The sequence below is a fragment of the Sciurus vulgaris genome, assembly GCF_902686455.1.
Source record: "Sciurus vulgaris genome assembly, chromosome: 9".
In the NCBI taxonomy this organism is placed as follows: domain Eukaryota; kingdom Metazoa; phylum Chordata; class Mammalia; order Rodentia; family Sciuridae; genus Sciurus; species Sciurus vulgaris.
This window is the reverse complement of record NC_136469.1, coordinates 70,135,280-71,288,712: the sequence shown is the minus strand read 5'-3', so window position 1 is coordinate 71,288,712 and position 1,153,433 is coordinate 70,135,280. Positions and strand designations below refer to the sequence as shown.

Sequence of the window (1,153,433 nt, the reverse complement as noted above, 5' to 3'; positions counted from 1 at the left end):
GTCACCAAGAAACCAGCTATCAAACATTGACTCCTTTCCCTGTGTTTCCCACATTCAGATGATTCTCAAGGTATTAGAAATGAAGTGCAATAGTGAGGGGCCATGATTGATGGATACCCAGGTACCAGGTCCACAGTGACATCTAGTATGTGCTAAGGCACTCTCAAATTTCCAGAAAGAATGATAGAGTCTCATAAAATCTGTATTTTGTCATCACTTTTGAGGTTAAACTCCACTCTGCTTTAATGACCATTAGTATGTTCCCAGTTCTTGCATTTAACAACGTTTGCTGGAAAATTATCCTATTAAATCATGTAGTAATTATTACTAGAAATGAATGACAATCTATTGAAGTTACTATTGAGCTTCTGCTAATGATTCTGGTGAGGATCAGAAGAGAATAATGAGAGGCAAGCACATGACATTTAAGAAAATGTCAATGTACAGAATGTCTTGAGAATGTCTTTCAATCCCTCCCCAGTCTTTTATGGGATGATCATCACGGAGGCAGATATTTCATTTCTCTATACTGATTTCCGATTTTCTGGAAGTGGAAGTGGTTGACAAACGCAGGGCCAGAATCAACCACAGAGATGATGACACACAGAGGCCACTTCCTTCCCTTGAGAGTTCACTGTGAGGTTGTCACCAGACTCTGTTTTCAGTGTTCCTCTCCTGAAATCTTAGTTCCCACAGCTACTCTCTAGTCTATCCAATAGGAGGGAAAGAACAGGCAATTTGACAAGGAATTCTCACTGCCATGACCCCTGCCTTGACTTGGTCACTGCTGAAACTCGCAGGGTCCTGGAAGCTCAGGTTCTGGGTGTGGCCTCTCCTCACTGCCAGAAGAGAAAGTGATGCCCAATGTCTAATGGAGGGCTTTCAAACTCTAATTATGGAGCTAGCAAGTCTATTCTAGTTTGATGGGAAGATGGCACAGTATAAGTGAATCATTTAATGTTATCAATGTGATACCTGCATAAAGTTTTATATTTCTAGAAAAATAATTTGTATCTAAGTTTTAGACTTGTTTAGTGACTAAAATCCCATATGAAAAAGCATTACAGCATTTTGAGTGGTATAAATACTGGAAGAGTAGAGGAAATGCTGAGGAGGAAGGCATTCTTTGGGATGAAGGCCTTGGGAAGTCTGGATCCTTTTACAGAGCAAGATTCCACGGTGAAGGCAGTGCCCCAAGAAGTAATGTCTTAAAAATATGCAGTTCAGAATTTCTTATGAAGTAAAAGGGGTAAGGGGTTAGAGCAGATGAACTATATTTACTTCTGTTATAAGTGCTATATATATTAAAAGTAAATAAAAATACATAATGTGGTTTTTAGCCTTATGTTTAGTGTTATGTTCCTTTGCCATACTTCTGATAAGATTTATACCTAAAGTTCTAAGAGCCAAAGATTCCTTCCAGAGAATTAAGTTGAAGTTATGTCCATCAGAGTTCTCTGTTTAAGGTACAGGACATCATAAGGCAGAGTTATATACTCAAAGTTATGGTCCCTTTTGTATGTCAAGCCTGCTGTTTTAACTGCTAGTCCTTATTCAACTTCTCCTGTATTGGAATCACTTAATTAACCATCATTTTAATCAGTTCCATCCAGAAGTCGCAATTTAAAAATTACTTTCAAAAGTATATCTTCTTTCAGCGATAACAAGATCCTTTGCTAAGCCTTGATATACATCTAAGCATGTAGCATCATGCCTCATGTCACATGGCTGAGTTCTGCTTGGTTAGCTGTGCCACTTATTATTCTATGTGCTACTTCCCCTCATGCTGCCATAGACATCTCAGCACGACGCGTTCCCTACGAGCATTCACTCTCCCATTAACTTTCCTCACGACAACTGCTCTTTCTCTTGCCTCACTCACAAAACATCATCTGGCCTTTGTAAAGGATTTAACTTGATTTATTATCGAATCATTTCTCATTAGTATTAGTTATGAACAAATGTTATTCATTTGTGAGTGGAAGGACATGGAATTTAAAAAAGGAGAAATAGGACATATGTTGCATAGAATAACTAATAATAGCAACAATAATAATAATCTTCATCATAATGGCTCATATGTTAGAAGTGACTGTGTTGGGCCCTGTTCCAAGTGTTTTTCACATATGAAAGTTTATTCAGTCTTTAACCTACTTAACTACGCTGCTCCTGCTTTTCAAGCAGGTACGTGTACCCTTCAGAAAGTGAATTCACTTAAAATGAAAAGTACTATAAATAGATACATTGTGAAAGCCATTGGACCCAGACACTGTTAGAATTGCATCCCACAGTACTGTTTGGCCTTCGACACCAAACAGTAAACTCCTTGGTCCTCACATTCCCAGTGTGTTAATAATGAGCAAAGCCCAAAAGAATTATAGTACTTAAGAAGCAGGAGAGTCAACAGTACAGAAAATAATTATTAAATATCTGAAATACTTCTGTACTAAGTAATGGCAGAGTAGAGATGCTTCATTGCCTTAAGATGACCCTAAAAACTATCAAATGAATTCAGAATAGCTAAAGCAATCCTTAGCAGGAAGAGCGAAGCAGGAGGTATCACAATACCAGAACTTCAACTATACTACAGAGCAATAGTAAGAAAAACAGTATAGTATTGGCACCAAAATAGACAGGCTGACCAGTGGTATGGAATAGAGGACACAGAGACAAACCCACATAAATACAGTTTTCTCATACTAGACAAAGGAGTCAAAGACATACGATGGAGAAAATATAGCCTCTTCAACAAATTGTGCTAGGAAAACTGGAAATCCATATGCAGCAAAATGAAATTAAACCCTGACCTCTCACCTGCACAAAACTCAACTCAAAATGGATCAAGGACCTACGAATTAGACCAGAGACCCTGCACCAAATAGAAGAAAAAGTAGGTCTAAATCTTCATCATGTTGGCTTAAGACCATACTTCCTTAACATGACTCCCATAGCACAAGAAATAAAAGCAGGAATCAATAATTGGGATAGAATCAAACTAAAAAGCTTTCTGTCAGCAAAGGAAACAATTGACAATGTGAAGAGAGTCTACAGAGTGGGAGAAAAATCTCTGCCACACATACTTCAGATAGAGCACTAATTTCCAGAATATAAAAAGAACTCAAAAAACTTTACACCAAGAATACAAATAACCCAATCATAAATAAATGGGATAAGAAAATGAGCAGATACTTCACAGAAGAAGATCTATAAGCAATCAACAGATACATGAAAAAATGTTCAACATCTCTAGTAATAAGAGAAATGGAAATTGAAACTACCCTAAGATTTCATCTCATTCCAATTAGAATGTCTATTATCAAAACTACAAGCAACGATAGGTGTTGGTGAGGATGTGGGGTAAAAGGTACACTCATACATTGCTGGTGGGATTGAAAATTGGTGCAACCACTCTGGAAAGCAGTATGGAGATTCCTTAGAAAACTTGGAATGGAAACAACATTTGACCCAGATATCCCACTCCTTGGCCCATAGCCAAAGGACTTAAAATCAGCATACTACAGTGATGCAGCCACATCAATGTTCATAGCAGCTCACTTCACGATAGCTAGATTGTGGAACCAACCCAGATGCCCTTCAATAGATGAATGGATAAAGAAACTGTGGTATATATACACAATGGAATATTATTCAGCCATAAAGAAGAATAAAATCATGGCCTTTGCAGGTAAATGGATGGAGCTGGAGAATATCATGCTAAGTGAGATAAGCCATACCCAGAAAACCAAAGGTCAAATGATTTCTCTGATAAGTGGATGATGATACATAATGGGGGGTGGGAGGGAGGCAAGAATGGAGGAAAGATGGATTGTATAGAGGAAAATGAGGGGTGAGGAGGGGATTGGGGAAAGAAAAATAATAGAATGAGACAAACATTATTACCCTATATACATGTATGATTATGCAAATGGTGCAACTCTACTTCATGTACAACCAGAAAAACAACAGTTGTACCCCATTTGTATACAATGAATAAAAAAAAAAAACTGTCAAATGGATCTTAACTTGTATCTTCTGTCAAAAGTCGAGTATGCATCAATTAAATGCTATACATGTTTCACTAAAAGGATTAGTTAGTAAATATATATATACTTTTTTAATAATTCATAACTTTTTTCCACTTCAGGTTTTGCATTATTTTAATGTCTTTTATTTTCTTCATTTCTAATTATTTAAAGACATAATATTAACAAGTTTTATTTTTAAGTTAAAATTTTACCTTGAAATTTTTTTTTAGGTTTGATGCATGCCTCGCCTATCAGTAACACATTGAACGGAAGTGGTGAGAGAGGGCATCCCTGTCTTGTTCCAGGTTTTAGAGCGAAAGCTTTCCCATTTGATAGGCTGGAGAGTAGCTGTGGGAACTAAGACTTCAGGAGAGGAACGCTGAAAGCAGAGTCTGGTGACAACCTCAGAGTGAACTCCCAAGGGAAGGAAGTGGCCTCTGTGTGTCATTGTCTCTCTCTGCTTGATTCTGGGCCTGCATTTGTCAACCACTTCCACTTCCAGAAAATCAGAAATCAGAATAGAGAAATGAAATAATTGCCTTGATGATGATCCTTGAAAAGTAATATAGAGACTCAAGGCACTTCCCATTCAAATTCCAATGACATTTTTCAGAGAAATAGAAAAAGCAGTCATGAAATTCATTTGGACAAATAAGAGGCCCAGAATAGCTAGAGCAATCCTAAGACGCATCACAATACCAGACCTTAAGTTGTACTACTGAGCTATGGTAACGAAAATGGCATGATACTGGCACCAAAGAGACCAATGGTACAGAACAGAAGACCCGGAGAAAAACCCATATAAATACAGTTATCTCATACTAGACAAAAGTGCCATAACCATATATTGGAGAAAAGATGGCCTCTTCAGCCAGTGGTGCTGGGAAATCTGGAAATCCATATACAGCAAAAGGAAATTAAACACTATTTCTCACTCTGCACAAAATTCAACTCAAAGTGGATCAAAGACCTAGACATTAGAGCAGAGACCCTGCACCTCACAGAAGAAAGAGTAGGCCCAAATCTCCATCATGTTGGCTTAGGACCAGAATGCCTCAATAAGGTTCCTAAAGCACACAAAGTAAAATCAAGACTCAACATGCTGAACCAAAAATCTTCATGGCAAAGGAAACCATGAAGAATGTGAAGAGAGAGCCTACAGAATGGAAGAAAATCTTTGCCATCTGCACCTCAGAAAGAGCATTAATCTCCAGGATATACAAAGAACTCAAAAATCTTAACACCAAAAAAGTTAAATAACCCAATCAATAAATGGGTAAAGGAACCGAACAAGCAGTTCACAAAAGAAGAAATATAATCAGTCAACAAACATAAAAATATGTTGAACATCTGTAGTAATTAAAGAAATGAAGATTAAAACTACACTGAGATTTCATCTCACTTCAGTCAAAATGGCAATTAACAAGAATATAAGTAACAATAAACATTGGCCAGGATGTAGAGAAAAATGTGCCCTCATATGTTGCTGGTGGAGTTGCAAATTGGTGCAACCACTCTGGAAAGCAGTGTGGAGATTCCTCAGAAAACTTGGAATGGAACCACCATTTGACCCAGTTATCCCGCTCCTTGGCATATACCCAAAGGACCTAAAATCAGCATGCTATAGTGATGTGTCCACTTCACTTAATTCACAATTGCTAAGCTATGGACCCAACCTAGGTGTCCTTCAATAAATGAATGGATAAAGAAAATGTGCTACATATATACAATGGAGTATTATTTAGCCTTAAAGAAGAATGAAATTATGGCATTTGCCAATAAATGGATGGAACTCTAAACTAACATGCTAAGTGAAATAATCCAGTCCCAGAAAACCAAAGGCTAAATGTTCTCTCTGACATTCACATGTTAACACACAATAAGGAGGGGGGATAGAAGTTCACTGGATTAGACAAAGGGAAATGTAGGGCAGGGGGCAGTGAGGGGGTGAGAACAGGAAATACAGTAAAATGAATCAGACATAACATTCCTATGTTCATATATGAATACATGACCTGTGTAACTCCACATCATGTACAACCAGAAGAATGGGAGTTATACTCCATGTATATATAATATTTCAAAATATATTCTACTCTCATGTACAACTAAAAAGAACAAATTCTAAAAAAATTTAAAAGGAAACAATATACAGACCAATACCCCTAATAAACACAGATGCAAAAATCCTTAATAAAATATTAACAAACTACATTCAAATATATCAAGAAAATAGTACAACATGGTCAAGTGGGTTTCATCCCAGGGATACAAATCTGGTTCAACATACACAAATTAATAAGTGTAATTCACCACTTCTATAAAATTAAGGACAAGAACCATATGATCTTCTTAATAGATGCACAAAAGGCCTCTGATAAAATTCAGCAGGTATTCATGTTAAAAACACGGGAGAACCTAGGGATAGAAAGCACCTAGTGTGGTATTCTAAAGGCTATATGGCAAACCCAAAGCTCACTTCATATTGAACAGAGAAAGACTGAAACATTTCCTCCAAAATCAGAAAGAAGACAAGGATATCCACTGTCCAAATCCTATTCACTATAGCCCTTGAAACTCTAGCCAAAGCAATCAAGAAAGAGGGAAATTAAAGGAATACAAACAGGAAAAGAAGAAGTCAAATTATTTGTTTGTTGATGACATGATTCTATATCAGGAAGACCCAAAACACTCCACCAGAAGACTTCTAAAGATGATAATGAATTCAGCAAGGTAGTAGGATGCAAGAGCAACATTCACACATCAGGATTTTTCTATACTACAACATTGATTATACTGAGAAAGAAATCGTGATATCTATACCACTCACAATAACCTGAAAAAAAAATACTTAGGAATTATTCTAACCAAGGAGGTGAAAGACCTCTACAGTTAAAATGATAGAACACTGAAGAAAAAAAAATGAAAATCACCTTAGAAAGTGGATATCCCATGTTCTTGGATAAGCAGAATTAATATTGTTAAAATAGTCATGTTACCAAAAGATTATAAAGTTTCAATGCAGTCTCCACCAAAATACCAATGATATTCTTCACAGAACTAGAAAAAAGATTCCTAAAGTTCATTTGAAAGAGTAAGAGACCCACAATAGCCAAAGCAACACTGAGCAAGGGAAGCAAAGCAGGAGGGATCACAACACCTGACCTCAAATTATACTACAGAGCTATAGTAACAAAAACTGCATGGTATTGGCACCAAATCAACATGAAGACCAATGGAATAGAATGGAAGACACTGACAAACGTACATGCTTACAGACATCTGATACTTCACAAAGGTGCCAAAAATACATATGGGGAAAAGACAGCTTTTTTAATCAAATGGGAAAACTGGATATCCATGTGTAGAAGAATAAAATAGATCCCTATCTCTTACTTTGCATGAAAGTCAAATAAAATGAATCAAAGATTTAGGAATTAGACCAGAAACTTTGCAACTGCCAGAAGAAAACACAGAGTCAACACTCCATCACGGAGGTGCAGGCACCACCTTCCTTAACAAGGCTCCTAGAGCTCAAGAAGCAGGGCTGGGCTGTGGCTCAGGGCTATAGCGCTTACCTAGCACATGGAGACACTGGGCTCAATACTCAGCACCACATAAAAATAATAGTTTTTTTTTTAAAAGAAAACTAAGAATCAATAAGTGGGGTGCCATTAAACTCAAAAGCTTCTGCAAAACAGAGGAAATGATTACAAGTGTGAAGAGACAACCTACAGAGTGGGAGAAAATATTTGTCAGCTGTTCCTCTCACAGGGGATTAATATCTAAAATATATAAAAAACTCAAAACGCTGAACACCAAAAAACCAAGTAACCCAATCAATAAATCTGCAAAAGAACTAAATAGACTTTCTCCAATGAAGAAACACAAATAGCCAACAAATATTTGAAAAAATGTTCAACATATCTAGCAATCAGGAAAATGCAAGTCAAAACCACACTAGATTTCATCTCACTCCAGTCATAATAGCAGTTATCAAAAACACAAATAATAATAAATGCTGGCAAGGATATGCAGGGGAAAGGCACATTCACATGTTGCTGATGGAATTGCAAATGAGTACAACCACTCTGGAAAGTAGTATGGAGATTCCTCAAAAAACTAGGAATGAAAACACCACAGGACCCAGCTACCCACTCATTGGTATTTATTAAAAAGAACTAAAATCAGAATACTCTAGTAATATAGTGACATTTACAGTAGCACAGTTCATAGTAGTCAAATTATGGAAACAGCCAAGATGCCCATCGATAGATGAACAGATTAAGAAAACGTGGTACATATACACAAGATTTCTCAGTCATGAAGAAGAATGAAATTATGACATTTGCTGGTAAGTGGATAGAAGTGGAGAACATCATGCTAAGTTAAATAAGACAAATTCATGCACCGTAAGATTCTGTCCATACTACATTAATTGTTTATCTTCACAGAGTGGAGATAATCACCAAGTTGACCTTAACTTACCTGCCCACAACACACTACAGTTGCACCATCAAATTGTTTTCTGAAAATATTCTGAATTGTCAGTTTGCATCTCACACTCATTTTCAAATGAAACTGCCAGAGGCTACAAATGTAATAAGAACTTCTTAGACTCTTCACTTCTGCCTGCAAGTGACCAAGAGGCAACTAAAAGCAGAATAAAAAGCTTTGCATCTCTGCCTCCATTTTGCACCTGTATTCTCTGCTCTGGACCCACCACCCTGGATTCCATTAACAACAAATCTGATCAATAAAATTCCTGTGATGAGCAGAAATTACCCCTGGGCAACAGCAACTTTCTTATCTCAGATAAGACCAGTCTGACCAATCCTGAGATAATGATTGACCTGACCACAGTTTGACCAAGCATTGATTATGATTCCCCAAGTCTATATAAGCCACAGGCTCATATCATTACCCCCAAAGACAGGGCTGGAAATGTTAGCCCCCTGTGTCTTCCAAGTATAACTCTACTAATTAAAGTTCCTTTCCTGCTTTACACCATTACTCTTTCCATTTGGTTGACGGGGCAAGACTACGCTTTGTTAGAACCCCAAGAGTATGGGCTCTGGCCCGGGACTCCAGAAATACAAAACCAAGTCACTGCGTTTGACTAGTGTGCTCTTTTCTAAGAAAATATACACACAATACACACCTACCTTTCCTGCCACACAAAATTTACTCACTGGTCTTAACTGCAGTTTAGGTGACCAAAGGCTGTGGTCTCAAGACACATATGCTCAAAGGGAGATCATTAACAATACAGTCCTTGACATATGTGTTGAGAGGAGTCACCTGAACCTTTCAAACAGCTCCAACAAGCAGCTTCCTCCTGACCATGATGTCAACCACCTGTGTTGTACAATTCCTGAACAGCTCTACCCAAACACCCCTGGCTCCTTTCCAGACTGCCTCCTTCCTCAATCTCCCTAACACCCATGAAAAACAGCACCCCTTAAGAGCATGGGAATAGAAGATCTGACAGGGACAATGAGCTATTCAGCAACCCTCCCCCCAAAAGAAGGGGAGATGTACTCCAAGAATCTTAACTGAGTCTGTCAGCTACTAAAAACATCATTTGGGTTCTTTGATACCCCCTAACCTTTTGGAACCACCTTGCAGACATCAAAAACCAGAGGCAGGGCTGGGAGTGTCATTCAGTGGTACAGCACTTGCCTAGCAAGCAGGAGATCCTTGATTCTATCCTTAGTAAGGCAACACCACCACCATCACCAAAACCAAAACAAAAAAAAAAAACAAAAACCATTAAGGCCAGGATGCCTTCATGCCTTCTCCATAATAACTCTAAGGATAAATTACATAAAAGAACGAAGAATGAAACTGTTGGGGGCTCTCTGCTGCAGGCAAACTCCCAGGGCCTTTACTTGTTCAGCATGATTTCTGCTTTCCTCCACCCCATCTGTTCTCTTAATAGCTGCAGCTGCTCATTTTAACCACAAGCAAGATTCGTTATACCGCAATTGGGTCCAATAGGAGGGCTCAAACGCTCCTCACTCAAGGCCTATTTGCACAGGACAAGAAAACATCCTTTGAAAATGTGCCTGAACCAGAAAATTCCTAGACTGCACAGAGCCCATCCCTGCAACCCCTACACATGATAAAAACTGGCCCCTTTCCTTGTTCCAAGAGTCAGTCTGCACTCTTGGTCGGAGCTGTTTCTCCTTTCTGGCTCCAGCAGACACCCCAGTACAGCCTCCCTGGGCACCAGCGCTCACTTGATTCACTTTCGGTTTTACTGACAGAACTCTCGGGTGTCATGCCTACCTCACTGGAGATTCTGAGCACCTCTCCTTCCTTCCTGCGCTCTGGGAACGCGGTGTGTGCGCACCCAGAACACCGCCCGCAGCCGCCGCAGAGCCCTGCCCGGGAGGACCCCCGACCCCGCCGCGCCGCTGCCCCCGGGCCGGGCATTCACCGCCCGGGGCACCTGGGCAGGCTCGGGGCTGCCCGCAAAGATGATATGTGGGCTGCGAGTTGGGCGCGGGGGAGGCGGCTTCACCCAGGTTTCCGGGCCAAGGCTTGGACGGAGGCCACTCCCTGGAGGACCGGCTTCCTTTGGTAGGCGGGATAGGGGAATCAGAACAGGTTGCATAGCCTGCCAGGCTGCAGTAAGCAGGCCTGAGAGCCTGGATCAGGGAGAATGTCGCAGAGCACACAGGGATAATACAAAAACCCCGTTTTTACAGAGGAAAAGTGAAAAAAAAAAAAAAATTGGATACATGATTGAAGCAGGGAAGGGCAGCACAGCGTGAGTACAACTGATCTAACAGTAACATTTCCCTTGCATTGTATAGTGTGCATGTCTTCACTTACATTTCTTTAGTTGGGCTTCATGAAACCCCTAAATCTTATTATGCTCCTTTTCTAGAAAATAGAATTCAAGCTCAATATAGCTAGTCAAGATCCCAAGACACCAAGACCCACAATTATGAACCACAGTGGCAATAATTCAGCATGGAACAAAGATGAAACTCTGATGCAAATCATCTGATTCCAAATTAGGAACGCTGAGTTGCTGCCTACATGGACTCATGGAGTTACCTGTCTACTGGAATATGTAGAACTGAGCTAGGGATTTAGGATAAAGGGAGGAAAATAGGGAATCTTAAAGGAAATGCCCACAAGCCATTGAGATGCAGAAAACACAGGCATAGATCTTGAGCAACATTGCCTTGGCCCATACCCTTGTAAAATGAGGGAAAGGCCCCAGAGCAGGGAAAAGTGGTGCAAATTGTTCAGCTCCACCCTGGACCCACCTCCAGTCTGGTGGCTGATACAGCACTTCTATAAATATTTGACTCCCAGCCCAATTCAGGGCTTCTCACTCTGGAGATAGGCAATATTCTCCTTTGAATGGGTGTCTACATTCCTACTAATCCTCTGCCTATGCCTTTGTCTGGCTCCTGTTGAAATTCTTTTCTGACATATATGTCAAGAATATGGCTGGTCCTGAGTTGAGTTCTACCTCTCCTCTGGGAACTCCTCAGATCCTTCCCTGGGGACATCTCTACTCCATACCAGAACTGTCACTAAAGACATCTGGGACAGATGCAGGGCCTGGCAAAGGAGATGAGAGAGTTCTTGTTTGCTGATTAAGTCAGTATTGTTTCTGACTGTAGCTGGTGGTGATGCACACCCAAAGAAGCTGCTGCTTCACTTTGAGCGAAGAGATGGAAGCCAATATAGATCCCGAGAATTTCAAAATCAAGTCAACATTGGGTCTTAAAAATAATAGGAAAATACTTTTTTTATAAATCAGTGGCTAAAGTACTTGTATTTATATATAATTATGCCATATTTAGAAGTCAAAAATTTTTAAATCCAAAGTGCATTCTAACTCACAATAGTTGGAAGCATTCAACTTAATCACTTAGTTGGATTCAGGTGCCTTCACTCCTTACCCTTTCATGTCAGCCATGTCCCATCAATCAACTCTGGAATCACAGGACTCTGCAGAAGGCATTGTACCTTTGTACGTTGTACCTGCATCCCACCCTCGGTTTCACCCACTCCTTGTGTTTCACAGAGGTCCCTTTCTCATATCAGAGCTCCACTTGATGTTCTGGATGTAAACCTTACTGCTGGGATAGTGAGTGTATGTGTTAACAGACTTTTTTTTTTTTTTTTTTCTTCATCTCTCTCTCCTTCTCAAACTGCTTAGAAAACAAAACTTACATTCTTCCCCTCCTAAGCTGAGTTATCTGTCCATTCTTTTTCTGCCCACCTGAACAAAGAAACTCCAGACCTGAAAATGGGAAAACTGCTCTCTGAAGGATAAAGCTGAACATTGGTTACATCTCCTGGTAATATCCTTGTATTCCCCCTTTAAAGCCCTCTGTTTCCCCTCTGCAGCTAGAATGGCAGCCTGAGAGACATGATTCCATTGTCTTTCTCCTTTGCTAGCAAAGCAATACAACTTGTTTTTCCTTTTTGTCTAACCCTTTTCTCATTATTGAATCAGGACCAATCTTTCAGTATCACTTGGGGACACTCTGAATTTCTCTCTGGAAGGGAGAGGTCACCTCTTGCTTATCTTCCTGGCCAGGACCAGTTCAATGAATATGAATGAGTTAGAGTTCAAAACTTTGAACTCAAGTACGATATACTTTGAGAGCTGGCAGGTCAATTAACTGCTGAAGAAGACTGTTCTTGTCCTAACTTCTTTGGATCACAGGACAATAGGTGAGGGAACCTAACTAGGGGAAAAGAAAAATCATTCTTACCTCTCCTGATACATTACACATGTTGTGTGAATTGTGTATGTTTACTGCTTGTTAGCCTGTGATGAAGCTGCTAAACACACATAAGTTTAGATGACTATTACCTGCTCATATGCTTTGAAAATTTTCCATATAGTTGAAGGGGGAAGAGAACTATATGAAGAGAGCTTTAAGAATTAGCATTTAATCCCCAAATAATTTTATTGGTTCTTTTCAATTGTACACGACAGTAGAATCCACTTTGATATAATTATACAACCATGGATGCATACGCTGGTAACGTTCACTGTGGTGCATTCATATATGTACATAGGAAAATTCTGTCGGATTCATTCCACTGTCTTTCCTTTCCCTATCCTCCCCTCCCTTCCCTTCATTCCTCTTTGTCTAATCTACTGAAGTCCTATTCTTCCCCTACCCCTTATTGTGAGTTATCTTTCACGTATCAGTGAACACAGTCAACCTTTGGATTTTTCGGATTGTCTTATTTCACTTAGCATGATAGTCTCCAGTTCCGTCCATTTACAGGCAAAATTATAAGGTCTTCTTAATGGCTGAGTAGTATTCCCTTGTGTGTGTGTGTGTGTGTGTGTGTGTGTGTGTGTGTATCACATTTTATTTATTGATTCTTCTGTTGAAAGGCACCTAGGTTGGCTCCATAGCTTAGCTATTGCTAATTGTGTTGCTATAAATATTGATGTGGCTGTGTCACTGTAGTATGCTGACTTTAAGTCCTTTGGGTATAAACTGAGGAGAGTGGGAGAGCTGGGTCAAATGGTGGTTCCATTCCTAGTTTATTGAGGAATCTTCATACTGTTCTCCAGAGTGGTTGCACCAAGTTGCAGCCCCACCAACAATATGTTTAAGTACCCTTTTCTCCATACCCTCACCAACATTTGTTGTTACTTGTATTCTTGATAATTACCATTCTGACTAAAATGAGATGAGATCTCAGAGTAGTTTAAATTTGTATTTCTCTAATTGCTAGAGATGTTGAACATCAAAATAATTTAATATATGGTATAGTATGCATTTTTGATGCCTGAATACTTTTATAGAATCAGGTAAATATTAATAATCTGCTGAGTTTTCAGCTTTGTGGTTAAAAGAAATATAAAGCATATTTTTTCTCCTTGCAGCTTTTTATCAGCTAATTATAGGAATCGCACCCATATTACTCCTATGATCATTAGATTCCAGCATAAGACCATACTTGATAAAGTGCTGAACTTTGTAGTAGATGTGTTAAAGCAGCCAAGTTAAGGAGGAAGAAGCACCATTAGTGGACATTCATGTTTGGGGTGCCTTGTACTATATGAATTTTAGTTCTTTTTGTTTATGCACCAAAAAATCCTGTGGTGTAGCTAATTATTCCATCTTACAGAGGAGAAAACTGAAAATCATATTGTTTAAGCCACCTACCCAGGTGATATGGGCAGTAAGGAGCATGACCAAGAGTCAAAGCCTGGTTTCTTTTTACCTACTATAATGGTTTGGATCTTAAATGTCCTCAAAAAGCTCACATGTTAAGGGTTGGTCCCTGTTATGGTTTGGATGTGAGCTGCCCCCCAAAAGCTCATATATGAGACAATGCAAAAAGGTTCAGAAGAGAAATGATTGGGTTGTGAGAGTCTTAACCTAATCAGTGAATTGGGCCCTGATGGGATTAACTGAGTGGTAACTGGAGGCAGGTGGGGTGTGGCTGGAGGGAGTGGTTCATTGGGGGCGTGGCTATGGGGTATATTTTTTGTATCTGGAGAGTGGAGACTCTCTCTGCTTCCTGATCACTATGATGTGAGCTACTTCCTCACGCCACCCTCTCCCGCCATGATGTTCAGTCTCACTTCAAGTCCTGAGGAATGGAGCCGGCCGTCTATAGACTGAGACCTTTAAAACTGTGAGCCCTCAAATAAACCTTTCCTCCTTTACAGTTGATCTGGTCAGATCTTTTAGTCACAGCAGCAAAATAGCTGACCAAAACAGTCCCCAACTAACAGAACTGGTCAACTATATATCATGTTTTCTTTATTCATGCATCAGCTGATGGACACTGGATAGTTCCATATCTTGGCTACTGTAAATAATGCTACAATAGGCATAAGAGTGCAGAGCTCTCTTTAATATTCTGATTTCATTTTCTTTGTATACATGCCTAGCAGTGAGATTACTTGCTCACCCAGCGGTTCTATTTTTAGTATTTCAGAGAACCTCCACATGAAGTGTAACTAAAGCATGAGCTGATGAGGCAGATTTCTGTCTGGTTTAAAGTTCATCCTTCTTAAATGCATGGTTATAATTTTTAGGTTTATATTTATGCATGTGCATATTTACAGATTTTTGTGAACATGGGTATCCATACCTTCAAAAACTTGTGTATTAAGAAAGAATACTTTGAGAATTATTCTAATTTCTATAAAGACACGGGCCACACTTTCAGGCTGTCTCGGAGTGGGTCAGCTGGGAGAGCTGCCTCTAGGCAAGTCACTGTGGCAGAGCTGCCTTCTAAGCTCTGCTGAGCTGATTCTGTCAGGTCATCTAGATCCTTTTACTGGAGACTGAGTCACCCAGAACACACATTTGTTAATGTGCAAGGGAAGAAACAGCTTTTCAGTGACCAAATTCTTTTCTACCTTGAGTGTACACTTCATTTAATATGAAGTTCTATAAGATACAAAATTAGTAGAACTCAGGAAACTAAGAGGAAAGAAACTGAAAATCATAAAAGGTATTTGATGCAGATTATTAGAGTCATTATCCTTTCTTGTCCCTTTTCTACTTCCTGCACAGCATAAGCATGCCCTTAATTGAGTTATCATTTCCAATATTTTACTTCATCTGATGTCATTAGTAAGAGAAGTTTACTTAGTGGCATCTCTGAGCTGGCTCCTGTTAATACATGCATTCTCTCATCTCTCCCTCACAGAACACCTCTAAGATGAGTATTAGGCTCAGTTTATATGGAAGAAAGAAGCTAAACAGTGGGACACCCAGAGGACCTGTTCATTTTTAGCTGCAATTTTCAGTGTGGCTCTCAAATCATGCAGTTCCTGAGTACAGACAGTTACCAGGAAAGGCAGCCAAGGGAACCCAGGCTGATGGCATAGGCTCTGAACCTAGGGGATTTTCCCCCACCTGGTCCATCTGTTCCCATCTGTCCATCAGTCTTGGTTTTGGGAATTCCCTCTAGGTGTGTGTGTGTGTGTGTGTGTGTGTGTGTGTGTGTGTGTTTGGTTTCATCTGTTGCTGGCCCTTCAACAGGGCTATATTGCATCAATCTTTGCCAGTAGAGCCTGGTTGAATGGGTCCTGTATAATCATCAGTATATGATTAAGAAAAAGATGCTAATTCACTGTAATACAGTCTGACCACTGGTTGACATTCTGAATCACAATCTCACAATTGGAATTGCTATGTCAGATGACAGATAAATGGAAGATTTTTTTTAAATGCAGTTACATAATAAGAAGTCTGGGAGGCGATCCAAGATTGTGGACCAGAGGGTGACTGCATCTCCAGTCATTCCAGAACCCAGGATTCAAGAAGGGGATGCATTGAGAGACTTGAACTAAAATAGAGCCCCGGGGTGAGTCTCCCCCACCCGGTGAAGCACTGCCCGGGGGCAGGCCCGGATTCAGGTGGCTTATTAGAGTAGGGCAGGGCAGCTAGAGTCTTCCCCAGGCAGCTCTGTGCACTCCAGCAGTGGGCTCCTCCCACAGGGCCAGATTCTCCAGCTTCTCAGAGCAGGCCCCCCAGTGAGAGCCTTTCTGCACAGAACCAGCTCCAAGTCCCTGAGCCACCGAGGCAAGCTCTGGCCCCCCAGGTTGCTTCAGTGACCAGGACAGGGCAGCCAGGGACTTGCCCAAGCAGCCCGGCTCCCTCCGGTGGGAAGCGCCTTTCTAGGCTAGCTTCTTGGAGCAGACCGCCCAGTGAGAGCCTTTCTGCACAGAGCCAGCCACAAGTCCCCAAGCCAGTGGAGACCTCGGACCCGCAAACAGCCTCTGGGACCAGGGCAGGGCAGCCAGAGACCTCTCCAGGTGGCCCTTCCCCCTCCGGCTGCAGGCTTTTTCCACAGGGTGATCCAAGATGGCAGACTAGAGGGTGACTGCATCTCCAGTCGCTTCAGAAGCCAGGATTCAAGAAGGGGAGGAATTGAGAGACTCGGACTGAAATAGATCCACGGGGTGAGTCTCCCCCACCCAGTGAAGTGCTGCCCGGGCGGCAGGCCCGGATTCGGGTGGCTTATTAAGAGTAGGCAGGGCAGCTAGAGTCTTCCCCAGGCAGCCCTGCACACTCCGGCGGTGGGCTCCTCCCCCACAGCCAGCTTCTCCAGCTTCTCGGAGCAGGCCCCTCAGTGAGAGCCTTTCTACACAGAGCCAGCTCCAAGCCCTGGAACCAGTAGCAAGCTAGGGGCAGCTTTCTTCGGAAGCACTGCATTATCCAAGTTCCTCCAAGACTTCAGGCTACTGAAGGCTGGGAGGTGATACACTGGAAATCTACAGGGACACTATAAGCCAATAGAGGAAATCTGCAATATCACAGAGTCCCAATGACATCTGACCAATATGAGAAAACAAGGAAAGAAAATGTCCCAAATAAAACTAGATACTATATTAATAAAACCCAATGACAGCACAGCAGAAGAAATGTCAGAAAGGGAGTTCAGAATGTACATAATTAAAACAATCAGGGAAGCAAATGAGGAGATGAAAGAGCAAATGCAGGCATTGAAGGAGGAGATGAAAGAGCAAATGCAGGCATTAAATGATCGTACCAATCAACAGTTAAAAGAGCAAATACGGGAAGCAAGAGATCATTTCAATAAAGAGTTAGAGATACTGAAAAAAAAACAAACAGAAATGCTTGAAATGAAGGAAACAATAAACCAAGTTAAAAACTCCATAGAAAGCATAACCAATAGGATAGAACACCTGGAAGACAGAACCTCAGATATTGAAGACAAAATATTTCATCTTGAAAACAAAGTTGACCAAACAGAATAGATGGTAAGAAATCATGAACAGAATCTACAAGAATTATGGGATATCATGAAAAGGCCAAATTTAAGAATTACTGGGATTGAGGAAGGTTTAGAGAAACAAACCAGAGGAATGAACAATCTAGTCAATGAAATAATATCAGAGAATTTCCCAAATCTGAAGAATGAAATGGAAAACCAAGTACAAGAGGCTTACAGGACTCCAAATATACAAAATTACAACAGACCCACACCAAGGCACATTATTATGAAAATACCTAACATACAAAATAAAGACAGAATTTTAAAGGCCGTGAGAGAAAAGAATCAAATTACATTCAGGGGGAAACCAATAAGAATATCAGCAGATTTTTCAATCCAGACCCTAAAAGCTAGAAAGGCCTGGAACAACATTTACCAAACCCTGAAAGAAAATGGATGCCAACCAAGAATCTTATACCCAGCAAAACTTACTTTCAGATTTGACGATGAAATAAGATCCTTCCATGATAAACAAAGCTAAAGGAATTCACAAAAAGAAAGCCGGCATTACAGAACATTCTCAGCAAAATATGCCATGAGGAAGAGATGAAAAACAACGATGTAAATCAGCAACGGGAGGAACTAGCCTAAAGGAGCAGCCAAATAAAGGAGAAACCAAATCATGTCAAAAAACAAAAATGAGTCAAATGACTGGGAATACAAATCATATCAAAATAATAACCCTGAATGTTAATGGCCTGAACTCATCAATCAAAAGACATAGACTGGCAGAGTGGATTAAAAAGAAAAAACCAACAATATGCTGCCTGCAAGAGACTCATCTCACAGAAAGAGATACCCATACTAAAGGTGAAAGGATGGGGAAAAATTTACCATGCACACGGACTCAGCAAAAAAGCTGGAGTATCCATCTGCATTTCAGATAATGTGGACTTCAAGCCAAAACTACTCAGAAGGGATAAAGAAGGACATTACATACTGCTTAAGGGAAGCATAAATCAGCAAGACATAACAATCATAAATTATCTATGCCCCAAACATTGGCTCATCCATGTACGTCAAACAAATCCTTCGCAATTCCAGAAATCAAATAGACCACAACACAATAATACTAGGCGATTTTAACACACCTCTCTCACCGCTGGATAGATCGTCCAAACAAAAACTGAATAAAGAAACCATAGAGATTAATAACACAATCAACAATTTACACTTAACCAACTTATATAGAATATACCATCCAACAAAGAACGAATACACTTTCTTCTCAGCAGTACATGGATCCTTCTCTAAAATAGACCATGTTTTATGCCACAAAGCTACTGTTAGCAAATACAAGAAGATAGAGATACTACCTTGTACTCTATCAGATCATAATGGATTGAAATTAGAAATAAATGACAGAATAAAAAACAGAAACTTCTCCAATACCTGGAGATTAAATAATACACTATGATATGATGAATGGATAACAGAAGACATCAGGAGGAAAATAAAAAAATTCTTAGAAGTAAACGAGAACAAAGACACATCATATCAAAATCTCTGGGACACTATGAAAGCAGTACTTAGAGGAAGATTTATTTCATGGGACGCATTCAACAATAGAAGTAGAAATCAACAAATAAACGACTTAACACTACAGCTCAAAGCCCTAGAAAAAGAAGAGCAGACCAACACCAAAAGTAGTAGAACAGGAAATAGTTAAAATCAGAGCCAAAATCAAAAAAATTGAAACAAAAGAAACAATCAGAAAAGTTAACAAAATAAATAGTTGGTTCTTGGAAAAAAGAAACAAAATTGATAAATCCTTAGCCACATTAACAAAGAGAAAGAGGGAGAAAACTCAAATTACTAAAATTCAGAATGAACAAGGAAATATCACAACAGACACGAGTGAAATACAAAACATAATTAGAAGCTATTTTGAAAATCTATACTCCAACAAAACAGAAAACCTCGAAGACATCAACAAGTTTCTAGAGACATATTAATTACCCAAACTGAACGAGGAGGACATACTCAACTTAAAAAAATCAATTTCGAGCAGTGAAATAGAAGAGGTCATCAAAAGCCTACCAACAAAGAAAAGTCCGGGACCAGATGGGTTCTCAGCCAAGTTCTACAAAACCTTTAAAGAAGAGCTCATTCCAATACTCCTCAAAGTATTCCATAAAATAGAAGAGGAGGGAACCCTCCCAAACTCATTCTATGAAGCCAATATCACCCTGATAACTAAACCAGACAGAGACACATCGAGGAAAGAAAATTTCAGACCAATATCCTTAATGAACATCGACACAAAAATTCTCACCAAAATTTTAGCAAATCGCATACAAAAATATATTAAAAAGATAGTGCACCACGATCAAGTGGGTTTTATCCCAGGGATGCAAGGTTGGTTCAACATCCAGAAATCAATAAATGTCATTCACCATATCAACAGACTAAAAGTAAAGAATCACATGATTATTTCAATAGATGCAGAAAAAGCATTCGATAAAATACAGCATCCCTTCATGCTCAAAACACTAGATAAAATTGGGGTAGTGGGAACATTCCTTAACATTGTAAAGGCCATCTACGCTAAGCCCATGACCAATATCATTCTAAATGGTGAAAAACTGAAAGCATTCCCCCTAAAAACTGGAACAAGGTAGGGATGCCCTCTTTCACCACTTCTATTCAACATTGTTCTTGAAACTCTAGCCAGAGCAATTAGACAAACCAAAGAAATTAAAGGGATACGAATTGGAAAAGAAGAACTCAAACTATCCCTGTTCACTGATGACTTGATTATATATTTAGAGGAACTGGGAAATTCCACCAGAAAACTCTTAGAACTCATAAGTGAATTCAGTAAAGTAGCAGGTTACAAGATCAATGCTCATAAATCCAATGCATTTTTATACATAAGTGATGAATCTTCAGAAACAGAAGTTAGGAAAACTATCCCATTCACAATAGCCTCAAAAAAAAAAAAAATAAAATACTTGGGAATCAATCTCACAAAAGAGGTGAAAGACCTCTACAATGAGAACTACAGTACACTAAAGAAAGAAATTAAAGAAAACCTTAGAAGATGGAAAGATCTCCCATGTTCTTGGATAGGAAGAATTAATATTGTCAAAATGGCCATACTACCTAAAGTGCTATACAGATTCAATGCAATTCCAATTAAAATCCCAATGATGTACCTTACAGAAATAGAGCAAGCAATTATGAAATTCATCTGGAAGAATAAAAAACCCAGAATAGCTAAAGCAATCCTCAGTAGAAAGAGTGAAGCAGGGGGTAACGCATACCAGATCTTCAACTCTGTTACAAAGCAATAGTAACAAAAACGGCATGGTATTGGTACCAAAATAGAAAGGTAGATCAATTGTACAGAATAGAGGACATGGACACAAACCCAAATAAATACCATTTTCTCATACTAACAAAGGTGCCAAAAATATTCAATGGAGAAAAGATAGCCCCTTCAACAAATGGTGCTTGGAAAACCATATGCAACAGAATGAAATTAAACCCCTATCTCTCACCCTGCACAAAACTCAACTCAAAATGGATCAAGGACCTCGGAATCAGACCAGAGACCCTGCATCTTATAGAAGAAAAAGTAGGTCCAAATGTTCAACTTTTGGCTTAGGATCAGACTTCCTTAACAGGACTCCCATAGCACAAGAAATAAAAGCAAGAATCAACAACTGGGATAAATTCAAACTAAAAAGCTTTCTCTCAGTAAAGGAAACTATCAGTAATGTGAAGTGAGTGCCTACAGAGTGGGAGAATATCTTTGCCACTCATACTTCAGATAGAGCGCTAATTTCTAGAATCTATAAAGAACTCAAAAAACTCTACACCAAGAATACAAATAATCCAATCAACAAATGGGCTAAGGAAATGAACAGACACTTCACAGAAGAAGATGTACAAGCAATCAACAGATATATGAAAAAATGTTCAACATCTCTAGTAATAAGAGAAATGCAAATCAAAACTACCCTAAGATTTCATCTCACCCCAATTAGAAAGGCGATTATCAAGAACACAAGCAACAATAGGTGTTGGCAAGGATGTGGGGAAAAAGGTACACTCATACATTGCTGGTAGGGTTGCAAATTAGTGCAGCCACTCTGGAAAGCAGTGTGGAGATTCCTCAGAAAGCTTGGAATGGACCCTCCATTTGACCCAGCTATCCCACTCCTTGGCCTATACCCAAAGGACTTAAAATCAGCATACTACAGAGATACAGCCACATCAATGTTCATAGCTGCTCAATTCACCATAGCCAGAGTGTGGAACCAACCTAGATGCCCTTCAGTTGATGAATGGATCAAGAAACTGTGGCATATATATACAATGGAATATTATTCCGCCATGAAGAATGATAAAATTATGGCATTTGCAGGCAAATGGATGAAATTGGAGAATATCATGCTAAGTGAGATAAGCCAATCTCAAAAAACTAAAGGACGAATGATCTCGCTGATAAGCGGATGAGGACATATAATGGGGGGTGGGAGGGGTTAGTGTTAGGGTTAGGGTTAGGTTTAGGGTTAGGGATAAGGAGGGTGGTAAGAATGGAGGAAGGATGGACTGTATAGAGGGAAAAGAGGGGTGGGAGGGGTGGGGGGAAGGGAAAAAATAACAGAATGAATCAAACAACATTGCCCTATGTAAACTTATGATTTTTAATTTAAAAAATAAAATAAAATAAAATAAAATTTGAAATTTTAGTTAAAAAAAAAAAAAAGGAAAAAGAAAGAAAGAATTCTGAACAGCCAGAAACGAAGTTAATGGTGCAAAAAAGTCACCACCTCTGGTGTGTTAGGTTAGAAGAACACCTGAAGAAAAGGTTGAGAATGTTGTAAATCCTTTTTATCTTAATTTTAATCCTGTGCTGCCTGGTCTGGTACTACTTTCAATATTTGTGCCCTCTTTGCACATAGAGGAGGGCCCTCTATACAGTTTGAAAAGGACTCAAAGGTAGTGAGTCCCCTGCTCTTGACACTACTAAATTATAACCCAGGGACAAAAATGACCTTCCTTTTAAAATCTGACAGGATATCCCATTTGGCCATGAACACCCATTACTGAGGCAAAGCAATTCTTGCAATGAGCATGCATTAGCATGACTGCACAGGGAGACCAGCAGGATGTGCATGTGCAATAACAGGAGAATAAAACGGAGGGTAGAGCTCAAGAACTGCAGTGTCTTTGGTCAGGCTTTGCAATTCCGGGTTAAGAGAAGTGACCAGGCACCCTTGGAGGTGAGCCTGGGCACTGAGAAGCCTGGTGCAAACCAGAGAGCAAAAGGCAATGGCTGTGAGATGAGCCAAAGGAGCCCCACAGGAGCCCTAAGTACAATCGACAGCAGGGACTCAACTGAAGTACACACTTCATCACGGTCATGTTAGGAGTGAGGGCTCAGGCTCACGAGCATCCACTGCTCCAACCCTCTGAATACAAGCTGGGAGAACAGAATTTGAAGCATAGCTTTTTACACATGCCAGACTGTCCAATTCCTCTCCTGGAATGAGATTTGTTGTGCTTAAAACCTCATCCAAAAACAGTACTTTATTTGAAAGTGCCACTGGCTAACACACTCCAGTTCCAGCTTTCATTTGCCAACCAGAAAAAAAAAACTGAGTAAAGCCACATAGGCTAACAGGACCCCAGGAAGGCAGATCAACACCATCTCAATATAGATGGAGGCAGTAACCTGCCACAGCAAGAAATAATACCACCATTCCCACCTAAGAGGAACCAGCCTCTTCTGAGACAAATTTTTTAAAAGGAATCAGCTTTGCCAGATCCCCTATAATACTCCAACCCTGGTTGTTAATAAACCTCACACTGATGAGTACTGAAATGTATAAGACTTAGGAGCTATAAATAATAATGCCCAGGATATTCACCCCATGGTACCAAATGCCTACACCCTGCTAACAGGGCTGCCAGGGGACTGGTTCAGTGCTGGACTTATAGGGTTGTATTCTTCTCCATTTCACTGGAAAGCAAATCCCAATTACCATTTGCTTTTAAGTGGTAGGACCCCAAAACCAAAGTAACCACACAGTATTGCTGGACTTCCTACCTCAGAGATTTAAAAACTCACACTCCATTTAATGAGAGTATAGCAAAAGATGTGTGAGGGTTATGGCTAGATCAAGGAATCCTTTACAATACGTGGGTGAATTGTTTATAGCCAACCCTGACTGTGAACGCTGCATTTCTAACACTATGACTGTACTGGACTGCCTTGCCTCGTGTGAATATAAGATGTCCACTGAAGAGTCAGATGTATAAACATTCTGGTGTTCCAGATTAGCCAAGGAACCCAAAGGTTGACGTTAGATCAGAAGCAGGCTCTCTGAAGCCTTAGAGAACCCAGGAACTAGAGAGTTACATGGGCTCCTGGGAATGGCAGAATTCTGACATAGTTGGATCCCTAATTTTAACAGCGAAATCCCTCAATGAGTCTTAAGAATCTGATAAAAGGCCTTTAATTATGATTTCAGAATGTGAAGCTAAAGCCTCATTGACAGCCTCTGCCCTGGGCCTGCCCAACTTACAAAAGGAATTTGGACTACAGAAACATGGGACAGCCCTCGAGGTTCCCTTACAGACATTAGGAGACATACTACGACCAGCAACCTGTTTGTCAAAACAGCTTGACCACACAGCAAAAAGATGGCTGCCTTCAGGGGTGACTGCCACATGTGATTTACTACAAAGGTGACAAATTCATTCTAGGAAAACCCATTACTGTGTTAGTTCCTCACCAAGTTCTGGTGTCTAGCCTATCAAGAGCTGGATGAACCCGGACCTTTTCACTGACAGGAGCAACTTCCTGGATAATGACCAGCAGATAACTGGACAAAGGGTGGTCACAAAACAATAGGTACAGGAATCTAAGACTGTCACTGGAAATATCAGCCCATAAAGCCAAACTACTCTGATAAGAGCTCTCGGATCGTCCAAAGGAATAAAGGTAAACGTTATGCTAACTGAAAATTATTTTCATGATACTATGTGCATTAAACATGCCCTTAAAATATTGACACTGGCACAGGCTATGACCAAACCAGAGGAGTTGACAGTCATACAGAAGTCTGTCATAAGAAGACAGACATTTATATGGTCAGAGAAAATCAGGCTGCTGATAGGGTAGCCAAAAAGACCATACCAAAAAAAAAAAACGTTTACCAGACCCTAATACCTCAGTTTGAATTAGACCAATACAAACCTCCTTAGACATAGATGAGAAATGCATCATAGAGTGGAGTTGACTTCTGGGATAATAGTATCAAGTGAAAAGAGAATTCCCACAGGCTCATCCTCTTGCCTGAAGCACTGGTCTTGCCTTTGGTAAAACACCTTCAAGAAAGAACTCGCTTTGGGAGGGATGCCTTGTTAAATTTCATCAAGCCACACATGCAAAGTCCTTGCTTCCAACAGACTATTCACAGACGACTCAAAACTATGTCCTTGGCACACAAAACAATCTGAAAGGCAGCCAACTGCAAAAGAAACAGAATGCTGTAGAAATACAGTCTTTTGATGATTGGTAAAAAGATTTAATCCAAATGTCCCATGCCATGAGAACTTCAAATATTTGCTGATACTGGTAGACATCTTCTCAGGGTGGGTTGAGGCTTATCCCACCAGAAAAGAAAAAGCTATGGAAATAACTAAAGCTGTCTTAAAGGAACTAACCCCAAGACATGGATTCCCCTCCTGGGTGCAGACTGATAAATGACTATCATTCATTACAAAGTAACCCAATAAGTGAGCAAAATGTAGGATATCTAATAGAAGCTGCTGGTATCCTGAAGACCCCAATCTACAGGAAAAACAGAAAAGATGAATCATACCCTAAAGAAATTACATCTAGGACTCATTTGCAATGGGATAATGTGTTACCAATTGTTCTCCTTCAAATACAGGTGGTACCCAGAAGCAGGCTTAAAATGAGCCCCTATAAAAGTGTATGGGAGAGCCTTCCTAGTACTCCAAGGGGAGAAGGGCAAGTGTGGCTATCACAGAAAAAAAGCTAGATTAGAACAGTATGTACAACAAAGCAGACAAATATTAACTGCTCGACATGAGTATGCTTCCTACTGGTCCCCACCAAGGGAGGGAACACAGCTCCATCCCTTCTGGTAACTGCCCAGAAGGAAAAATGACAATAACAGACAAAAACCCTCCATTTTCAGGACCCCCTTCATCATCCATTAGGAGAGGATGTCACCCATTTTTTCAGAGAAATGGAGGGTAGAAATTGACAGTGGAGGAATGTAACAGGAGTCCATTTTATGCCTTGAGAGCAAACTTTGCTGCCCATCCTCAGGTGGCTTGTTTTAAAAAAGACATGTCTTTCTTCTCCCTCTCTCTCTCTCTCTCTCCCTCCCTCTCTCTCTCTCTCTCTCTCTCTCTCTCTCTCTCTCCCTCCCCCTCCCTCTCTCTCTCTCCCCCTCCCTCCCTCCCTCTCTTCCTCCCTTCCTTCCTTCCTTCTCTTCTTCCCCCACCTCTCCTTCCCTAAAAGCAGAGACTAAGCAGGGACTAAGACTGCTCCAACTCCCTAAAAAGCTATCCTGTCCTCTGCCTGAAAACCATATCACTTTCCACATGAATAAACTGTAAAAATGGAGCAATGACTCTCTCGAGGACTGCATTGAACATTCATTTTATATACTGGTAATATTTGGATCCCAGGCCTTGTTCCTTTTTTAAAGACCCTGTTTTAACCCTAGCAGGGAGAATCCCAGCCTCTGGGACAGCAGTCCTGGGTTTCCCCTCTGCTAGAAGATCAATAAAACTATTTTACTTTTGTCTCAAAACCTTTTCCTCCTTATTAGATTGGCAACAGGGACAAGGACTGAGCTTGCAACATTAACACTGTTTGGACATCCTACAAGTGGCTAAAGGCAAATTTCTAGGATCTTTACCTTGGTATTCTCCATATTTATGCTTTCTTCCACCTGTCCTGTCTTAGCAGCTGCAGCAGATCACTCATACCATGGGCAAGGATCTTTATACGTGAAGTGAGTCCAGTAGGAGGACTGCAAACACGCCTGCCCCAGGGCCTAAGCGCGTGTAAATGAAAACACCTTTTTAAAATGTGCCCAAAATAAGGGAGAATTTTTAGACTCTATAAAGCCCACCCTTGCAACCCTGACACATGAATAAAAACTACCCTTCATTCTTCTCTCACCCCCAACCTAATCCCTTTGTGTTCAATGACTCAAAATGCAGTCTGTAAAAAATCTAAAAAAATTTAAAAATAAAGACTTTACCCTTTTTGTTGTTGCTGCTGTCCCAAGAGCCAGCCTAGAGTTGTCCCTCCCTTTTGGCTCTAGCAGAGGCCTCTACAGCCTCCCTGCTTATCAGCGCCGGTTACCTTCACTTTCGGGCTCTGACATCATGCCACCCAGAGGAGAGGACAGTGTTTCCCCTGCAGCGGTCCGCAGACCCAGGACTCCGCTGCAGCCGCGGTACAGCTTCCCGGGACCGGGACGACCCCATCGCACACACAGCCTTGCACACCCGCCGCGCCCCCTCGCCCGCCCCGAGCCCTCACCGCGGGCGGCGCCTGCGCAGGCGCGGGGAGGCTGCGCGCAGACTTGGGTCGGGCGTGCGCCAGGCTTCCCGCTGGGCGCGGGGCTCGTGGCTGCGGGGTCAGGTCGTAGGTGGGATCCACCCGACTGCTCTGCTCCCCAGCCTTCTGCCCATCCTGGGCGGGCTGAAGGAAGAAGACGGATGCAGCCTGGACAGCACAGTAAACACCAGGGCCTGAGGACCCAGGTCACAGGGAAGACTCGCAGAGCAGACAGGGACCAACCAGCAACACTGGTTTTTACAGATAGGAAAAGTGAACCCGAGGTGGATGGAAAACAGAATTCAATCTTAGGAGAGTTAATATCGATGCAAGATCCCAAGACACTAAGAACCACAATTATGAACCCCTGAGCAGATGTTCAGGTTGGGGTGAACTAAAACTGAATCAAATCATCGGATTCCAAATCCAAGGGTCGTTGAGGGGCAGTTGAATTGCCATCCCCATGAACTAAGGATGTAGCTGACTCCTAGAGTGTGCACAACTGTCGCTCAAAGGCATCTGGGATAGCCCAGCATGGTACAAGAGATGACTGAGCTCGTGATTGCTGATAAAAGGTCTGGTACAATAATCATTCTTTAAAGCTGGAGGAATGCTAGAGAATCTATTGCTTCCCTTTTCCTGAAGCAATGAAAGCCAGATTCTGAAAATTTCAAAACCAAAAGTCAGTATATTGGTTCTTAAGCACACTAGGAAAAAAAGAAAAAATCCATTTTTAAATCAGTGCCCAAAGCACTTGTATTTACATATTTATCTATAACTATACCACTTTTACAAGTCAAAATTTTTAAATAATTTATCAAAATCTCCCTTAGAAACTACAACAGGTGAAAACCCCAGAGTGGTATATACTAATCAATCCACCCAGAGTATATTCTAATTTCATGTTAATTGAAAGGAATGAACTGAATTGTTAATTGGAGCCTTCAGCTGGACACTTCATGGCAACTTTGTCCACTAAGTTGGCTCTGGATCCAAGGACTCTGCAGCGTATCAGTATCCACCCCTTGGTGGAGCTGGGCAGGCAGCAAGCTCCCTGGGAACACTCTGAGTTTCTCTTTTGTAGAGAGAGGTCACATTTTATTCATCTTCATGACTAGTACCTGTTCCATGAACATGAATGGATAGAATTTTAAATCTTTAACTCAAGTCAAATATAGTTTGAGAGGTGGCAGGTCATGTAACACCTGAAGAAGACTGTTCTTGTCCTGACTACTTTGGGTCAAGGAGAACTGGCAGGGGAGGCTAACTACCATATAGAAATGGAAGCCATTCCTATATCTCCTGATACAGTACATGTGCAGTGTGTATTGTGTACATTAATTGTTGGCTTAAAATGAACCGCTAAACACACACAAGTGTAGATGACTATTGCCAATTCATATATTTTAGAAATCTTAATTATCCACATATTTATTAAATTGTATTTAATACCCAAATAATTTAATATAGGGTTTAGTATGCATTATATGATTCCCAAATATTATTTTGGAATCAGATGAGATTTAAGCAGTGTGGCAAAAGAAATGTAAGATATTTATTTTTCCCCTTCAAGGCATTTTTTTCTTTTTTTTCAATTTGTCTAATTAGTTATACATGAAAGTAGAATGAACTTTGACACATCATACATAAAGGAAGTATAATTTCTCATTCTTCTGGTTGTGCATAATGTAGAGTTACACTGGTCGTGTAATCATATATTCACATAGAGTAATAATGTCTGATTCATTCTACTATCCTTCCTAGCCCCATACCCCTCCACCCCTTTCACTTTTACCTCTGCCTAATCTGTCTCTATTCATCCCAAGCCCCCACCTCGCTATTGTGAATTAGCATCCACATATCAGAGAAAATATTCATCCTTTGGTTTTTTGGGACTGACTTATTTCACTTGGCATGATATTCCCCAACTCCATCCATTTACCTGTAAATGCCATAATTTAATTCTTCTTTAAGGCTGAGTAATATTCCATTGTGTATACATACTACTTTTTCTTTATCCATTCACTGTTGAAGGGATCTAGGTTGGTTCCATAGTTTAGCTATTGTGAATTGAGCTACAATAAACATTGATGTGTCTGTGTCACTGTACTATGCTGAATTTAAGTCCTTTGGGTATAAACTGAGGAGTGGGATAGGTGGGTCAAGTGGTGGTTCCATTCCAAGTTTGCTGAGGAATCTCCATTCTGATTCCATAATGTTTGCAACAATTTGCAGTCCTACCAGCAATGTATGAATGTACCTATTTCTCCACATCCTTGCCAATATTTAGTGTTGCTTGTATTCTTGGTAATTGCCATTCTGACTGGAGTGAGACGAAATCTTAGAGTAGTTCTGATTTACATTTCTCTAATTGCTAGAGATATTAAATCTTTTTTCATATATTTGTTGGTCGATTGTATTTCTTCTTCCATGAAGTGTCTGCTCAGTTCCTTAACCCATTTATTGATTGGGTTATTCGTTTTTTGTTAAGTTTTTTGAATTCTTTATATATCCTGGAGATTAATGCTCTATTTGAGGTGTGTGTGGTAAAGATTTTCTCCCATTCTGTAGGCTCTCTCTTCATGTTCTTGATTGTTTCTTTTGCTGAGAAGAAACTTTTTAGTTTGAATTCATCATATTTATTGATTCTTGATTTTACTTCTTGTGCTTTAGAAGTCTTGTTAAGGAAGTCAGATCCTAGGCTGACATGGTGAAGATTTGGGCCTACTTTTTCTTTTATTAGGTGCAGGGTCTCTGTTCTAGTACTTAAGTCTTTGATCCATTTTCAGTTGAGTTTCTTGCAGGATCAGAGGGATTTAATTTCATTTTTCTACATATGGATTTCCAGTTTTCCCAGCATCATTTGCTGAATTCACCAAAGTAGCAGACTATAAAATAAACACTCATGAATCACATGTATTCATATACATCAGTGATGAATCCACAGAAAGAGAAATTAGGAAAACTACCCCATTCATCAAAACCTCAAAAAAAAAATAATGAACTTGGGAATCAATCTAACAGAAGAGATGAAAGACCTCTACCATGAAAACTACAGAACACCAAGGAAAAGAAATTGTAGAAGATCCTAGAAGATGGAAAGGTTTCCCATGCTCTTGGATAGGCAGAATTAATATTGTCAAAATGGCCCTACTACCAACAGTGTTACACAGATTTAATGCAATTCCAATTAAAATCCCAATAGCATGCTTCCTAGAACTAGAAAAAGCAATCATGAAATTCATTTGGAAACATAAGAGACCCCAAATAGTCAAAGCAATCCTTAGCAAGAAGAGTGAAGCAGGAGGCATCACAATACCAGGTCTTAAACTATACTACAGAGTCATAGTAACAAAAATGTCATGGTACCAAAACAGACTTGTAGACCAATGGTACAGAACAGAAGACCAGAGAAAAACCCACATAAATACAGTTATCTTATTCTAGAAAGATGCCAAAAACATTCATTAGAGAAGAGATAGCTCTTGAAGCTTTTTATCAGCTTATAATTATACAATCGTTTAATTATAGGATTTTATTATGTGGTGCCTATGACCATTGGATTCCAGGCTAAGATGATACATGTTAAAGTGCTGGTGTTTCTAACGGATGTGCTGCAGCAGCCCAGTTAGGAAAGAAGAAGCACTGTTATTAGACATTTATTAAATGTCCACTTTGTGTTACATGAATTTTGGTTATTATTATTTACACACCAAACACTGTGGTGTAGTTAAATATCCCATCTTACAGAGAAGAACACTGAAGATCATACCGTTTAAACCACCCGCTCCGGTGATGTAGGCAGTAAGGAGCGTCAGCCCATGGACACTGGTTGATTCCATATCTTAGCCGCTGTGAAAAGGGCTGCAATGACCACAGGAGGGCAGAGGTCTCTTTAATGTCCCGATTCCCTTTTTTTGGTATCTATTCCTAGTAATGAGAATGCTGGCCCATCTAGGAGTTCAATTTTTGTTGCTTTAGAGAATCTCCATATAATTATTTGAAGTTTTCTGTCTGGTTTAAAGTCCTTCTCAAATATATGTTTATGATTTTTAAGTTTATATTAATATATGAGTGTATTGGTGGGGATTTTGTGCCCTTTGGAATTCATACCTTCAATAACTTGGATATGAAGGAAGAACTTTCCAAGGCCTCCTATCCCAAAGCATTTCTTGCCCCTCATGTTTCCCTCTATTCCTCTCATATTATACCACTTAAAATTCTGTCTAATTTTAAATGGAATGTTAATCAACCAACAAGCCTAAGACTTTTATTAGATGCATATAATTTTACTAGGCAACATGAAGAGCATAAAGAAATATAAACCATGCACTGAAAATACATAATCTAGGGGCTGGGGATATAGCTCAGTTGGTGGAGTACTTGCCTCGTAAGCACAAGGCCCTGGGTTCAATCCCCAGCACCGCAAAAAAAAAAAAAAAAAAAAAAAAAAAAAAATGCAAGTGAGAAGACAGCAGATCACATTTTTCAAAGCACAGTCATTTGTTGCTTAACAAAAGGGTACCTCCTGAGAGACGCATCATTAGGTGCTTTCATGGTGGTGTGAACATCACAGAATGCACTTTTTCAAACAGAGATGCTATAGCCTATCACACACCTAGGCTATATGGCTCCATCTTTTCCCAGCATCTTTTCAACTATATGACAGAAGTAATTAAGATGTTACATTTGTGAGTCTGCATCAACAATCAAGAATTTCATAATTGTGTAGAACTGAGAACCTTACTATTTAATGAAGATGATAGAATAGCTGATGTAAGAATTGTCTGTTTTTTAACTAGAAACTATTGAGTCATTGTCACTTTTAGTAAAGGCTTAGATTTTGAAAAAGACACCTTCCCTTTCTATATCCAAACACAATGCAATTGACTCATTTCCATGATTATGAGAACCATATAAACACCTTGGGTAGTCATTTAACCTTTATACACAGGGCTGCCATGCCTGGTGTGTTATTTTTAGGTCCCTCAGAAGTACAGCCCCAGACAAGGATTCCAGGCAGGGCAGGTGGCCGATTGGGGAGGTGGAGGCCAAGGGAACAGTAGAGTGGGGAGGCCAGGAACGTTTAAGTGTCAGTAAAGGACATGCTATGGAGCTGGCTGAACTCTCGGCTGCTGAAGCAGTAAATATTTGGTGATACTGGCAAACAGTATGGAACACACAATCCAGACTTAACCCCCCTAAGGAATAGGACTTCAAGTGGAATGTTATTCTGGGCAAATGGAAGCAATTCCCTAGTCCTTCTAGTAGACAGGATAGCTCTTGTTGGCTTCTGATCAAGGAAAGAGCTGCAGGCACAGGTAGCTGGAACTTAGTAGGCACACACGAAAGTGCTATGGCAAAAAGGATCTGGACAAGGTGCCTACAGTGTCCACTAGGTGTAATCACACACAAATTTTAACTCCAAGGGATTCTATTCCCATGTAATACAAGGAAAATGATACATATGGAGATGTCCCAAATGACCTTCTTTATAGATCATACGAAAAGAAGATAACACAAAAAGAAGGGGAAAGTATAGAGAAAATAGCAGTACGCTATCTTCTGTCTTCTGGCTGAGATTCCAGTCTTCACTCTACACTTACTAGCCAAGTGACCTCGACAAGACTAATGGTGCATGAGCCCACGTTTCTGAAGACTCTCTTTTCTCGTTTGCAAGTTGAGAAAAATGAATATTTACCTTGTCTACCTCACAGGATTCTGTGGACAAAACAAGAAGATGTTTGAACAAAGACATATTAAGGCTGAAATTTCCCTTACAAATAGAAGAAGGTGGTATGGTACCTGGCACAGGGACTTGCTCAACAAATAAGTCTGTCAAATGACCACAAGGAATGCATTTCTGAACAATTTCAAATTTGAAAGGCAAATAAAAGGTACTGACATTGCCAAATGAAAATTAAATATTTACTTAAAATCTTCTAAGTCTTCAGCATACACACACATATATATGTAGGTGTATACATATATATATATATATATATATACACACTTCAAACAAGTGTACACTTTTTACTGCCTTTTTACTTCATATTATATCATAAATCTGCCATGAAATCTTAGTTTTGCCAAGTGCTACAGAGTACATTAATATATATTATATAATGTTAGAACATGTGATGTCTACATATAAATTAGTTATAAAGTTATAATTCATTAAATGACAAAAATATGTTTTCCCCAAATCATTGAAAGTGATTGTTCACATATTTAAAAAGGTCAACAAATTCCAAGTAGGGCAAAATGTTCCTACCACACATATGAAAGTACAGTTGAACTCCCAAAGCAAAGAAATTTCCAAAAAGTCAGAAAAGAGGTTTATGCTATACAAAAAGCATCTTGGGTGGCAGACACAGCAAAACAAAGTGATATGGTAGCCTAATCTCACTTAACATCAAGGTTCAGAGATAAAAAGAAAGAAAACTTTTACACAGCTGTACAGTAAGTTTGGGCTTGAAGTGTTTTTACAAGTGTGAAGAAACCAAAATTTTTGAAAGTTTATAAAGTAAAAATGCTACAGTAAACTATCAATTTATTATTGAAGAAAGAAAAATATCTTTCCTTACAGATCCTGTACAGCCTAAGTGCAGAGTGTTCACAAAGCTTGCAGTAGTGTTCACTGAGGTCCTGGGCTTCTTTTCACATCTGCTCACCCACTCACTGATTTGCCCAGAACAATTCCTGGTCCTGTGAGCTCCATTTATGGGAAGTACCCTCCATAGATATACCATTTTTATCCTTTATGCCTTTATTTTTCCTGTATTTTTTCTGTTTAAACATGCTTAGATACAAAAACATCATTGTGCTAAAAATGCCTACCATATTCTGTAGCATGCTGTAAGGCAAGTAACTTAGGTATAGCCATATAGCCTAGGTGTGTGATAGGCTATAGCATCTGTTTGAAAAAGTGCACTCTGTGATGTTCACGCCACCATGAAAGCACCTAATGATGCGTCTCTCAGGAGGTACCCTTTTGTTAAGCAACAAATAACTGTGCTTTGAAAAATGTGATCTACTGTCTTCTCACTTGGATTTTTTTTTTTTTTTTTTTTTTTTTTTTTGCGGTGCTGGGGATTGAACCCAGGGCCTTGTGCTTGCAAGGCAAGCACTCTACCAACTGAACTATCTCCCCAGCCCTTTGCTTGCATTATTTTTGACAGGAAATTTGACAGGAAGTTTGTAGTGAATAGTGGTCTCTGATGCCTCCATTTAAAACTCTTTGTACATACATGATTCTCTTGTTGACTTTTCATGACTTCCTCTGTGAGTATGTGATAGGTGTTGGAGTGCTGGAACCCCACGGTATAAATACTTTTTCCCAGAACTGTCAGGCTGCCCTCCTGAGTGACTTTCCTGTCTGCAATCCCAACACACACACAGACTCCAGGTTTAGCCATATCCTCAGCAGACTGGTGACTTCCAGCTTCCTCATCTGTTAAAGGAATAGTGCCAAAGTGAAACTTCATTTTATTCTGCATTTCTGATTCCTAAAATACTTAAACAGTCTGTTATATGGTTGTTAAGCACCGAGTTTGCCTTTTTGAAAACTGCCTACTCAAACCTTTAGAATCATATATTTTGGGCTAATGGAACACAAGCATGTTTTTGTTCACTGCCTGTTTATCAACTGGATCAAGATCATCTGTATTTATAAGTTTCTTGCATTTTGTTGGCATTAATTCCATGTAAGTTTTGGACACAATATGTCTCATCCATTTGATAAATTGTCCATGTTTCCTTCATTGCCACAAAGTAAAAATCCACTAATGTTTTTGCCTTATTGGGTTTGGGGAGTTGAGGGTGACATCCCTAAGATCCCCAAATTCTTATTCATTAAACTTGATTTTTATCATTCACATTTAATGCAGGTTGTAGGATACAATGTCTGTCAGTATTTTCCACCATACAATGAGCCAGTGTTGTCAGAATTCTCTATTAAGTCATTTTTCTTTATTAGGTCATGGTGTCACTGATATAGTTCAGATTCACACATATGTATGTCTGGTTTTGAATTCTTTTGACATATATATATACATATAATTTGGCATATATATATATATATATATATAAAATTCCTCCTGCATGACAATTTTTAATACTAGGTCTAAGCAATATATGTCCATTTATAAGAAGGCAATGCTTCTCTTCAGTTTCGTTTTTGTTTGCTAAATCAACCAAGGTATGCTTGTGAACCTTTGTTTTTCTATATACACCTCAGAAAAAGGCTCATGGGCTCCTGAAGGAAAAAAGGGAGACAAACTCCACTGAAATTCAACTTGAATTGTGTTGGCTTTATTGGTTTGGGAAAAACTGACATCTTTATGTCAAAAACAGTCTCCATTTATTCAGATCTTCATTTATGTCCTTTCACTGTTTCTTAAACTTTCCTAACAATTTCATGTACACATTCATATCAGTGTGTTTTTCACCATAATGATTTCACTATTATTTAATGGTTTGTTACTATGATGAACATAATCTTGTCTTCCATTATATTTCCAGTTGTCTATTGATATTACAAAGGAAAATCACTTATTCTTTTATAACAGAATCTTACATCCAGCACATCTGTTGAATTCCTTCGTTAGCTCTGAATGTGTGAGGATTCTTTAGATTACCTGTAGAACATCTCCTCTGTAAACAAAGACAGCATTGTATGGGTGAACAGCAGTCACAGAAGAAAACTCATTTCTGCTTTACTGGGAAAGTGCTTTGGTTTACATTCCCCAGAAGCAAGAGCCCAGCCAAGGACTTGGTTCAAATAGTTTATTTAGACGGTAATATTGGGTAAATGGAGTAGGAAACATAGTGAGACAGGAAAAGAGGAATGCCAACATAGAGGTGTGCTGCTGAAGTCTTCTCTGTAGGCAAAAGGGGCTGAATTCCTTCTCTCTGAGCAGGAAGGAGTGCCTCCCATAATTCTGTCTGAAATACATGAGGTTGAGGCGTTTCTTCCTGGCATGATCCCTGTTGGTTGAGGTGCTCCTGGGGTGTTAATGACTGCAATTTCCAGCTACACTTACACAAGAGCTGAAATTATTTCAGATTTGGAGAAGAGCGTGGTACAGGCTTGAAGAGGTATGCTGTCAGAATGAGCCCACCACATGGAACTGTCCACCACAGATGCAACCAAAAGTGCGGGAGCACAGAGGAGACGTGACAGCACCAGCAGCACCCACTGCAGTCTACCCCTCACCACGCAGATCCACTCATGATTGCCTTCAGTCCTTCTGTACTATTTGAGCAACTAGTTGTAATCTCTAGAAAACAATCCAGAGGTTTCATGAAACAAGCTGGTTTCCATTGCTGCTGCCAGTTACAGGCTTTTACCATAATTCTTTACTTCTCACCTAGACCATCCTTTCTAGAAGGTCCTCATTCTTTGCCAGTACTTCAGCTCTACTAAGCTGCCTGCCTGGCACAGTGATCCACATCTTCAAACCTAAGGGCTCAGACTCTTGGCTCTCATGCCCCTACCACCATGTGGGGCATGGAAACTCCAAATTTCCTCTATGAATTCTCTGCCCATTATGTAGCAAAAATCAGAGCCTTCCAGGTGACAGGGATGACCAACATTTTAAGGACTTTCTTTGCTGCTGATATAGTAGTGTGGAAATTCGAAAGTGACTAAATGACAGACACTGTCAGATTCCATAGAACCTTTCTTTATTTCCAGGTGCCCTGGTCCCCTGAATCTTTAGGATTCAGGACTTCTAATCCAGCAGGACCTAAAGCTGCAGAGACAGGAAGCATAAACTATAAAATTTAGTTAATGAAAATAATATTGTGAGAGGGCAATATTGCTTGATTCAAGGACCTACGTATTCCAATTATTGGGAACAAACATGATTGGTTTAATGTAGAGGTCTGCAAGCTTATACATAAATGAACAGACTAAACATTTTAGGCTTCGTATGTTATAATGGTCTTTATCAAAATGTTTTGTCATCAAGGGGCAAAAGTAGACATATATGAAACAAAAACATTTCTGGAAAGGCAATGCGTTTGCCTTTGTAAGGATCTATTGCCCAAGATAGTAGTCCACACATATGTCAGGAAAAATCATTCAGTTATTGCATGTAATCATTTTGCCACCAAGTTGCCAGATAGTCTGGTTGTCAAAAATAGCAGGCCCATACTGAGAACTCAGTGTCAGGTCCTGCGGCTGAGGGCTCAAGCCCCAGCAGAGGTCATCAGTATAGCAGCCTTGGTGAGAGCCCCAGCTGGCATGGGACCCAATGAAAGTTCCATTCCTGACACCTTGACATTCTGTCCTGAAGCCCATTGAACAAGCACTAGAGTAGGCCAAAGACATCTCATAAATGAGTGATGCTACTTTTCAAGTTTGTAGATGCTATAAATGTTAATAAAATTCTAAAGATCATGGAGGGTGGCTTCAAAGATAGGGAAAGAGGTATGTGCACTTCCTCTTTAACATCTCTCTCCAAACATCTCTTTCCAGCTATTTCTCCCCTTCCTCCCTCCTACCTGCAACATACCAAGGAAACTTCCACAGCAGCAGTCTTCTTGCAGTCTTGCTTGACAGCCTGGTAAGAGTATCTGGAGTATCAGTAGCAACTAGCATTCACTTATTCATGTGGTTTCTTTTATTTTAAACCAAATTAACTGGTCCCTCCATTATATATTAAATCTGATGTCTCATAAAATATCAACAAAATTCATAAGAATATATACATACCCTTAAGTAAATTTTAAAGAAGTAACATTTTGTTCTTCAACTTATGAAAAATAAATTCACACTTTCAAAACTATTCCTGTAATGAATTTTTATTATGTTTCTTAATATAATAAAAAATATAAAAGGCAATATTACAATAAAAGGGAGGACAAATATAAAAATATATCTACATCCTTATTAACTGAAAAAGTAGGTATCAATAATTTTGGTTGTTTTGGTAGGCATACTTTGTGAATAAATATAGATATAAATGTTTCTATGGACTGAAGAAGTGTGAACATAGGGAACTCTGAGTGAGGAGTGGTTATATATTAAAAGATTGGAATCAAAACTAATTGATGGATGTGTATTACAAATTTGAAAAAAATAAAATAAAAAGGATCAATGAAACAAAGAGTTGGATCTTTGAAAAGTTAAACAAGATTGATAAACCCTTAGCCAAACTAACCAAAAGAAAAAGAAGGAAAACCAAAATTAATAAAATTAGAGATGAAAAAGGAGAAATCACCACAGACATCTCAGATTGCAACAGATCATTACAGATTATTTTGAAAACTTATACTCTAATTGGAAGGGCTAAAGGAAATGTATACATTTCTAGACAAATACAATCTGCCAAAACTGAATCAAGAGGACACAGAAAACCTAAAAAGACCAGTAACCTGTAATAAGATACCAGCACTAATAAGTCTTCCAACAAAGAAAAGCCCAGGACCACATGGTTTCTCAGCTGAATTTCACCAAACCTTTAAAGAAGAACTAATACCAATACTCCTCAAATTATTCTATGTATTAGAAAGAGAAAGAACATTTCCAAATTCATCCTCTGTAACATCACAGTCATACCAAAGCCAGATAAGGAAATATCAAGCAAAGAAAACTACAGACCAATATCCCTGATGAACTTAGATGCAAAAATACTTAATAAAATGTCAGCAAATTGTGTTCAATCTAGTAAGATTGTATACCATGAACAAGTTGGTTTTATTCCAGAGATACAAGAATGATTTAATATATGTAAATCAATAAATAAAATTCATAAAATAAACGAAAATAAGGACCAAAATCACTTTGTAATCTCAGTAGATGCAGAGAAGACCCTTGACAGAATTTGGCACCCATTCATGATAAAAATACAAAAGAAACTAGGAATAGAAAGAACCTATGTCAACATCATGAGGCTATATATGAAAAAAACCCAGTCTGGGGTTATGGTTCAGTGGTAAAGTGCTTGCCTAGCCTGTGTGAGGCACTGGGTTCAATCCTCAACATCACATAAAAAATAAACAAATAAAATAAAGTTTAAAAAAATTCCAAATGCAACCTCATTAGTAAAAGGGGAAAAATTGAAAGCATTTCCTTTAAAATTTGGGACAAGACAAGGTTATTCACTCTCACCATTCCTATTTAATACAGCTCTAGACATTCAAGGCAGAGCAATTTGGCAAGAGAAGGAAATAAAAGGAATAAAAATAGGAAAGGAAGAAGTCAAAATATCAGTTTGTAGATGGTATGATCCTATACCTAGAAGATCTAAAATCTCCACTAAAAAATTGTTAGAGCTAAAAACAAATTTGGCAAAATAGCAGATTACAAAATTAGCATACAAAAATCAAAAATTTAAAATCAGCATTCTACAGAGATACAGCCACATCAATGTTCATAGCTGCTCAATTCACAATAGCCAGACTGTGGAACCAACCTAGATGTCCTTCAATTGATGAATGGATAAAGAAACTGTGGTATATATATACAACGGAATATTACTCAGCTATAAAGAATAATAAAATCATGACATTTGCAGGCAAATGGATGAAATTGGAGAATATCATGCTAAGTGAGATAAGCAAATTGTGAGATAAGCCAATCTCAAAAAACCAAAGGATGAATGATCTCACTGATAAGCGGATGATGACACAAAGTGGGGGGTGGGAGGGAGGTAAAAATGGAGGAAGGAGGGACTGTACAGAGCGAAAAGAGGGGTGGGAAGGTTGGGGGGGAGGAAAAAAATAACAGAATGAATCAAACATCATTTCCCTATGTAAATGTATGATTACACAAATGGTATGCTGTTACTCCATGTACAAAGAGAGAAACAACATGTATCCCATTTGTTTACAATAAAAATAAATCAAAATTTAAAAATCAATAATTTTCCTTCATAAAAACACTTTCATAGCACAGTAAATACTTCCCATTCCTAGCAAAGGCAGCCTGTGGAAATAAATGAGGTTATACAAGAGGTGGGCAGACTCTGTGTAAGCAGAGATACACAAGTTATTAAAACACAACTGCAACATTTTCAGATCTGAGAGAATCTTGGAAATGGCAAAACCCAGCTCTGGCAAGTTCTTCACGGAGATGGCTCTTAAGGAGCTGGGTGGTGGGACAGGCAGGGCCAGACGTGTAGCATAGCAAGGCTCCGCAGGAGATAAGGGTGCAACCAGAGTATATACCACTGAATCATGCCAGGAAGTGAAGTGACTTCAGAGCAGAATGTTCCAGAAATGGCACAAAAGCCATGTCTCCAGACCCCTGGCTCTCTACTGCTCCTGTAGCCATAAGCCCCAGCCAAGACTCCTGAGCTCTTACAATTCCACAAGGAAAGTATCAGTGAATTCCACAACCTCAATAAGCTTATAGAAGACACGTTTTTCAGTCATCATGACTTTTCTTATCCTAGAAATAATACTGACTTTTCTAACATATTTTAGATTTAGTACTTCCATGAAGCTTTCATGTATGTATTACTTATTCAACGATGGCAGATCAGAGATTCACAGACGATTAAAAGTGGAGGAGTATCAACTGGCTTATTCATTTTGAAGATGAGAATACTGATACTAGAGATATTAGTCAATTGACAAGCATTTCTAGAATTCCACTTTCCTTTTTTAGGTCAATAAAATATAGTTTTTCCTTCTTGGTTACTGTCTGCAGAGATGAACTAATATGTAATGCATAATCTTATTAGTGTTTAGCTTGGGTTCTTCTGTGTATAATACAGTTTGTTGTGATTTTTCTGAATGTTTCTATTGATAATAATTGTTGCTATACAACAGTGTGATGGCAGCTGAACCCAAGAACACAAAAAGCCTTCATCGGATACTTAAAATAAATCCAGGTGCTCCTTTTGAATGTGAGGGTGATTCATGGTAAATTAAAGGAGAATTTAAGAATATTTTTTGAGAAATACCAGTTTTAGATAGGTAACTGTGAGGAACACAAGAATCATACAAGTCAGACTCAGGAGATTCTTCCACAAGCCCCAAGGCGAGAGATCGATGCCCTGGATGGTCAAGAATTCTTCACCGGTACATCTGAAATTCAATTAAAAAAAACACATCTAAATTCCTAGCATCTGTCAAATTTTACTGAATATATTCACTAGTCTTTTGTTAAAGAAACCTAAAAGTTATCCAAATCATTAGGAGTTAGTCCTTCATATATAATAGCTAAAAGTCATTGAGTGCTTACAATTTTGTGGAACCCTGTGCTGAGCAACTTGTTTAGTTAGCTATATTGTAAAATAATCCAAGGGGATAGAGATATACACATTTAAAAGAGGAGAGGAAGTAGATTTAAAAACTTGGCCAAGCCTACAGAGACATACTGCAGAGCAAGTTTCTAGCCTCTTAGAGTCTTTCATTTACAAATCTATAATGCTGCTCTCTTCAAAGGAAAGATTGCGTATGGTAAACTTTCACTGAGACTTCCCCATTAGGGCTAACTCCCAATGGGTAACCCTCAGCTCTAAGGGATGACACCTATGGCCCTTGCTAAGACGATCAAAGCTCCCCATAGTTCTGCTCACCCACAACACAGCCGTCCTAAAAACACAGGCTAAGAATTCTGAAACTAGGACCAAAAGGGAGCAGGCTTCCAGCCAGAGTGCTGTCTGTCAGCTCTCGCACCAAGACTGTGAAGAGCATCACAGATACTCAGCCACAGGATGTCACCTGCAGTCCAGGAATCAGAACCAGAACTGAAGTACCAGCTGGAGCAGAATAGGATAGAGCATTCCAGCCACAGGTGGAAAAGCACCTAATACTAAAAACACCTGATGCAGCCACAATAATTGACAGCTGCCATTCTTGTGCCTATTGTTCCATCTCTTGGAATTTAGTGTCATAAAAACATCTGTTGGCCTCTCTTTGCTGTAATAAGAGCTTTGTCCTTCCTTTTCTGAGGTTAACCCCTGTGAGCATGAAGGCTGTGGTGGCTCCTCTTTATCTGGTCCCATTTTTTCCATCCACTTTATTCTGATAGCAACTTGGCACTGATTTTGTGCCACACCCAGATCAAAAAGAGAGTGGGAAAGTGAAGAAAACACCTCTTCACAAATTTTCTGATTGGTATAGAATTACTTCTATACTATTTGAAAAATGCAGGATATTCCAGCATTCTCTTTTTTCTTGTTAATATAAGCAACAAAGTCGAACCATTAACAACAATAATTGAAAAGGTAATAAGCATTATCAAAATTTTAAAGCAAGATCTTCTAATTTTATTAAAATCTGCATTTGTGTTTTAATGATGTTATATGAAAATAAGATGTCCTTTTAAATTTACTGAAATACATATTTTTTTCTCTAAAGGTCATTCTATGACAGGAATTATTCCAAGTCAGTTTACACACACACACACACACAACTGAGCAGCCTTTGACGTCACGATGTCTCCCATCCCAGGACCTTGGGGCCAGCGTTCACCTCCCTGATGCGATCACTGCCCTCTTAGTTATTACTGTCCGTGGGCTGGGCTCACAGGCACCATATGATCTGTTCAGTTCAGAGACCATAGACCCTTGCTAAACTATCGAAGCATCCATTTCAAATTCAAACGTTCTGAAAAATAAGAACTTGAACTCACAATCAAAACATCAAAATAATTTTTCCAAAGGGAGAAAACAAGCATTTCTCCACATTTAATACAATATTGACTATAGTGGAATACAAGTACAGCATGTTCACATGCATCTGCGTACAACAACTCACTTTATGAGTGAGAAAACTTATGTTCAGAAAGATTCATTGTGCTTGGGCTCTAAACCCAGGGGACTTTCTATATCTCACCATAGTGGTGAGAAATCTCATTATGACATTGAATGGAAACTTACATCACATAGCTGGTGCAGCCACTGCTTTCTGTTGTACTGAGTCCTGGACAGAAGTTTCGTCCCAAAAATTCATTATGCTGCAAAGCCTGTATCATAAGGGGAGCAAGGCAAGATAAATAGTTTTAAATTTCAAAAAGTTTCCAGATGCCAGATACAGAAGTACACACTGGTAATCCAGCTGATGGGGAGACTCAGGCAGGAGGATGGCAAGTTCAAGGCCAGCCTGGGCAACTCAAGATAAGGAGACCCCGTTTTAAAAAATAAAAAGGGCTGGGGAAGTAGTTCAAGGATACAGTGCTTGCCTAGCAAGCACAGGTCCCTAGGTTAAATTCCCATTACTGAAAATTTTATAGTTGCCAAAGAATTATCACAATTATATCTTTGTTTAATCTTCATTGTTGCTTCTAAAAATATACCAAGTCTCACATTCACAGCCTTTGTCACAGCACAGCAGCTGATATATTTTCCCTGGTAATCAAGAGGCATAGGTTTGAGATGTTGCCTCTCATTGGCAAAAAAGGGAGACCTCTGGCTAGATAACCCAAACGTCTTTCTTCTCACTCAATCTTATAACCCCATAAAAACTATAATTAAAATGATACAACAGTGCTCAGTGAACATTGTCAATGTATAATAACAATATTTTCTTGCTTGTTTTCATCAAAAAGCAGTTATAATTCTGGGAGTTAGAAATTTGGTTACACTATGCTAAGACACAGCTTTATTTGGAATTGATTCTCTTGCCAATATGTCTCTGGGTATTAGATGGTCTTCTGACGCTCTCTTAAATTCACTTTCAATGTAAACAATGCGTTCCAGTCTCCCTTCCTCCCATTGATTCCCTGATTGAACTAAAACACAAAATATGTTTTTTTATTAATCAGTCAAGCTAACTTTTCCTGTTTACTAGATTTCTCCCCAGACTTTCTCTTCCTCAAATACTGATCTGACTCAAAAACCCCAGATACCTTCCTGAAAGACAATTCCTGGAAGGAAGAAGTTCATAGTTCATGCCCATGGAAATTAGACGATTAGGATTTTATTTTGGTTGTTCCCACTTTGAGAACTCTGTCACAATGGCAAATAAGGACATCTTACCATGTAGCCATAATGAGGAATACTGAAGTACTCAAACCATGAGAGCCACGGTATTGTGTTTCCAAAATTCAGTGACATACCCAAGAAAACCTACAAAAAGCAAGACCAAGTGTCATGAGGACTCTAGATAAGACCCTCTACAAGAACTCTACAGCCTTCTAAACATTTCTACTAGCACCACTCTTCCTTAAAATTTCTTCCACTTACTTCTAAATACTAATTTTGGTCCTTTTCATGTATGTACCTCTGCATGGCTAAGGCAGTTTATGGTATTAAAAGAACAATATACCTGTAACCTACATTATATATTCCACTTATTTAGGAAGATTCTTTATTATCAAGATTCTGTCTTTAAATTGGTCTATAACTGTATCCAATGGAAGATTAAGAAGTAAGGTCATCCCTTCGTATCTGACAGGGATTAGTTAGGGAGCCTTCAGCAACTCCCACCCACAGATACCAAAATCTGACAATGCTGATATCCCTTATTTCTAAAATGGCACAATATTTGCATGCAACCCTATATATCCTGTATGCTTTAAATATACATATTCTGTATGTTTTAAGTCACTTCCATATGTCTTTTGAAACATACCACAAGTAACCACCAAGTAAAAAAATTATGTATACCAGAAGAAAAATTTGTGTATACCAGAAGATTCCTGAGCAACACATGCTCCTCTCTTCTTCTACATAATAATAATATTTGTTATTTACAAGAGTTTGCTTTTTGTACCTATGTCTAGGAATAATTTGGGATTCTGAATGCTGGCTTCAATGCCCCAAAGCTCTACAACTCAAAAAAGAATAACATGTGAAATTCAGCAGAACACACAGTCAATACCTCCATTTTAAGCTACCAGAAAGCAGTATCGCAGTAGAGATGCCAGGAAGGACTGCTAGCTACAAGGTTCACATAACACTTGTCCTAACTGGTGTGAGATGCACTAGGATATGCAGAACAACAACAGTGTTGGGGTGTGTGTACATATGTTTAGACTGGACCTAACCAAGTGCTTACTACATAACAGCAACTCTGGGTGAAATGTGCTTTCATAATTGGTTTTTAAAATTCCATTTGGAATTCTTTACATAAGAATTAGGCAAAGCATCAAATCAAACAAAACTGCATTTATTGAAAGACATTTTATTTGTTGTACGACAGCATAGGAACTATAACAAGATTTATCTCTTCACGATATACATTGTAGTTGCCAAAATCACCAACAGAAGAATTAAACTTTGGCAAGAGCTTATAATAAATCTGTATCATTGAAACACATCTCCTCCTACTGTGGCAGAATGGATGTGTGGATTAATAGGAGAAGCACTCCTGTTTAATTCATGCCCCAGGGGGAAGGCTGGTAACTAGTTATCTGCTGAGTCATCATTTTGAGTACAAAATTTAAAACATATACACTAAGTAAACATTAAAAACAATCAAAAGATGTGCAGAAATATATTGATATAAGAGAACATCAGGAATCCATAAGGGAGGAAACCTAGTACTGTGGACTTTGAATTTTCCAGTGCTTTCAATACTTCTTTTCAAAATATAAGAGGCACTTCAGTTCGACTTTCCATGCCTCAACTGCTGAACTTCCAATGGATTTGCACTTTTACCTTGAAGTTACACAATCCAACCAAACCATCTCTGCTGGTTAAAAAGCTGGCAATTCTCTAACACCAGCACAAAGGTCAGGCAGGTTTTCATGAGGCAATTAGCCAATCATAATAATTCTGGGTTTGATTATCCACTTTATCAAGGTTTCATAATGTCACCCAGAAGTGTTTTTAAAAGCTCATTAGTGAGGATATGGTTAAAAGTTATAGTGACAAAATTAGGACACTAGCAGAAAAGACTGGATAAGGGCCAGGAGGAACGTGGTACATTCTGTAATATCAACTGTATGGTCTCCTGAAAGCATTAGCGTCCCATACAGAATCCTAAAAGCAGGTTTTATAGGATAGGCGAAGGAGCAGGAAGAACAAGGGGACAGATTCCCCCTAAAACAATACAGTTCGCACTCACCATCATAAACACAAAATAGACGTTCACAAGAAATGTCTTCATGTCCATTGCCTTCTCCCCTGCTCCCAGCACCAGGGCCATGGAACTGGTGGCATAAGCCACCAGTAAGACAACAGACAACAGCATGAAGAAAGCCTCCACTTCTAGTTTCAACCCTTGGAAGGAAAAGAAAGAGTCAGTCCAGCTGCCCAGGTCACCTCGTATTTGAGATTGTTTATTTTGCAAATAACACTACAACATTCTGATCAACTAATATCAGTGTGAAAAAAAGTCACCCGCTATCCAACTGTCATTATTGTTTCCTTCCATGTAGCCACATAAAGTTATCACACGGTTTTCTTTTTTACATTTACTGCAAAAGTACTTTCCACGTAACATTTATGCTCCTTTATGTGTAAAGATGAACAACTTCTAAGTTGCTGAGATGGAGAGACAGGGGCAACACAAACAGCCAAAATTCTACTGTCACAGGAAACTTCTCAACAACACATTCACGTATCCAGACAGCTCCACGTTGTTCATGGTTTTCTGTGAATGTATTAGTGATGAAATTGGGATTCAAATTTTAAGGTCCCACGGTGGGAGGAAAAGGGGAAGTACTAGGGACTGAACTGGAGCAAATTAAATTCCATGCTTATATAATTATGTCAACAAGAACCCCATTATTATGTATAACTATAATGCATGAATAAAATATTTTTTAAAATACCTGGGGGAAGGAAAGGTATCCCCATAACCTAGGTCCCCCTGAACAAAGCACCACATGGCTGTGATTGAAAATGGGCTAAATTAAGTACTCTGTAAACCATACAAGCTAATGCTCTGAGTCATACTATTTGAGGGTTTTGGAACATTTGAAGAACACTGATCAGCAGCCTGGGGGTCTAAATTTCATAATTCTTTATGATATATCTGATTTGTAAAACAAAAGGTTTAAGCTCTATCAGTGGTTCTTATTCTCCAGTATGTTGTCAAAAACAGGTATTTCTGTGTGTGTGTTTATGAGAGGGTGGGGGAAAATGTGGAAATCCTGATGTAGTACCTGAAGTGAAGCCTGAGTCTAATGCACAAAGGAATCCATCCACAGCCATCAGATAGGTATTTTATTAAATAAATAAACACCAAACTTATCATCTTTCTTTCTCTGATTAGAGGGAAAGAATATATGTGTATATCGACTTTCTTATCCCTCATGATACATCCCTATACATAATACAGGTATTACCTATCTGTATTTTATCTCTACATAGAAACATATGTAGATATAGAGAGTAGATAGATAGATAAGCCATAAATATCAAGTAGTTTTATAATTTCTTCCATGTTTGTATATGACACACAGCATCTCTTGGTAAATGCAGTTTTATAAATTGTTTTAAAGTTTGGTTGGCCCAATGACAGGGGTGCACACTGGCAATCCCAGGTATCTGGGAAGCTGAGGCAGAAGGATCCCAAATTCAAAGCAGGTCTGGGAAACTTATCAAGACTCCATCTCAAAACAAAATAAAAATAAAATTGCCTATCATGCTCACACTTGGTTGAGTTCCTAGTACCAGTAAAAAAAAAAAAAAAAAAAAAAAAAAAAAATGTCTGGCTGGAAAAAGTCTTGACAACAACAGTGAACAGTTATTTTAGAGAGTGCACAATGGGTATATATACTTCCATAGCTTACATACAGCTTGGTTTGTAGTTTTAATAACCATAAACATGCTCACAGAAATTGGCATCACCTCATATTCAAACTAAAGACACATCTTCCTCTTGCTACTTACTTAACATGAAGTATAGTATAAAATTAAATAGGACACTTGGCAAAAACCTCCTGGGTAGTAATTCAGATAAGATTTCTCCAAAGAAATAAGGCAACACTCTGTAGTATCCACTGATGTACTCGTGTCTACAGAACAAAAACACAAATCACACATCCAGATGAGTCCAAGAAGGCACAGCCTAGATGAGATGCTGCTGCACAGACACCTGCTGCCACCAGGTCTGACACCACAGCTGCCCACAGGCTTCAGGCTGACCCTGATGTCCTTCTTTATCTCAGGGCAGCCTCCCGAGGGATCTGCCCCAAGAGGCTCACACTGTGACCCTCTCTCATGACAGCACCCCTCCTGCTGCTGCCCACTCTAGCCTACCTCATCCCTCCAGGGACACAGAGTCTGCATCTCCTCACTCTCATCAGAGACTCTGCTTCTCCTCTGAGGTTGGCTCTGCCTGAAAAGCAGCACTTCAAGGGCTAATCTCAGTGGTAACAGGATTTTCTTCTCCCCACTCCTGATTGTGAAAAAGGTAACCTTGTCATTCTCCAAGGCCCCCAAATGCAGGTGCAGTTTCATAAACTCTTTTTATTTCTGCTGCTCTCATGTTAAAAAAAAAAAAAAGACTTCTTTCTTCAATGATCATGTCTTTCAACAATACATCCTTTCAGATACCAAATCCTCATCTTTCCTCTTCCTGATGTCTCTTCCACAATTTCAGTTTCTTCCACCAGTGTCCTTACTCCTTCGCTCTCTGAGTATTCCTAACCTTGGCATGTACTTATCGGTTAATCTCTTCCAGTTTTGAAATGCAGAAGAAACAAAACCAGCTTGCTCTTTACTGTAAGGCTGCCCTCTGGCTCTTTCCAATCCTCTATCCACTGAGGGCTAAGCAACTAAATCATATCTTTGTCAATTTTATTACCTATCTCCAATTTGCTGCTGATGCCACCATTTACTTTCTACCAAGCACCTCAAACTTTTCTTGCAAGGGTCACAATGACCTGTCATTTCCTAAAATCATAAAGATACTTTCCACACCATTACTGCTGGCTTTCCTGCAGCATTGGAATTGGCTGGTCATATCTAACTGCAAAACTCTCTTTTCCCTTAGTGGTAGGTTCCACATACTCTTGATTTTTTTATCCTCCGTAACCGCATTTTCTCAGTTAATATTGGTAATCCCAAGCTATACCTCAGAAGTTCACACTGAGCATGGTGAGTATACACAGTTTATGGCACTCTTCAAGATGACATCCTTGTCCCAATTCTGGAGGCGACCTGTTTGACCAACAGCTACCGATGCCTACTTTGAAACAGAGACCTACTCACTTAAACAGTTTCTTCTGGAGCTCAAAGATCTCCCCAGCGGTCACACTGCTGAAACACTGGAAGGCAATCAGCACATACAGTGCCCAGGCTCTGCCAGGACAGAACAGGAACAAAAGTATTACAGTCAATCATTGCCATTAGCTCAGTTTTCTACCCACAAAGTCTTCTCACAAATGACATAACATGAATAGATTTTTTTTTTCTTTTAAAAGGTGCAGAACTGTTCTTGTTAAAACTGAGAGGGAAGCATGAACCCATGAGGTCTCTCCCTATCTCTGTATTTCCACAATGATACCCCTGTAATTCCATATTATAGCCCTATTTGAAATTCATGGTCTTAGCTCAGGTGAGCTGACTTCTGTTACCAAAAAATGAAATGTGAAGGCAATAATCCCCAATATGAGGGTATTTGGAAGTAGGTGACTCAGTAAATAATGTTAGATGAGATCATCAGAGTAGAGACCCCGAGATGTAATTAGTGTCCTTATAAGAAGAAGAAACGTCCAGGCTGCTCTGCCATGAGAGGTACAGAGTGAAGGTTGCTATCTGTTAGCCAGGAAGAGACCTTCGCAGGAGACTAACCCTCTGGAATGGAACCCTGAGCTCAGATTTCCACTCTCTAGAACTGAGAGAAAATGAATTTCTGTTTTTTAAAGCCACCAAGTCTACAGCATTTAGTCATGGCAGCGTGAGCTAATTCATAGGTCACAAAAATACTACCAACTTGAATTTAAAAAAAAAATTACCACTATCATTACTAATGTATATTTGGAAGATAAATAAAGTCCCAAAGTGTTAAAACATTCACTTACCCAGTTTGGTTTTCAGGTGGAGTAAAGAAAAAGTGAGACGTGGAAGGAACCTGCACTCATCTCTATACTACAGACACCCTGTACCTGACCACCAGCAAAGCCTTGACAGCTAGCCTTGGCATGGAACAACCACCCTGCCCAGGTTCCCAGAGTGCTCAGAAAATAAATCAAACTGATCCTGACTGACGGGAAAAAAAAAATTGGTACCTGTGTGAAAAGGAAGACAAGGCTTCTTTGTTTAGCAAAATAATTGAGGTTTAAAAAGGAAAATGTTCAGTTAGTCCATACTTTGATAGATAAACGGATGTTATGAAAGAAACCTTATACACTTCAAACTTGGATGGGCTTCACCACACAACCAAACAGTTTAATCAATATGGAGGATGTTAGTTGTAACTTTTTGAAAACAGAGATGATGTGACACATCATTGAAATAACAAAAGCCAGAGAGCATATTTAAAAATTGTGAAGAACCTCAGATACTTTAAGGGCAAAATACACATACAATAATTTTCCATAGTACCTACAGAATGAAGAAGTAAATGTACAGGCTATTTAAAATATAAATGTTTATACAATGGTTAAACTGAATGGAAATCAGTCAGGCCTAATAGAAAAGTAGCTGCACAACTTTTGAGCCAGGAATAAACCTAACATCAAGTCAAAAGCTAATCTGAGGAACATGGGAAATAACAAAGATTCAGTTCAATATGTTGTGTTACATCTAACAGTACAGTGGTGTTAATGACTCTGAAAAAAGAGACAATGAAATTCCTTCTAAAATAGGATAATTTATTTTATATTAAAGATTTTTTATATTTAGGGTTATTTAATGCATTCAGATTCTTTCCAATGTGGCAAGCCACATCTGTATTATCTACTTATTTATCTGATTTATTTTAATAAGTTGACAAATTATATTTACATGTTTATGAGTACAAAGTGAAGTTATGGTTTATGAACTAAATCAAGATAAGGTAATATCTACCACTTCATATATGTATGGTAAGAGCATTTGAAATGAATTCTCAGCAATTTTGAAATATATACATATATTAATATTTACTATATTCACCTTTTATAATATATCTCAAAGAAAAAAATACCCTTATTCCTCCTGAGACTTTGTACGCTTGACCATCTTCCCCTTGTTTTTCCTGCCCCTCAGCCTCCAGCAATCTCCATTTCACTCTTTGCTTCTAAGAGTTCAACCTATTTAGCATAATATTGTCCACTTCCATCCCTGTTGTCACTACTGAAAAAATTTCTTTCTTATAGCTGAGCAGGACTCTGCCATGCATACACACCTCACTTTCCTTATTCATTTATCTGAGGATGGACACTTAGATTGAATCCTCAACTTGGCTATTGTGAAGTGTACTTCAATGAAAATAAGTGTGCAGATAGCTCCTCAATGGACTAATCTTAAATATTTCACGTTAATTCCCAGACGTGGGATCACTGGATCCAATTATTTTAAAACACCTTTCTCCTAATTCATTTAGCTGTCACCACAGTCCTGTAAGGCTATAGAGTCAGAGGAGTTCACACTCCACACAAGATTGAAACCCAGTTCCTCTGTTACACAGGTTAGAGAAAATGCAAAGACAGTGCTCCATCCCACAGAAGAACTAAACCATTGGCCTCCCCAGCAATTTCAAAAGATGAAGCACTGATAGTCACCCCTGAAGAAAGCTTTAAGAACTTGCTTCCAGAAATGAAATTGAAACATTGTTTTCTGTTTTAAAATTTTTTGTGTTATAAATGAACACAATACCTTTATTTTATTTGTTTATTTTTATATGGTACAGAGGATCGAACCCAGGGCTAGGTAAGCGCTCTACCACTGAGCTACAGCCCAGCCCTGAAATATTATTTTCAAACCAAAAGAATCAACCAATGATCACCCCAGGACAGATTGTATAAGCTACACACAGAGGCCATTTTCACATAGTCCAACTTCTTATAAAAAAAAATGGTAGCAGATATAAGGCAAAAATACAAATTAAAACAAGAAAAATGTCCAATTTCTCCAAAAAAAACTGAAGAAATTACTAAAGCGCTCCTATATTCTCTATAGTTTTCTACTAAGACCTTTAATGCTTGGCTTTTTAGTTTGTCTTTAAATTTCCTATTAAAGATAGATTCTCAATATTTTTTTCAAATGCTTCCAGGCATATAATAGGAGCACAGTCTTTAGATCCTGTTGGATTAAGAAATGGAGTCTACACAGGGCACAAACCAAGTACTACCATGTTTGGAAATAACCAGAGATCTAAGCCTCTAGGGATGGTAAAAGTATGGCATAACTCAGGAAAATCTCCATATCATAGTGTAACACTATCTGATTCCACACAGAAGAAAAGTTGTTTTTATTCGAGAAATCAATATTTAGCTAGGAACTGTGATGCACATCTGTAATCACAGCTACTGGGAAGGTCAAGTTTAAGGCCAGCCTGGGCAACACAGTGAAAACTTTCTCAAAATAAAAAAAGAAAAAGTGCTGGGGATGTAGTTCAATAGTAGAGTGCATGTGGATTTAGGCCCTAGCACTAGAGCCAGGAAGAGAGAGAGAGAGAGAGAGAGAGAGAGAGAGAGAGAAGAAGAAGAGGAGGAGGAGGAGGAGGAGGAGGAGGAGGAGGAGGAGGAGGAGGAGGAGGAGGAGGAGGAGGAGGAGGAGGAGGAGGGGAAGAAGGAGGGGGAGGAGGAGGGGGGAGGAGGGGATTGAGGAGGAGGAGGAGGGTGGGGGGAGGGGGAGGGGAGAGGAAAGAGGGAAAAAAAAGAATTGTCTTTGACACTTATTCTTTAAAAAACAATCAGCCTCTAACAGACAGTTGAAGATTTGATATAACCTTCCTCAACCGTCCTCGGTAGTAAAATGGGGATAAGACCATCCACCCCTCTGGCTGTCGGGAGGCACTGAGGCCATGGATGTCAATCATGGAGTCCAGTGACTAGCAAGGAGTGGATTTCATACGTGAATTATGATGAGAACCCTGAAGTCTATGATGTCGCTAAGCACCTGTGTTATGAACAGGATAGTCATTAAAAGCTCTCATCCTGAAATGAGACTTTTAAGGGCACATTGTGATTAAACCAGGTAATGACCACAACATTAAGATAAGTGTTATCCATAAAACAGGAAAAACTGCTTGTACCAGCCAGCCCTATACCCTTAAGCCAAATGAATTAAAAACCAGAAAGGAAATTGGTTCACAAGTAACAAAAGAAAAATAAACAAACTTGAGTATATCAAATTCCAAATGTTTATGTACCAAAAGCACTATCAAGAGAGTGAAAGTAAGGGACTGGGGAGATAGCTCAGTTGGTAGAGTGTTTGCCTAGCAAGCCCAAGGCCCTGGGTTTGATCCCCAGCACCACAAAAAAAAAAAAAAAAGAGAGAGAGTGAAAGACAGCCCACACAGTGGGAGAAAATATTTGCAAATTGCATACCCAAAAAGGGAATTAATTCAATTTTAAAATGGACAAAGGACATTTTGCCAAAGATTCAGTGGATGTCTATTATTTAGAAAAGGAAAAATTAACAACTTTTGGTAAGGATATGGGGAAATTGGAACCCTTGTTTGCTACTGGCAAAAATGTAAAATGAAGTAACCGCAGTGGAAGTCAGGATGCAGATCCTCAAAAAATTAACTGAATTACCATATGGCCCAGCTGTTCTATTTCTGGGTATCTACCCCAAAGAACTGAAAGCAGAGACTCGAAGAGATATTTATAAACCCATAGCAACATTATTCAAAATAGCTAAAAGGTAGAAGCAACCCAATTTACATGGACTGCTGAATAGATGAAATGGAATACAATGGGCAGATACAATGGGCTATTATTGGGCCTTAAAAAGGAAAGAAATTCCAATACAGGCTACAACTTGGAGGAATCTTGAAGATGGTATGCTAAGAGAAATAGATCAATCACCAAAAGACAAATACTGCAGGAGTCCACGTTTATAAGGTTCCTAGTGTAATCAAATTCCCAAATGCAGAGTAGAATGGTGTTAGTGAGTTTAGGGAGTTGCTGATTCATGGAGATTCCATTTGGGAAGATGAAAACAACGGTTTGGAACTGGGTGGTGGTGGTAGTTGTGCAATGTGAATATTTTAGATGCCACCCAATTGTCCACTTAAGAATGGTAAAAAGGATAAAAGTGGAGTGGTACAGTTTACTACTACATATGTACACACATACATCTGTAAAAAAATTAATCGTTCCACTCATTCTTCAGTGCACTAACTCATCCTACCCAAAATAAAACAGTGACATTCACTGACCATAAATTCAAATACTTAAAGGGTATTCATAAGCTTGAAAAAAGTAAGAGCATTTTCTCAAGTTGATATCCAAATTTACTTACCTATTCTGGATTTCAGTACAATCATTTTTTAGCACAAGAAAGGTGGCACCTACAATCAGTCCCAGAATGACTGTGGCAAACAGCTTATCAAAAAGAAAAATGAAAATAAAAAGGAGAGAATTTTAATTAGAGGTAAAATTTTTGCATATAGTTTATTCTTACAAGATATATGGCTACATAATCAAATCTCTCCATTGAGATCAACACTTTAAATGGCGTGGCCAGAATCCCTGGGAGAATATAAAGCAATGTACATTATTAGACTGCTTTCTATATATTTTCTATATTTCAAATTGAAAATTAAGGTATCTGTGGTTTGGGGAACTGACAAGAAATCAGAGCAGATGATTAGGCAAACTAAGATTCCTGTCAGGGTCTAAAAGGCTCTCCTGGTATAGGGCCAGTTGAGGTTCTGGACCCACCATGCCTTACAGCATAATGAAGTCAAGCATGTGCTAGGGGAAGTCATTTTTAGGCAAAAACTAAAGTCCGAGTGGCCAAAGTTTTAGACTTAACTGAACTCTCAACTTTTGTGCCCATAAACATGTATCATTTCATGCTTTAAGAGGTTCAGAAGAGAGGATGTCTTAGTCTGATTAGGAATAAACAAAATTTCAGGGCTGGGAATGCAGCTCGCAAGTACGGTGCTTGCCTAGCATGTGTAAGACAATGGATTTGATCCCCAGTATCACAAAATTAATAAATAATAAAAATTTAAAACTATATATTCACAATTTCTAACAATGGAATTTTGTACAAAAACGGAAGTAGGGATGAAAAGGATCCTTCCACTTCACCTCTGGTAAGACCCCATTGCATGAGAACACACATTGTCATTGTCACCAGTACCCTCAGCTGGCTCTCTCTGGGGGTACCCAAGTGCTTCCATCACCATCTCCTCCATCACTGCTTGTCCTTCAACCTCAGCAGTGAGGCCTAGAGTCAACCTGTCCCACCTGAGTGGCCCATCCTCCATCCTCACCTACCTTCACCTACTCAGTTTGTGTGAATGGCTCCCAAGGAGACTTGACATACATCACTTTTGTTTTTAGGATAAAAAGTCTCAAAAGGATGCCTCAATTAGCAAAGGCTTAAGGGTAACTGTTACAATTTGGATATGTGGTGTTTTCTCAAAGGCTCATATATTACTCAGTGCAGGAACGGTCAGAGGTAAATGATTAAATTATGAAAGCTATAACTTGAGCGGTGGCCTGATCCATTTGATGGATTAATAACGTAAGGCAGGTGGGAGTGACTAGAGGAAGTAGGTCACTAGAGACCTGCCCTTGGGACTACATCTTGTCCCTGGCTCCACCCCTACCACCCACTTCCCAACTTCCAACAGCTGAGTAGCTTTCTTACACCGTGCCCTCCCACCATGATATGCTGCCTCATCTTGGACCCAAAGTACTGGAATAGGCTGAAAATATACTGAACCTCTGAAACTAAGCCCACAATAACCTTTCCTCCTCTAAGTTGTTCTTTGTCAGTATTTTGGTCACAGTGATGAAAAGCTGACAAATGCAGTTACATTATAATATGATTTATTCAAGTAATTCTAATTCTAATTATTCATGGGGAACTTATAAAAGCATAGGAAATGTTGTCTAAAGAAAGCAAAATCTACGAATAGGAAAAGAAGAACTCAAACTATCCCTATTTGCTGATGATATGATTATATACTTAGAGGAACCAGGAAATTCCACCAGAAAACTTTTAGAACTCATAAATGAATTCAGTAAAGTAGCGGGATATAATAATCAATGCACATAAATCTAATGCATTTTTATACATAAGTGATGAATCTTTGGAAAGAATAATAAGGAAAACTACCCCATTCACAATAGCCTCAAAAAAAATAAAATACTTGGGAATCAATCTCACAAAAGAGTTGAAAGACCTCTACAATGAGAACTACAGTACACTAAAGAAAGAAATTAAAGAAAACCTTAGAAGATGGAAAGATCTCCCATGTTCTTGGATAGGAAGAATTAATATTGTCAAAATGGCCATACTACCTAAAGTGCTATACAGATTCAATGCAATTCCAATTAAAATTTCAATGACATACCTAACAGAAATAGAGCAAGCAATTATGAAATTCATCTGGAAGAATAAGAAACCCAGAATAGCTAAAGCAATCCTTAGCAGGAAGAGTGAAACAGGGGGTATCACAATACCAGATCTTCAACTCTACTACAAAGCAATAGTAACAAAAACGGCATGGTATTGGTACCAAAATAGAAAGGTAGATCAATGGTACAGAATAGAGGACACAGACACAAACTCAAATAAATACAATTTTCTCATACTAGACAAAGGGGCCAAAAATATGCAATGGAGAAAAGATAGCCTCTTCAACAAATGGTGCTGGGAGAATTGGAAATCCATATGCAACAGAATGAAACTAAACCCATATCTCTCACCATGCACGAAACTAAACTCAAAATGGATTAAGGACCTCGGAATCAGACCAGAGACCCTGCAGATTATAGAAGAAAAAGTAGGTCCAGATCTTCAACACATCGGCTTAGGACCAGACTTCCTCAACAGGATCCCCATAGCACAAGAAATAAAAGCAAGAATCAATAACTGGGACAGATTCAAACTAAAAAGCTTTCTCTCAGCAAAGGAAACTATCAGCAATGCGAAGAGAGAGCCTACAGAGTGGGAGAAAATCTTTGCCAATCATACTTCAGATAGAGCACTAATCTCCAGAATCTATAAAGAACTCAAAAAACTCTACACCAAGAATGCAAATAATCCAGTCAACAAATGGGCTAAGGAAATGAATAGACACTTCACAGAAGAAGATCTACAAGCAATCAACAAACATATGGAAAAATGTTCAACATCTCTAGTAATAAGAGAAATGCAAATCAAAAACCACCCTAAGGTTCCATCTCACCCCAATTAGAATGGCGATTATCAAGAATACAAGCAACAACAGGTGTTGACGAGGATGTGGGGAAAAAGGTACACTCATACATTGCTGGTGGGGCTGCAAATTAGTGCAGCCACTCTGGAAAGCAATGTGCAGATTCCTTAGAAAACATGGAATGGAACTACCATTTGACCCAGCTATCCCACTCCTGGGCCTATACCCAAAGGACTTAAAATCAGCATACCACAGAGATACAGCCACATCAATGTTCATAGCTGCTCAATTCACAATAGCTAGATTGTGGAACCAACCTAGATGTCCTTCAATTGATGAATGGATAAAGAAACTGTATTTTATATATATATATATATATACACAATGGAATATTACTCAGCTATAAAGAATGATAAAATTATGGCATTTGCAGGCAAATGGATGAAATTGGAGAATATCATGCTAAGTGAGATAAGCCAATATCAAAAAACCAAAGGTCGAAACGAATGATATCGCTAATAAGTGGATGAGGACACATAAAGGGGGGAGGGAAGGGTTAGTGTTAGGGTTAGAGTTAGGGTTAGGGAGGGGGGCAAGAATGGAGGAAGGAAGGACTGTATAGAGGGAAAAGAGGGGTGGGAGGGGTGGGGGGAAGGGAAAAAATAACAATGAATCAAACAACATTACCCTATGTAAATTTATGATTACATAAATGGTATGCCTTTACGCCATGTACAAACAGAGAAACAACATGTATCCCATTTGTTTACAATAAAATAAATAAATAAATAAATAAATAAATAAATAATGTGGCAATATATTTTGGAAGTAATTCCAAAATATTCCAAGGTATACAAGAAGCACCTCATTGTTTTCACAACTGTAGAGATTTTCATGTATGTATGATGCCTAATTATTTGACAAGTAGCCTATCAGTGAACATTTACATTGCTTTAAATGTTTTGAAAATAGGAACAGTGTTGCAGTTAATAACTGCCTTGCATACATCATTTTCCACCTATGCAAGTATACATGAAGAAAATTTTCCTGGGTCAGAGGATATGTACATTTAAAATTTTGATAGATATTTATGTTAGTGTGCTTTGTCACTGCAATAAATATCTAAGATAATCAGGAAAAAAAAAAGAAAGCAAAATCTTTTACTATATATCGTGAAAACCTCAAAGCTGAAAAGAAAATCTCAATACTACAATAGTATCAAGACAAAGTAATCTGTAAAGGACATTTTAAGCAAGAAGCAAGCCAAAGTAGAAAAATGGACTCATAATCAAAAAAGACTGGTTTGTGAAGACCATAGCATGGAAAGAGTATTATTTAAGTATTATTTAAATGTTTTCTTTGAGACATGTCCTTTAACATACCTTTGCTAATAAGAGAGAAATTTAGGGGAAAATTCCATTCTGCATATCCTCACTACTCTCAGAATATACTCTATTTCATGTCATAAGATCAAGCTTCCAAAATAAATGTCAATGTCTCTGCCAACATGCAGCATGAACATGCATACAAGCCTATATTTTCTTATGGTATATGTTAGAATAGTCAATCTTTCAAAGTAGACTCTGCATTCTTTGTTTCTTGTGCACTCAAACATGACAGTTTATACTGAATATTATCATTAGAATGTTTCTTACAAGTTTCAAAGTTTTTAAACTATTTTTAGTCAGTTTTCAAACACATTGACAAAATCATGAATTCTGAAATCATGTCATACTTTCATGAGGTCTACATGTGTAATTTTTCCAGCATGAAGGAAAAAAACAACCACTAGGCAAACTAAATATTGTACAATGGGGCACATGACACTCCATGAGCTCTGTACATGTGGCCTCTGTTTTTAACAGAAGGATTAAAAAATAAATTATTGCAAAAGGTTACTCTTTGATCAAATGTGTTTAACCAACATTTCACAAAGAGTGTTCTAAGGGATGTTTGTTGCTTTCCACTAAAAAAAAAAAAAAAAATGAATCAAATACTTAATATGGTAATAGAAAAATCATTCTCAGAGATTAATGATAAAGCCCTCCAAATTGATTAGATTAGAAAATCCTTGACACATTTAATGAACTCTAAATTTTCTTATACAGATATCAGTACATTCTAAGATGTTCCAAATAAATGCAACCTCTGGTTAGAAGCCAAGTCTGAATCATATATGTAACTAGTTCAAATCAAACTAGGACTTTGAGAGAACACATACAAGATATTATTAGCAGAGAGTCGGAAAACATTTTTACAACTCCACGTTGGAAACTTAGAGAAGTAAAAAAGAAACATAGAAGGTTAAAAACACCAGGCCAACTGGGTGCAGTGGTCTATGCCTGTAATCCCAGCAGCTCAGGAGTCTCAGGCAGGAGGATCAAGAGTTCAAAGCCAGTCTCAGCATTGGCGAGGCACTAAGCAGTTCAGTGAGACTCTGTATCTAAATAAAATACAAAATAGGGCTGGGGATGTGGCTCAGTGGTCCAGTGCCCCTGAGTTCAATCCCTGGAACCCCCACCCCCCAAAAAAACCCCATGACAACGAAGGGGTCAGTAATCTGTGGTCTGGGGGCCAGGAGCCATAATTGGGTCTGCCACCTATTTTTGCTCTGCTCTAAAGTTAGAATGGTTTTTAGGTTGCTAAAGAGTTGGCAAAAAAAAAAAAAGGTAAAGAATAATATTTCTTGTGATATGAAATTTACTACATATTCAGTGTTCATGAATGAAGTTTTATCAGAACACAGCCCAGTTCATTTGCTTATGGCTGCTTTCACATTAAAATGGCAGGCTGACTATCTGAGACAAAGACCATGTTGGCCTGCAAAGACTAAAATATTTACCATCTGGTTCTTGATCAAAAAAGATTTTCCTACTCTTACACTAACACTCCAGTATTTAAAAACCTTAACAAAACTTGTCCCACTAAGCTCAGGGAGCTACCAGGTTCTGCCCTTATTCCAGAAAGTGCCATTTTCTGAACATTGCTGAAATGGCTTTTATGGAACTGAGGTCACTGATGAGGCAAATAGGCTAAACATGCTACCTGGAGGCTCTCGACCTGCTGTGTGCACCTTAAGGAAGCCTAGGACCAGGGCATCCTGGTGGTACACACCTGTGATCCCAGTGACTCCACAGGCGGAGGCAAGAGGATCACAAATTCAAAGCCAGCCTCAGCAACTTAGCAAGGCCCTATAGCTTAGTGAGACCCTGTCTCAAAATTTTAAAAATGAAAAGGGCTGAGGATGTGGCTCATTCACAAAAAAAAAAAAAAAAAAAAGGAAACCAAGAACCAAAACAAAACACAATTTACACAATTCAGGTGCACTACAAATAACTATCATGCCTGCCCACAACTGACTACCATATATGTGTATGTGTTTCAGATAAGACATTCATAAACCAATTTAGAGTCAACTAATTCAAAGTAAAGCCCAAATCACAAAGAAGAATCCACTCATTATATCACACCACTGTTTGAAAATGGGTATCTTGGCTTGATAGAACTAACATGCTCCAAATGACATCAAATCTATTCTCAAAGAAGAAAACTTTATCCTGTGATTGACAGGACACAAAAGTGTTCATGTTCCAACAGAAATGCCAAATCCCAAGGATCAAAATGTTTGAAAAAATTAATATTATAATTCAAAGGCATGTAGACCCTTAGATATATTTGAAAGGTGACAATACTTACATGTGAATATTATAGTGCACAAGTTAAGTAGCCAGCAGTATGTTGTTCGAACCAATCACATGACATCTTTCAGTACTCAGCAGAGACTCAGTGACTAATAATAGAAATAGTAACCCCAAACAACTATTGAAACTGATTTCCTTACATATGTGATGGACTAGTGTCTGGAAGAACTAGTATTTTGTGTGACATAGGGATTAAGAATAAAAACAACAACAAAACCTTAAAGAGTGATAATCAACAACCACCCAGAGCCAACCAATAGAAAAAAGTAAATTATTACCTCATCTTAGTTAAGAGAGATAATGAGACAATAAATGGCCTTGTGAGGTCTGGTGGTGCACACCTGTAATCCCAACAAACAGGGAAGCTGAGGCTGGAGGAGCCCAAGTTTGAGGCCAGACTTGGTACCTTAGTGAGATTTTGTATCAAAATAAAAATTTTTTTAAAGGACTGGAACTATAGCTCAGTGGTAAAGCACCCATGGGTCCAATCCGCAGTTCAGCAAAAACAAAACCAAACAAAACAACAAAAAACAGCTTTCCATGTGTAAAAACTGTTTTACTTGTTCTATTGACTGTTTCTATATCCAAAATGGAATGGGGATAACAAGTAAATGGAAGGGTGGGCCGAAGATCCATAATCCTGACGGAGACTACATCAGAACCAGATGGCTCCCACTTCAGTATAAAAGAGCACAAGAGTCTGTTAGGTTACCTGAAGAAGAGTGATGAAGGGGAAACCAAGAGAGTTTTTGAATGCACGCCAGAGATTCCATCTGAATTGATGGCAGAAGGAGGTGACATCAGTGACCTCCTCAAAGGCAGGGCTCCTCTTCTGACCATCTGAGAGCTCCTGTAATCTAGCTTCTGTGTCTCTGTAGTAGGAGGAGTTGGCGTAAAACTCAGGTAAGGTGCCTATGACCGACTCTTCTGTCTTGGAAAACTGTTCGGCCCTGTTGGCTTTGGAATAAAAGGGATAAAGAAGGGAAGCATTGCTAATAGATAAGAACGGATTTAACCTGTTTTTCTGTGAGTCATTTCTTGGGTAGCACCTTAATTCTAAAGCTTCAATATAGAAAATCACAAGTGTTGTCGTTGCTTTACATGTTAGTAAACACAGCTAATTGACAAGACTTCTGCCATAATCTTATGAATGTAGAAAACTGACATTTTCCTACCTATGGGGACTCTTGTTCTTAAAACAGACATCTTACCACAATTATAATTCTTAATATAAAATCTGGTCCTTGCTTTCTACTATGTACAAATGCATGAAATGCCAAGTTTCTTATTTTGAAAGTAATATAAACCATAAGCATATTTATTTTTGATGGAAACTCACTTCACAACTCACAGAACCATATAAATGTACATTAATAAATTAAATAAAAATACAGCACTCATGGTCAACAAGGTCTATCTGTTGACTGGTGTCAGAACACGACGTTAAGGTAAATTCAAAAGCAATGTTTTAATGAACCAGCATATTTCTAAATTTCAGCCAAATCAATTAGGCAAAAACCTGTGAGTCTAAGAGACTAGCATACCTTCACAGTCGTCTTCCTTTCTATTTAATACTACAGTAGAGGAGTCTCTGTTAATGATGTCCAGAAAGAAGTATGCAGGGTTGTTATAGGGCTCACACTGGTAACCTGGGAAAGAAAACCAAAGAACGCAACCCAATGGTCTCAACAAAAAAAGTGGATCACCTCCAAAGGGTGATGGAGGTGAAAATGGAAAAAGAACATAAAAATTCTCCCTCATCTTCTTGCTCTTTTCTCCCCTAATTTGTCTCTTCAGAACATTTTACATTACCGATCATAAATCATGAAACCCAAAGAACTATTAAAATGCTCTGGTGTTTATCAGGACTTCTTCATAAATCTACAGCTAGGTCCAACGAAAAAAGTATTAAATGCCTGGGTACACTGTGCTAAGTTCATCTGGAAAATTCCATGATGGCAATATTCATGTCAGCGATGATTGCTTCTCTGCCACTTAGATACAGAGGTCCAAATGATCACCTCTCAAGCTGCCATAATTCCAAATAGACAACAGTTCCCCAAAGCAGCATTATCAAGCAAAGGTGACCAGCACAGCACACCTGGGCTCTTACCTCAACTTCTTGTGGCACAATCATTGAATTTGTCCTGAGGTCTGACTCTTAAGTTCATCTACCCTGGATTCCTCAGATCCATAAATGCTTGATCATTTTTAAATAACAGACATATCATAAAATTAAGAAAGATAGCTATTTAACTGTATTTGGGATCACAGAAAAGCATCTACAATTATACCCAAATTTCTAAAATAAAGCAGATCACATGAGCCATTAAAAGAAATCATATAATTCAACCTAAAATACAAAGAATCAGGTAACTCAGAAATTTTGGCACATCTAATTCAGATTTAGAACTAGTCATTCTAATGACTAACAGGTCACTCAAATCCATTCAAGGCCTAAATCTGCAATCTAATCTTACTAGAAAATACAGTATCATCTCCATGAACCCTCAAGAAGGCAGAGCAAGATCACATGTCAGAAGGAAAGATGAAAAACCACAGTCTGCTATATGGTGAAGAAGAAGATAATGTTGGGCATTTCCATAAAAATTCAATTGGTGGAATAACTGGCTGTTGGTTCAACCAGTTAATCATATAACTTTCAGGGAAAAATCACCACAACTGTGAAGCAGAACAAAGGCCCAGTAGAAACACTCACATGCACACATGCACACTCTAAATACAAAAAGGAAGGAAGCCTACAGAACAAGCAAGTGCTGCAAAATGAAGCAAAAATTAGCATCGAACTGACCAAAGATGTTTTACAGTGGGGGACCCAAGGTGCGCCTGCACAGAGATCAAGCAGCACTTCTGTTGACCCCTCTACTCTCCCCAGGAGGCTACGAATGAAGGATCTAAGGCATGACAAGGTCAACCACACCTGCTGATTCAAAGTACCCCAAGGCCTCCTGTGCAGGACCGTGGAACATTAGTTCTCCCGAGGCCAATAAGGTGAGGCTGTCGAACAGCTTGAAGATGAAATACCGAGGCTGATGAATGGTGAAGATGATTGTTCGTCCCTGCTGAGACATCCTAAGTTAGAAGAGGGAAGAAAATGAATCATAACACATCTGGACCTTGCACTACACTGAAGTGGAATCTCTGAGGATGGGTACAGGGAGCTCATATTTTTTAAAAGTGCCCAAATTTGAGAACTAATTTTGGACTAAATATTCAAACAATGGTTGTTTCCCAATTCTCACTGACGGCTTATCTTCTATCTCTTTAGGATAGGTTTTCATTCTTCTGCTCTGATAATATAATTAATGTTCCTGAAATCTTACTGTCTATATTTGTTAAATGCTTTAGAGATAACTTGTTTCAATTTTTATACTTTTTTTTGTAAAATAAGGCTTAGAAATTAAGCAAATGGTCAAGAGGTCACAGTTACCAAGGTTGGGATTAATCTCTGGTTCAATCCCATGCTAAACTACCTTTTCATAGGAGTTATTACTAATGGGCACAGAAAATAAAAGCCAAAACCACTGTTCAAAATTGTTAGTAAAATATTTTATAAGAAGAATCACTTTATGCATTTGATAACCACCTAGCATGTGCTTAGCAGAGTGTGTTCTGCTTCAAAGAGAATCAAAACATAAGATCAATAATCTGAATACAATGTGAAATAGAATTAACTAAGGTTTCTTGTGATCAAAATAGGAGACTTAGAACCCAGCCTAAAGATGATATAAGTAGAATATCGAAAGGCCCAACAGGAATGGTGAGCTAAGAAGAGAAAAGCACTCATTGGTGGGAGAACAAGGTGAATAAAGTGTGAAATAAAAAGATCTCATTGAAAAAATATAGTAAGAAGCTCAGTGTTAAGGGCTAAGTGTTATGTTTGTGGTGTGTGTGTGTGTGTGTGTGTGTGTGTGTGTGTGTGTGTGTGTGTGTGAATGTAAGCTGGTATTAGACAAGGAAGATAACTAAAGTAAATATAAAAGAGTAGAACAGGCCCATGAAGAACCCTCACCCAGAAACTAGAACTTTGCTCCTAGGCAATCAGGAGTTGGTGAAGAACTCAGAACAGGATCTGGGATCACCTGAGAGCCCTGATACTCAATGGATGGTCTGAGGACTAGCAAATGAGGATGAGTACCTCCTCTTAGAATCTCCTGGGGAGAAACTGGATTTTTACCTCACTTCTAGAGAAACAGAACCTGCATATTTAATGAAACCCAGGGTGTGAGTACAGAGTGTGCTTAAGAAGGACTCAGTAGTGCTAGCTCTCTGTATGAGCAATGATGTCTGTGCACTACACAGTGCAAAGCAAGAAAACAGGTTGGGTGTGACTCTGTGGTGAAGTGCTTTCCCAACCCTTCATTTAAAGAAAATAGTTACAGTATTCTGTATAAATTCATCATTCTCTAATGAATACTATTAACATAGCTATTAACATAGATAATAAAAATATCATGGACATGTTCCACAAAGGGACCTGAACAGCACACTATAATTCAGCATCTCCACTTGCATGTGCAAATGAAGTCTTAAACTTAAGATGTTTAAACCTTTACACATACTTTCAGTCTTCTGTTTCTTTTCTTCTAGCATAGAAACTTGTTTATAGGGGCATGGGCAACAGACGAAGGGGAAGGTACAGATAAAGAGGGGAAGCCGTGAAGGTGGTGTGTCTGGAAGCTTAAAAATGGGACAGAGGGGATTCAAAGATGGTAGACAAAAGGAGTGGCCAGAGCCATTGGGAGACTGTTTGCATTAAACAATTAAATGACTTGTTTGAGCAAGTAAGTGAATATGTTGAGATGATGGCAGCAAACTCTCTCACTGAAGTCACTTACAAAATGGAAATGGCTTAGACTCACGATAACACAGAGGTGCTAGTTTAGAATATTATTAGGAACTCATTGGCTTTTGAATATATCTACTCTTAACAGAAACAGCAATAGTTACATATACATATTTACAAGTTTTTCTATTGGAAATATATACCTAGGGACTAAAGAGTAGCTCAGTGATAGAGTAGGTGCTTAGAGAATGTGAAATCACAGGTTGGATTTCCCAGCACCCCACACAAAAAAACTATCTACCTACCTGTGATCTACACATATGCACACTCATACACCAAAAAAACCCCATAAACTCATAAAATATATTTATAATAATTATATTTTCAAATAAAATAGAGGATATTTATATCTATATACATACATATCTATACACACACAAACACATACACACATTCATACATTCATACTGTGTATTTCCTAGGTCTGTATATTAAGGTTCTAGAGGCAATGTCACATGAGTAGTAGTGAGGTCACTAAGAAACCACATCTCAGTTTCTACATATTAACTACAGCTGAACCAGGGACCCTGGAAAAACCAGCTCACACAGGAAAAGTACATGATGAGTCTAGAACACCAAAGTGCCCATGAAGTAAAGAACTGCTAGAATGACTCAGAAGATGTCAAAAGTAAAGCAAAGCCATATTGAGTGGCTTCCACTGGCCAAATCAGGATGAATTTGATCATTAAAACAGTGAATCCCAGATTTTAACCCACTATATCCAATGGGAAATGAATAAGGAAGGAGAGAAATCTCTTCCTTCTACAGAATGTCAATTCTCACATGTTAGGCAACTGGGACAAGAGCAGGCATAATTGGTGTCTGCTAAAACTGGTGGGAAGAGATTTGATAAGGAACAGAATATCAGCGTAATAGCCAAATATCCTTCCCAACAGAACCATAATCAATTGCAAAGGGGAGGAACAATAACTTCCCAGAAGAAAAACCCAGCAGCCACCATCATGATCAAATGACAGTGATTCTTACCACCAGAGGTAGGTGAAGCCTCAAGTACATTTTATAGAGGACACTGCAGCACTTCATGGTCTGGGGAAACAGACATGACCCACGCGAGGATCACCCCATGCAATGGGTAAGAATTACAAGGGTCCAAAAGACAGGGAAAGACTGAGGAACTTCTCCAGATTACAGAAAAGGGTGGGGAAAGGCATATTTCTACAAAGGATCCAGAGGTGAAAATGGAAACAGTCTTCAGGGGGACCTGGTGACATCTGACTGAAGTCCAGGAACTGTGCAGTGGTAAAGCCATGATTGTTGACTTCCTCAGTGGAAGATGGCACTGTGGCATGTCCTTGCATCGAGTTGCCCTTGGAGGTGCTTAGGGTGATAGGACATGATGTCCGAAAAGTTATAGAAGGAGAGAGCAGAGATGGAGGAAGGGGCAGGAAATGAAGTAAAATGTAACAGCTGGGGAGTTAAGGTGATGGAGATGAGATTCCTCTGTACTATTCTTGAAACTTTTCTGTCAGTTTTCAATTAATTTTTTATTCATTTTAAAGATGTTAAAAATTAACTTTTGAATGTTTCCCATAAACATTAATGCCACGGTCCCCTTTCTGGATTAAAGAAAATGTCATTTTATTTATCTCTTTGTACTTCATTCTTCCATTTGTTCATGACAAAATTGCAGATTCATTCTCCCAATCCTCACACCTCAGGTCCACTTCCTGAGCTGATCCTGTTGGTTCCATCTTCAAAATGGATCCAGAACCCACGTTCTTCTCACCACCTCACCATTAGCATCCTGGTCCCATCCTGTCTCAGCTCCTCTCTGGTGTCCTTTACTCACCCTGGAATGACATTACAGCCTTTCCCACTGCCACTGCTCTACTCCGACACTCATGAAATGCTCCTAAGTTCTCCAGTGACAGGAAAAGCCACGTGTCTCGCAGTGGACAGTGAGGTCTATACAACCTGCCACCAGCCCACCTATACCTCTCATTATATTCCAACTGTGATGGGCTGAACTGTGGCTTCCCAAAACCCATGTGTTAAAGTTCTAACCCCCGTTACCTCAGAAGGTAGCTACATTTAGAGATAAAGTCTTCTCATAGGTCATTAAGATCAAATGAGGTCACTGAGTGCCCTCATCTTACTATGTCTAGTTAAGAAGAGATTAGGGCAGAGACACACAGAGAGAAGATGACCACCTACAAGCCAATGAGAGAGGCCTCAGAGGAATCAAGGCAATGGATAACTTGATCCCAACTTTCAACCTCCAGAGTTGAAAGAAAAATAATTTCTGTTGCTCAGTCCCTAGCCTGTAGTCTTGCTATAGCTGTATAGCAGCCAACTACACTCCCCTTTGTCACTGGTTTCTGTCCCTCTCACCTCTCTGCTGGGCCACAGCCATCAGGCATGGTCTGCCTCAGGGCCACTGGCTGCTCCTTCCAATCAGGACTCTTGTGTATACCTCAGATCGTGCTCACTCTCTCCCAACTCGCATGTCACATATTTGCAGATTACCCTGAACCTCCTACTCTTTAAAACAGCTCCCCACCCACCAGCAAGACATGCCTTCCCTAAGATTTTGTTTCTTCTTTCTTGATAACACTTCTTTGTTAACTGACTGTTTCCCTCTAACAAAGAATGAAGAAATTTTGCTGTTCACTTCAGAATCCCCTGCACCAGAAATACCTGGTACATAGCAGTGATCAAATATTAAATAAATGAAGAACATTGTTCCCATTGCATTTACCTTTTCAAGAACAAAATGACAGCACTTGCTATGCTTGAATCTAAACCAGTTGTGGGCTCATCCAGGAACAGGATGGAAGGATCCGTGATCAGCTCCATTGCTATACTGGTCCTTTTTCTTTCTCCACTAGAGCTAACCTAAAACACAGATCATTACATTATCAACAAGAATGGTCGTGGTAATTACCATTTGGTGAACCAGCCTGTGCCAGTCCTGCTAGAGACACTTCAGCTTGTTATCCTCACTTTTCTGAACAGTAAGTAAATGGAACTTTGGGAGAAAGAGGAGTTTTCTCTTTTACCAAATGAATAAATGAAGCTCAGGGCAGAGCTGCCACGTGGCTGGACTTGGTACAAAGTTACTCTTCACTCTTTGTTACACTTACCCACAACTGTGCTTCCCAGTCCTAAAATATCCTGACATACAAGAACTGAGAAATAAATATTAGTAGAAGAAAGGAAGAATGGAGAAAGGGACGGAGGGGATGTGAGAAAAAACTGCCAAAGAAAAGCTATAGAAAACTAGCTTGATTGCTACACAAATTAGAAGTAAATACTAATAAATATGCTGAATATAGTTATGGAAGCCACATTACCCCAGAGTGAAACATAGTAAGAATCACTGGGTTCCCATCATTTATCATTTCCAGAAATATATCTCAAAAAACAATGGAACAAAATTCCCCAGAGGAAGAAAGGGAGAAGAACAGTTTAAAGGGCAGAGGAAAAAATGGGAAGAACAGTTGGTGCAAAGACATCAAATTTGCCTTGACTTAATGAGGGTGGGAGGACCATGGACAAGGCCATGTGAGGGGCTCTCTCCACACTGACCACACTCCATCCCCAGGATCAGACCTGTCAGGATGGTTTAGCCAGCTTCATGTCCACCTTCATATTATATAACCAGTCATTTCCCCATCATCCTAGACTGAGCACACACAGCCTAGGAAACTTTCAATGGAGGTTGCACTGTCCACCCAGGGAGGTCCTCTTTCCTGACTGATTCTGTAGGATCTTTTCCACATTACCTTGGAATCAGCCACTGTACTCAGACCTAACTCTTGAATGACCTTGTTAATCCGTTCCTTTCTTTCATGATCTGTCACAGTTGGAAGTCGAAGAGCTGCTGAGAACTCTAAGTTTTCTCTCACCGTCAAAGTGCCCATCACAGCATCGCCCTAAAGGCAAAGGACATTTCAATGAGACATACTGAGTTTTTCTAACACCATCCCTCCAATGAATGTGACTTAACCCATGAAAATAACGGAGCCAAGGTAAATTACAGCTCATGGTAAACTTTCAGCTCCACAAATTGCAAAGCTTCCACCTACAGACAACTGCAGAGCCTAAAGGAAGCCCTTTGTTCTCCATCCTCACACTCAGAGGGAGCGTAAGTATGCTGATTAAACTAGACACTTCCAGATCATTTTGTATGAGGATGTAACAAATGCATCTTCTAGGGGAAGGAGAAAGGTGCAGCAAGGGTAAAAAGGGAGAAGAGAAGACACTTTCAGAAATAATACAACAGCCAGAATTGACACCACTACCCTACAGGGTCATATTCCAGGTCCTCTCCCTCTTTTCATTTAATTCCACCCTTGATCTTATGAGAGATTATGAAAAGCTGGTAAAAGAGAGGTGGTTCCTGGATCATGTCCTGTGTTCAGCTGGAAGCACAGTAAACTACAAGCCAAGCTTCTTGGTCATACAGAAATAGGGGCAACCTAAAAGGCAAACACACCAACACTTACTTGTGCCACGTAACCTGAATTACGTGGGAAACTGGCTGGTAGAGGTGCTCCATTTCTCAAGATTTTTCCAGATAATCCACGTGGATCCTTCCTTGCAGCTAAGACATCCAACAACCTATAAAAGGACAAATATTTTGTGGATCATTTTTCCCTGAACACAGGCCATATCTCTCAGCTACTCTGAATTGAAATTTTGTGCAAGTTGAAAAACAAGCTAGTCAGAAAGTCTAGGGTTCAACTGAAATCTTGCATATACACATGTGCACATATATATGTATACACATATGAATATATTTAAATTTTCACTTTTCTTTTCATTAGAAGTTATAAGAACACCCAAAAATATAAAAGAAAAGCCAATTTGGCTTATCCACACAGACCTCCCAAATGACATATCTTGGAGAGTCCAACCCAGGCAATATACTCCTTTCTCTAAGACTCATGTCTTCAATTATACCTTCAGCTCCATCTCCCCGCTTTTTATATCATCCCCTTCCTTTTCCTCCTCATTAGCTCACAATATGACCAACAGCAGAATGTCAATTACATTATCATGCTGTGTTCATAAAGTTTATGTAATAAGACTTCTGGGTCCTTGGAATAAAACCACAAAGTAGCCCAACCACATATTATCCCCAGCACCTAGGACCAGAGTGGACATGCTAGCAAAGACTCAATCAACACCTGCTTCAGAAACTGATTTTTAAAGCATCCTGAAACTGCACAAAAAAGGCTTCTCATACTGTCTGTCATACTCACGAGGATTTGCCTGCCCCTGAGGGTCCCATGATGGCATTGAGGCCAGGTTTCATGATCCCACTGGAAACACAAGAACATGTCAATACACTGTCACACCTGAAACAAAGCTCAACTGAGGTCAGCACTGAATACACTCAAGGAAGGTTGATGAAACTGCAGAGGGAAAACAAGAACTAAGTCACAGAAGAAAAAATAATATTGATTAATAAAAGTCTAGTATACAAAAGATGTCAGTCACTAGTCAGGACCTATAAGGAATATGACTCAAGCATCTCTCATTGCCTTTCATTTGTTTTCTTATTCCTCTTGGAAAATGGCACATCTGATAATCAAAGTTTTTCAAATTAGCCTGAGGACACAGCTCGGCAGTAGACCCACAGCTCAGCACTCAGGAGTCCTGGGCTGCATTCCCAGCAGCAGCAATAGTAAAAGTTACTTGAAATAGCAACATATTCTCTTGAAGTCTCACTGTTCCACTTACTTCTCTTTAACACTCCGTAAAGTACGTAACAGCTTCTGAGAAATGTTTCAACACCAGTATTTTCCAATGGCTTCAACTGCAACATAGTCAAATTCTACACAATTAATGACTAATTCACAGAATATCAATGGTAGTGGTCTGTTACTAAAATTTAACCAGACCAAAGAACCAGGTGTCTTAGGTGGAAATCCAAAGGCTAGAATGAAGCACTCAAGGGGATAAGAAAGCATGACAGGTGCTTAAAACTCAAGAAAAATGTTTTACTGATTAGAAAACGAAACACACACCAAGAATGACTGGAAAATGCTCAGTTTTGAATTTGGAGCCATTGCTGCATTAGGGGACATCCTTTAAAGATGCCCAGGCCCCGAATGGTATGTTTCAAACAAACCGGATGAGTGGGGTATGAATATTCAGATACAGCAAGAAAGAGGAAAAAAGTACAGCAGAGCCACCATGGGTTACACAGTATGATAAAACAGAGCCTGGCTTAGCCATTGAGAAACTGTAAGTAGGTCAACCTATATTCCACACAGAAAAACAGTATCAGTGCAAGATCCAAGCTGACAGTTACTTCGTTCTCAGGTAAGGATTCCCACAGAGGTCAATCCTCGAATTTCACAACTATCACTGATGATGAACTTCCCAGTGCAGCTCAGCTGCCCCACAGTGCCAACATTCAAGAGGACCACATCACTCACTACCTGAACTGTCACAAGTATACTGTGGCCAGTGGGGCTGAGGCGAAATGTACCTTTTGCTTTGTTCATTAACTGAGGTGCCTCTCCCTGAAACATCAAAGATAGAATTCCATAGAACTGGAGCAAACTGGAACACAAGAAATCTCTTATTGTTCTTGTGACCTTTCGCTTCCCCAGGAAAACACATACCAGTGATTGGGTAAACTGTAAGGGACATTTATCTACAGTGCTTGATGCACCTTTTCTGTTACTAGCTACCTAGTATCTGTTACTGAAATGACCAGAAACACGCTTGGTATTCACTAAGGCTTCATATCCAGAAGAGTTTTCCAGGTTTTTATAATACCTACTCAAATGATGACCAAGCAATCCTGAATTATTTGACCACAAACTAAACTTGAATATGTTAAGACGAAGAAGTCTGCTTGCTTTGACACTAAACCCTATCATTCTAAAAACAATAATGTACAATAATAACAATAATAGACAATAATGTACAATCACATATGCAAAGGTTCCAGCATAGAGCAATGACCAATTCCACCTCCATGACTTTCAACACAACATTAAGTGTCTATGATATAAACACAAGACATTCTTCTAGGACATGAGATAGAGCTGAGAACAAAATAAGCAGATAAAGAAATGAAAAAACAAGGGATAGTGGGAACATTCCTTAACATTGTAAAGGCCATTTATGCTAAGTCCATGGCTAATATCATTCTAAATGGTGAAAAACTGAAAGCATTCCCCCTAAAAACTGGAACAAGGCAGGGATGCCCTCTTTCACCACTTCTATTCAACATCGTTCTTGAGACTGGCCAGAGCAATTAGACAAACCAAAGAAATTAAAGGGATACGAATTGGAAAAGAAGAACTCAAACTATCCCTGTTCGCTGATGACATGATTATATATTTAGAGGAACCTGGAAATTCCACCAGAAAACTCTTAGAACTCATAAGTGAATTCAGTAAAGTAGCAGGTTACAAGATCAATGCCCATAAATCCAACGCATTTTTATACATAAGTGATGAATCTTCAGAAAGAGAAATTAGGAAAACTACCCCATTCAAAATAGCCTCGAAAAAAATAAAATACTTGGGAATCAATCTCACAAAAGAGGTGAAAGACCTCTACAATGAGAACTATACAACACTAAAGAAAGAAATTAAAGAACACCTTAGAAGATGGAAAGATCTTCCATGTTCTTGGATAGGAAGAATTAATATTGTCAAAATGGCCATACTACCTAAAGTGCTATACAAATTCAATGCAATTCCAATTCAAATCTCAATGACGTACCTTACAGAAATAGAGCAAGCAATTATGAAATTCATCTGGAAGAATAAGAAACCCAGAATAGCTAAAGCAATCCTTAGCAGGAAGAGTGAAACAGGGGGTATTGCAATACCAGATCTTCAACTCTACTACAAAGCAATAGTAACAAAAACGGCATGGTATTGGTATCAAAATAGAAAGGTAGATCAATGGTACAGAATAGAGGACATGGACACAAATCCAAATAAATACAATTTTCTCATACTAGACAAAGGGGCCAAAAATATGCAATGGAGAAAAGATAGCCTCTTCAACAAATGGTGCTGGGAGAATTGGAAATCCATATGCAACAGAATGAAACTAAACCCATATCTCTCACCATGCACGAAACTAAACTCAAAATGGATTAAGGACCTCGGAATCAGACCAGAGACCCTGCAGATTATAGAAGAAAAAGTAGGTCCAAATCTTCACCTTGTTGGTCTAGGATCAGATTTCCTTAACAGGACTCCCATAGCACAAGAAATAAAAGCTAGAATCAACCACTGGGATAGATTCAAAGTAAAAAGCTTTCTCTCAGCAAAGGAAACTATCAGCAATGCGAAGAAAGAGCCTACAGAGTGGGAGAATATCTTTGCCAATCATACTTCAGATAGAGCACTAATCTCCAGAATCTATAAAGAACTCAAAAAACTCTACTCCAAGAATTCAAATAATCCAGTGGACAAATGGGCTAAGGAAATGAATAGACACTTCACAGAAGAAGATCTACAAGCAATCAACAAACATATGGAAAAATGCTCAACATCTCTAGTAATAAGAGAAATGCAAATCAAAACCACCCTAAGATTCCATCTCACCCCAATTAGAATGGCGATTATCAAGAATACGAGCAACAACAGGTGTTGGCGAGGATGTGGGGAGAAAGGTACACTCATACATTGCTGGTGGGGCTGTAAATTAGTGCAGCCACTCTGGAAAGCAGTGTGGAGATTCCTTAGAAAACTTGGAATGGACCCTCCATTTGACCCAGCTATCCCACTCCTTGGCCTATACCCAAAGGACTTAAAATCAGCATACTACAGAGATACAGCCACTTCAATGTTCATAGCTGCTCAATTCACAATAGCCAGACTGTGGAACCAACCTAGATGCCCTTCAATTGATGAGTGGATAAAGAAACTGTGGTATATATATACAATGGAATATTACTCAGCCATAAAGAATGATAAAATTATGGCATTTGCAGGCAAATGGATGAAATTGGAGAATATCATGCTAAGTGAGATAAGCCAATCTCAAAAAGCCAAAGGACGAATGATATCGCTAATAAGTGGAGGATGACACATAATGGGGGGGAGGGAAGGGTTAGTGTTAGGGTTAGAGTTAGGGTTAGGGAGGGGGGCAAGTATGGAGGAAGGAAGTACTGTATAGAGGGTAAAGAGGGGTGGGAGGGGTGGGGGGAAGGGAAAAATAACAGAATGAATCAAACAACATTACTCTATGTAAATTTATGATTACACAAATGGTATGCCTTTACGCCATGTACAAACAGAGAAACAACATGTATCCCATTTGTTTACAATAAAAAAAAAAAAGAAAAGAAATGAAAAAACAACGTTTTAACCCTCCTAAAGTTCACATTCTAGTCCAGGATCGCACTGAGGTGATCGCCTCTCCTGTGACTAGGACAGAGCCATGCCCATTGCTTTACATAGTGTTTACAGCTGCTTTCATGCTTCAAAGGTAGTTTAGTTGCAACATGGAGGTATGATCCAGAAAGTTGGAAGTAAAATCGCCATGTACACCTATAATTCCAGGACTTGGGAGGCTGAGGCAGAAAGATTGCAAGTTCAAAGTCAGCCTGGGCAACTTAGTGAGAATTCAAGCAATTTAGTGAGACCTTGTCTCAAAATTTAAAATAATAACAGACTGGGAATGTAGCTCAATGGTAGCATGCCCCAGGGTTCATTCCCTGGTAACATTTTTAAAAAGAGAGAGAAAATATATTTGCAATTTGGCCCTTTGTAGGAAAGGTTTACTGATCCCTGTTCTAGTATATGCTCCACAATTTTCTGGCTTCCCCACCTTTCTATTATCCACCTAAAGCTGCTGCCAGTCAGGCAGTGCCCAAGGCCTGAATTCCAGGTCCTTCAGAGGCTGTGGGAGGAGGATCCCAAGTTTTTGGCTAACTTGGGAATCTTAGTGAAACCCTCAAAATGAAAAAAAAAGAAGAAGGAAAGGAAAGCAATTCCTCGTTGTCATTTATTTCTGTGTACATAGTTCTCCTTGCTGTATGCTGAAAAGCACTGCCAGCAAGAACTGTGTCACATGTCCCCTCTCCCCTTATTCTATCTCCCGTAACAGGCAACACACTGAATACAAATGTGTGGAACGAAACTTCCTGAAGGAGTCCTGTCTTACCTAGTCCACTGTGATGGATAATGGTCCACTCCTTCGTTTCACTTTGTTTATGGACAAGAGGCTTCGATGCCCTTCTTGGAGCATGACTCGCCTCCTTACACACAGGCTCACACAAGCGGATTCATTTTCTCAAACTCCATGAGCCTAGAACTTCCAATTTGAAGTGGGAGGCATATCCTATACCTTTTAATCCTTCTATCTCACCAGAGCAACATAGTAAAAATGTTCTTATTGCCCAAACGCATTTAAGAGCCTATGATATTTATGAGAACAGAGGCCATATCGATGTTGACTAACTGAATGACTTCATTTTTGTAAATGGAAATTACTCTGAAGGTAACAAAACACTCTTTCATGAAGAAAAAAAAACCTCAAAAAGTAGGAAACAACCCGATTAAGATGTGCAATTTTTACATTTCTATGTTTGAGTTAAAAAATAAATTCGAGCCAGCTGTGCTGTGGCACACCTGTGATCCCAGGTTTTTGGCAGCTGAAGCAGGAGGATCACAAGTTTGAGGCCAGTATGGGCAACATAAGGAAACACTGTCTCAAAAACAAATCAAAAACAGCCTGGGAATGTAGCTCAGTGATAGAGCTCTTGCCCAGAATCTGCAAGGCCCTGAATCTTCAATCCCCAGTATCACAAAAATAAATAATAATAAATAAATTCAATTAATTAAAAAAGAAATAGGAAATAGCTTACCAAAAATAAGAATATACTAACTGGAAAGAAAACTCAGTTACATTCCCACTTGAGAATTTATGTTTCTATTAGACTTGCCCTTCCCCTTCCTTTCCTAGTAGAAAGAGGATGGAGTTCTGGATGGAGGAGAGAAACCACCAGCACCCAGGAACACAGGCTGTAAAGGGGTTGAGAGGAAAAGAGAAGAGCGTCAGAGGCTGGGCAGATGCTTCTGTTAGGGAATAAGAGAAATGAGTTAGCAAAGCAGTAAGTATCACAAAAATAATGAAAGCAAGTTTTCACTTTTTTGAGAAGATTTGACAAACATGGAAATACAGAAAGAATCCAAAGTATGGAATTGTCATTGCTGCATTAATGAGAAGTCATGAGTTTTAATCAATATAGACAGCTATAAAAGTAGACAGGGACAACTCCCAGGGTCCTGCAGGAACAGCTGCCTACCACCCACTACTCCTCTTACTCTTTCTCCGAGATCCATATGCACCTGCATAGAGAGGCAGTTGTTTTTTTTCTTTTGAACAAAAATAGACATGTGTGTGCACATGTTCGTGTGTACATACATACATATATTCCCTAGGCAAGTTCATTGAGAAGGCCTAGGAACAATGATACACAATAGCAATAAGCACACAACACAATGATGTATAATAGCACTGTTGCTTTGTAAAACCATCCTCCACACAAACGGACATCAGCTGACTCCAGGAGAACTACACAGTGAGTCAGAAATTTCTTTATTTGGAGCAAATGGGGTACTGAGGATGGAACCAGGGCCTTTTGTATGCTAGACAAGCAGGCTACCACAGAACGACATCCTCAACCCTTTCAGACAGCTAAGTTGCCAGGCAGGCCTCAAACTTGTGATCCTCCTGCCTCTGCCTCCTAAATGACTGGGATTACAGGTCAGCATCAACATGCCCATGAGAATCTGGAACTTATAACTGTGCCAAGGAAGAAGTTCTCAAAGAATCAGAGAATGAGTCAAAATAATGAGGGACAAAAAGAACTCATTTTGAAAGATGTTCCACTGACCAAACAAGGGATACCAGGAGTATCAACATGTATAACAATAACTGCTGAATACTATTGAAAGAAATAGAAATCCATGAGTCAATACAGGAAATGAAAGAAGAGACCATGGCTGAATCTATTTCCTAGAATGCAAACTCTGAGAAGATACAATGGAAAACCACCCTTTGGCAACTATTCTAGTTGTTGCTGATCAAACAGGAGTCACCACTGGGGCTGACACTCGTGAGTTAGATGTAATGAGGATGAAGATACTGGGGCAATGTCAGAGTGTCTTCCCTCATAATAATCAAGCACAAAGAGGACAATGGTGGCATTATGGTGAAGTTTGGCAGACAGAAACATGACCAAGTGATCAATTTTAACATCACCTCGAATGGGTTGGGACTAGAAAGTATCAGGCTGGATGAGGCTGAAGAGACATGATGAGGTGATCAGTCACCTATGTGAGGAGCACAATGACAGGCAGCCTTCAGGACCACTTCTGCCTTCATTCTGAGACTACATGTCCCCTTGGCTGCTGCCAGACAATGACTGAGGGATTATGCAGATGAAAGGCCAGCTTTCTGGAAAGCAATACTGAAGGATCTAGGGATAAAGGAACATCATGTGGGCAGCCTGCTTTCAAACAGTTCCTCAAAACCAGTTATGACAATGGATACGAAAAAGACACAGTAATGGGAGGAAACAGCGCAGCGTGAACAGTCAGGGACTCTGGTGAAAAGGTTAGGTGCATGCAGGTTTATGTTCAAGATGATTTCAATGTTTAATTATCAATTTTTAAATCTCCCAAAGAATATAACAAATTTCCTTTATAAATACAGGATATAAACATATGCTGAATTGGATGATTTTTCCCCATAGATTTCAGCACTGGTAAGGGAAAACTCAAGTACTTATTATGGAGAAAAACTGTGCATAAGATAAAGGGTTTTCATAAGGTAAGAAAATCTTTTGAGTTCTCATGAACAGAATTCTGTTTATTTTCTTCTTAGAAAAGGAAAGAAAAAAACCCCAAAGAAAATAAAGATTCTTCACAGTTTGGGAAATAAAGTTCCCATTTTGAATTCAGATGATGCTTCAAATATTAATAAAAAATAAGAAAATGAGAGTAACTCTTCTCCTATCCCAAAGTCTCAGGAATATCTAAATCATAAATATAAATAAGCATGTATATCAATCCTTCCTGTTTTTTTAACTACAAAATTTCAGAGAATTGCAAGATTTGATTGTACTTTTATGAGCCTAGGAAAACATAAGACAGTGATCTCCTCCTTCAGTGAGACACACACTATTCAGTCAGAAATACACACATTGAGAAGCCTTGAGCAGAAGAGACATTTAGTGTAGTGAGTCATGAGTTAGCTTGAAAAGATAAGCAAAGTAAATGCACCCTCGCACAGTAGGCACTTTACATCTATTCAAATCTGCACATATTCCAATTCCACCTCTTTTAGTACAAAATCTGAAGGGACCAATATATACTTGATTATGTTTCACAAAGTATATGTCCACTTTTCATTAACAATTCTAGTGAGTCATGCAGGAGAAGATGAGGGCTTTGCATCCACCATTCTTCTCCTTCTGGTCAGAATTTCATAACCAACACAAGAAAGAGATGGGAAGGAGGCATGTCAGCAGGTGGGCAGCACAGAGAGTTCCGGTTCTGCACAGTGCACCTGGCCTCAGCCCAGTCAGTTCAGATTGTCATCATTTCTCTCACCCAAGTACAAACATTTTACCCAACTTGTCATTTCCTTGTCCTCTGAAGGACGCCCACTGCAACTAACATGAAAGACCACAGTGGTATAGTATACAAGACACCAAGAAGAGAAAGAACATCTGACTCTACAGATCCACAGCCACACTGGTCAAGGGACCCTTTTATAACTACTTTCCCCACTCTTTCCTTGGAGACTCAGAAAAGGTTGGTTGCTTGTTCTATCAGTAATTATTCCCCCAATTAAAGAAGAAAAAAAAAAAAACCTGACACAGTGGCCATACCAACTGAGCTAATGCAAATTCACTTCCTATTCCCATAGAGGAAAAGTATAAGCTCTATTCTCTAGAAAAGAAAAAAAAATTTAACAACCCTAATGGTAACATTTGCAAACTCACAGAGATACCTGATAGTGGGTTCTATACAATGCTCCTCTCTACACACTTAAAAAACTAAATGACACAAAATTGCTCAGCTCTCAAACACATGATACAACCATTTTTAAAAGTTTGTCATTTCCTTTCAGAGTTAAACATACACTTAATAAGGGACCTAATAATTTTAGTCCTAGTTTAGACAAAAGGAATGAAAGCATGCGTCAACATGTATAAAGACTTGAACACAAATGCTCACAGCATCGAAACCTGTGAAGCTCATTGTAGGTCAATAAAATGGCCTTTTAAACATACTTGATATTTGATAGTATTTTTTTCTCATTTGTTTTCCAAAACAGGAGAAAGTGACTCTTCTCTTTTACTCCGTAGCAGATGTCATGAAAACTCAACACAGGCCCTTCAGAAAATGTCTGCTGGTCACCGGATGTCATCCAAGGCAGGTCATTGAATTTACTTTGTAACACTGAAATCCAACTCTGGTCGTTACTGGAAGTCATCTGGAAAATTTCTGCTTTTCTGTAGACAAAAAAATAATAGTAAGTTGATTGTCCACATAAATGAGATTATAAATACTAGATAAAAATACAATTAAACAATTAAACTAATGATACAATTAATAATTAAAGCAAGACTGTTTTGAACTGTGGTATGGTTGAGTAGATTCCTTTTCAGAGAACAGCCCACAACTCTGTGATAAGAACGACCTTAGAACCTACAGTGTGGATAGACATACTTTGAACACCTGCACTCCATTTAAATGTTGAATAAATTCCTAATAAGTAAAGGGTTAGGAGTATGAAAATTACTCAAAACTTACAAAGCAAAGAAAAAACACAAGTAAGGTGAAAAAGCATGTCATAAAACAACCAAAGTTCGGGGACAAGATCATGCTCATATCCCCTGTATTTTTACTTTAATTTTTGGAGATTATAATACTGTTTTTACCAAAAGGAGTTTAGCCAAGCAGTCAGACAGGAGAAACTTCTCTTAATTTATAGTCCCAGGCTTTACATCTCTGGTAGCTATTCATATTAGCTAAGAAGCTATTATGATTTAGATATTAAATGTCCCCGAAGGCCATGTAGTAATGCTTTATGACCAGCCTATGGTGTTAGAGGGAGTGGAGGACACTCTGATAGGCAGGGCCTGGTTGGAGGAGATGGGCCACTGAGGGTGTGCTCTGAGGATATATCTTGTTCCTGGTCCCTTCCCTACTTTCTCTCACCCCAGGGCAACGCAGATTTCCTCCTCCATTCCCTTCTACCATGATGTTTCTACCTTACAACAGGCCTGAAAGCAGTGGAACTAGCTGGCCAGGAGCCAAAATAAACATTTCCTTCTTTAAGTTGATTTTCCAGTTTTTTGTCACTACAACAGAAAGCTAACACAGAAGGTGGACCCCAAAATTGTTTGCAATAACAATAATTTTCTTAGTGGGCAAACATTTAAACTCCAGGAAGATGTAAGTGTGGAAATAAGTAAATTAGACCAATACTTAAGCAGCAATACTAAGTTTGCAAATGAAGTTTAAAATGTCTCATTAAACAATGTACAAAAGGCCCCTGAAACAGATTTAATTAAAGTAAGACATTATGTTAAACTGAGCTTGTCGAATAGGTTTAATTTGCTAACTGCAATACACCTAGTTTTTATTTTTAAGAGCCAAAGGCATCCATGAAGAACTTTCTCTGCCTCTGGTGAGCTAACTGCTACAAACTCATCATCCTCCTGGGAAGAAACGGAAAGTGGACAAAACATGAGAAGTGGTTATGTGAAGAGCTGTCTAATGAGAGCAAAGCAACCATGAGGACTCAAGAAACCAAAGTCCCAGCAGGGAGGGAACAGGACTGGACAACCCCAGCACCCATGGCCTTTCCTCTCCAGGTATTTGTACATGCAGACTGCACACTCATGGGACCACGCTCAGGACAACCAGGCGGAAAGAAGCTGCTGGAGGCACCTCCTCGAAGCCCCTAATACATCTGAGCAAATATCTCAGCGAGGGAGACACAATTGGAGTTGTGTGTCAGCAAACATGAGGAGCCCTAGAAACCCAGCTTCTGAGATAGCAGAAACGCTATGGCCTGGGAATATGGACAAACCAAAGGAGACCAGCCTTGGCTTAATCAAGGTGCTCTGCTTAGACTTTGCTAGAAGAAAGTTAAATCCACTCTTAATACATCATCATGCAAATTTTCAATAAAAAATTAACAAGTATGCCCAAAAACAGAACCTGAAATTCCAAAACTGAGAACATAGATGTAGACCACAGGTAATCCAACCTGGATTAAAACCACTAATTAATGTGTTTAAGAATATGAATAAAAATATAGACTATCACAGAAGACCCAGACTCCTTAAAAATAAAAAATGAAAACTAAGAATTCAAGCCATGGACAAGGAGGCCCTTACCTATAGTCCTAGCTAATCAGGCACTATCACTGAGTTCCAGGCCAGCCTGGGCAGCATGGGCCACATGGCCAGACCCTGTCTCTTATCAAAAGAATAAAGGGCCTGGGATTTTAACTCAGTGGTCAAACACAAGCTCAAGGCCTGGATTCAACACCTGACACCAGAAACAAACAAACAATCTAATAGAGAGCTTAGCAGCAATTTAAACACAGATGAGAAAAAAAAGATTATGAACCAGAAGACTAGAACCTAGAAAACATCCAAGAAGAAAATTATAAATAATGAAAATTATCACCATGAAAAAGAGGGGGGGAAAGCTCCTTATTGAAAAGAAATAGAACTGCATAGCAGAGCATAAGAAACAAGGGAAAAGGTGAAAAAAGTCTAGAAACTAAGGAGAAGAGGAAAGATGGGGCAGGAGCAATATTTAAAGATACACTGGCTAAGTATTTTCCAAAACTGAGCGTATTAAGCTATAGATTTAACAGCCCATAGGGATAAGAAACACAGAGGCATGGCATAGTTAATCTGACAAAAAAAAAAAAAAAGGAAATCTCTGAACAACTGTTTTTATACCCAAAATTTAGCATTTACAATATCCTATTCATTTTGGAAACTGAAGAAAAAAAAGAAACCATTTATATATTGACACATAGGATATAAAGGTAAATAGCTGAGTTTTCATCTGTGAACACAATGAACGGTAATAATTAGCCAAAATTCTATTCTCCTGAAGAACAGAAAGAGGAGGCACAAGTAACATGTGAACTTTGCACCTATACCTTTAAAACACTGTAAGCCAACTCCCCACGCCAATTCCAACACCCGCAACCTCTTCTCCTGCTGCCACCCCATGTCATGTTCAGCCACTGAGGACCTCTCCAATCTCCCATGATATATTAAGAGAACCATGGAACACGTTGTTTGACTTTGTTAGTTTTGTTTTTGTTTTTGTTTTTTACTTATAAAGAAAAGAGGTTTATTTTGGCTCATGGTTCTGATTTCAAAATCAAGGAAAACACCTGATGATGGCTTTCCTTTTTTTATCCCCCCAATTTTTTTATTGGTGCAGTATAATTGTACATGCACCAATATATTAGTATAATTTGACCAATATCATTCTTGACCACTTCCTTCCTCCCTCCTCCCTCCCCACTTACCATGCCTGGGTCTCTTTACTAATCTCCCTTTGATTTTCTTGAGATCTATTCCACCTTTCTTTCCTTTTCCCTCTCCAGCTTCCACATATGGGAAAAAACATATAACTCTTGACCTTCTGAATTTACCTTATTTCACTTAACATAATGGGCTCTAGTTCGATCAATTTTTCTGCAAATGACAATTTCATTTTTCTTTACGGTAGAATAAAACACTGTTGTGTACATAGGCCACGTTTTCTTTCTTCATTCATGGACACCTAAACTGGTTGCACAGTTTGGCTATTATGAATTGTGCTGCTATGAACATGGATATGCATGTATCACTGTAGTATGATGACTTTAATTCTTTAGGTACCAAGAGTGGGATATTTGGGTCATACATTGGTTCCCTTCCTAGTATTTTGAAGAACCTCCACATTGAATTCCACGGTAGTCATGCTAATTTACACTCCCATCAACAGTGTAAAAGTGTTCCTTGATCTCCATATCCTCTCTGGCATTTTTTGTTTGTAGTCTTGATGACTGCCGTTCTGATTCATGTGAGATGAAATCTCAGTGTAGTTTTGATTTGCATTTCCCTAATTGCTAAAGATGTTGAACATTTTTTCATATACTTGTTAGCTTTTTGTATTTCTTCTTTTGAATAGTGTCCATTTAATTCATTTGCCCATTTATTAACTGGGTTATTGAATTTTTTGGTGTGAAGTTTTCAAGTTCATTATATATTCTAGATATAATCCTCTGTCAGAAGAGTAGCTAGCAAAGATTTTCTTTGTGGGTTCTCCCTTCACATTCTTAATTGTTTCCTTTGCTGTACAGAAGCTTTTTAAGTTGATGACATCCCATTAAGGTACTCTTCACATTCTTTCCTAGCTCTAGGGGTCCTATTGAGAAAGTCATTTCCTGTGCCTGGAGTTTAGACCCTATACTCCTCTAGGAGTAGCATAGTAGCATAGTTTGTGAAAGGTCAGAGAAAAGAATCTAGTTCCATTCGTCTACATAGGATAACCAGTTTTCCCAGCAACATTTGTTTAAAAGGTTGTCTTTTCTCCAATGTACATTTTTGATACTTTCGTGAAGGATCAGATGACTGTAGATGTGTGAGTTCGTCTGTGTCTTCTGTTCTGTTTTATGTATCTGTTTTTATACTAGTTTTTGTTACTGTAGCTCTGTAGTATAATTTGAATTATACTGCATTGCTCTTTTGCCTTAGAATTGCTCTGACTATCTCACGTCTTTTTTATTCTTCCAAATGAATTTTAGGACTCTTCTTTTCTAGTTGTATGAAAAAAAGTCATTGATATTTTGATGGGGATTCCCCTGAATTTGTACAATGTTTTTGGTAGTGTGGCCATTTTAACAATATTCATGCTGCCTATCCATGAACGTGGAAGGTCCTTTCATCTTCTAAAGTCTTCAATTTCTTTCTTCAATGTTCTAGTTTTCATTGTAAAGGCCTTTTGCCTCCTTTATCAATTTATTCCTAGGCATCAATATATGTGCATATGTATTTATTTTCAAACTATTGTGAATAGAATTGTATTTCTCAGCAGATTCATTGTTGGTATATAGGAAAACTATTGGTTTCTGTATATTGATTTTGTAACCTTCTAATTTGCCAGATTTGTTTAACTCTAGCAATCTTTTGGTGGAGATTTTGGATCTCACAGGTAAAGAATCATATCATCTGCAAGCAGTGACAATTTGATTTCTTCCTTTCCTATTTTCATCCCTTTCATTTCCTTCTCTGCCCAATTGCTCTGGCTAGATTTCTAGGACTATAATAAAGAGAGTGGTGACAGTGAACATCCTGTCTTGTCCCCAATTTTAAAGGAAATGCTTTCAGTTTTCCCAATTTACTGAGGTTGGTTTGGGGTTTTTTTCACATGTTAACTTTATAGGTTGGGGTAGGTCCCTTCTATTCCTAGTTTCTTCAGTGTTTTTATCATGAGTGGGTCTGAATTTTGTCAAAGGCCTTCTTTACATCTACTGAGATAACAAGTGATTTTTGTCCTTAATCTTATCTACGTAAAAAAATTACATTTATTGATTTGCATATTAAACTATCCTTGCATCTGTGGAATAAAAATACTTGGTCATGGTGTGCAATCTTCTTAATATGTTGTTGAACACAATTTGCTAATACTGTATTAAGAATTCTTGCATCCACATTCAACAGGAATTCTGGTCTGCAGTTTGTTTAGTTTTCCTTGATGTGTCCTTATCTAGTTTGCTATGAGTGTGATAATGGCTTCATAGAATAAATCTGGAGATGTTATTTCTTTTTCTATTTCACAGAATAATTTGAGGAGTATTGGCACTAGCTCTTCTTTAAAGGTTTGGTAGAATTCATCTGGTCCTGGGATTTTCTTTGTTGGAAGACATTTTATTACTGCTTGTACCTTATAACAAGTTATTGATTGTTTTAGGTTTTCTATGTCCTCAATTCGGTTTTGGCAGATTGTATTTGTTTAGAAATGTATCCATTTTTTCGAGGATTTCCAATTTATTAGAGTATACATTTTCAAAATAGTCCCTAAAGATCTGCTGGATCTGAGGTGTCTGTGGTGATTTCTCCTTTTTCATCTCTAATTTTATTAATTTCCATTTTCTCTCTTTTCCTTTTGGTGAGTTTGGTGAAGAGCTTATCAATCTTGTTTAATTTTTCAAGGAACAAACTCTGTTTCACTGATCCTTTGTATTGTTCCTTTCATTCTCAAGTTCATTGATTTTGGCTCTGAGATTAATTATTTCCTTCCTTCTACTGCTTTGGGAATTGCTGTGTTCTTCTTTTCAAGGGCCTTGAGATGCATCATCAGGCTATTTATTTGGGAAGTTCCTGATTTTCTCGTGTAGGCACTCGGCTGTAAACTTTCCTCCCAGAACTGCCTTCATTGTGTCCTAGAGGTTCTGGTATTTTGTATCACTAGTCTTATGTGAGTTGAAAATTTTTTCAACTCCTCCCTTGATTTCTTCTATCACCCACTCCTCATTCAAAAGAGTACTATTCAATCTCCATGTGTTTATGTAGTTTCTGTAGGATTTTGTCATGTTAATTTCCAATTTCATTCCATTATGATCTAATAAGATGCAACATATTGTTGACTTTAAACAGCTCATTGACTCAAGATGGAAATGAAACTTTTTGAGGTTTCCCACTAATAAAAGGCAACAACTGGAACTAAAGTACCCAAGAAAGATCACCCGTGCTGTTGCAAGGCAGTGGGCTAAAACTTACATAAACAGAGTAACAATCTTAGAAGTGTGTGGAGTTTCCCTCCCTGTGATTGGATTAAATTTATAACTCACATGCTGAGCACTGCTCAGTTCCTGGCCAGTGTTCTAATGATCTTCCTCAAAGACATGTGGGGCCTTTATAATTCTCCAAAAAACCAAAGGCTGAATGTTTTTCCTGATAAGTGGAGAATGAAATATAATGGGGGTGGAGGGTGTGGGGAGTGAGAGAAGAATGAAGGAACTTTAGATTATGTAGAAGGAAATGAGAGGGAGGAGGGGGCGGGGTTATGAAAAATGGTGGAATGAGACAGACATCATTACCCTATGTACATGTATGATTACACGAATGGTATGAATCTACATCGAGTACAACCATAGAAATGAAATGATGTACCCCACTTTTGTACAATGAATCAAAATGCAGTCTGTAAAAAACTTAAAAATAAATAAATGACTAAATTTAAAAAAAAGTGATGAAATTGTTCTAACAAAGGCACAACATCCAGTTGAAATGCTCTATACCAGGAAAAAAATATATAAAAGAAAAGAAAGGAACACATTGCGTTTCTCTCACTAATACAGAACAATGGGTTAATCTAAGATAAAACCAAAAATAAAGGATTAAAAAATAAAGAAAATGCAGTATCTCAGCATCATGCTAACTTTGAAGTACCCAAACTCCAATTAATCCAGTACACTGGGTTTCGGTGACTCACAAAAAGTACTAACTGCCTTCAAATGCACAGTGATCTCTCCTGAGGTAGCAGCTTTCTGGTCACAGACACAACTCTCATTGGATTAGAGTAATCTTTTTATATAAAGAAGAACATTCATCACATCAAGATCTCCCTGTGACAGATATTAGCTGCCCCCCTTTTTGTTGCCTCCTGGCTTCCAGAGTTCCTGCTCATCCTAATTGAATTTGTCTCACTTTTTGTCCTAGATAAAAGCCTCCAGAGGACTTCACAACACCTGCTGACCCCTGAAGCCTACTCAGGCTATCTGTGTTGATTACAGAGCTTAGCCAACTTGAAAACCCTTCCAAATGGATGAGAAGTCCTTCCCCTTTCCTGCTGTGCCTTTGTTGCTGATGCCCAGAATAGAGGCTTGAATCTGGGTTCTGATTGACTGGATTTGGTCACCTACCAAGTCCATCGGACATGAGAGAAAACCCTGTAAAAAGGAAAAATGAATTTAACGACAGTTTAACCAAAGCTGGAAAGACAGCTAAGCTATCTTCATTCATCTTATAGAAGCATTACAATTTATAGGCACAAAAAGCCAGGAAATAGGTACATAGAGATTCAGCTGCGCTGTGGGAGCCAAGGTATACTTTACAATTCCAGCGCTCTAACTTTGGCCGCATCCTCCTAGGGTAACAGAGAATCGAAAGCTGCTTCTGCTAAAAGCAGTGATTCTTCCCTTGGGCAAACGGATATCCAATAGGTAACTAAAAGCAAGAAAAAGGCTAAGCACCTCTGCTTTCACTTCCTCTCTGTCTCCTTCATCACCTTGAACTTTGGGTCAGGTTCCTTCTCGGCTCTGCGAGCAGTCAGTTTTAATCACTCAAGGAAAGCTCATCTAAAAGCTGATAATTCAAGATTTATTATCCCTAACTAACTCCATTTTGTCCTTCTCTGACTCTCTTTGCCTCTTAAACTTTTTTCCTGAGTCACTTCCTTCTACATTTACCTTGGATTCCAGGAAAAATAGACCTGATTTATAAGAACCTCTGTGACAAGGGACTGAGACTATCCCCCAAGCAATAGTGAGACTCCCAGAACGAGTCACCCTGTGCTGAGACTGCCCCCTAAGCAGGAACCATCACCCCATGGTAAGACTGCCCCATAAGCAGGAGTAATCACTTCATGATGAAAACGGAATCACCACTCCAAGTGATCATGACCTTTCCAGAGCTTCACAGAAGCAATTCTGGGATAATGATTGACCAGACCACAGCCTGACCAGGATGTCTGACTCTTCCAGCGATGCACACCCATCAGCTGTATAAGCCTCCAACTCTTTCCTTGTAACAATTTTCTATGAAATCTCAAAATTTCCACCAGCCCTTTAAAGACAGAGCTTTGGTCACTGTACTCATACATATATTTTTCTCAGCATGGTCACACTAATTAACGTTCCTTTCCTGCCCCATTCTACTTCTGATCACTCTGATTGGCATATTATGACAGAGGACCAAGTCTGATCTCTTAGACCTCTGGAGTCAGGGCTCTCGCCGAAGAGTCTGGTGACACTGGTACCAGGTCAGCACTCTGGCAGCACTTTGTGCTTCCATTCTCAGCACAAGATACCTGCCTGTAGGGAGCTGGGTGGAGAAAATACTTAAAGAACAAGTCAGCAAGAAATAGTTGGGGGCTGAGAAAAAAGAAATTTGGGGCTTCTTTGAAATTTTCTAATCTTAAATGGGCTGTTACACCTTTTCTGGTGGTTTATTTACACCACCATCTCCTCTCCTCTTGTCACATTCTAAACAGTGAAGTCACACTTTCTTGTTTTTAAAGTTTAAACCATTTCCTTCACTACATCTGCTATATCTATCATAATAATAATCTGCATTAAAAATGTCAATTTTTTTTCTACATTTTACTCTCTACCACATTCTAAATTAATTAATGTGGTAGAGAGTAAAATTTGCACTCTTGTCTACCCAGAGTGCAAAATTGAGGTACAATGAAAACAACACGTAGGTTAAAAAATAAAACCAGGTAGATTTTAAGTTCTTAGCTAAACACAATGACAAGAATTGAGAAGAGGAAATGTTTGATGCTCATGGGTTCAGAGGTCTCAGGCTGGCCAACTCCATTGCTCTGGGCTGGAGATGAGGCAGAACATCAAGGCAGAAGGGGATGGAGAGGAAAGCAGCTCTAGATGCAGATATTACCATCAGTAAGCAGACAGAGCTTGGCTCGCCAGGAACAAAATATACATCCCCAAACCACACCCCCGGTGACCTACCTCCTCCCATCACCTTACCTACTTATAATTACCACCCAGTTAACCCACTTCAGAGGACTGCTGTACTGATTATATTAAGGTCTTCATAACCTGAACAATTTACCTCTAAACTTTCTTGCATTGTCTAACACATGAGCCTCGGCAGGACCTCACATCTAAACCATAACACCAGTTTGACCTACTGTACAAGTTTCGATAAAGGAGGTTCACCTCAGGCCACGAGCTCAGGGCCTTCCCTTTTTCCTCCCTACAGATGATTCTAGTATAGGGAGAGTTGAATTCTGCCTCATAGCCATTGGGTTCCTGCTTAAGCACAAACCTCCTTAAAGTATTGATTGAGGTCAAAGTCAATAGATTATAATCCTGACAATGAGCTAGGGGCCTCCAGTCACTGTCAAGTGGCTCCTTCAACTTGTAAATAGGAAGGAAAAGGAATGCAAAATGTAAATTTAAATTCCAAAATTTATCCCTTGATTTAAAATGTCTTCTGTTCACCAAAGGTTTCATGTTGCCTCTCATTTGACAGATCCAACCTAAAGCATTCAGAGTTGACTATGCACTTCAGGCTGCTGGTAAAGTAGTTTTGAAGTCAGTCCACTCAGGTGCTCTAGGACCTCATATGATTCTAATTGTCATTTGGAGATAAGATTTTGAATAGATTGGAAGAGACACCATCATGGAAGATATATACACTCAGTAAGAGGTTGAGGTCTTTTAATCAGGAAAGGCTCATGATATCAATTATGTTTTTAAAAGAACACATGGGCTACTGTATATGGAGAATGCTAGGGAAGAGGAGGCAAGTGGGGACATGAGGGCCGGGTAGAGGGCTAGTGTCAAAAATCTGGGCAGGCATGCTAGGACAAGGGACATGGTCCTGGGATGGGGCAGGAAGGACATCAAATTCAAGGGCTCAAAGGAATGAACTTTAAGTAAAACAAAGAACTATGAATAAGATGCTCCTTAATGGTAAACCTCTTCACCCTCTCTGAGTTTTTGTTATGCAATAATGTGCTCTTAGATTTTCTTAAATACTGTTTTAGGAAAGCAAAAGTTCTTTCCCCTTTCCCTCTAAATTCTCCTGCTGCCGTCCTGGAAATTAAACTGAGGAGAGGGTGGTACAGCACAGGTTTGCATGTTGGAGGTTCAAAAAAGAAAAAACAAACTGATAACAGATTAACAAAAGAAAAAAGCCTACTTTATGTAAGGTCACATAGGAATTTTGTATGCACACAGGAATTAGTTTGGTCTCTGTCAGAAAGTTTTGGGAAAATCAAGGAGGAAATGCATGGTTAGGCAAGGACTGTCTTGGAAAGTCACCATTAGAAATGAAAACTTCCTTTATAAATGTAAATATCTTTTAGAAAAGTTTAAATTTATACTATATTTGTACAATAATTAGAGAAAGGTAAAGAGCTCTCGATTACCTTAAACTTCAAATGTCATCAGAGGTTCAAGGAGTTCCAAAATAAGGTGACCTCCACTCAGGACTAGTGGGGATCTTGGCTTACATGATGGCAAAGAATTTCAGCATGTGCCAGTCAGAGACACAGAAAAACTTTTATAAAAGGAAGCAGAGGCACATTGAGGAAAGGATGTGGGCTTTCTCAAGACTGAGAAACTTATGGAGTAAAGCAGGGAACACACATTCAAAGGAGAATGTAGGCCATCTCAAGAGAGAGAAGCAGCAAACTCTGGCCATAGTAGGGGTCTATTCTTAGAGGGACGATTGCTAAGGGGCTGGGCTAGACTAGAGGTGGAGCAGTTACACAATTTTGCATCAGTTTTCCCTGTCTTTACACATTGCCCTAATGTTACTTTTTGAAAGTAAGGATGTAGGTCAAGGGCACAGGCCAAGTTCATGGTCTGGGTTGCTCATGAGTTGCAAGGGTTCTTGGGCAATTTCTGCACTTCAGTGGCTCATGGGTATTTCCTGCATTCCAAAAGTTCATGGGTGCTTCTCTTTTGAGACTCAATCTAGTTTTCTTTTCTGTATCCCTAAATTCCTATCTCACATAAAACCCAAATACCAAGGAGATAAATTTTGAGGTAGAATTCTCTGGAAACTGTCACCGCAGACCCACATTTGATAGAGCACCAAAGTGCACACTGTTTTCAGAGCTGCTTGATGGATTGACACTGTCATACACAATGTTAAAGTTTTAACATTCTGGCAGTTATGGTGATTTAAAACCCATATGGAAGATCTTGGTCAGTGACTTTCCAACCCTTGACCTTCTCTCCAATAATGATCATAACCCCCCACCTCAGTCAAGCATTGTCCCAACTTTTCACTGTAAATAAAGACACCCTCCTGTCACCCCTATCTTTCCAGCTTGCTCCTTCCAGTAAGACGTTCTAATTAACAGGCACCCTCTCTTACACTCAATGGTTTTAGACATTCGGACAGTGATAGATTGTCACATGGTCCAGAGTTCATCAGATACATCTTAGAGAGGCTACAGGGCCTTTCGTCCTTAGTCCAGGAAGGGTAAGTTTGGGAGTAACTGTTATTTTGTGATTAAGGCGCTCATATTCCAAAAATCCTTGATCTGCCTACAAGCAGAGCCTCCACAAATAACCCAGTCGTCATAAACCCCTGCCCTCAGGAGTAATCAGGGAAGAGTGACTCTCTTCACAGACTTTTTCACCAATCTCCTCACATCTACTCTCCTGAGGATCCATTCATCTTAAAGTCATAGAGATGCCCATTTCCTGCTGCTCTGCCAGCGCAGTTCATCTTTAAAGTGATGTGTTTTCCCTCCTCTTTATGCTCTCCCCTCCCTAACCACTGAGGAAGCGAGATGAACCTTCTTCCTATCCAAGCTGAGTTTTCTGTCCTTCGGCTCACAGACCACCAGGATGAAGGAATTCAGTCTCAGGACTGGCACTGGAGGATCGAAGAAATGGCTACCTCTCAAGGCCACAAATGAATTTTGACTCCTGACAGGGCAAAGCTGGAGTGTAGCCTTTGTGTCCCCCTTGTAAAAGCCCTGTTTATCCTGGCACACAGCCTGTTTCTCCTAGAATCACAGCTTCTAGGACAGGAGTCCACCATGTATTCTGTGATAGCAAAACTATAGGATTTCATTTCCCCAAAACTCTTCCCTTATTATTGGATCAGCATCAGGGACAAGGACAGAGCTCTCAGTATGGAAGTGATTTGTTTTCCTGTAAGTGCCCTCCTCCCAGCACCCCTTAAGATGATAAATGGCCCCAAATTCTAAATGCTACTCTGAGTCCTACTTTGAGTCCTACTTTTCTTTGGACCTATGATTAGGTTTTCTAACTAATCATATTAGAGCAGATAGTAAGGCAGACACCAGCCAGAAGTTAAGGGGAGTGACCAGGGCTCACTCCATCTCAATTGACTTCACATTGAGAACCCTACTCATAAACCATTTCCTTCACATCAGATGCTACCTTCTTAAAACTAAAAAGGACTGGAAGTTACCATATTAAAGGACTTTCCAACTTGTCAGAATGTGCAGAGCACTGAGACTCTGTCCTTTGGATGTCCCTGATTCACAGTAATACTGGTCATATTGTGATTTTTGACCTCCCCAATGCTTTCCCTTAAGTACTGATGGGAAAACTTCTGACATGCAGAGTTGATGGAAGCTCATTGAGCCATGGAAGGAAATGACTATAACCATCCCAAAAGAATAATTCATGTGGTGGGGGGATTCATGGGTGGCAGAATATAAAAACCCACAATGCAGAGGAAAAAAGGCCAAGCCTCCCTTTCCTGGGACAGCCCACTCTACATTCTTTGATTATTATTATTATTATTATTATTATTAATTTCATTAAATAAGTCCTTTATGTAGGAGGTTTCCAGCCACATCCAGCATGAATGAGGGAAGTGTTAACTGCCAGAGGGCGGTGGTGTCAGCAATAAATTAATTACTAATAAATGTATCTAATCAATAAACACACAAGAGCCAATACTCTTTTCAGTTGGAAGGGAGTGTGGTGAATTAGGCCATACCAGATCTGACCTCCAACAAGATGGAGAACCCCACCTTCACCTCTATTTATAGTTACACAGGTAAAGGGGCCGGGACCAGGAGGGGATTTTCTGTGAGGAACAGGATGGGGTGGAGTTAGAGAAGTCATTTGCTTAGGGAACTAGCATATCCTCAGACAGGGAACCATTTCAAACAGGGCCACTTCCTCCTAGGCTATCTGAAACAGTCTCTGATGACCACCAGTTCCTGAGAGTCAGACCTCTGTATTCCATGGCTCAGCCAAGCCTGATTCTGCTAGACATGGATGGCTCCCCACACCTTTGTACTTGCTTATTCCTGCTGTATCTCCTGACTGAAATCTTTCTTTCAGGAAGACAAGAACTGAGGGATCCATACGTGGAACCAACCTGGTTTTTGTCAATTAAATTTACATGCCTACAAACTCTCAAGAGGGAAAAGCAAATGCTTTTCCTGCACTGCAGTACAGACAAAGAAGGTCAAGGACTGAGTCTGTGAGCTAAGTCTGAAACTATAGAGATTAGGCAGCCCCTGCTAGAGGTATGGAACTTGCAAAGTTAAAAATTATCAATTTCCTTCTATCTACAAAGTACACAACAAATCACTTATAATAATATGGTTCTTTATTTGTAAAAGAGTCTATAAAAAATAACTGCCAAACCAGCTCAACATAATGTTATATGTCAGGATAAAAAGTACCTGTGCATCTTTCTACTTTCTTCAGTAACACACAGGGAAAGAAAATAAGGGAAACAAGGTTCCGTTCACTACCTAGATACATTCAATAGATCCTCGGCGCTTGAGATGTAGGTAATGTGATGGAGCAATTCAAATTTTAACATTACTTGATTTCAATTCAACTTTCACATATGGCTGGGCCTACCATATTAGTGATGCAGGTGACAATTTTAAATTGTACTCATTATCAGGTAACTTATAAATAAAGCAATTTTGTAAAGACATAAAAGATACATACATTTGTCATATCTTGTAACGAATTCTTTTCTGGGTTTCAAAAGAGCACAAAACTACAGTAGTATAATCTTTCTTTCAAAAATAAGAAAGTGCTAAGAAAATAAAATAAACTACAAAAGTGAGAAAGTCAGGCCAGTCCTCAAGACAATGAAATCAACAAACATATCACAACACAAAAGACTGAGAGAAACAATCACTAAGTTAACTATTAATCAAATACAGGAAGACTTATGAAGAATTGCTTATCTTCCTCTAATGCAATTCTGAGGGCTATATTGATTACAAGTTGGAAAGCACACACAAAGCACTCACTATAATAACCTATGAGAACCTTTACTTAATTAGTGTAGTAAAAAGCACATCCTGGTACAGAGACACACGGTGATGACGACACAGACCTCTCATGAAGACCCTGAAGAAGTGAGCTCAGGTGCAACTGAGACTCCACATTTGCATGTAATGCCTCGATGAGGACCAAGTCCCTGCCTGCCCTAGAGATGCTAGAAAAGCTGGGCACTTCTTTCTCTGAGGGGCTCTGCCTGGGAATTCTGTCCCCACCTGCTGCTTCCCTGGTTTTTGAGCATAAGAATAAAAGTCTTGTTCGTGCAAGAGTGTTCCCGCTTGATCCTTGTTCTGGAGAAAACAAAAGGCTGCAGGATCAGTAACAAAAGTGTCATATGCTTCAGTTTTAAAAAAACGAATCTATAAAAAAAGGGAAGTGTGGCAAAGAATAAAAGAAAATTCTTCTGTTTTCGCAGCACTGTCCTTTATTAGCTAAACAATCCTTTTCCTTAAGCAAAACAAATGAGGTGACTCCCCAAAAATCAAACCATGTCTATGAACAGAATTCATATATTTTACCAAAAAACATATTTTCAAAAAAATTGTATTAGCATTTGAAAATTGAATGTGCTAGCAGATGTCAGCTATCACAAAGCATCCATATTGTCCACTATTTTTCAATCCTTCAGATCTCTTCATACTTTATTCTTAATGATTCATATAAAGAGAAAAATTAAATCATGATAATCCACAGTTTTTATAATCACTAGCAAGAAGTCATTAGCAATCATGTTAAGGAGTACACTTCTAAAACTCCTCTGGAGGTGTTCAACTCTGGTAGTATTACTGAACCTAGGCTTGGAAGCACATCCCCCAGAAAAACTAAAGTCCTAAAGATGAGTGTCGGGGAGAAAGAAAGGCTTTATTCAGTGGCCAAAGAAGGAGAAGAAGCAGCTTTGCTCACAAGACAGTTTTTCAGCTCCAGAGGGTTGAGGGTTTACAGACATACTGAGATGAGGCAAAAGGACAGGTAGCTGATTAGCCAAAAAGGAAATGGGTAGGTAACACTCCCCATCACCCAGTTACTACCAACCTCTGGGGGTGGGGGAGGATCGCACTTTACAACACAAGCAGTCACCCCCTGGATGGTTCTCTTCCTGAATTTTGGTCACCACATAGGCAAAACAAGAGGAGGAGGGGGCATGAGAAGAAAGAAAACCTAAAATCTATAAGGGGGCACAACACCGCCATTCCCACAGGCACATCTGAACCCCCTCTTCTTTGGAAAGGTCTCTCTCTCTCTCTCTCTTTTTCTCTCTTTCTCTCTCTCTCTCTCTCTCTCTCTCTCTCTCTCTCTCTATTAAATAAAACTTGGAGCCCACCTGAATGGAATCATTGCTATAACAGTTCCAGAAAGGACCAAGTAGGGTCCTTTTATTCACATGAATGAAATTAACTCCCTCCCTTTGTCCCGGAAGCCAGTCTGACACTCTGGTCAGTGCTGTGTCTCTCTTCTCAAAGTACAAGGCTAACTTGTTCTTATATCTATCAAAACCAAATCAAAGTTCCTGCATCACTTCCAGCTATGAACATCCTACCCATCTCAATTCCTACCACCTCACATTCATTTAAAAACAGAGATGGAGACCCGGTTCCATTCCTGGTGGAGCGCAAAACCTGGGTGGCAGGAGTGTCTACACTTTCTAGAGGAGACAAAGCAAATAGAAAGAAAGAGGAGACAGGAGAAGAGATAAGGTCGATGCAGTAAATCAGTGCAAAGCTCATAAAGTGAAAGAGATGTTGGGAAATGCCTGCATTTCATCATGCTGGAGTTTGGTTTTCAGAGGCAGTAAGAAAGTGAGGCCACCGAGGTCAGCAAAGGCTACCGAGGGTGGCATGCCTGCCCAGGAGCTGAGTCTTGACATTGGCCCTGGACCACAAGGTCCCTTCCCTACCTTCTCCTCACACAACCAGGACGACCTGATCCTTCCAGCACTGACAGTGTACTCAAGAGAGTCAGCAGAGAATCTATGGAAATTGGTGACTCAAATACATTGAGGACTTATTATCAAGGAAGATAAAAGTGTGTTTTTGTAGGGCATTCATGCCCTCTACTCACAGTTTAGCATAATCTTTGCTATTTTTGTCATGTTTATTGGAAATATAACAACAGTAAAAAGTATGGTAGATAGTAAATTCACCCTCTTCAAGTGCAGTTTTCCAACTTTGGACGATAGTCACGTGAGTTCCATCATCAAGATACAGACCATTGCCATCACCCCAAAGAAACCCCTTTGCCAGTTAAGGTGCAGTGACCACAGACAACACATGGTCACTGTGCACTTCAAAAAGTTAGAATTTTAAATGTTTTCAACAAAAAATTATAAATGTTAGGGAAATGGACATGTTTAACCTGATCTAAACATTACACAACATGTCCACGTATTGAAACCTCATCTTGCTGCCCACTAACATGTATAACATTTATGTCATGATGTTATTTATGAAAATAAACTTGAATTTTAAAAATTAAAAACATCTACTAAAAAATGAAAGAAAAACAAAAAAAAAGAAAGTGAAGAAAAAAGAAAACACTTCTTTCTACCACAGTCTGTGAAAATGACTGATTTCTTTCTTGTCCCTTTTTCAACTTAACTTATATCACCTTTTTAAATTAGATGCAACTGAACAAAAAATTCCATGATGATTCTGTTTTCCTTTTCCTTTTAGGAAAATCAAAACTTCAGAAAATACATAGTCCAATTATAATTAAAAGGCCTGAGACCAAGCACAGTTTACATGTACGATGCACCTCCAATGTTCTTAATCTCGTCTACAGCTTGGTCAGCGATTCTCCAGAGGACACTGAGATGCTTCTTTCCTGAAGCTGCTCATAAAATGCTACCTAAACCAGGTTTGGGGTTTGAGTTTCTTCTGTCCTCTAAGTTTACTAGGCGAGTGACCTTGCAAGACGCCTACCTTGTTGAGTCTCTCCAAATCTACTTCTTGCCTATAAAACCAGTTTAGAATATACTATGCCTGCACTGCACGGCAGCACTGGAGGAACAGGAATGAACAACACAAAACATCCCAGCAATCCATGTGGTTGGATCAGGGCGACACTATGAAGGGTGCAGGGAAGAGGTGAGGCTTTCCCATCCACAGCGCTCCATGAGTGCATGGGGTCAATCAGGCAGGAAAATTGGTTTTATTCAGCTTTGAAAGCAGATAGGAGAAACTTTTTGTTTCAAAATTTCCATCTTTGGAGACTCAGGTGAAGAATGATTTTAAAGGAAAAAAGGCAGCAAAATTAGACAAAAGGTGAGAAATATACTCTGCAGATCTGGTTAGCCTAGGCTAGACCAGTCTAGAAAGGGGGCAATCTCCATTCTCAGCATCGGTCGCAACCTCCAGGTGTGGGCAGGGCAGCACTTCAGCTTCCCTCTCACTATGGAGACATACAGGATGCAGAAAAACTTAGCAGGAAGTTGTCCTTAATTTCAATGTCCTAAAGTTACTTATGAAAAATGTCAGCCAAAGATAAAATGGTGGGGAAAAAATATCAAGATACAGGTGTCAGGAAAGGGTTGTCAAGTGAGGCTTTTGAGCAGTCACCTGAGGGTAGCCATGTGGAGTAGCAGTGCAACTCCAAGTGCTAGTCTAAGGACCAGCAAAGGGGCCAGAGGGCCTGAAGAGCAATGGAAGTCAAGAGGACAGGGGATAAGGTCAGAGGAAGGACAGCTAAGCACAGCCCACAACTGACCACCTTAATTACTTTGGCTTTGACTCCAAATGAGACTGGGAGGCACCAGAAAGTTCTGAGTGATGTAATTACATTTAAAAGGATCACACTGATTTAGGTTGGGATGGGGTGAAGCAAGGAAACCATATTGAAGACTACTGTAATAATCCAAGAGGTAAGATGGGGACACTGTCCTGAACCCTTCCTCCATCACACGTGAGAGCTCCCGGACTCCTCATTTATGTGGCTGTTGTCCTAACCCCATGCAGCACCAGACACAAAGCACTCAAGGACTATAAAAACAGAAGCAGCACCAGGTTTCCAGCTACACCCCTGAGGATGCAGGAAGGCCACGTGCAGTACCCTCTCCTGTCCCACGAGAAGGTGAGGGTGGAGGTGGAGACGGCACAGAACTCTAGCAGGAGGAGGATCCTCATTTCCAAAGCTAGGTCAAAACCAAATTGAAATTTGTAAGGGTTGCTTTACTGTGGAGGTGGGGCTTGATGGAGACTGGACCCAGGGCCCATGCATGCTAAGGATACGTGCACACCTAGCCTGCCAAGAATTCTTGACGGTTTTAAGTGGACTCAAACAATCCCACATCCCCAGATCTCCCAACCAAACACATTTGGGAAAAATGGGAAAAGAATAATGATTTCCTTCAGGACTGAAGAAACTGAAGATCAGCTTATTTAAGAGCAAACTGACAAGGAACTCCAATGAACTTAAAAAAGAGTAGTAGGTAAACAGGATTTGAGGGTGGTTGTAAAGTGAGGTGTGGAGGTGGACAGGGGCCCAGGAGAGTCACCACTCTTTATTTTCTCCATCACAAGGCCAACACTACCAAACTGGCACTGTGGGAAGATGAACAGCAGGGGAGAGGGGTTATCTGAGAATTTTATAACCCCAGAAGTCCAAGAAAAAACAAATGTCAAGTTGAATCTCTCAGAACTTACTAGAAACCACACAGCACTGGGTGTAATATGTTTCTAAGGAATATCTACCACATTAAGGTCAACATTCCTCTTTCCTTCTAGTTTATAGTTCAATAATCATAATCACAATCAGATACTAACAATTGTGAACAGAAAATCACAGGTGGAATAGTAACATTACTTCTCAAAAATTCTGATGAGACCTGCAGTGAGAAATAGATTTTCCATCATAGCCCAGGATATAAAAGTACAGAACATGTGTGAGTGTGAGTGTGTGTGTGTGTGTGTGTGTGTGTGTGTGTGTGTGCATATGCTCTATAGATTCATAGAGGGCTCATAATTATTGAAATGAGCACAGTCATTGTCTCAGGCCAAATGGTGTCTCATTATATACAAAGGACCATATCATTGCTAGTATGACTAATAATGAAAAAGACTGAAGTTGGGGACCCCTCTAAACTTGACAGCAACTTGCTAACTGAGAGTAAAGGCTGAAATGCTGACCCTGCCCCAGCCTAGGGGAAGCCAAAGAGGCCAAGAATGAAGCCTGATCCCCGCCTAGGCCTACCCAGCATGGGCTAATTGAGTCTGCATACGTATACTGTGAGATGACTTTGTCTCACCTTGTCATCACTTCTCTTTTGGAAGCCTTCCTCCACGACAGTTTTTGGCAAACCATTCCAGGAGGAAATATCCTGCCCTTGAGCAACATAACTCAAACTGGCAGCCATCTCTAAGGAGGAGGCAGCTCAAATACGTATACCTAGCTGAACCTGTGGCAGGGGTCTTAGGGAAAACTGCAGCAGCTGCGAGAGATATTTGAACTCTGGGAATTGGGGATTATCCTTTCCTTCCTATCTCAGCCTTGACTACCTGAAATGCTCCCCCCACCACTCCGCCCCGACCCGAATCCCCCAGTATCAGGGATTGAACCCAGGGATGCTTAACGACTAAGCCACATCCCTAAACCCTTTTATACTTTTAGAGACAGGATCTCACTGAGTTGCTTAGGGCCTCACTAAGTTGCTGAGGCTAACTTTGAATTTGTAACCCTCCTGCCTCAACCTCCTGCCACTGGTATTACAGGCCTGTGCCATCTTACCCAGCCCTAAATTGCTTTATTGGTAAGGAAAATAAGGTTATTGGCTGTGGTTCATAAGCCATATTGGGTTGTCCCACACACATACACGCTAAGGATTTTATCTCTGCCATGTGTAACTTTGAACCTAAATGGGTCATTTTTCTATTCATCATTTGGGTTTGAGAGCCGTCTGGTGCTCAGGGAGCAGTTTGGGGCTTGGACAAAGCCATTTACTTTTGGGGGACTTACTGGTTAATAAGATGAAATTCAGATGAAAAATTTTCAATAATTTTATTGGGACTCAACTTTAAACATGTAACTTTATGACTTATAAACTGTTTCCTAAATCAGATCAAAAATCTCACTTTCGCTGGGGAAATAGCTCAGTTGGTAGAGTGCTTGCCTTGCATGCACAAGGCCCTGGGTTCAATCCCCAGCACTGCAAAAAAAAACAAAACAAAAATCTCACTTTCAAAACTAGCAAATAATAAATACAAGATTTAAAATTTTCTTGTATGCACCTATGTGTTTACATGATTATACATTGTTTGCATGGTACTAAATTCACTTATGGATAGGTAAGACATAACTTATAACCTGCTAAGTTATCACAGCTCCCTTTTGATCCACATGACTTTAATAAATGTAGGACAAGTAATCTGAACTTGTTAATAATAAGGATGTCTTAAAATCTGGTGATTCTTTTTTTTTTTTTAACCAATTGGTATAATTGTCTCTAGATATTTAAGATATAATGTGCAATGCTCTATATGTCCATGGGTAATCTAAAGATAGCTGTTAAAATAAATTTATATGGTATTCTAAAATGCAAGATGCTTGACTGACTTCTTAAGATGTCTCGAAGAGCTGTTAAATGGATCTTACACTATGTTTGATGTCAAAAGTCTAGTTTGCTTCAATAAAATACTGTAGAACCTTTTACACTAAAAGCATTATTTCTTTTGATAATATATGTCTGATCTATCTTTCTAATATGTCATCATAACTGGTTTTGTTCCTTCAGGATTTATATTATTTTAAATCTTTTATTTTCTCCATTTTTAATTACTTGAAGAAATAGGACAAAAATGAGAGCTTTTAAGTCAAAATTTTACCTTGAAAGATTTTTTTTTTCTGGTTGGACATGTCTCTCCTACCAATAACAAGATTTAATGAATATGCAATTTAAATAACTGCCGTTTCAAAGTAATGTGAACTTGATGAGAACTTGTTTTATATCATTAAATTATAATTGTTGTTTGCATATCATAGAGGTCACTAAGTTGTCTTGCTAAGTTGCTAAATTCTCTAATTAATAATATCTTATATATTGTTTGTAGTTGTTTTAGATATGTGATCTATGTCTCTGGTCAATATGAAGCAGTTCTGCTTTATTCATCTCTCATCTCAAGACAAATTTGAGATTAAAGATTTTGATATAGGACATGATAATAAGACTAGATAATTTAAATTTTTTTTTCAGTTGTAAAGTTTGCATTGTGACGGTATACGAAATACCTCTAAGAATATATGTATGTTCTTAATTGGTGTCATGACATTAACTTGTGTAGGCTGTGTTCAAAGTTTTAACAATATTGTAAAATACACCTAAATTCTAAATGTGTTATGGAATGTGAGTTAAAATTTTCTACGCAGATAGTGGTTAACCTTGATTTCCATATGAAGGATTCCAGCAAACAAGCACTATCTAGTGCAGATGGGACAGGACCTTTTTTTTTTTTTTTAGATGTTAATGGACCTTTATTTTGTTCATTTGTTTATATGTGGTGCTGAGAACCGAACCCAGTGCCTCACACATGCTAGGCAAGCGCTCTACCACTGAGCCACAACCCCAGCCCAGGACTTCTTTTTACAGACAAGTTGTTTCTTTGATTGGATGAAGGTGATAGAACTAACGATACTGTGTTTATTAGTTCAAATCTATTGTACAGACTGCATTTCTTTGCTCTTACTAATGTTTGTGGTGTTTGTTTTTTGTTTTTTTTGTTTTTCTGGCCTAAAAGCTAATCTTTCCCAAAACCATTTGTTTCTTAAAATCAACTAAAAAAGGGTCTTCTGATGTCGACTCAAACTGTATCACTTACATGGGACTTCTTAGATCAAAGAACAGAACGAGGTCCCCATTTTTGGAAAAAAGATGTTTGGCAAATAAGCAGCTGTGACTTCAGAGGAAATCATTCAGAGATGGGGGAGTCCATGGAGTCATTTGCCAAACAGCACTAAAAATAAACAGCCAAAGACTTATGGAAAAGAGTTCTTAGAGTAATGCCAAGGCCCCTCCCATAAATGAACTATTAAACATTTCAGAACTGGCATCCTGCAGGAATAAGATCTGAATCCTAATGTTCAAGTTCTACACACTGACTCAAAACTAGACTGCCAGCCAGAAGACATGGAGCCCAATTCCCACAAGACAGAACTAATCAGGGGGATTTGAAAAAGTCTAAAGTCGGGGCTCCTCTAAAATTGAGAACAACTTCCTCATACTGAGACTAAAGGCTGAGGGGCCGCCCCCACCCCTGGCCTGGGGGACACCAAGGAAGCAGAGTATGGACTGTCCCCCTGCCCAGGCCTGTCCAGCACAAGATTGACCCAATCTACATATTTATATTTCCTGCCTTTTTCTCACATTGCCACCTCTTCTCTTAATCTTTCTTCATCCTGGAGACTACAAAAGATGGAAATCTGAAACAAACAAAAAAAAGCTTTTTCTGCCTTCCTTCAAAACTGGTTTTGAATGAAAGCTAATTCCCTACCAACTTGACTCTGAGTATTGGTGCAGCCTGACCCTCTTTCCCCAGGTGTTAGTAGCACTGCCGGGTAATAACATTATTGCTCATGACTAACATAAATATGGATTTGAAATTCAACTGAACCCATTTACAACTGTGAATTCAATCAGCAGAAAGTAAATTTTAACTAAAATAAAGGAAGAGTGTCCCAAATATTCTGGATATTAAAGGCTACTTTGAGTTTAAACAAAGTAAAAAAAATTTTTTTTAATTCAATTTTTAAGAAATGGGAAACACAAATATTTAGAACAGGGCTCAAAGTCTTGCCCTGAGATGACAGTAAGGGGAGAAAACCTTGTAATTCACAGGGCAATTCAAACATCTCAAAGATAGGCTCTCTAAATATCTTCCCAACACGTGTGTTCATTTATTAATCAGAATACAGTTTAATTAAACTACTAAGCTAATAAAATTGTCCTGGTGTCTCATCAGAGCCTAATAAATACATACTCATATGTGTACTATTATATGAGGAAAAAAACAAATAAACTCTAAATCCTGCCAGTGTCAACTCTTTCCCATAAAAGATGGAATCCAAATTGGCAACTACAGTCGGTTGTCTTCGCTGTATAAAATTGAAGGCAATACCCATCTTCACAGAGATGCACTGGCTATGAGTGCAGCACAGGGGTAGAGTGCTTGCCTAGCATATCTGAGGACCTGGGCGGGGGTCCCTCAAAAGTAACTTCAAGCAGCACACCTAGTATCCAGATCTTAGTTTTCAATACCGTTCGAAATTAAAATAACCAGAATATATTCATCAATACCTTCAGGACAAGATTAACAAAATTTCTCCTCCACTTGTAGTAACACCTATGCTTGGGAAGGTTTTATCCATCCCATATTCATTCTATCTTCCCAAATTTGGAGACAGGCAAGGTTTTTACCTTCACCAAGTCACTCATAACACACTTCCAGAATGGCAATCAGTTGCACCTCCACATCATTTTCTGAAAAACAACTCTGAACTGTCAGTTTGTATTTCATACTCACTTTCAGGGTTTCCAGATATAACAAGCACTTAGACTTCCTTTCCACCTGAAAGTATTCAATAGGCAACTAAAAGCAGGATAAAAATCTTGGCATTTCTTCCTCCAGTTTGTATCTGTGCCTTTTCTCTGGGTCAGTCACCGTGGATTCTGGGAACAAGAGGTTTAAACAATAAATGTCTTGCAATGAATGGAAACTTCACTCCCCCAGCACAGCAACTTTCGTATTTCAGACAAGGTAAGGATTGGTCCACCTGGCCAATCCTGAGATAATGATCAACCAGACCACAGTGTGACCAGGACTTGTCTATACAGTCTAGAAACTTATGTCAGTACCCAAAACAGGGTTAGAAATGCTGGTCTTCTGTTTTTCTAGTACAGCTATGCTAATTAAAGTTACTTTCCTATTTTTCACCATTAATCTTTCCACGTGTTATTTTCTAACAATATGTGCACACAATACCTCCCACCTTTCCAGCCACACAAATTTCCTCACTCAGCTTAATCATACACAGTTCCAGTTCCAGTTGCAGGATGTGTGCTCAGAGGCAGAGCATTAACAGTCCTTGATAAAAGCATTGAGAGGAATCTCCCAGGCCTTCCAAACAGGCCCCAAGAAGGAGCTTCCTCTCCACAAGGATGTCAAGCATCTGCACCATGCAATTCCTGAAGATCTTTCCCCAATAACCCCGGCTCCTTTCCAGGTTACCTGCTTTCTGAGTCTCCCTGACTCATCAACCCCAGGATAAACAGTGCACCTTATGAGTTAAAGGAGTAGAAGCTCTGAGGGTGGAAATGAGAAGTCACACCCCCACCACCATGACCAGCAAAAGAAAACAAACAAACAAACAAAAACGCCCCCCCACACACTCTGGGACATTAACTCATAGCCATTAAAAGAATGGTGTTCTTCCGTAACTATTCTTTCAATCAATCTTATGGATCACACAAACTAGATGCATGGCTGGGGGTGCAGCTCAGTGGTGGAACACTTGTTATGTGCAGGAGCCCCTGGGTTCCCTCCACAGCTCGGCCACCATTCCCAAATGCTTTAAAGTCAGGATCCTTCACCATCATATCTCCAAGAATAAACAACACAAAAGAATGAAACCGCTAGACACTGTTAGTTCAAAATTGAAAACTTTAGCCACAAAAGGCTAAAGGCAAAGAAATTCCCAGCGCCTTTAACTTGCTACTCAGCATAATCTGTGCTCTTCTACCCCATCTGCGCGTTCTCTTAACAGCTTCAGGGACTCACGCACACAAGGTTTGTACAGGCTGTGCACGAGATCGGAGGAATGCCCCTGGTTCCAAACCTCCAGGCCTGTGTTTGCATAGGAAAAGAGCACCCTTTGAAACTGAGCCCGAAATCAGTGACAGTTCCTAGACTCCCCAGAGCCCATCCCTGCAACCCCTACACATGATAAAAACCGGCCCCTTTCCTTTTTCTAAGAGCCAGCCTGATAACCCTTGGTCAGAGCTTCATCTCCCTTCTGGCGTCAGGAGAGGACCCAATACAGCCTCCATGTGTAAATCTCTGGATTCACTTTTGATTCTCCAGACAAAAAGTCAAAGCATCGTGCCTACCTCAGTCGTAGCGTAAGGGGCTCCCCTTCCCTCCTGCGCTCCCGGGACACGATGTGTGCCCACCCTGGGCACCGCCCGCAGCCGCGACGAAGCCCTTCCCGGGACCCGGAAGATGCCACCAGGCCCGCGGCCCTGGGGCGGGGCACTCACCGCGAGACTGGGGTTGCGGGGCCCAGAGCGCCTCGCTGCCTTTCCGAGGCTAGAAGTCACCACCACCCCAGCCCAGCCCTGACCAGAGCAGAGCGGAAAGAAGGAGGGACAGAGAGAAAGTGCGCGCAAACGCGCGCGCGTGTGAACTAGAGATGGATGCAACGTTTCCATGGCATTTTGCAGTGTGCACGGTCTTCCCATTTATTTCTTTAGTTTGGTCTTATAAAAGCCCTAGCTGTGCTCGTTTCCTAGATAAAAGAATTTAAACTCAGCTATTCAAAATCTCAAGACCCCAAGGCTTATACTCACGAACACCGTAGGCAGATTTTTAAAGGTCGGAGCAAACCTGAAATTGACACAAATCATCTGACTCCAAAACTAGAAGTCGATGTGTTAGAACGGAGTCCCGCAAGAAATCAAACGCATGCTCAGAAGAAGGCAAAACTTTTTATTTCTGCCAGAAGAGAAAGTAACAACCTGGCTAGCGGGCGCGTCCGCTTATATCCCTAAGGCGGTATTGCCCTTCACCCTGATTGGAGGCCCTTGGTTACAATCTATGTGATTGGCTGATTCAGTGGCAAAGGGAAGGGTTATAATTTAAATGGCTATAATTGGATCCAATTAAGGCTTACTACCACATTCTGAAAATGGACCACCAGATTTTCTATGGGAACTCAAGGTGCTCTGACTCCTAGCGTATGCACAACTATAACTCAAAGACATCTGAGACAGCCCAGGTCCTGGCAAAGGAGAGGACTGAGTTCACGTTTGCTGATTAAAGTTCTATAAACACAGTTCAAAACCGGGAGGGGTTGCTTCCCCGTCTGTCCAGTAGGTGGTGCTGCCACCAAGGGAATCTGTTGCTTCCCTTTTACCGAAGGGATGATAGCCCAGATCCTGAGAATCTCGAAATTGAAATTTTCAATATATGGGGTAATAAGCGTAATAGGAAAAACAAAAGCAAAAACAGAAGGGGCTATATTAATCAATCCATCCAAAGTACCTTTTAGTTTCACGTTAACTGAAAGCGATCAACTTAATTGTCTAAATGGCTCTGGGAGCATCAAACTTTCCTCTTCCACATCAGCTTTGTCCCATCAATTTCGCTCTGGAATTGGATCTATGCCCACCCCTTGGTGGACGATGAGAAGGCTTCCTGGGGACAATGTGAGTTCCTTTTCTGGAGGGAGATGTCACCTCCAGATCCTCTTCATCTCCAGTATTTTTTCCATGAATGTGAATGTATTAGAATTCTAAACCTTTAACTTGAGTCCAATATAGTTTGAGAAGTGGTTGATCAGGTAACACTTGAAGAAGACTGTTCTTGTCCTATTTTAAAAGGATCATAGGGTAACAGCTAAGGAAACCAAACTAGGAGGACTGAAAATCATTCTTACTTTTCCTGATACATTACACAACTTGTGTGTATTACATATATATTTACAATGCAATATGCACATGTTGGGATCCCTATTACCTACTCATCTCCTTTACTAATTCTAATTGTCTGCATATTAGAAGAGGGAAGAGTGCTCTATGAGCGAAATAAATACTATTTAATACTAAATTGGTTTAATATAGGATTTAATATGTATTTTATGATACCTGAATATTGTTACAGAACCAGGTAAGTATTCATAACCTGATGGAATACAGCATTGTGGCCAAAAGAAATGTCAAATATATCTCTTCCCCTTGAAGAATTTGATCATCTAAACATAGGAATTGTAGCATATTACACCTATAACCACTGAGTTCCACCATAAGATGGTTGTTAAAGAGCGCAAATTTTCAATAGCTGTTTTGTAGCAACCTAGTAGTTAGATAGGAAGTAGCAATATTATTGGACATTTGTTAAATGTCACCCCCTCTACTATATGAGTTTTAGTTATTTTATTTATGTTAATCTCATGGGATAGCTAATGAAGTTCATGAAGTTTAAGTCAACTGCTCAGATCACATAGGCAGTAATGAATATGATCAAGAGTCAAACCTTGATTTCATTTTACCTATTGTTATGATTCGGATCTTAAATACCCTCCAAAAGTTCATGTGTTAAAAGAACTGGTCCCCAACTGATAAAGCTTGCCTCTTTGTTCACAAACACGTAGGTTGGTTCTGCATCTTTGCTACTGTGAATAGTACTGCAATAAGCTTAGGAACGCAGTGTCCCTCTAATATGCTGATTTCACTACCTTCATGTATGTACCTAGTGAGATTGGTGGCTCATACTGTAGTTCTATTTTGTTTTTTTTTTTTTTTTTCAGAGAACCCTCATATAAAGTATAAGTATTGAAAGTGTGAGCTGTTCCTGGGTGTGGTGGCTCACACTGTAATTCCAGCAGCTTGGGAAGTTGAGGCAGGAGGATCAAAAATTCAAAGCCAGCCTCAGCAACTCAGTGAGTCCCTAAGCAACTTAGTGAGACTGTCTCAAAATAAAGAATAAAAAGGGCTAGGGATGCTGCTCAGTGGTTAAGCGCCATGGGTTCAATCCCTGGTATGAAATAAAAGGTGCTAGCTATTGAGGCAGCTTTCTCTCTGGCTTAAAGCCAATACTTCTCAAATGTATATTTATGATTTTTAAGTTTTTGTTAGTATATGTGCATATTTGCAGGGGTTTTGGGTATACTTTGTTACCCATACCCTCAATATCTTGGGTATTAATTAAGGACAAATTATTACTTTCAGAATTACTGTAGTTACTTTCACCTGCCACCCTGTGTACACTCTACTTAGTACTAGATTTAGAAACAAATATAGAAAATTCAGGGTATTAAGAGGAAAAGACTGAATAATAATGAAAGATGTTTGTCCAGTTTATGAAAGTGATTATACTTCCTTATGCCCCTTTTTCTTGTTTCTTCAAAGCATAAGCACACCTTTAATCTCTAGTACCATTTCCAAAATCTTACATCATCTCATAGCCACTGCTTTGTGCCACTTCTGTGTGCCAGATAAATTACCTGTTCACGCATGTATTATCTTGTTTATTCCTCTCAAAACACCTGAAAATAGTATCATGCCCATTTCATACAGAAAAATGAAGGCTGAACTGTGAAGCGCCTTTGGCTGTAATATTCACTGGGCAGTCTCCGGTCATGTAGTCCCTGAGTACAGTGACCAGGGAGGCAGCTGTGGGAACTCAGGCTGATGGCACAGGCTCTGTGTGTAGATCGTGATGCAGTGGGGTTTTGACTATACTCTCAGTAGCTTTGGAACAAAATTGACCTCCTTAAGCTCATGGTGGGCTAATGACTTATGAGAATTCAATATGAAGTGCCATGTCAAGCACATTACTCAGCTTAAAAGACTGATTTATTACAAAACTTATCTTGCCAAGAACTGGCTGGGTTTTTTTCTTTTTTCTTTTTTCTTTTTCTTTTTTTTTTTTTTTGTAACAAGGATTGAACTCAGGGGCACTTAACCACTTTGCCACATACCCAGTCCTTTTTCGTGTTTTATTTATAAACAGGGTCTCACTGAGTTGGTTAGGGCCTCACTAAGTTGCTGAGGCTGATTGAACTTACGATCTTCCTGCCTCAGCCTCCTGAGCCACTGGAATTTCAGGTGTGCTTCATGGAGCCCAGACCAGTTGTCTTTTTTATTGCCAGCATCAGCCCCACCCTGGCAGGGCATCTATCTAATTTGAGTGGACAAAACTCCAGTTATCAATACCTCCATTTTGTCCACATTTAAACTGGTGAGAAGGGAAGTTGAGAGTCAATAAAAACACCTTCAGCCCTGGGCCACTCCAACTGACAGTTATAAGCAACTCACAGAAGAAGGGCTTAACAACTTGCAATGCTTGATCTTCAAAAGGGGTACACAGCCCAAGAAGAAACAGAAAAGATAGTAAGGCATAAGCAGTGAATATCCATTCTTGTCAACAGTTTTGACCACCTCGGCAGAAATAATCCTTTCATTCTTTATGCTTTCATTGGTGCATTTTAGTTCTACATAATATTGGGGTTCATTTTGACATAACCTCACAGTAACTACATAAGTAAATATAAAAGCTAATATTATAAGAAAAAAATTCATTAAAGTGACCAATTATTAGGAGCTAATGGGACAAGAAATAGATAATGTGGTGTTGATGAATAACTAATAAAAGGAAGTCATGATTTTTAGTCTGTGTTTTAAATTCATAGGTTGTTCATTTAATTGGTACCTTGTCAGTGAAATCTCTACTAGAAAGATGAGCAGACAGGCCTTTTTAGTTTAGCTTCTACAGAAATGGAACATATCAAGTTTCTCTAACAGTCATGCCCCATCGTTTCATCTCTACTGTTTTTAGCATGTTGTGTGAAGTTCTTTTTCTTAGGTATGTAAGTTTGCATCCTAGGGGTTTTAGTATGTGTACCATGTTATTTCATGTAAACAAACTTCATTTTGAAGTGCAATCATTGTGTGGTAAGCATATGTATTGACTGTGTGCTATGTATACATAATGGTCACTGCAAACTCTTTAATGATATTTATCTTTACACTCTTTTTCATTTCTCTTGCAAAGTTTTGTAAAATTCTTTTTTACCCATAATTCCATGTATTTTTCTTCTTTAAACATGAAATAGTCAGTTCTCAACCTATCCCTTTCTGAGGAATTTCCCTTCTGGATTGGTACAAGCTGTTATGTATGCAAGACTCTCTCAACAATCAAGAATTTCATAATTGTGCAATACTGAGCACTTTACTTCGTAATAAAGATTTGATAAAATAGCAAATCTAAGAGTTTTTAGTTTCCGCAGTACAAATAGTTGAATAATTTGTCTTTTATCAGTATACACTATGAAAAAGACACCTTCTTTTTCTATGTCCAAAAACACATGACACATTTCCATGTTTATTACCACAAACACACATTTCAGGTAACCAACAAAACTTTCAAAAACTTTCAACACAGGATTTCCATGCTTGATGTCTTTTTTTTTTTTTTTTTTTAATGGTTTCCTAAGGAGTATAGTCCAAGACAAGTATTTGAGGCAAGACAAGTAGATTATTTGGGAGGTGGAGGTGATAGGAGTAGATTGAAAAGATAGGAAATGGCAGGTGTCATGGCATGATGTCAAGCTGGCTCAATCTGTCAGCTACTGAAACTCCATTCCTATGATGAAACTGGAAAACAGTGTAGAACACACCATTCAGAATTATCCCTCCTGAAGAAGTAGGATTTTTTTGTTAAGCTACTTTGAGACAAGGTAGTAATTCCCTAGGTCTTCCAGTGGATGGAGCAGTCCTTGCTGACTTCAGAGCAGGGACAGACAGATAAGATAGTTACTAAACCATAAAGTATAAAGATTTTAGAGATGAAAGACCTTGGAAATGGCAAAATGCAACCAAGGTGAGTTCTTCATGGAGGTGGCTCTGCAGACACTGCTGTAGTAGGACAGGAGGGCCAGACGTGTGTTATAGCAAAGCTCCTCAGGAGATTCTGTTGCATCCAGATTATATACAACTGAGCCATCCTGGAGAGTGAAGTGGCTTCAGAAAAGCATGTCCCAGAAATAGCTTAAGAGCCACATCCCCAGAGCCCTGGCCCTCTACTTTATCTTAAGCTTATAACTCCAAGCACCAGTAACGCCTGCCAACCTCACTTAGCATATGGTTTGGATGTGAGGTATGACCCAAAAGGTCACACGTGAGACAATGCAAGAAGGTCCAGAGGAGAAATGATTGGGAGAGTCTTAACCCAATCAGTGAATTAATCCCCCCATAGGGATTAACAGTGATTAAAGAAGTGGTAGGGTATGGCTTTGGGGTACATATTTGTATCTCGCAAGTGGAGACCCCTCTCTTTTTGCTTTCTGATTATCATGCGAGCTGCTTCCCTCTGCCACATTGTTCCACCATGATGTTCTGCATCACCCCAAGCCCTGAGGAACGGAGCCAGTCTTCTATGGACTAAGTCCTCTGAAACGGTGAGCCCTCAAATAAACTTTTCCTCCTCTACAGTTGTTCTGGTTTTATCTTTCAGTCACAGCAACGACAAAGCTGACCAAAACAGTTAGTAAGCTTATCAGACATGTTTTTCTGTCACTATGACTATTTTACTCTAGAAATAACACTGATTTTTACAACATGTTTTAGACTTTATACTTCTAATACCATAAACATTTGTTATTTATTTAACAATAGCAGATCATAAATGGTAGACTATTAAAGGTACTAAGCTATTTATTTATCTTAAAATAAGGAAACTAATATCAGAGATGTTAGTAACCAGTCAAGATTTTTAGAATTCCATTATCCTTTTTCAGGTCAATATATTAGACTGAACTTCCTCCCCATGATTACTTTCTGATTAAATGAACTAATATACAATATATAGGTAATATAGGAAACACACACACACAGAGACACAAGGATAGGTTAAAAGGAGACCAAGAGAGAAGGAAAGTGGGTCAGTAACTTTAAATCTAAGAACTCCATGAAAGCCCTAGCCTTCACCCCCAGGCCTATTTTCCTCCAGTTGTTGAATTCTTAAAAGGGCCAATAAATCTTAGAGTACCATAAGTCCAGTTAATTAGTGGTTTTTGGTTTATGGAATATATTTTTAGACTGATAAAAAGAAGCCTAGAGAGAGAGATTGTTAAAGACCCATGATATGAGCACAATCCAAGTTCTACATATTAACTAGATCACATCAGCCTAAAGAGTTTAAGAAGACCAGACCACCATGCCTATTCTGTGCTCCACAATCAAAGGAACTGAACTCATTCAGCAGACGCCACCCCCTTAAGCTTATCATGCTCACCATTTGCATGGTCCACTTCAAAAGAAGAAGCCTGAGATCCCCCAAAATATGCCTCCCTCTTCAGCACCCACACTTGTTCTCCCTTTGAGTTGGTACCCTGAGCTATTGTTTGCCTTCCTGAATAAATCTGGCTTTCCTCAACAAGTCTCTACATGTGTCTCTTTTGACATATCTTGAAATTAATTTCTGTGGTTTAAGCAAAAATCTGCCAGGTTGAGTTGAAGCCACTTCTCTCTTCTGGAGACCTCCTCAGATCTCATCTGGTGACACATAATATCATTCATTTTGGGCTTGAGTTCTTTCACAAATAATTCAGTTTATTGTGATTTTTGTAATTTTTTTTTTGCTTAAAATAATTGTTACCAGAAAACAGTGTGATGGCAACTGAATGCAAAACAACAAAGCAATCTTCATAGCGTATTCAAATATAAAAGTCAAGATTCCAAAAGCAATTCTAAGCCAAAAAAGCAATGCTGGAGGCATCACAATGCCTGACCTCAAATTATGACAGAACTATAGCAACAAAACTGCATGATACTGGCATAAAAACAGACATATAGACCAATGGAACAGAATAGAGGACACAGAGACAAACTCACACAGACACAGTCATCTGATGTTTGACAAAAGTGTCAAAAACATACATGGAAAAAAAGACAGCCTTTTAACAAATGGTATTGGGAAAATTGGTTATCTATTTGTAGAAGAATGAAACTAGACCTTTATCTCCCACCCAGAACAAAAATCAACGCAAATGGATCAAAGACCTCAGAATTAGACCAAATATCTTCCTAATGTATAAACACAGAAACAGTGAGCTAAATAAAGTTCAAAAGGGTGAAAACATTTAATCAGCTCGTTTGGTTTTCAAGTGGAGTAAAGAGGGTAAGGCATGGAAGGAAATGCCAGACAGTGCAGGGAATCCCACTCAGCTGCTTACTGCAGACACCCAGCACAAGGCCACCAGAAAGCCCTGACCAAGAACTTTCACTTAGCCACCCTCCTAAGTCAAAGTTATTGCTCAGGGTTTCCAAGGTGCTCAGAAAAGAAATCAAGGTTATGCTTATTTATGAAGTAAAAAAGTAATTTTTGTGCACCTGTGTGAAAAGGATGAACTTTTTTTTTTTTTTTTTTTTTTTTTTTTTTTTTTGTTCCAGGGATTAAACTCAGGGGCACTCAACCCCTGAGCCACATCCCCAGCCCTATTGTGTATTTATTTAGAGTCAGGGTCTCACTGAGTTGCTTAGCACCTCGCCTTTGCTGAGGCTGGCTTTGAACTCGAGATCCTCCTGCCTCAGCTTCCCAAGCCTCTGAGAATACACGTGCGCCACCATGCCCGGTAGGAAGAATTTTAACACTTATTTTTCTGTAAAATAATTGAGATGTAGAAAGGGAAGTGCTCAGTTAATCTACACTTCAAAAGACATATGAACTTCATGACAACATGCCAACAGCCTTGAAAGAGACAGGTTTCCCTTGTAACTAAACAATTTAGTCGGCATGGAGAAGGTTGGTTGAAGCTGTAGAAGAGATGACATGGTGCATCATTTGAATGGCATAAAAACAACGGAACATTTTTTTTAAAACGTAAGTCCCAGTAACCCAAACTACCTTAAAGGAAAAATATGACAATAACTTTTCTTGATATCTAAAGAATGAAGAAACAAATGTATAGGCTATTTTAAATGTATATGTTCTTATAATAATTAACATGAATGGAAAACAGGTCTCATATACAAGCAGATACAAAACTTTAGTCCAGGAATAAACCTAATATCAAGTTTAAAGCTAATTTCAGAAATATAGAATATAGCAAAGTTTACTTTGTTGTCTCATATCTAACAATACTCTAATGTTCATGAATCTATAAAAGTATTGGTATTTCTTATAAATCATAGGATTTATTTTATATTAAATAGTGTTCATTATTAAAGAATTTAAAACATCCTAAATTCTTTTCAAGGTGGTACTTTTTAATTGTAAATTGATAAATTATACTTCTATGTTTATGAGGTACAAAACAATTTTATAATTCATGAATATAATGTGAAATACTTAAATCAAGCTGATTCGTATGATATTCACCACCCTGAATAAGTATTTTTATCATAAGAACATGTGAAATTATTCTTAGCAAATGCATCCTGAGACTTTGTACCCGTCCACCATCATCTCCTCAGTATCCTCACTCCCAACCCCTGGCAAACACCATTCTGTTCTCTGCTTTGAAGAGTTCAATTACTTTAGAATCCACATATGTGAGAACATGTGGTGTTTATTTATCTGTGTCTGGATTACTTTACTTAGCATCATGTTCTCCAAATCCATCCATGTCGTCACAAATGTAGTGTTAAAATTTCTTAAGGCTGAACAGTTCTCCATTGTGTCCATACACCACGTTTTTCTTATCCATTCATCTGCTGGTGGACACTTTCACTGATTCCTAACTAGGCCATGTGGAGGGTGCTGCAAAGAACATGGAAGTGCAGATGATAACCTCTTCCACAAACCCACTTCAAATATTTTACATAAATACTCAGAAGTGGTATTACGGGACACAATTTTAAATGCCTTTTTCCTAATTTGTTTAGCTGTCACCACAACCCCAAAAGGGTATTCACAGAAGTTCACACTCTACACAGGATTTAAATCTAGTTTCTCAGTTACACATGATAGAGAAAGTACAGAGATAGTATTTGATCCCCAAAACAGAACTGAACTGTTGGCCTCCCCAGCAATCTCAAATGATACAGCACTGATATTTACCCCTGAAGAAAGGTCTAACAACCTGGTTCCAGAGATGACACAGTGATTTTTTTTTTTTTCTAATCAAAAGAATTAATCACTGATCAGTCATCCCCAGAGGGATTAGACAACACACACACACACACACACACACACACACACATACACGCCATTTTCACATAGGCCAAAAGCTTCTAAAAAATAATAGCAAATATATCAGAGAGAAATTAAAAAAAGAAATAAAAGTGCAAGTGAATGATAACAAAAATGAAGCCATTCAATTTTTTATTTGTTCTAATTAGTTATACATGATAGCAGAATGCGTTTTAACTCATAGTATACAAATGGAGTACAATTTTTCATTTCTCTAGTTGTACACGATACAGTTACACCATTCGTGCAATCATACATGTACATAGGGTAATAACGTCCCTCTCATTCCCCATCCCATATCCTCTTCCTTTCCCTCCCTCCCCTTTACTCTACCAAAAGTTCCTCCATTCTTCCCTTGCCCACCCCCCATTATGAATCAGCATCCACTTATCAAACATTTCAGCCTTTTGTTTTGGGGGATTGGCTTACTTCGCTTAGCATTATATCCTCCAACTCCCTCCGTTTACCTGCAAATGCCATAATTACATTCTTTTTAAGACTGAGTAATATTCCATTGTGTATATATATCCATTCATCTATTGAAGGGCATCTAGATTGGTTCCACAGGTTAGCTATTGTGAGTTGAGCTGCTATAAACATTGATGTGGCTACAACACTGTAGTGCGCTGATTTTAAGTCCTTTGGGTATAGGACCAACCAAGGAGTGGGATAGCTGGGTCAAATAGTGGTGAAAACATTCAATTTAAAAATGGCAAATGAACAGAGATTTGCCCAAAGATTCACTGAATCTTTATTATTTAAAAAACGAAAAAGTAACAAGTTCTGGTGAGGACATGGAGAAACTGGAACTCCTGCCTGTTGCTGGTAAGAATAAAAATGATGCAGCTACAGTAGAAGACAGCATGGTAAATCTTCAAAAGATAACAAAATTGTCATATGACCCAGACATTCCACTACCTTGAGAAACTGAAAACAGGGACCCAAAGAGATATTTCCACACTCATAACAGCATTTTTACAACAGCCAAAAGGTAGAAGCTACCCTAATTTTCATCAACAGGTGAATGGACAAACAGAATTATTATACATGCAATGAAATGTTTAAACTTGAAAAAGAAATTCCAACACATACTACAACTTGGATGAAACTTAAGGACATGCTAAGAACAAATAAAAAAGAATGATTTTATGAATTTTGCTGGTAAATGAATGGAGCTGGAGTTATCATGCTAAGTGAAATAAGTCAATCTCAAAAAACCAAAGGCTGAACATTATCTCTGATATGAGGATGCTAACACACAATTAAGTGGGGAGGGAAGAAGAGAAGTTCAGTGGAATAGACAAAGGCAAATGAAGGGAAGGGAGGGGAGATGGGAATAGGTAAGACAGTAGAATGAATCAGATATAACTTTCTTATATCCATATATGAATACATCACAGTGAATCTCCACATCATGAGCAACTGCAAGAATGGAATCCTAATTAGAATAAGTTATACTCCATGTATGTATATTGTATGTCAAAATACACTCCTCTGTCATGTATATTTTAAAAGAACAAATAAAATAGGGTATGAATATATATATATATATATATTTTTTTTTTTAAAGGACACACTAAGGAAACAGCCAGTCCATGAAAATGATTACTGCCTGAATTGGTGCATATGAGGGTCCTATAGCGATCAAATTCAAAGACAAAAGGTGGAAGGTGGTTGCCAGGGGTTGGGACAGGTGTGTATGGGGAATTGTTCTTTAATGAGGATGGAGATTCCATTTGAGAAAACAAAAAATAAAAGTTCTGGTGTTGGATGGTGTGGTAGTTGCACAACATAAATGCACTTGATGCCACTCACTGAACAGTGTGCTTAAAAAGAGGTTGAAGAGTAAGATTTGTGTTGTTTGTAATTTACTACTACATACATATGTATAAATATGGGGAGAAGAAAATAAACTCAGTTTTCGATGCACTAACTCATTCTACCCCACAAAACAATAACACTTGACCCATACTTATAAATTCAAATTATTGATTGATGTCTACAAGAATAAATAAAGTAACAACATTTTCTCAAAATTAAGATTCAAATTTACTTATGTTTTCTCTACTTTTGTACAATCATTTTTCAGTCCAAGGAAAGTGGCACCTCCAACCAATCCCAGTATGATTGTGGCAATTATCTTTTTGGAAAGCAAAAGGAAAGAGTTTAAATGAGAGGTAAAAATTTTTGCTTATCATTTATATCACTATATGATATATGGCTACATAATCAAATTTCTCCATTGAGATAAACACTTTAAATGGCTTGGCCAGAGCTCCTGAGAGAATATAAAACAGTGTATGTTATTAATGCTTTCTAAATTAAATTGAAAATTAACATATCTGTTGTTTGGGGACTGACAAGACAACAAAGCAGATAACTGTAAAAACTAAGATTCCTCCCAATAGCTACCAGGCACTGCCAGTGCAGGGTTTAATCTGGCTCAGGAACTGAGTCTACAAATGCCACACAGGGTAGCATAGCCGCACAGGCACCTGGGGAAGTTGTTTGGGAAATAAAACAAAGTCCAAGTGGTCTAGACTTGAACTGAACTCTCAACCTTTGTGACAGTGAACATGCACAAGTTTCATACTTCAAAAAGTTCAAGCAAAACAATCAGGTGACTTAAAGATGATGAATCAAAGAACTGGGAGAGCTAGTGTTTTGTGTGACATACAGGTTGTGAATAACAGAAAAAACTCAAGGAGTGATATTCAACAACCACCACAGAGCCAGACAAAAGCAGAAAAGAACTTTATCCCATCTTAGTTGAAGGAGTCAGCTTCACAGTGAATAGCCTTAAGCCTGTGTACAAATTGTAAACTCTGAGGTATCTGGAGCTTTCCAAAGCTAAGAATCTTTAAGTAGGAAGGTCAACAATAAGAAATAGCATTCTGCATGCAGGCTCTTCCTTCAGACAGTGGACAGTCCAGACCACCATCAGGAATATTCAACAACTCCAGGTTTCCCTCATTGCCTGATTTCAGCTGTAAACCAACCCTCTTCTCCCTATTTCTTCTCTCTCCCTCCCCCACCTCCATCCCTTCTCTGCTTAAACTTTCTGCATAGTCCCTTCTGTCATCTGACATGCTATTTTACTTCTTTATTCAGTTATCACTGTCTTCTGCAATCATAAGAAAATAAGTCAGCCCCATGGGAGCAGAGATTTTAATTTTTACCCATTATTCACTATTGTAGCAGAGTCCCAAAATACAGCATGTGATCCTGTGTTGACATTGTTGAGTCAATCACTGGATGATGGTGGACAGCTACTAGAATATCCCAAAACAGGGTGATACTCCCTTTACATTAAAATTTTTTCCAGTCAGATTACCCATTACAGTTTATTTTAATCGTCAACAATTCTGAGTTAGGTAGTCCAAGAAAAAACTAAAGCTTTAATTTTAAGTAAAATCTTAACTGTGTTTCACTTGTTCTATTAACTGTTTCTATAACCCAAATGAAGTAGGGATGACAGGTGGTGGATGGAAGGGTGGCCAGAAGATACACATAATCCTGAAGTGGACCACATCAGAACCAAAGAGCTCCCACGTGAGCACTTCACAGCCCAATGAAAAGAAGCTGTCAGGTTACCTGAGCTATAGAGGCCCAGGTATTTCCTAGTAAATTTTTGAACGAATGCCTGATAATCCATTTGAGCTGATGACAGGAGGTGACATAGGTGATTTCCTTGAAGGCTGAGCTCCTCTTCTTCTGATCACCTGAAAGTTCATCAAACTCAGCTTTTGTGTCTCTGCAGAAGGAGGAGTTGGCATAACATTCAACTAATGTTTCTATGACTGACTTTTCTCTCTGGGAAAGCTGTTCAGTCTCATTGGCTTTGGAATAGAAGTGGGTAAAGAAGGGAAACATTATTAACAGATTAATACTAAACTAAGCCATTCTTCTGTAACTCCTTTCTTGGATATGATTTTAATTCTAACGCTTGACTGTAAAAAAAAAAAAAAAAACTACTAGCCTTGTCATTGCTTTATTTATTAGAAAAACACAGTGAGTGAACCAGATACTGGTATACTCTATGGGTACAGCAAACTCACTGATTTTTTCCTATTTCCCTATTTCAGGAAATAGACTCCTTACCACACAGAGGGATAATTCCTAATACAGAAATCTGACCCTTCCTTTCTACTCTGTACAAATGCATGAAGGGCCCAGTTTCTGTTTCAAAAATACCATATAAAATGAGAATATTTCTTAGTGGGAACTCCTTTCCAACTGACAGGAATATATAAATGCTCATTACAAATTAAAATAAAAATTCCCACAGCTCTTATGAACAACAAAGTCTATCTGTTGACTAACTTCAGAACACAGCATTAACGTGAATTCACAAAGTCAGGTTTTAATGAGCCATCACATTACTAAACTTCAGCCAAATCAATTAGGCGAAATGAATCTAAGAGACTCACATACCTTCACAGTCTTCTTCCTCTCTGTTTAATCCCACAGCAGAAGAGTCTCCACTAATGACATCCAGGAAGAAGTCAGCAGGGTTGTTATAGGGCTCACAGGGGTAACCTGAGAAAGACGGTACCCCAAGAACTCAATATACAGTCTTGGAAAGGAAAGAGGACTCACTTCCAGAGGATGATAAAAGTGAGGCTAGGGAAGACATAATCTAATTTCTCATCTTCTTTTCCCAATATTCATCTTTTCCCTTTATATATTCAAGTCACACAAAATTTTAATGATTTTTTATTTTCCAGCCGATAGATAATAGATAGATGTAATAGATGTATCTATCATATGATGTATAATAGATGTATCTACTTATAATAGATGTATCTATTATATAGAGATATATCTATGTACTATAAACATCTATATATCTAATATAGATATAATTTTCCACAGCAATCATGGATTCTTCAGAATATCTTACATGAGTCCTTACCTATCCTAAATCATGAAACTCAAATAGTCATCAGTATGATCTGGTGAGTATCAGTACATCTCCATAAAACTAAATCTAGGTCCAAGAAAAATACGTTAAATGCCTTGGCTGGTTTTGCTCTCTGAGTTCGCATAGCAAATACTGGAATAACAGTATACATATCAGCAAAAGCAGCTTCTCCACCATCTACATTCAGAGGTCTAAATTATTACCTGCCATAATTACAAATAGGCAACTAATCCACAAAGTATCATTATCAAGAGAACATGATTAGCACAGCACACCTGAGTTCTCACCTCAGCTTCTTGTGGCACAATCATCTGAACTTGACCTGAGTCCTGACTCTTAAGTTATCTCCTCTGGATTTCCCCAGACCTATATGCTTGATCATATATGCTTGATCATTTTTAAATGACAGAGATTAAACAAAACAAATTAAGAAAGTTAGTCTATATTTACAACTACATTTTGGGTTGTGGGGTAACATCTATAATCATATCCAAATATCACTAAAATGAAGCAGATTGCATGAGACATTTAAAATAATCACAAAATTCAACCTGATATAGAAAGAAATGGACAGCCCAGATATGTCAGAAATGCTGACCCACCAAAGTCAGATTTAGGACAAGTCATTGTATTGACTAATAGCCACTTGCATCTATACAAGGACTAAATCTACAATTTAATGTTACTAGAAACTTAAGCAACATCTCCATGAACCCTCATGAGGGTAGAGAGGAAGATAATGTGGTGGGGGAAAAACCAAAATACCATCATCTCATATATAGTCAAAAAGACGATGATACTAGGTCATTCCATAAATGTTAACTGAGTAACTGTGAGTCCAATACATTTATTACTGAACTTTCAGGGGAAGATCATTATAATTGGGAAACAGAACAGACACAGGCCCAGTAGAAACAGAATACATGCATGAATACTGAAATAGGACAGGATAAGGAAAGAGACCCAAACAACAAATAAGTGCTGCAAAATGGAAAAAACTGGCATCAAACTGACTAAAGACATTTAGAGTGGTGGCACCCCAGTTAAGTCTAAGTGGAGATTCAGCAGCACTCCTCCTGGCCCCTCTGCTCTCCCCAGGATTCTAGAAATGAAGGATCTAGTGCGTGAAAAAGTCAACCACACCTATTGATTCAAAGTACCCCAGAGCCTCCCATGCAGGACTGTGGAATATTAGTTTTCCTGAGGCCAATAAAGTGAGGCGTTCGAACAGCTTGAAGATGGAAGAGCGAGGCTGATGAATGGAGAAGATGATTGTTCGTCCCTGCTCAGAAATCTTAAGTGAAAAGAGAAAAATAACAAGTCATTAAGCATCTGAACCTTGCACTTAGAAAAGTATTTCATTCTGCCAGTAAACCATTTGTTCCCAATTTAACTTGATTTTCTCTTATAAATTTCTCATATTATCTACTTATGGGGAACCTAAATTCAGTGCATTTATTAAAAACACAAGGGCTTATTAAGGATGGTGCATCCACATTGTAGAATACACAGGAGGATCTATTGACAATGCAGCTTCCTAGACAGCCTTCCCAGACCCTGAATCAATATTTCTAGGGCTGGGTACAGGGAGTCATATTTTTTTAACAAGCATCCCATAATCTGTATGTGCACATGAATTAAAGGACTAATTATGGACAGAATATTAAAATGATGGTCATATGCCCGATTCTCATTGATCACTTAGCCTTTTAGTTCTTAAGGTGGTTTTCATTCTACTGCCCTAATAGTACAATTCAGATCACTAAGCACTTACCAGGTCTTCACAAAATGAAAAAAATCTTCTTTCCCTTTTCACAATGTTGTTAGAGGCAGTTCCCTATTATTATTTCCCTCTTAAAGCAATTGTCCAAGGGAAAAAAGTTACTAAGTGCCAAGGCTAGAATTTGTTCTCTGGTGTAACTCCATGGCAAAAGCAGTGCTAAACTACATTTTCACAGGAATCATTACTTATGGGTAAAGGAACAATGGCCAAAATTCCTGTGCCAAACTGTTATTAAAATTTATAGTATGACAGCTGGGAGTGGTGGCGCACACCTATAATCACAGTGGCTCTGGAGACTGAGGCAGGAGGATCTCGAGTTCAAAGCCAGCCTCATTGACTTAGTGAAGCACTAAGCCATTCAGTGAGACCCTGTCTCTAAATAAAATACAACATAGGGCTGGGGATGTGGCTCAGTGGTCAAATGCCCCTGTGTGTGTGTGTGTGTGTGTGTGTGTGTGTGTGTGTGTGTGTGTGTATGTGTGTGTGTGTGTGTGTGTAGTATGAGAAGAATCACTTCAATTTAAGCATCTGATGTAACCACCTGGTATATGCTATAAGTATGCCCAAGGGTATTCTGCCTCAAAGAGAATCAGGCCAGAAGATCAATAATTTCAATAGAATGTGGAATAGATGCAGACAAAGGTTCCTTGTAAGCAAAATGGGAAATTTATAAAACCCAGGCTAAAAATGACGTAAGTAGAATATCAAAAGGCCCAACAGAAGTGAGCTAAGAAGAAAAATGTACTCCAGGTGAAAGAACGAGGTGAGCAAAGTGTGGAGTAAAAAGGTGTATTTGGGAAATTACAAGAAGCTCAATGTTAAAAACCAAAGAAGAGAGAGAAAGGGAGGGAGTGTGTATGTAGAAGCTCACTAAAGAAACTGCAGCAAAACAGGCCCATGATGAACCTTTCATTCAGAATCTGGAAATTAATCAGTAGGCAACAGGGAGTTGAGAAAGAACAAGAAGGAGTAAGTGATTACATGAGAGTCCTGATATTCAAAGTGTGGTCTAGAGACCAGTAGCATCCGTATCAGTATCTCCTCTTAGAATTTCCTATGGAAAATCTTGGGCTGTCCCCCAGACCAACCTCCAGAAATAGAATCTGCAGTCTAACCAGACCCTAGGTGATGAGCATGCACAGCAAGGCTTGGGAAGAACAGATTACAGCTCTGCATGAGGCAAAATGCCTGAGTGCTAAGCCCTGCAAAGCACAAAGAAAACAGTTACAGTACTCTGTGGGAAGCTGTGCTTATTTAGCAGAATCAGACCAGGCTGAGCCAAGGGACACAGAGGCCTGGCTTCTAGGAACTGCCGGGAGCATGTGGCGCTGCGTGACAGTGGTTCCCTGTCTCCTTCTGTTTTATTCCCCTTAAGAGAATGGCTCCCCCAACTCCACCCTATCCTGTTTATCACAGAAGCAGCTCCTCCCAGTCTTGCCCCCCACCCCCAACACTCTACCTGTGTATTATAAATACACAGTTGGGCAAGTTGTTATCCTAAGAGGCCAGAGCTGGTATGGTCAGATCCGTCACCGCCCCCTCTCATTTAAAAGGAGTATTTACTCTTGTGTGTTTATTGAGTCAATCAGTTTTTTGGGTAATAGATAGAAAACACGCCAATATCCTCCTCTGGCCAGAGCCAAACTCTGGCATCTTTACTCTCATGTGCAATTAACACCTCAGACTGAAGACATCAAAAAAATGATTTTCCATTTCTTTTTTCCTAGAATAGAGACTTGCTTAAAAAGCAGGGGAACCATGGTAGCCAGTTAGTGATGGACAGGGGAAGCCATGCAGGTGGTGTGTCTGGAAACCTACACAATGGGGCAAAAGAGGACCACAGCAGCCGCTTCCCGCTGGGCTTGGAAAGCAGGATTCCACATGCAGAAGGGAATAAGGAGTTGTGGATCCACCAGAGGTTTAAGAATAAACACCTGTTTCCAATTTAACAGGGTAAAAGTTGTCTTTAGTGTTCTCTAGAAACACTGTTATTCAAGGATCTATAAATGGTCACTTCTCCATTTTATTCTCTCCCATCAAATTAAAAGACCTCTTTACAAATACTTCAAATTCCTATAGTAGTTGGAACTCTGAGACAGGTGAATAAATAGTTCATTTCTCATCAGACTCCTCTCCTTTTGGTTTGATTTATCTCAGCAGACCCCTGAACTCCAGAGGGTACTGGCATTTGGATTGATGGACCTGCCAGCTGCTACTTCAGATATGACTCTAAGCTTTTATTCTAATGACAGGTTGATGATCATGACAATCTTAGGCCAGTAGATGTAACTCTTAGTGGTCATAAATAATTTGCTCCTAGGACTTTTTTTTCTTTTAGAAAACCGATTCTGTACATTTTATTTCATTTGACATGTTTCAGTAATTTTTATAAATAGCTCTTAAATTGTGAAAAGTTTCCTAGTGTGATAAAACACATAAAATTTTTCCTCTTTGATGAAAATCATGCCTATTGCTGTATGACAGTTATAATACTTAATAGTATTGGGTGTACGGCATGGCATTGATGAAAATTAGTACTTATGGTTGCTTATTAGTAATTAGACCTTGGAGAGGGGACAAAACTGGTATCAACAGCAGGACAGTGACAGTGAAGGTTGCCCCTTCTCTCAACCAATCTATCTGGTAATTGTCTCTAATCTTTAAATTAACTATAGACCATCCCTCAGGTGGAGAACCTTGGGGATGTGAAATAGGTCTGAGGGCTTTTAACCAAGGTGGAAAGGCATTGGTATTTTTCGTAGCATAACCTGAGTGAGGTTGGAGAACCAGTAACCAAAACTAAAAGGTGACTTCTTGATGAATGGAGATTCCTTTGAAGCATTGCCAACATACATCTACTTCAGGTAAGTAGGTAGAGTAACTTTTCAAGATTTCAGAACAAATGACATTAACTGTATTCCAGTCAATGTATTCCTATGTGTAATGTTTTTGTTTCCCTCTAATTCTGAAGTAAACATTTGTTGTGAAAAGAAGATGGGGCAGAAGGGTTTACACAGTGGGTGGAGGACAACGAAATCAGCCAGAGCAACTGGGAGACTGATTGCATTAGAAAATTAAATTACTTGTTTGAGTAAGAAAGTGAGTATTTTTAGAAAATGGGAGTCATATCCCTGTCTGATGTCACTTATAAACACGAAAATGGCAAAGACTCAAAATGACATGGAGATTTTAGACTGGAATTAAAATATTATTATGGGCTTTTTAATAGGTACACGCTGACAGAAACAACAATAGTTATAGCTGTATTTTTACATGGTTTTTTCTATTTAAATATATATATGTTTGTTCTATTGTTTGTTCTATTGTTTTATTATTCTTGATAACACTACTTTGTTCATCGACAGTTTCCCTCTAACTAGGAAGGAAGAAATTCTGCTGTTCACTTCTGAATACCCTGTACCAGGAATATCTGGTATACAGAAGTGATCAGTTATAAAATAAAGGAAACAACAATATTCCCACAGCATTTACCTTTTCAGGAGCAAAAGGACAGCACTTGCTGTGCTCGAGACTAAACCAGTTGTGGGCTCATCCAGGAACAAGATGGGAGGATCAGTGATCAGCTCCATTGCTATATGGGTCCTTTTTCTTTCTTCTCCAGACACACCCCACATAAACTGAGTTCCAACCTAAAACACGAGTTATCGTTATTATCTACAGAAACAACCACAGTCACTGTCATTTGGTAGATTAACCAGTGCTGGTCCTGTTAGAGACACTTTATTTTGCTGTCCTCATTATTCTGAACAGCAAATAAATAGACATCTAAGAGAAGAAGGGGGTTTCTCTTTTATCAGATGAGTGAAATGAGGCTCAGGCAGAGCTTCTAGATGACTGGACCTGAGATGAAGGCTGTGCTTTAACAGTTCTCTATGTTTCTTATCAAGTCAAATATTTAGGCTTAACACAAGTAAGCTGGAACACTAAGAGCTATATCCCTGATAGTGGAATCCCACTACAAAACAAATAAAGATAGGAGAGGAAAAAGGAAAGTCTCTCTAGTAATTTATTAGTCTTCTAACATCCTGACCACTGTTTCCACCAAAGGACTCCAAGTGGATTTACAAAGAATAGACTCACAATCAAAATAGTGTGCTTTCTACCACATCACATTAGCGACTTTTCAATCACCATAAGTCTTTCCAAACTGACACTGTCTCCACCCCAACTCAATGCACAATTTCTTATTTATTCTTTTAGACAAATCTAGAAAGTGGCATATTCCACAGGGCCACTGGCTCAGTCTTTTCAACCAGTCAATGTAATTGTGTGTGGTGAGCGGAGTAGGAAGGTTTGGGGAGACAGGATGTAGATTAGAATTCTGAAATTCAGAGTCTCCAAAGGGATAATGATCAAATGGTACCCAAGGCCCATGACTGGGTTCTGTTAAAAAATGAACTGTAAAAGATATTTGGAGACAATTTGGAGAATGTTAATGAATATGGGCTTGACATAGGTGATGATATGAATATATTATCCATTTCATTAGTCGATAACAGTACTGTAAGGAAATGTCATTTTTATAGATGCATAATACTTCTTATAGAAGAAACACTGTATGACTTGCTTTAAAATATTCAGAAAGAGGGCTAGGTTTCTGGCTCAGTGGTAGAGCAATTGCCTTGCACATGTGAGATACTGGGTTCGATCCTCAGTACCACATAAAAATTAATAAGTAAAATAAAGGTACTGTGTCAATTTACAACAAAAAAATTTTTTTAAATATTCAGAAAGAAACAATTGAAGTAATTACAGCAGATGATATTGACAATTGATAAATCAGGTGAGTAGTATTAGTAATTATACTACTATATTATCTGACAATAATGTAGTATCATAAGACTATATTCTCTACATTTCTGTTATGTTTAAAATTTCATAAAAATTTAAAATTATATCAATTAAATTACATAAATTATAAAAAGTCAATGACAACCTTCATAAATTTTCGCTGAAAACCCAAGTAAGTAACTTTGAGCAGTGCCTTTGAACATAGCAAAAGAATACCTAGTGGAAAGGCAAAGTCAAATAAATAAAGAGTCAAAAGAAAGTCTGAAAATAAACTGGCAGAGAAAGGAAAGAAGGGAGAGAAGGAGGGAGGGGATGAGAAAAAATAACTTGGTTACTATATAAATTATAAGTAAATCCTAATGTGACCAAATATAATTTTCCAAGTCAAATTATCTCAAATGAACTACACAGACCAAGAATCCTTGAATTCTCATCATTTATCAATTCCAGAAATACACCTCAAAAAAGCACTGGAACACAGTCACCCCAGAGGAAGAGGGAGAACTAGTGAAGGGGTCGTAGAAAAAAAGGAAGAAGAAAAGTTAGAGCCAAGACATAAATGCGCCCTGACTTAACAATGAGGGTGGGAGGACCATTGGAAAAGGCCATGTGAGGAGCACTCTGCAAACTAGACCACACTCCCAGGATTTGACCATGGTTAAGACTGTTTCTCCATCTTAATTCCCATCTTCATATTATATAACTTGACTTTTCTCATCATTACAGAAAGCTGCCACTTTTGACCTCATACATTCTGGGAAATTTCTGATTAAGGTCACATTGTCCACACAGGGAGTTTCTCTTCTCATGCTGACTCTATGGGTTTACTTCACATTACCTTAAAATCTGCCACTTTACTCAGACCTAAATCTTGAATGCTGCCGCTGCTGCCAGGGAGTTTGCTGGAGCCCTTTCCTCAGACCCAGCCGGGTCTGCCTGCCCGGACTCCGGCCCCACCGACCAGGGCATTCATCGCTATTAAGGGTGCACAAGCGGGAACTGCCTCGGTCTGCGTAGGGGCTGGGCAACCCCAGCCCCTCTTCCCCTCGCTGACCCCTTCTTGCCATCGCCCTAGTCTCGGGGAACGCGGCGATGTCCGAGAATCTGCCACCATGCCTGTAAAACTTAAAGGTCTTTCGGAGTTGAAGTGCTTCCAGAACACGGGTGACGTCTTCCGAGAGCTGAAGGCATGGGTGTTCAACACTACACTCCAAATGGAGGGAAGTCATGAATATGAAATTTCTGTATGGCTCTCTGGTTTTGTATATAAACACACGTAGCAGAATGGTTGTGAAATAATATGATTCATATTAGATTTTATAATTCAGAATGACTAACAGTTTTTTGCTGTTTGTTATATCACCAGGATATATCAGCACCTGAAATGAACCTGGTAATTTAGTCAATCGAGTTCATGTAAATATCTTTTAATATTTCTATGTTTGTAAAAGAAGCATTAGGCTAATTTTATAATTTGGCTTGAAGAAAATAGCTTTTTTCTGTACAAATAAAGTAGAAAGATTTAGTCATTCATTTTTGTTTTATGTGAATAATCAGATCATATTATATGGTTTGTTTCATTAAAAAGGTTTTGGAATTAATTTTCAGGAGCTCCATAAAAGTTTCATGAAGTACCATACAAACTCTCAATGAACTTACTTTACTATGCAATATGAAAAGCTTAAGTAGCCAATGTAGAAGTAGAACTCCTTATTTTCTTTAATTACACAAATGTAGTAACCAACCATATAAAAGTGTAAAGAACGTGGAAAGTATGAAGAATTGTACCTGACAAATTGTCATTTCTCTGTTAATTTTAAGTTCCATTAAAGATAAAACTATACTAATTTTGTGTCAACAAGTGTGCTTGGTAATTCAATCACATCACTGATTTTCATTAGCAAGAGTTATCCTATACAGTGTTTATATTTTTAATAATAATAATAAACTCCTTTGTGTTCTATGCATTTCTGTTATTACATGAAGCCAGTCCCCCCCCCCCCCCCCCAGAATGTTAATTTGAAACTCAGAGATAAGACATAATCTTGGACTATTTGTAGAAAGCAGAATGGAAACTTTAAATATTTACCTAAACTTATTTTAATTATTTCTATGAATAATTATTTCCAAAGTTTTAAGTGTTAACGGTAGCCACTGAATATGTTAGCCAGCTTTTCATGTAAGTTTATTTATGGAAACTGAAGGTCATTATAATAATTTCAAAAAAAATGTTGTGAAGTGACAAAAGAAGATAGCTGGTGATGTCGCCAAGAGAGAATTATTTGAAAATTTCACGTATTGATCAATGTAAATGTACCATGTAGAGCAATGTTATCAGGTGTATGGACTGTTCTTCTGTAGTGAACAAAGAACTTATATTATGTTTTAAAACTTAATGAAAGAATAACTGCTCTCATTACATATCTAACTGTTCTGTGTATTTTTAAAAAGAATTACTCTTGAATATTTTTTTCAAAAGCTGAATGTAGTTATTAAACTTCCTTCGATACATAGAATAAACTTTTAGAAATATAAGTGATCTTAGAAAAAAAAGTCAAACTCTGTTTACTGATGACATGATTCTAACCCTAGAGGATCTAAAAAACTCTACCAGCAGATTTCTAGATCTGATAAACAAAGTCAGCAAAGCCGTAGAATACAAGATCAACATAAAAAAGAGCTTTCTTATACTCCAAAAATGAATCTGATGATAAATAAATAAACTACTCCACTCAAAATAACCTAAAAACAAACAAACAAAAAACCTTAGGAAAAAATCTTCCTAAAAAGGTGAAAGGCTTCTAAGAAAGAGAATGAAGACGATATTAGAAGACGGAAAGACCTACCATATTTATAGATAGGTAGAATTAATATCATCAAAATAACCATGTTGTAGGAATGATAGTAGAATGAATCGGACATTCTTACTTTATGTGCATATATGATTACATGACCAGTATAACTCTACATCATGTACGACTAGAAGAATGAGAAGTTATACCTCATTCATGTATGACGTGTCAAAATTCATTCTACTGTCATGTAAAACTAATCAGAATAAATAAAAATGAATGCAGGTAGATTCTACATCTTTTGCCAGACACCTGTTCAGTTGTGACTACTGCACATTTTGGTAAAGGGAGGGCAGCCTCAGGCCAAGAGCCCAGGGCCTTCCCTTGCATTTTTCCCTAGGGATAATACTAGCAAATGGAGAACCACTCTGCTTTATAGTTATATATTAGGTGGCTGCTTAAGCATATACCTACTTAAACTACTGACTCAGGTTACTGCCATGAGATTAGAAACCTGACAGGAACATCCACAGACTGAAGGTAAAAGATTGGGAAAAAAACATCACTCACATGAACTGCATAAACAAGCAGGGGTTTCCATCCTCACATCAGACAAAGTGGACTTCAAACCAAAATTAGTCAGAAAGGACAAAGATGGATAATTCACACTGCTTAAGGGAATCATACATCAAGAATAACAATAGTAAATATATATGTCCCAAACAATGGAGCATCTATGTACATCAAACAAACCCTTCTCAATTTCAAGAATCAAATAGACCACAACGCAATAATACCAGGTGACATTAACACGCCTCTCTCACCACTGGATAGATCTTCCAAACAAAAACTAAAAAAAGAAACTATACAACTAAATAATTCAATCAATGATTTAGACTTAATGGACACATATAGAGTATTTCATCCATTGTTGAGCAAATATACTTTCTTCAGCAGCACATGGATCCTTCTCTAAAATAGACTACATGTTGTGCCACAAAGTAACTCAGCAAATACAAAAAAAAAAAAAAACTAACCTGCATTCTATTGAATCATTACAGAATGAAACTAGAAATCAAAGATAAAGTAAAAAATAGAAGCTACTCCAACACCTGGAGACTAAATAGCATGCTATTGAATGATGAATGGAAAAAAGAAGAAATTAGGGAGGAAATAAAAAAGAATACTTAGAAGTAAATGAGAACACCAGTACAACATACCATATCTGGGACACTATGAAGGCAGTTCTAAGAGGAAAGTTCATTGCATGGAACTCATACATTAAAAGAATAAAAAGTCAACAACTAAATGACCTAACATTACATCTCAAAGCCCTAGAAAAAGAAGAACAATTCAACATCAAAGGCAGTAGAAGACAGGAAATAATTAAAATCAGAGCTAATATCAATGAAATTGAAATAAAAGAAACAATTGAAAAATTGACCAAACAAAAGTTGGTTCTTTGAAAAAATAAATAAAATTGATAAACCCTTAGCCACATTAACAAAGAGAAAGAGAGAGAAAACTCAAATTACTAAGATTTATTATGAAACAAGAAATATCATGATGGACACTACTGAAATACAGAAGATAAGTAGAAACTATTATGAAAATTTATACTCAAAATAGAAAATCTCAAAAATGTCGACAAATTTCTAGAGACATATGATCTACCCAAACTGAAGCAGGCTAACATAACACAATTTAAACAAATAAATTTTTAGCAATGAAATGGAAGATGCCATCAAAAGCCTACCAAACGAGAAAAGCCCAGGACCAGACAGATTCTCATCAGAGTTCTATAAAACCTTCAAAGAATAATTAACACCAATACTTCTCAAATTATTCCATGAAATAGAAAAGGAGGGAACCCTTCCAAACTCATTCTATGAGGCTAGTATCACTCTGATACCAAAACCAGACAAAGACACATCAAGGAAAGAAAACTTCAGACTAATATCCTTGATGAATATAGATACAAAAATTCTCAATAGAATTCTGGCAAATTGCATACAAAAACCTATTTAAAAGATAGTGCACCACAATCGAGTAGGTTTTATTCTTGGGGTGCAAGGTTGTTTCAACATATGGAAAGCAATAAACATAATACATCACATCAATAGACTTAAAGACAAGAACCATAGGATTATCTCAATAGACAGAAAAAGCATTTGACAAAATACAGCACATCTTCATGTCTAAAACACTAGAAAAACTAGGGATAGTAGGAACATACCTCAACACTGTAAAAGTTATCTATTCTAAGCCCAAGGCAACCATCATCCTAAATGGAGAAAAACTGAAAATATTCCCTCTACAAACTGGAACAAGACAGGGATACCCTCTTTTCCCACTTCTATTCAACATCATCCTTTAAACTCTAGCCCAAAAAATCAGATGAAAGAAAATAAAGGGATACAGACACAAATAGGAGAAGAACTCAAACTATCACTATTTACCAATGACATGATTCTATATTTAGAAGATCCAAAAAATTCCACCAGAAAACTTCTACAACTCATAAATTAATTCAGCAAAGTAGCAGGATATAAAATTAATACCCATAATCAAATGCATTTGTATACATAAGCGATGAATTCACTGCAAGAGAAATTAGGGAAACTACTCCATTCACAATAGCCTCAAAAAAAAAAAAAAAAAAAAACTAGAATACTTGAGAATCAATCTAACAAAAGAGGTGAAAGACCTCTACAATGTAAACTACAGAACACTAAAGAAAGAAATTAAAGAATGCCTTAGAAGATGGAAAGATCTCTCTTGTTCTTGGATAAGGAGAATTAATATTGTCAAAAGGACCATAGTACCAAAAGTGTCATACAGAGTTGGTGAAATTCCTATTAAAATCCCAATGACATTCTTCAAGGAACTTGAAAAAGCTATCATGAAATTCATTTGGAAAAATAAAAGACCCAGAATAGCTAAGGCAATCCTTAGCAAGAAGAGTGAAGCAGCAGGCATCACAATACCAGACTTAAATTATACTACAGAGCAACAATAACAAAAACAGCATGGTATTGGCACCAAAATAGACATGTAGACCAATGGTACAAAATAGAAGATACAGAGACGAACCCACATAAATACAGTTATCTTATACTAAAAAAAGGTGCCATACATTGGAGAAAAGATAGCCTCTTCAACAAATGGTGTTGGGAAAACTAGAAATCCATATGTAACAAAATGAAAATAAACCTCTATCTCTCACTTGGCACAAAATCAACTCAAAGTGGATCAAAATATTAGAACAGAGACCCTGCACCTAATAGAAGAAAAAGTAGGCCCAAATCTTTACCAAGTTGGCCTAGGATCTGACTTCCTTAACAAGACTTCCAAAGCACAAGAAGTGAAATTAAGAATCAATAAATTGGATGAATTCAAACTAAAAAGTTTCTTCCCAGAAAAGGAAACAATCAATAACATGAAGAGAGAGCCTACAGAATGGAAGAAAATCTTTACCATGCGCACCTCAGAGAGAGCACTAAACTCCAGAATTTATAAAGAACTCAAAAACCTTAACACCAAACAAACAAATAACCCAATCAATAAATAGGCTAAGAAACTGAACAGACACTTCACAGAAGAAATACAAAAACCTTAACACCAAACAAATAACCCAATCAATAAATAGGCTAAGAAACTGAACAGACACTTCACAGAAGAAATACAATTGATCAACAAACATGAAAAAATGTTCATCATCTCTTGCAACTAGAGAAATGCAAATCAAAATTAGTCTAAGATTTCATCCCACTCTAGTCAGAATGACAATTATCAAGAATAGAAACAATAATCAGTGTTGGTGAGGATGTGGGGGAAAAGATACACTCATACATTGCTGGTGGAACCACCATTTGACCCAGCTAACCCACTCCTCAGTTTAAACCCAAAGGTCTTAAAATCAGCATACTACCATGATGCAAACACATCAATGTTTATAGTGGCTCAATTCACAATAGCTAAAGTATGGAACCAACCTAGATACCCTTCAACAGACGAATGGATAAAGAAACTGTGTATATGTGCAGTGGAATATTACTCCGTCTTAAAGAAGAATGAAATTATGGCATTTGCAGGTAAATGGATAGAACTATAGAATATCATGCTAAATGACACAAGCCAATCCCGAAAATCTGAAGGCCAAATATTTTCTCTGATAAGCGGAGATTGATCCATAGAGGGGGTTGGATTGGGAAGAATGAAGGAACTTTGGATTATGCAGAGGGGACTGAGGGGTGAGGAAGGGTGGTGGGGATGGGGAAAATAAATAAATAAAATTTAATTTATTTTGATTTAGCTTAAAAAGGTTGAACTTGACCTAGGACAAGTGGGATTCTTGGCATATGTAATGGAAAAGAATTTCAGCTCATACCAAGGACACAAACTGATTTATTTACAGAAAGCAAATACACATTCAAGGGAGAATGCAGGCTATCTCTAGAGAGAAACATCTTTGGGAGTAAAGTAAGAAATATCCATTCAAGGGAAAATGCAGGCCACCTCCAGAGGGAGGGACGTCAACTGCCTTGGTCTGGTGTATTAACACTGATAGAGAGAAAATAGCCATGGGAGGAATCAGAGGTGAAGTCAGGGTGGAGTTACACAATTTCATGCCAGTTTTTCTAGTGCTCGCACAATGCATCATTACTTTTTGAAGGCAAGGATGGCCAAGGGTATAGGCCAAGGACATGAGGTGGGTTGTGCACAAGTTGTGATTTGCATTTCAAATGTTCATGGTCATTTTCTGCATTAAAGCATGTGTTAATATTATTATAGAAAGACAGTGGCTAGGGGCTGAACTAGAGGTAGAGTCGGGAGAGAAATACAAATTTGGGTCAGATTTTCTAGCTCTTGTTCAATATCCTCATATCACATTACTTTTGAAGGCCATAACATGGGTTAAGGACTTTGGCTAGACTTGTCCAGAGCTGCTCATTTTGCTTTTCAAAGGTTCATAGATGATTCCAACAAATCAGGGGGACTTCTCTTTTAAGACTCAGGATTTTTTTTTTTTTTTTTTTTTTTTTTGTAGCCCCAAATTTCTATCTCAAAATGCCAAGAATCAGTTCTATATTCCAAGGCTCCTGAACGAAGTAATTTTGAAGTCAGTCCACTGGGGTACTCAAAGACCCCAAAATGGTTGCAGCCATGATTTGTAGGACATGACAGGATAAGAAATGGGAAGAGACCCTATTATGAAAGATAGTCCTGGTTATTTAAAAGCTTGAGCCTTTTTGATAAGGAAAGGCTCATGATACTAATTATGTTTTTAGAAGAACACATTAGCTGCTGTTCAGAGAACACTGGGAGAAGGAGAGGTTAGGGTCTAGTGCAGAAAACAGGACAGATAAGCTAGTAAAAGAGGGAGAGGCCTGGGTAATGGCAGACAAGATGTCAAGTTGAAGGGGTCAGAGGGATGTGGTAGAGCATAGGCTTAGCGTGCTCTGAATTAAAAAAAAAATCATAACAGATCAATTAACAATACAAAAAGTTTCATCATATAAGTGTTCACAGGAATTTCACACACAACAAAATGAGGCTGCAGGTTGGATCCAGGCAGTTCAGTATTATATACCATGTTAGTCTAAAGAAAAAGGGTTTAGGATTTCTGGTGGCAAGTTTGGGGAAGATGAAGGAAGGGAAGGTCCGGTTAGGTAGGGGTTGTCTTGTTACGCAGGTTTCTCCTGAGTGAAGAGTTGTCTTGGAGATGCACTTTTAGAAATAGAAAATTATTTTACAAAAGTAAATTTCCACTCAAAAGGTCAAATTTATACTCTGTTTGTAGGTAATTGGAGGGAGGGGGTCAAAGTGATTTAGAAGTGTCCTCAGACTCTCAATTGTCTTACACTCAAAATAATCTAAGTACCACAGAGGCATATTGGGATGGCATTTTCTGGAACCCTTGCTACAGATTCACATTTGAGAGAGCATCCAAGTATGAGGTGTTTTCAGGGCAACATCAATGGCCCTAAATGGTCACACACAATTTTAAAGTTTAATATCTTGTCAGCAACAGTGATTTCAGAATTGAAATGGAAGATCTTTGTCATTAGCTTACAATCTCTGATCTTCTCTTCTCTAATGATCTTGCCCCCACTATTCCAGTGAAGCATTTTCCCCACTTGTCAGTGTAAATAGAGACGCCTTCCTCTCAGTCCTGACTTTCCATCTTATTCCTTCTGAAACAAGGACTTAGAAACTGGTTTTGCTAAAAACATTGACTCTTCACTTGAGACTTCAAAGGTTCAAAAACACTTGACATCTCTGCCTCCCTATTGCATCTGTCTCCTTTGCTCTGAGTCAGTCACCTTGAATTCCAAGAACAACAGATCTGATTGATAAACATCTTGTGATAAGCTGAAGCTACCCACATCTGGGTAACAGCAACTTTCTTATCACTGCCAACCAGACCCTGCCTGACCAAACCTCAGATAATGATCAGCCATACCACAGTTTACCAAGACTGAGTGATTATACATACTTCTGGTCTGACTTATCAATATAATCTGGGAATTCATGTCTGTATCCCCAAAGACAAGGCTGGAAATGTAGATTTCCCTTGTCTTCCTAGTAGAACTACACTGATATATATTTTCTGCTTTTCACCATGATTTTTTCCATTTGGTTGATGGAGAAAATGGCCAGACTTGATTCATTTGGACCCCCAGATTCAGACCTTTGATATTCTAATTAGAAACATTCTCTCTGTTAACCTTAGCTGATGAAATGGCTTTTTAGATATTCAATCAGAGATAAAGTAGATGGTCAGAGTTCTAGGAGAGAGTCTAGGAAAACTAAAAGGGTGGTAAGTCCTGAAATCAGACAGATTGAATAGAGGGATGACTGTTATTTTGGGCATAAGGTACTTGAACTTCTCAAATCCTTTATCTGCCTAAAAGTAGAGACTTCAAAAAGAAATCAGTTGTCACAGATCTCATCCTCAGAAGTGATCAAAGAAGACCGACTCTCAACAAATACAAGACATTCTCACAAAACTATTACAGGCCCCATCTATATCCTGAGGGCCCATTCATCTTAAAGTTGTTATTTTTTTCCCATAAGTAGCCTTCAATCTGCACCTCTTCGCCTATTTAGATGGTAAAGAAGTCTCAAATTCTACACACTACTTTGAGTCATATTTTTCTTTGGGTCTGTCTTTGTTTAAATTTTTTCTTGCTAGTATGGCTTTTGTCAGATGATTCACACAAATTCAAACACTCAACCTAGAGGGGACAACAAAAGTTTTCCTCCACTGTACTGTAGACAAAGAAGTTCAGGGATTGTGCCCAAGGGCTACATGTTACATTACAGAGATCAGAAAGCACCACTAGAGGTGTGGAACTTGACAAAGTCAAAAGTCATCAATCTCCTTCCATCCACACATTGTTCAAATCACTTACAATAATCTGGTTCTTGATATGTAAAAAAAGCTATAAAAAACAAAGATCAGAAAAAGTGATTTTCTTCTGTACTGCAGCTCAACATAATGGGGTCAAAATAAAAAGTTCCTGTACTTCCTTCCAATTTCTTTAGCAACATGCAGGAGAAAGAAAATAAGTGAGAGGTAGCACTATTCACTGGAAACATTCGGCAGATACTTTTCAGCATATTACAGTGACGCAGTCACATCGATGTTTATAGCAGCTCAACTCACAACAGCTAAACTATGGAATCACCTAGGTGCCCTTCAACAGATGATTGGATAAAGAAAATGGGATACCCCCCCATTTATGATGTCCTGGTGTCAATATTATCCCCATTGGCACGGAAGTCGCTACAGAAAGCATCATGACTGATAGCAGACCTAGGGGAAACAGAAAGATTTGCAGCAGAAAATAGGAGTTCATAAAACCCTGCCCAAACTGGAAGGAACTCTGAATCTCCTATAAACAGATGTGGGTGGATTTAATAGCATCGGGAGTGATTGAAAGAAAATAAACAACCTAATGCCACCCTGGAACAGGTATGGAAACAACTGCCAAAGGACAAGAGGTTTCAGCCATTACCTCTCAATAAGGAAAAGAAAAGGGAGACAGTCAGAAAGGGAGAGCAGACTTCTATCCCCAAAAGAGACAAGACAAGCCTTCCCTATTAGGAGATTGATGGAAGCAGAGCACAAAGCTCTCTCTGAGAAGCCTTTAAGTCCTTGGGTGTGGGACAACTGGGGGAGAGGTCAAGGTTCAGGGGTCTGAACCACGTCTCCGGACTGGAAGCCATACACAGAATTAGCAACACATTGGTCTTCAAAAAATATTCAAAGAGTAACAGCATTGATGGACATGGAAGCTAAGTGTACATTGATATATAATAATCCTGACAAATTCTCAGGGAGGTTAACTGCCATTGATGGACAAAGGAAAAACAGTGAGAGTCTACACTGTAATGTAGATGCTGTGGCTTGGACACCTGCTGCCTTTACCCTGTAAGTGCTCACAGCTTCCATTCCTGAATATATAATGTGTAATCTTGTATTTGTAGGGAACATGTCTGCAGGTCCCCACAGGGGAGTTCCATTTGAGTTGCCAGAAGATTAAACACCTGTCTACTGTAAAACCTATATTAAGAGGATATGCAAGGGCGCCCTTGTTTGGGAGCGCGGCGGGCGCGTCCATTTTGAAGCTGCGCTGAGCGGCGCGGGCGTCGCCCCGGCCAGGGTCGACCCCTTGCCCACCCCGCTAAGCCCGCCAGGTCCCGGTCGCCCGCTTGCGGCCGCCGCGTCCCCGCCTCGGCCGGGATCCCTGGGCGGCCGAGCCCCGTTAGGCCAGGGCGGCCCGGGCCGGCCCGCCATGCCGCCCGGCAAGGTGCTGCAGCCGGTGCTGAAGAAGAAGGTGGACGAGCTGTTCCTGTGCTGGCTCAGCGAGGCCAGCACGCAGCGCATGCTGCAGGTCGGCCTGCACCGCATCAGGGCGTCCGGCCCAGCGGCGCTGAGCGCTGGGGATGCTGGCCCGCCCGAGGCCTGGCCGCCAGCCTACCGGCCGGCCACACCCAATCCCCCAGGGGACCAACACCGCCACGCCAGGGCCCGCGCCCAGGCTGCCCCTGGGAGCCGTCGCCAGCCCCCGGCACAGGGCGCCCGCCCGCGGCGCCCGCAGCACCCGCAGGTCCGCGGGCGCCACAGCAGTCCAGGCAAAGAAGGCGGAGCGGCTGCCCCCGGCCACCAGCCACAGCATCCCAGTCTTCTACTTCCCCCGAGGGCGCTCCAAGGACATGGTGAATGTGGACGCCATCATCACCAGCATCGAGCGCACCTTCGCTCAGTTCCCTCACGAGAGAGCCACCCTGGAGGACATGGGCAGAGTAGCCAAGACCAGTGGCTGCCCGCTGTACTTGAAGGGGCCGCTTTTCTATGTAGCCGGTGGAGAGTGCACGGGCTACGTATCCGTCCACAAATTCGTGGCCATGTGGAGAAAGATCCTCCAGAACTGCACGACAATACCGCCAAGTTCGTCCACCTACTCTTGAACCCTGGCTGCAACTACCTGGTGCAGGAGGACTTCGTCCCCTTCCTGCCGGACGTGGTGAACACGCACCCTGGCCTGTCCTTTCTGAAGGAGGCGTCTGAGTTCCACTCCCGCTACGTCACCACCGCCATCCAGAGGATATTCTACACCGTCAACAGGTCCTGCACGGGGAGGATCACCTGCACAGAGCTCTGGAGGAGCACCTGCCTGCAGAACGTGGCCCTGCTAGAGGAGGAGGTGGACATCAACCAGCTGACGTAATACTTCTCCTACGAGCACTTCGACGTCATCTACTGCAAGTTCTAGGAGCTGCACACAGACCATGACCTCCTCATCGACCCGCAGGACCTGGCCAGGCACAATGACCACGCCTTTTCCGCCAAGATGATTGACAGGATATTCTCCGGAGCCTTGACACGAGGCAGGAAAGTCCAGAAGGAAGGGAAGATCAGCTGCGCCGACTTCGTCTGGTTTCTGATCTCTGAGGAAGACAAAAAGACTCCAACCAGCCTCGAGTACTGGTTCCGCTGCATGGACGGGGCGCTGTCCATGTTTGAGCTGGAGTACTTCTACGAGGAGCAGTGCCGCCGGCTGGAGAGCATGGCCATCGACGCCTTGCCCTTCGAGGACTGCCTCTGCCAGATTCTGAACCTGGTCAAGCCCCAGAGCGAAGTTGTTGCACGATTGTGCGGTCCACTCAGGGCCTCATGGGCCCGCAGGCCGGTCGGGAAGATCACCCTGCGCGACCTCAAACAGTGCAAACTCGCCAACGTCTGTCTTGTTTGACACGTTCTTCAACATTGAGAGTACCTGGACCACGAGCAGAAAGAGCAGGCCTCCCTGCTGAGGGACAGCGAGAGCCAGGGCCCCAAGCTGTCCGACTGGGAGAAGTACGCCGCGGAGGAGTACGACATCCTGGTGGCGGAGGAGGCCGCAGGGGAGCCCTACGACCACCGTACCAGGAGGAGCTCAGCCCTGTGGACCAGAACCTGAGCGCGCTGCGGTGCGCGCTGGCCCAGAGGCCCTTCTTCGAAGTGCCCACCTGGCTGGGCGACGTCGACCTGTAGGAGTAGGTACATGGGGAAGAGGACCTGCAGCCGCTGTGAGGCGCCGCGGGGACTGTGCGCCCTGGGCCCGCGGCCCGGGTTTTGTGTAAACTGTTCAACTGTTGAGCTGTGCAGCGCAGCTTCAAATGTTTTACGTGGTCACGTTTGTAATTTTGAATAAAGAATTTAAAGATTAAAAAAAAAAAAGAGGGCATGTAAAACACACCCCAATTGTTGTTTTGCCTGCAGTCCTCTGAATGGTTATCACCAAACAATGTTGGTTCTCTGGTGACCATGAAGAGATAACAGAGACCATATGTGCATTAGCTAAAGTAAACATAATTCGCCCAACCCATTTAACTCACCTGTGTGACTGGTTAAAAAAGAAAAGAAAAGCCAGATGGAACACAACAGTGGATTACAGAAAATTAAATAAGATGATTGTGTCACTTAATGTAGCCATTTCCAACATTTCCACTATTCTAAAAGAACTAAATACTCAGTTGGAAATATATCACTGTGTGCTGGACCTTCCAAATGCCTTCTTTATCATAGATGAAGTCCTGGGGAGTCAAGCCCCATTTGGCTTCCTGTCATAAGACAGACAATATTTACAGTGTTACCTCAAAGATATCTCCATCACCCCATCTTGTGTGTGGTATAGTTACAACCCTAGTAAAAACGTTCACATCTAATACACACCTTGCTCACCAATGCTACACCCACAATTTTGATTCATTTGCAATAATGGACTGTAAACCCTGACCCAAGTACAAGGCCACGGTTTATTAGTGAAATTCTTGGGTATGATTTGGTTGGGCAAGACAAAGTTTATACCTCAGTCTGTAAGAGACGAAGTTCAGGTGTCTCTACTTCCCAACATAGTAAGGCAAATTCAAGAATTTGTGAGGACACTCAGTTATTGGAGGGCTTTTATCCTTCATTTGGCTCAATTATTGTGACCCCTATGTGATTTGTATAGGCAGGGTAGTATGGGACTGGCCTAACTGGCACACTAAAGCTTTTAATCAGGCCCAATGGACAGCGAAACAGGAACAAACCCTTGAGACACTAGACACATGGAAACCACTGAGCTTATCATTCACGTCACTCTGGATGAATTTGGATGCAGTTTATTGCAGTTGATTAAGGAATATAGAGCCCTATTGGATTCTGATCACAGTTAAGGAAGAGGGCAAAAGAATGTTATAACTTGTTGAGAAGACAATCATGTGCCACTTAATTTGTTCTTCTTGCTATGGAGCCCATTGCACAGAAATACCCACTCAAGATTATACAACAGGCAAAGATAAGATGGCTGGAGGAAGACCCATCAGGGGAAATTGACACTTGACTACGTCACATATTAAAGTGTGCTGGTCAGAAGATCATGTGAGCCTCTGTGACACTCTGGAAACTGCCCCTAAAGATGTCTGATGTTGCTGCTGCATGCCAGAACTGTCTTGCCTGCTCTTGGCATTACCACTGTTTCACACAGCTTTTTCATTGCTGTGACCTTAAGTCCTGACAAGAACACGCAGAGGAGGAAAATTTTATTTGGAGCTTACAGTTTCAGAGGTTCAATCCATAGATGGCCAACTCCATTACTCTGAGTCTGAGACAAGGCAGAACATCATGGCAGGTGGGCACAAAGCAGAGGAAAACAGCTCAGGACATGGCAATCAGGAAACAGAGGGAACTCCATTCACCAGAGGAAAAATATACACCCAAAAATCATACCCCCAGTGACTTACCCCCTTAAGCCCACATCCTTCCTGTCTAAAGTTACTGCCAAGTTAATACACATCAGTGGATGAATCCACTGATTAGGTCAGTCAAGACTAGGTCAAGACTCTCATAATCATTTCACGTCTGAAAATTCTTGCATTGTCTCATGCATGAGTTTTTGAGGGATAGCACATATCCAAATCATAGCATTTGTGATGACAAAATGCCACCAAGGTGCACACCAAGGAAAGTTACACCCCACTTCAGCAAGGGCAGGTAGACTTATATTGAATCTCTCCCCTTATCAGAAGAAACCAAATATGCATTGACTTGTGTGGTCATGGACAGGCTTGATGCAGTCCTTTCCCAGCAAATGAGCCAGTGCAAAGGAACTATTAAGGGACCGATCGACTGAATGCCATCTATAGTACACCACAGGTACTTGAGAGTGACCAAGGAACTCATTTCACAGGTCATAACACTGGCCTCAAGACTGGTACATACCAGGGACTTTCATACAATCCAGGAGAAGCTGGATTAATTGAAAGAACGAATGGCCTGCTGAAACAAGCCTCAAGAACTGTGAACAACTCCATGCAGGGTGGAGTGCTCATCTTCCTGAGGCACTGAGGACGCTAAGTGAGCCAACAGACAGCAGTGGCCTGCAGCCATTTCTACGTTATCTCACCCATGGTTACAGAAAAGGACACTTCCACTGAAGTTTAAGATACAAGTAACAATTTACTGCCACTTGATCCTCAAGACAGAATTACAAACAAGGTGCATTAGTTGTCCTTGGACTATATGAGTAAACTCCCAGTTGTTTGCTTTACTGACTGACTCCTTGAGAAGAAGAAGACTATCTAAATTTATAAGTAAAACCTAATATCTTGGGAATCTGGCCCTCAAAGTTTAGGTAATATTACCCTTGGATGTCATCACCCAAGGAACACTTTGTATTAGTGTATAGTGGTTACATATTCCAAAGGCAACTTATTTTTTCTGTGCCCCTGAAGTACAAACAATAGATTGAGTGGTTCACTTACCTAGCCAAGCCTACTATGTAGGCTAATTTACTAACACAAGATTGTGCAATATCATGAATATTGCTTCATGGAGCTGACTTAAGGCTATTTGTACCTATTAAACATTTGCATGTTCTTCATATGTTAATAACAACTAACCTATTCCTGAACTGGCAACAGAAATTTCATTTCACATCAAACACACTGACTGCTGGATCCACTGGAACTCCCTATGACTGCAGCACAAGACCTTCCCTTGACAGTCCAACCTGCAAATGAAATGGAACGGACTTTGATAGTGGCACACGCCTGTAATCCCAGTGACTTGGGAGGTTGAGGCAGGAGGAGTGCAAGTTCAAAATCCGTCTCAGAAACTTTGTAAGGCCCTAAGCAACTTAGGGAGACCCTGTCTCAAAATAAAAAATAAAACAGGCTGGAGATGCGGCTCAGTGTTTAAGTACACGCCTGAGTTCAATCCCTGGCACCAAAAAAAAAAAAAAAAAAAAAAAAAGAACTGGGTTAAAACATAATACCTCTCGTGCTTTAACCCATGTGTCTAAACAAAGTAATGCTATCTTAATAATGCTATCTTAATTAACTTAGCATGTTTGCTAACAGGTGCTTGCTCTTTGTATTGCCCTTGTAACATATGGGTGAAATGTGCTTCCAGAGCCCTGTCCTGAGGGCTTCACAGAAAGCATGGAATGATCAGAGACTCTGAGGGACTGAAGGGGATTTCAAGGCACTGAAGGGGTAGAGTGTTGGATCAAAGAGTACCCAGGAAAGCTTGCAGTAAGAGAAGCTCTCTAATATGATAATGTGCTTACTGAAATAAGCCAACCCCAAAAACCAAAGACTGAATGTCCTCTCTGAAATGCAGATGCTAATTCACAATAAGGGGTAGGGGGCAAGGGAAGAATAGAGTTACTTTAGATTAGGTAGAGGGAAGGGAAGGGAAAGGAGGGGTGGTGGGGTAGGAAGGATAGCAGAGCTAATCTGACATTATTATCCTATATACATGTAAGACTATACAACCAGTGGGATTCTACATCATGTAACAATCAGAAGAATGAAAAGTCATACTCCATTTATGTATGCATTCTACTTCCATGTATAACTAATTAGAACGAACTAAAAAATACATTTAGAAAATTTAAAAACAAACATGAGAATGAAGGAAATGGAGAGGGGAAAAGGATCATTTCCCTTATCCCCTGTCTTTAAGAGAGGATCTAAATAGAGTGACCCTGGTTGTAGAGTAATGTACTCAAAAAACCTCTGAGGAAATGCACCTGTGCAGTGCGCATGCGGCCTGTCCTATTTATGCCCCATGTCTGTAAGGTGCAGTGTGGCCCTCCATTGTACCCTGGCACCTGCCACGAAGGATTAGTAAGTATGTAATAAAATGTCCAAAATCTCTCTATTGTGCCCCCTAAGTTCTTTCTTTGGGATCAGTAAACACTATGCTTGGGGCACTTCCAACCCTGGGGTTGAACACTCAGCACCTGAAATGTAATCATGTGCCTGAGAAATTCAACTTTTAATATTGCTTAATTTCAAGTCAATTTTCACATACGGTTGGTGGCTGTCATATTGAACACTGCAAAGTCACACTTTACTAGGATGTAATTCTTATTGCTGGGTTAGTTATAAATAAGGAAATTTTATAATAACATAAATGACACAAATGCAATATCAAATGTCAAAGAAATCCATTCCTGTTCTCAAGACAACACAAAACTCACCTGCAATCCCAGCAACTTGAGAGGCAAGGCGCAGGAGGATCACTAGTCAATCCAACCTCAGCAACTTAGTGAGACCCTGTCACAAAATAAAAAACAAAAAGGGGCTGGGTATGCAGTTTAATGGTAAAGCAGCCCTTGATTAAATCCCAGTACAAAACACACACACACACACACACACACACACACACAAGGATATTTTATTTCCTTCAAAAATAGGAAAGTGCTAAAAACATATAGGAAGGTGCTACATACTTTAGGTCAAGACTAATATTTATCAAATGAGCAACTGTCACACTAGTCTAAAAGAAAGTGCTTCTGTTTTTTAGAATACTTTTCTGTTCACTAAACTATGGATCTGATCTTTAAGCAGAATTCACATTTTGTTACCAAAACACAACATTTCATTCCTGGGTTTCCTACTCTTGTATTCAATATTTCCAATAGCAATGGGAGGTCAATGAAAAAAAAATAAGACCAATTTTAATAACCATAATTCCACTGGGGTGCCCCCCAGTGTTCTGAAGTGTTCTTCTGAGTGTTCTGAAGATTCTTAAGGAAGTATGCCAGTATTTACGTTAAACAATTTAGCATTAAAATGCTCTTCAGGTAGAGGTTATAGAGCAAGAACTTTCGCATTCTCTTGTTCTTTGCCCTCAACTGGTAACTATACTATAAGTACATAAGAGAATCACATTTATAGAGGTTTCTCCTTTAAAATATCCTACAAAACTGTAAATTTTAAAAATTATATTTGCATTTGAAAATGGAAGCCAGGTGCAGAGGTTCATGCCTATAATCCCATCTACTCAGAAGGCTGAAGCAGAAGGATAACAAGTATGAGGCTAGCCTGGACAACTTAGTGAAACCTTGTCTTAACATAGAAAAATTAAAAAGTTGGTTATATATCACAATGCTAGAATGTCCTTGAGTTCGATACCCAGTAACACAAAGTAATAATAATTATTAAATTAAAGATTAAATCACAGCAAACCACAGATATTATAATTGCTACCAAGAAGTGACTGGCAATCATGTTAAGCAGACTTTTAGAACTCCTCTAGGTATGTTAGATTCCGGTAATGAATATACCAGAAGCTCATCTTATTGAAAAACCAATGTCCAATAGAGAAGTATTGGGAAGACAGAAAAGCTTTATTCAGTGGCCAATGTATGGAAAAGAGGAACATTTGCTCACAAATTAGCATCTCAACTCCAGGGGGTTGAAAGTTTACAGATATAAAATAAAAATAATGAGAGAGACAGATAGGCTAATAAAAGGAAATGTTCATGTCTTTTCTGGGAATTGACAGAGAACTTCCACAAACTCCATGACCCTCTTTTCTCTCCTTTCATGGTCTGTTGCTTCCAGTCATAGTGGCTGGTAGGAACTTTTATCCTTGAAGTGGGGAGAGAGAAAACCTAGAAAAGTTTAAGCCAAGTTATCCCTGTATTATAGTTTTGGACAAAACATTTCTCAAATGATCAGCATGTCTATATGCAGAGCTGAGTAGAATTTGACCCAAATGTTAAGGTGACAAAAGAGAAAGACATAATGTAAAGATTAAGGAATGATTAAGTAAATAATATTAAGTAAATTAAGTAATTGTTATGGTTTGGATCTGGATTGTCCCCCCAAGACTCATGTGTTGAGGGCAGTGGGTCCTTGCAAACATGTCCTTGAGAAGCGTACTTTGTCCCCAACACTCTTTTCTCCCACTACCTGAGAGGTGGGCAGCCTGCTCTGCTCTGCCACATGCTCCCATTACCACAATATTTTAGCTCAGGCACAAAACAATGGAGCTAGGTCACCTGAAATCTAAAGAATCATTAACCACTATAAATCTTTCCTCCTTTAAGTTGTTTTTCTCAGGCATATTGTCACAGCAATGAAAGTTAACATTAGAATCATATTTGTAGATTTGAGGAGAGGGTATAAGGGAGTGAGGAGGTAGGCAGATGCTGAGGGAGAATCATTACACGTTCTCATTCCCTCACAAGGCCAGTCCCACCAAATTTGCACTGTTGGAAGATGAGAAGAAGGGGGAAAGAGGTGAGGATGTTAGAATCCTGAGATCAAAGAGGAAAATAAGAGAAACAGGCAACTCTCAGCTGAACCTCTGAGTTAGAATTTACTGAACAATACAGAGCACTAAGTTTAAAACAAAGTCCTTCCACAACAATCTAATAAATGTCACTATATGAAGGTGAAGATTCCTGTACCCTTTCATTTTATAATTTAATAATTGTAATCACAGACACAATTGTGGACAGAAAGTCAGAATTGGAAAGCAGCACTACTTCTCAAAATTCTGATGAGAACTGCAGTTTAAAAAAAAAGTCTTTTCCACCATAACCTAGTACACAAAGGTGCATGTGTGCATGTGCATGTCCTCCCTAAAATAATTATGACATGGTACCCTATAAACCATGAGTAAAGACATTGACTCAGACCAAATAATGTCTCTTTATGTGTGCAGTACTACATCATTCCTAGTATGACTAACATCATTGCTACTATGACTAAATGAAATATGGGTTTGAAATTTAACTGAACCCATTTACCATAGTGAATTAAATCATCAGATAGTAAAATTATAACTAGGACAGGGTGTTCCAAATATTCTAGATATTAAGGGGTACTCTGAGCTTGCAGAAAAAAAAGCATGGGTAACAAATATATTGCATAAAACCTTTATTTTCAGAATGAGGAAGCAGGCTCAAAGACTTGCCCCAAGAGGACAAAGGGAAGGCATCATAATTCACTGGAGGACACTTCAATCATCTCAAAGATAAGAGTCTCTGCATAGCTTCCCTTCATATACATTGTTATTATCCAAGACATAGTTTAATTAAGCTAATAAAATATTTCTGATTTCTTAGAAGATTCTAATCATTTGAAAAACTGCTAAATCCTGCCAATTTCAACTTTTTCTCATAAAAGATCAAATTCAAATTGACTACATCAGTCAGGTTCTCTTTGGTGCATGAAATTGAAGGGAATACTAGTCTTTGTAGAGATGTACTTTCAAGGTCACAAACCCATTAAAATAAAAAGTTCTAGGGCTGGGCGGTGGGTAGCTCTACGGAGAATGCTTGTTTAGCATTCATGAGATCCTAGGTTCTCGCCTCAATGCCGAATCCAACTCAAAAGTAACTTTAAGCAGCATAGTGCCCATATCTTGGTTTTAAATACCACTCTAAATAAGTAACCAGAATGCCTTGAAGAAATGGATCATTCCAGAGTCAGGTTATGGGTAATACAAAATGAACTGGGAGTACTTCATGGCATCAGAAGGTAAGGAAATGCTTTTAAAGTTAAGAAACAAAGCAAGATGATATGTCAGAGTGGCACATGGCCCAGTCTGGAAGAAGAGGACCTGGTAGGAAAAGTTGGAACAATTTGAGAAGCAAATTAAGTAAAAATAATATTGGAGTATAACCCACGTAATAGAATAAACATCCATAAGTTGGTGTTGATACAAATATTTGGATAAACAAGGGGAAATGGACAGCTCTTCCTTACAGAAAAAAATTCAAAACATAGAAATAATGAAACCTTTTTCACAGCCACCATTAGGTTGACAAATTACAACATGTTCCACAAGAGGATGCCAAAATTAGTGAACAGAAGTTCAAGGGGAAATGATATTTGCATAGTCCAAGATTTTCAACCAAGATATTTCTTAATTACAATGGAGAAAAAAATAATATTTCTATCTTGAGATCCTGGCAAACATCACCTTCACAAGGTTAACATCATCAGTAATAAAACACATTGACCTCACACACCCCTGACACAATGCACTGAGCAGAGCCCCTCTGTGGCATTTTTCCTGAAAGTCAGAACCTCAATATAGACATAAGAAAACATCAAAGAAATACAAATGAGGTGCATTCTACAAATTAACCGACTGGTATCTTCACTGAAGTCAAGATATGAGATCTTGGTTAAAGAATAGAGGTTAAAGAACCATCACAGAGGGCTGGGGCTGTAGCACACCTGAGGCACAGGGTTCAATCCTCAGCACTGCATAAAAATAAATAAATAAAATAAAGGTATTGTGTCCATCTACAACTAAAAATATTTTTTAAAAGAAGAACCATCATAGATTGGAGGAAATTAAATATGTCAGAATTAATTGCATTGTGGATCCTGGATGAAAAAAAAAATAATGGAAAGACAAGAGAAATTGAAATGAAGTATATAGTTAGTAGCATTATAATTAATTTAATTAATAGGATTATAGTATTATGCCAATGTTAATTTATTAGTTTTGACAATTCTACTATAGTTATTCAAGATTTTTTGTTATGTTGTGTTTTGTTTTGAGTTTGATGTGTGTTTGTGTGTGTGTGAGAAAAACATAAAAAAACTTTAATCAGTATAGTTACACTGGGAAGACAAGGGTCGCATGTCTTTAGCTCTTTCTTCAAGGGACTGACAATGACTTTCAGGTTTTATAGAAAGGGGAATGAGGGCAAGGACTGGCGGTTTGCGTAGTTGGAGGCTTTTCACAGCTGACCAAGCAAGTGATATTAATTCAGCGGAGTCGATCATTATCTCCGTATTGGTCAGGTGTGGCCTTATCCCAATAAAAAAGTTGTCCTTGCCTTGGGTGTAGCTTCCACTGATCACATGTCCTGAATTACCTTGTCCCTGGAATCAAAGTTCACTCAGAGAAAAAGGGATAGATGTAAAACGAAGGCGAATGTGCCTGCTTTTAGTCACACATCAGACATTTGCAAGCGAAAGTGGAGAGTCTAAGTCCTTATTATAATTCTTCCATTTCTTGGCCATTCCTCAGAGTCTGGAGGTAACTGGGTGCCAGCCAATCTAACTTGGCAGGCTTCTTGTCCCAGTGAGAATTAGTCTATAAACAATGGCTGAAGCAAAAGGGGTCAGATGCTTCAGCCTAAAAGTAGAAGTATCATTATAAATTATAAAGCACAATTCAAAAGGGAGTCCAAGTCTGAAGATAGCCAACTAAATAAATTGTGTAGTGTAGGGTGTTCTTTTTCCTTTTACAAAGCTCCATGCGTATGGGACACTAGGGGGAAAAAAACCTTGGGATCAGGAAGTATGAACTTATAACTAGTACCTCTTTCTCCTCCTTGCTCTTTATCCCTTAAGTTTAAATTTTGAAACAATCCTTCCAAATTTGAATTTAGACAAATTAATTCTTGTTTTCCAATAAGATGAAATACTTTATGCTTTCTATAGTATTCTAATCAGAACACAGCTGATATTCTTCATATTTTGTATATGAACTTGCATCTGTTAATTAGAATTGTAACTGTTAGTAGCCTTGATTTTAGTGGAGACCCAGAAACAAAGCAATCTTAAAACTGTTTTTTCCATATAACAATAATTTGTTTTTAAATTTTTCATTGTAAACAAACAAGGTACAACTTGTTTCTCTGTTTATACATGAAGTAGAGGCATACCATTTGTGTAATCGTACATTTACATAGGGTAATGGTGTTTGATTCATTCTCTTATTTTTTTCTTTCCCCCACCCCTCCCACCCCTCTTTTCCCTCTATACAGTTCCTCTTTCCTCCATTCTTGCCTCCCTCCCACCCACCATTATGTATCATCATCCGCTTACCAGTGCCAACAATTTATAAACATATTTAATAGATGCAAACATATTTTTCTTATAAAATTTAAGAAGTCAAGCACACTTGTGTTTACATTAATCAATTGATTTTTCAGTATTTTAAATTATAAATGACTTAGATTTTTTTTTCTAACAAATACAGTGTGTGGAGAGAAGTCTGTGCCCTGCTCAAAGTTACTCCATAATGTATAGAACAGAAATTTTCAGACTATATCTAAACTTGAGTTATTCCACTTTGTAAAATAGTAGTTGCCCTGAGCTACTGCATTTTGAATACAAGTTCCAAGGTGTAATGACTCTATTCTGTCTGTACAAGTAAACAATCATCTGCCTACCACAACCATAAGACAGAAATTGATAAATTAATCATGCTAATAAAAGTGACTACCTGTGAATTAATCAGAAGTACATGGATGCATTGGGCATATCAAATTCATATCAAAAAACCAGGCCCATGAGCTCATAGAACACACTAGATAAGTGAAGGAAGAAACCTCCTCACTCAGCATGAGAAGCACCCCTCACCCTGAGATTGGACACAGTAACACCCTCACCCAGTTACCTGGTTATTCCTCACAAGCCTTGCCTTAGAAAGTCACCACAATGATGAACTTCCGTATATCTGTCCTCAAGTTTCAGCAGAGTGCTATTTCTCCTGCCCATGATGATCATGCACACGCCAAGCTCACATCTGAATCTGACACTCTGAAACTATTGTCTGTCTGGACCTTGGCCTAGAATAAGTTCCCACACTTTGACAGCTCTGTGCCCTGAACAAGTTCTTCAACTGGTTCATAATCTTATCTTACCACCTCCAATGATTCTTTGCTGTCTGCCTGTAACAGGTCCATGTCATGCTTTGAATGTAACCCTTGAAGTCACAGTGACTTATTTTAAAACTGATTTTTTTTTTCTTTTCTCCCTCTTCCTAATCATGGGAGAAGCAAGATTAACCTTCTTTCTGTTCTAGGCCAAGTTATTCCCACACCACAGAAATGAAGGAATCCATACTTCAGGGCTGCCACTGAAAGATCTAAGAAATGGCTATATCTCAAGGTTACAAATGAATTATTGCTCTTAACAGGGCACAGCTGGAGTGTAGCCTTTGAATCACCCCTTTAAAAACCCACTGTTTCTCCCGACAGAATCACAGTACAGGAGTCCCCTGTGTTGCTCCTTTGCTAATAAAGTAATAAAATGTCTTTTTCTTTCCCTTTAAAACCTAGTCCTCATTATCAGATTGGCATCAGGGACAAGGACCACCAGGAACCTGAGAGCCCTTCTGCTCCAGCTTTCCTGGGCAAGTCTGGCACTTGGAGCAATGCCCCCACACCTAAGCTGCCTACCACAACCAAGGAGGGGGGTGAGCCAACACTGGAGAATGAGGAAGCAGGGCGAGTTTGCCTTAGGTTGAACCAGAGAAGCTATTCCTAAGTAAAGGGAGGCTTCTTTTGCTTCAGGTATCTCCCTCCTTCTCTCTCTGAATGGTATGGTTTGATACACCAGTTAGTCTACTTTGAGAAAATGGAAACTGGATGAAGTAAAGTCATGACAACTTGGCCATCTGGTAAGTGCCCCCGGTGTGCATGCTGAGACCCATGATTCCACACATTTGGTCCCTCTTCATGGGGACATGTGTGGCACCACTGGTGTAGCAATCGCAGTTACATACAAGTAAGGAACTTGGGGATCCCCCTAATTTTGTCTATGTGTTTTAAAGGTTTCCATCTGTCGGTCCTAGTGTTGGGGTATCCCCTCTGCTCGCATACATCTGTGGGGATTTTTGTTTCTATTACTGGCCCTTTAAGACATGGTCAATGCTTCAATGAGCTCACCAAAAGTCTCTTGGGCAAGATTTTGACTTAAAGGGCCAAATATAGGCATAAGCCTGTGACTAAGAAAAAGATGATGTTTTACTGTAGCATAATCTGCCATTTAATGGTTTTCTGAATTATTACATAGTCTCGCAGGTGAAGTTGATCATCAGAGGTAAAGTAAGTGGAAGAAATTTCATATGTGCAGGCATTTTATGCAATTGCATGATAAGGAGTCTGAACAGTCAGAAACTAAGTGATGGTGCAAAAAGGCACTGCCTCTGGTGTGAAAAAAGAGCAGACATCAGAAGAAGAGGTTAAAAAAGAGCTAAATCCTTTCAACTTAGTGCTGGCAGGCCAGCCATTGCTTCTCAGCCCAACTCCAGGTAGTCGCAGATCATCCTGGGCTGGGGGAATATTCCAGCTGCCTGGGTTGTAGAGAAATTGGCTGCCAGCCTTAAAGGACATGGCAGTTGATGTTGGCACTGCTAGATTATGACTTGGGGACAGAAATGGTCTCCCTTTCAGGATCTGGTAGGACATTCCAGGAGATGCCCATCGCTGGGGCACAGCAGTTCTTGCTGTGACAGTACTCCATCAATCTAAATGCACAGGGAGACTGGCAAAAAACAAACAAGCAAAATGCTATGGACCAAATGGCTAGAACAAGGGAAAAAAACCAAACTGCAACCCTAGGTTCTGGACAAAAGTGTCAGCAATGAAATATGAACTGAGCAACTGCAGGGTCCTGCCATCCAGCTATAAAAACTAAAGACTTTGAACTATGCAGGCTGTACAAGCAGCAGGGTCCTGCCCACATAGAGACAAAGAGGAGCCACCTGTCTGTCCTCTGCACCCAAGATAAAGGCCCCCAGGTACCGATATAAATGGAGGCCAAGGTAACCGGGAAGAGGCAGTCCTCAGTATGCCCATGCATACTCCCCCACCTTGTGCACCCGAAACCTCTGAGCTTTCTCCTGCCAGCACACATTTCTGGGTGGAACCCTGCCTACTGCTCAGAGAACTGAGCAGGTACAAGGGCATCCTTGGAATCCCCATGTATACAGGCACCTGTCTCTTGGCCCTGTTAGCTTATGCAGAGTGATCCCTAAAACTTTCTGTATGGTCGTCTGCACTTTACTGGACAGGGTACACTGGACATAAGGAAAAGACTTCAGTGAGTGGAGGAGGTAAATGATAAACCCTTCACAGCTAATCGATATTGCCTTTCAAATATATAATGCCTGGAAGAACAGAAACTAATGCCAACTCGTGTTTTGTTGCAGCCCCTGCAAAAGAATTTTTAAGAAAACTTAAAGAAAAGGACAGGAGGTAAATGATATTAAGTAGATCCTAAATGGGTATTTAAAATTTGTTCATGATTGTTTAAATAAATATTCATAAAAATGGATGACTGAGGAGAATATATAAAATTAACATATTCAGGTTTTTAAAAAGGATAAAATAGAAGGGCCTCCCTCCCTTGAAATCAATATGCCTACTGTAAGAAAAAGACCCAGCAAGAGCCTCTAGTACAATGGACAGTGGGGTGCTCACTTAAAGTCAGTGGCATTGTGATAATGATAACAGTCACAAGTCAGGTTCAACCACATCCCAAACTCCCACCCCTTGAATTCAGGTTAGGGAAATAACAATTAAGGCATAAGATTTTTATACATGCTGGATTGTCCAGTCCCTCTCCAGGCAAGAGATTTGTTATGTAAATATTTAGACAACTTTCTCGTCCAAAAAGCAATGACTCTATTTGCAAGTGCCACCAGAACACATGCTCTGGTTTCAACTTCAATTTCTCATCCAGGAAAAGGAAATAGAGCCTGCTGTGCTTGAGGTTTATTAAAAAGTGAATAAGGCCTTAAAGGTCAACCCTGGGAGGGATGATCAATGTTACCCCAACCAAAATTTGCTTAAGGAGGAAGTTACCTGCCTCAGGAAGAAACAATACCCGCTTTAAGAGAGAGGCATTGATAAGGATCCAGCCTCTTCTGGATAAATTCTTAAAACATGGATTGAGGGCTGGGAATGTGGTTCAGCTGTACAGCACTTGCCTAGTATGCAAAAGGCCCTAGGTTCAACCCTCAGCACTGCTAAATAAAAAAATTTAAAAAAGACTTAGTCTTGTCAGATATCTTACAATACTTCAATCCTGCTGTTTAAATGCACACACCCATACAAATCCTGATAGGTACTAATTTGTGTAAGACCTCAGAGCTTAAAGAAATATTGTTTAGGATATTCAGTTCTTAGTACCACATCCATACTCCCTACTAACTGAAATTCCAGCACAGTTCTACATTTAAAGGATGCATTCTTTTGCATCCCACTGCAAAGAAATTTCCAATTACCGTTTGCTTTTGAGTGACAGGACCTCAGTACCAAAGTAACCACCCAGTATTGCTGGATTGTCCTACCTCAGGGATTTAAAAACTCTCCTGCTCTTTTTGGTGAGAGTCTTGCAAAAGACCTATAAGGATAACAGATGAATCGAGGAATCCTTTTGCAGTGTGTGGATGATATGCTTATAGCCAGCCTTTCAAATACTATTGTTGACTGCACCACCTAATCTCATACCGATAGGAGGGGCTCAGTAAAAAGACTCAGTGTTGTACACAAGTCACCTACATGAGATTCCAGATTAACTAACAAACATGAAGTTTGATGTCAGATCCAAGCAGGCCATTGAGATTTAGTGAAGCCAGAAACCACAGGCAGTTTTATGTGCTCCTGGGAATGGTAGGATTCTGCCATATTAGGGTCTCTAATTTTAGACAAATAGCTAAACCCCTGTATAAAATCTTAAATAGAACAGAATTAGAACTTTAACTTGGACCCCAGAATGCCAACCTGCCTTTGAGAAGTTGAAATAAAGCCTAAAGACAGTCCCTACCCTAGGCCTGCCTACTCACTAAAGGAGTTCCGACTATGTATGTGAGAAACAAGGTAAATTCCTAAAGTTCTCTTACGAACATTGGAGACAAACTGTGACCAATATTTGTCAAAACAGCTTGATGACACAGGAAAAGGATAACTACTGGCTGACTGCTGGAACAACAGAGAGACAGCAGGCGTTCTGTCAGACAATCCAAATGTCAATTATTTTTAAAAAAAAAACAGTTTCCACTTTAAATCCAGCAACCCCATTGCCAGCTAATGATAATAGGCCAATACAACATGACTTCTCAGAGATCTGAGAGACTGTTTAGCAGGTTAGATTTGCTTGATCAGCCTGTCACTGAACTGAACTGGGACCTCTTCACTGATGGGAGAAGCTTCATGGACAATAGTCACCAGATAGCTAGATATGCCATGGCTCAGGACAATAGGTACTAGAAATTGAGGGTTCGCTGCTGAAAACATCAGCCCAGAAAGCTGAACAAATTGCTCTAACAAGACCCCTCAGACTTTCCAAAACGAAAGAAAGTAAGCTTTTATACCAACTCGAAATATACTTTCATGAGAGTACATGGACATGGAGTTACCTTAAAAGAAAGAGGGCTCCTCACTGCTGAAAACAAGAACATTAAACATACCCTTGAAATTATGGTTTTAATATAGGCTGTGGCTGAACCAAAACAGATGTCAATCATTCACTGTCCTAGATATCAGAAGTTGGATGATTATGTGATCAGGAGAAATGGAGCTGCTGACAGGGCAACCGAAGGGAACAAAAAGAACAAAGACCCTAATACCTCAATTTGAAACAGACCAAATAAACAAACTGGCTCCCAGAAAATGGTGGGGGGAAAATAGTAAATCAGCTCCTCCACAGACCAGAATCAAAGCAGTGGCAGAACAACTTAACAAAGAACCAAATCAAGTTTAAAAGTAATTTTTACTTTTCTTACTAATTTCTTAACCAATTCAAAGAAATTGCTCCACTGTACCACTCAAGTGAATGCTGAAGGACATTATGAATAAGTTTTTAAAGATTTATTAGTATAAGGTATTGTTCTGAAATGGCTATAATTACTGGAGATTAGAATCTCCTCGCAATGTGGTATTAAAAACTGAACATATTAGCAAGTTCAAATTTAGTGAAAATATTTACACCAAGACTTGCCCAACTCAAGACAATACTAAAGAAAAAACAACTCACTAAAACATTCCTTATATAAAAGTAGAAGAGATAATTATACCAGAATATGGATAGAAATACTAATAATATTTTTAAAAAGCATGGGAATGAGCTGCCCCAAATAGCTCATAACAGAACTGACTCTATTGACACCACAGCACCACAGTGATAGAGATAAAGACAGAGGTAGAGATAGAGACTCTGGAGAAAATAAAAAAAAGAAAAAAAGAAAAACAGAAATCCTGGAAATTAAAGATTTAATAATCAAATTAAAAATTAAGTTAGAAGCATCACCAATATATTATACCACTTTAAAGACAGAGTTTTGGGCCTCAAAGATAAAATAAATAATCTTGAAGATAAAGTCAAAATAAAGAAAAGATGTTAAGAGACCACAACCAGAATATTCAAGAAATATGGGATAACTTTGAGACCAAATCTAAAAATCATAAGCATACACAAAGGCACTGAAATAAAAACTAAAGGAATACACAATCTTTTTAATAAAATATTATCAGAAAAAGTTCCAAACCTTGGGAATGAAATAGAAATCCAAATATAAGAGGCACTTAGAACACCAAATATTCAAGACCACAAAAAGATCCTCTCCAAGACACATTACAATTAAAATGCCCAATGTACAGTATCGCCACAACCAGTGCAACCAAACTCTAGGGTCCAGCAGGGGGGAAGGGGAATTGGAAAATAAAGATTCACAGACACAGATCTTGAAGATTAAGCTGGGATCAGGTAGAGCTCTGCTCTCTGATGGAGACGCAGATCTAAAGAGTTACGCCAAAACAATCTTTATTTATATATGTCTCATTATCAGGTTAAAGACTATGCAACCATTATTCTTTGTGTTCAGGAAAGTTATAGAAACTGGGACATCTATGTAGCTTTTCCACAGTTGCAAAGTGCAGTGTTAGGAGCTTTGTGTAGCTCTCAAGAAAATCCATTGTTTAAAGTTACTATAAAGTGGGCAGGAACTGGAGAAACAGAGCTGGCGAAGCATTGTGGTTGTCTAGCATAAGAATTCCTTCCTTCCCAGGAGCTGTGTGCCTGAGATCAAGGTCAGAGCTGATAGGACTCTTACACAGAGTCTCCTCATGCAGGGCATTGCCACAGCAGCTAAGCATCCTGTGCCCTTGAACAGGAACATTCCCAGGCACCAGGCATGTCACAGCCATGATGTCATCAGAGATTCCCAATCTCAGTCACTGCTCTCCCATCCTGTCACCACTTTCCACACAGAATTCTAAAATAGAATTCCAAAACCTGCAAAAGAAAAATGGCAGGTCACATTTAGAGGTAAGTCAATTAGAATTTCTACTGATTTCTCAACCTAGACTCTTAAAACCTAGGAGGACTTGGAATAATATGTACTAAGCCCTTAAAGATAACAGGTGCCAACCAAGATTGCTATATTCAGCAAAACTGTCCTTCTAAATTGACAATGAAATAAAAATATTCCATGATAAGCAGAAACTAAAAGAATTCATAAACACTAAGCCAGCACTACAAACCATATTCAATATCTCACACAGAAGAAATGAAAAGTAAATATCGGAACAGCAAATGGATGAAATCTGCTAGAATAATCAAAGGAGAATCAAGTCTGAAGTATTAGAAATAAATCAAAATGGCAGAAAATAAAAGTCATCTCTCTATAACAACACTGAATGTAAATAGCCTAAACTGTTCATTCAAAAGACAGGTTGGTAGAATGGATTATAAAATAAGACCCAACCATAGTTGTTTACAAGAGACTCATTTTATAGGCAAAAGTTGAAGGTAAAAGAGTGGAAGAAGACAAACCATGAAAAAGGAGACCAAAAGCAAGCTGCAGCTCCTACTCTCAAAATAGACTTCAAGTCAAAATTGATCAGAAGATACAAAGAAGGTCTCTTCAAACTGGTTAGGAGAATCATCAAATAACAAGATATAGTAATTGTAAATGTTTATACCTTTAATATTGATGCCCCTATGTACATAAAACTAACCCTATTCAATAGAAAGAATCAAATAGACTGCAATACAATAGTACTGAGAGTTTTCAACACAACTCTCTTACCAATACATAGGTCATTCAGACATAAACTAAGTAAAGACCCTTCAGAACTAAAAACTATTAATCTGGACCTAACAGACAACTGTAGGGGAAGGGAAAGAAGAAGTATCAGAGAATGAAATGGAGCAAATTACATTTCAAGCATGTATGATGATGTCAAAATGAACACCACTGTTATATATAAGCATAATGTACTAATAACACATAAAAAACCAATAGGTATTAGACACAAGTGATTAGTTATTAAAAGCAAAAAGCACTTTTAGAAATACAGTATCTTCAGGATCAAAAAGTCATCATTCAAATTAATTTTATCAGTGATCAATTTAATGCCTCTAGATTCATCCTACCCAAAATAGCAGCCACTGGCCATATATGTCTACTGAGTACTTGAATAGATAGTCTGCATTACAATATGCTGTATATATAACATGCACAACAGATTCTGAAGAATTAATATGAAAAAATAATGTAAACTACCTCAATAATGTTATATTAATCATGTCACTGAATGAGGTCTGAGGAGGTCCCAGGGAAAGAGACTTCAACTTAGGACAAACGCCATAAAAAACAATTTCAAGACTTGTTGGATAGAGGAACAAACAGTTTTACTTAGGAAGAATCTACATACTTGAAGGGAAAGAGAGAGAGTGAGGTCTGTCTTGAGAAAGAAAAAAGCAAGACTTAGAGTATTAATATCTAAAGAAGGATAGTAGCTAAGGGCTGAACTAGATATGAAGTCAAGGTAGGGTTACACTTTGAACCCCAGTTTTCCTTATACTTATACCTTTCTCATCATGCTACTTTCCTGGGCAAGGATGTGGGTGCAAGAACACAGGTTGGGTTCCTCAGGAGTTGCTTGTTTTATTCCAAAGGTTCATGTACATTTCCCTTCTGAGACTCAATACTGTCCATGTCCCTAAATTCCTACCTCAATTGGAAATTGAAATTAAAGTGTCCTTAATATGTTATTTTACACATTACATATAGATAGATAAAGTGTTTTACAGTTCCCAAATGATATTGCTGTATTATCTCCTTTGTTCCTCACAGCCATGAGGTTAGCTGGGCAGGAGAGGCTATGAGCTGGTGATTGACATGCCAGCACCAGATCCTTGGGCCTTAGACTCTTACCAGGTCATGACTCCACAGGCTGAACACTTACATAATACAATGGCTGAAATCATGAAGCATCTAGCATTCCTAGTGAAGGGTCCAATAAGACTAAATGTTCTCAGCACACTTCACACTGTACTGAGTGTACTCGGGACTTTCCACTGGCCCATAATTCACTTGTGAACTTCTTAAATAAAATACAGATCATTCCTGACAAACATGTTCCCTCATCCAAGAAAGAAGCTGTCATCTAAGACGAAGTAACTAGAGGTAGAAAATGAAGGAGTGGGACAGTTTATAGACAGCTAGGTCTGAACCTCCCTGCTCCCTACCACCTCACACACTCTACTGGATATGGAGAATAAGAAATTCCCAAAATAATGAAGCCTGAGAAAAAGAAAAGGGAGTGAAAATGAGGACTTTGCGCTGACAGCTTTCATCTCCTAAGACAAGTGTTTTCCAAATGCTGGCTGAAGGCAGAGGATGTTTTATCATCCTCAAAGGAAACAGTCACTAGAAGGAGTTATCTCCTCCAGAGTAAATCCTCTTCAGACCCTTCCCACAGACCTTGACCAAAAAGGTCACATTCCTGACTGTCCAAGCAAACTGATACATGTTCACTAGCCTATCCCTCAAAATAACCTATAGAAACCAGTCCCTTTCTTTGTTCAGAGGCTCATTTTCCACCAGGAGAGTGGGTCCACGGGCACCATTTCATTCCCCAGAATAAAGAGCTGAGATGACGCATGAGGTTTGCGTCCTGCCCGGTATTTTGTGCTAACACACTCCTCCCTGCTCCCTGTTGGCCTTCAGCCTGAGCTGCTCCATGAACAAGCAGGAGAGATATAAACACACTACCCGGTTAGGGGAGAGGAAGAAGAGAGGGAAAGAAGGAAGGAGGGCAGTGGGCAGGCAGGAAGGCAGGCTGCCAAGACAAGGAGGAAAAAAGAAAAGAAACAAGGGTGATGGACAGACATGGTGAACTTTAGTAAAGTTCATTAGTCTTTTGTCTCATTTGAACACTTACCTTCCTCATCTATGAGACTAAACCTCATACCTAGAAGGCTTTGTCCCAGATATTGTGTGTGTGTGTGTGTGTGTGTACACACTGGGGATCAAGCCCAAGGCTCACACATACTAAGCACATGTTTACCACTGAGCTACACCCCCTGGGCCCTACTTTTTGTCAACTTTGAGTGACCCTGGCAACTCTCAACTTCCTAATATACAAATGTAAGACTAAAATACCTACCTGGGAGCTTAGTATGAGCATGACGTGGTTGAAAAACACACTTTACACAGTAAGCACTCAACTGAACATCGAGGGCCATTTCCCTTTATTCTAATGATCTGAAGATCTTCTCCGAAATCATTCCAAACTAATGGGATGATCCAATAAAGTGAAATGCTTTCTTCTCCTTCTAAGGATTCTGTTGTCCCTTCTGGCCTTTCTATCCCTTCTCTTCTCCACCCTAGAACACAAGTAAGGTGGGTCAGAGTGAGGCAGGAAGCAGAAGGAACTGACTTCCTGGATGAGGCTAGGCCAAATTTGGGTGCCTCTCCTCTCCCTCTCCCCCTCCCTCCCCACCCTCTCACCCTCATTTCCTTGCTTCTTTCCGTTCTCTCTCTCTTTATTTTCAGTACTGGGGATTAAACTCAGGGCCTCATACATGCTACACAAGCACTCCAGCAATAAGCTACATCCCCAACCCTTTTTATTTTATTTTTGAAACAGTATCTCACTTAGTTACCCAGGCTGATCTCCAACTTGTGTTCCCTTGCCTCAGCCTCAGCGTAGCTGGGATAGCAGGCATGACTATGATAATCACAATTGTGTGTGCTTTAAGTTGGTGAGTCGTATGGTATGTAAATTATATTTCAATAAAGACATTAATGGAAAGAAAAAACTATGAGACCAAAATCATCTAGAGTATCAATTTTTGCTTCACATCCTGGGGTAAGCTGTCATTGCTTTTTTTTTTTTTTAAATGGAAAAAATTTAGTTTCCTATAGTCTTATATAACCTATAAATAAAGAAAGGTTGTCCATTCGGGTTCTATAATTTTCACTAAAACATTTCAATCCAAACTTCTTACCCCAGAAAGCAAAACACTATAAACTTCCCCCTTGAAATAATTAACCACTGCCAAAACTCTATCAAAAATGTCTGAGGTGACAGATATGTCCACTGCCCTAATCTGATCATTATACAGTCTAAACATGTATTGAATGTCACACATGAAACATCTGTATCTATCTATAGAGATTTAATTATTGAAGGGCAAATAAAAATAAACTTTAAAAAACTCTCAAAAGAAGTATTTTCAGAGTAAAGAACATAAAGTCTATTTGCCATCTATAAAATCTAGATTTATTCCCAGATAAGATCCCATCAAACCACAGCACATGGGGCCAGAAGGTCTTAGCATCCAAGTGGATCCTGTGATGTGCAGGGCAAGAAAAATCACACCGGCAACAATTCTCCTTAGGAAGAAGTACCCTGAGAACATGTACCATCGCAAGCTTTGTGGATCACACTGAGGGTGCTTCCATTGCCATTCCTCAGTCTCTTCTGCATCCCCAGGTGACACACGCAGACATTTGCCTCAAAAGTAAATGCCAGGGAAAGTTTCTCAGGAGAGCTGGCATATTTTCCCCTTTATCTTCACTGAACTGTGATAAAATCATTTTCTTTCATTCTCCTTTATTAAGTGCTGGGGGCCTTCCGGTCAGCACATATCCATTCTAATGTGCTCCTACAAGGCAGTTTCTACTCTAGGCTATATTTTATTTTCCATTTACTACACTTATGCTCACTTCAAATACTTCATGGATGCTTAATGACAATAAATGCAGAAATATAGGGAACATTCCTCAAGCTTATCTGACAGCAGTCACTGACACCATGGTCTAAATAAGCCAAACAGTCTGAACAGAGAAACTGAGGCAATGGTAAAGACTCGCCATGGAATGAAGGTCTTTGCAGCTGTTGAGGCTGAGTTTGAGCTGAGGGGAGGCCTCGTTCTGACATGCATCACAGAAAGCTGTGATGTGAGCTTGCCTGCGCTGCCTTGCCTCGTGCTGCATGCAGGAGCTTGCCATTCCCCCAGTTCTTTATCTCAGACCTGTTGCTGGGCAGAATTGCTTAGGCATGCTTGGTTTGTTTACACTACCTGGACCCTCAACATATAGTTCACCTATAGCCTACTCTGTTATACTTTAACAAGCATGTTAACCTGATTGGATAATGTGTCTATATATGTCCTGTGCAACCCTAAATAAAATTAGATCCGTGCCTTCAGAGCTCGATCTCCGATGCCTGGGTAAGCACGCTGGGTAAGGGTAGGCATCGTTGTCCTCACCCTCAGCAAACCCATCTCTGAACATCTACACAGAAATAGCTTTGATGAGTGTGTATTTCAGCATACCTTATGTAAAAGAACATTTCCTGAGGGAATTCCTGCGAAACACCCAGGGCCTGAAACAAAGATGCCCAATTGGGAAGCATGGTGCACATGCCTGTAATCGCAGCTACTCAAGAAGCATTAGCAAGAAGATCCAAGTTCTAGGCCAATCTGGGAAACTTATGGAAATCCCGCTTCAAACTAAAATGAAAAGGGCTGGGAGTGTAGCTGAGTACACTTGCCTATCATATGTGAGACCCTGCTTCAATCCTCAATACTTAAAAAAAAAAAAAAAAAAAAAAGTATTGGCACATCGAGCTTCTCATGTATTGTTGACAGTATTGCCCATTTCCCTCTTGTTCACTAGTACTTATTATTCACTAATATGCAGAAATTTTCTTGTAAGTTGCTGACAGTTAAATCAGTTCAAGTCAAATAATTCTTTGACTTATGTATGGTACTTGCATTTATATATGGCATTTTGGACTTATAGGGTCCCTTTAGATACACATCTGTGTGTGTGTGTGTGTGTGTGTGTATGTGTGTGTGTATGCACACTTCTGGGGATTGACCACAGGACCTCATGTGTACCAGGCAAGTGCTCTACTTCTGTGCTAAAGCCTCAGCCCTTTTTCATTATTTATTTATTTATTTAGAGGCAGGGTCTTCCTAAATTTCCCAGACTGACCTCAAACTTGTAATCCTCCTGCCTCGACCTCTTGAGTAGCTGGGGTTACAGTGATGTGCTATCATGCCTGGCTCTAGGTATCATTATTTTGTCTCCTCTACGTCCCTGTGAAAACACAGTACAGAACAGAGCTAGCAAAGAAGGTAGGTTTCCTGTGCAAACTGGCAACTTCACTTTGTGGCCTATGGCCTGGAATCTGGGACTGAGACCTCTTGGTTTTACTCTCTTTACATCTGTCACAGTTACATTTTTGTGGCAGTTTGATTTCCTCTTTGGCCCACACATAATTATGAGTAAAAATTAATTTCCAAGAGACTTAAAACATGCCACTTGGTCAGATTGTGTGTGGTTTGTTTTTTGGTGGTTGGTTGTTTTTTGTTTGGGGAGTTTTTCGGGGGGGGTGTTACTTACTTTGTAAGGTGTTAACCTTACTTTGTAATGACAGCAGACATGTATTAACTCAGAGTTCTGGAGGCCAGAAGTGTGGGGAAGGCCCTGCTCTCTCTGAAATTGAGAATCCTCCTGCCTCTTCCTTGCTTCTGGTGGTCACCCCAACCCTTGGCATCCGTGCTGTGGCTATACCATGCCGATCCTCTATCTTTACATGGTGGTCTCACTGTCTCTCTATCCACGTGTGACCAGCCTTTTACAGGGACATTGGCTCGGCTGATTTTTAATTTTAGGGATTTACTGATGTTCCCTATGTGAGCTAGCATCTTACTAATTTTTGTAAACGGTCCACAGACACTTGAAAGACTGTTGTTAGGGGACAGACAGATGTGAATGGTGGGAACATGAGGTTAAGGGAGTAATTCTATAAAATGGGTTCCCTGTGCTGACCTCCACATGCTTTCTATTCCAGGAAGCGATTTACCTGTAGCCCTGCCTGGTCTACATGGACAGGATATCTCACATTCCTTAGAAACTCCTGTTATCTGCAGGAGAAATGCAGGCCCAAAATAATGTTGATAAGAGGAACCCAAGTTACCCTGAAGGGGGAGACTGTTGTGATCAGATCCTGAAACTCTGGGAGAGAAGGATAGTTCCTCCTAACCACAAAATCTGTAAGGATGTATGATTCAGAATCCAATTAGAACTAGTCAGCATGGGCCAAAGTGACCTAGAGTTGCCATGGCAGTGGGGACTTAGAAGTCTGATGTCATCTTGCTGTCAGTCAAGAGTCAAGAGCTGGACCTGAGTGGGACTCTCTGGAAACTTCTCTGGGAAGTTTCTGGAGAGGACTTACTCTCCACCTTGAGAGTGTCCCCTTTCCTCTTCCCTATCCCTTCAATAAATTCATTCCTGTTACTCTGAGTGACATGTCTGAAATATTTCTGACTTGGTTGAAGAATCGGGTTTAAAGGGGGTCTTCACGCTGCTGCAGTTTCTTAGAAGGCCCTAGCTCTGTAACACTGTGAGTGATCTATTTTGGTAGGATAGGTTGAGTATCCTTATCCAAAATTCTTCAGATTGTTGTTTTTAGGATTGTGGAATGCTTTCAGATGTTGGCGTATTTGCATATAGATAATGAGATGTCTTGGAAATGGGATTCAAGTTCATATGTATCTTATATGCATGGCCTAAAGGTAGTTTCACATAATATTTCTAATAATTTTATAGATAAAACAAAGTTTCATGGTATAGAATATTATGCTTCTGGTGTCACTGTTCACTCAAAAACTTTCAGATTTTTGAGCAATTTCAGATTTCAGATTTTTGTGTTAGAGATACGCAACCTGTGTGAAGTTTTTTGTTGTTCTAATTAGTTATACATGACAGTATAATGTATTTTGACACATCATACATAAATGGAGCATAACTTCTCATTCATCAGGTTATACATGATGTAGAGTAACACAGGTCATATAATCATATATGTACAGAGGGTAATAATGTCCAATTCATTCTACTATCATTCCTATACCCATTTCCCCTCCCCTCTCTTCACTCCACTTTGTTTAATCCACAATACTACTATTCTACCCCCCGCACCCTTTATTGGGAATTAGCATCCACATATCAGAAAAAACATTCGGTCTTTGGTTCTTTGGGATTGACTTATTTCGCTTAGTATAATATTCTCCAGTTCCATTCATTAACCAGAAAATGCTGTAATTTCATTCTTCTTTAAGGCTAAGTAATATTCCATTGTGTATATGTACCACAGCTTCTTTATCCATTCTATTTATCTTCATTTGTTGTTGGTTCTATAGTTTGACTATTGTGAATTGAGCTGCTATAAACATTGATGTGGCTATGTCACTGTAGTATGCTGATTTAAAGTCCTTTAGGTATAAACCGAGGAGTGGGATAGCTGGGCCAAATGATGTTTCTATTCCAAGTGTTCTGAGGAATCGCCATACTGCTTTCCATAGTGGTTGTACCAATTTGCAATCCCACCTGCAATTTATGAGTGTACCCTTTTTCCCACATCCTCACCAACACTTATTATTGCTTGTCAATACATAAGAATTTATAATAATAGTTAAATCATTGTTCATGATACACTTATCAATGCTAAATAATCTGCTATCAAACTCAATTTTCACCCAGTAATTACATTTTTCCAATAAGTGTACTATTCCTTAACACCTCTTAACATTTCATACTTACTGTGTTTTCTCAAAAAGTTTATTTTTAACTTTATTTTGAGTGGGTTTTTTAAAATAAAATTTCTACAGATGACTTTTATTTCTTTCACCTGTTGTTGGAACTTTGTCATCTTTAAGAGTTGAATTCATGCACATGTCATACTTTTGTCAAATTTCTTATTCTTTTTAACATTTCCTTATTTTCCATTTTTATTTTCTGCCTGCCAAAATTTAAGATTTGTTATTTGCCTCTTTATTCTAGTGATGGAAAATTTTACAATAGCTATGATTTTATAGTGCCATGTATTTTATAATATTAGGAATAAAATATTATCCTTAACTGCTTTGTAATGAAAGACCATGTTTTAAAGACAGCTCTTTGTTTGTTTGCTTAGGTGCTGATGGTTTGGTGACCTGTGTTTTAACATATTTTTTTTTTCTTCTCATTTAGTTTATGAGAAACTGGAAACTCAGAGGTTAAAACAAGAACCAAATAGTACAAGACATATGTGCACATGGCTATGTATGTGTCCTTTACCTGAAGTTTCAATATTCCCCTTTCCTTTATGGACCTCATTTCAGGTTATCAAATTCTGTTTTTTCCCCACATTTTTATTGGCAAAAGACTAGTCAGTAGTGTTCACTGTTTTTGGTCTTACATGCCTCTCTCTGAAAACTTTGCATACCCTAATTATTGTTTGTTAAATTGTGTGTGGGGGGGAGTGTAAAGCAAATATATCTATAAAAATATACACATGCATTAAATTTATACAAATAACATCCTAACACTCTTACTAGCCACCTACAAGGTTTCAAGTTTTCTTCGCTCACTTGAGTGAACCACCTTGTACCCACTATGGACACCCCAGGAAAAATGCTGATGATCTCATAGAAGCTGAGGATCGTGTCTTTTGCAGCCACAGCATTTTTCAGCTATTTCCTTGAAATACCTGCTTCTCTTTGTTTTTCATGTTTGTCTATTTCTGAACCCTGCCAACACATCAATTTAGAGAGTGAACTTTTACGAAAAACAAAGCTACTGTAATCCCACGTCTCTGCCAAAAGTTTTTCTCACCAAGTACTAATAATGGTGCCCACCCCTAAAATGTACCCTTTGAACATCATCAAAACTATAAAAGTAGCCGAGGCTTGCTGTTTTATTCAGCCCAAATTAAAATATGAAAAAAGAAATTGCATTCTAAATATCACATCTCAAAATCACCTTGAAATTGTTTTCTCCATTTTCCTATTTTGTTTCTTCAGAAAATACTCTGAAGTCTACAGGTTTATATCAGCTAGTCATCTGGCCTAAGCAAAAGTGTTTTAAAATAGCGATATTTTTGAAAAAATAAACTATTAAAAGAACTCTAAATTCAAATAATGTTCATTTCTTTGTCTCAAAGAGTGAAAATGTTAATTCGACAAATATTTCCCATGCATCTAGTGTGTACCTAGCACTGTTCAAGGCATTGGAGATATGGGAACAAAAAGAACACAACTCAAACCTCGGCCTTCATAAAGTTTATGTTCAGGTATTAAGAGAAAGATCTCTTGTAGATAAGGACAAGAATACCAAAGAAAATTAGAGGTGGCATAACACCCACATGCTCACCTCTTTCCTTATCTCTCCTCTCATTCAGTATTTTGGAGGAAGAGTCCCAAGGAAAGCTAACGATTAATATTATACTGATGCTATGTGTATGACTATCCCATAGTTATATAAACATTTCCTGGGCGGAGTAAAAACTGGATAACACTTTGTACTTTGAGAGAGTTGGATCAAGGGTTATTGTTGAATGCACTCAACCAATCCAGCTTCTCCATGCCTCTCAATAAAGTTCATGTACAAAAACATTTTCAGTATATCTCAGAGAGCACTAAGAAAATATTCCTACCACCTTCCCCCAAATACAAGATTACCTCTGGGAACACTTCACTGATAAGAAAAACACAGCTGTCGCCGTCCAGCGGGACATAAAGACACATACACCTCAGATTGTCACGAAGCACCTTCTTCTTTATTCGGATCCCAACAACAACCACCCCCAAAAACGGTCTCACCCTCAATACATAAGCAGTCTCATGCATAAGCAATTTCGATCAGATATGTCCACCCAATCCTGTTAAAGGTCAAGCAATCAGGAGCTCAAGCATACATGTAGCCAATTGTAACAGCTTCCTGTTTTTCTCCAGGCATACCAAGCATGCCCTTTGGCTCCCTGCCAGCCCACATCTCCCCTGTTTGTTTACAAAAAGACAGTGCCTGTCTTAGGTTGTTCATGACAGAGCAACATCCTTACCCGTCATCGGAAAATGAAGCTTATATCTTCATTCCCTGTCTTAGGTTGGTACGAGCTCTTCATGAATCTTACCCGTCTCTGACTACCGGTCTAGAATAGCCAAACTTGGGGGGAGGTTCCCACATAACCTGCTAAGTCATAGGAGCCATTTGGGAAGGGTGCTAAGTCAGGAGAAAAGGGTACAGTAGGTAACCCTAATGTGGAATTAGTGGTAAGAATAGGAGGATATAGATTGGAAGTGTTAGTAAGGGGCAAAGGGCAAGGCCACGCCTTTACTATCCCCCATAGGTAACGCACAGCTCCTCCATTAACATGGTGAGGGATCATCAACAACAGCAGTTGGAGGAACTTCCACGTCTTCTTCTTGTTCTTGGTTTTCTATTGAGGAAGCTTTGACCAATCTTTCAGGCACCCAAATTGGCGATTGTGCGTCCTGCGGGAAAAACACAAACAGACCCTCGGTCCAGATTAATACCGGATCCGGGCCTTTCCATTGTCCCGACAGAATGTCCTTCCAGAGCACTTGAGGTCGATGTTTTTTATTAGGCTCTGAATGACAGTCAGCAGCCGATCGGCCCTCAGAATCGAGATTTAAAAAATTTAAAAAATTTAAAATGAACAAGGCAACAGATAATTTGACTTTTGGGGATCTCTATGATGCCCCTATTCCCCCTTTTTGTTTATAAAACATGTTTTTAAGCATTAAATGGGCACGCTCAACAATGCTTTGTCCAGTAGGATTATAGGGAATTCCTGTGACATGTTGAATACCAAAGGTGGAACAAATTATTTAAAGGCCTGGGATGTATATCCAGGGCCATTATCTGTTTTAATTTGTTTGGGGACCCCTAGGATGGAGAAAGAATGTAAACAGTGTATTATTACATCTTTGGTTTTTTCTCCAGCGTGAGCAGAGGCCATAATAAATCCTGAAAAGTTATCTATTGACACATGAATGAATTGTAGTTTTCCAAATTCTGAATAATGAGTTACATCCATTTGCCAAATATGATTGGGCTGAAGACCTTTTGGATTTACTCCTCACAAGGGGTTAGGAATAAGTGTAGCACATTTAGCACAAGACTTGACTATGTCCCAAGCTGTTGCCTTAGTGATCTGATAGCGTAAATGTAGAGTAGAAGCATTTACGTGAAATTTGGAATGAAAATTTTTTGCATTTTTCAAGTGCATCAAAGATATGTGGGTCTCTGGTGGGCATGTCTGTTAAATCATTGTGTAAACTTAGAGGACCTGGAAGGCCAGTATGAGCCTGAACATGCCCAATAAAAAAAAGGGCTTTTTCTTTCCCAAATAAGTTTTTGTAAAGATTGTAAATACTTAGTGATGGTGGAAGTGAGGGAGAGCAGACCAGTTAATTCTAAATTTTGAATAGCATTAACAATGTATTTGCTATTAGAGAATAGGTTAAAAGACTCAAGGTGGGTTCTGAATACTTCTATAGGTACTAATAGTTCTGTTTGTTGTGCAGATAGAGTATTAAACAGCAATGTTTCTGTAACATTATCTATAGTAATAGCACCCGTACCATTTTTTGATCCATCAGTAAATATAAGGGTAGCTCCTATAATAGGTTCTTTTTGGGTGACTTCAGGGAAAATTATAAGATGTTGACTCCAAAATTGGAAAGAGGATCAGATGGCAAATGATCATCAAACACAGCAGAAGTACTAGTACAGACTATAGCCCATGAATTTGAATTATTAATAAGATATTGTATCTGATCAGTAGTATAAGGAGCAGTTATTGTCAAGGAATGTGACCCAAAGGTGGAAAGGGATACTTTTAACGCCCTAAGGATTAATTCTGCCACAGATTCAGTAAATAAGGATATGACCTTGTTAGGAGCATAATTCATGTGAACCCATAGAATAGGATCCTTTTGCCAAAACACTCCTGTGGGTAACTTATTTGTGGCCAAGACAATGAATGATAAAGGCTTAGCTAGGTCAATACGATCAAGATGAACCTTTTCCATAGCTGTTTCAACAAGCTTGAGAGCTGTTCGAGCCTTAGGGGTAAGCACCTGCTTAGAAAGGGGATCAGAATCACCTTTAAAAGTGTCAAACAGGGGGCCCAAACTTGAGGTAGGTAAGTGAAGGTAAGGTCTAATCCAGTTACTGTCACCTAATAGCTTTTGAAAGTCATTCAAAGTCTTAAGTTGGTCTACTCGAATACTGATTTTTGTGGGTTTAACCATAGTTGCATTTATGATAGATCCCAGGAAGTTTTTGGTGTGTGTCATTTGTGCCTTATCAATGGCAATATGTAAGCCCCACCTTTTTAGTGACTTTATTAAGGAACTATAACAATTTTCCAAGACAGTTTTTTCTTTATGAGCTAACAAAATATCATCCATATAATGATAGATTAAAAGTTGAGGGTTTGCTAGGCATATGGGTTCAATGGCCTTGTTTACATATATTTGACACATAGTGGGGCTATTGGCCATGCCTTGTGGAAGAACTATCCATTCATATCTTTTATTAGGAGAACTGTTATTAAGTGAGGGCATAGTAAATGCAAACCTTTTTGTGTCTGAGGGATGTAATGGAATGGAAAAGAAGCAATCTTTTATGTCAATTACAATGGAGGGCCAATTAACTGGAATAGTCGATAAAGTAGGTAATCCTAGTTGAATAGGTCCCATGGGCTCCATTATAGAATTTACTGCTCTTAGGTCATGTAATAGCCTCCATTTTCCTGATTTCTTTTTTATTATGAATATTGGTGTGTTGAAAGGAGAGGTGGGTGGTTTGATGTGTCCGGCCTCTAGTTGTCCTTTAACCAATTGTTGGGCCGCTTCTAATTTGTCTTTTGAGAGGGGCCACTGAGGGACCCAGACAGGTTTATCAGATTTCCATGTTATTTTAATTGCTTCAGTGGCCCCTAATGAAAATCCATTCCCTTTCTATCTTGTTTTGGAGTAACTAAAATGGGTGAAGTAGGTCCTTGACTATTTTTCCCAAGACCTTTTTCCCATACGTGTCCTTGGGCTAACATCATTTGATTAGCTTTTAGATTACTGTATGGAATCTCGGATGAGAGATGTAAATCCATCTGTTCCATGATATCTCTCCCCCACAAGTTTACTGGGAGATGTTCAAGGACATAAGGTTGGACGGTAATACTATGACCTTCTTCATCCTTCCATTTTAATATGGCTGCGCTTTTGTTAGGATTGGAAGCCATACCCAATCCCCTTAAAGTTTGATCTGCCTGTTGAAGTGGCCAGGCTTTGGGCCATTCTGTAATTTTGATAATACTTTTGTCAGCCCCAGTATTTAATAAGCCCTCAAAACTTTTGCCTTCTATCACTAACTTTCATAGGTCTATCTTTTAAATCCAATGTTAACATGACCATATTTTGGCCAATAGAACCTAATTCTTTATTTCCCCTAATAATATTCTTTGATGGATATTGTTCATGGCAGCTGGGTAAGACCAACAATGGTGCTGTGTGATCACCCTGAGCTATTATTGCTACACCTCTTGGTGAAGAAGCAAGGATTTTTATTTCTCCTTTAAAATCAGGGTCTATAACTCCAGGGACAATATTTAATCCTTTTAAAGCAGAAGAACTCCTCCCCAGAACTAGTCCCACTGTTCCTTTAGGTAATGGGCCGACAACCGAAGTTGGTATTGGTTGCACTCCCATCTCTGGAGTTAATACTGCTCTGCTGGAGCCACAGAGGTCCAATCCTGCGCTTCCTCTTGTTTGTCTAGTTGGGGAGTCAAGGGGTAATGGGTCTGAGGTACGGACTGGATAGCCCCGTATATTTGTGGGCCCCGAGGCCGGGGGCCCTGATTCCCATTTTTTGAAGGTAAACGGTTACCATCTTTGTCTCTAGTTGATTTACAGTCACTTTCCCAGTGTTTCCCTTCTTTACATCGGGGACATAATTTTGGCACAGGACCCTGGGGGCAGTCCTTTTTTATGTGTCCATATTGTTTGCACCGATAACATTGTTGGCCTGGGCAGAAGTTGGCATTGCCTCTAAGACCCTGTGCAAGCACTGCAGCCATCACCTGACCTTGAATAAAAGCCTCATTAATATTCCTACAAGCCTTTAAATAGGTTCCAAGGTCTTTGTTTTTCCAAGGTCTTATTGCGTCTTTACACCATTTATTTGCTTGCTCATATGCAAGCTGTTTGACTAAAGGCATAGCCTGGTCTACACCTCCAAATATACGTCCTGCTGTTTGAATCAATCTGTCTATAAAATCGGCATAGGGTTCATTGTTGCCTTGAATAACCTTAGATAACCGTCCCTGAAGATCGCCAGCACCTGAAAGTGTTTTCCAAGTTTTAGTGGCAGCAGCACTAATTTGTTGATACACACCGGGGTGGAAATTAATCTGATTACCTTGCCCTTCATATGGTCCTTGGCCTGTCAGCATGTCTAGATTCCATTGAGGATTGCCTGCAACTGCATTACGTCAGGCAGTATCAGAACATAACTCCTGGTTGGCCACCTTCCACATAAGATATTGTCCCCCAGATAAACATGCTTTTGCTAAATTACCCCAATCAGTCGGGAGTAAGATTTTGACTTGCAACATTCTCTAATAAAGAAATGGTAAATGCAGCTTGTACTCCATAGGACATAAATGCCTCTTTTAACTGTTTCACTAATTTTATATCTATATATTTGATGATATCTCTGATTGTTTTGATCTTCAAATACCGGGAATATTGGGAACACTGATTGAGATTCTACATCAGCCCACTGTCTGGGGGCCGCCCCTGTGCAGCAAGTACATGTGCCCCTACAACTTGGAAAAGAGTGGTGACCTGGATTATACGCCGGAGGGTGCGATGCAGTAGGGGCTAAATGCCACTGAGAGAACTTCTTTTCTAGCTGTCTCAGATAGTTCCTGTTCTTCAGAGTCATATCCCTGTTCTCAGTCTGAATATCTACTTTCTCTTTCAGAAGCTCGACTTGATTGTTCTTCTTTTACAGTTTCTAATATCTCTTCCCCTTCTCTTAGCTGTTCTTGAAATTTTGGTTTTTTGGAAGTCAGACAGAAACAAACTAATGTCCATATAGACAAAGTACCAAGAGGGAGAGGCGTTTTTTTCATTTTGTTTATGGAGGTCCTTTCCCAAACGCTCCCACTGAGGGACAGTAAGGAGCCCTTCTTCTAAGAACCAAGGACAGGCTTCTTCTATAGTTTTAAGGAATGTCCGCACAGTTTTAGACTTTAACGGAGTTCCATTTTCTCTTAACAATGCCTTAAGAGAGCCTTCCATGCGAATCCGTGAAGTTCCGATCCCATGGCTATAATATGGCCTCTCTGATCACCACCACAACAACAGAAACCAAACAAGAAAAAGTAACAAAAATATTAACACAACTAACACCTTACACGCATTCATTTACTACAGGACATCCCTTGCTGTGTCTTGGGACAGCCTTCTGTTAAGTTCCCTCACTAGGGGAGCCTTCTGTTAGTACCTTAAGGCCACTGTTTCCTCGAATAGGGAAACCTCTAGTTGACTGCTAGTTGACTGTGCTAGTGAAAAATTTTCTCCTTTATTACTTACCTGAGCACTCACCGTTCCCCGTACAGGCCACCAAATGTCACCGTCCAGCAGGACATAAAGATACATACACCTCAGATTGTCACGAAGCACCTTCTTCTTTATTTGGATCCCAACAACAACAACCCCCAAAAACAGTCTCACCCTCAATATATAAGTAGTCTCATGCATAAGCAATTTCGATCAGATATGTCCACCCAATCCTGTTAAAGGTCAAGCAATCATGAGCTCAAGCATACCAACAGCTTCCTGTTTTTCTCCAGGCATACCAAGCATGCCCTTTTGCTCCCTGCCAGCCCACACACAGAGTTAACTTTTTAGCAGCGAGGGTGGGGTGGTCCTTGCTCTGATAGTCACCTGGGTCATGCACTGAACAGCTCTCTCTGGAAGGGCTAATGAGGTAGGCTTTGATCATCACTCATAAGGTGAGAGAGAGAATGGACAGTTAGGGTGTAGCACCTTCCGCAGCCACCGACTGCAATGAGGGTAAAGTTTACAGTGAACTTCTGCACTGACCATGAATGCATGTCATGTCAATGGATGGCAAGAAGGGGCCTGTGTTGGCATGGATCAGATTGTATAGCCTAGGCCTAAGGTGAATGGGGAAAGTTGTACTGTCATGAGTGAAGATACAGAAATGGGCTCACATATTCCACTGCAAGTTTCCTTGAGCCCTGTCTGTTCTTCATTCCCACCACCTTTAAAGGCCACGTCCATCTTTCCTCTTCCGAGCATTCCTTTTCAGTCTATCTGGCCCTGCCCTTCACTTCATGTTGTGTGACGCCAACTCTTCAGTAGTTGTTTTGTATTTAGCTTTGTGTGTTTATCTGATCTTGAACCAGAGCTTGAGTTTCTTGAGGGCAAGGATTACCCCAAGTTCACTTCCTTGTGTTCCTTCTAGCCCCAGACACACTGTGGTATACATGCACATCTGCTTTGGTGGAGAGAGGAAAGAATGAGTGGCAGGAAATGGAGAATGAAGAGACACAAGAACATAAAAATTTTTTTCAATACCATTAACAAAAACAGAAATCAAGATTAGGTCAAGAAAGCAAAAGGATAAAATGTGATAAGGGGGTGGCAGGTAGAACTGAAGGCATTCCCATTTGAGATTGTTACAGCATCATCTCTCATACACAGGTGTGTGCACACACAATGCACAAATGAACCCACTGGATTTCTATTCTTAAGGAAAGATAAGCAATATCTTGCTTATGCATTTTGTGTCACTGCTAAGCACTTACCATGTGGGCATGGGACTTTTACGACTGCCATTGTATATTAATGGTCAGTCCTAGAACCCATCAATGTTGATGAAGAAAATAGACTAGGCATTTAAGATATGTTATTTATAAAACTTTGAAAAAAAGTACAAATTTTGTGTGTTCCTGGTGTCAGCAGTAGCTATAGGAATTAACATATTTCAATCATGAAACAGGTGGGTCTACTATACTTTCTGGAAGATCAAATTACTTTCCCCAATTTTGAGCATCAAGCATAAGGCAAATACAGTTCAACAGTATAGCTGTGGTCACAGTAGGTTTTGTCTGCATTAAAGTAATTTATACACTTCATATTCTGGATTTTTAATACTTTTTCTTTATTTTCATTAACATGAGTCACAAAATATTGAAGACTCTGGATTTGACTTTGTGGCCAAAGCTGTTCTTTAGTATACATCAAGTGAAACTAGTGGGACTCATGTAGCCATTCTCATTATGGTTCTATGACTTCCCTTGATTCCAGAATTTTTGCAAGGTCAGACCCAGAGGCTTGATCTCACACATGTAATAAGAGGCCTTCTCAGTGTGTTACATTGACTGGGGGACCAAGCTATGCTAACAGAGGGGCAGATCTGAATTTCACCTGACATAGGGTGACCAAGCAGGATAAGGAACTGAAAGAAAGAGATCATGTGCAGGAGGAGAGCTATTGTACCTGGAAATGCTTGCTAGAAGAATCACCTCTGTTCCAGGAGGAGCCCAGAGGGAAGCTTTACCCAGAACTTAGGCTAGGACAGATGCTTCCTCCTAGAAGTTCCTCACTCTCTTATTTACCACTTTCTCAAGGAGTAAAGTGCATTTCCAGGTGTGTGAAAGGCTAGGATGTTTCATGTACAGTGAGCTTCAATTCTGGAGATGCAGGAGATTTTAGTTATTCTGAGGCAGTCACCAACCTGTCACCAGCTCAGGTTCTGAATGTGCCATGCAGACAGTGACTGCTGGCCCCAAGTGGCTATTTATATTTAAGTTTAAATCAAGATTATACAGTTAGAAATTTATTTTCTCAATCCACTGGACACATTTTAAGTGTTCAATGTCTATGTGTTGCTAGTGGCTACTATATTGGGAAATGGAAATAACAGAACATTTACTTCATCACAGAAGGTTCCCTTGAACAGCTGTTCTAGAAGGTGCTTACCAACAGCTGTGACTTTTCCTGAATTGATGTTTACACCTGGAAGGCTGAGGTTTATCAGAGGGCATAGACCTCACCTTGTGTTTCTCATGCTGTCTATTCAGCTACATGCCTGTTCAAGAAAACCTGTCACTAAAGCACCAAACTTTATCCAGTATCTCAACTGAATAGAAATTATACTAAGTAATATTAAATTACATCAACTCATTTCGTCAGCTTTTGCATCACTGTAACCAAAATACCCTATAAGAACAACTTAGAAGAGAAAAATTTATTTTGGCCTCAATCCATAGATGGCTGACTCCATTGCTCAAGGTGGGGCAGCACATCGTGGGGAAAGGGTCCAGTAGAGGAGAGCTGCTCAGCTCAAGGCAGGAACAGGAAGTAGGGGCTGACCAGGGACTGCAGGGGAGATGCACCTTCCAGGGAAGGCCCCAGTGGCCCATGTCCTCCAGCCATGCCCCTCCTGCCTACAATTACCACCCAGCCATTCAAACTAGGATGACAACTTTTATAATCCTATCATCTCTGCATAGACAGACTTTTGAGGGACCTCAGAGCCAAACTGTAACATCAGTCTTCTAAAAAAATTTCACTGTGGGCAATCCAAGATGGCGGACTGGAGGGTGACTGCATCTCCAGTCGCTCCAGAACCCAGGATTCAAGAAGGGGAGGCATTGAGAGACTCGGATTAAAATAGAACCACGGGGTGAGTCTCCCCCACCCAGTGAAGCTCAGCTGGGCGGCAGGCCTGGATTCGAGCGGCTTATTAGAGCAGGACAGGGCAGATAGAGTCTCCCCCAGGCAGCTCTGTGCACTCTGGTGGTGGGCTCCTCCCACAGGGACAGATTCTCCAGCCTCACAGAGCAGGCCCCGCAGTGAGAGCCTTTATGCACAGAAGCAGCGTGGCCAGCTCCAGCCCGCCCTGCTGCCAGCACCGGCCCACCCGCAGGTTACTTCAGAGACCAGCACAGGGTACCAGGGACTTCCCCAAGCAGCCCAGCCCCCTCCGGTGGGAAGCACCTTTCTAGGCTAGCTTCTCAGGGCAGACCGCCCAGTGAGAGACTGTCTACACAGAGCCAGCTACAAGTCCCCAAGCCAGTGGAGACATACGACCTGCAAGCAGCCTCTGGGACCAGGGCTGGGCAGCAAGAAACCTCTCCAGGTCTCTCTCCCTGGAACCAGTAGCGGGCTAGGGGCAGCTTTCTTCAGAAGCACTACATTATCAAGTTAACCCAAGACTTCAGGCTACTGAAGTCTGGTAGGTGATACACTGGAAATCTACAGGGACACTATAAGCCAATAGAGGAAATCTACAATATCACAGAGTCCCAATGACATCTGACCAATATGAGAAAACAAGGGAAGAAAATGTCCGAAACAAACCTAGATACTATATCAATAAAACCCAATGACAGCACAGCAGAAGAAATGTCAGAAAGGGAGTTCAGAATGTACATAATTAAAACAATCAGGGAAGCAAACAAGGAGATGAAAGAACAAATGCAGGCATTATGAACGCACCAATCAACAGTTAAAAGAGCAAATAAGGGAAGCAAAAGAGCATTTCAATAGAGTTAGAGATACTGAAAAAAAAAAAAAAAACAGAAATTCTTGAAATGAAGGAAACAATAAACCAAGTTAAAAACTCCATAGAAAGCATAACCAATAGGATAGATCACCTGGAAGACAGTGCCTCAGATATTGAAGACAAAATATTTAATCTTGAAAACAAAGTTGACCAAACAGAAAAGATGGTAAGAAATCATGAACAGAATCTACAAGAATTATGGGATATCATGAAGAGGCCAAATTTAAGAATTATTGGGATTGAGGAAGGCTTAGAGAAACAAATCAAAGGAATGAACAATCTATTCAACGAAATATTATCAGAAAATTTCCCAAATCTGAAGAATGAAATGGAAATACAAGTACAAGAGGCTTATAGGACTCCAAATATACAAAATTACTACAGATCTACACCAAGGCACATTATTATGAAAATACCTAACATAAAAAATAAAGACAGAATTTTAAAGGCCACAAGAGAAAAGAATCAGATTACATTTCGGGGGAAACCAATGAGAATATCAGCAGATTTTTCAATCCAGACCCTAAAAGCTAGAAGGGCCTGGAACAACATTTACCAAGCCCTAAAAGAAAATGGATGCCAACCAAGAATTTAATACCCAGCAAAACTTACTTTCAGATTTGACGATGAGATAAGATCCTTCCATGATAAACAAGAGCTAAAGGAATTTACAAAAAGAAAGCCAGCATTACAGAACATTCTCAGCAAAATATTCCATTAGAAGAGATGAAAAACAACGATGCAAATCAGCAACGGGAGGAACTAGCCTAAAGGAATAGTCAAATAAAGGAGAAACCAAATCATATCAAAAAACAAAAATGAGTCCAATGACTAGGAATACAAATCATATCACAATAAAAACCGTGAATGTTAATGGCCTGAACTCATCAATCAAAAGACATAGACTGGCAGAGTGGATTAAAAAGAAAAATCCAACAATATGCTGCCTGCAAGAGACTCATCTCATAGAAAGAGATACCCATAGACTAAAGGTGAAAGGATGGGAAATAACATACCATGCACACCGACTCAGCAAAAAAGTTGGAGTATCCATCCTCGTTTCAGATAATGTGGACTTCAAGCCAAAATTAGTCAGAAGGGATAAAGAAGGACATTACATACTGCTGAAGGGAAGCATAAATCAGCAAGACATAACAATCATAAATATCTATGCCCCAAACATTGGCTCATCCATGTACGTCAAAAAAATCCTTGTCAATTCCAGAAATCAAATAGACAGAATAATACTAGGTGACTTTAACACACCTCTCTCACCGCTGGATAGATCATCTAAACAAAAATTGAATAAAGAAACCATAGATCTCAATAACACAATCAACAATTTAGACTTAACGGACATATATAGAATATACCATCCAACAAAGAACGAATATACTTTCTTCTCAGCAGCACATGGATCCTTCTCTAAAATAGACCATGTTTTATGCCACAACGCTACTGTTAGCAAATACAAGAAGATAGATACTACCTTGTACTCTATCAGATCATAATGGGCTGAAATTAGAAAAAAATGACAGAATAAAAAACAGAAACTTCTCCAATACCTGGAGATTAAATAATACACTATTATATGATGAATGGATAACAGAAGACATCAGGAGGGAAATAAAAAAATTCTTAGAATTAAACGAGAACAAAGACACATCATATCAAAATCTCTGAGACACTATGAAAGCAGTACGTAGAGGAAGATTTATTTTATGGGGCGCATTCAACAAAAGAAATAGAAATCAACAAATAAATGACTTAACATTACAGCTCAAAGCCCTAGAAAAAGAAGAGCAGACCAACACCAAAAGTAGTGGAAGACAGGAAATAGTTAAAATCAGAGCTGAAATCAACAAAATTGAAACAAAAGAAACAATCGGAAAAATTAACAAAATAAATAGTTGGTTCTTTGAAAAAATAAACAAAATTGATAAACCCTTAGCCACACTAACAAAGAGAAAGAGGGAGAAAACTCAAATTACTAAAATTCGGAATGAACAAGGAAATATCACAACAGACACGAGTGAAATACAAAACATCATTAGAAGCTATTTTGAAAATCTATACTCCAACAAAACAGAAAACCTCAAAGACATCAACAAGTTTCTAGAGACATATGAATTACCTAAACTGAACGAGGAGGACATACACAACTTAAATAAATCAATTTCAAGCAATGAAATAGAAGAGGTCATCAAAAGCCTACCAACAAAGAAAAGTCCGGGACCAGATGGGTTCTCAGCCGAGTTCTACAAAACCTTTAAAGAAAAGCTCATTCCAATACTCCTCAAAGTATTCCATAAAATAGAAGACGAGGGATGTTGGGACTAATGACACATTAACTAACTCAGGCTGACTCCTTACTTCCTGGCGAGTGAGCAAGATCAAGGCCTCAAAGGCGGTTGCAATAGTTAATGACAATGAACCGGACCACCGTCAGGGATTGGTTAACAGTAGTTCCGCGAACGTGATCAGTTCGTGCTTGCCATATAGTCTTATGGGACTCTTGCCTGCGTGAACACCCCATGCCTTGCTGACCTTTAAGCTGATTGGTTCCCGCCTAGCCCCCCACCCTACATAAAAGCTGTGTGATTTCCTCAATAAACGAGTTCCTGCTGTGACGGGTCTCCCTGATGCGTCTGATTGTCCTCTGCATAGAGGGCTGGGAGTGGGCGGTCAGCGGCCTTACCTATCCCCGTCTGACCTTGTTGGGGAGTGTCCCCTTCCCTTGCCGCTGGTCGAGCAGAGCAAGGGGGCTTAAGACCCCAACAGAGGGAACCCTCCCAAACTAATTCTATGAAGCCAATATCACCCTGATAGCTAAACCAGACAGAGACACATCGAGGAAAGAAAATTTCAGACTAATATCCTTAATGAACATCGACGCAAAAATTCTCAACAAAATTTTAGCAAATCGCATACAAAAATATATTAAAAAGATAGTGCACCACGATCAAGTGGGTTTTATCCCAGGGATGCAAGGTTGGTTCAACATCTGGAAATCAATAAATGTCATTCACCATATCAACAGACTAAAAGTTAAGAATCACATGATTATTTCAATAGATGCAGAAAAAGCATTTGATAAAATACAGCATCCCTTCATGCTCAAAACACTAGAAAAAATTGGGGTAGTGGGAACTTTCCTTAACATTGTAAAGGCTATCTACGCTAAGCCCATGGCCAATATCATTCTAAATGGTGAAAAACTGAAAGCATTCCCCCTAAAAACTGGAACGAGGCAGGGATACCCTCTTTTACCACTTCTATTCAACATTGTTCTTGAGACTCTAGCCAGGGCAATTAGACAAACCAAAGAAATTAAAGGGATACGAATTAGAAAAGAGGAACTCAAACTATCCCTGTTCGCTGATGACATGATTATATATTTAGAGGAACCTGGAAATTCCACCAGAAAACTCTTAGAACTCATAAGTGAATTCAGTAAAGTAGCAGGTTACAAGATCAATGCTCATAAATCCAATGCATTTTTATACATAAGTGATGAATCTTCAGAAAGAGAAATTAGGAAAACCACCCCATTCACAATAGCATCGAAAAAAATAAAATACTTGGGAATCAATCTCACAAAAGAGGTGAAAGACCTCTACAATGAGAACTACAGAACACTAAAGAAAGAAATTAAAGAAAATCTTAGAAGATGGAAAGATCTCCCATGTTCATGGATAGGAAGAATTAATATTGTCAAAATGGCCATACTACCAAAAGTGCTATATAGATTCAATGCAATTCCAATTAAAATCCCAATAATGTACCTTACAAAAATAGAGCAAGCAATTATGAAATTCATCTGGAAGAATAAGAAACCCAGAATAGTTAAAATAATCCTCAGTAGAAAGAGCGAAGCAGGGGGTATCACAATACCAGATCTTCGACTCTATTACAAAGCAATAGTAACAAAAACGGCATGATATTGGTACCAAAATAGACAGGTAGATCAATGGTACAGAATAGAGGACATGGACACAAACCCAAATAAATACAATTTTCTCATACTAGACAAGGTGCCAAAAATATGCAATGGAGAAAAGATAGCCTCTTCAACAAATGGTGCTGGGAAAACTGGAAAACCATATGCAACAGAATGAAATTAAACCCCTATCTCTCACCCTGCACAAAACTCAACTCAAAATGGATCAAGGACCTCGGAATCAGACCAGAGACCCTGCATCTTATAGAAGAAAAAGTAGGTCCAAACCTTCAACATGTTGGCTTAGGAGCAGACTTCCTTAACAGGAGTCCCATAGCACAAGAAATAAAAGCCAGAATCAACTAGGATAGATTCAAACTAAAAAGCTTTCTCTCAGCAAAGAAACTATCAGTAATGTGAAGAGAGAGCCTACAGAGTGGGAGAATATCTTTGCCACTCATACTTCAGATAGAGCGCTAATATCCCGAATCTATAAAGTACTCAAAAAACTCTACACCAAGAATACAAATAATCCAATCAACAAATGGGCTAAGGAAATGAACAGACACTTCACAGAAGAAGATGTACAAGCAATCAACAGATATATGAAAAAATGTTCAACATCTCTAGTAATAAGAGAAATGCAAATCAAAACTACCCTAAGATTCCATCTCACCCCAATTAGAATGGCGATTATCAAGAAAACAAGCAACAATAGGTGTTGGCGAGGATGTGGGGAAAAAGGTACACTCATACATTGCTGGTGGGTTTGCAAATTAGTGCAGCCACTCTGGAAAGCAGTATGGAGATTCCTCAGAATGCTTGGAATGGAACCACCATTTGACCCAGCTATCCCACTCCTTGGCCTATACCCAAAGGACTTAAAATCAGCATACTACAGAGATACAGCCACATCAATGTTCATAGCTGCTCAATTCACCATAGCCAGAGTGTGGAACCAACCTAGATGCCCTTCAGTTGATGAATGGATAAAGAAACTGTGGCATATATATACAATGGAATATTACTCTGTCATGAAGAATGATAAAATTATTTCATTTGCAGGCAAATGGATGAAATTGGAGGATATCATGCTAAGTGAGATAAGCCAATCTCAAAAAACTAAAGGACGAATGATCTCACTGATAAGTGGATGAGGACATATAATGGGGGGTAGTAGGGGTTAGTGTTAGGGCTAGGGTTAGGTTTTAGGGTAAGGATAAGGAGGGTGGTAAGAATGGAGGAAAGAAGGACTGTACAGAGGGAAAAGAGGGGTGGGAGTGGTGGGGGGAAGGGGAAAAATAACAAAGAATCAAACAACATTGCCCTATGTAAATTTATGATTTTTAATTAAAAAATGGAAAAAAAAAAGAAAATGAAAAAAAATTTTCACTGTGGACACAATTTATAAAAGACCATTAAGTAAAATTCTAGAATTTTCTTCCAGCATGTGTCTCCTGCTGTTGTGTTTTGCTTGTTTCACCTTCCCAAACTTGACCATTAAGTTCTTGAGGCAGAAATCATGACTCCACTTCGTTTTGTACTAAAGATTGAACACACTGAGCTACGTCCCCAGTCCTATTTTGAAACAGAGTCTCACTACATTTGGCGGCTAAACTTGAACTCACAATTTTTGTGCCTCAGCTCTCCAAGTCTCAGACATGTGCCACCATGTTCACCTGAGAAGTAACTCCATTTCTGACATCCCCCAGGTGCCCTTCCATAAGGCCTCTACCAGAGGATACAGGGGTCCCGCCTACTGGGTTATGGACTGCACAACCTGGGCAGCCGTGCTCCAGGGCCTTGTTGAGAGCAGTGCTCCATGTGGCTTTGCAGTCGGGTAAAGTGAGGTCGCACATGGCTCCCAGCCCTACCTGACTTCTGGGGATAGAATACCAGCATTTCAGTCCTTGGGGTGATTCAAGGCAGTCACATAAAGCCGTCCCCATCTGGTTTGATGCACAGTAGGTGACAATTGATAATACATGAGGAGGATTTCCTAAATTTTTTCATTAGCTTGTATTTAGTAGGAATTTTCTCTTTTAATAATTTCATTGGAGAACTATCACTATTCATTGTAATTTTATTTAATCATCAAGTAAGATTGAACAACATGAGGCAGCAGCTTTGTTCTGTCAATGCTGTATTCCCAGCTCTGAGAACAGTCACTTGGGTAGACGCTCAACACACACTTTTTTGAATGAGAAGATAGAAGTTGCTGGGTTTGACAGACAAGAGAAGAAAGGCAAAGCAAGGCAATTCAACTCTCCTCTCATTTATTTCTTTACTGTGGCAAAAATAATTTATGCAAAATTTACCATTTTAACCATTTGAAGTGCACAAGTTGGTAGCGTGAAATACACTAAGAAAGTTACGCAACCATAACGCGATGTATCCATTAAACACTAACTTCCCATTTTTCCCCTCACCTGAACCCTGGAAACCCTACTCTAACATTCTGTATATTCAGCTCGTTATCATTTTGAGCAATATCAACTTTGCATAGATTGAGGATGCTAATTGAGTTTCTGGGCCATTGTATTCACTACTTTTGTGTTCTTTTTCTTCTTCTTTTCCTGTTCTTTTGTACCGGGGATTGAACTCAGAACTTTCTTGCTAGATAGAGCTCTACCACTGAGCTACACCCCCAGCCCTATGATTTTATTCTGAGACAGAATCTTGCTAAGTTGCCCATTGCCTCAAACTCAGGATCCTCCTGCCTCTTTCTCCCAAGTACTGGGATCACAGGTATGCACCACCAGCCCCAACTTATGTTCTTCATTCTTTTGGTATGTACACCTTTGTTTGTACTGGGGTGATTTTAACTTTGTCTTCATAAGTAACTATCTTTTCTATTCATCATTTCAAATAAAGACATAGGAAATAGAAAAAAATGATTTTAGAAAATTTATTTTACTTTTCATTGATTCAGTCTTAAGCCTTAATGAAGCATCTTTTCCAGTCGTTCATTTATACAGATGTGTCTATTCAGTGGGAAAAAAACACCTGAACAAGTGTGAAGTCATAGTTACCTAAAATAGTGCTTTGCCTCAAAAGTAGAATGAGCTCCTGTGCTTCCCTCATGCTCAGTCAGCACTTTCACAGTCACTTGCAAGCATGACTTTTCATTTCTCTCTTTCCTCTTTCCTTTTTTTAAAAAATAGGAACTAACAAAGCAAGTCAGATCCAGAGTGTCGAAAGCAGTATTTGAGGGAATTATTGCATGTCAAGTATTTGGTTTTAACTTATTCATATTTCATACATATGGGAAGCCTACAAGGAATATGTATATATTAAGTTTAACAAAGAATGGAAATGTCTTTAAAGATTATAGTCAAAACCAGAATTTTTAGTCTCTTCATTCGGTTCAAATTAGTACTTTTAACATTTTCCTCTATGTTAATCAAGATATTTTGTAAAGGTGCTTTGTTCTTTGTCTTAACATTTGTAACATTCTCTTGTCCACTGAGAATGTTAAATTATGTTAGCTCAACTTAGGCAGTAGGCATATTTCATCTAAACACTATCATTTCAGAATTTCCTTACATGAAGAATCACCTTAAGAAGTTAACAAAATCATTTCCATTTTCAAGAAATTGTCTAAAGATCCTTTGTAAAAGAATAATCACATTTTTAGTAACTCAGGGTCACATCTCCAAAGTCAGCCCAGGTAATCCTGCTTAGCACATGATACTCACTAGCTGACTATTAGATATCCTGGAACAGGACTGACAGGACAATGGTTCTCATTCAAGGCCATTCAGACCTGGCCGTGTGCAAGCATCATGGATAGTTTTTAAACATAAGCCTCTTAAGCTTCCTCTTCCTATTATACATTAAAGAAAATTTGAAAAAAAAAAAAAAAAAAAAAAAAAAAAAGGGGAAGCTTAAGCCTTTGTCACCCTCTCACACTGGTGTTACTTTGGATTCTGGGTCACCTGAATGTAGCCTAAGAAAACAGAAACCAGAGAGTTCTGAACAAGCAGATCCTTCAGCAAACCTCAGGTCACCCAGTCATCAATCTGCCAAATGAAGGACATAACTGTGGCTCTTTGAAATGCTCAAATGAGGACTTGTTTGAACATGGTGCTTTTTTATTAGAAGACAGAATCTTCTAAATCAGTCATTTTATCAGATTCATCAGTAGAACATTAAAAGAAACTCGCTTTTGTCTTTATGTGAAAATAATGTTTATAGTGATGCACAGAAAGGAATTGAAAGTGGTATCCTTGCACCCTCATAGATAGATAGATAGATAGATAGATAGATAGATAGATAGATAGATAGATGGTAGATAAATAGATGATGATCCATAATAGATGAATAAGGGATAGACAAGAAAGCTACTTGCAATTTAAACTTGTATTTAAAGGAAGTGACAAGGTGAATGTAGGGTTGACCTCCTTTCTGAACCGTTTGCCTGATGTTAATTGATTTCCTGTTTAAAAAGAATCCACAGTGGTGTGAAGTGGCTCAGTTGAGCCAGGAAGCACCCCCATACCACCTCAGTGACCACACACACATACACACACACACACACACACACACACACACAAACATGGAAAAAAACCTCTCCAAAGAGAGATCCACGCACAGTTAGGTGACCTTGTCAGGCAGAATGGGGACGAGGAAGCTGAGCCTCCTCTCCCCACACCCTCAAGAGCCTTTCTTAGTCACTGTCTACTTTCAAAACCTCCTCAGAGGACTCTTTTATGCATTTCAACTAAAACATATGCAGGCATCCATTAGCCATCTGGAAGCCAAAGCAGAGTGTTAGATGCCTGGAATGGAAGGGAAAGTAAAAGATGTTACTCTGACTATAATTATCAGCCCTTAGAATGCAGAGTTTAGCTAGGAATTTATATGTATCCTATGTTCTGTTCTCCTTTCTGCTAGAGAATCTTCAACAAGAAGAATGACTTTATGACATTTGCCAGTAAATGGATGGATCTGGAGACTCTCATGCTAAGTGAAATTAGCCAAACCCAAAAAACTGGGGGTCAAATGTTCTCTCTGATATGTGGATGCTGACTTACAACAAGTATGTGTTGGTAGGGAGGCAGCGGGGATAGAAATTTAGTGGAGTAGTCAAAGGGGAGTAAAGGGAAGGGAGGGAGGATAGGAATGGGAAAGACAGTAAAATGAATCTGACATAACTTTCCTGTGCATCTATATGAATACACCACAGTGCATCTCACCATAGTGTCCAACCACAAGAATGGGATCTTAATTAGCATAAGATATATTCCATGTCTGTATAAATATGTCAAAATAGATTCTACTGTTATGTATAACTGAAAAGAACAAAATTTAAATTTAGAAATTTAAAACAAGAGTCTTAAACAATATTTTTCCTCAATTGGTAGAGATTTAGTAGCTCATTAAAGGAAGAATGTCTTCATTGGTTCACTCATCAATCATTTAATATTTACTGAGTCAACAGATTTGCACTCACACGTGCACATGTATGTATGTGTGTGTGTGTCCCAGTGCTTAATGTGTAGAGTACACTAACCCCAGCCCTGCCTCTGGTTTATTAGTGAAAAATCCTCATTCGTATTTCACTGGTTTGTTTGAGCTGTTTTGTTTTTTAAACATACTTAACATATACATGGAAGTTACTGTGAGATAATATAAAAGAAAATAATCCATGACTCAAGTTTCTTGGTATTCTCAATATCTATTGCATATTCCTATATGTTCAGTGTAGAAAGTTAAGGAATATGTAGAGATTTGTATTTCTGTTAACTAAACTTGAATATGTATATGAGGAAAAGTGTCTCAGTTCTTTTTGATTTATTGAAAGACCCTGATTCTCTTCATATAGCTCTTCTACAAGAGTTTTATTGAAAACTAAGAATAGGTTCATTATCTAGTCTTTCAACACACACTTGTTGAGTTGCCAAGCTCCACTAGGACCTGGATTTATAGTAGTTACTATGATAAATGAAGCATAAATAATTTTATTCAGGTTGGTTTGTTGATCTTTAAATTATTAACATTCATAGTAAACTAGAATTAGGTTCTGCCTTCCACTTAAATAATTACAAATTAAAATTAAATAACCTCCAGGTATGGTGACACACAACTGTAGTCCCAATTACTTGGGATGCTAAGGCAAGAGGATCCCCTTGAACCTCAGTGTTCAAAGTTAGTGGGCAAGACCCTGTCTCAGATGATGATAGAGGATAGACAGATACATAGATACACAGATTAAATGTAAACAAGGTTATGCAATCAGAAAAAAATTAATTTAAAGATTCAGCATTAATTTTTAACTACAAATGGCTAAACAATAACAACAATTACAGTAATTTAGGTAAAGATAAATGTTACTCACAAAAGCCACTTTCCTCTGAGAGAATACTGGTTTCTAAACACTGCTCCACAGAAAACTGCCAATGGTTGACAGACTTCAATAGTCATAGTAGAGTGTAAACACAAAGACAATGAGTAACATTTTTACAATTCTGTATTTAGTCAAAATTCTTATAATATATCCTTCCCACTTCAAAGCTTGTAAATTTGTTATCTGTTATGAAAAGGTGGTGATAAATATATTTTCATTTTCTTTTTTCTTTGCTTTGTTACATTTTTATTGTTCTTTCTTGTTCAGACAAAAAGCTATCAACTCCTTGTTGGGTAGTTAAAATCTATTTTGAAAATTGTCAATCCATAAATTGGGAAGTATGCAAATCCTGGTCTGGTACACACGCATTTCCTACTTACCCAAGACCTTGGGAAAATTTGTGTGACCTCTCCATGTGCCTGGTCTTCACTTGATTACCCCATATTCTTCAGGAAGACCTGGACTTGGACCACAGCTCTTTACCACATCCCACAAGCAGTCCAGGTTTCCCAAGAAGTCTGGATGACTTTGAGGAGAAAGAGGAGGAAGAAACTGGACATACCTCCAGAAGGAGGAAAAACAGTGGGGTTTTAAGACTTCAGATACAATACTGACTGGCAAGAAAGTTGTGCCAATCAACACTCCCACCAGCTCTGTGTGAAAATTTGTCTCCAAGGCCTAAGAACACTTATGAGGATGTAGCTCAAGGATAGAGCACTTGCTCAGCATGCAGGAGGCCCTGTGTTCCAATCCCAGACAGCAAAAGAAAAGGAAAAGGGGAGGGAGATTCTGGTTATCATACTGTTTAAGAAAAAAAATTCAGCATTTCCATTTGAAAAGCCAACTCAACTAAAAATACAATGGCAAGGTGGCTTCAGTCCTCCTGAGAGTTGTTTCTGGCAGCCTGGTGAGATACATGGACCACACAGAGCACTTCATTGGTGGCATCTTGTCCAAAATCAATACTGTGACCTGAAGCTGAAGAACATGGAGTGAACCAAAGTGAAGAGACCAGAGGTGCAGAGGAGGGTGGTAAAGGGGGTGGAGGAGGTAAGTGGCCGTGGGCTAGAAAACACCTGACTAGGGAACGAGGTGCTTTTTGATACAGATGTACTCTGACCGTTTCCTAGTTGAAGTGTTGAAGATGAGGGGAAAAATACACTTAGACTTTCATAATGTTGTTTCCATTCACTCTCATTCTCATATTTTTCTCTATGAAAGACTCTGATTCTATGAAATATCAAGGTAGTCATATTCTGTAAACCTTAACTTGAGATGTTTATCTTCCTCTGTAACTGTAGATCAAACAAAAATCTAGAGGTCTTGTCACAAACCCAGGTTCAGAAGCTTATCCCACAGGAAAACCAATTTCCAAGAGATGAGTATTGGGGAGAAAGGCTTTTCAGTAGCCAAAGAATGGAGAAGATAGAGCTGTTTAAGTCAGCTTTTTCATCACTGTGACCAAAAGATCTAACCAGAACAATTTTAGAGGAGGAAAAGTTTATTTGGCTCTCACAGTTTCAGAGGTCTCAGTCCATAGACAGCCAGCTCCATTTCTCGGGGCCCAAGGTGAGGCAGAACATCATGGTGGAAGAGTATGGAGGAGGAAGGCAGCTGAGAACATGACCACAAAGAATCAGAGAAAGTTCCATTCAAAGAACAAAACACAAGCACCAAGGCACATGTCCATGGATCCACCTCCTCTAGCCATACCCTACCTGCCTACAGTGCCACCAGTTATCCATTCGAGTGGATTAAGGCACTGAATATTTTAAAACTCTTATAACCAGACCATTTCACCTCTGAATGTTTTTGTGTTGTCTCACACATAGGCTTTTGGGGGACACTTCAGATCTAAACCATAACAGGAGCTTTGCTCACACACCAGTTTCTCAACTGCATCAGAGATGAGAAGTTACAGATATAGGTCAGAAAAAGAGAGGAGAAAGAATGGTCTATAAAGAGGAGGAAGATTCATGTCTTTTCTGGGAAGGGACAGAGGTTTCTCCAGGTGCTTGGTTGTCACCTCTTCCACTCTTTTCATGGTCTGGTGTTAACAGTCATGGCAGCTGGTAGGTGTCTTCAGCCTTAAAAGAGGTGGGACTAGACAAGCTAGGTCAAGTTAACCTTATATTACAGTTTTGGAGAAAACATTTATCAAAATGTTTAACAGATCTATGTACAGATCTGAACAGAATCTGACTCAAAGGTTAAGGCAACAAAGAAGAGAGACACAATCTGAGGGCAGATACCAGGCATTTTCAACCCATTCCAGTCACCCATTGGACATCTGTAGACCAAGTGAAGAGCCAGTGTTTTCAGCAACACATCAGAGTTGTTATCTATAGTAAAGCTAAGGAAACTGATACTGTATTGCCCAGGTATGCAATCTCCAAAATTAGAGATTTTTAAGTCAATTAAGAAGAGTAAAATTAAGAATCAATAAATGGGATGGATTCAAACTAAAAAGTTTCTTCTCAGCAAAGGAATATTAATAACATGAAGAGAAAGCCTACAGAGTAGGAGAAAATCTTTACCATACACACTATAAATAGAGCAATAATCTCCAGAATATATAAAGAACTCAAAAAATTTAACTCCAAAAATTAAAAAAAAAATCAATAATGGGCTAAGGAACTGAATAGACACTTCACAGAAGAAGAAATACAACTGATCAACAAACATGAAAAAGTGTTCATCATCTCTTACAATTAGAGAAATTCAAGTCAAAACTGCCCTAAGATTTCATCTCACTCCAGTCAGAATGGCAATTATCAAAAATAAAAGCAACAATAAGTGTTGGAAGAATGTGGGGGAAAAAGGTACACTCATACATTGCTGGTGGGACTGCAGATTGGTGCAACCACTTTGGAAAGCAGTTTGGAGATTCAGAAAACTTGGAATGGAACCACCATTCGACCCAGCTATCCCACTCCTCGGTTTATTACCCCAAAGACTTAAGATCAGCATACCACAGTGCTGCAGTCACATCAATGTTTATAGCAGCTCAATTCACTATAGCTAAACTATGGAACCAAACAAGATGCCCTTCAACAGATGATTGGATAAAGAAAATGTGGTACATATACATAATAAAGTATTACTCAGCCTTAAAGATGAATGAAATTATGGCATTTGCAGGTAAATGGATGGAGCTGGAGCATATCATGCTAAGTGAAATAAGCCACACCCAAAAAATCAAAAGTCAAATGTTTTCTCTGATAGGCAGATACTAATCCATAATGGGGGCAGGAGCAGAGAATGAAGAAAATTTGACTTGTGCAGAGGGGTATGAGAGTAGGGGGTGGGGGGATGAAAAGGATGGGGGCATAAGATGGACATTATTACCCTATATACATGTATGATTACACAACAGGGGTGACTCTGCACCATATTCAGCCAGGGGAAGTTATGCTCCATTTGTGTGCAGTGTGTCAAAATGAATTCTACTGTCATGTATAACTAATTAGAACAAATTAAAAAAAAAAAACAGAGCAAATGAAGTTGGGGGATTCTATTTAGATTTTTCCTCAGTAACAGTGTGATTCTCTTAATACTTTGAATATTGATGGCCCTGCCTTCACTGAACGGTACAATAAATTGAAAAATTACTCCAGTGACTAAGAATTGCTAATATTTGCTGTAACTCTCCAGTCTTACCTAACTATTAACAGATTGCTTGACCCCCCAATTTCCTAAGGCAGTTTCTATGTATAAGCATTCCTCAGCAACACCCTGGTTTCTTTTTCCCTTATTAGGATGAAAGACTAGGTCATGACAGTGAAATCCACAGAGAACAGATGGAGCGGCTGGTGCGGGAAGAGCTGGAGCGCTGGGAAGACACAGCTTCCCAGATAAGTCACGGTCTAGGCACACCTGTGGGACTCAATGGCAGCCTCGCCCCAGAGGCTCCCGCCCTTCCTCCTCCCAGTCCACAGAGGGCGCCGAAGGTGGTGGTGGAAATGGGAGCGCCAGTACCCACGTGTAGTGGTGTGTTGGTGTGCAGGTCCCTGATGGGCTGGGAGGTGGCCGTCTCAGTGGCCATAACAGTACACTGTTTATATGCTCTGATCACCATATGATGCTCGTCTATGTGACTGATTGTTTATCTGCACTTAATTTTACATAAACTTTACCTGTGAATCAGTGAAGACTTTTTTCTTTTTCTCATATGACAAATCTAGATGTGAATATTGAATTCAGAAAAAAAAAAAAAACCTTCAAAAGTATACTAATACCCAGATTCTACCCTGCCTGCATCTTCTCAGTTGACAATGAAGTAGCCTTTTAAAACTACGAGAGAGCTGTCAGAGGGTTCTGAGTTTCACTTTCGACCATAAAATCCATATTGCTACTTTTGTTCGATGTGTGAAGGGAAAGGAGGGCATTCCTCTCCACTCAGGAATAATTCATGAACTTAACACACAGCTTTAAGAAAGAAGTCTTCTATTTCAACCACCTTCCTCAGGTGAACTTTCCTAAGAACTTAACTTGAAAAGAGCCCACAGAATGGATAGTAGCCGTTCTGTTACAATGTGTATGATTGGTTAAGATAAATGATATGCACTATGTTTTGATATTGTTTTCTCAAATGTAATGTCTGGCAGACTAACTGTATCACTTATTTTTTTAAAATATATTTTAGCTCTTATTTGAAATCAGTTGAGAAAACCCCCAAGATCAATTTTAAGATAACATGGTGTCACTAACCATAACATAGAAGAATTGGAAGGGGTCTCAAGTTGTAAACAGTTTAGTCTTTGTAGGTGACAATGGTCTTTATCCCAACTATTTTGCTACCAGTGGTCAAAAACAGCCACAGACAATACAAAAATATTTCTCCAAAGTTAGTGCATCCTTTAGGACCTATACCCCACAGACATCTGGGACAATCATTCTGTTATTGCATATTATCATTTTGCCACCAAGTTGCTGGCTGGTCTGGTTTCCTGGGAAGTCAGGACCATAGAGACAGCCCCAACTGCTGGAGGACAAATTGACAGCATCCATTCCTGTCACCTTGACAATTCTGCTCTAATGACATTGAGCAAGGAATGGAATGAGCAAAAGACATCTCACAAATGAGTGATGCTGCTTTTCAAACACTCACATATTCTACAGATGTTAATAAAATTCAAATCCAAGGGCTGGGGATGTAGCTCAGTGGTAGAGTACTTGCCTAGCAAGTGCAAGGTCCTGGATTCAATCCCCAGCACCACAACAAATGAATGAATAAACAAACATTCAAATCCAAGGTTCATGGAGGATGACTTCAAAGACAGAGAAAGAGGTGCACATACTTCCTCTTGAACATCTCTCTCCTCACTGCCACTTTTTCTCACCTTTCTTCTTCCCTCCCCCAACATACCAAGAAGCCTTCCACAGCAGCAGTCTTCCTTGACAGCCTGAGAAGAGCAGCTAAAATACAAAGAGCAAATGGCATTCACTTATACCTGGAGTTTCCTTTGTTATAAACAAAATTAAGTGGTCCCCTCCATTATAGATTAATTTTGATATTCCAGGAAATAAAATTGAAAATATATATTCTTAAGTAAACATGTATATATTAACATTTTCTTTCCCCTTTATAGAAAAATAAACTTACACTTAACTGTCCCTTAATTTAAAATGGACAATGATAAATTTTTTGTTATTTCTTACCAAAATAAAAATTACATAAAATGCAATTATAGTACAAGAGAGGATAAATATTATATATTTGAAATATATTAGTTTAAAAATGTTATTAGTCATTTTGAATGTTTTGTTGGTTTTGGTAGATATATTTTCTACATAAAGTAGATATATATTTCTCTCTGTATAATGAGGAAGTGTGTGTACTGGAATTGTGGTAAAGCACAAGTCTATTATGAAGATGGAATTGTACCAAAATCAAAACTGATTCACCTTCATACTATGTTAGAACTTGGGTCATAGAAAGAAAATAAAATGTTCCTTAAAGTCCAAAGATAAAAATATCAAGCTATGTTCCCAGGCCTATGTTCCAACAATATAGCAGGGCACCCACTGATGAACTAAATGACATTCCAATATAATTACAGTTATTGGTGGGGGTGGTGTTATGCTCCTGTGATCTCCCAGCTCCCTTACTTTCCACAAGTATTTGCTTTCAAAAAGGGAAGCTAGATGCAATGAGATCTCCTGAATTGGGTCCCAGAACAAAAGAATATTAGTCAAAAACTAGTGAAATCTGAATAGAATGTACACTTTGATCAATAGTAATGTACCAATACTAAGTTCTTAGCTTTGACCTATTTGGTTTGGAATATAAAATGCTAACATTAAGGGCAAAGGACATGTAAGAACTTCCCACACTATCTTTGCAACTTTTCTGTAAATCTAAAATTATTTTCAAATTAAAAGTTTATTAAAAAGTGGGAAACTTAAGCATGTACCTGTGTAGACTAGAACACAAAATCGAGATATTAATTCCACTACATAAGTATCAATAAGTTCCACAAACATTATTAAGCTTATCAAAGGCATTTTTTCTATCATCATGGTTGACGAGGTTTTCCAAAATATCTTAGATTTCATACTTTTAACATAGTGTTACTATATTTGTTATTTATTAGATAATGGCAGATCATGGATTCTTAGGTTACTATCAGAGAGCAGGATGGGATATAGCTCAGTGGTGGACTGCTTACCTCGCTTGCGCTAGGTCCTAATTGATCTCTCACACCACAAAGGCAAAGAAACACTGGATGAGGGAATCAACACCAGGAATATTAGTAACTGGTCAATAGTTTCTAGAATTCAGTTCTTCTCTCTCAGATCAATAATTGATACTGGATTTTTTCCTCAAGGTCACCCTCCAATGAGAAAACCTTACGTATTATATATCAGTTCCTTTATGTCTAATTCAGTTTTTTCGTGATTCCTGCAAATGTTTCTGTTAAAAATAATTGTTGCTAAATGACAGCATGATGGCAAGTGAACAGAAGACAAAAAAAAAAAAAAACTTGATTAGATACTTAAAGTGTTTCTTTTTAATGTGAGGGTAATTCATAGTAAATTAGACAGGAATTTAAGAATGTTTTTTAAGAAATAATAATTTTAGGTAGGCAATTGTGAGGAAGATAATTATCATACAAGCCAAAGCCACATGGTTCTTCCACAAGCCCCAAGGCAAGAGATCAATGCCCTGATTTGTCAAGTGTGCTCCGTCAGTACATCTGAAATTCAACAGAAAGCAATAAAATGTCATTCCTACAATTTGTCAAATTTTACTCAGCATATTCTGTTCCTTATTGAGGTGTAGAGGTAACCAAATTGTTAATAATAAACCCTTCATGAATAATTGCTAACAGTGACTGAATGCTTCAATTTTGGTAGATTACTATACCAAGTAACTTGTACCTAACAATTTGGTTAATATCTAATACAATCCCAAGGGGTATAGATATGATACACACTTAAAATAGGAAGGGAAGGAGGCTTCACAAACTTGACCAAATTTAGAGTCATGCTATGGACCAAGTTTCTAGCCTCCTCAGATTTACTTGTTAACAAATCTATGATGCTGCTATCTTTGAAGGAAACATTTACCAAGTAACCTTTCACTTACTCCAGATGGGGAACTTAGCTTCAACTGATGACACCTACAGTCCTTACTAAGGTGATCACCAACAAGACAGCCAAAAGAACACAGGCAAGAATTCCAAATCTAAGAACAAAGGGAGTAGGTTTCCAGTCGAGCCATATTTGGTCAATTCTCACACCAAGACACTAATAAGGAGTGTGGAAACCCAGCTACAGGAAGTGACCAGGAGATCCAGGAATCAGACTCAAACCTTAGGTAGCAATTGGAGCAAAGCAGGATGGAGTATTCCTGCCACAGGTTAGAAAAGTGGCTGGTACTAAAAACACCTGCTGCCATTCTTGTGCACCTCTAAGAAATTATCAGTTCCAAAAACATCTGTGGGTTCTCCTGATGTAAGAGGAGGTTCCTTCTTTTATGAGGATAAGTCGTCTGTGAGCATGAAGCCTGTGGGGACTCCTCCTTATCTGGTCCCACTTTTCCCATGCACTCCATCCTGACCAGTACAATGACTTTGTGCTACACAGATGCCACACCCAGATCAAACAAAAAAGAGTGGGCAGGGTAAAGAAACCCTTCTTCACAGAGATTTTCCTTATCAGTACTCAAAATAGAAATGTGTCCTATTACTAACAATTATTTGAACATTTAGAAAAGATTTAGGATATCAGTATTTTCTTTTTGCTCATTAATTCATGCATCAAACTCCACTAACAACGGCCAAAGAAAACAAAATATTATTGAATTTTAACAAGATCCTGTATTTTTATTAAAACCTGATTTCTGTTTTAATGATGGTATGCAAAAATGAACTTCCTTCTTTATACTACTACTGCATGCATTGTTAGATCTTACTAGTGTCTGGGTTCACAGGTATCACATATAGTTCAAAGCTGTAAGCTCTTGCTAAACTATCAAAGCAGCCCATTTCAAATTGTTCTGAAAAAAATTAGAACAAAACCATAATAAAAAATTATGGCATTTGCAGGCAAATGGATGAAATTGGAGAATATCATGCTAAGTGAGATAAGCCAATCTCAAAAAACCAAAGGACAAATGATATCGCTAATAAGTGGTTGATGACACATAATGGGGGGTGGGAGGGGTTAGTGTTAGGGTTAGAGTTAGGGTTAGGGAGGGGGGCAAGAATGGAGGAAGGAAGGACTGTATAGAGGGAAAAGAGGGGTTGGAGGGGTGGGGGGAAGGGAAAAAATAACAGAATGAATCAAACAACATTACCCTATGTAAATTTATGATTACACAAATGGTATGCCTTTATGCCATGTACAAACAGAGAAACAACATGTATTCCATTTGTTTACAATTAAAAAAAAACCATAATCAAAAGCTATTAAAAGGGTCTCTTAAAATGGTCAAAACTAGCACGCAACACACAGGAAACAGTATTCCATGTTAATACAATTTTGACTTGTCAGAATGTAGTTGTACAGCACGTTCACATGCATTAGTACACAATGACTCACTTCATGAGTAAGAAAATTAAGCTCGAAAATGTTTTTGACACTGAAATGACTCCTACCAATCCTAAGCCCAGGGACCTTTTTACACCACACCACAGTAGTAAGCAATCTCATGTTGCGATACTGCATGCATACTTACATTGCAAATTCGTTTTCTGTTGTATTGAATCCTGGACAGAAGTTTTGTCCCAAAAATTCATTATACTGCAAAGCCTATAACAGAAAGGGGAGTGAGGCAAGGTAAATACTTGTAAATTTCAAAAGGTTTCCAAGGAATTATCACAACTATGTCTGTTAAGATTAGACATAATTAGGTTGGGTTTCTCCCCAAACCTCCTATGTTAATGGTAGGAATATTCAGAGGTAAACGATTAGATTAGCAGACTTGTAACCTAATCAGTCCGTTCTAGTTTAGATGGGCTGACAAGGTGGTAACCGTGGGCAGATGGGGCATGGCTGGATCCATGCTTTGGAAGAGTGTATCTTTCCTGCAGCCCTTTTCTCCCTCTCCTTCCCCCTCTCTGTCTTCTGTCTCTCTCTCTCTCTGCTTCCTGACTTTGCCAAGAGCTGAGCAGCTTTTCTCTGCTGGGCCCTTCTTCCATGATTCCTGCTTTACGTCGTGCTCAGAGCAATGGAGTCAGTCATCTAGGACCTGAGATCCCAAATAAACTTTTCCTCCTCTAATCTGTTATTTGTTTGGTTTTGGTGCTGGGGATTGAACCCAGGGCCTTGTGCATTCGAGGCAAGCACTCTACCAACTGAGCTATATCCCAGCCCTCTAATCTGTTCTTGATGTGTGTTTTGCTCAAAGTGATACAAAAGCCAACTAATACAATGTTCTTCAAGTTAATTCTACTATTATTTCTAAAAACATACCAAGTTTCTGTGAAACGACTCTAGTTAGAAATCTGGTCATAGTGTATTAAGACATGGGTTATTTTGGAGCTGAATAGCTCCCTAAAATCAACATGGCTCTGAGTGTCATATAGTCTTTGTTTTCCTTCTAATTTCACTTTGGACATTTCACCTTCTCATTTATTTCCTTATCAAACTGAAACACAATATTTTTTTCACTGACTAGTCAATTTTTCCCTTTTACTAAGAGATTTCTCTCACCTTCCTCAGACAATGGTGTGACTTGGGAAAATACCCAGCTGACTCCCTCACCTTGTGCTAAACAAGGCTAAAAGGAAATACTCGTGCATTTCTCCTGAAAGACAATTCCTAGATGGCAGATATTCACAGCTTACAGCTAGAGAAATGAAAGGATCAGGCTTGATTTTGGTTGTTCCCAGATGGAAACCCACTCACAAAGATGAGGACAAATTACCGTATAGCCATATCTAGGAATGCTGAAGTACTGTAGCCAGGAAAGCCAAGGTGCAATGGTTCTAAGATTTACCAAAAGACCTGAAAAAAGCTACAAAAAGCAAACCGAAAGGTTAGAACAAGATTCTCTTTAAGAACTCTATAATCTTCTAAACATTTCTGCCAAGACCAACTCTTTCTTGAAATTCTTTCCATTTACTCTAAGCACTTACTAATCTTCCTCCTTTGTATGTGTATACCTCTGCATAACTATGGCAGCTCATGATTTTAAAGAAAGTACAATAAACCTGTAAATACAATAATCCTGTAGTCTATATTATATATTCCACTTATTTGGAAAATCCTTGTCAAGACTAGATCCTCATCTTTCTCTGTAACTGCAAGGGAAGATTAAGAAGTACAGTCATTCCTTGGCATCCACATACAGATACCAAAATCTGGGGATGCCCATGTCCCTTAATTGCATATAACTCACATATATCCTGTGTACTTTATACACACCTTGTACTTATTTAAAGTCAACTCCACATTGTTTATAATACCTAATACAACAAAATGCCATGTAAATAGTTATTATACTATATTCTTAAAGGAAAATCACAAGAAAAAAGTCTGTCCATATTTAGTACAGATGCAATTCTTTTTTTATATATTTTCTACCTGCAGTTGTCTGAATCTTCAGATGCAGAACTCATGGACATGAAGAAACAAGTATGCTTATTATTTTAATGAAGCCACCACTATGTGTTCACCCTAATAAACCTTGCAATCTAAGAACACAATCCAGAATAATCCTAAGCATCCGATGTCCCCCTCCATACTCATACAATTAGATTCGTTATATACAAGGGTTTGCAATCTATGTTGATGACTTTAGGAATAATTTGGGGTTCTGAATGCAGGCTTAACATAACCCAACACCTAGAACTAACAGAGAGCATAATGTAGTGAAGCACATCAGAAAACATGGTCAATACCTCCATTTAAAATGACCAGACAGCACTGAAGATGCCAGGAAGGACTACTTGAGACACAGCGGGGACAGTTACAAGGTCCAGGTAACACTTGTACTAACAGGTGCTGGGTGCACTGAGATGTGCAGAACAATGACAGTGATGCAGTGGGCCTTGAATATTTACTTTTGGATGTACCACATGCTTGGCATATAACAGCATCACTGAGTAAAATGTGATTTTAAGAATGTTTTTAAAGTTCCACAGAGAAACCTTTAAATAATAATCAAACCATCAAATAAATAAAACAAAACATTTCAGCTGACTGGATGACAATATAAATAAGACTTAGCTCTTTTTTGATGACCTACATTGGCAGTTTCCAAATTCAGAAAGGAAGAACCAAATTTGGGAAGAGTCTGAGCTAACTATATTGCATTTAAAGATACATACTCCTACTCTAGCAGAAAGTAATATTAACATTTACATTAATATGCTAAGTCCTATTTACTTGATGTCTGAGAGGGAAAAATCATGGTAACTGATTCCATTCATTCATTGATTCTATGTGAGTGTAAAATTTAGGGACATGTAAGATTAGGAATAATAACCATCAAGCAGAAAACCCAGAAATAGATTGATATAAGAGATTCTCAGAAAACCAGAAAGGAGGTGACCTAGAATGAATTTTCCAGTATTTTAAAACACACCTTTTCAAAATACAAGAGGGGCCAGGTAAGACTCCCCTATCCCATACATGGTTATGCCTCTCACAGAGCTTTGCTTGGATCTGAATCATAGCAGTGAATTCAACCAAACTGCTGTGGATGAAGAGCTGGCAGTTCTCTAACACCAGCATTAAAGGCTGGCAGATAACCTGTCATTTTTTATGAGGGAATCAGCCAATTGCTCTGTTTTTTTAAGTTCCTATTTATCAAGTCACAAAATATCATCAGAATTGTCTTTTAAAAGCACATTAGAATGGAGATGTACTTAATTTATAATAATTACTTTAGAACAGAAAGGCAGGAAAGGGCCAGGAGGAAAGCCAGCACATTCTCTAATACAAACTGTACTTCAGCAAATGTCTTTGAAAGTATCCAAGCCCACATACAGAATCCTCAAAACAGGTTTTTCAGGACAGGTGAAGGGGCAGGCAGGAACGAGGGGCTCAATTCCCTCTCACACTCACCATCATAAACACAAAGGAGATGGTCATGGAAAGTGTAGCCACAGATACCACGCTCTGACCTGCTGCTATGGCCAGTCCCATGGAACTGGCTGCATAAGCCACCATAATAAGGGTAAACATCATGATGAAGAAAGCGTCTGCCGTTGCTTTCAATCCTTGAAAGAAGAGAAGGGGTCAGTGCAGCTGCCTTGGCCACTGAGTAGCTGGAGTGGTTTATTATACAAATAACTCTAAAAATCAGAACGCAAAAGGTCCTGCACGATCCACCTACCTGGGTCACCAATTTTATTCTTTCCCTCCATGTAAATGCATAAAGTTATCATACAGATTGCTTTTTACATTTACTACATAATACTGTTCCATACAACGAACACCTGTGCTGCCTTGTGCCTAATTATGAGCAATTTCTGAGTTGCTGAATTAAACAAGTACAGGCAGCACAACTGGCCAAATTCTCCTGCCTTCTCCTCTCACAGGAAACTCATCAACAGCACACTCACATACCCACATGGCCACAATACTCAGTGTCCCCTGCAACTGCATTAGTGAAGAAGCCAGGATCAGGATTCACGAGCTCACAGTGGTTTTAATATCTAGGGGAGGGGAGGTGTCTCCATAGCCTGAGTTCCTCTATACAAATCACCACTTGGCTCTGTGACTGAGAACAGGACTAATTTTGGATTCTTAACCTATTTCATAAACCATAATGAGGTAAAGCTAAGAACACCTATCAGGAGCCTGGGGCTCTCCACATGACTAATTCTTTACAACATACTGACTTTGTAAAATGGAAGGGTTACACTTAAATAATGGTTTTATTGTACAGAACTTTGTCTAAAATAGATATTTCTGGTGTGTGTGTGTGTGTGTATATCAGTGAAATACATGGGAATTCTGATGCAATGAGTCTGGTGGGAAGTGTGAGCATAATGTACAAATGTATGTTTATATTTATCAAATAAATATTTTTATTAAACCATTAAACCCCCAAAGCCACCATCTCCTCTGATTAGAGAATGGATGGGGGAGAATATATGTGTGCATTTTAATATTTTTATGTCTGTCTAAATCTCTCTAGATATTTCTACAAAATGATATGGATAGTAATAAAATAAATGTAAATAAATGGGTTTCACCTACATCCAAGACTGAAAACACGTCCTCTGTCTTGTTACTTATCTATCATGAAGTACAATATACAAGTAAATATGACACTTGGAAGCAACCGCATGGGTAGTAAATCAGACAACAGTTTTCCAAAGAAGTAAGACGACACTCTGTAGTATCCACTGATGTACTCGTGTCTAGAGAACAAAGACACAAACCACACATCCAGATGAGTCCAGGAAGGCACGGCCCAGGTGAGATGCTGCTGTGCAGACTCCTGCTGCCACCAGGTCTGACACTGCGGCTCCCTGGGGCAGCCCTGAGGCTCTTGCTGTGACCCTCTCTCGTGACAGCACCCGTCCTGCTGCTGCCCACTCCAACCCACATCACCCTCCAGGGACACAGAGTCTGCATCTCCTGACTCTCCTCAGAGGTTCTGCGTCTCCGCCGAGCCTGGCTCTGCCTAAAGAGAAGCACTTCACGGGCTGATCTCAGTGGTAACAGAGGCTTTTCCTCTCCCCACTTCTGAGTGTGAAGAATGTGACATTATTATTCTCCAAGACCCCAATGTGGCAGCAGATCCCCAAACTACTTCTGCTAGTCTCATGTTCAAAATAGAAAAAGATTGCTTCTTTCGAGGATCGCATCTCCAACTTGCAGTCCTGTCAACTACTAAGTCCTCGTCTTTCCTCTCCCTGACATCTTCCTCCTCTAATTCCAAACTCCTCCACTGGTGTCTTCTCCCTTCCCTCTCTCATGATTCCTCTCCTTGGCATGTCTACATGGGCAAATTCCTTCCATCTTTGAAAAACACGAGACAAACCCAGTCTGCTCTTTACTACGAGGCTGCCCTCTGTCTCTTTCTACTCCTGCACTCACTGAGGGGCTACAGTTGGTCACATTCTTTGTCAGCTTTACCTCCTACACCCAATTTCCTGCTTGATTTACCTCTTCAGGTCTACCAAAGACTCTCAAACTTTTCTTGCGAGAGCCAACATGACCTACTATTTTGTTAAAAGGAAAGTTAGTTTTCAGTCCCTTTATTGCTTTCTTTTTCTGGACCACTGGGATTTGCTTACCATAAACTAATCCTGAAACTACCTTTTCCTTGCAAGCAGGCCCCACACACTTGATTTTCTATCCCACCTCTGACTATTTTTTCTCAGTTAATATTAGTAATCCCCATACATATGTCAAAGGTTCACATTATACACTATAAATGTGTACAATTTATATTTTGTCAATTTAAAAAATAGGTAAAATAGAAGAAAACCACGGGTAATCCCAAGGATCACATCTTTGGCCCAATTCCAGACATGACCAATTTTTGACTAACAGACAGCAATGCCCTTTCCCTGAACAGAAACCTACTCACATGAAGAGTTTCTTCTCGACCACAAAGAGCTCCACGGCCGACACGCTGCTGAAACACTGGTTGGTCGTCAGGAAGAAGAGCACCCCAGCTCTGCCAGGACAGAAGGGAACAACATTCCTCAGCTGACCCAACACGCTTAGGCTGGTTTTCTATCCACAGAAGTCCTTCCACAAATGATGTGACATTAAGCAGATTGTGGAAGGAAGGAAGGAAGGAAGGAAGGAAGGAAGGAAGGAAGGAAGGAAGGAAGGAAGGAAGGAAGGAAGGAAGGAAGGAAGGAAGGAAGGAAGGAAGGAAGGAAGGAAGGAAGGAAGGAAGGAAGGAAGGAAGGAAGGAAGGAAGGAAGGAAGGAAGGAAGGAAGGAGAAGAAAGAAAGAATGAAAGAAAGAAAGAAAGAAAGAAAGAAAGAAAGAAAGAAAGAAAGAAAGAAAGAAAGAAAAAGAAAAAGAGAAAGAAAAGAAAAAAAAGAAAAAGAGAAAGACAAGAAGAAAAGAAGAAAAAAGAAAGGGAGGGAGGGAAAGGAAGGAAGGGAGGGAGGGAGGAAGAAGGAAGGAAGAAAAGACATAAGGAAAGAAACAACGAATGAATGAATCATTCTGGCTAAAACAAAGAGGGAGGCATGACCCCATGAGGCCCCTTGAGGTCTCTCTTGATCTCTGTCTCCATATTCTAGCATATTCTGAAATTCACATTCTTAAGCTGCTGTCTACTGAATTGGATTCCCCTTAAGTTCCTGTTTAAGCCTGAAACTCCAGTGTGATGGTGCTTAGAGTCGGGACCTATGGGAAGGAACAGGGCTTAGAAGAGGTCATGAGCGTTTGGTTGTTTTCCAATCTACACACCAGTGAGCACATGTGGCTTTTGTCTTTCTCTGCCTTGATTATTTTACTTAGCACAAGGTTCTCCAATTCCATCAATGTTGTCACAAATGGCAGCATTTCTCTTTTAAGGTGGAACAGTATTCCACTGTCCCCACATTTTCCTTATCCCTTCAGCTGCTGATGGACTCTTCGATTCCTTAATTTGGGTATTGTGAATAGGCCTACAATGAACATAGGAGTTCAGATATTTCTTCAACAAACTGATTTCAAATACTTTGCATAAACATCTAGCAGTTATATTAGTGAATCTGATTAATTTTTTTGAATTTTTTTATTGTAAACAAATGGGATACATGTTGTTTCTCTGTACATGGAGTAAAGTAATACCATTTGTGTAATCATAAATTTACATAGGGTAATGATGCTTGATTCATTCTGTTATTTTTTTACCCTTCCCCCCCACCCCTCCCACCCCTCTTTTCCCTCTGTACAGTCCTTCTTTCCTCCATTCTTACCACCCTCCTTATCCTTACCCTAAAACCTAACCCTAGCCCTAACACTAACCCCTACTACCCCCCATTATATGTCCCCATCCACTTATCAGTGAGATCATTCGTCCTTTAGTTTTTTGAGATTGGCTTATCTCACTTAGCATGATATCCTCCAATTTCATCCATTTGCCTGCAAATGAAATAATTTTATCATTCTTCATGACAGAGTAATATTCCATTGTATATATATGCCACAGTTTCTTTATCCATTCATCAACTGAAGGGCATCTAGGTTGGTTCCACACTCTGGCTATGGTGAATTGAGCAGCTATGAACATTGATGTGGCTGTATCTCTGTAGTATGCTGATTTTAAGTCCTTTGGGTATAGGCCAAGGAGTGGGATAGCTGGGTCAAATGGTGGTTCCATTCCAAGCATTCTGAGGAATCTCCATACTGCTTTCCAGAGTGGCTGCACTAATTTGCAAACCCACCAGCAATGTATGAGTGTACCTTTTTCCCCACATCCTCGCCAACACCTATTGTTGCTTATTTTCTTGATAATCGCCATTCTAATTGGGGTGAGATGAAATCTTAGGGTAGTTTTGATTTGCATTTCTCTTATTACTAGAGATGTTGAACATTTTTTCATATATCTGTTGATTGCTTGTACATCTTCTTCTGTGAAGCATCTGTTCATTTCCTTAGCACATTTGTTGATTGGATTATTTGTATTCTTGGTGTAGAGTTTTTTGAGTTCTTTACAGATTCTGGAAATTAGGGCTCTATCTGAAGTATGAGTGGCAAAGATTTTCTCCCACTCTGTCGGCTCTCTCTTCACATTGCTGATAGTTTCCATGGCTGAGAGAAAGCTTTTGAGTTTGAATCTATCCCAGTTATTGATTCTTGCTTTTATTTCTTGTGCTATGGGAGTCCTGTTAAGGAAGTCTGATCCTAAGCCGACATTTTGAAGATTTGGACCTACTTTTTCTTCTATAAGATGCAGGGTCTCTGGTCTGATTTCAAGGTCCTTGATCCATTTTGAGTTGAGTTTTTTTACAGGGTGAGAGACAGGGGTTTAATTTCATTCTGTTGCAAATGGATTTCCAGTTTTCCCAGCACCATTTGTTGAAGAGGCTATCTTTTCTCCATTGCATATTTTTTGCAACTTTGTCTAGTATGAGATAATTGTATTTATTTGGGTTTGTGTCCATGTCCTCTATTCAGTACCATTGATCTACCTGTCTATTTTGGTGCCAATATCATGCCGTTTTTGTTACTATTGCTTTGTAGTATAGTTGAAGATCTTGTATTGCGATACCCCCTGCTTCGCTCTTTCTGCTAAGGATTGCTTTAGCTATTCTGGGTTTCTTATTCTTCCAGAAGAATTTCATGATTGCTTGCTCTATTTCTGTAAGGTACGACATTGGGATTTTAATTGGAATTGCATTGAATCTGTATAGCACTTTTGGTAGTATGGTCATTTTGACAATATTAATTCTTCCTATCCAAGAACATGGGAGATCTTTCCATCTTCTAAGATTTTCTTTAATTTCTTTCTTTAGTGTTCTGTAGTTCTCATTGTAGAGGTCTTTCACCTCTTTTGTGAGATTGATTCCCAAGTATTTTATTTTTTTCAAAGCTATTGTGAATGGGGTAGTTTTCCTAATTTCTCTTTCTGAAGATTCATCACATGTATAAAAATGCATTGGATTTATGAGCATTGATCTTGTAACCTGCTGCTTTACTGAATTCACTTATGAGTTCTAAAAGTTTCTGGTGGATTTTGATATGATGTGTCTTTGTTCTCGTTTACTTCTAAGAATTTTTTTATTTCCCTCCTGATGTCTACTGTTATGCATTCATCATATAATAGTATATTATTTAATCTCCAGGTATTGGAGAAGTTTCTGTTGTTTATTCTGTCATTTATTTCTAATTTCAATCCATTATGATCTGATAGAATACAAGGTAGTGTCTCTATCTTCTTGTATTTGCTAACAGTAGCTTTATGGCATAAAATATGGTCTATTTTAGAGAAGGATCCATGTGCTGCTGAGAAGAAAGTGTATTCGTTCTTTGTTGGATGGTATATTCTATATATGTCCGTTAAGTCTAAATTGTTGATTGTGTTATTGAGATCTATGGTTTCTTTATTCAATTTTTGTTTGGAAGATCTGTCCAGTGGTGAGAGAGGTGTGTTAAAATTGCCTAGTATTATTGTGTTGTGGTCTATTTGATTTCTGGAATTGAGAAGGATTTGTTTGACATACATGGATGAGCCAATGTTCGGGGCATAGATATTTATGATTCTTATGTCTTGCTGATTTATGCTTCCCTTAAGCAGTATGTAATGTCCTTCTTTATCCCTTCTGACTAGTTTTGGCTTGAAGTCCACATTATCTGAAATGAGGATGGATACTCCAGCTTTTTTGCTGTGTCCATTTGCATGGTATGTTTTCCCCCATCCTTTCACCTTTAGTCTATGGGTATCTCTTTCTATGAGATGAGTCTCTTGCAGGCAGCATAGTGTTGGATTTTTCTTTTTAATCCAATCTGCCAGTCTATGTCTTTTGATTGATGAGTTCAGGCCATTAACATTCAGGGTTATTATTGTGATATGATTTGTATTCCCAGTCATTTGACTCATTTTTGTTTTTTGACATGATTTGGTTTCTCCTTTATTTGGCTATTCCTTTAGGCTAGTTCCTCCCGTTGCTGATTTGCATCGTTGTTTTTCATCTCTTCTTCACGGAATATTTTGCTGAGAATGTTCTGTACTGCCGGCTTTCTTTTTCTAAATTCTTTTAGCTTTTGTTTATCATGGAAGGATTTTATTTCATCTTCAAATCTGAAAGTAAGTTTTGCTGGGTATAAAATTCTTGGTTGGCATCCGTTTTCCTTCAGGGCTTGGTAAATGTTGTTCCAGGCCCTTCTAGCTTTTAGGGTCTGGATTGAAAAATCTGCTGATATTCTTATTGGTTTCCCCCTGACTGTAATTTGATTCTTTTCTCTTGCAGCCTTTAAAGGTCTGTCTTTATTTTGTATTTTAGGCATTTTTATAATAATGTGCCTTGTTGCGGGTTTGTTGTAATTTTGTATATTTGGAGTCCTATAAGCCTCTTGTACTTGGTTTTCCATTTCATTCTTCAGATTTTGGAAATTTTCTGATATTATTTCTTTGAATAGATTGTTCATTCCTTTGGTTTGTTTCTCTAAGCCTTCCTCAATCCCAATAATTCTTAAATTTGGCCTTTTCATGATATCCCATAATTCTTGTAGATTCTGTTCATGATTTCTTACCATCTTCTCTGTTTGGTTAACTTTGTTTTCAAGATTAAATATTTTGTCTTCAATGTCTGAGGTTCTACCTTCCAGGTGTTCTATCCTATTGGTTATGCTTTCTATGGAGTTTTAAACTTGGTTTATTGTTTCCTTCATTTCAAAGATTTCTGTTTGTTTTTTTTATTTTTTCAGTTATCTGTAACTCTTTATTGAAATGATCTTTTGCTTCCCATATTTGCTCTTTTAACTGCTGATTTGTGTGATCATTTAATGCCTGCATTTGCTCTTTCATCTCCTCCTTCAATGCTTGCATTTACTCTTTCATCTCCTCGTTTGCTTCCCTGATTGTTTTAATTATGTACATTCTGAACTCCCTTTCTGACATTTCTTCTGCTGTGCTGTCACTGGGTTTTATTGATATAGTATCTAGGTTTTTTTGCAACATTTTCTTCCTTTGTTTTCTCATATTGGTCAGATATCAGTGGGACTCTGAGATATTACAGATTTCCTCTTTGGCTTATAGTGTCCCTGTAGATTTCCAGTATGACACCTCCCAGCCTTCAGTAGCCTGAAGTCTTGGAGGAACTGATAATGCAGTGCTTCCAAAGAAAGCTTCCCCTAGCCTGCTACTGGGTCCAGGGCTGGGGGCTGGTTCTGCATGGAAATCTTCTCACTGGGCAGTCCTGCTCCTAGAAACTGGCTATAGACAGGGCCTGCCCCCACCTGGGGGAGCCAGGTTGCTAGGAGAAAGCCTCTCCCTGTCCTGCCCTGGTCCCAGAAGCCACCTGCGGGCCGGGGCCCACTGCTGGGTCCGGGGCTTAGCGTTGGCTCTGTGCGGAAAAGTTCTCACTGGGCGGGCCTGCCCCAGAAGCTGGCTTTGGGTTGAGTCTGCGCCGGAGAAAGCAGGGCTGCTTGGGGAAGACTCTAGCTGCCCTGTCCTGCTCCAAGAAGCTGCCCTTGTCCGGGCCTGCCGCCCGGGCCGAGCTTCACCTGGTGGGAGACACTCACCCTGCGGCTCTATGTTGGTCTGAGTCTCTCAATACCTCCCCTCTTGAATCCTGGGTTCTGGAGCCACAGGAGATGCCATCACCTTCTAGTCCACCATCTTGAATCTCCTGATTAATTTTTTAAATACTTTTTTCCTAATTTATTTAGCTATCACCACAACTCTGTAAGTCTATTAAGTCAAAGGAGCTCACACTCCACAGGATTCAAACCCAGTGTCTCAGTTACACAGGTTAGAGGAAGTGTAAAGACAGTACTTGACCACAGCAAAGAGAACTAAACCCTTGGCCTCCCTGGCAATTTAAAATGATGAAACACTGGTATTTACCCCTGAAGAAAGTTCTAACAACCTGGTTCCAGAGATGGCACTGAGACATTTTTTTTCCTAATCAAAAGAATTAATCACAGATCAAGCAAACCAGGGGATATTAGACAAACCACACACTTAGGCCACTTCCACTTTGTCCAAATTCTTATAAAAAATGGTAGCAAATTTAAGTCAAAAAATACAAATTAATATAATTTCTCCAGAAGACACCTAGAAAAACAGCTAAAGCTGTTCTTTATTTCTCTGGATCATATTATCAAGACTATTAATGTCTAGCTTTCCAGTACATCTTTAAAATCCCAATTAAGTGCAAGTTTATCAACAATTTTTCCAAACACTTCTTGCTATACAACATAAAGGCCCAGAGCTCCTAGATTCTAGCACAGAGATATGCTGTGTGAGTTAAGAATACAACTTACACAAACCATCAATTATGAGCAAGTATGGAAACAATTCAGAGATCCCAGTCCTCAGGGAAGGTCAAAAGATAAGCAATGACCTAACTCTGAAAATAGCTGCAATAACAGTCTCACTGTAGACCAACACCACTTGATTCCATACAGAAGAACATTTATTTTTACCTAAGTGAAATCTACTTTTATGTTCATTCTTTCAAAACTAATTAGTCTTTTCCAGACATCAACATATGCTCAATATAAGTATCTTCAACTATCCTCAGTAATAAAATAAGAATAATGCCACATGCTGTCTCTGGTCTCTGGAAGGTCACCTGAGCCCGTGGGTGTCAAGCAGAGCCCAGTGTCTAGCAAAGCGTGGTTCTCAGTACCCATATTGTGACAAGAACTCTGAGGTCTGTGATGCAGCAGAGCACTTATGTTCAGAACATGACACAGGCATTAAAAAGTCTCACTGTAAATCCAGGTGCAGTGGTACAAGCCTGCAGTCCCAGCTACTTGGAAAGCTGAGGAAGGGGGATCATTTGAGCCCAGGAATTCAAGGTCAGCCTGGACAACAGAGCAATACTCCATTTCAAAATCAAGTGAAAAACACACAAATAAATAAATCTCATCATGGAACAAGATTCTTAAGCGTACATTATAACTGAAACTAGGTATCAATCATAACGCTAACATAACCATTATTTACAGTTAGAAAAGCTGAATCTCACTGGCTTACCTTACCCTTAAGTCAAACAAATCCAAAACAATGGAAATTGGCTATCCAGCAGCATAAAAATAGATAAACTGAATTACACCAAAGCTAAAACTACTTGTGCATCAAAGGACATCATCAATACAGTTTAAAAAATAAATCCTACAGAAGTAAAGAAAATGTGTGGAAATTATAGATCTGAGAAGGAATTAATATCTCAGAAATACAAAGAGCTCCTACAACTCAACAACAAAATAAATTTAAAGTGGGAAAAGGACTTGAATAGACATTTCTCAAAAGATCCAGATCTTCACTGTATATTTTAAAAAAGAATAACTACTATGTGTTGGGGAAGATGTGGAGAAACTGAAACCCTTGTGTATAGCTGCAGTAGAAGACAGCATGGCAGGTCCTCAAAAAATCAACACAACTACCATATGACCCAGCCATTCTGCTTCTGGCAATATACCCCAAGAACTGAAAACAGGGATTCACACAGGTATCTGCACACTCAAAACAGCATTATTTGCAACAACCATAAGGAGGAAGCAACCTAAATATTCATCAATAGATGAATAGATAAATGAAATAGTGTGTGTGTGTGTGTGTGTGTGTGTGTGTGTGTGTGTGTGTGTATGTATGTAATGGGCTATTCACCTTAAAGTGGAAAGAAAGTCTGACACATGCTACAAGATGGATGAACCCTGCAGGCATTATGTTAAGGGAGATAAATCACCAAAAGACAAGTACTTAAGATTCCATGTACATGAAGTTCCTAGAGTAGCCACATTCAGAAACACAAAGAATGGTGGTTACCAGGGGTTGGGAGAAGTAGCTATGAGGAGCTGTTGCTCAATGGGTATGTCGATTCCATTTGGGAACATAAAAAAGAATTCTGGAGTAAGATGGTGGTGACTCTTGTACAATGATGTCAATAATCTTGATGTCATTTAACTATACACTATCATGGTTAGAAAGGCAAATTTTATGTTCTGTATCAACAGAGACATGTGTTTATGCATGTGAAAAACAAAAGTGACTTCCATTCAGTTTTCAATTCACTCATTCATCCAAATCCACAATACAATAGTGCTGTTTAGCCTATATTTGTCTTAAACTCAAATTCTTAATGGATATTCATGAATTGAACAAAGTAACAGCTTTTTTATTTTAAATCAAGATCCAGATTTACTTACCTATTCTGGATTCCAGTAGAATCAATGCTTAGCCTGAAGTAAATGGCACCTATAACCAGTGCCAGTATGACTGTGATAAGAATCTTTTAAAAAAAAGAAAAACAAAGAGATTGAATTAGAGGTAACTGTTTTTACATATCAATATTATCACACAATATATGGCAACATAATCATATCTCTCCATTGAGATAAACATTTTTAATGCCTTGACTCCAGTCCCTGGAAGAATATAAAGCAGTATATTTTTAGGGTGCTTTCTTTTTTTTTTAATTTATTTTTATTGTAAACAAATGGGATACATGTTGTTTCTGTTTGTACATGGAGTAACAGCATACCATTTGCATATTCATATATTTACATAGAGTAATGATGTTTGATTCATTCCATTATTTTTTTCTGTCCCCCCCACCCCTCCCAACTCTCTTTTCCCTCTATACAGTCCCTCCTTCCTCCATTCTTGCCACCCTCCAACCCCCCATTAAGTGTCATCATCCGCATATCAGTGAGATCATTCCTCTATTGGATTTTTGAGATTGGCTTATCTCACTTAACATGATATTCTCCAATTTCATCCATTTGCCTGCAAATGCCAAAATTTTATTATTCTTTATAGCTGAGTAATATTCCATTTTATATATATATATATATATATATATATATATATATATATATATATATACCACAGTTTCTTTATCCATTCATCAATTGAAGGGCATCTAGGTTGGTTCCATAGTCTGGCTATTGTGAATTGAACCGCTATGAACATTGATGTGGCTGTATCTCTGTAGTATGCTGATTTTAAGTCCTTTGGGTATAGGCCAAGGAGTGGGATAGCTGGGTCAAATGGTAGCTCCATTCCAAGTTTCCTAAGGAATCTCCACACTACTTTCCAGAGTGGCTGCACTAATTTGCAGTCCCACCAGCAATGTACGAATGTACCTTTTTCCCCACATCCTCTCCAACACCTACTGTTGCTTGTATTCTTGATAATGGCCATTCTAATTGGGGTGAGATGGAATCTTAGGGTAGTTTTGATTTGCATTTCTCTTATTACTAGAGATGTTGAACATTTTTTCATATATCTGTTGAGTGCTAGTACATCTTCTTCTATGAAGTGTCCGTTCATTTCCTTAGCCCATTTGTTTATTGGGTTATTTGTATTCTTGGTGTAGAGTTTTTTGAGTTCTTTATATATTCTGGAAATTAGTGCTCTGTCTGAAGTATGAGTGGCAAAGATATTCTTCCACTCTGTAGGCTCTCTCTTTGCATTGCTGATAGTTTCCGTTGCTGAGAGAAAGCTATTTACTTTGAATCTATCCCAGTTATTGATTCTTGCTTTTATTTCTTGTGTTATGGGAGTCCCGTTAAGGAAGTCTGATCCTAAGCCAACAAGTTGAAGATTTGGACCTACTTTTTCTTCTATAAGATGCAGGGTCTCTGGTCTGATTTCAAGGTCCTTGATCCATTGTGGGTTGAGTTTTTTGCAATGTGAGAGATAGGGGTTTAGTTTCATTCTGTTACATATGGATTTCCAGTTTTCCCAGCACCATTTGTTGAAGAGACTATCTTTTCTCCATTGCATATTTTTTGCACCTTTGTCTAGTATGAGATAATTGTATTTATTTGGGTTTGTGTCCATGTCCTCTATTCTGTACCATTGATCTATCTGTCTATTCTGGTGCCAATACCATGCCGTTTTTGTTACTATTGCTTTGTAGTAGAGTTGAAGTTCTGGTATTGCGATACCCCCTGTTTCATTTTTCCTGCTAAGGATTGCTTTAGCTATTCTGGGTTTCTTATTCTTCCAGATGAATTTCATGATTGCTGGCTCTATTTCTGTGAGGTACGTCATTTGGATTTTAATTGGAATTGCATTGAATCTGTATAGCACTTTTGGTAGTATGGCCATTTTGACTAATATTAATTCTTCCAAGAACATGGGAGATCTTTCCATCTTCTAAGGTCTTCCTTAATTTCTTTCTTCAATGTTTTGTAGTTTTCATTGTAGAGATCTTTTACCTCTTTGGTTAGATTGATGCCCAAGTATTTTATTTTTTTTGAGGTTATTGCAAATGGAGTTGTTTTCCTCATTTCCCTTTCAGCTGTTTCATCACTTGCATATAAAAATGCTGTAGATTTATGCGTGTTGATTTTATAGCCTGCTATTTTGCTGAATTCATTGATGAGGTCTAGAAGTTTTCTGGAGGAGGTTTTTGGATCCTCTAAATATAGAATCATGTCATCCGCAAATAGTGACAGCTTAAGTGCCTCTTTTCCTATTCATATCCCTTTAATTTCTTTAGTCTGTCTAATTGCTCTGGCTAGAGTTTTGAGGACAATGTTGAATAGAAGTGGTGAAAGAGGACATCCCTGTCTTGTTCCCGTTTTTAAAGGGAATGATTTCAGTTTTTCTCCATTAAGAATGATGTTGGCCATGGGCTTAGCATAAATAGCCTTTACAATGTTCAGATATGTTCCTACTATCCCTATTTTTTCTACTGTTTTGAGCATGAAGGGGTGTTGTATTTTGTCAAATGCTTTTTCTGCATCAATTGAAATAACCATATGATTCTTATCCTTAAGTCTATTGACATGATGGATTACGTTTATTGATTTACGAATGTTGAACCATCCTTGCATTCCAGGAATGAACCCCACTTGATTGTGGTGCACAATTTTCTTAATATGTTTTTGGATACAGTTTGCCAATATTTTGTTAAGGATCTTTGCATCTATATTCATCAAGGATATTGGTCTAAAATTTTCTTTCCTTGATTGTGTCTTTTCCTGGTTTGGGTATGAGGGTGATATTAGCTTCATAGAATGAGTTCGGTAGGGTACCCTCCTTTTCTGTTTCCTGGAATACTTTGAGAAGTATTGGAATGAGTTCTTCTTTGAAGGTCTTGTAGAACTTGGCTGAGAATCTGTCTGATCCTGGCCTTTTCTTGGGTGGTAGATTTTTAATGGCTTCTTCTATTTCATTGCTTGATATTGATCTGTTTAAATTGTGTATGTCCTCCTGGTTCAGTTTGGGAGGAGCATATGTCTCTAGAAATTTGTCAATGTCTTTGGTAGTTTCTATTTTGTTGGAATACAGATTTTCAAAGTAGCTTCTCATTATGTTCTGTATCTCAGTGGTGTCTGTCGTGATATTTCCTTTTGCATCATGTAGTTTAGTAATCTGAGTCTTCTCTCTCCTTCTCTTTGTTAGTGTGGCTAAGGGTTTATCTATTTTGTTTACTTTCTTAAAGAACCAACTTTTTGTTTGGTCAATCTTTTGAATAGTTTCTTTTGTTTCAATTTCATTGATTTCAGCTCTGATTTTAATTATTTCCTGTCTTCTACTACTTTTGCTGTTATTCTGTTCTTCTTTTTCTAGGGCTTTGAGCTGTAATGTTAGGTCATTTAGTTGTTGACTTTTCATTCTTTTCTGGATTGCGCTCCATGAAATGAATTTTCCTCTTAGTACTGCTTTCATAGTATCCCAGAGATTTTGAATGTTGTATCATTGTTCTCATTGACCTCTAAGAATTTTTTTATCTCCTCCCTGATGTTTTCTGTTATCCATGTTTCATTCAATAGCATATTATTTAGTCTCCAAGTGTTGGAGTAATTTCCTTTTTTTATTTTGTCATTGATTTCTACTCTCATTCCATTATGATCTGGTAGAACACAAGGCAGTATCTGTATTTTTTTGCATTTCCTAAGGGCTGCTTTGTGGCATAACACATGGTCTATTTTCGAGAAGGTTCCATGTGCTGCTGAGAAGAAAGTGTATCCGCTCATTGATGGATGGAATATTCTATATATGTCTATTAAGTCTAGGTTATTGATTGTGTTACTGAATTCTATGGTTTCTTTGGTTGGATTTTGTTTGGAAGATCTATCTAGTTGTGACAGCAGTGTGTTAACATTGCCCAGAATTATTGTGTTGTGGTCTATGTGATTCTTGAAATTGAGAAGGATTTGTTTGATGTACAGGGATGCACCATTGTTTGGGGCATAAATATTTACTATCGTTATGTCTTCCTGATTTATGGTTCCCTTAAGCAGTATGCAATGTCCTTCTTTATCCCTTCTGATTAACTTTGGCTTGAAGTTCACTTTATCTGATATAAGGATGGAAACCCCAGCTTTTTTACTGAGTCCATGTTCATGGTAGGTTTTTTTCCCATCCTTTCACCTTTAGTCTGTGGATGTCTTTTTCTATGAGATGAGTCTCTTGCAGGCAGCATATTGTTGGGTCTTTCTTTTTAATCCATTCTGCCAGTCTATGTCTTTTGATTGAGGAGTTCAGGCCATTAACGTTAAGGATATTATTGAGAAATGATGTGTATTCCCAGCCATTTGGCTTATTTTTGGTTTTTAAGTTGGCTTGGTTTCTCCTCTGAGTGGTTTTTCTCTAAGGTAGTTCCTCCTTTTGCTGACCTACATTGTTGTTTTTCATTTCCTCCTCATGGAATATTTTGTTGAGAACATTCTGCAGTGCAGGCTTTCTATTTGTAAATTCTTTTAACTTTTGTTTATCATGGAAGGATTTTATTTCATCTTCAAATCTGAAGGTTAGTTTTGCTGGGTATAGGATTCTTGGTTGGCAACCATGTTCTTTCAGAGCTTGAAATATGTTGTTCCAGGCCCTTCTAGCTTTTAGAGTCTGGGTTGAGAAGTCGGCTGCTATCCGTATTGGTCTCCCCCTATATGTAATCTGATGCTTTTCTCTTGCGGCCTTCAAAATCCTATCTTTATTTGAATGTTAGGCATTTTCATTTTAATGTGCCTTGGTGTGGATCTGTTGTGATTCTGTGCATTTGGTGTTCTGTAAGCCTCTTGTATTTGGTTTTCCATTTCATTCTTCAGGTTTGGGAAATTTTCTGATATTATTTCATTGAATACGTTGTTCTTCCTTTGGTTTGTATCTCTGTGCCTTCCTCAATCCCAATAATTCTTAAATTTGGTCTTTTCATGACATCCCATAGTTCTTAGAGATTCTGTTCATGATTTCTTACCATCTTCTCTGTTTGGGCAACTTTATTTTCAAGATTAAATATTTTGTCTTCATTATCTGAGGTTCTGTCTTCCAAGTGGTCTAGTCTGTTGGTGATGCTTTCCATTGAGTTTTTTATTTGGTTTATTGTCTCCTTCATTTCAAGGATTTCTGTTTGGTTTTTTTTGAGAATCTCTATCTCTTTGTTGAAATGATCTTTTGCTTCCTGCAGGTGCTCTTTCAGCTTATTGGTATTATCATTCATGCCTGCATTTGCTCTCTTCCCTCATCCTCTGCTTCGCGAATCATCTTAATCATGTATAATCTGAAGTCCTTTTCTGACATTTCTTCTAACATACTGTCATTGGATTCTATTACTATAGAATCTAGATTTGTTTGGATCATTTTCTTCCCTTGTTTTTTCATGTTGTTCATGTATCTTCCCCTCTAGCAGTGCAGATCTTGGGTATTGCAGATTTCCCCCTATAGGCTAATAGTGCCCTATAGGTTTCAAAAACCCTTTCTTTAAGGGGAGATCAATATTAGCAGTGCCCGAATCAGACACTATGCAATCCTAGACCAAATAGCCCCTATGGGGACAATAACAAAATTGTCATAATAAACAAAATGAGTTCAAGTGTTATCTTCGGTAAAACAAACAGGTTTGCAATAAGGTCTGCAGTTTCTAATGGAGGACAAAGAGGATGCAGAGGGATGTAGAATGTGGCTGTTAATGGGATAAGAAAGGAATATACAGAAGTTCTAAATAATAGAAAGGGTGAGAGTGTAATCAAAAGAAATTGGATGTTAGCATGCAAAAAATGGAGAAAGAGACTCTGAGGGAACAGGTAAACAAAAGGAAAAGAAAGCAAGAAAAGTAATGAAATAAAAACTTAAATTTTTTTAAAAAGGAGAAAAAAGAAAATCTACTGTATAACAGTCATATACTAATGAAACCTCCCAGTGTTCAGTAGCCTGATGCATGAGAGGTACCTGACAATGAGCTTCAAGCCTCCAGCAGGCATCACAGGATGAGATTTACCCCACCCAAAGATCAGAGCTATGGCTTCCAGGATTATCCAAGATGGCTGCTCTGGCTTTCAAATGTGTTGGCAAATGGGGAGCTGCAGCTCAGGGGTGGACGTGGTCAGCTGGAGGTCCTGGAGATGGGATGCAGTTGGTCCGGCAGGGGTCCTGGAGGTCTGGTGTGTTTGGTGTAGTTGTGGGATCCTGGAGGCTGGGTGCAATCAGTCGGTCTGTGTTCCCAGTGATAGGGTGCAGTCAGTTGGTCTGGGGGTCCTGGCGGCAGGAAGCAGTCAGTTGATGTGAGGGCCCCAGAGGCAGGGAGTGATCGGTCTGGCTGAGGGATCCTGGAGATGGGTTCAGTCAGTCCGTCCAGGGGTCCTACGGGGCCTGGCTGTTGTCTCAAAATGGTGGCAGCCACGTGTGATCAAACCTGCAGGTACTGTAACAGTGAACTTCCAGGCAACAGCAGGCAGCTGGTTCTCCACTGGCGGTCTGCGGTCAATCTGCTGGCAGCTGTCAGACGATCAGAAGGTGAACCTTGAGCGTTGGGTGATGGATAGGGGTAAGGCAGGCAATGGACAGGCAAGAGGCAGGCAAATGGCGGATGACAGACGCCTGACAGTGAGCAATCTGCTCTCAAAAAAGGCGTCGATTTGCTGGCAGATTGCAGGTCATCACAGCAGACAAATGGGTTAACACCAGGGGATCAATAAGCAACAAAAATTGCCTCACTGAGAAACAGACACCCTCCACTTGAAACCGGCATTACAGAGTGACAAGGAACGCAGCCTCCCTCTAGTCTGCCATCTAGAGTGCTTTCTAAATAAATAGCAAGTCAAGGTGTTTGTTGTTTGGACAACCAACAGAACAACAAAGCAGATGACTACCAGTTCAAGGTCCAGCTCAGGTGCTAAATTCACAAATGCCACACAGGAGGCAGAGGGATACAGAGGCTAAATAAATCATTTTGGAAATAAAACAAAGTCTAAGTGGCCTAGAGTTTGGACCTAAATGTGTCAGTGAACACGCAGTTTCATACTTCAAGACAGTCAAATGAAAACAGGATGTCTTTATTCCTAACATTGAAAATAAGTAAAAATTTTAAAGCACACACACGGATTCAAACAATGGAATTTTGCATGATAGTATGTGTGAGCTTGACCTCACCTTTCCAACGTCTGGGGAGTCCCTGTCTGCGTGGGAAAGTGCATCGTCAATGTCACCAAAGCACTCAGCCAGCTCTCTTTGGGAGCATCCAAGTGCTTCCATTACCATCTCTTCCTTTACTGCTTCTCCTTCAACCTCGGCCAGTGAGGACTACAGTAAACACATCACACCTCAGCTGCCAAGGCTTGATCATCCTTGCTCACCTTCACCTACTCGGTCTGTGTGTAGGACTCCAAGGACACTGGACAAAGCACTTTGTGATTTAGGATAAAAATTCTTATAAGGACGCTTCAACTAGCAAAAAGATTAAAGTTCTATTATGATATAATTTATGTGAAGAATTCTATTTAGTATTATCACTCATGGGATAATAATAAAAATATAAGAAATGATAATCTAAAGACAAAATATCCTACCATGTATCTTAGAAACTTCAAAGTTAAAAAATCTCGACCACACCAAGGTCGGAGGCCAGTAGCTGAGCCTGCCCGCCTGCCCACCTGTCCCCCTACTGCTGAGATACATTGCACCTGCCTCCGAGCTGACTCAGCACACCCTTGCTGGGGCTCCCCAGCTTCTTTGGAGGCTGGTGCATGCATTCTGAATTATTCCTGAGGGCGTGGCTGTCATCATTGAAAGGGCATCTCCCTTCCTGAGACACCTACAGGAGACTGGCAGCCCTTTGACACGTACCTCTGTTTACTCACTTACATCCTACACCCTTCCTCATCCTCTTGTTCACAGCTAGAAACACTGTAAATAGTAACCAAACTCATCCTGTTCATCACAATAATGTTAAAGTCTTTATAGGGGCTATCTGGTTCAGGGCTGCATTTTCTCTGTATTGGGTACTATTGGTATTGCTCTCCCCTTCAAAGGAGAGAAAGTGGAAAACTGCAGGGTCATAATAAGCCTGCAAGGGGGGAACTTCAGTATCTCTGATCTTCACTACTAGAGGGGAATATATAGAAACAATATGAAAAAACAGAGGAAGAATGTGTCCCTAACAAACCAAGATGCTATTGTGATAGAATTCAATGATAGCATGGCAGTAGAAATGACAGAAAAAGAGTTTAGAATTTACATACTTAAAATGATCCGGGAAGCAAAAGATAACATAAGAGAACAAATGCAGGCAATGCATGACCATTCCAGTAAACAGTTAAAAGAGCAAATGTAGGAAGCAAAGGAACACTTTAATAAAGAGATAGAGATTCTGAAAAAAAAAAGAAGAAGAAGAAAAAGAAATACTTGAAAGAAATGATAAACCAAATTAAAAACTCAATAGAAAGCATCACCAACAGACTAGATCTCATGGAAGACAGAATCTCAGACAATGAAGACAAAATATTTAATCTTGAAAATAAACAAACTGAGAAGATGTTAAGAAGTCATTAATGGAACCTACAAGAATTTTGGGAAATCATGAAAAGACCAAATTTAAGAATTGTTGGGATTGAGGAAGGCACAGAGATACAAACCAAAAGCATGAACAACCTGTTCAATGAAATAATATCAGAAAATTTCCCAAACCTGAAAAAATGAAATAGAAAATCAAATACAAGAGGCTTACAGAACACCAGGTACACAAAATTACAACAGATCCACATCAAGGCACTTTATAATGAAAATACCTCACATACAAAATAAAGATAGGATTTTAAAGGCTGAAAGAGAAAAGTGTCAGATTACATGTAAGGGGAAACCAATACGGATAGCAGCAGACTTCTCAACCCAGACTCTAAAAGCTAGAAGGGCCTGGAACAACATATTTCAAGCTCTGAAAGAACATGGTTGCCAACCAAGAATCCTATACCCAGCAAAACTAACCTTCAGATTTGATGATGAAATAAAATCTTTCCATGATAAACAAAAGTTAAAAGAATTTACACAAATAGAAAGCCTGACCAACAAAACATTCTTAGCAAAATATTTCGTGAGGAGGAAGTGAAAAGCAACAATACAAGTGAGCATGGGGAGGAACTACCCTAAAGGAAAAGCCAATCAAAGGAGAAACCAAGGCAAGCTAAAAAACAAAAATAAGCCCAAATGACTGGGAATACATATCATATCACAGTAATAACCCTGAATGTCAATGGCCTAAACTCAATAATCAAAAGACATAGACTGGCAGAATGGATTAAAAAGAAAGACCCAACAATAGGCTACCTTCAAGAGACTCATCACATAGAAAAAGACATCCGCAGACTAAAGGAGAAAGGATGGGGAAAAACATACCATGCACATGGACCCTGTGAAAAAGCAGGGGTCTCCATCCTCATATCAGATACAGTAAACTTCAAACCTAAGTTAGTCAGAAGGGATAAAGAAGGACATTTCATACTGCTTAAGGGAAGCATACAACAGCAAGATATAACAATTTTAAATATTTATGCCCCAAACATTGGGGCATCTATGTATATCAAACAAACCCTTCTCAATTTTAAGAATCAAATAGACCAAAACACATTAATAGACACTGCTCTCACCACTGGATAGATCCTCCAAACAAAAACTGAACAAAGAAACTATAGAACTAAATAATACAATCAATGATATAGACTTAATGGATATTTACAGAGTATTTCATCCATCATCGAGTTAATATACTTTCTCCTCAGCAGTTCATGGATCCTTCTCCAAAACAGACCATATGCTATGCCACAAAGAAGCCATTAGTAAATACAAACAATAGAGATCCTACCCTGTATCCTATCAGACCATAATGGAATGCAATTAGAAATGAACGACAAAATAACAAACAAAAACTACTCATACACCCAGAGACTAAATATGCTATTGAATGATCCGATGATTACAGAAGACATCACGGAGGAAATAAAAAAATTCTTAGAGGACACTCTGAAAGCAGTACTAAGAGGAAAGTTCACTGCATTGAGCACAAACATTAAAAAAATTAAAAGTCAACTACTAAATGACCTAACATTACATCACAAAGCCCTAGAAAAAGAACAGAGCAACACCAAAAATAGTAGAAGACAGAAATAATTAAAATCACAGCTGAAATAAGTGAAATTGAAACAAGAGAAACAATTCAAAAAATTGACAAAACAAAAAGCTGATTCTTTAAAAAAAAGTAAACAAAATTGATAAACCCCTAGTCACACTGATGAAGAGAAGGAGAGAGAGAATGCAAATTACTAGAATTTGTGATGAAAACGGAAAAATCACAACAGACACCACTGAAATACGTAATTAGAAGCTACTTTGAAAATCCATATTCCAACAAAATAGAAAATATCCAAGACATTAACAAACTTTTAGAGACATATGATCCTCCCAAACTGAATCAGGAAGACGTACACAATCTAAACAGATCAATTTCAAGCATTGAAATAGAAGAAGCCATCAAAAGCCTACCAACCAAGAAAAGCCCAGGACCATATGGATTTTCAGCCAAATTCTACAAGACCTTTATAAGAAGAATTGATACCAATACTCCTCAAAGTATTCCAGGAAATAGAAAAGTAGGGAACTCTTCCAAATTCATTCTATGAGGCTAGTATCACTCTGATACCAAAACCAGACAAAAACACATCAAGGAAAGAAAACTTGAGACCAATATCCCTGATGAACATAGATGCAAAAATCCTTAACAAAATACTGGAAATCACATACAAAAATATATTAAAAAGATAGTGCACCATGATCAAGTGGGGTTTATCCCAGGGATACATCCAGAAAACAATAAATGTAATACATCACAATCTATAGGTTTAAAGTTAAGAACCACACGATTATTTCAATAGATGCTGAGAAAGTATTTGATGAAATACAGCATCGCTGCATGCTTAAAACACTAGAAAAAATAGGAATAGTAGGAACATACCTCAACATTGTAAAGGTTCTCTATGCTAAGCCCACGGCCAATATCATTCTTAATGGAGAAAAACTGAAAGCACTCCCTTTAAAAACTGGAATAAGACAGGGATGCCCTCTTTCATCACTTCTATTCAACATCGTCTTTGAAACACTTTTCAGAGCAATTAGACAGACCACAAAGAAATTAAAGGGATAGACAAATAGGAAAAGAAGAACTAAAACTGTCACTATTTGCTGATGACATGATCCTATATTTAGAAGATCCAAAAAACTCCACTAGAAAACTTCTAGAACTAATAAATGAATTCAGCAAAGTAGCAGGATATAAAATCAATACACATAAATCTAATGCATTTCTATTCGTAAGTGATGAATCCTCTGAAAGAGAAATTAGGAAAACCACTCCATTCACAGTAGCCTCAAAAAAAATAAATAAATAAAATATTTGGGAATTAACCTAACAAAAGATGTAAAAAGACCTCTACAATGAAAACTACAGAACACTAAAGAAAGAAATTGAAGAAAACCTTCAAAGATGGAAAAATCTTGGATAGGTAGAATTAACATTGTCAAAATGTCCATTCTACCAAAGGCGTTATACAGATTCAATGCAATTCCAATTAAAATCCCAATGACTTCCTCATAGAAATAGAGAAAGCAATCACGAACTTCATCTGGACGAACAAGAGACCTTGAATAGCAATAACAATCCTGAGTAGAAAAAGTGAAACAGGAAGTATCACAATACCAGACATTAAACTATACTACAGAGCAATAGTAACAAAACAGCATGGTATTGGCACCAAAATAGACAGGCCAACGGTACAGAATAGAAGACACAGAGACAAAACCACATAAATACAGTCACCTCATACTAGACAAAGGAGCCAAAAACATACAATGGAGAAAAGATAGCCTATTCAACAAATGGTGCTGGCAAAACTGGAAATCCATATGGAGTAAAATGAAATTAAACCTCTATCTCTCACCCTGCACAAAACTCAACTCAAGATGGATCAAGGACATAGGGATTGGACCCGAGACCCTGCACCTAATAGAAGACAAAGTAGGCCTGAATCTTCATTATGTTGGTTTAGGATCAGACTTTCTTAACAAGACTCCCAAAGCACAAGATATCAAAGCAAGAATCAATAAATGGGATGGACTCAAACTAAAAAGCTTTTTCTCAGTAAAGGATACAATCAAGAATGTGAAGAGAAAGCCTACAGAGTGAGAGAAAATCTTTTCCACACACACTTCAGATAGAGCTCTAATCTCCAAAATTTATAAAACTTTACACCAAAAATACAAAGAACCCAATCAATAAATGGACAAAGGAACTGGACAGACACTTTACAGAAGAAGACATACAGACAATTAATAAATATATGAAAAAGTGTTCATCAACATCTCTAGTAATTAGAGAAATGCAAATTAAAACAATTCTAAGATTTCATCTTACTCCAATTAGAATGGCTATTATCAAGAACACAAACAATAATAGATGTTGGTGTGGATTTGGGGAAAAAGGCACACTATTTCTCTGCTGGTGGAGTTGCAAATTGTTGCAGCCACTCTGGAAACCAGTATGGAGAAACCTCAGAAAACTTGGAATGGACCCACCTTTTGACCCAGTTATCCCACTCCTCAGTTTACACCCAAAGGACTTAAAATCAGCATACTGCAGTTACACAACCACATCAAAGTTTATAGCAGCTCAATTCACAAAAGCTAGATTGTGGAACCAACCTAGTTGCCCTTCAACAGATGAATGGATAAAGAAACTCTGGTATATATACACAATGGAATATTATTCAGTCATAAAGAATAATAATATTATGGCATTTGCAAATAAATGGATGGAGTTGGAGAATATCATGCTAAGTGAAATAAGCCAAGCCCAAAAACCCAAAGGCCGAATGTTTTCTCTGACAAGTGGAGAATGATACATAATGGAGGTTAGGAGGGTGGGGAGGGAGAGAAGAATGGGGGAATTTTAGATTATGCAGAAGGAAATGAGAGGGAGGGGGGTATAAAAAGTGGTGAAATGAGATATCGTTACCCTATGTACATGTATGATTACATGAATGGTATGAATCTACATTGTGTACAACCATAAAAATGAAATGACGTACCCGATTTTTGTACAATGAATCAAAATGCAATCTGTAAAAAATTAAAAGATAAATTTTAAAAAGTGAAACAAAAATCTCAATGCTATAACAGTATCAAGATATGAACTATTTCATGAAGGACTTTTTTTGTCATGAAGCAAGCAAAAATAGAAAGAAAGAATCATAATCTGAAAAAGCTAGTTTGTAAAAGTAGTCTGGAAAGATTATTATTTAAAGATGTCCTTTAAAATCCCCTCATTAATAAGACAGAAATTTATGGGGAAAACATTCACTTCTCTGTCACATTTTCAGTCTCCTCAGAATACACACTATTTCATTTGAATAGACCAAGCTTGCAAAATACACAGTGCTAGCTCTGTTAACATGCAGCCTGCACTTGTATGCAAGAGTCTGTACTTTCACTTAGTACAACTTTTAAGAAAAAGACAAATCTTTTTCTTTGTCAGTTTTTCTTTCTTTTGCATTCAAACTTGATATACACTAGCATTGCAGTATTATCATTAGGATGTTTTCTAAGGGCTCCAAAATTCAAAACCTCCAGTCAGTTTTCTAACACACTGACAAAACTATGAATCCCATGTTCAGAGCATGCATTTATAAGGTGTGTCTATTATTTTTTTCTTGGATGGAAAAAAAAACAAGAAAACTAAACAGTGTACAATGGTTCAAATGATCCTATTACAAACTTTCGGCATCTGACTTGTTTTGAACAGAAGGATAAAAAGAAATTCTCCAACCATGTTATTCTGTATTTGCTCAAACATATTTAACCAATATTTCTCAAGGTATGTTCTGAGGAATATTTGTCGCTGTCACTAAAAAAGTGAATCCACACTCAAATGTTTAATATGCTAATAGAAATGATGATTCCTTTTTTAAAGATTTAGGACTAGCCATTCTACCAATGAATAAGTCAATTACCCTTCCATTCAAAGCCTAAGTCTGCAATCTATTGTTACTAAAAAATTAGGTAGCGTGTCCATGCACCCTCATCAAGGCAGTGTAAGATCACATGCAAGAGGAAAAATGAGGCTGGGGAGATAGCTCAGTTGGTAGAGTGCTTGCCTTGCAAGCACAAGGCCCTGGGTTCAATCCCCAGCACTGCCAAAAAAAAAGAGGAAAAATGAATGAACCATCCTCTCTTCTATGGTCAAGAAATCAATGATATTGGGACTTAACAAAAATATTTAATGGACAGAATAAGTGACTATAAGTCTAATCAATTAGTTACTGAATTTTAAAGGAAAAGTCATCATAACTGAGAAGCAGCAAAGACCTAGGCCCAGTAGAAACACTCATTTGTGCACACACACACACACAAAGAAGACTGGAGAAGGAAAGACACCTAAGCAACAAGCAAGTCATATAAAATGAAGAAAAATTCTCGCACCAAACTGACCAAAGATGCTTTAGGGTGGTAGAACCCAAAAATCAAACAGCACACCTATTGACCTGTTTCCCCACAAGAGACTATGAATGAAGGACCCAGTGCATGAAAAGGTCAACGACACCTGCTGATTCAAAGTATCCCAAAGCCTCCTGTGCAGGACCGTGGAACATTAGTTTTCCTGAGGCCAATAAGGCGAGGCTGTCGAACAGCTTGAAGATGGAATAGTGAGGCTGATGAATGGAGAAGATGATTGTTCGTCCCGGCTTAGACATCCTATGTTTAAAAAGAGAAAATAAAGCATCGTTAAGCATCTAAACCTTGCACTTCTTGATAAAATATTTAATTTATTCCCACTGTTACCTCCGTTGTTCTCAATTCAATATCATCTTTCTTTACTGACTTTTCATCTCATCCTACATAACCAATTTGTTAGGAGGGGAACCTAAATTCAATTGCTTTCATGAAAAAGAAAAGGCAGTAGGGAGTATAGCTCAGTTGTCATGCTTAATACATATAAGACCCTAAATTCAATCCTCGGGACAAAAAAAAAGCAAAACCCAAAGGTTTTTTTTTGTTTTATTTTTTGGTACTGGGAATTGAACCCAGAGGGGCTTAACCAATGAGCCACATTCCCAGCCCTTTTTACTTTTTATTTAGAGACAGGGTCTCACTAATTGCTTATTAGGGCCTTGCTAAATTGCTGAGGTTGGCTTTGAACTTGCAATCCTCCTGCCTAGGCCGCCATACCTAATGGGATTACAGGCATGTGCCACCGTGCCTGGACCAAAGTTTTAAAGTAGGTTGCATCAACAATCTAGAAGCCACTAGAATGCTCACTGACAAAGCGGGTTCCTGGACAGTTTTTCCAGACACTGGATTAGACTGGAGGGAAAGTGGTACTAGCAATTCATATTATTAAAAAGCAACCCCCCCCCCCCAGGTATCGCTAAGCACACCCAAGTTTGAGAACTCATTATGGACTAAATATTAAAACAATGATTGTATGCCCAGTTCTCACTGGTCACTTAAGTCTTCTGGCTCTTTAACAACAGGTTCTCATTCTTCTGCCTGAGGACACAGCTCACTTACTAGGCACTTGCCATGTCTTTGATAAATGCTTTAGTGATGATCTCGATCTTCACAATGGTGTTATAAGGTAGTTCCCATATTATCATTTCCTTCTTTCTATACATCAGGTTAAAGGTCAAGCAACTGGCCTAGGCAGTCACAGTTACTAGAAGGGCAAGGTCTGCTTTGGTCTCTGGTCTCATTCCATGGCAGAAATAGAAACTACCTTTCCACAGAAGTTATTTCATACAGACAGAGGAAACAAAAGCCAAAACCACTGTGTAAAACTGTTATTTAAAAAGGTTTATGAGAAGCAACACTTCAAATTAAGCATTTGGGGAATCAGTGAAGAAGAAAAAGGTACTCAAGGAAGAAGGACAAGATGAACAAAGTATGAAATAAGAAGATTAATGCACGGAACTACACAAGAAACTCAAAGTCACAAAGCAAGGAGGGTGCCTGCTAGGTGAAGAAGCCCACTAAAGAGACGGCAGCAAAACAGGCCCATGATGAACCCTTCACTCAGAATCTGGAACTTTAGTGCGCAGACAATAGGGAACTGGAAAAGCACTCAAAGCAGGAAGTGGGATTGCATGGGGCTGATTCTCAAGTGTGGCCTGAGGACTGGTGGCACAGTATCAGTATGTTCTCTTAAAATCTTGGGCTCTACCTGTGACCTGCACAAACAAAATCTGCATTCTAACCGACCCCAGGTGATGAGTATGCACAGCAGAGCTTGGGAAGGACTGAACAGAGCTCCCTGCATGGGGCAGGGTGCCCGTGTGCTAAGCAGAGCAAATCACAAAAACAGTTACGACACTGTACCAACTCATCAGTCTCTAATGAATACGCTTTACACACAGAGACAATAACACATCACAGATATGTTTCCTCACATGGGCAAGTGAATCTCAGACTTAAGACATCTAAAATCTTATTCTTTCCATTTCTTCTCTCTTAGCATAGAGACTTGCTCAAGAGAATATAAGCAACAGGGGTAGCAAGTTAGCAATAGAGAGGGGAAGTCATGAATGTGGTGTCTGGAAACTTAAAAGCTGAGGCAAAGAGGTGTCCAGGGGTGATGGACAAAAGGAGTGGTCAGATCATTTCATAGACTGGTTGCATTAAACAATTAAATTACTTATTTGAGCAAGTAAGTGAATATATTGAGGAAATGTCAATCATATCTCTGCTGTCACTTACAAACATGGAAATGGCAAAAACAAAATAACATGGAGGTTTCAGAATTAAAATATTATCATGAACTCATGATGCATGTATTTAGTAATGAATGTATTTGATATACATACATCTATAAGAACTGCTCCTGTTACTTTTCGTCTTTCTATTAAAAAACAGACATATACATATATTTATATTTGCAAATGAAATGTAGAAACATACTTCTACATCTTACACACATACACACACACACATGTACTTATGAGTTTCCTAGGTATGCCTCCTAAAGGTCTAGAAGCAATGCCACTCCAATAGCAGTGAGCACACTGACCAACCAGATTTTGGTTTCTAATTAACTAACCGAAAGGAACCAGGATCCATCCCCAAATGGCTGACAGAAGTACATGAACATGGAACATCATAGTGAACATATAATAAGAAGGGCTCGAAGAATGATTAGGGAGAAGTCAAAAGAACACAAAAGACACACTGAAGTGGCTTTCACTGGACAAAATCAGGATCAATTTGATCATTACAACAGTGAAGAACAACAGATTCCAACATATTACACCACACAGGAAATGAATAGGGAAGGAGGAAAAACCTCTTCCTTAGATACAACGTCAACAATTACCTGTTAGGCAACTATCACAAGAGTTATTGGTGTATGCTCAAACTTGTGGGAGAGATGTTATGAGGAACACAATCTTGGGATAATAGCCAATTATCTTCCCCCAAAAAATACCAATCTATTACAATGGGAAAAATAATTTCCCAGCAGACACCAACATGATCAGGGAATGAAAGTGCACACCACTTGCGGTGGGTACAGTCCTGGGTATGTAGCACTGAGAGCTCAGCATCAGTTCACACCCAAGTCAGCTCATGGAAATCTAGGTGAAAAGAATTAAGAATTATATTATAATATTAATTATATGACAATCATGTCATTATAGTAATCAGACTACTTTCTCTATATTTTTGTTATGTTTAAAATTCCATAAAGTCAAATTTTTCAATCAATAGGATTACAGAAATTCTAAGACATCTAAACTGCCTTTATACCTGGCCTACAAATCCAAGCAAGCAAGTTAAGGCAATGAGTGCTTAAAGGCTAAGAACAGGCCTGGGGAGCAGCTCAGGGGTAGAGCACTTGCCCAGAATAAGAGTCCTGGGTGCACTGAGACAAATAAAATGATAACAGAATAAAAGAAACTACCTTACTGGAATGACAAAAATCAAGTGAACACAGATGACAAAAATCAACAGAGATAAAGCAGAGAAAACATCACTCAGAAAAAAAAAAAAAAAAGTGGTAAATGATGGCATCACAGGATCATTCTTCCAAACAAAATACAATAAAATATACTTTACATAAGATTGCCAGCAATACAGGAAGCAACAGCCAGGAAAAAAAAAATTTCCTGGGGATGTCCAAGGAGGGGAGCTCACAAGGCTCAACATGGCTATACATTCTAAACAGCCCCTAATCACCCAAAACTCCAAATATCTGCTCAGCAAACCTCCCTTATGATTAGTAAACTTTGAAGTTCACTTGTTCCTCTCATTTTCTCTTCTTGCTCCTGCACAACCCACAAAAAGGAGTTATTTTGTCCACTCTTTGTTACTTTTGACCACAACTGTACCTCTCAAACCGACCAGTTGTACAGAATAGAAGACAGAGAGGAAAACTCACATAAGTACAGTTATCTCATACTAGACAAAGATGCCAAAAACATTCAATGGAGAAAAGATAGCCTCTTCAACAAACGGTGCTCACAAAACTGGAAATCCATATGCAGTAAAATGAAATTAAACCCCTATCTCTCACCTTGTACAAAACTCAACTCAAAATGAATCAAGGACCTAGGAATTAGACCTGAGACCCGTCACCAAATAGAACAAAAAGGAGGCACAAATCTTCATCATGTTGCCTTAGGACCAGACTTCCTTAGCAAGACTCCCAGAGCACAAGAAATAAAAGCAAAAATCAATAAATGGGAAGGATTCAAACTAAAAAGCTTTTTCTCAGCAAAAGAAACATTCAAAATGTGAAAACAAAGCCTACAGAGTGGGAGAAAATCTTTTCCACATGCACTTCAGATACAGCTCTAATCTCCAAAATGTATAAAGAACTTACAAAACTTTACACCAAAAATGCAAAGAACCCAGTCAATAATGGGCTAAGGAACTGGACAGACACTTCACTGAAGAAGATCTACAGGTGGTCAACAAATATATGAAAAAGTGCTCATCATCTCTAGTAATTAGAGAAATGCAAATTAAAACCACCCTAAGATTTCATCTAACTCCAATTAGAATGGCTATTATCAAGAACACAAGCAATAATAGATGTTGGTGTGGATGTGCAACTCCATTGCTAGTGGAGTTGCAAATTGTTGCAGCCACTATGGAAACCAGTATGGAGATTTCTCAGAAAACTTGGAATGGACCCACCATTTCACCCAGCTATCCCACTCCTTGGTTTATACCGAAAGGACTTAAAATCAGCATACTACAGTGATGCAGCCACATCAATGTTCATAGCAGGTCAATTCACAATAGCTAGACTGTGGAACCAACCGAGATGCCCTTCAACTGGTGAATGGATAAAGAAGCTGTGGTATATACACAGAGTGGAATATTACTCAGCCATAAAATGAATAAAATTATGGCATTTGCTGGTAAATGGATGGAGTTGGAGAATATCATGCTAAGTGAAATAAGCCAAGCTCAAAAATACAAAAGCAAACAACATTGGCTTATCTAGCAATGAACTCCCTAGTGACCTTCTGGCTGGCTGAAGGTCCCAACCAAGAAATAGGCTCCTTTACCTAAGAGTCATGTCTTCAGTTTGACCTGCTGCTCCATATCCTTCTTTTTATTCCTTCCCCTTAGGTCATAATACGGCCCCTCTGCTGTATGCCAATCACTTTATCATGCCATGTTAATAAACCTGACCTAATAAGACTTCCTGGTCCTTGAGATAAAACCACAAGCTAGCCCAACTACATGTTATCCACAGAACCTAAGAACCAGATTGGACATACATAGCAAAGGCTTAATATCCACATAAAGGTGATTTTTTTGAAGCACACTAAAATTTCCCAGAATAGGTCTACTGATACTTTGTCATACTCACGAGGATTTGCCTCCACCTGTGGGTCCCAGAATGGCATTAAGACCAGGTTTCATGATCCCACTATAAACACAAAAACAAACAGAATTATTGTTCCACTTTAAACAAAGTTCTACTAATTTGTGGTCCACATCAAATATACTCAGTGAAGTCTGATGAAACTACAAACTGAAAACAAGCACCAATTTAAAAGAGAAAAAATGAACTGTTGGTTAATAGAAGCCTAGTACATAGAGGATGCCAATCACTACTCAGGACTAATAGTAAAGGTGGCTCAGGTCCCTAAACATTCCTTTGACTGATCTCTAAACTACTTATCCCTTTTGGAAAATGATACATCTAATGTTCAAGGATCCTTGAAATTAGCCTGGAGATATAGGCTCAGTGGAAGATCCGGTGCTTAACATGCAGGAGGCCCTGGGTTCCATCCCCAGCAACAACAACAAAAATTCCTTGAAATAAGAAATAGATTCTCATGAAGCTCCCTTAACACACTGTAAAACACATGACAGCTTCTGAGAAATACCTGATGATTAGTATCTTCAAACAGCCTCACTTGAAACCCAGTCAAGTTCTACATAAGTGATCACAGACTGATAGAATATCAGTAGTAGTCTTTCAACTACTACAATCTAATCAGACCAAAAAACATCTAAAGTAGAAATCCAAAGGTTAGAAGGAAGCACTCCTGAGGATAAGACAGCATCCCCAGTGCTTAGGACCAGAAAAACATCACCAGTTAGAAAAAGCAAAATGCACACAATAAAGTTAGATAATTCCCCTCCTTGTTAAGTGTCCAAGAGTGGACAGGAAAATGATCAGTTACAACTGGGAGACATCCCTGCCGTAGGGGATGTCCTTTAGGGATGTGCAGGCCCAGAACAGATACCAATATGTTTCTTCCTTTTCATTATGTAATGAGAAAACTCAAAAATATAAAAACAAAACAACATTGGCCTAGCAATGACCTCTCAAATGACCTTCTGGCTGACTGATGTTGGTGGTCCCAACCAAGAAAATATGCTCCTTTACCTGAGATTCATGTACATGGGCATGAGAAAGAGAAAAGAGAGGCCACACTCAGCCCATTCAGAACCCTGGTGTCTACACCCAGTCTATCTTTAGGATTTGTAAGTAGGCAGATATATTCCACAGAGTATGGAGTCCAAGAGCAAGGTCACACCTGACAGTAATTCATTCTCTGATTAATAATTCCCAGAGGTCAATCCTACGACTACACAACTCTCATGAGTGATGAACTTCCCAGTGCAACTTCCCCACAGCTCTCAGGAGGACCTCAGTGCCTGCGAGGCCTATGGCACCTGATCTGTCACAATCATACCACAGCTGCTGGGGGTGGAGGCAAAATGTTATCTTTCACTTCACTCGTTAAATCTGAGGATACTTTCACTGAAACATTAGACAAAGACAGTGAGAACCTGGCAAACCTGGAGCAAGCTATGACAGAAAAATCTCTTATTCTTTTGGTGGCCTTTCCCCCATGCAGTGCAAAACACACTCAGGAAAGGGCTGACTTTCAACGTGCATTTATCTTTAGTGCTGGATGCATCTTCTTTAATAATAGCTACCAAGTACCTGCTTGTGAAATGACCAGAAATGAGCCTGTCATTCATTCAGGTTTTACTGCCAGGAAAGCTTTCCACATTTTTAAAATACTAATCAAGGGAGGGAAAACAGGAGATCATGAACCAAAAATGAATTCCATGCATGTATGAGATTTTCAGGATGAATCCAACTACTATGTATAACTACAAAGCTCTAATAAAAATAAAATACCTACTTTACCAAGTCATCCTGAATGACTCAACCATAAACTGAATGTGAATGTATTAAAGACAAAGAATTTTACAATTTCCTGCGTTTGATTTATTTTGACAGAAAACAACAAAAAATGTATGATTACAAATGCAAGAGTTCCAATCTGGAGCAGGGACTAATTCCACCTCCGTCCACTTAGCACAATTATTCAATGTCTACTGCATATATAGGAGATACTCTTTCAGATCTGGGGATGGAGCTCAGCGGTTAAGAGTACTTGCTTAGCAAGTTGGAGCCCCTGGGTTCAATTCCTAGCATGGGAGAGAGCTGAGAACGAAACAAGTGATAAACAAGTGAAAAAACAAAGGCCCATCCCTCCTGGAGTTTACATTCCAGTCCAGGGATCAGCACATTGTAGCTGGTTGTTCTGTTTTAAAAAACAATGGGATTGGAACAGAGCCATGTTCATTTGGTTGTGCAGGTATAGCAGTTTTTGTGCTACAAACAACCCATAAAATTGAAGAATTTATGATCTGGTCATTTACAAGAAGAGTCTGCTGACCCCTGTTACAGTCTATGGTCCACAATTCCCTGGTCTCCCCACCCTCGCCTCCACCCTTCTATCACCCCTCACAAGCCATTCCCCTCTTATTTATTGTTTTACAGCATTTGTGTGCAAAAGTGTTGTGTCATTACACTCTAAAACCTTGCCAAGGAGAACTGTATCATTATGTTACCACCCAGGTCTCCTTCCCTCCCCCATTACATGCAGCACACCAAATAAAGAGTACACAGAAACTTACCTGCAGGATTTTTGTAACATCTGTTACATTATAGTGGACAACATCAACCCTTTGGTCTTGTTTGTTTTTAGACAAGAGAGGTCATTGCCATTCTTGGAGCATGGCCTACCTCCTCATACACACACAATGCACTGCTTTTTAAAACTCCATGTGCCCAGTTCTACAATTTAGGATTGGGGTGTTCACAGTATATTTTAATCTTTCTATCCCAACAGAATGACATAGTGAAAGTGCTCTAGTTTTCTGAATTCCCCATTAGACCAAATGGTTTCTGAGAATGGACACACATCTGTATCACTAGCCATTCTGCACCAACAAGCAGTTTTTTTAAATCAAAATTGTAGATATATTTATATGCACATGTGTATCTGTACATGCATACATATATTCCCTAGGTCAGTCTGTGAAGAAGTCCTGGGAGCAATGATAGCTTCAAAGCAATAGCATTCAAATCACCCAGATACTGCTTTGTAAAAACCATTCTCCACTGACTCCAAGTCAGTCAGGGCACGTATACAATGAGTCCAGAACTTCTTGCTGTGCCAAGGAAATATCAAAGAATGAAGGGATAAGTCAAAATAATGAGAGAGGAAGGGAGGAACTCACCTTGTCAGGTCTCCCACTGACTAAATCAGGAATATTAGTAGCATCAAGATAAAGAATAATAATCATGCATTACAACTGAATGCTATTGAATATAAAGTACAAAACCATAAGTCTATACAGCAAATAAGAGGAAATGAATGAAGGTTTTTCCTTTTAGTAGGAATTCAAACAATAAGATGATATAATAATGTCAAAGAATCTCCCCTCATAATACTAACCAAGTACAAAGAGGAAAATAGGAACATTATGGTGAGTTTGGCAGACAGCAACCTGACCAGTGATCAGTCTTAACAATACCTGGAGTGAGAAGGGACTAGAAAATACCAGGCTGCACAAGACTGAATAGACACGATGTGGTGGTCAGTCACCTACATAAGGACCATGGGTGGGTGATGAACGGCACTCAGAACACTTCCTGCCCTCTTTCTGAAGCTACACTTCCCCTTGGATGCTGTCAGACAATGACTGAGTGATCATACAGGAGAGGGACCTTCTTTCTGGAAAGTAATGCTGAAGGAAATAGGGATAAAGGAGCATCATGTTTCCAAAAACCGGTTATGAAAAACCAACACAACAGAGATACAGTAACAAGAGCAAATGCAGTGAAATACCTACAGAGAAATACCGCCAGTTACAGAATCTGGGTGAAAGGGTTATGTTCATATGGGTTTAAAATTGAAATTATTTCAAAGTAAATTATTAATCTGAAAAACTCTCCAAGAGGGTAAGGAATTTCTCTCATGATTATAGGATATCTGCACATCTACTAGAATGGGTGATTTTTTAAAAATATTTTATTTGTTCTAATTTGTTATACATGACAGTAGAATGCATTTATACATTTTGATGGACCATACATAAATGGAGTGTAATCTCTCATTTTTCTGATTATACATAATATAGGATCACATCAGTCATGCAGTCATATATATACATGAGGTAATAATGTCTGTTTCACTCTACTATCCTTCCTGCCCCCATACCCTTTCCCCTCCCTTCACTCCCCTCTACTTTATATCAGGTAACTAACTATTCTTCCCTAGCCACCCCACCCCTTACTGTGAATTAGCATCCGAATATCAGAGAAAATATTTATTTGGTCTTTGGTTTTTTGGGTTCAGCTTATTTCTGTTTAGCAGGATATTCTCTAACTCCATCCATTTACCAGCAAATGCCATAATTTCAGATAATTTTTTTAATAGATCTTTAGCACTGGTGAGGGAAAGTTCAAGTGCTGGGTATGGAGACAAAGTAAGCATGAGAGAATTTCCATAAGGTAGGAATATTTTTTTAATTCTCATGATCAAATTTGTTCCATCTTCTGACAAAAGGAAAGGAAGAACAAAAATTTTAAAGTCAATGTCTTTAACGTTTTGGAATACAGTTAACAATGTAAATGGTGATGGTGCTATCAAACACGAATCAAAAATAAGAAAATAAGACTAAGTCTTCACATACCCTAGAGACTATGTGAAGCCAGCAGACAGGAGAAAGATCAAAAACACTGCAGCCAGAAAAGGAGAACCTTTCTCATGGATCCTTCAATCAGAAATGGGAGTAAGCAAGAATACCAATTCTTACTATCCTTTTAACTGTAAATACTGAAAGAACTGTAAGATTTAACTGCAATTTTATGAGCCTAAGAAAGCACAAGAGGATGACCTCCTCCTTTGCTGAAATGCACACGATGGAGTCATAAAATGTCGTGAAGTTTTGAGTTCATGAGACATCTAGGGTATCAAGTCACTAATTGAAAAGATAAGCAAGAAGAGCTATAAGTGGTGGAGCACTTGCCCAGCATGTGCAAAGCTCTGGGTTCAATCCCCAACACCACACACACACACACACACACACACACACACACACACACACACACAGAATATAATCTATATCTATTCAGTGGTGAGCACTATGCTTAGTAGGCTAGAGGCCCAGGTTCCATCCCTGGCACCGAAAATAAAAAAATCAAGGTAAACATACCGTCACACCCTATGCTTTTTACTTCTGTTCAAACTGCACATCTTCAGATCACATTACCTTCCACCTCTTTCAGCACAAAATCTGAGGAAACCAACATTTTCTTGATTATCTTTCACAAAAGGTTTGTCAGCTTTTCATAAGTGAATTCTATCTAATTTTGCAGCACAAGATCAAAGCCTTCCATCCACCAATTCTCCCCTTATTCTTCTGGTCAGAATTGCTTAACCAACACAAGAAAGAGACAAGGACTAAGAGCAGGTGTTGCTGCAGGAGAGAGTTCTAACCCTGTGCAGTGCCCCTGGCCTCAGTCCAGTCAACCCTTAGATCCTCACCATTTCTCTCCTCACACCCCAAAAATTTCTACCCCAGCTTGCCATTTCCTTGCCCTCCAGAGGAAGTTGGTGTTTATTAAAAGAAAAGACCACAGTCACATAAAAACATGGAGGTAAAAGGACAAACCTCTGATTTCATATAGGTCTGCAGCCACTCAGGGGTCAAAGGACTCTTTCTGACTACATTCACTTTGGAGAGTCAGGGGAAGTTCCTTGCTTGCTTTATGAGTAATTATTGCCCCTATTAAACAAACTAAACACACAGGTCATGCTGACTAAACAAATTCCTGACACCTAAGCATAGATTTAGTTCTCTAGAAATCAGAAAAACACTGACACCCCTAATGGCCAGCCACTGTGAGCTCATGAGGTACCTGGCAGTGAGTAGATTCTACAGAAACACTTCCCTCCCACTCGAGCTCCCACTTCAACTCCATGCTCTGCCTTCCGAATTCCTTGCTGAATGAAAGAATGAAAACCCTAATCGCTGGCCCTTTTAAAATAGGATTAACTGCATTGATTTTGATCCTAAATTATCACTACTTTGCACTTCAACTACATAACTTCAATTAAAATTATAGTTGTCTTATATTTAAATATTTTCCATCTGACATTTTTATGGGAAGTATTGAGCAAATTATTACAGACTATCCACTACTATAAATAGGCCATTCACTAAACACAGGTCTATTTGTAAAGCAAAGTATTTTCATGATACACTCTCATTTCAACCTCTTTGCTACTAAAATTTAAAGTACATAAAATGCACAAGTACCTAAGAAATGTCTGGCTCAGAAAGTATAGCAGCAATACTACTTCACTGCTTGGACTATAGTGCAAAGGTTACAATCACATCCCCACGATGAAAAAGTAGTAAACCATACATACATCCAGGCCTCTTTCCACCGAAACACAAGAAAACTTTTTAAGCTAAATGACACATTAATGGTTTAGTTTCTCAAACAAAACTCCATGCACGTGGTACAACCACTTTTACAGTTTGTCAGTTCCTTTCAAAGGTAAACATATGCTTAACAAGTGATCCAATCATTTCAGTCCTAGTTTAACCAAAAGTAAGCATGTGTCACTAATGCCAGAACAAAGATTTGTACACAAAGACTCACAGCAGCTGATTGATAATAGGCAAGACCTGTGAAGTTCATTGTAGGTCAATAAAGTGGTCTTTTAAAAAGCCCAAGCACTTACTTGACATTCGATAGTATTTCTTTCTCAACTATTTTCCGACCAAGTAGAAAGCCACTCTTCACTTTTACTCAATAGTAGATGTTATGAAAACTCAACACATCTCCTCCAGTAGTAAATGTCTTCAGGTCACTAGAGGTCATTCCGGGGAGGCCATTGCTGTTTCTTTGTGACATTGGGATACAAATCCAATCATTACTGGAAGTCATCTGGAGAATTTCTGCCTTTCTGTGGAGGGAAAAGCAATAGTAAGTTTACGTCCGGATGAATGAGATTGTAAACCCTAGATAACAATACACTTAAACCAAGTCCGTTTTCAACTATGCTGTAGTGAGTAGACTCCTTCCCAATGAACAGTCCAATCACTGCGATGAGAACAACCTTGGAATCTATAATGGGAGGAAGACACAAGTTTGAATACCAACACTCCAATTAGATGTCAATTAAATTCCTCAGTAAGTAAATAGTATGGAAATTAAAACTCATAAGACAGAAAAGCACAGGTAAGACTTGGGTGGCTTGAAAAGCACATGATTTCAGTTTAGGGACAGCCTACATGATCTTTATCATGTAGATTGTTATGTTTTGTTTTGCTTTGTCTTGTTTAGTTTTTGGAGTTTATAACATTATTACCAAAAAAGTCTTAGACAAGTACTCTGGCACAGGAAATTTTCTCTGAATTTATAGCTCTAGACTTCACATCTCTGATTTTTATGCACCTTCAATCAGTAAAGAATGTGAATTCCAACACTGTTTGCAGTGATATCATTTCTTTAATGGGCAAATGTTTAAATTCTAGGAAGATTTAAGTGTGAAAATGATTTCAGAAAACCAAACCAATGGTTAAGCAGCTCAAGACTTTAAAGCAAAACTGAATATTATTTGTGAGTGAAGTTTAAAATGTTTCATTAAACAAGTTACAAAAGGTCCCTTAAAAAGATTTAATTACAGTAAATCCTTACTGGGAACTTAACTTGTGAGAGAGGTTTGAAATGCTAAGCTAACTGCAATAATCCTACTTTTCTTTTTTAAAAGTCAAAGTCATCCTTGAAGAACTTTCTCTCTGCCTATGATAAGAGTAGCTGCTCTAAATTAGTCATCCTCCTTAGAACAACCAGAAACATACACAAAAGATGAGAAGCAGCTGTGTGCAGAGTTCTGGTGAAAGCAACCAAAGGCAGCCAGGACATGAAAATCCAAAATCCAAGGAGCGGGCAGCACTGAGGACAACCAGGAAGAAAGAAGCCTCTAAGAAGCCTTCCTAAAGCCCCTACTGTATCAGAACAAATAGCTCAACAGTCTCTCAGCAAGAAAGAAAAACTTTGGATTTGTAGGCCAGCAAAGTATAAGGAGCACTGAAAACCCCAAGCTTCCGAATTCCCTGAAGCATTATGGCCTGGGAATATGGAAAACAATACACACGGCTCCATCAAAGTCTCACAGACGCTGTCCTCATCCACATTTTCAATCCAAAATTATCAGGCATGCCAGAAAATTGGATCCAAAGTTACAAAAACTGAAAACAAAGAAGTAGACCCACAGATAATGTAGTCAAGAAAATAAATGAAAAGATAGACTGTCACCAAGAAAACAGAATCTGCTTAAAATAAATAAGTAAATAAAAATTAAGAAGTCACGTAGGACATGGTGACACAGCTACTATCCCAGCTGTACCAGAGGCTGAGGCAGAATGATCATGAGTTTGAGGCCAGCCTGGGCAATATGCAGAGACCCTATGTTTTATAAGAAAACGAAGGAGCATGGGGTTAGCTCAGCGGTAGAATACATGCTCCAAGCCCTGGATTTGATTCCTAGAACTGGGAGAAAAAAAGTTAAGAATTTAAGAGATGAGGGTGGGGGATTGTAGCTCAGTGGAAGAGTGCTTGCCTAGCATGTGTGAGGCACTGGGTTCAATCCTTAGCACCACATAAAAATAAATAGATAAAAGATCACTACAACTAAAAAATATTTTTAAAAAACAATAAAAATTTTGATATTCTATAACGACTTGAAGTCCAATAGAAGTAGTTTTTGCATTATACACTGTTTTGAATTCTGTCCTGTATTTTTGTAAATGTTGATGTCATGTTAAAAACAGTTTGACACGATGTGATTTCTTCACAGTGAATGTTACGGTGAAGAAATTCAATGAAGGGCAGGTAAACAGCAGGAGTAACTATGACACTTTTAAAACTATATTTTTAGTTGTAGCTGGACACAATACCTTTTTTTTTAAATTTATATTTATGTGGTGATGAGGATCAAACCCAGTGACTCACACATGCTAGGCAAGTGCTCTACCTCTGATCTATGACCCCAGCCCACAACTATGACACTTCTAAGGTAACCAAATGCTATCATCTAATTAGTGGTGCATATGAATGGGCAGGGGGTGTGCTTAGTGGTTAAGCGCCTCTGGGTTCAATCACTGGTACAAAAAAAAAAAAAAGAGAGAGAGACACAATAAAATTGTTTTTCCACAACAGGTGTCTTATGTATCTGTAGATCTGTAGTTTACCTGGCAACTCACCCTAAATAAGGGTTTATAATGGATTTTGTATTATTTCTGTTATAGGAAAATAAAAGCTCTAGCTGGTATAAAAATAATACAAGTTCCCTGTGGACACTACCACTCCCTGGCATTATCAAAAGGTAAAAATCACATTTTAGAGCTCTGAGTGTCATTAGGAAATAGTTTTCTGATTGATAACTGTTGATGTCTAATGCATTAATGTTCATTTTAACACATTTAAAAGTTTTTAACTTTCTAGATTTCAATAGATATGTTGTTCTTGATGGTCCAGTTTCTTTGTTCTCACTATGCTCTAAATAGTGCCTCATTCATTTCTTACCATGAGCGGTAGTCCCTGCTTATATGATCTGACTGGCCAACTCCCTCAGAACTTAGTAGTGGCTTTACTTCCAGCCCTTGGCCCTTTGTGTCGAATGGCTTGTCTGCACTGGTAAACCAAGACAAAGCATTTTTTTTTTAACCTAAATCAAAGAAAGAAAAGTCAAGATGTCAAAATTATAACCTCACATTTTGCCTTCTAACCTCTCCCACACTATGTCCATCAACAATCCAAATTTTTAAAATATTTTTTAGTAGTAGATGGACACAATAACTTTATTTTATTCATTTGTTTTCATGTGGTGCTGAGGATCTAACCCAGCACCTCCTACGTGCTAGGTGGGCCACAACCCCAACCCTTCAATTCAAATTTCTGAAAGGAGAATGCTGGGGAGGAAAATCTCCTCTATCCTCTTACTTTTAGTGTCTGGGGGCTTGGAATTAAATGAACAGAAGACAGATTAACAGAGAAAATGCACTCAATATTTGTTGATCTTTTTGTACACAGGAGTTCCCAGAAAAATAATGAAACTGAAAAGAAGTGGTTAGACTCAGGGACCCATATACCACTTTAACAAAAGAAAGGGAGTTTGGGCTTCAAGGGAAAGAAGTTATGGGGAAGTGATTAGAAAATATGGGGAAACTAATGGAAGATAAAGGTTTTTTGTACAGACTCATCTCCATGCCAGCACTCCATCCCCAGGGATAAGAGTTGCTCTCCTCTCCACAGAGCAGAACTGCAGACAGCTTCACTAGGGAAATTTAGATCCTACTCTTATGCAGATCAGGGGAGGGCAGAGAACTCTTCCTGCATCTGTTGATTCTCAGATGCAGCTCAAATAATCCTTATGACAGGACTGGGGATGAAGCTCAGGGGTAGAGTGCTTGCCTAGCATGCACAGGGCCCCAGATTCAATCTCTCTCTTGGAGCTACAGCCCCAGCATGGAGGGCAGATTTTAAATACTCTCATCAAACAGAAAAAGTAACTATGTAATTATTAATATTAGATGATCATGGCGTTCATTTCACAATATGTATATAAATTAAAATAGACTGTTGAACACGTTAAATGTATGTGATTTTAATTTTTCAGTTACACCTCAATGAAGTTGGGGGGATTTGTAGAATTAAGGTAGTAGATTCAACTTGAATTTGGTATTCCAGTGTATGCAACTCAGAATTTCTTTTCTTTATTTTTACAGATGGCCAAGTGTTTTCATGGGGAAAGAACAGCCATGGGCAGCTGGGCCTGGGCAAGGAGTTCCCCTCCCAGGCCAGCCCACAGCGGGTGAGGTCCCTGGAGGGCATCCCACTGGCTCAGGTGGCAGCCGGAGGGGCTCACAGCTTTGCCCTGTCACTCTGTGGGACTTCATTTGGCTGGGGAAACAACAATGCTGGGCAGCTGGCCCTCAGTGGGAATAATGTCCCAGGTGAGGAAAGTGTTGCTGTTGCAAGCTGGACAAAGGGCAGGGGCAGTCTCAAAGGTTAAAACAGTGGTTCCCAAACTGTGTGACTCATCAGGTGAGCTGGGGAGCCATTTTAGTTTCCTATTGCCAATGACTTGGTGCCTTAAAACAATACAAATTTGTTATCTGGGTTTTTTGTTTGTTTTTGTTTTTGTTTTTTTCCTTTGCAGTGCTAGGGATAGAACTCAGGGCCTGTGTGTGCTAGGCAAGCTCTCTATAGCTGAGCTGCAACCCCAGTCCTCCTAATTACTGTCTTACAGTTGGAGATCAGAAGACTGACATTGGGTCTCGGTGAACTACAGTCAAGGCATAGGCAGGGCTGCCTTCCCTTCTGGGGACTCTGGAGTTGGATTCCATTTCTCACCTTTTCCTGCTTCTAAAGCTCCTTTGCTTTAATTGTCTCAGCCTTCTTTACTCTTCAAAGATAGTGATGGCTGATGAAGTTTTTCTTAAATCACATTACTCTGATAGTGACTCTTCTCCCTCGCTCTTCTTCCCAAGTGACCTTGGGATGCCACTGGGTCTACCTGGATCATTCAGGCTATCTCCCTATTTTAAGGTCAATGAATGAGCCATTTTACTTTTTTTTATTTATTTTTTATTTTTTTTTATTGTAAACAAATGGGATACATGTTTGTACATGTATCTCCTCTGTTTGTACATGGCGCAAAGGCATACCATTTGTGTAATCATAAATTTACATAGAGTAATGTTGTTTGATTCATTATGTTATTTTTTCCCTTCCCCCATCCCTCCCCCTCCCACCCCTCTTTTCCCTCTATACAGTCCTTCTTTCCTCTATTCTTGCCACCCTCCCTAACCCTAACTCTAACCCTAACACTAACCCCTCCTACCCCCCATTATGTGTCATCATCCACTTATCAGCAAGATCATTCCGCCTTCGGTTTTTTGAGATTGGCTTAGCTCACTTAGCATGATATTCTCCAATTTCATCCATTTGCCTGCAAATGCCATAATTTTATCATTCTTTATGGCTGAGTAATATTCCATTGTATATATATACCACAGTTTCTTTATCCATTCATCAATTCAAGGGCATCTAGGTTGGTTCCACAATCTGGCTATGGTGAATTGAGCAGCTATGAACATTGATGTGGCTGTATCTCTGTAGTATGCTGATTTTAAGTCCTTTGGGTAGAGGCCAAGGAGTGGGATAGCTGGGTCAAATGGTGGTTCCATTCCAAGCTTTCTGAGTAATCTCCACACTGCTTTCCAGAGTGGCTGCACTAATTTGCACCCACACCAGCAATGTATGAGTGTACCTTTCTACCCACATCCTTGCCAACACGTGTTGTTGCTTGTATTCTTGATAATCGCCTTTCTAATTGGGGTGAGATGAAATCTTAGGGTAGTTTTGTTTGCATTTCTCTTATTACAAGAGATGTTGAACATTTTTCCATATGTTTGTTGATTGCTTGTACATCTTCTTCTGTGAAGTGTCTGTTCATTTCCTTAGCCCATTTGTTGATTGGGTTATTTGCATTCTTGGGGTAGAGTTTTTTGAGTTCTTTATAGATTCTGGAGATTAGTGCTATATCTGAAGTATGAGTGGCAAAGATTTTCTCCCACTCTGTAGGCTCTTTCTTTGCATTGCTGATAGTTTCCTTTGCTGAGAGAAAGCTTTTTAGTTTGAATCTATCCCAGTTATTGATTCTTGCTTTTATTTCTTGTGCTATGGGAATCCTGTTAAGGAAATCTGGTCCTAAGCCTACATGTTGAAGATCTGGACCTACTTTTTCTTCTATAAGATGAAGGATCTCTGGTCTGATTGCAAGGTCCTTAATCCATTTTGAGTTTAGGTTCGTGCATGGTGAGAGAGATGGGTTTAGTTTCATTCTGCTGCTTATGGATTTCCAATTCTCCCAGCACCATTTGTTGTAGAGGCTATCTTTTCTCCATTGCATATTTTTTGCACCTTTGTCTAGTATGAGATAATTGTATTTATTTGGGTTTGTGTCCATGTCCTCTCTTCTGTACCATTGATCTACCTGTCTATTTTGGTACCAATACCATGCCGTTTTTGTTACTATTGCTTTCTAATAGAGTTGAAGATCTGGTGTTGCGATACACCCTGCTTCGTTCTTTCTGCTAAGGATTGCTTTAGCTATTCTGGGTTTCTTATTCTTCCAGATGAATTTCATAATTGCTTGCTCTATTTCTGTAAGGTACGTCATTGGGATTTTAACTGGAATTGCACTGAATCTGTATAGCACTTTTGGTAGTGCCATTTTGATAATATTAATTCTGCCTATCCAAGAACATGGGAGATCTTTCCATCTTCTAAGGTTTTCTTTAATTTCTTTCTTTAGTGTTCTGTAGTTCTCATTGTAGAGGTCTTTCACCTCTTTTGTGAGATTCATTCCCAAGTATTTTATTTTTTTTCGAGTCTATTGTGAATGGGGTAGTTTTCCTAATTTCTCTTTCTGAAGATTCATCACTTATGTATAAAAATGCATTGGATTTATGAGCATTGATCTTGTAACCTGCTACTTTACTGAATTCACTTATGAGTTCTAAGAGTTTTCTGGTGGAATTTCCAGGTTCCTCTAAATATATAATCATGTCATCAGCAAACAGGGATAGTTTGAGTTCTTCTTTTCCTATTCGTACCCCTTTAATTTCTTTGGTTTGTCTAATTACTCTGGCTAGAGTTTCAAGGACAATATTGAATAGAAGTGGTGAAAGAGGGCATCCTGCATTGTTCCAGTTTTTAGGGGGAATGCTTTCAGTTTTTCACCATTTAGAATGATATTAGCCATGGGCTAAGCATAGTTGGCCTTTACAATGTTAAGGAATGTTCCCATTATCCCTATTTTTTCTAGTGTTTTGAGCATGAAGGGGTGCTGTATTTTATCAAATGCTTTTTCTGCATCTATTGAAATAATCATGTGACTCTTGACTTTAAGTCTGTTGATATGGTGAATTACATTTATTGATTTCCTGATGTTGAACCAACCTTGCATCCCTGGGATGAAACACACTTGATCATGGTGCACTATCTTTTTAATATGTTTTTGTATGCAATTTGCTAAAATTTTGTTGAGAATTTTTGCATTGATGTGCATTGAGGATATTGGTCTGAAATTTTCTTTCCTTGATGTGTCTCTGTCCGGTTTAGGTATCAGGGTGATATTGGCTTCATAGAATGAGTTTGGGAGGGTTCCCTCCTCTTCTATTTCATGGAATACTTTGAGAAGTATTGGAATGAGCTCTTCTTTAAAGGTTTTGTAGAATTCAGCTGAGAACACATGTGGTCCTGGACTTTTCTTTGTTGGTAGGCTTTTGATGACTTCTTCTATTTCATTACTTGAAATTGGTCTATTTAAATTGTGTATGTCCTCCTTGATCAGTTTAGGCAATTCATATGTCTCTAGAAACCTGTTGATGTCTTCGAAATTTTCTATTTTGTTGGAGTATAGATTTTCAAAATAGCTTCTAATTATGTTTTGTATTTCAATCGTTTCTGTTGTGATATTCCCCTGTTCAATCTGAATTTTAGTGATTTGGGTTTTCTCTCGTCTTCTCTTTTTTAGTGCGGCTAAAGGTTTATCAATTTTGTTTATTTTTTCGAAGAACCAACTATTTATTTTGTCAATTTTTTGTATTTTTTTTTTGTTTCAATTTCGTTGATTTCAGCTCTGAGTTTAACTATTTCCTGTCTTCTACTACTTTTGGTGTTGGTCTGTTCTTCTTTTTCTAGGGCTTTGAGCTGTAGTGTTAGGTCGTTTATTTGTTGAGTTTTACTTCTTTTATTGAATGCGCTCCATGAAATAAATTTTCCTCTAAGTACTGCTTTCATAGTGTCCCAGAGATTTTGATATGATGTTTCTTTGTTCTCATTTACCTCTAAGAATTTTTTAATTTCCTTCCTAATATCTTCTGTTATCCATTCATCATATAATAGCATATTGTTTAATCTCCAGGTGTAGAGTAGTTTCTGTTTTTTACTCTTTCATTTATTTCTAACTTCAATCCATTATGATCTGATAGAATACAAGGTAGTCTCTCTATCTTCTTGTATTTCCTAACATTAGCTTTGTGGCATAATATATGGTCTATTTTAGAGAAGGAACCATGTGCTGCTGAGAAGAATGTGTATTCGCTCTTGGTTGGATGGTATATTCTATAAATGTCCGTTAAGTCTAAATTATTGATTGTGTTATTGAGATCTATGGTTTCTTTATTCAATTTTTGTTTGGAAGATCTGTTCAGTGGTGAGAGAGGCGTGTTAAAATCACCTAGTATTATTGTGTTATGGTCTATTTGGTTTCTGAAATTGAGAAGGATTTGTTTGACATACAGGGATGAGCCACTGTTTGGGGCATAGATGTTTATGATTGTTATGTCTTGCTGATTTATGCTTCCCTTAAGCAGTATGAAATGTCCTTCTTTATCCCTTCTGACTAACTTTGGCTTAAAGTCCACACTATCTGAAATGAGGATGGATACTCCAGCTTTTTTGCTGAGTCCATGTGCATGGTATGTTTTCCCCCATCCTTTCACCTTTAGTCTATGGGTATCTCTTTCTATGAGGTAAGTCTCTTGAAGGTAACATATTGTTGGATCTTTCTTTTTAATCCAATCTGCCAGTCTACATCTTTTGATTGATGAGTTCAAGCCATTAACATTCAGAATTATTACAGATATATGATTTGTATTCCCAGTCATTTGGCTCATTTTTTAAAATTTTATTTATTTATTTTTTTTTTTTTGACACGACTTGGTTCCTCCTTTATTTGACAATTCCTTTAGGATAATTCCTCCCTTTGCTGATTTTTTTCATCTCTTCCTCATGGAATATTTTGCTGAGAATGTTCTGTAATGCCAGCTTGCTTTTCATAAATTCTTTTAGCTTTTGTTTATCATGGAAGGATTTTATTTAATCGTCAAATTTGAAGGTAAGCTTTGCTGGGTATAAGATTCTTGGTTGGCATCCATTTTCTTTCAGGGCTTGAGAAATGTTGTTCCAGGCCCTTCTAGCTTTTAGAGTCTGGATTGAAAAATCTGCTGATATCCGTATTGGTTTCCCCCTGAATGTAATTTGGTTCTTTTCTGTCACAGCCTTTAAAATTCTGTCTTTATTTTGTATGTTAGGTATTTTCATTATAATGTGCCTTGGTGTGGGTCTGTTGTACTTTTGTGTATTTGGAGTCCTATAAGCCTCTTGAACCTGGTTTTCCATTTCATTCTTGGAATGAAAGATTGGGGAAATTTTCTGATATTATTTCATTCAAAAATTGTTCATTCCTTTGGTTTGTTTCTCTAAGCCTTCCTCAATCCCAATAATTCTTAAATTTGGCCTTTTAATGATATCCCATAGTTCTTGGAGATTCTGTTCATGATTTCTTACCATCTTCTCTTTGGTTAACTTTGTTTTCAAGGTTAAATATTTTGTCGTCAATATCTGAGGTTCTGTCTTCCAGGTGTTCTATCCTATTGGACATGCTTTCTATGGAGTTCTTAATCTGGTTCATTGTTTCCTTCATTTCAAGGATTTCTGTTTGGTTTTTTTTTTTTCAATATCTCTAACTCTTTATTGAAATGATCTTTTGCTTCCTGTATTTGCTCTTTTAACTGTTGATTGGTGTGATCATTCAATGCCTGCATTTGCTCTTTCATCTCATCATTCATTGCCTGCATTTGCTCTTTCATCTCATCATTCAATGCCTGCATTTGCTCTTTCATCTCATCGTTTGGTTCCCTGATCATTTTAATTATGTACATTCTGCACTCCTTTTCTCTTATTTTTTCTGCCATGCTGTCATTGGATTGTATTGATGTAACATCTAGATTTGTTTGGGGCATTTTCTTCCCTTGTTTTCTCATATTGTTCCGGTATCAGTGGACTGCTGAGATATTTCCTCCATTGACTTATGTCCCTGAAGATTTCTAGTATATCCCCTCTTAGCCTTCAGTAGCCTGAAGTCTTGGAGGAAGTTGATAATGCAGTGTTCACAAGGAAGCTGCCTCTCTAGGAGTGGTGGCCTTCAGGTGGGGTATATTCCCTTCTAGTGGGAAGAGGTGCCTCCACTTTTTGAACAATGGTCATCCAAATGGGTACTAGGCTGCGGGCTGAGGCAAGGCCTGTTTGGGCCTGTGTCTCTGGTTTTATCGTCCTGGTGGGAAAACCTCACCCGGCAGGGAAGACTTACACGGTGGGGAGGTCTTGCTGGTCAGTTCCCCTCCTAGAGGTTCCCCTCAATCCACAACTACTGCCTGGGCTGGGCTGCCTTCCTCTGCAATGTTCCCAGGGGCCCGGACCTACCTTCTGGGCCTGGGAGCCTCACCATTCGCAAATGAGTCTCCTCAGGCTGCCCCTCCTCAGAGAATCTGCCCGCAGTCCTGGAACCTTCACTCTGCCCCTAAGCGTGTCTCTGTGCGGCTCTTCCACCAAGAAGCTTCCTAGGTCCTGGGACCCTGCTCTGCCCCTAATCGCCTGGCTATTCCTGGAACGTGGGAGAAAATATCTTCGTCTTGATCAAATTGTAGGGGTGAACCAAGACTCGGATCGAGATGCTGAAGGGAGGGGCTGAGGATGTAGCTCAGTGGTAGGACAGGTGCTTGGCCTGCAGGAGGTGTGGGATTCTATCTTAAGAAAAGCCCAGAGACATAGGTTTTGCTATTCCATTTCTTTATTGTGGTAAAGAACATGTAATGTAAAAGTTATCATTTTAAATTTTGTTTTTCTTGGTATTGGGGATTGATCCCAGGGACATTTTATCACTGAACTACAGCCCCAGCACACCCCTCCCACCTTAAGTTGCTGAGGGCCTTGCTAAGTTACCAAGGCTGGCCTTGAACTTGCAGTCCTCCTGCTTTGGTCTCTGGAGTGGTTGGGATTACAGGCATGTGTCAAATTTGTGTTTAAATTTGCAATTCATTGGCATTAATTATATTCACAATGAACAGCTATTCCCACTATCCAGGTTTTTCATCACCACAAACAAAATCTCCTTATTAAATAATTTCTCATTCCCCCTCTCCTCAGCCCTAGCAATTTCCACTTTCTATCTTAATAAATTTGCCTAGACACTTCATATAAGCAGAATCATATAATACACAAATAAAGGTTCATCGACAACTAAAAAATATTAAAAAAAAAAAGAGGGGCTGGGGAGATGGAAGGATGAAGGCATGTGAAAAACTCCTGAAAGGCGTTTCACACTTTTTGGAGTATTAATGAACCTCTAAAAGGTAGGAACAACTAAGGTGTGGCCATGGTAGGACTTTTTAATCAGTCTATCAGCAAGCATTTATTGAATGTCTCTTGATGTTCGCAGACTGTATTAAAAATTGTAGGTCTGAATTAGTATACAACAATCTCCTGAAATGTTTTATATATAAGATGCAGTGATGAGACACCAGAAACATTACCAGCTGGTTCTAAATTATAGCTGGCTGAACTGAAGTGTTTTAGTTACTCAACTGCAGTGCCAAAGAGGACTTCAGTCATGGGACACTCATCTGACAGCCTGATGCTGACCAGAAATGGAGATGAAGTCCATCCTTCCTTCCTCAGTGTGATTTTTCTACAGGAATAGGAAAGCAATAATATAAAACTAAATCACAAAACCAGGTGCAGTGGCAATGCCTGTAGTTCCAGTAATCCAAAAGACTGAGGCAGGAGGTTTGCAAGTTTGAGGCCAGCCTCAGCAACTTAGCAAGATCCCAACTCAAAATAAAAACATAAAAAGGCCCAGGGGAGTGAGGGCTGGGGTTGTGGCTCAGTGGTAGAGCGCTTGCCTGGCACAAGTGAGGCACTGGGTTCCATCCCTACCACCGCATATAAATAAGTAAAATAAAGGTATTGTGCCCATGTACAACTAAAAGAAACAAAATTCTTAGAAACAAAATAATAAAACAAAATAAAAAAGGAAAAATTCAGTCATGAAACATATAACTATTTTTATATTTCAGATGTGCTGTTCGTAATAAAAAATAAATTCATTTATTTAATGTTCTGTACTGTTAATTTGTACTGAAAATTATAGAGGAATTATGTGTGTGTGGGGGGTGATGTACTGGGGATTAAACCCAGAGTTGCTTAACCACTGAGCAACATCCCCAGCCCTTTCTGGTTTTAACTTTTAGAAAGGGTTGTGTTGAGTTGCATAAGGACTCACTAAGTGGCTGAGGTTGATCTTATACTTTAGATCCTCCTGCCTCAACCTCCTAGCCACTAGGATTACAGGCATGCACTATGGCACCTGGCAAAAAATTTTAAATCACATCATAAGCTGTGAAAGAACGTCAACTTTTAATTTTCCAGAAGCTTCTTTTCAATTTCTAATTTTAAAAGGGGGAACTAGGAAATTTTCCTTACTAAGATAATTATCCCTTTGTGTAATTGATCATTTATAATAACTTGGGTTTTATTTCATTTGTTTGTTGTACCTCCTTTTCCAGTCCACATTTGAGAAGAAGAGATATTTCCTCTTTGGGATGCTGTGTGGACTCTCCCTATACAATTTAAAAGTTGCCAACCTTTCTTTCCCACTGGCTCTGTATAAGCAACTTCTGGACAAAAAGCCATCATTACAAGATTTAAAAGAACTCAATCCACTTTTGGGGAAGTAAGTGAATATACTTCCTTTTTCAAGACGATATCTTGTAAGTCTCAGTGGTTTAGGCACAAATAATAGATAATGTGGAAAGAACTTTTATTGTCACTAGGGCATACGGAGCTCTTTCCAATAGTTAGACTTTAAATTGCTCAACAGTTACTATTTAATCTCACCTAATTTGTTCACAAAAATTGAAAGAGGATAGTTTGAGGACTTTGTTTCACTCTTTAGTTCTAATAATATAAAATCTACCCATGTGAAATACTCAAAGCATAAACCATGTTACAAATACTAGAGGAACAAAAACAGTCTGGTAGAAGAAATGGCCCAACACATTAACTTTTCCCCCCTTCTTTTACTTATTCGTCTACATTTCTAGAGACTAAGCATTTCAAATCAGTTGAAAAAGCGGGATAATTAAGAAATGATACTGGGATACTTACTCAGTCCTTTGAAAAAACTAATAAATTCAGACCATTTCTCACACACCTTAAATCAAACTCAAGAGTGAGGCAACACCAACTGTCCGTCCACCGGAGAAGTTCTGCTTTATTCAGAGAATGTGCACACTTATATAGAGTGGAGAGAAGTCTCATAGGCCAGGGTATGGGACGGGCGGTAGGTGATTGGGCAACCTCTGTCGCTAGGGATTTGAGGCAGGGTGGTGGAGAGTGATTGGGTGGGGGGCCGCACTGGCGGGAAACTGACACTCCAGAAGAGAAGCAGGATATGCGCCATATTGCCGAGGTGTGGTTCCGGGGGAGGGGGGGGGGGTTTTGCAGCTGCTTGTGGGTGGTTAGGCCTTATATTACCAAGAATCAATAACTGGGACAGATTCAAACTAAATAGCTTTCTCTCAGCAAAGGAAACTATCAGTAATGCGAAGAGAGCCTACAGAGTGGGAGAAAATCTTTGCCACTCATACTTCAGATAGAGCACTAATCTCCAGAATCTATAAAGAACTCAAAAAACTCTACACCAAGAATACAAATAACCCAATAAACAAATGGGCTAAGGAAATGAACAGACACTTCACAGAAGAAGATCTGCAAGCAATCAACAGATATATGAAAAAAATGTTCACCATCTTTACTAATAAGAGAAATGCAAATCAAAACTACACTAAGATTTCATCTCACCCCAATTAGAATGGAGATTATCAAGAATACAAGCAACAATAGGTGCTGGAGAGGATGTGGGGAAAAAGGTACACTCATACATTGCTGGTGAGGCTGCAAATTAGTGCAGCCACTCTGGAAAGCAGTGTGGAGATTCCTCAGAAAACTTGGAATGGACCCACCATTTGACCCAGCTATCCCACTCCTCGGCCTCTACCCAAAGGACTTAAAATCAGCATACTACAGAGATACAGCCACAACAATGTTCATAGCTGCTCAATTCACAATTGTCAGATTGTGGAAGCAACCTAGATGTCCTTCAGTTGCTGAATGGATAAGGAAACTATGGTATATATATACAATGGAATATTACTCAGCCATAAAGAATAATAAAATTATGGCATTTGCAGGCAAATGGATGAAATTGGAGAATATCATGCTAAGTGAGGTAAGCCAATCTCAAAAAACCAAAGGACAAATGATCACGCTGATAAGCGGATGATGATACAAATAGGGGGTGGGAGGGGGGAAAGAATGGAGGAAGGAGGGACTGTATAGAGGGAAAAGAGGGGTGGGAGGAGTGGGGGGGAGGAAAAAAATAACAATGAATCAAACATCATTACCCTATAGAAATGTATGATTATGCAAATGGTATGCTGTTACTCCATGTACAGAGAAACAACATGTATCCCATTTGTTTACAATAAAAATAAATTAAAATAAAAATAAATAAGTGAATAAAAGGGACTGGGGATAGAGCTTAGGGGTAGACTGTTCTGGGTTCAGTCCCAAGTACCACCGAAAAATCCATGACAATGATAAAAGCCAGCACCACTTTTGTTTTCTACAACATGTGAAAGACTAGTGTAGCAGAAAAGCCCAACTTTAATCTACAGTAACCAACACAGTGTGTCCACATTAACATTGTGACATCACTGACCGAGTGGGTGGGGCTGGAGAGGCACAGCAGCAGTGTTCTCTACACTTGGGAAGCCTCCCTGCCAACGATGACCCATCAGGGTGCTGATCCTATATCATGGAAAATAGAACCCACACGGGAAGCACAAAGAAATGTCTATAGTACCTACCAAAGTATGTACTATACTCCAAAGTATACCCAAGTATTTGGAGTCCACTGGCTGAAGACAGAGACTCACACACGGGGTCTGATGAAGTGTGATATAATATTCTCAGGGCAAGGGGCTTACCCTTCAAGTTGTCATCACAGCAAAATGTATGTCACTAATAGGGCAAATTTGTATTTGGAATCATTTCAAAGCTATATAACAGCTTAAAATATAACATTAGGTAGAACTGGTCCACAAAATTCATTCATTAACTGTTTGCTAATAGTTCAAACTCTTTATTAATTTACTGCACAGCCATGATAATGACACATTTCAACTTCACATCTCCCCAACTATAAGTCGGAGTTCCTGATTGGGCTCAGTGTTTAACCAAAATAATTATAACTGCTTTTAGAATGGTTCTTTGAACACTGTATTGAGTATAAGTAATTGTTCAATGAATTAATGAAACCTTTAATATTTAGATATTTCAAATAAACTAGCAGTTTGATAAAATCAAAACCTCTAGAGATATTCCTTATTATATACGTCTACATGCCGTCAAACATGTAAAAATTAGATTTTTTTTTCAAACTTGATAGGCTTTTCGAACTTGGGTGTACATTATTAGACGTACAATAATACTTCAAAAAATATCAATACTCTCAATATTCAGTTTATTTTTAAATTGTTCAGGAAATAATTCAGTAAAGGGAAACATTGTAATATCAAAGTTAGGGATACAGGAGATGTTGCTTTATATAATTTTATTTCGTGTAAAATACTTTTTTATACTTTTTTTATTATTCCCCCCTTTGGTACTGGGGGTTGAACCCAGGGGCATTTAACCACTGAGCCACATCTGCATCTGCTGTTTTTATGTTTTATGTAGAGACCGATCATATTGAGTTTCTCTGACCTTTCTCCTGCATCAGCCCCTGGGGCCGCTGGGGATTTGCCACCATGCCTGGCAAAAAATACTATTATTGATAATATTGAGAAGTCTGAGCACCTGAGGCCTCCATGAGACTCTGAGGGGATCATTACAATGTGCCCAAGGGTGACAAAAGCCTCTGCTATGGTTGATAGCTACTTGAAGTGTGTCTTCCATTCTTTCTGTTTCACTACAAACATCTACCTAACGGAGAGAAAGTAGTCACATATCAACTTAGCACATTGACTCAAACTTGCCCTGGCTCCTCATGAAGACGCAAGACACACTGAACCCCGAGCTCACCCTGGCCCATTAGGTCGGTTTGATGGTGGGGTAATTCCAGCTCCACGAAACACATTGGGGATGCTTCCCTGTGCTTCTGCTTCCGGGAATTGTTTGTATACAACTGGTGCTAATTCTTCTTCAGAAGTGTGGTAGAGTTCTCCTGGGATGTCATCTACACCTGAAGATCTTTTTGGAGCTCTTCATATTAGGAACTTTATTTCCTTGATGTTCACTTGGCTTTTCGGTAAGTAGCAAGCCTGAGAGGGTTTAAGCGCTTCAGCGCCCAAAGCCCACATACTCGCTCTCCATGACCTTTAGCAGTGACCAGGAGGAGATTTTGGTTTCAGAGGCTGCGGGGCATGCAGTGAAGCCCCCAGCCCCTGCAGCAGGCAGGCCCTCCCCTGCCCACCGACCGGCCTCGTGCCTCCCTGCCCATGGGATTATGGAGGTGATGCAACAGAACACTCTGGAGTCTCCAATACCTTTCCAGATGTGTCTTCTCTAACACCAGCGGCCCCCCAGCCGCGACCCCGAACCACAAACCTCAGGGAGGACCCGCAGTCTGGGAGAGGGATTGTCTCTGGCCAAAGCAGTGGAATCAGGTCTACAGTGGCCCAAGGAGAGAATCTGTCTACACTAAGGACAAGGGGAGAGAGGCTCCATCTACCCCGGATCGAGGTGCCCGAGTCCCTATCTATGCTGTACATTGGCCAGAGGCCCAGTGGTACCGGCCCTGGGCTCCTGCCTTTGCCCTGAGGCCTCTCTCTGTGGTTGTTCTGTGTGTGAGTGTGTGTGTGTGTGTGTTTCCTTTTAAAAATTTCTATTTTGTAACCTGCCGTTTTAGAACAAAGCAAAAGAAAACTATCTTTGGAACATCAATTTTATTATACAATTGGTGAGAAGGAGAAACTTCTCAGAACCATCTCTGCCGTCCCAGAAGCCCAGAAGGAAGGCCAGGGCAGGGCAGGGCAGGGCAGGGCAGGGGGAAGTGTCCCAGAGGACAGAGTCTCTGATGTCTGTAGTGGGTGCAGAGTGGTGGAGGACACAGACTGGAGCGCGCCGAGGGGAAGCCAGGGCCAGCTGACGCACATCATGGCCGAAGATTTTGGAGTTCACTTGGGGCGGGTGCAGGCTCCACCAGGTCGGGATGCTCGGAGCTCGGGGACCTCTTGCTGTCTGTTGGTCTGCCTGTCCCATCAGGGCACGTTCCCTGGAGCCACTCTGTGCGGGGCCCTGGGGCGTCTGTGGCTTCCTTGCATGGGTGCCACTCTCCTTGGGGAGGCAGGCCAGCAAAAGCAGGGCACGCAGCAGCAGAGTTTTTGAAGGAAGGTGGCCAGCCTCCCAGTGACCCGCCTCCAGCCCCCGCAGCTGTCGGAGGATCGGCCTGAGGAGGAACCCTGGGAGGACGAGCTGGGGCCTTCTGCCACCCGCCTGCTGAAGCCGGGCCTGGGGTGCTCTGGCCTGCGGGGCGCAGGGCCTCGCCGGCAGGCTGGGCTGAGCGGGGCCGAGTGCACACGGAAGAAGCTCAGAGGGACGGCGGGCCCGCTGGCACCTGCAGCGCCCTTCTGGCCCTCCGACCTGGCCTCCGCGGGCTGCTGCTGCTCGCTGGGCACGGGAAGGGCAGGCTGGCTGGCACACTTGTTGGCGCGGGCGCCGGGGGCATCTGTGGGAGCCGGGAGAGCCGGGACCACGCGACGGCCCACAGGCCTGGCCTGGAGCTCGCGGCCCGCACCCTGCAGTCCCTGGTGCTGGAGGAGGCGGTAGGTAGCCGCAGCCTCGTCCCACTTCCGCTTGTCCAGGGACACCCAGGCTTCGTAGGGGTCGAAGCCCATGTCCAGCATGAGGGTCAGGATGGCGGGGTCAGGGCGTTTGGGGAACGGCTGGCTGCCAGGGCTGGGTGGAGGCTGCTGCCCCAGGCTCAGCCACGGGTGGCCCATTACCTGCTCGAGGGTGGGCCTCTGGGCCGGGTCCAGCGTCAGCATGAGCTGGATGAGGCTGCGGGCATCGGCGGACAGGCGCCTGGGGAGGGTGTAGCGGCCCCGCAGGATCTGCTTCCGCAGGCCCTCGTCGGTGCACGCCCGGAACGGTTGCCTCCCCGTGAGCAGTTCAAAGAGCACGACTCCCAGGCTCCAGACGTCCGCCGGGGGCCCCTCGAAGTCCTGCCCCCGCACCAGCTCGGGGGCCCAGTACGGGAGCGTGCCCCAGGAGGTGCTGAGCCTCTGCCCCGGCGTGAAGGTGAGGCTCAGGCCAAAGTCGATGAGCTTCACGCTGCGGCCCCCGGCGTCCAGCACCAGGTTTTCGGGCTTCAGGTCCAGGTGCGCGATGCCCCTGTCGTGGCAGTGGCGCACGGCGCACACAGCCTGCCGGAACAGCCTGCGGGCCTTCCCCTCCTTCAGGCCACCAGACACCAAGATGCAACGGGTCAGGTCGCCCCCCACCTGCGCGCTCCATCACCATGTACATGTTGCGCGGGGTCTCGATGACCTGGAAGAGCTGGATCACGTTGGGGTGTTCCAGGGACATCAACCTCCGCGGTTCGCACAGGACGTGCTGGAGCGCCTTGGTCTTGGCCACGACTTTCACCGCCACCTCTGCCCCGGTGAGGAGATGGCGGGCCAGGACCACCTGGCTCAAGCCCCCCCGCCCGAGCTTCCTCACCACCTGGTAGTGGTCCGTGAGGGCCGCCTCGTAGCAGGAGCTGGGCCCCTGCCGCTCTACTCTATGCTCTCTACTCTGACTGCCACGCATCCTAAAGCCGGAACGCCGACGGAGGACGCTAGCTAAGAAAAAAATAACAAACCCAAACAAAACACCAAAACCAACAACAAAAGACAAAAGACAAAACAAACAAACAAACCAAAGCCCAAATCAAAAAACCAAAAGCCCCCAAACCCCAGCCACCAACCACCAGCCACCAACCGCCAACCACCAAACGCACTAACTATCTGGGAGTCCGACAGGTCACCACCAAGAGCTTCCTGTACTTATGGACGAAGAGCCCAGCCCAGCCACCCGCTTATATGGCCGCGGTGGGACGGCGCATCACAGTGGCTGCTTGTGAGGTCAGAGCAGGGGGTGACCCAGTCACACATGGGCACAGCCCCCCACTGGCCTTCTCACTTTGGGGCCCCCAGGATCATTGCCACTGTCATCATAAGAATAAGAAAGGACCCCAAAAGCGTTTTTCCTTCCGGGGGCTGTGGCGAATGATAGTTCAACATTTGGAGATTAAAACCTGTGGCGTCCTCCAGTGGTCTTTTCACCCGGAGTCTGATGAGACTCCCTAGTCACTTGGGGCTCTCATGGGACGCCTCATGTCTACATGCAAAGTGTTCGTTCAATTCCTACTTCTTCCTGACTCAGAATGCTTGGCATCCAAGGCATGGTAGCGCTTTGCCTGCGTGGTGATGCTACCCCATAGTGCTCTGTCCCCTCAGATGCTCTAGGACTTGGTATCAACACCTGTTGAGAGGGAGGGATGTTCATCAGCCTCTCCCCACAAAGGTTCCCACCGGATTTCACTCTAGAAACCCTGGCTCGCCAAAAGCAGTGACTGAGAGGCTCAAAGTAAGAAAGGATAAAATGCCCCGGCGGAGAATCCTAGAACCAGTAACTGTGTCCTTCCCATACAGGGAGGAAGTGGAGACCTTCCCAGATACCGGGGGTCCCTTCCTGATGCTGTAACAAAGAACCTTGGGCTGTGCCATTTATTTGCAATACAAGTCACATTCCCAGGGTTCTGGAGATTGGCGAGTCCCAGGTCAAGGCACCTTGTTGCTGTGTCCTTGCAGGACGGGAGGGGCAGGAGGCTTGAACTCATTCTCTCAAGCCCGGCTTTCACTTGGTTTTGTTTTGCTTGGCATCCAAGGCATGGTAGCGCTTTGCTAGCATGGTGATGCTACCCCATAGTGCCCCTCCCCTCATATGCTCTGAAAGTCATAACACAACTGTTTTGTACAAGTAGCTTCCAGAATTAGAAGCCACATCTTAAAAGGTCTCAACACGCCTGTAAGAATCAGTAAAATCCTTATAGCTGGCATGAGTTCTGTAGCTGAGGACAGGGTTGGTCCAACAATTCACATGTGATTTAGATGTTCAGGAACAAGTGGTTCCAGGGTCAGACAGGGTTGGGAAATGCCACAGGATATATTTCCTGCGCAGAGTCACAATATCTCTAAATATAGTAAAGGCCCGGAAAAATCTTACGGTAAAGAATGCTCTCTTCATGGAGTGTACATGCTAATTGTGTTGATTAGTTTTAGGTGTCCACTTGGCTAGTCCATGCTACCTATATATTTGGTCAAACATTATTCTAGAAGTTTCTGTGAAGGTATTTTTCAAATTCAGATTAACGTTTAGATCAGCAGACTTTGAGTAAACAGATAACTCTCCATTATGTGGGTGGGCTCATCCAATCACAGTTGGAAGGTCTTAGAAGAAAAGAACAAGCCGCCCTCCAAAAAGGGAATTCTGCCTTCAGACTTGAGTTGCAACATCAATTCCTCCCTGGTGGCTGGACCACAAATTTCAGACCTGTGTCCCCACAATTACATAAGCTAATTATTTAAGATAATTTCTCTTTCAATAGGTAGGTGAAGACATATTCTATTACCTCTGTTCCCTAGACAATCCTGGCTAATACACTAGAGGACCACAGAGTCTTACTTCCCTCTGTTGTGCAGAACCAATTCGGGAACGCTACTTTAAAGAGTCAGACACATGGAGCGTACATACCCTTTTGTATTTTGCCACTGCTTAGTGCCCACATCAGTGATCCATCTCTTTACAGTACCTTCATTTAATAAAAGAATTTTCCTCCTCAGATTAACAAAGGAATTCTATAGACAGACAAATAAGTAGAATAATTTAGACATGTCAGAAAGTTACCCACCTTTTAGGCATATTCTAAGAAGAGAATACTAATTTTAAAGTATGAATAATTAGCTCTGGGACAATCATGAAAAAAGACTGTACCAAGGAATTACCAATTTGCTGTCCAAGGGGGCTTGGAGTCAAAGCAATTTCTCCGAGTGTCACAACACTCATCAACGGATACAAGAACAATCCTATTAAGGTGAACATCGGACACTCTCAAGAGGATGTTCCTAAAAGGGCTGGGTATGGAAGGAGGCGCTTGATTTCCAGGGGCAAGGAGGGTAGGGACGTTAGGAATTCAGTATTCATAAGCCTATAGACCTCAGTTGTTTTCAGCAGTGTACTGGCTAGCAAAGTCCTTCTTAGAATCTGTTAACCTATCTGCTCACGAACACCTGACCAATGCTACTGGCAAGAAGCCCACCAAAAGATAGGTTGAGTCTGAGGACATTACACTGACTTGACATTCATTAGGGACAAATCTATTGATTTTTGTAGGTGAAATGAAACGGCTTAGATGGTAAAGGATCAACAATGTCCATCTATTTCCAAAGTCACCTTAGTAACCCGATGACGTCGAAGCTGGATAAACCTGGACCTAGAACCCTTTATTTTGTTTAAAACACCAAGCTATAGAACACGTAGCAATCTATTTTTACCTCTTTTTCCATCCACAGCAAAATGCTTTGATCCCCTCCAGCAATCACAATCAGCTCCTTTCCTGAGCTTTGGCTTTCTGAAAGGGATGCACAAAGTGTGTAGAACGTCACTTAGCACAAACTTGTACACTCAGTGTAAATACTCTCACGATTCTTAAATGTTCTCATTTTATCTTTGGGACACACAAAAACTCAGTGCATTTCCCACCAATTAAGAAGTAGAGATATATATACTCTAGGGTAAAGATTAGCGATCAAACATAGGTGTCACATAAGGTTGACATGTGCCATCTGTTTCATACAGGTAATTAACATAAATGCTTCTATAGAGAGCACTGAAGTATTTCATTAACCTTTGCCTAGTTTAATTCTGCTCCCATTCCCAGAAAAACCCTGATCTTAACATTTAACCAATGATGGCTGGCTTTGAAGAATATGAGTAAGTAGTTTGAGCCATGGAATGTTATAAGGAATCAAAGATAACATATGAATTGCTCGAGGAAATCACTGTTCGTTTCCCCAGAGGAAATGAGAGAACTTTAAGCTTTCAGAAACAACGAGACACTTCTACTGTGGTGTTTCAGAGCTCAGAGTTCTGAGGTTACGTGGAGCAAGGGTCAATCCCAGTTAAACCTCTTCCTGGATTTCAGTAAGTGGCTAGCTAGCCCTTTGCTCTCCAGGTTTCTGTATCCTCCCCCCAAAACAGGGATGACAGAATACATCTTCAAGAACCAGTAAAAGGACTGGTGAGATAGTCAGGTATGTGCTGAGCACACTTCCAGCACTTTCGATTTGGAGCATACTTCCAATTATGGGTCAATTAAGCCAGGTAGGAAAACCAATCATCCAGGAATTTAATAAGTCTCTTACAAACTGAAATCACCAAACATCTCTGAATCCACAGTCTGCTTTATTATGTCATTATTCATGTTTACATTAATCCTAATCCAAAGGAGAAGCAGAAAAAGGAGGTTTATTCTGATTTGATAAATTAGATGGAATCGTTAAAATTATTTACACATAAAAAAGTGAAACCAATGTTCAGACAAACTCCTTCATATTCATACACTGCTTTCCTTGTCATTTTATGCACTTAGAAAAATCACTTTCTCTAACAAGGTATTATGTTGAATCCTATACTCCTATAGAATTTACCAAATTCGAGTTCTTCATTTGATGGCAATTTCACCGGAAGCAATATCAGCTGACTGTGTTTTGCACCATTCCCTAATTGTCCTTCTTTTCCAAAACCAAAGGAAAAGACCTTTCCCAAATCGGAAGCATAGGCAAGCGTGTGCCACCTATTAAATAAAAGCAACATACTGTCAATTCTTCATTTTCCCCAATGAGGAGAGTACTTAAGAGAGTATTTAGCAATACAGTAAACTGCCAAAATCAGTTTACCCAATCAGAGTGAAACTAACATTCAGAGGATAAAAACTCTCTGAAAATCAAGAAACCTACCGTGAGGCTGAGAAGACTCTGGAAAGCCTGCATCTACTCAAGGCCATGAGTCACACAGTGGCAAATCGTGTTCCCTTTCTTAGGAACAAACACTTTCCCTTGCCTGCTGTTCTTTTTTCTTTCCTTTTGTAGTAGGGTGCAGGCGGGGGTGGGTGGGTGGTGGTGGATACAGGGGGATTGAACTCAGCAGCACTCACCCACTGAGCCACATCCCCAGCCCTATTTTTGTATTTTATTTAGTGATGGGGTCTCACTGAGTTGCTTAGCACCTCACTTTTGCTGAGGCTGGCTTTGAACTTGCAATCCTCCTGCCTTAGCCTCCCGAGCTGCTGGGATTACAGGCGTGCATCACCGAGCCTGCTATTCCTTTTTCAAGCCTCAGCTTGAGAGTCACTGGCTCCTTGAAGCCATCTCTGAACCCCTCATCTCCCCATTCTAGAAGACTAAATTAGCTCACTTCTCTGAGCTCCCCAATCTATTTCCCAAAGACGTCTATCACCCTGGTTTTCTTACCGATGTGTTCACTGGTCTCTTCCAACATACTGGTGTGTAGTAAGCAATTTAACCTTGCTCAGAGGGGTCTGCCCTTATCCCCCAACTCATGGGAGATAACTGCCAAACCCTTAGTACTTTTCAGGTCAAAGAGGAGCATCTCTGGCACTGAGAGAGGGGCTCTAGACCATCCTGTTAGAGGCTCATGGAGAACTCCCCCGGCCTGGGACGGAAGTCAGACCCATGGGAGGAAGGAGCTGGAGACCGAGTTAAATTACTTGGCAAGGGTACAATTAACCACACCTACGCAATGAACCCCCAACAAAAACTCTGGACTTGGGTGCTTCCTTGGCTAACAATACTCCAGGGACTCCAGAGGAAATAACACCATCCAGCTGTTCCAAGTGGAAACAAGCAGAAACTCGGCATTTAGACTCTTCCTAGACCTGGCCTTCCACCTCTCTGCCTTCAACTCTTACTAATGGGACCCTTTTCCTGTAATAAATGTGACTGTGAGTATATCAACTTGCAGTAAGTTCTGTGTCTTTCAAGTGAATTCCCCCATCTTACTAGCGGGATTAACCTGGTTTGCACTAAGGGATCTCTAATGTGGTTCCTTCTCTTGAAATACATGCTTTTCAAAGCAACATGTATTAGGAAGAATCCCAAGTGGTAGCAACATTTCTTGGATTAAGAGTCAATGGAGTTGGGTGCAGTGGTGTACACCTGTAATCAAGCAGCTCAGGAGGCTCAGCAGGACGATTCCATATTCAAAGCCATCCTCAGCCACTTAAGGAGGCCCTAAGTAACTGGGTGAGACCCTGTCTCAAAATAAGAAGAATCAGGATACAGCTCAGTGGTGAAGTCCCCTGGGTTTCGATTCCTAGTAGCAAAACAGAGAGATAGTGAATGGAAGCTTGGGATGTAGCTCAGTGAGAGTGCTTGTCTAGTGTGCAGGAGGCTCTGGGTTCAGTTCCCAGTATGGGAGAGAAAAGGGGAGAGAGATTGAATGTGACAGACATTAAGAAGATATCACTTTGGCTAAGAGAATCTAACTGTGATAATTTGGTCTACCTTAATATTATCACCATTGTCATAACAGTATGTCTATAGACTGTATTTTTTAAAGTAAGGATTTCTCAAATGAGTCCGAATCTGCTTATGTTTAGTGAGGAAAAGAATTGAACAAAAGAGATGTATCTAGGTAAAAATGTTTCTTAATCCCAACAAGTCCCAGCATCTTACCAGCAAGAAGTGGACTGATTAGTGTGATGACCAAATAAAACAATTAAATCAACATAGGAGTCCGAGCAAGATTTTTTGGCTTATTAAAAAAAAAAAAAAAAAAAACAACTGTAAAAAATCAAAATCCTCACTCTGAAAGTTAATTGTTGCCTAAAATGCAGCTCTTGTAACTAAAATCTGTAATCTGAAGATTTAGGCAACCAACTAATAAAGAGCACGTTGGCCCCAACAGGTTTTGAGAGAGGCTGAATACATTAATGGATAACCCTTTGTGACTTAACATTGATTTACTTTCCCCAAATAATCAGGACTTATTTTCCTTAAAGATGAAAGTTCACCTGAAGTTAACAGAGGTATTTCAGAAAGGAGACAAGAGAAAGTTCATTTTAGTTGTGCATTTGAAAAATAAAAAACAAGTAAAAGGCCGGGATACACGTGTAGTTCAGTGGTAGAGCATTTTGCCTAGCATGAGTGAGGCCCTGGTTCAATCCCTAGTACCTACCCCTCCACACACAAAGTCAAAGAAAACAAAGATGGAGACTTAAAGATTTATGATGATTAATAATATAAATTCTTCACCCATTTGAAAATGTTTATATCTCAAAGAAACAGATGAACATTTTATTAAATTATCGAAGTTTATCAATACCATTGATATTTTCATTGACACTTTACAACTTACCTTCCACATGCTACCTGGGTCACTCTACTTCCAGCAAGCTTGGTCACCAAACAGGGTCTCAGCTCATTTGTGTTGAATTATGACCAAGTTGCCCATATTTTCCAGCACCAAAAGTAAACAGCAGTCCATCCTATGGAAAGGGAACTTCATATCAGATGCTAGAAAAAATACTATACAGAAAGCACACTCGCTGACTCCTGGTAAATAAAGCACTGTCAAAGTAAAAACCCCCAATAATCAGGAAAACAGTCCTACATGCAGGAATGCATCACCTTTTTTCTGGATAACATTAACTCCTCATACACAGTGTTCTTCTAAAAGTAGTCAAAGGAGACCACATACACCTACCTACGTGAACAGGGCAGCATGAGAGCCACCACAAGCCAGAAATTCAACTTTTCTATTGTCTGGTGTTTCAATAAGGCAAGGAGCCGCTTTATCTGCGCAGGGAAAAAACAGTTGAAGTGACCAAAAAGAAGCAGTGAGTGAATACACTGGTTACCTGGCATGCTTCCTCTCAACCTAGCAAGAGCAGCGCTCAGCCCATTCTGACAAGCTCAGCTCTATACTGGCATACTGAGGCCCAAGTTCTAGCCCTGAAGTTGAGGGTAGGGCAGCAGCCAAAAGGGTCACCCTTAGCAGCCTACATGTGTGAAAGGGTCAAGCCACTTCCCAGAACCCATTCTTCTCTTTTCAACCTCACTTTTTTTTTTTTCTTTTTTCTGTTTTTCTGGGGTTTTTTTGTTTTTTGGTTTTTGTTTTGTTTTTTTTTTTTTTTCCTTGAGGTTATAGGGAATGAGCCCAGGGGTACTCTACCATTGAGCTTTTATTCTGAGATAGGGTCTGGCTAAGTTGTCCAAGTTGGTCTCAAACTGGTGATCCTTCCGCCTCAGCCTTCTGAGTAGATGGGATTACAGATGTGCACCACCACATTCAACCTGATTAACTTTAACAGCGACACGTTGAATATTTCCAATTTCTGCCTAGAATTACATCTTTTTCTGGTGCTGGGGAGTGAATCCAGAACCCAGGGTCTTACACATGCTATGAAAGCACTCCAACGTTTATGAGCACAAAGATTCTTTTCTCCACCAGAAACAGTGTCTCACACCTCTAATTCTAGCACCTTGGGAAGCTGAGGCAGAATGATCACAAATTTGAGGCCAGCTTTGGCAACCTAGTGAAACTCTGTCTCAAAATGAAAACTAGAAATGGGGATGTGGCTCAGTAGTAGAGGGCCCCAAGTTCAATCTGAAAAGAGGGGAAAAATCTCTACTACGGCATTCTCACCTCGTGCTACCTTTTCCTTTCCTTCAAGATTATTTTCCCATCAAAGCACTCAAGATTCAGCCAAATAAAGGTTTTTTTTTTTTTTTTTTTTTTTTTTCACATTTAACTTTTTGGGTACTGGAGAATGAGCCCAAGGACTATCCCTGAGCTACATCCCCAGTATTTTGTATTTTGAGAGAGGGTCTTGCTAAGTTGCTGAGGCTGGCCTTGAGATTGTGATCCTGCTGCTTCAGTCTCTCGAGTTGCTAGGATTATACACATGTGCCACTACACCCAGCATAACCATTTCTTCACTCTTATCACTTCTGAATATTTCTCTAACACTGACTTATGAGCTGTCCTGTGTAGTTAACACTGGGTCATGTCAGGGAAACAAGCAAAGTCTGACTACTGATCCAGAATAATGTATACACACCACTTCCAGGTAAAGCAGCAGAGTTCACTACACTTGAAAACTCTAATAAGTTGTCTGGGACCATGAGAAATTTTGCCATGCTTTGTAGAGGTAGCTCAGTAATGGCAACTGCATGCTTTGCGTGTGTGTGAATGTGTGTATAGACATAAATGATGCTTTATAGAATAAAGTCAGGATACGTGAGTTTCCACACAGAATTTGCACGTTCTTTTGTGATAACATATTAATAGATTTTAAGTTCAGACACCTTAGAAGTCATTTTATCAAAACCTGTCCCTTTCCACAAAAAGGAAATAAGACTTAGAGGCAAGTAAGGGCATGGCAAGGTCCTTTACTAAGTAAACTGCACAGGAGGAGGAATCTCAGTGTTTTGATCCCTAAGCCAATGCTGTGGCCATCCCACACAGACCTTGATTATATCAAGAGCTCCACACTGTGCAAGTCTCCTGGACAGATTCTGCCTTCAAGACAGATAAATCAGAAAGACCAGTACAAATGAACACAAGGATCTGAACTATTTGTGACAGGAAGGTCTGTGTCCAATTATTTCTCACTTAACAAATGTTTGTTAAAAATATGAATCTGAAAATGTTTCATACTCTTAGTGTGGCCCAGGCCTAGTTGTCCAAAATTATTTTTTCCGGACATGGATAAGGCCACGCTGTGGGCTTCTCCTGAAGAAATCTGAACCAAGGGGACTCCAGCGAGCTGCTCCACCACCTGTGGTATGGGGGTTGAGGGAAAGATCCTTCCAATGCCAAGCTGGCCATCTAGGTTCTGTCCGCAGGCAAAAAGCTCACCACCTTGCTAAAAACAAAGAAAATGCTGTCATATCAAATATTAAATTTATGTGCACTATGTATACTACACATGCCATAAATCACTCTTATGTTCATACTCACAAATCTCTAAGAACCCATGCCTGACTCTGAAAAGCACAGAAGATCTTCTCTTTAGCAGTAAGAGTTAATTTCCTTATCCCTCATCTGAAGGGATACAATGAGGCTCTCTGAATGTAAATATTTGATCAGATTCAAGAATACGTTAAGAAAGTCACATGTCAGGCCATGAAAAAAGAGAAATATTCTACTCTGAGAAAATGAAATCCAGAACTAGGGTTTTTTGTTTTTTTTTTTTTACTTTCCTCGTTTTCATGAGCCTAAACATGCCAAATAAACAACTGAGAAATTCACTTGAAACTGGTCATCATGGTGCACACTTGCAACTACTTAGAAGGTTGAGGCAGGAGGATCACTTGAGCACAGAGTTTAAAACACAGCCTGGGCAATGAACGTAGCAGGATGCCAAATGAAAAATCAAAAAAGAAAAATCATTATAGCACAGTACTTTAAAGACCTAGGTGTTTCTTTAACTAGTTGAATACATGAAACATTCTTTCAAGCAAAATTTTTAGATGTTATCTAATGGAATTGGCAGTATTCAGTGGAGTCTGAAAAAGTACATCAGAGAATTAGTGTTCACCGAGCACCTCTTTGCAGAATACTGTGTGGTTGGGCAGACTCTATTCTCTCTCTTTTTTGTTTTATGGTGGGGGGAGTACCAGAGACTGAACTCAGGGGCACTCGACCACTGACCCCACATTTCCAGCCCTATTTTATATTTTATTTAGAGACAGGGTCTCACTGAGTTGTTTAGTTCTTTGTTTTTTTTTTTGTTTTTTTTTTTTTTTTTCCTGAGGCTGGCTTTGATCTCCAGATCCTCCTGTCTCAGCATCCAGAGCCACTGGAGTTAAAGGCATGTGCTACTACGCCTGGCTCAGACTCTCTTTTCTAAACAGAATTTGTAAGTGGCTACTAGCCACCAGGAATATAATGATGAGCGCGACCAGTTCCCTTCCCTGCTTCTCTACTTTTATTTTTTTCTTATTGTGAATTACCAGTAACTTTTTTTTTTTCCCCTTTGAGACAGAATCTCACTATGTTGTGCACCTTGTTGTGATCTTTCTGCCTTAGCCTCTGGAGTCACTATATTCTAGACTGATATGAAAACAGGTATGTAATTTTCATAATCTGAACACAAAAGATACTCAATATGAAATATTTGGTCATTAATGGATGAGATCCAATGACCAATTTTTTCTACTACACGTTCATACTCTCAAACCTCAACAGCGCCTTCAGCACAGGTCAAATATTTGTACATATATATTACGTGCAAGAGTCTATACATAGATACATATGAACACATGCACTATACGTACACACACACACACATACACGTATATATTTATCCCACCCCTGCGTTTTGGTGGTACTGGGGATTAAACCCAGGGCCTCATGCATACTAGGGAAACGCTCTACCTCTTAGTTACAGTCCTACCTTTTTATTTTTTGAGACAGAGTTCTGTTAAGTTGCCCAGGTTGGTCTTGAACTTGTGATCCTCCTGCCTCAGCCTCCTCAGTAGCTGGGATTACAGGTATATGCCACCGTGCCCAGCTGTCCTATATAGTTTTAAAATTTTCCTGGGTCCTGAATTCCTTCTACCATCCTCCTTTAACCATTCCTTTCATACTCAACTTTCTTTAAGAAGGAACCCAGATTTGCTGCTTCCATTTCATACTATCAGTGTTTGTCAGAGAATACTGAAAGGATGGAGAATCCTGAAATTCAAAAGGTGATGTTAAAATATAACACAGGCCTGCAACTTGGCCCCCAAATAGAAGGAGAAGATTCTCAACTACTACCACGGAAGATGGAAGAGTGTTAGGAAAAGGAAAGAAGGTTCTGGAAAAGGGCCCAGGCCTGGACCAGATTCCAGAAGGAATGTTTTTGATTATTCAGAAAATCTTCACTCTTTCATATTTGCAAAATAAAAGACTGGAACAAAATGTAGAAACAGTTAATTCCAGAAAACTGAAGATTTAATAGTCCCAAGAATTCTCTCTCACTTTGCATCCTTCAAGAGCAGTACTTTAGCTGGACCCGGTAGCAAACACCTGTAATCTCAGTAGCTCAGGAGGCTGAGGCAGGAGGATCAGGAATTCAAAGACAGGCTCAGCAACTGAACAAGGCCCTAAGAAACTAAGTGAGACCCTGTCTCAAAATAAAATATAAAAAGGGCCAGGGATATGGCTCAGTGTTTAGTAAGTGCCCTGGGTTCAATCCCAGGTACCAAAAAAAAAAAAAAAAAAAGAACAGTACTGCGGTCAGGTGCAGTGGCACATGCCTGTAATCCCAGTGGCTCAGGAGTCTGAGGCACCATGATCATAAGTTTCAGGTCAGCCTCAGCAACTTAGTGAGGCCCTGAGCAACTTAACAAGATCCTGGTTCAAAATTAAAAAATAAAAAGGGCTGGAGACACCCCTGGGTTCAATCCCCAGGACAAACAAGCAAACAAACCAACCAACCACAACTCTGAATCATAGCAAATTCAAAACTACATTTATATCTTGTCACAAAATGAGGTATAGCTATTTGACTGGCTCTACATACACATGTATTTACTAGTTTTAAAAAACAATATCCCAAAAATTACCTTTTGACAGTGCAAGAGAATGATAATCTCCACAGGTAATCTGAATTATATATTTTTCTTGTAAAATGCTTTGAAACCTGATGAAAAGAAAACATATTTTATGTCAGTCATCACAACGAAAGTCACAATATGAATGTTAGAACTAACAATATATTTAATTAGGAAGGAAGTTCAAGAAAAACAACTTTAAACTTACCACTTCACATTCAGTACAGTGAACTCTAAAACTAATTTGAAGAAAATATTGAGCATGACATATTTATAATATGATAAATCTAAAATACTTATGTAAACAATTTTAAGATGCAGGAATAAATGCAAGCTGAAAATAAGTTCTAATTCATGTGGAAAAGTCTCATAAATCATTCCATGATAATGCATTTTGTTCTAGGTTTAAAAACTTATTTCTGGAAATATATAGGATTCTTATGAGTATCAAATAATTTAATGAATGTGAAAGTTCAATATGGGGCTTGACAGACTAATCAAATATTTCAAATGCCAAAACAACATGATAGCTACAGCAGAATACTGCTTTGTATTGTATACATGGAATTCACTGATCAGTTCAGAATTCATCACTACTTAACCCATTTTGTCCCATTATTCCAGATGGGGAACACCTATAAAAGTTTTAGCACATAATGTATAATATATAATGTGTAGTATTAATTAATATTAACATAACAACATAAATAAGACTACAATTTCCAACTTTTTTAAATGCCCTGTGCAATTCCATTGAAATATTGGTAGAATTGAAAACTTGGGACTTACTGCCTTAAGATGTTATTATATAGAGAAGAAGATAAGACTCATACAATGTAAAATTTTACCGTAAAATTACTGTTGCCCTTTAGGTAAAAGTAAAATCATGTAGTGAGAGGAAAAAAAAAAAAAGTTACCTACTTTGGGTGTTCTATGTTTGGGTGTTCAAACAGCTTTCCATCTGAGGACAGAATCTGCATATGCTCTGCTCCGTGATCCATGGAATGTATCTTCATTTTTTCCCCTAACTTAATATACTCTGAAGAGCAAATCCAACAGCAACTATTACCATTCATTATCTACTATTATTATTGATTTCATTATAATATACTTAAAACACCTGGAAAAAAATTAAACTCGATAATCTTCAACCTAACATGATTTTCTCTTTAAGAAAACCCAAGTGTGCAAAGCAAATAAGAAATGACCATCGTCTAGCCAATGGCCTTTTTTTTTTTTTTTTTTTTTTTTTTTTAGATTTGGGAAAGTACTGATTTAGTCTTTACATGAAATGGAAACTTACCATATCCCATTAAATATTTGCTTTTTTTGGCACCGGGATTGAACCCAGGGGTGCTTAATCCCTGAGCCACACCCCCAGTTCTTTTATATTTTCACTTTGAGACAGGGTCTCACTAAGTTACTTAGGGCCTCCATAAATTGCTGAGGCTGGCTTTGAACTCCTGATCCTCCTGCCTCAACCTTCCCAGCTCCTGGGATTAAAGGCATGCATTTCCTCACCCCATTTAAATCCTTTTTTAATAAATTAGGAAAAATTAAATTTTCAATGACAAATGAAAAAGTTGGTAAGAAAACAATTCTAGAGCAACATAATTCATTTCAAGAAGAAATATACTGTGTATTCTGAGACACTCTATCCAGAAACAAAGCCAAAAACAATAATAAACACTGCCCAGAATGCTGCCCCCATGAGCTAATGCCTATATTTAAAAGCAAGAATTGTATTTGGGGGACTATTTTTAAAGGAGATGATGTGGAAAGAACTTTTATTGGCACTAGGGCATACTTAGCCCTTTCCAATAGTTAGATTTTAAATTGCTCAACAGTTACTATTTAATCCCACTTAATTTGCACAAAATTGAAAGAGGATAGTTTGAGGACTTTCTTTCACTCTTTAATTCTAATTATATAGAATCTACCCATGTGAAAATCTCAAAGCACAAACCATATTACAAATACTAGAGGAACAAAAACAGTTTGGTAGAAGAAATGGCCCAACACATTAACTTTTCCCCCCTTCTCCTCTACATTTCTAGAGACTAAGCATTTCAAATCAGTTGAAAAAGCGGGATAATTAAGAAATGATACTGGGATACTTACTCAGTCCTTTGAAAAAACTAATAAATTCAGACCGTTTCTCACACACCTTAAATCAAACTCAATTCCACACATACCCCAAATTTTAACTTTAAAAATGAAACTTGAAGCTGGGGGCTGTGGCAAACCTTGTAATCCCACCTCCCTGGGAAGCTGAGGCAGGACCACCGCAAATTCTAGGGCAGCCTGGGCAATTTACAGAGATCCTTTCTCACAATAAAAAGGGCTGGGGATGTAGCTCAGTGATAGAGCATCCGAGGTTCAATTCCCAGAACCACAACGCACAACAAAACAAAAATACTGCTTTAAAACTACAGGGATGAAAATAGTTTTCAAATCTCAAAATGCAGATAAATCTCCAATTTTAAAATCCATTCACCTCCATAAAAGAAAAACTTGATCATTTAGAAAGTTTAAATTGTGCACAGGAAGAAATGAGGTCAACAAAAGGCAAGGAAGGAAAATTCCACGACAGGCAGAGTTATGGTTTAATGTCCAAATACCTCTTACAAATAAATAAGAAAAAGATTCACAACTCAACTTTTAAAAAGTCAGGTAAGGCTATGAGCTGGCAGTTCACGGAAAAAGAAATGCAAACGGCCAACGGAGAAAGCAAAAAATGTACAATTTCACTCCAGTTAAGTGCGAAACAACACGCACAATTTCACTCCAGTTAAACGCGAAACAACACAACAGCAGGACACCATTTTCCTCACTCCAGAGATGGGAAAATTTCTAAAGATTAATAAGGGTGCAGACGCTTGTCCCACCTGTAAAATCAGAACCACCATACCTAACAGGTAGGAGGCTTAGGACCTGGGCCAAGGGCAACTCAAGGCCGGTGTAAGATCCTATCGCGGATAAAGATGACTCAAGTCTCTAAAAGGTCCACAAAATCGGGGTAGGTAGGTGGTGGTGCTTTGTGTGGGGAACAGGGGAAATCAACTTTGGACAGAAAGCAAGCTACAGAGCGACCCTAGTTCAGATGGTGAGGATGCTCCCGTCCACTCCCGCGCGGGTCAGTCTGCCAAGTACGGTCCAATCCACGTCCACACCCTGCGGACGCGGGGCCACCGGGACCGGGATAAGGACAGCTCAGGTCGCTGCCCCGCTAAACCACCTGGGCCCGGCGGGCGTCTGCAGCCAGACAGCAGCGGCCCAATGCCCTTCCGACCGCTGCAGCGGTGTAAGCGCACTCCAGCCTCTGAGGGACAGCGACCCTGCCGTCGCGGCCCCCGCCCTGCGCGCCCCAGCCCGGGACCCAGGCGACCTGCCCGCAAGCTCCACTTACTCGCGTCCAGCATCGTCGCTCCTCGGCGGCAGCTGGTGGACCTCGACGCCGGCCCGCCGCGCTCCAGCACCGCCAGGCGCCTCCGCGTGCAGCAAGCCTGGCGCGTCGTCTCGGACCTTCGGAGCAACGCGCCGCGGAGAACCGAGCGCTGGGGAAGAGCCAGAGCTGCGCGCAGTGCGGCTCCGCGGAGCTGGACGCGGCGGCCCTGCCGGGAGTCCAGCGCACGCGGCCCCGCGACCTCCTCGGCAGCCTGGGCTCCATCGCTGTCGTCTTCGGCTCCGCGGCCGCGAGGGAACGAGAGCGCCCAGGACGCCAGTTCCTCGCCGGCGTCCCACTGCGGAGCTGGAGCGAGCGCGGCGGCGTCCAGGAGCCGCGACCGCCTCTGCCCTGCCCCTGCCCAGACTTGGGCCCCACGTGCTGTTTGGGGGCGGGGCCGGCGGTCCGCGGAGAAGACCAAACGGATGGGTTTTGTGGGGGGTCGAGGCGAAAAGGAAACGAAAGTAGGAATTCAAGCGCTGCGAGAGGCCTGGCAGGCGGCCACAGAAACAGGTCCTTGGTAGGTGGTCAACCGCCGAAGGACTGAGGAGCTGGTACTCCGGCAGCAGCCACCTGAATTCCGGACGGAATGGCTTTCGAAGAAACTGAGATTCCACTAGGAGGCACCTGACCCTTGCCAACTGGGAGAATTCTAGACGATGCTGGGTTGTGAAAACAAGCCAAAGTGTGCTCAGCCTCTGTTCCAGGCTCAAGCCTGAGGACGGCAGTGAAACTGGAGAAAGCTGGGCAGTCAGTCCACCCCGTCTCACGCCGCATCTTCACCTCTTGCAAACAGGGATCCGCCCTATGTTAGTACGTTTTTGCCTTTTCTTCAATTTTATACGATGGAATCATAGGAAAGTAGTCTTTTGTGTCTGACCTTTTACATCGCAGAATGCTTTGAGATTCAGCCTGTTGTGTTGCATAAGCATCCCCCTTGTTACTGCTGTGTGGCCTTCTGTGACATGGGTATATCACAATTTATTTAACCATTCACCAACTGATGGGCAAGTTAGTCCTTTCCAGGTTTTGGGTTACAATGAATAGAGTTGCTATGAATATTTGTGCACAAGTCTTTGAGGAAACAAATGTTTTCATTTCCTCTGGGTAAATACCTACAAGTGGAATTGCTGTATCTTTTGATAAATGCTTTGGATTTGTTTAAAAGAAACAGCTAAACTTCTGAAGTACTGTACCATTTGGCATTCCCTCCAGCAGTTTATGAGAGTTCCAGTCACTCCACACTTGAGCAGTTGTAGTGTTACCTGTTGTGGTTTTAATTTTCATTTCCCTGATGACTAATGATCTTGAGTGTCTTTTGAGTGTGCTTATTTGCTATCTTTAGTTCTCTCTTTGGTAAAGTGGCTATTCAAATCTTTTGCCCACTAAGTAAATCAGTGGCTTCTCTGATCGAAGGGTTCTTTCTATACTATATTAGAGCTCTTCATATGTTTCATAACATACCCTTTATTAAATGAATATTTTATAATGTTTTCTACCAGTCTGCAGCTTACCTTCTCATTTTATTAAGATTGTCTTTTTGAAGAGCTAGGTATATTTTTTTATGCAGTTCATTTGGTTTTTTTCCTTTTTTGTATTTATGATCTTTTTTATCCCCTTTAAATCTTTGCTGAACACAAGATTGCAAGATATTCTCAAACGTATTCCAGAAGTTTCATAGATTTAGATCTTTATTATATTTCATTATTCTTTATAGTGTGGGGGAAGGGTAGACGTAATATTTATTCTTTGCATGTAGACTTGTAGTTGTTCCAACTTGCCTATCTCCATTAATTTGCCTTTGTCAAGACTCATTTGGCCATATATGATTGGATTTGTTTCTAGATTTTTTAATTGTTCATATGATCTACTGACCTATATATCTATTTTACTCTATCCACACACTCTTATTTACTATAAACCCCAAGTCTCAAAATCAGTTCACTGTCCATTTTCAATGTCATATTGGCTATTCTAGGCCCCTTGCATTTTCATATATACTTTTGGGTCAAATGATGATCATCACTTTCCATAAAATAGGCAGTGGGAATTTTGCTTGAGATTGCATTAAATTATCAATTTAGTGAGTGCATTAGCCAGTAGTCCTAGCTACTCAGAAGTCTGAGGCTAGAGAAAAGCTTCAGCTCAGGAGTTAAAGGACAGCCTAGAAACATAACAAGATCATCCCAAACACACACACACACACACACACACACACACACATATTTTTTAATATATATATATGAATTTTAGAAGAATTGATGCTGTTTTTTTCAATGAACATGATCTATTCCTCTGTATTAATTCAAAGCTTTCAACAATATTTTATAGTTTTACATTGCATAGTCATACATATTTATTAAAAATATCCTTAGGTATTTCTTACTTTTTGATATTGTAAATGGTAGTCTTTTCGAATTTCAATTTGTGATTCTGGTGACTGTATAGAAACACAATGAATTATATAGTGACCTTGATCCTGAAACCTTTTTATATATTTTTTAATCTAGTTTTTGTAGATTCTTCAAATAATACAGTTTTGTTCCTTTCTTTACAATGTGTATGCCTTTTATTTTCTTTGTCCTCTTGTACAGTTTCCTACCTCTAGTACAACATTATACAATGTGTCTCGTCCAGGGAGTACAATGAAGACTCGGCTCTCAGATGAAGTTTTAAGGTCTTTATTTTTATGGGAGAGCTTCTGAGCCGAGTGCCTGGTTCTTCTTCTTCCTCCTCCACCACCGCCATCTTCTTCTTCTCTCGTCACGCAGCTGCTGCCCTGCTTCCTCCGCCATGCAAAGTACGCAGCTTTATGGGATGTAACAGCCAATCACCTTAAGGGGTCAGGCTTTTGGCTCGTGGAGACTTAATGGTGGGCAATGAGGACATGTACTGATCACGAGCTAAGCAAGGACGTGGAGGAGATCAGTCAGCCAATAGAAAGCACTTCCTTAAAGTTGTTTTTCTTTGCAGTTGGGCTTCTCAGCACCATCTTAGGGCGAGGCCAGCTACCACTGCGGGCCCTACAGGGCAGCGGTCTCCAACACAATGTTGTATAAAAGCAATGAGAGGTGGTGTTAGCAGGAAAAGTGTGGTCTCTCACCATTTTTTTCTGTCCGTATTAATTTTATTGTTTTGTTCTGTTAATATGGTGAAATATAATTGACTTTGTAATGCATTTCCAGGCTAGACCCCACTGGCTCATAGGCATTATCCATTTTATATTTTGCTGGATATGTTTAATGTTCTAAAATTTGGCAAAGGATTTTTGTTTCTCTGGTCTTTGTCTTTTTTTTTTTTCAGCATTGGGGTTTGAACCCAGGGCTTCAGACATGCTAGACAAGCACTGACTTGCATCCCCAGCCCTTTTTATTTTGAGACAGGTGCTCACTAAGTTGCCCAGGCAACCTGATGTCGCTGGCTCTTTGCGGTACAAAATCCATGGATATTTGTCACCGCCTATAGCAACAACTTGCATGGGTCTTATGGGTGGTGGAGTGGAAACTGAGGCACCTCTATCTTTCTCTTTAGTGCACTGCTTTCTTGCTTGTTCATTTATAGAGGATAGAGGAAATGAGGTTTACTTGCTTTGATAGGAGAGAGAGAGTTTGCTTATCAGAGACAGAGACTTTGCTTAAGAGAGATTTTGAAAGAAGGACAGGCTTTTCTTAGAGCTTAGAAGTAGAGAGACCTGCCATGCCTTAAAGCCCTGCATCCTGTGAACTAAGGGTACGTCTACCTAAGGTGCCCTAGTGATGCGTCTCAGTTCTCCGTTCTGCGATCTGCCTTCCGCCGCTGCCTGCTCGCTGCTGTGCTGTTTTTCCCTATTAGCTGCCCTCGCGCGTTTCCTAGCTGCTTTCGTGTTTGAGTCTTCTTCTACTACTTTTCTGCTAATGGCTGCTGTAGCGTGTTTTTCCCTCTGGCTGCTGTCGCGGGTGTGTCCTTCTTCTCCTGCTTTTCTTCTGCTAATGGCTGCTGTGTCTGTCTCGCTCTGCCTACGCTTATATCACCTCCAGGAGGCGGAGAGCAGGGCCACGCCTCTTACGCAAAGATTAGGTGAGACAGACGCTGGGAGCAGGCAATTAGTGCTCGAGAACACATGCGCATACATTGTGTGCGTTGTCGAGAAAATCACCTGAGTGTGCTTATGTCAATTAACCTCCTCGCTGCCGATGTGATCAGGCGCCATCCCGGCGCCGCCAACATGGCACAGCCTCCAACAACCTGAGATCTTCCTGCCTGAACCTCCAGAGTAGCTGGGACTCTAGGCCTGTGCCACCACACCGGGCTTGCCTCTTTGATACTGTGGAATGGCTGAAGTAAAAAAAACAAAACAAAACTAAATGGGAAGTGTTCCCTCTTCCCTAGCTTTGAGAATGGTTGTTTATAGAATTGTTCCTATTTCCTTCTTATTTAGTACCATTCACCCATTTGCATTTAAAAAAAAAAAGTAATGGTGGTGAAAATTCAGAAGAACACAATTCAAATGTCAGGGGCCTGGGGATCCCTAAAGTTTGGGGATTACCTAAACTTTTTTTTTTCCCCTGTAGTAGGGATTGAACCCAGAGCCTCACATGTTAGGCAAGCATTCTACCACTGAGCCACATCCTCAGCCTGATCACCTTTACCTTTATAATTCAAATAGAATAAATCTGGGCTTTCATTCCACGTATTAAAGTGGAAAACAGGTCCTAAGTAACTCAGGATTCCCTTAAGGACTTATAGTTTTACTGGTCCTGTAACATACTAGTGTCCCTGGAAAATTTGCTCTGTTTTGTACATCCTTAGGTGATTTCTGTCCTTTTTTCATATCAGAACCCAGCATGGACTTGACCCCATAGCCTTCTATTTCCCAAAGTACCACTAATACCACTACCACAAGGCTTCTGGAATGGTGAGAATAGCAGGAGGTATTTGTAGAACAACTTAACACTTCTTTTTTTTTTTTTTTTTTCTAGTACTAGGGATTGAACCCAGAGGCGTTCAACTACTGAGTCACATCCCCAGCCCTTTTATTTTTTGAGACAGACTCTCACTAAGTTGCTTAGGCCCTGGTTAAGTTGCTGAGACTGCCCTGGAACTTGCAATCCTCCTGAATTGCTGGGACCACAGACTTGTGCCACCATGCCTCGACACACTTTGTTTTGTATGACTAAAATAAGGAGATGATCAAAGTGTGATTTCAAGAATCACACATTTTATTGCCATAGAAAGATTTTTCTTTTTTATGTTTGAGGAGAATAGTAATGGAAACAAATTTCACAGGGAGTACATTCAATAGGGGAGGTACATTAACCACACAGTGTGTAAGTTCCAATCTTATTGAAGTCTAATTATTAAGCCTACAGTGGTCCAATTAGGATGGAAAGGAAAAGTCTGATCATGTTTCAGGTGTCCCTGAGTGACAGTAATTCTCAGCAGAGACTGGACAGGTGGGCAGTGTTGTTCTGCCTGGCCAGGCGTTAGGGCTTGGCTCAAAGGCTATCTGGGCAACCCTGCCCTGGCATGTGTTCTTCATCTTTGAAGAAGTGGCCAACACAGTGTGGTCTGCCACAACCTCGCTCTCAAAGTATCTGCCGAACTCTTGGGTTTAATAGGTATTTTGGAGTCCACTGAACGAAGACAGAAACTCACACACGGGATCTGATGAAGTGTGATATAATATTCTCAGGGCAAGGGGCTTACCCTTCAAGTTGTCATCACAGCAAAATGTATGTCACTAATAGGGCAAATTTGTATTTGGAATCATTTCAAAGCGATATAATAGCTTAAATATAACATTAGGTAGAACTAGTCCACAAAATTCATTAACTGTTTGCTAATAGTTCAAACTCTTTATTAATTTACTGCACAGCCATGATAATGACACATTTCAACTTCACATCTCCCCAGCTATAAGTAGGAGCTCCTGATTGCACTCAAGCACTAAATTATATGCCCAACTCTAGTAAGATTTTATGTTGATTATGAGGTCTGAAAATGGCTACCCCCACACTTAGTTTGCATACTGATAACTAGAGCTACCTACAATCCACATACAGTACCATTTCTATTTATATAACTTTGCAATTGCATTGTTCTCCTTAGCAGTGGACTAATGAAATAATAGTGACTTTATAATTCCAGGAGACAATTGCCCGGGAGATGGCTCCATTGTTAATTATAGAAAACTTCCTGAAATATTCATTTACAATTAATAGAAATATCTGGAAAGACCCATTAATGATTGAAAGGAAAGCATCAACAAGTAGTTTGGCTGTAAGATTCATTGACTGCTTTACCTCAAAATTCTTGACTTGCTGTTTCCACCTGTCCAGGAACCTTGTATATTTGCCTTTAATTCTTTGCTGGAGAAGTTTGAGCCTATATGTGTCTTTGGGAGATAGAAATTAGTCCCAAACACTCCCTGGTCCTACCTCTCTGAGAGCTTTTTTTCAACAGGTGTTGAATTTCGACACGTAATTATTCTACACGAATCCATACCATCACGTGTCCTTCCTGGCTTTTCAATAAAGTGCCTTGTAGAGGGCTACCGTGTCCATATTCAGGATGGACTTTGGTCTCTCCGTTTAGGGTTTCTCTGACGGTTTTATTCTGGCAGCGTTTCTTCTGGTTTGATGGTGGGGTAATTCCAGCTCCACAAAACACACTGGGGACGCTTCCCTGTGCTTCTGCTTCCTGGAAATGTTTGTATACAACTGGTGTTAATTCTTCAGAAGTGTGGTAGAATTCTCCAGGGATGTCATCTATACCTGAAGATCTTTTTGGAGCTCTTCATATTAGGAACTTTATTTCCTTGATATTCACTTGTCTTTTCATTAAGTAGCAAGCCTGAGGGGGTTTAAGCTCTCCAGCGCCCAAAGCCCATGTACTCACTCTCCATGACCTTTAGCAGTGACCAGGAGGAGATTTTAGTTTTAGAGGCTGTGGGGCATGTGGTGAAGCCCCCAGCCCCTGCTGCAGGCAGGCCCTCCCCTGCCCACCGACCCACCTCCTGCCTCCCTGCCCATGGGATTATGGAGGTGATGCCACAGAACACTCTGGAATCTCCAATACCTTTCCAGATGTGTCTTCTCTAACACCCAGCGCCCCACCACCCTTCACCCCAAACCACAAACCTCAGGGAGGACCCACAGATTGGGAAAGGGATTCTCTCTGGCCAAAGCAGTGGAATCAGGTCTACAGTGGCTCAAGGAGAGAATCTGTCTACACTGAGGCAAGGGGAGTGACTAAGGACAAGCCATCTACCCTGGCTCAAGGTGCCCAAGTCTCCATCTACACTGAACATTGGCAAGAGGCCCAGTGGTGCCGGTCCTGGGCTCCTGCCTTTGCCCTGAGGCCTTTCTCTGTTGTTGTTTTGTGTGTGTGATATTTTTTTCCTTTTTAAAATTTCTCTCTATTTTGTAACCTGCCTTTTTTAGAACAAAGCAAAAGAAAACACTCTTTGGAACATCAATTTTATTATACAATTGGTGAGGAGGAGAAACTTCTTAGGAACCATCTCTGCCGTCCCAGAAGCCCAGGAGGAAGGCCAGGCCAGGGCAGGGCAGGGCAGGGGGAAGTGTCCCAGGGGACAGAGTCCCTGATGTCTGTAGGTGGGGTCAGAGAGTCTTGGAGGACACAGACTGGAGTCTGCAGAGGGGGAGGCAGAGGGGGGAGCCGGGGCCAGTTGACGCACATCATGGCTGAAGCACTTGGGAGTTCACTCCACCAGGTCAGGATGCTCGGAGCTCGGGGACCTCTTGCTGTCTGTTGGTCTGCCTGTCCCATCAGGGCACGTTCCCTGGAGCCACTCTGTGTGGGGCCCTGGGGCGTCCGTGGCCTCCTTGCATGGGTGCCACTCTCCTTGGGGAGGCGGGCCAGCAAAAGCAGGGCACGCAGCAGCAGAGTTTTCGAAGGAAGGTGGCCATCCTCCCAGTGACCCGCCTCCAGCCCCCGCGGCTGTCCGAGGATTGGCCGGAGGAGGAACCCTGGGAGGACGAGCTGGGGCCTTCTGCCACCTGCCTGTTGAGGCTGGGCCTGGGGTGCTCCGGCCTGCGGGGCGTAGGGCCTCTCCAGCAGGCTGGGCTGGGCGGGGCCGAGTGCACACGGAAGAAGCTCAGAGGGACAGCGGGCCCGCTGGCACCGGCAGCGCCCTTCTGGCCCTCCGACCTGGCCTCCACGGGCTGCTGCTGCTCGCTGGGCACGGGAAGGGCAGGCTGGCTGGCACACTTGTTGGCGCGCAGCTCTGGCTCTTCCCCAGCGCCTCGGGTCTCCGCAGCGCGTTGCTCCGAAGGTCCGAGACGACGCGCCAGGTTTGCTGCACGCGGAGGCGCCTGGCGGTGCTGGAGCGCGGCGGGGCCGGCGTCGAGGTCCACCAGCTGCCGCCGAGGAGCGACGATGCCAGGAAGCCGAGTAAGTGGAACTTGCGGGCAGGTCGCCTGGGTCCCGGGCTGGGGCGCGCAGGGCGGGGGCCGCGACGGCACGGTCGCTGTCCCTCAGAGGCTGGAGTGCGCTTACACCGCTGCAGCGGTCGGAAGGGCATTGGGCCGCTGCTGTCTGGCTGCAGACGCCCGCCGGGCCCAGGTGGTTTAGCGGGGCAGCGACCTGAGCTGTCCTTATCCGGGTCCCCGCTGGCCCCGCGTCCGCAGGGTGTGGACGTGGATTGGACCGTACTTGGCAGACTGACCCGCGCGGGAGTGGACGGGAGCATCCTCACCATCTGAACTAGGGTCGCTCTGTAGCTTGCTTTCTGTCCAAAGTTGATTTCCCCTGTTCCCCACACAAAGCACCACCACCTACCTACCCCGATTTTGTGGACCTTTTAGAGACTTGAGTCATCTTTATCCGCGATAGGATCTTACACCGGCCTTGAGTTGCCCTTGGCCCAGGTCCTAAGCCTCCTACCTGTTAGGTATGGTGGTTCTGATTTTACAGGTGGGGACAAGCGTCTGCACCCTTATTAATCTTTAGAAATTTTCCCATCTCTGGAGTGAGGAAAATGGTGTCCTGCTGTTGTGTTGTTTCGCGTTTAACTGGAGTGAAATTGTGCGTGTTGTTTCGCACTTAACTGGAGTGAAATTGTACATTTTTTGCTTTCTCCGTTGGCCGTTTGCATTTCTTTTTCCGTGAACTGCCAGCTCATAGCCTTACCTGACTTTTTAAAAGTTGAGTTGTGAATCTTTTTCTTATTTATTTGTAAGAGGTATTTGGACATTAAACCATAACTCTGCCTGTCGTGGAATTTTCCTTCCTTGCCTTTTGTTGACCTCATTTCTTCCTGTGCACAATTTAAACTTTCTAAATGATCAAGTTTTTCTTTTATGGAGGTGAATGGATTTTAAAATTGGAGATTTATCTGCATTTTGAGATTTGAAAACTATTTTCATCCCTGTAGTTTTAAAGCAGTATTTTTGTTTTGTTGTGCGTTGTGGTTCTGGGAATTGAACCTCGGATGCTCTATCACTGAGCTACATCCCCAGCCCTTTTTATTGTGAGAAAGGATCTCTGTAAATTGCCCAGGCTGCCCTAGAATTTGCGGTGGTCCTGCCTCAGCTTCCCAGGGAGGTGGGATTACAAGGTTTGCCACAGCCCCCAGCTTCAAGTTTCATTTTTAAAGTTAAAATTTGGGGTATGTGTGGAATTGAGTTTGATTTAAGGTGTGTGAGAAACGGTCTGAATTTATTAGTTTTTTCAAAGGACTGAGTAAGTATCCCAGTATCATTTCTTAATTATCCCGCTTTTTCAACTGATTTGAAATGCTTAGTCTCTAGAAATGTAGAGGAGAAGGGGGGAAAAGTTAATGTGTTGGGCCATTTCTTCTACCAAACTGTTTTTGTTCCTCTAGTATTTGTAATATGGTTTGTGCTTTGAGATTTTCACATGGGTAGATTCTATATAATTAGAATTAAAGAGTGAAAGAAAGTCCTCAAACTATCCTCTTTCAATTTTGTGCAAATTAAGTGGGATTAAATAGTAACTGTTGAGCAATTTAAAATCTAACTATTGGAAAGGGCTAAGTATGCCCTAGTGCCAATAAAAGTTCTTTCCACATCATCTCCTTTAAAAATAGTCCCCCAAATACAATTCTTGCTTTTAAATATAGGCATTAGCTCATGGGGGCAGCATTCTGGGCAGTGTTTATTATTGTTTTTGGCTTTGTTTCTGGATAGAGTGTCTCAGAATACACAGTATATTTCTTCTTGAAATGAATTATGTTGCTCTAGAATTGTTTTCTTACCAACTTTTTCATTTGTCATTGAAAATTTAATTTTTCCTAATTTATTAAAAAAGGATTTAAATGGGGTGAGGAAATGCATGCCTTTAATCCCAGGAGCTGGGAAGGTTGAGGCAGGAGGATCAGGAGTTCAAAGCCAGCCTCAGCAATTTATGGAGGCCCTAAGTAACTTAGTGAGACCCTGTCTCAAAGTGAAAATATAAAAAGAACTGGGGGTGTGGCTCAGGGATTAAGCACCCCTGGGTTCAATCCCGGTGCCAAAAAAAGCAAATATTTAATGGGATATGGTAAGTTTCCATTTCATGTAAAGACTAAATCAGTACTTTCCCAAATCTAAAAAAAAAAAAAAAAAAAAAAAAAAAAGGCCATTGGCTAGACGATGGTCATTTCTTATTTGCTTTGCACACTTGGGTTTTCTTAAAGAGAAAATCATGTTAGGTTGAAGATTATCGAGTTTAATTTTTTTCCAGGTGTTTTAAGTATATTATAATGAAATCAATAATAATAGTAGATAATGAATGGTAATAGTTGCTGTTGGATTTGCTCTTCAGAGTATATTAAGTTAGGGGAAAAAATGAAGATACATTCCATGGATCACGGAGCAGAGCATATGCAGATTCTGTCCTCAGATGGAAAGCTGTTTGAACACCCAAACATAGAACACCCAAAGTAGGTAACTTTTTTTTTTTTTCCTCTCACTACATGATTTTACTTTTACCTAAAGGGCAACAGTAATTTTACGGTAAAATTTTACATTGTATGAGTCTTATCTTCTTCTCTATATAATAACATCTTAAGGCAGTAAGTCCCAAGTTTTCAATTCTACCAATATTTCAATGGAATTGCACAGGGCATTTAAAAAAGTTGGAAATTGTAGTCTTATTTATGTTGTTATGTTAATATTAATTAATACTACACATTATATATTATACATTATGTGCTAAAACTTTTATAGGTGTTCCCCATCTGGAATAATGGGACAAAATGGGTTAAGTAGTGATGAATTCTGAACTGATCAGTGAATTCCATGTATACAATACAAAGCAGTATTCTGCTGTAGCTATCATGTTGTTTTGGCATTTGAAATATTTGATTAGTCTGTCAAGCCCCATATTGAACTTTCACATTCATTAAATTATTTGATACTCATAAGAATCCTATATATTTCCAGAAATAAGTTTTTAAACCTAGAACAAAATGCATTATCATGGAATGATTTATGAGACTTTTCCACATGAATTAGAACTTATTTTCAGCTTGCATTTATTCCTGCATCTTAAAATTGTTTACATAAGTATTTTAGATTTATCATATTATAAATATGTCATGCTCAATATTTTCTTCAAATTAGTTTTAGAGTTCACTGTACTGAATGTGAAGTGGTAAGTTTAAAGTTGTTTTTCTTGAACTTCCTTCCTAATTAAATATATTGTTAGTTCTAACATTCATATTGTGACTTTCGTTGTGATGACTGACATAAAATATGTTTTCTTTTCATCAGGTTTCAAAGCATTTTACAAGAAAAATATATAATTCAGATTACCTGTGGAGATTATCATTCTCTTGCACTGTCAAAAGGTAATTTTTGGGATATTGTTTTTTAAAACTAGTAAATACATGTGTATGTAGAGCCAGTCAAATAGCTATACCTCATTTTGTGACAAGATATAAATGTAGTTTTGAATTTGCTATGATTCAGAGTTGTGGTTGGTTGGTTTGTTTGCTTGTTTGTCCTGGGGATTGAACCCAGGGGTGTCTCCAGCCCTTTTTATTTTTTAATTTTGAACCAGGATCTTGTTAAGTTGCTCAGGGCCTCACTAAGTTGCTGAGGCTGACCTGAAACTTATGATCATGGTGCCTCAGACTCCTGAGCCACTGGGATTACAGGCATGTGCCACTGCACCTGACCGCAGTACTGTTCTTTTTTTTTTTTTTTTTTTTGGTACCTGGGATTGAACCCAGGGCACTTACTAAACACTGAGCCATATCCCTGGCCCTTTTTATATTTTATTTTGAGACAGGGTCTCACTTAGTTTCTTAGGGCCTTGTTCAGTTGCTGAGCCTGTCTTTGAATTCCTGATCCTCCTGCCTCAGCCTCCTGAGCTACTGAGATTACAGGTGTTTGCTACCGGGTCCAGCTAAAGTACTGCTCTTGAAGGATGCAAAGTGAGAGAGAATTCTTGGGACTATTAAATCTTCAGTTTTCTGGAATTAACTGTTTCTACATTTTGTTCCAGTCTTTTATTTTGCAAATATGAAAGAGTGAAGATTTTCTGAATAATCAAAAACATTCCTTCTGGAATCTGGTCCAGGCCTGGGCCCTTTTCCAGAACCTTCTTTCCTTTCCTAACACTCTTCCATCTTCCGTGGTAGTAGTTGAGAATCTTCTCCTTCTATTTGGGGGCCAAGTTGCAGGCCTGTGTTATATTTTAACATCACCTTTTGAATTTCAGGATTCTCCATCCTTTCAGTATTCTCTGACAAACACTGATAGTATGAAATGGAAGCAGCAAATCTGGGTTCCTTCTTAAAGAAAGTTGAGTATGAAAGGAATGGTTAAAGGAGGATGGTAGAAGGAATTCAGGACCCAGGAAAATTTTAAAACTATATAGGACAGCTGGGCACGGTGGCATATACCTGTAATCCCAGCTACTGAGGAGGCTGAGGCAGGAGGATCACAAGTTCAAGACCAACCTGGGCAACTTAACAGAACTCTGTCTCAAAAAATAAAAAGGTAGGACTGTAACTAAGAGGTAGAGCGTTTCCCTAGTATGCATGAGGCCCTGGGTTTAATCCCCAGTACCACCAAAACGCAGGGGTGGGATAAATATATACGTGTATGTGTGTGTGTGTGTACGTATAGTGCATGTGTTCATATGTATCTATGTATAGACTCTTGCACGTAAATATATATGTACAAATATTTGACCTGTGCTGAAGGCGCTGTTGAGGTTTGAGAGTATGAACGTGTAGTAGAAAAAATTGGTCATTGGATCTCATCCATTAATGACCAAATATTTCATATTGAGTATCTTTTGTGTTCAGATTATGAAAATTACATACCTGTTTTCATATCAGTCTAGAATATAGTGACTCCAGAGGCTAAGGCAGAAAGATCACAACAAGGTGCACAACATAGTGAGATTCTGTCTCAAAGGGGAAAAAAAAAAGTTACTGGTAATTCACAATAAGAAAAAAATAAAAGTAGAGAAGCAGGGAAGGGAACTGGTCGCGCTCATCATTATATTCCTGGTGGCTAGTAGCCACTTACAAATTCTGTTTAGAAAAGAGAGTCTGAGCCAGGCGTAGTAGCACATGCCTTTAACTCCAGTGGCTCTGGATGCTGAGACAGGAGGATCTGGAGATCAAAGCCAGCCTCAGGAAAAAAAAAAAAAAAAACAAAAAAAAAAACAAAGAACTAAACAACTCAGTGAGACCCTGTCTCTAAATAAAATATAAAATAGGGCTGGAAATGTGGGGTCAGTGGTCGAGTGCCCCTGAGTTCAGTCTCTGGTACTCCCCCCACCATAAAACAAAAAAGAGAGAGAATAGAGTCTGCCCAACCACACAGTATTCTGCAAAGAGGTGCTCGGTGAACACTAATTCTCTGATGTACTTTTTCAGACTCCACTGAATACTGCCAATTCCATTAGATAACATCTAAAAATTTTGCTTGAAAGAATGTTTCATGTATTCAACTAGTTAAAGAAACACCTAGGTCTTTAAAGTACTGTGCTATAATGATTTTTCTTTTTTGATTTTTCATTTGGCATCCTGCTACGTTCATTGCCCAGGCTGTGTTTTAAACTCTGTGCTCAAGTGATCCTCCTGCCTCAACCTTCTAAGTAGTTGCAAGTGTGCACCATGATGACCAGTTTCAAGTGAATTTCTCAGTTGTTTATTTGGCATGTTTAGGCTCATGAAAACGAGGAAAGTAAAAAAAAAAAACAAAAAACCCTAGTTCTGGATTTCATTTTCTCAGAGTAGAATATTTCTCTTTTTTCATGGCCTGACATGTGACTTTCTTAACGTATTCTTGAATCTGATCAAATATTTACATTCAGAGAGCCTCATTGTATCCCTTCAGATGAGGGATAAGGAAATTAACTCTTACTGCTAAAGAGAAGATCTTCTGTGCTTTTCAGAGTCAGGCATGGGTTCTTAGAGATTTGTGAGTATGAACATAAGAGTGATTTATGGCATGTGTAGTATACATAGTGCACATAAATTTAATATTTGATATGACAGCATTTTCTTTGTTTTTAGCAAGGTGGTGAGCTTTTTGCCTGCGGACAGAACCTAGATGGCCAGCTTGGCATTGGAAGGATCTTTCCCTCAACCCCCATACCACAGGTGGTGGAGCAGCTCGCTGGAGTCCCCTTGGTTCAGATTTCTTCAGGAGAAGCCCACAGCGTGGCCTTATCCATGTCCGGAAAAAATAATTTTGGACAACTAGGCCTGGGCCACACTAAGAGTATGAAACATTTTCAGATTCATATTTTTAACAAACATTTGTTAAGTGAGAAATAATTGGACACAGACCTTCCTGTCACAAATAGTTCAGATCCTTGTGTTCATTTGTACTGGTCTTTCTGATTTATCTGTCTTGAAGGCAGAATCTGTCCAGGAGACTTGCACAGTGTGGAGCTCTTGATATAATCAAGGTCTGTGTGGGATGGCCACAGCATTGGCTTAGGGATCAAAACACTGAGATTCCTCCTCCTGTGCAGTTTACTTAGTAAAGGACCTTGCCATGCCCTTACTTGCCTCTAAGTCTTATTTCCTTTTTGTGGAAAGGGACAGGTTTTGATAAAATGACTTCTAAGGTGTCTGAACTTAAAATCTATTAATATGTTATCACAAAAGAACGTGCAAATTCTGTGTGGAAACTCACGTATCCTGACTTTATTCTATAAAGCATCATTTATGTCTATACACACATTCACACACACACAAAGCATGCAGTTGCCATTACTGAGCTACCTCTACAAAGCATGGCAAAATTTCTCATGGTCCCAGACAACTTATTAGAGTTTTCAAGTGTAGTGAACTCTGCTGCTTTACCTGGAAGTGGTGTGTATACATTATTCTGGATCAGTAGTCAGACTTTGCTTGTTTCCCTGACATGACCCAGTGTTAACTACACAGGACAGCTCATAAGTCAGTGTTAGAGAAATATTCAGAAGTGATAAGAGTGAAGAAATGGTTATGCTGGGTGTAGTGGCACATGTGTATAATCCTAGCAACTCGAGAGACTGAAGCAGCAGGATCACAATCTCAAGGCCAGCCTCAGCAACTTAGCAAGACCCTCTCTCAAAATACAAAATACTGGGGATGTAGCTCAGGGATAGTCCTTGGGCTCATTCTCCAGTACCCAAAAAGTTAAATGTGAAAAAAAAAAAAAAAAAAAAAAAAAACCCTTTATTTGGCTGAATCTTGAGTGCTTTGATGGGAAAATAATCTTGAAGGAAAGGAAAAGGTAGCACGAGGTGAGAATGCCGTAGTAGAGATTTTTCCCCTCTTTTCAGATTGAACTTGGGGCCCTCTACTACTGAGCCACATCCCCATTTCTAGTTTTCATTTTGAGACAGAGTTTCACTAGGTTGCCAAAGCTGGCCTCAAATTTGTGATCATTCTGCCTCAGCTTCCCAAGGTGCTAGAATTAGAGGTGTGAGACACTGTTTCTGGTGGAGAAAAGAATCTTTGTGCTCATAAACGTTGGAGTGCTTTCATAGCATGTGTAAGACCCTGGGTTCTGGATTCACTCCCCAGCACCAGAAAAAGATGTAATTCTAGGCAGAAATTGGAATATTCAACGTGTCGCTGTTAAAGTTAATCAGGTTGAATGTGGTGGTGCACATCTGTAATCCCATCTACTCAGAAGGCTGAGGCGGAAGGATCACCAGTTTGAGACCAACTTGGACAACTTAGCCAGACCCTATCTCAGAATAAAAAGCTCAATGGTAGAGTACCCCTGGGCTCATTCCCTATAACCTCAAGGAAAAAAAAAAAAAACAAAACAAAAACCAAAAAACAAAAAAACCCCAGAAAAACAGAAAAAAGAAAAAAAAAAAAGTGAGGTTGAAAAGAGAAGAATGGGTTCTGGGAAGTGGCTTGACCCTTTCACACATGTAGGCTGCTAAGGGTGACCCTTTTGGCTGCTGCCCTACCCTCAACTTCAGGGCTAGAACTTGGGCCTCAGTATGCCAGTATAGAGCTGAGCTTGTCAGAATGGGCTGAGCGCTGCTCTTGCTAGGTTGAGAGGAAGTATGCCAGGTAACCAGTGTATTCACTCACTGCTTCTTTTTGGTCACTTCAACTGTTTTTTCCCTGCGCAGATAAAGCGGCTCCTTGCCTTATTGAAACACCAGACAATAGAAAAGTTGAATTTCTGGCTTGTGGTGGCTCTCATGCTGCCCTGTTCACGTAGGTAGGTGTATGTGGTCTCCTTTGACTACTTTTAGAAGAACACTGTGTATGAGGAGTTAATGTTATCCAGAAAAAAGGTGATGCATTCCTGCATGTAGGACTGTTTTCCTGATTATTGGGGGTTTTTACTTTGACAGTGCTTTATTTACCAGGAGTCAGCGAGTGTGCTTTCTGTATAGTATTTTTTCTAGCATCTGATATGAAGTTCCCTTTCCATAGGATGGACTGCTGTTTACTTTTGGTGCTGGAAAATATGGGCAACTTGGTCATAATTCAACACAAAATGAGCTGAGACCCTGTTTGGTGACCAAGCTTGCTGGAAGTAGAGTGACCCAGGTAGCATGTGGAAGGTAAGTTGTAAAGTGTCAATGAAAATATCAATGGTATTGATAAACTTCGATAATTTAATAAAATGTTCATCTGTTTCTTTGAGATATAAACATTTTCAAATGGGTGAAGAATTTATATTATTAATCATCATAAATCTTTAAGTCTCCATCTTTGTTTTCTTTGACTTTGTGTGTGGAGGGGTAGGTACTAGGGATTGAACCAGGGCCTCACTCATGCTAGGCAAAATGCTCTACCACTGAACTACACGTGTATCCCGGCCTTTTACTTGTTTTTTATTTTTCAAATGCACAACTAAAATGAACTTTCTCTTGTCTCCTTTCTGAAATACCTCTGTTAACTTCAGGTGAACTTTCATCTTTAAGGAAAATAAGTCCTGATTATTTGGGGAAAGTAAATCAATGTTAAGTCACAAAGGGTTATCCATTAATGTATTCAGCCTCTCTCAAAACCTGTTGGGGCCAACGTGCTCTTTATTAGTTGGTTGCCTAAATCTTCAGATTACAGATTTTAGTTACAAGAGCTGCATTTTAGGCAACAATTAACTTTCAGAGTGAGGATTTTGATTTTTTACAGTTGTTTTTTTTTTTTTTTTTTTTTATAAGCCAAAAAATCTTGCTCGGACTCCTATGTTGATTTAATTGTTTTATTTGGTCATCACACTAATCAGTCCACTTCTTGCTGGTAAGATGCTGGGACTTGTTGGGATTAAGAAACATTTTTACCTAGATACATCTCTTTTGTTCAATTCTTTTCCTCACTAAACATAAGCAGATTCGGACTCATTTGAGAAATCCTTACTTTAAAAAATACAGTCTATAGACATACTGTTATGACAATGGTGATAATATTAAGGTAGACCAAATTATCACAGTTAGATTCTCTTAGCCAAAGTGATATCTTCTTAATGTCTGTCACATTCAATCTCTCTCCCCTTTTCTCTCCCATACTGGGAACTGAACCCAGAGCCTCCTGCACACTAGACAAGCACTCTCACTGAGCTACATCCCAAGCTTCCATTCACTATCTCTCTGTTTTGCTACTAGGAATCGAACCCAGGGGACTTCACCACTGAGCTGTATCCTGATTCTTCTTATTTTGAGACAGGGTCTCACCCAGTTACTTAGGGCCTCCTTAAGTGGCTGAGGATGGCTTTGAATATGGAATCGTCCTGCTGAGCCTCCTGAGCTGCTTGATTACAGGTGTACACCACTGCACCCAACTCCATTGACTCTTAATCCAAGAAATGTTGCTACCACTTGGGATTCTTCCTAATACATGTTGCTTTGAAAAGCATGTATTTCAAGAGAAGGAACCACATTAGAGATCCCTTAGTGCAAACCAGGTTAATCCCGCTAGTAAGATGGGGGAATTCACTTGAAAGACACAGAACTTACTGCAAGTTGATATACTCACAGTCACATTTATTACAGGAAAAGGGTCCCATTAGTAAGAGTTGAAGGCAGAGAGGTGGAAGGCCAGGTCTAGGAAGAGTCTAAATGCCGAGTTTCTGCTTGTTTCCACTTGGAACAGCTGGATGGTGTTATTTCCTCTGGAGTCCCTGGAGTATTGTTAGCCAAGGAAGCACCCAAGTCCAGAGTTTTTGTTGGGGGTTCATTGCGTAGGTGTGGTTAATTGTACCCTTGCCAAGTAATTTAACTCGGTCTCCAGCTCCTTCCTCCCATGGGTCTGACTTCCGTCCCAGGCCGGGGGAGTTCTCCATGAGCCTCTAACAGGATGGTCTAGAGCCCCTCTCTCAGTGCCAGAGATGCTCCTCTTTGACCTGAAAAGTACTAAGGGTTTGGCAGTTATCTCCCATGAGTTGGGGGATAAGGGCAGACCCCTCTGAGCAAGGTTAAATTGCTTACTACACACCAGTATGTTGGAAGAGACCAGTGAACACATCGGTAAGAAAACCAGGGTGATAGACGTCTTTGGGAAATAGATTGGGGAGCTCAGAGAAGTGAGCTAATTTAGTCTTCTAGAATGGGGAGATGAGGGGTTCAGAGATGGCTTCAAGGAGCCAGTGACTCTCAAGCTGAGGCTTGAAAAAGGAATAGCAGGCTCGGTGATGCACGCCTGTAATCCCAGCAGCTCGGGAGGCTAAGGCAGGAGGATTGCAAGTTCAAAGCCAGCCTCAGCAAAAGTGAGGTGCTAAGCAACTCAGTGAGACCCCATCACTAAATAAAATACAAAAATAGGGCTGGGGATGTGGCTCAGTGGGTGAGTGCTGCTGAGTTCAATCCCCCTGTATCCACCACCACCCACCCACCCCCGCCTGCACCCTACTACAAAAGGAAAGAAAAAAGAACAGCAGGCAAGGGAAAGTGTTTGTTCCTAAGAAAGGGAACACGATTTGCCACTGTGTGACTCATGGCCTTGAGTAGATGCAGGCTTTCCAGAGTCTTCTCAGCCTCACGGTAGGTTTCTTGATTTTCAGAGAGTTTTTATCCTCTGAATGTTAGTTTCACTCTGATTGGGTAAACTGATTTTGGCAGTTTACTGTATTGCTAATACTCTCTTAAGTACTCTCCTCATTGGGGAAAATGAAGAATTGACAGTATGTTGCTTTTATTTAATAGGTGGCACACGCTTGCCTATGCTTCCGATTTGGGAAAGGTCTTTTCCTTTGGTTTTGGAAAAGAAGGACAATTAGGGAATGGTGCAAAACACAGTCAGCTGATATTGCTTCCGGTGAAATTGCCATCAAATGAAGAACTCGAATTTGGTAAATTCTATAGGAGTATAGGATTCAACATAATACCTTGTTAGAGAAAGTGATTTTTCTAAGTGCATAAAATGACAAGGAAAGCAGTGTATGAATATGAAGGAGTTTGTCTGAACATTGGTTTCACTTTTTTATGTGTAAATAATTTTAACGATTCCATCTAATTTATCAAATCAGAATAAACCTCCTTTTTCTGCTTCTCCTTTGGATTAGGATTAATGTAAACATGAATAATGACATAATAAAGCAGACTGTGGATTCAGAGATGTTTGGTGATTTCAGTTTGTAAGAGACTTATTAAATTCCTGGATGATTGGTTTTCCTACCTGGCTTAATTGACCCATAATTGGAAGTATGCTCCAAATCGAAAGTGCTGGAAGTGTGCTCAGCACATACCTGACTATCTCACCAGTCCTTTTACTGGTTCTTGAAGATGTATTCTGTCATCCCTGTTTTGGGGGGAGGATACAGAAACCTGGAGAGCAAAGGGCTAGCTAGCCACTTACTGAAATCCAGGAAGAGGTTTAACTGGGATTGACCCTTGCTCCACGTAACCTCAGAACTCTGAGCTCTGAAACACCACAGTAGAAGTGTCTCGTTGTTTCTGAAAGCTTAAAGTTCTCTCATTTCCTCTGGGGAAACGAACAGTGATTTCCTCGAGCAATTCATATGTTATCTTTGATTCCTTATAACATTCCATGGCTCAAACTACTTACTCATATTCTTCAAAGCCAGCCATCATTGGTTAAATGTTAAGATCAGGGTTTTTCTGGGAATGGGAGCAGAATTAAACTAGGCAAAGGTTAATGAAATACTTCATGCTCTCTATAGAAGCATTTATGTTAATTACCTGTATGAAACAGATGGCACATGTCAACCTTATGTGACACCTATGTTTGATCGCTAATCTTTACCCTAGAGTATATATATCTCTACTTCTTAATTGGTGGGAAATGCACTGAGTTTTTGTGTGTCCCAAAGATAAAATGAGAACATTTAAGAATCGTGAGAGTATTTACACTGAGTGTACAAGTTTGTGCTAAGTGACGTTCTACACACTTTGTGCATCCCTTTCAGAAAGCCAAAGCTCAGGAAAGGAGCTGATTGTGATTGCTGGAGGGGATCAAAGCATTTTGCTGTGGATGGAAAAAGAGGTAAAAATAGATTGCTACGTGTTCTATAGCTTGGTGTTTTAAACAAAATAAAGGGTTCTAGGTCCAGGTTTATCCAGCTTCGACGTCATCGCGTTGCTAGGGTGACTTTGGAAATAGATGGACATTGTTGATCCTTTACCATCTAAGCCGTTTCATTTCACCTACAAAAATCAATAGATTTGTCCCTAATGAATGTCAAGTCAGTGTAATGTCCTCAGACTCAACCTATCTTTTGGTGGGCTTCTTGCCAGTAGCATTGGTCAGGTGTTCGTGAGCAGATAGGTTAACAGATTCTAAGAAGGACTTTGCTAGCCAGTACACTGCTGAAAACAACTGAGGTCTATAGGCTTATGAATACTGAATTCCTAACGTCCCTACCCTCCTTGCCCCTGGAAATCAAGCGCCTCCTTCCATACCCAGCCCTTTTAGGAACATCCTCTTGAGAGTGTCCGATGTTCACCTTAATAGGATTGTTCTTGTATCCGTTGATGAGTGTTGTGACACTCGGAGAAATTGCTTTGACTCCAAGCCCCCTTGGACAGCAAATTGGTAATTCCTTGGTACAGTCTTTTTTCATGATTGTCCCAGAGCTAATTATTCATACTTTAAAATTAGTATTCTCTTCTTAGAATATGCCTAAAAGGTGGGTAACTTTCTGACATGTCTAAATTATTCTACTTATTTGTCTGTCTATAGAATTCCTTTGTTAATCTGAGGAGGAAAATTCTTTTATTAAATGAAGGTACTGTAAAGAGATGGATCACTGATGTGGGCACTAAGCAGTGGCAAAATACAAAAGGGTATGTACGCTCCATGTGTCTGACTCTTTAAAGTAGCGTTCCCGAATTGGTTCTGCACAACAGAGGGAAGTAAGACTCTGTGGTCCTCTAGTGTATTAGCCAGGATTGTCTAGGGAACAGAGGTAATAGAATATGTCTTCACCTACCTATTGAAAGAGAAATTATCTTAAATAATTAGCTTATGTAATTGTGGGGACACAGGTCTGAAATTTGTGGTCCAGCCACCAGGGAGGAATTGATGTTGCAACTCAAGTCTGAAGGCAGAATTCCCTTTTTGGAGGGCGGCTTGTTCTTTTCTTCTAAGACCTTCCAACTGTGATTGGATGAGCCCACCCACATAATGGAGAGTTATCTGTTTACTCAAAGTCTGCTGATCTAAACGTTAATCTGAATTTGAAAAATACCTTCACAGAAACTTCTAGAATAATGTTTGACCAAATATATAGGTAGCATGGACTAGCCAAGTGGACACCTAAAACTAATCAACACAATTAGCATGTACACTCCATGAAGAGAGCATTCTTTACCGTAAGATTTTTCCGGGCCTTTACTATATTTAGAGATATTGTGACTCTGCGCAGGAAATATATCCTGTGGCATTTCCCAACCCTGTCTGACCCTGGAACCACTTGTTCCTGAACATCTAAATCACATGTGAATTGTTGGACCAACCCTGTCCTCAGCTACAGAACTCATGCCAGCTATAAGGATTTTACTGATTCTTACAGGCGTGTTGAGACCTTTTAAGATGTGGCTTCTAATTCTGGAAGCTACTTGTACAAAACAGTTGTGTTATGACTTTCAGAGCATATGAGGGGAGGGGCACTATGGGGTAGCATCACCATGCTAGCAAAGCGCTACCATGCCTTGGATGCCAAGCAAAACAAAACCAAGTGAAAGCCGGGCTTGAGAGAATGAGTTCAAGCCTCCTGCCCCTCCCGTCCTGCAAGGACACAGCAACAAGGTGCCTTGACCTGGGACTCGCCAATCTCCAGAACCCTGGGAATGTGACTTGTATTGCAAATAAATGGCACAGCCCAAGGTTCTTTGTTACAGCATCAGGAAGGGACCCCCGGTATCTGGGAAGGTCTCCACTTCCTCCCTGTATGGGAAGGACACAGTTACTGGTTCTAGGATTCTCCGCCGGGGCATTTTATCCTTTCTTACTTTGAGCCTCTCAGTCACTGCTTTTGGCGAGCCAGGGTTTCTAGAGTGAAATCCGGTGGGAACCTTTGTGGGGAGAGGCTGATGAACATCCCTCCCTCTCAACAGGTGTTGATACCAAGTCCTAGAGCATCTGAGGGGACAGAGCACTATGGGGTAGCATCACCACGCAGGCAAAGCGCTACCATGCCTTGGATGCCAAGCATTCTGAGTCAGGAAGAAGTAGGAATTGAACGAACACTTTGCATGTAGACATGAGGCGTCCCATGAGAGCCCCAAGTGACTAGGGAGTCTCATCAGACTCCGGGTGAAAAGACCACTGGAGGACGCCACAGGTTTTAATCTCCAAATGTTGAACTATCATTCGCCACAGCCCCCGGAAGGAAAAACGCTTTTGGGGTCCTTTCTTATTCTTATGATGACAGTGGCAATGATCCTGGGGGCCCCAAAGTGAGAAGGCCAGTGGGGGGCTGTGCCCATGTGTGACTGGGTCACCCCCTGCTCTGACCTCACAAGCAGCCACTGTGATGCGCCGTCCCACCGCGGCCATATAAGCGGGTGGCTGGGCTGGGCTCTTCGTCCATAAGTACAGGAAGCTCTTGGTGGTGACCTGTCGGACTCCCAGATAGTTAGTGCGTTTGGTGGTTGGCGGTTGGTGGCTGGTGGTTGGTGGCTGGGGTTTTGGGGCTTTTGGTTTTTTGATTTGGGCTTTGGTTTGTTTGTTTGTTTTGTCTTTGTCTTTTGTTGTTGGTTTTGGTGTTTTGTTTGGGTTTGTTATTTTTTTCTTAGCTAGCGTCCTCCGTCGGCGTTCCGGCTTTAGGATGCGTGGCAGTCAGAGTAGAGAGCATAGAGTAGAGCGGCAGGGGCCCAGCTCCTGCTACGAGGCGGCCCTCACGGACCACTACCAGGTGGTGAGGAAGCTCGGGCGGGGGGGCTTGAGCCAGGTGGTCCTGGCCCGCCATCTCCTCACCGGGGCAGAGGTGGCGGTGAAAGTCGTGGCCAAGACCAAGGCGCTCCAGCACGTCCTGTGCGAACCGCGGAGGTTGATGTCCCTGGAACACCCCAACGTGATCCAGCTCTTCCAGGTCATCGAGACCCCGCGCAACATGTACATGGTGATGGAGCGCGCAGGTGGGGGCGACCTGACCCGTTGCATCTTGGTGTCTGGTGGCCTGAAGGAGGGGAAGGCCCGCAGGCTGTTCCGGCAGGCTGTGTGCGCCGTGCGCCACTGCCACGACAGGGGCATCGCGCACCTGGACCTGAAGCCCGAAAACCTGGTGCTGGACGCCGGGGGCCGCAGCGTGAAGCTCATCGACTTTGGCCTGAGCCTCACCTTCACGCCGGGGCAGAGGCTCAGCACCTCCTGGGGCACGCTCCCGTACTGGGCCCCCGAGCTGGTGCGGGGGCAGGACTTCGAGGGGCCCCGGCGGACGTCTGGAGCCTGGGAGTCGTGCTCTTTGAACTGCTCACGGGGAGGCAACCGTTCCGGGCGTGCACCGACGAGGGCCTGCGGAAGCAGATCCTGCGGGGCCGCTACACCCTCCCCAGGCGCCTGTCCGCCGATGCCCGCAGCCTCATCCAGCTCATGCTGACGCTGGACCCGGCCCAGAGGCCCACCCTCGAGCAGGTAATGGGCCACCCGTGGCTGAGCCTGGGGCAGCAGCCTCCACCCAGCCCTGGCAGCCAGCCGTTCCCCAAACGCCCTGACCCCGCCATCCTGACCCTCATGCTGGACATGGGCTTCGACCCCTACGAAGCCTGGGTGTCCCTGGACAAGCGGAAGTGGGACGAGGCCGCGGCTACCTACCGCCTCCTCCAGCACCAGGGACTGCAGGGTGCGGGCCGCGAGCTCCAGGCCAGGCCTGTGGGCCGTCGCGTGGTCCCGGCTCTCCCGGCTCCCACAGATGCCCCCGGCGCCCGCGCCAACAAGTGTGCCAGCCAGCCTGCCCTTCCCGTGCCCAGCGAGCAGCAGCAGCCCGCGGAGGCCAGGTCGGAGGGCCAGAAGGGCGCTGCAGGTGCCAGCGGGCCCGCCGTCCCTCTGAGCTTCTTCCGTGTGCACTCGGCCCCGCTCAGCCCAGCCTGCCGGCGAGGCCCTGCGCCCCGCAGGCCAGAGCACCCCAGGCCCGGCTTCAGCAGGCGGGTGGCAGAAGGCCCCAGCTCGTCCTCCCAGGGTTCCTCCTCAGGCCGATCCTCCGACAGCTGCGGGGGCTGGAGGCGGGTCACTGGGAGGCTGGCCACCTTCCTTCAAAACTCTGCTGCTGCGTGCCCTGCTTTTGCTGGCCTGCCTCCCCAAGGAGAGTGGCACCCATGCAAGGAAGCCACAGACGCCCCAGGGCCCCGCACAGAGTGGCTCCAGGGAACGTGCCCTGATGGGACAGGCAGACCAACAGACAGCAAGAGGTCCCCGAGCTCCGAGCATCCCGACCTGGTGGAGCCTGCACCCGCCCCAAGTGAACTCCAAAATCTTCGGCCATGATGTGCGTCAGCTGGCCCTGGCTTCCCCTCGGCGCGCTCCAGTCTGTGTCCTCCACCACTCTGCACCCACTACAGACATCAGAGACTCTGTCCTCTGGGACACTTCCCCCTGCCCTGCCCTGCCCTGCCCTGCCCTGGCCTTCCTTCTGGGCTTCTGGGACGGCAGAGATGGTTCTGAGAAGTTTCTCCTTCTCACCAATTGTATAATAAAATTGATGTTCCAAAGATAGTTTTCTTTTGCTTTGTTCTAAAACGGCAGGTTACAAAATAGAAATTTTTAAAAGGAAACACACACACACACACACTCACACACAGAACAACCACAGAGAGAGGCCTCAGGGCAAAGGCAGGAGCCCAGGGCCGGTACCACTGGGCCTCTGGCCAATGTACAGCATAGATAGGGACTCGGGCACCTCGATCCGGGGTAGATGGAGCCTCTCTCCCCTTGTCCTTAGTGTAGACAGATTCTCTCCTTGGGCCACTGTAGACCTGATTCCACTGCTTTGGCCAGAGACAATCCCTCTCCCAGACTGCGGGTCCTCCCTGAGGTTTGTGGTTCGGGGTCGCGGCTGGGGGGCCGCTGGTGTTAGAGAAGACACATCTGGAAAGGTATTGGAGACTCCAGAGTGTTCTGTTGCATCACCTCCATAATCCCATGGGCAGGGAGGCACGAGGCCGGTCGGTGGGCAGGGGAGGGCCTGCCTGCTGCAGGGGCTGGGGGCTTCACTGCATGCCCCGCAGCCTCTGAAACCAAAATCTCCTCCTGGTCACTGCTAAAGGTCATGGAGAGCGAGTATGTGGGCTTTGGGCGCTGAAGCGCTTAAACCCTCTCAGGCTTGCTACTTACCGAAAAGCCAAGTGAACATCAAGGAAATAAAGTTCCTAATATGAAGAGCTCCAAAAAGATCTTCAGGTGTAGATGACATCCCAGGAGAACTCTACCACACTTCTGAAGAAGAATTAGCACCAGTTGTATACAAACAATTCCCGGAAGCAGAAGCACAGGGAAGCATCCCCAATGTGTTTCGTGGAGCTGGAATTACCCCACCATCAAACCGACCTAATGGGCCAGGGTGAGCTCGGGGTTCAGTGTGTCTTGCGTCTTCATGAGGAGCCAGGGCAAGTTTGAGTCAATGTGCTAAGTTGATATGTGACTACTTTCTCTCCGTTAGGTAGATGTTTGTAGTGAAACAGAAAGAATGGAAGACACACTTCAAGTAGCTATCAACCATAGCAGAGGCTTTTGTCACCCTTGGGCACATTGTAATGATCCCCTCAGAGTCTCATGGAGGCCTCAGGTGCTCAGACCTCTCAATATTATCAATAATAGTATTTTTTGCCAGGCATGGTGGCAAATCCCCAGCGGCCCCAGGGGCTGATGCAGGAGAAAGGTCAGAGAAACTCAATATGATCGGTCTCTACATAAAACATAAAAACAGCAGATGCAGATGTGGCTCAGTGGTTAAATGCCCCTGGGTTCAACCCCCAGTACCAAAGGGGGGAATAATAAAAAAAGTATAAAAAAGTATTTTACACGAAATAAAATTATATAAAGCAACATCTCCTGTATCCCTAACTTTGATATTACAATGTTTCCCTTTACTGAATTATTTCCTGAACAATTTAAAAATAAACTGAATATTGAGAGTATTGATATTTTTTGAAGTATTATTGTACGTCTAATAATGTACACCCAAGTTCGAAAAGCCTATCAAGTTTGAAAAAAAAATCTAAACTAATTTTTACATGTTTGACGGCATGTAGACGTATATAATAAGGAATATCTCTAGAGGTTTTGATTTTATCAAACTGCTAGTTTATTTGAAATATCTAAATATTAAAGGTTTCATTAATTCATTGAACAATTACTTATACTCAATACAGTGTTCAAAGAACCATTCTAAAAGCAGTTATAATTATTTTGGTTAAACACTGAGCCCAATCAGGAACTCCGACTTATAGTTGGGGAGATGTGAAGTTGAAATGTGTCATTATCATGGCTGTGCAGTAAATTAATAAAGAGTTTGAACTATTAGCAAACAGTTAATGAATGAATTTTGTGGACCAGTTCTACCTAATGTTATATTTTAAGCTGTCATATAGCTTTGAAATGATTCCAAATACAAATTTGCCCTATTAGTGACATACATTTTGCTGTGATGACAACTTGAAGGGTAAGCCCCTTGCCCTGAGAATATTATATCACACTTCATCAGACCCCGTGTGTGAGTCTCTGTCTTCAGCCAGTGGACTCCAAATACTTGGGTATACTTTGGAGTATAGTACATACTTTGGTAGGTACTATAGACATTTCTTTGTGCTTCCCGTGTGGGTTCTATTTTCCATGATATAGGATCAGCACCCTGATGGGTCATCGTTGGCAGGGAGGCTTCCCAAGTGTAGAGAACACTGCTGCTGTGCCTCTCCAGCCCCACCCACTCGGTCAGTGATGTCACAATGTTAATGTGGACACACTGTGTTGGTTACTGTAGATTAAAGTTGGGCTTTTCTGCTACACTAGTCTTTCACATGTTGTAGAAAACAAAAGTGGTGCTGGCTTTTATCATTGTCATGGATTTTTCGGTGGTACTTGGGACTGAACCCAGAACAGTCTACCCCTAAGCTCTATCCCCAGTCCCTTTTATTCACTTATTTATTTTTATTTTAATTTATTTTTATTGTAAACAAATGGGATACATGTTGTTTCTCTGTACATGGAGTAACAGCATACCATTTGCATAATCATACATTTCTATAGGGTAATGATGTTTGATTCATTGTTATTTTTTTCCTCCCCCCCCACACCTCCCACCCCTCTTTTCCCTCTATACAGTCCCTCCTTCCTCCATTCTTTCCCCCCTCCCACCCCCTATTTGTATCATCATCCGCTTATCAGCGTGATCATTTGTCCTTTGGTTTTTTGAGATTGGCTTACCTCACTTAGCATGATATTCTCCAGTTTCATCCATTTGCCTGCAAATGCCATAATTTTATTATTCTTTATGGCTGAGTAATATTCCATTGTATATATATATATATACCATAGTTTCCTCATCCATTCAGCAACTGAAGGACATCTAGGTTGCTTCCACAATCTGACAATTGTGAATTGAGCAGCTATGAACATTGTTGTGGCTGTATCTCTGTAGTATGCTGATTTTAAGTCCTTTGGGTAAGGCCGAGGAGTGGGATAGCTGGGTCAAATGGTGGGTCCATTCCAAGTTTTCTGAGGAATCTCCACACTGCTTTCCAGAGTGGCTGCACTAATTTGCAGCCTCAGCAGCAATGTATGAGTGTACCTTTTTCCCCACATCCTCTCCAGCACCTATTTTTGCTTGTATTCTTGATAATCGCCATTCTAATTGGGGTGAGATGGAATCTTAGTGTAGTTTTGATTTGCATTTCTCTTATTAGTAAAGATGGTGAACATTTTTTTCATATATCTGTTGATTGCTTGTAGATCTTCTTCTGTGAAGTGTCTGTTCATTTCCTTAGCCCATTTGTTTATTGGGTTATTTGTATTCTTGGTGTAGAGTTTTTTGAGTTCTTTATAGATTCTGGAGATTAGTGCTCTATCTGAAGTATGAGTGGCAAAGATTTTCTCCCACTCTGTAGGCTCTCTTCGCATTACTGATAGTTTCCTTTGCTGAGAGAAAGCTATTTAGTTTGAATCTGTCCCAGTTATTGATTCTTGGTAATATGAGGCCTAACCACCCACAAGCAGCTGCAAAAGCCCCCCCCCCCCCCAACCACACCTCGGCAATATGGCGCATATCCTGCTTCTCTTCTGGAGTGTCAGTTTCCCGCCAGTGCGGCCCCCCACCCAATCACTCTCCACCACCCTGCCTCAAATCCCTAGCGACAGAGGTTGCCCAATCACCTACCGCCCGTCCCATACCCTGGCCTATGAGACTTCTCTCCACTCTATAAAAGTGTGCACATTCTCTGAATAAAGCAGAACTTCTCCGGTGGACGGACAGTTGGTGTTGCCTCACTCTTGAATTTGATTTAAGGTGTGTGAGAAATGGTCTGAATTTATTAGTTTTTTCAAAGGACTGAGTAAGTATCCCAGTATCACTTCTTAATTATCCCGCTTTTTCAACTGATTTGAAATGCTTAGTCTCTAGAAATGTAGACGAATAAGTAAAAGAAGGGGGGAAAAGTTAATGTGTTGGGCCATTTCTTCTACCAAACTGTTTTTGTTCCTCTAGTATTTGTAACATGGTTTATGCTTTGAGTATTTCACATGGGTAGATTTTATATTATTAGAACTAAAGAGTGAAACAAAGTCCTCAAACTATCCTCTTTCAATTTTTGTGAACAAATTAGGTGAGATTAAATAGTAACTGTTGAGCAATTTAAAGTCTAACTATTGGAAAGAGCTCCGTATGCCCTAGTGACAATAAAAGTTCTTTCCACATTATCTATTATTTGTGCCTAAACCACTGAGACTTACAAGATATCGTCTTGAAAAAGGAAGTATATTCACTTACTTCCCCAAAAGTGGATTGAGTTCTTTTAAATCTTGTAATGATGGCTTTTTGTCCAGAAGTTTCTTATACAGAGCCAGTGGGAAAGAAAGGTTGGCAACTTTTAAATTGTATAGGGAGAGTCCACACAGCATCCCAAAGAGGAAATATCTCTTCTTCTCAAATGTGGACTGGAAAAGGAGGTACAACAAACAAATGAAATAAAACCCAAGTTATTATAAATGATCAATTACACAAAGGGATAATTATCTTAGTAAGGAAAATTTCCTAGTTCCCCCTTTTAAAATTAGAAATTGAAAAGAAGCTTCTGGAAAATTAAAAGTTGACGTTCTTTCACAGCTTATGATGTGATTTAAAATTTTTTGCCAGGTGCCATAGTGCATGCCTGTAATCCTAGTGGCTAGGAGGTTGAGGCAGGAGGATCTAAAGTATAAGATCAACCTCAGCCACTTAGTGAGTCCTTATGCAACTCAACACAACCCTTTCTAAAAGTTAAAACCAAAAAGGGCTGGGGATGTTGCTCAGTGGTTAAGCAACTCTGGGTTTAATCCCCAGTACATCACCCCCCCACACACACATAATTCCTCTATAATTTTCAGTACAAATTAACAGTACAGAACATTAAATAAATGAATTTATTTTTTATTACGAACAGCACATCTGAAATATAAAAATAGTTATATGTTTCATGACTGAATTTTTCCTTTTTTATTTTGTTTTATTATTTTGTTTCTAAGAATTTTGTTTCTTTTAGTTGTACATGGGCACAATACCTTTATTTTACTTATTTATATGCGGTGGTAGGGATGGAACCCAGTGCCTCACTTGTGCCAGGCAAGCGCTCTACCACTGAGCCACAACCCCAGCCCTCACTCCCCTGGGCCTTTTTATGTTTTTATTTTGAGATGGGATCTTGCTAAGTTGCTGAGGCTGGCTCAAACTTGCAAACCTCCTGCCTCAGTCTTTTGAATTACTGGAACTACAGGCATTGCCACTGCACCTGGTTTTGTGATTTAGTTTTATATTATTGCTTTCCTATTCCTGTAGAAAAATCACACTGAGGAAGGAAGGATGGACTTCATCTCCATTTCTGGTCAGCATCAGGCTGTCAGATGAATGTCCCATGACTGAGGTCCTCTTTGGCACTGCAGTTGAGTAACTAAAACACTTCAGTTCAGCCAGCTATAATTTAGAACCAGCTGGTAATGTTTCTGGTGTCTCATCACTGCATCTTATATATAAAACATTTCAGGAGATTGTTGTATACTAATTCAGACCTACAATTTTTAATACAGTCTGCGAACATCAAGAGACATTCAATAAATGCTTGCTGATAGACTGATTAAAAAGTCCTACCATGGCCACACCTTAGTTGTTCCTACCTTTTAGAGGTTCATTAATACTCCAAAAAGTGTGAAACGCCTTTCAGGAGTTTTTCACATGCCTTCATCCTTCCATCTCCCCAGCCCCTCTTTTTTTTTTTAATATTTTTTAGTTGTCGATGAACCTTTATTTGTGTATTATATGATTCTGCTTATAGGAAGTGTCTAGGCAAATTTATTAAGATAGAAAGTGGAAATTGCTAGGGCTGAGGAGAGGGGGAATGAGAAATTATTTAATAAGGAGATTTTGTTTGTGGTGATGAAAAACCTGGATAGTGGGAATAGCTGTTCATTGTGAATATAATTAATGCCAATGAATTGCAAATTTAAACACAAATTTGACACATGCCTGTAATCCCAACCACTCCAGAGACCAAAGCAGGAGGACTGCAAGTTCAAGGCCAGCCTTGGTAACTTAGCAAGGCCCTCAGCAACTTAAGGAGACCCTGTCTCAAAAGAAAAAAACAGGTGGGAGGGGTGTGCAGGGGATGAAGTTCAGTGATAAAATGTCCCTGGGATCAATCCCCAATAGCAAGAAAAACAAAATTTAAAATGATAACTTTTACATTACATGTTCTTTACCACAATAAAGAAATGGAATAGCAAAACCTATGTCTCTGGGCTTTTCTTAAGATAGAATCCCACACCTGCTGCAGGCCAAGCACCTGTCCTACCACTGAGCTACATCCTCAGCCCCTCCCTTCAGCATCTCGATCTGAGTCTTGGTTCACCCCTACAATTTGATCAAGACGAAGATATTTTCTCCCACGTCCCAGGAATCTTAGGATAATGAGTTGCTCCCTATGGGCAATTAATGCCACTTTATTTTCTGCTTTGAAATCTCCAGCTCCTCTGAAGTATGTGGCATAGACTCCCTTCTTTTACAAAAACTTGAGCACCTTGCTAGCTGTTTCCTCACCACCACCTTCCTGTGCCCACTCTTCTTATCCTCATGCTTGGCAACATCAAAACTGATGAGCACAATCTATCTTCCACCTAAGTCATTGTTGTCTCCTCCTCCTCCTCCTCCTTGTACGGGGGATTGAAGCCAGGGGTGCTTAACCACTGAACAACATCCCCAGCCCTTTTTTCTTTTTATTTAGAGACAGGATCTTGCTGAGTTGCTCGTGTGCTCACTAAGTTGCTGAGGCTGGCTTTGAATTTATGATCCTCCTGTTCCAGGCTCCTGAGTGGCTGGAATTATAGGCATCTTAATTCTTAATCGCAGCTCCATTCTTCCTCTGCTCTGCCTCAGCCACCCATGTCCTGGATCAAGGTTTCTAAACTGACACGTGATATTCTGTTTCAGATGGTTTTGTTCTGAAGGGCTGTCCTACACACTGTAGGATATTTAGTAGCATCCATAGCCCATACTCACTAGTTGCAGCCTCAGTGATCTTCACATCAACACCCCTCTCTCTCTCAGTCATTACAACCTAAAATGTCTTCTGACATTGCCAAATAATTCCTGGGATATAAACTCACCCCAGGTTGAAAGCCCTATTTATAAGTGATAAGCTGGACTTCATAATCATCATCTTTGAAATTTCTGTTGAAAACATTCTCTTCTCTGACAATCCAATACCATCTTTCTGATTGATTTCTTTTTGAGGGAAACCTGGTCCAGGGTTCCTTGACATTCTGGGGTCTCCCCCGCTTCAACCCCGTGATTTGTTCACTGTCCTCCTTCCTCTCTTCCTTACTCCAGTCACTTCTCTTTCGTTTCATTCCTATCACACTTAGCTAGGAAAATTCCATTTGTAGTTAACCTCAATCTGGATTACTCCAAAATCAAATCCAGCCAGCCTGTGCTGAGTGATTGCACTTGAAGTCTGCAATCACCGATTTCAAAAGGGCATTTGATACTATCTAATCATTTCTGAGAATCTGTATTTTCTCACTCTCTGAAACAAGCATTGCACTCCTTCCATTTCCTCCTAAGCCTGCCACACACTTTGCTTCTCTCACATTCAGATGAGGACACTGCTTTGTTCATCACTGAGAAAAATGAAGTGACCAGGCAAGAACTATCCCCTGCTCACCATCGCCCTACCCTCAGCTGCATCCTTCCTTATTACAGAAATAACTATTTCTGCTCAAATTATTCACTTCTGCTCTGAATTCTGCTCCTAGGACATAGTTCCTTACCTCCCTTCCTATCAAAGTTTCTCAGAATTGTCACAGTCTTGTAGGGAATGGGAAGAGGAAGGAGAGGTGCTGGGGACTGAATTAGAACAAGATATATTCCATGCTTTTATAATGGTGTCAAAATGGATTCTACTGTCACATTTAACTCAAAAGAACAACAACAACAACAAAGAATTGTCAAAGTCTCTGTTTTTGTTTCCCCCCCTCTCCTATTCTGTATCCATCGCACCCCAGTCAGGTTTCCTTCTGTCTCTGGAACACAGTTTTAACTCTGTGCCACTCATTCTTGACCTCTCAGTCATGTTTACAGTATTGACCACTTTGATTTTGTGCTTTCTCGCTCTCTAACTGGGTGGTGGTTCCTTTTCCTTTGCTTCCTTTCTTCTTCTTTCTTTTCTGTTTTTTTTTTTTTTTTTTTTTTTGAGACAGGGTCTTGCTACACTCCTGGTCTCTGTCTCCCAGGTCCAGGTGATCCTTGCCTGTCAGCCTTCTGAGTAGCTGTGGTGATGCACCTACGACTATGCCCAGTCTTTCCTTTTCTTTTGAATTGTGTTCATTGGGATGATTTCCAACTCATCTTGATCCAGGGTGCTGCTTCCTCCTGAAGGAGCATCCGGTATGCCTTGCTTTTCCTCCCAGGTGTTGGCAGTGGACAGTGGAGCAGCTAACACACAAAACTGCCATTTGTGCATGGTTGAAGACTCTGGTGTGGTTTTATAACATCCTGGGCATTTCACATCCGTGAATAGGAACTGGGGCTCTGCACAGGTGCTTCTTGCAGTTTCCTCTTCTCTTCTGGACAGAGAGAGGCATATTTTCTGGCAGTTGTTACTCATGATGTAGTCCTTGTGATTTTCATCTGGGCCCCTTGCTTTATATACTTTTTATTTTTTTAATTGTAGATGGACACAACACCCTTATTTTATTTGTTTACTTTTATTTGGTGCTGAGGAGCGAACCCAGTGCCTCACATGTGCCAGCAAGTGCTCTACCACGGAGTTATAGCCGTAGCCCCACCACCTACAGTTCAATAGCTTCTGTGTCTATGTTTTGCTGCCAACATCCTCCCTGAGCTCCAGCTTTGGACATCTAAGTCTTTGGATCTCCTCTACGACATTTCAAAATGGTACTTTCTCATATAACTGGCTTCATCTTACACAACTCTTCATTCTTTCTTACTATCTGTAGCCTCACTGGTCTTCTCTGTCATACCAAAGTTATTCTTGCCTGTGGACCTTTCTATGTGTAGTTCCCTCTGCCTTCAATGCTCTTTCTTTGACTCAGTTTTTTCATCTATAAAATGGAGCAAATAATATCAACTGGAGCTAACAGGTGATATTATTTGCTGACAGTTGATATTATTTGAGCATTAAACATGTTGATCCATTTAGAGGACTTTAGTTGATGCCTGACACATAACTACTATTAATATTCATCTACTGCTATTACCATGATTAATATTTTCACTAATAAAAAGTACAAAGGGCTGGGCCTGGTGTGCATGCTTGCATCCCAGTGACTTGGGAGGCTGAGGCAGGAGGTTCACAAGTTTGAGGTCAGCCTAGGCAACATGGTGAGACCCTGTCTCAAGAAAATAAATAAAGAGTAAAAAAGGCGGGGGACGTAGCTCAATGGTAAAGCACCCCTGTGTTTGATTCCCAATACCAAAAAAAAAAAAAAGTACAAAGGCAATAAATATGAGTTTGAGGGTCAAATCTGTTAGAAAGTTTGGTAAATGAGGAAGTGAGAATGACATAATACTTTTTCAGAAGCATCCTAACAGAAGATATTGTTTTAGTAAGAAATCTGAATACATGTGAGTAATACAATGCCTCAAAGATTGCTCTGAAATCTAGAGGAAAAACAATTTTTAAAAGAAACAGAAAGCATACTAGGTACCTGATGAATTGTTACAAAGTTGGCATATGTTCCAGCAAAAATGTGTTTGACATGAATATCCATGTCAAAGTCCAAAAGAAAATAAGAAACCCATACCTGGAAGTGTTAGCAGTCAACAATAAATCTGATGTATAACCAAGCCACATTGACTCATTTATGGACAATACATACTGTCCTAAATTTTGACTACAAATAGCATAAAAGATTAATTGTGTTAAGATTAAATATCATATATACTTTAATTAAAAACATATCTTTCCAGGTGTTTGCATAGTAAATCTAGATTCATGTGATTTTAGAAAAGGTGTGATTAAATATATAAAAGTATATTGTTCTGATAAGTAATCTATTTGGGATCTTCTTTTGTATTATCTTCATTTTCAGGAACGATCACTAACTACTCCAGGAATCACTGCAGAGGAACTAATGCACAAATTTGAAATAAAGGTACTAGAGGAACCTTAGTTCTATGGGCTCCTCTGAAGGAGGCTGACCACTATTTCCTCTTGTGTTGCACTAACAGAATCATGAATCAATGGGACAATTCATACCATCTGCAGAAACCAGGGAGCTCATGTCAAAGTTCTCTGTGGTGGCTTCTCGATGGGCCAGGTGGTCCAGGACCAAAAGATACCACCTGACCAGTGGTGTGCACGTACACAAGGGTGTGATAACTGCAGAAGGGAACACAAGACAGTGAATACCAAGGTTCTCATGTTTTTTGAGAAGGATGGCATTTTTCAATACAAAACCACAGAACTACTTTTACTAAGTACCCAGCTTCTTTTTCGCAATATCAGTGTAGAGGGCACCAGATGGTATAGCTGAACAGGTGGTGAGTATTAGTTTATACTAACATTAAACATAAATTATTACTGACAGCTCTTTTCTATGGCTTCTATCATTTGTGCTTCAAATACAAATATTTTTATTTTCTTAATACATTGGGTTAGATAAATACTCAAAAATGCCCTCATAATTAGGTTATGCAAAATTCTGAATATATATGTGAATATTCATCATATTCTACAAGCATGAGACTAATTTTGTCTTATCAACTCAAGCATACCAGCAACACAGTTTTCTTATCAAGCAGTGCCCTCCCACAGTTTCTAGTAAGGTGGTCTGGAGAAGCCGACTTCTAATAATGTCTTATTAAATAAATTAAATATCTACAAAAAAATGAAAAAATTAAACTATTTGAAGAAGGTAAATTTTTAGGAAAAAATGCTCTATAAAAAAAGCAGGGCTGGGGTTGTGACTCAGTGGTAGAGTGCTTGCCTAGTATGTGTGAGGCACTGGGTTTGATTCTCAGCACCACACGAATAAATAAAGTCATTGTGTCCTTCTACAACTAAAAATATTAAAAAAAAAAAAAAAAGGAATCAAGAGGCTGGGGTTGGGACTTAGTAGTAGAGGGCTTGCCTGGCATGTGTGAGGCAGTGGGTTCAATTCTCAGCACCACATCTAAATAAATAAATTAAATAAAGGCATTTTGCCATTGACAACTGAAAAAATATTTAAAAGAAAAAAGGAGTCAAGCCAGACCCAGTGGCACATGTCTATAACCCCAGCAACTGGAGAAGTTGAGGCAGAAGGATCATAAATTCTAGCCCAGCTCAAACCAGTGTCTCAAGTTAGCAAGACACTTTCTGGAGATAAAAAGAGTTGGAGATGTAGCTAGGTGGTAGAGCACCTCTGAGATCAATCCGCAGTACAAGCGGGGAGGGTTTGGGGAAAGCAGCCCCATATTTTAATGTTTTAAAGTTGATAAAATTCTATATGAACTGGGTGTGGTGGTGCACACCTATAATCCCAGCAACTCAGGAGGCTGAGACAGGAGGATGACAAGTTCAAAGCCAGCTTTAGCAAGTTAGTGAGCCCTAAGCAACTTAGCAAGACCCTGTCTCAAAATTAAAAAAAATAAAATAAAAAGATCTGGGGATGTGGTTCAGTAGTTAAAGGCCCTACGTTTCAATCCATAGTACCCCTTCCCCTGCAAAAAAGACTCTATCAGTAGTTTTTAATAAAACATAACATTCCCCACCCACGCTTAAAATAAAACCAGCCTATTACCTTCCACAACCTATCTGTGAAACCAAGCCATCAATTCTTTCCACAAGTTGTGGGCCTCTTGCCTTGGCAGTGGTGCTGTGTCCTAGCTGTCCAGAGCTGTCGTCTCCAAATGTAAACACTCGCCCATCCTGTTTTAAAAGGAGGAACCAGCTTAATTTCATGTTTTAAAACAAGTAACTAAAAGCCTCTAGATTAATTTTCATAAGAGAATTTGTGGGGAGGGGAAAGGGAATGGGGGATAATGGCCATTGAAAAAAAATTCCTGGCATGTGTTGCTTTGTCAAAATGAACTCAAATAGTAAATATAATTATAATGCTCTAAAAAAATGAAAAAATAAGAATTTACATGAGAGCAATATGTGAAATAAAATCTCTACATAAATGGAAGAGGTCCTTTATTATTTCTTATAGTGAGAGTAGAGTTATCACATTAAACATACAAAATCATTGACATGCCCTTAAAAACAAGGCACTGTGGAGATGTATTGTACAGCATGGTGACTGTGGTTAACACTAATGAGTTACATACTTGAAAACTGTTAAGAGAGTAGATTGTAAATATTCTCACCACAAAAAGGATAATTATCTAAGGTGACATATTTGAATTATCTCGATTGTGAAAATCATGTAGCAGTGTACACATATATCAAAACATCATTTTGTACACCATACATTTATACAACCTTTGTCAATTCTATCCCAATAAATCTAGGAAAGAAAAAAGAACTCAGCATTTATTATTGTTTGGCTCTGAAATATTGCCCCAAATCTCCCATGTAGAAGTCCTGGTCCCCATTGCAGCCCTGTTCAAAGGTGAGGCCTCCGGAAGGTGATTTGGTCATGAGGGCTCTAATCTCATCAGTGGATAAATCCACTGGTGTGTTCATGATTTAATGGGCTTTTGGGAGATGGCGGAATCTTAGGAGACAGGATCTAATTGGGATGTGCTGTTGAAGGCTGTATCTTGTCTCTGACCTTTCCTCTTTTCCTTCTCCTCTTCCTCCTCTTCCTTCTTTTTTTTCCCCCAGTAGTGGGATCAAACCCAGGGCCTTAAGCATGCCAGGCAAATATTCTACCAGTGAATTATATATCCCCAGCCTTAGATCATTCTGTATTTAACGTAGATTTTCTCAGGTAGTTTGTCACAACAATGGAAAGCAATTAATAAATATCTGTTAAATGAATGGATGAATAAATTAACGGGCTCAAGAGTAACTCCACCATTTAAGTACAGGGTTGTGTATTTATCTGGGCTTTTTGTTTTTTAAAAAAAGTTCCTTTCAAAAGATGATTCTATGATTGAAAGCAACTCCAGCTTTCTCTGTCAACTAAGAATAATATAATTCACTGGGATCCTAATTAGAATAAGATATAGTTCGTGCTTGTATAAATATATCAAAATAAATTCTGTCACATATAACTAAAAAGAACAAATAAAAAAAGAATAATTCAAACAATTAAGTTTCCTAATTTAAGACATATTTTTAAAACAGAAAATAGAAATTGTTAGTGGGCTAGGAATGTAGCTCAGTATTAGAGTGCTTGCCTTGTATGTGAGAAGTTTTTGGTTTGATTCCCAGCACTGCAAGAAATAAAATAAAAAAAAATTTGGAGTATATAGTTTAGTTTGGTTTGGTTAACACAGGGGTGATTTACCACTGAGTCACATCCCTATCCCTTTTAATTTTTTTTTATTTTGAAATAGGTTCTCTCTCATTAAGTTACTTAGGGCCTCGATAAGCTGTGAGGCTGCCTTTGAACTGGTGATCCTCCTGCCTCAGCCTCCCAAGTCGCTGGGAGGAGTATACAGTTTTTAAACAAGCATTTCAAGTATATAAATGGTTTTCAAGTCTGTTCCTTATGGTTATGAGAAGAATACAGCCACTGGAATACATTATATGGTCAGACAAGAATTAGAGGAAAAAATTCATGAAACTGGGTCATAATTAAGCCAAGAACCTGAACAAAGTCTGTAAAGTGAGCTCTTCAGAATTATAAAAATTACTTGGTAGCTTCCTTAATAACTTTTTCTGTACTACTACACTGTTGCTGGGTGCAAAGGAGCAGTACTGTTAACATAGTAGCTTTGGAGGCTGAGGCAGGAGGACCTTAAGTTCAAAGCCACACTCAGTACTTAGCAAGGCCCTGCACATCTTAGCAAGACCCTGTCTCAAAATACTTTTTTTTTTTTTTTTTTTTTTTTTTTTGTACCAGGGATTCAACTCGGGGATCTTAAAACACTGAGCCATATTCCCAGGTCTTTTTAAAATTTTATTTATGAAGACAGGGTCTTCCTGAGTTGCTTAGGGCCTCTTTGAACTTTTGGTCCTCCTGCCTCAGCCTCCCAAGCTGCTAGGGGATTATAGGTGTTTGCCACCATGCCCTGCTTTTAAAAAAAAAAAAAAAATTAAAGGACTGGTTATGTGGTTAAGTCCCTCTGGGTTCAATTCCTGGAATCAAACAAACAACAACAAAAAAAGAACTGCACTATCAATGAATAATTGCTAAATAGATTAGCTCCTACATTAATCTAACTTAATAGAAATCTGAACATAGTTTCTAATGCTGGTTAGTTTTTTTATACGATCTTGAAAATGTCATGATTTTTATTTGCTTCATTTCTCCTCTTGAGATATCTATATGTTGAATAGATATATCTAGATATTGAAGTACACCTTATGCTACAATCTGAACATTTATGCCTTAAAATCCTACTCCCAACATGGCTTAGGGGGCAAGGTCTTTGGATGATGATTAAGTCTGGAGGGCAGAACTATCATGAATAAGATTAGTGCCCTTATAAAAGAGGACCCAAGAGAGGTCCCTCATCCCTTCTACTATGTGAGGACACAGCCAAAGTTTGGTCATTTATGAGCCAGAAAGTTTGCCTTCAATAGACATAAAACTATTGGCACCTTGATCTTGGACTTCCCAGCTTCCAAACCATGGGAAATAAATTTGTGTAATTTTTAAGCCACCCAGTCAATGGTATACTGTTATAGTAGCCTGGACTACATCATCTTACAGCATTACAGAGAACATGGACTTTGTTAACCTTTATCTGGGATTTTTAAAAATTGCAAATTACCTGAGTAAGCACTGCAGTATGCTCATCACCACAACTGATGTAAATCACACCTAGATTCTTTAGTGAACCAATTGAACGAGGCTTATAGCTTTGTTCTGTTGAAAGAAAGCAGAATTTCTAGAGTTCAAGAAGTAGATTCAGAATTTCATGAGTCTTTCTATTTGTATTCCTAGTAATACCTTTTATATTATCTTATAATTCATTAACATAATTTTTAAAGTGCGTAATCAGGAGTATAAAACAGAGATAAAATTCTATTTTGTTTTGATTTCATTGTTACTGGTAACTGAACCCACAGGTGCTTAACTACTGAGCCACATCCCTAGCCCTTTTTATTTATTTTGAAACAGGTCTCACTAAGTTGCAGAGGCTGGTTTTGAAATAGTGATCCTCTTGCCTCGGCCTCCCGAGTCACTGGAATTACAGGCATGTGCCACCACATCCCGTGAAAACTCGATTTAGGAAAAAATAAAACCTGTCCTTTATTCTGAAGCTACTTAATCTTATCGAATGCCTGAAGCTATTGACTTAGAAAGCTGAACTTTCAGACTCATTTCTAAATATACTGTTATATTTTGCTTATTTCTGCCATAGTATAAGTGTTCAGGAAATAGCTACGAATAATTGAGATGAGAAGAGAAACAACATGTTAAGAATAAAATGAGATGTAAGCGCTTGGCACAGTACTGGCTCATAATAGGGGCTAAGTGTTTATATACCAAATGCAAAGAATTGAACAGGGAGGACAGAGTTCCTGGAGCAGACTTCTTGGTGAGTTTTGTTTTTACCATTTACAAGAGTTTTGTATACAAGGACTGGTTATTTCCCCTAACTTTAACAGTCTACTAAGTCAGTGGTTTACAAGTTTTGCTGCACATTGTAATCCCCTGGGAGATCTTTAACAAAGATTGAAGCCTGGCGTTCACCCCAAGACATTCTGATTTCATAACCATGGAGTTTAGCCTGGGCATCAAAATTTCTAAAGGGCTCCTGTGGTAAAGAGAATAATGGCCTTGCCGAGAAAATTGGTCTCCTGTTTTCTTGTCCCAGAGCCTTGAATGTCAGGCTACTTGGCACAGGGGACTTAAGGAAGCAGATAGAATTAAAATGGCGGGGCGTTTCAAGATGGCAGAGTAGAGGGTGGCTGCATTTCATGTTGCTCCAGGACTCAGGATTCAAGAAGAGGAGATATTGAGAGACTTGGGACCAACTCAAAGCCACCCGGTAAGTCTCTTCCGTTGGGGAGGCGTCCCGGATGGGGCGGTAGTCCCAGAACACAGGGAACTTTGTGAAGTAGAGTTGCCCAATGAGACATCACCCCCCCACTGGAGCAGTGAACTCGGACAACTGGGAGCATCGTAGAGGAGGCTGCTGAGCACAATGCTTGGACTCGGAGCCGCCTTCCGGGGCTCCGGGTGGCTGCCCAGAGAAGGAGCTGTGTGGCAAGCTGTTTGGACCAGAGCAACCGCTTCTGAACACCGGGGGGCTGCCCAGAGGAGGATGAAGAGTGCGGCAGGATGCTTGGACTCAGAGCAGCTGCACCAGAGCTCAGGGCGGCTGCCCGGAGGAGTAGGCGTGCAGTGGGTCGCTTGGACTCAGAGTGACCGCTCCTGAACACCTGGGGGAATGCCCAGAGGAGGAGGAGAGGCACGGCGGGTCACTTGCCCAATCACCTACCACCCGTCCCATACCCTGGCCTATGAGACTTCTCTCCACTCTCTAAAAGTGTGCACATTCTCTGAATAAAGCGGAACTTCTTTGATGGATGGACGGTTGGTGTCGCCTCATTCTTTCAGTGGTGCCGAAACCCAGGAGAGAGGAGAGCCTCTCTGGCTCCGTCTCTCTTCTCTGTGACACTTGTGCCCCTCGCCCTCGTCCATCTTTCCCGGCGCTGGCTCTCTTCACTCACCACGGGCTCATCCTTTCGGTAAGTCCCCCGGGGCGGAGGAGCCACTCTCATTTGGGCTATCGTGGGACTCTTGACCGTGATTGTCCGGAAACGTCCCAATGCCCAATGGGAAGGGAGGTCACACCCCGCCTAGGCCTTCAGGGCCACAGCGGACTCCCGGGCTCCTCCTCAGCCATAACACTCCAAAATCGGCCTTTCACTTAGACACTGCCAATCGTAACACACGACTCAATCAGGACTCATACTCCCGTCCCCAGTTTCACTTTTAAAGACTCTCGGAAATTGACCTTCCCTTGCGCCACCCCTTCTCTCCACCATTCCTCTTTGCTGTCCTTTCCAGACCACGTGGTCTCCAGAAACCCTGGTACCAGGTTCCTTCAGGCTCAGGGCCTTTGCCCCCCGAAGAGTAAGGGCCCGGGTGACGATCCACACCCTCCTCTTCTCCTGGTTCGTTTTCAAACCCCTCCAAGATTGATTGAGACCTATCAGGGACGCCCTTTATGATCTCTTCTCTCCTTACCAGCCAAAGGATATTCCTTTATCACCTTTCTTTTTCCTTCTCTCTCTCTTTCCCCTTTCTCTCCCTTCCCTGTCTCTCCTGTCTCTCCTCCTCTCCTTTTCGGCAATGGGAACATCTTCTTCCTCCCCGCTGGGGGACGCCCCCTTCAATGTCTCCTAAAAAACCTGAGCACCCTGTCCCTCAAGCCAGATATCAAACCAAAACTTCTCGTCGAATTTTGCACCCAGGATTGGCCTCACTATCCCCTTGACAATCAGAGTGTATGGCCCCCTGAGGGTACACTACATCCCAACATTCTTCGAGACCTCTCCAATTATTGCCAGCGCCAGGAAAAATGGAAGGAGATTCCCTACACCCAAGCTTTCCGTCTTCTAGCCCAACATCCCTCACTCTGCTCCACCTGCACTCCATCTCAGGTCCTTTTAGCCTGCAAAGCTCCCTCACCCCCCAGGCCTCAGAGAAAGCTTTCGACCCTGCCGACAACCCCCCCCCCATAGGCCTCCACATTCTGCCCCTGTGCTTCCTCCTGCTGCTCCCTCCACTATCCCAGTATCTTTCCCAACTTCCTCTCCGCCCCCACTTCCTCCTACCTCCCACCCTTTTTGCCCTCCATTCACACGCTCCCGAGGGCCTCCCCCTACCCCCTCACTATTGCCCCTCTCCGTGAAGTGGCTGGTGCCGAGGGTGTGGTCCGGGTCCACGTGCCATTTTCCCTGGCAGACCTGACACAATTAGAGAGGAAACGGTTCCTTCAGCACAGACCCCACCACCTACATCAGGGAGTTTCAGTGGGTCCTCCAGGCTCATCGCCTAACACACCATGACATCTTCATGCTCCTGGCCAACACCCTCCTACCTGAAGAACGGCGCCGAGTCTGGGATGCTGCTCAAACCCATGCCAATGACACACACCACACCCCAAACACCCACCCGGCCCACATGCAGTCCCTGAACAAGACCCACATTGGGAACACCGCCCAAGGAATCCAAGCCAGGGACCATTTTGCCTTTTGTCTGGTTATGGGTCTTAAAAAGGCTGCCCGTAAGTCGTCAACTTCCGAAAAGTTCAGGAAATTATCCAGAAGAAGGACGAAACCCCATCCGAATTCCTAAACAGGCTTACCCAGGCCCTGCAACAATACACCAACCTAGACCCCACCTCGGATGACGGCCGACATGTCCTTATGACGTATTTTTTGGCCCAATCCTACCCTGACATTAAAGCCAAATTTAAAAAATCGGATCAGGGCCCAGCTACCCCTCAGACCAAGATCTTATCAGTGGCCTTCAAGGTTTTTCATAACCAGGAAGAGGAAAAGGAGCACCGGAAGCAAAGAGCTGATCAAGCCAATTTCCAAATGCTGGCTCAGATCATAAAACCTACCCCCAGGCGTTCTCCTGCCATATCCAACCCCAAGCCTCCACCTGGGGCATGCTTTAAGTGTGGCAAAGAAGGACATTGGTCAAAAGCCTGTCCCTCTCCCAGGCAACCCACTACATCTTGCCCAAAATGCCGAAAGAGGAGGCATTGGGGTTCCGATTGCCCTTTCGCCCAAAGGGGCAGATGGCCAAGTGGCCCCCAAACATCCGGAACTTGGCAACCATCTATGGTAGGGTTAGCCGATGAGGATTGACAAGGCCTTGGGTTCTCCCCAACCATGTCCATAACAAGAAGAGAACCCAGGTCATTATTATTGTGAATGGCGCCCCCACCTCTTTCCTCCTAGATACTGGGGCCACTTTCTTGGACTTGAGGGAATTCCGGGGCCTTACCACACTTAGCACCTCCCCTATAGTCGGGGTAGGAGGGAAACAAATTCTCCCCTGCAAAACCCGCCTCCTAACTTGCTCCATTCAAGACAGTAATTTTTCTTTCTCCCACTCCTTCTTAGTTATGCCTCAATGCCCTGTCCCTCTCTTGGGAAGGGATATCCTCTCCTTACTAAAGGTGTCTATCACCATACCATTTTCATCCTCCCCCACGACCCCCCTTCCTTTTAGCCCTCCTTTCTGAAATCAGGATCCCATCCCAGAAAATCCCCTCCCCACTTTGACCTACCCCATAAATACTACAGTATGGGACACTAGTAGCCCCTCCAATGCCCAATGTCCCCCTATTACTATTAAACTACAAGACCCCACCAAATATATACATCAGGCCCAATATCCCCTAAGCACCACTGCACTCCTTAGACTTCAACCCATCATTGAGGATCTCCACCGAAAACAGTACATCCATCACACGCATTCACCCTTCAACACCCCTATTCTGGCAGTTAAAAAGGCCAATGGATCATCCTAGTCCAAGACCTCCGCCTAATCAACACTGCTGTTGTTCCCATACATCCCCTAGTCCCTAACCTGTACACTTTACTATCCCAAGTCCCCGCATCATCCACACACTTCTTAGTCTTGGATTTAAGGATGCCTTCTTTTCCATTCCCCTTGACCCTTCCTCCCAGGATATCTTTGCTTTCACTTGGACGGACCCACACACGTGGCATTCTGAACAGATGACATGGACAGTCCTTCCTCAAGGGTTTTGGGATAGTCCCCACCTCTTTGGATAGGTTTTGGCCCAGGATCTCAAAACCTTCCATGCATCCCATCCACAATCTGTCCTCCTGCAGTATGTGGATGACCTACTCTGCAGTCCATCCTGGGAACAATCCCAAATCGACACTGCTTCACTCCTCAACTTTTTAGCAGAGAGGGGTTACCACCTTTCCCCTTCCAAGGCCCAAATCTCCCTCTCAACCATGACTTACCTAGGTTTCCAGCTCTCCCCACAGAGAAAGGAAATTACTCTTGACAGGAAACAGCTCCTCACCACCTTCCCATCCCCAAAACCAAAGCCGAGATCCTGTCATTCCTGGGACTGGCCGGGTACTTCAGGGCCGGGATTCCAAACTTCTCCCTGTTGGCTCGACCCCCTATGACCTAGCGAAAGGGGACCCTGAAGAACCTCTATCCTACACACCTCGCCGCCCCTTCCTCAAACTTAGACAAGCTCTAGTTGAAGCCGCAGCACTTCATCTCCTGGACCTTACCAAACCTTTTTCCCTCTATGTCCACAAGAATAGCGGTCAAGCCTTGGGGGGTCCTAGGACAGACAGATCTATGGCCCTTCCTTCACCCCTGTGGCCTACCTCTCCAAACAATTAGATCCCACTGTACGAGGATGGGCCCCCTGCCTACGAGCCCTAGCAGCCGGGCACCTATTACAAAAGGAAGCCTACAAATTAACTTTTGGGGCACCTCTTACCATCCTTTCACCCCATCACCTCAAGGATCTGCTCTCCTATAAAGCTCTCCAGTCCCTTCCGCCATCCAGACTCCTAGCCTTCTTGTCTTCCTTCCTGGAGAATCCCACCATCTCCTTTCTTCCATGCCTGCCCCTAAACCCTGCCACTCTACTCCCAATACCATACCCCCCACAACACACCTCTCCATAATTGCTTGGAGACCCTCCAGAACTTTATACCCTGTCACTCCTCCATTTCCGAGGGCCCCCTCCCATACGCTGACTTCACATGGTTTACAGATGGGTCTTCATTCAGGGAAGACCACACCCATTACGCGGGTTATGCGGTAGTCTCCCTTGATTCAGTCATAGAGGCCCAATCATTACCAGCAGGTACTACTAATCAGCAGGCAGAGCTCATTGCCGCCACCCGAGCTTGCACCCTCACTGAAGGGAAGAACCTCAACCTGTACACGGACCCTAAGTATGTCTTTCACATTCTCCTGTCCCATGCAGCTGTATGAAAAGAAAGAGGCTTACTTAACACCAAAGGGAATAAAATCACAAATTCAGCACTAATCACCAAACTCCTAGAAGCATCTCAACTGCCCCATTCATTAGGGGTCAATCATTGCAAAGCCCATCAAAAAGACAACTCCCCCATAACTCAGGGTAACTGTAAAGCAGATATCCCAGCACAGGCCACAGCTGTGTCAGGGACCACCAATACCCTCCTCCCAGCCTTACCCCAGCAATCAGAAACCCCAACTTCAACTACCCCTAAGGTCACCCTTCAGGAAGACTGTCAGTTACAACTTCCTGAGGATAAACTGTCCCTCTTCCATCTTCTCCATGATCTCTTCCACTTCAGCCCCCAATCACTGTCCCATTTTTTACAAACCTTCTCACTTACCCAGCGGATAAAACCCTACTCCACTATATTTCCCTCTCCTGTGCCGTTGGCCAGCGCACCAACCTCAACACTTCCCTCAAGCCTAAACCTTATCCCTCACACCAGGCCAGGGGCCACACCCCTGCGGCTGACTGGCAGGTCAATTTTACCAACATGGCCCCTGTCCGACGTCACATATACCTCCTAGCATTTGCGGACACCTTCTCAGGACAGGTGTGGAAGCATTCCCAACTACCAATAAAAAGGCCTCCACCATGGCTCACTCTCTCCTAACACAGATCATTCCCAGATTTGGAATGTCTACTTCCATCCAATCTGATAACAGATCAGAGTTCACAGCCCAAATAATCCAGGGAATATCTAAATTCCTTCTACTCCCTTGGCACTACCACTGTCCCTACCGACCACAAGCATCAGGGAAAGTGGAAAGAACCAACAGAAAGTTAAAAGATATTTTAACCAAACTATCTCTAGAGCTGCACATTGACTGGGTTCATCTTCTACCCCTTGCCCTGTTTCAACTTAGAGCACTCCTGAAGAAACCCACCAACCTTTCCCCATCTGAGGTCATGTTTGGAAGGCCTCTCCTACCACCTGGCATCACAGCCATTCCAGGGCCCATACCATCCGCTATAGCCCTACCCTTACTCTCCCACCTTTGGGCTGAACTATGGAAACATCAAGATTGGCTACTCCCAGACCTGTCGGCCACAAGAAATGATCTTATACTACACTCAGGCCAATTGGTCTTTCTCAAACTCCTGGACACAAAGCCCCCTAACTCCCAAATGGGAGGGACCATATCCCGTCATCCTACGTACCCCAACACCCGCTAAGCTTGCCACATCCAATAACCATGTAACACCATGGGTTCATATTTCTAGATTGAAGCCTTATACCAGGAATCCATCCTCAGCAGCTGTGGACCTTGACCAGCTGCAGGTGAACTAATACACCACTCTTTTCAGTACATGCCTCTTCCCTCCAACCCTCTTAAGCTCCGTCTCTCCTGCTCCCCAACCCTGTCCCCCATTCAGGAAGAATGACTTCCCTCTTAAGCCTCCTTCTACTTCTACTCCCTTTCTACCCAGAGGGTTCTCAAAAACCATCCTTTGTCTGGAGATTTAAAGTGCATGAAACCTACACGGACAGGCAAACCAGTATCACTCATCTTGCCTCCACATAGGACTGCCCCCTGGCAGGGAGTTCCTCAGCCATTGACATTCCCCTTTCCCTTACCTCCTCCCAATTAACCTGTTGGTGTGCAGAAAAGCTATTTCTCCCCTACTTATGTGCTGTCCATGACCAAAACTCCACCAGTAGTCTCCTAGGGGGGCACACCTGAAATTCAAATAACTTCTTTCTTCACATCCATGATTCCTGGAATCCCAAGTGGGCTTCCCCTCGTAGGTATGCTTTCTACTATGGATGGTCCCCCAAACCCTGGGGCTTCTTCTCCATTTCTCGGGGATACGTCCCCATACATGGAACTCTTTCCCTGGTTTCTGTCAACATCTAACACAAAGAGGAACAGCTCTCCTCTGCCCTAGAACCACTCTCTCACTCCTCCACCAACTCCCCTGGGTCACCCATTTACACTTGGGTGCAGATTCTACTCTTGTTCCTTCCCTTCCTTCCTTCTCCCCTGGGGACTGTTTTCTCTGTGCTTCTCTTGCACACCTGATTCTAGCCTACAGACACACACAAGTTCTAACCCTCTCTCTGCCTTTATCCAAAACTCCCTCCTCACTTGGATGTGGCCCATTCTAGGCCCCTTAGCTGCCATCTTAATGGCCTGTCTCTTCCTACCTTGTATCGTGAAATTCATCTGAAGGTTAGTTTTGCTAGGTATAGAATTCTTGGTTGGCAACCATGTTCTTTCAGACCTTGAAATATGTTGTTCCAGGCCTTTCTAGCTTTTAGAGTCTGGGTTGAGAAGTCTGCTGCTATCCATATTGGTTTCCCCCTATATGTAATCTAATGCTTCTCTCTTGCAGCCTTCAAAATCCTATCTTTATTTTGAATGTTATGCATTTTCATTATAATGTGCCTTGGTGTGGATCTGTTGTGATTTTGTGCATTTGGTGTTCTGTAAGCCTCTTGTATTTGATTTTCCATTTCATTCTTCAGGTTTGGGAAATAGTTTCTGATATTATTTCATTAAATAGGTTATTCATTCCTTTGGTTTGTGTCTCTGTGCCTTCTTCAATAAATTTGGTCTTTTCATGATGTCCCATAGTTCTTAGAGATTCTGTTCATGATTTCTTACCTCTTCTCTGTTTGGGCAACTTTGTTTTCAAGATTAAATATTTCGTCTTCATTGTCTGAGGTTCTGTCTTCCAAGTGGTCTAGTCTTTGGTGATGCTTTCCATTGAGTTTTTAATTTGGTTTATTGTTTCCCTCATTTCATGGATTTTCACTTGGTTTTTTTTTGAGAATCTCTATCTCTTTGTTGAAATGATATTTTGCTTCCTGCAGGTGCTCTTTCAGCTTATTGGTATTATCATTCATTGTCTGCATTTGCTCTCTTATCTCATCCTTTGCTTCACGAATCATCTTAATCATGTATACTCTGAAGTCCTTTTATGACATTTCTTCTAACATACTGTCATTAGATTCTATTAATGCAGAATCTAGATTTATTTGGATCATTTTCTTCCCTTGTTTTCTCATGTTGTTCATGTATCTTCCCCTCTAGCAGTACAGATCTGCAGTATTGCAGATTTCCTCCTATAGGCTTATAGTGGCCCTATAGGTTTCCAAAACCTTTTCTTTAAGGGGAGATCAATATTAGCAGTGCCCAATTCAGACACTATGCAATCCTAGACCAAATAGCCCCTATGAGGACAATAACAAAATTGTCATAATAAGCAGAATGAGTTCAAATATTATCTTCGGTAAAACAAACAGATTTGCAATAAGGTCTGCAGTTTCAAATGGAGGACAAAGAGGATGCAGAGGGATGTAGAATGTAGCTGTCAATGGGATAAGAAAAGAATACACAGAAGTTCTAGATGATCGAAAGGGTGAGAGTGTAATCAAAAGAAATTGGATGTTAGCATGCAAAAAAGGGAGAAAGAGACTCTGAGGGAACAGGTAAATAAAAGGAGAAGAGAACAAGAAAGGTAAAGAAATAAAAACAAAATTTTTCAATAAGGAGAAAAAAGAAAATCTACAGTATAACAGTCATATAGTAATGAAACCTCCCAGTCTTCAGTAGCCTGGTGCATGAGAGGTACCTGACAATGAGCTTCGAGTCTCCAGCAGGCGTCTCAGGGTGGGATTTGTTGCACCTAAAGATTGGAGCTACGGCTTCCAGGATTATCCAAGATGGCTGCTCTGGCTTCCAAATGTGTTAGCAAAAGGGGAGCTGCAGCTCAGGGTGTGGATGTGGTCAATTGGAGGTCCTGGAGGTGGGGTGAAGTTGGTCAGGCAGGGGTCCTGGAGGTAGGGTGTGTTTGGTGTGGTTTCGGGATCCTGGAGGCCAGGTGCAGTCAGTCTGGGGTTCCAGTGATAGGACACAGTCAGTTGGACTGGGTGTCCTGGCAGCAGGGAGCAGTCAGTCGATGTGAGGGCCCCAGAGGCAGGGATTGATTGGTCGGGCTGAGGGATCCTGGAGACGGGGCTCAGTCAGTCCATCCAGGGGTCCTATGGGGCCTGGCTGTTGTCTCAAAATGGCGGCAGCCATGTATAATCAAACCTGCAGGTACTGTAACAGTGAACTTCCAGGCAACAGCAGGCAGCTGGTGTTCCACTGGCGGTTGGCGATTAGTTTGCTGAAGATCGGGAGGTGAACCACGTGCGTTGGGTGATGGATAGGTGTAAGGCAGGCAATGGACGGGTGAGAGGCAGGCAAATGGTGGATGATAGGCGCCTGACCATGAGCAATCAAGAAACAGATATCCTCTGGTTGAAACCAGAGTTACGGAGCGACAAGGAACGCAGCCTCCCTCTAGTTCACCATCTTGGATCCCGCTCCCTTTTATTTTTTTATTTGGAGACAGGGTCTTACTAACTTGTTGCTGTTGACCTCTAACTTGGCAATCTTTCTATCTCACCCTCCCATGTCACTGGGATTACAGGCCGACACCACCATGCCTGACTATTTGATATTACTGTTTCCTTCCTTCCTTCCTTCCTTCCTTCCTTCCTTCCTTCCTTCCTTCCTTCCTTCCTTCCTTCCTTCCTTCCTCCCTTCCTCCCTCCCTCCCTCCCTACCTCCCTTGGTTTTATTTTGTTGAGACAGGGTCTATAATGCCCAGGCTTGTCTCAAACTCATGGGCTCAAGAGGTCCTCCCACCTCACCCTCTGAAGTTCCACCATGCCCAGTATATTTTAATTTCTTAGGCATACGTGGGAATCTCATAGAAAAGGAAGTGAAAGCCCCCAAGAGCAGTTAGGTCTGAGAGATCATGTACCATTTTAACAAAAAGTGATAAATCTGTAGAGAAATGAAAAAATGAAGGAGAAGGTGTTGAGAATCTCAGGGAGGCAGATTTCGTAAAGGAAGATCCATGAGGCGACTGAATAGGAGAGCAGGAGACTTCAGCAAAGTTCACTCTGTAGACAGTTTTGCATGATCACCTGTCTCCTCTTCCTGGTGCTGGAGAGGGGAAGGGGACACCTTCCCAAAGGGGAAATCTGTGCCCTGCTTATAGACAGTCCCAGCACTGGGGAGGCTGAGCCAAGAGGATGGCAAGTTCAAGGCTAGCCTCAGCAACTTAGTGATAGCCGTTCTCAAAATAAAGAATAAAAAGGGCCCGGGATGTGGTTCAATGGTATAGTGCCCCAGAGCCAGTCTCAGTACTATAAAAAAGAAAAAAAATTATTTTCATCTTGGTGAAGAACCTGAAGCACAGCCTAGTAACTTTACCAAGATTATTTAGAAATGGTGCAGCCTGATTTCAGAACCCAGGAAATTGTGCTCTAGGGACCACACATGTGGCGCTTGAGGCTACCAGCACACACCCCTTGGCATCTCTCAATCCCTGCTGCTGCTTCCTTTGAAACCCCTCAGGCCTTGTCTCCTCCAGGGCAAATGAGGTGACATCCATGCAGCACGGATGGTTCGTGTCTTTTTCTTCCTGCCAACAACTCTAAATAACCTAGATTGGTGTTACTCAAACTGTTCTGTGGTCCACACTTTGTAGCAGTAACATGTTGATAGAAGTCATGCTCCCAAAGGGATCCATAGCCCAGAGCGCTTGGGGCACGCTAGACTGAGCCACGCTGACTTTAAGGACTAGTGGACATTGTACTGGGAATCCTTGCGTGGGAAATAGAAAAAGCAGTATTTCTCAAACACACTGAGTCATGGGATCTTTCCCTTTTGTTTTCAAGAGCATCTACCAGGACTTGTGTTCTGTGGAATGTAGTTTGGAAAGTTTACCTGGGTACCAGCGTGGAATCAGGATGATAGAGAGGCTGGGGAGACTGAAGAAGAGCAGGGCAGTTCAAACCTGTTGTTTGGCCGTAAAAGCTAGAAGTTTGAAAGACAGTTCAGTAAGAACAGGAAACTTACCTAACTTAGAGGTCACAGGGAAGGGCAAACTGGAGCATGGATTTTGTTTGGACTTCACTGTAATAAGAAAATGAAGCTTCGGGAGAAATTTACATAAATGTTCCGTATCAGAGCGCCAGGTAACCTGGGTTCACATTGTCACATGACAGTAACTGGCTGCCCTGTTTGGAGCAGGCAACTGTGCTCAGTTTGTTGACTCCTGACTGCTCCCTATGGTAATATAATTAATTGGCCAGTTTCTGTCATTATATTGCATGGAAGTGTTTGAGTTTATGACCCTGATTATCTTTTCCACCAAGATGGTCAAGTAACTTAGACCTAATGACATCTTGTAAACTTCATATAGCTGCAATAGTGGCTTGTATTCAGTAACTACCACTCACACACTTTTAAAAATAGCTTGTTCTTTTTTCCTCCGGTTGTAAAAATTACTCATGCTGATTGTAGAAAGCTTGGAAACAACCAGGCCTGGCAGCACACAGTAATCCTGGGGACTCAGGAACCTGAGGCAGGAGGGTTGCAAATTTGAGGTCAGCCTCAGCAGTTTAGCAAGACTTTGTCTCCAAATCAAATGAAAAGGGCTGGGAATGTGGTTCAGTGGTAGAACACCCCTGGGTTCCATCACCAGTACTGCAAAAGAAAATTTTTAAAAATTCTTGGAAATACAGGAAAGTGTGACATATGAATTAATAATATGAATAATAATTAATTCAAAGATAAAAAGAATGTTCTAGTATGTTCCTTTTCATCTTTTTCTTTGCATCGAGACATCTAAATTTTTAATCATATTTTGGATACAAACCATTTTGTTTGTATCTTGCTTTATTCATGAAACATTCTCCCCCTGCCCCTCTTTGGTAAAAGAGATTGAACCCAGGGACACTGAGCCACATCCCCAGCCCTTTTTAAAAAAAAAAAAAATGATTATTTTTGTTTCATTATTTATTTTTTGTTGTTGTACCAGGGATTGAATTCAGGGTTGCTTAACCACTGAGCCACATTTCCAACCCTTTTTTATATTTTTAATTTAGAGACAGGATCTTACTGAATTGTGTAGGGCCTTACTAAATTGCTGAGGCCGGTTTTGAACTTGGAATCCTCCTGCCTCAGTCTCCCGAATTGCTGAGATTGCAGGTGTGCACCACTGTTCCCACTTTCATGGGGTATTCTATCAGTTACAGTGGTTTGCTCTGTTACATTACAGTAGTTCAGTTGCTAAGAAAAGTCATTTTATAAAAATTGTTTACAATGCAACCAGAGAGTTTAGAGTCTAGAAAAAGTTTTAGACTCTCAATAACAAAGGAATTTTTTTTTTTCCTGCTGAAATGTCTTAAGGTTGTTCTTTTCTTTGGGGGAGAAATGAGTGTGAGAATTGAGCCCAGAGGCACTTTATCACTGAGAAATATCCCCAGCCCTTTTAATTTTTAATTTTGAGACAGAATCTCCTCAGTTAAGTAGGCTGGCCTCGAACTTGCAATCCTCCTGCCTTAACCTCTGCAGCAGCTTGGAGTATAGGTACCACCATACCTGGCTAATAGAGTTGTTTTTATAGTTTTAAGAGCATAACTCTGAAAGTTAAACAAATTCAATATTATATGGTTCAAAGGTCACCAATAACAAAGAAAATAATGTTGAAGTGCATGTGAAGTGTTGAATAATATTAATTCACTAAGCATGAGAATGGAAAAGCAGCTTTTCTAAATTCCTATGTTATAAGTGGATGTTAAGATTTCTGTAACATATTCTAAATTAAATACATAACTAGACATATGTAACTATTTCATCTACAGTGGTAAAGTTAATGTGTTTGAATCATTCAAACCTTCTCTTTAGAAAAAAAATTAGAGATTCCCTTATGTTAGGAGCATACGTAGAAACTATATTTGACATTTCTCTGAGAATCCCAGCATCCTATAAGTGAGAGGGTTTTTGGCAGACATCTTCGTAACCTGCTCCTTGAAATTGGAATACCCTCTACAGGTCACAGTAAGCAAGTGTCGGTTTTCAACATGAAGGTCACTGAGACAGGAAACCTGCTACCACCAGGCACCACGGTGGTGCACACCTGTGATCCCAGAGATTTAGGAGGCTGAGGCAGGAAGATCACATATTCATGGCTATCCCGGGCACCTTAGGAGACCCCATTTCAAAATGAAAAGGTCTGGGGATGTGGATCAGTGATAAAGTGACTCTGGGTTAAATCCCCAGTTTAAAAAAAAAAAAAAATTACCAGGTGCAGCAGTGCACACCTGGAATCACAGCAACTAGGGAGGTTGAGGCAGGAGGACCACAAATTCACAGATGTAGTTCAGTTAAGTGCCCCTGGGTTCAATACCTGGTTCAAGAAAAAAGAAAAGCCGGTTCGGTGTCCAGGGCCACCAGCGTGCTGACTCTCACCTTCTAGCTTTCACTCTTCTCTGAACCCGCAGCCCGCGTCGTGGGTCAGATGCCTTATAGTTTAGAGCCATCGAGCCTTGTATTTCCTTGTGTTGTAAATTCTTACCATACCATTTGTGTGGGGTGCTTCTGAAGCAAGGAAAATTATGTTTCATTGTGGTCTATTGGAGATTTTGGGAACTTGGATTCTGATGGAGGATTCGAAGGAGACCATCAATTATTGTGTGATATCAAACACCATGGTGATGTCATGGATTTACAGTTTTTTGACCAGGAAAGAATTGTAGCTGCTTCATCAACAGGATGTGTAACAGTTTTTCTCCATCATCCAAATAACCAGACTCTGTCAATCAACCAGCAGTGGACAGCAGCCCACTACCACACAGGGCCTGGCTGTCCTTCCTATAGCAGTGCCCCATGTACAGGCATTGTGTGTGACAACCCAGAAATTGTCACGGTTGGAGAGGATGGTCGAATAAATCTCTTTAGAGTTGATCACAAGGAACCTGTAAGAACGATAGACAATGCAGATAGCAGTACACTCTATGCTGTAACCTTTTTTCGAACTCCTGAGATACTTACAGTAAATTCAATTGGACAGTTAAAAATATGGGACTTCAGACAACAAGGAAATGAACCTTCTCAGACATTATCATTGACTGGTGATCAAGTGCCACTTCACTGTGTTGACAGACATCCCAACCAGCAGCATGTTGTAGCTACTGGTGGCCAGGATGGAATGCTAAGTATTTGGGATATTAGACAAGGTACTATGCCCGTATCTCTGCTAAAGGTTCATGAAGCTGAAATGTGGGAAGTTCATTTTCACCCATCCAACCCAGATCATCTGTTTACTTGCTCTTAAGATGGATCCTTATGGCACTGGGATGCCTCCACAGATGTGCCTGAAAAGTCCTCACTCTTTCATCAAGGAGGAAGAACCAGCACTTTTCTGTCTCATACCATTAGTAACCAGGCTAACGTTCACCAATCTCTTATAAGTTCCTGGCTCAGCACTGATCCTGCAAAAGATCGTATTGAAATCACAAGCTTGCTTCCCAACAGGACTCTACTCTGTCTGTGAACAGTCTGGATGTTTTAGGTCCTTGTCTTGTTTGTGGAACTGATGCAGAAGCAATATATGTTACCAGACAACTGTTTTCATGAAAATACTGCGATTATAATATTTCAAGTTAAACATATAGTTAGCCTTTTGAATTCCAACTTCTGTGCAAAACTTTATTATTGGAAAATGTGATATTTGGAGGGGACACGTCAGTAAACTATCGCTAACATCAATACCCAGTTTGGGATTTTGTTACTTCGGTATTCCCATAATAGTTACAGAATCTGATAGATTGCTGATGGCAAAAGATTTTGAACATGTGGAAGAACATCAGAGGGATCCATGTGCAGATGAATACATTGCCTTCAAACAGACAATTATTGACAGCTTATGGAACCAACTCTTCATTTTTGGTGGTGCACAATTGAGCATTAAACCACCAATGAGTACCTATTATTTTTGTCAACAGTATATGGAGGATACCCTCCCTGGTGGCGTTAGCCAGTGTCAGTGTGTATTCTTTTTATTGCAGGTATTTTCTTTGCTCCTACATTTTATTTTCTTACTATTTTTAATAAACTTTTTCATGAAAAAATGAGTAGAGCAAAAATGACAAATTTATAGCTGTTTTCAAATATTTTTATTATTATTTTCTATGGATCCATGGGTGGTGCTGGGACTGAACCCTGGCATTGTGCATGCCAGGCACTCTACCATTGAGCTATACCCGTAGCCCCATAAGTTGTTTTTTTTTTTTTTTTATAAAAATGAAAATATACATGTTATCTTTGGATGCACATTTTCTGGCAGTAAACATGTTACTATCACTTTGAACTACTACTTAATATTCTAAAGTATAAATATGTATGTTATAGTGTATTTATTTCATGGCATATTACATTCCATGTTCCCACCTTCTCACTGTTGGATTAGGACTATATTTAACTTGTTTCTTTTATTTGCTTGTATTCTTAAACATTTTTATTTTCTGAGGCAGTTTAACATTTTCCTATTAATTTTTAACTTTTTATATATGAAGAATTTTTTGTGCATGTGGTCCTATGATACAGGTATCTTTCGATTTAGCTTTGGCTTTATTCATGGGGCTTTTCATAGAAGTTGGTATTTTATATATGGTTGATTCAATTATAAAATTCTTTACCTTATGACCTTTGTATCATGCTATCCCTATCCTAAGTTTATATAAACGTTTACCTATATTTTCCTCTATTTTGAGGTTTCGTATGTTATATGTAATTATCACATTTGAATTTAATTATTTAGTGTATGCCTGTAATCCCAGCTACTCAAGAGACTGAGGTAGGAGAATTGCAAATGTGAGGCCTGTGCAACTTACCAAGACTGTCTCAAAACAAAACAAAACCTGGGGATATAGGTTGGTGGTTCATCCCCCGTGTTGAATGCCTAGTGCTACATACACAAATTATTTTATACATCTGAAAAACAATTGGTGCAGGGGGAGAATTGAGGATTTAACCTAGGACTTCATGCACACTAAGCACTGTGAGTTCCCCATCCAGCCCCCTGATATTTTTTTGTGATACATTTTAAGCATAAAAATAAAGTCATTTAATAAGCCCATGTACTCATCACACAGTTATCAGGAAATACACCCAATCTTCATCTCTGCTGTCATTCACTCCCCACAACCCACCTCTGCCCTGGATCATTTTAAGCACATTCCAGATAACATGTTCTTCATAATTTACTGTGTATGTCCGAAGGGGAAAAAACTCTCCTTTACAAAAAACACAATATCATTGTCATCCCCTCAATATATTGTTCTTTAGTATCAAACATTCAAGCAGTGTTTTAATTTCCCAGATTGTCTCATGGACATTTTTATAGTTGATTTATCAACAGATAAAAGCTAGTAGATCACATGTCTCTTGAATTACTTTAAATTCACAGCCCTATTTTTGTTTCTTTTTGCATGTGTCTGTTTCAGCCTCCTAAGTAACTGGGATTACAGGTGCCTGCCACCATGCCCAGCAAGTTCTGCCAATTTTAATAAGAAACATAAACTTTACTTAGTATAATATGGTAACTTATCAATTTATTTATGAAATTAATCAAATAATTTCTTTTGAGGGCTACACGATATCAGGTGAAAGGTGCCTTGGAGGGCATCTCCAGCCTAAATGTGATGGTCCCTCTGCACAATACACAACAAATTTATCATCCAATTTATACTTAAAAACATATTCCAAACTGAGCACAGTAGCTTACACTTGTAATTCCCAGCAACTTGGGAAGTTGAGTCAGAAGAATACCAAGTTGGAGGCCAGCCTGAGCAACTTAAGGGACTGTCTGAAAATAAAAAATACAAAAGGCTGGGAATTAGCCTCAGTGGTAAAGCCCAGTACTTAAAAACAAAACAAAAAGTTCTAATTGATGCAGAATTGTGACAGGGTTTTAGTGTGGGGGTGAGATCCAAACCAGTCCTGTAAAAGGTAAAATTATGGGGGTTAATGATCACATGAGCCTGTTATGAGGCAAGCCAATTGCCAATTTTGTCATGTTTGAATTCTCATTATGTAGTGATGCCTCAATGTGGGTTTTTTTCTAAATAAATGAATTTTCATATACTGAAAAAAAAAAGAAAAGAAAAAGAAAGAAAAAAAGTCATTATCTCTGAAGGGTAATGTGGAAGTGGGTTACCATGAAGTCTTTCCTTACCTTGAAGCATAGTGTCTTCTGCTGATCTCCTCCCAGTTGCCCAGTTCTGCTAAGTCTAATTCTTTCCCATATGACAAACTTTTAAGTATTTCCGGAAAGCTATTATGTTACCAAGCAATCATTTCTTTTCCAAGATAAGCATCTCTAATTTTTTCATGTTTCTAATACAGCATGGCTTCCAGAGTTTCTAGAAACTCGGCATGATTTTAGGATCACATAAAATAAAAACAGAGTTAAATAAAGATAGCGTTGGACCAGACTAGAACAAGGAAGTAAAAGGGCTTGTGGCACTCTTTCATGGCATCTTGATCACTCCTCACTGCTGCCCAATGAACAGAGCATTGGTAGAGATTTACTGAGCTACAAGCCCAGCCCCATATAGTCTCAAGTCTTTACCTCTCACAGGGGTTCCCATTCCAATAGATTGCTCAGGTCAACCTTGGAGTAACACCTAATCCTTTTCATTCTTCATTCCCATTTATAATCCACCAGCAAATCTGTGCAGTCTGACTATCCAAACACATTGTGAATCTGCTAATGTCTCTCCCCTACTCTAGGATGTCCTTTGACTTGAACTTCCAACAGCAGCCTCTGATAACTGGCTTTCTGCTTTCATTTTAGTTTGTGATTTTCTACAAAGCAGCCAGAATGGTTTTTCTAAAACTAAGCTGATCTTGAGGTTTCTCTGTTCAAAATCTTCCAACTGCTTCTCTTTACATAACGCCTTTAGATATGACGATGACTCATTCTCGTTTCTCATGTCCCTTCAGCCCTGTGCTCAAATGTCCCTTCACCAGAGAGGGCGCTTCTGGTATCTTTTAAAAAATGTTAATTCCTGCAAGGCAGGTGGCACACACCTGTAATGCCAGCCACTGGGGAGTCTGAGGCAAAAGGATGGCAAGTTCCAGGACACAGCAACTTAGGGAGCCCCTGTCTCAAAAAAGAAAATAATACGGGCTGAGGGTGTAGCTCAGTGGTAAAGCACCCTAGGGTTCAACCCAGTACCAAACAAAAACAAAACAAAACACCTAATTCCTTTTGTCTCCATCCTCTATTTCCTGCCTTATATTTCTTTATCTTGCCACTTGATATTATACTATAAACTTATCTATGTTCTTTTTCCCTCCGAATGTAAACACATCATGGGAATCTTGTCTTTAATTATTGCAGTTCCAATGTAAAAACAACATCTGGAAGAGAGTAGGCACTCAAATGCTTTTATTATTCCACTAGGCATCATTCCAACACTTAATGTTATCTCTTGATTTATCCTAAAACATGGTAAATTTGCTGTATTAGTGTCATATGTCACAGACAATAAGGTAGCTGAGGCACAGAATGATTAGGTAATTTGCCCAGAGTGGTACTGCTTACAAAGGGTTTAGTTGGGGTGTAGATGCTTTTCCCGTGAGTCCTCTGGGTACTAAAGCACTTGGAGCTCTGGCAGGGAGGTGCCAGATGACGAAGGAGACAGGGCAGCGCTCCTGGGGCGAAGTGAGTTGCAGGTAGGGGGAGCCAAAGCCGGAGCGGGACTGTTCAACCTCTCGATTTCTGGAAAATCAGCTCACACTCATCACTAGCATCTGAGAGTCAGTCGGGAGTAGCGGACCGAACCCGGACCGGCGGCGGGGTGAGGACGCAGGATGTACTTCTGCTGGGGCGCTGGTTCCCAGGCGCCGGAGCGCCGGCTGGCGCGGGATGTAGGCGCCCAGCTGCTGCAGGCGGCCAGCGGGGAGCGCCACTCGCTGCTACTGCTGACCGACCACACGGTCTATTCGTGCGGGGACAACAGCCGGGGACAGCTGGGCCGGAGGGGCGTGCCAAGCGGGGAGCGGCCAGGTGAGCACCCGGGCGCAGGGCGGGCTGCCGCGGGCGGGCCTGGAGGGGATGCTGCGATCTCCAGTCGCCGGGCCACCAAGAAGCGAAAATCGCGCGCCTTCTGCCTCCAGAGCGCAGTTCGTCAGTTTCGTTTCCCCTGGCGCTTCTGGTTGGTTTCGGTTTCCAATTCCTGTTTACTGCCAAACAGCGCCCAACTGACTTGGACCAAGCTCCTCTGGACAGAGATGCGGATGGTCCCGCCGCCCCCACCCCCGACTTTCCAGACCTGGGTGGAGCTGGAGAAGTCAGGTTATTTTCGAAACGTGATGTGTGGGCTAGACACCTGTAACCAGCTCAGAAATACCAAAGGAGATCGTCTATTTTAAAATTTATATATATATATATATATAGTTATATATATAGTTGTAAATATATATAGTTGTAAATTTTAAAATAAAAGGTCTAATATATATTTTTTTAATTTTTAATTTTTTTATTTTTTGTACCAGGATTGAACCCAGGGACACAACCACTGAGCCACATCCCCAACCCATTTGTTTGTTTGTTTTTAAGACAAGGACTCACTAATAAAATAGCATTTTCACCATTACTGATTATTATGAAAGTATGGGAAAGAAATCACCTGTAACCCCAACACCCAAAGATAACATTTGTTGCCATTTTCTCCTAGTCCATTTTTGTGTGTATATATTTAATATATATATATATTTAATTTTTATAAAAATCATGTCATTATACAGTTTTGTCTATGTAGTATTTATATAGTTCTGTAAACTGTGTCTTTAACAAATAATGTCTCATAATATCCTTTTATAATGTATTTTTGGTACTGGAGATTGAACCCCGAGGCGCTTAACCACATCCTCAGCCCTTTTTATATTTTTATTTTGAGACAAGGCCTCACTAAATTGGTAAGGCTGGCTTTGAATTTGAAATCCTCATGCTTCAGTCTCCTGAGCCCCTGGGATTACAGATGTGCACCATCCTACCTGCCTTATTTTATTTTGAGACAGGGACCCTTTAAGTAACTGAGGGTCTAGCTCAGTTGCTGAGGCTGGCCTAGGACTTTTGAGCCTCCTGCCTCAACTTCCTAATTGCTGGGATTACAGATGTGCACCATCATGCCCAGTTGAAAATATGTTTTAGATAGCCACATAATAGCCCAGACTCAGAGAGTACCATAATTTAATTATTATCTTTTGTGGAAATTAGGCATTTCCCCTTAGGAACTTCTTTAAATAATATTGACTGATTTTTTTTAATTTAATTTTTTTTTTATTTTTACAGACTGCATTGTGATTCATTGTACACAAATGGTGTACACCTTTTCATTTCTATGGTTGTACACAATGTAGATTCATATCATTCATGTAATCCTACATATACATAGGGTAATACTGTCTGTCTCAGTCTACTGTCTTTCCTTCCTCCACCCACTCTGGCCCCATTTTCCTCTACACCATCCAAAGGTTCTTCATTCTTCTCTTCCCCACCACACACCCCTCATTATGTATCATCATCCACTTATCAGAGAAAACATTTGGCCTTTGGTTTTTTGGGGTTGTTTTATCTCACTTAGCATGATATTTCCAACTTCATCCATTTACCAGCAAATGCCATAATTTTATTCTTCTTTATGGCTGAGTAATATTCCATTGTGTATATGTACCACAGCTTCTTTATCCATCCGTCAATTGAAGGGCATCTAGGTTGATTCCACAATCTAGCTATTGTGAATTGAGCTGCTATGAACACTGATGTGGCTGCATCACTGTAGTATGCCCATTTTAAGTCCTTTGGGTATAAACCGAGGAGTGGGATAGCTGGGTCAAATGGTGGGTTTATTGCAAGTTTTCTGAGGAATCTCCATACTGCTTTACAGAGTGGCTGCACTAGTTTGCTACTCCACCAGCAATGTATGAGTGTGCCTTTTTTCCCACATCCAGGCCAACATTTATTATTATTTGTGTTCTTGATAATAGCCATTCTAATTGGAGTTAGATGAATCTTAGGGTAGTTTTAATTTGCATTTCTCTAATTACTAGAGATGATGAGCACTTTTTCATGTATTTTTTGATCACCTGTATATCTTCTTCTGTGAAGTGTCAGCCCAGTTCCTTAGCCTATTTGTTGATTGGGTTCTTTGTATTTTTGGTGTAAAGTTTTTATTCTTTTAAGTACATGTTTCACCATATTCCTGATCACTTGTTTAGAATAATTGCAATAGGTGTGCAGAGGATAGAACATTTTTCCACTGCCCACTCAAGTTCATTTCCTGGAGCCTGCAAATTTAACTGACCAAAGACTAATTAAAAGGAGAAAAAGAATATACTTTATTAATCTTTTACACAGAGGTAATGTATATGCATGGAAATTCACAGAAATTAAACTTGAAGACACGCCTAGATTCAAGAGCCTGTGTAACATATCGTATGTGAAATAAGTCAGGGACACAAAGAATAGTCTCACATGATCTCCCTCATATGTGGAATTTAAAAAGTTGATTCCATATAAATTGAAAATAGAATGGTGGCTATCAGAAGTTGGGAAGAGTAGCGGAGAGGGAAGATCAGTAATGGTTGATCAAACGATAGGTAGGAGTGAGAATTTTTGGTGTGCTATTGAACAGTAGGGTGCTCATTGATGATAATGTGCTCTATATTCTACTACCATCATAGAGAAGCATTTGGTTAGAGATCATAGCCCCAATAGGCCCCTGCTCTCCACAGTGCCCGCCCACCTTTTTTTTTTTTTTTTGATGCTGGGGATCGAACCCAGGGCCTTGTGCTTGCAAGGCAAGCACTCTACCGACTGAGCTATCTCCCCAGCCCAGTGCCCACACTTTTAGCTGCTACTAAATGATAAACTTAGGAACATTAAAATTTTAAAGAGTTTATTTGAGTATTTAGTAATTCATGAATTGGGCAGCACCAGACCTGAGGTGGTTAGTCTCCACCGAGGGGATTGAAGAGGGAAACTTTTATAAGGCATTTGAAGCAGCAAGGCAGAAACTTTGTTGGATTGATTAAAGTCCTTAGATGGTAGTTTCTGATTTTCCTATACTGTGATCATTCCCGAGTTGGGTTTTAGTTTGCTTACATAGGAACCCAAGGTGCTAGAGTATCTCAGCCAGATGGTGTTTCAGTTTATTATTTTCTTATGAGGTGATGTAATGCACATTAAACTTATCTCTTCCCAATTTGTAGAGTTGTCTTTAGGTTTTGATTTAAGACCAGTGGAGCCAGGCATGGTGGCATACGACCATAATCCTAGTGACTTGGGAGGCTGAGGCAGGAGATTCACAAGTTTGAGGCCGGCCTCAGCAATTTAGCAAGGCCCCATCTAAAACAAACAACAGCAAGAAAAAAACAAGACTATAGAATGAGACAGAGAACCTAAGTAATACTACTTTTTGAAGGAAACTTTTATTTCAAACTAGTTAATTAATAAACTTCTCCGGGGCTTATTTTGTATTAAAGAACGAATTAAGGCATTGGAAACTCTACATGTTGATCTCGTGAGCTGTGGTAAGGAGCACTCTCTCGCTGTCTGCCACAGAGGAAGAGTCTTTGCGTGGGGAGCTGGTTCTGAAGGGCAGCTGGGGATTGGAGAAATTAAAGAAGTAAACTTTACCCCTAAGTAAGTATTTTGATTCACTCCTTTACTTGTTCAGTAATTTTGAGTACCATGTATCAGGCACCATGCAAGAAGCCAGGACACAAGAGGATTGTGAGGAACACAGTCCCTAACCTTCGGGATTACAGTGTAGTAAGGGAAGAAGACAGGGAAAAAAAAAAAAAGTATGATGGTAAATTTAAAGTCCTGTGAAGGAAAAGGGGAGAAGAAATGGGATGTGACTCTTTGATCTTTTACCTTATCTGTTGGAATGTTACTGTGGAGACCCATGTGGACACCCAGATATAAGGATCATTTAATTTTTTTTTTTTTTTTTTGGACGGCAGAAGATGCAGAAAGAATCTTATCTGACCATCCTTTATCTGACAACAGTGGATACTCCCCAAAATAAAATTGCCATTAACTGCCTTTGTGGTTGTTTCCTGCAAATTCAGCTGCCATGGAGGTAGAATGCCATTACATTACCATCAAAGAGCCCAGAAGAATCTCCGATACTCCCACTGAAGCCCCCAAATATATAAATTTTTACTTTAGGCTATTCAGCAATGATAAGCATGCATAAATACACCTTGTCTTTTCTCCTATTAATCTATCTATTGTGTAAATTTGAAAGTAAATGGTGAGAAATATCACATTTCCTCACAAATAGCTTCCCAGAACAGGTATTATAACAAAAAGTTAGCTCTGAATGTTGTGTTTATGAATTACACACTTGGGGAATTTTTAAATGCCTGTTTTACTTTCAGGAAGTTACCTTTTGTTACCTCTGAGATCATGTGATTTGGGAGAATGAAAACTGAACTTGGATCTGCTAAAAGAAAATGTGATTCTAGAATTGGGCAGAAGTGGTTCATAATGCTTTACCTCACCACGTGGGCAGGTTATAGTTATGGCCAGAGAAAAGGAAGGATGCACAGAAACTGGAAGAGAGTAGAGACAGCTGCATCTGTTATTTAAACACGGTTTGAACAGTTAGTTCCTATGACTGAAAGTAGGAAACTTGTTACAGAAGGAGGTTATGGTGTGCTTACATATCAAGTTAGTGTACAGTTCACTATGTACGAAGAAGCCAAAACCAAAATGTGTACAGATGCAGCTTTACACCAAACTTCAAATGAAAAGGCCAAGATTTGAGGCTACTTCTATAATTTGATAATTATTTGGTCTCTCTGAGTTATATTGGGTTCAACCACATGAAATTGCTGATAGTTATTTCTTTTTGATCTACAAATGTGACAGTATTGTATGATTCAACCCAATGATTTCTTTATTTCACAGGGCTTAAATTAGGTGAGGAAGTATTGGTGATCCTTAAATTATAAAACCTATGCTCTATGTGGTTGAAGGAATTTATTTTCCTTTAGGTCAATAAGTAAAGAATAAAAATTTGTGGGCTGGGCTGTGGCTCAGTGATAGAGCGCTTGCCTAGCATGTGTGAGGCACTGGGTTGGATCCTCAGCACCACATAAAAATAAATAGATAAAAGATCACTACAACTAAAAACTATTTAAAAAATAAAAATTAAAATTTTTATATTGTGTGAAGCCTTAAAGTCCAATACAAGTAGCTTTTGCATTATATACTGTTTTGGATTCTGTCCTGTATTTTTGTAAATGTTGATGTCATGTTAAAAACAGTTTGACAGGATATGATTTCCTCACAGTGAATGTTACAGTGAAGAAATTCAATGAAGGGCAGGTAAACAGCAGGAGTTAACTATGACACTTTTAAAAAGTGGACATGATACCTTTATTTATTTATTTATTTATTTTTATGTGGTGGTGAGGATCAAACCCAGTGACTCACACATGCTAGGCAAGTGCTCTACCTCTGATCTATGACCCCAGCCCACAACTATGACACTTTAAAGGTAACCAAATGCTATCATCTAATTAGTGGTGCATATGAATGGGCTGGGGGTGTGGTTAGTGGTTAAGCGCTTCTGGGTCCAATCATTGGTACAAAAAAAAAAAAGAGAGAGACAGAATAAAATTGTTTTTCCACTACAGATGTCTAATGTATCTGTAGATCTGTAGTTTACCTGGCAACTCACCCTAAATAAGGGTTTATAATGGATTTTGTATTATTTCTGTTATAGGAAAATAAAAGCTCTAGCTGGTATAAAAATAATACAAGTTTCCTGTGGACACTACCACTCCCTAGCATTATCAAAAGGTAAAAATCACATTTTAGAACTCTGAGTGTCATTAGGAAATAGTTTTCTGATTGATAACTGTTGATGTCGAATGCATTAATGTTCATTTTAACACATTTAAAAGTTTTTAACTTTCTAGATTTCAATAGATATGTTGTTCTTGATGGTCCGGTTTCTTTGTTCTTACTATGCTCTAAATAGTGCCTCATTCATTTCTTACCATGAGCGGTAGTCCCTGCTTATATGATCTGACTGGCCAACTCCCTCAGAACTTAGTAGTGGCTTTACTTCCAGCCCTTGGCCCTTTATGTCGAATGGCTTGTCTGCACTGGTAAACCAAGACAAAGCATTTTTTTTTTTTAACCTAGATCAAAGAAGGAAAAGTCAAGATGTCAAAATTATAACCTCACATTTTGCCTACTAACCTCTCCCACACTGTCCATCCTCAATCCAAATTTTTAAAATATTTTTTAGTAGTAGATGGACACAATAACTTTATTTTATTCATTTGTTTTCATGTGGTGCTGAGGATCTAACCCAGTGCCTACTATGTGCTAGGTGGGCCACAAGCCAACCCCTCAATTCAAATTTCTGAAAGGAGAATAATGCTGGGGAGGAAAATCTTCTCCTCTACCCTCTTACGTTTAATGTCTGGGGGGTTTTGAATTAAATGAACAGAAGACAGATTAACAGAGAAAATGCACTCAATATTTGTTGATCTTTTTGTACACAGGAGTTCCCAGAAAAATAATGAAACTGAAAAGAAGTGGTTAGACTCAGGGACCCATATACCACTTTAACAAAAGAAAGGGAGTTTGGGCTTCAAGGGAAAGAAGTTATGGGGAAGTGATTAGAAAATATGGGGAAACTAATGGAAGATAAAGGTTATTTCAATAATCTTTTTTATACAGACTCATCTCCATGCCAGCACTCCATCCCCAGGGATAAGAGTTGCTCTCCTCTCCACAGAGCAGAAAGGCAGACAGCTTCACTAGGGAAATTTAGATCCTGCTCTTATGCAGATCAGGGGAGGGCAGAGAACTCTTCCTGCATCTGTTGATTCTCAGATGCAGCTCAAATAATCCTTATGACAGGACTGGGGATGAAGCTCAGGGGTAGAGTGCTTGCCTAGCATGCACAGGGCCCCAGATTCAATCTCTCTCTTGGAGCTACAGCCCCAGCATGGAGGGTAGATTTTAAATACTCTCATCAAACAGAAAAAGTAACTATGTAAAGTAATTATTAATATCAGATGATTATGGCATTCATTTCACAATATGTATATAAATTAAAATAGTTGAACACGTTAAATGTATGTGATTTTAATTTTTCAGTTACACCTCAATGAAGTTGGGGGTATTTGTAGGATTAAGGTAGTAGATTCAACTTGAATTTGGTATTCCAGTGTATGCAACTCAGAATTTCTTTTCTTTATTTTTACAGATGGCCAAGTGTTTTCATGGGGAAAGAACAGCCATGGGCAGCTGGGCCTGGGCAAGGAGTTCCCCTCCCAGGCCAGCCCACAGCGGGTGAGGTCCCTGGAGGGCATCCCACTGGCTCAGGTGGCAGCCGGAGGGGCTCACAGCTTTGCCCTGTCACTCTGTGGGACTTCATTTGGCTGGGGAAACAACAATGCTGGGCAGCTGGCCCTCAGTGGGAATAATGTCCCAGGTGAGGAAAGTGTTGCTGTTGCAAGCTGGACAAAGGGCAGGGGCAGTCTCAAAGGTTAAAACAGTGGTTCCCAAACTGTGTGACTCATCAGGTCAGCTGGGGAGCCATTTTAGTTTCCTATTGCCAATGACTTGGTGCCTTAAAACAATACAAATTTGTTATCTGGGTTTTTTGTTTGTTTGTTTGTTTGTTTTTGTTTTTGTTTTTTTCCTTTGCAGTGCTAGGGATAGAACTCAGGGCCTGTGTGTGCTAGGCAAGCTCTCTATAGCTGAGCTGCAACCCCAGCCCTCCTAATTACTGTCTTACAGTTGGAGATCAGAAGACTGACATTGGGTCTCGGTGAGCTAAAGTCAAGGCATAGGCAGGGCTGCCTTCCCTTCTGGGGACTCTGGAGTTGGATTCCATTTCTCACCTTTTCCTGCTTCTAGAGCTCCTTTGCTTTAATTGTCTCAGCCTTCTTTACTCTTCAAAGATAGTGATGGCTGATGAAGTTTTTCTTAAATCACATTACTCTGATAGTGACTCTTCTCCCTCGCTCTTCTTCCCAAGTGACCTTGGGATGCCACTGGGTCTACCTGGGTCATTCAGGCTATCTCCCTATTTTAAGGTCAATGAATGAGCCATTTTAATTCTATCTGCTTCCTTAAGTCCCCTGTGCCAAGTAGCCTGACATTCAAGGCTCTGGGACAAGAAAGCGGGAGACCAATTTTCTCGGCAAGGCCATTATTCTCTTTACCACAGGAGCCCTTTAGAAATTTTGATGCCCAGGCTAAACTCCATGGTTATGAAATCAGAATGTCTTGGGGTGAACTCCAGGCTTCAATCTTTGTTAAAGATCTCCCAGGGGATTACAATGTGCAGCAAAACTTGTAAACCACTGACTTAGTAGACTGTTAAAGTTAGGGGAAATAACCAGTCCTTGTATACAAAACTCTTGTAAATGGTAAAAACAAAACTCACCAAGAAGTCTGCTCCAGGAACTCTGTCCTCCCTGTTCAATTCTTTGCATTTGGTATATAAACACTTAGCCCCTATTATGAGCCAGTACTGTGCCAAGCGCTTACATCTCATTTTATTCTTAACATGTTGTTTCTCTTCTCATCTCAATTATTTGTAGCTACTTCCTGAACACTTGTACTATGGCAGAAATAAGTAAAATATAACAGTATATTTAGAAATGAGTCTGAAAGTTCAGCTTTCTAAGTCAATAGCTTCAGGCATTCGATAAGATTAAGTAGCTTCAGAATAAAGGACAGGTTTATTTTTTCCTAAATCGAGTTTTCACGGGATGTGGTGGCACATGCCTGTAATTCCAGTGACTCGGGAGGCCGAGGCAAGAGGATCACTATTTCAAAACCAGCCTCTGCAACTTAGTGAGACCTGTTTCAAAATAAATAAAAAGGGCTAGGGATGTGGCTCAGTAGTTAAGCACCTGTGGGTTCAGTTACCAGTAACAATGAAATCAAAACAAAATAGAATTTTATCTCTGTTTTATACTCCTGATTACGCACTTTAAAAATTATGTTAATGAATTATAAGATAATATAAAAGGTATTACTAGGAATACAAATAGAAAGACTCATGAAATTATGAGTCTATTTCTTTTTTTTTTATTTAAACAAATGGGATACATGTTGTTTCTCTGTACATGGAGTAAAGGCATACCATTTGTGTAATCATAAATTTACATAGAGTAATGTTGTTTGATTCATTCTGTTATTTTTTCCCGTCCCCCCACACGTCCCACCCCTCTTTTCCCTCTATACAGTCCTTCCTTCCTCCATTCTTACCACCCTCCTTATCCCTAACCCTAAACCTAACCCTAACCCTAATGCTAACCCCTCCCACCCCCTATTATATATCCTCATCACCTTGTCAGCGAAATCATTCGTCCTTTAGTTTTCTGAGATTGGCTTACCTCACTTAGCATGATATTCTCCAATTTCATCCATTTGCCTGCAAATGCCATAATTTTATCATTCTTCATGGCGGAGTAATATTCCATTGTATATATATGCCACAGTTTCTTTATCCATTCATCAACTGAAGGGCATCTAGGTTGGTTCCACAATCTGGCTATGGTGAATTGAGCACCTATGAACATTGATGTGGCTGTATCTCTGTAGTATGTTGATTTTAAGCCCTTTGGGTATAGGCCAAGGAGTGGGATAGCTGGGTCAAATGGTGGGTCCATTCCAAGCTTTCTGAGAAATCTCCATACTGCTTTCCAGAGTGGCTGCACAAAATTTGCAACCCCACCAGCAATGTATGAGTGTACCTTTTTCCCCACATCCTCGCCAACACCTATTGTTGCTTGTGTTCTTGATAATCACCATTCTAATTGGGGTGAGATGAAATCTTAGGGTAGTTTTGATTTGCATTTCTCTTATTATTAGATGTTGAACATTTTTTCATATATCTGTTGATTGCTTGTACATCTGCTTCTGTGAAGTGACTATTCATTTCCTTAGCCCATTTGTTGATTGGATTATTTATATTCTTCGTGTAGAGTTTTTGAGTTCTTTATAGATTCTGGAGATTAGTGTTATATCTGAAGTATGAGTGGCAAAGATATTCTCCCACTCTGTAAGCTCTCTCTTCACACTACTGATAGTTTCCTTTGCTGAGAGAAAGCTTTTTAGTTTGAATCTATCCCAGTTATTGATTCTTGCTTTTATTTCTTGTGCTATGGGAGTCCTGTTAAGGAAGTCTGATCCTAAACCAACAAGTTGAAGATTTGGACCTACCTTTTCTTCTATAAGATGCAGGGTCTCTGGTCTGATTTCGAGGTCCTTGATCCATTTTGAGTTGAGTTTTGTGCAGGGTGAGAGATAGGGGTTTAATTTCATTCTGTTGCATATGGTTTTCCAGTTTTCCCAGCACCATTTGTTGAAGAGGCTATCTTTTCTCCATTGCATATTTTTGGCCCCTTTGTCTAGTATGAGAAAATTGTATTTATTTGGGTTTGTGTCCATGTCCTCTATTTTGTACCATTGCTCTACCTGTCTATTTTGATACCAATACCATGCCGTTTTTGTTACTATTGCTTAGTAATAGAGTTGAAGATCTGGTATTGCTATACCTGCTGCTTCGCTCTTTCTACTGAGGATTGCTGTAGCTATTCTGGGTTTTTTATTCTTCCAGATGAATTTCATAATTGCTTGCTCTATTTCTGTAAGGTACATCATTGGGATTTTAATTGGAATTGCATTGAATCTGTATAGCACTTCAGGTATATGGCCATTTTGACAATATTAATTCTGCCTATCGAAGAACATGGGAGATCTTTACATCTCCTAAGGTTTTCTTTAATTTCTTTCTTTAGTGTTCTGTAGTTCTCATTGTAGAGGTCTTTCACCTCTTTTGTGAGATTGATTCCCAAGTATTTTATTTTTTTCGAGGCTATTGTGAATGGGGTAGTTTTCCTAATTTCTCTTTCTGAAGATTCATCACTTATGTATAAAAATGCATTGGGTTTATGAGCATTGATCTTGTAACCTGCTACTTTACTGAATCCACTTATGAGTTCTAAAAGTTTTCTGGTGGAATTTCCAGGTTACTCTAAATATATAATCATGTCATCAGCAAACAGGGATAGTTTGAGTTCTTCTTTTCCAATTCGTATCCCTTTAATTTCTTTGGTTTGTCTAATTGCTCTGGCTAGAGTCTCAAGGACGATGTTGAATAGAAGGGGTGAAAGAGGGCATCCCTGCCTTGTTCCAGTTTTTAGGGGGAATGCTTTCAGTTTTTCACCATTGAGAATGATATTGGCCATGGGCTTAGCGTAGATGGCCTTTACAATGTTAAGGAATGTTCCCACTACCCCAATCATTCCTAGTGTTTTGAGCATGAAGGGGTGCTGTATTTTATCGAATGCTTTTTCTGCATCTATTGAAATAATCATGTGATTCTTAACTTTAAGTCTGTTGATATGGTGAATGACATTTATTGATTTCCTGATGTTGAACCAACCTTGCATCTCTGGGATAAAACCCACTTGATCGTGGTGCACTATCTTTTTAATATATTTTTGTATGCGATTTGCTAAAATTTTGTTGAGAATTTTTGCATCGATGTTCATTAAGGATATTGGTCTGAAATTTTCTTTCCTCGATGTGTCTCTGTCTGGTTTCGGTATCAGGGTGATATTGGCTTCATAGAATGAGTCTGGGAGGGTTCCCTCCTCTTCTATTTCATGGAATACTTTGAGGAGTATTGGAATGAGCTCTTCTTTAAAGGTTTTGTAGAACTCGGCTGAGAACCCATCTGGTCCCAGACTTTTCTTTGTTGGTAGGCTTTTGATGACCTCTTCTATTTCACTGCTTGAAATTGATTTATTTAAGTTGTGTATGTCCTTTTCGTTCAGTTTAGGTAATTAATATGTCTCTAGAAACTTGTTGATGTCTTCGAGGTTTTCTGTTTTGTTGGAGTATAGATTTTCAAAATAGCTTCTAATTATGTTTTGTATTGCACTTGTGTCTGTTGTGATATTTCCTTGTTCATTCCGAATTTTAGTAATTTGAGTTTTCTCCCTCTTTCTCTTTGTTAGTATGGCTAAGGGTTTATCAATTTTGTTTATTTTTTCAAAGAACCAACTATTTATTTTGTTAATTTTTCCAATTGTTTCTTTTGTTTCAATTTCATTGATTTCTACTCTGATTTTAACTATTTCCTGTCTTCTACTACTTTTGGTGTTGGTCTGCTCTTCTTTTTCTAGGGCTTTGAGCTGTAGTGTTAGGTCGTTTATTTGTTGAGTTTTACTTCTTTTGTTGAATGTGCCCAATGAAATAAATCTTCCTCTAAGTACTGCCTTCATAGTGTCCCAGAGATTTTGATATGATGTGTCTTTGTTCTCGTTCACTTCTAAGAATTTTTTTATTTCCCTCCTGATGTCTTCTGTTATCCATTCATCATATAATAGTGTATTATTTAATCTCCATGTATTGGAGAAGTTTCTGTTTTTTATTCTGTCATTTATTTCTAATTTCAATCCATTATGATCTGATAGAGTACAAGGTAGTAGTATCTCTATCTTCTTGTATTTGCTAATAGTAGCTTTGTGGCATAAAACATGGTCTATTTTAGAGAAGGATCCATGTGCTGCTGAGAAGAAAGTGTATTCTTTCTTTGTTGGATGGTATATTCTATATATGTCGGTTAAGTCTAAATTGTTGATTGTGTTATTGAGATCTATGGTTTCTTTATTCAATTTTTGTTTGGAAGATCTATCCAGCGGTGAGAGAAGTGTGTTAAAATCACCTAGTATTATTGTGTTGTGGTCTATTTGATTTCTGGAATTGAGAAGGATTTTTTTGACGTACATGGATGAGCCAATGTTCAGGGCATAGATATTTATGATTGTTATGTCTTGCTGATTTATGCTTCCCTTAAGCAGTGTGTAATGTCCTTCGTTACCCCTTCTGACTAGTTTTGGCTTGAAGTCCACATTATCTGAAATGAGGATGGATACTCCAGCTTTTTTGCTGTGTCCGTGTGCATGGTATGTTTTTTCCCATCCTTTCACCTTTAGTCTATGGGTATCTCTTTCTATGAGATGAGTCTCTTGCAGGCAGCATATTGTTGGATTTTTCTTTTTAATCCAATCTGCCAGTCTATGTCTTTTGATTGATGAGTTCAGGCCATTAACATTCAGGGTTATTATTGTGATATGATTTGTATTCCCAGTCATTTGACTCATTTTTGTTTTTTGACATGATTTGGTTTCTCCTTTATTTGGCTATTCCTTTAGGCTAGTTCCTCCCGTTGCTGATTTGCATTGTTTTTCATCTCTTCCTCATGGAATATTTTTCTGAGAATGTTCTGTAATGCCGGCTTTCTTTTTGTAAATTCCTTTAGCTCTTGTTTATCATGGAAGGATCTTATCTCATCGTCAAATCTGAAAGTAAGTTTTGCTGGGTATAAGATTCTTGGTTGGCATCCGTTTTCTTTCAGGGCTTGAGAAATGTTGTTCCAGGCCCTTCTAGCTTTTAGGGTCTGGATTGAAAAATCTGCTGATATTCTTATTGGTTTCCCCCTGAATGTAATTTGATTCTTTTCTCTCGCGGCCTTTAAAATTCTGTCTTTATTTTGTATGTTAGGTATTTTCATAATAATGTGCCTTGGTGTGGGTCTGTTGTAGTTTTGTGTATTTGGAATCCTATAAGCCTCTTGTACTTGGTTTTCCATTTCATTCTTCAGATTTGGGAAATTTTCTGATATTATTTCATTGAATAGATTGTTCATTCCTTTGGTTTGTTTCTCTAAGCCTTCCTCAATCCCAATAATTCTTAAATTTGGCCTTTTCATGATATCCCATAATTCTTGTAGATTCTGTTCATGATTTCTTACAATCTTCTCTGGTCAACTTTGTTTTCAAGATTAAATATTTTGTCTTCAATGTCTGAGGTTCTATCTTCCAGGTGTTCTATCCTATTGGTTATGCTTTCTCTGGAGTTTTTAACTTGGTTTATTGTTTCCTTCATTTCAAGGATTTCTGTTTTTTGTTTGTTTTTTCAGTATCTCTAACTCTTTATTGAAATGCTCTTTTGCTTCCCTTATTTTCTCTTTTAACTGCTGATTGGTGTGATCATTTAATGCCTGCATTTGCTCTTTCATGTCCTCGTTTGCTTCCCTGATTGTTTTAATTATGTACATTCTGAACTCCCTTTCTGATATTTCTTCTGCTGTGCTGTCATTGGGTTTTATTGATATAGTATCTAGCTTTGTTTGGGACATTTTCTTCCCTTGTTTTCCCTTATTTGTTGATCAGATATCAGTGGGACTCTGAGATATTGCAGATTTCCTCTATTGACTTATAGTGCCCCTGTAGATTTCCAGTGTATCACCTCCCAGCCTTCAGTAGCCTGAAGTCTTGGAGTAACTTGATAATGCAGTGCTTCCGAAGAAAGCTGCCCCTAGCCCGCTACTGGTTCCAGGGCTTGGAGCTGGCTCTGTGTGGAAAGGCTCTCACTGGGGCCCTGCTCCGAGAAGCTGGCCGTGTGGGAGGAGTCCACCTCCGAAGTGCGCAGGGCTGCCTGGGGAAGACTCTAGCTGCCTTGGTCTACACTGATAAGCCGCCCCTATCCAGGCCTGCCGCCCAGGCCGAGCTTCACCCAGTAGGGGAGACTCACCCCGTGGCTCTATTTTAGTCCGAGTCTCTCAATGCCTCCCCTTCTTGAATCCTGGGTTCTGGAGCGACTGGAGATGCCGTCACCCTCTAGTCCACCATCTTGGATTCCTGAATCTATTTCTTGAACTCTAGAAATTCTGCTTTCTTTCAACAGAGCAAAGCCATAAGCCTCGTTCAATTGGTGCACTGAAGAATCTAGGTGTGATTTACATTAGTTGTGGCGATGAGCATACTGCAGTGCTTACTCAGGTAATTTGCAATTTTTAAAAATCCCAGATAAAGGTTAACAAAGTCCATGTTCTCCGTAATGCTGTAAGTAAGATGATGTAGTCCAGGCTACTATAACAGTATACCATTGACTGGGTGGCTTAAAAACTACAGAAATTTATTTCCCATGGTTTGGAAGCTGGGAAGTCCAAGATCAAGGTGCCAGTATATTTATGTCTATTGAAGGCAAACTTTCTGGCTCATAAATGACCAAACTTTGGCTGTGCCCTCACATAGTGGAAGGGATGAGGGATCTCTCTTGGGTCCTCTTTTATAAAGGCACTAATCTCATTCATGATAGTTCTGCCCTCAGAACTATAGACCTCTTACACCATGTTGAGGGTAGGATTTTAGCATATAAATTTTGAGGCATAAATGTTCAAATTGTAGCATGAGGTGTACTTCAATATCTAGATATATCTATTCAACATATAGATATCTCAAGAGGAGAAATGAAGCAAATATAAATCATGATATTTTCAAGATCCTATGAAAAATCTAACTTAAGCATTAGAAAATATGTTCAGATACCTATTAAGTTAGATTAGTGTAGGAGCTAATCTTTTTTGCAATTATTTATTGACAGTGTAGTTCATTTTTTTTTTTTTTTAATTTTAGCAGGGAACGGTGGCACACACCTGTAAATCCCCTAGCAGCTTGGGAGGCTGATGCAAGAGGACCAAAAGTTCAAAGAGGCCCTAAGCAACTCAGGAAGACCCTGTCTGTAAATAAAATATAAAAAAGAGCTGGGGATATTGCTCAATGGTTAAGGTCCCCTGAGTTCAATCCCTGGTACAAAAATACGAAGTGTGGCTTTGAACTTGAGGTCCTCCTGCCTCAGTCTCCAAAGCTACTAGGATAACAATAGTGCTTCACTGCACCCAGCAACAGTGTAGTGCTAGATTTAAAAATTATTAAGGAAGCTACCAAGTAATTTTTATAATTCTGAAGAGCTCACTTTACAGACTTTGTTCAGGTTCTTGCTTGGCACAATTATGACCCAGTTTCAGGAATTTTTTCCTTTACTTCTTGCCTGGCCATATAATGTATTACAACAAGTGTATTCTTCTCATAACCTCATAACCATAGGAATAGACTTGAAAAGCATTTATATACTTGAAATGCTTATTTTAAAACTGTATACTCCACAGGCTGAGGCAGGAGGATCACCTGTACACAGTCAACCTCATAGCTTATCAAGGCCCGAAGTAACTTAGTGAGAGAGACCCTGTTTCACAATAAAAGAGTAAAAGGGGATCAGGATGTGGCTCAGTGGTAAATCACCCCTGGGTTCAATCCCCAGTACCAAACCAAACCAAACTAAACTGTATACTCCAAATGTTTTTTCATTTTATTTCTTGCAGTGCTGGGAATCAAAACCAAAAACTTCTCACATACTAGGCAAGCACTCTACTACTGAGCTACATTCCCAGCCCCCTAAGCAATTTGTATTTTCTGTTTTAAAAGTATGTCTTAAATTAGGAATCTGTTAATTGTTTGAATTATTCTTTTTGTATTTGTTCTTTTTAGTTATATGTGACAGTAGAATTTATTTTGATATATTTAAACAAGCACGAACTATATCTTATTCTAATTAGGATCCCAGTGAATTATATTATTCTTAGTTGACAGAGAAAGCTGGAGTTGCTTTCAATCATAGAATCATCTTTTGAAAGGAACTTTTTTTAAAAAACAAAAAGCCCAGATAAATACACAACCCTATACTTAAATGGTGGAGTTACTCTTGAGCCCGTTAATTTATTCATCCATTCATTTAACAGATATTTATTAATTGCCTTCCATTGTTGTGACAAACTACCTGAGAAAATCAACTTTAAATAAAGAATGATCTAAGGCTGGGGACACATAATTCACTGGTAGAATATTTGCCTGGCATGCTTAAGGCCCTGGGTTTGATCCCACTACTGGGAAAAAAAAAAAAGAGGAGGAAGAGGAGGAGGGAGGAGGCTGAAGGGAGAGAAGGAAGAGAAGAAGGAGAAGGGGAAGGGCCAGGATATAGCCTTCAATAGCACATCCCCAGAGACTTGCTTCCTCCTCCTAGACCCTGTCTCCTAAGATGCCACCATCTCCCAAAAGCCCATTAAATCATGAACACACCAGTGGATTTATCCACTGATGAGATTAGAGCCCTCATGACCAAATCACCTTCCGGAGGCCTCACCTTTGAACAGGGCTGCAATCAGGACCAGGACTTCTACATGGGAGATTTGGGGCAATATTTCAGAGCCAAACAATAATAAATGCCGAGTTCTTTTTTCTTTCCTAGATTTATTGGGATAGAATTGACAAAGGTTGTATAAATGTATGGTGTACAAAATGATTTGATATATGTGTACACTGCTACATGATTTTCACAATTGGGATAATTCATATATGTCACCTTAGATAATTATCCTTTTTGTGGTGAGAATATTTACAATCTACTCTCTTAACAGTTTTCAAGTATGTAACTCATTAGTGTTAACCACAGTCACCATGCTGTACAATACATCTCCACAGTGCCTTGTTTTTAAGGGCATGTCAATGATTTTGTATGTTTAATGTGGTAACTTTACACTCACTATAAGAAATGATAAAGGACCTCTTCCATTTATGTAGAGATTATATTTCACACATTGTTCTCACATAAATTCTTATTTTTTCATTTTTTTATTAGAGCATTATAATTATATTTACTATTTGAGTTCATTTTGACAAAGCAACACATGCCAGGAATTTTTTTTCAATGGCCATTATCCCCCATTCCCTTTCCCCTCCCCACAAATTCTCTTATGAAAATTAATCTAGAGGCTTTTAGTTACTTGTTTTAAAACATGAAATTAAGCTGGTTCCTCCTTTTAAAACAGGATGGGCGAGTGTTTACATTTGGAGACGACAGCTCTGGACAGCTAGGACACAGCACCACTGCCAAGGCAAGAGGCCCACAACTTGTGGAAAGAATTGATGGCTTGGTTTCACAGATAGGTTGTGGAAGGTAATAGGCTGGTTTTATTTTAAGCGTGGGTGGGGAATGTTATGTTTTATTAAAAACTACTGATAGAATCTTTTTTGCAGGGGAAGGGGTACTATGGATTGAAACGTAGGGCCTTTAACTACTGAACCACATCCCCAGATCTTTTTAATTTTTTTTAATTTTGAGACAGGGTCTTGCTAAGTTGCTTAGGGCTCACTAACTTGCTAAAGCTGGCTTTGAACTTGTCATCCTCCTGTCTCAGCCTCCTGAGTTGCTGGGATTATAGGTGTGCACCACCACACCCAGTTCATATTGAATTTTATCAACTTTTAAACTCTAAAATATGGGGCTGCTTTCCTAAGACCCTCCCTGCTTCCTGGTACTGGAGATCGATCTCAGGGGTGCTCTACCACTAAGCTACATCTCCAACTCTTTTTATCTCCAGAAAGTGTCTTGCTAACTTGAGACACTGGTTTGAGCTGGGCTAGAATTTATGATCCTTCTGCCTCAACTTCTCCAGTTGCTGGGGTTGTAAGCATGTGCCACTGGGTCCGGCTTGACTGCCTTTTTCTTTTAAATATTTTTTTAGTTGTCAGTGGTCCTTTATTTTATTTATTTATATGTGATGCTGAGGATTGAACCCAGTGCCTCACACATGCTAGGCAAGTGCTCTAGCACTAATAATAAATAATAATTTTTATTATGTATAAAAATAGCCCTGCATTTTTTCCTAAAAATTTACCTTGTTCAAATAGTTTAATTTTTCCATTTTTTTCATCTTTTTTTCCTAGACATTTAATTTGTTTAATAAGACATTATTAGAAGTCTCTGCTTCCAATAGACCACCTTACTAGAAACTGGGGGGAGGTCAGGGGCACTGCTTGATAACAAAAGTGTGTTGCTGGTATGCTTGAGTTGATAAGACAAAATTAGTCTCATGCTTGTAGAATATGATGAATATTCACATATATATTCAGAATTTTGCATAACCTAATTATGAGGGCATTTTTGTGTATTTAACTATCTAACCCAATGTATTAAGAAAATAAAAATATTTGTATTTGAAGCACAAATGATAGAAGCCATAGAAAAGAGCTGTCAGTAATAATTTATCTTTAATGTTAGTATAAATTAATACTCACCACCTGTTTAGCTACACCATCTGGTACCCTCTACACTGATATTGCGAAAAAGAAGCTGGGTACTTAGTAAAAGTCATTCTGCGGTTTTGTATTGAAAAATGCCATCCTTCTGAAAAAACATGAGAACCTTGGTATTCACTGTCTTGTGTTCCCTCCTGCAGTTATCACACCCTTGTGTACGTGCACACCACTGGTCAGGTGGTATCTTTTGGTCGTGGACCAGGTTGCACAAGCAACGTGATCCATCCAGAAGCCACCACAGAGAACTTTGACATGAGCTGCCTGATTTCTGCAGATGGTATGAATTGTCCCATTGATTCATGATTCTGTTAGTGCCACACAAGAGGAAATAGTGTTCAGCCTCCTTCAGAGGAGCCCATAGAACTAAGGTTCCTCTAGTACCTTTATTTCAAATTTGTGCATTAGTTCCTCTGCAGTGATTACTGGAGTAGTTAGTGATCGTTCCTGAAAATGAAGATAATACAAAAGAAGATCCCAAATAGATTACTTATCAGAACAGTATACTTTTATATATTTAATCACACCTTTTCTAAAACACATGAACCTATATTTACTATGCAAACACCTGGAAAGATATGTTTTTAATTAAAGTATATTTGATATTTAATGTTATCAAAATTAATCTTTTATGCTGTTTGTAGTTAAAATTTAGGACATTTTATTGCCCATAAATGAGTCAATTTGGCTTGGTTATATATCAGATTTATCTTTGCTAACAACTCAAGGCATGGGTTTCTCACTTTTTTATAGACCTTGTGGATATTCATGTCAAACACATTTTTGCTGGAACATATGCCAACTTTGTAACAATTCATCAGGTACCTAGTATGCTTTCTGTTTCTTTTAAAAATTGTTTTTCCTCTAGATTTCAGAGCAATCTTTGAGGCATTGTATTATTCATATGTATTCAGATTTCTTACTAAAATAATGTCTTCTGTTAGGATGCTTCTTAAAAAGTATTATGTCATTCTCACTTCCTCATTTACCAAACTTTCTAACAGATTTGACCCACAAACTCATATTTATTGCCTTTGTACTTTTTTTTTTTTTTTTTTTTGGTATTTGAAATCAAACACAGGGGTGCTTTACCATTGAGCTATGTCCCCTGCCTTTTTTACTCTTTATTTATTTTCTTGAGACAGGGTCTCACCATGTTGCCTAGGCTGACCTCAAACTTGTGAACCTCCTGCCTCAGCCTCCCAAGTCACTGGGATGCAAGCATGCACACCAGGCCCAGCCCTTTGTACTTTTTATTAGTGAAAATATTAATCATGGTAATAACAGTAGATGAATATTAATAGTAGTTATGTATCAGGCATCAACTAAAGTCCTCTAAATGGATCAACATGTTTAATGCTCAAATAATATCAACTGTCAGCAAATAATATCACCTGTTAGCTCCAGTTGATATTATTTGCTCCATTTTATAGATGAAAAAACTGAGTCAAAGAAAGAGCATTGAAGGCAGAGGGAACTACACATAGAAAGGTCCACAGGCAAGAATAACTTTGGTATGACAGAGAAGACCAGTGAGGCTACAGATAGTAAGAAAGAATGAAGAGTTGTATAAGATGAAGCCAGTTATATGAGAAAGTACCATTTTGAAATGTCGTAGAGGAGATCCAAAGACTTAGATGTCCAAAGCTGGAGCTCAGGGAGGATGTTGGCAGCAAAACATAGACACGGAAGCTATTGAACTGTAGGTGGTGGGGCTACGGCTATAACTCTGTGGTAGAGCACTTGCTGGCACACGTGAGGCACTGGGTTCGCTCCTCAGCACCAAATAAAAGTAAACAAATAAAATAAGGGTGTTGTGTCCATCTACAATTAAAAAAATAAAAAGTATATAAAGCAAGGGGGCCAGATGAAAATCACAAGGACTACATCATGAGTAACAACTGCCAGAAAATATGCCTCTCTCTGTCCAGAAGAGAAGAGGAAACTGCAAGAAGCACCTGTGCAGAGCCCCAGTTCCTATTCACAGATGTGAAATGCCCAGGATGTTATAAAACCACACCAGAGTCTTCAACCATGCACAAATGGCAGTTTTGTGTGTTAGCTGCTCCACTGTCCACTGCCAACACCTAGGAGGAAAAGCAAGGCATACCGGATGCTCCTTCAGGAGGAAGCAGCACCCTGGATCAAGATGAGTTGGAAATCATCCCAATGAACACAATTCAAAAGAAAAGGAAAGACTGGGCATAGTGGCGGGTGCATCACCACAGCTACTCAGAAGGCTGACAGGCAAGGATCACCTGGACCTGGGAGACGGAGACCAGGAGTGTAGCAAGACCCTGTCTCAAAAAAAAAAAAAAAACAGAAAAGAAAGAAGAAGAAAGGAAGCAAAGGAAAAGGAACCACCACCCAGTTAGAGAGCGAGAAAGCACAAAATCAAAGTGGTCAATACTGTAAACATGACTGAGAGGTCAAGAATGAGTGGCACAGAGTTAAAACTGTGTTCCAGAGACAGAAGGAAACCTGACTGGGGTGCGATGGATACAGAATAGGAGAGGGGGGGAAACAAAAACAGAGACTTTGACAATTCTTTGTTGTTGTTGTTGTTCTTTTGAGTTAAATGTGACAGTAGAATCCATTTTGACACCATTATAAAGCATGGAATATATCTTGTTCTAATTCAGTCCCCAGCACTTCTCCTTCCTCTTCCCATCCCCTACAAGACTGTGACAATTCTGAGAAACTTTGATAGGAAGGGAGGTAAGGAACTATGTCCTAGGACAGAATTCAGAGCAGAAGTGAGTAATTTGAGCAGAAATAGTTATTTCTGTAATAAGGAAGGATGCAGCTGAGGGTAGGGCGATGGTGAGCAGGGGATAGTTCTTGCCTGGTCACTTCATTTTTCTCAGTGATGAACAAAGCAGTGTCCTCATCTGAATGTGAGAGAAGCAAAGTGTGTGGCAGGCTTAGGAGGAAATGGAAGGAGTGCAATGCTTGTTTCAGAGAGTGAGAAAATACAGATTCTCAGAAATGATTAGATAGTATCAAATGCCCTTTTGAAATCGGTGATTGCAGACTTCAAGTGCAATCACTCAGCACAGGCTGGCTGGATTTGATTTTGGAGTAATCCAGATTGAGGTTAACTACAAATGGAATTTTCCTAGCTAAGTGTGATAGGAATGAAACGAGAGAAGTGACTGTAGTAAGGAAGAGAGGAAGGAGGACAGTGAACAAATCACGGGGTTGAAGCGGGGGAGACCCCAGAATGTCAAGGAACCCTGGACCAGGTTTCCCTCAAAAAGAAATCAGTCAGAAAGATGGTATTGGATTGTCAGAGAAGAGAATGTTTTCAACAGAAATTTCAAAGATGATGATTATGAAGTCCAGCTTATCACTTATATATAGGGCTTTCAACCTGGGGTGAGTTTATATCCCAGGAATTATTTGGCAATGTCAGAAGACATTTTAGGTTGTAATGACTGAGAGAGAGAGGGGTGTTGATGTGAAGATCACTGAGGCTGCAACTAGTGAGTATGGGCTATGGATGCTACTAAATACCCTACAGTGTGTAGGACAGCCCTTCAGAACAAAATCATCTGAAACAGAATATCACGTGTCAGTTTAGAAACCCTGATCCAGGACATGGGTGGCTGAGGCAGAGCAGAGGAAGAATGGAGCTGCGATTAAGAATTAAGATGCCTATAATTCCAGCAACTCAGGAGCCTGGGGCAGGAGGATCATAAATTCAAAGCCAACCTCAGCAACTTAGTGAGCACACGAGCAACTCAGCAAGATCCTGTCTCTAAATAAAAAGAAAAAAGGGCTGGGGATGTTGTTCAGTGGTTAAGCACCCCTGGCTTCAATCCCCCGTACAAGGAGGAGGAGGAGGAGGAGACAACAATGACTTAGCTGGAAGATAGATTGTGCTCATCAGTTTTGATGTTGCCAAGCATGAGGATAAGAAGAGTGGGCACAGGAAGGTGGTGGTGAGGAAACAGCTAGCAAGGTGCTCAAGTTTTTGTAAAAGAAGGGAGTCTATGCCACATACTTCAGAGGAGCTGGAGATTTCAAAGCAGAAAATAAAGTGGCATTAAATGCCCATAGGGAGCAACTCATTATCCTAAGATTCCTGGGATGTGGGAGAAAATATCTTCGTCTTGATCAAATTGTAGGGGTGAACCAAGACTCGGATCGAGATGCTGAAGGGAGGGGCTGAGGATGTAGCTCAGTGGTAGGACAGGTGCTTGGCCTGCAGGAGGTGTGGGATTCTATCTTAAGAAAAGCCCAGAGATGTAGGTATTGCTATTACATTTCTTTATTGTGGTAAAGAACATGTAATGTAAACGTTGTCATTTTAAACTTTTGTTTTTCTTGGTATTGGGGATTGATCCCAGGGACACTTTAGCACTGAGCTACATCCCCAGCACCCCCCCCCCCCCCCACTTTTTTTTTTTTTTTTTTCTTTTGAGACAGGGTCTCAAAACTTAGGCTAAGTTACCAAGGCTGGCCTTGAACTTGCAATCCTCCTGCTTTGGTCTCTAGAGTGGTTGGGATTACAGGCATGTGTCAACATGGCTGGCAACCATTTTTAAATTTGCAGTTCATTGGTATTAATTATATTTACAATGAACAACTATCCCCACTATCCAGGTTTTTCATCACCACAAACAAAACCTCCATGTTAGATAATTTCTCATTCCCCGTCTCCTCAGCCCTAGCAATTTCCACTTTCTATCTTTATAAATTTGCCTAGACACTTCATATAAGCAGAATCATATATGTTCAATCTCCCTTATTTAACTCAGCATGTTTTCAGTTTTTCTATGTTGTAGAATGTCATTCCTTTTTAAGCCTGAATAATAATATTCTATTTCATATATACATCTCATTTTTTGTTGTTTTTTTAAAATGTTAATCTGTTGGTAAACACTGAATTATTTCCATTTTTTGACTATCATGAACAGTGCTGCAGTGAATATTGATTTACAAGTATCTGTTTTCATTTGTTTTCAATTCTTTTGTATATATATGTATACATAAAGTATATACATATATAAAATATACAATATGTATATGTATGTATATACAATATATACAAAATAAAGTATATACGTTGTGTGTGTGTGTGTGTGTGTGTGTGTGTGTGTATTTTTTTTTCCAATGCTGGAGGTTGAAATGTGTATATATATACACATTTTTCCAATGTGTGTATATATATATATATATATATATATTTTTTTTTTTTTTCCAATGCTGGAGGTTTCCAATGCTTGGAAGGTGAGCACTTTACCAACTGTGCTATATCCCCGGCACTTTTTTTTTTTTTTTTTTTTAATGATGATGACACTAAGGTTCAGAATAAGCAAAGTGGCCCCAGGCTAGGAAGTAGAATGCTAGGAAGTAGAACAGCCAGGCCTGTCTTGCCAAAGCTCCACCCACCCTGCCTGAGAGGGTGGGGCCTGTGGACCTCATGTGCAGATGCTCTACTGTATTGTTTATGCCTCAGCATGTGTGTGTGCGTTCCTGATCATCCTTGTTTTTTCCCTCCTGGAAGGATACTAGTTCCACAAGCATTTCCAAGAAAATTCTGCCAGAAATAAGCCGAATGAATGGGTCCCTGGCAGAGGAATGGCTAGCAGTGAAGAGAGGAAGTAATGAATATGAAGTGGCTAAAAGGTGACTGTGTCTGATTAATTATAAACCAGTTTCATCTGTTTCTAAAGTGCTCATCATTTTGTCCTAGATACAAGAAAGAGCATTTGACTTGTGAGGGAATTTAAATTTGACCATGATTCTCCTCCACCACCTCTTAGTTTGAATAGTCATTGATGTACCCTGTCACTCATCTGTTATTCAACATAAATAAGAGATGTATGGAGAACATACACTCTCGCAGGCACCTGTGCAGGTGAAGGAGATATAGGAATGAATCAAGAAAGCTCACCAAGCCTCCAGAAAGTTGAACTGTTTTTGTATCCTATGTATTCTCTGGAGAGCTGGAGTTTGGGTCTTCAAAATGGATTTTATTCAAATATAGATGACTGGAAAAAATCAGCTATAAAGAGTTTTTGTAATATTTAGCAATAATATGTACAAAGTACTATACCTAGAATTTGGAAGTCTTAAGAGAATATTTTCATTAATGATTCCATTAATTATTTTTTCATTAATTATTATTCATTTTTATTTTCATTAATGATTAATGACATTTTGTTATTTATTCAGTCTTGGGAAGAGAGGAGGCTTGCTTCTAAGAGTGTTTTGACTTAACCCCTGTTATTAATTTTCCAGTGAAATTGGAATAATATTTTCATCTCCTGCTTGTCTGACTGCAAGCTTTTTAAAGCAAAGGTAATACTTCTATGAGACTTACCTTCACTTAAAATACTGTGAAATATTTTAAATGAAATGTTTAGAGTCCGTTTAATGTGTGACTATTACTATCAATGTTCAGAGTTCAACGTAGAGAACTCCAGAGATGGTTGGTTATAGAATTCTTTCATTTTAGCAAGGAACCCTCTACTAGACTGTAAGTTGTAATTCTTAATTAATGTCGTTCACTTCCTCCACACTGCTTTCCTTTATTATCCAATCAGAGGGAATGGTGTTCTTTTAGAATTTGTGTCAACCACTGATCAGCTAAATCTAATGTTGCCTTAGTACTTAGAAACCAAGAATACACTTCACAGTTCATACTGTGTGGGATCAATAAGGAAAATGGATCATATTTATTTTGTTTTTAACTCATTGTTGTGGAGAAAAATCTGATTTCTGTCCTATTTGGTTTAGCACTTGGTCTGATTCCAGTCATTTAAGCAATTCCATTAATACTTACTATTTGAATGGAGCTCTGCTGTGTGGCACCTGCATGCGTGAGGGAGGATCTGGAGGGATAGCAGTGTGAGGGGGTCTTAGGCTGCCCTCTGCTGGCTTTGGAGGCCTATTGCCCTGCTGATCTGAAACTGGTGTAACTCATTCTGGTTTTCCTTCACCTGGTCAGGGCCTGTTCCTCCCTTAACTTTGTCTCAAGTTGGCTCACTGATTCAGAAGATGAATCCCCTCCTGGATGCTAGGCCGTACTGTCTTAACTCCTGTTCCTTTCCCCTGCATAACCCCTGGCAGTTCCATGGTTTTTAACCCAGCTGCATTCTAAGTAATCTTGGGGGACTAGGAAGTGTTGGTACCAGTGAAGTCATCCGGGAACTAGAGAAATCCAGGAAAACTATATGTTACGGCTTTGTGCTGGCAGTTCTGTTTCTACACTAAGAGTATTGAAGAAGTCAGACAGAGTTCCTAACTGTTTTTAGTATTGACGATTGAACCCACAGGCACCTTACCACTGAGCCACATCCCCAACCCTCTTTATGTTTGTTTGTTTGTTTGTTAATTTATTTTTATTGTAAACAAATGGGATACACGTTGTTTCTGTTTGTACATGGAGTAACGGCATACCATTTGCGTAATCATACATTTACATATGGTAATGATGTTTGATTCATTCTGTTATTTTTTCCTCCCCCCACCTCTCCCACCCCTCTTTTCCCTCTATACAGTCCCTCCTTCCTCCATTCTTGCCCCGCCACCCCCCATTATGTGTCATCATCCACTTAATCAGTGAGATCATTCGACTTTGTTTTTCTGAGATTGTCTTATCTCACTTAGCATGATATTCTTCAATTTCATCCATTTGCCTGCAAATGCCATAATTTTATTACTTTTTATGGCTGAGTAATATTCCATTGTGTGTGTGTGTGTGTGTGTATATGTATATATATATATATACACACCACAGTTTCTTTATCCATTCATTAATTGAAGGACATCTACATGGGTTCCACAATCTGGCAATTGTGAATTGAGCAGCTATGAACATTGATGTGGCTGAATCTCTGTAGTATGCTGATTTTAAGTCCTTTGGGTATAGGCCGAGGAGTGGGATAGCTGAGTCAAATGGTGGGTCCATTCCAAGTTTTCTAAGGAATCTCCTCACTGCTTTCCAGAGTGGCTGCACTACTTTGCAGCCCCACCAGCAATGTATGAGTGTACCTTCTTTATGTTTTGAGTCAGGGTCTCACTAAGTTGCTTAGGTCTTGCTAAATTGCCGAGGCTGGCCTCAAACTTGTAATCCTCCTTCCTCCAGCCTCCCAAGTTACTGGGGTTACAGGATTGTACCCAAGCAGTGTGCTTTAGTTTTGTTAATCAGCCTGATGTTCATTTAGTTCCTAGATCAGCCAAAAGCCCACATAAGAATTGGGGTGGAGTGAGATAGAGAAGCTCTCTTCCTCCCCTGCAGTATTATCTTTCTAAAGCAGAAAAATAACTGTGCCCACCTTCTGGGGAGGTCACATACTTTTAAAATGCCAAAGGCCACAAAGGAGAAAGTATTTCAAGAGGGGGAAAGATTCACAATTAGAACTTGCATGTCTATTTTAGCCCTAATATATATGCATACATATTTTTTTCCAGTACTAGAGATTGAAGCCAGGTTGCTGTACTATTGAGCTATATATCTCCAGCCCTTTTTAATAATTATTTTGAGACAGAATCTTACTAAGTTGCCCAGGCAGGCCTCAAACTTGTGATCCTCCTACTTCAGCTTCCCAAGTAGCTGGGTTGTAGGCATTCACCACCATGTACCTAATATTACTATTGATTAGTTAATCCAGAAAGTATGTTTCTTGAGAATGCATTATTTTTAAAAATGTTAGACTGGTTGGATTCTGGCTCCTCAAATGTTACCAAAACAACCTGTCAATAAGACACCACACCTGGACAGTCTTTCAGTGTGGGAGCAAAGGACTGTGGGCTTGACGAGAATTGGGCAGATATACAAGGGTCCTGGATGGGTGGAAATAGCAAGGCAAGGATTTTGAGATAAAGGGGTCAAAGAATCTTACAGCCAAACTACTTGTTGATGCTTTCCTTTCAATCATTAATGGGTCTTTCCGGATATTTCTATTAATTGTTAATGAATATTTCAGGAAGTTTTCTATGATGAACAATGGAGCCATTTCCCGGGGAATTGTCTCCTGGAATTGTAAAGTCACTATTATTTCATTAGTCCACTGCTAAGGAAAACAGTGCAATTGTAAAGTTATATAAATAGAACTGGTACTGTCTATGGATTGTAGGTAGCTCTAGTTACCAGTATGCAAACCAAGTGTGGGGGTGTAGACGTTTTCAGATCTCATAATCAACATAAAATCTTACTAGAGTTGGGGATATAATTTAGTGCTTGAGTGCTTGCCTGGCTTAAGTACCTGTGTTCAATCCCCAGCACTGAGGGGAAAAATTTGATAATAGTGTAGCTCAAACTTGATGATGCAACTAATGTAGAGGTAATAGCCTGTTATTGTCTTTTAACAAGAAGAATATAAAGTTTGTAAAATTTATTGTGTCAAATAAGTTGATTATTTTGCAAGGAGGCAAGATAAAAGTTTATATTTTATTTGTCATAGGTTTGTCATAGATATATTTCTTGTCAGTATAACAAATAACATACGAAGTTTAGAAATATCCTTTTCTATCTGTTTACATGTTGTTTTTTTCTTTAACATTCTATTCAAAGAGGAACTGAAGACAGGATTTCCATTGATGTGGACTTACAAATGGCAAGCAATATCTTCAAGAAGATAACTAAAAAGCAATGGATTTCTTTCATGGTAGGAGCCAATACTTACTCAAGAAATAAAATAGGATTTCTTTATAGGAATAAATATTACTGCAGTTTAGTTTTGTGGGGAGCTGAGTCAGAGACTTGGGACTGGAAGAGGGGCTACTGTTCATTATGAAGATCCTATATTCTGGACACTGTATCAGGGGCTACCATTTATTTTCTTATTCAACCCTAAAGTGTACAGTGGACACAATATTTTTTTATTTTCTGTATGAGAAAAGCAATATTTGGGAGTCTCTAGAATGATGCATGAGAAGAGCATTAGTTTGGGAAGCAGGGTAGCTTTGCCCTGAAGTGGTGTGTTGTCTACTTTTAGATGAATCTTAATATATTTGAGATAAATCTATGCTACTGATCCATCCCTGCTTCTCTTTGATTCACATTTTCCTTAGCTATAAATTCATTGCATCTTTAAAGTAAACTGCTTTATGATTCTGGGTTGAGCAGGGAGGACAACATTTTCTCTGCCAATTTGGATTCAGGAGTGTGTGGGACAAGGGACTGCAAATTAATAATAGGCAGAAAATAAGGATGTCCTAGTACTTTGGGACAACTGTAACAGAAGACCTTAGTACCATAGTCTGGGACTGGGGGTGTGTAGCTCAGGGGCAGAGTGCTTGTCTAGCATGTGTGAGATCCTGTGGTTCAAAAAAAATTAAAACTAAAAAGAATACCATAGTCTTTTAGTCTACAAGCTTATAAACAATAGAAACTTACTTCTCACATTTTTGAAGGCTGGGAAGTTCAAGATTAAGGTGCCAGCAAATTTTGTGTTTGATGGGGGCCAACTTTCTGATTCATGGAGATTGTATTTTTGCTTTATCCTCATGTGGTAAAAAGGAATTGGGACTCTGTCTTAGATCTGATCCCATTAATGAGGGCTCTGCCCTTAAGACCTAATCACCTACAATAGCTTCTACTTTTTGTTTTTTGATACTCCAGAGGCACTTTACCACTGAGCTATAATCCCAGTCCTTTTTATTTTTCATTTTGAGGCAGGGTCTCACTAATTTGCTCAGGGCCTTTCTAAATTGCTAAGGCTGCTCTCAAACCTGGGATTCTTCTGCCTTAGCTTCCCAAGTCGCTAGGATTACAGGTATGAGCTACCCCTGCTTCTTAACACCATAATATTGGGTGATGGCATTTGAACTTACGAATTTTGGGGAGACACATTCAGTCTATATAGCACAGGAGGGAGGAGGACAAATGGCATTCACGCACATTTGAGGACATTTGGAGAAGAGGCTCCCTGAAAGCTGAGGAGTAGGGTTTATGTACTAACTCAGTAATGGAAAGGAAGGAGAGAGCAAAGGCTTGTGTGGAAAGAACAAAGGGGCTTCTGTGGGCCAGATGGAAGGCATGATAGTTTGTGGTAGTGCTCATTTATGCAGTTTCTCATACAGGTGCCAGTCCTGAATGGTTTACCTCCTTCCTGGCACTATAGCTCCTGGAGAAGGGACTTGTGAAAGCTTCATTCCCAAAAAAAACTCCATTTCAGTCTTAAGGGAAACTCCACAAAAGACTTCTTTCTATATCATTTAGAAGGGAACATATGCATTTAGAAGGGAAAGGAGGAGAGTGTTCTTTACTATAAGATATTATTTTTTTTCTGAGATAAGAAGAGTAGATGTTATCAAGTATATTTAAAAGTAAATTTATTTAGGTGATATGGGAGATAACTTGGGGTGGTATTCCCAGTGTGAATTCTGATGAATATTGGTTTCCTGGGCTCCATGGAAAGGGGTTCTTAATAAAATCACTTTGGGAATGTTACATACTGTTATGGAATCATGATATGCACATTAGTAAATCCAATATTCCTCAGTGTTGTACACTGAAAGAAATCTTTTTTCACCCCATTTTTCTCAGAGTTGTTGACTTCGTGATGTTATTTTTCCATATTTACTAGTATTCCACAGAAATTGTGTTCTTATTAGACGTGCAAAAATGAGTCATAAGGATATTAGTGTGATGAAAATAATTTGTAGCATTTCATGGTTTATTTTCACACATATTATCTTATTTAGTCCTTATGACATGTATAGGCAGATACTAGAGTTAAAAGAATATTGATCTGTTAGATAGAACGAACAATAATACCTGTTGTAACAAAAAAAACTTCCACATCTTGGGGGTTTAAAACAATGAAGATTTCTTTCTCATCATTATTCAGTGAAGGGTGGGGACAGGAATCACCTCTCACAGATTCTTCCTTGACATAAGCCCCTTCAGAAGAGTCTCTAGAGCCAGGCATTGTGGCACACACCTGTAATCTCTGATTCGGGAAGCTGAGGCAGGAGGATAGCAAGTTCAAGTCCAACCTGGGCAATTTAGCAAGGTCCTTGGCAACTTGGTGAGACCCTATCTCAAAAATAAAAAATAAAAAAGGATGGGGATGTATCTCAGTGACAAAGTACCCCTGGGTCCTGGGTTCAATTCCCAGTACTAAAAGGAAGAAAAAAAAGGAGAAAAAATCAGCTGTAAAATCCTCCTCCACTGAATCTCTAGTATTTGGCCTATGTACACTCACAGGAGAAGTTTTAGGGGCCATTTGTCAGCTAGGACCAAATCACATGGTCCCACCTAAATGCAGGGGAATCTGGGAGAGTTCATCCTTTTGTGAACCCAGTAGGAAAATGAGTCAGATCAGTGAAGTGAACATATATGGTCTTCTCGCTGGGGTAGATTTTAAGTCAGAGAGGTCTGGGTATGGGACCTTAATTTGTCACTAATTGAATGACTTCCTTCCTCTCCTTTTAACTGAGTATCTACCTCATCTGTGAAAACAAGGTTAAAAAAAAAATAAAGCAAAAACTACTTTACACAGTTATTAATAAGATTAAATAAAGTGATTTATATGAGATCACCTTACACATGGTGAGACCTTAATAAATGCTTGACAAATATAAATATCATACATGGGCTGGGGGAGGCTCAGTGCTTGTTTGCCTGGCATGCATGAGACCCCGAGTTTGATCCCCAGCACCACACTGGGAATAAAAAACTTTATTCCCACTAATATACGTTATTATATATGTTCTACCTTTACTGTTGTTTGTTTGGTACTAGGAATGGATCCCAGGGTGCTACACAATTAAGCCGCATTCCCTGCCTTTTTTATATGTTGAAACAGGGTCTCCCTAAGTTGTCCAGGTGGGCCTCAAAATTGTGATCCTTCTGCCTCAACCTCTTGAGTAACGAGGATTAGATGCATGTGCCACACCACACCTGGCTATGTTCTACCTAAAAAGTTCACCTCTGGGTAAAATAAATAATATACAAAATCAGAGCTATTTTTGCTCTGAAAATTTTCTACTGTATATGGGGGGGAAGAAGGAAGACATGGAGTATGTGTGTGTATGTGTGTGTGTGTGTTATATAACAGTTTCACATTCCAGTAATGGAAATATTAGTGTGACCTATATAAACGATGTTGCTCTTTTTGTTGTTTGTTTGTTGAGAGGGTCTCACTGTATTACCTAGGTTGGTCTTGAAATGGTGGGCTCAAATGATCCTCCCACATCAGCCTCCCAGTAGCTGCAACTACAGGCATACCTCTGCACCCAGCTACAATATTGCTTTTGGGGGGCTTTGTATTGGTTTTGGAGTCACAATTCACTCAGTATGACCATGGACCTGTAATTTCACTTTATTGCCTTCATGTTCCCTGATATCACATGGGGAGATGGCTCTTACAAGTACTACCTCAGAGGCATCTGGAATGTAAGGATAATGGAGTTTCATCAACAGATTTGAAAAGAGTAAACAACTGTTCCAACTGAACTTGGTAGAATGAAACCCCTGGTCCCAGAGCTTATTTGTCACATCACTCTCTATCTAATATAACCGGGGCCTTTTCCCTGATCTATGTTGACCACAGATGACTGCAAGTCTCCAGGATAATCTACTGAGAGCTCTCCCATGCCATTCTCCACACCAAGAAGCTCTGTCAGTTTTTCTCCTTCTCCCAGAATGCCCTGTGATGCAAGATTCTCAGAACCAGAGCCTGGTGGTTTCATTTGCAAAGGCCATTTGTAAAATGAGTAACCAATCTTTACAAGTCCTGAGTAAGTTTTATGTCACTCTATGTATATACTCAATCGAGAGTCACTGTCTGAAATAGAAGTGGTAACAAATTTTGGATACAAGATTTCAAAATACACATATATATGAGTACATGGTATGGGAATTATTACAAAGACTAACCTAAAGCTATTATAACCATTACTCTTATCATTAAAAGTAAATGTAGTCCTTAGACTTGGACATGGCTTGACATCTATAGAGTGTCCAGTCAAGATAAATCCATGCTTTAAAACTTTTTATTCACATTGTTTTGAAACTTTAGACATTTTGACCAGAGGTGATGAAAAAATGAATGCTAATAAACTTTGATATCATTGTTTATGTTATTCAGTATCGTAGAATGTATTTTTACAATTTTAAGCTAATGTTGAAGGCCTAAAGCTAAAAATATACAAAGGATATGTACAGTAAAATATAAGCCACCCAGTGCCCCTCCTAGAAGGTGATTATAGTTTCTTATGTAAACTTCAAAATATATTTTATGCATATAAACATAAAGAATCCTTTGTTCATTCTTTTATTTTTTTTAAAGGAGACCCCTTTATAGTTTAGTTACCTTAACAACTTAACTACCTTAACACCTTACAAAGGTAGCTCCCACCCTGACCTCTCACTAGTCCTCATCTCTTAAAAATCCAACCACCTCTACACTTCGACAGTGAAACCCAAGCTTCCCACCACAAAGGCCATTGGGGGCAAGTCACATCCAAACAGTAAGACTGACTGAAGAGTATTCTACTGGGAGACATACTATGTATGGTTTTTCCTACTCTTTTGCAATTATAATAGTACTAACATGGACTTCTTTTTACACATATAAACTTACACATTTGGGAAAATCTTCTGGAAGTCAACTACAGATCAAATTGTATGTACATTTTTATTTTGAGAAATGTTCAAATGAACTTTAACAGAGGTCAGAGCCATGATGTCACTCACCTTTCAGTGGCTACAGTTCACACAGTTAGTTGTTTATGTAAATTGTAGACCTGGGATTGGTTAACAAGGCAGGCTTGACAAGACAATGTAACAGTGTAAACTTCATCAACAAATAACAACCACATATTTTTCAATGGTATCATCAAAGTTTGATCTTCACCTTCCTGAAAGAAAAATCTCTTAATTTATGTTTGAATTTTTATTATGAATGAGGCTGTGCTGCTTTTCTTACAGCTCAGATCCATTTGTGTCATATTCTGTGAACTAATGGTTATTCCCTCTTAGCCTTTTTTTAAAATTGTGTATTAGTGTTTTTTGTTTTACTGTAGAAGCTTTTTAACTATTAAGGCAATTAATCCTTTATTAACAAAATTAATTGAAAGTATTTTCCCCATTTAGGGTATTTTTTTGTTTTACTGTGTTGTATTTTTGCCATGTAAATTATTTTTTCTAATTTTTTATGCAGACTGCTATAATAATATTTTCTTCTATTGCTTTTGGGCTTGAGGGTTTTCTAGGTTTGTAAAAATCCTACCTTGATCTGAAATTGTTAAAAATGTTCATGCTCCTACTATAATTTTTATTATTTTTATTTTTTAGTACTGGAGATTGAACTGAGGGGCCCTGAACCACCGAGCCACATTCCCAGCCCAGTTTTTTGAGTTTTTTTGAGACAGGGTCTCCCTCCTTGACTGAGGGCCTCACTTAGTTGCTGAAGCTAACCTTGAATTTGTAATTCTCCTGCCTCAGCCTCCCAAGGCGTGTACCACCATGTCTGGCTTATTTCTTTAAATATATTTTTATCTTACACATCACAAAATAATTGTAGAAATTTATAGGATACAGTATGATACCTCTTTTTTTATTTTTTCTGGCAGTGGGGATTGAACCCAGAGGTGCTTTACCACTGAGCTACATCCGGCAGTCCTTTTTATTTTTTTAATTTGATACAGGGTCTCACTAAGTTGCTGAGGCTGGCCTCAAACTTGTGATCTTCCTGCGTCGGACTCCGGAGTTGCTGGGGTTATAGGCTTGTGCCACCGTGCCCAACACAGTCTGCCTTGTCAGTGCAGTTATACAATATGTAATGTATGACTGGATGAGAGTAACTGACATTTGATCACCTCAGACAGTTATCCTTTCTTTGAATTGGAATCATTCAATTCCTCTCTACTAGCTATTCTGAAATATTTAAAATTAATTGTTGTCAACCATTGTTGTTATCCTATTGTGCTTTACAACATTAGTAGTTGTTCCTCCTATCCAGCTGCACCCCTGCACCAGCTAACTGTCCTCTCTCCATAGCCCCTCCCCCCACACCTCCTGGGCTCTGGTAGCCACTGTTCTGTTCTTTACTTCTATGAGATCAACTTTTTAGCTTCCACATGTAAGTGGTAATGGCGTTTTTGTCTTTCTGTGCCTGATTTATTACTTCACTTCACTAATGTCCTCCAACTCTATCCATGTTGCTACAAATGGCAGGATTTCATTCTTTCCCAACTATAATTTTTATTATTTAATTTTTAGGGAGTGAGTACCAGCGATTGAACTCAAGGGCACTCAACCACTGAAGTACATCCCCAGTCCTATTTTGTATTTTATTTAGAGACAGGGTCTCTCTGAATTGCCTAGTACCTCGAGGTTGCTGGCTTTGAACTTGTGATTCTCCTGCCTCAGCCTCCCAAGACTCTTGGATTTCAGGAGTGTGAGACCGTGCCTAGCTTTTATTATTTAATTTCTTATGTTTAAATGTTTGGTCCATATAGAGTTTATTTTGGTTAATTTTTTTTTTCTAGATCAGTTTTCAGTTGTCCCTACACATTTATTAAATGATCTGTTTCATTCTCATGGATCGAAAAGTCTCCTGTGTATTTCAATCCTTTTGTGGAATTTCTACTCTGATGTGTTGATCTGCTTTACATGTATCAGTGTAATATTGTTTTAATTACATGAGTTTGATCATGTATTTTACCAAAAGTAATTTATTTTACCATTTGATGGAGTTGTTTTATGAGATTTGTCCTTTAAAAGTACCAAAATCCAGGTTTTAATCTCAGTAATATTTGGATGTAGTTATTGACTGTTTTTAAAATATCCATATATTACAGTAGCTCATAAAATCTAAAAACAGAGATAATACTGTTTCATTTTTTTACAGATTAAGAATGAGCATGAGGCTGTGGGTATGGCTTGGTGGTAGAGTGTGTGCTTATTACATGCCAAGTCCTGGGTTCAATCCCCAGCACCACCACCAAAAAAAAAAAAAAAAAATTGATATAAAAGTGACCTTCGATAAACAATGTGTTTACTCACCTATGCATTTTTTTTTAGATCTTAGAAACTTCACTTTGAAAATCATGAAGTCAATGTAAATATGAACCACCAACAAATTTCTTCAAATCCTGAGTTTGAACTTTTAATTCTTTTTTTTTTTTTTTTTTTTTTTTTTTGTGGTGCTGGGGATTGAACCCAGGCCCTTGTGCATGCAAGGCAAGCACTCTACCAACTGAGCTATATCCCCAGCCCTGAACTTTTAATACTAATGATACTTAATCAGAAGATCTTTTCCCCTCACATTTGTAGATAATATCCTTAGAAAAGATATTTTATGGGTTATGCCCTCAGAAATGGAAAATATTATCTATTTCTTACATTAAAGAGCTTCAGTAGAAACTGAGTAATTGGGGAGTTGAGAGGAGGACCATATTTAGCATGGTTGATTTTTACACCCCTCAGAAAAGTGTTGGGCATCAGCAGAAGCATCTTCTCTGAAAACGCTCATCCAGATGCTTAAAACAGCTATCGTCTCTCAACTGCTTTTACCCACTACAATGGAGCAGAGTCATTTAAATTTTAAAGCACTTCTAGAAACGATGAAAGAAATACATAAGGTAAGGTCATCTAAAGGAATGTATATACTAATTTATTAAATAACAACCCCTTAGGTATATCAGTAGCTTTTGGAAGTGGTTTGCAAGAAGAATTTGGAAAAGTTCGGCGATGTAGACTAGCAAAGCCCTAGAATATTGTAAGTGGAGCATAATGGGCGATTCTACTATTAGCCCAAAAGACCAGAATGCCGATAGGAATGTAGATATTAAAGACTGTGCTCATGAATCTCATAATGCAGAATGCATTTAGTCTATTTCCAAGAGTCTCCATCGTCTTTACAGTTCCAATATTGCTCAAAAGTCTAAATCCAAAGACTCTTCTGAGACTCAAGGCAAATTCGTAGCTATGAGATCCTGTATAAATTTAAAAAAAAAAAAAAAATTACATAATCTATGCCATTCCATGTTGGTACATATTTCAACATGGAATATGTTAGATAGCTTTGGGTAACTGTGACAGAATACCTGAGGGGGAAAAAAGACTTAAAGGAGTGTAGTTTTTTGTGGCTCACAGTTTCAGAGGTTTTGGGCCATGTTTGACTGGTTTCATTGCTCTGGGCCTGTGGTAAGGCAGAATATCAAGATGGAAGGGTAAGGGTTGTAGCTCAGTGGTAGAGCACTTGCCCAGCATGTGTGAGGCACTGGATTCAATTCTCAGCACCACGTATAAATAAATGAATAAAATAAAGGTCCATCAACATCTAAATATCATATATATATATATATATATATGATATATATAGAGTTTGTTTGTTTAAGATGGAAGGGCATGGTAGAACAAAGCTACTCATTTCATGGCTGCCAGAAAGTAGAGAGGTGGAGGAGGAAGGGCCAGGGACAAGACATACTCTTCCATGGCATGCCTACAGTGATGTACTTCTTCCAACTAGGCCCCATGTCCTCCAGTTTCTGCCACCTCCCAACAGTCCATTCAATTATGAACCCACTGGTAGGACAAATCCACTGATGAGATCACTTCCCGAAAGCCCCACCTCTAGACATTGCTGCACTGGGGATCAAGCCTTCAACACATGAGCCTTTCAGGGACATTTCATATCCAAACTATAATGGTGTACGAAATTAATATTCATTAGTTAGTCAATAAAATGTCAGATATGCCAAATTAATAGTACTTTTGTTTTAGAAAGAGTTTCTAGTAAACCTGAACCCTTGGGATTTTTATCAGTCTCTCTACCAACCCATTATGTGTACTTTTTCATTTCTATTTTTTATTGGTGCATTATACATGTACATAATGGTGGGATCATTGTACATATCTGTACATGCTCACAATATAATAGAATTTGACCAATATCATTCCCCAGTATTTCTCCTTTCCCTTCTTTCTCCCTCCCCTGGTCCCTTTCTGCTGCTTTCCCTTAAATTTTCATAAGATCTCCCACACACATTTCTTTTCCTTTTTCCTCTTTGAATTTCTACATATGAGAGAAAACATAGAACCCTTGACTTTCTGAGTTTGGCTTATTTTGCTTAATACAGTGCTCTCAAGTTCCATCCATTTTCCACAAATGACATAATTTCATTCTTCTTTATGGCTCAATAAAACTCCAATGTGCATATACACAGTATTTTCTTTATCCACTCATCCACTGATGGGCACCTAGGCTTGTTCCATACTTTGGCTACTGTGAATTGTGCTGCTATAAACGTGGGTATGCATGTATCACTGGAGTAAGATGGCTTTAATTCTTCAGTTATAGATACAGAGGAGGCGTATAGCTGGGTCCTGTGGTGGTTCCACTTCTTGTCTTTTGAGGAATCTCCATACTGATTTCCATAGTGGCGGTACTCATTTACAATCCCATCAATAGAGTAAAAGTGTTCCTTTTTCTCCACCTTCCTTTCAGCATTTATTATTTGTACTCTTGATGGCTGTTATTCTGGCTGGAGTGAGAAGAAATCTCAGTGTAGTTTTTGACTTTAGTTTCCCTAATTGCTAACAATACAACGTGTTATATTTTTGACAATACTTCTTCATGAAAATTGGAGAAACGATAGGTCAGAAAATGGAATTTTATAGAACTCTATTTCATTGTCAAGAAATGTATTCAGTATGTACACACTTATCTGTATATCATAGAATAAGTAATTTATTAATAGAAAATGAAATTCCAGGTCACGTTCTGTAAGAAAAATAAATCCAATTGTCAACTACCAGAAGATACTTTCCACATAAATGAGCTCTCTGACCTGCTGAACTTCCATGCAGAAAGACAAAGATTGTTTCTTCAGAATAACAGCCTGGTAAGCATAACATGTTCACTCATGAATATGTTCATACTTTAAAAGAGGACATCTTAGTAGCTATGTACATATTCTTTGGACGAGTCAAGATTTTAAAATTTCCTCAGTACAGTGCTGAATTTACTAAATTAGATGAGCATTAAAAACTTAAACATCTTTCAGTCATAAATGTATTTTCTTAGAAATGTGTTCTAGGGTAATTTGATTTTTTGTTGTTATTTTTGTACCAGTGATTGAATTCAGGGGCACTCGACCACTGAGCCACATCCCCAGACCTATTTTATATTTTATTTAGAGACAGCGTCTCACTGTGTTGCTAAGTACCTCACAAAGTTGTTGAGACTGGCTTTGATGCTCCTGCCTCAGCAGCACCCCCAACAGCCACTGGGATTACAGGCGTGCACCACCATGCCCAGTGGTAATTTGGACTCTTAATAGATTCCAAAAGCATAGTGGGAAATAAGGAAATGAGGTGAAGGAATGGATTTTTTTCTTTTAATTATTAAAACTGTTATCTCTTTGTTTTTAGGTACCTGCAGAAAACCCCAGTCCTGTTGTTTTCAGTGATTTTCCATTTATCTTTAATTTGCCATGCAAAATTAAATTATTGAAAGCCGATTCAGAAATTAAAATGTTGGTATGTATGTTATATTAGTCTGGTTTTTGGTGCTCTAACAAAATACCAGAGACTATTTTATAAAGAAAATAGGTTTATTTAACTCAGAGTGAAAATCAACACAGAACACCAAGCTTTTCATGAATCTTTGGGGGGACACACAAATCAGATCCAAAGCATAGCATATGGCCTACTTTTTTGTTTTGTGAAATTTCACACACATATTAAACAGAGATAATGAGATAAGGAACCCCAACACCAAGATGCAGTTATCTACATTTTGCCAGTTTTTGTTCTTCAATCACTTTTCTTGTTTTTATAGCTGTTACTATTTTTTGCTGAAATATTTTGCAGCAAATCCCAATTTCTTCTCACCTTGCCATACTTTACTCCACTATTTCCGGTTGACTCTCTTGTTTATGCTGAGATTCATCAGTGGGTCACTTGGTTACCACATGATTCTTTCATTTTAATGTTTCCCATCAATCTTTTGAACTTTTATACAGATAGAAAATGATTAACAATTTCATCCTTTATTTTTTAATATGTCATATTTCTAATATTATTAATTCTACCAAAGTCATTAACTGGAATTCTGTAAAGAATTTTTCCTCTTCAGGAAGGACTATTTGGTTACCCTAAAATTAAAAACAAACAAACAAAAAATTCACCTGGGAAAGTACTGTTTAGTCCTGTTAAGTGTTGATTCTGTAGAGTCATACCAATTGTTCCTGCAGCAGCGTACGAAATGCATCTTTCATGTATTATCATCAGTGCTATGTGATCTGTGATAAGTTAAATCACGTTTCAGTTTTAGTGTGCATTTCTCATTTAATTTCCTAGTCCTCACTTTTTTAGATAAGATCTGTTGTTTTTCTATTGTGAGAAATACTGAAAATATCTAGTAAGCTCATCTTTTCCTCTCCAGTCTCTTCTTCCTCTATCCAGTTTTAGTTAGTAATGTGTCAGTCTTTGACTTTTTATACCCCCTTTAGCTTCTTGGACTTGGATTTATAAACCTTCTCTGATATGCTTTTAAGATTCTTTTTTTTTTTTTTTTTTTTTTTTGGTGGTGCTGGGGATTGAACCCAGAGCCTTGTGCTTGCAAGGCAAGCACTCTACCAACTGAGCTATCTCCCCAGCCCTAATCTGCTTTTATTCCCACATAATGAGTTTATTCTGTTTTCCACTTATTCTTACCCTCTGCTCCTTTCTTGTAGTTATATCAGTCTCGTGTAACGTTTATTTAGTATTTTGTTTCTTTATTGCCACCAGCCTTAGTTCTGTTAGGAATACATAATGCTCACCCCTCTAGACATTATGCTAAATATTTTCCTAACACTTTTTGATTGCTAAGGTTCATTTTCTAAGTCAGAGAGGTTCGTATCCATTTATCTATGATGTTTAAACTTTAAGACTCACAGGAATCCCAAACCCTGCTTATTACTGACTTCTATTAATAATTCAAAGAAGCTGCGTGCAGTGGCACATGCCTTTAAGCACAGCATATCAGGAGGCTGAGGCTGGAAGATCACGAGATCAGTGCCAGCTTCAGCAACTTAGCAGGGCCCTAAGCAACTTAGCAAGACCCTGACTCAAAATAAAATATACAAAGGTTGGGGCATAGCTCAGTGGTTTAAGCACCTCTGGGATCAATCCCCAGGACTAAATAATAGTAATAATAATAATAACAACAACAATTCAAAGGATATTAGCCATCTGGGTGAAACAGAAGTTTGGGATGCCACATTACAAAAGGAGTCATTTTAGTTATAAATCATTTCCTATTTACAATCTATCAATTACACACTAAATTACATGACATTTCCAATATACCCACGGCATGCCCCTTAGTCACTAAATTCCAGATTTATTTACAATAAGCAACTTAGATAAATCCTGCTAATCTTTCTGTAAATAAGGACACTCCCTCTAGTTACTGTTACTAGTGTCTGTCATCAGTATGTTTATATGTAAGTTTGACCACATCATTTCTGTTTTTATTTCCCTAACATCCATGGTAAAGGGAAAAAAATAAATTAAATCTTTCCTTCCCAAACCCAACTTCTGTGCAAGTCCTTCCATCTGTAGGATTTTCTCTTCAGTGTTCCTCTCTGTCTAATTTGTCTGCTCTGTTAGTGAGTAGTTGAGGGCACATTGCATATGATGAAGGATCTGCAAAGAAAACTGCCTGTCGGAGTTCTCATGGGTGAAGTTGGAAAGCAGTCTTCCCAATCCAGTTCTCCAAAGAAGAAATGATGTACAGAGTCAAACTTGTAAGCTCCAACCTGGATTGCCAATTTAAATGTGTAAACATAGAAAGGGAAAATCAATATCTAGAGAACAGAAATAGAGAAGCTGGATAATAAGATACAAGTTTCCAATCTAGCTCTTCACTAGGTAAGGGAAGGTACCGGCACCTCTCCCTGCTATAGTCAGTGGAAGATGTCACTGGCCACTGTCACTCAGAGCTGTGGAACATGCTGCTCAGCAGTCAGTATTGCTGAAGCACTCAGAGCTGCAGATGCTTGGACACAGGAGGCGACTGACCACTAGAAAGGACCAGAGATGGGCTGGGGAGATAGCTCAGCTGGTAGAGTGCTTGCCTCGCAAACACAAGGCCCTGAGTTCGATCCCCAGTACCGCGAAAAAAAAAAAAAAAAAAAAAAAAGAAAGAAAAAGAAAAGAAAGGACCAGATATAGGACTATTTCCCATCAAACCTGGAGCTTCTTTCCATAAAACGTCTCAAGGGGAAAAAGAAAAAAAAAACAAAAGAATTTAGTGGAGTCATGTAGGTTTCTCAGTATAAAGTGGTGACAGAGATCAAGGACAGGGATTTCTGGAGTGAGATGCCAAACTGTTGATACACAAGTCCTCCAAGGGACAGGGGTTTCTCAAGTCCAGAGCCACATGTCCCCTTGACTGAGCTGCTTTAGAGAGGTGAGTGGGCAAACACACCCATCCTAGAGACCTGGAGTAGGATAGCTATTACCGAGTGGGTTTACTGGCATTACTGTAGGGCAGGCCCAGAGAGCTATATTGGTTTGAGTACTGAATATTCCTTTTTTGTCCTTGTGATATCCCAGAAGCCCTAGAAGGTTGTTGGAAGTAAAAACAAGGATAGCAAACCCATCACTAAATTTCTTTTGGGCTGGGAAAGGGGTAGTATCAGGGATTGAACCCAGAGGCACTTAACCACTGAGCTTCATCCCCAGACAGTTCTCTATTTTATTTTGAGACAGGGTCGCGCTGAGTTGCTTACGGCCTTTCTAAATTGCTGAGGCTGACTTTGGACTTTTGATCCTCCTACCTCAACTCCTCAACTGCTGGTATTGCAAGCATGTACCACCACACCAGATAGATCACTGTCATTTGCAGGAGAAGATTGAATATTCTCTTAGCAAGTCTTTTCACTCATCTTTTTCCCCACAGCTAACATTATCCCTGAGCTCCTAAACTATCCTATGTTCCTGAGATTTATGATGCTAATGCTGTTTCTTAAGACTGATGACAGATGAATGTCTTAGAATGTTGAATACCAGTATTGCCTTTAAGGGTTCTGTTTACTGCAATAAGTGATCTGAGATGCTTTTGATTACTTAGGGGTTCACCTGTGGTGACAACCTTCCTGTGAATGATTCTTAGACACCATCATTTTTTCTGATCCTATGATCACTTTATCTTCCATAATGTAGATACATTGTCCTTTTTCTGAAGTAATTACAATGTGAGGTCCTTCAGCAATGGCAGGCAAGACTAAGTGCCTACTGCACAAAGTATGTTTCATGAAAAGTATTAAACAAATGCTGGGATTCCTAGGGGTCAAAAGGAAAAGCCAACTAAAATGCTTTTCCCCACTAGGGATATTCGAGGCAAACGATTCTGCCAGAAGGGAATACGCTGTCTACATTTACACTTAGAGTAAGACGAAGATACCTGGTTGAAGATGCCCTCCGTCAGTTAAGCCAAGTTGAAGTCCCTGACCTTCGGAAATTATTAGTGGTATAATAAAAAATCTCATTGAATATTTTTACTGCTGTGGGAGGGAATATTCCTATGCTACAACAAGGGCTCTTTTAAAAGTCTGCATTTATCATTATGGTTATCAGTCTTACGGTTTCAGATTTTCCCTCTTACTCTTTGGAGAACAGCAATGGAACATTTAATTGTACACTGGGTTTGAGTTAACTCTGAGTTACTATGGTGGCTATATAATGATCCATCCCCATGCTTAATGGCTTCAAATAACAATCATTTATTTTTACCAATGGCTGATCTAGGCTGAACTCATCTGGGTGGCTTTGCAGATTTTTGTTGTTAGTGGCTTGTATGTGTGTGTTTCTATGATGGCTTCATGTATGCTAGGCAAGTATGCTACACTGAGCTACATCCACAGCCCTGCAGCTTTTATCTGAGTTTTTTTATGTGTCTAAAATTGGCCTCACATTAGCTGGTCTATGCTAGGCCATATATAAAAGCTCCCAGGCAAAGAGTAAAGCCAGAACAAAAAATCCAAAGAATAGAGCTTAAATGTGCTTACATTAAAAAGATAAGGGCTGGTGGCACACACCTGTAATCTCTGACTCAGGCAGCTGAGATAGGAGGACCACAAGTTAGAGGTCAGCCTCAGTAATTTAGTGAGACCCTAAACAATTTAGCAAGACCTTGTCTCAAAATAAAAAAATAAAAGGGGCTGGGATGTGGCTCAGTGGTAAAGCACCCCTGGGTTCAATCTCCAGTACCAAAAAAAAAAAAAAAAAAAAAAAAGAATATGAATAACAATAATTGCTGGTGAGGATATTGGGAGAAAAGTTAGTGGGGCTGAAAATTAGTACCAGCACTTTGGAAAGCAGTAAAGAAATTACTCAAAAGACTGTGAATGGAATCATCATATGACCCAGCTGTCCCACTCTTTGGTATTTATCCAGAAAATCTAAAAGCAGCATATCATAGTGATATATGCATACCAATATTTACAGTAGCATAATCCACAATAGTCAAGTTATGGTACCAGCCCAGGTATTCATCAACACACAAATGGATAAAGAAAATGTGGTATATATACTCAGTGAAGTTTTACTCAGACCTATAGAAGAATAGAATTATGTCATTTGGAGGTACATAGATGGAATTGGAGAACATCATGCTAGGAAAGTCAGGAGTCCTATGTTTTCCCTCATAAATAGAAGGTAGAGAAAAACAGAAATAACAAAAGCGGGGAGAGCTCACAAAGGAAAACCAACAGAATAAAGGAAGGGGATCAAGAGAGGGAGGAGGAAAGCTTTTAAGGAAGTACTGGGGAAGAAAAACTACCAAATTATACCATATCTATGTATGAATATACCACAATGAATCCCATCTAGATAGAGATAATTAGAACACTATAATTAAAATAGCAATAGTAATATAAGGGAGATCGGTAGAACAGAGCAGGCAGATTGAGGGCAGTAGGGAAAAGGAAGGTACTGGGGAGTGAGGTTGGTTGAACTATGTGCATGTATGATATGATATAATTAAATCTATTATACATAATTATAATGTACCAATAAAAAACATTTGGGCTGGGGGTGCAGCTCAGTGGTGGAATGCTTGCCTTGCATGTATAAGCCCTCTGTTCAATCCCCAGCCGCACACACGCACGCAGATAAAAGGAAATCAACCAGAAAAGTAGAAAAGGAGTAGTTAGAAATGTAGGGGCGGAAACCAAGTGAGTAATCAACCACAAAACCCAAATCCAAAAGCAAAAAAGTGCTTTAAAAAAGGACTATTAATATTGATTTCTCACATGGGGTTCTCATGGTCCCTGCAAAGATCTCGTGCCCAGACTGACTGGAAGGGCTGTTTAGTGGAAGCCCTAATGATGACAGAGGAGAAATGGAATAGCTGCTAACCTCAATCAAGAGATTAGATGAAGACAGATAAGAAGAAGGAATAATTGGGAGTGTGAATGGCCCAGGAGTTTGAAGCACGTCAAAATTTTGGTTCGAGATACTGGTCAACCTAGTTGGCAAACACTGTGTCTTGCTGGAGTTGCCCTTCTCCTGGTACATGTGGCAGTCTAAAGGATCCTTGCACTCACTACAGCAACCTGAGCATAAGTGGGCTCCTGGCCTCCCTGCCTAGCAGCAAACTGAGGGAAGGTAGACTGCAAGGAGGTAAGGACTTGTGTGACTCTGGTAACTCTAATGACTGCAGCAATGGCCATGAGCAGCTGAACACTTTTCCATAAAGATCACAGCATCCAATTTTACATCAGAGCTGGGGAATATGTTCTTTTTCCTTAGGTTGAGTTTATTAAAGAAATTCGTCCTGAGTGTGGAGGGGTCAGTTCAGAGTTCTTCCACTGTATATTTGAAGAGATGACCAAACCAACCTATGGAATGTTCATGTATCCTGAAAAGGATTCCTGCATGTGGTTTCCAGTCAATGTAAGTCATTTCTTTTCTCATAGTTTTCAGAACAGAAAAAGTATGCCATATACTGCAACATGAAAGCATAGACAATAATGTAAAATGAGGTCATGCAGAGGTGCAACGCCTATATTAAGTAGTAATCATATGGTGCAAGGATCAGCAGCCATAGCTCACCTGGGAGTGTGTAGAAAAGCAGCATCTCTGGCTCACTCCAGACCGACAGAATTGCAACACTGATTAAGATCTCCCAGGGGCTGGGGATATAGCTGTAGAGTGCTTGCCTTGAAAGCACTAAAGCTGAGGGTTCAATTCCCAGCATGGGGAAGAAAGGGGAAAAAAAATCATGTATACATGATTTTCTTGGGGGGGAAAGGCAGGTACCAGGGAGTTAACCCCAGGGAGGGTGAAGGGAGTGAACTTAACCAACTGAACCACATCCCTGGCCTTTTTTTTTTTTTTTTTTTTTTTTTTTTTTTTTGCGGTGCTGGGGATCAAACCCAGGGCCCTGTGCTTACAAGGGAAGCCACTCTACCAACTGAGCTATCTTCCCAGCCCTGGCCTTTATTTTTTGAGACAAGGTTTTGCTAAGTTGCTTAGGACCTCACTAAATTGCTGAGGCTGGCTTTGAATTTGGATCCTCCTGCCCAAGCCTCCCAAGCCTCTGGGAGTATAGGCATGCACCACTGCACCTGGCTAAATTTTTAAGCAGTATTGATAAAGTATAATTCAGATATAATAAACTACACATATTTAAAGTGTCAAATTTGATAAGCTTTTTTAAAAATAAATTTTTAGATGTTGATGGACCTTTGCTTTATTCATTTATTTATATGTGGTGCTGAGAATTGAACCCGGTGCCTCACACATGCTAGGCCAGAGCTCTACCACTGAACCACAACCCCAGCCCCAATTTGATAAATTTTGACATTTAAACACCCATTGCATTTTTGCCCGTCCAAATAATGAACATAGCAATCATCACCAAAAGTTTCCTCCTATCCTTTTCTATCCTCCTCTCCTACTTTTGTCCCCCAGTGTCTAGGCAACCACTGATCTGCTTTCTGTCACTACAGAGTGGTTAAATTTCCTAGAATTTTATATAAATGAGACCATAATGTAGTTTTTATTGCCTCTTTTTCATTATTATTATTTATTTATTTATTTTTGGTACAGTGGATTGAGCCCAGGGACACTTACCCACTGAGCCACATCCTCAGCTCTTCTGTTTTTTATTTTGAGGCAGGGTCTTGCTAAGTTACTTAGGACCTCACTAAATTGCTAAGGCTAGCTCTGAACGCATGATCCTCCTGCCTCAGCCTCCAGAACCTCTGGGATTACAGGTGTGCCCACCACACCCAGCTTCATTATTATGATTGCTGATATTCAGCCATATTTTGGCATGCATCCATTGTGTATTCCTTTTTTTTGTTGTTATTATGCGGTATTAAACTCAGGGGTACTCGACCACTGAGTCACATCTTCAGCCTTATTTTGTATTTTATTTAGACACAGGGTCTCACTGAGCTGCTTCTTAGCACCTCACTTTTGCTGGAGGCTGGCTTTGAACTTGCAGTCCTCCTGCCTCAGCCACCTGAGCCACTGGGATTACAGGCATGCACCACTGCACCTGCTATCATTCTTTTTCATTACAGAGTAATACTACATTCTATGGGTATGCGATGGTTTGTATAGCTAGTATCTGATGGACGGATGTTTGGTATGTATCCTGAATCTGGAGAAGTAGAAATCTTACGTTTTAAATTAGGAGAGAAGTCCCTGAAAGAATCCTGGAAATAACTCTTAATTCTGAAAAATGATTAATTCTTTTGGGGGTGAGTACTGGGGATTGAACCCAGGGGCTCCGAGTCACATCCTCATCCCTTTCTATTTTTTATTTTGAGATAGGGTCTTGCTGACTTACTTAGGTCCTCACTAAATTGCAGAAGCTGGATTTGAACTCACGATCCTCCTGCCCTAGCTCCCCAGGTCTCTGGAATTGCAGGTGTGCGCCACCATGCCTGGCTAAAAGTGATTGATTTCTGTAGTGGTTATATTTTATAAAAGATCTTTGAAGTGTAAACATTTTATTTTTAAAAAGTAATAATAAAAAAAAGAGTCTTGTGCTGGGATGTACTTCAGTGATAGAGTGCTTACCTAATATACGCAAAGGCCTGGGCTCAATTCCCAGCACCACGCAAACAAAAAACAATAATAATAATTTCTTTGTTAGTAACACAGACCAAATAGTTCTGAAAAGAATCATATATTGACTCTTTATTGGTGCGTTTTCTTATATACTTTCAAATTGTTCCTCCAAATGACATAATGGAAGTTCAGAACTTAGAAAGGACAGGGAAGGAGCTGAGATTGTAGCTCAGTGGTAGAGTGCTTGCTTAGCATGTGTGAGGCCCTGGGTTTGATTCTCACCACTGCATATAAATAAACAAATGAATGTTCATCAACAACTAAATATATATATATATATATATATATATATATTTTTTTTTTTTTTTTTTTTTTTTTTTAAAAAGGCAGGACAGGGAAGATGAGGAGAAGGATGAAGGCATGTGAAAAACTACTGAAAGGGGATTCACACTTTTTGGAGTATTAATGACCTCTAAAAGATAGAAACAGCTAAGGTGTGGCCATGGTAGGACTTTTTATCAGTCTATCAGCAAGCATTTATTGAATGTCTCTTGATGTTCCCAGACTGTATTAAAAATTTTAGGTCTGAATTAGTATACAACAATCTCCTGAAACATTTTATATATAAGATGCAGTGATGAGACACCAGAAACATTACCAGCTGGTTCTAAATTATAGCTGGCTGAATTGAAGTGTTTTAGTTACTCAACTGCAGTGCCAAAGAGGACTTCAATCATGGGACGCTCATCTGACAGCCTGATGCAGACCAGAAATGGAAATGAAGTCCATCCTTCCTTCCTCAGTGTCATTTTCCTATAGGAATAGGAAAGCAATAACTATAAAATTAAATCACAAAACTAGGTGCAGTGGCAATGCCTGTAGTCCTAGGAATTCAAAAGACTGAGGCAGGAGTTTGCAAGTTTGAGGCCAGCCTCAGCAACTCAGCAAGATCCCATCTCAAAATAAAAACATAAAAAGGCCCAGGGGAGTGAGGGCTGGGGTTGTGGCTCAGTGGTAGAGCGCTTGCCTGGCACAAGTGAGGCACTGGGTTCCATCCCCACCACCACATATAAATAAGTAAAAATAAAAGCATTGTGCCCATCTACAACTAAAAGAAAAAAATTTTAAAAGAAACAAAAATTTAAAAAGGGGAAAAATTCAATCACGAAACATCTTTTATAACTTTTATATTTCAGATGTGCTGTTGGTAATAAAAAATTCATTTATTTAATGTTCAGTACTGTTAGTTTGTACTAAAAATTACAGAGGAATTATGTGGGGGGTGGTGTACTGGGGTTAATCCCAGAGTTGCTTAACCACTGAGCCACATCCCTAGCCCTTTTTGGTTTTAACTTTGAGACAGGGTGGTGCTGAGTTGCTTTGGTCTTATACTTTCAATCCTCCTGCCTCAGCCTCCTAGCCACTAGGATTACAGGCATGCACTGTGGCGCCTGGCAAGAAATTTTAAATCACATCATAGACTGAAAGAACCTCAAGTGTTAATTTTCCTGAAGCTTGTTTTCAATTTGTAATTTAAAAAGATGGAACTAGGAAATTTTCTTTACTAATATAATTATCCCTTTGTGTAATTGATCATTTATAATAACTTGGGTTTTGTTTCGTTTGTTTGTTGTACCTCCTTTTCCAGCCCACATTTGAGAAGAAGAGATATTTCCTCTTTGGGATGCTGTGTGGACTCTCCCTGTACAATTTAAATGTTGCCAACCTTTCTTTCCCACTGGCTCTGTATAAGAAACTTCTGGACAAAAAGCCATCATTGGAAGATTTAAAAGAACTCAGTCCTCTTTTGGGGAAGTAAGTAAATATATTTGCTTTTTTAAGACAATATCTAGTAAGTCTCGGTGGTTTAGGCACAAATAATATTATATTGAGAAACACATAGACAAGGTCTTTCATTTCAATATTGTATACCCTTCAGAGGAATTCAAATTCTAGCATGACTTAAAATTGAATAAACCTAGTGTGGTGATGCATATCTGTAATCCCAGTGACTGGGGAGGCTGAGGCAGTAGCATTGCAAATTCAAAGCAAGCCTCTGCAATTAAGCAAGGCTCTATGCAACTTAGTGAAAACCTGTCTCAAAATAATAAAATAAAAAGTACTGGGGATGTGGCTCACTGGTTAAGCCCTCCTAGGTTCAGTTCTCAAGGTCATTGAATAAATAAATACATAAACATGAAAAAATAAAAATGCTGAGGATGAGGTTCAATGGTTCCAGGCTGGATTACAGGCATGCACCACCATGACCATCATGTACTGTTAGTGGGAAAATAATTTGGCTAGATTTACACTAGATTTATACAAATTTGGTAATATTGACATTTTAGGCTGTTTAACTTTTTTTTCTTTCAATACTTCAGATCAAACATCAGGGCCTCCTGCATGCTAGACAAGCAATCTACCCCTGAGCTATACCCCTTGGCCCCCTGGATGTTTAATTCTTTGTTGTGCAAGGCTGCCTAGGCACTGTGGGATGCTTAGAAGCATCTGGGGTTGGTACCCAGATGGCAGTAGCAACCCTCCCATTCACAGTGACAACCAGAGATGTCTCCAGACTTTGCCAGATGTCCTGAGAGGCAGATCATCCCTGGTTGAGAATGACTGGTCTAGAGGAAGGGGGATCCTTTGGTATTTTTCACAGTACACAGTGAATGTCTATGGGGTAGCCATGGTCCAGCGAATTGAACTAGAAGTAGAGGTTCCCCTAGAAAGAGGAGTGGGAAGGTGGAGAAAGAAATTTACACTGCATTTGATGTATTCCTAGATTTTTCACAGATTTTTCCCATTGAACATGTATTATTTTTGAAATTTCATACAATCAACAAATATAAATTTTTAAACCTCATTTTTTACTAGGAATTTGCAAAAAGTTCTAAATGATGAAGCTGATGACCTGGAAGAACTTTTCATATATTTTTCTGTGAGTATTAATGATAGCCAGATTATAGTTTAGCTTTAATCTGTTGGGATTTTGTTTTGATATTGTTCTTTTGGTGGTGGTGCTGGGGATGAAACCTAGGACCTTGTGCTTGCTAGGAAAGTTCACTATTCTGAGCTACACCACCAGCCCTAATCTGTGATTTTTAAAAATAATTTTTCTAGTGTCTTAAATAGTGTTATTTATTTATTTATTTATTTATTTATTTATTTATTTATTTATTTTTGACTAAGTTGCTTAGGGCCTCATTAAATTGCTGAGGCTGTTCTTGACCTTGGCAACTCTCCTGCCTCAGCCTCTCCCGTCACTGGGATTACAGTTGTGCACCACCATGCCTGGCAGAGCCATACCTTTTTTTTTAAAGTTATAGATAGACATAATACCTTTATTTTATTTGTTTTTTATTTTTTTATGTGGTGCTGACGATCAAACCCAGTGCCTTATGCATGCTAGGCAAGTGTTCTACCACTGATCCAAAACCACAGCTTGGATTGATACTTTAAAAAAAAATTTTTTTTATTTGTTCTAATTGGTTATACATGACAGTAGAATGCATTTTGGCACATTGTACACAAATGGAGCATAACTCCTCATTCCTCTGGTTGTACCTGCTGCTGACTCACACCAGCAGTGTAATCACACACATATGTAGGATAATAATGTCTGTCTCATTCCATCATCCTTCCCATCCCCACTGACCCACGCCTCCTTCACTCCCCTCTGGATCCATACTTTTTGAAAGATACTGCAACACTTTTGCCCACTTACTCCTCGTTTGATACCTTATATCTATAGTTCACCAAAGATTCCGCAGTTACTCAACTAATCTAAACAATGTTAACAGATAAATAATAATTCAAGCTTCAACTCTACATACAACATGTATTAGGGTAGGTTTTAAAAATTGTTTATGTGTATTTAAAAGGCTGAACTACATAAAAAAATCATTAACCCCAGTTATTTAAAATTCTATAGGGAAAAATGTCTGGCAGTAGTTGTATTATGGGTGGTTGATTATTCAGACTTTACAGTCATGTTTGTTACCGAAAACATTTTGGTTACAGATACACTGGGATCAAACTGATGTTGATTTAATTCCAAATGGAATCTCTATAGCTGTGGACCAAAGCAATAAGTAAGTTTGAAGAACTAGACTCTCCATTTTGAATACTGATAAAATGTTTTTATCCCTATACTTCAAAAATGTATTTTAGCTTCAGATGATAATTTTAGCATCTCATCTTTTAGAAAGATAAAATGGTTATAAAATAACAGAAGTGGAGAGAGGATTCAGTATTAAATATTTCTCACTTAACAATTATTTCTGAGCCCCTATTCTGTACCAGACCCTATTCTAGGTACTGAAATTATAGCAGTGAAAAAGATTATGTCTGGAACTAAAATTCTAGTGTAGCAGAAAGACAATGCATAAAGAAATTATTATGTAATGTGATGTCACATAATAATGGGTGCTCTGAAGAAAATTAAAACCAATTAAAGAACCAAGAGGCTATAGATGATGGTATGCTGGAGTTAGATGGTACCAACATGTGAGAGCTGATAAATTTTCAAAAATGTTGACAGTTTATTATGAAATCAGTAGTAGCTTGAAATCAGTTGTTATGGGTATTTTTATACCACAGAAATCAAAGTGCTAGGAAGAGAGGTTTTTCTTGTTCTTTCTCTCTGTTCATTCTGAAAGCTGGTTGCTAAATATTTACCAGCATACCACTGGTTGCATGGAGGGAAGAGAGAAGTTCATTTAGGTATGCTAGTTCCCAAAGGTACTGCTTAAATAGGGTGGGAGATAATCATGTCTCTGGTGCAAATGCCTTCTGTAGTGACTCTGCTGTATCAGTCCATTGTTCATTACTGCAATGAAACACCTGAAGCTGGGTACCTTTATAAAGAAAAGAGGTGGGCTAGGGATATAACACAGTGGTAGTGATTAGTGTAAGCTTGATGGCGAGGGTGGCCAAACAAGTCAGACAAAAGCAGGGGAAGCAAGCTTTATTGAAATTTTGGTTCTCAGGCAAAATACCCAGCCCTCCAGGGTACAGATCAGGGTGGAGAGCAGGAGAAAATTGCTTGTGACTGGGGCTTCCCAGCGTCTTTATAGGACGGAATATGTGGGGGTCCTGCTGAGTGATAGGTGGACGTAAGGGTCAGTGGGGTTTATCTGCCTGCGTTTGCGTGGTCGCCCGCTGCCTTAGTTTTGCTGCTCCCTCTCATGTAGCTGCTTACATCCCGACCTAAAGATTAGCATGCACAAAGACCTGGGTTCAATTCCCAATACCACGAAAATAAAGGAATAAAAAATAAAGAGTTTGATTTAGTTCACGGGTCTGGAGAGTCCCGGCCTTCTGAAAAGCAGAGTTCTCAGGCTGCACACTGCATCTCACGACACAAGTTGAGGAGTATGCCTGTGTTGTTCCTCTGGTCTCACTTCTAAAGAGGCCACCAGTATTCTGTCATAAGGGTGCCACTGGGATGACCTTTAATAATCCTGACTGCCTCCCAAAGGCCTTGTAAGTGGCAGCCAGATTAAGTTTCCACCCCCTTTATACCTCACAATGGGGACTGAATTTTAATATACAGAATCCTGGGGGACACTCAAACCATATCCAAACCACACTGCTTACTGTCAGAAAATTCATCACGTAGTGGAATTGCATCTGGTAGTGAAAGACATAATTCTGGAAAGGGACGGGTGGGAAGAGGGGAGAGGGAGAGGAACCCAAGAACCAACCCTGAGAACATCATGTTCATATTGAAATCTGATGACTGATAGAAGCTATTAGGTCACAAAACATGACATGTTGGAGAGGAGATTTACATTGTAGGGCTACCTACTATGAGACAGCAAGGCGGGTCAGCTGAAGGTCAGGAAACGGACGGGGACGAGGCTGCTCAGTCAGGCAAGAGTCAGGCCAGGGAGGGAATTTTGACCTTAGCTAGAGAGGTTTGTAATTTACTCCTAAGTGTAATGTGAATTGAAGCCTTTGAAAGATTTTTAGCAGAAGAATGACTTATAAAGATTTAGCTTCCTTTTTTTTGTAACTTTACAATGGTCTAAAAGTGATATGCATTCATAGAATCTGAACTTCAAATCTTGAATTTGGACCAGGTATGGTGGTATGTGCCTGTATTCCCAGTAGCTGGGGAGGCTGAAGCAGGAGGATCATGAGTTCAAAGCCAGTCTCAGAAACTTAGCGAGGCCCTAAGCAACTCAGTGAGACCCTGTCTCTAAATAAAATACCAAATGGGCTGGGGATGTGGCTCAGTGGTTAAGCAACCCTGTGTTCAATCCATAGTACCAAAAAAAAAAAAAAATTTTTTTTGAATTTGTATTTCCCTGGGCTAGCAATATGTTGTATAGTACTCCTTCATGATGCTGGGCAGAGGCAGCATATTGCAGCTGCTGATCAGACACGTGATCACAAGAGGAAACAACTAGTACTCTACAGTAAACCATGTGGCTCAGCTATGATGTTCACTACCCTAGGGAAGTTAAATGCATGTTTGATTTACATGTTTTCAATTTACATACAATGGGCTTATTGGGATGCACCCCTATTGTAAGTCAAGACCCAAAGCATCTGTATTCAGATTCCTGTTTCTAAAGAATCTTCCTGACTACAGTGCTTAAAATGAAAGCTAAATAAAGTCTTAATCGGTCTTATTTTCTCTAAGTTTCCTTTTTCTTCGAGATGCCCAGGTTTTTATATGCCTATGTTGCACAGGCTTGTGTGCTATGTAGAAAAACTATGTAGAAGAAATGTTATGTTTCTTTCTCAATAGAAATGGTTAAAAAAAAAAGAAAAAAAAAACCAGCAAGTATTCTAGTTATTAGTAAAAGGTGTCATTGGTCTTTTTCCCCCCCCTTTTCTCTCAAGGAAGAACTATGTTTCTAGGTGTGTTGATTACATTTTCAACATCTCTGTAAAGACAGTTTATGAGGAATTTCACAGAGGATTTTATAAAGTTTGTGACTGGGAGATAATTAGACGTTTCCAGCCTGAGGAACTCATGATGGCGATAATTGGAGATACTAATTATGACTGGAAACAATTTGAAAAGGTAGGTGATACCTAAAGTGTCCCCAGTTTTCTCAAACAACTTCTATATATTCTGCTCCCCAAAAAACATTTTTCTCGTCCTTTCTCTCAAGAATTCCAAGTATGAACAAGGGTACCACAGATCACATCCAACTATACAGATGTTTTGGAAGGCTTTCCACAAGTTAACTTTGGACGAAAAGAAAAAATTCCTCCGTAAATATCGGAATATCATAGGTCTACAGTTCTGTACCTTTTAAGAAGATAAATAACTTGTTTGCAGTGAAGTCATTCTTAACACGGTAGGGCACATGTGTTAATAGCAGAGTAAGGGGTAGGACCCAGGCTCCCTACCTTCTGGAATAGCATTCTTTTTCTTACAGGAGCCTATTTCCCATTTTAAAAAATAAGAGAAGCTGGGTGCAGTGGCATATGCCTGTAATCCCATCAGCTTGGGAAACTGAGGTGTAGGATCACAAGTTCAAAGCCAGCCTCAGCAATTCAGTGAGACTCTAAGCAACTTAGCAAGACCCTGTCTCAAACTAAAATATAAAAAGTACTGGAGATGTGGTTCAGGGGTTAGGTACCCCTGAGCTCAATCACTGGCACAAAAAAATAAGAAAGGGTAACAGACATAATGCTATTTTATAAACTCTTTCACACTGACTAATCCCATTTTTAGACTGTGACCTCTTGCCTTATTCCAGATGGGTTTTTCTTTTTGTTGTTTTGTTTCTTACTTTCTCTTTTTATACAGGGGCTCACTACATTGTTTAGGACCTTGCTAAATTGCTGAGGCTGGCTCTGAACTTGTGATTCTCCTGTGTCATCCTCCCAAGCTGCTAGGATTATAGGTGTGTGCCACCAGGCCTGTCTCAATTCTTGATACATACTCTTTCCTATTTTTGTTGCTACTGCTGAGTATGTTCTTGAGAACAACTATGACTTTTTCACAAACCCAATCTAATTCTCTAACAAGCCCAAACTACCTTTCTAGTCTTCCCAGTGCTTCAAGTGTTTGTATTGTCAAGTGGTTTGGAAATTAGGTCCCCTGTTATTCAAGAATTATGAATAGTGCAAGCCAAAGTTAAGTCTTTGGGGGGGGGGGTGCTGGGGATCGAACCCACAGCCTTGTGCTTACAAGGCAAGCACTCTACCAACTGAGCTATCTCCCCAGCCCCAAGTCATTTTTGAAAGAAATGGATTGGGTGTGATTTCAGTCTATGGATAGTTTGGGGGGAGGGGGTCCACTGTACTGAAAGTCAACAAAGGTTAAAATGTTTCAAAGGCCAGCTCCAAGGGTAGATGTGTCTGCAGCCCAGTTCGAAGGTTCAGCTATGGACTTGTCTGAGATCTGGTTAATCATGGCCTCTGATTTCATTTTAGGTGCCCTGAACCAATGCTACTTTATTTTGTTTTTCCCTCACACTTGAAAGCTTACCCCACTCCTGCTACAGAACTAGCCAGAGTGACCTCTCAGAGGTCTCCCTGACCAGAGCAACATGCCATCTCTCTCCCAACCCTAAGTCCCAGCCCCTCCACTTGACTCTTAACCATCTATTTCCTCGTTGATCTAAACTAAACTTCCTCTTATCTTGCTATTATCTTTTGTGTATGTAATTTCCTTGCAATTAGATCACAAACTCATGAAGGGCAAAAACCAAATGTCCATGATTTTTCTATTTCTTTCTGCATGTGAACACTCAACATTTAGTAAATGCAATCGTTAATTTCTTTTCATAACTTTTGCTCTTTCTACAAAATATCTTAACCAAATTGTCTTCCTTTCTAGTGTTTCTTACAGGACGTGATCGGATGCATGTAAGAGGCATACAGGATATTGGAATAATATTTCGCTGTCCTGAAAGTTTCAGTGAAAACGACCGTCCAAGATCAGTGACATGTTATAGTATTCTAGACTTGCCTAAATATTCTACAATGGAAAGAATGGAAGACGCACTTCAAGTAGCTATCAACAATAGCAGAGGCTTTGTGTCACCCATGGCCACATTGTAATGATCCCCTTTCAGAGTCTAATACAGGCCTCAGGTGCTCAGACCTCTCAATATCATCAATAATAGTATTTTTTGCCGGGCATGGTGGCAAATCCCCAGCAGCTCCAGAGGCTGAGGTAGGAGGATGACAAGTTCAAAGCCAGCCTCAAGCAACTGGGCAAGGCCAGAGAAACGTAGTAAGATCTGTCTCTAAACAAAACATAAAAACAGCAGACTGGAGATGTGGCTCAGTGGTTAAACGCCTCTGGGTTCAATCCCCAGTACAAAAAAAAATAAATAGTATTTTCAGTGAAACAAAATTATATAAAACAACATCTCCTGTATCCCTAACTTTGGTATTAGAATGTTTTCCTTTACTGAATTATTTCCTAAACAATTTAAAAATAAACAATATTGAGAATATTGATATTTTTAAAAGTATTGTTGTACCTATAATAAACTGCCTGCAAGTCTGAAAACCCTCTCGAGTTTGAAAAAAAACTAAACTAATTTTTATATTTTTTAAGGCATGTAGATGTATATTTTGTAATAAGGAATATCTCTAGAGGTTTTGATTTTATCAAACTGCTAGATAGTTTATTTGAAATATCTAAATATTAAAGGTTTCATTAATTCATTGAATAATTACTTATACTCAATACAGTGTTCTAAGAACCATTCTAAAAGCAGTTATAATTATTTTGGTTAAACACTGAGCCCAATCAGGAACTCCTACTTATAGCTGGGGAAATGTGAAGTTGAAATGTGTCATTATCATGGCTGTGCAGTAAATTAATAAAGAGTTTGAACTATTAGCAAACAGTTAATGAATTTTGTGGACCAGTTCTACCTAATGTTATATTGTAAGCTGTTATATAGCTTTGAAATGATTCCAAATACAAATTTGCCCTATTAGTGACATACATTTTGCTGTGATGACAACTTGAAGGGTAAGCCCCTTGCCCGGAGAATATTATATCCCACTTCGTCAGACCCCATGTGTGAGTTTCTGTCTTCAGCCAGTGGACTCCAAAATACCTATTAAACCCAAGAGTTTGGCAGACACTTTGAGAGCAAGGTTGTGGCAGACCACACTGTGTTGGCCACTTCTCCAAAGATGGAGAACACATGCCAGGGCAGGGCTGCCCAGATAGCCTTTGAGCCTAAAGCCTGGCCAGGCAGAACAACACTGCGCACCTGTCCAGTCTCTGCTGAGAATTACTGTCACTCAGGGACACTTGAAACATGATCAGACTTTTCCTTTCCGTCCTAATTGGACCACTGTAGACTTAATAATTAGACTCCAATAAAATTGGAACTTACACACTGTGTGGTTAATGTACCTCCCCTATTGAATGTACTCCCTGTGAAGTTTGTTTCCATTATTATTCTCCAACATAAAAAAGAAAAATCTTTGTATGGCAATAAAATGTGTGATTCTTGAAATCTTACTTTGATCATCTCCTTATTTTAAGCATACAAAACAAAGTGTGGCCAGGCATGGGGGCACAAGTCTGTGGTCCCAGCAAACCAGGAGGATTGCAAGTTCCAGGCCAGTCTCAGCAACTTAACCAGGGCCTAAGCAACTTAGTGAGAGCCTGTCTCAAAATAAAAAATAAAAGGGCTGGGGATGTGACTCAGTGGTTGAGCGCCTCTGGGTTCAATCCCTAGTACTAGAAAAAAAAAGAAAAGAAGAGTTAAGTTGTTCTACAAATACCTGCTGCTATTCTAAGCATTCCAGAAGCCTTGTGTTAGTGGTATTAGTGGTACTTTGGGAAATGGAAGACTATGGGGTCAAGTCCATGCTGGGTTCTGATAGAAAAAAGGACAGAAATCACCTAAGGATGTACAAAACAGAGCGAATTTGCCAGGGACACTGGAATGTTACAGAATCAGTAAAACTATACGCCCTTAAGGGAATCCTGAGTTACTTTGGATGTGTTCTCCACTTTAATAAGTGGAATGGAAGCCCAGATTTATTCTATTTGAATTATAAAGGAAAAGGTAATCAGGCTGAGGATGTGGCTCAGTGGTAGAATGCTTGCCTAATATGTGAGGCCCTGGGTTCAATCCCTAGTACAGAAAAAAAATAAAAGTTTAGGTTATCCCTAAACTTGAGGGATCCCCAGGCCCCTGACATTTGGATTGTTTTCTTCTGACCTTTCACCATTTTATTTTTTCATGCAGATGGGTGAATTGTACTAAATAGTTAAGGAAGAAATAGGAATAATTCTATAAACAGTAATCATTCTGAAAGCTAGGGAAGAGGGAACACTTCCCATTTAGGTTTTTTTTTTTACTTCGGACATACCACAGTATCAAAGAGGCAAGTCAGCTGTGGTGGCACAGGCCTAGAATCCCAGCTACTCTGGAGGTTGAGGCAGGAAGATCTCAGGTTGCTTGGGCAACTTAGTGAGACCCTGTCTCAAAATAAAATAAAAAGGCCTGGGGATGCAAGTCAGTGCTTGCTTAGCATGTCTGAGGCCCTGGATTCAATCCCCAATGCTGGAAGAAAGAAAAAGGAAAGGAAAGGGAAAGGGAAAGGGAAAGGGAAAGGAAAGGAAAGGAAAGGAAAGGAAAGGAAAGGAAAGGAAAGGAAAGGAAAGGAAAGGAAAGGAGGAAGAAAGAAAGAAAGAAGAAAGAAGAAAAAAGAAAGAAAAAGGAAGAAAGGAAGGAGGGAGGGAAGGAGGAAGGGAGGGAGGAGAAAGAGAAGAGAAGAAAAGGAAAGGAAGAAAGAAAGAAAGAAAGAGAAAGAAAGTAAAAACAAAGAATAGATACAAAAAATTATTTGCCAATTTTTAGAAATTGACCATATCCAGCAAAATATAAAATGGATAATGCCTATGAGCCAGTGGGGTCTAGCCTGGAAATGCATTACAAAGTCAATTGTATTTCACCATATTAACAGAACAAAACAATAAAATTAGTACAGACAGAAAAGAAACTTGACACAATCCAACACCTACCCATGCATAGTAAATACTCTCAGCACACAAAGACTAAAAAGGAACTTTGCCAATGTTGTAAAGCCTGTGTGAAGTTAAGCTCATGCTTAATGGTGAAAGACCAAGCTTTTCCTGCTAACACCACCTCTCATTGCTTTTATACAACATTGTATAATGTTGTACTAGAGGTAGGAGACTGTAGGACAAAGAAAATAAAAGGCATACACATTGGAAAGAACAAAATTGTCTTATTTGAAGAATCTACAAAAACTAGATTAAGTAAATATAAAGAGGTCTCAGAACTCAATGTCATTATATAATTGTGTTTCTATGGAGTCACCAAAATCATAAATTGAAATCTGAAAAGAGTACCATTTATTATATCAAAAAATAAATACCGGGGCTGGGGAGATAGCTCCGTCCGTAGAGTGCTTGCTTTGTAAGCACAAGGCCCTGGGTTCGATCCCCAGCACCAAAAAATAAATAAATAAAATACCTAAGGATATTTTTAATAAATATGTATGACTATGCATGCAAAACTATAAAATATTGTTGAAAGTTTGAATTAATATAGAGGGATAGATCATGTTCACTGAAAAAAAAGTATCAATTCTTCCCAAATTCATATATATTTTTTAAAAAGTGTGTGTGTGTATATGTGTGTATATATATATATATTTTTTTTTTTTTTTAGATGATCTTGTTATATTTCTAGGCTGTCCTTTAACTCCTGGGCTGAAGCTTTTCTCTAGCCTCAGACTTCCAGGTAGCTGGGACTACTAGCTACTGCACCCAGCTAAATTGATAATTTAATGCAATCTTAAGCAAAATTGGAGAAGCCTATTTTATGGAAATTGATGATCATCAATTGATCCAAATGTATATATGAAGATATAGATATAGCCAATATGACATTGAAAAAGGACAGTGAACTGATTTTGAGACTTGGGATTTATAGTAAATAAGAGTGTGTGGGTAGAGTAAAATAGATATATAGTTCAGATCATACGAACAAATAAAAATCCAGAAACAAATCCAATCATATATGGCCAAATGAGTTTTGACAAAGGCAAATTAATGGAGATAGGCAAGTTGGAACAACTACAAGTCTACGTGGAAAAAATAAATACTATGTCTACCCTTCCCCCACACTATAAAGAATAATAAAATATAATAAAGACCTAGATCTATAAAACTTCTTGAACACGTTTGAGAATATCTTGCAATCTTGTGTTCAGCAAAGATTTAAAGGGGATAAAAAAAGATCATGAACTATATAAAAGGAAAAAAAAAAACATGTGAACTGCATGAAAATATACCTAGCTCTTCAAAAGACAATCTTAATAAAATGAGAAGGTAAGCTGCAGACTGGTAGAAAACATTTTAAAATATAGATTTAATAAAGGGCATGGCAGGGCTGAGGAGGTAGCTCAGCTGGTAGAGCGCTTGCCTTGAAAGCACAAGGCCCTGAGTCGATCCCCAGTACCGCAAAAAAATAAAAAAAATAAGGGCATGGCATAAAACATATGAAGAGCTCTAATATAGTATAGAAAGAACCCTTCGATCAGAGAAGTCACTGATTTACTAAGTGGGCAAAAGATTTGAATAGCCACTTCACCAAAGAGAGAACTAAAGATAGCAAATAAGCACACTCAAAAGACACTCAAGATCATTAGTCATTAGGGAAATGAAAATTAAAACCACAACAGAGTAACACTACAACTGCTGAAGTGTGGAGTGACTGGAACGCTCATAAACTGCTGGAGGGAACGCCAAATGGTACAGCACTTCAGAAGTTTAGCTGTTTCTTAAAAGAAATCCAAACATTTATCAAAAGATACAGCAATTCCGCTTTGTAGGAATTTACCCAGAGGAAATGAAAACATTTGTTTCCTCAAAGACTTGTGCACAAATATTCATAGCAGCTCTATTCATTGTAACCAAAACCTGGAAAGGACTAACTTGCCCATCAGTTGGTGAATGGATAAATAAATGTGATGTAACCATATCACAGAAGGCCACACAGCAGTAACAAGGGGGATGCTTATGCAACACAACAGGCTGAATCTCAAAGCATTCTGCGATGTAAAAGGTCAGACACAAAAGACTACTTTCCTATGATTCCATCGTATAAAATTCTAGAAAAGGCAAAAACGTATTAACATAGGGCGGATCCCTGTTTGCAAGAGGTGAGATGCGGCGTGAGACGGGGTGGACTGACTGCCCAGCTTTCTCCAGTTTCACTGCGGTCCTCAGGCTTGAGTCTGGAACAGAGGCTAAGCACACTTTGGCTTGTTTTCACAACCCAGCATCGTCTAGATTCTGAGTTGGCAAGTGTCAGGTGCCTCCTAGCGGAATCGCAGTTTCCTCTAAAGCCATTCGTCTTGAATTCAGGTGGCTGCGGCCCGCCGACAGCTCCTCAGTCAGCGGCGGTTGACCACCTACCAAGGACCTGTTTCTGTGGCCGCCTGCCAGGCCTCTCGCAGCGCTTGAGTTTCCCTTTTCGTTTCCTTTTCGCCTCGACCCCCCACAAAACCCATCCGTTTCGTTTTCTCCGCCGACCGCCGGCCCCGCCCCCAAACAGCACGTGGGGCCCGATTCTGGGCGAGGGCGGGGGCGGGGCAGAGGCGGTCGCGGCTCCTGGACGCCGCCGCGCTCGCTCCAGCTCCGCAGTGAGACGCGGGCGAGGAACTGGCGTCCTGGGCGCTCTCGTTCCCTCGCGGCCGCGGAGCCGAAGACGACAGCGATGGAGCCCAGGCTGCCGAGGAGGTCGCGGGGGCGCGTGCGCTCGACTCCCCGCAGGGCCGCCGCGTCCCGCTCCGCGGAGCCGCACAGCGCGCAGCTCTGGCTCTTCCCCAGCGCCTCGGGTCTCCGCAGCGCGTTGCTCCGAAGGTCCGAGACGACGCGCCAGGTTTGCTGCACGCGGAGGCGCCTGGCGGTGCTGGAGCGCGGCGGGGCCGGCGTCGAGGTCCACCAGCTGCCGCCGAGGAGCGACGATGCCAGGAAGCCGAGTAAGTGGAACTTGCGGGCAGGTCGCCTGGGTCCCGGGCTGGGGCGCGCAGGGCGGGGGCCGCGACGGCACGGTCGCTGTCCCTCAGAGGCTGGAGTGCGCTTACACCGCTGCAGCGGTCGGAAGGGCATTGGGCCGCTGCTGTCTGGCTGCAGACGCCCGCCGGGCCCAGGTGGTTTAGCGGGGCAGCGACCTGAGCTGTCCTTATCCGGGTCCCCGCTGGCCCCGCGTCCGCAGGGTGTGGACGTGGATTGGACCGTACTTGGCAGACTGACCCGCGCGGGAGTGGACGGGAGCATCCTCACCATCTGAGCTACGGTCGCTCTGTAGCTTGCTTTCTGTCCAAAGTTGATTTCCCCTATTCCCCACACACAGCACCACCACCTACCTACCCCGATTTTGTGGACCTTTTAGAGACTTGAGTCATCTTTATCCGCGATAGGATCTTACACCGGCCTTGAGTTGCCCTTGGCCCAGGTCCTAAGCCTCCTACCTGTTAGGTATGGTGGTTCTGATTTTACAGGTGGGGACAAGCGTCCGCACTCTTTTTTAATCTTTAGAAATTTCCTTATATCTGGAGTGAGGAAAATGGTGTCTTGGTGTTGTGTCCTTTTGCATTTAACTGGAGTGAAATTGTGCATTTTTTGCTTTCTCCGTTGGCCATTTGCATTTCTTTTTCGGTGAACTGCCAGCTCATATCCTTACCTGACTTTTTGAAAGTTGAGTTGTGAATCTTTTTCTTATTTATTTGTAAGAGGTATTTGGATATTAAACCATAACTCTGCCTGTCGTGGTATTTTCCTTCTTTGCCTTTGTTGACCTCATTTCTTCCTGTGCACAATTTAAACTTTCTAAATGATCAAGTTTTTCTTCTATGGAGGTGTATGGATTTTAAAATTGGAAGTTAATCTGCACTTAGAAATTTGAATACTATTCTCATCCTTGTAGTAATTTTAAAGCGGTATTTTTATTTGGTTGGGGGTCCTGGGGATTGAACCTCGGATGCTCTATCACTGAGCTGTATCCCCTACCCTTTTTATTTTGAGAGAGGATCTCTCTGAATTGCCCAGGCTGCCCTGGACTATGCGGTCCTCCTGCCTCAGCTTCCCAGGGTTCGCCACAGCCCCCAGCTTCAAGTTTCATTTTTAAAGTTAAAATTTTGGGTATATTTGGAATTGAATTTGATTAAGGTGTGTGAGAAATGGTCTGAATTTATTTGTTTTTTCAAAGGACTAAATAAGTATCCCAGTGTCATTTCTTAAGTATCCCTCTGTTTCAACTGATTTGAAATGCTTAGTCTCAAAAAATATAGACGAGTAAATAAAAGAAGGGGGGAAAAGTTAATGTGTTGGGCCATTTCTTCTACCAAACTGTTTTTGTTCCTCTAGTATTTGTAATATGGTTTGTGCTTTGAGATTTTCACATGGTAGATTCTTTATCATTAGAACTAAAGAGTGAAACAAAGTCTTCAAACTATCCTCTTTTCAGTTTCTGTGAACAAATTAAGTGGGATTTATTAGTAACTGTTGAGCAATTTAAAATCTAACTATTGGAAAGGTCTAAGTGTGCTCTGGTGCCAATAAAAGTTCTTTCCGGGCTGGGGAGATAGCTCAGCTGGTAGAGTGCTTGCCTCACAAGCACAAGGCCCTGAGTTCGATCCCCAGTACCAGAAAAAAAAGAAAAAAAAAAAAAAAAAAAAAGTTCTTTCCACATCATCTCCTTTAAAAATAGTCCCCCAAATACAATTCTTGCTTTTAAATATAGGTGTTAGCTTTGGGGGGGCAGCATTCTGGGCAGTGTTTATTATTCTTTTTGGCTTTGTTTCTGGATAGAGTATCTCAGAATATACAGTATATTTCTTCCTGAAATGAATTATGTTTTTCTAGAATTGTTTTCTTACCAACATTTTCATTTGTCATTTAAAAAATTTAATTTTTCCTAATTTATTAAAAAAGGATTTAAACGGGGTGAGGAAGTGCATGCCTTTAAATCCCAGGAGCTGAGAGAGTTCAAAGCCAACCTCAGTAATTTGTGGAGGCCTTAAGCAATTTAGTGAGATTCCCTCTCAAAGTGAAAAGGACTAGGGGTGTGGCTCAGGGATTAAGCACCCCTGGGTCCAATCCTGGTGCCAAAAAAAGCATATATTTAATGGGATATGGTAAGGTTCCATTTCATGGAAAGACTAAATCAGTGCTTTCTAAAATCTAAAAAAAAGTTCATTGGCTAGATGATTGTCATTTCTTATTTGCTTTGCACACTTGGGATTTCTTAAAGAAGAAATCATGTTAAGTTGAACATTATCGAGTTTAACTTTTTTCCAAGTATTTTAAGTGTATTATAATGAAATCAATAATAGTAGTAGATAATGATTGATGATAGTTGCTGTTGGATTTGCTCTTCAGAGTATATTAAGTTAGGGAAAAAAATGAAGATACATTCCATGGACCAAGGAGCAGAGCATATGCAGATTCTGTCTTCAGATGGAAAGCTGTTTGAATACAATTACAGCATAGAACACCCAAAGTAGGTAACTTTTTTTTTTCCTCTCAATAAATGATTTTACTTTTATCTAAAGGGCAACAGTAAATTTATAGTAAAATTTTACATTATGTGAGTCTTGTCTTTTTCTCTATATAATAACATCTTAAAGTAGTAAGTCCCAAGTTTTCAATTCTACCAATATTTCAATGGAATTGCACTGGCATTAAAAGAAGTTGGAAATTGTAGTCTTAATTTATTTATGTTATTATGTTAATATTAATTAATAATTATACACATTATATAATTATATTACACATTGTATACTAAAATTTTTATAGGTGTTCCCCGTCTGGAATAATGGGACAAAATGGGTTAAGTAGTGATGAATTCCGAACTGACCAGTGAATTCCATGTATACAATACAAAGCAGTATTCTGCTGTAGCTATCATGTTGTTTTGGCATTTGAAATATTTGATTAGTCTGTCAAGCCCCATATTGAACTTTCACATTCATTAAATTATTTGATACTCATAAGAATCCTATATATTTCCAGAAATAAGTTTTTAAACCTAAACAAAATGCATTATCATGGAATGATTTATGAGACTTTTCCACATGAATTAGAACTTATTTTCAACTTGGATTTATTCCTGCATCTTAAAATTGTTTACATAAGTATTTTAGAGTTATCATATTATAAATATGTCATGCTCAATATTTTTTTCAAACTAATTTTAGAGTTCACTGTACTGAATGTGAAGTGGTAAGTTTAAAGTTGTTTTTCTTGAACTTCCTTCCTAATTAAATATATTGTTAGTTCTAACATTCATATTGTGACTTTCGTTGTGATGACTGACATAAAATATGTTTTCTTTTCATCAGGTTTCAAAGCATTTTACAAGAAAAATATATAATTCAGATTACCTGTGGAGATTATCATTCTCTTGCACTGTCAAAAGGTAATTTTTGGGATATAGTTTTTTAAAACTAGTAAATACATGTGTATGTAGAGCCAGTCAAATAGCTATACCTCATTTTGTGACAAGATATAAATGTAGTTTTGAATTTGCTATGATTCAGAGTTGTGGTTGGTTGGTTTGTTTGCTTGTTTGTCCTGGGGATTGAACCCAGGGGTGTCTCCAGCCCTTTTTATTTTTTAATTTTGAACCAGGATCTTGTTAAGTTGCTCAGGGCCTCACTAAGTTGCTGAGGCTGACCTGAAACTTATGATCATGGTGCCTCAGACTCCTGAGCCACTGGGATTACAGGCATGTGCCACTGCACCTGACCACAGTACTGTTCTTTTTTTTTTTTTTTTTTTTTTTTTTTAGTACCTGGGATTGAACCCAGGGCACTTACTAAACACTGAGCCATATCCCTGGCCCTTTTTATATTTTATTTTGAGACAGGGTCTCACTTAGTTTCTTAGGGCCTTGTTGAGTTGCTGAGCCTGTCTTTGAATTCCTGATCCTCCTGCCTCAGCCTCCTGAGCTACTGAGATTACAGGTGTTTGCTACCGGGTCCAGCTAAAGTACTGCTCTTGAAGGATGCAAAGTGAGAGAGAATTCTTGGGTTTATTAAATCTTCAGTTAATTCAGTAGAATTAACTGTTTCTACATTTTGTTCCAGTCTTTTATTTTGCAAATATGAAAGAGTGAAGATTTTTCTGAATAATCAAAAACATTCCTTCTGGAATCTGGTCCAGGCCTGGGCCCTTTTCCAGAACTTTCTTTCCTTTTCCTAACACTCTTCCATCTTCCATGGTAGTAGTTGGGAATCTTCTCCTTCTATTTGGGGGCCAAGTTGCAGGCCTGTGTTATATTTTAACATCACCTTTTGAATTTCAGGATTCTCCATCCTTTCAGTATTCTCTGACAAACACTGATAGTATGAAATGGAAGCAGCAAATCTGGGTTCCTTCTTAAAGAAAGTTGAGTATGAAAGGAATGGTTAGAGGAGGATGGTAGAAGGAATTCAGGACCCAGGAAAATTTTACAACTATATAGGACAGCTGGGCACGGTGGCATATACCTGTAATCCCAGCTACTGAGGAGGCTGAGGCAGGAGAATCACAAGTTCAAGACCAACCTGGGCAACTTAACAGAACTCTGTCTCAAAAAATAAAAAGGTAGGACTATAACTAAGAGGTAGAGCATTTCCCTAGTATGCATGAGGCCCTGGGTTTAATCTCCAGTACCACCAAAACGCAGGGGTGGGATAAATATATACGTGTATGTGTGTGCGTGTGTGTGTACGTATAGTGCATGTGTTCATATGTATCTATGTATAGACATTCACTCTTGCACGTAAATATATATGTACAAATATTTGACCTGTGCTGAAGGCGCTGTTGAGGTTTGAGAGTATGAACGTGTAGTAGAAAAAATTGGTCATTGGATCTCATCCATTAATGACCAAATATTTCATATCGAGTATCTTTTTTGTTCAGGTTGTGAAAATTACATACCTGTTTTCATATCAGTCTAGAATATATAGTGACTCCAGAGGCTAAGGCAGAAAGATCACAACAAGCTGCACAACATAGTGAGATTCTGTCTCAAAGGGGAAAAAAAAAAAAAAGTTACTGGTAATTCATAATAAGAAAAAAATAAAAGTAGAGAAGCAGGGAAGGGAACTGGTCACGTTCATCATTATATTCCTGGTGGCTAGTAGCCACTTACAAATTCTGTTTGGAAAACAGAGTCTGGGCCGGGCGTAGTAGCACATGCCTTTAACTCCAGTGGCTCTGGATGCTGAGACAGGAGGATCTGGAGTTCAAAGCCAGCCTCACCAAAAAAAAAAAAAAAAAAAAAAAAAAAAAAAAAAATGCTAAACAACTCAGTGAGACCCTGTCTCTAAATAAAATATAAAATAGGGCTGGAAATGTGGGGTTAGTGGTCAAGTGCCCCTGAGTTCAGTCTCTGGTACTCCCCCCACCATAAAACAAAAAAGAGGGAGAGAGAGAATAGAGTCTGCCCCACCGCACAGTATTCTGCAAAGAGGTGCTCAGTGAACACTAATTCTCTGATGTACTTTTTCAGACTCCACTGAATACTGCCAATTCCATTAGATAACATCTAAAAATTTTGCTTGAAAAAATGTTTCATGTATTCAACTAGTTAAATAGCTATCTCTTTTAATATACTGTGCTGTAGTGATTTATTTTTACAATTTTTGAGTGGCATCCTGCTACATTCATTGCCCAGGCTATGTTTTAAACTCTGTGCTCAAGTGATCCTCCTGCCTCAACCTTCTAAGTAGTTGCAAGTGTGCACCATCATGACCAGTTTCAAGTGAATTTCTCAGTTGTTTATTTGGGATGTATAGGCTCATGAAAACGAGGGAAGTGAAAAAAAAAACCCTAGTTCTGGATTTCATTTTCTCAGAGTAGAATATTTCTCTTTTTCATGGGCTGACATGTGATTTTCTTAAAGTATTCTTGAATCTGATCAAATATTTATATTCAGAGAGCCTCATTGTTCAGATGAGGGATAAGGAAGTTAACTCTTACTGCTAAACAGAAGATTCGTCTCTGCTTTTTGGAGTCAGGCATGGGTTCTTAGAGATTTGTGAGTATGAACATAAGAGTGATTTATGGCATGTGTAGTATACATAGTGCACATGACTTTAATATTTAATATGACAGCATTTTCTTTGTTTTTATCAAGGTGGTGAGCTTTTTGCCTGGGGACAGAACTTAGATGGCCAGCTTGGCATTGGAAGGATCTTTCCCTCAACCCCCATACCACAGGTGGTGGAGCAGCTCGCTGGAGTCCCCTTGGTTCAGATTTCTGCAGGAGAAGCCCACAGCATGGCCTTATCCATGTCTGGAAATGTTTACTCATGGGGAAAAAATAATTTTGGACAACTAGGCCTGGGCCACACTAAGAGTATGAAACATTTTCAGATTCATATTTTTAACAAACATTTGTTAAGTGAGAAATAATTGAACACAGACCTTCCTGTCACAAATAGTTCAGATCCTTGTGTTCATTTGTACTGGTCTTTCTGATTTATCTGTCTTGAAGGCAGAATCTGTCCAGGAGACTTGCACAGTGTGGAGCTCTTGATATAATCAAGGCCTGTGTGGGATGGCCACAGCATTGGCTTAGGGATGAAAACACTGAGATTCCTCCTCCTGTGCAGTTTACTTAGTAAAGGACCTTGCCATGCCCTTACTTGCCTCTAAGTCTTATTTCCTTTTTGTGGAAAGTGACAGGTTTTGATAAAATGACTTCTAAGGTGTCTGAACTTAAAATCTATTAATATGTTATCACAAAAGAACGTGCAAAATCTGTGTGGAAACTCACGTATCCTGACTTTATTCTATAAAGCATCATTTATGTCTATACACACATTCACACACACACAAAGCATGCAGTTGCCATTACTGAGCTACCTCTACAAAGCATGGCAAAATTTCTCATGGTCCCAGACAACTTATTAGAGTTTTCAAGTGTAGTGAACTCTGCTGCTTTACCTGGAAGTGGTGTGTATACATTATTCTGGATCAGTAGTCAGACTTTGCTTGTTTCCCTGACATGACCCAGTGTTAACTACACAGGACAGCTCATAAGTCAGTGTCAGAGAAATATTCAGAAGTGATAAGAGTGAAGAAATGGTTATGCTGGGTGTAGTGGCACATGTGTATAATCCTAGCAGCTCAAGAGACTGAAGCAGCAGGATCACAATCTCAAGGCCAGCCTCAGCAACTTAGCAAGACCCTCTCTCAAAATACAAAATACTGGGGATGTAGCTCAGGGATAGTCCTTGGGCTCATTCTCCAGTACCCAAAAAGTTAAATGTGAAAAAAAACAAAACAAAACAAAAAAAAAAAAACTTTATTTGGCTGAATCTTGAGTGCTTTGATGGGAAAATAATCTTGAAGGAAAGGAAAAGGTAGCGCGAGGTGAGAATGCCGTAGTAGAGATTTTCCCCTCCTTTCAGATTGAACTTGGGGCCCTCTACTACTGAGCCACATCCCCATTTAGTTTTCATTTTGAGACAGAGTTTCACTAAGTTGCCAAAGCTGGCCTCAAATTTCTGATCATTCTGCCTCAGCTTCCCAAGGTGCTAGAATTAGAGGTGTGAGACACTGTTTCTGGTGGAGAAAAGAATCTTTGTGCTCATAAATGGTAGAGTGCTTTTGTAGCATGTGTAAGACCCTGGGTTCTGGATTCACTCCCCAGCAACAGAAAAAGATGTAATTCCAGGCAGAAATTGGAAATATTCAACGTGTCGCTGTTAAAGTTAATCAGGTTGAATGTGGTGGTGCACATCTGTAATCCCATCTACTCAGAAGGCTGAGGCGGAAGGATCACAAGTTTGAGACCAACTTGGACAACTTAGCCAGACCCTATCTCAGAATAAAAAGCTCAATGGTAGAGTACCCCTGGGCTCATTCCCTATAACCTCAAAGAAAAAAAAAAAAAAAGAATAAAAGAAAAAGAAAAGTGAGGTTGAAAAGAGAAGAAAGAGAAGAATGGGTTCTGGGAAGTGGCTTGACCCTTTCACACATGTAGGCTGCTAAGGGTGACCCTTTTGGCTGCTGCCCTACCCTCAACTTCAGGGCTAGAACTTGGGCCTCAGTATGCCAGTATAGAGCTGAGCTTGTCAGAATGGGCTGAGCACTGCTCTTGCTAGGTTGAAAGGAAAATTAACTTTTCACCAGTGTGAATACTCACTGCTTCTTTTTGGTCACTTCAACTGTTTTTTCCCTGCGCAGATAAAGCGGCTCCTTGCCTTATTGAGACACCAGACAATAGGAAAGTTGAATTTCTCGCTTGTGGTGGCTCTCATGCTGCCCTGCTCACTCAGGTAGGTGTATGTGGTCTCTTTTGACTACTTTTAGAAGAACACTGTGTATGAGGAGTTAATGTTATCCAGAAAAAAGGTGATGCATTCCTGCATGTAGGACTGTTTTCCTGATTATTGGGGGTTTTTACTTTGACAGTGCTTTATTTACCAGGAGTCAGCGAGTGTGCTTTCTGTATAGTATTTTTTCTAGCATCTGATATGAAGTTCCCTTTCCATAGGATGGACTGCTGTTTACTTTTGGTGCTGGAAAATATGGGCAACTTGGTCATAATTCAACACAAAATGAGCTGAGACCCTGTTTGGTGACCAAGCTTGCTGGAAGTAGAGTGACCCAGGTAGCATGTGGAAGGTAAGTTGTAAAGTGTCAATGAAAATGTCAATGATATTGATAAACTTCGGTAATTTAATAAAATGTTCATCTGTTTCTTTGAGATATAAATATCAAACATTTTCAAACAGGTGAAAAATTTATATTATTAATCATCATAAATCTTTAAGTCTCCATCTTTGTTTTCTTTGACTTTGTGTGTGGAGGCGTAGGTACTAGGGATTGAACCAGGGCCTCACTCATGCTAGGCAAAATGCTCTACCACTGAACTACACGTGTATCCCAGCCTTTTACTTGTTTTTTATTTTTTAAATGAACAACTAAAATTAACTTTCTCTTGTCTCCTTTCTGAAATACCTCTGTTAACTTCAGGTGAACTTTCATCTTTAAGGAAAATAAGTCCTGATTATTTGGGGAAAGTAAATCAATGTTAAGTCACAAAGGGTTATCCATTAATGTATTCAGCCTCTCTCAAAACCTGTTGGGGCCAACGTGCTCTTTATTAGTTGGTTACCTAAATCTTCAGATTACAGATTTTAGTTACAAGAGCTGCATTTTAGAAAACAATTAACATTCAGAGTGACGATTTTGATTTCTACAGTTTTTGTTTTTTTCTTGTTTTTTTTTGTTTTTTTTTTTAAATAAGTCAAAAAATCTTGCTCGGACTCCTGTGTTGATTTAATTGTTTTATTTGGTCATCACACTAATCAGTCCACTTCTTGCTGGTAAGATGCTGGGACTTGTTGGGATTAAGAAACATTTTTACCTAGATACATCTCTTTTGTTTAATTCTTTTCCTCACTAAACATAAGCAGATTCGGACTCATTTGAGAAATCCTTACTTTAAAAAATACAGTCTATAGACATACTGTTATGACAATGGTGATAATATTAAGGTAGACCAAATTATCACAGTTAGATTCTCTTAGCCAAAGTGATATCTTCTTAATGTCTGTCACATTCAATCTCTCTCCCCTTTTCTCTCCCCTACTGGGAACTGAACCCAGAGCCTCCTGCACACTAGACAAGCACTCTCACTGAGCTACATCCCAAGCTTCCATTCACTATCTCTCTGTTTTGCTACTAGGAATCGAACCCAGGGGACTTCACCACTGAGCTGTATCCTGATTCTTCTTATTTTGAAACAGGGTCTCACCCAGTTATTTAAGGCCTCATTAAGTGGCTGAGGCTGGCTTTGAATTTGGAATCGTCCTGCTGAGCCTCCTGAGCTGCTTGATTACAGGTGTACACCACTGCACCCAACTCCATTGTCTCTTAATCCAAGAAATGTTGCTACCATTTGGGATTCTTCCTAATACATGTTGCTTTGAAAAGCATGTATTTCAGGAGAAGGAACCACCCTAGAGATCCCTTTGTGCAAACCAGGTTAATCCCGCTAGTAAGTCGGGGGAATTCACTTGAAAGACACAGAACTTACTGCAAGTTGATATACTCACAGTCACATTTATTACAGGAAAAGGGTCCCATTAGTAAGAGTTGAAGGCAGAGAGGTGGAAGGCCAGGTCTAGGAAGAGTCTAAATGCCGAGTTTCTGCTTGTTTCCACTTGGAACAGCTGGATGGTGTTATTTCCTCTGGAGTCCCTGGAGTATTGTTAGCCAAGGAAGCACCCAAGTCCAGAGTTTTTGTTGGGGGTTCATTGCGTAGGTGTGGTTAATTGTACCCTTGCCAAGTAATTTAACTCGGTCTCCAGCTCCTTCCTCCCATGGGTCTGACTTCCGTCCCAGGCCAGGGGAGTTCTCCATGAGCCTCTAACAGGATGGTCTAGAGCCCCTCTCTCAGTGCCAGAGATGCTCCTCTTTGACCTGAAAAGTACTAAGGGTTTGGCAGTTATCTCCCATGAGTTGGGGGATAAGGGCAGACCCCTCTGAGCAAGGTTAAATTGCTTACTACACACCAGTATGTTGGAAGAGACCAGTGAACACATCGGTAGGAAAACCAGTGTGGTAGACGTCTTTGGGAAACAGAGTGGGAGCTCAGAGAAGTGAGCTAATTTAGTCTTCTAGAATGGGGAGATGAGGGGTTCAGAGATGGCTTCAAGGAGCCAGTGACTCTCAAGCTGAGGCTTGAAAAAGGAATAGCAGGCTCGGTGATGCACACCTGTAATCCCAGCAGCTCAGGAGGCTAAGGCAGGAGGATTGCAAGTTCAAAGCCAGCCTCAGCAAAAGTGAGGTGCTAAGCAACTCAGAGAGACCCCATCACTAAATAAAATACAGAAATAGGGCTGGGGATGTGGCTCAGTGGTTGAGTGCTGCTGAGTTCAATCCCCCTGTATCCACCCCGCGCCCCCCCCCCCGCCCCCGCCCGCCTGCACCCTACTACAAAAGGAAAGAAAAAAGAACAGCAGGCAAGGGAAAGTGTTTGTTCCTAAGAAAGGGAACACCATTTGCCACTGTGTGACTCATGGCCTTGAGTAGATGCAGGCTTTCCAGAGTCTTCTCAGCCTCACGGTAGGTTTCTTGATTTTCAGAGAGTTTTTATCCTCTGAATGTTAGTTTCACTCTGATTGGGTAAACTGATTTTGGCAATTTACTGTATTGCTAAATACTCTCCTCATTGGGGAAAATGAAGAATTGACAGTATGTTGCTTTTATTTAATAGGTGGCACACACTTGCCTATGCTTCCGATTTGGGAAAGGTCTTTTCCTTTGGTTTTGGAAAAGAAGGACAATTAGGGAATGGTGGAAAACACAATCAACTGATACCGCTTCCCATGAAATTGCCATCAAATGAAGAACTCGAATTTGGTAAATTCTATAGGAGTATAGGATTCAACATAATACCTTGTTAGAGAAAGTGATTTTTCTAAGTGCATAAAATGACAAGGAAAGCAGTGTATGAATATGAAGGAGTTTGTCTGAGTATTGGTTTCACTTTTTCATGTGTAAATAATTTTGAGGAATCCCATCTAATTTATCAAATCAGAATAAACCTCCTTTTTCTGCTTCTCCTTTGGATTAGGATTAATGTAAACATGAATAATGACATAATAAAGCAGACTGTGGATTCAGAGATGTTTGGTGATTTCAGTTTGTAAGAGACTTATTAAATTCCAGAATGATTTATTTCCCTTCCTGTTTTAATTGACCCATAATTGGAATTATGCTCCAAATCGAGGTGCTGAATATGTGCTCACCACATACCTGACTGTCTTACGAGTCGTTTTACTGATTCTTGGAGATGTATTTTGTCATCCCTGTATTGTAGGAGGATACAGAAACTTGGAGAACAAAGGGCTAGCTAGCCACCTACTGAAAGGCAGGAAGAGGTTTAACTGGAATTAAACCTTGCTCCATGGAACCTCAGAACCCTAAGCTCTGAAACACCACAGTAGAAGCACCTCAGAGCACCTGGGTTGTTTCTGAAAGCTTAAAATTCTATCATTTCTTCTGGGGAAATAAACAGTGATTTCCTCGAGCAATTCATATGTTATCTTTGATTCCTTATAACATTCCATGGCTCAAAGTAGTTATTCATATTCTTTAATGCCAGCCATCATTGGTTAAATGTTAAGATCAGAGTATTTTGGAATGGGAACAGAATTAAACTAGGCAAAGGTTAATGAAATACTTCGTGTTCTCTATAGAAGCATTTATGTTAATTACCTGTATGAAACAGATGGCACATGTCAACCTTATGTGACACCTATGTTTGATCGCTAATCTTTACCCTAGAGTATATATATCTCTACTTCTTAATTGGTGGGAAATGCACTGAGTTTTTGTGTGTCCCAAAGATAAAATGAGAACATTTAAGAATTGTGAGAGTATTTACACTGGGTGTACAAGTTTGTGCTAAGTGACGTTCTACACACTTTGTGCATCCCTTTCAGAAAGCCAAAGCTCAGGAAAGGAGCTGATTGTGATTGCTGGAGGGGATCAAAGCATTTTGCTGTGGATGGAAAAAGAGGTAAAAATAGATTGCTACGTGTTCTATAGCTTGGTGTTTTAAACAAAATAAAGGGTTCTAGGTCCAGGTTTATCCAGCTTCGACGTCATCGGGTTACTAAGGTGACTTTGGAAATAGATGGACATTGTTGATCCTTTACCATCTAAGCCGTTTCATTTCACCTACAAAAATCAATAGATTTGTCCCTAATGAATGTCAAGTCAGTGTAATGTCCTCAGACTCAACCTATCTTTTGGTGGGCTTCTTGCCAGTAGCATTGGTCAGGTGTTCGTGAGCAGATAGGTTAACAGATTCTAAGAAGGACTTTGCTAGCCAGTACACTGCTGAAAACAACTGAGGTCTATAGGCTTATGAATACTGAATTCCTAACGTCCCTACCCTCCTTGCCCCTGGAAATCAAGCGCCTCCTTCCATACCCAGCCCTTTTAGGAACATCCTCTTGAGAGTGTCCGATGTTCACCTTAATAGGATTGTTCTTGTATCCGTTGATGAGTGTTGTGACACTCGGAGAAATTGCTTTGACTCCAAGCCCCCTTGGACAGCAAATTGGTAATTCCTTGGTACAGTCTTTTTTCATGATTGTCCCAGAGCTAATTATTCATACTTTAAAATTAGTATTCTCTTCTTAGAATATGCCTAAAAGGTGGGTAACTTTCTGACATGTCTAAATTATTCTGCTTATTTGTCTGTCTATAGAATTCCTATGTTAATCTGAGGAGGAAAATTCTTTTATTAAATGAAGGTACTATAAAGAGATGGATCACTGATGTGGGCACTAAGCAGTGGCAAAATACCAAAAGGTATGCATGCTCCATATGTCTGACTCTTTAAAGTAGCATTCCCAAATTGGTTCTGCACAACAGAAGGATGTAAGACTCTGTGGTCCTCTAGTCAGGATTTCCTGGGAACAGAGGTAATAGAATATGTCTTCACCTACCTATTGAAAGAGAGATTATCTTAAATAATTAGCTTATGTAATTGTGGGGACACAGGTCTGAAATTTGTGGTCCAGCCACCAGGGAGGAATTGATGTTGCAACTCGAGTCTGAAGGCAGAATTCCCTTTTTGGAGGGCGGCTTGTTCTTTTCTTCTAAGACCTTCCAACTGTGATTGGGTGAGCCCACCCACATAATGCAGAGTTATCTGTTTACTCAAAGTCTGCTGCTCTATATGTTAATCTGAATTTGAAAAATACCTTCACAGAAACTTCTGGAATAATGTTTGACCAAATATATAGGTAGCATGGACTAGCCAAGTGGACACCTAAAACTAATCAACACAATTAGCATGTACACTCCATGAAGAGAGCATTCTTTACCGTAAGATTTTTCCGGGCCTTTACTATATTTAGATATATTGTGACTCTGAGCAGGAAATATATTCTGTGGCATTTCCCAACCCTGTCTGACCCTGGAACCAGTTGTTCCTGAACATCTAAATCACATGTGAATTGTTGGACCAACCCTGTCCTCAGCTACAGAACTCCTTCCACCTGTAAGAATTGTACTCATTCTTACAAACGTCTAGAGACCTTTTTAGATGTGGCTTCTTATTGTGAAAGCTAGTTGTAGAAAATATTGTGTTAAGATTTGCAGAGCACAAATAATCAAGAAGCATTGTGTACTTCTAAGGTGAAGGAACCCGCCCCTCCCCAGTCTTCACCACATTTAATTTCTGGTAATTTATTTTGTTCCCACTTTGGTGGAATAGAAATAAATAGAGCTTGTGACATTGAGTGGAATGTGAGAGTTTTATTTTTTCAAGAAAGTTCGACTGCATCAGGCCGTTTTCTCTTTCCCTGAGACTTCCTTCAGAATACACCTTTCTATCCCATGTTTGCCACTGACGTTTTGAGAATTAGCACATGGGGCAGATGCTTAGATGTCATAATAGTATGTAAACAAGTGGAAGACGGGGGGGATGTTTGAAGGACAATTACAAGCTGTTTAATTTATCACATCTCCTGCTATAAGGAGGCATTCTGTTCGATTTGGTGTAACCACCGTCTCATTCCTGATGTAGGGAAATCCGAGAGATATTTTCATCTCCTGCTTGTCTGACTGGAAGTTTCTTAAAGGAAAGGTAATTTATATAATAAGTTAAAATTGTATTTAAAAATTACTTCAAAAGCATATTCAAAATGATTCCAGGACAAAAAATTATCTGTGTTTTTATCTCTTTTTCAGAATTACTTTTTCCAATAAGAGCAAATATCTGCTTGCTATATTAGATGTCAGAAATACAGAGGACCAAGGAAATGACTCAGTGGTACAGCACTTGCCTACCATGCATGAGGCCCTGCACACCACACACACACACACATACACAAAGTATTAAAATCACAGTCTGTGACTTAGGAGTAATATCTTGGGGGATGTGGCTCAGTTGTAGAGTGCTTGCTTAGCATGCACAATTTCCCACGTTTGATCCTCTGTACACACACAAAAAAAAAAAAAAAAAGTTACATATTGGGCAGGGGGAAGAGCTCAGTGGTAGAGGTAGGTTTATTTGCATACACCCATGGGTTTGATCCCTAATGTAGACAGACATGCTGAAAAAAAGGGTATTGTTTTATATATTGCTTTTTGCTTAATGTGCCTATTTTCCATTTTATTCAATTCCATATTATTCACTGGTTTTCTATAACATCATTTTAATGACTGTACAATAGTCCATGGGAAAGATATACTTTATTACCTTATTGGTAGATAATAAGGATTTAAAAATTTTATTTTTTGTAGTGCTTGGGATCAGACCAGAGCTTCACACTTGCTAATCTAACATGTTCCAGCACTGAGTTACACCCCTAGCCCCTTTTGAAATTTTAAATATTAGGGAAGAACAAACTTGTACTCCTTTTCCTAAATATTTCTTTAAAAGCGTTTTTTTCTACTTTTATACATGAAATATATGTATTAACAAAGAATACCCTTAATTTTAGACGGTGAATCTATTCTGTTCAGCATCGAACATAATTCATGGGTTAAGATACTTATACATTCCATTCATAAGTTTCTCTTGACATACTAAGAATTTACTGTTCTGAAGTCACTTCTCTGTGGGGTGGGTACGCGGTACTTGAAATTGAACCCACAGGCGCTCTACCACTGAACTACATCTCTAGCCCTTTTTATTTTCTGTATTAGACAGGGTCTGATTAAGTCACTGATGCTGGCTTTAAACTTGCGACCACCTGAGTCAGGCTTCCGAGATTACAGGCATGCTGAAGCCCGTTCTGTGGGCCCCATTTTCAGTTCATATAATTGAAAGAAGTGGTCACGTTTGTCTGGAAACAGGGGGAAAAGTATCTTTTTTCTGTAGCTTTTTTTTTTTTTTTTTTAGAAATTATTTTTTGATTATCTATTTTTACTTAAACATTCTTTTTCTTCTGTGGTGCTGGAGATGGAACACAGGGCCTTGGTCATACTAAGCAAGTGCTCTATCACTGAGCTGTATACCCCCATGCCTGATAATTCATTTTAGATGAGATGATATCTGAATTAAAGTCTTAAGGAATACATGGTTAATGCAACCTTGATATTTTTTTGGCATTTTAGAAATAACCATATTGTATACTACATTTTTATTTGTGTTGGGGTTAAGCCAAATTATAAAGTTGAGAAAAATGCAATTTTATTGAAATGGGGCAAGCTGTAGAAGAAACTTTGTGTCTAGATAGATAATTTAATAAAATACTTCTTTTCAAAGTGTCCTTTCTCATTTGCTTATCCATTTATTTATTTATCTTCTACAGAATAGCTGCTGAAACCATGTTTATTCATTGTGACTTAAATAAAGCAAGAAACACCTTTAAGGAATTAACCCAAAAGGACTGGATTGCTAACACGGTGGTATTCTTCATAGTGTTATTTTGAGAAGGAAAATGCACTGGAACTTTTCTTATAAGAACCCAAAGTTTAACAGATTCTCTGAGACCCTATAATTCAGCCAGGTTAAGTTAAACTGAAGTAGTATTCAGGTGTTTCCCCATTTAGGGTGAAATAATTGGTACTGCAATCACATGGTTTATAAAAAGTCTGAATAGGGTCCTGTACACAAATGCACACACAATACATGCATACACATTATGGAGGGAATTTTTTCAGGGCTTTAGAAGGCTGTTTTAAGGATTTGTTGAGTTTGGCACACTAGAATAAGAATACAATTTTATATGCAATTCTTTTAAGCATAAATACAGAAATGAGAATGCTTTTTTTTTATTTTAATAGAAAGTCATAAATTTACATAGGACAATATTGTTTGATTCATTCTGTTATTTTTTCCCTTCCCCCCATCCCTCCAACCCCTCTTTTCCCTCTATACAGTCCTTCCTTCCTCCATTCTTACCACCCACCTTATCCCTAACCCTAAACCTAACCCTAACGCTAATCCCTCCTGCCCCCCCTTATATGTCCTCATCAGCTTATCAGCGAGATCATTCGTCCTTTAGTTTTTTGAGATTGGCTTATCTCACTTAGCATGATATTCTCCAATTTCATCCATTTGCCTGCAAATGCCATGATTTTATCATTCTTCATGGCGGACTAATATTCCATTGTATATATATGCCACAGTTTCTTTATCCATTCATCAACTGAAGGGCATCTAGGTTGGTTCCACAATCTGGCTATAGTGAATTGAGCAGCTATGAACATTGATGTGGCTGTATCTCTGTAGTATGCTGATTTTAAGCCCTTTGGGTATAGGCCAAGGAGTGGGATAGCTAGGTCAAATGGTGGTTCCATTCCAAGCTTTCTGAGGAATCTCCATACTGCTTTCCAGAGTGGCTGCACTAATTTGCAACCCCACCAGCAATGTATGACTGTACCTTTTTCCCCACATCCTTGCCAACACCTATTGTTGCTTGTGTTCTTGATAATCGCCATTCTAATTGGGGTGAGATGAAATCTTAGGGTAGTTTTGATTTGCATTTCTCTTATTACTAGAGATGTTGAACATTTTTTCATATATCTGTTGATTGCTTGAACATCTTCTTCTGTGAAGTGTCTGTTCATTTCCTTAGCCCATTTGTTGATTGGATTGTTTGTATTCTTCGTGTAGAGTTTTTTGAGTTCTTTATAGATTCTGGAAATTAGCACTCTATCTGAAGTATGAGTGGCGAAAATACTCTCCCACTCTGTAGGCTCTCTGTTCACATTACTGATAGTTTCCTTTGCTGAGAGAAAGCTTTTTAGTTTGAATCTATCCCAGTGGTTGATTCTAGTTTTTATTTCTTATGCTATGGGAGTCCTGTTAAAGAAGTCTGATCCTAAACCAACAAGTTGAAGGTTTGAACCTACTTTTTCTTCTATAAGATACAGGGTCTCTGGTCTGATTCCGAGGTCCTTGATCCATTTTGAGTTGAGTTTTGTGCACGGTGAGAGATAGGGATTTAGTTTCATTCTGTTGCATATGGATTTCCAGTTTTCCCAGCACCATTTGTTGAAGAGGTTATCTTTTCTCCATTGCATATTTTTGGCACCTTTGTCTAGTATGAGAAAATTGTATTTATTTGGATTTGTGTCCATATCCTCTATTCTGTACCATTGATCTACCTGTCTATTTTGGTACCAATACCATGTCGTTTTTGTTACATTGCTTTGTAATAGAGTTGAAGATCTGGTATTGCGATACCCCCTGCTTCGCTCTTTCTACTGAGGATTGCTTTAGGTATTCTGGGTTTCTTATTCTTCCAGATGAATTTCATAATTGCTTGCTCTATTTCTGTAAGGTACATCATTGGGATTTTAATTGGAATTGCATTGAATCTGTATAGCACTTTTGGTAGTATGGCCATTTTGACAATATTAATTCGGCCTATCCAAGAACATGGGAGATCTTTCCATCTCCTAAGGTTTTCTTTAATTTCTTTCTTTAGTGTTCTGTAGTTCTCATTGTAGAGGTCTTTCACCTCTTTTGTGAGATTGATTCCCAAGTATTTTATTTTTTTCGATGCTATTGTGAATGGGGTGGTTTTCCTAATTTCTCTTTCTGAAGATTCATCACTTACGTATAAAAATGCGTTGGATTTATGAGCATTGATCTTGTAACCTGCTACTTTACTGAATTCACTTATGAGTTCTAAAAGTTTTCTGGTCGAATTTCCTGGTTCCTCTAAGTATATAATCATGTCATCAGCGAACAGGGATAGTTTGAGTTCCTCTTTTCCAATTCATATCCCTTTAATTTCTTTGGTTTGTCTAGTTGCTCTGGCTAGAGTCTCAAGAACGATGTTGAATAGAAGTGGTGAAAGAGGGCATTCCTGCCTTGTTCCAGTTTTTAGGGGGAATGCTTTCAGTTTTTCACCATTTAGAATGATATTGGCCATGGGCTTAGCGTAGATGGCCTTTACAATGTTAAGGAATGTTCCCACTACCCCAGTTTTCTCTAGTGTTTTGAGCATGAAGGGATGCTATATTTTATCGAATGCTTTTTCTGCGTCTATTGAAATTATCATGTGATTCTTAACTTTTAGTCTGTTGATATGGTGAATGACATTGATTGATTTCCGGATGTTGAACCAACCTTGCATCTCTGGGATAAAACCCACTTGATCGTGGTGCACTATCTTTTTAATATATTTTTGTATGCGATTTGCTAAAAATTTGTTGAGAATTTTTGCATCGATGTTCATTAAGGATATTGGTCTGAAATTTTCTTTCCTTGATGTGTCTCTGTCTGGTTTAGGTATCAGGGTGATATTACATACTGCTTAAGGGAAGCATAAATCAGCAAGACATAACAATCATAAATATCTATGCCCCGAACATTGGCTCATCCATGTACGTCAAACAAATCCTTCTCAATTCCAGAAATCAAATGACCACAACACAATAATACTAGGCGATTTTAACACACCTCTCTCAATGCTGGATAGATCGTCCAAACAAAAATTGAATAAAGAAACCATAGATCTCAATAACACAATCAACGATTTAGACTTAACCGACTTATATAGAATATACCATCCAACAAAGAACAAATACACTTTCTTCTCAGCAGCACATGGATCCTTCTCTAAAATAGACCATGTCTTATGCCACAAAGCTACTGTTACCAAATACAAGAAGATAGAGATACTACCTTGTACTCTTATCAGATCATAATGGATTGAAATTAGAAATAAATGACAGAATAAAAAAACAAACTTCTCTAATACTTGGAGATTAAATAATACACTATTATATGATGAATGGATAACAGAAGACATCAGGAGGGAAATAAAAAAATTCTTAGAAGTAAACGAGAACAAAGACACATCATATCAAAATCTCTGGGACACTATGAAAGCAGTACTTAGAGGAAGATTTATTTCATGGGACGCATTCAACAAAAGAAGTAGAAATCAACAAATAAACGACTTAACATTACAGCTCAAAGCCGTAGAAAAAGAAGAGCAGACTAACACCAAAAGTAGTAGAAGACAGGAAATAGTTAAAATCAGAGCCGAAATCAATGAAATTGAAACAAAAGAAACAGTTGGAAAAATTAGCAAAATAAATAGTTGGTTCTTTGAAAAAATAAACAAAATTGATAAACCCTTAGCCACACTAACAAAGAGAAAGAGGGAGAAAACTCAAATTACTAAAATTCGGAATGAACAAGGAAATATCACAACAGACACGAGTGAAATACAAAACATAATTAGAAGCTATTTTGAAAATCTATACTCCAACAGAACAGAAACCTCGAAGACATCAACAAGTTTCTAGAGACATATGAATTACCTAAACTGAACGAGGAGGATATACACAACTAAACAAATCAGTTTCAAGCAATGAAATAGAAGAGGTCATCAAAAGCCTACCAACAAAGAAAAGTCCGGGACCAGATGGGTTCTCCGCCGAGTTCTACAAAACCTTTAAAGAAGAGCTCATTCCAATACTCCTCAAAGTATTCCATAAAATAGAAGAGGAGGGAACCCTCCCAAACTCATTCTATGAAGCCAATATCACTCTGATACCTAAACCAGACAGAGAATGCTTTTTTAATATAAACGTCTCCCTCATCTAGGACTTCCTAGATTCTTCGTCTCTGTTTTGTTTGTACTTCTTCCTTTTCTGAAGGTTCTAGAATATTCTTGTTCTTTCTGAGACTATTGCTTCCTGCTCCAACACTCTTTACTGTCTATAGGTTTTCCACTTGCAGATGGCTGCAAACATTCTTCCTTTATTAACAGCCTTTTGTGATGCAGGCTGCATTATTTCCCTTTTCTGTTGTACTGGTTTATCCTGGGATAATACTTCCTGTAGTCTCAATCTTTTTTTTTTTTTTTTTTTTTTAAACATCTGGTTCCTTTTTTTTCCTCTCCATCTTCCTTCCTTTCCTCCTTGCCCCCACCCCCTTTTCTGTTTTTCTCTCATTTCTTTCATTCTCTGCCCCTCTCAGTCTTGCTCCCATTCACTCCTATCTCTCTGCTCCTTTGCCAGTACTGTTGCTCTGTCTGCCACAGTACATGCTGTGTCCAAGCTGCATGTTTACCTTCTGTCATCCTTTCCTCTCGAGAGGATAATGAAAGGTTTTTTAAATTTTTTTAAATTTTTTGTAGTGTTTTGTTTTGTTGTATTTTGTTGTACCAGGGAGAGACAAGGTCTCACTTAGTTGCTTTGGGTCTCACTAAGTGGCTGAGCCTGGCTTTGAACTCACGATCCTCCTACCTCAATCTCCCAAACTGCTGAGATAACAAGCATATGCCACTGCACCCAGCTAGGAAAGTTTAATTCTGTTAACTTTGGGAGAAACATGATTCAGTTAGAGGTTGGAAGTGAAATGAATCCCTGTGGCCAATTTAATCAGCATTTATTCTTGCTCATTTACTTTGATTCATTGAAATCCTGTTGAGGTCAGTTTAACTTTTCCAATAAGATTCTGAGTCATAGCTGCTGAATACATGCATGGAAAAGTCACCAAAAGCAGGCCATTTCTGCATCTGTGCTGGGGAGAGGTTGGATCAGCTCATCACTCATGTCCTCCTTTCATACTAATAATACTTTGTGCCAGGATAATACCATATTAACAGATGACATAATCATAGGACATTCTTTACCTCCACTGTTTCAGAAGGGGAAAGAGATCGGATTAGAAGACCTGTGATGTTCCTTTTATCTTGAGATTTGGGGAAATGGACTCACAAACTTTTGGCAATTTTCATTTATTCAGCAAACATTTAATTATGTGCTAGTTGTATTGCTGTGCTGATTGTATATATATATAAAATATAAGTATATTTTGTTATATTTACATATGTGTGTATACATATATATATATATCCTTATATATATATAATTTTTTTTTTGTACCAAGAATTGAACCCAAGAGTGCTAACTACTGGACCACTTTATCTGCCCTTTTTAGTTTTTATTTTGAAACAATCTTGCTAATTTGCCAATGGCCTGGCTAATGAACTTGCAATCCTCCTGCCTCAGCCTCCCAAATCACTGGGATTACAGGTGTGCACCACTGTGCCCGGCTAAATTCTTGATGAAAAATGATGAAAGTCATGCTACTATCCTTCGGAATCTTGTGGTTTTTGAGGGAGACAACACGTGCAGATATAGGTGCTAAAACTGGGTGTGTTACACTCCACTGCCTCCCCTAGTGCCTAGCTTAGAATTGGTGTATGATAAATATTTTCAGGTGAGTTCAGTTGTTACTAAGGAGGTGAATGGTCACTTCTGCTTAGGGTACTGAAATGAAGCTGCCTAAAGAAGTTCTCCAGGAGTCTGGGAAAGGTCTTCAAGGCAGTGGGGAAAGTGTACCCCAAGGAGTAGTGTGTGAAGCAGTGACACTGGCTTGATATCTGGCTGTCGTTCTGGAGGTTGGAGTGGACTGGGGGATTTGAGGCTGTGGCTAGTGAGAGGTAGGAGGAGTGTGTGCCATTGAGGTGTTAAGTAGAGTTGTTGGGTCTGTGCAACTCCAAGGACTAAACCTCATAGTGGGAACCTCAATATAATGTGTAATATAAAAATAGATAATTATAAGAATTTGCATACTTAGAGTGGTCATTTAGTATATCATAATTTAGTAGCCAAGTGTTTGGACATTGAGGGGACTAGGGATGTGGCTCAGTGCTAAAGAGTGCTTGCCTACCTTGCATGAGGCCCTGGGTTCGATCCTCAGCACCACCACCACAACAAAAGACCCAGGAGAGAATCTCACATAGCTGTGAGAGCTTGAGCAGCTTACTTAATTTCTCTGAAGCACAGATTTCTCATCTGTAAAATGAGGTTAATAATAACACCTGTGTTGTAAGAGAAGCTAAATGACATATAATATCTAACAAGTAGTACTCCCTAAATACTAGTTTAAAGAGGCTTTTTATATGAGTACTGCTGCCTTCACACACATAGCAAATAGAAATTCAGAATTCAATTTGGGTTATTCCTGAAAGGTTAAATCCTAAATTGGGGAAACTATAATGGAAAGTACTGGAAACTAGCAGTTAGGTTGGATACAAGTGGTCCTATGAGAAGATAATAGGAACCACATTGTGTTTGGGGTTTTATTTTGTTTTGATTATTTGGATTCTGACACATTCCTCTTTTAAAAAAAATGAGGTGTCACAGTGTGAACAAGAGGGCGGAGTGTAGTATTAAGTACTGGGAAGGCTGCCTCTTAGTGCTGCATCCCTTGTTCATTCAGTGTCATCCCATACCTGTGGTTTCTTCCTGATCTCCTTTGTGCACTCAGCATTGAACAGCAGGAATACTTGTCCCATTTCTGTACTTCTGTATTTGGGAAGCTTGGCAAGGTGGGTAGTCAACATGAGTTTCAGGGAAACTAAACGAGTCTTCAGATACCCTTCTGGTTTTACACATGTTGAACTGATGGTGTGGCACCCAGTTCCTGTGTTTTGAATGCTTTTTCTCTCATTCTTGCTGACCACAGATAACCACCTGCCTCAGAGAGAATCTGCTCAAAAACCTGCCATTTTGTTCCCCACACCAAGAAGCTTTAGAAATTTTCTTCATTCTCCCAGAGTGTCCTGTGATGCATGATTTTAACAACTGGGAGAGCCTGGTGATTCCATTTGCAGAGACTATTTGTAAAATGAGTAACCAGTCACTAGGGATTCTGGGTAAGAGTGATGAATTATGGTTGAATATATTTTACCCATTTTCTCAATGGAATACATGCCTAGTTACATACTAAATTGTAATAAAATTTAGATATAATTATAAATGTATTCATGTGTTTCAGTTGTATTCTTAGCATCCGCTTAAAGATGCTGTAATAATTACTGTGATCATTTTAAATGATCATTCTAGTACTTTTTTTTTTTAAATATATTCTAATTATACATGACAGTAGAATGCATTTTGACACATTGCTCATAAATGAAGCACAACCTCTCATTTCTACTACCTTTTTAGGGTTTTTGGAATATATATGCATGGCTTGGTCCTGAGGTCCTTGATGCCCAATGTTTTCATTATAAAATTTTTCACAAATACAGGGGAGATGATAGAACAGAACAGCAATTACCCATGTATCTTCTGCCTTAGAGCCATCAACAATGACTGTGTAGTCATTTGTGCTTTCTCTTTTATAAAGATTACATTTTGATTTTGCTTGACTATTTGAAAGTAAGTTGAGGACATGAGATTTCACTCCTTTCAACATTGATCTAAAAATATTGGGTGTCATCCATTAACTTCATATGATCATCAAACTTAAGAAAATTAGCCATAATTCCATGATACCACTTAATATCTAGGCTATATTCGAATTTTCCCAAGAAATATTTTAAAGCTTTTTTGTCTTTTAAGAATTCAGGTCAGCCAGACATGGTGGTGCACACCTGTAATTACACAGCTCAGGAGGCTGAGGCAGTAGGATCAGGAGTTCAAAGCCAGCCTCAGCAACTTAGCAAGGCCCTAAGCAACTCAGTGAGACCCTGTCTCTAAATAAAATACAAAATAGGGCTGGGGACGTGACTATGGTTGAGTGCTCCTGAGTTCAATTCCCAGTACCAAAAAAAAAAAAGAATTCAGGTCAATTGTCTTGTCTGTGTCACATCCTGATTGTCTAGGCAAAAATAAATTTTAACAAAGATTTTTTGACATACCTGGTATATTCAACCCACCACAGGCATGGTGTTGCAAGCCTGTAATCCCAGAGACTTGGGAGGTTGAAACAGGAGGATCACAGGTTTGAAGCCTCAGCAACTTAGTGAGACCCCAACTCAACAGTTTTAAAAGGTTTGGGAGTTTAGCTCAGTTGTAAATTGCCCCTGGGTTAAATCCTTAGTACCCAAAATAAAATAAACCATATTGTAGGTGATAAAAAGATCCTTTAGGGTGTTTTTTGTTTTTGTTTTTTAAAATGAAATATGTTTTTTAAGAATTAAAAGCTCAAGTCGGAAGCACAAAAAGGACTATGCAGTCATGAACCATTCCTAATTTAATTTTTAATAAGTGTGCTATTTCATTTAGTCAAAGAATGTGATGAATCTTGTCTATATTTTTTTTTTCACAAATTGGTTAGAATAAATTTTTGCTTCTATTAACCATGAAAGAGTTTTTTCAGGATGTAAAAATCTAGTATTTATAATACTTTTGAAATGCCTGTGAATTAATTACAATTGTATTTATTCACTGGTTTATTATAAACGCGTTTTTATAATTGTGATATATAAACATTTTTCAGTATGAATTTGAGGCCCGCTTTTTACCTTTAAGAGTTCAAGAGAAATTACCTACTAGCAATTACATTTGCCTTCTTTTAATTCTTCAGAAAAGTATTGGACAACTTTGCAAGAATCCAGTTTCAGCAACCTGGTGCAGATGTTTATGAAAGCCATCAACTCTCAGCTGCATTACTGGACTGAAAACAGTGAGAATAACTGTCACCTTAAAGCTCTTCTGGAAATTCTGAAAAAGCTACATGGGGTAAGGGTGCATGTAGAAACCTCCATGTCTGTAATTTTCAACTGCAGTTGCCTTGCTTTCAACTGGCCTGAATCTTAAGCAGACTCATGAAACATAGGAAGTATATATTGCCTGTCCCCCCGCCCCCTTTTAAAAGAAAAAGGAAAAAAGTTTTTTTGTTTTCCTAACAAAGGAGAAACACCAGACTTCTATCCCTGAGTCTGTTTATTCTGCCTGGGAGGGTGGGGGGGCGGGGTGACGGCGATGGTTAAAGAGGTAATTCAAAAGCTGCATACCAGTGTTCTCGGTCTGCAGTTGTAATTCACTTGTTAATTTGGGAGAGTAGTTTCTGGTGTGTGTTCTCAGGGGCAGGTAACTTTGCATAGGATGGTGAAGAAAGGTTATCCTGTTTCCAGGGGGATTAGGAGACATGAGGGATGGGGAGGGGGAAGGAGAGAGAAAGAGAAAGAACATGTTGATTTTAAAAATAAGTCACGGTGACAGAGCAGCAGGAGCTCTATATTCAAAGCATAAAGTGGACCGCTGTTACATTTCCCCATTGCTGCTTCCCGTTGCTGTGCAAAAATGGGCAATGACATCTCCAAGCTGCTTCCCTCTGAGAGAGGGCAATATGGAGGGGAAGTGACCTGAGGTCCTTGTTCTCCATCAGGTGAATATTGCTACTTTTTACTGTTGTGTTTTATGAATTACATCTTTGACATAAATGATTATTCCATTTGGCCCTCCATGTTCCTGAGTTCCATATCCAGGGATTCAACCAACTGAGAATTTAAAAGCATTTGAAAACAAAAATTGCATCTGTTCTGGGCATGTGCAGACTATTTTTCCCCCCTTTTCATTATTTCCTAATTAATACAGTATAACAGCTATTCACATAACCTTTATGTTACATTAGATACCATAAGTAATCTAGAAATTTAAAGTACGCAACAGGTTATATTTAATGTGCATGCAAATACTCTGCCATTTTATGTAAGGGACTGGAGCATCCATGGATTTTTGGTGTCTGCCAGGGGTCCATGAACCATGGGTTCATGGGTTCATGCCAGGGTCTCCCATGGATCCTGAGGGATGACTGGATTTAATATCTATGTACAGTTTACAGAAAAGTAATAAAACAAGCATCAGATGTCGAAAACATGAGACATTTCCAGTACTTTCGAAAAGGCAGTATATCTCTCACAGATCAGACTCTTGCCACTTGCCAGAGGGAGTCATGATCCTGGGTCTGGGGCTAATCATTTCCTTTCTCTTCATGTTTTATGACTCTGTATCTGTAGGCATTATGATGTTTACTTTTGCTCTTTTCAAGATTTAAATGAATTATACTCAACATTTTTTTATAGATTCATCCACAATTATACTGACTGTATTCATTCGTTTCCACTCTGCAGTATAGTCCATTCTACAGTACAAACCATAATACATGCATTCCAGAATTGATGAATGTATATGCTCTTTCAATTCCTTGGTTCAGTTTGGTTTGGTTTGGTTTTAGAATGGGTATTCCCGTATGAGAAAACATAGCGCTATAAATATTTTCATATCTCTTGTTTTCTTGAGCCAAGAGTTGATTTTTTTGTTTTCATATCTAATTCTGGAATTGATAGGTTGTGAAAATATACATGTTCTTTATTAATGGTGACAAACTGTCTTCTGAAGTGACTAGATAATTTAATTCTTCTTTGGGAGATTATGAGAATTTCTGTTGCTCCACATCTGGCTTTAAAGTTTAGGTTTGCTTTTTTTATATGACATGGTACCCAATTATGATTTTAATTGAATTTCCCTGGTTCTATCCAACAGAGCATATTTTGCATGTTTATAATTGCAGTATTAGTTTCCTCTTCTATGAAATGTCTGTCCTTGAATCCTGTTCATTTTACATGGATAGTTGCCCTTGTCTTATTGGCTGTAGGAGTGTTTTTTATTTTGAATACTAGTCCTTTGTCAACTATTTGTGTTATAAATACTGTGTGCCAGTTTATAGCTTGTCTTTACTCTGTAGTCTTTTTCGACAAACTTATTCTTTTTTTTGTTAATCAATTAATTAATGATACTGAAGATTGAACCCAAAGGTGCTTAAACACTAACCTGCATCCCCAATTTTTTTCTTTCTTCCTTTTCTTTTTGGTACCAGAGATTTAACCCCTAGGCACTTTACCACTGAGATACATCCCCAATCCTATCTTTCTATTTTATTATTTTGAGATAGGATCTTACTAAATTGCTGAGGCCTTCCCTGATTTGCTGAGTCTGACCTTGAATTCGCAATCCTCCTGTCTCAACCTCCCAAGTTGTTGGGATTAGAGGCATGCACCACTGCACCTAGTCCCAACACTTTTTATTATTATTTTTCAGTTTGAGACAGGACCTCACTGAGTTGCCCAGGCTGACCTCCAACTTGAGATTCTCCTGCTTAGGCCTCCTGAGTGGCTAGGGTTACAGATGAGCACCATTGCACCTGGCACTAGATAGTCTTCTAAGAGGATGAGAGCCAAGACCAGAGGAAGATGATAAATGGAGAGGGTTAGAAACCTGACAGACTGTTAAATATACTCTGTCTTCCTTCCTTGACAAATAAAACTTAATAATGACAAGGGAAGCTAGGATGGAACTTAGAAATCTCAGGTTCCTTATAGCATTATGCACTTCAAAAAGTGGCAGCTCAATCAGGGCCCTGACTGAACACTTTGTACTTCTTTTTCTACCTGAGTCGTATTCCACACGGTGAGAGGTGTCACGTGCCCATATGTGGCTACGTTAACCCACGTGCCCAGGCTTCATCCCACCTCTTCCCAAGTACTTCTTGGCCAGCCCTGAGACTTGGAGCGTGACACAGTCCACCCTCCAAAGACCAAACAAGTCGTAGAGGCTGCCTTGGAACCAAGATGTGTGGGCTGTAAGTAGACAGTTCACCTTGACCCAGTACACCTCTTTTACATGCTTTTAGTTTATCCCTTCAGAATTTAGTGTTTAATCTAATTGAAAATTGGTATCAAATTTATATTGTCTATTTTTCATATGAAAAATAATTACTGTAGCAACCACTTATTGAAAATATTGCCCTTTCCCCACTGATTGGAAATTCAAGCTTGGGCACTCTGTTCTAATTCAGGTTTCTATGTGTGGCATTCATTTCTGGGCTCTTTTCTGTATTACTGGCCATGTCTGGCTCTCTTCTAATTAATTATTTATATCTGATAAGAGAAGCACCCCTTCTTTTTTCTTGAAGTATAGCTGGTAATTTTTTGCACTTGCCTCTTCTATATATATTTTAAAGTTGGTTTCTCAAATGACACATAGACAAAAAAAATTTTATTGGGAATTTGGAGTTACATTGAATCCATATTTCACTTTAAGGAGAACTACATCTTTACTATGACTGTGAAAGTCTTGGATATATTTAACTGATTCCAAGATATGTACATTTTTTGGCTATTGTAAATCATAATTTTAAAATTATGTTATGAACAGCATGGTGGCACACATCTGTAATCCCAGCAGCATAGGAGGCTAAAGCAGGAGAATCTTAAGTTCAAAGTCAGCATCAGCAACTTAGGAGACTGTGTCTCAGAATAAAAAAATTTAAAAAGGGCTGGGGGTGTGGATTAGTGATGAAGTGCCTCTGGTTTCAACTCTGATATGTATCTAAATGAAATAAATAAATAGATCAATAAAGTTACTAACTTGTGGGGAATGCATTAATTTTTTTTTTTTTATTATTGCTGGTATCAAACTCAAAATGTGCATGCTAGGCTAATACTCTACCACTGAAATATACCTCTAGCCCCAGAATTCATTGATTCCTTTTTAATCTTTTATTTATTTTTTCCTTTTTAAAAATATTTTTTATTTAAAATTTTTTTTTTCATACTTGTATATAGGATAGTAATGTCTCTCTCAATCTACTTTTCTTCCTATCCTCATCCACCCCACCCTTCCTTCACTCCCCTATGTACAATTCAAAGTTCCTTCATTCCTCCTTACCCATTGTTCACTATGGATCAGTGTCGGCTTATGAGAGAAAACATTCAGCCTTTGGTTTTTTCATTAAAAAAAAAAAAAAAAACTAAAATGTTCCATCCATTTACCCGCAAATGCCATAATTTCATTCTTTAAGACCGAGTAATATTCCATTACGTATATATTTTTGATAATTGCCAGTCTGACTGGAGTGAGTTGAAATCTTAGAGCAGTTTTTTTTTTTTTTTTTTTTTTTTTTTTTTTTTTTTGTGGTGCTGGGGATCAAACCCAGGGCCCTGTGCTTGCAAGGCAAGCACTTTACCAACTGAGCTATCTCCCCAGCCCTTAGAGCAGTTTTCATTTGCATTTCTCCAATTTGCAAGAGATGCTGACTTTGTGTGTGTGTGTGTGTGTGTGTGTGTGTGTGTGATGCTGGGGATTGAACCCAGGGCTTGTGCTTTCAAGGTAAGCATTCTATCAACTGAGCTATCTCCCCAGCCCATGAATATTTTTTCATATGTTTGTTGATCGTTCATATTCCTCCTTCTGTGAAGTGTCTGTTCAGTTCTGTAGCCCTTTATTGATTGTTTTTATTTGTTTTTTTTATTTGTTTTTTTGGTGTTAAGTTTTATAAGTTCTTTATATATCTTGGAGATTAATGCTCTGAGGTGCATGTGGTAGACTTTTTCCCATTCTGTGGTCTCTCTCTTCAAATTATTGATTGTTTCTTTGGCTGAGAAGAAGCTTTTTAGTTTTAATCCATTCCATTTATTGATTTTTTTAAAATTTATTTTTATTGTAAACAAATGGGATACATGTTGATTCTGTTTGTACATGGAGTAACAGCATACCATTTGCATAATCATACATTTATATAGGGTAATGATGTTTGAATCATTCTGTTATTTTTTCCTTCCCTCCACCCCTCCCACCCCCCTTTTCCCACTAACAGTCCCTCCTTCCTCCATTCTTGGACCCCTCCCACCCCCCATTATGTGTCATCATCTGCTTATCAGTGAGATCATTCGTCTTTTGGATTTTTGAGATTGGCTTATCTCACTTAGCATGATGTTCTCCAATTTCATCCATTTACCTGCAAATGCCATAATTTTATTATTCTTTATAGCTGAGTAATATTCCATTTTATATATATATATATATACACACACACACCACAGTTTCTTTATCCATTCATAAATTGAAGGACCATCTAGGTTGGTTCCACAGTCTGGCTATAGTGAATTGAGCAGCCGTGAACATTGATGTGGCTGTATGTCTGAACTATGCTGATTTTAAGTCCTTTGGGTATAGGCCAAGAGGTAGGGTAGCTGGGTCAAATGGTGGGTCTATTCCAAGTTTTCTAAGGAATCTTCACACTGCTTTCCAGAGTGGCTGCACTAATTTGCAACCCCACCAGCAATGTATGAGTGTACCTTTTTCCCCACATCCTCGCCAACACCTATTGTTGCTTATGTTCTTGATAATCGCCATTCTAATTGGGGTGAGATGAAATCTTAGGGTAGTTTTAATTTGCATTTCTCTTATTACTAGAGATGTTGAACATTTTTTCATATGTTTGTTGATTGCTTGTAGATCTTCTGTGAAGTGTCTGTTCATTTCCTTAGCCCATTTGTTGACTGGGTTATTTGTATTCTTTGTGTAGAGTTTTTTAAGTTCTTTATATATTCTGGAAATTAGTGCTCTATCTGAAGTATGATTGGCAAAGATTTTCTCCCACTCTGTAGGCTCTCTCTTCGCACTGCTGATAGTTTCCTTTGCTGAGAGAAAGCTATTTAGTTTGAATCTATCCCAGTTATTGATTCTTGCTTTTATTTCTTGTGCTATGGGAGTCCTGTAAGGAAGTCTGATCCTAAGCCAACAAGTTGAAGATTTGGACCTACTTTTTCTTCTATAAGATGTAGGGTCTCTGGTCTGATTTCAAGGTCCTTGATCCATTGTGAGTTGATTTTTGTGCAGGGTGAGAGATATGGATTTAGTTTCATTCTGTTGCATATGGATTTCCAGTTTTCCCAGCACCATTTGTTGAAGAGGCTATCTTTTCTCCATGCATATTTTTGGCACCTTTGTCTAGTATGAGAAAATTGTATTTATTTGGGTTTGTGTCTGTGTCCTCTATTCTGTACCATTGATCTACCTGTCTATTTTGGTGCCAATACCATGCTGTTTTTGTTACTATTGCTTTGTAGTATAGTTGAAGTTCTGGTATTGCGATACCCCTGTTTCATTCTTTCTGCTAAGGATTGCTTTAGCTATTCTGGGTTTCTTATTCTTCCTGACGAATTTCATGATTGCTGGCTCTATTTCTGTAAGGTACATCATTGGGATTTTAATTGGAATTGCATTGAATCTGTATAGCACTTTTGGTAGTATGGCCATTTTGACAATATTAATTCTGCCTGTCCAAGAACATGGGAGACCTTTCCATCTTCTAAGGTCTTCCTCAATTTCTTTCTTCAATGTTTTGTAGTTTTCATTGTAGAGATCATTTACCTCTTTGATTAGATTGATTCCCAAGTATTTTAATTTTTTTGAGGCTATTGCAAATGGAGTTGTTTTCCTCATTTCCCTTTCAACTGTTTTGTCGCTTGTGTGTAAAAATGCTTTAGATTTATGCGTGTTGATTTTATAGCCTGCTATTTTGCAGAATTCATTGATGAGGTCTAGAAGTTTTCTGGAGGAGTTTTTTGGATCCTCTAAATATAGAATCATGTCATGAGCAAATAGTGACAGCTTAAGTTCCTCTTTTCCTATTCATATCCCTTTAATTTCTTTAGTCTACCTAATTGCTCTGGCTAGAGTTTCAAGGGCAATGTTGAATAGAAGTGGTGAACATCCCTGTCTTGTTCCTGTTTTTAAAGGGAATGGTTTCAGTTTTTCTCCATTAAGAATGATGTTGGGGAGATGAAGAGAGGAAGCAGGCAGGGAAATGTCCACCGCCGCCGGCTCTCAGGAGCAGGACTCTGCAGCCACCACAAGATGCGATTGAAGCACCTGATGGTGCCAATAGTTTGCATCTTTCTTGGGCTTATCTCAGAGTTCACTTGAAGAACCGGTCTTGAGACAGCTATTGCTTCAGTTTCCATGACATTCTGGGCTGTGGTACTGGGACGGGTGAGAGTTTAAGCGTAAGAGCACATCCTCTCCTTGCCCTTCACAAGAGGCTGCCAGAATCCAGATAATCGGTGGACAACAGGCCCAATGGCAGCACAAAGAGGTGGTTCAAACTTCAACAATTCAAGGCTGAATGAGAAAGGTCTACTTGTGGACCAGAGCTCCGGGGTTCAGGATAAACCAGAAAGCTCGCTCCCGAGATAGAATAAATCCAAGTCTGAAATCACTGACATGGTTCGCTCCTCCACTATCACAGTATCAGACAAGGCTCATATTTTATCAATGCAGAAGTTTGGACTGCGAGATACAATTGTGAAATCACAACTAATACAGAAAGAAGAGGATTATACCTATATCCAGAACTTCAGGTTTTTAGTGGGCACCTACAATGTGAATGGACAGTCCCCTAAAGAATGCCTTCGCCCCTGGCTGAGCCATGGTATCCAGGCCCCAGATGTGTACTGTGTAGGGTTCCAGAAGCTTGACTTGAGTAAGGAAGCTTTTTTCTTTCATGATACCCCAAAGGAAGAAGAATGGTTTAAAGCTGTGTCAGAGGGTCTTCATCCAGATGCCAAATATGCAAAGGTGAAGCTCATCTGACTGGTTGGGATTATGCTGCTATAGTATGTCAAACAAGAACATGCAGCATATATCTCAGAAGTGGAAGCTGAGACTGTTGGAACAGGAATCATGGAAAGGATGGGTAACAAAGGAGGCGTGGTGATCAGGTTCCTGCTGCACGACACCAGCATCTGTGTTGTGAATTCTCACTTGGCAGCCCACACAGAAGAGTACGAAAGGAGGAACCAAGACTATAAAGACATTTGTTCTCAAATGCAGTTTTGTCAGGTGGACCCAAGCCTGCCCCCTCTCACTATCAGCAAGCACAATGTGATCTTGTGGCTGGGGGACCTCAACTACAGGACAGAAGAGCTGGATGTGGAAAAAGTGAAAAAACTCATCGAAGAGAAGGCCTTTCAAACCCCATATGCATCTGATCAGCTAAAAATTCAAGTGACTGCAAAGACTGTCTTCGAAGGCTTCACAGAGGGTGAGCTCACATTCCACCCTACCTATAAAGTATGACACTGGCTCCGATGACTGGGACACCAGTGAGAAGTGTCGTGCTCCTGCCTGGTGTGACTGGGTCCTCTGGAAAGGGAAGAACATTCAGCTGAGTTACCAGAGCCACATGGCCCTGAAAACCAGTGACCACAAGCCTGTCAGCTCCATGTTTGACATTGGGGTAAGGGTCATAAATGAAGAACTGTACTGGAGGACTCTGAAGGAAATTGTTCGCTCCCTGGATAAGATGGAGAATGCCAACATTCCATCTGTATCTCTGTCCAAGCATGAGTTCTGTTTTCAGAATGTGAAGTGCATGCAATTGCAAATAGAATCCTTTACGATTCATAATGGACAAGTACCCTGTCAGTTTGAATTCATCAATAAACCTGGCGAGGAATCTTTCTGTAAGCAGTGGCTGAACGCCAACCCCAGCAGAGGATTCCTCCTGCCAGATTCTGACATTGAGATTGAGTTGGAGCTCTTTGTAAATGAGACAACAGCTACAAAACTCAACTCGGGTGAGGATAAAATTAAGGACATTCTGGTTTTGCACTTGGACAGGGGAAAAGATTACTTTTTGTCTGTGTCTGGGAACTACCTGCCCAGCTGTTTCGGGTCCCCCATTCATACACTGTGCTACATGAGGGAGCCAATCTTGGACCTACCATTTGAAACTGTTAGTGAGCTGACTCTGATGCCGTTGCAGACTGAAGATGATGGGAGCCGGTTAGACCCATGGGAATCCCCAAAGAGCTCTGGGTGGTGGTGGATTACCTGTACCGAAATGCTATCCAGCAGGAAATCTGTTTCAGCAGCCAGGACTGAGATCAGAATTCGAACATACCAGGGACTGTCTGGATACTGGAATGATTGATAACCTCTCTGCTAGCAATCATTCCGTAGCTGAAGCCTTGCTGCTTTTCCTGGAGAGTCTGCCAGAACCTGTCTGTTACAGTGCCTACCATAACTGCTTGGAGTGTTCTGGCAATTACACAGAAAGCAAACAGGTCTTTTCTACTCTTCCCACATCCCACAAAAATGTCTTCAACTACTTGATGGCATTTTTGCAAGAATTACTGAAAAATTCAGCAAAAAATCATTTGGATGAGAATATTCTAGCTAGCATATTTGGCAGTGTACTGCTTCGAAACCCGGCTCGTCACCAAAAGCCTAAAATGGCAGAGAAGAAGAAGGCTCTAGAGTTTATTCCCCAGTTCCTCTGCAACCCACTCTGAGCCTTTCTGTCTCCTTCCTTGTTTCAATCAGGGCAGCCAATTTACAGCTTCACGTGTTGCAGCTCAGGAGCTCCCTTCAAAGCATAAGAGGTCATCTGGAAGCAAGAATGGCAGCTCCTGAGCCTAGACCTCCCCTCACCTGTGTCATCATTGATCAGCACACCCAGTGTTGAGTTGTGAAGACATGAGAGAAATCCACAATAATAAAATGACGTTCAATGTTCAATTTAAGTTATTTAACACAGATCTCTATTTTTTTTTAATTTAAAAAAATTTTGTACTTGTGCTTACTCAGCCTGCCTCCAGGGCATAGTCAATGCCTTCCCTGTAGCTAGACTGAGCTCCTCATGATCAGATATTTGAACAAACTTTGAAGTCCAGAAAGGACAGTGAAATGGACATTAACTATGTAGGTGGATGCTTCTGGATAAACAAGCTTTAGCCTCCTCAGATCATTCTATTGCCCAGTCTGAGGACGTGTATATACATATGGAACTTCTATTCCCTTCCTACTCAGATCTGGCTCAGTAATTCTGAGGCTGGCCACTCAGCTTGAGGGCAATACAGGGGCTTAAAAGTACAAACACTGAAGAACTGGGTGTTCTCGTGAAACAAGTGGAATGTCCTAGGCCAGCAAGCCCTCCAAACTCTATATGATGCATCATCCCTCTCATATTTGTGATATATTTTAATGATAAACATTTTTAACAGTGAAAAAAAAAAAAAAAGAACGATGTTGGCCACGGGCTTAGCATAAATAGCCTTTACAATGTTCAGGTATGTTCCTACTATCCCTATTTTTTTCTAGTGTTTTGAGCATGAAGGGGTGTTGTATTGTGTCGAATGCTTTTTCTGCATCAATTGAAATAACCATATGTTTCTGATCCTTAAGTCTGTTGACATGATGGATTACATTTATTGATTTACAGATGTTAAACCATCCTTGCATTCCAGGGATGAACCCCACTTGATCGAGATGCACAATTTTCTTAATATGTTTTTGGATACGGTTTGCCAATATTTTGTTAAGGATCTTTGCATCTATATTCATCAAGGATATTGGTCTAAAATTTTCTTTCCTTGATTGTGTCTTTTCCTGGTTTGGATATGAGGGTGATATTAGCTTTATAGAATGAGTTTGGTAGGGTACCCTCCTTTTCTATTTCCTGGAATACTTTGAGAAGTATTGGAATGAGTTCCTCTTTGAAGGTCTTGTATAACTCGGCTGAGAATCCGTCTGGTCCTGGGCTTTTCTTGGATGGTAGATTTTTAATGGCTTCTTCTATTTCATTGCTTGATATTGATCTGTTTAAATTGTGTATGTCCTTTTGGTTCAGTTTGGGAGGAGCATATGTCTCTAGAAATTCGTTAATGTCTTCGGTAGTTTCTATTTTGTTGGAATACAGATTTTCAAAGTAGCTTCTCATTATGTTATGTATCTCGGTGGTGTCTGTTGTGATATTTCCTTTTTCATCACGAATTTCAGTAATTTGAGTTTTTTCTCTCCTCTTTGTTAGTGTGGCCAAGAGTTTGTCTGTTTTGTTTACTTTTTCAAAGAACCAACTTTTTGTTTTGTCAACTTTTTGAATAGTTTCTTTTGTTTCAATTTCATTGATTTCAGCTCTGATTTTAATTATTTCCTGTCTTCTACTACTTTTGCTGTTATTCTGTTCTTCTTTTTCTGGGGCTTTGAGCTGTAATGTTAGGTCATTTAGTTGTTGACTTTTCATTCTTTTCTGGAATGTGCTCCATGCAATGAATTTTCCTCTTAGTACTGCTTTCATAGTGTCCCAGAGATTTTGATATGTTGTATCGTCGTTCTCATTGACCTCTAAGAATTTTTTTTAATCTCCTCCCTGATGTTTTCTGTTATCCATGTTTCATTCAGTAGCATATTACTTAGTCTCCAGGTGTTGGAGTAATTTCTGTTTTTTATTTTGTCATTGATTTCTATTCTCAGTCCATTATGATCTGATAGAACACAAGGCAGTATCTCTATTTTTTTGCATTTCCTAAGGGCTGCTTTGTGGCATAACATATGGTCTATTTTCGAGAAGGTTCCATGTGCTGCTGAGAAGAGAGTGAATCTGCTCGTTAATGGATAGAATATTCTATATATATGTCTATTAAGTCTAGGTTATTGATTGTGTTATTGAGTTCTATGGTTTCCTTGGTTGGATTTTGTTTGGAAGATCTATCTAGTGGTAACAGCGGTGCGTTAAAGTCACCCAGAATTATTGTGTTGTGGTCTATGTGATTCCTGAAATTGAGAAAGATTTGTTTGATGTACAGAGATGCACCATTGTTTGGGGCATAAATATTTACTATCGTTATGTCTTCCTGATTTATGGTTCCCTTAAGCAGTATGAAATGTCCTTCTTTATCCCTTCTGACTAACTTTGGATTGAAGTCCACTTTATCTGATACAAGGATGGAAACCCCCGCTTTTTTACTGAGTCCATGTGCATGGTAGGTTTTTTCCCATCCTTTCACCTTTAGTCTGTGGATGTCTTTTTCTATGAGATGAGTCTCTTGCAGGCAGCATATTGTTGGGTCTTTCTTTTTAAACCATTCTGCCAGTCTGTGTCTTTTGATTGATGAGTTTAGGCCATTAACGTTCAGGATATTATTGAGATATGATTTGTATTCCCAGTCATTTGGCTTATTTTTGGTTTTTAATTTGGCTTGGTTTTTCCTTTGAGTGGTTTTTCTCTAGGGTATTTCCTCCCTTTGCTGACCTACATTGTTGTTTTTCATTTCCTCCTCATGGAATATTTTGTTGAGAACATTCTGTAGTGCAGGCTTTCTATTTGTAAATTCTTTTAACTTTTGTTTATCATGGAAGGATTTTATTTCATCTTCAAATCTGAAGGTTAGTTTTGCTGGGTATAGGATTCTTGGTTGGCAACCATGTTCTTTCAGAGCTTGAAATACGTTGTTCCAGGCCCTTCTAGCTTTCAGAGTCTATGTTGAGAAGTCGGCTGCTATCTGTATTCGTCTCCCCCTATATGTATCTGATGCTTTTCTCTCATGGCCTTCAAAATCCTATCTTTATTTTGAATGTTAGGCATTTCATTATCATGTGCCTTGGTGTGGATCTGTTGTGATTTTGTGCATTTGGTGTTCTGTAAGCCTCTTGTATTTGATTTTCCATTTCATTCTTCAGGTTTGAGAAATTTTCTGATATTATTTTTTTAATAGGTTGTTCATTCCTTTGGTTTGTATCTGTGTGCCTTGCTCAATCCCAATAATTCTTAAATTTGGTCTTTTTATGATGTCCCATAGTTCTTGGAGATTCTGTTCATGATTTCTTACCATCTTCTCTGCTTGGGCAACTTTATTTTCAAGATTAAATATTTTGTCTTCATTGTCTGAGGTTCTGTCTTCCAAACAGTCTAGTCTTTTGGTGATGCTCTCCATTGAGTTTTTTATTTGGTTTATTTTTTCCTTCATTTCAAGGATTTCCATTTGGTTTTTTTGTTGTTGTTGTTGTTTTTGAGAATTTCTATCTCTTTGTTGAAATGATCTTTTAGCTTATTGGTATTATCATTCATTGCCTGCATTTGCTCTCTTATCTCATCCTTTGCTTCGTGAATCATCTTAATCATATATACTCTAAAGTCCTTTTATGACATTTCTTCTAACATACTGTCATTGTATTCTATTAATATAGAATCTAGATTTATTTGGATCATTTTCTTCCCTTGTTTTTTCATGTTGTTCATGTATCTTCCCCTCTATCAGTGCAGATCTGGGGGTATTGCAGATTTCCCCCTATAGGCTTAGAGTGGCCCTATAGGTTTCCAAAACCTTTTCTTTAAGGGGAGATCAATATTAGCAGTGCCCAATTCAGACACTATGCAATCCTAGACCAAATAGCCCCTATGAGGACAATAACAAAATTGTCATAATAAGCAGAATGAGTTCAAATATTATCTTCGGTAAAACAAACAGATTTGCAATAAGGTCTGCAGTTTCAAATGGAGGACAAAGAGGATGCAGAGGGATGTAGAATGTAGCTGTCAATGGGATAAGAAAAGAATACACAGAAGTTCTAGATGATCGAAAGGGTGAGAGTGTAATCAAAAGAAATTGGATGTTAGCATGCAAAAAAGGGAGAAAGAGACTCTGAGGGAACAGGTAAACAAAAGGAAAAGAGAGCAAGAAAAGTAAAGAAATAAAAACTTAAACTTTTTCAATAAGGAGAAAAAAGAAAAACTACAGTATAACAGTCATATAATAATGAAACCTCCCAGAGTTCAGTGGCATGATGCATGAGAGGTACCTGACAATGAGCTTCAAGCCTCCAGCAGGCGTCTCAGGATGGGTTTTGCCCCACCTAAAGATTGGAGTTATGGCTTCCAGGATTGTCCCAAGATGGCCACTCTGGCTTCCAAATGTGCTGGCAAATGGGGAGCTGCAGCTCAGGGTGTGGACTTGGTCAGCAGGAGGTCCTGGAGGCGGGATGCAGTTGGCCAGGCAGGGGTCCTAGAGATTTGATGTGTTTGGTGTGGTCGTGGGATCCTGGAGGCTGGTTGCAATCTGGGGTCCCGGTGATAGGGTGCAGTCAGTTGGTCTGGGGGTCCTGGCGGCAGGGAGCAGTAGTCGATGTGAGGGCCCCAGAGGCAGGGAGTGATCAGTCAGGCTGAGGGATCCTGGAGATGGGGCTCAGTCAGTCTGTCCAGGGGTCCTATGGGGCCTGGCTGTTTTCTCAAAATGGCAGCAGCCAAGTGTAATCAAACCTGCAGGTACTTTAACAGTGAGCTTCCAGGCAACAGCAGGCAGCTGGTGCTCCACTGGTGGTCGGCGATCAGTTTGCTGACTGTTGTCGGAAGATCGGGAGGTGAACTTCATGAGTTGGGTGATGGATAGGTGTAAGGCAGGCAATGGACAGGTGAGAGGCAGGCAAATGGCAGATGACAGGCGCCTGACAGTGAGCAATCTGCACTCAAAAAAGGCCCCATTTATTGATTCTTGATTTTACTTCTTGTGCTTTAGGAGTCTTGTTAACGAATTCAGGTCTTAAGCTGACATGATGAAGATTTGGGTCTACTTTTTCTTCTAATAGGCACGGGGTCTCTGTTTTAGAGCCTAAGTCTTTGATCCACTTTGAGTTGAGTTTCGTACAGGGTGAGAGAGGTTTAATTTCATTTTGTTACATATGGATTTCCAGTTTTCCCAGATTTGTTGAATAGGGTATCTTTTCTCCAGTGTATATTTTTAGCACCTTTGTCTAGTATGAGATAACTGTATTTATGTGGGTTTGCCTCTGTTTCTTCTGTTTTGTACCATTGGTCTACATGTCTTATTTTAGTGCCAATACCACGCCATTATCATTACTATTGCTCTGCAATATGGCTTAAGGTCTGGTAGTGTGATGCCTCCTGCTTCACTCTTCTTGCTAGGGATTGCCTTGGCTATTTTCAGTCTCTTATTCTTCCAAATGAATTTCATGATTGATTTTTCTAGTTTCATGAAGAATGTCATTGGGATTTTAATAGAAATTGCATTGAATCTGTATTACACTTGTGATAGTACGGCCATTTTGACAATGTTAATTCTGCCTATCCAAGAGCATGGGAGATTTTTCCATCTTCTAAGGTCTTCTTCAATTTCTCTCTTTAGTGTTTTACAGTTTTCATAGCAGTCTTTCACCTTTTTTGGTAGATTGATTCCCAAGTATTTTATTTTTGTTGAGGTTATTGTGAATGGGGTAGTTTTCCTAATTTCTCCTGTGGTGGATTCATCACTTATGTATATGCATTTGATTTCTGTGTATTGATTTTATATCCTGCTACTTTGCTGAATTCATTTATGAGTTCTAGAAGTTTTCTGGTGCAATTTTTTCGATCTTCTAAATATAGAATGATGTCATCAGCAAATAGTGATAGTTTGAGTTCTTCTTTTCCTGTTTGTATCCCTTTAATTTCTTTCCTCTGATTGCTCTGACTAGGGTTTCAAGGATGATATTGAATAGAAGTGGTGAAAGAGGGCATCCCTGTCCTATTCCAGTTTTTAGAGGGAGTGCTTTCAACTTTTTTCCGTTTATGATAATGTTGGCCATGAACTTAGCATAGATACCTTTTACAATGTTGAGGTATGTTCCTAGTATCCCTATTTTTTCTATTGCTTTGAACCTGAAGAGGTGCTATATTTTGTCAAATGCTTTTTTTGCATCTATGCAGATAATCATATGATTCTTGTCTTTTTGTCTGATGTAATATACTACATTTATTGATTTCCAGGTGTTGAACCAACTTGCATTTCTGGGATGAACCCCCACTTAATCATGGTGCACTATCTTTTAAATATATTTTTGTATGCTATTTGCCAGAATTTTATTGAGAATTTTTGCGTCTGTGTTCTTGAAGGATATTGATTTGAAGTTTTCTTTCTGTCATGTTTCTTTGTCTGGTTTTGGTATCAGGGTGATATTAACCTCATAGAATGAGTTTGGAAGGGTTCTCTTCTTTTGTATTTCATGGAACAATTTGAGGAATGTTGGTATTAACACTTCTTTGAAAGTTTTGTAGAACTCTGCTGAGAGTCTGTCTAGTCCTAGGCTTTTCTTGGTTGGAAGGCTTTTAATGGCATCTTCTATTTAATTGCTTGAAATTGATCTGTTTAAATTGTGTATGTCCTCCTGATTCAGAGTGATTAGATCATATGTCTCTAGAAATTTGTCATTGTCTTCAAGTTTTTCTATTTTATTTGAGTATAAATTTCAAAATACTTTGATTATCTTCTGTATTTCAGTAGTATCTGTCATGATAGTTCCTTTTTCATCACGAGTTTTAGTAATTTGAGTTTTCTCTCTTTGTTAGTGTAGCTAAGGGTTTATCAATTTTACTGATTTTTTTTCAGAGAACCAACTTTTTGTTTTGTCAATTTTTTCAATTGTTTGTTTTGTTTCAATTTCATTGATTTCAGCTCCGATTTTAATTATTTCCTATCTTCTGCTACTTTTGATGTTGATTCATTCTTCATTTCTAGGGCTTTGAGATGTAATGATAGGTCATTTATTTGTTGACTTTTTGTTCTTTTAATGTATAAGCTCAATGCAATGAACTTTCCTTTTAGCACTGCCTTCATAGTGTCCCAGAGATCTTGATACGTTGTATCAGTATTCTCATTTACTTCTGTTTTTTTTTTTTTTTTTTTATTTCCTCCTTGATTTTTTCTTGTATCCATTCATCATTCAATGGGGTATTATTTAGTCTCCAGGTGTTGGAGTAGCTTCTATTTTTTATTTTATCATTGATTTCTAGTTTCATTCCATTATGATCTGATAGAATGCAGGGTAGTATTTCTATTCTTTGTATTTGCTGAGAGTTGCTTTGTGGCATAATATATGGTCTCTTTTACAGAAGGATCCATGTGCTGCTGAGAGGAAATTGTATTCGCCCATTGATGGATAAAATACTCTATTATCTGAAGATTCTTTTGAATTTGCTGTTGGTTTTTTTTTTGTTTTTTTTTTTTCCACTCCTTATTTTAGTGCTTTCTTTTGTCTTATTACACTGTATAGGCAGTAAAGTGTGAATACAAGTGGTAGTAAAGTATGTACCTTGTCTTGTGATCTTAAAGGAAATGTGCTGAATGCCACTATTAAAGATTTATTACATGGTTTTTGAAAATATACCTTTATGGTCTAAGGAGTGCCCTCCTTTTCTAAGTTGTTACACATTTTAACCTTAAGCAAATATTGATTCTATCCTACCGAGATTCCAGTTATTTATGTTAGACCATCTCACTGAATTTTGGTCTCTGAAACTTTCTTTTTTTTCTATATCTTTGTCTCTCCGTACTCCATTCTGGATCATTTTTTCAGCCTTGTCTTCCACCTCATAAATTTTCCTTTCCATTATTTTTTCTGCTATTAAAACTACCTTTTACTTTTTTAATTTCAAGTTCATTTCCAGGCATTGTGATTTATTCTTTACATTTATTTCCTTGGTCATTATTTACAATTTGTTTTCTTTTCAAGTGTTCCCTTTATTTAAATGCATATATGTTATAACTCTAATATCTGAAGTCTTCACAGATCAGTTTCTCTCATTTTTTTATGTCACTGTAAGCTCCTCCTCTTGTGTTTTGAGATTTGTGCGTTGAGGGAGCTTCATTTTCCTTGGAGATTTATCTTTTGGAATTAGTTGGTAGCTAGGTTTTTTTCAGGAAGAATTTGTTTCTGCCCTGCTTCTGCAGATAATTAAATTTTTGGCTTGAAGCTTTTTAGATCCTAGGTGGTAGGAGTTTAGTGTGCATCTTTGTAGGAGAGCCCCTTTGTAATAACAGGTCCTCTGGGGAATATTTTTTCCCCAACTCAGCACCATTTCAGCTTGCCAAAGTTTGCCTTATGGCCCTGGGTTTGAGATAGAGGCAGACTGGTAGTGGTGAAGGAAAGAATTTACATCTAGGTCACCTTCTCTCTGATGGCTTAGCCCTTTGGTCTCAGGTCTGTGGGGATAGGATCTATTGACTTCCTAACTTGAACCATGTGAGTGGGCTTTGTGTGCTTTCCCTAAAGCACACAAAAAATTGAAAAATTGAAGTTCACGTTCACTGGATTTGGCAAATACCATCCTCACCTCAGTTTTGACATGACTTTTCCTTATCTGCTTACAAAATCAGCAGTGCCTTTTAAATGTTTTTCATAATTTCTCTTGTATTTCTGGTTTTCATTGGACCATGATTGCTAAAGAAAAAAGCCTTCCATACTGTTGAAAATAGTGGCTGTTCCAGACTACATTCATTCATTTTTTTATTTATGGTACTGGGGATTGAACCCAGGGGCCCTTTGTATCACTAGCCCTTTTGTTTTTTATTTTGAGACAGGGTCTTGTTAATTTGCTGAGGGCAACCTTGAACTTGTAGTCCTCCTGCCCCAGCCTCCCAGATTGCTGGGATTACAAGTGTGTACCTGACTCTGTCCTGGATTATTTCTGAAGGTTTTGTATAAAGGGGAAAGGTAATAAAAAAAGAAATGGGGGTTTTGAAAAATTATTGGAGAGCTCAAAGAAGCATCCTTTAAAGAGTTTTTACCACTTACAAAGAGAATCATGAGAAATACTCAAGCAGTGATAGAAGAAATCCTTCAGGGATTTGTGAATAGTGTATTGTTAAGCTCCAGAAGAATAAGAAATGAAGAACTGGTTTTTGCCTTTGGATTTAAAAGACTTTAAACACTTTCTTCTGAATTTAAAGTAGTTAAGTTCATCATATCAGTTTCTCCTATTAATTTTTAGGTATCCTTTATGTCCATGAAAATATGGGGTTTGGCAATTGGGTAGAGTTTTACTGTGGTCATTAAAAGTGTTTAATTTACTATTTAATTCAATAATGTAAATAACAACCATTAAGTAAAATTGTCTTTAAATGTAAAACATTCTCATGTCATATTCTATTTAAGGTAAACCAGATTAAATTTCAACTGCCTGAAAATATTTTCAAACTAGATGTACTCTCAGATTGGCTCAATTTTTATGGAGAAGCATATAGAAGATCCTCTTGGAAAATGAACCTGGTAAGTATGGCATATTTGAGGGGAAGGGCTGAACACCAGTCAGTTAGTGTAGGTATTCTGCCACAACTTTTTCCATGAGTTTCTGAGAAACCTTGCACTCTACACAAGTGCACAATTGAAATATAACAGGGCTGATATGAAAAATAAGACTCATTAAAACCTCTGCAGTTTTGTATCAGGAGTAGTGGCAGAAAAGTGATTGAAACCTGGGATCGACCAGGTGAGCAGGCCTCAGCTAAGAGAAGGAAAATGCTGAAAAGGCAGTGGTAGAAATCTCTTCACACTCTGAGCAGGGAAGGTCTGGTGGTACTGAGACAGCACATATGAAAGCTCCAGTGCCTTGTGGGGGCCCCATGACTCACCAGGCACCAAGAGCCAGCAGTCCAGAACTGCATCCTTGGGGAGGGGGTCCTGATGTAGGTATTCATTGCAAGGCTCCTGATGCCGGTGCTGGGCCTGATGGAGGTGTTTTTCCTTTCTCTGAAGGTTATTCTTTTCCTTCTGGCATGTGAACCCTTGCTTGACAAGACACAACTGAATTAGCCATCTCTCCATACTCTGTCATTCCCCTGTTCACCAGATGCATCTGGGCTGAGTCACATTGCAGACACTCAGGTTGCCATGGGACAGGCTCTTTTGGATTGTGTCCGAAGTTTATAATTAATTGCTAAATGAAATGGCACTGAAATTATCAGGTTTATTTATCTTTCATTGATAACAAGTTAAGTACATTTTCTACAACTTGTACTGCTGGCCAGCAGTTTCGATTGCTTTGGCTCGAAGTACTGAAACTTTAAACCAAAAGGGGTTTAGGGCTGTGAGGTAAGGTGTGAGAGGTCTCTGTTCTTTTAATTGATCAAAATTCTTATCATTTTCATTTTTAGGATACTTCAAAAGATACACAGTATTGTGTCATATTCAGTCACTTTCCATTTGTTTTTGATATTCTGTCAAAAATTAAACTACTCTATGCAGACTCACTTCTGAAAATACAGGTATGAGTGCCTAGTTTTCCATCTTCATTAACAGAAACCACATGGTTTATACCGCCTTAAGTGTACCCTGTTTTGGGGAAGGGAACCCCTGCTGGCAAGAGCACAGTTGTGGCATTTAGGAATTTGTTCTCTGATGAAAGCCAAGGAAACTCAGAAATTAGGTTGTTTAGCTTTTACTCATGTTAGGGCTTCTGTCACAAAGGACAGACCTTGGGCACCTGGCCTGGTTGTACTGTTTTTACCTGAAGTTATCAAGGGAGCCTGTAGTCTTCTGAATAGTACTCAAAAGCAGTATAACCAATCTAGGTGTGATTAGGATTAGTTCTAATACTTAAAGAGGTAATGAAAGGATACAGCAGGAATAAAAGGTAACGAAGGATCTTTGAAATTAGGACTCCTATAAATGGCTGGTACTATGAGTGTTCCATAATAAAGGTTTGTAAAAAAGGTAGCCCTTTTCAATGTACCATAAGCAGTGTAAGTGGTTTTGTGTGTCAGGACGTCCAGCAAAGTGGTTGTGGGCCTAAAATTGGACAATTGAAAATGTTTAGGGGCCTGGGATGTATCTAGGTTTATATGGTACAGCACTTGGCCCTGAGATAAATCTCTACCATCACCCCCCAGAAAATTCACTAGGTAAATATACCAAATAATCCCTACCTCACTGTTGTTTTGAAAGTATTAAATTTGTTAATACAGGTAAAGTGTTTAAAACAATACCTTCCACAATATACATACCTCAAAGTATTAGCAATTGATATCACTTTTACTCTTATATACATACATATATGTGAATATATAATATTCACATATATGTCCTTAAAATACTTTCACATAATACATTTAGGAAATAGGATATTATTTATGACTTTAAGACCATTCCTGAAATAGTAACAAAGGAAAATAAATTTTAAAAAGACACAGAAACTTTGTTTTGCTTCAACTCTCATACCCTATTTTCCCCTGATTTTAAGCAAACTTCCAGTGATAATTTGATAGAACTGGCATTTGATTGCTCTTTGTTCTTCTAGAGTCATAGGCTTCAGTGACCCCCAGGTTGTCATTTAGTTTGAGAATGGACATTCTACCTGCCTTATTTCCTTCCGCCTCCTCTCTCTCTCTCCTCCCCTGATCCTTCCTGTCTCTCTTCTTTTAACTTCTACCTGGGTTTTTCCTGCAGCCTGCTTCCTTTCTAAACATCTGGCCTTCTCTTCTAAATGAGAATTTTATGCTGCAGTGCACTGTCCGAAGTGGATACTGGTAAATCTCTCAGCCTTTAATAACCTAAAAATTAATAGTTGCGTTAAGATAACATGGTCCAGTGAAACCTGCATTTGGTCACTTCCCTGTGTGTCTAGTTTGGCTTGGCCAAGTATTTTGTTCCTGAGGTCCCACATTTCTTCTGCTTGCTGCAAGCAAATACTGAATGTATTATTTACCATTAGCAGTTTATATAAGGCTCATTTCATAAATGCAGGGTGGTTTATTCCACCAGGAAAACTGGTTTATTCCATTTTATAAATTCCTGCTTAAAGAGGAAATGTGACAAAATGAAGTGAAGCATTTTTGTTTTCCTAGGAGAGAAAATTTCTAGCTTACATGAGTTTGGCAGGAATTATTGAACAAGAAGACTCTCAATTAGCTTTGCTGCCCACCTTTAATCTAAGAGTCAGAAGGAACCACTTGATTGAAGATGCTTTGAGTCAGCTTAGTCAATTTGAGAATGAAGACTTGAGAAGAGAGTTGTGGGTAAAGTATAATTATCATTTATTATTCTTGGTGTTGGGAGAAGAAAAATAAAAGAAAGGAACAAAGAGTGTTAGAGGAAGTCATCTCCCTTTGCTGCAAAGGTGGTCTGTCTGGGGATATTTCTGGTCCCAGTGGCCTCTGTTTCCGTTGGAAGCTGTGGCATCTCCTCAGTGCCATTGGGACTATGCAGCAAGTGTACTTGCTCTGGTTTTGCGGTTTTTTGAAAATCCTAATATTAATGATTTCTTTGTTTATTTTTATTATATTCAATGGACCTGATTACTAAAGTAGAGATGCCAGTCAAGGTCCATTTTATGGTAAAGGCTTAGAGCTCTGGGGCATAACAGATTTAGTATGAAATACGGACTGTGCCCCGGAGCTATTGAATAAGCTTGAGAGTTATTTAAATTTTCAAAACCTTGCTAGCCTCATAGAATTAACTGGGAGATTAGATGTGATTAAAGCGAATTAGATGCTGACCACAATGCCTCCTGGAACTTGGGTTCAGAGTTGTTAATGACTATTATTATTAAGAGAAACTTAATACAGAGCCCCAGAAGTGATGCCATACTTGCTATTTCCTCAGGTTTCATTTACTGGAGAAATTGGATATGACTTTGGAGGAGTCAAGACAGAATTTTTCTATTGTCTATTTGAAGAGATGACCCGGCCAGAATATGGGATGTTCACATATCCTGAAGAGGCCTCCTATATGTGGTTTCCTGCCAGGGTAAGTCCTCTTTTATTTGCTTGTGGTATTCCATGACAGTAAAAATGTCAGATGCCACAGAAAACTATTTTATAGTAGAAGTTATTGATGTAATTTTGAGATAATCTTACAAGGATGACTGAGTCTAATATGTTTTTGTTCCTATTATGGTTTTAATATACCAAAACTGTGGTAGGGGCTTAATAACCAAATATATTGATTTAATAGCCAAATATAAACCCTAAATATACTTATTTTTCCCCCCGGTACTGGGTATTGAAACCATTAGCTGAGCCACATCTCCAGCCCTTTTTTTTATATTTTATTTAAAGACAGGGTCTTGCTGAGTAGCTTAGGGTCTTGCTAAGTGTTTGAGGCTTTGATCTCAACCCTCCTGCCTCAGCCTCCCATACCACTGGGCTTACAGGTGTGCATCACCACGCCTGGCTAAACCCTAAATGTTCTAACCTCAGAATTTTTGGTGTGAATTTGCAGTTTGATTTTGAAAAAGTGATTTATCTGACATGAATATTCCATAGTAATGAAAAAAATTGTAATACTTTAAAATTATGTTTCTCTTTTCAGCCTAAGTTTGAGGAGAAGAGATACTTCTTCTTTGGGGTTCTCTGTGGACTTTCCCTTTTCAATTGCAATGTGGCCAACATCCCTTTCCCCCTGGCTCTGTTCAAGAAGCTTTTGAACCAGGTGCCATCATTGGAAGACTTAAAAGAACTCAGTCCTGTTCTGGGAAAGTAAGGAAACAGTCCCCTTTTAAGACCTTATCTAACTTATATTTAGACAAATATTTAAACACACTGCAATGTTATTTTCATGTTTGACATTAGCATTTTAGGTACTTTGAACCAATTTTAGCTTTGGTAAGAATTATTGGATAATAGTTTCATTTTCTAAAGTTAAGAAGAGTTGATTGTTGCTATGATTGTTGATTGTTACACTGTAGTGCTCAGCATAATCTTTGAACATTTTCTCTGTGGAAACTTTCATGGACAGACATGCTACCTTGGTGGTGCAAAATTGGCTAATGACATTTGTATTATATGTTTCATGCTCGTCACCTTTATTTACTTCCTTATTTATTTTTTATATTTTTATTTTTTGGTTCTGGGGATTAAGCCACTTTTTTTTTTTAATATTTCATTTTAGTTGTAGGCAGACACAACATCTTTATTTTATTTTTATGTGTTCCTAAGGATCGAACCCAGGGCCTCACGCATGCTAGGCAAGTGCTCTACCTCTGAACCACAACCCTAGCCCACCACTGAGCCACTTTTTATGTTTATTTGAGAAAGGGTCTTGCTAAGTTGCTTAGGACCTTGATAAGTTGCTGAGGCTGGTCTTGAACTTGCAATCCTCCTATTTTAGCCTCTGGAGTTTCTGGAATTATAGGCATGCACCATCACACCAGGCTAGTAGTCACCTTTCAAGTAGAAATTTATTTTTTAGTTGAAAGATGAAGTACTACCTGGGAAACATTGGTAACATACAGAGCAGGAAGAATTACTATCCCTGCTGTGTAAAGCTTTCCCTATACATCCTTAATAAAAGTTGACAAAGTATCCGAGAAGAAAGAAAACAACAAAAGAAACAATAGAAATGGCTCATAATTTAAAAGATGCTCAGTCTCACTAGTGCTCATGGAGTATATATTAAAATGAGAGGTTATCTTGTGGCTTCAACCAAGAGAGGTTTGAGATTTTGATATCAAATTGTGTTAGTTAACAAGGGTTTGGGAAAAGGTTCACTCTACTTTCAGGTATTTAATGGAAATGTGAATTGGTACTCCTTTTTCTGAACAGTGTGGAATGGTACTTGTCGAAATCAAAACTGTATATGCCCTTTTGATTCAACAAGCCTACTTCTAGACATTTCAGTTTTAGAAATATATTGCCAGGGACTGAGGATATAGCTCAGTGGTAGTGCTTCCCTAGCATGCATGAGGCCCTAGGTTCAGTCCCCAGCACTGCAAAAAAAAAAAAAAAAATAGCACAACCCTGCAAGAGTTTATGATACTAATGCACATTGTATTATAATTTATAAAATATAAAACTACCTAAAATGTCCTTTAATAAGCTAACTATATCTATTTATATGTATACATATATATATAATTTGGGGGGAAGGGTACTGGGAATTAAACCCAGGTTACTTTACTACAGAGCTACAACCCTCATCATTTTTATTTTGAGAATCTCGCTAAGTTGCTGAGACTGGCCTCAAACCATTGAGCCTCCTGCCTCCGCCTCCGTACTCACCAGGATTACAGGCATGTCTCACTAAGCCCATCATATTTGGTATATTTATGCAGTCAAACGCTAGAGATTTTTAAAACAATGAAAACAATAGTATGGTCCTATTATTACCTCCATTTCTAGTTAAGGAAACAGAAACAGAGAGGTTAGGTAACTTACACAGGACCCCTCAGTATCAAACCTGTGATTTGAACATAGTCTGTCTCCAGACACCAGCTATTTCTTACTATACTAAATATATTAATATGATAAGGAAAGTGTATTAGAAGCACCCAATTTGGAAAGATTAAACTTGTCATTGTTTTTACTGGAAATACTGAAGATGACCTAAGTTATGCTTATGCCTAAAAAGATTTAATAAACTTATTCACTTAGTATACATAAACAATAAATATGTATTAGCATTTCTCAGATTTTCAAGTTTGAAGATTGTCCCAAAAGCATTGAAGATCACAAAGAGTTTTTTCTTTTGTTGGTTACATCTGTTGGTATTTACAGAATTAAAAATTAAAAGTGAGAAATCAGACACAGGAATACACAGACATTCTATTAGCTATCACAGCATTCCAGTGTCACATAGACTCTGGAAAACTCCTCTCTCCACTCATGCACAATGCAAAAGGCAAATGGCATCTTAGTAATATGAAAGTAGTTTTGACCTTGTGAACTCTCTGAAATCCCCAAGAATTCCCAGCAGTTGTTGGCCTGGGCCACATTCTTCATAAAGATGGGGAACTTGGCCTACCAGATATTAAGAAGTGTTGGAAAGCTGTACTAATTAGAACAGCACGTTAATGGTGTAGGTTTTCTAGTAGAGCTAAAGAGAAAGTTTAGAAAATGACTTGGGTATACATGCAACTTTGTTAAAGGTATCATGTTAGACTAATGGAAATAGAACTATTTAATAAAGGGATCTGTAAAAAATTATTACCCCTCTAGGAAAAAAGTGACAATGGATCATTGCCTTGTGCCTTACACAAAAGTCCTCCATGTAGATAAAGGACTTAAGTGTTAAATGCAAAAATGACTAAAATATGGAACATAGATATAGATATTGAAGATCTTAGAAGAAATTGTAGATTCCTCAAGAAATAGAAGTACCAATATTAAAGAAAAGATTGATAAATTTAACTGCAGTAAGATTAAAGAGGGCTGGGTTGTGGCTCAGTGGTAGAGTGCTTGCCTAGCATGTGAGAGGCACTGGGCTCGATTCTCAGCACCACATATAAATAAATAAATGACCATTGACAGCTAAAAAAAAAAAATGTACAGAACTTCTCTGTTCACCAAGAGATAGATAACTTAATGAAAGAGAAAGACACTCTTCAAACTGGTAGATATTTGAACTCAAATTTGAGGAAGGTAGAAAATGGGCTGGGGGCCCTGGGGTTGTGGCTCAGTGGTAGAGCGCTTGCCTGGCACATGTGGGGCCCTGTGTTCGATCCTCAGCACCACACAAAAATAAAAGAAAGGTATTGTGCCCACCTACAACTTAAAAAAGATTTAAAAAAAAAAGAAAGAAAAAAAAAGAAAATGGGAGGGGGAGCTGTTGCAGTCTGTATACCCTGTGCTATAATATTTGGGGGAAAGTCTTCAGGAAGTGGTTGGGTCCCAAGGCAGAGCCCTTATGAATGGAAATAGTGCCCTCATTCCCCTCTTCTGCCTTGTGAAGGCACATTAAAGGCACCGTCTGAAGTGACCTGTTCCTCCCTAGGCATGAAATCTACTGTTGCCTTGATCGTAGACTTCCCAGCCTCTAGTGCTGTGAGCATTAATTTCTATTGTTTATAAATCATCCGTTCTAAGGTATTTAGAAGCCAAATTTTTGGAAGCCAAAATGGATGAAGGCAGAGATGAGAACCAAGAAGTGGGGTGTTGTTATAACAAATATGTGAAACTGTGGAAGCAGTTTGCAAGCAGCTAGGTAATAGGCAGGAGCTGGAGGAGTTTTGAGATGTGGTCTAGAAAAAGTCTGTAAGGCTGCAAACAGACCATGAGGGACTATTCTGATGAGGGCTCAGAAAAGGAAAGTTTTAAAGAAGCCTGTCTTCTTGAAGATTACCTAAATGGTCATGATCAGAATGTTGGCAGAATATGGACAGTACAGCCTATTCTGAGTAAGTCTCAAAACAAGTGAGGGCTAGGCGCGGTGGCACACGGCTGTAATCCCAGCGGCTCTGGAGGCCGAGGCAGGAGATCTCGTTCAAAGACAGCCTCAGCAAAAAGAAAAACGCTAAGCAACTCAGTGAGACCCTTCTTTAAATAAAATATGAAAAGCGCTGGGGATGTAGCTCAGTGGTAAAGCACCCCTGGGTTTAATCCCTGGTACCAAAAATAAAAAAAGGGACTGAGATTTATCTAAGGTAGAGCATCCCTGACATCAGTCTCCAGTACCTAAAAAAAAAAAAAAAGTGAAACTTGTAATCATAAAGGAAGTAGAACGTAAGGTATTGGGAAATTTGCAGCTTCACCTTACTGTAAAAAGATGAAAAAGCATGTTTGGGGGAGAACACCAAGGGCGTGTAGCCAGGCAGCCTTTGGTAAAGAGGTTAGTGTGGATTAGCTGAGGCCTGGCACTGTTCACCAAGACTATGGGAAAACCACTGACAGCATTGTCGAAATCATCAGGGCTGTTACCCCCAAAGCGTAGGGTGCAGAACTGTGTCAAAGGAGAGACCTTAGGCACCATCTCACCTCGCAGTCAGTGCTCAGCACTGCCTCAAATCTCTGCACCCTGCGTTCTAGCACGTGCTCTGCAGATACTGCTGAGGCTCCAGTGGCCACTCCTCTGGAGGGTACAGGTGGTAAACATAGGTGCTAATGTTCAGGTGCTGCCACATCTGCAGGCACATAGAGCACACATGCTGTGGAGTTGTGGCTTCCTCCAGCTAGATTTCAGAGGGTGCCTCACAGAACCTTGAGGCCCAGGCAGAGAAATGCCAAAAGGTGCGACTTCCCTATAGACTCCAGAACAGTAGCACCACCAGCAAGCCACTCCAGCCCAAGAGAGCCACAGGTATATGGCTGCCACCATGGAGAGCTGCTAGGGGGGCTGTGCCCAGCAAAGCTGTGGGGGCGGGTTTCCAATCCCAGCCCTAGTGAAAGTGAGCCAGCCAAAGATCATTCTCAGACCTACAGATTCCCTGTTATTCACCCTTTGGGTGTTTTTTGTCTGTTTTTTTTGTTTTTGGATTTAACTTGGGAACTGTTATCTGTTCTTTCTGTGTCTCTTTCCTAGAATAAAAATATCTCTTCTGTCATTGGAAGCACATAACTTGTTTGATTTCACAGGGTCACATTTAGAGAGTAATTTGCCTCCCTGTTATATCACAATATGGTAATAAAAATCTGGTGGGGGAGGGGAGGCTGCTCTGAAGACCTTTCCCAATGATAGGTATCAGTTTGGAAATTTCTTTGAAGCTACACCTGTGTCTTTTACATACTACTTGCACAGATCTCACCATGCTCTAGGTGGGACTTTCTCAGCATACCTCACCTGCTCCCCTCAGGATTTGTTGTTAGTGGTGGTTTGGTCTCACCTTTATATTCCATATTCCTGCCATGTTAAGGTCTGCTTGGATGCTAAATGAATAAATGAGTGTGCAAGTGAAAATCAAGTTGAGACCTGTGACTTTGAAAGTACGAATGAAGTACCACAGCCTGACAGGCTGGAAATCTGAAAAGATTGGCTCCCGTCCACTTCATGTAAACTGTTGTGAGAGGTGCCTTGAAATTAATAAGATAGTTAAATTTCAGTAGAATTTTTTTTTAAGTTTTAGGTGGACACAATTATTTCATTTTATTTATTTATTTTATTTTATGTGGTGCTGAAGTTCGAACCCAGCCTCACACATGCTAGGCAAGCACTTTACCACTGAGCTACAATCCCAGCCCAAATTTCAGATCCTTCTTAAATTTGATATTGGAAAAAGAGTTAGAGAAGGTCCTTTTATGCACTTGCTCTTCAGCTATCATAACTGATATCCCATGTTAAATAGGAGATTTAGTAATCTGTAAGTGAAATTCAGAAGCAGAAAGAGAGCTAACACCAATTTGAATGAATTAGTGTCAGTAAACCTATTTTCCTTTTCTAGATAGAAACCCGCATCATTGGGTTAAGGAAATAAGGCTTGAGGGAAAAGATTTTCAAATTAGAGGGGATCCTGCAAATAATCTTCCTGCACCTCACAATTTAGCTGAGCACAGGCCCATTTGAGACTATCAGTCCACAGAAAATGGGTACCATGAGCCTTAACATTTGCCTCTGGATTGGCTGTGCTCTTGACTTTATTTTAGATGGTGATTTAAAATATCTGGTGATCAGTGATTACTGTACTTTTAAAAACAAAATTCTTTCTTAGGGGTTTGCAAACACTTCTGGATGATGAAGGCAATGACTTTGGAGAAGTATTTTACATCCATTTTAATGTGAGTAACAGTAAAAACCTGATAACAGTTTTAGCTTTGATTAACCCTTTACACACTTAACTAAATGTCACCTTTTACTTTAAAAAAAAAATTCTGAATCATGTAAGTGAAAAGGGTTTTATTCCTTCCTTACCATTAGTTGGGTATATCAAATTTTACTTGTAACAACCAACCCTTAAGCTTTGTAGCTAAAACATGATTTTGGGTGTCGGGGCTAGGTGGTCTGCAGTGGCCTTCACCATATGCCTGGTGATTGGCATGTGGGTTGGTTTATGAAGTGTCAACTGAAACAGCTGGTCTTTGTTCCATGTGGGCTTTTACTTACTAATAGGCTAGCTGAGGCTTCTTCATAAGGGTGGTCCTGAGGTAACAAAAGAGTAGAAAGAGATGGAAAACCCTATCACACAATTTGTTTCTCGAGCTTCGGCTCTTGTCAGATCCCATTGGCCAAAGCACTTCATATAGCCACTCCAGATTCAAAGGCTGAAGATACACTTCCCTCTTCATGGGAGGTGTTGCCAAATCACATTGCGCCTTTTGGGGGAAGGGAGGAATTAGTGACCATTTTGCACATCTGCCACACTATGTCTATACTACATGTAAAGCAAATATTGAGTTGTGACAATTTTCTGATTAGTTTATTTAATCTGATCAGTGAAGATGATTCAAGTTTTGAAGAAAAATCTACTTTTTCCATTCTGCATGATGAATGGTAGTTTTTTGTTTATACTTTATTGCTAGTTTTTAATGACAAAGATGTACATACTTACACATTCTGTTGGAAGAGAGATTCACTCCAAAGTGTTTTTGTTAGTGATAAACCTGTTCAGAATTATTTTTGGAAATGTTATCTGAATTCATTTGTGTTTACAGGTGCATTGGGACAGAAATGATGTAGACTTAATTCCTAATGGAAGCTGCATCGTTGTCAACCAGACGAACAAGTACGTACAAAGAAATGAAGTGTTTGGTTTCTATATATATAATATTCATTTAACTGAGCTCTAAGAATTCTTTTAATTTTTTTATAATTTTTTTATTCCCATTAATCATTTTTCAGTAGGACAGAGAAGTTGTGTGATATATACATATATACATCATGGCATTCACATGGTAATGAATGGAAAGGGCTTTCTCAGAGAGACCACCCCTTTTTCTCCTGTCTAAAATTATACCAGCCTCTGTCCCTTTTATTTTTTTTTTTATCCCTTACTCTGCTTTACTTTTCTCTTAACTTCACACTTCACCTGCCTTTAGGATTTGTTTGCTTGTTTGCTTGTCAATGTCCGCCCATAGTAAAAGCTGCATGGTGGCAGGGACTTGATCTGTAGGCTTCACCACTGCATGCCCTGATGTCCAGTCTTAAGAGTGGTCTATAGTGGTCCCCGATACGTAGCAGGTTACATTGTATTGAGGTTACTGTGGTATCTTGACTTCCCTGCACCTGGCCTCAAACAGGGATTCTCCTGCTTGAACTTCGAGTTGCTGGCATTACAGGTATGTGCCACTATGCCCAGCTTAAATTTTCATATTTATTACATAGAATTATAGTATCCTTTTATCAGCTTCTTAAAGTCTGTGCCATCTATATCTGTGGTTCTCAACCAGGGAGGGGCAGTTTCACCCCACAGAAGGTCAGCAGTATCTGGAGACATTTTCTTTTACATAAATGTGGAATGTGTACTACTACCCTTGGCTGTTAGTACTTAGAGAAGAGAGATGCTGCACAGGTCAGCCTTGTACAACCAAGAATCATCTGCCCTAGAATGTCAGTAACACTAAGGTTGGGAAACCCTGGTTAGCTGATATCTCCTTTTGCATTCCTGGTAGGCAGTCTGTGCCTCCTTTCTTTCCTTGATCAGTAGTGTTTTTTCAGTTCTTTTTTTTTTGGCGGTGCTGGGGATTGAACCCAGGGACTTATGCTTACGAGGCAAGCACGCTACCTACTGAGCTATATTCCCAGTTCCATGTTTTTCAGTTCTTTAGCCTTTTGACTTTGTTGATTTTCCCTTTTGTTCATTGATTACTATCCTCGACAGTAATGATTTCCTTTCTTTGACTTTCTTTTGGGTTTAATGTATGTTCTTTCTCTAATTTAACTGATATGTATATAATTAGATTATTGATTTTTCCAGTCTGTCTTATTTTCTGATTTATTCATTCAGTGCTGTAAATTTCTGCTTGTGAGAATTAGCTGCCTCGGTGCTGAGAGTGTGTGTAGCTCAGTGGTAGAGTGTTTGCCTGTGTCAGATCCACAGCCCTGTTGTACCCAGGCAGACAGGTAGGTTGTGGAGAGGCCAAAGAAAGTACCTGAAGATGGCGTGTGAGACGTGACTTTCTGTAAAAGCTTACAAGAGAAAGTGAGTGCTCCAACAAGAGTTCACTGGTGACTAAGGACAGGCTGAACAGTTAGCACCTCTGTCCCTCATGACACTGCTCCAAGAAAGGAGCATTTCCTTCCCTCACAGCACTTTGTCCAGTGGTAGATGGCTAGATAAGTAACCCATATCCTCCACACAGTGTCTTCATCTCCCATTCCAGTTGCCAGATGGAAAAGCGTTTTATAGGTTAATTGGTAGACTTGATAGCATCATTAAGTTGTTTGGTTTACTTTGTTCCTTGCATGGCCAGTATTCCAGAGTACACGTAAATAAACAATTTTACAGAACAGGTGACATTAACTTGGCCTAGTTCTCAGTATTTGTAAGAAAAAAACAGTGTCCTGCAAGATAATACGTATCTAAAGCATCCTGTCCAGAGCCCACTCTCATTGTTCCCTGAACCTGGCTTGGATCCTGAGAACCAAGGGGCATCTCAGGAACACTGACATTCTTACACTGTCAGTCATGTTATTTGAGTCTTGTATAGCTTTAATTTTCTGTCTGCTTTTCCTGTTGGTATTGTGAGAGATATATCAGAATCTTCTGTTACATGTATGTGGATTTTATTATTTGTTCCTTAGTTCATTTAAATTGTTAATTCATATGTTTTAAAAGTATATTACCACGGACATAAAAATTTTAGACTTGTTATATCTTCCTAGTATATGATCCTTTTTGTCATTTGGAAATGTATTATTTTGTCCTAGTCATGTGTCTAACTTAAGTGTAGCTGTACTAGATTCATGTTGATTGATATTTGCATAGTATACATTTTCCATGCTTTGACTTTAAATCTTTCTGTGTCTTCACATTTAAGGTCCCCCCCCCCTTTTTTTTAAAGACTGTAACAAGAGAGAGGAGGGGGGTATGAAAAATGGTGGAATTAGACAGACATCATTACCCTGTGTATATGTATGATTACACGAATGGTATCAACCTATATCATGCACAACCATAGAAATGAAAAAATGTACCCATTTGTGCACAATGAATCAAAATGCAGTCTGTAAAAATTAAAAAAAAAAACATTTAAATAAATAAATGAAAATGAAAAAAGATCAACAACTCTTGTCTTTCAGTTGAAGTATCCATTTACATTTATTTTATATTTGTCTGTTCAGAATCTTTGTTCCTTTTTTCTTTCCTATTCTGCTTAATCAATAATTATTTATTATTCCTTATTTTACCTTCTGTTTTATAGGTTACTCCTTTTTTTTTTTTTTTTTTTTTTTTTTTTGCTATTCTAGAGGCTATCTTAGCAATTACAGCATGTTTCCTTGACATGTTAGAATCTCATCTAAGATAATACTTTTGCCATTTCCCAGACCATACTGGAACCTTAGAAGGTGGTGGTGGGGGTGCTGTACCACTGAGCTGAACCTCCAGCCCTTTTTATTATATATTTTGAGACAGGCCCTCACCAAGTTGCTGAGGCTGGCCTCAAACTTGGTGTCCTTCTGCCTTAGCCTCCCAAATCACTGAGATTGTAGGCTTGCACCACCAGTGCACAGCTGAGAGCCTTAGTACACTTTTGAACTCCTGTAATTTATGTTGTTCTTGTGTAATCTAACTCTGCAGCTGTTTCAATACTACAAATCATAATCATTCTCTGGTGGAGTCAGTTTTCATTTGGAAGCTCCATGGATTTCCTTTATATTGACCATCATTCCTTCAGCACTTCTCTTTCCACCTGGGATCACTTCCTTTCTGGAGGAAGAAATACTTTTAGGATTTCCTGTAGTTGGCTAGTTATTTATGAACTCCCTTAATTTTTGTTTTAAAATTCAACAGTGTCTTTATGAAGTCTTCACTTTGAAGAGGAGTTCAAACAGGTACAGAATGCTAGGAGGACTGGTCTCTCGCCATCTTAAAAAACACCATTCCATTTCTTCTGGCTTTCGTTACTCTGCTGAAAATCATGACTTTGTCTTATTGTTCCTCTTTTAAAGTCATATGTGTTTCTTCTTGGGCTACTTTGAAGGTTTTTCATTTTGTGTTTGGATCTTTTATTAGAATATGCTTTCTGTTATTTTTTCATTTTTTTTTTAAATCTATGGCTTGATGTCTTTAGGTTTGAAAAAATTCGTGACTTTTTCTAGTTTTCAAATCTAAATGAATACTGATTACCCGCTTCTCTTGCTCTGTGCTTCCATTCTAGGACTCCAGTTACATGTGTCCTCTTTATCCTTTAGTTTCATATCCTCCTGTATCCCCACCCCCCCATGCAGGGAATTGAACCCAGGGCCCCGCTCATCCTAGGCAAGCACTCTCCCACTACTGCCCTTCTGTATTTTCTCATTTTTTTGGTTATTTGTGTTTCACTGTAGAAATTTTCTGGCATATCTCCCAGTTCTCTAACATCTTCAATTATATGAAGTCTGTTAACCTATTTTTTTTAATTTTTAATTTTAGTGGTTGTATCTTTTTTTAAGGTTTCAGATTTTAAAGATGTTCATTTTCTCATGAAATTTTCCATATTGCTGTTTTTTTCCCTACACATTCATCATGCTTATCTTATAGCCCATTTGGTCAGCTTTAGGCTTGTCTCTATTGTCTGTTTTCCTTCTCAACGTAGAGTCAGTCATTTTCTCTAAAAACTCCATAAAGTGTCTGAACGAAGCTGTCTTCTTCCAGAGAGCACTCACTCCGTCCTCTGGTAGGCTCTAGAGTAACAGGAGTCAATCAGCTCAGCCTACTGATGGGCAAAGCCGAATTGAGGCAGGCTTGCAACCTTTTAAGGCTTAGTATACCTCTCATTCACCTCCACTAAAGGGCAACTCTTCAGGGGTCCCCTAAGAACGCACAGCACTTTTTCCCCTTTTACCTTGTAGTACGGAGCATTTAACATAGGTTCACATATGGTAGGCAGTCACCCTTCCACTGAGCTATATCCCCATCTCTAAATCCACAGTACTTTTTAGGACCCCTTTTCTTTTTTTAAGAGTTCTAGTGTACTTTACTGTTACATCTGCCTGTTAATTTTTCCTCTTTTTTTTTTTTTCTACCTCTTTTTATTGGTGCATTATAGTTCTATAGCATGATGAGATTTGTTGTTACATATTCATACATGCACACAATACAACAATATAATTTGATCAGTATCGTTCCCCAACACCTGCCCCACCCTCCCCCCTCCTTTTCTTTACCTTTTTCTTCTCTAGCTTCTGCATATGAGAGAAAACATAGAACCCTTGACCTTCTGAGTTGACTTATTTTACTTAACATAATGGTCTCTACTTCTATCCATTTTCCCTCAAATGACATAATTTCATTTATCTTTATGACTGATAAAACTCCATTGTAATTACACCACATTTTCTTCATCCATCCATCCATTGATGGACAGCTAGACTGGTTCCATAGTTTGTCTATTGTGAATTGTGCTACTATAAACATGAGTGTGCATATATCATGGTAGTATGCTGACTTTAATTCTTTGGGGTAAATATCAAGGAGTGGTATAACTGGTTCATATGGTGGTTCCATTAGTAGTCTTTTGAGAAACTGCCATACTGATTTCCATGGTGGTTGTACTAATTTAAGATGCTACCAACAGTGTAAGTTTTCCCTTTTATCTCCACGTACTCTCCAGCATTTGTTATTATTTGTATTTATTAATTTATTTTTGGTACCAAGGATTGAACCCAAGGGTGCTTAACCACTAAACATTCTCAGCCTCTTTTATTTTTTATTTTGAGGCTGGGTCTCATTAAGTTGCTAGGATGCTGGCTTTGAACTTGTAGTCCTCCTTCTCAGCTTCCCAAGCCACTGGGATTACAGGCATGTGCCACAGTGCCTGGCTCTTATTTGTATTCTTGATGACTCCCATTCTGACTGGTGTGAGATAAAATGTCAGGGAGGGTAGTTTTTGGTTTTGTTTGTTTTGGTACCAGGGATTGAACGCAGGGGCACGTAACCACTGAACCACATCCCCATCCCGTTTTTTTTGTATTTTATTTAGAGACAGGATCTCACTGAGTTGCTTAGGACCTCCTTAATTTGCTGAAGTGCTTTGAAGTTGTGATCCTCCTGCCTCAGCCTTGCAAGCTGCTGGGATTATAGTGTGTGCATCACCATGCCTGGCCTCAGGGTAGTTTTTTCTTTTTTTGTTTTTAAAATTTTTTTTTCGTTGTAGGTAGGCATGATATCTTCCTTTTATTCATTTTTATGTGATGCCAAGGATTGAACCCAGTGCCTCACTTGTGCTAGGCAAGTACTCTACCACTGAGCTACAACCCCAATCCCCTTAGTGTAGTTTTGATTGCCATTTCCCTAACTGCTAATGATGTTGAACATTTTTTCATATATTTGTTGGCCATTTGTATTTCTTCTTTTGAGAAGTGTCTGTTTATTTGTTTGCCCCTTTTTTAAATGGGTTATTTGATTTTTTGGTGTAAAGTTTTTCGAGTTCTTTGTGTATTCTAGATATTAATCCTCTGTCAGAAGAGTAACTGGCAAAGATTTTCTCCCATTCTGTGGGTCCTCTCTTTACCTTACTAATTGTTTCCTTTGATGTGCAGAAGCTTTTTAATTTTATGCCCTCCCATTGTATTATTAACCCTTGGCATTCTTTTCTGAGCTTTAGGGATCCTACAGAGAAAATTGTTTCGTGTGCCTGTATGCTGGAGTGTTGGTAGTATAGCCATTTCCTCTAGGAGTTGGTGTAATTCCTAGGCCTTTGGGAGATAGGAGTCTAAGTTTCATTCTTCTCCATGTGGATAACTAGTTTTCCCAGCACCACTTGTTTAAAAAGCTGTCTTTCCTCCAGCATATATTTTTGGCACCTTTGTCAAGGATCAGATGATTGTACACATGTGGGTTTGTCTCTGTATCTTCTGTTCTGTACTATTGGTCTGTGTGTCTGTTTTTATGCTAGTACCATGCAGGTCTTGTTACTGTAGTTCTATAGTATAATTTGGAGTTAGGTATCATGGTGCTTCTAGTATTGCTTTTTGGCTTAAAATTGCTTTGACCGTTCTGGGTCTTTTATGCTTCCAAATGATTTTTCTTTTTTCCTGGCTCTGTGAAGAATGTCATTGGTATTTTCGTGAGGATTGCATTGACTCTGCATATCGCTTTTGGTAGTATGGCCATTTAACAATAGAAATTCTGCCTATCCATGAACAGGGGAGGTCTTTGCATCTTCTTGTGTCTTCTTCAATTTCTTTCTTCAGTTTTCTGCAATTTTCAGTGTAGTAGTCTTTACCTTTACCTCCTTGGTTTGGTTTATTCCTAGTTTGTTTTTGTTTGTTGGTCGATTGGTTTGGTTTTTTTGTTGTGTTTTGTTTTTTGAGGCTATTGTGAATGTATTATTTTCTTGATTTCTTTCTGAGCAGATTCATTGTTGGTATATAGGAAAGTTACTGATTTTTTTATGTCGGTTTTTGAACTTGCTAATTTGCTCAATTTTTTCATTAACTCTAGCAGTCTTTTGGTGGAGTATTCTTTTTGGATCTTTTGGATATAGGATCATATCATCTGCAAACAATGCAATTTGACTACTTCTTCCTCTCCTATTTTTATTTCTTCTATTTCCTTTTCTTGCCTGGCTAGTATTTCTAGTATTCTAATAAGTAGAAGTGGTAAGAGTGGACATCCTTGTCTTGTCCCAGATTTTACTATGAGGTTGAATTTGAGTTTTTCATATACAGCCTTAATGATGTTGAGGTAAGTTCTTTCTGTCCCTAATTTCTTCAGTGTTTTTGTCATGAATGGGTGCTGAATTCTATAGGACCCGTTTTCTTTGGTGGACTTAGAACTTCAATTTTTGTTTCCTCAGCTTCATGAGATTATTAAATTTTGCTGTTTTTTGTCTGCTTTCTGCTTGGCATCTTTGCCTTTTAGGAATTTCATAGATGAAGAGTACTGTCCTCCTCCCAGAGCCCTTGGCCTCTTACATTCTTATTTTCATAGCCCAAAACAATTATTCTGTGCAGCCACATTAAATTACCAAATCTCGTACTGACTTTTCTGACTCTTCACTTTCTGCCTTCTTTACCTTCATCAAAAATTGGCAAATATCCCAAAAGGGAAAAAGGAAAATGCTGGGTCCTCCTCAGCAAGCCTTCCTTCCCTGTAGAGTTGGCTCTGGAGTCTTTTTTTTTTTTTTTTTTTTTTTGGGGGGGGGTGCTGGGGATCAAACCCAGGGCCTTGTGCTTGCAAGGCAAGCATTATACCGACTGAGCTATCTCCCCAGCCCCGGCCTCTGGAGTCTTGACCCAGACTTGGAAGCTTTGAGCCAGATGTTTTTGTATTTTAGCTGGTGGCTTTGCTGGTTCTTCCCAGTGGCAGCATTTGTCTGCTGTAAGCTACTTCATCCCTGGTAGAAGGGAAAACTACCTCTTTGTGTTAACTACCAGTTGCTCACTGATACAAATTCAGGTAATTTGTAAGGGCACATAAAAATAAAACAGGAAATTTATTCCACTTCCCAAACTCAATTGCTAGAGACTAATCACTGTAGCAGTTCAGACTGTATTAGTCTATACTTTCGTTCTAAGTATTGATTCTCTTAACTTTGTGATCTTGAACAGTCATTTAACTTCACCATGTCTGTTTCTTCCTCACTAAAGTGTTCACGGTATGAGAATTTGTCTCAGAGAGTTGTTTTAAAGATTAAATTAGGATAATAGTGCACATGGTAAGCACTTCATAACTGTTAGGTGTTCGAACTTTTAGATTTATGCTCCAATTTGTTTTTAGGTTATTGCAGTCAAAGGAAATGTTTTTTCTTTTTTTTTTATTAAAGGAGAGACTATATTTCTAAGTGTGTTGATTACATCTTTAACATCTCTGTGAAGGCGGTTTATGAAGAATTTCAGAGAGGATTTTATAAAGTATGTGACAAAGAAATTATAGAAATTTTTCATCCTGAAGAACTAAAGGATGTGATTGTTGGAAACACAGATTATGACTGGGAAACATTTGAAAAGGTACATCGTGGAGGCCAAATTGATTAATTTCTGTTTTCTTTCCTGTTTCCTTAATGGTTTTTCTTTTTTCATTTGCTCTAGAATGCAAGTTATGAACAAGGATACAATAATTCACATCCCACTATAGTGATGTTTTGGGAGGCATTACATAAATTGACTCTGGAGGAAAAGAAAAAGTTCCTTGGTAAGTATTATATCAAGGAATAGATCTGTAATCTTATATCCTTATAAAGGCATTCAAAATCTCAGTTGTGATGGGCACCATCTGCTCAAATCATGGTTAGTGTCATAGCTACTCCTAATCCAACCAAATGTTCCCTCTGTGCTAACATCAAAAAATCAAGTGCTGAAGACAGCAGAAGGAATCAGACGTATCTCTCTTATCTGTATATATGAACACATGACCAATGTAACTCCACATCATATACAACCATAGTAAGGGGATCCTAATTGGAAGAAGTTAAAATTTTTTTTTTTTTTTTTTTTTTGTGGTGCTGGGGATTGAACCCAGGGCATGGTGCTAACAAGACAAGCACTCTACCCAACTGAGCTATATCCACAGCCCAGGGATCAAGTTATACTTATTCTCTGTATATATAATATGTCAAAATACACTCTACTATCATGCATATCTAGAAAGAACAAATAAAAAATTTTTTGAATAAGTGTTAAGGGCTGAGGAGGTAGCTCAGTGGCCAACACTGCCAAGGGGGGAAGAAAGTCTAGCGTTGATATAGGTGATCTTTTCCCCTGTTATTTCATCCCTGCTTTCTGCTTTTAAATTTTTTCTTATTTTCTTCCTCCAGGCTAAATTTTGAGTATTCTTTCTGCAATCATGTAACCCTTGAATTATCTAGCCTTTGTAGGATTTACCAAAATATTTCGTTAGGGTTGCTATGTCATTATCACTCTATTTACTGTTACTGTGCACAAGCTATTTTGCCTGTGTTTCCAAGTCTATTCTAACTCACCTCCCAAGTTTTGATCTCCCTTTTATACTCACCTGGTGATTTTCCTGAGATTGGCTTACCGACTCGCTCAGTTGCTTACTGTTTCCTTACTTTCAAGAAACTGATCCTCGTGTTCTTGTTTTTGTGGATGACATGTATGTTGGACAGCACTCAGTTACCCTGATGCCAGCTGCCAACCTCCGTAGTCTTAACTCCCAGAGGAGTCGTTTCCTGAGCTCACCTTGCACTCCAGCCTCTGGGCTCTCTCTGATGCTTCTTCCCCTGCCTTGAGCCTCACCTACCTCCTTGTTTCCCCTCTAAACCTTCCCTGCCCCCTTAACGGTTGAACATTACTCTAAACTCTTCTCCAGTCTCTGATCTCAAACACAGCATGTACACAGAAGGCTTTTAATTCTTTGACTGTCTTATTTACTCTTGTTTTTTTGTGTCTTGTTTTATACATAAATCTATATAGGATCCCTCCCTTATCTGTGGTTTCAGTTCCCTATGGTCAACCACTGTGTGAGAATATTAAATGGAAAATTCCAGAAATAAACAATCCACGAGTTTAAGTTACATGCCATCTGAGAAATGTGACAAAATCTTGTGCCATCCCAGACTGTCCTACCTTTTGTCCAGCATATGCTCATTGTGTTCACTCCCTGGTCATTTGCTAGCTCTCATTTTCAGATTGACTGTCGATGTATCACAGTGCTTGTGTTCGTTCAAGTAACCCTTATTTTACTTAATGGTGGCACAGAGTACATGAATAGTTCATGCTGGCAATTCATACATGTTGAAGAGAATCTGTAAAGGGCTTCCTTAAGTGAAAAGTTTTGTTCATCATAACCATGCATCAATAGGATAAAACAGTATATACAAGTTTAAAAAGTGTCCATAGTTTGAGGCATCTACTGGGGTCTTGGAGCCTGTGGATAGCAAGTGACTACTGTATTCCCAACCAGACTTGGGAATTGTTTGAGGGCAGTGACTGTGTGTCAGATTTTGCCTAATATGGTCCCCAATGTACTGTTTAATGTAGGACTCTGCTCATGGGCCCTTAGTAAAGTTTGTTTTTAATAAATAGATTTTGGTCTTAAGATGTAATAGGTCATCCTATTTTATTCTTCTTTTCAGTGTTTCTTACAGGAACTGACAGACTACAAATGAAAAATTTAAAGAATATGAAAATAACATTTTGCTGTCCTGAAAATTTGAACGAAAAAGATCCCATGAGAGCACAGACATGTTTTAGTGTTCTCTACCTCCCCAAGTATTCTACTATGGAAAGAGTGGAAGAAGCACTTCAAGTAGCCATCAACAATAGCAGGGGATTTGGCTGACCCTACATTATAATCTCTACCTCTTTGGGGGAATATTTTCAAAAATAAACTTAATAACTCAAAAACTGACATAAAAGTCTTGTTCAATATTCAGTGTAGTTACCTGCTCTTTGAAAATTGCTATCATTTCAGCCTGTCCCAATGAATGGTGCATACCTATAATCCCAGTGACTCAGGAGGCTAAGGGAAGAGGATCACAATTTCCAGGCCAGCTCAGAAACTTAGCAAGACCCTGTCTCAAAAAAAATAATAATTTAAAAAATAGTTGCTGCCATTGCCTGTAATAAGATGTATTAGTTATGGAATAGGTTAGACTTCATCTCTGACACAAATATTTGCCTAATTTGGCCTGAGAGAGACTCTTCAGCTTAGGAGTATTTTTTCGAAAACTATTTGTCTACATCATTATCTATCCTTTTCTTTCGGTATAGATTCCCTGTAAGGTGGGAGTGGTAATATGCCCATTTAAAAGACCATTTATTTCCCAGCCTCCCTGGATGGTAGGGACTGGTGGCAGTGGTTTGTGAAAGTTGTTAGTAGAAGCTTCTGAGGGAGCTTTCTAAAGGAAACCTTTTAACTGACAGGAACCTTTTTGCTACTGCCGTATTCTTCTTGCTAGGACACAGCATGACAGCTAGAGCCGTGGCATCTGTCTTCAGACCAGGAGAAGTCCAAGAGGAGCAGAAACCTTGTCCCTAAAGTTCTTAGGTTTCATGATTAGAAACTGATTAGTTCTGAACATCTTATGAGAATAATTGATTTTTGTGTGTGTGTTTTTAAGGTATCGTGGTGGAGTCTATTATGGGCAAACAACACCCCTTACTGATAAAAAAGAAAATGAATTAAAAATGGTAGTATAATGGGTGAGAGGGATTAGAAGACTGAAGTTAAAGATGGGCTGAGGACTAGAATTGAAAGCTGTCAAACTGGCTCAAAGTCTTGTCAGTAGGCAAATGAAGTTTTGTGACCTGTAGAGTCAGGAGATAGGAGCTACTGGTGTGCCATGTGAAAAGTAACTGCATCTTAGGCATCTTTGATGTGCCCTTTTCCCAGCACATTCAGTTCAAATATGCTTCAGTGTGTTCACAAAGTTTTATCTATTTAGATCAAGATAGAATAATATTTCCAAAGAGTTGTGTTTTAGATGAAGGGGGGACAGTGAAAATTGTTCAGAATCATATTTCTGTGTGTACCAGATATTTGGGTTAGTGGTCTTGACCTCCATTTCACCCTCCTATTAAGAGGTTGGAAAGGAAAAAGGTACATTTCTCAGGATTCCTTAATAGCTAGGGCTCTATATGCCAACCTGATGCATTGCATTTGCAAAGGATTTGCAGCGTGACCAGAAAGGTGCAGACCATCGTGGTGGGGTGGGCAGTGAAGGCAGTGGGAGCATCAGCAGAGGGAAGTGGCTGCAGACAGTGATGCTACTCGTCCCACTGGACTCACCAGCGTGGTCCATGTGGTGACTGCAGTGCTGGTAGCAATAACATCAGTGGAAACAGCAGCTTCTGATCCCTGAGGTAGTACAATCCTAAAGCCAAATTCTGTGGTTGCCTACTGACTTCCATTTTAATAACCCTTCCAAAGATTATAAGCACCTATTTTTTAAAAAAATTTTTCGTAGTTGTAGATGAACAGAATGCCTTTATTTTTATGCAGTGCCAAGGATAGAACCCAATGCCTCACAGGTGCTAGGCAAGTGCTCTGCCACTGAGCTACAGCCTCAGCCCCAGCACCTGGTTCCTTGAATCCTATCTTTCTGCTGAAATGCCTGGGGTTCTGTTCTTACACTGACCTCTGATAGGTGTAGGGAATCACTCAATAGTAAACCCTAAAAAAAAAAAAAAATTCTACAGTAAACAAATATACACACACATGAACAAATACTTGACATTCTTCCAGACACTGCATGGCTTTTCCTTAGTTAATGATCAAGTAACTGATGGTTTAAGAAATGCATGTCCTATGTATGTACATTTGACATTGCACTGTATTGATACCTCCTTTTTTTTTTTTTTTTTTTTTTTTTTTTTTTTTTTTTTAGTATATAAAGATGCTTACCCAGTTTTGCCTTCTGTAGAAATTCCCTTAGCAAATTCTGGTAGATCAAACCATTCTAAAATGTTCATAAATCCTACTTCATGAAGATGATCATTAGCTTGAGATTTTCTGAAGACATCCAATTTGTCGAAAATGACTTCTTCCATCTCAGAATGAGATTCAGGTATTATTTGTGATGGTCAGTGAGTTCCCTAGTTTGAGCAGTGTTTTCTGCCAGCCTTACTGTGATGACATTTGTCCTTTGATGTCAAACATCTACAATAGGACTTAACACAGAATATTTGTTACAAATATTTGTTACAAAATCTTCCTTTTAAATAGATTTATGGGAGGGGAATTCAGATGTCTTTAGCAGAAATGCAGAAACCATGATCTTTATTGTAACACCTCAAAATGCCATCTTAAGCTGGGAGCGTTGGTACATGCCTGTAATCACAGTGGCTCAAAGCCAGCCTCAGCAACTTGGCAAGACCCAGTCTCTAAAATAAAATATAAAAACAGGCTAGGGATGAGGCTCAGTGGTTAAGCCACTGGGTTCAATCCCTGGTACCAAAAAGAGAAAGAAATACCATCTTGGAGTTGGCTGCAATTGAAGGCTTTTGTTATTTGTTTTTGTTTTGTTTGTTTTGGTTTTCCACTACTGGAGATTGAACCCAAGGATCCTTAACCCTTTTTATTTTTTACTTTTGAGACAGGATCTTACTTGAACTTGGAATCCTTTCGGCCTCCCAAATTGCTTGAATTACAGGTGGGAGCCACTGTGTCCAGCAATGAGGGGTTTTAATGTTTGAACATTAGATGTACAATATCTTAAGGAAGATTTTTCTCCCTTATTTTTACTGTTTTATTTTTTGAGAATGTGGTACTCTATCCATTTTTGGTGTTTATTTTAGTGGATAGTCATTTTCAGATAATTCTATTAGACATTTAAGGTGTTTTTGTCCTCAATCAGCAACCAATAGAAAATGGCAGTGCAAAGCTTGGCTCTCATTCCCAAAGAGGTTAAATTGCAACAAGAAGAGAACAACAACAACAAAAAAAGCTATTTGTAATGACACCTGTAATCCCAGCTACTTGGCACCTGTCATCCCAATTAATTGGGAGGCTGAGGCAAGAAGATAGAAAGTTCAAGGCCAGCCTCAGCAATTGAGTGAGACCCTGTCTCAAAAGAAAAAACGGCTGGGATATTGCTCAATGGTAGAGTGCACCAATAGAGCAAAATTTTAACACTTTGCCGTGTGTGTGTGTGTGTGTGTTTAGATGTTGGTAGACCTTTATTTTATTCATTTATTTATATGCAGTACTGAAGTTTAACCCAGTGCCTCACACATGCTAGGCAAGCACTCTACCACTGAGCCACAACCCCAGCCCATCCTGTGTGTTTTTGCTTGCTATTTTATAATCATTTTATTGAGAAGGCTCTTTCTCAGCTTGGAATCTGAAGCCAACCTAGGAAAGGACTAAAATCAGTATGGTCACATTTAAAAATACAATATATTTAGGGGTAAATCCAACAAAAGTATAAAAGACCTGTACACCAAAAAAGCTTAAGTTTTTATGCTGAGCATGGTGGCACATACACGTAATCCCAGCAACTCAGGAGGCTAAGGCAGGAGGATTGCAAGTTCAAGACCAGTCTAAGCAATTTAGTGAGACCCTACCCCAGGATTTAAAAGTACTGGGGATGTGATGTGATTTAGTGGTTAAGCACCCCTAGTTTCAATTCCCAGTACCAAAAAGTAACATTAGAAATTTTTTTAATTGTTGAACTTAATACCTAGATAGACATACTGTTTTGATTGGTCAGAAAACCAAGTATTGTTGGGGTATCTCCCCTATGTTGATCCTTTATAGACAATTTCCATTAGAATTCCAAGGAAACTTTTTTAATAAACATTGACAAAATACTGTAATTATATGGTAATGCAAAAGACCAAGAATAGCCAAAACAACTACTACTGGAATTTATAATGTTTAGCTACAGAAGTCAAGAGATCAGGTATGGCATTAGTGTCAAGTTGGCAGTTAGATGAAGCATAATAGAGTTCAGAAATAGCCTCATATTCATAGATGACTTTTTTTTTTTTTTTTTTTTTTTTTTTTACTAAGGAGCAAAAATAATTCAACAAAGAATAGTCTTTTCAACCAACAGTTCTGGAACTGTTGGATATCCATCATACAGAAAGGAAAAAATGTATATATTATTTGTACTGTATATAGAAATGAAAGATTGCAGATGTAAATGTAAAATGAAACTTCCAGAAACATAGGAGGAGAAAAAAAATCATGTGACCTTGGGTTAAGCAAAGATTACTTATATACAATAATAATATCCATTTAAGAAAAAATTGATAAATCATTATAATTAAAAAGTCTACTCTTGGAAAGCCACTGTTAAAGAGAATGAAAAGCCAAAGATGGGAGAAAATATTTGCCAATTATATATCTGATGAAGGACTTGTAGCCTATCCATGATATGTAAAGAAATTTTAAGAAAACTCACCTCAGATTATAACATGGCAAACATTTGAACAGACGTTACCAAAGAAGATACATGAATGGAAGAAAGAAGCTCACTACCATTTGTCACCAAGGAACTGCAAATGAAAACTAAAGATACAACATCACACCACTAATTAATTAAACATTGGCTAAAATTTTAAAACTGACTATACCAAGTATTGATGAGCATGTGGAAGAACTAGAACTTCCATACTGTTGAGGGGAATTTAAATGATTGAACCACTCTGGAAAACTGGCAGTTTTCTAAAAAGTTAAACATATGCCTGCCATATGATCCAGTTATTCCATTCTTGAGAATCTACCTGAAAATAAAAGCATATGTCCATACACATTTGTATGTAAATGTTCATAGCAGTTCATTAATAGCCCCAAACTGGAAAGAATGCAAATGTTCATCAACAGAAGGCGTAAAAAATACTGTGGCCTATCCAGACAAAATACTCAACAGTAAAAAACAAGATACTTATAACAGCATGGAGGAATCTCAAAATAATTATGCAGGGTAAAAGCAAATAAAGGAGACTTACATACTGTGATTTCATTTATATAAAATTTTTGAAAATGCAAGCTAAAGTGACAGCAGACCAATGGTTACCTGGTGACAGAAGTGGGGGTAGGGTGGGGTGGCAGGGAAGAATTACAAAAGGGCACTGGAAATTTTGAGGGACAATGGGTATGTGGTTTTGCAGGAATCTATATGTCCCCAAACTTGTCAAAACCTGTACTTTAGGTTTGTGCGATTTAATACGGTCTCACTTAAAAAAAAAAAAAAAAATTCCAAAGAGAGATAGAATTTGCCCATCTTATTTGCCCATCTTGAGTCTTCTACTCATCCCATGGTCAGAAAAGAAAGAGGATTGTCAATTCCGTTAAAATTGTTTCTGATGGGGACGAAGTTTCTTACAGGAAAATTGAGTCACTGTCCCAACCAAAGAAACAAGCAACGAAAACAATTTAAAATGCTTTGGAAAGTCTGTCACTATACCTTTTTAAAGTGTTTGATTACATAAATAAACATTTGATTTTTCCTGAGTAAAAATGGTGAGCAGGACTGGGGATATAGCTCAGTCGGTAGAGTGCTTGAGGTCCTGGGTTCGATCCCCAGCACCGCAAAAAAAAAAAAAAAAAAAAAAAAAAAAAGGAGAGCATTTTGCCTGGGGACAAGAGTCTACTTGGCAACTTTGAGTTGAACATTAATTTGCCTCAATAACCAAAGGCGATTTTTTTTCATGAGTTCCTTTGGCTCATGGTTTTGCAGGAGATGCTCAGGGTATTAGAAGATAAGCACATATTTTTGTTGTTTTTTGTTCGTGTTTGTTTTTTTCTGGGAGTGGTATACCAGGGATTAAACACAGGGGCATTTGACTATTGAGCCACATCCCCTGCCCTATTTTATATTTTATTTAGCAACAGGGTCTCACTGAGTTGCTTAGTGCCTCAGCATTGCTGAGACTGGCTTTGAACTTCCAATCCTGCCTCAGGCTCCCAAGCGGCTGGGATTAAGGACAAGCGCTACCAAGACCTGGCTAAACACACAAAAATTTTTGAAAGTGGTAAAAGACAATAATTTGCTAAGAGGGTACAAGATACAAAGTCACTTAACACTATTGTTTTCTTGTTTTTATAAAATGGTTCTACAAAGTGGTACTTTCTCAAGCAAAGAAAAAAATGGGTTTAAAAATAAATCTACTTTATTTCATATTTACAATGTGTTCTGAATCCTGTTTGTTAGAGAAGAAAAAACAACATACTACTTCCACCTGGCGCATGATGTTCACTCAGGAGACCTAACCTGAGAGTGGAATCACCTCAGGAATTGCCTGCCCCTTCACCTCGTACAAACCCACTTCCTTCACCCTTGGTTTCTTCCTCCCTCTCTGCCTCTGACCAAACATTTCTTGCTCTGCACTTGTGCTCTGATTTCCAACTCCTTCAAAATCTTGGCATCATTTCTCTGCTTTCCTCTATCTTCTAATCTTCAAATGCTTTACCACAGACTCTGACGTATATATTCACATTTCTGCCACTAAGGTAATGTTTTCAGCCAGGAGTGTTGGCACACGCCTATAATCCCAGCAGCTCTGGAGGCTAAGGCAAGAGGATTGCAAGTTCAAAGCCAGCCTCGGAAATTTAGCAAGGCACTAGGCAACTAGTGAGTAAGACCTTTTCTCAAAGAGCTTGGGGATGTGGCTCAGTGGTTAAGCGCCCTTGGTTCAATCTCTGGTGCCAAAAAATAAAAAATAAATAAGCTTAAATTCCCCTCTTTTGCTGTGTATTTCCTTTCTCTTCTTTGTTTTCAAAAAAATTTGTCACTGTCTCTACTTCCTACCTTGTCCTCCCTCCAGTGCCCTATTTCTTCCATTCAAATTGCCCTACTAGAAGTCTCGGGTGAGTTTCTTATTGCAAATTTCTTATTACAATCTTTCTGTTACCAAAAGCTTGGTCCTTGGACCTGATGCCAATCTAATAATGAGGACACAGTTTTGAGAGAAAGAAAAGAGAAGTTTTATTCTTTACAAGCAAAGGAGAAACACAGGGGATTCCTGTCCTAGAGACTGTGATTCTGCCCATCAGAGGGAACAGAAATGTTTTAAAGAGATGGTTCAAAAGCTATATTCCAGGCATGCCCTGATGGGGGGTCCCAGGTGTGCCCCCAGGGGACAGGGCATTAAAATTCGCTTGCTAATTTGGGAAAGGGAGAAGAGGAAATAACATGTCCTTTTAAACGGTACGCCTCAGTGCAGAGCAGCAAGGACTGTATTCAAAAGTGTGAAGTGGACCACTGTTACACTCCTGCCTCAGCCTCCTGAGTCGCTGATATTACAGGGGTGCGCCACCATGCCCAGCTTAAAGTCCAGTTTTGTTGGACTTTAAGTCCTTCCTGATGTGCCCATGTATGGCTACAGTCTCACACCCCACCATTACCCTGCATTCTAGTAATTTGTAACCATTTCAGTTTCCTGAATGGGTCACTCTCTTTCCTGTGTTTTCATATGTGCTTTCTTCTTGTGCCAGGGACCCTCTTCCCATCCCACGCCCTTTGCTTCCTGTTCCTCACTTCATTTCTTTGTCTGCCTTCCCCTCTGTCTGGGTTATTCCTGCACATTTTTCAGGATTCATATCAGCTGTTGTGGTCTTTTAGTAGATGCTAAATAAATACACACAAGGTATGGCTACCTAGCTTCGCACTGCATGAGCACAGTCCTCTTTTCTGATGCCTCTGAGTCTGGTTGATTTGTGTCCCATGAGTTAGCCAAAAGTTCCACCTAGTGGCATATGCAGAACATAACACCTACCTCTAAAGGCAGTATTTCACCAAGAGGGACAAAATGTGGAAAAGAGTGCCTTTCTCCCCACCATTACACGTGGTGGTGAGACTCTACTATGGTGTCAGGCTAGTGAATAAGAAGAGATAGCCAACGGTCAGGCAATTGGTAGTTGGCCCCCATTAGTAATGGTTTCCTTCATACATAAGGACCACGACAGGAGGCTAACCTGTGGAAACGTTAAGGGACCCCCTCAAGTCCGTCTTCAAGTGTAAAGACCATGAGGCTAATTCGTGGGAACATTCCAGGCAATTGCTTTGTCCTGGAGCTGCAGGAGGATGGAAGGTGGAGATAAACCTGAATGGGAGTTATAGGAAGGATTAAAATTCAAAGGCTAAAGAATACAGCCAACCGCCTTGATACTTATTTAACATAAATACCTGTTTAAACACAGATTTTGGCCAATCCTCATATATCCTTTATAAGCCTCTAGGCTAGCCCACCAAAACCATATCCAGCTATCAGGATATGCCCCTGAGTTCAATCCCCAATACCAAAAAAAAAATCATATCACTTTGAACATGTCTCTTAATTAGCAGATAACTTGAAACCACCAAGACTTAGATTATTGCACTTTTTAAATAATAGGTCTATTGAGATAAAATCCTCATAGTATATACAGAGTTATAAATATTAGTCTGCCTGTATCCCTCGTTTTACTTCCCATGGTTTTGGTTACCTGTGATTGACCCCAGTCCAAAAATATTGTTTCGACTCTTTCAAGAGAGACCAAATTCACACAACTTTTATTATAGTATATTGTTACAAATGTTTTATTTTATTATTGTTAATCTCTTACTAAGCTTAACTTATAAACAACTTTTTCATAGATATGTATATATAGGAAAAAACCGTTAAGTATATACTATCCCTATACTAGGGATCAGAACTCTTCATGGTTTCAGGAATCCACAGGGGTCTTGGCAAATGTACCTACAAGGGGAACTATTGTGATTCAGATATGTAGAGTGTACAACTAAATGATTTTTAGTATATCCACAGAATTATGCAACATTAGCTGGGTGTGGTGTCACATGCCTATAATCCCTGTGGATCAGGAGGCTGAGGCAGGAGAATTCAGCCTCAGCAACTTAGTGAGAACTTAAGCAACCTAGTGAGACCCTATCTCAGAATAAAAATAAATAGGGCTGGGGATGTGGCTAAGTGGTTAAATGCTCTTAGGTTCAATCCCTGGTACAAATGAAAAAAAAATATGTAACATCACCAATATCAATTTTTAAACATTTTCATCACCCCAAAAAGAAGCCCTACACCTCTGGTGTAACTCCATGTCCTCTCCTTGCCCTCGACAGCCACTAATCTACTGTTTCTATAGATTTGCCTTTTTAGTCAGCTTTTTCGCTCTTGTGACCGAAAGACCTGACAAACACAACATAGAGGAGGAAAAGTTTATTTGGGAGCTCATGATTTCATAGGTCTCAATCCATAAATGGCCAACTCCACTCCTCAGAGCCAGAAGTGAGGCAGGTTATCATGGAGGAAGGATGTGTTAGAGGAAAGCAGCCCAGGACATTACCAGAAAGCAGAGAAAGAGAGCTCCTCACGAGGGACAAAATACATAACCCAAAGTACACCCCCAAAGACCCATCTCCTCTAGCCACACCCTACCTTCTCATAGTCACCAGTTAATCCCTGTGAGGGGATTAATAATACTGATTAGGGTAAGGCTCTCAACCCAATCATTTCACCTCTAAGCTTTCTTGCATTGTCTCACACATGACCTAATATTTAAAGTATAATACCTGCTATGGACATTTCTTGTAAATGATCAAATAATATGTGATCTTTTATAACTGACTTCACTTAGCATGTTTTCAAATTTCACAAGTACTTCAGTTCTTTTTGTTGCCAACATTTTATTGTATTCATACTACATTTCATCTATCCATTCATCAGTTGATGGACATTGGGATTATTTCTATTTTGAGGCTGTTACGAATGATTGTTGTGAACATTTGCATAGAAGTTTTTGTGTGAACATAGGTTTCATTTCTCTTGAGTAAACACCTAGGAGTAGAATTGTAGACCCACTCTATATTTAACCTGCACAGACTGCTAACCATTTTTCTGATAAGTCGCAGTATTTTATATTCTAATCAGCAGCCTATGAAGGACTGTTTGAGATCTATTAAAACTGCAGATCCATTCATAAGAGTGCAAGTGGGATATAAAAACATGCTGTATCCTTTTCCCCTCATTCTGTACTATTGTATCCATACTATATTCAAACCCAACAATACTTTGTTATAATTACTCTACATAATTTGATGTCTCTTAGAGAAAAGGAAATCAAGTATATATTTATAGCATTGGTTATATTGACTTTCTTATTTGTTTTCTGGTTTTCTTCATGTATTCCTATGAATCCAAGTTACCATCTGGTATCATTTCCTTACTCCAAATATGCTTTACTCACATTTATTTCCTATAAGCTATTAATAGTGTTACATGTTACAGGCCATAAGGAAAACTGTATATGTACTGTTTTCTAGTTTCTCTGCAAATCAACTAATAAATATGACCAGATATGGTGACACTCACCTGTGATCCAAGTGACTCAGAAGGCTGAGGTAGGAAGACACCCAGCTTGAGGCTAGCCTCAGCAATTTAATGAGATCCTATCTCAAGATCAACTAAAACAAAAAGGTCTGAGTATGTAACTCAATGGTAAAACACCCTGGGTTCAATCCCTAGTATGGGGAAAAAAAAAAGTGTACCGTCCAGATAGTAGACAAAATATAGGTAGTCACAGTACAAAGAAAAGCAATAGAATAAACATGTAGTTTTTTAATTGACACATACATATTTGGGGTACAGTATAGTTGTTAGGGAGCTCAGATTCCTATCCTAGTTTTTTTTTTTTTTTTTTTTTACAAAATACAACTTATGAACTGTGGTGGTTTTCTCTGTCATGTCCCACGTGGCAAAAACGGTTAACTCCTAGAGGAGGATGTTGGCAGTTTTTCTGTTATCCAAAAATCTTATCTGCTCGGGTCTAGCCATACCAGCTCTGGCCTCTTACAACATCTCACCTAACTCTCCTCTATTTATAACAGAGGTAAAGGGGGTAAGGACTGGGAGAAGCTTCTTCTGTGATAACAGGATAGAGGAGTTAGGCAAGCCATTCTCTTAGGGGAAAATTTCAGGAGACGGAACCACTCCCACGAAGTGACATATACTTCCCAGCAGTTCCTAGAAGCCAGGCCGCTGCACTGCATGGCTCAACCTAGTCTGATTCTGCTGAATAAAGACAGCTTCCCACAATAAAGTATAGTCGCCTTTTTGTGCTGTAGAACATTAGAACTTACTTCTCCTAACTGAAGCATATGCTATTTAGATAATAAGGGTCCAGTCTTGAGTAAGAATTAGAATGTAAACATTTTGGTTCCTAATTCTATTTTTCTCAATAGAAAGTCTATTCAAAATGAAGGTGTATATTACATAGTAGTTAAGACTGAGGCCACATTCCCATATGATTGCAAGCGGTTATCTTGGTAAGTCATCTGTACTCAATTCCTCCTCAGTAAAGTGGTGCTAATATTACCTACTCTATAAAGCATACTGTGTAATATGCCTAGAACTGTACCCAGTATAGCTTGTTCAAGTGACTGTTAACTAGATTCTATTAGTGAGACAATGGATAAATACTGAACTCCCTCGGGAACATCATGTCAACTTCCTCTGTTAAAATGCTTAACTTCCCAAAGTAGAAATTAACTTCTCAGGATACAATGTTTATTAGCAAAACTGTAAAACTGTTTTACACGGACTGGAGTTCTAAGGTGGTTAAATTTGAAAAACAACTTGTTAGAAAATGACCAGGAACTTCTTGTCTTCCAGGTTAAATACTTTCAGCATGATTTTAAAATGTGACTTGTAGTATTCATATATATTGAATTGATACAATAGAAAACGTATCTTTCTTTTTTTCTTTTTTTTTTTTTGGTTCCAGGGATTGAACCTCATGTGCTCTCAACCACTAAGCCACATCCCCAGTCCTTTTTTAAAAAATTTGAGGCAAGGTCTCGCTAAATTGCTGAGGCTGGCTTTGAACTTGTGATCCTCCTGCTTCAGCCTCCTGAGTCACTTGAATTATAGGTGTGCACCACTGTACCTGACAATTTAACATGTTTTTATGTTTTCTTGATGTGGGGGAGGGAATCACTGTCAAAATATTATGTTCAATTACTTTGATGCTAATAAAGAATCAATTAATCTTTGGACTAGGAATGTAGCTTAGTGGTAAAGTGTTTGCATGCAAGAGGCCCTAGGTTCAATTCTCAGCACAGAAAAAAAAAAATCAATTAAATTATATTTCAATTAAGTTTCTTAAGGTAACTACTGGAACATTTATGCTATGCTTCTGTTTGAAGCCAGAATTAAGGACAGGTAGTTAGTGTAGAAATAGGGGATTGGGTCAATTCGAGGAAATGAAGCCATGAAGCCATCTGCCTCTGGAAGTTGGAGACTGCCCCTGGAAGAATGGAATGTCAGGGATCTCCGGAGTCCGTTGATTACCAAATTTACCTGCCTTTATCAAGGACTGCAAGCAAGGAACTGCTAATTAATGCCCCCTGGGTCCTTACCTGCCTGAATCACCTTGGCCCTCCCCCTGTCCATGGCTTCTCACTTAATGCAAAACCAGGCCTAGTGACTAGGCAGGAAGGAGAGATAAGGGGGAGAGAACTGGAGAACAAAAGAGAATTTAACCTATAAAAGATGTAGGGTGAGCTCACTTCTTGGGACTTTAGAACATCAGCCATGGCCCCCTTCTTCCTGCCGGGAGAAGTCTGTATTATTACCTTTAAATAAAACCTGCTTAATCTGCTTGCCTTGGCATGCTTCTCTAGTGTTCAATCTTCAACATTAGAAGGACCAGAACTTGTCACCGGTAAATGGCGGTATCATGTTCTCAATCAATCCTGTTCAAAGTTCTAGAAAAATCAAGGTTCAAGCCCTTAGTGCCAAATAGATTTACCAAAGCAGGAAAAAACTGAAGTAGGCCTCAAAACACAATCTTAAATTCAATAGGACACAATCAACTATATGCAAGTCTTCCCTCCCATTCCTAGCCTTATCTGCCAAAAGTACCCACTGTCCTGGAAAAATGATTCTATGTTAGATTTTAGTGCCTCTCTAAGCATAACATATATATATATATATATATATATATATATATATATATATATATGTTTATATATAATATATATATGTTAAATATATATATATATTTAAACCAGGGATTGAACCCAGGGGCGCTTTACCACTAAGCCACATTACGAGCTCTTCTTTATATTTTATTATTTAGCATACATTTAAAAATATATAATATTTTCAGTTTCCCTACTTTAGTACCATACACATTACCAAAAACAAAACAAAAAGAAACCAAACCAAAACCCCCTTTTTATGGGAAAATGTCAATTTCTTATTTTATTAATGTAAACATTTGATACCAAAGAGATTAAGGTAATTTTATGAATTGAGTTGTTTTAAGTACATGAAATTTCCATTTTACTATGTAGTTTTATAACACTAGTTCAAATACATTTCTCTACAACTATTCTTCCAAAGCTTCTTTGGATTAACTGAGTCATCCCTAACATGGATGTGGCTTTACCACTAATCCTGAAGTTAAAACAAATAAAATTCCAAATATTAAGCTAATAAACAGTCCTCAGATAAATAGGGGTGTTAATTTCCAAGACATACTGTTGAAATGTTTTTTTCTGATTCAGCAGTTCTAAGTCAGAATCTTCAAAAAACAAGGGCAAAACAAAAGCACAAAGACACTTATGCAGCTTAAACCTCCCATAGTCCTAAGCCCAAGAGAAGCAAGGCAAAGCAATATTCTCGCAAACTAAAAGAGTCTCCAGTATTTGCATCTAAATGAGCTTTCAGAGATAGATACCTGAGACCTAACAGCAATATATTTACCATCTTGGCTGTGGCTGCATTAATTATGTCTAAATAGTTTAATACCCATCCAAGTCCAAAGGTGAAAGAACACATAGACTGGTATGGTTATCGGCAAGAGCAGACTATAAAAGCAAAGGCTAGCAGTACTGGTGCAGCCATGTGGGAAGTTTTCTTCCACAGAGGCAGAGTAGAACAATCCTGCTAAAGAGATCAGTGGGATCAGAACAGTCAACGTAGGCAGAGACAGAAACATTCTTCTTCCCCACTTATTACACGCCACCTTGTTTTTAAAAGGTATATAGTAGTAAGAAAATTGAATTGCTGATTTTTTAAAATTATAAACTAGTGCTGCTCCGTTTCTTCTTGTTTCTTATTCTGATGTGTTGTTCTAGCTGCTTGTGGTATCATATTAGGAATTCCATCAATGATTGGATAGGCTATTCCCAACTCTTCATTAATCAATTCATTTGTTGAGGCTTCATATCTGAGGGGGGAAAGAAAAGAACAAAATGAATTGTGGAAACAAAATGCGTCCGGGCTTGATGTTCAGTTACAGTCACCATTTATCCAATTTTTGATATTGTTAATCCTAAATAGTCTTAATTATAAAAGCAGCAGTAGCCAACTCAAGCATTTCTCTTAAGAATCTGTAATTATTTCCATTAGAGTTGGTTATCACTCATTATCTTTTTCAGTTGATTCCCAAGTTATGCCATGATTCTTTCCCATACCAGTTAGAAAAGATCTCCCCCTTCTTTATTATAGTCAATCCCAAAATCATCCAGTAGTTAATTTACTACTGGAACAAAAACTAAAGAAAGATTTAACTTCCTCCTTTTAGAGTAAATGTTGAATAGAGAAAGTTAAAATCAAAATATGCAAAATAAAAGCTTGAGAAAATGTGAGGACAGAAATGAGGAAATGTTGGGAAGAAGGGAGTATGCAGTCAGCCAGTTATACAATTAGCTAAAAGGTAAATCAAATGGTAATTTTGAAGTTTAAGAAAATTGGATAATATGATGGAAAAAGCTAGAAAACTACAAAAATAAAAATTGCTAACAATCTACCATCCAAAGATAACCACGGGTAACATTTGGATGTTTTCATGCAGTGTTAGCCTAGAACTGTAGAGCTGTAACTGAAAGCTTGGTCCTTGTCCCCAATGCCAAATAATACCAATTTAATAATCAGGAAACGGTTTTGAGAAAAAGAAGTTTTATTGCTTTGCTAGAAAGGGAGAAACAAAGGAGACTCCTGTCCCCAAGGCTGTTGATTCTGCCCACCAGGAAAAACACAGGGCTTTTAGAGAAGCTATTCAAAGGCTACCTTCATTCCAAATGTGCCCTCAGAGGGTGTCCCAGGAAACCCTGAGGGTTAATTTGGGAGTTAGTCACTTCCTAGATCCTCCAGCAGGCAGACATCTATCTCCTTTCTGTGGAGCACAGACAACTCAAGGTAATCTTGTTTCCCCACCCCCAGATTAGGGAGGGGGAAAGGGAGAAGAGGAAAAGAAAAACATGTCCTTTAAAAAATAAGCCTCAGAGCAACTGAGAACTATGTTCCAACACAAGGTGAACCAGTTACAGAGCTACCGTCCTAACAATTAGGTTAGAGGGTACAGACGCTTTTATAAAAACCAGCTAGCCCTCAACTATGTGGGCAGAACTCTTAAAATTGTCAGGTGTCAGTCTGTACAGAGTATTTTCACAACAATCTGGAGGTTACTGCCATTATTTTTCACCAGTTTTGTTTAAAACCTTGAATGCTTTGGTCCTGTCCTGAATCTCAATGATTCATAAACTTGGCTATACATTAAAATCACTGAAAAGAAGTTTTCAGAATATACAAATGCCCGGACACTGCCCCCAAATACTACCTTCCGGTAATCACGGGGTGCCCGGGGTGGGGCCCAGCCTGGGAATCGGCATTTTTAAAAAGGTGCTCACATGATTGAAAGCTCAGCCAACCGTTAACCCCGAAATGCCAGGATCCATTTCCGCGGACCGGCGATTGGACCCTGATGTCTGGGGCTCCCCTCGGGTCTCCTCTCGCCCTTGCCGCCCCGGCGGAGATGCCAGGGAGTCCTGCGAGGCCCGCAGCGGGACATGGCAGCGGAGAATACCCGGACCGACCGGATCGCCCCCACCCCCACGGACCTCTTGCGCCAAGGAAACCCGACGCCGGCGAGTCGCACCTGAGCGGCTTCTTGGAGAGCGGACACACTAGGAACTCCAGCAGCGCCTGGTCGAAAGTGCGGGACGGCTCTTTCGCCCTCTCGCTCTGATCTGCCAAGGACAGCGACCCCGTCGTGCGGAGGCACCTACGAACGATCGCTGACGGCGGCGCGCGTATCCTCCACAGCGTCGAGGCGAGCCTGCAGCGTGCTCCGTTCAGCATGATCCGCAGCCGGCAAACGCTGGGCCTGCGCCTTCCGCTAGCGGGGTAGCGCTCCCTTCCCTCAGAACCCCTTTCCTCACACACTGTCGGCTACGCCCCGCCCCTGGTGCTGCGAGAAATGCTGCCCCGGAGCAGGCGGACACTGACACTTTGGTTCCGCGGGAGAACTTGACTTGACTCCTTTTCCCAAGTTCCTGCTGCGTGGTTATGATCGGCTGCCTAGGGCTGAGGAGTCTGGTGCTGCGTTCTCACGTGTACAAAACTAAAACAAAACCAGTGCTCAGTCCAGGTGCCCGAGGTTTCTCCAGAGCCTATGGCATGGGCGCCAGGGAGCCAGTGGCCGAACCTTACAGTCACACAGTGTTAGGCTTCGACTTACATGGTTATCTCCAAGAGGTTTCACTGTCATAGGTGTGTAAAAAGCGTCATTCTGTTTAACGTAGCTCTTGCCATACCACAGTTTCTGTAACCTTGTTTGACTTTTTTTTTTGTTAATTTTGTTTTGTTTAAGAAAAAAACCTGAAGTAAATGGCCTCTTATCCACCAGTTATGTCCACAGATTCTTACAACTTGGGACATACTAATTGTAATTCAGTTGCAGAATAAAGCACGCCTCCACCCCACTGGGAACTGAATTCAGGCCCTTGCTCCTGCTAGGCAAGTACTTCCCCCTACACCCACAGCTCCATTCAGTAAATTTGCAATCCCAAATAACCAAGTAACCGAATTTGCCTCTGAGTCTCCAAGGAATTGGGGCCTGATTGATCTTTTCTTATACAGTAATACAGTAATATAGAAGACAAGAACGTGGGCTGTGAGGCCCGGCAGCTGGGTTCGATGTCCACAGTTTATTAACTAGATGACTGAGTTTCCTTATCTGTATAAAAGATTAATAATTGTACTTACCTTGTGAATCCCCTGACATTTATGGGGTTAAATGTAATCATGCATGCAATCAGCATTTAGAAAAGTTCCTGGCATAAATTAATGCTTAATTAATACTTATCTATTGTATGTTCAAATGATATTACCTATTGTTATTTTTATATCATCTATTCTTTCCACTTCAGTATACTAGAAGATTCCTTGTTGGTTATATTTTCATTTTTTTGTGCTGAATATTAGCTTGAATCTTTTTTGGATTATTAGGTTTTATATCATTTCAGCATTGAGTTCCTGGGAGTTAAGGGTAAGAGTATAGAATTTACAGATACAAATACGAGTTTATATATTCAAACTTCTTTTGCGCTCAGCAATATAAACATAAACTGAGAAATGTTATATTATTTGTTCATCTTATGTTTAAAACCCACCACGTTATTTGATCTCTTTGTCACTAAAGCTTAAAAGCTTAAATACTAAGATATCTTATAGGATACGGAAAAGAAACTTCTCTGTGTGAATAGATATTTAAGAGAGATAATGAATCTTTGTCATTGCCAAAGACAAAGAAATCTTTCATAGTAATAACTTTCTGTTATTAGAGATGCTAACAGAGTAGAGAGTGGGGACAATTGTTAGGGAAAATATCCTCAAGAGGCACTATTGTAAAGTTCCTAGTTTACCTTCAAATTATTTCCTTTGAGGACAGTAGCAGGAATTAATTTTTCAGTTGTAGTTAGTTGATACTTTGGGCTCAGGGGAGGGAGGAAACTACAGGAAAGATATATTTCAGCAGGGTGTGGTGAAGCAAAACTTGATTTGTACCAGCACTGTGCCGGCCCAGCCTTTGGTCCTTTGTCCCTGGGACAAGTGCTCAGGCTTAAAGGCCATCTTGTTTAGCTTTCCTGGCCTGACCAATAGATCCCTATCAACTGGGTTTTCTAACCAGTTATAAATAAATTAGTTTCACTTTACCTCCACATAGGTTTGAGGCAGGTCATTTTACTTTAATTTGTTTTAGTTTGAGGGAAGAATGGAGAGTACCAACAAAGTATTGAAAACATCCTAAAATCCATAATATTAAAAAGCAACAGGGGCTGGGGTTGTGGCTCAGTGGTAAAGCGCTTGCCGAGCATGTGTGAGGCACTGGATTCAATTCTCAGCACCACATGTAAATATACAAATTAAAATAAAGGTTCAAACACAACTAAAATGAAAAAAATTTAACAAAAAAAAGCAACAACCAATATTTAAGGAGTGTCTGAGTATATGACTGTATTTGTCCAAATTGTGTGCATATTAAGTTGTAAAATATCAAAACAAAATTTCCCTAAACAACCCTTTATAATAAAGGAAGGTGACTAATTTCTGCATGTAGTAAACTAAGCTGAATGTAGGTGATAGTACAAAACCATGGGCCTGGAACAGTCTCCTTTTTACTATTTGCATGACTGTAGCCTTTCCTTCACAGAGCCCTGGGCATGTGTAATCGCTGGATGAGTCTGAGCTCAGTTACAATATGAGCTATGTAATCTTGGGGAAGTTACGTACGCTCTCTGTCTTCTCACCTATGAAATAGAATAAAAATATCTATCTTACAATTTTTTGATTGTTTGTTGTTGGTTTTGTTTTTGGTTTGGGGGGTTTTTGTTTTGGGTGGGGTGGGCTGGTACCAGGGATTGAACCCAGGGGCCCTTAACCACTAAGTTACATCCACAGCCCTTTTTATTTTTTGAGACAGGGTCTTGCTAAGTTGTTTAGGGCCTTGCTGAATTGCTGAAGCTGGCCTCAAACTTGAAATCCTTCTGCCTCAGCTTCCTGAGCTCTGGTTACAGGTGTGGACCACCCCACCCAGCTGCCTCACAATTTTTGAGTGGATTAAATAGGACAATACAAGTAAAGTAGTTAGCACAGGGACTGGCCCAGTTTAATCATGTAAAGAATATTATCAGTAACAAAATTACTTCTTATGCTGAAGTTGTGAAAATTATGATGAAAAGGGAAAGAATGATGTACCTCTGTTGTACCTTCCTTTGAACTGAAATGGAATTTTTATAGTTTCTAGTATGGATATTATCAGAAGCACAATTTCTGGAACTTGTTATACACATAAAATCAGTTAGAAACCTCCAGGCAAAGGAGGAACCAGACTTTGTATTTTAACAAAGTTCCATAGGTACCAAATTTGGGAGCACTGAAATTTGGGAAACTAATCCAGAAAGATAAGTCAGAATAAATTTTCCTCTAGATGGCATCATTCAATATTTGAACTAATATTTGTCTCCACTTGCTCTTTTCGCTCTGTGAATACAAAGATTTACTCTCATTTTCCTAGTTGTCGCCCCAATTTAGTGACATTTACTTTGGGAATAAAAATCCCCAAAATCTTATTAATAAATTGAAATTATAAAGAGTTCATTGAAATCAACATTCAGTAGATAAAGGGAAAAATGTTTGAAAAGAAAAATGTACAAAAAGAGAAATGCATTCAATCAATAAACATATAAAATATTCATCCTCAATAGCAAAGTATGCAAATTTGAAACAAAGAACCTTCTGTTTCTCACCAATGGGAATATTAAATATTTTTTAAAAGTAATTCTTAGAATTGGTCAGTCACCTATCAGTCTAATGAATGCCCACTGTGTAGCAGGTAGGCACTATTTGCATGATATTTATAATTATTATTATGAATTTTTTTTATTGGTTACAGTTATTTTAAACCAAGAAACTAGGCATGGAAAAAGAAAAATGAAAAAAAAAAAAAAACTAAAATATTGGTTGTCTTTAGCTTATTGGAATATTGCTGAATTGTTCTTTCAATGTTTCTCTATTAAATTTTTTTTTCCCCACTACTGGGGATTGAATGCAGAATTACATTACCACTGAGATACATCTCCAGCCCCCGCCTTTTTTTTTTTAATTTTGATACAATGTCTCACTAAGTTGTTGAGGCTGGCAGTATGATCCCAGGCATACTGAATCAGAACATTTTAACAAGATTTCCAGGTGATTCATATGCACATTCAAGTTTGAAAATCATTGTCAGATTATTTGGATCATATTTATCTATTAGGAGGAGGAATTGGGGAGAAAGGGAGTAAAAGATTTAAAAAACGTTAAAATTGAAGACACAGAACTTTAAAGTCAAGCATAAGTTATTATTCTTTTTTTAAACTTTTTTTTTTTTAGTTGTTAATGGACCTTATTTTATTTATTATTTATATGTGGTACTAAGAATTGAACCCAGTGCCAGGCAAGCAGTCAACCACTGAGCCACCACCCCAGGCCCAAGTTATTATTCTTTTAGTGCAATTTGTGACAAATTTGCTAATGAGAAAGATAAAGAAACTTTTATTATTGGGATTTTATTCATTTAAAAAAACTGTTTTAGGTAATAGGAATTGGACCCAAGGGCATCTACCACTGAGCTACATCCCCAGCCCTTTATATTTTTTCCTTTTTCTTTCTTCACAGTGCTAGGGATTGAACCCAGGGCCTCGTGCTTGCCAGGCAGGCACTCTACCAACTGAGCTATCTCCCCAACCCTGTTTTTTATTTTGAGACAGGGTCTCACCGAGTTGCGTAGGGCATTGCTAAATTGCTGAGGCTGGCCTTGAACTTGCGATCTTCCTGCCTCAGGCTCCCAAGTCACTTGGATTACAGGCCTACACCACTGCACTTGGCTTATTATTGGGATTTTAAAGGAGAAAAAAATAAAGATAAATTTGGACTATATTAGATTAGACATAATTTTTAACCACCAAGGCCTAGGTTAGAACAACAACTTTTTAAGATGAAGGTGGGTAAAAGAAGACTTAGGAAGCAAATTGTAAGGAATGGCAATCAGGTGGAGGGAAGAAAGGGATTATATAGACCTTCAGCATGTGTCTCTCACCTTCCAAACTAGGCTGTTATCCCAAGGAAAACTTCAGAAAATAGAAGGGAAGGACTGGGGATGAGTGATAGAGCACATGTAAGCCTAAGGCCTTGGGTTCTATTCCCAGCATCACAAAATAATAATAATAATAATAATAATAATAATAATAATAATAATAATAATAAAGGAAAATAGCAGGGCACAGAACAATGAATACCATCAAATTACTCATTAGATCTGAGGTGACATCACTTTGTCTTCTTGTGTCTGTTTACTTTTGTTGATAAAACCAGAATTTTGCATGGTATACCAACTTATGTTTCCCTTTCTTCAAGATCTACTTGGAACCCTTGCAGAAAGAAAATTTCCCAAACTGTTTTTCCTAAATATTACAATTCTAGATCAAGAGGTTGTTTTGTTGCTGTTGTTTTGTTTTTGTTTTTTTGTGGTGCTGAGGATTGAACCCAGGGCCTCACATGTTGCTAACCAAGCTCTCTACCCCTAAACTAAATCCCCAGCCCAAGAATGGTTGTTCTCATGAGTACTTCCTGGGACTAATACTCTCCGCTGCTTTTCATAGTTCTGATCAGGGGTCATTTTTTTTCTGTCAAGGGTCAACACAATGGTTAATTTTATGTGTCACCTTGAATGGACTAAGGGACACCCAGGTAACTGGTAAAACATTATATCTGGGTATGTCTGTGAGGGCACCTCTGGAAAAAGTTAGCATTTGAACCTATAGACTGAGTAAAGAAGGTCCACCCTCCCCTGTAAGGGCCTGACTAAAGCAAAAAGGCAAAGGAAGGGTGAATTTGCTTCCTGTTTGAGCTGGAACATCTGACTTTTGCCCTTAGACATCAGCCGTCCTGGTTCTTAGGCCTTTGGACCAGCTTTCTTCAGCTGATTCTCTAGCTAGCTGATGACAGAACAAGGGACCCCCCCCCCCCCCCACCTACCATAGTCATGTAAGCCAATTCCTATAATAAATCAATCCCTTTCTTTTTCTCCCACCCCTCCCCTCAAGTTATCTCCCTTGGTCCTGTTTCTCCAGATAACCCTAATAGAACTAGATTATAAATATTTCAGGGTTTATGTTCCAGACAACCTTTGGTTCAACAATGTCCTTGTAGTGTAAAGGCAGCCTGAGACAGCATGTAAACAAATGAGTGTTGCCGTGTTCCAATAAACCTTTATTTACAAAAACTTAATGGATTTGACCTATAAGCCATAGTTTTAAACCCCTGTTCTAGACTGTTTTCCCAGTTGAACCATCGCCATAATAAAAATTTAAATAGTAACATGTATTAAGTAGAAAGTGCCAGGCATTATTCTGAGTTATTTATATATATATATATATAATTTTATTTAATTCTCACAGCAGCACTCAGGTTATCACTCAGGGTTCAGTGTAGGAAGAAGAAATTATGCTAGGTATTCCTAGCATAAAGGAATTTAAGCTAGGGAAGGGGGACTTACAAATACATTTAAAGACTAGAAAAGCAGAATTGGGGAACTTCTTCTGAAGTTTGGTGTTAGGGTTATTCCCTCCTAGAGGAAACTACTGCTTCTACTAATACTGTGGATGCCATCACAAACTCTTAAGAAGATGTGACAACAGAGAGCAATGTTCACCCAGCTGACACAAACTCATATAAATCTATGAATCAGAACCAACTGGTCAGCTCCCCCTGCTGTAGAAATCTCATCTCTGCCTACCTTTCAAATTTCACATTTGCATGTAACTGGCTGAAACTACTCCATATGCAGCAAGAGAGTCTGGAAATGTGCCTTTCAGCTTTCCAACTTCTCTAAATAGAAGGAGCAGGGGATGGAGGCTGAGAGAGACACAGTAGCTGCCACAGAAGAGGATTAGCATTATCTCTATTTAAAGGTGAGTTGGAAAGATCTTCCTGTGTTTCTTTTATTCTAAACAGATAAATTATTATCATGGGGAATTGTTAATCTGGGTATTTCTTTGATATAGTTTTATTGAACACTTTTCTAATATTTGAAGTATTCCAAAACATGTATGAACAGAACATTTAAAGAACAAGATAGAGGTCATGAGTCCTTTATGAAACATTATTCTTCTTTCCATATATTCACATTAGTTCTATTTAGCTTTTAAGCTTAATTTAAGCCTAGTAATTTTTGTGATCAGTTTTGAAATCTGATAGTGTGACATTATGATCTATATATTTTGGTTTTCACCAGCAGTTCCTGGCTTGTAACTCGCTCCCCCAAGGCAAGCCAGAGAAACTGGATTATCTCTTTCCCAAGGCTGGTCATAGTAATTCTAATCTTCCCTCATTTTTCTGTTTTGAAGATGGCCATAAAGAAATTCCCAGAACTGCCCTGTGTGGATCCAACACCATGACCCTGTGTAGGACTCACTCCAGCTCCTCATCTACCAGTGTATTGGGACACCTCTGTCGCCATCTTGGATTATCCCCGCTGCCACCACCACCATCTTTAATTGGGGCAGCTCCCATTTTGGAACACCTGCCAGAGGCTAGAAGTTCATTATCAAGATACTTACAGGTTAACTGCTGCTGCTGCTGCTACCAGCTTGGGACATGACTGCTTTATATCCAGGGATAAGAGCCAGGACCTGAAAGATCATCACTAAGGGCCCTGTAGGCCTTACAGGTTACATCTGAGGTATCCCTACTACGCATGCTAATAACCACCATCTTGCTGCAGAGGCAGGAGAGAGCTTTGCAAGGGATCAGTAGGTGGGAAAGGGTGTGAGAGCATCTTAATCCTGCTCATCCAGTCAACCTGCCAGGCACCCACCCAGATCCCAGAGCATTTGCTGGAACCCAACATCAGCCTGGTCCATGACACCACCAATCACCTATCCTGCCAGTTTGGCAATCAACAGGGCCCTCTGGATTCTCAATTCCCAGTCTCTCAACAACCCCCTAGCCATCAACCTGGCCAACCTGCAGCTACATGACTGGCCCATAGTTTTCAAAGACCAGTCCTGATTGTGCAGACAGGCACACAGTTCCCAGTGCTCAGCCCTCAGGACCTCTGGGGAGAGAGCTTCCTGACTGGAAGTCAAAAGGGCAGGAGTAGGGGAGGTACAGTTTAGAGACAAGATTATAGACCAGGAATTGCGGGGTCCACAAGTGAGGGAAGGGACTAAGACCAGGCTCCTGTGTCACACAAGTGCACCCCAAGGGAGACTTCTGGGGTACAGACTTCCAGAGGGACTGGCAATTGCTATACCCTGCCTCCAGGAGTCCTGCCTCCCAAGTCTAATCCTCCCACCTTAGTAATTGTCTTCATCCTGAGGGTAGAGTTACCTGCAAACTCTAGACAGCCTCACCTATCAGAAGAGAAGGGAAGCAGAGAAGATAACAAACTCCAACAGAAACAACTGTTAAATTCTTCTTCTTCTTCTTCTTCTTTTTTTTTTTTTTGCGGTGCTGGGGATCAAACCCAGGGCCTTGTGCTTGCAAGGCAAGCAGTCTACCGACTGAGATATCTCCCCAGCCTAAATTCTTCTTCAAGATTTTTTTCTTTCTTTTTTTTGTTTCCTGCTGTCACATCCCCATCATCTTTGAAATCAAGTACCTTTCATGCATCAGGCTACTGAAGACTGGGAGGTTTGAGTAGTATATTACAGTTTTGTTGTAGATTCTTGTTCTTCTTGTTCTTGTTCTTGTTCTTGTTCTTCTTCTTTTACTTGTTCTATTTTCCTCTTTCTCTCTTTTCTCCTTCTAACAACCAACTCATTTTAATTCCTCTTTCACTCTTCCTATCATCTAGTGCCTCTATAGTTTTCACTTCTCACCTCATTAACATCACATCCTACACTCCTCCCCCATCCTCTTGTTGTCCACCAGTAGCAATTGTAGAACTTATTGCAAACCTATTGTTTATGTGTAGATAATAATCAAACTCATCATCTCTGTTTATTATGACAATATTGTTAATGTCCTAAGAGGAGCTATTAGATTTCAGGCTGCATATTGTTTGCATTGGATACTGTTAATATTGATTTTCCCCTTAAAGGTGGGTATTGGAAACCTGCAGGGACACTATAAATCTATAGGGTAGAAACTGTAAGACCTCAGATCCTCACTACTAGAGAGGAACATACAAGAACAACATGAAAAACAAGGGAAGAAAGTGCCCCAAATAAACCAGGATGTTATATTAATAGAATTCATTGACAGCACTGTAGAAGAAATGTCAGAAAAGGAGTTCAGAAAGTACATAATTAAAATAATCTGCAAAGTAAAGGATGATATAAGAGAGCAAATGCAGGCAACAAAAGATCACTTCAATAAAGAGTTGAAAGAGCAAATGCAGGAAGCCAAAGATTATTTCAATAAAGATACAGAGATTCTGAAAAAAAAAAAAAAAAAAAAAAAAAAAAAAAAACAGAAATCCTTGAAATAAAGGAAACAATAAACCAAATTAAAAACTCAATAGAATTACCAACAGACTAGATCACTTAGAAAGTAGAACTTCAGACAATGAAGACAAAATATTTAATCTTGAAAATAAAGTTGACCACACAGAGAAGATGGTAAGAAAACATGAACAGAACCTTCAAGAATTATAGGATATCATGAAAAGACCAAATTTAAGAATTATTGGGACTGAGAAAGGCATAGAGATACAAAACAAAGGAATTAACAATCTATTCAATGAAATAATATCTGAAAATTTCCCAAACCTGGGAAACTTAATAATACAATCAATAATTTAGACTTAGCAGACATATATAGAATATTCCATCCATCAATAAGAAAATACACTTTTTTCTTAGCAGCATGTGGATCCTTCTCTAAAATAGACCATATGTTTTGCCACAAAGCAACTCTTAGCAAATACAAAAAAAATGTAGATTTACTTTATACTCTACCAGATCTTAATGGAATGATATTAGAAATTAATGATAAAATAAAAACTAGAAGTTACTCCAACATCTGGAGACTAAATAATACACTATTGGATGATGCATGGATAGCAGAAGACATCAGGGAGGAGAAAAAAAATTCTTAGAGGTAAATGAGGAAACTGATACAACATATCAAAATCTCCAGGACACTATGAAACAGTACTAAGAGGAAAATTCATTGCATTGAGCTCATTCAATAAAAAAATTCAACAAAAAGATGACCTAACTTTATATCTCAAAGCCCTAGAAAAAGAAGAACAGAACAACACCAAAAGTAGAAAAACACAGGAAATAATTAAAATCAGAACTGAAACCAATAAGATTGAAACAGAAGAAACAATTGAAAAAATTGACAAACAAAATGTTTGGAAAAATAAACAAAATTGATAACCCCCTAGTCCTACTAACATAGAGGAGAGAGAAAACTCAAATTACTAAAATGTTTGATGAAAAAGGAAATATCACAACAGACACTATCAAAATAGAAAACAAAATTAGAAGCTATTTTGAAAATCTATACTCCAACAAAATAGAAAATCTTGAAGATATTGACAAATTTCTAGAGACATATGATCCACCCAAACTGAATCAGGAGGACAAACACAATTTAAACAGATCAATTTCAAGTAATGAAATAGAAGATGCCATCAAAAGCCTACCAACCAAGAGAAGCCTGGGACCAGATGAATTCTCAGCCAAGTTCAATAAGACCCTCATAGAACTAATACCAATACTCCTCAAAGTATTCCATGAAATAGAAAAGGAGGGGAAACTTCCAAACTCATTCTATGAAGCTAGTATCACCCTGATACCCAAACCAGACAAAGACACATCAAGGAAAATAAACTTCAGACTAATATCCCTGATAAAAACAGATGCAAAAATTCTTAACAATATTCTGGCAAATTGCATTAAAAAGCATATTAAAAAGATAGTGCACTATGATCAAGTGGAGTTCATCCCAGGGATGCATGGCTGGTTCAACATCTGGAAATCAATAGATATAATTTATCACATCAATAGACTTAAAGTTAAGAATCATAGGATCATTTCAAAAGATGCAAAAAAGGCATTTGATAAAATACAGCATACCTTCCTGTTTAAAACACTAGAAAAATTGGGGTAGTAGGAACATACCTCAACATTGTAAAGACAATCCATGCTAAGCCCAAGGCCAACATCATTCTAAATGGAGAAAAATTGAAAGCATTCCCTCTAAAACCTGGAACAAGACAGGGATGCCCTCTTTCACCACTTCTATTCAGCATCATCTTTGAAACTCTAGCCAGAGCAATCAGACAGATGAAAGAAACTAAAGGGATACAAATAGGAAAAGAAGAACTCAAACTATCACTACTTGCTGAAGACATGATTCTATATTTAGAGGATCCAAAAAATTCCACCAGAAAACTTCTCATAAATGAATTCAGCAAAGTAGAAGGATATAAAATCAACACTCATAAATCTAATGCATTTCTATTCTTAAGTGATGAATCCTCTGAAAGAGAAATTAAGAAAACTATCCAATTCACAACAGCCTCAATGAAAATAAAATACTTGGGAATCAATTTAATAAAAAAGGTGAAAGACCTCTACAATGAACACTAAAGAGAGAAATTGAAGAAGACCTTAGAAGATGGAAAAATTTCCCATGTTCTTGGAAAGGCAGAACTAATATTGTCAAAATGGCCGTACTACCAAAAGTGTTATAGAGATTCAGTGCAATTCCAATTAAAATCTCAATGACATACCTCATAGAAATAGAGAACGCAATCATGAAATTCATTTGGAAAAATAAAGAGACCCAGAATAGCCAAAGCAATCCTTAGCAGGAAGAATGAAGCAGGCGGTATCACAATACCAGACCTTAAACTATACTACAGAAAAATAGTAACAAAAACAGCGTGGTATTGGCACCAAAATAGACAGGTAGACCTGTGGTACAGAATAGAAGACACAGAGACAAACCCACATAAATACAGTTGTCTCATACTAGACAAAGGTGCCAAAAACATACAATGGAGAAAAGATAGCCTCTTCAACAAATGGAGCTGGGAAAACTGGAAATCCACATGCAACAAAATAAAATTAACTCCATCTCTCACCAAGCACAAAATTCAGCTCAAAATGGATCAAGGATCTAGGAATTAGACCAGAGACCCTGCACCAAATAGAAGAAAAAGTAGGCCCAAATCTTCATCATGTAGGCCTAACATCTGACTTCCTTAACCAGACTCCTAAGTGCAAGAAATAAAAACAAGAATCAATAAATGGGATGGATTCAAACTAAAATCTTCTTCTCAGAAAATGAAATAATCAATATCATGAATAGAGAGCCTCCAGAATAGGAGAAAATCGTTACCACACACATTCGGATAGAGCAGTAATCTTCAGAATTTATAAAGAACTCAATAAACTTAACACCAAAATACTATTTCAATAAATTAGTCAGGAACTGAGCAGACTTCATAGAAGAAGATATACAATTGATCAACAGATATATGAAAAAATGTTCAACATCTCTAGTAATTAAAGAAATGCAGATCTAAACTACCCTAAAATTTCATCTCACTCCAATTAGAATGGCAATTATTAAAAATACAAGTAGCAGTAGGTGTTGGTGAGAATGTGGGGGAAAAGGCATACTCATACATTGCTGGTGGGATTCCAAATTGTTGCGGCACTCTGGAAAGCAGTATGGAGATTCCTTAGAAAACTTGGAATGGATCCATCATTTGACCCAGCTATCCCACTCCGTGACCTATACCAAAGGTCTTAAAATCAGCATACTACAGTGACACAGCCACATCAATATTTATAGAAGCTCAATTCACAATGGATAGATTGTGAAACCAACCTAGATACCTTCAATAGACGAATGGATAAAGAAACTGTGGTATATATACACAACAGAATATTACTTAGCCATAAATAAGAAAATTATGGCATTTTATAAATGGGTGGAGTTGGAGAACTAACTCACTAAGTGAGATAAACCAATCCCCAAAAAATAAAGGTCAAATGTTTTCTCAGATAAGTGGATGCTGATACATAATGGAGGGGGGTGTGGAAGTGGGTAAGGGAATAATGGAGGAACTTTGGATTGTGTAGAGGGAAATGAGGGGCGGAGAGGTGGCAGGGGGTAGGAAAGAAGGTGAAATCAGACAGATATCATTACCCTACGTACATGATTACATGAATGGTGTTACTCTATATCATGTACAACCAGATAAATGAAAATTTGTACTCTATTTGTGTACAACGAATCAAAATGCATTCTACTGTCATGTGTAACTAAAGATAAGAAACAATAAAATAAAAAAAAGAAATTCCCAAACCTACCCATTTCCAGTACTTGGTCATAAAACCTTTCTCATTCTAGGGAGGTCCTGCTGCATGACCTGAAGGAAGAAATGATGTGCAGGGAGTCCATGAAGAATCTGAATAGACAAGCCTTGCTGGGTTTCCCCAACCAATCTAGGAGCAATTATGCCTAAGCAACAAAGTCTCCATAAAACCCTCAAAGCCGAGGATTCGGGAGTTGCAGTACAAGTGGAAGTCTCTGGAGGGTGTGTTCAGAGAAGACATGGAATTTCATGCCCTTCTCCCATTCCTCACCCTCTGCATCTCTTCTGTATCCTTTGAAATATCCTTTATAATAAACTGGTAAGCATGTTTCCCTGAGTTTGGTGAGCAACTAAAGCAAATTAATTGAAGAATGGACTGGGAATCCCAATGTATAGCCTGTGAATCAAAAACACAGGTAAAGCAACATAGGGTTTGAAATTGTCAACCGAAGTTGGTGTTGGGGAGGAGTCTTGAAGACTGAGCCTCCCACCTGTGGGCCCTGACCCTATCTCCAGGTAGACAGCATCAGAACCAAATTGAATCAGAAGATACCCATTTTCTGTCCACTGCTGCAGAATTGCTTCCTTGTTTGCTAATGGGAAGAAATCTCCAGACTTCTGAGGTCACAGAAGACTTCTGTATTGATTGTTGTGGAAAAGAGTTGAGGGAAGTGGGCTGGGGTTATGGCTCAGTGGTAGAGTACTTGCCTGGCATGTGTGAGGCACTGGGTTCAATTCTCTGTATCACATATAAATAAATGAATAAAGTAAAGGTCTATCAACATCTAAAATTAAAAAAAATCAGAAGGGATAAAGAAGGACATTTCATACTGCTTAAGGGAAGCATAAATCAGCAAGACATAACATTCATAAACATCTATGCCCCGCTCATCCATGTATGTCAAACAAATCCTTCTCAATTTCAGAAACCAAATAGACCATAACGCAATAATACTAGGTGATTTTAACACACCTCTCTCACCACTGGACAGATCTTCCAAACAAAAATTGAACAAAGAAACCATAGATCTCAATAACACAATCAATAATTTAGACTTAACGGACATTTATAGAATATACCATCCAACCAAGAGCGAATACACTTTCTTCTCAGCAGCACATGGATCCTTCTCTAAAATAGACCATATTTTATGCCACAAAGCTACTGTTAGCAAATACAAGAAGTCAGACACACTACCTTGTATTCTATCAGATCACAATGGATTGAAGTTAGAAATAAATGAAAGAGTAAAAAACAGAAACTACTCCAACACCTGGAGATTAAACAATATGCTATTATATGATGAATGGATAACAGAAGATATTAGGAAGGAAATTAAAAAATTCTTAGAGGTAAATGAGAACAAAGAAACATCATATCAAAATCTCTGGGACACTATGAAAGCAGTACTTAGAGGAAAATCTATTTCATGGAGTGCATTCAATAAGAGAAGTAAAACTCAACAAATAAACGACCTAACACTATAGCTCAAAGCCCTAGAAAAAGAAGAGCAGACCAACACCAAAAGTAGTAGAAGACAGGAAATAGTTAAATGCAGAGCAGAAATCAACAAAATTGAAACAAAAGAAACAATACAAAAAATTGAAAAAATAAATAGTTGGTTCTTCGAAAAAATAAACAAAATTGATAAACCTTTAGCCACACTAACAAAGAGAAAGAGGGAGAACACTCAAATTACTAAAATTTGAAATGAACAAGGAAATATCACAAGACACGATTGAAATACAAAACATAATCAGAAGCTATTTTGAAAATCTATACTCCAACAAAATAGAAAATTTTGAAGACATCAACAGGTTTCTAGAGACATATGAATTGCCTAAACTGAATGAGGAGGACATACACAATTTAAATAGACCAATTTCAAGTAATGAAATAGAAGAGGTCATCAAAAGCCTACCAACAAAGAAAAGTCCGGGACCAGATGGGTTCTCAGCCGAGTTCTACAAAACCTTTAAAGAAGAGCTCATTCCAATACTTCTCAAAGTATTCCATGAAATAGAAGAGGAGGGAACCCTCCCAAACTCATTCTATGAAGCCAATATCACCCTGATACCTAAAACAGACAGAGACACATCGAGGAAAGAAAATTTCAGACCAATATCCTGAATGAACATCGACGCAAAAATTCTCAACAAAATTTTAGCAAATCGCATACAAAAACATAGTAAAAAGTCAGTGCACCATGATCAAGTGGGTTTCATCCCAGGGATGCAAGGTTGGTTCAACATCAGGAAATCAATAAATGTAATTCACCATATCAATAGACTTAAAGTCAAGAATCCACATGATTATTTCAATAGATGCAGAAAAAGCATTTGATAAAATACAGCACCCCTTCATGCTCAAAACACTAGAAAAAATAGGGATAGTGGGAACATTTCTTAACATTGTAAAGGCCATCTATGCTAAGCCCATGGCTAATATCATTCTAAATGGTGAAAAACTGAAAGCATTCCCCCTAAAAACTGGAACAAGGCAGGGATGCCCTCTTTCACCACTTCTATTCAATATCGTCCTTAAAACTCTAGCAAGAGCAATTAGACAGACCAAAGAAATTAAAGGGATACCAACAGGAAAAGAAGAACTCAAACTATCCCTATTGATATGATAATATACTTAGAGGAACCAGGAAATTCCACCAGAAAACTTTTAGAACTCATAAGTGAATTCAGTAAGGTAGCAGGTTACAAGATCAATGCTCATAAATCCAATGCATTTTTATACATAAGTGATGAATCTTCAGAAAGAGAAATTAGGAAAACTACCCCATTCACAAAAGCCTCGAAAAAAATAAAATACTTGGGAATCAATCTCACAAAAGAGGTGAAAGACCTCGACAATGAGAACTACAGAACACTAAAGAAAGAAATTAACGAAAACCTTAGAAGACGGAAAGATCTCCCATGTTCTTCGATAGGCAGAATTAATATTGTCAAAATGGCCATACTACCAAAAGTGCTATACAGATTCAATGCAATTCCAATTAAAATCCCAATGACGTACCTTACAGAAATAGAGCAAGCAATTATGAAATTCATCTAGAAGAATAAGAAACCCAGAATAGCTAAAGCAATCCTTAGCAGAAAGAGTGAAGCAGGGGGTATCACAATACCAGGTCTTCAACTCTACTACAAAGCAATAGTAACAAAAACAGTATGGTATTGGTACCAAAATAGACAGGTAGATCAATGGTACAGAATAGAGGACATGGACACAAACTCAAATAAATACAATTATCTCATACTAGACAAAAGTGCCAAAAATATGCAATGGAGAAAAGATAGCCTCTTCAACAAATGGTGCTGGGAGAATTGGAAATCCATATGCAACAGAATGAAACTAAACCCATATCTCTCACCTTGCACGTAACTAAACTCAAAATGGATTAAGGACCTCGGAATCAGACCAGAGACCCTGCAGATTATAGAAGAAAAAGTAGGTCCGGATCTTCAACATGTCGTCTTAGGACCAGACTTCCTCAACAGGACTCCCATAGTACAAGAAATAAAAGCAAGAATCAATAACTGGGATAGATTCAAACTAAAAAGCTTTCTCTCAGCAAAGGAAACTATCAGCAATGCAAAGAAAGAGCCTACAGAGTGGGAGAAAATCTTTGCCAGTCATACTTCAGATAGAGCACTAATCTCCAGAATCTATAAAGAACTCAAAAAACTCTACACCAAGAATGCAAATAACCCAGTCGACAAATGGGCTAAGGAAATGAACAGGCACTTCACAGAAGAAGATCTACAAGCAATCAACGAACATATGGAAAAATGTTCAACATCTCTAATAATAAGAGAAATGCAAATCAAAACCACCCTAAAATTCCATCTCACCCCAATTAGAATGGTGATTATCAAGAATACAAGCAACAACAGGTGTTGGCGAGGATGTGGGGAGAAAGGTACACTCATACATTGCTGGTGGGGCTGCAAATTAGTGCGGCCACCCTGGAAAGCAGTGTGGAGATTTCTCAGAAAACTTGGAATGGAACCACCATTTGACCCAGCTATCCCACTCCTTGGCCTATACCCAAAGGACTTAAAATCAGCATACTACAGAGATACAGCCACAACAATGTTCATAGCTGCTCAATTCACAATAGGCAGATTGTGGAACCAACCTGCAATTGATGAATGGATAAAGAAACTGTGGCATATATATATACAATGGAATATTATTCAGCCATAAAGAATGATAAAATTATGGCATTTGCAGGCAAATGGATGAAATTGGAGAATATCATGGTAAGTGAGATAAGCCAATCTCAAAAAACCAAAGGACAAATGATCTTGCTGATAAGTGGATGATGACACATAATGGGGGGTGGGAGGTGTTAGGGTTAGAGTTAGGGTTAGGGAGGGGCGCAAGAATGGAGGAAGGAGGGACTGTATAGAGGGAAAAGAGGGGTGGGAGGGGTGGGGGGAAGGGAAAAAATAACAGAATGAATCAAACAACATTATCCTATGTAAATTTATGATTACGCAAATGGTATGCCTTTACTCCATGTACAAACAGAGAAACAACGTGTATCCCATTTGTTTACAATAAAAAACAATAAAAAAAGAAAAAAGAAAGAAAAAAAAGAGTTGAAGGAAAACTTTTTTTTTTTTTTTTTTTTTTTTGCGGTGCTGGGGATTGAACTCAGGACCTTGTACTTGCAAGGCAAGCACTCTACCAACAGAGCTATCTCCCCAACCCAACATACTTTTTTTTTTACATCACTGACAGTTATACAGAAGCCATTTGAAATGTACATTTAAAATGTTTATATTGTTAATATACAATAAGATGTATATTAAGGTACAGATCTACAACATCCACTCAGGTCTGTATTATTCATTTTCTGAATAATTCTGAAAGTTAATCATTCTCATCTAAATTTTGTTCTTGAAGATTAAAAAAAAATATGAAAGGGAAAAAAAAAAAATGGGTGTTTCCTGAGGTCTCAGTAAACAGTTTGATGGTGCCACATGGCCTGTGCCAACACTCCCCAAACCTCCCTTTAGTACTGCCTTTATGTTCCTCTTGTGTGCCTAAGACACAGTATGAATTCAGCAAATTTGAATGAATACATGAAATAACGCAGTATATGTAAGCCTGGATCACAAGTTCAAAGCCAATCTCAGTAATTTAGCAAGACCCTGAGCAACTTAGCGAGACCCTGTCTTGAAATAAAAAATAAGAAGGCTGGGAATGTAGCTCAGGGGTAGATAGTCCTGGGTTCAATTCCCAGTACCCATTATTTTTTTTTGTATGAATAAAATCCCATGAGTAAGTTTAATGGGTTAGGTGTGGTGTCCTCCAAAAGCTCACGTGTGAGACAATGCAAGGTCTGGAGGAGAAATGACTGGGTTATAGCTTTAACCTAATCAGTGAAATAATCCCCCATGGAATTAATTGAGTGGTAACTGGAGGCAGGTGGGGTGTGGCTGGAAGAGGTGGGAACTGGGGGCGTGGCTATGGGTACATATTTTGTATCCAGAGAGCTGAGTCCCTCTCTCTCTGCTTTCTGATGGTCAGTTGCTTCCCTCTGCCACACTCTCCCGCCATGACGTTCAACCTCATCTCAAGCCCCAAGGAATGGAACCAGCCTTCTATATTCAACCTCACCTCAAGCCCAAGGAATGGAACTAAGACCTCTGAAACTGTGAGCCCACAAATAAGTTTTTCCTCCTCTACAATTGTTTTGATTGGGTCCTTTAGTTACAGGAGTAACTAAAGCTGATTAAAACAATAAGTTTCTTCTTTATCTTTCTCAACAGCAAATTTGTCACAAATTTCACTAAAAGAATAATAACTTGTACTTTAAAGTTCTATATGATTTCAGTTTTAACATGTACCAGGAATTGAACTCAGAAGTGCTTAAACACTGTGCCACATCTACAGTCCTTTTTTATTTACTTATTTTTTTCATTTTGAGACAGAATCTCACCAAGTTGCATAGAGTTTTGCTAAGTTGCTAGAGCCGGCTTTGAACTTATGATCCTCCTGCCTCAGCTTCCTGAGTCACTGGGATTATAGGCGTGCCCCATGGAGCAGGGATCTAGAATGAAAATCATGAACACCTGTTGGGTGTCTTCCATGAGCTAAGGAAAAACTTTTTTCCCTTAAGGAAAAACTTCCCAGGAAGTTTCTACCAATTTTCTCAGTTCTTAGCCAGTACTTGTGACTGAAAATTTTCTTCTATTGTACTAACAAGATTCTTTCAAAATTCAACCATCCCTTAGTCATATCCTTTTCTAATTTATTAAATGAAAATTAGGAATGGAATTTTTGTGACATTAATATGATTTTAAAAGCCTCATATTCGTGGAAAATAAAAATTTAAGGCAGAAAGTTTACAGCATTGAAATGTGTGATCCTAAGTGACTCATATTATTCTGTACGGGCTCATGCATTATGGGGCTTAGAAAATAACTGAAGCATTTCTCAAAATTATAATCTATTTGTGTTCTACATTATGCATGTTTTCAATGAATCTTCAGGTTGTGTCAGTGTAAAAGGAAATAAGATTTCCATAGTGAAAAGAAATGAGGCTCCAAAAGAACCTTTCTGTTTTAGTTGAGGAAGATGGGGGCTTTCAAGAGTTTTCATGTTACTGTAGGAAGCTGTATTTTCCATAGGTGAAGAGATCTAGGAATTTGAGAACTCTAAATTGATTTGACTCTCCAGTGATGTAGTTCATACAAACGTTATTATAATTCCAGCAATTTGGGAGAATGAGAAAGGAGGATCTCAAGGGCAAAGATATCTTGGCAATTTAACAAGACTGTTTCAAAAGAAAAAGGACTGGGCATGTAACTCAAAAGTAAAGCGCCTCTGGATTCAATCCCCAATACCTCTCCCCTCATTATTGCATATGAAAAATAGATTTTTTTTAAGAATCAAAATCATGATTACAGAAAAGTAAGCAGTGTTCTGAGTATTTCTCTTTAAACCATGGTCACAATTTTGTATTTCTGAAAGCTTGCTTTGCCTATTTTTCTAAGCCTATCAGGCGGACTTATAGCCTAATATTGAAACTACCTGGCCGGCCAGTCTTGGGAGTCACTCTGTCCTAATTTCTTCTTCCCATTGCAAAACTACTGGAATTTTTGAATAGTTTGAGTTTCATTTGGCCACTGAGGACTTTTTTTTAAATGTAAGGATCTCATTGAAAAGTACTTATTTATTCAACAACTTACAGAATGGATAAACTGAAAAATTTTTTATAAGGTGATTATATCAGAGATAATAATTCTTTTAAAATTATCACCCACTTACTAACCCCACTCCCCACCTACCAACTCTCTTTCCTCTTTACTAAGTGAAAGATAACTGTACCTACTGAGTTGAAGGTCCCAGGTCTGAAGGTATCCTAGACTTTTCCCTTTTCTCATCTCCCACATTTGATTTGTCACCAAGTCCTCTCGTGTGCATCTCCACAGCTTCTGACTTATCTAAGATCATGTGGTTTGGATATGAAGTGTCCCCCAAAAGCTCATGTGTGAGACAGTGCAGGAAGATTCAGAGGCGAAATGATTATGAGGACCCTAATGTAATGAGTGAATTAATCCATTTGATGGATTAATAATTTGAAAGAACTACTGTACTGGGTGGTAACTACAGGCAGGTGGGGTGTGGCTGGAGGAAGTAGATCTCTTCTGGGAACATGCCCTTGAGGATTATATTTAATTCCTGTCTTTTCCAGCACTCCTGTGTGATCTCTGCTTTTCTCTGTCCTACTCTCTTTTTCTCTGCCTTTCTCTCTCTTGCCGGACTGCTGTGAGCTGACAGCGTTCCATGCCTTTCCACCATGATATACTGCTTTACCTCAGGCCCTAAGAAATAGAGTCACCTGACCATGGACTGAACCTCTAAAACCAGAAGCCAAAATAAAATTTTCCTCTTATAAATTGTTCTTGTCAGGTATTTTGATCACAGTGATGACAAGTTGACTTACAAAACCTTTATAACTTCCATCCTACCTGTTAGTAGTCTTCTAACCAGTTTTGCCTCCTGTTCTGTCCTTTTCCAATTCATTCCCTACAGCAATGCCAAAATAATATTTTGAAGGGAACATCAGTCTCAAAACTCACCAATTAAAAGCCTTTGCTTTTTTTTTTTTTTTCTCCAGCAGTGCTGGGGATTGAACCCAGGGCCTTGTGCATGCAAGGCAAGCACCTCTATCAACTGAGCAATCTCCCCAGCCCAAGCCTTTGCTTTTAAAACATAATGTCTAAACTCCTTAGTGGGGAGTTTAGGGAAATTTTTTACGTTAACCCTCTTTAGGGAAATTTTTTACTTTAACCCTCTTGGTAGCCCCCAAATTTGTACTCAAAATATTTTTTGATGTGTGGAACCAGGAATTGAATTTAGGGGCACTCAACTACTGAACCACATCCACAGCCCTATTTTGTATTTCATTGAGGGACAGGGTCTCACTGAATTGCTTAGCGCCTCCCTTTTGCTGAGGCTGGCTTTGCATGCCCAATCCTCCTATTTCAGTCTCTTGAGCCACCGCATCTACCTAAGCATACTTTTATTTTTTATTGTAAACAAATGGGATACATGTTATTTCTCTGTATATGGAGTAAAGGAGTACCATTTGTGTAATCATAAATTTACATAGGGTAATATTGTTTGATTCATTCTGTTATTTTTTTCCTTCCCCCCACCCCTCCCACCCCTCTTTTCCCTCTATACAGTGCTTCCTTCCTCCATTCTTGCCCCCCTCCCTAACCCTAACTCTAACCCTAACACTAACTCCTCCCACCCCCCATTATGTGTCATCCACTTATCAGCGAGCTCACTTGTCCTTTGGTTTTTTGAGATTGGCTTATCTCACTTAACATGATATTCTCCAATTTCATCCATTTGCCTGCAAATGCCATAATTTTATCATTCTTTATGGCTGAGTAATATTCCATTGTATATATATCCCACAGTTTCTTTATCCATTCATCAATTGAAGGGCATCTAGGTTGGTTCCACAATCTGGCTATGGTGAATTGAGCAGCTATGAACATTGATGTGGCTGTATCTCTGTAGTATGCTGATTTTAAGTCCTTTGGGTATAGGCCAAGGAGTGGGATAGCTGGGTCAAATGGTGGTTCCATTCCAAGTTTTCTGAGGAATCTCCACACTGCTTTCCAGAGTGGCTGCACTAATTTGCAGCCCCACCAGCAATGTATGAGTGTACCTTTCTCCCCACATCCTCACCAACACCTGTTGTTGCTCGTATTCTTGATAATCGCCATTCTAATTGGGGTGAGATGGAATCTTAGGGTGGTTTTGATTTGCATTTCTCTTATTACTAGAGATGTTGAACATTTTTCCATATGTTTGTTGATTGCTTGTAGATCTTCTTCTGTGAAGTGCCTGTTCATTTCCTTAGCCCATTTGTCGACTGGGTTATTTGCATTCTTGGTGTAGAGTTTTTTTGAGTTCTTTATAGATTCTGGAGATTAGTGCTCTATCTGAAGTATGACTGGCAAAGATTTTCTCCCACTCTGTAGGCTCTTTCTTTGCATTGCTGATAGTTTCCTTTGCTGAGAGAAAGCTTTTTAGTTTGAATCTATCCCAGTTATTGATGCTTGCTTTTATTTCTTGTGCTATGGGAGTCCTGTTGAGGAAGTCTGGTCCTAAGACGACATGTTGAAGATCCGGACCTACTTTTTCTTCTATAATCTGCAGGGTCTCTGGTCTGATTCTGAGGTCCTTAATCCATTTTGAGTTTAGTTTTATGCACGGTGAGAGATATGGGTTTAGTTTCATTCTGTTGCATATGGATTTCCAATTCTCCCAGCACCATTTGTTGAAGAGGCTATCTTTTCTCCATTGCATAATTTTGGCACCTTTGTCTAGTATGAGAAAATTGTATTTATTTGGGTTTGTGTCCATGTCCTCTATTCTGTACCATTGATCTACCTGTCTATTTTGGTACCAATACCATACTGTTTTTGTTACTATTGCTTTGTAGTAGAGTTGAAGATCTGGTATTGCGATACCCCCTGCTCCACTCTTTCTGCTAAGGATTGCTTTAGCTATTCTGGGTTTCTTATTCTTCTAGATGAATTTTATAATTGCTTGCTCTATTTCTGTAAGGTACATCATTGGGATTTTAATTGGAATTGCATTGAATCTGTATAGCACTTTTAGTAGTATGGCCATTTTGACAATATTAATTCTGCCTATCGAAGAACATGGGAGATCTTTCCATCTTCTAAGGTTTTCTTTCATTTCTTTCTTTAGTGTTCTGTAGTTCTCATTGTCGAGGTCTTTCACCTCTTTTGTGAGATTGATTCCCAAGTATTTTATTTTTTTCGAGGCTATTGTGAATGGGGTAGTTTTCCTAACTTCTCTTTCTGAAGATTCATCACTTATGTATAAAAATGCATTGGATTTATGAGCATTGATCTTGTAACCTGCTACCTTACTGAATTCACTTATGAGTTCTAAAAGTTTTCTGGTGGAATTTCCTGGTTCTTCTAAGTGTATTATCATATCAATAGAGATAGTTTGAGTTCTTCTTTTTCTATTGGTATCCCTTTAATTTCTTTGGTCTGTCTAATTGCTCTGGCTAGAGTTTTAAGGACGATATTGAATAGAAGTGGTGAAAGAGGGCATCCTGCATTGTTTCAGTTTTTAGGGGGAATGCTTTCAGTTTTTCACCATTTAGAATGATATTAGCCATGGGTTTAGCATAGATGGCCTTTACAGTGTTAAGGAATGTTCCCACTATCCCTATTTTTTTCTAGTGTTTTGAGCATGAAGGGGTGCTGTATTTTATCAAATGCTTTTTCTGCATCTATTGAAATAATCATGTGGATTCTTGACTTTAAGTCTATTGATATGGTGAATTACATTTATTGATTTCCTGATGTTGAACCAACCTTGCATCCCTGGGATGAAACCCACTTGATCATGGTGCACTATCTTTTTAATATGTTTTTGTATGTGATTTGCTAAAATTTTGTTGAGAATTTTTGCGTCGATGTTCATTCAGGATATTGGTCTGAAATTTTCTTTCCTCGATGTGTCTCTGTCTGTTTTAGGTATCAGGGTGATACTGGCTTCATAGAATGAGTTTGGGAGGGTTCCCTCCTCTTCTATTTCATGGAATACTTTGAGAAGTATTGGAATGAGCTCTTCTTTAAAGGTTTTGTAGAACTCGGCTGAGAACCCATCTGGTCCCGGACTTTTCTTTGTTGGTAGGCTTTTGATGACCTCTTCTATTTCATTGCTTGAAATTGATTTATTTAAGTTGTGTATGTCCTCCTCATTCAGTTTAGGTAATTCATATGTCTCTAGAAACTTGTTGATGTGTTCGAGGTTTTCTGTTTTGTTGGAGTATAGATTTTCAAAATAGCTTCTGATTATGTTTTGTATTTCACTCGTGTCTGTTGTGATATTTCCTTGTTTATTCCGAATTTTAGTAATTTGAGTTTTCTCCCTCTTTCTCTTTGTTAGTGTGGCTAAGGGTTTATCAATTTTGTTTATTTTTTTCAAAGAACCAACTATTTTTTTTGTTAATTTTTCCGAGTGTTTCTTTTGTTTCAATTTCGTTGATTTCGGCTCTGATTTTAACTATTTCCTGTCTTCTACTACTTTTGGTGTTGGTCTGCCCTTCTTTTTCTAGGGCTTTGAGCTGTAGTGTTGTCGTTTATTTGTTGATTTCTACTTCTTTTTTTGAATGTGCCCCATGAAATATATTTTCCTCTAAGTACTGCTTTCATAGTGTCCCAGAGATTTTGATATGATGTCTTTGTTCTCGTTTACTTCTAAGAATTTTTTAATTTCCCTCCTGATGTCTTCTGTTATCCATTCATCATATCATAGTGTATTATTTAATCTCCAGGTATTGGAGAAGTTTCTGTTTTTTATTTTGTCATTTATTTCTAATTTCAGTCCATTATGATCTGATAGAGTACAAGGTAGTATCTGTATCTTCTTGTATTTGCTAACAGTAGCTTTGTGGAATAAAACATGGTCTATTTTAGAGAAAGATCCATGTGCTGCTGAGAAGAAAGTGTATTCATTCTTTGTTGGATGGTATATTCTATATAAGTCGTTTAAGTCTAAATTGTTGATTGTGTTATTGAGATCTATGGTTTCTTTATTCAGTTTTTGTTTGGATGATCTATGCAGCCATGAGAGAGGTGTGTTAAAATCGCCTAGTATTATTGTGTTGTGGTGTATTTGATTTTTGGAATTGAGAAGGATTTGTTTGACGTACATGGATGAGCCAATGTTCGGGGCATAGATATTTATGATTGTTATGTCTTACTGATTTATACTTCCCTTAAGCAGTATGTAATGTCCTTCTTTATCCCTTCTGACTAGTTTTGGCTTGAAGTCCACATTATCTGAAATGAGGATGGATACTCCAGCTTTTTTGCTGTGTCCGTGTGCATGGTATGTTTTTCCCCACCCTTTCACCTTTAGTCTATGGGTATCTCTTTCTATGAGGTGAGTCTCTTGCAGGCAGCATATTGTTGGATTTTTCTTTTTAATCCAATCTGCCAGTCTATGTCTTTTGATTGATGAGTTCAGGCCATTAACATTCAGGGTTATTATTGTGATATGATATGTATTCCCAGTCATTTGACTCATTTTTGTTTTTTGACATATTTGGTTTCTCCTTTATTTGGCTATTCCTTTAGGCTAGTTCGTCCCGTTGCTGATTTGCATTGTTGTTTTTCATCTCTTCCTCACGGAATATTTTGCTGAGAATGTTCTGTAATGCAGACTTTCTTTTTGTAAATTCCTTTAGCTCTTGTTTATCATGGAAGGATCTTATTTCATCGTCAAATCTGAAAGTAAGTTTTGTTGGGTATAAGATTCTTGGTTGGCATCCGTTTTCTTTCAGGGCTTGGTAGATGTTGTTCCAGGCCCTTCTAGCTTTTAGGGTCTAGATTGAAAAATCTGCTGATATTCTTATTGGTTTCCCCCTGAATGTAATTTGATTCTTTTCTCTCGTGGCCTTTAAAATTCTGTCTTTATTTTGTATGTTAGGTGTTTTCATAATAATGTGCCTTGGTGTGGGTCTGTTGTAATTTAGTATATTTGGAGTCCTATAAGCCTCTTGTACTTGGTTTTCCATTTCATTCTTCAGATTTGGAAAATTTTCTGATATTATTTCATTGAATAGATTGTTCGTTCCTTTGGTTTGTTTCTCTAAGCCTTCCTCAATCCCAATAATTCTTAAATTTGGCCTTTTCATGATATCCCATAATTTTTGTAGATTCTGTTCATGATTTCTTACCATCTTCTCTGTTTGGTCAACTTTGTTTTCAAGATTAAGTATTTTGTCTTCAGTATCTGAGGTTCTGTCTTCCAGGTGTTCTATCCTATTGGTTATGCTTTCTATGGAGTTTTTAACTTGGTTTATTGTTTCCTTCATTTCAAGGATTTGTGTTTGTTTGTTTTTTTTTTTTTTTCAGTATCTCTAACTCTTTATTGAAATAATCTCTTGCTTCCCATATTTGCTCTTTTAACTGTTGATTGGAGTGATCATTTAATGCCTGCATTTGCTCTTTCATCTCCTCCTTCAATGCCTGCATTTGCTCTTTCATCTCCTCGTTAGCTTCCCTGATTGTTTTAATTATGTACATTCTGAACTGCCTTTCTGACATTTCGTCTGCTGTGCTGTCATTGGGTTTTATTGATATAGTATCTAGGTTTGTTTGGGACATTTTCTTCCCTTGTTTTCTCATATTGGTCAGACATCAGTGGGACTCTGAGATATTGCAGATTTCCTCTATTGGCTTATAGTGTCCCTGTAGATTTCCAGTGTATCACCTCCCAGCCTTCAGTAGCCCGAAGTCTTGGAGTAACTTGATAATGCAGTGCTTCCGAAGAAAGCTGCCCCTAGCCCGCTACTGGTCCAGGGCTTGGAGCTGGCTCTGTGTTGTAAGGCTGTCACTGGGGGGCCTGCTCCAAGAAGCTGCCCGTGTGGGAGGAGCCCACCGCCGGAGTGTGCAGGGCTGCCTGGGGAAGACTCTAGCTGCCCTGCTCTACTCTAATAAGCCGCCTGAATCCGGGCCTGCCGCCCAGGCCAAGCTTAACCGGGTGGGGGAGACTCACCCCGTGGCTCTATTTTAGTCCGAGTCTCTCAGTGCCTCCCCTTCTTGAATCCTGGGTCTGGAGCGACTGGAGATGCAGTCACCCTCTAGTCCACCATCTTGGATCGCCCTGTGGAAAAAGCCTGTGGCCGGAGGGGGCAGGGCCACCTGGAGAGGTCTCTGGCTGCCCTGCCCTGGTCCCAGAGGCTGCTTGCGGGTCCGAGGTATCTGCTGGCTTGGGGACTTGTGGCTGGCTCTGTGTAGAAAGGCTCTCACTGGGCGGTCTGCTCTGAGAAGCTAGCCTAGAAAGACGCTTCCCGCCAGAGGGAGCTGGGCTGCTTGGGGAAGTCCCTGGCTGCCCTGTCCTGGTCCCTGAAGCAACCTGCGGGCCGGAGCTCGCCTGGCTCGCTCAGGGTCTTGGAGCTGGTTCTGTGCAGAAAGGCTCTCACTGGGGGGCCTGCTCTGAGAAGCTGGAGAATCTGCCTGTATTTGCTCTTTTAACTGTCGATTGGTGCAGTCATTCAATGCCTGCATTTGCTCTTTCATATCATCATTCAATGCCTGCATTTGCTCTTTCATCTCATCGTTTGCTTCCCTGATCATTTTAATTATGTACATTCTGAATTCCTTTTCTGTCATTTCTTCTGCCATGCTGTCATTGGATTTTATTGATGTAACATCTAGATTTGTTTGGGGCATTTTCTTCCCTTGTTTTCTCATATTGTTCAGGTATCAGTGGCCGCTGAGATATTGCAGATTTCCTCTATTGACTTATAATGTCCCTGAAGATTTCTAGTATATCCCCTCTTAGCCTTCAGTAGGCTGAAGTCTTGGAGGAAGCTGATAGTGCGGTGCTCCACAAGGAAGCTGCCTCTCTAGGTGTGGTGGCCTTCAGGTGGGGTATATTCCCTGTTAGTGGGCAGAGGTGCCTCCACTTGTTGACCAATGGTCATCCAAAGGGAAACTAGGCTGTGAGCTGAGGCAAGGCCTGTTTGTGCCTGTGTCTCTGGTTTTACTGTCCCTGTGGGAAAACCTTACCTGGCAGGGAATACTCACCTGGTGGGGAGGTCTTGCTGGTCAGTTCCCCTCCTAGAGGTTCCCCTCAATCCACACCTACTTCCTGGGCTGGGCTGCCTTCCTCTGCAACGTTCCCAGGGGCCTGGACCTTCCTCCTGGGCCTGGGAACCTCACCCTTCGCAGACGAGTCTCCTTAGGCTGCCCCTCCTCAGAGAAGCAGCCTGCAGTCCTGGAACCTTCGCTCCACCCCTCAGCTTGTCTCTGTGTGGCTCTTCCACCAAGAAGGTCCTGGGATCCTGCTCTGCACCTAATTGCCTGGCTATGCAGCCCCTCTCTGAGCAGCCACCTGGAGCCCCGTACAGTCTCTCCAAGTCCCAACGACCCGCCGCACTCCTCTTCCTCTGGGCAGCCACCTGGTGTTCCGGTTCGGTCACTAGGAGTCCAAGCAACTCCCTGCACACTTCCTCCTTCCGACAACCGCCCATAGCCCTGATGCAGTCACTCCGTGTCCAAGGGACCTGCCGTGCTCCTCCTCCTCCTCCTCCTCCAGGCAGCCCCCCCCCCGTGTTCCTAAGCATACATTTTTAATTAAGAGATTTTATTTGTATTATTATTGTTATTATTTTGAGGTGCTGGGGATTGAACCCAGTGCTTTATATATGCTAAATAAGTGCTCCACCACTGATCCTCACCCCCTGTCTAGCATAAACTTTTGAGTTTCCTCTGTTTTATTTATGGGTTTGTAAGTTATTTCTTTCTACTGCTGAATAAAAATAGTCCATTCACTCGTTGAAGGGCATCTTGATTGTTCCCAAGTTTTGGCCGTTATGAATAAAGCTGATACAGACCTTCATGTGGAACTTTATGTGCAGACATTGTTTTGAATTCACTGGTAAATATCAAGGAGCATGATATATGGTAAGAGTATCTTTAGATATAAAAGAAACTCCCCAGATGTCTTTTTGAGTTTATGTTCCTGCCAGCAATTAGAGTTCCTTTTGCTCCACATCCTTATCAGCATTTGGTGTTGTCATTATTTTGGATTTTCACCATTCTAATGGTATATAGTGCCATCTCATTTTTTAATTTGCAGTTCTTAATGATGTATGATGATCATCTTTTCATATGCTTAGTTGCTATCTGTATATCATCTTTATGAAATGTCTATTCAGATATTTTGCCTATTTTTAATTTTTTTTAGTTTTAGAACTGTGGGTTGAACCCAGGGGCACTTAACCACTGAGTCACTTCCCCAGCCCTCCCCCCTTTCTTTTTAAGGCTCTTTTAAAATATTTTTTTGGTTGTTGACGGACCTTTTCTTTATTTATATGAGGTGCTGAGAATCGAACCAGTGCCTCACACATGCTAGGCTAGCGCTCTACCACTGAACCACAATCCAGCCCCCAGCCCTTTTTATTTTTAATTTTGAGACAGAGTCTCATTAAATTGTTTAGGGCCTAGCTAAGTTGCTGACACAATTTAGGAGGATTGAACTTGCAATCTTCCTTCCTCAGCCTCCCAAGAGGCTGGGATTATAGATGTGTGCTACTGCATCCCGCTGCATGTGATAGTTTAACAAGTTAGATGCAAATGAGTGGACAAGAAATTCCAAACTGCTTTCACAGGATTGTGCAAAGGTTCCTGGAACTATGGTTTATGAGGCCTTCAAGGAATGGGACCTTCTTCTCCCCAGCACTTTCTTTTATTGTGGCCACCTCCCATCGTGAATTTAGTCATTCTGAATTATTTGTTGTCCCACTAATACTCTAGGCTATTTCACAGTTCCATGTTTTTTGCTCATATCATTCTACCTTCCTGAACACCCTTTCCTCCTTTTGTTCATCTAAACTACAACTCATCTTCTAAAATCTAATTCAAACATAATCTCTCATTTAAGGATTTTTCCAACTCTCTGCTCCCTGTAAATTGGCCATTCATCCTTGAATAGTGGTGGATCTCTCTCTCTCTCTCTCTCTCTCTCTCTCTCTCACACTCTCACACACACACACACACACAAACAATAACAACTCAGTGAACTTATTGCAATTACTGATTTATATATCTGTCTCACCTATTGATCCATAAGATTCTTTAGGTCAAAATACCACGTTTTATTTCTTTATTCCTAAATCTGTCAGTTACTGGAACATAGCAGGTACTTAATAAATGTTTGTAAAATTAATGTAATATGCCCAATACCACATTTTAGTTGTTTCTCTTGCCAACAGAAGAAATTATTGCTGCTATGTTTTGGATATGGTTTGTCCCTCAAAGGCTCATATTCTGTAACTTTGATCCCTAGTATGGCATGTTAGGTGTTGGTGGATACTTGAAGAAGTGGGGCCTAATGGGAGGTAATTAGGCACTGTTTTCATGAACCAGTTAATGCTGCTTTGTGGGAATTCTAGCTTTCATGAAATTAGAGTAATACTGCAAAAACAGTTGCTCTAAAGTAAGGCCACCCTATGTATTTGAGACCTTCTGAATGCAGCTAATTTCTTTTCTACTTCTCTGTTACACAGCCATAGGGCCCTCACCTGAGCCTAGTGGATAACAGTACCATGCTCTTGACCTCCAGACCTACAATCTAAATAAGCCTGTTTGTGTGTGTGTGTGTGTGTGTGTATGTGTGTGTGTTTGTTTTTGTTTTTAAAGTACCCTACATTGTCAGCTTCTGGCTAGCTTTAAAAAAATTGTTTGAGAATAGCCAGGCATGGTGGCATACACCTGTAATCCCAGTGGCTTGGGAGACTGAGACAGAAGAATTGAAGACAGAAGACTGAGACATCAGCAATGGCGAGGTGCTAAGCAACTCAGTGAGACTCTGTCTCTGAATAAAATACAAAATAAGGCTGGGGATGTGATTCAGTGGTTGAATACCCCTGAGTCCAATCCTTGTTACCCAAACCCCCCACCAAAAAAAAAAAAAAAAAAAAAAAAAAACACTTAACCTCTTCAAAACAAAACAAGAAACATTTTTTACATCACCAAGTACAATGATAAAAACCATGAAATTAGTATCAGTATACTATTATTGTATAATTAATGAATTTAAATTTCTCTGTCCCACTAAGGCAATGATATACTGTTCTTTTCTTGTCTTTTCTCCTTCTTTCCTTTTCTTTCTTCTTCTTCTTTTTTTTTTTTTTTTTGCTGGGTTTCAAATCCAGGGCCTCACTTATACTAGGCAAGCATTCTTCCAGCTACACCTTTAGCCCTGATGTTTTTGTTTTTCATAACTAAAGAAACATTTCTGGTCCAGGATCTAACCCAGAATCAACCATTGCACATTGCATTTTATTGTCCTATCTCATTTGTCTTTTTAATCTGAAACAGTTTTTTCTTTCATGACCTTGACATTCTGAAGCATACAGGAAGTCCATTCACAGCAAGTCTATCCCTTAATTTGATGTGTCTGATATTTCTTATGATTAGATTCAGGTGATTCATTTTTGCCAGGAAACTCATAGAAGCAATGCTCTGTCTTCAGTGCACCATTCTGAGATACATGACTGTACGGAATCCCACGGAAACCATGCCAGACACGGGAAATCACATAAGGGAGTTTATTAAGCAAACAGAGTGTCTCCCTGCAGGTAAGAGAGAAAATGAGAGGAAAAGAAAGAGAATGAGAAAGGGCATGCGCGCTAGAGAGAGTGTGAAAGCCAGGAGGATAGAGAAAGTGAGGAGGAGAGACAGAAGGATGAGAAAAGATGGCCCAGTAGCTACAGTAAAGCAATTGAATTCCGCGGGGCTAACAGGGGACCAATATCGGAGAAGGACACTTGCAAGCTGACTGATGAACCAATAGCTAGCCAGGATGTTCACAGATTGACAAGTGATTGGGAGGCGGGGAAATGGCTGCACCCAAAAGGTCAGGGGGAGCAGCTTTATACATTACAATGACTGTCTATGGTAACTCTGGTTGTGTTTTTAAAGTGGTGCCTGCATGTTGTCTCCACTGTAAATTACTGTTTTCCTCCCTGTAATGGGAATGAGGTTACACTTAAGGTTAAAAGACAGAGCAAGTATCTCTAAGCAATCTAAGTGAAAATTTTTTAGCTCTGTTACTTGACCTTCCTAGAAATTTCACATAAAAATTAGAAGCCTTTAATAACATGATAATCTTCTGCATTTTTAGTGCTTCTGTTGGAAAATTATTTACAAAAACAAGATGTGGCTCTGAATTCCACAGAGCTGAATATTAAAACCTTCAGGAAATGGGAGTTCTGTATCTATCAGCTCCTCAGGGAGCTTGAATACAAGAGAACTGTCATTTCTATGATGCTCTGTGCATTTGGTTCACTGTTGGATCACTCTTCAAAACCCTCTGACAGGAAGATAACGTCCTATGTTATTAGTCACACTTCGCAGTCAAAAGAACAGGTTTATGTTGGTGTTAAAACCATGAGTCTGACTTCCAGCCCTTTTGTTCAAGTCACATATTCTTTAAGGGGAAACTATATTGAAATTGCACAGGTGGTTAGATGCATGTTTACTCTTTTCAGGAGTCTTAAATCTAGCACAATAAATAGAATGTTCTTCAATTATTCTTTCAAATGTTTCTACGTCATAGGAAAGAAATCACTCAGTTCTAAGGAAAACATGTCTTTCCTTCTTAGCTCCAGTTGATGGAAGCCTTTCATGTTAGGATGCCATTTGGGAGACCCTATACAACATGGAAAGAACTGCCTAGGCAGACTGTGAGGACTGCTATAACAAAGGTCCACAGCGTGGGTGGGTTAGGCAACAGAAATTGATTTTCCCTCAGTTCTTGAGACGAGAAGCCCAAGATCTAGGTGTCAGCATAAGGCTCACCCCCTCCCCCCTGCTCTCGACTTGTAAATAACCATCTTCTTCCAGTGTCTTGTTTCCCTATCTCCTGTTCTTACAAGGACACTGTCATATTGGATGTGAGTGTGCACCCATATAACCTTGTTTTCTTTTAGTTACCACCTTTTTTTGGATATTGGGGATATAACCCAGGGGTGCCTTACCACATCCCCAGCCCTTTTTATGTTATGTTTTGAGACAGGGTCTCATTGAGCGACTCATTGAGTTGCTGAGTCTAGCTTTGAACTCATGATCCTTCTGCCTCAGCCTCAGGAGGCACTGGCATTATAGATAGGTGCCACTGTGCCCAGCTAATTCTCTCTCTACAAATACAGTCAGGCACATTTTGTGGCATTAGTGATGGGGACCTTCAACAAATGAATTTTAGGGGAACAAAATTCACCCTATAATTCTACTTTTCTAGTCTCATTGGCTTGGTATAAAAAGTTCTTGGTTATTCTACCAACTCTACAGGACTTAAAGGGAGGTATCATATATTCTGAAGTCTCTTCATAGACTTTATAATGCATATTTAAATTTAATTCTTCAACAGATATAGTTCACTTGGAGAACTATATATAGTTCTTAATGAATAGGGAATTATGAGAAACATTTGCTTTTTTTCTCTTTCCACATTTTTTAATTGGTACATTATAGTTGTACATAATGATGGGATTTGTTGTTACATATTCCTACATGCAATATAAAAATATAATTTGGCCAATATCACTTCCCAGCCAACACTCCCCTGAAACATTCACTTTTGGAGTAATGATGGCCCAAGAAAAATATCTGTTTTCTCTTTTCATAATTGGATGTTACGTTAACTCTACAGGACTTTTACAACTTGAATTAAAAATTTTCAGGAAAAACTCTGAACTAAAACTAGATATATACACACACATACACACATATACATGTATACATGCATACATACATACATACATACATAGAGTTCTCCTAATGTAAAGATGTACATTACTCACTCAATTGCTTTTCTTATCTCATTCCTCTATAATAATGGTATAAATGTGAATCCTGACCAAATATTTTAGAAGGAACTTCCCAGGGGCACTCTAACACTGATCTACATCCCCAACTGTTTTTCTTTTTTAATTTGTGACAGGGCTCACTAAATTGTTTAGGGCCTCTCTAAATTGCTGAGGCTGGCCTTGAACTTGTGTTTCTCTTGCCTCAGTGTCCTGGATTGCTGGGATTACAGGCATATGCTACAGGGCCCAGCAGATAGCAGTTTTAAAGTAGATATACTCGAGTTCATATGGATAAGAGTAATCCATATAAATTGCAGATTAATTGCTATCTCCATTCCACATTATCCTTGAAAACTGTAATCTAACAGAGATTCTACCAGGTAGGATGCTGGTGGTTACCTTGGCAGAAGGAGAGGAACCTAAGAAAATAAGTACATGTCACTTAACACTCAAATTTATTGGTCAAAAAAGTCACAGGACTGTTTAACTTCAATGGGGTGAGAAAGTACTGTACATGTGCTTGGAAAAAGGTTATTGACTGCCAAATCTAGTAATATTTATGTCAATATTACTTAATAATGATTCTTTTATAGTTTTCTAGTCCTCTTATGCATTATGTAGTCAATTTAAAAGAAATCATGTGACTAAATCACGCAGACAATTGCTAATACTTTTATTCTGGTACTCTATTTAAATTGAAACATCCTAGGTATTGTTGATCTCAGATGGCTCTGATGTTATTTAAAGAGGCTTTGTCATACAATTTCAGATAGTTTTTGAATTTTGTTATTATTGAGATAGTAAAGGCTCCCTGAGTTATTCTTCAATAATGCATCACATTCCCCTGTAATATGTAATGCAGTTCCTATGTCAGCCTGTTTTGGGGTCTATAATTTAAATTCCACAGCAGACACTAAAGAAATCATGTTCTAATAGTTCCCTTATTTTATTTCTTCCATCTAACATTTGTAATATGATATAATGATATGTAATATTTTAAACAATATTCATGTATAATGAAATAGACATCTTGATTAAATTAATTGGTCTTATTAGTCAGACAAGAAGTTACTAGTCTGGTGAAATTCCAGTTCTGATTTTATATTCTGTCCTGGATTAATGTTATAAGAATTATCTTAGAATATATTCTATATATTTTTTGGATACTAGTCTCCTTTTATATATAAATTAGAAAATATTTTCTTTTGTTCTATGGGTGGTATTCTCTCTATTTTTTAATATGTCAATTTATTTATTTTTGTGTGTGGTACTAGGGATTCAATCTAGAGGTGCTCTACCAGTGAGTTACATCCCCAGCCCTGAATTGCTTTTTAAATTTCCTTTTTGGTTTCTTTCATTACTACTATATATAATTGATTTTAATAAATAGATCTTATATTCTGAAACTTTGCAGAACTTACTTATTAGTTCTGATCATTTTTATAAAATTGATTCCTTAGAATTTTCTCTATGTAATATCATATTATCTGGATAAAAATAATTTTACCTTTCCATTTCAATCTAGATGTCTTTTATTTAATGTTCTTGCCTCATTGCCCTTTCTAGAACCTCTAGCACAATGTTGAATAGAAATGGTAAAAACAGACATCTTTACTTTGTTCCTGATTTTAGGAGAAAAACATTCAGTCTTTCACCATTAAGTGTGTTATTAGCTATGGGTTTTTCACAGATACTATAAATAAACTATCTGAGAATTTATAATTATTATGCTCCTCTCTTACACAGCTTCATGACCAATTCATGATAGCATAACAGAACTTGATGGAATTGTTATAAACATTAAGCAAGAAATAGGGTTACATCTTGTTTCATCTGTTAATTACTGCCCAGCTTTGTCTTTGTGCTTACCCTGTCCCTAAACTCCACCAAGGAAACTGACCTACTAAAGGATTCTATTGCTTTAGGAGCCATAATTATTCTGCTGATATTTTCCCTCCTTTCCCACCTCCAACTGTCTCACCTAGGAGCAACTTAACTTTAGGGAAAGCACTCATTTTCACTCTCTAAGGCCAGATTTTAAGGGATTAATTTAATCAAATGAATTTTCTTTCCCATAAGTTGGACCTAAGGAACAACAATAACAAAAAGAATTTTTTAGTAACTAGTAGAAACTTTAACTGAAAATTTATGAGAGTGTCTGGTTGGGAAGCCATAATGGATCAAGAGTAAGCTAAAATTGTGGGGAAGCTAAAGTGATAAGTAAGCCGAAGTAGTTTATTAGAGCAGAAGAGAAAGAAGTAAATACACAGAATAGAGCTGAGTAACTCTGAAAACGTAGTACTCAAGGAAAGATTCTAAACTCTGAAACCTAAGGTTTCTGGAATGAGCTTGAAGAGAAAACCAATCTCCAGCCCCAGTTCATAAAATGCCATGAAATCCTAATCTCCTTATTCCACCACGTACACTGGCTAGGAAGAGTCTCTTTTTGCTTGTAAACAAATGAAATATCTAAGAACATTCAGCAAAAGCATCACATTTGACAATAATTTCTTTTTCTTAAATGTTCTGATCTCTGAAGAGAAGACATAGAAAAGAAGAATGAAAATTGTTTGGGGTGAAATGCATGAAAATAATGAATAAAGAAAATAGGAGGACTTTAAGGTCCTTGCCCTTAAGAAGCCTGTGGTGTTAGAAATGTGGTTAGCGTTGCTGGGCATGGTGGCACATGCCTGTAATCCCAGCAATTTAGGAGACTGAAGCAGGAGAACCACAATTGGAGGCCAGCCTCAGCAATTTAGTGAGTCCTCAAGCAACTTATCAAGATTCTATCTTTAAATAAAAAGTACTGGTAACATGGCTCAAGGTTAAAGTACCCTTGGGTTCAATCCCCAATAACCCCTCCCCCCAAATATGGTTGGTATTGACTAAGTAATTCCAATTTTGGAGAAATATTTGATAAGTGTTATAAATTTAGATCTGGAATGTCCCCCAAAGGCTCACGTGTTGAAGGCTTGATGCAGCAATATTCAGATTCTCCATGTGGGGCTCATGGGAAGTTATTGGATCATGAAGCTCTGACTCATCAATGGATTAATCCACTGATGGATTCATAATTGGATGGCATTATTGGGAAGTGGTGGAAACTGTAGGAGGTAGGGCTTAGTTGAAGAAAGTAGGTCACTGCGGTGTGCCTTGGTTTCTTCTTGCTTCTTGGCTGCCACGCTCTTCTGCAATGATGTTCTGCCTTGCACCAGGCTCAAAGCAATGGAGCCAGCCAACTATGGACTTAAACCTATGAAACTGTGATCCAAAATTAATCTTTCTTCTAAGTTGATTTTCTCAGGTATTTTGTCAACTGTAACTAAAAACCATCTAATGAAGCAGGGTGGCAATAATGAAATTATTAAAATAACAAAGTGTGTTGGATTAATTCTCAAGAATAAGGCAGTTGGAAAAAAAAACTTTGTTAATGGCAAACATACCATAAGAATGTAAAATGGCATAGTAGTAATACCAATTATAGATGATATCAATATCAAGAGGCCATATCTCGGCAGCAGGCACAGACTTTTCAGTGAAGAATAAAGTAATCATGAAAATGAGGTAAATAAAACATTTGAGATTAATTAGTTTTGTGCTTTAAACAACAATGACTGCTATTTAGTCTTTGTAAACAACTGAGATATAGATTATAATTTTTTTGTGTTGAATTTAATTAAACCTTCTCATAGCTGCCAAATTGAGTTAAGGGCTTTGCTAATGGAAGCTAGGAGATAATGATGGGAAGTGTTAGTATGTAATTGAGATGGGGAGCAATTTTTGACATGTTGGAGAAGCATATGAAGAATTAAATGGGATACCTTGGAATGTAATTGGGAAGTAGATAATGCCTAGCTCTGTGGGTACAGTAAGAATTATGGTGATTAAGGTATGGGATTTACATTCCATTTATTGGCCTGATAATCAGGTCTTGTTAATTACAGCAAATTACTAAACTGCTGCTGCTTTTGTTGATTTTGGATGATGATTTTTACCTACGTTAACTTCCAGTCTTATGCAAACTAAGCTTTATGGGGAGAATTTAAATAAAACATTTATCATGCAGAGAAACTTTAGTATAGAAATGATATGGTATTTGCCAACATTTCAGAGTGTGGATCACCAGCTTAATTAACTGACTTTACTTAAATGTAGCGGGGTATGAGAGCAACTTTTTCATTCTCTTATAGCTTTGAGTCCTAAAATGTATTCCTTCAAAATAACTCTCCTTTTTTATAGTTATGATTGCATACCCAAGTTATTATGAGACAGTTTGAGATGTTAAAAAAATTGATTTAAGGTGAACATTAATGTTTGATCATGTTAATGTTAATTCCTGACGTTTAACTTGTTGGTAAGTGGCAGTTGTGTTTGCTGCAAGCAGGGATTTGATTCAACTCATGGAATTAGGGTATAGATTTTTATATGGCTAATTATGTTAATTGTGCTGGAATTTAATATGAAGGTTCTTAATAAAGATATTTTGGAGGCTTATTGAAAATGATAGCCGGTGCTGGGGTTTTAGCTCAGTGGTAGAGTGCTTGCCTACCATGTGTGAGGCACTGGGTTCCATTCTCAGTACTCATTATAAATAAATGAGTAAAGGTTTATCAACATCTAAAAAAATACTTAAAAAATAAAAGAAAATGATAGCCATATTCTATTATTAAAACATTTCAAGTTGATAAGAAGATTTTTTTTTTTGGTAGTACTGGTTACTGAACCTAGAGGTGCTCTACCATTGAGCTACTACCCTGGTCCTTTTTAAATTTTATTTTGAGCCAGGTGTGGTGGCATGTACCTGTAATTCCAGGAATTGGGTAGGCTGAAGCAGAAGTATTGCAAATTCAACACTAGCCTCATTAATTTAGCAAGGTCCTCAGCAATTCAGTGAGACTGTCTCAAAATAAAAAAAAAAATTTAAAAAGAACTGGGGATGTGACTCAGTGCTTAAGCACCCTGAGTTCAATCCCAGTACAAAAAAAAAAAAAAAAAAAAAAATTCACTCACTTAGTTGCCAGGCTGGTTTTGAACTTGCAATCCTTTTGCCTCAGTTTTCCAAATAACTTGGATTTCAGGTGTGTACCACCATGCCTGGCAATGTGAAGCATTTTAAAAAATATAACCCTAAATGTAAATTTACTAACTGTTCTAATATGATGATGGTGATTAAGGATGCATATAATCCTATCATTATTAGAGATTGAGCAGCAATATTATGTTGTTTGGTCTAATTAGAATGGGGAGAGGAAATTAGTGAATGTTAGTCTACAGGAGTGTGTATGCGTTACTGGGAATTGAATGTAGGGATACTCTACCACTGAGCTACATTTTATTTATTTTTAAATTTTGAGACAGGTCTCTCTCAGTGCCCAGGCTAGCCTCTAACTTAGAATGTTCCTGTCTCAGCTTTCCAAGTAGCTGAGGTTATATGTGTGCGCCACCACACCTGGCTACTCCTCAGGAAACTGGTAGCTTGTCAAGCTACAATGAGAAGGCCAACTCCAATAGCCCCAAACTTCAGTCCAAGCCTAATGTGAGGGCAGTATTTATTTATTTATTTACTTATTATTTATTTATTTTTTTTTTTGCAGTGCTGGGGATTGAACTCAGGGCCTTGTGCTTGCAAGGCAAGCACTCTACCAATTGAGCTATCTCCCCAGCCTGAGGGCAGTATTTATAGCACCAGGCTCTGATGGTTTCAGGAGGCTGAAACAGGAAGATCCTGTTCAAAGCCAGCCTCAAAGTTCAAAGCCAGCCACAGCAATGGTGAGGCACTAAGCAACTCAGTAAGACTCTGGGTTCTAAATAAAATACAAAAACTAGGGCTGAGGATGTGGCTCAGTGGTTGAGTGCCCCTGAGTTCAACCCGGCACACCCCTTCCAAAAAAAAAAAAAAGATAAAACCAGCCTTAGGGAAATTAAATATTGTTGGGGCAGGACCCAAAATGGCTGTAGTTAGGCTCCTTTGCGAAGACTTCCAGGTATGTTTTTGGTGTGTGGCCAGGGCTGGGAACCAACTATGTTATGGTTAGTTAAGACCAGAAACACTGTGAAACACTCATATAGACTCGAGGTCATAAATATTAACTTGTGAGCATGTGCCCCTTATGTAATCTGTTGGTGGTGTGCCTTCTTTGTTTGACCTGCATATAAAAAGATCCTATGGAAATGGGCTAAGGGGGAGCTAAAATGGAACTGACTGGCCGAAGATGAAGCTGGGGGCTGGCTAATCCTCCAAATAAAGGATAACCAATATTCCCACCATGTCTCCAATCTTCTTCCACCTGCCAAATCCAGAATCTGTTTCCTGGTTCAGAACCACCCCCAACAAGTATCATGACTAGTAAACAAGTCACCTGTGGGGATAAATAGATGCAGACAAATTAATGAGGAGCAATGTCCCTATTGGTAAGTGGAAAGGTCCACGTATTAAAGCAATGATAGTCTTTTGTGGTCTTTGAACATACAAGCCTCTAAACTAAGTAGCAAAAGAAGAAACTGGCCTTGGATTGAGGATATTTCCAAGGATTTCTTCTGAATTCTCATTCACCCTTTTGTTTTTTCCTAGATCCGGAAAGGATGAACTTGGTGTGCAAACTGGAGGGCCTAGGTACAAAGCCTTAGGAATGCCTAATTATGGCCTTTACACTAGCACTAGCATGTGTTTAAGGTTCATTATTCTTGGGAGGTGTGTGTGTGTGTGTGTGTGTGTGTGTGTGTGTGTGTGTGTGTGTGTCTATAGTTGTACATGGACAGCATACCTTTATTTATTTTTATGTGGTGTTAAGGATTGAACCCAGTGCCTCACACATGCTAGGTAAACACTCTGCCGCTGAGCCAGAGTCCCAGCACCCACTGGGAGACCTTTGATACCCTCAGGTTTGTGAGATTTGTTGAACCAAACATGTGCCATTCTTAATAGTTACCATTTGAGATTTTCCAAACAGAATTGTATATTGAAGTCTTAACCCCCAGTGTCTCAGAATGTGACTATATTTGGACATGGGGTCTTTAAAGAGGTAATTAAATTACAATTATTAGAGTAGACCCTAAACCAGTATGACTGGTGTCTTTACATGGAGAAAAAATTAGGACCCAGATATACAGAGGGAAGAGCGTGTGAAGTCACAGGGAGAAGATGGTCACTTACACTCCAAGGAGAGAGGCCTCAGAAGAAAGCAATCCTGCCAAAACCTTGATCTCAGATTTCTGGCCTACAGAATCATGAGAAAACAAATTGTTGTTGGTTGAGCCACTCCCTTTGTGGTACTTTATTCTGGTAGCCCTAACTAATACTTCTACAATGTGTTAAAAGGTTTTGACTTTTCAATTTGATATACTCAACATAGAAAATATAATAGAAAAAATAATCAATTTTGACAATGTAATTTTACTGGTAAAATTACATTCTACTAAGAAGTAAGTATCCAGAAATTCTTATGACCTTTGTTCATTTGGTGGCAGTTGACAAAATGTGTGTGGCTTTGGGCCATCGTCTAACAAAGTCATTTTATCAATATGTAAAATGAATATAATTGCAGTCTTTCTCTTCATGAAGCCCATAATTAAAGTTACATAAATGGGGAGATTTTAATCACAAACTCAAAATTCATAGATTCATGAAAATTTGGTAAATCTGATTTTGTTATCTGAAAAACCATATTTTGGAGGACCCTCTTGTGTATCAGATGCAGAAATGATGGAACAAGATTGTATAGCTAGAAAAAAGAGGAAAAAGCATTCACTGGATTTTAATTAAAATTTTTTTGAGTGCTGCACTTTTCTAGAGGAAAACACATGTATATGTTATAAAAACTAATTAAAACTGCTTTTTGCTCACCAAGAGAAACAGCTGGGTTTCAACATCTGAGTGTATTCAAGATCAGTGTTCACTGAGAAAAAGAAAATCCATAGCCATTTGGAGAAGAAAATGAATATTTAACTTACTCATCAGCCATTAAAAAACATTCTTATGTGCACGTGGCACATAAAGCTCATCAGGTTTAAAATGTAGCCACTATTCCAGTTATTATGAAGCTTAATTTCTTGATTACATGCCATTTTAGCTGAGTAGCTTAAATCTGAAATTAGAAATTGGCACAATATAACTATTCATACTGCTGCTGGGCAGGGTCACTGAGAACCCTTGAGCCATGAAATGTTTGCCAACTCTGACTTCTGAAGTTCTGCAGTAGGATGGTAGGATAGTGAAACCAAACTCTTCAGTGCATCCCTTCATCCCCCTCATCTCTTTCGCTCTTTGAAATCTCATTCTAAATTTCTCTAACAGTTAATCTGTGAAAAGTCAAATTTTCCTACAGCTTCACTGAGAATTCCAGTGGACATTCCCCTGCCTTTATCTGTCCTTTCCAAAATGAATCAGCAGAAGGAGTAAAGAAAAATTAATGATTTTAAACAGCACCTGGCTGGCAGCCCTGACAGCTTTTCCTTTCCTAGTCATTGGTGAAAAGACCTGTGATGTTCCAGAAAAGATGAAAAAAGATGGCTAGGATCTAAAAAGTGTTTTCATCATTTGTGAAGAAACAAAACACAATTGAAAAAATGAGCACAGCTGACAAACCACCCAAATTATGTTGCCAGAAACAAAATGACCCTTTCCAATTAAAGATAGCTATCACGACCCTTCACCCTCCCTCTCTACCTTGGCTGGAATGTGCTTGCACTGCTATCTATCTGCAGCCAGATTGTAGGCTTCCTTGGCCCCACCCGCCTCCACTCCCCCTCCCCCACCCCCATCAATCAATAACCATTTGAAAATAGTAACTCTGAAAGCAACTGGGCAATGCTGAGGAAGAATCAAAGTGGCCTACTGCATTCAGAATGTATAAATCTCATCACACCCCCAACTCCAGAACACAGAAGAGGGGACAAGGGTAGGAAGACTCCTTGTGACAGTGTACACTGAGGTTACAGCTTTATGTACACACTTCATCTTTTCAGAGTATTAGGGCCCTGGAAAGTGAGGGAAGAAGAATGTGCCATCCTATTTGTTCAGAGTTGCAAAAGATGAAACCCTGCTGGTTACTAGAAATGGGTCTAGATCAGGATTTTTCAACCTCAGCACTAATGACATTTAGGGATGGATGATTCTTTGTTGCAGGGGTACTGACATGTGAATCAGATGATGTTTGGAAGCATCTTTGACCTCTCTCATTAGATGCCACTAGCACCTTCCCCACCAACTTGTGATAACCAACAATGTCTCCAAACAATGCAAAACTGGGGACAAAGTCACTTCTGGTTAGAACCACTGCTACAGGTGAAGAAAACCAAGACATAATTGAAGTACAGTTCATTGAGCAGAGAAAACTAAGTATATAAGTCAAAATGGATCACTGAATTCTAGTCAAAATCTGTAACTGCTGAACCAGGCAGGGTGGTGTGTGCCTGTAGCTCAACTTAGCTACTTGAGGGATCAAAGTGGGAAAATCACTTGGGTCCTGGAGGTCCCAGCCAGCCTAGACAATATAGCAAGATCCTATCTCGAAAAAAAAAAAAATCGTAACTGCTAATATTTATTGGGAGCTATTTATATGCTAGATATAATTCTAAGTGCTTCATATTATCTCATTAACCTCAAACTTCCCTCCAAGTGAAGTACTACCACAATATTTTATATTTGAAGAAATAGGGGGTGCAGAAAGGCAAGTCTCAATGTTAAGTGGTAAGTCTGATTCAATCCCATGCAGTCTGACTCCAGAAGCAGCTTTCTAATCAGAAAGATATTTTATGTATACTTGGACTGGGGGCATGGCTCAGGGGTACTGCACCTACTAGGCATGTGCTAGACCCTGAGTTGGATGCCCAGCACCAAAAAAAAAAAAACAAAACAAATGGGCTGGGGATATGGCTCAATTGGTAGAGTGCCTGCCTTGCATGCACAAGGCCCTGGGTTCAATCCCCAGCACCGCAAAAAACAAACAAACAACCCCCCCCACACACCTGTATTAAAAAAAAAAACCCTTTATAAGTTGTGGAGTATTTTCCTAGTTCAGGTTTGTTTCCCCCCAGATTCACTTACAAACCATGATGATTTCTTCCCACAGGTTTAACCTTGGGCATATGAAGAGCCTATTCTGACCAAGGCAGGCAGTATAACTGTAGCACCTGTCAGTTGGGGCCTGGTATTAATTTTAATGTTTTAAGTCTAGAATCTGAAAGACCTAAGTAGAAACTTCCTCTGTCTCCTACTATGTTGGTGTATATCCCTGGTCTCTGTCTCATTTTCTTTTTCTTTTTTTTTTTTGTTGGGGGAGGGTTCTGGGGGTTGGATCCAGGGGCATTCTACCTCTGAGCTATGTGCCCAACCCTTATTAGTTTTTAATTTTGAGGCAGGATCTCACTAAGTTGCTTAGGGCCTTGCTAAGTTGCTGAGGCTGGCCTTGAACTTGGAATGCTCTTGCCTTGGCCTCCAGAGTCACTGGGATTACAGTCATGCACTACTGCATCTGTGTCTCCTTCTTAGGTGTTCCTAATAACCTGAATCTATCCATTTGACTGAGACCTCAACCAATCTAGGTCCTGCCACTGCCTGTCCTAGGCAATGTCTGAGAATATATGAATACATTCTGGAGATATCACTGTCTTTGAGGAACTGAGCTTTCACAGGTAGGACTCGGACCCTCGTAGAGCCTGAAATTGTTATGGCCCTGAACACACAGTATTTGGGGTTGTTAACATTCCCTACCTGCTCAGGGGCAAGCTTTACAACAGAGCCAGTATCGGCTTCTGGTTCTTCCCGGTTCAGGCATTCACTCACCCTCCCCAGGGCTTTTTCTCTTAAAGTTCACGCATGACTTCTTGACGATCAAGATAGGGACATTGTTAAGCTTCTTGTTTTTTGTTGTTATTGTTTGTTTATATTAAAATGTTATTTTGATTCTCCAAAGAACTTATGTTGGGCTGGGGATATAGCTCAGTTCATAGAGTGCTTGCCTGTTAAGCACAAGGCCCTGGGTTCAATCCCCAGAACCGCAAAACAAAAAACAAACAAAAAAAACCTTATGTAGCAGGAAGGGTTTATATAACAATTCCATTTGAATAAAGAAGGTAAGTGACTTTACCTAATGCCACATTGTTAAGTGGGCAAAACCAAAACTTAAACCTAAGCAATGAAACCATAGATTTTTCAGAACTTAAAAGGCCTCTAAAAAGTCGTCCACTCCAACCAAGAAAACAAAACTTGACTCTGCTGCGAACATCTCCGCCAAGTAGTTAACTAGCGAGTGTTTGAATACCTTCTCCCATGGGACAGCTCAGTTGTCTTTAACTAGTGTTGGCAGGCTTTTGTTTAATCATTTTTGTACTCTTTAATTCACTCAACAAATATTCCAGAGCCCCATGTGTGCTAGTTGGATGTTGAGGTAATTCCTGGTAGTAATTTCAGTTGAAGATGAAAATGGAAAGTTCTGCAAGAGGGATACTGAGAAAATGCTACAGAAACTGTCAGAAAGTTCTACTAATCCAAATCCTGCCTGTGTAGCTTCCACCTTTTAATCTTATTTCTAGTCTTCCCTGCCAGAAGAAATGAATTAACCCTTTTCATTGCAGCTCATCTGTTGTCCTTTAGTTATTTTTTTCACAAAATCTGTCTCAGGTCCTTTTTGTCTCCTAATTGTGCCTCTAGGACCCGTTTCAACCTAGCCACAGTTTTTCTGAAAGGTGTCCCTATAGCTGAACAGAATTCCATAGGGACTGGTCAGCAAAGGAGGAGTGGCCCATTTTTTTCTCATTCTAGGTGAAATGATTCTATGGACACATAGAAACTGTATTTGCTTTCAAGCAACCACTCTTGTCTCAACCTGGCTTACCATTAGCTAAAGCCCACTATGCCAGACTTCAGAAGACAGTGTTATAACCAGCATCCAAATCTTAAATGCTGTATGCTGGCAGATTATTATAATATTGCTGACATTGGGCTGGCAATGTAGCTCAGTAGCAGAGTGTTGGCCTAGTGCCGGTGAAGGCCTGGGTTCAGGTAGGGATAGTGCAGAAAAGTACATGTTTTAACTCACTGAGAAAATGGTTTATAAAATAGCTAATATTATAGATGTCTTAAATCTACATCACTATTTCTTTATTATTTTTTAAATTGTGGTAAAATAAAAGCAACCTAAAACCTACCAGCTTAACCATTTTAAAGTGTTTTAAGGACACTCCTATTATGTGACCATCACCAGCATCCATCTCCAGGATCCTTTCATCTGGCATAATTAAAACTGTACTCATTGAATAGCAACTCCCCATGCTATTCTTCCTCTAGCTCTGGCAATCACCATTCTATTCTGTCTTCATAAGTTTATCTACTTTAGGTATTCCATAGAATGGAATCAGATAGTATTTTCCCTGTGATTGACTAATTTCTCTTAGCATAATGTCTCAAGGTTTAGCCATGTGGTAGCATGTATTGGATGCTACCTTTCAAAGATTGAATAAAATTCCAGTGTATGTATATATCTCATTCTGTTTAGTCAACTTGGGTTGCTTCCACCTTTTGGTCATTATGAGTTATGCTGCTATACATATGGATATACAAACATCTCTTTGAATTGGACACAGTGGAGATAGCTTGCAATACCAGCAGATCAGGAGGCTGAGGCAGGAGGATTGCAACTTCAAAGCCAGCCTCAGCAACTTAGTGAGGCCCTAGCATTTTAGTGAGACCCTATCTCTAAATAGAAATTTCAAAAGGTTGGAGATGTGACTCCGTGGTTAAGCACCATTGGGTTCAATCCTTGGTACCCAAAACAAAACAAAAACAAAAAATATGTCTTCGAAATACACTGCTTTCAATTCTGGGCATACCCCAGTGGAATTGCTTGGATCACAGGAAATTAATAATTATTTTTAATACTTTCAGAATTAGAAAAAATGTTTTGCTTGGTCACTCTACAATGTGTTTTTAAAAATCTCACTCAGACAAGATGTAACATTTCAGTTCTAGATATATTTAACTGAGTCTGAAGTCTCCTTGATCAAATTTCTGATTTTTCAATGATAGCCATGCCAGTTTTTGAAAAGTCTTTCAAAATAGTGAAGACACTAGATGCCAATTTCCTATTGAAAAGTATTGAATCTGATAGTTTTTATTGGAACACCAGCAAACATAAATTTCCAAATCCTTCTATATGGAGTTTTTCCTTTTTATACAAAGAATATTCCATAATGTAGTAGAGTTGGGATATGCACATAGCAGGTTAATGTCATTATGCTCAAAACTGTTTTGCCCTTAGAGGTTAGAAACTGAATACCAATTTGGTTTCAATGTTCCTTTGCTCCTCCTTAGCCTGTCAGACCTGACAAGTATCAACAGCTGACAGAGCGATGATATCATTTGCTTTCTTATTTGCTTTGCTGTCTAATAAAAGCTAGTGATAAAAGTCTATGGTGCCTTTAAAAGACAACTCGCAAAAACGTAGTCCTCATCTATAGTGAAATTCTCAGGCCTTTTCCTTCCTGAAGTACCTGTTTACAGCATTAGACATTCTTTATTTTGAACATCTGTAAAAGTATTCTTTGATTTACATAAGGCTCATATATGTAGAAGACAAGAAGAAGACATGAAGCTATCACCATTATTTCATGCATAAATTTGAAAAAAACATGCATTTTGTAACTGTAACCCATGTATATTTAATATTTAATTTAAATTTACTGAATCCTCTTTTGTAAGAGCCGAATGATGGGGATGTGACATGATTGTCATCAAACCCAATTCAATTTGTATCCATTAATCCATTAATATCCTGTCTGCTACATCAGGGTGTGTGCTAACGTGCTTGGGTGTAGACTCGTAAGCAAAGTTTAGTCACAGATGCTTCTTCAAGAACCTAACACTTTCAGAGAACACACTTGATATGTATATATACATATATATATATTTTTTTCAACCAGAGTAGCCAAAATGTCTCATTTTCCCTTATAAAGGGTCTAGTTGTCATAGTAAAGGCCCTCCTCAGTTTATGTTCAGAAACTGTGATCCTGCTTCTCAAGTCTTAGAAGTCAGACTTTTAATTGCAGTAGAATCAGGGTTCCACTGGCAGTGTTGATGGACAGAGAATATTAGGCAGGAGGGTCACATACAAAGGCTATGAAGTCATCCCCGCAGGCCAGACGAGCTTTAGGCTGAGTCCTAAGTGGAAACTCCTGTTCTCTCCTCAGTCTCACTGGCCTCTCACCCATGCCATGCCAGTTTCTGTGCAACAAGTACAACTCGATAAAGTTCTCTTTGTTCTTCAGGTGGCCTGGGTGCAGAAAATTAGGCAGATGTCCAATGTCTGTGGACTCTTCTATAGCAGCTCTTGATTTATATTCTAAACTTGTTTCTTTTCCCATCTTCACCTCAGTAAAGGATGTTAGTATCTAACCAGCTGCTCAAGCAACTTAAACGTTTCCATTTCCCCCCATATGTATGTATGTATGTGTGTGTGTGTGTGTTTGTATACATAATTTTTAAATTTAATTTTATTTTTTTGTGCCAGGGATTGAACTCAGGGGCACTTAACATTGAGCCACATCCCCAGCCATTTTTTGTATGTTATTGAGAGACAGGGTCTTACTGAGTTGCCTCACTAAGTTGCTGAGGCTGGCTTGTGATCCTCTTGCCTCAGGCTCCCAAGTCATTGGTATTACAGGCATGTGCCACGGTGCCTGGTTTCCCCATATTTCTATTGGTGCTTTAAAACTATATATAGTAATGGAATTTGTTGTTACATATTCATTCATACATGCACACAAAATAACAACCTGGTTAATAAGATCATTCCCCACAAGTTCCCTTTTCCCTCCCTCCTCCCTCCCCTGGACTCTTCCCTCTATTAATCTCTTTTCCATTTTCATGAGATTTCCCCATCCCCACCTTTCTTTCCCTTTTTCCTAACTTCCACATATGAGAGAAAACATATGATCTTTAACTTGGAGTTTGGCTTATTTCACTTAACATATGATCTCAAGTTCCATCCATTTTCCTTCAAATGGCATACTATCATTCTTTGTGGCTAAATGAAACCTCATTGTGTATATATATCTCATCTTCTTTGTTCATCTGTCAATGGACACCTAGGTTGCTTCCGTAATTTGGCTATTGCGAATCATTCTGCTGTAAACAGGAATATGTATGCATCACCACAGTATGATGTCTTTAATTTTTTAGGATAGACACTAAGGAGTGGTGTAGCTGGGTCGTATGTTGGTTCCATGCCTAGTCTTTTGTGGAACCATTGTACTAATTTCCATTGTGGTTGTACTAATTTACCATTCCACCAACAGTAAAAGTATTCCTTTTATTTTTTTAAATTATTTTTCATATTCTTGATGATTGCCGTTCTTAATGGAGATGAAATCTCAATATAGTTTTGATTTTCATTTCCCTGATTGCTAAAAATATTGAAACTTTTCTTTTGTATATTTATTGGCCATTTGTAGTTCTTCTTTTGAGACGTTTCTGTTTAGTTCATTTGCCCATTTATTGATTGGGTTATTTGGATTTTTCATGGTCAATTTTTTGAGTTCTTTATATATTTTGGATGTTTTCTGTCTGAAGAGTAGCTGGCAAAGATTTTCTCCCATTTCGTAGACTCTCTTTTCATGCTTTTGTTTCTTTTTCTGTGCAGAAGGTTTTTAAATTTGTTATCACTCCCACTTATTAACTCTTGGTATTATTTCCTGAGTTCTAGGAGTACTAGTGAGGAAGTCCTTGCCAGTACCTATATATTGGAATATTGGCCCTACGTTTTTTCTTCTAGGAGTTGCAAAATTGCTGGTTAAATCCTGGGTCTTTTATCCATTTTGAGTTGACTTTTGTGCAGGATAAAATAGGGATATAGTCTCTTTCTTCTTCATGTACCAGTTTTTCCTGCACCATTTGTTAAACAGGCTCTTTTTTCACCCAAATATTTTTGGCATCTTTGTCAAGGATCAGATGACTGTGTGGATTTATCTGTATCTTCTTCTATTCTGTTCCATTGGTCTATATATTTGTTTTTATGCCAGTCCCATGCAGTTTTATTTTTTAAACTGTAGCTCTGAAGCATAATTTGAAGTCAGGTATTATGGTGTCTCCAGCAATTTTTTTTTTGTTGTTGTTTTTGTAGAGTTGCTTTGGCTATTCTGGGTCTTTAATACTTCCAAATGACTTATGCATTTTGTTTTACAATGTAATATTGAAGTTTTAATAAAAACAATAAGCTGTTTATTGATGACATGTACTAGTTGATGGAAATAAATACTTTGTTACTACATTTTCATTTTATGGACTCTACTATTTGATTTATGAATATTGAAGCTTTTTAAAAATAAAAGTGTATCATGTCAAAATTTCCTTTTAATATAATAAGGCAATGGGCTAAGTCTGCACTTGATTAGTTTCCTATGAGTCTGATTGATTTGTCTGGGTCCTCATCACAGAAATGAAGTTTTACCTTAATGTTCAGTCTTGCTTTAATAAGAAAGTAAAATAATTGTAAATATTTTTTTCAGCTTCTACTATTATAGTTAAATCAGAAAGGCTTTCCGCTCTGCTGTAATATCAAGGAAAATATAATGACTTGTCTTTGAAATGATTACAATTTCATTAAGGTCAAGACTTATAGAAGGTTAATCTTATAAATTTATAAGCTTTTTGAGTAAAACAGGTATGAAGCTCTTATTCGACCAATACTATGACAAAATATCAGGCGGAGAGAAAGCACTTCATAAAACTGATTTGCTAACCTATATTTGCTTGTGAAGGGATGTCAGTGCTCCATGGAAAGCTTTAGCTAGGGAGTATATCCTGACTATAAATAGACTTCGTCAGTTTGGAAACAATTCTCTTTGACTAAGTCGACACCTTGTGAAGAACACAGATGGCGCTCTCAGAGAGAGGGAACTCTGGACTAGGATGCCAGAGTAGTCAGTCAAATCTGGCAATTAACCTGGTGACAGATGCCACAGCTGCTCTACATTAAAGCCTATGATAGATACTTTTTGTAACATCATCCCTTTTTTTTTTTTTTTTTAATTGTACTGGAGATTAAACCCAGGGATGCTTTACCACTGGGCTACATCCCTATCCCTTTTTATTGTTTATTTTGAAACAAGGTCTCACTAAGTTTCTTAGGCCCTCACTAAATTGTCCTCGAACTTGCAATTCTCCTGCCTCAGCCTGCTGAGTCACTGGGATTATAGGCGTGCACCACCACACCTGCTTTGTAGCATTATTCTCACTTTCTATACTAGTTTTCTAGGGCTGCTATATCAAAGGACCACAATCTAGGTGGCTAAAACAACATAAGTGTAGTATTTCACAATTCTAGTGGCTACAAGTCCATCATCAAAGTGTCAGCAATGTTGTCTTCTGCTGAAGGCTCTTGGAGAACGTTTCACATCTCTTTCCTAGCATCTAGTGGTGGCTTGGTGTTCTTTGGTTTGTAAGATGCATCACTTATCTTAACTAATTATGTCTGTAAAGACCCTATTTCCAAATAGGTTCACATTCTGAGATTATAGGAATTGAGGGAGAAACCATCCAACTGATCACACATTCTAAGTCATTTACCCTCAGAAATATCAGCAAAATTTATGAGAATACACAGTTAATAAGGCACAGGGTTCATGTTCCATTCCAGGTGTTAGGCAAATCATTTTAACTGGTTCTAGGCTGACAGTTATGTGGTTCTATGGTCTGAATGCTTTTCTTCTCCAAATCTCATGTTGAAATTCAACTGCCAAATGTAACAGTATTGAGGTGGGATCTTTAAGAGGTGATTAGACCACAAGGGCTTCACCCTTATGGGTGGCATAAATGCTATTAAAAAACGGTGGGTTGGGCCTCCTTTTGCCTCTTTGCTCTTCTGTCTTGTGAAGGTGCAGAGTTCCTTTCTTTTTGCCTTTCTGCCATGTAATAACAGCCAAGAACGTCCTGGCCAGATGCCAGCGCTCTTGATATTGGACTTCCCAGCCTCCAGGGTTGTGAACTAATAATTTTCTGTCCATCATAAATTACCCAGTCTGGGGTATTGTTTTAGCAGAAGAAAATGAACTTAAGACAAATACCCTCAACTTTTTTCCCAGTTAGTCCAAAAGGGAGCTGGCAAGAACTTGGATGGAATAGTACAATTCAGTGTGCTTAGGCTGCTGTGACAAAAAATATCGTAGACTGGGAAGTTTATAAATAGAAATTTCCTTCTCATAGTTCTGTAGGCTGTGAAGTTGAAGATCAAGGACCTGGCAGATATGGTGTCTGGTGAGGCCCTATTTCCTAGTTCACAGATGGCGACTTCTTTCTGTGCTCTTCCATATTGAGAGGGGACAACTAGCTTTCTCGAATCTCTTTTGTTTTGTTTATTTTGGTACTGGGGATTGAACCCTGGGGCGCTGAGCCACATCCCCAGGCCTTGTTTATATTTTATTAGAGACAGGGTCTCACTGAATTGCTTAGTGCCTCCATAAGTTGCTGAGGCTGACTTTGAACTCTTGATCTTCTTGCCTCAGCCTCCCTAGCTGCTGGGATTACAGGCATGTACCACTGGACCCAGCTTCTCACATCACTTTTATAATGCAAGTCTTAAGGGCTCTGCTCTAATGACCAGTTCATTTACTAAACATCTCATCTTTTTAATACCATCACCCTGGAAGACTTTCAACATAGGAATGGGGGAAGGGACACAAACATTCACAACATAGAGGGCTACAAGAGAACTCAAAGTATATGTCCATTTTACAGTTGACCAATAAGGTGTTTTACCTTGTTAGGGTATATATAGCAAGGTGATTGATAGCAAAGATGATTGGACCACAAAGTATGTTATAAGTCACAACACTACATTTGCTTTTTAAGAAATTGATAAAATGCCTTCTCTGGGGCTAGGGATATAGGTCAGTGGTAGTTTTTGTCTAGTAGAACTTGACCCTGAGGTTCAACCCCAGCACCACACACACACACACACACACACACACAAAAGGAAGAAAACTACTTTGGCAATCATTGTCATTGTTGACATAAATTATTTTTATTTTATCATTTCATAATTTATTTACAGCATTGGATAACACAAATTCTGACACTGTCTGCTTTTCATTTTGCTAGGGAACTTGGTGAACCATCAACTCATTGTTATTGGCTTGTACAAGTGTACTGAAGATCAAAATGATTAACAACAGTTTGAGTTTGTTCAGAACTTCCTTTCTGGAACCTTTATTTTTGGCAGGTATGTGGGAGGGTTAGGGAAAACACATGACATAAAACAGAATTTTGGCAAAGAACTAACAATCCCAATCAGAAATTTTTAGGCACTGAGGTAATTTTTGAAATGAATATTTAGAAACATTTTACCTTAGCTAATGTTTATATATGTGCATGTTGCTCTTTACTGGGAGATCTCATTTATTTTATTTTTGTTTATGTTCATATATTTCAGTAAAACCAGGTAATTTACAAAATTATTACAAAATATTTTTAAGATTTACTGGTTAGGAAGTAAGACAGAAGCCATTTAGATATTAGGTGTGTTTGGCTGCTACAAAACATTTTATTAGTTAAACTTGTGAACTATAAAACCTTGAGTCTGTATCCTGCCTGATCTAGCAATTATACTTTTAGGAATTTATTCTAGGAAATAATCAAGGCTGAGGGCAAATTTTTAGCTATAGTCACTGTTTAGCTATGTTGTACAATTATTTATAATAGCCCAAAATTGAAAACAATTTAACTTGTGCCAGGGGAAAATTAATTAAATAAATGATAATATGTCCATTTTGTCAGGTATCATGCAGATATTAAAAATGATGATGTAGAAACTGGAGTGATGATGCATGCTTATAATCCAAGCTTCTCAGGAGGCCGAGGCAGGAGGATCACAAGTTGGAGGCTGGCTTGAGCAATTTAGAGAGATTCTGTCTCAAAATGAAAAAGAATAAAAATAAAAGGGCCGGGGATGTAGCTCAGTGGTAGAGTGCCCCTGGGTTTAAATCCCAGTAACACACACACACACACATTGTAGAATAGTATCTAATTCTAACTCTATTGAAGATGTTCAAAGTATGTTGAAAACAGACATGATTATGTATAGAATAAGATACTATTTTTTGTAGTTACTAAACATAACTACACACATTCATATGCATTTTCCAGTATAGTTTTCTGATAGAATAAGCTACTTTAAAACTTGTGTATATCTGTGTTGGGAAATGCTAAACTATTAAGAACTAAATGTGTCTGATGAAAGGACAGATTTTTTTTTTCTTTTTTTCTTATATGGATTTATATTTTATATTTGTATAAGAGATATATTTATATTTTACATTTTCTACAGTGAATATATACTGCATCTGTAAAGAGAACAACAAATTGGTTTTTATTTACATCCCTAAGAACAGGAAAATGACATGGGAACTTTAAAATAAAACTTGAGGTTAGTTCTTCAGATGAATGCAATAGGATTCTATATAGACCACTCAATTTGCTCTAGGCTTTCAAGAGTCAATGGAAGAGGGAAACTGAATCAACAGAATCAATATCGATAGTATCTATAACATCAAAACAATCTGTTAATCAATAGCTTAAGAGTAAATATGATGACAGATTTCATTTGGCTTTAACTTACATGTAGGCTGAAACCAAAATGCTGAAGGCCAGTGGAAAATTAAATACCAAGTTTTTTAGTATCCTCTTATAGTAAAGGGTAGCCACAAAGTTTGGAAAAGCAAAAAATATTTTATTTCTTTTTATATTAAGCATATTACATACACTATGTTAAATCGTTATATATCAATTTTGCAGAGTGAAACTCCTTCATTACTTACTTCTCTTAGGGTATACATTTATTCAATAAAAATCAGAGGGAGAAATCTACCAAGGCAGCACATTGCAGCTGCTTTTGCTGGGATTGAGGAAAATGTGATAATACATCATGTCTATTGTAATATGAATTATGCATTGTTACAAGGGACAACATATTCCACATATTGTGTAATAACAACAAACCATTTATTACATTGGTCCGAGTTTCCAGATTTTATGTACAGCATATAAAGCTGTCTAATATTATGGGATATAACATTATATACCAATATATAACATTATATACCTCTTGAAGTTCCACAGTCACTTTAGCTTTTCTTAGACATAATAAAATTCCTTAAATTTCATTTGACCCAGATTTAGTAAAACTTCAAAGTTAGTTTCTTCCCACTTTTTTGATTTTACTTTCTTTGCATCTTGAAGAATAAAACAGCTGCCTACTCTCTGGCATTTATGATATATGTACAATAGTCAGGGGCAGTGGTGTACACCTGTGATCCCATAATTCCAGCGAAGGCTGAGGCAGGAGGATTCCAAGTTCTAGGTCAGCCTGGGTAAGTTAGCAAGGCTGTGTCTTAAAATAAAAATAAAGGGACTGAGGCTGTAGCTTGGTGGCAAAGTACCTCTGGGTTAAATCTCCAGCACCAAAATATAAAATAAGTATTCAAGCAGCTACACAGTGCAAACATGATCTTTGCTGCATTCTCTTGTGGAAATAAAAATAAAGATGGCTGCAATTTGGTCAAGAGCGAGCAGAATTTCTCTGTGAACCTCAGAGATCATATTTGACAGGCTGAAGTTTGCCTTGCAGGCAAAAGTCTGTCCCTCAAAATTCTGCCTCCAGATAGAGAATGCTGTTTGTAAAGAATGTGCTTGTAAGACTACAGATTGCGACATTTTCTAATCATGGGACTTCTCTCTTGCTGTTTTAAGACTTACCGCTTACTGATGATCCCTTCAAGATAGCCTCCTAGCAACCAATCATGTATAGCTTAATGTGTGAACAGACTCCAGTACTAATCTAAATCATTCAAAACAATGTGTAATTATCAGGGCCAATAGAAAAATTTCAAAATAAACTACTTGCACCTTACCCCTTTTATCCCTTTAAAAATCTAGTCCTCTTTACCCTTAATAGAACACTTATTTGGTTTCTAACTGATCCAGTGTCTTCTGACTTGCAAATCTATTTTGTACTTGAATAAACACTGTCCTTGCTTTCTATTTTAGTCTTTAGTCTCTCTTTCTTTCCATGTTTGAACCCAAGAGTACTTTATCACTGACCTACAACCCCAGTCCTTTTTGTTTTTTATTTTGAGACAGGGTCTGCTAAGTTGCTTAAGGTTCTCACTAAACTGCTGAAGCTGGCCTCTCTAACTTGCAGTCCTGCTTCAGCCTTGTGAGTTGTGGGGATAATAGGTGTGCACCACCATGCTCAGCTTTGTTTATGATTTCTTGGTTTGTACCCTCAAGAACTCACTGTTAGTTCGGCACCTGGTGGATTTCCAGGAATGCAATTTTGGGGATCTTTAGAAAAGAGAAAGCTTCATGGAAATTTTCACTTCCTAAAGCTGTATTGCATGAAATAGAATTTCAGAGACAAGCAGAAAATGTTCATCCATCCAAATTCTGTAAACATTAATAAATTTTAACTTATATAGTGATGAGTTTCTTATATTTAAGGTAAGGTTCTTGTGCTTCATCCAAATGGCTTAAGGGAAAAAAATGTGGAGGGGTAGAGGAGAGAATCACAAGAAAGAAAAAAAGGAAGAAAATAATATATACTTAAACTCTATAAAATAGAATCAAGAAAAATAAAGGAATAATCCTAATGACTGCAAGCTCTTTGTAATCAGATATGATGCTTCTTATCTAGCACTACTATACATGGAACTTATTCAACAATATTTAATGATTTTTTGATGGATGTTAATATTGATTTATTGTGATGTTTTTCTTTTTCACATTAATAAATTAAAGCTGTGTGTTATACAACAGTTTTAAAAAAGATAACAGTGTTATATGTAGAGCTCTTGGACTGTATTAATAATCAAAAACAGTGAAAAAAGTTTTACAGCGGATTTTCCCTTTAAGTATTGACTAGACTGAAAATCAGTACTTTTGGGAGGTGGCTCAGAAACACCTTGTCAAAAGGTAGCCATACGAGGTGCATCTGCTTTACCTGTCGAATAGTGCCTTCCTCTCCTAGGGGTGAAGAAAAGAATTCTTCAAAAGTGTATCCAAAGAGAATAGTTTCATATTGACAAATGGTGCATGTGACAAATGATAGCCAGGTACAGGGTTTGGGGCTCATGCTTGTAATCCTGGTGCCTCCTGAAGCCAAGGTAGGAGGATCACAAGTTCCAGGCCAACCTCAGCAATTTATCAAGGTTCTAAGCAACTTAATGAGACCCTGTCTTAAAATGAAAAATAAAAAGGGCTTGAACTGTAGCTCAATGGTAAAGCCCTTTAGGTTCAATTCCCAGTACAAAAAAAAAAAAAAGTGTAGATGAGAGTCAGAATGTCATGATTGACTATTTTTCACATCAGTTTCATCTATGATATCAGAAATCCATCTGTCACTTTCTAAGTTTACCAAGTGAATGTTTAATGTTTGTTTGCAGGACAAGTAAGATAAATACAGAGTAGGGAGAAAAACAATCATCAAATTTCCATTGGAAATTTGCTTGGATTCAAAATAGACATGGATTTTAAGTAGTGAGCTGTGAAGAATGGAACAAATCAGCATGCATTCAGGTGAAAATGAGCAGCTCTGGGCATCATTCTTTTGTCAGGGGGATTCCTCTCCTGCTGAGTGATGGAGATGGGCCCTCCACTATGTCAACAGTTAAGAGTTAGAATTCATTAAATCTTTTATTTTTTAACAGGAATGTCTTTTTTTCTTTTGGGTCCTGGGGATGGAACTTCAGGTTTCTAATATGGTAGGCAAGCACTCTACTACTGAGCTACATCCCTAGCCCTTTTTATTTAAAAATTTTTATTTTGAGATGGGGGTCTCTGATAAATTGCCCTTGCTGGTCTCCAACTTGAGGTCCTCCAGGCTCAATCTATTGAGTAGCTGGGATTACAGGTGTGTGCTACTATGCCTTATAAGTGTCTGGTTTTTTTCCATAAAATTTATCTTGGTTAGCAACTACCTATTTCTTGATGCAAGTATTAGGCTGTTAGCATTCCCCTACTCCTTAATGGCAATAGGGACTGTGCCATTTTGCTCACCAATGTATCCACAGGGAGGGATGTTATAGTAGATGCTCAACATATATAGTAGCTTGTTAGAAAACACATGGCAAGGGCTGGGGTTGTGGCTCAGTGGTAGAGTGCTGCCTACCACTGAGACATTGAGTTCAATCCTCAGCACCTCATAAAAAACAAGTAAATAAATAAAATAAAGGTATTGTGTCCATCTACAACTAAAAAATAATTAAAAACACATGGCAAGTCAGCCAAGAAATGTATGGAAGATGGACCTATTGAAATGGTAAAAATAAACCATGCCCTCTTCAAACCAGTTAAATATATGCTACTAGGACTATTGTTGATGCTGGGGCTATTTAAAACCATTTTGGTGAAGAAAGCAGGGCCAACTTACTGAGAAAATTGCCCTATTACATTGGTTCAATTAAGAAAAGAAAATGAGCCAGGTGCGATGGTGCACACCTGTAATCCCAGCTATATGAGGCAGGAATTGAATTTAGTGAGACCCTGTCCCCCCAAAAAAGGGTAGGGAGTGATTAGAGATATAGTTAGGTGGTAGAGTACCCCTGGATTCAATTCCTGGTATCAAAACCTGTGGTATTTTCACTGGTCTATGAAGTATGATCCCAGGATTCTTGCAGGCTGTTTGGTAAGGAAGCTTATAGTACCATAGTGTGTTACTTAGACATCACTTCTACCCCATACCCAGGGTTGAATCTTTGATAATCGATCTCTTTTTTCGTACTGGGGATTGAACCCAGGGGGGCCTAAACACTGAGCTACATTCCCAGGGGATTTTACTTTAATTTTATTTTTTAATTCGAGACGGGGTCTTGCTAAATTCTTGAGGCTAGCCTAGAACTTGCAATCCTCCTGCCTCAGTCTCCAACGTTGTTGGGTACTGTGCCTGGCTCAGTCTTTTTTCCAGATAAAATTCTACATGAAAAACACCTGAGCCATGGGCCAGATACACTAACCCAAATACTAATTGATTACCCTCTTTGACCATTTCCTCGGGTTTTTTTTTTTTTTTTTTTTTGTGACTCTATCTGTAGACTGGATCTATTATAATAGACTGATCTTTTGTGAAACTGCCACACATCTGGAGCACAAGTGAATTCTATTATTCTTGTCCCCAGGGTTTTTAAACATAGCCAATGTGAAATCAAATTTAAAAGGTTTGCATTGTTATCTTAGATGATCTTAACTACTTGATAACTGAGGTGCTACTTATCTTTCTTGTCTCAGGGGTATTTGACCGTTTGCCTTATTTCACTGAGGATTCACTTGAAGCCAACATTATCTCATCCTCAGGATACAACACCACTCCTCAAAACTTTTTTTCTGCTTGGTCAATTTGTTAGGTTCTCAGACCAGGTGATTGTAGACTTGAGGTGATTTAAATGTCCTTGGAAAGAACTCTTCTGGTCCAAATGCCAGGTTATAAAAATTCTCCCACTAGGGCAGTCATCCTAAAGCACTAGTTTCTCAATCTGCATTTCAGATTTAAGGAGGGCTGACACATGAAGTCACCTTCGAGAATGTTTTCTTCAAAAGATTATCTGTGGATCAGATAAGGGCCAGGGAGAGTCTAAAAGCACACGTGACCTTGCGGAGGAAGCCGAGGAAAGTGAAGAAGGACAAACTTCTTTTTAAAATCCGTTATTGGGTTTTAGGTCACAGGTTCAGATTATGATTTGAGATCTTATACTCAGTGACACTGCTTTTCATGCTCTTTCAAGCTCTCCTTTCTTCTGCAGCACAGCTCTCCTCTCAGACTCTCAACTCCCCAGAAGGGCGCTGGCAGCACCTCCGCTGCAGCGGACCTCCTTCCCGCCTCTCTCACTGCGCAGCCCCGAATCCCTCCCGTTTCAGCTCTGCGCTTCCCATGGTCCTCCGAAGGCAAGTAAAACAGAATACTGCACTCATCCTCATTTGTCACTCTCTAGCTTTTTTAACCCTGCTCTCAGGGCTTTCGGTCATTTCTGCAAAGATAAGAACCAGACCCAAACCTAAATAAACCGACCATCAGTTCCTTCGCTTCCCCATCAGTGAAAAGCAGTCTTATTCCTGCCGAAAGCTCTGTGTCTTGGAGTCCGATCTCAGCTCACACGCCAGCGCCGCTGTCCCTTGCTGGGTCGGCGGGTCCTGTCACCTCCGGCCGCCCGCGCCTCCTTCTCCGGCCTGGGCCTCTCCCCGCCTCCCGCCCGCGGCTCGCGTCGCCCCGCCTCAAGCCCGCGCTACCGCAGTCACTATTGGTGCGCGGTCAGCCCAGAATGACGTCCATTGGCCAAGTGAAAAGTCATTCACCCAGCGCATTCCGCCGCCCGCAGGCTTGCGGGGAAACTTCCTTATTATTGTGACGCCGAAAACCGAGAAACCCCGAGCCGGGCCAGAGGGGCTGTGACAGTCGGAATCCCGAGCTGCGGTTCGGCAGCTGCCGAGGTGCGCGGGGCGGGGGCCGGGGTTCCAGGGAGGAGGGCATCGTAGAGCTGCAGCCGCGCGGCCGCCGCATCTCGCCCGGCGCGGCTGTCGGCGCGCGGATCCCAAAGGGGCGGCTGCCCCTCTTCCCGCGGCTCTAGCGGCACAGGCGGCTGCAGGGCACCTAACGCGGCGATTCGCGGCCGGGGTGCGGGCGGCGGGCCTGCGCCGGGCGCCTCCCTGGCGTTCTCGGGGGCTTGCCTTCTTGCTAAAGAGCCCTGCTCCAGGAAAGGATAGGAAAGCATTCAAAATGGGAGCGCCCCCCCTCTCCCCGCCCAGATTCGGCTGCCCGCAGCCCGCGAGGAATTGCGACGCAGAAAGTCAAAAGGAGGCCCCTTTCCTTCCTCTTTCCCCTGCCCCCATTTAAATTTTGGGCTCCAGTGACCTCCTTGCCGTGAGGGGCGCGGTTGCTTCTTCGCGAAATGGGAGCCGGTGAGGCCTCGGCATTTCGGGGAACCTCGGCGGCCGCAAGGAGTTGGCGCTGGGGACGCGGGGCACTGCGTCCGCGGTGACAGCGCCGGTGGAGCCGCGGCGCCCGGCACCACCCACCTGGCGGAGGCCAAGCCGGCTCGTCTGGCTCCGGTCCGCCTCTTGGGCGGAGCCCGGCCGGAGGGTGTGTGTGGACACGTGTGCTCGCCTGTGTGTGTGCCGACCCGTAAGTGCGCGGACCGGCACCGGGGTGTTGGCAGTCGGGACCGTCCGGGCCGGTGGGACTTCGAGTCATCCGGAGTGGGCCAACCAGGACAACTAGACCGGGAAGAGCATGAGTAACCTGAAACAAATGAACCTGTTAGAGACAGGACCTCCTGCAACTGTGCACTGATGCTGAATAAGTATTTGAACTTTGCTGTTGCCCGGTCACTGTTTCTGGCTGGTTTTTTGATTACATTTTAGATTTCAAATCAGTCCCCGTTAGAAAGTATCTGAAATTCATAGCTAAGCTTTCCAGAAGTTTGCTTGAATTCCTCACACATGAAATGGCTCGTTAAAGACGATTCAAGCACCCTTCCATTTTTGTGTGCCTCCTGGCTCCACAAATAGGAAACTATTTCTAGAACCTTCATTTGATGACTTGATAACATCAAGGGAGCTGATTTTTAGACTGGGAAGAAAGAAAAATAAAATCAGAATTAACAGACCTTTTAATTGCAGTGACTAGAGAGAGGATATCGTTTTAATATGAGATAAGTGTTCTCGTTTTTTGTATTTTCCTTTTCTGTGGAGGAGGAGGGAGTGACATTATGAATCAGAAAAGCCAAATAGATCAATCACATATTTCTTGAGCGAAATAGATGAATTATATGTTCCACAGCATTGACCCCCATCCAGTTTGGGAACCTTCTGTAGAAGGTATAATGCAGAAATCAATGTTAGAAAACTTGCAAAACTCCATTGGCTAACACTTGTTTAGTGGATAGTTGGGTTTTCATTTTTGAAAAAGAAACAGGGATTCTAAAAAGACCCACACGGTGTGGTTGACGCTTTTTAGTTATAGCATTTCATTCTGAAGAACACATTAACATTTCTTAAGGTTTGGATAGCCAATTAAAAACACTTCTATACATAATGAAAGTTGCACCCCTAGTGGTGATACAAGATAGTTTTGCCCAGAATTTCAGAAATCAAAGTGATCTCCAAACTTAATGGAATTTTCTATGAGAAGATAGAAATAAAGTTATGATGCTTGTATCTGAAAATCATGCAGGACTTTTTAGAGACTTGTGCCTCTCAGTCTCGTTTTGCATGATAGAGGGCGTGCTAATGAGGAGGAATGAAAGGGGAGAGTCTTCATTTTCTCCTATTGCGCAAAATAGTTACAGAGTGTGTGTTATACAGAAAAAGAAAACAGAGAAAATTGAATTATTTTCCAGAAATTAGCCTTCATAACCTAACCTAAATGTGTTAGGCTAATTAATGCTATTTTTACTACTCCCTATCAAATGGCAGGAATTTTATAAGGTGGTATATGTGACTCAAATTCACATTTACATGATGCGAATTAATATCTTCAAGGTTGGTTTGAAGTTACCCAGGCCAAATTCCCATCTTGAGAATACAGTGTTTGGGGAATATTCAAACTTGAATCATTAAAGATATCTTATTTTCAGAAGTTTACTTCTGTCTTTGCTGAGTTCCATACAAATGTTAATTATCCTTTCTTTAACTTGCAGCTCCCAAGGTAAGGTGGAACAGTTCGGCTTCTAGTTCTAATGCCAAGTGTGTGATCTTTGGTGAGTTACTTATTTTCTCTGAATCTCAGTTTTTCTCATCTTACAAATGGAGATAGTATCAAACTCAGATAAAACTGATAAAAGGATTAAACAAGACAATGTCAAGGACTCAGGCAGATATAGCTGCCTAGAGAATAACCTTAACACATCTTAATGCCTTCCTTCTGCTGTGAGGCAGTGAAAACAAGCCCAGAAGTTGGGAGACCTGGTTTCTGGTCTCTGCTTCAACTGCTTACCTCTAGAGAACCAGTTACTTGGCCCATGAAGGCCTCAGCTGCCATTAAAATGAGGTTAGGAATGTAAGTCTCTTGCCTAGAGGTTAGATCAAATGGACTGTTAAAGGCCTCTTTAATAAGATGATCCTTTTGATGATATAACTTTGCTCCCTTTAACATTTACTACTTTTAAAATTAATACCTGTTATTGGCAAGGACACGTGCTTCTGTGTAAGTGAACTGGTTTTATTGTGTCAGTGAACCTAGAGGAAGGTCTGATTAACTCTGTTGAGATTGGGTCATCTAGGTTCTAGTTGTCTAAAAACATCCCCACTGATTTAGTTAATATGAGCTCTCTGTTGTGTACAACTTCCTCTTTAAAGTTTTATTTTCAAAAGAGCGTGTGTCTTGGCCACCTTTTATTTAAGAGTGAAGTGCCACATTTAAGAGTACAGTGCCATGTTTAAGAGCATGGACTTTGAAGTCTAGTAGAAGAGATTTGAATTCTGCCTTTGACTTAGTAAGTTTCCATTTTGGCTACTTGTTTACATGTTCTTGAGCAAGTGACTTAATCTTGCTAATCCTGGGGGTTCCAAAGTGGTTATGCCAATTCATACTACCACCAACTGTGTTAGAGTTTTTTCTATATCTTTTGATTTGACAACGGGCAGATTAAATAATCTATGTAAAGTTTTTAGCACAGATCCAGACACATAGTAGGCTTGCAGTCACAGTATAAATTATTTATTGAGTCCTTACTATGTGCTAGACACTAATCTAGCCTCTAAGGATAGAGAAATGAACAAAAGAGGCTCAGTTCTTCCTTCCTGGAGCTTTCATGCATAGCTAGAATTCCATATTCTCAATTCTAGCATGGTGGTGATTTCTTTTACTTTGTTTTCTTTTGTTTTTGAGCTGGGGAATCAAACCCAGGGCCTTCTTGGGTGGTCGGCAAGCACTTTGCTACTGAGCTGCACTCCAGCCCATGCTGGTGATATAGGTCCATACCATTTAAAGTTAACTTCAGTTGTAAAAGGAATTCTATTTTCAAATCTGCTAAAACGTGGTGAGGGGTCAGTACATTTCAGATAGAGGAAATAAATTATTATTTTTTGTTATTGTTTACAGAAAAATTGTGGGAATTCTGATTTTTCTCAGATTCGTGTTCACTTCACTAGGTACCTGTCAAGCTTCTACTGTGCTCCTGTACTCTGAGAACAGGAGATACAGAGGTGAATAAACCCTACCCTCCACAAACTTCCCATCTGTAGGGAGAAGGTGTTGATGGAGAAAATGCAAGAAGCAGTGTTACTGCTTCAGCAATACTTTTATTTATTTTTTATTATGAAGTATTTATAATCATAAAATAATGTATGTGAAATATGTACTAAGAAATATAAAAAAAAAGTCAGACATGGTGGTGCATGCCTGTAATCCCAGCTGAGTAGACTGAGGCAGGAGGATCTTGAGTTCAAAGCCAGCCTCAGCAAAAGCAAGGTGCTAAGCAATTCAATGGGATGCTGTTTCTAAGTAAAATACAAAATAGGTCTGGGGTGTGGCTCAGTGGTGGAGTGCCCCTGAGTTCAATCCCTGGTGGCCCCCCCACTCCCCCGCTCCCCCCCACCAAAAAAAGAATGTGGAAAAAAAAGACAAAAACAACATGAGCCCTACTTTTAGAGCTCCTCTGTTTGTGCTCCTTCCAGATTGTTTTCTCCATCCTTCTATTTCCATGATCATTACCTTGTATTTTGTGTTTAATTTTTTTGTTTAATAGTTTTGCCATCATTAATGTATTTATCTCCAAATAATATGTATGTTACACTTATGTTTAAACTTTGTGTAATACTTTGAATTCTTCTGTGATTTGACTATTTTTAAGACAAATTACTGATGCTTATAAATGGAGGTAATTTATTTTTCACTCATGTGCAGTCTTCTATTCTCTGTATGTACTGCAGTTTATCTGTTTGTTTTAGTTGATGGTCATTTGGATCTTTTAAAAGCTTTTCTATTTCTAATATGTTGAAATCAACATTCTTAAACATATATCTTGGTGCACATGCTCATGAGTTTTTTCACTGCTTTATATGATGAGATAGTCACTTTCCATATGTGGCCATTTACTTTAGAATTAAAAATAATTAAAATTAAGTATTATTAAAATTTTAGTTCTTTAATTGTATTAGTCTCATTTCAAGTGCTCAGTAGCCATATTTGGCTACTGGCTACCACATTGGACAATGCAGATGTCTATATATATATCTATATATTAGAGATCTATGTTTATAACTCTATCTATCTATAGTATTTTCATCATTCTAGAACTTACCGGTTTTACTCATCTTTGTATCTCCACCTCTCGAATAAGGTGCAGGAGCGCCATAGCTTCTTAATAATTTGGATGGATAGGTTGTAAGCCCATCAGTAAAATTACTGTGCTATGTGGTATTCACATCTCTGGTCTTCACTAGGTAATGCCTACTTGTTCTTAAAAGTTGTAATGCCAGTTTGCACTCTCACCTGCTGTGCATAAGAGTTCTAGCTGTTTAGTTGCTGTTGTCAGACTTTACCATTCTTGCCAGGCTAGTCCAGTGTCTTTTGAAGGCAGCCCACAGCTTACCCAGAATGCCAAGCCCAGTACTAGGTAGTGAAGAAGGCACTACCTGTAAAGGGATGAACATGGGAAAGGCAGGAGTGTTTGTGTTGGTTGAAAGGATCAAAGTCCTGCTAAGATGAAGGAGAGGGAGGAAGCAGCAGAGAGGGATTCACATTATTGACAACTTCTGTTTGTCTTTTTTGTCACTTCTGCTGCTGGGAGTAAAATTTGTGACAAAGCATGTCATTAGAATGAATCATTTTTTGTTACTGGAGTTAATTCTGCATTTGCATTTTGATTCCAGATTTATTTAAAACTTAGATTTGGGGAGTACCTGTAAAGCACTAAAGACTTGGACATTAATTTTCCTGCAGTTGGAAAGTCCCCTCCACACTTACACTGAGGTATTTGCTTCTAAGCTTATTTGAAAGGAAGCTTATCTCTATTTTAAAACAGATTAGAAGACCTGCCTGAATGTTATTTAGGTTTTAGTGCCTTTCAAACAAAGGAATAAGAACTAGCAAGGTTGTTGTGTTGCATATACTGTGATTGTAAGAAAAAGTTTAGATGTTGACGTTTGTCTTGTAAAATTCACCTTCGTAGAACTGGTAAAAAGATATAACTGCCCCCACTTCCTTGCCCTCTCCAGAATTTAAAAGAAATACACACAGAGAACTTTCTCCTAGCAACCTCAAATCCCCTTCATGAAAATTATGGCAGATGGTGGAAAAGCTGTGGTACAGATTTGGCGGAACATAGTTAATGCTAATCACCGTGAGGGAGAAAGGAGTCATATCCTCACCTTCTTTTGGGAACTATCTTGTCTGCAGAGATCTCAAAGCAGAGCACTAGGGGAGCAAGAGTAATAGTGATTACAGCAGCTGACATTTATTGGTCACTTTCTACTACATACCAAGTACCACACAAAACACTTTTTAAAAACATGCATTTTCTCATTATTCTTTACCCCATTCTCTGTCACTCTTTTCTTCATTTTAGAGAAAGGAAACAGGCTTTCCCCAGGTTTTCCAGCTAGCATGTAAATTTGGGGCTTCAACTTTAGTCCTTTTTAGCCATTAAGAGTATCCTGAATCTTTTACCAAGAATAGATGAGGCTCAGTGGCCGAGTGCTTGCCTAGCACATGTGAGGCTCTGGGTTCGATTCTTAGCACCTCATAAAAATAAATAAGTAAAATAAAGGCATTGTGTCCATCTACAACTAAATATATATATATATATATATGCACTTATACACACACACACACACACACACACACACACACACATATATATATATTTATATATTAAGAATAGGTGAGGAAAAGGATGAGGAAAGTACCAGGTGACCATCAAGGGACAGTCATCTTTTGAAAGTCATCCTTCAAAAGTCATCTTCTATTTTGTTTTGTGATGGGAAAATAAGAGACAGGAAATGGAGGGGCTGGGACTGAGGTGGTATGGAACAACTGTGAGGAGTATAGTCCTAAGAAATCTGTGACAGATTTCATAATTGTGTGTTTTGAAAGGAAATAAAAGACTCTAGGAGCAAGGGAGAGAATAGTGGGTCTGGGAAAATGAGTAGGAGAGATCAGGGGATCAAGCTCTCCAGTGATGTAGACTGTTGTTGAGCTTAGACCTTTAAATTTATGGACACCAGCAGCTACCAAATGTGTTTTAATTACAAGTGAAGGAAACTCAATTTTGTACAAACTTAAGCAAACAAAGGTGGTTTATTTGACTATATTTATAGTTGATTCTTATTATTTGCAGTTGTTATGTTCCATAAGGTTATTATGAACACCAACCACCTTAGTAATACAGAGCCGTTGCTTCTTGACAGATATAGAGATAGATTCCTGCAAGCCTCTGGTCACATTTTTGTCAACAATTAAAACAAAACCTTGCTTCATGTGTGCCTCTGTCTAGGCACCTTATTCAGTATATGTCGTTAACAAAATTATATATTTCTTTATAGAAAAAATTATTTGAGAAAGGTTTAACATTTTCCTGACCCTGTATAAGTGACAATAATTTTTAGCCTTTAGCTCATATCAGTGCTGTCTGCTATGCTTTTTGGTTTTTTATTGGTTCTGATCTCATGATATATCTCACAGATATAGCTGCTTCCCTATTTTTTCTTTAGCTTTTCTATAGCTTCTTCATGCCCTGTAGATGTTACTTTGGTACTTTCCTGAATGTCCTCATGTACATATGGGCAGATTTCCTCTTCCTTTTTTGGATGTACCCATTAGTGATTCATTAACATTGAGTTCACAGCCAACATTATAATTCATGCATGAAGAAAATTTAACACACATTTTTGTAAGACATATCACAGCTTCTTGTACCTACGAACGTTAGACAACTCTTTACTTGAACTTTATTTTAGATTTAAACATTGCCAACAAAAAACCAGAAACAATTAAAAAATGCAGCACTAGATAAGTTACAAAAACACTTGTTTTATACTTTGAGAGTTGGAACAAGACTGCCTTATTCACCTTTAGCCAGGAATGGGTGTGTAGGGTGACTCAAATTTTTAGCTTCTCTGTGCATGTCTGGGAATGACATGCACAAATGACAAGCACTCCAAATATTGGTTTTGGGGTTACAAATAAATTTTATTGAATAGGCATGTTCACAAGTATGGAAGCCATCAATAATGAAAATCAGCCAGAGCTGGGCATGGTTGCGCATGCCTGAAATCCCAGCTGAGACAGGAGGAACCCAAGTTCAAAACCAGCCTTAACAACGACGAGGCGCTAAGCAAACTCAGTGAGACTTTGCCTCTAAAGCAAATACAAAATAGGGTTGGGGATGTGGCTCAGTGGTTGAGTGCCCCTGAGTTCAACCCTGGTATCAAAAAAAAAAAAAAGAAAAAGAAAATCAGTCAGATGTAGAGTAAATAAAGATAGTGGTGCAGGTACCAGGCAAGAGGGGGAGTGAAAGTTTAGTCGTACTGGATGGAGCTCTTTCTCTCTCTTATCTGAATCTCTGTGAATTGTAGCATGATAATCTCTTATAGATATTCTCCATGTGACGAGGAAGGTAACTTCCAATAGCCTCAGTTATCCTTCAGAGGCAAAATGTAGTCTCTCGCCAGAGCTCCATAGAACATAATATGGGGAAGACTCTAGTCCAGATGGAAGTGTGAACCTTTTCCTGCACTGATCACTGTGACTTAAAGGTGGCATTCTCTTATTGACTTGACATGACACATGGGGTATGGCCTAAAAATGGCAATCTTTCGTTGGTTGGGCATGAGTTGTATGCTAGGGCATAGGAATGGCTTTTCTGATTGGCTTGGTCAGGGTCATGCCCATCCCTGTTCAATCTGGGGGTGGAGTTTGATACTAAAGAGAGACTTGAGAGATATGAGCAGAAAAAACTAGTACATAATATACATGAGAAATTTTTGAAAAACTAACCTTTGTTGTTTAGAAAGAAGTACCACATTAAGATGCAGCTTTCTTTTACCTTAAATGCATTTCAGTTTAGTCATAGGGTACAAAGTTTCAGTTAGATAGGAAGAATATGTTTTTGAGAGCTATTGTATAGCATGGTGACTAATATATTTAATATAAGTATTGTACAGTCAGCCCTTTATATATGTGGGTTCCACATTTACAGATTCAACCAACAGTGAATAGAAAAGACTTAAAAAATTATGTCTGAATTGAATATGTACAGACTTTTTTCTTCTTGTAATAATTCCCTAAACAAGTTATTTATGTAGCATTTCAATTATATTAGGCATAAATAATCTAGAGATGATTTAAAGTATATTGGAGGATTGCTTTGGTTATATACAGATATTACATCATTTTTTAGAAGAGACTTGAGAATCTGTGGATTTTGGTATCCTGGGGGTGCAGTCCTGGAACAGTCCTTCACAGATACTGAGGGATACCTTTATTTCAAAATTGCTGAGAAACTAAAATTCTGATGTTCTTACCACAAAAATGGCAAGTATGTGAGATGATGGATATGTTAAATAGCTTGATTAGTCATTCCACAACGTATTTATATATATACACAAATATCACATTGATCGTACCTGCTAAATATATACAATTATTACTTTTCAGTCAAAAGCTAAGAAAATGCATTTTGGTCATGGCGTTTTACAATCTGTTTATCTTTGCTCTTGTTTGTTGCTGCCATTTTTGCTCAGTATAAATATGCTACTGTGGACATTGTTTGCAGGTCTTTGTGTACAAATAGTCATGGCTTCTTGGTACCATAATTTTAGACACATTGTTTATACTCGGTTTAATCTTACAGCTGCCTAATCTCATCTTTTATCTATAAATTCTGATGAATTTCACTTGTGGAGGGCAAATTTATTCTCAAGTTTTAGGACATCCTGGATTATGTAGTGACTACAGCTTAGTCATTCCACTAATATTTGTATTGGGGTGTTGTAGGTGACATATAAATCTACTGGGTGACAGTGTAGCCTTGTGGATAACTGTGGACATTTATTTGCATCAGGCTCAGATTTACAGGCTCCTTCCAGCTATGTGACCTTGGGCATGCTTCTGCATCTCTCTGAGCCTTGCTTTTTCTGAAAATGATGCTAAAAATAGTACTAATAGTGCAGGGTTTTGTGAAGATGAAGTGATATAATGACATAAATTGCTTATTAGCACGGTGATTGATGTATAGTATTCTGTGATGTTGCTTATAATAAGTATGGGTAGGAGAGATAAGGCAAACTCATGAAACATTAAGAATGAAGAAAGAAATTAGTGTGGATAACAGTAGTTGAGCAAGTGGGGAAAATTAAATTGTGAGTAGATTATATGATCTTATCCTTACACTACCATCTTGCCAGTTTTATATTTTAACTTTCTTCCATTTCCCTTAAATTTTTCAATTCCACCCCCCCCAAAAAAAATGTTTAATACTTTTTTAGTCTAGGGTCTAGACAAGGAGTTAAAATCTTGGAAAGAAGCAGAACTTTCTGATTAAGAGAGCAAATTGAGATTCAGCTTTTATACTTTATTTTGAGTCTTTTCATATTTTTCCTGTGAACCTCAAAGAGTTCAAAGAGTAAGTCAGATATTGTAATGCAGTTGTGAAATTAGGTTGTTCATACAAATTAATGTCACGAAGTTAAGGACAAAGTACTATATTTGTTGTTAAGAAGGGTGGAAAGAATTAACTTAATTTATATTGTAATTAATCTGTACACATTTGGGACTGATTGTATGTTGGGAGAAGACAGTTTTCTATTTTAAAAGCTGAGTTTGTGTAAGAAAAACCAATTAAGCCTCCATCTTTGTAGTTTTAAATTTATAAAAATTAGTGAAAATTCTCTCCTGTAGATTGAATGATGAATGCAGCTTTGACATGTTCCCCCTCATCCTGTAGTTCAAAGACTTCACCATTTCTTTTAGAATCTATCCTCTTTCCTTGATGAAGGATTAACTAAGACACCCTGGAAGTCTGCAGTCTTGCCTTGCAGTATTGATGTTTTGACCTGTAGAACTAGAAACTGATTCTCAATGTGGGGTGAATAGCAGCTTGAACAAGTATAGTTAAAAAATGATATTCAGTATCATAATTAAAATTTATATTTGGAAACTGAAATATAATTGGAATCCTTAAGATCAGTCCTTGGCACTCTATTTTAATCCAAATGAAGTGATTTGAGCCCAGGACAATGCTGATTATAGGTTTAGTATATCCCCCCACATTTCTAAGAATTCCTGAGGGGAAGAAGATTGTTTTAAGTTATCCTATCATGACTCACCCAAAGTTCTTGCTTTTCATGTAGTCTCCAGTGTTTATGAGGGGACTCCAGGGGCTTTTCCTCAAGGTTCTTTTGATTTTGCCTATGCTGGTAAGTACAATTATTTCAGGAGTGTTTCTTTACAACAGAAAATTTGGGATTCTGAAAAGTAACTATAGGACAAACAACAATTTCAAACTATGTTAGACATCACTGTTCTCAAAATTCATCTGTTCTTAAAGAATCTATAGCTTACTGATCACGTTCCAAATTTATAGCTATACTACAGATTTCAATCACTCCCTCTTAATTTGGTATCTGAAACAGGAGCTTCAATTGTATTATGACATACTTATGATTTTTCCCTTTCCTTAGAACAGGAGGGGCCCAGTAGGTGTTTTCTGGAACAGAAGGATCACCTACTTGAGATTTCCAACTTTAGCAATAGAAAGAACTTTTGAAGTTTTAGTATTTAAAAAGAAAGTCTAATCAAAGCATTACACAAAGTTTTCCCTCTTAAGTCTTTGTAAGCAGAAAAAGGCAATAGAAGATTGATATTCTTCCACTTATTCATAGTAAACTCTTGGGATCCTTTGTCCTGCTCTGTTCTGCGAGAATACATTTATCAAGCATTTTGTTCCTATTATTTTTGTAATGACAATTCCAGTAATTAAATTCAATAATACATTGACTGGTATGGAGTCACAAAGGCAGGGCATGTATAGCAAGATAAAGGAGACTTTAAAAATATTAAATCTTTAATGAGATAATCCACATATTATAAAATTTGCCAATTTAAAATATAAAATTCAGTCTTTTAAAAATGTATTCACCAAGATGTATAAGCCAGCCTTACAATCTGGATGTAGAACATTCTATCACCTTTCAAAAGTAACAGGAACAGTCACTTTTTCATTCCCCTTTCCCTCACCAGCCCTAGGCAGCCACTAAACTGCTTTCTGTCTGTATATACTTGACTTTTCTGGATATTTCATGTAAATGTAATCCCACAATATGTAGTCTTTTGTGGTTTCTTTCACTTGGCATAATGTTTTTGTGGTTTACCTGTGTTCTGGCCAAATTTTCTATTGAATGGATACACTACATTTTGTTCATTCTTTCATCACTTAATGAACATTTGACTTATTTTCACCTTTTGATACTATGAATAGTGCTTTCACAATATTTGTATACAAAGTTTTTTTGTGGATATATTTTTGGAGTTCTCTGTGGCATATACTTAGAAGTGAAATTGTTGGATCATGTGGTAACTCCGTGTTTTTAGCCTTTTGAGTTCTGTTTTTGAAAGCAGCTGCCACACATTCCTATCAGCAATGTAGTAGGGCTCCCATCTCTCCACCTCCTCATCAGCACTTCTTAGCTGGCCATCCCAGTGGGTGTGGCTCTCCCCACCGTGGGGGAGAGATATGAAATTTTATTTTATTTTTTGTATGAATGAGAAGCATGCATATTAAAAGGTCATGAAACTTTAAGCTAGTGTATGAGTCATGATCAGTCAAAATTGACTACCTGCTTTAGAGAAGAAATCTGTGTTATACTGTGGTTTAAATGAAGGAGATTGAAATCTGGTGGGAAGTTCAGTTATGAAGGTATAGAAAGAGCTGCTAGTTAAGGCGGTGTTGTAGTGTCATGTCAGAAGGATGCAGGTTGATGGTCATCAGAATGGATCTGGAGTCTCTTAGGCAGGAAGTGAATCTTGATTCAGATGTGGGTGATGGGTAAGAGGAAAAAAGGAGATAACATTTTTTTCCTATTTCTCATTTTCCTTTCAAATGGTACAGTTAAACCAAGGTAAGAACAGGGTTATGTAAAGAAGTTAATTGGTTCAAATATATTTTTAAAATATTAAGCAGAAAAATCAATGAAAGGTGCATTGGAAAATGGTCTAAAAGTGATGTCATGATAGTGATTTAAAAACTGTTGCTACCTTAATGTTTTGCAGAGTGTTTCAGCCAGTTTCTGGTATTCTCAACAGTGACCTGAAAACCACATTCTGTGTTCATGCATTCATTTAAACAAGCAAATCTTGTTTAATGTTTTATTTTGAGATGCAGGATATCTGGAGACTATTACAGGGGGGAGGATTTTTTAAAAAATTGGTTGCATTTATTACCTAAATTAATTTTATCTGACCTATTTTAATTTTAATTTCTTTCTCTCTCTCTCTCTCTTTTTTTTTTAACAAAACTTCTAGGCTACATGACTCCCTGAAGGATAAGAACAATGTTATGCTGGGGATACTGGTCTCTGGGCCAACCAGGTATCGGCACCAACCTGCAAGGAATTGTGGCTGAGCCACAGGTGTGTGGATTCATATCAGACAGAAGTGTCAAGGAAGTGGCCTGTGGAGGAAACCACTCAGTGTTCCTTCTGGAGGATGGGGAGGTGTACACGTGTGGCTTGAACACTAAGGGGCAGCTGGGCCATGAGAGGGAAGGAAACAAGCCAGGTGAGTGCACCTTGTCTGCCTTGATTATTGGGAATGGAAAGGGGATCGGCAGAAGGTTGGCTGCAGATTTTGAAACCACGCATTAGTTTTTCAGGGAAACTCTTACTCTTTTGAGCAATGCCGGATTCCCTAATATTTAGAACTGTTGTGTCTAATTCAAGCCTTCTGATGGAAAAACAGACTTTTTCCTTTTTCATCTTGTTATATAACACATGAAATATCAGTTACCAAGGAAGGGGAAGTGACTAGTTGTTGATTTCCCATCATCCCCCTCCACCAGTAATTAAAAGCTAAGACATTTGATGGTTTTGTGGACAGGTAATCTTTAATCAATATCGAAAGTTTTTCTCCTGAATTTTATAAAGCATCTGGTGCTAAGTACTATGCTGGGTCTTGTGAGTAGAAAGATGAGTGAGATACAGTGATGAGGCTCTAGTGATCCCCCTGGCAAGTGCTGTCATGGAAGTCTGAGTGCAGTAAGTTGATGAATATGCTGGGGTTGCAGGGAGATTCAGTCTGCCTTCAGGGGTTGAGTGGGAAGGATGAGTAGGACTGTGTGTGTGTGTGTGTGTGTGTGTGAAAGAGAGAGAGAGAGGAAGGAAAGAATGTGCAGGAACACCCAATTTATTGCACTGAGTATGCCCAGTGGTGTGAATGTAAAAGTGCAGTACAGGGTCAGAATGTGTTTAATAGTGTGCTAATAGTGTGCTGAGACTGGTATTAGAGGGTGATTGGAGAGAAGAAGCTGGAAAGGTAGCGGGCTAATTTCCTTAAATTTTAGTGCTTTCCATGTCTTTGGGACAGGTGCTGGGCATATTTAAGTCTGTTGGTTTGCATTTTTTTCCTTTTTATTTTTAAAGAATCTAAGTTTCACTTTCAGTGTATGTAAAGCATGGACTTGTGAGGTACTTTTAGTAGTGATGAGTCTCCTTTTGGTGAGAAGTAATAGGGTAGGGTCTTAAATTTGACCACATTTTTTGCCACATTAGCAAGGCATATTACCTGCTGTCCTTTTCATGCAACATAGATCAAATCTAGACACTACAACTTCATTAAGGAACATCATTGCTGTTTTTATGGCACAGTGTTACTAATATGTGTTTATTTAGACAAGTAAACTTGGGTGAGCTAGTTTTCTTCTGTGACACTGTCTTCTATTTCTTTCATTAGCTCTCATAGTAAATGACTGGGCTCCATGGTTTCTCTATCCAAATGTCAATATAATCTTTAGTTTTTATATTGCTCATTGGAAAAACGGTTGCAGGGCTAATCTTAAGAAAAATCATGAAGTATGTGAGGTGTGTTTCATGGGCTTCCACTTCTTCATTTTCTGCTCCCAGTTTTCCTCCCTGAGATAGAACACCAGTCCTGTTCACCTAAAAGTAATATCTAGTGTCCTAGCCAGGACTTTCTTAGCCTGCGGGCCCTGAACTTGGGATTTCAAGAAAGAGGTTTGTTGAATCATCTACAGACCAATACTCTTTTTTTTTTTTTTTATAACATTTATTTATTTATTTATTTTTTTGTGGTGCTGAGGATCTAACCTAGTGCCTCACACATGCTAGGCAGGCGCCGTACCAGTGAGTTGCTACCCCAGCCCTAAACCAATACTCTTGTATGTACAATACATCTAATACTACAGGTTTTCAAATGATCCTGCTATTTACTGAAATAAAACCCAGTTGAAAGTGCCACTAATTCCTGAGTCAGAACCTTCCTGTTTATCATGTGTTTACCAGTTAGGACAATATAAATAGAGTATACAACTACCATGAATGTGGCAGGGAGATTTTTTTACTTTTACAAATAGTCTTACTGGAAAAGATTAAAAACCAAGGTCTTTTTTTCCCCTCTGCCTATTAAAACTCACTTTCCTAAATGTGCTCTGTTTCTCAGGTGAGAGCCAATGTCTGACAATGAATACCTGTAGAGGGGTTAATGGCAGGTCACAGCTCAAGAGCCTGTTCTTTCCTGGGGTGATGTCTGCATTTATACAGCACTTGGAGACACTTTAGGCCCACTTCAGTGACTCTTGAAGGACTTGTGCTCACCCTGACCAGGCTTTGAAGGGAGTATTTTGAGAACTAGGAGATCACTCTGGAACTCCTGGAGATAATAAACTTAGAGCAGACTTGAGTCAGGTAACATAGTAATGGAGGCATTACCCTCTCTGACCTAAAATGAGGGTTATAATACATTTTCTTTCATAGAGGGAGCTAATCTGTGTCAGCATCTAATGCAGTGTCTGGTGCTTTTTTTTTTTTTTTTTTTTTTTTACCTCATGCCTCCCAGATCATGCCACTGTGACGTTTTCACCATCTGGCAGAAAGCCCAGTGCTGTCTCTGGAGATACAGGGAAAGATGCCTGGGTTGGGAGTTTGAAAACTGAAATCTATTTTTTTGTCCACCAGGAAGTAATAGCATAAGTCCTGGGCAAGTTTCTGTTTCTGAGTGTGAGTTCCTGTTCCTATAAAAGGAAGAGACTTCCTATTTTAATATTATAGTTATTAATGAAGTGGATTCATATGGTAAAGAAAACTTCACAAAGTTTCCTGCAGCCTGTGAAGGCTGTCTTCCTCTCTTCTCAAACTCCTCTGTCTTTTGTTTATTTTCCATAGCTCTGCCTTCTGGCAGCAGCCTCACTGCAGAGCCACAGGTTCAGACATTCTTCACTATACACCTTTATCTTAGAACCTAGGGTGAGAGGATTCTCCTGGGGTAGCAAGAGGGCAAGGGAACAGAAATGTTGCACTACAACCACAGCAAAGTTCTATTGGAGGCACCATGGAGAATACATCTGAGTGCAATCTGACAGTTTTCTAATGGAGCCCCCTGATGTGGCTCCAAGGAGTTACTGGTAAGCAGTTGGGCTTCTAGATGTGAGAAAGTCCTGTGGAGCAGCTGCTTTGTCTGCTGCATACTGGGTCAGGCCAGTACCTTGTCATCATGTAGCCACTCACTATAGTGAGGGCTGTGTGATAGCAAGGAACCTGAGCTAGAGGGGTGCCAAGAAGGTTTTCTGATTCAATCACGGAATTCAGACTGATCTAACTTTGAAATAAGCCAGACTCTAGTGTAATTTACAAGATTCCAAAAAATTTCTGTTGGTTAAGCTTTTCTATTAATTATAAACTCTATAGCAGCTGTGGAATAGTGCCTCTTTGAATGAAAAGATTATGTAGGTGGGTGCCTCCCTTTCTTTTAACTTTTTCATTGGTAGATGTGTTCCAAATCTGGATACCACTTAGGTCTTTTTTTTGGATGCTGGGGATTGAACCCAGGGCCTTGTGCTTACAAGGCAAGCACTCTACCAACTGAGCTATCTCCCCAGCCCCACTTAGGTCTATTTTTAATGAGTAGGGGGAGAAAAGAGTATGACCTTGTTTTTTTGTGTGTGCTTATTGAAAACCCTGACCTGGAGAGCTGCTAGACATGGAAGGGAAGTCAGTGGCAGACAAGCTCTATGTTGCCATGTCCTGCAGGAATGTTACCCCAAGGATCCTCTGTGGCATTAAGGAGGGAGCTTGAGGGAAAGCCCTTTCCCAAGAGGGCACTTCTGGGGCAGTGGGCAAGTTTGCAATTTCATCATTACCCAAATCTTTGAAATCTAAATTTTTAAGAAGTGAGTGTGTGACAGATTCTTCCAAAGCTTTGAGAATGTGAAGAAGTGAGTTTTGGTAGATCCTGTTGTGTGTCTTACTTCCAAGGGACATAGACAGTTGAGTTGTAACCTCCTTCGCACATAGTACTGGAGATTGAACCCGGGAGTGCTTTACCGTTAAGCTACATCTACTCACTTTTTTATTTTGAGACAGTCTTGCTAAATTGACCAGGCTGGTCTTGTACTTGCAGTCCTTCTGCCTCAGCCTCCCAAGCAGCTGGGATTGTAAGTGTGCACCACCACATCCAGGAGGCATAGATAGTTTTGATCGAAAATGGAAAATTTAAGATTTCAACTTTGTGTTTCTGTGTGACAGAATAGGGGGCATTTAAAGGACAGATCAAATACTTCAACTCCTGGTTATGTAGGCACTAAATATTTTCCCAGTGTGTCAAGAGTCTAGGGTACTAGCTTAGGTATGTCCATGACTCATCCATTGTGCTTGGGCCAAGGACAAACAGGCCTGGGATTTTCAGAAACATTTTTTCTGTGCTGGATAGCCAAGTCCCATCTAAATGCAATGTCTAACTTTTAATAAAAGTATTGGATAATAGTTCTTTTGCATATTCCTCTACCATGACTTTTCTTGCCTATACTTTTTCTCCCTCACATGTTCTGATAAACCCCCCTCTTCCCACTCAGGAAGAGTTCTAGGGATTAGAGGTTTTATAGAATTAATACTTTTTTTTTTTTCATGTTTTTGTCCATGGAGTCATCCCGTAATTTTCTAAGATCCAGTTACAGAACTGGCATTATAGGAAGACTTGTGTGTTCCTTATCCACTTTTCAATAAAGCAGGCAAACAAAACATGAAGTTCTTTTTTTTTTTTTTTTTTTTTTTTTTAATTTATTTTGGTACCATAGATTGAACACGGGGGTGCTTAACCACTGAGCCACATCCCCAAGCCTTTTTTATTTTTTATTTTGAGATAGGGTCTTGCTAAATTGCTGAGGCTGGCTTTTAACTTGAGATCCTCCTGCCTCAGCCTCCCAAACTGCTGAAATTATAGGTGTGTGCCATTGTGTCCAGCTAAAAAAATATTTTTTAAAAGTAAAGTGATTTATAATTGAGCATTAAGTAAATCTAGAAATCTTTTATTAAGCTAAAATAGAAATGGGTTGTCCATAAAAAAAAGAATTAAAATATTTTACTGTGCCATTCTTATTCCCACCCTTCCACATTGTAAATGCAACTCTTCAGCTGATGGACATTTATTCTTTCCCCCTGCCTTCCGATTTTCAGTATTGGGATTTTAGCATAACTAATCGTTGTGTTATTAGGGATATCTGAATTTATGTGAATATCATCCAACTTTTCTTCCTATCTTGAGTTGGCAAAAACTGGTGGGTGCAATTATTTAATGTAATTTGACTCTGCTACATTTGAAAAAATTTGCACAGACGTCCCAGTAATAATTTGTAAGCAGGCTCTAACGTTTCTGTGCAACCCTGTTTGATTCATATCTGTGATTGGTTCTTTTTACTTCCTCCTGAGTTAGTTTCTCTTTCTTGCAGGTAATTTAATCCAATTCACTCACATTTTGTATTCAATCTAAGCATTTCTGTAATGTCCATCACCATATGTAGCAGCTCTCCTGCTGTTTGATAAATGAGGTTTATAAAGCAGAAGTCCAAAACCTCAATTCCCAAAATTGTGGTTGCTTCCAATGCTGGTAGAAATAATGCTTTCAACTAGCTTATCCGGTTGCTCTCGGGCATCTGAAGGACACAATAACTGTCATTTCAATCAGCTCTTGCTGAAAAGCAAGCTAGCTGAGCTGAAAGGAAATAGGAGAAATCTTATAATGACTTCCTGTTATTGAAATGCATGTTTCTATGGGCATAACTCTGATATAAAAGGCAGAAGGTGCCATAGGAAATGCTCAGATCTCAACATTGCTCTTGTTAGTGCCCCATCCCTTACTCATTCGAACTGGCAGGTGGTCCAGGAGGCTGCAAAGCCCTTTCAGATGTTGGTGATAATGGCAGTAATCAAATCCAGTGGGATGTCTTGCTTTCTTTGATGGCTGGATAAATAGCCTTATGGTTCAGAGGTCTAAGGATCCAGAACAGCATTCACTTAATTTTATTTTTCAGTGTGATTAATTGAAAGTTACTTTTTTCTGTTTATGGTACTCAGCCTACTCTCTTTAAAGACATTTAAGTGTTTTAGAAAACACATACTTGTTAATGAGCATCGTTGTTAATGTGAGGTGTCATTTGTGACTTTAAAATTTGCAGTATTACTTTTAAGTAATTAACACAGTGATTTGGATCTTGAAACAAGAGGCTCAGTTCATTTGTTAATTGTAAAAGTTGTTAGGTATCATAGCTTTCTTCGTCTCTCTGCTTAGCTTTTTATTTTTTTTTAAATCTTTTTTTTGTTTTGCAGTGTTGGGGTTTGAACCCAGGGCCTTGTGCTTGCAAGGCAAGTACTCTACCAACTGAGCTATATCCCCAGGCCGCTGCTTAGCTTTTTTAATATGATTAATCCTCATGATAGTTTTATTATCCAGAGTGTATATAGAGGAGAAGTAAGGGAGTTGAGTTTGAGTCTTGTTTGGAAACTGACAGTTTGGTTTTGGTAATTCCAAGATTTTGTCCGTGCACTTTTAACCTCAAGCTGATCAGGAAGGCCTGATAGGATTTTATTCTCAAACTTTTTCTGTTTACATTTAATTTCCACTCAGTCCTTTTGGAGAAACAAAAAGGTTATAAGATTGGCCACCAAGAAGCTATAATTTTAATTTACTTGTTAAATACTATCCAGGTACTTTGATAAAAGGTATGAGAAACAATTCCCTTTCACCTTTAGTATCATTGAACTAATGTTTGTCAGCCTACTTTATGTTCTTTTGAGTATCAGATAATATGGGGGAAAGTATAATGATAATTCATATTTCATGTCGATTTTTTTTTTTTGTCTCACCATTTGCCTCTTGTTTTAAAATTGTTTTTGGTATAGACGTACACAATAACTATTTTACTTATTTATTTATTTTTATGTGGTGCTAAGCATCAAACCCAGTGCTTCACACGTGCTAGGCAAGCATTCTACCACTGAGCCACAACCCCAACTCCTGCAGCTTCTTCATTTCCTTGAATTATCTACTTACCATTCAGTCACTGACTGAGTAGATACTGAGTGGCTAGACTAGTAGACTCCTCATTTGTTCTAGATACTGTTGGAATACAACAAATTTAGTTCATTTCTACCCTTTGGCAGTTAGACTAGGTAGGGATATAAGATACACCTGTAAAGATTGTACAATGCAGTTTACCTTGTTGTAAGCAAGTGATAAAGGTTCTAAATGTGTCAAAATATGTTGTCCTACTGTGAAGAGTTAGGTCTAAGATTGGTCACTAATAGTGCTGTAAGTTGTGGATAATAGTATCAACTTGTTAGGGTTGGGAAGATTTAATAAGTTCCATGTTAGGTGTTTGGAACAATGACTGGCCTTTGATAAGCACTTAATCAATGCTAGCTATTATTATTTGTAGTAGTAATTTGTGTTAACATCCTCTATTGTAATTTTTTTGATCCTGTTATTCCAGTGTATTAACAAATTAATAAATTAATTATTAGTTTTGCATATATATAACTGTGTTGAACATTTTTATAGGTTCCCTTAACATTATATGATCTGACAAATGGTAGGTGTTCAGGGTAAGAAGATGTTGTGCACTAGGATTGTTAAGGAAGCAGTTTTACATTTTGTTTAAGTTTTTTTGGGGGGAGGTACTGGGAATTGAACTCGGCATACTTGACCACTGAGTCACATCTCCAGTCCTATTTTGTATTTTATTTAGAGACAGGGTCTCACTGAGTTGCTTAGCGCTTTGCTTTTCAGAAGCTGACTTTGAACTTAACGTTCCTCCTGCCTCAACCTTCTGAGCCACTGGGATTACAGGTATGCACCACTCCACCTGGCTACGTTTAAGTTTTGAGGAAAGATCGTTTTCAGTTTTTTAGGTTCTGTATGTCATTGTTCCCGAGAAAAGTAACTTAAAATAATGGTGCATTCTGCTAGGCAGAGGGTTTTAAGGCTCTGTCTCCTCTATTTTCAGAGTCATACTAATGAGAGCTGGGTGATGACCCTTAACAATTAAAAAGCTTGTTTGCCACTTTAAATAGACTTGCGGTAAATCGGTGTACTTTACTTGAAAGTAATTTTTCACTATTGGCTTGAAATTGACCTTGGGTTGTATGTACTATAGTGATCATTGTGAGGCTAAGTAGATTGTGCTGACAGAGGTTGTTCTACATTCTGCCAAAAGATAGAAGCAGTTCCAACACAGTCAAAAGAGGGAGCCCGGGAAGGTGGTGACCTTTAAGTCCTTAGGCAGCAAGTATCCTGGTTTCCATCAAAGAAGTGGGGGCAGCAGGCTGGCAGTCTCTAGGCCCAGCTGAGAATAAGTTGGAGAGAAAGGAAAGATAGGAAATGGGGAGACTGTACCGCAGAGCTCACCAGGGTAGCAAGTTCTCTTTTCCCTTTATATGAAGTAAGGAAGACTGAATTAATTATGGAGTCTTTTTATTTATTTTGAGGTGGTGTGGGATAGGGATACCTCAAATCAGGTTAGCCATGAATGAGAATTTAGAAGTTTTTGCAACATCTTTATAAGGGTTAGCCCATGCTTTCATCTTTTTGTTCTTCATTCTTCCCTAAAAGGAAAACTTTTGAAGCAGAAAAGCTGTGGTGAATGTCTTTAGTATTTGCAACATGGCAAAATGAGTCGTCAACAGCATATAGTCATTCTGGCCACTACGTGGTCTCTCACTGGTTGTAGCATAATTCACATTCGTGGGTTACCTGTCTCCTCTCTTTTTGTTTTGTGGTGCTGGGGATCAAACCTAGGGCTTCATGCGTATTAGGAAAGCACTCTACCACTGAACCACACCCCGGAACCCCCAGACTCTTCTTTACTATTCTCTATTTTTTTAAATATATTTTTTAGTTGTAGGTGGACATAATACCTTTATTTTATTTTTTTATGTGGTGTTGAGAATAGAACCCAGGGTCTTATGTGTGTTAGACGAGCACGCTACCACTGAGCCACAACCCAGCCCTATTCCCTGTTTTTTGAAAAAATCTCTTATACCTACTCTGGTATAGGGGACACACTTCATTTATTTATTTATTTATTTATTTATTTATCTATCTATCTAATTTTATTTATTTATTTATTTAATTTTATTTATTTATTTATCTATTTATTTATTTATTTTTGTGATCCTGGGGATTGAACCCAGGGCCTTTCTTGTGCATGTGAGGCAAGCACTCTATCTACCAAATGAGCTAATATCTGAGCCCCAGGAGCACTTCCCTTTGGTCAAGGTTTTGTAAACAGCTGTTTTTGTATTTCTAAATTGACAACATATGATTAGGAGTAGGAAGGGGTAGGACAGTGCCCAGAGAGCAATGAGGGCTGCATTTCTCCCCTGCCCTCCTCTCTCTGGTGTGCATACCACCAGACATAGATTGAATGGAAGGAGTGTGCCAGCCAGTACATTTCACTAAGGTTGGCCAGAGCCACTGGACCTACAGAACATCTTTTTCTTAGCGTCATATGAGCTCAAGGAAAAGAAAACAAAAACAAAACTTATTCCATTTCTTTACTGCCATCCCTTTGTTCAGTCACTTTATGGATTACCATTTTACTGCTTGAATTTAGATATTTTGGGTCAGAAAACAAGTAACACTATTTCCAAGCTTGTTCACAGTTTAAATGAACCATCAGCTTTGGCAGGTAATGATCAGTTACATCCGTGCTAGCCAAACAGATGTCTGGGTACCTTCTTATGACGGAACCTTGCAGGTAGTGTGTGAATGGAACCATCCAGTAAAAGCTTTGTGACAGGAAAAACTGGAGGGAACCAGAGACTTCAAAATATATTAATCCTTTTCTGTTTTTAGTTTGTCTCCTGTGTGTTTCTTCCTCTGGGCTGGTCATCATGGCGAGGGTAGAGCTACACAAATCAAGAAGAGTTCATGCTTTGGTCTCCTTTCACTTGTACTGTTATTCTTCCCTTTATGCCTTCTTGACTGAACTTTGTATGTCACTGCTTGGTTTAATTTGCATATTATATAAAGTACTAGGGCATTTTGACTTTCCTAAGTCAGGCTTTATGTGGAATTGATTTCTGGTCAAGATTGTATGTCTGCTCAGGCCTGCTGGGCATGTAATGATGGGAATTTCAGTGGGAAAGGGTGATTTACTCAATAAATGGTGTTAATTTAATTTGTAGCTCACCTGGCTATACAGAACTAGACTCCTGGCTCACTCCATATTCTAGAGTAAATTCTAGATGTATGAAAGATACAAATTTAAAAAATAAAACTATGAAAACACATTCCCCTAATTTATTAGGAGAATGTTTTAGACCCTGGAGGATTCTAATGTGAGACATGTATTGTGTAAGCCATGAAGGAAAATGATTGACAAATTTGCATGAAAAATAAAAAAAATTTCCTATGACACAGGCATCTATCAACAAAGCCAAAAAATGAATGATAGATTAAGATAAATAATTTCAAACATTGCTGGATAAAGTTTTCATACTTTTAACATATTAGAGCATTTTTAAGTTGACAAGGAAAAGGTGAACAACCCTGTAATAAAATGGACATTTTATAGAGGAGTGCTTGCAAATGGCTAATGAATTTATGCAAATAAGTTCAGAGAAATGAAAATTAAAGGGGCTAGGCATATAGCTATAGTAGAATACTTGCCTAGTAGGCACAAGGTCCTGGGGTCATTCCCCAGCACCACCAAAAAAAAAAAAAAAGAAAAAGAAAAAAAAAAATCAAAATGAAATATCACTTTTTCATCTGGTTGGCAAAAATTTTTAAAGAGTAATACTTGTGCTCACTCATGTGGAAAAATGTGTACTATCGTGTGCTGATTGAGGAAATATGAGCTGCCCCAATTTTTTTATAAACTAAAGGTATAAATTTAAAATCTTGTGAATAAGTAGCTCCATTTTTGGGAAACATTTTTATGTGAATATATGAATAAAATGTGAATAAAAATGTTAATATGTAGCATAAGGATATATTTCTCACTATGTTTATTATAGCAGTGTTAAGGGCAAAATAATGGAAACAGCTTATTCATCCTCTGGGGAATATGTTGGATAAATATAACTGAAAGTCATAAGATAAAGCTTTAAGTACTGCTGTCTTTGTATTCTTGACTCACAAATCACTTCCAGTCACAACTTCACCAGATTTCAAAGATGATGTCCACTTAAAATCTCTAATGGATGTGTAATTGACACCTTAAACTTAATATCCAAAGCCAAACTGGTTTTTCTCCCCCAAACCTTTTTATCACCACATTTTCTCCTTATCTGTAAATGAGAGATCTGTTCTTTAGAGCAAACATTTGGAATCATCCCTAGTTTCTCTTATGTTCTCTCACATTGTACATCTAATTCATCTTAAAAAAAAAAAAAAAAAAATCTTTGCAGAATCTGTCCTGAGAAAATGTAACCAGAATCTAACATCTCTTTCTGTCTCTCTAGTCCAGGTTACCATCGTCTCTCCTCTGGATCATTCCAGTAAGTCTGGTTTTTGACTGTTTCCACCTTTGACCCCTTCTCTCACAGTAGCCATCATATTATTCCTCTCCTCTTAATCTTCCAGGGGTTTCCCAACCCATCTCTTAACTATTCTTCCCCTACACTCTCTGTTCTTCTAGTCTCAACGGTCCCTCTTCAGAGTATTTGTACTTACTTTTGTATAACTCTGGAATTCCTTTCCTTCCAATTCTGCAAGACTGATGGCTTTACTTCTGGTGTAGGCTTACATGTCACCTTATCATTAGAAATGCCTCTCTTTACCACTGCGAGTTTCCTGTCCTGTGCAGTACCCCTTCCATCCTTTTTTTTTTCCTATAGCATTTATCCCTGATAACATACACACAATTGAACTCATTCTATCTTTCCCTCCCCTTCTCTCCCCTTCCTGAATATATGCTTAAGCTCCATAAAAATCAGGAGGTTGTTTTGTATCCTCAGTACCTAGAACATTGTATGGCACATAGTAAATGCAGCTTTCAGCAAGTATTTTTAAAATAAATGACCTCAAATTCTAATTTATTTATTTTTTGGTATCTGGGGATTGAACCCAGGGTTGCTTCACCACTGAGCCACATCCCCAGCCTTTTTTATTTTTCATTTTGAGAAAGGGTCTTGCTGAGTTGTTCAGGGCCTTAAACTTGTAACCCTCCTGCCTCAGCCTTCTGAGCTGCTGGGATCATAGGCATGTGCCACCACACCCACTCCCACGACTCTCTCAAATATCATGTTCATTTGATTTTTTTTTTCATTCTTATGACTCGCTGTTAAGTGGAACTCATTTCTAGACAGGCTTACGCATTTTCTACTGTCTGATATTTGTTTAATGCCTGTAATGATCTGCATGGCTTACATAAATGTGCAACAGATGAGAAGAAAAGGTCACCCTAGAATTTCTGCCTGCATTCCTCCAATAGGTTTGCCTTATTTGAGTTTCTGGCTTGAAGTATCTGTGAAATAAGTTAGAATTGTACTTATATATAAATATATATAACCAGTTATACTTATTGGTGTTAGATACCTAGATATCTTGAGTGTTGACTTTCCACATTATATTAGTTTGTTTACCCAAATATGTGTGAAGTTTCTTTTATAATCCTAAAACTAATTGTTCCAAAATTAGAAGAAACACGATGACTTGGGGTCGATGTGTGCATTTGAATTGCTATGGCAGCCTGCTGACTTAAGTGTGGGCCCATCCTTTAATGGGAGATGCCTTTTTTTTTTTTTTTTTTTTTTTTGGTACCAGGGATTGAAGCAAGGGGCACTTCATCACTGAGACACATTCCCAGCGTGTTTTTGAGTTTATTTTGAGACAGTGTCTTGCTGTGTTGCTTAGGGCCTTGCTAAATTGCTAAGACTAGCCTTGAATTTCTGATCCTCCTGCCTCAGCCTCTTGAGCTGCTGGGATTACAGGCATGTACTATCCTGGCTCACCTTTGTTTTTTTAAAAATTCCAATTAGTTATACCTGACAATAGAATGCATTTTGACACATCATACATAAATGGAGTATAACTTCTCATTCTTCTGGTTGTACATGATGTGGAATTATTACTGGTCATATAGTTATATATGCACATAGGTTAATAATGTACGATTCATTCTACTATCTTTCCAAACCCTGTACCACCTCCCGTCTCTTAACTCTCCTCTGCCTAATCCAAAGTACTTCTATGCTTCCCTAGTCCCCACCCCCTTATTGTGAATTAGCATCCGTATATTAGAGAAAATATTCAGCCTTTGGTTTTTACGGGATTGGCTTATTTCAATTAGCATGATATTCTTCAGCTTCATCCATTTGCCTGCAAATACCATAATTTCATTCTTCTTTAAGGCTGAGTAATATTCCATGGTGTATATATACACATTTTCTTTATCCATTCATCTGTTAAAGAGCACCTAGGTTGGTTCCATAGTTTGGCTATTTTTGAATTGAGCTGTTATAAACATTGATGTGACTGTGTCACTGTAATATGCTGATTTTAATTACTTTTGGTATAAACCAAGAAATGGGATACCTGGGTCAACTGGTGGTTCCATTCCAAGTTTTCTGAGGAATCGCCATATTACTTTCCACAATGGTTGCACCAATTTGCAGTCCCAGAAGCAATGTAAGAGCATACCTTTTACCCCACATCCTTGCCAACACCTGTCGTTGCTTGCATTCTTGGTAATTGCCATTCTGCTGGAGAGAGATGAAATCTTAGAGTAGTTTTGATTTGCATTTCTCTAATTACTAGAGATGTTGAACATTTTTTCATGTATTTGTTGATTGATTATATTTCTTCTGTGAAGTGTTTGCGCAGTTCCTTAACCCATTTATTGATTGGGTTATTTATTTATTTTTTTTGGTGTTGAATTTTTTATATATCCTGAAGATTGATGCTCTCAGGTGTGTGTGGTAAAGATTTTCTCCCATTCTGAAGGCTCTATCTTCATGTTATTGGTTGTTTCCATTGCTGAGAAGAAGCTTTTAGTTTGAATCCATCCCATTTATTGATTCTTGATTTTACTTCTTGTGCTTTGGGAGTCTTATTAAGGAAGTCAGATCCTAGGCTGACATGGTGAAGATTTGGGCCTACTTTTTCTTTTATTAGGTGCAGGGTCTCTGTTCTAGTGCCTAAGTCTTTGATCCACTTTGAGTTGAATTTTGTGCAGGGTGAGAGAGAGGGGTTTAATTTCATTTTTCTACATATGGATTTCCAGTTTTCCCAGCACCATTTGTTGAACAGGCTATCTTTTCTCCAATGTATGTTTATGGCATCTTTGTCTGGTTTGAGGTAACTATTTATGTGGGTTAATTTCTGTCTTCTATTCTGTGTCATTGGTCTGTGTGTCTGTTTTGGTGCCAATACCATGCTGTTTTGTACTATGACTCTGTAGTATAGTTTAAGGTCTGGTATTGTGATGCCTTCTGCTTCACTTTTCTTGCTAAGGATTGCTTTGGCTATTCTGGATCTCTTATTTTTCCAAATGAATTTCATGCTTGCTTTTTCTCTTTCTATGAAGAATGTCATTGGAATTTTAATAGGAATTGCATTAAATGTGTATAGCACTTTTGGTAGTGTGGCCATTTTGACAATATTAATTTTCTAAGAATATGGGAGATCTTTCCATCTTCTAAAGTTTTCTTCAAAATCTTTCTTTGTGTTTTTTAGTTTTCATTGTAGAGGTCTTTCACCTCGTTTGTTAGATTGATTCCCAAGTATTTTATTTTTTAAGGTTATTGTGAATGGGGGTTGTTTTCCTAATTTCTCTTTCAGTGGATTTGTCACTGATGTATAGGAACATGTTTGTTTATGGGTGTCGATTTTATATCCTGCTACTTTGCTGAATTCATTTATTAGTTATGAAGTTTTCTGACAGAATTTTTGGATCGTCTAAATATAGAATCATGTTGTGAGCAAATAGTGATAGTTTGAGTGATAGTTTTCCTATTCGTATCCCTTTAATTTCTTTTGTCTAATTGCTCTGGCTAGAGTTTCCAGGATGATGTTGAATAGAAGTTCACCTTTTTTTTTTTTTTTTTTTTTTTTTTTTTTTTTTGCTGTGCTGGGGATTGAACCCAGGGCCTTGTGCTTGTGAGGCAAGCACTCTACCAACCGAGCTATATCCCCAGCCCTCACCTTTTTTTTTTTTTTTAGTAGCAGATTTGTTGAGACATTTCTTAACATACAATTTACCCACATCACCTCTACAATTTAATGGTTTTCATTTAGAGTTTTATGTTGGTTATTACAATCAATTTTTAGAATATTTTCAGTTCTCCCCAAATTCCATACTTATTAGCAGTTATTACCTTTTCCCCTTATCCCTGGGCAACTACCAATATACTTTGTCTCTATAGTTTTTCCTACTCTGGACATTTCATGTAAATGGAATGATATACTACGTGGTCTTCTGTGACTGACTTTTATTTAGCATAATGTTCCTAAGGTTCATCCATGTAGCATGTCAGTACTTAATTCCTTTTGATGGCCCAAGAATACTCCATTGTATGGATATATCACATTTTGTTTATACATTCATCAGTTGGTGATATTTAAGTGGCTTCTACTCAAACTATTATAAATAATGCTGCTATGAACACTTATGAACAATTTTTTGTGGATATGTTTACCTTTCTCTTAGGTATACAGGTTTATTTCAGAGATATTGTAGTTTTGGTTCGAGGCCACTGCAATAAAGCAAGTTACACACTTACTTTATGTTTTGGTTATCAGTTTGGACCATTGAAGGAATATCACATGTAAACCATCAAAAGTATAAGATGAGATAATACTAAAATAGCCAGAAAAAGTGTCAAGTCTCATATGATCCCTGTTAGAGTAACAACAATATATTTCTCAGCCAATGTTGACAAAAAATATGTACTCGAGACACAAAGCATAATGTTGCAATATATATTGTGAAATAATTAGTGGGGACATTTTAGTTATTTTTAATTTCTTTTAAAGAGAGAGATCTAGTCAAGTTATCTATCTTTTCTTAGGAGCTTTCTTTGCTTGTGTCATTTGAGGAATTTGCCAACTTCATCCAAGGCGTCAAATTTGTTGGTATAAAATTGTTTATAATACTCACTTATTCCTTTTTTAATGTCTGTAGGAACTGTTTTTCTGGGTTGGGGATGTAGCTCAGTGGTAGAATGCTTGCCTGGCATGTGCAAGGCCATGGGCTTCAATCCACAGCATTGCAGAAAAACAAAACAAGAAACTGCTTTTCTGATGTAGGTCACTCGTGTTGTCTTTATTTCCTGATTAGACTGACGAGAAGTGAATACGTCTTATTGAACAAGTTTATCTTGTTAATTTATATTTTCGGTTTTCTCATTCAGTGTTTTTTTGCCATATTTCTTTCCTTCTGTTTACTTGGTGTTTAATTTGTTATGTATTTTTCTTGTTTCTTAGTGTGGAAGGTTATTGATTTGTAACCTTTGTATTGTATTAAGAATTTCATGCTACAATATCATTTTAGCTGGATTTCATAATTTCTTTCTTTTCTTTTCTTTTTTTTCCTTTGGCACTGGGGAGTGAACCCAAGGGCACTTTACCACTGAGCCACATCCCCAACCCTTTGTTTTTTATTTTGAGACAGGGTCTAAGTTGCTTAGGGCCTCACTGAGTTACTGAGATTGGTCTCAAACTTGCAATCCTTCTGCCGCAGCCTCTTTGAGTTGCTGGGGTTCCAGGTGTATGCCACTTCACATGGCTGTGTTTCATAAACTTTAATAAAATATATTTTTGTTTCTGTTTAGTTCAAAATAAAAATTTAATGGAATTGGTTCTTTTTAGCAAGCTCCTTCAGGAGCATCTCATCTCATCTTGCATTATAATTATAGTGACATAAGATTGCATACAGTTTAAAATAATAAAAAACAATCTGCAGACTTGCAAATTGCTTCCAGTTTTAAATCACATTGAATGAAAATACTTCAAGTAGTTGAAAAAAAAATGTGACTAAGTGAGGAAAGTGGTGGGGAGTTCTTTTAAAAACTTTAAAAAAAGAATTCCATGTCATGAAAGATATATTTATTGCTCACAACTTAAATATCCATATACCAAAAAACAAAAAATTAAAAATACTCCCTAATTTTACTACTTGAACAAAAAATTTTTATATCAATGTAATTTTTAAAATGAAGTCATGTCTTAAATATCATTTTCTAACCTACTTTCCCATTTTGTATCTCATGAATATTTTTCTATGGTGATCATTTTCATACAGATCTATATCAGTATGGTTTTTTGGGTTCTAGAGATTGAAGCCAGGACTTTGTCTATTCTAAGAATAAGCTCTACTGCTGAGCCCCACTCCCAGTCCCTATATTATCCTTTCTAATGACTGCATATTTGATTTTATAGTATAAAATTTCAATATCTCTTTTCCCCCTTTTAGTAGCAATGCAGTATACACTATTTCTTTAGAATATATTTATAGAAATAAAACTTTTAGATCAAAGGTTATGCAAAATTCTAAGGCACTGTCAAAATGCTTGCCTTAAAGTGTGTGCTAATTGCTAATATATTAAGTTTCATATCTGTTTACTTTTTTGGAAGGTATGGATTGGATTTATATCATAATTTCAATTTGCCAGGTCTTCATTCTTTTTCTAAAAGCTAATAAACTTATCTCTGTATCTTTTCGTTTAATGAACATTAATTTTTAGGTTTACCACAGTTTAAATGTGAAGTAAAAAATAAAGACTTTTTAATGTGTCCTCTTTCAAAAGAATTGAAGCGGTGAGTATTTTGTTGTGATTGCACAGTTAAAACATGTCAGCCTCTCAGTGTGTTTTGCAACTTGGCATGGAGGACTTTTTATTCTCCTTGGGGTTGATCCATGGGTATTGGTTACCTTCCAAGGAGGCCAAAGTTAAAGATATTTGAGTTCTAAGGAAGCAGTTAGTACTACTGGTTGAAAATTGTGAGGGGTAGATTTTCACTCTGAGAATAAATGTTTTAGTTATGTTAATTTTCTAAATGGTCCTGACTTGGTTCTTTCACTTCTGATTAATGTATAGTTTTTGTCTTCTCCCCTTTAAACTCATTAACTTCCAAGTTTTTAATTCTGCAAATATTTCAATTAAATCAACATAAGTACATTAGAATAGGTTGAAAATAATAATCTAGAGTTTATATATCCTTTATTATATATATGAAATACATTTTCTAATGCTCTAGTTATTCACCTATTGCTTGTCTCAAAAGAATAGAACTCTAAAAACATTTATTTCACAAGCTGCTGTAAATAGTATGTTTGTTGCTCAATTTAAGTTTTTGTACATGTTCTACATCTTGGATGAGGGGGCTTACCAGGTTAATTAATTTGAATTATAATACTGTAAGTTGCCTGTGAGCTCTTTGGTAATCATTCAAGACATCTTAAATCCTGATTTTGATTATCAAAGACTTTCTACAGTCCACAGGTATTCCCTAGCATGTCTTCAGTATTTCAGTCTTACGTAAAGATGTCTGAAGCAGTCCTCCTGGGAGCTTCCACTCTAGTTTTTTGTATTGGGGGTTAACCCAGGGGCGCTTAACCACTGAGCCACATCCCCAGCCCATTTTTATATTTAGTTAGAGACAGGGTCTTACAGAGTTGCTTAGGGCTCTGCTAATTTGCTGAGGCTGGCTTTCAACTCTATCCTCCTGCCTCAGCCTCCCTAGACTCTGGATTACAGGTGTGTGCCTCTGCAACTGGCTACCCACTCTAGTTCTTGTAGATCCCCAAGTAGGCTGTGATTGTACAGAAGCAGTTGCTGTCATTGTATGGCAAAGGAAAGATCTGTGAAGGATAAAACATTCATGGTAGCATGTGAGCTGAACTTTGAGGCCTTTCGGTATTTTGTACCTGAGGCTCAAGATTTCAGTTCTCTCCAAGGGCTCCAAAATGATCAAATAGAGGATTTATGCTTTTGACTGTAAGTTTTATATACCACTGTATATGTAACTGCAAAAGTCTTTTTGCTTTTAGGATTCCCTCTTGTAGAGCCCACAGATAGTATTTAATTTTGTAGTCTTTCTCTATTAAAATCCTCTTAAAGCATTAGCATCTGCCATGGTTGGCAATTCTGAGTTCATGAAAATAACTGAGTCACTGAAGCTGATCTTATTCTATTATGACTGGTGGAGTGCTAGTGATTTAAAACTATGGTCTTCTCCCCTTCCATCTCCTATGATGGTACTCCATGTATTATAATTGACTTAGTGTATCTGGCTTGTTGCAAATGAAAGCATACATGGTAAACTTAGACTTATGACTTTAAGAAGAAAATATTCTCATTTTTCATAGTATATAAGTAGTTTGGGGTTTTGTGTATACATTAAGGCTCAAAGTTAAAGCTACTTTCTCCCGAACTGAGAAATGTTACTACTCAATTCTATTTTCATAACTGATCTTTCTCTCTAGTTCTTCAGTTGAAGGTATTTGGTTTGTTGGCTGTTTAAAATTGGACAGTCATACATGGTATGAAATAAGTGTCTGATATGCTCAAATAATTTAAATGAAGAATCAATTGCTCAGATACTGCCCACCTCCAGGAATTTTTCTGGTCACTGTATATGAAGGTTAAGCTTACTTTCAGTTTTGGAAGCACAAAAAAGAGCTGTGCCTCCCCCACCCCCTTATTTATCTGAGCTGAACAAAGACGACTCATGGACTTTCTCTGATATATGCACACATATATGTGAATCAGAAATAAAAAAAGTGTTATTTAAAAAATCTAGCTCTCAGTTTTGATTCCTGTGAGGGATGGTTAAGTGCATTCCTCCTGTGTTTCCTACTGAGTGCAAGTATAAAACCTGGACAGAATGCATGGGGCAACTATTAGAGGTCTTGAAAGAAAAGAGTGGCAGGTGAATTGGGAAAGAAGACCAGAATTCAAAGTATCACTCAACTGACAGTGAGATTACCATTTCCCTCCTCTTATCTTCCAGCAATTTGACCCTATAGACTGGTGTAGCTATAGAAGTACATAAGACAGAGGACTAAAAAGGAACTCCAGGAAACCTGTAAGTGTTGAGTTTGCAGAGAGGGAAGAGCTAGGGAAAGTAACTCCTTATAGTTACCTATGAATGCTTGTGCTCACACCTGACCTGCACAGGTATAGATCTTAGTGTAGCATGAAACAACCTTGGAAACTAATGAGTAGACCATTACCCAGTTTGGTCACCATATGGTGCACACAGGACACATGTCTGCATTGCACTGCAAGGGATGCAAATTAAATTAACATTCTCCAGATTTAAATAAGACCCAGATTCTTATAATACTCAAAATATTCAAGGTACAGTTCATAATTAGTTGAGGAAAATCTCACACAGGAGAAGATAGTCAGTGGATGTCAGTGTGATGACACAGATGTTAGAATTATCTGACAAAAACTTTAAAGCAGCTATTGTACGCAGGTTTCAACCATCTAGCTTAAACATTTGTGAAACAAAGACAGGAAATTATCAGTAAAGAAGAAAATGATGTAAAGAAGAACTAAACATAAAAACTACAATGAAGAATTCACTGAATGGCCTCAATAACAGAATGAATATGTCAGAGGGCAGAGTCAGGAAGTTGAAGGTAAATCAATTGAAATTATGCAGTTTGAATAACAGTTAAAGACTGGGGGGGGAAATGAACTGGGTCTCAGGGACCTGTGGAACAAACAAACAAACAAAAGGTTTAATATTCATGTTATTCGAGTCTCAGCAGGAGAAGTCAAAGGATATACTAAAATAATGACTGAAAAGTTTTCTGAATTGGCAGAAGACATAAACCTACCTAGAAGACCAGGGAGACCCAAACCCAGATACACCATAATCAAACTTGAAAACTCAAGACAGAAAGGAGTTACACACTGATTAATAATGGGGTTATGCTATGAGAAGTGCATCGTTAGGTGATTTCATTGTGCAAACATCAGAGTATAATTTTGCAAAATAAGACAGCTGTAACATCACTGGGTGATTTAATCTTATGGGACCACCATCATATATGCAGTCAATCTTTGATTAAAGCATTGTTATGTGGCATACAACTGCTTGAAAGCAGTCAGAGAAAAACTAACACATTATACACAGAAACAGTGAATCAAATGACTAGATTTCACATCAGAAACAGGTAGACTATAAGAAAGCATTTAAAAAATAACTGGGGAAAAAAGAAAAATCCACCAAACTGTCAGCCTAGACTTCTGTATATGGCAAAAATAGCCTTATGAAGGTAAAACAGAGGCGTTCTTGGACAAAGAGTCAGAATTCATAGCCAGAAGACCTGTACTAAACAATAGCTAGACAGGCAATGATATTAGAAGAGATATTGAAACATCAGAAATGAAGAGCTGGGCATAGTAGTACATGTCTGTAGTTCCAGGTACGTGGAAGACTGAGGCAGGAAGATCATAAGTTTGAGCCCAAACTAGGCAATTTTAGAAAAACTGTCTCAAAATAAAATTTTTAAAAAGGGCTGGAGATGTACCTCAGTTCTTGTCTAACATGTACCAAGCCCTGGAAATAAGCAAAAAAGAGCAATAGAAATGGTGCTATCTGGGTCAATATAATTGATTCTTCTGGAGTTCTTTAAAATATTTTATGATCGAAAGCAGAACTTCTAACTTTATGATAGATGTAGGTATAATATTTAGGAATATTATGTATATCATGTATATAGATGTAATTCTTAGGGATATTATAACTTAAAGAGGAAGGGTAAAGTGACATGGTAAGATTTCTAGATTCCACTTGAGCTTCTAAGATACTGATTCTAAGTACACTCTGAAAACATAAATATTGTAATTCCTAGGGCAGTCACTTAAAGCATGCAGATATGTAGTAAGAAACACAAAAACAGGGGATGTAACTTGGTGTTAGAGCTCTTGCCTAGCACACATGAGGCTCTGTGTTCAATTCCTAGCCCTACATAAAAACAAAAACTGTAAAACCCCCATTTTAGATAAATTAAAATTAAATACTAAAAGGGAATTTTTTTGCAGGGAGGGAATGCAAAATTGTACAGTCATCGAGAAAATGGCAGTTTTTCAAAAAAATAAAATTAAGCATATACTTTATGACTTAGTAATCCCTCTCCTTTATTATTCTAGTGATATGAAAACTTATCACTCAGTTACCTTTATTATATTTGTAATCATTTGTGGTACATCTGTAATACAGTGGAATTTCCCCCTCCAATAAAAAGGAATAGTCTCCTGATGCATGCAGCAACTGCATTGAATACCAGAGGCATTATATTGAGTGAAAAAATCCACTCTTTTTAAAAAGTTTTTTAAAAAGTTAGATACTATATGATTCCATTTATGTGATAGTATAAAAAAACTGAAGCTGTTGATAGAAAACAGGTCAGTGATTGGCAGGTGTTAGGAGAGGGCATAACTATAATGGATAGCATGAGGGATTTGGTGGCGGAGGGGGTGGGTAACGGAACTGTTCTGTTTGTAGTGGTATGGTAGTTACATGTGTTTAAATTCACAGAATTGTGTACCATAAAAGGTCAGTTTTACTGTATAATAATTTAAAAAAATTTTTTTTTAAAGCTGACTTTGATTTCAGTGCATTGAGTCAAAAGCAAGGTGTAGGTCTCTTATGGAAATAGCCCAGGCCTCCTGAAATGTTTAGACCAAAATAATTAAGAAAGAAAATAGGAAGATAGCTTAGGATAAAGAACCTTTCAAGACACAGAAACAAAGAAATTGAGGAGGAGAGTGCCTCATCACTTTGAAAGTCAGTAGGGCCCTAGGAGAAAAGTAGGTACTAGAATGTTCTTTATGTTTGGGAACTGCAGAGGAACTTGGATGTATAGTATTGTTTTGAATGACTTGAGGAAAGAGCAGAATGTAGCAGCAGGAGATACGAAGGTACAGGAGGGCGCAGAGAGTTTTCTGCAAATAGGAAATCAGAGTTGGGGGTCAGTGTGAGGAGCTGGAATCTATACAGTGGGAGGGCAGAGAGCTGGTTTCTCAATTTTTTTGGGGGGGTACTGGGGATTGAACTTGGGGGCACTCCACCACTGATCCATATCCCTATCCCTGTTTTGTATTTTATTTAGAGACAGGGTCTCACTGAGTTGCTTAGCACTTCGATTTTGCTGAGGCTGGCTTTGAACTCCCGATCCTCCTGTGTCAGCCTTCCAAGCTGCTGGGATACAGGCCTGTGCCCTGCACCTGATTGGTTTCTTATTTTCTTTTTCTTTTTTTAATATTTTTTAGTTGTAGATGGACACAGTACCTTTCATTTATTTTTTTATGTGGTGCTGAGGATTGAACCCAGGGCCTCACACATGCTAGGCTAGTGCTCTACTACTGAGCCACAACCCTAGCCCCAGGTTTTTTATTTTCTATTACAGAAAAGTATAGTCTTAGATTGGACAATTTGGGAAACCCAGGAAGGAGTTTCTCCAAATGATGAAATTTCAATTCCTTTTGTGATACCAACTGCTGACAGTTACTTTACTTTGTTATGCATTTATTAGTTAGAAGTTCAGAATCAAAGATTGATCACTGATTTTGTATATTGTGTATACTTTCCACCCAACTGCTCATGATAACAACTTCAGTCCATTAGGGTCTTTCTCATTAGAACAGACAATGAGGGAAATGAGTTAATTTCCCATTATCCATAAATAGAGTATTCACTTTATAGGTTGTGTTTTACCAATTTAAAATCCATCTATTTTTTTCCCATAAGGGCAACCAATATAGCCTTGAAGTCAAACAGATTTGGTATTCATCCTAGCTCCCCACTATTAATTGTGAACCTTGCCAAATTACATGTCTTGCACTGAAAATAATTATAGTGCTCTCGCCTTGAGGTTGTTGCAAGGATTAAATATTGGAATCATCCATCTATCTTCTAGACTCATATCATCCTTCTCAGTTACCGTACCCTTTGATACTTCATGCCAAACATTCCATTAACTCTACAAAAATTTAAAAAATACAATGGGCTCAAAAAAACAAGGAGAAATAATCCCTATACGTCATCGAGCTGCTGACTTACTCTAAGCAGCAGTTCGTATTTGCCACTGCTATCCTGTTACTATGACTCCTTCAGAGTTGGTAACATTGCTGATGCCTACTAAAGACTTAAAAGTGTTGCCATGAGAGGATCAGAAAGAAATATACTTTTATCCTCAAAAAATGCTGAGTGTTTCTTTTGTGTGTTTATTTAGTTTGTTGGTTGAGGTTTTTGTCATGATCTGTAAAACATAGCATATGGTCTTAACAAATCAGAAGAGACTGCAAGTGAAAATGTGTACCATGACCTGACTGTTCCCACCTAGGGCAACAGAATAACACTCAGGGAAAGAAGTGAATGGGGCAATCATTGGCAAGTTGGCTTAACCTTAGAAGTAGAATCTAGGAGATTATAGTTCTACTCGGACAAATCTCTAGCTTGATTCAGATGGGTGCAGTTTTTTTTTTTTACTTTCAGAGAAGAAAAGAGAATAAATTGGATGTGTGTAACCATGGTTTAATTCCCCTGTAGTCTTTGCATTATCGAACATCTGCCTTTGAGGCTGAAAGTTTTCTTGTGGTGAGGCTGGTTTGATGTCTGTTTGGTGGTTGATGTGTGATGATCCAGGCATTGGTTTGCCTAGAGCTTGATCAGACTTGGAGTAAATGATAATTGGAATTTAGACATGCCCTACTAAGCTGTGGTTAAAAACAAGAGTGATGCTATTAAGGCTTTTGGGCAAGAAAGTAGCTATTAGATCAGCTAGATGACAGATCAGTGCTCATCAGGACAGTGGAGAGAAACTGTCCATAGTGTTATTTTAGGTGGTGCACTAGCATCTAGGCAGGAGGGGGTACTGGTTAGCAGCAGGAAGATCAGTTGTGAAGAGGCAGGTCTCAGTCATGAGTGAATGAAGGTAGGTTCCAGGCCCAAGGAAATGGAATATCTGCCCAAGTCCTGGAACTAGTATAAGATGGAAATTTGGTTAGAATAATAGTCTGAGTCACCTGAGCTCCCCTGGTAGGGATTCCTTACACTTTGCAAAGTGAAGATGAGGCTGTTTGTGCTTGGGGCAAGGCTGACTTGAGAAATAGCTTTCTGAGAAAAGCAGTATAGGAGTCACAATATGTTGACAGTCTTACATGCCCGAAAATGGGCCTTTTTCTCCCTCTCCTCATACTTGATTCATGCTTTTGTGGCTACTGTAGCTTTGGTAGTATGTTCTGAAGTCAGGTATGGTAGTTTTCTTCTTATCTCAAGATTGCTTTGTCTATTTGGGGTCTTGTGTGCTTCCATACAATTTTTTTTCCTATTTCTATGTATATCATTAGTGTTTTGTTAGAGATTGGGTTGAATGTGTAGATTACTTTGGAGTATGACATTTTAACAATGTTAGTTTTCCAATATATGAACATGGGAGGTCTTTCCATTTTTGGGGGTGTCCTTTTCGGTTTCTTTAATCAGTGTTTTTGTAATTTTGTAAATAGAGTTCTTTTACCCCTTGGTTAAATGTTTTCCTAGCCTTTTTTTTTTTTTTTTTTTGTAGTGATTGTAAATTAGACTGTTTTCTTGATTTCATTTTCAGATAGTTTGTTGGTGAAGATAGAAAAGAAAAATCTACTCATTTTTGTATGCTGATCTTGTATCCTGCAGTGTTACTGAATTCATTTATCAGTTCTAACATTTTTTTGGGGGAGATGTAAGCTTTTCTATATATAAATCATGTCATCTATGAACAGAGGTAGTTTTATTTCCTCATTTCCAATTTGGATGCTTTTCTTTTGCCTAATTGTTCTAGCTAGGACTTCTTGTACTATTTTGAAGATGAGTGGTTGGAGAGGGTATCCTTGTCTAGATCCAGATCTTCCAGGAAATACTTTTATCATTTTCTTTTTTGGTATGATGATAGCTATAGACTTGTCATATATGTTCTTAATTTTGTTGAGATAGGTTCTTCCTGTACCTAATCTGTTGAGAGTTTTTATCATGAGGGGATGTTCAGTTAAATTTATGCCTTTTCTGCATCTACTGTAACGATCATATAGTTTTTGTCCTTCATTCTGTTGATGTGGTTTATCATTTGTTGATTTGTATATGTGGAATCATTCTTGAATCCTTGGGATAAATCATTCTTGATCATGGCATGTTATCTTTTTGATGTACTGTTGGATTTGGTTTGCTAGTGTTTTAAGATTTTTACATCTGATCATCAGTGATATTGGCTTATAGCATTTTTGTTGTGCTCTTGTCTAGTTTTGGTATCAGGGTGATGCTGGTCTCATAGAATGCATATGGAAGAATTTTGTTCTTTTCGTTTTTTTTTTTTTTTAACAGTTTGAGAAAAATTGGTGCGTGTGTGTATGTATATATGTGTGTTTAAAGTTTGGTAGAATTCAGCAGTGAGGCCATCCAGTACTAGACTTGTTATTTCTGATTTAGTGTCATTACTTATCATTGCTGTATTTAGGTTTTCTGTTTCTTCATGTTCTGTCTTGGTAGGTTAAATATATCTAGATTCTAGCCAGTTTCTTCTAGGTTTTCCAATTTGTTGGCATATTGTTGTTCATGATAGTTACTAAAGGTCCTTTGTATTTCTGTGGTATCAGTTTTTAATGTCTCTCTGTGTCTCTTGACTTTTATTTATGAGTCGTCTTTGAGTCTTTTTTTTTTTCTTAGTTTAACTGAAAGTTCTTCAATTTCATCTTTCCAAAGAACCAACTTTTTGTTTCATTGATCTTTTGTATTTTATTTTTATTTTTATTTTTATTTTTTTTAGTCTCCAGTTTATTTCTGCTCTGATATTTCTTTCCACAAATTTGGGGATGGGTTTTTCTTTGCTTTTATAGTTCCTTGAGTTGCCTTGTTAGGTTGTTTATTCAGAGTCTTTTCTCTTTTGAATGTAGGTGCTTATTGGTAAAAATTTCCCTTTTAGCACTGTTTTTTACTGTATCCCATAGATTTTGGTATGTTGTGTTTCTGTTTTCATTTGTTAAAAGAAATTTCTTGGTCTCCCTTTTGATTTCTCTATTAGCCTATGGCCATTTAGAAGCAGCATATTTCGTGATTTCCATGATTTGTAGACTTTTCAAAGGTTGTTTTTTTCTTTATTTCTAATTGATTCCATTATGGTCAGAGAAGAAACATGATGTTATTTAGATTTTTAAAAAATTTTTTGAGATTTATTTTGTGGACAAACATGTGGTCTGTCCTGGGTCATGTTTCATGTACTGATGAGAAGAATATGTATTCTATAACTGTTGAGTGAAACATTCTATATATGTTTGTTGGGTCCATTTGGCCTATAGTATAGGTCAACTTAACTCTGTTGCTTTGTTGATTTTTCTGTCTGGATGATCTGTCCACTGATGAAAATAGGGTGTTAAAATCCCCAACTATCTGTATTGGTGTCTATCTCTCCTTTTTAGATGTAATATTTTCTTTATTATATTTGGTGTTGGTTTTATATATATATATATATATACACACATACATATGTATGTATATACACACATATATACATGTATATATACACACATACATATGTATATAAATAAATATACATATGTATATAAATACATATGTATATATGTATATAAATAAATATAAATATATATATACACACCTTCCCACTAAATTGATTCTGTTACCATTATATAATGTCTTTCTTTGTCTCTTTTCACACTTTTTGACTTAGTCTGTTTTATCTGATATAACTATATAGATATAGATAGGATAGTTCCTGTTTGGTTTCCATTTGTATGGAGTGTCTCTTTATATCCTTTAACTTGCATTCTATATGTGTTTTTACTGGTGAAGTGATTTTCTTATAAGCAGCATATAGTTGGGGCATTTTAAAAATTTGTTCAGCCAGTCTGTATCTTTTAATTGGGGGATTTAATGTATTTACATTCAAGGTGGTTATTAATAGGTAACAACCTACTCCTGTCATTTCATTAATTGTTTTCTGGTTGTTGTGTATAGCCTTTGTTTTTTCTTCTCTCTTACTGTTGATCTGTGTGGTTTTCTGGTTTTCTGTGTAGTCATAAAGTTCAATTCCTTTCTCTTTATTTTTTTATTTACAGTTAAGTTTGTACTTCTGTGTTTTCCTTATGGTAGTTATTGACCTTTTGCTTCTAGATGGAGCATTTCCTTATGCATTTCTAGCAGTCTAGTAGTTAGGAATGCCTTAAATTTTTGCTTGTCTGGGGCACACTTTGTTTCTTAATGATAGTTTTGTGGTGTATAGTACTCTTGACTGTCAGTGTGTTTTCTTTTGTCACTCTGAATATATCATCTCATTCTCTACTGGCCTGGCCTGCAAGGTTTCTGCTGAGGAATCTGCTGTTACTCTATTGATGATTCCCTTATATGTATGCATGTTTTTACATTTTTCTCTTAATGCTTTTAGAATTCTCTTTGATTTCTGATAGATTGATTTTAATATGCTTTGGATAGGACGTCTTTTGAGTCTAATTGGAGTTCTGGATATACATCTCTCCCAAGTCTTGGGAAGTTTTCAGCTGTTAATTTGTTAAATGCGCATTGTGCATGTTTCTCCATCTCTTCCTCCTCTGGAATCGACATAATGTAAATATTTGTTCACTTAATCATATCCCATAGGTCCCATCAGTTTTCTTCACTGTTGTCCCTATTACCCCCTGACTAGGCTAATTAAAATGACCAATTTTCACTTTCAGAAATTCTTTTTTCTTCTTGATCTAGTCTGTTGTGACTCTCAACTGTATTTTTTATTTTATTCATTTAATTATTCATCTGTACAATTTCTAGTTCTTTTTTATATTATCTGTTGTATTTCTCATTCATATCACATCATTTTCCAGATTTTATTGAATAGTCTATATTCTCGTTTCTCACTGAGCTTCCATAAAATCATAGTATCAAAATGCTTTTGAAGCATTTTGTAAGCTTCCTTTTCTTTAGAGCCTGTTACTAGAGAATTATTGTATACCCTTAGAAGTGTCACCCTTCCTTGCTTTTCCATGTTTCTTGTGTCTCTAATTGATGCTTATACATTTAGTACACCAATTTTTATGGACTAGAAAGATATTTTTTCCTGTATGGGGTACTAGTGTTTTGGTTGTCTGAGGCTATGTTAGCGTCCTAGACTGTGCGTGTTTGTGACTCTGGTGGTATGGTGTTTTTGTTGGGATTGGGCTGCGGCCTGTCAGGTGGGCATGGGCATGTTGGGCTGTGTGTCACTTTTCCCTTTGTGCCGTTCTTCTGTTTCCTGGGGAATGGGATGCTGCCTGGGTCTGGCAGCTGGAATCTCAGCCTTTTTGCTAGGCCTCGGCTCTGAGCAGTTTAGTTGTAGTGCTGCAGCCTTCTATGTGAGTGAGTGGCGTGAGAATGGAGATGTGCTGTGGCTTTCAGGGTGGGATGCGCACACCCATTTGACCAAATTTTCGCAAAGACAATCCTCCTGTCTCCAGTATACATACAAGAATGTGTTCTGGAACTGAAGAGAGAAAGGTGATTAGAATTTGGATATTTCTGAGGATAGGAGGGAATATGTGTGGGGGTATGTTTCATTCTCACCGGCAGAATTTCACGCAGTGACACTACTTGCAGGAATATGTTTCATTCCCACTTACATCTGGGCTTCTCTTATTCATCATCTCCAATTAATAAGCATTTTCCCTGGATAGAGAAGCACCAGGCATATGGCTGAATAGATTCAGAGAACATCTGGGATGTATGTGCTAATCTAAATTGAAAGCATTTGGAAAAATGTAAAGTTTATAATCTCTACACATATACAGATTTAGTGGTTCTCTTTAAAAAAGAAACTGTTTAGTACTGGAGTGGGAGTAGACAACTGCCTACAAGGATGATTATGTGAAAGGGTAGCAATATAACCTGTTTCTAGGATATGCATTTTCTTCCTTTGGTTTGATCTCTTTCAGAACAAATTGGAGCTTTGGCAGATCAGCACATTATTCATGTGGCATGTGGAGAGTCCCACAGTCTGGCCCTTAGTGACCGGGGCCAGCTGTTCTCTTGGGGTGCAGGGAGTGATGGTCAACTAGGACTCATGACTACTGAGGATTCTGTGGCAGTGCCCAGGTAAGAATGCCACAGAAGGAATCTGGACTTCAAATCTCAATTGTTTTAAAAATTACTTTCAGCTTGTTGCTATGGCAGACTCCTTGCTTTTGTTCTGTTTATTTTTATTGCTATTTCCTTTGTGCCACTGCTGTGCCTTTATATTGCTGTAGCATAAAAATTGTGATTACTTGCAGAAATGTCTGTCTCTGGTTTACAAAGTGAGTTGGTTAGAAACTGTGCTTTATTTGTTCTAGTAGCCTGGTTACTAGCTGATTTCCTGAATTAAAAAGGCATCTTTTCACATCTTAGATTTATCAACCTTTAATTTATAATCACAAGTCTGAATTAATTATTCAGTTAAGTACTTTAAAATAGAATCATAAGACTGACTCTAATATGCCAAATTACCTTTAGCATTAAAACATCAAATATAGATTCTTTAATATAAATATACAGTGGTATTGAATATACAGTGGTTTTAATATACAGTGGTTTTGAATCTCTTAGCCATTTACTTCTAATTTTAGATTATTTAGCTAAGTATCTTAATAGATGCTTCATCATTTAAGAAAATACTGAAAATAGCGAAGTTATTTTCAGATGGACTTATGGGGGGGCTAGTGTCTGTTTATTGAGGGTTTTTAATGATCAAAGAGGCTGTTCATTTTCTTCATTTAATTTCAGTTCTTTTATTCTACCATATACCCTACACTTGGTGTACCACATCTCTGTATACTAGTACTTGTTATGTTCTTTGTGTTTCTTTACTATCTAATTTTAGTTCAGAACTTTGACTTCTTGATGGCAGGAGACATGTATTATTCATTTTAATATTATCGTTCCTAAGAATGCCTAGCCCATACGTTGCTCAGTGTTAGTTTAATAAATGACCTGTTCTCCCCTTCTTATCTCCTTTTTTAAGGACTGTATATTCTTCCCCTCCTTTTTTGCCCTTCCTAAGTTTTTCTCCTTAATTAAAAACTTTTAAGAGAAAAAGGAACATGGAAGCAAGAGTGATTTGATTTATTTCCTGATTTTAAACCAGTAATATCTTAGATTATTTCTTCCAAAAATTAATTTGGAGAGTGGCAGTAAGGAAGGAGGGTTGCTATGTTTTAGTTACATTGTGTGTAACATTTGGGAAAAAATTTGATAACATTAATGTCAAAAATATTTCATTTGTTGGTGACCAAAGACTCAATTCCGGTTTTTAAATGGCATTTCATTTCTAAAAATAAAGTAATCTCTGTGTTATAGTAATAATTTAATTTTCATTAATCATGTTAAACTATGAAACTTCTAAGACCAATTTGTATAGCTTTACATTATAACTTAATTGAAATACAATTATTAGTACTGTGGGAAGTAAGTTTTGAGAAAAAATAGCCTTAGATTTAATATTGGTTCTGTTATTTATAAGTTGAATGACTTTATTTAACTTTTCTAAGCCTCATTTTCCTAACTTAAAAATGGAATTTTGTTTACCTTATGCAGTTATTGGGAAGATAAAATGAGACAAATAGGTAAAACATAGTATGTGTTCATATTGTACATACCCCTCCTCTCCACCTCCAGGGTGCAATTTTTGTATTTATCTTTGTCCTTTTGACCAGTTTCCCTTCCATAACTGTGATCTTGAGGGTTGTTACAGGGTGATGTTGATCCAATAAGGGGGGAAATTTGTTGTGGGGATTTTGTGTGGAAACTGAACAGGAAAAAGGACTGTTGCTGCGTAGCAACTCCTAAAACACTTGGGAGTAATGCATTTTTAAATTTTTAAAAGCAGTGAGATTCTATAAACTATTCTTACATATAATAACTTTGAATGTCCAGGGAAATATTCTGAGTAAAAAAAACCAATCCTCAAAGCTATATGATTTCATTTCTATAACATTCTTAAAATAACAGAATTTTAGAAATGGAGGCTAGATTAGTGGTTGCCAGGATTTTAAGGATGGGGAATGAGACAGGGGAGGAGTGGTTATAAAAGTTCATCATGAAGAATCCTTGATGATGATCTGTGGACCAACACAGATGATAACTTAATACATGACTGCAGGTGTAGCTCAGTGGTAGAGCACTTGCCTAGCATGTGTGAGGTCCTAGTTTATATTCCCAGCTTTGCAAAAGGAAAAAAAAATACATACCTTAATTAAAAGAAATTTTATTGCAAAAAAAAAAAAAAACCTGCCAACAATCATCTGAATAGTTGGAAAAAAAATGGTACCAATAGACTTGCAGGATGCAATATTGCACCTTTTTTCCATTGTGAATAATGCTGGTATGAATGTGAGTGTAAGGTATCTCTTTGGAACTATGCTTTCAATCCTTTTGGATGTATAACTAGAAGTAAAATTGCTGGATCATGATAATCTTGTAGTTTTGTTCTTTGGTATTCGGGATTGAACCCAGGGACATTTTATCACTGAGCTGTCACTAGCCATTTTAATTATGTATTTTAAGACAGGGTCTCTCTAAGTTGTTCAGGCTGGTCTCAAACTTGTGATCCTCCTGCTTCGTACTCCTTAGCAGCTGGGGTTATAGGCGTGTGCCACTGAACCCAGTGGGAATATTTCTGATAATTGTGTTTGTAAGTGAATGTCCATTTTAGGAAAGCCTTTTCTGTTTCAGGTTAATACAGAAGCTGAACCAACAGACCATATTACAAGTCTCATGTGGCAATTGGCATTGCTTGGCTCTTGCAGCAGGTAATGTAGTATTAAATATATGCCAATGCTGTGAAATTTTGATAATATTTTTCTCCTGTACTTAATTTGCATTAATCTAGCTCTAAACCTTTAACTGGTTAGGATCTCTGCATTGGTCTTGAGCAGTCACTGCTCTCAGACAGCCTTTGCACATCTCATCCTTTCTCCAGGTTGTGGAGGAAGTATGTGCTTATCATTGCTACCCCAGCAATTGAAGGGGAAGATGAATTAGAAGCAGGATAATACCTAAGTGTTCTTGAGAATATAGAAAACTGGTTTGTTTTGGTTTTTATGACTATAGCCTACTCTCAAGTTCCATTCTACTGTGGAGCCCCCAAATAAATGTAAAAGAAGGAGTTAAGAGAAACCTGTCAGCAAACAACACGGTAGTCTGTTGGAAGAAATCTGTCATTACACGTCCTGTTTAATCATTTGCATAGTAGTCTGTGTGGTCTTAGCCTGAATCTCCTGAAGTTCTAGGTTTCTTAGCTAATTCAACTTGCTTAATAGATCTAAGCCTGGCAGTTGGCTTGTTCAAAGTTGAATTTACTTACTTAATGTACTTTTGTATAAGTGTCAATAATACTGTCATGTCAAGTGGGAGTTTTGATTTTAATAGTCTTATAAGCATGAAGTGTTCCTGCTCCTTTGCTCTTGGGTGAGTTTGGGGTGTGTGGGATGGCAACTTACAAATGATCCTAATAACTGGATTATTTTTGTGTATAGAACTTGTATCCTTTTTTGTAATATTCGTTATCTTGTTCTTATTTCAGATGGCCAGTTCTTCACATGGGGAAAGAACAGCCATGGGCAACTGGGCCTAGGGAAGGAGTTCCCTTCCCAAGCCAGCCCACAAAGGGTGAGGTCCCTGGAGGGCATCCCGCTGGCCCAGGTGGTTGCAGGGGGTGCTCACAGCTTTGCCCTGTCTCTCTCAGGAGCTGTTTTTGGCTGGGGGATGAATAATGCAGGACAGCTAGGACTCAGTGATGAAAAAGGTAGGTAAACTCTTTACATGTACCTCTTTAATTCAAAGCACATTCATTTGTTTAATCATGATTCTTGAGGTTCTGTTATGTGTTGGCTCCATATTAAGTACTAGGGGAGCAGTAGTGAACAAAACAGAACATTTTGGTGGGCAAACACAAATGGTGAACTCATAAATATATGATATGTCAAGGATTTGCAAAGAGCAAACTAATAAATACATAGGATGTGAGAGGATTAGAGAGCAAGCTTTGTACTTTATATAAGGTGGTCAGGAAAGGCCTCTCTGATAAGAACTTGTTTGAGCAGAGCCCTGTAGGAAGTGGAACATGTAACTATCTGCAGGAGGAATACTCCAGCCAAAGGGAACAGGATGTGCAAAGGCTGTGATGTGGGAAGATGTGCGATATGGAGGGAGAAATGGGAGGAGGGACAACTGGAGGTCTGAGAGGTAGTGTCAACCCTTTATGATCAGGTGAGGATTTTGGCTTCCTCTGTTATTGAGAGGAGAAGACTCTTAAGTGTTGGAGGAGAGGAATGATTCCGTTTGACTGTTAGCTGTTGGTAAGTCAAGGGGGAAGACCAGGTTGGGGGTAGTGGGAGTAAAGTCTGATTTTTGTGCAGTGTTTGAAGATTACCTATTTGTGCATTGTTGGATGTGTGGCATAAAACAAGGGGAAAGCTAGAAGGATACACTGGGAGGTGAGAAGGGAGTGGGCTGAGTTAGAAAGTGTTGGGAAATCATAAGTTAGCTTTGTGATACATTAGAATTGAGATCTGTTGGATATCTGTTTTAGTTAGCTTTTTCACTGCTGTGATTAAAAGACTCTGACCAGAACAATCATATAGGAGGAAAAGTTTATTTGAGGGCTCACAGTTTCAGAGGTCTCAGTCCATAGAAGGCCAGTTCCATTCCTTGGGTTTCAAGGTGAAGCTGAACATCATGGTGGAAGAATGTGGCAGAGGTAAACAGCTCACCTGATGATCAGGAGACAGAGAGAGAGTCTCCACTCAGTGATAAAACATTGATACATCTCAAAGCTATACCTCCAGTGCCCATCTCCTCCAGCCACAACCTACCCACCTTCAGTGACCACTCAGTTAATTCCTGTCGAGAGATTAATTCATTGATTGAGTTAAGGCTCTCATAACACTCGCTTCTCCTCTAAACCATCTTGCATTCTCACACTTGAGCTTTTGGGGGACACCTTATATCCAACCCATAATAATATCCAAACAGAGATGTAGGCAGGAAGGGGGACCCAAAATTCATGCTATGATAGTTGTATGTATTTCATCTGTAAATTAGTAGTAGTGATATTCTAATACTTCATTTATCTTATTCTAGATCGAGAGTCTCCTTGCCATGTGAAACTTTTACGAACCCAGAAAGTTGTCTATATTAGTTGTGGAGAAGAACATACGGCAGTCCTCACAAAGGTAAGGACCTTGGAGGACTCTGCTTTAGTGCAGGGTGTGGGATAGTCAATTAAAATAGATTATTTTAGAGTAGTGATTATGTTTAATTACCGTATTGTGTCTTGAATTTGAATGCTGTCTTCAGCTTTGGTTTTATTGTTTTCCAAAGGACTAGGGAAAAAAATTGCTTTCTTGTATCTGTGTTTACCTCTTTGGTAATTTTCTCCCATTTAAAAATATTTCAATATAAAAAATGAAAAAAATAGTTCAATGTAATAACTTAAACGTTTACATATACACACACACATATATATATAGCTATTTATATATATGTATATATAAAAACAGCATCTTGTGTTCTTTTAAAATAGGTCATTTAAATATGTAAAAAAAGCCAGGCACAGTGGTGTAATCCAAGCAACTTTGGAGGCTGAGGCAGGAAGATCACAAGTTCAAAGTCAGCCTTAACAACTTAGTGAGCCCTTGAGCAAGCAACTTAGTGAGACGCTATTTAAAACAGACTGGGGATATGGCTCAGTGACTGAGTCCCTGGGTTCAATCCCTGGTACCAATAAATAAATAAATAAATAAGTAAAATAAAATAAATATGTAAAAAAGAAATAGCAATTTAATTGTTTTAAAAATCATCAACCTGTTTCTTTCATTTCCAAATTATTACATTCTAGAAAGAAAAAAATTATTTTCATATTGAGCAAATACCATTACATATTCACTTTAAATACCTTAGCATTTATTCAAATACAACTTTTTAAAAAAACCTTACTTTTCAAGGAGTTTGCCTAGTACTTAATTTCTTTCTTTGTTTTTGGTCTGTTTAGTAAAACAGACCAAAATTGAACTAGGGGTTCTCCTACTCTGAACTACATCCCTAACCCTTTTTCCTTTTTATTTTGAGACAGGGTCTTACTAAGTTTTCCAGGTGACCTCAAATGTGTGATCCTTCTGCCTAGTAGCTGGGATTACAGATGTACACTACCATGCCTGTTCTCTTAATATCTCCTCGTTTCTCTTTAATTTCACCTCCTAACATGTCATTGTGCTTTTAAACAGTTTCCAAACTTTATAAATGGCACACATTCCCTTGAGAAGGACTGTCTTTGTTCTGTACAGACAAATTTACTTTTTATTCTTTTCATTATTTAAATAATGTTCTCCGGAGATCATTTTGGCCAAGTATCGAGTGAACTTTAGTGTCTTGCATGGACCATTCTGATGGGGATTTCGTATACAGGTTTCAGAGGCAGGTCCTCAAACTTAGAGATACAGTAATGTCATATTAACATTTGTTCCTTGTTAGAGTGGAGGTGTGTTCACCTTTGGTGCTGGTTCCTGTGGGCAACTTGGACATGACTCCATGAATGATGAGGTTAATCCAAGAAGAGTTCTAGAACTGATGGGCAGTGAAGTAACTCAGATTGCTTGTGGCAGGTGAGTGTTCCTCAGAATTTCCTGATACCTACTAAGATCCAGAAATGGATCTTGTTCTTATAGTGATGGAGAATGTGATGACACTTAACTCAGTCATTTTAAGAAATCTTTACTGCATGCATACCTCTGGTGAAATTTGAAGAAAGTCAGCTCTTGGGATATAGCAAGGAAAGGTTTTAGATAAACAAAGCAACAGGGAATAATAGGCTTCTTTTGGAATAAAGAGTAGCAGGATGTAGGGAAGAAATGAAGAAAGGAGAAAGTCCCACAGAACTTTTTGAAAATTTTGTCTGGGTCTATGCTGCTTCTTCCCTTTCATCCAGATGGCAGCAGCCTTATTCACTTTTCCCACAAGTTGCCATCCTCCCCATTACCTGGAGTATCAGAGAAGGAGAATATTATGGAGAGCCAGCCACTGAAAAAAAAAAGGGGGGGGCCCACATTGTCATGGGGGAGGTTCCATGGGGCACCCCTAGGGACTCCTGTGCTCTTATTTGGAAATTAAAGGTCAAAGTCTGAGTCTGTGTCCCTATTAGTAGACACTATGCCAATGAGTTGATTTATTTTTCCACAGACAACACACTCTAGCCTTTGTGCCTTCTTCTGGACTCATCTATGCATTTGGTTGTGGAGCTAGAGGTCAACTAGGAACTGGACACACTTGTAACGTTAAGTGCCCATCTCCTGTGAAGGGTTACTGGGCTGCCCACAGTGGACAGCTTTCAGCCCGAGCTGGTAAGATTTACACTGGAATTTAATTATGTTTTAAATGACTAAAACAAATATAAGTATGTTTGTTTTCAACATATTTTGAATTTATATTTCTCATTGACCTTGAAGTCTTTTGAAGGGAATGAATAGGAAGTTTTTTTTAAAACATTAATCAACAAATATTTCAGTTCCTGCTATGCATAAAACTCTGAGATCTTAGAAAGTAAATAAAGCACAAAATGTTAGCAGCAAGAACCTTGGTGATAGTGTAAAAGTTTTATTGTTAACAATGATGGTTAACTATTTATTGAATGTTTAACCAAATTCCATTATTATTCTGAACCTCAAAACAACCTACTAGTGGTCGTCATCTCAGTAGAGGTAAGAGAACTGTCTTTAGGAGGGTCAGTAACTTTCCCAAAGTTACGAAGATCCTGGAGGCAGAACTTGAACCAAGTTCTGCCCCATTTGAAAAGCCTATGCTCTTAGTATTTGTATTGCATTAACCTCCACTTTGCTATTGGTGTTTTGGTCATAGCATGACATGATTTTCTTTCATGTCTTTTTAATTTTTTTCTTCTCTTAAAAATATTCAGAATTCTCATTTGATTGGAAATTAAAATAAGGCAATTGTTCATATTGAGTACTGCCTCATCTTTTTTCTTTCTTTTGTTTTGTGGTACTGCTGGGGATTAAGCCCAGGGATGCTTTACCACTCAGCTATATCCTCATTCCTTTTTATTTTGTGAGACAGAGTCCTGCTAAGTTAGTGAGGGCCTTGCCAAGTTGCTGAGGCTGGCCTTGCACTTGTGATTCTCCTGCTTCAGCCTCTCAAATCTGGGATTCCAGGCATGCACTACCACACCTGGCAGAACTGCCTCATCTTCAAATCATATATCCAGAGATTGAAATGGAAGAGAAGAGTCATTAAAAAGAAGTATAATTTAATAGTTTATTTTGATTTTGAAATCTATAAACTAACACATTTCTTGTTTGATCAGTATTTTTAAAAAACAACTATCATAAATTCCTACCATATTTAAGAAATTTAAGAACAAGAACTGGGTCTTTTCATCTTTGTAAACCTAGCATATGGCACTGGGTCTCGCATAATGTTGCCACTCAATAAATATGTGTGAAATGAATATATAAGTGTCTGAAAATGCATTAGAATTTAAATAATATTTTTTTGTGTGTGATGTTTACAAAACAAAAGTTTGGTGTTCTCTTTCCTATCAATTATAAATGCCTTTTTCTTTAAGGCATTATACTTGTCCTTGGAATAAATCCATGTATTTTAGAAATATCCAATTTAGTCAGGTGTGGTGCATGCCTATAATCCCAGCTACTTAGGAGGCTGAGGCTGGACTATCACAAATTCAAGGGCAGCCTGGGCAATTTAGTGAGACCCTGTCTCAGGATAAAAAAGTCTGATCATATGTAACTCAGTAGTAGAGTGCTTGTGTAGCATGTACATGGCCCTGGGTTTAATCCACACACAATAAACAAATACATCAACTTAAGAAATGCAAGTGTTTTGTAGATTAACTTGAAACCACAAATTTTTGAAGTTGAATTACATCTTTACCTATCTTATTTGGTCCTGAATTTGTGCTGGATGCTTGACAAAATGATTTTATAAATAAATATGTAAGCCTGAATTTATTATGTAAATGCTGTGACTTTAGGAAACCTCAGGTAATGTGGGAGCACAGAAGAAGACATCAAAGAGTAGTCTGATTAGAAGAAGTGTGAGCTGTGTCTGACAGGGTGATTTGGAGTTAGCCAGATAGAGGACTGTGAGGTGTAGCAGTGGTGGTCCCAGGAAGCGGTACAGTTCCAGGAGCACCACTCAGATACTGCCCTAGGAGGTGCCCCTCGAAGAATATAGTGTGTGCCGGGGTGTAAAGGAAAGAGACATGGAGATACGAAGCAGTGTGGGATATTAACAATAAAGCAGTTCATTGTGTTAGTGTTGATGTGTGTGCACGTGATGGGGTATCAACCAGGGAGCACGAGATAGAGGTCCTTTTATTGCCAGATTCATCCTGAAGTGGCTCGGGTCCACCTCAGATGTGAAATTATTTGTTAGGCATATGCTACCATTTATAGTAGTGCCCATTTTAGATTTCAGGTCAGTGCCATGATAGAGTTAGCATGAAAAATAGAAATGAGGTCAGGATTAGCTGGCAGTAAAGCAGGGGCGGAGATAGAATGGAGGGTACTATTTTATATATTTATTTTTAATTGCAGTAGAAATAATACTGGGCAGTGAGCCAGGATAAATGGTGTCTTTTCTAATGTGATTAATATGGATAAGAAGCCACTCTGATGCATATTTTGGAATATTAGAAAAGGGATCAAGGAGAAACTTCAATTATTGAAAAATTTGCTTTTGGAATTTTTTTTGGCAGATCGCTTTAAATATCATATTGTTAAGCAGATCTTCTCTGGAGGAGACCAGACTTTTGTACTCTGCTCCAAATACGAGGTAAAATTTTCTTTTGACTATCACTTGGGGGTGAAATATTGGTGAATCAGTGTTTATTTTAATAATTATATGAAAGTGGTATTAGTCTTTGTTTCTAACTATTTTATTAATATAAGCAAACAACCTTAAAGAAATTATCTTCATTTGGTTCCTTTGAAGTGTTAATAACTTTCTGCATATAATCATAGAGTTCTAATTTATAATTTAAAATTATTTTTATCCATATTTGTTCTAAGAGAAATTTAAGGAGGCAGAGAGAGTTTATGCTTGCTTTCTCATTATTTGACTTTTCATTTCTTTATTGTTATGTGGCAACACATTCTAGGTGTTTCAGAACTTGGTGGTTTCTCTGATGTGATTGAATGTGAAATATAAGATACCACAATATTCATATATCTTATTTATAATCTGTTCATGAGACCACACCAAGATTTCCCTTTTACTTGCATCACTGTAGTGGATAGACCAGGAGAATGATGTTAATGTCTTTCAAGGTTTGAGGTAGAGTTGCGTGAGAATCCAAGAATCTGTGAAGAGGATCTATTTCACTCATTCTGTCCAGTCTAAGGAAGCATTCATCTTTATTAAGGAAAAAAAAAAAGAAAGAGAAAGGAAGGAAGGAAGGAAGGAAGGAGGAAGGGAGGGAGGGAGGGAGGGAGGGAGGGAGGAAAAGAAAAGCCCCATAGAATTGTTTGCAGCCTCCACTTTTTCCCCTGTTCATGTTCTTCTCTCCCCCTCCCCACTTTTATTCAAGAAGCATTTAGGTAGGACTAACTCTGTTGTGCATTGAAGGGGCCCTTACTGATGATAAAGGAATCAAAATTGGTAGGGAAGAAAATGAGCAACTATGGAAAAAAGGGCCCTGTCCCCATTTGTCTCATATGTTGCCAACTTTAAATATACAAAGTTCTTGTCCTCCTGTTATTATAGTTATTTTAATTTTATAATTCTGGTAGAAAAGGAACTGGTGAAGACAGAGGCTGCAGGTTGGACAGCTGGAACTTAACAATTAGCTATTTTCCAGATCAGGTGCCTGAGGAAGACTGTTTAGTGCTGCCATCTGGGGCGATGTGGAATTGCTACTTTTGACCTATTTTAAGCCCAGCTTTAGAGATCAGAGAGAAATCCTGAGGAAAGCTGAAGTTGTTCTTTGTTTCTTCTAGATGCCTCAAAAGCAAAATTGAAAACATTGGATTTCAGTGTCGTAACTTTTTTGAATTTTGAGTATTCATTTCCCTAAGAAACAGACTTGAATAATATTTTACAACTTTGATTTTTCTGTGATATTCAGCATAAAACTTAGTTTCATTCCTTTTATAAATATAGAATCTGATCTGTAGTTTAAATTCATTAACATTGTTAGGTATAGAAAATTATCCATTGATGAAAAAACAGTAAAGTGTCATAAGGCAGTGTTAGAGAAACAGAGCAAGTTAAATAAACAACTGGTGCCAGGCGTGGTGGCACAGGCCTGTAATCCCGGCGGCTCTGGAGGCTGGGGCAGGAGGATTAAAAGTTCAAAGCCAGCCTCAGCAATTCAGCGAGGCCCTCGGCAACTCAGTGAGACCTTGCCTCTAAACTAAAGGCAAAAAAGGGCTGAGGATGTGGCTCAGTGGATACACCCCTTGGGTGAAATCCCTGGTACCAAAATGAATAAAGAAATAACATAAATAAACAATTGGTAATAGAGGTATGCATTAAAAACTCAAGACAAAAAAAGATAAAAGCAACTAAAAAATGGACTATTTCTTAAGAAGGTGTTTTTAAAACTGAAACCTGTACACATTTACTTAAACTATTTACTATAGGTGTTTAAAGACTCATAAAATTATGTGCTTACCTAGTTACCATATCAGAGACCAAGAAAAGCATTTGAATAGTGATAACTTCCATTTTTTATAAAGTGCTTATTCTTTAATTAAGAACTGGAAGTGGAAGAATGGAAGAGAGGAGTTAACAGGTTAAATGTCCTTTACCCAAAATGCTTGGAACCAGAAAAAAAGCATTTCAGATTTTTTTCCTTTTTTTTTTTTTAAAGTGTGGTATATTTGTATGTACATAATGAGATCTTGGCAATGGGGCCCATGTCTAAACATGAAATCACTTGTTATAGATAGTCACATGAAATTAGGTTCTTCTCACCCTGCATAAAAGTCAAATAAACATGGATCAAAGACTTAGGAATTAGACCAGAAACCTTGCAACTGCTAGAAGAAAACAGGGTCAACACTCCATCATATACACAGGCACCAACTTCCTAAAGTAGGCCCCAAAAGCTCAAGAAATAAAACCAAAAATTGATAAGTGGGATACCATCAAATTAAAAAACTTCTGCATGGGAAAGGAAATGATTAAGAGCATGAAGAGAGAGCCTACAGAATGGAAGAATCTTTGCTAGCTGCCCCTCTGACAGGGTATATAAAGAACTCAAAAAACTTAATACCAACTGCCGGGAAGGTGTGGAGGACAATGTGAAGTCTTTTGGCCAATCATGTGAGGTTTCATATTGTTGGAGCATGCATGGTTACCCCAACTCTATCTAAGTTTGGTGTGGCTAAACCAAGAAAGAAGGCATATAGAGATTTCTACAGAGATTACAAGTCTATGAAAGATTTTGAGGAGATGAAGAAGGCTGGTATCAAAGTGCTAAGTGATTTTGGAATATAAAGAATTTTTTGAATTGAGTTCCTTAAAAGTTGGTTCCTGACTTGTGTTTCTGAACTGTAAAGTGTTCAGGAATACATGGGCTAAGGAATAGTTTTTCTTAGTAAAAAACAATTAACAAATGATGCGGGTAGGGGGAACTTAACACTAAAACCCCCAGATAACCTAATCAATAAATGGCAAAAGAACTAAACAAACTTCTCAAAAGAAAAAACACAAATGGCCAACAATACATGAAAAAATATTCAACATCTGTAGCAATGAGGAAAATGCAAATCAAAACTACACTAAGGTTCACCTCCACTCAGAATGGCAATTATCAAGAACACAAGTAATGTGGCAAGGCTGTGGGGAAAAAGGTACACTGTTACATTGTTGGGATCACAAATCAGTACAACCACTTTGGAAAGTAGTATGGAGAGTCCTCAGCAAAACAGGAATGAGGGATAGAGGAAAGATGGCAGACCAGTAGGAAGTGACTTTTCTCATAGCTCCATGACCCGGGACACAAACAGCAAGAAAACCTCTGTGGGGTAAGTGAAAAAAAGTACTTCACAGATTGGACAGAGAGCTTTGAAGGCTGGGAAATTTGGGGTACAGCAGACAAGGATAAGGAACAGAATTGGAGCTGAGCTCCTGGCTCGTGTGGGGAAATTAGTATATAAGGTCAGAAAAGACAGAAAAGGACTGGGAAAGTTTTGGTGTAGAGAATCCCATGATTGGAGTGGCAAACTGCCCTGGGCTATTTGACTTATTAAACTGGTGCTTGAAAGTCACCTGGGTCTGCCTGCTGTGCATGGGGGGCCCAAGCTTGAGACATTTTGGTACCTCGATGTGGCATTGGCTCCAACTCAGACTGGGAACTTAGATCTGTGAGTTTAGGGCTGAGTCCAATACATGAATCTGGCAGATGTCAACCATGCGATCTAAACTGAGCCTAGCAAATCAGGAAAATTTTTGGCATGGAGACCATTTTGCCTGGGTATAATATAGATCAGAGAGGCCAGGTAAAGCCTGTATTCCTTGAACCTGGCAGCATGCAGGACCAGCGGAAGGCAGCAGCTGGAGAATCTGAATGGACCCAGTAACTGAGCACAGTGCTCAGAGACAGTCCTTGGGAAGCCAGAAAGGGTGGAATCCTTAAACAGCAGGCAAAGGACTGATTCACCCTTCCCACAAGTGGTGCCCTAGGGTACAGTCCTAGAAATGCATTGATTCATTAATACCCAATAGGTCCCACCCAGTAAAACACCTGGGGCAGTACTAGACCCAAGTCCTACCCCTGGGAGCTTCACTTTCAGAAACACAACTCATAGAACCCAACGGCAACGATACCCTGGAAGTGAAGGATATTCCATAGCTTCTCACACTCTCCCACTGACAAGGGAAACTGAGAAATGGAAAGACATTTGGCACAGACAGCATGCATATACTCTCATTGACAATTCCATTGTTTTTTTTTTTTTTTAATGTGTACTGATTGATACAGGATGAACATTTATATCTTTGTACACATACATATTTGTTTCTGCTTTTTTGTTTTTATCATATCTTAAAGATAGTTATTTTTCCCCACTCTGATTTTTGAGGATTAGGGTTTTTGATTAGTATATTTTGGATTGATTTTCTCTTATCTCTTATCTGTTAAACAACCCTGTTTCCCTTTGTTTCTATTCCTCTTTTTTCTTGCTCTCAGCCAAACTCTATTGTTCTCCTTTTCACTCTTTTACTTCTGTTTTTTTTTTTTTTTCTTCTCCTCCTTTATAAGCATATCTAACATTGACTCTGCCTTTGCCCTGTTCACCTCTTGGGTCTACAAACTCTTTTCAACCATCCTGCCCCCAGTCTCTTCTTCTTTCCTCTTAATGAACTCTTTCTTTAATTGGATACATACATATTCATAACAGTTTATTTTTTCTCATTTCTAGCATTTTTTTGGAGACATTTACTTTTCCTGGATCAGTATTTTGAGTACTAAGATGTTTGGTTAGTATATATTGATTTTGTTCTTGTATTCTTAATTATTTCTATTTTTATTCTTAAATTTTTACTTTATACATGTTTTTCCTCTCATTTATCTGTTTCCCTCAACTCTTTCTCTCTTTCTAACAGCCAGTCCCTATTGATCTCTTTCACTTTTTCTTTCATTCTACTTTTATTTTCTCTCCTCCTTCCTCATAATCTTCACATCCTACATCACTTCTGTTTTATCCCTGTTTACCATTTGAAATTTCAAACCCTTTTGTAAATGTACTGTTTTTACAATGGGCAAAACTGATCATATCATATCTGATTATCCTGACAATCAACATTGAGATGTTATAGCAAGAACTAGTTGGTTTAATGCTGTAAATTGTTTGCGTTGGTTGTTGTTATTATCTGTCTTCCCCTAAATTGTGAGGTACTGGAAACTTTCAGGTACACTATAAGTCCACGGGGTAGACTCAACTCTACTGCCTTAAAACCAACTGTTAGATGGGTGGATACACAAACAACATTGATAAAGCAAGGAACAAATCACCCAAACAAACCAAAATACTTCAAGAACAATCCATTGACACCACAGTGGAAGAAATGTTAGAAAAGGAGTTTAGAATATTAATAGTTAAATTGATCTGCACAATAAAAGTATGATATAAGGGAAAAAATACAGGAAGTGAAAGATCACTTCAATAAAGAGAGATTCTGAAAAAAATCAAGCAGAAATCCTTGAAATGAAAGACTCAATAAACCAAAGTAAAACTTCATTGGAAAGTGTCGCCAATTGACTAGACTACTTGGAAGACAGAGATTCAAGCAATGAAGACAAAATATATAATCTTGAAAATAAAGTTGACCATGGAGAAAAGGTATTAAGAGACCATGAATAGAACTTTCAAGAAATATGAGATAACATGAAAAGACTAAACGTAAGAGTTATTGGAATAAATGAAGGCTTGGAGATAGAAACCAAAGGAATGCAGTCTTTTTAATGAAATAATATCTGAAAATTTCCCAATCCTTAAGAATGAATTGGAAAGTCAAACAAAGGAGGCTTATAGGACCTCAAATATACAAAACTACAACAGATTCACACCAAGGCACATTGTTATAAAAATTCTAACATACAGAATAAGGATAAAATTTTAAAGACTGCCAGAGAAAAATGACAGGTCACATTTAGAGGAAAACCAATACAGATTTCAGCTGATTTTTCAACCCAGACCCTCAAAGCTAGGAGGTCTTGGAAAAATATATATCAAGCTCTGAAAGAAAATGGATGCCACATAAGAATACTGTATTCTGCAAAATTAAGCTTCAGAATTGGCAATGAAATAAAAAACTTTCATGATAAACAAAGTTAAAAGAATTCACACCTAGAAAACCTGCATAACAAAACATACTCAATAAAATGTTTCATGAAGAAGAAATGAAAAATAAAAGTGAAAACTGGCATACACTAAAGGAAAGATCAATCAAAGGAGAAGCTAATTCAAGTTAAAAACCAAAAATAATTGACCGGGAATACAAATCATATCTCAATAATAACCCTGAATGTTAATGGCCTAAACTCATCAATCAAAAGACATAGACTGACAGATTGGATTAAAAAACAAAACCCAACAATATGCTGTTTCCCAGAGACTCACCTCATAGGCAAAGACATCCACAAATGGAGTGTTAAAGGATGGAAAAACACATATCATTCACATGAATCTCATAAACAAGCAGTGGTTTCTATCCTCAGATAGAGTGGACTTCAAGCCAAAGTTAATCATAAGGGACAAAGAAGGTCATTTCATATTGCTTTAGGGGATTAAACATCAGTAAGACATAATCGTTAATATTTATGCCCCAAACTATGGAGCATCTACAAACATCAAACAAACTCTCCCCACATCTCCTGCGTGGGCAAGGGAAAGGGTTCCTGTCAGAGGGATGAGCTGGCTGTAAATTAACAACTAAGAAATTTACTTAAAAGAAAAAAACGCACAGGAGACAATTATCTTTTGAATCAGAAAGCATGATGAGCTGAGTCATGCTAAAGGGTCTGGTTCTAACAAAATGGAGGAGCCCACACTCCAAGAATTTATAGTGGTACAGATCCAAGGGGTACCAGGAGGAGCTTCTTCCCTGAGAAACAGGATCAGGTGGAGTTAAGCAAGCCATTTTGCTCTAGTGGGTCATCCCAGCAGGGCCTGCAAATTCCAGTGGTGAGCCATTGTGCAGAAACCACATAAACCAGGCAATCTGGAACAGTCTCTTGTGATTGGTTATCAGTTCCTGAGAGCCAGATTTCCATGTCTGAGAGCTTGACCAAGCCTGGTTTTATTTGCTGGTCATGGATGGTGCTCCACACAAACTCTTCACAATTTCAAGAATCAAGTAGATCACAACACAATAATACTGGATGACTCTCTCACCCAAACAAAAACTAAATAAATAAGCTATAGAACTAAAAAGTAATTATTAATTTAGACTTAACAGACATATATAGAAGATTTCATTCATCAGTGACTGAATACACTTTCTTCTCAGCAGCACATGGATCCTTCTTTAAAATAGACCATATCTTAGGCCACAAAGCAACCCTTAGCAAATGGAAAAAAATAGAGATAATACATTGCATTCTATAAGATCATAATGGAATGAAATTGGAAATCAACAATAAAATAGAAAATATAAACACTTCAGCTTTTGAATTTATGGATCAAGGGTTCTCAACCTTCATATACTCCTTTGCTACATTTGATTCTAGTTCTTGGCAATTTAGTGAATGTAAACCACAGTCTATCCTTTACCTTTCATCTAGTCCTCTGGATAGGATGGAAGAGGGAACATGACTGGAATGTTGGGAGTATGTATCTGTCTCTCATAGCCTCAAAGCCTGTTGGCTGACTTAATGCTTATTAGTAGTAGTAGTAGTAGTAGTAGTAGACAATGATTTTTGACCTTGGCGACCCATTGGAATTACCTGGGAGCTTTAAAAAATGGACCTCTAGAGATTCTGATTTAAATGGTATGGAGTGTGATTTGGTCATCAGGAATTTTTAAACCTCTCCTGGTGATTGAAAGTCCAGCCTAAGTTGAGAAACATTGACCTAGAGCAATTTTTCCCCTTTGTTCTGAATGTATATAGAAGGACTGGTCGGCTGGGGTTGTTGCTTAGAGGAAGAACACTTGTTAGCATGTGGCAGGCCCTGGGTTTGATTCCCCCAACTGGGAGGGAGGCATGGAAAAATGATGCTTTGTCTTGCTTAAGTGATTTTAAGATTGTATTTCACCTAAGACATAAGAAAATAATTCCATGTCTGTGTTTCTGTAAGAATGTGTTTCTGTTGCCCCTTTGAATGGGAAAGTACTTAAAATTTACTTAACAGTCACTTTAAAACCCCAAGTGGAAAGAAAGGCTGTGTGTGCGTGTGTGTGTGTGCGTGTGCGTGCACTCTCTGTTGACTTCTGTGTACTTTTTATGTAGTTCATTATCATTTTTGTTCTCGCAATATGTCTGTGGCCATTTTAGTAGAATGATTAGCAAGAACCAGGTGATCAAAAACTTTGTCAGGCATCTCTGATGAATTATATGCTGTTTTCTTCCTTCTTATAGTGTTAACTTACAACTATAGGAAAGTAAATTTATTTCAAAATTTATTTTTTGTTTAAATACATGAAGGAGAAAAAAACGATGATTCTGTGAATGAGTGGATGTTTGCTTTGCTCTTACTTTCCCCCTCTTTAGTTTTGTCAAGCATAGGAGGTATAAAACATCCCACCAACAGCTTCTAAGATCTAGATCATGAACAAAGTTGGGAGAAAATAAGCTGAAAACAAGCAATTTTAGAAAGTGAAAGTACTTTGTCTTTTTAAATCTCACTGAATAAAGCATGTACAGTGCTGGGCAGTATTTGGGATTTTCAAGACAATTATTGATATCCTTTTGACACTTATAAGTTTGTAACTATGTACTTGGAGCAAGAAATAAAAAAGGGCATTAAATTTTCATAAATTATTTGCAGTATAGGTTTGAATTCAGTTGACTTCTTAATGCATTTTGCTGGAATTTGGTGAACAAATGATAATAACTAATGGTTTAGAAGATAATGTTATAGTGATAGAAAGCAAGAAGGTGAAAATCTGGAAAAGTCACACTGGGTTGATTTGTTCTGGGAAATAGTCCTTGAGGGTCAAGGTTTTAGGGCATGTTCTCTAGAACATTTATTCAGGGGTGAAGGAGGCAGGACTGGGCAGATGAAGAAGTTGACCTTTAATTCTGTTGCAGCAGAAGCCTTGGCCAGTTCTCGGGGGACTCTAAAGTTAGGATGGCCCTTCAGCAAGTCCTGAGTTAAGAAAAGGGGCCTGGGCTCTTCTATCACACTTCCCTCTGGCATTGACTATAGCAGGGGTGAAGCAGTAGCCAAGGGAAAGTCCTGGAGAGCAGTCCAAGTGCAAGTGGTTAGGAACCTACACACCCAGCACCTGGTGTACCTCCCTTCTGAAGTGGGAGATATCTGGGCAGTGAACCACAGCTTTCAGTTCATGAGTGGAACCAAAGTGGTGAGTATGTAGTTGTGGGGGCAGAAGAGGAAAGATCCATACTACATAATTTTCTTTACTGTTTAATCTCCAGAATTCTTCTCCTGCTGTTGACTTTAGAACTATGAACCAAGCACATTATACCAGTCTAATAAATGATGAAACCATAGCAGTTTGGAGACAAAAACTTTCAGAACACAACAATGCAAATACAATCAAGTATGTGGTTGCTTGTCTTTTTTTCCCCCATATTATAACTATTTAGCTTGATGATTTTCCCCCTACTTCTATGTCGAAGCTATGAATATAGATGGAATTTTACATTTAGGTAATCTTTTCCCCCTCCCCACATTCATTCAGAGTTTGGTCTCATGAGTCCCCAATAACAGTGAATTATTTCCCACTTTTCATATGGAGTGTACTTTTCAGCCTGCCTTTTCCAGTGTAAGAAAGATCTTAGAAATCCTGACCAAGGAAAGCCTAAGTTGGCCATTGTGATAAGAGAGCTCAGTATTATGTTGTGTAACCCTAGTGGGTTTCTTCACATTCATGTTCCAAAGCTTTCTGAATCTAAGAGGGCCATTGTCTTATTTAATATGAATAGTTTCTATCATTTTCCCACTCAGAATGATTAGTTGAAATGGCAATTCACAGTCATAAGGGGAAAAAAACGTATAGTTAAAAAGTATTGAGACCTTTTATCAAGTTTGTTTTATTCTTAAACTGGAATATTTTCTGCATCTTTTTATATATCTTATTGACTTTCTTTAGCATTTCCTTTTTGTCATAGAGTCTAATGTGCACTAAGACTAGAAATGTGTATACTAGGTCTTGCTTTGTGATCTCAATTGTTTTGGGGCAAGTGACTGGGACCTTGAACTTTGGAGCTTTCTGGGTAGTAAAGCTTGAGTGAGGTACCACTAACCACCTTCTAAACCTATGGGGCTCTCCAAATGAGTTACGGCTGGAAAGGGCCTGGGGGTGGGGGAAAAGAAGAACAGGTTTCTTATCAGCAGGGGAAGTTATACATACTGTGTTTCACCAGTAGTTATTCTTTCATTTGTGAAACAAGGAGATGGAAGAAATGATCTTTAAAAGTCTTTCTCAACACAAATTCTGATTAACATAAGTTATTGAGGTCTCCTCCTCAGCCATATATTTTTACTTCTTCCCTTCTCCTTATACTGAATAATAGTATTCAGGATCCCGATATGCAGGTTTGCTCTGGTCCCTCCCACTACTTTACCAGACCCTGTGTAATCTAGGTAACAAATACTCATTGCAGTAACTTTTAGTTTCTTTCTCAGATGGGATAAAATACAAGGAAATTATTGGTTAATTATTAATTTGCACAAATAATTTTTGTGGGGAAAATAATAGCTCACCTTTTGTTTTATGTTTAGAGGTAAAGTATGGCATGTTTTAAACATATTATAGTAGGAGAATGTTCAAGATTCTTATTAGGAGCAAGAATTATTCTTTCAAGAGCTTTGATACTCATTTTTTAAAAAATGATATTTGGGAAATATAAGGTTTTGTTCATTTTGAGATGTGACACACTGTTTAAAGCGCATATATGTTTTTCAAGGTTAATCTGAGAACTGCCATAAATGAAATCTATCCAGTTAAGTGGTGAAATAAATAATGACTAATTTATTGCTGGTGCTCAAAAAGTATTAAAGACTTCACTCTTTCTTTCTCTCTCTTTGGTAGTGGAGTTGTTCAGATATTATCTTCTGCAGCCTGTTGGAATGGAAGTTTTCTTGAAAAAAAGTAAGTGACTTAGTGTTAAAAAACCCATGTGTGATGCAAACACTTACTAAAAGATGTGAAAGACTTTTGCTCTTTTGATGATGGTTGGCTTTAATTCAGTGAATAAACTGATGCTCTGTGCAAAAATTGGATTGCCTACTAATGATGAATGAGAGGAGATCAGGAAGGACAATGCTGAATCATGCCTGGCTGGCAGAGAAGCAGGTTACAATGAGAAAGACTATATCTCAGGAAGAATTGGCGTAATCCAAAATCAGAATTTCATGATATTCTAAAATGTTAGCCCTATGATATATGCATTATTGTTCATAAATTCTTAATCTGTAAATAATTTCCTTTGTTTCTTTGGTTTGATTTTCCAATTTTTTTTCTTTTATTTTCTCAAAAGGAGTAAGTTTTGGGAGACGGTCCAAGAAAATTTTAGTGACTCCTTGGATTCAGGTTCATCCCAGCTCACTGGGAAATTATGTTTGAGGCTGAACTCCACAGGCAACAAATATTTGTTTGGCTGTATTCCTTCTGCAGATATCCCCCTCAAGAACATGATGCAGCAAAAGAGTCTTGTCATGGGTTGGGATCTTTGATGTTACCAAGTCGTGATCATCTGTCAGTCCTTTTCTGCCAGTTATCAGGCTAATGAGATTTCAAGATAAGTGTGTTGGTCATTACTGTAACAGATGCTCACTAGTCAACTTAAAAAGAAGAAAGGTTTATTTTGACTCATGGCTTCAATGGTTTTCATCCATGTACAGTTGGCCACATTACTTTTGGTCCATGGCAAGGAAGTATATAGTAGGAGAGTATGACAGAGGAAGCTATTAACCTCTTGGTGGCCAGGAAGCAAAACAGAAAGACAGGAAGGGGTTGAGGTCCCAATATCCTCTTCAAGAACATGTCCCCAATGACCTAACCTCATTCCACTTGACTCCCATCTCCTGAAGGTTCTCCCACCTCCCAGTAGCACCATAGGCTGGGGAAAAAGCCTTCAACACACGGATCTTTGGGGAACAGTCAAGATCCATACTGTACGGTTCAGAAAAAATTGGATAGATGGATCAGAGGGGGTTTACTGTAGAAATTGATTCATATGATTGTAGTGACTGAGATGGCACCCCTGACATGCTTTTTGCAGGCTACAGAACTAGGGAAGCTAGTAGACTAGCTCAGTCTAATACTTTAGAACCAGGGAAGCTGATGGAATAATTCTCAGTCTGAAACTAAAGGCCTTACAACCTGGAGGTCCTTTGGTGTAAGGCCCAGAGACCAAAGAACCTAGAGTTCTGATGTGCAGCAGAGCAGAAGAAGAAGGGTGTCTCAGCTCCAAAATAGAGTGAATTTGCCTTTCCTCTTCCTTTTTGTTCTGTTTGGGCCCTTAGCCAATTGAATGGTGCCTTGCCCACATTAGTTGATGGCAAATTTTCCTTACAAACTTCACTGATTCAAATGTCAATCTCTTCCAGAAACTCTCTCACAAACATACCCAGAAATAGTGCTTTACCACTTAACCATCCCTTAATCTAGTCAAATTGAACTCTAAAATTAATCAGACATACCCACAAAATGTGTTCCTGAGTTACAGGTGGTCACTTCAGAAACTCTTTGCAGTTCCAGTTAGAGGTTACAGCCAGTTACTTGTGTGTTAGGGCAGCTGGAATGAGATCATTCAATTCATTTTATATTTAGTAATTAGTTATTTCTTCCAGGGAAAGGTATTCTGATTATGCTGATGTTGGTCTTTTAGAGCCGAAATTCTCAACCAGTGTGACTTTGTTCTGTAGGAGACATTTGGCAATGTCTACTGACATTTGTGGTTGTTGCAGTGGAGAGCAGTATTTTCTTGGATCTAGTAGGAAGAGGCCAGGGATGCTGCCAAATATCATACAGTCCTACCTGATCACTGCAGAATTGGTTGGTCCCCAGAGTCAGTAATAATCAAGTTTGAGAAACCTTCTTCTAGAAGGATAACTTTTATGAAGGTTGGGAATGGCTTTTGGCCAGACTTCTTGGGTTATTCATTCATAGACCATGGATTCCATACAGTTGTGGGTAAAGATTTTTTAAAAACTGACATTTGTGCTATTTCAGAAAGCTTACTCTTCTAGTATATGCATAGGAAACCAATTTCTTAAATCGGTATATACATAAAAGGGATTTTATTTTTTTCTTAACAGCAGAGTAGAAAGTATCTCTAAGATATGAAAGGTTACATTTGGGACACCAGAACTAGTTTGGGGCAGACTTATTTTTAGGACAACTAAAGGTTCAACAGAGAAAGTTCAAGAAATTCCTCTTGGTTTGACAATTTAAATTACAACACATGATTATTTTAAATGTTAGAAAAATATACTTATGTCTTCATAAATTGGAACAGCTGTCGGAAAGTGCTAAAACTTTCTGAATGTGTTGATTGTTCATAAACAGAAGCCTGTTTTGCAAATAGATGTCTCTTTTGTAAATTAATAAGTGCAGTATGTTCAAGAGTAGGAATTTAAGAGACATTCTCTAAGTCTCTGAAAGTCTGACTATTTAATGTTGGAAAAATGATTTAGTTGCTAGGGAGTTAAAAACATTTGCTGTAAAGTTAGTCTTTGGGTGAATGAATGTAAATTGTATCTCTTGTGTTAGAGAGATAATAACTTTGCATTTGTTGTAGGTCTGCTTCATATTTTAAATTCCTTAAGAAATTTCAGGAAGGAGGTTTTACTTGCTCCTTGTGATGAGTGGACTAGTTTGTACAGGCAGTGATTTTCTTCATCTAGCCACAACATCTACAACTAGTCCAGAGTAGCACAGTTACGAAGACAGGGAAAAAACCCACAAAAGTAAATCAGGGAATTGATGTATTCATGACCTTCAAGGTTGTCTCAACCTGACATGATTGTCCTTATACTTTGACCTGTAGGGAAAAATTTTTTTGAAAATTTAAAATCATCTTGAAACAGGTATTCCTGTGAAGATATTCTGTTGTGTTTCCCCGAAGTATAGTATTCTTATGGATTTTGTCTGCTAGGTCAAATTTAAATCTGATCAGAATGGACAAAGCATTTTATATACTTGTTTTATTATTTTTATCAGTGTTTTTGCTTTTTTAAAATTATTATTATATACTGTTCCATTTTTGTTTAGAATTGATGAACACTTTAAAACAAGTCCCAAAATCCCTGGGATTGATCTGAACTCAACTAGGGTATTATTTGAGAAGTTAATGAACTCTCAGCACTCCATGATTCTAGAACAGGTATGTTCCTTATATTTATAATGTGCATTCTTAAAATGCATTTTTTCAATTGAATAATTGAATTTTAAAGAAAAAAAGTGGACTGAAGAATGTAGTTTAGTAGTAGAAAGCTTGAATAGTATGCACGAGGCTCTGGGTTTGAACCTGAGCACTGCCCCAAAAAAAAAAAAAAAAAAAGTTGAAAAGACAAGTCTTGAACTCATCTTAATTTTGTAAGAATATTCATTTTGGGAATTTGACCTACCTTTTGCTTTCTCTTTGGCTTAAATTTTTCTAAGGAATTGTACCTTCAGAATATGAGGTCTGCATAGCTAGGAATCTTTGGTTCTTTTTTTTCTAATATATTTGGAGAGCCTGGACCAATTCTTGGTTCATAGTAACAGCAGTGCATACTGAATGAATAAGAGTTGAGCCTATCAAATAGCTTATGAACTTAGAGATAAGTTAACTAAATATCAGGGATATCTGAATTTCTTATTCTTTTCTCTCATACAGATCTTAAACAGCTTTGAAAGTTGCCTAATTCCCCAGTTGTCAAGTTCACCACCAGATGTTGAAGCAATGAGAATCTATTTAATACTACCTGAGTTTCCCCTGCTCCAGGATTCCAAGTATTACATAACATTGACTATTCCCTTGGCCATGGCCATTCTGCGACTGGATACAAACCCTAGCAAAGTATTAGGTGAATGTGCTAAAATTTAATACCAGTGGTTTTGTTCTTATTTATTTTGTTGGTGTAACCACTGGCTCTCAGTGGATTGAGATTCAAGACTCTATTTGTTGTCATTTAATAGCTTTAACATTTAAACTTTTCTTTCTTTACCATTAAGCTTTAACTGTAACCCTGTTTGCAGTTGAGCAAATTGAACCATTATTTAGGTTATTTAAAATGATTCATGCCAGATTAATTTGATTTTAAAATATCACAAAGTCAGATTATTCAACTACTTTTTTCCCTCCCACATGCTTGTGTAGTTAATTGTGCCACAAGAATTAGTGTCTCTCCTACTTTAGGGGGTGGGAGTGAAATGAACAATTTTGGTGATGCAGAGATCTCCAAGAAAGGAGAGGCAGAAAATGACCTAGTGGGGACTTACCAAATGTTTGTTTTGTTTTTCTTTTTTAGGACAGTTGAGTCCACACTGATTTTTGCAGGCTCCGGACACTTTGCTGAGATAAGAACCTTCCGTTCCTCAGTGAATTGGAGAGTGTCTCTCATGGGAATAGCGCCTGAGATGTTTTTATTAATCAAGTGCAGAAAGTCTGTCACCCGACCGGCTTTTTACTTTTTTCCCCCACTGGTAATTTTTTTTTTAGGTGTTTGTTGCAACTCAGTAACTTCTGTGTTCCAGATGGACTGGGATGTTACTTGAGCATGGTCTCCCCTTAAGTGAAGAGACCTGTTTCTGGCTTTTCCATATTGCTTTCACATTTGTGCAAGAGATAAAAAACAAATAATATTGAAAGCATCAGTAATATGTTAGTAGTGAATTTTTTTGAGCTCAAAAGCCTTTTGGGCAAATTTCCTCAGGTGTTCTTACAGAAATGAGATAGAGAGATGGTAGTCTCTGAAGAGATATTACTTGACTTTTAAGTTTTGGGTTTTAAAGTTTCTTTTTCTAGGACTAATGACATAAAAGAGATCAGAGTTGTTCAATTTTATGTTTAACTTATTTTAACCTTCTGATTATTGACATTTAAAGGAATACCTTAAAGTAGAGAGAACACTGCAGGTACCCATCACACAAACTGAATAGTTTTTAATACTTGGTCCTTTTTATTTTGTCCCCAACTTACCTTTTAATTTTTTAGTAGGATATTTTATTTTTATTTTTTCATTTTTTATTGATGGGATATATTAAAGGAAATCTCAGGTATTACATTATTTTATTGTCTAAATATTTTTTTATGGCTGAGTTTATTTCTCAAAAAGTAGAAGGCAGCAGTAATGATCTTCTTGTCTGATTATGAGAAAGCATTGTTCGGAGAGAAGCAAATGTAGTTTTTCAACTAATTATGCCCATTGAAGGAAGGAATATTTTCTGTGTTGCTGTCACTTTTAGGGCACATCATGCTTTACATCCCTGGTGCAGGACTGGAATGGCTGAGAATAGTGCTGACATAGCATGAAGACATATGAACACTATTTGGAAAGATACAGTAGACATGCCTCCTGCCCCAAATATTTGTATCTTGTTCCAATGCAGCCTTGGAATTGAATTTTTATATAAGCCTTTGGAATAAGTCTTTGAAAAAATCAGATCAAACTTTACTAGAAAAAAATAAATAAAAACTCCAGGGAGTCTTATGCAGCTGCTGCTCTCTCCAGAAATGTTTTAATGTATTCTTTTTACAGTCAGTTTGGGGAAACTGCATTTAGTCTAATGTGTATTTTTTAGCCATAGGAGTTTTTAGCTAGCAGGCAGAAGACTTGCTCAAGATAATGTATTAAAATGCTCTTCTCTTTCTTTCTTAAGATAACTGGTGGTCTCAGGTATGCCCAAAGTATTTCATGAAGCTGGTAAACCTCTATAAAGGAGCAGTCCTTTATCTACTGAGGGGGAGAAAGACATTCTTAATTCCTGTACTGTTTAACAATTACATTACAGCAGCTCTCAAGCTCTTGGAGAAATTATATAAGGTGAGCATAGGAATAGCCAGTGTGGGGATGGGTGAATAGATGGAAGTATAAAATGTCCTACTGAGATGTTCTCTGGGAAGCTGTTTTTCCGTTCTTGGGTTTAGTTGTCCTTATTTTGTTCTTCGTCAGGTAAATCTTAAAGTGAAGCATGTGGAATATGATGCATTTTACATTCCTGAGATTTCCAGTCTTGTGGACATTCAGGAAGACTACCTCATGTGGTTCTTGCATCAAGCAGGGATGGTAAGAATTCATGTAAAAGCATATCTTATACCTTTAGTCTTTTTTTTTTTTTTCTTTCAGAGCACAAATAAGGATAAGAAAAGCACATTGGAGCCATATAATTTGTATAACTTTGGTAGTATCATGCCTATCTTTCATGTAGTTGTATTTTGCATTCTTCATATTTGAAGTGCTTTAGGTAATTGTAAATGTCATAAGGAGTAATAAATGAGTAGTCACCCAGAATGTTATGAATTTTATTAGTTATCAACATTTAAAAAAATCAAGGTATCTGAGACTGGAGATGTAACTTAGTGATAAAGTGTGTGCTTAGCATATGCAAAGCCTTGGGTTTTATCCCCAAGACCACATTTAAAAAATAAAACAAAACAAGCAAAAAATCAAGTTATGTGAAGTAGTAAAAATTCATAAAAACAGAAAGTAGAAAAATGGTGCCAGGGGCAGGGAAAATGGGAGTTGTTATTTAATGGACATGGAGGTTCAGTTTTGCAAGATAAAAAATTTCTGTAGATCCATTGTACAACAGTGTGAATATACTCAACATCGCTGAACCTACACATTTAAAAATGGTGAATATGGTAAATTTTATGTGTTTATTTTTTAACCACAATTTAAAAAAAAATCTAGGCATATGAAAATATGAATTTCCAGCTTTTCTTGAAACTTGGAAGATCTGGTAACACAGCCTGTCGTCCCAGATGGCACCAACTGGCTAGAGTTCAGTGGTGACTCTTTAGATGAGGCTTTATGTGTCCCCACTGCAGATTGATTTTTCCCTGACATTGAGGAAGGTATCATTTGTTAATTATCATCTACTGATAGCTAACCTACTTCAGTTGTTATGTGCCAGCTGCCTAGACCCTATAGGCCACCTCTGATTTAGGGCTGTTTGTGTGAAAATGTACATCCTGACCCAACTTTCACATATGTTAGACATTCATTCAAGGGACTGTGGATTCCTGCCTACCATCCCTGGCATGGAAGGAACTGCTCAGTTTGATTGCAGATTGGCTTGGGATATGTGTAAGGCTCTTTAAGGAGTTCCCATCTGTGGCATATGTGTAAATTTGAGTTATGTCAGAAAACAGAATGATAATTTGGTTATTGTGTTTAGTGCAGCCATGTGCAGCAAATACATCTGAGGTGAGTCTTTTTTGAGTTGAACAGATTCATCAGCAACATTAAGGTGATATTTTCCCTGTAAAGTTTTGGAGTTCAGCAGTGGTCTCCAAAAGCAATACTTTTAAATAGGTTTATTTAATTAAACTGCCAAGGTTTTTTTCTTTGTCAGATAATATATGACCTTTATTGGATAATATATGACCAGATAATATATGACACGAAGTTTTTCTTTTTCTGTGGAGAATTTTAAAAATTGATGGCATTATAATTATAAAAGATTTTATGATTACCCTGAAAAAAAATATTTAGTGTTCTAATGGGTTGACATGGAAATTTAACATAGAGGTAGCAAAGAACTTTTTTCTCACTGAATTTAGAAATTGTGAAAGATACACTTTTCTGTTTTATCATTTTGTGAATTTTTTTTCATTGAGTAATAAAATGCTAAGCACTAAAATCAGCCTTATAAACTATTTAGGCCAACTGTTTTGTTTCTAGGTGAGGAAGTGGAGAAGTTAAACAATTCTTCCACCAACTCAGTAATTTTGAACATTCTTTTTGATCCTGAAAAAGAAGTTGCTCATGTTCAAATCTAGATTATCATGACTGTAGTCTCTGAATGGAGGTACTTAAGTAACTTTTATGTGATAACCAAATATCAGATCTTGGATAGCAGATGCTTATTTCCTCTTCTATAATTAAGGTGTTATTATGGAAAGATAGAAAATTAGCTGAATTTGGCGTGTGATTCTTTGTGATTTCTGTGAAATTTTATCTGTTGTATATAGTGCAATTAGAAATTGAAGTTTAAGTTTCTTTTTTTTAAATATTTTTAAAATGTTGATAGACCCTTATTTTATTCATTTATTTATATGTGGTGCTGAGAGTTGAACACAGGGCCTCACACATGCCAGGCAAGTGCTCTACCACTGAGCTACAACCCACCTCCTAAGTTTCTTGATACTTGGAGTTTTGCTTGAAATGCCAATGCATTTTATGCACAAGTTTTAAAATCTATTTTAGCCACTTCAAAATAAAGATCTACAAATGGATTTTTAAAATTAATTTTTTAGTTTGGTACCAGAGAAGGTAGTATATAGTATAGAGCACATACTTTCACCAAAAAGAACTGAATTCAAATATCAACTCTGGTTTTCTGGCTATGACTTTTACAAGTCCCTGCATTTCTATAGGCCTAGCCATCATTATTTGTGAATGAAAATTATAGTAGTATTGTGAGATTTCAGTGGGAGAAAGCAAGGAAAGGTATTATAATGAGCTCTCAATAACTATAAGCAGTTCTTCAGCACCTAATAATGTATGTCATATATCTTGACTGGTTACTAGGGATGGAGACATGACCTGGATAAGGTGTCTACCTTTGCTGAGTGTATCATTCAGTGCAGAGGCCACAATGAATATTACAAAGAGATATAGCGTGTATGTGTAGAAAGAACATTCTAAAGTCTGATTTTTGCTCATTTTAAGAAAAGGTTATAATGGTTTATTTCAGTTAATCAGTTGCCTCATCTGTGTTTGAAAACCAAATAGCACAGAGTGTCATTGTAAGCTCCTATAGAGGGCAGCACAGGTGAGGAATTCAGTACTGCACATAAATGCTTCAAAAATAAAAACTGAAGAAAACTTGACATCTCGCTGTAGTACAGGAGATGCAGCTCAAGGGGGCAGTGTTTTGTCTCCAAGTTCCTGTATTGTACACATGTTAGCATGGCAAACCCTAAGCAGAGGTGACTGGGTTTCCTCTCCAGCACGGCAGGTGTTTGTGTAAATGCCTACTGCCCCAGTTACAGGCACATTTAGGAAATGTTGGCATTAAAAAAAAAAAAGAAAAAAAAAATCACTCCTAATTCTTCAGTTCTATACCATTTACTTACTCAATTGCTTCTATTTCATATACTTCAAAAAGTGAACTTAGGTCACAGTGCAACCCCATTTCAGGTCAGAACCCTTGAAATATGGTCCACTAGTACTTTGCCAGTTATAAATTAGAATCATTTTGGGGCAGTGAATAACCCAGGAGAAACAGCCTTGTAAGGTCATATGTCCAGTTAGCCTGTATGCATCTTTCTAGGTTAGAAATAGCAATAGTGGCACAAAAATCATTCAAACTCATTTCACATCATATAGAAATGCAAGTATTAATACGTTTTCTAAAAAAGTCAACATTTACAAAATAAAATCAGTAAAATTGTTTTTCAGATATTAAAATTCATAGACATAAAAAATATAGATGTATAAAGAGACCTTCATCTTTTCTTCAACTTTTGACTGAGTACTCTTCCCTCCTTTGCCTTCCTTAGAGTTGGCACCTTGACTCTCTAAGGCTTCAGTACCTCTGCCTGCCTTGGTAGATCCCCTGCAGACATCTCTAGATCACCAACTCTGGACAGCTTCTCTTTGGCCTTGGCTGTAGCTCCTATGGGAGGAAATTGGAAGTTCATTCCAGACAATTCACCCAACTGAGAGAATGGTGATCCTGCCCTCAATTTAATTCCTTTCCTTCTCTAGTAGAGTGATCAGCCTTCCTCCCAAACTGGGTTCTCTGATATTGGAGTACAGGGAAGAATCAGGTGGGAGGTGATGGAAGAGACTAAAAGTGCAGAAGGTGGGGTTAAAGGGGGGCAGGGAGGGCTTGTGGTGGAGAAGGATGGTCAATGATCAGAAAAGGAGTGGAGAGAGCCAAGAGAGCCATAAAACTTCTGCTGATGGCTGAAGTAACTATATTACACCAATAAAAATACCTGTACTTAAAAAGGTGAGGTATACTAGGACCCTATAATGCCACAGCTGTTTTTGTAGTGATACCCAAACATGGGCTCAGTGCCTGATGAACATAGACACCAATATCATGGCACTTATTTTTACGCGTGTACACACACACACACACACACACACACACACACACACACACAGAAGAGCTTTATTGTACAGATAACCAGAAAGGAGGGCAGGAGGTATAAGCTCAGATATTTTGCCCTGATAAGTTGATATGTGGAGTTTACAGGCAGGGAGAAGAAAGAAGCTGTTCATTGATTAGGTGGCAAGAAGGGGAAATTTTAGTGTTCTTTTGGGCAGGTACAGACAGTCCTTATGCCTTTTCATAGGTCATATGTTTGTTTTCAGGGGAATTATGGTTGGCACAGGGGATATTGAGTATATAATGTCAAATGTCATTGACCAGTGAGCTGGCAGCTTTTGTGTTCATTCTTGAAAAGATGGCTTTGCACCATCCTTGAGTGGATTTTGGAAAAACAACTTGAGCTCTTTGTTACTTAAGGAATTTATGCGTAGTTATGTCCTCACGTTAACCAATTTCATTATCACTTCTATCACTTGGCTTTTTACATTCAAATTGTTCAAATCATTACCTTGTCTTCTATACCAACATATATTCAATATCTTTTCCCTTGAGGAAAAACAAACAATGCTTATAGTAAATTAATTTCTCCTGAGAGGAATTAGAAAATTCTAAATATTGGTATCAGTTTTAAGCCAACTTTTCCCAGGATCTTTTGTAGGTACCTAAACTTGAAAATAATTTCACTTTCCATGGTGGTATGTGATAGCGCAATTGTTGTTTTTAAGTATTTCCATTTCTTAAATTAAAAGTAATTGGATATATAGGCATGAGAGTAAGTCACATTGGCCTGGATTATGTATGCATGATTCCATACCTGGTCTCACTGAACTGGAAGTTTCTGTGGTGACTGTTTTTTAGTCTGAAGAAACATCTCATGATCCCTAAAGGAATCTAGTTCTAAAGAATTAACTGGGTAGATTTTAATTAAAATTGTCTTTAGATGATTTTATTTAAATATGCATGAGTCTTACCAGAGAGTCCTTGGGCAAAAGCCCCAGCCCTAGTAGTTCCAATAGACCAGGTCTGACCACCCATTTTGATAAGCCAATCAAAGGGCAAGAAATGAGCTTTAATCAGTGTGATCTTTCTTGGGAAGAACAAAGAAAGGGTACAGTGACCAAAGATCTGCCATCAAGGAGAGGACAAACTTTTTGAGGTTTTATAGAAAAGGGAAACAAAGGCAGGGTTGTAGGCTTGTGTGACTGAGGGATTTGCCTAGTTGGTAGCATGGAAGTCCTACAGATCAGGCCATGGCCTAGATGATCATTATTTTCAGGACTGGTTTTGTGAGGTGGCTTGTTCCCATGATGACCACTTCTCCTTAGAGGGGCAACCTCTTCCTGTCATGGGGTGATTGTTGCCATTTAGCATGGTGATCTCATTAAGTAGCCATCTAGCTCCAGGGTTTTACTGTTCCTGGAATCCGGTGTGACTTCAGGTTTAGGGCAGTGACTGGAGATGTCTAGGTGCCACTCCAGAGGTTGGGCAGTGAAACATCTCCGCAAATTTTGAAAATACCTTACTCTTATCTTGGTGTCCTCAGTCTGGAAGGGAGAATGAGGTAAGTTAGGTAAATTTTGGCCTAATAACCTTGTATAACACTCCTTAAGTTATTAACATGCTCACATGCAGAGTTGAGCAGGGACCTAACCCAAAGTTTAAGTTAAGTAATAAAGGAAACAGATACAAATAAAGGCAGAAAGGCCCAACTTTATCCTGCTTTTAGTTTCCCACTAGCCTGCAGGCCTAAATGAAGAGTCACTGCTTTTAGCAAAAGCAACCTAATTTCCTTTTACATAAACACAAAAGGAAGTTTACATTTCTTATTCATGTGGATTTAAACAATTATTACAAAAAACAAATTCATAGATTTAATGGAACAAAACTTTAAACTGAATAAAATGCATATTAACCTTACTGTCTTAATGTGATGGGCAAGAATGTCTTCTGAGACCTAACACCTCTTGCTTTGGGCATTGGTACCACCTGCACTGTCAGGTGTAACTCCTGAGTTCCACGCCTGTCAGGCTGGGATGACTAGGCTCCTTCCTCCTCTCATCTGTTAAACCTCATTCATACAGTAAGCCTGGCCTTTTCTTTGGAAGTGTGAAGCATTTACCTGGCAAGATTGCTTTCTCTTTTCTCATTACCTTTGAACAAATAACTATTTTTGTGGCACTGTTAGTAGATATTAAAAATAAATGTAAATTATGTGATAACACAATTATGAGGAAGTCATTCAGAATGTTTTTATTATGTTTAGGAAATCATTTTTAAAAATCACTCGCAGATCTCAGGACAAATCCATGGTTTTGTTTGTTTGAGAAACATTGGTACCGATCAACATGATTTTGTTGTTGTTGTTGTTTCTGTTAGGTTATATAACAAATATTACTAACTTTACAGATTTTCAGAATGGGTTTCCCTTTTTCCTGACATGTAAAACTATAACATACCTGTTAGATATGCTTCATTGTGGTCATATTTGTTAAGTCCTTTACCCATAGGTTCATTCACATGTTCACGGAGTGTTTTCCATAGGCAAAGCACTGATCTAAGTGCTGAGCCAGAATATCTTTTCTTTCCACATGCTTGGTTTCTCCTAAGTGTGTGTAATGAAAGATGCAACATGCTAACAAATAAAATGTAATTTTCATCACAGGTTGAGCATCCCTAATCTGAAAAACAGTTGCTTAAAGCTATTAAACTTTTTCAACGCCAACATGATGTCACAATTGGAAAATTCTGAACCATGAAACTTGTACACAATTACCTTTAGGCTAGGTGTATAAGGTGTATCTGAAACAAACAAGTTTCATGTTTAAACTTGGGTCCCATTCTCAAGATTTCTCATTTATGTATATTTAAATATTCCAAATTTTTAAAAAATGTAAAACATTTTTGTTACCAGGCATTTCAAATAAAAGAAAACTGGGGGCTGGGGTTGTGGCTCAGTGGTAGAGTGTTTGCCTAGCATGTGTAAGACACTGGGTTCAGTTCTCAGCACCGCATTAAATAAATGAATAAAATAAATGTCTATCAGTGTCTATATATGTATATATATATATAAAAGAGAAAACTCAACCAATTTCCCAGCAAAATTAACCTATGATGTCAAGGTTGTAAATCTCCTGTGTTGGAATTAGATTTCTTATAAAGAGAATTCTGTTAATGCTGTGAATTATGAACAGTTAGTGAAGTGACCTTTAAAGGTCCTTTAAAACTTAAAAAAATTTTTTTTAACTCTTTTTCTGTGTCCATCAAAGCATCTATTTTTTGCCATTAAAGTTCCATGACTGAATGATCAGATAGGTTTTATGTTTTGTTTTCATAGTTTACATTTGGGGGGTTAAAAATTCAGGTTTTATAATCCAAGTAAGAGACTTTTTATTTTTCTTTACACAGAAGGCTAGACCATCTATAATACAGGTAAATGATCCTTTTAAAATTTACTTATATGTTTTTCTAATAGTATTCTCTGTACAGTATTGTAACACTGCCAATACTATGTTTTATTCTAGGATGCTGTAACACTTTGTTCCTATCCTTTCATTTTTGATGCCCAAGCCAAGACCAAAATGTTACAGACTGATGCTGAACTACAGATGCAGGTATCATATTTAAAAAAAAAAAAAAATTGTTTTTCTCTTTTTGTTGTTGTTGTTTTTTAAAATTCTGGACATTGTTGTAAGTTTTCCTAATAGGAATATCTGAGTGGGACTCCATTATAACTGTTAAGATAGTTCTACATTTTTTTCAGTAATTTTGATTATAATACACATACATGAATATACATTTATATAGTACAGGGGTGGCAGATATTTTCTGTAAAAGCCACATGATAAATATTATAGACCCTGAGGGCCATATGGTCTCTGTTACCATCCATCTCTATTGTCACACAAAAGCAGTGATAAACAATAATAAATGGATAAGTATGAATAAGTGGCAGTATTTGAACAAAACTTTACATTGAAATTTGAATTCTGTATATTCTTTATATGAGAAAATATTATTTTTCCTTTAATTTTATTTATTTTTTCCTGATCACTTAAGTACTAAAAACCATTTTTAGCATGAGAGCTATGCAGAAACAGGCAACAACCTGCATTTGATCTTTGGGACTATAGCTTGTTGACCCCTGACAGAGAAAGAAATAATTAAGCGGAGTTTGGTGATCTTTATTAAACAGAAGCCTAAGTTAGAGAGATTTATTTAATTTATTTTAATGCCTATTTTTATTGTAAAATATAATTAATTTTGGCAAACCTACAAACATGTTTGTGAAGTAGCAATCAAAATCTATCAGTTCCTACTATTCATGGATGTGTACCTTCATGCATCTTTCTGGCTCTCCAGTTCTTTGTCTACATATATGTCTGTTTTCATAGTGATATATCCGTGACATTGACAATTTAAAGGCTTTCCAGAGGAATGGATGCCTTTCACAAAATGAAGACCTTTCAACAAATGATTATTAGGTTTCTTTCCTGCCATCTTAAAAGTCATGGCTTTACCTATTCTGCCATGTTTCTTTAAGTGCATTCGTATTTTAGTCTTAGTCAATTAGTCTAAATCACTCTTCTGGACCTGATTATAGATCATGGGATTCACAAACTGTTTCAGTTAATCTAAACCCAGATAAGAAAGACTTGTATGCTGTGTGAACATAAGTAATTTGAAAAATTGTAAGTTAAGAGGTGGGGGCGGAGAGACAAAAGAATGCAGTCAGCCCTCTCTGGTTCCAAGGTACAGCTTGCTCTATGGCTATACCTCTCTGAGCATATGCCAAGGCATAGTTGGCTGTTCTCTCCACTCACAGGAGTACTCTGGAGTAACTGTATTTTGCACATGCTCTTCCAGGTGGCAGTCAATGGAGCCAATCTGCAGAACGTCTTTATGCTTCTCACTCTGGAGCCTCTGCTGGCCAGAAGCCCCTTCTTGGTCCTTCATGTTCGCAGGAACAACCTTGTTGGAGATGCCCTAAGAGAGTTGAGCATTCATTCTGATATTGATTTGAAAAAGCCTCTCAAAGTAAGCTCCTTTAGTATATTCCTCTAAATGCCTTCATAAGTTTTCATTAAGCAGTGAAAACAGCAAAGATCTTATTAAAATTGTGAAGTGCAGTCATAAATTTCTTTAATTTTACAAGAATTTTATCACGTCCTTGTGTCAAATCACCAAACATCTCAATGTAACATCAAATTAAAAATGCTAGTGGATTATTTAAAGAATGATAGGGTTTTGCTTCTGCTGTCTTTGTTGTACTCTAGACTAAAAACAAGCAAACAACAAAAAGTAAAGCTTCAACTGGGTACCTAGGAAGATTTGAATGTCAGAGATTTAAGAGAACATAAAACAGAAAAATGTCAAGTTATAAAATTGTATACGAAGTTGATGGCCTGTTCAGATAGGCAAATTTAGCAATCTAAACTTATTAAATGAAGAAATCATCTTTTCCCATAGACCATACATGTTTGTATTACTCCTTACTGTTTTACTAGGGCTTTGCATGATGCTTGATACACAGTAGTGTCCTAGAAATATTTAGTGAATTATTTGAAGTTGTTTAAAGGATGATTTCCATATTTTTATTTCCAATCCTGTTATAAACACTAGTTTTAGAAACATAACAGGAAAGAAATGAGGCTGATATTTCCATAATATTGTTATGCTTTCCAAAATGTCTATTAAGTAGCATCAGTTCCATCAATCTGCCTAGTTGTTCTCTCTACACCTTCTGGTTTATATTTTGATGTTGCTTTTCTTTTTGTTGCTGTTTTTGATCGGTAATCCAGATGGGGCCACCCTTGCTTTGTAGCATATCTGAGTTGTCTCCTGCTGGCATCTGTAATCAGAGTCCTAGTATTTGTCCCCACCTTTATTCTTGTTCTGTTGTATACAGCTTTGAACACATCTTAAAGTATAAGCTATTTCAAATGTTGTCTTTAGCTCTAGGCCTGAGCTGTTATCTGTAAAATGGGGATAATGATAATTCTTATGCATAAGGCTGTTTTGAAGTTTAGTTTAATAGCTTTTTAATTCCCAGCATGTAGTAAACTCAGTATCATTTGTTGGTTTGCTGTAGTCGTTACTCTTAATGACCATTATGGGTCCAGCATGCCTATTTTTTTTTTTTTGCGGTTCTGGGAATTGAACCCAGGGCCTTGTGCTTGCAAGCAGCATGCCTTTTTATAGCCACTCATGGAGCCCATGTTTCTGTCTGCTTAGTATGCTCTCTTCCCTTCCACATGCTTCAGTGACTTCAAGAACCCTTTTGAAAGTATTTCTTTCAAAAAGTATTCTTTTACTCAAGTTTATCATGGTTTTCCTCTGTGTGCCAAAACATTTACTTCTTATAATATATTTTACTCTTTGAAAGTAAAATGTCTTCTAAAATTGCTTTTTGCTATTTTTTTTTTTTTTTTTTTTTTGAGGGGGTGGGATACCAGGAATTGAACCAGGGGTAATTAACCACCGAGCCCTTTTTTATCTTTTTAACTTTGAAACAGGGACTCACTAAGTTACCTAGGGCCTCGCTAAGGTGCTGGAGCTGACTTTTAACTTGTGATCCTCCTGCCTCAGCCTCCCAAGTTGCTAGGATTATAGGTGTGTGCCACCATTGTTGGCTTGCATTTTTTTTTTTTTTTAATCTTTCATGGTACTGGGGCTTGAACCCAGTGGTGCTGTACCACTGAGCTACGTCCCTAGCCCTTTTAAATTTTATTTTGAGACAGGGTCTAAGTTGCTTCAGGTCTTGCCAAGATGCCCAGGCTGGCCTTGAACTTGCGATCCTTCTGCCTCAGCCACTTCTGTCACTGAGATTGCAGGTGTGCACTATTGTGCCCAACTCATATTGCTTTTATGTTTATCTTACTCACCTTAATAGGTGGAAGACTTTCTGTGAACACGTGCTAAACTTCTGACTTTCTTTGTATCTTGTAGAGCACCTAGTAAAGATCGTGTGCATCTATGAGTACCTCGTTAAACATTTATGCCAGCAGCAGCCATTAGCAGATACACCTTGGAGTTTTCATTGTCATCGGTTATATTCCGTTATGTCTTCTTTCTTAGTCCTGTCCTTAGAAGAGAATCTTCTTGAAAAGAGAAAAAAGATGAAACTTGCCATAGATTTCCCTGAAGTATTAATTCTGTTTTCATGATTTTAAGGTAATCTTTGATGGGGAAGAAGCAGTTGATGCTGGTGGTGTTACAAAGGAGTTCTTCCTTTTACTGTTAAAAGAACTTTTGAATCCAATCTATGGAATGTTTACCTACTATCAGGATTCAAATCTCTTGTGGTTTTCAGATACAGTAAGTTCATAATGTCATAAATGGATTGCATTAAACTTTTTTTGTTTTTTGTTTGTTTGCTTTTTGAAGTGCTAGGGATCAAACCCAGTATCTCCTGCATCAAACCCAGCTAGGCAAGTGCTCTGCCACTGAGCCACATGCCCAGTGTAAATTAAATGACTTTTTTGTTGTCAGACCAATCTCCTGATTTCTAACTTTGCATAGGGAAGCATAGCAAAGAAATAATAATTTAAAAGAAATAAATTTTGAAAGAAAAGACCTTAAAATATCTAATGTATCCAATCTTCATTTTGTATCTATTACCTGGACCTCATACTGCATTTTGTCAGCCATGAACCTCTTTGCCATTTCCAGTAGGTAAGATTCAGATCTTACTCCCCATCAAGGGTAAAAGAAATACGGTGTGACAAAGAAGTTGGTTTTATGATGTGTGAAAAGTTGGTACTCAGATGTCTTAATAACATAAGTCAAATGTCTTGTAATAATAGTGTATGTATGGACATGCACACATAGATACACATACTTTATTTTTTAAAATTTAGTAGGAGAGTTAAGTTTTCAAAGATGTTTCATTCATATAAGTTAGTTTTTGTTTTTTTTTCTATCAGTTTTATCCCCAGATCTTCATTGTCCCAAAAGGTAGTCAATAGCCACATGTGGCTATTTAAATTTAAATTTAAAATTTATTTAATCAAACTTAAATAATAAAGATTCATTTGCTTTTGCACCAGCTACAAGTCAAGTGCTTAGTAGACACATGTGGCAAGTGGCTACCATAAGAGGCAGCACAAATGTTTCCATCATTGCTGAGAGTTCTGTGTTCTCTTTATCATTAGAAGAGCCATAAATGCTTAACTTTGTCAGCCTTTCATCTTTTGGGGATAGTGGAATTTTTGTCTAGGGTGTTTCTTTGCCTCAAAGGTTAATTAAATATGAATGTGACCTCTATTCCTTTATGCTAAAATTATTTTCAGGTAAATAGTAGAGTGTTTTGAGGGCTGCAAATGCTGCATTTCTTTTTAACACATTTATATACATTCTAAAAGTGTTTTGTAGAGCACAACTGGTTTCACTTGATTGGCATAACCTGTGGACTAGCTATCTACAACTCCACCGTGGTTGATCTCCATTTCCCATTGGCTCTTTACAAGAAATTACTGAACGTAAAACCTGGCTTGGAAGATTTAAAGGAACTGTCACCTACCGAAGGAAGGTACAAAGCTAAACGATATGCAGATGGGTGTAAGGAACTGATCTAGTTGCCTTTGACACAGGGATAAAGGCTGAAAATACCATATGCATGAATTTGAGTTTATGGAGCCCTCATAGTCCATTGTTATGCTTTGGTTAAGCTGTAGCTGCACAGCTACTTTTTTTTTTTTTTTTTTTTTTTTTTTTTTTTTTGCGGTACTGGGGATCAAACTCAGGGCCTTGTGCTTGCGAGGCAAGCACTGTACCAGCTGAGCTATCTCCCCAGCCCTGCACAGCTACTTTCTGCAAGCACTGCCTGTGTCACCCTTAAGGACAGAGGGAAAAAAAGACAAAGAGGTTATAGCTGCCCAGGAATATAAAATCTCTGCTTCCTTATCCTAAAACAAATATTTGAAACTTTTGAAACTTGTCATGGTACAGAGATAACAGAGTATTGAAAAAGGAGTTAAAAAATGTTTATTGGCATATAATTCATATACCATACAATTCACCCATTTAAAGTATATAATTCGGTGACTTTATTATATCCAGAGTTATATGACCATCCCACAGTCACTTTTAGAATATTTTCATCACTCTCAAAAAAAAAAAAAAAAAAAAAAAAACCCCGATACTCCTTTGTCATCAGCTATGATCGTCTTCATACTGCAGCCCTAGGCAGCCACTAATGTACTTCCTGCCATTGTCAACTTGCCTGTTCTGACTGTTTTACATAATTGGAATCATACAGTGTGTGGTTCTGCATATATGTACACACACCGCATGATTTCAAGGTTTATCTATGTTGTAGCATGAGCCTTTATTTCATTTTTAATTTCCAAATAATATTCAGTCATACCTGTGTACCACATTTATGTTTATACATCAGTTCATCAGTTGATGGACATTTGGGTTCTTTCTATTTTGGTGCTATTATGAATAATACTGCATTGAACTTTTGTGTACAAGTTTTTGTGTAGACATAAGCTTTCATTACTATTGGTATATACTAGGAGTGGAATTGTTGGTTCATAGTTCTATATTTTTAACCTTTTGAGAAATTATCAGACTATTTTCCAAAGGAGCAGGGCCGTGTTCTTTTATCATTTTCTTTCTGGGTCGTAAATCCCCCTTTATTCTTGAGTTTCTCTACATTGACTTTTTGTTTTTTGGGGGGTACCAGGTTTTGATCTAGGGATGCTTAGTCACTGAGCCACATCCCCAGTTCTTTTTTATATTTTATTTAGAAACAGGGTCTCCCTGAATTGTTTAGGGCCTCACTAAGTTGCTGAGGCTGGCTTTGAACTCACAGTCCTCTTGTCTCAGTCTCCAAAGCTGCTGGGATTGTAGACATGCACCACCACATCTGCCTCTGTGTTGATTTTTAGTTAACATAAGATCACTTAACCTAAAAAGACAGCTTTAGCAGAAGGGAACATCATCTTTTTATGGAGAAAGGTACTGATTTTAAGGCGAAGCAAAAGGAAGGTGGTCCGCAAGGTAAAAATGAGATTGTTAACATCCTTGGTACAGAACACCAATACTGGGAAACCATCAAGGGCAGGAGGGGTTGGAACACTGAGAAAGAGAAAATTTAGAAGGAATTTAAAAAAGAGGAAAAAGACAGAGAAGAACCAGGCAGTGTTAAATTTTGATTACTAAAAGAAAGGGCTGGAGAGTGACAGAAGTGTGTGCTATTTGCTTTGCCAGATTGGCTGAGAATTATATATTTTAAGTAATGATTTTGGCTGGTTAACCTGGTAACAGATTTAAATTCCACACTAGGAATTTTCATTCTGGGCAACTCTTGACAGAAATTGTAAGAGTGAAGCTCACTAAAGAAGAAAGCGTGAATGAGGTCTAGTTTTAAGAATGTATTCCCTTGGGAGTTGGGATATAATTACTATTGATATAAACACATTCTTCTTTTAGGAGTACATTTTTTTTTTCAGAGATGGTGGCACACTTCTGTAATCCCAGCAATTCAGGAGGCTAAGGCAGGAGGGTGGCAAGTTTGAGGCTAGACTGGACAACTTAGTGAGACCTTTTCTCAAAATAAAAAATAAAAGTTTGGGGATATAGCTTAGTGGTAAAATGCCCCTGGGTTCACACCTAGTACCACCACCAAAAAAAAGATATGTTCCTTCAGTGTTCATTAGTGTTTAGATAATGAAGTGTCTATGTATAGAGCATATTGCATTAATAAGCCATTAAGTGGTGCCAACCATAATGCCAAAAAACATAATCCTGCATAGTGAAATCCTCAAAGTCCAAAATTCTGAAAATTTCAGTCCTCAAAGATTGAAATGCTGAATGTTTAAATTCCAAAAATGACAATTACCATTGGCACCAAAAAAAAAAAAAAAAAAAAAACCCAGAAAAACAAAAACCATATAAGAGGGGTGGGTAGAAAGCTAGATTCTGGAGGCATGATTAGTGCATTTTCTTTCTCTCTCCTACTGGAGATTGAATCCAGGGCCTTGTGCGTGCTAGGTAAGCACTCTACCACTGAGCTTCATCCCCAGGCTTTAGTCCATTTTCAGTCATAAGTGAGATACTGGCATTGTATTAGGCACAGTGAATGCCTGGGAACCTGGTAAAGGTGTGTCTGTGAGGGTGTTTCCAGAGATTAGTGTGTGTCTGGGTGGATGACATAGATAAGATATGCCCTCAGTGTGAGTGGGCATCAGCCAAGCCAGCCACTGGTAGGGATGGGGCCTGGAGAGAGGTAATGAGAGCCAGCTTGCCTGTCTGAGATGGGACAGTAGAAATCCAGGCTCACTGACCTCTGGACTCTAGGACTTATACCTGTAGCCCTGAGCTCTTTTCCTTTGTTTTTTTTCCTTCCACTATTTTAAGTTGTCAGCATCATTTTCTTCACAATTCTGTATGCTTATGTATATTTCGTCTTTGCATAATTTCCAATACTGTATGTATAAATTGTGCAAAGGCTTTGAGAGTCTATTCATTTTATGCAATTTTTGCAAATTTGACTCCATGAAAATACATTATCACAATATTGAAATTTTGTGTTAGCATTGTGCATATACATAAAAATGTTGAAATTTCGTCAATAAATGAAGAGATCCCCTTTTTGTTCATCTGCATTTGTAAGATTTCTCCAGGTCTTAGCTGTTTGAGCAACTGTGTATGCAGGGATCATCCTTTGCAGCTTTTGATCCATCTCCTCAAAAGACTTAGGTTTTCTGTTACCATAGTTCAAATGACTGCAGCTATATAGCTGGATGCTCACAATTACCAACCATAGTTGGTTATCTGTTTATATATTTCATTTTTAGCTATATACTTATGAATGTTTTGTTTTCTTATAACTGTAATACTTGTGCAAATGTTTTTAGTGTACCTGAGTGTGTGCTTGCAAAAATATGAGTATTATTGCCAGTTTTTTTGTGTTAAGTATGCTGTTTTTGTTTCTCAGATCCCTTTTTAAAAGTGTAAATAAATATCTTTTAGGTCTGGGTCTTTGTTGCTCAGTGGTAGAGCACTTGCCTAGCATGCATGAGGCCCTGTTTTTTATTCCCGGTACCACAATCAATAAATCAAATTGGCTTTTTTAAAGTATGTGTATAAATACCTTTCATTAATTTCTTTTCCCCTGCAGTGCTGAGGATCAAACCCAGGGATTTTGCACATGCTAGGCAAACAGGCTTAATACTGAGCCATACTCAGCCCTAAAATGTTTTTAATTATTTTTTCCAGAATTACATTTTTTGGGATTTTAGACTATAGGAATTTTAGACACTAGAGATTTTGATCTTTTAGGATTTCAGTGTTAGAGATTATGGTGTGTGGAATTATGACCCAAATCCACCATTAAGACTCCTAACTGGATGACATGACTTTGTGGCTTTTTTTTTTTTTTTTTAAATGATGGTTGGATTATTTACTAACACAAATGGGTGAAGGCAGTCATTAGAACCATTTAGTACCACACCTTCATGTATGTACTTCCAAACAATACCAGGGTTAAGAGAACACAGTTATGTCATATAAAAATCCACCTGAAAATTTTCATAAGATTCAGTGTGTTTTGTCAGTAGGAAAACAAATGATTCAAGTCTACTGCTCTAATCCTCTTCCATTCATAGGTACATGGTTTTCTGTCAGTCTGAACTTAATGTTCTTCCTAGAATTTTCCTTTTTAGTTTTTCATTGCAAACATTCGGGACCTATGAGTGAGATTAAAAATACTATTGCAATGCCTGATTTACCTCTTTTCCTTTTGTCGTTCTATGATTAGGAGTCTTCAAGAGCTTTTAGATTACCCTGGTGAAGATGTTGAGGAAACTTTCTGCCTCAATTTTACGGTAAAAATTCCTATACTTGGCAATTGTGGCTTGGTATGGTGGTGCATGCCTGTAATACCAGTGACTCAGGAGGCTGATGCAGGAGATCATGAGTTCAAAGCAAACCTCAGCAACTTAGCAAGACCCTAGGCAACTTGAGATTCTGTCTTAAGATAAAAAAAATTTTTAAAAAGGCTGGAAATGTGGTTCAGTGGTTAAATGCCCCTGGGTTCAATCTTCCAGTAAATAAAAACCAAAAAACAATTATGTCTCTCTTTCGTCATGCTTAAAAGTCAAATTAACATTAGTTCCCTCCAAATTAAACAACGTCAGATTTCTCTAAGTAGAATTATTTTACTCACAGTATCTTGTGTTATAGGAGTTCAGTAAATATGTTGAATAAAGGGTTAATCTGTGCATTTAGGAAAATTATAAAAGCATTAATTTTTTTACTTCAGACACAGACAAGCCTTTTCTTTTCTAAAGTTCATGCCATTTTCTTATTGATTACATTTATTGGCAACCCCATAACTTTGAAGTTGTTTTTTGAGGTGTTGATATTTTCTGACTCGTATTCTTACTCCACTAAATTTTCTGTGATAATAGCCATTAAGTTACACTTGTTCCTAAGGTCTGTCTCGGTAATTTGGGTTCTAGAAAGGTAAAAGAAATAAAATTGAAGCATGTCTTTTTCTGCCTTAAATGTAGATCTGCCGAGAAAGCTACGGAGTAATTGAACAGAAGAAACTGATACCTGGGGGAGACAAAGTGACTGTGTGCAAGGATAACAGGTTAGTCCTGACCTCTGACTATAAACATGGCTATTTTATTTTTTAGCAGTTTGGCTTTTAATTAAAAGTATGTTTTAATCCCTTTGCCGAAGAATTAAGGGTGATAGAACAAGAATTTGCAGATTATGGTGAACTTTTAATAGAAAAGCAGGCGCTAGATCTGGATTTAGATAATGACTGTTTAGTTCTAGATCTTAACCTTATTGACTTTGAACCTGAGCAAGTCAAGCAAAGTGTTTTCTCTTAGTTTTTTCATCTGTAAAATGAGAATCATAATAATTGTCCTGACTGTCTTATGGGATAGTTGTGAGAATAAAGTGAGATAGTTTACAGGAAAATATTTTGGAATGAATGAGTTCCCAGTATCTAGGCCAGAGTTTCTAGTATTTAGCGGAGTGCCTGACACAAAAATTTGTTGAAATAGTAAATAGCTTAAAAATTTGTGTACATAGAAGGAAAAATCAACTCAAACTGTTTTCTCCCATAATACTTTCACAACTTACTTTTGTGGTCCTAAAAAGTATGAGGTTTTTTACCCCTATCAGCAGGCAAGCAACTAATTCTGCATAAGATACCAGCTTGGTGTCCTGTATTTCAATCGAATTCTGACACTTCTATCTGGAGATATTGTTAGATCCAGTAGGTTAAGGGCTCAGTCCCCAAGGCAGCCTCAGTTCCCCACTTCAGATGCAGTCACAAGCTCCATGTAGTTTTACCTGTGCTTCTGACTGACTGCTGTGTAAGTCAGAGTTCCATAACCCGATTCTTGAGTTTGATGAATTAGTTCAAGTGGCTCATAAAACTCAGAGGAACAATTATGTTTACTGGTTTATTAGGAAGAATATTAAAAAGGATGGTGATGCATAGGGTGAGGTATGGGGAAAAGGGAGCTTCCATGCCCCCTCTGTGTCACCTTCCAGTAAGTGCCACATTTTCAGCTATCTGGAAGCTTTCTGAACCTTGTCCTTTTAGATTTTTATGGAGATTCCTTCACATATCTAATACTAATAGACTGAGCAAGGCCTGTCTGTTCAGATTCTTCTTGACCTCTCTGCAGCATTCCATCCTCCCAGTGAGGAACAGAACCCCTTATGACATAGCGATATTAACATTTACTATCAGACAAGGTGGATCAAAGAAAAGCAGCAAACATTTGAACTTCTTTGACCTGCCTTGGGGAACCAGAATTTGTGACTAAAACCCAAAAAAAATGCATGTATGTATTTATCATATCACAAAGTGTTTACTTATTACTGTTATTTTACTACTGGAGAATGTATAATATGGGTATTAAGTTATTTTCTGCCTCATGAAAATTCAGGATTGATACTTTCAGCATGATTCACAGTCTGAGTTATCCCTTTAGAGAAAAGATAACTCAATTTTGTTAACTTTTGTATTAAACCAGTTATTTGCATACATATTAATTAATTCACTTTATAAACACTTAAGAGCCTGTCATATGCAGGCATGATCCTGAATATTGGAGATGAGTAACTTTTGTCCTTGAGAATCTCAAGATGAGGTGGGAAGGGTACATGTACATGAATGTATATGGTAGATTTTGATATGCATGATAGGAATGATAGGCCAAGTGCCATGGAACTGGGATGAGAGGCTTTAATACTTTTATTCAATGTTGAGGGGTGCAAGTGTGAGGAAAAATTTTAGGCAAAGGGAATAATGTGAATCAGGACTCTCAAGGTTGATACATGATGAAGATCGTTCACTCCTTGTGGTGTGTGAGCTAAGACTTGGATGGTGAATGGTTGTGATATTGTCAGAGTGGAGGTTATCAAGGGGTTGGATGGGATTGGATTGAGATGTGGTTGATACTAGTTTTAGAAAGATAACTTTAGTGGCCATATGGACATAGAAAAATAACTTTGGCTATATGGAGACAGACCGTGTGCATGGAGGCCCATAAGGAGGCTGTTGAGGTAGTTCAGGTGCAGAATTCACATAGTAGAAATATGAAGTTGGTCGTATAATCAACAGGCAAGCTGATTACACATGGATGAAAGAAATGAGGCGTGTATTGATAACGATGCTGAGGTTTCTAATTTGGACAACTTACTTGTAGGAAACAGACTACAAAGCAGGTTTGAGGGGGGGAAGTTCTACTTTGAATATGCTGCTTTTGGCATATCTGCTTGATACCAAGGTAATTATATTTAAAGCTGAAAGTATACATGTATTTTAAGAAAGAAGTTTTATATGATTGTTTTGTTTAGTTAGTTATACCCTAATGTAAGTCTTGTCTTGTCTCAGATTTTGCAATAAAAAAATCCTTATTTGATAAGAATTTCTTGGAGCTAAAAGCAGTTTCCTTTATGTATGTAACATCGGTAGTTTTTTAAACAGCATTTATTTTTTGGTCTTTATTTTCTTAATAAGAACAAGTCCATTATCCCATACAGTCTGAAAACATTTTTTTAGAATTAGGAAATATATAGCAGATTTATAAAATGGCTATGTTGGTTTAGATTATTTCTTTTCCTAATTTTGGTGATTGCTTTATAACATAGGTACCAGATACATATGTAGGTACGTATAGTCATGTGCCGCATAATGACATTTAGTTCAGTGAGTGATTGCATATACTGTGGTGATCCCATAAAATTTTAATGGAGCTGACAGATTTCTATCATCTAGTAATATCACAGCCATCATAAGGTCATAGTATAGCACATTACTCACATGTTTGTGGAGATGTGGTGTAAAGAAGCCTGCAGTGCTGCTGCCAGCCATGTACAATTACATATGAAACATGAGAAACAAGTATGTTAAACTGGTTTGTATATTACTATACTTTTTAATCATTATTTTAGACTGTGTTCCTACCTATATGTATAAAACTTACTGTAAAAAGAGTACGCCATGTTACACTTGAAGCAGTCTCAAGCATTTTACGTTTACCATGTCGCTTGATTGCATCGAGAGACCACATCAAGTAACTGTCTTGGCTTGTGTGAGAAAACGCTATTATATTCACTCAACAATGAGCCCACTTGGTGCATTATGTTGCGCATATCCCTGTCATTAAGCAGATTGTGGCCTACAGCCTTCAGTCTTGCAAAAGATGTCTTAGCTTTTGTGTCAGGTTTTAGAAAAGATAATGTGTATATCATTTGCTAGATGCTAACAGTGGTATACACAGGCAGTCTGAAGAAGGGAGCAATGAGAATGTCTGTACTCTCCTGAATCGTGTGCTGTCAGCATACTGGGTGGGGAAAAGAGTGAACTAGTACAGGCTTAGGCAGCTTGTGACATAGTCTGTAGTCAAGGTTGTTGGGTCTTAGAAGTCCTATTTGTATCTTTATCAATTAATTTCTCTTAGCCTACTTTTTGTCTCTATCATTTTTGCTGTGTTTTGTCTTTCTGAGTTTTTCCTCTTTGTATCTGCTTCTCTCTCTGTTCCTGTCACTCTCACTGTCTCTCTCCTTATTCAACAGACATTTCTTTGAATCAACAGTTGAATTGACTCAACATTTGGAAGACAAACTGTGCAGGAATATTGAAATATAACAGTTTATTTAGGGTGATAATCTCATCTCATGGAACCATAAGTGGAACATGAAGACTAAATTGAGTGGTCGAATCTGAAGGCATTCAGAGAAATCAACTTGAACATATGCATCTAAGAGAACAGATTGGGGATAGAGCTAGGTTTAGAAGCCTACTGAGATTTGAATGTTAGAAAGTAGTGGAATGGACATAAGAATGAAAGCTCTGTAAAGCGATGCATGAATCTGGGTTGCTACTTCAGGCAGAGAACAGTAAGTGCAAGATGGGTATTGGTTAGAGACATACTGGCAAAAGCTTCATTTGAACAAATGACATTGGCTTGCCTGCAGGATTAGATACAGAAGACTTTGGAAATTAAAGAAGTGAGACTTCATTCAGCAGATAATAAGAAATCACCTATTGTTTGTTAAGCACAGGTGTTATGATAAAAGTGGGTCCATGGCTCTTTGCCTCATTCTCCACTGTTGTGGACATTGCTCAACTCTGTTTTCACTGATTCTGAGAATCAAAAAAATTTTCTTTTTTCAGTGCTGGGAATTGAACCCACATGCTAGGCAAGTTGTTTTGTTTTAAAATCAATGGAACGCCTAGCATGTGTTTGTTTAAAAGGCATGCAGATTTTTTTCTGTTGCTTTTCAGTTGTTTGCCTTTCTTTGACTTCGCTACTGCTCTTACAGAACATCTATGATAAAGATGTTCTGATAAGACATAGATTCTTTTAAAGATAATACATAAATAATACATATTTTCTTTTAAAAATAATATATAAATCAAGAAGGGTACTTGTAAGGTAATGGAAGGAAAAATAAGCTGTTTAACCTCCTGTTCTCTCACAACACAGATTACTTCTGTGACCCCAAAAGGTGTGGAATTTTTGTTCTTTTAGTAAGCATGCAATGAGTTCTGCAGCAGATTCCAGCTGGACATTCTCTAATCTAATTCAGTTCAGATCCCACAGGTTGGAGGCAGCCTGGTCAGATGCTAGTTGCAAGCCCCAGGTTTTTTTTACTTGTGCTCAATTAATTTACTGGAGCTTGTCATAGAACTCAGGGAAACACTTACTTACATTTATTGGCTTATTATAAAGGGTGTTAGAAGGGATATAAATTAAGAGAAGCATAGGATGAGGTATGAGAGAGAGTGTGGAGCTTCTGTGTGTTCAGCTGTCCAGAAGTTCTCTGAACCCTGTCCTTCTGGGTTTTGATACAGATTTCATTTTATAGGCATGGTCAACCATGTAGAAATGTGATTAGATAAAAAGGGTATGATTTAACGACCGAGTAGGGAAATCCAGAAAGGCCTGTCTTCTTGCCTGAGTGATATTCCCTCCTCTCAGGTATGGGGCAAGACCCGTTCTTGAAAAAGGGTCTTATGATCTATCAGATAAGTCAGAGAATTTGTTTTCATTTTTGTTTTGGAGGCAGGGTCTCCCTATGTTTTCTCAACTCTTGAACTCAAGTGATCCTCCCACCTTAGCCTCTCGAGCACACACTATAAGTTTGCCCCACGATGGCCTGCCGGAGAATTTTTTTATGGCCAGCTTTCAAGACAGGGGAAAATCAGAGTATTTTTTTTTAGTTTCTATGAACCTGCCTTGGGGAATAGAAATAATTTCTTATGTGTAAAAAGGGCAGGAGAAGGCCAGAAAGAGATTTTTGCTTTTTGAGACCTGCTTCTGCAGTCTAAATCACTGTATTCTGAAGCTGTGGCAGAGCCAAGGACAAAAGGCAAAATCCTTTAATCTTATTATATTAGTTATTTAGGAAATAACCAGGGCTGTGAGCACTATACAGTGACTGTGGGCCCAAATCAAAATATATATAAGATCACAAGAAGGAGCCCATATTATTTATTTCGTATAATAAAACTCCATTTCTTTGTTACCATGACTTATGAAGTAATAGTTTTCAAAAGTTTTATAAGTCTTTGTACAATAAAATGTGTGGTTATGTTGCATATTACCAAGCAAAGAGGGATTCCGATACACTATGTTTGAGATTAACATATGGAACCACTTCTGTATTAGGTAAAAATTCAGGTTCTGACTTTTCAGGGTCACTAGCACTCGTTGAGCACACAGTGAGCTCATCCATACTTTGTTAGTCACTGCTTACATATCTGTGTCACTCGGTGAAGATCCGATTGCTTTCAGAGTTATCTGTTTATCTTAGTCCAGATTGCTGTAACAAAGTGCCATAGACAGGGTGGCTTATGAGCAACAGAAATGTATTTCTCATGGTTTTAGAGGTTGAAAGTCCAAAAATCAGGGTATCAGCATTAGTTACATTCTAGTGAGGGTCTTCTTCTGGATTGCAGACTGCCAATTACTTGTATTCTTGAGGGGTGGAGAGCAGTGAGGGGATACAAGCTCTCATGCCTCCTATAAGGGTACCAGTCCCATTCCGGAGGGCTCCGCCTTCATGTCTTTGTCTGATTCAAATTACCTTCCATAGGTCCACTTCTTACTATCATCTCATTGGAAGGCAGTGTTACAATATATGAATTTGGGAGTTGGGAGTACAAACATTTCAGCCCATAATACTGTTGAACAGCTTTCAAGAACCTAATATGGTCACTGCCACACTACTTAGTTAGTTGTTATCATTAGTGACAGCCAAAAAAAAGGACATGCAGTTTTTCTTCCCATTTCATTTTATGCTGCACAAAACAAATCTTATCAGCAAAGTACCTTGAGATCATGGTAAGAAAGATTTATGAAGTGATAGAAAATTAGTCATTACAGCTGTATTTTCTTTGCCTGTTATATGCCAAAATCTTGTCACCAGGAGTCCTGTATTATATGACTAAGAAAATGAAATGAAAAAACTATAGGAATAATACCTGCTGGATTTTTAATGTAGGCAACTACATACACAGATACTACTGGCACTGAAGCTGTTTTTGTTAACAGTAAGGTATTTGCTGTCATGGGTGCCTTGGAGGACAATGCTAGAGGAATACCAATTCTAGATCCATAATTTATTCCATTCCATTTGATCTTAAAATTGCTTTCTAACCTTGGAAAAGAGCTACACAGTCAAACTAGTTATAGACATCTAGGTAAAGGAATATCCGTGTCTAATGCTGGTGTCTTCATCATAGCTAAATCTTGTCACAGCTATAGTCACATCTAGATAATACTCATGTTTAAGTATTTCTCATATGCTATAACAGTGTTGTTACCACTAAAAACTCCTCACATATTGCTATAGATTCCCCCAGATTTACTTTGATTTGATACAATTAAATTAATTGCAGTTGCTGTCCTCTTGTTTTTTCCCCTATATGAGGGGAGTGGGGGAGAAAATTACAATAAATAGTAAAAGAACCACACATTGAGAAATGCTAGACTTAATTAAGGTAAATGCTCCAAAGGGCACCTGTGAATAAAACTCATGCATGACAAACACTTCTTACTCCTTAAGATCTATTGAAGTTAGGATTCTAATGGACTTCAGTTGACCTCTCATGATTGTATGTGAGAGGTGCAGTCTGTAAGGTTTGCATTATATTTGCACTGGACTTTATAGGAGCAGCAGATAATTAAAATGCCAGTTACACTTCTTGAGTGCTTACCACATATCAAGTACTATTCTAAGTGTTTAACACCTAAGCCTCCCTACTTGACAGATGAGGAAACTGAGGCACAGAGGCATAGGTCACTTGGTCAAGGTTACACAGCTGTAAGTCCAGGATTCAAAACCAACTGTTCTGCTTAGAACTTGTGCTCCATGAGCATCTGCGTACTGCCTGCCACTGAGAGCTTGAGGCTGGGGCTCCAGAGTTGCTGCACCTCTCTCCCCCAGGAAGAAAAATTATTGTGAAGAGTTTACTGTTTTACCTTTCAGGGAGACTATGTAATTTTTTGAAAACAAGGTTGGTATAATTAAAATCATACTATATGTTTATGAAATTGAATGTCTGAATTTTTACAGGTGTAGAGACAGTATTAAAATGTTTCAAAATATTTATGGACATTTTAATAGTAATTGTATAGTCTGCTATGTTAATGTGTTATTTTATTTGGATATTTGAGTTGTGTGTTTTTTTATTCCCCTTTTTTCTTTCCCCTCACCAACATTTTTAGTAAGAATATTTCAAACATCTTTTATGTATAAAGAGTTTTTGCCTTTGAAATTGTTTTTTAATAAGATTCCAAGGATGAAGTGAATTTTGAATCTGATGACAGATATTTTTGCTAAATTGATTTTGCTAATGAATTGTACTGTTTTATACATCATCAGTGTGAGAATCTCCATGTCACTCAGTCCTTATACTGTAGTATTCTTTCTTTGCCAAAAAAATGGATAAGAAATTCAGTCTCATTAATTTTTTTCCATACATAGCATACTTTACATATTCTGCACAGCATTGCTCCCTTTTTCTGCTGTGTTTATTTCTAAAACATTTTTTTAAACAAATTAGAGGTAGTGTCCTTGCAACATCATTGAATGTGTGAGATGCCCCTGAGTTTTTCCCTTTAAATTGGCTAATTTTACATTAAGTGAATTTCACCTCAATTAAAAAAAAAAAAGAAAGAAAGAAAAAAGCATTTGTGTCGTGTGTGTCCGATGCAGATGTATCTGTGTATGAAATTCGCAGGCAGGGAGAGCTGCTGTGCCCTGCTTGTACAGCAAGCATCAGAATGCTGCAGTTGTACATGTAATGCATGCTGCGCTTCTTTCTGCTGTTAATTTTGTGCTTTGTTGACTAAGTTTGGCCTAAAATGGGTTAAACATAGTTTATTGAGTGACAGTATTTGATTGGCCTTGAAGGGAGGGTATCCTGCTAGCTGTTAACTTGCAGGTTTTAAGGCTGCCTGACAAACTATCAAATAAATACTCCAGGATCACCCAGTTAGGAAATGGTGGGAACCGCTTGGCATTATGAAGGGCATCATAAACATCCCTGTGTCCTGGAGGAAATGAAAACCCAAGAGCCTAAAGAAAGACTACTGGTCAGAGCACACAGCAGGGAACTTGTGTCTCTAGATCTTGCCAGAGCCCTGTTTCTCTTAGTGCTGCTGTATAGGAATGTGTCTTTCCACTCCAGTATCATTTCCTTCTTTTAAAGCAATCTCCTTATGTCCTTTTATGTATTTCTATAAACACCTGCTTTTCATATGGTTCATATGAACTATTATATTGGGTATTAGCCTTTTTTAACTACGTTGAAATATAGATTTGAATATGAACCACATTGAATTTTACAGTTTTTATTTCCAGTTATTTGCATTTGACAATGTTGAGTATGTGTTTAAATCTTTATAACTTCCTAATTTTTGTGTTGTCCTGTCTATATTGATTACTTCTTTTGGTTTTATGCCACTCGTAGACTTTATATGTCCATGATAAATATTTAATGTATTTTCTTCAATTAAAAATATATTTTTCTGTAAAAGTCTAAATTATTGAGTTTTCCTAGCTATTTTTATGAGAAAGCATAAGGGTATATGTTAATAAGTTCCACATCAAGTGTGAGTTTTTATTTAATTGTGACAAATTAAAGGTTAATTTGGGAAGAATTGCCATTTTCGTGATTTATAATTCAAAGGCCCATGTTACATTTGTGAAGGCCTGTGTTTCTTCTTTTCACATAGGTAATACATAATTTTTCTATCAGTTGGTAGAAATATTTTTGATTTAACTATTTCTACTGTGAGAACCTTTCCCATGTTTTGATCACTTTTAGCAAAAAAATTATTTTTCTGTGTTATCTGATAGCCAGAGCAATTCATCAGATGATTATCTAATAGTTTTTCAGCTGATTCTCTGGGTTTTCTTCATATAAAAAAAACATATGCTTGCAAAAATTTTTTTTTCCAGTAAGCAGACCCTTTGTTAGTATTTTCATCATTTTTGCTTTTTACTGGATCTATAAAAATATTAAAGGACAATTTTATTTCTTATCTCTAGAAATTTATTGAATTTTATTAGTTTTTCTTTGCTTTGTTAAAGTATCATGATTAAGATAATCATGACGTATGTAATATATTAATTTTCTTTTGCTTGATCTGGCTATTGGGAAGATTAACATTACCCTAGGTGTTTGTACTAACTGTTGTCATTAGCAACAGGTCAAAGCTGCCTTCCATTTTCTACAAAAACAGATTTTGTATAATTTTAACCCTTGAGAAATGGAAGAGATTGGCATCTGATTTTTAAAATTTTTAGAGCCTAGTTTTTGTTGTTTTATTTTGTTTCTGCATTCAGAATGTCCAAATATAAAGTTGAAATATCCTTTTTTATATATTCATAATATCACATTAAAGTATATTATCCTTTCTGAGAGGAAATAAAAATCTGATTTTATATTGAAGAAATCAAGTTTATTGAATTTCTTATATTTCAGAATTAAATGCAAAATCTTTTCTGATAATAAATAATAAATAGGGATATAATGATGGCCACGTTATCCCCTTTTGTAACAGGAAGGGAGGGCTAAATTTTCTGTAATCATATTGATAATAGCTGAAAATTACCCCAGCACTTGATTCTTCTATAGGCTTTATGTGTATTAACTCATCTGTTCTTCAAAATAACTATGAGGAAGGGACTGTCCCCTTTTATACGTGAGAAAATAGGCAGTAAGAATACCAAGTCTTTTTTTTTTGAAAATACTGTTTTATTAACACCACAGTGGTAAACAACTTTATGCTTATGTTCTTTATAGATCACTGACTGACACATAATTCAAAACCCACAAAGAAGCTAAGAGTCTTTACATTAAATGTGTTCTTCCCAAAAATCCTTCCTGTATGCCAGTCTATCCTCAAGCAGTAAAATTTGAGTATGCACCATTTTATATTTAATATGTCACATTTAAATAGCAAAATAATGAAGGCACAGCTAATACAAGCAAACTTAAACCCTTTCTACTTCAGAGCTGGGGATGGGGGCACACACTTGGATTGGTTCTTCAAGTATATATTTTTTTTCCCAAACATTAGCTTCAGTGAGGAGTTCTGATGATTTTCACAGCTACACCCTAAAAGCTACATGACAAAGACTTCACAAGGATCAAACTACATAACACTGGATACACATGCTTTACAGAATTTGCTACATTCTACATCTTTTCAAGTAAATTAATATTTCTACAATTCTAGGTAAAGTGACTTAAAACATTTGGGGTATTTTTTACGCCTTTATAAAGACACTACCAAGAAAACACTTAAACATGAAACTGTAACTAATGAATACGTATGTTGACAATATTATACAGGTTATACACCCTCCTTCTTGGAACCACGTTTTTCTCTAGATTCAAATATTCAGAACATTTTTTCAAAACTCGAAATGGCAGTTTTCCTGGCCTCATTAACAGTAGTCTCATGATCTCCATCGCAGGCTTCTTCCACATGTCTCTCACCGTCTCTCCTCTGAAGTGTAAAGCTGATGTCGGGGGGAGGTTGCAAAAGCAAAGTCTTAAAGATGACGTCTTCCTCGGGTTCACTTTCTCTGCATTGGGAAATGTCAGGACTAAAGAAGAATTAAGCATTGAGAATGCGTAGTTTTGGCTTGGGTGTTTCATGGGTAGAGTAATGATCGTGTTATGAATGGATTTCAAAGTGACGTACTTAACTTCACAGCTGCTGACACCCTTTATAGCCTCAATCTCAGTCCTCACAGATCATGAAAAAACAATTTTAAGCTTAATTTGGCATTCTTCCACATCTTTTGATATCTTTGTTGTGTTCAAAATGAAAGTCAAATTTGAAAGGGCTGACCAGGATCGAATTGCATCATTTTAAATTATTTTAGGAATGTCAGAATAGATTCACATTGTATTTTGGTCAAAAACCTGAGCCTTTTACCGTCCAGCAATATTTAAAAGAAAAAAAAAAAAACAGATTGTTGTTTTCGGCCACTTTCCTCTGGTGAGCTCTGGCCCCTCTTATTTCTTGGCGTCATCAGGCACCTCGGCATGGGGATCGTCATCTCTCGCCCGCGCTGCCGCCCCCGCGGCAGCCTCTGCCGCAGCCTCTTCCTCCTCCTCCTCCTCGCCCTCCTCCTCCTCTTCCTCGTATTCCTCCTCCTCCTCTTCCTCCCCCTCCAAGGTCCATGCACAGCCCTCCATTTCTCCGGTAAGCTCCTGGATCTTGGCGAGTAGGGGCTTATAGATGTCATTATACTTTTTCTCCAGAGCCTGAAATTCCTTATCAAATTTGGCCTCTATCTTATCGCATCGCTTCTGCAGCTTTTTGAGCGCCAGGACCCGGCATTTCACCGAATTAGGCAGGCTCTCGATAAAGTCATTTTTAGGCTTTGGCGCATTCTCTGCGGGGGTCTGGGGCTCCTCAGCCATCTGAGCAGCCGCGCTGTCACAGTCGCCCGCCGGGCTGTCAGACTCTCCACCCTGTGCACCGCCTTCCGCCATTACCTCCTCTGCCGCCTCGGCTGCTGCCGCCGCCTGGCTGGGCTCCGCAGGTCCCTGGTTCTCCGAGTCGGCCATGATACAGGAGTTGCCGCAGAGGTTTAGGCTGGCTCCCGCAGAGGCCCTGCACCCGAGCTGCTCCAGAGAGATCTTGTGGATGGGATGCGGCAATCGCGGGTGACGACGGCCGCGGCGGTGACGTCGGCTGCGGCCCCGCCCTTTTAAATCGCGGCACTTGACTGGTTCCTTGCTATCAGCTGATGGTTGTGCGCTCACACTGCACCAGATTCCTCTTGTTGCTACCCTACCATCTCCTGGGCCTTCAAAACCCGCCTATTGGACACCCAGTTTCCAGTTTACGCAGATCCCTGCCCCCTACTTTCTGCAAAGCTGGACTGCAAATGCCAGCATGTGCCTGAGGCACTTTTTCCAGGAACTGCGTATTGCCGCATCCTGTTTTTGATGCGCTTCTTTTTCCCATCCAGTCCCATGGGTGCATCTGCCAGTACACCTGTCAGCTTTTGCGTCTCCCTATAGCTGGTGTTGGTCTGCCTTGGTAGCCTCTTTGAGGCTGCTTTAATCATATCTTAAATCCTACGAACTCTTGTCTGCAAAGTGGAAAGTATGGGAGAGCCAGCTCCCTTCTACCCTATTTGGCGACCTGTGGTATGTGTGCGGACCACATCTCTCCATCCAGCTGCCTCCCCATTCCTCACGTCTCATCCTCATGACAAGGTAGTCACGGGATGGATCTTGGAAGCGATTTTGGAATTTTTTGGGTGGAAACTCAGAGCTCCAGTATCTTGGTGTGTGTTCTAGAAGGTTCCACACAGTGGCCTATGGGGAGGAATAAAACTGGAAGAATAAATAAATAAATAAAGCTTTCTAAAGCATGGGGCCCAGGAAGAGGGCCTCCTCTTGACCCTCTTGATTCGTGTTTTCTACTGCTCTACCTGTGTATATACACACACAGCTATTGTCCCTAAGGCACAGTACAGTTCAGCACTGCTCTGTGGGTCTTAGCTTGTGCTTTGTATCTGAGAACCTTTGAAAAGATCTTAAACAGTGAACTCTTGTTCTCTGATAGCAAAGTGAGTAGCATTTTAATTTCTTACCCTGTTATATTTATAACCAAAATCAGAGCTTCTTGAACAAGGATTTGCACACAAAATTTAGGCATAGTAGTAGGCATATGATCTTTACAAGGATTCTTTAAAAAAATTTTTTTTTAAATGTTTTTGTTTTAAAAAATTTGTTCTTTTTAGATATACATGACAGTAGGGTGTATTTTGACATATTATACATACATGGAATATAACTTATTCTAATTAGGATCCCATTCTTGTGGTTGTATATGATTCTTTAGGAACATTTTCATTACTGATTTAAGTGGTTTTTTGGACTTGCTGAAGCTTTAAGCAATGAATTTTGAAAATCACCTTCCATCTTTTGGTTCTTGTGACTATTAATATGTAAATCACTTGGTGGTGATTTGGAGCAAGCACCTTATAATGGTTTACAAAATTATTGCATTAACATGCAAAAAGAAATCTAGTAATCTTTCAGAAACAGACATCTTTGGGCCCTTTCCCAAAGCAAACATTTGTAAAAGGCCCAATGTTATTCCCATTAGCAGACACTCCCAATTGTTTAATGTATTTGTGATTCCTATCATCTGTTTTACTTTTTTTTCCTTCTTCTTTTGGTGCCAGGGATTGAGCCCATGGTTTTACCAGTACTAATTGTGCTCTCTGCCTCTGAGCTAAACCTTAGCCCTTATTTTACTTTCTTAATTCTGTCTAGAGAATTTACTTTCTCCCTTCCCTGTTAACCTTTTATAAGAGAATTTGATTGTTAAGACTGAAATTTCAGTCTTAGCTTTGACTGAACTTGATGTGTTTATGCATTTACATTTGGTTGGCTGATGCTGTGTGTACTCTCTCACCCAAGTATTCTATTTATTGTTTTTTGATGGCTGCAGCCACCTTGAGAATTGGAGTGATTTTTCTCTTTTTGCAGATATCAACTTAGAATCAGGAAAACAAAATATTCTATTAATGCATTTTTTATTTAATTGACAGAAATGGGCAGGAGGTAGGCCTTCTGATTCTTATAGTATGGAAGTTGTGAGAGACTTAAAAATAAAACAACAACAAAAACAATTTAGTGAAATCTGTTGACTAACTTATTTTAGATGTTTGTTTCCTTTTCAGATCTTAAAAGTTGGTGTTAAGCCAGGCTATTGTTTAAAAGTTTGTTTTATTGAGGTATAATTTACATACATCAAAATTCACCCTTTTGGAGAATGCTTTCACAAACAAATGTAGCTAAGTAAGCATGACTTATTGTTATCAAGACAGGATAGTAACTATAACCCCCGCCATTCACTTATAGCTCTTTTCCTACCCCTGGAACTGTTTACTGTCAATAATTGTTTTTTTTTTTCCCTAGTATGTCAGAAAATGGAATCGTGTAAACCTTTATGATCAGCTTTTTTCACTAGGATAATGTGTTGGAGATTCATCTGTATTGTCATGTATATTAGTAACCTGTTCCTTTGCATTGAGTAATATTCTCATCTGCGTTTCCAGTTTTTAAAAATTATGAATGATGCTGCTGTGAATATTTATGTACAGGTATCGATATGCACATATGTTCTTATTTCTGTTGGTTAAAAATACCTAGCAGAAGGATTGCTGGGTTGTATGGTAAATGTACATTTTACTTTGTAAGTAGCTGTTTTCCAAAGTGGATGTACCATTTTGCCTTTTAATTAGCAATATTTATGAGTTATAGTTATGCCACATCTTATCAGCATTTGGTATTGTCAAGTGATTTCTCTCCCCTAATTTGATAGCTGTGTAATGGTATTCTTTATGATTAATGATACTGAGTATTTTCTCAATGTGCTTATATCTTTTTTATACTGAGGGTTGAATCAGGGGTGAGTCACAGCCCTAACCCTTTTTATTTTTTGAAACAGGGTCTAACTAAGTTGCTTGGTATCTCCCTAAGTTTATGAGACTGGCCTCAAACTTGTGATCCTCCTGTGTCAACCTCCTAAGTTGCTGGGACTACAGGCCTGTGCCACTGTCCCTGGCCCATTATTTTATCTTCTTTGATAAAGTATCTGTTTAAATCTTTTGTCCATTTTCTAAAAATTTTTTTTTGCTTTATATTTCTTGTGTTTTAAAACATTTTTTATTTATTTTTATTTCTTAGTAGATGGACACAATACCTTTATTTTATTTATTTATTTTTATGTGGTGTTGAGGATTGAACCCAGTGCCTCACACATGCTAGGCAGGTGGTATACTACTGAGCTACAACCCCAGACCTATTTATTGTGTTTTAAATGTTTTTCATATATTCTGGATGCAAGTCCTTTAATGACATGTGTATTTGACAAATATTTTCTTCTTGCCTATGGCATTTCTTTGAATTTTTGTAACTGAAAGCAGAATTTTTAAACTTTTGATCAAGTTCATTTTATTTTTGTTTTATGGATTGTCATTGGTGTCATGACTAAACAATCTCTGCAAAATTCAAGGCCATGAAGATTTTTTTCCTATGTTCTCTTCTAAAAATATTATGATTTTAAGTTTCATATTTAGGCTATGATGCATATTAAATTAACTTTTGCATAGATGTGAGGTTTTTGTGTTTTTTTTTGCATAGGATGTCCTGTTGAGCCATCACCAGTTAATTAAAACCTGCCTTTTTACCTCACATATGAGAATATGCTTCTGGACTTTTTCTTCTGTTGCATTTTTTATGTTTGTTCTTTCATAGTACTACACTTGATAATGTAGCTTTATAATAAGTCTTAAAATCAAGTAATGAATCCTTTAACTTTATTATTTTTTAAAATTATTTTGGCTTTTCTAGTTCCTTTGCATTTCTGTCTAAATTTCAGACAGAAATTGACTTGATAAGCTTTTTAAAAGACCCCTAGCTCAGATTCAGACTTCTAAAAACCATTGGTGCTGTGTATGTAGTACTTTTTCTTTTAGCACATTGCTTAAAACTTAAGTCAACTTGTTAAGAGTTATCTCATTTGATGGGTTTTATAGACTCTGGTGCATAATTGGTGCTGCAGTAACACGTAGTTATGAATAGTGTAGATGAGCCATTATGCTATGAAGGCTTTATCTTGACATATTGTAACTCTCTTGCAGCTGTCACACTGGAAATGAAGAGAAGCAAGGCAAGGGTGGGTGGGGGAGTAATTGGGAATAGCAGTCTATAGTCAGACACCTGACATCAATTTCTGCCCCTGCCCATATGCTAGTTGTTTGTTTTAGACTCATTTGTGAAATTAGAATAATGATCAAGTCAACTTTAAAGAGTTTTTTTCTTGATTTCTTTATGTATTTTTATTGAGATATAATTTTCACATCTTAAAATTCATTGAAAGGGTTAGTTTTGAATATTGTCTGAGATAAGTGTATCCAAGAACTTCTTGCAAAGACTAGTACCTAGTAAACTCTGTTAGTGACCATTATTAAGGAAGAAAATATTTTGAGAGCAATACTAATTGATGTGTTAGATATTAGAGTTTATACATTATTTTGCTAGGGATACTGCAGCAAATTACCATAAACTAGGTGGCCTAAACAACAAAAATTTATTGTTTTAATAGTTCTAGAGGTTAGACATCCAAAGTCCATTTCATCAGGATTGATTCCTTCTGAGGGCTGTGAGGGAGCGTTGTGTTCCAAAGCTCTCTTCTTGCTTGCAGATAGCTGCCTTATTCTTTCATCTCCACATTGTCTTTCCTCTGTGTGTATCTGTGTGCAATTTTTTTCCTTTTTCTAAGGATACCAGTCATATCATGTTAGAGCCCTCCCTAATGACCACATTTTAACTTGGTTACCTCCATAAAGATCCTGTCTCCCAGAAAATTCTGAGTTATAGGGAGTTGGTACTTAAATATATGAATTTGTTGGGACACAAAGTTTATGATCCTCTATCCTTTAGGTCTCCAGAATTCATGTTCTCCCTCCCCCTCCCTCCCTCCCTCCCTCTCTCCTCCCCCCCCCCCTCTCTTTTTAACTGGAAATTGAACCTAGGTATGCTGAGTTGCTTAGGGCCTTGCTAAGTTTCTGAGGCTGTCTTTGAACTTGTGATCCTTCTGCCTCAGCCTCCCACATTGCTGGAATTACATTTCTGTGCCAGAAGGCCTGGCTACCATGTCCTTCTTAAACACAAAATATCTTCACCCCATTTCAGCATTCTTTAACTCATTTAATCAACTCCGAGTTCACAATCTCTTTTGTGATGGCTGACTATGTATGTGCCAATTTAATTGGGCAGTGAGATGCTCAGATATTTGGCTAATTCTTATTCTGGGTATGTCTATGAGACTATTTCTGGATAAAATTAACATTTGAATGTGGAGATTGAGTAAAGTAATTGTCCTTCCTAATATTGGTGGTCTTTATCCAATCAGTTTAAGGTCCAAATAGAAAAGAATTGACATCAGTGTTTTCCTGCCTTAGAACTGGAATATACCATCCATTCTCTTAGCTCTGAGGCTTGCCAACTGCAGATCTTGGGACTTGTCAGCTTCTATTGCATGAGTCAACTCCTTATAATAAATTACACACACAGCCCACCTTATTGGCTTTGTTTCTCTAGAGAACCTTGAGTCATACATCATCTGAACATCATTTAAATCAAGTATGGGTGAGACTCAAAGTATGATTCATCCTGCGGCAAAATTCTTCAGGAGCTTTAAACTGTGAAGCTACACAGTTTTCTGCTTCTAAAATACAGCAGTGGAACAGACATAGGGTAGACGTTCCCATTCTGAAGGGGTCATGGGTTTGACGTAAGTCTGAAACTTGGCAGGGAAGTTCAGTTAGGTTTTGAGGCTTGAGAAGGCATAAGGGGTCTCTGGCTCCATCCTCCCTTTTCCAGCCCACCAGAGCGATGGCCCGCTGGAGTGGCATCACCGCTCCTTCAGTCTGGGCCCCTCCTGGTGGTGGCAGTCTCAATGGCCTCTGAACTGTCTTTGTGTCGTTCTTCTCCTTTCTTTAAAACAGAATGCATGTTTACAGCCAGACAGCTCTATTGTCCATTTCCTACCTATAGAATCTCAGAAATCTCTCAGCTCTCCTTCATTTTGTCCCCTCTCTGTCCTCTTTGATCCAAACTGACAGTGTTTTTGCTAGTTTGAAATTCTCAATACCCTTTTGGTCTCCCATGTGATTCTTGGGGGCCCAATACATTATACAAGAAGGCTCCACATCTTCCTGTATACCTGCATCTTTATTCCTTACTTCAGCTGAGATGGTTCATTGATCTATGAGCTACATGCCTAATCTCTATTGCAAAACATTGTTCAGTCACACTCATAGCCCTGTGTCCAGAACATGTTATTGGTTAAGCTAAAAATTTTCCCGACCTCCAAATTTCTAATTACTTTTGGTTTAGCAGTTTCCTCTTCAGTTTATGTCTTTCCTCTTCCTTTTTGCTGTGAGCAGCAAGGAGAAACCAGGTCTCATCTTTTAATTGATTAGAAATTTTTTCAGCTAAATATCTAACTTTCTTGCTTACAAGTTCTACTTTTCACAGAACACTGTCACACAGTGGGCTAAATTCTCTGCTGCTTTATAAGAGGGATTGCCTTTATTTCCAGTTTGTAATAGCAGGTTGCTTATTTTTATCAGAGACTTCATCAGAAGTACTTTCAACATTGATATTTCTAGCAGCATTCTGTTTATGACAGTATATTTTCTGGATCAATAAAAGCTTCTATACAACTCTCTTCTTTTTTCTTTCTGAACTCTTACCAGAATCTCCTGTGATGTCCTTATTTCTACCAATAGTCTCTTCCAGAGCAGTCTGTTCCTTTTTTATCAAACTCCTCAGAACTCTTCTGTGCTCTTCTTATTACCCAATTCTAAAGCCACTTCTGTATTTTTAGATATCATCGAACTTTTTTTTAAAGGCTTGTGCTTTTTGAAAAAAATATTTTTTTAGTTGTAGATGCACACAATACCTTTTATTTTATTTGTTTATTTTTTATGTGGAGCCGAGGATTGAACCCATTGCCTCAAGTGCACTAGGCAAGTGCTCTACCAACTGAGCTACAACCCTAGCCCCTCAGTGAACTTTTTACAGTCATTCTTAAATTCTTTTTCAGGCATTTTGCCTATTTTGATTTCTTTGGAATGTATTGGTAGAGAGTTGTGATGTTCTTTGGAGGTATTATATTGCTTTGCTTTTGCATATTCCTTCTGCTCCTGTGTTGAGATTTTTGCATCTGGTAGATCATAAAAGGTCCCATCTTTTATGGGTGGCCTTCTTAGTGATTGTGTTCATCAGCTTTCTTTCACTGTGACAAAATACCTGAGATAAATAAACTTAAAAGAGAACAGGTTTATTCTGGCTCAGTTTTAGAGGTTTCATTCCATAGTCACTTGGCCCCATTGCTTTGAACCCATGGCATGGCAAAACTTCATGGTAGAGAGTATGTGGTGGAGCAAAGCTGCTCACCTCATGGTGGCTGGGAAGCAGAAAGAGAAAGGGGTGGGGAAAAATATGTCCTTCCAGGGCACGTCTCCAATGACCTTCTTATCCAACTAGGCCCTACATCCTAAAGTTTTTAACCACTCCCAATATTACTATCACCTGGGGACCAATCTTTCAACACATGGACTCTGAGGACATTTAACATCCAAACTGTAACAGTGACTTTCTCCTCAAGATGCATCTTGAGTTGGCAGCTTGCTGCAGGGCACCATAGTGTAGTTTCCCTACAGCTTCTTTGGTCATGACTAACGACTTTAGGCATGGTACATACTGTGGCAGAGTTGGAGAGACTCACTGTCTCTGCAAGTCAGTCAAGAATTGGGGACACTTTGGCAGTTTAGGCTGGTGTGATGCAAACAGCAGTGGCTCATTGTGTGGCTACTCCTACAGTGGGAGTAGTAGCCTCGTTAGGCATTGGGGGTTTCCTCAGGCACTGTTGATGCTAGTTCTGCCATTAGCCAGGTCTTTGGGACTGGCAGTCCAAATAGTGATAAGAGAGGCCTAAAGCACTTGACATCTAGCCAGTTCAAACTGGTCTATACACTCCATGAGGAAAGTAGGTTGTGGGAATCACAGCACCCCCTGTGTAGTGCCCACACCCAGTCCTGACAGCAGTGTGCAGTCAGACTGGGTATAGGTTAGGGCAGCAGCTGAAATGGTGGTAGCAGAACTGTGGTGTTCCTCTCTGCTGGTTCAGTGACAGTTCCTGTCTGGGAGGCAGGTACAGCTGTACACATCTGGTGGTGGAGTGAGAGCTGGAGCCACAGAGTTGCTCAAGGCCCCTTCAGTGCTTCCCTGTGGGTGGGTCAGCAGCAGGGACTGCTGGTGTTTCTTTCCAACCCTGTCAGTAACAGGTGCCTGAATGCAACTTGGGGGAATGGTCTTTGGGAACCATGTTCTGTCCTGGCACTGGTATAAGGACACAAGTAGCTGGCTGAGCTGTTTGCCTTCCTGTTGCAACACAGTCTTCTACAGTATAGGGCACACAGTGCACTTAGGTTATAGTCATTTTGTTGGACAAGTTGAATTCACTAGGTAGCTACCTCCCTAGACAGTGCAGTGGAGGATTTGTGTAGTCTGAGATGGGAGTATACCCCAGAGCAGCCCAAACTCAGACAACAACTTACTTCTCAAGGCAGCTTATGGCTACAGAACCCTGGGGGTTTTCTGGGAGATAAAAGAGATCCTTTTTCAAAGCAAGGTGGCCGTACAGATTTCAGATTACTTATCTTAGTGGCCGCAAGCCTGTGAGGATTTAAAAACTTTGTAGTTGCTTGTTTCTGCATACCATATATATAATTTAATATCCACAAACAAAATATTTTATCTGTAAATAGTATGACAAGGATTGCTAAGACTTACAAAGCAAATATTATACACTAGCTTGGGTTCTAAGCTGTTTTACATGAATTAACAAATCTTGACAACAGTGTTGTGATTTATGTCCTCCTTACCCTTCCCACTTTACAGATGAGGAAACTAAGGCAAAGAAAGAATAAAGAACTTACCCAAGGAGCACAGATGTAAGCGGCAGAGCTCATCGTTTTAGGGATAAACAACAACTTACATAAGTGCTGGCATATTGTACTTAACATTCAAAAACTTGCTTTTCATTCCTTGCTCTTGAGAGCCTACTGTTTTGACAAATACAGATCTAATTAATTCCAGGAAAGTGCTCTGTTTTATGGTTTCTCTTGTATGACTATACCATCTTTTCTTGGACCATTCTCATGTTAATGGATATTAGTTTTATTTCTCTACATTCTGTATACTATAAGAAGGTGCTGTAGTTAGGATCCCTGTGCTTATATGAGTCTCTCTGGATTACATCCCTTGCTGGTAGAGTGGCTGGGGCAAAGGGTGTTTATATTTTCAACTTTTGTAGATATTGACCAATTTTCTTCTCAAATGTTTATGCCTCGTGTCATGGTGTGTATTGTAAGAAACTGAATATACATGTGGACAATGGCTTGGCCATATATAAAAGTAGAGCTCTGTCCCATAATCTGCAGCTACCTGCCAAGGAAACCAAACTTTTATCTACAAAAACAGCCCAGGAAGCCAGCCTGCTGAAAGTCAGGCTTGGAAAAGGCCTGATTGCTGTCTTTCTCTATAAATTCTGTAACAATCAGCTCAGAATGGCCAGGATTTTATTAATAGCCTATAGTTCTCCTAATTTTTTCCCATTTCTGATGTAGGGCCAGTCAGAGAAAGCCAAATATGCACCCCAAACATAGGATGCCCCATTTCTAGTTAGCCCACCTAAGCGTCCTCATGCCAATAGCCTCCAGGCAAGGTGGACCGGCAGCCTCCCTTTTCACTATAAAGCATTCCCCACCTCTCTGCCTGTCTTTGAGTTTCTCACAAACACCAGTGACAGTGGATGACGCCCTTGATATATAGGAAGCTTCAATTAAATAGCCATTGCTTTTCTCATTTGGTTGATCTTCATTTATCTCATAATAATAATAATAATAATGTGGTGCTTATCATTTCATAGTGTATCTTCCCCTTTGCTGTGTATGACGTTCACATTTCCCCATGTCTTTACCATCTGATTTTTATGTCAGTCTGATGGGTGCAGTGGTAATTTACTGTTGTCTTCATTTGCATTTCATTATTAGTGAGATGGAGCCATTGTTTGAGATAGTTCTTTCCAAAGATACTTAAAGGATTTATAATAAAGGAGTTACAGAATTCAAAAAGTTATTGTCATGTCTGAAGGCTTCTGTGGTTGAGTAGGATTTAGAGGTCTCCTACATCTCAGTAGTTATTCCTTAGCCTCCTATGTAAATGGTACAGTGTCTTCTGTAATGTCATTCTTATTCTGTGAAATACACTTTTTATTGTGGACCTCCTTGGACAGACTGCCATTTATATTAAGGGTGATTGCTTTTTAAAATACACAAGGATACAGATGTCAGGTTGTTTAGCTTTATTTGTTTCCGAAGATAGGGGAAATGGCTTAGAACAATTGCCATGCAACTATTACTGCTTGAAAGAAAAAGTCTTTGTTTTCTAAACTAAATTTTAAGCAGGAAGAAAGTGGAATTCCTCAGGTAGAGTCAGCAGCATGGTTCTTTCTGTCTGACCTCTTTCCCTTCCCATCCCAGGTCACTTGAAACATTCCATGGAATCCTAGGGCTAGAACTGAAAGGCGTGGAGGGCCAGTGGCCTCCATGATAATGCCTTTGGCATGCCACCTGGTATGGAACTTGATGGAATTCCATTTTTTTATCACTCTCAAGCTCAGAGTAGAAGGGCAACTTCATAACTTATACGAGGCTTGAGCTAATTATGTTTCTTTGGTCTTCTGGCAGGCAGGAGTTTGTAGATGCCTATGTGAATTATGTCTTCCACATCTCAGTTCATGAATGGTACACAGCATTCTCCAGTGGCTTCCTAAAGGTGTGCGGTGGCAAAGTACTTGAGCTCTTCCAGCCTTCAGAACTGAGGGCCATGATGGTAGGGAACAGCAACTACAACTGGGAAGAGCTAGAAGAGGTAAGCTCAAAAGATGCTAGCTTTGAACCAGCAGCTGCCTGGGTAGATCGCCCAGGGCCTAGTCTCCCTTGAGAGCATACCGCAGTTGAGTATGATTTGGGGGCCTCTGCATTTCGGTAGCAATTTCTTAGTCTCAAATGAAAAATGATATCCATGTCTACTATAATATTGTTCTTCTATAAGATAATTTTTTTCTTATTGTCTTTTATGGACAGACTGCCATCTACAAGGGCGATTACTCAGCTACACATCCCACTGTGAAACTATTCTGGGAAACATTTCATGAGTTTCCATTGGAAAAGAAGAAGAAATTTCTCTGTGAGTATCAGTAATATCAGTATGGCATTTTAGTCTCATGTATAGTGTAGGAAAATATACCCCATAGGTAGGATTCAACTTTTCTAAGTGGTAAAGTGTAAGTAAGTAAATACACTTATGGTTGGTTTTTTTTTTTTAGTGATGTCAGGCACAGCATACATTTTTAATCTATATCTTTTGCCTAAAAGGAGGGATTATATTAAAGGGAGGGGAAAAGCTTTTTATTGATTTTTTTTCAGTTGCTTTAAAAGTAAATAGTTATTTAGCTGGGGGTGGCAATGCCCACCTGTGGTCCCAATTAGTCAGGAGGCTGAGGCAGGAGGACTCCTTAAGTCCAGAAGTTTGAGCCTGGTCTGAGCAGAGAGAGACCCTATCTCAAAAAACAAAAGCAGATGAATAAATGATGCAATAGTTATTTTATATGAAAGTGATTCCTTTTCAGGTGTGGTGGTGCATATCTATAGTCTTAGCTCAGGAGGCTGAGGCAGGAAGATTATAAGTTTGAGGCCAGCCTTAGCAACTTAGTGAGATCCTGTCTCAAAATAAAAAAAAAAAAGAACGGGAAATGTGACTCAGGGATAAAGCACCCTTGGGTTCAATCCCCCATGCCCCCGCAAAAGAGAAAGTGATTCCTTAAGTATTATATTTAGGGAATGAAGTCGCTTGGACTAGCCTCCCTTATATCTATAGCCTTTAAAAAAACATTGCTTAAGTATAAACAAAAAAATAAAGTTAAAAAAATATTGCTAAGTGCCTTTGTAGATGGAACTGGGGAGGTATAATAGGATTTGCCTATTATGGACATTTCTTATAAAAGGAATCATATGATATATGGTTCTTTGTGACTTGCTGGAGGACATCAGAGAAGGGTAATATTCTTGGAAAGGAAAATGAAGTTAGTTTACATGAACAAATTTGGCCTTTTAAAAATAGCTGAAATCTTCCCTTTATCTTCCCTTTATTACATATAATCAAAGTCAGAAATTAGTCAATGAAGAGTATAGAATTTTTATTCATAGAAAACGAAAAATAGGGTTTGAAAGGGTAATTGGTTTTGCTTTATAAGAATGAGCATATTTTAGTAATGTAGGGGTTAGGCCCCGGTTCTGCTGCTGTCATTGAGCAAAGATGAGAGGAAGTGGAGATCTAACACCGGAACTCTCCCAAAGGCCCAGCTCTGCTCTGCCCAGTTATGTTGGGCTGTTGAGAAGCAGGGACATTAGTTAGATAACAGGATAAAACCTGCTAAAGGATGTGGTAGAGCATTCAAGAGAAGCCTCATTATGGCTCTGGGGACTTCTGTAGAAAAAGCATTTGCTGTTCAGAAACCATTACACTTAGGGAAATTCCTGTTAACTCTGGAGGTCTTGGCAAGAATGTCTGTACATCCTCACCTCAGGTTATTTGAAAGTGCTTCTTAAGTGATGATTTCATTATAGTGATTTCCAGCATTTCTACTGTGAGAAAGTTACCCTGCACTAGGAAGAGGGAAAGACAAGCTCTTGTGGCCACACCCTACCCCCTGTCCTGACTTTTGTCAAGTCACAGTGGTGTTATAAGATTGAAATGATTTATCTGGATCAGTTCTTCTGAGTTTTGAAGGAGACCATGGACATCAGATCCTAAATGGAAGCTCAGTCGGCACGGCGGCATAGGCATTAGACACTTGGCATGAGAGGAGACTTGAGGTCATAGAAGCTTGGTCTTCCTGATATCCCGAGGGCATCTCCTCATTTTCTATGTCAATCATTCCTTTCTCTTTGGTTTTGTGAAAGCTTATAAGGTTTATGAGGGCACATGTTTGATGACATTTTTTATTTGAGGGTGGTTCTGAGCATTCATCATTCCTCTGGGTACATACTGGCACATGCATGGAATTGTACTTCCCATGGGAGCCACAGGGTGTCATTCCATCCTCTCTGTTGCAGCAAGAGTGCTGAGAGAATGCTAATGCCATTTCACTTTCTCCCACAGTATTCCTGACTGGCAGTGACAGGATTCCCATCTATGGCATGGCCAGCCTACAGATCGTCATCCAGTCCACGGCCAGTGGGGAGGAGTACTTGCCTGTGGCCCACACTTGCTACAACCTGCTTGACCTCCCCAAGTACAGCAGCAAAGAGATTCTGAGTGCACGACTGACCCAGGCACTTGATAACTATGAGGGGTTTAGTTTGGCCTGAGTCTCTCCAGCTGGTTCTAGATGGCCCTTCCTTCCTCAGTGTCTACACTGAGGTCTATAGAGAAAATCATGGGGAGTGATCTATTTTTTTATTGTCTAAGTGGATTGGGACTTTTGAATCCTGAAACTGGTTATGTGCTTCTGGGGTTATAAGTAGCTAACAGCCTGGTCCAAAAATCAGGGGTTGGGGATAGGATGAAAAATTAACTCTGATATGGGAGTTGGTTTGGATTTTGTTTTGTTTTTGTTTTAAACCAAACTACCCAGTATTCTTTTTACCTGTGAATGTGTTGCATTCTGCTGGATAAAATGGCAGTAGACTTTTAACCTTTCATTTCCTAAATGTCTGTCTCAGCCTGTTCTTTCCTCACAATACTTCCTTTTCCTTCTCCTAACTTCTCATTCCTCTATAAGAATGACTTTGACTGATCTGTTCCTTCCTAACTGCGCATGCTGACCGCCTCCTTTCTCTTCAGCCTTGGAAATGCCCTGGCTTGTTGCAGCCCTACTCGAATCTACAGGAGGAAAGGACTACTTCAGAAACTCCCAATCCCCCAAAGCCAAGTCTGAATCCATTACTTCAGCAGAGCTCTTGAGAATTTCCAGGAGCCTTTATGAACACAGCTTGCTTAAAAAAATAAATAAATAAAATAAAGTTCTTGAGGGAATAGCAACCTTCCCATGGCTGTGCATATTTCCTAGGCCTCCTTAAAGATATGCAGAGCAGCTTCAAGTTGCAGTTGAGCCTAATTTTGTTTTGCTGCTCAGCCATGCCCCTTTGACAATAAGATGAATTGATAGGCCTCCCACCCCTTCCGTTATCTAGCTTTTGGAGCAAGTTGCGTTAATTTTTTTTTTTTTTTTTAAACAGAGTCTCTATGTTGCCCAAGAAAAGTAGAAACAATACATTTCTCGCCCCTTTCTCTGTTTTATGTCATCTTTCTTCTCTTTTCTCCTTTCACCCCTCCCTTACTTTGCTTTCCTCTCTTCTCTACTGCATCCTCTTCTTTGTTAGGACTTAATTCTCCCTTCCTCCCTTCTCCTTCTGGTGGATACATGCTGTTTTTTGTTTTTTGTTTTTTTTCTTTTTATTTAAATTTCAAATTTTCTATTTAGATTTTTTCCCCCTCTTCCCTAATTGTTAAGATTTAAGGACATTCTTTATGATAGAATTTTTGTTTATCACATTTGAAATGTTTGTTTACAGTGGAATTTTGAGGGGATTATGTTTAAATCAAATATATGTATCTCAAAAATGACATGCTCAACCTTCTTCATCATGGGATAAGAGAATTCTACATGATCAAAGAACCCATGTAAGCCTAATTTTAAATTCCTAGTAACTAGAGAAAAAACTTATTTATATAAAATGAAGTATTTATGAACCGTGATACAGATTCAAATCTCGATGAAGGATTGTGGATTTTTGCTTTTTGTTTTTAAAACTTACTCCAATTGCTAAATTGGTAGTTTTTCAGTCTTTATAAATACAATATTAAAAAAAGATATACAGTTATATGAAATGTTTATTTTCTATGTGTGTGCATATAGTACAATATTATGCAATAAATTCGGTGTTTTAACTTAAAACTATTTCTTCTTGTACTTGCAGAATGGTCAGCTTGCTTTCATTAGAAGCATCAGGTCATATACCCAAATAATCTAATGGAAGGTGAAATTTGGTTCCTGCCATAAGAAAGTAGAACCAAGTGCTGAGAAATAAAGCAAGCAGGGGCAGGAGCACGGAGGAGGGATGGGATTTCTGAAAGTTGTAATAAGCAAAAAGGCTTTTCCAGAGAGGAAGAGGCCTCAGCAGAGGTGCAAACTCGGGAGCATATTTTAGGGAAGGGCGTGGAACAGTTTGAAGGGAGCATCAGAAGAAGTGGAGTAATGGTAATAAGTCTAGAGAGATAGATGGGGGACTTGGACTGGGAGAACCTGGCTCCACATTACAACTTTAGTGGGTAACTGGGTAGCATTTGCTCAAGGATCCAGAGCCCCTAGGTGATGTGACCTGAGCCCTTTTTTGTTGTTGTTGTTGTTGTTACCAGGAATTTAACCCAGGAGTGCTTAACCACTGAGTCACATCCCCAGCCATTTATAAAGTTTTATTAGAGATTGGGTCTCACTAAGTTGCTTAAGGCCTTGCTAAGTTGCTGAGGCTGGGTTTCAACTCTCCATCCTCCTGCCTCAGACTCCTGAGCCGCTGGGATTACAGGTGTTCACCACTGCAACTGACTCTGATCCTGGTTTTAAGAAGGAAAATGTGGAAGATTTGGAATGGGAAGGACTAAAGCAGAAACACAGCAGCTCAGAGCAGCAAAGGTAGCAGCAGTGTAACTAGGAAGAGCATGTGCAAAGGAGAGATGGAGACGAGGAAGAAGAGAAATTGAAGATAAATTAGACTTGTTCATCCAGTGATTGATGCTTGGCCCACTTATGCATGCTGTAAGAGTATGAAACACAACAAAAGCATTTTCAATAAATTTCTACAACAGTGATGTGTTGTTTTACCAGGTTTTATAGAGGGTTTAAAGTAGTAAAGAACAGTAGCTCCATTCACCAACATTTAATAACCTATGTAAATGGCAACTTTGAGGGGCAACAAAACTGATCATATTTAAATTTGGACAGAAATAGCCAAGTTATTTTAAATAACTTTAGGGCCACAGAATCTTCATTTCTGATATAAGGAAATTGGACCAGATAATTTCTAAGGTCCCTTTGAACTCTATAATTCTATTATTGAGAACAGTGTATGAACATGGAGACGCCCAAAAGTATTTCTAAATATTTGTTACATGAGTAAAATTCAGTGCTCCTTCAAGAACACTAGGATTATTCTGGGATACTTTCCTTTTCATCACTTATTGCTTAAGAAGACTCCACTTTTCCAGGCAGGGATTTCTGGATTTCCCTTCCTCTCCTACAAAACTTTGGTTGTATCTTCACCGTTTTAGTCACTTCCCAATTTAACAAAATTCTTTGGCAGTTTTCCTTTGATAGGTAGGGTTCATGCAAAGTGTAACTAGGTAATTTAGCAAATGCTGATAGTTCCACCCACTTCATGCAGAAGCCTTTTGATGATTTATATGGTATCTATTAATAACCCTGGAGAGCAGGTGCTGGCAAACTGTAGCCCTTAAGTGAAAATGATTTCTGCATTTCTAAAGGTTGGAAGAAGTTAAAAAAAAAAAAAAAAAAAAAGTAATGGAGGGCTATGTAACATATTGAGTGACCTACCATGCCTAATGTAATAATGCCTAGTACTGTACAAAAATAAATTGGCCAGTCCCTGTGGAATCAGACTTGCAGGAATCGTCATAGCAGTGAATAACTTTTCTGAACTCTTAGAGGAACTAGAGCATAATATGATGTTGAACCATAGAAAATAAGTGTTTGGTTTTTTTTTTTTTTTTTCCCCCCAGAGGTAAGAAAATCATATCTAGTCTAAGATTAACCCACAGAAATGGATAATAAGATTCTGACTATATTAATAACCCATATTGATTACATGTGGTATACCAGATCTTGCATTAGTATTTACTAGGTATTATATGTTTAGTTGCCACCATAGCCCTTTCTGGCTGTGTAGGCTTGAGCAGGTTTCTTAACCTCTCTGTGCCTGATTTTCTTCCTGTTAAAATGGGGACATAATAATTCCTCATGAAATTATTATGAGGATTAAATGAATTCATGGAAAGCACACAGTGCCTAGTACATAATCTCTCAGTAATTACCAGCATTATCCTGTTTTTCATGTGACAATAACTTGCTTGTTATTACATAATGGTAGCCTGGACTACTAACCAGCATTTTGCCCACCTGCTGGATCTGGGCAGCAAATTTGAGGCTGCACAGAGGTCAAATAAAAAGTAACACTATGATATGCCAGGTAAGTCACACCAAGTTTTGTCTTTTGCTGCCATGTGCGATTCAGTAGTGATCAGGTATGCAGTTCTCATGGCATCTGCAGTGGGTCTCAAGTGCAGCTGAGTGTCACCCGCTGGGTTAGTGGTCTGGGGCTAGGTATGCTAATGCCTCACACTGTGTAGGGCAGTCCCTCTTTTTCCCCTCTCAAATTCATGTGTTGAGACTTAAGCCCCAAGGTGAGCGGATGAGAAGGTGAGGGTGGGGCTTGGGGAGGTATTCCATTTGGTGGTGAGGTAGCAGTCTCATGAGTGAAATTAGTGTCCTTATAAAAGAACCCACAGAGGGGCTGGGGAGATAGCTCAGTTGGTAGAGTGCTTGCCTTATAAGCACAAGGCCCTGGGTTCGGTCCTCAGCACCCCCCCCCCCCCAAAAAAAAAAAAAAAAAAAAAACCCACAGAGATGCCTTGCCCCTTTGCCATGAGAGGACACAATGAGAAGACAACCTCAGAGCAGCCCTCAGAAGACCACCAGTGCCTTGACCTTGGACTTTCAGCCTTCAGAATGGTCAGGTACTCAGTTCTGTTTGTAAGTTACTCAGCCTGGTGTTTTGTTTGGCAGCCCAAATGGACTAAGACAGGGTCCGTTGTAAAACATGGAGAGAGGGATGAGCTTCATACCCTTCAGGTGATTCCTCTTTAGGGTTTTGTTTTGTTATTTTCTTCCTTTAATATTTTTTGAATATTTTAGATGTGTAGAAAAGTAGCAAAGAAAGTACAGAATTCTTCTATTCCTCAGTTTCCTATAATGTTTATCTTAAACAATGTGTATGGTACATTTACTAAAATTAAGGAAACCAGTATTGGGAAATTCTGATTAACTAAATTCCGGACTTTATTTGGATTTTTACCAGTTTTCCCACTGGTGTCTTTTTCTAGGGTTTGATCTAGGATGCCACATTGCATATGGCTCAGCAGGATTTTAGCTAAGTATTGGAATTGAGAGCGTTGCTTCTGGTTAGAGCTTGAAATGTGGGTATTCTGTGCCCTCTTCACCTCCCCAAGCAGTGATGCTGGACTGTCTCAGGGCAGAGGGTAAAGGCAAGGTCCTCTCAGGATAGGAAGTTGCTGGGTCACTCCATGGCGATGGGAGACTCAGCCCATAGGCAGCTCTGTGTTCTCAGAAACAGGAAGACTTGACCTTCATGTCTCAGTACTTGGCAAAAGGCAGCACTTCCCATAGAAAAATCATCTTTTATGAGATAGGAAAAAAAAAAAAAAAAACAAAAAACTTGTATTTATATGAGATATGGTCTATCTCTGGGTTAAGGCAAGTTAAACTTTATTGTAAGGCTTCTTAGACAACTTTGTGAATCTCCAAAAGGGGAATGGAGTATATGACATTTCCCAAACTTAGTTTCCCCCTATCTTTTGGCAGGATTTTTGCAGGGGGGTATGAGGTGGGGGTGGCAGAGAGCTTATTATCTACTAATTTCTCCCAGAACTATTATTTGGATTCAAATAGTAGTTAACCAGATGACAGATGGGCAAGTCAAAGGAGGGCATATGCTAGAATATGGAAAATAGATTTGTAGTGATTCCCAGTGAATAGAATACTTTGTTAGGGACAAGCTTAGGAGAAAAAATAAGTCAAAGCCAGCCTGCTGAGTTTCATTATTTCCTTTTATTGAGAAATGTGGATGTTGATTATCTCAAGTTTTCTTCGGCTATATGGAACCAAACAAGCCAGGGTATGGTGGTGTACCCCTGTAATCTCAGTAACTGGGGAGGCTGAGACAGGAAGATCACAAGTTCAAAGTCAGGCTCAGCAACTTAGTGAGGCCCTGTCTCAAAATGAGGATGTAGTTTGGTGGTAAAGTACACCTGGGTTCAATCCTCAATACTGCACAAAATAAATAAAACCCCACAAATTTAAAACCAGTTAGCTCCCTAAAATGTCTAAGAATACAATGCCCATGTTGCCTTTTGATGACCTTAACTTGGCTAGTAACAGAGGCTGCTTGAGTTTTACGTTTTCTGCTTTATGGATGTTTTTGAGATGTTTCTGTGGAGCATGGATGGGAGCCTGCAGGCTCATGCTGGGGAATAGGATCACACAGAGCAGTGCAGACATTTGTGATAAGGATGGGGATTCAGAAAAGGTGAATGTTCTCCTGTTGACCAAGCGAGTTCTCCAGTTGGAAGCAACACAAAACCTTTCCAATCCGGGTTCTTGGAAAAGGAATTAATGCTTCCCTATGAGAGCAGAGCCCTGTGAGGGTTGTGACATATCTATTTTTTAATGTGGCCCTGAGGATCAAACCCAGTGCCTCACACGTGCTAGGTGAGCACTCTACCACTGAGTCACAACCCCAGCCCCAAATGTTTTTTTTTGTTTGTTTGTTTGTTTGTTTTTTGTGGTGCTGGGGATCGAACCCAGGGCCTTGTGCTTGCAAGGCAAGCACTCTACCGACTGGGGTATCTCCCCAGCCCCAAATGTTGGTTTCTTGACTCAGTCTCTGCTTTGGGCTGCTAACAGACTGATGCAGATAGGGGCTGCTGGTCCCCTCCAAACTAGGGAGGTTTGGGTTAACGTCTCTCATGCCCTTTTCTTGTGCAATGAGATTTGCAGGAGAATAGGTGCCAGAAGAGGTGTCCACCACAGTGTGGGCAGACTTCTTGGCTCTGCATTAATAACAGCCTCTCCTCTGGATCAGCCATCCTAGGCTTTGGTGCTTTATTTCCTTCCAAAATGTGGCATGCATGCTCCTTAGTTGTGTATAGCACCAAGAAAATTAGTTCAGATGTCAGCTTCCCTTCCCACTCACTGAGTATCTGGATACTTGGCAGGGTGCACAATCACATGGTCTTCAGATCTTTTAAAAGCTGATTTTCCTCGGCCTAATCCCATGGGAGTTAGATACAATTTATGATAATTATTGATTCAGCTTCTACTGCTGTTGAACTTCCTGAGAAACTTAAATAAGAATTAAAAGACATACACGCACCCCTCAAATGGAGCCAAACACTAAACCAGATAAGTCTTTCATGGTTACTTTTTCTTTAGGATTAGGAGGAAAAGAAAGCAAAGAGCAGATTTGGAAAAAACCCCATTCTCCACTGGGTCATCAGGGGTCAGCACTCTTGAGAGCAAAAGTTGACAGCAAGTGCCAACTAGGTACTGACTTGTGGTCCCAGCAGGGCTGGCCTGCCACAACCAAAGCTACTGCTGCTTGTCAAAAATGGGTCTTGACCTTCAATGCCTGAACATTCTCAGGAATGCAGATGTCTGTGAACCACCATCAAGGACTCTCAAGTTCAAGGCACTGGCGGAGTGTTTGGAGAGTAGATCTTAATTAAGCTTCTAAATTTCTGAGGTAACAGGGATAACAGGCTCATTCAATGAGACTATAAAATCACTGAATCCCAGAGCTTTTCTTGCTGTTGGCCCAAGCAGTGGCACCTTTATTTCTTCGCCATGTTGATGAGGCACTGGAGGACCCCAGGTACTTTCCTGGCCTTGATCATAGGTTTTGATGAAATTTAGTATGCCGATTAGGAGCTTGCCAAAATTGGAGCAACTCTCCCATCAGGTACATTTAGTTTTTAGTTGTTAAACGTATACGCCATGGTAGTGGGTGCGGTGGTGCACGCCTGTAATCCTAGCAGCTCCGGAGGCTGAGACAGGAGGATTATGAGTTCAAAGCCAGCCTCAGCAATGGTGATGACCCCAGCACCATCACTGTTGAGGATTTACTGTGTGATCAGTTTACAGTCATCTAAGTAAATTCTTGTAATAACCTTCTTGGAGTAGGTACTATGATTATATTCCATTTTTCACATAAACAGACTTTGAGAGGGTAAATTATGCATCCTGATCATACCGCTGGGTCATCTGTCTGCAGTGTGGCCCTTAAACCTCAAGCAATGGTCTCTTTTTCGTGTGGTCCAGTGTGCTGTTCTCTGTTACCACTCTGTTAACTCAGTATGTTGGATTAATTAGTGGAGCTGTTCATTCCAGTTTCCCAGGATGTGGTCTGCATCCTCCTCAAGATGAGGTTCTTGGATTGAGCATAATGCAGCTCCTCAGGAAGGCATTCATCCGAGGCCCTGGAGACCCACTACACTCCAAGATCCCAGACATTCACATGCAGGTTCAATGGAAGAAGCACTGCTCTCTGCAGCTTTCACTCTCCTTTCCTTTCCATTTGTTTAATCCTGTATAGTAATTTTAAATTCTTTAAAAGTAACAGTTATAGAAAAATCAATATCTCAAAATGTCTTGCTAAAATAGTACTCAAAGCTGGAGAACCAGAAAAACAGTACAAAGATTTCTGCATATCTTTGAATTGCTTTTGAGAAATTAAATTCAAACATCTAAAAGATTGCGAATTTCAGAATTTGTAGTTAACATATAATTTATATATACATGGCCCAGCTGGGGACCCGAGCGCTCAGAGAGATGTTCCTGCTGTTTTGCATTGGGTCAAGTTCTTCGGGGCAGCTGCCGTACACCTCGGAGCCACCCTTGTGGGATAAGCCTTGATGCTGGAGAGGAAAAGTGAGAACCAAGCTGTCAACAACTCCAGTTCCTGCCAAACCCCATTTGTCTGTCTGCCAGCCAGGATTCTAAAAATGCCTTTGGGAATGAATTTTACTTTTGGCTTTTACTGAATATGAAATTCCATTGTGTGTATATATAGCCTTGGTGAGCTGACCCAGCTTAGGGATAACTGATATATTTTGTCTTACAATATTCAGAATTCATTTTTATAAGAGGTAATAATGAGACCCTTGAAGGGGGTTCTGCTTCTCTTCCTCAGTCTTCCCTCCCCAAACGTGGGTAGATCTCCATCTGACATTCCCACTGAGACCGTCCACAGATCTGCAGACTAGTATAGGACTAGAAGCAAAACCAGTGTAGGGTGAGAGTGGCTTTGTCACAGGTTGTAGGACCTTCATGTACTTGCCCTTGTATAACATCAAAGTATTGAAGGAAATGGAGGATCACTAAATGCTGCCTGTAACTTACACCAAATTTTATTACTTTGGACCCAGTGTTAAAAAATTTAAATTCTGGATGAGCCTCAGTTCTTGCAGGACCTCGTTAAATGGTGTCTGTGTTAGCAGCTCTGCTTGTCCTCACAAGTCGGACTGGTCTTGGGGGCAAACCTGGTTTTAGCACTAGGACAAGTTCTTTACTCCAAGTCTGACTTTTTAAAAGTCGCTTACTGTATACACAGCACGTGCAGTCCAAAGAACACCTGCATGCCTACCTACTCTGGGGCACCCACTCAGCCATTCAAGGCTTAAGTTGGCAGATGCCTGGCAGGCTCTTAGTGCCACACCTGGCCTCTGGCAGGCAACATTAAGGGAAAGGTGCTTACTTTACACAATTGAAATGTGCCTTTCCCCCAAAGTCTGTTTTCTGGTGGCCTTAAGTTTCAGAATAGTAAATGCCAAATGTATTTACCTATGATGGCCTCATAGACTCTGGAAATGTACTTTTAAAAAATATTTTGCTTTTGTTTCTATATACCCCCTCCCCAGCACTTCTAACCACTTTTATGAATTAGTTTAAAGGCTAATGAGCATAGAGCACATATTTTTCTAGCTACAACATGTATATGCCTAACACGTACCCATATTGCTTCACCTTCCAATGCCCTTCTTTCCTAGAGACAGAAGAAAAACTTAATCATGGGTCTTCTGAGGGGCTCCAGGGAGCCAGTGTTGGATTCCTTAAAGAAAGGAAAGATCAGACCCCACAGGCAGTTCAGTCATACATCCCTGACACTCCCACAAGTTTCAGAACTTCCAGTTAAAAATATTTTATTTTAAGCTTATACAAAAGTCATGTACAAAAAATGTACATAATATTTTTCATTCAATTTACATTTTTAAAAAGGACATTGGTAATTTCAAATTCTTCCTGCTTACATGTCATGTAAACATTGTTCCGGGCCCATATTACTTGGGAAAATTTTACTCATGCTTGACAATATTCATGACGGTGTAGGTATTTTCAGGTGGAGAATCAGATCTACCATGGACCTGATTTCTCTAGCTACACAGGTGACCGTGACTGACTCCATTCCAGGTAAAAATGAGATTCTCTAAAAGATAGAACTGCAACTTTGTAGTACCAATTAAGTTGTAACTGTACATAGACTTCCTTTTCACGTACGTATTGGTCACATCTGTACTTCTGTTCTTGGTCTGTGGACATGCATCTACTAAGAAGCTCTTGGGAGACAAGTGCAGGTGCCAGATGGGGCACAGTCTGGGGAAGTGGCTGGGGCTGCTGTATGTATCACTCTTGCTTGGAGCCTGCCATGTGGCCACCATTTGTGATAGTGCTAGTGTGCACCATGTGAATATATAAAAATTCGAAAATATGTTCAGCCATTCTTTTGGCAAAATATGCTCTTTAGTACATTTTGAGGGTCAAGTAGGCAAAAAAAATAAAAAGTGAACCAAGGAGAGAAAAGCACATTCTGGGTTCCTTCAGATGCAGGCTTTAGAGGAAATGCTATTCAACATTTAGGATAGTTTTGTCCCTCTTACTGCTTTAACCAAGTGGATGCTCAAAGAGAACATACCAGAGGCACTGATCTTGGCATAAAAACCACTTCTCCCCACTCGAGAGAGAAGAATCCAGGAAGCAGTGTGTCAGGAAAGCAAAATGGGATTTAGATGACAACCCGTTTTTCACCAAGCAGTTAATAGCTGATGGTGTTTAATAATAAACACACCATTAAAGGGAGAATAGTGGCATCTTCATTCTCAGGTTTAAAGATATCTTTAAAAAAATGACAAATTTTAAAACATTTTTCTTACGAATCTGTGATCGGTTCTGGTTACTGGGGTTAGTTCTCACTGCTGAAAACTAGGCAACCCCCAGACTGAATCAACTTAATTGTGTCACAGCCATTCCTTTGTTCTGATACCAACCCCCAAGTATTTACCTTGTGAGGAATTCCAGGCTCGACCACATCCACAAATGCTCAGCCGTGTGGGGCTCCAAGACTGCTGCCTCAGTGTAGTATTTATGACGGGCATGGCCCAGAGGCATTTTTCCTGGGCTAGAAATGTCACACCTGGGAGCAGACACTCCTTGCTACAGGCTCTTTCCCCAGCATGCAAGTGTTGCATCAGAATGAGACAAAGCAAAAATCACACTGATGTATTACATTGCTGAATAATCTTTTGATATCAAACTGGCAACCAAAGGGAAGAAATCTCATCTAGTAGCCCACACTACACTCTAAATAACAATTTGAAAACATTAGTTCATTCTCCAGTTTGAAATTGGATTTGGTCTTTTGTGGAAATGTTCCCTGAGTTGGGAGATCACCAGGATTGTGCCAACTTTGTTCTAGCAGCAAAGGACAAACTTCAACTGTCTTAAAAACACTTCTAAGCTGATCCTTATTCTAAACATTGCATCTCCATGTCTTAGAAAGTGAAATCCAAACTAATTTTTCAAGGATGAAATGCAGTAATGATACCATACTTAATATAAACATCTATTTTCAGTGTTTACCTAGACCGAAAACAATAAAAATAAGTGCTTATGAAAATTACAAGCCTTTGCTATACCTAATTCTTATGATCATATAATCAAGCTTATTCATGCTTTATTTTTACTTGTTATTAAATAACCCTTGATATTTATTTTGTTGGCATGTGCTAATAAACACACATTCCCAAGAGAGCAAAGGAAAAACACCGGTCTGGGGCATTCTGTCGTTCGAAGCCAATTAAGCCAGTCTCTAGTGCTTGGAGATGCTAGGCTGCAGCAATGGTTGTCATGGAAACAGATTTGCCTCGGCATTTCTGGCAGAGCCAGAAATCACTGACTCATACACCCTCAAAAAGGATCTGGTGTACACATAGCTCTCCATCCCCAACTTAATTTGGGCTTCTTTCTCTGAAGAATATAGATTAGAAACTACAAAGGAAAACACAATATTCCATGCACAGTTTACTATAACTTGGTGTTTTCTTTTATTGAATCATACAAATTTTGAATGGGGATTCCTGAATAAATCTTTTAGTTAATTTACCTTTGGCGGAAACAACAGATTTCAAAACACCTACTAGCTTCTCACTTATATGGAGTTTAAAAAATTCTATATTTTTTCAAAACAATACTCTTAGATGTGCTTCAAAAGTGAACTGATAATGATTTGATTTATATCATAGCTTATTTAAGAGAACAATTAAAAAGGACAGACTAGACATGTATTTCTTTTTAAAAATACAATTTTTGGTCATGTGAATGATTCATGTTCAGATTTCAAAAATAGAAAACATCCTAAAGTGCATCATTTTATTTATAATATAACTCCTTGAAATTATTATGATCTGCAATGTAAACAGTAGAGCAAAGAATATCAAACTATACTTTCATCATTTAAATTTGTAGGATTATGTACCATCTTTATAAGTGTGTGGATTAAAATGAGGGCACTTCCAACACATAGCTCATGCTTCTATATGATTATTTTTAAGAAAAACTTAAAAACATTCCTTTCCCCGACCCCACACTTGAAAAGAGGAGAGCTGCTACCTCACTTCAGCAATGGAGAAGGCTGCAGTGAATCTACCACTAGGTGTTTAAGACCCATTTTTACAGTTGACAACTGGCTGGAACAGCTTTACAGTCTATTCCTTTCTGTTTTATAAAACAAAACTGCAACCTTTAAGAAAGCAACTCTCAAACAGGAGGGTTTCCCTGTGGTCCTGTCCATCCTGCAATATTGTCTTCAGGAGGCGGAGCCTGCTGAGACCGCACTTCAGCCCTTGGGCAAACAGACACCAGGGCTTTGCTTTACACAGCCCAAGGGTGGACCCCAAACCCACTTCTCAGGGGAGACACAGAAGGTGAAAAAGAAAAACAAATCACAGCGTGACATCAAGCACAATGAAGAGATGAATGATTTGGTGTCTTAAATTCCCTGGTCCCTCCAAAACGTCTAATATAGACAGCTTTGTGACACAGTCTTTGAAAAAATTACAATCAAAATTGGCCACATGCCATTATTTTTTTCTACTATATATGATCTTGAAAGTAGTGTGAGTTAGATTCTACCTTGAGCTCAGCTCTGAGGGCTATATTTACCCATCTGGGGATTTTAGTGCAGATTTACTGTCTTAGAAAAATTAAACTCTGGTAGGTATTCAGGAGGCCGATGGGACAGGCTTCCTCTCTCACGTGATCCTCTACACTTAGGCTAAGAATTAAGCAAGACCTTTTAAGTTTGGCTAGAACCACAACAAAATCAAGCCCTAGGTAGGTTACATAGGCATGCTGGCCTCGCTTAGTGTTCAATATTAAAACCACACTGGTAAGTGCAGTCAGTGTTCAAGAAACAATCTCCAGGCTCTTCACCTGTTACCTGATTTTAAAATCAGTATTAATATGGCTGCTGCTACAATCCCTCTGTCCTCTTCAGATGATTAAGTCCTAGTCAGGGATTGAATTTGTCAGCTGAGGAAGTCCTGAAGAAACACACCCTCAAATAGATGACTGCACTGCCACTGTGGGCAGACAGCAGCCTCCATCTATCTGAGAGCTGGAGGGAAAATCAATTCACACACGCGGGGAAGGCGCAGCTCTGTGGAAAGGTCACTAGAATGGCCAAGGCAGCAAATAGGGCTCCAATGCATGGTCACACTTGACTGGGTCCAGAGAGAGCATGGACCTCCACAGCAAATTCACTCTACAGAGTAAAGTCCTGAGCTTGTTTTTATCACAGTTAGAGAATGTTCTCACGTTTCTCAGTTGTCCAGGGAAGAACAGTGTATAACTCTGTAGATGGGTGTGTCTAATGTAGTGCTCCATCACTGCTAGTGTTAGTGAAGTTCCCACTACAAGTGTGTAAGTGTGCAGGAATCTTGACCTTCTTATTACAAGATTCCTAAGTCAGGTCACACTGTCATCTTCCATCTATATAGTTTCTAAGGCAGGCAGTGGAAACAGCAGCCCATCCAAAAGGCCTGGCAGCAGAAGGGTTGCAGGCTTTGCAGGTCCAGCTCCAAGGCTGCCTTCTAGAGCTGCTCTTTACCAGGAGAACAGGAAGTCCTCCTTGCATCCACAGGCACCCCTTGCTGGGCTGGGGTGCCCCTTACATGGACTTGGAATCAGTGTCTCTCTTGCTGATGAGCACCTCCAGGAGTCTTAGTTTTGCCTTTATGTGTTTGTATTCGTTGTATTCTTCAGCCATGGGAGTGCGGTCTTCCTTCTGGACGTTTCTAGTGGAAACAAAGAAAAGGGGACCGAGGCAAATTATCATTATGTGGTAACTTTGCAGTTTACCAACCTGTGGAATCAGTGTTGACAAGTGGCAGTTGGTGTCTATACAGGGCTGGATTTAGATAAGAAGTGAAAAACAGGTTGCCCCTGAAGGTACCGTACAACTGGGCTTTTATAGTTAATCTAGCATTTGGTAGAATGCTATGAAGGACTAAGAAATACAGAAAGTCTCTCTTGGATCTTAAGTATGATTTCACAGTTGAGTTCCTATTAACTGAAATCCTTTATTCATACTTAGTACTTTCTCATTTTTATTTATTTCCCCTAGTAAGCCATTAAATTTCGGATTAGCAATTTGTACACCCACAATGTACAGTTGTTTTAAGAACAGAGAATTAATTCTCTTGCTTATAAACGTGATCCTGGGATTCAGCAATTGGATCACATAATATTAAGTCTTGATAGTTTACTAATGTTATATGAAGATTTTTTTATACACACCAGTATCAGTTGGGTGAAGTATAGTAGTAGTACTTTATATCCATGATCTAACATCACCCTTGCAGCAACCTGATGTGAAGGTGCTGCTGTCCATAGTCTGTGCATGATGAAACCAGGAAGAGCAGTTAGGCTCCCTGCAAAGCAACTGCTCCCCACCCTGTGTGGTGTGGGGCCACTTCCACTGTACTGTGAAATGCTCCTGCTAAAGATTCAAACCCAGGCTTCCCTTTCTTACCATTAAAGAGCAAATGTGGGCAAGGGGGATAGCATGGGGCTTTATTTGATTCACGTACTAAAACTAAACAGATTTTATTCATGCTCTGCTTTGCTCTAGGAAAGAATTCTATGGCCCCTCAGCAGGGAACAGGCGCCTTAGGAATCTGAACATCTGGCACCCATTCACTCCCCTACCCCAACGCCCTGAGAGGGGCTTCACTCTCTTCAGATAGGAAATGGAGACAGATCTTATGATGGTGTAAGTCCCTCATAATTCTAGACTTTTTGATGATTAAGTTTCATCATTTGTAATTTTTATTTTTATTTTTTTGGTACTGGGGATTGAACCCAGGGGTGCTTAACCATTGAGCCACATCCCTAGCTCTTATTTTATATTTTGTTAGAGACAGGGTCTTACTGAATTGCTTAGGGCCTCTCTAGATTACTGAGGCTGACTTTGAACTCGTGATCCTCCTGCCTCTGGAGCTGCTGGGATTACAGGAGTACTCCACCACACCTAGCTATCATTTGAATTTTTTTTTTAAAGTTGTGCATGTTATATAAGATATTGTCCATAATATATGACAACAAGAGCAACAAAGAATCTGTGGATAATCCAAACATGCTTAGAAAGAAGATAGGTTGGGGGAAACATATCAAAATATTAATCTTTTTTGTTTTGATACCAGGGGAGATTAACCACCAAGACACATCCCCAGCCCTTTTTATTTTGAGACAGGGTCTTGCTAAGTTACTCAGTGCCTTGTTAAGTTGCTGAGACTGGTTTTCAACTTGCAACTCTCCTGTCTCAGCCACCTGAGCCTCTGGGATTCCAGGCAAGCACCACCACAGCTGGCCAAATATTAATCTTGATTTGCCTATTTTTTATCTGCTCATCTATATTCTCTAAATATCCTATAATGTGTGGAGAATGAAAAGCAAATGTTAAAATATTAAAAATGTAAAAATTTTGAGAAAGTCCATATAGGGCAGATCCAAATCAGAGATCTTAAAAATAAATTGACATAATAATTGAAAAAATATTTTATTTCCTCAAACTTCAGGACATATAAAAGAGTACTCAAGAGAAACTATATTCACAGAGTTGAAATAATTTGGACTAATATAAAACCAATTGAAAATGATTAAATCTAATTCCAGTGTAAGAGATGCAAATCTATCCTTGGCCCCTGCTGTGACTTTGGGAAGACAGTCATTATGTAGTCACTTGTAAACTCAAATGACTTTCCCTGCCAAATCTTGTACACCAATGACTATGCCTTAAAACTCACTGGGGGGGTGGGGGGGGGACTCTCAACCAGGTGGATTTACTTTATATATATTCTTCTCATGTATATTTTCAAACTAGAAACTATCATTTTTGTTTTGTTTTTCATGGTACTGGGGATTGGCTGAACCAAAGGCATGCTAGGTAAGCGTTCTACCATTCAGCTACACCTCTAGCCCAATCTGAGTTTTTAATGAGCTTAGAGATCAGTGATGATTGGGAGTTCCCTTTTCCTTATTTCTCTAATTTGAGGAAAAAAAAAAAAAAAAATCCCCAGGGCTCTCAACTTGAAATTCAGCTCCAGAGCCCCTGTTTTAGATGAAAATTTGATGTGACAGATTAGTTTTATGCACGTTAACTGAATCCACATCAGTCATGGACACTGGTCAGGAGCATTTCTTCTTGGAGGTACACATAAATCTCACCATCTCACTGTCAACCTCTATGGGTACCTGGGCACAGACCCTCGCACCAGGTTATAGGGAGGATGTGGAACCGTCCCCATCCTGGAGGCATTCCATACATCTGAACAAGGCACTTGGCTTATGTAGTGAGGAGATGGGGACAGAAGGGACACGTGCATTACCTTCCATTTTGTCTGAAGAAATTGTCTTCAAAATCACGAAGTTTCTTTCGAATTTTTTTCTTTTCCTCTCTCATTTCCTGAAGGTGTTCCAAGAGTTCAGGTCTAAGAGGAAAGAAAAAAATGTCAGGAAATTAAATCTGAATTGTTATAAATGTAACTTGACAGGGGTTGTGGAGACAGAGGGAAGCAAGTAAATTAAATTGATGGGAGCACTGTGGAGCAGTAGAAATGGGTGCTTTTTTCCCTTGAAAGCCCAAACATGCCAACAATAGATGCATAGACTGGGACTCCTGTTAGTTATGCATTCTTGGGCCTCGTGGGATCCTGCAGCCCTTTATCATATTTTTCATTGAAAGAAAGAGATGACATCTGTGCTCAGTGTGCATTAAATGATGAGCTGTAGCGTACAGAACCACACCACACAGTGCCATTTAGTGAGACCTTCTGGTTATTTAAGCAAGATCTCAAAAGCTCCCTTGAATCATATGGGATGAAGTATAGAAGGAAACCGAGATAGGATTTTTTTTTAAGTCACTGTTTTCTCCACACAGAAGCACCCCAGGTAAATCACTTATGTTCTGCCAGTCAATTTATTCAAATACAAAGGCTAAGATAATATTTATGGAAGTTATTTTCTCTGACCTATTTTAATACCACCCTGAAAATGACATACATTGAAGCAGCGTGCAGATTTGAAAGCCCTGTGTCCTGGCTGCATTTTGATGGTATTTTATCATCCATTGGGGAAATAAACCCATCAGCATCATCTTCAAATTGGTCCAGAAAACAACGTGCACTGAAATCTGTTTTGAGAGTGACTGTGAAGTCAGGCTTCGTGTTGCCATCATCTTCTGACCCCTCCTCTTCTTCCTGGAGACACAAGCAACCCCAATAAAAATCTGGTCACATTTTGGGGCATGCTTTCATTATAGTAGCATTTAAAAATCATCTGATAATTCGGGTTTCGTGTAGTTTCTTCTGTATCTATTATATTAAATGTACTGTTATGAAGGTATGGAAGCAAAATGGCAAAACCGAGGAGGCTTTCCCAGATGGTCCCAGCTGTGACTTCAGGTCTGCAGTCCCTTTACTCCATAGGAGTAAATGCTTCGGTAATACATTTTTTTCAATTTAAATGTTAAATATTTAAAATTAATTTTACAGACAAATATAGGCCTTTTAAAATGAATAATTTAAATTTTCTGTTTTTTTCTGGGGGGATACTGGGGATTAAGCCTACTGAGTCACATTACCAGCCCTTTTTATTTTTGATTTTGAGATAGGGTTGGGTCTTGCTAAGTTGCTTAGGGTCTAAGTTGCTGAGGCTGGCTTTGAACTTGTAATCTCTTACCTTGACCTCCCAAGTTGCTGAGATTATAGGCATATGTCACCATGCCTGGCAAGTATCCCCCCCCCCCCCAAAATAATTGTCATCTGTGTAATTTTTATAAGAATTGAGATAATGTAGCTAGATGTGTGATGCATACCTGTAATCCCAGGTACAGGGGAATGAGGCAGGAGGATTGTAATTTGGAGGCCAGCCTTGACAATTTAGCAAGACCCTGACTCAAAATAAAAAGAGTTGGGGGAATATCTCAGTGGAGAACATTTGACCAGTATGCTAGAAGCCTTGGGTTCAATCCTCGGTAGTATGGAGGTCGAGGTAAGAGATTACAAGTTCAAAGCCAGCCTCAGCAACTTAGGCCCTCAGTAGTATGGAAAATAAAAATTGAGAAAATGCATGTCAGGCACCCAGTGAGGCACAGGCAGCGCACAGGCAATGCACATCAGTTGTCTCTCCTGGAGGAGAAAGTCTTGGGAGAATCACCTGACCTCAGCTCAAGGGAAGCAGGATTTGAGCCTATCTGGTGACTGCTGTCCCCATAGCTGGGACAATATCTGCATATTGGAGATGCTCAATAAGTGTCTAGTAATTTACTTTTAAAAAGAGAACTACAAATAATGACTATTATAGAATATTAAAGTCTGCAACTGATAACAAGTGAAACTACAAATAAGAACTGGGGTCCTTGAATGAAATCAAGTATCCAGGCCTTATCAAATCTATCTCCAAGTCCTGAGAGAATTTAAGGCACTTCAATGTTTTCTGAGATGAACCTAACAAAATTACTCTTGGTAACCTTTGAAAATAATGGGAAGAAAAAAATAGCAAAAACAGACATTCAAGTAAGACCACAAATGGTAGATAGTGGTAGATTCTAAAACACAAGGTATGAACAGTTGGGAAAGATCAACTCACTAGCACTGGCTGCTGAAAAACCAATTATGAGTTTGTAGGTGATGTAGCTCGGTGGGAAAGTGCATACCTAGCATGTGCCAGGCTCTGGGACAACCCCAGGGGGCATGTGCACGGACACACACACACACCACACACACACACAAGAAAAAGATAAAAACTATTTTTCCTTTTTATGACAGAATTGGCATAATGTCTAGATTTCAATAAAGAATGAAGTGAGCAGACCCTGTAGACCTTGTAAAAGGAAAGCTGGCAGGATGAGGGGCGGGGTGCTGCACACCTGCAATCCCAGTGACTTGGGAGGGTGAGGCAGGGGGTTCACAGGTCCAGACACTAAGCAACTCAGAGAGACCCTATCTCAAAAAAAAAGGGCTGGGGATGTAGCTCAGTGGTAAAGTACCTGGGTTCAATCTCCTCTACTAAAAAACAAACAAACAAAAACAAACAAAAAAACCCCAAGAGCTGGCTGCACAAATTTCGGCCCGGGGTGATGCAGTGGTGACATGACTTGGAGGGAAGTCCACAGCAGGCTCTCTACCTGACCCTGACTCATCTACCATCAGACATTTGGGCAAAGGCATAAAAGGTATATTCCCCAAATGTATGTCTTGATTTAATCTATCTCATCAGGCTTGAAGAGAAGTATAAAAAGTAACTGGGAAAGTTCAAGGTCCTATCAGATTAGGAAAAAGCAGGACTCTCAGAAGCAAGCACTGCCCAGAAGACATGGAGACTGCGCAAGCGTGGCACGGAGGACTGGGGACTGCGCAAGTGCAGCACAGTGTGACTCGACATGAGGCACACGGTGGTTCTCATAGGGTGACCGTCCCCTAGGAGACATGTGGCCATGCCTGGAGGCAGTTTTGGTTGTCGCAACAGGGGAGGGGGTGGTGATACACGATTGGCATCTAGTGGTTAGAGGCCAGGGGCACTGGGAAGTATCCTACAAAGCTTAGGACAGCACCCCAGCCTTGCCCCGATGTCAGTGGTGTGAGGCTGTTACCTGCCCTGTGAGGACTAAAATCAACTTGCAGTGTGTCCATAAGACAAAGACCTGGAGGACTAAAAGGGCCTTGGCTATCCAGATTAAGGACTGTCATGGCTAAACCATACCTGGAGTAACATCTAGTTCTGGGTATCGTTTAAAAGGGATGTAGATAAACTGGTGTGTGTGTAGACAGCAGAGCCAGGAGACTGCTGAAAGATCTGGAACCCATATTACATCACCACAGAAAGAAAACTTGGAGAAAAGATTTCCCAGGGTGTGGCATGGGCGTCTATAAAAGTATGAAGAGCTCTTAGGGAAGAAACTGTCTGTGTAGTCCATCTTGCTCCAGAGGGCAAAACCAAGCGTACTGGATGGAATGTAATTAGTTGATAACTATGAATGTGACAAATTTCAGTGATTTTCATTGTGATATTTAAATTGCACAAATAATTAAATTATGCTTTATATTTAAAAAATATAAAATGAATGCATTTTAAGCTATTACTGATACTTAGCTCATATAATGAGCAACTGCACCCTCCCCACCTCTGTAAATGTTTTGAGCTTGATGATGGGTTCCCTCTGCAGGGACAGTGTTTCAATTCTACCAAAAAAGTTTTAGAAGAGATTCCTGCAGAGGATAGAGAACTGACTAGGTTTCTTTGGGCTGGAAGATCTAGCGCTTCAGAGTTTGAGCTCTGTTTCTTACACAGAATATTAAAACAGGGATGGGTTTAAAGAAACTGTTAGATATAATTTTACCTGCAACACATCAAATTCTGAATTGTATCAGAAATAATAAGAATCAGAGCAGACAAAATGCATACTAATAAGCCTGGCTAATAGGAACAAAACAAACCAAAAGGCAACAGTATTTACAAAAGCAACAGAGTCATTGCAAAATTCTCTAAAATTTTGAACATGATGTGGGCCAGAGATAATAATCCACAGGCAAAGTATTTTTGTGAAAAATAAATGAAGCTAAAGGATAAGAATGGGAATAATGTCCTTTTAAAAAAAGAGTACTATTAAGATATCTTCCATTCATTTAATGAGGCAATTATCAGATGCCATATTTTAGATGTGTTCAAGAACACATTTTTACCCACTAGCAATTTCATGACATGCCAAAAGAAACATGCTGATTTTCATACACACAATTGCACAAATTTCTTCAATTATGCAAAATTACCTGCTAGACAAAATGTATCCTCTTTCATCAACATCAAGGCATATTGTAAGAAAATAGCCCTATTTTTTAAGACACAATATAGCACACTGGTCCAGATTTCTCAGTATCATTTAGAGCATATTCATAAGTTCTATTTGATAATATGAACAGTAAACACAGTCATTACCTAATACCATAAAGTTAGGCATATAAAGAACTTAAGATCTCTAAGATGTATGAAAAGGAATCAAGTAGATAAAAGACGACTTTGTAGCTTATGGCACCTTACCTCAGGCAAGATAATGAAGTTTTCAATTGCTGTCCCTCAGGAAAGATTATTCTGAAAATGGTAATTCCTAACTATAGTAAACAAATGGAACTGTCACAGAAATATGACAGGTGAGACTTAAAACTCACTTCTACTTTGAATTTCACTCCCTCTTCGAACCTAAACAACTTCAAAAGATAATCATCATTTTTTAAAAAATGTCTTTGATTTTCTTCTCTAGAGTTCCCTATAAGGCAGTCAATTTTAAATGATCAGTTGTCTAGAAACAAAAACACAAAAGAGGCTGATCCTAGTATGGCCAATTAGGGTCTCAGAGGCACAGATGGCACTGCCCCTTCTAGCAAAGGCAGCCACTGGTGACAGGGATTATCTGTATAAAATTCATAATGACTACTGGAAAAAAAAAAAAAAAAAAACCAAGGCATATGTCCTAGTGACTGCCAGTCAGTCACAGCACCACATCCACAGATGAAGTACTGATGATGACATTGGTCCTGAGAAAGCAATGTGCTGGGGGAAGGAAGAGTGGGTGAAGCCACCAGCAAATCTGTCGAAGACAACTCAGATATTCACCTATAAAAGTCTAACTTTTCATTGCATTTTACCTTTTTATTTTATTTTTTAAATATACTTGGTATGTGATTTTTTTTTTTTTTTTTTTTGAGTCTAATGAACTAATTTAAGATTTTGGAATACAGAAAATCTATTCCCCAGATGGGAAAAACGAAGCAGAACAAAAAAGATTCTGGAAGACAAAATGATCTCTCAAAACAAAGTAAAAACTAAACAGCAAAAAAAAAAAAAAAAAAAAAAAAAAAAAAAAAAAAAAAGAGGGAGGAATGAAATGAGACTAAGGAAATAAGCTAGTCAATGGTCTAAGCAGAAGGGGATGGTTCCAGGTTGGTTATGTGCAGCTATTAATTTGTAGGGCATGCTACAAGAAGCCATCACCCAAGGGCACAATCACAGCCTTTTCCCACAGGAGGGGAGATGCAGGTTTTGCTATGGGTTAGCAGCTGAGGTCTTCACCTTTATCTCCTTGAAGAAGGAAGCAGTTTCACCCTCGATAATTGGTTGCAGCAAAGGGCTTCTCCGCTTGCTGGAGGGGGAACCCTGTGACAGGTGTTAACAAGTAGGTTACATTGCGAACCCCTTCCCCTCTCCCTCCTCCTCTGGGCTTCCTCTGACCACACTAGTATCTGATTAGTCTTTTAACTATTCTAACCCCTTCCCACCAAAAACTCCCAGGAAAACCTAAAACAACCAAAGTTCTTCTGTAAGTTGCAGTTTCCCTTCAGAGCCCACACCCATCCATCTGGGAAGAAAACTGGAACAAGAAGAGCACATGAAAAACCCTAAAGACAAACACACCTGCCTCTCCTCCCTTTTTCCTCCCCAGTCACAATAACTATAACACTATAATCAGCTCAGGAGAATAACCAAATTCAAAAAGCAACATGAAGGTTATCTACTTTCTCTTTTTAGGAAACCCAAGGGTTCATAACTGGAGAAAGAAAATGATTCCTTAGGTTTAATCCTTTTATTTAGGAGTTTATTCTACAGGAAATTTCTAGAAGAGTAACTTTCTTCAAACACAGCTGCTTGTGGTTCCTGGATGCTCCTTTAGTCATTAAAGGGGGCACACACACTAAAAGAAACATAAGAGCATATTCTAGGTCTAGGAATAAACAAGGGGATTTAAGTAAGGAATAGACGAAGCAGCAGCTGAGATGAATATGGATCTTCACAGTGACATCGAAGTGAGGTGGTGACTGCCCATTAAGAAAAGGGCATGAGGGCACTGAATCAGGCAATGTTTCCCCCAGAGGTGCAGAGGGCACTAACACCCCACTGATCAGCCAGGGGCGGGTGCCTGGGGGCTGGGCTAAGGGATGGAAGTATGCTGGCTGGTGCTGAATGGCCTTCCATAGCTGGAGCCAAGCTGCTGCTCCCTAACTGGACAAGATCAAAATCCAGGGGACAAAAGCAGCGAGCCCAAGGACACAGAGGGCAACTTCATAACCATTAGCCAGACTCCCTTTCTTTCTACTCCCTCTACTTCTCCATAGCCTCCAAGAGCAGGAGACTCTCTCTAGAGTTCCTCAGGGGATTCTCCCTGGATTGGACTCCCAAAAGAGCTGTCCCTCTTTGGGATGGAGACTGTGGACAGAGCCCCTTGGACCAGAGAGGCACTGTTTGCAGTGAAGAGCCTGAAGAAGGCATAGCCCCTGACCCCTGTGCTCTGTCTCTGAGGAAAGGATCAGGGAGGTGGCTCAGCACATGTCAGATAGATATATATGGTAAAACCATGTCTCCCCAAAGGGGGAAATTCCATCAGCCTCAGATTTGCTCACTGTAGGCAAAGGTAGCCTCAGAAATCTGATAAAGTCTTCATTCCTCCAGCTTATGGGGCATGGTTATTAATCACTAGTTCAGACCTTTTCTTTAATGAGAAAGCAGGTTAGAGCCCTATTAATATACCCAGGGTTCATTCGACCAGAAAGGCAATGTATCAATGACAGGCAGGTTTTGCACTCACAATGATGGGTACGGTGTTGACCCGGGACAGGATCTGTTTCACTAGCCGGTACCTGTCGTATAGTGGCTTCATAACCTGGCGTTCATTCTTTGTCACCTGAAAAGCAAGAACAAGATTAATAAGAAGCCCGTTCCCAGGCCTCATGCTACCAGCTGTCCAAGAGAACAGCTCTGGTGGGCCCTTGTGTCCCACAGGAAATACAAATATTGCATCTGGAGTCTTAATCTTAAAGAATTTATTTAAACTAATATTTATTCAATAAATATTAAAAATACATACTTCAGTTGCAGATCAGTGAGAATTATTCTATTGGTAATATTGCTTTTTATAAATCAAAACTATGATCATTCTTCCCAGCTATACCAGTCCTTGGTATATTATCCTCAAGAATTTAAGTCATCATACTACAGTGATACATGCATACCCATGTTCCTAGCGGCACAACTAACAATAGCCAAACTATGGAACCAGCCAGCGGATGAATGGATAAAGTAAGTGTGATAAATATGTACAGTGGAGTTTTACTCAGCCATAAAGGAAAATGAAATTATGTCATTTGCAGGAAAATGAATGGAACTAGACCATTCGTTAAGTAAAATAAGCTAAACTCAGCTGCTCAATGGTCATATGTTTTCTCTCATATATGGAAGCTGGAGAGGAAAAAGGAAAAGGTGGAGGGGGTGAGGGGAATCTCGTGAAAATCAAAAGATGATAAGTGGAATAGAGGAAAAGGACCACAGGGTAAGTGGGGGGAGATGCTGGGGAGTGATACTGGCCAAATTGTATTGTTATATTGTGTGCATGTGCATACGAACACGTAACAACAAATCCCACCATTACATACATACATCTATACAACTATAATGCACTGATAAAAAAGTATGGAAAAAATTTAAAAATTTAAAAAAGAAAAATATATAAATATTTGTACCAACAAACAAACAATGGTCATTTTTAAGTTCCTGCTTAAAACTTCTCAAAGGTTCGAAATTCCCAGAGGACTTGCTAGTTGTTGCGTCCAGGGAAGAAGCAAGCTTGTGTTTCTGTTACAATGCATATCATGCAGTCCCTAAGTTATTTACATGCCTTTGTGCTCCATGAAATTGTTGTGTTTTCAAAAACAGGATTCTGGCAAACAGCAGGTATTCAAGACACATTTGCTGAAAGAGCACACGGATGACTCATTCATCCTTGTTTTCCTAAAATTTGGCACAGGGCTCAAAATGTTTAAAGGATGAATTCTCTAGGCAGTAGGGAATAATGGAGCCCAACTCCCTGGCATAGTATTTGAAGCTGCTTGTGACCTGCTGCTTCTCTCTGCCCATCACACCTCAAGCTCCAGAAATAAACTAGGCCATCTCAACCTCCTTGTCTAATTCCATCTCCTCTGAAATGGTTTACCTCTCTGCTCTCTGGCAAATTCCATATCAACAGCCACCTCCCTGCATGCAGGTTTCTTCTAACATCCCCCACTCGGGGAGACTTACCCTCTCCTCCATGTCACTACCTGACTTTGTGTATGCCTTGCAATTTCATAAACGCTTTTATTCTCCATTGTAACTGTTCACACATCTGTCCCCTTCTTTACACTGTGGCCCCTTGGGAGCAGGATTTTGTTTTTGTATCCCTAGTCACTATTTCAAAGCCTGACATAATGGAAATGTTCCATAAATATTTACAAAATAAGTGAATGACTGTTGCAAACCTAAGTAGGTATGAGCGATTCACAGGTAAGCATGCATTTTCTTTTGGTTACTTCAATGAGGAATGAGATGAAATATCTTTGTTTCAAGCCAGCTGTTTGTCTTTTGCATTCTGTTACCACTCTACACCTGATAAGGCAAGAGTTACAGAGGTGGAAAAGGGCAAGTGGTATTTAGCTTTGACCTTTCTCTTGTGGGTCCTTTGAGTCTTCAATTTCAAAGACACTGCTGGGTCGTGCATAATGGATTATCCTTTGTTGCTGTTTGTATTTGCTTGTCTCAAAGTGATCAACAGTAAGTGCATTTTGGATAAACAGCACAAGCTAGGAGAGGATCCTACCATCTTGCAAAACATTTTGTGGATTTCCCATCATTAGAAATAACAACCCCACCTCATTTCTGTTGCTTCCATTATCACAATATTAAAGGGAGAGTGGAAGGGAACCCAAATTATTTTTCATGAAAAAGACTGAGAATCTAATTATAGGTGTGATTACTACACACCCTCCACAAGGGCTAACACAGAAAGACCAACAGTGTCAAGTGTTGTCGAGAGGGTTGACAACCCAAAGTCTCCTTCAGAGCTGGTGGGGGTGGAGTACTTTGGAGAACTATGTGGCAGTATCTACCGAGGCTGAACCTGTGACCCACCAATTCTGCTGTTAAGCACAGACCAGAAAAGATGGTCACTGAAATTCTCCGAGCCTTACTTTCCTGACTGGTGAACAGTAGAATTCAGATTTGAAAATTTTGACAACCCATAATTGTTTGAAAAGGAGTTTAGGCCCAATATGTTGTGTACTATCTCTTCAAAATCCTTTCATTCCTCTTTTAAAGTTTAATTTTCATTTAAATGGTAATGCTGAATGATTTTCCAAAGTGTGGAAATAGGATTATTACTAAGATCTATTTTTACACACAAATCAAAACATAACTAGATATGAAGATCTAAAGGACAAAGGCAACATTTCCACTGTCTTTGCTCATGATTTAAAAAATCTTTTTCTAGTGCTCACTTAAATACCCTATTTGTTATTAAGTTTCAGATAATATGTCAAAACACAATGGGAACATTAGCCAATAACTGTCCACATTTAATGAGTGTGGAGTCTTGATTGGAAATCATAAGGATCCGATTAGAAAGCTGTTTGCCTGCCTTTATCTTTTGGGATGGTTTTGTTTTGGCCTCAAATAAAACTGCCTTACGTCACTTTGGTTGCAATTTCATGGACAGAACCATAAAAGTGAATGGCAAAATGAATCAAATATTTTGAAGACAAATCTGAATCATGTAATCTTACAGTGAGAAAAGTGTTATATTTTTACATGATAAAGTTAATGTAATGATAGGGGAATGATTTGCCTGAGGCAATGGACCTGGGTCAAGAACCCAAGTCTACAGACTCCCAGTCAGGTTTCTTTCTCCTCACAAATAAGTGAAGCAGGAGCTTGACACAGTGTTGATGGAGCATTACTCTCCACAGGGTTTGACCCGGCTATCCTTTTAATAAAAGAATTCTGCCTTCCAAGCGAAGAGCTCTGCCTACGTTGCATTTAAAAGATCTGTTTATGAACACAATTGGTGAGAAAATATGCTACAGATAAACAAAAATTACACTGCCTGAAAATCTCAATTAAGTAGTTTGAGATGTTGGAGGAGGGGATGGTAGGGGAGGGTACCTGTGAGTCATAAACTGCTGGAAAACGCAATGAGATGGATTCTTAACAACTGTTGCCTTCGTGGCTTATTAATTCGGAAAATGCCAACTCTCACTTTTTCATTGTAAGGTAATAATAGTAGGCTGCTGAACAAAGATCAGAAAATCCAAAACAGCAGCTAACCAAAGGGTGGTATTTATATATGACTCAGATTGGCATAAATGTGAACCTGGCTATGTTGAGGCCCCAAGGTGTTGAAACACAGGGTTAAAAGATGTCAGTGAGCAAAAGACTTAAGAAGAACCCACAAGCTCTGATCAAGCAACTTATTTTCTCCCCCAAACTTTTATAACTAAAGCCTCTCGCACTAAAGGTACCACAGTGAGCTGCAGGTATTTGCTGTGCTTCTCTGTGCTGCGGTCTTTTGATGAGATCCTTAAATGTCGAAAAGAACACACTTTAACAGTTATCAGTAGGGAATGATGTGCCCATGTGTGAACTCTTGTTTTTCATCTCCAGCCTGCTCCACGTTAAAGCAAACAGCTGCACAGACACTGCAGCTGGTTTGACTTGTGATTCTGATAGTGTCTTTTTAAACCAGAATCTGTGGACTCAGCAAAAACCCATGAATTCTGAGCACCTGAGCTTCTGAAAAACTGGGACTTGGAATGACAGTTTAGTTCTGGAAGTACATTTATTTTTTGCCTAAGTATCCTGTCCAAATGATATTTACAGACCAGGGTCCATGGCAATACCATAGATCTAAGAATTAAAAGTTCACTATTTGCTTTTCAGACTGGCCAGATAGCAGATGAACTCTGCTTTTCCTGAGGAGGCTGGTGCATCATGTTCCAGAGAGAGGAAGAGTCTGGCCTGGGACCAGAAACAAACAACACTTGAGTTTCCTAGAGCATTTATTCTCTGTCCTATGAGATGCTAGGACCCATCTGAAAGAATGATGAAAGAAAAATGAATAAGGCAGGACCAAGAACTAATACTTCATATTCCTACTGATCAGAAGGTAGAAAAGGTGCATTCTTTCTCTTGATTTAATCATTTAATGAGAAGTTGGCCGCAGAGAGCAGAACATATAATTGTAACAGAATTGAAAACTATCATTTACTTTGCAACCCCCAAAGTCACCCCATCCCACTTCCTCAGTGCCAGACATCCTACCGATAAATATATGTATACATGTCTGTGTGTCTCTCTGTAATTCATTTAATTTCCATGACAACCCACAACAGACATCTACTCTATAAACACAGTGCTGCGGACCAAAGAGGTTACCCAAGTTGCCTAATGTCACAGAGTTAGAATCAGTTGGGTTGGATCGGAATCCAGGTTTGTGACTCGAAGGCTTACAGTGGCTACACATGGCCTTGATTCAGGTGGAATGAATTGGCCCAACTCCAAGCAACAAATATTGCAGCACACAAACCAGTGAATTGGCAGCAAAGTTAAAGTCAATCTAGAAGGCAGCTGTGAGCTCTTGGGAGCTTCAGGCAAGGAAGTCCTTGAAGGAGCCTAGCAATGTCATATCTGGGGTCCACATAAGGAAAACAAAAACATTAAAGGAGGAAAACATACAGCATCACCAAAGTCTGCCTGGCGGCCATGAGGAGAGCTACACTTATGGTCTAGGCCTACAGCGGAGGAGTTCCTCTCTGTCCACAGAAGTTCAGTTCTACCTATACAAGTTCTGAACACTCCAGTTGAAAAGAGTAAGATTGCACAATATATTTGAGCTTCACAGCACTTCCTATTTGGTTCAATGCCTTTATAAAACTTGGGAAAGGAAAAAAAAAAAAAATTGGCTGAAGCATGAACATTATCCCAGAGTGCTGGTATTTTTCCATTGCAGGGACAAGCCAGCAAAATCAATCATCACTGGTGCCAACAATTTTTTTTTTTTATAGAAAAATTTAAACCTGATATATTCAAAAACAAAATGCAACTAGTCACCGGGCTCTTGCTATGCGTCAAGTCTCAGCACAGATGCTGAGGATTAGGTTCATCACTACGAACAATGTCCAGAATCCCTGCCCTCACAGGTGTCAAGGCTAGTAGCTGGGATGTAGCTCAGTGGTAGAGCATTTGCCTAGCTTGTGCAAACCCCTGGGTTCAATTCCTAGCACTGGGGGTGGGGGGGGGGGTGGGGAGAGACTTAGTAAATCATTCTGGAAACCTTTTTTAGCAGTACTGGGATTAAACTCAGAGGCAAATACTCTACCATTGAGCTACATCCCCAGCCCTGGAAGCCTCTTTATTTAAAAGCCTTAAAAGTGTATATTTTAGATGAAATGACTATGTCCATTATCTAGTTGTGACTGAAACTGGAAGCGAGGCCTATGCTTTTTTGGCTATAAAAATCCATCTGCGAACCTAAGTTTTGTAATTCCTTATACCTGCTTTTAAGAATTTGTTTTGCTGAGTTTTTAATAACACTGTGAACAGAAAGAACGTTGCTAAGAGTAACTAACAAAAACGATCTAAGTTCCTCAAGGAGGACAACAGACTCCTATCATGCTGCTATCCACCCACAGCTAGCAACCAACATTCAACAAACACTTGCTAACAAACAAAACCACCTCAAATGCTTCCTCTTGTTGTGAAAACGCAGCCCTATTTTGGATGCCTCACATTTTGGTTGTGAATGCAGCTGGAAGTCCTCAAAAACAAACACAGGGGGCTGGGGAGATAGCTCAGCTGGTAGAGTGCTTGCCTCGCAAGCACAAGGCCCTGAGTTTGATCCCCAGTACCGCAAACAAAACAAACAAACAAAAAAAAACAACAAAAAGACAAAAACAAACACTGGTTGCAACTGCACTCTGCAGAGGGACTGAGTTTTAGGGCCCCTCGCTATAGTTGAAGATCTTCATTACACAGATGAGAAAAGTTAGGAGGCAGTGGTAGCTTATGGGCGCAGACCTGGGACAGGGACATGTCCTTAAACCTGGGCCATGTGCCTCCTCCATACTCCCTTTTCTCCTGCATCTCTGCTCCATCTTTTCCCTCTTCAAACAGGACACAGTTGACTTCATTTTAGCTGTATGCTAATTTTCCTTGGAACTTGATTTAAGTTTGGCATCTACTAGGTAACAGAGTTCTTTTAATTGACTGAGCCTTTAAAAATTGTGATGTGGTGTAAATACATAGTAAACCTCCTTTACAAGTGAAGGCAGCAAACAATAGGGAACTCCATTTACAAGATAATGAATGTAGAAAATCTGGTCCCAAGGTCAGATAATTGACCCCAATCAGAAAATGCAGTGTACCACATACCGGCCTTCCGTGAATGCTTTCGTAATAGAGGAGTGCCTTTTGCAGAGCCACTTTCTCATTAGCAATCTGGTCTTTGGTCATATCCTGAAGAAACACAGGGATAAGAAATGAAAAGGGGGAAACACTTGTGAATATTCCAACTGCTTTATTTAAACAAGCCTCCTAAAGGAAGGTTAAAAAGAATCCTCGTCCAATAGTTCTCCCTGGCTCTGTCCAAAAGCTGATTTAGGAATGAGCTAATCGTGACCTCTTGCCAGCAACACGGACAGCACAACAGACCCATCATTAACTACCTGGGGCTCCCATGTGGCAGCAAAGGCACGGTGAGTACTGAGGACAGCGGGAATGTGAGGCACGTGGGGCGTACTGAATGACTCATGCAGTGACTCCAGTGGGTTGCACAGTTCTGAAGGTTTGTCTAAAATCCTTCCACCTCAGAGAATCATAAACTGAATCATTAACTTCAATAGGTTCATTCTGAAATATACCTGACGGAGTTGTCTGCTTTCAATCTGTAGTCAAAAACCAAAGTACCCATAGGTGCAGCACTGCAGCTGTCTCATCTGCCTCCCTAGACATGTGGAAGGTTTATGGAGCACCACCCTCCAGCGGGATTCATGTGACACCCTGCATCTCTACCAAGCTGGCAGCAATGCCTTAGCATCGGCAGTTTGCTCCGGGGCCTCCACACCTTAATGTCCTCAGGGCGACTGGTTTCTGCCCTCTTCTCCTGGAGCTTCCTCTGGATAGACTCCAGGGTGGCTTCAACGCTGGGCTTGATAGCTTTATCTACCAGCTCCTGTTTCTTCTCCTCTTCTTTTTCAAGCTGGGAACCAAAACTCTTAGGGAGTGTGTTGCTTCGCTGCCGCACCCTGGGTGATATGTCCTCTTCAGATATCTTTAGTTTTGACTCTGGGTGAGAAGATTTGGGGAGAGATGAGAACTGAGTCTTGCTGAACCAAAATTGTTTTTCTGTGATGTCAATAACTGCTTAGCTACAGCTTCCCCACCCCCAATGGAGTATCTAATTATAATATCACTGAAAATCCCTGAGTCATTATGTAAAACCTGAAATAATGATAATGTCTTCCTGGATTAACCGGAATATTTCCTAAACCCTAATTCCTGAGAAAGCTTTAGCTCTGTAACACCCAAGCTTTAGCTACACTAGCCTATTAGCTGTTCTCAGAGTGGGGCAGATGCTTTCCCAGACCTGTTCAACTGCTGGCCACTTGACTTGAATGCCTCATTTTGAAATCATTTCACTTTGCCCTGTAGTTGTTTATATGACTGTCTCCTAAATGACAGCAAGCTCTTGGAGGGAAAGGGGCCAAACCCTTTGTAGAGTTATTTCTGTGTCTACAACGCTTTTCCTAACACCATAGCAAATGAAGTCTCGGATTAAACAGGTGCTTAAGAAGTATTGACTTGAAACTATTGTCCTTCTATTAGTGATTAGGGGAAATGAAGAAACGCTACAGAATGCTGGTTTGGTTGCCCTGTGATTGAGGTCATGGGAGGACATGGAAGTGACCCTGAAGAACTGGGAGCACTGGGGAATGTTTTGGGACCTGGGTATACCTCGGCAGTGGCACTTATGTGAGCAGAGATGATGGATTTGGCCCCAGCTTCTTGCATAGAAGCTATGCCATAGGTCCAGAACTTCACCTACCTTTAAGTTGCTTTCGGAATTTGGCAAGGTCATTTGTCCACTTCAGAACCTCTGGATTGGCTGCCTTGTCACTGTGGGAAGGCTGTGAAAAGGAAGTCCAGAGTCAATGATTCAGAACTGGGGCAGGGAAAAAGCTGCCAAATTTGATGATCTTTCTTTTTAAATAAGAAGGCAAAGTTGAGTGTCACAGAATAAGAAATTAACCGTGATTCATCAGAGCAAATTCACAAGTGTAATTCCATCCTCTTTCTAGCTGGTTAATTTTGATGCTTTCAATTCCTTAGGGGTTAAAAAGCTGGATCATTATAATCAGGAATGCATGTGGTGTATGACCCCTTTTCTGTCATTTGTAGGGCTCAACTTGTAAGGAGCAGAAAACAGAGGAGTCTGATGTTTGCATCGCAGCTACCATGAGAAATGCATTTGTGTCACTTGTAGGAAGCGCTAAGGAGAGAGTGGAGAGTACCATGAACTCAGTACGAATGAAATTTCAGAAAATAATCTTGAATTAAATTTTAGCCAAATAGAATATTTCATTCAATGCTTTTCCCCATTCCTGCTCACTGGCAAATTTACAAGTAGACTTATGCTCATGCAAGAAAAATGGTGACACCTGATGACCAGAGCTTAAACACTGTTCAGTGTTTATTGTCCTTTTAAGATTCCCTAAGAATTAACTTCATCACTTCTCAGGGAGAAGCAGGGGCAGAGGACCCTGTGGAGCACTTACTCTGTACTTCCTCTCTTCTTCAAATCTGTCTTCGAACTTTCGGATCTTCTTTTTCAGGCTCTGAATCCTTCTTGTGAGCTGGGCAGGTGTCAGGTCCTCTTGCTCATCGTCATAGGACCCCAGGGAGGAGCTTCGCCTCCTGTGAGAGGCAAGACTTGGGTCAATTCCCCCAGCAGCCGCTGACTGCAGGAGGGGCCTTGAAATGTGGGGTGCTCTGTGGCACAGAAGAGCAGAATCAAGACAGCCCTGATTCATTCTATGACTGGGCTCTGCATGTCCCACCTATTACATGGGTCTTTCTCTCACATTTATGATTAGTAAAGATAGAGTGAAATGTTTTCTGCAGGCCTAAAAGTTAAATTTGATAGAGCTTTGAAGAGGAAGTGCTAATGGAAATTGAACGTGTGATATTGCAGTTGGGTCACAGTGCAACTGGGAAACTACTAGATAGCCTGTGGACAGGGGTAGAGAACTTCTGATATGTTCCTCCATAGTCTCACAGCTTAATGTTTTGGGGTACTGGGTATGGAACCCAGGGACACTTAGCCACCGAGCTATAGCCCTTTTGTAATTTTTTATTATGAGATGGATCTCATTAAGTTGCTAAGGCTGGCCTTAAACTTGTGATCCTCTTGCCTCTGCCTTCCAGGTTGCTGGGATTACAGGCATACACCACTATGCCTGGCTCACAGCTGAATTTTAAACAACTTGCTAGCCATCGCCACCATCCTTATCTTTTTTAATATAGTGGGATGATGCATCTGCTTATCAGCAACACAGAAAAACCTACCTCATGAAAGAATGGGAATTCGGGGGAGAAGGAGGCACTTCTGTGTCATCCAGGTATTGTCTACTCTGCCCATAAGCATAGAACCGAGGAGAAAGCATGGGATCACTGTCCTCATCCAGAAGCTGGCGAATTAGGCGCCCAGCCTGAGGGGAGAGACGAGCTTCGTCGGAATCCACATTCTCCCGCTGCCAAGATGAGAAAGTAGGAATGGGCTCTGAAAAATAATAATTGTGAGAGGTTAACAGTGTTCTTAAAAGCGTGGTTCTTTCCCAAGTTTCCTGAGGATTTTAAGAAGCTGCCCACTGAATGGGTTCTCGTTTTAGATCTAAGGTCCAGACTAGGACACTATATCCAACCCAAATCACCACTGTATTTGACAGCCATCATATAAATTTTATCTCTGTTCTCACTTGCTTTCATAAAGAGTTTGCTAGGGAGACCCTGAGGAGCAGACTTGAAGAAGCAGAGCTGATGGGTATTCCACAGTTTCCCTAGCAGGGCAGCCATGCCCACTTTTCCAGGGGAGGACGTTACAGACAACAAGGAAGCATGTCAGGGAGGAAGGCGTTTAGCACCATGGGTTGTGTCCTTCATTAGTTTGTAAGAGCCTACTTAAGGAGGGGTTGACGGCTTCCATTTAGGTCATTTGGCAAACTGTTTTGTGTGCTTCTGCTTAGTGTGTGGGATTAGCACAATGTGCTGTGTGCTTTGCAGTTGGAATTTAGGAGCTGCTCAAGACTAGGGAGAGGGAGAAGCGTAGGTAAATTAAGCAAAAGAGAAAAAAGAATGCCTCACCGAGAACAAGTTATTTTTGAACATTCTCTAAGAAAAAAACCAGACTCAGCACAAAATCTTGAGTTTGGGGGAGGTGAGGGAGGTATTTAGTTCCATTTAATGTAAGACCCACCTCAATATATTTTTTTCCTTATCAAAAAATCATATCTAAAATAATTTAAAGATAGATTTTTGATGATCCACAGTATTTCATTTGTAATACTCTGCATTAAAAAGACAGTTATGCTTTAAATTCACTTGTGGATTAGTGATTCACTTAAAACTGAAATTTGCCCAGGATCTTAAAATCTGGATACCTAGAGTTTGAGTCATGGAACAGTTAGTAGCTCCTTCAGCCATGAAACTGTACAATGTCCAAAACTGTCTTTAGTTCATATTCACCTTTTTATCTAGAACATTAAAGCTGGTGTAACTTCGTTCATAATCCAGTCTCATGATTCTCTCACCCCTGCTGCACGTTAGAGTCACACGGAAAAACTTAAGTAACCACCCACATGTGGGTCCTCATACCACCCAACCAAATACAATAGACAGACACAATGCCCAATCAAACAGGACTAAGTGGCTGAAAGACAGGCATATACATACGTAAAAGCTGTTCAAGTGGTGCTAATGTGTGTCAGACTGGAGAACCCCTGATCCAACCCAGCAGATTACAGAAACTAAAAACCAAAGAAATTTAGAACAAACACTTAACCAACAAGAGTTGGGTTCAGAAACTAAGGCTCCTGACTTCCACATCAGTGTCTTCATTTTGATTGCTCCAATGCCTCAATTACAATGTTGATTGCCTGAAGTGTTTGAAGACTTGACAATGTAATAAGGAAAAAAAGTACGTGAGTTTAAAAAAACAAAAACCTCATATGGAATGAGGTCCACAGATTCTCCAAATTTAAAGGGACCCAAGTTATCTGTGAACACAATATTTCAAAAAATGAAAGCAGTGTTGAAGACAGATGATCTTTACCTACTGAGACTTCCAAAATGGAGGAGAATATGTTTGTGGATGCACTTGGCTGAGGCTGGAGACATTGGGAGGATGCTATATCATTTGTATTATCAGGCTGTTTCTGCTGAGTAGCAGGGCTCAGATATGAGCAGCCGGCTCAGATCTGCCGACATGGAGGGATGAAAAAATGGACTGGAGGTGAGGTATTGGAAAATAATACAGAGAAAAATAAGAATTTTGTGTCAAGTTGCAGAATATGAAGTTGTTAAACTGACCAGATTGCATCTTCTATTATATAAGACAGCAGTAATTTTAAGTACTAAAATCAACAGAGCCAGGAGGAGAAAGGGTTAAGATGGCTTTAACAGCAGTGCATCCAGCAATAACCTACCTTACCACAGAGTGGCAAGGGAGCAAAACAACTGGGGGAAGGGCAAGAAGTCCTTTGGCTTTGGCAAAACAAAGTCTGATGTTGATATTGGCATATGGTTATGCTGTTAGTTTATTTAGTTTATTTCTACTCATGGGAAAAAATAAAAACAGTTTGAAAAGTATTACCTTAGAGCCTAAAGTCCTCTAATTTGTCTGAATCTAGCAGAATTTCTCTTTTAAAATGTTACCACTCATTTTTAAAGTTTTAAACCATATGGTTCCTGGGTACAAATCATTTTGCAAAAAGAGTGCCCATTAACCAAACATGTCTCTAATAAAATATAAATTGTGATCTTGAATTCACTATGAAGTATTAATCATAGAATTGAATCATGACTGATGCTCGGTGGTAAACACAGAACCATCTACCCATTCTTGTTTGTTAACACAGCTTTATTTTGTTGCTCTATGCTCAACCAATCACTTCAATGATGAATAAATATGCCCTTTTCCCACTGTCACCAGTGGTACAGAGGAAATACACAGTCGAAGAAATTTCAGCCCAATGTGTTTAAAGCATATAGGAGCAAATGAATCCTTTAAGCATTGTGAATTTCAACTTTAAAAAAATAGAAATATTTCATCATTAATCATTAGTCTGCATATAGAGAAGTGAAAAGTCTCACCTATACAGTATTAAGTTCTTTTATGATTTCTTTTTCTCCCTTTTCTGTTTTCCTATACAGTCTTATAATTTAAGGATCCTATTCAAGAAAGTTGTGAAATAACTAGTAATACATAGTTCACTATAACTAAAGAATCAACAAAAACAACTATTTCTATATTTTAGTTTGAAATGATCTAAGAACCCAGAGGCATTTCAAGTGTTGATAATTGGTACTAATTGGAAAAACAAGCATAAGTGGTACATAAAATGTCAAATTGCATCACCTGTCTGGAAAACCAGTTTTGAGGATGTATTCACTGACCATTCTCAATGACTATTTTGAGAAATATTTTCTATTTTTAACCAGTAACTCTAGAGCAATGAAATAGACAAGAATATTTCAAGGAAATTATTCAAAGGAAAACCAGAAAAGATTTGAGACTTCCAATTGGATTTTCATCCGAAAGCCCTACTTAAAATAAGTGCATTTTCATATTGAGACCAGAATTCCTTGGATATAGTGATTTGATTTTGCATTTAGTCATGGGTTCCGTCAAAATGAACTCTGCACATAATTATGACATATTTCTCTATTAAAAAATTAATCCATCTACCTCAGCTGACATCATAATCAGGTCAGAAATAATGGAGACAAAAGTTATATTCCTGTTACATAAGTAATAAAGAATATGTCCTGGGGAGTTTCAATATTGATAATATAGTACACATGGAAATTAAGGAAATTCATGGTAGGAGGAATGAACACCCCTGTATGATGCTAATGTGTTCATTGGGTCACAGCTACTCTTTGCTTAGCTGGATGGGTCCATTTACTTACAAAAGAAACAGGCTATTGAGATGATTTATTTCTAAGAAATCTGCACAGAATTAAGGGAGCTGATGTTTTCCACATTTCATTTTCAACTATGTTTTTTAGAGCCATTACTGCTTGGCATGATGTCATAACTGTCTTTTTTCTCAGCTGTGCTAGGAGGAACCTGCATATTCCAGACACAAAGAGATGTAGGCCCTACTGGGGAAGCTTTTTACTGGGGGAAGACTTTTGTAAAATTTTCCTTGGTGTTCCAAAATTCAATCTTAGAACAATGGTAGTCCTATTAAATTATTCAAATAGTCTTGCAAACTACGAGATTTAAAAGAAACTTTAGCAGGGGGTTTATCATCACATATTTAATTCTTAAATTTCATGTATTTGCTTTGCCCCATCTGCAAAATTAGTAAGCTGTTCTTCAAAAGATCCACTGAAATCATTACTGAATGTTTGGAACAGATAGGGCTGAGGACTTGACCTGATGAGCATATCCCCTTTAGAGTTGACTTTGATCCATGTATCTGTACATTTACATTCCGTTGTTCACTGTCTTATGTCCCATGCACATCTCTAACACAGGCCCAGCTGGAATCTTTTCAAATGCAGCATTTCCCAATCCAGACTCCAGCAACACCATCAAAGAAAGGCGGGTGGAGTGATATTGTTAGTCCTTAGCAAATCCATGGAGGATCTAATACTAGATTGCTTCTGTGGTCAGAGCCATCCATGGTCATTGGGTGGAATTGGACTTTGGTTTCAAAGAAAGCAAACTTAAGCTGATTTTTTCCCCCTCAAACTCTCCTTAAAGATATTTATGGAAGATAGTAACAATTAACATTCACATAGCACCTACACCATGCTGAGCACTTTGCATATTTTAGCTCATATAATTCTTGCAACAAATTTACTAAATAGATGCTACTATATCTATTTTTAGTTAGTATCTGCTGTTGTTACCTAAAGATTAGAAATTAAGGCAAAGTGGAGACAGGTTTGATAAGTTGTCCACAGAGTTGGTTAAGTGGCAGAATCAGGATTTGAATCCAGGAGTCTGGCTTGTACCACCTGATCTACTGTCTGTCATGACACCTGACTGGTATGCTTAGAAAGAGGCATCAGGTAAAGATCAGGAGACTATTACTTTGAATCCTCCTTTTGCCTGTTTGGGGTCAGTTTTCTTACTTGTATGATGGGAGGGTTCACTTGGGAAATCTTTTAAAATCCTTTGTTTCTCCATTTTTTTTTTTTTTTTTTAAGAGAATTTCCTTTCTAAAGTTATTGTCTATAAGCAGTAAATTACTAGTAAGATATACATAGTGTTTCATGTCCTTTTATAATTACCTTATAAACTTAATTTTGCCAGGACAAATTCAATGGAATAACCGAGTTTACCTGAGTACTTTCACAAATGTTACCCCAAATCAACAGCTCCAAGAACTGGGGGACTTGTGGGGCTGTGGCTGTGGCTCAGTGGTAGAGAGCTCACCTAGCATGTATGAGGCACTGGGTTCGATCCTCAGCAATACATAAAAATAAAATAAAGGTATTGTGTCCCCCCACAATTAAAAAATACATTTTTTAAAAAAGAACTGGTTGCTTGGGAACAGTCTAACTATGCAACTCTGGGGTCTTTCAATAATACAGAACAGTACATTTGATTTATATACTCATTTAACTTTGAAGAGTAGAAACCCTAAAAATAATACTAATGATGTCAGTCATGTAGACAGATCAAATAATGTGCCCCCAAACATAGCTACATATATAGAAAAAAAATATAAAGCATGGTATGTGCCAAAAAGTAGCATTAGACTCATCCTACGTTCACTTTGTCAGGGTCGCACTCTCCATAGCCTATGGGATGCACATTCCTCTTTTTGCTTCTGTGATACTAAGCCTCAGAAACCAGACAGCATAATTTTCATTTGGAAGCACACAATACAGAGCTCCCGCTTCCCACACCAGAAGGCTGCTCACTAAGTACTGCCTCTCAGAGAGTCCCCAATTCACATCTTATGAGAGGATTAATATAGTGTGGGGACAGGGAACAAGCAAGCAAACCCAAAGGAGGGGTGACTCCACACAGTGGCTTTAGGAAGGTCAAGGATGGAGGCTTACAGATGGACATTGGTTCATGTGTTTTGGGTAACTAATACTTCCACTGATATAGTTTCTTGCATTGATTTCACATGTACAGCTTAAATTGGTGTAAAATTCCATGCTTACTGGGAAGTCACCATTTATTTCTTATTGAAGCTATAAAAAGGTGATAGTTTAGCAATGAAATTTATTGTTCTCATTTTATCTACCTTTATGCAGAAATCCCATTATTCCAACTATACTTATGGCTATGTCCCTATCATAATGCAACTTGGAAAGTTGGAATAAATATATAATTTTAAAAAGTTCACTTAGAGTAGAAACCAAATGATCAAAATGGTCTTAAAATAAATCCATGTGGTTTTTAAGATATGCAAATTCAACAATAAATGTAGTAACTGGCAAAAAAAAAGTCATAGAAAGGTATTTTATAAATTACATGGATAACACTTCATATTCCTAAGCCCATTTGGAATGGAATGTAATTTTTTCCCCAATAACCTTTCTAAAAATTCTATCTAGAATTTCAAAATAAAATGTTGGTTCCTTTACATTATTATTATTATTTACCTGAAGAAAATTTCTTTACATTAAGAAAAGTTTTAAGAACACTATAAATTGCCTTTCAACCGCTCTAGAATTTTTGGCTTTACTTTAGCCCTTTTAAGTGTGCTAGAGATTTATCATCTCTCAAGATAACAATAATCAAACTGAGTGCATTTCAGGAGGAGGAGTAGTGGGGAAAGGTGACTGATTTTGATTTCATCTCTCGAGTCCTGGTTTTTATCTAGAGCTTCATATCAGACCATATCCCTAAAACCCAAACAGTCTTGATTTTGATTATTGCTTTTTCTTTTATTCAGGCAACAGTGACTACCATGAGACTCTTGGGGGTGGGGGAAGAGCAGGTTGCTTTCAATGCATGAATTAAAAACGTGATTATTTCAAAGTACACAAAAATGAAACAAAAACAAACCAGTACCCAGAAATATACTATCACTGAAAAACAAAACAAAACAACCACACATCTTTTTTTTTCCCCAGAGTATATTGTGAAAGAGTGGACAAAATCTCAGATTGACTGCCTAATTATATGGCAAGAACTAGAACAGGTTTCTTAGATTACAGGAAGGAGAACTAGAATAAAAATAGTCTGCCTGTTCTCAGTACAGCCCTGGCTGCCAGGAGCATAACTGGGCTCCTTTTGTTCACCTGTGGTCTTTTCCATCACCTTTTGATCCTGCGTCTCAGGTCAAAAGCAGTAGTTCCTGCTGATGTACATCTCCGTACATAAGCAGTCCTACTTGGTAAAAAAGGAGGAGAGGGTAGGGAATGAAAAGGAGGAAAGCTGGGTGCCGAAAAGGACTGATTTTCACAGTTGCGGTTCTCTGCTAAGTCATGCCTCTGCTGGAACCAGCAGCATGATCCTCCCTGGTCCTTGCCTTCCCACACAGAGTACAGGGGCGGATTGGCATGTATTTTAGACATACACCGATACATGTTTAGATGCAGACACAGGGATCATGAAAGAATAAGCAGCTTGAGGAAAACGCTGCAGTGTCCTCCTTGTAATGCAATTTCGACCAGTCTACCCTTGTCTTCCTCAAAGTGTATTTCTATTGTTTTCACCAAAAGTCTCCAAAAAAACCAACCTAAAATACTGTGTTACAGGGTTTCAGTAACGAGCACTTTTATTTAGTGTTCTCTTTGATAAGCAAATCCAAGTTTGTTAACTGCAGTTGGAAAAAAAAATAGTGGATCCCTAAAAACAGAAGCAAAGCGAAGCAAAATAGCTTTCTTGAAAACCAGGAAGATTTAATGATAGTGGTAGCTGGCTGGAAAGTAGTCGTGGGAAGATGGGGTATACTCAAAGAAATCCAAAATGCACACTGCTGGTACTACTAGGAGGAAAAGACACATAACTACTCCTGGTGCGTTAAAAAAATAAAATGACTGCAAGGTGATCCTGTGATAAAGGGCAAGTACATTTTCTTTCTTAGATTGCAACTCCCCTTGGCAATGTTTAACCTGACACATTCCTATACCAGGTGAAGGATTTTCAGTCACTTAGAAATGCTGTTACTTCTGCATGCCGAGCACATAGGCACACACACACACACACACACACACACACACACACACACACACACGCCTCTCACATATGCTTATTTATATATGCTTTTGTGATGTTAAATCATCCAAGTGCGGATTATCACCTACCTTCCCAGCTCTTCTCATCACACAATGCTGTCAGGGCCAACGGGGGCACTTCAGAGACAAAGCTCTCCTGCTGGTCGTCAGCGTCTGGATTCCTCTGCTGTTTGGTATCAGGTATGCTGGGATGCTCCTGGATCTTCATTGTGGTGCCCTGCAATAACAGCACAATGTCCCCCAATAGGTACTGTTCACCAAAACCCCAAAATGTCTGTAGCAATTTCACTCCTGGATGAGACCTCCTGAGCCACAGCTGTTAACGCATGCAGCACGGAAATGACAATCAAAGCTTGATGCCCCCTGGATACTAGCTGGCCACTCTCATGCAAAAAGCAGCTGTCCATTTGCGCTCGCTCCTTTAACTTTTCTTCAGTGAGAGAAAGAAGATGATTTCCTCAGGCAGCTCGTCCTGATAACTGCAGGCAGCTGACAGTCTGGATGATTGCTGATTGGGGCCAGGAAGGAGGGAAAGGAGTTTGTGTTTCCTTAAAGGAGCATGGCTCTCCAGACTGTAAACAACAGCAAGCTGCGCTGTTGCTAAGGCGGGAGTAGCAACACGAGGTGCCTTTTGCACACAGACTTCTTTGCCCCTTAGTAAATAGTCCTGCAAGGGCAGGAGAGAGGCTGGGGACGTGGACACTCCCCTGCCGCCCACAGGCACAGATCAATTAAGTGGGGCTAGCTGCTTATTCCCAGATTTCCTGTGGCTGTTTTCTTGCAGAGTATGGGGAAGACAGACTATTTATGCAGGAGCCTGGTATTAAAGCATTGTTGCACAATTCGAACAGCACTGGAGTTTGGCATCTCAGCTCAGCTAGCAGTAAGGAATACGGACTTTGGAAATGAGCCAGAATTACACAGGGAGCGTGACTTTTTTTTTTTTTTTAAAGTAAAATGCCAAGAACTGGCAGTTCGGCGATGCATAATTTATACCTTACAAATATGCAACTGTCATTCGCTTTCCTCCTAGTCATCCACTTTGAATACTAAATACTCAGTTACAGTTGGTTTTGCTCATTGGCAGCATCTACACCAGACAACGACCCATCTGAGGGAAGGGAAAACTCTCCCCCAAAGGTTGATATTCAAGAGCAGTGGTTTTGTGTTTTAAAAAGGTAGCACTGAAGTTGATTGGGTTTCATTGAGATTTTCTTTTTACCTTGCTCTTCTGGCATAGTACAAACCAAGTCATTGTCATTGTTCCTGCTCTCATAAAACCATAAACAAATGTGTTAACAGAAGTGTCTACTCACAGATGTATTTTTCAAGTAGCACAGATCTGCACAAACTACTTTCTTTGGGAGCAAATGGAAATTTATTTTAGCAAATACCCTATCACTAGTTGAAAAAATGAAGAACATCTGGAAGTCATAAGTGAATTCATTAATGTAGGAGAAATGTTCTTATGCTTAAAATAAAACACTATTTAAGACTTGCAGCTACTTTTAGTAGCTATCCAACCCACTTTGAAATCATCAGGGGAATAGTGCTTTTACTATGATATTTCCATTAAATGATGCATAAGGACGGGTATTCTCTTCCCATTCTGGGATGAAATTAAACATCATCAACCAGGTCGTGATGAACTACTAAAGTAGATGGAAATGCCAAATAAATCTGGAGCTTTAAGACACTTACTGTGCTGTTTGCCTATTGAAACAAAACACATAATGCTTATATCACAAAAATTATTTGTCCCTTGAGCTGAATCCTAAATGGACCAGGGTTGAATGCTTGTATCGAGGGGTCAGCTTTTTAATAGTTAAGAGTCAGTCACCAGCTGTGTGTATGTGTGTCAGAGAGAGAGATAGGGAGGAGAGCGAATATGTATACAGTAAAGAAATGTCCACCAAGATTTATAAGGTTTATTATATTCAGAGGCATCAAAAAAAGGAAAGAATACTAAAAACACAATTTCACTTTTAAATATGGTGTTTTCTGCACATGGAGGACATACACCAAGTATTTAAACCGTCATGCCATGGGAAGAACGTGAGTACTGCTCATAGACACACCTGTGTTTGTAGCAAGGCTCTTGTTTTTGGTACCAGGATTGAACCCAGGAGCACCTAACCACTGAGCCACATCCCCAGTCTTTTCAGTTTTTATTTTGAGACAGGGTCTGGCTAGGTTGCTGAGGGTGGTTTTGAGATCCTCCCGTGTCAGCCCACGAGTCACTGGGATCACAGGTGTGAGAGGCTGTGCCCAGCTGCAGCAAGGCTCTATCAGTCTGTGCCCCGGTGGGGTTGCGGCCCCGCACTGAGCCTCCATTTCCTAGTCTTTCCAATGGCATTAATGATAGTAATCTTGCAAAATCTTTCACAAATGTGAGAGGAGGTAAGCAAGGTCTGGAGCACAAGACACATAAATGGAAGCCCTCAATCTTTCTGTCATCATGTGGCACCACAGGAAGATAAAAATTTCTAGCGAGGGGAGTGGGGAAGCACCTATCACTGACTGGAGGGGAAACTAGCACAACAAAGGATGTGGCCAAATTTTAAATGCATCATGAGAAATATGAGAGAGCAGAGCCACTAGTATTCTGCCAGGAATCAGCAGCAGCAGTTTTGCTTAGAGGCAGAGAGGTGTTGGTGGGCAGGGCTGTGGAGAAGGGCAGTCATACAGAAGGCAGGAGGAGGAAAGTGTGAAGACAGGCTTGAGGGTGTGCCTATGGGCCGCAGTGAGAGAAGAGGCTCAGGGTGGCCGGCCCTTGGGATGGGCAGGGGGATGGCAGAAGATGAGGGTGTCGGTTAAGCAGAGGCGGACTGATAAAGCTCTCACACACTGGGCTAAGCATTCCGTAACATTTTTCTTTTTTTTTTTGGTAGTGGGGTTGGACCCCAGGGTGCTTTACCACTCAGCTATATCCCCAGCTCTTTTTATTTTGAGACAGGGTCTCGCTCAGTAGCTGAGATTGGCCTCGAACATCTGAGGCCACCTGAGTCACTAGGCTGTAATGAGGCATCATTCTTTGCATGAACCTAGACTAAGTTGCATCAGCTCTTGGGCTTTCTAGCTGACTTCTGGCATCACAGTAGAGACATCCCTCCTCCATAGACTTATGCCAGCTTACACAGCCGTGAACACACTGGCATAGGGAGTGCTTTCCACTTTTGCGGAAGTACATGCACAACTTGCCTTGTCCTGCTGGGTTCTGATCCACCCCTAAGGTTGCTCTTTCACTTGCCTGAAACTTCTAGAAGCCCAGGTCTCAGTTTCTGGTCCTCCTTCCTGGTCACTGAACCTGCCAAGGTGTCCTAGACACTGGGCCACAGCGGGCAGCAGCTGGTTTCCTTGCACACGGAGCAGGGATGCTGCCGGTGGCGCTCATGGAGAAGCTGGGCAGGCTCTCAGCAGTGTACCAGGATAAACATCTCCTCCTTCAAAGGGTGTCCCTGCAGCACCTTGCCAGAGGGCTCGCGCTAAGTGCGCTTATCATAAGGACGGCAAATACTGTCTATTTGCTTATCTGTTTCTCCTACTAGATCATTAAGGTCAACATGTCCAGGGAAGTCTCAAATACCAAAATATTTGGGTCTCAACTTTTGTTGTTTACATGTCTAATATCTCAGTTAAATCAGAGGAAAATAAGTTTCATAATTTTCAACTCAGAGATGCTTAGGCTGTGATGTCACACAGCAAACCTTGGCAAACATGCTATCCCATATGAAAATACACTACATGTTTGTGTCTGCAGGTAAACTGAGGGTTTGACTCTGAGAGGAGACAACATGATAGGTAGAAAAGATTGAATTTTGGAGGTAGAGACCTGAATTAAAACATTAGCTAGTTTAAATACTTTTGAAGCTTTACTAGCTTCGAGACCTTCAGCGAGCCAACCTCTGTGAATGTTAGCTTTTTCTTTAATACAAGAACAACATTTCATAAGGTGGTTGTGAAGATTAAAAGAAAAGTCTGTATAGACAGAGGGTCCACAGTAACTCTAAAAGAAAAGCTATTTCCATTTCTACTCGCCTTCCCTTCCCTGTTCACTCATTGGCAAGTGCTTACTGAATACATACTATGTCCTTGGCACCAGAATTCCAGAGTGAACAGGCATGGGATTTAGTGAGAAAGAGAGACTTTGAATGTACAAGTGCTGGTGTCACACATGTTATAAAAGAAAAACAGGAGGGGCTGCGGCTATAGCTCAGTTGGTAGAGTGCTTGCTTTTGCATGCAGAAGGCCTGGGTTCAACACTGTGTGCTGGAGCACGAACGAGCAGCGCTCACCCTTACCTGGGGCCACTGGTGAACTTCACAGTCAGGTCAAGGAGACATTAACTTTGAGTTTAGCAGTCTAATCTTTGCCAAGACTTGTCCCTTTTTAGCTGGCCTGACTTTTCCTATCCCTAGACTTGACTGATCTTGCCATTTCCCTGGCTTCAAATAGGTCATGAATTTTTGTTCCAATTCTTCTCCCTTTCTGCCCAGGACAAGTGACCTCAAAGTCTACCAGAGCCAAGAATGGTGACTTTGAGAGTATGCTGGACAATGCAGTTTGCACAGGAAAAAACCCCCCACAGTTATTAACTGAAGAACCACAGGGAACCATAAACATTTATTGTTTGGCCTGACAATAAAGGAAAATGGACATAACAAAATTTCAAAATTCATGGGAACTGCAAAATGTCAATACCCTTTGGTAACTACTGATGAGGATGTTTCAGAAATCTGCCTTCTCAGGGCAAATATAAGCTTACACTTGAGATCTTGTGATGACTAATTTAATTCTGTCTGAACTGGAAAGCCTCCATTTCTCCCTTTCTCTCTTCACTTTCTCCTTTTTCTTTTCTTTTCTTTTTTTTTTTTTTAAGCAGGATAAGAAAAAGGGAAACAGTCTTTTGTTTATGATGAATGTCTCGTTTGTTATCAAGGGTATGCTTCTAAGCTCTCTTAAGCAGTGGGCTTAGAAAGCATAAAGAATGTAAAAATACCTTGAAGGAATTTAACACTTCATTGACCTTATAATTCTGACATAAAGTGATCTCGCTCAGATAATGTAATACCCTCCCATGTAGCTAATAATTCTTACTTGTTTTGCTTCCTTGACAAAGAGATTCATTGTAAGGTTATTAGTGAATATTCTGGATTTTATAAGAAGAGTATATTATTTTCATAATAAAAAAATAACATCAGAAGAAATTGAAGACTAAGGTATAAATTCCACTGTAAGCACAGCTCTGTATTTTTAGTGATGTCTTCTAGAATCTAGACAAGGCTCTTGATGCTTACAGCTGTGAAAGGGGTTCAAAAACAAAAGAATAAATACTCTAGACTCCATATGCCTAGGGCACTCTTTACTGTGCGATCTCATTTCATACGGCCCACATAGGACATTCTATTAAAACGTACCTGAAGAAGCTGTACTTTCATTTGGGGCATTCTGAAGAGACTCTAAAACTTTTAGAGAAAAAATTCAATCCAGCTCACCACATAAGAAGTAGAAATGGTCTAAGAAAGTTCTCCTGGAACTCTGTTCAATACCTAGCTGTCTTTCCCTTAAGAGGTGTGACCTATTTAATATGTTCTTACAGCCACTCCTGGCCCCCCTACATCCGCAGCCCTGTTCTTAACAATTCTTTTTATGGGGGATGTAAATAAATGGGTGACTCTCATTGACCAATGCCCATCTGAGATCTCAACAGACCTTCTTTGGGGACAGATTAGTTACCTAATTAAAAGAAATGAAAATGACAAGTAATAAATGACTAAGTGGGTGTTCACTTTCGACATATGCCTTCAAACATACTTTATGGATGCAAATTGATTATTTAAAAAGTAAAGTCATTGTTGTGCCTGCCTTGGAGAAGCAGACCCACAATGGGTCTGTCTGCTGCCTGCCCTGATTCTAATGGAAATTGGAAATACTGGTTTAATAAAAAAAAAAAAAAAAAAAAAAAGAAAGAAAATCAAAACCCCACTTTCCCTCAATAGCTGTCATTTACCCTGTCACCTTTGACGAATCTGAGAGTTGACAAGAAGACTTTTAAAGGACAATATTAATGAGAATGAGACCCATCTTAAGGGAAAATGAAACTGGAGAAATGATCATATCCGTTCATAGTGGGCATATAAATTCTGGTATCTCAATTCGATGCTGTAGGAGACGTGAAGCAAAATAAATAGTGGTTAAGCAGAATTCTAGGAAAGGGAATCAAAGTCTAGACCTAGTTTTCATCTCTGAAATTGAGGGATTACTGCTGTTTTACCAGAAAACCAGATAACATTTGGGTGGTCTAATAAATTTTAGGAAGTGCTACATCTACACACTGACACAACGGGAGAAATTTAATACCGGAAAACAGTTCTTCTCACAGTCTTTCATGAACAATAATAAAATACCTTTCAGTGAAAGAAAAACATGATGAAACGGTCCCAGTCCTGTGGAATGATGTCTATTTTTGCCTCCTTTGGTCCAGCACTGATGCGAAGATGACACGGAGAGCTCAGTCTAGATTTTTAACTCACCACCTCATTTTATCTCCTAACTGAAACTGTCCTGATGACAATGATTATTAATAGTGACTGCTTAAGGAGTGCCAACTGTGAGCTGGGCACTGATGGGCAGCTGCATATGGGTGACACATGTAAGAATAGCACCTGGCACATGGAAGAAGGATTTGGGATTCTTTCCCCATGATTCATCCGCTGCCACGGAGCTGTCCACAGAAAGACAATGGCAAACCAAGTTCAGCACAAATGTAGTTTGGGTGCCACTTGGAATTTATGAGGTCATGCTATGAAGTTTACCCACCAGGGTCGCACTATTCCCTTTTATCTCATAAAAGTTGACAAGCATAAAAGGGAGGAACTGAGAAGACCTCTGCAAGAGGCAGCACAGTAACCTTCTTTTTAAAATGATGTTCGATGGCATGATGAGTAGGGTATAGCTGCGAGCAGAGGAAGATGTCCGGGAAAAGATAAAATAGGGGTGGGGGAACATTTTATGAAGAAATATGCTCTTTACAAAGGTACCTGGGGACAAGGAAAGCATGTCAGTTTATTGCTTGGGTCCCAAGGAAGGAAACATAACTGAGTTGGAAATAAGAGATGGAAGAACTGACTTGGAAGCTGGGAAGTCGGTAAGAGGAAGCATCCCCTTCCTATTAACTGTTAGTTAATGAAGACGTGTCCAAGACAAAGACTGAACAGAGAAACTGAAAGGAGTCTACAGCATTAGCAGGTATGTGGCGGGGGGGATACTCATTAATCTCTAGCATTTTTATGCCAAATTGTACATACGTGTACAATTTTCTAAGGGATTCATAGCTTTCAACTTTTTTTTTCCACCAGTGGTGGGGATGGAACCCCCAGACTTTGTGCATGCAAGATAAACACTCTACCACTGAGCTACACCCCCAACCTCAGCTTTCAGATTTTAAACTTACTAGACTGTAAAACTTCATGGGGGCAAGGACCATTACTTGTCATTAAATCCTGATTCCTACCACAGAATCTGTACATAGTCAAATTTAATATATGTTGATGAATAGATCTATCAGTAATTAGGTCCATGTCCAACAAATATTAAGAATCTTTTGCTTAAAGGAACAGTTCTCTATATAATTACTATATCAACAGGCAGAATTTAAGAGGAAGGTGAGAAAAGCTTTACTTCTTGCCCAAAACAAGCCTGCTAATATTGAAGCTAGAGGAGGAAATATTTAGAAGTAGTAGATTAAATATACATGCACGAATTAAGAATGAAGCTCAGCACACTGCATGAAAGCTGGAGCTAGGGACAAGGGAAACCAAATACTTGGGTCAGCAAGGTGATGGCCAAGGGGGCAAGCAGAAGCCCAGAAAGCAAATGAAACTTGAATACAGATGATGTAAGGGAGTTAGAGGTTTTCTTCTCCATTGTTTACTTATGCTGAGACACAGAACTCAGAAAATGGATTAGATTAAGCGATTCAAACTGAATTTATATTAACGTGATAATTAATGAGATAATCCCTGTGATAGATGCATTAAAACTCACTGTTTATATATTTCAATCACTTAAAAGTGCATCAAAACACAGTACCTTTGGTTTTTCATTTTGTTTTATTCCACAGAAACTATAAAGAGAAGTCCCCATGCTATTAAAGTTTATCTTCACAGCAGATAAAATAATTTTAAAAGCACATTTCTCTGAGAATCTTTAAACTGAGGCATTCACTTTTCTGTTCAAGCACAGCCCTGTCCTTACCTCACTGTCCCTTGTTGACAGGTTTATAAGCTTCATGTGCACACTCAGTCATTTACCAACAGACTGTCACAGTTATTTGTTTGCAACTCACCTCAAAATGCTGGGTGTGTCCACCCCCTCTTTCCTTTTCTTTGCTAAAACAAGAGGAACAACAAAATATCACAAAATGCCCACTTGTTTTACAACAATGCCTTTCATCTATTCACATAATGATTTCATTTATTTTAAAATGGGCTGAGTAGTTCTAAGCCAAATTTTTATAAAATTCAAAACAAAAATAAAAAAGTAGAAGCACAAACATATATCGTTACCTGTTTTTAATAGTACCATGATAGAGTTTCTAAGTATTTTCCTTGCTATAAAATATCGTTAGTCAACATAGTCCTTTAATTCTCTTCTTCTTAGTTCTTATAACACACATTGAATTAAACAAAAAAAAAATTTTTTTTTTCATGTCCCTGAAAACAATGTGAAGAGAAAATTCTGAAGTTACCTTTCATCGGACATCAGTTCGACATCATCAGGTCCAGTCTTCTCATGTGACCGTGTGGAACTGAGACTTTCCACATTCTGTAACAGAACAGTTATTGGTTGCCCAACAGGCATAGCATAAGAAATATGCGACAGCAGACTTTCCCTTTTTTTTAAAGCAGAAAAATCAGATAATAAGTGGATATGAACTAATTATAGTCCTCATATTTCTATCTTCATTAAAACTAGTAAGATTAGACAGTTTATTATATTCTGCTTGCATAGAGTTGAATATTATGTTTTATTGTTCCTTTAACAAAGATATCTGACTGCATTATGGAAATGGTCACTGTGCCCTATAATGTCTTTGCTAAGTATTATGCATCTTTTATAAAAGCTCAACAGCAAAACTCAGATTGTCAGAGAATCAGGGTGGCTCAGGACTAGAATCAGATAATTTAATCTTGAATCTAATTAGAAATTGATGTAAATTCACTGCTTATTTAATATCCTTGCAGAATAAATTGCCAATATGATTTGGTAACTTTTTCCTAAGTTGTAAAACATCCATAGAAAGAAACAGTTATGAACCTTTCTTTCTGCAATATTTAATATTATTCTTTACATTAGCTAAGGTAGAAAATTTATTTCAAATATTATATATTTCAAGCTGATCAAGTGGGTTTATGCTTTTCAGAGACACATTTATAAGGTTTTTTGACTGCCTCTGTGAATACAGGCCAATGCTTTCTAAAAATAATTCAGGTGACTGAGTGCAGAAAAAGTCATTCCCATGAAGGATTAAATGTTCTCTTGTTTGCTTATTTGCAAATTTAGTAGATTCAAAAACATAGCTATCCTGGAAATTTGGACCTGAATTCATTGAACTCAGAGATTCACATCTGCATCAAAGGGATTTTAGGTATAATCCACTTATCTCATGACATCCAGATAAATGAAGAGCAAGCATGGTAGCAACATGTGTTCACCTACTTATTAATAACCTACCATTATGAAAAGCCCTTTAAGAATAAATCTGGTTAAGGTTCACAATGATCCCATGAAATTGGCATGTATAAAAATCTCCATCAAATAAACATATAATCAAAGTAGAAAATTAATCTTGGGCTTGGTAGGTGAGCAAATTATTTTGTTTATGTTCGTTTGGCCAATTTGTCTGGAATTCTGCTTGACACCCTGGGCTCCATCAAAGAACAGAAGGGAGATGGCATAACAGAATAATTATGATAGTAGCTCTGGGGTCGGAATGCCTGGCTCAGAATTCTACCTCCATCAACTGCCAACTGTCTGACTCTACTTGAGCCTCAATTTCCTTATCTGGAAAATGGAGATGACAACACTGCTTAACAAGGAGTTGCCAGGAGGATTAAGCAAAATAATACATGTAAAGCACTAGAATAATGCCTGGCACACCGAATGAGAATTAGCTGTTATCATTATTTCTAAAGCTCTGAAATCTCCAAGGAAAACATTTCACTATTTGTCCACAGTTAAGACAGTGTCCCAGAAACTGGAAAGACAGTGTTTGTGTCTCCCATTAGAATACTGAGCATTGATCTACTCGCTTAGGTAATTTATACAGTTAGATTATTTTAGAATGGACTTGAGAAATAAAAAATAAATATGACAATATTAGATTATAGTTATTTCTTTAAAGTTGGAGTCAGAAAAGCCCTCTATAAAAGGGCTTCCATTAAATCAAAGCAAAATAGCTCTTATTACCTGAATGTGACCTTACTGACAAAGAGGGATAGGTCTATGACAAAGAACCTTTGTTCCCATTGGCAATCTTCAATAGATTATCAAAATCTTTAGTGAAAGATCTGGTGCAGTAGTATTAGGTTTTCCTAAGGCTCTGAAACAGAAAATTCCTAGGGAAAGCACAGTCCTCTCTTATCATTTCAAAAATGTTGATGAAATGATACATTTAAAATGATATGTAATTCAGAAGAAATAAACACCTTCAGATTAAAGCTAAGAAATAGTCAGAAAGGAGGGGACAGAAAATAAACCATAAATAGCATTATATAGATTTAGATATATTTCAGTTGATGATGTTAGAAGATTGATTTTCTTTTTCTAAAGGAACCAAAGAAGGAACCAAAATATAATTGATACAGATTTTGAAAACTCTAGAAAAATGTTATGTTACATAAAAGAAAGATTTGCAAAAGAACTGATTTGCAGGATTAAAAAATGTATTGATATCAGTTCTCTCCTGTCCTCTATTAGTGTTTATCCCACGTTTAAGAGCTCACCAAGAAGCTGGATGAGATGGCACATGCCTATAATTCCAGAGGCTCAGGAGGCTGAGGCAGGAGGATGGTGAGTTCAAAGCCAGCCTCAGCAACTTAGAAAGGGCCCTAAGCAACCCAATGAGACACTATCTCTAAACAAACAACAACAACAACAATATATATATATATATATATTATATATATATATATATATATTTTTTTTTTTTTAAAGGGCTGGGGATGTGGCTTAGTGGTTAATGCCCTTGGGTTCAATCCCTGGTACCAAAACAAACAAACAAACAAACAAAAAAAGCTCTCCAAGAACCTGTTTTTAACAGACATTATTCACAAATGCTGACTTTCAGTAGTGTTAGCAGTCCTCTCTAAAGCTTTCCACAATTTCTGTTGTTATGTTGTTTCTCCACACATTGGAGACTGTTGAATATTCATGGTATGGTTCCGGGACCCAGCATGCCAGCACACAGTGTTCCTCTGCTAAGGTTGCTGGGTCGCACCTATACCTTTTGGAAACGGGGAACCTCTGAAGAATGTTCAAAGTACTGGCAAAGTACTCTGGTTTTTTTTCAGAACAAAACTGGACAAGGGTAGTAAGGATCTATGAGTACATTAACAAAAGTACTTATTTTCATGAGCACGAAATGTTTTATAAATTCTAATTTCCACCCTTTGACTAGGATTTAGGGAGGAAATATTAAGGTAAAGAAAAGGATCAATAATTCCTCACTTCATTGTGATGAAGCAAGGGATAAAAGGTCACATGCAGGTCAAAATAAGGCCAAAATACAGAATGCCTCTACTGGAAGGGATGCTGCTAGACCTTCATGTATGTTGTAGCTGCTATCAGTATTTTTCTAGGAAAAATATTCACACTAGGACTTTGGAAGGTTTTGAATGGTTTTATGTCCCAAACCTATTTCTAGGTGTGGTAACAGACTAGATCACTAATGTATGCATTTATTAAAGGTTAATTAAAGTCATAGAATTCTTATAAAACTGATTTAGTACCTTAATTTTTAATTACTCTTCCAAATTTTGACTCTTTTAAAGGTACCAGTTACTCTTTTTAATATAGTGAAGAACAGATTGTGGGTCTGGGGTTGTGGGCTCAGTGGTAGAGTGCTTGCCTGGCATGCATGAGGCATTGGGTTCCATCCTCCGCACACATAAAAGTAAATAAATAAATAATAAATAAACAAATAAATAAATAAATAAAAAATAAAGATATTTTAAAAAAACCATATTGTGACATTAAGCATAATTTAATGAAATTGCTTCTTCTAAATTTTTTAACCAGAAAAGGCCTAGTTTATAATCTATAACATTCCGACTCACATTAAATCCTATTGGTGACTTTCAAGACACAGATTCACTAGCACATAATAGATTTAATAATTTTTGGATGTAAGAAGGAGTTCAATTAAAAAGAAACTGGTCTCCTTTTATAACTATAACCTTCAAATAAAAAAAAAAAAAAAAAGCAAATGCTTTGATACAGCTAGCTTTAGACTGTGGAATTTATTTGTAAGTTTTTTTCCCCTCCTCTCTGTGTTAGCATTGAGAGCTAGACTCAAAACCGGTTTGACCACTGACGGAAGCACTTGAAAACACTTGGAGCAAAAACAAATTTGTCTTCTAAAATTGTAAATTGCTGACAAGGCCTTTATAGAGAACACACACAAAAATGCCTTCTCTCCACAGACAAACAGGTCAAACTGAAGGCTGCAGTGGGGCTGTTAGTCAAAACAGGTTCTTCCTCTAACCTTGAGCTCTAAAAGGACAGTATTTGATAGCGTCTCATTAACAGAGGATCAATGGCAGCTCTGAGTCCCTTTTCATACCCTTTTGTACATCTTATGTTTTATTGCTTAAAAATGGAAAAACTAATTCATATTCAAAAGAACTATTGATATCATAAAGGAGGCCCCCCCTAAGAGCTTGCTAGCTGTCCACCAGCTCCCATTCTCCTTTTCTTCCAGTCATGAGGCAGCCATCTGCTCAGCAACAGTTCTTTACCTAGCCTCATGTGGGATCAGTCAGAACTTCTCTTCAATGAGATAAGAGAAGTGATATATGTGGCTTCTAGGTCTGGCCAACAAAATATCCCACCAGGGACATTTCTTGATGCTCATTCCTTCTGTGAGCTGAAAAGGATGTGAAAACCACCAGAGTGCTCTGGAAGCTTCTTTCTGAAGAGGGCAGGGATACATTTGGCCTGGGTCAACGAAATACTGCAAGCACACCTTATCAGACCCTGCCCGGAACTCCTGCTGCAGATTATCACATAAGAAAGAATTTACTGTGTTTGAGACAGTGAGTTTGGGGTCTTTGTGTTATACAATTTACACTAAACAATACAGCAACCATTCATTCACTTGTGTTTTTCAACTTTCCTGTGGGATAGGATGGTACATGTAGAACCAGACTCCAACTCTAGTTTGTTTCAATGTTTATATTTCTTTCATTTTTATTACAGGTTCCATCTCACTAGCAACATGAAACATCAATTGACAAAACACCGAGATCAAAGAGCACAGTGCGTTCTTCTTTATCTGATAGTATGAAAAGGAAGGGAAATCTAGATGTGTACATAAACATGGTGAGGTTGATTTAGAGTTAGAAGGCATTCACTTTTCTTAGATGAAAGGCAGACTGTGGTTGGAACACAAGAAGATGGAACTGAGGTCGGGGGACTGTCCACCCCCCATTTTTTTTTCAGGGCTTGTGCATGCTGCGCTCTACCACTGAGCTACCCCAGCCCATAAAATGGGCTTTAGATTGAGTGATTCATGGTCAAACCACTGCACCATCCATTACAAACCCTCCCTTCATAGTCTCTCTAGTGGATACCTCATTTTTTTCCACCTCTGTAGAGCAAAACCTGTTCAAAGGTTTTCCAAACTTGTATCCAATTCATTTCCTCCTATTCCTCGTCTATCTAACCAGCCTCCCACTTCCCACAAAATGGCTCCCCTCAGGGTAGTTGCAGGTTACCCACACGTGTGTGAAATGGTCACTCACTATTTTAATTTTTCTCTTCTGAGTTTCTCTTTACTCAAATCTCAAAAGGTTCTGTTCCCATGTTGTACTAGAAATTGGCGACTACTGCTTCTTGGTCTTCTCTGCTGGCACCTTCTTATCTGCCTACCCTGTAAATGTTGGGAGGTCTCGGGGCTCCATCTTTGGGCCAATCTTTTACTGTCCATACTCAAACCCTAGGTTTCATCTCATCCAGTCTCAAGGCTTTGAACGCCAACGGTGTGCCAAAGCCTTCCAAACATGTTTATTTCATCTTTTCCTGAACTCTGGATTAATAAATTTAACTGCCTATTTGACGTCTCTGCTAACAACATCTCATGCTTAGCATAAGCATAAGTTCCATTTGGAACTTTCGACACCCTCTGCCACTCCTCCTGCAGTTTCTCCATCTTGGGAATGGCAACTCCACTCTTCTAGCTACCCCAAAGGTCTCCAAGATGTCCTGTTCTCCCGTTTTCTTCGCACATTTTTCTAGGTCAATAGAAATGAGCCAATGGAAAGGAGGTAATGAAAAATGTGTGTGTGTGTGTGAGAATGTGTGTGTGTTGCTTGAGTGCATGGTGGGTCAGGTGGGGCGATGGATGGGAGCAGGAAACGTCGGGAAGGTGGTAATAACTGGAGGTAAAGCAGAGCATTTGGACACTCTGACCTGAGCTCACTAACACTGGTTTTGGAGCTCTGAGTTATCTGTAGTCCCCTGACCTCTGCTGGTCGTCAAATCCTTGAGAAGTACAAGGACAAAGGGGAAAGAGGTGCTCAGAGAGTTCCTGCTGTGGAGGCACCAAATCTGTGCGCTGCCTGTTGCTGTCTGCATTGCCTTCTCCTCTTTGGCTGTGCTGTGGTCACTGTGAAGTCAGGGTGTCACTGTGAAGTCAGGCTGTCACTGTGAAGTCAGGGTGTCACTGTGAAGTCAGGGTGTCACTGTGTAGTTGGGGTGTTACTGCACTGTGAAGTCAGGGTGTCACTGTGTAGTTGAGGTGTCACTTTGAAGTCAGGGTGTCACTGTGTAGTTGGGGTGTCACTGTGAAGTCAGGCTGTCACTGTGTAGTTGGGGTGTCACTGTGAATCAGGCTGTCACTGTGAAGTCAGGCTGTCACTGTGTAGTTAGGGTGTCACTGTGAAGTCAGGCTGTCACTGTGTAGTTGGGGTGTCACTGTGAAGTCAGGGCTGTCACTGTGTAGTTGGGGTGTCACTGTGCAGTCAGGCTGTCACTGTGCAGTCAGGCTCACTGTCTAGCTACTCTCTGTCCATTTTCCCTTGAGTAGTTTTGCTCCTCCTGCTCTTACCGAGATCACCCTTGAGTTCTAATTCCAGTGGTCTAACTCATGGTCTTCTACTCCCCCTATCATCTGACCCTCCCTTCTCTTTGAGATGCTTTGTTACATGGTTTCTAAAATACCAAACATACCTGATTTTTCTTCTACTTCTCTGGATTTTCCTTCTTAAGTCTCTTGCTGGCCTCTCATGATCCCATCATTTAAATGTTGGTGTGCCTCAGGGCACTTCTCTGTGCACACATTCCATGGTTTATCTCCTCCAATGTGCAGGCTTTAAGGATCATCTACAGTTCTGATCATCCCACATTTGTATAGCTGCGAAATCTTCCCAGAGCTCTAGGCTCAGAAATCCAATCAACTGCCTGATACTCCTTTTGGAGGTCTAACAGGCAGCTCAATTTTAACACGTCCAAAACTGAACCTAGGATTCCATTCCCAAAAGTTCTGTCTTCCTCATCTCTGTAAACTGGCCAACAACAATCTTGTGCAAAAGTCATATATGTGCCTCTGGCCTAGTCTCAGTTTAAATAGTCGTTTCAAATCTAAAGTATGGCAAGAGCTTCCTAACCAGTCCCCAGCTGCTACCTTGGCCTACTTTAGTGTCCATCCTTGACACACTGGTACACCAAACTTAAGTCAGTCAGATCACTTCTCTCAAGAAGCCTCCATTGGCTTCTGATCTCAGCCAGAATAAAGGCACCTTTACTCTTTCCAGAGATAGATGATGACTCGCTTCATCTGCCCTCTCTTCCCCGTTGCCTCTTTCACCTGGTTTGCTTGCTTCTGACCACAATAGTGTCTCCATGGGACCTTGAACATTTCAGATAATTGCCTGCCTTGGGTCTTTGCACCTGCACATCCAGTTCCATGGCTTGCTTCCTGACTTCCCCTTGGTCCTTATATTCCAACATCAGATCCTCAGGGAGGTCTTCTCTGACCTCTCTATTAAAGTTGCATCTCCTGTCCCTCGTAATTCCTGTCACCAGCACCTGTTTTAGTTTTCTTCCTAGTGGTTATCACTATCTTATGTACCTTATGCTTTACTTATCTTGCTTAATCACTGTCTGTTTTCCTCATTAGAATGAAAACTCCCTGAAGGCAGGAATTTTGACTGTTTTTCTCCCTGCTGCATCCCTAGGATCTAAAATGTTTTCTGGTACATAGAAGGAATACAATTATATAAAATTCTTTTTCTTTCTCCCTTTTCTCTTTACTCCTTTTTTCTTTTTTTCAGCTATAAAACAAATACATGACCTGAGTGTACAGATCTTGAAATGGGGCAGGGAAAAATTTTGAAGGAAATTTGGGGAAAGTAAAATTAGAAGGTTAAAAATAAGTGAGAAGTGAAATATACAACAGCCTTCAGGATGTAGTCTGCATACTAGTCATTGTTGCGTCTCCTGGCTCTGCTTCGGTGGTCACTTGTGAAGAATAGATTTTAAAATTTATGGAATATGAGAGTTAGAAAAGATCTTTGAGAATACCTTCACTTTACAGATGAGGAAGTTTTTCTTCTAAGTCATATTGGCAGGGTTTAAATTATTCATTGCAACAAAGACATGGTCCACTGAGCTCAGCTATGCTAGCATGTGACACGCACAATCCTGGAATGAGGAAACTGGCAACCTGAGCAGGGACAAATCCTTTCATATATAAAACACCAAAACGGAACAAGGATCTTTCCTCCCAATGTTTTTAAACAATGCGAATGCCCATAGTTTTATCAGTAAAACACATATTCTAAGGATAAATATCCTTTTCTGCTTCTATTAACTATTACCACCTATGTAGCTTAAGATAATACTACTGGTGGGAAAGAATTATTGATGGGTTAAGTTCATGTAAAAGAGATTCAAACTAAAAAGTATTATATTCTTTGCAAGCTATAAAGCCAAGCTTCAGATTTTTAATCATCATAAATTTCTTTGGCAGATAAGCAAACCTTGGGCTAACTAAGGAGTTAATGAAGTTAGCATCATTTAGTTCATTTGAAAATTTACTTTTTAGGGACTGGGGATATGGTTCAGCGGTAGCATACATGCTTAACATATGTGAGACTCAGGTTTAATCCCCACCATCCTCTCCCACATACATCTACTTTTCTCCAAAAGGAAGAATATATCGTAAATGTTAAAAAATAACTAATTAATATGTAATGATTCCACAACTTAAATTCTTTACTCTAAGAACCATATCAGATATGTTTAAAGCTGAAATTCTTTAATAACTATATCAGACATAAATCAGAAGATGAATATTTCTGTCCGTTTTAGTTATCAGCTTATTTCTAGAAATAAAATACTAAGACATTTGGGGAGAGTAACATAATTATGTTTTCTCCTAGATTTGTATTTGTGTATATTGTACTTAGGGGAATACTGAGAATCTTTTCTGAGCACACAGAGCAATGAACAATGGGAAAATAGGCAGCCTGTATTTTTGCTAAATGTACAAAAATTCCACCATGGAGCTAAAAAACTAGTCAGAGATTAAGCAAACCAGAAAATTAGTCCACCAAACAATAAAAATGGGTCCTGCCTTTTAAAAAAATGTTTAATTAGGGACTCCAATTCATGTTTCATCATAAAATTTATCATCAGTTAATTTTTTGTTAATTGTTTTAAGCTAAATAGAACTAGAAAACATTTTGGTTCTCACTTTTCAGTAAAACTGAAGCATGAATGAGAAAAGACAATGGATATTAAACAGTTATACTGAATAAATATTGTTATTGACTGAACCATGTGTAAAAATTTGTATATTGAATTAATGACTCAAGCTTCAGGTCTGAGGTAACTATATGCAGGTGATTAATTTCTTTTTATTTCTGGTTAATTTGGAAAAAAATATAAAGTATAGATTTAAAACTAAACTTTCAGTCATGAAGAGATTTCTGAACACAAAGATAGTAGATCCTACTTTCCTATGTATTTTTCTTTCACCTTAAGTTCATTCATTAACTTTTTTTGCATATTCACATCATAGACAAACAAAACAAAACAAAACAAAACAAAACAGAATGGGGAAAATAGGAAAATGCAATTTTATTATATATGAATATATATATATATGAATAATTATATTAAAATAAAATGTAAAAATGCTCAGAAAATGAGATGAAAATAAGACCAATTTATATAACATGGAAATCAATGTGTGTGTTGTCTCTTATTACTTTGGCAGAATATCATGTTTCTCACTCTTAATTTTAATATTTATTAAAGGGAAATACAAATGTATGTACTTAGGAGGTCTAAAGCCTCTCTCAGGACTCATACTCTATAATTCTGTAAAACTCAACACTGAAATTACTTTTTACTTTTTAGTAAAACAAGGAAAAGAGCTGTGATATTTCTTAACAGGCTACAAATAAAAATCATATAAAATATTCACTTACCACGAGGTTGTCTTGATTTTCATGGAACTCAGATAGTTTAGAACTGGATTTTTGACGTTTAGGTTTGCTTCTTTCTCCAATATAATCAGAGGTGTTCTCATGTAATTTTTCTACTTCCTGGGTATTCAGGATACACTCATCAAGGCTGTTGAAGCCAGAAGGAATATTTTCTTTGTTGATAAGTCCCCTTGAATTGAAGAAAAAGCAGCTTAATTTTATTTTAAGGAGTAAAGGAAGCATTTTGTAATACTGTCACTGAATCAAATATACCAGAAGTCTGAAGAATACTCAGAAACTTCAATTTGCATCTTTGATCAAAATCTCAGTAGAGACCACTCCTGAGGATGCCTGGTTCCCAAATCACATTAAAATAAATTGTTCCTAGAGGCATATTGGCAAGGGCTGTTTGTGCCATGACTTTTGTATTTTACCAAAAGTAATTTGTATTCAAATAGGCAGTGAAATGTAAGTTTACAAAATTTCCCATTATTCATGGTAGATGTTAATATATATAACTTATAATATTATAAATTAATACAATGTATGTGGGGAAAGTTTGGAAAGAAAACACAGTATCTTCTCTAGAATGGGAATATTTTATTTTTATTTTAGAATGGGAACATGGATGTTCTCAAATAATAGACATTCTAGTAGAGTAAAAACACATTAATATTTAAATCTCACTGAATTAGATAATCTTGCTAGAAATCATATTTTAATAAAAACTATGGCATACAAAGCATTTTAACTGAAATATGGATTTGCTACTTCGCAGTAGGAGTTGTAAGATGTAGGCTTATTACAATAGAAATGTCATAATTATAGAATTTAATTCATTTAATATTCTCAAAACATTTTAATGTACTTTAAACATTAAAGTTGTATGTTTTTACAAAATTAAATTCCTTACAAAACATTGTTTTGCTTTTTGTAAACTATATCATGGAACAAATTAAACCATCAGCATAGTACCATGACTTGTTAAGGAAGAAATGAATGAGATTTTATTCTCCCTCATGATAAGAATGAGTTAATGTACCTCTCTAACCTCTAAAACTGTATCTTGAAGTAAATGAATTAAAGAATAAAAATAGATACCATATTTTACTGTCTTTTCAACCATATTTCAAAATGAAAGATAACATTAAATATTTATTTTTGCAATCTAAATTCATACCCTTTGGCTATAATGGAGGCAAAATTATGAATTAAATACTATCATAATATTTTCAAAGTTATACTATCTTGGGTAACTTTTAGTTCTAATATTTAATTTGGTCTTATTTTTTATAAGTCATATCTTCCTCCTCCTCCTCTTCTTCCTTCTTTTTCTTATTTGGTACTAGGTAGATTTAAACCAGGGGCACTTTACCACCAAGCTACATCCCCATCCCTTTTTCTTTTTTATTTATTCTGGGGATTTTATTTATTCAGGGGTGCTCAACCACTGAGCCACATCCTCAGTCCTTCTTATGTTTTATTTCAAGGCAGGGTCTTGCTAAGTTACTCAGGGCCTCACTAAGTTGCTGAGTCTGACTTAGAACTTGAGATCCTCCTTCCCAGCCTCCCAAATTGGTGGGATTACAGGCACGTGCCACCATGTCCGGTTCCTTTTTAACTGGGTTTGAAGTTTCTGAGGGTCTTGCTAAGATGCTGAAGCTGGCCTCAAACTTATAATCCTGCCTCAGCCTCCTCAGTTTCTGGGATTATAAGTGTATGCCAATGCAGTTGGCTTCTTTTCTACAACTCTTAATGTAGAAGTTATACATATTTGGCATAATTATGTAAAAGATTTATATACATTTATGAGAATTACCTAAGTATAAACTAATTGAAGGCAGTAAGCGAAGCTGGCAGGGACTAACATGCAAGCACACACCTCATGCTCACACCCTCCTCTGAGCACTGAGAGAGCACCTTCTGTGTGAGTTTGGTCTTAAGCTCAGAATCACTTGTTTTACAACTTAAGGTGTATCTTCTTATCACTCTTCATATTTTTTCTAACTTCTGGGGTATGTGTCCAATTATAATTTTTTTTTTTTTTTGTGGTGTTGGGGATTGAACCCAGGGCCTTGTGCATGTGAGGCAAGCACTCTACCAACTAAATATAATTTTTTAATGGAGGGGCTTTTACACTTGAAAGTTATTATGGACTGAATTGTGAACTGAAAGTATCCCCTCAAAATTCCTAGGTTGAGCTGGGCACAGTGGTACACACCTCAATCCCACAGTGACCTGGGAGGCTCAGGTAAGAGAAACACAAATTTGAGGCCAGCCTTACTAACTTAATGAGACCCCATCTCAAAAATGTAAAAAGGTCAGGTTAGGGCACCAGAGGTAGCTCAGAAGTAGTGTACCCCTGGGTTCAGTCTCCAGTTCTACCAACAAAACAAAACAAAACAAAACAAAATTCTACGTCAAAGCCCTAATACTCAATGTGACTATGTTGGGAGACAAGGTTTTGGGGAGGTAATTGAGGTCAAATAATATTATTAGGGTGGGACCCTAAGCTAATATGAGTGCTGTTCTCACATGTACAAGAAGAGACACCAAGAAAGCAGGTGCATAGAGGAAACACATGTGAGGGCACAGTGAGAAGATGGGTATCTGCAAGCCAAGGAGAGAGCTCTTGCTAGAAACCAACCCTTCTGGTACCTTGACCTTGGTCTTCCAGGTTCTGGAACTGTAAGAAAGTTAATGTCTGTTGTTGAAGCCATTTAATCTGTGTATTTTGTTACAGAAGCCCAAGAAGACTAATATGAAAGCTAAAAATTATTTTTAAAAATCAAATGAGAGTTTATTTTATAATCTTTTGGAATAGTGAATAAGTAACTAGAATAAATCCTTTCAAAATAAATAAATAAAAATCTGGTAGTGCAGTTGTGCTTATGTGGAAATCCTGTTCTCCCCAAAGGAAAGTCTTTGTGTTTGGGTGCATCAATGTGTCTCGGCCATCATGACCATGTGGAGCAGGTATGTGACATTTCATAGATTTGACATGAATTTAGCTCTATGGGCTTCTCATTTTAATCACTGGGTTTCACTTCCAGTGTCCCCCACCCCCCCGCCCCCATGTTTCCTCCTCATGCCTGCATATATACTTAATAATCAAAAAACACTACTGAACTATTTATTATCTCACCCAATATAGCATGCTTTCTTTTTTACTTCATAGAATTTTAAATATATTTATACATTTAATATATTTATAGCATTTGGATTGGTTTTTCAGTTCAATGTGTTCTGGAAGATTTAAACCATCTTCCTTTGAATGCTATTTTGCTTTTTTTTTTCTTGTTTTTTTTTGGTGTCAGGTATTGAACCCAGGGGCACTTGACCATTGAGCCACATACTCAGCCCTATTTTGTATTTTACTTAGAGATAGGATCCCACTGAGTTTCTTAGCATCTCGCTTTTTTTTGAGGCTGTCTTTGAACTCACGATCCTCCTGCTTCAGCCTCCCAAGCTGCTGGAATTACAGGCATACACCACTGTGCCCAGCACTGCCTTGCTTTTTTGAAAAAAAAATATTATTACGAATTTCTTCAAATATACAAAGTAGAGCAACCAATACAACAAACTTCCATATACCCATCAGCAAGATCTATAACATTTGTATTTACCTGCTACATGGCAGATTTTTAAAATAAATGAATTAAACTGAACCTTTATACATAACAAATACATTCCTTATAGTTTTATGTTTTTATTGTAGCAAATAATATGAGACTGGTTATATTTCCTTATAAATTTAGACAAGGGACAAATCATTTGTACCCAAATTATTCACCATTGGCTTCAAGAATATTTTTTAACTGCCTGCAGTTTTAAGTTGTGAGAGGTAAAATGAATTTCTATTTTTGGAAACATTTTTCAATCATTCCATAAGGCTAATAGTTTTGAATAGAAAATTACAAACTCTAGCTTAATCTTTCCTATTTTTTAAAACAAAGCCTGATAAGAAGTTTAAATAAATGAATCCATTATGTTTAAACATATACTATGAATAACTCATTTACCATAAGCTATTTTTGACCTCACAATTTGTATGTTAATGACTCTCCTGGGGTTACTGAAGGGGACCTTCATGGTGACATTTCAAAGTCATGAAAGAAGGAATGAGACCACAGTGGAGATGCTGGATGAATCAGCCCAGTTGAAAAGGTATTAAAAGCAAGAAGATGAGTGAAAGGAAAAAAACAGAGCTAGAGGGAAACAGGTTCAGAACAAATGCCCTGGGCCAAGGAAAGTGAGAGAAAGGATAAAAGCACCCAGTAGCCACGTGGGGAGAGGGGGCTGGAGGAAAGGACTATGGACCTGGGTCAAAGCTGGGTCAGGGGCTGGCATGGTAGCACACCCCTATAGTCCCAGAGATCTGTGAGGGTGAGGTGGGAGATGCAAGTTTAAGTGTATCCTCAGCAACTTAGCAAGACACTGCATCTAAATAAATGAATACATAAATAAAAAAGGGCTGAGGGTATAGCTCAGTGGAAAAGTACCTCCGCTCCATCCTTAGTCCCTCCCTCCCCAACACACAAAGCTGGGTGGGCAAAATTGTAGCTCGAGGCCTTAGGAAAAAGCCTTGCTCCTAGAAGATCTGGGGAGCTGAGAGAAGGCTTTGGAGGAAGACTTGGTGGTTAACTATTCACATTCCACTACAACCTAGTGGGTCAGCTTGGATGGGTGGCGTTTCATGGCTACCAGGGTGATGTAAACAAGGAGCACAGGAAAGGGACTTCTGCATGCCTAGGCCAAGGAAAAAGAGTATGGTGGGACTGTTTGTAAGCTAGCTCAGTTATAGACAGTACCCCCAATAGTCTATAAGATCCTCTTATTCAATGTCTGGTTGTGACTTAACCAGGACCAGGAACCAAAATGAGCAGTGGAGGGAAAATCTGACTTGAGGGTGAGACTAGAGTTCTGTGGGCATGGTCTGCAGATGATCAGTCTCTACCACTCTCCATCTCCTTTGGTTCTTCCATGTTGCTAGTTAAACACAAGCCATATGCAAAAAATGTCAGCGCATGGACTTGGGAAATTATTTAAATTCTGCAGGAGAGGTTAACCTACGTCTCATATTTCTTGGCCCTGTCTGGCCCCTGTCCATTTTTGACCTTATCCCCACTGTTTGCTACTTGCTGCCACCAAACACCCACATCACCCTGTTCTTGCTATCATGCACACTACCACTTCCCACCTCCTCTTGCTTTCCTTCTGTCCAAAGAGGGTGGAAAGCAAGATGTCATATACATCGAGGATATTTTAAAAATGCAAAGTGTTGCTACATACCATTCAGCAAAAAATGAGGCAGAGGGTAAGAACAGTGTTAAATGAATAATTTATACTTGCTGTACAGTAAAACATAGGCAGAACACTAATTATATGCCTAACACTTTCTATAAAACTTAGTCAGTAGCTAATTTTAAATGCTATGGTTTTTCTATTTTCTAAGTGGAACGTTACAAACACCCTTCCTCTCCACCAATTCTAAGGCAAATGTTTTCTTTTTAGAAAAGTACTGTGTATGTCACTGGTAAAGTCAATGGGTTTTTATCATTAATAGTGCTTTATCGGGGTTGAGGTTGTGGCTCAGTGGTAGAGCATTTGCCTAGAATGTGTGAGGTACTGGGTTTGATCCTCAGCACCACATAAAAAAATAAACAAATAAAATAAAGTTATTAAGCCTAGCGTGGTGGCACACGCCTGTAATCCCAGCGGCTCCCGAGGCTGAGGCAGGACAATTTTGAGTTCAAAGCCAGTCTGAAAAAACAGGCGCTAAGCAACTCAGTGAGAAGCAACCCAGTGAGACCGTGTCTCTAAATAAAATACAAAATACAAAAATAGGGCTGTGATGTGCCTCAGTCGTCAAGTGCCCCTGAGTTCTATTGCCAGTACCCCCACTCCAAATAAAATAAAGTTAAAAAATACTGCTTTATTTCTGAGATTTTCATTTGTTAATACAGACCCTACCATCTCAATGCTTTACTTCATGGAATTTATTTATTTATCTTTTTGGTTTTCTTTAAGCCAAAAGAAGTTATTTTTTTTTCTCCATAACAAATATTTTGGTGAAGATTATGAATCCAGGTGAAAAAGAATGAGGGGAATTAGGGTTTTGTTTAGTTTTTGACATTTAATAAGAAATTCAAAATAATAAGAGGCTATAGTAAATAAAAATAAACAACTTTCAGGGGAAATATGAATATAGTTTATTATCTGTATAAAATTATTTTTCTCAGCAATTTAAATTGTGATTATAATAATGTGAATGGTAGTTATTCATTTGTGTTTTGTATCAAAGCTTTTTTCTGTATTTTTTAATCGAGCAGACTTACTGAAGTGCTTATCAACAGAATTTCAGGCATCCCACCAAAATAAACATGCAGAAATAGTTTTCCTCTCATTTGGGTGCTTACAGTAACCAAAATAGATTTTGAAATTATTTTTTCTTGTAGTAATTACCCTAAAAATCATCAATGTAAGTGCCATGAATAAGTAAAATTTGAGGGGAAAAAACCTTTTGCTTATTTACTATTAAAAAAAAGATTGATTCAAGTTGTTAAAAAACTGAAGAAAGCAGTTCCTTAATTTTGCTCAGTCATGGAAATAATCCTGAATTTAAAATCTCAGTATCTGCCTAGTCATTTGGAAGGTGGGGTGGGTGAGAATCACCCTCTGTTGGTCAGGAGTTGGCCAGCCTGGGAGATTATGCTGGGGATCTAGGTTGTCCTCTGTATAACAGCAGATGTGATCCATCTTACAAAGGTGTGAAAAAACAGTTGGACTTAGATAAAGCTTGGTAGAAGTTAAAGAAGGCTTCCTGGCTCCTGGTCAATATGAATCCATTTTATATGCCCAAAACCCTTACCAGTAGTTTATTCTCGGATATTCAAAAGTGCTCACAGCCTGATGTGGTGGTGCATGCCTATACTTCCAGCAGCTAGGGAGGCTGAAGCAGGAGGGCCGTAAGTTCAAAGCCAGCCTCAGCAACTTAGTGAGGCTTTAGTTAACTAGCAACTCCCTGTCTCATAATAAAGTATAAAAGGGCTGGGGATATGGCTTAGTGGTTAAGCACCTCTGGTTTAATCCCTGGTACCAAACAGCAACAACAACAAAAACAGAGTGCTCATGCTAGGATTTCAATGAATCCACATGAAGTCTTCTTGCAACAGCATTTTATTTTGGTACCAGGGGTTGAACCTACGGTGCTTAAGCATTAAGCTATATCCCCATTTTTATATTTTATTTAGAGACAGGATCTCGCTAAGTTTCTTAGGGTCTTGATGAGATGCTAAGGCTGGATTTGAACTTGTGACGCTCCTGCCTCAGCCTCTCAAGTCGTTGGAATTACAGGCATGTGCCACCATGCCTGGTGCTTATCATTTTTTGTATAGTGAAGGCTTTGGAAATTTAAAATTTGGAAATTTTAAAAAGAAGTAAGAGTCAACTAAAGAAATAAAATATATGAGACATTTTCTCAAGGGATATCCTAATGCCCTAAGCTTTTGTTACATTACTATTCCAAGAGTTCATCAAAATATTGACCCTTAATACCCTGAAGATTTTCAGAATGTGGTTGAAGTGGTAGAAGACAAAACAGAAAAAGGACAAGAGTGGTATTTTGGAGACAAGAATGGAGCTTCTTTGTGGCCATTTTTATCAGTCCTTCATAGGAAACGTTGGAAGATTTGACATGAAATGATCTGTTCACTTGTCACCTTGGCCCTCCTCTGTAGAGGAAGCAAGCACTGGTCCTTTCCGTTCCGTCATCTTGACTCCTCCCTTTCTGCTTCTGGAGTCCACGCAGGTCCCCTACAATGGGTGACCTCCAGGATGTCTCCCATCTTGTGGATTGCAGGTCCCAGGCTGTTCTGGCCACTGCCTGTGTGCTTCCCCTCTGCTATATATCATATCTTTTAATGGAGACTAACTAACTCCTTGTAATACCCTTCTTGAAATGCATACTGTGAGAATGCCTTAAAGTTAGTCATCATAATTAGAAAAGTTCAGCTTTTTATCTTTTGATTAGACTTAAACTCAATCTTTCTTACACTTTAAAGCATAACCAGGTGACACACTATTTCAGTGAGGTTCTTGTATTAATCAGGTTAACATCTGGGGGAAATATGCTGGTTAATAAACTAGTCTAACAGTCAACTTAATGTTGACTAACCAGGAAATAAAAATATCTCTGGACAGGCCTATGTCCAGTTTCTCCCCCATGGCTCAGGATCTCTCTAAATAAGATATTCCCGAGGAAGATGTGAAATGTATTAAATCAGAGATAACTTCCCAAAGCACACAAAACATCTAGATGAAACAGGTATTCATTCGCTTGCCTAGGAATTTCTAAATGTTAGCTAAGTTTAGAATGGCCAAAATGAAAACTTTGAAAGTTTTACCCTGAATCCTGAAATGGGAGAGAAGCAGTAAGTGTGACCGGAACACGGTGACTAAGTCAGCTGTGTGTCTTTAAAAGAAGAAAACTCAAGCAAAAAGAAGAACCAATGCCAACTTACTTATCTCTACCACGACGAACTTCATCCTGCTCCTTGGATTGGCGACGTCGCTGTCTGGCGGAGGTGGAAGAAGATGCTGAAGATGTTCCAGATTCTGAGTCCTCTGAACTTTGACCTCCGGAGCCATTAACATCAAAAAGATGCTGTTCCACAGCTGACCGGATGGTTCTTTCTAAGAGTCTGATTAAAAAAAAAAAAAATGTAATAACTATTAAGCAATCAAGTTTATCAATGATTTCTTTTAAAAACACATCCCTTTACTTTTGGAAACATCTCTTTCCAATGGAAGACCTTTTGTCCTTCATGAATTAAGACAGAATATGCATGACTCTTTAACCAAAAAATATTTGCAGCCTGCATTCAAACAAACAAAAACAAACAAAATTGAACAATTTCCAGCACTTTGATAATTGTGCTTCTCATTTTTAGGGTCTTGGGTTATTGATACGTTCATGGTTAAGTCCAGCAACACTTTGAGGTATCCAGGAAATATACATCATTTGACATAAGGTAGAAGGAAGATTTTTTTCTGGAAGAATAATAATGGACCTATTTCTCTACAGGCAAGCCTCCTTCACATTTCATACAAGTTCTGCAGATGATGACAGCATGATTTGTGAGGCAAACTAGCACAAATAATTTTAGGTTACCTATTATATGTATTATATATTTAGAATCCCTTTAAGATAAAATTATATAAGGAACAATGATATTTGGAAAGAAAACAAACCCAGCTTATCAGAATAATTACAGCTAAAAAGACATAATATAATCTTTCCTAACCTCTAATTGGTTAAATTATACTGTATCATATTGAAGCTGCATTTATACAAACACACTCCAAAATATATTATTCAAGTTGGAAGAGTAGATTTACTTTGTTCCACTTGAGGAAAACAGGTAAGTACAAAGGGCTGAACAGAATGCATGATTATATATAAATGGTATCATTTTTAAAGCTGCAGAATCTTTTGATGTGTCTAAACATTCTTTTATAACCATGCTATTTAATTTTAAATAAGATGGCATAGAAAATTCTCAACTTACACTCCTTGAAGCATGTTTTTCTTCATTTACAAAGGAGTCACATTTTTAAATGCTTAAACTTAGAAGAAACATTCTCTAAAATAAAATAGGTTTTTGAAAACTAAGATTTTCCAAATGTAGTTTTATAAAAGACTCAGTTGTTTCATTTAAATTTTATTATGAATATTTTAAGACAATGAGCAAGTACAGTTTAAATTAACTTGGGTATTAGAACTATTTTACTTTATTTTATTTTATCTGTGTCCCAAATGACAGATTATCTAATTTGGTATCAAGGGATGTGAGTAAATTAGTATGTACACACAGAACAACTTATTGTTTTCTAAAGTTTATAAAGTTTCTATAGTTTTCTATAGCATGAGACATATAAGTAGGAAAGATTATTAGGAAACGAAAAGAACAAGAATATGTCAATCTTGTTATAGTTCTGGAATCTCTTTAAAATCGACAGAGCTGAGGGAAGTCAGTCCTGTCCTTTGCTTACTTCTTCATCTGACAAGGAGGAGCATAAATCCAAATCCATCCCATGACATTCCAATTCATTCTAATTAATGCTTCTTCTAATTCTTCTCTTCCCTATCATATCACATCCTCCCCACCTACCACACCTGATCCTTGCCAAGGAGAGAGCCTTCAAGAGGCCTGCATGTGTCCCAGCAAGGAATGAAGAGAAGCTGGGTGTGGTGGTGCACCCCTGTAATCCCTGTGGCTTGGGATGCTGAGGACTGTGAGTTTAAAGCCAGCCTTGGGAACTTAGCTAAGCAAATCAGTAAGATCCTGTCAGTAAATAAAATATTAAAAAAAGGGTTGCAGATGTAGCTCAGTGGTTAAGTGCCCCTTGGTTCAATTTCTAGTGGTAAAAAAAAGAAGAAGAGAGGTAGATGTGAGGGAAAGGTCTTTGGACCAGGAGCCATTCATTCAGTCATTTGACAAATATTGTGTTGGCTCCTAATATATGCCATGCACTTTTCTTGGTGATAGAGAGTTAGCAATGAACACAACAGGCAAGGTCTTATGTTGACGGAACTTAAATTCTCATAAGGCAAGAGAGACAACAAACAAATATAGCAATGTAATGTCAAACAGTAGAAAATTCTCTAAAATAAAGGGTTGCAGAGTGAGGACAGGTAGCCAGGGATTCCCAGATGAGATGACATTTGCACAAAAAGTGAATGATAAGAAACTGCTGGCTAGAGAGAGCAACAGTCAATGCAGAGACTCTGAGGCAGAAATAAGCTTGTCCCACTCCATCAGCCGGTTAGGCAGACAAAGCATAAAGAACATGGTCAGAGGGACTCAAGGGCCAAAACTTAGAGTTAGGGTTTAGTCAAAGTGAAGTGGAAGCCCTTGGAGGACACACATCATTGGATCTAAGGAATGGAGAATGGCTTCTGCCCTGTGGAGAAAGACTTGCTGCCGTCACTAATTTGGTTTCTTTTATTCATCCCTGTAAAAAAGACTACAAAATCCTTGTTTATCTGACATTGCACACCTAACTCTGCACTTGGCACATTCCACACAGTAAATGTAGGCACAATAAAATGAACATAGGAAGTAAAGACATGGTTAATATTTTAATCTTTAATCATTCTCCATTGCAAGATGCCTCCAGAACATGTAGGCTGCTTTGCAGATATTCATTGACCCTGACATTGTTTTTAAGAAAGTAAACAAAGAGTTGGTAATTCGAGATGGTGGCGTTCTCTAATCACATACACAGAACCTTAAGCAGAAGCACTTTAGCCCTCTCCTCTGCATTCAGGTGGCTTAAGAATCATCATATATGAATATACAACAGTGAATTCCACTTTTATGTACATCTATGAAGTATCAATTAAAAACAAATAAATAGCTGGAAGACCAGCAGAGGAAGGGGTCCAGGGGGAGGGAGGAAGAAAGAGGAAGTTCTGGGAACTGAAATAGAGGAAACCATATTCCATGCATGTATGGTTATGTCAAAATGAACCCTACTGTTATGGATAACTATAATGCACTAATAAAAAAACTATTCAAAAACCACTGGTTATCTATCATCTTAATAGTTCAATACTATACAATATTGAATTGCTTTTTCTGTTTAATAAATGGTAATGGGTAATTTAAAAAAAACCCAAACACAAAAACTCAACCCAAATAACTTACTCTCCAGTTGTTGAAACACTGCTGACTTGGGACACATGAGCACTGTGGAGAAGAAGCAAAGAGAGAAGTCCGGTTAGGTGAAGGATCACGGACGGCAGGCCAAGTATCTGAAGGGGATCCCAGGCTGGAAGAATCAGCCAGGTTCTGAGGCCTTGCACTATGTTTAACCCTCCCTTTCAGACACTCATTTTCTTGCATTTCTAGAGAGGGCCCCAGTTGTCTCTTCCTGAACAGTGGACTCTCCTTTTTAGAGATGTCCACGGCAACAATTTCATAACAGATATTAGAAAACCATCTTCTGCCCTCCCCCTACCTCCAAAGCGTTTCATTTTCCTAAAATGTGAATGAAATTGCTACTGACTGTCTTCCTGTCACCTATTCCACAGGACAGAGCATATGGAACCAAGATTGTTTTCTACAAAGTTATTTTAAACCATCTTTCTAAGCCACCTTTTCCTAAATTCTCAAGATGGAAACCATCTCAAGCTCTGTAAGCATTCATCTAAACAGGTGATTTATAACCTTTTTGTTGAGCATTTATAAACTTTCTCTATATTCCAAACATTTCCAAAGATTGAATACTTTCAAAAGAGTTAAAAAGGAGTGAGCATAAAGCAGAGAATAACAGAATTCCTCAACGTGACTGAGGCTTCGGAGCTTTTTCTCTCACAAGTGCCACGTTCACAGCCCACAGCGAGGGCTGAGGACAGGGGCCATTTTGAAAGTATTCATACCATGAGTTTCTCCCATTCTGTCCTCGAGAGCTTCCACATCAAGAACTGTGCTTTTTAAAAAGAGGTTAAATATGTAGGTAAAAAACAAAACAAACAAACCCCACAAAACGTTAGCTATGTTAAATGACAGTTTTACCGAGTAGTCCTCTCCCTTTTTCTTCCTTCCATCAAAGCTGTTAATGATCAGTGTTGATGATTTTCTTCCAGCCACTCCTAACACCCTAATTTACACTGTAAAGTCTTCAACATATGAACACGTTGCTTTAGAATCATCCGTCCGGTTTCGCTCCTGTGTAAGTGTATGCCCCATCTCTTTCCATTCAGAATCAAAGTGCCTCAAGGGATTATGATATTTTTTCCTTTTCTTTCATCATACGCCCTAGCAAGGCCACCACCTCACAGCAGGCACAGGACTCATTATCCCAGAGGTGATCAGCAAACACACATTGGCCCCACAGAATTTTCTTTTGATAAAGCTACAATTCCTTGTTATGGTCAGATATAAAAACCATGAAAACAAGCTACTGTGCAAAAGAAACCTTATGTCAAGAATCACAAAGTAAACACATAAAACAACAAAATGCCCTAAACTTACTGCATACTTGCATAGATTTTTTCAGTGTTTACAGCAGCCTGATGAGGTTGGTGCTCTTGTTTTCCTTGTTATCGAAGAAGTTAGAGAGGTTGAATAACCTGGCCATGGAGCCAAGAAATAGACAAGCTACAATTTGAACCAAGTAAGTTTTAGCTCAGCGCCTAAGCTCTTAATCACTATACTACACTGTCTTTTAATCCATTACTCACTAGAAGAATAACTCACTGGAGTCATCTTTGTATATGAAGACGTGGATTTAGTATTTTATTTTACTTTTAATCACAACCATTTCTCCTCTGCTTCATGATGGTTGTTATTCAGAGCGGTTCCCAGGCTACATAACCAACAATAAACCCTTTGCTGCTCTGTCCTCATCTGGAACAGGCAGTCCCTGCTTTTGATGTTTTGTGGTTCACCCTCTGTAAATTCAACCCTGTATAATTAACTCTTATACTCCACTTCTCAATACAGTTACACAATCTTGGTTTTGGAAGCAGGGACCAATGTTAATAATGACTTAAGGGGAAACCTAGAAGAGGAAAAGGAATGTAGATTTGCTAGATGCTAAAAATCATTCCAAAGACAAGTTGTTAGTCAGTTAGTCACCCAAGCCATTTCAGAATGGAGAGATGAACCTCTTCTCCTCCCTTTCACACATTTTTGACTCGTGCTTCTTTCTGCATGTGTGTGTGTGTATATACTATATGTGTGTGTCTCTATAATATACATAGTACATGTGCATATATATGTGCCTATATATAATATAAATGTGTGTATATATTGCCTATTTACACACACATATGTATATGTCACACATATATATGTATATGCGTGCATGCATATATATACACACATATCCATTTGCGGTGCTAGGGATCAAACTCAGGGCCTCACACATACTGAGCCACATCCCCAGCCAGATTCTGCATTTTTAATAAATTCACCAGCGATCCTACTGCTGTTGGTATTGTAGAAGACACTTTGAGTAGCAAGACTCTTAAATATTTGCAAGTAAAATTCTTTAAAACTTCAATTACTTAGGTATCACATGGCTATTTTTGAACTTTCTAATCTAAGTGTTAAAAGTATGATATGAAAAATTCATGCTAATAGTCATGAATAAAAGTCAACGCATTAAAATTCCCTTCATAGCTTAAAAGAAAAATGACCTGAGCAATCTGTATCAATCGTAGTCTTTTTCAAAGTACAAAAGTAAATGAATAAATCAGTAATGAAACCAAATAATTAAATCATATTCATTTTTGGTCAGATTTATGATAAATTTATATTTTTATGTTTTTAATAGTACTTGGGAATTTCTAGTTCATGTAACTTGTCCATAATTTCTTTTTTTTCTTTTTTTTTGTTTTGTTTTAGAAATTATGAGAAGAGAATACTTTCCATTGGGAATCAGAAAAGAGAAGTTTTGGTCTTGGCTCTACAGTTAATTGGCTAAAATCATAGGCAGGTTGTTGGTTAGCTTGGCTGCTTTGGGTTGGTTTCTTCATACAGAAAATGAAAGGCTTGGCTAGGGAATCTCTGTGGTTTTCATTTAGCTCTAAAAGTTTATAACACTATCTCAAATTCAAGTTTATTGCCCTAAAGTTTAAATCATTACGAAAGACTAAAACTGCACATTTAGTTTTATAACCATATTAGACAAATTTATGGCTTTTAAGATGCCAAAATGACTCTGGTCAGGTATTCAACCCCCCTCTGTAATTCCTGTGGGATGTGTTTTAACAATTCACCAATAACAAGATTTCTAAGAAAATTTAATGGCAGCAATAAGGATAAGGATTTCTTCCATAGCTATAGTTGCCTTATAAAGGAAACTCCAAGACACTAATAAAAAAAGCAAAAAGCACTTAAATTATAAGCTAAAGTGGAAGGTTTTTGATCCTTCTGTTTTTTATCCTCTGTGAAATAAAAATGCATTTTTTAGAATCCTTGACTGACTTGATAAGAAAATTTTTTTCTTAGTCGTAAACATGGATATGAAAGGGCTCATTTTCTAATGTTGATAAAGCAAGTATTCAAAACTGAAAGTAACAGGCACATATGTAAACGCCAGTATTATGGGCAATTTCATTACCCAGGCCTACTGTTACTGATGAAGCAACTGAATACTGTTTTGGTATGGTCATTTAAAATAGAGCTTAGACCAACTCTGAAATATGTCCTAGGACATAAATATCTTTAGTCTTTATTTGTATTAGCAAAACCCAACCTACATTTCCTTAAACCAATTATGCTCAGCAATATTGGTCTCTAAAATCTGCATGTGATAAATGCACAGATGCCTGTTGACAAGTGATTCCTTAATTAGATCTCTTGATTTGAAAAGAAGAAACATACACATAAAAGGAAATACGTTATCTTGAAAAGGCATGTTTCTGTGTCCTCTTCTATGCCGTATAGAATCCTGCCCATAAAGGTCTAATGCAATTATCATTTCTCATCAGAATATAACATATACACTTACTTGAGTAAGAATTGAAAAGACAATTATTTGGGGTTTGTTTAAATAAGCCTAAGGATGAAGATCATGTAACTAATCATCAAAATAATATGAAACTCTTAATTTCTCTTATTTAACAAAAATGTAGTGTTTTTAGTATCATCTTAAAATACTGAAACTTGATAAACAGTGTTGCATTGTAGGTGACTATAAAATTTATTTATAATTGTATAATAACTTTCAGAAATTTTGCATGATTTTAGTTCATTCTTCAGATTATAATACATCAGAACAAATAGACTCAATGTTTAATTTATTCTTTTTGCCTTAACATTTAGCTATGATTATCATGAAGAAAGTTAATGGAGTACTTGTAGTACTTCAACTTGTATAATATAATCACCTTTTGTGGAATTTTTTGGATTTTGAAAATTTAAAAAAAATTTTTTTTACTACTGGGGATTGAGCCCAGGGGCACTGTGTTACTGAGCTACATCCAGTCCTCTTTCTGTTTTTTAACTCTTGAAACATTCCTGCCAAGTTTCTAAGGTTGGGCTTGAACTTGTGATCCTACTGACCTAGCCTCTCAAGTACCTGGGTACTTTTTGTGTTTAAATTATATACTATATATAACATACTAGAACATAAAATGAAAAAATACTACATGGATATGACTTCAGGAAGAAAATATTCTTATATTTTCACTAACTTTATACTTTAAATTCTAATTATTAGTATGTTCCCCTTTTCCCCTTAAATTTATCAGAAGTATTTCTAATTTATACTTTTCATTTTTACTCCCAAAGAATCAGTTCTTAAGGGGCTGAGGGTGTAGTTCAATGGTAGGGTGGTTGCCTAGCCTGAGCAAGGCCCTTGGTTCAATCTCAGCACTGAAAAAACACACACACACGCACACACACACACGCGCGCACACACACACACATATAAAACATTGCATAAACATCAGAACTTAGATTCAAACATCAGTTTTTATACTTTTGTTTTCTCTTTCATTATATTTTTTAACATTTGAAAGAGGTTGCTTTTTTCTTCTTTTGTAACTATTCTGAATGTATGGCTCATTTATTTTCAACCTTCTTAAGTGTGAAGATACCTCTTAAAAGAGCTTAGACCTCATGACACAATTTTTTTTTTTTTTTTTAAATACTGGGGATTGAACTCAGGAGTCCTTAACCACTGAACTACACTCCCAGCCTGTTTATTTTAATTTTAATTTTTATTTTGATACAGGGTCTCACTAATAATTTCTGCTCTCAGCAAGGTACTTAGGGTCATGCTAACTTGCTGAGGCTGGCTTTGAACATGCGAACCTACTGTCAGCTCATGACTCAAAATTTGGATGTGTACTTTTTTCTTTTTCTTTATTTTTGAAATATTGCATCTGAGGGTCTTATTTCCTCTTTGAGGCCTCTCTGTCTCTGTCTACCATCTCCTTAGAAGAGTTTTCACTGTTTGAACAATTTTTGCTATTAATTACACCTAGAAAATGTGACTTTAAAATTTCCTACTCTTTAAAAACTTAAGAGAAAGTAAAATAATTTTTATAAAGTAGTAGGAATGCTTGAGTCCTATTTGTAGAGGGAAGCATATGAACATATGTGTTCACTTATTTTAAAGTTTATTAATTATATCAAATTGTCAGTACATTGTATTTTGTAAATTGTTTATGGACATATATGTATATGTGTATAGTTGTATGTATGTACACTTACTGTGTTTAACCATTCATACTTATTAACCTAAGAGTTTATACTTAAATCTATATAATTTGATGTCCTACTTAACTCATTAATTTGTAACTTTTATATCTTTAGTATGGGTTATATCTAATCAAGTCTAGTTTGTGCTAACAAGTCTGCCTTGAATTCTAGTTGTTCTGGTATTGATATTGCCATTTCTGTTTTCTTTTTTCACATTTCCCAGATATACATGTTTACTTTTATACTATTTACCTTTCTGAGTCTTTTTGTTTTAGTTACAATTCTTTTGAGCATAATATAGTTAAAATTCTCATTTAAAAATATTTTTAGCCTTTCTCAAAGAATTTAACCCATTAATATTTGTTGTCATAGGGGATATTTTTGTTCTATATTATTTTGGTCTTAGGCTTTCTAATTTGGGAACATTCTTTGCCCTTGATTTCTGCCATTGCGCATATCTTCTGAGACAATCTGGAATATTGGACTCTGGTGCACAATTTTACTAGTAGATGTGTTTCATAATCATACGTCTCTAATTATTAAAACTAAAAAAAGAGAGAAAAGAAAAAAACCACTCTTGACATTTGTTTCTAATTTTTTTAAGACTCCTATGTAAGATAATTTAGAACTTCATTATTTTCTTTGTCTCTCTACCATTACTTAGAATCTATTTCTCAAAAAAATTTGATATATCTCTCATCTAGCTTTATTTATAATAACTTTGATTTCTATCTTTATTTCTACTAATGTGGTTTCTTCCTTAGGATCCTAGTTTCCAAGTGGGGTTTTCAATCACTGATCTTCACTTTACATCTAACATTATTTATTTTATAGTTTTTATGTTTATCCTCTTTCTTTTCATTCTGGAAGTGTTTCTCAAGTTTCCCTTTCATTATATACTTGATTTATTCTTAATAATTTCTGCTCTTTATAGCTTCCTACATAGTTTTGAAATATCTGCTAATAAACTTCTAGAATCTTCTTTCCCTCATTCAAGGTTTTTTTTTTTTTTAATGTATCTTTATATTTCCATTTCTACACCTATTCTCCCCTTACAGTTTCCTACTAATGTCTCAAAGAGGTAGGTTAGGTCCTTGAGCATTTTTTTTTTTTTTTGAGAAGATTAACAATATTACTTCTCAAGTTTTCTTCTGAATCATAAAAAAAATAAACAAATAAATAAAAAAATAAAATCTTTGGAATCTGTTTTTATGCTGAGTCCTCAGGGCAAATCATCATTTCCCTTAGTTTGTAATTTCTCTTTTTAAGTCTCAGATAGTTTCTTTCTGTTGAGTGGTGCTTAAAGGGAAAAAAATTAATCCAGGCAGAGCCACTGCCAATATCCTGAGAGAGTAGATGGGTCTTAGTTTATATCATTGTCCACTTGGCTGCGGGCAAATGCCCCTCTTGAATCAACCTGGAAGGGCCAGTACATGAGTCTGGCAGAGAACAATCAACAAGGCCTACTTAGGTGGACTTGCTGTTTCCAATGTTGGGACTAAGCTGGAGAATCAGGAAAAAAACATAGTTTGTTTTTGTACAGTGTACATTTGAAAGCACTCATTAAATCCAATAATCTGCCTGCTTTTAGCCCTTTCTAAAATGCTTTTGTTAGATGACTAACATCCCAGAGGGATCCTCTCTCTTTTCCATTGTTTTGTGTGCTGAGCATTCTAGTCTTTCAATGGATATTGAAATAAAGAAGCTGATGGGGGCAGAGAGGTGAAAAAGAATACACAATTCAGCTCTGGATGATTCAGAAAATAAGTTTCTGCTTAGTTGTGGGAATGTCACTTGCTTTTCTGGTCAGGGCAGTAGAAAGCAGAAGGAATCCAAGTCTGTTTCCCCCCTTTCCTTCTCTCTTTGTGTCCATCTATATTGGTTAGATGGTGGAATATGAAGTCTGTGGGGTAAAAATACATTTCTGAGTTCATCTCTATTAATAGTGTGACCTTTGACATGGTTTTGTAAATTACTGCTATAGAGTTCTCTACAGTTTTTGTCTTTTACACCATTGTTGAAATTTAAAAGGGGAAACTGGAAGAAGTTACATCAGGCAAAGGTAGTCTGTCCCCTGTATAAGTTAGGAGCTTACATTTTCTTAAAATCTGAAGTTCCCACAAAGAGAAGTCCATACAGAAGCAGGGAAACTGAGGAATGAGTAGCAAGAGATCTAAGCAGAATGGATATAAAAGTTTCATTTTTTCCCAAGTCAAATTTCCCTTTGCTTTATCATGCTGAGGGAAGGCCTATGAAAAGAAGCATTAGAGATTTATGTAAGCCATCTTTCTCAGTACAGCTAAAATATATGCCTAATATTTTCCCTTACATTGATAGAATTAAACCCAGAATCTACACTTGTCTCTTACTATGCAAAAAATATGAGTAGTGATTCTCAGATATCAAGAAGTCATCAATGAGTCCCTTAAAAATTTTATGATGAAGTAGTAAAGTTTATAACATTCTTCAGTTATACTGTTGTTCTGGTTCAGAGGTTTTCAGCTAAAGGTGTGTCATCAAAGTCTCCTATGATGCTTTTAGAAAATATAGACACCCAGCCCCATCTGAGACTCAGAATCTTCTCCAGAGAGACTCAACCATTAAAGAACTCCACATACTTTAAACCTATTAGGGTGGCTATTATCCAAAAACAGGAAATAACAAATATTTGTGAGGATGGGAACAAATTGAATCTCCAGTGATTAACTGGAAATGTAAAATGTAAAATGGTGCAGCTGCTAGGTGTAGCAGTATAGCAGTTTCTCAAAAGATTAAACATAGAATCACCATATGATCCAGCAAATCTACTTCTGGGTATATCCTCAATAGAATTAAAAGCATGGACTTACTTGAACAGATACTTGGGTGCCCAAGTTCATAGTGGCATTATTCACAACAGTCAAAAGATGGAAGGAACTCAGGTGTCCATTAATAGAGAAAAATGTTGATAATAATGAAATTATTTTTCACCCTTGATAAAGAAGAGACTTCCTATACATGCTACGTCATGGATGAACCTTGAGGATATTATGTAAGTGAAATAAGCCAATCACAAAAAGGACAAATACTGTATGATTCCATCCATATGAGGGACCCAAAGTAGTGAAAATCACAGAGACAAAAAGTCAAATGGTGGTTACCAAGGGCTGGGGTGGGAAGGAAGAAATGTGGAGTTAGCTTAACAGGTAGAGAGTTTCAGTTTTGCAAGTTACAAGGGCTCTGAGGATGGGTGGTGGTTACAACTACACCATGATAGAAGGTGCTCAAAGCCAGGTACTTACACATGGTGAAAATGATGAATTTTAAGTTTTATATATTTAATGACAATGTAAGAAACAATAAAAATGGTAAAACTGGTGAACTTTGTTATTTATTTTTTTATCACAATAAAGCAAGCAAACAACAACAACAAAAAACAACAACTGAGCTCCACAGGCAGAGGAAGTATGCCTTTCCCTCCAGCTTAGAGTCAGTACTCCAGTCGAAAGGGACATGCAAACCAATTTTTTTAACAAATGGTTATGTGTGTCTAAAGATGCCCAAGTACCTAGCTGATCTTTATCATCTTGGTAAAAAATCAAGTATATATTAAATAAACAGTCTGCTTGTTTGTTCGTTCATGAGTGGCCTCAAATAGGTTTCCCAATAAATATGAGGCCTGGCATGCTACATTCTCCCACCTGCCAATGACAGATTTTACCTTGACAAAGATGCTTTAGAAAGCACATATCCTTTACGAAGAAAAACTTAAAAATTAAAATCAATGAAATGAAAAAAATAACCACAACAAATCAAAAAATTCTAGCACGAGTTGTTTGGAAAGATATTCCTGCCAAAAAGTCATCTCAAAATGCTTCAATAGAATTTTTCCCCCTCCATATCAGAAAAAGAGGGGTGGTGTGATATAATTTCCAGACCATTTAATATCAGGAAGAAATTGAGTTTGAATTTATCCAAAGCTTAATTTTTCCTTCAACATAAATTCTATGATTAAGAGTCTTTCGTAAGACTAATGAGGCATAGGTTCTGGCAATTAAAAATGAACAAAATCCTAAAGAATGAATTTCTATGCTGAGCAGTTAACTTGGAAATAAATATGTCTTAAGTTGTTTCAGGCAAGTTAGAAAGCAGATGAATTGTTTTCATGAAACTGACCCTAAGTAATTCCAAGTTGCTAAAGTAGTAATTTACTTCAGTTTGTACCATATTAAAACTTGGACTGAGATTTTAAAAAGCCTGTCAACTCCAGGGTTCTGATGGAGCATTAAATAAGAACAGGGAAATAAGGAAGACAGTGCCTTGCTGGAAGACAGATGCTCAGTTAGCACATCAGGAGCAGGCATTTAGAAGCCAAGTGAGTTGGTGAAAGTCCAGTGAATAAAGACTGGTTACTGAATGTGGTCCCTGAGGCATATACATCGAATTTTGATAAAACACAGGAAACAAAGGCTCTATATATGTATATCTGTGTGTGTGTGTGTGTGTCTGTGTGTGTGTGTGTCTGTGTATTTATCTATCCATCCATTCATCCAAATTTGTACAGGGAAATTCAGGGGTAGAATTCTCATGGGATGGAATGAGGATAAATCTGAACCTGGCCACAGGTACTTGAAGGCAGTATAGGTGAGCGAGGAAAAAGTAAAGATGAGCAGAAATAGAAGTTGGAAATGAAGAACTCTAGTCCAGTGGAAACCAACCCCAGAAGTCTAGAACCCCAGAAGTCTAGAAGAAACACAAAGCCTCAAAGGGAAGCAGAACTAGCAACAGATCCTCGCCAGACCTGATGGGATGCCAGGCAAAGAATGCAGACACCACTTGACTGAATGTGGCATGGAAAAACATCAAAAGCAAGTTGCTTTGATGCTAATTGGGGCAACTGAGGTAGGGGCTTCTGTTTTTGGATGCCAGCCTAGACTACAAAAGGGACCAAGATATGGTCATCCTTGCCAGGAATGTTCTTCACTTTAAGTTTACAGGTACATGTTTGTTTTGCTGCAATCTCATGATGGAGTGGCACAACCTGTCCTTGTCTAAATATTTCAGCAGGGTCGATTAATCCCTACTGAGCAATCTGGGGAACAATGACACCTACTGTTTGAGCTACTGTAACTGCAATAAACTTGACACAGGATGGTGGCAGGTGTTGATTTGTAGCTACTATTTCCTTCCTTTAAAAAAAAAAAAAAAGACAAATGGCTCTCTGTTGACTTAGGCTAGGCTAGAGAAGTACTGCAATTAGAAAAGACAGAGTTGTTATCACAGCAGATGTTTGATTTAGAATAAAAATGAGTGCCTGAATAAAACAGCCCTACTTCATTATAGAAAGGATAGAAGGCAACTGAAATGTACAACAGACTAACATGCAGTTCAGCAGTGAGTTTTAAAAGAAAGTATCAAGCTGCAGAAACTGAAATTGTATAAGGTGACAAATGGAGCAAAGTAACAATTGCATGTGCTCTGTCTGCAACTCTGCCCAACCCAAGACACCAGCATTGCTCACCTCCACTCCAACAGCTGGGTCCCCGTGCAATCAACTTTTATCATTGACCCTCCTTCCTTTGAGACTGAAGGGCTGCTCTGCTCTTCTCTTCTTTTTCCCTGAAGACTGCCCACTTCCCAGCCTTATAATAACAAAGTTTTACTATTTAACCTCAAGCTGATCTTTCAGAATTAACCACCAAAGTGATCACCCCACTACTGACCAGGTGACCACCCTGTCCCCTCTGCCTGGCCATCTGGGTGAATGTACTTTCTGTGAGTACCCATTTCAGCAGATGTGTCTCATCTCTTGATTGGGTCTTTCCTCCTTTTGAAAAAACGCTGGCCAATCAACACTATCAAAATACAATATATAATTCTCAATACTCCTAGTTGTCAGATAGTTGCGGTTTATAACTGCCAACCACTTTTTGCTTTTTAAAGACACACAGTATTATTCTGAACTTAAAAGAGCCAGTGCAGTTTCTAATCGTGTTAACAAATCACTTAGAAATTCATGAATCTTGCAATAGCTCCCTTTCTGTGTACTGCATCAAAGGACTCTAATAAGTAGGAGGGAAAGACAAGAGAAGACAAGGAAGCTACAGAAATATATGTGAATATATTTAGAGCAAAGTGTGCACTAATCTATAAATTATCAGTAGACATGCCATGTTTCTAGTAAAAAAAATCTAGAACTTAATCACAGTTAACAATCATTTTCTTTCTTCTAGTTAAATGTTATATGCTAGAATAACCCAAGTCTATCTAAAACCAGCCATGCAAATAATTGGAAAAAAAATTCATGTTTTATTAGATTCTCCCTCCTTCATGTCAAGTGGGTGATAAAAAAGTTAAATTAACTTGTATCAAACTAATTCTTACATTATTTCTAAGACTATCATATAATGTCATTCAGAAAAAAGAAACTATCTTTAAATTTTAAATTTCAGACTAAATAATTACTACTTCTACATTTATGAAATAGCTCCACTTAGTTTAAATTTCCATCTTATGCAAGAATGCCTGCTGGTAAAGTTTCCTTTTCATACTATAAATGTGGACTAGAGTGCATGTTCAGTCTTTTTTCCCCAATTTTACCATATTTTAGTTTTTTTATGATTCCTATGAAGGTTAAATAGCTTCCACTGAAAGTTCAGTAAGTACATTATTTTACTTTACTTTCATTGTGCAAATACACAATTTTTAAAAAACACTATATCATTAATTAAATAGTATAGTCCAAATAATTACAAGTGTTTTCACACTATAAAACCTTATTAGGTGTCTTTGAAGACTTTAGACTAATAAATTCATCTTCCCCATTTACTTTAAAAATAATTCAATTCTAGGTAAAACACAGATTGATCTTACCTGGAGTAATAAAATTAAGATATTCAGAGGAAGAGTTCTCATTAGCTACCATGATCTGGTGCTATAGTTTCCCATATTGTGTAAAACTTACTTGTCATTAATAGGTAATAATAATTTGTTTGATACTATGTGCATATTTACATAATGAATACCAGAGTCACTATGCATTCAGCAACAACATCTTCATGTGTTCGCAGTAATTGCATCGTTGAGATAGCCTATGAACCAGAATATGCTGATCTGGTTGGCAGAAAACCAGGATGAAAAAAATGGACCACCACGTTGTCTCAAACCGAAACCTCAAATGTTCCCTCTCTTGCCACAAAGTGATTATGTAACATGCTGCAAGTCTCTGAAGGGCAGAACATTACCAAAAAGCAGTTACTTGGCTAAGCCTGATGTCCTATGACACATTTTGGAGCTATGGGTGGTAGAATTATACTCTAAATCTAACTCTTTGTCTATGGCAACAAATTAGATTCAAAATAAGTAAATAAGAAAAGTATGTATCACATAGCCTGACATTTCCTTTTAAAAGTAGGCTTCAAAATTGGGGAAAGAATCAGAAATTTCAACATCTTTAATTTACATGGTTGTATGATTTTCAGACATGTTTTCTGAGCCTTGAAGTGGGTAGGTAGATAGGAAACAAATGCAACCAGGGAACTTGTTTCTAGGTTATAGCTCAGTCAGATAGTTCACTGAAAATCTTGCATTTGAACAGCAGGCATTCAGCCAGTGGAAGAGTCATCTTGTCTAGATCTACCTTGAATTCTGACAACTTGACTGGTTTTAATAGTTGTTATCCTGGTCTTACAATCTTTAGAAAATAATCCTGTTACTTCACAGAGTAGCTTCCTACTCTACAGGAAATAAATTCATACTTTCATACTACCCAGGGTGTCTTGGGTGAGTGCTCCTTGAATGTGCCCCACCCCCTCCCACCTCTATATATGTGGAAAACAGATTTTTTTTTCCCTCTCAGTACTGGGGATTGAACTTGGGCCTTGTGCATGCTAGGCAAGTAAGTGCTCTCTCACTAACACACATTCTCAGTCAGATATTTAATTTATATCGTAGCCTAATCATCACAGAGTTTTTAAAATTAGAATGTTCACCTTGACATTTGTGAATTTAGAACAAAATATCTAATTTTAGTCCTTTCAACTATACTAAACATTTTAGAAAAGAATTCATAAACCAAAGAGGGATGGATCCAGCAGGAACAAAATACAGCTCCAGCAAGCTTAGTCTGGTTCCAGATAGAATATCCTACAGTAAAGTACTAAAATGAACAAATAAACCCAAAGAAGCCATAACCCTCCTCCATTCCCTGCACCCTGCAGTAAACCAGCAAAAAAGCAAATAAATACCTCAAATAGAAAGGTGACAAGGGTCTTTCATCTTCCTGCGAACTAAAAGGAAAATAAATTTTGAGTTAATATAATTTCTGTTAATAGAACATGTCAATTTTACTAAAACTCTGTTCTACCTGTCACAAATTTTGTTTTGGCACATTAATGCCAATCTCTGGAGGAAATTAGTAAACGCACTGTCCCTCAGACCTAGCTAAGGTCAATTACTTCCATCAAGAGAGGCTTCTTTCCAGATGGGCCTAAGGCAAAAGTAATTCATGGCACAATTTCCAGAGGCAGCTTCCTACTTCCTTATTCTACAAGTCCAATTCAAGTACTCAGACATTACACCAAACTCTTAAAATGATCACACACACCATTACCAGAACAAAGTTAACTGTAGCTCAGTAACATGATGATGAAAGTAAGAAGTAGCCAATCAAATGTTCCTGTTAAGTGTAAGCCACTTCAGGAACAATCCCCAGCAAGGACCAGCACACCAGTGAGCCAACACACATGCTCTTCTTGTTCTTTATACAAGTTCTGTATAAAGAACTTGCTCTACTTAAGTACTAACTAGTGGGGAAAATATGAAAGGACATATAGGAAATTGCAGGCATAGTTTAAGTTCCTCAAAGAACACAGAAGCAATGGGAGGTTTAATATAAAGCTGCCTCATTTTCAAAAAAGTAAAATATATGCTTTAATTATTTTTCCTTTCTTTAACATGACTTTTTCTTCTTAAAAAATTATCTGGAAGTATAGAGGAGTCTCTCCCCTGCTTATTTTCTTAAGCATCATTGATGAAAAGAGAAACACTTGCTTCAACTGGCAATATTAAACCTATAGGCAACAATCTTACTATGGAGTTATAATCACACACACACACACACACACACACAAACACGTCCCACCCCACACAAATTTGTCCTGGGAGTTGAAAAGATTCAATATTCTAGCTGGAACATGGCACACAAAATATAGCACACTATTTTTCATTCTCTCATGATTTGGGTGTGCAATTTTCATTGAGTTCATCTACTCTAATGTTGCCAAAGACATTAATGTTTATAACTAACTGTGCTAATTCTTCCCATGTGAAGGATAAGAGATGGATCAGCTTTACTCTAAGGTGGACAGGTTCAGGGCAAAGCTCATTGAGTTAGGTTGCAGAGATCAAGAGTTAGAGGTGACAACACCAGGGGAATGTTCAAGCGTTCTGGGACAAAACCACTGGGAGCAATATAGGAAATGACTGCTTTAAGTTAATCTGACACAGTAGCTTACATATGTAGCTTCAAACTATTCCTAGAAACACTTAACAAGACACTTATAAAAATTAGGATTGGATTTGTTTCCTAATAAAAGAATCTACGCTTTAAAGTACTAATTATGACCAACACTATGCCAAAAAAACTACCATAAAAACCTATAATGATTTTATGTTGTTAGAGGAACACTGCCTCTATGGGTTGTAAAATGTACCACTTTCTTTGCCCAGAACAGATCCTTAATGCTAATATGAAGCAAATTAGAAAGAAAATTAGTATGCTTACCAAGACATAGTTTGTTGAACATTAAATTAGGAATATGCTTGGCTTTTTGTAAGAAGTGCTTCTGGGAGATATCGATGTAGATGGTGCAGGGCTCTGAACACAGATGTTCATGTGCTTCGGCTAATGTTTTCTGTGGGTGTGTACTAAATTTCCTTGTGGCAAACAAGTCACCTCTTTCTTCCTTTCCACCTCCTCTCCCTCACCTATTTATTCAATTAGGATTGAGGGCCTGTAGTACTGAAGGGCCCCACATTAATTATTTCACTTTCTTCCTGGGGAAACCCTCTCCCTGTACTTGCCCCTTCGTCTCCTTTTTTATTCAGATTAAAAAAAAAAAAAGGTGCATAACTCATGTAGACAATACAGATAGTGATGTAACATCACCTGTGACTAGTGACTTATGTGCTTTGGTACTTTGGTATCACATGTAAGTCCATTTTGGTTGCTTATTGTCTTCACCTCAATTTTAACCTATCAAAATAGTGCAATAACTAGGTTGCGAGATGGCCAGTGTGCATTCCAGAAGCTCTTAAGGAGACCCTGGGGACATCGTAAGCTTCTTGTCAAGCTTCTTATTCTACCAACTCTACATCCTTAGTCATCATGCATTATGACTGACTGCATTTATAAGGTAATTATTAAAACATAGTGGTAGTGTGTCAGGAATATCTCTTGATGGAAACACAGAGTTCTCATCACACACAGACATTTTTTAGGTTGCATTTGTACAAGGTGTATTTGTCAATGAAAGACAAAATAAGAAACTCTGAATCAGGATATGTCCCTGAAGTCTGACCAAACTTAATTGTTCTAAAAGAGAAAACATAAGCAATGAAATTTAGACAAAATGAAAACAGACTCTGTGTACCATTTGGTCGATGAATGATGTATCATTTGATACAATAAATGATACACAGGCATTCAACAGGGTGGCAATCCATGCACTGAACTCCACCTTCCCTCCACCAAAAAAAAAAAAAAAAAAAAAACATTATAATTTTAAAAGAAAATGAGGGTTAATAAATCAATTTTCATAGGTAATGGGCATATTTTTCCTTTTTCTTTCATAAAAATACCCTTGCCTGGGATTTAGTAATATACTCTTGAAAAAAAGTATAATCCTGAAACAACTAAAACATTGATTTTAAATTCACTAATTTTTAAAATTAATGTGCTACCTTGATTTTTGAAGGCAATTTTAAGGAAAAAAATGGTCAAGGACAATGCTGCTCAATAGAATTGAGAAAAGAAACTTTTCCACAGAATTTACAAATCAGAATGCAAAACAGATATTATACTTTTATTATAGGCCCCCAAACATTTATTTACATAGGTTATTTATGCTTGTTCCTAGCTTTGTGTCAATCTCAGTCATGCCCAGTGATATTAAATGATCTTACCTAAATTCCATTTGAGCATAATTTGTCAGAATTTTTTGCATAAATTTTTAATTTAGAATACTGATTATGTTTAAATTTTTAAAATAAGCATATATATTGTGAAGAAGAAAATGTGTGTCATGAAATGATGCCAATGACAAACTGTAACAATTTGAAATTCAATAGATCTTCCTTGGTTACCTTATACCAACCCCATGTTTTAATTATTTCCTATTTGCTGACTCCAGATAATAGTCAAGTTCAAGCAGATAATTATTATTATTATTTTTTTAATTCAAACATATATTGAGAGATTTGGGCAATCATTTCATTAATGTCACACAATCATGTGCTTAGCATCTTCAGGCATTTCATTCTCTCAAAACAACTGCCCGTGGGAAGAACATTCAGAAAAAGACCCAAATAATAATCCAAATCTAAAAAGCTACAACTGAATATGGCAATAGCTTGGATATTAGAACTTTAGCAGGGTCCTAACTTATTTTTTATATAGCCTAAATACATATGAATAAAAAAATACCTAGACTCAATCTGTTCATGAGCTGCACAAATGTCTAAACTGAAGCCACAGAATGAAATGCCTATCAATTAGCAACGGAAATCAAGAAAAGCATGGGGTTTTATATGTCTAAAAGAAACCAAATACTGTTGGTAGAATTCCCAGAGCAAGGTATTGAGAATGGACTTCAATTATTAGATCAAACCACCACTCCATTCAATTTCCTTTTCAATTGTCCTCATAAATGGTCCAATTAGTTCAACTTTCTAATTGGTTAATGTGGCTGGAGACCAAGAAATTAACATAATTTGCATATTTAACTATACACTTTAAGTACATTTTCAATTGATTCCAGATAGGAAAATAGTTTGTGAGCATTTCTTGAGTACTGAAAAGTACAGAAAAATAAGTAAATGCTCAGGATTAGGCTCCATTCATTGAAGAAACTAGGAAAATCATGCATGGGGGCTTAAAAAAAGTAGCACTAAAGAGAGGAAGTGAGGGACAAGTGAAAGCAAAGCATTAAGCAAACATTTTTTTTCTGAAACTCAGGCTTTTTCCTCACATGGTACAGAATGTGCTAAGGGGAGGAATTTTCTTAGAGAAATTTTCTTAGAAAATGATGAGGGAAGTGAAGTTAGCACATTTTCCTTTCCTTCCATCCTCTCAAAATATAAAGCGGCACGCTTACTCAGTGTTTAGCTCAGCCACTGTCTCAGGCCTTAGCTCTCCCCTCTCCTACCCTCATTGGGAGGTGAGGTGGCACCTTAGGTTTTTGGTTTGATCCCATTCAGGAACAAAAACAAAAACCCTTATTCTTTTTGGAAAACAAAAGTGTCATATTCGTAGTTCAATGTTTGTGGCTATAGTTTTGGGAAGATATTTTACAATTCTGTCTTGCAAGCCCAAAGAGCTTAATTTACAGTTTTAGTTTTGCACTTTGTTACTAAGAATTTAACACTTAGCCAGTAGAAATATAAACAAATTACTTCTGTGCAAAAGCAGATAAATTGTCCTGACCAAAGGATAAATTCAAAGAACTGTGGCTGTTAATATTCACAGGACATGAATTTTTAGCCAACACTGAAAGGTTATTAATTTGAGGGCAAAACAAACAAATAGGCAAAAGAAAGACTTTCAAAGATTTAGACTTCTTTTTTATTCTAATAAAATATGAAAGTAATTCTACCATTTTCTTGCCTGTTAAGTGAAAATTTGAAATATATCACTGAGTTGAATTGAGTTCCCCCCCAAATATACACTGAGGTCCAAATTCCCCATACCTTAGAAATTAACCTTATTTGGAAACAGGCTTTACAGAGGTGATCGAGTTAAAATGAGGCCATTAATTCAATGTGACTGTTATTCATAGAAAAAGGGGAAATCTGCACACAGACAGGCATGTGCAAGGGGGCATGCAACATGAAGACTGGACAAACTACTCCAAGCCAAGGAGTCACGGAAGTGAGGGATAGGTCACTCCATTGTTCTAAGTCACCAGTATATGGCGCTTTGTTATAGCAGCCCTTGTGAATTAATACATCTGGCTAAGAATTTTTTTTTTGGTGCCAGGAATTGAACCCAGAGGCACTGAACCACTGAGCCACATTCCCAGTTGCTTAGGGCCTCATTAAGTTGCTGACACTGGCTTTGAACTTGCAATTCTCTTGCCTCAGCCTCCCAACCCTCCCAAGTCATTGGGATTACAGACGTGGGCCACCATGCCCAGCCTAAGAAGTTGTTTTTTTTCTTTTGTTTTTTTTTTTTTTCAAATTCAGAAATAAGAACCTACCTAACAAAGATGTCCCCGTCTTAGAAAAGGGTTGTGCTCCCAAAGTTTGTAAGAATGCTAAGACTAGAATCAATTTCCCATGCTGACATGGGGATTTGATTTCCAGGCCTATACTTAAAACCCCACCTAAGCTCTAATTCAAATGGATTGCTCTCATAAGCAGACCAGGACACCAGATTTTCAGAACTTTGGATGATTTGGTTAGAAGCATATTTTATATTATGATGGTCACATACATAAAATGGCAGCAAATTTCATAAAATTGTTCTTGAATACAATTGTGCTTGGATATGTTTTAGTTTGCTGTATTTTATTTAAATAAACTTGTGTAAAATACTGCTAAATTGGCTTTATGAGCACTAGAGGTCATGGGCCACAGTTGAGAAACACCCTTCAAAGACACTAAGCAACATCCCTGCCCTTCCGTCTTGAAATGTGATGCACACACAGTGAATGCTGTTGAACTAAGATCTCGGATCCAATAGAACCTAGAGAAGACATATTTCTTCTCTGCCCCTCACCTGAATTATCCTGAGCCAAAAAAGAGAGAAAACGAGTCAATATGTCCAGCAGTGTTTAAGATGACATAGTTCTGAAAAGCCATGGGGAGCTTACAGAATACTTCCAAGTGTTTGAAATATTTTCTCCTGGTTGCAGCAAGATGATGTAAAGACTGTGGCTCAGGAAGTGAAGAAGACCTTTTGCAGACATGGCCTCCTTGAGTTCCTCTTACTCTATGTCTGTGGCACTATCAGTCACCTGCACTGTCTTTTAGAAACAATGAATTATTTTCCTTGGAAGGAATTATAGGAACTCTTGATCATCTCATTTTATTTCAGTCCCACCCACCCAGCTAGTTCCAGCTCTGGATGCCCATCTTATTAACAGCCTGCAGTGTCTAAGGAATTGGATAGGAGTGAGGGTATGTGCAGGTGGGGGAAGAAGAGTAGAGTTCTTAATCAGGGGTGGGGAGAAGAAACATTATTTTTCATTTTTCTTGCTACATTTAGGAGGTGGAAAGTAAACTGTGACTGCCTGCTGATTGACTGACATTGCATGTTGCTGGGGATGCTGGACTGAGACATGTTTAAAAGTCATTGAATGAAATCCTCATCCTGTTATAATACTTGTGTCACATTAACAAACCAACCATTCTCCCTAAAGAAGTTTATTCCTAACTCCTATATTTTGTCAGTCACAAAATTGTATGGACTCTATCTTTAAGAAAAGACACAAATCTGATCTTTGCATTGCCATTGCGAAGGTCTTTTATGGGGTTAGTGCTCTGTTTCCCTGCTGTCCACATCAGAACATCTGTGGTCTCCCCAGCTTCCCACTGTATTTAGGGTAAAATCCAAATGCCTAAACCTGGCACACAAAGCCCCTCCTAACTCTGCCCACCAGACCTCTCTAGAACTCTCTGTGCACCTTTGCAACTCCCTCCATTTGTACATGGTGCTCCCTCTGTCCAATATGCTTCCACCACCTCTTAGCTCAAGAGTCATCTAACCTGGGAACCCATATCCAGGACCCTGAAAAGGGAGCTGCCTCTTCATCCTGACTCCCAGACACTATTCAAGGCTATAACAGTGCTAAGAACACGAGTTTGAAGCTTGTCTTACCACTAGCACCAGCACCTACCCAGGTATCTGGAATAATGCATGCGCTCAGTAAACACCTGCTGAATACAACCAACATCATCAAGATTTTGCCAAAAGCTTATGCTACACTTATATTAAATATTTTGAAAACATACACTGTTTATAATTTATAAAATTAATTTTGACAGAAGCATTTCGACTTCTCTTTATTGATTGTTATAAATGAGCATGTTCTTTTCTAGTGAGACTACAGCTGTGCTATGGGTTTCCTCCCATCCTCACTTAAGGAAAAGAAAAGAATTTTTTTCAACTGCACAATTAGAGGAGGGAGTTCTGTCATTATGCCCATAGTGTAAGCACTGTACTCTCTGAGGTGTACAGAGAACCCAGAAAAGGATGTGTTCAGTCAAGGCAATGTTTGAATATGGCCTTGCCACACACTGTATGTGCTTGCTCTGGCTTGAGAGCAGGAAAAGAAAATCATTTCACCTCACTGCAAACCCAAAGGTTGTTTGTAGCTTGAAGAAAATTTTGGTTTAGTCTCAAAACTGTTTTCAAGGCAGCTGGAAGCACTCATTTGTTTTTGATATCTTGTTCAGAAAAGTGATGGTTATTCTATTATAGACAGAGAACAGAGTGCCTTAGCGAGGCAGTAAATTAAAGTACACAATACAGTGACTCTTTGGGGGTTGAAATTAGTTAATGAGAAAATATTTTTAGAACATTAATAGATAAGTTAAAATATTTTCAACTCTAGTTACTGAAACAAAACCAAGAATTGAGTAGATATCTGCAGAAGGGAAGAAGACAATAATAAATTATTTTTGTTAACTTCTTTCAATATTTACTTTCATTACAAATTTAATGCCTTGTTAACACAGTTTTTAATTAGCACATATATAATTTCCCAGACTGTTAACTCTGAATGTGGCAATCTTGAGGGAGACAGAAGACATGCATGCAAAGGCAATGTGAATTGTTCTGCTGTCTGCTCCTCTGCCAGAAGAGGACTCTGAATAAAAAAAACAAGTGACAACTTGTTTCTGGCCTAGCCATGATCTTACCCTAGGTTTTAGGATGATGAGCAGAACGGGAAAGGGGCTGAAGGCTCCACGTGGACCAGTGCCTGGGCTCTGGGAGTCACCATGACCATGGGCAAGTGCTCATTCAGCAAAATGTTTTGAGTATATGACTTATTAGAAGATAGAGAGATACACAGGCTAATATGACATGGCCCCGACCCTCACAGAATTTACAGATGATCCAAGACAGAGAAACCTGAAATTTGAAGATGTTTATGAAAACAGGATATGCAACTACTATTGACTGAAAGCTCACCACACAAGCCAGGCTAAGAGTTTGTAAACATTATCCCATTCAATTATCAAAGGCATCCTGGGAGGAAGGTATTACTAATGAGATTTTTCAGATAAGAAAAATAAGTTTTAGAAAGGCCAATTAACTGTTTGGGGCCCCAGAGGCAGGTAGCGTTGAGGTTCTGACCCAACCTTTTGAAGACACAGCTCCAGTCCTTGCCCCGAGGGTCTGGCAGGTGAGGTGAGGTTAGGTAAGATAAGCCATATAGGGAGTGGACTCTGAGGGTCACAGAAGCATTATTGGGAGAACAATAAAGGCCAGGTGGAGAGATTTTCACTGAAGGAGAAGACAATGTGCTTTGGAGGCATGGGGAAATGGCAGGCCTGCTCCTGCCTGCTCCGGGTAGCTACCGAGGGAGCTGGGGCCTGGGGGAGCAGCATGTCCTGCCAGACAGTGGCCATAGCCGAAACTGGACTGAGAGGCAGTCTCCTGAGTTTTATGTTAGATCAGGAGCTGAAAATGAAGAAGAGTCACTTATAAAAATACAACACAGTGTATCAATGGTCTACTCTGGCCAGAGCTTGGTTTCTAATTTCAGTTTCAGGAGTTATTTTAACCTAGACGGTGAGGTCACATTTCTTTCCATTATCATTTTGTGGACTGCAAAACACTGATGTATTTATTATCACATACTTTTTTAAACCCTTATTTTTTCCTAGCCTTTTAATTCCATTCATTTAATATGATCTGAACAAAGCAGTTCGCTTTTATTTCTAGTAGGTTTTATCTTATATTTAATCAGAACATACTATGTTTTCTGACCCTATTCCTTGAAGGTTTTATGAATGTATTCTTTAACCTCCCCCACCTCATTATTTTTATTTTTTTACTTAGGTATATTAATTTTAAAATCAACTTCTAATGTTCTAACCTGTCTTGTATTTATCACCTATCACTCCTAATATTTCCATTAACATGCTTTTCTTCAGCAAGAACTAAAACCCAATATCCAATTCTGGCTATTTGGATGATTTGTACAAGGGCTATAATGTGGTACACTTTACTTTTATTTCTGGAGTTCATTTGACAGTTTGGCAATGAGAGTAATAAATCTGTATTTGATTTCAGAAATCAAATTGATCTCAAGTGATAGTTTTAAAATTCAAAAAATTAAATTTGGACATATATCTGGATGCAGTGGTGCAATGCTTATAATCCCAGCTACTCAGGAGGCTAAGGCAGGAGGATCTCAAGATGAGGCCAGCCTCAATTGAAGCAACAGACTGAGACCATTTCAAAATAAAATACAAGGGCTGGGGTTGTACCTCAAAATTTGTCTAGCACACACAAGGCCCTGGGTTCAATTCCAGTACTGCTTCTCCATCCAAATATATATGCAAATATCTTTAACAGAAAAAGATATGGATCAAAAGAATTTTTTAGAGTTGGCCAGTGGCACACAATTATAATCCCAGCTACCTGGGAGGCTGAGGCAAGAGGATGGTAAGTTCAAGGTAAGCCTAGGCAACTTAGTGAGACCTTGTCTCAAAAAAAAAAAAAAAAAAAAGGGCTGGGGATGTGGCTCTGTGGTGGAATAGAGTTTAGTAGAATTAATTCCAGGTGGCTATTAAGTAGACTTCTATTATCACTATTCAGCAAAGAAGCAGCAGAAGAAAAATATCATTATATCTTAATTCATATATAAAGCAAAAACTTCATTTTTTCTTAAGTTGCTATAATGGTTAGAGTACTTCAGGGAAATAAACTAAAAACTACTTCCTTTTTTCCCCTCAAGCTAAATATCAAATACCATACAATGTAAATAGAAGTAGACTTTCAATTTTTTTCCTTTGCACTACCATATAGTTATGTGTGAGTAAATTATTTGTTTTTGTATAGAAATATTCCTAGACATTTTATTGGAAAGCTATACGAATTACGTGCATGCTTCCATTAAATTTCTCTATAGTGTCTAATTCAACAAGTATTTATTGAGCACCTACTATGTACCTGGTATATGAAAACACCTTAGGCTCTTCAGAATCCCTTGCAGTCTCGGGCACAGCAAGTGTCTATTAGAGCTTCTATGCTAATGGGAACAATGTCAGTTCAATTTCCTCTCTTCGTTAGCTGTTTTTTCTCTTTTGGATAACAAAAGACTCTTTCCAAAGTGTCTAATGGGGGAAAATTCCATTGTCAATTCCAAATACATGCTATGATTAACTTCATACACAAATGGTTATTATTTAGATGTTTGTGTAGAATGTTTTGTTTTTGTTTCTTTATAGTATGACTGAGTGAATTATTTTATATTCCTGGGTTTGAGTTTAATCTTCTGGAAAATGGAAGAGATGATTTAGATGGTCTCTAAGGATCCACCTGGCTCTAAAATGAAGTCTATATTTTCATAATTCTCAAAAGCTATTTCTGCAAGTTAATAGCACCATTACTTATAATGGTCAAAAGTTAAAAACAACCTAAATGTCCAACAGAGGAATGGATAAATAAAATCTGCTATATCCATAAATCAGAAAATTTTTCAGCCATAAAAATGAATGAAGTACCAATACCTGCTACAACATGGATGAACTTTGAAAACATTATACTATGGAGAGAAGCCAGTCACTAAAGATTAGATATAATACGAGTACATCATTCCATTTATTAAAAAAAGTCTGGAATAGGTACCTCTACAAAAACAAAAATGTGTATTAATGGTTGCCCAGTGCTGGGAGTTTGGGGTTGACAGCTACAGAACACAGGGTTCTTTTTAAGTAATGAAGATATTCTAAAATTGATGACTGTACAACTCTGTGTAGAGACTTTCCTTTGTCTTTTTTCCCCCTCTTTTGGTACTGGGGATTGAATACAGGGTTTCCAGCATGCTAGGCAAGTGTTCTGTTGCTGAACTACATGCCAAGCCCTTTGTATATATAATACAAGTTATGGAATTGCACACTTTAAATGAGTAAGTTGTATGGCATGTGAATTACATTTCAATAAAACTGCTTAACAAGTTATTTCTGGTTTTCTTAAGGAAAGAATAAGTAGTGCATTAAGAAAATTTTACTACTGCTTTGTACTACTACTACTACTGTACTACTGCTTTGGCAATTGATTCTGATCTTCATATTCTGATGAAACTATCACAGGAAAAAAATGGGACTAAAGTTTTGAGAGTTTCAAGAAATTTAATTTGATGTTATTTTCAATAGTATTCCCACAAACCACTCTAGATACCCCTGATATCCATCTAATAAAACAGAATGCAATGATAGGTTGCATTCTACCAAATGCACTCTTATATTTATGGAATTGAAAATCTATCACAAATATGAGAAAGAAAATCCAGAAGAAAAGCAACATGCCCTTCAAATCTGAATAGCTTTATCATTTATTAAAAAACTTTCATATTTATTAACTCTAAAACTCCTGTAAAAGTATCTTGGATGATGGTACTGTCTCATTTTGCAGATGATGATAATCTGCTAACTGTTAGGCCAGGGTATATTTTCTGATGGCAAGTAAGTTTACTAACCTTCTACTGTTTTCCCACCATGTATGCTGAGTACCTAACACCTCACTTTTCCAGTGGTATAGACAGATGATTACCTTAAAAGTTAAACTCTTCTTGCTTTAGTCCAGATTATTTTCTTTATTTGGAGTAGTTAGCAAATAGGCTCCACAGATAATGCAACCATCATGTGAGCACAGAGTCCATGGAGATCTTATTTGTTCTCATTGACATTTTCTTTTGCAGCACTGGGAATTAAATTGAGGGCTAGGCAAGCGCTCTGTCACTGAGCTACATCCCAGCTCAATGACTTTTTGTTGTTACTGAATACAGGTCATGCTGGCAATGAAGAATAAATACAGATATACAACCCCACATGGGTTAACCCAGATATAAAGTGAGGCAGCTTGTAACTCCATCTTGCACTGTGTATAGGGCAGGGAAGGGTGGGGGTGCTGCAGGGAATACTACCAGAGTGCCACCAAGTTAGGAATGATGGGACCTTAAAGATGAAAGGTGTCCTCTGCTCAAGCAGTAGGGGGCTCTCTAACACCATGCAGAAGGCTCACAAAGCAGATCATCATTGTTTGGGTTGTTCATTGGTGAAAAGTCATACCATCACCATGTTATCAATGATTATATGTTTGCCAAAGGATATTCTAAAGACAAATCCCTAGGCAGGCAGATGATTTGGTTGATAAGAAGTTTCAACGAAATTTTCAGATGTTGGATTACTAATACGTGTTAATTAATTAAGTAATTTAAATCTTCTTTGAAGAGCCACTGAAATTTGGAGTTATTATGTACTTCGCCATCATAAAATTAATATTCAGTGACATGTTGGAAGTCATAACTTCTAGATAAAGCAATGAAAAAGAGAATTATTAATCTCGGTTTTTCACTTTGGTTAAAAATGAACAAACAAACAAAAACCCAACAACCCAGGAAAGAATTAGATGCTCACACAGAAACCAATGCACTAAAACTAAAGGAATCTACATTAATCACTAGTGCTCATGACCTCATCCTCCATCATTATCCTTTGTAGATACAATAAGTTAGGGGTTATTGGAAAGCTGGTCTAGCAAATCAAAACACTGTTGTGAAAGTTGGGAATGTTGTCAGAGACGTAAGATTCAGAGGTAAGTCTTGGTATCAGCCTGTTGAAGGTCTCCTATAAATAATGGAGATATTTCCTTGCAGGTCCACAATACTACAGAAAAACAAACAAACAAGCAAAAAACACCAAAGCAAAACAAAAAAAAAACCCACAATGAGACAGGAATCATGCAAAGAGCCTAAGTATAGGCTAACCTACAATCTGATAAAACACACCATTTCGTTAGTAACAGAGGGTAAATTTAGTCACTGTAGAGAAGTTTTATTTCAGTTATTGACAGTTTCTCCCTTTATTTCTGTTATTTTATTTCTTTCAGGGAAAATTTTCCAGATAGCAAGAATATCCACATAATACATTGGAGTGTGTGGAATTTTGTCATTACCTATAAAAAGCACTCTGTAAATATTTTACTATTTAAAAAAATAACTGGGAAAATTTAACCATTCTACAGATATTTAATAAGATCTTGTCTTTAAGTCATTTGAAAATAACTGCAAGAATTGGATACTTTCAGATGGACACAACTAACTCAAACATTCAGCCTCTGCAAGTTTTTACTGAAGATTACAAAGTTCTAAATAGTTGAATCCATGCTGGAAACTCTGAAAATTACATCCCCCAATAAACAGATAGCAAAAGACATTAAAGGAGACCACAGTGTTTTATTTCATTCTTAGTTTTCAACCTCATCTGTTATTCTCATCTCAGTTAGGAGCAACAAAGTATCTTCTACATACTTCACAATCTCTTAAAGAGAAGAAAGGCTAAAAAGTCAGTTATGGAAATTATAAGGAGACATTATAGTACGAATTGCCCTATGATAAGATCACAATATATGAGGTTAAATAAAACATAGGGTAATATCATCCACCTAGGTACATCTCTATTATTATGCTAATCATGCTGTGTATTACAGAATTCACCACATGGTATTGCAATTGTCTTGGTAATGTGTCTGCATCCTCACTAGCATGTGTCCTCTTGGAAGCAGAGAGTCTGTGTCTTAATTCCTTTGGGATCAGTGGCAGGACATACTGTTTGGTCAAAGAGAACATTTTAAAATGTTATATGTTTTGTTTTAACAGTCAAACTGATGATCTAGTAAATGAAAGCATCAATTATGAAAAGAAAATGTCACATAAGGTCAGGATATCAAATATGCTAATTGTGTAGGGACAGTAGTGCGGAGTTAGATTCCTACGTATGCCAGCTGTCAATAGCTTTATATACGCTGTAATCATTAACTAGAATTTACATCAGTGTTTCTCTAAGCATAGGCCGTCTGATCAGAGATGCTTTTAGGGAGCTGTTAAATGCAGACATTCTCCCTGCAACCTTCAGATTAGGATTCACACAAGGAGGGGCAACAAAAAGAAATTAATTTTAAAAATCAACTCCCCAGGCAATTCTCAGGCTCCTAGAGTATGAGAAACTTTGACCTCTCTGCTCAATAAAATAATAAGCATAAGTTTCTTTAATTGGTATTTAAAGTTTTTCTTTTACTCATCCACTTCCAATTCAGTTTCTAGCCCTTTGGTGCTCTCACACAGAATGAGTTGGCATACATACCGCCAAGGCTCTGCCAAGTTCCTGCCTCAGCTCAAGGAAAAGGACAGAGGCAGTCAGCTATAGCTATCAATACCAGGACAGTCATGGAAATTAATAGCCAAAGATACTGAACTTGCATTTGACAAAGCAATTATAAATAGGAATAGGTAGGTGTTCTGCACAAATCCTTAAACACATATATCCTTAGTGGAGAGAATCACACAAACCAGGTCCTTTCCTGCAGGAGGTTTATAATCAAACATAGGCACAGGCTGGAAATAAGACTGCAGGGAAATCAATAAAGTGAACTCTAAGAGCTGGGGAATTTCCTGATAGTGAGTGCACAAAGGAGTGAGATTAAGCTACATGTAATAATGCAAAGAAACAAAAGTAGCAACTCATCATTCTTGAATACAAATTTAAATCGTTCCTAGATTTATTCCTATTAGGTTCATTAACAATAACTAACAATGCAAAATAATTTTCAGAAAATTATAGTCATTTTATTTAACTGTCATCAACTTAACTGCCTAAACAATATTTTGGCAGTATAAAGACCTATTTTCATCCTAACGGTTATTATATTTTCAAGTAGCTATTACAGAGTTCAGTAATAGTCAAAACAATTCTCATTTACAATACAACCTACTGAAGACTTTTAAGCACTGACGTCATTATAACTGAAAAAAGTCCCCACCTTGTTGGAAATCAAGTCAAGACTCCAAAAAGTGTATATTAGTTTTGGTCTTCTATGAACTTCAAGCATGTAACTTTTTCACTGAGTTAATATAAAACAAATATAGATCTGTCCATGAATCACTTTCTCCAGCCTTAAATTATTAATTTTTGAAAAGGAATTCCTTGAGCACCCTCATCAAGTTCCCATTACCGTGCACTTGTCAGTACAGAGAAAGAAAAACATCCAACCTGGTTTATCTCACAGTCAATATATGCAGGAACCATTTTGCAAATAAATAATACATTTTAAAAATCTTATTTTCATTGTTAAAACAAATATTAAGTAAACATATTTGTGGCACAGTTTTAAAAATGAAATTCATTTTTGTCTAGTTTTAATTTATAAATAAATCATATTTGTTATTTGATTTTAATCATTTTCTAATAAAGTCCTCTAAATGAAGCATTTATATGGAATCGAATGCCTCTGCATGTAAAGCCACTGAAGCTGAAGTAAGATAATATAATTAGCTAATGTAATTTTTTAAATCGTAAGACATGACCTTGGGCAACTTGGTGACTTTCTACACGCCTCAGTTTTCCTGTTGTGAAATTGAAGGACTGGACTCTGTCACTGCTGAGGTGACTTCCAGCTTAACATTACAGGATATGTTATTCACTTATGGTCTTATAGTTCACCCAAAGTGTTCCTTTTAACAAGCACTTCTGTTTAAATTTACCTTTCTCTGTTTTGGTACACTCCTCACCACCCCCACCCATCTATGTTACAATCATTAACAAACAAAAACAGAACTTGTGCTCATTCTTACAGAGAAGTTTTTTTTTTTCAAAAAAAGTGTCATCAGTGTGCATGTATGAATATGTAACCACAAATTCCTTCAATCTGTACAATTATACTGCATCAATAAAAATGTGGGATGAAAAGTGTCTTTGGTGTAACAGATCTATCTGTTCAGAATTATTCAAAGGGAAATATTATCTTTAACATTGATTTCCATTTATTATAATGCACTTATTAATAGAAAATCAGTGCCTAGAAAGGAAGGCTCCTAAGATTCATTTTAGAAAGGTCTTCAGCCTATCGACATCCTCTGAAAGAGTCATAGTGGAAACATTGCTGAAAAACTGATTCAGTTCTTTTATAAACATGCTCAATATATTCCTTAGTCGGTTTTTCTTCAGATTTCAGATGTCTGTTCTTACATTCACTTCCATTCAAAGAAGGATATAACTGAATGTAACGACCAAGTGGAAAAGATAAGAAATTGGGCAGAAATGTCAGTAAAAGAGCAATAAGATATTTAAATTTTTCTGATCTTAGGGAAAAATGTTAGGTCCCACAAACTCTACACAGTTTGCAGTGTGTTATTACAAAATGCCAAGTACTGGCAAAGTTATATGGCTTTATACTACTCACAGAATAAAACAAAACAAATAGGAGAGAACACTACCTTTGCAGAGGCATGATTTCACAAGCCATTCTCGCATGGAAATCTGCAAGGGATTCTCACAACCGTCTCCTCCAGGACAAGTCTGGCCGTCTGTGCAGTGATCGTCCGCTTACAGTGGCTAAGCTGGGCTTGGGCACGAGGCTGCACCTCCTGGCTGGAGAAACAACTGCTCTGCAGTTTGCCCGTGTGCTGCGGCTCTCAGCCTCCAAACTTCTCCAAGCAATGCTATTTATCGGCTGCCTCTCCACATTTACACTGCAGTCCACTTTGACCTTTTGTTCCAGGGAAACAGCTGAACCACCCAGCCAATCAGAGCAGCGGCTGCAGCGGTACGAAAGGCTCTGCTGCTGCTGCTGCTCCTCCTCCTCGTCCTCTCCTTCTGCTCCTCTCCTGCTCCAGCTCCTGCTCCTCAGTGGGCTTGCCTAGTTCTGGTAACTTGAAACTCTCCTCTGAGCAATTCCACAGACGAGCCTGTCAGTCTGGCGAAAGCAACCAATAATTGCAGCAAGAGCGAACAGTCCTGTACTTTTCAACATTACAAAGACTGCCAGCAAGGAAATCCATTTGTCAAGGAAAGACATTGCCTCTGAAACTAAAGGTCTCTGTGGCAAGAGGCAAAAACTGGGCTGTGTTCCCTTTCTTCCTTTAAAAAACAAAACAAAACAACAACAACAACAAAGAATCCCAAAAAACCCTCCGAGACTTTTCTAGAAGGAAGACATGCTTCTAGACCCTTGCCCTACCCACATTTATTTCCTGCTGATGTTTGTTTACACAGCGGTGGTTAGTAGTCACTGGTGACATCACCCAAGGCACGTCCTTCCACTTCTGGGGAGGATACGTGACTTAAGACTGCTCTAGTCTTAAGAGATCAGAAGTCCACACTCATGGACATTACTTCAACATGTTATTTCTGTATTTTATTCTCATGAAATCGAGTATGTTTATTTACACAAATCAACTGCATATGGGGTGAGGTTGTTTCTTATTATTATTACTGGTTTTTTTTTTTTTTACAGGTAACACAAAAATTGATTTTTTCTATAAAGTTTTCTAAATGCTTTTTAATTATCATCTTTCCTTTGTAATTTATTCTTCAGTATGGAATAATCAGGTGTTGATTTTAGGAACATGATTACTAATCCATAGATTTCATATGTTGTAGGAACACTAACAGAAATACATTTATAAAAGATTTCTTCCACCTTGTGAGAGTTGTAAAGAATTACAACAAAGTTCAGATCACTACTTCTGGTAGAAAATGGAACAGAAAGGAAGAGAGCCCAGGACATTCAGAAGCTGTGGGGCCTGTAGGACCCAAAGGGAATCCTTCTCCTCTATAGATTTTTCCATGTTTTTTACAGACCATTTGTAATTTTGAATGTAGAACACAAGGACTTATTACAAGTCTACTTTTTTTCTATATCTGCTAATAAAAACTGTTTCATTGCCTGACTGAATGACCTATCATGTTTATAAAAATAATCATTCTGAATCTATGTTCCAACATTAATGATGGTTCATTTCCCTGCTCTGAAATTCTTTTCTGTGCACCAGAAGGCTGACTTATTCTCTGTGACTTTCATATATATATGTATATATGTTGTTGATGGAATTTTATTTTATCCATTTATTTATATGTGGTGTTGAGAATTGAACCCAGTGCCTTACACATGCTAGCCAGGCAAGCGCTGTACCAATGAGCCGCAACCCCAGTCCTTCTCTGTGACATTCTTTGTTTTTTGTTTTGTTTTTAGTACTGGGGATTAAGCCACATCCCCAGCCCCTTTACATTTTTATTTTAAGACAGGGTCTCCCTAAGTGCCCAGGATGCCTCCAACTTGCCATCTTCCTGCCTCAGCCTCCTGAGAGGCTGGAATTACAGGGATGTACCACTGTGCCTGGTTCTGTAGGAGCTTTTATAATATCTTGTAAGATACAAATATTTTTAGAAATAATTGAGATTCAAAAGACAGAAATCATATGCTGGTTTTTTTGCATTTTATGAACATAATATCCAATATTATCTGGCTGAAACAGACATAAAAGTCCAACAGTAAAGGATCCAGGTATTTTTTAAAAAGGTGAAATTGAACAATTTACATTCAGTGCATTTAACACGTTATTCTGAACTCCAATTTTGCTCAATATCTGATTTCACATATACATCCTGATAAATTAAGTCTTCCTGTCAATATTCCTCTAACATGCCATATTCACAGAATGTCAATCATTTTTTTTTAAAGATCCATTAACCTTTTAGCTCAGTAACTACAGACCTTTTCAAGTCTCTATTAGGCATAAACAAAAAAAATTTTCCTTTTTTTTTTTCATCACTTTCTGGGCATTACTTAATGATCACTTATGAATTTGTGCCTGAATTGCAGTCCCTTCTCTCTACCCCACCCATTCTCAGAGTCCTTGGTCACTTCATACTTTTATCATTTCTATTTCTAACTTCCTCTGGTCAGTTCTTCATAGATGGAAGGAGCACCACTCCAGGACCTCTTAAACACTGATATTCTGGCCACATGAGCTTGGCCACATTTCCTCACTGAGCCCCTAAGTATGTACCCCTCTTAACTGCCAGTACTTCTCCCTCCCCCATTCCCCTACCTTTTCCCTTAGCTGTCTATTCAGCTCTGTCGGTTTTGCAGTGTCTGCAGAGGACAACTCGAACCCAAACCGACTGGCATTCTGGTTTTTAAATGAGTTCACTAGTGTCATCTTCTTCCTCACCCTTGGTAATCCTGCCTGCTGGGCTTTCTATTGCCAGACTGCTAAACACTGCAAAAGAAGTCACAAACCCTGACAACTAGTTAAGACTAAAGAGTCATGCTATTTAACCTCAGTGTGAACCATAAGACTATGTGGCAACCTTTTTTCATTGTCTTTTAACTGTTCTCTGCATTCCCTGTCTTTTAACTGTTCATTGCAACAGCTGCAAACCCCTGAGTGACACAACTCTGACCTCCCTCAGTCGCTAATTAACTCATTTCCTAATTGACTGAGAAAACCAAGATCAGCAAACAGAAGTGAGTGCCTTTGGTCTTCTTTGCTCTACTATGTCCTTCCCAGCCCTGACACACATTTCACCTCTGGAAAGAGTGCTCAGGGCAGCCTCTTATCTGTGCAATGGATCTCATCACTTTCTTCTTCCTCTGGAAGAGCTGACCTCATCTACATCCGAAATCTGTCCCTTGACAGCTACTTCAGGTGGGCACCAAGGAGTGCTCTTCGCTTAAAATGCTTTCCTGGGCAGGCCTACCCTGTGGTGCTGCAGTCTTCTCGCTGACAGTTCCTTCTCACCCACAGACCTGCCCCAGATCTACCCGACTGCTCCCACTTCCTTCTAAATTACGTACTCCTCCAGCCCATGCCAATACACTCCGGACTTATCATTTTTCTGGAGCTGCTTTTAAGGCCACCAACGTTCTTCGGGTCACTAAATCTAAATGCATTTGCTTAGATTCTCACCCACATCTTAGCATTTCTGAAACACCCATCTTCAGTTTTCCGAAAGTCTTTAGGGCTCTGTGATCTTTTCTGGAATTTCTCCAAAACTCCCTGATCGTCATCCTCCTTGTATTTGTTTTTCCTTCTCTTTCATCCCTGTCTCCAAGCCCAATACCATTCAGTAAAAGCAGTCAATAACTTGGGCTCTGGAATCCTGCCCCTGGGGCTGGATCCTGACGGCATCAGTGATAGGCAATGTAAACTCGGGCAGGTTGTTGAGAGGCTCTGAGGCTGCAAGGAACCAATGAGATCATGTGTGTAAAACATACAATAGTGCCTGGCAAGCTATAAGAGCTCGATAATTATTAGCACTGCATTCCAATCAACACGTTCAAAACCTCATATTATCTGATCTCCAATTTCTCCTCCAGGCCCTTCTTGCTAATGATGTTATTATTCTCCTTATGAATCAGATTCAAACCATGAGTCATCTTTACTCCTCCTTCTCTTCTCCTCCCTTTAACCAAATGTGTTGATTGTCCTGCCATGTCTGTTTAATCAGTCTGCCTGGGTCATCTGTATTGGTATGATAACTTTTCTGATTCCACCTGCCACACCTCCAATGTGTACATTTGAATATTAGAATAAATTTACTACTGTGGTTATAAACTGGTCACTTACTCCTCTGCTCAAAGTGTTAGTGGCTCCCAACTACCTTGTATAAACCCTATGTCTTTAAATATGATGTTTAGGACTCTCCACTGATTAAGCTTAATGGAACTATGCGGTAGCTGCTCACACCTCATCAGGAAACAACTCCACTCCTATCTGCTCCAAACTCTTCTACCTAGACATTTGCTTAAGTTCTTCCCTCTGTCTGAATATTCTTCCATTCCATTCCTTCTGGGAAAGATTCAACTCATATTTCAAGTGTAAGCCAGTTGGAAGAAATCTCTTGCCCCTAGAACTCAGTCTTTTACATCTATTATGAGGTTTACCTTTTTTGCCCATATGGTTTACTTATTTGAATATATTATCTTCCTTTTGGAAAGTATATTCTCTAGGACAAGCATTGTATCTTTCCTGCAGTGCTCTCAAAGAACAACACTCAATAAGTGTTGAAAAAATTAATGATAAATAAATTGCTGTTCTAGACAACCTAAAGCATAGCTCCTTTGATTAGGTTTGGATTTATCAAGTAATGTTTCACTTTTTAGCATTTTCCACTATAGAGGTACACTTAAGATAAACCAAATGCCTCAGGTACTTAATAACCAACATAAGGAATAAACTTCCTGGGTCATACATTGATGTACAATCACAGAGATGTAAAATTTAAGATTCTATCCAAAACTTATGAAGCCTTTTAAGCATTATACACTACCAAGTTTCTCCTAGGTTGTCTATTTCCTTTCCCACACTTTACATGGCTTGCAGATTTCTAATTTTCTTACATAACTTCTTCGGCAGACTCCAAGTGTTTGGTAATATCTGTGTTTGCCCTTGTACTATCAAGAGCAACACTCGCTCCAACAATGATGTGGCTGCATTTCTTTTAATTTCAACATCAATTAAAAGGACATTTCTTGGCTACATTGTTTTCAGATATTGGTTTAAAATCAAACGGATTTATTTCCCAGGACATAATGATATAACAATTTTTTTCTTACAACTTTGGTAAGAGGTGCTTATCAGGCAAGCTAAGCACATATATAATTTTGAAATCAAATTATATAATCAAAATTATATATCTATACACATTATGTATATGTATAATTTTTAAATCAATCTTTGAAAAATGCACTAAGGAACAATGCCCTACACAAGATACTCAGTATTTTAAAAAGGTAATGACATGACTTTTTAAAATTTATAATCACGAAGCTAAGATTTTGGAGGCACATATAATTTAGATATTCTGGCATTGGTGTACAGGATCCTTACTGAACCAGTTCTCCAACAATCCATCTTGGAACACTAGAGAATTTCTGGGCTTTATCACAGGACAATATCATCATCATTAACAAAATGTCGAAAAAGTTAAAATGGGGAGAAGTAACTGGAGAGGTGATATAGGTAAGCATCTAGAATTTCCTGAGAATTTATGCTGGGCTCAATATAATAGATGTGGATATAAAATTAATGTGAGCTCTCAGCTAGTAAGTGACTGACAAGAAGCCAGCATCCAAATGCCAATGCCTACAGCTTTTCTACCATCTAATAGCACTTTAAGATAATACAGTATTTACTTATATATCAATTAGCTAGAGGAAATAAAGACTCCTTTCTTATTTTTAAGTGATTTTTTTGGTAAGAATAGAGGGACTGCAATTCTTCATAAAAAGAGGCTAAAAATAAATTCCTTGAGACAACTTACATAATTGTTCCCCAACTTTCTGGGACAGGGAAAAATCCAGTTTTGCCAGATGGAATCTCAGTTACTGATCATTGCCAATAAATAAGTGCTTAGAGCACATTTTCCTGGAATGGGACTCCCCGGGCACAACTTTTTCCAAATTTCCCCTGGGAGTCCCGATAATAGTGTTTCTGTTCTCGCAAAATAAGTCATGTCCCACACAACAGCTGCTGCCACACCTGAGATCAGCTGCCTCAAATTGTCCCAGTGACCCACCACCCCGCAAAATGGTATTTCCTGACCAAGGAGAAGTAGGCTTCAACACGGCTTCTGTGGGAACATGTCAAAACTGTTCAGTGTGATATGGTAACCAACTGGTTAAGTATGTGTTCATAAAACACAAGATAAGCTCTTCAGATTCGGAGACATGAAATACTGAGCACAAGCATACAATCTCTCAGTGTAAATTAATTTTGTGCTGGCTGGCAAAATTAATTTTTTTTAACACAAAGTAAAATGTTTTGCTTTGAATCAGTTCAAAAGATATGAATAAGTGAAAACATTTAAAAGGAAAATAAAGGGAGGCACCAAGTATTTGTGTTACCAAGACCAGGTCAGATTTAAAAAAAAAAAAAAAAAAATCACAGTATTAGGTCTTAAAGTTTCAAAACCCCTACCGCATTTATTTTTATTTATTTATTTTTTTTGCGGTACTGGGGATTGAACTCAGGGCCTTGTGCTTGCGAGGCAAGCACTCTGCCAGCTGAGCTATCTCCCCAGCCCCGGATACTGCATTTTAAATGATTAAAAAAAAAAAAAAAAATCCCTTTTGCTGATCATGGTGGCACAAATCTGTAATCCCAGTATCTTGAGAGACTGAGGCAGGGGGAATCACAAGTTCAAGGTCAATCTTAACAACTTTAGTAAGAATCTAAACAATTTAGTGAGACCCTGCCTTAAAAAATAAAAAAAATAAAAGGACTGGGGATGTGGTTCTATCCCCGTTACCCACCCCCCCAAAGAAATCTGTTTTAATTAAATTTGCTATTCATATATACAGCATTAATAAAATTCATAATGAAAGCAAATTTTTCTTATTGAATTTTAGTGAGGAACTATATGTTAGAAAGAGAAACTTCAAATACATTAAGAAATAAACTGGACTTATACATAAATGCATAAATAAATAAAGCTAATAAAATTACTGGGCCCCTGAATAGGCACTAAAATTAATTTATGCTTGCAATAAATAAAATAGCTAGGCATGGTGGTATGCACTTATAGGTCCAGCTTTCAGGAGGCTGAGGAAGAAGGACCACTTGAGGTGTTTGAGACCAGCAGATAAAAAACAAAACAAAACCAAAAAATCCTATTGTAGCAGGAATTTCACTATGTATACATGAATCAAAATATTTACATTCTTACACCTTAAATATATACAATAAAAATGCTAAATAGAAAAAAATGCATTAAAAATTAATTATAGTTCCATGACTTTTCAGAATACTACTTCAGGAAGACAACTTAAAAATACCAATCCATTTTTAAGTCTGGAAATAGCCTAGTGAAGCTTTTAAAATAAATAAATAAATAAATAAGTAAACAAACAAACAAACAACTGTTAGTACTTCTAAAAACAATATCATCCTTGGCTTCAAATTGCTCTGTATGAAACAGCATGGAATTTGCTCAAAGCAAGTGATAACTGAACAATTTAATAGGAAAAGTTTAAATGAGATTTTGTTCTCCTTTAGTCCTGTTCTCTTCTGTTGTCCTTCATTCTTCCATCTCCCTGTCCACTTAAACTTTTACTGCTTAACCTCTGCATTATAGCTATATATAGTTGGTTTCGGCCCTTCCCCCCTTAGTACAGACCATACAGTATTGATCTTTCTAAACTAATTGTAATCAAGTCAAAAAGTCTTGATTGCTCTGCATTGCCTACAAAGTAAAACCAAAATTCTATCCATACTCAGTGGGGCCTCCTCCTTCACAGGAACTGGGGCTGTCAGGCTAAACCGCTTGAGCCCTGGGCACACTCTGCTTCCTCACCACTTGACTCTCCTCAGGCCTTTGGTCAGATACCCTCCTAACTCATTCCACATATCCCAACAAAATTCAGTCTTCCTCAGTTCCTCACAGACTGCCCATTCTGATTCCCCCATTCAGGGGATTTCATTTTCCCAAATGAGTTAAGTCATAATTGCTAGTTCCAAAGCCGTTCAGCTGTCATTCAATATAATTTGTCCAAAACGTGACAATTATCACTTCCTCCTTGAGGCATCTGTCATCCTTGATTTAAAACAAAACACTTTCCATGTTATAAATTATACAGTGTGTTCATTACAGAAAAAAATTAAAATATAGACAGTAAGAAAGCAAAAACAAATCTCACCATTTATAAAAGCAGGGTTTAATATGATTCTATATACTTCTACTTTAAAAATTCATATTAATTACCAAAGATTGGACAATGTGAATATACTTAGTGCCACTGAACTCTGTACGTTAAAATGGTAAGTTTTATGTTATCCATATTTTATGACAATAAAAAGAAAAGATGAGATTGTGCCATAGGTACTACTTTGTAACATTTCTCATTTAGTAACATATAAGTCATCTGGATATGCCAATTTGGAATATAATGATGAGGCTGGAACTAGAAGTATAATTTGGAGGTCATAAAAGTTAAGATATTTAAAACCATAAAACTGGGTGAAAGCCCTCAGGAATACAGAGACTGGGATGAGGTTAGTGGACTGAGCGTGGAGGGGCTCCAAACTTGAGAGGTCTGGAAAAGAGGGAAGGGTCTATAAGTGAGGCTAAGAAATGGTGACCAGTAAGTCCACAGGAAAACCAGGAGCGTGATGTCACAGTAGTAAAGCAAAGGAAGTATTTCAAAAAGGTGCTATCAGATGGGTCAGATGCTGCTGAGATACAGAGCAAAATGATTGGCAAGATGGAGGTTGCTGTTCTAAATAAAAACAAATTCAGTGGCATGTGGGTTGAAGAAATAGTGGAAGAAAAGGATATGAAGAAAGTAAGGTACATATGATCCTTTACCAGAGATTTGCTTGAAAGGAGGAGGAGGGTATGGTTTCTAGGAAGCAAAAAATGTTGAGAATTGTTATGTTTCTCTGCTGATGGGAATAGTCTAGAAAAAAGGAGAAAGCAATGTTACAGAGGAGAGAACAGATTATTGTAACACAGTCCCTGACTGAGTGAGAGGGATTGGCAGTGCAAGTACAAGGGATGATCCCAGAGAGGTGCTAGTGCCATTTGTCCACCATAACGGGAGAGTTGGCAGAGCGTAAAGGTACATATGTGAATACGGGTGGATCTGGGAGGTACGAAGCTAAGAGCAGTCTTTTCTGACTGCTGCTGTGAAAGAAGATAAAATCTTTGGGCTGTGCTATGATATTTTGTAGACATAAGCCAGGCTTGTGTCTACTGAATGGAAATTCATGCTCTTAGAAAACAAAGCTAGTGAAAGGAAAGAAGAGTAAAGAACTTAAATTGGATTTTTACTTTTTAAAATCAGGTTTAGATTTTTGACAAGGGAAAAAGAAAGGTAATTCAAAGGGAAAAGAATTCTTTCAGCAAATGGTGCTGGAACAACTGGAATATGTACCTGCAAAACAATGGAGCTGGACGAAGACCTCACACTGTGCACTAAAATCAACTCAAAATGGATCCAAGACAGTAGTTTAAAAAGACAAAACTACAAAACTTTTAAAAGAAAACATGGATGGGAGTCCTCATGGTCATGGAATAGGTAATGATTTCTTAAATGTGACATCAAAATCATAGGCAAAAGAAAATTGTCTAGTAAATTAATTAGACCACCAAAATTAAAAACTTATGTGCCTTAAAGAGTCCTATAACAAAAATTTGAAAAAAATAATCCACAGAATATGAGAAAATATTTGCAAATCACATATCTGCTAAGGATCTTATATCCAGAATAAAAAAAACTCCTCCAATGCAACAACATAATGAAAAATAATCCAACTTAACAAATGAGTCAAAATTTGAAAAGATATTTATCCAAAGAAGATATACAAATGATTATTAAACACATCATTAGTCATTAGGGAACTGTAAATCAAAACCACAATGAGATTCCACTTTACACCCAGCAGGGTGGCTATATAAAAAAAAAAACAGACAACAGGTATTGGTGAGATGTAGAGAAACTGGAACCATCATACACTACTAGTAGGAATGCAAGATGGAGTAGTTGCTTTGTAGTTCCTTGAAAAGTTGAACATAAATTCACAATGATGCTCTGGCAATTCAACTCTTAGGCATATATCTAAGAGAATTAATGACATGGTCACACAAAGACTTGTGCAGAAATGTTCATACAAGTATTATTCCTAATAGCCAAAAAGTGGAAGTAACTCAAATGTCTACCAACTAATGGGTAGATACAGAAAATGTAGTATACACTGACAATGGAATATTATGGGAAATAAAAAGGGATGAAGTACTGCTACATACTACCATGTGGATGAACTTGCAAACACATGCCAAGTGAAAGAAGACAGATACAAAACACATATTGTGTGATTTCACATAAATGAAATGACAAGAGTTAAAGGAAGATGAAATTTAAATTGGCATTGGCAGAGTGGGAGAAAGGCACTTGGGATAGAGAACAATGTTAGCAAAGGTCCAAGGTGTGAGACCGCTGGGATACGTTTGAAGTAGAAGTGTTCTAATGTACCTGGATATAGGATAAATAAGAGCAGAAAAGTGGCAAAGGCAGGCTGATACAAATCTTTAAAGCCTTGAATGCCTTGAATTTCATGCAATGAGAAGTACTCTTTGCTTTTAATTTTTTTTTTTTTTTGTACCAGAGATTGTACCCAGTGGCACTTTACCACTGAGCCACATCCCCAGCCCTTTTTATTTAGAGATAGGGTCTCACTGAGTTGCTTAGGGCCTTGCTACATTGCTGAGGCTGGGTTTGAATTTGTGATCCTCCAGCCTCAGCCTCCTGAGTCACTGGGATTACAAGCATGCCTCACTGTATCTTTGCTTTTATAGCACCTCAGTTAAGCCACTTTAAATCCTGCTTCTATTCTATATAGAAGTTTGTTTCATTTAACTGTTGGGGAAACTCCTAAAGACAGAAATCACCTTAGTTCTCTGTGACTCTTCAGGGCTCAAAGCATAATGCACAGTACACAGAATGTGCCCAATAAGTGTTTGCTGACTTTGAGTTACTAAAGTAAATCTAACAAGGACCACAACAGTCCTGATATTTTATCTTGATTCACATGCCTCTAGAACTAGTTTGGAGGTATGACAATGAATTTCCATACATGATTACCTACTTTTGAACACCCATACTTTAAGTAGCATTAGGAAAAAAAAATTTATTTGGTTTAAATTGAAGTTTGGATCCTAGTGAAATATCAAAATTTGAGTACCCAGAGCAATTGTATTGAGGGGTAATTTTATGAATGGGTACAGAATTAAATGTACTTTCATAATCAAAATACTGAGACTTAGAATCAGCATACTACAGAGATACAGCCACATCAATGTTCGTAGCTGCTCAATTCACAATAGCCAGACTATGGAACCAACCTAGATGTCCTTCAATTGATGAATGGATAAAGAAACTGTGGTGTATATACACACACACACACACAATGGAATATTACTCAGCTATAAAGAATAATAAAATTACGGCATTTGCAAGCAAATGGATGAAATTGGAGAATATCATGCTAAGTGAGATAAACCAATCTCAAAAAACCAAAGGTTGAATGATCTCGCTGATAAGTGGAAAAAAAAATACTGAGATAAAAGTCAGAGAATTTCATTTTAAAAGAAGATTGAAGTTAAAAACTAGGAAATATATTTTTTTATTTTTATTTATTTATATGTGGTGCTGAGAATCTAACCCAGTGCCTCACACATGCTAGGCAAGCGTTCTACCACTGAGCCACAACCCCAGCCCTAGGAAATATTTTTAATAGCCTATATGAAATACTTTATCTAAGACCTATTTATTACTTTATCTAAGACCATATTTATTATGGGAGCTAGTAATAGTCAAGAACACAACAGAAAACCATCTACAGAAATACAACTAGACATTTTTTTTTAAACAAAATTTAGTCTGGGACCTTGGAGCCCTTTTCAAATCTACTTTTCTATAAACCTTCATTATGAAAGCCAAAGAGTTGGAACAACTCAGAAAACAGTGGCTCCATACAGGAACTGTTGGGTCAGGTTCACAGCACACTTTCCACAACGCAGATTTAAAACCTTCACCTGGGTGGGAGCTATTGCCTTAAACCTACACAGTCAGCAAAACAAGTATGATAGCTGGTCACTTTTCAAGTTGTACTGTACATGATATGGTTGTGAATTTTGTGGCTAAGAATCCTGATTTCATTTTAGCTTCACTATACAGTTAAATATTCTGAAACTTGGCTCCAAGTAGCAGAGAGTGAAACACTATAGGGAACAAGCACATGTTCAGGAAGTAATTGGAGAGCCTTTATGAAGTACAAACACAGGTCAGATATGATTGCTTTTTCTGCTGGCTGGACTTCAGAAATGAAGCAAGTCATATTTAATAGCAGGAATTAATAGAGAGTTTGAAGGGAAATGGGTACAGTTAACATTACATATTAATTCATTACTTGTATTACCACAAATTTGATTCTTGTGAAATGTATGACTATAATACATTATCAAAATATGAAGCCTTGTTTGGCGAACATCACAAAGCACAAACCTTCTGCCACAAGGGCAGAGCATAGCACAGAGAGGGTTTGGGTTTTAGAACACAATGGATTTCTCTTCTATAAATAAGCATCATGTTACTGACGGAAATGCAAAGAGGTGTCACAGAAATGAAGTGGGCACAGTGAGAGGGCACAGTTGTCCTGACTTCTGTGTATTTCTAAGGTTGTGTAGAACAGGATTCTCTGGGGTTAGTACTCTCCAAGGACTACAAGAAAGAAAGTTGACACAAAATTCTCTGAGTCAGGCTTTAATCTCTGTGAGCTCTGGGTCAGCTGGAGGAAGCAGGTCATGCCCTTCTTGAGCAATGGAACTTCAATCCAAATTGAACACATAAAATAATGGGTCTCGACAATGACTGTGGCAGTAGCAACTGAATACATGCCTCCTACAGCCCTGCTGTGGACACAGAGAAACACAAGGGCACAGTCCCTCTCCTTTAGAGACTCACAATTAGGTTGGAGAGAAACTTATCAACACACGAAAGGGTAAAGTAAATCGAGGTAGAACATGAGCAGGAAACAACTACCACACAGATCTACATTTGATCTCAGCCTCTCCACTAAATATGTGATCTGGGATAATGCACCTAACTCAATAAACATTTGTGACATGAATAACTTCTCAGAATCATGATTACTTCACCCAAGGTCACTCTTCAGATCTGAAATTCTTTCTTTCTATAGGGCTACCTGATAAAATTATGATGTAGCCAAAAAAAATTATTATAAGTTTTAGGGCAAATACTAAGATAAAATCTGATACATGATTTGATCTTGACAAAAAGACCTGGAACAAAGACAGTCCTTTAAGGTGTGTGCTATGTAGTGGCTGTAGGTATGAAAGAAAGGTACAGTGTCATAGGTTGGATCTTGAATGTCCTTCCGAGGCCCATGTATTCAAGGCTTGGTTGCTAACCTGTGGCATAATACAAGGGCATGGTGGGACCTTTAGGAAGTCGGGCCTAGTGGAAGGAAGTAAGGTCACTGGGGATGTGCCCCTTGGTCCCTTGACTCTCATTTCTTGGCCACCATGAGGTGAACAGGCCTCCTCTGACACACCTTCTCTGCTAAGATATACTGTGCTGCCACAGGTCCAAAGCAACAGGGCCAAGAAACCATGGAAGGAAGCCTCTGAAACCACAAGATGAAATCAACTTTTGCTCCTTTTTAGTTGGTTATCTCTGAAATTTTGTCACAGCAATGGAAAGATGACTAACACACATAGAACTGGGGAAGATAGGGCTGGAAAAGTAGGTAGAGGACAAAGAGTCTCTTGTAGATAACACACACCAGTCACAAAAAAGTTCTGAGCAGGAGTGAGCTATGTTTGAACTTCAGTGTCTAGAGAGGTGGTAAGGGGTAGGGGAGAAATGGGCCAAAAAGAAGAGTGAGATTGTCCAAGAGCATCCTGGAATTGGTTGGCTATGGAAGATATGAGGTGAGAGGCAAGGAAAGGGGTTGTGTTGTTAAAGGACTGGGAAGTCATTCCTGCTAGTCAGTGACTAATGAGGAAGACTCAGCAGAGCATTCTGGGTAGGACAGACAAATCTTGAAGCCATCACATATAGATTTAGGACTTGGAGTCAGAGACACGGGAATGATTTGTGTGGAGAAAATGAATCCAGTAGTCTGTCAGAGTGAAGAAAATATAGTAATTATCTAACCACAAGGTGGTAGAAGCCTAAATTAGGGTTGAGGTCATGAAGGAAAAAAAGGAGGAGAGGGATGTTGGAGGCACTGAAAAGGAAACACTAACAAGATCTGGTGACTGATGATATGCAAAGATTGAGTCTGGTAGTTGGGAGAATGAAAGCAGAAATAAGATGGAAAGATGAGAAAATGAGTTCTATTTGTGTGAGGTAAGTTTATAGTGAATGCTAAAGTGCAGATTGTCTGGCAGGCACTGGAGACCTAGGGATGAGCAGAAGGCCAAGATACTGATTTGAAAATTATCATTCTGTGACACTTAAATTCATCCTGGATGAGAAAGTGATCAGAAGTGGAACAGGCTACCAGGGAAGGAGACCTGGAGAACACTGAATCTGGCAGGGAAGGGGAAGGAAAGAACATTCCAGTAGGTGGAAGCAAGACAGGAAATAGGGGACATTTCAACAAATATTAATGTGGTGAAGAGTGCTGCTGTTTTTAAGTGGAAAACATATGTGGAATATCTTCCTGTGTGAATAAAAAAACATGTCTAAAAGAATATACAACTAAACCTGTAACAGCAGTTACCTATGGGGGAGAGGTGTGAGAGAGAACTGAGGAGCAAGGGAGCAACGGAAGCGTTAGCCTTATCAGTGATAGTCTACATTTCTTTAAGAATACATTCCCTAAGTAACTACAACATTGGGGAAAAAAGGAATGAAGAAATCAGAAAGCACTTTTAGACTAGAAGAACTTTCTCAGTCAGAGCGCTTCCCCAGCTAAAAATGTGATTTCAATACACCTTGAAAAGTGATTTGTTACAATTTTCCTCATTTATTTATCAAATTAAGAACACATCTGCAACACAAGTGATGACATTTTCTTTAACTCTATATTCACTGTATTATTTTAGGTAAATAATTTGTTTCCATCACAAAAAACATGAAAGCATTTTTTAATTGCTGGTTAACACATGATCTCTTTATGTAAGAGCCACAAATTGTCGAAGTGTCTAGAGAACTCTTGCCTAGAAAGGAGACTATGAACTTCCATTGATGCTCAGACATAGTGACACTTTTCTTAGAGTCACAAAGCTCACCCTAATCCTTGTACCGTATCAGTCAACTCTTCTGCTTATGAACAGTGGGCCTAGGATTGTGTGTGTGTGTGTGTGTGTGTGTGTGTGTGTTGTATGTGTGTAACTCCTACAACATTGTAGTTCTTCCTTTCTGTTCAAATGTCTCCCTGAAATACTGATCACTACAATAACTTGATCTGAACACAGGAAGATGCAGGCTGGAGTCCTTCCAGGATGAGAAAACAAGCAGCTTCTTTTCCCTCTCCCTTCTTATGAATTACCTTTCAGGAGGACTTGACCTTTATGCCTGCCACCGGGAAGAAAGTATGTAGAAACAAATTCTATTAAAATGTAACAAATACAACTCTTTCTGCAGATAGCATTCACCCATAATAATGGTTGTATTTTTAGTTATTTGCCATCAAGTGACTTTCTTTTCTTTCTTTTTTGGTGCTGAGAATCGAACCCAGGGCCTCTGCACACTATGTCATGCTCTACCATTGAACTACACTGCTAGTCCTGTGTGTGTATTTTTAAAAACTTTTATTGAGGTATGGTTTACATATCATGGAATCCACATATTTCAATTTAATGATTTTTAGTAATTTTACCAAGTGATGTAAACACCACTATAAGTAAGTTTCAGAACATTTCATCTTCCTAAGTAAGATCCCTCAGGTTATTTAAATTTAATAAGTGTTTCCATACATCAGCCCCATCGTGAATCTACTTTGCATTCCTATAAATTTGCCTTTTCTGGACATTTCACATAAATGGAGTCATATACTATATGGTCTTTTCTGATACTAACCAGACTTATGGAATGTAACTAGAGATTTTCCTAGAGTCTTTAATGACATTACACATTTAAGGAAATATATTATCTTTCAAATAAAGTAATAAATACCACTTAACATTTAAAAACCTAAAAATATTACTCATATTCTCTATGTAAACTCTAAAATTTAGAAACAATGAGTAGTATTAAAAACACACAAAAATGATCATTTGTCCATTTCACTTGTTAAAATAGAAAATAATAGTTATTCCCTGAAGCTTCAAATCATTTTAACACTTCAAACTTTTGCATACAATTTGAAAATTTTCTTTTCCTTTTTAAAGGATAGATATGTAACTTTCCTTTCCAGAAAAAAAAAATTTAAAATACTAGTTAACATCTGCTGCAGTCTGGGTTTGTGATCATTTCTCTCAGTACCTTTAAAAGGAATAAGGTAAGAATATCTTGGTTAGTGAGAAGGAATGTACAAGTTTTGCTCATGAAGATGCACCTGTCCATTAACTCATTTCTGCCAGCGCCTATGAAGTCAGCAAACGTGTACGTGGAATTACAGTGGGAAAAAAGACAGGCGCACAGTCCTTAGCAGATATATTCAGATTTAATTATGCTTTGCAGTGTACTGTGAATTTTAGTAATGTGCATGCTTTTATTACAAAAAGAAAAGAATTTTTCAGAGTATTACAGGACTTGCTGTTGTTGACTTTAGGTGATGCAGACAGATAAGCTAGTGTTGTCACTGAATGCAATAAATGTGTCACTAAGCATTTGGCTCTGAATTCAATACAAAATATGTTGATCGTTCACTGAGCTCTTATGTAATAAAAAAATATTTATCCTTATGCTTTTCTCTTACAGCCATTCTAATTATGAGAGAAAGCTTCTGGGGGACTAGAAAAATGTTGCTCCTGTGATTATGTCTTCAATTTTAAATATTTGTAGGAAGACAGAAAAAAAAGGTTATTCTTTGAATGATAGTCTAAGAAACCAGCCAACAAGTAATAAGTGATATCTAGTTCCCCTCAAAAGGAGTTAATCATTTAAGTTTTTATTTTTACAGTCAATATCTAAGAGCAGAAAAACAGTAAATACTTGATAAAAATTCATATTTTCATTACATCTCAAGAAAAACATGAGACAAGTATTAGGTTTGAAACAAAGAAGAAATAGATGGAAATAAGTCAACCTGGAAACAAAATATGGCAAATTTTGAAACCCATAAAATTTAACGTTATCCAAAACAGGCTGTTAGCCAAAAACCACTTCTCAAAAGTCCTAGAAATCAACCTTTACCCCCTAGTTGAAAAATCAAAGGACATGTCAACATTCAGGAAATCTCAGCACTGAAGAGTTCTTTTTTTCCTGGTTTTACCTATGCTTTTAACTGATAGGGTACCTCTGCTGAAAACCAAACTCTTTTGTGTAAATGTGTTACACTGATTTCAATAATTGTAAACACAAAGAATTTGTTTGCTTATTAGTAAAATAAATAGGTTATCAGATCATAGACCAAACAAAAATAGATGTTGTTGAGTTTTCCCCTGTTTTGTAAAAGAGCAATCAAAATAAACTGAATACTAGGAAAAGTTCAGCTTAAAGGCTTCTTGACAATTCCTTGAAAAACAATTGGTAAGCCAAAGCAAATATCACATCCAAGAATAGGGATAAAACAATGTACTCCACACACACAGCCAACTTCTGAGACCGGGACAACTAAAAAACTTTTAAGAAGAAAAGTGAGGACTTAGAGAAAGTGGGCTTTGTGCATTTTATACACACACACACACACACACACACACACACACACACACACACACACTTGAATTTATTTATTTACTTATTTTTAATTTTAATTTTTTTTGTGGTGCTGGGGATTGAACCAAGGGCCTCGTGCACGCAAGGCAAGCACTCTACCTACTGGGTTATAGCCCCAGCCTTTGCATTTATTTTTAAATTTAGTATGCATGAACTATACAATAACTTGTCTGGCAAGTAACTACACATAAAACCAGCTTCATAAATTCATTTCTGAAGGAATGAAAAACTTTTATACTTCTTGCATTACTTTAAAGATGTATAAAGGATTTAAGATTTATTTTTAGTTAAGTTGATCTGTATGATCTTCCATTGTCTTTTGATAATTTGTCTCATAATTTATCTCACATGAAAGTAAATAAAAAGTGAAAGGTAAAGATCTCTGTAGATACGATTGGTCTATGGATACACAGGAAGTTGAATATTTGCACGACGTTGGTACAAGGTTTAGTATGGACAATGTGGTTCTAGATAAGGTTGGCCATAATTAAAAAAATTGCAAAATCTGAATATGAATCTGTTTTAACTGGGGCTATTCAGTGCTGACCACAGGAACAAACAGTGGCTAGAGCAATGGTGAGCTATGCTTTCCTTCCCAAATCTCACTTGTGGTTTGTTTCTCAGAAATACAAAATTCATTCTCCAAACCCAAAGCTCTTTTCTTGTTACCTTTAGAAGCAGATTTTTTTTCATTTTCTGATTTGATAAATAAAAATGTATACAAACAACAAATGTCTGACATTTTTTTTTTCATTATTTCACTCAAGACATTCTTGACATAATTCTTTACCAAGGGATTAAGATAGCATATACACTCACCAACATCTACCCTTGCCACCAGCTACCCAAACCTGGTTTTTAAACTTGGGAGGAAACTTTCAAAAGGCCAGTGTTTTGTATCTGTGCTGCTTTTTCTTTTCTTCACTTCACCTCGCTGGCCAAGGTTAACTCCTCACAGACTGAGCTTCCTCCTCTGCTGTGGCTGGACACCTGCTGTTTCTGGGTTTCCTCCTCTAGGTCCTAGATTTCCTGCAGCTTCCTTCTCTCCACTGACCCTGCCTATTAAGCGCACAAACCTGCCTACATTTCACTGATCACAATATTTTAATTCCTCAATAAAACAAAGCAAACATAAACAAAGAAAACACAAAAACAAAAACAAAAAAATCCTCCAACCTCTTCTGAACCAAGTCATCCTCTAAGCAACAGACTATTCTCCCTCTTCCCTTCAAGGGACAAAGACTACTTACACCTCCTCATCCTAATAACCAACAGAGACTTAATGGAGGCTCTTACTCTGCCTTGCATTGCCCCAACAGCCTCCTTGCTGGTTTCCCAACACTTCTTACTATTTCCTTTAACCCTTCGTTTGCTGTCACAGGGTCTTTATGAAATACAAGTCATTTCCTGGCTTATAGTTCTATAATCATTTCAAGATGCAAATCTGAACTCCTCAATGTGGGTGACAGTCTTTCTTGATCTGACTGACTTAGCTTCGTCTCTTAGACCACCTGTATCTTCCCTACTGTGGTTTGGACGTGTCCCCCAAAGGCCCTGTATGAAGGGTTGGTGGCCTTCGATGAGTGCATCCTGTAGCACATCGACTCTCCATGGTGCACCTCACCTCTCCCCAGCTCATGCTTCCATTCACTTCCTGGTAACAGCTGAGCTTCTCCTGCCTCAGTTCTTTGGTATTTGCTATATGTTCTGCTCAGAAGCTCTTCCCTTAATCTTCACAGACTCCCTCCTCCTGATGTCTCAGCCCAGGCCTTCCCTGATTCTTCTCACTAGAATGATTGGTCTATTCTATTAACCAGAGGTAGCTTCCTAATTTCCTGAGACATGAAGTCCTCTTCCTCACAGGCATTTTTCTACTGGGCTGTCTTATAGTCTTCCTCATTAGAAGGTCAGGCTTATAGACACAGGGGCTGGTTGGGTTTGTCCACTGCTGCATGCCCTGCCTTAAGCAGTTCCTGGAACCAGAAGGTGACTGCCAACCATCACTTCAGGGAATAAAAGACTGACCACAAAAATACTGTAACTGGCCAGGCATGGTGGTGCATATCTGTAATCCCAGTGACTTGGGAGGCTGAGGCAGGAGGATCTCAATTTCAAAGCTAGCCTCACCAATTTAGTGAGGCCCTAAGCAACTTAGTGAGACCCTGTCTTAAAAATAAAAAATAAAAAATGGGCCAGGGATGTGGTTCAGTGGTTGAATGCTTCTGGGTTCAATCCATGGTGCCAAATAAATAAATAAATAACAGTGCACCTGGCATTCACGGGTCTAGATAACCTGGCCTCCCTCTAGAACTCTAGCCTTATCTCCAATTAATTTCAGTTTGCTATTTCTAACACATTCAGTATGCCTCCTAACTGTGCCTATCTATAATACCCTAGTCTTTTTTCTCTACCTACTTTAATCACCTTCGTCCTTTGAGATTCAGCTCAAATTCCATCTTTTCTATAAGGCAATCCAAAATACTAAGCTCCTTAATTATATTATTTATCAAATGCCTTAAGCATCTTTAAGTTCCCTTAAGCCCTCTAATACTTGTAACAATATTTTTTTAAATTTAGGAAACAGGTTACCAGTTATCATAAAAGAAAAAAATTCTTAAAAGGAAAAATGCTATATGCTGGGAATAAAAAAAATTTGGGCCTGACTTTATCTATTTTAAGAATATTGCGCATCTTTTTCTTAAAGTATACCAGAGAAATTTGCTTTCAGGTATAATGTGTAAAATCATGGTTTGAAAGCAACATTCAAAATTATTTTATAAGAGTTGGTACTAGACAACTCTGATTTCTACTTTGCTAGATAGTATTTTCACTGACCATTCTATAAAAAGATACACAAAAATGTAATTCTTTGACTTTACTGTGAGTCTGCATAGTCCTACTAGCCAAAGTGTTTCAATTCAGAAGACAACAGTTCTTATTACTTCTGTGGCATGAACTATTAGTTAGAAAATTCTCAAAGCTTACAGTGCATTTTAAATATTTGTATTGATGTATGGATTCCATTGATCCCACGGTCGATACATGTAGGTCAATACATACCTACATGCGTGAGTCTATATCGGAGTAAATAATGCAATTTGAATTGTGTAGAGGAAGGAAACTTGCCCACCTGGACAGCAACTGGGCACCACCGTCCTCTGCTGAATTCATGTCATCCAAGCAGGGCTTTCTACGACTTAGTCGCAGGCTGACCTGAGGAACACCACCAGATGGCTCTGGTCGCAGTACTCTGTGGTTATGAAGAGATCCCTCACTCCTGGACTTTGGGATCTAAAAAATAAAATTAAAAAAAAAAGGGTAGGGTGAGATAGAGAAAGAGAAATTTAAATGTTTTTAAATTTAAGTTACTAAAGAAAGATAATTTATTCCAATTTGTTCACAGTCCAATGTATTGATAACACTCCAGAAAAAATATCAAGCTGTGTGGAATTTAAAATACATATAAAAGGAGGTGGGGAGGGAGAGAAGAATGGGGGAACTTTAGATTATGTAGAAGGAAATGAGAGTGAAGGGGATATAAAAATGGCGGAATGAGATAGACATCATTACCCTAGGTACATGTATGATTACACAAATGGCATGAATCTACATCATGTACAACTGTAGAAACCCCTGTGTTAGTTTTCTGTTACTGTAACAAAATACCTGGACTGTCCCTTTAAAAGAGGAGAAGTTTATTTTGCCTAACATAGAAACCATGATGTACCCCATTTGTGTACAATGAATCAAAATGCAGTCTGTAAAAAATTAAAAGATAAATTTAAAAAAGTAAAACAAAAATACATATAAAAATTATTACGTATTAAAGGGTCCAAATGAGAGACACCAACATCACTTGAAAGATATATGAACCAAACTACTTCAGGATTCTGACACAAGTCCTCCCAGACCCATCCCTCCTTAGAACAATCACTCTATATGAAGAGAGATGTTGGCAATGTATCAGACTGGCAAACTGGAGTGAAGGAAAGAAGTAATGGAAGGAGGTGGGGAAAAAAAAAAAAGGCAGTGCTATGGTTTGGATCTGGAATGTTCCCCAGAGACCCATGTACTAAAGACTTGACCATCAGCTTGGTGCTATTAGGAAGTGGTGGAAACCAGTAAGGGGTGGGGCTCAGAGAGTGGTTCAGGTCACTGGCTTTTGCCCTCAAAGGGGATTGTGGGATACCTCTCTCACTCTTTTCTTCTTTGCTTCCCAGCCATTATGAGGTGAACAGCTTGCTCCACCATGCACGCCTGCCATGATGTACAGCTTCCCCATAGGGCCAAAAGTAATGAGGCCAACTAACCATGGACTGAAATCTCCAAACTGTTAGGCAAAATAAACTTCTCCTCTTTTAAAGTTGACTGTCCAGGTATTTTGTTACAGTAACAGAAAACTAACACAGGCAGAGAACCATTGAAATAAAGGATGTCAATGTCAGAAGGGTGTCCAGAAATGTGTTATCATCAAGCAAAATAGACATAATGCTTATAGATTTCATTTTATTTTATTATTTTATTTTATTTTAGTATTTTTTGAGACAGGATCTCACTATGTTGACCAACCTGGCTTTGAACTCTTTAACTCAGGCAATTCCCTTGCCTCAGGTTTTCAAATAGCTGGGATGACAGGTATATGCCACTATGCCTGATTTGTAAGCCTTGGCAAAGTGAGGTCTAATAAGTTTCTAAGTAATGGAATAAATAGGAAAAAATGAAATTTTTTAGTTCTCATATCTCTGGAAGCATAGGCAAATGAATACCAGGTTATATTGACTTCTCAGTAAACCTTAAGTTATGCTCCTTCCAACCCCAGAAATATCCACAAGCTCTCTGATTTCAGATCAGAAAAAAAAAAATGAATATAATCTGTATTCTTTTCTAAAAAATATAAAAAAATTGTCAAAATGACTGGAAAAATCCAGAACTTTGTTACACTGGAGTGGTTTCCTATTTATAGGACTTTCCTCACACTTAGCCTCATACCTGGAATGTCATCTTTTTATCACTGGCACTTACCAAACTGCCTACAGCCAAATCTGATCCTAGCTTCCTTTGAGGTTGAGATAATTCCATTGTCCATGGAGTTCCTCTAACTAACCTCAGGTCTGAATGAACTTTCCTAGCTCTGGACACACCCCTGCACCTACTCTTGATCATGGTTGCTGAACACCTTACCCTTAGTTGTCACATGCTTCCAGCACTGGTTTTGTCTCAACCAGCTCTCAAGGAGACTAAAGCCTGTCCCCCTTGCTATGTCTTCCCTTCTCCCTCTTCCTCTTCTTTTAAATAGTATTATTATTTTTAACTTCTACCCATCAATTATAGCAAAATTTTGGATCCATTGATATTGTCAGACAATACACCTTTCAACTATGAGATATTCCCAAGACATTGACTTTCACAGAGACTAAACTAACATACAAAAAATGTAATATTAGGAACACCATGAACACACACTTAGTAAATTTATGCCTGTATGAAAATACATAAAATATGGATAAATGCATACACATATGACATTTGTATTAAAAATAAAATTAATTTTTAAAAAGTGCTCACACACCCCCAGAACATATGAACATAATTTGGCAAAGCATTGTTCCAGCATAGAGCAAAATAACACTCAATAAAGGCAGGTTGTATTATTGTTGTCATGTAAAATTTACCCAAATGTGGTTATTGCCAATTAGTTGTTCAGAACATTTCTCTATCAAGTGTCCATAATGTCACAAAGACCAAAGAAAGCAAGGAAAGATTTTTTAAATTATCAACTTACAAAAACATTTTTATAGGTCATAGAAGTATTTGTCAAGGTTACTTCTTTCATTGACAAATAAAAATTGTACATATTTATCACCCACAACATATTTTTAAAAACATCTTTTTGTCATTGTTAGCACATATTAATTGTACAAAATGATGGGTTTCTTTGTGACATTTTCATATATGCATATAGCTTCCTTTGATCATAGCCTCTCTATTGTTTTGAAATATTTATATGCTGTGGAGTGGCTAATTTGAGCTCATTAATGTATGCATTATTTTACATACGTACCATTTTTTTGTGACAGGAACACTTAAAATCTACTCTCTAAAGCAATGATCAAGAACGCTAAGATTACTCTTTAAAAGAAATATTCAGATAGACAGCATAAGAATATGTAAAACATATGCAATATTATCTTTCAGAAGAGAGTTCCTTTTGCATATGATTATTTTTCATAAGAGTAGATATGAAAAATCTATAAAACACTGAAAGAGCAGTATGATTTCAAACTAGCTAAAATCTGTTTTAGACTCAGTTCTTTTTGTACTATTAAGTCCCAAGTTTTCAATTCTGTGAATATTTTAATGAAATTGACATAGGCACATTAAAATAGGTTGAAAAATAATAATTTAGTGCTTATAAATAATATTCTATAAAATATAAAATAATTATTAATGTTCCTATTATTATTATTATTATTATTAATTATTTCTGGCTTTGGGAACTGGACTAAAACCAGGGATGCTTTACCACTGAGCTACATCCCCAGTCCTTTTATTTTTTATTTTAAGACACGGTTTTTACTAAGTTGTTAAGGTCTTACTGAGTTGCCAAGGCTGGCCTCAAACTTGTGATTTTCCTTCCTGAATCTCCTGGGTCACTGGAAATACAAAAGTGTACCACTGTGCCTGGCTATTGCATCATAATATAATTATATTAATATATAATATAGTTACATTATATATTACATACTATAAGTTTTTACAGGTGTTCCACCTTTGGGACAATGGCACAAAATGGGTTAAAGCAAATACAACAGTAATTGACTGGTATCATTTCATGTTATTAAGAGATGACATTTTAAGTTTAGTTATAATTTTTGAGTTCTAAATTCCATTTAACAATTTTTGTGAAGGTAAAATATTCAAGTAAAAAAAGGCAGCTTATTCTATTCTATCATTTTATAGTAAAATGATCTTCACAGTTGAAGTCATTTAGAACTTAGATACCAGCAACTATATCAGCCTGAGTATACTTTTGTGATAATCCAGTTTCTATAGAAATAATGTACATGAATAAAGTTCATAACCATGGATTTATAATATAAACATTATTTAATAAATCAGGTTAATAAAAGAACTGAGCTTGTGCATACAATGTGAAGATGCCACCTGTAATTTATGAGAGAACAGAACTGTAAGAGAAAAAATGTAGTTCAGTAACTCTCAGATCACTCGACCCGGGATATTATATGCTTATTTCAGAAGAAAAGCAAACTTTAAAAGACGACTGATGTCTTTCTGAAGATGTACCTTGAAGACTGTGGGGGAAAAATAACATAATAAAAATTTAAAACTTGCTGTTTCACTGATGTCATTAATATTATTTCAAATGCTTTGACTTTAGGAAAAGAAAAAGACTGGTTCCTTTATTTCAGTTGAAACTGAGGTTTTTGGGAGCACATAATTTGAACTAACATAAATGTGTACTATTCTCTCAGCCTTATAATCCAGGTAGGGGATTTTTGTTTTAAAATACTCTTGGGTGCTGGTTTCTGGCTCTGTGTCATTTGGTGGCAGTGGACACTTTCACTTGGAGGTGGCACTTTAGGCCCTTTTCATTACCGACTTCATCTGAGGAGGATGAAACCAGTCAGTCAGAACCACAGATTCAAGTGGGCATGTTATTATGGTGCAGCTTAAAGGTTTTCATCTGTAGTGGATTTCGTCTGGAGACAGTTTGGGTTGTCATGATGGGGGGAGGGTATGTGCTACAGACTCTAGATAGTGGTCAGAGATGCCACTAATCATCCTACTGAAGCACCGGGCAGCCTGCACTCCTACTGCTGAAGTTGGGAAGCCCTGTTTCAGAGCAAGCAGTAGGAAGGAGCCTACATAGAGGAAAACTCTTCATATACTTTTTTCTTCTGCTTTCATCCTCCTTTTGTCTTTGGCATGTAAAGAAGCTTCAGTCATGTTTGCTGAGCACAGACCTCTAATACAGTCAAAAGCCTCACTGTAGTAAGTGGAGTGAAGGTGCCTGGTGAGATTCCCACCTGCAGCATCCCTCACAACAGGTAGGTGCAGTAAGAAAATGGCTAAGGGTCTGGGATACTGACAAGGGAGTGGTAACTGACTTCCTCTATCAGAGTTATAACTGACATTCACTTGTTCACACTGCATGTTGTGTCCTTATTTTATTAACTTCTTTCTTTATTCAGCAAGGCAGTAACTTTGGTACTTGAAGGTTAAAAACTATAAACTCCTATAATCCATCTCTAAAAAATAGTTTGCTCTCAAGAAATCTGCCACTGGCTATTTGAGATAGGGATCTAGGTATATGCTGTGTGATTTATATCCACAACTAAAGTACAAACAATTCCAGGAATCTTTTAAAAAAGTACATTCCATGCATATCTTTGCAGGCATAGAGAAATTCTAGTTGTAACAATTTGTCTACTTTAGTATTGAAGATGCCATGGGTATAGAAACAAAAAGAAATGTACTTTGAAATGTAAGATTACAAAATACTTTCTTGAATGATGGTGTTGCTTCTTTAATAAATAGCATTTTTTCAGCATCTATTCTGTGCCAGGTATGGGTTGAAGACTTTTACAAAAATGAATCTATTTAATTCTTACAATAGCTCAAGAAGGCAGGAATTATTGTTATTATCATTTCAAAGATGAAGAAATCGAGACAAAGAGCTTTATTTGTCCCAATGATCAAGTGTCAGAGAGTTAGTACCCAGATAGACATCAGGACCCATGTTTATCCACTACTCTATATAACTGATTACATATGAAATGTTAGAATTACAGGAAGAACAGTATTTTAAGGCGAAAGTCACATAACCCCCCATAATGCAATGATTTTTTTCTTTTTGTGGTATTGGTATTTAAAACTTTTTTTCTTTAATTTTATCTCTTTGGCACCCTCTGAATCATTTTAGGAACACAGCCTTAGGAAAAGATGCACTTATCTTTTAATGTGTTAACAGGACAAAAATTTATGCATTCTAAATAATCAAATTACTATTCTATGTAAATCAGGGTACATCCATATAACAAACCATGGTGTAGTCATTAAAATGTCTACAAACTATTTAATGAGATAAAGAAATACTTTATCATATGAGTTCAGTTATTAAATAAAAATGCATCTAAATATATACCTCAAATAACTAGAATCACCTCCATACTTAAAACACACATGAATTAATTTCAAAGTCAAAAACAAGTTCTGTTACAGTCAACACTACAAATATTTTAAGATGGTTTCATCATTAAAAATTGGACAAAGGAATCCAAGAGCAGAAAAACAATCCAGTAATGCGAGGCACTAATTTACCCTGATAAACCAATATGCCTGAAAAGAGACAGTTTTTACACATTGTCCTCACACAAACCTGTCCCTGTGATGGTAGAACAAGAAGCCACAGGTACAGAGCCTCTGTTCCATAAGAGAGTGTGGAGCAGGAACGATCTGCCCCGTAGGACAGCGAACAGGGAGGGTGGGGCAGGTAAGAAGCTAGGAAGTCTGTTTCTTGGGCAGGAAGCCAGCCCCTCTAAATTAGTAGCTCCTTTTCCTTTGTGGAAGTGGAGGGATCTTTCCAATTATTGTAAGTGTCTTCTCAAGCAAAATAATATGCATGTGAATCAACTAGAGGAAACTTTGCAATAATAATTTAGGAAGGTATTACAAGACAATATTGGTAACAATTTTTTACAAGTTACACGTAGTAGACTGATGAAGCAGTGTCAGGAGTCATCCTAATCACTGTTCAGTTGTGATGCCCACATTCTGGAATGACAAGACGCCTAGTGTGCTCTTTTCTTGAACACCATATTCTTCATCAGGTACTCTGAGAGGTGATTATAACAGGGAAGAAAATTATATTCCAGGCTCAAATGATGAATGAGATTGGGACAGAAGGAAGAAATGAGCAAAGTTGATTTTTAATATTTAGACCTGCTAAATAAAGCTCCCTAGACCTCATTATCCTTGACCTTTTCTCTCCTCCACCTGTCACTCCCACAGAAGAGGGCAAAGACTCTTGCCACCCCTTCACGCTCATTAAGCTCATAATGTTCAGGCGAAGCATGAAATAAAGCACCAGAAAAGAGACAGCAAGCTATGGATTTTAATATATATAAATTTCTGGATTAAAGAACTTTAGAAAACTCTCTAAATGGGAAAAAAGTAATTTTTAAAATCAGAAATATTTCACCAAACAAAATGAGGTTTGTTAAGTGAATTGTAACTCTCCTCACAGGGAATTTGATGAATCTGTAGTGCACCAGTCATGGTGTAGCTACTTAATGCTCTGTTCCAGGTTTTTATCTGTGAAAATTATTAATATGCTTTAGGGACATTATTTGCAGGGAGAGGGGTTGGGGGGCAGCTTCTTGTACATGCCTTCTTCCCTTTTCTTGGTAGTAAAAATGGGTCAGTGTTAAACAAAGTCACGACTAATTAAAATCTCGTCTTTCATGTTTTAAGGCAACTCTATACTTCAGTATAAAATCAATTTAACTCAGTTTGTTAGAAAAACTACCCATACATAAAAAGACAGAAAGCTTATAACTGTTACCAAGTTCATCTTGAAATAGAGAACCAACAAACAACAGGTTCACAGCATGGCCCAAGCCAGTAAGAAGCCTCTCAGAGCTTTGCTTTCCTCAACTCTGCCTCTTTCTCCTCTGCAGAATAGAACAATACACCAGAAATGTTGGTCTGTTTTGTTAACTGCTCAGACCTGACTCCTGGAACAGCACCCAGCAAACAGTAGGCAACCACTAAATAGTTGTATAATGAATGAATGAATGAATGAATGAATGAATGAATGAACAAACTAAATAATATCACCGACCTTTCTCCAAGAAACACTGAAATGTGTTGTTACCCATAAAGCACATGAATTCTGTTGTGTAAACTTGGCTGTCTTTTAGAAGTTTCATTTATACTCATTTTGAAAATATGTCCATTTAAAAAATAGCTATGATGCATTTACAGAAATGGGAAGAACCTAAATTTATAGAGCATGAGAATAATTGACACAGGACCATGAGTCAGGAAAGTACACTAATTCCATCTACCATGGTACAGTTGTCTATCCTAGAGTTTGGGCTCCATGGTACAGTTGTCTATCCTAGAGTTTGGGCTCCAGGAAGTCTCAGCTCTCAGAAGCTGCTTACCAGTAAAATTTGGACATGGAATAGTGTGAGGCCCCTCATCAATATTGACACAGTTCTGTTTGCTATTTGACAGAGTTATGAATTCAATTCCCTGACTTAGGTCTTTTATCAGGAAATAAAAATTCAAGCAAAAAGTAATTGAACCAAGTGGTTTAGGGATTTAGGTACGAGACTTTAAACAAAATTTCAATTCTATTAGTACTGAAAAATTTTGCTTAAAATGTTTTCATCATTTATCTTCAAATTTGTCATTTAATCTCGAATATAATCTTTTGGTCTCAAATTCTGGCTAATTTAGAGGGCGCAATTATCCAGAGTGATGGGGCCTTGAAGCAAAGGGTTCTCTGGAAGTTTGTCCAAAGGGAAGCTACTACAACTGAATGAAGTATCAATAAGCATTCAGGGCTACACGTGAGAATATGCTTTGAGGTTTTTAAAGGTACACTTCCCTAAGTTCATTCAGTACCTTGCTTTCCATTCTCAGGTAACATATCTGAGATTTTTTTTTTTTTTTTCTTTTAAAGTCCTTAGAATAATGTGTGCTGATTCAAGATTTTAAATTTTGTCAGGAAGAAAAATAATTTCTCTTTGAAGTTTTTGAAAATAAATGTTAAGATGAAAAGCAAACTTAACATTAAATACATGAACTGCTTGATTATATCTGGACTTGTATGACCATGCATAAGGGAAACTTTCAGTGGGAAATTAAGAAATTAGATGGTTAGTTTTGAATCATTCAATTTTAGAGTTGAAGAGGGGGTTTACTCCAATCTTCCTTTATGAAGTAAAGTCCATTGGACAAGAGAAACGATTTAATTTGTCCAAGGTTGTACAATGAAAGAGTTGGAAAACTGATTATTAAAATCCCTTTCTCCTGACCAAGGGGAGAAATGAAGTAATGAGTTGTAAAATCCAGGACAAATGGAATGATTACTTGCCGTCCAGGGAGGTTTTCTTTAGCCCATAGGAGGACAGATGGATGGTATGACAACATCTGGGCCATGAAGGCCACACGACTGTTGTTATCCACGACTGTGGAGTTATAAACGGAAAGATCCTAGGCCTCTAGCAATCCCATGGAGCCACATTACCAGTCTGGGCCAGACATTCAGGGTTTATTTCAGAGAAATAAATTTCTATCTTGTTTAAACAAGTCAATGTTGTTTGGAGTTTGATGTTATATACAAGAAAACCTAATCCTAACTGTTATGGTTTGAATGTGAGGTGTCCCCCAAAAGCTCACATGTGAGACAAAGCAGGAAAATTCTGAGGAGAAATGATTGGGTGGTAAGAGTCTTAACCCAATCAGTAAATTAATCCCTGGTGGAATTAATTGAAGTGGTAGGGTGTGGCTGGAGAAAATTGGAATTGGGATGTGGTTTTGGGGTATATATTTTTTATCTGGAGAGTGGAGTGTCTCTGTCTCTTGCTCTGCTTCCCTCTGCCACACTCTTCCGCCATGATGTTCAGCCTCACTCAAGCCCTGAGGAATGGAGCCGGCCTTCTGTGGACGAGGACCTCTGAAACATGAGTGTTCAAATAAACCTTTCCTCCTCTATGATTGTGCTGGGAAAACCCTTTTAGTCACAGCAGCAAAAAAGCTGACTAAAACACTAACTAATGTAAAATTTTGTTCAAATACCATTTTATCACTGTAGCCTTCCCTGATACCACAGAATAAGTGGCAAATTCTACCCTGTATGCCGCTCCCCATTTGCTTGACCTTGTTTTATCTCTACTGCACCCCACACCATTTGGCACACTTCATATTTACTTGTGCTTATTTATTTGTTGTCTTTTCCCTCTAACCAGGTACGAGTTCCAGGAGAGCAAAGACTGTGGTTCACTATTGCAAACATGGCAGAATAGTAGGAAGGTCAAGGAAGACATATCCGATCTCAAGAGAATACACAAGTACTTACTTCCATTCGTCAAAACCTAGACACATGGTGACACCAGCTACCAGGGAAGTTAGGAAATGTAGTACTATAGCCAGGTTGCAATGTACTCAGCTAAAAATCTATTTCTATATTACGAGTAGTAGAGGAGAATCAATGTTGGGAGGTCATTAGCAGTGCTGACCACAAACTTAAAAGAAATAAAGGAGTGGCCCACAAGTTTGTCTGTGAAGAAGGAGTCCAGAGGAGAGGGGAGAGCGAGTGTGCACCAGCATAGTACATAGGCCCTAAGGAGATGTGGGGTTAGTTTGAAGAATAGTAAGAAGGTCGCTGTGGTTAGAGCTGAATGAGTGAGAGAATAATGGCAGGAGATGGGTCAGCAGAAGGCCAAGATTATAGAGAGCTGTAGGCATCTTTAAGACTTGGCTTTTATCCAGAAGGAAATAGAAAACTTCTGGAGGATGCCGGAACAGAGAAGTGATGTGATCTGGGCTGGGGGGTGTGGCTCCGTGGGAGGGTGCTGGACTGGCAAGTGTGAATCCTTGGTTCCATCCCCAGCACATCAATAAAACAAACAAGCAAACAAAAAGTGACTTAGTGACATTACCTCACTTTTGTTATGAAAGAATCTTCATGGCTGCATTGAGAAAAGACTATAGAATGGAGATAAGAAGATGAGCTAGGAAGTATCTGAGCTGTCTGGGACTTTGACCAAAGAGATGATAAGAAAAGATGAGGCTCTGGATATATTTTAAAGGGGGAGCTCACAGGAGTTGCTGCTGGACTGCTGAGGAGGTGTGTGGCAGGTAGGTGTCAAGGATGACTTCACATCCTTAGCCTTAGCATTGGAAGGATGGAACTGTTATGGAACTGGAAAAGAATAGCAGGAGGTCCAAATTTTGGTGGGAAATCTGGAGGTTAGCTTTGGACATGCTAACTTGAGATGTGCATAGGTCAGGCAGTTACATACTGAAGTTAGAGTTGACAGGCCTGAACTAAAAGCATCAATTTGGGAGTCACCCATATGTAGATAGCATTTAAAGATCAAGTTGTTGGAAGAGATCACTTAGGCAGTGACTCTTGATAGAGAGGGGAAGAAAAGAGGACTAGAAACTGATTCCCAGAATATCCCATTGCTTAGAAGTCAGAGACAGAAGATCCAGTTAGAAAGACTGGGGAGTGGAAAGAGTAGAGGAGAAACCAAGAAAGTGTCCTGAAAGATAATAGGAAAGGGTTTCAGCAGGGAAGGAGTAAACACCAGTTATCTTATGACCCAGAAATTCTAAAACAACATGTCCACATAAAAACTTTTACATGAACATTCGCAATGGCTTTTACCAAAACAGTCTCAGATTAGGAACAATTCAAATACTCAACTGATGTCTAGATAAGCAAGATGTGTACATAACCCTATAATGAAATATTTTCAGTCATAAAAAGGAATGTAGTGCTGATACATGATATAGCATAGGTGAAATCTTCAAACATTGTGTAAGAGAAAGAAGGTATACATGATACCATCTATATGAACTGTCTGGACCACACAGATTTACAGAGACAAAATGCAGATTGGTGGTTGCCAGCAGATGCGGGGTGGAAAGTCACTTCAAATGGGTATGAGGTTTCTTTGGGGGATGATAAAATGTTCTAGAATTAGATAGAATTGGTGATAGTACAACTCTGTGAATAGGCTAAAAACCAATGATTTTCAACTTTAAAAGAGGGAATTGTGCAGTATATGCATTATATCTCAATAAAACTGTTTAAAAAAATCAAGAAGAGGTCACAAGTGCCCAGTTCTGCTGACCGGGTGAAGAAGATGAAAATTGAGAACTGACTACTGGATTTGGCAATGTACTGTTTCATTTTGTACAGGGGATTGATTAGAGTGGGTTCCAGGCAGAACAGAGAAGAGGAAGTGAAAACAGTAAGCTTGTGTAATTCTGTGGAGCAGTGCTTTTGTGACAAAAAGCAGAGGAAAGGAATAGTTACTAAAATGGCCTGTGGAGTAAGGGAGAGAGTTTGTTTTTTTTTTTTCTTTAATAAAATGGGTAACATGAGAGCATATTTCTGTGCTAAGGGGGATGATTCAGTAGTCAGGGGTAAAACTGATGACTGGGGAAAGGGAGGAAGGAGGGGCAGGTGGGAGGTCTGCGTAGGTTAGAGGGGGTAGATCTGGCACAGGGAGGAGCTGCTGGCTGTAGCCAGGGGCAAGTGCAGCCCATCCTTGGTGATGGAAGGACAGTGCGAGCACTGTGGCCACAGACAGATGTGAGGGCAAGAACATCTCCAGATGTTCTCAGTGAAACTCAAAGGAAGGTCCTCATCTGAGGATAAAAGGGTGAGGGAGGGGATGGAGGGGTTTAGGGCCAAAGAGAAGGTTCCACAGGGTTGATTACAAGGGAGGAGGAGTGAAGGGTTTGGGGAAAGCAGTGGGCATGGCGTGAGGGCACTTTGGAGGCTGGCAGCTCCGTGAGACCTCAGTTTGGCTGTGGGTTTCTCCAGCGGCTCTCAGCTGCTAGGGTAGGCAAGGAGCCGGACTGTGTGGTTTTGGGGGTGGTGGAATACCAGCTTTTTATTCCTCTTGCTCTAGTGGCCTGCTGCTGTCCTATTAGAGTGAGTGCTCTTTTTCTCATCTTCTCCCCTGCCTGTAACTCTCTCACATATAAAAAGTAATTGATGAAAGTTCAATATTTTTCTTATAAAAGCAAATTTATCAATTTCTTTGTTGGTTAAGTTCCCCCTCCACTGCTGCCCTAAACATACAGCTGACGAATCAGCTGGACTGATCTACTTATAAATTATATGTTATAAAACTATAATCAGTTTACCTTACAGGTTTTCTTATACGTAAATGCAACAAAATAATATGTTCAAAAAGTCATTACATTTTCTTTCTAAGCACTAATTAAATGGTTCATCAAAGCACTAATCAAACATAAAAACACCTTTTGATAATGTCATTCATGTGTTCCTAAAAATATTATCTTACTCTTCTTAGCATAAATATGGGAGGAAAATAAAGTAGCCTCAGTTTCTCTAAAAATGAGAGTTAACTGCCCAGGAAGAGAGAAAGATGCTCAGATTTCAGTGCTAAGCAGAAGCTGAGGGGCTTCCCCTGGAAAAGGTCTAGAAATGGTTCCTTTCATCCATGATTGAGTGGTAACTACTCTGATTATTTGCTCATCTGGTGATGTGTTTGCATTTCTACGATAAATCTGTAAGTGAAGGTGGATGGTGGCACCTCCCATGCTCCATCAGTAGCATGAAGGGACACTGCTTTCAAAGCTTCAGAGAAGGCTCAGTGTGGACAGGACTGCACACCCACATCTGTGTGCACTTGTGAATGCGTGTTGTGAGTGTAACTGCCAAAAAGTGATTAAAGGGATAAAACAAATGCTATTTATTTATAATCCAAGCTTTCTTTTAATGTAGGTTTTACTATAAACAAGGAAAGCTGATGGAATGAAGGCAAAATGTACTCCGTTTGCCAAACTCTGAAACTAATGAACCCTTGTCTAGAAAGCTGTCGGGAAATTGCAAGGCTGGGAGTCGGCGAGGTCTCCGCGTAGGAGGTGCCTTTATCCTGGTGTTGCGCGCTGCGGCAGAGCCACAGGGCAGCGCTAGTTATTTGACTTTATAAGATGTATGTTCTCAATAGATTAAAAGCTATCTCCATCGTCATGAATAAAAATGAACATTTTCTTTATAACATATTCGTTTACAGGGAGGAAACTGGCTTTGAATTTTCTCTCTCTTGCTAGCTCCATGATTTGGGGAAAGTCCCTTAACTTCTCTGGGGCTCAGTGACCTCACCTGCGTAATTAAAAACCCACACCTCACAGGCTGTCATGAAAATTAATGAGATAATTCGTGTATCATTAGTACCTGGAGCAGAATGGGAACATAATAAATGATTGAAGTGAAAGTTATTAACTTTAATAATTAATAAAAACAATAAAGGACTGTAAAACCTGGGAAGATGTGTAATTATTATCAAATTATCTCAGTGGTTTAATCTTAAATAGCATTCTTCAAATCTGACAACAATTCAATTCAATAAGCATATACCAAATGACTCTGCTATGCCAGGCCTTGGGCTGGGTCCTGGCATCATTTATGATGCCAGCTGTAGGCTTAAGAAAGTGGCAGGGTCTAGCAGGGAGATGGGTTTGTGGACATCTACTTCCAATAGGCATAACTAATAAAAGCTAACTATTTAGTGCTTTCTGTAATGGCAGGCATAATATTTAAACACTGTATATGTGTATTTTTTCTCTCATTTTCAATGAAAAGCAACCCTATGAAATAAGTACTGTTATCCATTTTATAGATGGGAGAACAAAGACAGATAAATGAAGGAACTTGCTGAAGGTCACCCAGATAGTAACTGAGTAATCCAGGATGTGAGTTATGGCAATCTGATTCTAGAGACAACAATCTTAACTACCATGTCACACTGCCTCTTACATTTTAAAAAAAGTTCAATGGCAGTGGATATTTATTGGGCACTTACACCCATGCATCACTAAGGATACACAGGAGAATAAATGAAACCTGATTTCGGTACTCTTGGGTTTGAAGTCTAGTGGGAAAGACAAATATTAATCATATAACTGCTTAAACATGTGCATATGAGCTATGATAAATGTTAGGAAAAATTAGAGATGTTAAGCAAGAAATGCACAATGTATACCATGTTATTTGGGAATACACCCAAGGTATACCGTTAGTTCTGACCTAGGCAGATGGAGGTGAAGAGGGAAGTCATTCTAGAAAATAGGAACAGTGGAAGAAGAGGCATAAAATAAGAATAAATAAATCAAATCAAATAAAAATAGATTTTTCTTTTTTTTTCCAACCAGTGATGAGTGATTACTAATTGCCTTCCCAATGTCCCCAGTTGGAGTTCCATGGAAGTCCTGAGAAGGGGACACCTCTTGTGGACCTGTGGGTGAATCAAGAGACTTAGAGGTGTACTGTCTCCTAGCCACAGTAATTTGTTCGGGAGGGGGAACCTCAGGAGTCCTCTTGGAAATGCTAGGACAAAAGGTTCTCTCTTGTTCTGCTGCAAATGGTAGTCCTGGGAGTAAATTCTCCACAGGTCTGTTGTATTTCTGTGTGGGGTCTTGAGCAGAGACACTGACTACATCAGCTCTGAACTATCTTCTAGGGACGCTTGTATAGTGAGCAGTCTTAGAATATAGGGTAGTCTTTCCTACTGGAGCAAAGACTGGTTTACTCACAGCTTTAAATGACAGTATCTTCCTCTGAAGCAAAGGGTAATTCATGCTTCCTACCCATTATAAAGGATTTGGGTTCCTTAAGTTCAGGATTTGATTCCTATAGCACAACCCTGTATGAGTAGGTTTATCTAATGTTCTTTGAATCACTCCTGAGATGTGGGTAAACAGCATAAGGAAATGCTGGCCACTGCTATTTCTGCAATTAATGGACTATTCACCTCTGACTCAGGTGTCTCATGTTTTCTATCAGCTAACTTGTCAGCTTGGAAGTAGGGTAAAATCTTAACTCTTTGTGGATAGTAAATAGCTCTGGAGGCCATGGTGAGACTATTAGAGGAACTGGCCCTAAGATGATTCTGACTTTAAGGAATATAGAAAGATGAGGAAAAATTAGCATGAAGATGGGGAGAAATTAGGTTGTTAGCGAGCACCATTAAGCTGCATGATAAAGTTCTGTCAGCAGCTCATGGTACTTCTAGTAGTTTTAGTATATGAGCTAATACTTTTCCTTTGTTGAGTAAATAATTTGGAATTATGTTTTTCCATTATTTGATATTGTCGGTATTCTTGCTTATTCCATATGAAACTATATTTCTAATTTGAAAATATGTCTGATTTAAAAACAATATACACTGAGGAATAGTCACATGGTACTTTGTGGCTTAATACTGATGCTACAGAATTATCAATTTAAAGATCACTGATAAATCTGAGTGTTTGGCAGAACTAGCACATGACTTCTGCAAGAATTCTACAGTAAGTACAAAGGAAAGTAAGCAAGTAAAACAAAAGTGTTTTGGGTTGGAGAGCATCATTAGTGAAAGGTGTTTGTTTTGTTTTGTTTTGTTTGTACCAGGGATTGAACCCAGGTGTGCTTAACCACTGAGCCACATCCTAGTCCTTTTTTTTTGTATTATATTTAGAGACAGGGTCTGGCTGAGTTGCTCAGGGCCTCACTAAGTTGCTGAGGCTGACTTTGAACTCACAATCTTCTTGCCTCTGCCACCCAAGCCACTGGGATTATAGGTGTGCACCACCGTGCATGCAAGGCTGAAAGTATGTTTTAAAATTGAAGTATGTTGTCATATTTTCAACTGTTTAACGGGTCCAACAGAAAATATGAATCTCATTTATGAAGTTTGGGTAGATCTAAGAATTTCTCAGTTCACCAGAGGAAATAATCATGTGATTAGAGGATAGAGGCTTTTCACCTCTGGGGAGGAAAAAGAAGCTTGAGATTAAGTTTAATCACCCAATGGCAAAGGATTTAATTAATCACGCCTATTTACTGACATCTCCTTAAGAAGCCTAAAAAATTAGGATAGCTTCTGGTTTGATGAATACATGGAGATGCTGGGAGAAAGACCTTAGAAGCTCCATGTCTTTCCTTGATTCCTTGCACAATGCGCCTCTTCCGTTTGTCTTTGTTCCTGGATTGTATTCTTTGTGATGAACTGGTCAATGTCAGCAAATCAGTGTTCTGAGTCATTTTACCAAATTACTGAACCAAAGGAGGTAGTTGTGGAACTCCTGAGTTACAGCTAGTTGGTTACAGATACAAGTCACAACCTAAGATTTGTGATTGGCATTCAGAGCTGGGGATCGTCTGGTGGGACTGAGGCCTCAATCTATGGGACTTATGTTAACGTTGGGCAGTTAGTATCAGAATTGAGCTGAATTCTGCATACTGCAGAAAATTGCTTGGTATGAAAAACTGACACATTTGGTGTCAAAGCTATGGAGAAGATTAGAATAAAAACCCTTTGATTTTTGTTTTTGTGGAGAAGATGCAAGTTCCTTGGTAACAGATGAATAAACAAAGGCCTGGGTAACAGTGATCAGGGTAAGGATTCAATTAAAGGGTTTTAACATGAAGCAGAGAACAAGTTTGAGTACAAATTTCATGAGGTTGTCAGATCCCTGAGGGTAAATCTGAAGAAGAGAACCAAATAGGGGTTTATTCAAGAATAAGAAGAAAAAATTGAAACACATAGTGATAATAGAACTTGAAGGGAGAATAAATCATTCATTCATTTAACACACAGTGTTTATGCCAGGAAATACACTGGGCTGTAGATACACCAAGATGAACAACTTACAGCCTTGCTCTGAAAGACCTCACACTCCACTGACAGGTAGAGAAGTAGCCAGAGGGATCCTATGCTGCATGGGACACAAGAGGAGGGATCATTTCCCATCAGAGAAAAGGATGCCAGGAGAGACCTCAAAGAAGAGTCATTTGTGAGATCAGCTAGTGTTTGATGGAGCTTCAAGTATGTTTCTTTAATCCTTTATCTAAATCATACCTCTCCTTACACATGATTAAATCAGGATAATTGCTGGCATTTCATCGTGTGCTTGTAATATTTTAGCAAGGAGTTATCTTTGTTTATGTGCTAAGTATGATTTCCTGTAAAAAGAACAGATGCTATTTTTTAAAATGTGTTTTTCTTCAAAAAACATAATAAATGAAATGTTGCTTTCTCTGTCATTCTTTTTTTAAAATTTGTTCTAATTAAATTTCTAATTTGTTCTGATTTGTACATGACAATAGGATGCATTTATACATTTTGATAGATCATACATAAATGGAGTGTAATCTCTCATTTTTCTAATTATACATATTGCAGGATCACATCGATCATGAATTCATATATGAGGTAATAATGTCTGTTTCACTCTACTGTCCTTGCTACCCTCATACCTTTTCCCCTCCCTTCACTCCCCTCTACCTAATCTAAAGTGACTCTATTCTTCCCTAGCACTGGTCCCCCCACTGTGAATTAGAATCACATATTGGAGAAAACATTTGGCCTTTGGTTTTTTGGGCTGGCTTATTTCGCTTAGCATGATATTCTCCAACTCCATCTCTGTCATTCTTAATTGTAAGTAAGAAACTGAAAGGTGGTAACTAGTACTATTTGGAGCAAAAAACCTATGAGGAAATACAGTGTGTTCCTCCAAATATTTCCTAGCTATTAAATGACTGCAGAACATCACAGAGTATTTCAAAGGAGTAGTCAACAAATGGTGATAAAGAATACAAAAAATATTCAGGTACAGCCACTCAAAGAGAAAACTAAAGTATCTTTGAAGACATTTGGGATACTTTAACTTGGATTAAACAACAATAAACAAACAACAACAGAAGATTCTCTAATCAAAATTGTAGTAAAGTTTTGAAAATTTATTTTCCCTATTCACATTGTCTATTGTTATTTTTATCTTAGTCTGTTCTTAATAGAAGACTTTACTGAGAAATGACTTGTAAAGTGACTCATCAGATGAAAATGTAAAGGAGGAACCACTGTGAAATCTTAATTATGAGAGTCTAGCTATTCTACTAGAAATAATTTTAAGAAAAGAAAAATATTAAATGATGGGGAACATGATTTTGAAGTAAAATAATAAACTCATCTACTTGTAACTCATACATAATTTTGCACTTTATGGTCATTATGTAAGTTTTAAGTTAGCAATATAGATGTAAAGTAGGTCCAATAGAATACAAAACTAAACAAAAACCCAACTATATATATTCTGAGTTTTAATATCTGGGAATGGTAAAAGCCACTGATGAAACTAATGGTAATTCAGACATTGACATTGATCTATGCAAATTATGCATCTACACTAGGAATTGGGGAGCTTTTTCTGTAAAAAGCCAGATAGTAAATATTTAGCTTTGTGGGTCATATGGTCTTTGTTGCAGCTATTCAACTCTGCCCTTGTGGTGTAAAAGTAACCACAGACAGTATGTAAACAAATGGGCATGGCTGTACTCCAATGAAACCTTATTTACAAAAACACAGGGTAGACTGGATTTAGATTGTGGGCCATAATTTGCCAACCTAGGTTCTTCAACATTCATTCTTTTAGCTTTTTATTTTGTCCCTAGTTTTATAGTGTCTACATAATGATCATAAAATTTTATATTGAATTATTTCAAATTCCAGTATTTAGTTTGAACCAATTTTTATATAATTAACCTTTGAAATGTGATTATCAATACATAATTCACAGTGTATCCAAAAAACACAAAACATTCTCAATCCCAGTGGAAAACAAGCATTTTACATCCCAGAGAGAAATCATTTCAGATCTGTCATGTTATAAGATACTGCCACATGTTTACCAGTTTACAGAGCAAATGGAGTTCCCACATGCTATCATTGGTGGAAATGACAATTAGAACTGTTTCAGAAAGCAATATGGCAATATCTCATCTTGCTGAAAATGTATAAACCCCTTAATATTTTTAGTACTAGTAGTATATATCCTGATGAAATATATTAAAATAAAAAAAGGATTTGCAGCATTTTTATAATTTTGCAATAACCTAAATGTGGACAAGGGTAAGCAAAGTGTGGCACAACCTACAATGGAATATCGTAAAGCAGCTAAATAAACATATAGTTGATTCTCATTATTTGTGGTAGTAATGTTCTATACAGTTGCTGTAAATATCGAATTAGGTAAAACTGAATCATGGTTCTTATGAGTCTCTGGTCATATTTTTGCCAGTCCGTCCAACTCTAACTTTGTTTTATATGTGTTTCTGCTTAAAGATACCTTTATTTATTTGTTCATTCATTAACACTGAACTCACAGCCAATGACACTGTACCTCGTGTCTGACAAAGCCTATGTAACACAGAGGATCACAGCATTCTTGTGTTTAGGAACGGCAGAAAGCCCTTCAGAATAATATGAAGGGACCATTTTAAACAGTGAAATCACGAACAGAAAACACAAAACAGCACATATACTAAAATTGGAATGATACAGAGAAGATTAGCATGGCTGCTGCGCAAGGACGATACGCAAATTCGTGAAGCGTTCCATATTTAAAAAAAAAAGAAAAGAGAAAAACATGCTTAAACAGACCATGAAAAGGACACTTATTTACAGTGATCTGAAAAGAGAAGGCAGAGCAACATCACTAGTATTGATTTTGGGGTTACATATAAATTGGGAGTGAATTGGAAAAAATTCACAAATAAGGAAATCACAAACAAGGACCACCATATTATACCTACATATATATGTATTGAGGGGATAAAGCAAATTGGAGAAAGGTATGTACTGCATAATATTTTAAATAAATATACATAATTTTAGAGATATGTGTGTTTATAATAAAAATATTACAACATGTATTGGAATAATATACCAATTTTAGGATGTGGCTATGTAGGAGAAAAACCAACCAATTAACCTCATTAGTTTCATTAAAAAGAAAACTAATATCCCAAAAGTAATGGACATTTTCTTGTAAACTATAACTGATTTTTGAAACTTGAGGGACTGTGATTACATTTCATTGTATCAAAATCATTTCTAATGTCTGCAAACATGAAAGGCAAGATTAATTTTGCCAAGGATGTTAAAATACCAATACGAAACTGGGTGTCTTTTCTTTGTTTTCCAATCTTAAAAAGGAAAGATTCATGATCAGCCTTTAACTTTTGCTAATGTTTGATCAATAAACATGATTTTATGTACCCTGTCAAAGTCTAAAATGAATGCTGTAAAACTATTTCTATGTTGGTCTTAACATTCTATGAGTAAAGGAAACTTCCTACATTTTCTCAAAAGATCCTACACTCCACAAGACACAAAACATGTTCATTCTCTTCCCAGTCCTCCAATAAGCACCTTTTCCTTCAAGTTCTACCCAGTAGGAGCTGAACATCTCGTCTCCGTTTTCTTGGCATTTACCAAGTCTTGAAGGGTTCATTAATTCTCCTTCCCTTCTTATCACTTTAGTTTAGACTTTTTCTCATTTCTTAGTAGAACTACATGTTTCTAACCAGTCTCCTTTTTAATCCACTCTTTCTATTGCCAGGGGTGGTCTGATCTTATCCCCTGATTAAAACTTTTCACTGATTTTCTATTTCCTATGGTCTAGAGTCTAAGCTCTTTGGCATCAAATGAAGGTACTGGCCATTTCTGCAGGATCTCTGCCGGCCAATTTCCCAGACACACTACACTCTGCAAACCAAGGGTTTTCCAAGTCTATAAGAGCACACTGTACCACCTCCTCCCTCCCTTTGTACGTGCTGTTCCCTCTGCAATATACTCTTTTACAACCCTTAAATTCCATCTTGACTCCTCACTATGCACATATTTTTCTGTTCCTAACTCAGGCTAATAGCACTAATCACCTGTCTTCTTAGAAATGACTATGACTCCTTATTTATCCACCAAATTCCATCTACAGGTGGAGTAGCCCTAAGCAAGAATGCTTGTGACCAGAAGCATTTCAAATTTTTTAGATTTTCAAATATTTCATATACATAAAGAAATATCATGAGGATAAGATCCAAATCTAACCTAAACATAAAATTCATTTATGTTTCCATATATGCAATATATACATAGCCTGAAGGTAATTTTATATAGCATTTTTAATATGCCTATATTTTGAAAGCACCTGTCACAAGAGGTCAGGTATGGAATTTTCCACTTACAGCAACATGTCAGTACTCAAAAAATTTTAGATTTTGTAGCACTTCAGATTTCAGAATACAGGTGATCATCCTGTATATGCCAATGATTCTTAAACTTGCATTTTTTTCTCTGAATCTCTGCTATGAGTTACAAACCTATATCCAACCACTAGCTTCAGTGAACATCTCCATTTGCAAAACTGTGAACCTAAAGCACAGAAAAATTGTGGAGCACAAGGTTAATACCAGGATTCAAAACCATTACACTGCATGGTCTCCAACCACCTATTTCCCACACAAGAAGCTGAGAGTCATCTTCATCTCAAATAAGTTTATTTGTCTTTATCTCCACCCATTCTAAACTTTCATAAATTATTGCCTGGACAACTGCCAATTAGGTTCTAACTGGTTTTCCCACCTCTACTTTTGCCCTTTCCTAATTATATTACCACATAGGAGCCAGATTTATATTTTCTAAACATAAATTTAATTATAGTCCTTATTTAAAGTTTATCAATGGTTTTCCATTTTATTTTGGAGAAATTCTCAAATTCTTACTAGCCAACAAGGTCCTTCTCCAGCTTTCTGCACAGAAACACTCTGCTTTTCTCTTTGGGCTTCAGCCTCCGGTTGAAGTTATTCAACCCAGAGCCTTCTTGTGCACTGGTACTATATTTGAAATGCTCTTGCAGCATTCTTAATCTACGCTCATTCTTATTTGGTGCCAAAAGAAATGTAACTTCTCTCAAGGGGGCTTCCCTGATGCATCATCTCACAGCAGATACCCTTGTTTAGAATGTCAGTGCATTCTATTTTCTTCCAAACAATTTACACAACGTGTGACTCAGTACTGAAATGCTAGTCAGTATTCCTCATTAGTCTGAACGTTTCATGTATCAAGTTCAATATCTGGATGTTTAGATTCTAGGTCAATCCCTAGTATATGGGAGACAAATATTTTGAAAAAATAAATAAATGCAGGCTAAAGAAAGATTGAAGGTATAATAAAAACGGACATGACTCAGCATGAAATTAACAAAAGAATTTGCTTTCATCAGAAGATAAATGATTTAGAACATGCAAGCAAAATCATTATGTGCCCAGATAAAACAGAACCAACCAATTACAATAATATGCATAATTTATATTCTCTGTGATTATGTCAACTTTTAAAACCCCAAATTAACTTTAAACCAAGACTATGGTAATTTAAATTTAACATATTTCTATCTTGAAGCTCTGATCTAAAGAAAATTATTTCTCTGTGCTTTCTTTTTTCTTAAAGACATTTAGTATCTCTTTCTGTAGTACCAGGGATTCAACCCAGGGACACTAACTGCTGAGTTATATTCCTCTCCCCTTTAAATTTTTTATTTTGAGACAAGGTCTCGTCAAGTTGCTTAGGGTTCCACTAAGTTGCTGAGGCTGGCTTTGAACTCATGATCCTCCTGCCTCAGCTTCCCAAGCCACTGGGATTACAGGTGTGCACTACCACCAGCTAAGAAATTTAATATTTCTACTGAAAATAAACAGCAATGACTAAAATTTAAACCTAAGAAGAAAATAATATATTATCACAATTTGATAGTATCAGTGAAATCAGGGAAAAATACTATGTTTAATATCAGGAAACATAATTAAAAATGTCATGCATGATATCTCTTATTGGTTATTCTGCTTTAAAATCTATTAAACAGACCATAGTCAGATTAATTTTAATATATACCCATCCTTCAGTCATGTCACATCTTTACTCATAAACCTTCACTACAAATATTTCTAATATACAATTAATTCACACAATTATGTAAGTAAAAACACTAAGATTACAATTAAGAGGTATAGGAAAAGTACATTGAGTGGAAAGATATTTCACAAGATAGGAAGTACAAATAGTAATCTTTCATAAGAAATACATGGAATTTTACATGCAACAAATAAATTCAGAACAGGGTCTTGTTTTTAATTCATTTTCTTATAAATAAAGATTAAATTATAATTCTATTACTTGGGCAGATGTGCGCAACTGACATTCTGATATTTTCTAGTGACTGCAAATTTTTTACAATTCTTGAGCAAAAAATTTAATTTAGCATTATGTCTTAAGGGCCATAATGTTTTTTATACTCTATTAATTAATAAGTCTACTTCTAGCAATCTCACATAAGAAAATAATGCTAAAAAATAAAATTTCCACTAAAGAAAAGTTTAACCTAACAGTATTTACAAGATTGAATACTATTATAACACTAATAACATCTGAAAAATAACAATATAAGAATGATCATGAGGGGATTCAAGATGGCGGACTAGAGGGTGACTGCGTTTCATGTTGCTCCAGGACTCAGGACTCAAGAAGAGGAGATATAGAGAGACTTGGGACCAACTCAAAGCAGCCGGGTGAGTCTCTCCCGTTGGGGAGGCATCCCGGATGGGGCGGTAGCCCCGAATGCAAGGAACTTTGTAAAGTAGATTTGCCCAACGAAGACACCCCTCCCCCGCACTGGAGCAGTGAACGCGGACAACTGGGAGCATCGGAGAGGAGGCCGCTCAGCACAGCGCTTGGGACTCGGCGCAACCCACCCGGGCTCTGGGAGGCTGCCCAAAGGAGGGGGTGCGTGGTGAGCTGTTTGGACTGAAAGTGACCACCCCTGAACACAGGGGGCTGCCCAGAGGAGAAGGAGAAGCATGGGCTCGGCATGTCGCTTGGACTTGGAGCAGCTGCACCAGGGCTCCGGGCGGCTATCCAGAGGAGCAGCGTGGTGAGTGGTCTGGACTCAGAGCAACCGCTCCTAAACACAGGGGGGTTGTCTGGAGGAGGAGGAGGAGCGTGGCGGGGTGCTTGGGCTCGGAGTGACTGCACCAGGGCTACGGGTGGCAGTTGGGACGAGGAGGTGCACAGTGAGTTCCTGGGACTCGTGACGAACACACCAGATCTCTGGGTGATTGCCTGGAGGAGAAGGAGGTGCGCGGTGGGTCACTTGGACTTAGAGCAACTGCACGGAACACCAGGCGGCTGCCGGAGGAAGAGGCGTGGGGTGGGTCACTGGGACTCGGATCGATTGTAAGGGGCTCCAGGTGGCTGCTCAGAGGAGGGGCCGCATAGCCAGGCGATTAGGTGCAGAGCAGGGTCCCAGGACCTAGGCGGCTTCTTGGTGGAAGAGCCGCACAGACAAACTGAGGGGCAGAGCGAAGGCTCCAGGACTGCAGGCAGCTTCTCTGAGGAGAGGCAGCCTAAGGAGATTCGTCTGCGAAGGGCGAGGCTTCCAGGCCCAGGAGGTAGGTCTGGGTCCCTGGGAACTTTGCAGAGGAAGGCAGCCCAGCCCAGGCAGTAGTTGTGAATTGAACGGAACCTCTAGGAGGGAAACTGACCAGCAAGACCTCCCCACCAGGTGAGTCCTCCCTGCCGGGTGAGGTTCTCCCACAAAGACTGTAAAACCAGAGACACAAGCCCAAACTGGCCTTGCATCAGCCCACATCCTACTTCCCCTTTAGATGACCATTCATCAGCAAGTGAAGGTACCTCTGCCCACTAGCAGGGAATATACCCCACCGGAAGGCCACCACCCCTAGAGAGTCAGCTTCCTTGTGGAGCACCGCATTATCAACTTCCTCCAAGACTTCAGGCTACTGAAAGCTAAGAGGGGATATACTAGAAACCTTCAGGGACATTATAAGTCAATAGAGGAAATCTGTAATATCACAGCGGTCAACTGATACCTGAACAATATGAGAAAACAAGGAAAGAAAATGCTGCAAACAAATCTAGATGTTACATCAATGAAACCCAACGACAGCATGGCAGAAGAAATGACAGAAAAGGAGTTCAGAATGTACATAATTAAAATGATCAGGGAAGCAAATGATGAGATGCAAGAGCAAATGCAGGCACTGAATGATCGCACCAATTGACAGTTAAAAGAGCAAATACAGGAAGCAAAAGATCATTTCAATAAAGAGTTAGAGATATTGAAAAAAAACCAAACAGAAATCCTTGAAATGAAGGAAACAATAAGCCAAATTAAGAACTCCATAGAAAGCGTAACCAATAGAATAGAACACCTGGAAGACAGAACCTCAGATATTGAAGACAAAATATTTAACCTTGAAAACAAAGTGGACCAAACAGAGAAGATGGTAAGAAAACATGAACAGATCTCCAAGAACTATGGAATATCATGAAAAGGCCAAATTTAAGAATTATTGGGATTGAGGAAGGCTTAGAGAAACAGACCAAAGGAATGAACAATCTATTCAATGAAATAATTCAGAAAATTTCCCAGATCTGAAGAATGAAATGAAAAACCAGGTATAAGAGGCTTATAGGACTCCAAATACACAATATTACAACAGACCCACACCAAGGCACATTATAATGAAAATACCTAACATACAAAATAAAGACAGAATTTTAAAGGCTGTGAGAGAAAAGAACCAAATTACATTCAGGGGGAAACCAATACGGATATCAGCAGATTTTTCAATCCAGACCCTAAAAGCTAGAAGGGCCTGGAACAACATTTTTCAAGCCCTGAAAGAAAATATATGCCAACCAAGAATCTTACCCAGCAAAACTTACCTTCAAATTTGACGATGAAATAAAATCCTTCCATGATAAACAAAAGCTAAAAGAATTTACAAAAAGAAAGCCAGCATTACAGAACATTCTCAGCAAAATATTCCATGAGGAAGAGATGAAAAACAAAGAAGCAAATCAGCAAAGGGAGGAATTATCCTAAAGGAATTATCAAATAAAGGAGGAAACAAGTTGTGTCAAACAAATAAATAAATAAAATTTAAAAAATGAACCAAATGACCGGGAAACCAAATCATATCTCTATAATAACCCTGAATGTTAATGGCCTGAATTCATCAATCAAAAGACATAGACTGGCAGATTGGATTAAAAAGAAAGATCCAACAATATGTTGCCTGCAAGAGACTCACCTCATAGAAAAAGATACCCATAGACTAAAGGTGAAAGGATGGGGAAAAACATACCATGCACATGGACTCAGCAAAAAAGCTGGAGTATCCATCCTCATTTCAGATAATGTGGACTTCAAGCCAAAGTTAGTCAGAAGGGATAAAGAAGGTCATTTCATACTGCTTAAGGGAAGCATAAATCAGCAAGATATAACAATCATAAACATCTATGCCCCAAACAGTGGCTCATCCATGTATGTCAAACAAATCCTTCTCAATTTCAGAAACCAAATAGACCACAACACAATAATACTAGGTGATTTTAACACGCCTCTCTCACCACTGGACAGATCTTCCAGACAAAAATTGAACAAAGAAACCATAGATCTCAATAACACAATCAATAATTTAGACTTAACGGACATTTATAGAATATACCATCCAACCAAGAGCGAATACACTTTCTTCTCAGCAGCACATGGATCCTTCTCTAAAATAGACCATATATTATGCCACAAAGGTAATGTAAGCAAATACAAGAAGATAGAGACACTACCTTGTATTCTATCAGATCATAAAGGATTGAAATTAGAAATAAACGAAAGACTAAAAGAAGCTACTCCAACACCTGGAGATTCAACAATATGCTATTATATGATGAATGGATAACAGAAGATATTAGGAAGGAAATTAAAAAATTCTTAGAGGTAAATGAGAACAAAGAAACATCATATCAAAATCTTTGGGACACTATGAAAGCAGAACTTAGAGGAAAATTTATTTCATGGAGCGCATTCAATAAAAGAAGTAAAAATCAACAAATAAACGACCTAACACTACAGCTCAAAGCCCTAGAAAAAGAAGAACAGACCAACACCAAAAGTAGTAGAAAACAGGAAATAGTTAAACTCAGAGCTAAAATCAATGAAATTGAAACAAAAGAAACAATACAAAAAATTGACAAAATAAATAGTTGGTTCTTTGAAAAAATAAACAAAATTGATAAACCCTTAGCCACTCTAAAAAAGAGAAGACGAGAGAAAACCCAAATCACTAAAATTCGGAATGAACAAGGAAATATCACAACAGACACAATTGAAATACAAAACATAATTAGAAGCTATTTTGAAAATCTATATTCCAACAAAATAGAAAATTTCGAAGACATCAACAGGTTTCTAGAGACATATGAATTGCCTAAATTGAACGAGGAGGACATACACAATTTAAATAGACCAATTTCAAGTAATGAAGTAGAAGAGGTCATCAAAAGCCTACCAACAAAGAAAAGTCCGGGACCAGATGGGTTCTCAGCCGAGTTCTACAAAACCTTTAAAGAAGAGCTCATTCCAATACTTCTCAAAGTATTCCATGAAATAGAAGAGGAGGGAACCCTCCCAAACTCATTCTATGAAGCCAATATTACCCTGACACCCAAACCAGACAGAGACTCATCAAGGAAAGAAAATTTCAGACCAATATCATTAATGAACATTGACGCAAAAATTCTCAACAAAATTTTAGCAAATCGCATACAAAAATATATTAAAAAGATAGTGCACCACGATCAAGTGGGTTTTATCCCAGGGATGCAAGGTTGGTTCAACATCAGGAAATCAATAAATGTAATTCACCATATCAACAGACTTAAAGTCAAGAATCACATGATTATTTCGATAGATGCAGAAAAAACATTGGATAAAATACAGCACCCCTTCATGCTCAAAACACTAGAAAAAATAGGGATAGTGGGAACATTCCTTAACATTATAAAGGCCATCTATGCTAAGCCCATGGCTAATATCATTCTAAATGGTGAAAAACTGAAAGCATTCCCCTTAAAAACTGGAACAAGGCAGGGATGCCCTCTTTCACCCCTTATATTCAACATCGTACTTGAAACTCTAGCCAGAGCAATTAGACAGACCAAAGAAATTAAAGGAATACGAATAGGAAAAGAAGAACTCAAACTATCCCTATTTGTGGACGATATGATTATATATTTAGAGGAGCCAGGAAATTCCACCAGAAAACTTTTAGAACTCATAAGTGAATTCAGTAAAGTAGCAGGTTACAAGATCAATACTCATAAATCCAATGCATTTTTATACATAAGTGATGAATCCTCAGAAAGAGAAATTATGAAAACTACCCCATTCACGATAGCATCGAAGAAAATAAAATACTTGGGAATCAATCTCACAAAAGAGGTGAAAGACCTCTACAATGAGAACTACAGAACACTAAAGAAAGAAATTAATGAAAACCTTAGAAGATGGAAAGATCTCCCATGTTCTTGGATAGGCAGAATTAATATTGTCAAAATGGCCATACTACCAAAAGTGTTATACAGATACAATGCAATTCCAATTAAAATCCCAATGATGTAGCTTGCAGAAATAGAGCAAGCAATTATGAAATTCATCAGGAAGAATAAGAAGCCCAGAATAGCTAAAGCAATCCTTTGCAGGAAAAAATGAAGCAGGGGGTATCGTAATACTCGAACTTCAACTTTATTACAAAGCAATAGTAACAAAGACGGCATGGTATTGGTACCAAAACAGACAGGTAGATCAGTGGTACAGAATAGAGGACACGGAAACAAACCCAAATAAATACAATTTTCTAATACTAGACAAAGGTGCCAAAAATATGCAACGGAGAAAAGATAGCCTCTTCAACAAATGGTGCTAGGAGAATTGGAAATCCATATGCAACAGAATGAAACTAAACCCATATCTCTCACCCTGCACAAAACTCAACTCAAAATGGAATAAGGACCTTGGAATCAGACCAGAGACCCTGCAGATTATAGAAGAAAAAGTAGGTCCAGATCTTCAACATGTCGGCCTAGGACCAGACTTCCTCAACAGGACTCCCATAGCACAAGAAATAAAAGCAAGAATCAATAACTGGGATAGATTCAAACTAAAAAGCTTTCTCTCAGCAAAGGAAACTATCAGCAATGTGAAGAGAGAGCCTACAGAGTGGGAGAATATCTTTGTCAATCATACTTCAGATAGAGCACTAATCTCCAGAATCTATAAAGAACTCAAAAAACTCTACATTAAGAATACAAATAACCCAATCAACAAATGGGCTAAGGAAATGAACAGACACTTCACAGAAGAAGATCTACAAGCAATCAACAAACGTATGGAAAAATGTTCAACATCTCTAGTAATAAGAGAAATGCAAATCAAAACCACCCTAAGATTCCATCTCACCCCAATTAGAATGGCGATTATCAAGAATACAAGCAGCAACATGTGTTGGCAAGGATGTGGGGAGAAAGGTACACTCATACATTGCTGGTGGGGCTGCAAATTAGTGCAGCCACTCTGGAAAGCAGTGTGGAGATTTCTTAGAAAACTTGAATGGAAACACCATTTGACCCAGCTATCCCACTCCTTGGTCTATACCCAAAGGACTTAAAATCAGCATACTATAGAGATACAGCCACATCAATGTTCATAGCTGCTCAATTCACCATAGCCAGATTATGGAACCAACCTAGATGTCCCTCAATTGATGAGTGGATAAAGAAACTGTGGTATATTTATATACAATGGAATATTACTCTGCCATAAAGAATGATAAAATTATGGCATTTGCAGGCAAATGGATGAAATTGGAGACCATCATGCTAAGTGAGATAAGCCAATCTCAAAAAACTAAAGGACGAATGATCTCGCTGATAAGTGGATGATGACACATAAGGGGGAGGGTGGGAGGAGTTAGTGTTAGGGTTAGGGTTAGGGAGGGGGCAAGAATGGAGGAAGAAAGGACTATTTAGAGGGAAAAGAAGGGTGGGAGCGGTGGGGGGAAGGGAAAAATAATAGAATGAAGCAAACAAGATTACCATATGTAAATTTATGATTATACAAATGGTATGCCTTTATGCCATGTACAAACAGAGAAACCACATGTATCCCATTTGTTTACAATAAAAAAAAAAAAGAATGATCATTACTGTTATTGTGAAGCTTGAACTAGTACAAAATGCTTGTAATAATATATTGTGGGGGAAAGAATAAAATAAAATGCTTATAAAATATGAATATATCTTTCTCAAGTATAGTCACATACATGTAGAAATGAGGCAAAATACCATACATCGAGGTGCTGAGAGTGATATTATTAATAAAGATAGAGAAGGGGGAGTTAGATTTATCCTTCTTTTCTCTACTGTCCTTTTTTTTTTTTTTAATCTCCATGTTATTTAACATTTACAATGAAGAAAAGTTAACAGTCTTCAGTGGATTCCCACTGCTATTTGATAAGATTTAAGTTTCAAGAATCAATCTCCTTTTCCAAGTCCTAGTCTAACTCCATCTTGAATCTCACACTTCTCACAGAGAAGACCAATGCCAGTGTTCATTGTGAATTTTTTCAGGTGAATGAAGAAATATTATCTTTTTTTTGAACATTTTCGGGCTCATTCTCTCCTGGAGAGTGTTATACTTTAAAGAAATTGGGTACTTTCCTGAAATTCTACTTCCATAAGAGGCTATTTATTAGAGCAGTAATCTACTGAATTTGGAAACAGAAATTAAGAGTCCATGGGGACAGTATACCAGTAACGTATTTTCCTCTTGTAGACATAGATTAATTGGGTAATTTTATTTTGTACTTAACATATGTCTTAAAATAGAAAATAGTTATTTCAATAAATCAATTTAAACTTATATTCTACTTCTAGAACTTTGCTTTCTTACTTAAAATTCATTCCTTTAACATTGGACAGGCAAAGTAAACTTGAACATTTTCAATAGTAGTTTCCAATATAATATAATTATTAAGTACAGGTAATGAATTAGGATTGTAATAATTAATGCAATTTTTGATGATTGCTTTAAGAATCATATCTAGCATTCATAAGCTACTTAACATTTCAAATTTTGGGTATAAGAGTTCTATGTAATTTCACATCTGAAACTGATGGTGCGGGGGGTACCAAATAAACATTTTTTTCTAATGTAACGAACAAAACATTCAAAATTTTGAAGACTGATGGTATGAAACAATAAATAAATTTTCTATAGCAATAACCACATTGTAGGGAAGGTGTGAGGTTCCTGAGGTATCCCACTAAAATCTATTTGGCTTATTACATTGAGTTTGGTAGGCTTGCCTGATAAATTCCCGTATTCTCAACAGTATGCTTCATACACAAAATGATTTTCAGAATATATAATGGGAATGAGCAACTGTGCTCCCTGGGGACTGAAATAGAGACAATTAAATTCCATTCATGAATAATTATTTCAAAATGAACCCCAATATCATGTATAACTATCATTCACTAATAAAACTATTTAGAAAAAAGAAGTTATGCTCAATCATATGCCTTTACATACAAAATGAGTCTCATGTTGGTAAATGAGAAAAGTCACCATCATCATGGAGAACAATAATGGTCCTTTTAAATAGTTCATAGCTTTTATACTTAAGAAAGACTCTGAGTCACGAGCTAGAGTTAAAATAAGAAAGAAAAAATAAAAAGGTAACTTTCATTAAGCCCTGCATGCTTACTAGGTTCCTGGCAGTATACCGATTATTTATCTATATTATCTTTGATCCTCACAATAGCTCTGCAAATCAGGTAGTGTAACATATTAAAGCACACAGGGTGATAGACAAGGAATAGATATGGCAAGGAATATGAGGGTAAAAAGTTCCAGCTTCAGGATTAACTCTACAAGATGTTGATCATCGTTATAACCTTGAGAGAATTAGCCTTTCTAAGGCTCTGTTTTCTCACCTATTAAAAAAGAAAGAAGCAGGGAAGCATGGTAGAGTCTTAACTCTGTTTACCAAATATTGGTAAAGGTATCTCCCTCAGGCACATCCTAGGGTTTTGCTTCCTGCCTTATTGTGACTGGGTAGGGAAACGTGATTTGTTCCGGTCAGTGGGTTCTGAGGAAGAATACAGTTAGTTCTGGGTCAGAACATTGAACTGTCAATGTAAGATCCTGTAGAACTCTACTTTCTCCTGACACAGTAACTAGTTACATTTGTAATAGCTGGCTCTGTCAATCTGGATCCAAGTGACCAACATAAGCAGAGCCACTTTGTCCAATCAAATTGGGCAGTACAATGAATAAGAAAAATAATGCTGGTTTAAGCACTTATGATACTGGGAGTGTTTATTACTGTAGTACAGCCAAGATGAAATAGATTGGTATAGGTCGTGTCTATCCTACAGTGTTCTGAGGAGTTAATGAAGTAATATGAAAAGCATTTCCAATGTCTATCATATAGAAAATATTTACTAAGTGAATGTACCTTTATTACTATATTATTATCCCCTTTTAATAAATTAGAAGACTGAGATCAGTATTGTAATATGCCAAAGAATATACTGGTAGTGACACAGTTGTTTCTGTATGACTCTGAACCAAAGATCTTTTCATAGAAGTCCTTCTTTAGTCATCTCTCTCTCTCTCTCTCTCTCTCTCTCTCTCTCTCTCTCTCTCTTTCTCTCTCTCACACACACACACACACACACACGACTCACTATAATTATTTTTTGTGCATATTTGTGCCTTTTTTGTTATTGTTCTAAAAATCCTTTTTCTGAGACAGGCAAATAAATTTCCCTTTAACATTTAAACTTATTTTTTGTTTGCTGTTTATTTTCTCTTTGACAAATTTTGTCACAGAGGAAGGCACTCTCTATCGAAGATTTGACTTTCAAATCCCTTTAAAATCTGACTGTAGAATTTCACTCAATACTTCTTGTCAGAATCTTATCCATGTTAATCTTGTCTAAAAACTAATCAAAAGATAAGAAACTTTTCTTTTTCCAGTCTGTGCCTATAACAATCTAAATGAAATCCTTGCTTTGTCCCATTTCCAATTCTTCTTTTAAGAAATTCAACTTAATTTCCATCCTTCTTATGAAGCCAGCTCTAATCAACTTAAAAGCACATCTGGTCTATGCTACTTATTTGAAACGTCATTTCATATGTTTCTGTCAGACAGCTTTGCACAGCAGGGGCATAAAGCTTGGAAACTGCATTTCCCAGAATTCCTGTAGTAATTCCTTATTAATTTCCTCCAGTAAGAGGAATTCCCATGGGATTGGGAGGGCAGAAGAAAAGAGAAGGCTATTTTGAGTATTACAACTGACACAAGGAACTGACTGAAAGCAGAGATTAGAAATGGATTATGTTCTTACGTCTTTAAGGGAATTTACTGTCAACCTCCCTTGAACCACAATAAGCCAATCAACCAACCAACCCACCCCACAGTTACCATGCAAAAACATCAGCCCAGAATAAACAAGCCTTTGCTGTTCAAGACTTAAAACAATTGCTGAGTCACCAAATGTTCATGGACAGGAGGTAAGCTACATAGTTTAAGGAAGACATATTCCCTGTATCCACTTCCAGGAAAATAATGACCAAGAGGAGATTTTCACAGGGTTGAGGCAATGAGCAGAGAGAAAATGGGAAAAGGAGTTCCTCATGGGAAGCAGACACTAGGTCTAATCAAAGGACCTCTACTACTTCCTACGCACATGCAGTGTGTGTGTCCTGGAGTGAATGGGATTATTTAGTGTGGTCAGCCTATCCTGTTTGTGTACATTATAAGTGTATATGTGTGCAGAAAGGAACATACAACTTGTCTTTTCATTACATAGACTCTCAGACTTGAAGGAGCCACGTCTAGACCAGATGGAATACTTATGTATGACCCAGACATGCTAGACAGTGAACTGGTTGTAATGACTTAGTTTGTTCTTTGTCTTTGTGGCTGGAGTGAATGAGTTTTTCTGCATACGAGAAATGGAAAAATATGTTTGATAAATAAAGGGTGGGCTGTGGCAATAATCCTATTGCATTCCTGTATTTGCCAACTCTCATTTCATTTCCCTTTCCTGGGCACAATGAAAAATGACAATTCCCAATCTCCCATGAATATTACTGACTTCTGGAATATGAATAAAAAGGACAAACATCTGTGCCCCGGCAGTTAAGTGCCTGCAAATTTTGTGCAGGTCTTTCCTCTCTTCTTTTTCAGTGCCCGTTTTAGAAGGAACATTTCTACATGAAATAGCTGAAAGATGGAGGCAGTCTGTGACCTGAATCAGTGCCCAGAGTTATACTGCCCATGAGTCCCACCCACCCCACCTGCTTCAGGCTGTGAGAACACGGGGAAATAAACTGTTTCTGAACATTACAAGTGACATTATAGAAATGTTTGTTACAGCAATTAGCATGAAAAACCTTCATGCACTTTTAGTCATAACTACATAGCAGGGCAAATAAGGAAAAAAACTGGAAAAAAGAGGTCAGTGAGATCTTTAAGGTTAATGAAAAATCAGAGCACCCAGGTAATTTGCTTGTTTGTCAAACAGGATGGTGAACTCAAAGACAGATCCAAGAATAGAAAGTTTGTCCAGCACTGTGATGTTTTCATATAGTTGCTTTTATACATGTCTAGTCTCCTGCACAACCCCGTTCCTTAGGGTAAGAGACTGGGCATGAAACAGGGGTGATAAAATTTCCACACTGAGTCTAAACTTTGGGGTGTTTATCAAACAGGGCAAATGTGCAAGAGGAGATGCTTCAGGCCTAGGGAGGGTCAAGAATCATGATGAACCCAGTGTCTTGGGAAGCTGAATGCACAAGACCAGTGCCCCTGGGCTGGCCATGCACTGGATTCCCCAGCAATGCTCATCTGGAGGTTTTCTTAGACTTTCTCCCATTCTGTGGCCTAGGGTTCAGAAGCCAACAGCATCTGGAAGGAGGCTGAGCACAAAAACAGGGTTAGATGATCAAAATTGCTCAGATTATGTATCATTCTCCACTTATCAGGGCTAATTTGACCGTTGGTTTTTTGGGATTGGCTTACCTTTTGACCTAGTTATCCCACTCCTCGGTTTATACCCAAAGCACTTAAGATCAGCATACTCCAGTAACACAGCCACATCAATGTTTATAGCAGCCCAGTTCACAATAGCTAGATTGTAGAACCAACCTAGATGCCCTTCAACAGATGGATGTGGTATATATACACAATGGAATATTATTCAGCCATAAAGAAGAATAATGTTATGGCATTTGCAAATAAATGGATGGAATTGGAGAATATCATGCTAAGTGAAATAAGCCAATCTTTTTCTCCTTTTTTCTGCCACTAACAAATTCTCTTTCTCTCTCTTTTACTTTTTTCCCATTTTTTTCTCCTTCTTTATAGCTATAACTTGCTCCATCTCTTCTGCTTTCTCTCTGCTCACATTTTGAACGTTCTAAATATCATGTTTTCTTTTCTCTTAATGAGTTGTATTCTTACCATCTCTTAGAATTCTTTGGTTTATATTATTCCTATCTCTACCGCTTATCTTATTGCAATTATTAACACTGTGGGTGGCAGAGTTGACACCTGCAGTTTACTTTAATTTCAGATCTAGTTCATTGCTATTTATGCTTTTTCTACTTGCAACAGCCTACCCTACCATTCCTGCTTTTGGGGTAATTAGGGTTGAAGATGTCATAGATGTTAATGCTGTACATTATTTGCTTTGGTTGCTGCTATTGTTTCCCCCCCTTTTCTGTGAGGTGCTGGAAATATACAGTGACCCACTAAAAATTTATAGGGTACAGATTCTGTTGCTGATCTAATCCCAACCAGGAGATAGCATACTTTGCTCTTATGCAAATTAATCACACTTGAATTTTGGCAGTACTTTAATACAAAGAACAGAAAAGAAAAAACCCAAATAATGACCTGACACAAAGCAGATCAGTTTTCACTGGTAAAACCCAATTCTACAGCAAAAACAGAATTAACACAAAGGTCCTAGATACCAAACCTCTGAGTTGTCTCAATCTAGATTACCCTAGGACATTGGCAAAATAAGGCTATGCCCTAAATGTCCCACATATAAGAGTGGAAGAGAAAGCCATGCCAACAGATGCCTAAAACACAACACAGGCATTCAGGAAATATGAAAAATAAATGCATAATTTGAAAGTTCATAATTTATTGGCAACTGACTCCCAAAAGTTTATGAAATATCAGATAAAGAATTTAAAAAAATGATTTTAATGATATTCAATGAATTCCAGCAAAATACAGAAAAACAACTGAACACATTAAGGAAGTAAATACAGGATATGAATGGGATATTTGATAAGGAGATAGAAATACTGAAAAAAGAATCAAACAAATCTTAGAAATGAAAGACACCATGAATAAAATAAAATGTTCAGTTGAAAGTCTCTGTCATATTGAAGAAAAGAATCTCAAAGCTGGAAGACAAAGTAGTCAGCATTAAACATTCAGACAGTATTAAAGAAAGAAAAGAAGTAACCATGTCAAGAATATGTAAGAAATCTGAGATGACATTAAGAAACTCATTAAGAATCTTTGGAATAGAAGAGGGTTGTGATATGTAGGCTAATGGCATTAATAGCCTCTTTAAAAAAAAAAGAGTTTGTGCAGGTGCATCAGCTATGTCATCTTATTTCATATTTATTTAAAGTGATTTAACTATTAATTTATAGTATATATGTCATAAAATATCACTATTCAAGTAATTGTCATTAATTTTAAAGAGATCCTAGCAGTTCTTCAAATGTATTCCTGGCCATATAAATATGATTATAATAAAAAGAAAATTTAATCATAGATATAACTCTGATGTAACTCTGATGGTACATGAATGAAGTGTTTTTTTCTTTAATCTTATGCTACAAAGCACTGCAGATGTCATTTTGCAAAGAGATTTTCTAAGACAATATACAAAGTGAAAGAGAAAACAGAATTTTATCACTTAGTACCTACAGATCGATCATATGGCAAAATGTGTTGTTTTCCACTTCTATTAAAATATGAAATATTTTCAATATATGTGTAGTAAACACACATTCATATATGCAAACACAAGGGGCAGAAAGGGCATATAGGAGATCATACCAAGAAAGGCTCAAAAGGACAAATCAGAGAACAATACAAATACACAAATACAAATATGTTAAGTTCCAGGTACTGGTATATGTTTAATAGTTAGTAAACCATTTCTAAAGGAAAAATGTAATAACCAGATACTTACAATAGCAAAATCTCATTACCACAAATATGGACACATTGACCCTCACCTCTTCACCATGGAATAAGAGAAACATTTGATTCACTTATTCCTTTATTCTCAAACACTTATTGAGGTCCACTATGTGCCTGACATTATTAAAATATTACCAAACAGAAAAAAGGGAAGAGAGAAGGGAGGGGGAAAATTCCATGATCCTCAGAGAGCTCTCTAATGTTATACAGGACACTTGACACATTGAAAGAGTCTTTTTGTAAACAAAGCAAATATACTCGAAGAACTGATCATGAAGCTTCAGTATCATATCACATATCACATTTTATAAAATCATTTAAAATATGTCTATGGAGGAAAGGCTGGCAGACATTTGGAATAAAAAATTGGTTTAGACCATGGCTGACACTATAAGAGACCCATCATCTACACTTGCCACGTGGGGCCTGAGGATTTACTGTCTGCAGCCCTCACCCCTGGCATTGTGGCTGCAGTTGCCAACATTAGTGCTTGTCTCCATGGGGCCTGAGATGTGCTCCTCCATGGTCAACACCCCCAGCACTGTGGCTGTCATTGCTGGAGGCTATGTCACCATTGGGGCTCATTTCCCCAGGCTTGAGATTATTAATAGTCCTGGAAGTAAAAAATTAACAACTAAGAATATTGCATGTAGTGAAGCTATCATTAAGAATCGAAGGAGATATAAAGTTTTTCCTAGACAAGAAAAAACTGAAAGACTTCATCACTACTAGATTGACCTTTCTAGAAATACTGGAAGTGAGAAGATAACTACAATCATAAAAAAACCATGTGAAAGAATAAAACTCCCTGGTAAAATAGACATGCAATTGAAAGGGAGAAAAGAGTTAAAACTTACCATTAAAGAAAACTACCAATTCATAAATATAAAAATTAAGAGAGGTGGGAAGAAATAAAGAATACATAAAACAATCAGAAAACAAGTAACAAAATGGTAAAATAATCTTGAATGTAAATGAATTAAAAGTCCACAATTACAAGATATGGACTAGCCAAATAGATTTTTTTTTAAAAAGCCCAAACTATATGTTGACTATAAGAAACTCACTTTATCAGTAAAGATACACATAGAGTGAAAATAGAGAAACAGATTTCATGCAAAAGTGAGCAGAAACAGTTATTCATATATCAAAATAGAGTTTGAGTCAAAATCTGCAAAAATAGACAAGATTATTAAGTTATAATAAAAGAAGAAATTCGGCAAGAGAATATAAGAATTGTCATGCTCCTGAATGACTCATGGATCACTAAAGAAATTAAAGGGGAATTAAAAAATGTAAAGTTGCAGGATACAGTCAATACTTCTCCTAAAACAGGTGCACTGGTATATGCCAATAATGAACTTGTCAAAAAAGAAATCAAATAAGTAATTCCATTCATGATAACCACAAAAAGAAAAAAAAATCAATAATAAATTTAACCAAGGAAGCAAAAAACTTCTCTATAATGAAAATTATAAAGCACAGGTGAAAGAAACTGAAGAGGAAACAAAAAATGGAAAGACAGTCTGTGTCCATGGAATATAATAATTACATATTTTTAAAATATCCATACCATCCAGTGTGATCCATAGATTCAATACAATCCCTATCAAACAATGGTATTTCTCTCTCTCTCTCTGTCACACACACACACACACACACACACACACACACACAAACAAAAAACAAAAAAAAATAGTCCTAAAATTTGTGTAGAATGATAAAAGGTGCAGAATAGTCAACACAATACTGATCAAAAGCAGCATCATAATACCTGATTTCAAAGCACTACAAAGCTACAGTAATCAAAACAGCACAAAAGTTGCACATAAACAGGCACATAGACAAATGGAACAGAATAAAGAACCCCAAAATAGATCTACACACCAAAGGCACCAAGAACATACATTGGAGAAAGAACGGTGTCTTCAATAAATGGTGCTGGAAAAACTGGGTATCTATAAGGGGGGAAAAAAACCCAAAACTAGACTCCATATACAAAACTTAACTCAAAATGAACTCAAAATGAAAAGTCTTAAATTTAATATCTGAAACCATGAAACTATTAGAAAACATAGGGAAAATGCTTTAGGACATTGGTCTGGGCAAAGATTTTTTAAAAAATATGACCATAAAAGCAGGAGCAACCAAAGCAAAAAATAACAAACTGGATTCTGTCAAATTAAGAAGTTTCTATAGAGCAAGTAAAACAATCAGTAGAGAGAATTTTTAGAATGAAAGAAAATAATTAACAAGGTTTACAAGTGACAAGCAATTGATACCTAGAATATACAAGGAACTCGAAAGAACTCAATAGCAAAATATTCAAGTAATCCAATTAGAAAACAGGCAAATAATCTGAGTAGATGTTTCTCAAAAGACATACAAATGAACAACAACTATGAAAAAATGCTTACCATCATGAATCTATCAGGGAAATGCAAATCAAAACAACAATGAGGTATCGTCTCACCTCAGTTAGAATGGCTATTATTAAATAGACATAAAATAACAAACCTGGTAAGGATGTGGAGAAAGAGGAACTTTCATATACTATTAGTGGGAATGTAAATTAGTATGGCCATTGTGGAAAACAGTATAGAGTATTCTCAAAAACTCAAAATAGAATTACTATATGATCTAGCAATCCCACTACTGGGTATATACCCAAAGGAAATGAAATAATTATAACACAGACACATCTGCACTTGCATGTTTATTGTGGTCTATTCATAATAGATGCAATATGACATGGGAATACATCAAGGTTTCCCTCGATGGTTGATGGGGGAAAGAAAAAATGGTGTACATGTACACAATGAAATATTCAGCCATAAAACAGCATTATTCTGTCATTTATGGCAACATGGATGGAACTGGAGGACATCATGCTAACTGAAACAAGCCAGGCACATAAAGACAAATGTTGCAAGCTCTCATTCATGTGTGGAAGCAAAACGTTGATCTTATAGAACAAAGAAGAGTGATCACTATGAGATCAGAAGGAAGAGATAAGTCTAAGAAGATAGGAAAATGTGCCCCTGGACAATTTCCCCAGGCAGAAGAGCACAAACAACAGACACGGGTTTTTGCTGAGAAAATTACAAAACGGTTATTTTTAAACTGGGACCTACGTGACTTGGAGTTCATAGGTATTTGGGACATACGTGACCTTGAATCCATAGGAATTCAGGACCATCTGGGACCTGGAGCCTGTGGTCTTTTCAAAGAAGGAAAACACCTGATCAACACTTTGAGTGCCTTCTCCAGGATTGGGCCAGGGGTGGACTTCCCTAAACCTATAGACCCACATAAACCCTACACAACAGGCAGTCCCTGGCAGCCCTCTTGGATTCCTTCTCAGACATGGGAGCTTTGCTTCACTTCACTTTCACGCTCTGCTGTCTGTGAATCTTATTTTTGCACGTGGGAGACAAAGAAACCACTGGACTCCACATTTCATGTTACAACTAGAGTGTAGGATGGTGAGGGAGATAGAGGTTAGTAACAGGTTCCTGAATACAGTTAGATAGGAAGAATTAGTTCCAGTGATCTGTAGTATGGTAGGGTAACTGTAGTCTACAAAAAGTTATATTTAAAGATAAGCAGAAGAGTTCAAAGGTTCCCGATATTTAGAAATGATAAATGTTTGAGGATCTAGAAGTGCTCATTTACCCTTTTAATAATTACATATTATATGCATGTATCAAATTATCATATTATACCTCATATATGTATAAATGAGTCAACTAAAATAAACATTTTTTAAAAGTTAACATTTCACCAGGTGTAGTGGTACATACCTGTAATCCCAGCAGAATGAGAGGCCAAGGCAGGAGGATCATGAGTTTGAAGCGGGCCTCACTAATTTAGCGAGACCCTAAGCAACTTAGCGAGACACTGTCTCTAAATAAAAAATAAAATAGGCTGGGGATGTGGCTCAGTGGTTAAGCGCCCCTGGGTTTAATCTCTGGTACTACCACCCCTCCCCCTCCAAAAAGCTAACATTTCTTTAAATAGAAAACAATGTGTATTATTTATCCTTGAAATATGACATATGCTCCCTTTTTTAGGATGCCAAAGTCCCCAAAGCAGTGGTCCATAACAGGGATAAAAGAAAAAAAAGTCTACCATATGAATAACAGATATTGAGAAGAAAGGAAATAACAATCAGAGATCAAGGAAATGGGAAATCAAGAAACAAAGAATCAGAAAAGTAAGGATTATTTTTTTGAAAAGACTAATAAAACAGATAAATTTCTGGCCAGCCTAATCAAGAGTAAAAAAGGAAAGGTCCCAATGGAAAAACTGGAAATGAAAAAAGTTTACAACTACAGATAGTATCCAAATTACTGGATCACCAGTTAAAAATTAATTCACCAAAACAAATATAAAATCAAACAAAATATTATAAACAAATAGACCAATAAACCTCACACCCAATCCAGACAGTTTTATAGGTATGCTTTGCCAAATATTGAAGGAAAGAATCCCAATCTTAAACTGACAAACCAAAAAACTATTATGTGCTCATAATTTTAATTTTTATCAGCATTTTTAATCTATTGACAAAAATCAGGAAGGAAATATTCTACTTTCAGCCTAGTCCTGAATTAATCTGGTATGTATATCACACAATGACTAGACCTTGAGTGTTTTGCTGAGGTCAAGAACACAGCAACTGCAGTGAGAAATCCAAAGAGTCCCCCAAGGGAAAAGACAAGAAAATCATTTTTCTTCCCTTAGTTCCCTGGACCCTCTTCAGGCTTTATCAGTGAGCAATGAACATGGGTTGTGAGGCTTATGTAGAGTCATAGTGCCTGTGTTCAGTAGAAGAGGACTTTGAGTCCTCTCCTGGTCATGACTGTACGAGGTTATCAGAGCTACATCTTTCTACTTTCTATATCTGCTTATTTAAAAATCTGTTTGATGTTCTCTTCTGTATTATGTTCCAATTATTTGTTTGCATAGTCTCCACAGTATCGGGAATGGAACAGTTGTCCGAGTATGTCCTTGAGCTTGCAGGGTTGGGAATCATTACTCATCCAGGAAGTGTCACGACACTGTGTAAGGAGGTATCCTTCTTTCATCTTGGACTCAAATCAAGAAGTGTCTTTCCTACCTAGGAAGAGAAATATAATCCTTTCCGTTGCCCAAGAGCAGAGACTGTACTGGTTGTGGGGACAGATGGCTTAGACCGGAGAGACATCTAGATCTAATGGGCACAGGATCAGAAATGCTTAGCCATTCAAGGCAAATACAGCTAAAACTAGAAATGTCTGAGAAAGAGCAATGGAGGGCAAATAGAGTAAGGTTAACACCAAGGACAAATATCACACTCACAGCTCACTGTCAATGTAGAAGGAAGACACAACTTGTATTTTTAAGGTGTTCCCAGATTTAGTTTTCAAAAAGATCCACTAGGGGAAAAAGACCTAATAAAGCCTTAGCGCCTCAAGAATTGCTTGTAGCTCACATGCTCTAGCTCATTTCCAGGATTTGAAATTACAAAGATTATAATCACCCCTGAACTAAGTAGAGATTAGTTTGTTCATGTATACTTAAACTAGCTTATGTAAGGTCACAAGGAAGCTACAATCACAAATTAATCAATGTAGTAATTTCTCTATTAAATTAGTTGTGTCATAAATCATACAGTGAGAAAGATGAAGGAGAAGACAGTAAGTGCACATTAATAATTGATTCTGTATGTGATTAAAATATTATAAATGGAACTAATTTCATGAAAGTAAAAGAAAATCTTCAAACATTTTTTATGAACAATTTCAAGAATATCTTTCGTTTTGGAAGTGATTCATCTAGAGTCTCACCACCTTAAAGTAATTATGCTAATAGAAATGGAATTAAGATACAATGTTACCTAAAATTATTCCTCAAACCACATATATTTTTAATGGATTTAATGAGTATATATATTTTTTAATGAGTATATTTTTGACAATGAATTCTTTTTAATTTTATGATAAAATTTCTACTATGTGAATTAATTATATGTAAGTTTGTACATGCAAATATTTCAGTAAAAAAAAAAAAAAACAGTTTGAATCCTGAAAAGAAAGCATGATAGAAAACTGAAATAATTTTCCAGAAAAAAGTTAAAGAAGATTAACATTTATGAGGGATGATTTTTAAAATAAACTATACCGTAAATAAATAAAACACTTAAGCAATGACTCAATACTTGATTTGTCTTTGAAAAATAAATCCACAGTTGTTTTTAGAGCAATATGCATTAAAATCAGAAAATAGAATTTTAAAAAATTTTACCTAAAGACAACTCAAGAAAGTTTGGAGTACATTCTATTTTAGAATTGGGGGGAAAAAAAGGAACCCTATAAATGTCATAGTGGTGAGTTAGGAATATTATATGTATCTAGTAAGTAGAAGTTCTACTCAAAAGGAAAGAGTAAAGATTAAGAAAATAAGCTACATGATTAATATGATCACTTTTCCGGATAGACAAATGATCAAATTCTCATGATATATTGTGGTTAAAGGATTTTTTCCTTTCATTGGTAAAACAATTATGTAAATTTTTGGATTTTCCTTAATAAGAAAATCAAAATTTTATACATTTGGCCCATTATTCCATCATATTTATGATAGTTCTTTTGGGGTATATTATTCACTTAAATACTTTCTATTAATCATGTGTTACTTTTATAATAATTAAAAATTGGTAAGGTTATTTCTGTTAGAAAAAAAAAACGCATAGTTGAGCATTTTATTTTAACCTAAGGAGGAAAAATACCTCGGATGTATTTCTCTCCACGCTTGACTATTTCCTCTGTTGGAGGCTGGAAACAATTCTGATTAAGCAGAAAACCATCTACTAAAGAATGTGGCTGTTTGTAAAATAACAGGAAGTACTGACGGTTTCTGGATGAACATGACCTTGATTAAATGCATTAAATAAAAAGTGTGTTTGCATTCCTGACTCTCCTCTTCCTCACTTCACCCCACCAAAACCCCCCAAAGGCTGAGAGAAGTATGAGCAGCAGACCATGGAGACAGGAGAGTGGCCAGGGCCATGTGGAAGTTTCACCAGAAGGCGTGGAGAGCAGATGTTACTTACCCTGGCTTTCGGAGAAGATTTTGGCATATCTCTTTCTAGGTCTTTTGTTAAAAGGATGGGTAGAGAGTTCTTACAACTGGCCTCCTAAGAAAGAAATATAAAAAAAAATTAGAGGATAAAGAATGCTTACCCATAAATTATGAGGTGGTCAAAGGTAATATTTAAGGGAGACAAGGCATTTCTAGATTGAGTTATTCATGTGGGCAGCTTGTGAGTTTGCAGTGAGATACCAGGATGTTTCCTTACGTGTCCCATAGGACAGTGAAGTGAGATAAGAGGGTGACTGAAGTGTGGAACAAACAGGACCTATACATTCAGAAGATCACTAAAAAATCCTATCTGCACTGCTGTGTCACTTTATCACATAAACACCTGCTATAGACAGCTCACCTCTTCTTTTGAAAGATGAAGAACTCATTTTCCAAGATATTAATTGCCCACGTTCTGGCTCTTTACAGTCTTTATCTTAAAGAAATACTTTCAGAAAATTGAGCAAACCACTACTGAATAGTGATAGGGAATCATACCAATGTCCTAACTGGGGAAAAATGTCTGAGTACTTATTTTCAAAATTATTATATTTCTAAGTCCTTGGTGTAAACCAAAATAATATTTACAAAACTGATGGCAGAAATCACAAGGAGGCAGCTTAGATGGAGTTGGAGATGTTATTCTTTATTACTATATGATAAGTAAATTATAATAATCTTATTTGTGGTGGTTTTCTACTAATGCAGGGTCTCATTTTTGAATCACCATTAACTTGGATAAGTTTCCCAAGATGATTTCATTCTATTTTCAAATTAAGGGATAGAAAAATACAAGGAGTATTGCAGACAGTCAAGCTAAGGAGAAAGTGAGATTTTTTTGACTTGCTCCGTAACCTTCACCCCTGCATTCCATATTTTCCCCCATGCCTAAAATCCAGTAATGTAAATCATAAAATTTTTTGGGTTAATAATTATAAGTTTAAATAAAATTTTAGTCTATCTACTTAATGATATGACTAAAATTTGCTGGCATTATGATCACTTATTTCTAAAGGGAATAATATATAATTAGTATAAAATATCCCTAAAGAAAACAACAATCCTACTTGCTACTGATAAATATTGAATCATCTGAAGTGTCAGGCACTGTGCTAAAATCTCAGCATTCATGATGTCATCTTCCCCTGTCCGCCAGGTAAGCAAGCCCCTGTCATCATCCCCCTTTTAAGGATAACACAATGAAGGCTACAAAGTTAAGTAAACTTGCTCTTTGTCACAAAGGACTCAAAGATGGTTCTGTATAACTTTGAGTCCTTATTACCTTTATATACTGCTTTTCATCTCTGTTGTACTTAACATAGGACATTAAATTGTAGAGCTACATCATTTTAAAGTCAAAGAGTTTTCTTCAAAGTCAATTAGCCTACCCTCTAATTTTAGAGATGAGGGCTTGGATCCTGAAGTGATATGCCCATGATCACATAAAGGGAGGCAGCGAGGAGCCCTGTGTGCCTGGACCACAGGGCTGTGCACCGCACCTGTTCTCGGGTTTGTGCTGGGGAACATTCCCAGACTCATGGGGATCAGGAGCCTCTTCTCAGCCAGGGGTGCTGGCACTACTCTCAGCTGCCTGTGGCCTCACGTACAGTCTTATGTAAGGGCCCAAAGGCACATTTCTGAGATCTCCAAATAAATGTACATTCTGGTCCTACCATTTCCCACCAGTGACAACACCTGCCAGTGGTTAGTCGCTTACTGGAAATAGTGAATGAACCCATTCCCACTTCTGACTCACTGTGAGAAGGATAAACTAGACCCAGCATGACATTTCAGAGAGCCAAGTGATTAACTGCATAATCTGTTGTGTAATTTTGACTATGGTTGGATAAAACAATTATGTGTAATCCTCATACCCCTCTTTTAAACTATTGATATGTAAATGTTACAATGTAAAGAGAAGAAACAAGGCCGACTATTAAAGAACTTAGTAGGAGAGGCTAGCTTTTTTTTTTACAACAGTCTGAGTGTTTACAAATGTCTCTAATTCTCTCTTCCTTAGACATAAACTAGAAATGATAGTATTTATTAATCCTGATTTCCTTCTCTGTCCCTGTGAAATAATGAGCAGAAGGCTAACTTCCTATAAGACTTGGAAAGCATTTTCTCTAAGCTTTTATTTGAAAACATCACTCAGAAGTTTGTTTTTTATTTTATGATTTTTACATTCACATAACAAAGGTAAAGTGAAGTCTGGGAGATAGAGCACTAAATTGGCTTCTTGCTCTGGTTCTCTAACCAGCTATAGGAATTTTAAGCCCTTGGACTTCCCTTAGTTCAAAGATCTATAAAACAAAGGGATTGGATTAGATGAACTCCCAAATTTCAAGATTTTACAATTGTTCCAGGAAGAAGCAATGTTTCTTGGTTAAAAAATCAAACCACTAGCTGTTCAGAATTGTACTCACAATTGCCTCCAGAATGCCACTAAACAATGGGCCCCATCCATGCAGTGAGCAGCCGATCAAGGGGCTCCAGATCTGTGGGGCACAGGGGACATCTTCCCTAGAGGTCAGTGTTGCTTTCTCATATTTTTGGAGAAAAGTTAAATAACAGCTTAAGTAAATAACAGGCAATAATTTAATGCATTTAAAAAATATAGTGTGAAATATTTTAAAATGTTTAAGAAAGTGTACCTTTAAAAATATATGCATGTACATTCATACTTGTAGGTATTTGTCTAAGAACTGAAAACTATGTCCACATAAAAACTAGAACATGAATGCTCAGAGTAGCATTATTTACAATAGCCTAAAAGTGACTATCATTCAAATACCATTAACTGATGCATGGATAAACAAAATATGGCATAGCCACACAATTGAATATTATTGTCATAAAAAGGAATGAAGTACTAATACATGGATTAACCTTGAAAACATTTTGCTAAGTAAAAGAAGTCAGATATAGAAGGACACATATTATGGCCATTTATATGCCATGTGTAGAATAGGCAAATATGTGGTGACAGAATTCAGATTAGTGGTTCTGAGGCACCAGGAGGAAGAAAAACTACTAATCTGTCGGGTCCATGTGAGGTTTCTTTTTGGGGTAATAAAAATGTTCTGGAATTAGGTAATGGTGATGGTTGCACAACTCTGTGAGTGTACTAAAACCCAGTGAGTGGCACATTTTAAAAGGGTGAATTTTATGATATGTGAATTATAGCAAAGCTTTTCACAAAGCCATTTAACGCAAGTCCCCACACCTCCAGGGCAAAAGGAAAAGACCTTTGGGTTTGTGTTCGAACTTTAACTTTAAAAGTACTTCTTTGCAAAGGTTTGAAGGGGGTGTTTTGTATTTCTAAGTGTTAAACTGTATGTGAACACAAAAATTCATTCAATAAATATTAACTGAATCCTATTATGGGCAGCATTCCAGTGCTGGGAACTGGAGAATGGATTGACAAATTGGACATGAACCTCTCCTATAGGGAATATTTACATTTATTTTAAACAAATGGCCTACTTAAATGAGGCTTTCGACTGAACTGACTGCTCACCCTAATGACTTTTGTGTAATAACCACTTGCTTAAACCAGCTGTGTCACAGAATCATAAAAACACCACTTAAAAATACAATAGGGGAAGAAAAATACCTTGTTTATCATGACTTTGCCGGCCTCACTATTCAACGATTCATGACATTGTAAAACAGAAAAGCACTCACTGCTCCTCAGCCTGGCATGCTACCCCACAGCCTTCCCAGACTGGCTCCCTGTCCATTCTACTGGAGAGGACTCCCTTCCCAGGACTCTGCTAATCCCCACTGCTCTCCATCCTCTACCCTGCCTGTCTCCTTGTCGCTTATAAGTATCTGACATCAAGTTACACTTACTGGTTTTAATTCTTTAGTGTCCAACTCATGCTAATCTGCGAGAAGACTTGGTCAGTCTAGTCCATGAATATATCCACAGAGCCTAAATTTAGCATATAGCAGGAGCTTAATTGTTGACTAATGAGTAAATGGAATGAATGCATCAAGTCCCTTTTCTAACCGTCCACAAGTCCCTCTGCATCCCTCCTGCCTATTGCCTTTATTTATTTACTCACTTACTTACTTATTTATTTATTTTTTATGTGGTGCTGAGGATCAAAACCTGTGCCTCACACATGCTAGGGCGAGCACTCTACCACTGAGCTACAACCCCAGCGCCACTCCTGCTTTTAATTCACTTCTCAAAGTGCTTACATTTAAGGATCTTGCTTTCCCTTTTAACACCCTTCATTTCCTTCCGTCTCTAATGCTTCCTCTCACAGAAGTACAATCCTTGATGAATCCGGCTATACACCTTCTCTGTGCTAGGAATGGAGCACCTGAAAGTTGCTGGGCAAAAATACTACAGAATTGACTGGCTTCATATTACATCGATGACCATAAACCTCGAATGAGTCCTTTCTCATGCCCAGCAATCCTGCTATACTTCTTCAGTGACTTGACTTTCCAGTCTCCCAGATGGTGTTTTATATCCTGCCTCTCGCCTTTTCTCCAATGCCTTTCCTTCCATTTTCACATCATACTTCTTTTTGAAAATAGAAACATGGGAGTAGAAACTATCACTGCCTCACCAGTCAATTTAAAAACCGACCTGCAATCATGACATCCTCTCTTCTTTTCCTCCTGTCACAGTGAGACAAGAATCTGGCCCTATGAGAGAGAAATTCCCTCCAAATGTACCCTGGATCTCTTCCTTTTACTTTTCCAAGGACTTTGCTCGTTCACTGATTTCCTTTCACTCCCTCTCCTCTAGATCATTAATCACAGCACTCTGTGGAAATCTATCCCAGTGTTCATTTCTTTGATTGGTTTTGAAAAGCTTCCTTAATCTTTTTTTTTTAATTTATTTTTATTGTAAACAAATGGGAGACATGTTGTTTCTGTTTGTACATGGAGTAACAGCATACCATTTGCATATTCATAAATTTACATAGAGTAATGATGTTTGATTCATTTCATTATTTTTTCCTTCCCCCCACCCCTCCCACCTCTCTTTTCCCTCTATACAGTCCCTCCTTCCTCCATTCTTGTCCCACTCCCACCCCCCATTAAGTATCATCATCCGCTTATCAGTGAGATCATTCCTCTTTTGGATTTTTGAGATTGGCTTTTCTCACATAACATGATATTCTCCAATTTCATCCATTTGCCTGCAAATGCCATAATTTTATTATTCTTTATAGCTCAGTAATATTCCATTGTATATATATCTATACCACAGTTTCTTTATCCATTCATCAATTGAAGGACATCTAGGTTGGTTCCATAGTCTGGCTATTGTGAATTGAGCCACTATGAACATTGATGTGGCTGTATCTCTGTAGTATGCTGATTTTAAGTCCTTTGGGTATAGGCCAAAGAGTGGGATAGCTGGGTCAAATGGTAGGTCCATTCCCAGTTTTCTAAGGAATCTCCACACGGCTTTCCAGAGTGGCTGCACTAATTTGCAGCCCCACCAGCAATGTATGAGTGTACCTTTCTCCCCACATCCTCGCCAACACCTATTGTTGCTTGTGTTCTTGATAATCGCCATTCTAATTGGGGTGAGATGGAATCTTAGTGTAGTTTTGATTTGCATTTCTCTTATTACTAAAGATGGTGAATATTTTTTCATATATCTGTTGATTGCTTGTACATCTTCTTCTGTGAAGTGTCTGTTCATTTCCTTAGCCCATTTGTTGATTGCGTTATTTGTATTCTTGGTGTAGAGTTTTTTGAGTTCTTTATAGATTCTGGAAATTAGTGCTCTATCTGAAGTATGAGTGGCAAAGATATTCTCCCACTCTGTAGGCTCTCTCTTCGCATTGCTGATAGTTTCCTTTGCAGAGAGAAAGCTATATAGTTTGAATCTATCCCAGTTATTGGTTCTTGCTTTTACTTCTTGTGCTATGGGAGTCCTGTTAAGGAAGTTTGATCCTAAGCCAACAAGGTGAAGATTTGGACCTACTTTTTCTTCTATAAGATGCAGGGTCTCTGGTCTGATTCCAAGGTCCTTGATCCATTGTGAGTTGAGTTTTGTGCAGGGTGAGAGATAGGGGTTTAGTTTCATTCTGTTGCATATGGATTTCCAGTTTTCCCAGCACCATTTGTTGAAGAGGCTATCTTTTCTCCATTGCATATTTTTGGCCCCTTTGTCTAGTATGAGAAAATTGTATTTATTTGGGTTTGTGTCCGTGTCCTCTATTCTGTACCATTGATCTACCTGTCTATTTTGGTGCCAATACCATGCCGTTTTTGTTACTATTGCTTTGTAGTATAGTTGAAGTTCTGGTATTGCGATACCCCCTGTTTCATTCTTCCTGCTAAGGATTGCTTTAGCTATTCTGGGTTTCTTATTCTTCCACGTGAATTTCATGATTGCTTGCTCTATTTCTGTGAGGTACGTCATTGGGATTTTAATTGGAATTGCATTGAATCTGTATAGCACTTTTGGTAGTATGGCCATTTTGACAATACTAATTCTGCCTATCCAAGAACATAGGAGATCTTTCCATCTTCTAAGGTCTTCTTTAATTTCTTTCTTCAGTGTTTTGTAGTTTTCATTGTAGAGATCTTTTACCTCTTTGGTTAGATTGATACCCAAGTATTTTATTTTTTTTGAGGCTATTGCAAATGGAGTTGTTTTCCTCATTTTCCTTTCAGCTGTTTCATCGCTTGCATATAAAAATGCTGTAGATTCATGCGTGTTGATTTTATAGCCTGCTATTTTGCTGAATTCATTGATGAGGTCTAGAAGTTTTCTGGAGGAGGTTTTTGGATCCTCTAAATATAGAATCATGTCATCCGCAAATAGAGGCAGCTTAAGTTCCTCTTTTCCTATTCGTATCCCTTTAATTTCTTTAGTCTGCCTAATTGCTCTGGCTAGAGTTTCGAGGACAATGTTGAATAGAAGTGGTGAAAGAGGACATCCCTGTGTTGTTCCCGTTTTTAAAGGGAATGGTTTCAGTTTTTCTCCATTAAGAATGATGTTGGCCATGGGCTTAGCACAAATAGCCTTTACAATGTTCAGGTATGTTCCTACTATCCCTATTTTTTCTAGTGTTTTCAGCATGAAGGGGTGTTGTATATTGTCAAATGCTTTTTCTGCGTCAATTGAAATAACCATATGATTCTTATCCTTAAGTCTATTTACATGATGGATTACATCGATTGATTTACGGATGTTAAACCATCCTTGCATTCCAGGAATGAACCCCACTTGATCGTGGTGCACAATTTCTTAATATGTTTTTGGATACGGTTTGCCAATATTTTGTTAAGGATCTTAGCATCTATATTCATCAAGGATATTGGTCTAAAATTTTCTTTCCTTGATGTGTCTTTTCCTGGTTTGGGTATGAGGGTGATATTAGCTTCATAGAATGAGTTCGGTAGGGTACCCTCCTTTTCTATTTCCTGGAATACTTTGAGAAGTATTGGAATGAGTTCTTTGAAGGTCTTGTAGAACTCGGCTGAGAATCCGTCTGGTCCTGGGCTTTTCTTGGATGGCAGATTTTTAATGGCTTCTTCTATTTCATTGCTTGACATTGATCTGTTTAAATCGTGTATGTCCTCCTGGTTCAGTTTGGGAAGAGCATATGTCTCTAGAAATTTGTCAATGTCTTCGGTACTTTCTATTTTGTTGGAATACAGATTTTCAAAGTAGCTTCTCATTATGTTCTGTATCTCAGTGGTGTCTGTTGTGATATTTCCTTTTGCATCATGTATTTTAGTAATTTGAGTCTTCTCTCTCCTTCTCTTTGTTAGTGTGGCTAAGGGTTTATCTATTTTGTTTACTTTCTCAAAGAACCAACTTTTTGTTATGTCAATTTTTTTTAATAGTTTCTTCTGTTTCAATTTCATTGATTTCAGCTCTGATTTTAATTATTTTCTGTCTTCTACTACTTTTGCTGTTATTCTGTTCTTCTTTTTCTAGGGCTTTGAGCTGTAATGTTAGGTCATTTAATTGCTGACTTTTCATTCTTTTCTGGAATGCACTCCATGCAATGAATTTTCCTCTTAGTACCGCTTTCATAGTGTCCCAGAGATTTTGATATGTTGTATCATCATTCTCATTGACCTCTAAGAATTTTTTAATCTCCTCCCTGATGTTTTTTGTTATCCATGTTTCATTCAATAGCATATTATTTAGTCTCCAAGTGTTGGAGTAATTTCCTTTTTTTACTTTGTCATTGATTTCTACTCTCAGTCCATTATGATCTGATAGAACACAAGGCAGTATCTCTATTTTTTTGCATTTCCTAAGGGCTACTTTGTGGCATAACATATGGTCTATTTTTGAGAAGGTTCCATGTGCTGCTGAGAAGAAAGTGTATCCGCTCGTTGATGGATGGAATATTCTATATATGTCTATTAAGTCTAGGTTATTTATTGTGTTATTGAGTTCTATGGTTTCTTTGGTTGGATTTTGTTTGGAAGATCTATCTGGTGGTGACAGCGGTGCGTTAAAGTTGCCCAGAATTATTGTGTTGTGGTCTATGTAATTCTTGAAATTGAGAAGGATTTGTTTGATGTATAGGGATACACCATTGTTTGGGGCATAAATATTTATGATCGTTATGTCTTCCTGATTTATGGTTCCCTTAAGCAGTATGAAATGTCTTTCTTTATCCCTTCTGACTAACTTTGGCTTGAAGTCCACTTTATCTGATATAAGGATGGAAACCCCCGCTTTTTTACTGGGTCCATGTGCGTGGTAGGTTTTTTCCCATCCTTTCACCTTTAATCTGTGGATGTCTTTTTCTATGAGATGAGTCTCTTGCAGGCAGCATATTGTTGGGTCTTTCTTTTTAATCCATTCTGCCAGTCTATGTCTTTTGATTGATGAGTTTAGGCCATTAACGTTCAGGGTTATTATTGAGAAATGATTTGTATTCCCAGTCATTTGGCTTATTTTTGGTTTTTAATTTGGCTTGGTTTCTCCTTTGAGTGGTTTTTCTCTAAGGTAGTTCCTCCCTTTGCTGACCTCCGTTGTTGTTTTTCATTTCCTCCTCATGGAATATTTTGTTGAGAACATTCTGTAGTGCAGGCTTTCTATTTGTAAATTCTTTTAACTTTTGTTTATCATGGAAGGATTTTATTTCATCTTCAAATCTGAAGGTTAGTTTCACTGGGTATAGGATTCTTGGTTGGCAACCATGTTCTTTCAGAGCTTGAAATATGTTGTTCCAGGCCCTTCTAGCTTATAGAGTCTGGGTTGAGAAGTCTGCTGCTATCCGTATTGGTCTCCCCCTATATGTAATCTGATGCTTTTCTCTTGCGGCCTTCAAAATCCTATCTTTGTATTGAATGTTAGGCATTTTCATTATAATGTGCCTTGGTGTGGATCTGTTGTGATACTGTGCATTTGGTGTTCTGTAAGCCTCTTGTATTTGATTTTCCATTTCATTCTTCAGGTTTGGGAAATTTTCTGATATTATTTCATTGAATAGGTTGTTCATTCCTTTGGTTTGTATCTCTGTGCCTTCCTCAATCCCAATAATTCTTAAATTTGGTCTTTTCATGATGTCCCATAGTTCTTGGAGATTCTGTTCATAATTTCTTACCATCTTTTCTGTTTGGGCGACTTTATTTTCAAGATTCAATATTTTGTCTTCATTGTCTGAGGTTCTGTCTTCCAAGTGGTCTAGTCTGTTGGTGATGCTTTCCATTGAGTTTTTTATTTGGTTTATTGTCTCCTTCATTTCAAGGATTTCCGTTTGGTGTTTTTTGAGAATCTCTATCTCTTTGTTGAAATGATCTTTTGCTTCCTGCAGGGGCTCTTTCAGCTGCTTATTGGTATTATCATTCATTGCCTGCATTTGCTCTCTTTTCTCATCCTTTGCTTTGGGAATCATCTTAATCATGTATAATCTGAAGTCCTTTTCTGACATTTCTTCTAACATACTGTCATTGGATTCTATTACTATAGAATCTAGATTTGTTTGGATCATTTTCTTCCCTTGTTTTTTCATGTTGTTCATGTATCTTCCCCTCTAGCACTGCAGATCTGGGGTATTACAGATTTCCCCCTATAGGCTTATAGTGGTCCTATAGGTTTCCAAAACCCTTTCTTTAAGAGGATATCAATATTAGCAGTGCCCAAACCAGACACTATGCAATCCTAGACCAAATAGCCCCTATGGGGACAATAACATCATGTAAATGAGGGAGAAAGTGACTCTGAGGGAACAGGTAAACAGAAGGAAAAGAAAGCAAGAAACATAAAGAAATAAAAACTTAATTATTTTTTTACAAAAGGAGAAAAAAGAAAATCTACTGTATAGTAGTCATATTGTAATGAAACCTCCCAGTGTTCAGTAGCATGATGTGTGAGAGGTACCGGAGAATGAGCTTCAAACCTCCAGCAGGCGTCACAGGATGGGATTTGCCCCACCCAAAGATCGGAGCTATGGCTTCCAGGATTATCCAAGATGGCTGCTCTGGCTTCCAAATGTGTTGGCAAATGGGGAGCTGCAGCTCAGGGGTGGACGTGGTCAGCTGGAGGTCCTGGAGACAGGATGCCGTTGGTCCGGCAGAGGTCCTGGCGTTCGGGTGTGTTTGGTGTTGTTGTGGGATCCTGGAGGCTGGATGCAATCAGTTGGTCTGGTGTCCCGGTGATAGGGCGCAGTCAGTTGGTCTGGGGGTCCTGGCAGCAGGGAGCAGTCAGTTGATGTGAGGGCCCCAGAGGCAGGGAGTGATTGGTCGGGCTGAGGGATCCTGGAGACGGGGCTCAGTCAGTCTGGCCAGGGTTCCTACGGGGCCTGGCTGTTGTCTCAAAATGGCGGCAGCCACGTGTAATCAAACCTGCAGGTACTGTAACAGTGAACTTCCAGGCAGCAGCAGGCAGCTGGTTCTCCCCTGGCAGTTCGCGGTTAGTCTGCTGACAGCTGTCGGACAATCGGGAGGTGAACCTCGAGCGTTGGGTGATGGATAGGGGTAAGGCAGGTGATGGACAGGCGAGAGGCAGGCAAATGGCGGATGATAGAACCTGACAGTGAGCCCTTCCTTAATCTTATATCTCCTACTAGCTATCATTTGAACTTTGCTTCCCTTCACAATTATCTTCACTCACTCTTCATCTTCATCTTCAATTCATTCTTCAACTCTCCCAAATCTGAACGTTTCTGCTAGTTCCTTTTAGGTATACACAATGTTAGGTACATTCTAACATAATTATACAAGCATGGGATACAGTTTGTGCTAAGTCAATCCTCCTTTCTCTTCCCTCCTTTCTCTTCCCTCCTCCTGTTCAAATCTTGATTTTTTGTGTCATTATTCCACTGACAGCCTAAGCAGTCACAACTAGTCTCCATCTTACTTTGGTTCTTAATAACATTTGAATCGGGAGACTCCTTGATCCTAAATTATTTTCTTCTATTAGCTTCCATGAGTCACTAGAAGGAGGATGTAAGGGCTAATTTCAGGTGTCAACTTGATTAGATTAAGGGATATAAAGATAGCTGGCAAAGCACCATTCCTGGGTATATCTGTGAGGGTGTTTCTGAAAGGGATTGGGCCAAGGTCACCCCATGTGAGCTGGCACCATCCAATTGGCTGAGCACCTGGATAGAACAAGAGGGCTGAGCAAAGCGAAACTGAGACTCTCTCTCCTGGAGCTGGGTTAATAGTCTTCGGCCACTGGGCATCAGAATTTCAAGTCCTCCAACACTGACCCTCCAGGACTTATACTTGAGGCCTCTTTGTTTTTCAGGCCTTGGGACTTAGACAAGGCTCTACTACCAACTTCTCGTGTTCTCTAGGTTTTACTTTTCATCTCTGTAATTATGTGAGCCAGTCCCCTCTCATGATATCTGTACTTTCTCTCTATCCTATGGGTTCTGTCTCTCCAGAGAACTCTACTGGAGGGGGAAAACATTGTCCTGCCTCACTGACCAACTCTGTATAGTATTCTGGCGTGTTGCTTCTCCTTTATACAGTAAACTTACTTGTTTATTGACTTATTTTCTGGATCCTCTACTCAAGAAGTCTACAAATAATTGGTTTTCTTTACTCACTGCTGTGACTACAATGCCATAAAAAAGTACTTGCTTCTATATGAGCTCAATAAATCTGTGTGGAATAAATGAATGAATGACGTTGGAGTGACTCCAGAGTTGATGCAGAGAAATTTTCTAACCCCAAATGACATAATAATATTATTCACTTTTGTGGCTTTAAAATATAACCAATATGCTAGTGACTCCCAAATTTATATCTCTGTCCTTGATGTTTTCCCTTAAATGCCTATGTGGCAACTCTATAAGTTGTCTGGTAAGTACTTAAACTTAGTACTGCACGTCCAAACCTGATCTTATGAATTATCACCAAAACATTGTCAGTCTGTGTCTTCCCCAGATTAGACAATTAGCACCAAGTTGCTCAAGCCAATGTCTTAGGAATCTATCTTGATTCCTCCCTTCCTACACCTCCTACATTCAACACACCGTCAAGTCCAGTGAGCATTACCTACAAATAAACTTAATCCATCCATTTCCATCACCCCAGTAATAACCATTATTGCTCGCCAAAATGGCTTCAAACATCTTGCCTTCTATAAGCTTTGTACATGTACACAGGATGGTGTCACCTCGCTGCCTTAAACATTCCAATGTCTTGGCATGCTTGGAATAGCATCCAAACTCTTTACCATGACCTACCGAGCCTACTTCTCTATCCTCAGGTCACATGGCCCCCCTCCCACACTAGATCTGTCACAATGGCATTCTTTTCTGTTCAAAAACTCCAAGCTTTCCCCTGCCTTTGGGCATTCACCCTTCCGATGCCCTCTCCCTGGAACACCTTCCCATCGTTCCTTCAGTACAGTTCCTTCTACCTCCTGACGCCTGCTCAGAGTGGCTTCTCTAACAGCCCAGCTAACGTGGCTCCCATGCCCCTGCTCTTCTCTTAGCTGCTGCATTTGAATCATAGTCCTCCTTTCAATTCGTAATTAATTTCATTCATTTTTAAAGTATTGCTTATTGTCTATCACCCCAATAGGCTTTAAGGTTCATGAGGGCAAAGATCTGTAATCAATGTACCCCAGCATTCAGTAGGTATCTAATAAATGTTGAATAAACAAACCATGTTGACTCCTTCATTTACCTACCTTTTATTATTAATTTCCAACCAAAAGAGGAATTTGGTTGGAACCACTGTGATGATGGGAATTAATTAATATATTTTCTTATTGCCAGGATAATATAATGATGGATGAGGGCCGGTGAAAAATCAGCTATGACAGGAAGCTGCTGACAGAGAGCTGTGTTTGATGTGCTGAGGTCAAACTCACAAGAAACGACTGAGTCAGGTTTGGTGATCTGGAGATGAATGAGAGAGAGCAATCCTGACATGAGTAGAAATTATGATGCTAATAAGGTCACAAGTTGAGGGAGCCCATCTGAGGCCTCCCATAGGAAAGAGCACTACTGTCTGAATATGTCCCTCAAAGTTCATGTGTTGAAAACTTAAATCTCTGATGCAATAATGCTGACAGGTAGGTCCTTTAGATGTGGTCATGTCATCAGGGACCTAAGGAAGGATTAATGCTGTTATCCCAGGAGTGTGTTCCTGATAAAAGAATTCATCAGTCACCTCCCCTCTGGTCTTTCTGCCTCCTATCATGTGATGATGGAGCACAAAGGGGCTCACCAGATGCCTGCCAAATTATATCTTCTAGCCTCCACAATGGTAAGAAATAAATGTCTTGATAAATTACCCAATTTGTGGTATTCTTTTATAGCAGCACAAACAGACTAAGACAGTACTACTTGGCACACAACCAGGGTCAAATAAATGTGACTGGCAGATTATATACCATTCTTTTAATGGGGTGGGGGTGTGGACTGAACTCAGTGGCACTCAACCATTAAGCCACATCCCGAGCCCTATTTTGTATTTTATTTAGAGACAGGGTCTCACAGAGTTGCTTACCACCTTGATTTTGCTGAGGCTGGCTTTGAACAAATGATCCTTCTGCCTCAACCTCTTAAGCTGCTGGGATTTTAAGAGTCTCTTCTACAATTCATCTATGTCTACAGATGAATCTCAATTTAACTGAGTGAAACAGTAATTGTTATCTTAAATCTGAAAAGAAATACAATATGTCTTTACACAAATAAAGGGAACATATTTAATTAAAAGAGCACTTCCTACATCTTCACACTGTATGCTTTTGGGAAGAAGTCTGTAATTCTCTGGATTATGCCAGTGAACTTGAAATGGAAGGGTTGAGAAGATATACTTTTGAACTCAGTACATTTATCTTTATAAACTGCAACTCTAATATCCACAGGCATAACCTCCATTGTCTTTAAGCCTATTAGAAATTTTCTACCTAAACTGGGAACCAGTCAATTCCACTTAAAGAAAAAGGGAATGAGAATGGAATGAAGGTCGGTGGTCAGGCTATATCAGAGACTTATTGTCAAGCATTATTAAGCACTAGAGTTTGGACTCTCATTCTTAATATTATAATCCAATACACTTTTCTCTTCCTTTTGCTTCTATATCACCTCCTCAGAGAGGCTGCCTCTAATACCCTCATCAGAAAAGACTTCCCTCCAAACTAGAGAGTAGAAAAGAAAAAGAAGGGGGCAGGGACCTCATGAAAATCAGAGGGAGATCAGGAGTATAGAGGAAAGAGACAAGAGAGAGGGAAAGGGAAACACTGGGGAACAATACCTGCCAAATTATATTGTTTTATTGTGTGTGTATATAAATATGTAACAACAGATGCCACCATTGTGTGTAACTATAATGCACCAATAAAACTATGAAACCCCCCTGCTTCGCTCTTTCTGCTAAGGATTGCTTTAGCTATTCTGGGTTTCTTATTCTTCCAGATGAATTTCATAATTGCTTGCTCTATTTCTGTAAGGTACATCATTGGGATTTTAGTTGGAATTGCATTGAATCTGTACAGCACCTTTGGTAGTATGGCCATTTTGACAATAATAGTTCTGCCTATCCAAGAACATGGAAGATCTTTCCATCTTCTAAGGTGTTCTTTAATTTCTTTCTTTAGTGTTCTGTAGTTCTCATTGTAGAGGTCTTTCACCTCTTTTGTGAGATTGATTCCCAAGTATTTTATTTTTTTCGATGCTATCGTGAATGGGGTAGTTTTCCTAATTTCTCTTTCTGAAGATTCATCACTTATGTATAAAAATGCATTGGATTTATGAGCATTGATCTTGTAACCTGCTACTTTACTGAATTCACTTATGAGTTCTAAAAGTTTTCTGGTGGAATTTCCAGGTTCCTCTAAATATATAATCATGTCATCAGCGAACAGGGATAGTTTGAGTTCCTCTTTTCCAATTCGTATCCCTTTAATTTCTTTGGTTTGTCTAATTGCTCTGGCTAGAGTCTCAAGAACGATATTGAATAGAAGTGGTGAAAGAGGGCATCCCTGCCTTGTTCCAGTTTTTAGGGGGAATGCTTTCAGTTTTTCACCATTTAGAATGATATTGGCCATGGGCTTAGCGTAGATGGCCTTTACAATGTTAAGGAATGTTCCCACTATCCCTATTTTTTCTAGTGTTTTGAGAATGAAGGGGTGCTGTATTTTATCAAATGCTTTTTCTGCATCTATTGAAATAATCATGTGATTCTTGACTTTAAGTCTGTTGATATGGTGAATTACATTTATTGATTTCCAAATGTTGAACCAACCTTGCATCCCTGGGATAAAACCCACTTGATTGTGGTATACTATCTTTTAAATATATTTTTGTATGCTACAAAGCAATAGTAACAAAAACAGCATGGTATTGGCACCAAAATAGGCAGGTAGATCAATGGTACAGAATAGAGGACACGGACACAAACCCAAATAAATACACTTTTCTCATACTAGACAAAGGGGCCAAAAATATGCAATGGAGAAAAGATAGCCTCTTCAACAAATGGTGCTGGGAAAAATGGAAATCTACATGCAACAGAATGAAATCAAACCCCTATCTCTCACCCTGCACAAAACTCAACTCACAATGGATCAAGGACCTCGGAATCAGACCAAAGACCCTGCGGATTATAGAAGAAAAAGTAGATCCAAATCTTCAACCTGTTGGCTTAGGATCAGACTTCCTTAACAGGACTCTCATTACATAAGAAATAAAAGCAAGAATCAATAACTGGGACAGATTCAAGCTAAATAGCTTTCTCTCAGCAAAGGAAACTATCGGCAATGCGAAGAAAGAGCCTACAGAGTTGGAGAAAATCTTTGCCACTCATACTTCAGATAGAGCACTAATTTCCAGAATCTATAAAGAACTCAAAAAACTCTACACCAAGAATACAAATAACGCAATCAACAAATGGGCTAAGGAAATGAACAGACACTTCACAGAAGAAGATGTACAAGCAATCAACAGATATATGAAAAAATGTTCAACATCTCTAGTAATAAGAGAAATGCAAATCAAAACCACCGTAAGATTCCATCTCACCCCAATTAGAATGGCGATTATCAAGAACACAAGCAACAACAGGTGTTGGCGAGGATGTGGGGAAAAAGGTACACTCATACATTGCTGGTGGGGCTGCAAATTAGTGCAGCCACTCTGGAAAGCAGTGTGGAGAGTCCTCAGAAAACTTGGAATGGAACCACCATTTGACCCAGCTATCCCACTCCTTGGCCTATACCCAAAGGACTTAAAATCAGCATACTACAGAGATACAGCCACATCAATGTTCATAGCTGCTCAATTCACAATAGCCAGATTGTGGAACCAACATAGATGCCCTTCAGTTGATGAATGGATAAAGAAACTGTGGTGTGTGTATATATATATATATATATATATATATATATATATATATATATACACACCATGGAATATTACTCAGCCATAAAAAATAATAAAATTAGGGCATTTGCAGGCAAATGGATGAAATTGGAGAAAATCATGCTAAGTGAGATAAGCCAATCTCAAAAAACCAAAGGACGAATGATCTTACTGATAAGTGGATGATGACACATATAGGAGGTAGGAAGAGGGCAGGAATGGAGGAAGGAGAGACTCTATAGAGGGATAAGAGGTATGGGAGGGGTAGGGGAGGGAAATAACACAATGAATCAAAAACTATTACCCTAGGTAAATATATGATTACACAAATGGTATGCCTCTACTTCATGTACAGAGAAACAAGATGTATCCCATTTGTTTACAATAAAAATGAATTTTAAAAAAAGAATACTAGCAACAATAGGTGTTGGCGAGGATGTGGAGAAAAAGGTACACTCATACATTGCTGGTGGATCTGCAAATTAGTGCAGCCACTCTGGAAAGCAGTGTGGAGATTCCTTAGAAAACTTGGAATGGACCCACCATTTGACCCAGCTATCCCACTCCTTGGCCTATACCCAAAGGACTTAAAATCAGTATACTACAGAGATACAGCCACATCAATGTTCATAGCCGCTCAACTCAATTCACAATAGCCAGATTGTGGAATCAACCTAGATGTCCTTCAATTGATGAATGGATAAAGATACTGTGGTGTATATATATATATATATATATATATATACCATGGAATATTACTCAGCCATAAAAAACAATAAAATTAGGGCATTTGCAGGCAAATGGATGAAACTGGAGAATATCATGCTAAGTGAGATAAGCCAATCTCAAAAAAACCAAAGGACGAAAGATCTCGTTCATAAACGGATGATGACACATAATGGGGGGTGAAGGGGGGCAAGAATGGAGGAAGGAGGGACTGTATAGAAGGATAAGAGGGGTGGGAGGGGTGGGCGGGAAGGAAAAAATAACAGAATGAATCAAAAACTATTACCCTAGGTAACTGTATGATTACACAAATGGTATGCCTCTACTTCATGTAGAAACAGAGAAACAAGATGTATCCCATTTAAATGAATTAAAAAAAAAAAAACCTATGGAAAAAGAAAAAAAAAAAAAACACTCCTCTGCATGACTGCCTTACCTACTTCTTCTAGGCCTGTCACAGTTCTTACTGATTAAGAAGAACTGAGGTGTCCATGTGTTGCTCTGGTGATTTTATCTCTATTCCTGACTTCTGAGCTCTTTTTGATGATCTAGTATACTTTGCATCTGCTTGCCAGTCTTTTTTTTTTTTTAAACAATTTTCTTTTATTTGTTCTTTCAATTTTGTATAATGAGATTGTGTTTCTATTACAATCTCCCTTTATTTTTTTAAATAATTTTTTAAATTTAGCTTTTAATTTTTTACAGACTGCCTTTTGATTCATTGTACACAAATGCTTGCCAGGCTTGACCTGGGGAAACTCTATGTTTCTATGTACAGGGCTGAGTAGTGACCTACTGTCATAGGCCTTCGAGTCAGTGCCTGAGTCCCGTTCTTTGCATCTGCTCTTCTCTCTGCTTGGATGCCCTCATTCCAGACATGCTCCGTCATGTCATTTAGCTACTCAATGACGACCTTCGAGATGTCTGCCTTCATTTCACTCTATAAAGTAGTGTCCCTAAGCCAGGTTCTTTCTCCTCCTACCACACATCATATAGCATTAATGTCAATTCCCAATCATGGTTTAATTAATTTTCACAAAATCTATCATTAAATATATATAGGAATATATATATATATAAATTTCCTGATTGTCCATGTTCTCCTACCACAAGGTAAACTCCATGAGAGCAGAGATTATTGTTTGTATTCATGCTATTTTCCCAGCTCATAGAACATTGCTTGGCTACAGAGCAGGTATTCAACAAAAGTTGCCTGTTGAATACTGGAATAGACTATGATTCAAAAGCAATCTATTCTGACCCTTCTCGCCTCCTCAGTTTATTCCACACATAGATATCAAATTGATTTTTCTAGTTTATGACTCAATTCAAGTGGGTCATATCCCCAGCCCTTTTAATATTTTATTTAGAGACAGAATCTCACCAAGTTGCTTAGGGCCTCCCTAAATTGCTGAGGTTGGCTTTGAACTTGCTATCCTCCTGTCTCAGCCTCCTGAGTCACTGGAATTCCAGACATGAACCACACACCCAGCTCCTGAAAACTTTTAATTAATTCTGCTACCAGATGAAATCTGAATTCTTATTCCTGCCACCCCAAGCCCTTTATTCCAGGAGTACAACAGAACACTTGTTGCTTGAACTACCTACTTATGTGCTTGTCCCATAATCCACTGTGGACCTTAGATGCTTAAAGGCCTCTTCAATCTCTTTTGTCTCTTTATAGTACCAAGGTGGACAACTGATGCTTTTGCATGTACAGCATCCATTCTCCCTTCTTTGAAAGAAGATTAAATTTTAGCAAACCACTCTGGGATATAGTGTTTCAATCAAAATATATCTCTAATCAATAGTTGGGCATGTCTCCCAAGAACTTCCAAGTAGCCATCAGATGCTCATTCACTATAATTTCTATTAGAAATATGAACACTTGCGAACTGAGAATAGCTGAAGCCAACTTGTGTAATGGTAGCTCCTTAAAGAGACTCTTCCTCTCCTAACTTGCTAGCCTGAGCCCTGCAGTTACCCTGGGACATCTTTTGGGACTTCTAGTTGGTCAGCTTTGCCTTCTATTCCCTGAACTACCCTATGTTCTTCTGTAAGATTCCTTTACTTTTTCTATGCTTTCTTTTCTTCAGTCTGATTTTAGCCAGAGGGTTTTTTTTTTTTTCCCAACCAAAATACTTTACATTACACAAATATTTATGTAGTCTTTTAAAGTATGGACACTCAATAGAAAGTTGTGGATTTGAATTCTAGAGTAATGATGATGATCATTTAAAAAGTTAAAAGACAGTGGCTATTACTTATATAGAAGTTACAATGTGCATGACTATCTTCTAAGCGCTCACTACATCTTCATTCATTTCATCCTCACACTAACCTGTGCATTATATGCTTTTATTATGCTAATTTCATATGTAGGGAAACTGAGGTACAGAAAATGTAAGCACCTTGTCATACACTTAATAAGTGGCAGTGCTGGCATTTGAAGCCAGGCTACCTCCAGAGCTCTGCTCTTACCACACACAGGTACACTGATCTTTCTCTACAAGAATCCTTCCTGTTTAATGAGATCAGGAAATGTTGCAGGGTAGGCAACCCCAAAAGTAAACTAAAGCAGCTTACGAAAGTAAATCACAAATAATACTCACAATACTTAAACATTTTATTTTAAAACTATTAAATGTCCATTTGCTCCCTAGTCTTTTGATGTGAGCACTTTTTTGGGAAGAATCAATAGTCTGGAATTCCACGCTTTCCTTGTATCAACCACAGTCATAATGTATGACTTATATGAAGTCAAAATATAAAGCTTTTAATCATTATTAAGCCTACCAAAGTATTTGATTATATGCATCAAACCATTTCTTTGTGTTCTCCCTTTAGGTGCCAGGAGGTTTTGGTCTCCCTTCCAGTTTGCTTGGCAGCATATTTTGGTAGGTGACAAACAGGAGCCTCAGGAATGTGAAGTTAGGAGATAACTACATAAACCGGCCCACTGTGCTGAACCCCACATGCTTCCCTTTATAAAGCAATTTACCTTCAGCCCTGCCTGGCTCAGGTCAATAGGATAAGGTACATTCCTCAGCAAACAACCTGTCATCTGCAGGAGAAATGCAGACCTGAAATGCTGATAAGAAGAACACAGGTTACCCTGAAGGCGGGTATGTTTTGACAGACTCAATCCCAGAACTCAGGGAGATAAGAATAATTCTTCCTAACCATATAATCTGTAGGAACAAATTCCAGTGAGAACTGGTCAGCATGGGCCAAAAGTGGTCCAGAGTTGCCTCGGATTTTTACCATATGCAGTGGGGACTTAAAAATCTGATGCAAGTCAGTCAAATATCAAGAGGTGGACCTAGTGGGACTCCCTAGAAACTTCTCTAGTACCCCCAATAAAACTGGAGGGCAGACATCAATGTTTATAGCAGTTCAATTCATAAGAGTTAAAATATGGAACCAACCTAGGTGACCTTCAACTGATGAATGGATAAAGAAATTGTGGTATATATACACAATGGAATATTATTCAACCTTAAAGAAGAATGAAATTACGGCATTTGTCGGTAAATGGATAGAACTGGAGAATATTATGCCAAGTGAAATAAGCCAATCCCATAAAAACAAAAACCAAATGTTTCCTCTGATATGCAGATGCTAATTCACAATGGGGTGGGGGAACAGAGGTACTCTGGACTAGACGGAGGAAAGTGAAGGGAGGGGAGGAGGTATGGGAGTAGGAATGATAGTAGAATGAATCAGACATTATTACCCTATGAGCATATATGATTACATAACCTATGAAACTCTACATCATGTATAACCAGAAGAATGAGAAGTTATACTCCATTTATGTATGATGTGTCAAAATGCATTCCACTGTCATTCTACAAATAACAAATAGAAAAAAAAATTTGGAGGGCAGGAGGGGCACAGTATCCCTTTCCTTTCTGAGAGGATCCACTCTCTCCTTTGGGAGTGTCCCTGTTTCCCATTCCTCCTAATGAGCTCATGCCTGATCCTCTGAGCGACATGTCCGACATCTTTTTGGCATGATCACAAGAACTGTTAACAGAGGACATCCACAGATGCCTCGGCTCTGTGGCAGATCTCTGCTCTGTAGCAGCGTGACTGAGTCTGCTCAGGGAAATGGGCAAAGTGTTAGTAAGCGATTTCTAAGACTGGCCATAACAATATTCCACATTTTCTCATCTTCTTCTTTTTCTGGTGAGGCAACTTTGGAGGGTGGCTGGTATAAGATGGAGGCCTGCTCAACTCACTGGACTGCAATGTGAGTGAGAAATAAATTCTGACTTTGTGATGCCACCAAGATTTCAAAGTCTGTTACAGAAACTTGCATTAATTACCATGATGAAATTTTCCTAGAAATAGCTATTTTATGGCTGCTTTCACACTGCCTTTGTTTAGTTAAATTATTTGAGTATCATTAAAAACAGTAACTGGCATAAACATGAAGAGCATGGTGCCAAAATGCGGTGAGGGTCCTCATCCTGCATAGTAGTAAGACAGGAGGGCAAGTGAGCACAAGTCAGACAGAGAGAGACAGGAAAACAGGCTGAACATCATCCTTTTATCAGGAACTCGCTCCTTCCACAACACACTCCTGAGATAAAGGTGAAAGGTAAGGGTGCCTGTCATGAAGGTAGAGAGCTCATGACATTCACCTCTCACAGGTCCCTCCTTCTAACACTATCATGATGGTAATTATATTTCAACATGAGTTTATTCAAATGATAGCAAAAGGGAATGCACAGATATGATTAATTGGCAAAATAGGTAGGTGAAAGTCTATGAAACAAATTTTTATTGTCTGTTAGAAATGTGAATAATTATTAATGCCCAACATAGTTACTCTTACTCTAAATTTCACGAGGGGACTTTGAGTTTATATTCATTTGGATAAATATGGTACAATTCAATGGACATATAAAGAACTAGAGTAAGGGTTTCTGAAATAGAGAAGAATGTATGGACTGGTCCACATCATTGAGGGAAAAGCTGGTGCAAGTAAATAGGAGATGTTGCCTTTAGCCTTGAAGAACTTATAATGCAAAAAAGAGAAGAAAACATCTCATGAGGCAGAATATGAGACTGGTTTTAACCGAAGGAAAAAGGAAGCACCATAGTACACAAAAGAGATGGGGACAACTGTGCCTGAAGATGAGGGGGCTTCATGTGAGGAGAATTTGAGATGTCTTAGTGGAACCTACACCAATCCAACCATACCAGACCATGCCACAAGACTGAGCATGAGCAGTTATTTAGGTGGTTCATGAGATGAATGGGGGTGATAATAGACGGAAGGAGGGAGCCAATGAGGGGTGTCATTATTAATATCCTACAGAGTTCTAGAGCTTAACACTTTAGAAAAAGCTTGGGAAAATGTAAAAACGCACTCCAGAATTATTCCAGTGAAGGAGTAGAGAAGCTGGGAACGTGTATCCCACACTCCTCAGTCACTGGAGCAATGTGCAATTCTAGGTGGTTCTGACCAAAGTATAACTTCCATCCCTATGAGATCAAGTGAAAAAATATCAGAAATTGAATAGCAAATAAATGTAATCTTTGAAAATCTGTAAATATTTGCTTACCTTTTTACTGAGTGTCTTCTATTTGCCAAATACACACAGTTTAAGTATTAAAAGTAGGCAACTCCTGAGATGTCAGGTCAAGGGTATGAAGCATACTGGTGTTTTCATAGGCAAAAGCAATTTAATTTGTCACTATCAAATATTCCTCAAAATAGGAAAGAAGGAAAAACATTTCCAACACTGGGGATTGAACCTAAAGGGTACGCTACTCCTGAGCTCCCATCGCCAGACCTTTTTATTTTAAATTTTGTAACAGGGCCTTGCCAAGTTACACAGGCTGGCCTCAAACTTGCGATCCTACTGCCTTGGCCTCCTTGATCACTGGGATTATAGGCATGTGTTACTGCACCAGACAGAAAGAAGGAATGTAACACATTTAATCTATTAATGTAATTGCAGGGCAGACATGACTTTCCAGTGTTGATCTGTAATCATTCTATAAAACAAAATGTCTGGGGAGAAGAAATTAAGAGCAGTCTGAATTGTACATATGTAACTATAATCTAAAAATTGGAGCCATAAAGTACTCCAACCTAAGCAATAACTTTGAATTCTCATTTTATTACTAAATGCTTTATACTTCTAGATAGTCTAATTGCTTTCCACTACTAGAACGTGCCTAGTATGCCTTATGTGAGTCATATAAGTCAATAACATTCTATCACAGTATTTTTATCTTTGCTTTTCCTAAACATCATTAAATAATTTTTAACCTTCAAACTTAGAACCTATCTAAGACATGCAACTCACTATCCAAAGATGAATTTGACTTTAAGAAATAAGCAAATGAATTCTAATTTAGTGCTATCTATGAAATCAGGTTCTCAAGACAATACAGATTTTGGTGGGTACAAATTAGTAATTTTTACTATGTAAATTTGTCTACATAAATAGATAATGCAAACAAATTTAAAATAAGCAAACAACAAGATTCAAAACATTTTTAACTTCCTATTATTATTATTACTGTCTTACTCAGAAGTTTGGAGTAGTCTTAAAGGTCTACAGAAGAGATTAGGCATAGTGAAGCATACTGAACTAGTCAAAAGAACTGAGTTCAAGAACTTCCCTTATGCTAACTTGCTACAGTTCATAGTTACTGAATGATAAATGTATAAATGCTCAAGGCACTGATGGTCCCATTTAAAAATAGAAGATCTAGGTTATTTCCATACTTGGTCTCTAATCAGTACTTTTTGAGTTCAAAACTCACCTTTATCATTTCCTACTATGTAAGGTTAACAATTTACCCCTTAGGTTTCCTCACTTGCAAAGTGGGATTAAAAGTGGGACCCTTACTTCCAGGAGAAGTAAATGAGATAGTCTGTGCAGAAGAACTGGGCACCATGTCTAGCATAGAGTCCCCTTTCCCTTTCGTCTCTTTACAGATTCCTCTACTGATGTTGCTGGTTGTAGACTGTAAGTTCCCCTAGGAACAGGAACATATTTCATCTATTTTCTAAGGCTCCCCAGCATTCAGTGCTGTGCTTTGCATTGAGTTTCGTATTAAATAAGAAAAAAGTGAACAGATATTTGTTGAAGTTAATAGTACTTAAGCTATTATCCTAAATGAAAACGGGGACACATGATGTTTTTGAGCATGAAAAAGATATGGCAAAGGCTTAGGAAGTTTATGTGTGATACATCAGTATATTCGGTAAAAATTTTGGCTCTACATAAATAAGATCAAACTTTGTAATCAAACTTGCCATATATTAATAAGTGAGCACTTCCTTCAAACTAATGATGGAAGACCATTTTCATTTTTCTTCTGCTCAGAGCATTTTTAAATGACTGTTTTGAGAGTTGCCTTATGAGTCACATAGAAAATCAGCATAATTATTTTATAGCCAGATTTCAATTTTAAACCCCAAAGTTAATATTTAATTACCACTCCCAAGGTTAGTGATCTGCTGTGGCTCAAAATGACTGTTGCTTATTTCCCATAATCAAATAAAGCAGTCAAGTACAAAGATTTTCCAGTCCAACAGCATACAAAAATATGGCAGATGAATGACATGTTCTGAAGACAACTTCAAAATTCCCAAAGATAAAATGAGCAATAACAAAACCATCTAATAAAGACAATCGCACAAGATGTTTATTTGGGATAGGGTTATACTCATCTAGATATTTCTAGATAGACACTTAGCAACATGTTACATTGTGTTATGATATGTACATATATATGAGACTTTATATGAATTCTATTAAATTTACCCATGTATGATTCACCCACAAAGTGGACTTGGCAGACCAGGTTCACATCCTTCCTGTTTGCCTATGTATCTGCCATTCTGCTGGGGTAAATTCAGGGTCAACAAGGACAGGTCATTGATAATTTGGTCTCCCTTCCCTTAAACAACTCTTTTCCCATGATTGTCTCTTCTCCTTCACTTTAGTCAATCAGCTCTTGAATACAGCCTAAACCTTTCCAACACTCCAGAAAGCTCTACCTCCACCATCACTAGTGCAAACTGCCAACTCTCTGTTCACAGTCCTGTTTTTTTAGGGCCTTGCTCATCTTCTCCCACCCCAAATGCTCTTTAGCCTAACTGGGGTGGGTCTCCAGTACCTCCCTTCATGTTGCTCTTGCATGTCCCAACTTACCCTCAGTTCTTCTCACCTTGTTCACTAACACTGCTCTGGTGTAAGCACCACCATTCTTACCTGGACTTATGATAAACTCCCAAGGGGGTCTCCCTGCTTCTGTCTGTCCCTCCCAACAGCCCTGCAGTCAGAGTAACATCGGATATGAGTCAGATCATGGTGCCCTTCTACTCAGTTCAGTCTAATGGCTTCACTCAGAGTCAAAGTCCTTACTATGATTTGTCAGAGTCCTTGTCAAATCTGTGATTTCCTTTTACTTTCCCCTTTGCTCATAGTGGTCTCTCAACTCTGCTCATCTAACAGACTGGGCATACTTCCATCTCAAGGACTTTGTACTACTCTCTTACCAGAATGCTTTTCTCTCAATCTTCATCACTTGCTCTTTCACTTCCTTTAAGTCTCTGCTCAAATCCCTCCTGTTGATGAAGCACTTTGACCTTACTATTTAAATAAGCTAATGCCACTCCCTTACCTCACTAGTACTACATTGTCCTTCTCCACTATTTTTCTCCATAGGCCATGTCATCACCTGACATACTGTATATTTCATTTTTAAAAATATCAGTTGTTTATTGTGTCCACATTAGACTATAAGTCTGGCAAAACAGAGATATTGTTTATTCTTCATTGCTATACTCCCTAGAACAATGCTTTGCTCATAGGGGGCACTCAATAGTTATTTGGATTTGATGAATTCAACTTAGAATTCATGGTCAATTATTTCAAGCATACTTTAGATAATGAATTTCGTGCCTATAAACATCTAGGTGATTAAGTTAATTCTTGAGTGGATAAGGGGGAAAAGCAACACTTGTCTGTATTTACATCATCTTCTAAAGAGAAAATCTAGAATTATTCACAGCAGAGAAATTAAATCATGGCTATTAGATGCCGACTTTAAAGAGGTGCTTCTCCTAACTCAGTTATTCAGAAACACAGCTTTGACCTTCCAATTTTATGAAATAAGAAGATTCCTACTTACATTTATTCCTTGAAACCTATAAAACTCAAAAAATAATGAGAAATTTCCATCTTAAGTGAAACAAGAAATGACCATAGCTATCGACCACTGACTATGAAATCCATTTGCCAAATTCATGAAAATATAGACCAAAAAGCCAAAAGTTAATGCATACATTGTCAGACCTTCAGCAGACCACAGATTTCTCCAAATGTCACAGTGTTAAGAGGTCTATCCAAAATTGCTAGTGTTGGAGCAACTGTATCTACTGCAAATGGAGAAAGTACTACAGAGCCTGAAAAAAACTTGTATGCACTGAATCTCACTTCCAAAGAATGGCAGGAAAGTTGAAGTTGTAGGAGGTGTCATGGAGATAAACCTCTTTTCTTGTCCTTGCCCTGGTCGCCTGGTGGAGGAACACTATCTTTTAGAAGAGGAGGATGAATGCACTATGGAAGCCATGATGAGTTTTGCAGCTACTGATTGGAGACTGGAAGAGATATTAGGCTTGACAGCCTAATGCTTGTACCAAAGGTTAAGTAAAAAAACAAAAACAAAAACAAAACAAAATCCCAAAATACAGCTTCAATTAAATTCAACCTGTTCTTTATGCTTTTTATTCTTCTTCCATTTCTTTAGGTTTTAATTCCATAAACTCTATTCTAGTTTCTTGTTTGTTTTCCTTTTCCATTGTGATAAGAACAATTAACATGAGTCTTACCCTTTAAAATTTTTAAGAGACCAATACAGTATTGTGAAGTATAGGCACAATATTTTAGAACAGATCTCTAGAACTCCTTCAACTTGCAAGACTGAAAATTTCTAGTTATTGAACAGCAACTCCTCTTCCTCTTCTCCCAAGTTTCTGACAATCACTGTTTTATTCGCTGCTTCTATCAGTTTATTTTAGATACCTCCTGTAAGTGAACTCACACAGTTTGTCTGGTGACTAGCTTATTTCACTTAGCACAATGTCTTCAAGGCTCATCCATGTTGCAACACATGGTAGGATTTCCTTCTCTTTAAATATTCCATTGAAAGTATATACCATATTTTCTTCCTTTCTTCCATCTATGGGCATTTAGGTTGTTTTCACATCTTGGCTGTTATGAATAATATCTACAATGAACATGGGAATGCAAATACCTCATTGAGATCCTGATATCAATTTTTTGGATACATTGCTGAAGGTGGGATTTCTGAATCATAGAGTAGTTCTATTTTTAATTTTGAGGACCTCCATACTGTTTTCCATAGTAGCTGTACCATTTTGCATTTCCAACAACAGTATACAAGAGTTCCTTTTTCTCCACATCCTCACCAACACTTGCTGTCTTTTGTCTCTTTGTGAACAGTCACCCTAGAAGGCATTAGGAGATATCTCATGGGTTTTGATTTGCATCTCCCTGATGATTAGTATTCCATACTAGCTAAGCTCTCTTATCTAGCTCTCTCCCATGATTTCCTGCAGTTTACACAGAAATATGTGGTCACCACTAAATAAACACTGCAGTCTTTAAGCCCATCCTTCAGCTCTAGGTTTCCCATATCCACACCACTTCCTGTGCTCGGTGACTTGAAATCCTTGTCACTTTTCACAGAGCCACTTGAATACCCTATCCTTCCTCAAAGCTTCCACATAAAGGAGTTGTCTTTATTTCTTAACACTTATCTTTTGTAGTTCCATAGCACATGACATTTCTTTTAAATAGCAGCAGTATCATCTGGCCTGTGTTACCTTATGTATAGGGAGAATGAAAGGCAGCAGAGGAACACATACATTGAATCCAGAAAACCTGACTTCAAATGCTCATCTTACCACTTAATATTTGAATGGGGGCAAGTTATTTAGCCTCTGAAATTCTCTGTATTCTTCCCTATAAAATGCAATTACTAATAACTTGTTGGATTATCTGAAGAATTAAAGTTTTCTGAAAAATCAAATTGAAATGGAAAACCTACCGTGAAAGACAAAAATCAATTTTTCTAAGAACAAAGAATTATGATTCATTTTCTAAAAAGCATATCAAGATAGACACATTTAATACTAAAATCATATCATACTGTTCATTGAGGGTGCAGATTCTTGCTTTTCCAAAGAGGATAATTAATTTAATCATGTCAAGAAAAGCAGAATATGGAACTAGTAACAAGAAATGTCTAGAAGCAGTACCCCTTCTGTCGTGAGTCATAATCTGTGGCAAGTTAATTTTTCTGCTTTGACTTCGTTTCTTCTATGATCAAGCTCTTTTGCTTTTATGGGAAAGGGAAGTAAGGTAATAGCAGAGGTCACGAGACCGATTATTTCTTTATTTTAAAGCTAAAGATACTTCATTGCTTCATTTAGTGATAACAGAAAATGGTAAATTACTGATAGTTTTCCTATTTTTCAGATAAGCAAACCAGGATTGAAGGACAGATTAAGTAGGCTTCCCAGAGTTACATAAATAAGAAGCTCTAATTATTCTGCCTGATTTCAGAATGCTGTGATCTAAGATTATAGTACATTTTTATTAATACATGAAGTTATCACTAATCAAATTGTTTCATAGTAAGCCAATACCTTCATTAGCTACTTGCTAAAGAAAAAAATTAATACCTTACATTTCTATAATATTTAACTGTCTTTGAAAGCACTTCTACAAGCATTAATGGTTTGAATCCCACAGCAAATCAATATTTTTCTCCATTTTAGATAATAAGAAAAAGGAATAGAGACATTATAAATCTCCCAGAGTCATGTTACTGAGGTTAAAGATATAGGCCTTGGCTTGAGATGTAGGTCAGTGGTACTCATGTCTTAGCACACATGAGGCCCTGGTTCAATGAACAGACCAAACATTAAAAAAATATATATATGCGTACACACACACACACACCACACACATATTCATAAGCACACATTTTTCTACCCTAGTACTAGTGCTCTTCCCAGAATTGTTAACAATTTCAGAATCATCTAGTATCTTTTTTTTAAAGATGAGGCAGTCATTAGATATTCAATTGACTGTCATATTTCTATTTGATTCAATTAATTTGAAAAATATAATTTTTCATTTTATAGTACAGAGTCTGTGATGTGATCACAGATGTTATTTTATATAAAATGAATCCATCAGGGACTTTTCAGTGCCAGGTACAGTGCTCACTAGCTGGACATGTTCACAGTATAAGGTCTGAAATGACAAGGCTCCTATGTAACTTCAGTCATCAACACCTGGTGCAATGATATATGAGGAGTGGTAGGAAAGAAGTATTAATAGTTAGAGTTGGTTCTGATCATAAAAACTTCATTTGTTATGTGTTTATATTTTATAATACACAAATATGTTAGGAGGAACCACTGTAAATTTTTTTATGTGAAAAGATGTTCATATTGAATTCAGGGGCACTTGACCACTGAGCCACATCCCTGGCCCTATTTTTAAATTTTAATTAGAGACAGGGTCTCACTGAGTTGCTTAGTGCCTCACTTTTGCTGAGGCCGGCTTTAAGCTTTCCATTCTCCTGCCTCAGCCTCCTGAGCTTCTGGGATTATAGGCATGCACCATGGCACCTGGCGGCACCCGACTAAGATGTTCGTATTTTCATGACAGGAAGTAATTCAGGCAGCCGAAAGGGGAGAGTTGAGTCAAAATGACTCAGTAAGGACACTATTGTAGTCATTTCCCAGGGATTCATCAGTTCCTAAATCTGGTTGGTTATTAGAATCATCAGTGAAGTCTTTTAAAGTACAGTTTTCAGAGTCTACAATGAGTTTCAGATTTAGTAGGACTGGGGTCATGTATGGGTTTTTGTTTTTCTTCCATTTTTTTGTGTATTATAATTATATGTAATTCTGGGATTTGTTGTTAGATATCCATACATGCATACAATATAACAACATAATTTGGTTAATATCATTCCTTAGTATCTCTCTTTTCTCTCCCCTCTCCTTCCCTGGGGACTTTTCATCTACTCTATGAGTCTACCTTCTATTTTCATGAAATATCCATCTCTAGTTTCCACATATGATTCTTCACTTTTTGTCAAGGGCTTATTCTGTGTAACATAATACTCTCAAGTTCCATCCACTTTCCTACAAATGACACGATTTAATTCTTCTTTATGACTGAATAAAATTTCATTGTGTATACATACCACATTTTCTTTATTCATTCACCCACTGACAGACATTTTAGCTTGGTTCTATAATTTAGGTATTATGAATTGCTCTGCAATAAACATGGCTATCCATTTATCACCTATGGTATGCTGGGTTTAATTCTTTAGGATAAATACTGAGAAATAGTATAGCTGGATCATATGGAGGTTCCATCCCTAGACTTTTGAGGAACCTCCATGTTGACTTCCATAGTGGTTTCACTAATTTACAATGTAACAACATTATAAAAATGTTCCTTTTTCCTCACATCTTCTCTGGCATTTATTATTGTTTGTGCTTTTGACAGCTGCCATTCTAACTAGAGTGAAATAAAATCTCGATTTAGATTTGATTTACATTTCCTTAATTGCTAAAGATGTTGAACCTGTTTTTGGATATCATGCTATGGTCTGAATGTTTGTCCCTTCTAAAATACATGTTGAATTTTAATTACCATTATAACATTCTGAGGAATTAGGTGATTAGGTTGTATTGGCTCCTACCTCACAGGTGGGATTAAAGCCATTATAAATGGCTTATTGTGTTATTGTGTTAGTCAGTTTTGCCTCACTATGACTAAAATACCTGACTAGAACAACCTAGAGGAGGAAAAGTTTATTTTGGCTATAGTTTCAGAGGTCTTGGTTCACAATCACTGATTCCATTGCTCTGGGCTAGAGGTGAGGCAGAACATCACAGTAGAAGGGTATGGTGGAGGAAAGCATCTCAGGTCATGGCAGCCAGATGGAAGAGAGAGAGAGCGTGAGGGACTACAGACAAAATACAAACTCCAAAAGCACACCCCAGTGATCTACTTTCTCTCTCCATTATCCCAGTACAATTGTCCTTTCAAATTATTAATCCATCAAATGGACTACTGCACTGATTAGGTTACAACTCTCATAGTCCATTTGTGAGCTTTTGGGCGACAACTCATATCCAAACCATAAGACTCTGCCAGTGGCCCCAAAAGCTCATGTCCATCTCACAATGCAATGCATAATGCATTTAGTTCATCTCCAAAAGTCTCCATAGTCTTAACCATTTTAGTATTGCCCAAAAGTACAAATACCACTTTCCTTCAAGACTCAAGGCAAAGCTAGGTGTAGTGGTGCATGCCTGTAATCCAAGTGACTCAGGAGGTGGAGGCAGGAGGATCACAAGTTTGAGGTCAGCCTCAGTAACTTAGTGAGACCCTGTCACAAAATAAAAATAAAAAAGCCTGGAGATGCAGCATAGTATCAAAGCAATCCTGGGTTCAATACCTAGTACAACAACAACAAAAACTCAAGTCAAACTCTTGGTTTTAAGCCCCTGTAAAAATTCAGTCACATACATCCAACATACATTGAGATAGAGTAAATATTTCCATTCCAAAAGGGAGGAATAGGGGTATAGAGAGAAGGGATGGGACCAATGCAAGACTGCAACTCAGCCGGACTAACAAGTCCTGTGGGTCCTGTAGCACTTGGTGGACAGAACATATCTCCATCATGGGCTCCAGATACAGCAGCCCAGGGACTTGGGTAGCCCCATTCTTACAGTCGTGCTGGTTGAAAGTCACACCTTCTCTCTCTTAAGCTGGTTCTGTCTTCAGTCAGCAGCTTTCCCTGGCAGATGTTTCTGGAATCTCTTAATCCTGGGGATCTCTACTTCAGTTTCAGAGTCCTTCTCATGGTCTCACCATCACCTTCTTAGGAGTCGTCTGCAGGGATTCTGTCCCCTCTACACTTTGTCTGGCTTCCCAGGCCTTCCTTTGAAATCTTGGTGGAAGTTCTCATGACACCTAAACTCCAGTATCCTGCATTCCTGCAGAACCAGCACCACAGGAAAGATGCCAAAGTCTGCCAGCAGCTCCAGTAGTAGCTGGGCCTCCTGAGACCAGGGTTGCAGTGGCCTGAGTTTCCGGGTAGTTGAGCATGGTGAAATGAATCCTCAGGAAACAGTTTTCTAGGAAGCCATGTGTGAGCAGGATGCCCCCGAGATCTCTTAAATGAGTTTCACTTCTATACTCTTGAGCCTGCCATAGGTGTGGTCATGCTGATTCCTGAAATACCTTCAAGGTTTCTTTCCTATTGTCTCTGTGCAAAGTAATTTGCTTCTCTTTAGTGGCAGTAATCTCTTTAACAACCACATCTTCTTTGGCTCCAGTTTTACATGGCTTTTTCAGTCAAACTGCAAATTTTAAAAGTCTTTCATGTTTAACCAGGCATTCTGATTCATTCATACAATCCCAGTGACCTGGGAGGCTGAGGCAGGAGGATCACGAATTCAAGGCCAGCCTGAGCAATTTAGTAAGGCCCTGAGCAACTTAGTGAGACCCTGTCTCAAATAAAAAGGGCCCTGGGATATAGTTCTGTGATAAAGCACCACTGGATTCAATCCCCAGTATAAAAAAAACAAAAACAAAAAAATCTTTTATCTTTGCTTTTTGCTCCTTTTTCTCATAGTAAACCTGGCTAAAAGCTGTGAGAAACACCCATGCCACTGCCTTAATTCTGTGTTGCCTTGAAATTTCCTCTGCCAGATTAATTAGTCCATCACCTTTAAATTCAGCCTCACTGAAAGTCTCAGGACCTGGGCAAAATATAGACAACTTCTTTGCCAGAACATAGCATAAATGGCCACTAGTTCAATTTCCAATAGAGTCCCTATTCCCTCTGAAACCTGTCTTTACTGTCTACATTCCTAGTAGCATTCTGGTCTTCTGACCTCCAACCAGAATTACCCGTTAAGGTCTGTTACAACATTCTAAGGCTTTTCCAGCCGGCATGTCCAAACTTTTCCAAACTCCTCCCACTAATCAGTTCTAAAGGCTTTTGTACCACATGATCAGGTTAGTCATAACAACAATCTCACTTCAGATACCAATTTCTGATTTAGACAACTTTGTGTCACTGTGACCAAAATCCCTGACAAGAACAACTTAGAGGAGGAAGCATTTATTTTGGTTCATGGTTTTAGAGTTCTTGGTCCATGGCCGGCCAATTCCATTGCTTTGGGCCCAAGGCGAGGCAGAACATCATGACAGGGGAATGTTCCTCAGGTCATAGCAGCCCAAAAGAAAAGAGAGAGAGCCACATAGATTAATGCACTCATCAGGTTACAGCTCTCGTGCTTCAATCATGAGCTTTCTGGGGTTATCTCAGATCTAACCATAATGTGAGTATAACTCCCTTTTGCCTTTGTTATTCTCCATGTGAAACAAAGTGTTCCTCCCCTCTGGGGATGCCACACTCCTGGTGCCATCTTAAAATCAGAATTTGCCAAACCAGCTGGTTCCTTGATATTAGACTTCCTGGCTTTCAGAACTGTGAGTTGATAAATTTCTGATCATTATGAATCGCTCAGTTTGTGATATTCTGTTACAGCAACACAAACAGACTAATATGGGTCATCAGGTGACTGTGAAAGTACAGCATTCTCTTGCCTAGATGAGAGTCAGGAGGATGTACTGTGAGTTTGGGGAAGAAGAGAGAGACTTAAGATACCTAGACAGCAGAAATTAATGGTGATTAGTTATGATTGTCTTAGTTTGGGCTGCTAGAAGAAAGTACTGTAGATAGAGTAAATAATAAACAAAAGAAATTTGTTTCCCCTAGTTATGGTGGCTGGAAGTCAGAGATTTGGGTGCTAATATGGTTGGTTTCTGGTGAGGGTCCTTGTTGTAACTTCACATGGTGAAAAGAACAAACTAGCTAGCTCTCTGGGCTTCATTCATGAGAACTGTGCAATCACAAACTAATTACTTTCCAAAGACTCTGCTTCTAATACTGTTAGACTGAGATTAGATTTCAGCATAATAGTGACTGATCGATATCAACTTGAAGCAATTGTGTGCATGGGTGGCCAATTATGATGCTCCAGAGTACAAGTTGAGCATCAGCCCTCCTATAGCAAGGAAGGAGAATGAGGAAATTCATGGGATATGCAGTGGCAAATGACAACTGGTCAGTTAGATATGTGTATATGTCTTATCAGGCAGAGATTTGGATTTAAGACTTAAGAAAAAGCCAATATGATCCTACAATATGCATAATCAGAAAAATGAGAAATTATACTCCATTTATGTATGATTTATCAAAATACATCAATGCATTCTACTGTCATATATAACTAATTAGAACAAATAAAAAATAATAAAAAAAAGAATAAGCCTAGGAAACTTCAATGCTTTGGTCTGATTGAGAAGTCCTCAAAAGAGACAAATTGAGGCCAGAGACATAGCAAGAACAAAAAAGCTATCCAGTATTCATTCACTATTTCATGGAGGAAGACTGGGTTGGGGCAGAGCATGGAGGGTCTGAATTTCAATTTAAGAAGTGTGAATTTTATACCACCAGAAAAATGAGTAAAAGGCAAAATTAGAAGAATAGCAAAAAGTGTGTTTGCTTTAGCAGGAATTTGTTCTCAGGTTTGGCTTTTAGGAACATTTTATAACTGATAATAAGATGGGAAGAAGTGAGCTTAGAGGAGGGAGAACAGTTTGAAAATTGTGTGGTTACCACATTCCCTATTCTACAGTAGTGATGGTGGAGTGGACAAGAAACATCTATTCCAAGAGACATATGTAAGGCAAACTATGAATCCCAGTGGGAATGAGAAAGGGGAAACTAAGGATTCAAGCTCAGCAACATTTCCAGACTGAAAATGTTGTGTCCCTCTAAAATTCACGTCTTAAAATCCTAAGGCCCAATGTGATGGAATTTGGAAGTGGGGCCTTTTAGGAAGTAATTAGATTCAGATTAGGTCATGCAGTTGGGGTTCATGATGGGATTAGGATACTTATGTAAAAAAGAAGGAGGTGCAGGTTTTCCCTGGCCACCCTGCAGTGTTTTATAATCTTTGGAATCAAAAACAAAAATCTATTTTCCAAGTACTGTTCAGGTTTACACAGATAACAACGGCCAGCATGTTCTCCTAGTATCATGAACTCTAAAATAGCATTGGCACATCCTTTCTAAATGGTTTCCATGATTTCTATTTCATCCTTGTTGGTAATGTTCAGGGAATCATGTTCCCTGGTTGCATTCTCTACCTTCTTAGAGATGGGACTAGCAGCAAGATGAGTTGAAATAAACATCGCATCAAACATTCTGATTTAACAGAATGAGTCTTTTCTGAGTATAGATACACAGTTTTTAATCATACTTTTCTACCACTAGGCCAGATCTGAAACTTAGGAGAGCAATCATATTTGTCATCTACCCAAGATAACTGCATGTGGCTCCCATAATATTACCTGTTCATGTGTGTTATCTTGTATCTCATCCTACCACCTCCACGGGGCTTCCTCCTACTTGCTCAAGGATTTCCACGCAGGGCACTCTTCCTCTTATCTCAACAGGTGTCACTTTCCTTACACAACATGCAATCTCTCATTGGCATATCCAGCAATTAGCTATATCTCAGCAAGTTTGTGCCTAAGAGATCCTAATTATTGATTTGAATTAGACTCTATGTTTTTCATGAGTCCTAATAAAAAGGTCTGAGTACAAAAAGATTTATTAAAGATTTAGCTGAAACAGAGTCATTTGCCCTTTTTAAAAAGGGATCTTTTGCAAAGTATTACAGGCATAAAATTAAGGAAGTTTTTTTTTCTATTTAAAAATCACTTATTTAATTTTTCCATAGTAAAGCTAAAGTGCTTCTTATTTTCTTTTGTGAATTGGTGACACATATTTTTCAGCTAATATATTGCTGCCAACTTAGGTTATACCTGCTATTCTCCAGTTATCTCATTTTATTATTTTATCTGAGTATTATTTTCTTCTCACCTCAAATTTCAGTTTAAAGTTCTATCATGCTGGCAAGATGCCTGCTAAGTGCATTCCTCTCAGCTCCCAGAAAAGGTACTCTGCGTATTCTAGGGAGTCTGGTGTACTGATAGTGTAAACTCCAGTTAAGAAAACCTAGTATGGGGTCTTATTTTCCTGCTTTGGTGCAGTGCTACTTGATACCCATGAATTTTTTTTTCCTCCTTCAAAGTCATGACCACAGCTAGAAGAAAAGATGAAAACTCCTTTCAAATGCACCTATCAAGTACATCTGTTTCCATCAAGTCATCACACTTGGGTCAACGGGAGCACAGTGTGGTCTGTAGATCTGATAAGTCTGAGGAAACCATTCTCATGATTTACATCAACATAAAAGAGAAATAAATAAGATGACTTCCTTCTTTCCCCACTTCAGGAGAATTTGGTTTGGATGATTACCCTTTGACTTTCAAATGTAGTTCTTAGAGCTCTACATGCATCTGTCTAATACGCAAAGAATATGTTATTGGTTATCAGTCAATACAGAAAAAGATGTAGGTCGTATTTTCAAGGACTCCTTTATAGGCCTCTAAACTACTGATCTTCACTGATGATAGTTTTCAAGGACTAATGTGGGACTTAAAACCTAAAGTTGGGCTGGAAAGTGTGCCAGCCACCAGGGAGACAAAAAGAGGAATGTTGACTTCAGAGTTTGTGATCTGACAGCAGGGCAGCAATCCTGAACACAGAAGTGGGAAGGTGTCCCACAGAAGGTGGCTTCTGTGGAAGTAACAACAGGCTTCCACGGAAAGAGCAGCCCAATTTACCAGCACACTAGACTCACATGAGCTCTTTCAAGATGATTCTATAGCAACAAGCAAACATAAAAATCACAATTATTCTTGAATCTTAGAGCACATACTAACTTAATAAACATTTAGAAGAGGAAACAGATGTCATTAGAAGAACTTCACACACATAGGACTAATAGTCTGAGGTTACATCTTGATTGGATTTTTATGATACACCAAACTGTTAAAAAAAATCTTCCATCAGAATTATAGCGATACTGAGAATCAAACACCAAAATTTACTTACTTTTACTATGATAAGCCTACTCAGGTTTTCACACCTCTGATTATCATTTTCTGTATATTCTACTTCAAAGAGGGTATTATAATTTTCTAGGATTTTAGCCATTATCTTGTTGCAAAGGTCCTGTTCTTTCATGCCTTCAAGCCCAGTTGGCACACTAGAAATAAGAAAAAAAAATTGAGAGGAATTACTTAGCATAAATAACAATGCCAGCATATCTGACTCATATTTATATTTGACACCTCCTAAATGATTAACCTTCTTATAAAGATGCATGGGATTTTCAATAAGCTCTATGGTAACGTGCATGACGTTACTGGGGCAACTGGTAAATTCTCAAGATCTGAATCAACAGTTTGTGCTGACTAGGGAAAGTCAGGCTACTCCAGAAGAAAACAGATTAGCACTGATGTTGCTCATGCTTTGAATATATTAAAATTGGTATGCCCAAGATAACATATATATTAAAGTAAAAGTGAAAAAGTGTTATCATGATAGAAATATTCAACCACAGGAATAATTGCAACACAATCTGTATTAAAGGATCTGCTAGATAATACATAAAAAGTACAAACATTAAAGGAAAAAAATGAATACTTCTGGAGAAAAAGAAGATAGCTACTATTGAATCTGAGTGAAAAGTATGTGAAAGATTTCTATGTACCTATCATTTAGCTGAGCAAGAGAGATAGCTATCTCAACTTCAGCAAGAGAAATAGTAGTCTCTCTTGGATGTTTAAAATTTCTCATAATAAAAAAAGTTGAAAATGAGTCTGAATGCAGAACAGACCATTAACAATGTTAAAAAAAAGACCAAGGTTGGAAGAAGTTATCTTCTTCAATAACACATATAACTGACACAGGATTAGTAGCTAGACTATGTAAAGAACTCTTACTTATTTAAGAAAGAGAACCCATCCAAAAGGAAAAGTGACAAAGGACATGAGTTGGAATGCTCACAGATGACAACATCTGAACAGTCATCCTTGTAAAAGGATGCTTAGCTTTACTGGATAACTATTGAACTACATTTAAAAAGTAACACTACTATAGTTGAATGCTCACTTGCATTAGTTTCCTGTGGCTACTGTAACAAATTACCACAAACTGGGTGGGTTAACACAACAAAAAATATATTTCAGTTCTAGAGACCCTAAAAGGAAAATCTGGTATCATTAGGCCAAAACTGAGTTTTCAGCTGGGCTAGATTCCCAATTGGGGCTCTAAAAGAATCTCTTCCTTGACCTTCTTCATTTGTGGTGGCTGCCAGCATTCCTTGGTTTTGGCTGTATCACACCAATCTTCGACCAAAGACAGTGCTTTCAAACCCTCTCTGCTCCTTCTTCCCATGGCCTTCTCCTTTGTGTATGTGTCTAATCTCCCTCTGCCTCCTTCTTACAAATATACATGTGACTGCATTTAGTGTCCACCCAGATAATCCATGATGATTCTTCATTTCAAGATTTCTACCTTAACCACACCTGTAGAGACTCTTTTTCCCACAAAGGGTAACATTTACAGGTTCCATCAACCAAGAACTAATGTCTTTGGGGGACATTATTCACCCAACTAGACCACCTGCAAGATACCTACCCTAAGGTGTCTCCCAGTGAGTCACACCTTTGTATAATCTCTTCTAAGATGCTGTGACTTGCTTCTAGTCAAGAAAATTTGCAAAGTTGATAAGATGTCACTCTCATGATTACATTATATTAAATGAGATTCTGTATTTGAAGAACAGAGAGATTCTCCTGCTGGCTATGAGGAAAGAAGCTGCCATGCTGCTAGAGAGCCTGGAAGAAGGCAAGAGCACAGATGGCAGGGAACTATGGGGATCTCAGTCAGCTTCCAGCTGTAAAAACCCAGTGAAAGGCTGGGGTCCTTAGTTGTGCAACTGCAAGGAGATGGAGCCTGTCAATGAGATCAATGAGTTTGAAAGCAGATTCTTCCCCAAACTCAAATCCCCAGATGATAATGCACCCAGTTGCTATGTTGGTTGTGAGACCAAGACAGAGGACCCAGATAAGTAGTGCCTGATTCCAGACCCTTGGCAATTTGTGAGATAGCAAATGTCTGTCTTTTAAGCCACAAAGACAGTGACAATTTGTTATGAAACAATAGAAAACTAGTACAGTGTGGTATCTGAAAGTGGGGTGCTGCTATAACAAAAAAGCTTGGGAGTGGCTTTGGAACTAGCTAGTGGAATGACACTGGAAGAACTTGAATGGCATCAAAGAGAAAGCCTACCATGCTTTGAGCAGGTTGTCAATGGAAATCTGGACTTTAAGGACACACTGGTGAGGGCTCCAAAGAAATGAGGAATGTGTGTGAACTGAAGTTCTCCAGGGAGGCTGCATTTGTACTTGAGAACTTTCAGGTTGTTCAGTGATTGGAACACTGAGACCTCAGGGAGATAGAGTAGATGGAAGCCAAGGTTGTACTATACCATTTTTAGTTCCTTTGGTGCAACCTGTCAGCCTGCGTCTGACCTACCATTTCAGTGACCACAGGAAAAATGTATATCAAGTTTGACAGACCTCTGGCCTTTTCCAGCCTTAAGGCCTGGAATGAGGTCTGAATCCTGTAGGGGATTTCTGTGTATTGTTGAAACATCTTTTTTTTGGAAGAAGATTCTTTGCTTCTTTTGTAGTTGACCAATTCGATGACCTACCCACTTTCTTTTGGGAGTACAAAAGCTGTGCAATCTCCTTCCTGGGAGAACCACATCCTTTGGTTACTATGTCCTTCCTGAGCTCACGTTGTTGACTTGAGTTTGTGTTCCTGAGGCATGGTTATGCATGTGGGCTCAGAATAAACCATTTCCACATTTTCTCGAAGTTGAGTTGTTATTTTCCATTGACACATGTTACCGGAAACTGAGGGAGAGATATCCTTGTTATGGTGGCAGAAAGCTTAGCAAAATTGGATCCTGCAATTATGTGGAAAGCAGAACTTGTAAGCAATAACCTTAGATATACTCTTCAAGTGATTTCCAAGCAATGTTTCAAAAGTGCCACCTGGCTTCTTCTTGTCACTACAGTAAAATTCAAAGGGAAGAGAGAAAGACACTGAGGGAAGAACCCACACAAAAAGAAAATGGTACTTCTTTGTAAAAAGTCTCACTCTTCAGATGGCAAAGGACACTAGAATTAAGCAATTCACTGTCAGGGAAGCAGACTTTATAGAAAAAGTTGAGAGTGTGATTATAAATCTTTTGCAGAAAAATCAAAAGCTCATATTATTCCACCACACTGAGGACCTTGTCAAATGATTAAGAGTATCTCACAAATCATTTCAATCAAATTAGAGAACTTTAAGGGCAAGGGAGACCTTGGCCATTTTAGCATGAGCCAAAGATAGAAAAGGATTGCTTTGCAAAGGTCTATTAATGTGTGTCTTTTATCCCTATGAAATCCCCATAAGAGTCAACAAAGTTTTTGGTAATATTTATTGCAACAGACACACTGGCAGCTTAGAATGGAAAGACAGACAGGAGGCTGTTAGACCTCCTGAATTCTATTGTCAGGAAGCAGACTGATAAAACTATTTGTTGCAAAGAGGTACTGCTTCTCTTTAAAAAAGGATGACTCAGAGGGCAGAAGCAATAATCCATGGGGTGAAGCTGAAACAAATTCTCAAGCCTTGGAGGCTGGTCCTCAGAGAATGAAACTAAAGAGACAAGTTATCTTCTAAATTCAGAAATACATTTAATGCACACATAGGTACATAGTAAATCTAAGGTGTTGAAATTTAAAGGAATGTGTGTGTGTGTGTGGGGGGGGTGAATAGTAAAAAAAGAAGTTCAAAAGGCTCCTCAGGAGAAATATAACACAAAAAAAGATTGAGAAACACTGCTGTTGGGCCTCTAGTATGTCACTGTAAAAGTTAACTACTGACTCCTAAGCCATCAGAACTACCAAGTAGTCAATGCACAGAAGAGTGGGGCTTTCAGAGCAAGAGGCTAGCAGGGTGGGGTGGGGGTTTCAGAGTTTTAGAAAATGAGGTTCACGTTCTAGCTCCACTACTTATATAGTGTAGCTTTTGGAAAGTTACAGCTTTGAATGTTTGTTTCTTCATTTGCAAAAACAGACATGTTAATAACATTTTAAGGATCTTGTGAGAATCAAAATTTTCAAAGTTATGTTAGGAATAGTTTGCAAAACTATGTGTGAGTTATGCAAACGTGGTCTCTCTTTCAAAATATTTTATTGTACTACACTTCTTCCTGTGATGATGTAAGATCATACAATACCTACAGGATGAGATGAAATGAGGTGAATGGCATGCTGTTAGGATACTACTGCCCTGACAATATCTTAGGTGGAGCATCTCCTTTGGGTGATTATGGATCATCAGCCATGACAATGTAGAGAGTTGGATGTCGGGAGTAGAAGATGTCCATGACTGGTGCCCTTGGTAGTTGAAGGTCTTTTTGCTGATGCCCACTAGAATAACATTGGAAATGGAAGTCATTGTTTCTTTTTATTTCATCCAGTGTTAATGAAGAAATTGTAATTCTTTCATGATCAGACAGGTGACATCAATGCTGCATTCCATACAAGGATTGTATTCCATAATTTTGTCCTTTAATGTGTATGCATCTTGAATGATTTTGGCATATTCTGGTAGCATCCACATTGCTAGTTCTGCTTCTCCCTCCCCCATTCTTCCTCTGTAGAGGACATAATAGGTTCTTCCATTTCCTCATTTAACTCTTTTCCAAAGGCTTTCAATCTGTTCTTGCACTTCTTCATCAAACATCAGCAAATGCTTCTCCAACGAATAATTTTTCTAACTTCTCCATCAGTTCCTGGGAAGTCTTTAAAATCACCCATGGCTTAGTTTTTCTAGCACTCATTTACAGCTTCTGGTTTTAATTCATCCATCCCAGCATTGACTAATATTATTATTGTTTTCGATATTATTATTAATATTGTATCAGCAGTAATGAGTAATTTCCAGCATGATGTCTAGATTAAGGTCTGCATCAACTGCTAATTAAATGTGATGTTAGGTAGATGTTCATGGTTTTGAAAAACTGAATAATGCCCTGTGAAAGAGCTAAAGAAATGAGGTTGTATGTGGAGATAAAAATATAACCTTGACGTATTCATTTTCATACTCAACAGACTGAGGATGGCCAGGTGAATTGTCTATTATCAACAGAATTTTAAATTATTACCCTTCCTCTTCAAAGTATTGTTCACATCTAGGATGAAGCACTGGTAGAAATTTCATAAAGATGGCTGTCACCTACATTTCTGATTACACTGCCAGAACATGGGTCGACTTGATTTTTATTTTGAGAGAGTATGGTTTCTTCACTCTGAACACTACACCTGGCTTTATCACATGTCCTGCAACATGGCACATAGTACCAGAGTGAATCTGTCCTCCCAGGTCTTATGGTCTGGTGCCTCCTTTGTACATTTATGAATGTAGGTTCTTCTGGGCATCTTCTTTGAGGAAAAGTCCAGCTTTGTCACAATTGAAGACTTGCTTTGATTGTTATCCTTTCTCTTTACTCCAACTGTGCCAGAAATGTGGCAGTAGCTTCTTCATCAGCAGGTGGGGCCTCTTCAGTAATTTTATGTTTTTCAGTCCAAACTTATTCCTGAATCTATATAACCATCCCTTGCTTATAGTAAATGGCTTGGTGTCACTTGGTTCAGGAAATGCCCTGCTGAGGTCTTCATATGGGCTCTGGTTGCTATCATTTGGAACATATTTTCTGTTCATGTCTTCCAGTCATAAATTCAATGCCTTTTCCATCTGAATTTATCACACATTAGGCCCATACTTTTGCAGTTTAAGGTACAACAGCAAAATTAGCACCACTTTTCTTTTTCTTCCTCACAATTTCATGAACAGAAGATTCATTTTTACCATAGATCTTAGCAACCATAGCATATGACTTTTTCTTTCCTTACTAAGGTCGAGGATATTCACCTTTTTATTTAAAGAAAATGCACTCCAGCCTCTCTTTGGCATATCTGAATTGCCAGCTTCTCTACTTTTGCACTAGGGACATTATCAAGTAAAATACTTGAACATAAGCAGTGTGATACCTTGACAACCAATCTGATAACTGAGACGCTAACAGGAAGGTAACCTATATACTGTGGATATGTAGATGAAGGGATGATTTACATCCTGGGTGCGACAAAGTGAGATGGAGTTTTTGTGGCACTCAGAATGGCCTGCAATTTAAAACTTATCAATGGTTTATTTGGAGAATTTTCCATTTAATATTTTCAGATCATGGCTGACTATTGGTAACTAAAACCAAAGGAAATAAAAATGTGAAAAAGGGTCAGCTACTGTATTAAGTGTTCTATGTCTTAATCTAAGTCATTCATTTTAAAAAGCTTAATAAGTAAGGTAGAGAGTGATGAGATTCTTCATCTGGAACCTCTCTTTGGACTGTCATCATTTGATTTATCAGTACCCTTACAATGGGATTGTTCATCTAGGCCTAAAGGTGCCTGTGTTATCATTGATCAAATTGCCTACTTCTGTGCACATAAATTCCATGCAGATATTATGTCCTTAATGTTTTGCAATTTAAAAGTGCTGACATGCTGGAACACTACCACTTACACAGCTCTTTGCCAAAAAGGGGAAAAAAGAAAAACCTACCTCTGAAAGCAATCACTCAAGGCCATGTTAAAAAATCATTTTAAAAAGGTTTAAAAGCTTCTAAATTTATACTGTTTTGCTTTGAATCTGTTATGACTGACCTACATTCATTTACATGTTATAAATGAAAAGCTGGTAAGATAACATTCAATAGTAGAGTACCTAATGTTTCTTAGAATTGAGGTGAGGCAGTAGAAACCAAAATTTCCAGAATTGTTTTTATACATGGCCCTGCCCTTGGCAATGTTTACCTTCTAAAGAACTACTGATGTTTCTAGGTATTCAGTTTATGTTGTATATGTCAGCACCTATCTTTTCCCCTTGCATTACAGATTTTTATAAAGAATATCACTTATTAACCCAACTGATAAATTAGTCTTTTCTTCTCAAAACCACCAGTGGAACACAAAACTCCAAAAATGAAAGCTCAAGACTATTGCACAAACATTACTCAACCATGTCTGTATGATAATAAATATTTAAGGTAAGTTAAAAAAATATTATATTAATTTTTCAGATATGCTTAAATATCCAGATGTATGATATCAAAATACCAATCACTTGGATGGATAGGTAACTTTCAAAAATTAACTGCTAAGTAAATGTATGCCTCAATCTATTTTAGACTCATGTTTTCAAACAATACAGTGAAAAAGTAATAGCTGATTATTACTCTTAAGGATAATTATTATCAAGTTTGCAATGACAAAATCAGCATTTAATTAATGTTCAGACGTATGTGAAAATTGGAATATCATTATTGTCATTTTCAAGAGTTCTCAAAAATTCTTCCATAGTATGATAAAGTAACTTCTTTGTGTCTTAGAGAAAAGCTGTCAATAACACAGAGGGAAGAACAGTTAGTAAAGGAGCAGATGGGTTTTTACACAAGGATGTGGCTGATGTTAAATTTGCAGATTAGCAGTGATGAGTCAAAAACAGAGTGGTAACAATCCTGGAAGAGTCAGTGATTCCGTGACCGCCCTCAGCTCTTGTAAAATTGCAAGACCCAGAAGAAGCTGGGGGCATTTGCGGAGTTTCAGACAAACTGCATTAGACAGTGCAGTTAAAATATAACAAGCAAACCCATGGAAAGGGAAGTGGGACTGTTGCGTGGAGGTGTGAAGTCCTTTGTGGGTGCCTTTGCTCTGCTCTAGATAGGGAGGGGCATTGGGGCTTAGAGCCAGGGTAACTGTTCCTGGGCTGCCTCTGCCCTTTATGGCACTTGTCACCTGGGAACTTCTCTGGAAACTTCATTTTCAAAATCTGGGTTTTGCTGTGATAATATCTTGAATCTCTTTCATTTCTGTAATTCTGTTTACCTGAAGAAACAGACACGGAGTCTGGGCCACTGGTGACATCAGAGCAAGGTTAATGCAGGGAAGAGCAGGCATATGAAAAAGTTCCACCTGCTTCAGCAAAATGTAAAGATAGTATAGACATTCAATGGCAGATTAGGACCACTTGCAATTTTAAAGCAGGAAGCAGAAGCCTTGTATGTGTGTGTGTGTGTGTGTGTGTGTGTGTGTGTGTTTTCATTTAAATGATTAATTTCAGAATATTACTTCTCAGAACTTTTCAAATTAACTGTTAAAAGAAAATACATCTTAATCTTCAGAATAAGTTGTATGCCCACTGAAAGTGATCAGCATCAGACTGTTAGCGATTTCAATTCCTCAAGTAACATTTAGTCTTATTTTTCATTTTCTCCCCTGTACCTCAGGGTCCAAGGTACAAAAATTCATTTTTAACTTTATGATCTTTTTTTCCATGGAAAGTCTTTCCTCTCTTTCACTTGTTAAATTCTATTTATCCTCAAAGCTCAATTAAGTTATTCTCCTCTAACCCTGTTAGAATTCATTGCTTTTTCCTTATTCTCACAGAAGTCATTTGATCTTTTATCACAGCATTTATAGGGCTCTGTGTGGCATTGTGATTTGCTGTGAAGGTATTTACCTCCAAATCAGGGAGTATCATAAGGGCAGGGAGTCTGACTTATATTTTGATTATAGCCTAGTACAATGAATGACTTAGAGGGGAACTAAAATATCTGTGTCCTCTAAGAAGCAAAACTTACCTTTACAGTTCCTTTACAATTCAATTTAAAAATTAATTTCCTCTTTGTACAGACATGGACTGTATGCTTATAACAGATAGTCTAAAGAATATAATCAGTGTCATCAGCTGTATCAGAATAAATAGCATATATAAAACATTTCATTTCCAGTGGGAATATTCCTCAAATCTGCAAGTTATGGGCAAACCCAGCTATCTTTGATTTATAGATCCTTAAAATAGAACTACGTGGGTGCTTCCAAATGGGTTAAAGAAACATTGGCAAGTCCTGTCATGAAACACACACACCAAGACACACGTGGTCTTCACCAAGAGCTCAGCCCATCACGGTACTGAAACTGCTGGGTGCAGTTCCGAGGTAAAGCTGCCTGCCTAGCATGCAAGGGGTCCTGGGTTACAGCCCCAGCACTGCCCACCAATCGATCAATCAGTTAATTTGGATTCTGTATTGTTATATTATCCATCCAGTTTCAAATTTCAGTAGGGATACAAAATGGTAACTACCAAATCAGTAAGAAAATAACTCTGTGTCTCAAAATAATCTTAATTACAGTTTGAAATAAACTGTGCTAATTCCATTCCCAGCTGCCTGGTATCTGACAGTAATCCATGTATATTCTCACAGGAACTGCTTGCACTTAATTTAAAACAAGGTGAAAGTGTAAAGGAGAAAATGACCATTTACTCTTACTTTGTTCTGTACTATGCGTAGGTACATACACTTTATTCTAAACTGTCGTTCACTGAATGCATTAGAAAAGTTTTTTAAAGTAGCCAATTTGAACCAACTCAAATTTCAGCCTCTTGTCCTGTTTTTAAAAAGCATGGTTAAAAAAAAAAAAAAACATAAATTTAACATCCAAACCACTTTTAAGTATACAGTTTACTAAGTATATTCACATTGTCATGAATCAGGTCTCCAAAACCTTTCTTGAAAAAAATTGAAACTTTACGCCAATTAAACAATTCCCCTTCTTCCTGCTCCCAGCCCCACATAACCACTATTCCACTTTCTGTTCCTATTTTACTACTTTAGATACCTCATATAAGTGAAACCATACAGAATTTGCCTTTTTGACCAGTTTATTTTAATTAGGAGTAATCCATGCTGTTCGCATGGGACAGGGCAGTCTTCCTTTTTAAAGCTGAATAATATTCCATTGTACACCTATACTACATTTTATTTATCAATTCATCTGATGAACATCTGGGTTACTTCCACTGCTGGGTTATTGAGCCCTTTCTCTTCTTGTATGAAAGTGTTAAATAGTAACCAGGTGTTTCGATATAACAATGTATAAATTCTAAAGTCAACCTTTATCCAACAAAGAGAGCCAAAATGTTTGGAAATGACAAAAAATTTGGTGAGGTTATTTACTTCTAAAAAAGAAAAATGAATCAAATGCTGGATTCTCTGAATATAGTTGCTCTGACTACAGCTAAGACAAGGTGGATCTTGAGAGAACCCAAAGTAACACAAGTGAATTAGGAAACACTTAATACCATATGAGGTACTATACATTGCTGTGTTCTTCAGTTAAAAAATATTGTGTCAATTTCCAGAAAAGTTAAGTTCTTTATCATTACCAACAATGAAAATGATTGTGTGACCATGACCTTATTCTGTACCATAGAGCAACCCAAAGATACACAGAACGATGGTATTGTCCGAGAAGAATCTGGAAATCTCCCTAAGCTCTAAATGGTTATTTATCCACCCATGTACACTTTCATTCACCAACCAAAGTGCCAAAAGGCTAGTCACGTCATTGATACTTCTGAGATAAGTTAGATTCTGGATAAGTTAGATTCTTTCTCTAAAATGTTTACAACTAAAATGAGGGAATGATCCAGGAAGGAGCATAATGTGAGCAGGTTTAAACAACTGTACAAAAAAACAACAGGGATACAAAATAGAAGTATGTTTAAAATGCTACGAGAACTCCAAGAACAGTAGTAGTCATTGGTGGTCATTACCACCACCACGTCCCTCTCACCTAGTTCTTGTTTCCTTGATTCTATTTTCATCAGGGATATTACTGTTAGGTCATGTGAGGGCAAGCTAAAGAAAGGCCACAGAACTTTTTAAATGGTGTACAGTTTTATGACTCTCACAAAGATTTTTATTAAGATTAGATGTACTTAGAATAACTAGAAAAAACTATATTTAGAATGTATTTTTATTGCATTTAGAATTCTATATTTATGGCACAGAATTACATATCAGAATGGTAGAGTTAACTATCTTTATTTCCCTTCAGATTTTGGAGACAGCAAAGCACCAGAAAAAAGACCTCTGCTAACTTTAAAGTGAGTTCCAAACACCAATCTCATCTACCTGCATTCAGGCAGCCCCTAAGTAGCCAACAAGTGGTACTCCAAAAATTCACATTGTAAGTCAGCATCTAGAATCTAGAATATATTCTCTCATAGGAAAAAAAAATAAGACTGGTGTTGAGGTTCTTATGACACTCCCCCTAAATCTTTTAAACACATAAATTGGTAGATTACTCACAATGTAAAGACTAGAACAGCAATAATAGCATAATATTTGTTGTGTAAAATATGTTTTCATGAATTTGTTCAGGAATTTGAAGAAAATATAACACACACAGTAAGTAGTAGAAGGAGAACAAAGCATTTTCTGACCACCTACCATAATTTGGACACTATGTTAAACACCAGATCATGATCTGGGTTAATTCTCACAACAATTCTAGGAGGAAGGTACTAGTATCATAATCTCTGTTAAGGATGAAGAAACAGGGTTGGGGATGTAACTCAGTGGTAAAGGACCTGCCTAGCATGTATGAGGTCCTAGGTTCAATGCCTGGCACTACAGGAAATTTAAAAAAAATAACAAAACGTTATGCAAAGTGAAACAGATATGAAACCACAGACTATACAATTTTTTAAATGTACAATGTCCAGGAAAGGGAAATTCATGGAGACAGAATTATATTACAGGTTGCCTGGGGACTGAATTAACTGTAAAATGGGTATTGTGGGGTGGCTATTAACCTTCCAGTCACTTCTCTAGGCAAATTTTAAAACCAACTCTAGGCAGTCTGAGCACCCCTTGCTTCCTCCACTCCTACCCGTTCAGGAAACAGTAGAAGCTGCCTGACTCACAGCAAGAAGGCAACTGACAGTTCTGACAATGTCCTCCCCACATACCCTGGGAAAGCAAGAAACATTTGGTGAGAGCAGGAGCCTGAGGTGTAACAGGCAGTTAGGGCAGGGACCTCCACAAGGGGCAGATTCCGGGGACCAAGTGATCAGTAACTTCATTGGAGCCTGAAGGAATGCAGGAACCCCGAGTGAATCCCTGGGGAGAAGCAGAGGTTATCAGCACCTGACCCGTGCATGACCAACACTCTGATTAGACAAGGAACATAGGAACACAGAGAGTGTTGCTCTGATTAGACATGGAAACTCCCGCCGTAAAGTCATTAGCCAATAGCTTTAAAGGTCATCTCCAGCAACACCATGTAAAACTCCAGACAGTAGCAACTCTGTTGGCAACCTTCTCTGGGTACCCTTCCCCCAAGGGAAGGGAGCCCCTGCTTCCTTTCTGTTTCTTAAATAAATTCTGGAACTTTGCCCTCACCCTCCATTGTCCACGGACCTCATTCTTCAGATACAGGAGACAAAGAACCTACACATAGCTGTGTCTCAATGGCAACCATCTCAGATTCCAAGTGGTATTGGTTGGTAATTCACATGTATGAAAATATCAACATTAAGACAAGAGCAATTTCCTATCTTTTTGTAGGAAACAAAAGAAAATATAATAGAAAATCTTTGAGGAAAATCAGCTGTCAGATATATTCTCTCCATTGCTGTTTTCTGGGTGCTTTTTTATTTTTAAATGAACAACACAATAGTCAACATCCTGAGGCCTATTTGAATTTTGAGTGAGAAAGGTAGTTTAATCAAGTTTGTCCTAGTAGGTGAGACATAACTGAAGAGTTGAGAAAAAACAATTAAATTCAATTATAAAATAACACAAAAAGAAAAATAGAGCAATGAAAGACAGCCTGTCCAAATCATCAGAAACAATCCCTCAGTGTCATCTGCAGCAAAGAAAGGTAAATATACAGAAGCACAAAAAAAAAAAAAAAAAAAAAAGGATTCTTTCCTCCTACAACAAAACCTTAGCTGAGGTATGAAGATGAGTAAGTGACACTCTGAAGAAGTGAAAAGGATGAGGAAAACAGGAAACACATAGAGGTACCTCCAACTCTTGGTAAACAGAGATTCAAATGTAGAATTTGGTCTTCAGTGTTACAGGCACTGTCTTTTGCAAAGTTGTTTCTGAAAACAATTTGCAGGCTTATTACTGAACAAAATGTAACATTTTACATCTGCAAAGCAGAAATTTTGTGCAAGTTATAACACAGGAACAGTTACTAATGAGAAAAACATAAACTCTAGTGAGAGTAAAGTTCATGAAGAAACATTAACAAAAGTATAAAAAGTGCATTTGTACTAATTCTCAATATTTTTCAAAGGAGGCCTGTGTTAACAGTGTGTATTCCAAAAGTATAGTTTTAAGTCTGTATTTAGAAGTCAAAATGTAGTTTCTGCTAAAAAAGTGATATAAGTGGAGATGAAACTCCATGATTAGCCCTGAAAAACCCATATAACACACAGAAGGTTTGAAAAAATATCTACACTTGAAATGGAAAAAAGCCAAAACAAACACGGAACAATAGTTGCAATGAAAAGCTTTCAAACAAAACACCCATTGAGAAAGAAAATAGAGTAGCAAGATATGCTTTCCTAAAATTCACTCATTCATTTAAGACATTATTTTTACATGTGCCAAGAACAGGACATATCAAACAGACCACTGCCTCTGTGGATCACTGCCTTTTGATGAACAAGTTTAGTTATAAAATTCTAAAGTGAGCCTTTACCCAACCAAAATAGTCAACGCGTTTGGAAATGACAAAAATATTTAGTGAGGTTGTTTACTTCTGAAAAAGAGAAAAGAATAACAATGTTAGACTCCCTGAATGAATTCAGTTAGTCTGACTATAGCTAAGCCAAAGCAGATCTTGAGAGAATCCAAAATAAGACTATTTAATTTAATACTGTATGAGGTGCTATATATTAATTAAACTCTATAAAACTTTACTGTATGAAGAGGAAGTGGGATCATGGAAATATCTAAATATGTGACATCTTGAATATTGATTTACATGTCGATACTCGAAGGACTAAATTCAACAGAGACTTCTCATGTTTGGTCCTTTTTAAAGGACTACAAAAATAATTTTTAATTTTAATGCTGTTTAACTTCAGTCCAAAATTCAGTTAAAATGCTGTTTAACTTCAGTCCATAAATTACCAAGCCCTGAAAAGCAGATGTGGGGGTGGGAGAAGGGAAAGGAGTGAAAGAAAGGGAAAGAAGAAAAGCAGGGACAGGAGATAACTGGGTCTGAGTTGGAGAGTCAAGGAAAGGATGACAGAGACTGAAGAAGATTCGAGGAAGTGTCTATATAGCAAGAGATTTTCTAAAGGACAGCCAACCAAGTCAAGGCCTGTGCAAGTGGGAGGATAAGAGGAGAAAATCAGCATCTGCACAATTTTCCAGAAGAAATGGATGGGAAAAACACTGGAAATCAGAGAGCTCCCAGATAGGGAAATTTGCTATAATCTGAATAATTCATGGCTGCTGGAGGCAATTCCAAAGTGATGGGTGCAAGGCATTACAGGATTTGTCCCCAGGAGTCACTGCTCTGTGACAATTATGAGATAGTCATCTAATAGACTCTGTCAGCTTTATCACATAACTGTAAGTTGGTGAATATTTATGGAATGTGCATCACTCACTTGCAGAACCTGCCAACCTTTCTGGCCACTGAAACGTGAGTGGATTATATCCAAAAATTGAAAATAATCTAAATATTCATTAAGAGGGAATTAACTAAATTATAAACCATAAGAAATACTATAACAACTATTACAACAGTGGTATATAGGTTGTTGGAATAGAAAGATGTTCACAGCATGTTATTTAAATGATAAAGTTAGTAACAGAACAGCATGTATGAATATTTCTTATATGTAAAAGTACATTTAAAACTGCATAGAGTTTCCTGAAAGAATATTCAGGGAAGTGTCAATGCAAATGGGTCACTGAGTGATTTTTAATTTTTTTTTTGTTTTGTTTTGGGCATTAATTTACAAGAAGCAAGTATGTTTTATGAAATGAATGTTACTTTAAAAATTGAAAAGTATATAAGACTATATACTTTTATGAAGCTTAGTAATCTGATCAAAGTATTATTACCTCACCCATACCCAACAAACAACTTCTAGTAAGATGCTCCCTGTTTTATGACAATAGGTTGGCCACCCAAAGAGATTACTAGTACCCAATTTCATCTAAAGCCATTATTATATGGAAAATAATTTAACTTAAGTGTTAGCAATTCAATTTTTATTAGTAAAAAGGCATTGCTAAACATCAAAGTATAACCTTTACATAAATAATCTTCATAAAAAAGTAAATTAAAATTTATGTATACTCTATGAAAGAAAAAGCATCTTCTACTCCTAAGTAATAAGCAGTGTGCCTACAATGTGATTCTCTGACACTTGACCTGCATATTCTTAGTTTGACTAAAATAAATCAGTTTACCATAGTGATAAAAATTAATTTATATCACATATTCATTACATAATATGCTTAACATTAAAAATGTATATTTCTAATAATAAGTAATGCTGGTGGGTGTGTGTTCTTTCTATCTTTATAGAACAGTTACCAGTTTCCCTAGAATAGTAAGATCAGGGTCTCCTTTCAAAAGTTTCTTTTTAAAACAACATAATTATATTTTGTAGCTTCTTGTTCATATATTCGATCTCAGTAAAGTAACAGGATACAAAAATCAACATACACGAGTCAGTAGATTTTCTGAAATCAGAAATAATGAATAACAGAAATAACGAATTTGCAGAGAAAGATTATAAAAGCAATTGCAGTCATTAGAGGTATAAAATATAATAAAATACCCAGGACTAAACTTAAAGAAGAAAGTGAAAACTCTCTACAATAAAAATTACAAAATACTGTTGAAAGAAGTTGAAGAAGATGCAAAAGGATGGACCACCATCCAAGTCCATGCTTTGGAAGGTGTGATATTAATTTGAATTGTCAACGTGCTTGGATTAAGAGATGCATATAATTAAGAGGCTTCTGGGTGTGTTAATGAAGGTGAGTCTAGGAATGATGGGAATGTGGGATAGTGAACTGAAGCGGAGACCCTCCCTTATCATGGGCAGCACCACCCAATAGGATGGTGACCTGGATGGAATAAAAGGTGGAAGAATAAGGAAGCAGATACAGATGCAAGCCTGAATCTCCTTGAACGGGTTCTTGATTTTTGTTTGAATGGTCTGAGGATATCGGAATCTCCCTCTTCACTCTTCCAAATCAGACTCTGCCAGCGATTCTCCAGGTAGTTTCCAGAAGCCTTGGTCTTGGACTAGGGTAGCACTGTTGATTCTTCTTGTTCTGAGCCTTCCACCTCTTGGACTGCACAGTTACTGGTTCTTCCAGCTCTCTAGCCTGCAGTTGGCCATTGAGGACTACATAGCTCCTAGTTGTGTAAGTCAATCTAATAAATCCCCTTTTTATAATCATACTTCCTGTTGATTCTGTTCCTCTAGAGAACACTAATACAGAAGGATACTGTTATAGTACCCATACTATCCAAAGCAATACTCTTTCTCTTAGACAAGGGCCAAGAAGTGATGGCCCGAAGCAATCTATAGATTCAAGGTGATCCTCATCAAAATACCAATGACATTCTTCACAGAACTAGAAAAACAATCCTAAAATTCATGTGAAACTATGAAAGACCCCAAATAGCCAAAGCAATCTTAAGCAAAAAGAAGAAAGCTTAAGATATCAAAATACCTGATTTCAGGATATACTGCAGAGCCATAGTAACCAAAACAGCATGGTTATGACATAAAAACAGATACATAGACCAATGGAGCAGAACAGAGAGCCATGTACCTATAGCAACTGATTTTGGAAAAAGGTGCCAAATATATGCGTTGGAGTAAGTTAGTCTTTTCAATAAGTGGTGCTAGGAAAACTTAACTTAAAACCTGAAACTCCTAAACTACTAGAATAAACATAGGGGAAACACTTCCAGCACTGGTACAGGCAATGAGTTTCTGGATGGGACACCCAAGATACAGGAAACAAAAGCAAAAGTTGACAAATGGGATTACATCCAACTAAAAAGTTTCTGTATAGCAAAGGAAAACAAGAGTGAAGAGACAATCTACAGAATAGGAGAAAACATTTGCCAACTATTCATCTGACTGAGGGTTAATATCCAGAATATACAAGGAACTAAAAACAATAAAAACAAAACAAAATCTCAAGTAATACAATTTAACAATTGGCAAATGATATAGATACTTCTCAAAATAAGAAATGCAAATAAAAATATGAAAAAAACATGCTCCATATCATTAGCCATCAGGGAAACAAATCAAGACTATCATGTGACCATCTCACCCCAATTAAAAAAGGCTCTTATTCAAACAAACAAATAGGGAACAAATGTTGGCTACAACGTGAAGAAAAAGGAATTGCTGGGGTTTAAGCTGAACCTTGGGCGTACAAGACAAGCACTCTACCATTAAACTGTATCTCCAGTCCTCAGAACTCTTACACACCATTGGTGGGAATGTAAATTATGGAGAACAGTATGGAGGTTCCTGAGAAAACTGAAAGTATAACTACCATAAGTTCAGCTATCCCACTTCTGGGTATATAGACAAAGGAAATAAAATCATCATACAAAAGAGATACCTGCATATGCATATTTACTGCAGTACTAATCACAATAGCTAAGATACAGAATCAGCCTAGGTGTCCATTAGCAGATAAATAGGAAAAAAAAAAAAAAAATGAAATCCTTTCATTTGCAGCAAAATGAATGGAACTGAAAGACAAAATGCTATGTGAAATAAGCCAGACACAGAAAGATGAGTACTGTATGTTCTTTCTCATATGTAGAAATGAAAACAGAGTTGACCTGGAGGTAGAATAGTAATTATTCAAGATCGAGAAAACTGTGGGTAGAAAAAGGGAGGCTGGATTGGATCAGGGCATGTCATATCCATGTGCAGAAATAGCACACTGAACCTTTTAGTATATGTAATTAATACATGTTAAGAAAAATCTAAAATAAATAGAAAAAATAAAAACCACTTAATTAAGTTTTATAGCTTCTTGTATATATGTTTGAGGGACCATAAATGATTTGGTGCTAAAATTCAGAAATATGGCAAGATACTGATACCATTTGCAATAGGTGTTTGAAGCTTGCAGGCAACCACCTTACCTAATAGGTACAAATGGTAAGTGGGTCAGCTGATGGGTGTGCCACTGAAGAAATGCTTAATATAAACCATCTGGTGTACAGTACACTCCTCAGGCAGGTCCAATTAAACAATAGTGCAATGAAAAAGAGAAACTGTAAACAACTTTCCATGTGCCAAAAATCTCATCAGGTTTGACTTCTATTCAACACAAACAAAAACTTCCTGAACAGTCAACAAGAAATTAAACTACTTGCAATCTGCCTAGTTAGGTTAGGCAACTGGATAATGTGATAGTATATATTTGCATATTTTTCATATGACTGAGAACAACTAGAACAGTTAGTTTAATGCACATGTAAACAGTGGGCTCAATTCAGTCCAACATTTATCAAACACCTTTTGTTTTCCTTGCTAGTGGGATGTGCTTCAGAATACCAAGAGTAAGGACAAGTGATACCACCAGACTTAAAGAATTACATGACAAGGTGGGAAGTAGGAAAATTATTAAAGACAATAATTAATACACTATTTTCATAAGAAAGGTATAAACGAATGCAAAGTAGGTCACAAGGATTAGGAATTATTCTGTATTTGTGGGGTGATTTGTCTGTTGTTTTGTGGTTAAGGAAAGGCCTGCCAGAGGAGGTGTATTTGATGCAGGACTTACAGACTGGATGACATAGTAGTACAACTATATTCTTTACGAGTCTCGCCACAGACAGCAGCATCTACTAGACATGGTGAGTCACCAAGGTAACACACATCTGCTTTTTTCAATAAGACAAAACATAACAGAAAGTCCATAAAGATGTACATGCATGCTGCTATTAGTTTTCTTATGGTCTCTCCAGATACAATGCAGGGGGAGTCACATACAAATGTAGGGTTTTTTTTTTTTTAACACTTTTTCTCATTTTGTAATTAAACAGGCAAGAAAATGGTACTCTTAACACTGCCCTATATTTAAAAAATGCTATAACTTAAGCACTACGACATTCCTGTTCCCTTTTGCAGTGAGCATTACTGCTCTTATGTGAAATATTCTTTGCCTTTGGTGAGAAAAACAGCGCCCTTCACAGAGGGAAGAAGAAAAGGGAAGGATACCTGCCTATCACTCATGAGTCTCCAGGAGATTTAAAGTAGACCCTGTTTGTTCTCTGTGTAGGCAGTGCTCCTAACTCCTGATTTTCTTCTATCAAAAAGAATACACTAGATGTCTCAGTGAAACTGAAGATCCCTCTTTACATTACAAAGGTCAGACATTGGGGGTCAATTGGAAAATAAATATCAATCCACTTAAAACATTATGAAAGGTTAAATGTTCTGCTATTGGATGCTAACCCACAACAAGGGAGGACGGGGAGGGGAAGAATAGAAGTCTATGGAAATAGACAACAGGGAATGAAGGGAAGGGAAGGGGAGGAGAATAAGAAGGACAATAGAATTAATTGGACATAAATTTCCTAGCCTTGGGTAATGAATGACCAGGGTATCTCTGCATCATGTACAACCACAAGAATGGGATCCTAATTAGATTGTTTTACTCCATGTATGTATAATAGGCCAAAATACATTCTACTGTTGTGTATAACTAAAAAGAAAAAATTTTAAAAAAATTATGAAGAAAGAAAAAATGCTCCAATTTTGTTGGCTACCCAAAGCACTGAAAAGGAAGAGGAATACAGATGCTCAATAATGATGGTTTTATCAGGAGGTAATCTTGCCATTAAATGGAAACATTGTAAATTGAAAAGGTACAATACCCTAAGTTTCCAGACTTTATAGCTTAGCATACAGTAGACCGTGGATCATTCATTATTTCCCCTCATGACTACGTGACTGACCGGGCTGCAGTTCACCATCACTGCCCCACATCACCAGGGCATCGGACCCCATTCACTAGTCTACAGAAAGATCAAAATTCAAAATTCCATGCACGGTTTCTACTAAATGCATGTCTTTTTTTTTTTTTTTTTTTTTTGCAGTGCTGGGGATTATGCATATCGTTTTTGTACCATTATAAAGTTGAAAAAATTGTGAATTGATGCAATGTAAATAAATGCTTTATCTTTGAGTGTTTTTCTAAGCTTTGTGTGTTGATGTTTAATTCCCATTATGACAGATTAAGAGGGTGGAAACTTAATCTGACTGTGGTGCTTAGCTGTTCATCTTAGAGCAGTGATTAGGATTAGATAAGGTCATCGGTGTGGAGCCCCTTTATTGAATACAAAGGTTTTATAAGAAGAGAGAGAGAATCCAGAACACGAACACATAGGAGCTACTCAACTCTTGCCATGCAATATCCTTTATGGCCTCAGGACCCTGAGGGCAGGAAGGTCATCACCAGATATGGCCTCCTACCCTGGCCAGAATCAGGAGCCATGACAAACCTCTTTTCTTTATAACTCATTTGGCCTATGGTATTGTGCAATTAGCAGCACAAAATGGACTAAGATAGTCCATTTTGGACAGTTGAATAATGTTAAGTATTCACACTGCTGTACAATGTACCTCCAGAACATTTTCAACTCTACACTCATTAAACAATTCTCCTTTCCTCCTTTCTCCCTTGGTAACCACTGTCCTACTTTCTAGTTCCATGAGTTTGACTACGTTAGATAGCTCACATAAGTGGAGTCATAAATAGTACTCGCCTTTTTGAAACTAGTCAGTTCACTCAGAAAAATGTCCTTGAGGTTCATTCACATGACATGCGACACAATTTCCTTCATTTTAAGGCTGAATAATATTCCTTTGATATGTATATACCACATTTTTTTTATCCATTCATCCATCAATGGACACTTGGGTTGCTGCCATTTCTTGGCTATTTTAAGGCTATTATGAACACTGGAGTGCAAATATCTCTTTGATATCCTGCTTTCAAATTTTTTGGAGATAGATATAGCAGTAGTTCTATTTTGAATTTTTCAAGGACATAGCAGAGACACTTTATGTACATTTTGATTGCTAATGTGATTTTCAACCTGAACTCCTATGATTAAATTCTAATGAAACAGACTATTAGTATAGTACAGATTAATTCTAGATAACAGCTTTTCCTAAAGTAATTAAATGTTAGACTCTGGTGGGCCACATCCCTCCTCCATTTCCTTCATCTTCCTGCCTGCTTCCTTCCTCCTTTCCACATTTATGCACAAAAGGCCCCTCTTACACAGTGGGCACTGAGTCCTGGGCATTGGCATCAGAAAACAAAATAAAACTGAAGTTTTCACGTGCCTCCCTTACTTCTGACCCTTTTCCTGTGACAGTTAAGGATTATAGCATTAGGGAGCCCATGGTTAATCTTTTGGCATAAAGGCTGGGCTATATCTAACTATGCCTAATAGTTATTTTTCTACTTTCTTATCTCTATTATTAATTAACTGTAGGATATAGGTTCTATCAAAGTTGAGTGCCTGACATTCCTGACAACATTTATTGTTTTTAGTCCATCTTGGCTAACTATTCAATAGGTAATCAAAACCACATTAGTGCTTCTTTCTATGACTTACAAAGAAAAAAAATTCATAGAGTTAAAGAAGAACTGTCACATTGAATTACACATCAGCTTAGCTCATACATATGCAAAACAAATACTTGAGTCACTGAAACAGAATCAAGACACTCAACCTGCTAGAAAATTGTCATTATTTCTTTCTTGTATTCTCTAACTCAGCATCTTGTCTCAGCATTCTTTAACTTATTAGCCTTTGTTATAGTTTGTAATTATAGAGTAGAAGTCAAGAATTCAGGCTCCAAGTCTACTACCCAGATTCAAAACCTGACTGTTTGTAATTACCAACCTCACGATATACTACAAGTTACTTAACTTATATGTGTCCGTTCCTTTACTAGCAAATTTGGGAAAACAGTACCTGATTTATAGGGTTGTTAAGATTAAATGAGCTAATACATAAATTAGTTTATAACTGTGCCTGACACCTAATAACTACTGCTACGTCTGATTATTATGATTGTCATTTATGTGTGTAGGGTTTTTGTCTACTTTCCTCCATAAAACTCAAGCTCACTCAGGGCAGGGGCATATCTCTCTGGTTCATCTACTGTACACTGTGCCAAATAGGGTGCCTGAGGCATAATGTGCTCGACGGAAGAATCAGTGAATGAGTAATCTCATTTTCTCCCATGGTTTTATGTGATTTGTTTTAAAAAAATGGGAGCTTTCACCATGACCACCAGCATTTTAGAAGTGATCATCTGTAGTCTAGACAGAATATACCAAATTCCTTTATGAGAGCTTTTTAAGAATGTTCCACATTGAACATTTTAACTCTTTTAGAGTTTCGACTGCAAACGGCATTAGAATCTTCATATCTATCCTAAAGTCCAGTGAGAACCCTTCATGGAATGCTGCTAACGGGGTGAAACTTATCTTTGCTCCTCATGGAAGTGAAAGTTTCATCTAACTCTTAGTAGAGATGCCTGGCTGAACAAGAGTCAGTGAGACCAGTATTGTACCATCATAATTTTGGAAAAACAAACAAACCCAACTCAGATGGACAATGAATTATTCCCACTGTGGGCTGGTGTGGATCATGGGGGAGGAAGAGAAAGGAAATGCCTTTGGAGACTGTAAATCAGTTGATACTGATCTGGTGTCCCATCAATAAGCAGTGCTTAGTGCTCCTGGACTGAGGGGAGGGCCGAGTGACAGAGACCGTGGAGTGTTTACTCTCCACAATTATGTCCCCAGTCGTACTTAGTTTTCCTGTTTATTCCTTCCCCACTGAGGACCGGCCATGGTGCACAGGATCTAGCATGTGCTTATCAGTTAAAGGCTTATTGAACAAAGGTGGGAGGCTGGTAAATCCTCCAGGTCCAATGGCCAAAAAGAAAAGATAATAAAAACTGACAATTTGCATCATCTCTAATACAAAGCAGCAGCATTAGGTCCTCGAATACCCTAGTTTTTAAAACTGCTTTCAACTCTTGCCACATCACTCACTTGCAAAGGTCCTCATCTGGTTAAGAAATTCTTTTTCTCCTGTTTGCTCATACAGTACACACCTTCCTAAAGCTTCAACTTTGTAAGACTTGTACAAGCTCAGAACAACCAGGAGAAGGGGCAGGGCAGGGTGCGGACGACCATTATTTCCCAACTTATCGGGTATAAAAATACTAGGATCAGTGGCATGGTAAAATTGATTCTTTAAAAACAACTTTCAAATTTTCTCTTAATCCACACCTAGAAACAAACTTGATGAAGTGAGAACACAGTAATTACTTCCTCCACAATTAAATATTTTTGTTTTGAGCTTGGAACACTACTAGGCAGTGGTTCTAAATCTATTTTTCTGTGCTATATACCTAAGAGGATATGTACTGTTCTTTCTTAAGAGCAAGAGAATCACTGACTTAATATTTCTAAACGTATTTTGAAGGTTTTTATTCTGTCCTTTCATCTAAAATTCTCTTCAAAAGTATTCTTACTTCATGTTCCTGCCCTTTTCTCATTCAGAAAAATGCTTATACTTGAAATTCAGAATATAAGAGCTAAATAAGTGCTTGCTTTAAAAAAAAAAAAAAAAGGATTAAGTGGCATTAAGCTTACTTCTGCATCCTCAGACAATTATTTATTCAACAAAATTGCCTAAAACACGGTAAAGGACTTTTGGTTCACATAAAAAGTACAACTAACATCATCCATCAAAGGAGCAAATATTTTAACGAAGGGGGCATGAAATATTTGTGAGGAAAATTCAATAATAATATCATTAATATAAAAGATGTTCCAAAGAGGCAATATGATTGAATGTGTAAGTTATTAGTGAAAAGTACCACTGACATTGAAAAATACAAAGTTCTCAGATTAGCTCATTTTATTCTCTCCTTAAGACAAGTCTCTGGAGGTAATTTTCATAACTTTCCTGCTAGGTATAGAACACTATGGATCAAAAACGTTAAGTGACTTATCCAGGTGCCATAGTTCTTAGGCGGCAATGATGAGAGTCCATCTCAGGCCTTAACTCCAGGCCCTTGGCTGTTTTCTTACCCAGGATGGAGAGATCATGTTTAGAAGAGGTCAGGAAGAGCTTCCAGGAATGCTGGGAAGCCACCTGGCTCTACAAGGCAGCTATCAAATAGCAAGTTTCAGGCCAGGTGGGGATGAGAAGACAAAGGCACCTCTGGTTGGAAGAAAGGTGTGAACAATGTCTGTAAGTGAGTGTCCTACCATTTTCCAAAAAATACTCCATTGTGTGAACACGTCAAGTTTATCTCTATCTTTGAATCTTTGCACTAGATGTTTCCTCTACCTGGAAAAGGTAACAGTTACTAAGTACTCATTTAATCCTATTTCAGTAACAAAGGTGTTAATAGTATGCTCATTTTGCAGATGAGGAAACTGGGACTCAGAAAGACTAAGCAGACAGTTCTCAGTCTACAGTTACCAAAATGGCAGAGCATGGAGTCCAGTTAGTCTGGTACCACAGAGTTGATGCTCTGAAGTTTCCCAGGCTGCTCATATTGATGCTCTTTGCTGACTTCTTGTACTTTATATCTCAGTATAAATGTCACCTCTAGAGAAAGGGCATCTCTACATTACCAACCAAAAGTGGTTATTCAGGCCATCACTATTACATTAACCTATGTCAGTCAGTATCTGTCACAGAGCAGGCACTCAAGAATGAGCATTATAAAAAGTTTGTTACAATTACTGAAATGGTAGCTCTGTAAGGTTCCTTTGAAACAATACATTTATCCTCCACTTTTATATCTGAGGATATCCAAATGAGGAAATGTAAGTGAATTGCCTAAAATAAGCAGTTAGGCCATTGAAAAGCTAGGACTCAAATCCATGCTTCTAACAACTGGATCCCCATTTGTTAAGCTTATTTTTTTGCTTCCAATTTGGAGGGAACTTTGATAGTGTGTTTTCAATCAAATTATGACAATAGGGATCGTATTTTAAGCTTAAAGGAAAGACTACTAAGAAACCAAACAAACAAACAAAGAATCAGTAAAGACTTTGAATGCCATGGAAAAGAAAATATCCTGAGTACAGCTCTGTCTTAGAAGTGAGAGACATGACCTCACACACACACACAGAGTTAAGAAAACTTCAATAAATTTCCAAAACTAACTTTTATGTAGACTATGATCTTCAACTATAATGCAATTAAGTTAAAACAATAAAAAGTTAAAAAAAAAACCCTATGTGTTTGGAAATAATAAAACACATTGCAAAATAATTTACTGGTTAAAGAAGAAGTCATAATGCAAGTTTAAAAAGTATCCAAAGCTAGTTATAATAAAAACAATATGGAGCAAAGCTTGTGGGATAGATATAACTTAATAAGTTAGAAAACAGACACAAGCATAAGCTCAAAGAAAGCAGAAGGAAAGAGAGAAAAAAGATAAAAGGAAACTAATGAAATAGGAAACAAGAATACAGTACGAAAAAATTATGAAAGTCACAAGTTAGTTCCTTGGAAAAGCACCTGAGCCTAATCACAGACTGCCTTGGGTAGAGCTTGATCATGTCTTTTGGAGAACAAATAATGTTTCCCCAAGTATTGCTTCTGGTATCCACCCAATAATGTATTTGGCAGTCTTTATGGTCTTTTAGGTTTCTTTTTCTTTTTCTTTTTTTTCCTTTTCGAAATTAGTAAAATATTGAACTGGGTAACAGGTAGTTCTCTGTAATGCTGCAACACTTTTTTAATTGGTTCTGGGACTATGAGTGTTTTCACAATGGAAGCTGGTTTATTATGAACTAAATATGCAAACTTTAAATATATTCTTTGGTATGTTTCTGCTAATTTTAATGTCAAATTACCTGAAGGCATAGGAAACCAGTTGAAGGCACAACATAACAAGCATATAAAGAAAACTCTCTAACTTACACCAAATTTAGGAGACCAGAGTAATATGAGAGTTTAAGTCTTTTCTACATTTCATTATAACAACAAAGTAATTCTAATTCATCCCTCCTGACTTTCCGCATCATTGCTGTCATTCATTTCACTTATACATAAGCACATACAAATATACATGCAAACACACATGATCAAATACTTTTACCGCTATTTTAAACAAACTGTTCTTTGTTAGATTGGTAAGCAAATTAAAAGTTTTTATTTTACTTTATTTCTCTGATACTTTTTCTTTTGTAAATCTAAGTTTCTGACTTTTAACATTTCTTGCAAAGCATGTCTAGTGGCAACAAATTCTGTTTGTTTCAGAAATTCTCTGTCTCCTTTACTTTGGAAGATGATGTCCCAGGGGGTAGAATTCTAGGTTAATGATTTTTATCTCAACACTTGAAATATTTATTTCACTCCATTCTCTTCTTTCTTGCATGGTTTCTCTCTCTCTCTCTCTCTCTCTCTCTCTCTCTCTCTCTCTTTGTTGTGATCTACTTTATCCATTAAAGGACTTACCATATTAATAAAATCATTCTAAGTTCTTAGTCAGATAATCCAACATCACTGCCATATCTGAAACTGGTTCTGATTCCTGTTCTGTCTCGTCAACCTGTGCTTCTTGCCTTTTATTACGTCATGTAATGTTTTCCTTATTAGCCACACATAAGGTACCAGGACAAATGAACTACCATAAATTGGCCTTTGGCAATGTTATATAAGGAAAGGGAGTGAGGAAGAATTCTATATTCCTATGAGTAGGTCTGAGTCCTCTAATAAGTCTATGGGTTTTTTTGTTTGCTTGTTTTTAAGGTACTGGGGACCAATCCCAGGGCCTTATACATGCCAGGCAAGCATTCTACCACTGAGTTATACTTTCAGTCCTGAGCCTGTGCTTTCTGACTATGAACTTCACAAGATGCTTTTTGTCTCCCAACTCCTTGGGTAAGATAGGTTGTCCAAAGGGCCTGAAATTGTGCATTTCCCTTCCCTTAGATTAGTTATGTTCTGAAAAAACTCTAGCTCTGCTTAAATGGTTTCTCTGAGGGCAGGCCTTAAAAACAGAAAGCTCTGATGAGTTACAGTGATGCCAGCTGATAATCACAGCTATCCAGGAGGCTGAGGCAGGAGGAAGGCAAGTCTGAGGTCAAAACTCTGTGAGACTCTGTCTAAAAAAAAAGGAAGGGAGGGAGGGAGAGAGGGAGGAACAAAGAGAGAAAGGGAGGAAGAAGGAAGGGAGGAAGGGAGAGAAGAACAAAGGAAGGAAGGAAGAAAGGAAGCAAGCAAGCAAGCGAGCAAGCAAACAAGCAAGCTCCGGCATATTAATAATGGTTCCTTTTCTTCTTTTCATGCAAACAATAGAGGATTTTTCACCAATAATCACTGTGAGAACCTGACAGAATTCTGGGAGATACAACCCGCAAAATTATGGCATTTCTGAAACCAGAGTTGGAGATGAAACTCGATTTTGTTTTGCACGTGGAGTTTGTGCAAATTGCAGACCTCTGCAGCTGAGAAAGTCCATTTTATTGTTAGCAGCTAATCAAAGCAGGGAATGCCTACCAGCCTTAGCTCTGAGGGTCACGGCTGGCAACGCATGATTCTTCTTCACTATCACTGAGTGGCATGGTGCAGCTCTCAGTATTGCAGTTCCAAATGGGGGCTTTGCCGTTTAGTGTTGCAATAGACCCCAGCAGTCCATTGCCAACGTATTTTCAGGTTCTTCTCTCACAAATCCAAAGAATGAAATTCATGGGACAATGAAAGGCAAGAGTAAAAGGAGTAGGATCTATTCAAGTGTGAAGAACAGAAACAGAACTCTCACAGAGGAAGAGGGGGTACAACAGGAGTTGCCACTTGAGGGTGCTAGTCTAGGGGATTATATAGCACGAGGATCAACACTGTTGTTCTAAATTTATGCTAATTGGGGTTTGGAAAAGTACCTCTGCTATTGGTTAGCCCTGCAATCCCATTCAGGTTTGCCATACTTTCATTTTCCCACCACTCTGGGGAAAGCTGGAGGTTGAGGTTCTCAGACTGTGGATGCTCTGGGGTTCTGGCTGTGTCACTGTGTGGAGCAGGCAACTACTCGTGCCCAGGCCAGGTTACCACAATGTGACGGGTCGGTGTGCCCTGGCTTGCCATGCCCCTGGACCAAGCTGGCATGGTGGGCTCTGCACTGCCCTTGCTCCAGCCCACCCAGGCACTCCACTGTGGCTTCTCAGCAGGGATTACCGGGTTGGCTGTGAGGCTGAAGCCAGGGAGCCATGTCATTTCTACTATGACTGGATCCCCTTCACAGACTTATTGACTATGAATTTCCAGCAATTTGTCAATTACAGTTCAGGTTTTTACCTTGCAACTGGTTTTCACTGAGGTTTCTGCTCAGTTTAATTGTGATTCTTTATATTCACCTGTCATTCTGTCTTTTGTGACCTCATTTCTCTTCCAAATCTAAGAAGGGTTGTGGTGTTTCAGTTTGTTCAGCTTTTTACTGGGTAGGACAGAATGTTGACTTCTAAGCTTCTTACATGCTGGGCCAGAGAATGCGAGTCACCTGATTCATGATTTCAGTAGGCAATTTTAGCAGCACTGTAGATCTGGGTTGGAGTGGGTCAGACCAAAAAAGGGAAACTAGTTAACAAGTTATCAAAACCAGCCAAAGAAGAGATGAAGAGAACTTGGGGGATGCAGGTGCATTAAAAAGTGGGAGGGAGACAGGGAATGATTTCTAAGTCAGCTAAGTTTCAATGAAACACAAGCCACTTCTCTGGCGTACATACTCAAGCATCGCACGATTATATTCATAACCAAAACCACCACTGCAAGGTTCGTCACAGCCATGATCCAGTGATCATTTGAACAATCTCTTTCACCCTGTCCCCTTTAGAGTATGTGCTCCCTGAGGGCAGGATGACATCTGATCAACATCTGGCACACTGCTTGCTGGCATACAGTATGTAATAAAAAAAAAAAATTGACAAGCTATAAATTCACTAAATAAATAAAAATTATAGAGTAATAAGATCTTAACAATGAAAAGAATCTTAACAACGAAAAGAAATTCATGCATCTTGCAGAAAATAAAGGATTAGAAAAATTAAGTAACTTGCTTAAATGTTACATAACCAGTTAGTAACAGAGGTAGAAATGGAATCCTATTTTCCCAAGATTGAATCTCTATAGTAATCTTATCAGAGAAAATAAAACTGTGTACATAGAAGTGGGGGGTGTTAGGTAATAATTCTGGAGATTATATAAATATATACATACATGCCCCCACATATAATGTTGAGAAGATAAATTTGCCATTAGATTTTCTGAACAGTTAATAAACATGCCTTGGCATATATTTTTGTGTGTACGTTTGCCTAAAATTTCCAGTTACTATCACTGGATGTTGTTGCAAGGAATTTAAAAGGTCAATAACTATTTTCAAGATTACTACTACTACTACTACCACCACCATCATTATTATTTGTAGTGCTAAGAATGGAACTCAGGACCTCAGGCCTGTGGCAGGTGCCCTACCACTAAGTCACATTTCTAGCCCTTAAGATTACCCCTGAACAAAGTATATGGCACCAATTTTCATTTTTAAGTCTATAGGTGGCAATCATATTGCACTGGAAAAATATTTTGCTTTCACTTAAATCTTCATTTAAAAGAATGAAAAATGAAAAAGGCAGAATTTGTTTTACCCCTCCCCACAAAAACCCCCATAATTTTAGATGTTTTCTTCAATTTTTAAATGTTGTACTTAGCAACTGACTCTAAGCACACATGGGCTAGATGAAGGGGCAGGACACAAGAAGGTCATTAATCCCATGATAACTTGTGACTGGTGAGATAACATATGGATACAGTAGATAAGAACATCTAAAGTAAAATCTTGAGACAATATGTGATCTAGAAGAACACACAGCAGACCAAGATGCAGAAGGCTTCCTATTCTTCATCTTCTTACTTAACAGAGATACTTCTTGACATATGATGGGATTACATGCCAATAAACCCATGATCAGTTGAAAATATTGTAGGTCAAAAATATATTTAATATACCTAAACTATTGAATATCACAGCTTAGTAACACAGTACACCAGACAGAGGGTCATTTGTTTGCCCTCAGCACATGGTTGATGGAGCTGAGAGGTAGTCTGGGGAAAGTTCAGAATTCTAAATTTGAAGTAGAGTTTCTACTGAATATGTATCATTTTTTGCAGTATTGTCAAGTAGAAAATTCATAAAACTAGAAGTCAAACTAGGAATCTTCTGTAGCTTTGTAACAATGTGGCCAATCTTTGATATACCCATCAGTTACCCTGCGGATCCTCAAGTCAGCTTCCATTAAATAGAATTCTCTCATCTGCTCCCCTCCAAAAGTTGACACAAAGAGTAAGCACAAAGATCACGAATGCAGAAAAGCTTTGAAAGCATGCTTGAAGGGGAACATGCAGTTTCGTTAAAAAAAAAAATAAGATTAACAGTAATATTCATGTGTTTTGGCTGAGCATTTTTCTTTAATAAATAACTGTCTTAAAGGATCTTGAATTTACGCTGGACCATATATTTTTCCAGGTGATCACAGACTGCCAAGCAGATGTTGTTGCTTAATCACTGCATTCCCACAGAGATTGAAGGACTCAAGGGATTACTTTAAAAAGGATAAGAAACCTTTGACTCTGGCCCAGTCAGCAATTTAGACCACTAAACCTGGTTATTCCTCGGAGAGGTGCACTCCAGAGAAGGGTTCACACACTTCATAAACACTGCCTCATGGTGATGGAGTAAAAGGCCTGTAAACCATCTAGGTCACCCTTGCTTACATCAGCACAGACCTAAAATGCACTGAGCTAAGATTACTAGGGAAAATAATATCACTGTTCCTTGCAGTATAACAGAGTACATGATTTCATACAAGAAAAAATTAAAATGCATGTTTTTTCATCTGATCGATTGTTGATCCCTCATAGAGTAGTCCCCTTTATTCATGGTTTCAGTCACCTATGGTCAACTGTGGTCCGAAAATATTAAATGAAAAATTCCAGCAGTGAACAATTCTTAAGTTTTGAATTGCATGCTGTCCAGAGAAACATGATGAAATCTTGCAATGTCACACTCTGTCCTGCCCAGGACGTGAATCACTCCTTTGTCGAGCATATCCACACTCTATACACTACCCACCCATTAGTCACTTGGTAGTCATCTTGCTTATCAGGTTGACTGTCACAGTATCACCGTGTTTGTGGTTCAGTCACCCTTATTTTATTTATATAATAATGGCCCCAAAGTGCAGACTTTCATTACAGTATATTGTTACAGTCATTTAATTACTAGTTGTTAATCTCTTATTGTGCCTAATTTACAAATTAAACTTTATCATATTTATGTATGTATAGGAAAAAAATATATAGGGTTTGGTACTCTCTGAAGTTTTAGGCAACCACTGGGGATCTTGGAATGTGTCAATCAAGGATAAGAGAGGACTACTTTATATTACAGACAAGCAATTGGCTTGCTGAGCAACCATCTGTAGATCATGGGTAGACTCCTGCCACCTCTTGAGTGAGACCAAGTGGAAAAGCAACATTTCTGTTGCTTTTTAAGAACCATGGCTTGAAACATCCTTAATGCTAACCAAAGTAATAAAGTATATCCTTCACAGAGAACACTTGGAGGATGACTTTGTATGAAGTTATAAGCCATCGTGAGCCCTAGGAAAAAGTACCCGGACATCTAATGGATAATCTGTGGTATCATCATCAATAAGAATATTTAATTACTTACGTGATATGAACTTATGTTCCTAGCTGAACTGAAGGAATAATCAACAAGGATTCACAATTACATAGGTTCATATGGAATTGTAATATTTGGTCATTTGGAACTAGAAAAATGTCAATTTTACAGGATTGACCTAACACCTCTAGATCCACCTCACTAATACAGAAATCTTTCTGTACCAATTTTTTTTCTCTTTAAATAATAACGAATTATATTCTCTTGCCTGATTTTGAGTTTGGAACAGACCAAAATAAATGCTATCAGATCACTTTTGGCTCTGTAACCCTAAAACACAATACTGTCTACATTTCAGTTTTCAAATCTATAAAGTGAGAGTAACAACTATGCTCATGGATTCACCATGAGGAAAAGATGACTGAAGAATATTGTCAATTGTCTTCTATATAACAAAGTCTTGGCTGTAAGTAAATAAGAATGGTGTAACCTAAAGCATTTAAATGCCATGGGAAACATTTAGCATATCATGCTTTATATTAAAAAAGCAGGATTAGAAAGGTATATAAAGTAAAACATTGACAACATTAAAAAATAATATATGTGGGGAAAACTGGAAGGAAATAGATTGAAATTTAAAGTTATATCTATGTAATATGATTTGTGTAAATTTTACTATATATTTCACAATTTTATGTGTTTTTCCAAACTTCTACAATGTAAGAAAACACAAATATATAAGTAAAAAACTGTCACTTTACTAAATGGAAGACGCAGTTTTAAAGATTTCAACTATACTCAAAGCTAAAAACTCAATGAGAATATAGCCAACTCTAAAAAAAAATTCTGAAATTCTTCTAGGATAACATATGCACACAATTACATAGGAAAACCCAGAAGAAAAAAGAAAAAAGTGGAAGAATATCACTCCTGACATTCAAATCTAATGGCATGATTTTAGCACCACAGAAGCAGACAGATCAGAGAGGTAGAACAGAGTCCACTCTAGACCAAGATATCTGTAGGAACTTAATATAATGATAAAATTGACATTTCAAATCCCTTGGTAAAATATAAATAACAGTTTAGATGTTGTTTGGCTAGCAGGCTAATAATTATTTGAATAAAAACTAAATCCTAAAATCACTCCTTACTCTGAAGTAAATCTCACTACAGTTCAGAATCTAAGTATTAAAAAATTATAAAAAATATAAGTGAATATTTAAGATTATAAAATCTAATATTTTAGATGACCAAACAATACCTTTTCTAATTTAATTTATAGATATATTTGAGATTCTAAAATTTAAAAATGAAGCTGCAAAATACTAAGAGGCAACATAATAAACAAACAACCCTATATCCTTGAGGTGGACAACCTTTCAAGGATAACAATGAACTCGAACAAAACGAATTGGTACATGGGATTAATGGAGTCTTTAAACTTCCTCATGGGAAGAAAAATAAAAATTATCAGGTTTAAAAATGGACAATAAACGAGAGAAATATTTCTAAGCTATTATAAGTGATTAATGGTTGTAGTATTAAAAACTAGTACAAAAGAGCAATAAAAAGATGAGCACCAGCTTCAGAAAACTGAGAAAAGAGAGCAAAAAAATAACTTAAAAACACAGAGATATATGGGAAAACAGGTTTCAAACAGTTACAACCTCACCAAGTAAGCAGACATTTTAAAGGAAATGACTTCACTTAGCACATTGGCAAATATTAAAAAGATTGATATTATCAATATTGGAATGGGTGTGTGAAAGGGGACACACTCTTGTATTGCTGCTCACAGCATGAACGGGTGCTACTTGGATGATACGTATTCCCTCAAACCAGAACAGTCTACTTCTAACTGCACATCCAAGGAAAATAATTGGTTAAGTGTGAAAAAATGTATGCTCAAGAATAGTCTCTGTGATCTGTTTATGGGGGACACAATTAGAGTGGTGATTAAGAGCTTGCAACTGAGGAGCCAGGCTGTCTGGATTTGGAATCCTGACTCTAACCTCTCACCAGCCATGTGACTTAAGCAAGTTAAACTTTCTGTGCTCAGTGTCCTTATGTGCAAAGTGGAGATAATAATAGTACCTGCCTCATGGCATCTTAGGATAAAACAAGCAGTTGCTTTAAAAATTCTTACAACATTGTCAGGAACTCAGTAACAACTCAACAAATATTATAAATATTATAATAAATATTATAAATATGACCAATTATTATTGCCAAAAAAATCATGAAATGGCATTACAAACGGGTTTAAATAAATGGCACTATTCAACAGGTCAGGATGATATGCTGTCATCGAAAATTATGGTATAGAATTATATTTATAAGCATGGAAAAATGCCATAATACATGATATTAAAATTTTAAACAAAGGTTATAGAGCAGTGCTATTTATCATTCCATCTTTAATCAACCATAAATGTAAATATCCATGTGAACATTCAGAGAAGAGAATGTAAAAGCAAGAAGCTAAAGCTTGAACAAGTAATTAAATCTGGGTAGAATTATGGATGATTTTAATTTTTATCTTATACTGTGGGTTTTTTTAATATGAAAAATTTTTTTGTCATTGGCATATGCTACTTTAATAAAGATACAATTTTATTCATATGGGGAATCTAAAAAGGCAATCAGAAAGCCATTTGGCACAGCTACATAAGAAATAGGATCGACAAATAGAACTATAAGCAGGGAAGCAATCAGTGGGCAGGGCCAGTACAGATTCAGGCAGTGAAATGGCAAACTTTCCCATCCCCCATTCTTTGATATTTCAAAAACACGTTTATGGAGGATGGCAATAATTATGCTAAAAATTAAGTGGACAACTTGCATTTTACAATATCTATAAGAACAGGTTACAGACATATGAATATGCAAAACTAAAGCTTCATTGAAGTTTTAAAATTTTTCAACTATCTATACTTGCAAATCCAAATTACCAATTTCCGAAAGTAACATTTGGCCTGTAAACTAAATCAAGCTGCTTAGTAGCACTTAGCAGACAAGATATGGGCAACAGGAGGCTTATCTGGTTACACATCCTGTTTGTGTATACAAATTTAGCTGATCTCATCTAATATTTACTGATGTTGCCCAAACAACTGCTTATACACAAATAGATCGTGCAACTACAGGTTAGGAGTTAACAATATGGTACCACTAACTTACTCTCATATTTTCTGTAAGAAAGCGGTTTTAAAATAATTTTAGTGCTAAGACTAAGAACATGCAACATCTTGGGAGAAGCATATGTAGAAGAGGAAGGGCATATCATTCACAATCTAAATCTGTTTATATTTTTAAGCTTCAGGAATACCTATAATATTACTTATTAGTATTGAAACACTTGTTTTAGGGGAAAAGATTAACTTACGGACCTATAGACAAAAGATGAAGCAAATGACTTACTCATCAGTAGCAATTGGTAAATGTTTTAATTATTGGAGATTAAAGACATTGATGTTATTAAATCATGAAAACTAATGTGCACAATAGGTTTAATGCAAAATGCCAAGAACACTGACAAACAACAAAAACCGAAGCTAAAGATCATCAGGGAGTCTATGGTCCCTTTGTGAAATTACTAACAGGAAGGGTTTTAAATTAACTCTAAACCACAAGCATAACCAGTCACTTTCATAGAGTCTCTGGCTTCTATCAAGGAGATGCATGCAGAATTCCCAAGGCAGGTAAAAAGTCAATCCCTGAGGGCAGCAGACTGGTTTGGGGGTTGGGCAGTGCCAAGCAATCTGAGGAGGTCATAAAGTGTGTTTGACTCAAACACACTTGCTGTTTGTGTTTGAGTCAAACACAAACAGCAAGTCGAAAATGTTGGCTTCTGTTAGATTTTATTGAGCAAGAAAATATATTTCTTTAAATATTATAAAGCATGCCAGGCACTGTGGCACCTGCCTATAATCCCAGTGGCTTGGGAGGCTGAGACAGGAGGCTCATGAGTTCAAAGCCAGCCTCAGAAAGAGTGAGGCACTAAGCAACTCAGAGAGACCCTGTCTCTAAATAAAACACAAAACAGCGGTAGGGATGTGGCTCAGTGGACAAGTGCCCCTGAGTTCAATCCCTGGTACTCCCCCAAAATATATTACAAAGAATACTGAATGCTGTTAAGAAGTTTGTACTATCTGTAAGAGGAAAGTGAAAAGTAGGACAGCTGAGGTAAGAGGGATGCCGTGACTCCCATCTCATGTTTCCAAGTCTAGTTCACTAAGTGGTATGTTGAGCAGAGTTCATAAAAACCCCATCCTTCCCTTAATAAAACCTGAAATGTGCTCAGCCAAATCCACGTGCATTTTAATACCACTCTGCCAACTGCCCACTATGTACCTGGACACTTTCTTATGACCTCACTTATATTCCACAGCAAACTCTGTCGCTCCTGTTTTACAGGAAACTTAATAGAAAAGTCAAACCTACTAAGTGACTACGTTAACTTCCTTCTATACACCCTGCTACCCAAACCACTGCAATCCAGTACCCACTTTTAATAACTTATCAAAACATCGAGAAAGCAGTACCTGGAAAACAAAGAATACTAAGGTAAGGAGAATTTTACTTGTCTTAGAAACTGAAATATTGGGAATGTCCTTACCAAAAAACCATACATAGCATGATATTTTCCAACTTCATCCATTTACCAGCAAATGCCATAATTTTATTCTTCCTTATGGCTGAGTAATATTCCATTGTGATTACATGAATGGCGTGAATACACATTGTGTACAACCATAAAAAAAAATACATAGCACACAAAGATTAAAACTGGGTGTGGTGTGCATGCCTGCAATCCCAGAAGCTAGTGAGGCTAAGGCAGGAGGATTATAAATTCAAAGCCAACCTCAGCAACTTAGCAAGATCCTGTCTGAAAATAAAAATAAAAAGTGCCGGGGATGTGGCTCAGAAATTAAGCACCCCTGGGTTCTATTCCCTGTCCAAAAAACAAAAACAAAACAAAACAACAACAAAAACCACACAAAGATTATAGTCTAAAAGTTGAATTTTTCATGGAAGATATTACTGTTTAGTATGTTATAACATTTTTAAGTTATAAAAATAAGGTGAACTCTAAAGTTATAAAAATAAGGTGAACTCTGTGGGGTGCTGACCAAATGTCCCCTTTATGCCAGAAGGACCTTTACTTTGGCTATTGGGAGTATTGCTGGTTTATGCCTTATAGCCATGTCCCTCCCCTGAGATTATACTATCTACCTCCCTGTCCATGTCCAATGACTTAAAAGGGACTGACCCCTTGATTCAATTAGGGTTTCTCTTAAAGGACAGTCCGATTTCTAAGCTTCCCTCTAATGAGGTCTGAGGTGCCTGGTGGCTCAAGTTCTGCCTAGCCTTATTTTCCTGTATTCCTTGGAAGTGTGGTTTCAGAATACCACCCAATAAAACTCCTACTCAAAAATTTAGTCTCAGGGTTTATGTTCTGGACATTCTAATCCATGATAAGAAGTGATGCAGTGATAATAAAAGTGAAAGAAAATGAGAGTTCTACATATGCTTATATGGGAAAAAAGACTACAAATAAATAAAATAAATATTCAACAAGGGGAAAAAAAGGACACCTAAGAACTTGATAGAAAAATGGGCAAAAGACAAAAGTAATAAGAGAAAAAAAAGACAAATGGCCCTTATAAGTAAAAATGTTCTACCTCACTCATACTGGGCACAACAGGGCATATATGTAATCCCAGTCTAGGGAGGCTGAGGCAGGAGGATTACAGTTTGAGATTAGCCTTGGGAATTTAACAAGACCCTGTCTCAAATAAATATTTTAAAAAGAAGGGCTGAAGGTGTAGCTCAGTGGTAGAGCACCCCTGGGTTTAATTCCTATGACCTCACCAAATGTTTTACCCTCATTCATAATAAAATAAATACAAGTCAAAACGACTGTCATGGTCTAGGGTTGTAGCTCAGTGGTAGAGTGCTTGCCTAGCACATGTGAGGCACTGGGTTCAATCCTCAGTACCACATTAAAAAAAATTAATAAAATAAAGGCATTGTGTTCATCTACAACTAAAAATGTTAAAAAAAAAAAACTTGTCACTAGCAATGGAGAATCTGAAAATAAAGAAACAAATTTTCTTACGACAATATCTAAAAGAATAAATACTTAAGAACAGATTTAATAATTGTAAAACTTGTACTCTGAAAAACTATAAAATATTGTTGTAAGAAGACCTGGAAAAGTATTCCACATTCATTAGAAATTTAATCCTTCAAATATTTAATATTTCTGAAACAGCAAGCTTCCCCAAAGCGGTCTAGAGAGTCAACAGAATTCCTATCAGAATGCTGGCTGGCTCTTGGGCAGAAGTTTACAAATTGATCCTGAAGTTCACATAGAAACCAATCAGCAAAACAATCTTAAAGAAGAACAAATTAGAAGATGAACACTTCTTGGTTTCAAAACTTTCTAAAAATCAAGACAGTGGAATTTGGCATAGGGACAAATAAAGACATCCATGGATGTGAATTGGGAGTTCAGAAATAAACCCTAGCAATCATAGTCAACTGTTGTTTGACAAGGGTGTAAAGACAATTCCACAGGGAAAAATAATCTTCAACCAATGATACAGGGACAACTGAATATTCACAGGTAAAGCAATGAGGTTGGACCCCTTATATCAGACACAGAGCTAACTCCAAATTAAACCTCATGCATCTGAAAATAAGAGTTGAAACTATAAACCCGTTAGAAGACAGCATAAATAAATCTTCATGATCTTGGTTTGAGCAAAACTTTCTTAGATACAACACCAAAAGCATAAGGGATGAAAGAAAAAAATACATATGTTAGAAGTCTTCAAAATTGAAAACTTAGGCTGGGGTTGTAGCTCAGCAGTAGAGTGCTTGCCTAGCACATGTGAAGCACTGGGTTTGATCCTCAGAACCCCATAAAAATAAATAAAGGTATTGCGTCCATCTACAACTGAAAAAAGAAAAATTGGAAACTTTTGGGCTGGAGACATAGCTTGGTGGTACGACACATGTTTAGCACTTGTGAGGCCCTGGGTTCAACACCAGCACCTAAAGAATTGAAAAAAAAAAAAAAAAAAAAAAAAACCTTCTGTGCTGAAAGGACACAAGAAAATGAAAAGACAACTCATAAAATGAGAGAAAATAACCTGTAATCCCTATATTCCATGTGGAAATTATATACAAAATATATTTAAAAAGTGATTATAATAAATCAGGCACAGTGGCGCACACCTGTGATCCCAGAATCCCAGTGACTTGGGAGGTTGAAGCAGAAGGAATGAAGTTCAAGGTTAGCCTGGGCAACTTAGTGAGACCCTATCTCAAAATTAAAATAAAAAAAATTTTTAAAGGGCTGGGATTGTTGCTCAGTGGTGCAGTACCTTTAGATTTAATCCCCAGAAAAACAAACAAAATGATTACAACTCAATAGATAACCAAGTTAAAAAATGTGCAGAAGTCTGGATAGACATTTCTTCAAAGATATACAAGGCCAATAAGCACATGAAAAGATGATCAATGTCATTAGTCATCAGGGAAATGCAAATCAAAACCACAAAGGAATAGCACTCCAAACCCACTCAACAGCTGGAATCAAGAAAGATAATAACAAGGGTTGGTAAGGATGTGGAGAGACTGGTTGGTTCCCTCACACACTGTTGATGGGAATGCAAATTGGTGCAGTTATGTTGGTAAATGATTTGTTAGTTCCTCAAAAATTTAAAGAGTTTCCATGGGACCCAGAAATTCTACTCTTAATTATATACCCAAGAGAAATAAAAAAATCCCAAGTCTGTACAGAAACCCGTACATGAATGTTCATAGTAGCATTATTCATATTAGCCCAGAACTGGGGGCACCCTAATTATTCATCAACTGATGAGGGGATTAACAAAATGCAGACTATCCACACACTGGGATATTACTCTGTAAAAGAAGGAATAAACAACTGACATGTGCTACAACATGGATGGGCCCTGAAAACATTTTGCTAAACGAAAGTGGCCAGTCCCAAATGAACATGTTATATGATTTCATTTCCATATAATGTCCAAAGAGGCAAACTACTGGACACAAAACGTAGAAGAGTAGCTGTCCAGAGATGGTGGAGAGAGGGATAAAAGGAAATCAAAAGTGACCACCAGTGGGTACTGGATCTATTTGGGTGTTGATGAAAAAGTTCTTAAGTTGACTACAGTGATAGTCACATGATTCTGTGAACACTAAACACTAAACACTAAACACTACCAGATTATATATTTCAAATGGTGAATCGCAGAGTATGTAAATTCTTGCTCAATAAAACTGTTAAAAATATTTACATTGGGATACCATATCTGACCTATCAGATGGGCAACATTTCAAAATTTTGTCAAAATACTGACAAGATTATGAAAAACAGACGCTTCTGTGTGCTGCTATTGGAATATAACACTGGTTTATCCTCTATGCAGGACACTTTAGGAATATCTAATGACATCATAGATACATTTCCCCTTTGGGCAAGAAACCTCACCTCTGGAAATTCATCTTGATGGTACACGTGCACAAGTTAATTCTCTGTGGGATCATACGTAACAGCCTCCCTGGAAACAACTTAAATAACTATTGGAAAAGTACTGTTGAATAAAATTGGAGCAAGGAAGGAATGTAAGCACAAAAAAAGAATTTAAAAAACAAACTGGGGGTCATCTCTAAAACTACCAGATAAAAAGTCAAGTGAGGGGTCTGGGGATGTGACTCAGTGGGAGACACTGGCCTGGCATGAATAAGGCCCTGGGTTCCATTTCTAGCTCCCCCGCAAAGAATACCCCCACATGTCATTTATATGTACACCTGTATCCATATACACACACTTGTTTTCACCAAAGAAGCACTAGAAGAATAAGCCAGGAACTAATAAAAGTGTTTCCCAAAGACAGCAAGAGGGAAAGCAAGGCAGAGAGAATAGTGATAAAAGGGAAACTTCTGAGTATACTTCCTTGTAAAATTTAAACTTTAAAACCATATAATTTTCCAAATTTAAATAAATTATATTGAAAAAGAAAGTTCTATACTGAAAAACTGAAAATGAACTGAGACAAATGAACATAACTATAGGTGAAAATGGAAAACAACCATTTGGTGTTTTGTGTACCTGTAATCAATACACCATAAGGACAGTAAGGTCTGCGATGATGGATGATCTATACGCAATGGTTTTGTTGATGAGGTGACATCTTACTTATATCTGCACATAAAATATTCATTTTATCTAGACTGCAGAGGAAAACAAATAAACAATTATGCTTATATTTTTAGAAAGCATGTTTTTCATTGTGAGAGAATGGAGATAAAGTACAAAATCAAATAAAGTAATTAAAAAATCTTACACTGCTAAAATTGTTCTCAAAATGTCAATATAAACCCATTATTTCTTTTATTCAATCAATAATTCATTCAATAATTCATTCACTTATTTTTTCTTGGAATTAGAAGTCATTAAGGCCTAGAAGCTATAGAGCTTAGCCTCTAAATGATATTCCTCTATAAAAAGAACAAAGACTTCTTGAAGAAATAACTAATTCTATCTTGGGAAATCATCTTTGGCAGACAGGTAAGAAATGGCATTATTATAGAGTCATATCAAAAGGACGCAGTAGCAGGTTAATGGAGCTCCCACAACTGGCCAAATATGGGATAAACTGAACATTGAAAAGTGAAATTAATCAAATTATGTTTTTATGTATGTACAAATATGCCACAATGAAACCCACCATTCTATATAATTAATATGCACCAATAACAAAAAATCTCAAATAACAAAAAGTATATTGTTTATTCTCCACCAATAAGGGAAAGTTCTTTACATAATGCCACTTAAAAAAAAAAAACTAATAGAATTAGAAAATCAAGAATCAGTAACCTCAAAAAGAGACATTATTCAGGGAAAGAACATGAAATTCTTTAGTTCATTAGTGAGAAGTTTGGGTGGGAACATACATTTGCACAAATAATCACCCATCGGATTACCTGTTAATTACAAAGGGAAATGTCATAATTTTACAGTGGAGAGACTTGAAAAGTGGTCCCTTACTAAGAGAACAAACTAAGCATCAATGTGGGACAGCTGAGCACAATGTGGCTCCAACTGGAAGCTATACAAAGTATATAGGCTACTCATGAAATATTTTTGCCAAAAAATTTAACCTGAATCTAACTACAATTTTATATCTGACTTCTAGGTTACAGCAAATACAAAGGACAGAAAAAGACACTTAAGCAGCACCATGAGGAAATACTTAGACAAATATGGGATGCACAATATTCCACAAGATGACACTGGGTTTCTGGAAAGCCACAGTGGTTAAACAAGGACAAAGGAGTGTGGGCATGTACATGAGGAAGCAGGGTTGTTATTATTAAGGCAGGATCCTAACAGCCAAACAACATGCCTGAACCACTGGATCCTGTTTAGACAGACTGCAGTAAAAGTATTGCTGTGATAAACTGGATATCTGAATATGGATTATTCAAGTGATATGGTGGAAAGTTCATTTTCTTGGGTGTAATAAATATGGTTCAGTAGGAGAAGGTCTTCATTTGTAAGAGATACAAACTAATAGAGAGTTGGGAGTATTCTCAGTGGTAGAATGGATACTTATTAACATGCGAAAAGATTAATAGAGAGAGATTGAAAAAGAGGTCTTAAAATATAGTTAGATAGGAGGATTAAGTTCTAGAGTTTTATAGAACAATAGGGTAATTATAGTTTACAACAACCTATTATATATTTTATGAAAAACTAGAAGAGAGGAATTTGAAGGCTCTGAATACACAGAAATGATAAGGAAATGGAAATGCTTATTATATTGAGATGATCATTACATATTCCAAACATGTATTAAATTATCACACTGTATCCATAAATATGTACAATTGTTGATTTAAAAAGTTTTAACAATAAAATAAAATTAAAATAATACTGAAAAAAAAGGGAAGAGAATAAATAGTTCTACCTACAAGAAAGTGAGACAGAGACAGATGCAAGATTAATTATTTAGCATTGAACTAGCTAAGGTCTTTGACTTATTTTCAAATGGGTCAATAAAAAACACACATTTAGCCCGGTGCAATGGCACACACCTGTAATCCCAGCGACTCAGGAGGTTGAGGGAGGAGGATTGCAAGTTCAAAGCCAGCCTCAACAATGGTGAGGCTCTAAGCCACTTGGTGAGACCCTGTCTCTAAATAAAATACAAAATAGGGCTGGGGATGTGAACTCAGTGAGTTCAACCCCAAGTACCCAAAAAACAAACAAACAACAACAACAATTAAAAAAATTAAAAAGCATACAATTATATATGCACACAAATATAAAGCACATTTGTTTTATCAGGTTACTGAGAAAATGTATGCTCATTATACTATTCTTTCAAACTGACTAAAATTTTTCATACTAAAAAAACTGTGGCAAAAACTTGAAAAACAATGAAGTTCAAATGGATTAATAAATATATAAGTAGAAATAAATAGAAAAATTTTAAATCAAATTTATTCAATAAAATGAAGAATGGATTCTTTGAGAAGAATAAAGAGAAAAAAAACTTTCCACTCTGATCAAGAAAAATAGTGATAAGGAAGATAAACATTAGAAAAGGGAGAGAAGATGTAACAACAGATAAGGAAATTCTAAATTTTAAGATAATTTTTTATATAACTTTATTACATACATTTCAAAAACTAACTGAAAGGTTGATCTAAGTAAATGGAATTTCTTAAATTATTAAAATTAGCATAAGCAATAGCTAAAAAAAACCTCAATCCACAAAATCCAGGAGCTGGATATGTAGTTTAGAGGTAGAAAGTTTGCCTAACATGTGCAAGGCCCTGGGTTCAATCCCCAGTACTGGGGGAAAAAATGTGATGACAAAATCCATGGAAGAAATTGAAAAGGTATAAGGACCTGGCCTTCAAAATTTTTCAGATGTAGAAAGCTCAGGCATAGAGCATTCATAAGCTATAGACCGTCACGAAGTACAGAAAGTTATAAAAACATTTCAAGCTTGTTTCAGGAGGCTAGCAGAAAACTGGCACCTAACTGGACAAGATCATTATTACATAATCAAATACTCAAAGCTTTCAAAAAATATACATATTTAAAATTCAATGAGCAGACCAAGGTGCAGTGGTGCACACCTGTAATCCCAGCAGCTTGGGAGGCTGAGCTAGGAGGATTGAGAGTTCAAAGCCAGCCTCAGCAAAAGTGAGGCACTAAGCCACTTAGTGAGACCTGTCTCTAAATAAAATACAAAATAGGGCTGGGGATGTGGCTCAGTGCCCCTGAGTTCAATCCCTGGTAACCACCCCCCCCAACACACACACACAAAATGCAATGGGCAGGCAGGGAAAGGGTAAGCAGGAGACATCTAGAGGTCCTCATTTACATCATGGATGCCTGAAGCATGTGCTGCTGGAGAAGCCTGCAGGCCTCACAGACCTTAAGCCAAATCTGTGGAGCTGCCAGGTTACTGCGCCATTTCTTTGCCCCAGAGAAGGAACCCAGCCCAGGCTGTGCCCTCCTAGAGGCTCTCAACACACAATAGCATCTTAAGACCTGCTCACCCAGGGTCCTGTGAAGCAGGTAGGCAATTGCCCCCATCCCTGCAAACTAGTCAGGTAGCCCTGTCCTCCCTTCCATAGCCCCAGGAATCATCTGGGCAGCCCATCTTGAGAGGCTCCATCTGATGAGGGTCCAAGTTCATAGGTGACTCTACCCATTCTTCTGCTGTGCTAAAAATAGCCAAGTGGTCCTGCATTTCCACCCTCAGTCAGAGAAGCAGTCAGACAGCTTTCCCTGGGAAGCAACCAAATGGCTCCATTAATCCTCCAGTGGCCTTAAGCAGCTGAGCAGTCCGTTCTGAGAAGCTCAGCCCACCAAGGTCCTGAGCAGCAGATAGCAAGCCCCTGTCCACCTACCCTTGGCAGCTGGGCAGAACTTGCTGAGCAGGTCAGCCACAGAGGCCCTGTAAAGTCACATATGTAGCCCTCTGACACTAACAGGTGACTTACCTGTGTTACTCATGCCACCTGGCCCCCACACAGCACCTAGATACTGATAGGCACTTTAATTGGCTACTGGGTGCAGTACACTCTACACACCTGGGCACTCTGGAGTGGCCCTTCCCACATAGAAGCCATTGAAACTGACATGCCCCACACCTGTAGCCAGGTGCACCAAAGACCAGAGCTGTCGGTATATCACCCTTGCTTAAGGGAGCTGCACCTTAGCTGGAAGCGCACTTCCACAAAATCCACAGCCTAGCCTACTCAGACACGGCCAACCTTGATTACAGCTCAAGAAGCTACACAGACAATACGCTACAGCACCTACCTGGAGCCACAGCCAACCCAGCCAATCCAACTAACATCCCAGGACGCATCGCCAGCACAAAGTACTGTGCTATTAAAGCCACCCTATAAAATTGTTAGAGGCAGTTGGTCTGCCGGATACACAAATACCAATGTAGATACAAGAGCAGCGTGAAATAAGCAAGATAACAGAAACACAGTGATTCTAGCAACAGTCTCCAAAGAAAAGGAAACTGAAAAATTGACTGAAAAAAATTCAAAATAATGATCGAGGAAATTTAACGATACGAGAAATACAGACACACGATTCAATGGGATTAGAAAGACAATTCAAAAAATGAGATATTCCATAGATACAGATCATAAAACAGAACAAAACAAAAATTCTGGAGCTAAAGAATTCAATAAATGAAATTTTAAAAAATACAGTTATGAGTCTCCACCACAGAATTGATCAGGTACAATAAATAATTTCTGAGTCTGAAGACAAGTTTTTTAAAATAACCCAGTGGAACAGGCAAAAATATTAGAAAATGAAGAAAGCTTTCGAGATTTATGGGGCACAATTAAGCAAGTAAATTTTTATATTATGGGTGTTCCAGAAGGAAAGTGAAGCTAGAAGCCATGAAAAACTTATTCAATAAAATAACTGCTGAAAACTCTCCGAATTCTGAGAAAGATAGGGACTTCATGGTCCAGGAAGCTCAGAGGACCCCTAATTGATACAACAAAAAAAAGATCTACTTCAAAACATATTATAATGAAACTGTCAAAAGTACAAGACAAAGAGAATCATAACAAACAGCAAGAAAAAAGCATTTAGTCACATATCAGAAATGCCCAAGAGACCAAGATCAGATTTCTCAATACAGAGAAGGTCAGGAGAGAATGGGATGATATTTTCAAAATGTAAAGAAAAGAAACTACAACCAAGGATTTTATGCTCAGAAAGACTATTCTTCAGACATTAAAATGAAATCTCGTCTTTTTAGACAAGCAAAACCTGAAGAAATTCATCACCACCAGAAAGGCCTGTACGAAATGATTCAGGGTTCCTACCCTAGAAGCAGAAGGCCAGTAACTACTACACAAAGAGCACACAGAAATATGAACGCACTAGTTCAGATGCACAGCAGAGAAAAAGAGAGGGTCAAACCTGGTCCATGCAGAAAACTCCAAACTATAAAGGGGAACAGCAAGAGAGGAATAAAGAGACAGCATATACAAAACAAGCTAAAACAATTAAAAAGCAAGAAAAGTTATCTTTATTTACTTATCAGCAATCATGTTGAATTTTTTTTTCTTTTTTTCTCTTTTTATAAATTTTTTTATTTTATTGTAAACAAATGGGATACATGTTGTTTCTCTGTACATGGCATAAAGGCATGCCATTTGTGTAATCATAAATTTACATACAGTAATGTTGTTTGATTCATTCTGTTATTTTTTTCCGTCCCCCCACCCTTCCCACCCCTCTTTTCCCTCTATACAGTGCTTCCTTCCTCCACACTTGCCCCCCTCCCTAACCCTAACTCTAACCCTAACACTAACCCTTCCCTCCCCCCATTATGTGTCATCATCCACTTATTAGCAATATCATTCATCCTTTGGCTTTTTGAGATTGGCTTATCTCACTTAGCATGATATTCTCCAATTTCATCCATTTGCCTGCAAAAGCTATAATTTTATCATTCTTTATGGCTGAGTAATATTCCATCGTATATATATACTACAGTTTCTTTACCCACTCATCAATTGAAGGGCATCTAGGTTGGTCCACAGTCTGGCTATTGTGAATTGAGCAGCTATGGACATTGATGTGGCTGTATCTCTGTAGTATGCTGATTTTAAGTCCTTTGGGTATAGGCCAAGGAGTGGGATACCTGGGTCAAATGGAGGGTCCATTCCAAGTTTTCTAAGGAATCTCCACACTGCTTTCCAGAGTGGCTTCACTAATTTGCAGACCCAGCAGCAATGTATGAGTGTACCTTTCTCCCCACATCCTCGCCAACACCTGTTGTTGCTCGTATTCTTGATAATCGCCATTCTAATTGGGGTGAGATGGAATCTTAGGGTGGTTTTGATTTGCATTTCTCTTATTACTAGAGATGTGGAACATTTTTCCATATGTTTGTTGATTGCTTGTAGATCTTCTTCTGTGAAGTGTCTGTTCATTTCCTTAGCCCATTTGTCGATTGGATTATTTGAATTCTTGGAGTAGAGTTTTTTGAGTTCTTTATAGATTCTGGAGATTAGTGCTCTATCTGAAGTATGATTGGCAAAGATATTCTCCCACTCTGTAGGCTCTTTCTTGGCATTGCTGATAGTTTCCTTTGCTGAGAGAAAGCTTTTTAGTTTGAATCTATCCCAGTGGTTGATTCTAGCTTTTATTTCTTGTGCTATGGGAGTCCTGTTAAGGAAGTCTGGTCCTAAGCCGACATGTTGAAGATCTGGACCTACTTTTTCTTCTATAATCCGCAGGGTCTCTGGTCTGATTCCGAGGTCCTTAATCCATTTTGAGTTTAGTTTCGTGCATGGTGAGAGATATGGGTTTAGTTTCATTCTGTTGCATATGGATTTCCAATTCTCCCAGCACCATTTGTTGAAGAGGCTATCATTTCTCCATTGCATATTTTTGGCACCTTTGCCTAGTATGAGAAAATTGTATTTATTTGGGTTTGTGTCTGTGTCCTCTATTCTGTACCATTGATCTCCATTTCAATTCTGGTACCAATACCATGCTGTTTTGGTTACTATTGCTTTGTAGTAGAGTTGAAGATCTGATATTGCAATACCCCCTGTTTCACTCTTCCTGCTAAGGATTGCTTTAGCTATTCTGGGTTTCTTATTCTTCCAGATGAATTTCATGATTGCTTGCTCTATTTCTGTAAGGTACGTCATTGGGATTTTAATTGGAACTGCATTGAATCTGTATAGCACTTTAGGTAGTATGGCCATTTTGACAATATTAATTCTTCCTATCCAAGAACATGGAAGATCTTTCCATCTTCTAACGTGTTCTTTAATTTCTTTCTTTAGTGTACTGTAGTTCTCATTGTAGAGGTCTTTCACCTCTTTTGTGAGATTGATTCCCAAGTATTTTATTTTTTTCGAGGCTATTGTGAATGAGGTATTTTCCTAATTTCTCTTTCTGAAGATTCATCACTTATGTATAAAAATGCATTGGATTTATGAGCATTGATCTTGTAACCTGCTACTTTACTAAATTCACTTATGAGTTCTAAGAGTTTTCTGGTGGAATTTCCAGGTTCCTCTAAATATAAAATCACGTCATCAGCGAAGAGGGATAGTTTGAGTTCTTCTTTTCCTATTCGTATCCCTTTAATTTCTTTAGTTTGTCTAATTGCTCTGGCTAGAGTCTCAAGAACGATGTTGAACAGAAGTGGTGAAAGAGGGCATCCCTGTCTTGTTCCAATTTTTAGGGGGAATGCTTTCAGTTTTTCACCATTTAGAATGACATTAGCCATCGGCTTAGCATTGATGGCCTTTACAATGTTAAGGAATGTTCCCACTATCCCTACTTTTTCTAGTGTTTTCAGCATGAAGGGGTGCTGTATTTTATCAAATGCTTTTTCTGCATCTATTGAAATAATCATGTGATTCTTAACTTTAAGTCGGTTGATATGGTGAATGACATTTATTGATTTCCTGATGTTGAACCAACCTTACATCCCTGGGATAAAACCCACTTGATCATACTGCACTATCTCTTTAATATGTTTTTGTATGCAATTTGCTAAACTTTTGTTGAGAATTTTTGGGTCAATGTTCATTAAGGATATTGGTCTGAAATTTTCTTTCCTTGATGTGTCTCTGTCTGGTTTAGGTATCAGGGTGATATTGGCTTCATAGAATGAGTTTGGGAGGGTTCCCTCCTCTTCTATTTTATGGAATACTTTGAGAAGTATTGGAATGAGCTCTTCTTTAAAGGTTCTGTAGAACTTGGCTGAGAACCCATCTGGTCCCGGACTTTTCTTTGTTGGTAGGCTTTTGATGACCTCTTCTATTTCATTGCTTGAAATTGATTTATTTAAGTTGTGTATGTCCTCCTCGTTCAGTTTAGGCAATTCATATGTCTCTAGAAACTTGTTGATGTCTTCGAGGTTTTCTGTTTTGTTGGAGTATAGATTTTCAAAATAGCTTCTAATTATGTTTTGTATTTCACTCGTGTCTGTTGTGATATTTCCTTGTTCATTCCGAATTTTAGGAATTTGAGTTTTCTCCCTTTTTCTCTTTGTTAGCGTGGCTAAGGGTTTATCAATTTTGTTTATTTTTTCAAAGAACCTACTATTTATTTTGTCAATTTTTTGTATTGTTTCTTTTGTTTCAATTTCATTGATTTCAGCTCTGAGTTTAACTATTTCCTGTCTTCTACTACTTTTGATGCTGGTCTGTTCTTCTTTTTCTAGGGCTTTGAGCTGTAGTGTTAGGTCGTTTATTTGTTGAGTTTTACTTCTTTTATTAAATGTGCTCCATGAAATAAATTTCCCTCTAAGTACTGCTTTCACAGTGTCCCAGAGATTTTGATATGATTTGTTCTCATTTCCCTCTAAGAGTTTTTTAATTTCCTTCCTAATATCTTCTGTTATCCATTCATCATATAATAGCATATTGTTTAGTCTCCAGATGTTGGAATAGTTTCTGTGTTTTACTCTTTCATTTATTTCTAACGTCCATCCATTATGATCTGATAGAATACATGGTAGTGTCTCTATCTTCTTGTATTTGCTAACATTAGCTTTGTGGCATAATATATGGTCTATTTTAGAGAAGGATCCATGTGCTGCTGAGAAGAAAGTGTATTCGCTCTTGGTTGGATGGTATATTCTATAAATGTCCGTTAAGTCTAAATTATTGATTGTGTTATTGAGATCTATGGTTTCTTTGTTCAATTTTTGTCTGGAAGATCTGTCCAGTGGTGAGAGAGGCGTGTTAAAATCACCTAGTATTATTGTGTTATGGTCTATTTGGTTTCTGAAATTGAGAAGGATTTGTTTGACATATATGGATGAGCCACTGTTTGGGGCATAGATGTTTATGATTGTTATATCTTGCTGATTTATGCTTCCCTTAAGCAGTATGAAATGACCTTCTTTATCCCTTCTGACTAACTTTGGCTTGAAGTCCACATTATCGGAAATGAGGATGGATACTCCAGCTTTTTTGCTGAGTCCATGTGCATGGTATGTTTTTCCCCATCCTTTCACCTTTAGTCTATGGGTATCTTTTTCTATGAGGAGAGTCTCTTGTAGGCAATATATTGTTGGATCTTTCTTTTTAATCCAATCTGCCAGTCTATGTCTTTTGATTGATGAATTCAGGCCATTAACATTCAGGGTTATTATTGAGATATGATTTGTTTTCCTGGTCATTTGGTTCATTTTTAAAATTTTATTTATTTATTTGTTTGACACAACTTGGTTCCTCCTTTATTTGACAATTCCTTTAGGATAATTCCTCCCTTTGCTGATTTGCTTCTTTGTTTTTCATCTCTTCCTCATGGAATATTTTGCTGAGAATATCTGTAATGCTGGATTTCTTTTGGTAAATTCTTTTAGCTTTTGTTTATCATGGAAGGATTTTATTTCATCGTCAAATTTGAAGGTAAGTTTTGCTGGGTATAAGATTCTTGGTTGGCATCCATTTTCTTTCAGGGCGTGAAAAGTGTTGTTTCAGGCCCTTCTAGCTTTTAGGGTCTGGATTGAAAAATCTGCTGATATCCGTATTGGATTCCCCTGAATGTAATTTGGTTCTTTTCTCTCACAGCCTTTAAAATTCTGTCTTTATTTTGTATGTTAGGCATTTTCATTATAATATGCCTTGGTGTGGGTCTGTTGTAATTTTGTGTATTTGGAGTCCTATAAGCCTCTTGAACTTGATTTTCCATTTCATTCTTCAGATTTGGGAAATTTTCTGACATTATTTCATTGAATAGATTGTTCATTCCTTTGGTTTGTTTCTCTAGGCCTTCCTCAATCCCAATAATTCTTAAATGTGGCCTTTTCATGATATCCCATAGTTCTTGTAGATTCTGTTCATGATTTCTTACCATCTTCTCTGTTTGTTCAACTTTGTTTTCAAGGATCAATATTTTGTCTTCAATGTCTGAGGTTCTGTCTTCCAGGTGTTCTATCCTATTGGATATGCTTTCTATGGAGTTCTTAATTTGGTTTATTGTTTCCTTCATGTCAAAGATTTCTGTTTGGTTTTTTTTTTCAATATCTCTAACTCTTTATTGAAATGATCTTTTGCTTCCTGTATTTGCTCTTTTAACTGTCGAGTGGTGCGATCATTCAATGCCTGCATTTGCTCTTTCGTCTCATCATTCAGTGCGTGCATTTGCTCTTTCATCTCATCGTTTGCTTCCCTGATCATTTTAATTATGTACATTCTGAACTCCTTTTCTGTCATTTCTTCTGTCATGCTGTCATTGGGTTTTATTGATGTAACATCTAGATTTGTTTGCAGCATTTTCTTTCCTTGTTTTCTCATATTGTTCAGGTATCAGTGGACCGCTGAGATATTGCAGATTTCCTCTATTGACTTACAATGTCCCTGAAGATTTCTATATATATCCCCTCTTAGCCTTCAGTAGGCTGAAGTCTTGGAGGAAGTTGATAGTGCGGTGCTCCACAAGGAAGCTGCCTCTCTAGGAGTGGTGGCCTTCAGGTGGGGTATAATCCCTGCTAGTGGGCAGAGGTGCCTCCACTTGTTGACCAATGGTCATCCAAAGGGGACCTAGGCTGCGGGCTGAGGCAAGGCCTGTTTGGGCCTGAGTCTCTGGTTTTACCGTCCTTGTGGGGAAACCTCACCCGGCAGGGAAGACTCACCCGGTGGGGAGGTCTCGCTGGTCAGTTCCCCCTAGAGGTTCCCCTCAATTTACAGGTACCGCCTGGGCTGGGCTGCCTTCCTCTGCAAAGTTCCCAGGGGCCCGGCCCTACCTCCTGGGCCTGGGAGCCTCACCCTTCGCAGATGAATCTCCTTAGGCTGCCCCTCCTCAGAGAATCTGCCCGCAGCCCTGGAACCTTCGGTCCGCCCCTAAGCGTGTCTCTGTGCGGCTCTTCCACCAAGAAGCCTCCTAGATCCTGGGACCCTGCTGTGCACCTAATCGCCTGGCTATGCGGCCCCTCCTCTGAGCAGCCACCTGGGGCCTCGTACAATCGCTCTGAGTCCCAGAGACCCGCCACACGCCTCTTCCTCCAGACAGCCGCCCGGTGTTCCAGTGCGGTCACTAGGAGTCCGAGCAACTCACTGCGTGCCTCCTCCTCCCACCAACCACCCGTAGCCCGGGGCAATCAATCACTCCAAGTCGAAATGACCTTCCCTGTTCCTCCTCCTCCTCCAGGTAACCCCCCAGGTGTTCAGGAGCGGTCGCTCTGACTGGCTCTGAATCCACGTGACCTGCTGCACGCGTCCTCTGGGCACCCGCCCGGAGCTCTGGTGCAGCCACTCGAGCCCAAGCAACCCACCGCGCTTCTCCTCCAGGCAGCCCCCCGGCGTTCGGGAGCAATCGCTTTAAGTCCAAACAACTCACCATTCGCCTCCTCCTCTGAGCAGCCGCCTGGAGCTCTAATGCAGTCACTGCGAGTCCAAACGACCTGCCGCGCTCCTCCTCCTCCTCCTCCTACTCCTCCGGGCAGGCCCCGATGTTCAGAAGTGGTCTGAGTCCAAACAGCTCGCCACGCAGCCCCTCCTCTGGCAACCGCCTGTTGCTCTGGTATAGCCACTCTGAATCCAAGTGGCTGTGCTCCTCCTCCTCCTCAGGGCAGGCCCCGGTGTTCAGAAGCAGTCGCTCTAAGTCCAAACAGCTCGCCGCGCAGCCTCTCCTCTGGCAACTGCCTGTAGCTCTGGTATAGTCACTCCGAATCCAAGCGGCCACACTCCTCCTCCTCCTCCTCAGGGCAGGTCCTGGTGTTCTGAGTCCACACAGCTCTCCTCGCCGCTCCTCCCCTGGGCAGCCACCGGAGCCCCAGTGCTTGCTCCGAGTCCCAGCGCTGTGCTGAGCGGCCTCCTCTCCGATGCTCCCAGTTGTCCTAGTTCACTGCTCCAGCGGGGGGAGGGGTGTCTCGCCGGCAGCTCTACTTCACAAAGTTCCCTGCGTTCCGGGACTACCGTTCCATCCGGGACGCCTCCCCAACGGGAGAGACTCACCCAGGTGCTTTGAGTTGGTCCCAAGTCTCTCAATATCTCCTCTTTTGAATCCTGAGTCCTGGAGCAACATGAAATGCAGCCACCCTCTAGGCCGCCATCTTGAAACCCCCCAGGAGTCCATGTTGAATTTAAATGGACTAAATTTTTAATTAAACGTTATAGATCGGCTGAATAAGAAAAAGACTCAATGATATGATGCCACCTAAAATCTTACCTCATTAGTAAAGACACACATGGGCTGAAAGTAAAGGGATGGAAAAAATGTGCCATGAGAACAGAAACCAAAAGCAAGCGTGAGTAGCTATATTTATGTCAGATAAATAGACTTTAAGTCAAAAACCTTGAAAAGAGATAAAGAATGTCACTCTATAACAATAAAGGGATTAATTCAACAGAAGGAAATAACGATTGTAAATTATAGATGCACACAACTCTGGAGCACTCAATTACATAAGGCAAGTATTATCAGATCTAAAAGGAGAGACTTTAATGCAATAATAGTTGATGAATACAACAGCACACTTTCATCAATGGACAGATCAACAAAGAAACATTGAACTATACTGCAGACCCAATGGGCTGAACAAACATGCACACAACACTCCATCCAACAGCTCCTGAATATGCACTCTTCTCATCAGCACATGGAACATTCTCCAGGATAGCTGACTGTTAAGCCTCAAGTCTCAAAAAACTGGAAACACTGCATGAATCTTCTCTAACCACAATGGAATAAAACTTTGTATCAACAACAAGAACTTAAGAAGTTCTAGAAACATGGACATTAAACAACATCCTCTTGAGTCATCAATGGGTTTAGGAAGAAATTCAAAGGGAAAATAAGAATTTTCTTGAAACAAATGAAAATGAGATCACAACATATCCCAAATGTTGAGATTCAGCAAAAGCAGTAGTAGAGGGAGATTCAGAACAATAAGTACTTCCATTTAAAAAAATATTCCAATAAACAACCTAATGATTCAACTAAAACTAGAAAGGTCAGAATACACCAAAACCAAAATTAGTAGTAAGAAAAAAAATAACAAAGATTGGAGTAGAAATAAGTAACATAGAGACCAAACAAACAAATAAGTAAATCAATATAGTTTTTTAAGAAATAAAACAAAAACTCTTTAGCTAGACTAATCAAGAAAAATAAAAATATCCATATAAATAAAATCAGAGATAAAAAAAGAGACATTATAACTGATAACATCAAAGACAAAGGATCACTAAGGACTTATAATCAATGATACACCAATAAACTGAAAGACTTAGAAGAAATGGATAAACTTCTAGACACATATAATCTACGAAAACTGATGATTAAGAAAATCAGAATAGACCACTAACAAATAACAAGATTGAATCAGTAAGAAAAAAGAAAAGTTCAGGACCAGAGAGCTTTACTGCAAATTTTATTAAAACTTTAAAGCAAAACTGTCTTCCCAGAATATCCCATATAATTGAAGGGAGAGAATCTTTTCAAACTCATTCTGGAAGCCAACATTACACTGACACCAAACCAGACAGGGACACAATGGGAAAATTACAGCACACTCTCCCTGATGAACATAGAAGCAGATATTCTCAACATAATACAGCAAATTGAATCCGATAGCACGTAAAAAAGATTATGTGCTATGATCAAGTGGTATTTATCCCATGGGTACAAGAATGGCTCAACATGAGCAAATTGGCAAACATAATACATCACAGAACAGAAAGGACAAAAGTCACATGATCATCTCAGTAGACTCAGGAAAAGCATTTAATGAAATACACTATCCCTTCATGCTAAAGAAGTTCTCAAAAAACATACCTCCACACAATGAGGTTCTACTTGACAAATCCACAGCCAACATCATACTGAATGGGATAAAATCTGAAAGTGTTTCTGCTAAGATCGTAACAATAAAATAATGTCCACTTTCACCATTCCTATTCAACACAGTATTAGAAGTCTTAGTCTTGGCAATTAGGCAAGAGAAAGAAATAAAAGAAGGCTGGGATATATCTTAGTGACAGAGCACTTGCCTCCTGGGATTGAGCCCTAGGAACACACACACACACACACACACACACACACACACACACACACACCAAATGAACAAAAAGGAATGAAAGAGATACAAATAGGAAGGAAGGAAGTCAAATCATCTCTGTCAAACAGATGACATTATTTTATACATAGAAAAACCAAAAGACATCACCAAAAAACTGTCAGAACTGATAAATAAATTTAGTAAGGTCACAGAGATACACTATCAATATTAAAAAAAAAAAAGTAGCTTTCTCTATACACCTATAATGATATTTCTGAAAAAGAAACCAGTCTCATTCACAATATTTAAAAAAATAAAACAAAGAACACCTAGAAATAGATTTAACCAAGGAAGTGATTGATTTCTACAATGAAAATTATAAAACACCAGTAAAATTGAAGAGGATACCATAAAAAAAAAATCAGAAACACATCTTGTGTTCATGGATTAGAACTACCATTGCTAAAATGTACACAAAGTGATCTACCAGATTCAATGTCATTCCTATCAAAATACCAGTGAAATTCTTTTATTTTTATTTTTTTTGTGGTGCTGGGGATCGAACTCACAGACTTGTGCTTGCAAAGCAAGCACTCTACTGACTGAGCTATCTCCCCAGCCCACCAGGGACATTCGTAATAGAATTCCTAAAATTTACAGAAACACATAAGATCCCAAATACCCAAAGCAATTCTGGGAAAAAGGAACAAAGTTGGAGGCATTATAATACCCAACCACAAAATCTACTATGAAGCTATAGTATCTGGTGTAGAAACAGACACATAGACCTATGGAACAGGATAGAGAATCTACAAATAAAACCGAGAATGTACAGCCAACTGGTTTTTAACAAAGGTAGCAAGAACACACTGCAGAAAGAACAGTTTTTTCATTGAATTGTGCTGGGAAAACTGGATATTCATGTGCAAAGAAACATTGGGCATTATTGGTCTGGTTAAAACTTTTTTGGATATGATACCAAAAGCAAAGGCAACAAATGCAAAGAATTGATCACTGAGATAGATCAAACTAAAAAGCTGTTGGACAGCAAAGGACACAAGCAAGAGGGTAAAGAGATGCCAGGCACAGTGGCACATGACTGTAATTCCAGCACTTGGGAAGTCTGAGACAGGAAGATTCCAAGTTTCAGGTCAGCCTCAGGAACTTAGGAAGATCCTGTCTCAAAATAAAAAAAATTTAAAATGGCCTGGAGATATAGCTTAGGTTCCCCTAGGTTCCATCCTCAGCAGAGAGAGAGAGAGAGAGAGAGAGAGAGAGAGAGAGAGAGAGAGGGAGAGGGAGGGGTGGGGGTGGGGAGGAATTGGTGGAATGTGAAAAAATATTTCCAAATTCATCAAAAAGGGATTAATTTCCAGAATAAAGAACTCAAATAATTCAACAGCAAAAATATAAATAATCTGATTTAAAAATACGCTAATGACTTGAATAGATATTTGTTAAAAGAAAGATATACAAATGGCAAACAAATATTTGAAAAAATGCTCAACATCACTATTAGGGAAATACAAATATTATCAAAAATAACAAATGCTGGCAAAGATGTGGAGAAAGGGGAACTATCATACGCTGCTGGTGGAATTGCAAATAGTACAACCATTTATTGAAGAGTATGGAGGTTCCTCAAAAAATGAAAGATAGGACTACCATATGAGCTAGCCATCCTAATTTGGTATATATCCCAAATGAATGAAATCAACATGTCAAAGAAATATTTGCGGCACCTAGTTTGGTGCCATCACTGGTTGGTGCCAGTCGCTGGGAGAGCTTCGGGGGTGAGTCAGGCCGCCTACATTGCGGAGGTAGGCAGCAGGCAGATAACCGGCCCAGCCAGCAGGCCAAGGACAGATATCATAACTGAGTGACCGCGCCTGACCCTGCACCTAGGTCAGTGCCATCACTGGTTGGTCGTAGTTGTGGAGCAAGCTGACGGGCGAGTCAGGCTGCTTGCATCGCGGACATAGCAGGCGGGCACCCAACCCACCTGTCTTGCAGAGCTGGGTGGCGGGGAGCCAACCTGCCCAAACACCAAGCCAAAGACAGAGGCCATCACTGAATAACCCCGCCTGACCACCACAACGAGGTTTGTCGCCATCACGAGTTAGACAGAGGCTTCTTTATAGGCTGGTGCAGGCATTTTGAATTACTCCTGAGAGCATGGCCATCATCATTGGAAGGGCAACTCCCTTCCTGAGACACCTACAGGAGGCTAGAGGACCTTTGACAAGACCCGGAGGCCAAGAAGAGGAGGTATTGAGAGGCTCCGGACCAACTCAGAGCCACTAGGAAATATACCCCACCTGAAGGCCACCATCCATAGAAGGCAAGCTTCCTAGTGGAGCACCACGTTATCAAGTTACTCCAAGACTTCAGGCTACTGAAGGCTAAGAGGTAAGTTATTGGAAATCTACAGAGACAATATTAGTCAATAGAGGAAATCTGCAATATCCCAGAGTTTCACTACTAGAGGGGTATATATCTGAACAATATGAGAAAACAAGGGAAGAAAATGTCCCAAACAAACCTAGATGGTATAGCAATAATATCCAATGACAGAAAGGGAGTTCAGAATGTACATAATCAAAACGATCAGGGAAGCAAACGAGGAGATGAAAGAGCAAATGCAGGCAATGAAGGAAGAGATGAAAGGGCAAATGCAGGCATTAAATGATCGCACCAATTGACAGTTAAAAGAGCAAATACAGGAAGCAGAAGATCATTTCAATAAAGAGTTAGAGATATTGGAAAAAAACAAACAAACAGAAATCCTTGAAATGAAGGAAACAATAAACCAAGTTAAAAACTCCATAGAAAGCATAACCAATAGGATAGAACACCTGGAAGACAGAACCTCAGATATTGAAGAAAAAATATTTAATCTTGAAAACAAAGTTGACCAAACAGAAAAGATGGTAAGAAATCCTGAACAGAATCTACAAGAACTATGGGATACCATGAAAAGGCCAAATTTAAGAATTATTGGGATTGAGGAAGGCTTAGAGAAACAAACCAAAAAAATGAACAATCTATTCAATGAAATAATATCAGAAAATTTCCCAAATCTGAAAAATGAAATGGAAACTCAAGTACAAGAGGCTTATAGGACTCCCAATACATAAAATTACAACAGAGCCACACCAAGGCACATTATAATGAAAATACCTAACATACAAAATAAAGACAGAATTTTAAAGGCTGCGAGAGAAAAGAATCAAATTACATTCAGGGGAAAAACCAATAAGATTATCAGCAGATTTTTCAGTTCAGACCCTAAAAGCTAGAAGGGCCTAGAACAACATTTTTCAAGCCCTGAAAGAAAATGGATGCCAACCAAGAATCTTATACCCAGCAAAACTTATTTTCAGATTTGAAAATGAAGTAAGATCCTTCCATGATAAACAAAAGCTAAAGGAATTTACAAAAAGAAAGCCGGCATTGCAGAACATTCTCAGCAAAATATTCCATGAGGAAGAGATGTAAAACAACGATGCAAATCAGCAACGGGAAGAACTAGCCTAAAGGAATAGCCAAATAAAGGGGAAACCAAATCATGTCAAAAAACAAAAATGAGTCAAATGACTGGGAATACAAATCATATCACAATAATAACCCTGAATGTTAATGGCCTGAACTCATCAATCAAAAGACATAGACTGGCAGATTGGATTAAAAAGAAAAATCCAACAATATGCTGCCTGCAAGAGACTCATCTCATAGAAAGAGATACCCATAGACTAAAGGTGAAAGGATGGGAAAAAACATACCATGCACATGGACACAGCAAAAAAGCTGGAGTATCAATCCTCACATCAGATAATGTGGACTTCAAGCCAAAGTTAGTCAGAAGGGATAAAGAAGGACATTTCATACTGCTTAAGGGAAGCATTAATCAGCAAGATATAACAATCATAAATATCTAAGCCCCAAACAGTGGCTCATCCATATATGTCAAACAAATCCTTGTCAATGCCAGAAATCAAATAGACCACAATACAATAATACTAGGTGATTTTAACATACCTCTCTCACCACTGGACAGAGCCTCCAAACAAAAATTGAACAAAGAAACCATAGATCTCAAAAACACAATCAATAAGTTAGACTTAATGGACATTTATAGAATAAACCATCCAACAAAGAGCAAATACACTTTCTTCTCAGCAGCACATGGATCCTTCTCTAAAATAGACCATGTCTTATGCCACAAAGCTACTGTTAGAAAATACAGGAAGATAGAGATACTACCTTGTATTCTATCAGATCATAATGGATTGAAATTAGAGATAAATGACAGAGTAAAAAAGAAACGACTCCAACACTTAGAGATTGAATAATACGCTATTGTATGATGAAAGGATAACAGAGATATCAGGAAGGAAATTAAAAAATTCATAGAGATAAATGAGAACAAAGAAACATCATATCAAAATCTCTGGGACACTATGAAAGCAGTACTTAGAGGCAGATTTATTTCATGGAGTGAATTCAAAAAAAGAAGAAAAAAATCAACAAATAAACGACTTAACACTACAGCTCAAAGTCCTAGAAAAAGAAGAGCAGACCAACACCAAAAGTAGTAGAAGACAGGAAATAAACTCAGAGCTGAAATCAACAAAATTGAAACAAAACAAACAATCGAAAAAATTAAGAAAATAAAGAGTTGGTTCTTTGAAAAAATAAACAAAATTGATAAACTGTTAGCCACACTAACAAAGAGAAAGAAAGAGAAAACTCAAATTACTAAAATTCAGAATGAACAAAGAAATATCACTATAGACACGAGTGAAATACAAAACATAATTAGAAGCTATTTTGAAAATCTATACACCAACAAACAGAAAACCTTGAAGACATCAGTAAGTTTCTAGAGACATATGAATTACCTAAACTGAACGAGGAGGACATACACAACTTAAATAAATCAATTTCAAGCAATGAAATAGAAGAGGTCATCAAAAGCCTACCAACAAAGAAAAGCCCGGGACCAGATGAGTTCTCAGCCGAGTTCTACAAAACCTTTAAAGAAGAGCTCATTCCAATACTTCTCAAAGTATTCCATAAAATAGAAGAGAAGGGAATCCTGCAAAACTCATTCTATGAAGCCAATATCACCCTGATACCTAAACCAGACAGAGACACATCAAGGAAAGAAAATTTCAGACCAATATCCTTAATGAACATTGATGCAAAAATTATCAACAAAATCTTAGCAAATCACATACAAAAATATATTAAAAAGATAGTGCACCACGATCAAGTGGGTTTTATCCCAGGGATGCAAGGTTGGTTCAACATCCAGAAATCAATAAATGTCATTCACCATATCAACCGACTTAAAGTTAAGAATCACATGATTATTTCGATAGATGCAGAAAAAGCATTTGATAAAATACAGCATCCCTTCATGCTCAAAACACTAGAGAAAATAGGGATAGTGGGAACATTCCTTAACATTGTAAAGGCCATCTATGCTAAGCCCATGGCTAATATCATTCTAAATGGTGAAAAACTGAAAGCATTCCCCCTAAAAACTGGAACAAGGCAGGGATGCCCTCTTTCACCACTTCTATTCAACATCGACCTTGAAACTCTAGCCAGAGCAATTAGACAAACCAGAGAAATTAAAGAGATACGAATAGGAAAAGAAGAACTCAAACTATCCCTGTTCGCTGATGACATGATTTTATATTTAGAGGAACCCAGAAATTCCACCAGAAAACTCTTAGAACTCATGACTGAATTCAGGAAAGTAGCGGGTGACATGATCAATGCTCATAAATCCAATGCATTTTTATACATAAGTGATAAATCTTCAGAAAGAGAAATTAGGAAAACTACCCCATTCACAATAGCCTCGAAAAAAATAAAATACTTGGGAATCAATCTCACAAAAGAGGTGAAAGACCTCTACAATGAGAACTACAGTACACTAAAGAAAGAAATTAAAGAAAACCTTAGAAGATGGAAAGATCTCCCATGTTCTTGGATAGGCAGAATTAATATTGTCAAAATGGCCATACTACCTAAAGTGCTATACAGATTCAATGCAATCCCAATTAAAATCCCAATGATGTACCTCACAGAAATAGAGTAAGCAATTATGAAATTCATCTGGAAGAATAAGAAACCCAGAAGAGCTAAAGCAATCCTTAGCAGAAAGAGCAAAGCAGGGGGTATCACAATACCAGATCTTCAACTCTACTACAAAGCAATAGTAACCAAAACGGCATGGTATTGGTACCAAAATAGACTGGTAGATCAATGGTACAGAATAGAGGACACGGACACAAACCCAAATAAATACAATTTTCTAATACTAGACAAAGGCGCCAAAAATATGCAATGGAGAAAAGATAGCGTCTTCAAAAAATGGTGCTGGGAAAACTGGAAATGCATATGCAACAGAATGAAACTAAACCCCTATCTCTCACCCTGCACAAAACTCAACTCACAATGGATCAAGGTCTTTGAAATCAGACCAGACCCTGCAGCTTATAGAAGAAAAAGTAGGTCCAAACCTTCAACTTTTTGGTTTAGGATCAGACTTCCTTAACAGGACTCCCATAGCACAAGAAATAAAAGCTAGAATCAATAACTGGGACAGATTCAAACTAAAAAGCTTTCTCTCAGCAAAGGAAACTATCAGCAATGTGAAGAGAGAGCCTGCAGAGTGGGAGAAAATCTTTGCCACTCATACTTCAGATAGAGCACTAATTTCCAGAATCTATAAAGAACTCAAAAAACTCTACACCAAGAATACAAATACCCCAATCAACAAATGGGCTAAGGAAATGAACAGACACTTCACAGAAGAAGATCTACAAGCAATCAACAAACATATGAAAAAATGTTCACCATCTTTAGTAATAAGAGAAATGCAAATCAAAACTACACTAAGATTCCATCTCACCCCAATTAGAATGGCAATTATCAAGAATACAAGCAACAACAGGTGTTGGAGAGGATGTGGGGAAAAAGGTACACTCATACATTGCTGGTGGGGCTGCAAATTAGTGCAGCCACTCTGGAAAGCAGTGTGGAGATTTCTCAGAAAACTTGGAATGGACCCTCCATTTGACCCAGCTATCCCACTCCTTGGCCTATACCCAGAGGACTTAAAATCAGCATACTATAGAGATACAGCCACATCAATGTTCATAGCTGCTCAATTCACCATAGCCAGATTATGGAACCAACCTAGATTCCCCTCAATTGATGAATGGATAAAGAAACTGTGGTATATATATATATATATATACAATGGAATATTACTCAGCCATAAAGAATAATAAAATTATGGCATTTGCAGGCAAATGGATGAAATTGGAGAATATCATGCTAAGTGAGATATGCCAATCTCAAAAAACCAAAGGACGAATGATCTCAGTGATAAGCAGATAATGACACATATAGGGGGAGGGAAGGGGGCAGGAACGCAGGAAGGAGGGACTCTATAAAGGGATAAGAGAGGTGGGAGAGGGAGAAAAAAAACAGAACGAATCAAAAACTATTACCCTAGGTAAATGTATGATTACACAAATGGTATGCCTCTACTTCATGTAGAAACAGAGAAACAAGATGTATCCCTTTTGTTTACAATAAAAATAAATTTTAAAAAATTGAATGAATAAAGTTTGAATCATCTAAAAAAAAAAAGAAAGAAAGATTTGCACTCTCATGTTAATTGCAAACTTGACTATTCCAAACAGTCAAGATATGGAATCGACCTAGATGTCCATCAAGGGATCAATGAAGGAAATGTGGCATATACACACCATGAAATCAGCCACAAAGTCATAAAAAGGAACACAATTCTGCCCTTTACTGCAATATGAAACTGCAGGACATTATATTAGGTGAAATAAGTTAGGGAAATACCACATATTCTCACTTACACATGAAAGCTAAAACGATCTCAAAGAGAGAATAGAATAGGGGTTACCAGAGCCTGGGAAATGGTTTAATGGGTGCAGTTAAACAGGAGGAATCACCTCTGATTTTCTATAGCATATTAGGACAACTATGTTAGACAATAATTAATTGAATGCTTCAAACAGGATTCTGAATGTCCCCAACATAAAGAAATGATAAATGTCTGAAGTGATAGATATGCCAGTTACCCTGATCTGATCATTGCAGATTGTACACTTATCGAAATATCACACTCTACCCCAAAATAAAGCACAATCACTATGTATCAACTGGAAACAAAATATATTTTAAAATTAAAAATAAAACTAGGGGCCAGTGATGTAGTTCAGTGGAAGAGTACTTCTCTAGTAGTGTGAGGCTCTGGGTTTGATCCTCAGCACTGCATTCAATCAATTCATCAATCAAGCAATAAACAAAATCAAGTGAGCAAATGTATAACTGTTCTGTGCCTGGCTTACATTAAACACCACATAAACACTACTGCTGTCTGGGTTCAATAGCACATACCTGCAGTGATAACTACTTGGGAGCCGAGGCAAGAGGAGCCCTTGAGTCTGAGAGTTCAAGACTAGCCTAAGCAACATAGTAAGACTCCATTTTCAGAACAGAATAAAACTATTGTTTTTTTTTTTTCCCCTTATAAACATGGTTGTAAATATCCTTTCCTTTGCTTTGTCTCTTAGTAATTTGTGATGAAAGAATTAACTCTGAAAGGACACATTTCACTAATAATCTTTATAACATTATGGTTCACTAATAATCTTTATAACATTTATGGATTAACTGGGGTCACTGGAATTGAAGTGTCTGCTTTTCCTTGACCTAGATAGAGGAGCCTGAAGCACAAAATAAATAATGTCCTTCTCTTTAGAAATCAACCAGATAAATGAGAAAGTAAAGTACTTTGTAAGTGCTCAATAAATACTACCTGTTATAACTATATTTCAATGATGAAAGTCCCTTGTACTGATTTCTGTATCCATAAATTTAGAAATATATGCTATTTAGTAGCTCAAACAATGTGAATGTTCTTAATATCACTAAACTTTACACTTAAAAATGGTATATTTTATGTTTTGTATATTTTACCATGGTAAAAAATTAAAACCATCATAATTAGTAGAATATACAATAAAAACGTATTTATTGATATTTTGATTGATTGATTAGAACAAGTCACCAGAAATTTCAAACTGAGCCAAATTTTGTAAGTCAGCAGTGATGTGTCAATCTGTTTAGTTCTCATTAAATAACTATTCTACTTAAAATTCATTTTTTACTTATACAAGAACCTAGGGTTTCAAAATTATTGAATAGTTTTCTATTTACACCTTTATTTCTCACATGTAGGTCACCAAAGATTTACTATACAGAAAGGAGTAAAAAGCACAAATGCTTTTTACTATCATAGAGCCCCTGAATAAGATTAGAAATCAGGTGAGTCTGTGTTTGAGATACTTATTCATGAGATGATAACATATCCTATGAAACACCATTATTTAAGTGTTAACATCTTTAAAGTTACAAACAGGATAGTTATCAAGGTAGACCTTCTCTCCTAATAAGGCAGTGACAGGCCAGAATCTATGATCTAAGCCATAGTCTATATTTAGACATTGGGAGGCCTGTAATACTACTAGCTCTGGGCAGCTGAATGAGCCTGAAGATTAATGGAGTTTAATGGAGTAGAAAAGCAGATGCACTATTTAAAAATCTTCAGAGAGTGAGAGTGTTCTCTTTCTCTAAAAGGAACACTAGAAGGAATGTATTTGATATCAGAGGCAATTAATAGAAGAGTAAAAAGCAAATCTTCTAGATTACAAAGATCATGTTTCATATATCAACAATTAAAAAGCTTTAAAGAAAAACAGGGAAAATAAAACAAAGCTTTACAGAAGTTCTTGTGGCTAGTGATATAGCACTTATCTAAGCAGACTAGTTTATTTATAGTCTAGTTTAATCTCTAGAAAATTAGATCCAGAAAATAAATGAATCTGTTGTTACATTTTCTTACACTGACATTCTGCTCATAATTTGCCATCTTTAGCAATAATTTCGACTTCATCAGTATTAAAATGATTGCTATATCATAATCCTTCTCTTTCTGCTAATCGACATTTCACATTACAATTTTTTTAAAATGCCCATTTTAGAGAATATACAATGTATCACCAGAATTGTAAATAGTTGTTTGGATTTTTACAAGTTATGATTTCATCAAAAGGCATTATCTACCTGACTTCCTCAAAATTCTTTCAAAAACAAGACTACCATGCTCCGAAGCAAGATGGAACTTTTCCAATAAAAACTGGTTGATTTTTCAGATTAAAATATGCTTCTTCATCCCAGTCATTCAGACAGTAGTAAGCAAAAAGTGGAATATGGAGACATTAGCAGCAAAATTCCACTAACTTACTGAAAGAAGTTTGGCCCAAATACGGTGGCAAGATTGTGAACATGCATGCGATTCTGCAGATGATACTTGGCTACTTTTGTCAAGAACTGGCAGAGGTACTTGAGGAGGCAGTAGTGGGTGTCCGGCAGCTCTTTTATTAAGTCTCTTAAGCTATTTTCCTGAGCATCACATCTGCCATCTGGGGGGAAAAAAGAATAAAAGATATTCTCAAGCATGTTTCACAAACAACAAAAACATGCAGATATAATAAATTCAAACCTTTAATTCAGAAAAAAATTTCCCAAGAGACTGATATAGGCTTTGAGCATTTGAAGTTTTAAAATTTTTTAAAATTAAAAACGAATGTTTTTTTCAGTGCTAGGGATCAAATCCCAGGTATTGTGCATGCTAGGTAAGCACTGTACTACTGAGCTACGCAACCCAGCCCTTGATTTTTTTTTTCATGTTAAAGAATTACGAATTTATTCAAGAAATTCTGAGCATCACGAGTTTTATTTAGTATATAAAATGGATTCTTGTTTCAAGTTTTTGTTTTTTCCCCAATAATGAAATATTGGTTAGGTTTTTAATACATAGCGAACATTTTCATTGATAAATGTCTTTGAGTGTGTAAAAAACAAGATCTTGATGGGTTGTCATGAGGGCCACTGAACTTAATGATCAGTTACAGTGCTGAAAGTGAAAGAAACATAATAATTTTTACATGGTTTTGTAATCTTGGGAGTTTTTCTCCTAGAATGAACTCTAGTCAGTCTCCTCTGAACTCTTTTGCAGCTATCCCCAGGTTGGACGTGTCCTCAAGAACGGATTTACAAGAATTCCTCATCCTGGATATGCAATCACCCTTGATATCTGAGCAACTAACACATCTCCCACCATCCTCAGATGGTATCTGCTATGCTGTTGCCTTCAACAAGACTCCGATTAGGTAGGCTTAACCACAATCTTCTCTTACCCCAGATGCTTCCTCTTAGTGATTTTCCATCCACCACCTGTCCCCACTCCACCTCTGCTCCTTGGCTATAAAATTCCCACTTTTCATTGTCACATTCCAAGTTGAGTCCAGTCTTCCCTTCTGCAAAAGCCCACGACAGCAGTACCTCTACTTACTGCTATCCGACAGAATAAAGTCTGTCACCATTCTTTAAGAAGTATCAGAATGAATGACTCTTTAATATCTAACATGCCAAAAATACTCGTGCCCTTTATTGGAGATTTCACCTTTTGTGGCTTCACATACCCACCATCAACTGAGGTCTGAAAACATTAAAAGAAAAATTTCCGAAATAAACAATTCATAAATTCTAAATAACTGTATTGTTATAATTATTCTACCTTATTATTAATGTTGTTAATCTCTTACAGTGCTTAATTTATAAATTATGTTACATCATAGGTATTTATGGATAGGAAAACACAATACTATCTGCAGCTGGTACTATCTGTACCAGGCATCCTCTGGGGGCATTGGAACATATCTTTATGGAAAAGAGGGGGGCTACTACCATTTAGAATTCGATGTGTGGCTCTCCTACAAAAGCCTAATAATTTTGCATCAAACCAAAGTGTGTGATGATGTGTCAAAAGTCACAGGCATACATATGAAAAGTGTCCCTCAATTTTGAGGATTTGTTTCACCAATACTTAAATATGTAAAGTGGCTAACATGTACCTTCATGTTCTGCTTTCTATCATAGGAAAATACAAATCTTTCATAGCCAATAGTTCAGGGAGATGATCTAAATCTACCCCTTTAATAGACATCTAAGAGAACAAAAGTTTAATCCATAAAAATAATATATAGATTGAATTCCTTAGACAGGTCAGCTTTACCCAATTATGTGACTATGGAACAGAACAGTCAGGCAAACAGAATTCAAAGAAAGATCAGTCAGTTACAAAACATGTGCATAACATAATGCCATAGACAGGAAGTGAAAACACACAGAAAGTTGCATGCAGAAAGTGTCACCGAGTGACTGCACAGGATCCCAAAGCAAGCTCAGGAGAACTTCCTGCATGAGGATCTGCTCTCTACTACGTATATAACCTTGGTGGTCATATGCCTCTCTGCACTATGATCTTAACTAGCAGGGATATATGGGAAATGGAAATAATTAACTTTGGAGTAATTATAGACTACATTTCTCATATGTTTATATTATAAAAGTGAACAAATATGAACTTATTTTACCTTTTCTTTTTTTTTAATGGAGACTAATTCAAAATTAGTCTAGTCCCTGTTCTTTGTTTAAAACTCTGATCCAAGTCTCAACATTTAAAGATACAAACAACAGGCTTGATAAGGGGCTCCTGGCCTCTGGCTTTGAAATGAAACTTCAAATCCTAAGGCAGGCTGCGTGTGAAGACAACTGAATCAAACAGAACAATATTCAAAATAATACCAATTTATTTTCTCATACTAGACAAAGGGGCCAAAAATATGCAATGGAGAAAAGATAGTCTCTTCAATAAACGGTGCTGGGAAAACTGGAAATCCATATGCAACAGAATGAAACTAAATCCCTATCTCTCACCCTGCACAAAACTCAACTCACAATGGATCAAGGTCTTTGAAATCAGACCAGAGACCCTGCAGCTTATAGAAGAAAAAGTAGGTCCAAACCTTCAACTTTTTGGTTTAGGATCAGACTTCCTTAACAGGACTCCCATAGCACAAGAAATAAAAGCTAGAATCAATAACTGGGACAGATTCAAACTAAAAAGCTTTCTCTCAGCAAAGGAAACTATCAGCAATGCAAAGAGAGAGCCTACAGAGTGGGAGAATATCTTTGCCACTCATACTTCAAATAGAGCACTAATTTCCAGAATATATAAAGAAATCAAAAAACTCTACACCAAGAATGCAAATAACCCAATCGACAAATGGGCTAAGGAAATGAACAGACACTTCACAGAAGAAGATCTACAAGCAATCAACAAACATATGAAAAAATGTTCACCATCTTTAGTAATAAGAGAAATGCAAATCAAAACTACACTAAGATTCCATCTCACCCCAATTAGAATGGCAATTATCAAGAATACAAGCAACAATAGGTGTTGGAGAGGATGTGGGGAAAAAGGTACACTCATACACTGCTGGTGGGGCTGCAAATTAGTGCAGCCACTCTGGAAAGCAGTGTGGAGATTCCTTAGAAAACTTGGAATGGACCCTCCATTTGACCCAGCTATCCCACTCCTCGGCCTATATCCAAAGGACATAAAATCAGCATACTACAGAGATACAGCCACATCAATGTTCGTAGCTGCTCAATTCACAATAGCCAGATTGTGGAACCAACCTAGATGTCCTTCAATTGATGAATGGATAAAGAAACTGTGGTATATATATATATATATATATATATATATATATATATATATATACACACACACACACACACACACACACACAATGGAATATTACTCAGCCATAAAGAATAATAAAATTATGGCATTTGCAGGCAAATGGATGAAATTGGAGAATATCATGCTAAGTGAGATAAGCCAATCTCAAAAATCCAAAAGACGAATGATCTCACTGATAAGCAGATGATGACACTTAATGGGGGGTGGGAGGGGGCAAGAATGGAGGAAGGAGGGACTGTACAGAGGGAAAAGAGGGGTGGGAGGGGTGGGGGGGGGAGGAAAAAATAACAGAATGAATATAACATCATTACCCTATGTAAATGTATGATTATGCAAATGGTATGCTGTTACTCCATGTACAAACAGAAACAACAATGTATCCCATTTGTTTACAATAAAAATAAATTTAAAAAATACCAATTTATGAAACAACATCTTTGAAAAAGGAGCAGCACTTTTATCATTTACTTTCAATTTCTGAAATTTAATAAATTTTCCAGGAAATAAATGCGACAAGTAATGGGAAGGGAAACATATTCAAAGTGTTATATGCTTACCAAAATAATAAGTGGCATGAATGGAAGAATCATTAAATATGTTCTCAAAAGGCAAAAGTAACTGATAAAGAATTCCCTTATAACTATTTCTTTCTACCCCAAAGCATTTCCATTTTCTATGATGGAAGACAGATTGAAGGATCCCCTCACTAGGCAAGGGTGTGATCCTCTACAGCAGCAGTTTTGACAGCAGCTCTCTCACACTTGAACCTTAAATATTTAAAATATACCTTCTAAATTCTTGTTCAAATATATTGACAGTAAAGACCTTAATTTATTATTTTGACATTTTTCCTCACCTCTTTTCACACTGATTAATTATGTGCTAACATACTGAGAATCTGTCATTTGCTCTGTTTCCAGAAATACCTGGTAAATAACACCAGCCTGCAGGAGTCCTACAGAGCAGATTTCCTATGTGTGAGAATAACAGTTGCTCAGCACCTTCACAGGAGGCTCATGGAATGCTCAGTGTAGCAGGAGTGGAGCAGTGGTGGTACAAATGTGTCTATTAAGAAGATGACTTCTGGCTGGGCATGGTGGCACATGCCTGTAATCCTGCAGCTAGGGAGGCTGAGGCAGGAGGATCATGAGTTCAAAGCTAGCCTTGGCAACACAGAGGCAATAAGCAACTCAGGGAGACCCTGTCTCTAAATAAAATACAAAAAAGGGCTGGGGATGTGGCTCAGTGGTTGAGTGCTCTTGAGTTCAACCCCCAGAACCCCCCAAAATGAAGATGGATGCCTTCTGATGCATGCAAGAAACAAAATTCATAAAACAGGTGGAGTATTTCTTATCCAAAATGATTAGGATCAGAATTCTTTATTTCAGATTTTTAACTATTTGCACAACATAATAGGATATCTTGAGAATGGGACCCAAGTCTAAGCATGAAATACCATTTGTTTCACATAAACCTTATACATATAGCCTGAGGGTAATTTCATACAATATTTTTAGTACACCTGCATTTTGATTGCAACCCCACACAAGAGATCACATGTGGAGTTTTCCTCTGTGAGATCACATAGGTACTCAAAAAGTTTTGGAAGATTTCAGATTTTGGATTAAGAATGTTCAACCTAGGGGCTTGGGTTGTGGCTCAGTAGTAGAGGGCTTGCCTAGCATGTGTGAGGCACTGGGTTCGATCCTCAGCATCACATAAAAATAAATAAACAAAATAAAGATATTGTGTGCATCTACAACTAAAAAAAATTTTTTTAACAAAAGAATATCAACCTATAATTGCTATTGCTGGGTTGTTTTTTTTTGGAATTGCTGATATCCAAACATTGCTTCATTTATTCATATTCTTGTATTCACATTGGTAACTACAGTGGTAATTACACAATTATAAGATCTCACATAGAGAGTAAGCATTACTTCTAGGTTTATGTATCTTTATCCATAATGTACATTTATTGTATATTACATGTGATGTTTCTTTGTTTCTGACACTCTCTAATGGCAAAGATGTAGCACTGAACAAAGCAAAATCTATGCATTTATGAAATATACTCTAACTGATGTGGAAATAGACACATAAATTTAAAATATATATGCAAAGTGGTAACATAAGTACTATGAAGCACTTATACAGCAGAATAAGAGGGAGTAAAGCAAAGTGATATGGGAATGGGAGGCGTTACTTCATTCACCGTGGTTAGGGACACCGTACTGATATCAGAACACTTCAGCAGAGTTTATGGAAATGGGAAAGTGTATTCTAAGCAGAGGAAGTGCCAAGGCCCTGAGGTGGAAGTCTTGAGCCTGGGGCCAAGCAGCAGTGGACGGGGAGCATAAAGGGAGATGAGATCAGGAGATGATGCAGAGATGAAGGGCAGATCACCACAGTCTCATCGCTGTCATTGTCATTTTTTTTCCCCCTGAGAGTTTTGGGATATGAAGAGACAGGACCTAATTTAAAGGACTGCTTCAGCTGCTGTACTTAGTCTAGACAGGAGGGCCAGGGTTTTAATTCAGGGAAACTAACGAAGGAAGTATTTTCAGTTCAGAAAAGAAAGCTGGTGCCTGGACAGGCTGATCATGGTGAAATATAAGATGAGGGTGAATTCTGGATACAGCTGAAATGTATCGTTTCTTACATGAAAGATGCTTGTTTTGTATGTGAAAAATACATGTATAAAATAGTCAATCATTCTGCAAATATTTATTGAGTGACTACTCAGTGCCAGGTGTCATTCTAAATATTTTGGATACATCAGTGAACAAAACAGAGATCTCTATCCTCATGGAACTTAAAAGTGCCAACTATGATTTTAAATAAGATTGTTAGAAAGGTCTGATTGAGAGTGTATTGGACATATGTAAGTAAAGTTAAAAATCTGCAAACTGGTATATGCAAGCTCTTTCAGTGTTGGAAGTTGATTTTTAACCATCTTTTAAATCTCTTTAATGCCTTGCATATAAAAAGTGATGTTCAACAGTTGAGTAGAAGATGGTGAATAAGAGGAGGTAAGAGGGAAGGGAAATGGGGAGGATCAGGGACAAAAATGGAGTAAATCAAATTCCATGCATGTATGATTTTGTTAAAATGAACCCAACTGTTATGTACAGCTATAATGATCTAATAAAAAAATTCTGAAAAAATGTGATCAAGAAATCCTTTTACTAGAGTAATACTCACTTTTAAGATACAGTAAAACAAACTAGAATAGGAATAAAGTGAGCTATATCCCTAAAATACATGTTAAGAAAATGTGTAACAATTAATGCATTTATAGAACTAGCTGGGAGAGAATGTTAGGTAGTCACTGGATTACAAATGGTACTTGCATTTAAAGGTGGGCTGACTGTATAGTCCCAGCTACTCTGGGAGCTGAGGCAGGAAGGATTGCTAGAGTCCCAGGAGGTTAAGGCCATAAGGCCATGATATCAGCCCAGGCAACACAGCGACTCTGACTTTAAAAAAAAAAAAAAAGCTCATTTGCTGATCATGGGGTAAGGATAATTAGCATGGCCTCAGAAACTGAAGAAAATGTACTGCTGCAGATATACTAACATATTTTGATGTTATAAATTTTCAGTTATTTCTAAAATTAAACTGGAATAAAAATTAGAACAATATGCTACGGTTCATGAATCCACAGGTTTAAGAAAATTTTGCAGATGGAAATGATGGTTCACAATTGAAGTAGTCACCATTTTCTTTAACATTCGTCTTTTTCTAGGACAAGAACTACCTTTTTCCATTAGTGCAAAGTACCCCTTTGAATTATTCAAGTTTTTTTTTTTTGAGAGTTTTCATTAACTAAATTTGACCCATTCCTCAATTTAAAATGTAAACATACAATTAGCACAGTGTACACAGTATACAGAGAAATCTACTCAGCACTTACAAAGACCATAAATACTTTTGTTCCAGGGGAAGGGTAAACACTGAACCATGTAACAAACATTTGCTCTCATTAACAAAAGATTGTGATCATGTGCAATGATGGTGCACCTACATCGCAGTATACGAAGCAGGACAGAACCAAACTCTAACCTTGACATTTGTCCCCGTGCTTCTGATGTGCCTCTGCTGTTCAACGGGCATGAGGTTGAATTACACTTGTAATCAGCCTTAAGGAGAAATGATCATTATCACAGAGCACCTAACACTATTTTCTCACACATGAAATGCTTTAAGAAATGTTTTCGGAATAAACAAGAAAATTGTTGAATAGCAGGAGGTGGGACTCTTAATTCATTTATGACAAGCTGTAGCTTTTTAAATTCTGGGAGGCTTGTGAGGGGAGACATTTTTAAAAAGCCTACAAGGATGTGCACAAAAGGTTTTATAAACATTTTGCTTACTACATGAGAGTAAGCAAAAGATTAATTATGTTTCTTTCTAAATATGCATTTACACAGTGGGGGTGGGGTTTAAAAATGCCAGCTCCATTGGATCAGACTGGGTTTGACCTCTGTATTCACTCCCCAGGAACAGAATCACTTCTCTAAAGCGACGAGAAGCTGATGGAGACAACATAATTCCAACTTTACTTAATGGAACCAGCCTTTTCCTGTACAAAAGGTGAAGTTACACCTTTACAGATCTCTCACAACCCGTGACCATGACAAGGTCTCAAAGGCCTCACATACATTTCTCAAAGGGGAGGATGATAAAGTGACTAATAAAAATTAATAAATTATAGTCTGTTCTTAAACTTTACTAATGGAACTACAAATCTTATCATTCTGATTAGACTCTGCAAGATACAGAGGTGTATTTATTGCTCAATTACCCGATATTTACACTGCAGCTCTGGCTCCCAGAAGGACCTTCCATGCCTGCAAGAGCAAAGGCCTGCAGAAAGAACTGTCAAACAGGTGATACTTTTAGTCTTATAACCAAAACCAAACCCTTATAACACCCACACAGTAGCACAGCAGATTTATTTTGTAGATATTTATGGGGTGCTGAATGCTTGTCAGTGGGGGCAGGTGGCATGAATAAAAATATAAGAAAAATGTGAAAAATCTTACCTAATGTCAACATTGGGAGTATTTAACCTAGGCTTGATGTTAGACACATGCTTTTAATAGCTGAAGAAACTGTATGAAAATGTAAGTTCTAAGTAGACTAGAAAAACAACAGGGTACTTAGGAAGGGGAGCCTCCCACAAGATAATACTCTAATCTTGAACAATACTGGCAAAGGCCCAACTAATAAGGCTTGGCTTTCTCCATAAGTCTAGTGCTTTATTAAGTGATCAAAGTACAGTTAATATATAATTTCGATAGAAATCATGTTAGTGCCAGTTGTTTTTTTTTCTAGGCATTACTGACTAAATGCTCAGCCATAAGTGACCTCTCAATGGATTAGGTGTCACTTGGGTTAGACCAGCAAGCCTATAGTTATTTAACTCTATTTCACATGTCCTCCCTTTCTCCCTTAAGGACCTTAAATTGTTCACAGACCCAGTACAAAAGGTTTTTTCTAGCTGGGTGCAGTGACACACACCTGTAATCCCAGTACTTGGGAGGCTGAGACAGGAGGATTGCAAGTTTGAACCCAACCGCAGCAACTTAGCAAGGCCCTAAGCAACTTAGTGAGACTATGTCTCAAAGTAAAAAAATACAAATAAAAAGGGCTAGGGATGTAGCTCGGTGATAAAGCACTCCTCAGTACTCCAACTCCCACAAAAGGTTATTTCTATGGAGTCAGGAAAGCAGGTGTTCAGAACACAGCTTAATAGAGGGCAGAGCTGAGGTGACTAGCAAGCTAAGCATGTGGCATCCCTTCAAACTGATACCAAACTAATTTTCAATATTTATTTCATGTGGATTAACTTTCCATTAATACAAATTGTATACTTTTAAAATAATGCATTTGTTGGATGTTTTATCTTCTCTTTCAGTTTGACACAAATAAGATGCTCCACTCATAAAAGCATCAGGGAAAAATGAATTTACTGAGGATTTCACCCAGTTTGCAACAATTAATTTTTAAGTTCCCAAGATACATTGATACATTATCTTTGTGGTCTTGGCGCTTCTGGGTCCTTTCTCTTTATTCTCTTCAAGCTCATAATCTTCCTGCTATTAAAAAACTCTATAACTTTTACTATGAGGATGGCTAGAATATAAAAAGACAGAAGTAACAGGTGTCAGCAAGGGTATAGAGAAATCAATCATTCATTACTGATGGGAATGTAAAATTGTGTAGCTACTTAAGAAACCAGTTCCTCAAAATGTTAAACATGTCATGAAAGTTACCATATGACACAGCAACTCTACTGAGGTAGACACACAAGAGAAATGAAAACACACGGACTTACAAAAACTTGTACATGGCAACCCCAAGCAAAATGAGCAATGCTGGAGGCATCGCAGTCCGACCTGATTTCAAAATAGACTACAGAGCTATTGTAACAAAATGGCATGATGTTGGTACAAAAACAGACATGCAGATCAATGGGATAGAAGACACAGAGTCTGGATAAAGGTGCCAAAAACATACATTGGAAAAAAAGGCAGCCTCTTTAACAAAGAGTGCTTGGAAAACTGGATATCCATATATACAGTAAAACTAGATCCCTATTTCTCACTCTGTACACAAATAAATTTAAAATAGATCAAAGACCCAAACAGAAGACCTGAAAAGTTTGAAACTGCTAGAAGAAAACAGGGGAAATACTTCAAACACAGGCACAAGCAATGGCTCCTTAAGTAGAACTCCAGTGGTTCAGGAAATACTAGCAAGAATTGATAAATGGGATTGCACCAAATTAAAAGCAGCTGCATGGGAAAACCATCAGAATAAACCAAAACAGAGTTAGGAGACAGCCTACAAAATGGGAGAAAATCTTGGCCAGCAGTTCCTCGGACAAAGGATTAATATTCAGAATACACAAAGAACTCAGAAAAGTAACACTAAGTAAATAAATAAATAAACAAACAAACAAATAAATAAATAAATAAATAAAACCCAGTCGATAAATGGCAAATGAATTGAACAGACACTTATCAAAATAAATTCAAATGGCCAATAATAATATGCAAAGATGTTCAAGATCTTTAGCTATCAGGGAAATGCAAATCAAAACTACATTGAGCGCCTATGTTACCCAGAATGGCAATCACCAAGAATACAAAAAACAATAAATGCTGATGAGGAGACAGGGTTGGAAAGGAACACTTACACACTGTTGGTGGGAATGTAAATTAGTATAGTCAGTAAGGAAATAAGTGTGAAGGTCCATCAAAAAACTAAAAATATAACTACAATATGATCCAGCTATCCCCCTCTTTGGTATTTATCCAAAGGAATTCAAGTTGGCACACTGCAGAGACAACTGCCTACTCATGTTTATCACAGTACAATTCACAATAGCCAAGTTATCGAATTAGCCTGGGTACCCATCAATGGATGAATGAATAAAGAAAATGTAGTATATATGTATATACACAATGGAGTTTTATTCAGATATAAAGAAAAACAAAACCATGCTATTTGTAGGAAAATGGATGGAACTGAAGATCATGTTAAATGAAATAAGATAGACGTGGAAAGACAACTACTGCATGTTTTTTCTCTCATGTGAAATCTGAGGGAAATAAGATGACTATTAGAGATGAGGAAGGGGATCAGAGGAAGGAAAGGGGAGGTAGGGATGGCAATGGGGGTGAATATGAGCAAAGTATGTTATATATATACATATCTATTCATAAATGTGCCACCACAAAACTCAATATTCTGCATAATTAATATGCAGTAATAAAAAAAAGAAAAAAAAAACTTGTACACAAATATTTGTAACCATATTATTCACAGGACCCCAAAAGCAGAAACAACCAAATGTCCATCAACAGTTGAATGGATAAATTTGATATACAACAGAATATTAACTAGTCACAAGTACTGAAGTACTGATACAGGATACAACATGGATGAACCCTGAAACATGCTAGGTCAAACAATCAGTCACAAAAGACCACATATTATGTGATTCTATTTAAATGAAATGTCCATAACAGAAAAATCCATAGAGAGAGAAAGAATGTTAGCATCTGCCTGGAAGTCGGGTGCTAGGGAGAGGAAGGAATGAGGAGAGTGCCTGCTGATGGGCATAGGGGTTTCTTTTGGGGATCATAAAAATGTTCTAAATTAGATAGTGGCGATGGGTATGCTCTGTGAATCTACTAACAACCACTGACTTGTACACTTTACAAGGGCCAGTTTTATGTTGGGTAATTACATCTTAATAAAGCTGATAAAGAAGTTCTGTTGGCTTTAAAATCAAGCTTGGGAAAAAGAAAATCGAAGACCTTTCATTTAAGATGATACATTGTCTAAGATGAGAGCATCTACTTTTCCTTCTAATGTCCCAATAAAATGACAATAAAATAACTTTTAAAAGAATAAAAAGCATAAAAAATGTCAGTGGAAAGATTCCAACACATCTACACATGTACCCACACACTCAGGCACTTCAGGCCAGGTGATCTTACATGGAACGACTTCACTCAGTCAGTTTCTCTTTCCAAACTTGAATGACTTCACCTCCTACTTAATACTATCTCACAGGGTCAAAGGTCATTATAGGACAAATATATATAAATGTGTCCTCTGTAAAGAAAATATCATTCGGTTATCAGGACCTGTAATTTTAAAGGTTATGGGGAGTTATAAATATAAATAAGACGTTTTCCTGTCACATGGATCTGGATGGAAGCAGACCAACTGGAATGTCGCCAAAACATGTGGAGTCACTGTCTGGGTGTCCTGGCCCTACACTTCCGACTCATGGCACCTTGGTAGATATGTACACACCAACCCTTTACTTCTGGTCTGGTTTTAGGTCTTAATCCAGACAAAAAAGTATAGTTTATATGTTTGACGTTGCTTACAGAAAACCTAAAAGGTACAAAATGAAAACACAAAGAGCTAAAACTGGAGTTTCACATAATCATTCTATTTTTCATAGAAACAAAATTTTGTGGGGATTAAATAATTTCAAAAGAAAAGATGCTTTTCAGTGAGAAGGAATCCCTAGGAAAGTAAATATGTGCTTCCCAGGAGGCTCACCCTTTCCAAGGAATGACTATCACCAGTATGTAGGAACACTTGGACAGTACTTTAAAATTTTCAAGGTAAAATCACTCAGTTAACCTCAAACAATACATATGGTGTCCTGGTGGTGTGGATAAAAGACAGGCTTAACTCCAAGTTACCACCAAGTGAGTTTCAGGAAAAATAGAACTCAAGTCTCAGGCATATGCCAGTTCATTAAACTCTATTTCTTTACAATTAGCTATTGTACTGATTAAAATGGCCCTATTATTAAGGTGGTTTTCTCAAGTAAAAACAGTTACTGTCTATATTATCAAATGCTCATAAGCTAAAATTCACAGGCACTTGACTCTCCTTGCTTGCATCGCTGCCATTATAACATTCTATTCCATTTAAAATCAGGTATGGGGAGTATTAAAAGCAAGGGACAACTTCCATTTAAAGAGACACTTGATTACTTGCATTTATCTAATCTTCCCAAGACGCCACCAAAATGAGAGTACAATACTTTAAAAGTATAAGCACCCGAGGATAGAAACACACACAAAACAAAACAGAAAATGTGAAATAGATGATTTCAGAGACGTCTGAAAGTGGAAAGTGGACACAAGGGACTGAAAACAAACTGCTTCAAGGCCTGCCAGCCTCAGGGACCCTGCCCTCACCCCCTGCATTTGGGCATTCCTCCTCTCAGGAAGCAGTGCTGAGGAGATGCTGGAAATAGCAAAGGCTCTTTGGACAGTTAAAATAGGTACGATCTGGAGGGAGGGACACAGGTGGAAATGTGAGGATCAGTGAAAGTCAGCTAAGAAATAATGATCCCATCAGCAAGAACACACCCCTTCCCTCCCACTCCTGCTCTGGAGGAACTCAATTGTTAAATAAAAAATATGCTCACATACTGACACTTGGGGGGTGCCCAATGAAGCAGCTAGATTCCTGGATCTACTCTCTAAATCTCCTAAAGTGAAGCTTAGCAGTAGACAAGTCCCCAGTTTCTACTGATAAAATGTTACTCTTAAATCCAGACAGTCAAGAATCACTGTACATTTGAGTTAATGGGAGACAAAAAGGGAGACAAAAAGAAAACCCAGAAATAAATAAGACAGGAAAAAGAAGAGAAACAACAGCAATAACAAGAAATCTTTGTTATTATCCTTAGAAAAATAAGACTAGAATGCTATGAAACAAGAATAGACTGCTTTGAAAAAGCAATAGAAAGCAAGAATGTTCTGGATATTAAAAACATATAAGGCTAAATTTTTTTTTTAAAGTCCCTAGAAAATACAGTTGAGGAAGTTTCATAAACAGCAGAATTAAAAGACAGATCTAAAACAAGGAGTGGGATAGCTGGGTCAAAAGGAGGGTCCACTTCAAGTTTTCTGAGGATCCTCCACACTGCTTTCCAGAGTGGCTGCACCAATTTGCAACTCCACCAGCAATGTAAAAGTGTGCCCTTTTCCCCACATCCACACCAACATCTATTGTTGTTTGTGTTCTTGATAAAAACCATTCTAATTGGAGTAAGATGAAATCTTAGAGTTGTTTTAATTTGCATTTCTCTGATTACTGGAGATGTTGAACACTTTTTCATATATTTATTAATCACCTGTGTGTCTTCTTCTGTAAAATGTCTGTCCAGTTCCTTGGCCCATTTATTGATTGGGTTCTTTGTATTTTTGGTGTTCTTTAAAAATTCTGGAGATAAGTGCTCTACCCAAAGGACTTAAAATCAGCATACTACAGTAATGCAGCCACATCAATGTTTATAGCAGCTCAATTCACAATAGCTAGATATGGAACCAATCTAGATGCCCTTCAACAGATAAATGGATAAAGAAACTGTGGTATATATACACAATGGAATATTATTCAGTCATAAAGAAGAATAATATTATGACATTTGAAATAAATAGGTGGAATTGGAGAACATCATACTAAGTGAAATAAGCTAATCCCAAAAACCAAAGGCTGAATGTTCTCACTGATAAGTGGAGAATAATATATAATGGGGTTGGGGGTGGGAGTGAGAGAAGAATGGAGGAACATTGGATTATGTAGAAGGAAATGAGAGGGAGGGGGGTATGAAAAATGGTGGAATGAGACAGACATCATTACCCTATGTACATGTATGATTACACAAATGGTATGAATCTACATCATGTACACCTATGGAAACAAAATGATGTATCCCATTTGTGTACAATGAATCAAAATGTAGTCTGTAAAAAATTAAAAATAAATTTAAAAAAAGACAGATATAAAACATTTAAAGGAACTATACTATAGGAAAGATGATGCAAGAAAAAATTTAACAATGAAAGATAGTATTTTCCAAATTGAAAGAATTCATTGAGTGTTCAACAGAATGGATTAAAGGATATTTTAATAAATAAAAAGACTCCAGGAAATAGCAGGTCCAAGAAAGCAGACTGGGGAGGGAAAGCTCAGGATGACAACTGCAACAAACCCAGGGGGAGCATAAGAAAAACAGTCCCCACGAAGAATTCACCCAAAAATAAAGAATCGATAAATTATGTGAATTTTTTGAACAATAGCAAAAAGTTAAGGAGGACTTGGTGGAGCACCTTGAAAAAACCTGCGGACAGGTTTATAGAAAACCATGTGAATTAAAAAAAAAAAAAAGACAAATATTAACACCAGGAAATAAACCTCACTTATCTCATACATGCATGCACACACCCTTGCATGGTCATGACAAGTTGAACATTAATTATGAATTTGACCAAAACTATGCTATAACAATACTGGATGAAACTGAAAGAAGTGACAAATGTACTAATTCACATATTTCATAAGCAAAAGCTATGAAATAATGTTAAAAGTGAGCAATCAAGATATAACACTACATTATCAAATGAAAGCAACCACCAAAAGTGATAGCTAACCCATTTAAAACTAAGTTTCTCTGCAAGACAGATCTACCAAAGGCAATGACTCCTGGTGTTCTTTATGGCTTCCTATTTTATTTTATTCTTGTTTATAAAGACATATGCATTCATTTGCTAATTTTATGTGCATTTATTTGGGGTTTGTTGGTTTGTTTGTTTTTTGAGATGGTCTCACTATATCGTCCAGGCTGGTCTCAAACTAGTGGGCTCAAGTGATCCTTCTGCCTCAGTCTCCCAAATAGCTATGACTACAGTTACATGTGTCACCATGCCTGGCTGAATATTTTTCAAATAAAGGAAAACATGTTCATTGAAGATGATAAATTTTATTTAGGATAAAATAACTTAGGAATGTGCCACTTTAGGATTTGATTAATAATAATTTTACTGGAAGTTTACCAAATTCAATTTCAATACACCACTCCCCCCAACACACACACTACACTTCCTGTTCCAGTTGCAGGCTGTGATTTCTGAGTGTCTTTCCTCACACAGTCCTTGCTGCCTGAAGGGCATACCACTTGCAGGCCCCACTCAACCTTTTCCTTATCCTCTGATCATCTGACTTGAAAATGATTAATTCTCTCTCTTGTAATCTCACTTTACTCCATGCTTTGTATATATGTTGTATGCTCCTAACAAAACTATAAACTTGTTATAACAGGACAGTGTCCTCATTTTATTATGTGGGTGATAAGGCGCCAAAACCAATGTCTTCACCTCAACTGAACAATTGAGGGGCAATTTATCAATTTAATATCAATAAAGACTCCTTTGCTGAAACTATCAGCAATGCGAAAAGAGAGCCTACAGAGTGGGAGAATATCTTTGCCACTCATACTTCAGATAGAGCGCTAATTTCCAGAATCTATAAAGAACTCAAAAAACTCTACACCAAGAATACAAATACCCCAATCAACAAATGGGCTAAGGAAATGAACAGACACTTCACAGAAGAAGATCTACAAGCAATCAACAGATATATGAAAAAATGTTCAACATCTCTAGTAATAAGAGAAATGCAAGTCAAAACTACACTAAGATTTCATCTCACCCCATATAGAATGGCAATTATCAAGAACACAAGCAACAATAGGTGTTGGCAAGGATGTGAGGAAAAAGGTACACTCATACATTGCTGGTGGGGCTGCAAGTTAGTGCAGCCACTCTGGAAAGCAGTATGGAGATTCCTCAGAAAGCTTGGAATGGAACCACCATTTGACCCAGCTATCTCACTCCTTGGCCTATACCCAAAGGACTTAAAATCAGCATACTACAGAGATACAGCTACAACAATGTTCATAGCTGCTCAATTCACCATAGCCGGATTGTGGAACCAACCTAGATGCCCTTCAGTTGATGAATGGATAAAGAAACTGTGGCATATATATACAATGGAATATTACTCTGCAATGAAGAATGATAAAATTATGGCATTTGTAGGCAAATGGATGAAATTGGAGGATATCATGCTAAGTGAGATAAGCCAATCTCAAAAAACTAAAGGATGAATGATCTCGCTGATAAGCGGATGAGGACATATAATGGGGGTTAGGAGGGGTTAGCGTTAGGGTTAGGGTTAGGTTTAGGGTTAGGGATAAGGAGGGTGGTAAGAATGGAGGAAGGAAGGACTGTATAGAGGGAAAAGAGGGGTGGGGGGTGGGGGGAAAGGGAAAAAAATAACAATGAATCAAACAACATTGCCCTATGTAAATTTATGATTTTTAATAAAAAAAAAGACTCCTTTGCTATATATAACAGGCAACATATATTTGCAGGTTAAAATTTTCATTAGAATTATATAAAATATAACGAAGTAAAAATTATTGATAGTTGGTAGTCAATCCAAAAAGAGTCCCAAAGAATTTATGAATTTAGTCCATTCACCAGCTCAACCAATAATTAGAAGTTCAAACAGAATTTCAATTAATTTGGACAAAAATTTTGGAAACTTCATCTTAACTCCAAATGGAACCCCCTCTTTTTCCCTTTCCCTTCCTTTTTCCCAATCATTGGGCAGCTAAGTGCTCATTACTCTGTACTGTTTTGTGGACAAAGTAGTTAGAACAGAGAAAAGGTAAAGAGGAAAAACTTCAAGTGTGAAAGTGAAAAAATGGAAGAGAATCATATTAAATGACTGTCTTTTCATAACCAAGAAAGCAAGGGTGGGCAGTGAAAGTCAAGCCTGAGTAAGCACAGAAGTGGCATTAGAAATATGGATAATGGTGTCCCATGATGGGTTCCCCTCCTTAGCACTGACCTTCATTGTACTCACCTACTTAAAGTGAGTTTCTCATCAGGGACCCCAGTAACCTTCCCTCTTGACTTCCTTTACTTTCATTAGGGGATCAATTATATTTCTCTTCTTGTTTCAATAAAAACAGCTGGAAGTCAGGACAGACAATTAGTAAAGCCCCCATAAGAAGATCATCAGATCCTACCAAGCTTAACAGCATGAGTCTTTGGGCTAAGTCCCAATTCCTCTGGAAGCAGGAAGGCACATAAGTCAACCACAGGAGGTTCCTAGAGAGTCACAGACTGTCTGTCTTTTCCTTCAGAACAAAAGACTGGGTTGGACAGCCTATCAAATTTTAAAGTGCTACCACTCCTACTAAGGGTTCTCTACTCTAGGTATGGATGGAAAAGATGTGAATCACTGAAGACAAAAGAACACCATTTGCCTCAGGTCTTGTCAAAGCACAGAGTCTTCTGGGAGCTCTCCGTGTTGCAACTAAAACTCTGACTCAAAATTGCTTTCCAATTTATTAGCATCCATGCGCAAGTCTGACAAACCGTCCTTTGCCACCAAGGTCCTCCTGGTTCTGTGCATCTTCCCTAGCATAGGGACAACACACTGTTCCTCACTACTTTTCAAGTCAGTTGAACTCAAAACCTCAGGGTCATCTTTGACTCCTTTCTTACTCTCATTATCTATTTCTCAGCTCATATTCTGTTCATGTTTTCTTTCTAACATCTCTGGCAGCCTTCTTTTAATATTCTGTTACCAGTTTCTATCTGGAATGATAAGAACACCTGGAAATAGTGCTAAAGTCTGTACAACACTGCAAATGTCGTACACATGGGGGATGTAGATTTGTGGTAGGGCACTTGCCTGGCATGCCCAAGGCCCTTGATTTGATGCCCAGAAACACACACACATACACATAGTAAATGTTATGTATATTTTTACAATTTTTTAAAAAATTCTACAGTCAACCATTTAATGATACAGGTCTTTAGGGCCATGATCTAGATATTTTTACCAGTTTTCTAGATGTTCTCCCTGCACCCAGCACCTTCCCATTCAACCATCTTACACACAGCATTGTCTAAAATCTTCCATCAAATGACATTCCTTCAAAGAATTTACTATTTACAAACAGTAGTGCCTTTGCCTAATATTCAAGATCCTACACCATTTGGTCCGACCTGCCTTTTGAGTCCTCTTTTGTCAATCTTCCATTGCTATGGGTAACGGATTCTAGTACAAAATTCTGTCTTACAATGTTTTTGCTCATGTCCTTTCCTCACCTAAAAGATTTTCCTCTCTCCAAGTTAATCTCATGTTCCACACTCCTACTTTTACCACGAAGTCTCTGGCCACCATAACCCAGGCTCATATTATTCTCCCCTTCTTAGTTACCATTGACCAGATCTTCTTATCATTCATTTGAAGCACCACAGAATATATGTAACACACATCCTACCTCCTCAAACTGCACACCCCTTAAAATGAGGATCTTTAGTCTTTTGTTTGTATCATCCAGTGTCTAGGTAGAAGTTAACAAAAAAATTGATATACTGATTCAATTCCAGTCATAATATAACCAAAAGAATATCCAATTATGAGTTAGAAGTATTTTCATAGGTTCAGCTTGACATGGCTGCAGCCATCTTAAGTACTGCCAGAGAATGGTCAGTTTTTGCAGCATAGTTTTCCAGGGATTATAAATAGACAAAACCATTAGAATGGTACGTGAAGCTTTACAACCTGACCCTGGTGGCTGACTCTGAAGGTCTTTCAGAGTCTCTCTTAGATGAGTTGTCCAATCCAGGCCCCTGACAGAAACAAAGGTTCTGCCAAAAGTCAACTGTAGACAGAAAAGACTTTTTTTTTTTTTTTTGGCTACCAGGAATTGGATCCAGGGACATTTAACCACTGAGTCACATGACCCCAGCCCTTTTTTGTATTTTATTAGAGATAGGGTCTCGTTGAGAGTTGCTTAGAGCCCTGCTAAGTGGCTGTGGCTGTCTTTGAACTTGTGATCTTCCTGCCTCTGTCTCCTGAGTTGCTGGGTTTATAGGTGTGAGCCACCATGCCTGGCAAAAAGGACCCACTTAGTCTTGCAGCTGCCCAGGAACGTACTTCTGTCAGTAAGCGCCCAAATGTACTCTGTTCAATTCCGGATCTGTCGGCCTCTTTCTTAGGTCTCATGGCACCTTGGGGCTGGTTCTCATACACAGGCACCAGGTAGTTCTGGAACAATTATAGAAGATTTTCAATAGGGAGCATTGAAATAAAGGATTTCTAGTTAATCCTAAATTAAATGAATCCTACCCTACAATATTTTTATTGCTTAGAACTCATACCTGTTTCCAAAACACACCTAAGATGATAAACATACAAAGTTCATATACTGCTGACTTACTAAAATAAAGATAAAAGATCAAAAGTCATGGAATATGCCACAGAGATCATTACACTGCAAACCTCAATTTAGGAAGGTGAGTTGTTGCAATGAGAGATAAGCTTAACATGACAACAGGAAAAGATGGTCACTGAAGGTCCTTTAGAGTGTCTCTCTTAAATGTGAATTGTCTACACAGGTCTCTGAGGGAAACAAACACTCTGGAGACAGAAGTCTGTGATGGTATACCTGGTGTGCAGGTATATTGATTTGCGAATTTAAAGCAATGTGATCGCAAAGCTTCAGACACTAGGCAAGTCCAAAGCTGTTAATCTTTGATAAAAACAAATGAATCTAAACAGTTTTTTTCCCACACAGAGGACCACTGTTGATCTACAAGATGGTGAGCAGCAGGGACACACACAGGCAGCATCCAAACTGCTGTCAGTTTGCAGTTTGGGTTTGGCTTACATGTCTGAAAAAACACTTACTTTGGGCTCCAAAATTCCATCTTACCAAGCAAGGAAGAGGGGAGCTTGATCTGAAAATTTTGGACATATTCAAACATGATATGGTTTACTCTTATAGCCTCTTTACAGAGGATACAATTCAAAGGCCATAACAATACTTCAAAAAGATAAAAGAAATAGGACATTGAGTTGTGATGGAGTATCATGAAAACTTCTTAATGTTATTATGAGGACTGAATTATGAAAGTGGGGTAGTCTTCCCTAAGGGAATTGTATCAAAGCAATTTTATAGTAGGAAAGTGGAGATGGTACAAGCTTGTAGTCCAAGCTACTGGGACGGCTAAGGCAGGAAGATCACTTAAGATCACAAGCTTGAGCCCAGTCTGGGCAACACAGTGAGCCCCCTTCTTTAAAAAAAAAAAAAAAAAAAAAAAAAAAAAAAAAGAAAATGTAAAGGGGAGATGAGAACACTATGACTTCCAAGTGTAATTTTGCTTTCAGTAGGCAATAAAAACAGTAAGGCCTGGGCTGGGGATATAGCTCAGTTGGCAGAGTTCTTGCCTTGAATGTATAAGGCCCTGGGTTCAGTCCCCAGTACCACAAAAAAACAAAAACAGTAGGGCGGGGGCTGGGGATATGGCTCAGTGATAGAGTACTTGCCTTAGTGTGGGTGAGGCCCTGGGTTCAATCTGAGTACCAAGAAACAAAAGGGCAGGCAATTTACTGTTGGGAATCAGGTTTACCTTGCTGTAGTGTTTACCCTCCATTGTTAGAGTATCTCAGTCAGGAGAAACCAGCAGGAGCACAGTAACTGTATTTTGGTTTTTGGTACCAGGGATTGAACTAGGGGGCACTTAACCGCTGAGCCACATTCCCAGCCCATTCTTGTATTTTATTTAGAGACAGGGTCTCACTGAGTTGCTTAGTGCCTCGCTAATTTGCTGAGGGTGGCTTTGAACTCTCCATCCTCCTGTCTTAGCCTCCCTAGTTGCTGGGATTATAGGTGTGTGCCACGGCACCCATTTTTCTTTTAAATCTATTTTTTTACCCAAATTATTATAGACGTGAATTTTATTTTATAGGGGCAATGCTGTCTGACACCTGAGGCATGCTTTATTCCCTCTACTTAGCAGATTGCATAACTAGTATTCTTTATCCAATGTCTCAGATTTTCAGGGAATGAGAGAATAATATTTATAAACAAAATTTGTTACTTGTGCAGAAGCTTACATACCCTAAAGTTGACTATATAACTAGTCTTGTTTGTAGGATGACCCTATTGGGAATAAGTTCAGGAAATATCGAGCCTAATATGCTGCTCTGGCAGGGCTGAATACTGCAAACCCAGAGCACTGGGGGCACAAAAAATTCAGCAGCTGCCTTCTCTGAAGTTCCTGTATCTGAAGACAGGTCCTCCTACCATCAGAAGTGACTGACAGATTACTTATACTACCAGAGACTTCTAATCTGCATAAGAAAACAACCTTTGTTCACTACACTGTTCATCCTCTCATTCTCCTGTAACTGTGTCACACCCCAACCCAGAACCTCCACCCCCAGCCTCTGTTCCTTTCTGTGGCTCAGAATGCTACTACAATCTTCAATCACTGGCCTTTCTTTGAGTCTTGTATTCTGTGGGACTCCTGTGTGTGTGATTGTAATTAAAATGCATTTCTCCCTTCAGAGAATAAAAGTTCATCTCTTCCCTATACTTGCTTTTATATACATAATCAAAAAAATTTTTAACAGTGCCAAATTTTGAATCTAGGGCACTCTAACCACTGATCTAGATTCCAAGCCTTTTTAATTTTGTGCTTGTGTGTGTTGCTGGAGATTAAACCCAGGGCCTTGTGCACGTGAGGCAAGCACTCTACTAACTGAGCTACATCCCCAACCCCAGACATTTTATTTTTGAGATAGAGTTCCAGTATATTGCCAAGGTTGACCTCACACTTATGATCCTCCTGCTTGAGCCTCCCAAGTCACTTGTATTACAGGTGTGCCACTGTTCCTGGCTACATAATCAATATTTTGGACCCTAAGAACCAGACAATTAAGAAGAAGAAAAATTACAGAGAACTACATTATAATAAAATTATTACTATAAATTGTATCCAAAATACTAAAGCCAGGCATGCTTGTCAGAAGAAAACTATTCTAGGAAATATGATAAATGCTTCTGAAATTCATGTGATTTTTGAGTACTAAGAATATATAGTAATATAGAAAAATATTAAGGATACTAAAGATATTTGATTAAACATTTGGTGGCAAATGTTTAAAAATGATTTTCAGAACTTATCTTAAAACTTCTTGTCCCTGTGACCTGGATAAAATACCCCTTGTGAGGGTATTTTATACCTTATAAGGTATTTTATCCTTGTAAGGAGCAATGGTTACTTCTTTGAAATGCTCATATGTACAAACATGAAAAAGTTCAGCTTCCAAATAACAAGTTGCAAATGCATGTCACTTAATGTCACTTATTGAGAAAGCTTAAAAGCCATGTAGACAAACAGAACAAATATTTCTGCATTTTTTGCTTTCATATCACTATTTTCAATAGGATACAACAGTATATAATTTTATCTCTGATTATATCATGCCTTTTTTAGAAAATAAAGTCATTTTTTAAAAAATGAAGTGACTAAGATTATAAACAAAGTAATTTTTAAAATAGACAAGGCTTCTGGGATCTTTCCTGCTGTGTCACTGTTATGGACTGAACTGTGTTGCCCAAATTCATGTTGAAGCTTTAGCCGCCAGTACTTCAAAATGTGACTATATTTGGAACCTTTAAAAAAGGCAATTAAGGTTAAATGAAGATCTGTCAAGACTGATATCCTTTTAAGAAGAAACATCAGGAAACCAATCACACAGAGGGAAGACGTGAGGATACAATGAGATGACCCACTGGAAGACAAGAGGAGAGATCTTGCCAGAAACCAAACCTGTGGACATCTTGATCTTGCACTTCCAGCCATCAGAACTGAGAGAAAATGCATTTCTGGTCTTTAAGTCACCCAGTCTGTGGTATTTTGTTATGGGAGACCTAGCAAACTAATACAGTCACTCTTGGTTTGAGGCCCTCAAAGGTAACACTGTGATTGGCCCACCATTCCAAGCAGGTATACAGAACTTGTTAAAGTGAGAGCAAAAGCAGATGTGGTAAGCCATGGGCCATCATCTACCTTAAGGATATTTGAGCAGTAATCTGAAACTTAAAATCTGGAGTTAAAGATTAGAGAGCAGTCAGACAAAATATTCCTCTTCCTTTTCCCCAGCCTAGAGAGGGGGCATCAGAACACCACTGGGAGTGTGCAGATTCAAACTTCTGAGAGAATCTGGGACACCTGGAGGAGGCTGAGGCAGAAGCTGGTTGTCTAGGGGTGCCCTTGAGTGGCAGAACAGAGACAGCGCTCTACCCCGGGTCCAAAATGACCTCCATTTCAAGAACTTGGCAAAAATGTGCATGTTTCTGGAGGACCAGATAGAACTTTGAAGGAAAAGAGAGGACAAGGGTACCCTTCCAAGAGGACTACCTAAAGGTCACCACCAGAAGCCAGGAGCTGTGGAGGGGTGCGAAGGGGCCAGGCAAGGAGGCATTTCTGACACTAGAGCCTCAGGAGCTAAGATGCGCCTCCCTCCCTAGTGGCTGGCTAGGAGGGTCACCAGTCATTTTTACCCAAGGTATCAGCTTTCCATCACTATAATGAAATATCTGACACAGGCTCTTTAAAAATTAAAGGGATGTTCATTCTGGCTCATGGTTTTGGAGTTCAAGTCCACAGTAGAGTGGCCCCATTAGTTTGGGTCTCTGACAAGGGAAGCACATCATGGCCAGAGAATGCGTCATAGCAAGCACTTTTATCTTGAGCCAGGAAGCAGAGAGAGAGCTGAAGGAAGAGAACAAAGTCCCACAGTCCCTTTCAAGGATGCATTCCCAAGTAGGCCTTGCTTCTTTTATATATATATATATTTTTTTTTTTCTTTCTATTCTATTTCTACTCTGTTTGTTTGTTTTGTTTTGTTTTCCTCTTCTCCTTCTCCCTCTCCTTGGTTAGGCCTCACTCCTTATGGGTCCACAGCACCTCCCAGGACCATCACTCTGGGGAACCAAGCCTTTATATATGGACCTTTAGGGGTCACTCTTCCAAATGTTAGCTCCTAATATTTGCAAATGGTCTTCTATGGGATAAAATGTTTCTGGCACCTTCCTGTTCAGCCTCCCTGGACTTCTCACATCCCATTCTTTGGTATGCTACACCTGAATTGTCACACCACTGTTGTAAAGGAATTTAAGTAGCATCCTTCTTAATCTGGCCACTAACACTCTCACGAACACATTTCCCCCTTTTGATTCTAACTTGGCAAAAATAAGGAAATCATAGATTTTCAAAGGTCAGTCATTTTTCTTACTGTATTGCCTTATAATTGTTACACTTAAGGTAGTTCTTTTATTTAAAAATCACTTCACACTGCAATGAAAACCCACTTTTTGCCTCATCAAACAAATGCAATTTTCTCAGGACTCACTCTTGCTTATGAGAAAAAGCAAGTACATCAGTGAGCTTCCAATGTCCAAGGTCACTAGCTGGATACCATGTAATCGATTCATATTTTGTAAACAGATTTTGACATCTTATTCTTCTATGGCAGTTACTAGTCAGAAAAGAATTTCTCTGACCCCAAAGCATCAGGGCTTTTTGATATCATGTTACTGAAGAATTCATTTGCCAACCATCCAGAAATTCCATTTAATACCTGCATTTCATAATCAGTTTAGTATCATGTCTTGTAGGCATGAAATAGCAAGATGGACATACGGAAAGACCACAGACATCCAACAGCTTATTTTAATATTTGCAGTTTAAATATTTAAAAGCATAGCTTTTACTGAAAAATAAAGTTGTTTTAACTCCCAAGAGAAAGTCCTAACCCTTAAAGAGCTGGATGAAGCGAGGGTGCAGCGTGGAGGGGATGACGCCCCCGGGCAGCTGGCGCAGGAAGAGCTTCAGCAGGCTGGCGGCCGCGCACACGTCCGCGTCCTCCCGCAGCTCCACGCGTGCCCCGCTCTCGAACTGCAGCCGCAGGCGGTCCACCGCCTTCACGTTCCCGTTCACTCTGAAAAGGCCTTCCTGGGTGAGTCCTGCAACAGCAGAGTGGGCCCCAGAGATCAATGAGTTTCTCACAAACCTGCCCAAAATCTAAAGGACAGTAAAAACATACATAAATAAATCTTGGCATAGGATTCTCTGAATACTGTAATTATCAACTATGAGAAGACTTTCAAGTTTTTTAAAAAAATGCTTTCTTAGAATAAAAAGGTTTCATATCTATTGCACATCAAAAAGCTCATGCATGACTGTTGTAACAACTGATCTCTAAAAATAAGGCCATCCCATATGTAGAGATCAGAATATCATACAAAAATTTATATAATGTTATACAGTACATAACTGAAATGTACCTTGATTCCACCAGCAGCTCGTATTTCATGAATACTTTTTAAAATGACATGTTAGAAACTTGGGGAAAACGTAATCATCTTTGTGATAATTTAAGGAATAAGCATTATTTCTTTAGTGATCACTAAATTTAAAATGTAAGACTCTATGGGTCTTACATTATAAAGTGGTCTACAACAGGATCCTTTCTTCAGTCAGTTGATGAGGATGCCAATTTGGATGAGGATATCAGGTCTGTCTCCCTTTCACCTTCTGCCATGTGACGTTGCTGCAGAAGGGCACTAGACAGATGGCAGCCTCCAGAACCAGAGCAGACGCATTTCTGTTCATTACAAATAATCCAGTCTCAGGTATTCTGTTATAACAGTGCAAAATGCACTAAGAAAGAGTCCCTCATTTTCTTGTGCATTTTCTAAGCTCTGTCCCTAATTCGTTAGTCTTATATTGTATTTTTTTTATTTCCCTTAAAGAGGTCCCAAAAAGATTGCTATAGTTTGCATGTTGAATGAGCTCCAAAGTCTTGGTGTTAAACGTTTGATCACTAAGTGGCAGTACAAACCACTGGGAGGTGTTTTGGACCTTTAGGAGCTGGGATATAGTGGGAGGTCTTGAGGTCACAGGAGATATCCCCTCAAAAGGGATCATGGGACAGAACCAAGCTTCAATTCCCTGAACCAGGGCGGCGAGTTCCTGCCCGCAGGTTGCTTCAGGGACCAAGACAGGGCAGCCAGGGACTTCTGCAAGCAGCCCGCAGCCCGGCCCCCTCTGGCAGGAAGTGCCTTTCCAGGCTAGCTTCTCAGAGCAGACCGCCCAGTGAGGGCCTTTCCACACAGAACCAGCTCCAAGTCCTGGAACCAGTAGAGGACTAGGGGCAGCTTTCCTTGGAAGCACTGCATTATCAAGTTACTCCAAGACTTCAGGCTACTGAAGGCAGGAAGGTGATACACTGGAAATCTACAGGGACAATATAAGCCAATAGAAGAATTCTGCAATATCACAAAGTCCCACTGACATCTGACCAATATAAGAAAACAAGGGAAGAAAATGTCCGAAACAAACCTAGATACTATATCAATAAAACCCAATGACAGCACAGCAGAAGAAAAGTCAGAAAGGGAGTTCAGAATGTACATAATTAAAACAATCAGGGAAGCAAACGAGGAGATGAAAGAGCAAATACAGGCATTACATGATCGCACCAATCAACAGTTAAAGGAGCAAATACGGGAAGCAAGAGATCATTTCAATAAAGAGTGGGAGATATTGAAAAAAACCAAACAGAAATCCTTGAAATGAAGGAAACAATAAACCAAGTTAAAAACTCCATAGAAAGCATAACCAATAGGATAGAACACCTGGAAGACAGAACCTCAGATATTGAAGACAAAATATTTAATCTTGAAAACAAAGTTGACCAAACAGAAAAGATGGTAAGAAATCATGAACAGAATCTACAAGAATTATGGGATATCATGAAAAGGCCAAATTTAAGAATTATCGGGATTGAGGAAGGCTTAGAGAAACAAACCAAAGGAATGAACAAACTATTCAATGAAATAATATCAGAAAATTTCCCAAATCTGAAGAATGAAATGGAAACCAGGTACAAGAGGCTTATAGGACTCCAAATATACAAAATTACAACAGACCCACAACAAGGCACATTATTATAAACATACCTAACATACAAAATAAAGACAGAATTTTAAAGGCCGCAAGAGAAAAGAATCAAATTACATTCAGGGGGAAACCAATAAGAATATCAGCAGATTTTTCAACCCAGACCCTAAAAGCTACAAGGACCTGGAACAACATTTTTCAAGCCCTGAAAGAAAATGGATGCCAACCAAGAATCTTATACCCAGCAAAACTTACTTTCAGATTTGACGATGAAATAAGATCCTTCCATGATAAATAAAAGCTAAAGGAATTTACAAAAAGAAAGCCAGCATTGCAGAATATTCTCAGCAAAATATTCCATGAGGAAGAGATGAAAAACAACCATGCAAATCAGCAACGGGAGGAACTAGCCTAAAGGAATAGCCAAATAAAGGGGAAACCAAATCATGTCAAAAAACAAAAATGAGTCAAATGACTGGGAATACAAATCATATCACAATAACAACCCTGAATGTTAATGGCCTGAACTCAGCAATCAAAAGACATAGACTGGCAAACAGGATTAAAAAGAAAAATCCAACAATTTTCTGCCTGCAAGAGACTCATCTCATAGAAAGAGATACCCATAGACTAAAGGTGAAAGGATGGGAAAAAACATACCATGCACACGGACACAGCAAAAAAGCTGGAGTATCCATCCTCATTTCAGATAATGTGGACTTCAAGCTAAAACTAGTCAGAAGGGATAAAGAAGGACATTACATACTGCTTAAGGGAAGCATAAATCAGCAAGACATAACAATCATAAACATCTATGCCCCAAACAGTGGCTCATCCATGGATGTCAAACAAATCCTTGTCAATTCCAGAAATCAAATAGTCCACAACACAATAATACTAGGCGATTTTAACATACCTCTCTCACCACTGGATAGATCTTCCAAACAAAAATTGAATAAAGAAACCATAGATCTCAATAACACAATCAACAATTTAGACTTAACCGACTTATGTAGAATATACCATCCAACAAAGAACGAATACACTTTCTTCTCAGCAGCACATGGATCCTTCTCTAAAATAGACCATGTCTTATGCCACAAAGCTACTGTTAGCAAATACAAGAAGATAGAGATACTACCTTGTACTCTATCAGATCATAATGGATTGAAATTAGAAATAAATGCCAGAATAAAAAACAGAAACTTCTCCAATACCTGGAGATTAAATAATACACTATTATATGATGAATGGATAACAGAAGACATCAGGAGGAAAATTAAAAAATTCTTAGAAGTGAACAAGAACAAAGACACATCACATCAAAATCTCTGGGACACTATGAAAGCAGTACATAGAGGAAGATTTATTTCATGGTGCGCATTCAACAAAAGAAGTAGAAATCAACAAATAAATGACTTAACACTACAGCTCAAAGCCCTAGAAAAAGAAGAGCAGACCAACACCAAAAGTAGTAGACAACAGGAAATAGTTAAAATCAGAGCCGAAATCAAAGATATTTAAACAAAAGAAACAATCGGAAAACTTAACAAAATAAAGAGTTGGTTCTTTGAAAAAATAAACAAAATTGATAAACCCTTAGCCACACTAACAAAGAGAAAGAGGGAGAAAACTCAAATTACTAAAATCCAGAATGAACAAGGAAATATCACAACAGACACGAGTGAAATACAAAATATAATTAGAAGCTATTTTGAAAATCTATACTCCAACAAAACAGAAAACCTCGAAGATATCCACAAGTTTCTAGAGACATATGAATTACCTAAACTGAACGAGGAGGACATACACAACTTAAATAAATCAATTTCAAGCAATGAAATAGAAGAGGTCATCAAAAGCCTACTACCAAAGAAAAGTCCGGGACCAGATGGGTTCTGAGCCGAATTCTACAAAACCTTTAAAGAAGAGCTCATTTCAATACTTCTCAAAGTATTCCTTGAAATGGAAGAGGAAAGAACCCTTCCAAACTCACTCTATGAAGCCATTATCACCCTGATACCTAAACCAGACAGAGACAAATCGAGGAAAGAAAATTTCAGACCAATATCCTTAATGAACATTGATGCAAAAATTCTCAACAAAATTTTAGCAAATCATATACAAAAATATATTTAAAAGATAGTGCACCACGATCAAGTGGGTTTTATCCCAGGGATGCAAGGTTGGTTCAACATCCGGAAATCAATAAATGTCATTCACCATATCAACAGACTTAAAGTTAAGAATCACATGATTATTTCAATAGATGCAGAAAAAGATTCAATAAAATACAGCATCCCTTCATGCTCAAAACACTAGAGAAAATTGGGGTAGTGGGAACATTCCTTAACATTGTAAAGGCCATCTACGCTAAGCCCATGGCCAATATCATTGTAAATGGTGAAAAACTGAAAGCATCCCCCCTAAAAACTGGAACAAGACAGGGATGTCCTCTTTCACCACTTCTATTCAACATCGTTCTTGAGACTCTAGCCAGAGCAATTAGACAAACTAAAGAAATTAAAGGGATACGAATAGGAAAAGAAGAACTCAAACTATCCCTCTTCGCTGATGACGTGATTTTATATTTAGAGGAACCTGGAAATTCCACCAGAAAACTCTTAGAACTCATAAGTGAATTTAGTAAAGTAGCAGGTTACAAGATCAATGCTCATAAATCCAATGCATTTTTATACATAAGTGATGAATCTTCAGAAAGAGAAGTTAGGAAAACTACCCCATTCACAATAGCCGCGAAAAAAATAAAATACTTGGGAATCAATCTCACAAAAGAGGTGAAAGACCTTTACAATGAGAACTACAGAACACTAAAGAAAGAAATTAAAGAACACTTTAGAAGATGTAAAGATCTCCCATGTTCTTGGATAGGCAGAGTTAATATTGTCAAAATGGCCATACTACCTAAAGTGCTATACAGATTCAATGCAATTCCAATTAAAATCCCAATGATGTACCTTACAGAAATAGAGCAAGCAATTATGAAATTCATCTGGAAGAATAAGAAACCCAGAATACCTAAAGCAATCCTCAGTAGAAAGAGCGAAGCAGGGGGTATTGCAATACCAGATCTTCAACTCTATTTACAAAGCAATAGTAACAAAAACGGCATGGTATTGGTACCAAAATAGACAGGTAGATCAATGGTACAGAATAGAGGACATGGACACAAACCCAAATAAATAAAATCTTCTCATACTAGACAAAGGTTCCAAAAATATGCAATGGAGAAGAGATAGCCTCTTCAACAAATGGTGCTGGGAAAACTGGAAATCCATATACAACAGAATGAAACTAAATCCCTATCTCTCACCCTGCACAAAACTCAACTCAAAATGGATCAAGGACCTCGGAATCAGACCAGAGACCCTGCATCTTATAGAAGAAAAAGTAGGTCCAAACCTTCAACTTGTTGGCTTAGGATCAGACTTCCTTAACAGGACTTCCACAGCACAAGAAATAAAAGCTAGAATCAACCACTGGGATAGATTCAAACTAAAAAGCTTTCTCTCAGCAAAGGAAACTATCAGTAATGTGAAGAGAGAGCCTACAGAGTGGGAGAATATCTTTGCCAATCATACTTCAGATACAGCGCTAATTTCCAGAATCTATAAAGAACTCAAAAAACTCTACACCAAGAATACAAATACCCCAATCAACAAATGGGCTAAGGAAATGAACAGACACTTCACAGAAGAAGATCTACAAGCAATCAACAGATATATGAAAAAATGTTCAACATCTCTAGTAATAAGAGAAATGCAAATCAAAACTATCCTAAGATTTCATCTCACCCCAATTAGAATGGTGATTATCAAGAACACAAGCAACAATAGGTGTTGGTGAGGATGTGGGGAAAAAGGTACACTCATACATTGCTGGTGGGGTTGCAAATTAGTGCAGCCACTCTGGAAAGCAGTGTGGAGATTCCTCAGAAAGCTTGGAATGGAACCACCATTTGATCCAGCTATCCCACTCCTTGGCCTATACCCAAAGGACTTAAAATCAGCATACTACAGAGATACAGCCACATCAATGTTCATAGCTGCTCAATTCACTATAGCCAGATTGTGGAACCAACCTAGATGCCCTTCAGTTGATGAATGGATAAAGATACTGTGGCATATATATACAATGGAATATTACTCAGCCATAAAGAATAATAAAATTATGGCATTTGTAGGCAAATGGATGAAATTGGAGGATATCATGCTAAGTGATATAAGTCAATCTCCAAAAACTAAAGGACGAATGATCTCACTGATAAGTGGATGAGGACATATAAGTGGGGGGTAGGAGGGGTAGCGTTATGGTTAGGGTTAGGTTTAGGGTTAGGGATAAGTAGGGTGGTAAGAATGGAGGAAGGAAGGGCTGTATAGAGGGAAAAGAGGGGTGGGAGGGGTGGGGGGGAAGGGAAAAAATAACAGAATGAATCAAACAACATTGCCCTATGTAAATTTATGTTTTTTAATTAAAATAAATAAATTTTTAAAAAAAGGGATCATGGGACCACTGCTCTTTTCTCTTTCTGCTTCCTAGTGATGAGGTGAGTAGTTTGCTCTGCCACCTTCTCCTGCCATATTGTGTTACTTCATCAGAGACCCAAAGCAGTGGGCTGCTTGATCTTAGACTGGAAATTCTAAAACCATGAGCACCTAAATCCTTTCCTTACTCTGCTCTGTTCTGATGGTACCAAGGATTGAATTCAGGTGCATTTAACCATTGAGCCACATCTCCAGCCTTTTTTCCCTGTTTTTTTTTTTTTTTTTTTTTTTTTTTTTCCTTGAGACAGTGTCTTGCTAAGTTGCAGAGGCTGTCTTTGAACTTGTCATCCTTCTGCCTCAGCCTCCCAAGCCACTGGGATTACAGGCATGCACCACCACAACCTTTTCTCTCTATATTTGCCTCAGTTACAGAAGACTGATGAATACAAGGATTAAGGAACAAAACTTTGATCTGGCCCAGACAAATAGGAAAAATATGAATTAAGCCACAAATACAGGAAGGCATAAAGAAACATAGAGATGAAAATAAAGGGAACTTAGATCAAGACTAATGGGGCAATCAAATAGAATGGGATAGCACTTGAGAGTGTTAAGTCGAAGAGTGACAATCTGATCACTGGAGCATTAAGTAGGGGAAAAGACAAAATAAAACCAGGGTTTAAGGATGATTTAGCTTTTGATCAAACAGGGAACAGTGAGTCAGAGAGCTGGCCTTGGGAGGACAACGACCTTCTGCTGCAAGGCAGTAAGACAGATTGCAGGAGAAACAGAAGCGGCAGAGAGATTGAATGTGCTTCGGTAACTTGTTACAAAGGAAGTAAGGGAGAGAGGGAGAGCTAAAAGGTAAAACTTCAAGGTTTGAAAAGCAGAGATTCCAGGGAAAGGGCTGTAAAAGATTAGGTGGGAGCAAGGAAATAAGGACAACCAGCTCAGTGTAAACAAGTACTTCAGAGAGTGGCAGAGCACTAGGGTGTCAGAAACGATTGTTTTTATAAAAGCAGGCCCAGCACATTACTCAACCATCTTCTGGAGTCTGGTGGTCCATTTAGCAAAGACAGAGCACTGAAGCCCAGGAGCAGTGTGTGTGTGGGGAATGTTTACATCAGTCTTCATTTCTTTCTCTTACTTGCTAATCACGTTGCTCCTTTTTAAAGAAAAGGAGCATAAATTAAAGTATAAATTTTAATTTATAATCTGATTATATACTCTATGAACCCTTTAATTCAACAAATGTTTAATGAGCACCCAGTACCATGTTAAGTACTAAAAAAAATTTAATCATGGAAAAAAATTCAGTCACTGCCTTGACCTTTATGGAGTTTGCAGTCTGGTACAATGTTTGAGATCAACATATACTATCTCTATCTCTCTATCTCTCTTTCTTTCTTTCTTTTTCTATCTCTCTCTCTCTCTCTATATATATATATGTATACACATACATATATATATGTATGTATATACATATATATATGTATGTATCTTGGCTATGAAGAACATCAAGATCAAAAGTTGACATGAATTTTAGTTTCAGTTCTGACGAAAACTGTGACACCAGGGATGATATTAAAAACATTTAGATCCAAGATGGCCGAAAAGAGGTGCCCTGCACACAATGCACATAGAAAAACCAGGACAACAGAGGAAAATGATATTTCTAGGAAAGTGACTGAAGGAGAACTCTGGAAATCAGCAAGGAAAAGATGGAATCCCTAAATGGCATGCAGAGTTGGAAAGGCAATCAAGAGAAAAGAACAAATCCCATTCCATGTTTGGGGGTTTGGGGACACAGATTCCACGCCGTCAGGAAAAGATGAGCAAGAAGGTGCCAGCAACTCTAGTCAGAGCAGCAGATTAACAGTTCTACCTGCAGAATTCCATGGTTTTCAAAGGCTTTACATCCAGTTTGGAGAGATAACTGGCTTAAAAGCAACTGCTTGTTCCAAAGAAGGAACTCACTTTGGGTCTCTCCCAACCCCCAGAATCCAAGCTGCTAGGGCAGTCACGGCTGGATGCCATCTTGTCTCAGGAACCAGCCCCTGACACTACAAAAGCCTTGGGTCTGTGAGCACCTCACAGGGTGGGAAGACGGCCTCCTCAGCATCCTGCAGCTCCAGGAACACTGGCTGCTATAGCCACAGGCTCAAGTCCCACAGAAACTAAGAAAGGGCTCCCAAGTTTCTCGGGTCTGAGCTACCTGGTACAAAGTCTGGCCTCACACATCTTGAGTATGAGGGTCTGAGAAAGGTCCAAGAAGCATCCTGTGGCTCCAGAAACTTGGCTACCAGTAGTCCCATCTCCTGGTACTAACTCCATTTACCCCATGGGAACATGCAGAGTCTATATCCCAGTCCATGGCCTTAGGACTGCAGATATAGGTGCAAAAAGTCCTGGCATCTTGTGTTTTTCCCTTGGGATCAAGGTATCATGTGGGTTTCACAACTCCACAACTGTGGCTAATAGTGCTACAAAACCCAGTATCAACCTCAATCACCCCATGAGACTTGGAAACTTCTCTTTGTGTTCCACAACCTAGAGCTCATGGTTACTGGTGACAGAGACTCCAGCATTATCTATGTTCATCCTGTGGGACCTGGGGAAAGCTCCAGAACTCTGGCTTCTGGTGTCACAGGTCCAGATATCTCCTTGCCCAAGGTCCTGGGTAAGGTCTCCTTCATATCCTGTGGCTCAAGAACCATGGATGCTGGTGCCCAAACATTAGTGTCACCTATGCTTGTCCAAGGGGTCTGGGGACAATCTTCTCCATATCCTGTACCATGGAGACCATGGTAGCTGTCACCATAAGTTCTGGTGACATTAGTGCTTGACTCTGTGGAGCCTGAAGACATGCACCTTTGGAAGTCTATGTTTACTGCAGTCATAAGTCACTGCAGTCCAGACTACTGAGACAATCATGAACAGTATTAACATCAATAAAAAATGAAGTATTATACAGAAGCTACATTTTTGAGCTCACTTATAATCAAAGCCAAAGCAGCTATCCAAGTGACAACTCATATCCCATCCAAATGAAAAACTGTTTCCTGTGAAAGCTACTCCATAAAATTGGAGGCAAGATCTCCATTACTGTGACAAAATGCCTGAAAAAAATATTTAAAAGAGAAAATTTTATTTTGGCTCACAGATTCAGAATTTTTAGTCCAAGGCTAACTGGCTCCATAGTTTCTAGGCCTGTGGTAAGTAGTAAGTCAGGGCAGAAGGGCATGGTGGAGGAAAGCTGCTCACCTCATTGCAGTTGGGAAGCAGAGAGAGAGAAGAGAGAGTGAAGAGAGAGAGGCAGCTATATAGTCTCGAAGGGCACACTGTCAAAGACTCATTCCACTCATATTGGTCCTATTTCCTACAGTTTCCACCACTTCTCAATAGTCCATTATGTTACTAATCCATCAGTAGATGAATCCATTCATGAGGTTAGAGCCATTATGATCTAATCAGTTCCCCAAAGTCCTACCTCTGAATGTTGCTTCAATGGTTACCAAGCCTTCAACATGTGAGCTTTTGGGGAACATTCCAGATCCAAACCATAACACTGACTGATATACTGTATGCTCAGACATTGATGTAGAGACACAATAAACATGAAATAAATGATCAAGGGAAAACAATAATTCTCCAGAAGTCCCAATTTGAAGAAAAATCTATAAAATGCCTGAAAAGAAATAAAAAATAATGATACTAAGAAAACTCAGTGATATATAAAAGAATACAGATAGACAATATAAAGAAATTGGAAAAACAATTCAGGGTATAAATGAGAAATTCACCAAAGAGACAGATATCATAAAAAGAAAGGAACAATCAGAAATCTTGGAATTAAAGACTTCAGTGAAATAAAAAAACACAGCATATATACAAGCAGAAGACAGAATTTTGAACCTGATAGCAGGTCTTCTGAATTAACTCAGTGAACCAAAAGAAAGAATGAAGACTCAAAAGAAATGAAGAAAGCCTATGAAACTTATGGAATATGCTAAGCAAACAAATATCTTCATTATAAGAATTCCAAAGGCAAAAATAAGGAGAAAAAGCACTGAATACCTGTTTAATAAACTAATAGCTAAACACTTTCTGAATTTTCAAAGAGATATGGACATTGAGAGACAAGAAGCTCAAAGGACCCTAACTATACTCAACCCAAACAAATCTTCACCAGTACAAAGGATCGTAAGAACGTACTCTGAACAATCATATGCTCAAATAAAATACTATAGTGAGAATGTCAAAAGTATAAGACAAGATGGAATCTTAAAAAACAGCAAGGGAAAAGCATCAAATCACATATAAGGAAATACCCATTAGACTTACAACAGATTTCAAAATGGAAACCTTATAGGACAGAAGAGAATGGAAAGAAAAACTGCCAACCATGAAACCTATACCCAGGAAAACTATCCTTCAGAAAAGAAGAAGAAATAAAGTCTTCTTCAGAAATTGAGAAAATTCATCATCACCAGACCAACTCTACAAGAAATACTTAAGGGAGTCCTACAGTAGAAACAAAAAGATGATAACATTTATCACAAAACTCATGAATGTACAAACCTCACTAGAATAGATACAAAAAATAGAACCAAATCTTAGAATAACCAAAAAACTACCAAATCACCAAAATAAATTATAAGATAGATGGAAAAATATACAAAACATACAAAAACTTACAAAAAACAAGCAGAAAACAATTAAATGACAGGAGCAAGTTCATATCTGTCTGTAATAACATTGAATGTAAATGGTTTAAATTCACCAATCAAAAGTCATAAAATGGTCAAATGGATTAAAAAATAATAATAATAATAAAAGACCCAAATATATGCTGACTATAAGAAACTCACCTCAGTCCCTCCTGGTGGATCTCTAGCACAATGCCTGACATGCACGGACTCACCCTTTCTGCCCCAATGTGTACATGCCCTCCCATCTATGTGCTGCCCTGCACCACCCCCACTCATGGATACTCCACACTGTGGCTACCCATCTACCATCTACCTTGGAATGCCTCTGCCACTATCTTGAATTATCCCTGCTGCCACCACCATCTTTAGTTGGGGCACCTTCCATCCTGGGAAACCTGCTGAGGTTAGAAGCTCATTATCAAAATACATACAGGTTAGCCACTACTGCTGCCACCCACTTGGGGCATGGCTGATTACACCCAGGGATAACAGCCAGGACCTGAAAAATCATTACCAAGGGCCCTGTAGGCTTGGTTATACCTGAGATATCCCTGCTAGGTATCCTAATAGCCACTATATTGCTCCAGAGGCAGGAGAGAGCCTTGCAAGGGGTTGGTAGATGCGGAAAAGGTGTGAGAGCATCTTGATCCTGGCTCATCCAGCTAACCAGCTGGCATCTACCCAGATGCCAGAGTAAACTCAGGCAGCATTTGCTGAGACCTGACATCACCCTGGTCTATGATTTTCCACCAATCACCTGGTCCCACCAGTTTGGAAATCAATAGGGCCCTCTGGCTCCTCAATCTCCAGTCTCCCAACCATCTCCTAACCACCAACCTGGCCCAGTGCCTGCAGCTATGTGGCTGGTCCACAGCTTTCAACACACAGTCCTGATTTGCCCAGTACAGAAAGGCTTTCCAAGTCAGGTGCACGGGTCCCAGGGCTCAGCCCTCAGGACCTCCAAGGAGAGAGGTTCCTGACTGGAAAGTTGAAAGGGCAGGAGTAGGAAAGATAGTTTAGAGACTAAATGATAGACCAGGAATTGTGAGGAAAGGGGCTAAGACCAAGCTCCTGTGTCATACAAGTAGACCCCAAAAGGAGAGTCCTGGGATACAGTCTTCCAGAGGGACTAGCAATTGTTATACCCTGCCTTCAGGAGTCCTGCCTCCAAGTCTAATCCTCCCACCTTAGTAACTTTCTCCATCCTGAGGGTGGAGGTACCAGCAATCTCCAGCCAACCACACCTATCAGAAGAGAATGGAGCAGAGAAGAATTGAACTTCAACAGAAGCAACTGTTCAATTCTCCTTCAAGACTCCCCCCCATTTAGTTTTTCTTTTTTGTTTCCAGCTCTCACATCCCCATCATCTTTATTAATTAATTAATTTTTTTTTTTTTTTTGGTGCTGGGGATCGAACCCAGGGCCTTGTGCTTACAAGGCAAGCACTGTACCGACTGAGCTATCTCCCCAGCCCCCCCATCATCTTTAAAATCAAATACCTTTCATGCATCAGGCTACTGAAGACTGAGAGGTTTGAACAGTATACTACAGTTTTGTTGTTGATGATTCTTCTTCTTCTTTTAACTTGTTCTATTTTCCTTTTATTTATCTATTTCCCAGGAGGCTCTTTCTCCCACTAACAACCAACTTCTTTTGATTCTTCTTTCACTCCTCCTATGATCTAGTACCTCTATATTCTCACTTCTTACATTTTTTAAAATTTATTTATTTATTTATTTTTTTTTGCGGTGCTGGGGATTGGAACCCAGGGCCTTGTGCTTGCAAGGCAAGCACTCTACCAACTGAGCCATATCTCCAGCCCCACTTCTTACATTATTAACATCACATCCTACACTCCTCTCATGTCCTTTCTTTGTCCACCATTGGAAATGTAGACCTTATTGTAAACCTATTGTTTATGCTGTAGATAATAATCAGTCACATCATCTCTGTTTATTATGACATTATTAATGTATTGATGGAGGCTATTTGGTTTAAGGCTGCATATTATTGGCATTGGGTACTGTTAATTGATCTCCCACTTAAAGGCGAGGTATTGAAAACCGGCAGGTACACTATAAATCTATAGGGTGGAACCATAACACCTTGGATCCACATTGTTAGAGGGGAAGATACAAGAACAACATGAAAAAACAAGGGAAGAAAGCACCCCAAACAAGCCAAGATGCTATATTAATAGAATCCATTGACAGCATGATAGAAGAAATGTCAGAAAAGGAGTTCAAAATGTACATTAAAGAAATGATCTGCAAAGTAAAGGATGATATAAAAAGCAAATGCAGGCAATAAAAGATCACTTCAATCAATAAACAGTTAAAAGAGTAAATGCAGGAAGCAAAAGATTACTTCAATAAAGAGATAGAGATTCTGGAAAAAAACAAAAAACCAGAAATCCTTGAAATGAAAAAAACAATGAACCAAATTAAAAACTCAATAGAAAGAATCACCAACAGACTAGATCACAAGGAAGACAGGACCTCAGAAAATGAAGACAAAATATTTAACCTTGAAAATAAAGTTGACAACATAGAGAAGATGGTAGGAAATCATAAACAGAACCTCCAAGAATTATGGGATAATATGAAAAGAGCTAATTTAAGAACTATTGGTATTGAGGAAAGCACAAAGATAGAAACTAAAGGAATGAACAATCTATTCAATGAAAATTATCAGAAAATTTCCCAAACCTGAAGAATGAAATGTAAAATCAACTGCAGGAGGCTTACAGAACATCAATTGTACAAAATTACAACAGATTCACACCAAGGCACATTATAATGAAAATGCCTAACATCCAAAATAAAGATAGACTTTTAAAGACTACAAAAGAAAAGCATAAGATTACATATAGGGAGAAACCAATACAGATCAGCAGATTTCTCAGCCCAGACCCTAAAAGCTAGTAGGGCCTCGAACAACATATCTCAAGCTCTAAAAGAGCATGGTTGCCAACCAAGAATCTTAAACCCAACAAAACTAACCTTCATATTTGAAGATGAAATAAAATCCTTCCATGAAAATCAAAAGTTAAAAGAATTTGCAAATAGAAAGCCTGCACTACAAAACATTCTCAGTAAAATATTCCACGAGGAGGAAATGAAAAACAACAATGTAAGACAGCAAAGGGAGGAACTACGCTAAAGGAATAGCCAACTAAAGGAGAAACCAAATTAAAAATCAAAACTCAGCCAAAAATGACTGGGAATACAAGCAATCTCAATAATAACCCTAAATGTTAATGGCCTAAACTCATCAATCAAAAGACAGACTGGCAGATTGGGTTTTAAAAAAAAGATCCACCAATATGCTGCCTTCAAGAGACCCATCTCATAGGAAAACACAACCACAGACTGACAGTGAAAGGATGGGACAAAACAAATCATGTACATGGACTAAGTTAAAAAGCTGGGGTTTCCATCCTCATATCAGATAACATGGACTTCAAGCCAAAGTTAGAAGGAATAAAGGAGGACATTTCATACTGCTTAAGGGAATCATAAATCAACAAGACATAACAATCATAAACATTTATGCCCCAAACAATGGATCACCTATGTACATCAAACAACCCTTCTCAACTTCAGAAATCAAATAGACAACAACACAATAATACTGGGTGACTTTAATATACCTCTCTCACCACTGGATAGATCTTCCAAACAAAAACTGAACAAAGAAACCATAGACATCAATAATACAATCAATAATTTAGATTTAACAGACATATATAGAATATTCCATCCATCAATAAGCAAATACACTTTTTTCTCAGCAGCACATGGATTGTTCTCTAAAATAGACCATGTCTTATGCCACAAAGCAACTCTTAGCAAATACAAAAAAAGAGACAGATACTACCTTGTGTACTATCATATCATAATGAAATGAATGTAGAAATAAATGATAAAATAAAAACCAGAAAATACTCTAACACCTGAAGATTAAATAATACACTACTGAATGATGCATGGATAGCAGAAGACATGAGGGAGGAGTAAAAAAATTCTTAGAAGTAAATGAGAACACCAATACAACATATCAAAATCTCTGGGATGCTATGAAAGCAGTACTAAGAGAAAAATTCACTGCATTGAGCTCATTCAATAAAAGAATACAGAGTCAAAAACTAAATGACCTAACATTACATCTCAAAGTTCTAGAAAAAGAAGATCAGACCAACACCAAAAGGAATAAAAGTCAGGAAATAATTAAAATCAGAGCTGAGGTCAATGAAATTGAAACAAAATAATTCAAAAATTTGACAAAACAAAAAGTTGGTTCTTTGAAAAACTAAACAAAAACTGATAAACCCTTAGCCACACTAACAAAGAGAGGAGAGAGAAAACTCAAATTGCTAAAATCCATGATGAAAAAGGAAATATCACAAAAGACACTATTGAAATACTAAACATAATTAGAAGCTATTTTGAAAATCTATACTCCAACAAAATAGAAAATCTCAAAGACATCAACAAATTTCTAGAGACATGATCCACCCAAACTGAATCAGGAGGACATAAACAATTTAAACAGATCAATTTCAAGCAATGAAAGAAGATGCCATCAAAAGCCTACCAACCAAGAAAAGCCCAGGACCAGACAAATTCTCAGCTGAGTTCTACAAGACCCTCAAAGAACTAATACCAATACTCCTCAAAGTATTCCATGAAATAGAAAAGGAGGGAACCCTTCCAAACTCATTCTATGAAGCTAGTATCACCCTGACACCAAAACCAGACAAAGACACATCAATGACACAAAACTTTAGACCAATATCCCTGAAGAACATTGATGCAAAAATCCTTAACAAAGTTCTGGCAAATCACATACAAAAACATATGAAAAAGATAGTGCACCACAGTCAAGTGGACTTCATCCAAGGAATGCAAGGTTGGTTCAGCATCTGGAAATCAATAATGTAATTCATCACATCAATAGACTTACGGTTAAGAATCATATGATCATTTCAATAGATGCAGAAAAAGTATTTGTTAAAACACAGCACTCTTTCATGCTCAAAACACTAGGAAAAACAGGGATTGTAGGAACATACTTCAACATTGTAAATGCTATCTATGCTAAGCCCAAGGCCAACAACATTCTAAATGGTGAAAAGTTGAAAGCATCCCCTCTAAAAACTGGAACAAGACAGTTTCACCACTGCTATGCAACATTGTCCTTGAAACTCTAGCCAGAGCAATTAGACAGATGAAAGAAATTAAAGGGATGTGAATATGAAAAGAACTCAAACTATCACTATTTGCCAATGACATGATTCTATATAGGATCCAAAAAATTCCAACAGAAAACTTCTAGAACTAATAAATGAATTCAGCAAAGTGGTAGGATATAAAAATCAACACTTATAAATCTAATGCATTTCTATTCATAAATGATGAATCTTCTGAAAGAGAAATTAGGAAAACTACCCCATTCACAATAGTCTCAAAAAGAAATAAAATACTTGGTAATCAATCTAACAAAAGAGGTTAAAGACCTCTACAATGAGAACTACAGAACACTAAAGAAAGAAATTAAAGAAAACCTTAGAAGATGGAAAGATCTCCCATGTTCTTGGATAGGCAGAACTAATATTGTCAAAATGGCCATACTACCTAAAGTGCTATACAGACTCAGTGCAATTCCAATTAAAATCCCAATGACATACCTGATAGAAATAGAGAAAGCAATCATGAAATTTATCTGGAAACAAAAGACCTAGAATAACTAAAGCAATCCTGGGGAGGAAGAGTGATGCAGGAGGTATCACAATACCAGAACTTAATCTATACTATAGAGCAATAGTAACAAAAACAGCATGGTATTGGTATATGAAAAAATGTTCATCACTTCTAGTAATTAGAGAAATGCAAATCAAAACTACCCTAAGATTTCATCTAATTAGAATGGCTATTGTCAAGAACATAAGCAAGGGCTGGGGAGATAGCTCAGTTGGTAGAGTGCTTGCCTTGCAAGCATAAGGCCCTGTGTTTAATCCCCAGCACCACGCGCACACACACACACACACACCAAAAAAAAAAAAAAAAAAAAAAAAAAAGAACATAAGCAACAATAGGTGTTGGTGAGGACGTGGGGAAAAAGATGTCCTCATACATTGCTGGTGGGATTGCAAATTGGTGCAGCCACTCTGGAAAGAAATGTGGAGATTCCTCAGAAAACTTGGTATGAAACCACCATTTGACACAGCTATCCCACTCCTCAGTTTATATCCAACAGACTTAAAATCAGCATACTATAGTGACATAGCCATGTCAATGTTTATAGCAGCTCAATTCACAATAGCTAGACTGTGGAACCAACCTAGATGCCCTTTAAGTGATGAATGGATAAAGGAACTGTGGTATATAAACACAATGGAATATTATCAGCCATAAAGAAGAAAAAATGATGGCATTTGAGGGTAAATGGATGGAGTTGGAGAATATCATGCTAATGAAGAAGCCAATCTCAAAAAACCAAAGGCCAAATGTTTTCTCTGATAAGTGGATGTTGATACATAATGGGGGATGGGGAGAGAATAAGGGAAGAATGGAGGAATGTTGCATTTTGTAGAGGGAAATAAGGGGAGGGGAGGAGGTGGGGGGAAGGAAAGATGGTGAAATGAGACAAATATCATTACCCTATGTACATGTATGATTCCACTAATGGTGTGACTCTACATCGTGTACAACCAGAGAAATGAAAAGTTGTACTCCATCTGTGTACAATAAATCAAAGCCTTCTGCTATCATATATAACTAAATAGAACAAACAATTAAAAAAAGAAAAAATGTCCTGCCAAATCATAAATGACAAGATATAAGCATAATGCTGTACAATGCTACTTTACAACTTTCAGGGATGATTTATATGCCATAAAATTTATTTGTAATTGTAAAACACAATGATTTTTAATGAGCAAATTTAATAAATTAATTTAAATGTGCACAAAAAAAAAAGAAAGAAAGAAACTCACCTCACTGGTAAAAATACACATAGACAGAAAGTAACTGGTTGAAAAACAATAAAACATGCAATTACAAGTCAAAAGCAAGCAGAAGTAGTTATGCTCATATCAGACAGAGCAGACTTTAAATTGAAAACCATAAAGACACAGAAAAGAGCATTATATATTGATAAAAGAATCAAGTCAGGAAGAGGATAAAACAATTATAAATATATATGCCCTCAACATGAGACCCAATATAAAGCAGTGTTATTAGATCTAAAGGAAGATATGGACTCCAATACAATAATATTGGGGATTTAACCACCAGACTTTCCATATTAGAGAGATTATCTCAGCAGAAAATCAACAAAGAAACATCTGAGTTGAACCATAACTATGAAGCAAATGGACCTAAAAGACATTTACAGAATACTTCATCCAACAGCAGAATACATAATCTTTTCATCAGCACATGGGTAAAGCAAAAATAGTACTGAGAGGAAAGGTTATAGAAATAAATGCATACATTAAGAAAAACAGAAAGATAACAAGCAACCTAAAATGTACCTTCAATTAGAAAAGCAAGAATAAACCAACCCCAGTTTTCAAGATGGCGGCCTAGAGGGTGGCTGCATTTCATGTTGCTCCAGGACTCAGGAGTCAAAAGAGGAGATATTGAGAGACTTGGGACCAACTCAAAGCAGCCGGGTGACTCTCTCGCATTGGGGAGCATCCCAGATGGGGCGGTAGTCCCGGAACGCAGGGAACTTTGCGAAGTAGAGCTGCCGGCGAGACGCCCCTCCCCCCGCTGAGCAGTGAACTCGGACAACTGGAAGCCCCGTAAAGGAGGCCGCTAGGCACAGCGCTGGGACTCGGAGCAACCACTGGGGCTACGGGGGCTGCCCAGGGGAGGAGCGGCGAGGAGAGCTGTTTGGACTCAGAGCGACCACTTCTGAACACTCCTGCCCTGAGGAGGAGGAGGAGGAGTGTGGCCGCTTGGATTCGGAGTGACTACACCAGAGCTACAGGTGGTTGCCAGAGGAGAAGCGGCGTGGCGAGCTGTTTGGACTCAGACCACTTCTGAACATTGGGGCCTGCCCGGAGGAGTAGGAGGAGGAGGAGGAGGAGCGCGGCAGGTCATTTGGACTCGCAGTGACTGTATTAGAGCTCCAGGCAGCTGCTCAGAGGAGAAGGTGAGTGGTGAGTTGTTTGGACTTAAAGCAACCACTCCTGAACACAGGGGGGCTGCCTGGAGGAGAAGCGCGGTGGGTCCATGGTCTCGAGTGGCCGCACCAGAGGTCCAGGCGGCTGCCCAGAGGAGGTGTGCAGAGGGTCACGTGGATTCAGAGCCAGTCAGAGCGACCGCTCCTGAACACCCGGGGGGGTTACCTGGAGGAGGAGGAGGAACAGGGAGGGTCACTTCGACTCGGAGTGATTGATTGCCCAGGGCTACGGGCGGTTGGTGGGAGGAGGAGGCACACAGTGAGTTGCTCGGACTCCTAGTGACTGCACCGGAATACTGGGAAGCTATCTGGAGGAAGACGCGTGCGGCGGGTCTCTGGGACGCAGAGCGATTGTACGGGCCCCCAGGTGGCTGCTCAGAGGAGGGGCCGCATAGCCAGGCGATTAGGTGCACAGCAGGGTCCCAGGATCTAGGAGGCTTCTTGGTGGAAGAGCCGCACAGAAACACGCTTAGGGGCGGAGCGAAGGTTCCAGGCCTGCGGGCAGATTCTCTGAGGAGGGGCAGCCTAAGGAGATTCATCTGCAAAGAGAGAGGCTCCCAGGCCCAGGAGGTAGGGCCGGGCCCCTGGGAACTTTACAGAGGAAGGCAGCCCAGCCCAGGTGGTAGCTGTATATTGAGGGGAACCTCTGGAAGGGGAACTGACCAGCGAGACCTCCCCACCGGGTGAGTCTTCCCTGGCGGATGAGGTTTCCCCACAAGGACGGTAAAACCAGAGACACAGGCCCAAACAGGCCTTGCCTCAGCCCACAGCCTAGTTCCCCTTTGGATGACCATTGGTCAACAAGTGGAGGCACCTCTGCCCACTAGCAGGGAATATACCCCACCTGAAGGCTACCACTCCTAGAGAGGCAGCTTCTTTGTGGCGCACCACATTATCAACTTCCTCCAAGACTTCAGCCTACTGAAGGCTAAGAGGGGATATATAGACATCTTCAAGGACATTGTAAGTCAATAGAGGAAATCTGCAATATCTCAGCAGTCCACTGATACATGAACAATATGAGAAAACAAGGAAAGAAAATGCCGCAAACAAATCTAGATGTTACATCAATAAAACCCAATGACAGCATGGCAGAAGAAATGACAGAAAAGGAGTTCAGAATGTACATAATTAAAATGATCAGGGAAGCAAATGATGAGATGAAAGAGCAAATGCACGCATTGAATGATGAGATGAAAGAACAAATGCAGGCACTGAATGATCGCACCAATCGACAGTGAAAAGAGCAAATACAGGAAGCAAAAGATCATTTCAATAAAGAGTTAGAGATATTGAAAAAAAAACCAAACAGAAATCCTTGAAATGAAGGAACAATAAACCAAATTAAGAACTCCATAGAAAGCATATCCAGTAGGATAGAACACCTGGAAGACAGAACCTCAGACATTGAAGACAAAATATTGAACCTTGAAAACAAAGTTGAACAAACAGAGAAGATGGTAAGAAATCATGAACAGAATCTACAAGAACTATGTGATATCATGAAAAGGCCAAATTTAAGAATTATTGGGATTGAGGAAGGCCTAGAGAAACAAACCAAAGGAATGAACAATCTATTCAATGAAATAATATCAGAAAATTTCCCAAATCTGAAGAATGAAATGGAAAATCAAGTTCAAGAGGCTTACAGGACTCCAAATACACAAAATTACAACACACCCACACCAAGGCACATTATAATGAAAATACCGAACATACAAAATAAAGACAGAATTTTAAAGGCTATGAGAGAAAAGAACCAAATTACATTCAGGGGGAAACCAATTCGGATATCAGCAGATTTTTCAATCCAGACCCTAAAAGCTAGAAGGGCCTGGAACAACATTTTTCAAGCCCTGAAAGAAAATGGATGCCAACCAAGAATCTTATACCCAGCAAAACTTACCTTCAAATTTGACAATGAAATAAAATCCTTCCATGATAAACAAAAGGTAAAAGAATTTACAAAAAGAAAGCCAGCATTACAGAACATTCTCAGCAAAATATTCCATGAGGAGGAGATCAAAAACAAAGAAGCAAATCAGCAAAGGGAGGAATTATCCTAAAGGAATTGTCAAATAAAGGAGGAACCAAGTTGTGTGAAATAAATGAATAAATAAAATTTAAAAATGAACCATATGACCGGGAAACCAAATCATATCTCAATAATAACCCTGAATGTTAATGTTAATATTAATGGCCTGAATTCATCAATTAAATTCATCAATTACAAAGAAGGATCCAACAAAATGTTGCCTACAAGAGACTCACCTCATAGAAAAAGATACCCATAGACTAAAAGTGAAAGGATGGGGAAAAACATACCATGCACATGGACTGAGCAAAGAAGCTGGAGTATCCATCCTCATTTCAGATAATGTGGACTTCAAGCCAAAGTTAGAAGGGATAAAGAAGGTCATTTCATACTGCTTAAGGGAAGCATAAATCAGCAAGTTATAACAATCATAAACATCTATGCCCCAAACAATGGCTCATCCATGTATGTCAAACAAATCCTTCTCAATTTCAGAAAACAAATAGACCATAACACAATAATACTAGGTGATTTTAACACGCCTCTCTCGCCACTGGACAGATCTTCCAGACAAAAATTGAACAAAGAAACCATAGATCTCAATAACACAATCAATAATTTAGACTTAACGGACACATTTATAGAATATACCATCCAACCAAGAGCGAATACACTTTCTTCTCAGCAGCACATGGATCCTTCTCTAAAATAGACCATATATTATGCCACAAAGCTAATGTTAGCAAATACAAGAAGATAGAGACACTACCATGTATTCTATCAGATCATAATGGATTGAAGTTAGAAATAAATGAAAGAGTAAATCACAGAAACTATTCCAACATCTGGAGATTAAACAATATGGTATTATATGATGAATGGATAACAGAAGATATAAGGAAGGAAATTAAAAAATTCTTAGAGGTAAATGAGAACAAAGAAACATCATATCAAAATCTCTGGGACACTATGAAAGCAGTACTTAGAGGGAAATTTATTTCATGGAGCGCATTTAATAAAAGAAGTAAAACTCAACAACTAAACGACCTAACACTACAGCTCAAAGCCCTAGAAAAAGAAGAACAGACCAGCACGAAAAGTAGTAGAAGACAGGAAATAGTTAAACTCAGAGCTGAAATCAATGAAATTGAAACAAAAGAAACAATACAAAAAATTGACAACAAAATAAATAGTTGGTTCTTCGAAAAATAAACAAAATTGATAAACCTTTAGCCACACTATCAAAGAGAAGCCGAGAGAAAACCCAAATCACTAAAATTCGGAATGAACAAGGAAATATCACAAAAGACAGCATTGAAATACAAAACATAATTAGAAGCTATTTTGAAAATCTATACTCCAACAAAATAGAAAATTTCAAAGACATCAACAGGTTTCTAGAGACATACAAATTGCCTAAACTGAATGAGGAGGACATACACAATTTAAATAGACAAATTTCAAGTACTGAAATAGAAGAAGTCATCAAACGCCTACCAACAAAGAAAAGTCCAGGACCAGATGGGTTCTCAGCCAAGTTCTACAAAACCTTTAAAGAAGAGCTCATTCCAATACTTCTCAAAGTATTCCATAAAATAGAAGAGGAGAGAACCCTCCCAAACTCATTCTATGAAGCCAATATCACACTGATACCTAAACCAGACCGAGACTCATCAAGGAAAGAAAATTTCAGACCAATATCCTTAATGAACATCGACGCAAAAATTCTCAACAAAATTTTAGCAAATTGCATACAAAAACATATTAAAAAGATAGTGCACCATGATCAAGTTGGTTTCATCCCAGGGATGCAAGGTTGGTTCAACATCAGGAAATCAATAAATGTCATTCACCATATCAATAGACTTAAAGTCAAGAATCACATGATTATTTCAATAGATGCAGAAAAAGCATTTGATAAAATACAGCACCCCTTCATGCTCAAAACACTAGAAAAAATAGGGATAGTGGGAACATTCCTTAACATTTTAAAGGCCATTTATGCTAAGCCCATGGCTAATATCATTCTAAATGGTGAAAAACTGAAAGCATTCCCCCTAAAAACTGGAACAAGGCAGGGATGCCCTCTTTCACCACTTCTATTCAACATCGTTCTTGAGACTCTGGCCAGAGCAATTAGACAAACCAAAGAAATTAAAGGGATACGAATTGGAAAAGAAGAACTCAAACTATCCCTGTTCGCTGATGACATGATTATATATTTAGAGGAACCTGGAAATTCCACCAGAAAACTCTTAGAACTCATAAGTGAATTCAGTAAAGTAGCAGGTTACAAGATCAATGCTCATAAATCCAACACATTTTTATACATAAGTGATGAATCTTCAGAAAGAGAAATTAGGAAAACTATCCCATTCACAATAGCCTCAAAAAAAATAAAATACTTGGGAATCAATCTCACAAAAGAGGTGAAAGACCTCTACAATGAAAACTAGAAAACATTGACGAAAGAAATTAAGGAAGACCTTAGAAGATGGAAAGATCTTCCATGTTCTTGGATAGGAAGAATTAATATTGTCAAAATGGCCATACTACCTAAAGTGCTATACAAATTCAATGCAATTCCAATTAAAATCCCAATGACGTACCTTACAGAAATAGAGCAAGCAATTATGAAATTCATCTGGAAGAATAAGAAACCAAGAGTAGCTAAAGCAATCCTTAGCAGGAAGAGTGAAACAGGGGGTATTGCAATACCAGATCTTCAACTCTACTACAAAGCAATAGTAACAAAAACGGCATGGTATTGGTACCAAAATAGAAAGGTAGATCAATGGTACAGAATAGAGGACATGGACACAAACCCAAATAAATACAATTTTCTCATACTAGACAAAGGTGCCAAAAATATGCAATGGAGAAAAGATAGCCTCTTCAACAAATGGTGCTGGGAGAATTGGAAATCCATATGCAACAGAATGAAACTAAACCCATATCTCTCACCATGCACAAAACTCAACTCAAAATGGATCAAGGACCTCGGAATCAGACCAGAGACCCTGCATCTTATAGAAGAAAAAGTAGGTCCAGATCTTCAACATGTCGGCTTAGGACCAGACTTCCTTAACAGGACTCCCATAGCACAAGAAATAAAAGCAAGAATCGATAACTGGGATAGATTCAAACTAAAAAGCTTTCTCTCAGCAAAGGAAACTATCAGCAATGCCAAGAAAGAGCCTACAGAGTGGGAGAATATCTTTGCCAATCATACTTCAGATAGAGCACTAATCTCCAGAATCTATAAAGAACTCAAAAAACTCTACTCTAAGAATACAAATAATCCAGTCGACAAATGGGCTAAGGAAATGAATAGACACTTCGCAGAAGAAGATCTACAAGCAATCAACAAACATATGGAAAAATGTTCCACATCTCTAGTAATAAGAGAAATGCAAATCAAAACCACCCTAAGATTCCATCTCACCCCAATTAGAATGGCGATTATCAAGAATACGAGCAACAACAGGTGTTGGCGAGGATGTGGGGAGAAAAGTACACTCATACATTGTTGGTGGGGCTGCAAATTAGTGAAGCCACTCTGGAAAGCAGTGTGGAGATTCCTTCGAAAACTTGGAATGGAACCACCATTTGACCCAGCTATCCCACTCCTTGGCCTATACCCAAAGGACTTAAAATCAGCATACTATAGAGATACAGCCACATCAATGTTCATAGCTGCTCAATTCACAATAGCCAGACTGTGGAACCAACCTAGATGTCCTTCAATTGATGAATGGATAAAGAAACTGTGGTATATATATATACAATGGAATATTACTCAGCCATAAAGAATGATAAAATTATGGCATTTGCAGGCAAATGGATGCAGTTGGAGAATATCATGCTAAGTGAGATAAGCCAATCTCAAAAAGCCAAAGGACGAATGATATCGCTAATAAGTGGATGATGACATATAATGGGGGGAGGGTAGGGTTAGTGTTAGGGTTAGAGTTAGGGTTAGGGAGGGGGGCAAGTATGGAGGAAGGAAGGACTGTATAGAGGGAAAAGAGGGGTGGGAGGGGTGGGGGGAAGGGAAAAAATAACAGAATGAATCAAACAACATTACTGTATGTAAATTTATGATTACACAAATGGTATGCCTTTATGCCATGTACAAACAGAGAAACAATATGTATCCCATTTGTTTACAATAAAAAAATACATTATTAAAAAAAAAAGAATGAACCAACCCAAAATTATTAGAAGACAAAAAAAATCAGAGCAGAAATAAATAAAATTGAAACTTCAATAATACAAATGATCAATAAAGCTGTTGATTTTTTGAAAGGATAAACAAATTTGACAAACATTTACTTAGACTAATCAATAAAAAGAGAAAGATCCAAATAAATAAAATCAGAAACCTAAAAGGAGACATTGCAACTGTTACCGCAGAAACACAAAGAATCATAAGAAAGTACTACAATTATATGCTCAAATACTATAAAACCTAGAAGAAATGGATAAATTCCTGAACATGTACAGCCCACGAAAAGTGAATCAAGAAGAAACAGAAACTCCAAACAGACAATGATGAGCAATAAGACTGAGCAATAATTAAGTCTCTCATTAAAAAAAAAAAAAAAAAAAAGTCCAGGACCAGATGGCTTTACTGTTGAATTCTAAAAAACAGTAAATTTTTCGTAAACAGTTCCCAAAAAATTGAAATGGAGGGAACTCTGTCAAACTCTTTCTGTGAAGCCAGTCTTACCCTAATACACAAATCATACAAATATACAAGAAATAAAATTATAGTTACCTATCCCTGATGAACATAGATGCAAAAAAAAATTCTCAGTAATTTACTAGCAAACTGAATTCAACTATGCATCAAACAGATTATATACTGTGATCAAGTATGATTCATCTCAGGGATGCAAAAATAGTTCAACACACGAAAATCAATAAATGTGATGCAATTTAAGAGACTGGAGGACAAAAACCATATGATCGTTTCAATAGATACAGAAAAACATTCAACAAGATTTCAACATACTTTCATGATTAAAAATTCTCAACAAATTAGGTGTAGAAGGAACATACCTCAACAAGATTTTATGCATAGAATAACCTTAACTCTCCCATCAAGAAGCAGTTGGAACTGAAACAAATTCAGAAAAGTTGTAGGATACAAAATCAAAACCCAAAAACCAATTACATTTTTTGTGCCCATAATGGACTTGCTGTAAAATACATTAAGAAATAGCTACAAAAATATTTACAATAATAAATTTAACTAAGGAAGTGAAAAATCTCTACATGAAAATTCAATACCTATGAAAGAAGTTATTGAGGACATGTAAAACATAGAAAGATGTCCCATGTTTATGGACTGAAGTAATATTAAAATGATCATACTACCCAAAGCGATCTTCAGTTTCATTGCAATTTCCATCAAAATACCAATGACTTTCTTCACAGAAATTAGGAAAAAAAAATCCTAATTATTCATATGGAACCATGAAAGGACCCGAAATAGCCAGATCTTTAGACATTGCAGTATTTGATTTCAAAATATACTACAAAGTTGTATTAACCAAAACAGCTTGATACTGACATAAAAAAAAGAAACATAGTCCAATGGAACTGAACGGAGAACCCAGAAATTAATCTATGCTCATCTGGCCAAATGATTTTTGACAAAGGCACCAAGAACATACAGTTGTGACAGACAATTCCTTCAATAAATGATGCTGAAAAAACTGGATATTCATATGTATAAGAATAAATTAGATCCCTTCTTATCATCATACATAAAAATAAACACAAAATGGATCAAAGACCTAAATGTAAAATGTGAAGCTTCAAGAAAATAAAAGGGTCATCAGGTATGGTGGCTCATGCCTGTCAGTGACTTGGGAAGCTGAGGCAGGAGGATCACAAGTTCAAAGCTAGCCTCAGCAATTAAGAGAGGCCCTAAGCAACTTAGCAAGACCCTGTCTCAAAATGGAAAATTATAAAAGGGCTGGGGATGTGGCTCACTGGTAAAGCACTCCTCAGTCAATCCCTAGTACCAAAAGGGAAAAGAAGGAGACACTTTAAGACATTAAGACATTGGCATAGGCAATGGTTTTTGGGATAAGATCTGAAAGGCAACAAGAATAAAAATAGATACATCGGATTATATCAAACCAAGAAACTTCTGCAAGGCCAAGGAAATAATGAACAGAGTTAACAGCCTACAGAATGAGAGAAAATATTTGCAAACTATTAATTTGACAAGGGATTAATATTCAGAATATGTAAGGAATTCAAAAGGCTGAACATCAAACAAACAAAAAATAAAAGCAAATAATCTAATTAAAAATGGGTTAAAAATCTAAACAAGACATTTTTAAAAGACATAAAATGGCCAACAAGTGTATGAAAAGTGTTCAATCTCACAAATCACCAGAAAAATGCAAAGTAAAACTTCAGTGACATATTCTCTCACCTGGTTAGAATGGCTATCATAAAAAAGACAAAAAATAACAAATGCTGGGGAGGATGTGGAGAGAGGGGAATTCCCAAATACGCTGTTGGTGGGAATGTTAAATTAGTAGAGCTATTTTGGAAAACAGTTTGGAGATTCCTTAAAAAACTGAAAATAGAACTACCATATAATACAGCAATTACACTATGGGATATATATTCAAAGAAGATGAAATCATACAACAAAACGATACAGATGGTCCTGTGTTGATTGTAGCACTATTCAAATAGCTAAAATACGGAATCAACCTGGAGGCCCATCAGTGGATGCAAGAGTAAAGAAAATGTGGTATATGTATACAGATGGGAATACTGAACCATAAAGAGAATGAAATCCTGTAATTTGAAGCAATATGGATGGAACTGGAAGTCATTATGTTAAATGAAACAAGCCAGACACGGTGCTCACTGGAGACTGGGAAGGGCATGGGGAGGGGAATGGAAAGAAGCAGAAAAAGGGGCACCAAACACAGCGAGGAGGAATTAGTTCTGGTTTCTTTCAGCACCGTTTAATAACTATTGGTCAAAGCTACGGGGATTTCAAAATGACTAGAACAGCATGAAATTCCCAGCACACAGAAATGATTAATGGAGATGGAAACACTTCAACCGATTTGATTATTAAACACTGTATACATGTATCAAATTACCAAAATATACCCCATAAAGATATGCACATGTTGTGTCCACTTGTTTATTTAGACAGGTAGTGTCTGTGTGTAGTCCCAGCTCCTTGGGAGGCTGAGTTAGCAGGACTGCTTGAACCCAGGAGTTTGCAGTCAGCCTGGACAATATAGCAAGACAACCAGGGTGACCAGAGCACCATCTAATCAGAAGAACTACCAGTCAGTAGGTGGCAACTTCTAAAATAGTCTGCATGATCCCCCCATCTCTCTTGGTACCACACCCATATGTAATTCCCTCCACTTGAGTGTGGGCTGGACCTAGTGTCCAGCTTCAACAGAATACAGCAAATATGACTCGTCACGTCACATCTGAGGTTAGGTTCTAAAAGGCTGTGGCAATACACCTTGCTTGTTCTCTCCCCACCCACCACTAGCTTTCTCACTCATGAAGCAGCTGCTTTTTAGTTTGCTACCCTGTGGAAATGTCCAGAGGCAAGGAACTAAGGATGGGCTCTGTCCAACAACCAGTACCTGAGACCCTCAGATCAAAATAGCCCACTCGTAACTGAATCTTACCAACAACCTTATGAATGAGTCTAGAAGGGAATCTTCCCCTGTTGGGTCCTGATATGACTACAGCCTTGACAAACACCACCCACCATCAGAGCCTTATAAGGGACCTTCAGAGAGAGGACACAGCTTACTTAACTGATCATATTCTTGACACACAGAAACTGTGAATTAAAATTTTTGTTTTTTTTTTTTTTTTTTTTTTTGCGGTACTGGGGATTGAACCCAGGGCCTAGTGCTTGCGAGGCCAACACTCTACCAACTGAGCTATCTCCCCAGCCCCCAACATTATTGTTTTAATCTATGTTTTGAGATAATTTGCAGCAACAGATAATATGATATTCCATTCTTTTAAGTTCTGCAGAATATCAGGTGCAATGAAAATATTTCCACATAGTCATTCAGTCTCCAAGGTCTGTTTCCTTTACACTACACAGGTTCACCTTTAACTTCAAAAACATCCCAACACCAAGTAGCTAGCACTTAATAAAGCGGTGTCCCATTCCAAAGTCCAAATACTAGAAATCTAGAATTCTGTGCCCTACCTCTATGTTCACTCAGCTCCTAAGCCTAATTTTGGTTTCTGTTTCATGGCCCAGCAAATGACCTTTGGATCTGGTTTTGCATTTTTCTATCTTTGACCTTAGGCTTTGTCTTCCAAGGAGGTTTTTTTTTTGTTTTGTTTTGTTTTGTTTTGTTTTTTAAAAAACCCTTCCTTCAAATAAAAATACTTCCAGCAATCCAAAATAACTACCCAGTTCCAAAGACTGTCTGTGGTCTTCAAGGCTCCTGATCCCACTGGACCATTCTGGTGGAGAGATAAGTCCAAATGGAAGTTATTGCTGTTAGTGCTTCTGAGCCATATTTTCTTGCCTCTATCCTGATTCCATGTATGACTCTATCCTCAGCAACATCTCCTGCCCAAAACAACTCTCATGATACTTAGTAATTTTCAAGCAGGGAAGTTTCCCCTGGACATTGATATATCCCACTCTGGGAAACAGAATCCAGACAGTTTTTAAAAACGCCTATGAGGGTATGTAATAAATGCAATATTATATGAGGTTTACCAAGCTGCATACTTTTTAGATTTTCCTACTCTAAAATTTTAGGACATTATAACTGTAATGAAAATATTTAGAAAAAATGAGACATTTAGATGGTTTTATGAAGTAGAGTTAGTCCCATACATTTCAGTTAGTCCCTGTTACATTTGATTTTAGAGGATTTGCTGGGTTAATTATCATGAAACAGCAATTTTATAGTGGTTTAGAAATTAAAGAACAATTATATATGTAAACGTCAATGCCACTTACAGCTACTTTTTTACAACTGAAATATTTATAATGGTATGAATATATCATTAGAAACTAGGCCAGAAAATACAATTCGCCTAATGGTACACTTTGGCCCAGGAAATCATGACAATATGAAAGCTCATTCTGACACCTGGTGGTGACTGAAGAATACTGCACTATTTAAAATAGCATAGCAACAATGCTGTTTTTCCACACCAGGGGAAAACCGTTCATGCTGCCTGCAACATTAGTTGTTTTAAAACAGTTTAAAGATGGTATGCCTTGTAAGTTACCTGTAGTTTGTTTTTTTTTTAAAAGGAAAGGTCCAAAATCTGTTTAAAGGCCTTGGCATAGGCCTTAATAAACCCTTTCTGCGGTAAAATACGTTTGTAAGAATCTTTCCTCATGTCAAGTTAATTGTCTTCATTTACATGAAACAATAAATGACTAAAATTTATACTTATGATTCAATTATATGACCTATCACCCCTGTAAGCCTATACCTGAAGAATGCCTACTGTATTGCAGGTAAACAATAAATGTTGACTTGAAAACAGTTACAAAATAATTAAATAAAACAAAATGGAGTGTCTTACCCTCAAACTTCTTATTACCCTTCAAACATACACAGACTCTTTGGTTTATTATTATGATAGCTTCAAATACAAGAAGGGGCTTTTGGTTGTCTCCATAGTAATTAACTGTATAGTCTTTCAAAATGTAGGTACCAGGCTGTACCCCAGCTTGATCAGTCAAGATTCTGAGTCAGTAAATCTGGATATTGCCAATGCATGTGCATTTTGAAAGAGACAACTAGTGATTCTACTTCATGTCCCTAATTAAGAATGACTGATTTAAACTACTAAAACAATTAGTTCTCATACATTGATGTTATTTATATACCTGTAACTGCACACCTGTAATCTCAGCAACTCAGGAGACTTAGGCAGGAGGTTCACAAGTTCAAGATCAACCTCAGCAACTTATGGAGGCCCTAAGCAACTTAGTGAGACCTTGTTACAAAATAAAAAATAAAAAGGGTTGGGGATGTGGCTCAGTGGTTAAGTGCCCCTGGGTTTGATCCCTGGTATCAATAAGTAAATAAATTAATTTAAAAAGTGTGTGTTATGCTATACTTGTGTTAAAGATAAAATGCTTAAATATGCATGAAATATCATTTTAAGAAGTTACCAGAAGCTAATAGAGTAATATTATTCTGGGGAGAGGAATGAAGGTCAGGAGACAGGGTTTGAAGGGTTTTTTCATAGTATACTGTATATTTTGAATCACATGAGTTTATTGACTATGCAAAATTATATATATATAGTCACCCCATGGTATTCATGGGCTATTGGTTTCAGGACCCCTGTGGATATCAAAACTCTAGATGCTCAAATGTCTTATATAAAATGGTAGAGTACTTACATGTAACCTATGCACATCTTCCCGTATACTTTAAATCATCTCTAGATTACTTATAATACCTAATATGATGTAAATGATATCTAATTAGCTGTTATACTGCATTGCTTGGGGAACAATGACAAGAAAAAATTCTGTACATGCTAAGTAGAAATACAATTTTATTTTCACACATTTTAAATTCAAGATTGTGAATATAATTTTTTAAAAAATTAAAAATGCAAAATAATTTTACATGATACACTCAATCAATATCAATGTGAAAAAAACATTGATTATGCCAAAATCAAAATATTATTTTAGGATTGAGGGTGTTACTTAGTGGTAGTGTGCTTGCCTAACACGCAGGAAGTTCTGGGTTTGATTCACAGCAAATGAAAAATTTTTAGGAAGGCACATTTGGGCATCCAAATGAACATGTAATAGATGAAATGAATTATCCAGAGATTCGTCTGTATCAAAAACAGTGGGATGCAATTTCACTCAGCACTGAATATGTAAATGAGTCCTGTCAAAGCTAACCTAACACTTGGCTTCTACACTTTGCAAGTCAAGTTCTCATCTCCTTGCTGTGCTGTATATAACACCTTTTGTGTTTAAGGGCAGAAAGCAGTTGTTTTCTAAGAATCTGGCCCTTCTGAAGCTTAATTTTGAAGAAAAATAGGAGATAACTTACGAGGTAATAGCACAAGCCTGGCTCTTGAGTTTTCAGAACTAAACATGACTTTGTTGACTATATACCTGGTAACCAGAGCAGATGGCTATTTTTTCAATGAACACAAACACTGTCCCTGTAAGGAATGAACACACATCCCCAGGCAGTCCCTGTGAGAAGCTGGTACTTATGCCTGGGGAGGGGTAAACAGTGCTTTTCGCTCACTTCCTACAGAAGGACTCTTATCAGCAAGGGGAATGAACTTTCATCCTGGGAAGCTGGGGGCCTGAATAAAACTGTACAAGGTCAACAATTTTCTTCGAAGCCTCAAGCTTTACATTTTAAAATCCCTACTCCACAACGAACCTGTGCTTGTTTCACTTATAGAAATGATAAAAATTCCAAATTCTTCCTCAGAATATTTCCTTCCTAAATCTTTTAAAGTTTATTGATATTTACTATGTAGTTTGGAGTTCTCACCTCACACAGTCTGAGTTTGAAAAGTATAGATGTAGGGAATATGGAACCATTCTCTCAAAGTATCAAGGCTCAAGGCTTGCTTTAAATAAAAACATCAAAAAACAAACAAACAAACAAAAAAAAAAAAAACCAAAAAACCCTGTAGGCTACAGAGCTGGCAATAACTCAGGGATGAGCTGGGGGTGTAGTTCAGTGGTAGAGTCCTTGCCTAGCATACTTGAGGCCCTGGGTTTTAATTCCACTACCACAACAAAAAAAAAAACCCCAAAGAGATATAACTTATCTTTTTATCATCCAATATGCTATATTAGTCTCTAAGTGTTTTACAGGCCTAATTTGATAATTTCAAAAATAAATGACTTTGCCCAATGTGGTGGTGCATGCCTGTAATCCCAGTGGTTCGGGAGGCTGAGGCAGGAGGATGGAGAGTTCAAAGTCAGCCTCAGCAAAATCGAGGTGCTAAGCCACTCGGTGAGACTCTGTCTCTAAATAAAATGCAAAATAGGGCTGGGAATGTGGCTCTGTGGTCAAGTGCTGCAGAGTTCAATCACTGGTACCAAATAAATAAATAACAAATGACCCTCCCGACAGTATTCATACATTTTTGGTAGCTCTCCTGAGTACATGAAGAGTCAAGACGTCCAGTAAGTTCGGATTGACTGTTGTTGAGAGAGACCCCCAAAATGCTTGATTACCTTAAAAATTATTGCATATCAGCTGGAATTTAATTATTTGAGAGAACTATTAGTGTTAGAAATTATTTTAAGTTTGTTTTTTTTTTTTTTTTTTATTACTTAACCATCCCAAACTAAAAACCTCAATAGTTATTGTGATTTCTCTATGGTTAACCAAATACGTATTGTCAAAATAATGTTAAGGAATAATACCCAGCCCCGTCCCCTTTTGTGTGTGCGTGGTACTCCTGATCCAACTCAGGCCTTGCACAGTGGTAAACAAGCACTGTACCACTGAGCTACAACCCGGTCCAGTAAGGCCCACTTTTAAAAGTATTTTGTACAGTAATTTGCTATCCTAATGAAAGTGTTTCTGAGGACATTCCAATCGTAGATTATGAAATAGTTCATACAGAAACACCACCTTAAAGCAAGGAATAGCAGGCATGAACAGAACTGGCACTCGATTCCACTCACCGTGCTGCGTCAAGTACTCCACAAGGCTCCACACTACACTGGGAACGCCATTCTCCATGAGTCCCTGCTGCTGGAGCTCTTGGAGACTGACTCCGAATAACTTCTTATAGGTAGGATCGTTCTGTTCACTCAGTGGCACTGCCACTATCTTTTTCATATCTTCTTTCAGCCGAACTGCTGCTTTACTTTGCTTAAAAGAGCAAAAGAAAAGAGAGCAGTCAGACATGGTGACCACAGGGGGTTGCATGGTTACAACAGAAACATAGGATTAAAGTGAGTGGAGATGAGTAGTCTTGGTATTCACTTAAATCAAAATCTCCAACATCTCTCCTATGTTGCTCAGCCTTACGAATTGGTGCACACTGATCTGATGGTTAAAAGGAATGAAAAACAATGAGATACCTAAAGCCACAACTTAAGTGTAGCTAAGAGAGGAAGCAATACATGGCGGTATCCAAGATATATTCCTATAGTAACCATGGGGTGTGACTCACAAGTACCTGGTTAACAGGAAAATAAAACATTTGGAAGAAAACCAAAACCCCATGCAGATCCTGAGACAGTGAGATGTTTCCTCACGATGAAAATTTACCTACATGTCCTTTTAAAGAAACTTTAATTTCAAGTGTAAAAATAAATTATAAATGTGGAATGAACATTTTACTTCTCTGATTTGATTATATCTCTAATTGTGATGATCACTTGCTAATTTTTCAGGACATTAAACCAATTTGTTTCTTATTGAGGAACAAAATGCAGAACTCCAAAACTGCAACATTTTAGGTTGGCATGATTTATGATTTTTTGATAAACTTTATATTATAAATAAAAAAATGCAACTTATATCCAACTGAGAAAAGTTATTACCCCACTGAAAAAAATCCATATGTTTGTCTCTTCCTTTAAAAGAAATTATATCTCAAGGAAGGAAATTTTTTTGAGGCATGTTATGGTTTAAATGTTATATACATATAAGTAAATCCAAATATTGGAGAAATGGATGGCAGAATGCAAACAATTTTATTTGGGGACAGAGGTAGTAGAACTGGGGAAAACTGGCTTTTTGAGAATGAATATAGCCACTAACCAAAGTGTAAACATTATTAAATGACTACAGGTTAGTCATCATAATATCCTAAGAGTAAAAACTATTTCTAGAGTTGAAGAAGCAAAGAATAGAAAGTTAAGTGATTTCATAAAAGTTCAATAAAAGTTTCATAGTATTCTAGGTCCATGTTCCTTTTCTTAGTGTAAGTTTGTATTAATGTTTTTCTGTACTTTGTGTATAATTATAGTAACAATATAAATGCTACATGTGGCACAGATTAATTGCAAGTTATTTTGACAATTTATATTTTGAGTAGGATCCTTAAAATATCAATTTGATTTTGAATTTTATAATCTCAGAATCAGACCAACTTTCATTGACATATTAGCACATTTTAATAGGTCACTTTTGAAAACCAGATCTCCCTAGTGAAAATTTAGCAAGGATCAATTTACCATATAGATTTAGGATCAATTAATATTATAGGTAAGTCATAGTGTTATCTCTGATGGAGTAGTATTGGCAAGAACCATTGATCTCCATTAGGAAATAATTTTATTAATTTAGACAAATTTTCAATAGCTAATCATTTTTTTTTTCTTGTGATTTTATGAACATATCAATCTCTTCTAAATTGAATACACAGGAAGGTTTAACCAGGTTTATCAGGCGAGAAAAAGGTAAAAAAATAAACAGTAATACTGAAACTTTGAAAATAGTCTCAAGCAGAGTGTTAAAAAACCTCTCCCAGGGCTGAGGATTTATCCGTGGCAGAGTTCCTACATAGCAACGTGCACGGCTCTCAGTTTAATCCCCAGCACTGCACTAAGGAGGAGGGAAAAAAATTTTAAAAAACATAACTGAGCGGAGGTTCAATTACACAAATGTCATCTCACTTTTACTCTGCCTTCTTACAGTGACAATACAGCAGTGTTGAGAGCACAGACTGTGGACTCATACTGTCTGGTCTGCAGGAGTTTCAGTGTCCCTTCAGGTACACATTGTACCTGCCTGGCCTCAACAGACCCTGAAACAATAACCACAGCACTAAGTGAAGTATTTGGAGGCCACCTTACTGTTCAAACTTTGTTCACATAAAAATTCCCACGTATCGTTTTGGTTTGAAGACTGGGCTCAGTTGGGCGTATTATGTGCGGGTGTGTATAAAAGCAACATAGGCTGCTGTGTACAAAAGACACAACAACTTAGGATTCTACTGTGAGGTGATCCTTAGGGGTAGTTAGTGCTTATGTTATCATCTTAGGAAAAAAGAAATCAGGACAAAAACTTGTGGTGAACTCAGTGACAAAGGGCTAGATCTCAGGCCCAGAAGTCCTGAGCGTATACCAGTATTCTTTTTCATAATGAAGTTCCAGTGGCCTTGTTTATTTTTGCCTTCATTTATTTTTGATAAAGCTACCAGGATTGTAGTGAATATTTTGTTGGTTCAGGGCCACCTACTCTCCTTTTGGCCTTTGTAGTAATAACACACTGTGGCCACCTTTAAGGGAAGGACAACACCTTCCAGCTTGGTGAGGTGACCCCTCAAAATGACCACCCTGCCTCTAGCAAGGACTGGCCTCTGAATCCCCATCAGATCAATCAGGCCTCTCTCCTTCGGGCCACTGAAGTGGGAGTGGCTTGGCACAAAGACTGAAAAATGATCCTAAGACGTTGATAACTCTTGCTGCCTGCATCACCTGGGCCAAGCTGGTCCTGCAGCGGCCCTGTCTGACACTGACCCCTTTGCTGTTCCAGCCACTTGGGGCGCTGCTCCATAACTTTCCAGTGAAGTGTCTTGGAGTTTAAACTAGCCAGATCCACTTCTATTCTGTAACAACATACATACAACTAACTGATAAAAATAATAATAATATCTGAGAAGATAAAAACCAGAGCAAATAGAAAGTTGGAGTCTTAGAAAAATAAAAGAAAATCAGCATGATCAAGCTATCTTTCATGGAGCGTTTACTATGTATGATAGTCACAGTTCCAGATACTTGGGGTGGCTTCACCCAATTAATCCTAGTAAAAAACATTATGAAGAGAGATACTTTAGTGACCCCCGCTTCCCAGAAAGCACAAGGGAGCCAGAATGTACCCCCCAGGTGGCATCAACGATGTGGTACAATCAGGAGTTAGTCAGGCAGCTGAGCCATGTACAAAAGGCACATTCTTGATGTTGTCTCCAAATAAGAATGGGTGACAACCAAGGATACATGCTGGGAAGACCTATGCACTTCCTAGAAATAAGCAGCAAAATTCATGCTCTTGTAGCAGAGGGGAAAAAAAAAAAGATTGTTTACATGTTTCTCAGTTTGTGTATCTATCCATTTGACATGGAGTCTCGCTAGGTTGCCCAAGCTAGCTTCATATTCCTGGGCTCAAGTGATCTTCACAAATCAGCCTCCCAAGTAGCTGGGGGATTACAGGTATGCGCCATAGTGCTGGCTCTCTTGGTCTCTTTAAAACAAAGTAAGATACACGTAGAGGTAATATTCCTATTTCCGATATTAGGATGGGAATAGAGAAGGCTTTCATCAATACAGTTAACAGGGCAAGTTTCAGAAATCTTTAGTTTTTATAGTAGTTATCACCTCTTGAACGTTGATTTTGTCACCGTTCTCTTTAAAATTAATGCCTCTAAATTATCAAAACCACCTTATTAGTAAGTACTCTTACTATTTCCATTGTGGTTTAAAAATAAAAGAACAAAAAATTGAGGTACGAAGGAAAAGAAACTTTCTTGTTACATGGATAGTAAGTTGTAGAGCTAGCACAAAACCCCAGGTCCCTGGTTTATCTCCTAGGCTTGAGTTTTAAACATGATGCTCTATGGAATCCCTGATTTTAATACAGAATTCAATTTTAGACTACTGAAATCAATGTCCTTGAATTCCTTTAGGCAATTCTCCATGAATTTAAATACCATGGATTTAAGGTACTTGGAAGGATAATCAGATTACACTGCTGGTTAAATTCAGAACTGTATGTCTCAAGACTCTAGGATGGGAACTAGAGCTAATCAGTCTAACCAGGAACCTAGAGAATTGGAAGTACCTAACATCAAATAAAATGAGTGAACAGAAAGCACAAGTTGAACCTGAGACATCTTGTTCCAGAAAGCAAGACTGGCTCAAGGACTAAAGGGTTACATCCAAACCCCCAGAATATATAACAGAAAAAGTGAACCCTAATATAAAGTACAGAATCTAGTTAATGATAACCTATCAATACTGCTACATCACTTATATCAAATGCCTCACTCCATGTAAGATGTTAAAATAGGAGAAACTGGGATGTAGAGAGGAAGGGTTATGTGCAAACTGTATGTTTTGCTCATTTTCTATAAACCTCAAACTGCTCAAAATAGTAAAAGTCTACCAATGAAAACAAAACCAGCCAACTGTCTCATTGAGACAACCAGGTAAATCTGGCACGTGCTGGTTATTAGGAGGAAGCATGTAAATGTCTTGGGTATAATAACATTGTTGGGGAAGAGCTGATGTACTCCAGCTATGGTGTTGTTCTTACGAAGTCCATGCTTGAAATAGGAATACAGTGTTATGATGTCTTTAAATACTTTAAAACATTTTGAACCCAAAATGTCTATGCATGCATACATAGATATGTACATACACAAGCATATACACAAAGACAGAATGAGCACAAAAATAGAATGCTAATTTTTTTAAATCTAAGTGGACAGTAAACAATTTTTTCATTGTACTAGCTTTTCAATTTTCATGAAAGTATGACTTTTTTCATTAATAAAATTTTGGGAAAAAAATAGAGAACCTTCAAAGTGGTTCCCTAACAGTAACTATATATATATATATTTTTTTTTTTTGAAAGAAGGAAAGGAACATGTCTTTTTCTAAGTGCAACTGAGAAATTAACAATAACAATAATTGTGGAACTATTCTTACATATAGACATAGGCAATCATATTAACCAAGACGGGGTTGGCAACCTGGAGAAATCACTAGATCTGAATTATGAAACCAGGCATGAATATACCAGCCACCAACTTGTATATTCTCACTGGGAATGTCAGCCCCTTTTGTCAAGTGTGCAGCTTTGGAGAGAAGAAAATGCAACAATAAAGCAGGATGACCCATGCTCCCAGACTGGTAGCTGAGGGAAGCTCAGGAATCACTGGAAGACAAACACTGAAGCCAGATCCCCCTCACATTCAGCCTCTTGACCTTACAAGCACTTCTATCTACACCAAGACCCTGTCCTCATCTGTCAGGCTGTAGTCATAACACCCCCCTTTGAAGTGTCATGAAAGTTGAACAAGATAAGGTAGGCAAAAACACCTCTGGTCACACTGTGACTATGTAGCAACCCAGAAGCTAGAAGGTAGCTCTAAGGACAGTAAAACAGAACAAAGGACTTTCAGTCTGATGGTATTAGAGTCACATACCCACCCTGGAGCCTATCTGTGGGTTTGTTTCTTATGAGAGAACATTCAAACAGTGCCTATTAGAAAGTCACAACTGTTTACTCAAAGAATTATTAAGTCAGGGAAATAAGAAGCTTTCTATGAATCAGTTTCTCCTAATATAGTTCATTACTTTTAAATTCAAAGCACTTCTTGGACATCTCACTAGTCACCCTTACACAAACTCTTCATAGCACGTATTATCCTAGTTCATGGTAGATTTAGACAATGGTTCTTAAGCTGAAATCCATGGTCATGAAACTCTGAAAATGAAAGTGCGTATTTTCAGAATCATATCCTCAAAGAGCTCTGTGAACTAAAAAATTAAGATCCAATAATCTTTAAACATTTATAGAAAACCTCAGTTTAATTAAGATTTAAAAAGAAAACATTTGTATTTGCTTTTATTTTTTCCTATTTAGCCCATATATTTCTTTATCCAAATAAACGTATGCTTTAAAATAGCATGGATCACCTTATGTCTCATTTTTCAATTAAGTTCATTAATTTCTACAACTCAAACTTTAAAAGTCTATTAGAAGGAAAATTCACAGCCAGGTGGAGTGGTGTACACCTGTAATCCCAGTGGCTTGGGAGACTGAGGCAGAAGGACGGTGAGTTCAAAGACAACCTAAGCAAAAGCGAGGTGCTTAGCAACTCAGTGAGACCCTGTCTCTAAATAAAAGACAAAATAGGGCTGGGGATGTGGCTCAGTGGCCAAATGCTCCCCCAAAAAGGAAATTCACTAGGTTAAAATGTAGATTAAAATGTAGAAGAAACTAATAACCAGATGGGTGGCACACACCTCTAATACCAGCAACTCAGGAGGCTGAGGCAGGAGGAGCACAAGTTCAGGCTAGTCTCAGAAACTTGAAAAATCCCCAACAATTTAGCAAGACTCTGTCTCAAAATAAAAACTAAAAAATTTTAAAAAGGACTTGGGATGTAGCTCAGTAGTAAAGTGCCCTTGGGTTCAATTCCCAGTATCATAAAAAACAACAAAAAAGAAGTTAATAAAAATAATTTCAATAAAAGTCTTGTGAATTTTACCACTTCTCTGAAATCACAGATTAATAAGAGTATAAAGAAAAGTAACAGAACACAGAAAAGGTGTAAACCAGAATTAGTTTCTGCCAAAGGTAGAGACAAGACAGGAAGCTTAAGGCAGACGACACACCAGAACTATGCTGGTCTGGAGAGGACCAACAGTGGGTGATCTTCAAAAGCTCCTACACGTATTTATTACCTTAGAGACAGAATACACTTTCGAGAGCAGGGTTCAATTGCAAAAGTACCTACAAGGACCACAAGGTGGCGGATATCCGGAGACATGAGAAAAATACACCGGTTAACAGGGAGTGCAAGTTTATGAGAAAGATAGTAAGCTCTCCTACACAGGCTGGCTTCCAAGAGGCAGGGAGAAATGGGCACATAGTGGCACGGTATTTCAGAAAACAGTTCTTTCACAGCAGTACAGGGGAGTCCCTAAGCTTTGGGCCCTCGTTGCTATACCCTGCAGGAACTCATTCCACAAAACTCCATCTTGTTCAAAGATGAACAGGAAAAAAGCAACATGGACAGCCTCTATTCAGAGGCAATACTCTTCAAAAAGTACAAAAATGCTTCACAATTTACCTGCCATAATTCATCAGGAAAATGTCAAGAAACATATTAAAACTATAGTCTAACATAAAAAACTAACAAGTTAATAAGGATATAACATCAAAAGCATAGGCAACAACTAAGAAGACAAATTTTCATTAAAATTAAAGAACATGCATCAAAAGGCACCATCAACAGTGGAAAGACAACCCACAAAATAGGAGCAAATATTTGTAAATTAGGCATCTCACAAAGGATTAATATCCAGAATATTTTTTAAACAAACAAACCCCCCAAAAAACAAAACAACAACAACAAAACTCCTACAATTCAACAACAGAAAAACCAACCCTTGAATAGATATTTCTTCTAGGGAAATTATATATATGATTAAAAAGCACATGAAAAAATGTTCAGCATCACTAGGCTTTAGAGCAATACAAACCACAATGAGTACCACTCCATACCCATCAGGATGGCTATTATTAGAAAGAAAGAAAATAACAAATGTTATTAGGATTTGAAAAAACTAGCATCCCTGCACATTGCTGGTGGGAATGTAAAATGGTACAGATGCTGTAGAAAACAGGCGATTTCTCAAAAATTAGAAATACCGTGTGATGCAGTAATTCCACTTTTGGGTACCTAACCTAAAAGCAGGGACTTAAGTGTATACTTATACACCAATGTTTATAGCAACATTGTTTACAACATCCCCAAAGAAGAGACAACTAAAATGTCCAGCAACAGATGAATGGATAAATGAATGTACTATGTGCACCAAATGGAATATTATTCAGCCTTAAAAAGGAATGAAATTCTGATGTACACTACAGAATGGATGAACTTTAAAATATTCTATGTGAAATAAGGAAGACCCAGGATCAAAAATTTTATGATTCCACTTAAATGAGATATTTGGGTTGGGCAAATTCACAGAGGCAGAAAGTAGAACAATGGTTACCAGGGACTGAGGAATGAGAGCTTGGGAAGTTACTCTTTTTGGGTACAGAACTTATGTTGGGGAAGATGAAATATTCTGGAAATGAAAAGTGGTAATGGTTACTTAACACTGTGAACATAGTTAATGCCACTGAATTGTAGAAAAATTGTTGAAACTACATTTTTGTTATGTATATTTTACCACATTAAAAAGGTTAGTAAATAGATCACAATGACGAAAGAATACAAATGCAAAAATTTAAGAAAGAGGTGATCAGAGAGCAGGAGATGTGAAATGGAGACTGGCAGAACTCAGGAAAGGAAGAAAAGGAAAAGACAGAAACATTTCAGAACTGAAGACCAAATTTTAAAGAGCACGAAGGAGAACAGAAACATCGACAGAGTAAGAGCCATAGAGGACATAAATGAGAAAAGCAGGTCTAATGAAACATTCTTAAACATCACAAGGATTTGAGAGACTACAGATGGCAGTTAAATGAGCTCAAATATAGAGTCCCCAAAGAAGACACCGAACAATGGGATAGAATATTAAAGATATAATTCACAAAAACTTCTTTTAAATAGAAGCAGCCTTGAATCTACATATTCAAAAGCAAACATAGCAAACATATCCAGAACAGTCTACATAAAGATACCTTATAAGAAATTTATTAGACTAATAGTGACGAAAGCATCCTTTGGGCAGTCAGGTAAAAATTGTATCCTTTTTTTTTAAAAATATTTTTTAGTTGTTAATGGACCTTTATTTTATTTATTTATATATGATGGTAAGAATCAAACCTAGTGCCTCACACATGCTAGACAAGCGCTCTGCCACTGAGCCACAACCCCAGCCCTGTACCATTATTAACAAGGAATTAAAAAAAAAAAAAAAAGCCTCAAACTAATAGACAGCAATATTTAATATCAGAAGACAACAGAATAAAATTCAGAAGATATTTAAGGAAAGTAAATATGAACCAAATTTAATAGCCAAGCCAAGTTGTCCTTCAATTATGAAAGCTACTGTTTAAACATATATGAAGGCTAAGAAAACACTATATATTTGAACCTTCATTGAGAAAACTATCAGAACAAACTTTAACCAACTGCTAAATAGCTGGGAGATTTTGATGGAAGGACCAGCACAGAAATTTAAAATAAGACCAGACATAACTATGCTATGTAGAGAAGGAATGAGAACCTGGAACAATAACATGCTGAAGAGAAGGCTGGGGATCAAAACAGTTTCAGAGTTTAGAAGAGCCGCCATGAGCTTCAGAGGGCAGGACCAGCAAGTGAATGGCAGGTATCTGGAGACAGATTTTAAGATATACAAAGAAGTACAGTCACTTCTAAAGATGAAATAGATTTTCTTAGAAGGTACAGAAGTTCCTAGTAAAAGAGAAGCAAAAATAATAATGTGATACCTTTTCTTTTCTGTTCTATTGAGAGACAGAGAGAGAAGAGAGAAAGAGAGAGAGAGAGAGAGAGAGAAAGAAAGAGAGAAAGGGAGGGAGGGAGGGAGGGAGGAAGAAAACTGATGTTGGCAAGATGAGAAGACATGGGAGATAAAGTGGTTCCCATTTCCTGCGGGCAATGTGGTCCTGGCCAGCAAAAGTTGGGGCCTTTTCCTGGACAGTCCTCCCTTCATCCAGGACTCCAGACACAGGACAAGGACAAGCAACAGTGAGCAAGGCATCTCGAGGTAGCCACTGTATACTGTAACTTCATGTAGAGGGGAGAGGGCTGTGAAAACTAATACCAAGCATAATCTGTTTCTGTTAACTATATGATCACCAAAATAAACTATAGAAGGACATATATAAAAATATTATGTGTTTTTTCTGGGTTATAGAATCTTAGATGAGTCATATTTTCTTCTAATATTATTTGTATTTCCAAAATTTTGCACTCCAGACATGCATGATTATTGTAACAAGAAAATGTACAAGTTACTATAAAAAGTTAAATTATCTACATAAAAGCAAGTCAAGTCAAAATCTACTACTACTGACTTCCAGTGGTGGTTAAGAGGATCTGCAGATCCTCTCCTAGAAACTACTGAAAACTAGACAAATTTTTCAAAAAACCCATTTTTTAGCTCTGGAAATTGATCTATGGTTAAAAAAAATTATACACTTATTCTTGAAAAACTGATGACATTTAGTTAAGAGTACTGAGCATTTGTGAAACTCTTCCCTGGGCCTGGGTCTGCTCATATCCCTTCCAGCTCCCGGGGTTGGATGGCACAATAGTAGTACCAAGAGGAAAACAGCAGCTTTGCTGTCAGAGGGGGTGATGTGATTGGGAAGAAAGGGTAAATCCCCACACCCAGTGGGTCATCTACAGATGGTCCTTGACTTACAATAAGACTAGATCCTGGAAAGCCTATCATGAGGTGAAATATGATAGGCTGAAAATGCACTTAATACACCTAATCTACTTAATACCACAGCTTAGCTAACCTCCCTTAAATGTTCTCAGAATATTTACATTAGCCTACAGCTGGCCAAAATCATCTAACACAAAGCCTGTCTTATAATGAAGTGTTGACCATCTCACACTTACTGAATACCTGTATTCAAAAAACACTGATAACAGCACACTGTAGACAAAGAGTTGTTTCCCCTCATGATCTCGAGGCTGAAGGTGAACTACAGCTCTTGTCTACTGGTCAGCATCTCAAGAGAGGATCATACAGTATATCTGAACCGCTGGAAAAGACCAAAATTCTAAATTTGAAGTACAGTTCCCACTGAATGCCTGTAAGCTTTTGTACTATCATAACTTGGGCACTGTTTGTGCCTGATAAAAGACTTGTACCTAGGACATAAAGAACTCTTTACAACTTGATAAGAACAAATGACACAAGAATTGAAAAATGTCCAACATTATTAGGAATCAAGAAACTGAGATACCAACACAAATTCACCAAAATTGCTGTAATTAAAAAGATGAATAATATCATATGCTGGTGAGGATACTGGAACTCTCAACACATTGGTGGTGGGAAGGCGCACCTACTTTTGAAATTAGTTTGACAGTTTCTTAAAACATTAAATGTAAAATTACCATATGACCCAGTAATGCTAGTCCTAGGTACCTAAGAGGAATGAAAGCGTATATCCACACAAAGACCTGTATATGAGTGTTCAAAGCAGCATTATTGATAAGAACCCAAATTTGAAACAACACAGGTGTCTATGACTAGTGAAAGGATAGATAAAATGTGGCATTATCATATAACAGAATATTATTCAGCAACAACAAGAAATGAAATACTGATGTGCTACAACATGAACCTCAAAAACAAAATGCTAGTCACAAAAGAAGGTATATGATTCCATTTATATCAAATAGCCAAAAGACAAAAATATAAGAGACAAAGTAAGTTATATGGTTTGTGGAGGGGGTGTAAGAGGAGGAAGATGGGAATGTGGGAATGGGAATTATCTGTAAATAGGCATAAGGGATCTTATTAAGGTAATAGAATGTTCTAGAACTGAACTGTGGTGATGTTTGCACAATCAGTATACTAACTAAAAATTAAACTGTACACTTTCAATGGGCATACTTTATGGTTTATAAAGAGCCGTTAATAAAATAAAAAATAAAGTCAACACAGGCTTGAAATTCCCTGCTGAAATAAGACTAAGCTATCAGTAGAAAAAGTATACTGAAATGAATCATATTCCTCATCATAGTAACACACTTCATCCCTCTTCAATAGCTCCAGGTGACACAGGTAAGCTCTGGGGTGGTGATCACTACTGCTACCCCAAAGCATTAAAAAGCCTGAAAACACAAATATTCCTGGACTGTCAGAATCTTTGGGCTATTTGGAGGAAAGAGGGGAGGCTCTTGCTGTCATTATTTTTGACCTTTTGTTCATGGTGGCTGGCAGTTTAAACATAAACAAGGAGATTTCAACAGAAGAGAACAGTCTTGCAGGAAGATGCTGTGAGTCAAACCTGAAAAAAAAAAAAGCTCTTGGAAAGGCTGTTCTCGCCAATGTTTCTCCACACATTCATCAGAATTTAAGGTTATAAACAGAAGGATGCTTTGGATCTTAAAAAACAAAAAAACAAACAAACAAAAAAACCTTGAAAGCTCATTTAAGGTAAATGACCTAATACAGAAGAGGAACTACAGTGTTAAGTGAACTAACTTTATATATAACTTTTCAGAAAAGTCCAATGTGCTTAAAAATACTGCAGCATGTATTTACGTGTCTACATGATTAATTTACAAGCATGAACCACAGGCATAAAAATTCCTGACACTTATTTACATTTTTGACTAACACTTGCCCCCTCTTTTGTATATGCACATGTGTGTGTGGTCCCAGGATTGAACCCAGGGCCTCCTGCCAATAAGCCTATAATCTACCACTGAGCTACAGCTCCAGCCCCTAAAACTCACTTCTTAAATATTAAATGAATCTCTGGAATCTAACAAATATAAATTTATTGATTATAATGAAGTCAGAATTGAGGACAGGCAGTAAGTGTAGGATCGAGAATCTGGTCCAATCAAGGGATGGAGGCCATCTGAGTCTGGGAAGTTGGAGACTGCCCGTGGGAGACAGGAACGTCACTGTCTCCAGAGCCCTTTTGATCACCAAGGTTACCTGCCTGTACTACCTCTCCCAAAAGGTTGCAGACAGGAAATTGCTAATTAATGCCCCCTGGGCCCCTCCCTGCCTGGATCACCCCATTTGGCCCTTCCCCCTGCCCATCTGCTTCTCACCTATTTGTGATGTCATTGGCACCTCCTGGGCCTAGTCTTGAAGGCAGGAAGGAGAAAGATCAGGAGGGAGAGAGCAGGAAAACAAAGGAGACTCTCATGGACAAAAAGAGCACGGTGCACTCAGTTCTTGAGATACCAGAACACCAGCCATGACCCCCTTCTCCCTCCAGGGAGAAGTCTGTGTTACTACCTTTAAATAAAACCTACTTTATATGCTTGCCTCGGCATGCTTCTCTAATAACTCAAACTTCAACATTTGAGGAAGCAGCACTTGTCACCAAAAACTGGTGGTATCAATAAGATAAGTTTATCTCAAAATGGTTTTCTTCTAGCATATTGTATTGTTAGACTTTGTGGACATTTTTCGAGAATGAACTCAGTTCTACTGTACCTTTCTTAAGTAATTTCTGCAATTTGAACACAGTGAAATGCAGTAAGTAAACTTGTACAAATCTGCAGTGATAATCTCTAATTCCCTCATTTACAAAAATCTCTTAACATTTTCACTTTCCGGGTTGTCAAAAATTAAGTTAATTTGAAAGAAGGAGATGACAAGAAAATAAGTAAGATATACTATGATGTTCACTTTAAAATGGAGTAAATGGCAGACACCGCTGCCAGCAGGGTACCCCAAGGTCTCCCCTAGGGGCGGGGAGCTGCCCGAGGCCGCTGCTGCAGACACCCAGAGGTGTTTTCTCCAGGTGCTGCTGCTGCCTACGCAGATGCCTGGAGGACTTCTCTTGGTGGCACAGCTGACTCTGAAACTGAAAGAATGGACATTTTTTTTAAGTTGTCTGTTTTATCTCAACTCCCTAAGGTTTCCCTCCCAGTAATGGGAACAAAGCCCTTAAAGCTGTTCTCTGTTCCCAAACAGAGAGTAAAAGAGTAAATTGAGCCTGATAGCCAGATAGTGCTCAAACAGTAGGATTACCAGAAACTATTGACCAGAATCTACAGCCTGTTGTAAAACATTGTGAAACATGTTGTCAGCAAACCCAGACCCCCTTTGAAATTTCCTGGCAGCTTTGTTCCCCCTTTTCCCCCTTTCATGTGTGACCCCTCCCGATGTGTGGTTTCTGCCTTTATAAACCTACAAGATTTTCTGCTAGGGACTCGACTCCTGGAGTTGGGTCCCAGCGCGCTGGAATAAACACCTCTTGCGGTTTGCATCAAGTGACGCCTCCTGCGGTTGATTGGGGTTGCCATCCATCCATGGGACAGAGTTGGGGTTTCCTTTTTGGGGGCCTTACAAAACCACCCCGCAGGTGCCTGGAGGACTTTGCTGCTGCTGTCCATGCCACTGCAGACGCCTGGAGGTCTGCTGCCCAGGACTCTGCCTCGGACACCTGAAGGCCTTTTCTTTGAGCACAGCTGCCATCAACACTGCTGTTGATGCCACTGCTGCTACTGAAGACACTGCTGCCGCCAAGGCCGCTTGCTGCTCCCTGGAGGTCACCTGGAGGTCTTCTCTCTGCTGCTGCTGCAGCCACAGCCACCACTGCTGTCACTGTCCCTCCCACCGGCTGTCAACACCCCTGATAACTGCAACTACCCCTGACTGCTGCCACCGACCCCGCCACTACCACTTCCACCACTGCCCAGAGGTCCGCTGTCAGGGAGACTCCAGGCTTGGTTGTATGTGGCCGCATCCATTTTGAGAAAAAGGCCAGAGACTGGGGTCTGGGGTGCCAGCGGGTTTGCTGCCACTGCCTGTCAAAATGACCACACTACCAAAAAATTACAAATTTAATGTAATTCCTATTAAAATTCCAATGACATTCTTCATAGAATTAGAAAAAGCAATCATGAAACTCATTTGGAAAAATAAGAGACCCAGAATAGCCAAAGCAATCCTTAGCAAGAATAGTGAAGTAGGACGCATCACAATACCAGACCTCAAACTATACTACAGAACTATAGTAACAAAAACAGCATGGTATTGGCACCAAAACAGGCATGGAGACCAATGGTACAGAATAGAAGACAGGGAGACAAACTCACATAAATACAGGTATCTCATACTAGACAAAATATTTACTGGAAAAAAGATAGCCTATTCAACAAATGATGCTGGGAAAAATGGAAAGGCACATGTAACAAAATGAAATTAAACTTTATCTCTCACCCTGCACAAAACTCAACTCAGAGTGGATCAAAAATTTAGGCACAAGAACAGACCCTGTGACTACTAGAAGAAAAAGTAGGCCCAAATCTTCCCCGTGTTAGCTTAGGAACTGACTTCCTTAACAAGACCCCTCAAGCACAAGAAATAAAAGCAAGAATCAATAAAAGGGATGGATTCAAACTAAAAAACTTCTTCTCAGCAAAAGAAACAATAATGTAAAGAGAGAGCCTACAGATTAGGAGAAACTCTTTACCACATGCACCTCAGATAAAGCATTAATCTCTAGGATATATAAAGAACTCAAAAAACTTAACACCAGAGAAAAGAATAACCCAATCAATAAGTGGACTAAGGAACCGAACAGACACTTCACAGAAGATATACAATTGATAAACAAATATAAGAAAAATGTTCAACATCTCTAGCAATTAGAGAAATGCAAATCAAAACTACTCTAGATTTCATCTCACTCCAATCAGAACAGCAATTATCAAGAATACAAGCATAATAAATGTTGGCAAGGATGTGGGGAAATAGGGACACTCATACATTGCTGGTGGGAATGCAAAATGGTACAACTATTATGGAAAGCAATATAGAGATTCATCCAGAAAACTTGGGATGGAACCATCATTTGACCCAGTTATCCCATTCCTTGGTTTATACCCAAAGGACTTAAAATCAACATACTACAGTGACACAGTCACATCAATGTTTATAGCAGTTCAATTCGCCATAGCTAAAACATGGAACCAACTTAGTAATGCCCTTCAACAGATGAATGGATAAAGAAAATGTAGTGCGTGTATTTATAAATATATATGATGGAATATTACTCAGTTTTAAAGAAGAATGAAATTCTGGCATTTGCTGGTAAATGGATGGAGTTAGAGAATATCATGCTAAGCAAAATAAGCCAAACCCAAAAAACCAAAGGTCGAATGATTTCTTTGACATGAGGATGCTACTTCACAATAAGGGGAGGGGCATAGGGAATAATAGAGTTACTTTATATTAGATAGAGGGGAGTGAATGGAGGAGAAGGGGTATGGGGATAGGCAGGATAGTAGAGTGAAACAGATATTATTACCTCATGTACATATATGACTGTATGACCAATGTGACTCTACAATATATACAATCAGAAAAATGAGAAATTACACTCCATTTGTATATGATATATCAAAATGTATTAGTGCATTTTATTGTTGTGTACAAATTAGAATAAAAAGATTTTAAAAATTGAGTAAATGACTCAATTGGTAGAAAAATTGATATTTTTCTATGAAGACTCTATTTACCAACTACAATATTGCCTTCCCCCAAGGACCTATCTTTTTAGTTCAGATCAAGGAAACCTGATCAGCCTGGGCTACCCTCCAGTGCTTAGATAAAGGAATCCCTAACAGAGGCAAGCACAGAGGGAATTAGAGCAGATATATTTTAAATTTCCATCAGTCTAACAAACAAAAATATATAACTGGCTGACAACTATAAATTCTGGGAAGGACACAATGATTCAGAGAACCCTAGTGCACTGTCGGGGTCTCCTGCTTTGTAACTTTAATTCTACATGGGGATGCTTACAAGTTGACCCGTGACTACCTGGCCTTCCCTTTGTGCTTTTCATGATGCAGTGCTGACCACCTCCCGAGACAACCAGCTCAGTTACACACACCTGAATCTACAGCCTTCTCTTTCTATGGAGCTGAAATTGCCTCACTATAGTCTACCCAGCTAGCTCTATGAAACTATCAGGGAAAGAAATATTTTCTTTTATATACCAGAAAACTTCAAATAAACTACCTGCTGTAATTATACAATGTACCTGTACAAAACAAAGGACTGTACACTCAAATTTAATATCAATTGCCCTTCAAATCTCAAACAAGTCTTTATTTCTTTCAGATAGGCCTACCATCACATGTTTACTGTTCGGTCTTTAAATGAAAGTAATATGTGCACTTGATCAAACTCACACAGCATACAACAGTTGGAATGGAAAAGTCTCTGTGTTTGTCAGCTTTCTGTTGCTGTGACAACTTGGAGGAGGAAAGGTTTGTTCTGGCTCCATTGCTCTGGGCCAAAAGTGAGGGCAAATGTTGAGGTGGAAGGATGGGGTGGAGGAAAGCTGCTGAGCACAAGGTAGCTAAGCTGCAGAAGCAAAGGGGAGGCAGGGGCACGCTCCCAGGAACCTACTTCCTCCAACGGTGCACACCACCTACCTACCATTCCCATCTTCTCCCACTAGTCCATTCAAATTATTAATCCATCAAATGGATTAATCTACTCATGATGTTGGAGCCTTCATAATTCATTCACTTCCCCGAAGCCCAATCTCTGGACATTGCTGCACTGGGAACCAAGTCTTCAACACATGACCTTTTCAGGGATACTCCAGATTCCATCCCTAACAGTCTCTCTGAGCCCCAGTATTTCTTGCAGAAATTTTCTGTGCACAATTAAGCATATACATGTACAGTCTTTTAAACAGAGAAACACAGGGGCTGGGAATGGAACTCAGTGACAGAGTACATGCTGAGCTCCAGGTGCAATCCTCAGGACCAAAAAAATAAATAAAATGAGAAAGGGAATTATATTATTTGTATATTTATGCATCTAGCTTTTGACACTTAATGATATATTTTAGAGGTCTTCACTTATTGGCACACACAGGTACACAGACACATAATTTATTTAACCCAAGTCTTTTTTTTTTACTGGCACTAGTGTTATTTATAGTTCTTGCTATCAGAAATACTGTAGAAATAAAATATTTGCACACATTTTTACATAACTTTACAAGTACTTTTAAGACAAATTCCTAGAAGTGAAATTGTCGATAAGTAAGTATATAAATTATAAATTTTCTTTTTAAAAATTGTATTTGTTCTTTTTAGATATACATGACAGTAGAATGTATGTTGACATATTATACATACATGGTGTATAACTTATTCTCATTAGGATTCCATTCTGTGGTAGTACTTGTGGAGTCTCACTGTAGTGTATTCATATATGAACTTAGGAAAGTTATATCCAGTTCATTCTAATGTCTTTCCTATTCCCATCCCTGCGCCCATACCTTCATCCCCCTTTTGTCTAATCCACTGAATTTATATTCTCCCCCAACCCTGTTGTGTGTTGGCATCCACATATCAGAGAGAACATCTGGCCTTTTGTTTTCTAGGATTGGCTTATTTCACTTAGCATGATCATCTTCAGATCCATCCATTTACCAACAAAAGTCATACAAAAGTCATTCTTTTTATGACTAAGTAATATTCCATTATATATACATACCACATTTTCTTTATCCATTCATTTGTTGAAGACAGGTTTACAGTTTGACTAACAGCATGAGAAAGTGTTGGTTTACTTCATTCTCATGTCTAATTCGGGTACTATAAAAATGTTAAATGTTGCCAATATTTAATTATGAATAAGCATTTTTCATATGTTTATTAGCACCTTAATTTCTTATTTAAGAACCTCCTGTCCTTAAGATTTGGACATTTTTAGCCATCAAGATTACAAATAAGTGAGGCGAGGGGGCGTACGTCTGTAATCTCAGCGACTCGGGAGGCTGAGGCAGGAAGATTATGAGTTCAAAGACAGTTTCAGCAAAAAGCCAGGCTCTAAGCAACTCAGTGAGACCCTGTCTCTAAAGAAAATACAAAACAGGGCTGGGGATGTGGCTCAGTGGTCGAGTGCCCGAGTCCAATCCCCAGTACCACTCCCACAAAAAAGAATACAAACAATAGGGACTGGAGTTGAGTGTTTGCCTAGCACCTGTCAGGCACTGGGTTCAAACCTCAGCACCATATAAAATAAATGAATAAAATAAAGGTATTATGTCCATCCACAACTACAAAAATTAAAAACAAAGAATACAATTATAAATGCTGGAGAGGATGTAGAGAAAAAGAAACATTTTTACATTATTGGTGGGATTGTAAATTAGTAAAAGCACTATAGAAATCAACATGGAGGTTTCTCAAAAGACTAAGCATGAAACCACCATATGACCCAGCTCTACCACGTCTTGTTATGTATCCTAAAGAGTTAAAGTCATCATACTGTAGCAATTCATGCATACCCATGTTTATAACAGCCCAATTCATAATAGTCAAACTACACAGCCAGCCTAGGTGTTCATCGACAAATGAATGGATAAAGAAAATGTGGTATATATTTTGGAGTTAATATGGAGTTGTATTCAACCATAAAGAAAAATGAAATTGTAATTTGCACGAAAATGGATGAAATTTGAGAACATTATGTTAAGCAAAATAAGCCAAACTCAGAAGGTCAAGGGTTGTATGTTTTCTCTCACAAGTGGAAGCTAGAGAGGAAAAAGTAAAAGAGAGGTTGAGATGAGGGAGTTTAATGAAAATTGAAGGGAAATCAGTAGAGAAAAGGGACCAGAGGGAGGGAGAAGAGGAGGGTAAGGGGAAGTACTGGATCCAATTATATTCCATGCGTATATAATTATGTCAAAATAAATCCCACTATTGTGTATAACTATAATATACTAATAAAACATTTTCAAAGAAGAGAATTAAAAATGACTTGGCTATTTTAATATTATATTTCTTTTTCTTATTGATTTGTAGAAATTTGCATATTAATTTTTTTTTCTTTTGCCAGGCATGGTGGTACCCGCCGTTTAATTCCAGCAACCTCAGGAGGTTGAAGCAGGAGGATCACAAGTTTGAGAACATCCCGGCAACTAGTGAGGCGCTGACTTAGTCTCAAAATAAGAAGAGGGAGGGTGGGTTGGCTGAACATTGCTCAAAGTCGGAGTAAAAAAAAATATTCAAAAAAATCTTCAAGGCTGGGGTTGTAGCTCAGTGATGGAACGCTTGCCTAACCCGTGTGAGGCTCTGGGTTTGATCCTCAACACCACGTAAAAAATAAATAAAGGTGTTGTATCTATCTACAACTAAAAACATTAAAAAAAAAATCTTCAATTGAAAAAATGCCTGCTATTTATAGAATCATCTTATTAATATATTATTTATATTCTCTTATTCATCTTACATAAACTTAATTATACTATTACTTGCTGTGGTACAACTTTGTAAACTGTTATAAATTCATAGTTACAGATAACAAAGTATGCTTTTTTATATTTCCTTTTTTCAAGAACTAATGGACACAAGCTTCTTCCTGGTCTCTGAAATTTAATTTCACTAAATTCAGTTTTAAGATGTAGATCAAATTAATGTAATTCTGGTGGGTTTAACACAGTCTTCTGGCCCAATTAACCCATTCTTCTACTTCATAAGCTGCTTCACACTGGTTTGCTCTTTCCACCATGGCTACTAAAGCACATGGACATCAGATGAATCTGCCTGATCAACTGCTTCAAAAGACCTGACCCTTAAAATAACTAATATAGATTCTGGTGACTTCAGCCACATTTTCTGACAATCTCTTAATATTAATCCTTAATTGTGTCACTAACTGTGTATTATAATGTGTGTGTCCCCCATTCTCACATGGAAACCAAATCTTGGATGTGGGGTATTAAGAGGTGGGACCTTGGAAGGTGGTTAAGTTGTGAGACTCTTCCCTCAAGAAAGGGACAAATGCCCTTATTAAAGAGGCCCGAGGCTGTTTCTTTCCCCTTCTGCAATCATAAGACAAAGCAGTAAGGCATCACACATGAAGCACAGAGTCTATCAGAAAATGGACTCTTCTTGTATCTTGATCTTGGACTCTCCAACCTACCGAACTATGTGACATAAACCTCTGTTGTTTATAAATTAGCCAGCCTAAGTTATTTTATAACAGCAGCCTGAATGGACTAAGACACTATGTTTTTGGTTTTTGAATTCTGTACAGCAGAGATGAAAACTCAACTTGCACTACAGCTTTGCAGAAGAAAATCCATGTTATGCTTTTGTTTGCCTAATTCTTACTTAGTCTTCCTCCAATCGTTCACCATTGTTTATTGTAGAAAGAAGCAAAGCTAAATGTTTAAGCTTGAACTGAATTTGGTCTAAATCCAATAATATAAAGTCACTTCAGATCATAGATGTCATTTTATTTAAAATAAAGTAGACTCCACTTATAATTTCAGCATTAAAGAAACCATCTCAAGACAAGACACAAAGTAGCCTGCCATATAACACAAGCCATATTTTATGATGCTATATAGCTTACAATATGTTTTCACATGACACTTTTATTTACCTCTCATGATAATCCAATTTAGGCTGCTGTCAACCCTACTTGATTGGAGAGGAAGGGAAGAGCTGTGAAGGATCCTGCCCAGGGCCAACCAGCCAGTAAGTGGCTGACCCAATATTCAAAGCAAAACTATGACTCCTGCCTCAAATCTTGCCTCATTCTATTTCATGACAGTTTTCCCTAAACATAGACTAGGAAGGCTAATAAGGATGAAGTGTACAGGTTAAGATGTTTCTGACTGGAATCCTGCCTAGGTGGGAGGCTGAGGCAGGAGGATCATGCATTCAAGGCTAGCCTGGGCTACTTAGTGAGACTGTTTTAAAATTTTTAAAAAAATTTAAAAAGGTCTCAGATATAACTCAGTGGTAGAGTGCCCCTGGGTTCAATCCCCAGTACTGCAAAGTTAAAAAAAAAAGAGTCTCGACTGTAAATAATTGAAATATCAGCTCAAATTGGCTAAAATAATAAAAATAGTTATTATTCTATAATAATACAAAGTTCAGGGAAGGGAGGACATGAAATTGGGATTCAATGATTCATGGAGGCCACTACTGTTCTACCATGTGTTGTTGTCTAAAATCCTCCTTCTTGATCCATTCATTAGATGCCTGCCAGTAGCACCTGGGGTGCATAACTCTTGCAGGAAATAGACTGCTACCCCAATGATGGGACAAACATCTTTGTCTTATGTAAAAAACATAGGTTATAGGGCAGAGACTGCATAAAATATTCCATGGGATATTTCTCTACATTTTCCAGCCACTTTTGCATTTAGATGGGAACATGTGACTAGATCAAAGTAATGAACTGAGAGAATGGAGTGTCACTTTTAGGATGAGACAGAGCATGTGTGCCTCAACTGTCTCTGTCTTTCCCTGATGTAACCTTAGGGTATTCACGGTCACATGTTAAAATAGCAAATCATCCAAAATGGAAGTAGCCTGGATACCAGAGTCACCAGATGGAGGAGGAAATCTGTTGGCTTGTATTAGACTTTAATTAATCTGCAAGTAAATGTTCCATTCCTTGAGTTACTGAGATTCTAGGGTATGAATGAATGTTGGAACATTTAGCATTAATATCCAGACTAATCAAGATTATATGTCTACCTGAGAAAAACTCTCACACACTGACCAGCTTGTATATCATCTGAGATGGCATGGTCATGCAGAATCACTTTCATTTACTACATGCAATTTTATAATAAGAGAATTCCTCTGCTTTTCAGTTGAAGATACAAAGCGGTGGTCGGGGGTAGGACACAAAAAATAGCATTTTTATTGCTAAATTTTGCTAGGTGGAAAATTGTGCAATTTTCATAAAGAACACCATTAGAAGATAGAATGCTTACACAGGTATGGCCTTAGCTTCTTGAGGGTCAATAAAAAAATAAACTTCACTCAGGCGAAGCTACTAAACCTTAGAGCATGACTTGCCTATTTTGGTTTCTGCAAACATTTATTAAGCAACTACTACTGCTTATCCCTGAGCAAGAGGCAAGACATGCAAATAAGATATGTCCAAACTTTACAATCTACTAGTGAGACATACAAAAGGATCATGTCCAGGAAATTGAACAGCTGGTCAAATATTACCTAAGATCTGCTATCAAAAAAGCAAACTGCTTAGTAAAGTCTAAGATCAGAGATCTGTTAGTGGCAAAAACTAGGACATTCCAGGTCTGCAAGGCTCCTAACAAAGGCCTACGTAATTTCTAAAAATTCAAATAAAAATAGCAAGGTTTTACAAAATCGAATTCTTCATGTTTAGAAAACCTAACTGCTGTCTGGGAGGAATGAATTCGACACCAAACATCAAACTAGGAACTACAAAGAAGATAACCATGAGCCCTGAAATTTGAACTTTTATAATATTTATTTATTATATTATTTAAGGAAATTCAATTCTGCTAAACAGAGAACAAGAGTAACAGTGAGGAGGATAGATTCAACTATGTACAGAGAACATGTAAGGAAGTAGCTATGGAGACTTGTTATGCCACACTAACAAAAAATATTGTAAATTTTTATAAATTTTATAAATAACAGGTATTTATATCTCATATTTCTGGAGGATGGAAAATCCAAGACCCAAGGTGCCTTACGGTTTGGATCTAGAATGTTCTCTGAATGCTCACGTGTTGATGACTTGTTTCTCCATGAAGTGAAGTTCAGAGTGGGCATATGGAAAAGTGTTTAGATCATGAGGGAGCCAACATAACCATGGATTAATCCATTGATGAATTCATAGCTAAATGGACTATGGCGAGGTAGTAGAAAATATAGGAGGTGGAACCTAATTAAAGGGAACGGACCCTTGAGAGTGTGCCTTTGAGAACTGTTATCTTGTCTTTGGAGCACACCTCTCTCCTCTCTCTCTCTCTCTCTCTCTCTCTCTCTCTCTCTCTCTCTCTCTCTCTCTCTCCTCACTGCTACAATGTGAGCAGCTTTCACCTACCACACCCTTTCACCATGATGTACTACCTCCTCATAGACCCTGAAACAATGGAGCCAAGCTACTATAGGCTGAAATCATGAGCCAAAATAAACCTTTCCTCCCTTAAGATTTATTTTTTCAGGTATTTTGTCACAGTAACAGTTGGCCAGCACAGTGCCTTGGTGTCTGGTGACTGATTTGAGTGGGAGTCCACTTCCTGATTTATAGCTGGCTTCCTTTTGTTATGTCCCAGCATGGTGGAAGGATGAGAAAACTCTTCGGGTCTCTTCTATAACAGTACCAGTCCCATTCCTGGGGGCTACACCTTCATGACCTAAGAACTCCCAGAGCCCCTGCTTCCAATATCATCACATTAGGGCATAGTTTCAACATACAAATTTGGGGAGACACGTTCAGTCTATGACATTCTACCTCTGCCCCATTCCTTGCAACTTCTTATCCTTTCATAGGCAAAATATACTTGTTTCATTCCAAGAGCCCACAAGTTCTAACTCATTCCAACTCTAACTCAAGAGTCTAAAGTCCAAAGTCTCACGTGAATATGATCTAAATCAGATATGTGTGACACTCAAGGTATGACTCATACTAAGGCAAACTCCTCTCCAGCTGTGAACCTGTGAAATCAGACAAATTAAAATGACTCACCAAAATATAATGGTGAGTCAGCCATAGCATAGGCATTCCCATTCTAAAAGGGAGAAAGAGAAAAGAAAGGAGCGAGGGGTCCTGGGAAAGCCAAAACTTGGAGAAATTCCATTAAACATTATGGGTGGAGAATAACCCTTTCCTTGCCTCAATGTTCTATACTCCAGGCCCACTGGAGAAGAGGCCCTGTTCTCTGGTCTCACTGTGGCAGGGATCCTGCCCTTACAGCTTTGCTGGGCAGGGGTTAGACTTCCAATGCTCCAAGTGGTCCTGCTCTCAGGACTTGACAGGCTGGCCCTGCAGCAACTCTCTGCCTGGGCCCCACCTCAAACTCTGTGGGATGGTGGTTCGTCCTTTGAAATCTAGGTGGAAGCAACCTTGCTCTCATGGCTCAAGTATCCTGGGCACTGCAGAGATGGGGCTATGTGGTCAATGAAGTTGGCTGCCTGAGCCCTCTGGAGAAGCTGCCACCAGAGTGCATTGGGCCTGCTGGAGCAGTACCTAGGACAGCTGAGGAGTGTGGCTCCAGAGTATGCGGAACCCAGCCTAAGATGTGAGGAGGTGCTAGATAGCACTTTACAAGATCCTGCAGACACCAGGCACAGCAGCCCCTCCTCTGAGACTGCTCTGGCTTGGGGCATCCACACTGGACCTGTGATGGGAATATGCACCCTTCTGATTTCTAAACTGCCTTTGGGGTTATTCGTCCATACATCTTGGAGAAAAGCTCCTAGTTTCTGTTGAGACAGTTGATCCATATTAACTTCCTTATCCAACAGTGGCTTGGTCAGACACTTGGTGATCCCCACTGCTCTCAACGGACTATCTCATTCTTTACAACGTGAATAGTCTGAGCATTTTCCAAATCTTTGAGTTTTGCTTTCTTTCTGATGAAGAAGTACATCTTTAAGTCATGTCTCTCTTCTCACATTTCATGATAAGCTGCCAGAAGAAACCAAGCCACTTCTTCAGCTCTTTACTTATAATTTACTTCAACTCAATGTCCAATTTCATTGTTCATAAGTTCTACCTTCTACAAAACACAATAATGAATGTAATTCTGTCAAGTTCTGTCAAAACACTAAAACTTGAACATGATACAGTCGAGCTCTTTGCCACTTTGTACGAAGGTCTCCTTTACTCCCGTTTCCAATAATGTGCTCCTCACGTTCATGCGGAACCTCATCAGAATGGCCTTGACCATCCATATTTCTACCAACATCAATCCTGTTCAGGATTACTTATCTCTTAGAAGACAAAGGTTCTCTCTACTGCTGTCCTTTTTTTCTTTGTCACTCACCTCACCAGAATTTTCTTTATAGTTCATTCATGGCAATGTAAGCTTTTTTTGTACTTTTTTTTTTTTTTTTTTGGACCCAGGACTGCTTAACCACTGAGCCACATCCCCAGCCAGTTTTTTTTTTTTTAAATATTTTTTTAGATGTTGATGGACATTTATTTATATGTGGTGCTGAGAATTGGAACCCAGTGCCTCACACATCCTGAGCAAGTGCTTTACCATTGAGCTACAATCCCAGCTCCCCAGCCATTTTTATATTTTATTTAGAGATAGGGTCTTGCTAAATTGCTTAGTACCTCACTGCTAAAGCTGACTTTGAACTCATGATCCTCCTGCCTCAGCCTCTTGAGCTACTTGGATTACAGGTGTGCACCACCACACCCAGCAATGTAAGCTTTTTCTAGCAGGCAACTCAAAATTTTATCAGCCTCTACACAATGCCCAGTTCCGAAATTGTTTCCACATTTTTAGGTGTTTGCTACGGCAGCATGCCATTTGTCAGAACTAATTGCTGTCTTTGTCTGTTTAGGCTGCTGTGATAAAATTACTATAAACTGGGTGGTTTATAAAAAACAAAAATTTATCTCACTCTCCTGGAAAATGGGAAGTACAAGACGGGGCACACAACGTTGTCTATGGCAGAGACATTCAGAGACATATTTAATATAGACAATTAAGTAGGACAAAATAAGCACCCAACAGTCATAAGGTATCAAGTATTTATGGACCATTGATTATAATTATTCAGGCCCCACGTATTGTCTGCTTGAGATACGTAGATAAAAATTCATAGCTCTTCAGTAGTGTACTGGCAAATTACAACTGTACCCAGGCCTACTTACACCTGATGACCGAGCAAGTTAGGCTGGTTCTAGACACATTCCATCTGCTCTGCACGCTACTCACACTCAGTGCTGGTCCTCAAAAGCACACCACGATCACGCAAGGCTAACATGGCAGGGAAAGGCAAGAGGGACTGGACGTCAGAACATAAATTCAGGAGTATAGTCCTTTCTTTCCACTTGCTTTTTAAGTAGGTAAACCAACCCCATCCTTCCCTCTTGCTTTTGCTATGCTTTGACTAAATAAATCTTATGGCTGGAATATTTTAACTTGATACATGAAACTTTCTGTTCTCTGACCATAAGTCCCTGTTTGTTCATGTGGAAGGTAGCTGATGGTACCAGGTGGAAAGGCCACAGGAGTAGGGGGCACCAATTTCAAGAAAGAGGCTACAGAGCCTGGAATATCCTTTAACTGTCAGCACCAGCAAGAGTTGGGGCTTACTCAGGGTGAGGAAAACACTGCCATGCCAAAAGAACTGATTCACAAATGCACCAGGCACAGGTCTGATACCTGAGCTCACTCACAAATCAACACATCCGGAGGGTAAGAGACTCCACACGTGCATCCTAGCTCTGGTTTCTCTGTCCACAAGGATATGAAAACTACCACTCACCACCCACCACTCCTCTAAATGCCCTCATGCGGCCTTGGACAGAGCAGTGGGAGGCATAGGAAATCCAAGGGTCAGGATTCACCTGAGAGAACCCAACATTTAAAACTAGAAGAGAGAAGATAACATTAATTGGCAAGTATAATTTCCCACTCTGCCTGTAGGTGGGTGGTTTACTGAGGAAAAATAGATTTGTTGCAAGAAAGCAATATTTTCTTTGTACATATGACTGGTTATGTAAGTATATGTGTGAGCACACTACAGTAATACTAGCAGCAAAATTCCATAACATTATCTATATGAGAAAGGGTTATATAAAATGACTAAGGAAGAAAAAGCAGGTTAGTCAATGGACATAGAAAGTGTCCCAGTTCAAGAGGTCATGATACAAGAGTTCACACAGGTGCACCCAAACACACACACTCACCCAGAACAAACATCTGTACTCCATTATTTGTCTGAAAAATGACTCTTCAGGAGCACGACACTTGAGCAGTAGGTACCTATAACATAGTCTACACAGAGAAGTCCCAAATTAAGAAACAGTCAATCAGCTCATGTGTAGGTAGTATACATGCACACACATGAAAAGTGACTTAGTTCTTACTTTCCCATTACAAATGTTAAGAAAAAAATTTTTATTCACCAAAAGCTACCATTTTCCAAACCTACTACATACATCTCGTAAAAACATACTGCTTGTAGAGTCTTCTACAGGCAAACTGGGGCAAAGCCCAATCAACGCAAGCTGTAGGCTGAATGGTAGGAATGATTGATAATTACTCAGCTACCAGAGTGAATAATCTCTAAAATTGCAATTTTTATGTCAACATGATATGAAATTTTGTACACACTTTGAATATAAATTGAGGGAAAATATGGAGTCAGTCTGAATTTCCGTCAAAGTATTGCAGATTGGTGTACTGCAGACTAAAAACATAAGTAAGACTCTAATTAGACAGAGATGGCAATACATGTGCATGGCAAGTACATCAATCTGCTGCCTCCTCCTATATGTTTTCAGTTATGAAGTATTTCTTTTACAAAGGTGGAAAAATAGAAGATGTGTCTCTGTAATAAAATCAAAGTCAGCATCTTACTGATAAATCAGATTTTGAAAGAACCGCTTTAGAGTGATAAAACCACGTGGGTGTCTGGATGTTGTAATCCAGGGGCTAAGACGGAAGAAAGGCACACAGGGTGCTGAAGAGGCTGAGCCTTCCCAGCAAAGCTAATAATCTGTGAGGCTGGTCCACCATCTGGTGACCATTCTGGGTCTGTGGGTCAAAAATGTCCTGGATATTTCTAGATATTTCGGGATGCCATCATAACCTACAAAAAATTACATCTCTTCCTGAAACTTAAAAAAAAAAAATCTGATTTGCATGTGATTTAAAAGGTGATAATAAAGAATATAATATTTCTCATTTACTACCTTTAGAGACAAATAAAATGCCCTCTTGGACTACAACATCAACTTGAAGTATAAATATGTATGCTACACACATACACTATACATATGCTTTTTCTACATACAAGTAAAAAGAAACAGAATTCTGTGAATTGCATTGACAATATTTGATCATTGCAATAAGTTGTTGTATAAGCACCAGCAAAATTATTTTGAAATTTCTGAAATTTATTTAGTTTTCAAAATATGCACATTTTCCCATGGATTTTATCTTACTTATTGCTACTACTGTTTCTAACCACCAGAATACAGATGAATAAGAATTCACGAACATTTATCAATGAGGCTATTCCCACATCATTTTCAACCACCTTTCTGAAACAAAAATTCCACAATTACCAAAGGAAAATAGGAATGTGAACTAGAAAAATATCATACGCATACTCAGAGATTATGAATCAGTGGTTATTTTAATTCTTTTCTTAGGCTAGCCACAAAAGTTTTCTAGCAACTAAGACCAAGCTCTCCTATTTAACTCTTTAGGAATGATAAAGAGCAAACACCGGACAGCGTTCCACATTAAACCAAGCTGACTTGCTGAAATCAACTCAAGCATGCATCTTTCTTCACCTTTTTTGGGAAGGAACGTGGACAAAATGCTGGATGCCACCCAAAATTCTGCTTAATATCCATCTGAATAGATAGGAATTTTGGCAACAAACCTTCCCCCTTCTCCTAAGAAGGGAAACAACAGTTCTGTCTACAAACATCCCCTCAGAACAGGGAGGGCAGAGGCCCCCTCTCCTCAGCCCAGCAGCACCCACAGAAGGCAGAAGGCCTGTACTCACACAGATGGCTAGCGCTCCTGCCCCCATTCTCTCAGGAAGTGTCTGGAAGAACTGATGAAGTCCAAACGAAAGCATTAAAAGGACAGCAAAATTAGAAAATTCCACTCCGTGGATATGTTTTGATTTGAAAAGCAGCTCCCAATCCGAAGGCCCCACAGTAGGTGAAGAGCGGCTGGACACATCTTAGGAAGTGTGGTTTTGCCTCTCATTCGGTTAAGCCCACATGGCTGGGAGGACGGCCTGGAGCTGAAATTTGATCCAGAGCAACGGTGTTGGCCAGCAGCAGGGGTCACATGACTTGGGTCTGAAGTTGCTGACATCCCCTTCTTAAGCCTGACTTGCTGGATACCACACACAGGCTCCTTCAGTTTGGAGAACTGCTGCGGGCCTGGTAGTATTCATTAATCCCACTCAGTACACAGAGTAGAAACACAAACTTGCTTCCTTGTCACTCTTGTCTCTAAGGAAAATTTACATAGTCACACTCAAGGTTTGAGTCCACTGGCACAAGCCTCATCTTTCTGAGGCAGTTTTCTATTGTCTGCTAGAAACCAGCAAAATTCTATCAAAGTTTTCTTCCCTCCACCCTTATCCTCTCAGAATTGTTTTAAATGGAAATGCTGTTTTTCGTGAAGGTATTTATTTTACTGCTTCTGATTCCTTTCGAGTTATCTTACACAAACTTATGTTAAACACAAACAGCATACTTCTAGACCTGCGTAATTCCACATATATGATTTGCAGTATGGAAATTTTGCCTGTAGTTAAGTTTCAATAATTTTCTACTTCACATACTGTGTCAATAGGAAATTTGATTATACAGTTTCCAACTATTTGAACTGAGGGCTAAAATATCTAGTTCAGGTAATATAGAAGGAAACTATCCTATTTTTAATACTACTTTTTCATTTAAAAAATTTTAATATATATTTGGCATGTTTAAAGAATGCTGAGTAATTTTACATGTGAAGTTTCATGTGACCCAGTTGTACTGATAATAATGGCATAATAATATTGTATCTTAAGAGGAATAGGTGGAAAGAAAAGGGAAAACCAAAATCAGCTCCGATTACATTTCCTTTCCAACTTAATATTTCTTGTTTGTTGATAACCAATCAGCACTACCCACAGCACAACCAAGATACCAAATCATATTAAGCAAACCACAGGATGTGACAGAGTATATATTATGTCTATGTGTGAATGTAAAACATTGTACAGACTCTACTTCCAAAAGGGAGGATATCAAGATCCCATACAAAGGAATGGGGTTGAGAGAATAGACAAACTCTTCTTCACTAAAAAAGAAAACTTCTTTCAACTTCATCTAGATTTTACCTTATGCTTCCCATTCACCCATCAGAAAACTGGACTGATTCCTAAAGTTTTATGATCTTGTCTTAATTTTCTGATAAGTATTGCCACTCCACTGTGAAAATTTACACCCTAAAATTAGGTCCCCTGTAGGCCCAATATGCAATATCACCTAATCAATATTCTTTACCTAACCTGACCAGACACTGCTATATGCTATACTGACATTGATTAAAAGGACATGGTACCTTCTTCATGAATAGTACAGTGTAGGGTGGGAAGAACAAAACTAATAACCAAAGGGTTATAATTAGTAAATGCACAAAGTGGTGCTCAGGATACACTTTCCTAAAATACAGTTCCCTGGCATATTGAATATTTTAAACTGAAGGAATTGAAGGAACCAGAGAACCAGGAAAGCTGCTCGCATCTTCCCTTTACCCTTCTCCCCTGAAGCAGATCATAAAACCACCCTCATGTGGGAGGTATCCTTCCTACTGCCAGAGAAAAAGATCACTTTTATCTCTGGAGATGAAGGGTCAGGGAGAAGAACCTGAGCAAACAGGACCAGCTAAATTTCCCTCATATCCCCTTTGTCCTATTATATTTCTCCACAACTTTCTACTCTCTATCAAACCTAAGGTAAAAGTACACATCAAAGTTAAGGTAAAAGAAACATTTCTTTGGGTCTTTGTTTCCTTATAAAGGCTCCCAGGTCACAAAGTTTATTGAATGAATTTGAATGCCCTTCTCTTAATAATCTGTCTTCGGTTACCGGGGCCTAGGCTATGAACCTAGGGTGTGAGGAGAAGATGTATTTCCTCCCCTACACAGATGTGCTTCTTTATTAAGAAGCAGAGGAAGTGAAAGAGAGAAACACAGACATACATCAATAGGTCACATAGGTACTTGCAGTATATTTTACTTGCTTGTCAAAAAACCATACTTTAAATTTCATTTATGCTAATTTTATGTCCCAATTTTTTTTTTCACTTAATGTGTATCAGAGGCATGTTCTCACATTGTTAATATTCTCACTATTGACAAATTGTCACATGTAATATTACCTATGGCATACATAACAGCTTCTGTAGTCATTCTCCCATCTCCAGACATTTATATAGCTTCTGATTTTTTATTCTGATAAAGATTTCTATAAATGAAATTTCTGGATCATAGAGAATATTGACATGTGTTTAAGGCTCTTGACATACATTGGCTTTGGCTGTCTATAATTTCTAACCCATCCAACCCAAATTTGAAGATTTTATGAAATATTTTCTAGTTTAATAAGTGAAAGTGACTTCATTTTAAAACATATTTCCTTTTATTATCAGTAAAATTAAATTTATGAACTTAAATAGCCATTTGTATTTTCTGTTCTGTGAACTATTTTTGGTCTGTTTTCTTTATCCATTATCAACTGGAATCCTATCAGCTGAGGTCTCGTTTATAGGGTCATGGTATGGATTAAATAATAAAATTCATTAAAAAGCACTTAGACTAGTACTTGGAAAGTGATAATTTAAAAACAACATTTTTGGAGGGCTGGGGATATAGGTCAACTGGCAGAATGCTTGCCTGTAATCCCCCCAAAAAATAATAATTGGATGCTTATTATATAATTTAGTTATATGCAGACTTGGAATTTATTTTAAAAAATAGCTAAATAAGATCTAAATTCATTTTTTCATTTCATGTAACTACTGTGACCCAGTCCTGCTAACAGTTCCCAGAATTCAATCTCTCTGATAATACTTGATTCTGTTCTCCCTCTTCATTGTGTCTGAGTCAATGGTGGTCCAGCAAGGGCTATATTTCCCAACCTCTTATAGATGAAGATATGGTCATGTGACCATGTACTCATTAACAGAATGTGAACAGATAGGTATGTGCAACCCATGTTGCACTGATCATAGAAAATGCCTCGTTCCACATTTCCTCTTTCACTTCATCATAAGCAGAAACCTAGTTTACCATAGAGAAAAGGGTCAATGTCCCGGGGATGATAGTAAATGAATGGAAGGTACCCAGATCTCTGAATAATCTTGTGGAGTACAGCTGCCTTGCAAGTATAGATCAATAGGACTCTTCCATGAGAAAGAAATAAAAATCTCAAATATGCTGTCTAAATATATAGATGTATAGATACCTTCTACTTCTCTCTCTGTACATATATATACAATTACACACGTTTGTCTTTACCCTGATACACTAACCAAATGATACAAACCCATTTATTGAGCAAATATTCCATTTCCCAATTATTTGTGATACTGTCTGCACTGTATCTTAAATTCATATACACATACTATACATACATATACACACACACATGCACACCCCAAGGTCTTTTTCAGGATAATATATATTTTACCTCCTTTTATATCCTTAATATTTTAATAACTACCATTATAATTCATTCCATATCTGATAAAAAATAGCCCTCTCTCATTGTCTATCTTTTTCAAAACGTTATTGCTCTCCTTTCAAATCAATTCTTCATGATACATTTAAAAAAAAAAAGTATTGTTAGAACATGATTCTGTGATATAATAAGAAATACATATTTAGTCTTAACCATGGACTTCTGACTCAAAGTTCCTAAAACTCAAGTGATGGGGAGATAGGAACACCTTTTTTAAAAATATCTGGTCTTAGTTCCCAGCTCTTGATACAAGTGCTCCTAGGATCCTTAGAATCTCCAGAGTGATAATAGTTCTTTTACATGCTAATGAGATGACTGTTGGCTGAGGCCCCAAGATAGTTTGGAGATCCGGGCTGGGGCAGCATGGTTTCAGAATAGTTTCAAGGCATAACTAACAGGGTTGGAACTTTCAGCCCCTTCCCTGACCTTGGAGGAAGGGGAGCACTGAGTTCATCACAAATGCCTGTGATTTAATCAATCATGCCTACATAATGACAGCTCCATAAAGATCACCCAAAATGGGGTTTGAAGTCATTCTAGATTCATAAACACCTAGAGGTGCTGAGAGAGTGGAGTAACAGAACAAAGTATGGGAGCCCAGGCCCCCTCCCATTTGCCTTGCTCTAGGCATCTCTTGCATGTGCCTGTTTCTGAGTTGGATCCTTCATAACAGTCAAGCACAAGCTAAGCCATGAACATAGACCAAACACGTTTGTATCTTTCCACAATGTCAGAACTTATTGAGCAACAATAAATTGACTGCCTGCACTACTTCCATGGGTGGTAGTTCTCTGAATACTTGTGGGCCACCTCCTAGTCCTAAACCAAGAAATCACAAGTTATTTTATTCTGATCTTAATTTCTAATATTGATAACACTCAAGTCATGCATCACTCTATACATAATTCTTTATATCCATATCATTTATATATAAATCATTTATACATGTAACATACACACATTTATACTACATATTTTTATATCATAAACTATTTATATTTATCACATATATGTTACAGAAAGGCTAAGGAAGGGTTAAGTGCTACAAGGGTTAAGAGACTGAACTGAGCAAAAGCAGAGAGCAGATACAAATGCAGAGTCACTGTAGGTGGTCAGATAAATGTATGAACTAGCCAAAGAATTAGTTCAGGGAGTACAGATGTCAAAATGCACGAAATTAGTCTGTGCCAAGGTCTGGGAACAGTTTCTCAGTGTTAGCTTGGAGTGGGCCATGAGTGGTCATCACCAGCAGGAAGCCTGCTGAGGCCTGGGAAGAGAGATTCAGAGGTTTATCACTGTGGCAATTTTCTGGGTATGGCTCATGATGACTGTTCAGGTGATGGAGTAAGGGTGCACTGTGTCCAGTCTCAGGGTGGTGCTCCTCCTTTGATGGGCCGTGGGTGAGGGGATTGTTTCATTCAGTGGTCTGATGTGCCTGATAAGTTCATGGGTTGTGGCGGGCGATGCCCAGGGTCGTGCCACAAAGACCAAGCTAAGACCAAGCTAAGATGGCGGCTGGCACAGTGCCAGTGGGCGTGTAGTTTGCCTCTCACTGTAAACAGGAAGATGAGCACACTGGCTATCCCTGTCAGACCATACCTAAGCTACCAATAGTGATATTCCAAGACTTACTTCCCCTTGGCAACAAGTTTCTGATTGGTTTGTTAACTGTATATAAGTGAGTGTCCTTCCTGTAATAAAGGTCCTTTCTGTCCAAGCAAGTAGAGTGTGGTGTGTGTTTCACTTTGTGTCCCGCTGGTCGGTGACATTTGGTGGCCCGTAAGGGGATGGGGAATATACGGGGAAAGGCAAGCAAGGAAACAGCTCAGGAATAGAAGTAGTTTATTTCCAGTCCACCTCCAATAAATGCCCGCGAGATTGTTGCTGCGGGCAGCGACAATGAGTCTGTTTTTCTTGTGAGTTTGATTATCCCCAAGCATCCATGTGCTTCCGATTCATTCGATAAGTTTCCAGGTGGTCATTTTTATTAGCATGATTATCAGTTTGTGCCTTATGGTTGTACTAGGCAGATGGTGGCTATTTATTGGTGCTAACGAGATGTAGATCATTTCACCTCAGCACTTAAACTCAAAATGGAGTAACTCATGGAAACCTACCGCTTTGCAGTAACAGGTTTAGGTACACTCTGAGAACTACAGTTCTCATGGAAACATCACAGCAGGACATAGCTAGCTCTTCACAAGGAAAAATCAGTAATGGTAATTAAACTGTTTTCCTGAATTATGGTGAGCCATTCTAGCAAATTACCAAGCCCAAGGATGGGGTGATGAGAACTGCCAGTTCACAGCTGGTTGGTCAGAAGTAGGGGAAGCTCAGGACTGGGAAATGGCATCCAAAGCAGGCAGTCATGTGATGCTGAGTGCTTAACTTGTGGGATTTGTCATAAATTCCAGTTAGTGTCAGAACTTACTTGAATTTTAATATCAGTAGGTATTAGAGAACTGGTTGGTGTGGGGAAAAATCCCATGCATTCAGTATCAGAAATGTTCTTTGAGTAGAAACAGATAACAAAAACCATCACATATCTTGTCACTGCTTCTCATAGGTATACACACATCTTATTTCTTCTATGGCTGTTACAATATAGGATGATATGGGATTAAACAAAAAAAGCTTTTCCTAACTTTCACAACTTCTTATACCATCATAAGGTAAAACCAGTCCTCTAACAAAATTTTAACCTTATTCTTCACTGTGATGACTAGATTTCATTTCCCAAAACAAACCATAAATAGGCTATTGAACAAAAACTGAAGACACTCTGCACTTCAAATGATATTTGTTTCTCCATGGAATACATCTGAAATTAGAGATTAAATATTATTTTTCCTGGTCCCAAAATGAACACAAATGATTAGACTTCAGAAAAGTCTCTTAGCTGCCGTATATTCCTGAACATGCTATACAAAGACCCTTAAGAGTAATCAGCCACAGCCAAGAGATTTGCTGATATAAAACATGAGCATTGGGGCTGGGGAGATAGCTTAGTTGGTAGAGTGCTTGCCTTGTAAGCACAAGGCCCTGGGTTCAATCCCAGCACCAAAAAAAAAAAAAAAAAAAAAAAAAAGTATTACTTTTGTCCCAGAAAGGACAAATGAAAATTTTAAGTGCTTTTCTTAATACCCTAACATACCCTGGCAAGACAAAGAATGTCCTATTTTCAAAAAGGTGACTCAGCACCCTGGAAAAATGAGTCCAGGTAACTTCACAATTGAAGTCACAACCCTGAGATACTGTCATTCAAACGACCATCTGACCTGAGGAAATGGTGGAATATATCTTATTGGAGGGAACTAAAAGGACCAGGTTATCGTGTAGTCTCACCAAGCTAAAAATGCTTAAAATTCAAGCTCTCTAGGTTAGTAGAGCTATCAGTCTTAAAAGGACAACATCCTCTTGGAAAGGGTAGAAATAAATTTTCAGAAGGGAAGCAGCCTACACAACTGTCAGCTATCTAGCAGGGTCCACAAAGCATCATGGGGTAATGGCATAGTTGCCATAGCCTGAACCACCTGAGGTCCATCGGGAATGGGCAATGGAGACCTCCCTCCAAACTCAGTCTCCACCCCAGCTCTAGCACCATCACAGCCTGGATCAGAATTAGCATCATCCAGTCTGACAGGATATCAGAAGTCAGTCATTTGGCAACTATTTAATATTTATGTAAACTCTCTTGACTACCAGAGAGGTTGAGATATGTTGAAATTTTGAATCCCTGAAAGTATATGCATCTGAAAGTTTACTTATTCTAGATCAGGGATTAGTAAACTGGTCTGTGAGTCAAATTGAGCTATTCTGGCCAGAATCTGGCCACATCTATTTATTGACATATATGTATGGCTTCCTGGCACCTACAAAAGCAGCTGAGTAGCTATAACAGACTTACTAAGTCTAAAATATTTATTCTCTGACTTTCATAAAAAGATTTTGTTGGTCTTTGGTCTAGGCTATTGAGTAACACTGTTTGCCATGAGATTCCTCATATACACATAGAGATGTACTTTGGTTCTTTGGAAAATGGAAAATAGGTCTTGGTTTTGTTACCACTGTCCCATTACCTGAGGATGGGCTTAGTCTTACCTTCTCCTAATTATTTTCTGAGGGACTTGTCTGGAAATTGGTCAGTTAATAATCTGATGGTCCGATTTCTGTTCTGAATTCTAGAAGTACTGCTATCCTGCTTGAGGGAAACACCACACACACACACACACACACACACACACACACACACAGTTCCCCCCACACACTTTGCTCTCTGTCTTAGGAGAAGATCAATTATTCTGTACCCCTTACAACAAAATTGCCAACATAACTGATTTTAAACTTGTTCATCAAATATGCGACTTGCCACAGTAAACTGACATTTGCAAGCCTACCATCAGTGACATCCCCTCACTGTGTGTAATCAAGACAACTCATCCTGAATGTCTCTGAATGCCAACCAATCAACAGCCATTTCATATGAGCAACTATTCTCCTCTGGATGGTCTCAGTTCATTTACACACCTGAAAATCCACCAATTCTAATTTCTGTTCTTATACTCCAAAAACAAACCAACAAACGAAACAACCAACAAAAAAACTAAAACAAAAAATACCTACATAAAATCAATAGTATGCTCTGTTCAGAAAGACCTGCCTGACCAGATATCTTGCCCTACTAAAATAATGCATAAATTTGGTTCTGTTTTCTTATTTCAGGTACTGAGTATTGGTTTCATTGTTCTTTGACACAAATCATGGTTTAACTATCCCAATTCCTTGGAGACCACTAAGGCCTACTCTCGAGTTGCACTTACTTCTCTTACCTCTTCAGCAGCTTGCCTCCCAGTTCTCCAGCCTTATTTGTCCCTCCATCTTAACTTTTGGCATGCCTCTGAGCTGAGGTGAACACTTCACCTGGAAGCCAAAGGAGAGCTATCGTGTCAGTCTTCACTGACACGAGAGAATTAGAACTCAACCCCCCAGGAAGTAGGCAAGAGAGTTGACTCAGGAATAGAAAGCACTATTCCTGAGATGATCACCTGAACCTCTGGCCTAGTAAACAAGAGAATAGGGGGATTTTCTTTTGAAAATAGTTTTAGTTATTTCCCCAGAATCCCACTCTGGACTATGTATTATATGGTTACCCTACTAATAGGAGGAATTAATTGGGAAACAACATGTTTGAGCAGAAAGTTGCACTTGGTTTTAGGCAGACACTAGAAACCAGACAGTGCAGGAAAATTTTCACTAGGGAGAGACATAGTCATGTCTGCTGAAAGGTTGCTGTGGTCCCCTCTGACTTCTTTAACTCCTCCCCAGAAAATCACCACTGCTTATTTATTCTACCTCTGAAAAGTTTTTGAAATTCCTTTCCCCTGTAACTACCACCATTTAAAAAGTTCAGACCCTCAACAGTATTTCTTTGGTACAACTACACCGTTACATTTCTGGAACAGATTTGATTATGCCACACATTCTCTTTCTATCTAGGGGTTCCACGGATAGGTTTCAGAGGGTCTGTGACTACTCATGTAATGGTATTTAAATTTTCAGTGTATGTGCCTGAAGTGAGCAGCCATCTTAATCTTTTAAAATCTTTTTTATGCTTTTATTAGTGCATTAAAGTTATACACTGTAATGTACAAAGCTGCTCCCCCGCCCTTTCTGTTGCAGCCATTTCCCCGCCTCCCAACTACTGTCAGTCTGTGAACATCCTAGCTAGCTATTGGTTCATCAGTCAGCTTGCAAGTATCCTTCTCTGTTATTGCTTCCCTGTTAGCCTGGCAGAATTCAACTGCTTCACATAGCTACCCCGCCATCTTTTCTCATCCTTCTCTCTCTCCTACTTACTTTCTCTATCCTCCTCGCTTTCACACTCTTTCTTGCGTGCGCCCTTTCTCATTCCCTTTCTTTTCCTCTCATTTTCTCTCTTACCCTGCAGGGAGACACTTTGTTTGCTTAATAAACTCCCTTATGTGATTTCCCGTGTCTGGCGTGGTTTTCGTGGGACCCCTTACATACACAACAGTTGGGTTCATTTTGACATAATCATACTTTTTAACCTTTTTGAAGAATAAAATACTACTTGTCTATAGATTAAATCCCAAAGTCTTTGGCATGGCTTTTTCTAAATCTAAACTCATACAGTATTTTCTCCATTATATATCCTTAAATTCTAGTCTTCTTGCTTGCAATAGACAGAATAATGGCCCCCTCAAAAAGGTCTACATCCTAATCCTCAGAACCTGTGAATATGTTTCTTTGCATGGCAAAAGGGACTCTGTAGAAGTGAAAAATTAAGGATGTTAAAGTGAGGAAGATTATCCTGAATTATCTGGATTCAGTCTAACAACATGAGACCATAGAAGAGGCATGAGGGTCTGAGTCAGAGGAGATTTGACCTTGGAGACAGTGATCTACCCATAGAGATTTGAAAATGCTGCTGGTCTGAAGATGGAAGAAGAGACTGTAAGTCAAGGAATTACATAACCTCTAAAAAGGACTAGAAAAGGAAAAGATTCAAATGAAACTGATTTTAGATTCTGACCTCCAAAACCATAAAGTGATAAAGTTGTGTTGTTTTAAGTCACTAAGTTTGTGGTAATTTGCTACAGCAGCTTGTCCCACACATTAAATAAGGCAGACATTTTCTCACTTTGAACCTTTACTCATGACTTCCTATTTGCTAGAAATATACCCATCTCCATTTTCTCCTTGAAGAACTTAAACATACTTCAGTGCCCAACACCTCTGTTACTAGCACTCATACCTAACCTTATTCCTCTATGTGCATATAGTCCTGGTTTAAATCACTAGTACATTTTCACTAGTTTGCAAACCTATATTCTAGATTTCAAATACCTTGAAAGGCAGGGCAATGTCTTAAGTCTTTTTGGCATCCCTTGTTAACTCCATAACTAATACACATTTGTACAGTTCGTGCATTAAATGAGGTGATAAATTTGGATTGCTTATGGAAATGCCTTGGGGTGCATTTAAAAGTTAGGACAAGAAATAGGGATTACCTCAGTGTCAAAAGGAAGAGTTGAAAATGTGACCATGAATAGAATTTCTAAGGGATTTTAGAGAAAGAAGTGCAGAGATCTGAAAAAGAAGAAGAGTCAAGAATAATAAACATATGAAGGGAAACTTGCCAGAGAAGAACGAAGTAGGAGCACAGTGCTGCCGAAAAGTTGATGTCTATCTGTAGCCCTTAACCTCTGGGTCCTTGGTTTTAACCTTTTGTTTTTAATCAGGAACATTCCACTGAATTCTTGCAAGTCTTACTTGTGAATAAAGGTTAAATTGAAGTTCTTGAGGCAATTACTTTTAACTTTTCATTTAAACAAGAACTTAGTCTATTTTTCATGCAAAAGCAAATAATAAAGCTCCAAGAACCCAGTCCAGTTCTTAGCCACTGATGTACCCAGTGGTAGTGTATGCTTAGCATGTTCAAGGCCCTGGGTTCAAGCCTCAATACCGCAAAAAAAAGCAAAAAAAATTTCTGTTGTTCTTGCTGTTTTAAATGATTTTTGGCAGGCACAGGGCCTGCAAGTCTACATAAATAATGCAGTTTACATTTTTATATTTTTAATTTAAAAAGAAAACCAAGACTTCTTTCCAGAAGGCAAAAACAAAAACAACTCTTTTTGCAAAATCAAAATCTAAACAAAAACAAACCAAAGTTGGTCAGGAGCAATAGAAGACAATATTCTTAAATGAAAAACAATTCCCACAACTAGAACTAAAAGGTATTTTAACTTGTGAAGGAATATATATAACAATCATTAGTATCTGTTCATTGCTAAGGGTTTTCACATATGTTCTTGTTTAGTTCAAACAATCCACCGTATAGGTACTATTATTCATGTTTATCAGGTGAGAGACTGAGACTATGGGAGGTTTAGGCTTGTATAATCAGTAATGGACAAAGATGGGTTTCAACACATATTCTCTGTCTGAACTCTGTTCTCATGAATGCATTAAATTATTATCAGCAAATCCCTCTCTTCAGAACAGAATGACTTCTGATTATGATCAGGCAGAGGGTGATGATATACAAGGAACCTCACTGCCAACTACAACTGTGAACCAATAGTCCAATTGTGAAAAATATTATATATACTAACAATAGTAGAGGTACCTTCAAGAATTTATTTTTAAATGTTAAATATTAATTACAAAGGAATTTTGCACATATTGTGTCATTCAACATGAAAAAGCTAAGATATAGGTACTATTATTTCCTTTTTATAGTTAAAAAATTGAAACTGAGAAATAAGATCACTTGCCCAATAACACATTCTGTATGTATGCACATATAGAATAGAATAGAAATTCAAGATTTCACTTATTTATTCATTTAATAAGCAAAGACTTATTAAAAGTATACTGTATACATGTACTATATTGCACATGCTCTTCCTCTCCACAGCAAATTTTCTTTATTTATTTTTGGTATTGGGAATTGAACCCAGGGTTGCTTAACCACTGAGCCACATCCTCAGCCCTTTTTATTTTTTAAGCCGACTTTTTTTTTTTTTTTTTTTTGTGTTGGTGGTGGGGATTGAACCCAGGGCCTTATGCATGTGAGGCAAGCACTCTACCAACTGAGCCATGTCCCCAGCCCCCTTTTTATTTTTTGAGACAGGTTCTCCCTAAGTTGTTTAGGGCCTCGCTAAGTTGCTGAGGCTGGCTTTGAACTTGTGATCCTCCTGTCTCAACCTCATAAGCTGCTGGGATTACAAGCATGCATCACCATACCCCAACTCCAGTGGACTTTTAACGAATACTATCCTAAAAGCCTTACAACTCATATGTGTTTTAATATGCTAGGCTAAAAAGCACTGGTAGGAAGGATTGAGCAGACACTATTATAGGATTCCTCTGCATTAATGTGGCAGTAACTATTCAATAACAACATTTCACAATATTGTAGCTACTACAGACATAAACTGCTGCTAAATATCTATTTCATAATATAACAATGTTTATTTCCCTTCATTAGAGTATAACAAAACTCGTAGAGGCAATGCAATTAGCTACTCCCACTTGTGATGAATCAATTTCCTAGTCACTTACATCAAGGAGTACCAAACTATACAAAAGAGGGGGAGTTCCTTAAACCAAATTAAAAAAAAAAAAAAAATTAAGGGAAGGAAAGAAGGCTGGCTGGCAGGCAGGCATGTAAAAGACCCAATAATGCACGTGAAAGATTCGTCAGAGAACACTATCTAAAACCTACCTCTTCTGTGACCATGGAATTGATAAATGAACTATAATCACTCACTGGGTAAAAAATAGAAACTTATGAACAAACAAGATCTGTGCAAAATTAACTTCTGTGTTGGTACTACTGTTTAAGCATGTAAGCCTGTTTGTTTCTTTTTAACACCCATGGAAACAAAACTATCAATTGAAATGAGAAAAATTTAAAAGTCCAGTTAGCTTTGAAATGGGATTTAATAATCCCAGAAATTCCTCCTAACCACAACAATCATGTAATCAGTGCAACAATTTCAGCACACTGTTGATAGGGACTTTCCAAGTTGTTAACTAACTCTCTATTATATCCTCAAGGAAAAGAACAAAATGTACAAGATAAGGGAAGGAGGAGAAAAAAAAAAAAAAAAAAAAACAAAACCAGAAATTAGGAAACACAAATAACAAAGCACAAGAGAGAAACATGAGAAACATGGCAACCTGAGAAGCAGAGGTCATTAATACCTACCACCACTTTTCAGAAGGGAGATGTCAGGGCTCAGGTACATCCAGAGACACAATAAAGGCACAGAGGGCAGAACTGGACTGCTGTCTCTATTTTAGGGGTTTTCTACCCTATGTGGAACAAAGAATAGGGTATATTTCAAAATATTTCTGCGATGATGACTGTTGAAAGATTGTCATATCCACAATTTATATCTTTAGCATCCCCTTCAGATACTATTAAAAAATCTGCCCAAAACGCTATGTATGTAATAAACTAATTCTAAATTAAAGTGCAGGAAGAAAATACATACCTGTTTTGGAATAACAAAATGAGAATTTCAATAGACAATCTTGAGTGGGTTTAGTGAATCTCCTTATAATTATAATGACATACATAAAACTCTCTTGCAAACACTGTACAATATTGTTATGTGTGTATAAACTAGGCCTTTCCCACTACGTTTGTCTTTTAGCTAATCTCCTTTCTAAATATCCTTTTCTTGGGAGGTTGAGAGAATGAGTATCCCCTTCCTGTCCAAAGATCTGGGAAATAACAAATCTAGCTAGTATTTGCTTATTATTAATTGCTTATTATTGGGCATTGTGCAAAGCAATTTATACATACCATTTTCTTTCATTCTTACAACATCCATATAAAATCAGTATAATTTTTTTTCTCATTTTCCAGATACAAAAGGTTTTACATAAGCAGCCTAAGGTCCGTAGCTAGTAGGTGGCAGTCAGCAGTACAAATCAAAGCCTGTGTTTCCACAACCTATAAGGTACATCACTAAGATGCACTGACTGTTGAATCTCTAATTTTACTGTTTATCATAACTACTTCCAACAATGGTTGAGATAACTATAATATAGAGTTACCTATATTAAAAATAATATAGAACCCAATAAATAATAAAAGTAGTATGAGATAGAAATTAATCTGTCTTAGGAAAAAAACCCAAAATTAAGCTTGTGCAGGCCAATGCCTTAATGGATATGTCTAGTTCCTATGTCAGATAAAACAAAGTAAAATTCCATCTGGAAATATTTCCTGACAGTAATAATAACCAGCACTTATGACGTGAATCCTTAAGTCAGGTGACCAAGTAAGTATATCATGGGCAGTTTCTTCAATATCAGTTGGGCTAAATGCAGAGATACTCCTCAGAAAATTATTTCTTGTACCTCACCTTAACATGGTAACCCTAATAGGACACAAATATTTTAAAAAGGGGCAAAGGATCTAGATAGACATTTCTCCAAAATATGCAAGTGGTTAGCACATGAAATAATAATGTTCAATATCATTAACTATTAGAGACGTGAACATCAAAACAAAAATGAGATACTACATTATAATCACTAGGATGGCTATAATTTTCACAATAAATGTTTATGGGAATGTAGAGAAATGGGAACCATCATATACAGTTTGCAAAAATGTAAAATGCAACTAGCTGCTTTAGAAAAATAATTCCTCAAAAGGTTAAACATAGAGGCTGGGGATATTTCTTAGTGATAGTACATGTACTTAGCCTGCACAAGGCTCTCAGTACAGAGATTCCCAGCACTGAAAAACAAAAACAACAAAGCCAAGAACGACAACAAAAAGGTTAAACACAGTTCTCATATGATCCAGAAATGCCAATTCCAGTTTTACACTCAAGAGAAATGAAAATATATGTCCACACAAAAACCTGTAGAGGCATGTTCAAAGTCAAACAGTGGAAACCAATGCAAATGCTTGTCAACGGCATTAGGGGTAAATAAAATATCGTATATCCATATAATGGGATGTTAGTTGGAGTAAAAGGAATGACATATGAATAAGTGCTACAACGTGCAGAAACCTGAAAGCAGTGTGCTAAGTCAATGTAGGCAGACGCAAAGGACATTAAGTGAAGGACATAATCCCATGTACAGGAAAGGTGTTGACTAGAGGCAGTAGGCTATGGTCAAGGGCTGAGTTGGGGAAAAGCTGGCTTTAAGGAGCAACTACTAATGGCATAGGGTTTATTTCTGAAGAAAGAAATACTGAAGAAAAGCTGTCTAAAATTGACTGATTGAAGCTGAGTTTGAGATACATAATCATGAGACATTGAAGCGATTATTTTGGCATTAAGCATTAAGCCAAATGTTAACCATCGACTTCCTCAAGCATTAGAGAATCTAATGGTAGAATTACATCATCACACATCTACCCAGATGAACTTGGGATAGTTTCTAGCCTGATGAGTTAAACTATCAATGATTAATATTTGAACTGTATTTCATTGTGGATCTTATGAAAAATGTGTGGGAAGCTATGAGCAAGGTAGGCATGGTATTACCCTGTGGAACCTAAATAATTTCATAAGACTATCAACACCAGAGGAGAACTCTCCACAGTTATGGTAAAACAAGACAAACTAGATCACTCCATAATCTTGCCTCAGTATAAATTTAATGGGGTCGGGGGAGAGAGGGAAATACTGTGTAACCATACAAATAACCAACCTCACAGTTGGCAGAAATCACTACTGATTCTTATGAATGAGCTCTAGCCTCTCTGTTCCCCTACCTTCCTAAATATAAATTAGGACACTCAATACCCAAATTGCCCCTGATTTCTTTTTCTTTTTTTACAGCACCCAATCTAAGATGGATTATTTTTTTTTCTCAGTAAGTTCTCAGTAAGTCTTGCTATATTGCTGAAGCTGGCCTTGATTGCTATGTTTCAGTCCTCCTGCTTCAGTCTTCCAAAGTGCTGGGATTATAAGCATGGGCCATCATGGATCTCTCAGACACATCTTTCTTGAACCTTTCCTAAAATCACCTTAAGCCAAGTTCAAATTCCATAATTAACTCCTTTTAATTCCCTCTTAATGAGACATCCATTGTTTTCCAAGATTTGGCTATCTCTGGAGCCAATTTGGCTACAGATATATTTCTTTTTTTTTTTTTTATTGTAAACAAATGGGATACATGTTGTTTCTCTGTTTGTACAAGGAGTAAAGGCATACCATTTGTGTAATCATAAATTTGCATAGGATAATGTTGTTTGATTCATTGTTATTTTTCCCTTCCCCCCACGCCTCCCACCCCTCTTTTCCCTCTATACAGTCCTTCCTTCCTCCATTCTTGCCACTCTCCCTAACCCTAACCCTAAACCTAACCCTAACCCTAACACTAACCCCTCCTAACCCCCATTATGTGTCATCATCCGCTTATCAGAGAGATCATTTGTCCTTTGGTTTTTTAAGATTGGCTTATCTCACTTAGCATGATATTCTCCAATTGCATCCATTTGCCTGCAAATGCCATAATTTTATCATTCTTTATGGCGGAGTAATATTCCATTGTATATATATACTGCGGTTTCTGTATCCATTCATCAATTGAAGAACATCTAGGTTGGTTCCACAATTTGGCTATTGTGAATTGAGCAGCTATAAACATTGATGTGGCTCTGTAGTATGCTGCTTTTAAGCCCTTTGGGATAGGCCAAGGAGTTGGATAGCTGGGTCAAATGGTGGGTCCATTCCAAGCTTTCTGAGAAATCTCCATACTGCTTTCCAGAGTGGCTGCACTAACTTGCAACCCCACCAACAATGCATGAGTGTACCTTTCCCCCCACTTCCTCTCCAACACCTATTGTTGCTTGTGTTCTTGATAATTTCTCTTCTAATTGGGGTGAAATGGAATCTTAGGGTAGTATTGATTTGCATTTCTCTTATTACTAGAGATGTTGAACATTTTTTCACATATCTGTTGATAGTTTGTACATCTTCTTCTGTGAAGTGTCTGTTCATTTCCTTAGCCCATTTGTTGATTGGATTATTTGTATTCTTGGTGCAGAGTTTTTTAAGTTCTTTATAGATTCTGGAAATTAGTGCTCTATCTGAAGTATGAGTGGCAAAGATTTTCTCCCACTCTGTAGGCTCTCTCTTTGCATTATTGATAGTTTCCTTTGCTGAGAGAAAGCTATTTAGTTTGAATCTATCCCAGTTGTTGATTCTTGCTTTTATTTCTTGGGCTATGGGAGTCTAGTTAAGGAAGTCTAATCCTAAGCTGACATGTTGAAGATTTGGACCTACTTTTTCTTCTATAAGATGCAGGGTCTCTGGTCTGATTCTGAGATCCTTTATCCATTTTGAGTTGATTTTTGTGCAGGGTGAGAGATAGGGGTTTAATTTCATTCTGTTGCATATGGATTTCCAGTTTTCCCAGCACCATTTGTTGAAGAGGCTATCTTTTCTCCATTGCATATTTTTGGAACCTTTGTCTAATATGAGAAAATTATATTTATTTGGGTTTGTGTCCATGTCCTCTATTCTGTACCACTGATCTACCTGTTTATTTTGGTACCAATACCATGCCGTTTTTGTTGCTATTGCTTTGTAGTAGAGTTGAAGATCTGACATTGCGATACCCCTGCTTCATTCTTTCTGCTAAGGATTGCTTTAGCTATTCTGCATTTCTTATTCTTCCAGATGAATTTCATGATTGCTTGCTCTATTTCTGTGAGGTACATCATTGGGATTTTAATTGGAATTGCATTGAATCTGCATAGCACTTTTGGTAGTATAGCCATTTTGACAATATTAATTCTGCCTATCCAAGAACATGGGAGATCTTTCCATCTTCTAAGATTTTCTTTAATTTCTTTCTTTAGTGTTCTGTAGTTCTCATTGTAGAGGTCTTTCACCTCTTTTGTGAGATTGATTCCCAAATATTTTATTTTTTTTGAGGCTATTGTGAATGGGGTAGATTTCCTAATTTCTCTTTCTGAAGATTCATCACTTATGTATAAAAATGCATTGGATTTATGAGCATTGATCTTGTAACCTGCTACTTTACTGAATTCACTTATGAGTTCTAAAAGTTTTCTGGTGGAATTTCTGGATTCCTCTAAATATAAAATCATGTCATCAGCAAACAGGGATAGTTTGAGTTCTTCTTTTCCTATTCGTATCCCTTTAATTTCTTTGGTTTGTCTAATTTCTCTGGCTACAGTTTCAAGGACGATGTTGAATAGAAGTGATGAAAGAGGGCATCTCTGCCTTCTTCCAGTTTTTAGGGGGAATGCTTTCAGTTTTTCACCATTTAGAAAGATATTGGCCATGGATTTAGGGTAGATGAGCTTTACAATGTTAAGGAACGTTCCAACTATCCCTATTTTTTTCTAGTGTTTTGAGCATGAAGGGATGCTGTATTTTATTGAATCTTTTTCTGCATCTATTGAAATAATCATGTGATTCTTAACTTTAAGTCTGTTGATATGGTGAATGACATTTATTGATTTCCGGATGTTGAACCAACCTTGCATCCCTGGGATAAAACCCACTTGATCATGGTGCACTATCTTTTAAATATATTTTTGTATGTGATTTGCTAAAATTTTGTTGAGAATTTTTGCATCAATGTTCATTAAGGATATTGGTCTGAAATTTTCTTTCCTCGATTTGTCTCTGTCTGGTTTAGGTATCAGGGTGATATTGGCTTCATAGAGTGAGTTTGGAAGGGTTCTTTCCTCTTCCATTTCAAGGAATACTTTGAGAAGTATTGAAATGAGCTCTTCTTTAAAGGTTTTGTAGAATTCGGCTCAGAACCCATCTGGTCCCGGACTTTTCTTTGGTAGTAGGCTTTTGATGACCTCTTCTATTTCATTGCTTGAAATTGATTTATTTAAGTTGTGTATGTCCTCCTCGTTCAGTTTAGGTAATTCATATGTCTCTAGAAACTTGTTGATGTCTTCGAGGTTTTCTGTTTTGTTGGAGTATAGGTTTTCAAAATAGCTTCTAATTATGTTTTGTATTTCACTCATGTCTATAGTGATATTTCTTCGTTCATTCCGAATTTTAGTAATTTGAGTTTTCTCCCTCTTTCTCTTTGTTAATGTGGCTAAGGGTTTATCAATTTTGTTCATTTTTTCAAAGAACCAACTCTTTATTTTGTTAATTTTTCCGATTGTTTCTTTTGTTTCAATTTCGTTGATTTCAGCTCTGAGTTTAACTATTTCCTGTCTTCTACTTTTGGTGTTGGTCTGCTCTTCTTTCTCTAGGGCTTTGAGCTGTAGTGTTAAGTCGTTTATTTGTTGATTTCTACTTCTTTTGTTGAATGCACCCCATGAAATAAATTTTCCTCTAAGTACTGCTTTCATAGTGTCCCAGAGATTTTGATATGATGTGTCTTTGTTCTCGTTTACTTCTAAGAATTTTTTTTAATTTCCCTCCTGATGTCTTCTGTTATCCAGTCATCATATAATAACGTATTATTTAATCTCCAGATTTTGGAGAAGTGTCTGTTGTTTATTCTGTCATTTATTTCTAATTTCAATCCATTATGATCTGATAGAATACAAGGTAGTATCTCTATCTTCTTGTATTTGCTAACAGTAGCTTTGTGGCATAAAATATGGTCTATTTTAGAGAAGGATCCATGTGCTGCTGAGAAGAAAGTGTATTCGTTCTTTGTTCGATGGTATATTCTATATATGTCCGTTAAGTCTAAATTATTGATTGTGTTTTTGAGATCTATGGTTTCTTTATTCAATTTTTGTTTGGAAGATCTATCCAGTGGTGAGAGAGGTGTGTTAAAATCGCCTAGTATTACTGTGTTGTGGTCTATTTGATTTCTGGAATTGAGAAGGATTTGTTTGACATCCATGGATGAGCCAATGTTTGGGGCATAGATATTTATGATTGTTATGTCTTGCTGATTTATGCTTCCCTTAAGCAATATGTAATGTCCTTCTTTATTCCTTCTGACTAACTTTGGCTTGAAGTTCACATATCTGAAATGAGGATGGATACTCCAGCTTTTTTGCTGTGTCCGTGTGCATGATATGCTTTTCCCTATCCTTTCACCTTTAGTCTGTGGGTATCTCTTTCTATGAGATGAGTCTCTTGCAGGCAGCATAGTGTTGGATTTTTCTTTTTAATCCAATCTGCCAGTCTATGTCTTTTGATTGATGAGTTCAGGCCATTAATATTCAGGGTTATTATTTTGATATGATCTGTATTCCCAGTCATTTGACTCATTTTTGTTTTCTGACATGATTTGGTTTCTCCTTTATTTAGCTATTCCTTTAGGCTAGTTCCTCCCGTTGCTGATTTGCATCGTTGTTTTTCATCTCTTCCTCATGGGATATTTTGCTGAGAATGTTCTGTAATGCCGGCTTTCTTTTTGTAAATTCTTTCAGCTTTTGTTTATCATGGAAGGATTTTATTTCGTCGTCAAATCTTAAAGTAAGTTTTGCTGGGTATAAGATTCTTGGTTGGTATCTGTTTTCTTTCAGGGCTTGGTAAATGTTGTTCCAGGCCCTCTACCTTTTAGCTTTTAGGGTCTGGGTTGAAAAATCTGCTGATATTCTTATTGGTTTCCTCCTGAATGTAATTTGATTCTTTTCTCTTGCAGCCTTTAAAATTCTGTCTTTATATTGTATGTTAGGTATTTTCATAATAATGTACCTTGGTGTGGGTCTGTTGTAATTTTGTATATTTGGAGTCCTGTAAGCCTCTTGTACCTGGTTTTTCATTTCTTTCTTCAGATCTGGGAAATTTTCTGATATTATTTCATTGAAGAGGTTGTTCATTCCTTTGGTTTGTTTCTCTAAGCCTTCCTCAATCCCAATAATTCTTAAATTTGGCCTTTTCATGATATCCCATAATTCTTGGAGATTCTGTTCATGATTTCTTACCATCTTCTCTGTTTGGTCAATTTTGTTTTCAAGATTAAATATTTTGTCTTCAATGTCTGAGGGTGTGTCTTCCAGGTGTTCTATCCTATTGGTTATGCTTTCTATGGAGTTTTTAACTTGGTTTATTGTTTCCTTCATTTCAAGGATTTCTGTTTGTTTGTTTGTTTTCAGTATCTGTAACTATTGATGATCTCTTGCTTCCCGTATTTGCTCTTTTAACTGTTGATTGGTACGATCATTTAATGCCTGCATTTGCTCTTTTATCTCATCCTTCAGTGCCTGCATTTGCTCTTTCATCTCCTCCTTTGCTTTCCTGATTGTTTTAATTATGTACATTCTGAACTCCCTTTCTGACATTTCTTCTGCTTTGTTGTATTTGGGTTTTATTGATATAGTATCTAGGTTTGTTTGGGACATTTTCTTCCTTTGTTTTCTCATATTGGTCAGATATCAGTGGGACTCTGAGATATGGCAGATTTCCTCTATTGGCTTATGGTGTCCCTGTAGATATCCAGTATATCACCTCCCAGCCTTCAGTAGCCTGAAGTCTTGGAGGAACTTGATAATGCAGTGCTTCCGAAGAAAGCTCCCCCTAGCCCGCTACTGGGTCCGGGTCTGGGGGCTGGTTCTGCATGGAAATCCTCTCACTGGGCAGTCCTACTCCTAGAAGCTGACTATAGACAGGGCCTGCCCTGGCCTGAGGGAGCCCGGCTGCTCGGAGAAAGCCTCTCCCTGTCCGGCCTTTGTCCCAGAAGCTGCCTGCGGGCTGGTGCCCACCACTGGGTTCAGGGCTTGGGGTTGGCTCTGTGAGGAAAAGCTTTCACTGGGCCGGCCTGCTCCAAGAAGCTGGCTGTGGATCGAGCTGCCGCCGGAGAGAGCAGGGCTGCTTTGGGAAGACTCCTGCTGCCCTGCCCTGCTCCAAGAAGCTGCCCCTGTCCAGGCCTGCTGCCCGGGCCCAGCTTCACCCAGTGGGAGAGACTCACCCTGCAATTCTATGTTGTTCTGAGTCTCTCAATACCTCCCCTTCTTGAATCCTGAATTCTGGAATGACGGGAGATGCAGTCACCCTCTAGTCCGCCATCTTGGATCTCCCCAGATATATTTCTTGTGGTATTTGGTTCATGAGAATCCACAATATTTATATTATTGGTATGGGCACGTATAAGTTGTTTGTATGTTTTTGCTATGGTTTGGATGTTGAATGTCCATGAAACGCCCATGTGTTAAAGGCTTGTTCCTCAGGGTTGCATACTGGGAAGACCTGTGGACATGTAGGAGGTGGGGTCCTTAGGTCATGACAGTGTGTCATTGACAGAAACTGTGGGTTCCACTGGTACTCCCTCTCTACTTCCTGGTTTGAGATGTATAGTCTACTCTGCCCTGTGCCCAGCATGATGTGTCACTATTACTAGAGGCCTAAACCCATAGGGCTGCCCAATCTTGGGCCTGAGCTTCCAAAACTATGAGCCAAATAAACCTTCACTTTTTCATAAGCATCCTGTTTCTGGTATTTCATTATATTGATAGAAAGCTGGTTGATACAGCCTCATGTTCTCATTTATATTTTTTAAGCATGTACACATATATAGTTGCATGGCTATAAGAAAGACAATGGATACACACTAAAATGTTAAGAGTAGTTATCTCTAAATGTTGATACAATTATTTCCCTTTTTGTTTCAGTATTTTATATTTTTCCTCAAAGATGATGTACAATTTTATAAAAAGGATGGATTGGGGGAAGAAGATCTCTCACCCAAAAAATACATTATGAAAAAGGAATCTCAGACTCAAATGATTGTCAATAACCTAAGGCTTTCAAATTCAGGAATATTATAATCACTTGAGATGTTTGTTGAAAATAGATTCCTGGGATTCACACCTGGAGTGAGTTCCAGGAATCTATATGTGGGACCTCATGTGATTCTGACCAATGAGGTCTGAGCAGTAATCTTGAGAAATGTGGCTTTTGAGACAATTACTGAGAAAGGAGAAAGATTCCCCAGGTTAAAGAAACCTAATAAGTTCAAAAGCACGCAGTGGTATGTGCTGAGGAGAGGGAGAATGAATGGTCTGAGGCACAGTGGGCTTCAGTTAACCTGACTGACCAACCTGACAGAGCTGAGGGTTGCTCAGGAGAATAGCTGGAACCTGGGCAGATTTGGGAAGGTAAGGTGGGCACCTCACTCAAGTGTCCCACCCACATTTCTGACATCAATCAGTCAATTCACTAGTTTCTTTGACTTACATCAAAATGTTTTTCAGGAAGCAAGTACAAATTTTATATAAACATTTCCACAAGCAATTTTCATTTTTTGATCTCCCTAAATCTTTCCTATCATTCTAGGAACACATTCTCTCACCTTCATCTAAACTACCAGTCACCTGAAAACCACCAACCAATGAGAAAACAAAATTAAGTTTAAAATTCCCTACTGGGCAGCTATATAACTCAAGAACTTAAAAACTCTTTTGCAACAAATGAAAAAGGAGACACAATACAGCAAAACCTATCTGATGCAGCAAAAGCAGTAATAAGAGAGAAGTTTACAGCAGTCAATGCCTATATCAAAAAAGCAGAGGTCTCAAATAAATACACTGTTGTTTCTCAAGGAACCAGAAAACGGGAGTACTAAACCCCAAATTAGAAGGAAATAAATAATAAAGACTTAAGTAAGATAAATGAAATAGAGATTAAAAAACAAACGAAACAAAAACCAAAAGATCAATGAAACAAAGAGCTGATTCTTCCAAAAGATAAAGAAAAAATTGACAAATTCATAGCTAGAATAAGAAAAAGGACACTCAAATAAAATCGAAGATGAAATGGGAGACCTTGCAACTCATGCCACAGAAATACAAAGGATCACTGGAGATTATGATGAGAAGCTAAATACTAACCAATCTGATGATCTAGAAGAAAGGGACACATTCCTGGAAATATACACCATGCCAATATAGAATCATGAAGAAAAAAGAAATCTGAATAGATTACAAGGAATGAGATTATTCAGTAATAAAAAGTCTCCCATCAAAGAATCAGATGACTTCACTGCTGAATTATGACAAACATTTAAAGAAAAACTAGATAGAAAAAGGAAAGACAGGGGAATGAATCAGACATAACTTTCCTGTGTGTGTGTGTGTGTGTGTGTGTGTGTGTGTGTGTGTATTCATACCACAGTGAATCTCACCACTGTGTACATCCACTAGAAATGAATTAAAGCAAGCAAACAGACTGCTGGGCGTGGTGGTGCATCCCTGTAATCCCAGTTGCTCAGAGGCTGAAGCTGGAGGATCATGAGTTCAAAGACAACCTCAGCAAAAGCAAGGTGCTAAGCAACTCAGTGAGACCCTGTCTCTAAGTAAAATACAAAATAGGGCTGGGGATGTGGCTCAGTGATCAAGTGCCCCTGAGTTCAATCCTGGGTATCAAACAAACAAACCAACAAACAACTATGGGTAAATGACAGAAAGATCAATAAAGGGAAGGGGGAAAGGGGTGGGGGAGGGAAGGGGAAGGAGAGGTACTGGATCTGAATTTGAACAAGATATATTCCATGCTTGTATAATTATGTCAAAATGAATTCTAGTGTCATGTATAACTAAAAAGAACCAATAAAAATTTTTAAGAGCTTGCATCACATCTTATTAGTTCAAAAAGTTGAAGAGAAGAAAATACTTCCATACATATTCTATGAGGCCAATATGGCCCAAACCAGAAAAGGACATAATAAAAAAAAAAAAAAAAAAAAAAAAGCACTATAGGGCAATATCCTTCATGAACATAAATGCAAAAATTCTCAACAAAATGCTAACAAATTGAATCTGACATTACACTAAAAAGATTATCCACCATGATCAAATGGGATTCATTCCAGAGATGCAAGGATGGTTCAACATATGCAGATCAATAAACACAACAAACCACATGAAAAGAATGAAGGACAAAGCCATGTGATCATCTTGATATACATAAAATGCATTTTATCAATTTCAATGTCACTTTATGACAAAAGTGCAAGACAATTAGGTTCAGAAGGAACATACCTCAACAGAATAAAGGCCTTAGCTTACAGCCCACATTATACTGAACAGGCAAAATCTGAAAGCTCTAGAAGATCTAGAACAAGACAATGATGCCCACTCTCACCACTTTTATTAAACATAGTATTGGACATCCTAGCCAGACCAGGTAGCAAAAAGAAATAAAGGACATCCAAACTGGAAAGGAGGAAGTGAAATTTTCACTGTCGGTACATGACATGGTGTAAAACAACCCCAAAGACCACACCCCAAAACTTATCAGAACTAATAAATATAGCAAAGTTCCAGGTCATAAAATCAATGCAAAAAAAAAAAAAAAAAATCAGTAGTGCAAACATCAGTTGCCCTATATGGGAATTATCTGAAAAGGAAATTGAGAACACAATCTCATTTGCAGTGCTACAAAAAAATAAGATAAAATACCTAAGGATAAATTTAACCAAAGAGATGAAGGAACTCTATAATGAAAATTATAAAACATTGATGGAAGAAATTGAAGAGGACACAAAAGTGGAAGAACATCCTAAGTTAATGGATCAGAACAATCAATATTGCTGAAAGTGTCTATGCTACCCAAAGTACTCTACAGATCAAATGCAATCCCTATCAACATACCAATGATATTCTTCACAGAATTTTAAAAGAATCCTTAAATTTGTATGAAATCCCCCCCCAAACACCCCAAAAGGCCAAAACAAGTTTTAGCAAAACAACAAAGCAGTAGGCATTACACTACCTGCCTTAAAAAAAAAAAAAAAAGCTGTAATATCAAAATAGCACAGTAGTGGCATAAAAACAGACACATAGACCAATGGTACAGGTTAGACAACCTAGATGTAAACCCACACATTTACAGTCAGCTGATTTTCAAAAAAGGAGCTAAGCACATACACTAGAGAAAAAACAGTCTTTTCAATAAATGATGTTAGGGCTGGGGAGATAGCTCAGTTGGTAGAGTGCTTGCCTTGCAAGCACAAGGCCCTGGGTTCAATCCCCAGCACCACAAAAAAAAAAAAAAAAAAAAAAAAAAAAAAAAAAAAAAAAAATGATGTTAGGAAAATTGCACACAAAGAATAAAACTAGATTCCTATCTCTGATCAGTTACAAAAATCAACCAAAAATGGATTAAAAATTTAAATGTGGCATCTGTAACTATGAAACTGTTGGAAGAAAACATGCTTTAGGACATTGGAATGGGCAAGGGTATTTCGGATGCAAAAGCAAAAAGAGACAAATAGATTACATTAAACTTAAAAGCTTCTTCTGCATAGCAAAGGAAACAATGGCCAGAGTGAAAAGACAACCTACAGAATACAGAAAATATTTGCAAACTATGCATCTGTCAAGACATTAATATTCACAATACATAAGGAATTTTAAAAACTCAATGGTAAAAAACAACCCAACTTAAAATAGGTAATAGACCTAAATACATATTTCTCAAAAGAAGATATACAGTCAGGAGTGGTGGCACATGCCTGTAATCCCAGTGACTCAGGAGGTAGAGGCAGGAGGATCACAAGTGAAAAGCTAGCCTCAGCAATTTAGCGAGGCCCTAAGCAACCTAGTGAGACTCTGTCTCAAAATGAAAATAAAAAGGGCTCGGCATATGACTCTGTGTGGTTAAGCACCTCTGGGTTCAAATTCTGGAATCCCAAAACAAAACAAAACAAAACAGTATGCAAATGGCCAACAGGTATATGAAAAAAAATCTTCAATATCACTAATCATCATGGAAATGTCAATCAAATATTAAAGATAATAAGTACTGTTGAGGATGTGAAAAGAAGGGCAAACTTGAACTCTCTTGGTGAAAATATTTTAGTACAGTCATTAGAAAAAAACTATATGAAAGTTTCTCAAAAAAAAAAAAAAAAATAGAACTACCATATGATCTAGCAATCCCCCCTCTGGATACATACCAAAGAAAATAAGAGAATCTGTACTCTCATGTTCATTGTAGCTCTATTCACAAGAGCCAAGAAATGTCTGTCAATTGATTAATAAATAAAGAAAATGTGGTACATAATGAGATGCTTTTCAACTATAAAAAAGAAAAAAAATCCTGTCAGATGCAACAACATGGATGGAACCAAAGATCATTATGTTAAGTAAAATAAGCCAGGCATAAAAAGCAAGTCCCATAAGATCTCACACATAGGTAGGAAAAAGTTAATCTCAAAGAAGTTGATTGCAGAATGGTGGCTTACCAGAAGATGGAGAAAACAGGTGGGAGGAAGAGATAGGGAAAGGTTAATCTGTGAGTATTAAGTTACAGTTACATGGAAATCAGAAGTTCTGGTGTGCTATTGCACAGTGAGGTGACTATAAATAATTATGTACTATGTATCTTAAAAAGCTAAAGGAAAGGATTTTGAATGTTTTCACCATAAAGAAATAATAGGGGCTGGGTGTATGGCTCAGTGGGACAGCACTTGCTTAGCATGTGCAAAGTCATCTGGATTTGATCCCCAGCACTGGAGGAGGGGAGGAGAAAGAAATAACAAATGTTTGAGGAGAGAAATATAGTTAACTTGAATTAAACATTATACAATATACACATGTATTGAACTATTACATCATACCCCATTAACATGTCCAATTTTTGTTTTCATGTATTAGTTAAAAATAAATCGAAATTAAAAAAGAATTAAAGAATTCACTATCTTTCAAAATCATTGTTATCAACTTTTTATAAAGGTCTGGGATTTTCTAAAGAGTAATGTGACCTTTCACTTGCATCCACAAACTTTCAAATAGAAGTGTTTGTACCTTTAACCATTCAAAAGGATATTTTTATATTAAAAGAGGAATATTAGGGACTTTTGTCTATAATCCAAAGTAAGATAACTTTAGAGTTGAAAGAATACAAATAACAAGCCTTCATTTTACTGATGAGAATGGGTTCACATCCTGCTCAATGGAAAACACACACACTCTCCAAAAGAAAAATAAATTATATTTAACTGGAAAATTTCCCTCTATTATATGTCTCTGAAAGCTGATGATAGTAACTTTCTTTTTAAAACAAGCCACTGAGTTTCAGTAGGCAGTAAATATTTTTAGCTACAGAAATATACTATTTGATATTAAATAGGTTAAATATACATGGAACATTAGTATCATGATCAAAATTTCATGTTTTTATCTTTAAGTTATTAGAGTAGTAATTTGGTATCATGGAACAAAAATTTCTAAATAAATGGGATCGGTGATAAAGGAAATGGAAAAAATGCAATCCCTTAAAATTAAGAATTTATTCTAACTAGAGATATCTTATTACATTACAAATCTGTTTTTCATGAAGAATACCAGGATAAAGACTCCATATAATGTGCATTGATATATCTCAGCAGAAAATTTAAACCTTATGAGAAATATAAGCCTGTTAAATTCTGTGCATTTGGACAAATGTACTATGATGTGTATCCATCACTACAGTGTCATACAGAGTATTTTTACCACCCAGAGAATCCATTCTTAACATTCCAACGTTAGTGCCCCTCACTCTAACATTAAGTTGATCACAATTAGCAACCTATCTCCTTAGAAAAAGGAGAAAGTTTACAGCTAAAACTTTAAAGACACAGCTGCCTTAGATAAGGTCATATTACAAGTCTGCTAAAGACAATTGCTTTAAGTGAAGTGGTGTTGGAGGTTGGGCGGGGACCAAGAGATGTGGGTTGTATCCAGATTGGAACTTAACACAAGGCGAAAAAAAGGGAACAGCTCTAAGTCCAAAACATCAACAAGCTGGAGAATTTAGGAGAAATAGAGACATGCATGTGATATCTGGAAGAAAATTAAACCCTAGAGATAGTGGGGCATGGGGATAAAAGGCAGGATTCATTTTTATTTAAATATCATAGGACAGAGTGACCCTAGTAGGCTGGAGGGTGAAGGGAATGCCAGGCAGCTGACATCTGCTTGCTTGCTGCCTCTTTTCCACATGATTGGCAGTCTGTAAGTCAGCACTCTTAAGAGGAATGATCAGATCCAAGTCTTTCACGCTCCTTATAAACAGCAGGGGAAAAGAAAAGTTTTTAAAATGACATAAAACTACTATAAAGTTAGACTTTTACCCAAAAAGGAAAACTGCCAGAAAGGGGATGGTGGTAGGAAACTAAGTGGGAACGGGGATAGGGGAGAGGGCGTCGAGAGGCAAGTCTACCTTCGGGAAAAGCAGGTATTTGTCAGAAGTCACTTACAGCCTCCCATCCTCAGAAGACCAGTGATTTTTGTATCACTCTAGACAGTCCAAGGCTGCGATTCTGAAGAAGGCAATTGCGCAGTTTTGGCGTGGGAGTCAAATGAAAGCCTGGGAATCAACATCTCTTTTCTGCAGTATGAATGCTCAGTTGAATTTCTGTCTCTGAGTTAGAAAATTCTAGCAACAATGTTGCCTCGTCAAATATATGACGAGATACTACGTTACTTTGTGTTAACGCAGATGCTCAGATGTTAAAAAAAAAATAATATAAAACTCAACAGAAGACTCTTCCACTTTCACACTACTTTACCCGGGGTCGGGGGCAGGGAGGCTGCGTTTCCACCGTAAACAGGTGCTGCAGGATGAAGGTGCAGCCGCTCCCACTCCAGGGAAGGTTCTGACGACGCTGCAGGTATCTCCGTTGGAAACACTAAATCCAACCTTTATCCAAATGCAATTCCCTGACTACAACTGAGACGTAGTGGGCGTAAAGGAGCTGCAGTAAATTCACGCCAGGGCGTCCCACAGGTTAACGCGTGTACCGGGTGCTGACAGTTCTAAGGGTCGGTCTCCACAGGGACGGACTTAAATCTTTGGGCATCAGCCAGAGAAAGGACACGACAACCAGCTCGAGCGCTGCCCGCTCTTCTCCATCCACCCTGGCTTGTTTGATTGGGTGTTGCAGAGTAAGAACCCCAGATATTCTCCCGAATCCTGTCCCACCCGGAGTCAGCGACCTGACCTCAGCCAGCAGCCTCGTCGCTCTCTCCTTACCTTGCCTCATGCATGATGCCGGCTTCTTCTCGTCTGGTCCGGGCGGGCAGCCAGCGGGGTGGGTGGGCTCGCGGCTCCCTACAGGGGCCTCTGGGAGGCGCAGGTATTGGCGCTGCCTCGGGAGGGCGGCAGCAGAGGCTGTTTGTAAACACTCTCCACGTGCGCTCGCCCTGCCCCATTCACAGCACTTCTCTGCGCCCGGTGATGCGTCGCTTTCTTACTCATTCGCCAAGGGTGCGAGTTTCATTCCCGCTGCGGGAGCAGGAAGCCTGGTCCTCAGAGCCCCACCACTGGGAGAAGCGCCAAGACAGGACGAGCTTGTACCGCCGCCTGCTGGCCAGCCAAGCAGCCTGCAGCCCCAAACGACCCGGCCATTAGCCGAACTCGTGCGGCGTCCGAGTCCCGCCCCACCTCCCGCCCGCTCGCGGAGTCCCCGCCCCGGGCCGCGCGCGCTCGCCCGCCAGGCCCCACCCCTCGCCGACACACGTTCCTGCGGGGGCGCGCGCGTGCTCCCTAATCCCCCGCCTTCCGGCTCCGGCAGCGACGCTGGCTCCGCGCTGCTGCCGCCGCGCCACCAGTGTCAGCCTCCCTCGGGAGACTCCATTTGCTCTCAGTGCGATCTGGCCACCGTGCAGGCAGGCGGAGAGCGATGCCCGCAGCCGGCGAGCTGGCGTCCTCTGCGCCAAGCGGCCGCTCACTGGCTGGCAGGCTACGGCGGTGACACCCTAGTCGCCCGCGTCCAGGCAGAATCCGGGCTCCCTCCCCGGGAGGAAAGACGTCCCGCGCTCCGGAGCTCGCGCGGCGGGGAGAGGCCCTGGCTAACACGGCTTCTCTCTGACCTCTTAATTTCAGGAGGTAGGCTACTGAGGTCCCTCTCGGTCATCCTAGATAATGCCTAGAAGCATTATTTGTCGTATTTAGCCATCACATTGATAGGAGGCGGTAATTTTCTCAACATAGTTGCAGGGTAGGTGTGGGTAATGCCACAGAACCCGGTACTGAAAAAGGAATGTTCTTGGTATTTTCCTTTAGGTTTCAGAGGCTCCGAGTACCTATACAGCCCTCACAGGAACTACTTCTGTTGGCCCATGGAGGATCATCTCTCACCAGGACTGTTGTAACATCTTCACCGAGCTTTCCACTCCATAGCTTTACCTTGGGTCCTGATTTCTAACCATGAAGTTTTTTGATGCTTTCTTTAATCACGTGACATCATCTCTTGCCCCAAATTTTCCCTTTCCAGTAGCAAAGTACATTAGGTGTAAGTTTGCGTTGAGTTAAAGTACAGAGTTTTCTGCTTGTCCACTTGCACCTCATTTGCACTTCTCACTTCTGTCCAGCTCACCTTAACTTGCTACGATTTTCATAAGCACTCACCTGTGTAACCTATAGCAATGCTTGCCTAGGAGAGATAGCATCCCTTGCAGTTCATTGCCCTATTAAGACAACACTGTAAGGAAATGAGTTTTCCCTTTGTATTTTGCTGTATGTCAAGTTTGCAAGTCCTATCTTGACTTTATTTTCTTGCACATTTCCCAAAACACTGCAACCAGAGTCTTACTGGCTTTAGCGAAGAACCTTTCCTGTAATGATGGCAACTGTTACGTGTGCAAGAGGACTGTTGTAGAGACCTTGTTATTGTAACCTTGGTTCAATATCTAACCTCCAGTAAGGTTGCAGTTCATGAAAAGTCCTCAAAGTAAGAGGAAGATAGAAGATAGGGTTGGAACTTTTCTTCCGTAGGAAGTTTGTTTTAAAATGCAAATGAAGAGAGTCCTGTGGACTTTTTCTGAAAATTGGCCATCACAGTAGGTCCTCATGGCAGAGGAGGGATCTTAATGCTCCATATTCTAATCTTTTTGTATTCAAATCTAAGTTGTTAATTATCTTGTTCCAGTAATCACCTTAAACATTAGACACTTAAAATGTTAGGGAAACGTAAGCGTGTGGTATTGACAATTAAGGACAAGCTTGACATCATTAAGAAACTTGAAGAAGGTATCTCTTTCAAAAAACTTTCTGTGGTGTATGGAATTGGTGAATCCACAGTTCGTGATATTAAAAAGAACAAAGAAAGGATTATAAACTATGCAAACAATTCAGATCCTACAAGTGGGGTATCCAAACGTAAATCTATGAAGTCATCAACATATGAGGAACTGGATAGAGTTATGATAGAGTGGTTTAACCAACAGAAAACAGATGGGATTCCAGTGTCAGGAACCATTTGTGCAAAACAAGCCAAGTTCTTTTTTGATGCTTTAGGGATGGAAGGTGATTTTAATGCATCATCTGGCTGGCTAACTCGATTTAAGCAGCGCCATGGTATTCCAAAGGCTGCTGGGAAGGGAACAAAATTAAAAGGAGATGAAACTGCTGCCAGTGAATTTTGTGGTAACTTTCAGGAATTTGTTGAGAGAGAGAATCTACTACCAGAGCAAGTTTATGGTGCTGATCAAACTGGATTGTTCTGGAAATGTCTCCCATCAAGGACATTAGCTCTTGACTCTGAGCAAAGTACTTCTGAGTATAGGTCTAGCAGAGAGAGAATCATTATTATGTGTTGTGCGAATGCCACAGGTTTACACAAACTTAATCTTTGTGTTGTGGGGAAAGCAAAAAAACCCCGTGCATTCAAAGGAACTGATCTTTCAAACCTTCCTGTAACTTACTTCAGTCAAAAAGGTGCATGGATAGAACAGTCTGTTTTCAAACAGTGGTTTGAGAAATATTTTGTGCCACAGGTGCAGAAGCATTTGAAATCCAAGGGGCTTCTCGAAAAAGCAGTGCTTCTCTTAGATTTCCCCCCAGTACATCCAAATGAAGAACTGTTGAGTTCAGATGACGGCAGAATAATTGTGAAATATTTGCCACCAAATGTCACAAGTCTAATTCAACCAATGAGCCAGGGAGTTTTAGCCACAGTAAAAAGATACTACCGGGCAGGACTTCTCCAGAAATACATGGATGAAGGAATTGACCCCAAAATGTTTTGGAAGAATTTGACAGTGTTGGATGCAGTTTATGAAGTATCAAGAGCTTGGAACATGATTAAATCAAGTACCATAACCAAAGCATGGAAAAAACTTTTTCCTGGCAATGAAGAAAATTCAGTCATGAACATTGATGAAGGAGCCATTTTAGCAGCTAACTTGGCAACAGTTTTACAGAACACAGAAGACTGTGAACATGTTGACATTGAGAATATTGATCAATGGTTTGACTCTCGGAGTAATGACTCAAGCTGTCAGGTGCTAACTGACAGTGAAGGTGCTGAGGACCAGGCCAAGCCTGTGGAGCAAAAGCCTTTCAATAAGACTAAAAAAGCAGAACTGAACCCAGAGAAACTTATTAGCCATAAGGCTGCACTTGAATGGACTGAAAATTTACTGGATTATCTAGAACAACAAGATGACATGCTTCTGTCTGATAAGTTGGTATTACGGAGGCTTCGGACCATAATAAGAAGGAAACAGAAAATCCAAAATAGCAAAAGTCATTCATAATGCTGTTAAGTGTTGCAGTGGTTTGCATCTTTGTGACTTATTGATCTGCAATGGATCTTACTTTGTTTGAAGTGCTGTGGATTCTGAGGCCAAATACCTTTTATAAATAATTTTAGGATTAGATGCCATTTTTGATTGCTTAAATTACAGTTCTTTAATGTTGATTTTAATAATTAAGCATTGACATGTAACTTGTCTGTCTACTGATTCTAATCTGTATTATACTAATTAGATCATAAGGTACCTAAGGTCAGGGATCTTGTGTCTGTCTTGTGCCTGAATTTCAATGTGTCTAATAAAGGTCCATGCACACTATAGGCACACAATAAATCTTACTTAAATTGAATTTTTATGACTTTCTCTGAATTTTTGTTTCTAAATTGAAATATGGTAGGCATAAGTTTCTGTTTTTGCCGCTGAAAACTCTGCAAAGACTGTGTTAGAAACTCAGGGAGGTGGTACATACCTGCAATCCATAGGCTGAGGTAGGAGGATTTTAAGTTCAAGGTCAACGAACCTCAGCAACTTAGCAGAGACCCTATCTCGAAAACACAAACTGAGCAAGCATTTGGCTCAGTAGTAGAGCAATTGCCTGTCATGCACAAATCCCTGGGTTCATTCCCAGAACCAGGGGAAAAAAATTGGACCTGACTGCTGAGAACTGAAGGACAGTAGTCCCAAGCCTTAAAATAAGGCATTCCTGTACAAGCAATATTTGGGCAATCAGCAATTCAAATTGACCATCTCTGAATATAGTGAAGGAAAATCTAAGGTTAAAATGACCCTGGGAAAAGGGTTTGCATTTCACTTTTACTCCATTTGACAATGGAATTGTCTTTGTGGAAAGAATGCCCATGCTGTTCTAAGAAATATATTTTAGTTTCCAAACCATTGTGATCAGAAGAGATAAGGGTTAAGTTTCATGATATGTCATTTTGATTCTTTACAGATTGATCAGTAGCTTTTCTTTTTACTTAGCTATTTCACATTAATGTAAGACTTTAAGTAGACCATTGCTTTCATATAGCATATTTTTCTCTGACATGCTCAGAATATAAGTGTGTGTATATATGTGTGTGCGTGTATATATATATATATATAAATTATATATATCTATCTGTGGAACAGCATCTGTATGGTAGACTAATTAAGAAGGACGTGAGAGAGCCACTCCAGAAAGAACATGGGCTACTGTGTGACCATGGGCAAGTTATCTAACTACCCCCTGCTCATGTATAAGATAGGGATATTATCTGTCTCAAAGAGGGCTTGTGAGGAGTAAATGAGTTAATATCTGTGAGGTATGCAGACATGTTTAAGACATCTTAGATTAATTGTAGGAAACGGAAATAGAATTGTAATTTCTTTGCTCTAGACTATTAATATTATTGCTAATAAAATAAGTAGATATTAATTTTGTTTATAAAAGAAAAATTTTTTAAGAATGTCCAAATTTGAGCTTAATATATACTTTACAAGAGATCATAGGAATACCTAAAATATGATTCTATGGTTTGTCTTAAACATGCTCATTAATAGCAAATGCCATAACCATATATGTTCTTTTAATAAAAGAGAATAATAATAAAAAAAAAAACTATACGAATATTGGCACAATTCACTGAAGCAATAAAATACCTTTAAAGTAGGTAAGAATAAGACAGTGGGAAGTAGGACGCTTGAAATAGTTTATCAAACTAATACAGAAACAGAAAACCAGAGCAAAAGAAATACCACAGGAGGCTGGTTATAGTAATCAGGTCCAGCCATTGACAGCAAGATTCCTTGTGATTTGATTTGAGGGGATAGTAGAGGCACATCTGACAATTTCTTCTTTCATGAGTCTATCATTAGCTCAGAATTCTGCCTTTTGAGCTGAGGCTTTGGGTTCTAGAATGACTTTTCCAGAAGACTTCTAAGAATCCTCTTTCTTTGGGAGAATTCATGGGTCACCTTCCTCAGTCTACACAGTTTCACCTACCTGATAGACTTGAGGAAATGGCTGAGGTCCAAAGCTAATTGAGCTTCCCCAAGAAGGGCAAAAATTGATAATGGTCATGACCTACATTTGAATACTGCTTTCTACTTTTTTACAGTGCTTTTTACTAATAAAAACTTCTCAAACTTCTTCAATCATGACACTGAAATGGCCTAATCTTGTATTTTTATTATAAATGCTAATGTGACCTGTGATTCTGATTCCATAAGTCATTGTAATATAAAAATCTTTTCCCCCTTCCAGATAATGTAATATATTAGATTCTGTAGAAAGACGCAAGGTGGTTATCTTGTTTAGCCACATACTGCATATAGATACCCTGGGCTGAAAAGCACAGACATATAGGCTCTTGTGATTTTGTGTGCCTTAGAGAAAACATGCACAAATTCTTAACTATTGGTAACTATTTAAAAAATGCATATTTTTTAGGACACTTGAAAGACAAAACAGACCAAATGGAGAAAGTGGTAACTAAGAGCTTACTTTTTAAAAATTGATAATGGAAATATTTAGCATTTCATAATTCATCCTCAAAGTAATGCAGTGGTTTATTGCAATAAAGTTGGCAGAATTCAAATTGGTAGCCATGATCAAGTTGAGCAGAATTATAGTATTATAATAGCTATTGTTCTGTGATTCATTTTGCTTTTAGTTTACTTCATACTGAGCCACACAGTCACTTCATGTTGAGTTTTCTGAGTTTAGGAAAAATGCTGTGTACTAAGTGGCATGACTTATCTGTAGCAGAACACAGAACTACCCAAACCACAGACTCACAGACACCTGCCTACTGTGCTGTGACCGGAGCCACGGAGCCATAGTACTAGAAACCAAATTGAGGGCCTGAATGCCTAATAGCCCTATTCAGGAGGCTTGTGTCCACTTTTTACCTTACTATTTTCACAAAGTTGACCATTTCCTAAATATATACTTTATATCTTAAACAGTAATGTCTACAAAGTCACAGGTCTTGCTTGTGTGTCAGTTGTGGTCTTTTCTGTTCAAATTAAAGTGAATATAAAACAATTGTTTACCAAAAATTCTTGCCTGTCTATAACCTAAAATTAGCTTGCATACCTCATCTGCATACATTGAGAAATGGTAGCCAAAAAGAAGGAAGAGGTGGTTGAAGTCCAATGTATTTGGAGGGCAAACACCAGCTTCTCTGCTCTGGGTAAAACTTGGCAGATTCTGGCCCTCTTTTGACCTCAGTTTCTTTCTGTATAAAAAGATAGAAGGTTAAATGGACACTCCAGGCATTCATAGACAGCAGCTATTAAGCAACATCATAGCTGTTTGTTGGTCTCCTGGCTTGGCTTGCAGAGTGAGTCACAACTTTCTCACATGGTGACTGTACAGACCTCCAGGGGTCTTAGCATGCCTGTTTAGGTTCAAGGCACAGATCATCTCTGGGAATGCTGGGTGAGGTGTATGTATAGGCAGGAAGGCAAAGCTGAGTTCTCTGTCCCCTAGGACTATGGTGTATACTATTGATCACCACAGAAGCCCATAAGTAAAAAACAAAGCAGGAAGAACCAACTGTAGCCACAGTTTGGGATAACAGGGTTCAAGAAGACATGTGTTTTTCCACACAGTATTAGGTCTACTTCTAAGATGATAGCTCATGTGCTGTAAAGAAGAAACACAAATTGCCTATGCAAATGCCAAGGGAGGGACTGGGGTTGTGACTCAGTGGAAGAGCACTTGCCTAACGTGTGAGGCACTGGATTCAATCCTCAGCTCCACATATAAATAAATGAATAAAATAAAGGTCTATCAACATCTAAAAATATATATTTTTTTAAAAAATGCCAAGGGAAAACTGAAGGAGCAGGTTTAATGCGGACATGAAGCAGCACCAGCATCTGCAGCACTGGTCAGTCACCATGGAATGGATGAGTCCAGGGGCCACAGGGTCTGGTTTGCCCAGCATCTGCCAGTATCTGCCTAGTTTATACCTGTCATCCCAGAGTAAGTGTTACAGTACTCCTTTTACCTTCAGGTATGCCAGATTAGAAGAAAATTAGATGGTTTCCCTATCAATGAGGAAAATAAAGAACAGAGAATGTAGGTGATATGCCCAAGGTCATAGAGTCACTGGGGCCCAAGAAGGAAGTAGAACTTGAGGCAATGTGGCCTACTGGTTGAGGGCATGGCTCCCTCCACATGTGCCTCTGAGGAATGAACTATGTGATTAATCCTACTTCACCTCATGGCCCAGCATGGCACCTGCCTCATTAATACAGGTGGGAGTTCCTTATTGAAAGTTTGTTTCTCCCTGTGGACAAATAGTACACCCAGCCCATGTGCTGAATGTCTGCTATGTGTCAAGCAGAAAGCTGGGTGTTCTGCAAATTAACATCTAGTTTTATGATCCTCAAAACCAATCCTATGAAACATAATACCTGTGTCAGAGGGAGCCCTCAAAGGGAGTTGGCAGAGTCAACAAACATTTCCATCCAAGACAAACACCGGAGTCTCAGCCACTGGAAGAAGCTGTGGTCCTGTGTCCGTGGGCATTCAGACTGTAGGAACCTGTGTGGCAGTCAGGCAATCAAAACTTCCTCAAAACCCATATGTGTTATTTTTCTGAGGCAAACCAAAGGTATATTTCTCACGGTTCTTGCTGCATTTGGTGGTGGATCTTTTATATACATTTGTAATAGATAAAAATAAACCAGATTACAAATTCTTTTTAAAATCTTAAACCATGTACCAAGTTTTTGATTGAAATTGTGTAGGATAAGTTAAACTTAAATTGCATTCTATTAATCAATGTGAGTGTATTTCTGCAAGCATAGTTATGTTGGAATAAAGTTTTAAAAAGCAAAACAAAACAAAACAAAACACTTTTAGCATCCAGTAATGTGCTTGGCATGTGTAATTCCAAAGAATGCTGCCATCAGCATTATTACCAGGCAGTCAAACCTTTGTAAATCCACCAGGCTCAGAAAATCTTTGGATGAATCTCCACAGAGACTGACTGTCATAGTCCTCATGAGGGACATCTTTTAAATTCCCTTCTGATCAAAGATCAGGACTGGGTTGTAGGGTAATCTAGCCCTGTCTACTCTGATCACTGGGACCACAAACATTCTTTCGGCATAGAAATCCACGCTATTTTCTATTCTTCTTCAGGACATCCTGGAACCTCCTAGCCACAGGCCCATGCCAAGAACACACTTGATTGACATAATTTGGAAAGCTGAAAACAAAGTATTTTAAGTGCATAGTGAAATGTGTAAGGCTAAGTGCCTCCCACTTTTGAGACCAACCTAAAGATTCAATTGAAGCTCCTTTAATAGAACTTTAAGTGTGATTTATGAATATTCCTAGAATTCTGAACACAGTCCTTTGGGGATTTTTATTTTCACAGTAATTCTGTAATGAGATTATCAGCTCTTACTGCTGTAACTGATTCAATCACTGAGGGACATGATATTTTAGAGGTATTTTACAGATATTATAAAAAACAATGGGATTTGGACTATCCAATTTGTTTCCCTTAAGTTACAAGAGGAAAATTGACTGTGAAACTCAGACTCATTAACTTGTGAAGTAACCTCCACCCAAAGCGCTTTTGTTCTCAAGAGGATCTTAACAAGTGGAACTTGTAACAACTAGTTTTTTCAAAGACCAACATAAACGATACCTAATTATTTCCTACATTATAGAATATGTTGACATTCTAGAATTTATTTATAAACACAATTACCGTTCAGCCTAAAGATGGACAGAGTTAAAGATAGTTTTTCTCATTTATTGATGCAATCAATGGACAGTTTTTTAAAAGTTATCTAAAAGAATAAGTCTTTAAAAATAGTTTTTTTTTTTTTTTAATGAGAAATGTGTTTGAGGTCATGTGCAGAAAGTTATCTTAAATATAATGTAATAACCCAGAATTTTTAAAAAAATTTTCCTTGTTATCTAAAAAAATTAACCCAACTTGAATTCAATAGTTTTGATAATGTATATCATTTAATGCAAACTAACATACTTTAAGCTATTTCAGCATAATAATTACAATAGTATGGTATTTTTAAAAATTTTCTACTGTGGGACTATATGTAGGGATAACATTTCTATTTTCTGTTAACCAGCATTTGGGGCCATTTGCCCATTTACTTTAACATTTGGAGGGCTTTGTGTCCCCTCAGTGTATGTATTAATAAAAAATTTCACTTATAGCACAAAATATTTGTATTATTTTTCTATAAAAATAATATTCATTACTATAAATTTGACTTAACAGATATATTGGAATATAATATACAATATAATAAAAACTCTTCTATCATGAGAACAAACTCCTGTATTTCACATTTTAATATCTGGGAAATTGGGACATTTCATCCAATCAATATCTTGCAAACGATAAAATTTTTACCTTGATATGTGAAATAATGATGTCTTTTAGATTCTATGAAATGTAAAAAAAACTGTAAATCTTGCCTTCCTTTTGAAAATAGAGAAAATCATGATTGTGTACAGAAAAAATTTCCATTTAGTAGATTTATGTTAATAAAAGCAACACCATTTGTGTTCAGTGAATCAAAATAAAAAAGAATACTATATTAAAATTAAAAATAAAATCAAAATTATATATTACAAATTAATATGCAAAAGTTAGATAACTTCTTTTGAAAAGATAATCTATCTTCAGAAATCTAATTTCATAATATTATTTACTCACACACTTGCATTGTTTTACTAATTTAGGAGAAAATAATTCTTACAAAAATATTGAAAATGTGTTTTTTAAAGACATGCTGCTTTATTTCTTTTAAATATTAAAAAATAAATTGAGCTAACAAAATGCAGGCAAATAGTGGTTAGATTTGTACATGAATAATCTAGAATTTTTCAGATTGTTTATGAATAGCTTGTTTTTCCCCTTTGTATGTCCCATCCATATGACATACCATGCTGGGGTTTTTTTTGTTTGTTTTCCCTCACTTGATTCAGACTTCTTTAGTTTTAACTTAATAACCTTTTCCTGTTCCAGGCTCCCATCCCGGACACCACATTATAGTTGGTCATCATGTCTCCTGAGGCTTGTCTTGGCTGTAAGAGTTTCCCAGAATTTCCTTGCTTTGGATGACCTTGACATGATGACCCTGATAATTTTGAGAAGTGCTGGTCATGTATTTTGTAGAATGTTCCTTGTACCATAAAAAAATTTTTTTTTTTTTCCCGGTGGGGAGAGAATTCTTTGTGCATTTCTTGTCCACTCTGAGCAGATTTTGAATGTGACATGACATGATTAAAGCTACATTATATAAAATAAGAGAGAGAAATAAATTTGGATGAAGACCTGGGATGGCTTTTCATCACAAAAAGATTTTAAACTTGTCCTTTAAGAAATTAGCTGTGTTTGTGGTGGGGTTGGCAGGGGTGGGGTGAGCAATAGCATGAACATGGGGAATGCAAGTCATGTTCTAGTAACAAACTTATGTTGCACTGCAGTTTATTAAAGACTTAATGAGAAGTAAAGGTGTAAGGTTTGTTTGGGTCTGAGGGATTTTTTTGCCTCCTGACACATTGTGTCTTTTCCATCTTTTCCAACTTGTGTCTTTCCACTTCTCCAACTCCCTGACATCAGCAAATGTTAATTCTAACAATACCTGAAATTGGCATCAGATTCCCCAGATTTAAGGACTCAGTCTCACAAGATACCCTTACTTCAGACACCAGTTCTAAGTTTAGTTGAGGATTCTCCTACTCCACTTCTGGGTTCAATAATTTTCTAGAATGGCTAAGAACTCAAGAAAAATGCAATCCTTACTTTCACAGTTTATTATAAAGGACATAAAGGAACAGGCAAATGCAGAGGGCACAATCTAGAAGGGTCTGGAGTGCAGACTATGTCCTTGTGGAGTTGGGGGACATCACCCCTCTAGCAACCCAGAAGCTTCCAAATCCTATTGCTTAAGGTTTTCAAAATATTTTATGGAAGTACCACCAGGTAGGCATCATTGTTTAAATCACTGGCCACAAATCACTGACTTAATCTGTAGCCCCTGTCCCCTACCTACAGGTTGGGAGGTAGGACTGAAAGTCCCAAGCTTGTAATCAAAACCTAGTCTTTCTGAAGACCAGTCCATATCCAAAAGCTATCTAGGAGCCCCAAAAGTGACTTCATTAGAATAAAAGATGCTCCTATCACCTTTCATCACCCAGGAACTTCTTAACTTTGGACCAAGAAGCAGAAATAAAGACAAGATACCTTCCATATTATACCACAGGGCCCAATTTTAGAGAACATTGTTATGTATAGGTTTTGAGGTCTTTTTCTACATGCATTTTTTAAAAACATGAATAATGGAATAGTTCAAATTTGACTTTTAAGAAGTATACCATGGTTGGTGACAAAGAAGAGAGCAAAGACATAATGAGAGAAACCGGATAGGAGCTCTGGTGGTTGTCTAGCAGTGAAAGAATGAGGTATGTTCAAGCATAATAAGTGTGTTCAATAGGAAGAGAATCAAGAACGTCCATGGTGTGGGATTTCACAGCTGACCTACATCAGAGGGCAACAGGGAAGGAGTTACCACAACTTTGAAACACGGAGTTGAGTATCTGGCAGGATAGTGAAAAGGGTGTCTGATCTCCAATGATTGCATTCAGATTCCTGGGAGTACAGCACAAGGAATGCTCCCGCCATCTGTATATATTCCTTTTAGAGTGACTCAGGATCCCTTGAGTTTTCCCTGTTCTATGAAATTTGGATGAAATAGCCTTATACTTACTTTTTCTGCACATAACTTGCCCTGTGGGAGAACCAAAGTCCTCCTATGCTTTGCTGTGATTTTTGAGGGCACTTGTATTCTGCCTTTCTTTACGACTTATGTGACTTCCCTTTAACCCCCATTCTTTGGTTTCTGTAGCTGATGGGCAGAAATTTGATTTTCCTTATTATTGTCTGACTGAATTCTATCTTCTTAAGCCCTTACTTCCCGATGATAAAAGAAAAAACAAAAATAATTTGATTTTGATCACTCACTTCTAATTTCAGATTTATATTGTTTTTGAGGTAAATATTCAATTCTACATTTCAATAATTCAGAATTGAGACTCTATACAATGTTGGCTCTTTAGGGTTTTTCCTCCTTCCTCTATCAACTGGATGCCATATAGATTAAGGGGACAGTTTCTGTACTTTTGACCTCCGGGAAGAGCTCTAGTGCATGTCCTTTCTCTGCAGATTCCTTTGGTTTAAGGGTTAGGCTCTGGTCTTGTTGCATCTTGTGACACTACAGTGTGTGAGACTGGAGCACCTTGTGGTCTATTGTGTCAGCAAGTCCATGCCAGTGAGGCGGAAACTCTGACTCCATTCCCATCTTGGTACTCTGGGGGTCACTTGTTCCATATGAGCCTCTTCTTTGACCATTTACCCCATCTCCTCTGCTCATAAGGATACTTTATGTCCCTGCTGTCATATCCCAGCACACAGTGGCTCTTAACACTCACATCTTTCCAACTCCCCTGAGACATAGAGGGATTTCTTTCTGGAACTCCTCTATGCCACACATAGACCAGGAATTCAAAATTTGAACCTTACCTTCCTGGGCATTATTATGGTATAATTGTAAAGTAGAGAATAGAACTTGATTTATAGCTTAAATATTTAGGTATATAGTTCAGGTTCTGCACTTATAATCTTGCACAAATTTGGAAACATTAGATGTGTGCCCGATTAATATATTTCTTGGAAGTATTTTTTTGCTCCAGGCCTTTCTACAGTCATTATTCCTTTTCTTCTGGGATTCATCTCTGAATGGGAAGACCCAGGGATAAGGCCCCATATTTGTAGCTAAATGATTTGGCTCTCTTTTTCTTCTCTCCAGAGAAAATATTTTTCTAATTATCACTCTACAGGTACAGACATTTATGGATAAGTAACTTATTTTCTGTCCTCTTTGGTTTAACGCCTGGGGGTTCTGTGAATTAAGCTAGTGAAAGACAGATTAACATAAAAAAGAGACATAATTTTTGATAATATTTAGTGAAAGGAGGGGAACTCAAAGTTGCAGTTGGACTGAGAAGCTTACGAATTATTGTAACAAAGAAAAGGGGGTTTGGACTCTAACGTGATAATTGTGGAGAAGTGACTAGGTAATGTGAAGGGGAACGGGAAACTATTGGACAATTAGGGTTCTTTTAGTAAGGGCTGTCGATGCAGACTCATCTCATCTCATGCCAACTCTGTCTCCATGGATGATTTGCTCTGCTCTTCCTGGTATGGGATAAAGAGATAGGGAAATTTGTGCTCTGCCTTTAGGCTGACAAGAGGAGAGAGAACGCTTTCTACCTCTGTGGAATCTCAGTTGGCTTCAGTTCAACATAATCCTTATGTCACAGTGGCATATTTTGGGGTGGCATAAACTGAGTTCCTTCTGTTCTTAGTCCTCAAACTATAGTTTCTTAGTTTTTTAGAATCCAAATTTTTTTTCTTTCTTTCTTCTTTCCCCCTTTTTTCTTTTTCAACTAGCTTGGCTTTAACAAGTGAGAGTGCTGCTTTTCAGATTATTGTTTCTACTGTGCCTTTTTTTTTTTTTTTTTTTCTATTTTCTTAAGTCTATTTTGAAAGCCAAAGCTAAGAAAAGACTTCTTTGTTCTCAGCTATACTTGTGTTTTCCCTGAAGCAATGAAGCCACAGAACAAGAATTACTGGTAATGAAAAGTATGTTGGCTTTTATTTTATTTTATTTTTTTATTTTATGGTACTGGGGATTGAACCCAGGGATGCTCTACCATTGAACCACAATCCCAGTCTTTTTTATTTTGAGACAGGGTCTTGCTAAATTGCTGAGGCTGACCTTGAACTTGTGATCCTCCTTTTTTAGCTTCCAGAGAAGCTGGGATTACCATGTGCCCCCACCACACCTGGCCTTGGCTTTTATTTTTAAGATACTATTCTGCATTTTTCCACATTTTGTAAGTTTGAACCTCCAAACTTACAAAACTTCCTTAAACTTTCTGCCTCCTTTTTTTCCTGTCATGTACAGTAATTTAGCTATCAACTCCCCCTCCCAGCCCCCAGTTCTCTCTCTCCTTGCAGTACTGGGGATCAAATCCTGGACCTCTTGCATGCTAGGCAAGTGCTGTACCACTGAGCCACAATCCCAGCTCCATCCTTGCCTCTCTTAAAGTCTAAGTAGCATTATGAGTGAAAATGCCATCCAGCAAAGCATCTCTGTATGCCTTTTTTTAACTTAGTAAAATATCTTTGTAATCTCTGAATGGCTTTTCAGGATAGGTAGATCTATTTCAAAACTATTTCCCTTAATTCCAGTGCAACTGATGCTGATTTGAGAATGCAATGGCCATGAGTTTAGAGCAACAATCCCTTCAAGGATGCAGACATGAAAGGAGAGAGACCCTCTCCCAGATCAGTTCCATTCCGATGGAGAAGTCAGAAAAGGGATAGGGGTCCCATATAAGTCTCACCTTTGGAGGCAGCATGGTATAGATGCACTTTTCCCCAGGCAGACTAGCTCCATCGTGTGTGACCAGTGCAGCTGCACAGGGTCCTGTGCTCACTAAAGCCCCATGCTTGAGATCTTGGGCTCTGTAGCCAACATCTTGGAATCTCAGTTGATTTTCCTTTAAGTCTGTATTTTGTAAGTGAAGTCTTTCGGGGCAAAGGGGGCATGTACCAGGGCCTTGCTGCTTTTGTTTCTCTGGATCCTCCTTGTTGCCTCCTGGGCAGCTTCTTGGCTGCCAGTTCCTCACCTTTGATGTCCCAGATTCTACTCAGCTTCTCTTTCTCCCCTCCTGCCTGGTGACCACTGCCAGTTTTCACGATGCAGGGGCTTGGGCACAAGTCCAAGGAGGTTGGAGTTGGGTGTGCTGTCCAGTGGTACACGGGTGAGGCATGGAAGGAGCTACTCTGCCCTGGGCTGACAGTACTTGTGGCTAGGAAGAGCCTTTCACCCATCCCCAATTCAGGGGTTGAGCACTTCTGGACAGACTGCAATCCCTTGGCAGTTACCTGTCCTGTGGGACAAGAAGGCAGACACATGGGAGTGAGAATTGACTTCCCCACCTCTAGCCAGCAAAAGGTAAATTGGTGTGGCTTAGGGTGGCAGGGTAGGTTCCAGGCCCCAGTGACAGTCTGTGCTTGCTTGGCAAGTATTCCTGTGTCCAAGGTGTGTGACATTAAATAGCAAATAAAAACAGCATGACAGGTCCAGAAAGAGATTGCAGAAGAAAGGGTAATGCTTATTTTAGTACCTTTAACAGCACTTCCATTTCTAGCATTTTGAATAAGGGATCCCACATTTTCATTTTGCACTGTGTCTCGCAAATTATGTAGCCAACTCTATCACAATTTTCCTATTCCACAATCTAGGAATGACAAGTCTCAACTTTCTGATCATAGGGAGCAAAGGGGAATCATACAAGGATATGACCTTTTTAAAATTTAAAAAATTTTTTAAAATTGTAGATTGACACAATAACTTTTTCATTGATGTACTTTTATGTGATGCTAAGGACCTAACCCAGTGCCTCACACATGCTAGGCAAGCGTTCTACCACTGAACTACAACCCAAGCCAGATATGGCCTTCTTAGAGCACTGGGAACAATATATTCACAGGGTGGTGTTAATTATTTTTACACATTGCATTTACAGCCTACCTCAGATTTTTAATAATGAATTCCCACCCAGCGAGTGAAGACATAAGAGATTCTACTGTGATCCAGCACAGCCAAACCACATGTGGACTTAGGAACATCTAAATCATGTCTAGAGAAGAAAGAGGGAGTACCCAAGTGGGCAGTGAGGTAGAAGAAGATGCTTTTTATAAACTCTAACTAAAAAATTTCATCCTTGGATAGCTGTGTATTGGTAGGGGAAAGACTCATCTCATGAAAATGACTATGAAAATTCAGAGCATGCCAGTGGCAGAGATTTTCTTTGTGAAGCAGAATCAACCCTTTAAAAAATGTACACTTGTCTTCAATAAGATGCAAAAACATAAGGACTCTGAAACAGGACACAGACTGAGATGGTGCGATAACTAAAACTAGCAGTTTCCCCGGAAAGTAAAAATGCAGTATCAGAATTTAGGTCTTCACTGGAGAACATAAAGAGCAAATTTGACATTGCCAAATGTTAAATCAGCAATTTTTATGATGAACTGGGGAAATTTTCCATTCTGCGTTAAGTGAAGGTCACAGAATGAAAGGGATGAGAGAACAAAAAGTGAAGACTCAAACTTTTAATCTATAATAATCAAAGTTAAATTCTATCATATACTTGAACTGAGACTAGGGGCAGGAAGCTGAAGTACTGAGTACTGATTATTGAATAGCAGGAAGTGTTGGTGGAGCAAGATTGTATGTTTAAAACTATGGAGACAGCTCAAAATCATCCAGTCAAAACATTTCTTGACTACCCACCTCTCAAAATCAGTTTATCTTTAGATTTCTTTGAAACCTGAAGAGCTACAAGAAATAGATTCTAAGGGAGAAGAATTGAAAGCAAATGATTCTGTATGCACTTGGGCTGTTAATTTTGTGTAAAGGCAAAAAAATATATATATCTTATGAAGACTTCAGCATTTGCCACACCATCCACGCAAACTACCTCAAAAGAAAAAAAAAATTAAAGATTAATAAAACTCTTCAATTTAAAATTGGAGAAACAAGAATGCTTTCTTATAAAAATTGGCAGTTACATTTGGAATCACTTAAATATAGATGTCTAGATAATTATATATACTCTATAACTACAAAACAAAGATAGTAAATATAAAAAGAAATGTTAACTATAAAAATGTAAAATAAAACGTTTTGAAAGGAAATGCTCTAAAAATATAAGGCATAATGATACTTTAGGAATATTATCTTAATATAGAAGTTTAAGATTATATTAACAAAGTGCCAGAATGAACTGGGAACACAAAAACACAGTAATACTTTTAAATGAACATGGGGAGAGTGAAAAACATTGAATTATTTAGGATTAAATCAAACCAAAGTACTCATATGCTGTTGACAAGAGACATGTCTAAAACAAAAGGTCACAGAACATTTTAAATAGAGAGTGAACACTTTTTTACTTTAAGTTAGGAATGACAATATACTAACAAAGTAGAATTTTAAGCATAAAGCAATTTAACCACAAAAGTGGTTATTTTATATTAGTGGTTGTCTTAAAGGTGTAATGATGATGATGATGATGATGAAGCTGTTATAAAAAACAACACTGAAGGGATAAAATGAAAATTATTAGTCATACAAGGATAAATTGATAAAAACACAACATAAGGGAATGATTTAACATATCGTTGTGTCTTTGACAGATCAAGAAGTTAAAGAATAAATTATATAGAGCAAGTGGACAATATACACAGGAAGGTCACAAATTGTCAACCCATGCTACAACTTGGGATCTGGAGGGAAACCAGGAAAATAAATGTCTTTACTTTGTGATTAATCTGGCTTCCTAAGACCCAAAATTGTGATTTGTAACTGGGGACAGATGTAAGTACCTAATCTATGTCTGTCTTTCTTTCTTTCTTTCTTTCTTTCTTTCTTTCTTTCTTTCTTTCTTTCTTTCTTTCTTTCTTTCTTTCTTTCTTTCTTTCTTTCTTTCTTTCTTTCTCTCTCTCTCTCTCTCTCTCTCTCTCTCTTTCTTTCTTTCTTTCTTTTGGTGCATTCTATTAGTTTTCTTCAAAAATCCTGCAGAAGAGCAAAGTTAAAAACCAAGACTCTGTCAAGCAGGTGAGGCCTTCCTTATCCCAGGAGCCCTCCCCTATTCTGTGTCCCCCAGCTGAGTCACTGCTGAAGTGCACAGGGGTGGAGGGCTTGCTACTTTTGCCTGTTACCAAACCCCGCAGAGGGAAGAACTACCACCTAGCAACCCCTTCCCCTCATCCCAGCTCCTCAAGCTGATCCTGGTTGCTGAAGGCCATGGTAAGAGCTGTTGAGATCTAGCAGGAGTTCTAAACCCCAGAGGGCCAGGTTCAGGGCACGATCTGTAAAGAACATATCCTCCTTTGGCTTGGTGGCCTCTAAGAATGATGCTGGGCCCAGTACTTCACTCCCAGAGACCAGCTGAACACTCTTTGGCCAAGGAGGACCAGAGGCTGGGGATCGCAGCTGGAAACTGAGATTATATTAACAGCAGTGGGCAGTCAGATTTGAAGGGGCAGCAGCCATTTCCCAGCATAAAGAACCGGTATCAGATCTGGCTGATATGAACCTTCCTGATGAGCTGCTCCTTGGTCTCAGCTAACCTCACTTAAGTCTTAGTGCACTCTGATACTTGAACTAGTCCTTTTGGGTGGTATTTTAGCCTCCTTTTGATAAAGATGTTTGGTATCTCAAATGGTTCACTGGTTCCCCTCTCTGTCCTCAGAGCAACATGTGGGTCAAGGATGTGCAGCTTTCTCAACCACTCAGTGCTGTGCTGAAGGTGAGATCCTCAGGTGTGGCTGTATCTGTGAACTCTCCTCTGTCATTTGGTTTTGGGAGCAATGTCTGGTTTTGTTGGTTGCAAGCTTGTCTGCTGGCCTTTGCTTTTAAGGACTAAATCTGGTGTGAGTGATAGGTTGGTCTCTCACTGCCTAATCATGTCCCCTTGGTGAGTGCTAGCTGATGCAACCCCACCTTGGCTCTTGGTGAGCCTGTGAGCCCACTGGGGTTCTCACCTTGACTTCCATTTGCCCCATCTAGACTATAGCCCCTGCCACACAGCTGTCATTGGCCATGGCAAATTCTCTCTGGCAAGTTACCCAATCTCATCTAATTCATCCAAGGTGGTTTAGCAAAGATAAATAGCATGGCCTTCTTCTCTATGCCTGTTCTAGTTGAAAAAAAAATTGAGAGGCTGTTGGGTTGAGATAGCTCCAGGGTTCTAGTTTCCTACATAAACAAACTGAAACCCAATTCAGAGTACCTTAAGCAATCAGAAACCACCAGTTAACCTCTAACTAGAAACTCTCCACTTTAACCAATTGAGTAGTTTCTTCATCTACTTCTAGGAGCACCTTGTACATTTTTTCTTCTCATACTCCCTTGGTGGAGCCCAATTGCCTGTGGTATGGTGATGCTTGATTTATGAACTACTGTTTGCTCAAATAACTCTAAATTTTTAATGTGCCTGTTGATCTTTTAACATAGGTCAGTCTGCCAAGAATCAACTCACCATATGACAAGTTAGCCACATTTAATTTACTTATTTACCAGGGACTTGTTTCATCATCCTACTTCTAAAGGCTGCTGTAAAAATTTCTGAAGGTATCTGTGAAATTTTAGTTGACAGCTTTTCATTTTATCTTCATAGCATTTTTAGTAATAGTCAAGTTTTTGAAACCTAAGGATTATACATTGGTTTAGTGAATGTACTAAAGAGTTAGGAAAGTTCATTTCCCTTTAGCAATTTTTGGGCCTAGGGTTGTTTTCTTTATTTTTTCTCTATAAATTCATATTTACAATAAATAAATACCAGATTTAGGGTGCTGATCTTAAAATAGAGCTCATTCAGCAAAAGCTTATAATTTACTTTTTCATTTTAATAGATTCTGTTTTTCAATGCACACTATAAACAGCAACAAAATAGCTTTAATAACCATGGTGTTCCTTTTAGTGTTTTTTTTGAAAAGCAAAGCATCATGAATCAGAACAAAGAAGGCAAAAGCTTAAATTTTCTGAGATTTTGACAGAAGCAAAACAATTTTTAAAGCCACTGATATTTATTTTTCAAATTCTATGTGGTGATTTGCAGGGGACAAGGGTGTAGACGGTGCAAACATTAGCTTTTGTCAATTACCAGTACTATTTAGAAAAAAAATATAGCTCTATCTAGTACTTGTTGCTAAGACGGTTCCTGTGCTGTGAGCTTCTCTGACCTTACCCAGCACACTGCAAGTCAACCAGCACATTCAGGGCTCATAAACTACTGATGAGGTGACTGACTAAAGGAGAAAGAAAGGTTGGAGTTGAAGATATGCGGTGGCATCCGGAATTCCATCCAGTGCTTGACAAAGATCCTCTGGAGGATGTTTGCAAAGGCTCATCCTAAAGGGAATTGCCAGATGTTTTGCTCCGGAGCATGGTGATTTTTCTGCTGTGTTTTTTCTGATAATATATTACTCATTTTAGTCTGAACGGATTGCTTAAGGGGATGAGGGGAGTACAGCAAAAATTCCAGAAAATATTACCTACAATCTGAAAAACAATAGGTCTTTACCACTAACAAAGTCAAAAATAATTTTGCAACCGTACAATGAGTCCCTGAAAGCCTCTGGAGAAAATAGATATAGATCTGCCTTTGTCTCCAACAGGCTGGTTAAATTCTAACGATGGTTTTGTTTATATGTGGTGGTGGGGTAAAAGAATAAGGTTTCACAATATTCCTTCCTTCCTACAAAGAATAGGTCACCCCTATAATAAACGTTGGTACACAATAACCACTGCGACCGCTGCCCTCCTGTAGCCCTTAACTCAGCAATTTAGATATTAACCAGATGGACCTAGTAGAGATGGTCACATGAGATTACTTGTCTATCGCTTTAACTGCGAGAGTAATAAGAATAGTCTTAGGTCACATGGAGTTTAGATATTAAGGAAATAAACATTGTATTAGCTCATTGACATAGTTAGATATTCTTAAAACAATTGTGATTAGGTAAGGATAATCTGTAAGGTTACTGTTTTCTGCCTATGCTTTGGAAACTTCTTTAATTTCATTAACCACAAGACTGCCATTATAGCCTAAAGAAAAATGTATATAAACCCAGCCTTCCCCAGAATAAAGCGGGAGTGATTGCACCAGAACTAGAGTCTGTGTCTTTCATTCTCTATCCATCACCGACGCTGTCCCCCGCGCCCCGTTACCAGTGTGGAACCCATGGACTCCTGCTAGGGCTGGACCCCGGCAAAGATACATATTTGAAATTCAACAACAAAGTTTTTTGTTTGAAGAATGAAATCGAATATGATCACTGAATAAGAACGTAAAAAACAAAAATGTCAAGAATTGAGTCTGCCAACACCAATAATTAAAGAGTTAACTAAATGGATGAAAGCATAGGAATAATAGGAAGAGAAAATATGAGAGGAATATAACTAGGAAAACAGAGAAGAGAGGCAACTCAGAGGACCGCCTGGGAAAAAGAAGGAGGAGACATGTGGAAAGGCAAAAGTATAAATGTTTGAAGAAGAAAGCACAAAAGAGGGACTTGAAATGCAGAGAGTCGACAGGTCTCTGTCCTTGGAAGAAGCTGAGGATGATGAACCGTCCTCCTGAGATGCACTGTGCTCATCTCACTTTACCTGTCAGAAGACTCAGGGACAGTGCAGAGTTGGGTTGCTCAACTTCCTGTCTTTAGGTGTTTCTACTCTGGGGAAGCCAACTCATTCTCATCTTGGACTCTGACACTCTGAACCCAGATTTGGTTCTAGAATGCTCCTCAGGCAGCTAATTTTTAACTCTCCTGCAGGGCTCTTTTCACTATTAACTCCTCTAGCTGTATCCTGACTCTATTAGGGCTGATGGTTCTCTCTTCTTTCCTTCTGCTGCTTTTCATTGGTTATTCATCGGTTTAGCTAACATTTTTCAGACAACTACAATGTGCCCTAACAAATTTAAACTCCAGGACAATGGGGACCTTAAATGCCTTAAAGATTTTGGTATCCAGTCCTAGCATGAGCATGTGTTCAGTTAACACTGGTGGACTTAAAAAATCAGTGCCATATTAAGCACTATATAAAGGGTTAAGATAAAGTTCTATTTTCAAGGATTTTCAAAAAGGAGTGGGAGATCATCATTTATTCAAGTAATTAGGCTGAAGAATTGTTTAATGAAAGAGAGAGCGAGAGGGAGAGAGAGAGAGAGAAGAAAATCTGAAAGTATTAAAAAAGTGATACACAGCTAGAAGAGGACTAAAAGGAATTGATTGAATTAAACAATGAAAAATTAACCTACCAGTATGGAAAATCAGATTCGTTGAATGAAGATCTCTAAAAATGCTAGGTAAAATATAAGAAAACCGCATCACTTTAAATGCATCACTGAGCTGACAAAAAAGATAGAATCTGCACAGATTAAAAAATTAAAAGTGAGTATGCCTTCCCTTTATATAAAATACAAAAACAGATGACATGTATCGCTGTTGTAAGAAGTCAAAATACAAACACTGTTGATGGAGTCAGTAACTGTAAAGGAAACTGGAGGTGGCTTCTGGGGACTGGGAATATTCTTTCTCTTAATATAAATACTGGTTACATAGATGTATCCAGTCTGTGAAAAATTCATCAAGCTTTCATATATATTTTGGATAGTTGTACTTCTGTGTATATTTTCAGTAATAGCTTATTTATTTTTTAAATAAAACAGCCAAAAAATAAAATGAAAATCCTAGGAGGTAAGTGATTACCCATGCTGTCTTTTGACTGGAGGGTATCTCCCTGATCCCAGTCATTTTTAGATTTCATTTTGATGACGTTGAGGGTCACAGGGGAACTCTGGGGAGTCCAAAAGGCAATTACCTATAAAGTTGGGACCACAAAAGATACTCCTTCATTGTAAGGGAATTAGAAATAAACTTGTAGCTTAGGAAGGGCCTCAAGAAGACTTTCCTGTCTTGACCTTAGATTTTGTTGGAAGAAATAAGAACAGCTTTCCCGGGAATTTGTAATGGGAGCCTCTCCTCACATAGGTTTGCAATGACTACTCTCTGTGTAGTTCCCACTCTCCCAGATGGGGGTTTAATTCAAAGTCGTAGTGCTTGCCAGTCATCAGTAGGGGTGAACGCAAATCCTCTCTGAAGGAGTGCTACTTCTACACCAGTCTCAAAAAATTTCATGGATAAAATCCTAAAGAACAAGAGCTCACACTGAAGAGCCCATAATGCTCAGAGTGAGTCAGCAGAAGCTGAGGAAAGAAGAACCAGACTGCCTCAGACTGAGTATTGCAATTATTAGGTAACGTAAAAACAGCAAAGTTTAGGGTTTTTTTTTTTTACTTTTTTTTGTTACTGGGTAGCTGCTTTTTCACTCAGCTGCATTCCCAACACTTTTTATATATTATTCTGAGACAGGTTCTCACTAGGTCTTTTTTTCTGGGGGAGGGGAGCACTGATTTAACCCAGGGGTACTTAACCACTGAGCTGTATCCCAAGTCATTTTCATCTTTTATTTTGAGACGGTTTCACGAAGTTGCTTAGGGCCTGAATAAATTGCTGAGGCTGGCCTCAAACTTGTGATCCTCCTACCTCAGCCTCCCATGTTGCTAGAACACAGGCATGTGTCAGTGTGCCCAACTACAAAGTCCAATTTAAGTTTAGTTTATTTAGAATGTAAGAAATGAATGGAAGACTTCAAAAACAAAAAGATCAAGTTGATTTGAAAAGGAGCTCACTAGAACTTTAAAAAAATAATATAATCTGTATAGTCATTATAATGAACTCACTGTGACATTTGTCAGGGCAGGGTCATCAGAGGGAAGGAGGCAAAATCCAAAGCCCAGTCAGTTGAAGAGTTAGTGGCAGTGCTTTTCTGTATGTACATAATATTCTACAACTTAAAACTATTAAAATAGGGGGTGGGGGTGTAGTTCAGTGGTAGAGGGCCTGCTTAGCGTGCAGAAAGCCTTGGGTTCTATCCCAAGCATCAAATAAATAAATAAACAAATAAAATGAAGGAGAAGATAAATCAGGATTGTAAATAGAAGATAATAGAGATGAAAACTAAGAATGCTAAGTGCAGACTATTTCTAGTAGTTTTCAGTGGTGACAAGACACAGTGATGGTAAGGAGGGAAGAGAAGGAATCCTTTCCTCCATCATCCAATCTCTCTACTCCTGGATACCAGCTCTGCTTTACTCTCTTTGACTAAAGGAAGCAAAGAGATGGAGGGAGAGTGGGATGATGCTGGGAAAGGGGAAAAGAGAAAGGAATTAGGGCAAGAGAAGAGTTGAAAGGGAAGAGGAGAGAGGGACCACCCACTGACTAAACAGATCTCCCCCCTGTCCCTGTGCTGGGCTTTATAGCAATGGAATAATAAAATGGTGAGGAGAAATAAGGAACACATGACACACATCCTAAATCCATCACCTTGAAAATTAACACCTTATTAAGGTATAATGTTTTTCCACTGTAAATCACACATTTCATTTAAAAAGTCTTAACCCTAACCTAATATGCTCTCTAATTTCATTGTCAACTAGAAGAACAGGATTTGAACCTAACCAAGACTGACAAGTTCCATTCCGCAAGAGTCACATCACTACCTCTTAAAAATAGAAAGTATAAAGTAGGACAATCACTTGTCATCTTGGATTACTTTTTTTTTTTTTCTTTTAAACATAGTTTAGGCCTCTCAGAAAGCTGGAACTAGGATGAGCTCTCCTACTACTGGAGTTCATAAATCTGTAAAACATAATTCATGAGTTTGTAGTGCAAAGGATTAAATATTTATTCTACCCAATTGCTTTGAATGCTTTTCAAAGTCAGGTAATTTTGAAAAAGGACATTACCTATTTTAAACTTAAACAACTGTGTTCATTTTAGCTCTTTTCAAAACAGCAAGTCAAAGTATTATTCAAATTAAAAAAATCATAATTATGTAACTAGAAGCAATTATTTCTCAACTCTAGCAATTGTTCTACTATCTTCCTCTAGGATGATCATCACATTTTCTCTACATCATGCTTCTGCTTGAAAAGTAGGCTGACTTAGGGTGTTATTTTCACTGTGATTTTTTTTATAATGCAAATGTTATTATCCAACCCATAGTGGCTTAAAAGAAAAGAGGTCATTTGTTAAGCACTGTACTGAACAGCCCAGAACTTAGCCTGGTTTCAGATGTGACTTGATTGAGGACTCTAATTGAGTTCCTATCTTCTATCTTTGGGGTTAGTGTTCCCTGTAAGTCATCCTCATACCCAGGCTGGCTCACCTCATGGCAGAAGGTATTGTATTGTGTATTTCCAAGGCCCATGACATCACGCCATTAAATCTACCTCTAGCAAATGTCTTTGCAAACCAATTGATCTGATTACTTATATGTGCACCCAAGACTGACCTGTGGCATTGTGGATGGATCAGACTGCTTAGTTTAATCCAGTCATGGCCCATAACTCTCAAGCTTAGGTCAGAGTTGTCCTTCCTAAGTAGCATGGCTGAGAAAAAGAAAGGAATGATCTTGAGGATAAGATAAGACCTACCTCAAATAAAATTTGAACTACATTTAACTCATATTTAAGGAGGGTTAATAGATGCTTAGTGAAAAATAATGTATGATTTAGGCCAAGAATTGGTTAGATCTGGCTCTAGAAAAGCTATTGATGTATGGGGCATGGTGGTGTATGCCTGTAGTGCCAAGTATTTGGGAGGCAGAGGCAGAAAGATCACAAGCTCAAGGCCAATCTCAGCATTTTAGTGAGCCTTGTCTCAAAATAAAAAAAAAAATAAAAAAGGTTGGGGATATATCTCTGTAGTGGAGTGCTTCCCTAGCATGTATGAGGACCTGGATTCAAACCACAGTAACACACACACACACACACACACACACACACACACACACACATGCTCACACTGAAGAAGCAAAATTTGGAATTTTCTCTCATTTTGACATCTTCCACTTTCACACTCCTCCCATTTTTAGTTAATATTATACCCAAGCATAATCTTAAGGCTTTTAAAGCAAGGGCAATTTTTAATGTATATTTGGCATGAATAAATAATAGCTAATGTACTGTCAGTCAATGAAAATCAATGAGCACCTAAGATTTTGCCACTTGAACATATTAGTTTATATTGACCTTGAGTTTTCAGAAGGAAATAGTATTTTTTGAATGTCAAAATATAGATAGAATAATATGGACTGAGGTAAATGCTATTTAGTATAAACTAGTAGGGCACAAAACCTTTCACTGTTCACCAGCATTATGGATTTATGTATTTTCATGTTCATTCTTATCCCACTCCCTTAAGATGGAAAACAGATCTTTAAAAACTAATGCCATCAATCAGAATTCAACTTTTTTTTTTTTTTTTTTTGCGGTGCTGGGGACCAAACTCAGGGCCTTGTGTTTGCGAGGCAAGCACTCTACCAGCTGAGCTATCTCCCCAGCCCCAGAATTCAACTTTTTATAAAACCAGTTTTAAAGGTGACAAATATGATAAAGTATATTTACTTGCTTGTGTATTTGATTAAGACACAAATTTCTGTTTTCTTTGCCACTATCCTGATACTCATTCAGGAAATATTCAGTACATCCTGTGCTCCAGGCTCTGTTTTGTAGTTGGGAATATAAGATTAATGCTTATTACATCAATTAAAATAAAAATAATAAGAAAAACATTGTTTTGATGGGTTATAATTTAAGATATATATAATTATATATCATATAAGTAATATAATATATTAATATAATATACAATGACATATTATTTTACATATGTATAAATAATTATATATAATTAAGGATATATATATATATATATATATATATAGTGTTTATTTCCAGTGGAACAAGGTTAATTATTTAGCTTCCAGGCACTAGAATTGTGCTGAAAGTTTTCTTAATTATCATTCTTTATCCCAGTGGAGATTGCTTGAATCTAGTTAATAGAAAGAGGATATGGAGCATCTACACAGTGTTTTCTAAAACTGTGAATCGAGTTTGTTACTGAAAAGGAAATGATAATTTTCAGCCTGTTATATTTTTATTAATCAAGTTTAAGTGTTTAGGTTCACATCTGTTAAACCATCTTACATGAATACAGATGAGGAGTCAAATACATAGTTCTTTTAGTTAATCTATTTTTTTCTTAGATATTTGAGGTTATAAAACTTGGGCCTGGGAAATCAGATTGAAATAATATTATGAAAATATGTTTAAGCCTTACTCCTTCTGATGGAGCAAAATATCTGATTGGCAAGTGGCCACTTTCAATGTTCTCTTGCTTGGCCAGAATCCTAAACTTTAAAATGTCCTGTCCTATCAGAATTCATGTGTTGTAAAGAGGCAGAATAGTGTGGTGGAAAAGAAATGGTTGGTGGGTTCTCACTGCCTGGGTTGGAATTCTCCTAAGTGTTTGCTGTGTGATCTCAGTCTTCATCTGTTTCCTCAACTATAAATTGAGGACAAGATAAGACCTACTTCAAGGGTCTGGCCTGAAGATTAAGTAAATTATTACATGTACAGTGCTTAGAACTGTGCCAGGCACATAAAAAATAGTATGTACTTGGTTAAACACGCACACAAACACACACACACACAGCAGTAATTGCTCATATTTTATATAGTTGAACTAGGCTAATAATGACTTTATACTTTTCTTATATAAATATAAACTATTCTTTGAATGAGCTTATTCATTGAGGGTTATTAAAACATAAGAGATAAGACTGTACATTTATAATACATGTGAATTTTCTACTCTTCTGTTTAAGATGTCTATTAGAACCGTGAAGTATAATTGTCCTTATTGGATATCTTATGACATTTGTGTGCATTCCTCAACAAATTAACCATGGGTATAAATATCCTTAAGTGACATAAAAACAAAGAGGATAAGAATGGTGTCTTTCATGCTCTAGTGATGGTTTCCCAGTTATGTTCATTTTTTTCACTTTTGAATACATTATTAGTGCTGGGAACAGAAAGATCAGAAGGAAGCACTTCACCTTCTTTCAAGAAAAGACACTTAAGGAATCAAGGAAGGAAGGAAGGAAGAATGTCATGACACATTGGGAGTCTCCTTCTTCATTTATTCTTGATAGATGAACTTCTGAAATATATGATATTTTTCAACCAGGTCTTCCCAGAAGACATTTAAAAACGTGTGGATGCTATTGGCATTTAGTGGATTGGGAATAGGAATGCTCAGGGTCCTACAAACAATCCTGAAAAATGAAAAAACAGAATGCTCAAATGTCAAGAGCCCCTGGCCTTCCCGCTGGTGAGCACAAAGAGTTCTTTAAGAGAAACAGCTCTGCCCAGAACATAAGAGATGTGGACCTGTGTTAACTCCAACTAACTACATGACTGTGAGGGAGCTCTGGGTTTATTTTCCTCATTTATAAATATGGTGGAAATCACTATCGTTACTATTTATTTGACTTGAAAGGTAATTACTTTGCTTTCTTGTTTACCAATTTAACATTTCAGCAATATCTTTTCCAGGTGACATAATAGTACGATGTCAGTCCATTTGAGGCCACACCTGTCATATTACCCAATTTATCATATTATAGAAAAACTGCAAATAACAGCTAATATTTCAATAAGTCTTTAACAAAAATATTGAGTTGTAATTGGGGTAAATAAATTAACAAATTTGAAATTAAATTTCAACGGGAAAATATTATTCTCTAATACATCTTGTATTATGTGTCAGTTTATTCCAATTTGAATAGATCATTATGGAAAGATGTTTGTATAAAGGTGAGAGTGCATAGCAATACAGTTATAATTTATCTTATCATTTTTATTCTTTTCATAAATTATTAAATAATACACATAATCAGAAAAGGCCCATTGGAAAAGAAATACTCTCATTTGCAAGGATATTTATTAACAAATTATGACCATATTTATAGTTGATCAGTTTTAGTGTTTGTGCCCTAAACATAATAGTAAATACAACTTGTATCAGATTATCATATGAAACTGTAACTTCTAATAAATTGTTAGCTGATTCATGGTTTTCACATTTACATTGTGAACTCTGAGCGTATCAGTTCTTTAACTTTTAGTGTATGATTACTTGTTTTTACTCTATAACTCCAGTTTTCTTCTATAGAAAGTAAATATTTATTGAATATTAATGTTAAATTGATAAGAAAGAAACACAGTACAATGTGTTTTATATTTTACTTTGTTTTACTGAAACCCAGGATGGAAAGTTTCCCACATAATATTTTTTCCTCTTAAGAATAAAAGCAGTTTGTTGTTAATATTAGGCAAGCCCCTGTGTGAAAGTGGACTTGATGCATGCTTTGAGATCAGATTCCTTGCAAAAATATTTTTCCCTTTTGAGTCAGAGCAATGCTATTTAATTGTGTTCTGCACAAATGACATTCAATCCATTGGACAGGTTCATTGGTCTTGCCTAACTTTGCAGTGTCATTCGTGGTTCAGAATGAGTTGTATAAAAGCCATTCCTGGATAAAATTGGCCAACCCCATGTCCAAAATAGATTTCTAAAAAATAACTTCCTAGCCGGGTGTGGTGGTGCACACCTGTAATCCCAGAAGCTGGGGAGGCTGAGGCAGGAGGATTGTGAGTTCAAGGTCAGCCTAAAAACTTTAGTGAGGCCCTAAGCAACTTAGTGAGACACTGTCTCTAACTAAAGTATAAAAAGGGTTGGGGATGTGGTTCAGTGGTTAAGCACCCTTGGGTTCAATCCCTGGCTACCCCTGCTACAAAAAAAAAATTAACTTCCTTAAATTTTTGAGTTCCTGATTGAAATACAAATATACTTAGATTAAGTTTTTGTAGCAAAAAAAAAAAAAAAAAAAAAAAAAATTCGTTAAAATAAGTAGAAGCATTCTTCAGTTTCTAGTGGTCTTTTTAATCCTTGTTATGGTTTAAGTATACACTTATAAGGGACAAAATTATACATGGGAGGGTTTTTTAAAAATTTGTTTGCTTTGTTTATTTTTTAAGAAAATACAATATTTTTATTTGAAATGTGTTTTTCATAAGTCTTGTAAAACTTTAATCTCTCTATAAAAATTTGTCATTTCAATTAATTATTACTTACAATTGAATATATCAGTCGTATCCTTAGTTGGAAAGACGAGTGGTTTTATTTTTAGTCTTTTCTCAGAAAACATATTCTCGTATGTTTAACCACGCAGTTACCATTTCTAGAACTCTTTAGTTTTCTACGTAAGTCCATATTTCCTTCTGGTATCATTTTCTTTCTAACTGAAGAACTTCCTTTATTATTTCCTGTAACACAGACAATGTTGCTCACAAAGCCTCTTGGCTTTTGTATGTCTGAAGAAGTATTTTCCCCCCATTTTTGAAAGATATTTTGATGGCTATAGTGTTTAAGTGAACAGTTTTTCTCTCACTTCTTTGAAGATTTTTCTCTACTCTCTTTACATGCTTTGTTTATGCTGGGAAATCTGATGTCGTCCTTGCCTGTGGTTCACTGTATGAAGTGAGTCCTTCTCTGGTTGCTGCTATCTCCTATTTATCATTGGGTAGGAGAAGTAAGATTATAATGTGCCTTGAGATAATGTTCTTCACTTCTTGGATTTGAAGTTGCCCCCAAATACTGCTTTCTTCACAAAGAGGTACTAATGCCAGAAACTCTTACAAATAAAATTTCCAAATGATGCTACAAAATGACTAAATATATTAAATAAAGGCCAGTTCATTCTAGAATATTTTAAAAATTATTTTATCCTTCGGGCAAAGATAATATAAAGCTACTACATTTAGAAATCTGTGGTTTTGCAGACGATGTGTTTATAACAGGGTGTTTAGTCAAAAGATATTTTCGGGAGGGCAGTAGGCCCGATTTTACCAAGCATTTTGAAGAAGCATCTAGCTACTTAAAAGGTATTTTTCATGACATGAAATAGTTGAACAAATATCTGTAGGACCCTGGAGAAAGTAGCATAATTTTAAGTGACACAAATTTTTCCATTTATAAGAATCTGAGTCTTTGGAAAAACAATACAGCTATAGGAAATTGTGAAAATTTCCTATTCTGGTTGGGCTTGAGAAAGAGAAAGGTTATGGCAAGATTTAAGTTTTATACAAAACCACCTAGAAGAACCGCAGACAAAACAGAGACTTTCTCTTTTAAAACAATTGTGAAACAGGCTTTTTTCAAATCTCAGCCTGAAAAGTGACTTTGAGAGATGAGCAGGTCTTTGAGAGTAGCAGTCTGGCCGTGCTGTCAGGAGTCAGGATGAGGTTACTGGTGTGTCCTGAGGAAACGTTGGAATTTCTGTGAAGGAAGAATATCTTGATATTCATAGAAAGGCACTGATCATTTTCTTGCAGTTTTCAATTCATTGCATATGTTAACAAGCTTACAATGATCATAAGTAAGGACGAAAATAATGTCATTTTAGCTGAAAATGAAATCTGTGTGTGTTTATCTTAAGTTTGATCTAGAATTGGGCAATCAGGAAGCAGAAAAACAGGGACCAGTTTCAAGTTCCTTTATTCTTTATTTATATGGTTTCAAAAATTAAAAAAAAATACATAAATAGGTATACAAAGAAGATCAAAGGTCAACACAAATGTATAATAACTTTATAACTGCTAGGTTTATATTTGAACCTGATCATAGTAGTTGAGAGAAAAATTTTTTTTTCAAAGTTTTATGTAAAATGTGTCTTAGAATTTACTTTTATTTGTATTCTGTTGGCTTATGGTTTTAAAAGCTGTACTAATCATATAGTCAGTAATCTGTACTCAAACTGCACCAGTTTGATCTAATATCGTTGTTTTCTAGATGGAAACCTAGAGAGAAACTTATTAGAACTACTTTTTAAAAAGTATATACTAGATGTTTTAATTCAACTTATAATGCCCTGAGCTTACCCACATTAATGAAAACTGTTTTTTTTTTTTCATACTGGCGATCTATTCCAAAACTACTCATCTGAAAATACTATACACTGTCAATGATGGTAATATCATCATTAATTAATTTTCTCATTTATAAAAACAAAACAATAACCTCCTTTCTCACCTCAGCCAATTCAAAGCTAATTAAATCTCAGTTCCTATTTTCATACCATATCTGCTATCTGTTATAGAAAAATGAAAGGCCTCAAACCTCAAATGATTCAACACCAGCTATGATATCTTATTTTTAAGAGCTGTAAGTTGGCAAAAGAAAGTCTGATGATCAGAAGGCTCACTTTTGAACAATATTTTTACCTACTTAGTTGCTTGCCTAGTAAGTAAGCCTAGATTAATATGACTATCTAGTACTTTTAACATTAATGAAACAGGGAGATTTTTCCTGATACAAAATGATATTGTAGAAGAAAAAGTAGGTTCAAACCTTCAACTTGTTGTCTTAGGATCAGACTTCCTTAACAGGACTCCCATAGCACAAGAAATAAAAACTAGAATTGACCACTGGAATAAATTCAAACTAAAAAGCTTTCTCTCAGCAAAGGAAACTATCAGTAATGTGAAGAGAGAGCCTACAGAGTGGGAGAATATCTTTGCCACTCATACTTCAGATAGAGCACTAATTTCCAGAATCTATAAAGAACTCAAAAAACTCTACACCAAGAATACAAATAATCCAATCAACAAATGGGCTAAGGAAATGAATAGGCACTTCACAGAAGAAGATGTACAAGCAATCAACAGATATATGAAAAAATGTTCAACATCTCTAGTAATAAGAGAAATGCAAATCAAAACTACCCTAAGATTTCATCTCATCGAATTAGAATGGCGATTATCAAGAATACAAGCAACAATAGGTGTTGGCGAGGATGTGGGGAAAAAGGTACACTCAGACATTGCTGGTAGGGTTGCAAATTAGCGCAGCCACTCTGGAAAGCAGTATGGAGATTCCTCAGAAAGCTTGGAATGGAACTACCATTTGACCCAGCTATCCCACTCCTTGGCCTATACCCAAAGGACTTAAAATCAGCATACTACAGAGATACATCCACATCAATGTTCACAGCTGCTCAATTCACTATAGCCAGATTGTGGAACCAACCTAGATGCCCTTCAGTTGATGAATGGATAAAGAAACTGCGGCATATATATACAATGGAATATTACTCCGCCATGAAGAACGATAAAATCATGGCATTTGCAGGCAAATGGATGAAATTGGAGGATATCATGCTAAATGAGATAAGCCAATCTCAAAAAACTAAAGGACAAATGATCTCGCTGATAAGCGGATGAGGACATATAAGGGGGGGTAGGAGGGGTTAGCGTTAGGGTTAGGGTTAGGTTTAGGGTTAGGGATAAGGTGGGTGGTAAGAATGGAGAAAGGAAGGACTGTATAGAGGGAAAAGAGGGATTGGAGGGGTGGGGGGAAGGGAAAAATAACAGAATGAATCAAACAATATTGCCCTATGTAAATTTATGATTTTCAATTAAAATTAAAAAAAATGATATTGTACTTGTTTGGGATCAAGAAATGAAGCTAATTTATTCAGGAAATCACTACCTGGCTGAACTGGGTATTATTGAAGTCCTAATGGTCAGTTTCATTTTATAATACTTTCTTGACACCTACATGTTTTAAAAAGTCAACATGATAATAAATAAAATGTAATGAACTGGCCTGGGGTTGTGGCTTAATGGGTGAGTTCTCACCTAGCATGTGTGAGGCACTAGGTTCAATCCTCAGCATCACATAAAAATAAATGAATAAAATAAAGTTATAAAAAATGTAATGAGCTACAGAAAGAAATCTTCAGAATATAAAATTAAGTATTCCTGTTGGAGTTTAATTCAGAAAGCACTTGTGGGCTTGAAATATATTTTCTCTACAAATGTGTCTTGTTATACTTATTGTCAAAAAATACTACAACCATTTTATTGACTTGGACTCATTCTAGTTCCTAAAAACAATATCTGCAAGTGATGTTCTAGTGCCTACATAGAGGATAGTCATTGAAAACTTTCCCCCTTTCCTTACAGCATTGCTGTCACCTATGATGGAGCTAAGCATGTACCATTTCAAAACATGCCAAATTGGCTTACTGATTAAGCTGAAATCACTTGAAGAACTAACTTCAGAAAGGGCCCTTTGATCTATATTTTCCTATGAGCAGCAAACCATACAGATTCTTTTGGGAGGAATGTCCTTCCCAATACTAGAAAGTAGTCTTGATTACCAGAGACTTTCAATGGGGGCTGCAATAAGCCTGAATAAACAAATTGTTAGAAGTAATCCTTATCTCCACCAGTTTCTATATCTGCCCCCACCATCATGTATTGCTTAGTGACATCCCTAGAATTTACTAACCCATTCCAGAGATTCATTTGTCCTTCAATTCCTTCATGACTTATGGTTCTTTTTCTAAAAAGTGCAAAAGTATCACGCTTTGGTCATTTCTTCTGATTCCACTCTTGCAAAGATGTGCATGTTCACGTAAAATTAATAAAGCTCGTAAACTTTCCTCCAAAGAGCCCACATAAGAACTCAAGGGGGAAGATGGTTCCCAATGCTAAGAAGGAAGCTCCTATCTGTCCCAAAACTGAAACCAAAGCAAAAGCTTTGAAGGTCAAGAAGGCAGTGATGAAGGACATCCACAGCCATAAAAAGAAGATCAGCACGTCACCTTCCGGTGGCCCAAGACATGTGGCTCCAGAGGTAGCCCAAATATCCTCAGAAGAGTGCCCCCCAGGGGAAACAAACTTAACCACTATGCCATCATCAAGGTCCCTCTGACCAGTGAGTCGTCCATGAGGAAGATTGAAGACAACAACACACTTGTGTTCACACTTGTGTTCAACACCAGATCAAACAAGCTGTAAAGAAACTCTATGACATTGATGTGGCCAAGGTTAACACCCTGATCAGGCCTGGTGGAGAGAAGGCATATATTCATTGGATTGGCTCCTGATTATGATGTTTTGGATGTTGCCAACAAAATTGGGATCATCTAAACAGAGTCAAGCAGTCTAATTGCAAATATGCCCTTATTTTTTCAACATTAAAAAAAAAAAAAAAAGAACATAGGGGGACGTACAGTGGATCTCTCTCTCCCTACACAGGCAAAATTAAGGTGTCTTCCACTTATGAATTGTCTTTAATATGAATGATAATTTCTTATAAAGCACTTGTGGAAAAAATAGCAGAGCAGTGAAAAGTATTATACTACTTACCATAGAATAAGCAATACAATTAAAGTGTTAGAACAATTAAATTTAATCTAAATGGGTTTTAAAGCACAGCAGTTTGGCAATGCATTGTGTATAAAACAGAACCAAGAAACCAGCTGTAAACTATAATGACAGAAATATTGTCATCAGTACATTTGGGACTCAGTTCAATCAGGGATATAACTTTTAAACATATTAGCTAAAAATGGATAGACATCAGTGCAAGGCTTTACACCTCCCAACCTCCTCTAGATAAAGTAATAAATATTTATTGCATATATATATTTATAGTAATAACCAGGGATAGGGATGTAGCTCAGTGATAGGGTACTCGCCTAGCACAAGCAAGGACCTGAGTTCAATCATCCCCAGTACCCATTCCACCCACACACAAAATCAGTTACAATAATAGTTCAAATGGAAATTTTAAGCAAGCTAAATATTAGTAGTGTTTCCAATTTAAAATTTAACAATTCCTCTTTTTTTTGCATTGAGGTTATGTTGATACACAATTTTTAAGGTCACTTAAAAGGAAGATTTAAACCAACAAACACAAGTGTTTATACTTAGTCGTGTCCATATGTTGTTAAGACAAATTCATACTGTTTTTCTAATTGCAAAAATGGTTTATATTTATAGTTAAAGAGATTTTATGAAAATTATGTTTAAATACCCTTATACCAAAATACCAATAGCTTATTGGTCTATTTCTCATGCATGTGTTTGACGTTTTTATTTCCTAATTAGCATCCTTTCAAAGTATAATGATATTTTAATATCTTTAAGGTGAAAAACATTAGTCAGACTTATTATCTTAATAAAATTTGCTCAAAAAACTGTAAGGAATGGAGTGTGTTACTAAATGAAACAACCCTTGAAAAAACTTTAAATCTAGTGTACTCACTGAATATTTTTAGAGGGAGAAAGGGTGTTGTTATGGATTGAATTTGGCTCATTAGTTCTGATATGCACAAGACTATTTGTTTTAAGTCATTTCATGGTGCTATGTCTTGTTTCACCATTAGAATACAATGCAGGGACCATTCATAGTGATTGGGGACACAGTTTTGGGGGTTAGACTATTTGAGTTCAAATCTTAGTTTTGACACTTAGTGGTTGTGTGGCTTTGATCAAATTATTTAATCTCTTCTGTGCCTCAGGTTCTCCAACTATAAAATGGGGATAACAATAATACAATGTAGGGTAATGGAAGGGATTAATTATTAAGGTTAAACATTTAGAACAGTGTTTGGAAAACTAGAAAAATCCAAGTTATCATGAATATAAATATTTATTCCTACATTACTTTATTTGCCAAAGGATTGACTCAACCAGGTAGGCAAAAATTCACCTCAATATCTCTCAATTTCCTGATGGTTCCTGTAAGTCATATCTTGACTATACAAGTGATGAAAGCCCTGTTTGATGTTTCTTTCAGTTCCTGATCCTTGACAAAACTTTAAATCTGGTGTACTCATTGAATATTTTTGGAGGGAGAAGGGGTATGGTTATGGGATGAAACATTAACCACCAAAAAAGTTATGTTGTGCTAACCCCTGGTACCTCAGAATTTTGCTTCATTGGGAAATAGGGTCTTTGCAGATTCAACCAGGTTGATATGAGTACCCTAATCCAATATGAACTGCATCATTATTGAAATTGAAAATTTGGATATAGATAAGCATAGAGGGAAGAAATGAAAACAGACTGGGAGAAGATGGTCATGTGACAGGAGTGATTCTTCTACAAGCCAAGGAACACAGGATTCCTGGTAAATATCAGAAGATAGAAAAAGGCAAGAAACAATTCCCCCATCAGAAGAATGACTATGACTTCTAGCTGCAGAACTGTGATTCAATAAATTTCTGTTGTTTTAAATCCCACCTGTTGGTGCAGATGTTCTTTGACTTATGTTGGAATTACTTCCTGATAAGCAATTTGTAAATTGAAAATATGGTAAGTCAAAAATGCATCTAAAACATCTATCCTTTCAAACATCATAATTTATCCTATCCTAAATGTGCTCAGAACACTCTTGTTAGTCTATGGGCAAAATCATCTAAAACAAAGCCCATTTTATAATAAAATATTGACTATCTCATGTAATCTATGAAAAGTGAAAAACAAAATTGTTATACAGGAGCTCACCATTAATGTATGGTGAATGCACCCTTCAAGTATGGTTTCTACTGAGTGCAAGTGAGTTTTGCACCAATGTAAAGTCAGAAATTACAAGTTGAACTGTGTAAGTTAGGAACTGTATTCTGTATTACAGTGCCTTTAGGAAATGAAGACAGGTATTGTCAATTTATGCATTTTCTGATTACTTTTCTTAACCTCTAACTAAAAATTGAGGAGGCTACAACTAATTGTTGCTTTTGTTTTTCCTTGTGGACCATGTGTTATGGGTTTGAAGAAATAAATGCTGAAATTCTGGGTGAAAATGAATTCATGGAATTATTTTTGATCAGTGAGTGAAAAACAGGGTGAGGAGTGGTGTACCAGTGTCACGTGGGGGTTCTTGGACCTGGGTCCAAGACTAAAGACTATTTATCACAGCCCTCCTTTCTGTATCACAGTACCAGGGATTTAAACACGTCTTAAATAACATCTCACAGATCAGATTTTCCAAATTCTTTTCATATCTTCTTCAAAGCCTGTAGCATAGTGAGTGACCTTTTTAAAAGTAAGTGACAAAGTGATTGTTTATTGAGGAGAACGCCGGTTTGCTGGTTGTCTTGAAGCATTCAACAAACTTGATATTAATACTTATATAGAATGTGGTTGTATTCAATCTCTCTGTCCCTGTTTCAGGTATAGATGCACGAAGCCAGTGTGTGGGAGGTCTACACTGCCTTCCAGGACACAGGCATTCTTTATAGTGGTGGACTGTTAAGGCAGAAGGGATATTTCTAAATCTGGCATCAAGCAGAGATTAGTCCTGAGTTTAAGAAGCACATGGACATATTTACTATGTCCTCATATCCAACTGCAGCTAGCATATGACTTTGGAAGTACAGGGTGAGGAGGTCATGAGAAAGGTCGACAAACCAAAATAAAAGAGTCTAAGAAAAGCTACCAAGATTTAGAAAAGATAAAAGTACACAAGCTTAATAAATGACTTTGAGGCCATTAGTCATTTCATAGCGTGCAGATTCTCCATGGTAGTTAATGGTTTAACTAAAGTGTAATTAGCTATAGTTACTTAGAGATCTCTCTTCATTTTCATATCATCTCATATAATATTTGCTTCAAATAATTATGTGAAGATTACAAATAGGGAGATATTGGTCAAAGGGCACAAAGTTTCAGTTAGACAGAAGGAACCATGCTTTTGACATCTATTGTAAAACATAGTCAATTATAATAAAATACAAAAATGCTGAGAGTAAATTTTAATGTTCACATTACCAAAGAAAGATAAGAATGTGAAATAATGGATAAATTAATTAACTTGATTCAAACAGAAGGAATACATATGTCAAAATATCACATTGTATTCCATAAGTGCAAACAATTTTTTTGTCCATTAAAAAAATTTCTGCCAAGAATAATGCTGATAAAGGCATAAGAAAAATATAATCACTGTCCTCATTTCACAGTAATAAAAATGAAACAGTTTAAATAATTTGCTTAACATTGCACTGCCAGCAAACAACTGAGCCAAGATTAAGACTTGATTTGCCTAACTCCAGTGAATATTTACGTTCATTATATAATCAGGCAGTTGATAGACTCTGACTGGGCACATTTTCCTGTGTCCCTCCTGTTAGATAAGATGGGCCCTCCTGCTGGTTAAGCTCTGGGATCATCTTTATGTGGCCATCAGCTCTCAATACAATCCTTTCTTCCCACAGGTCCTAGAGATTTGGTCTGCCCACCTTTCCTCTTTCCAGCTGTCTCCATCAATTCTTCTTTTGGCAACTCATCTTCTGCTAGAATTCTCTAGTGGGATTCAGATTCCCCTCTTTTTCTCTTTTTATTATTTCTGATAAAACAAGCAACAACAAAAACACTTCAGAATTTTTAATGAGGATCTCATTAACAACTTCAAGCTATAATATAATAGCATTAACTATTGTTACCATGTTTCACTAGTAAGAGGTTATTTTTGCTATTAATTTTATCATTTATAATTATTTTTGCACATGTTCTTAGACACATATGATAGTGAGTAGAGTTTAGTTTGACTCAAAATTGCAGTTTCTTTAATCCTGCTCTTTCTGAAGGTTGGCAGCGCCCTTGTTTGTCTTCCCACAGCTTGTGACTGAGAGAGAAGAAAGCTGTTATTGAAGATCACACATATCAATATATACATTTTAAGAAATAAACTGAAGAAGAGAGACATGACTATTAATTTCAGAAAAGTTCCCTCAATATTAATTAATTTTGCCATTAATGAGACTGGCTAATATTTGTTAAGTACTTAATGTTCTAAATGCTCTCCATATGAAAATTCATGATTATCCACATTTATTGATGGAGAAATTGAAGCACAGAACTGACTCAGTGATCCCCATAAATAATGAATCTAATCAAGCCCAGGTCTGTAGAAACAGATGCAATAGGCTGCTTCCAAAACTGTAGCCCAGGATCGCCCATCAAAACTTACATAAAGACCAAATTTTATTTTCTATATTTATTATTCTGCAATTGCTTTGAATCTTATTAGTGTGCTTATTATCCTGCAATTCCTTTGGATCTTATTAGTGCTGTTAAAAAATGGATCTCATTTTACTCTAAAAAGCCTGTAGTTAATGGATGAGCTGTTCAGTAAATGCAATTTTTTAAATTTAGTCATTGTGAGGCTAGCTGTTTAGCTAATTCTCTTGAGGTACTTGGTTTAAATTGGTTTTATTTCTACTTCCTAAAAAAGTTATAATTGCTATTTGTCTTCTGAATTCCTTGATAAATACAAGTAGGTAAAACATATATGATAAAGCTCAAGCTACATCCTAGGTTTTACAGTTCCTTTCTTATGAACTTTATCAGGGTAAACCACCTTTCTAAATTCCAGTTAAGTGTATTTTCTATAGATTAAACCTCTGATAACATCAAGCATCCTGAATTCATTAATCATATCTACAGAGATTTCTTTTTTTCTGTTGTCTTTTTTTTGTGAGAGAAAGCAAGAATTCCCCTCCCACATACACCTGCCAAATTGTCACTGTTTTAAAACTGTGTTATTAATAGATAATTTTATACAGATGTACTTAGTAAACTGTGTATAGTTCTTTTCATATAATGGCTCTGTGATCTCAGAAGACTTTTTCAGGAGGGGTTAAAATAAACATAATTTATTGAGTAACAATATATTCACTTTGCAGTAAAAATAATATTGTATAAAATATCTTCATGCTAAGGGTCACTAACTTTCTGTTAGTTTAGATTTAGTTGACATTAATCTAACAGGTTTATCTTCTGTTCCATTTCATTAGAATCTTCAGATAATTAAAAATGTTTTGAAAAATAGAGTGCAATACACAAATAAGTAAAATAGGCAACATATAAAGATCACTCATAAAAATCTGAAATTCATGATGCTACTAAATTCTGAGGTCATTTGTTTAGGGAAAAGATTATTTTATCAATATCTGTTCCTGTATGAGATTATTATCACCCTATATCTATAGTAGGTTCAGGTTCAAAAGCTGACTCTCAAAGGAAAGAAGCTAGTAGAACTTTACCTGTGGCACTTTTCAAAGATTCAAAGATTCAAATGTGGAAGTGTCTGCATAATGCCAAACATCCGAAACTGTGCTGACTAATATAGTCGCTTGTAGCCATATTTGACTATTTGTTTTTGAATAGTTAAAATGAAATAATATTAGAAATTCATTTCCTTTATCACAATAGCCATATTCTAAGTTTATAATAGCCATCATCCAGGAAATCCTGCAGGACAGCTCTGATACAGACAGTCTGAAATGGCTGTGAGCATTTAATTGTTTGGTAGATCCTCAGTGTTCAGCCAGGTGTCTGGTAACATAAAAGGAGTAGTGAGTTGTTTACCCCAGGCACGACACATTTAAAGAGGATAAATAAAGAGCCTGGCACAGTGGCACATGACTCTAAACCCAGTGAATCAGGAGGCAGAGGCAGGAGAATCACAAGTTTGAGATCAGTCTCAATAACTTAGGGAGATCCAGTTTCAAAATAAAAAATAAAAAGAACGGGGAATGTAACTCAGTGGTAGAGTAGGCTTGGGTTCAATCCCAAGCACTGAGGAAAAAAAAAAAAAAAAAAAAAAAAAGAAAAAGAAAAAGAAAGAAAGGAAGAAAAAATGTAACTCTATAACTTAATAATTTGTCAACTAAAGTTTCATAACGCTCATCAAAACAGGAGGCACTAGTAAGGCAAAGGTGAATACTGTGTGATTTCTGACCTTAAAAGGATTACAGCTGTATGGATGGATGAACTGGAGAAACTTCCAGTCAATACACGGTGTGGTTTTATTGCACAATGTTGCATACTAATCAAAGAAGACATCAACTCTGTCTGGAAAAATTGAGGAAAACCTCAAATATGAGGTGATAGTTATTAAAACATTTTTTAGGATGTGCAGTAGTAACATGAAATAAAAAGCTAAGTTCTTCCTGATATCTGCCTAAGTGAATCTGGGGATGACCCTGACCCTGAGGTAGTACACTGCCCCAACATTCTGTACTGTTCTAATGCTATATACTGAATTTTATGGATATAATTTGTCCTAGTGTATTTTTTTTAAGGGAATGCTGAAATAACAATAGGAGCCACTATAACCCAAGTGATATTGGACATGAACTAATTAAACACTCCCAAGTTCATGCTGCCAGGTCAGGATTAATGATGTCACATGGGGAACTCTGATAAGTTAGAGATTTTTTTTTCACACGACGTTAGCTCATTTATTTTTTGAATTTGTTTCAATCAGTTATACATGACAGTAGAATGCACTTTGATACATCATATATAATGGAGTATAATTTCTCATTTTTCTGGTTATACTGATGTAGAATCCCACCATATAGTTATATATGTACATGGGGTAATAATGTTTGATTCATTTTAGTATCCTTCTTACCCCCATACCCCCTCCCCTCCCTTTGCTCCCCTCTACCTAATCTAAAGTAACTCTACTCTTCCCTAGCCTCACTGCCATTGTGAATTAGAATCTGCATTATCAGAGAAAATATTAGGTCTTTGGTTTTTTGGGATGGGCTTATTTCGCTTAGCATGATATTCTCCAGTTCCATTGATTACTGGCAAATGCCATGATTTCATTCTTTTTTTTTAATTTATTTTTTATTTTTTATTGTAAACAAATGGGATACATGTTGTTTCTCTGTACATGGAGTAAAGGCGTATCATTTGTGTAATCATAAATTCACATAGGGTAATGTTTGATTCTTTCTGTTATTTTTTCCTTCCCCCCCACCCCTCCCACCCCTCTTTTCCCTCTATACAGTCCTTCCTTCCTCCATTCTTGCCCCCCTCCCTAATCCTAACTCTAACCCAAACACGAACCCCTCTCACCCCCCATTATATGTCATCATCCACTTATCAGCAAGATCATTCGTCCTTTCGTTTTTTGAGATTGGCTTATCTCAGCATGATATTCTCCAATTTCATCCATTTGCCTGCAAATGCCATAATTTTATCATTCTTTATGACTGAGTGATTTCATTCTTTTTTAAGGCTGAGTAATAGTCCATTGTGTGTGTGCATGTGTGTGTGTGTGTGCGTGTGTGTGTGTCACATTTTTTTTTATCCATTCATCTGTTGAAGGGCACCTGGGTTGGTTCCATAGTTTAGCTATTGTGAATTGAGCTGCTATAAACATTGGTGTGGCTGTGTCACTGTAGTATGCTGATTTTAAGTCCTTTGGGTGTAAACTAAGAAGTGGGATAGCTGGGTCAGATGGTGGTTCCATTCCAAGTTTTCTGAGGAGTCTCCATACCACTTTCCATAGTGGTTGCACCAATTTGCAGTCCCACCAGCAATGTATGAATGTACATTTCCCCCCACATCCTTGACAAATTTATTGTTTGTGCTCTTGATAATTGCCATTGTGACTGGGGTGAGATGAAATCTTAGAGTAGTTTTGATTTGCATTTCTCTAATTGCTAGAAATATTGAACATTTTTCATATATTAGTTAACTGATTATATTTCTTCTGTGAAGTATCTGTTCAGTTCCTTTGCCCATTTATTAATTGGTTTAATTTCTTATTTTGGTGTTGAGTTTTTTGAGTTCTTATTTGAGGTGCATGTAGTAAAGATTTTCTCTCATTCTGTAGGCTCTCTCTTCATGTTATTGATTGTTTCCTTTGCTGAGAAGAAGTTTTTTAGTTTGAATCCATCCCATTTATTGATTCTTAATTTTACTTCTTGCTCTTTAGAAGTCTTGATAAGGAAATCAGATCCTAAGCTGACATGGTGAAGATTCGGGCCTACTTTTTCTTCTATTAGACACAGGGTCTCTGCTCCAGTGCCTAAGTCTTTGATCCACTTTGAGTTGAGTTTCGTGCAGGGTGAGAAATAGATGTTTAATTTCATTTTGTTACATGTGGCTTTCTAATTTTCCCAGCACCATTTATTGAATAGGTATATTTTCTCCAGGGAAAGCTACAGAGATTTTAAATGATCTCCTCAACACACAACCTGAGGAGAATGCTAATAATGCTTATGAGAGTGCTAGAGAAGGGAAATAAAAGAACTGAGGAATCGTGTTGAGAATGGTAAACACTGTGGTCTTTAAAGAACTTCCAGTGCCAATGTCTGGGCCTCGAGAGCAATGTAGCATTAGGGAAATCCTTGCACGGGCTTTAGGAGGCCAAACAGAACTAGAATAGAGGAAATTCCTTAACTTTGTGGGCTAAGCACAATTATCAGTTTCTTCAGTAAAACAGATTGAAATTTAATTATCAAGTCCTATATATGGAGTATGTCATATATAACATGTAGGTCTTTGTACCATTTAGGGGTTCAATCAGAGAAGCAGAATCATTAAGCTATATATTTGTAACATCAGAGATTTGTTTCAGGGATTTGATTTTATGAAATTAGGGGAGCTGGTAAGGAAACCTGTAAAGATTTCACTCTTTTGTCTGGTGTAGGAGTTCAAAGTCCACAGGTTAGGAAGTTTGGAAGGGAAGGTGGAAGGTGAGAGGAGGGGAGCAAGAACAAGCTGGAACCCACAAACCTGAGCTGAAGCCCCCGAAGACAGATGGAAACCTAAGTCAGTTCTTTCTCTGAACTTCGGGTATGGTTGTAGAAGCTGCAACACTTCACAATGAAGTCAGATCCAGGAGGCAGAGAAGTTGAAGAAGGACCCAGAGGTAGGTGGAGCAGACCTGGCTGCTGCCCTACACCAACCAGCGAAGAAGACTGATAAATGAAATAACTATGTGAACTGCACACATTAACCTAAATCTCACACGAGAATCTTTCTTGATGTTCATTCTAACAAGAAACACTTAGGAAAAGAAATTCTGAGTAAGAGCATCCATGTTAACCAAGCTGACACACAGCAAAGTTGCCATTCTCACTGTGGGATGATTTTAACTTTGTAAAGTCATTTGTTAAACATCTTAAGACAGCTTATATAGAGAGTTACTTACATGGAGTGAATTCTGACTATTTTAGTTAAGATTCGGAAGCCTAGAGTGGGCAAAAGCAGATACGCATCACTTTTTAAAAATTAGAGCTTTATAGTTGTACACAATAGTTGGGGTCATCCCAACAAACTGATAAAAACATGGAAATGGATTTCAGTTCATGATTTCCCTGCTTCTCCCATTCTCCCTCTCCTCTCCCATTCTCCTTCCTCTACTCTACTAGACCTCCTTTCACTAATCTATGAATTTATATTTGAATGATTCTTTATGTGTTTCTTCTATTAAGAAATTTCTGTTTAGTTCTTTTGCCCATTTATTGATTGGGTTATTTGGGGGTTTTGGTATTAAGGTTTTTGAGTTCTTTTTATATTCTGGATATCCTCTCTATTGGAGGAGTAGCTCGTCAAAATTTTTTCCCATTCTGTATGCTTGATCTTAATCATTTCCTTTGTTGTGCAGAAGTTTTTAGTTTCATGGCATCCCATTTACTGATGCTTGGTTCTATTTCTTGCACTTTTGGTTTTTTATTAAGAAGTCAGTGCCAACACCTATATGATAGAGTGTTGATTCTATGATTTTTTTTCTAGAAATTGTAAAATTTCTGGCCTAATTCCTAAGTCTGATCCATTTCGATTTGAGTTTTGTTCAGGGTGAGAGATAGAGTCTAGTTTCTTTTTTCTACATATAACTATCCAGTTTTCCCAGCACCATTTGTTAAAAAGTCTGTTCTTTCTCCAAGATATATTTTTGGCACCTTTGTCAAATGTCGGATGACTGTATCTATGTGGATATGTCTCTGTGTCTTCTATTCTGTTTCATTGGTCTTCATGTCTATTTTGAAGCCAATACTATGCTGTTTTTGTTACTATAGCTCTAATATAATTTCAGATCAAGTATTATGATGCCTTTTGCTTCACTTTTCTTGTTTAGTTATTGCTTTGGTTATTCTGGGTCAATAGAATTTTTTTTCCTAATTCTATGAAGAATGTCATTAGTCTTTTAAGGGATATTGCATTGAATCTGTATATTGCTTTTGGTAGTATGGCCATTTTGACAATATTAATTCTGCCTTTCTAAGAGCATTGAATGTCTTTCCATCTTCTAAGGTCTTCTTCAATTTCTTTCTTCAACGTTCTGTAATTTTTATTATAGAGCTCTTTTATTACCTCCTTGGTTAGATTAATTCCCAAGTATTTAGTTTTTTTTTTAATTAAATTTTTGAGTTAGCTGAGGTTATAGTAAATGTGATAGTTTTCCTGATTTCTTCTTTGGCTGACTCATCATTGGATTATGGGAAAGTTATTGATTTATGGGTGTTGATCTTGTATCCTTCTACTTTACTAAACTTATTTATAAGCTATAAAAATATTCCAGTAGAGTTCTTTTGGGTTTTCTAGATATTGTATCATATTATCCGCAAACAAGATAGTTCTTCTTTCTCTATTTGTATCCCTTTGATTTCCTTATTTTTTGACTGATTACTCTGGCTAATATTTCAAGGACTATACTGAATAGGAGTGGTAAAAGTGGACAGCCTTGTCTTGTTCCCGATTTTAGAGGAAATACTTTTAGTTTTTCTTCACTTAATACGCTGTTGGCTTTAGGTTTGTCATTAAAGGTCTTTATTATGTTGAGGTAAGTTCCTTTGATCCCTAGCTTCTCCAGTGTTTTTAATATTAATGGGTGCTGGATTTTAGCAAAGGCCTTTTCTGCATTTTTAAAGATAATTATGTGATTCTTGACTTTAATTCTGTTTAAGTGGCAAATAACATTTATTGATTTGTGTATGTTGAACCAACCTTGCATCCCTGGAATAAAACCCACTTGATCATGGTGTATTATCTTTTTGATGTGTTTTTGAATGCAGGTTGCTAATATTTTATTAAGGATTTTTGCATCTATGTTCATCAGGGATAGTGATCTGTAGTTTTCTTTCCTTAATGTGTCATTGTCAGGTATTGGTATCAGAGTTATACTGGCTTCATAAAATGTATTTGTTAGTGTTTCCTCCCTTTCAATTTCATGGAATAATTTGGGAAAGACTGGTGCTAATTTTTCTGTAAAAACTCAGCTAAGAATCCATCTGTTGAGTTTTTCTTTTTGTTAGGCTTTTAATTGCTGTTTTAATTTCATTGCTTCATATTGATCTGTTTTTCTATATCTTCCTAATTCAATTTGGGTAGGTCATAAGTGTCTATAAATTTGTCAATGTCTTTCAGATTTTTCAGTTTATTGAAGTATGAATTTTCAAAATAGGCTCTGATAATCCTCTGGATTCCATAAGGGTCTGTGGTGATAACTCCTTTTTCATTTCTGATCTTGTTGATTTACATCTTCCCAGTCTTTCTTCTGGTTAGTTTGGCTAAGGGTTTGTCAATCTTATTATCTTTTTAACCAACTCTTTGTAAGCAACTCTTCATAAGCATCACTTTTAGAGATCTTCATTTTGGTGAGGAAAGTCCTATGTAATGTTAATTTTCACAGCTACATAGACTTGGTCTCTGCATTTTTGGAGGTCAAAATCATACAATTAGTTGTAAATATCTTTATAGGCATGCAAAAATAAACTAAGAGGGGAGTGTGAAAACCTGACCAGATAAAAATTTTTATGTATTTATTGTGTAATCATGAGGTTGAGAAACTCTTCTGTGCATAGAAATGAGTATGAACCACATAGCTGTATCTCACTAAATCCCAACTAAATGTATCCTTGACCAACTTCTCTCTAGCAGGATCTCAAAAATGGTTAGGCAGTACAAAACCAATGAACATAAATGGAAATAGGAATTGAAAGTGACAATATTTTAACTGATTATGGTTAAAATTTCTCACTTTTGAAATTTTTGCAGAACCATAAAGGCATATGAAACTAATGTCAAGTTCCCTTGGAGGGGACCATGATAATGAAGTATTTGGAAGTGTAAGCTGTATGATAAATGTGCTTCTGGGTCATAGCATATCATGACTGACTGAGAGGACTCTGAGATGACTACCTATAATACTCTGCATAGTTATTAGTATTTACTCATCTCTTATTAAAATATTTGCTAAAGGAAGTATGAAATAAAGTGGGTGGAGAGGGAGAGAAAAAAGAGAAAGAAGGACAAAGGAAAGGAGAAGAAAGAAAGCAAAAGAAAAAGGGAAGTGATTGGAAGGAAGAAAAAGAGGGAAGGAAAGGAAAGAAATGTACATAGTCACTGAGTCATTCGAAGACAGATCTTGGACTAGAACCCAGAGAATTTAGTCAGTTCCTTAGGAAATAAAGTAAAACTATACATGTATTTTGCATATCTATGTTGGTAATTCATAATTTAAAAAATATTAGATACATTCAATATCACGCTCATTACATGGTAATGAGAGAAAATTTAGTGCTTCATTGTTCAAAAACTATTTCCATAACTTCCTAGAGTCCTCATGAAGATTTATTTTTGGGAGTTTTGATGTATAATATTTCCTTTATAAGTGACCAAATGTAAGTTATATTAAGGGTCAAAAATAGTTAACTTAGTCTCTGGATCCAAAGTTTCCACCAATAGAACTTAGGTGGTCCATGAATGTAGATAAGAAAAAAAGTGACAAATTTTTCCACCAACTTCTAACATAATTTAATATTTCCTTCAATATGAATGTAGGCAACAAACCGCAACAGCATTACTCATGACACACATTTTCACATTATGGTACTGTTGCTGCTGATGTCTCAAAATATGTTTACATGGTTTACTAGTTCAAATTATAGTAGTTATTAGACTAACTACTAGATTTGGTTACTTAAGTGTTAAACACATATTATTCTTTAAAATTTTTTTATTGGTTCTTTTTAGTTATACCTGACAGTAGATTTTGATATAAATATTCAAGCATGAAATATATCTTATTCTAGTTAGGACCCCATTCTTATGGATGTTCATGATGGTGGATTCACTATGGTGTATTCATATAAGTACATAGGAAAATTGTTTCATTTTACATTTCTTGATAACTATATTTCACTATAGCTTCCTCTCTAATTCTAGTATTTTATTTTATGCATCATTATTAAAAAAGATTCATAGGTTACCAAAAAGTCCCTTAGGCATACAGTGGATTAAGAAACCTTGCCTTTTGCAAGGACAAAATGTCCCCCTTCATTGCTCTCTAACTTTTTTTGATTAGAATTCTAGAGGTACTAGTGGAAAAAAGTGGTGATTACAGGCACAGTACACCAGGTGGCAGCACATCATTACTTAATTTCCACAAGTCCGATTCCCCCATTCCTGGCAGTATCTGGTTGGAAATGTAAATAATAAGACAATTAGAATGTAACACATTTTCAGAAAATAAATTTTGATACTGTTAAGCTTTCTAATTGATATTAATATACTTTTAAATATGTAATATATAACACATATGTAAGTTTCTCAGTTTGATAAAAATGTTCCTTAGCTCAACAAACAGAAGGATATTAAGTTAAATTATTTTCAGATCTTTCTCTAAAAAGGTTCTCTAAACTTTCCACTCCACTCCCCCCAAAAATAAAACCCCAAAAGAAACCAAAAGACTTATGAAAAAAAACTTTTTCATACTATGAACAAAATGATCTCATTTACACAAATTTGGCCTATGTGTTTAAAGGGTAATTTATGAATTATGTAATACCTTTCCCCCAAACATATATCCGTTATAATCACATACTTTCAAATTGAAATTTGTAAGTTTTTCCTTAAAAACAGAAAGGAGCGAGGGAGAGTTGGTAAGATTATCCTGGACGTAGTAGATTGCAAAATGCCTGTGATTTCTCATTCCTCCCATGAAGTGGCATAGTCTATTTCTCTATCTCTTGAGTCTGAACTATTCCTGGGACTTGCTTTGACTTGTAAAATGTGTTGGAAGTGACGGTACACCATGTCCAAGACTAGGATTCAAAATGCCTTGGGTGTTTCCTTTTGCTGTTTGGGTTTAAGGCTGAGTACTGGCTTGTTTGCATTTTTGCCTCCTGAGAAAACATGCCTGTTAGTCCTCTGGAAGGAAGTGAAACCTGTGGGGAAGACTGGGTTTTCCTACCTATACAAATCCTAGAAAATTGAGACCTCTGCCAAGAGCCAGTCTACTCCCAGACACATGAGAGAGGCCAGCTGAGGACAGGCGACTCCCCAGTCCTATATCCCTGACCCACAGCTCATTCCAGATGGATAAGCAATGAACACTTAACCCTTTTTAGTCACTGAATTCTGGGGTGGTATGTTATGCAACATTATTTGCAAGATAGATAATAGTTGCAAACTGTCTTTTTTCTAACTATATATAAAATCATGACTGGTCCAAACATCTTTTAATGAAACGTACCTGTAACCTAGCAGTACATTGTATCTGACATCTTGACATGCATGACATTTACTCAAGTGTTTCTCCTTACTTAATAAATCTAGTTTTGACTTTAGGGAGGAAGTCAGGTAGAAAAAGAAATTGGGTTTGGAGGGGTGAACCATATGTTAAAGAGTTAACGTCTGAATCCTCCCAAATTCACATACCATCCCAATGTGATGGTATTTGGAGATGAGGTTCTTGGAAGGGGGTTTTAGATAGGGTTTTAAGGATGAGGCCCCATGATAGGCTTAGTGTCCTTATGAGAACAGACACCAAAGAGTGCTCTCTCCTTAAGTGTGCATGATAAGAGGTCATTTGAACTCTCAGAAAAATGCAGCTTCCCTACAGGAAGCCAAGAGAAGAGGCCTCAGGATAAAAGCCACCTTGCTGGCACCTTATTCTTTGACTTCTCAGCCTCCTGAACCGTAAGCAATAAATGTCGGTTGTTTCAAGTCCAAGTCATTGGTATTTTGCTATGCAGTCTCAGTTGACTAATCCAGAAAGGACTGGCCACTGTCCACTTGCCCAATGTCCAAGCAATTGTTGAGAGTAATTTCCAGCATTCTAAAGACAAGATAGTTTTACTTAGTCCCCTATAACAACACAGTGAGGTGGATATTGTTATTGGCATCCTCATTTTATCCGCAGATGAGAAAATTAAGACAAAGAAAGGCTAAAGAACTTGTTTGAGTTCTTGCAGCTTAAAAGTGGTAGAGTCAGAATTTGAATCAAAGGTATCTCTCTCTAGAAGCTGTGTTCTTAACTACTATGGCCTACTGCTCAGAAATGGCCAACAAAGGCAGGGAGACAGCAGAGCATGATTTATAGGGAGAGCTCAGAGCTTGATGATCAGCATCTGTTGTTTTCTCCCAGGGTCACTTTCCCTGGACTCAGAAAGTTTGCTTCTGAGACGTGCTTCTCAAAGCTGGCAGCCCCAGAGGCCTGACTCAGTGTGAGATCTCTGGCCTGGAGATCTGCTCAGGATGTTCTCTATTGTTTTAACAACCTGGGTTGCTAAACCTCTTTAGGACCCCTTGGAGCCCTAAATCTGGCTCCCTGCAGAAACATGTGATGCAGACTTGGTGGTGAAGGCTGTGTACATTATACTGCCACGTCCACAAGCTGTTTTGTTAAAGATCTGAACGGTCAAGTTTCACTGAATATAGTAGAGCAAAATTCCATCTCTATTTGTACACACTAATAAAATTGTATTTAAAAAGTTATTCAGCATTATTACATATCTGATATAGTTGCAAATCACCCATGATATTAATTCTCCCCACAAGTTGGCAGAATGACTTCATGATATTTCGGCCTCTCAAAAATAATTGGTCAAATAGAACATCAGAGGTATGATAGACAAGGAGTTGCTGCTCCCTTCATATAAGTAAGAAGTATTATAAAATTTTGTAGCATTTTACTCAGCTAGAGAGGTCTCATTGAGCAAATTCCTCTCCATTACCCCAGGGCCTTAAACTTTAGAGTATGTAGAAAAGAAGAGAGAAAATTTCCACAGCTTATTGAGAAGCGTAGGGAAGTCTGAGAATAGAGAGTGTCTGCCTGCCAGAAGGTCCCTGTTTTCCAGGAAAGAGTGAAGCTGTTGTCATGATTCCAGGGTGACTTGATAATATGGCATTGTTTCAGTGGATTTGTCACCCCAGCATGAACCAAGGGGCAATGTGGAAAGAAGGGAGACCACTGACCTGGGTGTGCTGGATAATAGTCTTCTAGTTATATCAGCCTCAGATGCTTCAGCAGCAGTAAAGACAGAACATTCCAAGATGAGGTGGAGCATGCTGCAGCTTAGAGAAGCAGGTGAAGAAAAGAGGCCAACACATAGATCAGACACCTCCTGTCCCATTTCAAGACAGTATGCAAGCATCTCTCTAGATCCAGACCCCTTCCTGAGGAGAACGAAGGAAGGGGAGACTCATAGGGAATGCTGTCCAGATATGATATTTGAATGGGCTAATTCTCAGGAGACTAGGAGTCAAACAGGAAGTGACCACATTGCCTTTAATGGGAAAAATGCTTATGAGTCTCATTTTCTGTATCCCTTCCCAATGTCCAACCATGTGAAATGCAAACTGAACTTAGTTATGGACAAGAAAAATTTATTTCCTTATGAGTTGTGATGAAAACAACACAAAAACAAACTAAAGTTGTTATATGTCCAAAACACAAGCCATTTTCCTATTAACTATTTTGTTTGCTATACACCCTGAACAATTAATTCATTCTTTCTGATATCTACCTTGTGTCATGTTGGTGGAGATTGTGGTCAGAAGAAAAACAATATGAAAATCATTGTATACACATCTAGACTATCATTTTGAAAGTGTACTAATATGCTTACATAAAGGATGTGAAAAATTACTTTTCTAAAATGTAATTGGAAGCTGGGTGTGGTGGTGCACACGTGTAATTCATTCGCTCGAGAGGCTGAGGCAGGAGGATCATGAGTTCAAAGCCAGCCTCAGCAAAAGTGAGGCGCTAAGCAACTCATTGAGACCCTGTCGCTAAATAAAATACAAAAAATAGGACTGGGATGTGGCTCAGGGGTTGAGTGCCCCTAAATTCAATCCCTAGTACTGCCCGTCCAAAAAATGCAATTGGAAGATATTAAGTACATGCCACATTTGTATTAGTTATCTATTGCTATGTAACAAATCACTTAAAACTAAGTGGGTCAAAACAACAGTACTTCTTTATTATCTTACTGTTTTAGAGGGCCAGGAATTCAGAGAAGGCACAATTTTCAGGGCTCTTCTCTGATCTTGAGAGTCTGGGTCTCATCTAGAAGATTTGAAGGGTAGGAATAGTTCATGGCTTGATTTGAGCTGGAGGGTATAGCTCTCATATAAGTGACGAGTTGACTCTCACATGAGTGGAAAGTTGGCTACTCCACAGGGCTGCTTGAGTATCCATATGACAAGTCAGCTTGGCTCTCCCAAGAGTGAACAAGCCAAGAATTTAAAGCAGAAGCAACAATAATTTCTAGGACCTATCTCTAGAAGTTTTGTAACATCACTTCGACAGTGTTCTGCTTTATGTCACACAGCCAGCCTGATTCAGTGTGGAAGGGGGCTAGACAAGGATATTGTACGAGTTATCTATTGCTTTTACAGATTACCTGGAAATTGATCAGCTTAAAGCAGCAAACACGTAGGATTTCAGCATTTGTGGTTCAGGAATCCAAGCCCAGCTTTGGTGAGTGGTACTGGCTTAGAGTCTCTTATGAGGTTGCAGGCCAGCTGTCAGTGGGGGCTGCTGTCATCTGATGTTCAATGGCGATTTCTTTCCAGCTCACTCATTTATCAGGAGGCTTCAGTTCCTTGCCCTGGACCTCTTGTCAGGTTGTCAGCAGGTCCTCTGGCGTTGCGGCTGATCTCCCCCAGAGGGAACCACGCAAGAAATGGAATGACAGAGTCTAAGATAGAAGTCACACTCTTTCATACCAAATCTTGGAACCAACATACTATATTAGTTTCCCATTGATTCTGTGACAAAGAACCACCAACTTAGTGGTTTAAACAACACAAATTCAACATCTTACAGCTTTGGAGAGCAAACTGGGTTTTGCTGCATTAACATCAAGGTACCAACAGGACTGTGTTCCTTTCAGTCTTTAGGAGAAATCTATTTTTATATTTTTCAGGTTCTAGAGGACATCTGTGTTCCTTGGTTTGTGGTCCTTCCTCCATTTTTAAAACCATCAGCATAGATAACATCTTCCAACCTAACTCTCTTCCACCTTTTATGAGTCCTCTTGATAACATTGGTCCCACCCAGAAAACCCAGGGTAATTTCCGTATTTAAAAGTTTTAAAATTGTATTGGAAAATCCCTTTTGCTATGTGAGGTTACTTACTCACCCTATTCACAAGTTTAGGATGTGAGGACTAGGATGTAGATGTGTTTGGGGAACCAATATCCTACCCACCTCACATACAACCACTTTTGCTCTAGTCTTTTGGTCATGAGACCAGCCCTGGTATAATGCAAAAATTTAACTCAGGATCATTATGTGGATTATAGATTCCTTAACTGTATAATGCTAAAAGAGTGAAAAAGCACAACTGTTTATGTGATTTATTATCAACCTATAGATGGTACTTTTGTGCAGCGAGGGGATTGAGATGGGAACGATAGCTCAATTTCTAAACTTACACTAGAGACAATTATATCATAAATTAGGTCTTCATACATTTTGTTGGGGTCTTAAGCCCCCTTGCTCTTCTCGACCAGCGGCAAGGGAAGGGGACACTCCCCAACAAGGTCAGGCTGGGAAAGGTAGGGCCAACTGACCACCCTCACCCAGCCCTCCGGGCAGAGGACAATCAGACGCGCCAGGGAGACCAGTCACAGCAGGAACTCCTTTATTGAGGAAATCACACAGCTTTTATGTAGGGTGAAGGCTAGGCAGGAACCAATCAGCCTAAAGGTCAGCAAGGCAGGGGGTGTTCACACAGGCGAGAGTCTCATAGGACTATATGGCAAGCATGAGCTGATCACGTTGGCGGAACTGTTGTTAACCAATCCCTGACTGTGGTCCGATTTAGTGCCATTAACTTTTGAAACCTCCTTTGAGGCTTTGATCTTGCTCACCTGCCAGGAAGTAAGGAGCCAGAGTTAGTTAACGTGTCATTAGTCCCAAAAACATTTAAACAGCACACCATTGTTCTTGGTATATCAAAGCAAAAGGAGAGAAGGCTTCATGTAAAAGTTTTCTAAATAAATTCTAATCTAGTCATATAAACCACCCACTGGAGACAACATAAAAAAAGATCCTTTATACTTAGACATATCCTCAATTTACCAAACACCTGGAAAATCCATTTTGTGAAGCACCAGTTTTATCCAAGGGCAAGTGACAAGAGCCTTTTGGCCCACTTTCCTCCCAGTTTTCTTTCCTCCTATTTGCATGTAGAGTCTTCTCAGTAACAAATGTTTACCCTGTTTTCCTTAATTAATTGTCTTGAGTAGCTCATTGGGGAAATATTCCACAAGAGTTATTTTAATTTTAATGGTCTTTTTACATCCTTGCTCACAAGGTCATGGTTAAAGTACAGTGTGGTTCTGGGAGATGTAGCTGGGAGAATCCTGAAGAGGCTGTTAGAGAGAAGAGTATGTAGAGTTCACTATTTCCATTCAAAAGGATGTGCACCGCCGTGGTCCATGTGAAGGGCCCGAAGCAACGCATCTAGTAATCCTGAGTTACTAGGAGACTGAGGGAGAGGGAAGGCAGTCCCTCCTCTTTGTTCCCTTGAGTTTTGCTGCTTCCCTTAACAGATAATGGCTTTAAAGGATCTGTATTTCAATTTTGTCCAGTTTTTCTCATTGATTCATCACTTTCAGACAAAGCTTCTTACATTTTTGCATTTATTTATTCATTCACTCATGAAATCAGAGTGAAGACCTACCACATGTGAAGAACTACATTAGGAATTGGTGCAAGGCCAGGACTCTAAGGGTTGACTTAACATGACTCCCTTCTCTCAGAGGTCCTTTATGACTACGGTTAATTTGTGGCATGCGTGCCATCATTACTTTTAAGCCTTGTGACCTTGGGGACACTGGACCACAGGACCCTTTCTAAATGAACTTCAGAATTCTTAACATGGCACTTGCAACAGCTACTGTCAAAAAGAAGTTTGCAGAGGAAAATCAGAAACATTCAGATGATCACCATCTGATAACGTTTTGAGCACCATTCTGAATTAAAAAACAACTAACCAACCAACCAACCAAACAAACAAACAAACAAAAAAGCCCTCAACTTCAGAAACCTTCTAGCTCAATAAGAATTGTGGTTTCTGCCCTTGAAGAGGGAATTGACTAGAGCTTTCAGTAAAAGGAGCTACAAAATGCTCACATGGAAGAGAAAGCCTTAAGCACACTGGGGGAGATTAAACAAATGCAAACAGCTTAAATGCTATACTTGTTTCACATTTGACAGGAGAGATAAAAAAAAAGGGGGGGGTAATAAGCTGACATGATATAGATTTAGGTCTACTTTTTTTTCTGTTAGGCACAGGGTTTCTGTTGTAATGCCTGAGTCCTTGATCCACTTTGAATTGAGTTTGTGCAGGGTGAGATATAGGGGTTTAATTTTATGTTGCTACATATGGATTTCCAGTTTTCCCTGCTCATTTGTTGGAGACTATCTTTTCTCCAATGTATGTTTTTGGTGCCTTTGTTCAGTATGAGATAATGGTATTTACGTGGGATTGTCTTTGTGTCTTCTCTTCTGTCCCATTGGTCCATGTGTCTGTTTTGGTACCAATACCATGCTGTTTTTGTTACTATGGCTCTGTAGTGTAGTTTGAGGTCTGGTATCATGATGCCTCCTGCTTCATTTTTCTCACCAAGTATTGCTTTGGGTATTCTGGGCCTCTCATTTTTCCAAATGAATTTCATGACTGCTTCTTCTATTTCTATGAAGAATGTCATTGGAATTTTAATAGGAATTGCATAAAATCTGTATAGCACTTTTGGTAGTATGGCCATTTTGACCATGTTAATTCTGCCTATCCAAGAGCATGAGAGATCTTTCCATCTTCTAAGTTCTTCTTCAGTTTCTTTCTTAGGTGTTCCATAGTTATCATTGTAGAGGCCTTTCACTTTTTTTGTTAGATTGATTCCCAAATATTTTATTATTTTAAGGCTACTGTGAATGGGGTTGTTTCCCTAATTTCTCTTTCACTAGATTCATCACTGACTTATAGGAACACAATTGATTTACGGGTGTTTATTTTATAGCTTGCTACTTTGCTGAACTCCTTAACAAGACTCCAAAAGTGCAAGAAGTAAAATTAGGAATCAATAAATGGGATGAAATCAAACTAAAAGTTTCTTCACAGCAAAGGAAACAACCAAGAATGTGAAGAGAGAGTCTACAGAATGGGAGAAAATCTTTGCCATCTGCATCTCAGATAGAGCATTAATCTCCAGGATATGTAAATGTAAAGAACTCAAAAAAATTTAACACACACACAAAACAAATAACCCAATCAACAAAAGGGCTAAGGAACTGAACAGACTTCACAGAAGGAGAAATACAAATTGTTGGGACTTAGGACACGTTAACTAACTCAGGCTGACTCCTTACTTCCTGGCAGGTGAGCAAGATCAAGGCCTTAAGGTGGTTTCAAAAGTTAATGACACTAAATTGGACCACGGTCAGGGATTGGTTAACAACTGTTCTGCCAAAGTGATCAGCTCGTGTTTGCCATATAGTCCTTATGGGACTCTCACCTGCACGAACCCCCCACCCCCCTTGCTGACCTTTAAGCTGATTGGTTCCCGCCTAGCCTCCACCCTACATAAAAGCTGTGTGACTTCCTCAATAAAGGAGTTCCTGCTGTGACTGGTCTCCCTGATGCCTCTTATTGTCCTCCCACCCGGAGGGCTGGGTGCGGGTGGTCAATCGGCCCTCCCTTTCCCGGTCTGACCTTGTTGGGAAGTGTCCCCTTCCCTTATCGCTGGTCGAGAAGAGCAAGGGGGCTTAAGACCCTGACAACAATTGGTCAACAAATATATGAAAAAATGTTCAACATCTCTTCTATTAGAGAAAGGCAAAACTAATCTGAGATTTGATCTCACTCCAGTCAGAATGGCAATCAGCAAGAATTCAACCAACAATAACTGTTGACAAGGATGTGGGGAAAAAGGTACACTCATACATTAGTGTTGGAACTGCAAATTGGTGCAATCACTATGGAAAACAGTATTGAAATTCCTTAGAAAACTTGAGGAATGGAACCACAGTTTGACCCACCTATCCCACTTCTCAGTTTATACCTAAAGGACTTAAAATCAGCATACTAAAGTGATGCATCAGTTTTTATAGCAGTTCAATTCACAACAGCTAAACTATGGAACTAATCTAGGTACCTTCGATAGATGAATATATAAAGGAAATATAGTATATATACACAATGGAATATTACTCAGTCATAAAGAAGAATTAAACTATGGCATTTGCTGGTAAATGGATAGAACTGGAGAATATCATGCTCAGTGAAGTAAGCCAATCCCCCAAATCAAAGGCCAAATATTTTCTCTGATATGTGGATGCTAATTCACAATAAGGGAGGTGGTTTAGGGAAGAATAGAAGTACTTTGGATTAGACAAAGGGGAATGAAGGGAAGAGGTGGGAAAAGGAAAGATAGTAGAATGAAGCAGACATTACTATTCTATGTGCATATATGATTACATGACTACTGTAATTCTACATCATATACAACCAGAAGACTAAGTTATGCTCCATATATGTATAATATGTTAAAATATAGTCTACTATCATGTATAGCTAACAAGAACAAATAAATGAAATTACTCAGATTAATAAATAGAAGAAAAAAAGAGAGAAAGGGGGTGACAGCTGGTGCGTGCCTACAGAGTGACAGCACTGTGCTAGATTTTTTTACTATGCTACATTGTATCAATTAATCCTCTCCATGACTGCATGCGAGAGGTATTTCACACCCCTCGGGCAGGTTAGGAAGCTTGTTCCTACCACATTTGGCAAAGGATGGCACCTGGATTTGAGACCCCATCTGTTATTCTCAAATCCCACCTCTTGACGGTACACTGAATGGTCATGTTAAGCAGATAAACTTTGCGGTTATAGAATGTGAGAAACCCAGATGGGGCTGAAGGACACTAAACGCACATAACACCAGTACATTAGCTCAGGTGCTGCAGAGAGAAGTTCACACTAATGCTTTTTTCAGCAACATATCTGACCGAGAAGTTGATGTCTATTTTCTTTCCAGCCCAACTTTATAATACAAATTATTCCAGTTCTGAAATTTCTATGATTTACAAAATATGCTAGTCCTTGACTAAAAGAGGAATCATTTAGATTTCTCAGTATGCTTAAGAGAGGCAGGGTGGTTTAATGGGGGAAAACCTAATGATATTGAAGTCAATTAATCACATGGTAACCTGGAAACCTCCAACACATCATTAATGTGTTTGGAAAAAAATATAAATCAAGCCTGACTTTCTTCCATCTTATGAAGAGCTTTACCTGTATCTTCTTTATTTGGAACTGGGGAGAGGGAAGTTCACTTTGACACCTAATGAAAAGGGAAGAAAAAGCATTTGCTAGTTTACTTACTTGCCTACTCACTTATTCATTCAACAGGTATTTATTAAGTTCTAATATTGTTCCATCCACTGTGCTGTTTTTTTCCCCACATGCTATTTAATTCTTATAGGGAGGCTTTGGGAAAGGTATTTTTCTCATCATTTTATATATGAAAAGCAGAGGATTCCAAAAGGATTGCACTTGGGAATCAAGAAATTTAAGTTCTATATCAACCTCTGTTGCAAATTCACTGTGGGACCTAGGAAGAACATTAGACTTTCTGTGATCAGTTTTCTCTTTTAGAGAAAAAGAGATCTGAAATATATAAACTTGAAAGCAACAGGACTCCCTTTCTACTCTCAAGCTGTGAAGGCAACCCCTGCGTTTTTTCTTTTGCCTTTTTTAAAGAATATATAACTAATATTCTGCCAATCTGTATTAGAATATTTCATATTCTTTCCTTTTTTTTAACTTCATTTTACTATTGTTCGCCCTATTGAATTAATGTAATCTGAGTTTTTAACCAGAGATTATAAATCTAGGGAATTTGAATTAAAAATTGATCATTATCTTTGGGCCAGAATGCAAATATAGTGTAGGCAGGAATATATCTCATATTGAGCTTCAGGTGCTCTTATAACATGGTTTTCTTATTGCTGCTGGTCCTGATTTACTGAGATGTATGCCTGATAGGAATTCCAAATTCATCTAGTTTAGGAAACGGCTTTTCTTCTTAAATGAATTATTATCTTGACAACAACAGGAACCAAATGGAGAACCATTACTAATATTGCAAAAACTGATACTGAGAATAGCCTCCCCCTCCCCCATCTTCTATCATTTTAAGGAGATCTAATTGTGTACCACAAAATTCACTTTCTATTTTTAATTTTTGGGTACTGGATATTTAACCCAGGGATACTCTACTACTGAGCTACATTCCCAGCCCTTTTTGTTTTTTATTTTGAGACCAGGATCTCACTAACTTGTTTTTTGGACTTGCTGAATTACTGAGGCTGGTCTTGAACTTGTGATCCTCCTATCTCAGTCTCCTGAGCTGCTGGGATTACAGGCATCCACCACCATGCCTGGGTCAAAATTCACATTTTAAATGTACAATTCCATGGTTTTTAGTTATTCATAAATTGTACAACCAAACAAACTATCTAATTTAGAACCTTTTTATTATCTCAGAAGAAACCCAATATTTATTAGCAATCACTGCCAATTCCTTCTTCCCTTTAGTTCCTTGAAACCACTAACTACTGTCTGTCTCTGCTGTCTGGATTTGCCTATTATGGGAACTTCCTCTAAATGAAATCATACATTATGTGATATTTGGAATTCTCTTCTTTCACTTAATGTTTTTAAGGTTCATTCACATTGCTGCAAGTATTCTTTTTATTGTTGAATAAAATTCCATTGTATAATATCCACATTTTATTTATCCATGCACCAGTTTGGGTTGTTACCATGTTTGAACTAATTATGAATAATGCTACTATGAACAATTGTATATAAGTTTCGTGGTGTGGGTTTACATTTTCATTATCTTGGACATATACTCAGGAGTGGAAATTTTTGACTCATAGGATAATTCTGAGTTTAATTTTTAGAGAAACCACTAACTTCTTTTAAAGCAATTTCACCATTTTACATTCCAACCAATAGTGTATGAATATACCAATTTCTTCACATCATCACAAAAACTTGTTTCTTTCTGCCTTTTTAAAAAATTTAGCCATTCTAGTAGGTATGAAGGAGTTTGATTTGCATTTACCCAATGGCTAATAAAGTTTAACATCCTTTCATTTGTTTATTGAGCATTTTATGTCTTCTTTGGAGAAATGTCTATTCCATTTTTTTTTTACCCATTTTCAGATTCTTTCTTTTCATTATTGAGTTACAAATCTTCCTTATATAGTCTAGATTCAAGTCACTTATCAGATATATAATGCACAAATCAGACATTTATTTTGGTGACATCAGTATATTTCATAAATTATTAAACTATCAAATATTTCTTAAATGTTATATGCAAGATTTTCTCTTTTGTATCCATAGATACTATACAACTCATACTACACTGAATTAGTAATAAAACTGAATTTTTGGAAACAAAGGAAATTGGAGACAGCACTTTATATGGTCAGGCGAGAGGCAGGCAAATGGCGGATGATAGGCGCCTGACAGTGAGTGAGCAATCAAGAAGCAGATATCCTCTGCTTGAAACTGGAGTTACACAGCAACAAGGAACGCAGCCTCCCTCTAGTCCACCATCTTGGATCTCCTCTTTCAATATATTAACATGCTTCCAAATTTGTATTTCTTCTTTGTTATCCAGTATATAATTTCACTCATAATATAAAACTAAATATGCTTGTATATGGAAAAATTATTTTTTTCCATTGGAGGAGGTAAAGTCTAGTTATTATTTATAATCTAGATATATAAAATAAAAGATTCAGAAAATTAACTATATAAAAATATGTACGTAAAAATATAAGCAGAATCAAAAGCCAATGTTAAAATGAAAAAAATGAAAACACATAATTTATATTAGAGATGGAGGTAATTTCCTTATTGTATGTAGAACTCCCAGATATAAACAAGAAAAGCAGGGCCTGTGGCACATACCTGGGATTCCAGTGATCTGAGAGCTGAGACAGGAGGATCACATAGTTAAGGCCAGCTTGGCAGCTTAGCGAGAGCCTCAGCCACTTAGTGAGACCTCATTTCAAAAATAAAAATAAAAGGTCTGGAGATGTAGCTGTGTAGTAAAATGCCCTGGGTTCAACCTGCGGTTCACTCACTCACACACGTGCACGCGCACACACACACACACACACACACACACACACACACACACACACAGTAAAACAAAACAAACAAAAAGCACAAAAAACGAACAAAACTTCAATACAAAAATGATCAAAAGATTTAAAAGTTGCATTTACAGGAAAAGCAGAAGTTTTTAAGCATATGAGAATATGTTTAACTGTATTCATTCATAATGAGGAATGTACATTAAACTAAACTAAATGGATACCACTTTCCCATTTATTCAATTGTTACAGATCTGAATGTTTGATAGCATAGTGTGTGTATTGTCACACATCCCACAGAGGGCACCCTGGCAATTGTATCTAAATTGCAAATGCAATTGCTTGTCCCAGGTATTGCATACCTATTAGTATATCTTTCACATATATTTGCAAACACTCAAAAAGACTTTGAAAGATTATTCATTGTAAAATATTTGTACAATATTTGTCCCAAAGTTTTGGGAATAACCTCAACTGAACACTGGTTAAATAAATTTTAACTCACTTCAGAAAAGAATGTTCAAGCCCTTTGACTATTGAAAAGATCTCCAAGATAAGGTATAGAACACCATGTGTCATAAGTTATCATTTGTCTAAAACTGGGAAATATGAATATATATTTGTATCTTTTGTTTATGTATAAAGAATTTTTGAAAGTCTGTATCATAAACTATTTACAGAAGTGGTGAATTGGGTGGAGAGAGACAAGGATGGGAGAGATATATTCCATTGTTCATTGTGTATAATGAATTTTTTAAAATTAATTTTTAAAAAATATTTATTTGTTACTTTTGGATATACATTACAATAGAGTGTCTTTTGACATTTTATACATATATGGAGTATAACTTCTTCTAATTAGGATTCCATTCTTGTGGTTGTATATGATATGGAGCTACACTGGTGGTTTATTCATATATGAACATAGGAAAGTTATGTCCCATTTATTCTTCTTTCCTATTCCCTTCCACCTTCCGTTCCCTTCATTCCCTTTGTCTAATCCAATGAATTTCTATTCTTCCCTCCCCACCCCTTATTGTGTGTTTGCATCCACATATCAGAGAGAACATTTGACCTTTGTTTTTTTGGGATTGGCTTATTTCACTTAGTATGATAAAGAAGAATGAAATTATGGCAGTTGCTGATAAATGTATAATGCAATTTAAAAAAATGTGTATGTAATCCAAGGTTTTCTTGTTTCCTCAATTGAGTTTACCACAAAACATAATTCCTTTTTTTTTTCAAATTTTTTATTGTTATTATTTATGTGCAACCATTGGCTCTTCTTTATTAGAGCATTATAATTATACATGGTATTTGGATGCAGCATGTAATTCTTTAGCTTCATCTTCTAAACTCCCTGCAATCAAGTGAGAAAGCACTAATAATACAGATATCTAATAAGCAAACTCCAAAACAATTTGCAGATACCCCCGGGGAAAATATTACTACTCATTAGCTCTACTTCACAGGACTATTTCTTTAGCAGACAGAACCCCTGGTTAAAAAATCCACTGGTTTAAAAATTAAACTGAATCCATGGGGCCTCATCCACTTTGACAGTCAAGAGAAAAGAGCTAGAAGGTGCTGAGATAGTTTATATGTATACTGTTTGTGGCATCAGAGAGCCACAGCCAGACTTTACATGTAAAATTTTGCCAATGAATTAGGATTAAAACCCTATCCTCCTGCCTCTGGGCCTAAGTCTTTTTATGTTGTCATGTTTACTATTAAATTCATGCACAATATAGTAGAGAAGAATTCAAAAGAATAACCCCAGAAACAGCAAAATTGTTTCCATTTATAACAGAACACACACAACATAAAAATGGGAACCGAAAATCAGCTTTTGTTACCTTCAGAAGCCTAGCGACAAATTTCGGAATGACGCAGTAACATAAAACACTTTCTATTTCCTTTTGCTGCCTTTGTCTTGTTTAGAAATTTGTCCAGTAGGAACTCTCTGATACAACAAGTCCAGCATCAAACAGATGGTTTCAAACTGTTCTTTTGTTCTTGAACTGGCAATTATTTTGTCCCTATGTGCTTGAAGCTTGGGTAGGAATGATTTTTTTTTACAACTATTAAGCACAACATGAATGAACAGAGACCTTCATTTATTGGCAATAGACAGAAAGAGTGGAACTATTGCACATTTTTCAATGTTGTCATATAAAGCAATGTTTTTTTTTTTACTTTTATCCGCAAGTGGTTTATAAATGCCGATAGCACTCCAACCCAAACAGCCTGGTGTATAATAACATATGTGGTGGTGTTTTCAATTTATAACATTCAGTGCCAGGCTTAAAGTATTATGATCATGTCCCAAGTAAACTGCTTCATTAAAGCTTAAACAAGGGTCTCCAGAGCTTTAATAGTGAAGCACTATATCTGGAAGCAAGGTAATGAATTTTTTTAAAAAATAATGAAGCATCACCTCCTTATGTGAAATTTTTAAAAAGTGCATGAAATCTTGCCAATATTATAGCTCTTGCTTTCTGACAGTCTTGTGTAAATACTGATCGAAAATCATATTTCTTGAATCATATTTCACATCTATTTACTCATTTATTTAACAACAAAGAACCCTGGGATTGAATTGCAGTTCTGCTAATAAGAAGCCTTGATTTCTTTGAGCATGAAGCAAAGATGACATCACTGAGCTCGCGGGATTGATCTGGAGTTGAACTGAAAGAACACGAGAAAAGACAGTGCCCACACGTGAGATATACTGATAAATCCGGCTGGCCCTTTCTCCTGTCATTTCTGTCACACTCACACCATGCACAGGCCAGTAGAAGCCAAAAGATTTGTCATAGAGAAAAGGGAAGCACATGTGCCTAAATGTTTTTTTTTTTTTTTTTGGCACTGAAATTTAAACCCAGGGGTGCTTAACCACTGAACCACATCCATAGCCCTTTTTATTTTCTATTTTGAGACACTGTCTTACTAAATTACTTAGGGCCCTCGCTAAGTTGCTGAGGCTGACTTTGAATTTGCGACCTCCTATCTCAGCCTCCTGAACTGCTGGATTACAGGCATGCACCATGGTGCCCTGCTGGAGCAAGAATCTTTACCTCAGCTCTGCATTTTTCATACTGTCCTAATTTCAACCAGTAGAAAGAACAGGCATAGTTTAAACAGAAAATTCTTCAGTAATCATGGCTCTCAAAGGGGCTCTAGAATATGAATGTAATTCTGAGAAGAGACTGAGCTCCCAATCCATTTTATGAAGTTTTTAAATTTGATAATCTCATTTGACAAATTGAGAAAATCTTACCAAGTCATATTTTGTATTTCATATTTTCTTCTCTAGAAGAAGGCACTATTGGAATCTGTTTTTTTTTTGTTTTTTTTTGTTTTTTTTTTTTTTTTATAGTTCCAATCTGTTAACTATATTGTACTTAAGGCAGAATCATGTGTTCTGAAGTTAAAGGCTTTGGAATCAGAGTTGTAGACTTGAATATTGCTCCCTCACAAATTAACTGGGTGAACATTATGAGCAAAAGACAGTCCATGAGCTATAGATTTCCCTCTGGAAGATGGGCTGCGTGCATCATGGCATTGTGAGTTTTAAATGCGGGAATAGAGGTTAAAGTTGAATCCCATTGACTCATGCAGTTGTATCAAGGAAAGTAGATGCTGTTTTGGTGAAGTATTCCAGACATTAGTTTTGGTCTAAGCTTCCAATTGTTGGCTGTTCTTTCCCAGTGCATTAACTCCAAACTGAGGCAAAAAAAGTGGTGAGTGGTATGTGTCAGTTGTGAAGAGAGAAGTGCCTTTTAAAATAAAAATTAAGTGTGCAGGATAAATTACCCAGCTTTATATGAGCACTATTGATGGGACCAGCACAAGAAAGAAGCACTTACCACTGACTTATCTAAATAGACAAATTCAATTTCCAGACCATCCCAAGGTCAAGTTCAGAAAGTCAGCAGTGGGAGGTTGAGGTTGGAAGCTACATGTGAACATCAAGAATAGATCAAGTGCACTCACCTTTCAGAAAGCAGAGAGAGAAAGTACAAGAGGTCTTTGTTAATGAGACAGGAAAATCATAGCCTGAAAATGCTGACAATGACATTTCAAAGGCTCAATCCCTTAGTAATAGGCAAGAACATGTGAAGAAGGAGAAAAATAATTCCCTGAAGTTTTTAAAAAGAAGAAAAATGATCAAATATCTGCTATATGTGAGAACTTCATTTTTGGAGGTTACTTCAGTTCACATTTCCTAAATGGGGATATCTCTGCAGAGGGAACATTGAGGCTCCACTTATGAAGCAGCCTGCTGGTTATTTGTGACTCTAACAAATGTCACCTGATTGATGCCCTGCCCATCCCCCTTTAGGTGTCACAGACCACACCAAAGACAGAGTCTTCCAAATCCTAATTCACTCATGAAATGCCAAAGGGAAGCAGAAGATCTCATGCTCTTCGACTCCGCCCCATCTCAGTACAAGGGAGGCCAGGACAGAAGTGTCCCTGAGACATGGGGGGAGGGGGGCACCCAGAATTCCAGAAACATTCTAGAGAAGTAGGAAGGATTTTCATGTATATTAGCATCAAGTCTCTCTCTCTCTCTCTCTCTCTCTCTCCTCTCATCTCTCCTCTCTCTCTCTCTCTTTCTTCACTTTGTTCCCTTCTTGAGGAACCACTCTTCAGTTTTTTTTCTTTCCATCTAACATCATCTGTTCATAAAAAGCTTAGTGGCTTCATCCTTTATCCTGAGAAATTCCTCATGTTTATCTACCCACCCTCTTACCCTTCCTTATCTCCTTCTTCTAGGATCTGAATCATTTAGTACATTAATGTCAAATTGACATCTAGAATTCCGATGGTAAAATAGCACAAAGGTACAGACTGTACCTATAAGCTATAATTTAACTCCATCATTATATTCACCATGAACCTAAAAGCCTGTAACAGTAGCACTAGTCCGTAATTTCAAACCTTTTAATTTTTTTTTTTCATGGTACTGAAGATTGAACACCAGGGTACTCTACCACTGAGCCACATCTCCCACCTTTTTACTTTTTATTTTGAGACAATCTGGTTAAATTGCCCAAGCTGGCCTTGAACTTCCCTTCCTTCTGTCTCAGCCTCCGAGTCACTGGGATTGTAGGAGTGTGCCCCTGCACTCAACTCATCTTCTCAAATCTTAAGAAAGAAATCAGGTAAGTGGTCAGGTGGTTGAGCTGGGATAATTCTCCTTCATCCAGTTGCCATGGATTTACCGCTGCTGCTGCTGCTGCTGCTGCTGTTTCCCAGCTTTGTTCCCTGCTGAAGGATTAGAGAAAGGAGCAGCTGTCCTCACATCCTCTCTCCCCACCTGGGCAAGGATGAGGCAGGAAGAAACATGACAGGTGGCCCAGAAGAATGATTAGGAAACAAGGGGAAAAATGACCTCAAAAGTCACATAGGAAACACTGAAGAAGTAGAGACTTGAGAAGTAATCCTTGGGAATGGCACAAAATGAACTTGGGTCACACTATAAATAGAAAAAAAGGTATTTGTCTCAAAACTCTTTTCTTCCTTTGTTCAATTAAAAATCTCAATTAAAACCATGGCAGATTTATAGGTCTTTGTTTAATGATGTATCCTCTTTTTTCCCTAGTAAAATTATATCTTTAAGGAGGAATAGCCATGTTAATTATCTTGATTTATTGCAAGTGATTTTTTTTTAAAATCCAGGAAGATACATTAGAAAGTAGGAAATAGTGTAAACATGAATATTTTGTCCAATTATTGAAAATGTTTCAGCAAGCATGGATAAAGCGACCTTCAAGCAATCATAATACAACCAAAAAAGATAATTTCAGCAAAGGAGGGAGACTTCATAGATAAAAAATAAAAAAGCATCTGAGAAATAGATAGAGTTGTACCCAGTGGTAATACTCATTGGTAATTAGTATCATGAATTGGGTGCATCAGAAGGGAAATAAAAGAACTGAGGAATCGTGTTGAGAATGGTAAACACTGTGGTCTTTAAAGAACTTCCAGTGCCAATGTCTGGGCCTCGAGAGCAATGTAGCATTAGGGAAATCCTTGCACGGGCTTTAGGAGGCCAAACAGAACTAGAATAGAGGAAATTCCTTAACTTTGTGGGCTAAGCACAATTATCAGTTTCTTCAGTAAAACAGATTGAAATTTAATTATCAAGTCCTATATATGGAGTATGTCATATATAACATGTAGGTCTTTGTACCATTTAGGGGTTCAATCAGAGAAGCAGAATCATTAAGCTATATATTTGTAACATCAGAGATTTGTTTCAGGGATTTGATTTTATGAAATTAGGGGAGCTGGTAAGGAAACCTGTAAAGATTTCACTCTTTTGTCTGGTGTAGGAGTTCAAAGTCCACAGGTTAGGAAGTTTGGAAGGGAAGGTGGAAGGTGAGAGGAGGGGAGCAAGAACAAGCTGGAACCCACAAACCTGAGCTGAAGCCCCGAAGACAGATGGAAACCTAAGTCAGTTCTTTCTCTGAACTTCGGGTATGGTTGTAGAAGCTGCAACACTTCACAATGAAGTCAGATCCAGGAGGCAGAGAAGTTGAAGAAGGACCCAGAGGTAGGTGGAGCAGACCTGGCTGCTGCCCTACACCAACCAGCGAAGAAGAATGATAAATGAAATAACTATGTGAACTGCACACATTAACCTAAATCTCACACGAGAATCTTTCTTGATGTTCATTCTAACAAGAAACACTTAGGAAAAGAAATTTGAGTAAGGAGGCATTCCTGTTAACTCAAGCTGACCACACAGCAAAGTTGCCATCCTCACTGTGGGATGCTTTTTAACTTGTAAGTCATTTGTTTAAACATCTTTAAGACAGCTTATATAGAGAGTTACTTACATGGCGTGAATTCTGACTATTTTTAGTTAAGATTCGGAAGCCTAGAGTGGGCAAAAGCAGATACGCATCACTTTTTAAAAATTAGAGCTTTATAGTTGTACACAATAGTTGGGTCATCCCAACAAACTGATAAAAACATGGAAATGGATTTCAGTTCATGATTTCCCCTTGCTTCTCCCATTCTCCCTCTCCTCTCCCCATTCTTCCTTCCTCTACTCTCACTAGACCTCCTTTCACTAATCTATGAATTTATATTTGAATGATTCTTTATGTGTTTCTTCTATTAAGAAATTTCTGTTTAGTTCTTTTGCCCATTTATTGATTGGCGTTATTTGGGGGTTTTGGTATTAAGGTTTTTGAGTTCTTTTTATATTCTGGATATCCTCTCTATTGGAGGAGTAGCTCGTCAAAATTTTTTCCCATTCTGTATGCTTGATCTTAATCATTTCCTTTGTTGTGCAGAAGTTTTTAGTTTCATGGCATCCCATTTACTGATGCTTGGTTCTATTTCTTGCACTTTTGGTTTTTTTATTAAGAAGTCAGTGCCAACACCTATATGATAGAGTGTTGATTCTATGATTTTTTTTCTAGAAATTGTAAAATTTCTGGCCTAATTCCTAAGTCTGATCCATTTCGATTTGAGTTTTGTTCAGGGTGAGAGATAGAGTCTAGTTTCTTTTTTCTACATATAACTATCCAGTTTTCCCAGCACCATTTGTTAAAAAGTCTGTTCTTTCTCCAAGATATATTTTTGGCACCTTTGTCAAATGTCGGATGACTGTATCTATGTGGATATGTCTCTGTGTCTTCTATTCTGTTTCATTGGTCTTCATGTCTATTTTGAAGCCAATACTATGCTGTTTTTGTTACTATAGCTCTAATATAATTTCAGATCAAGTATTATGATGCCTTTTGCTTCACTTTCTTGTTTAGTTATTGCTTTGGTTATTCTGGGTCAATAGAATTTTTTTTTCCTAATTCTATGAAGAATGTCATTAGTCTTTTAAGGGATATTGCATTGAATCTGTATATTGCTTTTGGTAGTATGGCCATTTTGACAATATTAATTCTGCCTTTCTAAGAGCATTGAATGTCTTTCCATCTTCTAAGGTCTTCTTCAATTTCTTTCTTCAACGTTCTGTAATTTTTATTATAGAGCTCTTTTATTACCTCCTTGGTTAGATTAATTCCCAAGTATTTAGTTTTTTTTTTAATTAAATTTTTGAGTTAGCTGAGGTTATAGTAAATGTGATAGTTTTCCTGATTCTTCTTTGGCTGACTCATCATTGGATTATGGGAAAGTTATTGATTTATGGGTGTTGATCTTGTATCCTTCTACTTTACTAAACTTATTTATAAGCTATAAAAATATTCCAGTAGAGTTCTTTTGGGTTTTCTAGATATTGTATCATATTATCCGCAAACAAGATAGTTCTTCTTTCTCTATTTGTATCCCTTTGATTTCCTTATTTTTTGACTGATTACTCTGGCTAATATTTCAAGGACTATACTGAATAGGAGTGGTAAAAGTGGACAGCCTTGTCTTGTTCCCGATTTTAGAGGAAATACTTTTAGTTTTTCTTCACTTAATACGCTGTTGGCTTTAGGTTTGTCATTAAAGGTCTTTATTATGTTGAGGGTAAGTTCCTTTGATCCCTAGCTTCTCCAGTGTTTTTAATATTAATGGGTGCTGGATTTTAGCAAAGGCCTTTTCTGCATTTTTAAAGATAATTATGTGATTCTTGACTTTAATTCTGTTTAAGTGGCAATAACATTTATTGATTTGTGTATGTTGAACCAACCTTGCATCCCTGGAATAAACCCACTTGATCATGGTGTATTATCTTTTTGATGTGTTTTTGAATGCAGGTTGCTAATATTTTATTAAGGATTTTTGCATCTATGTTCATCAGGGATAGTGATCTGTAGTTTTCTTTCCTTAATGTGTCATTGTCAGGTATTGGTATCAGAGTTATACTGGCTTCATAAAATGTATTTGTTAGTGTTTCCTCCCTTTCAATTTCATGGAATAATTTGGGAAAGACTGGTGCTAATTTTTCTGTAAAAACTCAGCTAAGAATCCATCTGTTGAGTTTTTCTTTTTGTTAGGCTTTTAATTGCTGTTTTAATTTCATTGCTTCATATTGATCTGTTTTTCTATATCTTCCTAATTCAATTTGGGTAGGTCATAAGTGTCTATAAATTTGTCAATGTCTTTCAGATTTTTCAGTTTATTGAAGTATGAATTTTCAAAATAGGCTCTGATAATCCTCTGGATTCCATAAGGGTCTGTGGTGATAACTCCTTTTTCATTTCTGATCTTGTTGATTTACATCTTCCCAGTCTTTCTTCTGGTTAGTTTGGCTAAGGGTTTGTCCAATCTTATTATCTTTTTTAACCCAACTCTTTGTAGCAACTCTTCATAAGCATCACTTTTAGAGATCTTCATTTTGGTGAGGAAAGTCCTATGTAATGTTAATTTCACAGCTACATAGACTTGGTCTCTGCATTTTTTGGAGGTCAAAATCATACAATTAGTTGTAAATATCTTTATAGGCATGCAAAAATAAACTAGATGGGAGTGTGAAAACCTGACCCAGATAAAAATTTTTATGTATTTATTGTGTATCATGAGGTGAGAAACTTTTCTGTGCATAGAAATGAGTATGAACCACATAGCTGTATCTCACTAAATCCCAACTAAATGTATCCTTGACCAACTTCCTCTCTAGCAGGATCTCAAAATGGTTAGGCAGTACAAAACCAATGAACATAATGGAAATAGGAATTGAAAGTGACAATATTTAACTGATTATGTTTAAAATTCTCACTTTTGAAATTTTTGCAGAACCATATAAGCATATGAAACTAATGTCAGTTCCCTTGGAGGGGGACCATGATAATGAAGTATTTGGAAGTGTAAGCTGTATGATAAATGTGCTTCTGGGTCATAGCATATCATGACTGACTGAGAGGACTCTGAGATGACTACCTATAATACTCTGCCATAGTTATTAGTATTTACTCATCTCTTATTAAAATATTTGCTAAAGGAAGTATGAAATAAAGTGGGTGGAGAGGGAGAGAAAAAAGAGAAGAAGGACAAAGGAAAGGAGAAGAAAGAAAGCAACAGAAAAAGGGAAGTGATTGGAAGGAAGAAAAAGAGGGAAGGAAAGGAAAGAAATGTACATAGTCACTGAGTCATTCGAAGACAGATCTTGGACTAGAACCCAGAGAATTTAGTCAGTTCCTTAGGAAATAAAGTAAAACTATACATGTATTTTGCATATCTATGTTGGTAATTCATAATTTAAAAAATATTAGATACATTCAATATCACGCTCATTACATGGTAATGAGAGAAATTTAGTGCTTCATTGTTCAAAAAACTATTTCCATAACTTCCTAGAGTCCTCATGAAGATTTATTTTTGGGAGTTTTGATGTATAATATTTCCTTTATAAGTGACCAAATGTAAGTTATATTAAGGGTCAAAAATAGTTAACTTAGTCTCTGGATCCAAAGTTTCCACCAATAGAACTTAGGTGGTCCATGAATGTAGATAAGAAAAAAAGTGACAAATTTTTCCACAACTTCTAACATAATTTAATATTTCCTTCAATATGAATGTAGGCAACAAACCGCAACAGCATTACTCATGACACACATTTTCACATTATGGTACTGTTGCTGCTGAGTCTCAAAATATGTTTACATGGTTTACTAGTTCAAATTATAGTAGTTATTAGACTAACTACTAGATTTGGTTACTTAAGTGTTAAACACATATTATTCTTTAAAATTTTTTATTGGTTCTTTTTAGTTATACCTGACAGTAGATTTGATATAAATATTCAAGCATGAAATATATCTTATTCTAGTTAGGACCCCATTCTTATGGATGTTCATGATGGTGGATTCACTATGGTGTATCATATAAGTACTAGGAAAATTGTTTCATTTTACATTTCTGATAACTAATTTCACTATAGCTTCCTCTCTAATTCTAGTATTTTATTTTATGCATCATTATAAAAAAGATTCATAGGTTACCAAAAGTCCCTTAGGCATACAGTGGATTAAGAAACCTTGCCTTTTGCAAGGACAAAATGTCCCCCTTCATTGCTCTCTAACTTTTTTGATTAGAATTCTAGAGGTACTAGTGGAAAAAGTGGTGATTACAGGCACAGTACACCAGGTGGCAGCACATCATTACTTAATTTCCACAAGTCCGATTCCCCCATTCCTGGCAGTATCTGGTTGGAAATGTAAATAATAAGACAATTAGAATGTAACACATTTTCAGAAATAAATTTTGATACTGTTAAGCTTTCTAATTGATATTAATATACTTTTAAATATGTAATATATAACACATATGTAAGTTTCTCAGTTTGATAAAAATGTTCCTTAGCTCAACAACAGAAGGATATTAAGTTAAATTATTTTCAGATCTTTCTCTAAAAAGGTTCTCTAAACTTTCCACTCCACTCCCCCAAAAATAAAACCCCAAAGAAACCAAAAGACTTATGAAAAAAAAACTTTTTCATACTATGAACAAAATGATCTCATTTACACAAATTTGGCCTATGTGTTAAAGGGTAATTTCTGAATTATGTAATACCTTTCCCCCAAACATATATCCGTTATAATCACATACTTTCAAATTGAAATTTGTAAGTTTTCCTTAAAAACAGAAAGGAGCGAGGGAGAGTTGGTAAGATTATCCTGGACGTAGTAGATTGCAAAATGCCTGTGATTTCTCATTCCTCCCATGAAGTGGCATAGTCTATTTCTCTATCTCTTGAGTCTGAACTATTCCTGGGACTTGCTTTTGACTTGTAAAATGTGTTGGAAGTGACGGTACACCATGTCCAAGACTAGGATTCAAAATGCCTTGGGTGTTTCCTTTTGCTGTTGGGGTTTAAGGCTGAGTACTGGCTTGTTTGCATTTTGCCTCCTGAGGAAAACATGCCTGTTAGTCCTCTGGAAGGAAGTGAAACCTGTGGGGAAGACTGGGTTTTCCTACCTATACAAATCTAGAAAATTGAGACCTCTGCCAAGAGCCAGTCTACTCCCAGACACATGAGAGAGGCCAGCTGAGGACAGGCGACTCCCCAGTCCTATATCCCTGACCCACAGCTCATTCCAGATGGATAAGCAATGAACACTTAACCCTTTTTAGTCACTGAATTCTGGGGTGGTATGTTATGCAACATTATTTGCAAGATAGATAATAGTTGCAAACTGTCTTTTTTCTAACTATATATAAAATCATGACTGGTCCAAACATCTTTTAATGAAACGTACCTGTAACCTAGCAGTACATTGTATCTGACATCTTGACATGCATGACATTTACTCAAGTGTTTCTCCTTACTTAATAAATCTAGTTTTGACTTTAGGGAGGAAGTCAGGTAGAAAAAGAAATTGGGTTTGGAGGGGTGAACCATATGTTAAAGAGTTAACGTCTGAATCCTCCCAAATTCACATACCATCCCAATGTGATGGTATTTGGAGATGAGGTTCTTGGAAGGGGGTTTTAGATAGGGTTTTTAAGGATGAGGCCCCATGATAGGCTAGTGTCCTTATGAGAACAGACACCAAAGAGTGCTCTCTCCTTAAGTGTGCATGATAAGAGGTCATTTGAACTCTCAGAAAAATGCAGCTTCCCTACAGGAAGCCAAGAGAAGAGGCCTCAGGATAAAAGCCACCTTGCTGGCACCTTATTCTTTGACTTCTCAGCCTCCTGAACCGTAAGCAATAAATGTCGGTTGTTTCAAGTCCAAGTCATTGGTATTTTGCTATGCAGTCTCAGTTGACTAATCCAGAAAGGACTGGCCACTGTCCACTTGCCCAATGTCCAAGCAATTGTTGAGAGTAATTTCCAGCATTCTAAAGACAAGATAGTTTTACTTAGTCCCCTATAACAACACAGTGAGGTGGATATTGTTATTGGCATCCTCATTTTATCCGCAGATGAGAAAATTAAGACAAAGAAAGGCTAAAGAACTTGTTTGAGTTCTTGCAGTTAAAAGTGGTAGAGTCAGAATTTGAATCAAAGGTATCTCTCTCTAGAAGCTGTGTTCTTAACTACTATGGCCTACTGCTCAGAAATGGCCAACAAAGGCAGGGAGACAGCAGAGCATGATTTATAGGGAGAGCTCAGAGCTTGATGATCAGCATCTGTTGTTTTCTCCCAGGGTCACTTTCCCTGGACTCAGAAAGTTTGCTTCTGAGACGTGCTTCTCAAAGCTGGCAGCCCCAGAGGCCTGACTCAGTGTGAGATCTCTGGCCTGGAGATCTGCTCAGGATGTTCTCTATTGTTTTAACAACCTGGGTTGCTAAACCTCTTTAGGACCCCTTGGAGCCCTAAATCTGGCTCCCTGCAGAAACATGTGATGCAGACTTGGTGGTGAAGGCTGGTACATTATACTGCCACGTCCACAAGCTGTTTTGTTAAAGATCTGAACGGTCAAGTTTCACTGAATATAGTAGAGCAAAATTCCATCTCTATTTGTACACACTAATAAAATTGTATTTAAAAAGTTATTCAGCATTATTACATATCTGATATAGTTGCAAATCACCCATGATATTAATTCTCCCCACAAGTTGGCAGAATGACTTCATGATATTTCGGCCTCTCAAAAATAATTGGTCAAATAGAACATCAGAGGTATGATAGACAAGGAGTTGCTGCTCCCTTCATATAAGTAAGAAGTATTATAAAATTTTGTAGCATTTTACTCAGCTAGAGAGGTCTCATTGAGCAAATTCCTCTCCATTACCCCAGGGCCTTAAACTTTAGAGTATGTAGAAAAGAAGAGAGAAAATTTCCACAGCTTATTGAGAAGCGTAGGGAAGTCTGAGAATAGAGAGTGTCTGCCTGCCAGAAGGTCCCTGTTTTCCAGGAAAGAGTGAAGCTGTTGTCATGATTCCAGGGTGACTTGATAATATGGCATTGTTTCAGTGGATTTGTCACCCCAGCATGAACCAAGGGGCAATGTGGAAAGAAGGGAGACCACTGACCTGGGTGTGCTGGATAATAGTCTTCTAGTTATATCAGCCTCAGATGCTTCAGCAGCAGTAAAGACAGAACATTCCAAGATGAGGTGGAGCATGCTGCAGCTTAGAGAAGCAGGTGAAGAAAAGAGGCCAACACATAGATCAGGACACCTCCTGTCCCATTTCAAGACAGTATGCAAGCATCTCTCTAGATCCAGACCCCTTCCTGAGGAGAACGAAGGAAGGGGAGACTCATAGGGAATGCTGTCCAGATATGATATTTGAATGGGCTAATTCTCAGGAGACTAGGAGTCAAACAGGAAGTGACCACATTGCCTTTAATGGGAAAATGCTTATGAGTCTCATTTACTGTATCCCTTCCCAATGTCCAACCATGTGAAATGCAAACTGAACTTAGTTATGGACAAGAAAAATTTATTTCCTTATGAGTTGTGATGAAAACAACACAAAAACAAACTAAAGTTGTTATATGTCCAAAACACAAGCCATTTTCCTATTAACTATTTTGTTTGCTATACACCCTGAACAATTAATTCATTCTTTCTGATATCTACCTTGTGTCATGTTGGTGGAGATTGTGGTCAGAAGAAAAACAATATGAAATCATTGTATACACATCTAGACTATCATTTTGAAAGTGTACTAATATGCTTACATAAAGGATGTGAAAAATTACTTTTCTAAAATGTAATTGGAAGCTGGGTGTGGTGGTGCACACGTGTAATTCATTCGCTCGAGAGGCTGAGGCAGGAGGATCATGAGTTCAAAGCCAGCCTCAGCAAAAGTGAGGCGCTAAGCAACTCATTGAGACCCTGTCGCTAAATAAAATACAAAAAATAGGACTGGGATGTGGCTCAGGGGTTGAGTGCCCCTAAATTCAATCCCTAGTACTGCCGTCCAAAAAATGCAATTGGAAGATATTAAGTACATGCCACATTTGTATTAGTTATCTATTGCTATGTAACAAATCACTTAAAACTAAGTGGGTCAAAACAACAGTACTTCTTTATTATCTTACTGTTTTAGAGGGCCAGGAATTCAGAGAAGGCACAATTTTCAGGGCTCTTCTCTGATCTTGAGAGTCTGGGTCTCATCTAGAAGATTTGAAGGGTAGGAATAGTTCATGGCTTGATTTGAGCTGGAGGGTATAGCTCTCATATAAGTGACGAGTTGACTCTCACATGAGTGGAAAGTTGGCTACTCCACAGGGCTGCTTGAGTATCCATATGACAAGTCAGCTTGGCTCTCCCAAGAGTGAACAAGCCAAGAATTTAAAGCAGAAGCAACAATAATTTCTAGGACCTATCTCTAGAAGTTTTGTAACATCACTTCGACAGTGTTCTGCTTTATGTCACACAGCCAGCCTGATTCAGTGTGGAAGGGGGCTAGACAAGGATATTGTACGAGTTATCTATTGCTTTTACAGATTACCTGGAAATTGATCAGCTTAAAGCAGCAAACACGTAGGATTTCAGCATTTGTGGTTCAGGAATCCAAGCCCAGCTTTGGTGAGTGGTACTGGCTTAGAGTCTCTTATGAGGTTGCAGGCCAGCTGTCAGTGGGGGCTGCTGTCATCTGATGTTCAATGGCGATTTCTTTCCAGCTCACTCATTTATCAGGAGGCTTCAGTTCCTTGCCCTGGACCTCTTGTCAGGTTGTCAGCAGGTCCTCTGGCGTTGCGGCTGATCTCCCCCAGAGGGAACCACGCAAGAAATGGAATGACAGAGTCCAAGATAGAAGTCACACTCTTTCATACCAAATCTTGGAACCAACATACTATATTAGTTTCCCATTGATTCTATGACAAAGAACCACCAACTTAGTGGTTTAAACAACACAAATTCAACATCTTACAGCTCTGGAGAGCAAACTGGGTTTTGCTGCATTAACATCAAGGTACCAACAGGACTGTGTTCCTTTCAGTCTTTAGGAGAAATCTATTTTTATATTTTTCAGGTTCTAGAGGACATCTGTGTTCCTTGGTTTGTGGTCCTTCCTCCATTTTTAAAACCATCAGCATAGATAACATCTTCCAGCCTAACTCTCTTCCACCTTTTATGAGTCCTCTTGATAACATTGGTCCCACCCAGAAAACCCAGGGTAATTTCCGTATTTAAAAGTTTTAAAATTGTATTGGAAAATCCCTTTTGCTATGTGAGGTTACTTACTCACCCTATTCACAAGTTTAGGATGTGAGGACTAGGATGTAGATGTGTTTGGGGAACCAATATCCTACCCACCTCACATACAACCACTTTTGCTCTAGTCTTTTGGTCATGAGACCAGCCCTGGTATAATGCAAAAATTTAACTCAGGATCATTATGTGGATTATAGATTCCTTAACTGTATAATGCTAAAAGAGTGAAAAAGCACAACTGTTTATGTGATTTATTATCAACCTATAGATGGTACTTTTGTGCAGCGAGGGGATTGAGATGGGAACGATAGCTCAATTTCTAAACTTACACTAGAGACAATTATATCATAAATTAGGTCTTCATACATTTTGTTGGGGTCTTAAGCCCCCTTGCTCTTCTCGACCAGCGGCAAGGGAAGGGGACACTCCCCAACAAGGTCAGGCTGGGAAAGGTAGGGCCAACTGACCACCCTCACCCAGCCCTCCGGGCAGAGGACAATCAGACGCGCCAGGGAGACCAGTCACAGCAGGAACTCCTTTATTGAGGAAATCACACAGCTTTTATGTAGGGTGAAGGCTAGGCAGGAACCAATCAGCCTAAAGGTCAGCAAGGCAGGGGGTGTTCACACAGGCGAGAGTCTCATAGGACTATATGGCAAGCATGAGCTGATCACGTTGGCGGAACTGTTGTTAACCAATCCCTGACTGTGGTCCGATTTAGTGCCATTAACTTTTGAAACCTCCTTTGAGGCTTTGATCTTGCTCACCTGCCAGGAAGTAAGGAGCCAGAGTTAGTTAACGTGTCATTAGTCCCAAAAACATTTAAACAGCACACCATTGTTCTTGGTATATCAAAGCAAAAGGAGAGAAGGCTTCATGTAAAAGTTTTCTAAATAAATTCTAATCTAGTCATATAAACCACCCACTGGAGACAACATAAAAAAAGATCCTTTATACTTAGACATATCCTCAATTTACCAAACACCTGGAAAATCCATTTTGTGAAGCACCAGTTTTATCCAAGGGCAAGTGACAAGAGCCTTTTGGCCCACTTTCCTCCCAGTTTTCTTTCCTCCTATTTGCATGTAGAGTCTTCTCAGTAACAAATGTTTACCCTGTTTTCCTTAATTAATTGTCTTGAGTAGCTCATTGGGGAAATATTCCACAAGAGTTATTTTAATTTTAATGGTCTTTTTACATCCTTGCTCACAAGGTCATGGTTAAAGTACAGTGTGGTTCTGGGAGATGTAGCTGGGAGAATCCTGAAGAGGCTGTTAGAGAGAAGAGTATGTAGAGTTCACTATTTCCATTCAAAAGGATGTGCACCGCCGTGGTCCATGTGAAGGGCCCGAAGCAACGCATCTAGTAATCCTGAGTTACTAGGAGACTGAGGGAGAGGGAAGGCAGTCCCTCCTCTTTGTTCCCTTGAGTTTTGCTGCTTCCCTTAACAGATAATGGCTTTAAAGGATCTGTATTTCAATTTTGTCCAGTTTTTCTCATTGATTCATCACTTTCAGACAAAGCTTCTTACATTTTTGCATTTATTTATTCATTCACTCATGAAATCAGAGTGAAGACCTACCACATGTGAAGAACTACATTAGGAATTGGTGCAAGGCCAGGACTCTAAGGGTTGACTTAACATGACTCCCTTCTCTCAGAGGTCCTTTATGACTACGGTTAATTTGTGGCATGCGTGCCATCATTACTTTTAAGCCTTGTGACCTTGGGGACACTGGACCACAGGACCCTTTCTAAATGAACTTCAGAATTCTTAACATGGCACTTGCAACAGCTACTGTCAAAAGAAGTTTGCAGAGGAAAATCAGAAACATTCAGATGATCACCATCTGATAACGTTTTGAGCACCATTCTGAATTAAAAAACAACTAACCAACCAACCAACCAAACAAACAAACAAACAAAAAAGCCCTCAACTTCAGAAACCTTCTAGCTCAATAAGAATTGTGGTTTCTGCCCTTGAAGAGGGAATTGACTAGAGCTTTCAGTAAAAGGAGCTACAAAATGCTCACATGGAAGAGAAAGCCTTAAGCACACTGGGGGAGATTAAACAAATGCAAACAGCTTAAATGCTATACTTGTTTCACATTTGACAGGAGAGATAAAAAAAAAAGGGGGGGGTAATAAGCTGACATGATATAGATTTAGGTCTACTTTTTTTTCTGTTAGGCACAGGGTTTCTGTTGTAATGCCTGAGTCCTTGATCCACTTTGAATTGAGTTTGTGCAGGGTGAGATATAGGGGTTTAATTTTATGTTGCTACATATGGATTTCCAGTTTTCCCTGCTCATTTGTTGGAGACTATCTTTTCTCCAATGTATGTTTTTGGTGCCTTTGTTCAGTATGAGATAATGGTATTTACGTGGGATTGTCTTTGTGTCTTCTCTTCTGTCCCATTGGTCCATGTGTCTGTTTTGGTACCAATACCATGCTGTTTTTGTTACTATGGCTCTGTAGTGTAGTTTGAGGTCTGGTATCATGATGCCTCCTGCTTCATTTTTCTCACCAAGTATTGCTTTGGGTATTCTGGGCCTCTCATTTTTCCAAATGAATTTCATGACTGCTTCTTCTATTTCTATGAAGAATGTCATTGGAATTTTAATAGGAATTGCATAAAATCTGTATAGCACTTTTGGTAGTATGGCCATTTTGACCATGTTAATTCTGCCTATCCAAGAGCATGAGAGATCTTTCCATCTTCTAAGTTCTTCTTCAGTTTCTTTCTTAGGTGTTCCATAGTTATCATTGTAGAGGCCTTTCACTTTTTTTGTTAGATTGATTCCCAAATATTTTATTATTTTAAGGCTACTGTGAATGGGGTTGTTTCCCTAATTTCTCTTTCACTAGATTCATCACTGACTTATAGGAACACAATTGATTTACGGGTGTTTATTTATAGCTTGCTACTTGCTGAACTCCTTAACAAGACTCCAAAAGTGCAAGAAGTAAAATTAGGAATCAATAAATGGGATGAAATCAAACTAAAAGTTTCTTCACAGCAAAGGAAACAACCAAGAATGTGAAGAGAGAGTCTACAGAATGGGAGAAAATCTTTGCCATCTGCATCTCAGATAGAGCATTAATCTCCAGGATATGTAAATGTAAAGAACTCAAAAAAATTTAACACACACACAAAACAAATAACCCAATCAACAAAAGGGCTAAGGAACTGAACAGACTTCACAGAAGGAGAAATACAAATTGTTGGGACTTAGGACACGTTAACTAACTCAGGCTGACTCCTTACTTCCTGGCAGGTGAGCAAGATCAAGGCCTTAAGGTGGTTTCAAAAGTTAATGACACTAAATTGGACCACGGTCAGGGATTGGTTAACAACTGTTCTGCCAAAGTGATCAGCTCGTGTTTGCCATATAGTCCTTATGGGACTCTCACCTGCACGAACCCCCCACCCCCCTTGCTGACCTTTAAGCTGATTGGTTCCTGCCTAGCCTCCACCCTACATAAAAGCTGTGTGACTTCCTCAATAAAGGAGTTCCTGCTGTGACTGGTCTCCCTGATGCCTCTTATTGTCCTCCCACCCGGAGGGCTGGGTGCGGGTGGTCAATCGGCCCTCCCTTTCCCGGTCTGACCTTGTTGGGAAGTGTCCCCTTCCCTTATCGCTGGTCGAGAAGAGCAAGGGGGCTTAAGACCCTGACAACAATTGGTCAACAAATATATGAAAAAATGTTCAACATCTCTTCTATTAGAGAAAGGCAAAACTAATCTGAGATTTGATCTCACTCCAGTCAGAATGGCAATCAGCAAGAATTCAACCAACAATAACTGTTGACAAGGATGTGGGGAAAAAGGTACACTCATACATTAGTGTTGGAACTGCAAATTGGTGCAATCACTATGGAAAACAGTATTGAAATTCCTTAGAAAACTTGAGGAATGGAACCACAGTTTGACCCACCTATCCCACTTCTCAGTTTATACCTAAAGGACTTAAAATCAGCATACTAAAGTGATGCATCAGTTTTTATAGCAGTTCAATTCACAACAGCTAAACTATGGAACTAATCTAGGTACCTTCGATAGATGAATATATAAAGGAAATATAGTATATATACACAATGGAATATTACTCAGTCATAAAGAAGAATTAAACTATGGCATTTGCTGGTAAATGGATAGAACTGGAGAATATCATGCTCAGTGAAGTAAGCCAATCCCCCAAATCAAAGGCCAAATATTTTCTCTGATATGTGGATGCTAATTCACAATAAGGGGAGGTGGTTTAGGGAAGAATAGAAGTACTTTGGATTAGACAAAGGGGAATGAAGGGAAGAGGTGGGAAAAGGAAAGATAGTAGAATGAAGCAGACATTACTATTCTATGTGCATATATGATTACATGACTACTGTAATTCTACATCATATACAACCAGAAGACTAAGTTATGCTCCATATATGTATAATATGTTAAAATATAGTCTACTATCATGTATAGCTAACAAGAACAAATAAATGAAATTACTCAGATTAATAAATAGAAGAAAAAAAGAGAGAAAGGGGGTGACAGCTGGTGCGTGCCTACAGAGTGACAGCACTGTGCTAGATTTTTTTTACTATGCTACATTGTATCAATTAATCCTCTCCATGACTGCATGCGAGAGGTATTTCACACCCCTCGGGCAGGTTAGGAAGCTTGTTCCTACCACATTTGGCAAAGGATGGCACCTGGATTTGAGACCCCATCTGTTATTCTCAAATCCCACCTCTTGACGGTACACTGAATGGTCATGTTAAGCAGATAAACTTTGCGGTTATAGAATGTGAGAAACCCAGATGGGGCTGAAGGACACTAAACGCACATAACACCAGTACATTAGCTCAGGTGCTGCAGAGAGAAGTTCACACTAATGCTTTTTTCAGCAACATATCTGACCGAGAAGTTGATGTCTATTTTCTTTCCAGCCCAACTTTATAATACAAATTATTCCAGTTCTGAAATTTCTATGATTTACAAAATATGCTAGTCCTTGACTAAAAGAGGAATCATTTAGATTTCTCAGTATGCTTAAGAGAGGCAGGGTGGTTTAATGGGGGAAAACCTAATGATATTGAAGTCAATTAATCACATGGTAACCTGGAAACCTCCAACACATCATTAATGTGTTTGGAAAAAAATATAAATCAAGCCTGACTTTCTTCCATCTTATGAAGAGCTTTACCTGTATCTTCTTTATTTGGAACTGGGGAGAGGGAAGTTCACTTTGACACCTAATGAAAAGGGAAGAAAAAGCATTTGCTAGTTTACTTACTTGCCTACTCACTTATTCATTCAACAGGTATTTATTAAGTTCTAATATTGTTCCATCCACTGTGCTGTTTTTTTCCCCACATGCTATTTAATTCTTATAGGGAGGCTTTGGGAAAGGTATTTTTCTCATCATTTTATATATGAAAAAGCAGAGGATTCCAAAAAGGATTGCACTTGGGAATCAAGAAATTTAAGTTCTATATCAACCTCTGTTGCAAATTCACTGTGGGACCTAGGAAGAACATTAGACTTTCTGTGATCAGTTTTCTCTTTTAGAGAAAAAGAGATCTGAAATATATAAACTTGAAAGCAACAGGACTCCCTTTCTACTCTCAAGCTGTGAAGCAACCCCTGCGTTTTTCTTTTGCCTTTTTTAAAGAATATATAACTAATATTCTGCCAATCTGTATTAGAATATTTCATATTCTTTCCTTTTTTTAACTTCATTTTACTATTGTTCGCCCTATTGAATTAATGTAATCTGAGTTTTTAACCAGAGATTATAAATCTAGGGAATTTGAATTAAAAATTGATCATTATCTTTGGGCCAGAATGCAAATATAGTGTAGGCAGGAATATACCTCATATTGAGCTTCAGGTGCTCTTATAACATGGTTTTCTTATTGCTGCTGGTCCTGATTTACTGAGATGTATGCCTGATAGGAATTCCAAATTCATCTAGTTTAGGAAACGGCTTTTCTTCTTAAATGAATTATATCTTGACAACAACAGGAACCAAATGGAGAACCGTTACTAATATTGCAAAAACTGATATTGACAATAGCCTCCCCCTCCCCCATCTTCTATCATTTTAAGGAGATCTAATTGTGTACCACAAAATTCACTTTTTATTTTTAATTTTTGGGTACTGGATATTTAACCCAGGGATACTCTACTACTGAGCTACATTCCCAGCCCTTTTTGTTTTTTATTTTGAGACAGGATCTCACTAACTTGTTTTTGGACTTGCTGAATTACTGAGGCTGGTCTTGAACTTGTGATCCTCCTATCTCAGTCTCCTGAGCTGCTGGGATTACAGGCATCCACCACCATGCCTGGGTCAAAATTCACATTTTAAATGTACAATTCCATGGTTTTTAGTTTATTCATAAAATTGTACAACCAAACAAACTATCTAATTTTAGAACCTTTTTATTATCTCAGAAGAAACCCAATATTTATTAGCAATCACTGCCAATTCCTTCTTCCCTTTAGTTCCTTGAAACCACTAACTACTGTCTGTCTCTGCTGTCTGGATTTGCCTATTATGGGACCTTCCTCTAAATGAAATCATACATTATTTGATATTTGGAATTCTCTTCTTTCACTTAATGTTTTTAAGGTTCATTCACATTGCTGCAAGTATTCTTTTTATTGTTGAATAAAATTCCATTGTATAATATCCACATTTTATTTATCCATGCACCAGTTTGGGTTGTTACCATGTTTGAACTAATTATGAATAATGCTACTATGAACAATTGTATATAAGTTTCGTGGTGTGGGTGTTTGTTTACATTTTCATTATCTTGGACATATACTCAGGAGTGGAAATTTTTGACTCATAGGATAATTCTGAGTTTAATTTTTAGAGAAACCACTAACTTCTTTTAAAGCAATTTCACCATTTTACATTCCAACCAATAGTGTATGAATATACCAATTTCTTCACATCATCACAAAAACTTGTTTCTTTCTGCCTTTTTAAAAAATTTAGCCATTCTAGTAGGTATGAAGGAGTTTGATTTGCATTTACCCAATGGCTAATAAAGTTTAACATCCTTTCATTTGTTTATTGAGCATTTTATGTCTTCTTTGGAGAAATGTCTATTCCATTTTTTTTAACCCATTTTCAGATTCTTTCTTTTCATTATTGAGTTACAAATCTTCCTTATATAGTCTAGATTCAAGTCACTTATCAGATATATAATGCACAAATCAGACATTTATTTTGGTGACATCAGTATATTTCATAAATTATTAAACTATCAAATATTTCTTAAATGTTATATGCAAGATTTTCTCTTTTGTATCCATAGATACTATACAACTCATACTACACTGAATTAGTAATAAAACTGAATTTTTGGAAACAAAGGAAATTGGAGACAGCACTTTATATGGTCAGGCGAGAGGCAGGCAAATGGCGGATGATAGGCGCCTGACAGTGAGCAATCAAGAAGCAGATATCCTCTGCTTGAAACTGGAGTTACACAGCAACAAGGAACGCAGCCTCCCTCTAGTCCACCATCTTGGATCTCCTCTTTCAATATATTAACATGCTTCCAAATTTGTATTTCTTCTTTGTTATCCAGTATATAATTTTACTCATAATATAAAACTAAATATGCTTGTATATGGAAAAATTATTTTTTTCCATTGGAGGAGGTAAAGTCTAGTTATTATTTATAATCTAGATATATAAAATAAAAGATTCAGAAAATTAACTATATAAAAATATGTACGTAAAAATATAAGCAGAATCAAAAGCCAATGTTAAAGTGAAAAAAATGAAAACACATAATTTATATTAGAGATGGAGGTAATTTCCTTATTGTATGTAGAACTCCCAGATATAAACAAGAAAAGCAGGGCCTGTGGCACATACCTGGGATTCCAGTGATCTGAGAGCTGAGACAGGAGGATCATATAGTTAAGGCCAGCTTGGCAGCTTAGCAAGAGCCTCAGCCACTTAGTGAGACCTCATTTCAAAAATAAAAATAAAAGATCTGGAGATGTAGCTGTGTAGTAAAATGCCCTGGGTTCAACCTGCGGTTCACTCACTCACACACGTGCACGCGCACACACACACACACACACACACACACACACACACACACACACAGTAAAACAAAACAAACAAAAAGCACAAAAAACGAACAAAACTTCAATACAAAAATGATCAAAAGATTTAAAAGTTGCATTTACAGGAAAAGCAGAAGTTTTTAAGCATATGAGAATATGTTTAACTGTATTCATTCATAATGAGGAATGTACATTAAACTAAACTAAATGGATACCACTTTCCCATTTATTCAATTGTTACAGATCTGAATGTTTGATAGCATAGTGTGTGTATTGTCACACATCCCACAGAGGGCACCCTGGCAATTGTATGTATCTAAATTGCAAATGCAATTGCTTGTCCCAGGTATTGCATACCTATTAGTATATCTTTCACATATATTTGCAAACACTCAAAAAGACTTTGAAAGATTATTCATTGTAAAATATTTGTACAATATTTGTCCCAAAGTTTTGGGAATAACCTCAACTGAACACTGGTTAAATAAATTTTAACTCACTTCAGAAAAGAATGTTCAAGCCCTTTGACTATTGAAAAGATCTCCAAGATAAGGTATAGAACACCATGTGTCATAAGTTATCATTTGTCTAAAAACTGGGAAATATGAATATATATTTGTATCTTTTGTTTATGTATAAAGAATTTTTGAAAGTCTGTATCATAAACTATTTACAGAAGTGGTGAATTGGGTGGAGAGAGACAAGGATGGGAGAGATATATTCCATTGTTCATTGTGTATAATGAATTTTTTAAAATTAATTTTTTAAAAATATTTATTTGTTACTTTTGGATATACATTACAATAGAGTGTCTTTTGACATTTTATACATATATGGAGTATAACTTAGGATTAATTATTGTGGATTAATTAGGATTCCACTCTTGTGGTTGTATATGATATGGAGCTACACTGGTGGTTTATTCATATATGAACATAGGAAAGTTATGTCCCATTTATTCTTCTTTCCTATTCCCTTCCACCTTCCGTTCCCTTCATTCCCTTTGTCTAATCCAATGAATTTCTATTCTTTCCTCCCCACCCCTTATTGTGTGTTTGCATCCACATATCAGAGAGAACATTTGACCTTTGTTTTTTTGGGATTAGCTTATTTCACTTAGTATGATAAAGAAGAATGAAATTATGGCAGTTGCCGATAAATGTATAATGCAATTTAAAAAATATGTGTATGTAATCCGAGGTTTTCTTGTTTCCTCAATTGAGTTTACCACAAAACATAATTCCTTTTTTTTTTCAAATTTTTTATTGTTATTATTTATGTGCAACCATTGGCTCTTCTTTATTAGAGCATTATAATTATACATGGTATTTGGATGCAGCATGTAATTCTTTAGCTTCATCTTCTAAACTCCCTGCAATCAAGTGAGAAAGCACTAATAATACAGATATCTAATAAGCAAACTCCAAAACAATTTGCAGATACCCCAGGGAAAATATTACTACTCATTAGCTCTACTTCACAGGACTATTTCTTTAGCAGACAGAACCCCTGGTTAAAAAATCCACTGGTTTAAAAATTAAACTGAATCCATGGGGCCTCATCCACTTTGACAGTCAAGAGAAAAGAGCTAGAAGGTGCTGAGATAGTTTATATGTATACTGTTTGTGGCATCAGAGAGCCACAGCCAGACTTTACATGTAAAATTTTGCCAAGAATTAGGATTAAAACCCTATCCTCCTGCCTCTGGGCCTAAGTCTTTTTATGTTGCCATGTTTACTATTAAATTCATGCACAATATAGTAGAGAAGAATTCAAAAGAATAACCCCAGAAACAGCAAAATTGTTTCCATTTATAACAGAACACACACAACAAAAAATGGGAACCGAAAATCAGCTTTTGTTACCTTCAGAAGCCTAGCGACAAATTTCGGAATGACGCAGTAACATAAAACACTTTCTATTTCCTTTTGCTGCCTTTGTCTTGTTTAGAAATTTGTCCAGTAGGAACTCTCTGATACAACAAGTCCAGCATCAAACAGATGGTTTCAAACTGTTCTTTTGTTCTTGAACTGGCAATTATTTTGTCCCTATGTGCTTGAAGCTTGGGTAGGAATGATTTTTTTTACAACTATTAAGCACAACATGAATGAACAGAGACCTTCATTTATTGGCAATAGACAGAAAGAGTGGAACTATTGCACATTTTTCAATGTTGTCATATAAAGCAATGTTTTTTTTTTTACTTTTATCCGCAAGTGGTTTATAAATGCCGATAGCACTCCAACCCAAACAGCCTGGTGTATAATAACATATGTGGTGGTGTTTTCAATTTATAACATTCAGTGCCAGGCTTAAAGTATTATGATCATGTCCCAAGTAAACTGCTTCATTAAAGCTTAAACAAGGGTCTCCAGAGCTTTAATAGTGAAGCACTATATCTGGAAGCAAGGTAATGAATTTTTTAAAAAATAATGAAGCATCACCTCCTTATGTGAAATTTTTAAAAAGTGCATGAAATCTTGCCAATATTATAGCTCTTGCTTTCTGACAGTCTTGTGTAAATACTGATCGAAAATCATATTTCTTGAATCATATTTCACATCTATTTACTCATTTATTTAACAACAAAGAACCGTGGGATTGAATTGCAGTTCTGCTAATAAGAAGCCTTGATTTCTTTGAGCATGAAGTAAAGATGACATCATTGAGCTCGCGGGATTGATCTGGAGTTGAACTGAAAGAACACGAGAAAAGACAGTGCCCGCACGTGAGATATACTGATAAATCCGGCTGGCCCTTTCTCCTGTCATTTCTGTCACACTCACACCATGCTCATGCCAGTAGAAGCCAAAAGATTTGTCATAGAGAAAAGGGAAGCACATGTGCCTAAATGTTTTTTTTTTTTTTTGGCACTGAAATTTAACCCAGGGGTGCTTAACCACTGAACCACATCCATAGCCCTTTTTATTTTCTATTTTGAGACACTGTCTTACTAAATTACTTAGGGCCTCGCTAAGTTGCTGAGGCTGACTTTGAATTTGCGACCTCCTATCTCAGCCTCCTGAACTGCTGGGATTACAGGCATGCACCATGGTGCCCTGCTGGAGCAAGAATCTTTACCTCAGCTTCTGCATTTTTCATACTGTCCTAATTTCAACCAGTAGAAAGAACAGGCATAGTTAAACAGAAAATTCTTCAGTAATCATGGCTCTCAAAGGGGCTCTAGAATATGAATGTAATTCTGAGAAGAGACTGAGCTCCCAATCCATTTTATGAAGTTTTTAAATTTGATAATCTCATTTGACAAATTGAGAAATCTTACCAAGTCATATTTTGTATTTCATATTTTCTTCTCTAGAAGAAGGCACTATTGGAATCTGTTTTTTTTTTTTTTTTTTTGTTTTTTTTTTTTTTTATAGTTCCAATCTGTTAACTATATTGTACTTAAGGCAGAATCATGTGTTCTGAAGTTAAAGGCTTTGGAATCAGAGTTGTAGACTTGAATATTGCTCCCTCACAAATTAACTGGGTGAACATTATGAGCAAAAGACAGTCCATGAGCTATAGATTTCCCTCTGGAAGATGGGCTGCGTGCATCATGGCATTGTGAGTTTTAAATGCGGGAATAGAGGTTAAAGTTGAATCCCATTGACTCATGCAGTTGTATCAAGGAAAGTAGATGCTGTTTTGGTGAAGTATTCCAGACATTAGTTTTGGTCTAAGCTTCCAATTGTTGGCTGTTCTTTCCCAGTGCATTAACTCCAAACTGAGGCAAAAAAGTGGTGAGTGGTATGTGTCAGTTGTGAAGAGAGAAGTGCCTTTTAAAATAAAAATTAAGGGTGCAGGATAAATTATCCAGCTTTATATGAGCACTATTGATGGGACCAGCACAAGAAAGAAGCACTTACCACTGACTTATCTAAATAGACAAATTCAATTTCCAGACCATCCCAAGGTCAAGTTCAGAAAGTCAGCAGTGGGAGGTTGAGGTTGGAAGCTACATGTGAACATCAAGAATAGATCAAGTGCACTCACCTTTCAGAAAGCAGAGAGAGAAAGTACAAGAGGTCTTTGTTAATGAGACAGGAAAATCATAGCCTGAAAATGCTGACAATGACATTTCAAAAGGCTCAATCCCTTAGTAATAGGCAAGAACATGTGAAGAAGGAGAAAAATAATTCCCTGAAGTTTTAAAAAGAAGAAAAATGATCAAATATCTGCTATATGTGAGAACTTCATTTTTGGAGGTTACTTCAGTTCACATTTCCTAAATGGGGATATCTCTGCAGAGGGAACATGAGGCTCCACTTATGAAGCAGCCTGCTGGTTATTTGTGACTCTAACAAATGTCACCTGATTGATGCCCTGCCCATCCCCCTTTAGGTGTCACAGACACACCAAAGACAGAGTCTTCCAAATCCTAATTCACTCATGAAATGCCAAAGGGAAGCAGAAGATCTCATGCTCTTCGACTCCGCCCCATCTCAGTACAAGGGAGGCCCAGGACAGAAGTGTCCCTGAGACATGGGGGGAGGGGGGCACCCAGAATTCCAGAAACATTCTAGAGAAGTAGGAAGGATTTTCATGTATATTAGCATCAAGTCTCTCTCTCTCTTTCTCTCTCTCTCTCTCTCTCTCTCTCTCTCTCTCTCTCTTTCTTCACTTTGTTCCCTTCTTGAGGAACCACTCCTTCAGTTTTTTTCTTTTCCATCTAACATCATCTGTTCATAAAAAGCTTAGTGGCTTCATCCTTTATCCTGAGAAATTCCTCATGTTTATCTACCCACCCTCTTACCCTTCCTTATCTCCTTCTTCTAGGATCTGAATCATTTAGTACATTAAATGTCAAATTGACATCTAGAATTCAGATGGTAAAATAGCACAAAGGTACAGACTGTACCTATAAGCTATAAATTTAACTCCATCATTATATTCACCATGAACCTAAAAGCCTGTAACAGTAGCACTAGTCCGTAATTTCAAACCTTTTAATTTTTTTTTTTTCATGGTACTGAAGATTGAACACCAGGGTACTCTACCACTGAGCCACATCTCCCACCTTTTTACTTTTTATTTTGAGACAATCTGGTTAAATTGCCCAAGCTGGCCTTGAACTTCCCTTCCTTCTGTCTCAGCCTCCCGAGTCACTGGGATTGTAGGAGTGTGCCCCTGCACTCAACTCATCTTCTCAAATCTTAAGAAAGAAAATCAGGTAAGTGGTCAGGTGGTTGAGCTGGGATAATTCTCCTTCATCCAGTTGCCATGGATTTACCGCTGCTGCTGCTGCTGCTGCTGCTGCTGCTGCTGTTTCCCAGCTTTGTTCCCTGCTGAAGGATTAGAGAAAGGAGCAGGCTGTTCCTCACATCCTCTCTCCCCACCTGGGCAAGGGATGAGGCAGGAAGAACATGACAGGTGGCCCAGAATGATTAGGAACAAGGGGAAAATGACCTCAAAATCACATAGGAAACACTGAAGAAGTAGAGACTTGAGAAGTAATCCTTGGGAATGGCACAAAAATGAACTTGGGTCACACTATAAATAGAAAAAAAAGGTATTTGTCTCAAAACTCTTTTCTTCCTTTTGTTCAATTAAAAATCTCAATTAAAACCATGGCAGATTTATAGGTCTTTGTTTAATGATGTATCCTCTTTTTTCCCTAGTAAAATTATATCTTTAAGGAGGAATAGCCATGTTAATTATCTTGATTTATTGCAAGTGATTTTTTTTTAAAATCCAGGAAGATACATTAGAAAGTAGGAAATAGTGTAAACATGAATATTTTGTCCAATTATTGAAAATGTTTCAGCAAGCATGGATAAAGCGACCTTCAAGCAATCATAATACAACCAAAAAAGATAATTTCAGCAAAGGAGGGAGACTTCATAGATAAAAAAGATAAAAAAGCATCTGAGAAATAGATAGAGTTGTACCCAGTGGTAATACTCATTGGTAATTAGTATCAATGAATTGGGTGCATCACTCAGCAAAAGTGGCATGGTATTCTAGAACAAAACTTGGATTTTGGTGGTTCTGCATATCTATGTCTTTGAGAGTTCTTGAACTTCCTCAGTAAGAGGAGGGGCCAGGACTGAAATCCTCTCCAGGTCCTGCTCTTGAATTGCTTCTTTATCAGACCTTATCGAGAAAGTATCATAAAAGTCCAGTGAGCCTAAAGATTGGGAATTTGTCATGTCCTTCATTGCTCATCAAAGGATTTCCTGGTTCCTCCCTCCCTCCCTCCCTCCCTCCCTCCCTCCCTCCCTACCTCCCCTCCCTCCTCCCTCCCTCCCTCCTTCCTTCCTCCTTCCTTCCTTCCTTCTTCCTTCCTTCCTTCCTGTCCTTCCTTCCTTGTTCCTCTTCCTATTCCCTCCCCCTTTCTTTCTTTCTTATCTTTCTTTCTTTTCTTTTCTTTCTTCTCTTTCTTTCTTTTCTTTTCTTCTTTCTTTCTTTTCTTCCTCCTTTCCTTCCTTCCTTCCTTCTATTCCTCCTTTCATTTCCTTTCTTCCTTTCCTTTTCCCCCTTACCCCCTCCTTCCTACCGGTTCCTTCCTTCCTTCCTTCCTTCCTTCCTTCCTTCCTTCCTTCCTTCCTTTTCCTCTTCCTATTCCCTTCCTCCTCTTTCTTTCTTTCTTTTGTTCTTTCTTTCTTTCTTTCTTCCTTCCTTCCTTCCTTCCTTCCTCCTTTCATTTCCTTTCTTTCCTTTTCCTTTTCCCTTCCCCTCTTCCTTCCTTCCTTCCTTCCTTTTCTTCCTTCAGGGGAACTATTATGTTCAGGCTTTGGATGCAGCCAGACTGAGGATGGGTGTCAATTCTGTCACTCACTGGGCAGTATGACCATGAACAAGGGACTGTGCCTTTTTAACCCTGTTCCCTCATCAGTAAAACCTCACAGGGTTGATAGGAATAGAATGGCATCAAACACATACAGAAGTTACCGTAGCACCTGACATACCACACATGATATATTATAAACTATATGCTACATCTGTGAGATGCAAACTGCGTAAGACTGTCAGCATAACATTTAAATGCATTGGCTCAGGCTCTGGGGTCAGACTTTTTGGGTTCAAATCTCTCATTTCTTAGCCATATGGTCTTAGGCAGGTTATTTACATTTTCAGTGGCTTAATTTCTTCATGTGTAAAGTGTGGATCATGACAATAGTATTTACCAACTTGGATTGTTGAGGAGTGTAAATGACTTAATATTCAAACTCTTAGAGCAGTGCCCACCTCAGAGGAGGTACTATTAAATAGAAGACCCAGATTGCCTTTTAATTAGGCACTACAGGCCAGAATATATTTAAATAAAAAAAATATATACTTTAAAAATTGGCAGCCTAAACTGCAATCTATTTACCTTAAGGCACTTCCTGTTCACATCCTTTGAGTTGAGTCTGTCTTCTGGAGGGATCAGAATGCCATCAAGGTTGGGAGTGGGGCCCCCACTCCTTAGGAGGTACTTCCTCTATTCAGTTAGAGGGAACTGGCTCTTAACTCCTGGTTGGCAAATTTGATCTCTAATAAGTATGCATTCTTTCCAGCATGACATTAGAAACAGGAGATAAAATTAGCTGCCTTTGTGTTGCTGAAATAATAAGTAATAAGTAAAATACTATATGCAATGAATTTTATGACATTTTGCATTTAGTCTTTAGGCTCAGGGCTCTTAAAAATTCAAGCTCTGACCTTTCCCTATTGCCTCTTCAGAGGTGCTCTCAATTTTCCATTTATTTGAAAGTGCGCATGTCTCAAACAAGCCAACAGAATTCTATCCCTTATTCTAAGATTCTGTTTCATGGTTAACTTAGAACAACTTAACTGTATTTGGTACATTATAAGACTTTTGGTGAAGAACACTGAGTTTATATATTAGTGAAATAAAGATTTTAACAAATGTGATTTTGGGCTTATAGAGATTGTCAATATTGATTTTTTTAAAAGCCAACTACCTTCTGTGATATAACTTATACAATGCGCTCATATAAAGTTGTAGAAAGAGATGTCAGATTCATGGAAAAGAGTTTCCAGTTAATGGACAGTGAAACAATGAGATGTCATTTCATATATCACAGAGTTTTCTGAAAACTACTGTATCATGCCCCCAAGAGACATGTTCTGATGGTAATAAACTTGTGAATTTCATTTTGCTAACAGATGCTCTTGGTGTGTTTTCAGGAGAGAAGAATGCCAACCATAACCAGCTACTTTGATCTCCAAGGTCCCTTTCAGTTATAAACTTCTGACTCTGACTTATCAAACATTGGGTAAGGTGCTTTACCCAATGTTGGTTCCTCTGCCAAGTGTTGAGACAGGCTCTGGAATTTCCCTAGGGCTCTTCCTCTATGCAGGAATGTATGTTCTCTTTACTCACTGGGATATTCTCCAAGGAATCTACTGTGCCTTCAGTGACAAATGACTCAGCTGTTATGAAGTTGCTATTGAAATAAAGGAGATTTCTTGAAATCTCACTACCTATCCTTATAATGTTCACAAATTTGGGGAAAGTATCTTTTGCTGAATCTTTTAATTGGATCAACTTTATTATTGACCTTTTAAGTATTCAGAGCAGCCTTGACATCATTCAAATGGATAGATACAGAAAATAACTTTATGCCTATTTTAAGAAATATGAAACCACAGTGCTTGGCACTTAGTAGGTACTTGGTGAATAGCATTTGAATAAAGAAATTAAACTTTTACTGATCTAGGAATAAATTTGGGGCAACAGGAGAAAAAAATTGCTAGAATGTTTCAAAGGTGCATTTCGATACACTTCAGTTGGAAGAGTAATCACAGTTAATGGTTGTGAGTTGCTTTTCTAGTGGGGCACTGTTAATGAAGAGGCTTTAATTAATGTATACTCTAATTTTGCATAAGTAGATGCAAAGTATCAAAGTAAAAGAAAGCACTGTTTTGCTTTACAGATATAGTAATGGAAGATTTTCATGTTAATCTTATACTCTTTCAGATACATGTCTTTCAACTCAGTGTTTTGAAAAGAATCACAAATCTGCTTTATCTTCAGAAATCATCTTGATTTTCCACTCACTTGAAATGCCTGGGACATTATGGTCTCTGGGATTCAAGGTGTGGTGACCACATGTTAATGATGTCTGCTCAACAGAGGATGAAAATTCTAGAAATACTTAGACTTCTCTTCTATTGATCACTATCTGAGTTAAAAAAAAAAAAAGATAAACATGAAAACAGAAATTTTAGCACTGCTTTCCCAGGCTCACACACCAGTGTCCTGTTGAACACTGCAACAGTGTGGTGCAGAGAAGAGAGAGGGCCTCTTAGCAGAAGTGATGGTTGGAATTCTGGCCCTGTTATTTTCTAGCAATACTTAGACATACTACTTAACCATCCCAGGCCTCCATTTTTTGTCTTTGTAGAATGGGGATAGTATTTATGCCATGGGTTGCTGCACACAGTCAATTTTTAAAAACTTTTTATTTTGAACTAATTTTAGATATATAGAGAAGTTGTGAAAGAAGTACAGAGTTATCTTGTGACTAGATTTTTTTAAACGAGTGTTTAATTTCCTTTTCTTCCTAATGCAATGTAAATTTGGTTCATGTTCAAGAGCCAGGTGCCGTGGTGCAAGCCTGTAATCTCAGCAACTCTGGGAGACCTAGACAGGAGGATCTCAAGCTTGAGGTCAATGTGGGCAACTTAGAGATACCCCCTTTCAAAATAAAAAATAAAGAAGGGTTCAGGATGTAACTCAATGGTAGAGCCCCTCTGGGGTTCCATCCCCAGTACCACACACACACACACACACACACACACACAAAAGAGAGAAGAAAAGAAAAAACAAAGCTAGAGTTTCAAATCTTTTCTTCCCTTTGATGTGAACTCCCCAGCACATCTATCTTTTTTTCTTTTTAGATATTTTTTAGAGAAGTTTAGGTTCACTATGAAATTGAGTTGAAAGTACAGCGATTTTCCATATACTGCCAGCCCCTGTCCATGAAAAGTCTCTTCCACAACCAACATCCAACGCCAGCATGAGATGTGTTATAATCCATGAACCTACACTGATATGTCATTGTCACCCAAAGTCCACAGTTTTTATTAGGGTTCATTCTTGGTGTCGCACATTGTATGGGTTTTATCAAATTTATCATTTTAATATCATAAAAAAGTTACATTTTCCTAAAGAGGCTCTGGGCTCTGCCCATTCATCCCTCTCTCCCCACAGCATGTGAATCATTAATCTTTACTAGCTCTTTTCTAGAAGTTTTGTCTCCTCTAGAATGTCATATGGCTGAAATAATACAGTATGCAGTTTTTCAGACTGGCTTCTTTCAACTAGTGATGGGGGCAGACAGATGTGAGTGGTGGGAACAGAACACAAGGTTAAGGGAATAATTCTCTAAAATGGACCATTGTCCTCACCTCCACATGCTTTCTTTTCCAAGAAGCAATTTGCCTGCAGTCCTGTCTGGCTTAAGTGAACAGGATATGTCACATTCCTCAGCAAACTACCTGTTATCTGCAGGTAAAATGCAGGTCCCCAAATAATGTCAATAAGAGGAAAATAAGTTATCCTAAAGGGGGAGATTTTTGTGATCCTTTTCCTAGATCAGATTCCTTAATCCAGGGATTAAGGATAATCCCTCCTAACCATAAACTCTGTAAGAAAGTATGATTAAGAATCCAATTAGAACCAGTCAGTATGGGCCAACGCAACCTAGTGTTATCATGAAAGTGGGGACTTGAATGTCTGATGCTTTCCTGCTGTCAGCCAAAAGTTGACAGGTGGACCTGTGCAGGACTCTCTGGAAACCTCTCTGGGATTCTCAATAAAGCTGGAGTGCAGGAGAGGCACACTGTCTGTCCCCTCTGAGAGGACTCACTCTCTCCCTTGAGGGTGTCCCCTTTTTCTATCTCTTCAATACATTCATGCCTGTTACTGTGGGTTACATGTCTGGAATCTTTCCGACTTGATTGCAAGAATTGGGGTTTGAAGTGGGAGGGTCTTAATCCCACTTCAGTTTCCTGGAAGACCCCAGCCCTGTAACCTTCTGCATCACAAGAGTTCTATTTCTTTTCATTTAAATAAATCCTATTCTATTCACTCTTCCCTAATGTTATTGTCCATAGATTTTATTCTTTGCATTTACCAGACAAGAACCCAGAAGGAAATTGGCAAAGCCTGCAACCTCCACAAACCCCATCTGTCATCAGTTTCATCTCAAAACTCTGGCTTCACTAGTACAGTAGTCCTCCCTTATACATGGGGATAAGACCCCCAGTGGAGCCTAGAATCATGGAGAGTACCAAACTCCATATACACTAAGTTTTTTCTCAAACATACATACCTACAACAAAGTTTAATTTATACTTAGGTACAGTAAGACATTAACAGCCACAGCTAATAAAAATGGAATAATTACAATAACATACTATATCAAAAATTATGTAACATAATCTCTCTCAAAATGTCTTTCAGTACTATACTCACTCTTCATGTGATGATGTGAGATGATTCGATGCCTAAGTAGAGATGAAGTGAGGTGAATGCTGCAGGTGTTGTGAGGTAGGGGTTAGACCTTTGACCTTTTCCAATGATCCCAGAGAAGACTTCTGAGGAATGTGATGAAATCTGGTGCTGTCTTGCTTGCTACATCTGGGACACGAGCCATCACTTCTTCCTGGGAGTAATATATGAGACCTACTATTCAGTCATTTGACTTCTGAAAAGTTTGGCCAAGTTACAAATATACCAAAATACTCAGTAACTCCAAAATTCAGCAATCCAAATATTTTGTAAAAACCTGACTTCAAGAGACCACTTAAACTCTTCCTATAGAATAATTACTACCAAACAAGCAGTTGTTTTGTAGGATTATTATAACCACTGGAACAATAGACATGTAAATCCATTTACATGAAAATTAATTATTATCTACATGAAATTTGCTCTTATTTCACCCTAATATGTAGATTACACCTAATTTTTAAAACATTGAAAATTGTTTGAAAATACTTACATTTTATTTTTATCCTTCTGGTATAGTTTTACTCAATCTTTTATTTCTGGGAAAGTTTCAACCAGGCAGCAAATAAACTAGTTTTGTAATATTGAATCACATGATCACTTTGGGAATTTTCCACACAAGCTCACATAGGCACATATATGTATGATTTAACCCAAATCACAAAGCATCCACTTGTGCAATTGTTCTACAAACATTTGTTGAACATGTACAAACTGTGTCATGCGACCTTTAGATGATGGCTGGTGTATGGGGGAGTGTGTGTGTGTGTGTGTGTGTGTGTGTGTGTGTGAAGGAAGGCGCACAGAGGAAAGCAGTTAAAAGACTTTATTAGAGTAAGATATAATAATACTGTGTGTAATAGCACAATGGGGACAGAAGAATTACCTGTCCACGACTCAGAGGGAATCTGGGCTTATATGTGCTTCTGAGTCTTTTGTCTTGGGTGGGATTTTGCTAGGAGCGGTGTATGCTAAGGAAGGGGTGATTGACCTAGTCCAGGTTTTACATTAGATATAAGACATGTGTCTTATACATGAGGTTTTAAGTAGGAAATTCTCCCTTCTGGACTACAGTGTCAAACTTGGGGATCTCTGTACATGCTCCTGGGGATAGTTGGGCAATCTTTTTGAAAAACAGGACTTGTTTACACTTTGGAGAAGTTAGCTCCTCCATTAACAGCAACGGCAATGAGGCAGGATAAAAGGGAGGTTCTTAAACTCATGTGAGTTCTGCTACTTGAGGTGGGGTGGAGCGTGGGACAAGAGTCCCTAATTGGTCCTGCCTCAATCTGCAGGTGATGTCTTATGCATCAGTGAACAAACAAAATCCCCTGTCCTAGTGGAGCCTGCATTCTAGCAGATGGAGACAATAAACAATAAGCATAAAAATAACTAAATTAAATAATATATTAAAAGTAAAAGTGCTATTGGATAAAAGAAAAAGTACAGCAGAATTGCAGAAATGGGGTTGTTGCAGTTTTTAAATTGGCCAGTTTAGGTTTCTTTTAAGCAAGGCCTTGAAGAAGTTGAAAACAAGTTATTTAAGTTTTTTAAACATGAAGGTAATCATACATAATAAAATACAACAGGGAATTGCATTTCTATCAAGGATCCACTTACACATTAATTTTTCTACAATGAGTTAAGTATCCTTTATTATTTATGTGTCTTCTCTCTTTTTAGATTCTGATCTCATTGAGAGAGAACTGAGTTTTAGACACTTTTTTTCAAGACCCTCTCACTGAGGTTTGTACAATGTTTAGAGATTTTCAAATTAATTGTTTAATAAAATATCTTTAGAAACAGAAATAGTTCATGAGAGTTATGGTAATGGGATTTCAATTATTGGAATGTAAACAAACCACTGCCAGTTTTCTAGAACTTGTTTCTTTTATACTCTATAAAAACATGTCTGTTAATTTCCAATTTTACTGTTTTCTCAGCAATGGAAGGAACATCAACAATAGTAAGTCTTAGTATGCATGGAGGAAAATGGGAAAAAATCCTGTTTATCTTAAATAGCAACAATTAGAAAATATGTTAGCACATGTAGTATGCAAATGTGAATGTAAAAAGTTAGATTCTATGTTTTTTGAGTAGTGGGCATAATTCTGAGGTGTTTGGACACTTACTTCACTTTCCCAATGTGGACCCCCTATAATTTTATCAGGAGGGTCGGGGGAGAGAGGGAAAAGGAAGGGTTAATTCTAGGTGATAGTCATAGCCAGACTATTTTAGAATAAGAAATCAAAATCCTTTGGAGGCAGACAATAAAGTGAACTTTGAGAAACTGCAGTCAGTGATGAAAATAATCAGTCCAACAACAGGAATTAGGGTGGACAAACAAGAATCATGAGAAAATGATTAGCAGATTACTATGGAAAAGTAAAAATAAAAACAAAACCCTACCATGTCCATGTGTTTGTATTTGTATCTGCATCTGCATTAATATCTATATTTGGATCAGATATAAATCTCTGCCATAATCTTTGGTCTCAAAGGATTTCTCCAGCATCTTTCTTATACTGGATTAGACATAGAAACACATTATATTGTGCTTTGTTGTGAATAATATTCATCTTCAAAATTATTATCGTTTATTTTTTGAGACAGGCTCTTGCTCTATTGCCTAGACTGGTCTTGGACTCTTGGCCTCAAGCAATTCTCCTATTTCAGCCTCCCCAGTAGCTGAGACTACAGGCATACACCAGCACCATGCCTGGCTCTATATATTCAAAATTAATTGAATAATATATTGCATGCATTATACATTACAAAGATTCTGGTCATTGTAGCAATTCTTTACTAATTTTCTCATTAGTGGGCATTCTCATTTAATTTCTCCCCTGCTTTTATAGTATCATGTCAGGTATAAAGATGAACATGGGAACATGGCAGTCCTGGTTTGGTGTACTGAGCGTCTGAGAGTCCAGGGAGAATGTTGTTCCTACAAGTTCTGATGCTGTCTGCAGTTTAAGTATTTTATAAGTATTGATTAAAAAAAAAAAAGAACAATGTGATTTTCCTTCAGTTAAGTAACCAACCCTCACTACAACAGAAATCCCCAAATGCTTTCTCAAACAGAAGATTATCACTGACTCTTTTCTTGGCATAAATTGAAATTTAGATCAAGAGTAGTCTTGAAAGTTAGTAAGCCCTTATTTAATAGTTTGTATTCGATTTCCACATGTGAAAATGCAAAAAGCAAAATTAAAATTAAAAAAGGTGCTAGGAAAGTTACTAAGCATTTTGGTGTTAAGTGCTGGATAGTGTCAGCAGAAACCAGTCTGATTTTCTGAATGCATTTTGACACATTTGATGTGTTTTGGAAGGTGCAGGAAGAATTTCAAAGTTTGTAGGATAATGCTTTGTTGATCTCTACATTAACACCAGTCTTTTTTTGCCCATCAGGAGCAGTCCCCCAAGTGAAACAAACCTTTCTCCAGAGCCACCCGGAAAATTTTCAGAGGTCTCAGAAGAGTCATAGGGAATTTTCTTGTTCAGACTGAAACTGAATTTATGGAAAGGAGTAACCAGTGAAGAGCAAAAATTTATGCTATTTATCGACTTTCTTCCAAGGGACTACAAAGAACAGATAATTCAAAGACCATGTACCTACTTTCTTTAGAGTCTTTACCATTTTTTATTATATAAAAGTCTCAAGTTTTGTTTTGGTTTTTTGAAAAGACAAATACTTAATATTATTTAAAAGGGGGAATAAAAGAAGCAGCTGTGAGCTACCTGGGGACATTCTATCCCTTTTTCTTTGTGAATAAACAGAATTCCCACTTTATACAGGGTGCATAGAGAAATACAACTTGGAACTGAATTTGGCTTCCATTCTTCTCAGGGTTTTGGAGTGCATTTTGGCAAATGATTTTTGGTTTTTGTTTCTTTTTTACTCCTTTATTTACTAAAATTAATTTATAGAATGATCTTTTGATCCTTAGTAGTTAATGGTTTTAAAGGTGTTGGAATTTCAGGAAAAGATGTGTTATATAAATTTTCATACTGTCAGATTGTTCTTTGAGAAAATATTATTTTGGGGAATCACATTGCAGAAAAATACAATTTAGGAAAAACAAAGTTGTGTTAAGAAACTGTTATTTACTTGTTCTTGAAATGGTTAATGTATACTGAGCAGCTTTTATGAGCTGGGCCCATTATTGGGTATAGGCAGTATTAAAAATGATGTTTCTGATGCAATTTAGTATCTAAAGAATTATATGATCCTGCAAAAGAGGGCTTTATGTTTTGTTTTGTTTTGTAGTGGTCACTAAGGTGGGTTCTAGAACTGGGTAGATTCAGATTTCAATCCAGACTGCATCATTTCCTAGTTGTATGGTCTTGAGCAGTATGCTTAAACTAAGCCTCAGTTTGTTTATTTGTAAAAGGAGAATAAAAACTGTATTTACTTCATAGGGTTATTGTGAAGCTTGAATGAGATAAAATATTTGTCAAAAGGATACTAATTTATATTTTATTTTCCTGAATCCTGAGAAATCAGAAAGAGTGGGATGGTTACTGTATTATTTTTATCCTTTCTTCTTTCCCTTTCCTCTCTTTCTTCAAGGTAGTCTGAATCAGATTTCTCTGTTTTGCGGGTAGAGGGTGGGATGGAGTATGAAGACAATTTTCTTTTAAGGCTTTTTTTTGGTAGTATGCGAACTTGAGCTCATTTGTGGGAAATGTTTTAGAAGAAAGAATAGAAAGTGCAAGTAGCAAGAAGGAGGACAGATACTTTTACTGGGAAGGGCCCAGAGATCTGCAGGTCCCAGGAGCAGCAGGAACTCAAGTCCAGACCTGTGATGGTGGCCAGAGATGGCACGACCTTGGTACGCACTTACATGGTGGTCACTGTACCCAGACTCCCAGGTTCAAGTGTGGGGATGTGATTACTGCCTGTTTGCAAGAAGATTAAAGGATTTAAACAATCTTATGAAATATTATAATGCTAGCAATAGAAGTGGGCCAAAGAATAATGGTTGCCCCCTATTTTTTGGAAACCTCCTAAATCTTGCACATTTTTGATGTCCCCAGGAAGAATGAAGCACCTATCAATAAAGTTGGAGATTGAGTTTCCCAATTTTTCAGAATTGGGTTTGGCATATACGTTCATACATATTCAAGGGGAAAAACCCATATATGGCTTTGTTTCTTTTAACCAGGCACATGAACATGGAGTATTCAACAGTCACTGGCCAAGAGTAAGCATTTAATAAATGATACCTGCTCTCAGAATATCTTTAATTTCTTGACAAAACGTTTGATTGTTTTGATCCTTCTAAAGTAGTAGCCGTTTGGAAAGGTTGTTAAGATTTCTTGGCTACCTTAACCACCAGTATCTGATTAGCTCACATTCTTTTATGTACTGTGTGATGGTCATAACATCCAGGTTGGAGCAGAGTAAGAATGAGTATCATGTCCAGTTTAACTTGAGTATTGTAAGTACATGAAGTCATGAATGAGAGCTGTCCAATAAATGGAGCCATGACTCCATTGCAAGGAGTACAAGTCCTGTGTTCATGTCAATGAGTCAGAGCTCTTCTGACGATTCCAGAGCATGGCAGTTACAGACCTATGGTTTCTTCCTTCTCTCTGGTCATATATTTCACTTTGAGGATCCACACTGGCACCGAAGGTTATCTGGGTAGAATGAAATTCATCTCCAGGGTTCTAACCAAGCACAAGTCTCACTCGGCTATAGGCAAGCTCTCTGTTGTGGTGAGAATGTGTCCCCCCAAATCCCATGTAGAAAGCTTGGGTCCCAGTGGCAGTGTTGGGAGGTGAGGTCCAGTGAGAGGTGATTGAGTCGTGGCGGTGCTGCCTTCATGAGTGGATTAATGCCATTATTACAGGAGTGGGTTGATTATCATGAGGGTAGGTTTGCTTTAAAAGCAGGTTCAGTCCTCTGGCTCTCTTGCCCTCACCTCCCCTTCTGCCACAGGATGAGGCAGCATTAGGTCTCTTGCCAGATGCTGTATTCTTGGATTTCCCTGCCGGCTGAACCATGAGCCTAATAAGTCTCTGTTCTTTATAAATTATCCAGTCTCAGGCGTTGTGCCATCCCAGCAGAAAATAGACTGAAATACTGAGCTTTCACATCCTTGCATTGGCTCCTGACAAACTGAGGATTACGTTGTCAGCATTCCTCCTTCACCCTCACCTGTGGGGTGGTACTCTGATGGTAACCCAGGAAACAATCACAGAAGAGAAACCACGCAACTCTGGCACTGCTGACATAGAAACATCAACAGTTCAAACCTCAGAATCCCCAAGAATGAAAATCTAAAAGCTATTCCCTTTATCACTGAAATTACTACTTCTGAACACTTAACGAATTTCATTATTGAACATGCTTAAAAGTAACAAATGCCATTTTCTCAAATATTTCGAAGTTAGTAAATGTTCTGATGTGAACATTTTAAAAGCTTCATGTTAAACTAAAAAGTCTCTATTTCTGGAAGTGTATCTTTGTTTTAAGAAAATTTAGTAGTGGAAACCTGTACTGAACAAATAGGTGAGAAAACAGGCAAAGAGAGGCGAGTAACTTGCCCCAAGTCACAGGATTAAACACTGGCAAAGTGCACATGTAGACCCAGAGGGTCTGGCTCTGGAGTTACTGCTTGTTCACCATGCTACACATTCTTCTGATTGCTATTTCCATTTCTTCTTTTATGAGTTGCTTCTTTATGTCCTTTGCTCATTGTTCTTTTCCTTAGACATTTTAAGAATAATTGGAATAATAAACTTTTCTGTATACTTGTTGCAAATATTTTCCCCAGTTTGTTTCTTCTCTTGTACATCATTTACATGTTTTGAGGATTTTAAAAACTTTGATATTTTTTAAAAAGTTGGGTTAACATCTCTCAGACTCTTTGAGATTGGATGGAAGACATTAGGGTAGGTAGAAAGGAGACATGAGGGACAATCAAACAGTGGCCATGTTTTAAAGTCCAGATTTAAAAGTCTGGACTTTTAACATATCTTGACCACAAACAGCACTATTAAAACCAATTATTAGACCTTATCCCATAGGTGTACCAAGATAGTACTGTATGCACAAAGCAGAACACATCAAAAACAAAATAAAATGACTGTTACCTCCTAATAACAGTTGACATGTCAATAATTACCCCTCGACCTGTCCTGGTAATGGGCAACATGCCCAGGTACTAACACAAAGGAGAACTAAAAATACCCTTTAGATCATGTTCCTGTACTATTGCTGTCACATATGTGAATATGCCTGGTTAAGATGCAGTTAGCATATTCCTCTCTGACACCCACACTCTATCCTCTCTCAGAGTACGTACTTCTTTCTTTTTTCATAAATTCAATCTGTGCTCCCTGACGCATCCTTTAGTTCATTTTTGCAATGACGTCAAGGACCATCAGGCCTGTGTGGAGGTCCATCTCCCTTTTGGGGGATCTCCTCAGGACCCTAGTCATGGTGACATCTTGACTGATTTAAAAAGAATTTTAAGCTACTCTTCGATCATAAAAATACCTGAGGGTTTCAAGATGGTGGGCCAGAGGGTGGCTGTATTTCATGTTGCTCCAGGACTCAGGATACAAGAAGAGATATTTAGAGACTTGGGACCAACTCAAAGCCACTGGGTGAGTCTCTCCCATTTGGGAGGCGTCCTGGATGGGGCGGTAGTCCCAGAACACAGGGAACTTTGTGAAGTAGAGTTGCCCAACGAGACACCCCTTCCCCCGCTGGAGCAGTGAACTCAGACAACTGGGAGCATCCTAGAGGAGGCTGCTCAGCACAAAGATGGGACTCGGAGCAACCCACCGGGGCTCCGGGTGGCTGCCCAGAGGAGGAGCTGCGTGGCGAGCTGTAAGGACTCAGAGCAACTGCTCCTGAACACTGGGGGGCTGCCCGGAGGAGGAGGAGGAGCACAGCGGGTTGCTTGGACTTGGAGTGACCACATCAGGGCTCTGGGCGGCTGCCCAGAGGAGGAGGCATGTGGTGAGTTGTTTGGACTCAGAGTGACCGCTCCTGAACACTGGGGGACTGCCCAGAGGAGGAGGAGCGCGGCGGGTCGCGTGGACTTGGAGTGACTGCACCATATCATATCTCAATAATAACCCTGAATGTTAATGGCCTGAACTCATCAATCAAAAGACATAGACTGGCAGATTGGATTAAAAAGAAAGATCCAACAATATGTTGCCTGCAAGAGACTCACCTCATAGAAAGAGATACCCATACACTAAAGATGAAAGGATGGGAAAAAACATACCATGCACATGGACTCAGCAAAAGAGCTGGGGTATCCATCCTCATTTCAGATAATGTGGACTTCAAGTCAAAGTTAGTCAGAAGGGACAAAAAAGGACATTTCATACTGCTTAAGGGAAGCATAAGTCAGCAAGACATAACAATCATAAACATCTATGCTCCAAACAGTGGCTCATCCATATATGTCAAACAAATCCTTCTCAATGCCAGAAATCAAATAGACCAAAACACAATAATACTAGGTGATTTTAACATGCCTCTCTCACCACTGGACAGATCTTCCAAACAAAAATTGAATAAAGAAACCATAGATTTCAATAACACAATCAACAATTTAGACTTAATGCAAATTTATAGAAGATACCATCCAATCAAGAGTGAATACACTTTCTTCTCAGCAGCACATGGATCCTTCTCTAAGATAGACCACATATTATGCCACAAAGCTAATGTTAACAAATACAAGAAGATAGAGACACTACATTGTATTCTATCAGATCATAACGGATTGAAGTTAGAAATAAATGAAAGAGTAAAAAAGAGAAACTACTCCAACACCTGGAGATTAAACAATGTGTTATTATATGATGAATGGATAAGAGAAGATATTAGGAAGGAAAAAAAATTCTTAGAGGTAAATGAGAACAAAGAAACATCATATCAAAATCTCTGGGATACTATGAAAGCAGTACTTAGAGGAAAATTTATTTCATGGAGTGCATTCAATAAAAGAAGTAAAACTCAACAAATAAACGACCTAACACTACAGCTCAAAGCCCTAGGAAAAGAACAAACCAACACCAAAAGTAGTAGAAGACAGGAAATAGTTAAACTCAGAGCTGAAATCAATTAAATTGAAACAAAAGAAACAATACAAAAAATTGACAAAATAAATAGTTGGTTCTTTGAAAAAATAAACAAAATTGATAAACCTTTAGCCACACTATCAAAGAGAAGCCGAGAGAAAACCCAAATCACTAAAATTCGGAATGAACAAGGTAATATCACAACAGACGCGATTGAAATACAAAACACAATTAGAAGCTATTTTGAAAATCTATACTCCAACAAAATAGAGAATTTCGAAGACATCAACAGGTTTCTAGGGACATATGAATTGCCTAAACTGAATGAGAAGGACATACACAATTTAAATAGACCAATTTCAAGTAATGGAATAGAAGAAGTCATCAAAAGCCTACCAACAAAGAAAAGTCCGGGACCAGATGGGTTCTCAGCCGAGTTCTACAAAACCTTTAAAGAAGAGCTCATTCCAATACTTCTCAAAGTATTCCATGAAATAGAAGAGGAGGGAACCCTCCCAAACTCATTCTAAGAAGCCAATATTATCCTGATACCTAAACCAGACAGAGACACATCGAGGAAAGAAAATTTCAGACCAATATCCTTAATGAACATCGACGCCAAAATTCTCAACAAAATTTTAGCAAATCGCATACAAAAACTTAGTAAAAAGTCAGTGTACCATGATCAAGTGGGTTTCATCCCAGGGATGCAAGGTTGGTTTAACATCAGGAAATCAATAAATGTAATTCACCATATCAATAGACTTGAAGTCAAGAGTCACATGATGATTTCAATAGATGCAGAAAAAGCATTTGATAAAATACAGCACCCCTTTATACTCAAAACACTAGAGAAACATTGGGAACATTCCTTAACATTGTAAAGGCCATCTGTGCTAAGCCCGTGGCTAATATCATTCTAAATGGTGAAAAACTGAAAGCATTCCCCCTAAAAACTGGAACAAGGCAGGGATGCCCTCTTTCACCACTTCTATTCAACATTGTTCTTGAGACTCTAGCCAGAGCAATTAGACAGACCAAAGAAATTAAAGGGATACGAATAGGAAAAGAAGAACTCAAACTATCTCTATTTGCTGATGATATGATTATATACTTAGAGGAACCAGGAAATTCCACCAGAAAACATTTAGAACTCATAAGTGAATTCAGTAAAGTAGCGAGACATAAGATCAATGCACATAAATCTAATGCATTTTTATACATAAGTGATGAATCTTTGGAAAGAATAATTAGGACAACTACCACATTCACAATAGCCTCGAAAAAAATAAAATACTTGGGAATCAATCTAACAAAAGAGGTGAAAGACCTCTACAATGAGAATTACAGAACACTAAAGAAAGAAATTAAAGAAAACCTTAGAAGATGGAAAGATCTTCCATGTTCTTGGATAGGAAGAATTAATATTGTCAAAATGGCCATACTACCAAAAGTGCTATACAGATTCGATGCAATTCCAATTAAAATCCCAATGACGTACCTTACAGAAATAGAGCAAGCAATTATGAAATTCATCTGGAAGAATAAGAAACCCAGAATAGCTAAAGCAATCCTTAGCAGAAAGAGTGAAGCAGCGGGTATCGCAATGTGAGATCTTCAACTCTACTACAAAGCAATAGTAACAAAAACGGCATGGTATTGGTACCAAAATAGAAAGGTAGATCAATAGTACAGAATAGAGGACATGGACACAAACCCAAATAAATACAATTTTCTCATACTAGACAAAGGTGCCAAAAATATGCAATGGAGAAAAGATAGCCTCTTCAACAAATGGTGCTGGGAGAATTGGAAATCCATATGCAACAGAATGAAACTAAACCCATATCTCTCACCATGCACGAAACTAAACTCAGAATGGATTAAGGACCTCGGAATCAGACCAGATACCCTGCAGACTATAGAAGAAAAAGTAGGTCCAGATCTTCAACATGTTGGCTTAGGACCAGACTTCCTCAACAGGATTCCCATAGCACAAGAAATAAAAGCAAGAATCAATAACTGGGATAGATTCAAACTAAAAAGCTTTCTCTCAGCAAAGGAAACTATCAGCAATGCGAGGAAAGAGCCTACAGAGTGGGAGAATATCTTTGCCTCTCATACTTCAGATAGAGCACTAATTTCCAGAATATATAAAGAACTCAAAAAACTCTACACCAAGAATACAAATAACCCAATTGACAAATGGGCTAAGGAAATGAATAGACACTTCACAGAAGAAGATGTACAAGCAATCAACAGATATATGAAAAAATGTTCAACATCTCTAGTAATAAGAGAAATGCAAATCAAAGCCACGCTAAGATTCCATCTCAACCCAATTAGAATGGCAATTATCAAGAATACAAGCAACAATAGATATTGGTGAGGATGTAGGGAGAAAGTTACACTCATACATTGCTGGTGGGGCTGCAAATTAGTGCAGCCACTCTGGAAAGCAGTGTGGAGATTCCTTAGAAAACTTGGAATGGAACCACCATTTGTCCCAGCTATCCCACTCCTTGGCCTATATCCAAAGGACTTAAAATCAGCATACTACAGAGATACAGCCACATCAATGTTCATAGCTGCTCAATTCACCATAGCCAGACTGTGGAACCAACCTAGATGCCCTTCAGTTGATGAATGGATAAAGAAACTGTGATATACATACATATATATATATATATATATATATATATATATACATACATACACACACACACAATGATTGATATATATATATATATATGTATACAATGGAATATTACTCAGCCATAAAGAATGATAAAATTATGGCATTTGCAGGCAAATGGATGAAATTGGAGAATATCATGCTAAGTGAGATAAACCAATCTCAAAAAACCAAAGGACGAATGATCTCGCTGATAGGTGGATGATGACACATAATGGGGGTGGGAGGGGTCAGTGTTAGGGTTAGAGTTAGGGTTAGGGAGGGGGGCAAGAATGGAGGAAGGAAGGACTGTATAGAGGGAAAAGAGGGGTGGGAGGGGTGTGGGGAAGGGAAAAAATAACAGAATGAATGAAACAACATTACCCTATGTAAATTTATGTTTACACAAATGGTATGCCTTTACTCCATGTACAGAGAAACAACATGTTTACCATTTGTTCACAATAAAAAAAAATTCAACTTAAAAAAAATAAAAATACTTATTATTTACCTATTGCTTTTCTAACTGGTTTTTACTTTACTTCTCTAATCCATATGGAATTTATTTTGACAGAAGATCAAGCTCCAACTTAATTTTTTGCAAATGACTGTATACAATTAACCCTAAATAAGTTGACTCATTAATAAATCTTTTAACATAGATTTAAAGTCACGATTTTGTCACAAATTAAATTTTTATATAATCGAATCTCTTTCTATACTATTCCTTCGACTAACCCTGGAACAACACTATTGTTTTACGATTTTATTTTTATACATTGGACTATCCAGTAAGAAAAGTCCTTACCTTATTATACTTTTTTAGAAATGAACTCATTATTATGGCTGAACATTTGTACACTTTCCCACCCATCCCTGTTTTAGTTAGCTTTTGGGTCACAGTCACCAAAACACCTGAAAAGAACAACTTAGAGGAGGCAAGTTTACTTGGGCTCACGGTTTCAGAGGTCTCAGTTCACAGACTGCTGACTCCCTTGCTGTGGGTTGGAGGTGAGGCTGCACATGATGAAGGAAGGAGCCAATGGAGGAAGGCTGCTGCCTTCATTGTAGGCTCAGGAAGGAGAGAGAGTATCCCAGGGAAGAAGCGCTCTTCCTGACT

At 38.4% G+C, this 1,153,433-nt stretch overlaps 13 protein-coding genes, 7 long non-coding RNA genes and 4 pseudogenes across 44 annotated transcripts; 11 read left to right on the top strand and 13 right to left on the bottom strand.

Moving 5' to 3' along the window:
• Positions 1–24,310: 24,310 nt before the first annotated feature.
• Positions 24,311–27,204, bottom strand: LOC306669388. Its single transcript, XR_013766079.1, has 3 exons — positions 27,053–27,204; positions 26,705–26,842; positions 24,311–25,133 (listed from the first exon to the last, which is right to left on the bottom strand). It is a non-coding gene; the product is annotated as an uncharacterized lncRNA (long non-coding RNA).
• A 13,783-nt stretch (positions 27,205–40,987) lies between these two features.
• LOC306669341 (broad substrate specificity ATP-binding cassette transporter ABCG2-like) lies at positions 40,988–80,573 on the bottom strand. 2 transcript variants are annotated; one of them, XM_079153270.1, is made up of 15 exons: positions 80,303–80,573; positions 71,277–71,336; positions 70,518–70,632; positions 69,795–69,944; positions 68,768–68,904; positions 64,123–64,274; positions 62,726–62,830; positions 61,894–62,138; positions 54,603–54,685; positions 49,419–49,508; positions 48,096–48,220; positions 46,324–46,478; positions 44,292–44,381; positions 43,194–43,279; positions 40,988–41,394 (listed from the first exon to the last, which is right to left on the bottom strand). In XM_079153270.1, the coding sequence occupies exons 1-15, from the start codon at positions 80,503–80,505 to the stop codon at positions 41,247–41,249; spliced, it is 1,944 nt and encodes a 647-aa protein (XP_079009396.1). In that variant the 5' UTR covers positions 80,506–80,573; the 3' UTR covers positions 40,988–41,246. The 2 variants fall into 2 exon arrangements, 1 of the variants encoding a protein (XP_079009396.1); XR_013766071.1 differs by lacking the exon at positions 48,096–48,220 and having other exon boundaries at positions 41,341–41,394; positions 80,303–80,572.
• LOC306669403 lies at positions 54,692–59,782 on the top strand. The gene is made up of 2 exons (XR_013766102.1): positions 54,692–56,204; positions 58,616–59,782. It is a non-coding gene; the product is annotated as an uncharacterized lncRNA (long non-coding RNA).
• Positions 80,574–101,251: 20,678 nt separating the features above from the next.
• Positions 101,252–106,330, bottom strand: LOC306669386. Its single transcript, XR_013766077.1, has 3 exons — positions 106,187–106,330; positions 102,662–104,749; positions 101,252–102,526 (listed from the first exon to the last, which is right to left on the bottom strand). It is a non-coding gene; the product is annotated as an uncharacterized lncRNA (long non-coding RNA).
• Positions 106,331–119,573: 13,243 nt separating this feature from the next.
• On the bottom strand, positions 119,574–226,956 carry LOC306669805 (broad substrate specificity ATP-binding cassette transporter ABCG2-like; the record flags this gene model as incomplete). The annotated part of the gene is made up of 3 exons (XM_079153962.1): positions 226,785–226,956; positions 120,423–120,527; positions 119,574–119,827 (listed from the first exon to the last, which is right to left on the bottom strand). Exons 1-3 carry the CDS (start codon positions 226,933–226,935, stop codon positions 119,574–119,576), a joined length of 510 nt encoding a protein of 169 aa, XP_079010088.1. The 5' UTR covers positions 226,936–226,956.
• Positions 139,104–140,881, top strand: LOC306669263 (serine/threonine-protein phosphatase 2A regulatory subunit B'' subunit beta-like; annotated as a pseudogene). Its single transcript has 2 exons — positions 139,104–140,549; positions 140,586–140,881. The product of its transcript is annotated as a serine/threonine-protein phosphatase 2A regulatory subunit B'' subunit beta-like (transcript).
• LOC306669262 (broad substrate specificity ATP-binding cassette transporter ABCG2-like) lies at positions 195,867–217,411 on the bottom strand (the record flags this gene model as incomplete). Its single annotated transcript, XM_079153120.1, has 8 exons — positions 195,867–196,079; positions 198,065–198,138; positions 199,256–199,345; positions 201,400–201,554; positions 202,579–202,703; positions 203,882–203,971; positions 212,119–212,201; positions 217,370–217,411. The coding sequence occupies 8 exons, from the start codon at positions 217,409–217,411 to the stop codon at positions 195,932–195,934; spliced, it is 807 nt and encodes a 268-aa protein (XP_079009246.1). The 3' UTR covers positions 195,867–195,931.
• Positions 226,957–251,503: 24,547 nt separating the features above from the next.
• HERC6 (HECT and RLD domain containing E3 ubiquitin protein ligase family member 6) lies at positions 251,504–390,887 on the top strand. 2 transcript variants are annotated; one of them, XM_079153232.1, is made up of 23 exons: positions 333,182–333,619; positions 337,099–337,258; positions 339,354–339,430; positions 340,854–341,081; positions 348,365–348,459; positions 351,345–351,472; positions 352,755–352,891; positions 353,365–353,432; positions 358,124–358,245; positions 358,861–358,920; positions 362,138–362,231; positions 366,126–366,312; positions 370,007–370,161; positions 372,298–372,426; positions 372,956–373,063; positions 376,905–377,045; positions 379,328–379,471; positions 383,250–383,416; positions 384,479–384,542; positions 385,625–385,695; positions 388,457–388,640; positions 388,732–388,834; positions 390,411–390,887. In XM_079153232.1, the coding sequence occupies exons 1-23, from the start codon at positions 333,424–333,426 to the stop codon at positions 390,632–390,634; spliced, it is 3,042 nt and encodes a 1,013-aa protein (XP_079009358.1). In that variant the 5' UTR covers positions 333,182–333,423; the 3' UTR covers positions 390,635–390,887. The 2 variants fall into 2 exon arrangements, with proteins under 2 accessions (XP_079009359.1, XP_079009358.1); XM_079153233.1 differs by lacking the exons at positions 333,182–333,619; positions 337,099–337,258 and adding an exon at positions 251,504–251,667.
• On the bottom strand, positions 258,311–264,726 carry LOC306669393. Its single transcript, XR_013766087.1, has 4 exons — positions 264,480–264,726; positions 261,752–261,897; positions 260,597–260,673; positions 258,311–259,900 (listed from the first exon to the last, which is right to left on the bottom strand). It is a non-coding gene; the product is annotated as an uncharacterized lncRNA (long non-coding RNA).
• LOC306669261 (uncharacterized protein) lies at positions 270,588–279,891 on the bottom strand (the record flags this gene model as incomplete). The annotated part of the gene is made up of 3 exons (XM_079153119.1): positions 270,588–270,707; positions 273,078–273,890; positions 279,866–279,891. The coding sequence occupies 3 exons, from the start codon at positions 279,889–279,891 to the stop codon at positions 270,698–270,700; spliced, it is 849 nt and encodes a 282-aa protein (XP_079009245.1). The 3' UTR covers positions 270,588–270,697.
• On the top strand, positions 279,995–296,274 carry LOC306669260 (E3 ISG15--protein ligase HERC5-like; the record flags this gene model as incomplete). The annotated part of the gene is given in 10 exon segments (XM_079153118.1): positions 279,995–280,076; positions 280,887–281,507; positions 283,881–283,998; positions 284,831–284,907; positions 287,600–287,803; positions 289,668–289,756; positions 289,978–290,108; positions 292,689–292,834; positions 293,912–293,988; positions 294,685–296,274. Coding segments are annotated over 10 exon segments (1,680 nt in total). The 3' UTR covers positions 294,820–296,274.
• Positions 299,148–308,554, bottom strand: LOC306669402. The gene is made up of 3 exons (XR_013766101.1): positions 308,347–308,554; positions 302,921–303,087; positions 299,148–299,376 (listed from the first exon to the last, which is right to left on the bottom strand). It is a non-coding gene; the product is annotated as an uncharacterized lncRNA (long non-coding RNA).
• Positions 308,961–313,627, bottom strand: LOC306669389. The gene is made up of 3 exons (XR_013766080.1): positions 313,511–313,627; positions 310,423–310,550; positions 308,961–309,020 (listed from the first exon to the last, which is right to left on the bottom strand). It is a non-coding gene; the product is annotated as an uncharacterized lncRNA (long non-coding RNA).
• Positions 317,450–330,463, top strand: LOC306669258 (nucleoporin Nup43-like; annotated as a pseudogene). Its single transcript has 3 exons — positions 317,450–317,549; positions 319,484–319,667; positions 328,150–330,463. The product of its transcript is annotated as a nucleoporin Nup43-like (transcript).
• A 5,291-nt stretch (positions 390,888–396,178) lies between the features above and the next one.
• Positions 396,179–462,772, top strand: HERC5 (HECT and RLD domain containing E3 ubiquitin protein ligase 5). Its single transcript, XM_079153226.1, has 23 exons — positions 396,179–396,568; positions 398,970–399,090; positions 399,932–400,008; positions 402,718–402,939; positions 404,775–404,866; positions 405,085–405,215; positions 407,815–407,960; positions 409,046–409,122; positions 409,819–409,922; positions 411,145–411,204; positions 412,877–412,970; positions 420,010–420,199; positions 421,858–422,012; positions 440,823–440,936; positions 441,821–441,931; positions 443,510–443,680; positions 444,267–444,410; positions 444,975–445,141; positions 451,021–451,087; positions 451,961–452,031; positions 460,217–460,400; positions 460,482–460,584; positions 462,488–462,772. Exons 1-23 carry the CDS (start codon positions 396,304–396,306, stop codon positions 462,691–462,693), a joined length of 3,072 nt encoding a protein of 1,023 aa, XP_079009352.1. The 5' UTR covers positions 396,179–396,303; the 3' UTR covers positions 462,694–462,772.
• LOC306669337 (type II inositol 1,4,5-trisphosphate 5-phosphatase-like) lies at positions 428,914–432,121 on the top strand (annotated as a pseudogene). Its single transcript has one exon. The product of its transcript is annotated as a type II inositol 1,4,5-trisphosphate 5-phosphatase-like (transcript).
• Positions 462,773–475,857: 13,085 nt separating the features above from the next.
• Positions 475,858–476,799, bottom strand: PIGY (phosphatidylinositol glycan anchor biosynthesis class Y; the record flags this gene model as incomplete). Its single annotated transcript, XM_079153860.1, has 1 exon — positions 475,858–476,799. One exon carries the CDS (start codon positions 476,797–476,799, stop codon positions 476,584–476,586), a length of 216 nt encoding a protein of 71 aa, XP_079009986.1. The 3' UTR covers positions 475,858–476,583.
• An 89-nt stretch (positions 476,800–476,888) lies between these two features.
• Positions 476,889–479,379, bottom strand: PYURF (PIGY upstream open reading frame; the record flags this gene model as incomplete). The annotated part of the gene is made up of 2 exons (XM_079153859.1): positions 478,741–479,379; positions 476,889–477,030 (listed from the first exon to the last, which is right to left on the bottom strand). Exons 1-2 carry the CDS (start codon positions 478,941–478,943, stop codon positions 476,889–476,891), a joined length of 345 nt encoding a protein of 114 aa, XP_079009985.1. The 5' UTR covers positions 478,944–479,379.
• A 58,536-nt stretch (positions 479,380–537,915) lies between these two features.
• HERC3 (HECT and RLD domain containing E3 ubiquitin protein ligase 3) lies at positions 537,916–653,889 on the top strand. 6 transcript variants are annotated; one of them, XM_079153205.1, is made up of 26 exons: positions 537,917–539,352; positions 541,560–541,619; positions 552,383–552,637; positions 582,268–582,427; positions 585,041–585,117; positions 585,891–586,112; positions 587,450–587,541; positions 588,839–588,969; positions 589,544–589,704; positions 592,095–592,171; positions 601,443–601,567; positions 603,062–603,121; positions 606,248–606,359; positions 606,855–607,044; positions 608,840–609,003; positions 609,133–609,246; positions 616,655–616,678; positions 616,771–616,860; positions 618,113–618,283; positions 620,420–620,563; positions 621,610–621,776; positions 626,016–626,082; positions 626,770–626,852; positions 649,616–649,799; positions 650,015–650,117; positions 652,092–653,889. In XM_079153205.1, exons 3-26 carry the CDS (start codon positions 552,412–552,414, stop codon positions 652,298–652,300), a joined length of 3,153 nt encoding a protein of 1,050 aa, XP_079009331.1. In that variant the 5' UTR covers positions 537,917–539,352; positions 541,560–541,619; positions 552,383–552,411; the 3' UTR covers positions 652,301–653,889. The 6 variants fall into 6 exon arrangements, 5 of the variants coding, with proteins under 5 accessions (XP_079009335.1, XP_079009331.1, XP_079009332.1 ...); XM_079153206.1 differs by lacking the exon at positions 541,560–541,619; XM_079153207.1 differs by lacking the exons at positions 537,917–539,352; positions 541,560–541,619 and adding an exon at positions 544,136–544,834.
• Positions 636,983–639,457, bottom strand: NAP1L5 (nucleosome assembly protein 1 like 5). The gene has a single exon (XM_079153343.1). It carries the CDS (start codon positions 638,832–638,834, stop codon positions 638,277–638,279), a length of 558 nt encoding a protein of 185 aa, XP_079009469.1. The 5' UTR covers positions 638,835–639,457; the 3' UTR covers positions 636,983–638,276.
• Positions 653,890–664,628: 10,739 nt separating the features above from the next.
• FAM13A (family with sequence similarity 13 member A) lies at positions 664,629–1,043,081 on the bottom strand. 14 transcript variants are annotated; one of them, XM_079153221.1, is made up of 25 exons: positions 1,026,135–1,026,216; positions 1,021,228–1,021,318; positions 983,426–983,615; positions 949,138–949,347; positions 923,739–923,916; positions 858,093–858,246; positions 820,412–820,495; positions 775,660–775,820; positions 738,133–738,174; positions 724,397–724,438; positions 721,208–721,387; positions 712,689–712,875; positions 702,722–702,798; positions 702,320–702,362; positions 694,042–694,189; positions 686,107–686,320; positions 685,317–685,455; positions 684,587–684,668; positions 683,606–683,826; positions 682,915–682,998; positions 676,268–676,363; positions 674,758–674,841; positions 669,694–669,890; positions 669,021–669,122; positions 664,629–666,428 (listed from the first exon to the last, which is right to left on the bottom strand). In XM_079153221.1, the coding sequence occupies exons 3-25, from the start codon at positions 983,580–983,582 to the stop codon at positions 666,302–666,304; spliced, it is 3,009 nt and encodes a 1,002-aa protein (XP_079009347.1). In that variant the 5' UTR covers positions 983,583–983,615; positions 1,021,228–1,021,318; positions 1,026,135–1,026,216; the 3' UTR covers positions 664,629–666,301. The 14 variants fall into 14 exon arrangements, with proteins under 14 accessions (XP_079009347.1, XP_079009346.1, XP_079009344.1 ...); XM_079153220.1 differs by lacking the exons at positions 1,021,228–1,021,318; positions 1,026,135–1,026,216 and adding an exon at positions 1,042,825–1,043,081; XM_079153218.1 differs by lacking the exons at positions 1,021,228–1,021,318; positions 1,026,135–1,026,216 and adding an exon at positions 1,036,988–1,037,014.
• LOC306669387 lies at positions 708,712–712,682 on the top strand. Its single transcript, XR_013766078.1, has 3 exons — positions 708,712–708,852; positions 708,891–708,929; positions 709,123–712,682. It is a non-coding gene; the product is annotated as an uncharacterized lncRNA (long non-coding RNA).
• A 1,668-nt stretch (positions 1,043,082–1,044,749) lies between the features above and the next one.
• Positions 1,044,750–1,046,330, top strand: TIGD2 (tigger transposable element derived 2; the record flags this gene model as incomplete). Its single annotated transcript, XM_079153961.1, has 1 exon — positions 1,044,750–1,046,330. One exon carries the CDS (start codon positions 1,044,750–1,044,752, stop codon positions 1,046,328–1,046,330), a length of 1,581 nt encoding a protein of 526 aa, XP_079010087.1.
• A 30,482-nt stretch (positions 1,046,331–1,076,812) lies between these two features.
• Positions 1,076,813–1,078,173, top strand: LOC306669189 (large ribosomal subunit protein uL23-like; annotated as a pseudogene). Its single transcript has one exon. The product of its transcript is annotated as a large ribosomal subunit protein uL23-like (transcript).
• The last annotated feature ends 75,260 nt before the right edge of the window (positions 1,078,174–1,153,433 follow it).

Coding starts and splice junctions, on each gene's coding strand:
- LOC306669341 (XM_079153270.1), bottom strand. CDS start 80,505: ATGACTTCCAGTAACGACCAGAGTTGGATTTCAGTGTTACAAAGTAAA. Junction 70,633..71,276: donor TCAGGGGCAGGCAAATCCTC/GTGAGTATGACA, acceptor GTCCTTTTATAG/GTTGTTGGATGTCTTAGCTG. Junction 46,479..48,095: donor TATACTATACTTCATGTTAA/GTAAGTAGCAAG, acceptor TTTCCTTCCAAG/GGTTGAAACTAGAAGTGGAG.
- HERC6 (XM_079153232.1), top strand. CDS start 333,424: ATGTACTTCTGCTGGGGCGCTGGTTCCCAGGCGCCGGAGCGCCGGCTG. Junction 384,543..385,624: donor AACTTTTCATATATTTTTCT/GTGAGTATTAAT, acceptor TTTTGGTTACAG/ATACACTGGGATCAAACTGA. Junction 388,641..388,731: donor ACTGGAAACAATTTGAAAAG/GTAGGTGATACC, acceptor CTTTCTCTCAAG/AATTCCAAGTATGAACAAGG.
- HERC5 (XM_079153226.1), top strand. CDS start 396,304: ATGGAGCCCAGGCTGCCGAGGAGGTCGCGGGGGCGCGTGCGCTCGACT. Junction 412,971..420,009: donor AGGACTGGATTGCTAACACG/GTGGTATTCTTC, acceptor TGCTGACCACAG/ATAACCACCTGCCTCAGAGA. Junction 444,411..444,974: donor ATATGTGGTTTCCTGCCAGG/GTAAGTCCTCTT, acceptor TTCTCTTTTCAG/CCTAAGTTTGAGGAGAAGAG.
- HERC3 (XM_079153206.1), top strand. CDS start 552,412: ATGTTATGCTGGGGATACTGGTCTCTGGGCCAACCAGGTATCGGCACC. Junction 588,970..589,543: donor ACTCAGATTGCTTGTGGCAG/GTGAGTGTTCCT, acceptor ATTTTTCCACAG/ACAACACACTCTAGCCTTTG. Junction 606,360..606,854: donor ACTCCATGATTCTAGAACAG/GTATGTTCCTTA, acceptor TCTCTCATACAG/ATCTTAAACAGCTTTGAAAG.
- NAP1L5 (XM_079153343.1), bottom strand. CDS start 638,834: ATGGCCGACTCGGAGAACCAGGGACCTGCGGAGCCCAGCCAGGCGGCG.
- FAM13A (XM_079153211.1), bottom strand. CDS start 1,012,731: ATGCTTTCGTTTGGACTTCATCAGTTCTTCCAGACACTTCCTGAGAGA. Junction 684,669..685,316: donor AAGAAGAGAGGAAGTACAGA/GTAAGTGCTCCA, acceptor TCCTTTTCACAG/CCTTCCCACAGTGACAAGGC. Junction 666,429..669,020: donor TTCTTCAGACAAAATGGAAG/GTAATGCACGTG, acceptor TGTTTCCACTAG/AAACGTCCAGAAGGAAGACC.